The sequence below is a fragment of the Lepisma saccharinum genome, chromosome 5 (genome assembly GCF_977018435.1).
Source record: "Lepisma saccharinum chromosome 5, izLepSacc3.1, whole genome shotgun sequence".
Lineage (NCBI taxonomy): Eukaryota > Metazoa > Arthropoda > Insecta > Zygentoma > Lepismatidae > Lepisma > Lepisma saccharinum.
Genome location: NC_139233.1, coordinates 22,957,453 through 23,939,613, shown reverse-complemented (window position 1 = coordinate 23,939,613; position 982,161 = coordinate 22,957,453). Strand labels below are relative to the sequence as shown.

At 39.7% G+C, this 982,161-nt stretch overlaps 1 protein-coding gene across 4 annotated transcripts; it reads right to left on the bottom strand.

Moving 5' to 3' along the window:
• Positions 1-7,849: 7,849 nt before the first annotated feature.
• Positions 7,850-629,652, bottom strand: LOC145987715 (uncharacterized). Of its 4 annotated transcripts, none has more exons than XM_083122297.1 (10): positions 629,343-629,652; positions 391,207-391,377; positions 316,938-317,045; positions 249,898-249,976; positions 188,735-188,752; positions 82,895-83,052; positions 66,515-66,649; positions 46,960-47,105; positions 25,149-25,310; positions 7,850-10,404 (listed from the first exon to the last, which is right to left on the bottom strand). In XM_083122297.1, the coding sequence occupies exons 2-10, from the start codon at positions 391,349-391,351 to the stop codon at positions 10,318-10,320; spliced, it is 1,038 nt and encodes a 345-aa protein (XP_082978423.1). In that variant the 5' UTR covers positions 391,352-391,377; positions 629,343-629,652; the 3' UTR covers positions 7,850-10,317. The 4 variants fall into 4 exon arrangements, with proteins under 4 accessions (XP_082978423.1, XP_082978421.1, XP_082978424.1 ...); XM_083122295.1 differs by lacking the exon at positions 629,343-629,652 and adding an exon at positions 629,056-629,268; XM_083122298.1 differs by lacking the exon at positions 629,343-629,652 and adding an exon at positions 629,056-629,268 and having other exon boundaries at positions 46,960-47,102.
• Between the last annotated feature and the right edge of the window lie 352,509 nt (positions 629,653-982,161).

Here is a 982,161-nt window from a genome sequence, read left to right as displayed (position 1 = left end):
CAAACAGATTATATTATGCCATAAACAAAGGATTTTTAGGGAAAAAGGAAATAAGCCAAAAAACAAAAATGATTGTGTACAAATCAACTTATGTACCAACATTGATATATGGAAGTGAATCCTGGATAATTAATGAAAAACAAAAACAAAACTTACAAACTGTAGAAATGAAATATTTGAGGAGAACAGTGGGAAAGACCAGAAGGGACAAAATCAGAAATCAAACAATCAGAATAACATTAAACACAAAACCAATATATCAGGATGTGGAGCAAGCACAACTCAGATGGTTTGGACACCTCAGCAGAATGCCTGAACATCGAATACCTAAACAGGTATGGGAAGCAAGAATGGGAGGATTGGGTGTAAAGAGACCGAAAGGAAGACCACGTAGGACATGGAATGAGGGAATGAAGGATATCCTGAGCAGGAGGAACATCTCGTGGAGTGAAGGAAGGAAGTTGGCAGAAGATCGTGACAGATGGCGAGCTCTCTACAAAACCTCGACACCAATCGGTAGAAGAGGATCGGAATAAGTAAGTAAGTAATAATGATTTGCATTACTGACTTATTTGGGTGTGCACGTGGGAATGTGCGAATAGACAGAAGCCGCTACTGGTTTGATCTCTGGTATTTTCTTCTCAACGACAGACAGTAGTGGCAGGGTAGTTAGAGTTTGAGTCCTCTTTATGCACAGAAAGGCTAATCGACACTGGACCCGCAGTTTGAAGTGCGATCTGAACTATCATGTGTCTCCACCGGGTATCGAATCCGAGACCCATTGATTACAAGGTGACGACATTACGACCACGTCATCGAGGAGGCTCATAGTGTAGTAAGAATTATATTTGTAGAATGCTGTCAAACTGTCTAATGTAAATGTCGTCTACATGCACGCGAGGGAAGGAGGGGAGTGAGTGTGTGAGTGTGTGTGTGTGAGAGAGAGAGAGAGAGAGAGAGAGAGAGAGAGAGAGAGAGAGAGAGAACGAGGCAGATAAATAGAGCGTAAGGATGGGAAGGGAGGGAGAAGATAAATAGGCGGAAAATGGAAGGCAATAGAAAGAAACTGAATTCAGAGAGATAAATTGGGAGGGAGGGAACGGGGAGAGAGGTAGACAGACAGAGAGGGGGGAGAGAAAGAGATAAATAGAGAGAGGATGGAAAGAAAAATGTTTAAAATAGAAGTAGATCTTTGTAGTAGGTGTTTATCAGAAAGGAATTTTCTCGTTTTCTCTGCTAATTTACTGGTGGGATTTTAACAAAAGGATAAATTGAGCGTCAACCATGCTAAAAAGCGCTTTAAACCTTGTTGTTATGTGACCCACATAACTTTCAATCAAGACGGGTTGCATACTACCGCATTTTTGAAGGACCATGAGCCCCTCTGACAGGAGCCTCCCCGATAGCTTAGCGATAACTGTGTCCTTTTATAATCAAAGGGATTCCAAGTTCGATGCCCGACAGCACATTGCGAATTGTTTCGGATCCTGCTTTAAACTGTTGATCTAGTCCATTTCCGAGTATAAAGTGAATCCTCCATTAACGTATGGGGTATATTTTGTTGGAGATTGTCTAGAGCCCATTACATTTTAATTTCTACGTTTGCATGGGCACTGAGGGAATATTAAACTCATTAATTATTGTTCGGAATTTGTTACTTGTTGCTTTCCAGTCTCCGAAAATTAGTCACTAATTTTATTCATTAGATCTAGATTGGCTTAATTTTTGTGTAAATGTTAATTACGTAATAAAAGCACACACAAAATAAGTATGTTTGATAATATGGAATGGCCGTATCTACCGGGGCAGGTCCAGGAAAACAACCCCGTGCAACAGATAAAAAGGCAGTGCCCATAGACCGTTGGATTACTTGAATTTGACGTGCTTGTCTGGCAAGGATGGATTTCGTTGACAAGTACAGGCCGTCGTCCCGTGGCCGTAGTTTTTGAACTCCTGTAACATATTAGTGTGACGTCATATATATATATATATATATACAGGGTGATTCTAAAGGTAAGGTACAAACGAAAACCACAGATACCTCCCATGAAATAGAGACGAAAGTGCCCCTTCCACTTTGCCGAGAGATGCCTCCGTGAGGAGCTAGACAACGCCGAAAACGTGTGAAAATGAACTTCACACCGCTGTACAGCCAGTACCAGTGAAGATAGAAAGGCGGAACAAAAGAAGTGAAAAGGAACACCAAAGTCGCCCATCCGAAAAACACCAGGCGGCAGCTGAGCAACGCATGCGCATGGGGTTCCACAAAGGAAATAGGAGTGTCCCGCAAGACAAGTGAAGGGAAAGGGTAGCGATCGACAACGGTAGGGACAAAAGAAGCAATGAAGCATGAAGTAACAATTGCACAGCGGGAAACAAACACCATGACTGAAGCAGTGCAGTCGAGAAAAGTAGTGCGGGGTTGCAGAACCACGGGAGGACGACGTAGGACGGAGAAACACACCGAGAATGCAAGCAAAGTGGTCCGTGACACTCGACAGGCAACAGACGCGTACACGGTTCTGGGCAGAAATGGCGGTGCAGCGCATGGGGAGTCCCCAAACACAGCAAGAACAAAACACGGTGCAACAAAAGAGAAAGAGGACCGGACGGGGAATGGTACGTGCCAAGGAGACAACAAATGCGGGACGAGGGATTCCCCGTATCAGCACCGAGGGGATGTCACACAGAGGTCGTGCGCCAGCAGGACAAACTTAGCAACTACGGGCACAGGAGGTTTATTGGCATGCAATGTTGCACTTACAGATAGGAATAGTACGTAGTACGTAGTCGTGCCCCGGACTGACGTTGTTACAAAAGTTGCTCAAATTGACGACCACCACATTCAATGCAGGCATTGCAGCGTCGCAGGAAATTCTGGCGAACCCTGTCAAAAATCCCTGGCATGGTACACACTTCGGCCAATGCTGCAAGTATCCGCGCTACCAATGTTTCCTGGTCAGGCACCGGGGTCTCGTAGACGAGTGTTTTCACATGGCCCCACAAGAAGAAATCCATTGGTGTGAGGTCAGGTGAACGGGCGGGCCAGGGGACGGGGCCCGCTCTGTCGATCCACGCTGTGGGTAGGTACGGTGCAAAAGGGTTCGCACTGTGCCATCAAAATGTGCAGGCGCTCCATCCAATTGAAACCACATGCGATGTCGAACGTTGAGGGGTACATCTTCTAGCAGCTCTGGAAGGACTGATGCAAGAAAGGTGCGATAGAAGCGGCCATTTAAACGTGGTGGCAGCAGGTATGGACCGATAATCTGTTCATCGATGATACCTGCCCAGATATTCACTGCAAACTGGGTCTGATGGTGCACCTCGACTGCTGCATGTGGATTTTCATAATCCCACACATGGCTGTTTCGGCAATTGAAGATGCCCTCACGGGTGAATGATGCCTCGTCCGTGAAAAGCACATGGCGCAAAAAACGGGGATCATCTGTACAAAACTACAACAGTCGTTGACAGAATTCCACACGTCGTGGGTAATCCCCAGCCAGCAACGCGTGGACTTGCTGTGGATGATAGGGATACAGCAGATCATCATGAAGGACACGCCACACTGTCGACTGTGATACTCCCACTGCACGTGCAATGCTACGGGTGCTAGTGGACGGTGTGTCGTCCACGCGAGCAAGTACGTCCTCCTCGACCGCCGCGGTGCGCACATCTCTTGGGTGACCGACATGATGGCCTGTACGTAACACACCCGATTCACCAAGGGTACGGTGCACGTTCGAAAACAACCTGCTGTCGGGGTGTTGCCTGTCCGGATACCTTTCGCGATACAGGCGTGCAGCTGCTCGACCATTGCCATCTGCAAGGCCGTAGACAAAATGCATATCCCTCAGTTCTAGAAATGTGTAGCGTTCCATGGTACGGTGAGGACAGTGCCAATTATGGAATATTGTACTCCAGTGCATAGGTGGCACACACACATTGGTCACAACGGCTTCGAAACAACGTACTCAACTGTCGTACGTCAAGCACACAACCACCGCACCAGCTCTTTCACTGACACGCTCCCTGGCGCTGCACTTCCAATCTGGCACTGTGTACGCAGAACAGACGTCTGCAGCCCACACGTCCGCACGGCGCTGTGGTACAATCAGCTGACGTTCCCTAGCCACCCGTGCTCTTCACTACCTGACCACTGCCGTCAGGTGGGGCCATCTACTTTGGGGGCTAGTCATCGTGGAACACATGTAGCGTCCTTCATTCTTGCCCATTCACCTCTGTGTGACATCCCCTCGGTGCTGATACGGGGAATCCCTCGTCCCGCATTTGTTGTCTCCTTGGCACGTACCATTCCCCGTCCGGTCCTCTTTCTCTTTTGTTGCACCGTGTTTTGTTCTTGCTGTGTTTGGGGACTCCCCATGCGCTGCACCGCCATTTCTGCCCAGAACCATGTACGCGTCTGTTGCCTGTCGAGTGTCACGGACCACTTTGCTTGCATTCTCGGTGTGTTTCTTCGTCCTACGTCGTCCTCCCGTGGTTCTGCAACCCCGCACTACTTTTCTCGACTACACTGCTTCAGTCATGGTGTTTGTTTCCCGCTGTGCAATTGTTACTTCATGCTTCATTGCTTCTTTTGTCCCTACCGTTGTCGATCGCTACCCTTTCCCTTCACTTGTCTTGCGGGACACTCCTATTTCCTTTGTGGAACCCCATGCGCATGCGTTGCTCAGCTGCCGCCTGGTGTTTTTCGGATGGGCGACTTTGGTGTTCCTTTTCACTTCTTTTGTTCCGCCTTTCTATCTTCACTGGTACTGGCTGTACAGCGGTGTGAAGTTCATTTTCACACGTTTTCGGCGTTGTCTAGCTCCTCACGGAGGCATCTCTCGGCAAAGTGGAAGGGGCACTTTCGTCTCTATTTCATGGGAGGTACCTGTGGTTTTCGTTTGTACCTTACCTTTACCCTCTCTGTAAACAGTGGTTTCTAAACAACCCGCAGCTACCAGCAATTAATCTGACCTGACTCTTATCCTGCCTTGTAAAACAAATGTAAGAAACACATTCACAATAATCCCATTGAGACTTTTCCTGTTGACTTTGATGTGGTGATCTCATTTGTACATGAACTGCTAGTCTGTTGTATTGACCTGTAGAGTATCAGAGTTCTCTGTGAGCACCTTCGGGAGACGGGCGATCAGAAAGGTTGCCTAAAGTGGTCCTATGGTCACAAAAGTTGGTATGTAAATAGATAAATCAGTATCATACAAAGCATCATCGCTGTTCTTTTTTGTGATATCTCCAACCATATTCGAGATATTGGCGTTGTAAAGATTTTTAGTTATTTTTTCTCTGTCCAAAAACTGGTCCACTGATAAAGTTTTAACAGAACTGCATAGCCGATGTGTGTGGAGGAATAGGCATGAATGTAAAATGTAGGTCCCGGGTTCGATACCAGGTAGGGCACATATTGATTCGGATCCCACTTTAAACTGTAGGTGCAGTCCCGATTATCCTTACTGTGCATAAAGTGAACTTAAAACATCAATCAATCAATATAAAATGTGTTTGAAAACAATTCTTGAATTCATTGGAAGTGTTAGATTTTCTTAACGGTGATAAGATGAAAGAACATTCACAAATATATATGGACGACACAACATGAACCGCAAGGATGATTCTACTGGCCGTGAGTCCAGACGCCAGAGTCTCGTTAGTCTGCAAATTACAGTCCAGGGTGTACTACATGGAGGGGATGTTGACATTTGGGTGGCTTCGGAAAGAATCACCCCTTACACCCCGCCCGAAGAGGGGCAACTGTGAAAACTCAGACAGGTAAAATATATTCGCAGGAGCCTCTTTCCTTCTCCCGACAGTTAAATTCCATAAATGCCCTACTGCTTTTAGTACCAGTCATAGAACTTTTGCTGACACAGTGCATTTTTTAAATGAGAACCAGAGACGACACACAGACGTAAAATTTTGTGTAGGACGAATGACAGTGTCATAGTGGACAGTTTACCATTTCACCTATGAAGCGAGTACTCTCCCTTATCATGCAACCGAGGAGAGCACCTCGCTTTACCTTACTTGACTAATGTAAACCTACCTTAAACCTCCCTGCAGATTGTGCCGCGAGTGACAGCCGTGTCTCCACCTTTTGTTGCTTTTTCCCCTTGTCGTGTTTCCGCAGCTAAAGTTACGGTTGAGGGAAACATTTTTCTCCCTGGAAACTTCAAAGAGAGAGACGAGTTTTAAGAACCCTTGGGGCGTGTATTCTGCTCAAGTTTCAGGGCTCTGTTTAAAGTAGTCAAGATTTCAAACACAGGATACGACCCAGAAACAGGGACAACATTTGCAAGGATAATTACATACGCCAACCAGGTGGCTAATGAGATTAATTTGAAAGCTCCAGGGCGCCATCTATTTTCCTTTTTTTAACGAATTTTCTTAGAGGGATAGAAGCTTCTGGAAAGTGTTTTTAGATGAGAAGAAACTTAATCCCTGATTGATGTTGGGAAATACTTTGTAAATTTTATGAATTTGATACTGGTGCACCATAAAACATTTACAACCATTATAATCTTGTTAAACTCTACAAGGAAATAAACATGGCTTACATCCTAGTTTTTCAATGTTTCTATGGGAAGTTACGCCTGTTCGTTTTAGAAGTAAATCAAGTTGCGAAACCTCTATGTGGCAATACTCTGAATAGTAGCATATTTTGTTCAGGGTATTTGTCATTGCATGTCCTTGTTTCTTTGCATACCACCCTAATGCACTCCTTTGTTCCTTCTCTGTCACTTTGTACCGCTTTCTATCATCTGCTATTCCATCATTTACCATATGTTTTTCTAGCATTCTCTTTCTCACATTTGAGGTACCGGGTTCGAATCCTGGCCTGGGCATGGATGTTTATGAGTGTCTATTCATCAAATCATCATTCATCCCCATCTTCGCAAATTATCCAAAAATTGCACTAAAAGCGAAGTAAAATAAAGCAAATCAAACCAAATCTTTCTCACGCTATCATTCTATGCTGCTCTTCCTGCTATCTTTTCCTATGTCTTACTGTCTCTTTATGTGTCTTTTTACCTGTGACTATCTTCCCTATTCTTTCTCTCTTCTATTGCTCCTTATCCATCCAACTTTGTTTGTCCTCCACGCTGTTTTTCCCACGTTCTTCCACTTTCTCTATCTCCTCTCTGGTCTTTTTCTCGCACACTTCTTCATCATTTCATGTTCTCCCTCTGTTCAACGGTTTCCCCTGATCTCTACCTCTTTGTTTGTGTCTACGTTTGTTTTTCTCTTTCTTTCCATGTTTGTTCGTTATTCTTTTTCGATCATGGTTTCTAGTTGAATCTACCTGCTCTCAAACTAACACAGAAGAGAGAGAGAGAGAGATATCGGTCACACCCCCCTTGTATTCCTCTCTTCTCTTTTTTACTCTTTTCTCTCCTAATGAATGTGTATGTGCATGCATTTGTGAGACAAGAACTACAGAGACAAACGTGACGCACAAGAAGCCTCGGTCAGGAAACCACAAAAAACGAAGTTAAACAAGATAAGAATGAGAGGCTAGTTTCTCTGTGTGTCTGCACCCTCATCACAGTCTCTTTTTATTTCATTCACTCTCTCTCTCTCCCTCTTTTCTTCCATCCTACCGTTTCTCAACTTTTGTCACCCACTTGTATTCTTCATATCTAAATTAAATTGGATTACCTTCTCATAAAATTCCTTTATTCCATGAAAATGTGATAGGCGAAGTTTACGGATCACCAACCTTTTTTAAAACATTCTATAATGCTACATATTTCAATATTATATACAATAAAGTACAAAGAATCATCATTTTAGAAGAAAGGATAAGTAAAACGCAATAACTGGAGAGTATTTTATTAACTGCTATAATACTCCATACATACAGAGAAAATGATGCCTACACACTAAACTTCTTTGGCACAAACAAAGCTACTGTGAATTTTTTTCCTTTTTAGAAAAAGCGAGATAAGGAGGCACACGATGGACACAGTTGAAAGTAGTTCGAAAAAAATACAAATGAAGGCAGACAGTTGCTCGTGTGAATATTTTGACGTAATGCCTTTCCATATAAATGTGTGAAACGAAAACTTTAAATAATAAAATAGATAATACAACCACTAAGCTTTAAAGGTACTCGTATCAATTTGACTTTTTTTATATAAAAAAATCTTGCTTTTTATCATTTCTTCGCCGGCTTCCCAAAATACATTCTCAAGCGAGGAGACATTTCGTTTTTACAGCAGTCAATATATTGGGAAGGATAATTTAAAAATCGATATGATTTTAAAAGAACCTTTTCATCCAACGTCGATATGTAAATTGATAGATTGTCGAGTTTCTTACTGACTAATACTCCTAAAAAAACAATAACTTAAGTATGGCACTAACCACAAAGAATTAACCAAAAACAACAACAATTAACAATACAGTGTAAATAAAACAATTCAGTTCCTAATTGGAAAGTGACGCAATAAATTGGAATATCAGCTCGTTGTTCAATAACATCAGGTGAAAAGGCAACAATGCTAAAACTACCGCATTTGTCCAAAAAATAAGAATGGGGTTTGGAAAACGTTAACGTTCATCAGCTAAACAATTAATAATCATATGAATAACTTTTAAAATTTTATATAAACATCAAAATCTAACCAGGTTCAAATTAAAATCCTATTTGATTTATCTGTTCAAAATTAATTGGCACTAATTATTAAAAATATCGTTGATATAAACAATTTATCGTAATTGTAAAGTCTTATAGCATTTTGTATGATGCCAACGTAAAATTTTGTATCGTTAATATATTTCTCAATATTTGTGTATGGAGTAAATTGCAGCAAATTGAATATCTTAAAATAAGCTCTTTGCTCAATTTCATAGTTACAGTGCTTCTCTCGCAATACAGCATCATGTATTTTAAAATTTTTCTTTTCTCCTGATGTTATAATAACGGAAGATTGCAAAATGGTACATGTTTTAAAAACAAGTAAAAATACCAACCCGGATTCCAGTTTTTAACTGTAAACACTAATGCAGTTACAATCATATAATACATGAGAACAATTTTTATTTTGATATGACTATTACTTATAAACTATCACAGCATATAGGGACAAATAATTTACCTTCTATTCAATTCTAATGTTTCTGAATTCAAAATGCATCTCCCTTCCTGTAAGAAAAATTATTCAAGATTTCTTCACGGATACAGTGCATCATCACCATAAATTTCATCGCCAACCACCTACCTAAACGCTAATACAAGTTCCAAATGAAAAACAAAAATAATTCAAACATCCTAATCGAAGTACAAATCCATTTCACTAATGCCGTTCGTTTAATTCTAAGTTTCTTGTTGTACTGACCGAAAGTGTTAGGAAGGGGTGGGGAGCAATAAGGCATACAAATACGAAGATAAATAGTTAATAAGACCGTTTGCGTTATGACGTGTACATTTTTTCGTGTGTGAGTGTGTGTATGCGTGTGAATGTCTGTGTGGGTTCTTACACACACATTAGATAATACAAGGATTATAGCTCGTGGTACAATAAGAGTTTTTTCTTAACATTGTGTATCACTTATAACTTTTTTTTGTATATATATTTATACTCCATGCAAGCACTTTACGCAGACGACGCCAGAAATTATATGGATTCGAATGTCATGGTTGATTTTCTTCCAACACTATTCCACATAGTTTTCTCACATGCATGCTGATACTGAAATGTTTAGTGATTTTTTTTCAGCATATTAGTGTACATATGTGTAAACGTGATATACGTTTTGATCGTCACATAAAAAAAGAAGAAATACATTTAAATTTCGTTCATTTCATGTCGAAAAAAATCTTGTGATTTGTGAGCGTGCATATGTAATATTTTTTTTTACATAAGTAGCACATTTTCTTTTACAACACTGAATTGATTTTTCAACTATCTTCATTCACTCGAAAAAAAACACACATTTCATCTTGATTTTTCTACACTGAAAGCAGCAAATGATGTTTATTTTTGTGGTTTCTGATTTATCATATTTTACATTAGTGTTAATTTGTTATGCGGGGGGGTGATATGTAGATTCTTGGTACGCAATTGGTACACACACATATCTTCACCTTCGTTGGGATATCACTTCACGATGGATTTTTTTTAGAGGGTTTGATCTTCAAAGAAACAAGTTTGAACTCTATCCGCTTTGCTTTGCAGGATGAAATATATAATTTACTTTTTTTTTTCTCGAAATTTGTCTTCAATAATATCAATTTTTGTTTTACCTTAGAATGTTTTTCCTCACATTTGTGTTTTAAAATTTTGAACGTCATTCCTGAACACTAACTTCACCATTGGTTAATGGCAAAACTTTCGTTTCTGAAGCCTCCGTGCACTGCGAATCCAAAGTTTGGCCCTGTTACAAGAATAAATAAAAATATGTTATAAATTTCTATTTGGAATGCTGAAAAGTAAAATTAGAGTATAAAGCTAGCCAAATGCACAAACTTTCAACACAACAAAATAATCACACATTTCATATATATATCTGGCAAAGTAAGCGTTAAATCAAAAACAAAATGAACTCTTAATAACACTTCTTTCCACAGTGAATTTAGTTTTATTGTTTATATATGTATTGTGTATAAAATATAAGCACACATAATATTTTATCTTATTAAGGTATATCGGCGAAACTTGGGGCCTAGCTTTGCGGGAGTGGGCAAGAATCTGAAAGTTTTCCATCCCATAAAATAACGTCCAGGACTATTTATGCTAAATAGCTGGAAGCTATTTTATGCTGTGAAAAAAAATGGATTATGCCTCTCCCCCATAAATAGGCCCCAGCGGGGTGGCGGGGGGTTCGAAGGGGTGCTTGAGGACTTCTTAATTTTATTTCGCATCCCTATTTCAAAACCTTTGTTCAACCGAAAACACTAACTCTTAGAGTGTCATATTACGTCATATTGAGTGCTGAATGTTAAGCACTGAAGCTGTTGTTGTATACAACAGGCAAGCCATCGGTTCTAATCTGAAATATGATCCGCATTTACTTTCCTGTACTGGCGGCAGTCCCTACCGATCAGTAGCCTTTGTCTTCCTGTCGTCAGCATTGTTGTTAAGAATTGCTTCTTTAAGTAGTCTGCTTGTGGCTTTTCGATAATTGCCTATAGCTCAGTATGATTTATTTCATTGTTGACAAAAGGTTTATTTTCCGCCTACTTGTTCTTTCTCCTTCCTCCAAGTCGCACTGGAACAACAATTTGAGTTGTTTTTAAGTATCACCAGGTCATGGTGGGGAAATTATTTAACGCGAGTTGTAATGTGACTGGTAGTTTTCTGGTTAATGCGTTCCGTTCGTTACGTAGAATTTGAGAAATCTTGCATGTTCTGTTTGTTGTACTTAACATGTCTAGTAAACTTACCATTTCATACTTTTTCAGACTGTTACGAAGAGGTCCGAATGCGGTAGAACGGACTTAAACAAAGACAAATTTGCTGTGCACTTCGCGTTTTGTCCAGACACATTGCAACATCTGGTTCAGAAGATAGGTATATATGTATTTATAACTATATTCGTCGTTTGAAAAATCGCATCAGATTCCTTGCAACTTGGCAGGCATTTGTTTTCGGAAGTGTGACGTTACGTCATGTGATATGAAGAGTAGCCTCGTATGGGCGGAAAAAATGGCCCACTCTCTCATTCTGGGGGCACTTCGTCTCCTACACTCGTTCACAGGTGGACCCCGTAATCCTGAATCAAGTCGTCTGTGTACTGAGAGCATTTGCTATAATCAAGATTATAAAAAGTACACTTACACTAATTCATTTATTAATATTGCACGTGTTATTTTGTTTTTTAAGCACTATTTACTAAATAAATACTATCATAACTCAAGCGGTGATTCCGGATTAGACGATGTCTATTTGTCATTGGGGCTTAACGCTGAGTAGATGTAGATGATTCCCCCCTTATTTAACTGGTATCTTCCAATATAAAATGAACTATTTTTTTCTATTAATCTCAAAATCCAATCTGATTGGGGTTTATGCCATTAAGAAATGCCTATTTAAATTGTTGCTGAATATTTATTTGAATAATGATTGAAGTTAGGTATTGTTATGAGAATTAAAGTTATTGAATGAGAATTTTTAATGATAAAATTCTAATTTTATAGAAGACCTAGTTGTTTGGTTTTGTTAATAACTTATTAAAAATTACATTTATTTTTGTACATTTCACAGTCGGCCTCTAATACTGCCCCTTTAGTTTATGTAATTATAGGGAATAATGCTAGTCCAAATCTAGAATATATCCGTCATTTCTAAGGGTGTTGACATATAATGTAAATGAACGCATATGATAAGAGGGGTATACAAATGTAGACATCGCATCATTTCACAACTTGTGTTAACCAGTGAAGGTTTTTCTTTGTAATACTAATTATTCTGGTTCATTTTCAGTAGTACACTCGGTGGCGATGATTAGGGAGGGCGGGGGATGCAGTTGTCGCCGCACTATGGTCTCATAATGTTAAACTTTGTCTGCAAAGAGAAAGTAAACTGTCCTTGTGCCCCCCAGTTTTGACACCCAATCGCTACTGACTACACATGTTGCACATGTAACTCCATTTCTGAACTCCTCAAATATGTGCACATAAGCTAACAATATCTGTGGAGACGGTAGAGCCAACGGCAGTGATAACGGTAGGCAAATTGTCAATCACTATTTTGACACTCGGATACTAAATAAAACATCCTGTGTTGTTTTTTGAGAAATGGAATTCTGTTGATGCGAAGACTTTCCCCCAAAATAGCTCAAACCAAGAATAGGAAATCATACAGTGAAGCAACAAGGAAACTAGACGCACCACAATCAGCGATGCAGAACGGCGCCCGCAGGTATGCAGCAGGAATCGAGGACAGAAGAGTGTTCAATCCTCCCCCTCCCTCAACGAGTCACAATAACTTACCCCCGAGGCACAATAGAAGATTTCCCTCCACCTACCAGGCTAGAGGTCAGCAAACCCGGTGACAAAAGAGATCTCACCAAAAATAACGGCCAAGTAAGTACAGGCAACTCCAAATGTATTTCAGAAGAACTTGACACTTCGTTGTTTCAATTATGTTACCAAAATGTTAGGGGTCTCCGAACCAAAACAAGAGAATTTTACACGAATGTCCTTTGTAATAACTTTAGTGCAATAATGATAACTGAAAGTTGGTTAGCAGATTCCCACGAGAATAGTGAACTTTTCGATGAAAGATATGTTGTATATAGGGGGGACCGAAGCAAAAAAGTGTCTGGTAAAACAATGGGTGGTGGTGTAATCATTGCAGTGAAATCAAACGTTAAGAGTGCATTAATAGATTCGCCTTGTTTACATCCGAATATAGACTGCATTTTGATTAAACTATGGTTAAATGGATTAGGAACTGTATATATTTGCGTTGTGTACATAGCACCTGGTAGTAACAAAGACACATACACTTTATTCTTTAGGTTCATAGAAAAGCACTGTCAACCTGGTGACGCTAAACTCCTGATAGGTGGGGACTTTAATCTGACAGATATAACTGGTAGCAATTACAATCTAACTAGTTCATCAGCAACAACGTATTTCGATTTAAACAACTTTATTAATGTGTATCAACTAAAAAGCTTGAACGACATTAAAAATAGCAATGGGAAAACACTTGATTTGTTTTTGATAAATGGGCAGGGAATAACAGTAACACGAAACACACAGCCACTAGTTCCTGAAGACACACACCATCCCTCGCTGCTAGTAGATATTAATTATGTCAAAGAAACCCGCGACAAAACTTGTCAAAAGCTACAGTACAACTTTAGTAAAGCCGACTTTCCATCCATCTATCACAAGCTGCTTAACACGAACTGGGATATATTGAAAACAAAGAATGACGTTGATCAAGCTACAGACGTGTTTTATGAAATTATATATAAAATATTCGATGAATGTATCCCCTTAAAGAAAAGCCGCAAAAGACAATACCCGTGTTGGTTTACGAGCAGCATTATTAAAAATATAAATAGGAAACATTATCACCACAAGAAGTGGAAAAACAGGTGGGAGACTTTCGATACCACTACAATAAATTTAGCGAATTTCGAACAATAGTGAGGAAAGAAATTATTGATGCATACAACAGTTATGTTGCCAATTCGGAAATAAATATTGCAAAAGATAGCACCCAGTTTTGGTCGTTTGTTACAAATAAACGCAGGAAAAGTAACAAAGATCCTGTACTTTTCAAAGATAAAGTGTTGTCAGACCGACTATCAGTAGTCGAAGCTTTTGCACAGCATTTTCAGTCGGTGTATAAAAAAGATCCCCCTAGATATGACATGAAAGTATTGCCTAACCATAAACAATATGAAACTTTGGATAATCTTAATATTACAGAGATACAAATTGAAGACGTAGAAAAAGCAATTAAAAACTTAAAACCTAAGAAATCAGCCGGACCGGACAAGATACCGCCCTATGTAGTCAAAGGTTGCAGTAATATATTAAAATACCCGTTATATCTCATTTTCAATTTAATTCTTGCAAAACACAAATTTCCTGAAAAATGGAAAGCCACGGCAATTTGTCCACTTCCCAAAAGCAATAACACTAATGACGTACAAAACTACCGACCAATAAGTATATTATCAGCCCCAGCAAAAATATTCGAAAAAATCATGCACCGTTACATATTTACCCACGTAAAACCTGTAATATCATCGTTTCAGCATGGCTTTGTACCACGTAGATCGGTGTTGACCAATCTCTCCGATATTACCAATTTTATTAGTTCAACATTGGACGAAGGAGGTCAGGTTGACGTAATATATACCGACTTTTGCAAAGCGTTCGACCTGGTTAACCACGATATTCTATTAAGTAAATTAGCATGCTTCAATATTTCTGAACCACTGCGTCAACTGTTCGCTTCCTATTTGCAGAACCGTAAGCAGTACGTAACGTATAAAGGCCACACATCCGACGAGATAAGAGTCACCTCAGGAGTACCTCAGGGGTCTAACCTTGGGCCACTTCTTTTCACATTACTTATTAACGATTTGCCGGATTCATTTGAAAACTCACACAAATTGCTGTTTGCAGATGACCTGAAATTTTACAGAAAAATAAGCAAACAAGATGACAGTGTGCAACTTCAAAATGATGTTACAAAGTTAGAAACGTGGACAAAAATCAATGATTTAACACTAAATATCAGTAAATGTCATTATGTAATGTATACTCGAAAGAAAAACCCAGTTGAATTTCAGTATCAAATATACAACAATACTCTAGCAAGAAATTTTACAGTCAAGGATTTAGGGGTTATTTTTGATTCAAATCTTACTTTTAATAAACATGTAGAACAAATAATTAGTGGAGCGTTCAAGAACCTTGGGTTTATTCTTAGAATGGGGAGGGATTTCAAGAGTATACAGACACTAAAAGTTTTGTATTATTCATATGTAAGACCCAAACTCGAATATGCATCTGTTATATGGAATACAGACACAGCAAAGTACAGTGTAGCAATTGAAAGAGTCCAATCGAGATTTCTTAGATTTTTAAAATACAAATTTCAGAAAGTTTACCCCACATTTGAACACTACGACAACCTAATATATGAATGTCGGTTTACAAAGCTGTGTCACAGAAGAAGGTTGCATGAAATAGTATTTTTGTGGAAATTGTTAAATCACGAAATAGATGCTGAACATCTACTCTGCCAGATTAATTTTCGAATCCCGTCGTCGAAAACTAGACTAAAGAATGAAGTTTTTCTTATAAAGAAGGCTAGATCCGAAATTAAAAAGAAATCTCCATTGTGGAGAATGTGCACCAGTTACAATAACTTGCTAATCAAGAATAACACCATTGACATCTTTTCTATGAACCTAAGGGACTTCAGTAAAACCAGTATTAACACAATGGCCTAAGCTTAAACACATAAGTTCGTATTTAAATTGTGTGATAAAGTGTATATATATAAAAATATTTTCAATATTTATATTTATATATATATATATATATATATATATATATATATATAATTTCTATCTCTATATTACAGAAATATATGTAATTGTAATGACTATGTATCCTTCATATGGGCTCTGTAATTAGGTATGTACCTGTTGAGTTCAATAAATAAATAAATAAATAAATAAATAAATAAATATCAATTCATGATCATCACGTTGTGGAAAACAGGCTGAATGAAAATAGCGATTGTCAATTCGCCTACTATCTCTTTCCTGTTTTGGAGGTATCAATTCAAAAATTATTTGAATATTATTAGGGACATTAAGCGGGCTGGTTTTTGCAATCAAGCTAGATGGCTCATATCCCACATATGAAGGTTTATAATTAAATTGGAATATTGTCCTCACAACTCTAGCTGATTGGCTGATTTTTTTATTCTTTAGTTCGCTTTTCTGCCACTTTTGGCTAATCACGAAGATGAAGATGAGTGATAATATGGTGAAACGCATAAAGGGACACCCACAAAGAACATCCATGCCGGGATTCGAACCCGAGACCCCGGGCGTTGTAGCACGCTATGCCAACCACTCCGCCGCGGGTGTCGGCACAACACGAGCTAAACACAAATTCCTCTGCTGAGTTGCCTTTAGGGAACGAACTCGCAGTGATTATTAATTTGTTATCATTCTCTCGATCCCAAACTGAGCAAGTCTCTATAATTATTTCATTTATTGATGTATCTACGTTAAAAAAAATATAAGTTCCAACTTATCTTTCTGTTGAGCATAGTACATATACAATAATAAGAATCTTACATTATTTCTTTCAAGGTTTGATGAAATACAGCAAAATATTATTCTTAATTTCATGCTTATTGAAATATTTTTTTTACATCTAGGTAATACAATGATTTTGAAGGCCATAAAAAACTTGAAACTAGAATGCAAAATTTGAGACAACTATTTTCTTTGTCTATATTGTGGTTGAGAATGATAGTTGTTGAAGACGGCTATCAACCATCAGATCATAATCTTGTAAGTTTTGATTGTATTGAATACACAATTTTGATCATTTTCAAAACTTGAAACTTTATTACACGAAATTATTGAAGTAAATAACAATGAATTATCAGAAAGGAATATCGAATAATGAAGAAACAATGACGTCTTTTATTAGCAAAAATTATAACTACTTGCAGACGTCATTCGTCAAGTGACGCCATCTACGTATTAGCAAACAACGGAATTGTGAACAGTCTAAAGTGAACACATGCGCCATCTAGTAGCAAATTCCTGAACTAATTAAGGAAAAAATGCAAAATACCCCCTCTACCTCAAGTCAGTATGGAAGCTGCCCCAAGTCCTGAACCCATCCCCTAAACGGATCTTGACTTTTGAGAGTGATAAGCAATGCAGACTTCTGCGACTGCCCCTTAGGGCGTATTGTGGCCCGTAGGCCTAAATATGGGGCTTATATACGCCCACGGAGAGAGGAAGTGGTTAAGAAGAAGAGGGAATATGGTAAAGTGGATGGTAGAGAACAAAAGAGGAACAAGAACTGCCCTCCCTGAAGGGGATTCGAACCCACGACCTTTAGATCTCGAAACAGCTCCCTTACTGACTGAGCGATCGACGATATTGACTCACTTTATCTTTGGAACTTGTATTTATACCAACGTGTTACGTGCTTGACCTGAAAAAAATCTCTGCTTTCCTGGAGGAGATTTGAACTAATGATCTTCAGATCGTGAGACTACAGTCTTACCGAAGGGGTAGCTGCGACAAGTTGCGAACTTAAAAATTACCAACACTCACCAGAAAAGTGGCAATATATATTTGTTGCTACCTTATTTATTACGTATTACTTCAATTACATTTTCAACTCATGATTTTGAGGATCCTCATGAAAGTGAGGATTGCTGTGTTGTCAAATTTCCCCCGCTCAGTGGCATGGGTTATTTGCCACCCATTGCTCTGTATTATGCCACTTCCAAACCGATTTCATATATCATCACACTCTTTCATGAGCTGTCTTTCAGCTCGTGAATGTGAGAATTTCGATATTGCCAAATTTCCTCGATGCATTTCGATACTTAATTGTCAATTATCGTTTCCCTTTTCTTGTTTCTTTTTCGAGACTGACTCGATCGATGTGGGTGACGAAACTGTACTAAAACTGTTCAGTGACTCGTTCCTTCTTCACATCGTGGACAAATGTCTTCTCCGCGATCAGGACGACGCCGCACACGGTGTTGTCGGGCAGGACATCGTAGAACTCGCAGACAATCTTGATGTTCGTACGGTCGTTAACCACAACCTGCTTCCTCTTCGAAGTGTTGATGACGAACATGGGCCTGCGGGCCATGAACTCGTTGGGAGTGTAATAACATGTCCACGTTGCTGGAGGTCACTCTCTTGTACGCTGTGTATGCTTCGTACAGTTTCAGGTAGTCGCCGTCTGCGATGTTCAGGTTGTAATTCTCGCGCGGGAAAATCTCGTTGCAACCATTTTTGAGGTAGGCGTTCTTGATCTTGCAGTTGTCGAATTGGCTGGAATCTTTCGACCGGTTGTTGTACATCCCGATCTGAAAGTGAACGGCTACAAAGTCGGGCATGATGTACTGGATGCTGTTGAATTGTGTAGTCACGTCGAACTCGAAATGATTACCGGATGCCGGTCTCTGCACGCACTGGTAACCGTAAAACTGAATGGACACTTGCGGATTCTTCAGGATGTCGGACTTGTACTTGAGGGCGTAGGTGGATTCGTATTCTTCCACGGGCATGCTCAACTCCATGGATCGGATGAGGATACTTGGCAGCGTCGGGTAAAGTATTGGGAAGTGATGTCCCGTCCGGGGTCAATGTACTGTAACGCATCAGCACCTCGTTGTCGTTGGCGGCTCTGCAGAAAGTGACACGTAAATCACCCTTCCATATGATCTCCATGTAGTCTGAGAATAAATCGGGAAGCAGATGCATGTGAAATAGCACTGTGTGGCTTTTGGTTTTGAATTTCGTATCTGCTTCGAATCCCCCTGCCAGGTAGTAAGCGGCGTCGGCTTTGGATAGTTTCAATGTTGCCACTGCGGACGAGGTGATCCCGAGGTATTCAACTCGATCGATGACGGTGCCATGCTTCCTGACTTCTACCTGCGAGAACATGTAGGTTACGAAGTTATCTGGGAGTCTCAGATTCGCGTTGGTAGCGAAATCCTCGCCATTTTCCTTTTTCATTACATCGAATTTAATGTACAGGTCGGCCCTGTGAGGGTGAATGAATCCATCTCCAACGTCCACGTCGAACTCGATCTCTCGGTTCGGTTCGGTTCGTTTCGATTCGCGAACTTGGGACGGTTGGGAGGGAAGGACTGCAACTCGTAACTTTCGATTTGCTCCATGGTTATTTATATGTTGATTTCTATGATCGCTGTGATCGTGGCTTCAGCAAAATCCACTACGTCGCCCTTCTCGATGGTCACTACTAATTCTATCTGGTCGATGCGGTTGCTGAGACACGGGGAAGTAGATGGGTGAAGAGGGTATGAAGGTGATCGGCTCCATAAACTCTTGAGTTCGGTTTGAATGTTGCGTTGGTGCCTGTTTGTTTGTGACTGCCGATGCCATCATCCTTGGTGATCATGTCTTCGGCCACGTTGCAATGCACGTTCAAAGTCTCGATGGCCAAAAATTTTGGAATGTTTGCGCCGATGTGTTTGAATGCCTGCCTCGAGCTTGGTGTGATTCTCGAAGCCCAAGAGTACCAAAGTCCATTGTCTTTTCTGCAGACATCAACTCCACCCTGTGTGTAACGAAATTTTGCGAGAGCAGGACGCTCCTCGGCAACTGAGCTTGCAAAGTGGACAGAATGTACTGCCCGGGTGTAATGCTGATCTCGTTGCCGATTGTGATGGTGGAGTTGTGCTCGGTCACATTGGGAATCAGAACCATGCTGTAGAAAGCACGCAGGGCTATGGATTTAGGATAAATGATCTGTTCGTGCAAGATTAACTTCAAGACCAATGTCTCGCTAATGAGATGGATCACTCCCATCTTTCAAGTTCCACAGCGAGTTCTGGAAATCTTGGAATGTCGGGTTATTTATTCGGGACAGAAAGGCAAGCATGGAAACAAAAAGGTGACCGCGCTTCAGTTCCTCGAAAACCTGGATGCGCTCGTCGTTGTAGTAGAGATCCGAGGAGGCTAGATACTTGACCAAGTCTGCAGGGGGTTGACCACCGCACGAATCGAAAACGGAAGCCCTATTCGCTTGTTTGTGGGAGCAGATTCAATGTGTGCCTGGATTCTTCGAACTGTTTAGGTTGAGAACACTACACTCTTGTTGAAACAGACCGTTGCGGGGTAGAGAGTCGGACATGAAAAACCCGCCCCTGAAGCGTTTAATGCCTAACGGGTCGATCAAAGTTTCAATGTAGTAATTGGAGAGTGGCTCTTTTTTTAAGCAACTTGCTGAACGTAGCACACTTGTGCTGCTTCACGCCCTTACCCTTTTTCTCCATGGCCAGGTTATGACGTTTCTGCTCTGCCAGTGCGGCCTTGTTCTTTTTGGCGTGGATGACGGTTTTGGCGATAGCAGCGCTGCCATCGGCCAAGCTACCCACGGTGCCTAAAGCTGTCAGGATGGCGGGGATGCTGATTATGAAGCCTAAAGTGTTCGTCTTCTTTCTCGAGCGATGCAGCCTCCTCAATCGCGGCGTGCTGAGCAGCAGTTTCATTTCGTGACCTTTAGCCAAGCATAACCTCATCGACCAGATACTCGTAGAATTAGTAGTGACCATCGAGAAGGGCGACGTGGTAGATTTTGCTGGAGCCACGATCACAGCGATCATAGAAATCAACATATAAATACCATGGAGCAAATCGAAAGTTACGAGTTGCAGTCCTTCCCTCCCAACCGTCCCAAGTTCGCGAATCGAAACGAACCGAACCGAACCGAGAGATCGAGTTCGACGTGGACGTTGGAGATGGATTCATTCACCCTCACAGTGCCGACCTGTACATTAAATTCGATGTAGTGAAAAAGGAAAATGGCGAGGATTTCGCTACCAACGCGAATCTGAGACTCCCAGATAACTTCGTAACCTACATGTTCTCGCAGGTAGAAGTCAGGAAGCATGGCACCGTCATCGATCGAGTTGAATACCTCGGGATCACCTCGTCCGCCGTGGCAACATTGAAACTATCCAAAGCCGACGCCGCTTACTACCTGGCAGGGGGATTCGAAGCAGATACGAAATTCAAAACCAAAAGCCACACAGTGCCATTTCACATGCATCTGCTTCCCGATTTATTCTCAGACTACACGGAGATCATATGGAAGGGTGATTTACGTGTCACTTTCTGCAGAGCCGCCAACGACAACGAGGTGCTGATGCGTTACAGTACATTGACCCCGGACGGGACATCACTTCCCAATACTTTACCCGACGCTGCCAAGTATCCTCATCCGATCCATGGAGTTGAGCATGCCCGTGGTAGAATACGAATCCACCTACGCCCTCAAGTACAAGTCCGACATCCTGAAGAATCCGCAAGTGTCCATTCAGTTTTACGGTTACCAGTGCGTGCAGAGACCGGCATCCGGTAATCATTTCGAGTTCGACGTGACTACATAATTCAACAGCATCGGTACTTCATGCCCGAGTTCGTAGCCGTTCTCTTCCAGACCGGGAGGTATAACATCCAGGAGAAAGATTCCAGCCAATTCGACAACTGCAAGATCAAGAACGCCTCCCTCAAAAATGGTCGTAACGAGATTTTCCCGCGCGAGAATTACAACCTGAACATCGCAGACGACGACTACCTGAAACTGTATGAAGCATACACGGCGTACAAGAGGCCCAAGTTCGTCATCAACACTTCGAAGAGGAAGCAGGTTGTGGTGAACGACCGTACGAACATCAAGATCGTCTGCGAATTCCACGATGCCCTGCCCGACAACACCGTGTGCGTCGTCGACTTTATTGCGGAGAAGACATTCGTCCGCGATGTGAAGAACGAACGAGTCACTGAACAGTTTTAATACAGTTTCATCACCCACATCGATCGAGTAAGTATCGAGAAAAAAACGGGAAACGATAATTGATAAATAAATATCGAAATACACATAGCTCTCAGCAAGGACATTTGGTAACACCGAAATCCTCACTTTCACGAGCTGAAAGACAGCTCATGAAAGATTGTGAGGATATATGAAATAGGTTTGGAAGTGGTATAATACAGAGCAATGGGTGGCAAATAACCCATGCCACTGAGCGGGGGATATTTGACAACACCGCAATCCTCACTTTCATGAGGATCCACTAAATCAGGAGTTGAAAAATAGCCATAATAGAGGACAAGGAGATGACAAATAGGTTTACAAATGGCATAAAGGAGAGCAATTCTTGACAAATAAGCATGAATACGGGCAATACGAAAATCCTCAAAATCACGAATCCTCATTTTGATGAGCCAGAATTTCGCATTATGCACTACTACGACATTATGGCATACAAATATGAGCAGTTTTCTGGCCGCAAGTAAGTTGCAGTCTCCTTTCCAGGAGAGGTTCTTCGGAATCAAATTCAGATAATACGTTTCGAGACATCAATATACACAACAGCAAGCTGGTCAAGTATTTCTTGTCCAGTAGTGTTGACATCCTGAGCCTTTCGCACACATGAATTCCGAAATCAGTTCTTTCACTGAATTTTTTTCTTATAGATGTACAGACCTCTCTTTTATTTATCACCTGAAAATTTGGGGTGGGAGTAATTCTTCGTCCACCTTCCCCAAGTGCTATGTTAGAGGAGGTACATAAGTTGAGTTGGGCTATTAATTGGGGAGTGGCTCAGGAGGCGCAAGAAATCACACTTGATTAGTAATTTTCTTACTTAAAAGTACTAATACATAGAAGTAAATTTAAATAATATAGGATTGTATAAGTTAACATGTTTTTCGATTACCAATAAAAGTATTGTATTTGGGCCTTTGTGATGAATGTTCAGTGTGATATTTGAAATATTTTTTGAAGGGAAAGATGATACTAATAACGTTTGTGAAGTGTGTGGGTGTGTGTACCTGTACATTAAAAAGGCTAACGAATTCGACCCTCTTTCCAAATATCACTGCACTTTCTTGGTTTTGGATGAACGAAGAAAAATGTATTTGGGTTAATCGGTTTCATTTATCGAACAGAAATCGGAACTACTTTAATACACCTCACTCACATATTTGCAAACTAATCGCGGCGGAACAAAAGTATCCAGTATGTGTTCATGAATTTCATCTAATCAACATATCCTCTCATCCTTGCGATTAGGCAAAAGTGTCAAAGTTACAATAAAATTGAAACATCACAAAGCATGAATCCAAATTCTTGAAAGCAATCGTTTCCCTTGTAAAGTCTGACTACTTCTTGAACCAATAACACTGTACAACAAATTTGAAGACATTTTCTGTCCTTTAGGTGAAATCATGTGATTTGGACTAAACATAGGATACAGAATTGAAGTGTGAAAACCGTATGCTTCTATCACGCATCATTTTCATTGGACATCCGCCTTATTCCTTGCTACAAGTATATGTGAAAGGCATATTACAATAACCTGTACAGTAAGAAAACACAGTAACAATACCTACGAACATGATGTTGTGGAGCATTTATGCTTGTATGTACATATCTGTAGGGGTCTCCCTGATGATAGACCAACCATAGTCAGCAAGAAGCATACTGCCGTTCCAACTCTGAAGCGCTTTTCAAACGCAGCAATGTACTGGTGGAACCTTTCCCCATGATCAGGTTTTGCGGGGAAAGCCCACATATGAGTCCAGAAGGTGAAATTTGAGGTACATGTGGTACCCCATGATATGAAATCAGTGCACCATCTCACGAACAATGGCTTCATATTTGTGTGCTGTGACATTAACCAGGAAAGTATAACACACCAACTTGAATGCCTGCCATGCTGCCTTTGCTGGATCAGAAAGTGTAGAATCAAACTGCTGTAATCTGTGTGCCAATAAACACACCTTCCTTAAATTTGCCTCACTTAAGTGTGGGAATTTCGTCCAGAGGTACCTGAAAGCTTGGCCTTCTTGGCATAGTGCTTTGACACAGATTTTCATCAAACCCAGTCTGAAGTGTAATGGAGCAGAAAGACATTCTGATTGATTGATTGAATTAAAATTTTTGGTTGCGTCGGCATGAGTGGCCATTTTCTATCCTTCAATATATGCAGTGAAATATCCCCTTATCTAAGATTCTTACTTAAATGTTAAGACAAGGATTGTAAAAAGCGACAAAAGCAATTATTAAAAAGTCGAATTATCTAAAAGCTTCTTCACAGACCAGCTAAAGCTAAAATAATTAGATAAAACTCTTTATTTCCTAACAGGGATGACAAACAGCTGGCAAGATTAGAAGTGTGCCGGAGGAAAGCAAAATATGCACATTCAACAAGAATATGTAGAACACTTGAAACGATATTACAAATACAGCACATGGGAAAGTCCAACTCTTGCAGCAAGTGACCATGGGTTAGACGGCTGTGCCCAATACGCAGTCGAAAAGAACTTCTTCTTGACTAGAGAGAAAGGGAGGAACGTCATGCACCTATGGTGGGCTTAATCGCGTGAAGCTTCTTTCTCGTTGCCCCACATTTTGAGGCTTCTCAAGTTGATCTCGTGATATGGTACAGTGTTTACAGACATAATGATAATCTCTGTCCCAACTATCCCTCTCACAGAGGAAGCAACAGTATTTCATGTAACCGTCTTGCATACATCTTATCCTGCCATTCCAATGTATATTTTAGAGCATTCATTCTTTGTAACACAGGAGAAACATACTTTCGGCTATTGTACCATACGTTTCTAATGCAACCTTCAAATTTTGTGTTTTTGGCTAAATGACACGTGATACACGGAAACAAATTGCAAATTCGTTTTTGCCATGCACAAATACATTAGAAACATACATTTTCATCTAAAGGACAAATTTTGTGTTGTGCAGTGTAATCATTTTTTAAAAAAAGTGCCTCCAATGGGGACCGAACCTGGAACTCCTTACTTACAAGGTGACGACGTTAACATAAAACCTTCGGGGAGGCACCCCAATAGAGTATGTGATCGAATGAAGAACGTACCGAGCTGAAAGAATTGACAAGGGACCCTTCTGCGTCTGACTGCTCCTCGGTGTGCGACCCATCTTTGTCGTTCTCTGTGACATCACACTTCTTCACGATGACCATCGAGTCAGCTCCCAGGGAGGCTGAAGGTGGTGTGCTCTCTCCGTCTGTGGTTTTGTCCTGGAACAAAACACAATATTATAAACGCCGTTGTTTTTTCTGCCAATCTTCCATATTTGGGGGAGGGGTCACTTCAATTGGGATATTAATTTACCTTTTTGCCTGAACATCTTCCAACTCAATCAAACCTTAAAACTTTTTCCTTTGACATTTTAAAGCACATTTGATGAATAAAAGTAACAATTATTTTGGGTGGTACGAACGAAACCGAGCACCTGCTGTAACCGTACATATTACCACTATATATATCATTACTAATTCTGTTAAGTATATGTATATGCATATTCATATTATTTATTTAAGATGCATATTGCTCATATACCCGTTTAAGGAAACTCTACTTTTCGTGGGAACGAAGCAGATTCTTGTCTCCCAGGCCTGACCTAAATTCCACATCTTCCTTCCAAAAGGGTGAATCTTCTGCCCGTCATCTCCCACCTTTTAAGAACAATAGTAGTGGCTATTTCGGCCCAAACTTTCACCACCACCTAGCGTGCTTGGCGACAGCCGCTTGCTGTTTTTCAGCCAAAATAGATTTCTGTTGTCAGATAACGTTCATCAGGTTGGGTATGTCGGTAGCAGACACTTTCTTGAACCTTGGCCTGCATGATTCCGCGGTTCAAATGGAAAGGGTCAATCAGGGCTTTCTTCCTTTATGTGGATATTTTGGGAAGAAAGGGAACCCGCGAGAGGAGAGAGAACAACATTTTTCGTTAAGGAAAGAACAGGACAGATCTAGCCAAGTGTTCATAGAGAGCGGTTCGTTGGAAGTGCTTTACAAGACAGTTTTTGACAAGTGCTCTTAGAGAGCAGTTCGCAGATTTCGGGCACGAGAGTTTATTGCAAGACTTCGGACACAACGGTGCATTGAAAGAGTTTGCTCAGTGATGTTGACTTGTTTCAGTAACTCGCAAGAGACAGGCAATGGAGTGCATTGGTTGTCTTTCTGCTCTGTCCGATTTGACACCGCGAATAAGTGTCAGTGACTGTTCCTGGCGTCGAACCGAGAGAACATCTGCCTCGCATGTCCACCCAAAGCTGACGAGCCGCGGCCAGGTTCGAGTCCCGGAAGTCGACACCGCAGGTGAGTGGAAGTAACGGACTTGCAATATACAGTGCATCAGAGGTTTTCGGACAGTAGACAGAGGAGCAGCGAACAGTGTAAATAAGTGTGAATAAATGTATATAGTGTACACGACGTCTCTCCATAAGAGCCCCTCGAACTAGATTCTTTTTTCCCCTGGTAGCTGCGGAATTTTGTTGTGTTTAGGTTCCTGCAAACTGAGTCGGCCGCGTTGGTGAGAATTATTGTGTCAGCAATCTTCTCACTCGGTGTGGTCTGGCTACATTGTGGCTTCCAAAGGCGAGACGGGAACTATTTCCATGGCGTCTCGACTTGGTGACTTACACTGCTCAGTTCTGAAGTTTTAGGAGCATGTATTCAAATAAGCATTTATAAAACTAAGGCAAACTGTGAGTGGTATGAATAAAACTGGTTACGTGCCTATTCCTTGCGTTGAAATTGACAAAACCAGAAACTTTGGTATATTAAAAATATTGAAAATTTTGGACGCTATGGATAAAACTGAGCATTTGGTTAAACTTCAATTTTTTTATGATGTACTTTTAATTTTTTTGTATTCTTAACTTTAGATTTAAATATTGTTATATGTCTCTCATTTTAGTCAAATAACTCACACAATTGTCCTTGTCACTATACGTATTACTGAAGAGTCATTCTATACGAAATCAACACAGCCCACAACCTGACTATCTCAGATTTTCATGAAATTTCGGGTGTTGAAACTATGCATGCAACTTAGTAACTGTAAAGATTTTTAGTCTCGTTTGTCTTTTAATTGTTAAATTATTCAAGGTCAAAGTTCGCAGAAATTGTCCTTTCCGAGCTCGTTTAGCTATACTAAATGTGCTCTAACTCTATCCTTATTTGGCCAAGAAACCTGAAATAAAGTTTCGTGTGTAGGGAATGGAACAAGCTTTCAACTGATCGTTGACAAGCCTACCTTCGGATAAAAAGAAAATTTTGTCACGTGACCTTCAACTTTGACCTTGAATATCTCAAAACATGTCATCTCCAAAATTCGTGAAAAAATATATTTCGAACATCATGCTATACTCTAAAACATGTGAAAAATTCAAGCTGCAACTGCAATGGGATTAGAAGATATAAAATAATATTCATAGCTATGTGACAGATCAAGGCCTCATTACAATGTACTAGGGTGAGTCAAAAGTCCCCTTAACACCTCTTATAAAATGTAAAGGGGTTATGCTGGGTACAATTGGTCATGACTCATGATAGAGACATGTTAGGCCCAGGGGAAACCATAGTTGTGTGTGTCAAGCAGAGGTCCGCCATATTGTTGGCTATTATAGTGAATTCAACTCAAACATTTTCAATGGAAAGGGGGTTACTAAGTTCCATGCATAGTTTCAACTCCCCAAATTTAATGAAAATCAGAGATGGTCAGGTTGTAAATTGCACATATCTGTGTTGATTTGACATGGAATGACTCTAAAGTCGTTGTATGTATTCTCAAAACCTGGCAATATTGGCTGTAGAATACGTGTCCGATATTACCCTAGCGCTTTCCGATATTGGCCTCTAGTACTACCGAGATAATGTAGAATTTCTGTTTCTGGCATAAAGCTAATTGTTTTTACCACATAATATACTCGTATTTCTTGTAAGTGTTCTTTTTAATGTGTCTTTTAAAATTGCACAAATAGAGGTACGTATGACAGATTAAAATCGCTTACCGCTCATCAGTAAAATATCAAAATACGAATCCCTTGTCTAATATTACACAGATTCCCCCCTCCCCTGCCAACCTCACTCAAAATAGAGATCAATTCCAGATGTGTTTTAGCACAATAGACTAACCCACTCTTCTTTCCCTTGAATTGTTTCGTGACATGGCTTACAATAATTACGGTGGTATAAACAGCAATATAATTTCGTTATCATTGCTGTGTTCATTCGTGCTCGACTAACATTTATGTTCAATATTGGTTCACATTTGAGTGGCTATTGTCTTAATTTCCGAACAGGAATGTTTGGTTTGTTCACACAAATTACTGTCGTTCTTACTGTCCCTTATCCTCTGAAATTTCTTAATGTTTAATTAATTGTTCGTTAATCCCGATTATCTTTTTGCGATAGGATATTCAATTGTTCATTTATCTGGTCAATCTTTACACTATGCCGATCAATTGTTCGTTCTTAGGCCAGTTTTATTAGAAAATGGGGTTTATATGTAACTATTGATCTAATTTTCTCTATTACCCCATTTTGTTTACTAGCCCTTCACCTAATTCAGCCGCCGCTGACCCTAGGAGGTCAATTGTTCATTTACCCAGATAATTTTTACAGCAGGATGTTCATCCGCATTATTTTATGCCAGGGTTGTCAATTGTTCTTTCATCCGAATTATGTTTCTACATCAGTATATTCAACTGTTCGTTCAACGGGATTCATCAACCATTCAATGACTTAAAGACTATGCGCGCCATCTGTTGACCTTATGTTTATTTACAAGATCTTTGAGGCCAATCCAACACAATTTCCTCGTCACCATGCTTTTTCCCTTTGCAGTCTTTTCCCTTTGCGATGGCGTGCAGGGGGAAACATTCTTATGCGAAATCCATAAATGGAAATCAATGGTGGAGGTTTCCAATATACTTCCTCAATTTCATGACCTGCTTAACATGCAGCAATTCGGAACATTAGAAAGGGGGAGGGAGGCGGGGGGGGGGGAAAGATACTCAAGGTCGACGGGAATCTGAAAACCAAATTCCGTCCCAGTTGTCATTTCGCACAGGAAAAGCATTTGAGGTCAGTGGTGATATAATGATTAATATTTGCGATTGGAAAGTTTCCTAATCAAATAGTTTGCTTTAAAAAATCCTGTTGTCATGGAGACGGTGACGATAATTGAAAAATGCTTCATGCCGTAACGTGAACCGATCAATTTTTCATTCCAGCAAAAGAGGAGGGGGTGTTCCCCCCCAAAAAATTCTAATTAGCGAAAGTGGTCGGCGACCAGCAACATATCTAATGCAATCATCCAATTCATTTGTCTCCTCCCGGTTTGAGGTTTTTGCGGCCTTATTCTGGTCTCATTAAAAACAGGGAGAATAAAAGTTATTTATTGACGCTGTTTACCGTGGTGTATCTGGCCGACGCGATGGTTTAATATTAATACAAATACCGCTCATCAGATGGTTTAAAATTCGCCATCTTTAAACGCGTTGACCGATTTTGCTACAATGCCATAACATAGAAGTCTTTCGAGCTATACAGCTTAATTGAAGGTCTTAATTTTGGGACAGTTGCCGTGGGCAAATCGCGATGACCTGTCCCGGTTACTCAGTTTTGGTCCTTTCTTAACAACGCACTGTATTTTAAAGCTTGATAACAAAATTGTTGTCAAAGATGTGCATAAAATTGCCGTGATATTAATTTGTAGTCTTCAAAGTGGTCAGAATGTCTTGTTATCCCCAGAAAAAAATACAAAGTTGTTGATTTAGAGGATCATAACTGCCACTATTTTCATGACACACAATGATTTCTCTGCACAATAGCAAGATATGAAACACCTGTAGCACAAAGAGTATTAATTCCATGTCCGCCATCTTGAAACACGTTGACCTATTTCCCTGAAGGTATATTTCACAAACGGAATATAAGCTCGGAATAACTTCAGGAAGATGCATGTGCTCTGTTTCATTTACAACAAACGGAATAAAAGCTCGAAATAACTTCAGGAAGAGGCACGTATTCAGTTTGATTTACAACAAACGGAATAAAAGCTCGAAATAACTTCAGGAAGAGGCACGTGCTCAGTTTGATTTACATCAAACGGAATAAGAGCTCGGAATAACTTCAGGAAGAGGCACGTGCTCAGTTTGATTTACAACAAACGGAATAAAAGCTCGAAATAACTTCAGGAAGAGGCACGTGCTCAGTTTGATTTACAACAAACGGAATAAAAGCTCGAAATAACTTCAGAAAGAGGCATGTGCTCAGTTCGATTTACAACAGACGGAATAACAGCTCGGAATAACTTCAGGAAGTGGCACGTGCTCAGTTTGATTTACAACAAACGGAATAAAAGCTCGGAATAACTTCAGGAAGTGGCACGTGCTCAGTTTGATTTACAACAAACGGAATAAAAGCTCGGAATAACTTCAGGAAGTGGCACGTGCTCAGTTTGATTTACAACAAACGGAATAAAAGCTCGGAATAACTTCAGGAAGAGGCATGTGCTCAGTTTGATTCAAAACAAACTGAACATAGGCTCTGTATAACTGTACTTAGTTCTATTTATAACAAACATAATGCACAAAAAAAAAACCTAGGGAAATGGCCAAGAAATCAGTTTATCACTTCTTAAGGAAAAATAAGAATAACGTGCAAGAAGAACAAATAGATAATCCAAACATAACTGTTGCCAGCACCTCCTAGAGAACTGGTTTGGTAGGAGGAGAGGATGATCCCCTGACAAGCTTTAATATGGCTGGAAACCTCATCGAAAAAGTGGAAAGTTAGGTTTTGGTTATGAATTCGATCGATCGTTAGGAGTTGATATTAATGAACCACAAATTAAACGTTGTTTCCAAAGTTCGTTGAAAAAAAGATCCACGAAATACAAAAGCCAAGCCAGAAAAAGGTCCCTAGGAAGGAATCAAACAACAGCGCATCGACAAACTAATGGTACAGTCTCTTTTTATAATTAGCAGACAAGGATCAACAGTGAAGCTGAAAGCATATAAAGCCGGAAGGAGAGGGAGAGGGAAGGAGAGATGATTCGTCTGATGTTTCATGTTTTTAACTGGAAACCAAATGGAAACGAATGACAGGGTGGAAGACCATGAATTAGTTGAAGGAAGAGCGTGGTTTGTATGCAACGACGGGATACGAGGTGAAATATGATGATCACTGGTTATGATCGCAATTTAAGCTTAATTCAGCGCAATCAGAGCTTTTTGTTGTTTCCGGGAATCTCACGTTACTAGGGCACAGCTAAGGTTAAAAGGGGAAAGTTCGAGCTGCGTTTACAGCAGCGTGTGATATTCAGATGCGACCGACTAAAGTTTTGACTAGATAGTGTCTCGTATGCTTCGTGGAGAACGATTTGGGTTGTGGTTTAGCGGCCAATATGCTCTACGTATTTGTATTTTTTGAATTTGTCGCCGCTTTAACCACTTTTGCCCAATCGCGACGACGAGGATGAGTGATAATTAGATGAAATTAATAGACACTCGCGACGCCTACACCGAGACTCGAGCTCGGGAACTTTGGTGTCGAGATCGGAAGACAACATACTTTCTATAGGAAGTTTTAGAACGGGGAAAATTACTGTTGGGAAGGGTGCGTCAGAATAAAACTTGTATCTTAAATCGTCTGCGGTTGGACATTAATTGTGCACATTGCTTCTGGTATAATCTACTGTGTTCCGGTAATCTCTGGAGCAAGCGAAAGAAAACAAGTCCCTGCGCAATGTAGTGACGCGAGACGGCTCCACCAATGAACACGTGAGAGACAATGGGATTGCGTGGAGGGGGGAAGCGACACCCGCCCATTCTCTGCCGCTATGCGCGGCCTTTCTCCAGAGACAGACGGGACAGAGTATAAAGTAGTAACAGAGTCCCTTCCAGATTGCGTAGTGGAAATCGAGGAGTCCGGGTTAGACACTCGGTGGAGGCACACAGTGATCCTACATCCACTTTGAACTGCAAGTTCAGTTCCAAACAGCCTATCTGGGCATAACTTGAACTTAAACCAAGAAGCTTAAACTCAAGTATATTCCTTTTCCGGAATGTCTGGAGTAGCTACGCGCAGAGGAGAAAGCTTGTGGGCGGGGCCAGACTAGTTGGGGAAGGGTGCAGGATGCAGAATTCCCCTAGTAGGCTTGCGAGCTGTCATGTTTACTACAGAACTACTGGACCAGTCGAGTCGCCCCCTCCCGCGCGGTCCACTCCTCTCCGCGCGTTCATTGGTCGAGGCACACAGCCGCAACGTGCGCAAAGGACGCGTTCGCGTTCTCTTAGTCCAGACATTCCGGAAAAGGAATATAGTACCAGAGGTATCCAAGAAAATGTCAACACGTGTAAAATCACCAGAAATTAACACCGCGTCGCAGTTAACAAGGCGAACCAATCTCTTCGCAGCCGAGATTGTCCTAGCAGCAGAAACAATCTACGACTTAGACTATTACGAGAACCAAAATGTTAAGAAAAGGAAAGAAAGATGAAACGAAGGCAGATTTCAACTCATTAAAAATAAATTTCACCCCGTCGCTACATCTTGCGTCTAATGTCCCGAAGATGATGATGACGATGATATACGCCCAGGGCCTACTTCTGCGAAGCCCGGATTCATCATTCTGCGTCCTTAAGAGGCAAAGTGAAAGCGCTGTGAAGTCGTCTCCCAAACGAGGGGGAGAAAAAAAAAACTTTCGGAAGTTTCCCCCCGACTGAAATAACTTCCAAACTTCCAAAAAAAAAAGGGGGGCAGGAGAAAGAGCCAGGGAAGATAACACAGCGGGAGGAAACAATTTCCTAGTAATTTTTTCCTGTTCTTGTTCAGACAGAGGGGAGGGGGTTGGAACGTACGATTTTTTTTTCTTCTTGCCAAGGCGGAAGGGAGGACTAGGAGAAACCGGTTTCACAGTTCTCCAATTGCAGCAGAAACAATGGTGCTCCTTCAACAATGAAAGGCCACAGAGATTCTTCAAACAATGCACATCCTCAGGTACTGACTTCTGTTAGCGTAGAAGAAGTAATTTGCAGCCTCGAAGAGCAAGCATGCTCAGTGGTAGACTCACGATCTCGATACCGAAGATTTCGGTCTGTGTATTTACAAAACCCACGTGGGAATTGCAAACGTCGGCGTGGCTAATGGCAACAGCAGTCGACCTCCATGGCGGAGTGTTAAGGTGAGGAGGGACAATTTCGCACCAGGCATGCATTTATTTAAATATCGTCGGAATTGGCACTGCTACTAAAGAAAATCCACGCATAATTTGAGAGTATGAATTTCTCCCCATGTTGCAAGTGGAAGCGGTTTTTAAAGTTGATTATTAAGCTAGATATCATGTTTGAAAAATGTGATGAATAAGTACTTACAGAATCCCATGTATTCCTTATGGAGAGACAACTTCAAATTGAAGTTACGGCTAAACAAATGGGAGTTTCGACTATTTCTAGCGCAAATATCATCTTCAATGGATCCTTTACCCGATCATATATTTTTTTCCGCCATCGGAAGTTTGATATCTCCAAGAAAACGAGTAAAATAATTCTCCTATAAGCGTAATGTATTTCTCCTTACCTTCTACAACTATCCTGGCAGTGTTGCCAAACCCGATGTGCATAAAAGAGCTACATTTCACCAAGAGCTAAAGATGACTTTCGAGGATCTAGATTAACGAAGACTGCATAAAGTGTATCCTAGGGTAATTTAGGTGTCAGAGGGGTGGGGGCGCTGCTATTACCGTTATCTTTAAAGTGATGGAAATGTATTCTTAGTTTTCACCGCCTAGATTTGGCGGCATTACCCATCTCAATAATTTTATGATGTTCATATGAAATCGAAAATAAAGGATTCCCGGATAATAATATTGACATCTTCACCTTAAGCCACAGCTCTCTATATAAAAATACCTGGGGAGGAAAGAGGGGTGTGGGTGACGCAGCCTATATATGAATATCACGTCACGTGCAAAATGTACACTCATGGCAAATGTTGGTCCTTATGGGCCGGAGCCAGTGGTGGCATCATGGTGAGGCAGAGGGCGGGTGCCACAGTTCACAGTCAAACGAGTGCACGAAAGAGCCAGATCTGGCTCCAAAAGAGCGAAGTTGGCAACAATGATCGACAACTGTCCCAGCGGGAAAGACCTAGGGGAAATTGTCCCTCCTCACCTTAAGCACAGCGAGCTACGACGGCCGGGTTCGAATCCCGAATTGAACATAGGTGTTCGCTGTGAGTGTCCCCTCATAAAAAAAATCACCATGTAATCAACCAGCCTCAACTTCGCGATTAGCCAAAAGTGGCAGGAAAGCGTAGTAAAATAAATCAAATCAAATGGCTACAGCCAATAGCAGGGCGTTTCTTGCATGACGCAACGGTCCATCAGTCACATCGGCTGCTACATGTACCATGAAGGAAACACGATACCCATTGTGAGGGTATTTACAAAATCCACGTGGGAATCGCAACCGTAGGCGTGGCTAATGGCAACAGCCACGTCCTAGGCTAGACTCACTCTACGCCCAGCAAATTTAGTTTGTGCCTAGTGATCCCAGTGAATTTGCTGCACAAAAATACGGTACACTCGGAAATTACCAGTCGCATATAATATCATAATTTACTTACCCAGGACATTTCGGGAAGAAGAAAGAGGGGTGGTCCATTCTGGGGCGTCGCCAGATCATTGGGATCGGGCCAATGGTGGAGGGGGAGGGGTTATATTTAAGTGGGCTCTGCTTCGGTGATCTGCCCGCTGATGTCCTCTGTCTTAATCTCTTCTTTCTCTATTTTGTTCTCACTACTTATTTCTTCCCTTCCTTCTCCATTTCTCCTCCTAACCTTTCTACTTATGTTAATTTCACTCTCTCCGTTTCTCTATTTTTGCTATCACTAAAATCTTGCTTCGATTGATTGATTCATCGATTTAGTTTATTTTACTTCGCTTTTCTCATACCTTTGGCTCATCGCGTAGATGAGTATGAAGCGTGATGAGATGGAAGAAGAGACAACCACAAACATATTTGGACGACACAAACACGAACCCCACATAGGTTTTTTTTACTGGCTGTGATCCTCGCCAGTCTGCAAAGTCCAATCTTGCTTCAAGATTAGGCAGGCAAGATGGAACAGGAAACTGTTCCAGAAACTGTTCACCGAGAGGAAGACGGGACTCGAAGATCGGTTGGAAACCAGAGCACCATTCAAAGTGCTTGTGTCAGAGACGAACAGAAAAAGAGGACGGAAAGGAGAAGGGGGAGGGGGTTCTCTCGCCGGCAAAAGCAGGAAAAGGTCGAAGACAGTACATTGTAATCAAGACGTGTAGCCAGCGGCTGAACATTCCCTAGAAATAATGAGGTTGTTAAATCTTGCCCGGGTGGCTCATTATAGTCTGCTCCAACTGACTTTCAAGACCTGCCTGAAGCAATGTTAAGGGGGGACCTGAGACCTGTAGAGTAAGACGCGGGCCCATTTTCTTCCCCCCTCCCCTCCTCCCGCGATGACTTTGAAGCACGCATTTCCGCTTCCAACGCAAGACCCCGTTTACCGCGACACAAAAATCGCAACAGTGCGCCTCTTAAAATGACAAAGAGGAAGTTGGAACAGGTCTCTTTTTTGTAATAAGAAAAAATCCTGTTTATTCTACCAAGAACATTTTATATTTAACTAATTATGGTCAGATGCCTGTATTTTGCTGAAGGCACAAATTGATGACAACTTTTTCTAAACTTCGTCCTGAAAGGTTTCCTGAATTTTTTTTTTTTTTAAAAAAAAGGCTTCTTTCTCTACCTACACTTACTCTTTTCTTTTAAAATCCATTTGGGAAAAACATTACGGACAGTTTTAAAAATCCTTTGTTGGAAGTTCTTTTGACTGCAAGAGGAAGTTTGGATTTCATTACACAAGATAGATATTGCTCCTTATTGAAGAACCTCAATTGTTTCGTAACATTGTAAGAAAAGTTCTTAACTTTGTTGTCGGCCTCATCTCCGAAACCATATCAAAAGGAAAAATCTTGGGGAAAAAGAATGTCTTCCTATGAACAATAGCGTGATGAAGGGAAGTTTAGAAGTGAATTTATTTTACGTTCCATTTTTGTGATTTATATACATAATCTAAGGCAGTAAATGAATCGACGATTCACGATTTCGTTAACGAATCCTGGATTGCAGAGTCGGTTAACGAATCCAGGATTGCCGAGTCGGTTAACGAATCCAGGATTGCCGAGTCGGTTAACGAATCCAGGATTGCCGAGTCGGTTAACGAATCCAGGATTGCCGAGTCGGTTAACGAATCCAGGATTGCCGAGTCGGTTAACGAATCCAGGATTGCCGAGTCGGTTAACGAATCCAGGATTGCCGAGTCGGTTAACGAATCCAGGATTGCCGAGTCGGTTAACGAATCCAGGATTGCCGAGTCGGTTAACGAATCCAGGATTGCCGAGTCGGTTAACGAATCCAGGATTGCCGAGTCGGTTAACGAATCCAGGATTGCCGAGCCTGTTAAGGAAGGAATCCAGAGTTTCGGAGTATGTTAACGAATACAAGATTCCAGAGTCGATATCATTTATAACACTTGTATATAGTATAATCGGATTTGCGGACACCCGACATGCGTATTTCTAATGTTTTCGTTGTGCTTTATGTGTCTAATGAATTGCCTATTATTTGGCTCTCAATATAGACAGACGATGATTTTTGTCCCAGGAAATCGTACAGTAAAATTAAGTCGATTAAGGACAAGGAAAGGATTTGACAGATTGTACTTTCCTTCTTAATGAACACACTAAAAAATCTTCTAAAGTCGCAACTGTGCTACGACCGCCATTTTGGAAAATGGCAGCCAATCTTAGGCTTTTGAATACAGACCACATCATAACACGAAAAAGGTCGGAAATATGAAAAAAATACAGGAGCTAAAGATCCTCATATCATCACTTGTGATACTTTTTACCGTGGTTTCAAGGATCAACGAAATATGAACCAATAATTTAATAATAAATACACAACAGCGTGTATAGTAAGTTAATTAGGAAGGAAAGTACAACATTCCTGCCAAATCCCTCAATAGGAAATCCCTGTGCATAAAGTGGACTTAAAACGACAATTCAAATTCAATGGCTAATTTTGCCTCCGCCGTGGAGTTATACAACACATGCGAGGCCAAACGGACTAGTGAGCTTCTCAGAATCTAGGTATCCCCATATTTTTTTGCCGGTGGCTGTACATAAAAAGAAATAACGCCAATATCCGCGGAATCTCTATATATCCTTGACATTACTTCCCTGTCTAGTGGAAAATTTCCACGTTCGGTTCAGGGAATAAAATTCGATATCCTCCAGGACGCTTGTTTCCTGCACGAACAAGATAAGCTACCTTAATTAGTACAGAACCAGCTCATTAGGTTCCTTCTAGAGTTTAACGAAGCAGTGAAAAACATACATGGTGCAACTGATGCTGGGTAAAATGGTTTTACATTTCTAACCTAGTTCTTATAACACGATATCCAATAGTGCGGAGAAAAAATAAAACAAATGTTAGGATATTTTGTGTACAATTAAACCATCATCGCTGAAATTCGAAATTATACTTAATTTTTAAGCCAAAAACTATGTTAAGCATCTTATTGCATGTTATTAAGTTTGAAACTTTTTCACGTATCTGCAATGATTAATGAAATATGAGGCAGAAATCTGAAATTGGCCGCCATGTTCAATATGCCGGCCGTAGTACAGCTTGAACTGTAGGGAAGTTTCAATTTTAGTAATTTCATTTGGAAGGTAAGTTCCTAATGAACTTAGGAATTTGTTATTTGTTGTGTTAAAAGGCATTTTAACACATGTGGTAATGAACGCAGTAGTTTCAGGGACGTGATATTTTCCTTTTCATTGTCCATTTACAGCAGCGTGTGCTAATTCGCTCCTTCCACCCACTCTCCCCCCCCCTTTATTTTCCTGTTTGAGAGGAAAAAATATGAAATCAAGAAACAGGCTCATTTAAAAGTTTTCTTACACAGTCTTGCACCTAACGAGAGTTTAGGTGTGGTAACGTCGTTGCCTTTTAATCAAGGAGTCTCCGCTTCGATAACCGGTGGGAACACACAGTAGTTCAGATCCCGCTTTAAACTGTATACCCTGTCCCAGGTATCTCTGGAGGGGACGAACGAAAGTGACTCGGGAGGACTGATTGATGAACGCGTGCGACGGAACGGGATTGCGGGGAGGGATAAGAGCGACTGCAGTTACCAGCCTTTCCAGCAGCGTGTACTGCTTCGCTCCGCCCCGCCCACTCACTCTCCCCCTTCTTCCGCGGCCTTGCTCCAGAGATACCCGGGACAGAGTGTAGGTCCAATCCCGATTAGCCTATCTGTGCAAAAAAGTTGAATTAAAGCAACAACTGGCATATCAGACAGGTATGAAAATTTATCCTTGCTGTCGGGGGTGCTTGGGTCTTTCAGGGAGTAAATACCTGACATCCCTCGTAAAATCACACCCTGATCAAAGGGCTGTTGCGCCATGCATTTTAGTTGTTGTTTATTTTACATAGACTCCATACCTCTCTGTTAATCGCGACGATGAGGATGGACAATGGAAATTGGTAAAATAGATAAGGGAACCAATACAATGTCTCACCAAGGACTTGAACCTAGGATCCTTGGTTTCTTGGCGCGTTACAGTAAACACTCCGCCGCTAGAAATACAACGCAAGCGGGAAAAGGAGTGATTATTACTATTTCTCTTCCACATCTTACTCACGCCACTCCCCAGGCCATTTTATAGTTGAAACATGGTTAGGTTTTAGAACCGCAATATTTCTCCTTCACAGGGAAACAATATCTGGAATTTCAAAGCAGAGGCAGGCTCTTCCTCTCCAGGAAACGTGAGATGTCCAGAAATTCGTTCCAGCAGTCCCCTCTCCTGACAGGGGAGGCCGGGAGAGGTAGTGCAGACTCAGGAGTCCGGTCACATCCCGAAGTTAGCTAACTTGCACACAACCAAGCATGAAATATGAAGCTGCGCGGAATATTAGGAAGATTCCAGCTTTGATCTGATCTTCCGGAGACAACGGGGGGTGAAAAAAGGGCGGGGGCGAATCCCCAGCGGAAGAAGAAAGATAGGATGGAACGATTTCTGCGAAGTAACCAAATGTTTTCCACTAGGTCAGTGGAGTGAAGGGGAAAGAATTTCGCAATATTTTATCCTCTTCCAAAAAAATTCCTACCTCCTTCTGGGGACTTACGCGCCCGGAAGGGAAAATTTATCATCTTTTATTCTTTTTGCTTGGGATGGCATCTTGGGTGAAATAACGTCCCTAACGCTGAGAAATCCGTAAAGTAATGCCAGTGGTACTGTTTACTTCCGGAAACCCTTTAACTTATTACAACAGGTCATCTGTTCTTTCTCGAACTCAAGCTGCAGGTTCTGGCAAGTTTTCAAAAGGTGTCGGAAAGCCTTTTCTTCAAGGGTACGAACTGATGACTATAGTAAGGAATTGAAAGTTATATCTGATATAATTTCTTGCCAGCACAGCGATATTTAAATGTCAAGTAGTTTGCGCCGATTTGCTACTTATGAGAGTAATATACGTGTAGTTGTGACCATTGCCAGGGAGATATGAATGGAGAAAGCGGGTCCTTTAGAAAAAATCTTCAAAGACAAGCGGGCAATTTTGTTCAAGAGATGTACATGGCAGAAGCAGGATGCTGATGGACCATGTCCAGGCGATGTTGATGACAGAAGCAGGACGATTGACAAGGATATATTGATGGAAATATAACAATTTTTCCAGAGATGTTACTGGAAGGAGAACAATTATCTAGGAGATGATGAAAGGGAAACTATTGTCTACTAAATTTACATAAAGGCTAATCGGAACTGAATATACAGTCAAAAACCACCATGTGTCTCTACTGGTTATTCAACCCGGGAACCCTTGATTACAAGGCGAAGTGTCTAATAGAAGTTGATGAAAGAACAATTGTCTACAGGAGACGCTGATGGAAGGAGAACGATTGGGTAGGAGATGTTGATGAAAGGACAAGGACTATTGTCTAGTTGGTTCAGAACAGTTGTCCATTAGACGTTGAAGTAAGAGGACGATTGTCTAGTCGATATTGATGGAAGCAGAATAAGAATTGTCTAGGAGATGTTGATGAAAGGAACATTTATCTAGAAGATGTTGATGGAAGCAGAATAAGAATTGTCTAGGAGATGTTGATGGAAGGAACATTTGTCTAATTTGTCTAGGAGATGTTGATGGAAGGAGAAGGATGATTGTCTAGGAGAAGTTGATGGAAGGAGAAGGATGATTGTCTAGGAGATGTTGATGGAAGCAGAAGGATGATTGTCTAGGAGATGTTGATGGAAGTAGAATAAGAATTGTCTAGGAGATGTTGATGGAAGGAGAAGTATGATTGTCTAGGAGATGTTGATGGAAGCAGAATAAGAATTGTCTAGGAGATGTTGATGGAAGGAACATTTGTCTAGGAGATGTTGATGGAAGCAGGATAAGAATTGTGTGGAAGATGCTTATGGAAGGGGAAATTGTTTAGAAGATGTCGAGGAAATGGACAATTTTCTAGGAAATGCTGGAAGGATAACAATTATCTAGGAGACGTTGATGGAAGCGTCGTTGCCTTGTAATCTAGGTGTCCCGGGTTTGATATCCGGTGGAGGCACATACTGGTTCGGATCCCACTATGAACTGTAGGTCCAGTCCCGATTAGCCTTACTGTGCACAAAGTGGACTTAAAACACCAAATCAACGTTGATGGAAGCAGAATAAGAATTGTCTAGGAGTTGTTGATGGAAGCAGAATAAGAATTGTCTAGGAGATGTTGATGGAAGGAACATTTGTCTAGGAGACGTTGATGGAAGGAGGACGATTGTCTAGGAGACGTTGATGGAAGATGCAGGACGGTTGTCTAGATGTTGGTGACAGAAACAGGACAATTGTATGGGAGATGTTAAGGGAAGAAGCAGAATGATTATGATGGTAACAGCAGTAAGTATAGCGCTTGCCACCATGCTTGTCTTAACAGCAGAGGCTGAACTTAGAGATTGAGCACGAGTGAGATAAAAAGAACGAACGACTCAGAATATAAGGAACTGTTCCAGTCCTCAGGGCCTCGTTAGCCTGCGGTAATGCACTTTCCAGGCAGATCTGGGAGGAAGAAAGGAAAATTAGGAGGTGAGACTTATCGGGAATCCCCTTTAATATCACCTTCTAACTTCTCGGATAATTTGGAGAGCATCTTTCTCTGATGCTATTCGGCTCGAGATAATTTCCGAAACTTCCACTCCTCCTTTATCAATCCGCCGGGCGGAGGGACCCGCCCTCTTGGCTTTATCTCCTTCCCCAAGCCCACGTACGGAATTAACTGTCGATGCCCCGCGCCTTGATGGATGACGAAAGTCTTACAAAATCTGACAACAATGAAGGGTGTGGCTCTGGAGCAGTTGACTCATCCCTTTCGAAGTCACTTAGGACTCGGCGGGTTGTATAACCTGCGGGGGGCAGGATAGGCAACACGCAACGCCCCAGAGAGCGCAAGTGACGACGCTCCCACGATCCAGGCGGGTTTTTATTACTTAATTGGAGGCCATTTTTACCAGCTGCGGACCGTACGAATGTCCGTATGGAACTATAATGACCACACTCGGCTGTGCACGGGTGGCTTAGGAACAGGTAAAAGGGAGGAAAAGTCTGGTTTGGTCCGACCGAGAATTGGATTTTAATGCGCTGCACCGACTTTATTAATGATATGTTTACGGCTGTGAATATAATGAAGACTGCATTTCAACGCGCAAAGGAAAAGTTTAAAAAAAGGTTATCTTATGTCGCTTTTATACCTCTGCAGCCGCGATTCTCAACAGGATACTAATATAGAATGGTCAAATATTAAGGAATCAATATTTGAAGCAGCTAATGAAGTATTCCAACCCCAAAAGAAGAGAACATTCAATGAATGGTGGGACGAAGAATTTAGATTAGCTACAGATGAAAAGAATAAAGCAAGAATAGCAAATAAATGAATAAATAATAAAATTAAAGAAATTGAAGAATCAAGTAGGAAAAATGAAACTAGGAAATTCTATAAAGTAATGACATTTTTGAACAAAGAAGAAAATTCAATGACCCCACTATGTAATGATAAACAAGGAAAATTAATTTCAGAAAGAAACTAGTATTGGAAAGATGGAAACAATATTTTAAACGATGAAGAAACACATGACAATACCTACCCTAAGAAATGTAAATCAGATAAATTATGAAGTGATCGATGTCCCAACATTCACTGAAATAAATACCATAATAAATAAGCTAAAGAATAATAAAGCTACAGGCCCAGACAATATCTCAGCAGAACTAATAAATATTGGTGGACGAACTTTAAAGAAAAAAAATGATCTTATACTTAAAATATGGAAAAGTGAGAAGATCCCAGATGGTTGGCTGGAAGGAATAATTTGCCATGTATTTAAGAAAGGTGATCGTAAATACTGTAATAATTATAGACCAATAACTCTGTTAAATGTAATGTATAAAATCTATGCTATCTTAGATTGTACAACAGACTAAATGAGTTTGTAGAACATCAAATTGGTGAATGCCAAATGGGCTTCAGATCTAACCGATCAACCGTAGACAATATTTACATGATACGACAGATATATGAAAAATGTCACGAATTTAATATCGAGCTACATAATGTGTTCATAGATTATACCTATGCATTTGATTCTATTAAAAGATCATTAATCCCGGAATGCTTATTACACTTTAACCTTCCAGTAAAACTAGTAAACCTGATCCAGATTGCATTGCAGAATACTAGAGCTAAATTGAAAGTTAATAATGATCTTACTGATCAGTTTGAAGTAACTGATCAGCATTTCTATTCAGCATCGTAATGGATGTGATAATATCCAAACTTGAAATAAGAGGTAATATCTCTACCCGATTAAAACAGCTTTCTGCCTATGCTGATGATTTATTAATAATGGCAAGAACAAAGCAGGCCATGTTAGACACATTCATGACTTTTGTACTTGATACAGAGTCTGAAGAAGACATTGCTAGAAGGTTGAAACGTTACGTTTAGTTTATGTTTTTAATAAAATAAATTACTGCCTTGGTCAGCATATTTAGTTTTTCATAATCATGGAAACAAGGCTTAATGGTGTTATAACATTCATGATGTTGAAAAATGAGGCAACAAAATATGATATAATAGTAAATGAAAGTACAAGATATATGAATGTGGGAGGAAACTAAATAAAGAAAATAAACTAACAACAGACAATGAATCTTGATAATGTTGAATCTTTTATATACTTAGGCTCAATTGTGAATACCAATAATTCAATAGAAGAAGAAATAAGAGAAATAATTATAGCAGAAAACAAAGCTTTTATGCAAAAAAAAAAGTACAAAATAATCTCCTCTCAAAAAAAAAGTTATATTGGACAATTATTTATTAGACATGGGTCCTGAAATATAACCTAATACAAAAACAACTAATATTTGAAAGGAATATATTAAAAAATATATTTGGCCCCTCCAAAATGAGCGACGGCTCTCGGAAAATAAAAACAAATGACGAGCTAGACAAGTTGATTAAGCATAAGAATATAATTCGATTCATAAAAGCCCAAAGATTAAGTTGGTTAGGGCATATCGAACGATTGTCCAAAAATATATATAAATGGAGGCCATTAGGTAGACCTAAAGTTAGATAGGAAGATGATGATAGAAATTATATTAGAATAATGAAGATCTCAAATTGGAAGAAGGATGCCCAGGATAGAATTAAATCTAAGAAAATTGTTGAGCAGGCCAAAACTCATGAAAATATAATGTTTACGGCTGTGAATATAATAAAGACTGCATTTCAAGGCGCAAAGGAAAAGTTTTTAAAAAAAGGTTGAATTTTGGTTTTCTTATGTAGCTTTTAGGCTATACCTCTGCAGCCGTGATTCTCAACCTGGGATTCCAGCCAGTGCTCCTGAAGGTAAAGTCACGTGCATTAGAAATGGTACAGCTATATCCTGAATTACTCGCTTCACTGCAGTACGTTGTGTGTGTTGCATAACTCTCTAAGGATAAGCCAACTTCAATAATATATAGGTTATCGCCGTAGAGGTAAGCAATATCACATAACACATTGTAGTCAAGCGAATTTCAGAATTTTGTATCCCATTTTTATCGAGCGGTAACTAGGGTCATATCAAAACTTACACTACGAATAATAGTATTTGTTCTTTTTGTGTTTTTCTTACGTTAAGTCACTTTCCTGTTTCTTTAGGGTTGATCATGACGATTTGGGTGCAATTTACGAAGAAACAACAACCATGCCTAAAATCGAACCCGGAAACTTTGGTGAGAAGAACGTGATTTAACCGCTCAACATGCTCTGCCACGAACGCAATTCGTATTAAATGTAAAGAAGTAACTTCATAGTCAGCGAAAATATAAGCTGGAACAGACTCAAGAATTAACGTAAAAGTGAAGAAGGAACTATTAATGGTTGAAGATGGAACCTTGAAGTGACTGAAGAGTTAACTTGAATGTGGCTCAAGAAGTAACTCAAGAATTGATACAAGTAAGTTTCTTTAAATTGGTTGGAGAAGTAACTTTGAAGTGATTCAAGAAGTGACTTATGTGTGACTCAAGAACTAACGTAAAAGTGTCAAGAAACAATTTGAAAGTGACTCAAGTAACGTGAAAATGTTTCATGAAGTAACGTGAAAATGTTTCATGAAGTAACGTTAAAGTGACTCTTCAAGTAACGTTAAAGTGATTCATGAAGTAACGTTAAAGTGATTCATGAAGTAACATAAAAGTGGCTCAATATCTAAATCAAGGTGACTCAATATGTAACTCAAAGTGGCTCAATATGTAACTGAAGGTGACTCAATATGTAACTTAAGGTGACTCAATATTCGAACTTAAGGTGACTCAATATTCGAACTTAAGGGGACTCAGGAAGTAACTTAAGGTGACTCAGGAAGTAACTTAAGGTGACTCAGGAAGTAACTTAAGATGACTCAACTTAGAAGTGATTCATGAAGTAACTTAAGAAGAAACCTAGGAGTAACTCAAGAAGTAACTTCCAACGTTACTGAAGTACTAACGTGTGAAGCAACTGAAGAAGTTACTTCGAAAAGACCGTTTGGTAGTATCTCACATGAACAGCAAGGCGGGAACTCGAGAGAGTTCGGAGTAACTTTTGATGGACACTCTCACTAGGAGGCGACAGGTGCATGGCAGAGTCGAAGTAAACAAAAAAAATCGAAACTGCAGTGTGTACTCGTCTTGAAAGTGACGAACCCCCATCATTAAGGCGCTCAAATTGACGTTGAATCAGAAACTTGATCCTACTCACCCATTACGCCCGGTGAATAGCAGCGCCCGGCTCTCAAAAGCGTCGGGAGCGGAACGGCCGGAAATTAGAAACGAGTCAGGTAATGAATTCCTCCTTGAAACTAGTTAATTAACAATCAAAGGGTGGGAGGTGTTACACACCACTTTCGTTCCCCCCTGGACTTGCCAAGTGAAAGGGTGAGAACGGGGCCGGGGGGGAAAAAGCATTGGGGGTTCCTACAAAGAGCTATTGTCGCGCAAAGTTTGCGAGAAGGGTTACTAAAAAATAAAGTTTCTTCAGCAGGCAGGAGACCTGAAAAGTTTAAATGTGTTCCTGAAGGAAGCATGATGGAACGTGGACGTCATACGTGTACAGTGAGCCCGGCACATTTTTAATTGAGTGTTAAAAAATTAACACCATGCTACCTGTCCAAAATGAGTAACATACTATAAAATATCATTTGGCTGATCAATCACAGCAGACGTTAAGCCAGACATAATTGGAGAATTTTTGACGAAACGGCTTTCATTTTGCCTGCTTTACGTCGCTTTTCAACTCGTGGTTAGTCGCAGCGACGAGATTGAATTATTATGAGGCAAGCAGAATGACACATCCATACCTTGAAAAGGTTTCGAACCTGAGACCTCTGGCTTCGTATCGCGTTGCGCCAGCCTTTTCACCACGGAGGCCGGCTAACCTGGTAATCCGTACCAGGAATACGATACAATTACATATTTTTGCCTTTGAATGTAGCCAAGCAAAAATGACAAATGTTGGATAATTACAATGTTAGGAACGATATAAGTGAATTTCATGGTTCATATATTTACACGTTTTGAGGTATATTACACATTCTCTGATACGTATATAATTTTACTCAGAATGCTGTATTTTCGCCATTATCTACTTTCATTGCAGATATATGAGTATTCTGTATTTGGGGCAAACATTCAAAATACAATTTCTCTATAAATTCGGAATTTTATATCTGATTATAGCAGGTCTGTCACCTTACTTTCACTTAATTTGGTTTAAACTCATGAAAATCACAAGGCAGAAATAAAAACTCTGCAAGTACTATATTATTCACTCCTATCATATTTCGAAAAAAAAATATTTCTCCAAGACACATGAAAAAGCCACAGGGAAAAATCTTTAATTTCTCCAAGAGTCACGAATGAGGCACAGGGAATGTCTCTGATGTCTGCAAATGAAGTACAGGGCAATCACTGATTCCTACAAGATACATGAACGAAACACAAGGAAAATCTTTAATGTCTACAACAGTCAAGGAAGTGAAGCCGATAAACTCTTCTAACGTACATAACCACATCATGACTTTTCGAATGGTCTTCCTGGCTGATGTTCTCTACAGCAAGGCACACTTAATTTGAAATTTCCGAAGTTCAATTTTATCACACTAAATTATCAGAGTTTCTTTACAATTCGAAACGTTTCAAGTCTCAACCACCACCAAAGAACACCTAAGACAATGAACGTGGCACTTACCTGGTCGTTCTTTGATTTCGGAGTTCCCAGCTCATATATGTTGAGCATGTGTGCTGCTTGTACGTGGACCATGAGGTCCCAGGCCGTGGCGAATGAGTCCTTGCATAACACACACAGCAGGGCTGCTGCTTCCTCTCCCTGTGCTTCTGGAACAACAAACAGGAGTAAATATACACAACAGTAACAATTACCTACATATAGAGTCACTCGGGGTTAAATGCCCACCCCCTCGTATCTCGCGCAACGTTAATGTTATGACAATTCTGCGACTCTTGTTTGAAAGCGCCCTCCTCCGTGGTGAGACGAGGCAGCAGGTTTGGAGCTTGTGAGAAGAATCTGAAGCCATTCAGGATTAATTTCATGAGGTAAGAAGACAATTTTTGAGGTAATAATTTTTTGGACGTTGCTGTATTAACAGTTTGCAATAATATTCTCAAAAAGAAAGAAGCTGAATTATATTTGGTGTAAAGATCAAGAGTCAGGGAAACATATCTGCAGAGTGAAACTGCAGCATGGTGCTCAAAGTTGCCAACCCAGTGATTCAATTTCCTGTTTGTAGCTGTGGGGTGATGTGCCCACAGAAATTAAGTACAATACGCCCATGGGCATTATTATAAGAAAGGACCACAATGTGACTGGATCCAGTGTATCGTTGTAGTATGTGGATGCATGAAATATGTATCAAATTCACGTCCACAAATGTAAACAGTAAAAGAGGCTATAGTAAATTCAAAATAAATGTTGTTAGAAACGCTATGCTTGTCTATACAAATGATGTTCTGTTTACGAAACAAACGTTAATAATCTTGCAGTTAATGCCGTGTATTATTTTCCTTTAAATATGTCATGTGAAGTATTACAACAATTGTTTTTTGTATTGGGCATTTTACCCCTAATGGGTGGGAATGTTACCCTGAACATGGGGTGATTTGCCCAAATTGAAGTTCATCTGTTTATTTTTCTATGGTTCTTTTACTATAAGACTTACAGTAATAAAACTTATAGGTAACAATAACAAAACATGTAGCTTTCATTTGACATCCTTTTCATTGCGACACTCCTTCATTTACAGAAGCTATAAACCGCCAAAAAAGTTGGGCGTATTCCCCCAAGTGACTCTAGGTCTACATACAGCTATACTCCCACTGCTCAAACCGTGACGGCCCTGGAGGGAAGGGGGCAAGGTGAGTCTAAGCCTCCTATGGATGACCAGTTAACCCCCACCCTTAGACATCTAGTAAACAAGAAAAACTACATAAATAAATACTCCTTCGACAAAAAAATGCATTTTTTGTGTTTAGTGGTATATCAAATGTGACTGGCGTCCACAAAATATATATTCCGCCCCCACATTAGTTTACTGGCACCATTGCTAACGCTGCATGGGAAAACCTGATGTCAATATGATTGGGTACCCTCCCGTTACATAGTTACATTATGTGCTGTATTGTTTTTTTACACAACTGTCACAAATACACAGAAACACACACAAACAAGAAGTCGTCGTACAAAACTGACAAACTTTCACTTCGTCTAGATCAATGCGAACATCTTTACTTGTTAGCGTTATTTGTGCTTCTTATTTCCACTGCACTAAACTCATGGTTTGCATAGACTATTATAATCAAGGGGTCAAGGTTTCGAACCCCGTGGGGCATCTTGCACAGCGGTTCAAATCCCACTGTAAACTGTAGGTCCAGTCCCGAGTAGCCTATCTGAATATACAGTGGACGTATACGCAACGCGAAGTGAGAAGGCGGTTGACCATTCTGCCATTCGATTGGAGAAAGCGTGCGCTGTTGCCAAACCGAAGGTCACGCAAGTGCTGAATTCTTCCGTCTGCTACATTTCGTGCATTTCGCTAGCCATGTCCAGCCTGCGAGGCTCTAGCCCGGCCTACATATCACCACACAGACGACAAATTGACTCAAGACCTTTACGGTCTTTCATGGACATAACTTGGGAGCCAAATGTTTTTAGGGGAGAGAAGAATGAAACATAGGGCTTAACTGTGTGTTGAAGGGGGGAGGGGGCAGAATCGAAAAGTTTTTCTTACTGTAAGAATAACGTCTAGGTCTAGTTTCCTACATAACTGCTGCATTTAAAAAATCATGAACATTACTCTTTATTTCTTTGTTCCTCAGCTCCTAGGGGATTAGCAAAAATACCATTAACTTGTAAATGTTAATCAACCTGAAAACAAATTTGAGAGAGGAAGTGCCCCCTTGCTCCCGCCAAGTTACTCCTATAGGGGTCTTTCTTCATCCCTTTTCCACTCCCACGCAATATATAGGTATGAAGAACTGACAACAGGGCTCGCCCGCTATTCGTTGGATTTTCGCACGCCTCGCCACAGCCTCCCTAGTTGGCGCTATCTCTAAAAAACAAACAAATTGTTTACAATAAAATCGCATGGGTTGTTGTGTAACAAACAGCATACATACACAGTTAAACTAGACCGACCGAAGGGAAGTCTGCAGCTAGAGAGAGGAATGCGACTAACCAACACCCCGGCCACTGTATTTTCCAGGATTTTGCATCAACAGCTCCACGAGTAAAGTGTGGATTTCATGCATGTCTCCCCTTCCCCTTTGCAAGTTGCTCATTCCAGACCTTCATATATCCCAACCGTCTCTGTTAAACTCTCCGGTTTGCCTGGACTGGATTCCAGTAAATCTCTCTCCCTCGCCTGGAATGCTCACAGCAAACAAGGAACTCTGGAGCGTCAGCCAGCAAGATTGCAACCAAAGTTGTCACGGCGCGACAAACGCGAAATTCCATTCATCTTAAAGTCGTGCATAACGCTCGTTACCGCGTCTTCCATTCACTGTGTTGCAATTAATAATGATAACGGAGATTAGTTAGCGTACAGCCCTAGGATGCCAAAGGTCCTAGGTTCGAATCTTGGGAGACTGGGTCCGTCTAGTTCGCTGCACTTTTTGACAATAAACGCACGGCCATGAAAACAGGCGGCCGGGCAAAATTGCGCTGGTGCCACATATGGGAAAAGCAAAGCGAGAGCGGGACAAAAGTCGCTGGTTCCCGTGCACTGTTTGGCAACGTCAACCAGGCTGCGTTGCCTAGTTCGAGCGTCAGACCGACCTCTCTCTGGGGCATACAGTTGTTACCCTTGACCTTTCGAGCAAATACTGTCAGTTTGTGTTACATGGATTACAAAGACCAACTCTACAACGAGATATTTCATTCTCTTAAACATTCGGACACACGGGGTTGTGCTCCGACATGGCAACAGTGCGTACTTCTGCCATCCGCCTAATTTCATCGGCGTGCGTTTAGGTATAGTGCAGGTGTATCCCGATGTCAGGCTGGTGTAGGGAATGACGTTCAACCAAGTAGAGGAATAGCGGTGTTCAAGTTCAGAAGATTCAACACATGCCTTTAAACGTTCATTTGATTTGTTAGCACGCACCACGTGACCATAACCCACAATATGCACCGCTCCAGAACGTAGTGCGAATGGTGCAGACACCAAATACACTACTGGACACCAAATGAAGGAAGTAGATGAGTCGGTGTTGCACCGTGTAACCAACTACGTAGTCGCTCGAGTGCAGAGAGAGTAAAAAAGTGCATCGAACTACACGGGGCTCCTACAACGTGTCGTTGTGCTCTTCCCATCATCTGCTTCATCATTCATCCTCATCTCTACCTAGGTAGGTTAATCTAGAGCCAAATTACCTACAAAAGTTCAAATAATAACGACACCGATAAGTGAAGATTACGATGGAGGGATAGAAAGATGGCGGGGTAGTATTAAGCCAGGTCCACTCATTTATTTAAAGAGCTCACTTCCACTACATTCTTAAGCTGTGTGTTCACCAAGCTCGTTGTTCCGTACCGCTTCCCGCCAATCGGATTTGGTTTATTTTACTTCGCTTTTCTGCCACTTTGACTGTTGAGAATAAGTAAGGACATAATGAAATTGATGAAGAGACCCTCACAAAGAACTCTCAGGTCAGGATTCGAACCCGGGACCCCTTGCGTAGTAGCTGTGTTAGCCACTCCACCACGGAGGTCGGCACCAACCGGATAAGAATGCTCGAGTAGATCGAAACACACATCCAATTTGACCTGCAACTTTAGTTCGGCTTCCAAATTTTATCTAGCACCTGGCAACCCCAAACACCTTCATTTATTTGTTTCCAATGCTCAAAACAATTCTGTACCGGCATAACGTCAGTGTTGCCAGGTTCAGTTTCAGAGTTACAATGAAGAAATTGCCACTAGATCAGCAGAAATTGTGTTCAACGACAATACTGATGATGGTGAATGAAAACTGCACGAGTTACAGAGCCATTAGCATTTACGCTAATTAAAAAAATTAGTAATAGTTCTAATTCTATGACCCCCCCCCCTTCTCGCAATTAACAATAATTCCAAGAGCCCGGGTGGCCCCTCATCGCTCAACCTGAAGGCTCTCATTTGGCTTAAGGATGAATGAGGAGACGGGACGGAGGAAGGTGCATGCTCCACGGGTTTTTCCCCGGAATAGGATTGTCACAGAGGAAGAGGAGCCCAGGGGAAATCACCGGGGCTGTATTTCGTAAAGATTCTAATTGTGCTCGCCTTGGCTCCTTTCGACCCTTAACTTTGTAAGGAGGTAGATCACGTGGCGGGAACCTTTGAGAGGAATCTACCGCTGCTAATATTCGCAGGGATGTGTAGAAATGTAGTCATTCCTGACCATAATGTCAGAAGTTAGTCACGTTTTTTTTCCGGTTATACTTGATGCTCAGATAAGCTGGAATCATAACCACAGTGAAGTGGCGCCAACTTATATGGGTCTGTGGGGCTTGAGCCGATCCAATAATTTGCAATGGTATTTTATTTTAGAAATAAAGTTCCCGCGCCTAAGAAAAGAATGTGTCATATTATACACCTAAAGAATTCTCATTACTTAATTACTGACTGAGTGTTATCAAAATATTTCATAATAGGGCCTATAATACTTTTCACTTTCCTATTTTATTTACACTATCCGTCGTCTCATCGTTATTAGGAATGTAGAAAAGGATAAACGAGATGAGTATCTATAGGACTAGAAATACAAAATGGGCACTTAAGACTAAAACAGGAAACAAATAGCCAGTGTATAATTCATGTAATCTTTTCAGAAATGGCTTGAAACTGTTTTTAAACGCAGTAGGCTACAATTTGTAGCCAGGGAAGTAAAAAGGCATTTTAGGGCAAATTCTCAGGTGTTATTGCATAAAATTATGAAACAAGTTCTTGATTTCAGCTCACCTAATGCTTTTCAAAAAGTTTGCGCCACTGTCACTCTGCAATTCGCCTCCACATGTTTCCGAATCCGCGACCCCTTGTATACAAGGCAACAGCGTTACCACTACGCATACGTGGAGGCAGCTCAAGACTCAACCAAGGATGCTAACTGCTAATATATAGGAGCCTCTAATTTACTGGCAATCTCTTATGCGGCGCATACACGATGCGAGTTTTGCGTACGTGAAAGTGTCTTGTGTCTTTTGCACGTTAACTAGAATGTCTCGAACGCTACGCGTGCTGACACGAGACGAAAAAACTTGGCAAAATATTTCCTTTCTCTTTCGGTTATTGTACGTCGCTTTTCTACCCCTTGTGTTGATCGCAACGATGAGGCTGAATGGTGAATGGACAATCGGAAAACAATGATAGACCAGTGTCTTTCGAGGCATAGAACCTGGACCTATGGCTTCGCAACGTGTTACTACTGGTGCACCGCGGAAGTCGCGCCCAGCTCGAATGGAAGAATCCAAACGTGAAAAGGGGGGGGGGGGGAGTAAAACATACACGAAGCTAGACTGCAGGTTTAAGATCAGTATTTCATTTGTATTCTTTTGTTGCTTGTTGCTCCCTTTTCCATGCATAAGATGGCTGTTTTACAGCTCGTTAACGTTTGTTTTTTTAATTAATATAAAAATACCAGAATGAGAGCTGGCTGGCTGGCCTGGTATTGAATCTATACAAGTCGGTCAACATGTGTCAAGATAACGGGTGCAAATACGAATTTCCCTAGCGTGCAGGCACTTCAAATCTTACGAACAATATATTCAATTTTCTTTGACTACTTTTTCGCAATATTCAAGAGAATGTAGGATGTATGAAATTATCTAAAGTAATAAAAAATTCACCCGTTAGCATATTCAAACAATGAACAAATTAAAGAAATGTATTGTATGGTTGATTTTTCTGTGGTATTGTTACTTAATGTACTTTATGCTTTTTACTTTATAATCCCATAGCGCTATTCGCGATTAAAATTACCACCTGAGCGCTAGTGTCGCTTCCAATATGGCCGCTCTATGTAGGATAAATCTTTGTTTGCATTTCATCAGTAGTACGAAACAGCAGCGTGTTGTCATGGCTGGTATGGTACAAATGTTTAAATTGCGCCATATTTTTAAATATTGCGAATGCGATGTGAATTCCAGGAACTCTGACGAAGGTAAAGCTGTGATGAGAACGAATTATTTAATTATGATAGGCAAAAATAACACGGAAAACGCAGACGTAACTAATGTGTAAGCACTGGTTCTTCAAAGCAGTGCTGTATCATCTGCACCTCATGTTGTAACTGGGGTTCTCGGAAATTATTTGAAAATAAAGAAATTGAAATAGACTTATACTTGAAAAGCTGGCAGGAGAAAGTTTCGAACATGTCGGTGCAGTTTTTACTCGATAATATTCACGATTTCATGACCAGGCTATCCTCACTGATAAAGGACATCGTACTGAATTACAACATTAGCATGTTCATGTTCATTTTCTGGTTACATTTGACATTAATTCATTCTCAAACTATTTTCATCTTCTCTCGACTTGCACCTGTTCCAAATTTCACACATACATAATACATGCATGCATTGGGTAAGACGCTTCATGACTTTTCGAAAAAGAAAAAGCTTTATTTATAAAGTACAATTTAAAACTTTACTTTCATGGCAATATATATTTATCTCTCGAAAAATAAAGTGAGCAAACTCGTGCATTCTTCGTAATGTCCTTGCCGAATTAGTGTTATTCCCCATGCCAATCTTCTGTCAATCAATTACGTGATTTATTTACTAATATCATTTTGTTGATTCCTCGGGGTGAAAACACATGAAAATTTATTCTGACCCATAAAACGATTTAGAGGCAGAGCACAAAAAAACCTGAACAGTAGACCTTACTGTTTCGCATATTCCCCATGCTTTAAACGACTTCAACACAACGTATCCTACGTAGACCAGTTCCTGAAAGTCCCACCAGATGGCATATCGGTTAATTTTAATCGCGAATAGCTCAATATTGGGCCCTTGCTTACCTACCGACTGCTGGCCTCCCTCCCACGCGGGCCACCAGGGGGGCGTGGAGATCTGCAGCCAGATTATGGGGACGGGTGGTTGGCCCGACCAAACCCCAGCCGTTGTAGGACTTCGCGACCGGATTACGCTCACTCACTCGGAGCTCCTCAATTTCCTCACGATGGTTTTTACTTTATACTTAGCATAAATACATAGATATATAGGTATATTCTAACGGAAACGGGAAAATTCTCATTCACCCGAAGTACTACTAATAACAAAGTATTTGTTATAATCCTGCCATCTGTTCGTCACGAAACACATGTTCTCAAATGCACGAAATATGACGAAATGTACGGCTGGTTGCTTACGCAATTCATGAGTGCGCCACAAGATGGGGTCAAAATAAGAAAATTAACTTTAATGAATCGAATGTATGTTAATTTACCCATTTGAATACACCTTGCTTTGCTTAGAGCTTTACATTCAAGTTCACTTTATGCACAAATAGGTTAATCGGGACTGAACCCAAAGTTTAAAGTGGAATCCGAACCACTATGTGCATTCGCCGGGTATCGAATCCGGGATGCCTACGCCAGGCCCTTTCTACGAATAGGGTAGCCCGGGGCTATATCGATCGACGAAAGAATATTCGATCGTAGGGCATTGTTAATGCTCGGGTTTACAAACTTCATGGCATCAGTGGAGAAGGAGAACCTACGCGGTTGAGATGCGCACGACATTGCTGATGTTTGTAAATTAACGTGCCTGTAAAAAAATTGGTTTTGGAAACAAGGTATGTACTCTGAATGTGCAATTTCGCATAGTTAAACAGATAAGCTTCAGAACGTAAGCTGTACCAGCCACATTATTACTAGTAAGTGGGTAACTATATATGTAACAATGGGTCAGGTATATTAGTTGCTGGTCATACACATTCGTGGCCCCAAAAGTTGTATAGCGCAGTGTAGCCAACCAATGAAAGAAATATCGGCTTTTGGGGCTTTTATGATCATTACGATCCTCTTCCACTTCACCATTCTCTGAATTAATCCCATCTCTCACCAAACAGCCAGAAAAGACAAAACGATGTAGAAGAAAAGTGGGAGCATGCCATCTGACGAGCATACGCCTGTAGGGAAGAAAATGAAAAAAACGACAGCAAATTAAGAATGTCGGTAACGATGAAGACAATATCCCTTGCGGTTTTTGCGGTCAGTTGTACTATTCCAACGAAAGTGCTGTTAAAGGTGAGTGGATACGAGGTCAACGATGGAACATTTGGTTTCATGAAATACATATGTGACGGGGCTTTGGTAAGATACAATTCATTTGTGGAAAATGTATCTAGAGATGTGATTTTGCAAGTGATCAGAATAGCCCCGTCAATGATCAGAATTACCCCGTAGTTTAGGAAAATCTTGCAATGTGTAGTGTTTCAGTTTTTCCATTTTTACAACTCTCAGAAATATAAACATATAATTTTAAATTGTCCACTTTTGTAGCCAAAAGAATGGTGTTTCAGAATAAATTAACAGTTTTGGGAGGAAAAGTTTTTTCAATTTTTTATGTACTGTTCAATGTGAAATGATCGATATAGCCCCGGGTTACCCTATTTGTGATCGCTTCTTCAGACACGTCACCATAAAAAAACAAATCAAATAGCTTCATACATTGGCTACTAGTAATTGAGGACTAAAAGTGGTAAACATTGTAAGTGCCAAAAGCGAAAGTCTTGGGAAATCGCATCGTTCAGCACATCAGCCCATAAGAACGTGCACACTAGTGACCTCTTTACACGCCCTTTGAACTTCTTAGGGGGCTACCAGCCACATTTCACGTTTACCACATTATAAAGCATGGCACATTTCACAGTTTAACGTGAAAAACGGTGTTTGAATTATTGTGGCACTTACAGCGTTTACCAATTTTAGTCTTCAATTCACACCTTTTAGGCGCTTCTGAAGTATATTTACGTCACGCAGAAATGCAGCCTATAAAGCGACAGCATGTGTCGATAATAATTTCTAGGGACATTACTAATTGGGAACGAGATAATTGAATCTTTAAAATATGGTTGTTGAAATATTTGTTGAAGAGGGAACGCTTGGTGTGATTTGAATTGATTTTTGTTTTTAGCGTCGTTTATCTACCTCTTTTGGCTAGTCGCGACGATGAGGACGAGTGATGATATTATGAAATTGATGAAGTGACAATAACAAGGAACATTCATGTCCGGTCCGAACTCGAGACCCCTGGCGTTACAGCGCGCTGTGCTAACCACTCCGCTACGAAGGTCGGCGACACCTGGGTGTGGTTAATGCTAGTTTCTTATCCACAAGGACAGTACCAGCTGACTTTCAGTAGTCTATAGGATTTTCGAATCCTATAGACTACCTCTTAATTTTAAAATATCTCCCGATATAGACTGAAAGTGTTTCTGGGTTTCAATTTAAAGTTTTAGACAAATTATCGAGGTTTCTGTGTGGCTAAAAGCTAGGAATACAATACTTTCACAAGAGTAGTTCGCATTCCTGCAATAACACGCGGATACAATAAGTTTTAAAAAAAGCATTCCAAAGACGACCTACTTGTAGGGGCGGCTTAAGGACCGGGCAACCACCCGGTGCATCAAACTGTGGGGTCCCTCTAGAGTAGCGCCAAAGCCTTATTATTTCTGATTATACATATAAACGTGGTTATTTGTTTTGAAAAGAGTTGCATTTGTTTAGATAGGAATTCATTGAAGTTACTGCTGTAACAAATACGTATATTGCAAAACCATGCAGTAACTTAAGTTAAGATTTTACTGTTATTTTGATATCATTATGCGAGTATTAAATAAATACCTACACTTAAATAAACACTGACAGCGATTAAGAAAAAAAAGTCTTATTATTTGTCTTAATTTAAACTGTAAATATGTTACATGGTAACGGTTTTTATGGGAACAGGGAGCAGGGGCGTAGATTGAGACCTAACTTTGGGGGGAGGGGTAGAATCGAACTTTGGGCTTAACATTGGTGGGAACAGAATAAAAAAGTTTTCCATCGCATGAAAATAGCGTCCAGGTCTATTTCCCTAAATAACTGTTATAATTGCGAAATGATTTAAATTACTCGTTCCTTTGCTTCTCAGGTTCGAGGTGGTTAACAAAAGTACCATTAACTTGTAAATTTAATAAACCTGCAAATTTTGGGGGCCCACTTCCCTCTTGTTCCTGTCAAGTTGCGCCAGGGGAAAGATGCGTCAAAAATCCACTTCACCCGGGTGAAAATTTTATCTTGAGCCACCCCTGCGTCTACTTGTGCATACCATGGCTCTCTCGTATACTGCGCATATTCCTTATACACACACACAGTCTCTATCACACACACGTATTATGTTTAATATTCAACGTTTCTTCAACATCACTCTAAGTTTTCGAAGGAGAGCGGAAGCACATTCCATCCATGTGAGTGTTCCCACTTTAAGGAGCTTCCTCCTTCCTCCAGACGGGTTAATCTTTATTCTGCAAAGGGGAAAAAAAGTTCCTTCCCACTTGCGCCGTTTCCTACTCCCTACGTAACGAGGAAGCGGTGGAGAAAGAAGTCACGACACACTTCCGCTCCCCACTTTTGAATATTCAAGAAATTTGACTATCAGCAAAGTCCATCCCTGTATAATAAGAAGCCCTTGTAATCTGGGACCCTCTTTTGCGGAATTGTTTTGTTCTGCTTCTGTGGAGTGTCTCGTGTATGTAAGAATGAGACAAGGTGGGATACACACAGAGCGGAGACTTATGGTATTATTAACGGCTTTGCGAGGAAGTCATTTCTTCGTGTGCTTTTGGACGATGTTCGGCTTCTCGTAGCTTGGTAATTATCCACGTGATGGTTTTGGGATGAGAGCACAGTAAGAAACGGAAAAAAACATGAGAAAATCAATTTATAGATTTATCACAAACATTTTGGGACTATTGTTTTTGAATTTTCAAAAAAATTAATACATTAACTGTAAACTGTGCACCGAATAGATATTTGGATGGTTCATTACAATATGATTTGATTTATTTTTGATTTGTTGTTTAAAGTCCACTTTATGCACAGTAAGGCTAATCGGGACTGCACCTACAGTTTAAAGTGGGATCCGAACCACTTGTACCTCCACCTGGTATCGAACCCGGGACCCCTTGATTACAAGGCGAAGACGCTACCACTGCGCCATCGGGGAGGCCGCACATTCATTACAATATGATTCCAACTCACGTATATATCCATACCTACAGTATTGCTCTACATCTGGTAAGAATTTAGTTTCACAATCTTCAGAAATGTTCTCTACAAAAATAGGAATAAAATCAAATCTTTGATTATACACCCAACTACACCAATACTCCAAGGTATACAGCAGTTGTAATTATCTCACCTCAAATGCATGAAATTTACTATCTTCAAAATATTTGGACTTGGCTACACCACCTCATAAATTACGCAGTATTTTCCTTTTCAAAACATATAAGTCTTTGTCTCAATATATGCCCTAACATTACTGAAACTATAATTCCCTACAATAAGAAAATGTTTTGAAGTCACTTCTGCACAAGAGGAATGTACACGCGACATATGAAGAATCTGCTGTTGTCAGTAATTTTGGAACTGACACCAGGATACACCTGTAATCGACCTGTGTTAAAAACTGCAGGGAACTAGAAGGTGCTACTAAAACATTCCACTGGCTGAGGGGCATGTATGAAAAGTTTTGGTGACGTAAAATTCGATTTACTTTCCATTTGGGCAAGAATGTAAGATTTATCCTGTCTTCACCACTTTAGAATCACACGAAAACTTTCACCTCAGTATTGTTTTGGATAGAACAGGGTGGCTACAAACAAGCAGAAATGAAATTCCCTGACTTTTCCAGGTTTTCCAGGACAAAATATACATATTTCCCTGACAATTACAAACTAAACTAAATCGATAGAAATAATAAACTCATACTGATCCAGGTATGGATTTGTTAAGTACCAATATTATCTTCTATGAAATTGACTTCATTTCTCTATTCTCTATGATTTGAATTCAAACAGCAAAATAGTGAATTTGGAAAATTATTACAATTCACAAGCTAGGGAAGATTACGGAATGTTGTCATACGCAGTAAGTTTAAAATAAAATATTTGATTATTTTTAAAGTTACGACTAAATGAGATAAGAGTGAAGAGTGATTGATTAAGAAATGCAATTTGTAATTTATCAGTCTCCTTATACATTCTCGGTATTATATGTTGATATTTCCACTGAGGTTTGGAACCCTCTGCTTACAAGAACCATGAGTGCGGACTCATTTTTCAATGCATAAAGCTACTTCTCTCTTCTCTGTAAAGCAAACAACTTAACTCTTGCATATAAATGAAACAACTGAATCGAGCAAAATAAAGTGTCATATTTCCTTACATTATCAATGGGATTTCTGCTTCAGTACAGTATATCCCAGTGAAGTACTGTGAAACTGACAACATGCAGTTATACCATGAATGCTGACGAAAAGGGTATGTAGGTATTAGAAATTTAACGCAAGCAATTTATAGAATTTCATTGTATAGGTACCTGACTTAGCTAACCACACATTAAAACAGGAACACTAATAATAAAAGCTTCTGAAAGTTCATATACGAGGGGCATCCTGAAAAAAGGTCCAATGGTCCCTATACGCAGCACTAGTGGTCGGAGAGCGACGCACACACATGCAGGCAGGAAGAAGTGGCATGTAGCTGTAATCTGGTACAGTTGCAATGCAGCCGTTTTAGGAAAGTTCAAGGTTAAATATTGCAGCTCTCATACAGTCTCCCACCGACTGCGATGTAGCCTACGTGTAGTAATTAGATTTTTGCACGCTCAGAATTTGGCACAGAGCCACCAGCAATCGTGTGATGTGTGCAAACCAGATGTCGTGAATGATAGTATGGTCAGACGATGGTGCAGACAATTCACGAAGGCCAATCGAATGTGCACAACCCCATACAGCTGAGTACACGCGGGTGTTCCATCACTTCAGGTGAGAGATTTTGGACCACTTCCTGTACAGCCCTGGCCTTGAATGTACCGACTTTCATCTCTTTGTTTAACTGAAGAGGTTTCTGGCAGGGCAAGGATTTCACAGCTACACTGCGGTAGAGATAGTTCCAGTCTTTGCTGTCAGACACATATACCATTGGCATACAAAATTTAGTGCCATGCTACGACAAATGCCAGAACAACGGTGGTGATTATGCCGAAAATTAGGTTAGGAATCACTGTTACTAATGCAATAAATTACAACTGATATTCTTGTTTTATTTATACCTAATCGGTAGGGACCTTGATATTTTGTTACTTTTTTTCAAATTGGTGTATTTTCTTTCTTTCTTTCCTTTTTTTACTATAACGTGTTATTTTTCCCAAAATTCACATTTTCATTTTAGCGCATTTTCTGGCAAATATCTCAAATTATACTTTCATGGTGTTTTAAAACTACTGTTTCAAATTGTACGTCACATGGCTTACGCCTCTTCGTGAGAGTTTGATATCTTGAAAGTTATTTTCCAAACCCCTTTTTTTAATTTTAAGGTATGGATTTTAGATAATGGAAATTTCCCCGTATATACTGAAGGGTGCATAATGACCATAAGTGGTGACGCACCCAAAAAATTAAAATCAATCAATCTCATGTGACCAATACCGATATATTATGGCACCAAAAATTGGCATTGTATTTTTTTGACTTGTTAGTGTTACGTTTCCCAAAATTCGCGTTTTTGTTTTAGAACATTTATCTGCCAAATATGCTGAAACTTAATACTCCATTGTGATTTTAAACTATTATTTTAAATTGTAGGTCACATGGTCTACGTATTTTCGTGACAGTTTGATATGTTGGAACAGATTTTTGAGGAAGTAAAGGTAAAGTTCTCCCCTGCACTTTTCCATGAAGGTGTATAGGGGTGTGGAGTTAGGGCCCCACACTTTATTGATCACGGCTGAAGGTGGGGGTGATGTGATCAGCACCACGCTCCTGGCTACCTTTATCCCTCAAAGTTTCCTCAAGGTACCAGCTTCATATAATGCTGGGTGGTGCCGGAGCAGTTTGAATAGGTGGAAAACATCCCGGTTCTCCCCCGCAGGGGATCGACCCCGAGTCTCTCGCATAGTAGTCAGACGCCCTAACGACTGAGCTCCATTATTACTCGATGGACAAATGCCGATGGTGCATACTTAGCTTGGTAATTCAAAACATATCTCGTGCGACAAATACTGAAGATGCTGCTCCCGTGTGACGCACTCGATCTCCTGTTAGAACCCTGCCACTTTTACATTATTTAATGTGGCTGTCGGAATTATTCCATGTACGTTTAACTCTATAGTTTACTCTTGAATAAAATGTTGGAAAACTTGCATGTTCTATGTACACAAACATGGCCTAGAAAAGACAAGCATGTTGGATTTCATGGAATTTTTCATTGTTTTAGGGCATTTCTTAAAAAAAATCGCTATAAACGCCAACAATTCGCATTTTATGCCAAATACGCATTATTTCGATATTTCTAACGGGCGAAAAATATGTCCAGACATCACTGCACATTTCTAAACATAACTTCACAGCAACTACCATTTTTCACGGTTTTGGCGTTTGCGAAAAATCAATGTCCCTACTAACAGACAGGGCAGAGAGTGGCGTTAATTTCATTGCAATACTAGTGTTGCAGTAAATTTGGGAGCATGCACTTGCCAATTTTTATAATGTTCACCAATGCAGTTTATGTTTCACTTTTTCGTGATAGTATTCAATATATATCCCGTTTGGTTGGATTCCTCTTGATATCTAAGAATAGTGCAATGTCATTGTAAACGTATGTTAACTTGTGCGAAACCAGTAATACGTCAGGATGATGAAAGAAGACCTTCGTAAGCACTGCTACATTAAAGAAGGTGAAGTGAGCCAGAAGAGTAATAAATTCCAGCAGCATATTTGCAGTCTAAAGCTCTTATTGTTTATGCATGAAATTTTTCTTGGATGTTGCAGTCAATGCAATTTCTGTCGCATGTTGTAGTGAGATACTTTGTCGGGTGGCAATATTCGACAAAAATTGTATGTATCAATGGAACCTATTTATTTCAATGTTCCTTCAGTTTGCCCAAGAAAATGCCTTACTACGACGTGCGACAATTATCGGATGGCGCCACCCGCTCTTATCCCCTCCATCATTGACAAGTCCCCTTACTACTCCTATACGGACAAGAAAAAATGATAATTCAATGAATTTCCCACGTAATATTTAGAGGCTTAACCTTTACTCCCCCGATGATACCATATGGTATCATCAGAGTAAGGTCGTACTGGCCCGATGATACCATATGGTATCATGGTGCTGATTACGAAATAAATATGCTTTTCGGAACTTCATACTCTTATGTTTGGGTGGAAACTGACACAGGTCTGGAGCAAGCCTGGGAAATTCATACTGATGACCAACCTCCCCCTCCCCGCAACATATCCATGCCACATTTCCGAACAGAGTTTCACATTTTGGCTCATTATTCAACTTTTATGGCACCCAGGAACATGAAATGTTTCAATCTTTTTGGAAACGTCCATTCTTTGAAGGGAATACTAAGGTTTGCGCCATCTACCCCAAATAGCGGGAGAAGAAGGGGCAAACTCCACATTTTTATAGTTTTTTCATTGAAATTCGGGGTTCGCGCCCCCCAAACTCCCTTCCTCGGTTTGGCGTTCTGAATTGTACACTGTTGCATGCTCTGATGTTTTAGCTGCAAAACAAAACTTATCCGAAGTAGATTGCTCCCATAGTGCCCGAGTTATAACAATTTTCTGAGTAATATGCAAATTACCTATTTTTTTTAGTAAAAAACAGAGTTTCACATTTTGGCTTATTATTCAACTTGTATCGCACCCAAGAACATGAAACATGTTTCATTCTCTCTGGAAACGTCCATTCTTTGAAGAGAATACTAAGGTTTGCGCCTTCTCTCCAAAATAGCGGGAGAAGAGGAGGCAAACTCCAGATTTTTTATTTTTTTTCATTGAAATTGGAGGGTCGCGCCCCGCAAGCCCCCTTCCTCGGTACGGCGTTCTGAATTATACACGGTTGCATGCTCTGATGTTCTATCTGACAAACAAAATTTATCCGAAGTAGATTGCTCCCATAGTGCCGATTTTTAACAATTTACCTCCAAAAATGCAAATTACCTATTTTTCGAAAGAAAAAAAAATCACATTTTGGCTTATTATTCAACTTCTATAGCACCCAAGAACATGAAACATGTTTCACTCTCTTGAGAAACTTCCATTCTTTGAAAAGAATACTAAAGTTCGCGCCTTCTCTCCAAAATAGTGGGAGAAGAGGGGGAAACTCCAGACTTTTATGTTTTTTTCCATTGAAATTCGGGGGTCGCGCCCCCCCAAACCGCCCTTCCTCGGTTCGGCGTTTAAATTGTACACGGTTGCATGCTCTGATGTTTTAGCTGCAAAACAAAAGTTATCCGAAGTATATTGCTCTCATAGTGCCCGAGTTATAACAATTTTCCTTCAAAGAGTGTTCGAATTTAAAATTCCCGCCGAGAAGCCCGGGCGAGAGAAATCTCTCTCTTTCTCTCTTTCTCTCTCTCTCCTCCTGCCATCACTGGTTTCTGGCGCCGTGGTGTGCATAAAAGGGGCCTAAAAGTTGAGGCTGAAACTTACGAACGAAATTCCCTGACATTTCCCTGACTTTTTTTGACACCTCAAATTCCCTGACTTTTCCCGGTTTTCCAGGTTTTCCAGGTCTGTCGCCACCCTGTAGAAACAATGTCTCGAACAATACATCGCAGAGAAAAAAAAATGCAGAATATCGAAATGGGCAAGTTTGAAAGTCAAGTGGGCCACAGGTGTCTCACCCTTTACACCGCAGAATGGGGCAAAGAGACAGGATTATTCCGATTCCGCCCAGGACTCTCTATGAAGACATTAACACACGAGCCCCGCAAGAGCGGTACTTCTATTTTTTAAGTGCCCTAACTTTTCCGGGTCGAGCCCCGCAACAAAGAAGCGACAACATTAAAGGATTTACGGGAGAGACCCGGGCGTCAACAATGATGAACAGCGGACGCATCAACAATGCCACATATATTAAACGTAATGAGCACTTTCCAGGTGCGGACCACGTGTTGAGTTGCCGAGCGCGGCGGCTAATACCTGATTCAGGAGTGGCAATATTGTCTAGCGCACACGACATGTGCATTATTGCGAGAGCGGGGAGTTGAATGGGCCTACATGGAGAGGCCGCAGAGTCGCAGTAAAAAGGATTTTCTTGCTTCCGGTTCTGATGGGCCTGTAAAAACAGGCGATAATGGCGGGTTTAAACTCGAAATGCTAAGGCGAGGTGGTCGGTGTGCGCGAGCGAGAGGAAGTGCATCCATTACAATCAACGAAGCAGTTGAAAGAGAGAGTTTCAAAAAAAGGAGATAGAAACGGAAGTCTGTTTGCTACATAATGGGGCCATGAAGCGGGGCAAATTTTGATGATTTGGTTTTTACTGGCTTTGGACGTTTTCAGGCGCGCGTTCTGATAAATGTAACTGCCGTCGTTATCGTGGAAGTATTTGCCGTTAATTCAGTTGTTCTGATGAACATGCGCAGTTTCAATTAGATTTTGAATGCCACTTTTGTTTTTTAAAGAACATGATTTCTCGCCTTTATGAAGCTGAATTCGTCGATTTATGAAATGTTAAATCATCCTTTCTTCTAGCATCACTCTTTACCCACCATTACCTATTTCAATTTGCCATTTCTTTCCTTCTTAACCAATTTCAATTACAAATATTTTTTCGCAATTTTGCGGATTTTAATTAATTTTCAACATCAACACCCTTTCCGATATTAATTCACCATTTTAGCGAATTTAAACTTATCACATTAAAAAAAATCAGTTTCACCACTTTCTATCCATTTCAATTCACCGATGCCTCTGACAGATTACAAACCACATTTGCAATTTACCAGTCCCTGCTATTATACATGCTTCAAGGGACCTCCCCGATGGCACAATTGTAGCGTCGTCGCTAATCAAGCGTAATCAAGGGGTCCCGGGTTCGATACTCGCTGGATAGTGGTTTCGATCCCACTTCAAACCGTACGTCCAGTCTCGATTAGCCATTCTGTGCACAAAGTGGGCTTAAAACAACAATTCAATTCAATATATGCTTCAATTTGCCATTTAAATCAATTTTCAATTCGTAACTTTCGGTTCTCAAATTGTCTTATTTGTATTTTATATTCATTACCTATGTAGTATGTACTGGTATTTCAGTTTACCACATGAATCAGTTTCTTTTTGCCATATTTGAAAATTTGAATTTGCCACAAATACCAATTTCACTGCACAATATTAAACGTTTCATTTTAAATTTCTTACAAATTTCAAATTCGGCACATTCTCCTCTCCACCTAAATACAATGTTAGGTGTCTGTCGTTATAGAATGGTAGTTAGGCTGTCGTCCTATTCTTGAGACCCAGAGTTGGATTATCTTGAAAGGGTCACATTTCTGCGTTTCGGTTTTGAAGAATCAGATTTTACGAGCTCCAGTTTTATACAACTGAATTATTTACTCTGGAGGAAAATACTAGGAGTACACTTTCACGAGTTGGCAAGGAAACTTGGACCCTGGAGGGAAAGAGGTGGGAAGCGAGAGAGAAGAGAAACGAATGAGTAAGAGCTAAGTGAAAAACAGACAAGGGAAGGGAAGGAGAAAGAAAGAAAATGACACACACACGAGGAGAATGTATGTGTTAAGTCAGAAAAGGGAAGAGAAAGAATGGAACGGAGAAGAAAAGAGAGAAGGAAGGAGGTAGACTAAAATATAGAAAAGGGAAGAGAGAAAAATAAAAGAGGAAAGGAGATAGAAAGAACAAGAGAAGGAAAAGAAAGATAAATTGCGACGAAAGAAAGAAAAGGTCAGAGGGGAAGAGAGAAAATGATGGGGAGCTAACTGGTAATGTACAAAAAGGGAAGAGAGAAAGATGTAGAAGGAAGCAGATTGAAAGAGAGAAGAAAGGGAAAAGCGATAGAGGAGGATGAAAAAGAAAGAAAGAGTGAGGAAGAAGGGAGACTGGAGAAGGAAATACAACAAACAATTGAAAGCGAAGAAAATACTACATCGTACTAGAATTAATACAATTCATAGGTTAATATTAACGCATCCTACTGGAAAGTCTAGAACGAACAGTTTTATACTCACTCGACTTGAGTTCGTTGAGTGTGTGGCATTTACAGGTGAAACGGAGCTTGCAGTATGTCTTCTTGTGGTCGACCAACTCCTGCAACTCGTTAAACATCTCCCTACAATTTCCGCAAATGAGGATGTCGGGGTTACCTGAAAGTAGAGAGAACAACAATTATAAGAATGACATCGGTGGAGAAAAACGAATGACGCAGCTAGTCCATTTCTAAACTACCTTGAAACCACATGCCATTCATGGCCTTCAGGGTTTAATGATGTTTCTCTTCATGTTCTGCTTCTTTAGCATCCCTGTTGTCAAAATTTAACTGTCCTATATCTAGAATGTCTTCCACCTAGAGCTATGTTTACCGACCTAGTAATGCCATGACCCCTTCTAGACCTACGCTGATAAACAACAGTACTTTAACAATGGCACCGTAGAAAAATTCAAATAAAGGAGGGTCATCGTAAATTCGAGTTCCGTGTTAAAATTTGGAAGAAATGGTTGGCGAAACATTGAGTTTAGCTGAACCAGATTTGCTACATTGAAGCTGATTCGCCGACGACTGGGTCATTCCACATCAAATCAACGAAAAAAACTAACATTTTGACACCTACCAACTCTGATTTCGATGAAATTTAGTATACATCTTTCCTTTATGGTTGAAAGAAATCTCCTACATTTTTTTTTCACTCTATCTCATTGCTTACCTACTAAAAATATATCCTATACAATGATTTCCCTTCAAAATTGAATATCAGTCAGTTTTGACCCTCAATTTCAGCCATTTGAATTAGATGTGGTGAAAAAAGATACGGAACATAAAAATGTAGCCTGAAATGTACTGAAAACAATTGTTTTTTAGCCCAGATTTTTATAATTTTTCTTATCTGAGTTATCATAATTATCGCAACTGTCTGCATAGGCCAAAAATGTTGCAAGTCATGAAACAAAAATGGCCGCCATTTTCAAACAAAGTCTAGTTCTAGAAAAATAATGCCTGTTTTGAACTACCGTTGTACAGGGGTTACAGCGACAAACAAATGAAAATTTTTAAAAATGGTCGAGCGACCAGTGCTGGACCATTTGGTACGGATTGACCCTGAAATTTTAGGCAATTTCCAAAAAAATTAAAATTTTCGTAATAAGGAATAAAAAAAAAAATTGTAGAGAAAGAGCATGTCTTTGCAATGATTTTCAACATCAAAAGTTTTTGGTTCCATCATACCCTATGATGAAAATTTAAATTTTCGTTACCTAGTTTTTCCACCACAAAAATTAGGTTACAAGTCCATTATTAGTATTTTTATAGGCATTTGTAATTTTTTTTTAGTGCTGATGTATTTTTTCTGAAATCCCCATTTTTTCATTGAACTTTGTGTAAAATTTCAAAGAGATAAGAAATAAAATGTAAGCAAGGGTATCTTGTGTCGAGGGTCTCAAGAGTGACAGACAACACTGATTTGATGACATTTCAAAGTGCTGTAAAATGAAAACCGTTTGAGATAGAGTGAAAAAAATGTAGGAGATTTATTTCAACCATAAAGGAAAGTTGTATACCAAATTTAATCGAAATCGGAGTTGGTGGGTATCACGACCTCGTTGAAATGGTGTGGAATGACCCGACTGTTAGGAATGAAATTAAAGACTAAATAAACCTGTTCCTGTTCCCCCCAAAATAGGCATTAGAATAGGCTGGAGAGTTCAATTAACTAACCGATTCTCTCACTCCTCACTGGTAATGGCGACAGACACTGTTAGGAAGGAACTCCTTCAGCAAAACTTACACGAACGCGATTCGCGAAACTTTCCAGTTTTCGCGCACATCCTGCATACTCTCCTGACCTAGCACCAAGCTGAAACATCACCATGTCTGTTTCATAATGACACTGAAGAGGTAGTCTCACCGACCGCTTAGTGGTAACGTCTGCGCCTTCTAATCAAGTGGTTTCTGATCGATATCCTGTGGAGGCACATAGTGCTTCGGATCCCAATTTAAACTGTAGGTCCAGTCACGATTAGCATAATGTGGTCTTAAAAGATCAAATTCAACGTACTGAAGAGATGACCTGGCGATAAAATAGAGCATACAGAAAAATAACAGAATCCGAATTCAGTACTCCTGGTCAGGGACTGCGAACCGAATTTGAACTCGAACTGAAACATGCTCCAGTTCGACTTATAGTTCGCACTCGAACCTGAACTGAAATGTTTCGCTATATTCCGGTGCACCATAACCCTCCTTGTACTTTCAGTTTTAGTTCAGTTCCGGAATGAATCCTCATTGTGAACACTTTCGGTTCGCACCCGAACCTGAACTGAAATGTTTCGCTATATTCCGGTGCACCATAACCCTCCGTGTACTTTCAGTTTCAGTTCAGTTCCGGAATGAAACTTCATTGTGAACACTTTTGGTTCGCACCCGAACCTGAACTGAAATGTTTCGCTATATTCCGGTGCACCATAACCCTCCGTGTACTTTCAGTTTCAGTTCAGTTCCGGAATGAAACTTCATTGTGAACACTTTTGGTTCGCACCCGAACCTGAACTGAAATGTTTCGCTACATTCTGGTGCACCATAACCCTCCGTGTACTTTCAGTTTCAGTTCAGTTCCGGAATGAAACTTCATTGTGAACACTTTCGGTTCGCACCCGAACCTGAACTGAAATGTTTCGCTACATTCTGGTGCACCATAACCCTCCTTGTACTTTCAGTTTAAGTTTTGTTTCGGAATAAAAGGGGAAGGCAAGTGCAATGCGCATTTTCCCCACTTTTCATTGTGGTTACTCTTGAGAGGGCGCATTTTTCCCACTTTTATTGCGAGAGCGCACTTTTCCCGGGCGCATTTTTCCCGACACCGCTGGTTTTGGCTGCACCAGCCACCCAGGTAAGCGTGGAGCGGTTGTTCTCAAGTGTGAAGTTTGTAATGTCAGATTTGAGGTACAACCTTTCCTCTCCAACACTTGATGATCTTATGGTCTTGCGGACGAATGCTTTATTCCCAATGCGTTCTGATCAGCACTTGCCAGCCTTAAACCAAGATGAAAATTCTTTCAGTTCCTCTATTAGCTCCAGTAGTGTTTACGAGTTCGTCGAGGAGGAAGGTGAATAGTCATTGTCTTTCATGCTCACATGTTTGCTGTCGTTTTTCATAATTCTCGTTTGGAAAGACATTTAAAAGATTAACAATGTAAGATTTATGTATGACCTAATTTCCTTTTTTATTCAAAATTTAAATAATAGCTGTTAAAGTGCAAATACTATGTTACATACGAGGAGGAGGAACTCGTACTACAAAATTATGACATGTATCATTTACAATCAACCAAAGTTTGTGAAGCATATTTTTAAGTGCTTTTTCTTTAATCCATGGTTATTTGTAGGTGCGAAAATATCCATCGAGGATAGATGCTTATTGCGTTTTTCATAAATTAACAGTTCATACACTATTTTAATTTTCTATTTTCAGGAATTCAGAAAACCAAACCATAGGAAAATCTAATGTGTATTAATCTTATTGATGTAGTTTTGCGCGAAAATGGACACACTTATGAAGCTAGCCACAGCGCACATAGAATTGTATATGTTTTATTAACTACAATTTGGTTTCTGTACTGTGATGACATACGCTACTTTCATAAATGTATTTGTTTAACTACAATTTGGTTATTGTGCTGTGGTCATACGGTACTTTCAGAAATGTATGTTTGATTAATTACAATTTGGTTACTGTAATGAAGATACGTATCTTATTCCACAGTTAATTTTCATCCCATTGTTTGATGCCATTTTGAACTGAATCAACTGAGGTAAAAGTGACGCGGCGGATTCATATAAACTTTTCGTTTTCATTTCACAGACAATTACAAAAAAGTACAATTGTCAGTACAATGTGAGATACAGTTCTTAAATGAAGAAAATGTAAAAGTTACTCAGTATTTTTCTCGATCTCAAACATAGCAAAACGCGCCCAGATCCTTAACATTTGGGTCTGGAAACGGTTTAAGTTCGAGAACTGAAACTGAACTGAAAACTTTCATTCCGGGCCAAACTGGAAGTGAAAGTTCAGACCATCCAATTACAGTTCGGGTAGATATACTCCAGTTTCGTTCCAATTTTAGTTCGAGAACTAAAAATGAACAGAAGGGTTTCATTTCGGGCCGAACTAGAAGTACAACCTCAGATCATTCTAGTTACGGTTCGGACATATATACTCCGGTTTCATTCCAGTTTCAGTTCGAGAACTGAAAGTGAACCGAAAGGTTTCATTCCGGGTCGAACTGAAACTAAAACCCCAGATCATTCCAGTTGTGGTTCGGACATATATACTCCGGTTTCATTCCAGTTTCAGTTCGAGAACTGAAAGTGAACCGAAAGGTTTCATTCTGCGCCGAACTGAAACTAAAACCCCAGATCATTTCAGTTACGGTTCGGATAGATATATTCTGGTTTCATTCCAGTTTCAGTTCAAGAACTGAAAGTGAACCGAAAGGTTTCATTCCGGGCCGAACTGAAACTAAAACCCCAGATCATTCTAGTTACGGTTCGGATAGATATGCTCCGGTTTCATTCCAGTTTCAGTTCGAGAACTGAAAGTGAACCGAAAGGTTTCATTCCGGGCCGAACTGAAACTAAAACCCCAGATCATTCCAGTTGTGGTTCGGACATATATACTCCGGTTTCATTCCAGTTTCAGTTCGAGAACTGAAAGTGAACCGAAAGGTTTCATTCTGCGCCGAACTGAAACTAAAACCCCAGATCATTTCAGTTACGGTTCGGATAGATATATTCTGGTTTCATTCCAGTTTCAGTTCAAGAACTGAAAGTGAACCGAAATGTTTTATTCCGGGCCGAACTGAAACTAAAACCCCAGATCATTCTAGTTACGGTTCGGACATATATACTCCGGTTTCATTCCAGTTTCAGTTCGAGAACTGAAAGTGAACCGAAAGGTTTCATTCCGGGTCGAACTGAAACTAAAACCCCAGATCATTCCAGTTGTGGTTCGGACATATATACTCCGGTTTCATTCCAGTTTCAGTTCGAGAACTGAAAGTGAACCGAAAGGTTTCATTCTGCGCCGAACTGAAACTAAAACCCCAGATCATTTCAGTTACGGTTCGGATAGATATATTCTGGTTTCATTCCAGTTTCAGTTCAAGAACTGAAAGTGAACCGAAAGGTTTCATTCCGGGCCGAACTGAAACTAAAACCCCAGATCATTCCAGTTGTGGTTCGGACATATATACTCCGGTTTCATTCCAGTTTCAGTTCGAGAACTGAAAGTGAACCGAAAGGTTTCATTCCGGGTCGAACTGAAACTAAAACCCCAGATCATTCCAGTTGTGGTTCGGACATATATACTCCGGTTTCATTCCAGTTTCAGTTCGAGAACTGAAAGTGAACCGAAAGGTTTCATTCTGCGCCGAACTGAAACTAAAACCCCAGATCATTTCAGTTACGGTTCGGATAGATATATTCTGGTTTCATTCCAGTTTCAGTTCAAGAACTGAAAGTGAACCGAAATGTTTTATTCCGGGCCGAACTGAAACTAAAACCCCAGATCATTCTAGTTACGGTTCGGATAGATATGCTCCGGTTTCATTCCAGTTTCAGTTCAAGAATTGAAAGTGAACCGAAAGGTTTCATTCCGGGCCGAACTGAAACTAAAACCCCAGATCATTCCAGTTCTGGTTCGGACATATATACTCCGGTTTCATTCCAGTTTCAGTTCGAGAACTGAAAGTGAACTGCAATGTTTCATTCCGAGCCGAACTGAAACTGAAACTGAAAGTAGGTTTCAACTGCAGTCCCTGCTCCTGGTGACGAGTTAAACTAACCACTGAACTAAAGAGACTTCCATGGTTGCAAACTCTGGACAAAATTTGATTCCAGGAGGCAGCTGAAGAATGTCGCAGCTTCTTAGAGGCCTAATCCGCCTTGAGCGTTCACATCCCGAGGTTTGGGATAAATGCATCTTGCGTTGAAGATGCATATAATTAAACGCTCGGCTTACAACAGTCCGAGGTTGAAAGTTCCCTCAGAAATATTTGATAGCACGATGAAAACTTCATTACCGAAAGTAGTGTGTGCCGAATTTATAAATACCCCGAGTTAAGCACGGCAGAAAGTCAGAAGTTAACGCGTCCACTAATCATATTCCTCGGGGCTGGTCAACGTTCGTCTTCTGCGCCTCACATTTTAATAGCCCCCGCGGCACTAGACGCCGGGCTAATTCCTCCTCTCTCTCTCTCTCTCTCGTGCCTCCTGCCCCCCACTCTTAACCAGGCGCCCCTCGAGCAAGGACCTGGGCGTCCGCTGGAACAAATCACCAATTTAAGCCACTTCATTACGGAAAGCGAGTGGGGTTTGCTTGTCCCCTAAGCGAGGGCATTCATCACAGTTATGTTTTCCCCAACTCCGAGCCGCTAAGGTAATATTCATACGGCACCGTGGATAAAACTCGGAATATATTTCTTCAGTATTGCCAGCTGAGAATTCTATTTTCTGCCCAGGCAACGGTACGATATTGTTGCCATTACTTCAACAGGTCATTTGTCTCCTTCACCTTGAAAGTGACGGACTTAGATGTTAACAGTTGGGAGGAGCGAATTTCAGTCGGGTATATACACTATATAAACAATATATGGTTCTGTTCGCAGGAACTAACTACGTTCTAAAGATTAGTGTTCTTTCTTTTTGCAAAAATATTGTCAATGGGGTACATGGTTATTATTGTATGTCGTTATCATAATAATGACTCCCAATGACACGGTAAACTGAACGATCAGATATGAGAAGGATTCGATTCTCTTTTAAAGCATCTTGCAGAGTTGTTCGGACCCGAATTTAAACAGTAGGTTCAGTTTCGGTTAGCAAAAAGTTTGCTTAAACCGAACTTTAATCCTGTTAAAGTTAATGATAATAGACAAAACAGTTGAGTCTTGAAAAAAATATTAGGCATAATAATATATCCAAAAACTTGGCAGCTGGGAGAGACGATAGTTCCCCCCCCCCCCCCCGTGGATCCGCGCCTGTACCTTGGTCGTTTTGTCCTGATGATCTCGCTTAGATTTCTAGGGCGAGTGATCTCGGGTAAGAATTTTTGCACGTTCTGGGTACCTGGGAGGATAAAGGTGGTCGGAGCTTGGTGGTGATCACACCACCTTTACTAAGTCCCCATAACCTATAGCCGCTCGTTAAGTGGTCGCGTTTGACAGTTGTCCTAATAAAAGAGCAAAACGTGACGTCCGTGACAAGCCAGAATAGCTCTCGGCGTCACAATCAATCTAAATCTCTGAATAATTGAACCATGAAGACTTGGATGGGCAGATCATGCAACGCGCCTGGTGGAGGAGATTGACCAATTAATTTGGATATTTTTGTCGCTTTCCTGCCACTTTGGCTAATCGCGACGATGAAGATGGATGGCGACAGGATGAAATTGAAAGGACAACCACAAACACTATGGACAGTACACACCAGAAGCTCCACAGGGGATTGTACTGGCTGCTAGTTCAGACGCGAGAGTCTCGTTAGTCTGCAAGAATGCGGTTCAGGGTGTACTACGAGGAAGAAGAGATTGAAATTTGAGTGCTTTCTTACATCCCATTTGCAGAATCATTGCTGGAAACTTGAAGGTAATCAGTGGCGGTTAATGAGCACCTCTTATGGGGCACAGATGATCTTATTCATTTTAGCTGTTGTCCGTTAACTTAAGGATAACGGGGACTTTCCTTCACGAAGAGTTAAGACTAGCGGAAGCTAGAATTTTACGTGGATGAAGGACTGGAAGTTCCAACTTTCTGTCCATTACGAGCTCAAATTTCAGAGTGATTCAGATTCTTCATTCAACTAAATTTCTTTCAAAATAATAGAAAAACTATGTACCAAAGTGTAGATTGCGCCAGTGGGAACGTACCAAAATCAGACTTCATTTACTCCAGATAGTAAAAAATATATATAAAATATTTCAGATAATTTATTTCTATTGTAATGAAGCAATTAAAGAAAAATATACTCAAATTCCAAGGAAATATAACCAAGTCACAAATTCAAATCGTCTTATCCTCTCATTTACAAATGAAACTTAGAATTCAAAGCCTTAGGACTATTTAAAAGAGTGCAGGTTAAGTGAGTGCCTCGAAATAATGTACTGACGTGCTCATGATTAAAATATCAGTAAATCAGTCAAGTACATAGAAGTCCAAACACATTTGTTAATATTTTTATAGCCATTTTCTAGTTTAATATGCTGTAATTTACGTAAACTACTTGCATGTGCAGCAAGGAGAGAAATATATAATACATCGGAAGCTTTTCTTCAATATTCCAGTAGCCTACTTCGCCAGGACTTGAATGAATGTTCGCCTCGCGCGAAACTGTACCCGATGTCCCTAAATTATAGTTCTCTTTCAAATATCTAGGGTGGGGGAGGGGGGCAGTACTTTCATTTTCAGTGTCGAGGATTGGTGTTGTTTTTTCAGACGTTAATAAGAACAGAAATCATCACCTACTGTCATGTTGACTCATTATGTATTGTTTCATTTTAAAATGTCGTATGATTGTGTGTCTGCAAGCTCTGACTCCTCTGGGGTGCTCTTCCACGTTGTACACCTTGGACTGCATTCTTGCAGACTAACGACGCTCTGCCGTCTGGGCTAGCAGCCAGGATAGTTCAATCTGGTGCATGTTCTGTATCCTGTCCATGTGTGTTTCTGATTGTCTTTCGTCAATTTCATCTTATCACCTTTCACCCTCACTGTCGCGATTAGCCAAAAGTGGCAGAAAGCAACGTAAAATAACCAATTTAATCAGTCAACGTGGAAATAAAGTCTATTTTAACATACCGGGTGGCCATAAAGTTTTTCAAACATTACTACTAAGAAACTATTACAGTTACAGCTGCATAGCCTGTGGCAAAAGAAAGAGGAAGTAAAATTTGTTTTTATTTTGTTCTATGTAGAGGATGAGTTGATATAGGAGGCGCTGAAGTAGCTGGAACCGAAAATGGCGTCAGTGTAGGGAAAATGCTCAAAATGGGAGGGAGGGAATATGGACGACCACAACCTGATTATATAATTTCGCTGTCCAGCAATCTTTGACTTGGTTTCATGATCCCATAAAACACTTTGAGCTTTTTCCTGGACTGACGCCATTTTCAGTTCCAGCGACTTCAGCGCCTCCTATATCAACTCATCCTTTATCTAGAACAAAGGGGGGAAAACTTTGAGTTTCTCTTTTTTTTTTGCCTCAAGCTATACAGCTGTATCTGTAATACGTTCTTTGTAATGAAGCTTTGTAATGTTGAAAATACTTTATGGACACCCTGTACTTCCAAATATACTTGAAAGGCATGTTGAGCTTTACTCATAACTAGAACCCGAATTTATAAGCGAAATGCATATTCTATTCCAGACTTCTAATGGTAAGAAGAAAGGTTATACTTCGTATTACATACCGTAACGCAACTCCCATGCTGCGTTTGGGATCGAACCAAGAACCTCTAGATTTAATTGGGTGATGTAGCTATTCCTCATTCATCTCTCAGATGGTTATCACTCGCATTCCTTTCTCTGATACCTGCTATGCTAAGACTTTATACTTCTTACCCAATACCTTGGGTACGATACGATACCTTGATGAGCTATTTAACTAAAGTTGAAAGTGATTATAAATGCTTATTTCTACAGAAAACGGTTATGCTTGCTTATTTGATGATTTTGGTTTGAAATAGCATATTTTACTCAAATCTGTCATATTCAATCCTATTTCAATCACACTACGGCATCGAGATGACGAAATCAATGCTTCTAAATAGCCGCACGACAGAAACGGCAACCTAGAAAAGATACAGTGCATCCATAATAATTTTTTCCAAATTACCTGATATTATAACACAGTTGAAAGCTCGAAATAATACACTGCAACATTCGCTTTCTCTTATTGATGAAATTTCAGTAACGTTGTCTTCAGAAACTCACGGTGTGGGTAAAATTGTGTCCGACAAGCTCAGTCAGGAATTACTGAAAAATCCTGGTTACAAAACACTTTGCCAAATTTATAAAAAAAGATTTCTGGTGAAGAAACAGACATTGAAGAGGAATTCACCGAAGAACTGTGGTGTTTTTCACATGCGCCTGTGATGTCATGCTGTGTGGAAAGAACATTTTCACTGTATAAATCATTCTTCACTGACAGACGCAGGAGCTTAACACAAGAAAATCTCAGGATGACCTTCCTTACATACTTTAACAGCTTTGAATAAGTTAAAAGATCTAATAAACAAATATTTTTACATATTTTCCTGTATTTGTTTATGCTTATTTTTGTGCTTATTTTTTCATATTTTGTGCTTATTAATTTGCTTATTTTACTGTTTGATTGTGCTTATAAATTCGGGCTCTACTCATAACTGTGAAAACCAAGAAATACTGCAGTGTAGTAGTGATTGCAGCCCTTGTTTTAATGTCACCGTCGTCTCGTGTAAAACTCGATTTGATTGTGCCCTACAAACAATTATATTACAGCACGTAATTGCAATTAATGCACAGCTAACCTCGAGCATCGTAGCAGAGTGGATCTGAATTATTGTACAAGCGTGGCGTCTCTTGCATATTGCAATCAAACTATAATAGATAGATGATATAATACGTCGGGATTCAGAACGCTTTGCCTTGTGGGACACCATCAAAGAGCTTCTCATGGAATCGACTCTATTGGATGCTGGAATCGGATTAATCCGTAGCGTCCTATAGAGTCTGCAGGTCCATGGGAATAATGGCTTAAGACCTTGACGTGAACTTCTTGTATAATCAAATTCTATGTTACGTCGGTCTGCAAATATGATGATGTTATTTTTACGTGGGTTTAGTGCAAAAAATGCTGTTATTAACTGACTCAATTTCTCAAAGTTTATTTTCAGTCAGCTTTATGCACATAGTATAATCGGGACTGGACATACAGTTAAAAGTGGGATCAGAACCACCACGTGGCTCCTGTCGGGTATCGAACTCGGGACCCTTTGATTGATTGATTTGTTTTAATTTACTTCGTGTTTCTGCCAATTTTAGCTAATTGCGAAGGTGGTTATAAGGCGAAGTACGTAATTGAAGGGACAATCAGAAACACATGAACAGAACACAACACAAGTTGCATTATACTGGGCATGAAGAGCCCTTGATTACAAAGCGATGACATTACCACTACGCCACTGGGGAGGCTGTTATTAATTTAAAAGATGCGTTATCTTATATGCTTTTTCATGTATATACTGAAGTAACAAATTGTACGGTCAAAGATTGTATAACGTCCAAAATACATTTTCGGCTGTCTGAGAAATAAACAAACATGTTTTGAATGTTATGCTGACCCTTTCTTCCATCACAGAATAAAGTTTGCCGTTTTTCACGTTCACCCCCACTCGCCGATTGAGTAGTGATGAGGTCGCCGCCTTGTAATCAAGGTGTTCCAAGTTCGATACCCGGTGAATGCGTACAGTGGTTCGGATGTCACATTAAACTGCAGGTCGAGTCCCGACTTACGCTCGGTTATGCAAAGATAAGGTTGATGGTTTGCTATATCTCGTCGTTAAATGTTGACAATGATCACTAACACCCTTCTCACACATCACCTTGTCTCATACTATATTGCTCCGAAATGCCGTGTGGAGCATTCCATGTGCCTTGTGGACAGAATCCGTCCACGTAGTATATCACAAGTTAAAGGCAGGTCTAGGTTAGAATCTTGGTCTGGACATTTTATTTTCATCGTTCGGATTAGACAAAATTGCCAGAAAAGTGACGCAAAAACTAAAATACAAGAAAAGGAAATATCGATTGCACGTGAAAGCATTCTGTAACTCCTTAAAAAAGAGCGAAAGGAATATTACGAAAAGGAATAACAGATAAATCAATTTCAACTGAAGAATTTATCGCAAAAGGAACAACTGCGAGACAAATTAAGCATGAAAATTTCACCGTCGCCATTCATTTCAATCGCGTTTATTCCGGGATCCCTTGGAAGTCAGACCTCATAGAGGATTATTCTGGCTCTGGGTACAGGCGCCAGAGACCCGCTTGCCTGTAAGAATGCAGCGTCCAGGGAACCCCTTGTAATCAAGTAGACGAGGATAAACTTCAGTGTACAGTGATATATCGAGTTCCGAGATGTACGACGACCGAGACGTTGAAGCACCAGCGAACCAGGCAGTCCATCCCATTGCAAACATGAACACCTTGGTAATTTGAAGAAATGTTATCCAAAGTACACATTTTCCATGTAATATTTACCTCCTCACTCTCTTTTCAAAGACGACTTTGTTGAAGCTGCTTTCCGGCAAACTTTGACAAATTATGCCAAGAAACTGAAATGGTCCTGGGAGAGTTGCTTCCCTAAGGACAACGATGAACTTCAGAATATTGATAAACACAATTGGGAGCGTGGTGAGCAGCGACAGTAAAGTTTGAAGCTAACCAACATCTGGGGGTCCATTTAATCAATTAACACCTGATCTTTACCGTTTTGATTATAGAGTACCAGAAAAGCGACCTAAAGTAATAGCGTGGTGAATTGTTTCCTAGCGCTTTCATCAATTCATCATCATCAGCATCATCATTTTCACAGCAATGTAAAAAGGTTAAAGGTAAAGCTATCAGCTAGACATTGCAGCATGTGGTGAAGGTATAGGTGGATGCTACGTGATCAGCACCTTGCTGCGGTCGGCTTTACCCCCAGATTTGACCCGAGGCACCTATTTAGAGCTTGGGTGAATCCCAGAGCCACTGCATGCAGATCTACAGCTGGAAAAATTTCCACCTGAAATCACCCACTTTTGGAATCGATCCTGTATCTCCCGCGAGGCTGTGATTGGAGCATCGCGGCTTTTGTAGCAATGTAAATTTTAAGAACGACAATAAAACCTTCAGGTATGTTCATGCCATGGAGTTTGTATTGAATATCAGACAAAAATGCTCATAGTTTTCGCACTGTTCGATATCTACCCTCACATATTTAACATACATATTTTTTCGGTTTAACAAACCACATGTAAGGTAAGTAAAAAAGAATGAACAACTTTACACAGTTCTTACGACGTCGTATTTATGATACAAAATCAACCAAAACATCAATATAAGGAAACACTGGAAGTTTTATTTCCACTTCTACTTCTTCTGCTCCTTTGCCGCTGTTCCGCTAGGATCACTAGTACAGCAACATGGTGAGTGCCCAGCAGATGGCGTATTGCGTATTGGAGTTAGCGAAGACTGATTTGATCATAATGGTTCAAAGACGTTTCGGTAGTAATCCACCATCTCAGAAGAAATCGTGGATTACTGTTGATACAAACAATACGAAGAGACTGGATCTGTGTGTCGTGGGCTTCTTGCGAGCACTTCCCAATTCTGTTCTGTCTCATCGGGCCATTGCTCGTCTAATTGTTTGAACCAATTGCAGATGTTCTTCAGAGATCGTCAATTACTATCGAAACGCGTCAGGAAATGTCTTTGCACCATTGTGATCGATTCACTCTTGGCTCTCTCCAACACACAATACGTCTTCTGCTAGTCACTTGCCATTTTGTCACACTAGCGATCCTGGCGGAGCAGCAGCAGAGCTTTTCTTTATATTGATGTCTTGTTTGATTTTCTATCATAAATAGTTGCGGCAACATAATTGTGTAAAGTTGATTCATTCTTTTTGACACACCCTGTATATTTGGCGGTGGAATAAAATCGAAATATTAGTAATATTTTCGTAGTACTGGAAACCCTGCCCCCGTTTTTTTCTTTTAAAGGATTAAAACACACAAGGGATGCCAAGCGTGAAAACGATACGCGAACTAGTAATCGTTTCTGGCGCTAACATAAACAACCTCCCATTTATTTAATAATATACACTGCCTCCATTCATTTAATAACTAACGAACGCATCGCCGGTTCAGGGCTATTTGCCCAGCAACGGTATTTTTTTTTTTATTTGTTTGCAATTTTTATTCGCGCGCAATATTAATGAGATCTCTTCAAACAAATCTGCGAGAGTGAGTTTCAACGATGGCAATAATCCGACTACAAAGTTGGCATTATCTGCGACGGGAGACTCGGTACCCCCTGGGGCAACGTTAAAAGGCCCCATTCAGCAATTCCCCACGGACAATGGAGGATTTGGAAACTGGGGAAAAGGGGACTGTTTCAATGAAACAGCATGCAGCCTCGGTGGTCAAGCGGTAGAACCTGCGGGCTTCTTTTCCGGACGGCCCTGGTTTGATCACCGTTCTCGCCTGATCCGGAGAGCTCTGGGAGAAGGCATTCAAGAGGTCCCGTGTTCGATTTCTGTTGTAGTTCGCATCCCACTTCGATTAGCCTACCTGTGCAAAGGATTCAACATTTGGAAAATCTAAGGATGAGAAGGCCCAGTTAAGGCAACCTCTGGTCTGTGCCCCTCCCCCCACCAGTGAAATTTTTGAAAATTCATCATTCAGGGTACGATAGTCCTATACTGCTCGCATTTCCAACTGGCGGCTTTGAAACAACGAATCAACGATCAGTTTAATTGTCTTCAACTGACATCGTGCATTTTCGAGTTCGCAAGGCACCGAAAGTTACTGGCGGGACGAAACAAATGAGCGTCAGATTCACAGCATGTTGCCAAACGTACTGTAAAACAGCCCGGGGGGGGGGATTGATCGGTGCCGTTACGGGATAAAATTTGTACAATGGTACACAAAGCACGGAAAATTAGTACACAAAACACGCAAACAATGTACAAAGAAGCTAATAAAACAACTCGCAAAAACAGACGTACGCTTGGCAACGTTGTAACTGGAGAGCGATGTTACCCCTACAGCTTTTACTTCGAAACTGAGGTGGTTGCGAGGCACCCCCTTTCCCCCGAAGACGGTTAGTGGACAGATAGAGCTGTGTAGTACAAAGTAAGTCAGGCGCTAGATTGGCTCGCGATCAGTATAATTCTGAAAAGTTACACCTGCTTAGAATTCTTTCAAAGCATTGAAATGGATCCTTGTGTCTAGAAATGTAAGCGTAGGAGGCAGGCTCGCCCAGGAGTCGAAACCGGGTTTTTGGCATACAGTGCCATTTTTCTACAAACTGACCTACCGAGCCAGCCCTGTTTTGCCTGATTTTCTCGTTTACAGCATTCTGTCTGTCATTGGTGTCGCAACCGAATCTGTTGGCTGTGAAACGCTGATTACTTCGACGGTGCCTATACTTCGTTCCAGGAGTCTGTGGAGCAACGCCACACATAATGGCAGATAAGGGGATATAGCGAGTGGACGGAGCGCTGCTGCAAACGGATGGTAGTCGTAATCACGTTGCCCACGTCGTCAGTACTTGCCCAGAGGACTTGCTTTCGTTCGTTTATTCCACAGACGTCTTTGAGAGAGTACGCAAAATTGAGGCGGGATAGTGCAGTTGATGGAGCAATAGCACGTATGCCTGAGACTCAGGTCCAAGCCTGCATTTCCCACTTAAATTTCTATGTAGAAAATCTCATGTATGTATCAAATTACAAGGAATCTTCGTGTGATGTGCTCTCTCTTTTATCTAGGTATTTGTAAAAGTGTAGCGACACTGTAAGCTTGATTTCTGTCAGAGATATCCCTAATCAAACTAAATGAACAAAACTGCAGCCCAGGATCGCTCTTATCTATAGTTGTCAGGCGATGACTCGCATCTTATACTTGTATTTGTGTGATTATTAGTTTCTTTTGCATAAACACATATACTTAACCTGCAGAGACTTCTGGAGAACTACAGTTATGCTTGTTAAGAGTTACAGTAGTCGCCAGCACTAACAATAAGCCACATAGATCCTGAATACTTGCTTTACTTCAAGGTTATTGCGTTGCCGGACTCCACGGCGATGAGAGAACTTGAACAGACGGTAGAATGTGTACATAACGCTAGAACTCCCACTGTTCTGAAGATTGATTGATTGATTTGCTTTATTTTACTTCGCTTCTTGTGCCACTTCTGGCTAATTTGCGAAGATGGGGATGAGTGATGATATGATGAAATTGATGAAAGGACATTCACAAACAACCCAGCCTGAGCGGGATTCGAACCTGGGACCCTTGGCATGCTGAAGCTGATGAATGGACACTCACAAACATCCATGCCCAGGCCAGGATTCGAAACCGGGACCCCTGGCGTCGTAGCGCGATGTGCTAACCACTCCGCCACGGGGGCCGGCACTGTTCTGAAGACAATCACTACCAAAGACTAGGGATACTTGTTTCGATTAGATGAAAAATAGTAATATGACAGAAGACACTGCTAGCACATCACCCGCATATCCTCAACAATAAACAAGATATAGCAATGAATTCAGAATTGTTATAATTTTTCTAATAGGAAAAGAAAACTGTTTGGGCACTTACTGTAAGTCTTTAGTTGATTCATAGGCATCGCCTGAGGCTTCTGTGGTTGCGTTGCAGCCTTGACGACGGGTCGAGCAGGAGGCACCATGAGTCTGGGTCTTTTGAGGGGCGGCACAAGCCTCGGCGGCCCCGGAGGGAACGAAGTAGACGCATAGTAGCTGCAAAGAGAAGGAAAATAACTTTTAATAACCCTTCAACTCGTATAAAAAAGCTTTCATACTAAGAAGTGATCTGAGATTGCCGACATTCTATGTGGACATTTCCGAAACATTTTCTCAAATCCGTCTTGAAGCTTTCCTGGCCACAAATTATGAAGAGATTCTCTCAAGCTATCGACCGGATGAGTTCTGGAAAGGTTTCCGAGCTTTCGATGACTAACGCCACTCTCATTGAGAGTGAACGATCGGAAACCCTTCCAGAACTCACCCGGTCGATAGCTTGAGAGAATCTGTTCACGTTTTCTCAAGTTAGCATAAAAAAAGAAGGTTACAAAGGAAGCTTGTCATGTCGTCCATCTCAAGCTAAATGTAAGGTCATCACTAAAATATTCCCGGATCATAAAAACATACTACTCCAAAAAGCGTAAAACATGTCAAAAGGATTCAAGAGTTTGATGTATTTCATGTCTGATTAAGGTTCGAAGCTGGGGTCTGTGTATTCACAGTGTGTTGTGCTAACCACAACTACATGGACGCCTCCTCGGCTTTCTCCATGATTGAAGATATAAAAATGAGAGCGAATTCTTGTTTCCCATTTCATAATACTGCTGCTTGAACGGAGGACAATGAAGCTATATTCTGCACCAGGAGTCTGTGGAGCAGCGAACGAAAACAAGTCCTCTGCGCAAGTAGGACTCGAGAGGGCCCGGTCAATGAACGCAGGTGCTGCATGGAGAGGCATGAAGACTGCAGCTCCAACAGTTTGCAGAAGCGTGCACAGCTTTACTCCACCCGCTCACTTTCTCCCCTTCTCTACCGTTATGCGCGGCCTGGCTACACAGACACCTGGGACTGAGTATACATAAGCAACTGAGACTTGACGACGTTCTATGATGTATCAGAGTTACCATCCACTCCACTGTGGCGCAAATGCTGGGTATTCACGTCATCTTAACTGTTACTCAACCGTTGAGAGGGAGAATTTGTTTGATCTTCTGCCGCTTTTGGCTGATTGGGACGATGAGGATGAGTGATGACATGATGCAATTGATAAAGGAACATTCGCAAATAACATCCACGCCCAGGACTGGATTCGAACTCGAGACTCCTGGCGTCGAAGCACGTTGTGATAACTACTCTGATATGATCCTCCCGAATCCTATCAAAGATTCGGCCATATTTAATGTTATTCTTTATAATTTTTCTCTTTATATTCATAATAAACGTTATGCGAGTTACGATATTTAATGGTCGACCTAATTACATAATTTTGTCATTGAAAAGTTTCGTGTTTGCTATTTGCAAGCTTCATCAAAGCAAAATCTTTCATTGTTGACAATTAGTTAAAAATATGTCGTTCTCAGTTTAAAATTAAACTATTATGAAAGCCGTAAGAGCTAAATTTCAGTTGAAGTTATTAGTAACATAAGCCTTATGGACATTGGAAAGCAGTTCTTTAAGAATGTGACAAGGTTTGTAATAAAGAATATTATAGAAACTTCAAGGGTCATAATTATTGCTTTAGACATAGAAAAATGAACCTTATGGAGCATAGTGTTTAATCTTTAAAATATTTCCATTGTACACAAATTAGTTCTCTATATCACAGCTGTAGCTATGTTTATCTTTTGTGCCACGGGAGGCGCTCTGCTTGACATGCGGGGGTATAAATACAGCCTCGAAACCTAATTCTGGCGCATTTTCATCACCGACTCCGATGAGTTAACATCTTAAATACTTAGCTCCCTTTATGGGAGGGTTCAAGAACTTAGTCTTCGTTCTCAAATTAACTTAGAGACATAGTTATTCTTACGCATGGTTAGGTTCGCCCTGTGGACATGATAACATGTCACCATGCATGAGAATAAGTTAATTTACGGTTGCTTTCAACTTTGTGATAATTCAGTTTGATTTCTTCGAAACTTATACACAATATACTCGTATTTCAATTTTGCATAAAGCACAGGACTTAATGTTATTCTGCCATATGAGTAGGTTCGCCATGTAGGCATGCTAACATTCCATCATACGGAAGAATAAGTTCAGATTATTTCGTCCCCATGATTATATTTATCAGGTTATTCATTATTGATATCTGGCATGGTTAGGTTTCGGCCTGTGAACGTGCTAAGATGTTGCCATACCCGATATCAAGTCGATGTCTCTAATATTCTCCGATTTATCGCAGTTTTGTATTTCTTCACACATCTTGAAGCCAGACCATAATGTCCAATTAATATTAAATCGGAGTCAATACTCAAAACCTTTTCAATCATGTCAAAATTATACTTCATTATATCAGGGAGCGTTCAGAAAGTTCCAAGCAAGCGCCTGGTCGTCTTTATATAACGAATATGACAGCTTGATCCACGTTCCATAATGAACTGCAAGAGTTGCATAGATTTGATTATAAGAATGAAATCTGTTCAGTCCTTTGTTTATGGAGATCTGTAACGAAGATGTAAATTTATGAAAGTATAAAAAGAAATCATCTTCAGGAAAAGAATTGCCCGTAAAGAAGCCCACTGAAGACGCAGACCTTTCTTCAGAAACAGATGTTATTCATTTATAAAGTCTCCCTTACATAACAGTTGAAGCTTCATATCCCATGTATTTCTACTACTATACCCGTACCCGAGAGGGGTCAGAGTATATCCCATTAGCCCACTGAATTAGCCGAGGTGAAGAAACAGATGAAATAGGATATTGAAAGGTGATCGAAGGAAATAGGAAGGTAAAGATGAGGATGGACGCTTTGTCTTCGTGATTTTTTAATGTAATAGCTGCGATTGTATCGTTTTTCGAAGGCGATTTATGCTCGAGGACGCTGACGACAGAGGGTGGCCTAAAGGTTCGAGAGAGGAACTGCCACGAAGCCTAGTTCAGTGTGAGAGCAGCCTAAAGTGTCGCGATGGATGTTTCCGCTCACTTTCTTCGTCTCCTTCGAAGTTTAGAGCTGGCGATCGAGCGCAGGTCTCTCCCCAGCCATGCAGCTAAGCTATGATGATTTTAAAAGGATGTTATTTGTTTGATTTTGATTTTGAGCGTTTTCCCTCATCAGCATCCTGCAAGTTATGTTTTTCTTCCTAATTTTGCGTAACGCTATGCGTCGATCTTCCTAGTTTTTTACCTGCATATATGTTGAAAGGATATGAATTGAAAGGACAAGGACTTGGAAGAAACCCCCTTTCAACTCTACCACGGGTCGCTGAATAACAAAAATCAAATCAACACTTTGCTTCGGGACACTGGTTCAGCAACTTTAGAATCAACAATTCGGCAACCCGGAACGACAATACCGCCGCGTCAACGCCGGATTTGATTGGGTAACGTTTCGTCGTCCTCTTGGCACCCGCCTCACGTTCTGCCCCGGCGTCTTCTGCCTTGGCTGCGGAATTCGCGCGTCAGCATTCCACACGCTACGCGAACCGTACGGATATCGAAACCACGGCCCTCCGATACGACATGCTTCCGTCGCGCAAATCGATGCGGCCGCCTTCGACGTGTAGACCCGTCCCGGGACGCGGGGTCGCGAGCGGTGATCTGGGAGAAGGAAAAGCGGATTTTTGTCAGCAAAGCGACGTTCCCAATTGCACGGCAAAAAGCAAAATATTATCTAAAGTTCCCCCTCCTGCAATAACTTAAATAGTAATTAACTTAATTACAACCAGCGTGCCGATTTAACGTGTTTTTTTTTTATCCTGCGGAGGTCGAATACCCATTCTCATTGAATTCAGGTGTAACCAGGAAGATATTTGCAAGAACAACTACTCTCCCTTTGATTGAAGACATACGTGCATTATTACCAAAAGGAGATAGAGCAGGTTCGGTGTCCGAGTGAGGTAAATTGTTGTCTTTTCATCTCGCTGCCGGAGTTCCCGAATTCGAATCCCGGTCTGGGCATGAGAGTTCTTTGTGGGTGTTCCTCCATCAATTTCATCTATTCCTTATCCCCATCGTCACGAATAACTTAGAGAGAGAGAATGTATTCCTTGTCAGATGAGAAATGTGGGAGGACGAAATTATGATCGAAAACGAAATTATCACATTTCGTGATACCGGGTTCGAGTCCAGGAAGCAACACTCCGATCACACTTACACATCCATGGTTCTACTGGAAAGAAAAAAGCAAGATGCAAGAGAACCGGGAAGAAACTAGGAAAAATACTAATGAAAAAGGGAGCCGTGAGAATCCTGTAGAAGACGGTGTAATGCGTCCGGAGACTCCGCATAACTTCTTGTCAACTTGTTCAACTCGGGAAGCAAAATGCTTGCGAGGGGAGGAAAATTTCCTCCAACCTAGAAGTTGAAGACAAGGAAGAGGTTGAAAAATTTAAAGCGCGTCACTTAAACCAGGAACAAAACGCGGAGGAGGAAGAACAACTTCGCCAACTTTTATTGAAAACGTCAATCTGGCTGAAAATGATTACAGCAAGCGTATTAAGTCGAATCCGATCGAGAGAGAGCGAGGGATCTTCAAATAGAAGCACATCAAATGACGCGGATGAAATGTACCCGGAGGCCATTGCAAATGATCCTAAGGATATACCCTTTTTTTCCTCCTTCCTTCCTTCTCGTTTAAAGGGTTTGTACCCTGGTAGTTTTGAAGAAACTCTTTTCCCTCCGACCATTAAAGTTTCAAGTTCTTTTACCACTTGCAAATAGAGGAATACGTATTCTATTGGCTCTCCAACCCTTCCCAGAATCTTGCTTCTTTTGCCCCTTGCCTTGGAGTTCTTCCGAGTGGTGCATGCGAGAGCCCTTTCCACCGTTGGTAGGGTTGAAGGGAAAAAAGGAGGAACTTCAGCGAAGGGTTGTTTACTTCATGCGAAAAGGGGAGGAACGACGCAAGATATCAAGAAGACCAAAACGAATTAATCTTTAATAAATAAATTCTATCCAACCATATGATATCCACATATTATACGGACCATTTCTTGATCTGCCTCATGGGAATCGTAGACATCAGTAGATGGTATCCCCGCTAGTGGTTGTCGCTGCATGGGTGGTCTTTAATTTGCACGTACTTAGAACTAATTTGCACGGGTTTTAATTAATTTGCACGTACTTAGAATTTATTTGCAAGTACTTAGAATATTTTACATTTATGTATTTGCATGTTTATAACTTTTTATGAATATATAATTATTTATTTTATGAAAAATATGTACGAGGGGGGGCTGGAAAGTTCATGAAATCACCCAGAAGAAATAAAAATTGAAACAAATTGTTGTAGCCATTAGAAAGAGCATATATTGTAAACCTCTTATCCTGCATATGATCCTTTTGTCATTGTTATTTTTTTTTGTTTCACGTTCAGTAAGAAGAGATGGCGGAGGACCTAAGGAAATTTGAGAAGAATGAGCTTCGCAGTGTCATCAAGTTTTTCGTGTTGCAAGACAAATCCCCCATGGATATCCACAAAACTTTGCATGAGACTTTGGGGGAACATGCCCCAGGATATACAACAGTAGCCAAATGGGTGAGGCGTTTTAGGACTGGACATGGTGAGACTGAAGATGAACCCCGCTCTGGCAGGCCTGCAAGTGCAGTGACTAGGGAAAACATTGTCAAAGTGCACGACGTGTTCATGGAGGATAAGCGCATATCCACCAAAACCATTGCTGCGTATCTGGGGATATTGCGTGAGTGTGTGGGTGTCATAATATCAGAGTATCTGGACATGCGGAAGCTCAGTGCGAAATGGAACCCAAAATGTCTGAATGCTGACCAGAAGAGAACACGAGTGCAGATGTCACGGGAGATCGTGCGCAAATTTCAACACCCTTATGATTTTTTGCGCTGTCTGGTGACTGAAGATGAAACATGTATTCACCATTATGATCCACAGACTAAAAAGCAACCCATGGAGATGCGCCACAGTGGGTCTCCTCGACCGAAAAAGTTCCGAAGTCAAAGGTCAGCAGGGAAGGTTCTGGCATCGGTCTTTTGGGATAAGGACTGTGTCATCCTCATAAAATATCTTAAACAGGGTGAAAACATCAGTGCTGCTGTTTATTCCCAATATTTGATTGAATTGAAGGCGGCTCTGAAGGAAAAACGTCGGGGAAAAGTGAGCCGTGGTGTGCAATTTCTCCAGGACAATGCGCCCTCGCACAAGGCCCATCAAACCATGCAATTGCTGGCGGATCTGGGCTTTACCTGTGTACCCCACCCACCCTATTCCCCTGATATCGCCCCATCCGACTATCACCTCTTTCCAAACCTCAAAAAACATCTCAAGGGCACACATTTTCCGTCCGAAGAGGCACTGGTTGAGGAGGTGGAGGGCTGTTTTGCATGGCAGGACAAAACCTTCTATTTGAAAGGGTTACAAATGTTGAAACATTGTTGTGAAACGTGTATTGAGCTTCGGGGGGAATACCTTGAAAAATGTATTAAAATGGTTGTTCCAGCTGTATTCCTTCTGGGTGATTTCACGAACTTTCCAGCCCCCCTCGTATATAGAAGGTAATTAGAGGTACTAAACGCTATGCATATGGTTTTATATTCATTACTGCAAAGTATGTAATGTATAAAATGTTAATATTAATGTTTATAATATTGAAAATAAGTTTTCTATGGTTTATGAACCGCTATGAACGGTGGTAATGGGTGTAGGTACAGGTCCAATTACGATTGGGGACGGTCCCGGTACTCGAACCCGCGATATGTAATATTATTAATTAGTACTATGCAATAATTTCATTAAGTTATGAAATACGATGATCTCAGACGCTAGACAGAATACTGTCTCAGAATCTGAACTCCGCGCAGGTAGAGGAGAAAGGAATTTGGGGGAAGTGCGTTCAAGGTCAAATGACGTCACAACGTCAGAACAAACAAAGAACCCGATTGACCAATCAGAACCGGTTTTTTCAAGGTTAACCAGTACGCAAGAACAAGGGAAAGCTATGCAATACTGTAGGGCAGGGGAGGGATTCAACCAGACAACAAAGGATGTCTGGAAATACGCAGCAAGGGTCAAATCTCTGAAGCTATGCGTCGCTTGTAGAACCGGTTTCCGCCGCCAATTAATATTCCGCTCAGGTTTGCCTTCAAGGCACAGGACGCTTTAGCGCAGGTTTTTTTTATCTGTACTATGAAGAAGGGAGAGCTATTAGGGACGGGGCCTACAGTTTTCACCATTTGCTTTTATCACGGGGTAACGAACCTACGACCCTTTGATTATTGATTTAGGTAGTAAATGTATGTTACTGGGTGCTATTTAACTTAATTTTGAGTTTATTTTTTACCAAACTTTGACTTTATGTCAAACATTTTCACAGCTTATTCTTATTTTTACAAAAATAACACTATTTGCACTATTCAGGCAACATTTTTTATTAAATTTTGGACTCGCAAAGATATTTTTACAACTATTTAACTTATTATTTTACAATTTTATGTTAATTTTTTACCAAAATAACACTATTTGTACTATTCAGGCAACACTTTTATTAAATTTTGGACTCAAAGACATTTTTCAACTTTTAACTTATTATTTTACAACTTTATGTTAATTTTTACCAAAATAACACTATTTGTACTATTCAAGCAACATTTTTTATTAAATTTTGGACTCACAAAGACATTTCTTTTCTACGTTTAACTTATTATTTTACAACTTTATATTAATTTTTTACCAAAATAACACTATTTGTACTAATCAGGCAACATTTTTTATTAAATTTTGGACTCACAAAGACATTTTTTCAACTTTTAACTTATTATTTTACAACTTTATGTTAATTTTTACCAAAATAACACTATTTGTACTATTCAGGCAACATTTTTTATTAAATTTTGTATTTACAAAGAGATTTTTTCAACTTTTAATTTATTATTTACAAGTTTATGCCTATTTTTTTACTCAAATAACACAATTCTATCTGTTCAGGAAAGACTTTTAGTTACATTTTCGACACACAAAGTGTGTGTTCTCAACTTCTATCTGTTTATTTCACAAGTTTAGGCTTATTATTACCAAAATAACACAATTCAATCTGTTCAGGAAAGACTTTTAGTTATATTTTCGACACACAGAGTGTGTGATCTCAATTTCTATCTGTTTATTTCACAAGATTAGGCTTATTATTACCAAAATAATACAATTCAATCTGTTCAGGAAAGACTTTTAGTCGCATTTTCGACACACAAAGTGTGTGTTCTCAACTTCTATCTGTTTATTTCACAAGTTTAGGCTTATTATTACTCAAATAACACAATTCTATCTGTTCAGGAAAGATTTTTAGTTACATTTTCGACACACAAAGTGTGTGTTCTCAACTTTTATTTGTTTATTTTACAAGTTTAGCCTAATATTTACTCAAATGACACTATTTATATTATTCAGGCACCATTTTTATTACATTTTGGACTCTCAAAGACACACACACACACACACACACACAGAGAGAGAGAGAGAGAGAGAGAGAGAGAGAGAGAGAGAGAGAGAGATTTTTTCCAATTTTACAGGATTATTCTCTAGTTTACTCAAATAACACAATTTAGATGTGTTTTGAATTATATTTTGGATGCAAGTTTTGACAAATTCTACCCTTTTATTTTACAAGTTTAGGCTTATTATTACTCAAATACCACAATTTAATCCAGTCAGGAAGGATTTGTTATTATATTTTGGATGCACAAAGAGAGGTTTTCAACTTTTTTATTGATTTTTTGCAGGGTATGTATTAATTTTTATTTATTTTGTTTTGTATCATATATACATTTACAAATTTTTAACTTAGAGTTTAGTATTTGTTTAATTTTTTCAAAAACTCTAAAAAAAAGTACTTTTAGCTAAAATGTAAGCCACAGAATATATTATTATTATTATTATTATTATTATTATTATTATTAGGGTTTACTGAATTCCACTATGCTATTTTTGGTTCTGTATTTCTATATGTATTTATTTAGGGCAGGTTACGCCTGCCACGTAGGAAAGTTTGTTTATTTTAGAGTTTGCTGAGTATTTTGTTACTGCTATACTAGGTAAAAGTTTTCTAAATATACCAGATAGAGCTCTATATACTTTTGTTTTTGCTATTTTGGAGATGATGCGATCAGCACCACTCTCCATCTGCTTTTTATTTTATGTACCCAATATTATTTTGAGGCTTAGTGAATTCTAGAGCCTATTTATGCAGGAGAGAGGAGAGAGGACTTGAAAATTTGATCTCAGACAACCCACAACTATTTGTCAGAGTATTTTAAAGAATATTTTATACTTATTATGTGCCACTAGAATATCAAAGCTTGCTTAATTTTTATGTCTGTAACGCATTTATTGTATTTCTAGCTAAGGCTTACTGGATAAAGTACACGAAATGTTTAACATTTCAACTATTTGCTTTTATACGAGGGCAATTTTTTAGTGTAACGAAAATTATGATGTGTCTATGAGGTCTGAAACCCCTTTACCGAGGGTCCATATTTGGACGCTTACTAATATTGTTTTTTCCCCTTACATATAACAATTTAACAATATAATTACAATACGAAGTTAACAGACGGCTTAGGGGCCTAGGTCCACTTTCCAAACTTTTTTACTATTCTAGAAGAATTATTTAGCTTTATAGCCTTTTTCAAGGTATTTTTGAAGTATTACTGGCTTCTTTGGGTGCATCAACACTTGGGTTATTTCCATTTGGTTTATTATACGAGGTTTATTTTTTACTCTAAGATCAATATATGTCTCCGAGGACTAAAATACATTTATTGAAGCTAAAAGCTTAGGCTGTAACTAGGGACTTAGCATGTATATCGACAATTTATAGGACAACACGAACCTTACAAAGGATTATAGGTGATGTACGACCACACGCCAGAGCTTTGTTAATCTGCAAGAAGCAGTTGCAACTAATGCTATGAGGATATAATGTTAATTTTTCATTGTTTCACAAGGAGGCTATTTTTTACACAACCAATATTTGCTTTTTCAAGTAACTACATGTAGCAGAAGCACACATGCCAACACTAACTAGATTTTGATTTATACTATTTCAGGTGCTAAATGTATCAAGAACACTGATTGTATATATTTTTGAGAATCCAACTATATCAGGATTTTTCTATGTAAGTATATTTTTATTGACTGGCTTATTTAACAGATCAAACAGAAAGACGGCAAAATTCACTAAATGTAGGTGATTGCATGAAAATAACTAGATCAAGGGGTGACCAACAGTGAGCTGAATGTATATATAGAGGGTTGCGCTCTATTATTCTCACCTTCGCTGGATTGGCGAAGGAACGCACTTGTGGGCAGTAGAATCTGAACGGGCTCCACCATGACATCGGAGACTCGAAGCAGATGTTTTGGAGGATGAACCCAAGTAGGGTCATAGGCGCTACGACCAATTTGGTCATTGCTTTTTATATGAGGAACCAATTTGGCCCACTCCCAAAATTAACTTAGATTGCTTATAACTTATGAAATTTGAAGTCTGCACAAGATCCGATGACAAAATCTAAAATTGTAACAACCCTGCCTGGGACTTGAACCCTGGACAGATAGGTTAAAAGCCTAGCGCTATACAAACTAAACTACCTGCATTTTTAAAAAGTTAGTTATGTTAAGAAATATATTGAAACACCTGAGAACACTCTTGGTCTGGTTCGACAGAGAAGTAGACAACATTTCCAAATTTTTACAGACTGGGTGTATTTTTCCACTATAGAGGCCTTCACTATATGTAATTCGAAACGCTAAAGTTCAGCTAGCTTCCAAAATTGAGGTAAAAATTGTGTTTGGCGAGATTAACAAGTTACAATTATATCCAGTTACGGACAAATAAAGCTAAAAGTCTAAGATTTGCTGTACTAGCCAAGTTTTAGTAACATTTTCTTCACTTTAGTACAAATATCAAAGAAATAGGTATATTTTATTTATAATTTGACAAAATGTACTAGTATTTAATTCACAAAGTTAGGTAAAAAACAGTATTTTTTTTTAAATATTGTTACTGCCTTCAAATTTTATGTTATTTAGCCACTAACAACTGGTTTACACTGCTTGGCATTCTTTAAATAGGAAAAGAAGAAATTATTTGTTTAGTATTTTTACTACTTTATATTTATTTAAGAAAGCAATTCTACACTTTAACTTAATTTTAACAAATTGTTACTAATTTATATATCAAAGTTATGTTATTTAGAGTGCATAAAGGCGTATAAAGTTAATATTTGTACTTATCAGTTCAACTAACAATTATATTTTACACACAAAAGATACAGTTAAATTACTTGAATCAGAGAATAATATTTTACAGTAATTGATTCATTCAGCACTAGTCAGTACTTTTATGCATCAGAAAGTTTTCTTAATTTTCTATTACACATGCTATTTTGGGCTATTCTTAAAATGTATTTCTAGGGCAAACTGGTTTAATTTTCTGCTTATAATGCAAAGTTGACAGTTTTCGCACAATGCATTGTACATTTGTTATATTCTCTACGTACAATCCAAATATTATGCTTATTTAATGTATAACTAACTAACTCTCTACCCTTCTTAAACCCGAATGTTCATGGCTGCAGCAACACATGCCTTTCATCTGTCCCTGTCCTGAGCAAGATCTATATACTCCTTTCCTTCCCCACCAATTTCCTTTAGGTCCATCTCTACATTATCCCTCCATCTTTGTTTTGGTCTTCCTATTGATCTTTTACCATCAGGTTTCCCAACAAGAATCCTGTATACTCTTCTTTCCTCTCCCATTCGTACCACATGATCTATACACCTAAGTCTTCTTGATTTAATCATTCTAATAATATCTGGACATGAATACAAATTATGTACTTCTAATTTATGTAACCTTCTCCACTCATTTGTCTCCTCATCTGTTTTAGGCCCAAATATGTTCCTAAGGATTTTATTTTCAAATAGTCTCAATTTATGTTCCTCTTTCAATCTAAGGGACCAGGTGTGTATAAGTGAGTATAAGTGAGTATACCTGATGGCAAAAGATCAATAGGAAGACCAAAACAAAGATGGAGGGATAATGTAGAGATGGACCTAAAGGAAATTGGTGGGGAAGGAAAGGAGTAAATAGATCATGCTCAGGACAGGGACAGATGAAAGGCATGTGTTGCTGCAGCCATGAAACTTCGGGTTTAAGAAGGGTAGAGAGTTAGTTAGTTATACATTAAATAAGCATAATATTTGGATTGTACGTAGAGAATATAACAAATGTACAATGCATTGTGCGAAAACTGTCAACTTTGCATTATAAGCAGAAAATTAAACCAGTTTGCCCTAGAAATACATTTTAAGAATAGCCCAAAATAGCATGTGTAATAGAAAATTAAGAAAACTTTCTGATGCATAAAAGTACTGACTAGTGCTGAATGAATCAATTACTGTAAAATATTATTCTCTGATTCAAGTAATTTAACTGTATCTTTTGTGTGTAAAATATAATTGTTAGTTGAACTGATAAGTACAAATATTAACTTTATACGCCTTTATGCACTCTAAATAACATAACTTTGATATATAAATTAGTAACAATTTGTTAAAATTAAGTTAAAGTGTAGAATTGTTTTCTTAAATAAATATAAAGTAGTAAAAATACTAAACAAATAATTTCTTCTTTTCCTATTTAAAGAATGCCAAGCAGTGTAAACCAGTTGTTAGTGGCTAAATAACATAAAATTTGAAGGCAGTAACAATATTTTAAAAAATACTGTTTTTTACCTAACTTTGTGAATTAAATACTAGTACATTTTGTCAAATTATAAATAAAATATACCTATTTCTTTGATATTTGTACTAAAGTGAAGAAAATGTTACTAAAACTTGGCTAGTACAGCAAATCTTAGACTTTTAGCTTTATTTGTCCGTAACTGGATATAATTGTAACTTGTTAATCTCGCCAAACACAATTTTTACCTCAATTTTGGAAGCTAGCTGAACTTTAGCGTTTCGAATTACATATAGTGAAGGCCTCTATAGTGGAAAAATACACCCAGTCTGTAAAAATTTGGAAATGTTGTCTCCTTCTCTGTCGAACCAGACCAAGAGTGTTCTCAGGTGTTTCAATATATTTCTTAACATAACTAACTTTTTAAAAATGCAGGTAGTTTAGTTTGTATAGCGCTAGGCTTTTAACCTATCTGTCCAGGGTTCAAGTCCCTGGCAGGGTTGTTACAATTTTAGATTTTGTCATCGGATCTTGTGCAGACTTCAAATTTCATAAGTTATAAGCAATCTAAGTTAATTTTGGGAGTGGGCCAAATTGGTTCCTCATATAAAAAGCAATGACCAAATTGGTCGTAGCGCCTATGACCCTACTTGGGTTCATCCTCCAAAACATCTGCTTCGAGTCTCCGATGTCATGGTGGAGCCCGTTCAGATTCTACTGCCCACAAGTGCGTTCCTTCGCCAATCCAGCGAAGGTGAGAATAATAGAGCGCAACCCTCTATATATACATTCAGCTCACTGTTGGTCACCCCTTGATCTAGTTATTTTCATGCAATCACCTACATTTAGTGAATTTTGCCGTCTTTCTGTTTGATCTGTTAAATAAGCCAGTCAATAAAAATATACTTACATAGAAAAATCCTGATATAGTTGGATTCTCAAAAATATATACAATCAGTGTTCTTGATACATTTAGCACCTGAAATAGTATAAATCAAAATCTAGTTAGTGTTGGCATGTGTGCTTCTGCTACATGTAGTTACTTGAAAAAGCAAATATTGGTTGTGTAAAAAATAGCCTCCTTGTGAAACAATGAAAAATTAACATTATATCCTCATAGCATTAGTTGCAACTGCTTCTTGCAGATTAACAAAGCTCTGGCGTGTGGTCGTACATCACCTATAATCCTTTGTAAGGTTCGTGTTGTCCTATAAATTGTCGATATACATGCTAAGTCCCTAGTTACAGCCTAAGCTTTTAGCTTCAATAAATGTATTTTAGTCCTCGGAGACATATATTGATCTTAGAGTAAAAAATAAACCTCGTATAATAAACCAAATGGAAATAACCCAAGTGTTGATGCACCCAAAGAAGCCAGTAATACTTCAAAAATACCTTGAAAAAGGCTATAAAGCTAAATAATTCTTCTAGAATAGTAAAAAAGTTTGGAAAGTGGACCTAGGCCCCTAAGCCGTCTGTTAACTTCGTATTGTAATTATATTGTTAAATTGTTATATGTAAGGGGAAAAAACAATATTAGTAAGCGTCCAAATATGGACCCTCGGTAAAGGGGTTTCAGACCTCATAGACACATCATAATTTTCGTTACACTAAAAAATTGCCCTCGTATAAAAGCAAATAGTTGAAATGTTAAACATTTCGTGTACTTTATCCAGTAAGCCTTAGCTAGAAATACAATAAATGCGTTACAGACATAAAAATTAAGCAAGCTTTGATATTCTAGTGGCACATAATAAGTATAAAATATTCTTTAAAATACTCTGACAAATAGTTGTGGGTTGTCTGAGATCAAATTTTCAAGTCCTCTCTCCTCTCTCCTGCATAAATAGGCTCTAGAATTCACTAAGCCTCAAAATAATATTGGGTACATAAAATAAAAAGCAGATGGAGAGTGGTGCTGATCGCATCATCTCCAAAATAGCAAAAACAAAAGTATATAGAGCTCTATCTGGTATATTTAGAAAACTTTTACCTAGTATAGCAGTAACAAAATACTCAGCAAACTCTAAAATAAACAAACTTTCCTACGTGGCAGGCGTAACCTGCCCTAAATAAATACATATAGAAATACAGAACCAAAAATAGCATAGTGGAATTCAGTAAACCCTAATAATAATAATAATAATAATAATAATAATAATAATAATATATTCTGTGGCTTACATTTTAGCTAAAAGTACTTTTTTTTAGAGTTTTTGAAAAAATTAAACAAATACTAAACTCTAAGTTAAAAATTTGTAAATGTATATATGATACAAAACAAAATAAATAAAAATTAATACATACCCTGCAAAAAATCAATAAAAAAGTTGAAAACCTCTCTTTGTGCATCCAAAATATAATAACAAATCCTTCCTGACTGGATTAAATTGTGGTATTTGAGTAATAATAAGCCTAAACTTGTAAAATAAAAGGGTAGAATTTGTCAAAACTTGCATCCAAAATATAATTCAAAACACATCTAAATTGTGTTATTTGAGTAAACTAGAGAATAATCCTGTAAAATTGGAAAAAATCTATCTCTCTCTCTCTCTCTCTCTCTCTCTCTCTCTCTCTCTCTCTCTCTGTGTGTGTGTGTGTGTGTGTGTGTGTCTTTGAGAGTCCAAAATGTAATAAAAATGGTGCCTGAATAATATAAATAGTGTCATTTGAGTAAATATTAGGCTAAACTTGTAAAATAAACAAATAAAAGTTGAGAACACACACTTTGTGTGTCGAAAATGTAACTAAAAATCTTTCCTGAACAGATAGAATTGTGTTATTTGAGTAATAATAAGCCTAAACTTGTGAAATAAACAGATAGAAGTTGAGAACACACACTTTGTGTGTCGAAAATGCGACTAAAAGTCTTTCCTGAACAGATTGAATTGTATTATTTTGGTAATAATAAGCCTAATCTTGTGAAATAAACAGATAGAAATTGAGATCACACACTCTGTGTGTCGAAAATGCGACTAAAAGTCTTTCCTGAACAGATTGAATTGTATTATTTTGGTAATAATAAGCCTAAACGTGTGAAATAAACAGATAGAAATTGAGATAACACACTCTGTGTGTCGAAAATATAACTAAAAGTCTTTCCTGAACAGATTGAATTGTGTTATTTTGGTAATAATAAGCCTAAACTTGTGAAATAAACAGATAGAAGTTGAGAACACACACTTTGTGTGTCGAAAATGTAACTAAAAGTCTTTCCTGAACAGATAGAATTGTGTTATTTGAGTAAAAAAATAGGCATAAACTTGTAAATAATAAATTAAAAGTTGAAAAAATCTCTTTGTAAATACAAAATTTAATAAAAAATGTTGCCTGAATAGTACAAATAGTGTTATTTTGGTAAAAATTAACATAAAGTTGTAAAATAATAAGTTAAAAGTTGAAAAAATGTCTTTGTGAGTCCAAAATTTAATAAAAAATGTTGCCTGATTAGTACAAATAGTGTTATTTTGGTAAAAAATTAATATAAAGTTGTAAAATAATAAGTTAAACGTAGAAAAGAAATGTCTTTGTGAGTCCAAAATTTAATAAGAAATGTTGCTTGAATAGTACAAATAGTGTTATTTTGGTAAAAAATTAACATAAAGTTGTAAAATAATAAGTTAAAAGTTGAAAAATGTCTTTGAGTCCAAAATTTAATAAAAGTGTTGCCTGAATAGTACAAATAGTGTTATTTTGGTAAAAAATTAACATAAAATTGTAAAATAATAAGTTAAATAGTTGTAAAAATATCTTTGCGAGTCCAAAATTTAATAAAAAATGTTGCCTGAATAGTGCAAATAGTGTTATTTTTGTAAAAATAAGAATAAGCTGTGAAAATGTTTGACATAAAGTCAAAGTTTGGTAAAAAATAAACTCAAAATTAAGTTAAATAGCACCCAGTAACATACATTTACTACCTAAATCAATAATCAAAGGGTCGTAGGTTCGTTACCCCGTGATAAAAGCAAATGGTGAAAACTGTAGGCCCCGTCCCTAATAGCTCTCCCTTCTTCATAGTACAGATAAAAAAACCCTGCGCTAAAGCGTCCTGTGCCTTGAAGGCAAACCTGAGCGGAATATTAATTGGCGGCGGAAACCGGTTCTACAAGCGACGCATAGCTTCAGAGATTTGACCCTTGCTGCGCATTTCCAGACATCCTTTGTTGTCTGGTTGAATCCCTCCCCTGCCCTACAGTATTGCATAGCTTTCCCCTGTTCTTGCGTACTGGTTAACCTTGAAAAAACCGGTTCTGATTGGTCAATCGGGTTCTTTGTTTGTTCTGACGTTGTGACGTCATTTGACCTTGAACGCACTTCCCCCAAATTCCTTTCTCCTCTACCTGCGCGGAGTTCAGATTCTGAGACAGTATTCTGTCTAGCGTCTGAGATCATCGTGTTTCATAACTTAATGAAATTATTGCATAGTACTAATTAATAATATTACATATCGCGGGTTCGAGTACCGGGACCGTCCCCAATCGTAATTGGACCTGTACCTACACCCATTACCACCGTTCATAGCGGTTCATAAACCATAGAAAACTTATTTTCAATATTATAAACATTAATATTAACATTTTATACATTACATACTTTGCAGTAATGAATATAAAACCATATGCATAGCGTTTAGTACCTCTAATTACCTTCTATATACATATTTTTCATAAAATAAATAATTATATATTCATAAAAAGTTATAAACCTGCAAATACATAAATGTAAAATAGATTTGATAGATTTTGATAGATTTAGTTTATTTTACTTCGCGTTTTGTGCCTCTTGGCTAATTTGCGAAGAAGGGGATGAGTGATGAAAGGATGAAATTGATGAATGGACATTCACAAACAACCAAGCCCGACCGGGATTCGAACCCGGGACCCTTGGCGTCGCAGCGCGATGTGCTAACCACTCGGCCACAGGGTCGGGCATAAATGTAAAATATTCTAAGTACTTGCAAATAAATTCTAAGTTCGTGCAAATTAATTAAAACCCGTGCAAATTAGTTCTAAGTACGTGCAAATTAAAGACCACCCATGCAGCGACAGCCACTAGCGGGGATACCATCTACTGACATCAGCCGACCTACCTCCGTGGCGGTGTGGTTACTACAGCGCGCTTCGGCACAAGGGGTTCTGGTTTCGAATCCCAACCTGGGTGTTCTTTGTTGATTGATTGATTGAATTGGTGTTTTAAATCCACTTTATGCACAGTAAAGCTAATCGGGATTGGACCTATAGTTTAAAGTGGGATCCGAACCACTATGTGCCTCCTTCGGGTATCGAACCCTTGATTAGAAGGTAACATATTCTGAAGAAATTATGAAGAGATGGAGAAGATATTTCCAAGAATTATTGGAAACTACTGATGAACAGAATAATACAGATAGCTAAGATTATAGATAACAAACAGTAAATCAAGAAAATAGAAGGAACGAAGAACAGGAAATCGCTGGAGATGAACTTGAAACAGCTATAAGAAAAATGAAGCTACGGAAAGCACCAGGACACGACGATATAACACCTGAATTGATTAAATATATGGATCAACGAGAAAAACAATTATTATTGAAGATAATAAACATATTCTGGAAGGAGAAGAGAATAATGAAAGACTGGGAAGTTTAAATTGTAATCCCTATTTTTTTTTTTAAAAAAAAAAGGAGCCAACAGAGAATGTAAAAGCTATAGAGGAATTTCTCTATTGAGTGTCCCCAGTAAGAAATATTCTACAATCCTAGAAACAAGACTGAAGAAAGGAATTGAAGATAATTTGGAAGAAACGCAATGTGGATTTAGGTCACAAAGAAGTGTGTAGGACCATATACTTACTTTAAGACAGATCATGGTAAAAGTAATTGAATATGATAGAGAATTATACTTATGTTTCACTGACTTGGAGAAAGCCTTTGATAGAGTTCCTCGGCATGTGTTATGGAAAGTATTAAGAAAAAAGCGAATAAACCAAGAACTAATAAAAGCCATACAAAGTTTTTACAAGGAATGCAGAAGTTAGGCTATGTAAGGACGAGCAATAATAAACCAGAGGAGTTTGAAGTTACAGCCGGAGTAAGACAAGGCGATATACTATCATCTTACTTGCTTATAATTTTAATGGACGATGTGCCTATAGAAATTAAAACAACAATGAGGAAGTTCCAAGTAGGATATTGGAGAATGAAAGCGGTAAATATTTCAGAGCTGCTGTATGCAGATGATATAGTTCCCTTTGCTAACTCACAAGCAAACTTACAAAGAAACTTGAACATTATAAATAATAGCCTATTAAATAAATCAGTGAAAATAAATAAAGATGAGACAAAAATTATGAGAATAGCCAAAGGAGAGAAACCATGCATAATAGAGTTTGAAAACCAAGAACTGGAACAAGTTAAGAGTTTTAAATACCTCGGGATCACCATCAACAGCAATGGAAGAATAGATGGAGAATTAAATACAAGAATACAAAACACAACCAAACTATATTATGCCATCAATCAGGGGTTTCTAGGAAAGAAAGAAATCAGCCAGAAAACAAAGATGGCAATATATAATACAACATATTTATCAACTATGCTATATGGGAGCGAATCGTGGGTATTGACAAGTAGGCAGATACAGACAGCAGAAATGAAATATTTGAGAATAGTGGTTGGAAAAATAAGAAAAGGTAGAATTAGGAATGAAACAATGAGGATAACACAACTCCACACCAATGGAACAAAATATCGACGAGGGACAACTGAGATGGTTTGGCCATGTTAATAGAATGAAGGATAGAAGAACACCGAAGGTGATATGGGAGGCAAGAGGAATAGAAAGAAGAGGGCCCCAAGGAAAACCACGGGAAAAATTGGAACAAGAACATTGATCAGACCCTGACCAGAAGAGGCATTAAATGGGATGAAGCAAGGAAGCTGGCAATGGATCGTAAACAATGGAGAGCTCTGTGCAAAACCTCGACACCTTTGGGTAGAAGAGGATCGGAGTGAGTAAAGTAAGTTATCTTATCTAAAAGTAAATTACAGCTATGTTGCAGAAAGCTATAAAATATATTAAATACACATTAATGTTAGAAATACCCTTGTTTCCTTACGTAACAAGTCAAAACGACCGTTATCAGTAATTCTTGGTTTTACCAAACAAGGCAATCTTCAGAGCTTAAACCAAGTAGTTTCTTATTGCTGAAGTTATTTATTGCACGTAGGTGGGTGGTTTCCAGCAATTCGGACAAACACCACTGCAGAGAGCGTTAAATATTCGACGGCTGAATGATTCAAAATAGAGGAGAAACAAACGAATCAACAGCGAACTGCTTTCCGAACGCCGAAGTCACGTGCTCGATCGGAAGTCTCGAAAGCCCAGAGCTCTCTCGCACTGCCATCTGTTAGAGCTTTTCGCGAGAGCAAAGTCGGTCCATTTCCGGAGGGTATTGCGTGCTGCAGATCTCAAGGCGCTTAACGCCCCCTTTGGGAATCGGCCGAAAGGAGATGCTTAGCCGCGTTGCAACGTAAACAGACGACGGTTTGTGATTGGTCCGTTCGTCACGGGGCTCCGGATTATTCCCGGGCGATGGCTAGTTCCGATACGAAGCCGCTTAGTTAAGAAAATCTCGTTGCAATGTCCTTTGCTGAAACGAACCAAACTTTTACGTCTATTGGATGTGTTTTCCGCCTCTCCAGGTTAATCGTGATGGTGGTTGTTGATTGGTTGGGTTAATTAACTCCGCTTATATATATACCATTATGTTAATCATGGCGAGGAAGATGATACGATAAATAATATAGTTTGTAATTGCGGGACCAAATCTGCAGCTGCCGAGGATTGGTGTTACGTTTAAAACAAAATAACAGAATGACAAGACTGTAGGATCTTCCGTCTGGATCCACGGTCAGTACACTCATTTGTGATCTTTTTTTTTGTCCATATATAGGTGTTGAGTGCCACTTTTTACAGCCTCAGCTGTTAACATGAGTAAGGGTACTTGTTTTCAGAGACAGATGTTGATTTTAGCTACGGTAAGGTGCTGGGCCTTGTATAATGTGACGGGTGAAAATAACAGGTGCTGACGCACCTATAGGTTTGATTTCAATCACTCAATAAATATACTGTATTGCGTTGCTTTACACAAATGAAACAGAGCTACGATACACAGACCTATCTGTACCCAGGATATTTTGGGTAAGGGGTAGATCCGAAAGTGTGGATAAAAGAGAAGATCTCAGTACTAGATGTGACCACCAACGCTATGATAGCGTACATATTATTTCTCGTGCACTTTGGTTTGGCATTTTTATATCCGTTCTACTGTTTCACTATCTCTCTTTTGGATATCGCATCTCGTTTTTATTCTCTACTTACTTTCCTGTGACTCTTCTCTAGCCTCTTATTAGCTTCTCCTTGCACTTGAATGTGTCACTTATCCTATCTACCTTTTCATTTTCGTTTATCGTCTTTCCAGCCAGTTCTCTCTCTTGTCTTCGTAGTTTTCACTGTACGTCTCCTCTCTCCTCTCTTTTTGGTGGTTCATTTCATGCTTCTTATTCTATTTTCCTCTCTGTTATGTTTCCACTATGTCTGCTCTCCCCTTCTCTCTATTGTTTCTTCACTATTTCTCTTCTTTCTTTCCTTCGCTCATTTGTCTTCTCTCTCTTTGTGTTCCCCCTTCTCCCACATTCGTCTTCGTACGACGTCTCTTCCTTCTGCCACGCTTGTCTCCTCTCTATCTCTCCTTTTCTTCTCCCACTTTGGCCTTAACTCTATGCCGTGTGTCTTCTGCTTCTCTCTTTTCTGTTCTCTCTTCTTCCTTCCAAGTGTTTTCCTCTATGTATTCTCTAATCTCCTTCTTCACTTTGTAGTGTTCATTCTGTTTTCTCTTATTTTCCTTTTGCACTTTGTTCTATGAATCTCCTGTTCTCGTTCTAATGTTTCTGGTAAACCCCTGCGTCTCTTCTCTCCATTTTGTCTTTATGTTTCTTCTGTTCTCTTTCCATTTCCTTTCATTCTACGTTCAGCTCTCCCCATCTCTGTCTCTGGGGCATACTAAAGCATTTGTTGACAGCTGCTTTGGGATGAACCAAAGAAGAGAGGAGTAAGTTCTCTCAAGATTCGATTAGCGTTTGTAATTATCTTTGCCCCAGTCAGTTTCTGGGAACGTAATAAACAGATCGGACGGAGGGAGAGATCGAGGATTGTTATTGCTTCCTCGGGATTCGAGACTTAATATATCCTCGAGCTAAATCCATATCGCAGTGGGAAAAATACCCTTTTGTTGCTTTATTTCTTCGCCGGTTATTAGATTGCCGTGCTGAGGTTGAGATTAATTATGAGAGCTTTCTATCGTTGCATGGGCTTCATGTTCCAACCCCGAGAAGGCCTCTATTTAGATAGCTGATGCCATTCAATTAGGAGGCAACCACAATTTGTGTAATTTGTTATGTACAGTAACAAGCGTTCTCGTTATGCAACTTATTGGGGTCGCTTTGTTTGAAGAGTTGAGGAATATTCGTTTCCATTTCGTCTATAATTAGGTTCTATTGTACCTGTGAAATATAGTTATCGTTGAAATAAAGCCACAAAGAAATCTATTTCGTATCGAAGCTCCGCAGTTATTAATATTCGCGCATAATTGTACACATACAGGGTGATTCTAAAGTTGTCTAACTCAAAATTTGATTGATATTAACTCGAAAACTGTAAAAGATGCATTACAAAACATCTCATATTAAGATAAAGACCCAGCATTTAATACCTTTTGCCTGGGAAACGTGTCAGGGAATAGACTAGAGTGCGCGTCAAATCTCCTGCATATGACCTTGAACGACTGAACAGCACCAGCGAATCACGGACGTGCAGCGTTGCCTAGTTCAGAAGCTGTTTCACCTCGCTACTAAATCGTGTACCTGGCGCTCGGATATAAATAGATTATTTCAAGTGTCAGTAGTTCAACAGATGGAAAGATAATGAATTTGCGAGTATGTACGAAAAACAAGCGTGATTGTAGCTTATACCGTTCCCTCTGTAGAAGCAATGTTATTATAAACGTATTTGCATTGTATCCTTTTTGCTCTCCCTTCGTTCCTGTTGCATTCTGAAACTTTCCGATTAGCTAAGGGAACAGGGCACGTTCGTTCCCAGTGATGGCAGAAGAAGTTGACGAAGAGGATACCGTCATTGTTCGTTTTTTTTTCATGTGTTTAGTAGGTGTGTGCAGCATGTCGTTGAGTAAACCAAGTGGTAGTGATGGCGAGAGAAGAGGGAAAAATACAGTGTTGTACGAAGCCAGGCACGACAGGTGATTTTTCAGGTGTACATTTTTTTTTTAAAAAAAAAAGTGTTCGAGTGACGAACAAAGAAGTAAAATTGACTTTAAGAAGTGCCAGGATCTAACAGCTCAAGCGTGTGGTGTGAATCAAGCTACCGTTTCTCGGATATGTTCGGGGGCAAAACAATGTGGATCGGGGCCTGCTCCAATGTTTCAATAACCTAGACTAGAAAGCACATTAATATACCGAAAAGAACGAATAAATTTAGATGACTTTGAAAAAAGACGTAGTTCGTAGAACAGTCTTTGAAATTTACGATCGTGGCGAATTTTCTACTACCAAAAAGATAACGTACTCTTTACGGGACAAAATATCTTACAAAGGCTCTACAACTTCCACCTTGAGAATATTGAAAGAATTATGCAGTCCCTAATCAGGTATGTTCTTTTCTCCCATTATGTTTATTATATGTTATATTATCTAATGTTCCGTGCTCTCCGTGACAAGGCGTTTCGCTCGACCACGCTGTCTCTTTCCGTGTGAGATTTCGACATGGCACCGCTGCAGTGCGCTGCTATTGGCTATCGCCATATGCAGGAGATTTGACGCGCGCTATAGAAATAAAATTCGTAATTGTGTTGTACTAATCGTATTTTTTTCTTTAAATGCATAATTCAATCATCAGAAATCTAAATTAGTAGTATGTGGTACAGTCACGGACATTTCTGGGTTGTAAACATCCCATTAACGTTCAATGGAATCGTAACAACCCAGCAGTGTGCGTGGCCATACATTGGCATATTCAAGAGACTGATATGATCGTGTGTCTCCTGGATCAAATAATAACAATACGATAATTTACAGATAGCTTATCTGCAAATAGTTTCGTTCAGCTTAGATTTACTGAGTTGTTCACTGTAGCTATATTTTGAATGCCAGTATTCCTACAGAACAACTAATTTCTAGTTGTGGAGTGAATGGATTTGGTAATAGTTGAATTTGTTAGCAACATAATTTGTATGAAATGCGTCTGATAATGTAGTGTGAATATGTGTGTGTACAGATGCATTTACACATAATGCAAACACGCACACATACACACACCCCCACAAACTTGATTGAGTTTTATTTTTAGTCCACTTTAAGCACAGATAGGCTAATCAGGACTGTATCTGTAGTTTAAAGTGGGATCCGAATCACCATGTACCTCCACCGGGTACCACAAACATGTGAACAAGTGTATAGGCCATCTCCAATAACATCAGTATAAAGCAAGAACTGATACTTCATTTCGCAATGCTTTATTCAGTCTGCAGTTTCAATATTTTCATGTCAATCGTTAGAAAGCGTTTTGCCTAAATCATAGTTTTGATTCAAAGTTACATCCCCTATGAACAAAGCACTCCCATATAAGCAAACACAGTATCCCACCTCTGAGCAACCATGTTGCTAGCGATGCGAACGACAAGTAGGAAAAATACAGAGAGGTTAAGTCTGGCTACGTTGGAGGCCTGCAGCGTAGGCATTGTCAGAAGTGCTCTTTGTCATGTCATTCCCATGACATTGCGACGGGTTATGAGAAGAAAGTTGGTTTGATTTGATCATGTAGAAAACCTTATTTGTTCACGCTGCGTAGTTATATGTTTTAATCTGTGTAGTACGTCATTCATACAGTCCTTGGATGTCTGTGTCTCTTTTTGTTAGGTTATTTTACTTCTAATTTTTAGCAATCTAGGTGAATCGCAGCGACACGATGAGAACGAATGGTGAACTGATGAACAAATGAACATACGACGTTACCTGCAATCAAATCTAGGGCCGTAAGCTAGCCACTCCGCAGCAGAGTGTGTCACGTGTGAGCGCGTCTGTACAGAAACACTGCAGTCACCTCACTTGGCCCAGAATCAAGCTTATTAAAACAACGCCAAATGGCACAGTTGGACAAGTACACCAGCCGAAGCATTGGTCGTCCCAACAAACGAAAGCCTGTCCCTGTGACGGCAAAAAAGGGAGGGGGAGCAAGAGAGTGTGACTTTACTTCGGATTTTCCTATGGGGGTTGATTTAAGTTGTCCTCGCATGAAAGATGGGGTCGAGAATGAGGGGAGGGAGCCAGAGCCTTCTTAGGTTCGTCTAGCGCGCAACCAAAATATCCCTTTTTCCCCACCGGAACGCCGGAAGAGAAGGAGAGAGATCCACGCTCTGTCCACATTTGGTATCCATCCAAGTTTACTCTTTTTTTGTACTGCGGTGTGACGTTCATTATTCTCGGCCTACCCCCCCCCCCACCCCCCACCGCCTCCTCTCTCTCTCTCTCTCGAAAGCACAAAAAAGTCCAGTCACGTGTTTGTCTTCATTCTTCGTGGAATCCACAGCAGGGAAACAGACTTATTTTTCGCTGCACATCCTTCAATGTTTAGGCAAAAAAATGCAAACTACATGTTTGATACGCATGTTTTATGTTCATTGGTTTTCTTTTAGACATATTATATATTTAAGCAATATCTGAATGTACAATGTGACGTCATTTGGTGCAATGAGTGCAGGTAATCTAGTAATATAGAGACATGCATTAGCCTTTAAGCACAGTCATTTTATTCGCATGAAAACGCGCTTCCGCATTTAAGTTAACACACAAGATGGGGAGATCTTTGCGTATGCGTTTCTGCATGTAATTGATGCTCTGCCTCCATGGTACACAAGTTCCTCAGGCCAAAAATAAAAAGCCGCGGTGATCCTGTTGGTAGGGTGTCTGGCTGTACACGGGCGGCATGAGTTAGTTTCTCGGGGGTGGAATGATCTCAGGTTGATATTCTGATAATGCTCCTGCAATAAGTGACTCTGGGATTCACTCAGCACCGAGCTGAGTCATCCCTGTCAAAACTGATGATAAACTTAGGTTTTCAAGTTAGCCTGCTCAGTATAGGTTCACCCTGTTAATTATCATTCTTCTTAATACCAACTTGAAAGTGATGATCCAATCAAGGATTTCATTAACCATGGCCTCACCTGCTAATTATGTTGAACATGACTACATAAGACAAACAGAATCAGTCTTGGTGGAATTAGGACATCGAATTTCAGCAAAATTATGAAGCTTTTCATTACAAGAGCAGAATTTGTCAGAATCAATCTTGGTGGAGCTAAGAAAGCAATATGAAAGACACATTGCATGAAAACCAATGTTGGTGAAATTATGAAAGTTATCTATAACGGCTGTAAATATCAAAATTAATCTTAGTGGAATTGGAAACGTAAACTATGAGTGTAAACTATATCATAATCAAACTTGATGGAATTATGAACGCAATGTGAAGGGGAGCAAGGACGTATTTAGGGGGGATCCGGACCCCCCAAAAGATTTATCAAGTATTAAAATTAAATAATGAAAAATTTATTCGTTTAGCAGTTGTTATATAATTTCCTCTGAACTTATTGTAAGACAAGGATTATATTGAGATTATACGGTTTTGAAGGACAGGAAGGAAGTATTTAAGGGGGGGTGGACCCCCCCCGAAAGATTTATCAAGTATTAAAATTAAGTAATGAAAATATTAGCATTTGTTGCATAATCGATGGTTATTAATTTCCTCTCAACTTTTTAGAAGGCAAGGATTATATTGGGATCATACGGCTTTGAATGACATTACAAAGAAGATTTGTGTACACTACTACTCAAAATAATATGTATAAGATATTAGTCAGAAACTTACTTGTCTCGAACTACATGTAACATCATTTTTGTTATTCGATAAATATTCAATTATTCATCTATTTGACATTAATTCATTGCCAGGGTACTTGTTTTTATGTAAAATATTCCGATCTTAACTACAGGTAAGCTACGTAATTAATATGCGCGGTTATATCTATATTCTTATAAAGTTTTTTTACGTATTCCTGTAATAATAATATAATATTAATTTATGAATTGTAATTAGTATTAATTTGATTTAATATAATTATTTTAATTTAAACATTATTATTATTATTCCTGAGACACTTGGTTCGGACCCCCCCCCCACCCCGAAGCATATTTCTAGATACGTGCCTGAAGGGGAGATCACATCGAAGTCAAACTTGGTGGAAATAAGAATACAATATGAAGGGGGAGATTATATCTAATGGTGGAATTAGCAAAGTAAACTACCAGGACAGACTATATCACAATCAATATTGGAAATAGGAAAGTAATCTCAAGAAGAGATTATATCAATATCAACCTTAGTGCAAATCTGAAAGGAATCAGAAAGACCAGACGATAATATATTACCTTTGGACGGCAATCTGTAAGGGCACACCGAATCTAAATCAATCGTAACGGCCTCCGAATAGCAAGCAATCTGTAAGAGTCAGGCTATGTAAAGAACCAGTCTACAAGTGTCTCAGAGCGTGTGCTCAAGTACCCAGTGGTCTGGAAGTCATCGCTGCGTGTTCCGCCCTCGTCGAGTCTGGCGCTGGCGAAGAAAATGGCGAGAAAACCCAAGTAGAAAAAAGTAGTCTTCTGATTCTCAGAAGGTACGTCGGCGACCTTTTGTTTTTCCTTCGTTCCTTTCGCTTCTCCCAATCACACGTATTGGCAAGACTCCAGGAAGCAGCTTGAAGCTAAGAAGATCCCAACAGCATCAACCGATTCGGAATCCTGTACGAGGAAAAAGTTCCGCGGCATCCGAGCGATCCGAGATTTTGAAACTTCCTCGCCAGGAGGTGGTCCAGAGGTTTGACATTCATGACAAGAATCCCCAACAGGAGAAGCCTCCCCGTTTGAAAGAATCTGTCTGTGGTTAATCATGGCTGTTCCCAGACCTTACATCACGGTCCAAAGTCCCCGTCCCGTCGCCAATCAACAACGTATTTATTACCAGCCCGGTTGCCTCTTTTAAGATGTCACCACAGGTGACGCCATTTCATATGCTTCCCCTCCGGAAGGGCCTGAAACTTACTTCACCACGCTCTTCCAGAGTGCCAAGTCATATTTCGCAAGAATTTGGAATGCAGGTCACTTCGAAGCCAGATCACATTATCGCGGTTAAAATTATACACTATGAACTGAAAATCTAAGAAGTTTCGTTTTGAGAAACTAGTTTGGCTTTGTTTCAGGTTTATGAAGGTTAAAAGTCAGCGCGATGCCTTTGGGGTAACATCCACACCTCATTAAAAGTATTATTCACTTACATTGTGATGCTTTTCTTCCACTGTGTTTCTATTTTAGTGAAGATATGTTCCGATGACGTTCAATAATTTCTATAGTCGCCTTGGTATGCACTCTTTCAATCATTTCTACGAGCTACACTTTTCAAATAAAGCCACATTCTTCTATTTATGTTGATGAGAGGGAAATGGAACAGCATGAAGAACAAGTAGGCCCAACAACATTGACTACACATACAGGTTTAAGTGAAATTCATAATGAAAACATAACTAAAGGTGTGAAATATGTCTGATCATGCGCAGTTCTATTTTTGACCACATGCCAATATTACGTAATGGCAGAAATGTAGAGTAACGTTATCAACGCGTATTTTATCTTAACCTGCAGGAGGTTAACCTGCCGTCTTGCAACGATTGAGAATACTTTATGATCCGTGGATCTACTTCCCCCCATCTACCACCTGTGATGAATGCTTTAAAATCGCCACGGGCCTCACTTATGTGTAACCCACCGATGAAGAATATAGAAATATTTTTCACTATTACTCGCCGAAAAAGAATGTTTGAAAATTGTTTAGAACTCTAACCTACCTTTCACCGCTGAAGAATCTTTTGAAAAGTACCTGGACTTTTCATTTTACCTATGTACCGCCGGTGATGAATGCTTTAAAACACAATGAAACTTACTTTCTTATCTCTTATTGGTGAAGGGGGCTTTAAAAACACACCATGGATCTCACTTTCCAGTCTCTTATCAGTGAAGAATGATTTCAAACCAATATGGATCTCAACTTTCCTATCTCCTATCGTGAAGAATACTTGGATCTCACTTTACTATCTTCTATCGTGATGAATGTTTGGGTCTCACTTCCCTATCTCCTATCGTCGAGAATGTTTGGGTCTCACTTTCATATCTCCTATCGTCGAGAATGTTTGGGTCTCACTTTCATATCTCCTATCGTCGAGAATGTTTGGGTCTCACTTCCTTATCTCCTATCGTCAAGAATGTTTGGGTCTCACTTTCCTATCTCCTATGGGCGAAGAATGCTTTAACGTCTCGCCAGATTGTCTTTACCTATCTTGTAACAGTGAAAAAATGATTTTAAAACAAAATGGATCTCCAGCCGTTAAAGAATTCTTTAACTTCATAATCTCTCGTTCTATATTCCAGTGGTGAAGCATGTTTTAAAACCTTCCTGCATATGGGTCGTCAGCAACATATAATCGATTTGTTCTTGTCGCAGCTGACTCTCCCATTAAATTTGAAGACAACATGCGCACGGCAACAAAAAGCACTTGATGAATGCAAGAGATAAGTTGTGCATTGAAACGAAGTAACACTGATGTCCATTCGAAGGAAAGGTCTCACGCTGACTTTGCGCCCGGCACATCCCTCGTGCACAAACATGTGCTGCAAATTGCACAAATCCGCGTATTGGAAATGCGGCCTACTTGGCATCGCAACCATCCGAAGAATGGTGTTTTCGTTGTTCGCTTCCACTGGCGCTAAACCGCCGTAAATCTCTCGTGGCATAGGATCTCCCTGTAATCCTAGCAGCTGCATTGCTGGCTGTTGCGTCGCTTGTTGCTTTTGGCATTGTTGGTGACGTTTCAACTTGGAATAATTATTTGACCACTTTGTCAGTTGGAGCAATGATTGGTTGCTCAGCCACTGGTTCAAGCTCGTTTTTTCTACTGTGAACAGAAGAGGCTGTTGTGTTCAGGAATTTGTTCAGAAGTAGATGGGGGAAGTAAGTTACGAGTGACACCTGCACTAATCTAGATTGGGTTAGAGTTCAATCCTAAGAATGACCGACGTCTAGAGTGGAATATCTCCAGTAAAATTACGAAATAATTAGGGATGGTAGTGGTACCGAGACCAGATCGATACTTCCTACTCGAGATCGAGACGAGAAGGAAGGCTGAGCTTATTTATCGTGGAAACACCAGAACAACAGTTGGTTTCAACTCGAGACGAGTCTTCTTTCACTACCCGAGAAAATACGGGGGAGATATAATTAAATATTGAATGAAAATAAATAAAAACAATAAATTCACCAACTCTGAAATAATAATGCAAGCTTTCAAACAAAATTAACTCTCAAACAATAATGATAGATTTCCATGTGTGGAAAATAAAATAACAAGGAAAAAATCCTTACAGCAGACTGTCACAGGCTAGGACAGCACATGCTATTCTAATGGTGACAAAAACACCATGTATGCAGAAGCTCAAGCAATGTAGAAGCCCCTGCTGGAAGGAGATTTATTATTTAGCCTTGGTGGCGGGGTTAGGACTGCGTATGAAAATGCAAATGACACAGATATGTATACAGTGGCGAAAGAATTACACCAGCTTGCGTGAGGCTCAGAATTTCATAAACCAGAGATCTGTTGGACATTTGCAACACAATAACCTCCCAAGTCCTGCTTTTGGAAAGAGAGAGAGAGAAAGGGAAGGGGGGGAGGAGTAGAATCACATAGCATGTTCGATCCAATCTTACACAATGGACTTCCAAGCACCAGTGTTGGTCATTTACATACAGTGGGGTGAATTGTCCTCTCCTGAAATGTGTGGAAGCTAATATGTCAACAAATGAATGCATAAAACGGATTGTACGGTAGTAAAAGTAATTTGGAATCTTTCTCAATAAAATATACATTTGCAATAGCATTAAATTTGTGCAGAAAATGGCTGTATGCATATTAAACATTGGCTCGTTAAAATCTGAATCCAATTAACTACGTCAAAGTATCCTTACGAATTCATTCTATCCACAGAAGCCAGTTGGAACTGAACTTCGAATTTCATAGCTTCACCGTTGCAACGGTCACTTATTTTGTATCGACATTACTTTATTGAAAACATACAATACTAGCAGAAACGCCGTTAGAGTGAAGATGCAGGATTAACCCTTTTCCTAATATTTAGAGGCATTGCTGAGATTATTATTAGTATTATTTATTATTTCCATAGGGTTACAATTAAGCCATACAACTTTTCATTTTGAACAAAATTAATACAAATAATGACTTGATGCCCTATAAATTGAGGATCTTTCAATTAAAATTCACTAAAGTGCTATCTGAGATATATCTTAACTGGAGCCACTAGGTACAAGATAAAGAAGGAAAACCTTAATTTTGAATACGTTTTCTACTATTTGACAATTTTTATACGGCAGTTCAGCTATCCGCATTGTTCATCTGCAAAGTTGTACATCCTCACTACTCCAAATCCAACCATATGCCTATCAAACGTAGGGCCTACCTAGTTCTTGAGCTTGAATTGCAGCCCTGTGCAAAGATAAATTGCTGAAACTATTTTTTTGTCTGCTGTAAGAGCAAAGTCAGCGTAAACGTGGCTTCTGAGAAATCTTATTGGTAGCTGTGTAGGAATCTTGCACGCAAGAATATAGTGCATGGGATAAAGTCATATCACTAAACCTGGCTGCCCTTTTGAAGAAGTTTGACCTTATGTTATGAACTGACAACGACGACCAACATATTTAAGGGCAAAATAACACCAGAACTAACGCAGAAATCAAAGTATTTCTCAGATGTCACGTGGTTTTGTTTACATTAACTTCGTTCTTACAGTGGATGGAGTATCTTAATTAACCGAGAAGATTATTGGAGCATTTGGGAGGAGGAGTAAGGTAAATCAAATCTCCCTATAAAAAAATTATGTAACTATTCTCGATTTACCACCTAACCCGATTCCTTATTAGCATACCAACTGAAAACAACAAATGATTAATATAAACAGACTACCGTGGCGAAATAGTTAGCACAGTGCTTTACGACGCCGGGTTCCTGAATCGAATCACGCCCTGGGCATGGGTGTTCATTTTTATTACCCCTTCATCAATTTCATCACATCAACACCCACTTACATCGTCGTGATCTGCCAAAAGCGGCAGAAATGCGACATAAAACAGCCCAATCCAAACCATCAACCACTTGATTAATATTAGTATTAATTTTAATAACTTCATGTGCACAACACTTTTTCTTGATAAAACAAAAGTTACGATGAAGTTTGGTACGCTACATGCACTTCTCAGCGAGACACATTAATTGGAAGATTTTTGAGTGACGCACGTGGGCCGTAGACCAGAGCGTGGTTGCATTCTCGCGACGATCGACCTCCGCAGCTATTGCAGCGTAGCAATGCCTTCGCTGACTGCTCCTGTTGTCTTCCGGGCTTCCCCTCTGGTAAAAAGACGCTGCAAGCGGAAGCAATTACGAGAATGACGAACAACCTGGCGGACCGCTATCATCATCAGTCAGCGCTGGAGCTGAACGCGTCATTAAGAAAGCAGACGCAAGACGTGTGTTGGTGGAATTCTTCACATTTATTCGGCGCATCCTCGCCACCGGGAGACTAAATATTCAGCAGGCTGACGACGGGACTACTCGACGAACGCTCTTCAATTAGAAATTTACAAGGACGTGCTCGTCTGTAAACACTGGTGCAACGCCGTGGTATACCCACTACGATACACTTGTCTGAAAGTTAGTGATATTGGTTTTACATTAGCCAGCAATGTTAATTGAACATTGTCTAGTGTTTTTACTTTTACATGTTCTAACACTACATTTCGAGGCAGTACCATTCTCTCGTCTTTAGGTGAACAATTATTTTTTGTCGGACTTATAATTTACTATAAAATTCACAACGTTAAAAATTACCGTAAAATGTACTGTATTTTACCGTTAAAATTTAACATTCTCTCTCTTAATTTACAAAAACGGACGCACTTGTTTCTTATGTCAAATTTGAATATTTTATCATGCATAAAGATAGTTAATAATTATAAATTATAATTTTGTGCACCATGGACATTTGTTTTACATATGAATCCTTAAAATTACACTCATTATGCTACCTTGTAGTACCCGTTAATACTTTAAAAAAACGGTCACGGTCATTTTTTACGACCGCCATTTCGCCAACTTTTTACAGTGCGGTGTGCTTAGCAAATACTCCACAGCGCCCCTCCTCCATCCATGATGTTGAGAGAAAAGTTGCTCTGTCAAACTAAAAGCACTATACGATGGAGAATATCTAATTAACATTGAATGATAATACACAATTGTCACTAACTTTCAGACAAGTATAATGTTTACAATCGACATCGGAGTTGGAATCCCAATTAGGGCATGGATGAATTTTGTTTTTTTATGTTCTCTAGTTTAACTCCAACTCGATAACGTTATAATCTTCTGAGGTAGTTACTAGCGATGATGGCACAGGGTCGTTTATATCCAACTTTATACTGTGAACTAGTACTGATGAATCTACGCTAGCATAAATTGTATTTCGAAAAATTATAACCACTGGTTCAAGTTTACGCTTCTTCACGCAAATAGGTGCCCAGAGGAGCAACTAAAGATAGTACTTAAAGTAGCAAGTACCAAAATGTTGTCACATCATATACTCTGTCCCACTTATGTCTCTGGAGCAAGCGAACGAAAACAAGTTTCTGCGCAAGTAGTGACGGCAGACGGCTTCACCAATGAACACGTGAGAGGGATTGGGATTGTGTGGAGGGGAAAGCGACTGCGGTTACCAGCCTTTGCACCAGCCTGTACTGCTTCCCTCTGCTCATTCAATTCCTCCCCTTCTCTGTCGCTATGTGCGGCCTTGCTCCAGATAGCCCGAACAGAGTATGGAAGAGAAAAACGTTTACCATCTTTTGATAATTTCATATATCTTTTCTTATTGAAGTTGCTTCCTCGATGGTCTTCAATGTTGTGCGGTTGACTCGCGTTAACAACACCACAGGTTCTGTGCTTGAGTCCTGGCAAGGTCATAGCTGTTCCATTGTCACTGTTTTCTCATCAACGTCATCTCATATCATCCATCATCATCGCCACGATCAACTTAGTTGAGAAACGACGTTAAATAAACAAATGTCAGCAAATGAACAGTTAAAAGAATCGCGTTGATGAGGATCAATTATGAATTGATGAAAGAGTAACAACCTGGCTTCATCCTGGAATCGTACGCTACGGAAAGCATGTTATTCTGAGCCTATGAAGTAGGTGCTAAATCTTCACATGACCATGATAGCCAATAATCACGGAGTAGCATGGCGCCAGTCACAAAAGCTCCACTTATGACCAACGATAACTTCTTATTCCCAGTCCCTCTCCCTAATTGGTATTAGGGGTTCACCGATTTGGACCATTAATTAATTTCTACAATTTCAAGTGTAGAGTCAAGTGGTAAATACATGTATTTTAATATATCTCAATGAACCAGGTGCATAATAAAGAAAATCCGTTGTGAATATATCGTAGAGTTTTCATGTTATAAACAATGTAACTTCAGGTTGCTCGACTTTTGAAACAGAACCAATTAAATACAAAAAAGTCATTTGACTATTTACGTAGATTGTTTCTAGAGTCCAAGCTGGCCCCCGTGGCGGAGTGGTTAGCACATCGCGCTACGACGCCAGGGGTCCCGGGTTCGAATCTCGGTCTGGGCATGGATTCGTCAATTTCATCATGCTATGACTCATCCTCATCTTCGCAAATAACCAAAAGTGTCACAAGAAGCTAAGTAAAATAAAGCAAATCAATAAATCTAGAGTGCACGTTATGCGAAGAAAGGTAAAGAGGACTGGGATCCGAATCCGAATCACCATGTGCCTCTACCGGGGATCGAATACAGAAACCCTTCATTACAGCGTTACCACTGCGCCATCGGGAGGCACAACTGGGTTTCGAATCGAAACACCCAACCAAGTCAAGCATATTTACTTTTTCTCAAGACGGTTTTTCTGATTGGACGTCGCTTTTCTGCCTCTTTATAGAATATAATAGTCTTTTTTTTATTTTTCTACTGATCGAGGTTCAGCCTAGGGCTACTCCTCTATCACCTAACTGAGGACAAGGTATTGCAACATTACAAGTAGGATTTACACGGTCTAGAATATATGCAATACATGAAAAAAAAAATAGAAACACACACACTGGTGAAGAAAATGAAGCCCACAAGAACTTCTGTCTCCCTATATACACAAACTCACACACACACATGTACATAATTCAAAATGGTATCTAAAAAGAAAAATGTGTGCACAATACTCATTATTCGTGATGTCAGGCGGGTGTAAGGATAGTTTTTGGAGAATACTGATAATTTGTAAGTTGGTTTAGCCATGTCGTATCGAACCCTAAGGTTCCGGGATCGACCCTGGAGTGCGTGATACCATCGTTCACAACTAACTCGCTTTGCCTTGCAGGCCCCTAGGCTCTGCTGAGAGGTACCTTAGTGTAACCCGAATGACACACAAACACTAAGTTTACACCTTCAAGACTGAAGTCGGCATATCAGTGAACGGATTTGGTCTTGCCAGTCTCGCCGAAAGGAAAAGGTGATGGCCTCTCGGCTACCTCGGTTCTCTGTCCCCCACCACCGTCAACAACTCAAGTAAAAAAGCCCCGCTTACTTCTCTCCCATACAATTTCTTCTTTTCGTTCCTACGTCATGCAGGCATTCACCTTAACCATTCCTCTCTCTCAATAAGATGACCAAACTATGCTTCGAGAATTACCTCGCTCCACACATTCTTTCCTGAGTTGAGATAGAGACTCTTATGCTCCTTTACGATGCGTGGAGCGACTTAATCCTTGTTTTTTCAATAAATATGGTATTGAAGTGTTTGTTTGAGGTAGAAGACGAAATATCATCCGGTAAGGCATTCCAAACAGTTGCGGGCCAGACAGAGAAAGAGCCATCGAAGCTGGCGACAGAGAGAGAGAGAGGGGGGGGGGGGATGAAGATGATAATGAGTTACAATAGCTGGAGAGATTGAACGGACACTCACGACGGATGGATCTCGAACCGGAAAACCGGAACCTTCGGTAACAAGATCCTGAGTTCACTATTCAACATACTTGCCACCGATTCACATACTTACGATTGTTATAAAACAGAGCAAGTGAACATTGATGATCCAATGAAAAACTACGACGAAACGTTACAACTCTAAAAAAAAGAGACAAATTCATCCTCTTCGAAACAAAAAGGCGACGCCTGTCCCATCCCCAACCCTCCGCTCCGACAACAATAAGCTCAATACAGGCTTAAGTTCGGGTCTCGTCGAAGGCAACTTCATTATATGCTCATCCAATCAAACCCGCGACCGAATCTATAACACAATCAACTGGTAACAGAGATTCCGCCGCAGTCCCTGATGGATTCTTGTCGCATCGACTTCCGCCGGTGATAAATGTGACGGCAATAACGCGGACAGAATGGCCGACGAATCGAAGCGCTAAACAGCGCATCCATCTTCGCCCGTGGAGCGAAATTGATTTCAGCCTTAATGCGGTGCACGAGAGGCATGAATGACGACTTTACACCCTGTCTAGATAAATAAAAGGGGAAACAAGACACCAAGAACAATGCAAGGTATAAATAGAGTAGAGGGGAAAGTGGAACAGAACTTCCAATTTCAGTACGGCAGTTTGTGAAACTTCAAAGAAACTACCTCGATTTATGGGCACAGGCGCTACCTTTCGGGGAAGGGCAAAGCACATTTATGTACCCCAAACTCCTCAAAGGGTGCATATGTATAATAAATATATAATAAGTTTCATGCCCAACTTGCCCTCCTCCCCAATTCGTTGGAAGTTGGTGCTACTGGCAATTAGAGCTACTTTTACACATAGAGAAGTCAATCAAATCCTGCTGCTTTATAGGAATTTGCCTATTTTCATTCCAAACTCCACCCAAAATAGCAAACCACTGTTCGAAAATGGATATTCATATTATTATTATTATTATTATTATTATTATTATTATTATTATTATTATTATTATTAATGCCTTATTTGAAATGGCGGACATAAAGCGGTACAGAGGCTTTTCTTCCACTCAATCACATACAAAAAATTACACATTAACATATTAAACACAGTGAAATATTAAAATATTTGGTCGTCATTTTACTCTTAATACACGAAACCTAGTTGTCAAAGTTGAAAACTTATTCTTTAAATTATACCTCAAGTATAGAAGAAATAAAAAAACAATGTATGAAAGATATACACATTATTTTTTTTTACTTTGGGGTGTAATGGGAGACCTTTGAGGAAGACACCCAAATGTCAAGCTCTATTCCACGTAGTACGCCCTGGACTGCATTTGTAGACTAACGGAGCTCTAGCGTCTGAACACGTGGCCAATATAATCCTCCATGGGACTTACATTGTGCCCTGCCCATATCGGTTTGTGATTGTCCCATCATCTCTTCCATCATATCATCATTCATTTCATCTTCGCTATTAGCCAAAAGTGGCACAAACGTCAGTCAAATAAATCGATTCATTCATTTTTTTACTTTTTTAGTTTTTACATTAAAACTTTACTATGGTAGATTAAAATTATATATAAAAATAATTACAAGATATGCAAACCCCTCGCAGTCACTTCGTTTCGTCACTGCTTACACCCTGTCCCGGAAATCTCTGGGGCAAGCGAACGATAGCAAGTCTCTGCGCGAGCAGTGACTCGAGAAGGCTCGACGAATGAATGCGTGAGAGAGCAAGTAAATACAGCTAGCAGCCCTTTGCAGCAGCACGCATTGCTTTGCTCCGCACACTCGCTTTCTCTCATTCTCACCCGTTATGCGCGGCCTTGCTTCACATATATCAGAGACAGAGTATAGTCACCAAACGTTCTGGGTTGCATCCAAACGATACGCGAGACAGTAACTTAAAAATACTCTTATTGGTAGACATTTGGAAAATGTGTTTTACGCCAACTAATGATTTGATTGATTGATTTGGTGTTTTAAGTCCACTTTATGCACAGAAAGGCTAATTGGGACTGGACCTACAGTGTAAAGTGGGATCCGAACCACTAATGATGATAACCACAATATTGGCCTAACGCACCACAACTGAACACCATTCATCCACATCATTTGGTAATGATCAAAATGCGATGCTCGTTGTTCATGAATTACATTTACAACCTAAAACACGAGACGAAAGCAGTACTTTACGCCAAAGCGGATCAATTTATTTTCGGCTCCTGACATATCTGGACTTAACGCACGCCATTGAGGAAGTGGGGGAGGGGGGGCACGGACTCAATTAAAGCCAACAACCAATTAGGAACAACCCACGTGCGAGTCTAAATCCGTCGCGATTGCTAAGAACGTGCAAAACTCAGCACGATTAAACCTCTCGAAAGATCCCCGCTCGCAAGAAATTCGAACTTAATTGCCAGTAAGAATCGTCGCGCCAGCAAAAATATGACAAATGTCCAAGGATTTCAAAGGTGTGTGACTCATTCACTGCAAATTCATCTTGTACGAAAGTTGGTTTAAATAATCGTAAATTATAATTATGTACGTAATCACATAAAAGTATAATAATGTTATCATAATTATATACGTAATAATAATATAATATACGAGGACCGACAATTCAGTAATGAGGAAGATTTTATATTGTCCCACATGTGCATTCTATCTCTGAAGTAACGCGTTCCTGATGTAGTGTGGTCCATAATCCACAACCTGGCAACACCTCATGAACTTGCGATAGAAATGCTGGGAATTATGCCGCCATGTCGTGAAGGAGGTGCAAGGGTGTCGTCACGTAATAGCTCTGGAGCAGCGAGTGAACATCAAGTTTCATGAAAGACATTCTGAAAACTGCTTGCTGGAATAAACATTTCTTGAATTCTATTGTTGTGGAGGACAAAACAGAGCATTTTACTACGGTCCTTGTACGAACTAACAAATCGCTGAATGGAAGTCACTAAATTTACCAAGAGGCAAGAAAATGCAGCTCGAAAAGCCAAGGGTGAAGACAATGTTGTGATTTTTTAATGATACCAAAGACATTATTCATCATGAAATTGTTCCAGAGGGTGAAAATGTAATTGGTTGTTACTAACGTAGTGCTCGGATTGATTATGGAAGAGAACAGACCTCAGTATCCTGAACCAGACAGTTGGTTCCTGCTCCACGATAATGCACGGTCCCACAGAGCAGTGGTTGTCTATACATTCCTAGTCCAAAAATAAGTGAATGTGTTGAATCATCGTCTTTACTCCCCAGAGATATCGCCCTGTGATTATTTCCCGTTCCCGAAAGTGAAGCTGCTGTTGAAATTACGCACTTTTGATGAGCACAGGACCAGTCAACAGGTTGTGACGTCCAATCTTCAAGTCATACCACATGAAGACTTGCAGATGTCGTATCGATCGTTGGCCAACCGTGCCAATTGCTGTATTGATGCAGGAGGGATGTACTTTTAGTAATAAACAAGTAATGTTCAATTATTTTGTTTCCTCTTCACAATATAAAATCTTTCTCATTACTTTATTGTCTGACCTCTTATATTACAGACATTGTGCCTTTTGGCTTGGAGAAACGTCATTTGTCAGAAATCCACTCTATTTGGTGAGGGGCTAAAAACACATTGTTATTAACAGTAACTTTTACAAAATAATAAGAGAATATAAAAATTACGTACTGAATCGTTAATAGTGATTAATTAATGGTGATCCAATTGCAGGGCCTCCCCTAATGCGTAGTGAAAACGTTGTCATCAAGATGTCGTAACGCTGTCGCCTTGTAATCAAGGGGTCTTGGGTTCGATACCTGGTGGAGGGACATAGCACAATGGTTCGGATGACAATTTAAACTGTAGGTCCAGCTCCGATAAGCGTTTCTGTGCATAAAATGGACTGAGAACAACAATTCAATCATTTCAATCAATCAATCATTAAGAGGTCCCCGGTTCGATACAAGGCAAATAGCACCATGGTTCTGATCCTGCTTTAAACTGTAGGTACAGTCCTGATTAGGCCTTCAAAGATCCAAATGGGATATAGACGAGCCATAAAAATGATATACTACTGGCAAGAATATTGAAGTTTCAAACGTAGCCGAGCGGTGTTGCAGCAAAAGAAAAAAAACGCGAGCAGTAATGAACCGAATACATACAAACGAAATACTGATCTGAAAGTACTTTTTCTTGTAAAATTCGTCAGAGAATGGGCAGGGCCCACAGAGCAGTGTGAGCCAGGTACAGACATGGAATTTATGGAATTTCACCATTAGGGATGGTAACCAGACCGCAGATTAAAAATCGAGAGAACGAGACAGAAGTGTGTAAAATTGAGAAAACTTAGTTTCTGAGGTTCTTTGTGTATTTTGTGACTCATTAAGGCATTCCAAAACGAATATCTACCTGATTAGAGAGATATAATATCATATATTTTCTTTATGGATGGTACAAATATCATTTCTTCAAAACTGTGAACCTTTGCAGAGTTGTTTCATACATTGGGGATAACAGTCTGTTTTCGATAGTTCTTAGCGTCAATACGTGGCGCAACAGAGGAAAAAGTTAAGAAAAACTATTAGCCTTTCCGGTGAAAGCATGTGCGGAGACATGATGTATATATTGCCTATACTAAGATGAAACACAGACTTGGCCTGCGAGACAGAGACGAGAACCAGTTAGGAGTTTGTAAATAGAGACGAGACCGAGAAAGACATTTGCAACTCTAGACGAAATGGAGAACGTAACTGACCTCTTCACACACAAGACAAGACGCGACTCTGCCTCGTCTACATACCGTGTGAAAGGTGATAGGAAGTTCCAAGCGCCCCTGCCGACAATCGCAAAGTTTCTGATAACGGCCAAAAGGCAAAAAAAATACGGGGAAATTCCGAGGATGCGGCATTGTATAGAACTCGCCTCGCTAGCACTGGCATCCCAAGACAAATGTCCACTCTCTCGCAACCCGTTACATCTGTTCACACTGCCCCCTGTTGCCGACAACTGTTGGACTCCATGGGCGTCGCTCTGTGAAGAAGCAATTTTTCACGTACCTAATAAATACGCAGTAACTTAGTCTAGTGGTGTGTTTTTCACTACTACTGTTCCTTCTAGGTAAGAACAATCCTGCCTAATTGTAAAATGTATTCAAGTTTCCATACTATCTGGCATAACACATATAGCATACAAAGATATGTGACCTTTAAATTGAGGACTGAGCCACATTGAGACTCCACCGGGTATCAAACACAGGAACACTTGATCATAAGGCGATAACGTTATCACTAGGGAAAGGAACTTTAGGTAATTAAATGTTTTTTCTGCGATAAGATACAGACCCTCATTTTTGCCAAAATTCTGATTATAGCCTTATATGTCAACACAGCAAATTTTATTTTACATAAAAACACATATTTTCCAGTTTTCCGTATGTAAATACATATTTTGCGAATTTTCATTTTAAATACATAAAATCGCTCATTGACTTCATCCACCTCGAAATCCTCGAAGGAAAAATGTTTATAGGCTACTCTGCACCTCTTTCATATCGAGAGTGCTAGGTTTGTTTTGTCTTTGAACACCCTCGCTGGCAGACTTCTGGCACCTCGCCTACGATCCTATTGGGAGAAAATAGCTGTAAGTAGTAGCTGGGGCTGGCTACACGTAATGATAGCAAGGCTTTTTAATGAAGCAATGCAGCTATTGTGGCCAGAAGGCATAACATTTGACAATGTTCTTCTCCTCGTGACAGATGCTGCAGCTTACATGAAAAAAGCTGCAGTAGGCCTTGCCGTTAGCTACCCCAAAATGGTGCACGTTAAATGTGTGGCCCATGCGTTGCATAGAATATGTGAAAAGATAAGAGCTCTTTATCCCAATGTCGATAAATTGGTTTCAAATGGCAAGAAAGTTTTTATCAAGTTGGCTAGAAGAATAGACAATTTTAAACAAAAATGTCCTGAGGTTCCCCTTCCCCCTACACCTGTAGTTACGCGATGGGGCACTTGGTTGGATGCAGATGTTATGCCCAGAAGTTTGAAAAAATTGTATCTGTTGTAAATGATCTCGACAAAGAAGAATTCTGCAAGAACTGTTGATGGAGCCCTCCGTAAAAGTCGAATTGGCATACATCTCAACAAACCTGTCCATTCTCTCTAATTCCATATGAAAGCTTGAATCGTCCGCGAACACTTTGGCAGCTTCCATTGTTAAAGTCCGTATAGTAGAATCGAAACTGCAAGAACTCACTGGATCTAAGTGTCTAAATGTACAGAATTTTTTGGGAAAAAACAAGGTTTTCAAACTTTGTGCCAAATTGCATGTGTTTTGGAAAGTGAAGTAGAGGAAGAGGAAGCTTTGAAAAACTTAAGCGTTAGTGACATTTCGTGATTCAAATATGCAAGAATTGTTTCTTGTGCCGTGGAGCGATCTTTCTCACAATATAAGATGCTTTTTAGAGATAACCGTCACAGATTTACAATGGAGAATTTGGAAAAAACTATGGTGATCCACTGCAACTCTTCCAAAAAATTGCTCGCTAAGAGGTAATCATTTAGAAACTAATTTCAGGTGTTTAAAATGCATGTTATAGTTTGTTTTTGTTACCAAATGTTTTTATTTTTGTCACATATTTTCCTGTTTTTATCACATATTTTCAACATTTATGACACATAAAAAATAAATATTTCTGTGTTTTTTAGCACATAAAGTTCCGTTCCCTAGTTATCACAATGCTATCTGGGAGGTCCTGAATGCCGGTTTCCATGAAATGAATTGTAGTCAGTATCATAGCGATAAACAAAATGAAGTGTGCACAGCCATTTGTATTTGCTCTTTTTCATATAACGTCACTTTTCTAGATAATTTAATCGCGACTATGAGGGTGAAATGAACGGAATCATGCCTTACTCATGATTCGATCCTCGAACCTTCGACTTCGTAGCACTCTAATCCCTGATCCGCTGATACAGAACTCGGGGATGTTCAAACTATGGCCCGCGGGTCCCATTCGACTCGCCATTGCTCGTTCTATGGCCCGACTTAATACTTACAAAATTTTAGACTAGTTTGAAGCATTACATTTAAATACAATGTAAAATGGTCCACAACCAATTACTCAAGTAGTTACTGGCCATGCTTAGAGAAAATTTAGGACACCCCTTTATTTCTTTTCTCCAGCATCGTCCAGGAGTGTTTGCTTTTTCATAAAAGAGCAAAAAGGGCTTAAGATTGTGAATCGACGAAGAGAGCCAGAGCAATGTAAAATAACGGGAAGGTTGCAAGGCTGAAAACCCTGCATGCATATGTCCTTAGGAAAGAGAAAACAGTTCCTCTTCAACAGAGAATTATTTATGCCCCTTGGTCTGGACACCGGTTAGGCCCTGCGCTGAGAATTTCGTGTTTTCGGCCGAGATCCTAATTTAAGGCGTTTGCTCCAACTTTCCGCTTGCCCCACGAAACGTTAAGGGGAAATGCCGGCAGGCGTCGTGTCCCCTCTTTCTCATTCAAGCCCCTGCATAAGCAAGCGGCAAGTCCTGTGCGGATAACCGAAGTTCGCGAGCAAGTAACTGCCTACCGCGCTCATATTGCAACAGCTCTGGGAACTAAGATCGCGTGAAGCACTTCAACCAATAGTCCGGCATCGAATCTCGAATCAACTTGGACAACTCTGGGATGCGCGACGACAGATCGATATATCGAAACACCCACGCAACTATTATTTCGCCAAAATATATGTAGTCTCTGAAAGACTTTCTCCAATGGACGTTTAGGGCAGTGGCCCTGCCTATTGTACCAGACCAGAGGTACAAATATGGCGGTGGATCAGTATCTTGTTGACACAGTGTTGCCGACTTTACACCCCCTTCTTCCATTATTTCAGCACAGGTCAATAGCTTTTGTGTATGAATCACCACGAATTGTAGTTTTATGAGCCTGAACGTGATTTCCTACAAGGATACGCGTTTCCCCCAATAATAGTAATACATTATTATTATTATTACGAGATTTAGTAACACAAGAGAACTCATGTTTTTAAGCACCTCCATCTCCTGTTCTAAAGAAACTGAAATACCTTCACCATCGAGGAATGGATGTACGTATTTAGGGGAAGGTTCAAGAGGGGTCCGACCCACAGGATTCATGCAGTTATCCAGGCCAGGTTCGGCGTCACTCATTAAGTAAGTAAGTTATGCTAGTTCCCAGTTGGGATCATACTAAGTGTATTTGGAAAGAATATAACTATCCAGAGAGTAGGGAGGGGAATTCTCTGCCCCCCCCCCCCTCGCCCCTCTCTTAATTCCAAAAGACTGGCTGTACATGAATTTCAGACGACTCCAAACACAAGTCGAATAAAAAAGTATATAGATTTGAAAGGGGTGTATAAATTGTTTGGATCTTTGGATTGTTTCCCTTTGCGAGCCCCAAGCCGTATCTAACAACCCCACCCCACCCCCGTCCAACAAAAAAAGCTCTGCTTCTTATTTATTATTCATCAGTCTTCGAGAGTGTGTCCTTCACGTTTTCCGCTGTAATAGCTCGCTGGAAAAGATTTCCACGTGTCAACACCCTGTCGCGGAGTGACACACCAAGGAACCCATTTTAAGTAGGAGAAACATCACTCATGCACGAATGCCACATCCACCTGTGCAAAGCTACCGATTTTTAACTCTCCTGTCAAACGTCACAGAAACTGTTTTCGCTTCCTGTGTTTGGTTTATGAAAAGAATAATGAAAAAGTCCCGGCAGGTTTCTTACAGAAATGACTGTGTGTACACACACAAACGCACACGCACGGACACACACACACACACACCTACACAGAGGGTGTCGCGGTACAACAGTGCGTAGAAAAATCAAGACGAACAACAAAGAGCCATCGAAAAACTTCATCTCCTCCCCCGGATGCATGCAGCCACGCAGTGCAAATTCAAGGTTGCCACAATTTTCTGTCAGACACAATAACATTTTTTAGTACGATACGGAAAAAAAGTGTAACCAACAAAAAGCAAGTGAATGTGAATACTTCTGAACAAAATTTAAGAAAGGTCAAAAACAACAGAAAATAGAATATGCAACATATGTAGGGACGGTGGTACATCCAACAGCAAAGATATTAGTAGGCAAATTGTTCTTTGCTATTTTCATTTTTTCTATTCTACATCCTGTGTTGTTTTAGGGAACAGAATCCCATTTGAATCAAAGCAGATGTCCTCTCCTTATTAACGTTTTAATTTCAATTCATGATCATCACATTGTTGAAAACAAACTGAATGAAAATGGTGATGGACGGTTCGCCTACAATTTATTTTGCCGTTGGGTGTACATGCACGGTTTGATACTGTGGACTACACCTTTGCCATTTCACACTGCATGGTGATGCTTCTATACTGTATAAAAATTTAATGTGTTTTCCGAGAAAACAAATAAATGACGATGGTAACCCTGAATCTGCACCGCATGGCTGCATACATACAAGAGGCAAAGTACACTTTTTCGAGAACTCGTAAAGTCGAAACGAAGCCTTAGGGGAAATTTGCCTACTCGCAGAATCCATGCAAAGTCGAGTTTTGGAATGCCACGCCCATGTCTGGGCGATTATTCAGTTGCAGCAGGTTTAGTCGAAAGGATCCGTGAGGAAATGGCCGAGATTCTTGCGAGCATGTTACATCTAACTATGAAGAATGATACCAGACGACTACAGGAAAGTTCTCGCAGGTATGGTCGTCATCTACTGAACGTCATCTTCAAGAAATAAACCTACCCATGTCTTCAGCGGTATGTAATACAGTAATGGCTTCCTCTGTACTACAGATTCATTTCCATTATTAAATCTCTTGAAAACTATTTACTCTCTTCCCTATATCCTTCAGTTTCAAAATTTCCATTCTCTTTGCGACACCCTATATTAATCAGTGTGATAAAGTGTCGGATTTCCAAGACGAAATCTTTGGCGCATTTACGAGAAGAAGCGGAAACAGCCGAACAAATCACAACAAGACGTAATAAAAGATCAAGTTGGGGAAATGACTGCAAAGGCGGAAAGATCAATGCGAATTGTCCCAAGGAAAGAAAGGGCGAAGCGATACCACGGAGTTTTGGAAAAACTTAAGGAACAAATTATTAAAGACAGCAAACATCTACTAATGACCTGGTAGAATTACAATGGATGAAACCTCTCTGCAATCGACCTACTTTTGCAAGGGCGAAGAAACGGTCTTCAGACACTCGGTGAAAGAAAGAAAGCAGAGGGCAGCTAACTTTCACAAAAGAAACTTTGCTTTCCAGACGAACCGAGGAAGTAGTGAGGCCTTGAACTACAAAAAACATTTTTTTGTGTGTCTTAATTACAGAGGATGTCAGGAAACCAGCCAACAAAATTCCAATTTCGCAGTGTGCTGTACGTTCCACCCACCACAAGCGACGTTGCCAGATGGGGCGGGGCAGTCCTCCCCCCAGTAAACTACAAACGAATAATAAATAAATGCCCTTCTAGCCCAAATAGACATTTCTGTATGGTATTTAGTAGTATAACAAATTTGATTGCCCCAGAAAATATTTCCCCTCCCACTCTTTTTCTGGTATCCTCACTTTGACACAAACCCAATACTGTTAGGGCGTGTAAGAGGTGACCTTCTGGCAAGATACCCAAATGTCAACCACGTAGTACACACCGGTAACTGCTTTTTGCAGGCCAACGAGGCTCTGGCGTCTAGACCTACGGCAAGTATAATTCTCTTAAGGGCTGTGGCGTGTGTTTCGTCCTTACAGTATATGTTGAGTGTTCCTTTACAGCCTCAGCTTTTAACCCAGGCAAGGATATTTTCGTCTTCAGACACGAGTTTAGTTTAGTTATGGTAAGGAGCTGAGCCCGGTATAATGTGACGGGTACAAAATAAATCAAGTGCTGACGCACCCACAATTTTCGATTCGTTCTATCAAGAACCAATATTATTATATATATTTAATTAGTATATTTATCAAAGAACTGCGCATATGCCGCGTCAAATGTACTTTGCAAGATTACGTTCTGTAATTTTAAAGTCTGCCATACTGAAATACCATAACTGATTTCGTCCACATGCAATACAAGGCAAGCCGACATCGATGGCAGAGTGGCTAGCACAACGCCACGGATGACGGGACATTCCCCTTCACTGATGAAGGGATACTTACAAGGAACAACCATGCCCCATCAGGGATTTGAACCCGGAACCTCTGTTGTCTTAATGGTGTGATAATCAATCCCTCATCGACGTCGGCGTAATTGCTTCCCAGATAAAATGAGTCTTTTTTACTTCACTTGTAACAAACGCATTGCTATTGGATGTTGTCATTAGCCACGCGCAAAGTTGCAGTCTCCACATAGGTAGGTTTTGCAAATACGCGACCCGACACTTGGGTGCTTCTGTTCAATTAATCCCAAGTTTAAACAGTTCAAACTAGTAAACTAAACTTATAGGTTGTTAAATATTTTGGATTTTCCTATTTGGTTTGTTACTTTACATAGAATATCCCAGAAATAGGTTAGGAGCCATTTTCTATTAAGTTGATAATACATTTTGGAATTGCGAACTTTAATTTATTTGTGGAGTGTGTTGTATTCTTCATTCAAGCCTCATGGCGGTAGCAGTAACAGCGAAGAACAAAATAAATCAGTATTTTACCTCCCTCTCAGTGTTCACCTCTTGCAATTATTGTAAGTTTTTTTAAAAGGGCAGATTTCACGTTTTGAAAATATGAACCCTTATGGTACTCTAGCGCCAAGATATCTGTGCCTGCGGAAAATATGCGAACTACAGTTTTCGCCATGAATTAACATTCTACACCAGCGCCATTTCTTCAAAGTTAGATATGGTGGCGGATCAGTAATGAAGAAAGAAATTGTTTCATTCGGCAAGGCTCTGAAAGAATCAGGATACCTTCGGATTTAACGGGGAGCGGTCCTTAACTTAATTTGCGAAGTACACAACGCGGGAAACCAGACAAAGAAATCGAGCACGCAGCTCCAATCCGACGTTCCGAGCACTCGGTGGCTCGTGAAACTCCGCGGCGCGTGTTACATTTGTTAATTTGCAACAATTATGCAGCGAGTTCATTCGTTTCATGAAATTATGCAGTCGCCAGTATTTCAAGCAGTGCAGCGCCCGCACATACCATTTCGTTAAATTACGCTTCTGTTGCGTTTTGTCATTTTCCCCTGAATTTTGTGGAAAGCCTGTTTCCGCCAACTTCGGGAAATTATGCGCCCAGTTAATATGGCGAAGGAATTTTGTAGCTTTACACAACGTCACGGACTTTCTCATCCGTCAAGATTGTTATGGAGCCATCACTCTTGCGCCACCCTATGTGGTGTAGTGCTTATCGCGTCTCACGGTCGATGGTTGTGGGTTCGAACCCTCGATGACGCAGCTGTAAGGGGTCCCGAGTTCGATGCCCATTGAAGGCACATAATGGTTCATATCCCACTTTAAATTACTCGGGAATCACTGGAGCGAGGCCGCTCATAACGACAGAAATGGGGAGAAAGCGACGAATGGCCGCAGCAAGGCAGTGCACGCTGCTGCAAACAGCTGGTAGCTCCAGCCGCGTTTTCCCCTCCATATTCTCACTTCTCCTCTCACGCGTTCATTGTTTGAGGCCTCCTGAGTCAGTACTTGCGCAGAGACTAGTTATCTCTCGCTTGCTGCAGAGATTCCCGAGACAGAGTGTAAACAAAGGTTCCTGAATTTGATTCGTGCTAGACGCACATCTGAACGGTTAGAATCCTATTGAACATTATGTTATACCCGTATGGTTCGTGTTCGCCTGTACCAACTTACGTTATCTTGGTAAATACAAAAAGTTCGGCACCTTTAAGGACTAGTCCATATGTCGTGTGTGTCCGAAAGTACCGAGTGGACAACCGTAACACTTCATACAGACAGACATACCAAGCTTGATAAGATTTATTTCATCCGTGAATCACTTATTTGCATCTACAGGCAGTGATATCGGACATGTCAGTTTGTTTACAATATCATAAACAATGCAGTATAATAAAACAATGAAATACAATTTATGGTTACAGTGAAGCGTAGTAAAATTATAATACAATAATACGATGCCAATACATGGTAACTGATAACTGTGGAATATAATAATATATCACTGAGTACAACATAATGTAATGAAACTCTGCAATGATTGGTTGGTTGATTTAGTGTTTTAAGTCCACTTTATGCACAGTAAAGCTAATCAGGACTGGACCTACAGTTTAAAGTGAAATCCGAATCACTATGTGGCGGTTTTACGATACCTATTTCATTTTTAATAAGATCTGAATTTGCAAAAGTTGTGAATAAAAAATACATACATACATACATATAATATTGCAGGCTTAGATATTTATCAATTGAGTAAAAGCAGTGTTCCAGTAAGTATTTGTGCAGTTTTTTTTAAAAAGGTTTGCAGGTTTCAATGGTTTTTATGTGGTTTGGAAAGTTGTTATATAAGAGAGTCCCTGAGTACTTAGGTCCTCTTTCATATAGAACTGTATTGTGTACAGGTATTAGTAAGTTATTTTTATTTCTTGTGTTGTAATTGTGTATGTCATGGTGGCACCTAAACAAATCGTAGAAATTTACTTTTACATTGCAGAGCAGGTGGAAAATGTAGAAGCAATGGATTGGCAGAAAACCTAGAGCCCTGAAGAGCTTCCTACATGATTCCTTTGGTCTGGCCCCAATCATGATTCGTACAACTTTCTTTTGTAAGATAAAGATTTGCCTACTCATGTACGCATTTCATCAGAATATAATTCCGTACGTTGACAAGGATTGAAATAAGCTGAAATAAATTGTTTTAATTGTCTCCACATTTGTGGTAGCCTGTATTACCTTGATGGCGTAGATTATCGTGCTGAGTTTGCCTGCCTAGTTGATTTGTGGTTCCCAGATAAGATTTTTGCTGATCCACAGCCCTAAAAATTTAACAGATTTCTCATAGTTAACCACATTGTATTCTAATTTGATAGAAGGGGTTACCTCGTGGTTAGCTCCTTTTGTGATGAAAATTTACTGCTATAGTTTTTTTTATTATTGGCATTCAGTTTTAGTTTGTTTGTTGAGAATCACTTATCGAGATCCTCTATTGTGTGACAAATGTTGGAAAGAAGATCACTGTTTGAACAAGTCATCGCCACGCTTGTATCATCAGCGTATAAGACATATCTTGCAGACCTTAGTTTTATTGATAAGTCATTTATGTATAACATAAACAATATTGGTCCGAATATAGATCCCTGCGGAACTCCACATGTTATTTTGCATTGTTCTGAGACACATGTTGTTCTGCACCTGCTTTTTTCGTCTACCTGCTTAATCTCAACGACTTGGGTACGATGTTGTAAATAGGATTGAAACCACTCATTTGCTTTGTCGATTGTTGGCAGCTACCCTGTTTTAAGCACGGTTCCTCGTATCTTATTGACAAACGATGCGAGTCTCATACATGAAGTTGCACTACATAAGCACCTCCCACTTGCCGTTTCCTGTTCTTCTGCGCAGGCGCAATAGACTGCAGGACGCTACCGCGCATCCACCTCGCGGCATTGCACAAGCACAGCATTTTCTGCTCTGCGCAGGCTCAAGAGGACACGGGGCATCTGTAGCAAAAAAATCTTTGATTGAAGCGAGTAAATTCTACCCAGTGAAAAATTCGCGATTGCATACAGAAAACTTGGCTCCAGTTCATTTCAATATCGAACTCCTGATTAAAAGCAGAAAAGAAGGTACAATTTATAGGAAATCACGCCAAATCAACAACCAAAACAAACACTTTATTTTCAGTATGGCGTGTAACGTTCTCTAAGAAACCGTTCTCCCATACAAGGTGTGGTGGACATGTGGGAAGAAGATCTTTTCAAAGTGCCGCGCCTCCTTTGAAGTTAAGCAGATGGCAAAAGAGACGGACTGCCGTAAAGGAAAAAAATCACTCTGACAACAGCTGAACGCTGAGTATGTTTAGAAGCACTTTCAGGAGATGAAAGGTCCATATCACCTCATTAATAAAGCCACGAGCATTTAAAAATATCACTCTTTCTTGAAGTCAGAGAGGGTGCAAATAGACAGCAGGCAGCTCGGGTGGGTGCTTATGGGCAGTTAAGAGACTTGTCAACATACTTTGAATAAAGATTAACACAAGGAAAAGGGGGGATGCGCAACCATTATTTATATAGAACATCAATACTCACAGCGCATGGGGAAGTCAAGGCGCACAACTTATCCTAATAACACTTTTCTCTTGAATCCTTGGGATACTCTATTTGATGCTTTTGTATTGATATAGAGTTTTAAGTTTTATCCTGAGACATTCTCACTTTTGTGGCGACCCTTTTCTTAATTTATTATAAAAATTCACATTTAAATCTGTCTTACTTCTACTTTTTCGTTGTCTGTATCCGTCTCTCTCAGATTTCCTTATTTCTTTCTGTTTGTCTGTAGCTCTACCTCTCTTTCCTTTTTCTGTTATTGCTGCACATTTTTCTACTTTTCACTCTTCTTCCTTCTACCTCTTCCACTCCCTCTTTGTCCCTCTTTCTTATATCTCAGTTTCCCTTTTCCGCATGTTCCTCTGTATATCTCTATGACTTTTTCTATTTGTTCCAAATTTTCACACTTCTCACTCTTCTCGCCTCTACTACTAGTTTTCTGCTACTCTTCCTATCTCTTCCTTTCCTTCCTGTGTGTCTCACCACCATTTCTCTCTCTCCTCAACAACTTTATCTAGGACTCACTCAACATGTTTTCTCTCTTTTCATTCATCTCCTCTCTGTCTCTTCAAAAATATTTTATCTTCTCACTTATCTTCAGTCTGTCTATTCAAAAAGATTTTATTTTCTCAAACACCATCTTTCTGTCTCTTCAAAAAGGTTTTCTATTCTCACTCATCATCTCTTCGTCTCTTGAAAAGATTTTCTCTTCTCACTCATCTCCTCTCTGTCCATTCAAAAAGATTTTCTCCTCTCACTCATCATCTCCCTATCTCTTCAAAAAAGATTTTCTCTTCTCACTCATCATCTCTCTCTCTCTCTTCAAAAGTATTTTCTTTTCTCACTCATCTTCTCTCTGTCTCGTGAATCTTCTCACTCATATTCTCTTCGTCTCTTAAAAAAGATTTTCTCTTCTCACTCATTATCTCTCTATCTCTTCAAAAATATTTTCTCAACTCGCTCATCTCTCTTTGGCTCTTCAAAAAGATTTTATCTTATCACGCATTATCTCCCTCTTTCTTCAAAAAAAAATTTATCTTATCACTCATCATCTCTCTATCTCTTCAAAAAAGGTTTTCTCTTCTCACTCATCATCTCTCTATCTCTTCAAAAATATTTTCTATTCTCACTCATCTCCTCTCTGTCCTTTCAAAAATATTTTCTCTTCTCACTCACTATCACTCATTATCTCTCTATCTCTTCAGAAAGATTTTCTCAACTCACTCATCTCTCTGACTCTTCAAGAAGATTTTTCTCTTCTCGCTCACCATCTCTCTCTCTCTCTTCAAAAAGGTTTTCTCTTCTCACTCATCATCTCTCTATCTCTTAAAAAAAGATTTTCTATTCTTACTCATCTTCTCTGTCTCCCCGAATCTCCCACCACATTTTCTCTTCCCTCTGTTTCCCTTCCACCGATTTTCTTCATAATATTCCCCTTTGTCTATGTCTCCTGCTCTGCATTCTTCTTCTCTATCTTTCATTCTCTTTCTCTTTCTCCGTTTGCATCCATCCTCTTTCCCCATCCTACCTCTTTCTCTCTATTTTTCACATAAGAACAGTAATCTATTCCTTACAATCATAAAAAAAATCACACATCTGGGAACGTCACTGACGAAATTTAATGCAAATTCAAACTTTGACAGCTGTTTCACAATTTATTCGCATTATCTCCGCCTTGGTCTCGCAACCTGAGCACTTCGCATCTCGGTGAACTAAGCAATTGACGTTCCAGAAGAGTCGAACGCTGGCAATGCCTACATCGAATATCAGCCTGTCAGAACCCATCACACGAAAATTCCCGAAGAATAATGGCGTTTTGAGTGTTGTCACCTTCGCTTTTACAGCGCATTTCAACCATAATGCTTCAAGTATGGAGTAGGGGATCCAATCACAACGAAGACGTTGAGCGGAGCATTCAATTTCACGACAGAAGTTTTAGGGTCGAAAGTATGGCGGGCGCTTTAGGGGAAGAAAATGAAATAACGCTAAACGAACTGTACGGGGGATGCAGGTATGTTCAATGGAAGGCATCCCCAAATTGAATCTTCATCCCCTAGGCAGGCCAGGTTCCCCTAGACCTTTATGAAAAACTCCTATTATCCTTAAGAGTGCCTATGTCCTGATATTAAGCGCCATGTCCTCGGAAGTGTTGCCAACCTCAGACTTTTCTTGCCAAAGCTGGATGAATTTACTATATCATCCTCTTCTTGTATTCTTGATTATGAAATTGATTTTTTTACGTCTTTACGTTGGTTGCGACGATGAGGATTACTGGCGATTACCGACTAGGTGGCATACGTTAACTGATGATCTCACTTCCGAACAGTCTATGTACAGAGTTTTGTGTTTGTTCTTCTAATTATTCTTATCATCGTGATTAGTTTAATGGTAGAAAAGGCGCTTAATCAGTGTTGCCACAATCTGAGAATTTTTCGTTCTCTCCCATTTCTTTCCTTTATCTAAAGAAATCATGTACTACTACTAATAAGTAGTACTTGTAATACCAGTATGATCGTATATAAAAGACCAGCAAATTAATAACATGCATGCTAATAGTCAGTCTCCTCGCTACCGTGCTAGTAATTCCACGTTCGAATCATGGCCAGACATGAATTGTGCTTGTTGCATCCCCCATTTCATAACTAAATAATTCCTCCTCATCGTCGCTATTAGGTAACCAAAGTTTCAGAAAAGCGACGTAACAGAAACAAAACAGAAATATAAATAGCCACATAAACTTACACTCAAAGTGTTGGATATAAGTGACAGAAGAAAAAAAATGTGGATACTGTAAAACATTCTCTACATACGAAATATATTTCAAAATGTAAATAGTACAAAAAAAGTTTTAAGTTGAAATTGAATATCATATCCCTCACTTCACATTAATGATGTTAGTCTCACTGATAAGTCGTCTAAATATTGTGATCTGGTAACCAAAGGCCCTGGGTTCAAGTTCCGTTAAGTGTGTGCTCGTTTTTGCTTCAATTTCCTCTATTTCATCCTAATCGTCGAAATTTACATAAAAGATGAGAGAAAAACATGCATCTCGAAAATAAGCCCTGGCATTCAGAAGCCCAACACCGAAACAAATTATTTTTTCCGTGCACGCAGCTGGAAACACTGCTTTCCATTTGGTTTTTTTTTTTTAGATTACTTCTAACCTCTTCATGCTTCTTCCCCATTTTGAGTCCCCGAGAGTTGTTGGTGGGGAATCTGGCGTGTGACCAAAATCTCCGAACCAAAGTTTACCTCCTCCGGAGGGTGAAGCCAAGAGCAAAGGATTTTCCGAGGGAGTCTGAGGCCGTCCTCGCAGGGAGATGCCCCGAAGACACGCGGGGAAGTTTCGAAACGCTCGGTTTGTTAAGTGCTGAAGGAAAAGGCCAATTGAAATATCTCGGCGGGGAAACCAAGCTTATACGCAAGACTTGACACCTCTTTCTTTCCTGCTAATTTACGAACTAGAACTGTTACAGAAATCTGTCCTTTTAAAGTACCCTTACTTTTACTTTCATTTTAATTACTTTGTTCAAGTTGCAGTTTGTTTTTGCAGTACAGTTTATGCACAGAAAGGCTAAATCGGGACTGAACCTACAGTTTCAGGGTGACCAACTGAACTCCAGGTTTTCAAGGCGAACTTTCCAAAAATTCAAGGGTACAAACAGATATTTTCTCTATTTCAACCCTACGTATTAACGCCTCTCACCACTCACACAAACATATTAACAATATAAAGGGTCTGAGCGATTCCATTTACCCAAATATTCTAATTCAATTCAATTAAACGGTGAAATACTTAATTTAAAGTGAGGGGTTTACATTTGCTATTTCACATACTCACTCAAAATACATATACAAACGCAAGTCTACATGATATACTAATCTGCAAAAAAATGTTGATTGTACAAGAATTTCAAACTCAAATGACCTAATAAACTTCAAGATATATTTTCTTGCAATAATGATAAAGCTGTCAGGAAGATTGTTTTGTAAAGGAAACTAACAATGTATAGGGATAGGGATTATTCTGTTTTATTTTCCACGTAGCTTCCTTTTTCTTCCTCGATAAAAATAAAAGCTTAACTGTGAAAAAGTTGCTGAAGGGCATTTATAAATATGTACAAATTCAATGGGATTTCGATTAATAGAAGTTGCAATTTTTCACGTCTACGGAGAAAAATTCACGCCGAATTCCCGCATATTTCCCGGAATTCAAGGAATTTCCGGTGGGTAGCCACCCTGAGTTTAAAGTGATATCCGAACCGTTATGTTTCTCCACAGGGTTCCTTGATTACAAGGCTACGATGTTACCACTACGTCATTGGGGAGACCTACTTTGTTCGAAAATACCAACATTACATTTGGTCGTTTTGAAAATCAACTGGGTTACAGGTATGTACGTTGAAAAACGTAATGGGCTTCAGTTATTTATTTTAAAACTAACTCAATTGTGATTACTCGCGTTTAAAAACTTCTAGTGTTGCGCTTATTCACGTTGAAACTTACTTGGGTTGGAGTTTTTCATGTTGAAAAGTGCTCCACGGGTGTTCATGTTCATGGGAGATGGCCATGTTACAGTTTCTCATGTTTAACGCTACCTGAACTACGGTTGGTCATGCTGGAAGCAAACTTGGTTAGTTATTCATGTTGAAAAATTAAAGATTACAGTTCTTTATGTTGAAACCTTGCTGGGTTACTGTTATCCGTCTTGAAAATAAATTTAATTACAGTTATTCGCGTTGAAAACTACCAGAATTGCTGTTATTCATGTTGAAAAATGCATGGGTTACTTTATTCTTGATTATTTTTTTTAAATTTAAAGAGTACTTCTAAAAGCCATCACAGTTAATTGGGCGGTCTGAATGATGCGTTCATTCTAATCAATTATTCACTGTTATCGAAAACGTGTTGACTCATTGAATTATATTATTTTACTTTGTCTTTCTGCCACTTAAGTCGTTTTTTCACAAATAAATAGACACTTGCGTGGAGGGTAATTTTGATAACATTTGATTACAAAAAAATAATTCTCTGAAAATTTAATTGTGTTTCGAAACACCAGGAAAATAATGACAGGTAGAAACCATGTACAGTCACCAACAATAAAAATGGAATTCCTATATCCTGAAATACTCGGGTACCTTGCATGGCGTTGTGTGTGTTGCCTAACTCTACGGCGATACCGAAATTTCTATGTAACACTCATAACGCCATACCTAAAAGCTAAAGATCTGGATGTCCAATTTTTTATTGCGGCTAACTGTACGTCGGTTGATCACAGCAAGAATTCTCATTCTGTAGCCTTACGCGAACAAGCCGACCGAAAATATAGAGACCTGCATTTACTTTTATTTATCCCCCCACCCCCCTAACCCCCGCTTCCCCATGAACAAACTTGGTGGAGGTAGCACGGTGGAAGCTATCCACCATCGTGTACAACGCAAAACTCAGGTTTTTGAAGACAAGTGCCGGGGGAGTTTGCAATAAACTGTGGTGCGGTTGAAACAGTGTGTTCATGAACTGCAATTTTGCGGTGCAGCACAACGGTTACGGGGGGACGAAAAGATGGCGGGGAGAAAGAAGAAAAACCGTTGCCAGAACCTAAACAGGAGTTACAAAACGGAAGTTTTGTTCGTTATCATTCATTTTAGGCTTACATCTTGTGTGTGTGTGTGGGTGTGGGTTGCTGCGGGCCGTTGAACAATTGTTACCTGCACCGTAAACAGGAGACTGTGTTGTATTTTCAAACATACTTTTTATATACAGGATGATGCAGTTAAAATTTTTCATTTTTAAAATTATTTCCTATTCCACTGCTCCGGAGGTTAAAGAAAGAAATCAAATAGCAGGAGCACATTTTTGCACATGATCCTTGGCAACGGAAACAATAGCCACCTTTTAAAAAGTTTTCAAGTGCTTCTGAGGTGATGGACGAATGCTTGTCTGTACCACCAAAGGTTCACACGCCGAAGTGTAGTATTTTGTTCGATAGACGTGGAGATGTCCTTATTTATTTAAACTTCAGATCTATTTCTACATTGCTCTCCTACCTTAACTATGGTCTTCCTAGGTCTAATAGAAGAGAAACTGGACCAACTCCACGGATCTCGGATTCGAATCCCGGCCTAGGCATTGGTCTGAGTGTTCCTTCATCAATTTCATCATTCCATCTCTCATCAATATCGTCGCGGTTAGCCAAAACTGAAAGAAAAGCGACGTCAAATAATCTAATTCAAACAATTAATGAAGAAGAACAACCGACCTTAGTGACATCACTTTCCGTGTACCTAATGAATACGTTCAACTGAACGAAAAATCTCTTTCTTTTACAGGTTCATGAACTTAACAATCGGCCCTCGTATATATTGCACTCAAATGTTTAAGAATTTCAAATAAGTGATTCGTTTGTCACAAAAGGGAGACTTCGTATGTATCTCCGTTTAGACGGATAGACCGTGTATGATCACGGAAAACGTAACGTTACTTCGCCAGATTTTAAGTGATTCGTACCCGAAACTGAACTAAAATATAAATTCCAAACTAAAAGTTAGTGAGGTAAAAAGAGTACCAAAAGAAGTATTAATGCGACGATGATAGATAACAACAGACAGAAAGGTTTTGCTAATACACATTCCACACGAAACATTCACGGCACATTTGACACACATTCCGAGCATGTTTGTCACATATTCAGATCCGTACTAAATTCGCAGAAAAATAACGCTATCCACTCTCCTCCTATTCCTTTGTATGCATCTGTGTGCGTGTGTTTTCGCTGCGCATCCGAGCTTGCAGCCAGGGACTTGGCTGCAAATGCAGGGTTCCAACATAAAAAGGCTTTTGAAGCAAAACTAGTGTGGGACAGAATACCCCCGCCCCTCTTCCCCTCCCCTCTCGCCCGTTCTGCTTTCAAGTTTGTCAGCGCGAAAGTCTCGGATGCGAACATTACCTGGTGCCGTTCAATGCTTTTATGGGGGGGGGAGCTTCCACATTATTATAAACTTTATTTATCCTCCTCCGTCCCCATTCAGTTGATTGACAGTTGTGCCGAAAATCCATTTAGATCCCGATTATCCCTTTGATCATTTTCCCGGCTTCCACCTCGCTCTCCAGGAATTAAAAGTCTGTGATTTTGTCCAGGGGGTGAATTTTCGGGGAAAAGTTTGCAGGCACATACACGAACAAAAAAATTAAAAATCAGCAAACACGTCATAACTTTTACATGGTTGGTTATTTTTTCCACGAATTCATTTCGGCTTTTCTTCTAATTATATCGAAATATGGAACGCGTCCTTATACGGTTTTAATTGTTATTGTACAGTCACGGGCAACAAAAATTGGACACCAAGATCCTGAAATACGAGTATTCTCTTCCCTGAAAGGCGTTATTTGCGTTGCCTAACTCTGCGTCGATGGTAAAAGTTGCCTTTGAAAATCTCTATATATATATATAAATGTATGTATGTGTATGTGTGTGTGGGTGTGTATGTATGTTTGTTCCGACATAACTCTCAAACGCCTGGAGCAATTTCAACCAAACTTGGTACACGTATCACTTGCAATTTGGAAACAAATACTGTGGGGGTAAGACACCCCTGGCACCCCTAAAGGTGGGTGTGGGAAGGGGTGACATGTAAAAATAATCGTGAACCACCGATATTAAATTACGAACAAACAGACATCCGTGACTCGATTCAATCCGCACAACGATAGTGTTTCTAGGGTTGTCTAACATCCAGGATGTGATGCGAATAGAATCCATAATTTTCGTGACACTCCCAATGCGGTTCAACTCCAAGTTCATCCCCTATAGGTGTGGAGGGGGGGGATGAGATGGGGTGAAAAATAAAAAAGACCTAATTAGTGTCGAATCCATAGTTTTCGGAGGAGCTAAGTTAATTGGTGACATTTATGATCACATTTAAAATTAGTAACATTTTACACTATAGTTAGAATTCATTATTTTCCTGTCTAATACAAGATTGGGGTAAATAAATACCCGGGAAACGCAGGGTAATAAACTAGTTTGATATAAAATCCACTTATCGCCGTAGACTTAGGCAACACACATTATGTCTTGAAGGGAGTGAGTATTTCACGATCTAGGTGTCTAAATTTTATTGCCGGTGACTGTACGAAAATGCACCATGTTATATAAACTTCTCAGTGCAAGTTTAATTACGATGCACATTTAAGAGCAATTACAGTTGTGTATGCAGTACGAGTTCATTATTGCTAAAACGAAACAGTTTCGGACTAATGAAAAAATTACTGTGGAAGTTCGAATGTAGCTAGGGAATAACATTCCCAGTCGACTTTCTAATTTTGTAAAAAAAAAATGTCCATCGCTAAGTAAAAATATTACATATTCTGATTGTCACGAATAATATACTTTTTTAATTCATTGCTAAACTGTAAACGTGGTGCCTGATTAGCGTACCTGTTATGTACCTGCCTGGGGTGTTGACAAAGCGTGCTGTTTTATGGTGTGACGCGGCGTGGCGTTATTGCTACGTTTAATCTGTCCGTGTTGGCTCGTCCCGTGGAGAAATGTTTACACGAGACCCACACGAGTCCTGCGGGATGAAGGCAACCTGGGCCTGTTGTCGATGAAACCACTTCATTAAGGAGGGACGTCCATTTCGCACGTCATGTTGTTGAATATGGATGCAAACATTTTTTTTTGAAGATAGAAATAAAAAAACACGCTCAGGTAAGTTGGGTTGTTTCTTTTATGCACAGATAGTCATATCGGGACTAATCCTACAAGTGAAAGTAAGATCCGATCCATTATGTGCCTTCATCGAACCCGAGATGTATAGATTACAAGGCGACGAAGTTATCACATCGTCGATAATATGTAGTATGCTAGTAGATAGTTTCCAATTTAACATATCATACAAAATAATATTCACATGGACCAAGACCTTTCTTACAGAAAACCTTCTCTAAAATCGTAAACAAATTACCCGCTCATTATAGTTCACCTGTGATGAATCCCTGATATCACTTCACAAATATACCAAATTGAGCAAAAAGACATTGTTCCTAGTCCCTACGCACTATATTTTCAACTTTCTTTATGACCCAAAATATTCCCTAACACTACTGTGAGTTACTTCCATATGCTCCCAAGATATATTCTGGACAGAGTTTCGACTATAATGGACATACAATCGGGAATGTTTTTTTCGTAAAGTTGAAGTCCTGATTAAAACGCCACTTCGATATCTTAGACATAGCTCGAGGCGTATGTGCTTTCGAACCTGCATCAGCTTTTCTGAAATGCGCTGCTGTCACTTTTGCCTGCAATATTTAGACATCCAACACGAACTGTGATGACGTTACACTCCTAAGGTCTCCACAATGTATGAGCACAACTCAATAACACGACGTAGCAAAGATAACCGCAGCCTCACGTTATTAAATCTGAGTAGTGTAATTGATGCTATAACCAGGACGAGAAAGTATGAACCCCCCTCAGGCAGATTTGCCTACACTTAAAACTAGCTCAACATGCCTATATGAGCTTTTTGCTCAAGTGTGGAACTCTGTCTAATCCAAGATTTTTGTAAAAATGCCCTCGGGAATTTCCCGGGAAAGTATGACCCCCCTCAGATTGATTTGCCTACACTTATAAAAGGCACTTCTGTGAGATTGTTGTCCATAAGCTTGTTAAAAATATGCCCCTCTTGATATTGTTTTTGCTACACTTAAAACTAAGCCAAGATGCTCATAAAACCCACCCACACACACACCCCCCCCCCCACACACACATATTTACTTCCGGTCCACTTCCGGTTTAAGTTCAATTGGGCACCAGGCTCAACTTGTATATCTAGTATAAAGATAATGTAATTCTTCTAGAATTGCTCTGTGACTCTCTCATTTCTTACATCATAAACATATGATTTTTCACCTATAAGAATAACACTACATATGGTGTCATCAGGGAGTGTTTCGTGGAATTCACAGATAATTTTAATGTTTGTCCTGTCATTTATCACAACTTGTTTCCTTTTTGAAGTGTTGATGACAAACATGGGTCTCTGTGTTTTGAATTCATCTGGTGTGTAATACATGTCAGTATTGCCAGTAGTGACCCTTTTGTATGCTGTAAATGCTTCATATAATTTAAGGAAATCATCCTTGGACATGTCTAAATTATAATTTTCTCTGGGGAACACCTCATTTCTGCCATTTTTAAGATATATGTTCTTGATGTTGCAGTTATCAAATTTACTTGAATTTTTTTCCTGATTATTGTGTCTTCCAGTCTGAAACAGTACCACCACAAAATCCGGCATGTCATATTGTATACTGGAGAATGAATTTGTAGTATCAAACTCATAATAAGTACCAGCGGCAGGTTTCTGTACACATTGATATGTATAAAATTGTAAAGGAATCTGTGGATTTTTTATTATATCTGCTTTGTATTTAAGAGCATAACTGGCCTCATATTCAACAACCGGGATTCTTAGCTCCATAGTCTGAATAATGCATTTGCCTTCATCAGGTAGGGTATTAGGCAGAGCTGCCCCGGTAGAGTTTATTGCACTGTACCTCATCAAAGCATTATTATCATTGGCAGCTCTTCTAAATGTAATTCTTAAACCACCCTTCCACATAATATCCTTGTAATCTGAGAAGAATCCTGGCAACAGGCGCATAGGGAACAGCACTGTGTGGCTCTTAGATATAATTTTATCACCAGCCTCAAATCCACCTATTTTGTAGTAAGAAGCCTCGGTTTTGGATAATTTTAGTGTGGCCAAAGCTGTGGAGGTAATGCCGGGATAATCCACTCTGTTTATAACAACACCATGTTTTCTGATCTCAATTTCAGAGAACAGATGCGGCACAAAATTGTCTACCAATCTTATATTTGAATTTGCCGGATAATCTGTACCATCGAGCTTTACAACATCAAATTTGATGTATAGATCTGCTCTGTGGGGGTGTATAAAGCCATCCCCTACATCAAGATCAACCTCAATTTCTGTGTTGGGTTGATTTAAATTTGCAAATGTCATCCTGTTTGGGGGGAATGATTGTAGCTCATAACTCTCAATATTTTCCATTTTTTTGTATGTATTTTTATTTAAATATTAATCTCTATGATTGCAGTTGTTGTGGCTCCAGCAAAATCAACTAATTCTTCTTTTTCATTAGTGACCATCAACTCAATGTAATCTATTCTATTATGGCACACAGGAAAATATAATGTTGGGGATGGAGTGTAGATGATGGGCTCCATAAATTCAGAGTTAGGTTTGAATGTTGCAATGATGCCAGTTTGTTTGTGAGAGCCCATGCCATTTGATTTGGTGATCATACCCTCGGCCACATTACAGTGAATATTCAGAGTCTCTATGGCTAAGAATTTAGGTATATTAATAGCAGTGTGTTTAATGGCTGGTTCAAGTTTTGTGTTGTTCTCAAAGCCTAACAGCTCTCCTATAGTACCCAGATCCACTGTTTCTGTAGCAGATACAATCTCTACTCTGTGAGTGACAGAATTTTGAGTTAATACTATACCTCTGGGTAACTGAGCATTTAGAGTGGATAGATTATATTGCCCTGGAGTGATGACAATATTTTGATCCCCTACTGCAATTTTGTTGTTGTGGTGTGTAATATTAGGGATCAAGTACATGCCATAAAATGCTCTGAGAGCTATTGTTTTGGGATACACTATATCATCATGTAATCTGAGTTTCAATATTGAATTTTGGCTGGTGAGATGGAATACCCCCATGATGTTTTAAATACCACAGGGCCTTTTGAAAATTTTCAATTGATGGTTTATTTATTTCAGACATATATCTAAGAACGGATAAACACAAATGTCCACAATTAACATCTTTGAAGTTTTGAACACGGGCATTATTGTAATAAAGATTAGCTGATTTTAGATATTTTACTAAATTTTCAGGTGGAACACCTCCAAATGAATCAAACACAAATGCCTCATTTTTTAAATATTTAAGATAACAGATCCAGTGTGTGCCCTGATTTTTATACTTATCCAAATTAACTATGCCACACTCTTTGTTGAGTGGTTGCTCTGGCAAAGAATCAGACATGTACACACCTCTAAAATTTTTGATGCCCAGTGGCTTGATTAAAGCTTCAATATCTTGGTTTGTAAGCGGCTCTTGTTTTTTAAACTTATTCATGGCTCTCTTAACACCTTTGCCTTGTTTCTCCATGGCCAGGTTATGGCGCTTCAATTCATCTAATTCTGCCCTATTCTTCTTGGCATCTATTACTGTTTTTGCTATGGCAGCTGATCCCCCAGCCAAGCTCCCCACAGCCCCAAGTAGTGCTAAGATGGCCGGGATAGTAAATATGAAGCCACCCACATGTGATTTTTTCCTGGATTGCTGTAATTTTTTTAATTGGGGGGTACTAAGCAACAATTTCATACCATGGCCCTTGGCAATACAAGAGCTTTTTTTCTTGCGCTGCTTTTTGGTTAAAAGACTATCAATAGTTTTAAGAGATTTAAGACCTGCATAAGGTATTTGATACATAACACCCTTGGCCTTCATTCTAGGTTTATTATATACATATTCACAGCCCCCACCCCAGTTTTTGTTTGGTGTTCATAGGTATGGTGGTTCCCAATGCTGTTATTCTCTCACTCAAAGAAGCATCTTTGCTTACAAATCTACCAAATGCAGCCTCTTCTAATTTTTTGTCTGCAACATGTCTCTTGTCAAGATCAGAATGTGTGTTGTATGCTATGTCATGGTCTCTACAAGCAGCATCTAGGGGATTAACACCAGGATCACCTCTGTTTAATCTATGCTCCAATTTTGTGCCTGGACCACAATACTGATAGCCTGGAATGTGTAGTTCAAATGGCAGCTTGTTTATAATGTCATTAACCAGTCCCCGGCCCTCAGAAATATTCCAAAATTTAGGTGGTAGAGTATTAATAATTTTTATAAGATATCCAATCCCCTTAGTGTCATTCACTATAAAATTAGACAATTTGGTGCTTATCATGTCCATAATTCCAACCTTTTCATTGTAAAAATTGTGGTTGCCAGCATTTTCCTCCCCAGCTATCACCAATAACCTATCTACAAGTTTCCAGACATCATCAACCCAGACAAATTCTTTAGGCAGGGTGTTGTATTGTTTGATTCCACTGCCAGTCTTGATCTGTGACCATATGGGCTTGATTAAGTTGTTATATTTTGCTCCACTGCTAGACTTGACTCTTTTTTGTGGGATCATTGTTCTGGTATAGAGCATCTGATTTTATTAATATTTCTTTGTAGTGCTCATAATCTTGATCTGTATAGCTGCCAGGTCTCTTCCTAGTCATCAGTTCCCACAACCCACGTGTGCCGGGATATTTAACAAAAGCACCTCTTTCTCCAAGATGAGATTCTGAATATACAATTATATCATCTCCCATAAATGTTACTCTGAAATTGCCAATTCTATGTATGATGCTACCATCACGCTCTGTGTCAGCATATAAGCCAAAAACCTCATCTTTGTTGTCTTTAGGTGTGCTTAAATATTTTTGAGCAAGAAGACCCAATTCAATAGGATCCTGAGTAGCTTCAATTCTTCGAGGAGCAACAGGACTAGGTGTATGAATACTAGAAAGTGGGGTGATTGGATAATCTAATATGTTCCTTGCAGCTACAGGTACAAGCTCTGTGATCAAATTTTGATTTTGCTCTGTAACAGTTTTGATATTTTTACCTAATTCACTAATAGCATCAATAATAGGCTGTTCTGTTTGTTTGTGTTGTTCATAAATTCCTCGGTTCTCTGATTTCCATCCCTTAAATCTTTTTACAAGATAATCTCTTAACTTAAGATCATCAATAATTGGCCTTTTCATGGTTATTTATATATGTTTCAATGTCTAGAAAATTGTTGATTTTATTTCTATATTTGCCACTATTGGGTTTTCTTGTCATATCAATTGTGACAAACCCATAACTGTCCTGGTTCCAGCACCTACTGCAAAACTTGGAAAAATCATTGTAGCTCAAGTCCCCACCTACATATTCATCATGTATGTGTTTGAGGTTGGTATGACCTTGATGAAACACACATATAAAGTTGCTGTTGTCTCGGATCAGCTGCTTCGGAATTTTAGAAAAAGTCTGTGCCAGGTAGAAACAATCAATGTTTTTGTGTCGCCCCTGTGTAAAAAAATTTCTAACCTTGTTTTGATTATCCAGTATAATGTCATCAAACACAACAACAGAGTTATCAAGACATTCATGGAGTGGCTTAACATCTGGTTCAAAAGTGGCTATATCCAATCCATCATATAGCTTCATCAGCTGCTGATATTTTAATTGTTCCAAGCCCTTAGAGAAGACATACAAGTGCCTATTTTTCCAGTCTAACCAGTTGGGTGCCAATAAAAAATTATCAATCATTAGTGTAGTTTTACCACAAGCCGATGGCCCAACAATAAGACATCTAATATTTTCTGGCAGCAACTTGCCATTTCTCTTAATCTGCTGTTCAGGTTCTGGCAGCCTTTTTATAACATCCCAGGTGCTCATATTATCACTTTGTCTGCATCGATCCAGCTGTGTTCTGGAAGTCCTAGCCATTTGACAAATAACTTGTTGCCTTTTCTGCGGATGATTTTTTCTATGAGATATGTGTCAGGCTGTTTAGTTTTGTTGAGTTCTTCTTCATAGAACCGGCCTTTGAGAATTTCTCCTCGGTGGTCTTTTATTATATATGTGTTAAGGGTTCCAGGTTTAACTTGAACCACTGTAAATAATTCAGTGCTCCAGTTTCTTGTAAAGCCTCTTTTGAATAAGTGCTTATATTTGCTGATTCTTACTTGATCACCCACCTTGTATTTGGCTTTTCTTGTTGTTGGCTGGTATCTAGGATAATAAACAGTCCTGATCAATTTTTGCTCATCAGATGAAGTTACTTCAGAGGGTTTCATGTGCCCCCAACAAAAAACTGGTAATAAAATTGTGCAGGGGACAGCATATATATTTTGCCACCGGGTGTAAATGGTGAATCATATTCTTTGTTGGGGATGCTGTACAATTCAAGAATTACTGTATGTTTTGGATTCTCAATTATGCCGGTAATTTCCTTTTCTGCTGTAAGCAATCTGCTTGTTACAGATTCAAGGTGCTCATTGATGGTCCTAACAACATCATCATGGCCTGGCTTGATTTTTATGTCCACAACAAGTTTCTTGTATTGTTGCACAATCTCTTGAAGCTGTGTGGCAAAAACACAGAGCATTTGCTTGATTGGATTCCATGGTCCCTAGCTGTTGCTTGATATTAGCTACAATTTGTTGCAAATTTTCAATAACTGCCAATTTTGAATTTTGAGCAGTAAGATCATGGACCTGTCTTCTGATATCCTCAAACAGGGCATGCAGTTCATTAATATGTTGATTAGTTGGTAGAGTGGCCACTGTCTGAGTAAGTTGTTTGATCTCTGTCTGGATATTCTTGATATCTTCTGATTTCAATATGCGATTCACTGCTCTCTTAATATTTTTAAGTTCCTGTGATGTAGGCAGATTTGTTACTGTATTTTGCAAAGATTCAAGTGCCAATTTCACATTATTTAATTCAGAAGCATCAGCCACATTTTGCATAGCATTTTGGAGCAGGGCTATATCTGCCTGAGTGGGTGTTGATTGTTGTAAAATTTCAAGTTTTGTTTGGATATCATCGATCAAGTGATGAAAATGAGATAGCTCAGATTCAGTGTTGAGGTTTTCAAGCTTTGTGATCTGTTGCTGGACACTGACAAGTGTGGCTACAATACCAGGCAGGCGGGATTCTTGTACATTTGTCAAATCACTTTGCACTGCTGCTATTGTACCCTCAAGATGGGTTATGGTACTTTGAATTTTTCCAAAATCTTCATATGTTTCAAGTTGCAGCTTAATGTTGGCAACACTCTGAGTTATTGCACTCAAAGCATCAGAAGATGGCAAGTTGTTCATAAAATTTTCAAGTGTCTCAATTTTTTCTTTAACCTCGGCTATGGCATTGTTCAAGGGGTCCAGATTAGGTATCTGGAGTGATTGAATCTGTTCCTTTAGAGTGGAAATCACTAGATCAAAATCTTCTTGTGATTTTATGCTTTTGACAATTGTTTGGAGCTGTGTCTGGACATTATTTATCTGCTCTTCCAATTGCTGTTTCAATTGCTCAGAGTTGGTGGCCTGGGTCTTAAATTTGGCTTGAAGAGCTGCTACAGCCTCTTCTAAACTTTGAAAATTATCCAATGTGGCCAAGTCAGTATATTTTTGAAGCAGCAATTTGAGTTCAGAATCAATTTTAAGAAGAGGGTCCATGCATTGTGATTGCAAATTTGTAATTTCTAGTTGAAGACTGGCATTCAGTGTGGTTTGTAAAGCTTGCAAATCACTTCTTAATTTCTTGACTCTGACATCAAGCATCAGAATCTCATCACTGTGATCTTCATGCCTTGTATGGCCAAATATATCATTAGGCATTTTGTTTTAGTGGTTATTTATTATTGAATATCTGATCCTTAATTCTATAAAAAAAGGTATAAGCTTGTCATATGATCCCGGGACCTCAATATATAAGCAGTCACCAGCAGAAACAGTATATACAGTGCCAGAAATCATGTTTGAGTGCTTAATTCTATAAATATTTCTCCCCACTGAAATCTTGACATCACCCTCAGGGGTTGTAATAAATTGCAATTGACCACCTACAGGTAATTGGTAATGATTTAAATTATTGTTAAATATGTACAATATTTTACCTGTTTCATCATCAACATCTGTAAGTATGCTGTTCAGATGAATAATTAACAAAGCACTTAGTTTAGATATTATATCAGAAGAGGGTTGTGGTGTTGGCAGGTCCATAATAGCCTGTTTTTTGAACCCAAATAAGTTCATAGGCATGTTTATTTATTTCAAATCATGCTCTGTAATTGGGCATTGATTACCACTTTTCAAATCAGAATGACCCCATGGTAGAGTATGTATGCCACATGATAAAATGCATCTCTTATCATCATGTGGGTCCAGAGCCACTTTTCTTACAATATTTGTAGTCAACAAGTGATCCACACTCTGAATTCTGGATTCTGATGTTCTGATTGTGCTACATGATTTGAGGCAATTTTTGTAATCTTCAAATTCAAGTTCTTTGTCAATTACTCTGCCAATGCCCTTGGCTCTTTTTGCAACAGCACCACTACATGTTTCAAAGCTGTACATCTTGGCCCTTAACCCAGCAAATGCCACAATAACATCACCAAGTGTCTCATCTTTTAACTTGCCAGGCACCTTTTTGTTGTGGGGTTTAATTTTTGAATGTTCAGTGGTATCAAAAATATTTAAACAATGCAGGTTGTGTTATATCTTGAGAAACATCTTCTGTTTGAATATCAAGAACAAAACTATCTGTGTCCATGTACATCAGTTTTACACGATCCTTATAAAAAGGCTTCAACACATCATAATACAATTTTAACATGTGTAATTTGGCCAATTCCAATATCACAGCCCCTACAGAAATAGGCTTATCAAACTTAATCTTTGTTTTTTTCATGTTGAAAAGTGCCATATTCTCATCATAAATTCTTCTGTAATTGAAGTTGGGCTTTGCAATCAATTTTTTGCTCCGGCTGGGGTCAGTAATTATTTTAACATCAATATGTTTTCTGACATTTTCTATTGTTTTGCTATACACAGAATTGACCATCAATTTAAACAAGGTCTTATCAAATTGGCTCATTGCAGATGTTCGAAGCTCTGTGTTTGTATCAATATATGGCTTCAACCATCTTGAGTGCCTGAACCTCAAAACTTTTCCAACTTTGGTCACTTGAACACCATGATTCATCAGGAACTGGAGGTTTTTGTAATATAAGACATAATCCTGTTTCGGCTCCAGAGTCATCATCAATTTCTTCTGTTTAGAGCCAGGTGAACACTTAACCTCAGGAATTGGGGGCAGATCAGAAAATATGTTGTGTAAATTATCTGGAATTGTCAGATCAACTTCTAAGAACAGGCCATAGTTACTGTCATCAAAATCCTGAAGATCTTCAATATTGAAATCTTCAACCCACTCAAGCCCTGCATATGGCAATTTATCCATCATAGCATAACCATAGAGGCTGTTGGCATCTACATACAGTATATAATTTGATGGCAGTGCTGGATCATAATCAGGAATATATTTGTTATTTGCTCTGGCATATCTCTGAGAACATTGCACCATGCCTCCTCTTATACATTGTTCCATAAACAGATACATATCTTGATCCTGGATCAGATCCAATTGCATTTTAGTGTTTAAAAACATTGCAGACCATGCTAGGCCCGGAGCACTGTAAAAATACATTGGATCCAGTTTATAATTTTGCATGGAAGTTTTTCTAAATGCCTGAAGTATATCAGCTAAGAGAGTGACATCAAGTTTTAAATATGCCTTGTGATAATCACCAAATGTCTGGCATTTTAAATTGTTCCACATCAACTGGGCATGGTGATAATCATCATCAGTGATTCCAGATGCTCTGATTTTGCTGTAAAACTCTTGTTGTGGTGGCAGAGAACACTCATCAAATTTAGAAAAATCTGTAACATAATCATATGGATATACACCCTTCCGCCTAATTAATTTCAGGTCCTGATTTGGAAACAAAGCACATGTGATTTTGAATTGATCATCAGATAATTGACTGACCAGTGTAGTCAGGCTAGCAGACAGAATTCTGTATGAATCAAGAAATCTTAAGTGAATAGGAACACCATTAACTTTAATTATTTTGCTAATGGCAATATATTTTTCATTATTTTCAGCTAAAATATTTAAATTCTGCTTGTCAAACCCCTCGTACCTGATCAAATGATGAAAATCATAATTGGATGCACCATGGCAAAATATAGGAACAAATTTTGGTCTCTGGATCTTAATATTACAGCTATTACACAGGGCCATTAAGAATTTACCATCTGTATGAGAATGGTGATGAACCTTGATATTTGCATCTGAAAATTCAGAATCACATACCGGGCATTTTTCTGCATTGTTGAAATCTTCAATCTGTTTCTCTGTTAAAGGCAACATGGGTCTTGATTTTAATAAGACATTAGATGCTATGTCATGGCACTCATTTTCTATTCTATCTGCAAATTTTTTGATGGCATCTGATCGCATGTATAAATATTCTTTACTAACAACACCATCCTGTACAACAACATAATAAAAACTAGAAGGTTCATGTAACTGGTATGATGTAATTGAAGATTCATCAGGATCTGGGCTGCAGAATGCAAGGGGTTTGAGGTTTGATTCAAAATCACAGACTATATATGCTGGGTGTTCCAACAAGGCTTCAAATTTTTTGAATTTGGCATTTTCACTTGGATTAGGCATCACCATATGAACAGGTTTATGGTTGCCACAGTATTTCAGATGCTCAATTAACTTGTTTTTAGCAATTTGTGCATTTTTTTCACTAACCCCATTTACCATTTTTTGACCATCAAATACAGTTAAACATCTTCGGCACAACTTAAATGTTCTATTAAATTTGTCTAGTTGTGTTCTGACTAAAGCTTCAAGATTTTGTATCAGAGTATAATGGTGTGTATCATCCCCTTCAATTAAGAGCAGATCAATCGGAACAGCAGAATCATCATCAAATGTACTGATTCTGAGAGGTGCTATCAAGCAATTGCCACGGCCAGTAGAACAAATAAAAACAAAACATTAATAGATAATTGTTTACCATTAATATCCCTGGCCTTTTTTTCAAATTTATCAATATTCTGAACAGACATTGGATATTCTAAACCCTCCATTGCTTCATCAAAATCATTTTCATGTTGTTTATAATAACTTATTCGCTCAGGATGCCTTGAAACTGGATACAAAGCAGCTAAAATACACCACAAAAAGCATTTCTCCTCATTATTTTTTATGTTAACCACGGCTCTTTTGTTTTTAATATTGGCAGGTAATGGCAGATATGTAGATCCTTGTAATGGGCTGAATTCAGAAATATTAACATATAACTTGTGTGGAGATCCGCATAGGCTCCATCTTGACTCTTTTCCAGCAAATTCAGAGTGTTTAATATTCAATTGATCTATCAAACTGCTTATTATTTTGTCTGAATTTGCATTTGAATATACCGGTACAGTTTCTGTTATGTGGGGCTGTGTAAATTTGGTGCCATTTGGCTTCTTATATTGTGTAAACAATTTGAGGGACAGCTTATAAGAGCCATTTTGTGCATTTAGAATTGCCTGCACATCAGGATTTATACTGTTCAAAAAATTCTTAATGTCACATCTTGGCTCTGATACAAACCGGTGATCCCTTAATTGGCCAGCAAAACTGCTATGGATAGGTGGTGCATAGCGTGGCTGCTTTGCTGCTCTAGCATTAACAGGTGCTTCATGCTTCCTTTTCAGACCAGATGTAGATGGTTGTGGGGGCAATGTTGATGACTGTGCAGAACAAGTATCTATATGTTTATATGTGAAATATTCCATGCTATATTTTCTATGGCATTTAGGGCATATTTTTGTGGGAGTTCTGCATTTGTCTGGATTACAATTCTTTTGATGCTTAGCCCAATTGGGGCTGGATATATTCTTTTTGCATTGATTACAATATTTTTGATTTGGCATTTTTATTATTGGTTTATTATATATATTTCTTGGGATTCAAATCAAAATTATATACTTAATAAAAAAATATCAGTTGGGTTCAGCAGTGTGCTTTGTATATTTTGTGTGTGTATATGTGTATGTGTGTATGTGTGTTAATATTTTTGGCTTTGGTATTTATATAAAATTTCTTGGGGTTCAAATCAAAACTCTATACTTAATAAACCTATGACAGGTTGTCAAAAATTCTGTCTATTAAATCAAATAGATTTGTAATTCAATTTATATAAATTTGCAATATTTTTGTGTTTAAAAAAATATGAGCAGCACTGCAACAACACACCCTTACTCTTCAACAACTCTCACAATACTGGCTGATATGCAATGCAAAATCTCTTTATATAGCCTAAGCACAGACCGCATTGAAAGCATCTGAAACAATAAGCCAATCAGAATATAACACATCATCACATTATGTCATAACCAACCAATCAGAAAACAACACATGTCTAATAATTTATTGCATAATATTGGGTAATAATTTGTTGCAAAACATGATACAATATAAATAAACCAGAAATAGGCCACAAGTGGACCGGAAGTAGGCAAACCGGAAGTGGACCCAGGGTGGCTACAAACAAGCAGAAATAAAATTCCCTGACTTTTCCAGGTTTTCCGGGACAAAATTTACATTTTTCCCTGACAATTACAAACTAAACTAAATCGATGTTTTTGCAAATAGAAATAATAAACTCATACAGATCCACGTATGGTTTTGTTAAGTACCAATATTTTCTTCTATGAAATTGACTTAATTTCTCTATTCTCTATGATTTGAATTCAAACTGCAAAATAGTGAATTTGGAAAATTATTACAATGTACAAGCTAGGAAAGGATTACGGAATTTTGTCATACGCTGTAAGTTTAAAATAAAATACTTGATTATTTTTAAAGTTACGACTAAGTGAGATAAGAGTGAATATTGAATGATTAAGAAATGCAATTTGTAATTTATCAGTCTCCTTATGCATTCTCGGTATTATATGTTGATATTTCCACTGAGGTTTGGAATCCTTTGCTTGCAAGAACCATGAGTGCGGATTCATTTTTCAATGCATAAAGCTACTTCTCTCTTCTCTGTGAAGCACACAACTTAACTCTTGCATATAAGTGAAACAATTGAATCGAACAAAATAAAGTGTCATATTTCCTTACATTATCAATGGGATTTCTGCTTCAGTACAGTATATCCAAGTGAAGTACTGTGAAACTGACAACATGCAGTTATACCATTATTGCTGATGAAAAGGGTATGTAGGTATTAGAAATTTAATGCAAGGAATTTATAGAATTGCATTGTATAGGTACCTGATTTAGCTAACCACACATTAAAACAGGAACACTGTAATAATAAAAGGTTCTGAAAGTTCATATACGAGGTGAATCCTGAAAAAAGCTCCAATGGTGCCTATACACAGCACTAGTGGTTGGAGAGCGACACACACACACATGCAGGCAGGAAGAAGTGGCATGTAACTGTAATCTGGTACAGTTGCAATGCAGCCGTTTTAAGACAGTTCTATTTTAAAGATTGCAGCTCCCATACAGTCTCGCACCCACTGCGATGTAGCCTACATTGCAAGCTCAGAATTTGGCACAGAACCACCAGCAATCGTTTGAGGTGTGCAGACCGGACGTCGTGAGTGATAGTATGGTCAAACGATGGTGCAGACAATTCACGGAAGGCCAATCGAATGTGCACAACCCCATACAGCGGAGTACACACGGGCCTTTTGCATCACTTCAGGTGAGAGATCTTGAACCACTTCCTGTACAGCCCTGGCCTTGAATGTGCCGACTTTCATCTCTTTGTTTAACTGAAGAGGTTTCTGGTAGGGCAAGGATTTGACAGCTACACTGCGGTAGAGATAGTTCCAGTCTTTGCTGTCAGACACATATACCATGGGCATACAAAATTTAGTGCCATGCTACGACAAATGCCAGAACAACGGTGGTGATTATGCCAAAAATTAGGTTAGGACTCACTGTTACTAATGCAACAAATTACAACTGATATTCTTGTTTCATTTATGCCTAATCGGTAGGGAGCTTGATATTTTGTTATTTTTTTTAAATTGGTTTATTTTTTTTATTTTTTACTATACGGTGTTACTTTTCCCAAAATTCACATTTTCATTTTAGCGCAATTTCTGGCAAATATCTGAAATTATACCTTCATGGTGTTTTTAAACTACTGTTTCAAATTGTAAGTCACATGGCTTATGCCTCTTCGTGAGAGTTTGATATCTTGAAAGTTATTTTGGGAAAGTTATTTTCCATACCCCTTTTTTAATTTTAAGGTAAGGATTTTAGATAATGGAATTCTCCCCATATATACTGAAGGTTGCAGAATGACCATTAGTGGCGACGCACCCAAAAAATTAAAATCAATCAATCTCACGTGACAGATACCGATATATTATGGCACCAAAAATTGGTATTATCTTTTTTTGACTGGTTAGTCTTACGTTTCCCAAAATTCGCGTTTTTGTTTTAGATCATTTATCTACCAAATATACCGAAACGTAATACTCCAATGTGCTTTTAAACTATTATTTTAAATTGTAGGTCACATGGTCTACGTATTTTAATGACAGTTTGATATGTTGGAACAGATTTTTGAGGAAGTAAAAGTAAAGTGCTCCCCTGCACTTTTCCATGAAGGTGTATAGGGGTGTGTAGTTAGGGCCCCACACTTTCTTGATCACGGCTGAAGGTAGTGGTGATGTGATCAGAACCACGCTCCTGGCTACCTTTATCCCTCAAAGTTTCCTCAAGGTACCAGCCTCATATGATGCTGGGTGGGCGCCGGAGCAGTTTGAATAGGTGTTAAACATCCCGGTTCTTCCCCGCAGGAGATCGACCCCGGGTCTCTCTCATAGTAGTCAGATGCCCTAATGACAGCTCCATTATTACTCGCTCGACAAATGCCGATGGTGCGCACTTAGCTTGGTAATTCAAAACATATCTCGTGCGACAAATACGAATATGTGGCTCCCGTGTGACGGTAGATACGCACCCGATCTCGTGTTAAAACCCTGCCATTTTGCTCTGTGATGCAAATGGTTTTGATAGAAGTTGAAAAAATCGTGGGAAATACATGATTTAATGTGGCTGTCGGAATTATTCCATGTACGTATAACTCTATAGTTTACTCTTGAGTAAAATGTTGGAAAACTTGCATGTTCTATGTACACAAACATGGCCTAGAAAAGACAAGAATGTTGGATTTCATGGAATTTTTCGTTGTTTTAGGACATTTCTTTAAAAAAAATCGCTAAAAACGCCAACAATTCGCATTTTATGCCAAATTCGCATTATTTCGATATTTCGAACCGGCGAAGAATGTGTCCAGACATCACTGCACATTCCTAAACATAACTTCGCAGCAATTACCATTTTTCACGGTTTTGGCGTTTGCGAAAAATTCAATGTCCCTACTAATTGGAAATTACTTTCTGGACACCCCTCGCATAAATCAGTAGATGGAAAGTGAAAATTTAGCAGGGCTGGGCTTTGCTTTTATGATTGAATGATTTGAGTAAATATGATATTAAAATATTTACCTATTTATTATTAGTATTTTATTTCATAATATTGGACATTAACCTTACTCAGTGAGAGATTAATGACCATCTCTCACGAGTTTAAACAGACAGGACAGAGAGTTGTGTTAATTTCATTGTAATACTAGTGTTGCAGTAAATTTGAGTTTGCGAGCATGCACTTGCCAATTTTTATAACGTTCACCAATGCAGATTTATGTTTCACTTTTTCGTGATGTTATTCAATATATATCCCGTTTAGTTGGATTCTTCTTGATATCTAAGAATAGTGCAATGTCATTGTAAACGTATGCTAACTTGTGCAGAACCAGTAATACGTCAGGATGATGAAAGAAAACCTTCGTAAGCACTGCTACATTAAATAAGGTGAAGTGAGCCAGAAGAGTAACAAAATTGGAGCAGCATATTTGCAGTCTAAAGCTCTTCTTGTTTATGCATGCAATTTTTGTTGGATGTTGCAGTCCATGCAATTTCTGTCGCATGTTGTAGTGAGGTACTTTGTGAGGTGGCGATATTCGACAAAAATCGTATGTATTAATGGAACCTATTTGTTTCCATGTTCCTTCAGTTTGCCCAACAAAATGCCTTACTACTACGTCCGACAACCATCGGACGGCGCCACCCGCTCCCATCCCCTCCATCAGTTGACAAGTCCCCTTACTACTCCCATACGGACAAGAAAAAATGATAATTCAATGCATTTTCCACGTAATATTTAGAGGCTTAACCTTTACTCACCCTATGGGACCATATGGTATCATCAGAGTAAGGTCCTACTCGCCCGATGATACCATATGGTATCATGGTGCTGATTACGAAATGAATGTGCTTTTTGGACCTTCATACTCTTATGATTGGGTGGAGCAGGTCTGGAGCAGGCCTGGAAAATTCATACTGATGACCAACCTCCCTTCCCCCTCCTACCTCTCCGCAACATATCCATGCCACATTTCCGAACAGAATTTCATATTTTGGCTCATTATTCAACTTGTATGGCACCCAGGAACATGAAACATGTTTCAGTCTCTTTGGAAACGTACATTCTTTGAAGAGAATAATACGGTTTTGCGCCTTCTCCCCAAAATAGCGGGAGAAGAGGGGGTAAACTCCAGATTTTTGTTTCTTTCCTTGAAATTCGGTGGTCGCGCCCCCAAACCCCCCTTCCTCAGTTCGGCATTCTGAATTGTACACGGTTGCATGCTCTGATGTTCTAGCTGCAAAACGAAACTTATCCGAAGTAGATTGCTCCCATAGTGCCAGAGTTATAACAATTTTTCTCCAAAAATGCAAATTACTATTTTTCGTAAAAAAAATCACATTTTGGCTTATTATTCAACTTGTATGGCACCCAAAAACATGAAAAGTTCTCTTGAGAAATGTTCATTCTTTGAAAAGAATACTAAAGTTGACGCCCTCTCCCCAAAATAGCGGGGGAAGAAGGGGCAAACTCCAGATTTTTATGTTTTTTCCATTGTAATTCGGGGGTTGTGCCCCCGAATCCCCCTTCCTCGGTTAGGCGTTCTGAATTGTACACGGTTGCATGCTATGATGTTGTAGCTGCAAAAAAACTTATCCGAAGTAGATTGCTCCAATAGTTCCTGAGTTATAACAATTTTCCTCAAAAACTGCAAATTATCTATTTTTCGTAAAAAACAACATATTTTGGCTTATTATTCAACTTGTATGGCACCCAAGAACATGAAACATTTTTCATTCTCTTGAGAAATATCCATTATTTGAAGAGAATACTAAAGTTCGCGGCTGCCCTCCAAAATAGTGGGAGAAGAGAGGGCAAACTCAAGATTATTATGTTTCTTTCCGATGAAATTCGGGGGTCGCGCCCCCAAACCCCCTTCCTCGGTTCGGCAATCTGATTTGTACACGGTTGCATGCTATGATGTTTTAGCTGAAAAACAAAAGTTATCCGAAGTAGATTGCTCCCATTGTGCCCGAATTATAACAATTTTTATCCAAAGTGTGTTCGAATTTAAAATACCCGCCGAGAAGCCAGGGCGAGAGAAATTTCTCTCTCTCTCCTCCTGCCATCACTGGTTTCTGGCGCCGTGGTTGTGTTGCGCATAAAAGGGGCCTAAAAGTTGAGGCCGAAACTTACGAATGAGATTTCCTGTTCCCCTGCAGAGTTCCATAACGATATCTTTAAATAAATAAATAATAATAATAAAAAAAAAGTCAATGAAGACGAAATTCCCTGACATTTCCCTGACTTTTTTTGACACCTCAAATTCCCTGACTTTTCCCGGTTTTCCAGGTTTTCCAGGTCTGTCGCCACCCTGTGGACCGGAAGTAGGCAAACCGGAAGTGGACCGGAAGTGGACCGGAAGTGGACCGGAAGTAAATATGTGTGTGTGTGGGGGGGGTTTATGAGCATCTTGGCTTAGTTTTAAGTGTAGCAAAAACAATATCAAGAGGGGCATATTTTTAACAAGCTTATGGACAACAATCTCACAGAAGTGCCTTTTATAAGTGTAGGCAAATCAATCTGAGGGGGGTCATACTTTCCCGGGAAATTCCAGAGGGCATTTTTACAAAAATCTTGGATTAGACAGAGTTCCACACTTGAGCAAAAAGCTCATATAGGCATGTTGAGCTAGTTTTAAGTGTAGGCAAATCTGCCTGAGGGGGGTTCATACTTTCTCGTCCTGGTTATAGCATCAATTACACTACTAATCTGTAAAGAAACTGAAGTGGCAACGTCCCATTTACTCCACGTGGACTTGACAAGTATATACTGTCAGTTCCTAAAACGGACGCTATTGGTGGGAAAGGTTTAAGGGGAGGATATACTGGACTCCACGTGGACTTGTTGGTTGTCAGAGGGAAACTGATTGTTCGGAACTTCCGTTCGAATCAGGACTTCAACATACACCATTTTGAAATGCATCGTTCGATTTCTCTCAAACGCAATACCTTTCCGTACTTTCATGATGCGGTTCGAATTTCAGCTGAACAACTACAAATTTACGTCAGTTATAGTTGTCACAAAACTGATGACTTGCCCTCCACCTCCCGTCAGACAAAGCTTTATGTTTCGAATAAATATGTCTGTGTGTTTTTAATGGATACATATTTTATAATACTTACAGGGGCGTTCAAAGCTTGTGTGAACAAGATCAGGTGACATTCCTGAGTGCCTGGCGCGTAGATCCACACCGTTTCTGCTGAAGCACGGGATGAAACAAAGGCATGCGTTATCTGTGAAAAACATGTCAAGTCCCTCAGAAGTCGAGCAGAGATTAAGGCAAAAAACAAGGATAAGTAAGGCTTCAAGGTGAAACGCGCCGAGGGCTAAGACAGCCCGCAGTGATACAGCCCTTCTGCCAAGATGGCAACGGAAGATTACGCCCGAAGGTTTTTTCAGCTGCTACGAAAACGCGAGCATTACAACGTAAACACGGGAGAATCTTCGCTCCGTCTTGAAGATACTGCAAACGCACGCGTGCCGGCGAAGGAAGGAACAGGAAATTGCTGATCTCGCAGGAGATAAAACAACAAACAAAACGACGCTTTGTTCCCTCTGAGTGGAGGACTCAGACAGGAGGCAGTAGATCTTCTGTGCGATTTGAGAAATTAGGGCTTCAAAATAGGCACAGTTTTAAAGCCCTCCTTTAAAAATATCCTCGCTGATGTTCCTCTTTGTCTGAACCGCAAAGCCTCCCTTTGGTGGTAACTCTGTCTGTAAATTTCCACAATTTGTAGCAAGTTTCCTTCATATTCTTCAAGGCTGCAGGGCACACCTTCTACGTAGCGCCACGATTGGTTGCAAAGTGAAGGTTGAAGAAACACACGCAAACAACTTGCCTCACCCATGTTTCCATAGGAGCACGACCATATCACGTTTATGGTAGTGTTCGGTAAGTTACTTCATAAAAGCAATTGCGTTACAGTAAAGCAGTCGTTTTAAAAAGTAACTCAGTCCAAATTTCCCACGCACGTCGATAACGACTTAATTTCTACTTATGTCATTATATTCTGAAAAGTGTTCAACTGATTGTTCAAAGTGGAGAAGTTCAAAGGAGAAATATCTCTTTACTCTATGGACCAAATACGTCCGTCAGGAGTCACACTAATTAGATCAAGCAACTAATCTACTACTGGTTGTCGCGATTATCGAAAGAAGCGGAGTTGCGTAGTCACAATGCAAATTCAAGTCAAATTCTTAATTCGCAAAGTATTCATGCGGGGTTTTCAAGTACATTAATGAAATCATCAGCGCCGTGAAGGAAAACAATGATCACAATGTCCAAAAAAGTCGTTAGACCAGTTGTCGTGTGTGGTTCAGAGACTTCTTGTCTTTGTGCTAGCGAAGAAAGATGTGTGTAAAGTTCGGAAAGAAAAATATGAAGACTATTTACATTCTAGAATGGAGAAGAAAAGGAAGTACTTGAAATGACCGAAAACAAGAGCGTGCGGAGGGTTGCAGCCTCCAAAACGAATAGACAAAAGATGTGAGAAGCAATATATGATTTTGGAAAGTACAAAATGAATAACTAGAACAAATTTCGGCAGTAAAAACTGTACTCACTCGCTAAATCATTCAACTTATTTCTTTCTGTGAAAACTGTATTCTTAACTAATTAAGCAATTTCCACTCCTGGTTCGTATCGACCTAGTATGCTACTTTGTTTTAGTTGTACGTATCCGCCTCGATGGCCGAGTGGTCGAATCAGGTTGTATCCGTCGAAGGTTTCGGATTCGTGGCCAGGCTTGCTCATGGGTGTTCCTTTGTGCGTGTCATTTACTTAATTTCATCTAAACGTCATATATCCTCGTCGTTTAGCCTCGAATTTTGTCTCAGGACAGTGGTTGATCGACTGATATGGTTTTCTATACTGCGTTTTTCAGCCATTTTTGGTTAATAGCGAAGATGAGGATGATTGACGATATGATGAAATTGATGAAGGGGCACTCACATAGAACACCCATTCCCAGATCGGGTCAGGAAGATAAGAAACAAAAATTTTAGCCCTACTTTGTCACAATTCTCTTGTGCTTCAAAGACAGACTTTTCCAATGTTTTCTGTAGCCTAGAATACACAAATATAAGTGGAATGAGACGAATTAATTTGTACCTGGAAATTTTACCAACGTTTCCTGTAGATATATTAGGCCCCAGGTTCAGCGCAACAACAATAAATTCTTGAGAGCACTACTAATTCGAAGTCTATCCAGACGTAGGTCAAAGTCCTTCAAGGACTACAGCACCAAGCAGTAAGTCCTATTAAGCCGCAGGAAACATCTTTCACAATTTGCAACGTGAACGCTGGAGCGCCTGCTACAAACACAGGCGGAGCTAGGGGCCGAGATAAGAGAGAATTCCCGCTGAAAACCTTCTCCTACATAATGTCTTACTCCCCGGGACACGGGAGAAGCCAGGACATTTCTTCTTGTCACCGTCGATAATGGAATACGTCTCTCCTCATTGATTGGGCCATTTGAATAATCTATCACTTTCGATTGAGATCTTGAAGGCGACGCGTCAGCCCGACGGAGGGATATGAGGCCAGCCGCTTTAATTTCAACCCGCCCAGAAAGGAAGAGGCGAGAGTGGCGAGCGAATATCTGCGCGTTCGCTAAAGCCAACATTTCCATTTCGTTTCCGGTCCCGTGCAAATTGCAAAGACCCAAGAATAAGTGAACGCCCAAATTGTGGTTCCCTGTATGCGCAGAAGCTCGTGGCGATTTTCTCGGGCGGGGACGGTTACTTTTCCAAACAGGTTGCTCTGTAAAACGAAGATATGAAATGGGAATTGTAGAAGACTGGCAGCGTATCTACGTTCAGTTCTTACCGGTTAGCGTAGTGGGTAAACAAATAGTGGCCCCATATCCGCAGAAGCCCCAATTTTCTGGGGCGGGTTTGAATTTAAAGAATTTGATTATTGTTGTTTTAAGTCCACTTTATGCACCGAAAGGCTAATCGGGACTGCATCCGGACTCCACCGAGTACGGAACCCGGGACCCCTTCATTTCAAAGCGAGGAAGTCTCTTTTCTGGACGGACACGGTTCCTTTCCGCAACAGGTTGCTTTATAAAACCAGGGTGAGAAATGGGCATTGTAGCAGACGGGTAGTATACATGCCTTCAATTCCTCCATGATAGCGCACTTGTTAACGCTGCTGTTTGTTAACACAACCTGGTTTCGATTCTTGGAAGCCGCATATATTTGCACAAAATGAACTTCAAAATGTGTCTAGCTCAATACTACTATTGCACATCTTCTTAGGTAATATAAACGACAATAAACATTAAACAAATGGATGCCAAAATACTCCGTGTGTTATTCTAACATAGGTTAACTTACGCCTTCCCAAATAGTTAATTGGATAATCTAGTTTTCTTCACATTTTTGTTATCAAGTTAAGTACACAAACATGTTCGTTGCGATTAAGCAAAAGTGACATAAAAGCGACTTAAAATAAATTAAATCAACTATATTAGCATGATGTCACTTGTACAGTCACCGGCAATAAAAATGGGACAACTAGATCCTAAAATACTCGCTTCCCCGCAAGGCGTTATGTGTGTTGCCCAACACTACGGCGTTAAGTGGATTTTAATACGGTAGCAAATTTTCAAAGGCAACTTCTACTAGCTCCGTATAGTTAGGCAACACGCATAACGCCTTGCAGGGAAGCGAGTATTTCAGGAACTAGTTGTCCCATTTTCGTTTCCGGTGACTGTACATGTTCCGTATAGGCAGCGGCGGCGATTAGGGGGGCTAGGGGGGTCAGTTTGCCCCCTAACCTTTTGCCACTTTTGTCCCCACGCTATGCTGAATCTTACGTACACCCAACGGCGAAAGAAACAGTAGGCGAATTGTCCACCACCATTTTCATACGGTCTGTATTATACAATGTGATGACAATGAATTGAAATAATAACGTCAATAAGCAGAGAACAATGCCTGCTTCGAACCAACATAGTTTCATTCCTTAAAACAACACAGGATGTAGAATATAAAAGTAATGAAAATAGCGGTGGACAATTTGCCTACCATTATCTTTGCCGTTGACTGTACCAAGGGAAAGTAAACTGTCCCTGCCCCCTAGGTTTGGAACCCAATCGCCGTCACAGCTTGTAGGCTACTTCCTAGATAAAGCGAGGGTCGAGACGAGACAGGAACGTTCCCTTCGAGACCGAGGCGAAAACGAGACGGGCGTTTATGAATATACACAAGACTGAGAACGAAACACGAGACAAGATCCTTCACACACGAGACAAGATCGTCTCGCCACCATCACTATAGCAGATATAAGAAAGCCAGTCTGGAAACTCAAGCTTAAATGTTCCACTCTATACATTTTTCATCGCTCACCCCTGTGGAGAAATCAGGGCATAACCCATTTTCCCACGAGAACGAGTAAAAATAACGTATAGGCAAATGCGTATCATTTATGTAAACAGGTATTGAACCGGGTACGCCAGCGTTTTCATCTTAGTTGCTGCACATGCAGCTATCCAATCTAGCCTTAGGATACATCTGCAGGACGGTGCTATCTTCGGGGACGCACATTCAGTACCGTAACGGCGCAACGATCCCGTTATCTCTCCGAATAACGAGATAACATGGAAAGCCAGAGCGTGGTTGGCTTCGGAGGAGGGGGAGGCGGACGAATACTGTACACAGCTTCACTTTCTGCAGGAGCAAACGTTGCGTGAAGGAAGTGGCTAATGGGATGAAAAGAGGGAGGAAGAGGCGATTCACGCGAGTGTTGAGTAGACTGTGCATAACGCGAAGGCAAATGAAGAATCTTCAAGGTTTACTTGTAGCAGAAAATTGCACAAATTCCTTCCATGCAAAGTTGCATCCGCCAGAAGATGAAGAGACAATTTTCTGAGGGATAGGAGACAAATAAGACGTTCTCTGTCGGAGTTAAAACTAACATACTTTCGGTAATTTAGTTTTATATTAGCTTCCTATTTGCCTAAATTACCCAATGTCAATAGAAATAGAAATTCGCTTTACATATACCCTGTACGAGGAATCTGTGGAGCAAGCAGGGTTCGCCAAGGTTGGACCCAATTGAAAAAAAAAAAATTTTAAAACCCAGTTGGTTTTTTCATTAACTTTGGTATTTCAATGATTTCTGAAATGAAGGAACGTCATAGATGTGTATACTAATGAAGATTGCATTTTATCTTATTAGAATGCGTTCACGACTGTCATTATAACCCAAGATTAATTTTGCTATCCAAAATGCACAACACTTGTAATATTGAAATGAAGTAGAATGAAATATCAGAGCTCAGTGCACCAATACAAACGTGAAATCTTTATTAAGAAGTTATATAGACCTATATTAAGCTGTAGATTCTGCAGGTACTTTAGACAAAATATTCCAATATGTATGTTGAACAGCAACGTATTTATGTTTGCTCAATATTGAATACATTCGTTACTGCAGTTTGTATACCAAATAGAATAGAATTACATGATTGCTACATTATTACAATAACACAACTATTACGTTCTACGTAACAGCGTATTTCTTGAAAACCTACTATCGGAGAATACTATGTACACTATCTATACTATCGCTATTTTATTATGCTTGTGACTGCAGATAATAGTACACACCTGCAATTGATCTCTTGATGCTTCTGACAAAAGTCGTAATGTATCTTATATCGTAATGTATTGATACAACATCTGCTAATATCAATTCAAACATACAAACTTGCTATCCACAGAGGCACAGAGGTAAGCAGGAAATCGTAAGAGAATAAAGGATAAAAATAAACATTACTATGGTTTAGAAGTTTGTTGGTGTGCCGGGCGACGAAGTGCAGTGGGTAGGTTGAGCGGCAATTACAAATGTGAATTATATTACATGTATTCACATTTTATTCATAAAAATCTCGATAAAACCAGAAAAACCCATTTAAACCCGAAAAAAACGATTAAACCTCCCTGACCCAAGGTGGGTTAGTTTTTCTTTTAACGTGTTTTTTTCAAACCCTGGGAGCAAGCGATCGAAAACGAGTTCTATGTGCAAGTAATGAGTCGAGAGGGCTCGACCAATGAACGCGTTAGAGGAAAGAATAGAAAGAATTGTTGTTTTAAGTCCACTTTATGTACAGATAAATCGGGAGTGTACCTACAGTTTAAATTGGGATTCGAACCACTGTGCAATGTGCCTTCACCGGCTATCGAACGCGGAACCGCTTCATTACAAGGCGACGATGCCATTGGGAGGCCAAAAACGGGTTAGAGGGAAGGCATGTATACTCTGTCCACGCTATCTCTGGAGCAAGCGAACGAAAGCAAGTCTGCTCAAGCAGTGACGCGAGACGACTCCACCAATTAGCACGTGAGAGGAAACGGGATTGCATGAATGGGGGAAAGCGACTGCAGATGCGTGGCCTTGCTCCAGTGATAGACGGGACAGAGTATAGAAACTGACAATGTCGGAACACGGCTTATCTCTTCAAGGTAGAGCAGTGGCCTGACTCTTTCAGACTGGCATTGTGAACTTGAGGAATCGCTATTAAACGGTTATAATTTTCCAGTTGTGTGAATGATGCATTGTTCGAATTGATTGCTGTTATTTAGCGTTGCTTTTCTACCACTTTTGGTTAAACGCGTCGATGAGAATGAGTTGTGATATGATGAAATTGATGAATGGACACTCACAAAGAACACCTATGCCGAGGGCGAAATTCGAACCCTGGACTCCTGGCGTCGTAGCGCGATGTGCTAACCACTCCGCCATGGAGTCGTCAATAAACGCAATGTTTTTTTCAGTTAATGATGACTGAATTTCCTTTAGCGTCATAACTTCAAACTAATTAGAGGGCCTCCCCGATGGGCAGTGATGGCGTCGTCGCCTTGTAATCAAGGGGTGGATCGATACCCGGTGGAGGGACATAATTCTTCGGATCTCATTTTAAACTCTAGGTCCAGTCCCGATTAGCCTGTGCATAAAGTGGACCAAAAATACCAACCCAATCAACCAATCATTAAGTGATTACAGGAAAACTACGAAAAAACAAGTATCTACCAAACAAGAGGTAGTCACGGTTTTTGTTTCCATTTCTGTATAAACAGACACCACATTAAGAAATTCAATAGACAATTGGAAGGAAAAACGTCCTAGGTAACGACACGATTCGATTCAAGGCCTTGTTAGCACACAATACTAGTACAAAAGAATAAAGGAGACTATTTCTTTAAAAATAGCGCGCCAGTTAAAAGAAAACACTTCGGCACGCGATTCAAACAATTGATTTTTATTCCAAGCGGCTGATCATAACTTGCTGTCCCAGGACAGGGACGTTTGAATCCGTTCGACCGGGGAAAACTGAAGGAAAAAAGGCAGCGGAAAGGATTTCTGGGAAGGGAGAGGGGGGCAACTCCCCCCTCCCGTAATAACCGACCTGAAACCCCAATTACCTTCCTTCCAGCAGATCTGAAGGCCCGTTGCCAAAGGTCAATTTCAAACAGATCACTCCGTCTCCTCTTCTCAAATACCTGATGCTTCCCGATTCGAGTCAAACCTATTTCGCATCGCAGAGAAAAAAAAATGCGGGAAAAAGACTTCATCTCTGCCAGTCGGACGGCTGTCTGTGTGTGTGGGTGTGTTAGAGAGAGAGAGAGAGAGAGAGAGAGAGAGAGTTTGGACCATGCGTTGTGGAGGATAGTGCGGGGCAGAGGAGAGGCATGGAAGGGGTATCGATTTCAGCTGCTTTAATTCGCTCGCCTCACCGCACACCTCGTTTTCTTGGGAGATTGGGCGGGGCTTGGGCCTGGCATGTTGACATGTTGCTTCGCTTTCCCTCCCCCGTGCAACTGACGGCTAGGCCGAAATAATCTGCAACGGAGTAAGGAAACAACAAACGAAGTCTGTGAAGAAAGCAGGAAAAGAAGAAAGGGATGAATCCTATCTGAAGGAAGCAGGATGGTCCGGATCACCATGTCATCTGGAACATTATTTTTTTCTAACCTTCCCTCCGATATGAGTAGTTCAACCTTAAAATTGAAACTGGATGGCTTCATTTCAATGAGGGTACAGTGTATCTCAAAAGTTTTAGGACAACGACATTTTAAACTAGGCAACCCAATTTACACAAGCCGTTGGTGGGTTGCGTGCAGACTTAGGCTCAATTTCAGGGTTGCCACATGCACAATAGATATTTATAAAACACGCGAAAGAAATATAAACAAGTATTATTGTATAAAATTATTAAAAATATCACTATTATATCGCAAATGACAAAACTCTTTCTGAAAAAAAATAGGTTTTCTAGTATTTCATCGCTGATGAGAGGAAACGAAAGGTCACGAAGGAGAGGAGAAAGAGAAAGCGAAAGGAGAAGAGGAAAAGTAGAGGAGAGAAGAAAGATAGGATAGACGAGGAGAGGAGATGTAGTGAGGAGAATGGAAAAAGATTCGAGGAGAGATGAGGAAAAAAGAACAGAGAAGAGAAAAGAGGAGGAAAACGAGAGAAGAGGAGAGGAGGAGACGAGAAGAGGGAAGTGGAGAGTAGAGTAAAGGAGAGAAAAAGAGAAGAACGAAAAAAGAGAGTATAGTGCAGTGGAGTCGGAAATCTAAGACAGGAAAGGAGATAAGAGGAGTGGAGAAGAGTGGGATGGAGATAAGATGCGAGAAAAGTAGGGAAGGCGATATGAGATAAAAGCAGAACGGAAAGAGGGAGAGAAGAAGGAGAAGGAACTGGAGAGAAGAGGTAGTTGCAGAAAATATCGTCTGAGCATCAATAATGGATGCATTGGTCAAATTATCGACATGAAACATTCAATAACATTTTGAAATGTATTGGAGAATATATTAGATCGGTGCGAAATGCCTTTTGGCTGAGTTCAGAGCAAATTAAAATCTTCCATGTAAGATCTTTGATTTTACCTGCGATTACACCACTAAAAAAATGAACGTAATTTTTAATATTTATAAGAATTATTCAATTTTTCTCCACTTCTCGGTTCGTTGAAATGGAGATTTTGTAATTCAATATTTCCCCTCCCCCCATCGTTAATTCCAAACTGAATCATTCCGTTTCACACGGCGTGGACAATGAACACAATGGGATATGTCTAAAACTTACGAAAATTTTCTGCCAGCGGAAGGGTTTGAACTTACGACCATCAGATTGACAATCCTGAACGGTAACCACTACCCTACAACCTTTCGCTCCTTAAAACCGGTAGAAGAACCACTACACTATGCCTTTACCTTCGAATGAAACAATAATTTTTTTTTTAAGTATTCTGTCCCTCCAATATTGTAAATGTCGTTTGGTATACGTGTAGTTGAACTTTTACTTTAATTTTGATTTGCTTTCTTGTAGTATAACCGATATCTTCGAGAAATAATTTTCGAAGTAATTAAAAACGAGAATATTGGTAGTTGTGAAAATGCGAGTTATTTCTTCTAACTTATTATCAGAGCTAGGAATTTTAGGTGCTGCACCTTAATTTTTTTTGTGTAAAAAAGGGTAAAAAAGTGACTCATCCCAAAAATAAGCATGTATTGAACTCTACTCATGGTGTTTCGGTTGCACCTTTTTGCACCTTTTTCACAATCTCAGAACCTTTTCCACCTTTTTCACAATATCAGAACCTTTTGCACCTTTTCGCCGTTTTTTGCATCTTTATCATTTTTTTAAATACAACTCGGGCGCTGTTTAACCCCACCCACATTCGAGGCACGGCTTCTTGGCACGCGATTCTTGTTAAACGCACAACAATGAATCGGCTTTCTTCAGTTCTTGGACGTTAATGTAGTAAGCGCGCGGACTTTAAACAGTGCCAACAATGACGCGTTACAATTGCTAGAAGTTGTGCTCTTTTTGTCCTATGCTGTATTGTTTACGAATTGTTGTAGAAAAGCTGTTTTGTTTTCGTTTCCTTCTCCCTTATCAGCGAGCAAGGTAACTGCAGTCTGTGATCGACTGATCGATGCATCGGATTTGCTTGTTCACCATGCCAAAACATACAGTAAATGTTGGGAAACTGCAGGACATTGTTAAACAGTTTAGCGGTGACGGCATTCAGAGTGATGGATCTGTTCTGAGGTGTGATGTGTGTGATATTTCTATAGCTGTAGATGACAAACACCAACGCACTCGGGTTGTGCAGCATCTACAAAGTGGGAAGCACGTCAGGAATAAAGAACTACGAGATGGTAAAGGTGGGAAGCGACAGCAATTCATTGGTGAGGCGCTTGCATCTTCGAGTTCCAGAAATAAAAATGAATTTTTCAGTGAGACAGCAAGGACATTTATAGTGTGTGGAATACCTCTTTCGAAACTTAACAATCCTGTCATGAAATCATATTTGCAAAAATATACTGGGAAGTCAGTTCCAGATGAGGCCACCTTAAGGAAATCTTACCTTCAACCACTTTATGAAGCTAAAATCTCGCAGATCAGGCAAATAGTAGCTGACCATCAAGTCTATTTCATACCAGATGAAACCACAGATAAACAAAACAGGTACCTTTTGAACATTTTAGTAGCACCTCTCAATGGACATCAAGTGAAACCCATGGTTTTAAAAGAAGAACATAGAAATTTTGAATGTAATCTATTTTAACAGTTTTCTAGATGACTAATTCTAAGCAAGTAAGAAGAAGCATGTTTTCCTTTATGTCGCTTTCTAATGTATCGGAGAATTTTCTTTGCTTAGTTATATTAAACGATTTAAAACCAGAGAATACTCTGTGTTTATCCAGACAAGTTGAATCATATATGTATTCACTGCTCACAATAAATTTTACATCTGAAAATTAGCACCTATTTTAGCACCTTTTTTGTACAAAAATTGGCACCTTTTTTGCACCTTTATTGGCAAATTTTTGCACCTAAAATTCCTAGCTCTACATTATTGTGATTAGACATTACTAATGGAAAATATCTAGAGGCTTGAATATTACAGGACGATGTTCTTTTCCTGTGATACTGTAACAGACAAAATGCTTGTTTACTGATGCAAGTCTTGTGTCCAGAACAGTCTTATGAAATGTATTTGCTGTTGCGTAAGATAACACGAAATAATTACACCGTTTGCGAACTACCGAATCTGTGCAACGTTATACGTAAACAGGCGGAAAATGTTATTCATAAAATCACTTCACATTTGACAGTGTTAGTCAAGAGAGACTCGTGGGACACTGTGTTAAGGTGCTGGACTAAATCCTTCTAATTTTTCTTCCTCGAAGAACAACAATTTCTAAGGAAGAGCAACAGTGATGATCTTTCTTATTTCTTTTAAATGCTTACACTTTCCTTTAATTGGGTTAAAAATAAATAAGAATATTGCTTGCATTTCTGTCATTGACGTAGACCAGAGAGAGAGAGAGACAGACAGACAGATATTACAAAATAGTTCAAATAGTGCGAACGCCATTAAAAAGTCATGATAATTCTATGCTGCGTACTTAGAATTATTCATACAATAAAGAACATGTCTAATTGTGAGTTAACAAAAAAAAACAATAATAAAGAGACATTTTCGCATCACGATTGCAGTTCGAAAAAGTCGGCACAGGGATTGAAAGTAACGCACTGTCCTGACTAAATAGGTGAATCGGACGTCTGGTAGCCTTGCATCAATGATTATAAAACTAAAACCACCCAATATTGCAGCTTGAAGACTTTTGCGCAAGAAACAGATTCATTTATACAAGAGCAAAATTGAAATTTTTACACATTTCAAAAATCGACGATGTTATTTTCGTATTTATTTATTTATAGGTTCACAGTTAAATATTTTAGGGTTCGAGGGGGAAGCATGGCCCACATGGCCCCTCCTCTGGGTACTGACCTTACGTAGACAGTGGAAGAGAAATTTTGGAGAACCTTTCTATTAAATTTAGTATTTACATTCACCTTATGCTCAGATAGTTTAAACAGTTTATTGACAATCGTGAACTTTTCGTTTAATAGATAATATTTGGTTTTAAACTACGGGAGAACATTCGTCGAATTTCCTTTCTTGCTCTTTTGAGAGAATATATACTTCTACAATAGCAATCGCGTTCGGAAACCGTGAAAAAAAAAAGACTTGGTTTTCAAAGGCAGACAAGCTTGGTAGTCTAGCTTGCTCGCGATCAAAGTGACTCACTCACGCTATTCAAGGCCGCTTCTTATCGCAAAACACTGTGCTTCGATGCACAGTGTCTGCACCCGGCACGTTACAAGTGACCAGAGTCGAATTTTAAAGATAATCTGAAGAATGGTAGATTTCTTCAGAGGCGGCTAGGTAGGCATCAGCTCAACATGCAATAGTTTAAGTGATAATTCCTGACAAACAAAAAACCGTATTGAATAATTATTGGGATAGTAATACGTGTATCCGCTCTTTTTTAACAATGTAAGCTCGAAGACAATCTGTATTCCATTTATTTATATTGGCAACTTGGTCAACCGGAGATTATTTTATCGCCTTCGATAATCGAATTGTCTGATCGATTATTTTTTTGTTTACCCAGGAACATGCCCCACAGGAGATTTCCGAGACCGGGTTACGCTACTCACTCGTAGCTCCCCAATTTCTTCACGATGGTGGGTTGCCACCGGTCCCATACACAGGCCGAGAACCTAGAGAGTGAGCATAGGCGGACTCGAATCCATGCCGTCCTGCAGTCGGGAGGTCACGGAGGAGAACTTTTCTTATTTTACCTTTGGCTAATCGCGACGATGAGGATGAATGATGAATAGAGAAATCAAGAAGGTCAAGCAAAATTGAAATTTTTACACATCCTTGCATCCTTGCATTGAACTCAAGTGGGAAAAGGGTTAAAATTAGCATGTCCTGAATTGCCACACATATAAATAGTTATTTCATTAATATTTGTCAAAGTCTTTGAAGCAGTACACAATTATCGTTAGAGTATCATAATTCATGATCTTATATATAAAAATATCCCGTTGAACGTGTGTCAATTCATTTATTTGTTTATTTTCTTTAATAAATTCCATAAGCAGAACAATGTAGCCACTAGGCTATTACAAATAATGTTACCATGCTCTTGTTTAATGGAAGGGATTCTTTTTTAAGGAACATCTAGTATGGAGGATCGAACGTGGGATCGCAATGCTTTCAAGAACTCTAACCAATACATTACGCTCTTTGTTTTCTTGGAGCTACAGTTCCTAATTATTCTGTCGCCTCAATATTGTAAACGTTATCTGCAAAAAAGAAGTTAAATACTCAGATATAGCTCTGTACTTCTAGATTTACTTGATACACATGCATTTGAAATTTAACTCTGAATTTCTTTCTTCGTATTAGTATATCTAAGCTTATGAATATATTTAATTTGTAATTTTATAACGGTTTCATGAACATCTACGAAATAGTTTCTTATAACTTGGAATATGGTGAATAGATATGAAATGTCTTGAAATTAATTCTCGACCACTAGATTTTGGGAAGGGAATTATGTGTGATCCGTTTTCAGTTATTCATTGCTTAAACAAACGTTTTAAAACTATGTGGAATTTTTATTCTGGGATAAGTTTCTTTACTTGCTACATGTATGCGAACTACACTCTGTCACACTTATCTCTGGAGCAGATGAATTAAAACAAGTATCTGAGCAGCGATGAAAACGTGAGAGAAATGGGATTGAGTGGAGGGAGGAAAGCCACTGCAGTTACCAGCCTGCCCAGCAGCGTGCACTGATTCGCTCTGTCCACTCGATCCCCTCTCCCCTCTCTCCACTTCTCTTCCGCTATGCGCGGCTTTGCTCCAGAGATGCTGGGACAGGGTACAGTTAATTGTTTCTCAAAAGGTATCATCGATCTCTGTATGCCACACATTTAATTCTTACTCACATGGAAAAAAAATTCAATTTGTATTCAGGGGTAGTTTCACAGTTACAAACTATTTTGGCCTTGATGAGAAGTTTAGTTTAAGTAGGCATTTTGTTTATAATTTTGAAATTGAGGTCGTCTAAGGTTGAAATCCTCATATTTAAGGCTTGAACTCGTCAGCTAAGAGGTTGAAGATCGTCCTCTCCTTTGTGCGTGGCCTTCTTTATTTTTCTATTCATTATTAAACCTCATCGTTGCGATTAGCCAAAGGTAAAATAAGAAAAGTCCTCCTCCGTGATCTCCGACTGCAGGACGGCATGGATTCGAGTCCACCTGTGCTCACTCTCTAGGTTCCCGGCCTGTGTATGGGACCGGTGGCAACCCACCATCGTGAAGAAATTGGGGAGCTACGAGTGAGTAGCGTAACCCGGTCTCGGAAATCTCCTGTGGGGCATGTTCCTGGGTAAACAAAAAAATAATCGATCAGACAATTCGATTATCGAAGGCGATAAAATAACCTCCGGTTGACCAAGTTGCCAATATAAATAAATGGAATACAGATTGTCTTCGAGCTTACATTGTTAAAAAAGAGCGGATACACGTATTACTATCCCAATAATTATTCAATACGGTTTTTTGTTTGTCAGGAATTATCACTTAAACTATTGCATGTTGAGCTGATGCCTACCTAGCCGCCTCTGAAGAAATCTACCATTCTTCAGATTATCTTTAAAATTCGACTCTGGTCACTTGTAACGTGCCGGGTGCAGACACTGTGCATCGAAGCACAGTGTTTTGCGATAAGAAGCGGCCTTGAATAGCGTGAGTGAGTCACTTTGATCGCGAGCAAGCTAGACTACCAAGCTTGTCTGCCTTTGAAAACCAAGTCTTTTTTTTTTCACGGTTTCCGAACGCGATTGCTATTGTAGAAGTATATATTCTCTCAAAAGAGCAAGAAAGGAAATTCGACGAATGTTCTCCCGTAGTTTAAAACCAAATATTATCTATTAAACGAAAAGTTCACGATTGTCAATAAACTGTTTAACCTATCTGAGCATAAGGTGAATGTAAATACTAAATTTAATAGAAAGGTTCTCCAAAATTTCTCTTCCACTGTCTACGTAAGGTCAGTACCCAGGGGAGGGGCCATGTGGGCCATGCTTCCCCCTCGAACCCTAAAATATTTAACTGTGAACCTATAAATAAATAAATACGAAAATAACATCGTCGATTTTTGAAATGTGTAAAAATTTCAATTTTGCTCTTGTATAAATGAATCTGTTTCTTGCGCAAAAGTCTTCAAGCTGCAATATTGGGTGGTTTTAGTTTTATAATCATTGATGCAAGGCTACCAGACGTCCGATTCACCTATTTAGTCAGGACAGTGCGTTACTTTCAATCCCTGTGCCGACTTTTTCGAACTGCAATCGTGATGCGAAAATGTCTCTTTATTATTGTTTTTTTTTGTTAACTCACAATTAGACATGTTCTTTATTGTATGAATAATTCTAAGTACGCAGCATAGAATTATCATGACTTTTTAATGGCGTTCGCACTATTTGAACTATTTTGTAATATCTGTCTGTCTGTCTCTCTCTCTCTCTGGTCTACGTCAATGACAGAAATGCAAGCAATATTCTTATTTATTTTTAACCCAATTAAAGGAAAGTGTAAGCATTTAAAAGAAATAAGAAAGATCATCACTGTTGCTCTTCCTTAGAAATTGTTGTTCTTCGAGGAAGAAAAATTAGAAGGATTTAGTCCAGCACCTTAACACAGTGTCCCACGAGTCTCTCTTGACTAACACTGTCAAATGTGAAGTGATTTTATGAATAACATTTTCCGCCTGTTTACGTATAACGTTGCACAGATTCGGTAGTTCGCAAACGGTGTAATTATTTCGTGTTATCTTACGCAACAGCAAATACATTTCATAAGACTGTTCTGGACACAAGACTTGCATCAGTAAACAAGCATTTTGTCTGTTACAGTATCACAGGAAAAGAACATCGTCCTGTAATATTCAAGCCTCTAGATATTTTCCATTAGTAATGTCTAATCACAATAATGTAGAGCTAGGAATTTTAGGTGCAAAAATTTGCCAATAAAGGTGCAAAAAAGGTGCCAATTTTTGTACAAAAAAGGTGCTAAAATAGGTGCTAATTTTCAGATGTAAAATTTATTGTGAGCAGTGCATACATATATGATTCAACTTGTCTGGATAAACACAGAGTATTCTCTGGTTTTAAATCGTTTAATATAACTAAGCAAAGAAAATTCTCCGATACATTAGAAAGCGACATAAAGGAAAACATGCTTCTTCTTACTTGCTTAGAATTAGTCATCTAGAAAACTGTTAAAATAGATTACATTCAAAATTTCTATGTTCTTCTTTTAAAACCATGGGTTTCACTTGATGTCCATTGAGAGGTGCTACTAAAATGTTCAAAAGGTACCTGTTTTGTTTATCTGTGGTTTCATCTGGTATGAAATAGACTTGATGGTCAGCTACTATTTGCCTGATCTGCGAGATTTTAGCTTCATAAAGTGGTTGAAGGTAAGATTTCCTTAAGGTGGCCTCATCTGGAACTGACTTCCCAGTATATTTTTGCAAATATGATTTCATGACAGGATTGTTAAGTTTCGAAAGAGGTATTCCACACACTATAAATGTCCTTGCTGTCTCACTGAAAAATTCATTTTTATTTCTGGAACTCGAAGATGCAAGCGCCTCACCAATGAATTGCTGTCGCTTCCCACCTTTACCATCTCGTAGTTCTTTATTCCTGACGTGCTTCCCACTTTGTAGATGCTGCACAACCCGAGTGCGTTGGTGTTTGTCATCTACAGCTATAGAAATATCACACACATCACACCTCAGAACAGATCCATCACTCTGAATGCCGTCACCGCTAAACTGTTTAACAATGTCCTGCAGTTTCCCAACATTTACTGTATGTTTTGGCATGGTGAACAAGCAAATCCGATGCATCGATCAGTCGATCACAGACTGCAGTTACCTTGCTCGCTGATAAGGGAGAAGGAAACGAAAACAAAACAGCTTTCCTACAACAATTCGTAAACAATACAGCATAGGACAAAAAGAGCACAACTTCTAGCAATTGTAACGCTTCATTGTTGGCACTGTTCAAAGTCCGCGCGCTTACTACATTAACATCCAAGAACTGAAGAAAGCCGATTCATTGTTGTGCGTTTAACAAGAATCGCGTGCCAAGAAGCCGTGCCTCGAATGTGGGTGGGGTTAAACAGCGCCCGAGTTGTATTTAAAAAAATGATAAAGATGCAAAAAACGGCGAAAAGGTGCAAAAGGTTCTGATATTGTGAAAAAGGTGGAAAAGGTTCTGAGATTGTGAAAAAGGTGCAAAAAGGTGCAACCGAAACACCATGAGTAGAGTTCAATACATGCTTATTTTTGGGATGAGTCACTTTTTTACCCTTTTTTACACAAAAAAAATTAACGTGCAGCACCTAAAATTCCTAGCTCTGATAATAAGTTAGAAGAAATAACTCGCATTTTCACAACTACCAATATTCTCGTTTTTAATTACTTCGAAAATTATTTCTCGAAGATATCGGTTATACTACATGAAAGCAAATCAAAATTAAAGTAAAAGTTCAACTACACGTATACCAAACGACATTTACAATATTGGAGGGACAGAATACTTAAAAAAAAATTATTGTTTCATTCGAAGGTAAAGGCATAGTGTAGTGGTTCTTCTACCGGGTTTAAGGAGCGAAAGGTTGTAGGGTAGTGGTTACCGTTCAGGATTGTCAATCTGATGGTCGTAAGTTCAAACCCTTCCGCTGGCAGAAAATTTTCGTAAGTTTTAGACATATCCCATTGTGTTCATTGTCCACGCCGTGTGAAATGGAATGATTCAGTTTGGAATTAACGATGGGGGGAGGGGAAATATTGAATTACAAAATCTCCATTTCAACGAACCGAGAAGCGGAGAAAAATTGAATAATTCTTATAAATATTAAAAATTACGTTCATTTTTTTAGTGGTGTAATCGCAGGTAAAATCAAAGATCTTACATGGAAGATTTTAATTTGCTCTGAACTCAGCCAAAAGGCATTTCGCACCGATCTAATATATTCTCCAATACATTTCAAAATGTTATTGAATGTTTCATGTCGATAATTTGACCAATGCATCCATTATTGATGCTCAGACGATATTTTCTGCAACTACCTCTTCTCTCCAGTTCCTTCTCCTTCTTCTCTCCCTCTTTCCGTTCTGCTTTTATCTCATATCGCCTTCCCTACTTTTCTCGCATCTTATCTCCATCCCACTCTTCTCCACTCCTCTTATCTCCTTTCCTGTCTTAGATTTCCGACTCCACTGCACTATACTCTCTTTTTTCGTTCTTCTCTTTTTCTCTCCTTTACTCTACTCTCCACTTCCCTCTTCTCGTCTCCTCCTCTCCTCTTCTCTCGTTTTCCTCTTCTTTTCTCTTCTCTGTTCTTTTTTCCTCATCTCTCCTCGAATCTTTTTCCATTCTCCTCACTACATCTCCTCTCCTCGTCTATCCTATCTTTCTTCTCTCCTCTACTTTTCCTCTTCTCCTTTCGCTTTCTCTTTCTCCTCTCCTTCGTGACCTTTCGTTTCCTCTCATCAGCGATGAAATACTAGAAAACCTATTTTTTTTTCAGAAAGAGTTTTGTCATTTGCGATATAATAGTGATATTTTTAATAATTTTATACAATAATACTTGTTTATATTTCTTTCGCGTGTTTTATAAATATCTATTGTGCATGTGGCAACCCTGAAATTGAGCCTAAGTCTGCACGCAACCCACCAACGGCTTGTGTAAATTGGGTTGCCTAGTTTAAAATGTCGTTGTCCTAAAACTTTTGAGAGACACTGTACAACCCGGTAACACACCTGGATTAAAAGGTACAGAAATTCACTATATATAAACTGCCAATGTTTGAACCAGGCTTACTTCGTCACGGTAGAGCAGTGGCCAAAGTGAAGTCGGGAACTTGTGGAATCACTATTAACACTAGCTTACCCGAGGGGGGGGCTGTCATTCCCACCACCTCTATTTCTTCGATCATTCAACTGTGATTTTTTATTTTTACAAAAAATTGAAAATAAATTACATTGTTCCCTAGTGTGTTCCCAACATTTCTCTATTACTTTTGTTCATAAAAGCATAAACGTAATGTAAATAGGAGGCTAAATGCACTAGGTGGGCCTCTCAAGCGCCATCTTTGAATGCGTGTCATTCGAGATACTCATGCCAGTGAGAGTACAGTCATGGAAAAAAGTACTTCCCCCTCAAAGCCTTAACAGTCTTATGGGGGAAGTATTTCTTTCCACGACTGTACAATTGGTTGGTAATTATGGTAATTTTTGTAATTATCATAATTACTCCGTCTGTCCCATACTTATAGTCCGGTATGCCAAAATGGTAACTTTTTATTTATGATCTTTTGGATACTTGATCGGCCAATTTGTACTGATCCTTGATTAATAACGTTGTATGACTCATTCCCGTGTTTCAATTTCTTCTTCTGTATACACCAATGTCACAGTTTGAATATCGGACAAGTATTTTGTGACAACAAACAAAATGTACCGGACAATAATTATGGGACAGAGGGAGTAATAAACAACTGCACCTCCATAAACAATAAAGCATTAATGAAAAAATATTATTTTTTGTGAGTTTTAGAGAATGGTAAAATATGTGTGTGACACTCATGCAATAATTGATTATTATTTCTTATTAATGATGGTAATTTTCGTAATTATTATAATTATTAAATATAACTGCATATATATAATCAACAAAGGAGGAAGCAGTGATTCAATAATAGAATGGTTTCTTGATTTTTAATGATAAAAAAGGTGTGAGCCTGTGCCCCCCCTTACACGGTTAGCAAGTATCTCGTACGGCATGTCACTTGGTGTTAAGCCTTAAGAAGTAACTTACGTTTATGACGACCGAATTAGAACGTACTACGTATAAAGCTAGCTCCACGCTGGGAGACTCTCGACACCGTTGACGTCGACAGTTTCAAAGGTAACAGATCTCGCTGCAGCACCACTGAAAGCAATTCCACACAGGTAACTCTTAGGCGAAACAAGGATTGATTAATTGATTGATTTGGTTTATTTTACATCGCTCTTCTGCCCCCTTTGAGACGAAATGAGGACTAGCTCGGTAGCTCAGATGTTAGAGCAATGGCACCGCATGGAAGAAGCCCGCCGACCTCTGTGGCGGAATGGTTAGCACGCCCAGCTCGTGTCTTTACCATAGCGCTACCGTGACAATGGTAATTTTACTTCCTATTTCTGCTACTTTTGGCCAATCACGAATATAAGGGATGAGTGATGAAATTGATGAAGTGGAACACCAATGCCCAGGACGGTGTTCCAACTCAGGAGCACTGGTATCTAGCAGGCTGTGATAACCACTCCACCACGTAGGGCAGTAGTATACAGAGTAGTTTATCTAAAGTTTGATTGTGATCAGCAGCCCACTAACAGTTAACATGGATCCATTTCTTCTATTGATAGTAGCCAATAGAACAACAGCAGTTCCGTATGACGATCATATTTATTTATTTTATGCTTGTCACGATGGCTCTAAGGTAAAGAGACATGAGCTGAGTACTCTCAGTTACTTAGAGATTAGACATTCCGATCAGTGTGGATAACTATAAGAAGCTTTCCGTGTTGAATCACCAAGGAAAATAAATAAATAAATTAGGTGCTGCAGTCAAACGGGAATATTTAAAAAATTCACAAAAAATAGTGAGAGCAAATATTAGTTAATTTGTTTTAACATGAATGTACTGTACAAGAGTTGAAATTGCTAGTGTACCTGAAAAATGTTCATTTTTTTAATATTGTGTCAGTAAGATGGAGTCCTAGGTTTTGCACACATTGTCGGAGTCTCAGAGTAAATCCGCCCATGACGCTTCGTAGCATCTCCAACGGAATGTTGTGGATCTTTTGCCGAATTCACTCCTTCAAATTATCCCTGGTTCTTGGAGGGTTGTCCTTGAATATGTTGGATTTGAGGTAACCCCAAAGGAAACAGTCAGGAGCCGGCAAGTCGGGTGAACGGGCAGGCCACGGAATATCGCCGAATGTGCTGATGAGACTACCATGAAGTGTGAGTCTAAGCACATCCATAGACACACTGGCAGTATGGCTAGTTGCACCACCTTGCTGGAAGAGTATCTCTTCATCTGGGTCATAGTCGTCGAGGACAGGCAGAAAAAAGGTTACCAATATGGCAGCATAACGTCATGGGCGGATTTACTCTGAGACTTCGACAATGTGTGCAAAACATAGGGCGCCGTCTTACTGATGCCATATTAAAAAAATGTAACATTTTTCAGGTACACTAGCAATTTCAACTTTTGTACAGTACACTCATGTTCAAAAATTAACTAATATTTGCTTTCTCTATTTATTGTGATTTTCTTAAAAATCTTCACGTTTGACTGCCTCATCCTATATAATACTAACTACCATGATTTTTGTATATTTTTCAAAAAACATAATTGTTATATCCACAAATAAAATGCCTTCTACAATACATATAAAATTTCCGTAGAATACAGTGAAGGAATTTGAGCCTTGTATATAACTAAATGGAGAGGGGCTACGTAGCCAAATGGTTAGCGTTCTAGCCTTTAGTGTGAGCGGTCCCTGATTCGATTTCCGATGCGGGCTCAAAAAACGTAGGCGTTGATCCAGCGTCATGAGGACCATTGCGGAGCTACTTGAACAAAAAGCGCTGTTGCACCATCGAGTTTTTTATTTAATGTAAGTAAAATGATTAATTTTATAATTCATTCCGAAATACCGTTCAATAGTGTTTCCCACTCAGTTAGATCACACACACACATACATACATATGTGTGTGCGTGTGCGCGCGAAATAAATTACTAGAGTAGATCAGGACCTCGATAAAATACTGACCATGTTTGTTAACTGGTTGATTGCTGCTGGGTGTTGCCCTGTTTCTATGTTTCTTGTTTTTTACCATCTCCCTCGGCTCTCTTTTTTTAATTACTCTTGTGAACATTGCATTTTCACACGTCATTTGACCTGTTGTGGTTAGGTTCTGCGGGTGGGCTGTAAACTTGCCGCCTCTTCCCTCTTCCTGTCAAATGTAGCGAACGAAGCCCGCGGTTTGGCATCTCGCTCGGGTCCAGTTCAACAGGTCTTCGCTTAGTCTCCCTCGCGGTACGTGCTTGATGTGGTTATATGATGGCAGGGAAATCATTCACGACATACTAACCCTGTCGGCACCATATGATGTACGCGATAAAGAAAAATAGGAGGGAGGGCACGGATTGATTTGATGTTTAAAGAGGGCTTCGGAGGTCTGCTGATTCTCGAGGAAAAGCCACCAGAGGTCTCAAACCTCCCAAATCGTTCCCGCCATTTTTTCACCTACGAAAGAGCCCTTTTAAGCAACTTACGTTCATTACTTGGGCTCTGACAACAGCACTTAACCAGCTAGAGTCAGCATCTACAGTCTGTCCGGAGGATCTATGGAGCAGGTGAACGAAAACAAGTCCTCTGCGCACGTAGGATTCGAGAAGGCTCGACCAATGAACGCGTGAGTGCATGGAGAGATAACCGCGGTTGCAGCTACCAGCCAAGTCAGCAGAGCCAACTGCTTTGCTCCGCAAACTCGCTTTCTCCCCTTCTCTACCGTTATGCGTGACCTTGTTCCACAGATTCCCGAGAGAACGATATCAGGCCTTGTAGAAACTGAACAAAAGCCAAATACATAATTAATACAAGGGTTTAAGTAGGATATTAAAATAACATGCAAGACATGCAAATTGATATGAAGAATTAAAAATTAATTAAACACAGAACGCAAAATGTGTGACTTGACACAAATATGTATGGCTTTTGTCTCCAAGAACACATTAAAGTGTATAAACTGCTAATTATGAAATTTTCGTGATTTACAATACGCAGAGAAATGCACCAAGGGTCCTTTCATCATCTGCTGTTCTGTGTCATGCACTGAAATGCATCAACTGACACCATTAATTGAAAGAAACCAATATTACACGTTTAACTGCTGATTTGATCATCATACTAGGATCATTGATGACTGATGGGAATGACAACATAACAGAAATTATACTATTTTCCCCTATTTCCCAACACAGTTTATCTAAAGTTGCCCCCCCAGAAAAATAAACCTTGCTACGCCCCTACCGTGAGCAGACCTATTGTCATAGATCCAGGGAAAACATTCGTAAACTCGTCCCTGTGGAATACTTTGGTTTGTGATATCGAAAGTTTGAAAGGATTAAAGGTTTGGATCAGAAACTGCGGAAATGAGAACATAGGGCTGGGTGGTAAGGGAAAGGACGAATAAATATTACAGGAAGTTAAGAGAGAGACTTTATTGAATAAACGGAAGGAAGTAGAATAAAAGTAGTGGGACATGTTACAATCGAAAAAAAAGATGTAGGCCAAAAATCCAGAAGAAGTATTAAAGGAGTATTAATAGATAGCAACAGAATGAAAACCGATTTTATACTACATACCAAACCAGTTAATTCCCACCCCTCCGCACTAGGTTAATCAATGGAGTAGTGGTAAACTGTCTCCTAGTAATCATGGGCTCCCGGGTTCGATGCGCGGTGACGGCATTTTGTACGTAGCTTGTTCAATAAGTTTTGCCTCCTGGCCTATAACATTTTTATTGAGCGAGGGAAGTTTATGTTTTTACAATCAAATGAAAGTTTGGAATGTCCTTTTCGATGTAGTCCTCACCAGCGCCTATACATTTCCGCCATCTGTGCACTACTTTCTGCGTTCCGTCAGAGATAAATGAGGTTGGTTACCTTTTGTCAGCTGACGAGGAACACGTGGAACACACTTTTTTGAACCCAAGTTCGTCTCTGATGATGTTATTTACTGTTCCAAGTGACAATCTAAGATCTCCCTTTGCTTGATGCGGCGATTGCCACGAATAGTCATCAACATGCGCCACCACTCGTCGAGTGAATGCAGAGACAGGGCATCCACTGCGGTGGTTGTCTTTGAAGTGGCCGTGGCTGGCTTGTCCGTGTGTACAGTCCGCACCCATCTCCTGACCGTGCTATCGTCAACGCATGCTTCCCCATACACGGCACGCATCCGACGGTGGATTTCGATAGATGGAACATCTTCCGCAGCCAGAAAGTCAATCACAGCACGCTGCTTGAACCGTACGTCCACGCAGTCCAACGGCTTTCAAGCTGCTGCTCCGACATCAGCGAAACTACCTCAAACAGAAAACATCCTCCGAGAGCAGACATTTCAAATGTTTATTTAAATGTAAAATCATAAACTTCTCTCACTCAATAAAAAGGTTATAGGCCAGGAGGCAAAACTTATTGAACAAACCTAGTACAATGATACGGATCCCACTTCAAACAGTAGGTCCAGTCATATTAACCTAACTTAACACAAACATGGCCGACCACTCCGAGACGGAGACCGTCCTCCCTGACACACACAAGTTAACCTATGCCACACTACCAGATTCGGATGTTTTCAGTCACTGGCGTACGCAGGATTATTTTCCCTGGATGGGTTGGAATTGTAAAGGTCGATAGTTTATAGCTGCTTTCTAGGGGAGCGGCATACACAATAAGATAATTCGTATTTTTAGAAATTTCCACTCTCAAATACGTCAATCGGGGGTCGTTTTAATTCGGTTTGCATTTATCACACTGTTTTTTTCCGAGTTCTTCGCTATTTTTATTTCCCAACATTTTGGAGGGGGTTGTAGATTCCCAGCAGCCCACCCTCTGCGTACGGCAGTGTTCTCGGTACTTGAAAACAAAAGATTTGGAGCAGGGAGTCCTGCGTTCAGCCGCAGGTTCAGGATGCGGTAGGAGTCGAACCTGCGCCTCCCGTGTACAACTTAGACAACAAACCGATTGGGCTGTTGCGTCCGTGAAGACAAAATGCGCCAAGATTACTCATAAACAGGATGATGTTCCATAATTTTAAGGATACGCTGAGAGAATTTATGAGCCCGTGTGAAGCTACGAAAAGTAGGTGATACCCGCCTCCATATAATTTAGATATTCACTAAACCAAACCCAAACAAATCTAAACTGAATACAAATTTCGCGAAAGGTTTGCTTGGATCCTTACGAGTACAGAAAATTTTCATTTCACAGTAAAAACATTGAAGACAGAAGGATATCAGGAACTAAAATTTGAGCTCTCAGTCACTCAAACAACCGCTGACGGTAGCTCATCACGTATTTACTTTTTGGAGAAGGCAGGCTGCATCTTCCACGGGACGCCAAATTCTCTGCAAATAGTTTGAAAACTTCAACAATGTTTGCTCTCCTTAATTGTAGGCCCTTCCAGCTCAACAACGAGGAGGGATTATGTGCTAAGGAACGATGCCTGGTGCGTATAGGAACCGTAGGAGCGAAGAACTGGAGAATTTTCCCATCAAGAGCCGGCAGAGTGCGAGGAACGCGATGACAAAAGTTGTGCCGGAACGCCGATTCCCAGTAGCAGGCGGGCGGGTGGGTTGGCGCAATGCGGTAGGAGTCGAACCCAGGCCATTTGTCTCCGTTGACGGACAGTCGGCAGACAGGGGGCTAACCGCCGCTGCAACACGAAACATTCGCCTGTCGGCCGGGATGCCACCCTCCACGTGGAAGCGTTCGCCCAGTTCAGCACGCGTCGAAAAATGCCACTGTCATTTACGACTCGTGCCGGCGCTTTGGATGCGAAGCGACGAAAAAAAAAATTGGAAGGGGTAAAAAAAAAAGAAGAAGAAGGAAATTCTCGCCTTTTATGACACCCGCAACGAAAACACTTGCCAAAAGCAATAAAGGCGCGCTCGGCGTGACGTTTACTGCGCGTTTCGGGATGGGTAAGTTACAAAAGTGCAAAGGAGTCTCGACATTTCTCCTATCTCGACGTTAAATTTGACATTCGATGCACTTTAAATTCTTGAGGGACTTCGCCTCCTCACTAAAGCACTTACATTTATTATTATTATTAGGGATCGACCGATATTGTTGGTATCGGAAAGTATCGGTTGGATTTTAACGTATCGATACCGGCTGATATTTTCCACCTTTTCGATCGTTCGTGGGGTCTGCAAAATTGTCGCGCGAGACTTTCGCAGAGTCTATTCTTTCTGGAAGTTAGGCAAAATTCGTGTCCTTTCATTTTGCGCCAATATTACGAGAAAAAAACTGTATTTTGTGATTATATAAAAGGTATTTTAATGCTTGGATGTAAGTTTTGAACACTTTAAAGAAAAAATCTGGTAAATTGATACTTATAATTGGAGTGGAAAACCCAAATACTAACATTAATTGAACATCTTCTAATTGTTACAATTTTTAAGCATCGGTATCGGTAGGAATCGGTATGGGTATCGATCGAGCCCTAATTATTATTATTATTATAAATGCTTCTTGTTCTATTCGTGCTGACCAAATACAAGCAAGTCAATAAGGAATAGTGGATGAGCATCGGTTGGCACGTGTCATCATCATATGGAAATTTTGAAAAACGTGTAAATGAAATAGAAACTAGGCAATGTCATTTTTATGACATTCAATACAGAAGCTGCGAGCAACATAGGCAACGTTTTTAGTAGACATGAACATAACTCTTAGTAGACATGGGGCCCTAACTCTGAACCGACACAGGAATAGTTCTTGCTAGAAGTAGATATATCCCTGAGCAGACGTTGGGGTAATTCCTACACTAAATCTTGCTAGACGTAGACGAAACTCTTGCTAGACGTACATGCAACTCTTGCTAGACGTAGACGCAACTCTTGCTGTACGTATGAGTAGCTCTTGCTACTCATATGCATAACATTTAGTACGTAGAACAATATTAAATCAATTCCAAACTTAAATTAGGCTATCATTTCTTCTGTGTTAGATCGCACTGAGTGCCCAACTCACAATTTCGTCTCCCAAAGGTCCTAGATTCGAGTCCATGATTAATTCATTGCGTTTCTTCATCTCATCATCTTTATCTATCCTCGACTGTAGTGATTAACTTAAATGTTTAGAAAATCCTAGATAACGAAAAACACAAAGAAAATATAAACTTAGCTACTTAGATCATTCACATTCGACTGCACGCTGTAAGAAAAGCCGAATATAAATTATGACGATTATGTAGGTTTGGTCACAATAATTTGAATAGATCTATGATAACAGTTGGGTCTCTTTAAAGTAATTCAGAAACTTACAGCAAGCGGGGCATACTACTAAAAGACAACGTTTATTGCAATAATTAGCAATCTATTACGTAAAAACAATGCTTTGCTATAAAACTGACGAATATTGCAGCACGTCGCAACAGATCTCAAACACTGTAGTAACTCTTCTAAATTCAAATTGCACAAAACACTACATATGTGCCCAAAATTAATGCAATTTAAGGAAGCGTAATAATTATTTACTCACCTGTCGTAGTAGTAATCCCTGGAAAATAGAAAAGAAAAACAAACATTAATACAAGATCAAGGCAACAATAAATTTACAAAATCTGCATTAGGCCTAAACAGTATTTTCAAGTAAATTTTAATATTATTAATGCTAAAACGGTATTTATGAACCAAGCCTCCAATATAGATGTGGAATTTCTTAAAATGGAATTTAGATAATATGATAGCGTTTACGGCTTATGCACTAAATTAGCCGATTTACTGTTATTCTTGTAACTAGGGGTCGTATTTCTATGACCTGTAAAAGTTTTACAAATACGAGGTTTGTTCAAAAAGTATCAGATTTTTATTAATAAAAAAATTATGTATTCAGATACCACAATCTTACACTAATCTCCTTCGAAGTAGTCCTCTTGGGCTACCACACACTTCTCCCAACGGTTCTTGCACTGTTGGAAGCAACTCTGGAACCCTCTTTTGGGATTGCGCGCAGTTGGTCCGTCGCATTTTTCATGATGTCTTCTCTGGACTGAAATCTGGTTCCTTTCAGGGACATTTTCAGCTTGGGAAAAAGCCAGAAATCACATGGAGCCATGTCGGGAGAGTAGGGAGCCTGACGAAGCACAGGTGTGCTGTTTTTGGCCAGGAAAGTCTGTATCTCCAAGCGGAGTTTCTTCTGCTCGATCGTTAGCAGCTTCGTCACGAAACTTCGCTGAGATCCTTCTGAAGCCCACATCATTAGTCAAAATGAAATGAACGAATACAATGCTGATGTCCACCTCATCTGAAAGTTCTCTGATCGCGATTCGACGATCCTGCATCACCAGGGTCCTCACCTGGTCAATGGCGAACTCATTTCGGGATGTTGAGGGCCTACCAGAACGTGCTTCACTCTCCACTGACGTGCGGCCATCTGTGAAGCGGTTGTACCACTCCTTTATCTGTGTGGTGCCCATTGCTTCGTCCCCAAAGGCCTGTCGAAACTTGCGGATCGTTTCCACTTGGGATTCTCCAAGCTTGACACAAAATTTAATGCAGTAGCGTTGTTCAAGTTTTTAAGTAATTTTGTAAAAAACGAAATTCCGACGCCGCTCACTTACACCTTCTCACACATCGGCGGTCTGCCAGCGACTGACTGCTTCTGCAGGCACCAGAAAAAAAGAAAAAAAGCGCATTAGGATAATCTACATACGTGAGTCAAACCACGCCTCCCTAACTAGTACATTTGTTTACGCCAAAAAAATAAGGTCGGATATTTTTTGAACAAACCTCGTATGCATGCATTTATGTATTGGTAATTTCAAAGACATAAATGTTTAAATATTTTAAAATATTCATGCCTAAAATATTTGTAAAGCATAGGTCATAGAAATACGACCCCATGTTATCAGAAAAACAGCGGTAAAAAGCTACAAGAATAAGAGTCTTAAAATCCCCTTTATTATTCACGGTCCTTAAAAATAGTGCTGCTTCCAGTTCTATGTAGGTTTATTAAAATGTGCTCATTCATTATGAAACACCCTGTGTAATCTTCAAAATATTGCTAAGAATTACAAACTATGCCTTTTATTAATTATTTTACAAAATCACTATATTTTCTTTACAGAAAAGTATCATTCATAACATATTGTCGACTATGTAAAGTTCTCGTACTTTGTAACAGAGCACATTCCTGGTAAATCCCCATTTTCTATCTTCACATACAGTAATACTAGCATACTCTTGAAAAAAGGGGGGAAGGCTAACGACATTTCTTTTCATTAGCAATATAATAATCATTTTATGAACAAGATCGGCTCTCATTTAACATGTTTTGATCAAAATATGACGTACAGTTAAATATGCATTTACAAACCATTAAAGCCATTGTCATCATGTCCAGAGCACCACACCAGCACGTCGTTAAATCCGAATTCTACTTAAAAACATATAATAATTTGATCTATATTTTTTTATGCAGCGTCCAAAGCAGACAGGTTGGAACTAGTGATGACCAAATCCGGAGTTTTTTAAAATCCAGAATCCTGATAGTAGAAACGGAGAAACCGGATTTCGGAGACAATCGGGATTTCGTAGAGAATCCTGATTACGGTGGGAATTCGAATTCTCTTCGAAATCTGGATAGTAAATTTTCCTTATCCGGATTTCAAATTTTCCGGATTCCGGAATCTGGAACTTTTTGGCCATCCCTAGTTGAAACCAATAATGCCTTGCTCTAGATGTTGAGGACATTGGATGAATTTTGAAAAACTGCCGATTTCCAGTGCATACCAGCACCAGATAGCTTCTGGATGACTGCGTACATACTCTAGCAAGTGAATTATCATTTATCAAACTTGCAGCGTCCCCGTAGATATGTCCTTAGCATTTCCCAACGATCGCGCTCACATCCAGGAGAATGAGACGTCCATAAATACTGGAACAAATCTAGCACTTTCGCGGATGCCAGCGCGAGGGAAAGGTAAATATTTAAAGAGGCTGATTTCCCAAGGGCAGGTCATTCCCACACAATCTCTAGATCAATATTCATTTCTCGAATCTTGCAAAGACCCCCTTTCCTCACCCCCAACAACCATTCGGATTGCTGCGAAAGCTTTGCTTAGGGACCGAATTCGGGTCTTGAATCGGTTTCTGAAAGTTAAATTACCTAAATTACCGGCATGGATGCCCTGGTCGAGTCCTTCACGACCGCAGTATCTGTTTTGAAGCAACCTTTAACACTCCATATTTTATTTACGTAAATCATCTCTCGTGAGCGTCAAAAATTGAATTGAAACTAATAAAGTGTAAATATAATTAAGTGTCAACTCGATTTATTGTTACCGGCCCCACGATCTGAATAAATCATAAGTAAGGCCCGTTTTAGACGGAAGCATTTTCCTTAGCACTTTTGCTAGCATAAATGATTTCAAAAATCTTATAGCACTTTTAAGGCAGACAATAATTTACACAGACGCATTTCCCGTTAGCATTTGCATTGGCCGCGGTGGCTCAGTCGGTAACGCGTCTGACTACCATGCTCAAGGTCCCGGGTTCGATCCCCGGCCGGTTCAAATCCGGGAACTTTTCTAACGGTGGAAGCGGCCCCGGCGCCTACCCAGCGTCGAATAACATGGGTACCTGGGGGAAACCCTGGGGGGTAAAGGCGGTCAGGGGCGTGATGCTGATCACATCACCCCCACTCACGACCGGATCAAGAAAGTGTGGGGCGTTACCCCCACACCCCCTATACGCCTTCATGGCGTGGTGCTATGCACAGGGGAACACTTTACCTTTTTTTACCTTTGCGTGCAAAGAACATTAGATAATACAGAGTGTCCCAGAAAGGAGTTTACACTATTAAATGTTAATAACGGAAAGTATTACAGATAACCTGATGGAACTTTTGTATCTGGATCTGTCATGATTAGTGCTTTGTTGCCATTCATTTGTTTTTTTCTTTAATTTGATTTCAGTTGCCAATAGTGACAAGTAATTGACAAGATGGCTGGGAACCTTTCTATTGAGCAACGGAAGTGGATTTTAAAGTGTTTTTGAAAATATGAGAACATAAAAGAAGTGCAGAGACGTTGGCGGGCAGAATTTGGTGTATGGACTTCTTGGGGGATCTTGTGAAAGTTTGTACCACTGCTTCCATCCCTCTTTCGTCCGATACTGATGTCTTCCTGCCACACCGTCCCAGATCACACACAGTTCCTTCCCTCTCAAACTTGTCGCGTAATTTCGTAATTGTTACAAGTGAGGGTGGCTCAGTATCAAATTCTTCCCGCCATCGTCTCTGCACTTCTTTCATGTTCTCATATTTCCAAAAACACTTTAAAATCCACTTCCGTTGCTCAACAGAAAGGTTCCCAGCCATCTTGTCAATTACTTGTCACTATTGGCAACTGAACTCAAATTAAGGAAAAAAAACAAATGAATGGCAACAAAGCACTAATCATGACAGATCCAGATACAAAAATTTCATCAGGTTATCTGTAATACTTTCCGTTATTAACATTTAATAGTGTAAACTCCTTTCTGGGACACTCTGTATTATCTAATGTTCTTTGCACGCTTCACATTGAAATCGCAAATGCTAACGGGAAATGCGTCTGTGTAAATTATTGTCTGCCTTAAAAGTGCTATAAGATTTTTGAAATCATTTATGCTAGCAAAAGTGCTAAGGAAAATGCTTCCGTCTAAAACGGGCCTTACTTATGATTTATTCAGATCGTGGGGCCGGTAACAATAAATCGAGTTGACACTTAATTATATTTACACTTTATTAGTTTCAATTCAATTTTTGACGCTCACGAGAGATGATTTTCATTCACGAAAAAAATTTATGTGGTCTCATTTTTAAAGGAAGATCAACACAACATACTGTCACGTAAGAGAGCGCCTCTGCCAACATAAACGTACGTACATTTCTCACATTTCAAAAAACCGCTACGATAATCCAAATTCTAAAAACAGAAATACATTTATTTAGAATTTCCTCCAAAGCATTCAAGTGTGGCCTGCCTGGTTCGCCCATTTCTTTAGATATCTAAGTTTCTTGTGCCGTAAGTTAAGTTTCTATTAGGTATCTGAACAATCTTAATCAATTTCAAATACTCATTATTCATCCCCATCGTCGCTATTGGTCTACGGAGGCAGGAAAGCGACATTCAATGTAGCATATAACTACGCATAAACTGGAAACAATTCGTTTGTTATTAACCATATTTTTCTAGTCATGGAAGTATAGCTCATCTTAAAGAGGCCGGGATATCTTGCATAATACAGGCAAGAGGGTAAAAAAGTAAAGTGCTCTCCTGTACTTTGCATGAAGGCGTATAGAGGGTATCGAGTTAGGGTACCACACTTTCTTGATCACGGCCGAAGGTGGGGGTGATGTGATCAGCACCACACCTCTTGCTGTCTTTATCCACCAGAGTTTCCTCCAGGTACTCACTTTATACGACGCTGCGTGGGCGCCGGAGCCGCTTGAACAGGTGGGAAAAATTCCGGTTCTCCCCCACCTCGGGATCGAACCCGGGTCTCTCGCATAGTAATCAGGACTGGACTCACAGTTTGAAGTACTATCTATATAATGTCCCTTTACCTTGATTCAAATCCAGGACCCTTTCATTACCAAGGACTAAGTTATCTGGAATGTCCACATAATACAAGCAGATGACGTCAACTTTGAGAAAAAATTTCCAAAAATTTACAATTTTTACGTAAATAAATTTGTGAATATGTGCAAAAAATGTTAATATATATAAAAATAGAATTCCAATGTAATTAAATAAGCTGGATGATATTTAATTGTTAAATTTCCAAGGTGCAAGTTAAAGAAAAGCATTACTAGAGCGTGTATCTTATTGTTTAGTTGAAGCCCTTCACTTGGTTGTCCAAACCCTTTGCAGCATGTGAGAAAAAATCAGCCGGAACATATAACCGCACGAGACATGAAACAACACGGACCGTAGCCCAGTTTGTTTGCCCTGTGGCATGCATAATACATGAAGGCGAAATTCCGAATCAATCATCCCATAAATAATTTCTATCAGTCGATTTGCACGTGGACCTTGTTTGATTAGCTATCACCATGGCACGCTTTGATCACTCATTCATTTCAATATACAATGTAACCGGTGCAAAAAGTGCGAGGAAACCAACACGGAGAACTACGAGCGCCCGTTGAAATGGTAATGGCTCGAGCACGGTATGTGATACGCGATGATTTGTCCATTTTTTAGAAACCCTGAAATGGGCAACAGTAGGAACCAGCAAAGAGGGCTCCAGGAACCTTCCCTGATTACAGTAGTAAAATTTCACCATGTTATCACTCAAAACAATATGTATTCACGATTGGTAACATTAATGTATTGTTATTTTGTGTTTGGGTTGCAGAAATATTGTGGCTATATTTATATTGTTTGAGTTTTTAAATCCACTTTATGCTCAGAAGACTAATCGGTAGTGGACCTACAATTTAAAGTGGAATTCGAACCACTGCGCGACTCCCCGGGTATCGAACCCGAGGCCCCTTGATTACAATGTGACAACGGTACCACTACGCTGTCGGGGAGGTCTTTATATATTGTTTAATTGATTGATTGGTTTGCTTTATTTTACTACGCTTCTTGTGCCACTTTTGGCTAATTTGAGAGGATGAATGATGTTATCAAATTGATGAATGAAGACTCACAAACATCCACGCCCAGGCCGGAATTCGATCCTGGGACTCCTGGCGTCGTAGCGCCATGCGCTAACCATTCCGTCACGGGGCCTTCATATTGTTTAAGAATGCTGCAAAAAGCAAATATGAAATTATAACAATATGTATACTGGCAATAAAGTTTGTTAAATTACTTATCAGTTGTATGAGAATGAAAAAGAATAAGTTGTATCTGTGAAGAATGAATTAGATAGATAATACATACAGAGTAATTCGAAAGTTGCGCATCATAGGGAAAATTCGTTATTTGTACAGATAGCGAACACTGGAAAGAGGGGAAAGTTGTCGGAAATGGTGGTTTTAGATCTAAATTGCTACAATTTCCAATGTAGAATACACCGTTGAGGCTGAACAGCGGCACAAGCCTCAGCGAGAAAGAAAAAATATACCTTGTTGCCACGTGCTTGGTCTGGATGTTATCACCATACCGTACTGTATTAGGCAAATTATGAATTATTGACGATAATTACAGACAAGGTAAAATGAGTGAGCGAACTGCCGTTACCCCACGTTCTGCTTGTTCGGCAAACTGCTAGCAGTTGGTGTGAGCATACGTACTACATCGCCACCTACATTTCGGCCGTGTTGACCCACCTCATTTTCCACTAGGCCCTTCAGGGATATAAGGGGGCGACCCTTTCTGAAGAGACGCCAGAATGTCTTCCACGTAATGCACCCTGGACTGCGGACTTGCAAAGCTCTGGCGTCTGGTCTTTCAGCTAGTATAAGGCACGTGCTGTGTTGTCCATATATGTCTCCGATTGTCCCTTCCTTCTTCCATCTCACCTTATCACTATTCATCCCCATCGTCACGATTTGCCAAAAGTGACAGAAAAGCGAAGTAAAATGAAACCGTTCACTTACTAGGACCTTCAATTACTGATGCAGCTGTGTGTCGTTACTTTACTTACGTTCTTTCTTCTTATAATATATTGCATTGTTGTTATTGCTATGTATGAATTTCCATTGTGCTATGGACGCGGATTGTACTTGGAGCAAAGCTCTATTATAGGTGTAAGTAAATAAATAAATTAATTAAAAATGGTGAAGAATTCAAAAGTTCTTTTATGTACAGCCATAGAAGATACAAAAAATATTTATACTGGGATTTTTTTTCCAGTTAGGAATTTATATTCTTTCATCTTGAGAATAGCCGTAACTTGAGTCACACCATGAATGAAACATTGCTATGGCATTTTTTTGCATCGAAATTCTGAGGAAGGGAAATGTGACGAAACAAACCCGAAACGAACAAAGCGATAACTCTCTCTTATTCTATTTTTCCTATGCATGTTCGATTTCTTTTCGCTCCTTCTTTTTTTACACACACACACGCACACACACATCCGCAGACATCCCTTTTCTTTTCGACTCTCTTTTATTCCGACACATTGCGCGAAGGGGTTTCCCCGCTTCTATTGTTGGTTCCGAGCGAAGAGAAAAGGAGGGAAATCCCCTTAGGATGCGCGAAAACATCCAGCTGCATTTATGTCCCTGTCCAAAGGAAACACATGGGAAATTATCCGAAACTTTGGAGGAAACAGGGAAAAACTTTCGGATGAGACGAAACGTCTTTTAAGTCCATCAACCGAGTTTCCGAACGATTTTTCCTTTTCCCCCTTCCCCTCCCCCTTCTTTCAGCTTTGGCATCGCGCTTCCGTAATATCGCCTTTCAAGGAGGACAAATAAACCCTTCTCGGGAATACGATTTTTTCGTGTAAAAGAAACAAAAAAAAAAAACGCTCGTTTCTCCAACGCGTTATTCATGAAATTATTTGTTGTTTGGTGGCTATTGAGGAATTTTGGAAACAAATCAATGTCTTTGTCCACAGTGTGGAATTCTGCTCGATTTTTCTCCTCCAGGGCACAGGAGGCTGGCGAGTACGTGGCTATGGAAGAGAATTTCAAACTCAAGGGAGATGCTGGACAACATCAGCAAATTGCAAAAATGAAGTTCGCGTTATTGTTCCGCATACGAAAAACGCCTCAAGAATCTTCAATTTTGAACAGAATATGCTCTGAGCGCACTGTCAAGAACGAACGGATATGGTTAGGTCATTTAATAAGGAAAGTAAGAATTTCTAGGAAATCTAGGGATAAGCGGTTGTTCACATTACGAGATACTGACAGCCATTTGGAAATCGAAGTCATTCTTATCCTAGACAACATGAAAGGTGCGGCGTAAAAGAATACGATAATTTGGTTTCAATGTTAACCTAGGGTAAACTAACACTAAACTTGCTGTTATAGGGTATGGAAAGTTCAACCAGTCTTAGGTATGGAGGTCGGTTATAGGGCCAGATTTTTATGTACAGTCACCGTCAATAAAAATTGGACACCTAGATCCTGAAATGCTCGCTTCCTGCAAAGCGTTATAGTATGCGTTGCCTAACTCTACGGCGATTAGTGGATTATACTAATAGCAAATTTTCTATGGCAACTTCTACCACCGCCTTACAGTTAGGCAAAACACACAACGCTTTGCAGGGAAGCATGTATTTCAGAATCTAAGTGTCCTATTTTTATTGCCGGTGACTGTACATAAATATATAGATCACTTAAAATATATTCCTGTGCTATTTTTAGATTCGAGTGAATTTTTCTGATATATTGTCACGGCACTGCTTAAACAGCTGCCTTGCAGTCACTGTTCCGGGAATTGCCGGAACTGTTTGTGTATATATATATTATTTGAATGTTTGTCCCAGAAGCCCACTGAAAAGTAGAAAATTGTGAAAGTACCGCATTTTATGAAGGCTGAAGTAAAATAAAGCAATTCATTCATTCTTTAGAAGAAGCAAATGCATCAGTTGAAACGAAAAATGCATGAAGTCTGCAGTTGAGACCAAATGTTAAGTGCATCATCAAAAAGATGCTGCAAGGTGCATCAGAAATGCATCAGTTGATGCAGCTCGACATCTCGACATAGGATCACTTGCATCATGTGATGCACTTTGACAAACTATATACAAGAATGCATCAAACTGTAAACCTGATTCTTGGCAAAGGCCAAAAAACACACTTCAGTGCATCAATCGATAGATTTGATGCATTTAGTTTTCGTGTGAAGTATGCCACCTTGCTGGAGAAGGGATAAAATCTCAACCGGAGCAAACTGATTAACAGCAGAAAACAGCGATCTTGCCTTACAACGGAAACGGAAAACAACAGCGATTCAACTAGTCCGACCGTGGACTTGGCCAGAAGCGCGATTCCTCCCTCAAAATTGCTGTCGAGCTTCCTTTTCACTCGAAGAGGGTGGAAGTTCCGTTTTGCGGAAGAGAATTTCCAATGTCCCGAAGACACATTCGATTTTGCGGCAATGGCCTATCCGCTCCCGTTTCCACGATACGGGTAATGGCCTCCTTGGATGCGGCCGATGGAATCCGCGAGTGGTCTCGGGAGATGCTGCGTCGGCCGACGACTAATTTAAAATTGTGGTTTCCGAATCGCCAGCCACGAGGAGGGTCCATTGTGACCCAGTAACAAAGGCGGAAACTGAGTTTTGTGTAAATTGACAGTGTGCCGCCTGAAAAGAACAGGGGAACGGGGTGGGGGCTTGGTGACGCGCGGTGCGTTATGATCGCGGTATCTTCGTCTCCAGGCGAGAATTGCCTCGCTCGGACTTGACTGTATGGAGCGTAATGTCCTCTAGGAAGGACGTGGCGTTGTTTGCGGGCGAACATGCAAATAGCCTCCGTACTTTATAGCCAATGTAATTAACGTTCTAGTAATGAAGCATTAGGAAATAAAATTTAGGAAACAAATGCTCCTAATTTTCTTGCCAAATTTCAAACTGACAAATGTTTCCATCTCCTCTTTAAGAGTCTCAATGTACACACGGTAATTCATGCATAAATTTATTTGGAGTTTACAAATTCTAAAAGTGCAGGTGGAAATTTCCTCGAAATAAGGCTGCCAGTAGATCTGTTGTAATGACCATGGGACGTTAAAAACATAAATGACTGATTAGTTTGCCATTCCAGATTCGAAGCGAATGTAGGGCATACCTGTGCCATGTAAATCAATGTTCCCAGACAGCTGGGAATTTCAGTGACCGCAACCAACCACCATGAACGATCCCATGCGCAAAATGCACAGTATTCGCTTTCTCTTTTATTCTCATTGTAAAATCCGTAGTTCCAGTTGTGCTGTAAAATTGAATCAGTTACTGAGGCAACACGAAACAAACGAAAGTCTAAAATAAATATTGATAACATTAAAAGCTTTAGGATTCAAAGTAGAGGTTTCCAAATTCTTACAGACAGGGCTCCGCTGACTTTCATATACTGATTCCCACCGAGACCTTCCAATTATCAATCGACGCCCCTACCTCGCCTTCATTCAATAGTTTCCATCACCCTCTTGCTTCCGTTTTGCTAATCTCAACTGCCCCTTTACTTTTAGTTGGGGTCCAGTGAATATAATATTTCCGGAACCCTGAAAAAATGCCTTTTGGACGTCGATTTGTTATAGGTGGCAATCTGCAAACACGCCCTAATTGACAGGTACAAGCACTGGAATCGAATTTTGCTCTGATAGTGTCCAGTTATTGGTGTTCATGTGGATAAAATGCTTAGGTCAAATGTTGCAATTCGGATTGAAAGTAATATTTAGGCAGGATCTTATTGTGTATAAAACCCCTACCTATTTATATGCAAATGCTTTTCTCTGAATGGACATGATACCTTATTTATTGATCAAGCCTCGCATTTATTTTAATGCAAAAAAAGTTCGAGTTTGTTTATAAGTCCACTTTATGCATAGAAAGGTTAGTCGGGACTGGACCTAAAGATTGAAGTGAGATGTGAACCAACCAGGATCGAACCCGGGAACTTTTGATTTGCAAAACATGAAAGGGTTGGCGATTCGATGTTGATGTTTTCGTAGCCGCACGTGGGACTTCTCACCCTTACCCCGAAGTTATTGACTACAACCGACTTTGAGTTGTTTCTTTCACACTTCTCTAGGCCCCTATTATCAAAATCTGAAGTCTGCACCTCTCAGTGCATATTCAGCCCTACCCAGCGCCCGTACTACAATCTCCAACATTAATGAAAACTATAAATATGGAAAGAACATTGCCGCGTTTCATCCATAGAAAGACATGGAAGATTTTCTAATTATTAGATCGGTTTACTTAATAACTGACAGTTTATTTTCCTCGAAGCTTGGCGCAAGAATCAAAACCTCGTAACATTTCTTTAAGCCTTCGCAGACCCCCTAGGAGGATACGACCTCCCTGAAATCCGCGGACCACAGGTTCAGAACCGCTCATATAGAAAGTGTATCGTAACAATCAATCCTTGGTTGTAATTTAGCTATGTTTTTACCCAGAAAATGAAGAGAAACCAATGGAAAGTACGTAAATTCGCAACTCAACGTGAAGATGAATTTGGATTATGCTATAACAAAATTACTGGACATTTCCATGACTTATTCGCGTTCAATAAAGTTCCCGCGCTTGTCTCGAGCGCAAAAATGTGCACTTAAAACTTGTTTCTGCACATAATTGGTCGGTGTCCTACTTCCTAGAGCACCTATGTACTTTTCTTCTAAAGTCAACTGAGGAAACAAGGTCAAGCTATGAGAGCCCCAGCGTACCTCCGCAGGAACGCCACTGCATCTAAAACCGCAGTAAGTAATCCGACCGCCAAAACCAATTTATCAGAGACAGAGAAAAAATCCAGTAAAGACTAATCGAGCAGCTTAATCACTGGAGTAAGGTGGCGTCGGAGACAAAAGAAAAAAAAGGTACCGTCTTCTGGTATCAAATTTGATTCCATCCTCCGACTAAAATAGTCCGAAATCTCCCTTCCCTTTCCCTTAAGATTCATTGGCTCTTGCCACCCCCCACCACGTCTCTTCCATCCCACGTTTTCCTTTCTCTGCAATTTTCGATTCCCCCTTCCTCTCTCTCGTTTCTCTTGCACTTCTTCGCACGAACGAACTCGCAAAGTACTCGCCTCATTCCGATGGAATTGCGGTAACGTAGCGGAAACTCCATACCTCCAGGAACCCTTGTTCCGCGGGAGGAAGCTGATATTTGTTGCGTTCAATAACCCGAACTGAGCGATCATTCCAGGAGAAGGGATGGAGAGGATCCCCGGGAAGGAGAGAGAGCGAAGGACCTTAAAGCCAACCTCTTCGATATCAAAGATAAAAAAAATTGCAAAGGAACCAGGAAATTAGCGATTTTAACCAGCAACACTCGCGTTTGAAAAGTATCTCCACCGCTCAACGACGGTACCAAGTGCATCTGCAAAAGTATTGCATGTTTAAGGTCCGCCATCTTGAAACTAGACCGATTTAGCTCAAATGCAATACCAGAGCACGCCTCCGAAGTCTCTAGATATCAAGAACTTCAGATAAAAGCTCCATCTTTACGGTTGCAACATTAGTAACTGGTCCCCACTTCGAACCCCGCCCCTGCTCAACAGTGTACTGTATTCAGTGTTACCACAAATATAAACCATAATTTCCCTTTCAAAGGCGCAAAGTTTCCATTTCTTACAAATGTATCCCTCATATATACGTATATAAAACTTGAAACCAGTATCACCAGTCTCACTTCATATTGACGATTACTCGTGTACCAATTGTGCAGCGCACTACAATCATTCTCAGTCTGACTTGACATTGACGATCGCTGGCGTAGAAATCCTCCCATGCAGTGCACTAGAATCATTCTCAATCTCACTGACGATCACTCGCGTACCAATCTTCCAGTTCATTGGAATCATTCTCAGTCTCACTTGATAATGGCGATCGCTTGCGTACCAATCCTCCAGTGAACTAGAATCATTCTGAATCTCACTTAATACTGACCATCACTCGCGTACCAATCCTCCAGTGCACTGGAATCATTCTCAGTCTTACTTGACATTGACGATTACTTGCGTACCAATCCTCCAGTGCACTAGAATAATTCTGAGTCTCACTTAACACTGGCGATCACTCGCGTACAAATCTTCCAATGCACTGGAATCATTCTCATCTTACTTGACATTGACGATCACTTGCGTACCAATCCTCCAGTGCACTAGAACCATTCTCAATCTCACTTAACACTGACGATTACTCGCGTACCAATCCTCCAGTGCACTACAATCATTCTCAGTCTCATTTGATCTTGACGATCACCCGAGTACCAGTAATAATACAGGATATCAGGTTACTAATAAGTAAAACTGAAAGAAGGAAGTACTGCCGGTCACGCTCCTAAGTCTGGTAAACTGATAGATCGATCATGTAGCAGCTCAAAGCAAAACTAATTGAACCGATGGACCTATCTGGTTGTAAGAGAGAACAATCACTAAGTTGTTTGTCAACATCTCAAAAACTTATAAACATGAAGATCAGAAATTTTATGAAGTGAGATCTTGCAAATACAAGTTTACAGAGACGTAACTTCTATTTCATGCCAGTTTATCTCTTAAGATGCAATGAAGATAAAGTTTTCACGAAGCTAGAAATTACGAAATTCAATCAACCCTTGGTAGCTCACAATGTATTTTCAAGTATTGGGAAGTTCGGCAATGTCTGGTCTAGCGGAAAATTCGTTGTCATCCGTGGAATAGCATAACGCCAGAGATTCAAGGTTCGAATCCTGTGTCAGTCCTGTGTCTACCAAAAGGTGGAAAAATCGACGTAATGTAGCTGAATTATAAAAAAACAGAGGCCAATGAACACCCTGCAGACGTACGAAACTCTGCAGAAACAGACCATTGCACCTAGAGAACGCCTTGGCAACATTGGGCCCTGCAGAAGACAAACACTCTCTCTTCTCAAGCATCACCTCGCTTCTCTTTCACGGTGATGCGCCTCCGTGATCTCTCCATGTTTCTTCCGCTCTCTCTGTGTGAGCGAGCTCCTCTTTTTTCTCTCTTTTTTAGCATCTCCCAGCTTCTGCCACCGATGCTGGTACCATGCGAATTCACGCCGGCGTGGAGCAGCAACAGGTCTCAAAAGGCTCTCGCCATTGTCGCTCAATCCGCTGCTAAGGGGACGTGCAGGAAGGCACTAATTTCATTCTCCCATAGAATCGCTTTCTGGAAGCAAAGGCCATTACGCAATCTGTAATCGGAGCTCTTGGAAATGATAATCCTGTATTCGCATTCAGCAGCTCCTGCTCACGGCAATTTACCTTCAAGCAAGTCGCTGTAATTATAGTGCTCCCGCCTATTGAAAACATTGTACTGTTTGGGAAATCTGTTCTCGGGAAATGTCTTTCCTTCAAAGGGAAATGGCCCCTTCCCAAAGGATTCTATGTACTAAAATTATTACAACGACACAGAGATAGTAATATGACCTGGGTCTTGTGGGCGTATGACTCATCTTTCTTCACGTTATATCCCCTGAGTCATCGCACTGTAGAACTCAACGTCAACATCAAAAGATAAAACTACCCTTGTACATTGCAGTATGTCAAGGTGTGTGATCAACACAACGCTCCGGCTGCCTCCCAGGCACCTATTTATTAGAGGCTCGATGAACCCCAGAATCGCTTCATGCAGTGGCATTACTTGAAAGGGTCTGCACTTGAAGTCTCTGGGAATCGAACCCGTATATCTTTTGTGGCAGTCAGACGCAGTACCAATCAACTGAATGACCGCGGTTCTCTGGTATATGTAGATACATACAGTAATGCAAATGTTTCTGTTTGTGTATTTGCCGGCTTCTGCACAAGAGTGACTTGTCGAACATGCTTCCAAACCAAAGGTCGAAATATTGATATAGCTATGTTTGTGCAGTGTACACAGAATAAACTTCGATAAAGTATCCCAGACTGCAACAACGAGCAAGTGCATAATATATAACTACCACTTTATTATTACCATTATTACAACCATTGCAATATTTTTTTTTTTTTTGTTTGATGAATTTATGTATTAGATGTCTGGAAATATCTAATTATTACCAAGGGTTGGAACTAAGGACTCCTGTTACACGTCATGCCTCGATAACCACCCTCCGAGACTTGTAATGCATAGAATGTTTCGTTTTGACCAGCTCCGTGGCCGATCACGTTAAGTTGGTAAGTTTCGGACTTGCTTATTGTGGGTATTATTTGTGAATGTCCCTTGATTAGGTTCATATAATCATCACTCATCCTCATCGTTGCGATTAGCTGCAACTTGCAAACATGAAAAAAAATACAGTTTCAGATTACAGTGTGTTTTGACATCAATTCCCTTCACCGGGCTAATTCACACTGAATCTCTAAAGGAAGGATATAGTTTGAAAACATTAGTGATGAAAAACACAAGCCAACGACTAGAATTGTTTAAAATTGTGAATATAGTTTTCTGAGCATGTGCAAAAGTCACGTGTCAATTTATTTTCCTTAATATTGCTCTCCACGTATTTGAACGCACCATTGGAAAAGGGGTACAGCTGAGTGCAGATACTACCGTCGGAGTTCCAATGCGAGTTTTAGAAAAAATGGCCCCCTTTCGTCGAAAGCGGCATAGGCCATTAACCAAAAAGACCAACTCAATTTGGAAATTCCCCCCAGGAAACGAAATTGTTGGATCGGAAAGCCATCAAATGTTGCGCCTAACTTTCGGATGGCCAACACACTTAATTCCCTCAACAATTTCAGGTAGACTTAAAACTCGGGCGGGTTGGAAAAAGAACTTCCAGGGAGAGTTCCGCGCGCTCTCTCTCCGGTCCTGGAGGGAACTGGAAGATGCTTTCAAAGCGATGAATTATTAATGCTCCCACTTCTGGGGAAGCCGAAAGAAACGGTCTCGATGACATGACGAGCAGCAGAGCCTATAACTGCAAAAGGATATTGACAGGCCGCTGTCTGCCACGCTCGCATGAAGGTTCAACCACAAGAGCTGCTCTGACATGCAAGAAAGAGTCATGTGTTACATGACTCCGAAGGTTATGTATTAGAATAGCGTTCTCGAGGATATTAACTTTTAATGGATATCCCGCCTCAATGCTTCTTGACAGCCTCATACCGGAACTTTTTTTTAAAAAAGAAAATCGAGAATAATATGCCACCAGAAGGTAAAGCTTGGGAAAACGAAACTAATGGCAATGCTCGTTCCTAAAATAAATAAGAGAAACAGGAAGACCCAATAGAGTACAAAACAACTGAAACATTTCCAACAAAAACTCTTTGGTAGGTAATCTCCAGTTGATAATAGCAATGCGCCGATGCGTAATCATCTGCGATCTGTTTACAAATTATGATTTCGAGATTCAGGTATACTCCGTTCCAGAAGTCTGTAGCAGTGCACGCTGCTACAAACAGCTGGTAGCTGCAGTCTCGTTGCCCTCTCCATGCCATCTTATTCCCCTGTCACGCGCTCATCGGTCGAGCACTCGGGAGTCGCTACTTGCACAGAGGACTTGTTTTCGTTCGCATGCTCTACAGACTCCTGGGACGTAGTGCATAGAAACCTTTATTCTGCAATTTGGACACATAATTCTGATTTCAAAATTTATGTAAAGTTGATTCATTGATTTTCTTTATCTTACTTCGCTTTTTGTGCCACTTTTGGCTAATTGCGAAGATGGGGATGAGTGATGATACTGATGAATGGACTCTCACAAACATCCATGCCCAGGCCGGGATTCGAACCCGGGACCCCTGGGTGCTAACCACTCCGCCACGGGGGCCGGCAAAATGTATGTAAAGATTTCTGATATCGCGATTCAGATGTCGAATTCTATTTTGAAACTCAAGTACACCTAGCTAATGGTTGTTTCGTGATTCAAACAGGGAATTCCGATTTCGGAATTAAGATAGCGAATTCAGACTTGGCAACTATTGCTTGATAAATATCACTTTTTTTAAATAAAAGAATTACAACTTTCCTTTTACGGGTTCCGCAAAAATGTTGTTCTCGTCTGAAGCAGGCTGGTTGAAAAGTCCCTTCCGGCTCAATTTTCTCTCGAAGGACTTGCTCCATTTATTTCTTAAATATATAAATAACTTTCCTGATGCTGTAACAACACAGTCAGCTTGTAATCAAGGGAACATGGGTTCGATCTCCGGCAAAGCCCATTGAATAATGGCTCAGATTACACTTTAAACTGTAGGTCCCGTCCCGATTAGGCTATCTGAGCAAAGCGTGGACTGTAAACAAACAAATCTATGAAACACAAAGATAATTGGTCAAATGAATTGAATATATTTATCAGAAGAACGTGCGTATGTAGTAGGAAACACGTGAAATATCACCTAAAGAAAATTACACAAGAAATGAACCTATAAGCTAAATCAAAGTTCTATTAAGGGGCTACAAAACATACGTGTATAACTACCACCAGGAACATGATATTATTAACTGATCGGTTTTTTTTATAATTCGGACAGGAGATTTTGGTTATTATACGAACCTTCTAAAGATATACACACATACACATACGCACCGAGAGAGAGAGAGAAGGGGTTGGGAGGGAGGGAGAGAGAGACAGACGAATTAAATAGAAACGGATTGGGGTTGAAAATAAAGAGTTGATAAACGTGGTTGTTCTCGAACATCGAGTTGGACTCCGAAAAGCAAAACTTTTAGCTTTCTCCTTCTCGCAGCATTACAATTCCCTTTACTCGTGAATCAAATTAACGCAGGGGCGTTAGTGTAGCCACCAATCTGGACATTCTTAAGTAGCGTTCCATGTTTATTTACATTTTTCAGTAGGGTGTGATGGATAGGACCAGAATGGAGGGAACGAGGACGCCACGAGGACATTTTCGTGAACATCGCAAACAGAAATGCAAGAGAATAGAACTGTGCTTGGAGTGGAATGTTTGTCAATGATTGGAACACAAAAGAAAATTAATACAATCATAGCAACAGACATTTGTACTTGAGAATTATAAAATGTTTCCATCACACGTTCCTCTCGGTATACCAGATGACAATCAGAGCGACTTGTTGGTTGCAATTTTATTAAAAGTTAAAATCGTATACTGAAAATTTTTTCTCACCAAATAAAAAGTTTCCGTTTGTGACCATATAAAGTACACCAAATTTTTCTGGGGTCCTTAGATTAAAGAGTCCTCGGGTTATATTTTTTTAAATTACGTCATACTTTGTTAAAAATTGATTAATGAATATCGATATGTTAAACTGTAAACAAAATTTATAAAACGTAAATGCAATTAATTGTGGTAAGATTTGTCGCTGTTTCACATTATAAATCACAGTATTAAATTGAAAATTGGAACACAAGAAACTGTATTTATGGGAAAAGTTGGGAAATGCTGAATGCACACCAATAAGACTCCTCAAGCCTCCGTTACCTTTTGTGTGGAAGCGTGCCACATTTTCATGCTGCCATCTGTGTCCACGCGCGAAACTAATTCCGTATTTTTTTTCTGATTGAAAACTATTCTCCCAATATACGAGGCTGCAAAGACAGCCTCCATCAAATCCATCTGATTGACGATTTCACGAGCAAATACAGAGTGAACGTCGTTATCATATTTCACGTGTACTGGAGTTCGACTCCCACGTGGAATATTAACACATGCTTTCATTTAAATCAAACAAATTTGCGTAGCACCTACTTTTATCCACTCCTTCAGTTTAATTCACAGCAAAGTGCTATGTCAGAAAGAACTGCCATGCGATCGTTGAAGCTAGTGATTCGAACACGTATCTCCCTCCAGCATGCCAAGCCGTTGGAAGATACTTTTCACATTGTTTTTGGGGACACTCTCTTTCTACGTTTTATATTTCGCGAGCTCTTAGTTTCCTTTTGTTGTTTCTTTTCTACAAGATATAGTGTATAGTGTATTAGATAGTAATGTATTGTATATTCCATCTATGAGGGAAAATAATTTAAGACAGAGACATCTGTTGGCGTGCTGCTGAACTCTTAGAAACTTACGCTAATTGCTCCCTGAGACCAGTTCAAGGGTCTTACTTCCTCAATTGCATTTGATCCATACCAAAAAGCCTTGCACCGGCACTGCGACTGTTATCATGGCGACAGAGAATCCGTCATATAGAACAGTCGCACAAGAAGAAAAACATGCCAAACCACAATCTCCTCCACCAGATACAAATCTTGGCCGAGGGCAGCTTCCGATTGGCTGACGAATTAAACGTGCAAGCACGGTCGGTCATTTGCACATCTCCTCCGAGCCTCCTGCGCTCGGAGAGATTTGGAGAGGCAATAGATTAGCGGTGTGATTGCTTTCCGGTGAGCCAGCCACCCCCTCCTCCATCTGGACCGGGAGAGTAGCCATTCTGTTTGGTCTCTGTAGTACCAAGGGCCCTGGATTTCGCGTAAACCCTCAGGATATTGATTTGAAGTGGTCGCTGGTGAGTTGAACGTCCTACACTTGGATTCGTAGCCTACATGGTGTTACTGTCTCCATACGAAATTAGTGTTCTTCACAAATGGAACCAGTTTCCAGTCAGGTCCTCTCTATCGAAAATGAAAGCATTCCAATTCCAGTTCCTCCTTATGTAACAGAAAAGTACTTCTGTTCAGTTTCCTCCATATCCAAAGCTACTGATACCAGTTCAAGTTCCTCCTCATCTAAAACTGAACCCCTTCCACTTCACGTTGTTCCTCGTCTAAAAGGAACTCACCCCAGCTCAATATTATCTTTATCTAAAATGAAGGCATTCCAGCCTAAGTTCCTCATCACAAAACCGGTTTCGTGCAGAACGCGCCTCTCTCGCACACAAATCAACAAGATGACGTCTCACCTCTGTAGATTTTGTCATTTCTCTCTCATACAATACCCATTTCAGCTCAAGTTTTCCACCCTAATCCAGAAACAAGTCATTCGAGTGTGATTCTCATCTAAAAGGAACCCATTCCATTTCAAGTTACACCTTATCGTATCTAAAAGAAACTCATTTGACTTCAAGCAATTCCCTATCTAAAAGGAATGCATTACAAGTTAGGTACCTCCTTGTCTAAAAGGAACTTATTCCACTTCAAGGAATTTCCTATCTAAAAGGAATGCATTACAAGTTAGGTACCTCCTTGTCTAAAAGGAACTTATTCCATTTCAAGAGATTCCCTATCTAAAAGGAAATCATTCCATTTCAAGAGATTCCCTATCTAAAAGGAAATCATTCCATTTCAAGAAATTCCCTATCTAAAAGGAAATCATTCCATTTCAAGAAATTCTTTATCTAAAAGGAAATCATTCCATTTCAAGAAATTCCCTATCTAAAAGGAACTCATTCCATTTCAAGAAATTCCCTATCTTAAAGGAACATATTCCAAGTTACGTTCCTCCTCATCTAAAAGGAACTCATTCCAGTCAGCTTTTTGAAATTGTACAGCTCTAGTCAATATTTATCCTCACTTTTGGTGTAATAATTTTTAGGTTGGCCATAGTGCTATTTTTTGCGCGCGCATGTCAATAGAGTGTGCTTTTATCGTTGCTTTCGCGCATATTTGACTTTCATAATTCATTTTCTTTTCTTGTTGTTGCACGATAAACTCGGCTCCTCCACTCTCCGTTTGCACCAAAGGAGAGGAGCGGCCAGAGATACGTCTTTTGTGGTCGTCTGAAGGTGTACCAGGGGTCGAAACCAACCGAATACTTGAATTACAATATGGGATCAAATATGTGCTGACGCAACGACAAATGTACACTATTGGCAAGGGCGCACAGAAAGCAGTGCTTTCAACCTAAAGAAAATTACTGCAGAAGTGCGGATAAACATTGACCAACTCTATTTTCCTTTGTAGTTTGTAAAATTTTTAATGTGTCTTAACTAACTTAATGCTAATTCCCGTGGTGTGCAATTTACACGTTAGTAAGAAGAGTTCAACAAGACTTCACTCGCATCAAAAGTTGTTTCCATCTCTGCGAATAGATGATGAACTTTTTATCCATGGTTCGATTCTCGGTGGAGGCACATAGCACAGTGGTTCAGACCCAACTTTAAACTGTAGGTCCAGTCCCGATTAGCGTCTATGTGCATAAAGTGGACTTGAAACAACAATTCCAAGAACATGTGTCAAAATAGTGAATTTCGACTTTTACTTAAATTTTAATAGTATAGAACATTGCATGTAAAGGTATTAGACGAGGGAAAATGTTGAAATCCTCATTGAATATTATGGACTACAGGACACAACACCCGGAGAAAATACGAGAAAAATAGCACGAAGAAAGAAAAGACGTGATAGACGTGATCTGGCTTCGATTAAGTGAGACTTGGGGAGGCTACAGCTTGGGGGGGGGGCCTACAAGGGATAATTGATTCAAAAAGAGAGACAAAATGAAAACATGAGACACTTGAAATGTGGTAAGAATACACTAAATTGATCTAAAAAAAAGTTACAAATGAAACTGCAAGAGTCGGATAGATAAATAACCACGTCAAAATAAGAACGAAAGGATTAAAAGCGAAAATCCGAATGAGCCCGAAAACATTACATTCTCACTTGTTCTTCTGCCGACCCGAAGCGGACAGAGAGAGAGAGAGAGAGAGAGAGAGAGAGAGAGAGAGAGAGAGAGAGAGAGAAGACCCGCCCCATCCATGCGGGCGTACGTTTGTGGAAACGCTCGCTCACAATGGATATTGATTTGTATGGGAGTCAAACGGCAAAATCCACAGAGGTCAGAGCCAAAAAGCCAGCAGTGTCACGTCATCATGTGGGAGTGTGTGCGTCTGTGTGGGAGCATTCTGCACGAAACCGGTTTTCTGAAAGGTGGATTAGAGCACAAGTGATTCGGACAGTCGCTGCATCGCAAAGAAGATCGGGAAGAAAAGACTGGAAGAACAAAAGCCACCCAGAACGGGAAGATTGATGTGGATTCCTTGCCGGATGCTACTGAATTCAACTTAGCTCATTAGTACGAAGTTTGAATAACAAAGAGCTTCTCATACGTCGCACGGAGGAATGGGGAGCTTTTCGTCGTCCCGCCAGTGCCCCGATCAAAAAGGCAGGACGGAAGGGGACTAACGCAGTTGTTTTCCTGCAGAAAAGTCCACGACGGCGAATTTCAGCGGCGGCTCTACGATACAGCACACAAAACGTGGCAGCGACGAAACGATGCTAATGAAGAATTATGGGGCGATGTTTCTGGGGTAAAACTTGGCGCCTAAACAAGTAAACAGTGTGATTCAGGCAAGTCCCGGATTCTATCTCGGTGTGTGTGTGTGTGTGTGTGTGTGTGTGCCTTTGGGCCCCCATTCCTTCTCTTCTCTCTCTCCTGTAGAACTTGCTGGAAGTTGCTTCGGATCGAACAAAAGGGAAGGTACGACTGTGTAATCCGGTGCCTTTCGCAAAAATTCTACGCAACGAACGTGCAAACATAACGTCTGCATACACGTGCAGGCGACCGCAGGAAATTTTGTTATGAAGTGGGATCTGTACAAATATGTACAAAAAACATATAACGTCATGTTTCTATGGACTATAGTACAATAAAGTAGAAATCTTTTCAAAGAAGCAGAGAGAGGGGAAGAAAAATAAAAGGACGAGAGAGAGAGAGAGGGAGAGAAATAAAGGAAAGAATATAAAAGAGAACGAGACAAGAGAAATGAACAAAGAAATAAATAATGAATATAAGAGAAAGGAACGAAAGAAGATCCAGAAAGAGATAAAAAGAAAAAAGAGGTAAAACAAACGAAGGAAATAAAAGAATGTCGAGAAGGAAAAGAGAGAGAGAAAAACAGGAAAAATTACAAAATTAAAGAGCAAGGGTAGTAAACAAAGAATCAACGAGAGAGAGAGAGAGAGAGAGAGAGAGAGTAAGGGAATAAATAGATTCTACGACAAAGAAAGACTTGTGAAATAACAGTCAAAAAGGGTCAAAAACAGACATAGGGAATGGAATACAGAAAACAATTACCAAATTAGTAAGAAATTTGTACATATTTCAGAGGGAGGATGTCAAGTGACTCCTTCCTCGCACATTTTGTTTTTGTTTCGTCTTTTGTTGACGTCCACGTGCATACACATGGGGAATTTTAACCAGCCTCTCGACAGCAGTGGTTAGCGTTACTAAACCAGGAATTCTCATCGACATGATTAACACTAGTAAGTGCAAAGCAACGTAAACGAACAAAAAGATACAGCCGCAAATAAAGGTTTGAGAAGATTTTGGTGGGATAAACTAAAGATACATTGTTAATGAACGAATACGTAAAGTGAACAGGCGAAATTGCGTAGATAAGCATTAGGCTTTTTATAGTATTTTCGAGGTTTTTTTTTTTTAAGTCCACTTTATGCACAAACAGGCTAATTGACCCGGGACCTACAGTTTAAAGTTGGATATGAACTACTATGCGCCTCCACTGGATATCGAATCCGGGATCCCTTGATTACAACGTGAGGAGGAGATCTTTATTGGTTTTGATTGATTGATAGATTTGGTTCATTTCTTTGCTCTTCTGCCACTTTTGACTAATCGTGAAGATGAGGATGAGTGATGATATGATGAAATTGATGAAGGACCAGTCATGAAGAACACCCATGCTCAAGCCAGGATTCGAAACCGGGACCTGCTGTACTAACCACTCTGCCACGGAGGTTAACATGATCTTCACTAGTGTAGAGTGAGTAAATTTTGCGCGTGAGGTGTAGTAGGATCATCACTGTCGATTTCAAATGTTTCAATTTGTCTCATTTCTGATTAAAGTTGGACAGTACACTATTTCCAGAACCCTAATTGTGAAATCAATTTTTTGCATCCACCTCGAAGTGGAGACACACGAATGTGAATATTGTTCAATATGTCCCCAATGGGAAAAAAGAGAGAAAAGATATATTTATGAAAGATGGTAGCGAACTATCAAAGGCAAAGAGCAATCTGAAGAAATGGATCATATTGAACAATATTGAGACAACTACAAAGAAAATTGAAGCGAATAGAAATGCAACTTGCTTCAGACTGTGCAAACAAAAAATGAAATATAATAGATATTTCACAGCAATACAGAGAAAAACAGAAACATAGAAAGTTGGGTCAAATAAAAATTAGTGTTAAGATGAATGCAATTCCTCAACAATAAAGTCAATGTGATGGACAATGAAATGAACATTGGAGAGAAGATAGAAGCAAAATCGTACATGCAAAAATAGAACAAAACAATTGAGAGAAATTTGCATCATCGCCTAGGAAAATAAAGAAAATCGGGAAAATAATGTAACTGAGGAAGTACTGGAAACAACTTCCAAAACGCAGGGAAAATGTTGAGTCCCAAAAACAACAAAAGTGCTGCAACTGACGGAAAAAAAAAATCCGTACCCTACAAATCAACGATGAGCACTTCGAAAGACTATTATCTGTCTACCTTCCGGAATCTTGACTGTATTTCTGAAGCAACGACGGTTAAAGATTTCCTATAAAATTGTGTATTATTGCTCCATAAAGCAGGGTTCTTCTCTATAGCCAGGAAAGTCTTGCTTTGGCCGTCCGACTCTAACAGGTGCTACTCGGAGATTGAGATTCAAGGGGCCATTAAGTCTTTCAAAAGTTTATACAGAGTGTACTCATTTGATGATCGAAAAATTGCATTTGAACATCGAGGATCCATGTGTACGAACCGGGAAGCGTATTTACAAACCCTATAGTGCTGCAGAACATCCAGCGATATATGGCTTCTGATTGGCTCTCATTCCGGAAGTTAATCCAGTGTTCCCTCAAGGTAACGCTAGATGGCATTGTTGAAATTGACAATGTTGATTTAAGAGATTCATCCCAACAAGATAAGAAAGCCCTCCAAACTGAGATTAATTTTGAGCACATTTTTTTAGAATTAAGGTTTTGAAAGACAGAGAATCATAACTCTTCTAGAAGTTAATGGTTTTCTTATTTAAATTCACATCAGTGCAAACATTGTAACTACATATGCATATATTTTCTATGTCACGTCCATGGTTGATTATTCATATCTTGGAATCTTGGGAGATATCAACATTATTATTCACGATGGTTTCATATTGATTTTTATCACCTGAAAACGATTCAAAACATTTTTAACATTTTTTCTCCCATACAAATATATATTTCTTAATATAATTTCGACAATTTGATTAAAAATTTTATTTCCAAATAATCACGAGTCTGATCTTTCCATACTTATCCTGTAAACAGACAAACAAGGTACGACGGACAAGGAATATAAACTCTTCCGGTGCGCACAGCCAATAACACAGCGTTGTGTACGTCTGGTTCTGCAGCACTCGAGGGTTTGTAAATACGCAACCGGGAATCGAACCCGGGACCCCTTCATTACAAGGCGATAGCGTTACAAATTTACTATCTTGGAGGCCAGAGGGATTCTCATGTAGACACGAAATGGATCAAAAATGATTAGTCATTTAGGAAACCCTGGAGGGTATAGGCGGCCGGGCTTGATGCTGATCACATCATCAGGTTTTGTTCTGGCGAACACATGTGAATTTAACAAGATAAAGCAAGCAAATGTTCATTTTTCCTCGGTTACCTGCCACTTTAGGTAAATCGCGACGCTGATCATGAAGAGATGAAACTGATAAAACGATACTCACAAAAGAATATGGAAGGCCAGGCCACGACTCTAACCTGTAACCTTCGGCGACAACTCAGTTCTGTCACAGAGTCACCATACCGCAAGGAAACAACGTAAATAACGGCAGTTTCTTGTAAAAACACATTCACGTTGTACTTTGGTAACTTGGTACTTGGCCAATTTCGACGTTCGCGTGGAAAATCTAATGAGTTGGGCGTAATATTACGTCTGTGTATGGGATCCTTAACGTGTTACTTCACTGTTCTTACATCATGGTAAAAAAAAACTGTAAAAAATGAAAAATTTGACGTTTGGACACTGCTTCAGCCCAATTGATGATGGCTGCGTTCTAACAAAAGACCAGAGGACCTCGAATTGAAATTCGTGCCGAGAAGTTAAACCACTGCTCTACTCGGCTGAAGGGGGTGGATGGAAGCGGTGGTTGGGACAGAAAAAATGAAAGAAGGGGAGAATAAAAGAGGATGAAGGGCGAAATGGGAGGAGGCGACAAAAAGGGGAAAAAAACACGATGAAGTTGGGGGAAAATGGCCCTAGTTCTGGGGGCTAAAAAAAGGAAAGTGTCAGAAATCACTCACATGGTGAAATGTAGGGTAACTTTTCAGGGATGCCAACCTCGAGAAACTATTGTTCTTCGGAGATGTCTTGTTCCGCAGTTTGGTGCAAGGAAGGGAAATGAAAAACTGGCCTATAATTCACACATGAATGTCCAGAATGAGACATTATTTACATTTGGACATTGCATCAGCAACTGTCAAGAAGAAGGGAAACAGTTATGGAACTAGCATGATTTTAAGTAGGGAAAAAAAACAGAAAATATTCTCTTTCTCGACAATTTGTTTTAACTGAAGAATACGTAAGCAATTCCTGTATTTATTTAAATTACATCGGACTGTACATCCGTTCAATTCGTAATAACACATTAATAAAAAAATATATTTTATTATCATATTTTACATGTGATAATTATGTTTAATTAGTTTACACATAAGAGTTGCTTTTCATAGTAGCTGTGTGCATTTTATGACAAAAAAATTAATTATATATCATTCTTCCATCTATGAGTAAGATAGTAAGAATTATAAACTTGAAATTTAAAATGGAAACTGCGTATTTTATATTTTCCAACTACTCGTACATATTACAGTAAAGAGATGTCGACGTTCTAATTGACTATATCTGAACTAATTTGTAAGATATTGATGAAAATACGAGTAGTTCACTCAAGGCTCGGAATAGGTGTGTGAAGCCACAGAACACTCTCTCGCTCTGCTGTGATTGGCTTATTTCATAAAGGTTGCTGAACCAAAGTCTAAACGCATATTGTGCAACCAAGACCCTTCTACCACCAAGCTTGCGAGTAAGCATAAAGTCGTAGCGCATACTTTCCCGTTCCTCTGATTGAGCGCTTCCTTGTTTGTTGCTCAGTCGATGTCTAAATTCAAATTATGCATACGGGTGCGTTCATTTGGATTCCAACAGTACCTTTATGCTCGAATCATTCCTATATGATGACTAGCGCGATTACTCTCCTAATCTATTTCTACAAGGACTACATTCCTTACCTTGTGGTGTGTAGTCCTGAGCGGTTCGGGAAGGGGGGCGGGACTAAATTAATGATATCTTCCCCCTACCACAAGGGGACGGGAAGGAAAATTTATGAGGCAGCCCCTGTGCTCATGCTTAACTCTACCTACACAAAGGTTAAACTTGCTCTGAAATCAAATCTAAATAATAATAATAATAATAATAATAATAATAATAATAATAATAATAATAATAATAATAGATGCAGAACATCCATGTTCTGAATGTTAAATTTTAAAACAAAGCTGATTAAGTTAACAATGATGCTATTTTAATGGCATTCATAAAAATCTAATATAAGATCAGGCTGTTTAGGATACATTTATAAAATTTCAAGATAAAATACAGTCATATTTATTTTATTTCTGAGGTGGCTTTTGTGAAAATATTTTAGTCTAGTTACTTATATTAGGGGAAAATATCCTAAAGGAAGGGAACTTGTGAATCGTTCTGGTGCATACTTATTCATGCCGCCATCTTGAAAAATGGCGGCCAATTTGAAATTTTTCACAATATTTCACCAACAGTTGATAATATCGAATTAATTGTTTCGAACAAAATCGAAGAGAACTAAAAGCCACGCATTTTTGCCTATTACATTTTTTTGGGAGGATATCTATAACTATGAATCAGAAAAGTAGGAAATTTTGCAAGTTATAGATTCTTGAGGAACGAATGCCGACATTAAGCTCCGAAAAGGAATAATTCTTAAGATAAACTGTATGTTTGAAACTTTATCAACATTAAATGTTACCACACTTGGGGCAAACTGTAAATTTTGCGAGTTAATTCACGAATGTGGCAATTGCCATAATGATCAGCATAAGATTGATATGTTTGTTACGGCCAGTCTTAGCGACTGAGTATTTATCGTAAAAACTTATAAATCCAAAGATCCTAGGTTCGTTTGATGGGTATATATATTACAGCGCGTTACGATGCCAGGAGTCCCGGATTCGAATCCCAGCCTGCGCATCTATTTTCTTTGTAAGTGTCGCTTCATCAATGTCATCATATCATCACTCGTCCTCATATTCGGAATTAGCCAAAAGTGGCAGAAAAGTGAAGTAAAATAATCCAAATAAATCAACCAGAGAGCATTCCATTGGCAGCAACCCAGGCATCTAATTCACAGGAATGACGAAGAGAAAAGACTAAACATTTGTAAATTACATTGTAACCCATCACTTTGAGTAAAATAAATATTTCCAAGGTCGAAAGTATTTCCATTAAAGTTCATAGTATCCTAAAATAGAGTGAATAAAATACATGCTTCAGTAAAGTTACACTTGACAGCTCTGATAGTTTTTTTTTAAAAAAAAAAGCACACATGATAATTCACTTCTCGCTGCCAATGTTTAGTGAAAAAATCAAGAAGATAGAATGTGACATTGGTGTAAAACTGGGCGGATTGAATCCAACAAGCATGGCGATTATAAACTCTATTGGCGGGGAAAATTCAAATTTATTTCGCATCGTACTGAATTTCAACAGCTGGTTCGAAAAAATTAACGATGTGTCGATATTGATTACTTTTTAAAAAGTAAACAGTGTCAGCAGCATATTAATTTTGTGTTGGCACAGTTGGCCTCCCTGTCGTTTGAGCCAATCAATTTGTTTGTTTTCGCCCAACCATGGCCAAGGGACTTCAAAGTCTCGGACGTAAATTCAAATAAGCTCAAAATATATTTCTGATTTGTCAACCATTTTTGTCAACAAGGTGGAAACATCAACTCCATATGCGTGTTTATATTTACGATTCTCTGTCAGAGACATTTGAAAAAAAAAAGGTCAACGTCATTATTGTTACTTTGTATGAATTTCGATGACGAGAATAACGAAGGTAAAAATGTTGATGAAAGCCATTTTAATGAAGTGTCATTGATTGCGATAAATATCTGAAAATATACATGCCTTAGTTGACTCAAACTCGGTAAGGCGTCCGACTGCAACATCGGAGCCCCGGGTTCGATCTCCAGCTTGGCGAGTTCAGATGGGTAATTTTCCAGAAATGTCGATGCATCGAGCGATTCTGGGATTCATCCGGCCCCTAATAAATGGATACCTGGGGGCAACTCTGCACGGTTACGGCGACGGGAGTGTGGTGCTGACCACACAATTAATGGTCGAGATAGTGAATGTGTGGTACTCTACTTCGACACCTTTCAATATGCCTTCACAGGATTTTGTAGTGATTGGGGGTATCTTTGACTAATATACAGTGTGTTTCAAATGTCTCGCAACCCAAACTGTGAAAATTTATATCATGAAAACCGTAAGAAATATTTACACCGGGTTTCCTGCATTATAAAGTTTCATTCATTGAGATAATTTTTAGTGATGAACATTATCAGTTTACACCGTACAGAAAATTATATAAATTAAAAACTGGCGGAAGGCAGCGTTAATTAATTTTCCAGAATGAAGAAAATATCCTACAAGAAATTATCGAAGGGTCATAATTAGATATCTGTTGACTGATGCAGTGCCAATCTGTGATTTGCTACCAATATTGGTAATGTGCAGCATTTGATGGATTTATGACTGGCGATTATAGAGGTTAAGTGAGAAAGTGCCATTTTAGGGGCATATCACCTTAGCTGGCAACACTAACGGGTCGAAATTTTTGTCAGCAGACGCAAGCAACATGCGCCTAAATATTGGCCATAAATATTACACACATTATAATGCAAAAATTACGACTCCTGGACTAATGAAAGTCAAGAATATGGCTACTCTGGTGACAAATGATCAACCTTTACCGAAGAATCGAGGTTCGAAACACGATCTTGGCATGGGTTCCTGAGTGTCTTCATCAGTTATACCTATTATCCTACCGAGGCAGAAAAGTAACGCAAAATGGAAAAATACAAAGCAACGCCGCGAAATTACAAGCCTCTGGTTAGAACTCCAATCCAATCCAATCCTTACTTTCTTCAGCTGCCAAATGTTGTTCAACTTGTAAACGTACTATCTAGCCTTCTCAGAGCCGAAGGTTTATTGTTGCAGCAACACAAGAGTTCCATCTGTCCCTATCCTGGGAAAGATCAATCCAATCTTTTCCATCCTTACCGATTTCCTTTAGGTCCATCTCAACGTTATCCCTCCATCTTCGTCTTCAACTCTTCTTTCCTCTCCAATCCGTGCCACATGGCCTGCCCACCTAAGTCTTCTTGATTTAATTATTCTAACAATATCTGGACAGGAATACAAATTTTTCAGTTCTACACTATGTAACCTTCTCCACTCACCTGACTCCTCATCCCAAATATTTTCAACTTGTAAAGGAACACTATATATGACAATCAGGAAAAGTGTAGGTGGTTCGAGTCCACGCTGAGCATGCGCGTTATCTTATGTGTGTTACTTCATCATAGTAAATCTTATCGACTTTATTGGCCTATCTCAATTAGTCCAAATTACCGAAAAGCCAAGTAAATAAGATAAACGGCAAGATAAAATTTAAGAAGACAGTTCATTCGTCACAGATTCAAATCTTGGATTCTCGACACTGCAGCTCTAACAGTTTCATGATGGAAGTGAGGATAAGTTTGGTTAAACGAGAATTACCAGAAAAAAGAAAAGACACGTGATCGATAAAGTTGAAGACATTTCCATTGGACAAGACAATGCAGTTTAAGTGCTTCAACAAAATTCAACAAATCTTTTGGAATTTATATCATTCATTCTACAGAATAAAATGCGTATAAAGAGCATGGCAATACACATGTATCGTTCTGCTGAATGATGCGATGCTCTTGGGAATTTCGAAACCCCTCGCCAGCTCTGCTTGGAACGTGTTTTCGCTTCGATAGCCCCCAAAGGGAAGAACGGAAGCAATATATTTCCGCTTGATGGCCTTAATCTTGGTGCAGCTTTAATGAAAATTGGCTTTTCTCGTCAAAAATTCTGATATTCCATTTCTACTGGAAATGCGTTTTAAGGAATACACACACTTTGCAGGCGTAGCAACTGCAAGATGATGATCTATTTGGGACGCACCACAGCAATCAAGAGGATTCGCAAGTAGCGTACAAACTCTCTTTACGTGTACTGTTTTAAAATGCTGTTTGGTTGTCAATATTTATATCTTACACCTGCAAAATGCAATGCCATATGTATTACTGCATTAATATTTTTTAATGGTTGTGTGTGATTATCTCGCGCCCATTTTCTTCCTCCGCGTTAATGATGTCGATGAACATGAATGAACTAATAAAATACAAGATGGTGTAATATACAGATATTTGCCTTACCCGGGATTCGAACATGGGGATTAGTGTTGCAACATGAAGTGAAATTTCTCTTAGTGAAAAAAAAATCAGGTAGAATGATACGTCACGAGGGAAGAAAGATAAATTTTAAGAAAAATATCAAAATGCAAGGGAAATTTTAAGCTTTCAGCTTCATATATTAGATTTTTGTTCTTTCGAGTGTGAAATACATTTCCTGTTCCTTAGACATGCACATATTCGCATAAAAACATAATATAATTAAAATTTAGCTTGGGAATAATTAATCCCTTCCATTTTTCTAACTTATAAAATTATAATAACACAACTGCTATGAACCTAATGGAAATTGTTATCATCACATTTTTTCGTATTTTTAATAGTTTTTTTGAAGTATAGGATTTGATATCAATGCTTTTCATTTTCTTTTATTCATAAAATCACTCCAATCACTTATGTAAACTGATGCATCCTATGGATTGAGTAATAGTACCAGATGAGACGAAATTTGTGATAGAAGTCTTAAATATTTCTAAGATGAATGTGAAAGACAGGCAAAAAGGAAAGTTCTTCTCTTAGATTATGGTAACACTGCGTAGGACTCATGGCATTGTACTTTAGTATAGAAACCACACAATTTTATCAAAATCGAATCATGTGTGCACAATATACGACAAAAAGTTAAAATAAAAGGCCAGATAGCAAAAAAATTATACAAATCGATAGGCAAAATAGGTTCTACAAATGGAGGAAAAGAGGGCAAGCAACTCTTAGGAAACATAGACAGGTAAGGTATTCATAACGAATGTTGGTAATATGCAAGTGGATGAATAGTACAAATAGGCAGAAAATTGGTCGCTACAAACAGAGAAAATAGGCCACTGAGTAAGAATAAAATCAGTACAAAAGGAAGACGTGAAGAAATGAACAGGGAAAATAACAATCAACAACTGCAGAAAATAAACTAGAATTCATATCCGGTCAGAGAGGCGGTTACAAGTAAGGGAAAAAAATCACTATAAACAGAGGAAAAAGACACGCAAGGAAGTATTCAATGCAGATAAGTTGCTAATGGCGCTGTCAATGGAAGGAATAAGCGTAATATAGCCACAGAAAAGGAGAAAGGGCAGTTACCAAACATTGGTAAAATTACAAGTAGGACCAAACGAGCATGCCATAGACATTAAAATAGTTGAACAATTGTAATATACCGATCGCTTAAAAATATAGGAAAGCTAGGCAAGCAAATATCAGTAATAATAGTGGTAAAATACAAATATTCAATACGATCAGACTAAAATAAGAGCCAAGTACACACTTTAGATAGAAGGAATAGGTAGGAAAAAGTCTCTTCAGTTAAGAAGAATAGGCAGGAGAATAGACACTATAAATAGAAGAAAGAGATAGAAGAAATCCCACTACAAATATGAAAAATAGACTGATGAATAGACACTAGCAATAGAAAAAAGAGGTACGAGAGATTCCAGGACACATAGGAAGAAGATAGGCATGTAAATAGATACTACAAATAGAAAGAATAGGGAGGTGACTAGACAATACAAATAGAAGAAAGAAGTACAACAAATTACACGACAAATAGTAAAAATAGGCATGTCAATAAGACACTACACGTAGAAGAAAGAGTCACGAGAAATTCCTCTACAAATAGGAACAACAGTTAAGAAATATTAGACAATAATATAAGAACGAACGAGTAGACTCCCACAATATTCTTCTCCTCCATCCTTATCAACTATCTTCAACTTCTCATTCTTTAGGGATAAAATACAGCAACGCACGTGTACATGAGAGGTTTATAAAACAGGCCTCGTCCAGGAAATACCTCTGCAACTTTCCTATTTAGTATGACTTTCGTGATGGGCCTTCCGTGTCGAAACGAATCTCTAGCGACACATCAGAATTGAGCCATAAATTTTCCTTTCCTCATTTTCGACTGCGCAAGTCAATGACAGCCAAGAGGTACCTGCCGAATCCCCCCTCTTTCCCTTTCCTCCTCCTCTTAACGGCTCTTGCTAATTTTGCTCAGTTTGCAACCAGGTATCATTAGCTCTCGCCCTCTCTTATTTTAATATACGATATTCAAGGGATACTCAGCCACCTGGGTGGCAGGGCGTGTCGAGTGATCGATTCACACTCTCACCGTCAAAGATTCCGGTCCTGGATTGGGTGATCTTTTGTGAGTGGTCCTTCATTAATTTCATCTAATCTTTAGTCATCCTCTTTGTCGAGATTAGCCGTAAGAGGCGGAAAAGCTAGTTAAATTAAGAAAATACATGGATTTAGCGTGAAAATGGATGAGAATGGATGCTGAGAGACTTATTAAGAAACGCTTCAAGTTCATGCCAGGACTCGAACCTGGACGCTAGATCCTGGGAACGTTCTACTACTGAGGAGGCTCATCTTCTTTCAGCCCAAAATATTTTTACTTCTAAGTAATTAACATGAACTCTGAGTACTTGGAAAGGTTCGACTTACTCTGCTTTGGTATGAGTCCATGAGTAAGAAGGATTAATAGGGTTCTAAAGCCATGTTAAAGAACAGGCCCAAATTCCCAGACACAACCGTGTCACTAATATAGATTCTGTAAGGAAGATTTTTTTGGATGTAAAAGATTGTTTTATTTACTACAATCTGGAATACTTATAATTTTGTTACGATTAAATGTTTTTAAGTAAATAACAGAAAATATGAGGTCTCCGTCATGTTCTAACTGCTGCGTACAGATGGCGCTGAAGTGGTAGTTTTGTCAATACCGAAGCATTTTTTTCTTTTATGACTACTAAGGAAGATTTTGTTGTGAAACAACGAATCCAGAGTGTAGCCGCAAGTATCTGAAATACTATGTGAAAAGGTGAAAATATTTCGCACTTTCAGAAAGTCGTGGTTATGTCAATGATTTTTGAAGTGCGTTTCGTCGCAATACACTCCATGATGTAGATTTTCGCAAACACTGTTGCCGTGATTTCGCTCCGTTTTTTCTTGATCAGTGCGAGTGCTTGTTTGGGTAGGGACATGTAAGAACTTTGTCAATGAAGGTGGTGTGGTGCAGTGACTATGGTACTTGACTATCACTAAGGGTCCCCGGTTCGAATCTCTTCTACAACACATTTTTTAAACGATAAAATGCAAACTATTGTAAGTCTGTGAAATATTAATCCCAAGTGTAAAATGATGTTGTGAAGAAGGAAAAATGTAAGAACTTTTAAGAAATTAAAGGGTCAAATCATGGATTGAAAATGAATGTCGTATGCACTTCCCACATTCTATGTATTAGAGACTATACATAGTTACACAATATTAAAAAAGAAAAAAAATACACTCAAAATGTGGATTCGAACACACACATGTTGGAGCTTCATTGGTAACTACAAAATAATAAAAAAAACTTCTTCGACCCGGTTCGAACGCCCTTCAGACCGTGAACCGTAACACTGACCACCCACCTACAGCGCCTACTGGTAGTTATGTATTTACTTATAATGTAAGTTGTTTCGATTGTTTCATCACGGTCGACGTGTATCTCTTCACGCTCATTTTCTCTCCGATGTAGTTTTTTTTTCTCAGACCGCTATAATTTTTAACCCCCTGCCAACCATGTAAATCTTTCTGCAATAATACATTATTGGAATTCAACTCCCGGAAGGAGAATGAATATCTTCTTCACCTTAAAATGTTTAATATTTTAAGTTTTGCTTGAAAGGCCACCATCAACCAAGCATAAACTTTCTAGACAAATCAAGCGTAGATCTGGCAACATGGCACTCGGTTGCCATGACAAACGGTGCTGCCATCTGTTATCGAAAAGTTACAGCAAAATTGCCTTTAGTTCTCCCTTAAAAGTGAAGGATTTCACTTCGATATTCAATACACTAGTATCAACAAATACTTTCAGCTGAATTCTTTAACTCTTTGGATATACGTAAGAATGTTAAGGCCATACTCGGCATGTACACAAATACTTCCAGAACACCAGAGTATTTCAATAATGGCGAGTGATCATTTACTGAGAAGAAACCTCCAAGTCACGTAAAGTAGTTGTATTTTCCATTTTCTTTTTATAATATTTTATATTGGTTTCTTTACTGCCAGTTCGTAGAGTGACCGCTTTTATAATTTGTCTTTTTTATTCTAAAGGTTGTTTGTTGTTTTTTTAAATGAAGATTTAAACTAAGAAATATGACAAGTTGAATTCTGCATTCTTCCAAATGTAAAATTCAAATAATTGGAAAATCATAAAGTTATCGTTATAAATTTGATATTTGGATCTCTGAAAATATAATTGGGACTGACGCAGCCAAATATTTCCCCAAAAGGAAATTTAGCAAAATAGAATTTCAAACAATGGATTGATAGGAATATTTATTCTCAGCGTTACTGCGATGTTGAAAAAAGCAATGTTTATTGATTCCGGAGATAAACGTGAAAATATACGATAAAGTTAACACATATATGTCGTGGTAAATGTCTGCCAGAGTTGCGATAGGGTAGATCATCTCCTTAAAGATCATACAAAATGGACAAGATTTTTTATCTCCCGACTTTTACTTTTGGGAGAAGATGCCAGATCTGCATCAGCAATACTCTTGGCGAGAACTTAGCAGAGAATGCCTGAAGCAGAATTACGCATAATCATTGCAACTGGAAATTCCCCTTTATTCTTTCTTTCGGGGGATGGAGGGACGAAGGAGGGCTCTTGGCTTCACTTTATTCCCCTCTCCTCACCAACCCCGTTTCAATGACCAGTTTCCCAGGACCACAGAATCGATTCCCAGAAATCGCCGACTTGTATTCGAATCGGGAGGGGGAGGAGAAATGTTATCAGAATGTGTCTCCCTCAGTTTTCGGTACAGTAATTCCGATTTCATTTGTATTCAGGCCCGTAACCGAGGCCTTGAACAAGTTGGCCCTTGGTTGATCCTCGGAAAATGTATCCAATCGGAAATATGAATCGCCAGCGCTCTCAGTTTCTGCAATTTCACGCTCTCGTCAAAGGAAAAATCTCAATTCGGGAGCGAGCTGCAGAATTTTCGGGATAATGTTTATGGAGACGGGAATGTCCGAATAAAAACGTGTGCGTCGGGTTTCATTTTTTTTGTAAAAACATCCAAATTTCTGCTATGCAGAGGGCAAAATGCGGTAACGCACGTTGAAAGTATTTGCGTTCGGAGTATAATGGTGCTCCGGGCTGCCACTGCTGCCCAGTATTTCCTAATCATGGTCGAAGTACCATCAGCACCCACCCACCCCTCACAAAAAACTTCATTTCTGACCGTATGCAATGTCGATCTTATATTCAGCAGGGTATCATAGAAATCCAGAAAAAATGTGTATACGGTCATCATGAAAAGCTATTCCAGAATAGCAACTGAAACTGGTCGCAATTACTTTTGCACTTTAACAAATCATATCCTTGAAAATATGAAATCTGCTATATGTTCTTGTAATTCAGGTTGCATACCTTGTGTTCTTTTTGTCGAGCCACACCCAATTCTGGCTGCCAGTGTACACACCGAAGCATAAGTTGGTGTTTCAGGGTATCGTGCTTCTTAATGACCACAGCATACTGTTCGCGAAAATTAACCAAGTTGGAGCTGCGATTACTGCTTCACCAGAATCTTGCATGTCCATTTTCTGAAGAATACTGTTTGAATCTTAATTTTTGCAGTAATTTCTCAACTACAATCTGTCAATACTTGTGAGGCCTAAGATCGCGCCGGAATTATGGTCTGTGCTATCAAAATCATATTGCAAATTGATCTTCTTTCAAAAAGCGTTATAATTCCTGAAAACCTACATCTGTTTAAAATTCCTTCTAGACCATTCAAGTGAATCTTCACGTGTTTTGCTTTCACTGTTGGCTGTAACTGTGATAGTTTTGTGGCACCGCAAGCCTAGTTTTTATCACGGACAACAATGCAAGCAAACCACGTAAAACTTCAATTGAGTGCTCTTATAGAAAAGGGCTCCTTAAACTGTGTCCCGCGGGCTCTAGAAGTAACTCCAGATGAAATGAATATGAATACGATTTTTGTAAAGAAGAGCAATCTGAGAAAACAACTTTGCACAGAATGTCTGTTCGGAATGGGCCTACAATTTAAAGCGCTGCCCTAAGTAAGGGACAGCTTGATTACAAGGCGACGACGCTATCACTCCGCCATCGGGAGGCCCAACTGAAAACACTGAACAATTGTCTCTCATGAGTTCTCCCCTTTTTTAAAAGAGAGGTCTAGCATTGATTAATTTTGTTTATTTTTCATTACTTTTCTGTCACTTTTGTCTAATCGCGAAGATGAGAATTAGTGAGGATATGATGAAACTGATGAAGGGACACTCACAAAGAACACCCATGTCCAGACCGGGATTCGAAACCGGAACCCCTGGCGTCCTATCTCTCTGTTCCAACCACTCCGCCATGGAAGTCTGCTGAACTTCAAAAATCAAGTGGGAAAGTTCCGACTGCAAGCGACAAAAGGAGGCTCCGATACCTATTACAACAAAAACATTAAATTAATTTAACAGATTGAGATTAGCTTGGGACTTCACATTCAAAATCACGTAACAAAAAATAATTCCACATAAGAAGACGGAGCATTATTTTCCGAGAGAGACCACGAACAACTCTCAGATTAGGCGAAACCTAACACAAAGAGGATTAACATCGCAGTAAGAGGGAAATCCCTCCGTTCCGAATCCCTTTTTAGGGTTCGAATTTATTTCCAGAGAAGCTTCCTTTGTAGGGTACTAATCGGCAAAGCTAAAATAAAAATGAGTCCCTTTTGGGGCTGTCGTGTATGTCCATGTCAAATATTCATGTCTCAAACTATACTGAAAAGGCTAGTAAGTGCCAAACTGATTCAGTATTACTTATATGTCCGGCTTGAGCCGCTTTGGGAAACCAGGGAGTGAGTGATCCGTGCGGTGCGAGCTTCACGTCTGCACGCTGTATCTCAAGGTCAAGCAGCAGAGCAGAAGTGGGGGAGTCGCTTGCGTTAAAAGGTGAAAAACACTATGTAAGAAGGTATTCTCTTCTACATGAAACCATCTCCTGTGTCTTCTGCCACGACTACAATGCCACACTACACTGCCAGACACGAATCAGAAGATGGGACGCGACCGACGGAGCCTCTTCCCTAGGTCGCCCCCTCAATGCCAGACTACCGGTGCTCGCTTTGTCGTCAACATTTGCATACGACGGCGCTCTTCCACAAAAACGGCCCAAGCCTGTTACAGCTGAGTATTGTGTCTGCCCGCGTCATTCGTAGAACAATAAGTTTCCAACGTTGCGATATGGGATGAATGATTTAACGATGTGCCTCAAACATTGTTTGCAACTTCGAGATTCGTCTAAAAATGTGGTAGTGGACTATTTTTCCATTCATAGTAATTTTCATTGCAGAACTACGCATGATGACTTAGTGGCAGGAGGAAGTCGTAAATATTGATTCTCCCCATTCCATTTCCTGTATCAGTAATGGAATTATCATTCTGATACAGAGTTTCAGGAATATTCCTGTATTTTTATGTATATGTGTGTATATATTACATAAGACAAAACAGGCGAAGGTTATACACTGTCCCGGGAATCTATGGAGCAAACGTAGCGAAGAGGAAAGCGCCAGTGGGCGGAACGAAGCAGTACGCGCTGCTCCTAACAGCTTCTTCATGCACTCATGGGTAACCCTCTCGATTCACTCACTACTTGTGCAGACACTTGTTTCCGTTCGATTGCTCCAAAGATACAAGGGATAGAGTATAGTTTTAAGTCCACTTGTTAGAAAGGCTAATCGGGACCAAAACTAGAGTTTGAAGTTGAATCTGAACCATTGTGTACCTCTACTGGGCGATAGCGTTAGCCACTGCACGATCTGTGATTATAGTATAGGGTGTCCAAAATTATCTCGCCTTAGTTTGGGGGAATGTTTTACGACGACCAGAGGTTAAAAAATATATGTCAAGTATGGGACCACATCGGAAAAGCAGAAACACTGCGTCAATCTTGAAAGCAAACAGTAACATTGGACGAGAAAGAACAATTTAAAGAAGAAAGTCATATATCAACAGATTAATGATGATAATTCAAATAGATACATATGAAAGATGGGCACAAGATTTCCCTCACAAATAATAGTAGCTTCCGACGTATTCATCACGCTTCAGAATCAATTTATTTCTTCTGATATCTATTTTTCAATTTCGAGACACCAGAAATAGCCTGTCTACAATGACCTCGGCTTGTCTGCACGTTTTCTATTAGACATCATCAGCATATTTGTCCACTGCTAGGAATCCTGACAATGTACAACACACTCCAAGATTTTGTCCTAACCTTTTGGGGGGCACCCTGTATAAATTGCTAAAAACAGCGAAGAACCGAAATATTCTTTCCAGTTTTACGAATCTATATATGAAGAAGTAAGCACGTTTTATAAACACGAAAGAGAAATATGAAAGGAAACTTTTGCTCAGAAATTCGGGGGAAAAAATCTTTCCCAATTTTTGTTTTGATTGACAAGGGTAAAGAAAAACGCCCCCGTCCCTTCCCCCACTGGAGCATCTACCTTGGGCCTCTTCAAGGAATAGTTAACATGCTTCACCCACAAAGCAATCGCGTAATCTATTTATAGAAAGTTCGTGTAAGATGTTTTTCACCGGACTGTTCGCATTTATTGCAAAGTGGGTTCCTCGTGGCGGTGGTAACCCTATCTGTTGCCATGGCAACGGAAAGCTCAACCACGGAAATCTCTTAGGAGCCATGTCCCTACTGAAGATTACACGCCACGCACTGTCGAACCCCGGGTGTTTTCTGCGGGAGAATGTGCGTGAAAGTATGCGTGTGTGTGGGTCTTTCTCTCTCGTTCGCTCTGTGTGTGTGTTTTTGTGTATACCTAACGCAAGGAAATATAGCGTTAGGTAAACACAGGTAATGTCTCCACCTTCAATTATTTTCTAGGTCTGTACAATTGACTTAAATGAACTCTGTCCCACTACTTACGTACTAATATTACACACACAAACACACACATCACACCAAGTAAGTAGGTATGTGTGTGAGTACAGTAGAACGTCGTTTATCGCACACTCAAAAAAGCACATAAATAATATAGTATAGGTACAGTACTGTAATTTAGGCTCGTACTGTACGTATATTACGAGTGTTTTCTCATTTTCTCATGTCCTTTGTTTTCTTGTACTGTATGTATAAAATAAAATATATATATATGGGGTGTAAGTGATGACAAGGCAATCAAATGTCAACCCCGCTTTCCTGAACTGCAATTTTCAGGCTAACCAGGCCTTGTTGGTGTCTGGACCCACAGCCAATGTAATCCTCAGTGGCGATTGTGTTTTGTGCAATCCATGCGTATTGGTGATTGTACCACTGATCCTCATCTTTGCGATTAGCCAAAAGTGGATGAAAAGGGAAATAAAATAAAAGCATACATGCAGTGTTTGTATAACAACGATAAATTTCCTGTGTATATGAAAATGGAACTTTGGTAACGTTCTTCTCGTTTCGACGCTACGAACCATTAAAAAACCACGTTTTCAACCCTATATGCATGCAGTCATATGAGACAAGTTCATAGTTGCCCTTGCCACTGACTTTCCTGTCGAATATCATACTAAAACCGATAAGATTCAACCAATTGTCGGAAGCTGTATATCAAATTAATGGTCCTTTAAAAATTTATTGAACTTCTTCATGTAGTGCACATCCTGAGCTGCATTTTAAGGTTAACGTGATTCTGAAAGCAGGTAGATAATACGGAAGCAAAACGCTACACAATCTAGATTTGTTGAATAAGATAGATGGTATGATTACCACTACGCTCTGTCCGACATCTCTAGCAGGAATTTACCTATTGATAAGAGGCAATCTCCACCAGAGATCACTCGGAGAATCGAACTCGTGCCTCCTATGTGTCAGGATGGCTAGACAACTTCGTTCATCTCGTACATAGTAAAGTTGCATATCTGACGGGTACAAAATCAGACAATTTTCTTTGTACTGTTGCTGTATTCGTTATGTTTTCCACTTGATCTAATTTCATCTCCATATTTCTATACCTTAAGGCACTCAACCGGAATTGACAAAATATCAGAGAGAATCGTTTGCATCCAATTCCGATGACACCAATATTCCCGCCTTTTTCTCGTGCGGACGAGGGAAATTATTTCCCGAAAGTGCCTGCATCTGGGATAATTAACATTTTAATCTCCCCGGTCCCATGAAATCGACTTACAAAGGCCTGGAGAATAATTGGAGCCGCGGACGCAATTATCCGTCTCGTTTATCCCAGAAGTATCGAGAGCGCAATTTCGCATGTGCAGAAACTCTTTAACGATTTCGAGTTTCTTTGGACGAGGTGGAGGAAACGGAGAGCGAGAAGAGCCTGGGACGAAGAGAACTACACAAAGACCGATAAAGAGAACAGTGAGAAAAATACGATGAACACAGGAAAGAAACAGCGAGAAAGACTAATGAGGACGAGAAAGATCCAGGAGGGATGGAAGGATAGAGAAGGACGAGATGGAGTACGAAAGAGACAGAGATAACGAAGAGAGAGAGAGAGAGAGAGAGAGAGAGAGAGAGAGAGAGAGAGAGAGAGAGAGAGAGAGAGAGAGAAGTACAAGAAAGAAAGAGCGAGATAATGCGACAAAAGGAATGAGAGTCATAGACAGCAAGAGAGATATGAAGGAGAGAAAATAGTAGGAGAGAGAAAGGTAAGATACGTACATAAAAATAAGACAGACCTAAGAGGAGTAAAAAGACAAATAAAATAGCCACAATATGTGTATGTACACAATACAGCATATCCTATATGAGTGTGTGTGAGAAAAGAACGAAAGAAAAGTGAAGTAAAAAGAGAATAAAGGGAGAGAAAAGGAATAGAGAAACAAAGAGAAGAAGTAAATATAATAGAAAGGAAAAGAGAGAACATAAAGATATTTTGTAAAAAGAGGTGAGAGGGAGAGAGTATTCGCCAGAAAAAGTTAGCAGCCGCCAACTAAAGGCGAAAAAGTGGTGATTTTTTCAGTATATTACAACTTATGATACACTCCATAAATTAGATATTTGCAGGATTTCGGCGGGGGCTTCAGTCCCTTTACCCCTCCCCGTGGCTACGTGCCTGTGTGAAGAGATACACCAAGTGTCACATATACTGCCATAATACAGAAAATAAGAACTTACTACATGCTTGACATGTGAAGGTGTAGTGGTCTTTCAAAGGGAGTGTTCGCCACGTTGTCCACGATCGACTAGTTTGTTGATAGGGACAAAATTGGAAAAAAGAGAAGAAAATACAATCTAATATTTCTTTCTTCTAATATACGAGGGTCACTCAAAGTTTTGAGAATCGACAACAATAAGCCAACGCAACACGTTGCTGGTGTTTCTATATTCACATTGGCATTTCAATAGCAAACGCTGCAAGTTTCATCTTGCTCCAACAGTGGGCTGAGTTAGCATGATAGTTTACACAGCAGCACATGAGGTTTCGTTTCGAGCAAGGATGGATCTGAAACGAGAGCATTTCCGCGCTATGATTTTTTATTACTTCAAAATTGTTTAAGGCAAGAGTGAATGTCGTGAAAGATTGCACCGTGCATTTGGGGATCTTTGCCTTTCACAAGCAACCATCTATCGATGGTTTGCAGAATTTAAGAGAGGATGGGACTCCCTTGAAGATGATGATCGTTCAGAGCAGCCTGCAACAGCCACAACAGATGAAAATGTGGCGAAAGTTGAACAAATGTTGAGAGAAGATCAACGATGTACATATGCGCAGATTCAGACAAGCCTAAATATTGGATCGGCAACAGTTAGACAGATCCTGGATGAAAAACTTCACTTCAGGAAAATTTGCAGTCGCTGGATCCCCCTACTTCAGGCACTCCACCAACATTGCATGGTTACATGCTGCCATTTTCCTTGCAATAGTTCAGCACCCCTTGGCGATAGAAGTTTGAAACCTTCAATGGAGAAGCGGGGAAGTCTTATAAGTGCAATGTATGGTTACTCAAAATCCAAAATGCGTTTACAAGGTAACAGAGAAAATAAAAACATAGGAAGCTTTACTTTTCAGCACGCCCTCGTGTATATATACTTTATTGTAGATCCATTTCAGGATTAAAATGTTGTTCATTGACGTTCCAAATTAGAATTTGCAAAATTTTAACAAAAAATGTTAATAAAAAATTAAATTTGGCATACCATATTTAATACAAAATATTGAATTTTTCACGAGTTTTTTATCTCTTAAACCAATTAAATCTCAAACTCAAAATTTTTACTGAAGTTACTTATCATGGAGTACTGTATTGTGTACAAATTTCAGATTATTATTAAAGTCTCAAGCTTCAAATAATTTTGAAATACTCTATTGGTACACAGGTACTTGCACAAAAAAATTCAAGTGTCAAACAAACTACCTTCCCCCCCAAAAAAAATGTCCGAAAATGTCATTTTGAGCGATTAAAATACACAATCTTGACCTTAAAATTTATTATGAAGGAATAATATTTAGAAAATTACACAGAAATATAATTGTAGCCTATAATGTGCTTAACATCACAGATTTTGTCTCATTGTCTTAGGACTTACCAGAGCTGAGATAAAAAAGTTGCCGCTGATGCTTACGAATGGAGAAAATGACACGCGCCATGATAAAAGAATGCCCGCCATCTTCAAATCGGTGATAGTAAAAATAAAATAACAGTGGTTCTGAACTGTCAACATATGAGGCTCACACCACACAAAAAATAAACTTTTTTAAAAATGGTCAAGCAACCATGTTGTATGACTTCATATGGATTGACCTTATCAAGATTGTTTGTAATTAATCACACCCAATTAACCTATGTAAACAATTGTAACCGAAGCTAAATTTACTCCGCTAGATAGAACACATCCATACTCTTAACATATAAATTACAGTAATATTACATTAATCGTATTTGTAGCCCAATGTAACTGCTGTTTCTGCTGGCAATAACTCAGGCTTTTGTTACATAACCGTAGCCTTGTATGTGTTCACCAATCAATTACTAAACTGTAAAATCAAGGTGAGCAGATTTTTAAACAACAAAACGGGGTATTCTTCATGTTTTCTCAGTAATAACATTGGGGTTAGGGTGTACTTTACTATTCTGCAAGCCTATGATAAATATGAATCACCCTTCATTATTGCAGATGCCGCATATGGATCTATATTCTTTATGGCGACTGGATTTCATAGACTACATGTTATTATTGGATCAACATATCTAGGAGTGTGCTTAACTCGACATATATTATGCCACTTTTCACCAACACGACATTTTGGATTTGAAGCAGCAGCATGATATTGGCCCTTTGTTGATGTAGTATGATTATTCCTATGTACGTATTTCAATTTACTGATGGGGAAAGTAGATAAATCTTATTTAGTATATTAAGTACTGACTTCCAATCACAAAGATAATAAAAGAAAGAAAGTAATTATTAACACTGATATTTTGCCGATGAATGGATCTTCTTCAGTACATCCATCTTTCCACATAACATTTTGCAAAACGTTTATACAAGTTCATAGTAATAGTAAAGAAGGCGTATTATCATAGGGTAACTTGTCAGTGGCAAGGGGGACTTGCCCCTCTCACTTTTCAGGTTTATTCAAATTTACAAGTTAGGGGGCCTGAGGAGCAAATTAATAAAAAGTAATGATTGAGATTTCACAAACGTCACAGTTATTTAGCAAATAATCTTAAACGCTATTCTTGATTGATTGATTGAGCTGGTGTTTTAAGTCCACTTTATGCACAGTAAGGCTAATTGGAACTGAAACTACATTTTAAAGCGGGATCCGAACCAGTATGTGCCTCCACCGAGCATCGAACCCGGGACCCCTTGATTACAAGGCGACGACGCTACCACTGCGCCATCGGGGAGGCCACTTGAACGCTATTCTTATCAGATGAAAAACTTTTCGAGTCTCTTCTCACCTAAAATAGGCTAGAGTCTAGTTTACGTCCTTCTTGCCCACTCCTTGTTACCTGTTTACTCTTTCTTGCGCACTCCTTCTTACCCGTTGACAAAACCGTGCTAGGAGACAGCTGGCGGTCCGGCATCCGTAGAGTAAGTAAGTTTTTGTTTTTACACTTTCTGTCACTAACCATTCACGGGAACGAGGTATGCCTACGAGGTTAGGTTAGGCCTGTTAGGTTAGGTTCCATTAGCACTCATTTCATCCCTAAATATGTGCTTCATCATCGAAAAATGTCCTCAGTACGTTCAATCACGCATATCCGGACAACATCGGTTTTTCTCGATTTTCTCCTCCAGGAAACTTTTCCTCACCTTGGGATTTACTTTGTTGAATTCCTTATAAAATAACCTTTCCAACGATATATGACACGTATTCCTTAGGAAAAGGACGTAAACTAGACTCTTACCCTAAAATAAGTCCCAGATTTGATTCCTCATTATTGCATTAATTCTATGGCGACAGATCATTGTCACAAATGGGACATTTTGGTGTCCAGTTTTATGTTTAGTACATCGGGACAGAGGCTCAAGAAAGGGGCTGTCCACGCTAGTCCGGGACATCTGGTCACCTCATGTAAAATACAATATACTAATCTAATCTCGAAAGTATGAAATAAAGAGAGAACACAAAAAAAGAAGAAAAAAGAAAAAAAACACTTCAGATGAATTAACGCCCTGGTTTAATTAAAGGCACCAGGGCAAAAAGCACACACCAAACAAAGTGTGCGGGAGATGGGCATCTTTGGGGGGGGGTCCCCATTTTCTTAACAACACAGAAATAGAACAAACTGTGAAAAAACGACATTCCGCAGATATGTCAAAACCCTCAAATCCAAGGATGTAAATCTTGTGAGGAGGTCAGCCATCCATGAAGATTGCTAGCGAAATGTTTTGGCGCAACATTCTGAGCGTGCTTATTATTCAGAGCATCCTGGACTCTCTATCTCTCCTCCTTTAGCTATCCGCGTCTTACAGTTCGTTTCACGCCGTGCCAGTTCGGAATTAAACTATGAATAACTTCTGCCAGAGCGAGACATGTTTCGAATACTTGCGGGTCCCGTAAACTCACAAACTCGACACGGGCAAAGTCCACCAAGTTTCACGCGAAATTTTCCAAATTTGCCATCTTTATGGTCCTCGTCCGTGACAAACTTCACCTTCCAGCGGCTGAAATATCGTCCCGGGCTGGGGGAATTACACACCGCGTCCCCCAAAGGGTGGGAAGGGAGTTCATCGAAGCAACGATAACCTGGTCACCGTTTAAATAGAAAACGTCCTCCTGGAATCTTGAGTTTTCCATTCTGCGAGAATGGTCCGCACGGGCATCAAAGGAGACGCTTCTTTGGGAAGATATGGCAAGAGCCAATGTCCGGGTACCTTATTCATCAACTTCGCCACTCTTAAGCCACTTGCTTTCAGCACCGTCGAAGAAGACGCAATTACTTTAAAGTTTCATTGCAGGTCTTGGGAAAACTAACTCACCCTGGCTACCCAAGCGAAAAGAGTGGTGGTTGAGTGGTCGACTCGCGATATCGCTATCGAAGGTTCATATTGAAATCCTGCGGCGTATAAGGGAAGAACCTTTCAGAAGGGACCAAAATGTCAACCTTACATCTATGTAGTACACTCTCGACTCTATTTTGCAGACTAACAAGGGTATGGCGCCTGGGACCTGCAGCCAGAATAATGCTCTGTAGGACTAATATTGTATCATCCATGAGTTTGTGGATTTCTCTTCATCCATCTTATCGTATCATCTTCACGAGTAGCCAATAGTGGCAGAAATGCAAAGTAAAAATAAATTAAATCAATCAATCGAATCCTGGCGTGGGCATGGTCTCTCAAAAGCAACGTCATTTCAGTGCAACACCGGAGGAAGATCAACATAGCCGTTCAACTTTCTATAGATCTACAAGCATATGCACTTAAGTGTACTCTTTTCTCCGTATTGGTGTTTGCGTTCGGTGACTGCTGTATGTCGTTTTCTCTAACTCGGCATTGTTCCTGCCGATGACGTCATTTGATGAGGCGATTAACACATTGCGTTCCTAAACTAAAGTCCTACGTTCGAATCCTGGGATTAGTCATCGCCATCGTCGTTGTTAATGCGACTAGAAATGAAAGCGACGTAAGAAAAGGCAATACATAGACCCATTCCCTGCATGGTGCTATGTGTGTTGCCTAACTATAAGGCAAAGAGGAACCTTCAATATCAGGTCTTCCAAAGAAAGTTAGCTCATTCTCGTAGAGTTAGACGACACACACAACACAGGGAAGCGAGTATTTCAGGCTCTATATATCCCATTTGTATTGCAGGTGACTGTACATAGTGCCAAACAAGAATAATTAAATAATATGGCAATCTTTAAGATGATAACACATTTAGAAATGACTAACACATACACTACAGATAAACGCATAATACACTTATCGATGTATACACTGTGTGTATGGGACCAGACATGTTCTCATGAAAACACATCTACTTCGCTGTCACCTTGTAATAAAGGGATCCCGAGTACGACCCCCGGAGGTGCACATTGGTTCAGATCCCACTTGATTGGATTGGATTGATTTGGTGTTTTAAGTCCACTTTATGCACAGTAAGGCTAATCGGGACTAGACCTACAGTTTAAAGTGGGATCCGAACCACTTGTGCCTCCACCGGGTATCGAACCCGGGACCCCTTGGTTACAAGGCGACGACGCTACCACTGCGCCATCGGGGAGGCTCAGATCCCACTTGAAATGGACTTACAGTGTATATATATATATATTCAATGTGCCTTATGGGCCACAAGATTTACTCTGGTACAGATCATGCCAGTAAGTAGTCCGTTGTCTGTTGATCAAGGCTTTTGAAAGGGCAAGCAAATAATATCAACGAGTTACTCAAGTTCTTAGAAGACAAATTCTTCTGTGCTCGGCATTTCAAATACCTGCTCCATCTGTGTCGGTTGTCTTCTCCTATAAGCTGTGAATGTGTCAACCAAGGGTTCAATTTTCCATCACAGAGGGAAGGGCGAGTTCTGGTTGGCAGAGAACATAGCATGTGTTGTCTCCAGTGTCCTCTAAGCGTGTGCGAGCACTCGAGTGATAGGTGGCAAGATCTTCCAGCAGACGACAAATCACCCAGTACTGTACCAGCGTATATGATACGTTTCTATTCAATTCTCGTCCTTTGGTCGTACGGATATGGAACAAATGATGATTTATTGAGCACCTATTCCGCTTTCCGCTGGAGTACAGAAAATGCCTTAGCGATACGAGTTGTTCAGAAATGTGAATCCAGTTGAGAAATGAACACGGGCGATTCTTTGGTATGGATCAAAGATTTGGAGCTACAGGAAGAAATATGAGAAACAGACTTACATATGCAGAAGGGCGTTAGAAATTTATGAGAAAGACTATTGCTGGCAACAGTAGCCAAGGATGAAAATTGTAAGAATGTACTAACCATTGAACAACCTGAAATACCAATCATAGTCAGAGAATATGATAGATTTACATAAAATCGTAGGAAAATCTGTACATATCGTGCCTCACATTTATGCACAATTTAGATACCCTCCTCCACCTCAATTTCATTGCTGTACTCTCACAGAATCAGGTTACTGGGATTCAATAGCATCTAGTCTCCACATATAAATATATAACTACGGGCTTGATGTTCCAGATGGACATGTGTACTATTGGAACAGTAAGAAATAGTTTATCAATTATATAAAATGTAGTGTTTGATTACTATTAAACTTGAAGAAATGCAATATTCAGACGAATACAAGGTTCCCCCATAAAGAAACCGAACTGTAAAAAAAAATATATATATATATATAAGAACCAAACCAAATAAAAAGGTACCGTATTCTGGCAACACTGAAAAGAGCTATATCTAAACTTCCCGTCAGGCAGTCGGTATCGGAGCAAACACACCAAGATGAAACAACGTTACAGCATAAAGTTTTGTTACAAATTGGTTAAATCGATTACCGAAACGTTACAGATGATACGGACAGTGTATGGTGAGATGAAACCTGGTGTTTATTATATGACCCCGAAACAAAAAGACAGAGTGCGCAGTGGAAAGGACAGTTCTCGCCCGTAAAGGAAAAAGCACGGATGTCGAAATCGAAGACAAAGGTTCTGCTGATCGCATTTTTTGATTCCCAAGGACTGATCCACCATGAATTTGTCCCTGAAAACCAAACAAGCAATCAGTGGTATTATAAGGAAGTGCTTGGTCGACTCAGAAGCAGGATGAAGCGGGTTAGGAAGGACCTCTGTGATTCTGGCCAATGGTTTCTGTTACACGATAATGCTCGGTCTCATGGCATTGTATGTACAACAATACCTTGTAAGCATTCAGTGGCAGTGATCAATCACTCCGGACTTATTGCCTGCTGTTTTTTTTACTTTTTCCCAAGCTTAAGATGGCTATGAAAGGGCGAAGATTTGACGACGTCGCGGACATTAAATTAAATGTTTCGCGTATTTTGCGAACACTTACTGTCAATCACTATCAACAGTGTTTCCAAGACCAGGTACATACGCTGGTCAAAGTGTATTACCTCCTCTGGTGATTATTTTGAAGGTGATAAAGTCATTTGAAGGTAATTACTTGTTTTTTTCCTAAAAAAAACAAAAAAACGTTAGTTTTCTTTATGGGCGAACCTTGTATACATAATATACAATCTCTGTTCGTCACAAGAATAAGGTGGATATGCTCAGATAAACTTATATGCCATAGATTTAAGTCTACCTTTTAAGTCCACTTAGACTAATCAGGTAGACTAATCGGGACTAGACCTACAGTTTAAATTTATCAGAACTACCGGAGATCGAACCCAGGACCTCTACGCCATCGGAGAGCCCATAGGAATCTTAAACATTAGTATTTTCAATACGAAATTTAAGTTTCTGAATATCGCACGTCCTTCAATACTTTCATCTACAATAATGAGTACTTTATCTTGAAGTTTCACGAAGGATCAAGCCTCTTATAATTATCTCCCCTACAAAGCCAATTCTTTTATTAAAAAGGCAAGCCAGAATGATACAGAGGATTAGGGAGTGGGGGGGGGGGAGGGAAGGTTGAGTGGCGGGAGATGCTAAAATTGAAACAATGTGGCATCCGTTAAAATTCCATTATTTCTTTGCCTCAGTCACGAACGTCTTCAGGCTCTCGGCTGCTTTGTGGAACAATCGCAAAGGGAAGATAAGGCAGGGGCCACAATGAACCGCTCCCTCTCCTCCCGCCTCCAAAGACCATTTTGCCGTTTCAGTAATAGAGCGCAACCCTTTCTCCTCAAACTCCATCTTACTATTTCAACTGGTGGGGTTGGTGTAATTGAAATGGAGGACGTACCGAGATCGGAGTAACACCCGACGGACATTCTCAGTGTTGCCATCTCTGAAACTTAATATTTGCATAGGATTTTTTCTTCACGAAACGGCTAACTTCGATGTTCAAATCTGTTATGCTATTCCTCTGTGACAACAGTATTTTTCCAGTATTAAAGATCGAATTTATCGGCCTTATGTATTTGCCCAATTTCAATAAGTACTTCCAACCATGCTTCTGCAATTTTGCTTGCGTGACGTAAATTTTCAACGCACGCACATCATATGGGACAGGATTTAGTTTTACCAAATTGTGCTGTGGCCTGTGGCACCATTGTTTAGAATCAGAATAATCATTTTCGGACACACTGTATTACACGGAACAGGCTTGATGATTCTATCATGCATCGGACATGCTCATCACTAGCAGCACACCTAACGGCGGAATCGGTAACTCCTACAGACACTTGAAGAGTTGTTCAAGTGTCTCCGGTGGATACGGCCATGCCAGACGCTACAACCAAGTAAGTTTTTAAAGAAACTCTGAAAGCACCCAACGAAGTGTGTAATTTGTCTTGTGAAGAGTACAAAGGACTCAGCTTGTGCGAGACGGTTGACAGTGGGAAAACATAGTCCGAAAACACAAGATGAGAGAGTTCAACTTCGTTTGTTAGAGCAAACACCCGTTGTTAATGACAAATGTACCCTCGTATAGAGCAATTTCAGCCGACCTCTTGAAGAGCTGCGTATGATAAAGACGAGTCAGATTGTGTAGGAATTTTAGTTTCAGATCTTATGGACGTTTTCAACTGGCAACATTTTTTTTCCAATTTTGTGAAGAAAAATCGTGTTTCATATTCAGTTACCAAATTCCCTGATTTTCCTCGTATATTCTTGAGTCTTAAGTCAACTTTATGCACAGATAGGCTGATCGGAACTGGACCTACAGTTTAAAGTGATTTAAAGTGGGGTGCTCCACCGGGTATCAAACGTGGGACCAGTGTGCCGTAAGAGAGACCATCATATCTTCTTGCTCGTGAAAGTAAATCCATGATTTCAAAAGGTAAATACAGAATACATATTACAAGCACTGTTCCCTAAACCTTCAGGAATGCTAGCAAGAGAAGCAGAGTTTGGAAGTAACACAATTCCAAGTATGCTTTTTCCAGTAACAGTAACTGTAAACAAGTTACTTTTTGAAATAACTAACTGTAACTCACTTACTGTCCTCACATAACGAGTAAAGAAAATAACATTTCCTTTTACAGCTACTTTCCTGTACGTTTGAATGGTACTAAACATGATTATAAACTTCAAAAATAACTAAATGCTTACATGTATCTATAGTCTATATACACTGTTCAAAACAATTAGGGGAGCAAGTCAGAAACTGCATACACAACCCAGCAAACAGTGCTCGATGGTCCTTGTTGTAACAATCCATACTGTACTGCGGGCACAGCAGCATCAAGAGTGACGCCACGAGGCACCACTCACAAAAAGTGATAAAACATAAAATGACCCACCCACACGGGCACCCCAGTAGTGTAATACTGACAATGAAAGAGTATGTGTGGACTTGAGTAATGGAGAATTAAATACGAACAATGTCGCCACAGTACAATTTACAATAACCTATCGCATGGGGAGCCATTGGAGGGATAGAAGCGGGACAGACACAAAGGTCCTTGGTGTGTCTCGAAGTGTCATTTCCCGCCCGTGGACAAGTTTTCAGGAGACGGGAATTGTGCGACGAAAGCCAGGACAAGGCCCTCCGTGGGAAACGACAGCAAGGATGACCGGTATATACTGCTAACGGCTTGTCAGAATAGGCGACAAACTGCGATTGACCTGCAACACGAACTTCTCACGGCAACAACATGCAGCAACAGCAACCCAAACCATTCACAACCGACTGTGGCAGGGTAATCACTATGCACGAAGAACGGTGGTTTGTGTCCCCTTGCCTGCACAGCATTGTCAGGACCATACAAACTGTGCCACAGAACACTTTAATTAGGGGCATGCCGAGTGGAATCAAGTTCTCTTCTCCGATGAGTTGTGCTTTAGTCTGCAGTCAGACAATAGACGCATGCTGATCTGGAGGGAACGTGGTGTGTCCAGCTAATGTGTATGAAGTATCCCAGTATGATGGTGATGGAATTATGGAGTGGGCAGGAATCACCAATGACCGGTGCACAGACCTCCATGTCATCTGGAGGTTTACCTTGACAACCTAGAGGTATCGAGACGACATCCTCAGGCGTCATGTTCTGCCTCTGGCTGAAGAAATTGTCAAGTCGTCCATTTTTATGGATGAGAATGCCCGCCTCCGCCGAGCGAGGATGGTGAACGACGTGCTTCAGGGCGAGGGCATCGAGTGGATGTATTGGCCAGCGTGTTCTCCAGACCTTAATCAATAGAGTATGTCTGGGAAGTCCTTGGAAGATGCATATCAGCTAGTCCGGGACTTCCTGCAACTCTCCAACAGCTGGAAATCTCTATTCTGGAGGAGTGGCGAAGGCTCCCCCAAAAACGTATCGATAATCCATGCCAAACAGGTGTGCAGCAGTGTTAGCAGTTCATGGAGACCACACACCTTACTAGTGGTCGGTTTCTGTTGTGAACATCTCTGTTTGTATCAACTTGTTTGGCCGTGGTATATTCACCTGTAATGTGTCGTATCATGTGTCACTTCCATAAACACCCTCTTGTACTCTGCCGTAGCCGCAATTGTTCATAATGTAACTGTATCTGTTGAGGGAAAGCCCAACACATGAAAATAAATCACTGTTGCACCACTTTCTGGGTTGTTTATTACGTTTCTGGCTTGCTCCAATATTTTTTTTTGACCAGTGTATATAGACACAAAAACAAACATGTATGTGTGTGACGAGCGATGTATTTTTTAAAGTCTAAGGGTTTATCATTTCTTACCCGTATATTTATTTAAACACATAAGGTTTGTTATAATTTAATGAAAATTGAAATTAATTAATGTCATTAAAAATAATTCTATAAACCTATCTCGCTGAAAGCGACAACAATCAGTCTCAGCGACAACAATCAGTCTAAAGCGATGTCTCAGAAATAGGAATATCTAAAATTATCTCAAGTTAAAGATATTTCAAATAGCAATTTAACGAGAACTAGTCTTTTATTTCCTCGTCCGGTATCTATTAAAAAAAATTCATTCCATCTTGAAGTTTTTATTAATGAAGAGATCAGCATTAAAAATTCAATCCACCTTTGGTATGTCGCCAATTATTTGGAAAATATGGAAAGTACCTCGATGGCTTCGGGAGTTTGCTGATCTTCACTCTAGCTTCTTGTACTCCTGTAAAATCTTGTAGGTTGCAACTATGGCGTGGAAAGCTAAGTTTCCCTGTCTCCGGGTCGAACTCTTGACTGCCTTTTATGCGAGGGAAATTCGCAGCCAAGAGTCCAAGGAAATGAATTATTAAGAGCAGCTCTGGCCGCAGATGAATGTTTTCACCTAGAGGGAAATTCAACGCTCCTTTTCTTCCACAATTTCTCTCTCCTCATCCCACCGGCTTGGGGTCAATATGGGGGTGAAAAGCACAATTACAGAAGACAGGCTCAAAAATTGCTTCTACGAGATAAGAACTTGGAAGTGCAGCTTGCGCGGCGAAATCGATTTAAAGAGAAGAAGGGTTGAAAGAAATTGCGTCCTTTCTTCCACATTTCATTGAAGCGATGAATCAAAATGTCGACTAACTTGCCTCTTTGCAACCGTCTGGATTTCACTCCAAGGGTTTAAGGTGTGAGCTTTTCTGAAAGCACTCAAATGTCAATCGTTCTTCCACGTAGTGCATCTTAGAAACTGCATTTTTAGGCTACCAGACTTTGGCGCCAGAATAATCATCCATGTCAGGGGTTCCCAACTTGTTGATTGATTGAGTTTGATGGAGTTGGTGTTTTAAGTCCACTTTATGCACAGTAAGGTTAATTGGGACTGGACCTACAGTTTAAAGTGGGATCCGAACCACTGTGTGCCTCCACCAGGTATCGATCCCGGAACCCCTGGATTACAAGGCGACGACGAAACCAACTTCCTGATTCTGCGCAGTTCTTCATATGACAAATTTTTCGTGAGTCACCCTTTACACAACACTTACATCGCATTTGGTGGTATTACTAAAAAAATGAAACAATTAACATTACTAGCTTGTATTGTGTTGAATTCAGAAATACAAAATTAGAACAAAATTACACATTTCTTTAAGGAAAAAGTAGTATCAGTAGACAAAATAATAAGGGTTTTCTTGTATAATACATTCATCTCACTTCCTTTAACATACCCATATTGAAAACTTGGAATTATTATATATGCATGCTGCGTTTCACGGCATATTATTAGGTTTTTCTTGTAGTAGAGACGCCTTGTGCCAACACTGATGACGCACACTTTGAAACAGTTTATTCCGTGGGAATATACGAGTATGTTGCCTTGTCCTGCTACGTACATTAGCTCATAACTTTCTTTTTAATTTGCCTTGAAAAGGAATGTATCTTCTAAACATTTATTCTAGTCTAGACAATTTTCCATTTAATTCGTCTACCCAAATTTGTTTTTATTACTATTAAGGTGCTAATGATATCTCTGTATCAGGAGAACAGCACAAATAGCCTCAGTGCTGAGGCATCTATTAAGTTTTTAAATAATCTAATCACGTCCAGTTTCTATGCATGGTACGTACGGGAATTGAGATTGAAACTGAGAGGAGGAGACCCTGGTCTCGAAACTTGTTGGGACGAGACGGTGAACGAGATAGACCTCTGTAAGATCGATACAAGACTTAATGCCCGAGAATCTCGGTCTTGTTCGAGAATTTAATAAACTATAGTGTAATGATATTTCAGTGCGACTTGTTCAGATATACCGAGTGGATATCTACCTCTAGGTCTGTCGTAATTGCAATGTAAACCCTTTAGTGTCAACCGTGCACCATGGTTGGATACTTTCAGGATAAAATTCCGTTTCTTTCGAGTTCGTAGCGTCGAAACGAGGCAGAAAAAGTTATCAAGAAATGTCGTTTCCCTTGATGCCCTCTGTACCCTGTATGTGCAGATTTCAAGACTTGAAACGACGTTTGCACTTGTTGTTGAAAGACCGAGAGAAGAACAAATCGATACGAGTTCAAATACGGGACATGACATCTTTACTCGATGCTACCCAACAAGTTTCACTCCAAAGGCACAAACAGGGGGATAATATATAGAGTGACCAGACGTCCTCTTTTATCCGGACATGTCCTCCTTTTCAGGTGTCTGTCCGGCGTCCGAGAGGATTTTTTAATAATCTGTAAATATCCTCCTTTTTTGGAAATATTCTTCCACCCACAACGATCAACCAGCTGTTATTAGACATGTAAAGCATATCACTTGAGGCGCGATAAGTATTCTAGCAATGCTCATTGAGCACCTGGGAGCTCAACCACTATAATTTTGTCCAAATGAGTCTTCAACGCGTCCCAGACTGCAGTTCCTTTTCGAGTCATACATGCGCGACACAGAAACGCGTAATGAGAAATTTGATTATTAACTAATATTTACATTTATGAAATACCAAAGTGCCAGCCTCCGTGACGAAGTAGTTAGCACACAGCGCTACGATGCAAAAGTTCCCTGGTTCGAATCACGGAACTGGAAACAGTGGCGGATCCGGAAGTTACAGTTGGTAAGGGCGAATTTCAGTTGGGTATCTCACCCCACAGAAAATCAATTCCAACGTACGGTTGCACTAGTCTATACAAAGGAGAAGTACTATAAACAGGAACAATATTGTTTTGCAAAAATAGGGATCCAGGGCTGGAATAGATTGTTTGTTATATGTTGGAAGAAGCACATTTGCTATATTTATGAAACTAATGGTAATGGCAAATGTGCTGCAATTTTTTGCGGTGTCCTCTTTTTTATGTCTGTGTCCTCCTTTCTCGCCGTGCCCTGTCCTCCTTTTTGAATGTATGTGTCTGGTCACCTTAATAATAAGGTAGGTGTGCGCAATTTCGCCACGTTAAGCTTTGAACGACCGTTACAAATTCCTGATAAGTATGATGATAACGTCTGTACTGGAAATTGATAGTATATATGTTACGGTATGTGTGGGAAAAAAATCACGTTCATGCGCTATTAATCAGGTACTTCAAAAGACAAAAGAAAAAACCTTGCAACTGGCGAAATTGCATACACCCTGTACACAATTTTGCCACCCACTGTAAACAGAGGGGACAGGACAAACCGCGCTACAAAACAAACATATTTTCACCCCATGAATATAATGAAAAAAGTATAGATAGTAATGACATACATAATATACAGGGTGGGTCAAAAGTCCCTTACCACCTCTTGTAAAAATCGTTTTAGTGGAAATTGATGAATAACAACCATGTGCGACCACATTAGGCCTAGGGGGAAGTCATAAGGGGGGGGTGCCCTTGACGGCGGCCATCTTGAAAGCCGCCATCTTGGATACAAGTCCAGTTTTGTAAATAGGAAGTTAGGCATGCGATACATGGCGAAATTGCAAGCACTTCCAATGACTACACAAATGGGGTGAAAATATGACTCTCAATGTATACGACACAACACTACACATATCATTGTAGGCAGAAAGCGTTCGTCTTCACAATGCAATACTTGCTACATAGCTTCGAACCCTCCTTCCTGGACAAAAGGACCGCACTTTGTTGCTCTCGATCTTATAACAACGCTACGTCTCGCACACACAATGGCTGCCTGTCTTTTCCGTCTAGCTCCTCCCTTCAAAATGAGACAAAACACGATCAGCGTGCGCTACCTACCTATACACTAGCACCATCTGCCGACTTAGGCCGACGTGTTGGGAAATACAGGTATCTGGCAGAATTGAAAACATGGCGAAATTGCGCACACCCACCTTATATCGGGTACAGAGTTCGAATCTCACGCTGTGTCCGAGCACGTCGAGGAAAGGTTCCAGGTTCAAGTCACGATGAGGACATGCTTATAATTGTGTTTGTTTCCTATCTAGCCATCAATCATCCTCATCGTCGCGATTAACCAAAAGAGACAAAAACCCTGATAAAACCAACCAAATTAATGCGATGGCCACACTGCTCGTCATTATTATGAGAAAGATATGGTTGAGATTGTTTACGTTTGACCGGAACTATATTTATTGGTTGAGAAATACGATAATTTTCTATACTGTCTCTACAACCCATTCAACGAAAAAATTGTGTATGTCCATGAGTCCAATCAAAATGCATCAATTCTTTATGAGGTTTAAATTGCCGAGATAAATGATTACAAGTTGCAATATATATATTTTACTTAGTGTCATCTCTTTCCATATAGGATTTGTAAAATTACATAATTATGTGTTCTTAATCTCGGTGTTTCTTTTATAGTTTTAAAACTAAACGTGCTACAAGATACAAAATTCTAGTTGGACGTTTAATAAACACTTGGTATTAATATCAACAAAAATTCCACATCTAGGAACGCGTTCTTCTGCACCGTGGAGAGTATTTGAATAAATATAAAATGATATGTTCAGTATAAAACTAATATTTCTTGTACTAATTTCTACTTATATTGCTACAGTATAATTACCAACACTAAGCATGTAGTGAGATTAATTAAATAATGCAAGAAAAGAAATTATTAACATAATTAATTTAACTTATAGACATACACTGCTTCATGTTGGTGCATCAAAACAAAAATTATTTAAAAATATTGTCAAATATTTCTATATACTCAAGTCATTGACCTTGTTCTATTACTAAAATTTAGGCATAGTTTTATGCATAGAGTACATTTACTTTAAAATGTTATGTAAACAATATTATGAAATTGATATCTAGGTACGTGGTGAACTTTATGTTTTCACGTTACCTTGGCATTCTTAGTATACACTGCTACCTAATAACGTTAAGGATCCAAGTGAAGTGAGTGGTTGTGCCAGTAGAATCACTCAGAATTAAAAGGAAAAAAGTGTAGAGACGGAATCATCTTTGTCGTCAAAGTTTACTTGGTTTTTCAAAAATATTTCCCATGCAGACGAGTGGAGAAATCTTAAGGATTGACCTGCTCTGAGAAATGATTCAAATACGTTCTGTTGTGTAGAATCCTGATTCACCTGAGTCTACATATATTTTACGGTAGTGAATCAATTACTAATAGGAAGATGAATCTTATATCACATACGGAATTACTGCAGTACTTAATTTGCAATGTGACCCAAAATATTTCTTCAAATTTTCAATGCCATTCCTATTATTATGTATATATTTTTTTTCTAGTAGGCACTCTACAAGGTTTCAAACTAAAAGATAGATAACAAATCCGTTCTGATCGGATTGTACATATATCTAGCCACTGAAACATAGATAGCTTTAAAAATAAAATGATCAGCTTCGATTGAACTATTTTATAACTAATATTTGAGCCCTTTAAACAACGAATGAAAACAAACACACTTCAACCATATCAACGACCTCTCTATTAGTTTTTGGAGCACGGGAGAGAAAGGAGGGTGAGTGTAGTCTTCAGTACATATAATATTTGACTTCATATTCTAATTACTAGGTTTCCAAGTAAGACTTTTATCTTGGGTTAACTCCTGTCATACATTCTCACAATATGGTGGGCAAGATAGCACCCAGAAACTGCTAGGATCATGAAAATAGTCAACTTTACGAAAAACCGTAGAGAAAAATCAATCTTCAGAATCCATTTCTGCATAAACAGGAACAAGAAAGAATCCAACATTAAGCAAACTCCATAGCAAATATATGTAAAGTACTTCATACAGTAAAACCTCGTTAATACGGACTTCGCTTAATCCGGACAGGCAAAAGCCCCCCCAAAAAAAGCAGAATGAAAGGTTTAAATGTGGCTAGAAGTCAACAAGAAATCTTCCCAAAGAAAAGACAGAAACACTGATGAAATTCTGTTTCCCGCATACTTTATACTGTACTGTATAGTGTATTTAGGCCTATTCCCTTTAAATACACCAAAATAAACGTGTTTTGTTGCTATAAACGGAGTTTTAATGCACTTTCTACTGTTCTTTTAGGTTATTTCAGTTAATCCGGACTTCCGTTAAACCGGTCAACTTATCCTCCCATTAGTCCGGATTAACGAGGTTTTGCTGTATTAATTCAGTTCTTTCAAAATGTGAAATATTTCACTACTTATAGAAATTTCTAGTTGAAATCGTAGAGAATGGTGTTGAACTGTATGTAACAATATAATGAATAAACAGATGGGAAAGTTTTAAAATATTTTTGGATACTTGTAGGGTTAGAAGTTGAGAAATGTATTATGTAGATTGCTGCAACAGGATAGCGATCAAGTATTAATTTGTATATCAAAAAATAAACATAGACACACACACACGCACACAGCCATTTACAGTTCAAGCACCACACGTATTTTATTGGCTGTGCTAGTTATACTGTATTATGTCATTTTTATTGTCATCTTTGATTTCTCCTTTTTTCATTGTTGATACCGTGATATAAAATGGGTTCATTCTGTACTCGGAATTTTTCAACTAAATAATTTTATATTAATTTATGAAGTAATATTTATCAGGTAATATTAAAAATATTTCAAGTTTTGAAAAAGTAACTGTATGCGAGATATCTTTAACGTATTTATACAAAACATATTATCTCTCTGAAAGTTTTTCGTAAAGTGAACAGTTTTCGAGATATGAACGGGAACACTGGCTCTTGGCCAACTATCCACCATATTGTGAGAAATTTTCCAGTATGACGAAGTATGTCCAAGGTAATGATTATCCCTGGAAATGTAATGTACGGAATCTGAAATCAAATTCTCTATAGCTATACGAAATATATAATGTAGCTCTTAAGCTTCCAAACGTGTTAACAATTGGAAGTGATCTAGGGATTAACATATTATTTATTATAATGGTGTAAAAATTAGCTTCTTTCCGCTTTTCTAGTCTGTGGGAGGAGTATATTGGATATAATTGAATGAGGGATTGGTTTCGGATGCGTTTAAGTGCATCCTTTACTAGCAAGACCATGGTGCAAGAGACATTGAAGACAAAAGTGAGAAAGTGCTTCGCATACGTAACAACGCTCATTATAACACGAAAATCTGCAAAACCTTTTAAAATTAAAATATGGTGCTTACTACACCGTTCAAAAATATTATACATTTCCTTTCATTTTTACAAAAAATTCAAACACTACTACGTCTAAAACATTCCGTACACAAAAACAAAAAAAGATCATGGTTGTCCACAGAAAAAACTCACCAGTCGTTCCCGGTTTTGGCAATATTTTGCCTTTTCCTACCAGTTTGATGGGGTTTGGGTTCCGCCACCATGTTTACATCTGAAAAACATACTGCGAATTAGTCTCTCGTCAGGAAAAAAATCTCTTTGCAATAAAATATCAAAAAAATATCCCAAAGTGACACAAACACAGAGTCCTTTATTCAAAGTATTCGACGTCATTTGATCACAGCCTTGCATTGACAGAAAAAATATTTAACATTGTTTTTAAATAAGAGGTATATCATTATTAGTTTGGATAATAAACTCCTATCATGTTGTGTTTTGTATTTTTGTTATTTAGCGTCGCTTTCATGCCACGTTTGACCAATCGCGACGATGATGATGACTAATGAATGACGAACACCTACGACGGGATTTGAAACAGTGGACATTGGAAACGACATCTCAACCTACTGAACGCGCTAGACCACCCAGTGGGCTCCCATTATGTTGCGTAAATAAATGTTTGTTCATAGTGTTCCTATGTTAGGAACAAGGAAAGGATGGAATCTTTTGAAAAGGACCAATTTACAATGTAGTCAAATAAATTGTAACAAGGAGTTTCAAACACAGAATGTAGGCTGCTGGATTATACCAGCGATGGTAGGGAAATGTTTGAATAAACAAGAAAACCCTATTTGTTTTTTAAAATGGTATTTTAGAATGGTTATGATGATTAATTCACGCAACGTACGTACAAATAAATTACTAACACAAAAGTTGAAATATATGTATACCTATTGAAACCTTATCTTGTGCGAAGAATTTCCTTCTGGGAAGATAAACTTCAGCAGAACTAAAAATTAATGATGTGATTTTGTGGAAGTGAACTGACTACCAAAATTTTAATTTCGAATATAATATCAAATGTTAATTTTTTATATCAATGAACTAAGTATTTATGAAAGTTTTTCTTATCATTAAGAAACATTGGACACAAGCTACTAATTTTCAAGAAATCTGAATAAAACTAAGAGTTTTACCAAGTCTGACGACCAAACCACCGGGGATTCTTACTGGGTAATACTTAACGGCAAAGTGCTACCTTGCGACATCAAAGCGGTTAATCAACATTTCATCATTGTCAGACTTCAGAAAAATACAGAATAATATATCTTGGTTAGAATGTTTATGTCACTGCTTGAAATCAACTGAGTGAATAATCGTTGGAAAAGAGATCGACTCCAATGATGAATAAAAACAATGGAGAAGGGGATAAAACAAGTAGACTGGGCAAACAATGATTTCAAAAAAGATCAACTACATGGATGGTGAGACAATTTTGCGGAAATGAGATCGATAACAGTAGTCACTCAAGAATTAAATGTGATATTGGCTTCAACGATGGGTTAGAAATACTAAGGAAAGAGATTTTCGACAAGAATAGAGGACAAACAATGAAGAGAAAAGGGGCCAACGACAGTAGTAGGTCTAGTAGAATTGGCAAGGTTGATTGATTTAGTTTGTTTTCTGCAACTTTTGACTAATTGCGAAGATGGGGATGACTGATAATAAGATAAGGACGAGACATAAGGATGACACAACACGAGCCCTACAGCTTGTGATGATAATACTGCGAGTCCAGATGCAAGAACCTCGAGAGTCTGAAAAATGCAGTCCAGGGTGTACTATGTGGAAGGGAGGTTGAAATTTGGGTGTCCTCGGAAAAGGTTACCCCCTACACCCCACGATTTTCTGACGCATGAAGGGAAAAGTTCAACTACGTAAGTGACGAAACAATAGTGGAAATAACATGGACCACAACAATATGAAACAATTATGGGAAATAGTATCGACTACGGAAAATGATAAACAATGATTGTAATAGACATGCAATAAATGGGGATACGAATTCAGGAAAGGTTTAATAATGATGACAAATATCAACTGTTGCAGAAGGTAAACACTGATTGCATATCGGATCGACTACAATACAGAGTAACAAATGATGAGAAATAAGATCGATTATGTTAATGCTGAAAAAATGATGGAAAGGAGTCATTTCGCAATAGATAAACAATGAGAGAAAAAGAGAGATCCATTTTCAGTAATATATAAAGAATTACGAGATGAGAGATTGACTTCGGCAAAGCGGAAAGAGAGATCAAGTACAGGAATAATTAAACAGAATCGAGAAAGAGAAATCGATTTTGGCAAATTATAAACAATGATGGAAAGGAGATTGACTTCAGAAAAAGATAAAGAGTGATGGACAGGAGATTCACTTCACCAGAAGATAAACAATGATGGAAAGGAGATTGACTTCAGAAAAAGATAAAGAGTGATGGACAGGAGATTCACTTCACCAGAAGATAAACAATGATGGATAGGAGATTGACTTGAGCAAAGAAAAACAATGATAGAAAGGAGATTAACTTGAGCAAAGATAAACAATGTTAGAAAGGAGATTGACTTCACCAAAAGATAAACAATGATGGAAAGGAGATTGACTTCAGCAAAAGATAAATAATGATAGAAAGGAGATTGACTTGAGCAAAGAAAAACAATGATGGAAGGGAGATTTACTTCATAGAAGGTAAACAATGATGGAAGGGAGATTTACTTCATAGAAGGTAAACAATGATGGAAAGGAGATTGCCTACAGGAAAAGATAAACAATGATAGAGGAGATTCACTTCACCAGAAGATAAACAATGATGGATAGGAGATTGACTTGAGCAAAGAAAAACAATGATGGAAAGGAGATTTACTTCACAGAAGATAAACAATGATGAAAAGGAGATTAACTTGAGCAAAGATAAACAATAATAGAAAGGAGATTGACTTCACCAAAAGATAAACAATGATGGAAAGGAGATTGACTTCAGCAAAAGATAAATAATGATAGAAAGGAGATTGATTGCCAGAAGATATACAATGAAGGATAGGAGATTGACTTGAGCAAAGAAAAACAATGATGGAAAGGAGATTTACTTCACAAAAGATAAACAATGATGGAAAGGAGATTGCCTTCAGGAAAAGATAAACAATGATAGAAAGGACATTGACTTCACCAGGAGATAAACAATGATGAAAGGAGATTGACTTCAGGAAAAGATAAATAATGATAGAAAGGAGATTGACTTTACCAGAAGATATACAATGATGGAAAGGAGATTGACTTCACCAGAAGATATACAATGATGGAAAGGAGATTGACATCACCAGAAGATATACAATGATGGAAAGGATAGTGACTTGAGCGAAAGATAAATAGTGATGGAAAAGAGATTAACTGTAGCAAAAGATAAACAATGATGGAAAGATCGTCTTTACCAATAGCTTAGCAATGGTGGGAAAAGGAATCAACTACAATAATATGTAAATAATGATTGAAAAGGGGATCGACTACAGCAATAGTTAAACAGTTCTCGACTACAGTAATACGTAAAGAATTATGAGATATAAGATGGACTACGGGATGGGTAAATGATGGTGAGAAAATATCGCACATCAGTGAATAAAACTATGACAAATAATGCACAAGAATTTGTTGAACACAGTTGACTGCGAAAAATATTTGTGTATAAGGATCTATTTAATCCTTTAATGTAAGAAATAATATTCAACCAACATTCAAGTTCTGAAAATATTTTTGGACCAGTTTACTTCTTAAAATCCTATCTTGAAGCATCCTAGGGAAAGTATTCATCATTGTAATTTTAGTATCAGCAGTTCAAATTAATAGTTTGCGTATATTAAAAAAATAACAAAGATGGCAATGTGCAATGAAAAATTAAAAATGTAATTTTTCAGAAAATATGAGCTCTTTGCGATGATAATATGCGTTTCTGGCCAGTTTGTCCAAAATGTAATGCACGTTTTGAGGAAATAATCAAATTCAACACCAGCCTTTTCAAGGAAAAAATATGCAGTTTGTGATTGGAAAAATAACAAACCACGAATTCACCTTAAAGATCAAATAAACGACATGAAAGCACCACAACAGGCCCATGAATTGTGACGATCGTGAATTTCTGTAAAACACAATTAAATTAGTAAAAAAAACTGTAGCAGATAATAGTTCACTCTACAGTCGTCGATCATTTCTTGAGTTTTATTTAGAAATTTAGAATTGCAATTTAAGTGGCTATGATCATCTAGAAAAGTATATATTTGCATTGTAGAAAGGACTCTGTGATATGTCAAAAATACAAAATACGTTATCCATATCTAAATGGAATCTAAAAATTCAAATTAAAAAATATTTTACATAGTAAGATATATAAGTAATTTTAACAACCAGACCTATTAAGTTAATATTCTACTAAAAATAAAAATATTATCCTTAACATCAAAAAGTTGAGCGTATAAATATTTTAAGAGCGATAAACTACTCGTCGTAATTATTATACAATAAAAATTCTTGAAATAGCTTTCTATGTACTTCTCAAGAAAGTAATATTAAATAATTATTTAGGAGCAAAAAGGGGACTTGGAAATGTAAAAATATAATTTTTCCTCAATGGGAAATTCGATGTCTGTAAATAAATATTAATGGTATAAGAGTATTATTGGGAAGTAAAATATTTTATAACACTGTTGAAATCCATGCACAATGTCTCTACGTAACCATAAAAACATATTGGAATTTCCAACTTATTTGATCAGTCGTCTAGTGCTGCAATGTATATAGGGTAGAAAATACCTGGTCAACTCGCCGTATTTGTGGAAGAGCGCTCTCGTATGCACGTGTGGACTGCAGAGCGAGCAGCGGTACTCTAGCGTTGTAAAAGTGGCCGGAGGGAGAAAGTAAACGAGTCGGGAGTCTTCGCCGGTCGCGTCAATGCACTGTGCAGGCGGAAAACTCGCACCGCACGGGATCCCTAGCTGACCTCCACAAGTACAAGCGAGTTGATCAAGCCTGGTGTAGAACCTGCTATATAAAAATTTCCACAAGGACTGTAGTGGTGACGACGTGAATCTGTTTCACAGGATATCAAATGTTTTCCTAATAATGCTTTTACCAGTTGCTCATAATCATTTCAAAATATGAATATCGTTCGATGCTTCCAGTTACAAAAGACGCGCATAGAAACATGAACACTCATATCTATTTTTTCTATTCGTCGCAAATCATCACAAAACCAGTCGAAAGTCAAAGAACAAGTTACTACTCGTTCTGAAATGCAAAAATATCCAGTGATATAGAACTGCTTGGAAATGAAACAGGGACAACGCTGCTTCTTTGATTTTATTTCTAAATGGTTGTGGGTGATAAGTTTTGTTATGACATCATCTAGGTACACCGAACGGCAAAAGTAATAGTAGGCGAATTGACCATCACCATTTTGATTCAGTCTGTTTTCCACAATGTGATGACTATGATCTCAAATACTAAATCGTCAATAAGCAGAGGACAGCATCTGCTTCACATCAACAGAATCTCATTCCTTAAAGAACACGGGTTGTAAAATAGAAAAGAATTAAAATAGTGATGGACCATTTGCCTAGCATTATCTTATCCGTTGGTCGTATTAATAAAATTTTCATACGGCTATATTTCTACTAAAAATGTATGTTGACAAAATATGAGTCGTTGTATCATTGAAGACATCTATAATAATTACACCCTGACTGGGAATAATCAGATACTACAGTGTGATTTCTTTTGTTTATGTATGTAAATATCTGCAAAAAAGTATATTTACGGTTGAATTATTCATGGTCATTTATAATAATGAATGAGTAAATTGAGACCATAATTATAATATTTATTCATTTAATGTTTCTTTTATGTAGTTGAACGAGAATTGTGTTAATTTTCCAATAATTTTACTTTCTAACGTAACTTACCTGCAATGCACGAATGATAATTATAATATTATCTAGCTATAAAAAAACAGTGAAGAAAACCAAACACTGACATAAATTATTACAGTAACATAGCATGTATTTTAAGTATATATTTAATAAACATTTTGTACGTAAAATATAATCTTATTAAGTAAATATTGGAAGAAAAATATTTAAGGGAAAGCATTCTAATTTTTGGCACAACAGAACCACACATATACAGATATTTACACATCCGAAATTAACTGTGAGGTGTATTTTGCACCACACTGACACATTACGTGGTCCATCACTTGAATACAATGCATAAGAGCAAATGACACCTCGCATATCAAAGTGACGTGGCACGTTGCTTATGCCTCAGGAATAGTTAGAGATACCATTAGTTAAAAACTGCTTGAAGCTTTCCTGGCCACAAACGAAGAAATTTTCTCAGAATATCAGCCAGGTCAGTTCCAGATATTCTTCCGAAATTTCGAGAACTAACTTTGGTCTCGTTTTCTGGGATTCAAGTGCAGTGGAAAGAGAATTCACTGTTTGGATTGTAGATGGCGGGCTGGTCGCGTGCAGCGTCTTCTCTGCAGTCCGCACCCTTCATTAAACTATAAATATCTGAATATTGGTGTAGCATTAGCTTTAAAAAGCTTGGAAACTTATCCAGAACTGACCTAGCTAATATCCCGACTGAATCTCTTAAATACCAACAGTTAATTTATGCTGTGCGCTGTCACCAAGTTAACAATTCACATAGTAAGTGCCACAAAAATTATTGTTTCCCTTTAAACACATTTTAAACAGTGTTACAAGTTAAAACATCTACTATATGAAATGCATTTTTAGTGCACCTTCTGTGATTTTTCCTGACCTCGTTTATGCATAACAAACGAGTGTATTCTGCACTGATTGTTCGTGTAACTACATGCATTATATATGAAATGAATTTTTCAATGCAGTCAACCGCAAAAAAAACAAAAAAAAACTAGAACACATAGTTCCTTAAATACTCACTTGCCACTTGTATTGCCTAGCTCTAAGGCAAGGAGCGAACTTCAGTACCAATTTTTCCTAGAAAGTACTACTATCGACGTATAGTTAGGCAATACAAGTGGCAAGTGAGTATCTCAGGACTTACGTGTCCTATATTTATTGCGGGTGACTACGTTTAAAATTGATTTAATATATAACGCTTGTAGTTACACGGATAATTAGTAGGAATTTAAACCACCAATACTTGTAATTTTTCACACCCAACTGGACATATTCAAAGGTTCACAAACTTGTATGTTACTCAACCCAGTTTGCAGAAGATGGTTGCATATTCAACTAGGCGTGATATCAGAGTTGTAAAATGAGAGACCATACCACACGCGAGGCTCAATATTCTCCAGCTGTTGCCTTTCTCTCTTTCTACCTCTCTCTCTCTCTCTCTCTCTCTCTCTCTCTCTCTCTCTCTCTCTCTCTCTCTCTCTCTCTCTTTCTCAACAAACTTTAAATTTGAACGCTAAAATCGAATACGTGCGCCTGGATGTCTATGCAACACACCAGCATCTCCTGCACGTTGGGTTGCCTATTACTTGAAATCCCTTTTCGCCTTCTTCTGCTCGCCACTGTTATCATGGTGCACTTGGGAACATGGTAGATGAAACATAAGGATGCAAAAACTGTCTTGAACGGTGTTTAGATTTTCCTGCGGATTAAAAATATTGTGAGTAAAAAAAAACAGCGCGCAAAAAACTGAACAAGCCCCCACCCCCTTACAAAAAAAACAAATTTACGCACGCTATTCGTTTTATGAGGAGTTTTATCGAGGTGGAACTGCGAATTAGAAAAGAAATTAAAAGAGTCGTGGAGAGTAAATCAGGGAATAACTCTGTTAGCGTCCTGTGCGCCTGGAAGATGTGGCCGTTGGATATTGCACCGTAATTCACGATCTGGCCTAGGAAAATTGTTCCCCGGAACTGCTAGCGAGTTCCTAGTAATGTACGTTTTAACTGGGATTAATAAAAGAAGCCCGTATTTTAGTTGGGGGGAGACGGGGGCATCCAGGGCCGCGCGACTTCACTGGATAGCAGGGTGCCGGCAGGTCGGATAGAGAACGGTAAGGGAAGAGAAGGGGTGAGATAGGGGGGATAGCGATTTCGATACCTGGTCTGCTTCTTACTGCAACAAGCTGCACAGAACCAGCAACCATGGGCTTAAAATATACTAAATGTTACCGCAAAAACGTGGTCGATCCTATTTGCCCCGTGTCGCTGAATGCAAAGGAAGTACTGAAGGAATTTGTGTGCAATTTTCACCCCATTACGTAGTTTCAATTATAGGCAGCCGTTTGCGTGCGCACTACTTTGTGTTTTGCGCATAGCCCTCGGCCTGCATCCGGGAAACACTCAACACCGAAATTCTCGTAACCGCTTGCCATGTTGTTTCGCATTTCAATTTGCGAGAAAGGATCAACTTTGTACATTCTAATGTAAGAATTTCCCCAAATGCAACGTCTCGAATTCGGAGGGAATTTTGCGATTTTGAAAATCGTTTCGAGAACAATTCAGAATCATCGTCGCTACTACGCCTTCTGCACTGTCAAAAGTTAACGTAAAATTTACACTATTCTACCGTTAAAAATTTAACTGTCTCGCCTGTTAATTTTAATAAAACGGGATGCAACCGCTTTCTACACATACCCTGTTATACATAGCGTATATTATACGAGTATATATATATACATATACATACACATACATACATACATACATATATATGTACATATACATACATACATACACACACACACATATTATATATATATATATATATATATATATATATATATTGTATATCTTACGGTTGAACCGATACAGATAGCAGTGGTATCCGTATCGGAAAGAATCGGTTGGTTTATTTATTTATCGGTTTATTTTCCGATACAGGCCGATACTTTTCCTGCAATTTGATCACGTGACACTTTTGTGGAGTCTAATTATCCTGTAAGTTATGCAAAATTGAAATTTCCATTGATTTTGTACCCATATTATGTGAAATACGGTATTTTGTGATTACATAACAGGCGTTTTATAATCTGATGTAATTTAAAAATATTTTAAAGTAGAACTGCTAAATTTATGCTCATAATTGGAGTGGAATACTTAAACACTAATATTAATCAATGTTTTGAACAATTGTTACAATTTACAAGCATCGGTAGTGGTGAGAATCCGTAAGAGTTTCAAAGTAATATCGGCTCAGTCCTAACACATAACACACACATAACTGGAAAACTTTGGAATTTAAATTTGAATATCTTATCTTGCATGAAAATAGATAGTACAAAGTTCTTACTGTAAAGTTTTAGCTGGAGTGATTCCCTAAAATGTCTGGGATTTTCGTTTCTTGGTCCTAGAATGCAGTCTAGGCAAATGGGACCAGAACTTCAGTTCGTCGCCTGACATGAAGTTAGATTGGCTTCATGCACAAAACTGGCATATCACAAGCAGAATTGCACCAGTGAAGAGGAGTGGTTTCTTGCCCTCTGACAGCCTAAAACTTACAGAAATTTCTCCGCATTTTTACCACACCAGCAAGTTTACTATACCGCGTTTGTTACAACCTGTCCCCTTTCCCGCGCTAGGGAGCGCTCAACAATTTCGGTGCCAGGAAAAAATCGTCTGCTGGGCAGCGAGGAGCGAATGGAAGCCAGAAGAGAGGCGCTTACGTAGACGCTGTTGCGACGTTGCGTATTTTAATTGGCTGCCTGGCTTTGACTTTCCCCAGCACCGAGAAAAGCCAGGGAGCAACTAGGGTAAAGTTCGACCTTCGCAGTGACTGCACGTGGGCCCCAAAGTCTTATTCTTCTTAAGGTATACAGGCACTAACTCAATGTTGAAAATATATGTGAAGATCAGGAATAGGTCTGCGCTAGTATGCAGCGAACTTTTGCAACCCTACATGTAGAAAACTACCAAGTTTTTTCCTTAGATAAGAAACAGAAACAAATTACGGTTTTCATTAGATTCTCCCTTGTAGAAACATCAATTTGCTTCACTGGCCTAATGCCCCCCACTCCCACACACACTAGCTACCTTAACGATTCGGACCATTCTTATCCTCCTGTATTGTAGAATACTTTCAAAGGTCGACTCATTATTTTTCTACTGAAGTTTCCTCGCTCGAACCCCGGCCTGGCCCTTTGGGTTTCCTATCTGTGGTTTCTTCACCAATTTTACCCAATGTTCCTCATCGTTGCCATTGTTCAATAACATGAAAATTCGACGCCAAATACGAAAAATACAATAATAATCGTATTATTCTCATGTCCCGTTTCTAACTCTTCGGTAGGCCGCCACACATTCACAACCTCAGCCTGTGGAGATGTGGTGAGCACCACACGCCGGCTGCTAATATCTCACAGGGTTACCCCCAAGTACCTAATTATGTTCTTAGTTTCTTGCATTAAATAAAAGCAATACTGATTGTGATTTGCAGAAGCCAGCCTCAGCCGCAGAGTGGTTAGCGTAGTGCGCTACGAATGTTGGGGGTTGTGGGTTTGTATCAGGGTAATTCATTGATGTTTCATTGGGTTGGTATCATCGTTCAATTGATGCTCCTCATCGAGATTATAAAAAAGAATAATAGAAATATACTCGGGGTTAAACCGAAAGCACATACACCACTACACGTTTTCCATGTACTCATTTCTTGTGACCAAACGTTGCAACTCAACTAAATCAAACAAGTCACTTTCTGGGAGGAAACTGAAAGCAAATCGAAGCAAGAAAGATTCCAACAATCGATTATTTACTTTGAACGGACAGGAAACGGTAATAAAAAGTTCTGCGGGCTAAAAATGATCAGCGGATGGAGGAAAATGAAAAGGAAGATAGAGTTTATAGCCTTTTAAAGATTACAAATCCGTTTCCGGAAAATGACTTCCGTTGCAGCTTTTCCTTTCCCTAAACAAGCAGCCTTTCCGCCATCGAGAGAAAGAGAGAGAAGAAATCTCATCTTTCGAAACTTCGAGAGATCTTCCCGCCGAACTGAACCGGGAGATGTTCCGAATGGCACTTCAAGGATTTTTCACTTGTAGTGTTTGATTAAAGATGCAGTGTTCTGATCATTCAAGTAACGTAAGGTGTTGACCATATGGATCGATACAAATATTTTCAAGACAACTTGGGGTATTGGATGCTGTCAACTTGTAGCATGTTTAGGATGATTCTTGGACATTATCTTATGGCCTCGGTGCTCCAAAATAAACACACTTGATGGGCACACAGTCGCGCAACCTTGGCGAAAATTTGAAACTTTGTTCTCGCAATTTTTAATCGCCAACTCGCCCATTTCTTCACGCAAACATTTGGTTAAAGATATTTCCAGAATATGGATGAAAATTTTTATAGAAACTATGAACTATTTCCGTGGAGCAAAAGAATTTGAGAGCCAACGCCTATCAAGCGGCTTTTCGTCGGGTGACGTGTGGTCAGCGAATCGAGCCTCATTGCCGCTGTTTTCTGGCTAGAAAACTACAAAAGTAATTCTTAATTACGTCGCAAGTTAACTGACAATAGTAATGAATTACAGTTAATAATTTCAAAAAGTAAGTAGTCACTGTAAGCGTTTATCTAAAATATTAACCGTTGGTTGCAAATGCGTTACGGAGAGGTATTTTCTGTTCGGTGAAAGAACTAAGGCTAAACAAATGCACGTGGCTTATGAGAAATCCTGCTTGATCAAAAGGTAGCTGTGCAGGAATATTACTGTATGTATGGACAACACCACACCACTCAACGCAGCTGCTATACAAGGTCTGTTCCAAGAGACAAATTCTGCAAAAATCGTTCTATTGAAGCTAGGTTCAAATACATTTAATATTCTTCAAAATAGGATCCGTAAGCGTTCATGCAGCGGTTCCAGCATCGCTCCCACTCTTTCAGAGCACTCGTCGCGGCTTGTCGGACCTTTTCAATCGTCCCAAAACGGTGTCTTTTCAGGTAGAATTTGAGCCTTGGGAAAGAAGAGAAGTCAGCCGGGACAAAGCCTTCGCCAGAAATTCCCTCACTTGCAGTGATGAGTAAGATGGCGCTTTGTCGTGGTGGAGAAACCAGGTGTCCGCATGTTCATATCTTCCGAAATGATACGATGCATACCCGATTTCGGCAGCCCCACCTTATCTACGATTAACCTCACACTCAAACGTCGGTCAGAGTCTGAAACAGACTCTGCTTTGAGTCACATGGTCGGCAGTTCTGGAAGTTGATGCACGCCCTGAGGTTGTTCGTCCTCTGCTTCTTCTTCTTCTTTCAACGCCTTGTACCGCCTGCACACTTGTGACGCAAACTTTTATCGCGTTGCATTTTCGACCGTGGCGCGACACTAAAACAGATTCTCACTTTGCTGGCGATCCGAACGGCTCGGAGGCAATTAAGTTACGTCAGACTAGATGACTTCCCCCACCAACTGCCCCGCCCGCCCAATAGATCTATCCCTCGACACTCCTGACTTGCAATAAAAGAAATGTCTAATTACTTTTGGGACAGACCTTGTATTGAAGCTGTTGGACCTTACATTGTGAACTGGACAGTCACGACTAGAGCATAACAACACCCGAACTAACACTTTTCACGGTAGTCACGTGATTGTTTTGTTCACATTAACTTCATTCTTTCAGCGGATGGAGAATGGTTACTTGCAAAGCCTGCTGAAATTGTTGAGATCAGGTAACCGGAAGGATGGACCATGTAACGACCGCCATGTTAGGCAGATTTCAGTTGTATATTGGCATTTATCTTATACGTATACTTTCAAGTTAAGAACTTGGATTAAATTATTTATACTTAATTGTTTGCATAACTCATGTATATATTTACGTTTTATCTTATGTTATAATATTATTCGCGTATTTTTGCAACATTTATTCAGAATTTATAGGCAAATAATTATCCCAAATAAGATATGCAACGTTTTCATTGTTTTTCAAATCCAAAATGGCTAGGATTATTATTATTATTATCTTTCACGCAAATTTTGTTGTTTAAGCACAAGTTGAATACATTTCTTCTTAATATCGATTTTTGTTCAACAATGTACAAGATTGAAGTAATTTGTCTTCGTTATAAACTAAATCTTTATTTAATCATTTTTTATGTGCAAGGGCATATATGAATTATTTGATAAAATCAGTTTAGTTATTTCTATATACTTTAATATTGTAATAAGTATTTCTCCCTCGTTTTCAATAAAATATCGTTTTCCTATTGGCTGTTTATGTTAGGAGTGGGGGAACCACGCTTCGTGTTCTTGGCGATGTAAAATCTTCCACGTTGGCATTTTTAATTGTTGCCAACCTGAACTTTAGCTTACCATCGCTAATTAACATTGGTGTGTTATATAAATTATCAGTTTCTCTTGTGTTATTTTATGTTATGAGTTTGTATTATTGTAAGATAGAACAATCTGTTATGCTGCGCCTCGCGCTTGAGGTAGGAAGTTGAGGTCTTGCTATTAACTGTGAAGGCGGTGCGCGGACTCTCGTGCTAATAAGTTGTTTATCGCTGCCAACGAGCGTGCATGACCCAACAAAATATAATTTTAACTTGTACGAATCAGTATGTACGCGCGCGATTCGTGATTAAAGATTTTGGACATATTAATTATAAATTATTTGGAATTTTATTTACTGTCACGTGTCGCAATTCGGTGGTTTCCTTCCTAGAGGAAAGGTGGATCGTCTTAATCCCGATCCCTGGGTGAGAACTGGTGCTCCCAACTGATCAGCCGAAGCAAGGAGCGGTGTGTTGCCAATTCGGATCTCCATACTCTGGAGTTACGAGTGGTGGCACGTTGCAAGCAATGGACCAAAACTTGGCGATGCTGATAGGAGGAGAAGAACAAGATGAAAACTTCGGCAAATGACAACGAAGCAGATTCCGAGCACGGAGAGGACCACTAGAGCTAATTTGGAGAGTTACATGTCCGTGTACACCAACCAGGTCCGGAGATAATGCGTGGGTACTGCTTCATCCGAAGACGACCTACCTCACTGCGTTTCCAATTTTCAACGGGAGTAAAAAGAAAAAAATAATCCGCAGCCTTCTCCAGAAAATGGGAATACCTACTTACGGGGAGTGCTCGAACATCTCTCGGCATGCTATCCGCGGTTGCAGCCGGATCCCCTTCCCTGACAAGAACACTCCGAAACAGCGAGGCTGATAAAGAGCAGAAACGGGCAGAGTTCTTCCCGGCAGGATGAGTCTTGGCCGGTCCTCTCATGAATTCCCGACTAGGCAAATGACGTAGAATTTAATTGTAAAGAGAGTCTGCACACAACCATCCGCTTCCATTACCCCTAATTAGAACTAAGTTTAAAGTTTGTTACGGCGAACCCACCCCCTCCGTTCCAGGCTTTTTCTTCCACTTTAAACAGGAATGGGTCTGCAGTTGTTTTCGCTCCCGACGTTTGCAATGTAAAGACTTGTTACGGCGAGAAGAGAGTTTTGCCCGGGAACGTTGAAAAAGCATTCCAAGTGGCCGAATTTGGAGGTCATGCTTCGTATAATAAAAAGGACATCTACGCCGGTTCGGGGGTGAGGGTTGGGAGGTTCGGGGGAGAGGGTGCGGAGCGAGGCTCAAACGGCCAGACGAAGCAAACGGAAAGTACAAACAAAAAAGGAAAGCAATTTCCTTAATTACGGCTCTCAATCTTCTCTTCTCCCGTTGTATTTTTCAGTTAAAATTTGTTTCGATTAAGTACTTTACGGTAAAAAAAAATAAACTTATTCTACCCGTAGCGGAGGGTGGTTTGGAGACCCATAAAACTCGAACCTAAGATGCAATCCCACTTGAGGAAATGGTATATACAGTAACGAATACAAAGATGCCAAAATGATAAAAGCTCTTGCATACCTTATTTTGTATTGCTAGTCTGGCTGAGCCGATACCGCTTTGTACAGATACTCTCACCGATTCCCACCGATACCGGCATTTGGGAACTGTAATAATTAAAATTTGTTCGACAAATTGATTAATATTTGTGTGTAAGTAAGGTATGTACCTGTTAATTGATTGATTGATTGAGTTGGTGCTTTAAGTCCACTTTATGCACAGTAAGGCTAATCGGAACTGGACCTACAGAATAAAGTGGGATCCAAACCCCTATGTGCCTTCACCGGGTATCAAACCCGAGATCCCTTGATCACAAGGCAACGACGCTACCACTTAACGTACCTGTTAAGTTCAACAAATAAGTAGATGAGATAAAAGAGTTCCCCGTGCATATAGCACCGTGCCTTGACGGCACATTTAGGTGATGTGGGGGCCCCACACATTATTGATCTCTGTCATTTCGGAGATGATGTGATCGGGACCACGCCCCGGCCGCCCTTGCTCCCCCCTAACCATTGATTTGAGGTTGGGTGAGCCTCAGAACCACTTTATGCGGGGAAAATTCCACCCCGGGTCTCCCGCGCGACAGTCAAACGACCCACCGCGGATCTCAGTGTCTAACGTAAGTATTTCACTATAATTATAAGCATCAATTTACCAAAATTTTTGCTTTAAAATATTCAAGAATTACATCACAATATTAAATTACTTGTTATGTTATCACAAAATTTAGTTTCTTCCCACAAAACTGGTGCGAAATAAAAATAAACTTCCAATTGTGAATAATGTCTAGTATAATTATACTCCCCGAAAGTGTCGCGAGGCATTTTTGCGGAGCCCGTGGAAGACCAAAATGCCTGAAAAGTATCTGTTGGTATCGGTAAATGAATTCCAACCGATGCTTTCGGATACCAGTGGTATCGGTATCGGCTCAGCCCCAATTTTCATTTCTGCTAATTGAAGTCATTTTTTCAGTTATTAGTTAAATGGCGCAGGAACGTTTTAGATTTAATGGGTACAAAAATTATATTTGTGTGTGTGCTTGAATCTGGGTGTATATTTTGTTCAGCTACCACGAGGACTTTGCAATATTTCCTGAATGGATATGAAGGCACGACCTCACATATTCTTAATCAAGGCAATTTATGGATATGCCGTGAACAGCACCAACCTCCGGCTACCTTCACCTTCCGGGGATGTCCGCAAAGTTATTACAGGTTGAGTGAACCCCAAAGCGGCTTCATGCAGGGGCATTGTTGGAAAAATTCGCACCGAAAATCACCCATCCAGGAAATCGAACTCGGATCTTCCGCTTGGCACTGCGGCTTCCATGAGTGAATATACTTGCTAAGATCACATCACAAAGAACAACGTTAATCCCAATTTCCCAAAAATCTCTCTCGGCTTTAATTTTTAATAAAAACATTTTTGAGAAAAACTAATACTAAGGCCATAAACATCGCATCCTTTTTAGTCTCGCACACAAATTGTAATAAAAGCAGCCATTATCATCGTAATACGTAGCATCCGCTTTAGAAAATGCTACTTTTTGCTCTGCTGGAATTTCCTCTTGATTAGGTTTCCGGCGAAAAACTGCGCTATAACGCGTAGTACCGGTTTTAAATTAATAATGCCGCGTTTTCGCGGGACAAAGAAGCGCTTTGCACTCTCCAGAAAGATCAATGGTGAAAGAGTTCCATGGGGGTCCATGGGACTCTGAATGTTAAGCCCGTACTAGATCGTAAGGTGGTGAGAGGAATATGCCGTGTCACGTGATATACCTAGGTATATTAGGTTGAGGCCGCGTTGATAAGATGATCTTGGTGGTGAGTTATTGTTCTTACGTTTTGTTCCGATTTGTACACGAAAATCACGAATGTTACTGTTCCGTTGCAAATTGTTTCTGTTCCAATTAAACTCGTTATTGCTGCACGTGGAGCGACCCAAAAGAAATCGGAATCGTTCTCTGGTGGGCAGGTCTGTTGTAGCACATGCTTCCGCCGCTAGATGCCTTTTGCAGGGACCCTTCTGCATCAGTCTACTGACTGCCGTCGTCGAGTGAAGTCGTGGTGCCACGTATTATTATTATTTCGTATATAATAATAGCAGCAGCAGCAGCAGCACCTCTCGCAGTTTGAACAACGGTCAGCTGTGAAATTCTGTTTTCGGTTAGGGGAAACAGTTGTAATGCTTGAAACAGCTTACACGGAAGCTGCTCTGGGGAAAACACAAGTTTGCGAGTGGTTTTCCCGCTTCACGAATGGTGAAGAGTCGCTTGCAGACCAACATCGCTCAGGGCGACATGTCAAGTCAATGTTGATTCCTTTTTCTGATGCGAACGGCATTGTTCACACAGAATTCGTTCCTAACGGTCAAACTGTTAACCAGGCGTTTTACCTAAAAGTTCCGAAACGTTTGAATGACGCAATGAGAGGAAAACGCACCGAGTTGTGACAGACTGTGGATTGGTGGCTTCACCATGACAGCGCGCCAGTGCACAAAGCCTTGAGTGTGAAACAACTTTGAACTAAAAACAGCATGACCCAGCTTATCCACCCGCCATATTCACCCGATCTCGCTCCATGCGACTTCTTTTTATTCCCCCGAATGAAAAGAGTCCTCAAAGGAAAACGTTTTGCTGACGTGGAAGAGCCGAAGAAAAGAACGACGGAGGCATTAAAAGGCATGCCTTTGCAAGAGTCTCTCTTTCAGGACTGCTTCGAAAAGTGGACAATGCGTTTAGACCGGTGAAGAAGATTAAATTTGTAACACCTAAAAATAAATACACAATTTTTTATTACAAAATTCCGGTTTCTTTTGGGTCGTCCCACGTATTTTAATATGATCAATACGTGTTAGTGAGAGACGTAGTGATCCACGCGGTATGGCGTCTGGCTACCACGCGGGAGACCATGGTTCGATTCTCTGAGTGGGTAATCCCAGGTAGAAAATTTTCCAGCTTCCCCTTGGATGGTACGTCTCTGGGGTTTACCGAGCCTCTAATAAATGGGTACCTGCGCACAAGTCTGAGGTGTAAAGGCGTCTGGAGAGTGGTGGTGATCACATCATCTTCATAAATGGGTCCGAGATTTTTAATATGTGGGTGCCATAAATCCAGATCACATTTTTGCCATACATGTTAAGTGTACCTGCTGTAATAGAGTCTACCTATATCTATTTCTAGCTAAAAGGCGAGAGAGTTCTAAAATTGAAGTGTTGCCACAACTTAGAAGTGATATTTAACTTTAGAGGATGCATAATTCTCTACTCCATGTTTTCATTTGTTTTTAATTTGATATTATTTGATTATTATTTATCATCGCTCCTCTGCTAGTTTGGCTAATCGCGAATATGAGGATGAATGATGAAATTGATGACGGATACTCACAAATAACACCCATGCTCAGCCCGGGATTTGAACCCGGAACCCCTGGAGGAGTTTTTGATTCATTTATTGTTTGATTTGATTTATTTTAGTTCGCATTTCTGCCACTTTTAGCTAATCGCGAGGATGAGGATGAGTGATGAAGCTGATGAAGAGACATTCTCAAAGAACACCCATGTCCAGATCGGGAATCGAACCCGGGAGGCCAGGAGAAGTGTTTCAGAGCTCGAGAGTTATGTCCATGCATTCTGGTACATAACACCCCCAAGGTCGACAGCTTGTCCGTGACTGGGTCTACAGTTTAAAGTGTGATCGGAACCACTGCGTTGAGCTCCCGCCGGAAATCGAACCCAGAACCCCTTGATTACAAGGCGACGGCGCAACGTCTTCCGCTTGAAAGTGCAATCCAAGGAAGGAAGAGAATGGAAAATCCTCGGCTTAGATGTTCTTTCAACGAGGCGTTCAGCCACCCTCTCCTCCCCCCCCCCCCCGCCTCCTTATTCTCGTCTTAGCTGAAGATCTCCCTGACGCAGGACAGTCACTGCGTCATTTGAAGGCGAGCAACGGAAAACAGACTCCTTATTACGCATCTGCCACGTTGCCAGATGTTTCAAATTAATTAGGGAGACAACACTGAACACCAGACAGAGGATGACGGTGGAGTGGGTATGGGCGTTGAGGGGCGGGGGTGGGAGAGAGTCTTCCCAGACGCGGTGCGACGGTCTTTTTGGGAAATGCTGAAAGTGATAACAACTCGGATGAATAGGATCTAGGTCGAGCTATTTTCAGCTCGCTGCAATTGCGACAAACTGTCCTTTAATTTCTTCTATTCAGATCTCGGACCGCGTGATGCATCATGAAACGATACTCAATTGACTACACGGAAGAAATATCACATGCAAACATATATTTAAAATTTGTCCGAAATCTTAGCGTGAATGTTTGCGTAATCCACGAGGGATATGCAACAAAATTAGTTCCGTTTGCAAATATTGCCGCTGCGGCGCTGGGGTCACGGTGGTGCGCATGCGTGCCGATTTCGTTGATTATTTGGCAAGGCATGGACGCCATTTGCAGATATTCGAACAGCGTTTACGTATCGTGTTGTGTTTTTATAATGTTAAAGAAAATCAAGAAGCCTGCCGATTGTGGAATGTCTAATCTGTAATCACATTCTTGAATCCGACTAGCATAAAACGGGTTGAAATTTATCGTCGGCTTTGTGAGGTGTATGGTGAACATGCAACGAGTGATTCAATTATAATCCTAATCTTGGTGTATTTTCTGCAGGAAAATTTACTGTGGTGGATGGTGGAGATCCTAGTGGTGGCATACGAGTCCCAGGTCATATTTTATGTGTTGATGGGAACACTGTGCAATGAGATTCCACCCTTTTCTGTATAAGGCGATAACGTTGCCACTGCGCCATTGAGGAGGATCAGGTGGATCAAGAATTGTGGATGAAAACTTATCATAACAGTTGGGCTGAAAAGTTCGTAGGCTAACATAGTAAAAAATATTTTTTTGACAAAATTCGATTTTATTATTCAATATAGTTGCCTTTGAGGGCGATACAACGATTATAGCGGTCATACAATTTTTCGATGCCATTTTTATAGTACGATTTCTCTTTAGCCTCAAAATAGGCCTCAGTTTCGGCGATTACCTCTTCATCAGTGCTAAATTTCTTTCCAGCGAGCATTCTTTTAAGGTCTGCAAACAGGAAAAAGTCACTGGGGGCCAGATCTGGAGAATATGGTGGATGGGGAAGCAATTCGTAGTCGAATTCATATAATTTTGCCATCGTTTTCATTGATTTGTGACACGGTGAATTGTCTTGATGAAACAGCACTTTTTTCTTCTTCAAATGGGGCCGTTTTTTCGTGATTTCATCCTTTAAACGCTCCAACAACGCTATGTAATAATCGCTGTTGATGGTCTGGCCCTTTTTGAGGTAATCGATGAATATAATACCATGCGCATCCCAGAATACTGATGCCATAACCTTGCCAGCCGACTGTTGCGTCTTTCCACGCTTTGGATTCGGTTCATCACGTGCAGTCCACTCGGCTGACTGTCGATTGGACTCTGGAGTGTAGTTATGGAGCCATGTTTCATCCATTGTAATATATCGACGGAAAAATTCGTGTTTATTACGGTTGAATATCGCTAAACATTGCTCCGAATCATCAAAACGTTGTTGCTTTTGATCGATTGTGAGCACGCGCGGCACCCATTTTGCACACAGCTTTCGCATGTTCAAATATTCATGCACAATATGTCCAACACGTTCCTTTGATATTTTTAAAGTCTCAGCTATCTCGATCAACTTCACTTTACGATCATTTAAAATTATTTTGTGGACTTTTTTGATGTTTTCGTCGGTAACAGCTTCTTTGGGGCGTCCACTGCGTGCATCGTCTTCGATGCTCATTTCGCCTCGTTTAAATTTAGCAAACCACTTCTCAACGGTTGATTTTCCTGGTGCAGAGTCCGAATAATGTTTATCAAGCCAAGCCTTGGCTTCAACAGTATTTTTTTTCGCCAAAAAGCAATGCTTTATTAACACACAAAATTCTTTTTTATCCATTTTTTCACAATAACAAAAGCTGCTTCACTCACAATGCTATATCTCACGAACTAATTATCCGGCAGCTGTGAAATTTATACACGTATCTTTTGAAGATTAGTACTAAGTAAAAATCACATGGATTTAATTCTAGTAACGCCATCTATGAGTCAGCCTATGAACTTTTCAGCCCAACTGTTACACGAATCCGAATACAATTTTTTGATAAAAGTTGACACATATCTAGAAAACCCCACTTCTACACACCAGAAATAAAACAATGTGACATTATCAATCACAAGTAAAGTTAGGTCGGTCAAGTTTGTTGGAAAAAAAAAACAGTTTCATAATCCCCGAATACAGGCTTACGAGAATGTCTGGAATCATCCTTAATCATGACAATCCTCATCCCCAAACAAGTTTTATTCCATTGGACAAAATTAACTAATTTAAGTACGGTTTGTTACCGTGTCCGTTTTATCCACCTTATTTGCGGGGGCATCTCCATCGGAAGGACGATGGTAGGCTCCAGCCCACCGTGATAATAGTCTAGACTTACTCACTCTCATGCCCAATAGTAGGATAGACGTACCAGGACAAAGAAAAAGAAATAGTAAAATGAAAGAAAGGTTAAGAAGGAAGCAAAAGCACTGAAATGGAAATAATCAGGGAAAGAAAAAAGTAAGAGTGGTTGGGCAGACAGAGGGAGAGAGACAGAAACAGAGGAAGGAAGAAAGGTGTAAAGGAAGGTAGAGTACAAGATAGGAAGAGAAAGAAAAATAGATGGATGGAGAGTGAGAGAGAAAATAAGGAAAAGATAAAATCATAGTAGCCAGGACCACCGAGGTAGAGCCCGCCTGAAAATATTCCATCCACCATTGAGCTCATCTAACAGGAAATTTTCGGGTTGGCTCCACTGCTCATTTGCCTTCATCAGAGTTTCTCACGGTTTAAATAAGTCAAAGCTTCCGTAGAGAAATGAACTGTGTTCTAGAAATCTCAGACGGATTTTATTTATAACTCAAAGTTGAAGATAGCAACTTACGGTTTCTTCCATTGCAGTAGCAACTCAAAAAGCTGTATTGTCTGTGATCTCCACTTCAACAGCGTGGTTACTTAGGGGAAAGTCAAGTTCTCTCCTTGTTTAGAATGGCACTCTGTACTGGGTCTCGGATTCTTCGCTTCAGTTCTTCAATGTCAGACACTACCACACCCTCCATCCTTGACAAAACCTAGTTCTGAAGTTTGTGTTTGGATAATACATCCCGTCTTTATTTGTATTGACGTCGCCACTTTTGGCTAATAGCGACGATGAGGATGAGTGATGATGAGATGAAATCGATGAAGTGTCTCTCAGAAGTAACACCAGTGTCCAGGCCGGGACTGAAACATAACTTGTAAACACACTAGCCCACAGTGTCACATACATTCTGTTGTGATAAACCACACTATGCATTGTGCTCTGCGGTACACCTCTATTTTGTGAATAAATACACTCACAGAATTTCTACGATTGCTACAAAATCTATTGAAATACAGAAATGTTTTGAGTTGACTACAGCAATGCAAAACACTCCAAGTTTCTCTCCTGGACAGTTTTTGAGTTATTAATGGCTGATATCCGTCAGAAACGTCAGGAACACCCTATATTTTGCAGGCCTTCAAGTATCCGACTTTGACGATGGCATACAGGTTTTTGAAGCATCGTTCAACAGAGTGTATATGAAAAGTAAAATAAAAAAGATACAAGATATATCTAAATTTCTCTTTCGGTCCGAGAATTGTTCAAATGGCCATTGTACTTAACATGGTTTCATTTGAGGTTCCGGACAAATTCTAGTCCATATTTGAACACCCCTCGTATATATTCGCAAAACCCGCAGCTCGCACAAATTGAAAATAATTCCGCCAATATTTTGGGAAATGATATAGTTCCCAGTTTCCATGTCTTATTCCTCACATTCCTCCATGAAAAGTGAATACATAAACCACGACAGACCGCAAAGCTAAAATGTGACCACGTTGGGAATTCTTGGTCTCCAGTGTGGAAGGAGAGATACTATATCCCACTTTACACAGGCAAGGAGTTCATGAAATCAAAAGAGGCATCTGCAACAGACGCAGAGAGAGCAAGAGGGAGGTGGGGGGGGGAGACTTTTATATAGATGACTATATATCGATTCTGCCTTTGGTTATAAGCAATTTCTCTGAGCAGCGGGGAAGGTACTTTCAGCAGAATCTTCCATCTTCTCTCTCTCTCTCTCTCTCTCTCTCTCTCTCTGTGTGTGTGTGTGTGTGTGTGTGTGTGTGTGTGTGTGTGTGTGTGTTGGGACGGGGACGAGACATGAATTCACCAATTCTAAATTTTGCATCGAGGATTATTTGTTTCTTCATAGTTCTTCTCCTGTATTGTTGTCTCAAGAGTAACGCATATTCCTAAACCGGGACTTGAATCCAGAAACTTCAATTGGGCGGACGAAAGTCGACCACTTCAAGTTGTTGGCTACCGAGCCGGCTGCCCTTTTTCTTCCACGGTGAACATTTTCCTTAAAAATAAGTAGACCTTCCAGTCTTTTGTTACTCGTGATTGTAGCAACTGAGTGAAGCTTAACGCCCACTGAGACGCGGAGAACTTCTGTTGTCTGCTTCTATTGAAATCAACATTTCCACTACAGGGAAACACGCGGAACCAAAGCGGGAATTTCCGTGCCAGAAGTCTTGCTGGTTATCTTAAAGGTTGTCGCCCGCCGAGACACCGGAAACGCGTCTGTTGCGTTCTGTTCCCGCGTTTCTTTGTGTCTCAGTGGGCATTAAGCTTAGCAATGGTCGTCTGTCGGATCTGGTAACCGAAGGATCCTGATTCGATTCCTAGTATGGGCATGGCTCCTCTTTGCGAGTACTCCCTCATCAAGTTCGCCTCATCATTATTCATCCTCATCGCAGCAGAGAACGAGGAACGGTGTAAAATAATGGAAATAAAAAACACAGACGCTCTGTTAGTTTCTTAAAAGAGTGTGTGCAACTGTGGGGAAATTGTAAGTTGTCTAACGATATTTCAATCACCTGCAACATATTTTGAAATTTGAAAAATAGTAGAAATGGATAGGTAGCCTTTGGCTTAACCAGAAATGGGCTCACGGTGGCCGAGCCCCTCTGAAAAATTTTGCCCAATTATAGTGCCTTACAATGCAAATGTTGTAACGTTTGCCCTGTATGTAGGAGGCCATATTTGCACTAATGGAGAGCACCGAATAGTATCAACAAATGTTCATCATTGTTCAAAATTGCATACAAATAGATAAAAAGACCAATTATATTTTTCATGCATAATAAGCCGTAAAATAACGTAAAATTAGTATTGTTACCTGATATTTAGCGTTCCTTACAAACCACTATATTTTGCGCATTTCTGTGAAAAAACATCACGTAAATCAAATCCCCCTGCTCTCTGAATTTAATGTTTCAGAAACCTTTTGCTAAAAGTAGAATTTTACGACGAATGTCAGTACAATTGACATGCATAGCGACAAGTAGGCTACATTCCAGGTTGTTATTTTGGTACTGTTTTCCCCTGACAGTTTTCCAACACACTTCTTTAAATATTTATTGAAGTTTTAGCTCCGGCTGAAGAAATATCCTGGATTCACCCCAGTTAGTAGCAGCAAGTGATACATATAACAGAAATACTTGCATAGAGATAAAGTAAGAGGAAAGCGCTGTTCGAGAAGAGAGTAATTTGCAAAATTACGGAGAAGCAGATTATACGTCAAGGGAAAGTACCACTCACTCCCCATGTTCTTTTTGACTGAGAAGTTGATCGAACACTCCTGCTATTCCACGCCATCGACTTCCCCATAATTTTATTTGGTCTAGCTATCAGTCTAGAAGTTTACATGGATATTTCCAAGTGGGTTTAGCCCGATTACCATGTCTTGCTTCATCGTGGGGAATTCCACTTGGGGAAGCATATGTAGGAAGTTACTCCGTACACTAAACCCGAAACAGATAATGCAAAGGCGAAAAAAAACAACAAGACATGTCTGCACATTGCACATGCCGTGGGCGGATATGCAAGCAAGCGCCCCAAACATTCAGTCTCTCGCATATTTGTGGAGGTGGTGTGATCAGCATCACGCTCCACGACTTTGCTTCTTCATCCAGATACACATTTATTACAGGCTGGGTGAACCCCAGAACTGCTCCATGCAGGGACATCGGTGTAAATATTCCCCCCTGGAATCAGCCACACCGGAAATCGAACCCAGGTCTTCCGCGCGAAACGTCTTACCGACTGGACCGCGAAGGCTCTGAAATGGATGACACCGCGCTAAACTCATTTGGAACCACGAACATATTATGAATGCAACAGCCACGGAAATCGAAAACTTGCGTTTACTGTCCCCGGCAAATAAGCTTATCTCTACAACGCCACCCCTTGCAACATTTCCAGGGAGGAGGAGGGTAGAATTACATTCCGCCCTGCATCTTCATTGTGTTTAACACGCTTATCATCAGTCACCGCTCTGTGTCGTTGACGCTCTTTAACAGTGGAACGCACATGCAGGCTTTACAAAACCTAACGTAGCAGATACAACCCCGTTGCCATTTCGTTCCTTCATAAGCGCACGGGGGGGGGGGGGGGGGGGACGAAGTGCATCCAAAAGTTTGTTTCTGTTAGGAAAGGCGCGTATTAATCTTAATTATTGGCGCGGCACGACCCTTTATTGCTAGCCTGAGAGTGCTGTACTAGCCAACATGAGCTCGGGGGGGGGGGGGGGGACATCGCAGATCCCTAATTTTTAGCCCGTTTTGCGCCAGAGACGCAACCAGGAAATATATCAGCTACAGCCACCATTCAGGCATCGAGGGAAACCCCGGATATGGCCCTATTTACAGCAAAGTTTCCGACGCGAAAAGTTTGAGAGAGAGAGAGTATAATTTAAACCAGAAAACTTCATTCCGGAAACTCCAAATGACTGCAACTTGTACCGTTAAGTTGGCCTTGTGCTGCAGGACAGCAACCACGCTCTGTGGTTATTACAAAGTACACATAACTTACAAGCAAGCCCCACGGGTCTTCTGAACTTCTTGGGAACATTGTATACCCTTGGTGATCCTCTGTTATTGGTGAAAGTGAGAACGCACGGGGTCTGTTCCTTGCCCGGCTCTTCTGGTAGTTTGTCTTCGTGCTGCGTTAACTAAGACGTTTCGTGACTTCCATGCTAATTAACGAAGCATGAGTATTCTTGGCTTCTGCTGAGTTGTGCTTTCTTCGCCGCGATTTTGGATAATGAGTGCTGGGGTCTTCGTGGAAGACACTCCTACTGCCAACGGAAGTAGAACTTGCTCCAGCTGTCGTACGGCCTTGGCCAGTCTTAAAGTAAAATCTCCTATTGTACGTGGAGTTGGTTCCTTTGCCAGCTAAGTATGCCTCAGAAGTCGCCAGCAGAGAGGCAGGTATGGTCAAAGTATAGCTTAAACAGCAGTTCTAGTTGAGAGGTTGGTAAGGGAGTAATGAAGCTTGATAGACAGGTTTTGATCACAGAACAACGAATGGGAGATCGGTAAGCCAATTGTGTAGCTTGCGTGCAGGTTTTGATCCATCGCTCAACGCCAGCTGGGAAGTAAGTAAGTTAACTGTGTAGCTTGCCAGGAGGTTTTGATCCAGTGCACAAAGCCAGTTGGGAGGAAAGTAAGTCTATTGTGTACATTTCCAGTAGGTTTGATCCATCGCACAAAGCTAGTTTGGAGGCAGGTAATTTAACTGTGTAGCTTGCCAGTAGGTTTGGATCCATCCTACAAAGCCAGTTTGAAGGCAGGTAAGTCTATTGTGTACATTTCCAATAGGTTTTGATCCATCGCACAACGTCAGCCGGGAGGCAGGTAATTTAAATGTGTTAGTTGCCACTAGGTTTGGATCCATCGCATAAAGCCAGTTGAGTGGCAGGTAATATAACTGTGTAGCTTGCCAGTAGGTTTGGATCCATCGCATACACATGTATAGACTCCAATATTAACAGTGGGCCAACGTTTCCAGAGTGAGGATATGGTGAAGATAAGACAAGAGGTGCGGGCCAGATAAGGGAAACGTTTTAATGCGTATTACATTAAAGTCTGTGGTGCTGGGATCGAAGCTGGGTGGCGTTGGCTCATCGCTACTCGCTTGGGCTTAAGCTTCATCTGGAGAGGTGCCTGGATAAACGTTATTCTACACAGGTCTTAAATGAATGGCGACACACAAAATTTGGGTTTTATGATTTTTAAGACTGAACCGGCAAGGACATAATTAGTGAAAGGTATTACCAGTCTCGTACTTGAAGAGATGATCAATAAGTCTCCAATGTTCAATCTTACACACATGTACCCAAGTCTCCTTAACTGTCCCCTGCTCTCTTATCACCGAACTCCCATCTCCCTCTCGACGATACTTTACTTCCTTCAAACCCCCGAACAACTCTCAATGTTCCTCCTCCTTTTCAAGCCAAAAACCGACTGCCCACACTTCTCACCTCCGATCTCCTGTCTTCGCTCTCTCCCCCTCTTATCTCCCCCTACTTCCTTTTTACAACTCATGATACTTGAAATGTATGTGCTGTCACAAACGCATTCTTTATACATCCTGCCTTCTACGAAGGCCAGGGTAGCTCATGTATGTGAGGTGCGCTACGAATGTATGTTTCAATAAACGTAAGAACACACACAACCCCGCAGAGAAAAATCCTTACACAGGGATTTAGCGCCAGTGCCTTACAAGCCTGCAGGATGGAATTTCCGGTTGCATAACGTGGAAAATAGGTATACGTTTGAGAGCGTTGCAAGGAAAAGTTACAAAGTGCAGACTCGGGTTACCAGCCACGTTAAATCGGTGTTAGCGTTTCGAGCGCATCTTCATGGAATCACCGATTTAACCTGGGTGTTAACCCGAGAGCACGCCCTCGGGAAAGCTACAATTTCTAAAGTGAAGCCTGTTAAATTACGGATTTATAAATATTTTTTTTCTTTGTTGGGTGTGATGGTCTTACTTAAAGTAAGCAAAATTAGAATATATGAAACAAAACTAAAGTCTGAAACCCCTTTCATAAGCGACTACCGAGTTCCATCCATCGCCTTTGGTATCTTGATCCTTAGGCCAAGGAACGCTGCTGGTTCAAATAGACTTTTAGCTGTCACCCAGATGCTAAGCCAACGATACAATTATCATTCGTGAATCAATCGCATGACCTTACCAGGTGCGTATTTGAGATTTCTAACTACACATTCATTTGAACATGTTGTAATGTTCTGAATATTTCATTCAAGAATTTAACGTTTACATACCTGAAGTTACACTAAAGAAAAATCTCCAAATACCCATACTGGACGATCTTAGTTCCTCTAGAGTCTACTATAATGCAGTTAAAGGTCTGCGATGAAGCAAGGGTTGAAAATATTCCGTTTGTAAATTATTTCCACATTCTGAAGCTTTTATGGCCCTTCTTTCCCTGTACGTTAACCACCATTCGTCGCTCGAGAAGGCAACTGAAATAGCCACTGGAGTTAAAGCGTTCATGACCGCGAGAAAGGAGCCGTAAACGCATAAACGAACACAACAGAACATGAAGGGAGGCGGTAAATAAATAAAAGATTAAGCCGGGAAGCTTTGAAGAAATTAGAAAACCGTTCCAGAGCAGCGCTCAGGGAATTCTGCAGATGCCATAACATCGTTGGTCAGAGCACATTAGAAATTGGTTATTTTTCACTCTGCCGGCTTCGAATGGAGTGGTCCCTTTTACTGACGAAAATTAGGGGTTTCGAGAATGTTCGGGGGGAAGGCGAGGGTAGATTGAGGGCTGGTGAAAGGGTAGGGTCAACACGCATTAATTCACGCTACTCTTTTTGCCGCAGAGAAACCGAGAGAGGGAGAGGGGGCGCCCTTATATGATACCGAACTTTGCCAACTTTACGAGCTCCCCCATCTTACACTGCGGATCAGAAACTTTTACGATCCTGTGAAATAGAGGGAGGCTGTTCATTGCGCCATCTTGCGGAAGTACCGTGAAAGAAGATAGAAAGGGACGCACTCTTTAAGACACAGCTGTTCGCTGGAAATTGTTGTATGTGTGTATAGACTCCAATATTGACAGTGTGGCCAACCTTTCCAGTGTGAAAACATGTTGAAGATGGCACAAGAGTTGTAGCACCTCCATTCTCGCTGTGTGCATGTTGAATGCAATTCTAGCAAGCAATGCTGCAATGCAGACTCCTCGAAATAGTTCGTTGGCGATTCTCTGCGCAGACTCGGAAAGTTACAGCGCATGTCACTGCTCATCCTGTCGCTGACGTTACACAGAAGTTCCGCTCACTCAACACTTCCGCGCAGGCCCAACTCCCTTGCGGTAGACTGTCTTTACAATCGACATTGAAAATTGTTGTAGTCTATCCAAAGAGAAAAAGGCAAATACATTTTATTTATTGGAATCATTGCTATACAGAGCAGAGTCGCGGTGGTCCTGTCGGGATGGATGATTCCAAGTGCCAAATCTACAGCAACGTCCCTGCATAGAGTGATTCTGGGGTGCGCCCAGTCTCTAATAAATAAGTACCTTGGGGGAGGGGTAAAAGCTACCGGAGCATGGTGTTGATTACATCACCTTCACACACGGCATGTTGCAATGTGGAGGGAGAAGCTATCCTATACAGAGCAGCATAAGCACGTGGGCATTTCTATAGCTGAAGATGAACCGTGAGTTCAATCAGAATTTCTTGAAAAAAACAATTTTTAGAATTTCGAATAGGGAAACATGTTAATGTATCAACAAGAATTCGTTTGTTCCCACTTTCCAACTAGGGCACATTTACAGATGAGTCAATTCGGCTACAATTTTGTGAGGTTGTGTTCTGGAGGGTCTTGGTTTAATTTCCAATTTTGAAGAATACTGAACTAAGTTTAACACAAATGTAAAAATATGTTTCCTATAAATTTAAAATTACACTGTTATCTGAACCAAAATAAGAAGCAATGAACGGCAACAATATTAATTACTTTTTGATGTTTTACTTTAACAAGGTAAAACATTAAGTCAAAGGCGGAAGATGCCTAGCTCTCAGAACCAAGGCTTGATGGATGTCTTTTTATTGGGCCACACACCGTCAGTGTATCGATTCCCATCACCGCTGTTATACACTCCTCACAAAGAGTTTGGTATATTGTTATACAGGGTTATTAAAAAAGAATGGTGCAAAAGTAAAATTAATTAATTTTTAAGTGAAAAGAGATACAAAAGCAATTCCGGTGGGAAAGAAGAAAGGAAGGTTGTAAATTTACCTGGGCAATTACAAATGTTGGGTATGAGCACCCTGGGTAACACACCAGATGTCAAAAGGATAATCCATTTCTTGCCAGACGCGTTCCAACATATCCTCGGTTATCAGCTCCACTGCATGAGAGATGCGCTGCTTTAAATTATCCAGGTCCTGTGGTAATGGAGGAACGTACACAGTGTCTTTCACAAACCCTCATAAAAGGAAGTGTCTCTGAACTGTGACAAGTGCCCCTGTTCATGCAATATGCTTGCTCTACCTTCGTTGTTGCCATTTTAGCTATCGCCAACAAGTAGCGCCTCTAGCGCATTTTACGTCAACTACAATCACAGGCTATACATTTACAGCCTTCTTTTCTTCTTTCCCACCAGAATTGCTTTTGTATCTCTTTTCACTTAAAAAAATTAATTAACCTTACTTGTGTAGCATTCTTTTTGAATAACGCTGTATTAGGCACAAAAGTCTGGAATATTGTTATATTAGGCACCAAACGATTGGAATATTGTTATATTAGGCAATAGGTGATAGGCACGTTGACATATGTTGACGAAAGCACGAGAATGTCCAGCAGACAGATACCAACCATGTGTTGTTGAATTCCACCTATTGACTAATATAACAATATTCCAAACTCTTTGTGAGTAGTGTATTTTTTTCGCAACCGGAACCTGCTTCCTTTTACATTCAACTAGCGTCCTAACTCTTTTCAATTGTCAATATCTAAAATATGAAGTTGTCATCTGGAATCCAACCCAGCACCAAAGCCTGAAGCTCTAACAATTCAGCGGGTGGGAGTCCTATTTATTTACCTCAATGTCAATACGGAGACGAAAAACAAGAACAGCCGATAAAACAGGGAAATCTAACGGAAAGGATTGCCTGTCCGCTAGCAGCACTCTAACGACTACAAAGAATGAGTCGGTTCGTAGGAACTGGGTCGTTGATATTTTGGACGCAACTCGTTACCTACACCTACCGTCGCGCAGCTGACGATCGCATCAGAGCACCCAAAATACCTCGGACCGGCGCGCAGTAAAATTAACCTTCTTGTCATGACGTCATTAGTCACCGCTATCGAACACGATGAGATTTGCAAGCCTATCCCCCGGACGGAGATTAGTGTGTTGATCGAGTTCGATTCATTATCCCCCTGACACCTCGCCTGCTCAACATGCAAAAACAAAGGCATTACTTTCGGTATTTAACAGTTCTATGAATGTAGTTTATTCTTTCTAATGGGAAACAAATAGAGAAAGCTAGACCCGGGGTGAAGTAAAAAGAGTCTGCTCGTCGGTGTGAGAAAATTCTTTATCGTCTCCAAAACAGTCTCGACGGTTGAGCTCGACTGTCGACGGTGCAGGAATTATCCTCAAGTAGACTCTAACTTGGTGATCACGGCAACTAATAATGTTTATCTGATTCCTTACCTCCCTCTCTTTTTTCCTCAATTTTGTTTCTGTCTTTTATCTTCCTTTGTTCATTTCTATCTTCTACTCACTCACTCCCTATTTATTTTTCATTCTATCTTTCTCTCTTTTTCTCCATTTATATCCTTTTGCTTTCTTTCTTTCTTCCTTAATCTTGTTTCTCTTTCCTTTTCTTCCTCTGTCCATTACTACCTTCTATCCTCTCTCTCTTTCCTTCTTTCATACTCTTTCTTTTCCTCCGTTCATACAGTATGTAACATTGTTATTCGTACACATAGAATTTCCGAGGAAAAAATGTCATATCTACTAGTAAATATAATCATTTTCATATTGAAGAACAATGTAAAGCAGAGTGCCCAAAAAATGGACATGCCGCATATCTACAGATTCCAACAAGATAATGACAGTAAGTATAAGGCGCGAGTTAACATGAATTGATTAATATGGAATGTGCCCAAACTACTACAAAAACCAGCTCAAAGTCCAGACTTAAATCCCATTGAGCATTTATGAGCAATTTTGAAGAGGCGAGTCCATAAAGCAGGAGTCAAGTCCAAACAAGAGTTGAAAACTGTTGTGCGAGCCGAGTGGAATAAAATAAGCTCTGAAACATGTCGGAAACTGGTTAATTTTATGAAGAATAGGTGTCAAGCAGGAATTAAAGCCAAGGGATACGCATCAAAATATTAGAACTGTCAAACAATTTGCTCTGAATATACTTTTTTCTTTTATATTATTAAGTGTACGAATAGAAAAGTTGTACAAAAAATGGCATGTTTCTCTTTCAGTTTCATTTAATTTATTATTGTCATTGGTTATACAGAATTTGGGTAAGATTTTATCTTCCTAATGATATTAGTTATTGGATTGTAAAGAAACAATTTCAAAAGAGTGTATTTGCTTTCAGATCTTAAAGCATTTTCTTTGAAAATCCGTGTGTACGAATAAGAATGTTATATACTGTATCTTTTTGCCTCCTCTCCTTAATTTTGTTCTTCTATCCTTTTCATTCTGTTCATTTGCATCTTCTATTCTCTTTTTTCTTTCTTACTCTATTTTTCTCTCATTTCCTCCGTTTACATTTTTTTGCTTTCTCTTCCTTTCCCCCTCATGTTGTTTCTCTATTTCCATTTCTCTCATTTAACCATGTCCTTATTTTTGTTCCTATTTTCTTTCCATTCTCTGTTTCTCTATTTCTTTATTCCACTGTTTCTGAGAAAGCACCTAAAAGTCAACCTCGCTTCCATATAGTACCCTGGACTGCATTGTTGTAGACTAACAAGGCTCTGGTGCCTGGACCCACCAGCCTTTCGTCCTGTATATATGTCTTTCTGGTTGTACATCTTATCATCATCACGATTACCCAAAGGAAGCAGAAAAGAAACATAACAAAACCGATCAATCCTCTGTTACTCTCTCTACTTTTATTCTTTCTTCTGTTGTGTAGGTGACATACCTTGACCCTCCTGGTGGGTGCTCATTGCAGTCTCCTATTTTCTATCGAAATCGTTCGTTCAACACTAATAACCCTCAATCATGCCATTTTTATTTCGTATGCTTTCCAAGAGTACAAATGCACGATTGGCGGTGGAACGTATTTGTTTATTCTGGCAGAGGCGAGCATTACAAAAGATTTTGCTCGGCTTTCGCAAATTGGACTTATGTAGTCAACAGATGCTCATTTCTGCCCTTACGGTTCACTGTTATCTACGCCTCTAGTGTCTGAACCGAAGAGGCAACGGTCGATGCCAGAAAGGGCGCTGAAAAATTCCCTCATTCTCTCTTCATTTATCTCTGGAACACGCTTTCATTTCGCTATTCACATGCGTGTCACCAGAAAACAATGCGAGTACATTGTATTTTGAAGAGCTGCCAACCGCGTCGCATACCCAAGGTAACATGAGGAAGGTATTCGAGAGTCGCGGAATGTGGAACGTTGGCACGCCTGACGGGCGTTTCGTCAGGTCGAGAGGACAGCAAACATTATGCTACCTCCAGAAATGCCAGCGATCTTTCTTACTAGTGGTTAAGCGCATGCTGGTAGCGATTGGGAATCACTGCGATTGATGTGTAAACAAGGGGGTGTCGGCAGGGAGCAGCGGTGCAAAAGTTGTAGTGTCTGAAAACAGACAAGAAAACATTACTAAAATTCCTTCAACGGTAATGTAGATGTTTGGAGGGCAGTTTGCACACTTCATGGCATTTACAACATTTACCGTCACCCTTGGCCCAGTGCAGCAACAGTCTAGGTAAAAGGGTGAAAGGGGAAGGTTCACCCAGAAAACTACAGCAGCTCTGGTATAGTCTGAGCAGGAAAATATGTTTTGATGGTGTGGAAAATTGAAATGAAATTAGTGACTACCTTAACGCCATGAAAGCAGTCTATCTTCCAAGACTACTAGACAGTGTAGAGCCTCGGCCACTGCTAAATAATTTTAGTCATTCCTGAACATGTCCTGTGTTCGGTCACCACCAACATATAACCATATATAACACTATACACTAACATAAAATGGTGATAGAGGAAGTCTCTGAAAAGTTTGTGTATGAGAAAATAAGGACATTGGATAAAAGTGCAAACAATTCAACATGAATCAACCCCAACCGATAAGCTACAAAGAAGAACTCTGAGTCAACATTCAAGAAAAAGCACCGGGTAGGTATTGCAACACAAAGAAGAGCCTCAAAAGAGGCACTGGAAATTTCATGAAAATATATAGATAACAACTGCTCGTAGACGTTAATTTTTGGTAGTAAAAAAAACAAAGCAGCAATGGTACAAGAGTGTTGTTGTTAGCAAGCCGGCTAGATTAGTGCATACAGCTAATACAAACCTATCAAAATCCTTGAAAATGAGGCCTGTGGGACAAATTTTGATCATAAAAAGATTAGTAACGCGGTGATGATAACTCAATACGCCAATCACGTTAAACTTCTACGGTACTGAGCACAAGTGACAAAATCATGCATAACATGAAACGAGAAAGTCTCAAAATCAAATAAAATCTTCCGAGGTTAGACTCGTATTGACACTGATAGTTTCCAGTAATAAAAATTTAAGGGTATGCACTATTTTTGCAATAACAATTTGAAAGCACAGGTTAACTGTAAATGTAGTACATTTTCCACGAAAATTCCTGCCGCATCTTTCATGTAGACTACAATGAAATTTTCTTAAACATTTTCTTCCGACCATTCCACTCGAACCATCCCTTAGATAAAAATAACTTAAAGTTCCTTTCTTCCTTATTTCTGCGAACTACTACATAGAAGTCAAGATTCCAAGTAATCCTCCACCTTCCTCAGCACCTACCATTCAATAAACGGTAATTCCATTTATGCGATTCGCTGCAAAAGTACGAGAAAATTCATCCCTCATTCCCCAAGATACCAGGAGGCACTGTCATTGGTCCGAAGAATTCTCCAACTAAACATCTGCTCACAAGAGAAAAACTAATTTAAGTTTTTAAATCAGTTCTGAACAAATTAAGTCCCCATGACTCAGACACACGAGACCGGGGGGAAGATTTCCAATGGAGCCTGACGCTAAAATGATGGTCCGTTTAAATAGACAAACGGTACGGAATACAAGGTTTGTTATTTTTATCCTCCTCTCCCAAATTTCAAGACCAAACAGCACGCGAAATAATATGGAGAAGAGGAGACAGTAACGGAATTGAATCCTGAGGCATATGTAAGGAGGAGGAAAGATTAGAAAAAATTCTAGATAATTTACCAAGGTTCAGAATCTTACAAAAACTTCTTCATCGCATCTCTTAGGTCCTTCCTTCTCAACACCCACCTCCATGCCTCGATACGGAAGGACAAGGGTAGGGAAGAAGTTCTTCTTCCACGCTTGAGTTCTTCTTAATCAGCCATTCTTGTTAAATATGAAGAGACGAGAGAGGAAAGAATGAAAATTAAAAAAGTAACTGAAGGTGATAACACAGTTTCCTTAACTTTTCAGACACCAATCATTTTTCACCGTCCCCCGCCTTCCAACATTAGAAACTCGTTAACTAAATCCTTCCCGAGGAACTCCTTCCGATCCAATAGAAGCCGGAGAACCCCGGATCGACATCGAAAGCAAGTAATTCTGGTGATTAATCACAGCAGGGGGCCTGCAGGAGCCCTTCTCCATCACAATAAGCAGCCCTGTTTGTGTACGGAATGAGATAGGACGTGGTAATGAGACACGGGACCGAATTACTTAAGCAAACGCGTCAACACCCGCGCTTAAAGCGTCCCTGTTCGGGCGCCACATGCGAAACAAATATTTGGCCGGAAGTTCATAACTTTGCCGAACGTGGACGTTGCTTGGTAACCGGAATATCCCATTGAGCTGCGCCAAGTTCTCCTCAATGAGTAACTTTTCCCAAAGCTTGATTCCCTTCACGGCACCTGTCAGGTGCAACAAGACCCAGCAATCTGGAATTAGTTCAGGGTAACTGGGTTACAAAGTACATGAAAGCAGGTTCATAGATGATTGATTGGTATTAAAATTTCACACTTCCCTCTCCGCTCTTTGGCGAGACATTCGATAGAAATGTTTACTGCATTCATATTTGCACAGCTGGATGAAAATGGAACGGAACAATCAAGATTGTTTATCAGTGCCAAAGACCACTTAAAAATATCATCTGAACAACTGTAACGTTTTTCCCCACTCAATATGCTAACCCTTGATTATGAAAACTGTGAACTGTGAACTTTGTGCTCTAGAAAGGCCAATTGCGTTTGGGACTGGGACTAGAGGTTACAGTGGGGTCCACTGTGAAATATGCCACCTACGATGATCGAATCTAAGACCCTTGATAACGAGCAAACGGTCTTAGCTCTACGCCTTTCTTGAGGCCTATTGTACTGTTGAGGCACGAAGAGAAAAATTATCACTTCAAATAGGACACAGCGAGTTCCGAAAGAATACAACTACGAAGTCAGTTGATGCAAATACTTTGGAAGCAATAATATTGTGCTAGTGTAAATAACTGATGGGAAATAAGGCAAACATACGAATGGACAACTCTTCACTAGTGAACTCTCGCCACTTCACATACCTCAACACATGATACAACTTATATACAAAAGCTCAAGGCTACCCATAAAACAAAGATCGCTTCTTTACAGGCTCCAAACGCCCTAGAAATTATTAAATGATGCTCCAGGACGCCATCTCCGGAAACGAACTTTCGAAACACCGTTCAGCCAGCTGAAGAGTTAATAATATTAGTTTAACTATGTGACGGTCCTGTGAATCCGCACAATATAATTGTATGTTTATTGAAATTATTAATTTTATATTATACGAATCACTTTATATTAACGGTTCAAAAATGTTTAATAATTACTTTGTACAACATTAATTATGTTTTATGTTATTTATTGCGCTATAAGCTGTACAAACAAGATATTTGGAATTCTAACGTTGCTATAGCAACGAGAATCAATAGTCATTATGTGATAATGTGTGGGACAAAAAAATGGAAATATAGGTAATAGTGAACTGCATATTGCTCAGTTATTTCACTAATAGAATAGACCCATAGAAGTTGTATCTTAACCTTCGCGTTTTAGTTTCAAATATTTATGAACGAAATGTAATCGTGCAAATGATTGACTAGTGAACGTCACAACTATTATATATTATTGGCAAGTGTGCAACATTGTTCATTTTAACTGTTGATATCCTAATGTAAAATGTATTCGTCGTACATTCAGAAGTTTTGAAATAAATAACGTACATACAACCTGAGATTATCCTCTACTTGCAACTTGTGGGGCATCGATAATCTTTGGACAAGCCGTAACTAAATTATAGATTGAAGGAGAAAGGTATTTGATAACACCTTACTTACAAAGGCGTTCAAAATATGGTCTTCGAGATAGGTTTTACGTTACCAATCACGGGTGACGTACAATAGGGATAGTTCGTTTCTGGATAGATTCAGTGATTAGGTCAACCACGTAGAAGTGTTAACAGAGAAATAACGAAACATCCAATGTGATCCGAGCATTCGTGACTCGGACACATAAATCCAGCATAACCCTCTCAATATTCCGACACAGGATTCGTCCATCCTTCCATGTTATAGCCATCATCATCGTGTGAATATTCAAGTGATTCACATTAGAACAAGATAGCCAAGGATGCTATCGTTTCATAGGGAAAAATGTGTAATACATGTCCTACCCGTGGGTTGTCTCGCGTAACAAAGTTCCAGCATTAATAACAGTAAAAATACTACAAGGAACGATGTGACAGATAACGACAATATCAGCATGGAATAACAAATGAGAAAAAGGATGATAAATGATGCATAACATGGGGAAAAGAGGAGAGAGAGAAAGATGCAAAATGTTGGGAGACAGTTTAATCAATGAGGAACAGATGAATGGCTCACTGCATCAAGAAGGACGTTGGGAAACCCGTAACGAGATGCATGTAAAGGCTGAAATGTCAGCTTGGATCAGGAATGATAGATCCGTGATCCTTCTTGTAACGTTATGTGTGCGTTTTCCATATGTAGAGTTCACTGCCAGTTTGGGCACCGTTGATATCTACGTATAAAAGTGGAAGCTAAGTAACAATGAGCAGCATTGCATCGTACTCAATAAGGAATTTCGGGGCGAAGAAATTTGCTCCAAATTCAGAATAATCCAAAATAATCCAGATTTAATTTCTTGGGAGTTTCAAGAGTAACTTCTGGGCAAAATCTGCCAACTTTATAGTTTGGTTTATATACATTTGGACGGCTAGTGAAAATTGTTCATATTTGAGGATCATTTCTAAGCAAACATTAAGATTATGTAGTCGAGTTAAGGCCTCACCACCGAAGATTCCAGTTTTGAGTCCTTGTCTGAATCCGAAAGTTTCTTCGCGAGTTTATCAATTTCATCCAGTCCTTTTAATTGAAGAATTAAACAATTTTCATGTACATTCTAAATGATTGTCGGAAACTGTTTTCTGGCAAAAAAAAAAAAGTGAACATTTGGAGGCAGTTTATTGCATAACCGATAAGGCCTGTACAATTGAGGGGTCTAGTGAGAGAGGGAGCTATGCCACAAATCTTGAAAATTTTATTTTTTGCCATATTCAGTCTTCTCCTACCATCTGTCATCTATCATGTGGACTACAACCATGTGGCATAGCTCCCGCTTGTTCTGCAGCAGAGTTTCTGAGTTCTTGAATACGTCATCATCAGCATTTTGAGTGAGAGAAGGAGCTATGTCGAACCCGGGACCCTTAGCGTCGCAGCGCGATGTGCTAACCACTCGACCACAGGGTCCGACTAAGGCCTGTACAAAAGAGACTGCTGTGAGCAAAATTGTGAAACTGCTTTACGTTGAGGGTTGGTCGTGTAGGTACTCCTAGACTTTAAAAAATTCTGGGGACGCCCATGAACGCTAGTCTTGTAGCCAAGAACCCCAGATCGATCCCTATTGGTTACAGGTTTCGTTGATTCTGATCTGATCTTAAAATTGTAGATCAGATTCCGATTTGATTTCATAAAATGAACTCAAACTTTTAATAAATGCAGCAGTGCTAAAATAATGACGGGAGGAGGAAAATGAGTTATCCTAAATACTTATAGCTTCCCTTCAGTTGCATCTATTCTAGGACAGGTATCGGCAGCTCTTTCATGCGCTCCCTTCCCCTGCTTCCCGTGTTGCGAGAGGAAATTTAATAATTCCTCCCTCCTGCTTTCTCGGGTTCCCGGCACCTCCTAAGGAACCGAGTCGAAATGATGAATGCAACTACAAGATGCACTTGAAGTAGATTTATGAGAGGACGTTACGCACAAGAGGCGAAACTTCATTTGTAGGCCAGAGGAAGACAGAGCCTCCTGGTGGAAGACAAGGGAAACAATTTCGGAGCTCGTCCTGAAGAAGCAATTTGCATTTTCTGTTAAGATTGGGACAATTTTTCCTTGTAGCTCCCGACTCTTAGATTTTCAGGAAATGGGGTACATTTCGTCTATGGACTTCCGAAGTGCGTCTATATTTAGAATAATAACTACTTCAACGCTTAATTAGTAGTATTTTAGGAAACTATTTTTATTTTTGTATTAAATAGTCATCTTTTCATCTTGCACGTCTGAGTAACCAAAGCCCGATCTTCGACTTCAAACATTGAATCCATCGCCGATATGGTCTTCCTAAATTAATTTTCCCTTTTGGCCTGTAATTTAATAATTTTCAAGGCAAACGGAACCCTCAGAACATGTTCATTTCACTTTATCTGATATTTTAAAATTTTTTCCACCATTGTTTCGACCTTTCATTTACTTCGGATTTCATATTTAATCTCATAATATTAATCACCATAATGATCAAGATGATGATATGTATACTAGAACTGTTTTATGTAAAAATAATATCCTGTCTGCATTGAACCATCATGCCATGACGTCAAATAGGCTGTGTGTGTGTAAGAGAGACTTTTACAAATACCGATACTGGAATTGATGTGGTTGGCACCACGCTCTGGTGGCCCATCATATCTAGTTATGAATTCAACTCGAACTACAATGTAGTCCAATTTGTATTTGTCAAATTTAGCGTCGCTTTTCTGCAATTTCTGGTCAATCGCGACGATGGTGATGATTAGAATAAATTGATGAATGGGCAGTCACAAAAAGAGTACACAAACCCCTGACAGGACTCGAACCTGGGACTGTCACAGCAAGAACTGAATCCAATATTCAACGTGCTCTGCCATAGAGCAGACTAATATTCCTCCCCAAATAAATATATAAAATAATCACTTTAATTGAGTGATACGTACACACACACATACACACATGTGGACCCAGCCGCACCTTCAATATGATACATTCCTGCAGCAAAGCTTTTAGGCAGTACGGTCCGTTTGAAAATGGTTATAGGAGATTACCTTTCACTTGAAACACATTACATGGGATTAGGTCGCAGGCATATGTATTCGAAGCAGCTTAATGATGTGGATTTGCTGATAATATGGCCAGATGGGCACATTATATACGTGCTTGGTTGAATGGCGATATTCATTTCCATGTCAACGGTTGCACATCATACATCGATGGAAACCCAACAACTTCCATACTCATGGTTTTTGCTATTAGCTACTCAATTTGTCCGATAGTAAAGAGATTTTATAACAGTAGAAAGGTGAGACATGGGTGTTCTTTATGAGTGTCCCTTCATCAATTTTACCATATCATTCATCATCATCGTCACGATTAGACAAAAGTGGCAGAAAAGCGACGCCAAATAACAAAAATAAAAATCTAATTTAAACAATACAGGGGAATAAATTCTAGTCTCGACTGTTCTACGTGTATCGATATTTTAACCGTCATACTTTATGAAAATGCTCGCACGCGCTCACATCCTTCCCCACCACAACCCTCCCTTCTCTAATTACTAATGTTGATCCTCCAAGTCCAACTAAACCGCTTAGTCAGGCAATTCGCCAAAAAAAAGGATGCTAACTAGGCAGCAGGAGGGCGGTTTTGCGTTTCCCGGCATTAGTGATTGTGATGGAGCATTAAAGAAGATAGGCTGCAGTTCGCGAGATCAGTTTCCTCGCCGCGATAAGCGCCGTGGCGCAGGAATTACCAATTAGCTTCTGCACTAGTCTTGCTAGTTTTGACCTTTCGGAAACTTCATACCCACCGGGAGAAGGAGATGAGAAGGAAGGTGTTACGTTTCGTGAAGCGCTTCTCCTCGAATTGGGTTCTCCGGAAGATAATGATGTGCTTCGTAAATGCCGTGTTTAACGGACTTCATAGTTTGGTGGGTTAGTTAAGCGTTGCACACGCACACACACATACATACATAGATACACACCTTTGCATAAGCGTGTGGATGTGTATGTAGTTCACCAGGTCATAAAAAGGATTATATATATACATAGTGTCCCACAAAGGGGTTTACACTATTTGAATGTTAATAACAGAGAAAGTATTAGAGATAACCTGATGGAATTTTTGTATCTGGATCTGTCATGATTAGTGCTTGTTGCCATTCATTTGTTTTTCTTTAATTTCAGTTCAGTTGCCAGTAGTGACAAGTAATTGACAAGATGGCTGGGAACCTTTCTGTTGAGCAACGGAAGTGGATTTTAAAGTGTTTTTGGCAATGTGAGAACATGATAGAAGTGCAGAGACGATGGAGGGAAGAATTTGATACTGCGCCACCGTCACGTGTAAGAATTATGAAATTACGCGACAAGTTTGAGAGGGAAGGAACTGTGTGTGATCTGGGAAGGTGTGGCAGGAAGAAATCAGTATCGGACGAAAGAGGGATGGAAGCAGTGTTAAAAAGTTTCACAAGATCCCCAAAGAAGATCATACATCAAATTCTGCCCGCCATCGTCTCTGCACTTCTTTTATGTTCTCATATTTCCAAAAACTCTTTAAAATCCACTTCCGTTGCTCAACGGAATGGTTCCCAGCCATCTTGTCAATTACTTGTCACTACTGGCAACTTAACTGAAATTAAAGAAAAACAAATGAATGGCAACAAGCATTAATCATGGCAGATCCAGATACAACAAGTTCCATCAGGTTATCTGTAATACTTTCTCTGTCATTAACATTCAAATAGTGTAAACCCCTTTGTGGGACACTCGGTATATAAGAAGCCACTAGATTGGAAATATACGAGGGAGGACTTTATTCATATGAAATATTGAGTACATGCTCACATCTTGAGAACGTACTCCGTTACCGCTTGAGCAATTACTCAGCAGTATGAATCTACTCATTTTTATAAGTAGACCTCAATACGTGTAAATAGAAATGAACTAGTCCATGAGCAATTGACCAAACTAACTAACCAGTGGTTTTGGCGCCCCTAGTCTTGAATAAAACATCTTTTATATAGTGGTTGGCACATCGCGCTACGACGCCAGCGATCCCGGGTTCGAAACCTGGCTTGGGCACGGGTTTATCTCTGTTAGTGCCCCTTCATCAATTACATCCCATGATCACTCACCCAAACCGGCACTCTACTCACGGGCTCTTCACCGAAGGTCCAAAACCTGACGTGTGCATGGGTGTTCCATCAGTTTCATGACATTATCATTCACTTTTCATCGTCGCGAGCAGCTTAAAGAATCGGAAAAGGGGATGAAAATTATGAAAACTCAATACCCAGATAGGTGGCATGGAAATTCTCTGAAAACAAAAGCAGTAGCAAGGCCAGATTTTCAGGAACGCGCCCCTAGTTGATAGCTCGGTGGCAAATTTGATAAAAACCCGGCTATATAAAAGGGCAAGGGCCAGATTCTCACCGTATAATTCTAAAACGCTATTAGGGCGAGTCCCCAACATTCCGACATGGTCTCGAGGCTGTCTTGACTCGGGAGTTCCCAGATGAGGGTCGTTGCGTAACGTTGCTCATCGGCGTCGGGTAGAAAGTTTCCGTTCTCACCGCATAACTCGTCGGGGGAAAGTGCTTTCGCTGAAAGGAAAGTTTCCATCGTCATTTTAACCTTGCTGCAACATTATTTACGCCTTCGCTCCGCACGCTCTCAATTCCCTTTTCGGTATCCATTCGTTGCCTGAGACATCGCTTTTCACTTTTTCCCTAATTTACCCTCTCAGAAAACAACGTGTGGATTCATCACTTTTTTAGGCTTCAATAATGAAGAAGTCGTTCCTGGTGGGGGAGCATTTCAATGTCTGGGATTTCATTTTAAAGCAGAACGCCCATTGGAGCGGAAGCGTAATTGAAAAATGCCTGTAATCTAGTACAAGCTCGCCCATTGAGGCGGAACGTGGTGAAGCAAAGAGAAGGGACATTCTTTGGTTACAAAGTGTCGTCATCTTATACGAACGACGTAAAGGAAATTCTGCGCTTCCGAATATATATAGAAGTAATAGGAGGAAGAAGTTGAAGAAGAATGTAATGTTAGGTCGAGAATCGAGAGAGTAATGAAGAATCACATTATGGAATAATTAGAAGAACTCATACATATATTGTGTATACCAACCATATTTATAATATCTAAATATAAGATCAATCTCTATATCATTATTTAAACATGTTCTAAATTTATTAATATTATTAAGAATACTTGGCCTGGACTGATATGTAGATTCCAAGCTTAGAAACGACTGGCTATCTAGGTGAGAGGGTGAAGCTAGTTTGAAGAGATGGTTGGAGGATTGTCCCATAGACCCAGAAAATTATCATATTCTGAATTGTTATTGTTTTATGCATTAACACACAACTTGTCTTTTGTTATCATCACTAAGAAAGACGCCATTAAAATGACAATCGATATCTTTTTGATTACTGAATGATCAGCACAATAAACACGCACAAAGGTCGCGTAAAGGAAAAGGCTGCATTTGATCAATTTACCTTTACAGTTCGTAGAAGAATCAGGTTGTTACTCTTAAAGGCTTGGTTGTAACTCACTTTACCAATGCACATGGTCTTACCTCCAGAAGAGACGGCGAAAGTGACCAGACCTACGAGGTTCAATAATTCCGCCACTTTTTCCGCACAAATCTACGCCATTTGGAGTGGAAGCGAAGTGTAGCTATGATCACTATCGCCTATAGAAGACCCCAGACGCTTCTCCAGATTCCCCCACTTACGCCTCAGTGAGCGAGATTGCACTTAATTGAATGTGTAGTATTTTTCTCGATGCCACTTCCGTCTTATCGCTTATGCCCCAGTATCCGTACAGTTTAAAACGTTACCCTACTAGTGATCAGTCGTACCATGGATTTCAAAATTTACCGCTGGTCTCCGTAGTGGACAGTGTTAACGACCTACGAAGCCAGGTGTCCTACGTTAGAGCGATTCTTGGTCCTGTCTCGTTTTCCCTTTGGAACGAGAGTTCACGCTCGGAGTTGGCAACGCTGTATAGTAATCGTTGCCAAATCGCGGGAGCCAGCTGTCTAGCTTGCTTTTGCAGGGAGGTTAAGTTTCTAATAGGCAACGCTGTATGGTGAACGTTGCCATTTCGTCGGAGCTAGCGATTCTTCACCTTTACAAACTTTGCCTTTGCCATATGTGACAACAGCACATTTCTGCACAGCCGCCCAAATTGAGGTAATTTGGCAATTTGTGGTTAAAATCCTCCAGGTGTAACTTTAGCAGGAGAATCGATACACACAGTGCTTCTTACCAGGAGGTAAATATTTATGAGGATTATGAATGTTCTTGCTATGGAAAATTAGGAAGATCACGAGAGATCATACCTTGTATATCTTATCTTGACATGACAACGTTAATTACGGGGGGACTGACTTGAACCTGGTTGATGATTAAGTCTAAGAATTAAATGCATTTCTTTCTTTAGCGTAAAATTCAATCCATAACTTCTCTTCGGTATTACTTGACCTTGAGGCACGCGAAAATAAGATCTGTCATATTTCTCAGAAATTAATTAGTGAGAACGACTTACGTACCATTCGGAATGAAGGAGCAAGCTTCTATTGATTGCATAAAGTACTTGCAAGTGGTAATGGAGCTGATTCTAGAAAGCACATTAAACTGAAATATCTTGTAAAATCAATAAGCCTGTTCGTCAGCTTAATTTGCTAATATTATGTATTTCTACCTGTAGCAGACATGTAAGGATTTTTTGTGATACACTCAGAATTTATCTGTTCCTCTCTAACCCCAGTCAATTGTACACAAAGGTCGTTGAAGTTTTGTGAACTGCGAACTTCAAACCTTTCTTCCCCAATCACATAAATTTCTGTCACGAATATTTGGATTAAGATTTATTATTAGCGATAACCAAATGTTTTATTCTGACTACTTGAATTCTCGAAAATAGGCGTTTGACTGCCACGTGCAAGACCTGACTTAGAATCTCGAGATGGGTGATCCCACGGGAATTTTTCGAAAGGTGACCTTGCAGAAAAAGCGACTCTGGGGTTCATCCAGTCTGTAAATAATAGGTACTTAAAGTAAGCTGAAGGGTGTTGTTTGTCACGTGGCTGAGATCAATAATGTGTTGGCCCCCCATCATAACAGGCTGTAATGTACAGAGGATAGATTTACCTCAAATATTACATTGAAATTTCATGGTGCGACAGGTCTTCAAAGCGAATTTCTTCGACGAGTGGAGACAATCGGGTGACATCGAGTCGTCCCATCGCCGCCGTTTCTCGACGTTAGTTTTAGGTCCACTTCATTCACAGACTAATGAGGATTGGGCCTAAATTTTAAAGTGGGATCCGAACCACTATGTGCCTCCAGCGGGTATCGAATCCGGTATCCCAATGCGACGACGTTACCACTACGCCATCGGGAGGCCCATTCTTTGCAGTTTTCTAAACCGAAGCCCGCTATCTCTTCACATCAAGTAACTACCCAATTGGACAAATGGCGATCGATCCTGTAACCGCCAGCACCAAAAGCATGAGGCCTTGCTTTCGAGATGACTATTATAACGAAACGAGTCACTCATATTGAAAAGGCGGTGGTAACAGCTCCAACTAGAGAAAGTTTTCACGTTTATTCCACAATTTCTTCAATTCGAAAGCCGACAATTGACAGCAAGATAACGTCTACTCAGCATGGATACTTGCAGCTAAAAAGTGATTCAATTCAAACGTCCTAACTTTTCCCAAGAAAAAACAAAAACAAAAAAATGAAAAGAAAATTAGACCGTTTTACTGGAAGTCGAACGTGCCGGAGTAAACATGTTTCTTCGAATTTCATACATCCCTGAAGAGGAATTTAGCAGCATGATATAAGAGACCCAAAAGACCAATAATCTTCGAGGAAAACATTTCAGCAAAGATAACTTCCGGAAAAATACACCCGCACTTCAGAATCGGCTATAGGGCAATTTACAAGCGGACGGAAGAGATAAGAAGGTAAATATCCCTGGGAATTACGGCAGAGAAACACAATATAAGGTCTTCTCCTGTATTCTGGAAGAGGTACATTCGGCTGTCTGATAATGGGTTTCCAAGAGGCATTCTCGGAACAAGGTTGGCAAGGGGGAGAGACAATACAGGAGCGTTATTCCTTACTGAAAGAAATAGAAGATTTCATAATTGTCTAATAGAGACAGACTTAACCTTACTACATAAAGAATCGTAAATTATGGATTTCAAAGTCGTAACAATCCATAAAATCATTGACATTTACCCATCACTTTTCCAGACAGGACATTGCCGAGCTTACTTGATCGCCATCGTTGCAAACAGGTGTAAACAATTGCAATCAATGAAGATACTACATGTAACTAATTCGGCATTATTAGTATATTCGATCGGGATAAATATCTAGGAGCAGAGAGTTACGTCAGTCAGTTACGAGCATTGCAGTGATAGAGGCAGAAGTACGTGTTGGAGCGAGTCAGACTCTGTCGTACTCTTCGCAAACCTTCAGCTACTATACAGAGACAGGTATACCATTTTTCATTAGCCATGCTGATCCAGTCTTTAGGGGTTTAAAACTCAAGTGTTGTGTTATGCCATTCATTTCTGTGTTAGTCACCTCTCGCATATCAAAGCCAAGCTCTACATGAATGACGAGTGCGCCATTATAAGGGATGAGTGATGAAATGAGCTACGACCCTCAACCGATCTCAGTTCCTCTTTGTGAACGACACGAAGTCATAGCTTCTGTAACCGTAACATGCAGCATCAAGGTAGAGAGTATGACCGTCTCTGTGGAAGAGGTGCTATAACGAAGTACTGCACTAAGATGTTAATCAACTAGTAGTCTTCCTTTTTGCATAGCAAAATTTCTAAAAATGTATTCTGGCAACACTATAGAAAAAAAATCTGAAGGTAGCATACTGACACAATTGGCAACCTATCAATGTGGATTTTCTGAATCAAAAGTAGTGGAATAGTACTTGATCAGATACTTTTACAGACTAATTTTAGATCTTAGAAACACATATATCTTATACTTTTGCAATCTACAGTCTATTTACATACGTAGCGTCACATTATGAAGGAAGTTACTGTTCATTCTGTGGGAAGCAAGTAGTCTAAGATTAAGGATTCGAATATAGATGCAAATGAGTTCGAAGAAGAAATGAGTGCGATCGGCGTGTGTTCGAATACACAACAGTAACGACGACAACGAAGGATGAAGTTACCAAGGTTCGAACCTAGGACCTCTGGTTTCCCAGCGCGTTGCACTGACCACTCTTCCATGATTGATTGATTCATTTGCTTCACTCTTCGTGCCACTTTTGGCTAATTTGCGAAGATGAGGATGAATGATGAAATTGATGAATGGACACTCACAAAGATCCATGCCGAGGCTAGGATTCGAACCTGGGACCACTGGCGTCGTTGCGCGATGTACTAACCACTCCGCCACGAGGACCGGCGACCACTCCTCCAGAACTTGACTCTTAAGTCATTCGGAATTCTTTCCTTGCGGCTCATCTGTTAGCGGAGTGTAAGAGGTGACCCTTTGAGAAGACACGCAAATGACAACCTTCCTTCCACGTAGTTCACCCTGGATTGCAGGACTAGCGAGGCTCTGGCGTCTGGACTCACGGCCAGTATAAACCTCTGTGGGTCTCGTGTTGTGTGCTGTCCTTGTGTGATTGTTCTTTCGTCATCTTACCATCATTCATCCTGATATTCGCTATTAGCCAAGAGTAGCAGAAAAGCAAAGTAAAATAAATCCAATCTGGTAGCCTGGGAAGGATTCTTTATAGTTGACTAGTAAAGGGTACTTTCCCCGTGCATATAGCACAGTGCCATTAAGGCACATTTAAGGGATGTGAAGGTAGGCCCCAGACATTCTCGATCTCGGTCAGTTTAGAGATGATGTGATCTGCATGACGCGACCATGGCCGCCTTTATTCCCCAGGTTTCCCCTCAAGTACCAATTGAATTGAAGCTGGGTGAAAAAAGGCTGGAAAAATTCCTACTCAAGATCACGCACCCCGGGGATCGAACCTGGGTCTCTCGCGTGGCAGTCAGACGATGACAATAATAAGTAAGTGTTGTCTAATTTCCTAGTAAGGCACCTGCCATTAAAACAGCACCAAATGCGGCATCAGGAAGGCAAGTTGTTCGCGGGAGAGAGGGAAGAAGCTGGGAATACTCCCACCCTCTCATTAGCCTCTACCTGTCTCGGCGTTCTGCGGCCTGCAACACGTGACTAAAGCCCCACCGATCCTCCAGAATGCAACTCCGCTTCCTGTGCGGTCCAATTTACTATTAATTAGTTAATTAATTACGTAATTAATTTTTGGCGAATTAAACGTTCGGGGCGAGAGGGTAGCGAGGGAGGTTTGGATCTGAAGGATTTTCGTCACGCTGTTCGGAATTGATCGTCTCCCTCTTAGGCCCGAACCACTTGAGCTAATAACTCCGAATTAGAAAGGACCCTATTCGAGCACATTCCGAGCGCAAAATAATTGCAGCGAGCGCCCCTCCTCCGGCACGGGCATTTTTGGTACTAAAGTGCTGTTTTAGATCTAATTGGAAGGCGAGAGAGATGGTGCACTGTTTGCCAAAGGCAGTTAAATATGTCTTTTTAGCTGGGTCCCTTCACGCCTGAGATGAGCGCTGGTAATTTGCTCTTTCGCCATTCGATTCCGAAATACGGACGCTGGAGCAAATCCCTCTCGGGTGGGATAAACGAGGAAACTACAGGACGTGAGGTTAGGTTAAAGGTGGGACTCTTCTTGCTTCTGAAGTTTAATTGTGTCCCCATCTTCACAGTCTACAGTCCAAACATGATGGCTGAGCTCTCTAGCTCCTCCCAACTGGGAACGGTTTACTGAATGTACAATGGCCAGGGTTGCCATTCATGACCCTGTTGCTTGTATCTTAGGATTTCGCTTTCGGCAGAAGCGTTGAAGAAGGTAAGGCCTCTCCGTTACATTTGGCAACCTTGCTATCACCCGAAGGACCACGTGACGGTTGTCACCATAGCAACATACTGCTTAGCTCTTTCACTTATACAACGTGAAAGTGACCTTCTATGTGATATAAAGCACATGCAAAGCTTAAGCACTTGACCAAAAATATTTTGGGATGGCTATTATTGATTGATTGATTGATATGCTTCATTTTACTTCGCTTTTTGTGGCACTTTTGACTAATTTACGAAGATGGGGATGAGTGATGACATGATGAAACTCACAAACATCCATGCCCAGGCCAGGATTCTAACCCGGGACCCCGTGGTAACTACTCCGCCACGGGGGGCGGCAGGATGGATATTAGCCTAATCTGCTACAGAGATAAAAATCAAGCACAATTCAAGATTTGCCAAGGTAAGTCTTTTAAAACGTCTAACCACATATAGGCCAATGTTTGTAGACAATTTTCTGCAACAGAAAAGACCGATTATCTGGTAGGTGTAAACAGGTCAAAATAACTGTAATTTTAATTCTACGTTGTCAATATTGAACCATTTCTATTCAGGGAACAAATTAATAGCAACGTTAAACTGTTCCAGGAACACGTTCATGAAATAAGGAAAACAGAAAAAACTAAACGTATAGTGACATGCATAGGTACTAACAGGCAAACTCTTCATCACAATGTTTATTCTCATTGCTTTATGCAAGGAGAGCTTCAAAAATTTAAACAAAATCTCAGACAATTTCCTGACAACGCGTAAGAAGGAAGATATTTTTTTAAAAAAAATAGTTATGGACAATTTACCGAGCGATACTTGTGAATTCCACTATACTGCAAGGTCGTAGAATAGGCAAAAAAATTAGGAAAGTGTGTATGTGTGTGAGAAAGAGAGGTGGGAAGGGGACGAGAGAGGGAGGAATCTTCAAGCAGAGGTCCACCTGGTTACTGAACATAATGGGTTCGAATCCTAACTTGGGAATGGATGTCCGCTCAACAATTTGATCTAATCATCATTATAGTCCGGATTAGCCTAAGGAGCCAAACCGAACGCGAAATAAGAAAAATACGTACATATATTTTGAGAGAGAGAAGAAAGAAAGAATGAAAGAGAGATGCAGATCAAGAAAAATATTCTCGTTTCAAATATATATTCTACTCTATCGCAGATATGTTAAACCTCTATAACAGAAATTCATGATATAATTCGTTACTTTATGAATCGAATATAATCAATAAACTAGAATGGAACTTCACGGAGAACTAAATTCAGTTCCAGGAAGAGGAAAATCTCGAACAAATTCCATAATTCCCATTCACTAGACTCGTGTCTAAACGCAGACGCTACTGGAAGCATTCACATCCTACTGTTTCCGTGAATGTTTACTAAAAGTTTATCAGTGCATTAGATTCGACTTGAAATGCAAACGACAATCTAAATGCATGTTAACGCATCAACGTATATTTCCATTTACCACATTAAACAATATCTATTCCATTGTATAAATGGCAATGAATGTTAACGCAATATGTAATTTTATTCCAAATAGTGATTGTCGATGAGAGTGGTTTTTACTTCCACAAGCATTATTTACAAGGAACACCTGGATTTTTCTCTCCAAGCATGATTGCAATAAATTAATTGGAAAAATTCATGAATTCTAGTATTTCTATTTTTCATAATCGATTGCCATGGTATGCCATTTGTTGGAATGAGTAACTACTTTGCATGCATTTACATCGTAAATTCTTTCATTGAATTGAATATCAGATCGAATGCTTCTAGCTTGGTTATTTTATTTATAGGAAGGAATTTGCTTCCTCTACTTCCAAGTAACTGTCAACAATTTATCCTTTTAAATAGGTTAATATTATTTTCTAACCAAGACCCTCGTATTTGAAACTGAAATCGGAAAAATGTTATATGCATTGACCTTGAGCACCATAACTCGGATATATACAGGGTGTTCCCTTACAAGAGTACAGAACTTTCACAACGCATAGAGGACAACAGGACGAAGAACTTTTCTTAGTAAAGTCTAGTTTCGATGCTATAAGCCCTCGAAAAACTGTGACAGGGGAAACAGAGAGAGAGGAAGATAGAGAAAAGGATAGACAGAGAAAAGGATAGACAGAGAATATGAGGAGAGAGAGAGAGAGAGATAGAGAGAGAGAGAGAGAGAGAGAGAGAGAGAGAGAGAATGGTTAGAAAGAGATCGAAAGTCAGAATACAAAGAGAGGGCGAGAGAAAGTGATAAACACAAATGGTAAATAGAGAGAAAGCTAGAAAGAAAATAACACAGAGAGAGGGAGAGAGAGAAAGAAAGAAAATGGTGGATAGTAAGTGATGGGGAGACAGAAGGAAATATTGTAGAAAGAGAAAGAAAGAGAGAGAGAGAAAGGAACAAAGAGAGAAACTGTTGACAGAAAAACACAGAGGAAGGAAAGAGGCTGAGATAGAAACAAAAAAGTTAAAGAACAGCAGAGAGAACAAGGTGGGAGAGAGAGAGAGAGAGAGAGAAAGAGTGAGAGACAGAGAGAGAGAAAGAGAGAGAGAGAAAGAGTGAGAGACAGAGAGAGAGAGAGAGAGAGAATGGTTAGAAAGAGATCGAAAGTCAGAATACAAAGAGAGGGCGAGAGAAAGTGATAAACACAAATGGTAGATAGAGAAAAGAAAGAGAGTGAGAAAGATATGAGGAGATAGAAAGTATAACAGAAATATAGAACGAGAGAGAGAGAGAAAGATGAGTAGAAAGGGGAGAAAGGAAACAGAGAGAGAAATAAAAAGAGATAGATTGACAGAGAGAGCGAATTAGACCTTGATGAAGGAGGCTGGTAAATTAGGAAAACTGGGTGCTGATTGCAGACATTGACTTAGCCAAAGAGCAAATATGAGCAGATATTTATCCCCAAATGTCAGGGTAATCAGAACATCTGAATAACAGTCCATTGTATATTCAGATTATCCAAGTAGCTGTCATTCAGATTGTTTTGTCATCCGTACTCCACAAAAGCATAAAACGCAGAACAGGAAATTCCATCAACCGCAAGTTACTCGAGAAGAAAACAAGTGAGGAAAAAAGGGGAAGAATTCCAATTTTATAAAATAGTGGCGACATTCACAATAAAGATGTGGCAACACTGCTGTATCCCCTCACCGGTTGAAGTCGGCAAAGCGCCGTGGGAATTGCCATCTGTTCCTACGTCACTTCGATCAGGTTCTGGACTTTGAAGCCTTCCGACGTACCCGGGGATGGAAAACCAATCGGCTTTGCCTTTGACAACACGGCGATGAGACCAATGCTCCCTCGTGTCATTCTTATGTCCTGACCCTCTGTTTACTCTCTCCGGCAAATATAGAACCCTGAGTGATAGATGCGCAAACACAAACGGAGCAAAAGGGCTTCCCAATATTTGCGTTTCCGACTATATGTTGCAAACAGACTAGCGGTGTCGGTAAAACTTATTTGACTTTTGAACATTTCCATATTTCGGCTCCTTAGTGAGGAAGGAACATTCGAACCTTTACCTTAGGGAGCTTTCAGACCGAAGCGACATGCGGCAGGGGTCAAAAAGTAAAGTAAAAAAGTAAAATGCTCCCCTGTGCATTGCACCACGCCATTAAGGCTTATAGGGTGTGTGGAGTTAGGGCCCCACACTTTATTGATCTCGGCCGGAGGTGAGGGTGATGTGGCCGCCTGTACCCACCCCCCCGCCGAGTTTCCTCCGGGTACCCACTTTGCACGACGCTGGGTAGACGCCGGAGACGCTTGAACAGGTACAAAAAGTTCCGCTTCTCACACGCCGGGGATCGAACCCGGGTCTCTCGTATGGTAGTCAGCGGTGGAGGCACATAATGGTTCGGATCCCACTTTAAACTGTAGGTCCAGTCCCGATTAGCCTTACTGTGCATAAAGTGGACTTAAAACAGCAATTCAATTCAATCAATAGTATGGTAGTCAGACGCTCTAACGACCTTTTTCTTCTTCATTTTTTAAAAAGTGAATATCTCTCCCCCGACAAACACAAGCATCCATGTCTTAACCGGGATTCGAACCCGGGACCCCTGGCGTCGTAGCGCGCTGAAATAATCAGTCAGCCACGGAAGCCGACAGACGACTGAGCTACCGCGGCTCACAACGAAATGACTAGCGACAAGCGACACTGGCTCAATCCGATCTGTGGGAAAGCATAAACTACGCATGCGCTACCAACAGACCGAAGCGACAGAATGGAAGCTATTGAGAAAAGGGCTCAGTTCAAGCGACACGCGTAGCTTGTCCGATAAGAAAGGTTACATTTATTTCTGAAGGCTCAAATGATCCGTATCGCTTTGGTCTGAAAGTTCCAATGCACTTTGGCACACTCAAGAGATGCAACGAACTACCAACTCTCTAGCCTTCTTAAACCCGAAAGCTTATGACTGCAGCAACACAAGCCTTCCATCTGTTCCTATCCTGGACAAGATCAATCCACTCTTTTCCATCCTTACCGATTTCTTTTAGGTCAATCTCACCGTTATCCCTCCACCTTCGTCTTGGTCTTACAGGTCTGCACAAGAGATGCAACATGTAGGAATTTAAGCAAAAAATGCAGGCTCGAATACGAACCGACCCTTGTCTCTATCTTACCATTGTACCAACAGAAATAACTAGGCAGCCCTGGTTTTTTGTTCCGCTGTTTTATCTTTGTAAAAATGTCTCAAGTCAGTGATACATCAACAGGATCTGTTACCCTTGAAACACTGGTGACTTCGCCTAGCCTCCCTGATAGCGTAGTGCTAACGTCGTCGCCTTACAATCAAAAGTTTCCGGGTTTGATACCCATTGGTCGATGAGCATATGGTGTTTCGGAATCCACTTTAAACTGTAGACCCAGTCGCGATTAGCCTTTATGCACAATGACGACATCATTCAGTTTCTGACTCACCTGACTAAAATATTTTTGAATGATTAACGTGGCGAATTCTAAAGGATAAAACAATTCAATATATTTCAGGAAAGTTATACACACACATATATGTACGTACAGTGTACTCTTGGTGAAAGATGACCGCTTCAATGCAAGGAAAACTATTATTATTTCTTGCCAAAGAAATTGTTATTGTTCCACGATCACAGTGGGCCATTGGGGATCAATTGAGTTCGTAATCATAAACCTGCATGTTGAAACTTTGTATGCTGTGATATATATGTAATTCCTCACTTGATACACTTGTATCGCCTTAAGGGGAACGTGAAAATTCCATTCCACTCCATAGGTAACCATAGGAACCCATTACAAAACGCGAACGGAGAATCCCCCATTGTACGCTGAACAATTCATATTGTCCCTCAAGTGTTTGACGACACGTTATGTTCCGCGTTCTTTCTCTTTTAGTAATAACACTCCATTTGCCGCTATTATTGGGTCGTGCAGGTGGCAAACAGTGTGCTCGTCGATGTTTGATGGGGTGTGATTTCGGCCACTCGTTCCTCGCTGTACGTGTGACGTCAGCAAAGTGTTGGCGAATGCAAGAGCGTTGTTTTACTCCTTTTCTCTCTGTTAAACAGTAACCTACCTTGGATCTACCAGTTACATGTTCCGCTACTGCCACAGGCGAATAAGATGCAAAAACATAAAAAAACTAACAATATGGTTCATTCAAAATACACATCTTAGAATAACTACTATACAGTATCTTGTTATTATTCTGTCCCATGGATGCAGATATTTGTTTTATAATAAATAGTCCAGACGTTCAGTTAAATATATATGAACTCTATTTATTACTTGTTTAAATATGTACAGATGAATTAAAAAGGCAACACCCTCAACATGATCCAAATTAGTTGAAATGCGATATTTTTAAATATATATATATACACAGTGCATTCCCTGACATTCGCTACGAGACTCAGCGGCAAGCTGCCCGGCATCAGCGCTTGTCTTTCCCGCTAAACGGGTCAGAGACAGTCGCTAGAGTCTGCTATTAAAATTACAGTTTTCATATTGTGTACTAACCTTGACTACAGAAGGTGTTGAAAATGATGTCCCTCTGCTGCAACACATTCCTAGCATCTCCGAAGGAAATTGGCATTTACACGTGCAAGTTCGTCTACCGTAATTCTCCCGATTTTTCGAACAATACTCTCTTTTAACTCACGGATGGTGTGCGGATTGTCTTTGTATACTTTATTTCCCAATTTTTCTTTCCACTTTTATTCAGAACTGACCCTGTTACTCTTAACTTTTTTACGAGGTTTAATATAAGCGACTGTCGCGGACCCGTTCACCGGGAAAGACAAGCACTGATGCCGGGCCGCTTGCCGCCGAGTCTCGTAGCGAATGTCAGGGAATGCTCTGTGTGTATACATGTAGAATAGAGATTCGTTCGTTGGCCTAGACCATCAGAACCATCTCTATTTAAATATGGTTACCCAGTGACCGCTAGCCTTCTAGACCAGCCACAGCCACTACCGGCACCGAGAGAACTTTCCTAGGTCCCTCCTCTTGCCCAAGCAACGAAAAAATGCCAACCCCTGCTACTCAATAGAATCCCTTATATAGGCGATTCGAAAACAGCCAGTAAACGACTTCTATTTCACCCCTCCGGGTTTTGAAAGGACAAGTTTTTTAACTACCCGCCTTCTGAAAACCAAACTGCCCTTCCCAGACACGTAGGCTAGCTCTATAGCAGGTTACATTAGAAACTGAATAACAAATTTTACCTTCACCAACCCATAAAAATAATATTAGTGAACATCCAAATAAGAAAAGTATCATGTACTGGTTCTACCATTCGCAGAGCAAACTGGAACGTCGTCGGTCTACCTTCTGTGGAAACGGCTATGATTGTCGCACGTAAGTCAAACACCTTCTCGGTCAAGCGCAGAATTTCATCTTCTGACCAGGCTTCCACGACGGCGTAGTGATAGCGTCGTCGCCTAGTAATGAAAGGGTCCCGCGTTCAATACCACTTTAAACTGTAGGCCCAGTTCCGATTAGCTTTGCTGTGCGTAAAGTGGACTTAAAAAACAAACTCATCAATCATCTTCTGACCAAATCGGGGAATACTCTCGTGGGTGCTTGTTATGGTTAAATCTCTTAGCATAAACACATTTACCCTAACAACGAAAGCATTTAACCTGACGTCAGAATACGAAATACGACGCTTGCCGAGAAGGTTTTTGACTTACATGCGAAAAGTGGGACACTGTGGAAACTGTTGGCACCGAGATTGTTCTCAGAAAGGTTGTACGGTCGACTGCAAAAATTGTTGTAATGTTGTAGGCAGCCCGAAACACAAAAAGAATCGACACAACGCATTTCAAGTTTCATTTATTATTGCGGAATGAAGGTAATATCAAAGCTCTACATTTATGACACATATTATACAAAACAGTGAAACGTCCATGGTTTGTCAAGAATTCGAAGTCAGGCCCCTGACTTCGTAGCGAGGCTTCTACGCTAACCACTTCGTAAAGGGGGATGGCACTACGAGCACAAAAAATTAAAATAATAAACATTGAGCTGTTACAGATCTGCTTCGTAGTTTTTTAAAAATCGAAATAAATCGAACACTCCCCCCCTTGTCTCTCTCTTCTCCTAAAAAAAGAGTAATTATTTCCAGACACTACGCTGTGCCTCTTCCCAAGGTAATTCCTGTGAATTTCGTAATGTCGGGATTGCAAACATTTCCCGCTGAATTATTTCTCACGGTTTTACGCAATGTGGTTACGGGTTTGAGGAAAATTTACGCAACTTTGTTCTTCTTAGCTTCTCGAGTGACAAAACACATTTCTTGTCATCATTACTCAAACAAGGCATGAAGAGGGCGTTACTCTCTTTATTGCCTCACAAGTATACGATTGCAACAGCTTGCAACACTCTAAAATATTAATGCAAACACTCCGGAAACAAGCAACTATTGTTCGAAGAATTCCCAAATTAATACAAGAAAATGCCAGAAAGATAAATCAGATAAAATTATGAAAATTTCATCCTCGCATATCTAGGGTGTTCGACACAATATATCGATTTCTAGGTTTCTAGGTTTAAGTTCACCTAACATGCTTTCTTATCTATTCGTCATTCATTCTCATCGTTGCAACTGGTACAACGGAGTAGGAAACCGACTGGGAATAAACGAAATGCTGCAAAGGTATAAAAGGTTGATCAACAAGCAATAGTCAATGCATAGTCTTGCGATCCGAAACATTTTAGTGGACTGTGCATTTTTATATTGGCCTAGAAAACACGGATTAATGCAAAAGTTTAGTGTTTTCATCCCAACGAAATATTTTATCGAAATTCTTCTAAATTTTTTTGCAATTCTCTCACCTCTAGACCTATCCATGTTATGCGTGAAAAATAGATTTAATTGCTGCAAAATGTGTGTTTTCGTGTAATACTTTCTCGACAAAAAATAAGTTCTAAATACTTTTTGATAGGTGTTATAGATATTAATATATGTTATTTAGTGTATACGTTTGCACTGATATTTTTAGAAGCCACCATTTGGAAGGTATCCCACTTAGATTTTCCATTGGTGGGGAGAGAACCATTACACCGACAAAACCCACTACTGTTGCCAATTGTGCCTTGTGAAACAGTATCTTGATTAGTTATGAAACTCTTGAGATGAACAATAACTTCAATTAATGCTATAATAACTGTGATAAAGCATGCATACTGATATAGGAAGGTCAGAACTCACTCGAAAACGCAGTGTCTTTGGCTAAGTTATCAGAGAATCTAGGATTTACTTCAAAGTTTATCAGAGAGACTAGAAATTACTCCGCTGTGGATAAGTTATCAGAGAGGCTAGGATTTACTTCAAAGGTTATCTATCATTAAGGCCAGAGCCCAGTCCACAAGGCAGTGACTTAAGTTTCGTTATCCGAAAGACTAGGACTTGATTCAAAGGTTATCAGGAAGGCCAGAACACATTCCGCAAGGCCATGGCTTCAACTAGGTTATCCGTGAAGCTACCACTTACTTCCAAAGCTATCAGGGAGGCCAGGATTTAATTCAAAAGGATTTAACTAGACTATCTGAGAAGTCAGAATGTACTTATCCAAGCAATGATTTCAGCTAGGCTGCCAGAGAGGCCAAACCTTACTGTTTCATTTAACAATAAAACTAAAGTAAGCATTCTTCCTCTCTGCCCTTTTGAGGGTAGACTAAAAGTGAATTAAAATTCTTGCGCACTACAGAGGAAGAAAAATACTCAAAGACAGTTTAATAACGGAACACGCGGGCAACATCCTATCTCTGGGTTTGAATTAATTCCGGGATAAGATCCATAAACGCACAAGAAGCAGAGCACAAAAAAAATTAAAACGGAACAACTCCACTGTCTTACAGTTCCGTTTCCCGTGACCCGTGCAAAACGGAAGTGACAAAAAGCAAATAGCGCACGGGGCGCTAGAAGGGGCACTTGAATATTTAATAAGGCGTCAAATACGTTCTCAATTGGAGACTTTATGTAAGTTTTTATGTTGCTAATCTCGAAGCATCAAATTTCGATTAGACTTAACTGGCTTTTCGAGATATATGAAGCTTCCGCTCCATGGATCTGGGAGCGTTTAAAACGGGTGGAATTCTCGGAAGATGGTCCAAAAGATCATGAAAGAAGCTTTTGGAGAAGAAGGGAAAAACTCTTGGCGGAGAAGACGGAGGGAGGACCGGGGGTGCGGGGAGAGAAGGAGCCTGGTGACAAAAGACTCGTGAGAGTGGGAGGAGGGAAAGAAGCGGGGGGAAAGAGGGGGTCCTACAAGATTAAAAAATTCCTCCCGTGAAGTGTGACTCGCCGTCTTATTAGTTCCGTGTACCGCCGCCTCACGAAACGGTGGCGCTCTGACGTGGGATAACATTCGGTGTCCTGACGTGAATCCTTGACTAGTAAAACAAACCGCTCCGGCGTCGGCAGTGGAAGCGGTGGCATTTTATTGTTTTCCCTGTCATTCATCCTCTTTAGGCCGCCCTCCCTCCGTTAGCGCACACATTGTAACACCGACAGAAGACATTGATGCGCAAACATGGAGTGAGGAAGAGAGGGGGCGGGGCATATTCAATTTGCAATCACAGAACCTCTTCGTCCCCTGCCCCTTTCTTCTATATTGCCGATTTTGCTTGGCAAACAAAATAATATCATCACCTTGCCTGTCTTGCGGAAAACAGTTCAGAAATACAATTTTAATAATGCCCCTTGTCCCGAAAAGAGCAAATGTGTGTTCATGTATTTACGTACATTTTCCCAGTATTTAAAAAAAATAAAAAATTCGAAATATCAATATGAAAACCTAAAACTGCCCAATGTTGAATGTTAAATATTTCTAATATCTTTAATGTGCTAGGTACGAGTATTTTGTGTTCGTAAAGTCGCTTTCCTTCCACTTTTGGCTAATCGCGACGATGAAGATGGGTAACAAATTGATGGAAGTGAGCTTGGGAAACTCGCAAAGAAACACCCATGCCCAGACGGTATTCGAACCCAGGAACTTAGGAGGCGCAATCGAAAGTCGACCACGGAGCTCGTGATTTCCTGCTAGATTTGTTAATTGGAATACACGCAACAATTAACCATAATAGTTGTATGCATAGTTACGTGATTTATCAACTTTGATATTTTTGTGGGCAATAATAATCTAAATCTTACATTTACGAAAGCGATAAACGTGCAAGTTAAGATCTTCTCCTAATAAACTATGTCTCTCTATAAATGAATCATAAAGAAACGTATTGGGTATGAATGATTTAATTTGATTATGTAAAATGATAATGACGTGTCAGAATTCAGGTTATTTGCACCCTTTTCTGAAAACGGAGTTAAAGAGAGGTTTATGAACTGTTCAAGAACAATGACTATGCTCTTCATAAAAGCATTGCCGACCTCCGTGGCGGAGTGGTTACGACAGTGCACTATGACGCCAGAGGTCCCGCGTTCGAATCCAGACCCCATTAGCCTACATGTGCATAAAGTGAACTTAAAATAAAAACTAAGAAACTCACCACTCATTCTCATCGTCGCGATTAGCTAAAAGTGGCAGAAGAGCGACGCTAAGTAACAAAAATCAAATCACGTCAAAGATAGAAGCAGTCATGTGTAGAGGTACTCAGCACACGGAGCATAACATTACGTCACAGACAATATCCTGGCTGTGGGCCCAAGCATCAGGGTATCGCTAGCCTGAAAGAATGCAGTTTCCAGGCCGTGCACAATACCTCCTGCGCAGTCTTCATTCATTAAATATGTCGATGCTCCTGAAAATCAAGGCCAAAGATGCAAATGTTGCCAAGCAGACTGCGTAACGTGGAGAACTTTCCTTCGAACAACGCATCCTTCCACCAAATAGATGTTGTTCTTCTGCCACCAGGGAGTCAACCGCCCATATGCCATCGGGAACACTTAATTGACAGCCTGCCAGCACCGTGTCAAACAGAAAGGGACAACCGTGGAGGATACGTTACACACTGACCTCGCTTCCAGTTGTTGACGTTGAGTTGGACTCCAGCCCAGATTTTGTTTTCGGCCAGTTCGCAAGCGATCCCATAAAAATCTCCCCGCTTCAGATTTATCCCGAAAGGACGTGCTCATTGCAGCGGTGCTCCTTCGTAGCTTTCTACACGTAAACATCCACCTACCTCGGCCCAGGTCCAATATTCACCTCTCAAAGAGAAGAATAGGAAGAATTCCTCACAGGAAATGATAATAGAATTTCCATAAACAGAGCAGCTTTAATCATTCATAATTCACCAATTTTGATCCTTATTGTGTAGAGCGACCACAAGGAAAAGGACCTTCGGCCAAAAGTATCCGCACACCTTCCTCTAAGTCTATTAACCTATTGATAATATCTAGATAACAGTGAAAGCAAACTACACGAAAATTCACATGAATGCTCTAGAAGAAATTCTAGCTCGTGTAATTTTTCAGATTTTGGAATATCACAGCGGTTTTTCGAATGGAGAGGAAGTTTTAAAAAAATCGCCCTGACAGCTGCTAAAGGTCCAGTCAAGCCATGCGCAGGAGTCGAGGGTCTGCGCAAGCTCTTTTACCTGTGGTTTCACAATAGCAGATTATTTATTTTCAAATAATAGATATGATGGATGTTATTAACATTTTCCTCCGTTTCTAGACAATACCTATACTTCAGTAAAATATTGTTAAATAATGTGCATATTTTGCAAATTGGATTTGTTATGTTCGAATCAATTATATTCATATTTGATTCATGTGTATGTGTCGTTTAATTTGTACGTTACAAACGAAGTGTGCAAATACTTTAAAATTATTACAGTTAAGTGGTAAACATGTTATTTGAGTTTCGCTTTAATTCCACTTTGTGCCCTGATATGCTGATCGGGGATTGGACCTACAGTTTAAAGTGTGAGCCGAACCATTATGTGCCGCCATCGAGTATCGAATTCAAGCCTCCTTGATTATAATGCGATGACGTTGCCAGTAGGCCGTCAGGGAGGTCAGTAAACAGCAAGAGATATACGTGCGTGTGTGTTCTATGTGCGTAGGCTACGTGTGAATTTTTATGAGTGTGTGAGGGAGAGAAGGAGCGATTGTGAGAGAGGAGGTATTGGATATGTATGAATCTGCATGTTATGTATGTACAATATGTATAAATGTAAATAACCTTGTAATTAGAGATATGCCTCTATTCAGGGTCAATAAATAAATATTGCCACAGGCATATTATAACTACTAAATAATGGTAAATTTAACATGATTCATAAATACAAATGTTATGCAATATAGAATAAATTCTAATTACGTTTGCCATAATGCGTCATTTAAAGAATTACTATGTTAACTGTAAGTAATTCGCATTAATTCAATTCTCGTATAAATTGTGAGCTCTCGCGTAGAAGAATGGTTAGCGCTGTTGCGTCTGGTGGGACTCGGCATTCTTAGGACAATTGGGGAGCTACTGCAACGCAATAGTAGCAGATCGCGGTCTCGAAAGCCAGAAAAGAAAGACGTTGTCTCTGTAAATTGAAGGTTGCAATATGGTAGCCAAGCGTTGGGCTACAGTGAATTGAAGCGTGCACTTGTCGCGCCTTCCACCTCTTCCCTCCAACTCCTATCCCGCAGATTCGGAGGATGTCGGTAGGCAGATTTCGCGGGTGGAACGGTGCTCTAGGTGTCTAGGCGACACAAGATGCCGATTCGGCATCTTGTGTCCTGTTAATCCTGCTTCTCTGGTGGCTGAATCAATGTCTACAAGTCAATCCTGCTTCTCCGCTGGCTGAATCAATGTCTAAAAGTCAATCCTGCTTCTCCACTGGCTGAATCAATGTCTAAAAGTCAATCCTGCTTCTCCGGTGGCTGAATCAATGTCTGAAAGTTAATCCTGCTTCTCCGGTGGCTGAATCAATGTCTAAAAGTCAATCCTGCTTCTCCGGTGGCTGAATCAATGTCTAAAAGTTAATCCTGCTTCTCCGGTGGCTGAATCAATGTCTAAAAGTCAATCCTGCTTCTCCACTGGCTGAATCAATGTCTAAAAGTCAATCCTGTTTCTCCGCTGGCTGAATCAATGTCTAAAAGTCAATCCTGCTTCTCCACTGGCTGAATCAATGTCCAAAAGTCAATCCTGCTTCTCCGGTGGCTGAATCAATGTCTAAAAGTTAATCCTGCTTCTCCCCTAGCTGAATCAATGTCTAAAAGTCAATCCTGTTTCTCCTGGCTGAATCAATGTATAAAAGTCAATCTTGCTTCTCCGCTGGCTGAATCAATGTCTAAAAGTCAATCCTGCTTCTCCGGTGGCCGAATCAATGCCTAAAAGTTAATCCTGCTTCTTTGCAAGAACGAGTCAGAATAAAGTGAGAGCGTGGTGTTCCGATTGGTTGGCGAAGAACCGTCTTAAAATCAATCTGTACTTGCCGGCCACTAGGCACTCGGGATTGAAAAAGGAAGAAGGAGAGGTACAAGGATTGTGCCTTGTGGGACACAAACATGTGTCGAGAGAGACAATTTTCATTTCCGGTAACATCCCTCCAAAAGTTTGCCCATATTTCTACAAGTCTCCTTCGACAATCTTTTCGTTTCCCGAGAGTTTGGTGGAAAACTCTTCCGTGGAGAACTTTGTTTTCCGTAGGACTCTGGGCAGGAGGGAGGGGAAACTTGGGGGGGTGAGAGTAAAGAATGATTCAACTGCCGACTCTCCCACAATAAAACCCGCAACAGCGTGCCGACTGCGATGCACGTTCTCACACGGCGGTACCAAGCGGCGCTCTCGCTGCCCCTGATTCACTGCAACACGCACGGCAGACAAGACAGAAGAGGTAAACACTAATTTTTCCTCCCTGTCTTGACGGTCACGTGACCGTTCCAGCTTCGGACCTCCGGATTAAAGATGGACACGGTAGACAAAAATGAACGTTTTCGCAAACGCTAAGTATCGGACAAATTAGAATGAATTATTTTTGCTTTATCTTTTCCCCGCATCGGAACGGCAGATCTTCGTGGGTCCCGCACGCGATACTCCCTCCAAGAACCAACGTCCCGTTGCGCGATAGATGCGAATAGATTGTCAGCTCTTCGCAACGCTATTGTTTTTGATTACTCGCATAACGAGCAGTACGTTTTCCTGTCAAGATTGCAGATTGATTCTATGTTCTATCTTTATTGTTCTGAGTATGAGTTACAATTCCTCAACAATTCAACATAATTTTTACCAGCAAGCAACCTGGTCACTCGATTCGTTATTTCCTCTATCTAGCCAAGACAAGGTCTTTCTCCACAATGTCCCACCTGAACAAAGCAATCTTGAACTAATGGTTGTAACACTGTCTGCATTTTTGTTATTTCACGCCGCTTTCTTGCCTCTTTTGCCTTATCGTAACGATGATTAAGTACTTCATCTTCAAAATACAAACCTTCACGTCTCTGGATTTGGTAAGTACCTAATTGATTTATATTCATCATGTTATTCTCGTTATTCGTAATATATTATTTCAATGTCTAATCCGTACACTTTACAAATGAACTTTCTTAATTTCCATATTTCATACCGTCAATATAATTAAACATATTACTCTCTTTTGTTATTAATTTTTTACCTCATTCAAGGCAAAAATCTTTGAAAGCTTGTGGCGTGGAAAGGTTTAGGCAAGAAGTTTCGGCTGTGGGGTCTCTCAAATACAAATCTCCTATTTGGAAATTCGAAAGCTTATTGAACCACTAACTGGTCTCCCTGATGACGTAGTGGTAACGTCGTCGCCTTGTAATCAATTTTTGAACACCCTTGTCCAAGCACAGTGCTTGATTTTACGTTTTTCAGGGGACCAAGTTAAAAAAAACTTAAAATGTGGGAAAATGTCAAATTGAGGAAAATTTTATATTATTTTGCTATGATGGGGCCATCAAGATTTAATGTGTAATGTGAGAAATGTAAAACCCGGTAACGTAAAATCGGGGTTCCACTGTATTCGTATATATTAGAAAAGTGGTGCAGTTGGCAGGTCGCCTGATGCTACACGGTCAACTCATGTTTAATTCCTGGGTTGAATGACGTTATGTTGGACCATTCACGACAATTTCCTTACATAAAGTGGTTCTGGTGATCATCCAACCTCTAATCAATACTATCTATGTGTAACCGTGGGGAGTAAAGGTGGTCGAAGCATGGTACTGATCACATCACCTCCAGTGTAAGAGAGATCGAGAATCTGTGAAGACCCTACCTCCACTTCCTCTATCGCGGTAAGGCGCAATACACAGGGGATCACTCTACCTACATACCCGGCCTCACATCAATGACTTTCTGGTGGGAGTAAAAGCAGTCGGAGGGCGGTGACGGCTACACAATTACATTTTGACCTGCATCGAGAATATGCGGAGCTCTACTCTCCATTTGTGCCTTCGTGGTATGGTGAAACACGAAACACCTAAATTATCTTTAAAGAAGATTAATTTCATTGTGGTAATTAGAATTCAATGGGTAAATTAAATGTTGACCCCGGCCCAACATGGAAACAACACGAGGAGTAAACCCACAGTTTTCAATGAATCTTACATCATTCGATTAAGCGTTCAAACTTATGCAAATAATTGGATACTTAGAACTGTTGTAAGGCACAAACCATAAATGAAAGAAGTATCATGTTAAACACACACATCTAGGAAATACGAACAGAATTTTAATACCTATAAAGTTAGTAGAGTGTTTATATTTGCATTATGTTATTTAGCCACTATTTCTGCCACCTTCGGCTCATCGCAAATATAGGGATGAGTGATGGTTAGATAAAATTGGTCAAGGGACACTCACAAAGAACACCTAAGTTATGTCTAGGGCAGTCATGGAGCTACAGGCCATTAAGTTCGAACATACACGAGGCTGAATAACACCCATGTTCGAGTCCCAGTCGAACCTTTAAGTCTACGCGAAGAATATTTCCAATATACGCCGAGAATTAAGTGAAGAAACATTTCACCGCCATAGATAAGAACGTCAGCGCGTATTTCACCGCAGACCTGCATGGAAAAGCCTGTATTCAAGAACTATTCCGAAAGGAGGGGAACTATATTTTCCAAAGCTATTATTAATCGCCGTCAAAGACGTATTAATCAAAGTTTACAAGACATTATCTTCGCATTGAGTTATGCGCCGCTATCGTGTCCTCCTTGGGAGCGGAATGGCCTAAGTTTCCATAAGAGGGAAAGATCGCTTTGGTCGTCCTTTAGTATGACACACAGCTCTCTCTCTCTCTCTTTCTCTCTCCACACAGGGAGAACCTCAAGTGACTAATAGCCGGTTACGCCACCTCGATCTCTTAAAGCGAAACGGCCCTAGAGCAGGCCGACAAAGACCGAACCGAGAATTTGCAAGGAAGAAAAGGTGAGGCCATTAAAGGCTACGCTCTCAGGGGGCATTCCTTTCAAAAACGTCAAACGCCCCCGCCCCTCAAATTGCGTCACGTACCTCGACTCCGGGAGCTTGTTTAAACGGAAGATCATGCCCCTCCAGCCCGCCTCACTCCTCGCCCCTTAAAAAGTCGATTTCTACTTTTGGGAACGTCCCCTAGCGTGACAGAGAAAAGGTAAGGGGAAGGAGGTAGGGTAAATTAATAAGAGAGACGGTACCGGATTATGATCTTTTAAGTTGGCCCCCTCCGCACGGAAGGAAAAGGCAGTAATAAAATTACCAAAACGACGTCCCCCTCTCTCCGCCCATGTTATCTCCGGTACCCCATGCGGATCTCCCTGTGCTTAATCTCCGCATCCCGCTCGATGTTTGTTCCTATTTACAATAGCGCCTATGGAGATAAGACAGGCACGTGGAACGCCTTGAATCACCCAGTTAACATCCAGCCTGTGTATGCAAATAGAAAATAGGGACACAAAGAAATACAAAGGGAGCGCAAAGGCAAATTCAGAAATGACGAAACTTGCCTCTGATTCTGAAGCAATTGTTTGGAAGTTGAAACTTTCCCCCGTCCCTTGTTTGAGTTTTAGTTTTAGGTTCATTTTGTGCACAGCTAGGCTAATCGGGACTGGACGTACAGTTTAAAGTGGGACCTGGATCACTGTACAATGTGCCCCCACCGACCATCGAAGTCGGAACCCCTGGATTACAAGGCAACGGCGTTAACACGACGCCATCGCGACGACGGCGCAGAGGAATTTTCTTTTCTTGGTAGAGCAGTACCTTTACATTTTTAGACCATCAATTCACGCTACAGATACACGAATTCTCTATGTTCATTGTTCTGATCCTATTTAGAACCTTTTGGATAGGAAGCAAGACGTAGCAATTGTCAAACATATATCACAGATACGTGAGAAAAGTACACGGCATCGCTCAGAAAAACAGTAATCACGAAATGAATATAGGATGGAAAAAAAAACATATCTAAACACTCACCAAGGGTCTGACCAAGGACCGTTCGCCCATCTTCTCCTAGGCAAGCACTTCGGGCGTCGAACGGGTTGGTGAACTGAACAAATGCGTATCCCTTATGCATTGAGATTCCTGAAACAAGAAGAATCATTGGTCATCGAAAAATGTACACTGATTAAAGCAAAATTACATTAAAAAGTAACTGATTTATCTATGAAAAATTTAATTATTTAGCTGAAACAATATTACATAAAAAAATATGGAGGCACTGATAGGAAATATTTAATTATAGACCTATAATAACTATCTAGACGTACATCTCTGTTCAATAAACATTTCCTCGAGTTTTGAATCTTCATGTCCATTTATAACATCAACTATCTATCTGATCTTATGCTTTCCTTCTGATCATGTAGCAATAAGTTTACAAGTTGTATATTTGCCTATTCTCACTTCAGGCATTATTTTAATATGACCCAACCAATTCAATCTTAGAGCTTTGTTTATCTTCCTTTATGCAACTCTTCATTTGTTTTTATTTCCAAATACTTTGGACCATATCATTTCCTTAATGTATTTAGCCCCGTCTAGTTCGCTGCACTTTTTGACACAAGGTATATTGCGGGTGCAACCAGTGTCAGACTGCTACACAAAACCTTGTTCACTGAAGTACACGACAAGGAACAACAAATGCCCCTCTGCTGCTTTCATCGTTTGTTTGATTGGTTAGCACGTAGCACGTGACTATACATCACACAGTGCATAGCTCCAGAACGTAGTGCAAACGGTGCAGACACCAAATACACTACGTCAAACCAAATCAATGAAGTATACTCTGTCTCAGGAATCTCTGGAGCAACGCCGCGCAAAATAGTAGAGAAGGGGAGAAAGTTAGTGGGCGGAGAAAAGCAGAGCACTCTGATGCAAATGGCTGCCGCGTTGCCCCGTCCTCGTGAATTCATTCGCCGAGCCTCTTGAGTCATTACTTGCGCAGAAGACTCGTTTTCGTATGCTTCCTCCACAGATCCCTGGGATAGAGTATGGGCGACTCGGTGTTGCGCTTTCAAACCATACTAGACGCGTCAGTGCAGAGAGAGTCAAAAAGTGCAGCGAACTAGGCGGGGCTCTTCTTTCAAATAGCCACCATTAGTTTTCGAATTATATCTTCTTTGAGTACCAAAGAATTCTGATTAGGCTATCTGATATCCCAAATCTTCATTATCCGAATCTAATAAGAGCAGATATTCTTGTCGAATCGACTCATTCCTAGTACACAGAGAGGGAGTGGGGGGAGGATAAAAATTTAAATTCCTTAAAAAGAAACGCAGCTGTACAGTTATATCCAGCTCTGGTGTCGCACACGCTTCCGGTTTTGACATACGCAATGCGGCTCCGGCCGTGTTAATGAGAAGTGTCCCATCAGGAGGGTCGTTCGCGAAACAAGAGGGTTCGTCCGTCACGTTTTCATTCCAAATCACCCCTATGAACCTCCGCTTCTCCACGATGATGGATAGAACTTCGCTGTCAAATAGCGCGACACCATTAATTCTTGAGGCCGATCGTCGCGTGAATGTTTGCAAACGAGACCGAAACCTCAGTGATTGGATGCCCTTTGACCAGGGACTCGCACTACCAAAGATATGTTCAAATTTTATTTCAATGCGGAGGGCAACATGTTCCTCTGTGTCGGTCAATGGTTGTGAATGTTCTAGCAGGCTAACGAGGTTCTGGTATAATATGTAAAGGTGTCCTATCTTATTCATAACAGGCCTTATACAACCTCGACCTTTTAGTACAGGTGTGGTAAATTCCTATTCTTTCTATAACACTGTGCCTGATATCACCTATCCAACCACAGAATTGTCTCAGCACTTTTAGCAGGCAATCAGAAAGCCCAGATATGTTTAGACTCCTCTATCAAAGAGCCGGTCTCTGTGGCGGAGTGGTTAGCACAGCATGCTAAGAAGCCATGGATGTAATTATGGTTGTTCTTTATGAGTGTCCCTCCAATCACCCTTATCTTCGCGGTTAGCCAAAAGTGGCAGAAATGCGAAGTTAAATATACCAAATCAATCTTTTACGAAAGAGAATGAATGAAATGTAGGAAGCGAGTAGGTGGCCGAGGGATGTGCCAAAATATACCTCTACTAAACGTACTAGCCAGAAACTAAATAAGGTGTAACAACCTACTTTAAACGCGAGATGTGTCAGCTAGCAAGGACAATTACGTCTATGCGACTTTTGGACCATACTGGGGTTCAATTAAATGTTTCGGACGTTAATGTATTACAAACGTATTAACATCGATCTCAGGTTAAACAAAAGTTGCTCAGAAAGGGAGCAACATCTCTTGAGGATTCAGCTACTTTTTATGCAATTTGTGAAGCGTCATGATTCAACTACTTTAAACGGTCATCATTATTACCAATCTGTTTAAATTTCAACGACTTCAACGATGAGAAGTTAGAGGAGAATGCATGAAGTTTGTAACCTCTGTGTCAACAACATTCCTGTAGTACTCTTGGTTCGAAATTGAGTCGCATTTTTGCACAAGTCTGAAAATGGCAACGACAAAAATGGATGACGTCACTCATCGTTGCAGTCCGATTATTAACAAAATGCTCACGGAAATAAAGTAGTCACCGCTATGAAATTCGGAAGCATGTTGCTCCTATAGTCCATGAAATATAGCTATGCTCCTTTACGGCTGAAAAGGTTTGAGAGCCAAACAGCCAATCAGCAATACTGAGGAGGTATCCGATTGGCTCATCCACTGGCGCGCTAACTGAAGCAACAAATTTTGGCGGGAGAAAAGAGAAAAATGTTATCTCGCTCACTGTAGCGCAATTTTAGATTATGTCTTAAACGGTTTGATGTAAAAGCGCCACGTGAGCCAAGCAGCCAATCAACTATATAGCTATCCAATACTGAGGAAATATCCAATTGGTTGATCGGCTGGTGCGCTAACTGAAGGTTCAGTTTTGGCGGCAAAAAGAGCAAAAGTTATATCTCGCCCACTGTAGCGCAATTCGAGATGATGTCTTCGATTCAGAGGGTTAGAACTAGAAATGGGATGGAAACAAATCGGAAACGAGCCCTCGGAAGAATGCAGTCTTGGCGATCGCACTCCGAAACCAATAACCTTGCTTTTCCCACACGCATCCGGCTCTTTTAATATATTTTTATTGCATTTCTCCTCCGAGATCCGTGTCAAACCCGTCTGCATCGAGGGTGTCTGGTTTCACAGAACCCGACATCCTGCGAGAAGCTTTTGCAGGCGTCCGCAGTGCGGCATGTACTCCAACTGTCTGCCGTGTGTCCCATTCCCATGGTTGTTCGATGCCAGTCGGGCATAATCAATTGCCCCTCCCCTCGGCCCCCTCACGAGTAAGAGGGCATATGCCCCAGCGTCGGCAACCAATGACTGACAAAGGGGAAAGATGAAAAGGATCCAAGCTTTAATTTTCTTCCTCGAGGAAGGAGGGGATGCAAAACACCCGTAACTCCTATTACCCAGTATCAGCGATGTCAACGGGAGAATATTGGAATTCTTTTCCGATTCGTATCACGTTACGGGGAGGTTGCATGCGTGATCTGATCTTGTTGGTCATGAAGAGACTTATGTTTTATAGACATTAAACCATTAAAAAGATCAACTTGTAATTTTTCTTATTTTTACATTGCTCTTCTAGTTCTTTTAGTGTAATCGCGACGATGAGAATGAAGAGTAAATGAAACTGATGAAGAGGAACAGTGTCAATACTGGAACTCATTTTTTAAATTTTGATTCTTGCTATGTAACATCACTTTTCTGCCACTTTTGGCTAATCGCAACGATGAAGATGAGTGATGATGTGATGAAATTGACAAAGGCACACTCACAAGTGACACCAATGCCCACGCCGGGTCCTCTGGCGTCGAAATCTGGAACTCCCTTTGTTTCTATTTCGGTTATGTTGCGGTGTTTTTCTACCTCTTGCTTTAATCGCGACCATGAGGATGAAGAAGAAAATGGGCCGACCTCCGTGGCGGAGTGGTTAACAGAGCGCGCTAATATGCCAGTGGTCGCAGGTTCGAATCCAGGACAGTGCGAGTGTCCTTCACTAATTTCACCATATCATCGCTCATCCTCATCGTCGCGCTTTGCCAAAAGTGGCAGAAGAGCGACGCTAAATAACAAAAATCAGATCAGTTCAGAACAAGAAAATGGTTGAAGGGACACACACACACACACAATGATGTCTAAACCACGGTTCGAACCTGGGACCTCTGATTTCGTAGCACGGTGGGCCATCCACCGTAGCGCATGCTAAAATACCTGACAGGGTATAAAGTATTAGTGACCGCACCAGAAAAACATGACTGGGGGGTTTCATGGGATGTCCGTCCTGCCATACAGCGCATCATTTCGGTTTCATCTCGAACTGCTCCTGGGAAAATCGTCGATATCTGAGCTTGCGTCTCCCCCGGTCAAACTGCCATCAGACCAACTGACGCAAGTCCATTGTCGAGAATCTCGAACAGCCGGAGAGCAACAGGTTCATCAGAGAAAAGGTAGAGGAACGCAAACACAGAAGACTTCGAATGGAGGGGTTAGGGAAACAAATCAACCTTATTTTGACACACCGCCGGCTGCAGGACTGCGCGCCCATGAAGGAACGTTAATTGGGCTCTCTCGTCTAATTGGTACTCGGTTGTTTACAACTTCTTCATTACTTGGTCCTTGTTGGGACGTTTCGAATATTCTCCGTTCCGAGGCAATTCCGTTTCCGCGAATTCGAGCAATCATCGGTGTTCTTTAAATCGATAATGAAGAATTGGAACTTGTCAAATAAATGAGTCAAGGTGACTTTTTCTTAAAGTATAACTTACATTTCAAAGTAACAGTCACTCCTTAATTTTAGAAATTTCTTCCACTGACCAACGAGCCTGGTGATTCCACGCACGAAGAAAACAATCACTTGCCATTTCAAGAATTGGAGACGAAGCGAAGAAAAGATCGGAACTTCCTCTCGAGACAAGATGAGAATGTAACCGAAATTTATATGGCGCGTCAGTCAATATTACTCACTATTGAATAATTGGGGAGGGGGGACCACACGTTGCAAAATGTTGTTTCCCAAAGTATAGCCAAAATATCGACTTTATTCTCCACGCTCCATAAAGATCTGACCGTGCACTTTTTGTTTCTCGCCTGAAACTGGAGCTAAGAAGTAAACGCTTAGACTCCCTGGATATGTTACTTAACGCCGCTTTCTACCACTTTTGGCTAACCGCGACGGTGAGGACGAGTGAAGAAATTGATGGGTGACACTCACAAAACATACTCATGCTCAAGCCGGGATTCGAACCCAGGACGTGGGGCGCTAGGCAAACCACTCCGCCACGGAGGACGGCTGACTATTCTGGTGCTATCATGAATAAAGCGGGGACGTTCTAAAGATTATGTCAAGGATAGGTTCCAGGAACTATTCCAAGATTGGCCGATCCTTTGGGCCCAAGGACGGAGACTATTTCCATCATGTCCAGCTGGAACCTGCCTAATGTCTTTGCTAAGCAACAAAGTAGTTTCTCGTTACTTATTGGAAGAGATACGAGGCCGAGAACCAAACTGGCAACTGCAACTCGAGACGGGACCGAGACCGAGACAGGCTTTCTGACTCACGAGACGACACTGTACCAAGTCTCGCCTCGTTTATGTACCAGGCTATAGCCTAGGGACCGCAAGTCCAGGGGGGGGGGAGCACAAAAATGAGAGCATGTCAAGTCCCTTTTCTTGCTTATTTCATGTAAAAGGGTACTGGATTTTAATCGGAGCGCAAATCTGTATGGCAAACTTATTCGTGAAAAATATTTAAAAGTGCTTTTCAGAAATCTTGACATTGCCTTGAGAAGTCTTGTGATAATTTTACCACCAGAGGCCAGTGGAAAGAGGTCGTTCAGTGTTCTAAAAAGAATTGAAATGCTCTCAGAAATCCAGAAATCCATCGTCGGATAGCAGAGTTCATAGTCTTGGATCCTTCACAGCGAATGATGATGTCCTGCAAGAAATTGACTTTGAGTCTCTCATTCATCAGTTTGCTGCCATGAAAGCAGGAAGGAAACAGTTTTAGATGAGTGTTGTTTTGTTAAATCAAATGGATTGTTTTATCGAAGGTCAATATATAATTTTTAATCAGATGTGTCTATACTTTAAAGTTTACAAGTGTTATTAATACAGAGAATGCAATTAGTGGAAGTGAAGTAACATAATCACAAAATGTTAATGTCCAATAAAAATTGTAGGGCGGACTGTATACTGATCAAATTTGCATGAGGTATCAACTGTTATTTAAAAAACGACCTCAAGGCTGCAATACTAATCAAATGAGCTTCAAAACGCCATTTTTGTTACTTTAAAGATGGCGTCTTCCATGCAGACTTGCGCCAGTTAAGAGGAGTGGTTTCTTGCCCTCCGTCAGCCTAAAACTTACAGAAATTTCTCGGCAAATTAAAATTGTAACGGCCTTGTCAATAATCCTGACAGTATGTCGTATTTCTGAACATTTGTGGTTGACGACAAACCTTTATATTATATATATTTATATATAACCTCTAAGAAAAATGTCACAAGCTAGAGGATTTTTTTGTCATGAAAAAGAAAAGCAAAATGTGATAATGAAGATATTGGTTTATTGAAAAAGGTAGTAATATTGAAAGTAACAATTTATGAGTTACTAAGTATTTTTCAGTGTTTCTATGTGATTAATGTTGATAAATCTTAATATTTGTGGAAATGTGTATGTTTCTTAAGATCGAGGAAGATAAAAATTGAAACATATCTGATTTTTGTTATTTGTGAAAGTGAAACACATATTTTTCTCTGCACGAGTAGAGGTTAGTGTAATCTAAGTAGCTGTTGTTCCTTGCCGTGTTAAGCTAAATCTGAGAAGTCCGATGATGGGAAATTAGCTAACTTAGATCATTTACACACAAATCTAAAGGTGCGTGTCAAAATTCAATATCTCTGTGCATGCTTACCACACCAGCAAGTTTACTAATGGAGGAAAAAGTTCGACAATGGCCTCAGTTTGTAGGCAATTGGGTGGAAAGGCTTTCGCAGAGTGGTAATAAGTGACTGCACGTGGACCCAAAAGACTTATTCTTCTTAAGGTATACAGACACTAATTCAAAGTTGAAGATATACCAGCGATAGGTCTATGCTAAAATGCAGCAAACATGTGCAACCCTTCATGTAGAAATCTACTAGAAATTATCTACTAGATAATAAACAAAAACAAATTAAGTTTTTTTTCATTTAACTCTTTCTTGTAATAATAATAAAAATGTCGGGAGGGCCCAAAACAAAGAATAGCCTAAGGGCTCCATTATTATAAATCTCCCTGCTCCATTCCATTCCTACCACGAGATGCACGCCTAGCCCATTCACCCCTCTGTCGTGTCTATTTTTGTACTATTTCGGACTCTGTGATCGGATCGAACCGGCTAAAATTGAACGACAATTTACCCAAGCCACCTGTTTTGGATATGGTACGTACACACGATTGATCTGACCAGGGAAGGAACGCAGAGCCACCTGGTGCAGAAGATAATGCCGCGCCGCGTCGCCATGGCAACTGCGGAAACAGCAATTTAATGTTAGGCAAGTTGTAAGAGTGACAGCGGTAATCGCGTCGACAGGTGCAATTTAGCTCTTCCCTCCGTTAAAAGGCAGCAGCAGAGCTAATACAAAGCTCCTTTCTCGGAAAGGTGTTTTGGCATACCGTCATCTTGTGCCCTCTTCACCAATCGCATACTTAATATTACCTACAGTTTCACATATCGTATTAACGCGTGTATAGGGCGCCACTTCAAAACCAAAATCGACTGAAAATATTGGGTGCGGCTTATATTCGAGACAACTGAAATTCACATTCAATTTTAACACTGTATACAATGGAAAAAACTATCACAATATAACCAACGCGTTAGTTTGTGTACTAACAACACTTACTGTCAGCATTTTCTTGACCATAGCTACTTCCTACTTAAATTTAAGCTTACCAGATGGCGTTGTGGTAGCGCGCTGTCGCTTCAATAAAATAACACACAAAAACAAGAAGTATGAAATTTTGAAGTGTATTTAGTACTAATTTTTTGTAATACTAATATCAACTATCATATACAGTGATATTTTCACTTCTTGTTATTTCACATTCTAAACATATGCCCTATCAAGCGGAACATTGTGAAATTCGCTTTCATAGAACCTAACGAAGCACCTTGTGATTAATTTTTAAATTAATGTGCTACTTGTTTTCAGTAGTAGAGATAGTTTGGCTCATCGAACTCTCCAGCCTAGCTATTGTCTATTTTTTGGAGAGGAGGAAATGTTTTATTACCCCTTTTCCTTGACTCATCTCACCCAACAGGTCGGTAGGTGCCCCGAGTTGATAGCTTCCGGAAGATGAGACCTGCTCGAAAATGTTTATTATTATGTCTGGTGATTATTTTTTAATTATGAAACAGAAATCTAGATTGAAGGAAATGTGTTACGGTTCGAATTCTAGACATTGCTACAAACGGGTGTTATTTAAAATATGTTCTGTCAAAAAGAGTAAAATGTAGCATCCGTGACAAACGCAGTGGGCTCTATTGTCTTGAATGTTGAAAACTAAAAACTACTCAGGATTAATAACTGAAGACTGTGAGAGATGGGCCATGAGGGCGCCGAGTCTGTCCCTGAGCTTTTGTACAGTGTCTCTCAAAAGTTTTAGGACAACGACATTTTAAACTAGGCAACCCAATTTACACAAGGCGTTGGTGGGTTGCATGTAGAGTTAGGCTCAATTTCAGGGTTGCCACATGCACATTACATATTTATAAAATACGCGAAAGAAAGATATCCAAATATTATTGCATAAAAGTAGAAAAATCAGTATTACATTTGTTGCAATACTCTCAGAAAGAAACAAGGTCGATTTTCTAGTATTTCATTGTTGATGAGTCTGCAAAAAGGAAAAGCGGAGAGAGGAAACGAAAGGGAACAAAGGAGAGGAGAAAAGTGAAAGCAAAAGGAGAAGAGGGAAAGTAAAGAAGGGAAGAAAATAGAGGACAGAGGAAGTGGATAGGAGAAGTAATGAGGAGAAAGGAAAAAGATGCGAGGAGAGATGAGGAAAATGGAGCAAAGAGGAGAGATGAGGAAAATGGAGCAAAGAGGAGAGAAGAGAGGAAGGAAAGCGAGGTGATAGAAGAGGAGGAAAGGAGTTTGGAGAGGGGAGGAGGAGACGAGAAGAGGGGAGTGGAGAGTAGAGTAAAAGAGAGAAAGAGAGAAGAACGAAAAGATGAGGAGAACAGTGCCGTGGAGTCGGAAATATAAAACAGGAGAGTAGATAAGAGGAGTGGAGAAGAGTGGAATGGAGACAAGAGGCGAGAAAAGTAGGGAAGGCGGTATGAGATAAAAATAGAGGAGAAGGACGGGAGAGAAGAAGGAGAAGTTAAGAACAGAAGGGACTGGAGACGAGAGGAGTGAAGGGGTAGTTGCAGAAAATACGTCTCGTTGTCAAGAACTGATGCATTGATAAAATTATCGACATGAAACATTCATTAACATTTTATAATGTATTGGAGAATGTATTAGATCGGTGCGAAATTCCTTTTGACCGAGTTCAGAGCAAGATAAAATCTTCCGCGTAACATCTTTGATTTTACCTGCGATTATACCACTAAAAACATGAATGTAATTTTCATATTTATAAGAATTATCCAATTTTTTGTCCTCTTCTCGGTTCGTTGAAATTGAGATATTTTTGTTCAACATTTCCTCTCCCCCATCGTCAATTCCAAACTGAATCATTTCGTTTCATACGGCGTGGACAATGAACGCAATGGGATGTGTCTAAAACATACTAAAAGTTTCTGCCAGCGGAGGGGTTTGATCCTACGACCATCAGATTATCAATCCTTAACGGTAACCACTACCCCACAAGCTTTCGCTCCTGAACACAGGTAGAAGGAGCTGACCAATGTGAAATGTAGATCCAACCCCCCCCCCCCCCTTCTATATGTCATGTGAAAAGAATGCTCGTTTGTAACAAAGAAAAGAAGGTAATAGGACTGGGTGAAAACATAATGGAGAATTGCACATGATGGAAACTTTTCAGTCGATATTTGTGAAGGTATCATTGCATTGAATTCGAGTGGAAAAAGGGGTAATATTAGTGTGTCCTGAATTGCCACAAATATAAATGGTTATTTCATTAATATTTGTAAATGTCTTTGAAGCAGAACACAATTATCGTTAGAGTATCATAATTCAAAATCTGATACGTGAAAATATCCATTTGAACATGTGTCAATTCATTTATTTGTTTATATTTTTTTTTTTAGCAAATTCCAGATGTAGAACAATGTAACCACTTACCCTACTACTACAAATAATGTCACCTTGCTCTTCTTTAATAGAAGGAGAATTAACTAAAAGAGAACACCTCGTAAGGAGGATCGATCCTGTGACCGCTAGCAGCCCATATCATTTCATTCAATTCTCAATTTCAGGACTTTTCAGGACAGACTATCACAAACATCCATGCCCATTCGAATCCGGGACCCGCGGCGTCGTAGCGCGATGTTCTAGCCAATCCACCATGGGGGCCGACACCACTACACCATGCCCTTACCTTCCGTTGAATCAACAGTGTTTAAGTATTCTGTTCCTCCAATATTGTAAATGTCCTTGGATATACATGTAGTTGAATTTTACTTTAATTTTGAATTGTTTCTTGTAGTATACCAGCTATCTTCGAGAATATATTTTGGAGGTGATGAAGAAAAACAAGAATATTGGTAGTTGTGAAAATGCTAGTTACTTCTTCTAACTTATTATTTTGATTAGACATTATTAATGAAAAATATCTTGAGTCTTGAACATTGCAGGGCGATGTTCTCTTCTTGTGATACTTCAACATACGAAATGCTTGTTTTCTGACGCAAGTCTCGTGTCCAGAACAGTCTTATGAAATGTATTTGCTGTTACGTATGGTAACACGAAATAATTACAGCGTTTTCAAAAACGTTTGCGAACTGCCAAATGTGCGAGACGTTATGCGTAAACACGCGGAAAATTGTATTCATAAAATCACATCACATTTAACAGTGTTAGTCAATAGAGAGTCGTGGAACAGTGTGTGTTAAGGTGTTGGATTAAATCCTTCTTATTTTACTATTTCGAAGAACAACAATGTTTAAGGTAGAACAACAGTCGTTCCGTTCCGCTCTTTATTTCTTATAAATTCTTACACATTCCTTTAATTGATTTAAAGAATAAATAAAAGTATTGCTTGTTTTTCTGTCATTGGCCTAGACAGTGGTCTACAGACTATGCGTGAAAAGTTCCTGAAAGCTCAGATTGGTTAAACCGTTTATTAACAATCGTGAACTTTTCGTTTAATAGATAATATTTGGTTTTATACGACGGGAAAACATTCGTCGAATTTCCTTTCTTGCTCTTTTGATAGAATATATACTTCTACAGTAGCAATCGCGTTCGGGAAAGGTTAAAAAAATGACTTGGTGTTCAAAGGCAGATAAGCTTGGTAGCCTAGCTTGTTCGCGTTCATGAGTCACGCTTCACAAGGCCGCTTCTTATCGCAAAACATTGTGCGTCGATGCACAGCGTCTACACCCAGCAAATTACAAGTGACCAGAGTCGAATTTTAAAGAAAATCTGAAGAATAATAGATTTCATCAGAGGCGGCTAGGTGGGCACTAGCTCAACATGCAATAAGTAATGATTCCTGGCAAACAAAAATGCTTATTGAATGAGTATTCGGATAGTAATATGTGCTTTATCGTGTAACATGTAAGATACTTATTGGGATTACCGCGTAGTATATCAACCGATCCATGGAAAACAAAATAAAATTGAATGGTTGGTTTAATATAGATAAATATTTTTTTATTAATTTTTCCTCATTCCCTTGTTTTTCTTATTTTAATAATAACAATATCGCATGGTTCAACAGCTATCGAAGGTCCTTGGCCTATCTCCCGACTGCCAGTATCCCTCCCACAATCCTTCCTAGTGATCTTCAACCAAATGGGGTGACGTGGATCAGCACGTCGAACCCTCAACCATTATGGTGGTTATTCACCTGATGTTTACATTTTCGTTCCTGTTCGGCACGGTCGGGACCATACTTCTGGTTTTGAAAGAGTAACATGGATTATAAAGATGTAAGGGTAATATCTTACAGAAAAGACGACAATTGTTGCGTGGCTGTTGGTTGCAATATGAGGTCCAGAACGAATAATTTTTCTCAAGTATCTGTGAATCTTTTTTCGACAGACCAGATACGAAAACTCAGTGGATTCAGGCAGTAATGCAAAAAGACTGAGAACCACGACATGAGAAAGTAGGCCCTAGACACGTCACTTCATCGCCGTTAAATAAACCCAATGAAATATTTAAGTGTTTTTAAATTATAATTTTCTAACGCACATATGTTGGCATAACAAATTTAAAAGATGTAAATTTTTACAACCATGCATGTTATTATCTGCGGAAGAAAGAACAATTAAGAGAGCTGTGTTCTAGTAGATACACAATGTCGAAAAATTATCCATTCTGATATAATAAGAGTACATTTCAGTTTTTTTTTGTTTTGTTTTAAGTACACTTTATGCAGAGTAAGGCTATTCGGGATTCAACCTAGAGTTTAAGCCACATTGTGCCTCCACCAGATATCGAATCCTGGGACACCTTGATTACACGGCAGCAACGTTACAGCTACGCCATCGGGAGGCTACGAAGTATTTGAATGGTTATAAATAATGTAAGCTTTATTTCAACCTGCCGAATTCTCCAACGTCCTGCATATTCGTATCATGTGTGGAATTGCCTGTTTTTCTTCGTTTTCGTGGAATTAAAAATCAACTGGCGTAACTATATATGTTAATGATTAATTAGAATGATAATTATAAAGAATGAGAAGTGGCCAAACATAAATTAGAACCAACTTAAAATACACGTTTATGTAAAAATGTATCTGTGGTTTTATTAACGAGAAATAAAATGTGCACTTTATAACTATTAGGCTAAGTAGAATATCTTTGTTTTTCATCGTTGTATTTAATCTTCCTTTTACCTTTAAGAATTTATTATTATTTATTTCTTTTTTAATATAAAAATCTGTAGCTTAATATATAAGCAGATGAACTTTCTTGTTTAATGTATTTACCAACGAAACCATTGGGTTCGATACCCGGTGGAGGCACATAGTGCTTCGGATTCCACTTTAAACTGTAGATCCAGTCCCGATTAGCCTTACTGTGCACAAAGTGAACTTAAAACATCAACTCAAAACCAAAAAAACAAAACGAAACCATTGATAGAGGATCAACATTGTCTCAGTAAAGATTTCTATTGTTCCATAAATCTTCATCCAATGGCTCCGGGAACCTTTAATTCTCTGTCACTTAAAAATTTCAAGTGATCCATTTTATATCCGCTCCTTTTTAAGAAAGTATGCTCGAAGACAATCTGTCTTCCACTAGCTTATATTGGAAATTTGGTCAAACTGGAAGTTCTTTTATCGCCTTCGATAATCGAATTATCTGATCGACTATTTTTTGTTTACCCAGGAACATCCCCCATACGAGATTTACGAGACTGGGTTACGCTACTCACTCGTAGCTCTCCAATTTCCTCACGATGGTGGGTTGACACCGGTCCTATACATAAGCCGAGAACCCATAGACTGAACCCAGGCGGACTCGAACACATGCCGTCCCGCAGTAGGAGTCCAAAGCACACAGCGTTCGACCGCACAATCACAGAGGAGGACTTTTCTTATTTTACTTTTGGCTAATCTCGAGGATGAGGATGAATAATGAATAGAAAAATAAAAAGGTCACGCACAAAGAAAAGGACAGGTCTTCAACCTCTTAGGTGACGAGTTCAAGCCATATGAGGATTTCAACCATAGACCTCAATTTTTTAAAAATATAAACAAAATTACTATTTACACTTTTTATATTACCACTTTTTCCACTCGAATTCAATGCAATGATACCTTCACAAATATCGACTGAAAAGTTTCCATCATGTGCAATTCTCCATTATGTTTTCACCCAGTCCTATTACCTTCTTTTCTTTGTTACAAACAAGCATTCTTTTCACATGACATATAGAAGGGGGGGGGGGGGGGTTGGATCTACATTTCACATTGGTCAGCTCCTTCTACCTGTGTTCAGGAGCGAAAGCTTGTGGGGTAGTGGTTACCGTTAAGGATTGATAATCTGATGGTCGTAGGATCAAACCCCTCCGCTGGCAGAAACTTTTAGTATGTTTTAGACACATCCCATTGCGTTCATTGTCCACGCCGTATGAAACGAAATGATTCAGTTTGGAATTGACGATGGGGGAGAGGAAATGTTGAACAAAAATATCTCAATTTCAACGAACCGAGAAGAGGACAAAAAATTGGATAATTCTTATAAATATGAAAATTACATTCATGTTTTTAGTGGTATAATCGCAGGTAAAATCAAAGATGTTACGCGGAAGATTTTATCTTGCTCTGAACTCGGTCAAAAGGAATTTCGCACCGATCTAATACATTCTCCAATACATTATAAAATGTTAATGAATGTTTCATGTCGATAATTTTATCAATGCATCAGTTCTTGACAACGAGACGTATTTTCTTCAACTACCCCTTCTCTCCTCTCGTCTCCAGTCCCTTCTGTTCTTAACTTCTCCTTCTTCTCTCCCGTCCTTCTCCTCTATTTTTATCTCATACCGCCTTCCCTACTTTTCTCGCCTCTTTTCTCCATTCCACTCTTCTCCACTCCTCTTATCTACTCTCCTGTTTTATATTTCCGACTCCACGGCACTGTTCTCCTCATCTTTTCGTTCTTCTCTCTTTCTCTCATTTACTCTACTCTCCACTCCCCTCTTCTCGTCTCCTCCTCTCCTCTCCAAACTCCTTTCCTCCTCTTCTATCACCTCGCTTTCCTTCCTCTCTTCTCTCCTCTTTGCTCCATTTTCCTCATCTCTCCTCGCATCTTTTTCCTTTCTCCTCATTACTTCTCCTATCCACTTCCTCTGTCCTCTATTTTCTTCCCTTCTTTACTTTCCCTCTTCTCCTTTTGCTTTCACTTTTCTCCTCTCCTTTGTTCCCTTTCGTTTCCTCTCTCCGCTTTTCCTTTTTGCAGACTCATCAACAATGAAATACTAGAAAATCGACCTTGTTTCTTTCTGAGAGTATTGCAACAAATGTAATACTGATTTTTTTCTACTTTTATGCAATAATATTTGGATATCTTTCTTTCGCGTATTTTATAAATATGTAATGTGCATGTGGCAACCCTGAAATTGAGCCTAACTCTACATGCAACCCACCAACGCCTTGTGTAAATTGGGTTGCCTAGTTTAAAATGTCGTTGTCCTAAAACTTTTGAGAGACACTGTACAGTACTGCACCCAACTGACGTCGTTCTATTTTGGATTCACTATGTGCTGATTGAAGCATATCTGGAATTGTTGTAAGGGCCATGACACTTTTCTGGCCGACTTCACTCGGGATTAGGTCAGCCCCGCATCGGATCGAATACTGCTCGATAAGGCAGGACGAGTCATAATTTTCGACAGAAAGAAATTGTCATGAGCTATAGCAAGCATGGGGCAACCATGTCACTGTGTTTGCATATGAACCGGAGAGAAACAGATTTTCTCGGGCTCCTGAGCCTAACTTGACGTCCTCTTCATCCTGTGAAAGTGAGTTGGTGATATACGGGGACACCCTGTGTATACCTGCGCCACACAAGTTGTGATTAATCTGACGGACGAGGTGTTAAATCTACAATTAGGACCACCCTGTTTGCTATATGGTAGCAAAAATTTCACTCCTCTTAAATATCCATAATTGTATTTCCTCACATTTGCTTCAAAAAGCCATTGGGTGATCGGGCGTGAAATTAGTGCATGGATTATTGGAGAAATAATCAATGAGATGAAACGCAATGGAATATTCCAGAGGACATTTGGAGGCGGTAATGTATTCATACGCGTTCAGAACGCGAAGTTAACTCGATATTTAATATCACGCGGGGATAACTAGTTGTCATATTGACCAGCCGCTGCAACAAAAATATTCAGGTAAATGTTGGTCCGTAACATTCACCCGTCCCCCTAGTAGAATTATTCCACCTAGCCAAGGGGTTAGTCAATATTATCCGAAGGCGGATATTGATTTTATCCGAAATCGTTCACTTAGGGCGGAATCCCTCAAGAATGCTTCCCTGTGTCTTTCCCCGGATCGTTCTGACTTGTATCATCCTTTCTTCCTTCCTTTCCCTCTGCTCCTCTCGTGTCTTCCTGAAAAAACTCCATTCAGGAACTGAGGAGCATCTTGAGATCCGTCATCTCTTGCTCCTAAGCTTTAAGAGATGTGCAGATCTGTGGGACAACGGATGCTGTTTACGCTCGGTATTGCGGGCAAACCCAGCGACTGAGGCAGTGAGGAATGTGAGTTGTGGTCAAGCATGTACTGCGTTTAACAAGAATAAAACTCATAAGAACCTTTAGCCTGTGAATAAAACTGAGCACATGATTATTTTCCAAGATTTTAAAGCATGTCGTTGACCACTAGAGCATGTAGGAATGGATTCCGCAGGAAAGAATGTTAGGTTGTGGTCGAGGGTAGCGTGAATACAACAGAGGTCTTCTCGCGCATCAAGTGTTTTGAAGCAATAACTGCATTTGGAAAGAATGAAACCCTATAGTAACCTTTTACTAATTTCAAGAATAAAACTGAGCATGCGTGTAACATATATCTGAATGTCGTAAATGTCATGTACTGAAGGAACGCATCCAATTTGAGTAAAGTGATTATGAAAATTTCTATAAAGGCAAAACGAGGAAAAATAAAATCCGTCATTTTAAATATTTCGGCCTTAATTGCTAACAAAATTCCTTATTTCTTACCTCAAATTAAAACTTACTTAAAATTCTTGAAAAAGTTATTGAACACGTTCTTCGTTAAAATTATGCCATTTCGAGTACATGCAAATAATACATTTGATCCTCTATATTGCAAGAAGAAAACAAAATGGGGTTATATAGCCTCATTACAATTGAAGACAATATTATTATTGAAATTCTACTTCCTTTAGCTTCACTTAAAAACAAACACCATTAAAATCGGTCAATCGGTTTTTAAGATATTGAGTGTTAAAGAGATCAATGTAGCAAATTAAAGATGGCGTCATATTTCAAGATGGCGGCGGCTCGAGTCAGCCATCTCCAACTCGGACTAAAGTATGAATTGTGTAAATTCAATGTGCAAAGTTCGGTGTTTTAACGTCGCGTGTATAATAATGTTTTCCTTAACAGACCGTACTATCATCCCCAAGCTTTGAACTCTCGATGTGACGAGCTTAGAAAGCTACGAACAACATTAAAGGAGGTGAATATGGAAACATAAACACGTCATCATCACTAGATAAGCAACAGCGGGCAGAATTAGAAAGAGCAGAAATTGAAATCTAGGGAAATCCAGCACATCTCCTGCTTTTCGAATCATAACTCTTTGAAGCTAAGATTCCAATCTTCGTTTCTCGAAGCAGACATGGTTCCTATCTGATCCAGCTTCTTCACGCAGACAGATCGAGGGTGGAGAATACCAACAGATGCTTGCAAACTGTGACGCAGTATCTACTTAACCAGCAAAAATCTCCGACGGCAGACATTGCAGTTTCTATGCGGTGTTGCCACCTACGTTGATTTAACTCTAGGTTCGCTCTTTTGTTTCAATATTCCATTTTTGAAACAATCCCTTGCTCACTCATCACTTGCAGAAAAAAGATGACGCATCCCGTGTACTAATTTCAGTATTAAAACTTGGCAAATCAATAATTGTACTGATTGTATGTCAAAGTTTAGAGAAAATGAAATCCTGTCAGGAAATAAACAGAGAAGATGGTCATTCCCTGGTCAACCAGTATGTTCCCCGGCAGACAACTATCTTTCTTTTTTTTTCCTTGTCTATTTCCGCCACTTTGTGTCGCTTTCTACCTTTTAGGTTAATCACAACGTTTGGAACGGGAAAATAGATGATGGGACAAACACAATGCTGCATCAATACCTTATCCAGGATTCGAACCTGGTATTTCTGGCTTCATTGCGCGTTCGACTCACCACCTTAGGCCGCTTCTCCCCACTTTTTCATTCCTTTTCTTTAATGTTTTGTTAAAAAAATTGGACAGAAAATAAATGATTTTCACTCTTCTTGAGCAGCTACATAAAATCCTATAGTCTCATTTTGTAGAGCAGAACGAGAGATATAAAATGGTGTAATATAATCATTGTATCCCCAATAATTCCCAAGATAATGTAGCAAAACCCGCGAGAGAAAACAAAAACTTCAATAAAACCTATTCGGCAGAACCACAGTTCTCTACGCGGTCCGCGCGCATTATATACTGAAAGCGCAGGAAAAGAAAACATCTTTTTTTTTCACCTTTTTGAAAACATTTTCGGAACCTTTGTTTATCATTCCCGACCATAATTTTGCACCTTAAAATCCTTTCCCTAGTGATAATGATTGGAATGGGTGTATCATTTGTAAATTACATTAACATAAATACTGAATAAAAATATATCACAGTAGCGTAATGAAAACTGATAGCTACGTGTAGTCACTTCTTGTGTAATTAATATCAAATTCAAGATATATATATGGCAGGATTATTACAATGGGTGTAAAGAGATCGAAATCCAAATATTTGAGGGGTTTCACTGTGATGTGTGTGTGTGTGAGAGAGAGAGAGAGAGATAGAGAGAGGGGGGAGTAGAGAAATGCTAGTGAGAAAAAGGCCAAAGAGATGTAAATAAAAATGCTCCTCTTTATACAATTAGATAAATAATTTACATTTTATTCAAAAGTCATATTCTTCAATTTGTACTTTGTGTTTTTCCATACTTTACGTCGCTCTATTGTCTGTTTTACGCTAATCACGAAAATTACAATGAGTGCTGATTAGAAACACAAATATCCATGCCCAGAATCGAACACAGGTCGTTCAACAAGCTCGGGAGTGAAACATTGTTAAATAAAACCCATGTCTTCGAATAAATTACCTAATCTTTAATTATTTTCTTCACCGAAACGGACAGCACGAAATGCTTTGCACAAACTGAAATAATCCATTGACTTCTTGTATTAACAGATTTATTTCCTACACCGGAATTATCTTCACATATTTATTTTTTCAAGAACTCCTTGCTCCGCCTCAGGACTTTATACCACGCCACCGCGCTGAACGGAAATACAAGGGAGCTTCCTGAACTTTCACGAGAACGTGGCTGCGTCAGGGACAGACTCTGCCTAGGGGCAACTTCTGTGTTCGAAGCCAACATGAATTCTTCAAGATTAAAATGAACACTTTCCTGTCTCGGCAAGTTCAAACGGTAGGAAAACTTGATGCAAAAAATTATTCTCGAAACCACTTGTGATGTAGATTTTTTTTTAGATTTCTCTCTCCAACGCATCAATGAGGTGTGTACTTTCCGAAGATTGGTTGTGGTAGGTCTAAAGGTGCTCCATATTTGAAACACATCTAATTGTCTCGAATTTAGGCCTGGATAGACCCAAGATCCTAGAAGTCAACGGAGCTTGGGCTGGACCAGTATAGTTCAAAGTGTCTTCCAAAACTTCAGCATGATTTTTACATGATAGTTTACATCCCATGAAAGTAGCGAAACATAGAAAAAATCGTCGTTTTGTTTGCCACCTTGAAACCCTTGACGGATTTTGTTCAAATGCTGTACCCGGCCTGGCCTGCAAGTTGTCTGTTTTGAATAATGACGAAAAATATAAAACAGATGATGGTACACTCATAAAGAACAACCGTGCCGGGACTCTAACTTGGAACCTTCGTTACCGAGATTATTAGTCGATAACCCCACGCGCTCAGCCACTGAGGTATACCTGCACAAACCCACTTTATGGCAAAAAAAAAAAAAAAAAAATAATTGAAATAAGCGAAAAATATTTGTTTCATATCCACTATAATGCTGAGAAAGGCTAATCGAGACTGGATATTCAGTTAAAAGTGGGAACCCGTTACGCAATGATTACAAGACAACAGCGTTACCACTATGCCATCTTGGCCCTCACTGTTATTTCATGATAGAATTCAATTTGTTGCTAAACCAGAAAGTGTTAATACGAGGGGTGTCCCATAAATAGTGAACCTGATAGGGTTCCCATAGTTCAATCTGAAAATAATTTGGGGATTTGAAATATCAATTCTTTGTAAGTGTATATGCAAAGCGGTGTCCAGTTCTAACCATCCTATTCATCTGTGCAGGAGCTAGAAGTGTGCTAAGTGCGTAACGTCAGAAAAATGAAAAGAGAAGAGATACAAGCAGTGAATAAGTATCTGTTGAAAAAGAGATTGAGTCTCAAGGAAATCCATGAGGATATGGTGACAACATTAGGAGAGGATGCTCCATCCTCTGCCTCATTGAAGAGATGGGTAGGCATCAAAACAGTGGAAACACCCTAGCTCCGCCCACCCCAATGAAGGCAAAGTCCGGTCTCTCTTCTCGGAAAGTGATGACGACAGTCTTCTGGGACTCTAAGGGTGTTTTGTTGGTTGATCATCTCCGAAAGGGAAACACCATGACCGGAAAGCATTATGCGTATTACGGGTGTTTTGAAGACTAAGCAACGGGGAAAACTCTCTAAAGGGATGATTCTTCATCAGGGCAATGCGTGTGTTCACACATCGTTTGTTGCGATGGCAACCATCCGTGATTGTGGGTTTGAATTGTTGTAACATCCCCCTTATTCACCCGATCTTGCTCCATCAGACTTTCATCTCTTCCCTAACCTGAAGAATGGTTTGGGCGGTGTGCATTATCAGTGTGATGATGACGTCATCAGTGCTGTGGGTGACCATTTTGCAAGCCTTGAGGAAAGCTTTTATGAGACCGGGATAAAAGAACTGTAGAAGCGTTGGCAAAAGTGTGTGGACCTGGAGAGAGACTACGTAGAAAAATAGGTTGCTATTGTGGTCCCATCCTATTCCCTTCTAGGTTAGGCTCGCTACTTATGGGACACCCCTCGTATATGAATATATATATATATATATATATATATATATATATATATATATATATATATATATAATATATATGAATTCAAGAGCAGGGATGATGCACATCGTATAGGTAAATTTGGCGCAATTAATTTTACTGAACCCATGAATTCACATAGGGAGTGTAAATATAGGTGTTAGAGTCGAAATGGTGTGATCAACACCACACCTCCCACGCCTTTGCTCGCAGATATATATGAGAGGACAGGGGAGCCTGTCAAAACTCACAACTGAGATCATCCACTCCGGGAATAGATCCTGGGCCTTGTTTCTGACAAACAACCAGTCTTGCATTGAGACCAAATTACATTCATGCATTAGTTTTCTTTTATTTTCAGAAAATATTATATTGACTGATATTCCTTCACCTTCTCTTTCAGTGCTTATATACATGGTGATTCAGGATATATCTTCCAAATTCCTGGAGGTGAAAGTATTGATGAGTCTCAGCAAAAATAGGAAAAAAAAAGCTAATTTAAATATTCCTCTGACCGGGAATAAGATGGCAGTAGCTTAACCCTAATTCCCCCCCCCCCTCTTAGCGTCCTGTATGCAGTCTCTCTGGTAACAACTAACAGTTTCGGAGAAGATGTTCAGAACGTGAAGAATTTGTGGAAATACAATTGACCGTCTCGTTTTTGTCAGTGACCATACCAATGCCGCATATCTTCTCTTCACACGTGAAGAGTATGCAAACATCGTGGTTCCTTTATACCGATATAATGATCAAGCATGTCAATCGCAATGTATCGTAACTGGTGAATCGGTCAAAGCAATCTTATTTCTTCAGCCACCATGGTTGCCCGATCTGAAGCCCTTGGATTTCAGTTTGTGAGTTCGGACGATGGGCAAGGTTTACCACACGGATGTATTCCCCACATTCAAGGAACGTTGGGATGACCGAGGAACGTCATACACGTATTCGAAAGTGCATTGCTGCAGCTCGGATATGGGCAACTAGAGTCGTTTTCACGTTCAGAAGAGACAACGGCGCTTATGGAGAAACCGCACAGTGTCGCCAATACAGCTCTAGCTCATGTCGCCGGGAAATGATGATCTTCCTTCACAATGAAGGTGTTACATATTTTGTATATATAATGATAATTATATGTAATTATTAACATTAATATTATACTGTGAACGTTACAGTTACCCTTTTTACTATGATCCATTGCGATCACTACACACGCAAGTGTAATGCACGAATATGACACTTCAGAAATCACTTAAAAAAGTAAAAATCACTGAGCGATCACACAACTGAAAACACTTTTTCGGGAGAGGGAAAAAGTCTAAACAGACCAAAGCAGATCTCTCACTCAAGTAAGGGGACCCTGGCACATGGGTTAGATTTAAGTTGCAACCCAAACAAACAAATGAGTTATGGCCCACGTGAACTGATAAGACGTGAATGACTCAAGCAAGGCATGTCATATTTCTATCTTGAAGCCCCATATTTTGTCACGTGTTGGAAAGCCTTTCAAAGGTTAATATGGTGTCTATGAATTTATGTGTACGTTGGAAACTGAAAGGTGATCTTCATTTCAGTATTAATGTCGACAGTAATGTAAACAAAACAACGTGTATTTGAGACAGCACTAATGTTGCTCACAACAGCAGCATTGGAAATAATTGTCAATTATTAAATTTAAGTAATTTCAATTCTATTATAACAAAATGCATGAAGTTCATATTTTTACTGAATGGAAATAAAATAACAACTGGAAAACTTGGTGGTGATTAGCCGGAATGCTGCGGTGAGTCGGCTCAAGATGGCCAGACAACGTCTCCTTACTTCGCGCGCGGTTCGGGTTAAAAAGAAACTCCAAATGCATGGAAGTAATATTTCTGGGAACCTTTGAGTGGTTATAAAAAATAATTTCATTATTTTCTCCACAACTTTGTCGCTGGAAGTTTTTACTTGGAATTACAGAACAAAAAATGGCCGGCGACGACATTTTCTACTGCACGAATATAAAAATCTCCACGTACTTTATTTGAATATTTTTAATGCGAATATGCTTTAAAGTATTGATAAATTCTGAGTACCACCGTCACCTATGACAACTAAAAAACAGTGTCAATTTTTTTCATAATGAAAGCTTCAATTTTACGGCCTGTTTCAACGTTAGGAATGAAAACAATGTAAAAATTGTGTTTTCACAGAAAATTTGCGTTTTTAATTTATCTAAAATTATGTAAGCAAGTTACCAGTTTTTTGTGTTCACCATCGTATTCTCTACAAAATTTCCTGCGAAACTGCAGGTACCGATTTTACTTAACCTAAATTTGTAAACCCAGAAATTTGACAACAGCGCGCTCGTATTTCCCATAAGAAAAGCATTGCCCATAAGAGCCCATTGTGTCTTCTGAACGTGAAAACGACTCTAGAGTGCGCGTCAAATCTCCTGCATATGACCTTGAACGGCTGAGCAGCACCAGCGAATCACAGACGTGCGGCGTTGCCTAGTTCCGTGACAAGGCGTTTCGCTCAACCACGCTGTCTCTTTTCAGTGTGAGATTTCGACATGGCACCGCTTCAGTGCGCTGCTATTGCCATATGCAGGAGATTTGACGCGCACTCTAGCGTGCACTTGTGCAGACACGCGAGCGCTCCGTGCACTGTGACACTGCACCTCAAGACATCCTACCTAGCTCAGTCCCTTTTCTTACAACGCTACTCGCTTAGAGTTCCACACGTGTATACGAGAGCGCTCCTTCACTAATAAGGCGAATTGCCCACGCTTAATGCATGCGTTGGAATAGTTCGAAAATTGTTATAAGATGTACCAAACTTACCTCTGTTTTACTTCTCAAGTAAATGGGACAGCAAATTTCTTAGGTGGTCTTTATTTTCCTTCATTTGTACCCTTCCAATCGGCTATCCAAGAATAATGTAAACTCCTTCTAAATCACCCTGTATAGTGGAAAAGGGGTAGTGTGGGTTTGCAACACTGCCCCTTTTCAGGAGTGGCTGAATGTCGCCGTCCCTTCTGAGACTACGAGTTCAGCCGTGCGGAGAAACTGCAGAGGAGATTACAAGAAACATCTGTGACACCTCCCGCGACCTACAATAGTCCCAGACTCGTATTTACCCTTTCGTTCGCTCTCCCCTCTCAATCCAGCTGTGAGATTCGGTGCCAGAGTCCGTAAAACTTAATTGAACGCCTGATATCAATTCCGACGGTCTCTTTATAAAGGTCCAATGTGTTTGTTTCCGCTCCACGGGCTCCAAACCTAATAGCAAAAAAAGTTGAAGGTGCCATGAATGGGTTGGAGATCTTCTCCTTATAACTGGATGATACGATTTTCTTTACTTCGCTTACGCTTCAGTTGAAAAAGCATATTTAGAATGATGCGAAAGGGTTTAGTCACGGAAAGATTGATTCTGCCTCCATGGCGTCCACACAACGGACGGAAATGGGTAAAATTTAATTTTATGGATCTCGAATGCACCCAATTTGATTTTATTGCATCGAATTTTATTCCATGGATTTCCAATTAATCAAATTTTGTTTCGTGTATTTCAAATACATCCCATTTTTGTTTCATGTATTTCAAATGTATCATATTTACTTCGTGCATTTCAAATGCGTCCCATTTTGTTTTATGCATGTCCATGAATTTGTATGTATTTTAAATGCATCGAATTTTATTTTACAACAATAGTCAACTTCCGATGTCCTTCTTACTGTTTTATCGTTTGCATAAAGGTGAATCAAATAACATCGAATGAAGATACTTTACACGCCTATTTAAATCCAAATTTAATGTCTTTTGCATATTATTGCTAAGTTATTTATTCGAACCCTGGTCAGGAGAGAATATCTCATTGTGTTTCTTCCACCACTATTTCATCATGTCATCGTTCATACTTATATTGTCGAGATAGACCCAGGAGGTAGAAAAGCGATGTAAATGAATCAAAATAGACTAGAATAACGACGCTCAAGGGGTCATAGGTTTCGATCGTCGGTGAAAGCGCATAGTTGCTTGGTTCTCACTTTAAGCTGGAGGATCAGTCTGGATTAGCCTATCTGCGCATAAAATGGGCTTAAATCACTGTGACAAGTTATCTAGCGCCTTTCCGATGGAGCTATGGTAACGTTGTCGCCTTGTAATCATGCTGTCCCGGGTTCATTCCCAGTGGAGGAACATAGTTGTTCGGATATCACTTTAAACTCCTAAGTTTAATTTCGATTAGCCGAGCTGTGCATGAACTTTTGAACAACTACTTGAATTTCCCCCTGACTACATCCTAACAGTATTACAATAAAGCTGGATCTTTCGGTGCTCTTGTTGTCTCAACTTTTGATCCTTGAATTACATAAACAAAGTAAACATGCTGCTGAAACTCTCGCATATTCTGAGGGTCTATTATTTCAAGAGACTGTGCAATGATGACGATTCCCGCGAAAATCGTGACGCCGAACCGCACACGTGACACAAGGAGTCCAATCACACCTAATCATGTGTTTCCCGTAACGTTGTCTCGTTGGCGCCACCTCGAGCGCGCTTGTTATTGTATTTAAATTCTGGCGGGAAATGTATATTGTTACACTCTAACGGGCCGTTAAATTTTCTTCCGGTGCTACTGCGATGACATGCAACAAAGGCAGCGACAAATACGAAATTGAAACCTCACAGCTCATCCTGGAGAACAAACACTCGCCTATCCTTATTATTTCAAGAGACTGTGCAACGATAAGCATTCCCGCCAAAACTGTCATTTAAAATGTCCAATCACATCCGATCATGTGTTTGTGCAGCGTTGCCTGATTGACGACACCTCAGACGCACTTGCATTAAAGTTCTGGCGAGAAAGGGATACTGTTACGGTCTAACTGACCGTTAAATTTTCTTGCGGTGCTACTGCGAACGCGAGTTATGTACTTTCAGGGCACCTTGCTTCGGTGATGACACGGTACAACGGCAGTGACGAATACAAATTCGAAACCTCGCAGCTCGTCCAGGAGAACAAAGGGATTTACCGCGTTTTTTCAGCTTTACGCGCGGGAAGGAATAAAATGTGTTCCTGCAGGCTTGTTTCCGGGACGTAGAGCGTGCATTACTCAGGAGAGGAACGCGTGTATGCATTTATTTTCCTCCAGTTGGCGTTAGGTGCTAGGAATTTTTGGCAACGTGCCCTGCCAGCCCCTTCCCCCCGACCAACGGAGTCGATATCATCGTGAGCATTCCGAGAGTCGGTAAAGTTTCAGGGCACACCGCACGGCTTCCGAACCCTTAACCCTGTTATGTCAACACAGTCCTGCGTTACCCGTAAATCATGGCCAATCACGAACCAGCATTCTTTCTCCAATTAAATGTCATTCTTATCTCCTTTCTGTTTTATTTAGTTTTTTAAAACTTTTCATTTTCGTTTTTCAGGTGATTAACACCCATCGTTAGTAGATATTGTTTGTATTTTCTTTCATCAACGTCAATTTTTTGCCGCTCTCGGCTAATCGCTACGATGAGGATGAATGATGTTTAGAAGAAATTCATGAAGATGTCCGCAACTCTTGCCAGTCACATTCCGTCACCGAACTGCTACGCATCGTTACTGTTTCTATTTTGATTAATTTAAAGAGCTTTTCCGCCTCTTGGGAAAACCGCGACGATGAAGACGAATGATGAATCATGGTGGCTACTCTAGGACCTTGATAAAATTCAATATAATTCACAGTTTTCAAGGCTAACTTTCCAAAAAATCAAGGGTACGAGCAGATATATTCTCTATTATCGCCTCTCACCGCTCACACCCATACACACACAAATATATTAACAATATAAAGGGTGTGCGCGATTCAAATTGATCCAAAATATTCTAATTCAATTCAATTAAACGGTGCACATATTTAAAAATTTTAATTTAGTGTGGAGTTTACATTTGCCATTGCACATACTCAAACTCGAAATACATCTACAAACACAAGTCACAAATGTCATGGGATATACTAGTCTACGAATATTTGTTAATTGTATAAGAACTTCAAACTCCAATTTACCTAATCAACTTCAAGATATCTTATCTTGCAATAATCTTCCGTCTCTCAGATAGATTGGTCTGCATTCGACACTAACAAGGCAACGAACTGAGAGAAAACCATTTTATTTTCCACGCAGATTTCTCTTATTTTTCTTCGTCGATAAAAAAAAACAACTGTGAAAAACTTGCCTCAGAGCATTAACAAATATGTATAAATTCAATGGGATTTGGATTAATAGAAGTTGCAATTTTTCACGTCTACGGAGAAAAATTCAAGTAGAATTCACGCATAATTCCCGGATTTCAAGGAATTCCCGCTGAGTAGTCACCCTGCCAATTGACTTGGAACCTGTAGCTTCGTAGCATAGCCACGGCTCTATAGAGAGTAAAGGAAGAATATTTAAAGGCGACACTCTTTCATTATCTAATATAAACTTTCTCTCTCTCTAGTCTGTTTACATTCCAAAAAAACCAAATGGACAAAAATTGTTCTACATTCTGCCTTTAAATAGTGTGTGTGTAATATATCTACTGTACACGATTCAACACAGTGTATTTCATATATACGATCATGCCAGTTTACTTCAACTAACACTTATGGAATCAACTCGAACGTAATGTAAAAGTTAAAACGTTTATCTTAAAGTTTCTATTGCCATATTGTAGACAAAGATATGTCCATGAAATGTTTCTAAGCTTTGAAAGTAGAATCCAGACAGAGATTTTAAAATGTAATAAAATAGGCAACCGTGGAAATTATATGATCTTGAAATTATCTTCGGCTTGTCTATGCCTTTAGGCAGTCGTAACTATGGGAATGAAAGATGATGAGCTGAAATGGATGAAGAGTCGAACTCAAAGAATCCCCAAACGCAAGCGGGAACTGAAAGCTGGAAATTTCGGTGGCGAGACGATTGAGTCGACCACCCAACACACTCATACTCGACTACGGTGTAAGCAGTAGCGTAGTATCCTTTGGAAAATGCTAGGGATGAGTTGATGCCGCTTTGAACCGATACCGTAGTCGATGCTCTCACCGATACCGACGATTGAAAATTTTAATAATTAAAAGTTGTTCAAGTTACTGATTATGCTAACCGGTTTGTTTGTGTGTGTCTTGTGTAGTAGTTCTGCTGTCTAATGTGTTTGTGTTCGTCTTGTGTAGTAATTGTGCTGTCTAATGTGTTTGTGTTTGTCTTGTGTAGTAGTTCCTCCATTCATATTGGGGGTTAGGCGTAGAGCTGACAACTCTGCACTGTAAAAAGCCATGTCAAGAAACAGCAATATAAGGCCATGGATGTTCCCAAGGTAAAATATTCCGGAGGTAAAATAGTCCCCCGTTCGGATCTCCGGGTGGGGACTACTTTGGGAGGTCCCTGGACTAAGGATAAGATCTACGTTAGGAATAAGGATATTAAATTAGGCACCTGGAATGTTCTGAGCCTTTACCGGCCTGGGGCATTTCAGTGTACAGTTAATGAGATAGTTAAGTATAAATTAGATGTAGTAGCTGTCCAGGAAGTTAGGTAGCCAGGAGAAGGGAATTGTAAAACTAAAAATTATACTTTTTTCTATGGTGGTACTGAAAATCGTAATTTTGGAACAGGCTTTTTCATAAATAATAGAATTATCTCGGCTCTTAAAACAGTAGAATTTATTAATGATAGGATATCATATGCAGTTTTACAGGGTAGGTGGTGTAAAATTATTTTAATAAACATACATGCACCAACGGAAGATAAAGATGATAATACTAAAGATGATTTTTATACAGAGTTAGAACAGGTCTTTGATAAATTTTCTCAGTATGATATGAAAATTCTGTTAGGTGACTGTAATGCACAGATTGGCAAAGAAGAGACATTTAAACCCACGATTGGTAAAGAAAGTCTTCATGAATTAAGTAATGATAATGGTATAAGATTGATTACTTTTGCAACCTCAAAGAATTTAATTGTGAAAAGTACCACTTTTAAACGTAAAGATATCCATAAATATACCTGGTCTTCTCCAGATGATAAAACTCATAATCAGATAGATCATATTCTCATTGATAAGATAAGGCATACTAGTATAATTGACGTTCGTACACACAGAGGTGCTAACTGTGCCAGTGACCATTATTTAGTAATTGCTAAATTAAGAGAAAGACTCTCAGTGATAAATCATAAGCAACAAAATCTAAAAGTTCTAAAATTTGATACAGGAAAATTTACTGATGAAAGAATTAAGAAAGATTACCAAATTAAACTGTCAAATAGATTTGATATTTTGCATGATTTAAATGATGATGAAAATATAAATTAAACAGACGTAAATAAGAATTGGGAGCACATACGTAATGCAATAGAATCAGCAGCTAATAGAAATCTAACAGAAATAAGAAATCAGGCTAGACTTAGGTGGTTAAATAACTCTGATGATACAAATCTAAACAATTATAATAGATTAAAGCGAGAAGTTAACCGCACGTTTAGAAGTAAAAAAAGAGATTACTTGAAAAGCAAAATTAACGAAATTGAAACAAACAGCAAAAATAAAAATATCAGAGATTTATATAAAGGTTTAAATGAGTTTAGAAAGGGGTGGCAACCTAAAGTAAACTTGATAAAAGATAAAGATTGTGATTTTCTAGCTGACCCAAGCGATATTCTAAATAGATGGAAGAACTACTTTAATGACCTTTTAAATGTCCATGTAGGAGATAAATCAGAAGTAAATGAAGTACACACAGCAGAACCTTTAGTTCCAGAACCTAACTTGACTGAAGTTAAAGATGCTATTAAAAGGCTAAAGAATAACAAAGCACCTAGCATTGATTTAATACCAGCTGAGTTAATTAAATATGGTGGAAATTCATTAATATATCAAATTCATAAATTAATTTGTTTAATATGGAAACAAGAAGAAATCCCTCAACAGTGGAAAGAATCCATAATTGTTCCTGTGTTTAAAAAAGGTGATAAAATGAACTGCAATAATTACCGTGGAATTTCTCTACTCTCAACAACATACAAAATATTGTCTAACATTCTTTTAACGAGACTAACACCATATGCTAATGAAATTATAGGTGATTATCAATGTGGATTTAAACGTAACAGATCAACTACAGATCAAATTTTTCACATCAGACAGACACTTGAAAAAAAGTGGGAATATAATCAAAATGTCCATCAGCTATTCATTGATTTCAAAAAAGCATATGATTCGGTCAAAAGAGATAAATTATATAATATATTAGTAGAGTTTGGAATACCTAAGAAGCTTGTTAGTATGATAAAAATATGCACCAGTGAAACAGAAAGTAAAATTCGTGTGGGTATTAATATGTCTGACAAATTTACAATTCATGATGGGTTAAACAAAGGAGATGCATTATCTCCATTGCTCTTTAATTTTGCCTTAGAATATGCTGTTAGGAAGGTAAACGAAACTAAAGAAGGACTAAAATTAAATGGTGTGACTCAGTTGTTAGCATATGCAGATGATGTAGACTTACTGGGGGATGATGTGAATACAATTAAGAATAATGCTAAAATATTTTTCAAAACTGCTAAAGAGATAGGTTTGGAAGTTAACAAAGAGAAAACTAAATATATGCTTACAGGCCGAAACCAAGTGTTAGGTAATAATCAAAATCTAATTATTGATAACAACTCGTTTGAAACAGTTTCCAAATTCAAATACTTAGGAGTAATATTAACAAATGAAAATTATATTAAAGAGGAAATAAAAAGTAGGCTTAATTCAGGAAATGCACGTTACTTCTCTCTTCATAAACTTTTGTCTTCTCGTTTAATATCTAAGAATCTAAAAGTTAAAATATACAAAACCGTAATTTTGCCTGTAGTATTATATGGGTGTGAAACTTGGTCCCTTACATTGAAAGAGGAACATAAATTGAGAGCATTTGAAAATAGGATCCTTAGGAAAATATTTGGACCTAAAAGGGATGAGGAGACAGGTGAGTGGAGAAGGTTACATAATTTAGAACTACATAATTTGTATTCATGTCCAGACATTATTAGAATAATTAAATCTAGAAGACTTAGGTGGGCAGGCCATGTGGCACGAATAGGAGAGGAAAGAGGAGTTTTCAGGATTCTTGTTGGGAAACCTGATGGTAAGAGACCAGTAGGAAGGCCAAGACGAAGATGGAGGGACAACGTCGAGATGGACCTAAGGGAAATCGGTAGGGATGGAAAAGAGTATATAGATCTTGCTCAAGATAGGGACAGATGGAAGGCCTGTGTTGCTGCAGCCATGAACCTTCGGGTTTAAGAAGGCTAGAGAGTTAGTTAGTTAGTCAAGTTACTGATTAATATTGGTGTGTAAGTATTTCCCTCTAATTCTATGCATCAATTTGCCAAGATTTTTCCTTTAAATTATGCAAAAATTACATCAGAATATTAAATTACAAGTTATGTTATCACAATATTAAGTATCTTCACACAAAACTGGTGCAAAATAAAAATAAAGTTGGAATTTTGCCTAATTTCCAGGATAATTAGACTCCGCGAAAGTGACGAGAGGCATTTATGATTAGCCCGTGGAAGATCAAAATGGCCGGGAAAATATCAGCCGATATCGGTAAATAAATTACAATAGATACTTTCCGATACCGACACATCGGCATCGACTCAGCCTTGGAAAAATACATAAATTTGTATTCGTGAAATTGTCTCATTTCTTCCACTTCAGGCTAATCGCGACGATGACATGAAATGAAGGAACACTCGTAAAGATCACTCAGACCGTGTTTCGAACTCGAACCCTCGGAATACCAAAGGGGTACATTTTGTACCCCACGCATATATTTGTAGCTGTATTTTATCTGGTTTTTAGTTTCGAAACTGGGATTTTTTTGTAGCTGAATTTTTTGGTTTAATGTAAATGACAAGCAGTAAAAGGTGACCTTTCTCGAAAAATTTGCTATGAATTTTTTTTTTTTTTTTTTTTTTTTTTTGTGTGTCTGGGGTCCAAAATGTACCCCATTGGTATTCCAGTAATGAAAGTAAATGCAGTGTTTTGGGCATTAGAAAAGTTGTTTGTCAACTACATTTTCATTTATTCTTTGTGTTGTATACTCTCTCAGTTTGTTTCTATTGCATCATTCAAAATCATGAAAGCTACGTATAGAACATGAATATAAATGACTGTGTTTATTACATATTATTACATAGCCTATTACATATTGTTGCATATTATTTATACTTGTAACTTGGGAAATACATTATAAAAATACTTTCTGTATGTTATTTGCGAAACCCTCATTTTAAAACGCGAAACAAAGAAACTAATCATTGGGGTCCAAAATGTACCCCATTGGTGTTGTGTGGGTGTTGTTTTGCTTGATATATCGAGGGTAAACTTCAGTGGCTAGATCGAAATGCAAACACTTAACGCTCCTGACCACCGAGCCGGCAGGGAAATACACTGAAAATGCTGTACAAGTACAGGTGAGATAAGATTCATGTTTCCCCCCGAGAAACCCATAATGCATCTCCTTGACATGCATTTCAGTTCGCACATCATGTGAGTAAATCCACGAACTAAAACATTGCATCAACGCTAGTCAGAAGCAACTACGCTCCGCTGTCGGAACACAGGCATAGTGACGGATTCTGGAGCACGTTGCGGACCGGTCCAGTCCAGCGAGAGACCGAAATGCCCTTCATCGATCTGCAAAGAGGAGGGTTATTAAAAACGAATCCCCACGTTGGGTTCCCGCATGAGAAATTACATTGGGCTAGGCATCTCGCCCACCGAGACTGACGACAAGTGCATTTTGAACTTGGCAATGTACCTCCCCCCCCCCTCTTCGTCCTACGGTAACGAAAAAACTCATTATATGCAAATCAAAACGGACACATTGAAACTTTTGTGTAATTTACTGTGCGTATTCTAATTAAGGTGCTTCCGACAAAGGGAAATAAGCTCTCTCGAAAGAGGGTGGAGGCATACAAATTCCACTCTCTACGAAATTGTGTGCATTTTTTTTTTTATCAGCAGTAGGATTATGCTGAGAAGATCTTTAGCGTTCTCTTTTCTCTGCAAGTTGCTACTAATCAATTGCCCAAAGGGAAAATTCATCCTATACTGCACTACAGTCGTCGAACCCAAATGCAGAAGTCACTTTATTGTGTCCATTAAATTCACTTATTCATTGTTCTCTCCCTGAAGAGGCAGGTTTTCCGGCTTTACGTCTTACGCTTCATTGCAGCGTAGGATTCTTTGAATTGTTTGAATTGAATTGTTGTTTTAAGTCCACTGTATGCACAGAAAGGTTAATTGGGACTGGACCTACAGTTTAAAGTGGAATCCGAACCACTCTGCAATGTGTCTCCACTTGGTATCGAACCCGGGGAAGCCTTGATTGTATGGTGACGACGTTATGTAGCACTACGTCTTGCCGGCCCTTTGCAGCATAGGATCCACTTAATTTCATATTATATCTGATCTGATCATTTCTTATCCGTATCTTTTACCCATTAACAATTTCTTGCAGTGCATCTTGTTAGCTAATTTTTCTTTATTCCTGAACACATCCAGCATTCCTCTTCTTTCCAAGGCAATTTTATTTCTTACTTTGCTTGCCCACTTTACAATCTCGACCATTTGCCATAGCCCCATTTATAAAGCCCCTAGTCACTTTTCTTGACCTCTTCGTAGCGTCTAGGTTTCTGTGCTACACTCCATACTAAACACTTCATTGGTCTCTTTCTTAGTTATTTGCTCAGAGGTCCACAAAACACATTTCCTGTTCTATGAAAGGCTTCCTTCGCCATTGCTGTTCTCACTTGATCTCCATAATATACTATAATATATATAATCGCTCTTCTCCGCTCCAAGTTTCTACAATGAACTCTGCTCTTCTTTATATGGCGTGCTGCCATCTATCGTCGCTCTCGGGAAACATTTCTTCCTTGCATTTTTCATTGTGTCGTCGGAACTGGCACTTGACACTATGTAAATTTATTTACTTGTAAACACCCGTTGTAAGTGGAGCAATAGCTCTGTTATGGGGAGTATGTATAAATAAATAAATAACTAAATGTTACTCACATGAATACAAATTTTGTAACACCCCGAACATGAGTAGGGTAAGCCGAAATGTTTTGGAAGTAACGAGTTACTTGAAACGCATTTATTTCGGTAAACGGTAACTGTACCTAGTTACTTTGTAGAATTTTTTTCAGGTTAACGAGTAACAAAATTAGCAATTACTTTTATGAAAATTTAAACAATAATGAACAAAATTATCATTTCTTAAAAATTGTGTATATATAAATGTTAATTTTCATGTGTTACGTTACGATTACAACTTATTTTTTTTAAAGTATAAGAGTTTACATGAGGTTAATCATGATATAATAATAGTTTGTGTTAATTTCATATGGTAGGGAGTCAATTTGTTTGGCTAAAATTTACTGCAAAATTAACTCACAGTTGCTTGTTAAAGTCATTGGATTGTTTATCAAAGTGAGTCACTGTAACGCTGTTATTTCTTAAAACGAATAACTACAACTTTAACTAAGTTGTTTTATCAAAACGAGTAACACTGTACAACTGTAACTGAATGTGTTTTTTTTAGTAGAACTGAAACTGAATTATTTATCGAAAGAAGCAACTATAGCTGTAAGCGAGTTATTCTTAACGTAAGTTAACTTAGTTACTTTTTTTTTTAAATAAGTAACTATTATCGCAACTAAGTTTTTATGAAATAACTAACTAGCTTTTTTAACTAAGTTATTTTTCAAAATGAATAAGTATAGCTGTAAGAAGAAACTATCCTAAAACACACCCGTAAAATAAAAACAAAATCCCTGACTTTCCCGGTGTTCCATGTTACTGCGGACATTCCCTACCCTGTAAACAGACTCCGACACAAGAAGGATCGGGGGTGCAGAAGCTTGCGGTCCAGCCCCTGGAAGAGAGGCACTCCCCTCTCTGATCCCATTAAGCATTAAGGAGTGGATAATTTAGGACCGGGACGCCGGGAGAGGCGCTGATCCGGCGACTTGAGCCCCCTCCCTTCCCAAACACCCTCCACCTCCACCGCAGGTGTGACTGCGACTCGCCGAGCTGCGGGAAGCCATCAGAAGTTTCGCCAGCACCAGAGGAGGAAGCTGCCGTGTCTTGAGGTCGGAGACGCGGCTTCAGATGTTGACTCCTCTTCTCCAAGCAGGATGTTTCAGACAAACAATGCGGTTCGGAGCGTCTGAAACGGTTTTTCGGAAGGGGTTTCAAGCGTTTCAGCAACCTTCGCGAGCCGGCTTCCGTGGCGGAGTGGTTAGCACAGCGCGCTACGATGCCAAGTGGTCTCAGGTTCGAATCCCGGCCTGGATATGGGTGTTCTTTGCGAGTATCACTTCATCAATTTCATCACTCATCCTCATCTTCGCGATTGGCCAAAAGTGGCAGAAAAGGCCAAGTAAAAGAAACAAAATCAATCAACCTTCGTGAGTCCGTGGGCCGGTAAATTCTTTTCAGAAGTCGATGCCCCGACACCAGCAATTTTACTCGTAAATACCGTTCTAATTTTTTAAACTTTATATGTTAATGGATATGTGTGATCGGGAAAAAGGACATAAATCAAAAGCAGGCAGTTAGTATAATTATGTTAATAGGAAGCATTACAGACATGACATACACTTTTACGAATCTTTACACTTGCCCAATATAAAATTCTACTTATAATATATTCATGAATTGATTCAGTGTGACTTAAATGAAAGCAACAAAAAAAATCGCAGTTTGTGACTTAAGTGCTTTTTCCAGAACACCCTAGATATGTATCCTTGAAATTTAATATTAATAAATAAATTAGGCAATAATCATAGAGAGTATTACTTGGATTATGTCTAGGCTTGTTGACAAATATAAAATTTGGTTTAAATTAGTTCACAACTGGATCTAATGGAAATCTTTCAGTTCCCTCTGGTCAATATCATTAAATTAGCTTCGTAAGTGCTGACTTTCATTGGCATTTTGCATTTTGGATACCTAATTATCCAAATTAGTCAGAATATTTGCACTTCAATATGTTTCGGAATGAAAGTTGCAGTGTAAACTCATTGACTATGGTGCTCGTCCGCGAACTTTCAAATTTGGAGGAGGGAAGCAACGCGCCCCAATTCAGATCGTTGTTCGCTCACAACATGGCGACAGTGTTTCCTCTTAATGCAGTGGAACCCCGAACGAAATAGGACCATATTTAAATGTGGTTGCCAGCTCGGGCTCAAAGTCGCAAACTTCAGGAGCGGCCCGGTATAACTGACGCCAATGGCCAGGTATCGGGCCGCAGTTTGGGGGTTGACAGACACTGTTCTAGGGTGCAGATGGCCAAGGGGTTCCCAGTTTTAAAATATTCCGGTATCCACTTAAAAGCAGCAGATAGTCCAAATATCCGCTTAATCAGAATCTTTAGTTATTTCGTACCTCATTTCTGCCTCCCTATACTCCTTCACCGGAGTCTGTGGAACAAGTAAAGGAAAACTGCTCGAGAGGGCTCGACCAATGCACGCGTTAGAGGGTAAAATGCGACTGCAGCTATCAGCGTTTGAGGCAGCGCGCACATCTTAACTCGGCCCACTCGCTTTCCGCCATCCTCTACCGTTATGCGCGGCGCTACTTCACAGAGACTGAGTACAGGTAAATAGCGACCATGAGGATGCATTTATGGAACAGATGGAGGGAAAAGCACAACGATACGTCCATAATTAAACCAAGATTTTCAACCCGGAACCGCTTTGATATCAGCGTTTCTGAAATCCACAAAGAATATCCGATGTCCAGATAAAATTTTACACCGATTTGTTTGTTGTTCAATTGTTGGATCGAATTTTTGTTTAGAAATCACTTTATACACAGATTTGCACTAATCGGGTCTACTACTACTACTGTGTAATGTTCCTGCACCAGGCTTGGAACCTGGGTATTGTTGTTTAAGTTCACGTACGTTAACTGGAAGCGTATCAGGACTTTTCCGTATGCACAAAAATGTCAACTCTTCTTCCAAGTAGTATACCCTGCGACAATATTCTTGCAGATTATCGAGGATCTGGCGTCTCGGTCTTTATCACTATACATAAACGTACAATTACTTCTTGGCGGAGAACACAAGACGTTCCAGCCTACAGTGAGACCACCTCAGAAGTGGGATGCACTTTAGGGCTTTTTAATAAAATATATTAATAAACTTACACAGTTAAGACCCCATAAAACTCCCGCTGATGTTAATTCCGCAAAATCTGCACTCGCAAATAAAATCCTTGTTTGAGATAAACCTGGATTAATCTTGAAAAATATTTGCTTGAGTACACTACATTTTTAAATCAAGTTACATCGTCTTTCTAAGGCCCTTCCCGATGGCGCAATGGTAGCGTCTTCAACTTGTGATCAAGGGGTATTGGGTTCGATACTCGGTGGAGGCACATAGCGATTCGGGTCCCACTTTAAACTGTAGGTCCAGTCACGATTACCCTTTCTGCGTATAAAGCGGACTTAAAGCAACAATTCAATCAATCATCTATCTAATCAATAATTCACATCACCTGAAACGTTTAAGCTTAGTCAGTAACCATTGGAACGGATTACAAAATTGAGTCAAACAATTTATTACGTCATACTGTGACACAAGTAGGCCTATGTGTTTTTATATTTAACATTATAAACATTGGATCTTTAAATTGTATGGGGCGTAACACTGTGCTGTAAACTATTCATGAGTTTGTCCTTTCATCAATTTCATCTTTCATCCTCATTGATTAGTAAAATAATAAAATCAATCGGAGTACATAAAGGAGTGCTTAACTATGTTGTCAAGACATAGAATTGTCTCCTGCGATCAAAATATGATAAATTAACCTATATTATTATAACATGTTAAGCCGCGGTAGCTCAGTCGTTAGGGCGTCTGACTACCATGCGAGACACCCGGGTTCGATCTCCGGCTGGGGAGTACAGATATTTTTTCCACCTGTTCCAACGGCTCCGGCGCCCACCCAGTGTCTTACCTGGAGGAAACTCTGGGAGATAAAGGCGGCCAGGGTTGTGGTGGTGATCACATCACCCCCACCTTCGGCAGTGATCAAAAAAGTGTGGGGCCCTAACTCCACACCCCCTATACGCCTTCATGGCGCGGTGCTAAACACAGGGAAGAACTTTACTTTTTTTTTTTACTTTATTGTAACGTGTCGTGCTACGTTGCACAAGTCATCATAACGTGCTGCGTGAATCGAACGTACATGTTGTACCGGTTCGTTAATAATATACAATGTTGCTCATTCCGCTGTTTGGTTGCCCTGGGGACGGTGAGGGTATCGCTCATTACAGTAGCAACCAATAGGAATTAAGCAATGCGTATTTCGTAATTTCTCCACAGAAAAGGCATAAATGATGTATAAGACGTTTTCAAAACTGTATTTACGGTCACAGTCACGCGCGTGGATTGCTTACGGACTGATATTTGGGAAGTGCACGATTCGAACCTTCGTTCGTTCATAACGTAAATCGCGTCTGGCTGGTTTCTCTGTCATATTGACGGTACTGTGATATGAAAAGTCATTCGTAAAACTGTTTACTTTTAAAATTCGTGAAAAATAATATTACATTTTCATTATATAAAAGCCTAACTTTTGAGGAGAGATACACACTCATACTTTAACCAGGATTCGAACCAATGATTACTAACTCATCATGTCATTACGCTCACAACTCCGCTTGCGAAACAGGTGGATATGTACCTATAAATTATACACCCAACGGCAAAAGTAATAGTAGAAGTTTTTCTCAGGTTGGTAATCATGAATTCAATAAGCAGAGAACATTATCTGCTTCGCATCAAACATAACTACCTAGGTACAATCCATAAAACAACACAGGATGTAGAATAAAATAGGACAATAATAGCGCCGGACCATTTGTCACAGGCTATATTTTCTTGTTTGGCGACAGTCTTCTTAGATTTTTGCAGGAATCAATTACGAAGACTTGAAATAATGTGGGAGATTGGAGACCATGGTATGTAAATATGTGTAGGTGTGAAATATCAATAATATGACTTGCTTTAGAAATAGTTATCCGAAAATTTTTTCCCTCTAATTAAATTTCTTGGGAAGAACTTCTTTTCTCTGCCATATTCAATTTTAAACAAAGCTTTATAACTAAATGAGTAGAAACAAAACTAATCCGAAGCACAACAGTTCCTTGGGGTCTTGAGGTTCAAGGGCTGCCAAGAATCTGTCCATAAGTCTGCAAACGCCTAACTTTGATGGAGCAGATCCAAATATTTTCCATCCCATAACAGCAGTGTCCAGGGCTATTTTCTAACTCTTGCATTTGCAAAATCATAAAAATTAATCTTCATTCCTTGGCTCCTGAAAAATTCTGGGAGGCGAGTGTCCCACTCACCTCTCAAGTTACTTATGGCTGTCATTACATTTCACACAACTCTTCAGAAAAACACATAGATTTTGTCGAAACGTTTGGTAATTGATACAACTCCCACAATGTTACTACATTAACAACTTGCGTCGGCATAATCAAATACAAATTCCAATGCACAAGTTAGTCACAACCGAAATGCAAGAAAAATCTCTTCGACACGCCAAGGGAACGGTAGGGAGAGAGAGGGGGAGAGGATGGTGAACCCTACCGGAAACAAAGATGAAATTTTTAGCATTTCCAACCTCAACGAGCACGCACATCCCCCCTTAGGATACAAGCTCACCGGAGAGGAAGGGATTTTCTTTCCCTTACAGCACGTGTGCATTGAATCCTAGTATACGGCAACCCCCCATGTCATTCAATCTTCTCAGGGATACGCCTCCATATTTACATTGTCCCTTCTTCACTCGGTGAGGGCCATAAACCGAAGAGATGCCACCGCTTATCTTGGGAACCTCCCCTCAGAGGAGAGGCAGTCAGAAAGTCCACAAAGACGAGAGCAGCCTTCAAACAGGAAATTGTGTTCCCCCTTATCACAGCTGTAAATTCAAAACACAATTTTTCCCTCCCGCCACTTCTCCTTTTTTTTACACCGACACAGACATCTCGGGCAGGTCTTTGAAGACTTAAAAGCGGGAGCCTCCAGCTAACAAATCGATGGGAACTCTTTAAAGGAAACGCAGAAGAAATGGATGCAGACGCGCTAAGTGTCGAGGCTAGAGTGTCGGAGGGCCGTTTATGTGATAATAGGACAGTAAGAACCGTCAAGATTGTAGGGACGAGAGCTTCCTTTATGGAAATGAACGCAAGATGCTTTGACAGAACTAATAACTCGGGGGATTCCATTAAGGGATATTATGGTCGGAGATCCCTCCCTCGAATGTCTTCGGAGATGGTGTTACTTGTACTGCGGTGGAGCCAACAAACACGCTCAATGGTCGGGTCTTCCGTTGGAGATTATGCGCTCCTAAGCACCGAGAGCGAGGTTGAAACTATCTTCAGGTTTGTTCACATTTAATAGCGCTAATCACCTTCAGGAGTGGTCGTTATCAGCTGTGCACGTCTCGGAAGCTTCAAGAAGCGCAAAGACTGTGAAAGTTGGCAATTCTTGAAGTTATCTGACCTCGTATATACCAAGTTTCTTGGCCGTAGCCAACTGCACACGCCAAGACTATAAGCTCGTTATCTAACTCAAAACCAGTCAATTTAAGCTTCAGATCCTCTAGGCGAGATTTCAATTGATTTCAGATTTGTTTATGTTTTAGACCGCAAATCGCCATCAACTATTCACGACACGTAAACTTCAAGAAGTGCAAAAACTATGAAAGTTGGCAACTCTTGAAATTACTGACCTCGTATCAACCAAGTTTCTTGGCCGTAGCCAACTGAACACGACACGACTATAAGCTCCTTATCTAAGGCAAAATCAGTCAACTTGGGCTTCAAATACTCCAGGTGAGGTTTCAATAGTTTTGAGGTTTGCTTATGATCTAGATCACGAATCACCATCAACTATTCACGACACAAAAGCTTCAAGAAGCGCAAAGACTATGAAAGTTGAGCACCATTGAACTTATCGGACTATCTATACTCTGTCCCAGGAATCTGTTAAGCAAGAGCACTAAAACAAGTCCTCTGAACAGGCGTGCAAGGGAGAGGGATTGCATGGAGGGGGCAACGTGGCTGCAGCTACCAGCCATTGCAGCCTGGAATAAAATACTATTATTCGAAAGAAACACAAATCCTTGCTCTTTCTGATAAGAAACGTAATTATCGTTGAAATTCAATTCGTCATGTATTTTCTATTGGCAAGTGTTTTCCTTAAGACATAGTTGCAATAATTGTTTCAGAATGTTTTCGTACATATTGTAAACTACAGTATACGCTAACGATAATGAAAGACTGAGGCTTCTTCAAGAGAGGGGTCGCGGGGATATACTTCCACCATCAAATGAGAAGATACAGAACAAATTACTATCAAGAATAATATGCACAAGACCATTATTATGTAAAGAAGACTCTTATATATCTGTCTCATGCTCGCCTTTGCATGAAGTTTTGTGAACACTGGGTAGCGTAATTTTTCTCAGTATAGGAATCCAGAGCAAATGCTTGACAAAATCTGCATGCCACTCACTCTATCCGGATTATGTAAGTCAACGTTACAATAGGCGATCACATTCCAAGCTTCGCGAATATGGCCCGGAGAAGGACGACCGAACCACGTAAACTCTAATGGCAATCATATGAAATTCCTTACCACTAGCTTGCCTCAAGCTATATGAGCTACACAGACTTCTAGAAGGGCACATCAATGGGCTATTGTGACAGAACTACCATTTGGACATTTTATTTCCTTAAGACAAAAGGGAAATACAAATACTCGCTGCATTTTCATCTTCATAATTGCCTTTCAAATATTTTTCCTAAGAATTTGCCCGACTATAAAAGCTCTTGGTAAATTTAGGGCTACATAGTTTAAAATGTTATGTTGTTATCCTTTAACACTGCAGTGGTCGGGCGAAATTTCCAAGTGCTACTGCAGTTTGGCAACGCTCTTGAGCTTGGCTCCCAGTCTACTCGCACCTTCCTGGAACAATTCAGGGACTATGCTCGTCCAGCCAATATTTGAAATGTATCCATTGTTGACTTCTTTTTTATTAGAGCCCATATTTCAGTATAGCACAATATTAACCCACGCGACCATTGATAGGAGTGTATTCGGATGCGTATTATCTGTATACATATATAAACTTGTTTCTAAAATATGTCATAAATATAAGTAATGGGAGTGTCAAGACCACCGAAAACCTGTCTGTGATAGTTTTTTGAAAGAAAATAACAAAATTATGATTTTAGGATATGTATTTTTGTTTCGTTTTATCACACCCAAATTCAATGCACTAGATTTAGAATGTCCTCCCTCTTGTAATGTGTTGTGTGCAATTACTTATAATTTTTTGTATAAAATAATAAATGGACGTATTGATAGTAGTACTATACTAGAAAGAATATGGTTTAATGTGAGACAGGGTCATTTACAATAACAATAGACGTATACTCTCACACAAAATCCGAAGAACAAAAATGTATATAAGTTCTCCACTACAAAAAATGACCCTTGAGTATAACAAGATCTCAAATCATTTGGTAGACTTGGATTTCGGTATGACACGGACCAAATTAATGAGTATGTTAAGGGGGTATCTCTCTTAATAATGTATTTATTACGAGGATTGGATGTGTCATATTGAAGTTTGTTGTAATGATGTATTGTACCTAGAGTTGGAAGTGGTCGAAAAAACTGCTTTGGGGGGGGGGGGACGGAGTTTTTCCACGGCTTTTTTGGTTGGGATTTTCAGCTTTTTTCACAAAAGTGTGTCAAATTCATGAAAATACACGAGTTGGCAGTATTTTCCCTGTTCCATGGTCTTCGTTTATCTCCCTATTGTAAAATAGGCACCCATTTCTAAATATAAAATACAATTTACAATATGAAATTCGTAGCTAGATATAAACAGTGTTTTAAAAAAAGCTGGCTTTTTTTAATAGGTTGTTCTTTCCGAGTGTTATCTTCATATTTCGGTAGGCTTATTAAATATATCTATGTAGTATAAACATATTCACATAACTAGAATAGTTCTCTGTGTGTTTTTAATAGAACCTAATAAATAGTATGATAGGATTTTCAATGTTTGAATTTGATATACGAACACATACATGAAGCAAAAAAGAAAATACTGTTCTACCATTTGAAAATATAGTATCAAATTTCTTTACATTAAATTTTGTGTTCAGTAAAATATATTTGTATTCTGGCTTTTCAGTACACCATGAATAATTAGGTAAATGGCGGCTAAACTTGGTCACGGAGCAACTAGTGATTTATTTTTACCGCTTGTTGAAGTGGTTCTCAGCCTTCGGGAGACCACAGCCCAGTACATTTATTTCTTACAAGTCGATCTGTGAACCCAAAAATTTCACTCATAAATACATTTCTGATCTTTAAAGTTTATATGGAAATTACTATACACCCTTAATTAATATTAATACTGTATATCACCTATGGCATAATCATAGTTCAATTATGTATAGACGTGCTGTCAAATATAAAATTACGATTTAAATTAGTCGTCAACCCTTGGGTGCAACGTACCTTTTGCAGCCCGGTGGTTGAAAAACACTGGCACTAAAACTGACGCAGAAGCAACTACGACTGGCCACAAATGGCAAAAGTCTATTTTAAGAAATCACACCATTGAGAAAACAGTATAGTTCGAGCAACATGCAAGTGACATGTCTAGTTTGTTGTCGCACTTCGGGTCAAAATGTTAAATGGATTATTGAGGGTCTGCTTCCAAGTGACACATGTCACTAGTTGCTTCGGTCTAAAAGTCCCATGAGAAGATGATACAGACCAAGTGACATTTACTTCTAATGTTTGGATTCCAAGAGCCACGTATCGCTGCCATCTCAAAGCTCAGTTACATTCATTTAACATGTAAACTTCTGCATGCGTGTTATGAACAGTAAAGATTTTTAATTGTCCCGAATATTTTGATATTAATATTTGTTTCATATTTTATGACCTCAACATTCAAATTGAGACACAAACATGTAAAAGCTTGTTTCAAGTCCATTTCATGGTGAGAAGTGTTCATCAGGACTACACGCTTAGTTTTAACCCTACCTTACCCTTGTCGTACAAGAAACTTACATACCAGGGGATGTTTCTCAGGCCCTACAATTTTTCTGTATCAATAAAATTCAAAAAACCATTTTATTATTGGATCACTGCTTCCTTTGCTGATTACATATGTGCAGTTATTTAGTAATTATAATAATTACAAATATTACTATCGTTAATAAAAAATAATAATAAATTATTGCACGAGTGTCTCGCATATACTTATCATTCACTAAAACTCACAAAATCCATAACGACTTTTTTATTAATGCTTCTTTGATTGTAGAAGTGCAGTTGTTTCTTACCATCATTACCAACTAATTGTACACTGTCACTGGCATGAGTGACTCGAATGAGACGTATTCAAAGATGGTGCCTGATAAGCCCACCAAGTGCATTTTGCCTCCTAATTACATTGCATTTATGTTTTTATGAACAAAAGTAATACAGAAATATTGTGAACATGTTAGGGAACCATGTAATTTATTTTCAAACAGTTGAAAAATCTCCCCCCACTAAGCAATCAATATGTGTCCACTGGGATTGGACAATATGTATCCCCTGGCTGCTACATCATGTACATATTTCTAGGTAGTTGTAAAACATGTCATTACAAACCTGTAAACTCGTAACAGTAACTTCAAGTGAAATAGGTTAGCTGTAATTGATAAAAAGCCAAAAAAAAGTCAAATTTCCGGTTGTTTTTTCTTTTAAAAAAAAGCCGGCTTTTTTGCATCTCTAATTGTACCAATGTTTGTGGTACTTGTTTTGTGTAATTCAGATGAAATGGGTAAATATCTGTTCTGTCACCAAGATGTATGTATTTATATATTATGTATTATGTGTCTATGTTTGTGAATGTGTGTGTGTGTAAAGGAGGAATGAGGGAGAGTGTGTATGTGCGTAAGTACAATTGATACTAACTTCTGTAATTGGAAACTTGTCTCTGTTGAAGGTAAATAAATAAATAAATACTTTAAAAATTACATTCTCGCCATAAAACCAGATAAATTTTCACAAATAATGGGTAAAACCGATAAAATTCTATCAATCACAATAGTGATCCGCGCGACCACTGCAGTGTTAAAACATTTCCCAGAAATCAGCTGTATTATTTGTCGACTTGTAATTAATGAGTACTGGTTTAGACACATTGCACAGCGGTTCTTCTCCCACCATAAAGTGTAAATCCAATCCCGATTACCACACAGAACACATACACATTACCACATAGAAGAAGAGCGCTGCGTTTTTCGAGAGACAAGTAGTCATTATTATACCCACCACTAATAAATAGTTAGTAATGATAACAATCTTCATGCCTTTCGATATATAGGTATACGATGGAGAAAATTTATGGGTCTGCTACTCGTATCGTTCCGTGTTGGTCAATCTACTAGGGGAAAGTGAGGGGGGCGCTTGCCTATATCCTCTCAAGAAAAAAAGCCCGATTGAAGATTTGTGTGACCGGCAACCGAACCGACTTCGGAATAATTCGAAAGTCACGTGTACGGTACACGGACGGTTGGTTAAAGTGGAGAGAAGGAATCTGGGTCTTTTACAGTCCTACAATCCAACGAAAATATTTGGTTAAAGGTGGTGGGGGAAGTCGGGAGGCTGGGAAAGACCGAACGGTTGTTTAGGGCTTCAATAGCGACCTTTACAGGTAATAAATGGATCACTTTCAGGGAGGCGATTGATCGCTACGATATGCGCACGAGCCAATGGACATGCAATGCAACGATATATCTTTGGAAGGGAATGCTCGAGTCCAAGTTCGAACGTTTGGGAGGGAAAGATATACGAGGAGATATGGCATTCTTCGTTTAAAGATGGTGCGACTCGGAAAAAGGCCAATATTTAATTAAGGTGACTGATTTGAAAACTTGGAAGGTACTCAAGTGCAGTAATTCCTAACTAATTAGGCTCTGACGACGAAACGTTTTGTCAAAAAAAAAACATTGTCTTCGTATTGTCATTACTTAAAATAATTTGCCTGTGAAAAATATTTACTTTTTATACAACAGTTGTAACAAGAAAACGCTAATAATTTCCCCGCACATTCCTACGTGTCACATCTGATTCCTCCATTTGCACCACTTCTTCTACTTACACAGTAGTAACAACTTACTGAAATGAATAGAGTTTATTTCATGTTTCAACAGAGATATTATCTCAGATTTGGTTTTTAAAGAAATATGAAAAAAATGGTAAACTTATCAATCTGTGCAAGTCATACTATTTAAGTGTCAGATCAGGCATCACAAGTCTGTAACTTACACTCATTTTTGCGTCTCAAATATCCACATTGTAGAACTCTCATGAAGATTTCAGACCGACGCGACAAGTGACACGGACCCCTTCAGTCCGAAGCCAAACATTCACTGCGAATGCGCAAACATCATACCGAGGCGACATCATGAACAATATTGAGAAAACGACCCAATCTGAGCGACACGTGCAGCTTCTCTTGTCGCTTCGGTTCGGAAGATTACATTCATTTTTGATGGTCGGTTTTCAAATGAAACGTGCTGCTTGTCGCCTGTCGTATCGGTCTGAAATCTCCCTTATTCTCTTCAATTCAAATATTCATATTTTTAAATTAAATTCTGAAGTTTCATCAAAGTGTTATACTGAGTTTCGCTATATATGTTCATAGTTCGTACTTTCCAGAAAGTACATATTTCTTACTGAATATCTCTACCAGGGATGCTATGAAATAGCAAAAATTAGCATGCGAGACGAAAGAAAAATCGCAGACAATTGTAAACAGAAAATATTAGAAATCGAAGTTGGTCCCTTTTGAACTATTAACAAAGAAGAGTAACAACATAAAAGAATAGAATTTTTATTAAAAAAATCGTGAAACCATTTACTCCTTCTAGATCACTTTATTTTTAGTATTCTTTTGTAGCTTACTTGGTACTTTAAAATATATAACTGTAATTATTAGATTGAATCTTTCTTGTGCATTAACCGTGCAGCTATACGAGTAGTTATTACTAGAATTAAAGTGCACATGTTATAGTATTGTTATGTATGAAATTGACGTACTCGTTAGTATTATTTAATTGGATATCATTGCAACGAAATTTCTGCACCTCATTTTCTTAAAAAAAGTAGCTTTACTGTAACAGGGAAGGGGTATGCCCAGGATTCCTCGTCTCCCACAGAGAGAGACACATTTTCATTCCTGATGAAACTATTTTTATTAACCGCCCCTTAAAATAAATCGTCACAATTTATCACTCGATACGAAATCGAGAAAAAAACTGACACTAGCAACTCGATACGAGATCGAGAACGAGACAGGTGTTTCCAACTCGTATCGATACCGAGAACGAGTCAGATATTTTCGACTCGATACGATACAAAAAACGAGACAGTCAGTTGCAGCTCGATACGAGACCAAGAAGGAGGCAGCCATTACTGAGACGAGACGAGACTGCAATATCGCTTAAAATTCTCGAGAAAGAAGTTATGGCGGGGGAAAAAAATCATTTTGATCTCACCCGAATAATCGATAAGCCATTAAGAAAAACCGAGTCGCAATGAAACAATCCCAGTTTCCATTTTTCTGGCGATGGTATAAGCATCTCCACGTCTCCATTTAGGATAGGGATGAGACTAGAGAAGCGTGCTGACCTAAGAAACAGCGCACAAACATCCTCTCCGAGCTGATCCTCGCTCATTCCGCCTTCTCCGCTTTAAATCGAAATTCGTTACGGTTTGCCGCCTACAAACAAAGGGGAGCCGGTTTCTTTCCCCCTCCCGTTCGCGAAAGAACCGAATTGGTTCGTATTTTCCCTCTGCCTGTCGCTGCTTGATAAAAGGGGAGTTTGTTTCCCTGTTAGAATGGGCGCCCGCCTAAGGTATAGGCTGGATACGGCCATAGCAAGTGTTGCCAACCCTACAACAATTTTGCTAAGCCTGGTACAGCAAGGAAGTCTGATCTCGAGGCAGCAATGCCGGGAAAAACTAACGAACGGAGGCGTAATGGTTCATCCTTTGGGGACCGAGTTAAGTTGAGCCTTAACCTAAACGCAGAATTAATTACATGTCAGCAAGAGAACATTCATCAATATAATTTCACATTCAACTCAGGCTATCACAAGGTAATTGTTTTATTTTCAGCTTCTTTTTCTTATATTTTCCCTTATTTTCATAGTTCTTACTTGAACGGCATGCGCCATTGTGATAACAGTGTATCTTCCTTTTTAGGTTGTAATGATTGTTATTCTTTCCTCTAATTTATTTTCTATTTATGAAAACACTCCTTAATTGTAAGTTCTTAATAATTAAACCTAGCTTGTAAATTCTCTTCCGATATCTACTCGAAATTAATGTTATGAAACCATGATGCTAGTGGTAGAATAGTGGCTATTTTTTATTTACATCTTGAATGCGAATTTCTGGTCAATACTTGTCATATGATGGAACTTCTACGTAATCCCTTAATGACAGTTAAATATGTACAGTCACCGTTAATAAAAATTAAACATCTAGGAGCAAACGCAAACAAACAAAGCTATTGAAACTTTGCTATTGAAGTTCCTTCAACGCATTGCGGTGTAGAGAGTATTTCAGAATCCAGGTGTCACAATTTTATGGCATGTGACTGTACATGCAGTATTCTTGTGTTTCGATAGTGCTGAGTAAAAATGGGCCCAGAATATTATTTGGGGCAAATGCCCCCTTTCCCCACTACGTTCCAGTGAGACTTACTGATTTGTTGACGATCATCTGGCAACTAGCTTCGCTAACTGCATCCCAATTTCATTACAAATGAAACAGGCACAATTCAGTGTCTAAATAAGTATTTCAGCTTTACTAACGAAGTTTTCACCGGCCTAAAAAAAATATTCGCTTTTCGAGGCTCCGCGTGTATGCTGAAATGTTCAAGTTAGAAAATAATTCTTGCTTGTATGATTTGAAATTAGATCGAGTTATAGAGAGGTTGATTAGTGATGTGCAGGGCAGACCAGGGGTGTTGGATGGAGAAGGTGAAAATGGATGCTGAAGAGAAACGCCAATTTCCCAGCCAGGATTCGAACCCGAGACTGTAAAGTCTACGCACTTCATGGCCACCGAGACGTCACTGTTGTTGTTGTTATTATATTAAAAACGCACGCTAACTCAGTCGGTAAGACATTTCACTGCCACACAAGAATAGCTCTCTGGAACTTTTCCAGCACTCTCGCGGCATTAAGTATACCTCCGGAGCCCACCCAGCCTCATATTAACAGGACCCGGAGTCTTAAATTTTGCAGAAGCCTGGTGCTGATCGCACAACTTCCACTATATTGTTTTATTGATTTTGCTTATTTTACTTCGCTTTTCAGCCACTTTTGGCTAATTGCAAAGATGAGGATGGGTGATGATATGATGAAATTGATGAAGGGGCATACACAAACATATTTTTACGTCTTTCAGAATTCAACACTTGCTTGATTACAAACTGGGAGCAGTAACTTTCCCTTTTGTACATTTGGCAACACTGCCAACGGCACTGCCGGAGCTTTTCTGGTCTTCACAATGGCCGTTTCTTCTGTGCTCATTCTTTCCCGCTCGCTTTCTTCGCTCCCCTGGAAAAAAAGAGAATCTCTTCCTGTTCTTGCTTTGGTTACGACTGACAATACGGGAGAGACGCGGGTGAAAGAGCTACTTACGGTTTAGTCCCTAAGCACGAGACAGAGGAGATTAGGTCGAGACGACAATGCCCGGAATAAGCCATTATTCTTCCAAGAACCTCATCGTGCTCCTCAAGTGCATTCTTATCTATCTTATTATTTCTTATGCGTAATGTAAATAAATTGAGGAGCGCAAATAGAAATGCTTCATTGTCGACTGTGTTACGAAATGGAAGCGAATCCGGGGAAGGCTTAGGGGAAATTGCTCTGATATTTATAGATACTCTCGCATACAGACAAGTGAAGAATCAATTGTCAGGCTTAACAATCGTCTCAAAGGAGTATAAAGCGATTTGGATTTGCCGCACGTAGTGCGAAATTGCGATATGGACCTCGAATACAAATCAGAACCTGACAGATTCATAAACCATAGGTTACTGAACGAAAGAATCAATTAGGATGATATCATAACAAATAAGTTCCAATACATCCTTTAATAACCCACAGTTTACCTTTGGTTCGTTGGGAGTTCCTAAGCAATTAATATGTATTTAATAGTTCAATTTTCCAAAGTAACGGATGGAACAATCGAGAGAATTTGTATCGTATTATAATTATAATTCAGTGCTCTTTCATCCTATCAGAATATATAGATTTGTAGCTTTACCTAGCACGTGGTTACCATATTAGGCACTGACATTAGCAACAAACCTACGACAACTTGGCAACAACGCGCTCACATTCCCCGCGTAAGAGACGTAGCACGCAGGGATAGGCTGAAGATGGCGCATGCGTAGAATCCACTACTTCTGCTATTGGAAGATAGCGCGCACGTGATAGGTCAGAGGGTGAAGATTGATGTTGCTTCGCCTAGTATTTCTATGTAGACAATGGCAGTAAAGATATAGCTTGGGATTTATGACATTGACGTTCGTTTCCCGGTGGAGGCACATAGTGGTTCGGATCCCACCTTGAACTGTAGATCCAGTCCCGATTAGCCTTACTGTGCATAAAGTGGAGTTAAAGCACCAAATCAATCAATCAATTATGACATTGAAAAGCCAATGAGTAGTGTAAGTTAGGGGTTTCAAAGTAGTACTTAGTAGGTATGGTCTTTTTTTACCAATTGAATATCACTTTTTGACATACTTTGACAATTTTTTGTCGATGTTTTAGCGTTTAGCGATGTTTTAGTACAAATTTTCACTATACTCATTTTTCCCCCACTCGTACTTGGTAGGTATATCATGATGTTACGTGATACAACTTAACCTATCATTTTTTTATGATTATTTAATTTTTTTACGACCCTAAGTGATATAACTTAACCTATCATTTTTTTTTATTTAGGTACTGTTTGAACGTTATTATTTGAGGATCATATTTTGTAGGTATTTTTTTTATCAATCGAATATAAGTTTTTGACATATTTTGACAATTTTTTGTCGATGTTATAGCGTTTAGCGATGTTTTAGTACAAATTTTCACTGCACCCATTTTTTCCATTTATACTTGGTAGGTATATCACGATGTTACGTGATATAACTTAACCTATCTTTTTTTTAGGATTTTTTTAATTTTGTTTACGATCCTAAGTGATATAACTTAACCTATCATTTTTTTTATATAACCTAAAATGTGTTGGATGTTGATTTTTAGTATGTGGCAATTTTTTATGAATTTTAAAACTGTTCCGTGAGCCTTTCGTTCTTCACGTCGTGGACGAAGGACTTCTCTGCAATCAGGATGACACTGCATAGGGTATCCTCGGGCAGCGCGTCGTGGAACTCGCAGACGACCTTAATGTTGGTTCGATCGTTGACCACCACCTGCCTTCTCTTAGATGTGTTGATGACGGTCATGGGTCTCCGTGCTTTGAATTCGCTGGGCGTGTAATACATGTCCACGCTTCCCTCGGTCACGCGTTTGTAAGCCGTGTAAGCTTCGTAAAGTTTGAGGTAATCGTTTTTGGTCACGTCGAGGTTGTAATTTTCGCGCGGGAACACTTCGTTGCGTCCGTTCTTCAGATAAACGTTCTTGATCTTGCAGTCGTCGAACTTGCTGGAATCTTTTTCCTGATTCTTGTCCCTCCCGGTCTGAAAAAGCACCACGACGAAATCTGGCATGTCGAACTGTATGTTGTTGAACTGCGTCGTTACGTCGAATTCCATGTGACTTCCCGACGCCATCTTCTGCACGCACTGGTAACCGTGAAAGTGAATCGACACCTGCGGACTTTTCAAGATCTCCGCTTTGTACTTGAGGGCGTAGTTTGTTTCGTATTCCACCACCGGCATTCTCAATTCCATGCTTCGGATGACGCATTTCGCTGCTTCGGGTAAAGTGTTGGCTATCGGCGTGGTGCCGTCCGGACCCAAAGTAGCGTATCGCATCAGTGCGTCGTTGTCGTTGGCTGCTCTTCGAAACGTGATCCTCAGTCCTCCCTTCCACATGATCTCCTTGTAATCCGAGAAGAAACCTGGCAGCAGACGCATGGGAAAGAGCACCGTGTGACTTTTCGTCGATATTTTGGTTCCGGCTTCGAATCCCCCGGCCTGGTAGTACGCTGCGTCCGTTTTGGATAATTTCAACGTTCCCACTGCCGTCGACGTGATGCCTGGATAATCTATTCTGTCGATGACGGTGTTGTGTTTCCTCACCTCCACCTGCGAGAACAGGTGGGGCACGAAGTTGTCCACGAGTATCAAGTTTGCTGCTGCGGGAAACGCGTCTCCGCTTTCTTTCTTCACCACGTCGAATTGAAGGTAGAGGTCCGCTCTGTGAGGATGAATAAACCCGTCGCCTACGTCCACGTCGTATTCGATCTCCCTGTTTGCCTCGTTGAGATTGGCGAACGTGCGACGGTTGGGAGGGAAAGATTGCAATTCGTAACTTTCGATTTGCTCCATTTTACATGTATGGTTATTTATTATACGTTGATCTCCACGATGGCCGTCGTAGTGGCACCTGCGAAATCCACCACGTCTCCTTTCTCGTTCGTCACCACCAACTCTATGTCGTCTATGCGGTTGCGACATACTGGAAAATAGATCGGCGAAGAGGGCGTGTAGATGATCGGTTCCATGAACTCGGAACTTGGTTTGAAAGTGGCTATGATTCCCGTCTGCTTGTGACTTCCTAACAATTCGTCCGAAGATTTCGTGATCATACCTTCGGCCACGTTACAGTGTACGTTCAGAGTCTCTATGGCCAAGAATTTAGGAATGTTGGTTGCTACGTGCTTGATGCCAGCTTCGAGTTTGGTGTCGTTCTCGAAACCTAAAAGTTCTCCCATGGTGCCCAGGTCCACGGTGTCCGTCGCGGATAGGATTTCCACTCTGTGCGTGACCGAATTTTGAGAAAGGTATGTGCCTTTGGGTAATTGAGCTTGCAAAGTGGAAAGATTGTATTGTCCTGGCGTGACGACGATGTGTTCGCTTCCGACGCTAATTTTGTTGTTGTGCTGGGTGACGTTAGGTATGAGGTACATGCTGTAGAATGCACGCAGAGCCACGGATTTAGGATAGACGATGTCGTCGTGCAGCGTGAGTTTCAAGATCGAAGATTCGCTCGTGAGATGGAACACGCCCATCCTAGTGATGCTGTTTGAGGTTCCACAATGCTTTCTGGAAATCCTCGATCGTAGGGTTATTTATTTTAGAGAGAAACGCGAGCACGGAGAGGCAGAGATGACCGCAGTTCACGTCTCCGAAATCTTGAATGCGTTCGTCGTTGTAGTATATGGAGGTTTTGTTTGTTTTCAGATAATGAATTAAATTTGTAGGTGGAACACCTCCGAAAGAATCGAAAACGAATGCTTTGTTATTGTCATTTTTGTGGTAACATATCCAATGCGTGCCTGGATTTTCTTGACCGTCCAAGTTGACTACTCCGCATTCTTTTTTTTTGATGCTTGAAGGTAACGAGTCGGACATGAAAACTCCTCTGAAGTGTTTGATTTGTAACGGTTCGATTAGAGATTCAATATTTCGGTTGGTGAGTGCTTCTGTTTCTTTTTTTTAAACTTCTTCATCACGCCCTTCCCCTTCTTCTCCATGGCCAGGTTGTGACGTTTCTGTTCTTCCAATTCCGCCTTGTTCTTCTTCGAGTCGATGACGGTTTTCGCGATGGCGGCACTTCCGCCGGCCAAACTTCCAACGGCCCCCAATGCTGCCAGGATGGCCGGGATGCTGAATATGAAACCTCCGATCTTTTGCTGTTTCCGCGAACGCTGCAATCTTTTCAATTGAGGTGTGCTGAGCAGCAATTTCATTCCATGTCCTTTCGACAAGCAAGAACGTTTCTTCTCGCGTTGTTTCTTGGTGAGTAACCCATCGAGGGCACCTAGATTTTTAAGATTGGAGTATGGTATCTGGTACACGACACCCTTGGGCTTCATGTTGATGCTCTATGTGTTATTTTCACGGTATGTTATTTATATATATATTCTGAGATTTTTTTTGTGTAGTTTTTTACGGTATGTTATTTATATATTTTCAAGGCCTCGCAGTCGTTACACAAATTCTATTACGTGCTTCGTTTTCTTGCCAAGAAGTTCCTTTGTCCCCTTGTATACGATTTGAGTTTTGTTCTCGATTAAAATAGATAGCTTCTCGTCGGATAACATGTTAGCGTATCGATCTGGTAAAAATAGACTGTATTGTGCGTTGAGCAACAGGCGTACCTTGGGACCATACTGGGTAGAAACGATTGAACCGGAAGTTATCGTGTAAGGTTTGTCGACTTCCAATTCCTGAATTTTTACATACTCGACTGACAAATTTAGCATTTGTTTTAATGTTTGGAGATCGTTTATTTTTTCAGTTGTCATATCAAAGAAAAATTTCAAAGTGTTAGAGAGAAATTTAATTGCTTTTTTTTCACGATGTGTGTTATTTATATATACCAAAAATTATTTTTTTACGATGTGTGTTATTTATATATCAAGTTTTTTTTTACGGTATGTTATTTATATACCCCACCCCAATTTTTGTTTCGTGTTCATGGCGATGGTGGTACCCAGTGCGGCGACCCGTTCACCCAGCGATGCGTCTCTGCTCACGAACCTTTCGAAAGCTGCGTGCTCTAACTTTCTGTCTGCTTCGTGACGTGCGTCCAGATCCGTCTGCGTGGTGTTGTAGGCGATGTCGTGATCTTTGCATGCGGCGTCCAACGGATTCACACCCTTGTCTCCTCTCTCCAATCTTTTCTCGAGTTTGGTACCCGGCCCGCAGTACTGGTAGCCAGGTAGATGCATCTCGAAAGGTAACTTGTTGATGATGTCGTTCACGAGTCCCTTTCCTTCGGCCACGTTCCAAAATTTCGGAGGCAGCGTGTTGATGATTTTGATCAGGTAACCTATGCCCTTGTCGTCGTTCACGATGAAGTTGGAAAGTTTCGTGCTGATCATGTCCACGATGCCAACCTTCTCATTGTAGAAATTACGGTTGCCTGCATTCTCTTCGCCGGCTATCACCAACAATCGGTCCACGAGTTTCCTAACGTCGTCCACCCAAACGAATTCTTTGGGTAACGTGTTGTAGCGTTTGACGCCGCTGCCTGTTTTGACCTGGTTCCAAATCGGTTTGATGAGATTCCTGTACTTCTCGCCGCTGCTCGATTTCACCCTATTCTGCGAGGCGTCGTTGTTCTGGTACAAGGCATCCGTCATGATCAGAATTTCCTTGTAACTTTGGTAATCTTCGTCGGTGTAATCTTTCGGCTGCTTTTTGGCGACGAGTTCCCACAGTCCCACCGTACCCGGATACCTGTTCCAACTATCCTTGTCGCCTAAATTAACTTTAATGTCGTTGCCTTCGAAGGTCACCTTCGATTTCCCAATCTTCCACACCACACCACCGCCTTCGCTGGTTTCCATGCTGGGATACAATCCGAACACTTCATCCTTGTCGAATTTCCCCGTGCTCAGGTAGTCTCGTGCCAAAGGTCCCAACTCGATTTTATCCGAAGACGACGACGTGCTACCAATAGCTCGACGTCGTGCCGGTGCATCCTTCAGTTCGAACGGCGTCGAAGGAATGCTCGAAATAGGCGTGGGTACGGCGTAACTTTTAGCTGCGAGCGGTACGAGTTCATTAATCAAATTTTTATTTTGTTCCGTGACACTTTTAATTTCTTTACCTAGACCGCTGATGGCATCGATCACGGGTTGATCCTGACGTTTCTTCTCTTCGTAGAATCCGCGATTCTCGGATTTCCAACCTTTGAAGCGTTTCGCGAGGTATTTTCGCAACTTGAGATTTTCGTCTTCGATTTTTCGTTTCGTCATGACGTTATTTATATACGTCGTTTCTCACAACGTTGCAACGTTTAGAAAGTCGTTGATTTTGTTTCTGTATTTTCCGTCGTTGGGTTTCCTCGTCATGTCGATCGTCACGAATCCGAAATCGTCACCGTTCCAGCAAGTAGAGCAGCAGCCTTCCGAAAATTGATTGTAGTTCATGTCTCCGCCTACGTAGTCATCGTACGCATGCTTGAGGTTGGTGTGATCTTGACGAAACAAACATATGAAATTGGCGTTGTCGCGCACTAACTGTTTTGGAATTTTGGAAAACGTTTGAGCTAGGTAAAAACAATCCATTCCTTTGTGACGACCTTGCGTGAAAAAGTTGCGAATTTCATTTTGATTTTCCAGGATGGCGTCGTCGAACACAACGACTGAATTTTCACGACAATCGTCGAGTGGTTTTATTTCCGAGGCAAACGTTGCAATGTCCAGACCATCGTACAGTTTCATCAGTTGCTGGTATTTGGATTGCTCCAAACTTTTCGAGAACACGTACAGGTGCCTGTTCTTCCAATCTAACCAATTCGGTGCGAGGAGAAAATTGTCCACGAGCAGTGTCGTTTTCCCACACCCCGAAGGACCTACGATCAGACAGCGGATACTGTCGGGAAGCAACTCGCCGTTCTTTTTCTTCGTTTGACTTTCCGGATCCGGTAGACGCTTCACCACGTTCCACGTACTCACAAGATCACTTCGTCCGCGTCGATCCAACTCTTTTCCGGAAGTCCCAGCCATTTGACCAAAAGTTTGTCACCTTTCCTACGCAATACTTTCTCGATGAGGTACGTGTCGGGGTGTTTTGTTTTAGAGAGTTCCTCTTCGTAAAATCTTCCTTTCAAAATCTCGCCGCTACTATCTTTTATTATATACGTGTGTCGGTTTCCGGGTAGAACTCGAACCACCGTAAAGAGTTCCGTGCTCCAATTTTTTGTGAACCCCTTCTCGAAGGTGCGTTTAAATTTGCTGATCCTCACCTGGTCTCCAATTTTGTATTTAGCTTTTTTTGTCGTGGGTGTGTACTTTGGACAGTAAACGGTAGAAATTAAACGCTGCTCGTCGGACTTGGTAACATCGGCTGGCTTCATGCCTATTGTTCTGTGTACCGTTTCATTATAGGTGTCGACGAGTTCCGGCAGGATGTCGACCCATTTGTAATTTCCCCGAAGCGTGAATCGTTTCCACATGTGTGTTTTCAAGGTTCGATTGAATCTTTCCACGATGCTGGCTTTGACGTGACTGAAAGTCGAATAATGTCGAATCTTGTGTTTTTGAATAAACTTTTGGAATACGGCGTTGTAAAATTCTTTACCGTTGTCCGTTTGCAGAAACCGTGGTCGTCTGCCTCCGCTTTCGCGAAAAATTAATTTGAATGCTTCCGTGACGCACGTTCCCGTTTTCGCCTTCAAAGGTAGAGCCCATGCGAATTTCGAAAACGTGTCTATGACGGTGAGGAGGTACTTGTTGCCCTTGTTCAATTTATGTACGTTTTTCAAATTACCGCTACTCATCTCCACGAGGTCGCTTTGCCAGAGGTCGTCGATGCCCTTGGTTACCACAGCCAAACGTTCGTAGTTGCGGCGCGCAGGTTTATGCAATTCTTCGACGATGGCTTGCCTAGACATTTTCTTAGAGATTACGTTTCAAGAGAAGCACAAGCGTGATGGGATTCAAAGAGGGTGGCACTTCGCTCGTGTTTTGAATGATCAGCTTATCGCCGGCACTCACGTCGAAAACGGTGAGATCTTCGTCTTCGTGTATTTCATATATGTTGCGCGTTTCGTTCCAACGTGCCAGAGGAATATTTCCCGCTTTCTGCACACCACGATTCGATATCAAAGTCATGGTGGGAACGCTAGCTTTTCTGCCGTGAGACCAGTACGAAAATTCGTTTATCTGAATCGTGCCATCGAGGAGAAACTTGTAGTACGGATGATAAGGATGCAACATGTACAGTTTGTTACCTTCGACGAACGTGGAGATTCTTTGTTGATTGGGTACGCTGTTGATTTCGATGGCTTGCAGAGAATGCAGTTTAGCGAATTTAGTGTCGACGCCGAGCAGATTACTGTGAACTTGTCCGAGTTTATTTTCGATGGGCAGCAAATGCTCGACTATGGTATCCGTTACGGCAGAAAACGACGGTTTGATTTTCACTTCCACGTTCAACTGCTTGTAGTTTTCGTTGAGTTCTTGCAACTTGGCACCGAAAGAGGCCAGCGTCGATTCCTGCGTGGATTCCAGCACTCCAACTTGATCTCTGATGTTGACGACAATGTTCTGAAGGTTCTCGACTTGATTCAATTTCGAGCTCTTCTCGGTAAGATTGTTCACGATGATTCGCATCTCTGTAAACTGCGTGTGAAGGTCGGCGACGCTCTGCGAAGTGGGCAGCGTCGACACCAGCGAACTAATTTCGTCTCGAATCTGTTCCACGTTCGCCGTTTCCGTTTCTAGTCGTTTCAGCATTCGAGATATGTTTCTTTTCAAAGCGTGCAATTCTTTGGAGGTGGGGAGATTGGCCACTTTACTCTCGAGATCGCTCAATGAACTTTTGATGTCGCTCGAATCGGATAGTGCCGTCACCGCCGTTTTCAATTTTTCCAAATCTTCGCTCGAAGGCACGCTCGTCCGTAACGATTCCAAGTCACCCTGTATGTTGTCGAGTACGTGATGAAAATGAGCGAGATTCGTTTCGACGTTCAAATTTTCTAAATATTCGATCTTCTGCTGAACCGCGCTCAACGTGTCTTGAATGCTCGTCAACGCTCTCGCTTCAGCGTGAATATTTTTAATTTCTTTGTTGATCAATTCCAAGGATGCCTGAAGCGTAGCGATGGTGGTTTGAATGTGTTCGAAATCTCGATAGGCCTCCAATTGAATTTTTATGTTCGCAACACTTTTACCGATGACCTGCAGTTCGTCCGACGATGGTAGGTTCGTCATTGTATCTTCCAAAGTCTGCAACTTGGATTTAATTTCTTCCAACGTGCTGGTGAATTCTTCTTGTAATTTGGAAACGACGACATGCAAGCGTTCTACATCAATATTGTTCACGACGGTTTGAAGTTCAGAGAAATTCTTTTCTATTGCGGAAGTTCGTTCTTCGATTTCGAGTTTCAATTTTTCCAAATCTTCATTTTTCGATTGAAATTGCTGTAATTTGGCCAAATCATTTTGAAGCGAATCCACGCTCAACTGTATATTTTGAACGTTGTCGTAAGAAGGTACGTCGACATAATTTTTTATGAGCGTTTTCAGTTCGGAATCGATTTTCAGAATGGGGTCGAGACATTGCGTTTGGAGCGTAGCGATTTCCGACTCTAAACTTTTGTTTAAGGTCTCCTGCAAAGCGATCAAATCGGTCCTCAACTTCTTAACTCGAATGTCCAACATGAGAATCTCTTCTGCGTGGTCTACACGCTTGGTGTTGCCGAAAATGTCGTTAGGCATTTTTGGTTAACGGTTATTTATAATAGGATAGACGATTCGTAATTCTACGAAGAGAGGAATAAGTTTGTCGTAATCTCCGAGGAGTTCTATGTAAAAATAATCTCCTGCAGACACATCGTACGTAATGTTAGAAAGCATCTTGTCGTGCTTGATTCGAAAAATGTTCTTGCCGGTAGAAATTTTGATTTCGCCTGCGTTTTCCGGATTCACGGTGATTTGAAGTTTCCCGTCGATTGGAATTTCGTAGAAATGTAAATTGTTATTAAAAACATAAAACATCTTGCCCACATCGTCATTCAGTTTCGTCCAAATGCTGTTGAGGTGAATGATCAACAGACCGTTGAGTTTAGGTAACACGGAAGGTAAGACTTCATGATCTGGTATGGTTTCCATAATGATCTGTTTTTTGAAACCGAACAAATTCATAGGCATGCTGGTTATTTAAGGATACGGTCATAGTTTTTTGTAATGAGAGTCAGTGTTTTTTTACTGAGTAACAAAAGGTTTTTTTTTGAGTTAGTGAAAATGGTTGTGTGTGGTGGTGAGTGCTAATTATTTGCACTGTGCGCAATTCTTATTTATTTCTAAACGACGATGTCCCCAAGGCAATGTGTGAATACCACACTCGAGGACGCACCTCTTGTCGTCATGCGGATCTAATGCTACTTTCCTAACTTCGTTTGTGCTGATGATATGGTTGACGCTCTGGATTCTTTGTTCTATGCTTAGTATCGTCGATTGTGAGTAAAGGCAATCGATGTAATCGTGGAAGGTGAGTTTGTTCTCCACCGTATTTTTGCCCACACCTTTTGCTTTCTTCGTGACGCTACTCTCTGTTCTCATAGCATACATCTTCGAACGCAAACCCGCGAACTCGACAATAATATCACCGTTACATTCATCTTTCAGCTTACCTAGGACTTTTTTGTTGAGGGAAGGAATTCCAAATCTGTTAGGTTGAGGGTACGCAGAAGTATCGAAATACTCAAGCATGGAAGGATTTTTTATGTCTTCGTATAGGTTAGGTGTTTGTATGCTGTAAATGAAGCTGTCGGTGTCCGTGTACAAAAGTGATATTTTATCATTGTAGAAGGGTTTCATCACGTCGTAATGAAATTCGAACATGTAAAGTTTCGACAAGTCGAGAACCGTTGCGCCAACGTAAATTGGTTTTCTGAATTTCATCAATTTTATATGTAGATTGAAAAGTGCCAAATTCTCGTTGTAAATTTTTCTCGACTTGAATCTAGGATCGGCTATCCACTTTCGACATTTATTCTTATCGGAAATTAATTTCACGTCTACGTGCTTTCTAACATTCTCCATGGTCTTTCCGTACACCGCATTGTTCATTAATTTAAAGAAGTCCTTGTCTAAATCGGAAGTGGCAGCTGTTCTATGTTGTGTGTTAGTTTCTATGTAAGGTCTTAACCACGTGGAATGTTTAAACTTTAGTATTCTTCTAACATTTACTATCTGAACACCCTTCCCAATCAAAAACCGGAGATTCTTGTAGTGGACGACGTATCTCTGTTTAGGGTCCAATGTTAACAAAAGCTTGTCTTGAACCGAGTCGGGTGGACATTTGATTTCGGGAGTCGGAGGCAAATCCGAAAACGTGTCGTGCTGGTGGTCGGAGAATTGGAGATCTACCTCTGCGAAGACACCACACTCGCTATCGTCGAAATGAATAATGTCTATCGAAGTGGGATCTAACCATTCGAATCCCCCGTAAGGAAGTTTCTGAACCATGGCATGTCCGTAGAGATTATTAACGTCGGCGTAGAAGATGTAATTCGATGCTCGATTTGAATCGTAATCTTCTTTCATGTGTACGTTATTAGCTTTTACATGTCTCTGTACGCATTGCACCATTCCACCTCGTATCCCTCTTTCGATGAAAAGTAACATGTCAACGTCCGATATCAGTTCCAGCTTGACCTTTGTCTGGAATAACATTGCCGACCACGCTAATCCCGGTAGACTGTAAAAATACGCTGGATCTAATTTGTAAATATTCGTTGCCGTTTTCCTGAACGCTTGAAAAACATCCGCGAGTATCGTCACGTCCAGTTTTAAGTATGCGTCGTGGTAGTCTCCGAGTGTCCTACATTCTAATTTCTCCCACATGAGTTGCGCGTGTTGGTATTCTTCTTTCGCGATTCCTTTCTCTCTGAGTTTGCTGTAAAATTCTCTTGGAAGTGGAAGAGCGTCGTCGTTAAATTTAGAACCATCACTAACATATTCGTAAGGATAAACTCCTTTACGTCTAACGAGTTCTATGTCTACGTTGGGAAAACTAGCTCTAGTTATTTTAAATTGATCGTCGGTGAGTTTGTTCGCTAAAGCATCCAGACTTGCAGAGAGAAATCTATACGAATCCAGAAAGCGCATCTCGATTGTATTTTTCGTTCCCGGAATCGACACTTGCTTGCTGAGACTAATGTAGCGTTCTTCATTCTCGGCCAAGACACCTATACGTTTCGGATCGTAGCCAAGATGTCTCACCAGGTGGTGAAAATCATATCCGCTTCCGTTGTGAAAGAATATGGGGATGAATTTAGGTTTCTGGATTTTAAGATTGCACGTGTTGCAAATTCCACCTATGTAGTTTCCGCTGAAATGATCGTGGTGGAATATTTTTTTGTTCTCATCAGTGAAACTTTGATCACATACCGGACACACCTCAGTGGAATTGTAATTTTGAAGTTCATTTTCAGTTAAAGGTGCCATCGGTTTTGATGTAAGCAGTACGCTACCAATTACCTCAACCTCCTCCACTATTTTTTCCAGGAAGTGTTCGATTACATTTGGCCCGCGGTATATATATGCTTCATTTATTTTATCACGTCGCACAACAACATAGCCGAAACTATTGGGTTGATGAAGCTGGTACGGCGTTGTGGAGGAAATTTCAGGATCCGGTTCGCAGTAGGAGAGCGGTTTGAGGAACGCCTCAAAATCTGCGACGATGATTGCGGGATGTTCCAACAATGCCTTGTGCATTTTGAATTCTTCGACTTCGTTCGTTTCGGGCATCAACATTCTAGCCGGTCTGTTGTCGCCGCAATAAATTTTATGTTCGGCAAGTTTCTCCAGAGCAATTTGACGTCCGGTGTATTTTCGATAATCGAGTTGTTTTTGATCGTCGAACGTGGTTAGGCATCTCGGGCAAACTTCGATGCAATTTTTATGCTTGGTTGATTGACTTCTGACCAAACGTGATAGTGAACGAATTAGCGTGTAGTGATGAACATCCTCGTTGGAAATTAGAAGGAGATTTATTACACAGGCATCGTCATCGTCGATATCGCTTATCCTGACAGGGTGCACGAGATATTTATCTGACGTGAAGGAATACACATTAATAGCGATGCGTTTTCCTGTACGATTTTCGAACTTTGTTATATCCGACAATGTCACCGGGTATTCGATGCCAGACATTACACTTTGAAAGTCGGTCTCGTATTGTTTGTAATGAGAAACCTGTTCTGGATTATTTGACCAATGAACAGGATGCAGTGCGGCCAATATACACCAGAGAAAACACTTTTTATCGCTGTTCTGTATATTTAACACAGCCCTCTTGTGTTGAATGTTTGGTGGAAGAGGAACGTAGCTGGATGCGTGAAGAGGTGAGAATCGGTTCACGTAAACGCTTAACGTGTGAGGACTTCCACACAGAGACCATCCCGACCCTTTAGCCTCGAAATCGTCATGTTTCTTAACCAGCTCGTTGGTAACTTTATAATAGAAGTTGTCCAAATTTTCGACGTCAGCAAAATGAAGAGTCTGGTTTTTTGTTCGATGATAAAAAATACTTGTTGTGCCATCAACTTTCTTGTATTCAGAAAACAGAACAACGTATACTTTTATAGAGTTGTTTTCCAATTTATTTTTTAGAATATTTATTACGGATGTTTTCGTTTCGTCCAAGAAACTAAGGATGTCACGGCCTGGTTCTGACTTAATTGAAAAATCCTGGAGTTGGTCGTTGAATGCAGATTTAATTGGTTTGCGTTCATCGGATAATTTAATTTGCTTGGAAGTGGAAGCTTCGGTTCCTGGATCATCGATTTTTCTTTTCACTGTTCCTCGTTCGGTCGATGGTTTGCAAATTTTGAGATGTTTACTTAAATTTGTAATGCTGATCATCTTTCCGCATCGAGCACAGGGCTTAGAAGGTAACGAACGATTAATTCTCGAACCTGTTTCGCTACATCTTGCCCTGTGTACCGATAAATTGTTCCTTGAGATTAGTTTCCCACAAGTAACACATTCAGTTTTATCATTTTTACGATTGAAACTGGTGGTGGATGCCATTGCTTTCTCCAAAATCACAGAAATCAAAAAGTCTAGTATATAGCGACACAATTTTCAGGTATGTTATTTTATATAGAATTTCTTGGAGTGATTACAAAACTCAAAAATTCAATCTACTGTAAATAGAATTTCAGGTATGTTATTTATATAGAATTTCTTGTGTGCGAATACAAAAACTCAAGAATTCAATCTACTGTAAATACAATTTTCAGGTATGTTATTTTATATAGAATTTCTTGGGGTAATTACAAAACTCAAAAAATGAATCTACTGTGAATATAATTTTCAGGTATGTTATTTTATATAGAATTTTCTCGGGGGGCGAATACAAAACTCAACGTTTCAGCTACTAGGACCTCATTACCATGAGCCTAATCCTAGTAAGTCACATACACACCTGTTCTTCGTATCGCATATGCTAGTAAGTCAGATGACATATTGGGAGAATCACATTTCCCCCAATGATCCCACCACAACAAACGTCGCACATGCTAGAAGCGTCACATCAAGCTTCAGGTATGCATCGTGGTAATCACCGAAAGTTCGGCAACCCAACTCGACCCACATAGACTGAGCATGCTTGTACTCCTCGTCGGTAATACCTGAACCTTTCAACTGGTTGTAGAACTTATCCTAGGGAGCCAGCAACTTTTCTTCGAACTTGGAAGGATCTGTGACGTATTCGTAGGGGTAGACCCCTTTACGTCTGATGAGTGCGACATCTAAGTTTGGGAAACTTGATGTAGTAATGGCTAGTTGGTCGTCTCTGAGCTTCCCAGCAAAAGTATCGAGACTTGCCTGGAGGAACCTCAGAGAGTCGAGGAACCGAAGCTCGATGCTGTTGCTTGAGTTGGGGATCGGCACCCACTTACTGATGCTAATATAACACTCCTCGTTCTGCGCCAGGATATTGATTCTCGCATTGTCGTACCCTAGATGTGTAACCAAGTGATGGAAATCATATCCCGAGCCATTGTGAAAAAAAAACCGGTATTTCATCAGACGGTTTCTTATACTTGCAGCATAGCACGGCATAGAATTTAGTGGAGTATGTAGGCAATGCATCGTTGAGGATGGATATTATCTTAGCTCGCTCGCTCTCCAGAAAACTACGCACATTGCAGAAGCTGTCTGATGTTATGTTAAAGTCTTCTAATAAATGCTCAAACGCAATTCGGTCTGCTTTCTTCGTCAGCTTGACGCATTTGGTAGGTGGCGATGCATCGAGGGAGGTTACTTCTACCTTTCGCTTGGAAGGTCGCGGTAGTGATGTTCCAGTGCTCTTGCAAGTAAGCTGGTGTCGCTTGAAGTAGTCAATAGAAAAATTGTTTCCATACTTAGAGCACAGTTTGGTCGCACATATTCGCTTTCCCGGCACACAAGTACGACAGTGCCTTTTGAAAATTTTTACTTGACACAGTAATTTGGCACGTAGGGCAATTTTTTTCAGAACACATAATGCAGAGATTTTTTGAGGGTATGTTATTTAATACCAAATGCTGTGCAATGCAAAATATAATTGCTCACTTTTTTTAACTATTTTCTATGACCTTACTTTGGGTTTTTTTTTTCGCCAAATTATATGTTTCTAGTTTTCTATACAATACAATATACGTACAATATATTGTCAACGGTATTATATTTGAGCGAGTCGTTTGTCACCTAAACACTACAGCTCACAGGTCGGGAAAATCTGACATGAAAGCAGATAATACGCTTATCCTTATTTATATATAATTTTCACGGGGGCATACAATATTGTCAACGGTATTATATTTGAGCGCGTCGCTTGTCGCCTAAACACTACAGCTCACAGGTCGGGAAAATCTGACATGAAAGCAGATAATACGCTTATGGCTTATTTATATATAATTTTCACGGGGCGTACAATATTGTCAACGGTATTATATTTGAGCGCGTCGCTTGTCACCTAAACACTACAGCTCACAGGTCGGGAAAATCTGACATGAAAGCAGATAATACGCTTATGGCTTATTTATATATAATTTTCACGGGGCGTACAATATTGTCAACGGTATTATATTTGAGCGAGCCGCTTGTCACCTAAACACTACAGCTCACAGGTCGGGAAAATCTGACATGAAAGCAGATAATACGCTTATGGTTTATTTATATATAATTTTCACGGGGGCATACAATATTGTCAACGGTATTATATTTGAGCGCGTCGCTTGTCGCCTAAACACTACAGCTCACAGGTCGGGAAAATCTGACATGAAAGCAGATAATACGATTATGCCTTATTTATATATAATTTTCACGGGGCGTACAATATTGTCAACGGTATTATATTTGAGCGCGTCGCTTGTCGTCTAAACACTACAGCTCACAGGTCGGGAAAATCTGACATGAAAGCAGATAATACGCTTATGGCTTATTTATATATAATTTTCACGGGGCGTACAATATTGTTAAAAGCGTTAGTTTTTGTAGAGCTCTCTTTTTCCATCTTTCCTCTAAACAGTGAAGCTGTAGAAGACGCAATTAGCTAACCTAGCATACAACATACCTTCCTAATTAATATGGATATTGTCACACGTTCCTCTTATTTTATACTGTTGTAAATGGAAAAGATTATGTACGGTAAATGTTTTGTACATTATAGGAAAAAAATTCAAAATATCCTTCAATTTTAATTCGAATCGAGTCGAATTTTTACATATTTCCACGCCACCACATATTGTCCTATTTGCTTCTTTTACTTGCCTTGCTTAATTAACACTCGCTAATTAGCATTTTTTTGGAAGAAGTCAACTAGAACAACATATGGCGGTATGAGAAATATGTAAATTAAAGAACATTTTAGCAATATATGGGCCCTAGCAATTAGCTTTCTCGACTAAGAGTACTCTTTCAAACGTCTTCTGCTGATCGTATTACTAAACGAGGACGTTTAAAATTTTTGGGTGTTGAAAAAGTTTGACGCTACTTTTTTATTTCTATTGTTTGCTAATAGATGGCACTAATAGTACCCCCTCCCCCCTCTTCTCCTCTGCTGTATGACAAATAGCACAAATCAAGATTTTGGAGAGCAAAACATAAAATTTGCATGCATCTGATGTCGAACCAGGAACTTTTATCTTTCGGGGCGTCAACATTATTTTTTACTCAGCCGTCATATAACATTGAACACACGCAAAGATTCACATGTGCTTTTATTATTTTGTGTTCGGTAAGTACAAGTATATTCTTACATAAATTATTGTTTAATTTAATAAATTGTAAACTCAAAACCTGCTAAACTAATACTCCTTCTGTGTTTCATTAAACTATTGAAAGCGAATGTTGCGTGCGCGCGGAAATAGCACAGAAAAAAAGACCGGATGGAAGCAATTTAAAATCACTGGGGCAAGGTCAGTTTTACGAGAGCGTAAAAAACACGTGCTTCCATTCAACTTCGAAAAATAAGAATGAATGTGTAATAACACTGGTATTATTTGTAATCACAGTGCTTACTCATGTATTTTTGTTTAATATTTTATTTCAAATTCACTGTCAGAAACTAGTGTTGTTAGTTTCTGCATGTAGGTTTATTTACTCTGTTGGTTAGCACTGTCAAGTTTTTAGTATTCGTACAGCATAAAAAACTATAACCCCCCTCTCAAAATATATACATTGTATACGCCAAGATGCGCAATAGCCTGGCAACACATCATGAAAAAACATGTCAAGAAGACCCAGTGGGTTTATAAGTCAGTGCTGCCAATTCCTATTTGTAGGTTAGCTTAGCCAGTGAAAAATCATATAGTAGAATTTTTGTAGAGTGGGTGTTTGCGAGTTCCACGACGCGCTGCCCGAGGATACCCTATGCAGTGTCATCCTGATTGCAGAGAAGTCCTTCGTCCACGACGTGAAGAACGAAAGGGTCACGGAACAGTTTTAAAATTCATAAAAAATTGCCACATACTAAAAATCAACATCCAACACATTTTAGGTTATATAAAAAAAATGATAGGTTAAGTTATATCACTTAGGATCGTAAACAAAATTAAAAAAATCCTAAAAAAAAGATAGGTTAAGTTATATCACGTAACATCGTGATATACCTACCAAGTATAAATGGAAAAAATGGGTGCAGTGAAAATTTGTACTAAAACATCGCTAAACGCTATAACATCGACAAAAAATTGTCAAAATATGTCAAAAACTTATATTCGATTGATAAAAAAAATACCTACAAAATATGATCCTCAAATAATAACGTTCAAACAGTACCTAAATAAAAAAAAATGATAGGTTAAGTTATATCACTTAGGGTCGTAAAAAAATTAAATAATCATAAAAAAATGATAGGTTAAGTTGTATCACGTAACATCATGATATACCTACCAAGTACGAGTGGGGGAAAAATGAGTATAGTGAAAATTTGTACTAAAACATCGCTAAACGCTAAAACATCGACAAAAAATTGTCAAAGTATGTCAAAAAGTGATATTCAATTGGTAAAAAAAGACCATACCTACTAAGTACTACTTTGAAACCCCTAACTTACACTACTCCAATGTCAGAGAAAGTGCGTTGTACAGTCAGATGAAGTTTAGTGGTGATATGAAATGAATTACGCTTGCGCTAAATCACGTATTGTCACGGATACTTCTGGGTTGGAACGGTGCCATTGAGAGTCATTGGGATATCTTTACAAGCCAGAAGTGTCCGTGACTGTACAAGACATATACATTTTTACTGCTCTTTTGTATCGGTTTGGCATGTGGGTTGCCAGCTAGCAGGAGGTACGAATCATAACACAATTTGATTGACTGATCGATTATGTTTATTATACTTCGCTTTTCTGCCACTTTTGGCTAATCGCTTATACAGGGATGAGTAATGATATGATGAAATTGATGAATAGACTCACAAATACCAATGTCCAGACCGGGATTCGAACCCGGGACCCCTGGCGTCGTAGCGCGATGTGATAACCACTCAGCCAAGGAGGCCGGCTCAGTCATAACACAATTTTTCTCATGAATGCACGATTGGTGCCAGAAGTCCATTGTAGCCCTAAACCTACGTACACGTACATAACATGTAAAAATGCAAACAGGGCAAACAGTGATGGTAAATGAAATTACGAGCCGTTTACGTCACTGACCGGTAATCACTTCAAACACCTAATGCACAATACATGCATTACGTAACTTCACAGTCTGGGAGCATAACAGGAAACAACGAAGCAACAAAGCAGATCTCGCTTTTTTGCAAAAATCATAATAGCTTTAGGAGCGAGTGGGTATAAAAAGATCTCTCTCTGTGCGAGGAGTGTTCAAATCACGAAGAGGCGACGAGTGGAATGGATTTGAGGGGGGGGGAGGAGGAGGGAAGAGATTGAGGCCGCGTATCAAAGAGTACGATATTGAGCCCCCGTGCAAGGGAGGGGAGGCGGGAGGGAGGTGCGGAACAGCCGAGTGCTAATCGTTAGTTATTGTCACCCAAGCAGTACCTTGATATTAACACTCGTCTGAACACCCAACAGGATTTTCAACGTCCCGAGCCTGAAAAAAAATCGATGGCTGAGCTGCTCTTCGATAATCGCGCCGTATCTTTTCATTTCGAAATTAAAACCCGATTTCAATTGGTGCACCGGGCGTGAACGTCATCGACGACTTTCTAGCCGGATGCCGAATCAGTAATTGGGTGTATTTTTCATGACGAATCGTTCGACGAATGAATCCTTTTTCACGCTTCCGCCGGAGTAGTAGGGGATCGAGGGGAGGTGAAAGAATAGAGTGGGGACTTCCCCTTCTGGGTAAAGCGAATATTGCACTATTTTTTTAAGGCTACATATTATCAGAACGCCTAGTATGGTTTTTAAAGTGATTAGTTCATTGAATAATATGACCGCGTCAGCACTAAAATAACGTTCTCTACAGTGCTGTAACTATAGTAGCAGCCAGCGACCTTAGGTGTCTGGGCAGAAGTGCAGTGGTGCCGAATGTGGGGAAAGGCAAACCAAGCGAGGGTCAGGACACGTAGGTTCCCGCACACGATGTGGCAACGTTCTCCACGCAGCGTTGCCAAGTCCATGCGCCAGTCCTCTCTTCGGAGTGCTTCCGAGCACTTGGCAGATCAGCAGTGGCATTGTGTGCTGGAAATACATTACCCAGAAGATGTTGATTCCAAATGCTAACAACCTGGTTGTACTGTACAATTATTCGTAGAAAAAGTCAGGGAACTCGAGGGAGAGTAAAAAAAAAGAAAGTAAAAACCTGGCTAAAAAGGATGTAGAAGAACGATTTTGTCTGTTGTGAATGCCTCACAATGTGTACATAAACTGAACAGTTCTTGAAACTATGCCCATTTCAGACCATTTCCTCAGAATTCCTTCAACATAAACTGTCAGGGTGAACAATTATTAATTTGTTGCTAACTTAAACATATCAGTGCTCCAAAGAAATATATATCTCAGAACAACACCAAGGGTTCTAGATGCGACAGTTGGTAAACCAAGGACGTGTGTGTTCCATCATTTACTTCATCCTCACCGCCGCTATTAACCTCTAGAAGGAGAACAGCGACATCAAATAACCAAAAATGAAATAGAATAGCTTTATCAGCACTGGATGACGTCACTAAGTATCACAAAAGAGAAAGAAATTTTCGTATCTAAGGGCCAGAAGATTTATCCACAGATCAATTAATTAAAGAACCCCCTGAAGGAAGATGTAAAACGTAATATGGCCGTGGTCCACTTGATGCATCATCTTCGTTCATGTTAATGTAATACGTTTATTTGTGATTTATCTTGGTGTAGTTCTCACTACTGTTGGCCTGTTGTCTGCAAGGTTGCCAAACGTATGTTTGTTCTTGTACGAGTCCTTCGAAAGGAGAAGTAATTACTATCAATTAGCTATTCGTGCCCTTAGAGAACATTTTTTTCTTCTCACCACCTGAAATACTTATTCCCCATGTGTGAGTTGTCCCACCCCTTACTCTCTGCTGCGAATGTGGCAACCAAGCGTTCAAATCCACCCCCCCCCCCCCAAGCGAACGACGATCTGACTTGTAGAGAACAAAGCACGTGCTGTCTCCAGCGCTCCAGTGCCAGTTGGAGGAAGCTCTCACGTGATAGGACAAACCGAGGACATGCCACTCAGTGGCAGGAACTGTACCATGCCTATTGAAACAGGATTGTAGATTTTGTAGCGGAACAGGAAAATGCAATCAAAAGCACAGGAGATCTTATTTGATCTTCGTAAGTCAAGAGGGCAGTAAATTCCAACCGCTACAGATCAATTTCCCACTGCAATTACATCGTTATAGGAACATATAACCTCGGTTATGTCCTACAGAATTCAGAAACTCATCATCAGCTTAGGTTATAACATCCCACCCCATCATCCCAGCTGGCCCTCTGTCCTACAAGCTATCGAGGAAGGCGCAAAAGAGATGAGGCTCTTTGATCTCGGCTAATTGCTATTCAAATTTGAACCGACGGCGCCTTTCGGAACTAACTTCGGGCTCGCACCCTTCCCCGACACCACATTATAATTCTGCTAGATTATCAGGGAAACTGAAGTAAGGGAAACGACGGACCCGAAACCACGAACGCAATACTTTAAATCGGCTACGGACGAAGGACCTCCCATATTCATATGTGGTAACAACGGGAACTAACGGGTGTCCCAATAGTAACGCAGCATTTTAATCGTGCGCCATTTTTTTCCCCGCACGGTTGGCTGCGTTCTGAGAGGTAACACGTTGTAGGAAAACATTGCGATTAGTCAATATGGAGCGCTACATGACGAAGGAGCGAGTGGCGATCGTTAAAATTCGTTACAAGTACGGAAACGATGGACAAATTACCTGACATTTTTGATAGGATAAGTGCCCCAAATAAAACAAATGTGCGACCTCACACCGTGCGATCTTTCTCTTCTGGGGATTCATTAAGTCCAAAGTTTATGCTGCGAAGATAACAAAGATCCCTGATTTGAAAGCAGAAATTCAATGAGCTATCGACGGCATTGAGCCACAGTGATTCAGAATATTGTAAAAGGAATTCGAGTGTCAAATGCGTCGTGGAGGACATTTTGTCAGATATTCTCTTCCACATTTAATGGGAATGTTCACTCTTTCATATAATGTAATAACTTTGCCAACTGATAAATATATGAAACGTTTTATCCTTAAATTAAATCCTGCGTTACTTTTGGGACACCCTGTATAACCACAGGTGGTGCCAGGGTGGTGGGTTCTCCGTCCACCAGACCACCAGATCCTTCAACAGTAGTATTAATAATAATTACTCATGGAAGAAAGTACGTTTAGTAAAAACTTTCATGATTAATTGCTTTGACTTTTCAACACTGTCCTTGGTTCTTTATGTATGCGCACACACACTTTTTAGACCGACCGTTCCATTTCCATTTCAGGATAGTCTATTGTGTTATGCAGTCATGAGTAGGTAGTACCCGGACACAGGTAGTACCCAATATGGGTGGTAATATATGCACTACCCTGAAGATGGAGGCAGAAACTGTTGATGTTTATGTACAAAAAAAGAACACAAAAAAAAACAAGTACAGTGGTTAAATGTCCAAACAACTATACATGGATTAACAACCACAAATCAGTTACAAAGAAAAACACTCACCTTCTTTCTAATTTCGTTACCCTCGCATAAAAATTAAATGCAAAATTTGTTTCATTATCCCATTTTTCTCAATATCTTGTCTCGTTTCACATTCTATATTGTGGTCACGTTTCGGAGAACAGACGTGACCGTGATCACGTCTCGTGCATACACCGACAGACGTGATTGGGCGGGGGCCACGGGTCGTTTGTACAACTATATGCATAAATCAAACTATGATTATTTCGAAGCAATCGCTGTATTTGCAAGTGTGGGAGCTCCAGTCAGTCCCTGAATCAGTTGAGGAAAGTTATTACTAGTACAATACTGTTAATTTGAGTGTATACATATAAATTAGGCGGACAGGCGAATTTAATGAGACTCAATACTATGCTACTGGCAACACTGCAGCCAGGCCACTGTGTTCGGAGGAGAAGTAGAAAACAAGGAAGAATTGAATTGAATTGAATTGGTGTTTTAAGTCCACTTTATGCACAGTAAGGCTAATCGGGACTGGACCTACAGTTTAAAGTGGGATCCGAACCACTTGTGCCTCCACCGGGTATCGAACCCGGGACCCCTTGATTACAAGGCAATGACGCTACCACTGCGCCATGGGGGAGGCCCAAAACAAGGAAGAGAAATGGTCCGGCGTGGGGACTCGAAGCTTGATCTTGGGACACCAGTACTTGCCTAACGAAATCTCTGAAACCTTACCCCTTGCTCGCACAGATTACTCATAGTTACTGCAAGTTCAAGATTATTTACTGTGTACCTGCCTTATCATATTTCAGCACTGCTAGAACCAATATAACGATCTATTATTTTGGTTAGAATAAGAATTTTTTATGTAATTTGTTTTTAAAAATTAGATTTAAAAGAAGTAGTTGAGCAACCAACGTCGGCCCATTTACACAGAAAGACACTTAAGCTAGTGGAAGGAACAATTTATTTTCTGTCGAAATTCTCTCTAATGTCAATGAATCAACCGATATTCCAAACTCTGAAACATAGATCTTTCTAAAGTCCTAGAACATTGAAACCAATCTTCCTGTTACCTAGAGTTTTGTAATAGAAAAGGGTTTACCCATGGCACCGATATCACTGGGCTATTATAAATACACAAGGTTCAGTGCATATCTTGTACTTCGCGCACATAGATCTTGATCGCTTCTAAATTATAATATACTGTGCAGAGGAGATGATGTGTTGAAGCAATACGCACCGATGCTGAATATTTATTGCATTAGACAAATTCTGGCCAACTTATTGATGTGATTTTATTCTTCAGCAAACAATACCAGTTGTTTACATCTTTATTTTCCATTTTTGTAAATACATGTTTTAAAACTAGATGGTGTTTTTGCCTAAGTGTAATAAAGAAGAAAATAGTTGCTTATTTTGTCGCTACTAAGAGCTTCAGTGAACGATTGTGCTTATAATCATCTTTGCCGAGATCCAACATTTCCATGTGATCTATCCTCTCTTCAGCCAATGGCCGATCACCTACCATACTTGATTTGCCTGTCATCCACCTACCACGGATCGTCATCTATCACATTCCTTATGAGCAAAACACTGTTGATAGCCTTCTAGCATAACGATGCAAAAATTGACAAAAACGACACCAGTGGCGTACCGTTGACATGAAGCTGCCTCACCAAATGCTAGCCTAATATGTCCACAACAAATACGTATGCATGCATGGACTTACCTGCAATGCGGCCGTACCGCTGAAACATCCTTTCAACGTCCGTCTTGCTGCACTGGAAAGTGTTTAGATTACCCACAAATACCCGGGAATTCACCGCCTGCGGATCCTGAGAGTTAGTCTGGTTGCCCACCTTACTCATCTTCATAGCGCGCTGGCACGCAACACGTGGATCTGCAACAAAGAGAGAACCGCCATCAGAACCTTTAAACGCATCAGTGCACTGGCAGGAAAATTAAATGCTTTATCTAGAAACTGCTCTGCAGATGATATTGTGACTGCTTCATTCAGGGTGGTAGGTATCGAGACCATGTATGGCAAGACTTGGCGCAATCGCATTCCGTCTCGAGTTGCAAATGCCCGTTTCGTTTTTTGTCTTCATAGCTACAACTCTAGTTCTGGGTTGAGGGGAAAGTCTCAATCTTTTCTAGATCTCAAAGGAAAAGCTTCGGTCTTGTCTAAGTCTACAAGAGAATGCCTCAATGTTGTCTAGGTCTGTAACGGAAAGTCTATCTTGTCTAGGTCTTGGAGGGAAAGTACCGACAGGGTCCAGATCTGGAAGGAAAATTTCCGATCTTGTCTACATTTCGAATCGAAATCTCGATCTTGTCTAGGTCTGAAAGATAACGTCTTTTCTTGTCTAGGTTTGAAGGGAAAGTATCTATGTTGTCTAGTTCTCGAAGGTAAAGTCTCGATCTTGCCTAGGTCTCGAAGGGAAATCTCGATGTTGTATAGGTCTGAAAAGGATAGTCTACTTTGTCTAGGTCTTGAAAGAAAAGTTGCTGTCTTGTCTAGGTATCGAATGAAAAGTTCCATTTTGTCTAGGTCTCGAGGGAAACGTATTGTTCTCGTCTTGAATCTCGAGACACTACTTACAAAATATCTTTAAAATTCTTATTGAATAAGAACAACAAAAATATACCTTCTTACACATTAAACAACACACGTAACTTGTCAACAAATAACGATACAACCGCGCCTGCTTGGTATGTATAAAAAAGTCACACGGTAAAGCAAGCAATTCTAATTTAGGTAAAATGTTCATATAACTCGCAATCTAGCTTACTAAATAGTCTCGAATCAGATCAGTCTGGAGGGAAGCAAGTCCTGATATGTCTTGATCTTGTTCTCAATTCGCCAAGTGTCAAAGGCTCTGATATCATTCTTGTCTATTTTTAAAGCTGATCTTGCTCTTATCAAGGTTCACTGGAGCTAATCATGTCAGTTGACCCATGACGACCACGCAGAATTTAAGATAAACTAGAAATTTTGCAAAACGTTCCACAACGCATGCAGTAAAAATATCACAACGAATAGAACCCATGGCGTAAGGGGTGACCTTTTGGTAAGGCACTCAAAAGTAAACCTCACTCCACGTAGTACACCTCGGTAACTCTTTCTGGCGTCTGGACATAGGGCCAGTATAAATCTCCATACATTTGTGTTGTCCTGTGTTTGTCCATCTATATGTGGTGAGTGCCCCCCCGTATAGCCTCAGCTTTTAGCCTAGGTAACATTGATTGATTGAGTTGGTGTTTTAAGTCCACTTTATGCACAGTAAGGCAAATCGTGACTGGACCTACAGTTTATACCGAACCACTATGAGCCTCCACTGGGTATCGAACCCGGGACCCCTTGATTACAAAGCGACGACGCTACCACTGCGCCATCGGGGAGGCCACCTAGGAAGGAAGTATAGTCTTAATTCTTGTCATCACACAGTATAGTTTAAGTTCTTGTTAAGGGCTTGTCCTTAATTTTGATTTAGTTAAGAACATTATCCCGTATTGTGTGACGGGACAAAATAGCCTCCGTGCTGAAGTGCCCATGACACAAAAATCAGCAATCAATCAATCAATAGAACCCAGGACCTCTTAACTACACAGCTAAAGTCACAGATACTTCGTATCGTGGTAGATATTGCAGACTTCTCATTGTATGAAGGTCATACAAGCACATACATTCTTTTTGTGATATTTTTTTCACAATTATATCAGGCAACTGGTTGGGTTATACATACGCATTCCTTAGCATCGACCCTTCGCAGTTGGCATTACGAGGGAACAAAAGTGTGCATTATGTAATGTGCCAAATAATCCAGATTTATGACGCAATACAAGCGGTAAACGTTCGAGAACGAATTAAGGAAGAAGCCCATGGACCCTTTTGCCCTCCATAAATAATCATGAGCCATAAATGAGCTTTGGACAAGTCCTTCCAATGCCTATATTTAGGACGGATGGAAAGGGCCCAAAACGTGTCGAGGGGCCATATTACTCCGCAGTCCATAAATCGGCACACATTGGCACAGAGACTATCCTTGAGGACAATTGAACAGTCGCACGAAAGTTGTATTTCATGCCGTGTACTTGCAGCTGAAGAAGATGGATCATATATTTAATGATTGGTCAAAAGAGAGAAGAAAGAGTGGTCCATTTTCATTGCATGTCAAGGTACTTTCTGTCACGCTGTTATGGGCACGCTAAGTTTCACGTTGGAATTTCATAACCTGAATCGCTCAACACAGATATATCGAGACGAGCACATAAAAATAATAGAGATTTAAATATAGCATGTGTTAGTAAATGAAAAAAAAATCAGGCCTCCCCGATGGCGTATTTCTAACGTCATCGACATGTAATAAAGGGTTCCCGGGTCGATACCAGGTGGAGGCACATAGTGGATAGGATCCTACTTTAAACTGTAGGTCCAGCCCTATGGGCCTATCTGTGCATAAAGTGAACTTAACCCTAGCAAATCCGTGTAACAAATGTATGTGTCGTACTTGCTTAGTGTAGCAAATGCATGTGTCGCACTCCCTTAATGTAGCTAATGCATGTGTCGCACTCGCTTAATGTAGCTAATGCATGTGTCGTACTCGCTTAGTGTAGCTATTGCAGGCATCGTACTCGCTTAGTGTAGCTATTGCAGGTATCGTACTCGCTTCGTGTAGCTAATGCACGTGTTGTACTCGCTTCGTGTAGCTAATGCATGTGTCGTACTTGCTTCTTGTAGCTAATGCATATGTCGTACTAGTTTCGTGTAGCTATTGCATGTCTAGTACTTGCTTCGTGTAGCCAATGCATATGTAGTACTTGCTTCGTGTAGCTAATGCATGTGTAGTACTTGCTTCGTGTAGCTATTGCATGTATCGTATTCGCTTCGTGTAGCTATTGCATGTATCGTATTCGCTTCGTGTACCTATTGCATGTATCGTATTCGCTTCGTGTAGCTATTGCATGTATCTTACTCGCTTCGTGTAGCTAATGCATATGTCGTACTAGCTTCGTGTAGCTAATGAATATGCCGTATTAGCTTCGTGTAGCTAATGCATGTGTAGTATTTGCTTCGTATAGCTAATACATTCTCGAACTCGCGTCGTAAAATTGATCCAACAGTAAATGCAGCCACTTATCTGGATTTCCACGCGCGTGGATTGCTACTTTCATTTCCACACGTCAGTGAATCGGTCAATGCCAATATCACCGCCAGGATAGGACGTTAGCCAAAATAACCTGAAGTATTCAGGAGCTGAGTAGGTTCAGAATAATAATTTATCCCTGCCTCATTTCAGTTCAGACATTCGGAAAATTTATTCTCAAATCCACCGACATTCTACAGTTTTATTTTTATTGCCCTGGCCGCCATTCGACGTTTGCCAAATAGACTCCGAGATCACCTCGGATGTTCTCGCGCAGAACTGAATCTTTTCGGTATTTCAAATTAACATTCTTTGCAGGAACGTTCGCGGTACGCTGGTCTTTTCCTTGTGTATTTGTCTTTTCTTTCTTTTCTTCCTCCCGCTCTGTGCGAATAAACATTGAGCCGCAAAAACCAACTTTCTCGGCCAAGAGCAAACACGCGAGACTTTACCAAGCGTGTAACGACGGAGCCGGACACCATAACCAGGAAGTGGGTCACGCTCTCGCCACATACTAACATACGTGCGACTGGAAATGTTAAGGAGAAATTCCAAGAGTTTCCTTCACATGTTGCATTTGTAAATGTAAACCGACCTCCGTGTTGGAGTGGTTAGCACAGCACGCTACCACGCCAGGGGTCCTGAGATCGGATACAGGGCAAGGCATGGGTGTTCTTTGTAAGTGCCCCTTCATCAATTTCATCACATCATCGCTCATCATCCTCCTTGAGATTAGCCATGATTGGCAGAAAGGTGAAGTGGAATAAGCAACCAATCAAGTACATGTACAGTCACGAACACTTCTGGGTTGTAACGTCACCATTGGTAGCAAATGCCTATTCGTTTTATGCATTTGGTATATTCTTATTGCTTTCCTCAGACCGACTTTTAATCTTCCATGCTGTTTGTCATCCATGTTGGGTGATGACAACAGTGTTTTATCAAACTTCTTTAGATTTAGATTTACACTGTCTGTGAGGAAGGTTTTAGTATATTCTGACAACCTTGCAGTTTCACTTTTTCCCAACGGTGTTTTTACAACTTTTTGAAGTTCTGAATTTTAGGTAAGGGGATATTCCCTCGCACACAATGAAGGGTATAAAATGGCCTGAAGTGCCGACGCGCCCAAAAAATTCAATCGATCAATTAAAACTCGGAAGTGTCCATTAATGTATCGGCCCACTTACACCTCCAGCGATTCGGGACTCCCCGATGGCGTAGTGGTAACGCCGTCCCCTTGTAATCAAGTGTGTCTGGCCCAGCTTCTGGTGAAGGATTGGACAGTGATTCGGATACTACTTTAAACAGATTCGATGTTCGTAAAAAGTTTCTGAATATTTACTTTCGACACCTTGGGGGCTCATTCCGTTGAGTGGTGGATCCGTCAACGTCATAACAGATCATTCTGGGTTCGAGTCGTGCTCCTTGAATGAGTGTTTATTTGTCACTGTTCCGTCATTAATTTAATTTGTTCATCATCATAGTCACGATTAAACACAGAAGGAAGACAAAATTATGAATATACAATAATTGTATGTCTGTGTTACATGTCATTAAAATATCTTCAGTTCGTCTTTCCGTCTAGTTCGGTTTCACAATAACATTAATGTTGCTGGAACTAGCACTTAAGAAACGTAACAATTTGCCTACAACAATTCAATATCCCACTTATGTGACACACATGCCATGTAATGTAATGTATGTTTGAATGATAGTCCATGTGAACTATTGCAACTGTTTAGGCCTTAATTATTACTTACATATCATTATTGTTCAAATTTAATTATCTTCGTGACTTACAACTGATTTAAGCTTCATTACATTGAGTGCTCTTACCCTGTTTCTTGACTACCTATAAACTAATTCATAACATTTTCCCTTGCACTAACATTTGTCTCGTACTAATTACATGCCTATGTAATTGCAATACACTTCCATTTTTGAAAGATCATACTTTATTTATTACTTGAGACCTTATCAGCATGGTGCAAGGAAGAATGCCTTATTTCAATATCAATTCGTACTAAACATAGTACACCATTAACGATTTTCGTACTGCATGGCAGTTACCAGACTGATAACTATACGCATTAGTATTTTAGAAGTTTAATTTCATATTTGACTCTCCTGCTCGGAATTTTCAATACAAATAACGACTATTTTTCCCCAAGAAACTTCTCAATTTATAAACGCACAGAGCCGTGTTTAATATTATACATTTACAGAACTTTCTTAACGTGTGACTTTGATACAAAAAGCTGTAGCTGTTTCAAATAATGTAACGCCTCTTACATTTATGAACATTAATAATGGGAAGAACTTGGTTAAAATGATTACTGCAATATTTTCAAACAGAAGTCTGTCCGAAATTCAGGAATAGGCAACCTAAAAGTTGCAACTAAATCAGTATTAAAAAACGAATAGCGTAAATGCAACATGAATTAAATATCCTAATCTACAACTACATTAAATAAAGATGAATACTCACTCATCATGGTTTCACAAACGTACAAATTTGTGTTACTTGTCGAACCTTATTAACATTACCATAAGTAATTAGCAAGTAAAACACGGAAATTAATTCGTAAAACGTTTTCTGTAGGTAATAGTCTTGCAAATATCTTCGTTGAATTTTATCCATAAAATTACAAATAAAAGAATGTGCATGTATCAAATTCAGAAATCAATTTGCTTCTCTTTCCAACATACTGATTCATTGTTGACGATGCATTAAATAAACTAAAAATGATTGAAAGCATTAAAACAGAATACTAAATTTTAAATACAAAATAAATTTAGCATTGTTTTCCAGTTTCACTGAAAAAACTACTGTAATTATGGCATTTTAATGCCGATAAAACAAATCAGCCATGACAGATGCCAACCGTAACCATCACGAATACACAAAAAATCAATTTACAATACTTTTTAAAAATGAATGTAAAATATCTATAACACCCAATGCATACTCCACTTCAGCCGCTATAATGAAATATTAATAAAAATACAAACAATAAAAATAAAACCACAAAACACTTACATCACACAACGAAAACTGTAACTTTGTTAAGTTAGCACTGTTATTACAGATATTATTTCTTCCTTTTCTTCTTTCGTGGTCGGCTAAGACATTTCTGTCAGTAAGGAAAAGACAGGCCATAAAATAATGTCTGGGGTAATTTCATTAATCAAAACGTTTACTCGTCCATAGAATTACTACAATACTATGTAAAAATAATAATAATAAATTTCCACGAGTTTAAAATCTCAAGTAGCGTCAGTTTTAATGGTCTGAAAGATGCAGGAAATGATTTCGATTCAATTTTATAAATTGATGAAGTGAGAAGTTCTTGTAAGGTAAAGGTAAAGTTCACCGTTCATACAGCACCTTGCCATGAAGGCACATTTAGGGTATGTGCGGGTAAAGCCCCACATATTCTCGATCTCGGACATTTTGGAGGTGTGATCACCACCACACTCCGGCAACCTTTACCCCATACGGTTGTTCGAAGGTAACCATTGATTTGAGGCTGGGTGAGACCCAGAGCCGGTTTATGCGGCGATAAGGCCTGGAAAATTCCGGCTTTAGACATACATCGGAAATCGAACCCGGGTCTCACGCGTGGCAGCCAGACGCCGTACCGACTAGACCACCGCGGCTCTAGCGAAGAAGTTCTTGCACATACAGTATTAATGAAACGATGAGCGGTGATATGATGAAATTGAAAAATTGCCCTCACGCCAAATAAGACAACGTTGACCTGCGATGTTGGTGTACAAATAAATAAAATTAATCACATTACTTTGAAAAAAGTAATATTATTGTTTGTGAAAACTAACGACAATGCGTTATTTTCTTGAAATAACTTACCAAACTTCTAATGGTAGTGAAGCAGGGGTGTTCTCAAAAACACCTCCACAGAAATTCCAGCGTTTGAGCACATGTTTCACTTTTTACAGTTTAAGTCAAGCACAAGCCCTAGCCTTCAATGTATGACGTCACCAAGCAAATCCTAACCTACTTGATAAGTGCAGAACCGCAAATAAAACCTTTTCCGTACATTGGGAAGGTTAGGTTTTGTGGTGTTACTATACGTATACACTTTGACTAGTTTCGGTTCATTTAGATTTCGCACTTACTCCTATTATTTTTGCGACGTTTCACCTAGAAAGGCAGGGTTGGTGTTCAACATTAGTGTGAAAAGGGGGACTCGGTACCTGACAATGATTGTTGCGCTTCCTCTTCATAAAAAAAAGTTGAAATCTACTGTCACTTGAAGCACAACTTGAGATGAATGATTTCAGCTTGAACTAATAAACAACAGCGGTAAAAATTATGTGTGTTCATAAAACTATTATGCGGCACAGAACAAACTTAAGCTTATGAAAATGATAATGGAAAATGTATAACTGTCCCAAAGTCATATAAACTATGTGTAATATAGGGTTGCCTGTCAGCAACTGCTCTCACTTGTTATTCCACAGGATTTAGAACTTGGAATTTGTTATCATATGACAGGTCACGGTAAGTAATTGTGGGTAGGAGAATATTTCTTGTTTACATTATACTGGCCGTAATTCTCGTGTTATTTATACACCTAACTTATTTATACTTTTACAAACATTATATGCTTGCAAAATTATTGTGAGTACAGTAATATTTATTAGACACCTACTTGTCTAAAAGATGAAAGCTTTGAAAAGTTTCAGTGGGGAGCATTCTTTTTCATATAATTTTGCTATATTTAAATTGATAAAATACTTCAGCAATTTCTTAATAATTATTTTCTTTAATGTCACATACATACCATTTATTCTGTTCCACAATGCAACGTTTAGCGGACAAGGGATGAATCACGATTTGAGACCGTTCCAACTTCTCATTTTCATCAAATGTATCGTTATTATTGTAAAGTTTAGGTATATGCCATGACGTTGGATTTAATTATATGATTTCGAACGTTTTACGTTCTAATCCGGGGCCTCCCCGATGGCGTAGTGGTAGAGTCGTTGCCTTGAAATCATGGGGTCCCGGGTTTGATACCCAGTGAAGACACATAGTGGTTCGGATCCCACTTTAAATTAGGTCGAATCCCGATTATCCTTACTGTGCATAAAATGGACTTAAAACATAAACTCAATCAATCAACCTACGTTCTAATCCTAAGATTCATGCGAAAAAAGAAGTTGTATCGTGTTTTGAATCCAATAGAGATTCAGCAAAAGCAAATAACTAGTGTATATGATTTATATATATAAATACACACGTGTTCATAGAGTCATGCACACGGCGGCATACTAGATTTGTCTATTGATTGATTGATTTGGAATATTTTTAACTTTGCTTTTCTGCCACTTTTGGCTAAGAGCAAAGACAGAGTTGAATGATGAAATTGATGAAGGGGTACTAACAAAGGACACTCATGTCCAGACCAGGATTCGAACCTCTTTCGTCGTGGCGCACTGTGCTAACCACTCCGTTACGGAGGTGAACAATATGCAAAATTCTTTTTTTAAAGCATCACCAAGCGGCCGTGTGAACATTATAAACCTCTCGAACTGTGGACCGACGGTCAGCCTACCCACAAAAGTGACGGCACGCGGTTCATCGTGAGGTTGGAAAGAAAACAGAACGAACCCGTGCCCCTAACTCAACGCCGCGATAGCGTAAACTTAGCCAGAACTTCAAAAACCCATAAATCACATCCCTAAAATACAAATCCTGGCGCGTGGTAGTAATTATATTGGTAGCAAGGGTCTTAAATACCTCTCTCAACAGGAAGATTTATTGTTGGACCATTGTTCTGTATCGATTTACCTCCCTTGTTTTTTTCTCCCTCTCTCTCCCCCTCTCCCTTTCGTGTGGATCCCCGTACAAACTCATGAATTTCCCTCCCCCTCGTTTCTCTCTCGATCTCCACCCCCTCCCCTTACTCGGAGGAGGAGGAACACGTACTCTCCCCAGGTAGAAGGGAGGGAATATCATTCCATTTCCCAAAAGCGATTATTTTAATTATTGATTCTGCAGATTGAGACAGGCAAAAAAAGAATACGTGTAGGGGGCGTAGTAATGAAAGAAAATACCTTCTAGACTTCGCAAAGGGACAATAATGAGCAAAGTTAGAACCTTACTGTACAGCGGAGGCCTTCTTCATCATATCCTATGATTGGCTATCTCGAAAAGAGGGCGATACGGCTGATACTCGACAATTAATTATTCAAGTTCCACGAACTTCCAGAACAAGTTCCAGGGAGCGTATTTATGAATGAAGGAAGAATCAGTTTACCTTGACAGCAATTACTTGCGTTAATAATTAAGCTTATTAAGGTGCATTTTGTATCGCACGGCCGAGCTCGAGTGTGACGTCACAACAACGGGAAATTGAGGAAATTAAAGCCGAAGCTCCTTGTCTTTAATCAGAGTTCACAAGTGATTTTCAGAGGCAATAAAATCGCTTACACGTTCCTTAAGCTACGGCGTAGGTTCTCCTTTCGAATCCCCAACAAGGCATTGAAATATCTTTCCACACCCTGTCTATACTCCGTCCCAGCTAACTTTGGAGCAGGCAAACGAAAACAAGTCTCTGCGCAAGTAGTGACGCGAGACGGCTCCACCAATCAGTACGAGAGAGGAACGGAATTGCGTGGAGTGTGGGATAGAGAATGAAGTTACCAGCCTTCCCATCAGTGTCTACTGCTTCGCTCTTGCCAATAGATTTCCCCAGTTAACTGGGACAGGGTATAGGGAATATGTGGAGCAGCTCCGCGCATAACGGTAGAGAAGGGGAGAAAGCGAGTGGGTGGATCCAAGTAATGCGCTCTGCTGCAAACGGCTAGCAGCCGCATCCACGTTTTCCCCGGTAGAGGGAGATGGCACAGTGGTTCGGGTCCTACTTTAGACTGCAGATCAAGTGTCCTTTAGCCTACTTGAGCATTATAAAGTGGACTTTGTAAGGTAGAACTGAGATGAGCCTCCCCGATGATGCAGGGGTAACTTCGTCTCATTTCAATCAAAGTGTCCGGTGTTCGATGTTTCCGGTGGAGGCACATAGCAGTTCGCATCCCACTTTAAACCATACGTCTAGTTCCGGTTAGCCTGTCTGTGTATAAAGTGCACTTCAAACTCATCTCAACAGCAGCAACCGAAATGAAACCGTGTTTATTTTCAGATTAGCCCGACATACAAATATTGCCAACTGAATGATTTTTGTCGTATCTCCACTTCTCGTCGGAAATGAGTCGATGACGCTATCGTCTTCCGCACATGTTAACACGTCACGTTCCGAAGCAATGTATCAGGTTGTTAGGTGGTGCGAATTATCAACATTAATAAAATGTTTATGCAAACCTTGCAGTATATTCAAACTCCACGTAAATCAAACTTTAATCAGCTCTCATGTGAAGCTAGTGCATATGGACATACGACAAAATAGAATGCAGCCGGCGATATGCAACCGCTAAAATGAAGAGAAACTTCGACGTCCTCAGAAATTAAGTAGCCTTGAATATATCTGTTACAAAATTTTCTTAAGTTCTGAATTCTGAAAAATTATTTTTCCAAGAAACTTCAGGCGTATATTTCTACAGAGTTAAACTCTTGTTCTATTGTGATGATTTCGTGACACTGCAAGGCCTCTTTTCCATTACAAACATCCGCACAACATATGGAATCCACATGAATCGAAGAAGCCGTAATAGATATCTATCCTCTTTCCTAAGCTACCACCACAATCTTTAAGTTCAAGCAAATCTCTGCACTTATCTGCCCTGGATATTTATCGGAATAAGGGTTGCCTACCAGTCCGACAAGTCTGGAAACCCTCTCTGTTATCAGCCATCTAAGGGGTTAAGGGTTGGGGACTGGAAGAGATGGAGATACCCCTCTTAACGCGTTCAATTTCCAGTGTTAAATCGGGGCCTTAAAGCTTCTTCGTGATCACTTCCAACAGAGCCAATTCCCCGGTAAGGTAACAACGCTAGACCAAGCGAGATAAGACACCTGTTGTGGATCCTAATACCACTCGTCCACACTTAAGCCCTGCATTTGGATAATTGCAACACATAATAATAATTATCAATTTACAAGTAAAATGCACATAATTATCTAAAAACTTCTCATCCTAAATTTCAATTTCCAACAATTTTCACTTCAATTATTCTGGTTACCTCATGTTGGGCCTTACCCCCTCACATCCCCCAAATGTGCCTTCATGACACGATGCTATATACACGGCAGTGGCGCGCGGTCACCATTTAGATAGCCGAAGCTCTGAATATATAATTTTGAATATATAACAAATCAAGGGGTAAGCTTGCCTTGATAAAAATCACAGCTGGTAATAGTTCATTTCATTTTTAAGCTGGTCATCAAGCGCAGTTTCTATTCTGTTTTCCCCAAAAGCAGCTACAGCTACAGACGATCGTAGATGGTTCACAGACAGTCCGTGCTCGGCTATTGACTTCACTAAATTTCCAAAATGCGTGTACCCAGTTTTGGTCCAAGAAGTATTTCTATCCTTTCCAAACAACAGACAATATCAGCAAAATACCACATTTAGCTCAGAGCTACCGGTTAACCATTCACATTTGGTATACATATCACACTGAAAATGTCTAGTGAATTTACTGGTCTTTTGAACCAAGTTCGGTAGTTCTGATGTTGGCCGTCCCTTTTTAATTATTTCATTTTTTTCTGAGAAAGAACGGGCAGAAAACGGATTGGACAAAAGCTCTTTTATAGGACACATTGTTCTATATTACTAGATACTAACTGGTACCTTCACATATTTCATATACACTCGGCAAAACGAACCCGTAAACTGAATAAAACGGAAAACAATACGAGTTGAAACACTCCGATACACTCTCGAACTCCCTGTTCGATGCTAGCTTCGGTTTCAGAAGAAATACACGCACACGGCCCGTAATCTTGAGGTGCGCACGCAACTGTCTGCCACTGCTTAACCAATGCGAGAGGAAGATTGCTTCGGCTCAACCTCAGTGCAGCCTTGCAGGGACTGGTATTTGTTCTATTTGTAGCGAAGAAATGGGACGGTTTTATCTAGATATTATTGAATAATCGTGTGAATATAATAACATAATATATTGTTACGTTATTGCATATTATATTCCGAAGCAATGCTTCGGTAGCTTACCTTGTATGCACGCCACTGAAACACGGGGAACTTTACCTTTGCCTTACATCCAGAATCGTTCAGACTGGTAAACAGAGGTTCAACTAATAACCAGATTGCAGAGATGACATCATAATTCTGTCTCGTTCTTCCCGGAACAGAGTATAATATTCAGATGACATGATCCATATTTTTATGTGACGTCACCACTTGAAAATATGTCACTGCTATAGTCTTTTGTGAAAGAAAGCGTATTTTTTGTGTTAATATACAGAGTGATTACAAAGTGGGCTAACGCCTCTTTATTTTGGACACTATGCTTGATATGAACACATACTTGATAGTTTAAAAAGTCCGGAACATCGGTATGGAGACAGTCGTCTTTGTAGCACAGCTGAATTCTGCGCCATGTTCCGACACACTTCGCGTTGCAACGTGTGTCATTTACCTTAATAAGAAGACACTTTCCCGGTTTGGGAGCCGATATGAAGATTACCCAGCTCCCTTAGCCTGGCCTCCAACAAGTCCCGACCTCACTTCTGGGGTTTCAGAGTTTAAAATAACCGTTATCGCACAACGCAAGAGTTACGAGCAGCTGTGGAAGATGCCTTCACCCCGCATTATCTCCGTAAAACATCCGACAGAATATTGCGCAGAATTCGACTGTGCTACGAAAATGACGGTCTCCATACCGATGTTCCGAACTATTAAACCATCAGGTGTGTCTGCATATCAAGCATTCAAGCCATAACCATCGCAGTGTAGTAAATAAAGGAGGGTACGCCCACATTGTGACCACTCTGTATGTAAGTTGTACCTTATTTTCATGTTATAGTTGAGCCAAGACAACGATAAGGCGAAATCCCTATATTACTTTTAAGTAGACCTATATTTGGAGTATGTGTACTTCTTATTAAATATAATACAACTACCGAATACCTCGAAAATACGTAGTAATATATACAAAAAAAAATCGTATCACAGACAAATTGCACAGATGCGACAGTGGCATACCTGGCTATCACATTCCTTCAGCGTTTTTGAATCTCAGCAGCGTAACTGATACGCGTGAAGTATAAGCTTTTTAGAAGAACAAGAATCTTAAACGAGAAATGGTATAGGACTGCCACTGAATCCGCAGAGAGTACCTTTCAACCAAAGCGAAAGTGCTCGGAAATACCTGTTGGAGGAATCGACTTTGGAAACATCCACGCTTGATTAGCGTCCTAAAAACGTCTACGAGCAAGAAAGGATTGAGTCTCCGTGTTGGAATTCATCGGGCACTGTACGGGAGAAGAAGCGATCCCGTGTCCCTCAATAGAACCGCCGCCGGGTCCCAGGGGCATCGTCCATCCAGGGATTTCCCCTCTAGGGGGCCTGGGTGACAAGCGAAGCTCTCTCGCATCCCTTCTCCGGAAGCAAAATTGAGTTTCTAAACTTGTTTCGACCGGAGTGGACAGTTGCAACCTTCGGAGACGTGTTTGAATCGGCCTCGGCTGAAGACATTGTGGAGTTTTCTTCTCCTCCTCAGAAATGTCCGTTGCTTCCGCGGAAAGGCGATCATTTTTATGGATACGTAATCCAATGGGTTCGTGCACTCCTTCTCGCCGAGCCGAGCGAATGGTCGTGAAACGGAGCTTGTTTGACCTGCAAATGGCACCGCCGGATGACTATTGCTGCTAAATGGCTTCTTACGATGTCGTCCGCCTACTCCGGAGACATCAACCGACGTCCCCCCATACTCTAAATGTCTGTCGACGCACGATTCGGTGTATCCGTAATGCGCAAAGAAGGAGCTGGTGATGCGACGATTCCAAAATTGTTCCGCGCTTTCAAGTCCGTTTACATACTTAGTTCTCTCTTCAAATGGGACTCAATCTTAGTCTTGCTTTTTTCCTGTAAGGCGGCATGAAAACAGCTTCAGGTTGACGAAGCTCTGGCGATTAGAGCCATTGCAAGTCGTGTGCTAGTTGTCATGTTTATACGAGACGAATGATAGTTTGTAAGACTTCGCCTCAAGAGAAAAGTATCGTCCCGTATCTTAATCTCTCTCTAGTCCCGTCTAGTTCGCTGCACTGTTCGACTCTCTCTGCAATCGCGTGTCTAGTTGGTTACAGGGTGCAACACCGAGTCATCTACTTCGTTTATTTGGTGTCAAGCATGGTTGTTAAAGCTCCAGGAACCCATAATTTCTAATGGGTTCCATTGTGTCCCGCTGCAGGACTGGAATCTTTTTCCTCGCACAATTTAAATTCGGTACAAGTTGCGTATTGTTTCATTGAAAAAAGGTTCCTTGACCGTATTTTACTTGTATCTCAAAAACGTTTCCTGGACGGTATTCAAATTGATGCTGGAAAAAGGTTCCCGGACCGAATTTAAATTGGTTCGGAAAAAGGTTCCCGGACCGAATTTAAATTGGTTCGGAAAAAGGTTACTGGACCGAATTTAAATTGGTTCGGAAAAAGGTTCCTGGACCGAATTTAAATTGGTTCGGAAAAAGCTTCCTGGACCGAATTTAAATTGGTTCGGAAAAAGGTTCCTGGACCGAATTTAAATTTGTTCGGAAAAAGGTTACTGGACCGAATTTAAATTGGTTCGGAAAAAGCTTCCTGGACCGAATTTAAATTGGTTCGGAAAAAGGTTCCTGGACCGAATTTAAATTTGTTCGGAAAAAGGTTACTGGACCGAATTTAAATTGGTTCGGAAAAAAGGTTCCTGGACCGAATTTAAATTGGTTCGGAAAAAGGTTCCCGGACCGAATTTAAATTGGTTCGGAAAAAGCTTCCTGGACCGAATTTAAATTCATTCAGAAAAAAGTTCATGGACCGAATTGAAATACTTTACAGATAAAAAGGTTCTTCACGGTCCAGAAACCATTTACGCTTGATGATTATCTCGCCTGGACCGGAATTGAATTTATTTAAAATCCCTGGATCATTAACAACACTGGTGTCAAGTAGTGTATTTGGTGTTTGCACATGTTCTGGAGCGGTGTAATGTGTGTTGCGTGCTAAATAATCAATGGAACGCTTAAAGCAGCGGACAGGCATATGTTGAATATTCTGCACTTGAAAACAGCTATTCGTTTACTTGGTTGAATGCCATTTCTTTGCACCAGCTTGACTCCGGGATACACCTGCATTACACCGATAACATCTCCACATGCAGTCAGCAATTCTCCATATTTTTCATCTTCACTGTCCATTCTTTAATGTTCATCGCATAGAAAATTTCAATATTATCTATCCATACTGTGAGCCACGGTGATCCAATCGGTCGGGTGTCTGACTGGCACGCGGGAAACCCGGGTTCGATTCCCGGGGTGGGTGACTTCAACTGGAATTTTTTTCACCAATATCCTTGCATAAACCCTGGAGTTGACCCAATCAATAATACATGTGTACTTGCAGGGAGAGGAGAAGGCGGGGTGAAGAGTGATACTGACCACATAACGTCCACAAATGGCCGAGATTGTGAATGTGTGTGTGTGTGGGTGGGGCTAACTCCACCATATCCGAACTACTATGTGGCTCCACCGAATCCGGGACCCCTTGATTACAAGGCAACGATGCTACCACTGCCCCATCGGGGAGGCCTGGAGGTGAAGTAAGTTGTTAATACTACACTTGTGGGTATTCCCGATGGCTGGTGGTAACGTTGCTGCCTTGTAATCAAGGGGGTACCAGGTTCGATACCCGGTGGAGGGACATTGCAAGTGGATCGGATCCCACTTTAAACTGTAGGTCCAGTCCCGATTAGTTTATCTGTGCATAAAATCGACTTAAAACAACAATTCGATTCAACTACACTCTGTCCCGGGTATCTTTGAAGCAAGGGAACGGAAATAAGTCTCTGCGCAAGTAGTGACGCGAGACGGCTCGACCAATGAACACGTAAGAGGGAACGGGATTTCGTGGAGGGGATCCTTTGAAGCAGCGTGTACTGCTTCGCTCTGCCCATTCGATTCCCAACCCCCATTCCCTGCCTCTATGCGCGGCCTTTCTCCACATATTCCGGGGATAGAGTGTAGAAAACTTGTGTCTTGTGCAGGGTGGAAATAGCTGAAGTGCTGATTTTCTAATTATATATTACACAACCGGCAGTACGTAAGGGAATTATATACAAAATAGAAAGCAAAATGCCTAAGCTCGAATTCTTTTAATCTCTTTCAGTTTCCTTTGGCAAAATCTGTAACTTCTCCTGCGATATATACGCAGTAACCTTACATGGTGAAATTCAATTTAAGTATGTATACTAAAGATGGTTACACTTTGACCAAACCTTGTAATTTTGCCTAGAGGAATTCATTAAGTAGTCAGCGTTACTGCGTACTCTCACGATAACATCGTTGTATCCAGTCGAGCAACGTCTCCATCCAAAGACAAGCCGAAATGCTGGCAAATGTTAGGATCTGACAAGCGTTTGTTTGACCTGGATGAAAAGACACAACCATCTTGTGTTTCCTTAGCCGGCGTTCCAGCTGCCTTGTATGATAGCGTGGAACATTTCAAACAACAAAGCAAATTCTCTTTGCGTTAAAGCAATTAACTGTTCTTCCTAGAAAAAAAAAAAGCTTCTAGGGTCGTCTGCAATGAAAGCAACCGGGAGTCTTCTTTTGATCTGACCGTGCTGTGGAACATAATAGGAAACAGGTGCAAAATAAGAGGTTGAGGAACAGCAGTGTACCCGAGTGACATCATAGTGACGTGGAGTACTATTTCTATCCGTCCGCATTGTAAAAGGTTTGCCAAATCCCTGAACTTTTGACGGGCATAATCGCAAACCACGCTCTGGCTTAGAGAATGTCGAGACTTGACTGTTCTAGCGAAAGAAGCTGTGAGTGGTTTCAAGTCGTCAGGAGGCGGTAACTCTTAGAAGGAACGTGTAAGTATGCTTGACTGCCAGCACAGAAGTGTGTCCTGGCAGACTGTTCTTTCCGCCTGCGGATTCAGTTATTTTACTTCCCCTACCTCACTAGATAATTCGTGACGATGAAGATGGACAATCGGCCGATGAAGCACGTGGCAAGAGAAACCCTATACTCTATCCCAGGAGTATGTGGAGCAAGCGAACGAAAACACGCCTTCTGCGCAAGTAATGACTCGAGAGGGCTCGACCAATCAGGGTGTGAGAAGGGAAGTGAATGCATGAAGATGAGAATGCGTCTGCAGCTACCATACATTTTGCACAGCTTTGCTCCTCCCACTCGATTTCTCCCCTTCTCTACCTTTATGCGCGGCCTTGCTCCACATATTTGGAAACCTTTGGAATGCAATTGTGATATCTACAACCATCAAATCTATCACCATTTTGAGTTTATTTTTACAACCACTTTATGCCCACAAAGGGTAATCGGGACTGGACGTACAGTTTAAAATGGGATCAGAACCAATATATGCCGCCACCAAATATCGAAGCAGGGATTACTACGTTATCGAAGAGGCCCGATAATTTTAAATTAATCAATGTATTTTAACAAAATGGCGTCAGGTGTTATATTGAAATGTTAACATTAATTAATAAATCATCTGTTTTAGCATGATTTTTCTCGAGCAAAAATGGATAAAAATAATTAGAAGATACAATTGCTATCATGTTAATAATAATGATTATAATAAAAAATAAATAGGCCTAAAGACTTTATGATATAAATGAGGGACATCAAAAATTCTTCTATTTGTAGCCCACCAGAATATATTTAAATGTTCATGAAAATAAAGTAGATTTAATCTTGAAGATGCATAATTCCCGCTACACATGTTAGATAATAACTAATATGAAGTAAGTTATACATATGAACAATAGTGAACTCTAGCGGCACAAATCAACATAATTGTTAGAAATTGAGTTTAAGTTGTATAGTAATGTAAAGCCATTGCAAAGTCATTCTACGACCATTTAAAAAGAGCCAGCACATCTTCTTAGGCAAGACTCAATCAGAAGGAAACCTTGTTGCCTTATCGGGGATTCGATACAAAGAACCTGGCTACTCAGTGCGTAACGCTAACCACTTAACAATTGACGTTGGTCAGTGTTCTTGTTCATTATTATTGTTATTACGGACACAAGTAACTAGAGTTACCATTATTTTAGTTCTGGTATACTCCGATAGACTCAGATAAGCTAACCGAGACTGGACGTACAGTTTTACAGTGGGATTTGAAAACTTAAGTCTCTCTTCACCGAGAATCGAAGTCGGCGGCTCTAAATTGCAAGGCGATAATCTTTACTTTAGGACGGTTAACAAAAAAATAAAAGTATTTCTGTACAGAGGGGGTGTATGGACATTGGTCTCAATTGAACACTTCAAATGTATTCTTAGCGTGTTTTTCGGCGGCTCAGGGCTCGGATTTTGATGACATTTCATCTTTTAACTGCTGCAATGTAGACACTGCTAACTAGTACAGAAATCCTGAACACCCTCCTCAGGTTGAAGAAATATAATATTTTTGGGCGATTTTTGGTCATTTTTTATTTTTCGGTCATTTTTTAAAATTTTGCGTCATTTTTAGGTCATTTTTTTAAAACTTTTGTTTCATTGCATGCTGAAACACAAGAAGTTCAACAATTTCTGTTTTGTCTGAATGTTATCTTGCGCTACTTACTCTGTGTTTAACTACCAACGCAACAAAGCCTGTCTGACAATCGCGAAATGCAACATTGTCGAGTTTCTTATTCACAGTCCGTACAACACACCAAGGTGAAGAAGCAATTGTTAAATTGTTTGACTTGGAATATACTTATATCCTATTTTCAATAAGAAGATTAAGTTTTCTACGTATTTTTGGGTCATTTTTCAAAGAATTTAGGTCATTTTACAAGATTTTTGTGGTCATTTTAAAGGTCATTTTTCAAAGATCTTGAGGTCATCAAAATCCGGGCCCATAACAATTACTTCCGGATTTAGCATAACATTACCCAAACACTGGCGTATCTAGTGCAGTCTGATGAGAGTTGCAATCCCTGGGCCATTCTCACAGTAACCCAAAAACCAGGATTGATTACTCGAATCTCTAATTGAAATGACGTCACTGAAATCCAAATCCAGCTTTTGTTTGTGTATATGCTTTCCTCATTTAAAGATTAAAGATTTATTTCAATTTGTGAACGTGCTTTGCTGCCTCTACAATCAACTATATGGTCCTTTGTTACCACCTATGGCTGATCGCGACGATGAGGATGAGTGATAATTATCTGAAATTGACGAAGGAACACACACAAATAACACCAATGTCCAGGTCGGGATTCGAACCCGGGAACTTCTGTGGCGAGTCCCAAGCTCGACTGCTTAACGCGCTCGGTCACCGAGTCGGGAAACTAAATAATGATCAGATGAAATTATAGCTCTTTTCAGTTCTTACGTCGTGCGCTCTAGAAGCTGGCAGGGGAAGTGGGGAGCGGGGAACATACCGCCGACCAACCAGAGAACAGACCACCTAGCGGTGGAGCCGAGAGTTACGCAGTTGCGGGAGGAAGCTGCAGGCGCTAACTTCGTTCTGCACGTTGCTGTGTTGCCAATTCACCGCGTTGCTGATGGTCTTTTGCCCCAGTGTTGATTCCTGTTTGTTATGAGCGGAATGTAGGAATAACATACGTGGGAGTAATTGTTGTCGCGTCGTGTATTGCCTAACTGCATTGTTTCTTCGATAAACGTGTATGTGGCATGTGATGTGACGTTTATTTGTACTCTCGTTGTTCCCTAGGGAGCTTTGTGCTTATTAACGCAGTAAGTATCGTACGATGGCGAACAGGAAAGAGGTAGTTTGTAGCCAATGCAGGAAAATAATCAGTAGGGTTCATGGATATTTTCAAAAGGAAGCAGAAAACAGTGGTCCCTTGGTAAGTGTGCACAAAGTGCAACAGAGAGTGTTGGAAGCTTGTGGAGTGACGCGAACTGTGCAGCGTATTGTTAGGGAAGGCAAAGACAGTCTTGAGGCGTCGGGTTTGAATCACCGTGCAAACGAATCAAAAGGAACAGTATCACAATGGCTATCGACGGTTGCGATAAAGATATAATAAGAAGAATTATCCTCGGGTATTATGTAAAGGGTGAATATCCAATACTGAACAAGTTTTCGTTGATTTGCATACACAAATAAGCTTTCAGTGGGGAGTTTCGTCGTTGTGGAGGATACTGAAGTATATGGGGTTCAAGTACAAAAAGAGCAATGACGGTAGACGGTTACAGCCAGAGTAACGTTTTTGCGAAAAATGCATCTTCTAAAAAATAAGGAACCTTTGCCCTATATAGGTATTTCATTTAGATGAAACGTGCATACATCAGAATTACGCTCCAACGAAAATCTGGCAAAATAAAGAGGGTACAGGGGGTTTAAAAGTGCCCGTGGGTAAAGGTGGGCGCATTATTGTTTGTCACGTAGGTTCCAGTCACACTGGTTTTCTACAGGAATGTAAATTAGTTTTCAGTGGTTTTTGCAGTTTTTAGATACGCTTGACGAAAGGAACATCAAAGACGCAGTGATTGTAATGGACAATGCTAGCTACCATTCGGTACAGTTCGGAAGAATACCTACAACGTATACACTTGATATCATACACTTATCGGTATTCTACTGACCACAAGATGGGGATAATGCACATTCTCAGGCCATACGCGAACAATGGAAAGTCTGTATTTCATGGTTCTTTCGATTTCAACTCTCCTTTCCCGCTACTCTGGCAACGCTGCAGTCTCTCTCTCTAACCGGCCTGTCTCGTTGCGCTGGATAGGTCGTTTCCCCGGTCTCCACTTCCCCTGCCAGCTTCTAGAGCGCACGCCGTAACAACTGAAAAGAGCTATAGTGAAAGAGGCTCAAGTCAGACTCGAATCCAGAACCTTCACTGACAAGGTCGTGGATCTGCCACTCAACAAATATCTGGATTCTTGAATACAGAATTGTTACCCTAATCCCGATTTGTTAGCTTAATACCAGTTACCAAAATCCATAGATATTAGTGGCACTAACCAGAATTTGTTGTTCCCCACCGTGGCTGTGCGGTCCAAGGAGTCTCCTGGGGGGAAACGTGACAACTTCTCTCCTGAGATTTCGGCCAGTGTATGGGACTAGTGGCCATCTACCATCATGAGAACATTGGAGAGCTACCAAGAAGCAGCGGCCATGGAAACCTACAACAGCGACTGGAAGCGGGGGGTTCGTCGTCGTGCTGACCATACGTCACCCCGTAATTGTTGGGCGATCTCTCACCTCTGCTAAGGCATTGAGTTTAGTGGCTCTAACCAGGATTTGTTGATTGATTGAATTAGGTTACGATGTCTTTTACTTTGTTCTTCGGCCACTTTTGACTTACCGCGAAGATGAGGATGAAGGATGTAACACTCACAAACAATTCCTGGGGACCCTTGGCGTCGTAGCGCGCTGTGCCAACAACTCCACTATGCAGGTCGACAAATTCGTACTTGTTAGCTTAAAACCCGCTAATTTGCCCAATCTGTAGGAACGTCGATCAGTTCATAAGACAATTCTAGTAAAAACCAATAAGGATAGCGTGAGTACAGTAAGACAGAAACCTCAACAATATTAACATCCCTCCTCCCCATTCCCTCCATACTTGAAAACAACCCTCGAGACACAACCGAAGACAAATTTAACAGGGTGACTCGTAAATCCTAACAGCCTCTAAACTTGGGATTGCTGATTGATGCGAGAGGACATACAACAGCTCTTAAGTCCCCCAGAAAACAGTGACCTGATAAGAACGTTAGGACAACCCACATTCACAGAACACATTTTTTTTCTTGCATCCCCTTGGGGTCCCACCCACGTTTCCTTGCCATTTCCTTTCTAACCCCCTTCCCCAAATTCCGCCCCTTTTCCACGAGTGAAAGTAATGAAAAGCAGAAGGGGGCGACTAGGGTTGGAATTTGACTTTCAAATTACTCCGGGACGCACGCACGTCTTTCCCTACGCAGAAGAACGCGTGGTTTTTTTTATTCCGACTCCATTCGGAAGTTAAAAAGGAGAATCAAAATTAAAGAAGCGGGTGCAGGAGAGAAAAAGAGTAGCGGCGGGGGTAAAGGGGGGGCTGTGCATTAGAAAACAAAGTCACACGTCATGTAGAGGCGACTGTTACGTCACACGGTGCGTATGCACCAGAGGGAGGTCCGTTTCTTTTTTCAGTCCGCTACAAAAAAAGGAAGGAAGAATCTGGTCTTCACATGTAATTCTATTTTAACTGCGTCACGAGCAGACTTAGCAAACGCTTGAAGGAAACGTCATTTTTTTTTTGTTTTATATTTATATATTTATTATAATGCCCAGTCTACCATCATCATCAATATGAGTAGCCACCACAGTGACACAGAGAGTCGAGTGGTCTTCTAGAGATCTCGAGCCGATCCCCGTGGTGCAGTGGTTAGCACATCGCGCTACGATGCCAGGGGTTCGAATCCTGGCCTGAGCATGGATGTTTGTGAGTGTCCATTCATCAATTTCATCATATCATCACTCCTCCCCATCCTCGCAAATTAGCCGAAAGTGGCACAAAAGGCAAAGTAAAATAAAGCAAATCAATCATTCGAGATCTCCACACTGAAGGCTTCGAGTTCGAAACCTGACCTCGGCACCGTGTTGTGAGTTCACTTTCATAAATAGCATCAACTCGTCATTCATCCTGAGCGTTGCATTTATCCAAGAAGGAATACAGCATTCCCGAATGCACCAAGTACCTACATGATGGAATCACCTGTATGTATTCCACCTTGAGCATGACCTCTGGCGGGGTGGTTAGCACATCGCGACACGATGCCAGGGTCCCGGATTCGAATCCCGGCCTAGACATGGGTTCTTTGTGAGTGTTCCTTCATTAAATTCATATCACCATTCATCCTCATCTTCACGATTAGCCAGAAGTGGCAGAAAAGCGAAGTAAAATGAACCAAATCAATTAATCAATCGACCTTAGGCACGTACAGATAACACAGTTCTTTCTAGCTGAGCACAGGGGCGAGGCCAGGTGCCAAAATTGGGGGTGCGATCAAGGGCGCATCCCCTGAGATTTCTAGAACGTAATGTAATCCGAACGGTGAGATTGATTCTAGCGATAATTTATAAAAAAAAATATGGATTTCTGTGACTTACAGGAAGCAGGGTTACATTTAAACTTACAGTCTATTTTACACTGATTATCTAACTATAAAATGCATATTTTTGTTCTACATGAATTAATATGTTAAGTATACAATTATGCAAATTGTATATAGATACACAGAATATGGAAATTACAAACCATGCAATTTTTAAACAAACATAAGAAGTAGTAGTTGTAGTAGTAATGATAATATTACTACTAATAATAATAATAACCACAAAATAATAGCAGAAATAATAATAATAGTTTCTATGACTGCCTCACCCTGAGAAAAAAAAATGCTGCGGACGTCCTTTGGATGCGTGGGCAAGGACAGTTTGCTTTCCCTTTGTCCTAAGGTTTAGCATAGTGCGGGGACAAAAGTGACAAAAAGTGGGGGAGCAGCGCCCCTCCTGTATGAGCATGTTGCAATGTGGTATGATTTAAACTTCTCAACCAGTTGACTCCAATTGCCGAAATGCAACTCAAAATAATAAAATATAAGAGCTCCTATAAACCTCATTTCATGTACTTTCCCTTCCTTCCGGCAGATGGAACTGCCAATGCTAAATTCAATACATGATTATGATGTCAATAGTAGAGATTTTCTTCTTGTTAGGATAGGTGAATCTAGATACAGTCTCGAACAGTATAATATTTCAATGAAGTACGTTTTCACTTTTGAAGAATTCGGTAACTTCGCACTAGAGAAAAGCAAGTTCCTTTGAGTCTTAAGCAGCGTTTAATGGTTATAGTTTGGGATAACATTTCCATATGTAATTTGCCTCCAACTATATTTTTGACCAAGTTATCATGGGCACAAATATTTAATACTTATGAAAAAGCAAATGGTTTTCCGAAAATAAATATTGATATTTTCGTTCAATATCGAGTTGACAAACGATAATTTCAAAATGTAATATTTACAATTAATTTCTACAATTCAACACTTAAGAGAAAATGCTAAATGTTGCCTCAAGAACTACAAGTATTTTTTGTAAATATTATTATCTTTAAAGTAGTTTATTTTACTTTTAGTTAAACCCTTCACAACAACTTGTCTGCATTTTGTTTTAATCGTGAAGGGGAAGACGTAGTGAATTGAAACTTAAGTAAATATAGTCATTATCTACATGTTAAAGTGAAGTTTAATCTATCTTACCAACACACATTAATAAAGGGTGTCTCAGAAATATTTTCGTTTTTGAATCCGCTCTCTGGGGCAATTCGCACATTGCGGAGAAATGAGATAGATCGCAGACGCTTGGCAACATTGTTAATATTTAGTAGTCATGGAACGCTTTACGGGGCAGCAACGTGCTTCTTGTGTTCGTGCGTTTTATAAAAATAATGATTCTTATGTTGTTATGCGTCGTTTGTACCGGCATCATTATAACCTGGCAGGAATGAGAGACGTCACAAGCGCAAATTTAATTAAATATTGGGTGAGAAAGTTTGAAAACACTGGAAGCACTATGACGAGTATACCGCCGGTACATCCAAGGTCACCAAGATCGAACAGATACGTTGACCGTGTGCATCAGTCTGTTAGTGAGGATCCTCGCCAATCGTTAAGACTGCGTGCTGCAAGTTCAAGAATAATTGAATGTGAAAACATGAACGGTCACCATTTGTCCAATACTCTTTTCCACGAATAAAAATTTAATGTTTAAGCTGTCTTTTGGTAATATTTTTTCTTTATATAGTCCACGCGTTTACTAAGTCAACGTCGAAGAACTGAAGAAAGCCGTCGCCACGAACGTGGGTGGGGATAAACAGCGGGCGAGTTGCTTTCATCCAGTCACACTCAACCTTCAGCCAATGGGCACAGCTGTCATTCTGCTCGTCTACTCCACGTGGAGTCTCAGTCACATGACTGCGGATACGCTGTTGCAGTACTTTGCAGCTTCAATGTGGAGACCGTGGGACAAGGTGGCGTAGAGTAGATGTGTGGCAACACTGTGCGTTGAATGTGGTTGTTGCAGCTGGTGGACTTAAAAGCCATCCGGTCGTTAATGTAGCTAGCGCGTCGACTATATGAAAAATTTAAGTATTTACTTTAATAGTTTTAAAAAAAGAAAATATTTCTGAGAAATTAAAATATGATTGTGGACTGAAACTGCCAGGACTGATATTTTACATACAAGTACGATGTCTACGATTATTGTCAAATTAAGATGATATTCACGCAGCACGTTCGAGGGCGACTAGGCCGAGCGATAGTTGTCCCGCGCAGTACTCTAAGAAACTAAGCGTCAACTTTGCAGCAGGTTTTCGCATATGTAGATCCGAACGTGCGCGCAGAATATAGTTCCACTGAGACGGGTTCTATTCCGACACAACTGCATACTTGCAAGAAAACAGTTATTTAATTTGTAAAATACAGATAAAATAATACATCCATTAGCAGGTATGTACTTGATCGGTTGCAATCACTGTGCAGACGAACTAGGATCCGCAGATTTGCCAACTGGAGTTTGTATTGCGCAGAAGAATCGCTGAAGATCATGAGCGAGTCGAGCAAGACTGAATACGTTGCAGAGCACGTGGAATCCGTGATACCAGTGTTACACATCCCACTATATTAACAATATGTTTATTGTGATGTGATTGATTAATAATGGTGCTATACAGCGGAGAGAATGGCTGAATCGAGGTCTCCTGTTCAGCGCGCGGTTTTACCCGAGTGTTATTTTGGGCTTCATCCGAAGGGAAAAGCTCTTCAAATCAAGCATGTTGTTTTAAATGCATAATCCTCCTTACGACAACATGATCAAAGTAAAACCTGATTGTCACCAATAACAATCATGCTTTTTTTTGCTGGTATAACTTGAAGTGCTCGAAATATACACACATGCTCTCATGTTTAGAAGTTATTTCGCATTTATATTAAGTAATGATACATTTATTAAATAATCTATGCGCAGAAAGCAGTTCTAAAATTTTATGTTTCAGGAGACAAAAAGAAGCAAAAATACATTCCACTTGACATGCATGCGGGTTTTCATGTGTTGTGCGGTTGGCAATACTGTGGATTTTCTCAGTGTCTACGATGTAAGCAGCTCTGCGATTGAGGCAAGACTGGCACGGAAGATTCTGAGCTCAGTTCTCGCGCGGATTGATACATAAATCCTGCTGCAAAGTTAGCTTGACGCTTGGCTTAGTTACCATTACCTACAAGTTTTCCCTACATGCAAACTTTCTACAGTGGTAATCCAGTCAGTTTGATTATGGGAGGGTAATCGCGGTTGGGTATTTTTTCTGTGCGTGGTTTACCCTTGTACAGTTCCCTCCATTGAGGTCAAGGACGTATTGAGGGGGACGAGGGGATCCGGACCCCTTGAAAGACTTACTAAGTACTAAAATTAAATAATGAAAATAATCAAATAATAAAATAACTAAAATTAAATAATGGAAATATACTTGTGGTCTAATCGAAGGTTATATATTCCGTCGAACTAAATGGAAGGCAAGGATTAAATTGGAAGATTCATACAAGACCTATTATCTACTAGTTATAATAATATGCATAAAATATTACAAGGAACTTTAGATTTAGTTTGGATCACACATTCTATTTTGATATTCAATAAATATTCAATTATTTATATATTTGACAAATTTATTTGCCAGAGTAGTTGTTTTTTTTAAAGAATTTCCGACCTTAGCTATACGTAAGCTAGATAATTAATAAATGCCGTTATATCACTATCCTCATACAGTCTTTTTACGTATTCATGTAATAAAAATATAATAATTATTTTGAACATTTAAATTAATAATGTTATTAATTATAATTATTATTTAATATAATTAAAATTATATTAATTTAAACATTATTATTATTATTAATATTGATACACTTGGTTCGGACTCAACCCCGAAATATATTTCTAGATACGTGCCTGACTGGGTGATCTGTGGAATGTCCAGTTATCACGTGGGTGCTTTCACCCACTGAGAGGAGCGCTGGAGACATCACGTGCTCTGTCCTCTTAACAGCTAGAGCTCGCCGTTCGCTTTGAGAGGGGAATTTAAACATTTGGATCCCACATTCACAACGGAGGGTAGGGGAAGGCGACAGACACATTGGGACCGATCGCGGACAGGAAAGAATTTGCTTTCCAAAGGCTTCAATGCTCCTTGTTACTATTTGCTTGCCCAAGGACTCGTGCAACAACCGTGTTTGCATCAAACTGGCAAAACAACTCAACAGACTTGTTTGTTTGTTTGAGGTTTTATTTTAAGTCTTGTATGCACAGATAGGCTAATCGAGACTGGACTTACAGTTTGAAATGGGATCCAAACCACTATGTGCCTCCGCCGGGCATCGAACACGGGATCCCTTGTTTACAAGGCGACGACGTTACGGCATAGGGGAGGCCCGACAGTCCACGAACTCTTAAGTGTGTTTCAGAATAAACCTTCTTGTCTGTAACTTGCCACCCAGCCTCTCATCAGTGGGTACCTGCAGTCGATTTTGAAGGGTGAATGTGAATGGAGCGTGGTGCTATCCACAGCATATCCAGATTGAACCTATGTCCCTTCATTAATGAAACCATTAGGTTATTTTACGTCGCAGTTCTTCCACTTTTGGCTAATCGTGACGTTTGATGAAAGGACAATTGCAACATAATTCCTCCAGAGGATTAGGCTGTCTGCAGGTCCTGGCGCCGAAGCCTCGTTAGTCTGCAAAAGGCAGATCAGGGTGTACTACGTGGAAGAGAGGTTTATCAGTTGAGTGTCTTACAGCACAATGCTCCTCCACGGACAATACACAGGAGATAACTACATTTTTCACTTTACTTCATCGACTAGAGATGAAAAAGAAGTTACCAGTGGATACGAGGAGCATCCCATTGCATCTGAAACAGTGGCACTCGCTGGTGAGGACCGATTCCAATTGGAACATGCGTAAATTACAAGAACCGCCGTTCCCGTTCCAATCCTACGTCATCCAGCCGCAGCGTGACAAAGACACCGAACGGCATTTGCAACTGTCACCCTCGCCTTGTCCCGAGGGGGGATGGTGACATGTGTTTGCGGGACGAAAGTTCGTTGTTCTGGTCCCGGAAGTCAGTCGATTTATCGCCTAAAGTGTCTTCAGAACTTCACCCCCAACTCCCTCCTTCCCCACAGCCCCAGCCCTCACCCTTCCCGTTCGGGCAAAATCTGCTGAAAGGTTTAGATCGGTTGGGCGGGGAGGTGATAATGGGTCCCTAATTGAATAAGATGAGGATGGAATCTTGGGGAATTCAGTGGAGACCTCTTGGGAAACATTTATTTGTACAGTCGCGGACAATTCTGGTTGTAACAATCCCATTGAAAGCTAATAGTATTATTACAACCCAGAGATGTCCGTGACTGTACTCTCAAAAGAGGGATTGCGAAAGTAAAGTGGACAGTTTTGGTGGACAAATACGACATTGCTTGTACAGTGATGAGCAAAAATGAGTTGAAATTCACACGATAAAAGAGTGAAAGTTAAATATGTATGATTATCTTATCGTTACAATCAAGCTATAATGCTTTATACCCGAGTTCAACCTCTTCTGCTGGTGAGTATACATTGAGCAAAACAAATCATGAAAAGACAACGCTAGCAATTTGTAACCCTATATGCATAGTACAATCTGTGGTACAACCTACATTCACTTGAAACATATCGCGTTGTATAACATTTAAGGATATTTGTTCCTCACGGAAATTATGATGGAAGGTCTAAGTGCGAATGATTTTTATGCTTACGAGCTGGTTTTCTGCAAACCAATTACTATTTTAAGCTTGATTGGGTAAAAAGTAGTCAAAACACAAGGAAAACAACAGACATCTGAAAGGCAGCTTGTCAGGAAGTTAAAAAATAGGAACTTTAAAGTTCCTTTAGCATATTAACTTTTCCATAAACGTATGAAGAGGAAAGTGTTAGTAGGGCCCACACATCCTCGATCCTTGCCAGTTTATCAGGTGACGTAATCAGCAACAAGCTCTCGTTGCCTTTAGCCCTAGTGTTCCACTCAGTTAACCATTTATTTGGGGCTTGGTAAACCCCAGAGCAGCTTTTTGCAGGGACAAGGATTGAAAAATTCCAACTTTAGATTATCCACCCCTGGAATCGAATCCGGGTCTCCTGCGCTGCAGTCAGACTAGTTTGACTAGGCCGCCACGACTCTCTATTAGAGGTACAGTAATATACTTGTAGAATTCCTGTTGATGAGTTATTGTTTTAAGTCCACTTTATGCACGGAAAGGTTGATCAGGACTAGAGTTACAATTGAAAGTGGGGTCCGAACCACTACGTGCCTCCACCGGGTATCGAATCGGGGACACCTTGATTAAAAGGCGACGACGTTACCGGTACGACATCGGGTAGCCCCCCTTCGGTTGATGAGCTAGTGTGGCAAGCAATATGATCTCATTTATACACTTAAAAAATTGAATATTGCACAAGGAAGAGTACTGCCAGAGAAACCGCACATAATGAAATACTCTCTCATAGTTGTTATTATGAGTAATACACAACGATATAGCAAATAAAGAAAGATTCAATGCAGTTACCAACTCAACCAAACTATTGTAATATTAATTTATGGGAGAAGAAGTCGAGTTGTTGCTAGAGTTTGTAAAAACATGTGACGTTTAGAACAAAAGAAAATATTAATCGAAAAACGCTAAAAAATTGAATGCCTCTTTTTACAACGATCGAACTACAGACGTTCAAATTCCCCGCTACGAAGAGATTGCAAGCAGAGAGCTATGCACGTTAAACTGGATTGTTTAATGCATACAAACCTTTAGAAAGCGCGCAGTGGAAATTTCAGCCATATAGGTCTACTTATTTGCTATGGGGCAGCTATGCTAATAGAAAGTACAGATACAACACCTTTTCCAAAATATGCGAGTTTATTCATATTCACATAATGTGCAAGCACCATTAGTCTACATAAAGAAAGATCGTCGGTGTTAAACTCGCTGAACTAAACATTTTCATGTCGTATCACTTGTGCCAGTTGGATGGATATTAATTGAACTAAATAATTAATAATGATGAATTAAATAGATTCCTTTACAGTTAAGTCAACTCCACGTAGTTTAACGGATGAGAAAGATGAACAAAATATAATTTGGGTGTGTGAGTGCCAATTCGAAACTTAAAAGTACTTATCCTTCTCCTCCCATGTCGTGGTTTCTCGGACACCTTCCTAAGGTGTCTGTCTAGAGGAAAAACTACTTCCTCTCCCTGGGTCAGAATCCAAAATGCGCTGCCTGAAGGGCTGCGACTTCGCACCAAGGTTTCCTTGTTACGTCATTGCGTAACCGATGCTATTGCCCTCTGGTGGCAAAATTAAGAAGATTCCATCCATCTGGCACACAAATAAACAAAATGACGGCTCCGCGCGCACTACGGTCCATACACTTCCCCCTCCCCCCATGTGAAATCAAAAAAACATGGACTCAGTGCGGGCGAGACCCTCAAACAAAAAAATATACAAACACTAATGAAAACTTAATAATGGAAGGATAACATTGGAAGTGTAAATCGTTTCTTGCCAGCCCTTATTGTTGATCGCAGACAGATGGTATAATAGATGGTAGGTGTCGACTTTTCCATGTCTGTCGATTTTGGAGTAAGGCTTTATGGCTACGGTCTTCCTTCTTCCATTTCACAATTGGAATCTCCAGGATATATTCCTGAAGGAAACAAAATAAATTACCAGCATCATTTGACATTACAAAATTATAATACCCAATTAATTTTAATTTGTAATTTCCTCTTCCTTTAATTTCACACAAAAACTTCAATTTGTTTCTTTTCTTTATTTATTCCCTTTTATTCCCTAAGAAGAAGAAATGACAAATGGCATTTTGGATTCCAACTAATTACATTCAATATATGGTTTCAGTTGATCTACATGACAACGTCTTATATTAGTATTATTTTTAGGATCTTCCAGAAGAACACTATTTTCAGTTAGCATTTTAACAATTTTGTATGGGCCTTCGTAAACTAATGACAATGACTTTGTCTTATTTTCTAGCAATGAAGACCTTGGATGAGTTTTTACCAAAACGAAATCATGTATTTTATACTTCGGTATTTGAAACTTTCTTTGATATAGCCTGTTTCTCTTATTCCATTCTACTTTCATCTTGTGAATTGCCTTATTCCATTTTTCACTCAGATTAACCTTATCCTGCAAGAGTTCCTGTTCAGTTAAACTCCAATTATTTATGAGAAGATCTAAGGGAGCTCTACCCAGGAATAATTCAAATGGAGTAAGATTAAGGGCTTGATGCCAAATAGTATTAAGTCCAAGTTGAATATAATATAAATATTTGAACCGTGAATTGTGATCATCATAGCAAAAACATCTCAAAGAAGTTTTCAGATTCTTGATAATTCTTTCAGCTAAATTTGCACGAGGATTATACGCACTGATAGTGATATGTCTTGTACCATTGCCATATAAAAATCCTGCGAAATATTCTGATGTAAAGTAACTGGCATTATCGGTGGTTATTTCAGCACACCATCCAAATTGCAGAAAATATCTTAACAGATAATCAGCTATGATCTTTGAGGTAAGTTTTCGTATGGTTTGAAACCAAACGAAACGAGTTGCGCAATCTACAACTACTAGAATGTATTTATACCCATGGGATTGAGGCAAAACTCCCACAATATCACAGCAAATACGCTGTAAAGGCTTCTTAATAACTTCCGAAGTTAATACATTTACAGGAGATATGTTAGTGTATTTTGCCTTCTGACAAATTTGACATGACATTACCTTTTGTTTAACATAATTTAACATGTTGTCCCAGGTATAAAATCTTTGCAGTTTCTTCAGTGTTCGGGACCAATTACTATGTATTCCGCCTAATGCATTTGTATGATAGAAATCAACCAATGCTTTAATCATTAGCTTTGGAACAAGAACTTTAAATGGCATATTTTTGTTTTTTGTTTTCTTAAAGACTATACCATCTTTCACAATACAATTTGGAACTTGTAATTTTTGAACCTGTATCTTGTGCAATATCTCAGCTATTTCCGGGTCTCCTTTTTGTTCTTGACGAATATTGTCAATTAGTGTACTATTATTCCAAAGTGACAAATATGTTGCAGGAATTTCTTTTTCATATAATTCATCACTCTCAAAGTCACGTTGATCATATAGACGACTTAAAAAGTCACCAACTAAATTGCGACTAGAAGATATATGGATCAAATCAAATTTAAATTCAGATATAAATTCTGCCCACCTGGCGAATTTGGAGAATTTTTGGGCTTTTCTTAATATATGAAATAATGCCATATTATCTACCCTTAGTACAAATTTTTTATGTTTTAGGTAATATGAAAATTTCTCTAAGCAAAGTACAAGAGATTTTAATTCATGCTCATAAATTGTTCTGTTTTTGGAACTTTCTGGTAGAGCGCATGCGTGACCTCTCCTGTCCTGTGACTGGACGAGAGAGCCCACGCCACCTACAGAAACTCAAGTTATTCCTCTTCGACTATAGTGCAACTAGAAAAGAGGCACGAACATTTGAAAGCGAAGAAAATTAAAATTGCTCAACAGTACTGTGTGCGTAATAAAGAGAAACTCGTATAATAAATTCGCCATACATACAGCCCGTTCCGTAATACCCCCCACCCGCATTGCTACACCGTTCTCAAACTCGAAACGAGAAAGAAAAGCGGAGAAAAGGCAAACTGTTTTAAATTACGCAACGGCCTCATGAATTATGAATCGTAGCACATAATTGACTTCACTCCCATAATGGGCCGTAACTCCCTTTTTTTATCTGCGCCTAATCCAGAATTACCTTTGTGAGTGCTGGTTCTGGAAAGGAATGCAATGAGACAGCTGTTGGCTACGGTAAGCCCTTCTCATGTGATGATGGGAAGCAAGGGAACCACAGCAGTAGAAACTGAAGTAAAACTCGATAAAAATGTATGCTTCTTTCCAGACTACATTGTAATAAAGTAACGGGAAAATATAGTTTATGTTCGCTTTGATAGCTGGCACGTCAACCTTATAATGAATTTAGAAACATATATATACAGGGTGATTCATAAAGAACGTGCATCGTTTTCGAGTTACCGGTTTCGGGAAAGTGCAAGCTTCAATCGACCCTCCCCATCTCCGGCACCGCCTCAAATATTGGGAGTATACCAAAACTAACAAATTTACGTCGGACCTACACACAAGCGCGCGGCCACATATCCAGCAATTTTCGGCTCCAACCTGAAAGTTCTAATTTTATATTTCTGTGGTACGTAAAGCACAATAATTTGGACAACAAAATAACCAAACCTTGCTAAAACTCGTTTCTTTCTTGCGATTCCATTGTTATACTAACATTGTCTTTGACAGGGCGTCAGAGCTATTAGAAAAAAATACGTTACTGAATTTCAAAATACCTAATTTGCAGGATAACATTTCTACTTCTACCTATAATAAATTGTATTATTCAGTAAAAATCCAAATCATTTATAATTCTTATATTCTATGTTCTTTCGGTTACCATTGGTCCCTTAGTTTCTAAGTGTAATGGTAAGGATTATGACACCATATAAATGGCGACAGGTATAGTTTGCTAGTCGACACTTTGAATCTGCCATATTATTTCCAAAAATAACATGAAATTTTGTGGAGTCTTGGTATGTCATTCAGGGAGGTCTACAGCAAATCTCCACCAATTTCAAGCTCCTCCCTATTTTCTGCAAGGTAAAAACCTAAAGTTGGGTAAAAAAGATTTACTATTCAAGAGTTAATACTTTTTTGTTTCAATATAGTGGACTGAAAATATTTAGCATTCAGGAGTTAATACCTTTGTTTCAATATAGTGGAGCGAAAAGATTTAACATTCAGTAGTTAATGATTTTGTTTCAATATAGTGGAACGAAAAGAGTAAGCAAGTAAGATTGATTGATTTGCTTTATTTTACTTCGCTTTTGTGCTACTTTTGGCTAATTGCGAAGATCGAGATGAGTGATGATATGATTAAATTGATTAATGGACACTCGCAAACCTCCATGCCTAAGCCGGGATTCGAACCCGGGACCCCTGGCTTCGTAGCGCGATGTGCTAACCACTCCGCCACTAGGGCTGGCAGTAAGCAAGTAAGAGTTGATGCCCTTGTTTCAATATAGTGGAGTGTAAAGAGTTAGTATTCAAGAGTTAATGCTTTTGTTTCTATTAGTGGAGAAAACAGTTGATTCCATTGTAATTCTTAATTTCTTTTCCTTCCAATAATATTTTTGCAGTAAATAATAAACCCTTGAAGAGGCGAATTCTCGTGCAAAAAATAAGCCGACTTGGATACAGTCCTCAATCAACAAACCCTGCAAGATTGACAATGAAAGAAGAAAAGAGTTCACGGACTATTCCTCCAGCAATAACAATCTTCTCGCACATCCGGTCCCTGATAGAGCCGCTTTTGAATTGGCTGCCTGAGTCATTTTGAGTGTCTCCCCATTGAAGTGGGCTGGAAGGAATTCAAAACAAACACTTCCTACTTTAAAATACTCGCCTGCTCTCGCTCCACCTTCTTTATTCTTAACCGAGCCAGATTCTTGGTCGTTTAACTCATCGTAAGTGAGGTTGTGAAGAGACTGGCGAGCGGTGAAGAAATGCAGGTTAGGAAAAACACTCGGCAGCCGTGATTCAGTTTTCCAAGAACGACTTTTACGATACCGAGCAGCTGACTAAGGTTCCTAATGTGCTGTAATCACTGTTTCCAATATTGTTGAGTGAATGTATTCGTGAACTAAAGTCTTTCCTTGTATTGTATTAGAAGTGAGCAAATTATCGCCTACCTTCGTGCCAGAGGTCCCGGGTTCGAATTCCGGCCTGGGCATGGGTATTCTCTGCAAGTGCCCCTTCATCAATATCATCACTCATCCTCGCGATTAGCCAAAAATAGCAGAAAAGTTAGCAAAATAAACCAAATCAATACATCTGCCGTTCTCCATGCAAACAGTAAGAAATGAAAGGTTAGTTAGTATCTTTGCTTTGAATATATGAAGTAAAATGATTTATCATTCAGGAGTTAATACTGTTGTTTCAATGTAGTGCGGTAAAAAGAATTGGCAAATATAACTCTTGTTTCTAGCAGTGAAGTGAAAAGGGTGGATCTCTTTCTTTGAAATTCAAGTGAAAAGAAATGGGATTCAAGCCTTAATGTTTTTGTTTCAATGAGGTGAAGTGAAAGTTTATTTAAGAATGGATTCCTTTGTTTCCATCGTAAGTGGCATTCAAACCTAATGTTTTTATTTAATGTAGTGAATTGATAAGAGGGGATTTGTTTGTAATTCACTGAAGTAATGTTCAATAATAATTTATGCTTTTGTTTTAATGTGGTGCAATACAAGTTGATTCAGCAGTGCTTCCTTTGTGTCATTGCAGCGGAATGTCGTGCAAGACTTAATACTTTTTTTAAATATGGTGGAGTGGATTCAAGACATAATACTTTGTTTCAATGTTATGGAGTGAAAAGTGTGGATTCCTTTGTTTACAATTCATGTAAATGAAAGTAGTTGTCATTCAAGAGTTAATCCTTTAGTTTCGTGTACAGAAATGTCAAGAGATGATATTCAAGAGTTAATATGGCTCTTTTCCAACGTGTTACTATCGTTAGTGAGGTAAGCTCAATAGCTCTATAACATAGACTGTCGGAACACATGGTCTATCCGTGGGTGTTTAGTACAGTGGTACAGAAGAGTTCCTTCACGTTCCAGTCTTCCTGCAATATTCATTACAACTTTTGGAAATAAAGGCGTATTTCAGGAGCCTGTGGGGCAGGCGAACGAAAACAAAGTCTGGGCAAATAGTGACTCCAGAGGGTTTGACCAATGAACACGTGATATGAAAAGCGATCGCATGGAGGAGGCAAGGAGACTGCTGCCAGTCCGTTTGCAGCAGCCCGTATTGCTTCCCCAACTTGCTGCGTTGCCTCTCAAAGTCCTGAGACGTATACTCCTTCCCGGGACTCTGTGGAGCAACCGAACGAAAGCGAGACTCTGAGCAAGTTGTGACTCGAGAGGACTCGTTGGGGGCATTGAGGGGGAACGCCACAAAATTGCATGGCGCTCTGCTTCGCTCCGCCACTCGCTCTCCCCGACCCCTTCTCTACCCTTATGCGTGGCGTTGTACCAGAAATTCCTGGGACATAGTATAGTATAGAACTGTGCTGTCGTACAATAAAACGAAAACAGTAAACGCTTTGAACATAGCCTCATGGTAAAAGCTTACGGGTGATTGAAATGGGATGCAGAGTTATTTTACTGCCATGGTCTTTTCTATACGATAATTGGATGGCAGCGTAAATTGACGGTCTTAGATTGACATTTCTCCAGTCAACTTTTTACAGTGTAGCCATACTCCAAACACTCGATTAGAGGACTTCATACCAGTGACGTAAGCAACGAGTCTAAGCAAACCTTGGTAGCCATCTTCCTCAAGAACCAAAGCAAACATCGTCAAGACATTTGCCACATAGAATTTATGCAGAATGAAGCACCATGATGGATTCTTCCTTTAAAACTTATTCCATATAGTGGTGGAAATGTCCACTTGTGCCTGCATTATTAATACACGTTCGCTCGCAAGAGTGAAAATTGCACAGACCCTCCGCGACTTTGATGCATCGACAAATTATGCGGCGTCAGGGAAACCAGCACAGCAAAACACTCATAAAAATGTAAAAAAGTAGTTGCCACAGTGAGTGGAGTATCGCTTGGGTCCAAGGATGCAGCCCGTAAACGTTACAGCTATTGCGTATGGGAGATACAGCCTGCTACCATACGCGCTACAGGCCCGTTCAGTACCTACATGCAGGTTTATACGTGCCCATTATACTGAGCTGAGATATGAAATAGTTTGATGCTTGTTATGGGAAATTGCCGCTTATGCATGAACAGAGTTGCCAATCATTTTGACCCAAAAATACAGAAAGTTTGCAGGCGTGTTAAATAAATTTCGAACCAACACTGTTTTAACCTTTTATGTACCGACGGTACTTTACAGACAGCCATGAAATTAAAACCAGTTTTTTTTTTTTAAAAAATCATAAACTCAAAAACGTAAATGATACTAAAAACGAAACATCTCTCCTGTGCATGTATTTTGTTTCAAGTTCGGTTGTGGTAGGTTTAAACTGCGCCATGTTGAAACGTGTCCAGCAACGTGGTTCAAATAGAGAGATGTGTTCCAAACATAAGCGTCTGCCTGATAGTTTTCAGGGTGGGGGAGGAAAAGCAAGGTTCCCCCCCCCATATTTACCCTTCAGTTTGAAGTTATTGTATTAGAGTATCGATCTCCATCAGGTTGACTTGCCAAAAGATTGTCAAAATTAGTTTTAAGTTTTAAGACTACTTTATGTACTGAAGGGCGAATCGAGACTTGATCTACAGTTTAAAATGGGCTCCGAACCACAATGTGGCTCCGACTAAGATAGAACCCAGTATCAATTGATTAGAAAGCGATGACGTTACCACTACGCCATCGAGGAGGCCCGAACGTTCTTCGATATAAATGATATGTTAATAAAAAAAACAGCATATTCATAGCAAAAATTTTCTCCAGTGGTCGAATAATGTGTTTTTCTCATGATGAAGAATTTAACAGGTAATTAATACTATGAAATTTGAGGTTATTGAGAACCTTTTTACATACACATATCAGGGATAGTGATTTTTCTTGGAAGAAAGATCCCGTCCTCTTCAATTTAGTTTGTTATTGTGTTTACACAAAGGAGCCGGTAAAGCGTGCTGCCAGAAGAAAAGCACTGTGTTTTTGTGTGTGTGCGTGTGTGTGTTTATATATATATATATATATATATATATATATATATATATATATATATATATATATATATATATATTCTTCTCGCCCGCATTTTGAGAGAATTCAAATAAATGTGTGCGTTAAGCAAAAGACTACCTCAGACCTTTGACGCCGTTGATACACGTCCCCATCGCATGTAAAATACACAGAAATTGTAAACAGAGATTGTAACTCAGCCCTATCTTTCCTACCTTTAAAATAGCGGTGCCCATACGCACGTGCGTCGAAGTAACATTTGCCGTCCTATATCAAGTAATATATATGTATTAATTAGAGTTCCACTGGTACAGATCATATCTTCAACGAGAACATAACTGAAACAAGCTAAATCTCTCTTTCTCTCTCGCAAATATTTTAGAAGGCTGTTTTCGCAGCCAAAACATTTTTTTTCGCAGCTCGCAAAAGAGAGAGAGAGAGAGAGAGCGCGCGTCGGATGCGAGTGGAGTCCGTACTGATTTACACACAAGCTCTCAGCTAGCGTGCAGACGATTTACGATATTGTCTATCCGCGACCAAGAATCACGATGAATGGTATCCGTGTGCCTAAAAGCTAAACACGAGCGCCACGTGTTTTTTGTTTGGAGTGGGGAAGGAAAGAACTACAAAATTCATGAATATCCGGTGAAGGAACACGATAGACTTCGTGAATATAGAGAGTGGTGTTTGTATTACATAGGTCACACTGAAAGGGATCGGTTATCGATGGAATTTTATTATGGTTATACCACCAGCCAACTGAATCTATTCAATGTACAGCTTAAAACATTATGGCATTATGTGCATATCTTTCCCTCTTTGATTAGAAAGGGTTTAGAAAACACGGATGCGATATGTTTGACAAGATCTTTTGATAAAGTAAACCACAGTTTTCTTAATTAATAAATAACGATACAAAGTATTAACTCTTGAATGTTAACACTTTTCACTCAAAGCATTACAAACATTAACTACCATTCGTCAACTGACTTCACTAACAAAGATATTAACTCTTAAATGCCAACTATCCCCACTCAAAGCATTGCAAACAAAGATATTAACTATCGAATGCCAGCTGCCTTTACTGAAATGGCAACTACCCTCACTCGTAGCACAGCCAATTAAAAATAGCAATTCTTGAATGTTAAACACTTTTCCTTCAAATCATTGCAAACAAAGATCAACTCTAGCATGCCAACTGCTTTCACTCAAAGCATTGCAAAACAAAGGCATCAAGTTTTGAATGCCAAATGCTTTCCCTTAAACATTGCAAACAAAGGCATGAATAATCGAATGCCAAATATTTTCACTCAAAGCATTGTAAAACAAAGGCAACAACTCTTGAATGCCAACTGTTTTCACTGAATGCATTGAAAACAAATGTATTAACTCTTGAATTTCGCTGCATTGCATTGCGAGCAAATGCATTAACGGTTAATTGCCGTCTCTGTTTTCATTCCACCTTCTCACTGGCAGACTCAATCGTTTCCCAACTTGGTCGAGGGACAGAGTTTCCAGACAGCCCAGGTGGGAGTGAGAGAGATGCAGCAGTAGGTGGGGCATACCATAAATTCGTAACCACCTGCTGACAATAGCAAGGATCAGGTCTATATTTCCGTCGGATCTCGCTCAGCGCTTACAGCGGCCGCGCTCACACCTCACTGGATTTAACATGAGTAATCTCCTTATATTTTATCGTTAATGTAAGTTGAGGCTAAAAAAACTAAGTTTGGTGCGGCATAATATATCATCGTTAAAGAGGCAGTTTTTAATCCTATCATCGGCTGACCGATATACCGCTTTCATACATTCTACTGGGAAGTAGACAAATAAAAAATAAGTTGGAGCCTTGTTTAGGGCGTATGATTGGTGTACTAGATCATTAACAAACTCCTCATGGAACGGAGGCATATTTATGTGTTTATTTGTGTTTATCTTTAATTTCCTTTTCTTGTCTCCCTATCTTAATTATCCGCGACAAATAACCTGAATCGTGAATCAAAAACACAATGAAATGCGCCTTTCCAGATGGTATTGAAGAGTTAATACCCTTGTCTGCAATGCAGCGAGTGAAGATAGTTGCCATTCCAGGGTCAATATCTTTGTTTGAAATGCAGCGAGTCAAGAGAGTTGGCATTCAAGAGTTAATGTCTTTGTTTGCAGTGTAGCGAGTTAGGACAGTTGGTATTCAGCAGTTAATACCTTAGTTTGCAATGTAGTGGCATGGAAAGCGTTGCATTGAAAGCATAATACATTTGAACCAGGCGCGTCGTCACTGCTGGGTGAGGATGGGTTCTAGCCCACCGCGAAAGTATCATAGACCGCGCTCCTTCCCACCCAGACAGAAATTTCCAGGATCATTTACAGTAAAATGCGAATCAACCCACACACACACACACAGAGGGGAGGGGAGAGAGAGAGAGAGAGAGAGAGAGAGAGAGAGAGAGAGAGAGAGAGAGAGAGAATAATTAAAATTGAGAGAAAGTTATAGATAGAATGTGGCAGACCTCTTAAGTCCACTTCCTGAACAGATAGGATAATCGGGACTGGACCTACAGTTTATCAAACCCGAGACCGCTCGATTACACGCCAACGAAACCTCTGCCCCATCGGGGGTCAAGGAATGGAACAGAAAGCAAGGCGAAGTGTCAGAGAGTGCGAGGAACAGAAGAAAGACATTTGGAGAAACAGCCAGGCACGAAAATGAATAGAGAGAGAGAATCAGAGGTAAAAGGGGACCGAAAGAACGAAGGCAGGATATAGAGAAAGAAGACGAAACAAAGCAAAAGAGAGAATAACATAGGAGAAAAAGAAGGAGATAAAGTCGGAAGAAAGAGAAGGGGAGAAGATAAGACAGAGACATAGGGAAACATGGAATGAAATAAAGATAAGATTTGATTTGATTTGCTTTATTTTACTTCGCTTCTTGTGCCACTTTTGGCTAATTTGCGAAGATGGGGATGAGTGATAATATGATGAAATTGATGAATGGACACTCACAAACATCCATGCCCAGGCCAGGATTCGAACCCGGAACCCCTGGTGTCGTAGCGCTATGTGCTAACCACTCCGCCACGGCGGTCGGCAAAAATAAGAAAGAAAGAGAGAAAATCTTATCACCATCAGAGCACCTCAGCTGAAAATACTCTATTCCGTCCACCCTTGAGACCACACGAACAATATTTACTCTGGGGACGCCAATGTTGTGAATCCAAAGAGGAACATACAAAGGCGCCGCGCCGCGTAAGCCTCGATCGATGTCCTCAAAACGAACATCCACCACTTGAGCGATGAGGGTAAAGGGTAAAAAAAAAATTAAAAACAAACAAGACTCTTTATTTTATTATAGAAAATTCCTCACGAAGCGTTACGCAGTGGGGGGAGCGTTTCATGCGGCGAAACATCAGAAGCTCGCAAAGCATGTTGTCCCATTCCGTGTTCGGAGGAATTCCTGGCCTTATAGACTGACATCCTCTTGATGTTCGGGTTGAACGTGGATGCCCGCTTTGAGCATGGAATGCGACACCATTGCAGGTGAATACTCCGTATGAGAACCATGGTAACGAAGCATTACTGGAGGAGGATTTTTTCATTTTTTTTTTCAAAATAAACAACTGGGCGGCAAATACCACCAAGAGGCTCCAACGAAGAAATTGTCCCCGATATGGCCCTCAATAGGTGGTAGTAAGCTTAATGGGTTCTCAGTACTCTAAAACAGGGTATTTCAGGTATATTGATGTCTCTTGACGGAGCAACATGGAAGAAACACAAGATCAGCTTTCGAGTGGGAATTTCCAACGAGGAACAACCATGTATGTTCTTTCTGAAAGCCGGCAGGGGACTCCAGTCTCGAAAAACAATCCACGGAAGCTCCAGAAAGCTCTCCACTGAATTCCGTCCTCTTCAAAAGCGATGAGAGCTTGAAGTGCGAGAGACGGGGTCGTTTGTGCGTGGTCTCTCGTGCGTGCGTAGGTGAGCGTGTAATTACCCGGAATAAGTACTTGAGACCTTGCGGCTGATAGCCTCGTGGAAATATCCTTGCGAGAGGGATGTCGCCTTCGCGGAGAGAACGTTAGAAAAATTCATCCATGTCATGATGAAATTTAAGAGTGGAGTTGCAGCAGGTAATGACCATTGTAATCTTTTTCGTTCTGTGATCTGAAAAAATGCAAAGTTGTTGTCTGTGAATGCCACTCTATGCCTCTACCTCAGGAACTGCTACAGCCATAAAGCCCCCTCCCAAAAAATGGTTTACAATTAGTACTAATTTCGTCATTAAAAATAACTATGCTTAACAAACATATAGCGAAGTGTCACTTGGATTATTCTATTGTTAATTCTCCGTGAATGTTACCCTCAATGCAACAAAGCCAACGTAAATGGAGAATTTATGTGTCAACTGTGGTTGAGATGTAACGCCTTTTCATTTCAAGATTAGCAGAAACATCTTAAACGGTTCTAGGATTAAATGACTGCCAGAATTCGATACCCGAAAGCCGAACACCCAGTAAACCTCATCAGGATCAGGGTTTGTCATTCCAAACGTTTTCACAAAGATTCGTAACACCTAATATCCATAATAGGATTCGTCATTCCGAAGGTTTACATGAGAGATCGACATACTGAATATCCAAACCAGGGTTCGACATCCCGAGTTTACAATCAGTGCTCGACACCAGAATCTGCAAACCACGGTTTGACAACTTGAGTCTCCATATCTGGTTTTGGCAACTGAGTGTCCAAACCGAGATTCGACATGCCGAGTCTTCAAACCAAAGTTCGACATGCCGAGTCTCCAAACCAAAGTTCGACATGCCGAGTGTCCAAAGCAGAGTTCGACATGCCGAGTGTCCAAAGCAGAGTTCGACATGTCGAGTGTCCAAAGCAGAGTTCGACATGTCGAGTCTCCAAACCAGAGTTCGACATGCCGAGTCTCCAAAGCAGAGTTCGACATGCAAGTCCCCAAACCAGAGTTCGACATGCCGAGTCTCCAAACCAGAGTTCGACATGTCGAGTCTCCAAACCAAAGTTCGACATGCCGAGTCTCCAAACCAAAGTTCGACATGCCGAGTCTCCAAAGCAGAGTTCGACATGCAAGTCCCCAAACCAGAGTTCGACATGCCGAGTCCCCAAACCAGAGTTCGACATGCCGAATCCCCAAACCAGAGTTCGACATGCCGAGTCTCCAAACCAGAGTTCGACATGCCGAGTCCCCAAATCAGAGTTCGACATCACGAATCTCCAAACCTAGACTCGAAAATCAATACTAGAATTGCAAAAATTTGAAACCTAGACTCAAAATCCTAAATCTGCAAACCGATGCAAGAAAGACCAAATTTCCAAACCAGTGTAAGAGAACGTCTTACAAAGACCAATCCATTGTAGGAAAGTCTCGTGCTTCCCTTGTGACTGAAGTGGAGCAAGCTGACCAAAGATCTGGAAATAGCTACAGACGGCCACCAATTCGTGATTACTTTTCAAACGGGGCAAGATCTACAACTGCAACCGCGTTGCGTGCGTTTCCTTCTAGGAAAGGAGAGCCGGGATTCATACACCGGAAGCAGGCACGAAATACAAGGCTGGAAAATCCTTCTTCCTTTGCGTGCCGTCTCAAGCTGACTGACTTACTTGGAACACTTCCCGCAAATATGCATTTTTTTGCTGAAGGAAATAACCTTGATTCGACATCAAGAAGCTGGTGATATTTTTCACATTTCACTCCAACCATCTCCCTCGCTCATATATATATAGGAGGACATATCTATCGATACTGGCTGTCGACTCATGCCACATATATTCGTTGTGTAAATAAGTAAGGTAGTAGATGATGCATATAGACACAGAGTTATGACCTCGCCGATACTACAGTGCTTAACGTTGTCACCTTGTTGACAAGAAATCACAAGTTCGATTTCCGCTGAGGGAATTTTCCATTGTTTGGATCCATCTTAAGTCCTATCCCCAAAAACCTGTGTACGATGAGAATTTTAAACTACCTTCTGAGTAAAGGAGCAAGGTATCTGGCGGTAATTTACCCACATACACCCAATAACCTCCTGTCAAAATATTTTCAGCAATTCAAGAAAGGTCAAATTTATGGTCATTTGGTGCTAAATTTATCCAAACACCCCCTTCAGATCAAAATTTATGATGAGATTGACGATTTAGAAAGGAAGATTTCGGCTTCCTACATGAATAGAAAGATATTACAGTTGTGGCTGGCCTCTCCTATTAGGTTGGGGATGCGGTGCAAAGCACACCCAACTTCCAAGAAACGCCAAAACTAAAAGCTAAGACCTCTAAACCTGGCCCTCCTAACCTAACCACATATTCACTATTGGTCCTAAGTGAAATTGTAGGTCAGGAATTGTTAGGGCCAGGTTTTAGAGTTCTTAACATTTAGTTATGGCATTTGTTGTAAGCTGGCTGTGCGCCGCACCAGACTCACTAGGTTGGTCAAGAGATTCTAAAAAATAAAATGCCACATATATTCCTGGCATTACAATAATATAATAATTGACGTGTGTTTGCTGCGGGGCAGCTTTGTCTGGTTTCGCCGACTGTTTTTTCCATCCTATTTTAAAACTCATTGTTTCACATTAAAAGGTTTTTGACGGCGCTGAAACACAAAAGGCCACATGAAAATTGTGAAAAAAAGTATGTACATTTAAACAATAAAACCCAAAAGAACTCAGGTGCACAAAAGAACAATCATATCGATTTGGAACTCTTGTCACCACCATATCCCACTGTGTCGCTAACATGTGGACTCCTCCGGGGAGGAAGTTCGCGGTGTCATGCGCGAATCGTTTTTGTTTTGTTCCATCGTCAAACGGATGTCCTGTTGCTATGAGAGGCCATATGAGAATAATACAGATTTCAATTTTTAAGTGGTGAATTTTTCTCATTAGTTAAGAACTGAACTGTAGGAAACACGTAACTTTAACCTTAGTTCAACCTGCTTGAAAGGTTGAATTATGGTTTTAGAGTAACAGTTTGAGCATTTTTTTTATGAGCAGAAGTTCTATGTTTTTATGCTTGATATTCCAGAGTTCATTCCTTTGCAATGCAGCGAGTGAAGATAGTTGCCATTCCAGAGTTAATATTTGTTTGAGATGCATTGAGTGATGACAGTTTACATTGAAGATAATTTTACTTCACCTCTGTGGTACAGTGTGATGCACAAGCATTGATCGGGAAATTGTCCGTTCCTATTTCGATTAGTTTTTCTCTTCACCCTACGTGTTTTTAAGGCATGGATTTTTATGTCTGCTGGCGAGGATGTCAGAAGCTTGTTTGGCGTTTTGTTTCAGTTCCAGAAGCTCTCATTGCATGAAACAAAGAGAATAAACATGGTGATGGACAATTTGCTTGATAATATTTTTTCATCCCACTCTACAGAGTGGGAGTGGAGTCCTGGTTAGCCTTGCCTCTTGATATGTGCTTTAGAGTTATAGTTTTAATCCCTCTTTTAATACAGATAGGCTAATCGGGATTGGACCTACAGGGGATCCCAGCGACTATGTGACTATGTCATGAACTCGGAATCCCTTGAGTAAACTGCGACGACGTTTCCATCAAGCCATCACGATTTGTGTTCTTGTGGAAGACCTTGCTGCAAGGTTGAAGCGTCACGTTTGTAGTGTGTTATTCTGTAATAAGTCTGCCTTGGCCAGCTTTTTGAGTGTTTTATTAAGCATGGAAACAATACTTAATAATGTTAGCATTCGATTAAATAAACACTTTTAGAATATCGAGTATTTAGTCAAGTACTACCTGCGCTGAAAACGACATTTCAGTTCTGGGTTATTACGATTGCATTTTGAGCTGAGAGAAGGCGAAGCAGGCACACCTTGGGTGGATTTGTGTTTGTTGGGTTCTATACTCTGTCCCAGCTAACTCTGGAGCAGGCGGACAAAAACAAGTCTGCGCAACAGTGACGCGAGACGGCTCCACCAATGATCTCGCGAGACTGACAGAATTGCGTTGAGGGGGAAAAGCGACTGAAGTTACAAGCCTTCGAGCAGCGTATACTGCTTCGCTCTGGCCACTCGATTTCCCTCGCTTCACTGACGCTCTGCGCGGCCTTGCTCCACAGTTAGCTGAGACAGGGTATAGACGTTCAGTCAAAGATTAAGGTTTACGGCCAGTTGCGCCAACTTATATGAGCCTCTGGGGCTCGAGCCCATCCAGCCCTGTATTGTTGTTATATTTCAGAAATAAACCCCACGTTTAACTATACGAAACGAAAACTTCCCCGTGCCATGAATGCACATTTAGGGGATAGGTTCCCACACACTCTCGATCTCGGCCATCTTGAAGGTGATGTGATCAACACCACGCTCCGGTCGCCTTTAACCTCAACGTTGTCCCAAGGTACCCATTGATTTAAGGCTGGGTAAGCCCCGGGGCCGCTTTATGCGGGGACAAGGCCGGAAAATCCAACTTTAGATCACACCCACCCCAAGTATCGAACCTGGGTCTCCCGCGTGGCAAGGTTTCATAATTGTACGCCAAGTTTATTACTGTTGATAATAATTTGTTAGTTCTCTTATATGATTATTCTAAGTATTATGTATTATTTACATAATCCGTAGTCGTATCGTTGTTTCGAAAGCAATGGAGGATAATGCCCTTTGACATTCATTATGTTGTATAAATGTACGCAACAAATCTCCAATTTCAGCAATTTCTGCCAATTTCTCCACAACCCCTAAAATGGATACGAAGAAGAGAGGAGTAAATAATAAAGGTTTCCTTATTTGCAGGGAAAGACCCTCCCTGAGGGTACACATGATAATTAATATTGTACATAGAACGAGTGACATGACATAATTGTGCCTCACCTATCTATCTTTCCCCTATAATGGTCCTGAAAAGGCAGATATCCAATACTGATCAAGAATTCCCGATATTGACATTCCAAGATTCGCATTAGAGCAGATGAACGAACCCGATTGGAAATACGAAGCAAAGGGGTTTAAGACCTTTCTGAAACCCACCCTTTCCCTTTACCCGCAAAAAAATACCCGATTTTTGGCACAGACAGTCATTAGTTTCGAAAATGCTAATGCAGCAGAATCGAGAAATTACCCGCTCAATTGGTTGGCACGCTCCGATGAGGGGAGGCAGGTCGGATAATGCAGTGGAAAATAGGTCTAAACTTCTCATTATTGAGATACCATCTGCGCAGTGGCACAAATTTGAAAGTGCGCCGTTTTACTTCTTCCGTTAAGCGCCCCTTTTTTCCCCCGCGCAAATACTCCCCAATGTTTACAAGTGCTCCCTCATGGGGCGTTAGCTGCGCAAGATAACAAGAGTAGGGACTTTTCCCCTTTTTTTCGTTCAGAAGCAATCAACAGGCCTCCCTTAATTCCTTCTTTCCCTGTGGGGAAAAGGAAAGAAGATATTCCATTGTTGCAATTAACTTTAATCACTCTTTAAGTGCTATCATCTCATTGCATTAGCAGGAACAAAAGTGCTTGAAATACACTTCACACTCCCTTGGAAAAAGCGAAAAGCGTTGCGCATGAAGTTTTCCCGCCCCTTTTCGGCTTTCCCGCGCTTTTTTCTGCCTGCTCATTAGGCTGGCATAAATATCTACAAATTTAAGTTAGTTTCTTGGCACTTTACTCCAAATTTCGTGCCCATCGTCTCATTGGATCATTCTTCTTACTCAAGCCTAGGAAAGGTTCTTTATAATTTCTTTTTGCCATGTTCTTTATGCAGATAATGGAGGAACTGTATTTCTAGAACATATAATTTCATTTCGTTGCCCATTAAATGAAAATGTGCTGGCTTTTCCCCTTCTGTTTTCACGTAAAGCATTGGAAACAAAGATGTTAACTACTTAATACCAACTGTCTTCACTCGCTACATTGAAAATAACGATATTAACTCTTGAATGCCAACTGTTTTCACTCAAAACATTGAAACAAAAATATTAACTCTTCAATGTAAAACTGCCTTCATTCGCCGCAATGGAAACAAAGATATTAATTCTGGAGTAGCACTATCTTCACTCGTTGCATTGCAAACAAATGTATTAACTCTGGAATGTAAAGCATTGTTCACAAAAAACGTTTCCCAATCTCAAATATTCATTTATAAGGCAACAAATTTTGTTCTAGAAAATAAAGTGGACAGTTTTGAATTCATTAACGTAACGCAAGTAACATACAGGGTGTTTTTGTGACCGTGTTACAGACTTGCAGGGATGATGGAAGGGAACAAGAGATAGGGAACCCTAGTCCGGAAATGCCCCAGTCAAAAGTTACAAGCCAAAACCTTCGAAGGGCAGGCAACCACGTACAATGCGGAGGGGAACCATTAAAGATGTCTGGGGAAATGGAAAACAAACACAGAAGAATCACTGTAGTGGCTTTAATGAGTAGTAACTGCAGCCATCATTACAGCAGTTGTTCAAAGTGACGGCTCCCTCGACACAGGCATGTCAGCATCGCATTAAGCTCTGTCGCATCCGCTCTAATATCCCAGGAGTCGTTCGGACCAGATCACAGGATGCAAGGATTCTTGCCAAAAGTTCCTCTACATAACTCACAGGTGTCTCGTAGATAACACTTTTGACATGACCCCACAAAAAAATCAAGTGAGTCAGATCAGGTGAACGGGCAGGCCAAGCAACAGGTCCGCCTCTCCCTATCCACCGCTGTGGGAATGTCTGCGTCAGATATCACGAGCACCAGCTGCGAAGTGGGCTGGGTCCCCATCATACTGAAACCACATGCGTTGACGAACGAGAAGTGGGACATGTTCCAATAACTCGGAGAGGATATCTCTCAGAAACAGAGTGTACACTGGTCCAGTTAATCCTGGCGGTAAAAGATACGGACCTATTAAATGTTCGCCGACAATGCCCGCCCACATGTAAATCTGCACATGCAAATCTGGTTTGATGACCCTTTACGATTTTGGCACGGCGATTTTCATCAGCCCATACATGGCTATTGCGACAATTCAACATCCCGTTTCTCGTGAAACAGGCCTATCAGTGAAAAGCACACAGGCATGGAACTGGGGGTCGACCATACAGCGCTGCAGTAACAATTCACTAAACACGACGCGGGGTGTGAAATCAGCTGGACCCAAGGCACGGACACGCTGTGGATGGTAAAAGTGCAGCTGCTGCTCCCTTAGAATTTTCCAAGCAGTACTATGGGCCACGCCAATTTCACGTGCCACAGCCCGTGCACTAATGGATGGTTGTCCTTCCACCCGATCCAGCACTGCTTTTTAAAGGTCGGGTGTCCTTGCAGTTCTTTGTTCTCCTTGCTCGTGGAATTGAGGTCCCACGTGCCCCGTTTCCGGTAATCGTTGGAAGAGTCTGGGAAATATGGTGTGCGCTTGATATCTGCGCCGTCGTTAATAAAAAACACCATATCAGCCAGTTCCTCTAGCGTATATATTCCTTTGCACTGATTGCAGCCGCGACACTCGTGCTTCTAGACTACACACATTACGTCTTCTCCAGAGCATGGATTCTTTCCCCTTTCCTTTATGATTCCCCTCCGCGTTGTGCGTGGTTGCCTTCCCTTCGAAGATTTTGGCTTGTAACTTTTGACTGGGGCCAGGGCTCCCTATCTCATTTTGTTGTATTTGTCCCCTTCCATCATTCCTGCAAGTCTGTAACACGGTCACAGAAACACCCTGTATATATGTATATATATGTGTTTTCATTACAGTTATTTATATAATCTCGGTAAGGCCATACTGACGAAATTACTGAAAACAGTAAAAAAGTACAAAGTTAGCGTGAAGAAAATATGACTCTCGTTTGCCACAAGGCCTATACTCTGTCTCAGTCATCTCTGGAGCAAGCGAACGAAAACAAGTCTCTGAGCAAGTAGTGGCGCGAGACGGCTTCACTAACAAACACGTGAGAGGGAACGGAATTGAGTGGAGGGGGAAAAGCGACTCCTTCGCTCTACCAAATCGATTCCCCACCCCTTCTCTGCCGCTTTGCGCGACCTTGCTACAGAGATAACCGGGACAGAGTATAGATTTTTGCCTGGAATATTCTCGAACCTCCAAACCGGAAGAAACCGCGGCCTACTGTTTCAGCTTCCGTAATCGGAAGAATGTGTAGATGGCAGCACTGAATAATGGTATATAAATGAACATGGTTACATCAAAGTTGTCGTTTCATTGGCTGAGCTCTAGTCGTCCATAATGGATTCTTCCGAAGGAAATGAATAAATGATATACTTCTTACAAGAGCAGTAACTTGCGAAAAAAAAGTATTCGCAACTGAAAATGAAACTACAAGCATCGAGTTATTTTCGTACCTTCCTCGGAACTCGACAACGAATAGCATTAGGAGGCAACGTTTTTACTCGACACTCACAAGCGGGCTCACCACGTCAGGGAAAGAAAAGAGAATGTGTGTAAAAAAACTAGATTAGTGTATGAAATCGGAAAGAGCATATCAAATCGACAAGAACTGCTACTTACAAAGCCTTTAGAACAATTTGTTTTACAATGTTCACACGAAACCTGTTTTATCTGTCCGTTTATACCTCTATTTGGCCTCATCCAATTGACGCATGCGCACTTCAGTCAATGGTCGCGAGGGAGGCAGACGGACTATATCGCAGTTACTCTAAATGGCCCTTTCAAAACAATGAAGCTTATCAATTAATGAGGACTGCGTACCACCTGCCCCTCCACTCGGACGTCCACATTGAAAACTGTGATAATTAGATGAAACGCATTCATTTTTTAGGCAAATTCCAACCGTGCATTTCGTACTCGACGCACACATCCACTGAATACGTGCATGTTCGGCATCGAATGACCGTCAGCTCTGGTGCAAAATATGAAACCGCTGACGTGTTACCGTGAACAATAATAAACCATGTGGACAGTGGCAATGCAAAATTGAAGTGGCGTGGTGATAACAAGGAGAACGTGGAAAATACTCTCACTGGGTTTACGTTAACAGAACTCCTATTGTTACATATTGTTGACATATCTTTCCATTTGTTCCATTGTTCCCGGGATGGTTTGTTCAGCTCATGTTGACTCAGATTTTACCATTGTGCGTAATGCACAATGACCAAGGCAGTGTCGATGCCAAAGAAGGGGGGTGAAGGCGGAAGCCTCCTTTCATCCGTCGACCAGTCTACTACAGAAAAAATTTCTCGTCCCTTCCGTAAACCGTGACTGAGTAATTACTAAGATGAAACATGCGAATTGAATTGAATTTGAATTGATTTTAAAATTGTGGGAGCGTCAGCACTTAGGCTATGTTGCTCCCGTCACATTATACGGGGGCCAGCCCCTTATCATTACAAAGTACAACTCTAAAGTTGCATAATTAAAAATCTTAAAATGTTCTGACTTCTGTAAAAAGCTGAGGCTGCAAACGGGCACCCAGCACACATAAGGACAAAACACAGGACAGCACAAACAAAATTATACTGGCCATGGGGCCAGTCGCCAGAGCCTCGTTAGTCTTTAGTCCAGGGTGAACTACGTGGAAGTGAGGTTGACTTTTGGGCGCCTACGTGGAAGGTACCCCTTACACCCCATGAAACATGCGAAAACTATAGAAAATGCCATATATGTATTTAACATCTCAGGGAAAAGCAGTGTTATGCTGTTAACTACATGAACCGAAAGAGTTAGGCGAATGGTCCAGAAGACTGACTTGTGACGGGGAACACGTGGGTCCAAATTCCGGGTCAGTTATCATAATTGAGAAACTTTGGCTTCCATGTAAACTAATGTTTACTGCACCAACCCACCTTGACAGGCAATATAATCCTTCGTGAGGCTCGCGTTGTGTGTCTTCCATATTTTTTGGCGATTGTCCCTTCATCCATATCACTTTATCACTCACTATTCATCCTCATCTTCGCTATTAGTCAAAAGCAGCAGAAAAGCGAAGAAAAATAAGTAAAATCAATCATCAGTCAATTACAGGAGCACAGATCAAGTGATTTTTTTACCACAATGTAGTGTAATAGGGATATAGTCAATGGCAGTAGAGTAACTAAGATCCCCCCCCCGCAATTGGCAAATGGGGCCCCTTCTTTGAATATTCCTCTTATTCAAGTTCTTAGTCTGATATTAACACAAGTGAACATAACTGATTCCATCTGACCTCACTTTTGTGAAACTAAATAAACTTACCGTTGGCAGATCCTCGTCACTTTTTCCCGAAGCGTCGTTCTTTCGAGGACATGAACTTCTTTACCACACTCTCAATGTTTATGTTCCGGCTTTCTTTGCTTTGAACGGAGAGTAAGGCTAACGAACTGAGCCTCATCTGCGACATAGTACTACGTAGATAGGTCTTTATAACTTTCCACCAAATTCGCACAAAAATACAGGACAAGATCCGCAATTTCGTCCGGAAACGACCGTTCCTCACAGAGAGCACTTGTACGAGTACCGTCCACAAATCATAGGCACGAGACACCGTCGCACGCCACGAACCTTCTTGCTGGCTGCTATGTTTTGACACTCATAACTCATACCATTGTTCGAAGTTCGATGTGGTGTATTAGAAACACGCCCCCTTCCCCTTTATCGACTCGCAGTTGTGAACTTCAAACAATTGATTGCGTTATATCAACAATGAAGATTTCCTCCTACCACAGTTTTTCTTTTTAAAATAAGGGAAAAAACTCATAAGTGAAAGAATGAACATTAGCAAGCATCACATTATTGAATATGGACGAGACTACAGGGCCCCCTTTCCCTGGTAGGCCACCGGCACTGCGGCCCTGCGGGCCCGTTAGTTACGCCAGTGGTCAATGGACACTATTTACGTTCAGCTATTAAAAAAAATTACACGTTAGCATCTTGTGTCTGTCAAATTATTTGAGGGGGTACAAGGGACACAATTGAGGTCGAAGGATACAGGGCAGTAGTTTTAAACACGTACATGTCGTAATCTATGTAAACAACATGGCGAAAAGTGATAACTTAGCAAAGGGCGCCGTGGAAATATAACAAAATTATACTGCGTATCAGTTGCCGATGTGTCAGGAGAACTTTTCATACGCTCTCTTCCAAATTTGAACAATTTCTCACCTAGGAAAAGACCTAACAGGAAATATTCTAGTGTTTCATGGGAAAAAATACTAATTTTGCCTCACGGCTCCCATCTGTTGCTTCTTTTGCATACTATTAATCTTCTTCCATAGTTGATGATAGAAGAGAAGAGGACTTTTGTTGTAAATAGGATTCTTTTCAGTTCGTTAGGACCCAATATAGTTGAAAATGTCACTTTCCTTTCATGAAAGCCTTGATAATTAACTATAATGCACTTTAGATTGTGTATGTAGTCTCTGTAAACTACAACCCAATGTAATGTACGCGTAGGTTACGTGTAGATAACGTATGTAGACGTAAACTTATAGTATACGACACATCACTGCCTGTTAGTCTACATGTGATTTTAGAATCGGACCATCGAATCGATCCAAATATGTGTTCATTTAGTACTTTTTACACGTAATATGTTTCTGTGTTTATATTTTAACTTAAGGCAAGCAACCTAGCCTCACTAACGGAGCGTTGCAAGTGTTAGATAGGCCCACATTCTGACTAGGGCGTCGCGGAAAAATCTTGAAACACTAAGGGCACCGTGAAACGAAAACGTTTGGTAACCCCCTTCCAAAAAATTGGAACCGATCTCCGTGGCGTAGTGGTTAGCTCAGCGCGCTACGATCCCGGGTTCGAATCTTGGCATGAGCATGGGTATTATTCGTGAGCGTCCATCATGCCATTCTCATCTTCGCGATTAGCCAAAGTGAACTAAATTAATCCAAATTAATCAACCAGAAGATTGGGGAGCAGAATCTACCCCGTTCCTGCGCCACCGCCTGTAACAAAATGCCACAAGCTGTAAGTGACAGCAGAGTAAGATAAAGTCTTCAGCTACCACAAGATTTTGCATTTATAAACAGATTTTGAAATACAGTCGAATCCCTTCCACTCCCTACCGAAAACAAAGGAACAATGCTACTGTCAGAGGATGGAATAAATAAGACCTTTCAAAAACACCAAAGACTATCTGGCGCCCTTAAACCAGAACCTCGAGAAAAGATGGAAAGGGTGACTTCTGACACGGCAAATTAATCATCCTTCATCCGATCGAACCGCTCTCGAACTTTTCACTCTGGTTGATTTTTCCATCCAAAGAATAAGCGCCTTATTGTTTGGCTGGATGGACGGGCAAAATTCCTTTGACGGCGTAACAAATATGGCAGAATGAATGAGTCTTTCGGCTCACTTCTCAACACGAGGTTATTCTTTTCCTTGGAGGTTTTTTTTTGGCTGAAGAGGAAGATCAAGTTGCTTTTCTACTGCAAAAGCCATTTGGAAGCCTTTGTTCCGTTCACCTTTTCGGCAAGCACTTCTCTAAGGCATCACCAATCCTCGTGTTAATTGCTGGGAACAGTGGCGGCGATTGGGTACGAAAAGTGGGAGGGGGCAAGAGAAGCTTTCCTTATCTTGTTAGATCGGGCTTAGCATTAAGAGGGCACAGTGCGAGGGCAAAAATGGGGGTGACTGCGTCCCCGTGCCCCATCTAATCGCCGCCACTGGCTGGGAGACGCGATGGTGCAATCGGTAGGGCGCCGATAGGGAAACCTGGGTTCGATTGATTCATTGATTTATGTTATCTAGCGTCGCTTTTCTGCCACTTTTGGCAACGACGAGGACGTGTGGTAATCTGATGAAATTGATCACAATGTCATGCCGCGAACACGGTACCTCTGGCGTCGTGGAGGATTGCGCTAACCACCTTGCCACGGAAGTCGGAGGCACCTGGATTCGTTTCCCGGAATTGATTCGAATATTCCCGAACTTGTCCCGCATGAAGCGGCTCTGTAATTCACTCAGCCTCTTTAAATGGGTACCTGGAAGTAGATGCGGCCGGAACGTGGTGTTTATCACAATAGTTGCCAAGATCGTGAAAGTGTGAGCCCTGCATCCTCAGTCCCCTATGTACCTTAATGGCACGGTGCAAAACGTAAAAGTGGAAGTTTACGTTTTTTTTACCTTGCACACAAATGCCACTTTAAATATCCTATTAGTTAGTTGATGCTAAATACAATAATCTGTAACATAAACCTTTCATAGAACCAGCAGTAAGTATACTACGCCCCCGGTGTTCGTTGGAGCAACAGCGAGCATAACAATAGAGAAGGGGAGAAAGCGAGTGGGAGGAGCAAAGCAGTGTGTGCTGCTGCGAACTGCTTGTAGCCGAGACGCGTTCATTGGTCGAGCCCTCTCAAGTCATTACTTGCGCAGAAGACTTGTTTCCGTTCGTTTGCTCCATAGATTCGTGGGACAGAGCATAGTTTGATCGTTTTTAATAACAATTTTTGATCAGAAAGAATGCCAGACAATGTTATTATTTTTCGCATAGCTATACGTTACGGTAACTTATAGAAAACGCAAAAAAAATTGTAATTTACAGAAAATTTAAAGAATATTATGTTATTACTTTCCGCAAACACGTTAGAGTAATTTATAGAAATGCCGTTCAGAGCTGTTGTTTAAAACAAATTTGTGAAAAATTAAAGCATAAACGAATACGATAAAAACTTCCAAGTACAACAGATCCATTTCCCCGTGGATTTAAGTTCGAATAATATCATTTTTCCTAAACACATATTTCTCTCCCATCTACCGACGTTTTCCAAATATATACCGGGTGTCCATAAAATCCCTTTACAACTTCAAAAATTCACTACAAATGCAAATGATAAGATATTTGAGTGATTTTTTTTATTATTGAACTCTTTTACTATTAAAGTTTGTACTAATAGTCAATTTGTGCATTTCAGGTAACATTGTGAAGAAAGAGAGGTCCTCGAAAGAAAAATGGCTACTCCGCAAGAAAAGGCACAATGTGTAGCGTGGTTCATTTAAACAAAATCTGACACTCAGACTCAGCGAAACTTCAGGACGAGGTATGGGAAACAATCGCCAGCATGTCCATCAATTCGTGAATGGCACAGGAAATTCATGGCTACCGATACAATTTTGGATAAAGCAAGAAGTGGAAGAAAACGAGTATCATAAGTAGACATCTAACGTGTAAGACAAGCCTTTTTTTTCATTCTCCAAAGAAATCCATTCGCACTACTGCCAGACACTTACAGCTACCACGATCAACAGTGCACAAGGGCCTACACCACAACCTGCGATTTTATGCGTATCAAGACCAATGATAAACCGACATGTAAAACGTTTGCAGTGGACATGCTTCATCGAATATCGGAGGATGCAATGTTCCTCAACCGAGTGTGTTTTACTGATGAGGCAACATTTCATGTTTCCGGTAAACTGAAAACGTACGTACAATGCGAGAATCTGGGGCTCAGAAAACCCCCATGCGACAATGGACCTCAAACGAGACAGTCCAAAGTTGTGGACTGATATTCAATCGAATCATTGTTTCATTTTTCTTTGCCGAGCAAACAATTACTCCAAATGTTTACCTTGACCTTTTGACTGAATATGTGACACCACAACTGACTGACCTTCAACCAACCGTCCTTTACCAACAGGATGGTGTCCCACCACTTCCTGGACCAAACATTTCGCGGTAGGTGGATTGGACGGGATGGTCCTATTCCCTGGCCACCTTGTTCACCAGACATAAGGCCCCTAGATTTCTTTCTATGGGGCTACGTTAAAGACACCGTGTATCGAACAAATGTACGGAACATTACTGACCCCCAGCAAAGTCTCACTGATGCCACTGCCACCAATGATGAGGCTATGCTAGAGCGGACATGGCGCGAAATCGATTTTCGCCTTGACGTCCTTCGTCCAACCAATGGTGTCCATATTAAGGTTTATTAAGCTATGAAAAAAAATTCAATATATACTGCTACTATGTGACAAATTTCATTTAATTATCTCTTCACATGTGTTTGGAATAAAAGCTTGAAGTTGTAAAGAGACTTTATGGACACCCTGTATTATTTAAGTGTTTTCTCCTGTTGGACATACTTACTAAGAGAAAGAAACCTATTTAGAAAACGTAATATAAACATTTTCTTAGGCGCTCCTTTTGTGGTGTGCTTCTCATTCAATGAGGAGAAAATTTTACTGTGCGACAATCAACTATGAATGCAAAAATGCGAAGACAGTAATTACATTTAAGTGGCCTCTGTGGATGAATGATAAACAGACTGAATTAAGAAACCAACCATCCAAGTGAGTATACTGAGTAAGGCATAAAGCTTCGATCACCTTCATACTATAAAAAAAAAAACGACGCACGCTTTTAGAAGCGATATCGGGCGGGGCCACGCAGAGGGTGTGCGTGGCGATCTGCCAATGGCAGGAGTGCAACGTTGTACAGTTAGGAGACTGCGGCGCGGAAGTTAAAAGCCGTGTTCTGTATTTTTCTTGCGCGCAAGAAGTTTTCATAAAACTCGCCACTTTAAGGTTCATCATAAGATGGGGAAAGACATTTTGAACCTGACTGTCCAAGTCCCATGAATTTCCGTCGCCTACAGCCGGAGTTATCGTTCCTTGAAGAAACAAGGGAAACATCACATTTCATTTCCTTCCGCCTGTTTTTCGTTACCAATGTGTTGACGCAGCTGAGTTGTTGTGTCTAGGGAAGACTGTGGGTGTTAAATTCGTCTCGATATAAACAATGACCCTTCATTGTTCTGGGCGTTCTCGAACATTGAAAGCCTGGGTCAGTTTGAATTCAGCGTTTTCGTAGCAAGGCTGATGTAAAATTATTCGCTTATCGTTCACTCGTGCGCCACAAAGAACAGTTTGTGAAAACATTAAATACAGCCCTTTCGTGCAATAGTGTGTGTTCCGTGTGTTCTTTTTATTTTAAATAATGCCACTCTCGAAACCTAGCACCAGTTGTACAGGCACCAAGGGTGCAAAATCTAATCATTAACCTCCAGGAGAGTGACTCGGAAATGAGTGAAATCAGTGACACGGAGACCGAAGAAGACGAAAAGAGCGGTGATGATGACCTGGCAGTTCCTCTACAATAAATACCTTCAAGCTTCTTTCAGGTATGGGTTACTCGTATATGCTACAGTGATATGATATTATAATCCCGTGTAGAAATATCCACTATATTATTTCACTGTACTCATATATACTGTGCATGCATTATCAAAATAATGGACACATCGCGAATCGTCTGTCCTTCCCTTGCGCTAGCAGTTAGTTTGGCAACAGCGCAGTAGCACTGGCTGGGTATTGGCCAAACTCATGTTCCTTCTAAAAGCGTACGCCGTATAGCGTTGGTTAGCTGTATCTTTGCGAGTGACCTTGACTACTCCGCCCAGAGAGAGATACATTTCCATAGTTGCAACCTACCCGTCGTTTGAATGTTCGACAGCTTACGCAAAGAGGAAAATGACGCACTTGGTTAATGCTGTCTCTAGCTCCTCTCCCTTGTTTCTGCGCAGCTAGGCTTGGTCTGAATCCACCCACAAAGATACAGCTCGTCAACTCTAGCTATGAAGAAAATGCAACTCAAAGTTTTATTACAACACAACGTGAATATTTCAAGTTTTTCCTTACGAAATTAATGCGATGTGTCATCAAGAGATGCCGGCCCTCGTGGCGGAGTTGTTAGCACATCGCGCTATGACGCCAGGGGTCCTGTGTTCGAATCCCGGCTTGGGCATGGATGTTTGTGTATGTCCATTCATCAATTTCATCATATCATCACTCATCCCCATCTTCGCAATTACCCATAAGTGGCACAAAAGCGCAGTAAAATAAAACAAATCAATCAATCAATGTTATCAAGAGATGGCGGAATATGTTACATAATATTTATTAAGCTTTATTATCACTATATTTTATTTTAAGCAATGTAATTTTTTAAAGACTATAACAGAAAAATGTACTAACATGTAATTTGTGAATAGTAGTACAAATTTATTAACAGCAAGATTACAATAACGAGAAATATACAAAGTTATGTTAAAGGACATACTTCCAAGTACTATATATACATAGTAGACACAGAAGTTATTGTGAAATAATTTAGTTTGGACTTTGGACAAGTTTCGATTTCAGAATATACTGGGCACACCTGACAAATTTTGCTTTCTCTGTATATTGCCACATAGCACACATCGGGAAAATAAAGTAGCACCGAGTTTTAAGTGTGCTAGTTCCACCTGAGTTCCTGGTTACATCACTTTCCGAACACACCTCTTAAATAGGAAACAGGAATGATGTAATGTGAATCTTAAAATGAAGAAGAGTGCGCTATCTAAAACGGGATGTGAGCGCGCATAGTAAAACTGTACTCAGTCAACCGTCGAGGGTTGAAGAGGGGAGGGAGTGGGGGTGGAGATGGAGGCATTCCATCAAACACTTTCTCTTATCTTGACGTCGAGGGTTGAACGTGCAGACAGAAGGGGAAAGTTCCAGGGTAAGCGGAAAGGGGGGGGATTTTTTACCTTTTTGATCCAACTCGCTCTCCCCCCACCCCCACCCTCCTTTGTGCATGTGGGGTTTGCACTGTTGGCCATGCTCCACGCCAATATCATTCGCACTCGATTGGTTTTTATAACCAATTTGTCTCACGCGAGCCTTGTCACGTTTCGCCCGACATCCATAGAAAGAGCTCTGAGGAAGGCCTGAGCCCCGGCGATAACCTGGCGAAAAACGTTTTCACGCCTCGAGTACTTGGCACTCGTCACGTGATCATGAAAACTCTGAAACGGATAGACGCCATTCAGTGCGTATTTCACAACCCCCCCTTCTTTTCAACGAGGAATTAGGCTACGGGTAAGTGGTTTCCATTTGGAATCCAAGGTCATTGCGTTACAGCATGATCCAAAAGTCATGCAACCTTTGAATTAATCATATCACCACCTCTCTCACACTTACGATGCTTTAAGATAATACAGCTTATTATTATTATTAAGTACAGAGCCTTATGGGATACTGTATTATATTTTAAGTAGCTTTTCAACCAATTCAAATACAGTAAAATATAGGTTTGATTGATTGACAGAATTAGGTTATCTTACGTTGCTTTCTGCCACCCTTAGCTAATCGCAACGATGAGGATGGGTGATGTTATGATGAAATTGATGAAGGAATACTCACAAAGAACTCCTATGACCAAGCCGGAATTCGAACCCGGGACCCCTGGCGTCGTAGCGGGCTGTGATAACCACTCCGAAATGTAGGTCGGCTTATATATTATATTTTAACTCGCATCTCAATCAATTCTAGTTTAAGCGACGAAGATGACTCCATAAATTATAGGCTTCATTGATTTACACAATTAGGTTATTTTACGTCGCTTTTATCCCGGTTTTGGCTAATCGAGACAATGAGGATGAGTGGTGTTACGATGAAATTGATGGGCACTCACAAAGAACGCCCATGAGCAGGATGGAATTCGAACCCGGGACCCCTAGCACCGTAGCGCGCTGTGCCGACCACTCTTCCACTACAAGCACTCAACCGAGTGATAGGCTACTACACTCCGTCCCGGGGATCTCTGGAGCAAGAACTGAGTCGTGCCCCGCCATTTCGCTTTCTCCCCTTCTTTCCCGTTATGCGCGGCCTTGCTTCAGAGATTCCCGCAATAGAGTATAGTCTCATATTTGGTTGACTGATTGGTTGATTTGGTTTATTCTGCTTCTCATTTCCGCCACTTTTGGCTAATCACGAAGATGAGGGTGAGTGATGATATGATGAAATTGATGGACATTCACAACGAACACCCATGCCAAGGGATTTAAACCCGGAACCAACGGCGTCGTAGCGCGCTGAGCCTACCACTCCGCCACTGAGGTCACAGACTATTGGCTATACTTCACGATTCTCAATGTGATGAACAAGCAAAATTAGGTTAGACAGAAAAACGAGCAAAGAACAAGAAGACACACACGAAAAAGGATGAAATGAGGCGAAAGAAAAGTATAAGACTGAGGAAATAAGCACGATTTTGGAATTCGGACGGCGAAATATTACCCTAAACTTTTACAACCTTTAAAACTTTATGCCTCTTGCAGATGCAGGCTGAAGTCGGGAGTTTTAAATCTTGTTTTTCTTAATTACACCACATTCCTCTTCATTGCTGGCCATAAAATGTAAAAGAAGTGGCAATAAAAAATGTTTGGAGGCTTATAACCTGAAGAGTCTGCTTCTCTTAATGAATGCGGAGACGTAATATCCTGGCATTTATTCTTGGAAACAGGAACGCGCCGTACGATGGCTCGTATCGAAAACGTTACATATTAAATTTTTATTCCTTGAAAGAATCAGCTTCCTTGTAAGCAAATTTATCAATTCTCAGAAAATTATGTCTGAACCAAAATAAGAAATGGGACAACTTTCATGGTTTTAATGAAAAATTGTCCAAACGGAATTCATTTTTATTGGTACGATATGATCTATATTTTTATGTGACGTCACTACTTCACTTATGAGAGAAATCTTAATTTTGTATTATTGTGTATAAATTGTAGGGTTTTTTTTCATGTTATATCTCTAGTTTAATATTTATTGTCTTTGTTTGTTCTATTTTGTGTAATTCTGTGTGTATATTTCTGTATTGAATAATGAGTTGTAATTGTTTTATGTGATCTTGGATAGAAACTTATATAGATGTCACTCTTGTTTGTAGCATGTTTTGTAAGTAAAGATTGATGCATCTGTGGTTGTTTTGTGATCTTGAGGAAAGTATAAAAGCAAGGATTTCCCTCGAAAAACGAGTATTCGCCGCAGATCGTCGACCAGAACTCAAATACAAAAGAACTGCTTGGTCTTGTACAGTCTCGTACACTTCTGGGATGCACTGATCCAATTGACTTTCAATGGGATTATTACAGCCCAGAAGTGTCCGTGACTGTACATACATCCTGGTATCGTATTTCGGGGCACAAGTTAGGCCTATGCGACCATATACCGCCAAGAGCTTGACAAGAATCTTGACATTCGTTCGATGTGTGTATTCGACGGTAGTTTGAAAAGTAAGGTAAACGAAGCAGAGATGGCAGAACGATAATAGAAATCGATCCACGGCTGATTAGTTTGATCCTTCAAACAAGCCCTTGCAGAGTTTCAGCCCAGTGCATTGTGAGGTTATTGTTTATAAAATGAATTCTCCTGTTCTGCGAAATAGCCGTTCACAGCATGAACCACTTCATCGTTATCGTAAAATCGTGGTCATCCGAGCCATCTTGTAGGTTAGGGAACAAATGGAAGTTATCTGGCTAATAGGTTGGATGATCCAATGAACTTAAGTTCATGGATTTTAGCCATATGAACCATTCACGTGCATAGGTGCCGACTCCATGGGGCTTGGGGGGGGGGCTCGACCCCCCACCCAGTTAACGATGTGGGAGCAGAGCCCCCAAAATAATTTTGCTTAAGAGGATCTAATGTATTATTTTGCTTCTCTTGTAAAGTTTACTCTGATTTGTGCCACATGAACTTAACTTTAAATACACATTTGAAATGTTCCAGAATCTAGACCATCAACTTTGGGGGGGCTGAGACCGCTTTTTCATCAACTTTTGGGGGAGGGGCTATTACCAGAGGGTTCGATCCCCGGCCGGTTCAAATCCGGGAACTTTTCTAACGATTTTACTAAAAAGAGTTTCAAAAGACGATGTGCATGAACTAGGAGAGTGGATGGGACGTTCGGGCTACAAATGGCTCTCACATGACCTTCAGAACGAGATCATTCATATATTAGGGAGATCTGTTTTGCGCTCCGTGGTAGCAGATATTCAAAGTCTGGAATATTTTGCTATTATGGTTGACGAAACTTGTGACATATCCATCCGTGGACAATTAATATTCTGCATTAGAACTGTGAATAAAAATTTTAATATTTTTGAGGAATTCATGGGCTTTAATGAGATTCCGAACACTGAGGCCAAAACTTAAAAAAGAGAGAGAGTGAGTCATTCATTAATTTATTTCAGTGATCAGAGGCCCCCCACCCACAATACTTTTGACAAGTCCATGTGTGAACAGGTGCATTGCCCTAGTGGTTTCGTTCATAATTTTTTAAAACGTTTGCACGTTCACCTACTTCGTGTGATCAAACAATAACCGTACATCGATTTAGATTATGGTGCTGCCATCTTTGCTTCGTTTACTTTACTTTTCAAACTACCCTCGAATATAATTATATCTGCATTACAACTGTAATAAATAAATAATAAATAATTTTGTTTCTCTCCTAGAGTAATGTGCTTTTATTTCTCTTCTATTAAATATTCTCACTATAGGAATCTACCTCAGCAACTTTTCACACCCAAGTGCAGCACAAGCCACGCATATTGACGTGTGACGTCAGAAACAAAACGAGGAGATTGCGGAACGTACACAAAACGTATTGATAATAACTAGGGAAGGGATTTTAAGGTGCAGCACCTTTCCAAAAATATAGCTGTTTTCATGGCGATCGTTTGAGATATGTATTTTAGGACATGAAATTAAGTAAAATGAGCAAACTTTGTTGCACCCTTTTGCACCTTTTCGTGAGATTAGCACGGGTTTCTTACCTCCTTTTTATTTCAAGGTAAGGGTTTTAGATAAGGCAATCTTCCCCCTATATACTGAAGGGTGCAAAATAGCATAAAGTGACGACGCACCCAATAATTTTAAATCAATCAACCTGTTTCCTCTTTTTCTTTCATGCTTTGTTAAAAAAAAAATTGGACAGAAAAATAAATGATTCTCACTCTTCTTGAGAACCTACATAAAATCCTATAGTCTTATTTTGTAGAGCAGAACGAGAGCTATAAAATGGTAGAATATAATCATTGCATCCCCAATAGTTCCCAAGATAATGTAGCAAAACCCACAAGAGAAAAGACAAACTTCAACAAAACCTATTCGGCAGAACTGCAGTTCTCTATGCGGTCCGCGCGCATTATATACAAAATGCGCAGAAAAAGAGCAGCGAATAAAGGCATTTTATCAGCACCATTTTTGCACCTTTTTTAAAACATTTTCAGAACCATTTCTTCCCTTTCTCGACCATAATCTTGCACTTTAAAATCCATTCCCTAATAATAACTGACCTAACATTCAAAGTGTATGGAGAGTCAAGTTCTCATAGCAATTATTTTCATTTTGTCTTTGCTTTTTTGTTATTTTTCGTCGCTTTCCTTCCATTTTTGGCTAATCGCAATTAGGATGATTGATGATGAGATGTAATTGATGAAAGGACACTTACGAAGAACACCCATGCCACGGCCGGGATTGGAACATGAGAAGTTCTGTCGCCATAACAACCCTACAGCTAAATTCTTCTGCATTGTACATCTTGTTACGACGTTACTTATTTTGTAACTTTGCAATTACATGTTAAAAGAAAAATTGATATAGTGTTACCTCGAGTTGTTGTTGTTAATGTCTATGATACTACATGTTGCATGGCTCAGGTTGTGACGCAAATATGAACGCGCCAATCAAGGCGTTGTCGAACTAATGTATTAACCTTTCTGTATCAATCTAATGTAATTAGCTCGCTTAAGACAACGGGCATTTATTATGATGTACGATAAATATAGATTCACCAATCAAAGATTTTCAATGCTTGATGAACTAACCTAATTGTAATTAAATAATGGCGGATGTATATTTCCAGAATGCAGATTTTATCAACGTTAAAGAAATAAATATTAACTCAAATGAATATGTAAACTTTCTTTGTAAATTATTCATAGCCAAACTATATATTTTACAAATATCCTTCTGTTATAATTTGGGATATTGTAATAAGAAATTACCTAAAGGCAGGTGTTCCAGGCTGGAACTTTGGGTATAAATACGAAGGAGTTTGGTCTGTGAGGAGGTCTGTTCTGGTGTCAGTCTAGGAAGAAGTGAATAGGCGTAAGCCGCTCTTCTGTAAAACCTAGACTGGCCAAATAGGAACGGTTTAATCTAGGAAGAAGTGAACAGGTGTATGCCGCTCTTCTGTAAAACCTAGGTTAGCCGAATGGGATGTAAGTTCCGATTTAGGAAGAAGTGAACAGGTGTTAGCCGCTCTTCTGTAAAACCTAGGTTTTGCCACACTACTTTGACCTTTCTAGTAAGTTTTAAATTATCTACTAACAAAGGATCTTCAAGTTCCAGTTGCGAGTTACCTAACTACTGGCTGTAAGTACTCAAGCGGTAAATAAACATTTAATTAAAACTTCACGACTTTCGTTGGATTTGTTCTACACCTACCCTGAAGATAAGTTTCAATGTAGACCTTTAGAGCCTCAATGCTCCCGACTATAGGAGTTAAGGGTGAGGAAAGTTAGTAGGAACGAAACAACCTCCTGTGTGTTTCAAAATATTGTGGTGACAGTCATGTTTGATTACAGTATGTACTCGCATTGCCGCACTACCTTCTATCATACAAGAAAGTAGGAGCATGTGCTACACTTGGGTGTGAAAAGTGAAACGTCAGACCTGTTCCCCCGTACACAGCAGAAAATAACGGTGCACTGCCTTCGTCATTTCTACAGATTGCTCTCCTCCAATGCCGAAAAAACGCTCACATTTCATCGCAAGATGTCAAGATTCTTTCCGCCCTGCCCCCTTCCGTAACATGATTGATTCAAACGACTCTGACAACCGCGGAGAAATTCTGGCAAAAGGTGAACCTTTTTATATCCGAAGAGCACCTTCACAACTTAAAAATAGGCAGCAAGTCCGTGAGAATGCAGAAGGAATTTTGCACTTGGAGATATCCAACCGTTAAATCTTGATTCGGGGGAAGCATGGTTAATAGATCGAGTCGCCAGGAACAGCAAAGATTTGTTGATTAATAAATAAATGACGACATGTGTCAACATCTTTTGAAATAAGAGGAAATTTCATGCTTTACATATTTTTGGATAAGTCTTATCCTTGAGCGCGGAAATATTTGCTTCAACAGGGTGAATGGAATATGTTTTGGACGGAAGTAGCTTCCTTTTCATTTTTTCTTTGTTCAAATTCCTCAATGTATACGATATGTTCAGTCGTCGGCAAATGTAAATTGTAGGCAAATTGTTTACTACCATGTTTATTCGCACTGTTGCCATCCCTTGTGAGGTTTGAGAACTGAAAGAAAACTAAGAAACATGTCGATCACCCGCCTACCAAATATTCAGCACACTAGATCCATTCTGACTCAGTTGACCTTGACGATCAGTCCCGTACCAATCCTCCAGTGCAGTAGATTCATTCTCAGTCTCACTTGGTATTGCCAATCACTTGCGTACCAATCCTCCAGTGCAGTAGATTCATTCTCAGTCTCACTTGGCATTGCCAATCACTTGCGTACCAATCCTCCAGTGCAGTAGATTCATTCTCAGTCTCACTTGGCATTGCCAATCACTTGCGTACCAATCCTCCAGTGCAGTAGATTCATTCTCAGTCTCACTTGGCATTGCCAATCACTTGCGTACCAATCCTCCAGTGCAGTAGATTCATTCTCAGTCTCACTTGGCATTGCCAATCACTTGCGTACCAATCCTCCGGTGCAGTAGATTCATTCTCAGTCTCACTTGGCATTGCCAATCACTTGCGTACCAATCCTCCAGTGCAGTAGATTCATTCTCAGTCTCACTTGGCATTGCCAATCACTTGCGTACCAATCCTCCGGTGCAGTAGATTCATTCTCAGTCTCACTTGGCATTGCCAATCACTTGCGTACCAATCCTCCGGTGCAGTAGATTCATTCTCAGTCTCACTTGGCATTGCCAATCACTTGCGTACCAATCCTCCGGTGCAGTAGATTCATTCTCAGTCTCACTTGGAATTGACGTTCACTCGCGTACCGATCGTCCAATGCACTAGAATCATTCACAGTCTCACTTAACATTGGCAATCGCGTACAAATCTAGTTTTTCATTATAGCAACATATGTTAAATAAGTTGTACTATTTTTATGTGTGTAGGGAACAAAGTTATGTATTTCATTAATACTAGACTGGGGACTCGCAAACACACGCACATTTTTCGTTGATTATCTAGGACACAGATCGTCAAACTCTCCGAGCGATGGAAAGACTACCCACATTTGAAAATATATAGTTCCTTGGTTCATAAAAACATTAATAAAAATAACAATTTAATTACATCTTTGACAAACGGACGAGACAACAAATCTATACCTGCAAGATATTGAACTTTAGGAAATCTTCGAATTACAAGTCACTTCATATGTTTCTCACGGCCATAAAGGTTGATCTGGTTAATGTATGTTCCCCTGAGCTGCTCTTTGGAAGATCTACCAGTCCACCAAAATATATTTTTATAGCTTACGTACGTTCTGAGACTGATATTAGGCACTAAAGGATGGACATAACTGGCGCATAAAGGTCCTTTCTAGCTTGCTGATTAGTGTCACAAAATTGTTAATTTTATTGGTATACAAGTGATTGTAAGTCACGTGAGATAGAGAAACGTTCTAGTGTATTGGAGGATTGGTATGCGATGATTAATGTCAAGTGAGACTGAGAATTATTCTAGTACATTGGAGGATTGGTACGCTCGTGATCGTCAATGTCAAGTGAGACTGAGAATGATTCTAGTACATTGGACGTTTGGTACGCGAGTAATCGTCGATGTCAAGTGAGACTCAGAATGATTCTAGTGCACTGGAGGATTGGTACGCAAGCGGCGATCGCCAATCTCAAATAAGACTCCGAATGATTCTAGTACATTGGAATATTGGGACACAAGCGATCGTCAATGTCAAGTAAGACTCAGAATGATTCTAGTACATTGGATGATTGGGACGCAAGCTGCGATCGCCAATGTCAAGTAAGGCTCAGAATGATTCTAGTGCATTGGAGTAGTAGTACACGAATGACAGTCAGTGTCAAGTGAAGCTGATAATGAATCTAGTGCCATGGAGAATTGTGACCCAAAACGTCAAATGAGAGAATGATTCTAGTGCATTGTTTCTCGAAATATTGACTGGCTTTCCTGCCACCTATGGCGACGGTGCAATCAACATGAAGACGTGACGTTACAAAACTTTCCCTCAGCATCACTGCCAACACCCGCAGTGTATAGCCAACCATTCCGAGCAACGAAAAATATATATCCTCGAGTTGATGGTAGCGTGCTATGGACGTATTGGCGGTCCCTGCTCTGGGTTGAATTTGACATAAACAAATATTCTATATATAACTATTTATATTAAGTTCTTTCAAACGAGTAACATTTTCAATTAAAGCACTGGGGAACTTTAACCGCCAGGCTATCGAGGTCAGACACATTGAAATTTGGAATAAATGTTACAAAAACTAGAAACATTTTTGGTCTTGCCCATTTCCAAGCTTCTAATCAATAGCGGCAGATAGGGATTAATGTAATTTGATACGCTGACGTCGCTATGCGTAGGACGGGCTTTTTTCAATAAACTGCTCGTTTCAACAGAAACAAAGTGAGCGTTCTCGGGAAATTCGTTCAGATGTAGGAAAACTCGCCCGTGAGTAATGTACTCAGTGAGATGCCTAAAAATACACTCATCTGTCAACTGTTCGGCAACAGCTGCATAAAGCTGGAATGACGAGAGCTAAGTAGCCGAGTTTTGGATACTTGAGTGTGAAGTGCTGCCACCTGACGGAAGCGTCATATATTAAAGATAAATAGGAAAGTTGAGTTGCAGGTCTGCCGTGGCAAATTGACAGACGGAAGCAAGGAAACTCGATATTTATGATTTCTTTCTTGATGCGCGGTTATGGCGGAACATTATACGCACCAAGGTCGTTTGGTGATTCCATGAACCAGCGAGGGGTGATCGGAAAGTAAGTTGACGCAGCATTACTGAGGCACCGAGAGAGCATTATGACTACGAGACAGACCTTTTTATAATATAGACTAGCCGACACTTCGAGAGTTTTCATACCAAAATTACTAAGTGGCATGTGTCAAGCTACAATCGACAAGTGACACGCAACACTAGGGTACCACACCGAAGCGACAGGTGTCTGTAAAAAGCATTCACTGCGAATGAACGATCACCAGAGCGAGGCAACAAGCTCTACGCTATTGGGAAAGGGGCCAAGACCTTATGACACGCAAGCAACAAGCGGCTGCAGCTTGTCGTGTCTGTCCAGTACGAAAGTGTATCCCTGATGGCGCGCGCAGTGGTAGCGTTGTCTCATTGTAATGAAGAGGCCCCGGGTTCGATTCCCCGGTGGAGGCACATAGTGGTTCGGATCCTACTTTAAACAGTAGGTTCAGTCCCGATTAGCCTTACTGTGCATAAAGTTGACTTAAAACACAAATTTAATCAATCAATCTTCACGTTCTTTTCAAAAGTGGCAGGTTATTTTGGTGAAATGCAAATTTAGGCAGTGATTTTTGACATTTCTGCGTTCTCTTTTCTTTCCAAATTAGAACATAACGAAACTAAAACAGAAATTACAGTTCCGGACAGACTTAAAGGAACTTGTAGCTAATCTTATCACAATCTTGACGAGGCTTGTTGAGGCGTGTCGTCAGCGTATCTCCAGGTGTGTGTCATTAGATAAATTGACAACATCGAAGTGATATAGGGGGATCACAGGTCTCCTCAAGATTGTGATGGAGATAATGACCAGTGTCTTTAAGTTTGTCCAAGAAGTATATCTCGTAACGCAACTCCCATGCTGCGTTTGGGATCGAACCTAGAACCTCTAGATCTAATTGGGTGATGTAGTTATTTGTTATTCATCTCTCAGATGGTTTCACTCGCTTGGCCTAAATGTGACAAATGCAAGAGGTTACCTTTTAAAGGAATGGCGATAGAAATTAACTTAGATTAGATATGGGTTTTATACTCTCCGTGACTGAACCGATATGGATTGGTTAAGGAAAGGATATTACTTGCCTTACAAATATATGGAGATTGTTCCTAGCTTGTCCTCTCAACTATCACTTGTCTCTTGTCACACACCATCGTCCAATAGTCGTTCCCCACTTTGCTCCTCTCTCACAATCTGTAGTCCTTACTCTCTCTCCTATTCTCGCCAACTGCCCACACTACCTGACAATCCCAACACTCACCTCACGTTTGCCTAATTGCTTATTCTGCATTCCTTTCTCTGCTTCCTGCTATCCTAAGACTTTATACTTCTTACCCAATACCTTGGGTACGATACGCTCCTCTACCCCCTAATGAAAATCTTTTGATTTTCACCTAAAGATGAAAAATTTAAAGCTGTATTCCATATCGATCCTTTCTATGGAGAGATTTTTTTTATTACAAAATATAGTCCCAAAATTATTGAATTAACATACCATAACCGAAAATGTGAAATTTGAGTAATATTGTTCTTGAAAAAAGGAAAAGGAATGGAGGAAAATAAACAATAAATAAACAAAATAAATAAACAATACTTGTCAGCGTATGAAAGGTGAACACCGACATGTGAGTTTGTTATGCTGACTCATGTATGCAATGATTGAGAGTTTTACGTCACATACGTTGACGTTATGATTGTCTATGCATAAAATATGTAAACACACAACACGTAACACAATTATAAGGTTATTGTTCCATCCGTATTGACCTAGTTAAAAGGTGTGTGGCACAGTAACACACTAATGAGGTAATATGTCATCAATCCTGTAAACACTGACACTGCACAACACTATTAAATATTTTGAAGTTAATTATTTACAAAATCGGCAAAGTTTGTGATACTCATCCGAGTTACACTTGCACACATATGTCATATTATCGATGTAAATTTCACCGTCTCTTACTTTAGTGTATCATGTAAATATCGCTGTCGTTTTTATTTATAATATATGTCAATTATCACAGTAAATATTTAATTAAAAAAAATTGAAGTTAATCAAAATATATACACTGTATCAGTAACTGTCCTTGAGTAATAATATATGTACATGAATTTATGTATTTGAAGATAAGAATATAATAGTGTTCGATAGATAAAATCACAGCACTAACATTTGTCCATAAAATAATCCTTGAGTTATCCTGATTCTCACAAAGAGTTCAAGTAAAATACCATAATTTTACTCTTGTTATCATCACTTAATAGTCTCTGCGTATAGCAATGAAGTTTCTTCTTGAACAAAACCACGTATATATGTATATATTAGTTCCTTGTGGCCGTGAAAAATGTTTTTCTCTTTGATGCATTAACTTTGCAGCTACAAATATTGTCATTGAAGAAAAACGTACAGTAGAGAACTGCATATCGTCGAATTGTGAATGTGAAGTATTTAGTTGTATGTAAATATTCCTTCAAATCGATGTATGTATTATCAGCGTTGAAGATTAGCTTATCAACTGATTTCGATGAACTGCGTAATTAAAATTGATGAAAGGTCTAATTGTAATTCCTGTTTCCACGTGTCGAAAAAATAAAAGAAAAATCTCAGAAATAAAAATCTTGAGAAATTCTCAAAAAAAATCGTAGGACAAATAATTCCTCTGCGTCCTTCAGGTGTAATTCGTGTTGATTTCTTATTTCTCCAAGGTTTTAGCTGGTGACCATCTCTAGACGTTGACATCTGTGAAAAAGTTGAACTGAGGACTGTTAATATGGTTTCATAATATTGTTAAAATGTTCATTTCACCGTTAAAATTTGAATTATCTGTGAGGCAATTCAGGTAGGTTTTGGAAAGGAAATTTGCTTCATATATCGAACAGGCATTTCCTCCTGATCGTTAGTGTAATGTTGTGTGTGTGAGAGAACTTAATATGTCGGTATGTGTAGAGGTTTTGTTGAGACAAGGGCGCCTCTAAGTCACCCTTATTTAAAAAAATAGTGCTTGTAAATATTACAAGTATGAAAAATCTTGTACTTGAGGGTTGTTATATTTGAGGAAATGGAATTTGAAAAGGAGTACCGATTCAGTCATAACATTTACTCTTACTATAAATTACCCAAATTCTGATTAATGCCATCCTTTACACACCAAATATAATTACAATCTGGAGAAGAGAAAATAAATAAATATAACTACTAATAATTACTAAAAGCAAATTGAACTTTACATATGAATGGAATGTAATGCTGTAAATACTCTTGAAGATTTTATGAGTGTATAGTGTATACTATAGCAAAATTTTAAATTATAATTGATTTCTGAAAATATATGAATGCTTAAATTGACTGAAAATATTTATAAATAACAATTGAATTGAATGAAATACGTTAAATATTACTAAAAAATAATGTGTCGAACGATCGCCCTTCTATTAGTATAATTGTTAAAAATAACGTCATTAATAAAGATTAATTGTAAAATACACAACTTGCTAATATTGTCCACATAAATTGAAATACATCAGATAATATTCTAAGAATCCGAAATTTCGTTGTCCATTATAGACTCTTTCTCTCCTAATGATATTGCAATCAGCCTAAAAATACAAAAAAATATGGAGAGAAAAAAATGAAAGTTGACAATAGGTAGTGTGTAACTATATGCATATGCATCTAACATTAAATAACATAAAAATAAAAACTTAATTGCAATTTATATTCCAAATGTTGCCAGATGAAGAAATATCGTTCTGAACAGACATCCAATTCCATGTTCCCTTGTATCTTTCGATCTGATAACCTGAGTTGAAAGAATGCTCTGTCGCAGTTTATTCAGTTCCCCGGCTAATGTGGAATGTAAGATATCTGCTGTTTAATTTGCAACGTGTTGGTTACTTCATGTTAAGAGAGAATTTTGCTTCTGTCGATGTAAATAGATATCGTTGCCGGAAGAAACGAATAGAATGCCTCACTTGCATATTTCTTGAGTTGTTCTGTCTTCCTGAATGTCACTCCAGTTTCCCCATTGCTTAAAGAGGAAGGAATTTTCCCGGTGCATCCGAGTTGAACTTTATCCTTTTGCTGACGAAACACATTTTACCATGAAGGCAGTTGAAATTGACTTTGGATATCGCTTCGAGAAGTATGAAATACATGTGAGGGAAATTTTAAGTGGGAATTTTACAAGATGGGAAATTTCTACCATGCGGAAAAAAAAATTAGGAAGTACTCTAAGTAACTTGATTATAAAATTCAATAAACTAATTGAGTCGTATTTGGAATTAGGTATCCCAAATTAGATTGATCAATGTAATGTCTACATGTTTAATGAAATATATTTTACTTCTTCAAAACTGTCGTAATTCATCTCATGACTGTGTCGTTAAATTGTTAATAAAATGTGACAAGTGGCTGCTGATAACTCATGATCGTAACTGTATGTGTAAAATACTACTTATTTCTTCTATGCTCTTAATTGACTTATTACTCTTCATATTAGATTTCAAATCTAGCTTTTATGTAAAGTTATGTAAGAAAAATATACAAAATAATTAAATCTCAAATGTAAAATGCGTATAATTATAAAGGTAATCTTAATATTTATATTATTTCCACGTGATACATTTTATTTAAGCTTTATCGATATCAAAGAATTCAATATGTTCACTATTCTCTTCGTTATTATTATTATCTATATTATAATTCTTATTATCGCTCTTATTTAGTTATTATTGATCTGTAGCTCGTTTAATTGAATAATTTACTGGCTGTATGCCTAGTCAGCTCTTATTATAACTGTTCTCTTTATTTAACGTTATTTAAAACTTATAAAACTGACAATCTCATATTTCTGTCATTTATTTAGTTATTAAAATTATAAATGTAATTAACTTAAATTTAACAATTGAAATATTATAATGTGTACTTGTTTAAACCCTATTTTGACTAACCACGCTAAATCATAGAGAATTTTAATTCTCATTTTTCCTTACCGAATGTGTTTAACACATTTTATTCATAAAAAAATACTAAAGTCTATTATCGACTTACACTATTTATCTTTTGTAGTTCACAAAAGATTATTTCCATCAGTTCTCTGCAGGCCTACAGAAATCTGAGGAAAATTCCTTGCGCGCAATTTATATTCATCAACATTCCCTTTGTTCACTATCCGTGAATACAATAATATTAATTATTATTATTTTTGCGCGTTACTGTACTTGTTGTTCATTATTATGAAACCTCGATGTCTACGTGTTATAACTAATGATTTTAGTGTGGTAATAACTAGTTTTACACTTCCGTGCAATTATTAAGGGCTAAACAATAATATTTCACATAATTTTAGTGTTTGTTCGTTTAAAAGAAAAATATTTGCAAGATGTAAAATTTATTTAGTGCATCAGAGTACTGAAAAGGAAGTTACGTACAGGGTAAAAGGGTATGTTCTCACTCATTCACTCCTGACTGTTCCTGTTCTTCAGTCTCATCATCACCATTTACATTCTCATCGCCGCTACCGTGTTCTGAAGCATAGTATTTTTTCAATCTCTGAACCGAAATTGAGTCTACGACTGTCTGTCCTCGTCTTGTCTTATATTCCACTTTGTAAACATTGGGATTTTCTTTTGCTATAATTTTACAAGGTCCTTTATATACTCCCGAAAAGCATTTAGCGGTGTGTACACGATGACTGCCATCGTATACTAGAACCAATTCTCCTGGCGTAAACTCAATGAACTGGTGACGTTTATCGTAGTACTTCTTTGCTTGTCGGTGGCGTTTCTGTAGAGACTCATAAGCTGCTTCTCGTGCTTTTTCGAGAATCTTGAATCTCATCTCGTTGTTTACATTCACACTGGGCGTTAAATGTAGTCCGCTCTCCCAGACTAATCTAGGCGTAAATCCATGAAGAAGAAAAAATGGACTGTTCTTCAAATTCTCCTGGTAATTAACATTGTACGACCACACTGCCGATTGCAAGTATAAAAGCCAGTCTGTGTGTTTTGAGTTCACGAAGTTTTTCATAAGTCCCTGTAAAATAGCATGTGATCGTTCCAATAATCCAATTAAATTGTGATTAGCTGCTGGAGCGAATTTCAGATGGATTCCACATTTCTCCGATAGTTCTTTAAATAAACTAGCTGTGAATGAAGTACCTCTGTCCGTATCTATACGAGAAGGACATCCAAAGCGTAGAATTACATTTTCAAAAAGGAAGTTAGCTGCTGTCTCACTTGAAGTATCTGCTACTGATTGAGCAATTAAAAATCGAGTACCATGATCGATTGCACTTAGTATATATTTATGGCGGAGCAAACCACTTGGTGGATACGGTCCGCTAAAATCTAAAGAGATTCTATCGAATGGTTTCTCTGAGTTGAACGTTAATAGTTCTCCATATGGCGCTCCTTTTATGCGCTTATTCTGCTGACAAATTACACACTCCTTGACCATTTTCTGAATATGGTTCTTCATAAATGGAAAGTAAATCCTATCCAGTGCATTTTTGTATGTTTTAGTGAAGCCATAATGTGCTCCTCCAGCTGGTAAACTATGCAATGTCTCAATGACAGTGTTGCGAAGTGACTTCGGTATGCATAATAATTTCTTAGTCGTAGCCCCCAGTTTATGTTGTCTATAAAGAAGTCCATTTTCCATAACATAATAGCAAGCTTGCCTCTGCAGGGAGGGGTTGGGTGGGTTGTTGCCACCCTCGTCTTCTTTTCCTTCCAAAATATTGATGATATGTCCAAAAAAAGAATCCTCTCGTTGGTGTATAGCAACATCAATTGTCTCATCTAACAATAACAATGTACGTGGCTCTGGAAGCTCCTCATCTTCATCCTTTGGATCATGTTCTGTTTCTCTGCTGATAGCATCCGCCATATTTTGTGTAGTTTTGCAGTGAATTGGCGTAAAATCGAACTCGGCCATCAACGTGTACCATCTAAATAATTTGTTTGAAAGTTGCGTTGAGGAGCGAATGAATGTGATTGCTTGGTTGTCGGTAAATAATTCGAAATGTCTCCCAAGTAAAAAGAATCTGAATGACTTAAATGCATATATGATTGCCAACAATTCTTGCTCGATGGTTGAAAGTCGAGTTTCATGGTCTTTTAAAACTCTACTGCAATAGGAAATAGGCTGAAAATCACCGTTCGCATTCGGTTGTAAAATCACCGCGCCAATAGCCTTACTGCTTGCATCCGTATATACCCTTACTTCTTTGGATGGGTCATATGCCATTAATACAGGAGCTGTAAGTAAAGCCTCTTTCAACCTCTCAAACGCAGTTTGCTGTTCTTCCCCCCAGAGAAATTTCTTCTTTTTTCCTATCAATTTTTGCAAGGGAAGTGCCATCTCGGAATATGATTTTAAAAACTTCCTGACATAAGATGTTAATCCGAGAAATGTGCGAACTTGTTTCACAGTTGTCGGTGTCTTATATTTCTTGATAGAATCAATGATTTTGTCATTGATCCGATAGCCAAATTTTGAAATTTTATGTCCTAATGCAATGATCTCAGTGTATCCGAAGTGACATTTTTCTATTGCAAGTTTCAATCCCGCGGCCTGTAAACATTGTAACATTTTTTCCAGAGTTACGAGCATTTCTTCAAAGGTATTTCCAAAGCAAAACAAATCGTCCACATAATGGGCAAAGTGATTGGGATCCAAATTTGAGCAAGCAAGGTGAATGCAACGAGTCATCGCACTTGATGAACTGACGTGGCCCTGTGGCACGACGTTCATTTGATACTGTGACATTCCTGGTATTGTAAATGCTGTATATTTCTTACTGTCCTCGGTGAGAGGAATATTAAAGAATCCGCTCTTCAAGTCTGCCGTACAGTAGTATTTCTTGCCCCCCATATTGTATAATATTTCATTGATGTTATTCACACCCAGAGCGTCAAATACAGACGAAACATTCAATCTGCGATAATCCTGGCATAATCTATAACCCCCCTTTGCCTTCTTTACAAGGATAACTGGAGAGTTAAAGGGTGATTTTGTAGGAGAAATAACACCTTGCTTTAATAAAGTCTCAATCTGATCTTTAATTTCATCACGAAGGTGAACTGGAATCGGGTAGGATTTTAAGTGAAATTCTGTGTCATCTTTTAGTTGAATTCTATGTTTATAATTCGTGGCTCTACCTATATCATCCTTTGACCACGCAAAAACATGTGGATATTTCATTAAAACAGCCAAAAGTTGCTCCTTTTGCTGGGGTTCTAAATTCGGATTCACATCAAACCGACTAGGGTCCGCCCGTGCGTCACTGACGTTCCCTAACTCTTCCGTCGCAAAAACCTGTGCCTGTTCACCAATCTCATCCTTATTCTCATCATTAGTGTTACTCATGATTGGCCTATCCCATGTTTCAGCTTTCCCGATAATAGTGCCTTTCTTAATTGTAACATTATAATTTAAAGGATTTGTGATCCAAATGAGATTCGAATCCGGATTAATAATTGCTCTGGCAACCATCAATCCCGTTTTCTCTTGAAACTGTAGGTCCGGTTCCAAGAGTGTCCTATCTTTGTCATATGAAGTAGCCAATTTCAATGGAATGCACAAATGTGTCCTGCGTTTCACTTTTATCTTTTTAGCAGCTACAAATTCTGGTTGCAAAACATGATGTAACAAATGGGAAACTTTGATTGACACGTCAAAAGCTTTCTTATTCTCATTTTTAATTTGGTTTCTAGGAGGTGTGCCGAATCTATGCAATGTAAGCTTATTTTCCTCAAAATCTAACTTAGCCTTTTGTCCCTTCAAGAAATCATTTCCTAATATAGTAACTTGATTAAAATCCTTAACGATTCTAAATGGATGAACAAATGTTTGGTTATGTATAGAAAATGGTAGTAACACAATTTCCTTAACCGTTAGTTGACTATTAGTGACCCCTCTAATCGCAGTATTTATATTAAATCGCTTGGCATTGACTGGTATGTTCTTATCTCCCGTTACCGAAATTTGACTTCCACTATCCAGGATAAACTGTCGAATTTCCCCATCTACTTTCACATTGATGTAAATCAGATCTTCAGAAGGAAAAGTAGAGACCGTTAGAGTTTTTCCCGAAGGTCCTACACCTAGGTCCCCGTCATATGCAGGTCTTACTCTTTTAAAATTGCTTCTGTTCTGACGAAAAGTAGAATGATTTGTATGTACAACCTGATTAGTATGATTATTTGGATCTTCGCGTCCCTGTTGTTGCTCCAAAAATGTTCGCGGCGATGAAGATGAAAAATGCGAACGCTGAAATCGAGGGTTACCGCCATTGCGACATCGCCCCCTATGCGAGCTTTGCGACTGTGTGTCGAGATTATTATTGTGGTTATTATGCCAAGTATTTCTATTCTGAGCTCTATGATTACTATTATGATAATAGGTTCTTCTATTGTTTCTATATCTATGTTCATATTCTCTAACTGGATATGAGAATGATGACTCAGTGAATGAATGTTTTTTCCGATGTTCTGCAAGTGCATTTACTTTAGCCTCAAGATTCTGAAATTGCAAAACTAAATCTGACTCATGAGACTGGAGTCCCGCGTTCGACTGTAATTGATCAAGGTCTTGTTGTAGTGCATTTAATCTTTCCTCGATCTCCCGATTAGCCTGAGAATAACTTATGTCAACATGACCATTGACCGTGCGCTGCAACGTGATAGCTTGCTGAGTTGGCATGTATGCTCGACTCGATTCAGAAAATGAGAGAGCTTTCATTGTCTCACATTCAGTTTCTAGAATTTTACGTCTTTTCACAAGATATTTGAATTGTTCAGCATGTTTCAGGTCTCGTAACATTTCATGCACTGAATCATATTCCCTGTTATAAACTTCTTTCATAAAGTTAGGTTGTAAACCCCCGCTTATTTGCTTAATTTGCTCACTAATGTCCATGGCAGGATCTAATTTTAATAACAATAACTGTTTTTCTCTCACATATTTTGAAACAGGTTCATTTTCCTGATGGAAGCGTAATCTGATTTGTTCCTCTAATTGAAAAGTGTCCCCCGGTTCCGTAAATTCTTCCACAATTTTAGTTTTTAAAGTTACAAAATCTAAATCCTGTGCTTCCTGAGTTCGACTCCAAGTATTGAACCATTCCAATGCTGAATCAGCCAAAAATGCCGGTAGCATTTGCCTTTTCTTTGAGTCATTCCACTCATTAAGAATAGCTAAACTTTCAAATTTGTCAATGAATTTTAATACATCCTCGTGAATGTTACCTTGAAACTGGATAGTTTCGAGAATGTCGGGGTGGATAAATCTAGATTGCGCCATGATTCTATGATTAGCCTATGCGCAGGAAAAGTGCTTGATTAGCTTAAAATTAGCACTAAGTTGCTTGTTTACATTTCTCATCCCCCGTGGCTTTGACAGGACATTATCAGCAATCCAATTGTTTACTCTCCCGGAAATTTGATAAGTTAGGTTCAACAATCGCGTAACAGAGTGACGACAGTACCGAACACATCTTTAAAATATTTAACCAACCTTTATGCAACATCCTAATGTTAATTCTCATCTTTTCACAAGCCAATCGCCGAATAACCTAGTTAAAACTCTACTCTTATTTATTTGCGCCTTACCGCGTAGCATATTGCTAGGCCTACCTTTTGCTTTCTTTTCTTGATCTTTGGTAACAATTGATAATTAACACAACGTGAAGCGCTAACAAGTGAAAATTCCGGCGCCATATCTCACGTACGTAATTATAAAAGCTAGAAGGCTCTATTATTTTCATCATATTTCGGGATGAAATAGATGAAAATCGCAGTATTTCACGTACTGCAGTGTTTTCTCATCACATTTGCAAAAATGGATGAGAAGCCCTAAGCAGACTCCACCACGTAACGCAACTCCCATGCTGCGTTTGGGATCGAACCTAGAACCTCTAGATCTAATTGGGTGATGTAGTTATTTGTTATTCATCTCTCAGATGGTTTCACTCGCTTGGCCTAAATGTGACAAATGCAAGAGGTTACCTTTTAAAGGAATGGCGATAGAAATTAACTTAGATTAGATATGGGTTTTATACTCTCCGTGACTGAACCGATATGGATTGGTTAAGGAAAGGATATTACTTGCCTTACAAATATATGGAGATTGTTCCTAGCTTGTCCTCTCAACTATCACTTGTCTCTTGTCACACACCATCGTCCAATAGTCGTTCCCCACTTTGCTCCTCTCTCACAATCTGTAGTCCTTACTCTCTCTCCTATTCTCGCCAACTGCCCACACTACCTGACAATCCCAACACTCACCTCACGTTTGCCTAATTGCTTATTCTGCATTCCTTTCTCTGCTTCCTGCTATCCTAAGACTTTATACTTCTTACCCAATACCTTGGGTACGATACGATCTATTATACCTCCATGTATAAAAACGTAAACGGAAAAAAAATTAAAAACGCACAACTAAGCAGGTCAGGCCAGACCTTGTACAGGCTATGCAAAATTAAAAAGAGTAAAAAAAATCGGAAGTTCGCTAACTGCAAGTAATTATCTTTTATAGGAAGATTACGAGAACGTAACCCCCTCCTCTCCTTTTGTATGTGCAGGGTCGCTTGCCTCCTTAATATCTTTTTCCATTCCTTTATTATCGCTGAGGTTACTATCCCCTGAAACATGATAAATATGTCCGAACTTCTGCGTAGAGCTCCCTCCTCCATTTATCCCAAAGCCTACTAATGCCCCTCCCCCCGCCCCCGCCCCTTATCCACCCCTTCCCGCAGTTTTAGAGCTTGAGTTGGCTTCTGCTCATATTTACTCCCTTTTATCCCAGGAAGAAAGAATTTTTATCCGTTTTTTGTTTCCTTCCCTGTAATTTTTCTTTCCGTTTTCTTTAAGACTTGAAGAGATGGGAGAGATAAACTTGGATTTACTTAGAAATGGGACTCCAAGGGGGATCATAGATGGCGCAGTTCGTACGTAATCCTATGTCCAAGAGATGCATTTCGAACTATTTTCTGCAGTTTCCACGCACAGTAAAAGTACTTGTTATTTTTCATATAAATTAGAATATATGAAGAAACCTGCCTCTTTGGTGAAGTGGTCAGTGATACTTGCTACCAGGGTTGTTAGAGGTCCAGGAATTTTAAATAAATTCAATTCCGGTCCAGGAGAGAAAATCAGCAAGCGTAAATTGGTTCTGGACCGTAAAGTATTTCAATTCGGTCCAGGAACCTTTTTTCCACATCAATTTAAATACGGTCCAGCAACCTTCTTTTCCGAATCAGTTTAAATAGGGTTCAAGTTCCGTATTGAAATGAAACAATACGCAACTTTGATTTAATACGGACCTGTACGATAAACAATTATCCACTTGTGAGCATGAAAGACTAATCCAGGTGCTGGCTGTCTCGAGAATTTAAGGTACAAGGTAGAAATGGGCGAAACGCAAACGCTGCAGTCACGTTACCACTCTCCATGTAGCCCCATTCTCTCGCGCGCGTTCCTTCACTTGGTTGTAGCAGCATTGCCATTCCCTGTTGTAATATCTGCTGGGAACACAGCAGCCTCACGTTACCTCATCGACGGCTCCTATTGGCTGCGGTTCCTGGATCGGATGCCGGAGCAACACGTGATGGGTTTGTTTGGACTCAATGTGACGTCATATAGTTCATTGCGATATGTACAGTAACTCTTCGACAAGGGAGGGGAGTTTTTGAATCTGGCCCACGAGAGAACAACAGCGTTTTGATTTATTCCCTGAGCTACGTTGTCTACAACCGCAGTGTGACATTCCAATGTAAAACATACTCGCGGACATTTTTAGAAGGCAACTTTTAATCGGTCAACCCTGGTCCAGGAATTGTAAATAAGTTCAATCTCGGACTGGGAGAGAAAATCAGCAAACGTAAATGAGTTCTAGGCAGTGTATAACCTTTTCATATATAAATCATTTCCATTCTGTCCAGGAACCTCTTTTCCGGATCAATTTAAATTCAGTCCAGTAACCTTTTTTCCAGAATGAATTTCAATTCGATCCAGGAACCTTTTTTTACTGAAGAATTTAAATTTGGTCCAGGAACCTTTTCTGCCGCATCATTTTAAATACGGTCCAGGAACCTTTTTTCATTGTAACAATACGCAACTTGGACCGAATTCAAATCGTGTGAGAAAAAAGATTCCGATCCTGCAGGGGAACCCAATGGAACCCATTAGAAATTATGGTTCCTGGACCATGAACAACCCTGCTTGCTACGATGCTGGAGGTCGCATGTTCTAACCTTGGCCAAGGCATGGGGTTATATTAGTTCTATTGTTGCAGTGAGTCCAAAATATAGTAAAACGACGTACAAAAATTAAAATATAAAGGATGAAAGATGATAATTATTTAATAACATTGTGTTATTTTCTAAAGAAAAGGCGTTCTTCATTAGTTTTGAGGTTATTTCATCTGGCGGATGATCTTCATGGCTATTTCTGGCTCTCTCTGTCCCCCAGTGATCTCCGGAGGTGTGGGGCTCGATGGGTGTCACGAAAACTCAGTTGCGAAGCAAAAGCTGTAGGGGTAATATTGCTCTCCCGAAGCAACGTTGCAAAGGGTACTTCTGTTTTTGTCAGTTGCATACCGACCTGTGGGTGGTCGTTCCGTAAACTTCTTCGTGCACGACCACGTGTGCAGTTGTGCCGACGATATCGTTGTCGGAGAACGCTCTCCCTTTACAGTACGTTTGACGTTGATTTGTCTCGTCCCGTTAACAGCGTTAGGTGCCTAGTGACTCGAAAATGCCTTATTTCAGTCGAAGCGAATTCAACTGATCGCTGATTCGCTGCTTCCCAGCCGCCAGCTGAAAGTGTGGCCAGTATAAAATGAAACAGTCCTCTGCGCCAGTAGCGACTCGAGAAAGCTCGACCAATGAACTCGTGAGAGGGGAAATGAGTGCACGGAGCGGAAAACAAGGCTGCAACGCACACTACTTGGCTTCATCCAGTCGTTTTTCCCCCTTCTCTGCCGTTATGCTCGGCGTTGCTCCACAGACCCTTGGAACAAACTATACTTTAAATAGTTTGACAGTTCTAGTTCAGGACATTCTCAGACATTTTCAGGCAAGTATTTTACGAATAAACTTCCTAGTATGCATTTCTACTTCACAGAAAATCTCAACTAAATGTTTTTGAGACATTCATACAGGGTGAGTCACAATTCCCTCCGGTGTTTCGGACGTATATAGTACAAGGACTATACAACAAAAAGGTACATATCAGTACGTAAAGAAACTCTCCAAGTTTTCATTCGTAATAGGCACCATCACGTAATTGTAGATTCAACCGCTAGGTGGCAGGATAACGCAGTGACACGCAAACATAGCGTTCACTGGTAAACACAAAGCGTTCCGCGTCTTACAATTCGCTAAATGTGTGTCGGTTCTTACGGTGGGTTACATCAAAGATCGTGCGTTCGTGCTCCTTTTGCCACGTATTGCAGCACAACTTCGAGAAAGGATCACACATGCAGTCGCTTTTATTGATAGTTATATGTTGGGACGTGTGTAGCAATAATTTGGGGTCAGGATTGATGTCTGCCGCGTCAGCAGAGAGCACATACAGAGCACCTGTAAGGTAAGTACAAAACTTGGAGAGATCATTTATGTACTGATATACACCTTTTGCTGTAGTGCTATAGTTCTCGTACTATAAACGTTAGAAACCACGGAGAAAACTATGAATCACCCTGTATAAAACAGAGTTTTGGGTAGTGTAGTTGATAGCACATATCTCAAACGAGAGTCGAGGGCGTCATACCTGAATCATCCCGCACAAAGCCAGATCTTCACTGGACGTGAAATAACCAAACAAGCACGGACGAGAAGATTGCAAGCGGAATTTACAGTTCAGCTTTCTTAGAAACAGGAAAGGAGAAAAAAGAACAGAGGGACCAAAGACATAGGTATAAGACTTGGAGGGGAAAAGGGAAACCGGGAAAAGGAGATGTGAAGCACATCCTGCCAGAAGCCGGACATGGTAGAAACTGGGTAGTTATGGCTCCCCAATGCCCCCTAGCGAACCAAACGTTTCAACGAGGTCACGAGTGATGTCCTCCCGAGAGGAATCTGACCCGACCCGGTTTCGGCTGAAAGTTCAGATCTGCATCTACGGAGACCAGGGCTAGATTTGACTATTACCAGAAGCAGGAAGTTAGTTTACTAAGGTGACCCCCAGGAATTCTCCCGGAAACTTAGTCGATGTTTTCGCCTCCTTCCATCCAGTTTCTTTTTCAAATTGCAATAAAGTTGTATAAGGTCGAGATAAAAAGCCGCGGAATTTGGCGTCTGAAGACCTATAACCCTGCGCAGTCGCCGTAAAAATTAGGTACACTTCAGTATCCGAAGAAGATGCTCAGGATTGCCCTTCCTGTAATTGCTTGCAATAACCCGAGCAATATCCTCGAAGGGTATGTAATCCCGCCAACTAGTAGTGTAATTCTGGTTGTCTATCTTCAAGGGGTCTGAGTTATATCTGATTTAGAGACTCGCTGCGCAGAGCATGCGAACGAAAAAAAGTCGTCCGCGCAGGTAGTGACTCGAGATACAGCAAAAAGGTACATATCAAGAATGCGTGACAGACGAATTGAGTGCATGGAGGGGAAAACGCTACCAGCCGTTTGTAGCAGCACAGAAATGCTTTCTCACCTTCACTACCGTTACACGCGGCCTTGCTTCACAGACTCCCGTGACAGGGTTACACACACAAATTTCGTGAGCCGGTTGGGTGGACGAGCGTGTTGATTGGTCTACTCGAAGGTCCCTTGTTCGAGTCCCAGTCTGGATATTTCATTGCGAGTGTCTGTTCATAAATTTCATTTAATCGTCGTTAATTATCGTCGTCGCGATTAGCCTAAAGTGGTAGAAAAGGGGCGTAAAGTACTGAAGATAAAAATATCAAATTCGGACGACCATTCAGTATTAATATCATCCAACAGACCTACAGCTGAATTTAGTTACTTACTGGGATTCCGCATTAAAACAGTGATGCCCCCACATCAGTGGCGGAGTGGTTAGCATTGGGCGCCAAGGGTCAAGGGTCCAAATCCCAGCCTCTGCATGCGTGTCCTTTGTGAGTATCCCCACAAGAGCTTCAGCATATCATCACTCATACACATTCGCGATTATCCAAACGTGGCAGAAAAGCGACAATGTAAAATGTAAAACAGTAATGCAATTATATGACTTCATTGCCCTACCAGAGAGCGTGTTTCTTTCAGGTTTTAAGTACACTTTATGCACAGATAGGCTAATCGTGACTAGACCTAGTTTAAAGTGAGATCCGAACCACTGTGCAATGTGCCTCCACTGGTTATCGAACCCGGGACCCCTTGATTACAAGACAACGACGTTACGACTGCACAATCGGTTAGGCCCGAGAGTAGTGTTTAATGCCACTGCTTTGTAATCAAATATTCCCAGATTCTATTCTCGGCGGAGCACTGTGCAGTGGTTTGGAACCCATTTTAAACGATCCATCTAGTCCCGTTTAGTTCCTCAGAGCATCGATTATACCTACAAAGCTCTTCCTTTCTGCCAAGACTTTATACATTATGATAGATGGTAGATATAAAGGTAAAAATATAACTCAATTCGTTACACATTACAACATGTCGTGGAAGAGATGTGTTCAGCATTACGTTCTTGTCGCCCTCACCCCTCCACGAAGAACCCATTTATTAAAGCCTGGATGAACTCCAGAGATACTTTTACAAGGCATTGGTTTTTTAATGAATATTTGTCCAATCATCTATTTCGCGAGCTCACTATTCATCCTTCTCGTCGTGATTAACCCAAAAGGTAGATAGATATGCGACGCAAAATAATGAGAGAAAGAACAAAAAAGAAATTCAAGATTCCATATTTCCACTACCGAACGTACTAAAGTACCCGATACTTCCCAGGAAATCCCTCCCTACTTTTTTCCTTCCTGATGATGTCCCGGGTACCAACCGTCGTACCGATGTTCATCCCAGACCGACCAACTCTTCTTGTTCTCCCGCAAGTCTCCTTGCATCAAGCACCACTCGATCTTTCATATCCCTTCCTACTATTAATACTTAACTGTTACATCTCAAAGCCAATAATACTCTCACTATCTCAAACATAACATACTAGAACATAGACCCTGCTTAACATTCATAGAATCGTGTTAATGTCTATTCCTCATCTCATCCATCAACACTAATGCACGCGACACACAAAAAAACTTATCCTAACAAAACATTACCCACCCAATTACACACTTATGTAATTTCGTACCTGTGATCATAAATAATATTAATGTTAAACACTAACACATATTTACTTCCTACTATTACTAACCTTTGTCTTAATCTTCTTACCTTGTAGAATGATGTAAAACCAACTTTGTTCAGGAAAACCGAACAAATTCATGCCAATGTCACAGTGAATTATTGTAATAAAAATGGAAAATAAAGGATGAATCAAAGAAAAGCGGGGGAATCCGTAAAAAAATTCGCTGAACTGACGCCCTTGGTTAATTTTCAGGTATCAGGGCATAAGCGCATACTTCCGAAAGTAGTTTGGCAATTTTTTTGATCCATCCGTATACATAAAAATAATAATCTTTCTATGTAACCATGTCTTGTATAGTTCTTTAATACAAATACATTTTGCCACTATTCAAGATTGGACCTGTCGAGGGTATTCAGTTCTTCCAATACGCAACTCTTTCGAGAATCACAACATGTCGACATTCACCGTTTTTCACGTGCTATTCCCCCTTCCTGGAGACACATTTTCAATGCCGAAACTCCGTAAATATGTATTTCCAGTCATGGCTGTTCGCGTATACATCACACGATAGTGCAGCACGACATGAAAAAAAAGTTTGGCAATTACCGAGAGTCGGTTACCAATCATTTGTGACGTCACATTCATTAATCACGTGGGAGTGGCCCACCCCGCTCTACATCTACATGCTACCTCATCAATGGTATATGGGGGGCCCTTGTTACACATGCACGCCATTGGCGCAACCTCGAGTGAAATCATTGCCGTGTCATACACGCCGCAGCACCGTTAATGGCTGGGTCTCACCATGTTACATTGGAAGAGCATCTATTCGAATGCCGGGGCGTCAAAGCTGAAGTTACGGCATTTTGTTAATCGGTCGACTATGGATACCCTGACGTACTGGCGTCATCAAGAGGATCCTGTTTCGATTCCCAGTGTGGGTACATTCACTGGTTGTGATCTCTCTTTTCCATTCTCTGTTGATCTATGAAAGTACAAAGTGGATTCAAACAAACTTTGGTCTATCCGAGCATAAAATGAACATAGAAATAAACTTTGCTTCGTTTTTGATGGTCTACCAGAGAACAAAATGTGCTTCGAAACAGATGTTGCTTTGTAATGTTCTATCTGAGAATAAAGTGGGCTTGAAAACAAACTTTGCCATATTTGTGATAGTCTGTCTGAGAATAACTTGGGTTTGTACCCACACTTTGCATTGCAATGTTCTATCTGAGAATAAAGTTTGCTGGAAAATAAACTTTGCCCTATTTTTGATAGTCTGAGAATAAATTGGGTTTATGCATACACTCTGCATTGCAATGTTCTATCTGAGAATAAAGTAGGCTTGAAAACAAACTACCCCCTACATGCACCGTCATGGCACGGTGCTACGTGCACGGGGAACTTTATCTTGCCATACCTGAAAACGAACTTTATTTCTTTGCGATGATCTACCAGAGCATAAAAATAACCTTAAAATGCTCTTAGCTTACTGATGGTCTATCTAAGAATAAAGTAACTTAGAGATTTTGCGACCCTCCCTGGTGGCGCAGTGGTAATGCTGTCGCCTTGTAATGTAGGGGTCCCGGTCTTTGATACCCGGTGGCAGAACACGGTGGTTTAAACCCAACTTTAAATTTAAACTGCAGGTCCAGTCCCGATTAGGCTATCTGTGCATAAAGTGGACATAAAACCAAAACTTTAGAAATATAATTTGCTTTGTGATGGTGTACCTAAGAATAAAATGTATTTAAAACAAACTCTGCTTGTAGCAGAAGAGGATATAAACCATTTCACATGAATGTAATTGCAATATAAATATATTTTTTGTGCCAGAATGTGCCAAAATATGTAATTTTCTCTACTGAAAAAGTCCGCTACCCATCTCTTTGGGGAAACTCGCCATCTTTGAAAATGGCGGTAAAGGAAAAGCTTCTCATTACTTGGAGACGGTTGGCCTGACCTACAAATACTTTCATAGTCGCTATTCGCAGAGGCAGTGGGCGGAAAATAATGCCCAGAAAGGAAATAATCAAAATCGTTTCTTGTGCTAGATTGTATGAAAGAGTACAGCAAATTAGCACGAAAGGGTTATTTTTTGTACTGCGTCCTTTTGAATATTGCATTTGTAACGTGCAAGTTTCCGCACGTTCATGTTTTTTTCTGCAAACTCAGATTTGGGTGCGGTTCTCAACAGGAAGCATTCAAGGCGCTGTGGATCTTATCTTCGCCTGTCTTCAGTCCATATGCACTCTCTACCCTTCAGTGAAGTAAGGTCACCAAGAACAGGAAAGCTGTTTACTGCTCTGGTTTCCAGGAACAGATTGCGATCAGCTACTCACGTGCGGACAGCTCTACATGTGAGGACACCACATGAGAACGACCCGATGACACAATAGCAAGGTCACCAGATACGATCAGTCCTCTGTCCATGCATCCCTGACCTTCTAGACTTCCTGAGAACGACATGAGGCAACAGAAATAACCCTGGCTATGGTTGCTTCGGCCACACCCGTAGTATACTCCTGGTCCTGATTCCAACCTCATTTTACTTCAAAGAAAGTTCCGAAATATCAGTTTTCCCCCTAAGAACCACATGTCATATCCACGTGGAGTCCAATAAATCGCCCCTTGAAACCTTTCCCACCAACAGCGTTCGTCCAAGAAATGTCAGCTCTCGTCAATTCTACGTGGACTAAATGAGATGTTGATAATTCAGTTTCTTTAGATATTTTTGAACGCGAAGTTGCGGTTGCGTTATCTTTGCTAGGTTGTGTTATCCTATTGTGCTACTTTTTATACAATATATATAACCTGCCAGTGAATGAATGGATGTCTAAACACTGCATGCAAAAGTGACAACATCGCTTTACAGAAAAACAGGTGATGGCTCGAAACCAGGTACGGTTCCGGTCAGCTTCCTCTGGGGTTGTGTCAAAGGTGTCGAACTGCTGCTACATTCAGGACTTCAGCTATATATAAAACCTAGTCATAGAACTAGAGGTGTGGTAGTCGACCAGCAGAGCTGAAGTACGGCCGGAGGCGCTGACCAGTCTCCGAAACAGGATGACCATCCACCCGACCAAGTTCACGCTGTTTTCAGGCACTTAGAGTTGGTTTGAGTTGGTGTTTTAAGTCCACTTTATGCACAGTAAGGCTAATCGGGACTGGACCTACATTTTAAAGTGGGATCCGAACCACTTGTGCCTCCACCGGGTATCGAACCCGGGACCCCTCGATTACAAGGTAATGACGCTACCACTGCGCCATGGGGGAGGCCAGCAGGCACTTAGAAGATGGACAATGATCTTCACTTACAGCTTACTAAGTATCGCTAATCTACCCTTCCTTCCAAGCAGCTCCCTTACCTTAACACTTAGGTAGAGATATTCTTCATATATCAACAACAACTATTCCTTATAATAAATCTTGTTATTGTTAACCATTACTTATGCGCCTAATTGTGTCTATACCTTACAGGGTCTCCCACTTAGTATTAAGACTCTACCATGATAATAATGTGGTCTCTTTCAGCTCAAAGCCCAGCCGTCCGAGTTACATACCTCTAGCTGTAGTTCTGGGCTCGCTCGACACCACCGTTACAGTTTCTAATACGCAGTTGGTTTGATCCTGTGGAACGTCGTTGATGTTGAAAGCTTGAAGGGATCGGGTGTAAAACATGATAAGTGACATTTTGGATATTTCTGAGTTCATTAAGGAAAAAGGTTAGTAGAAGCTATACCGTAGATAAATTGTTTTCGTGGCGTGTTTGCCAATTTCAGATGGTTTCACTGAGGCCAATGCAAATTGTATGACCTGGCAATTTTACTCGAAAATTGAAGGATGGTACATTTTACTTCGTAACTCAAGAATAATCAAAATGTCACTTACCATGTTTCACACCCGAGCCATTCATATAATTTATGGCAAAAATTAATTTATTCCTAACTTTAAAGATTATGACACCGGTGACTTCAAGGGTGTAGTCAGCCTTGTGATATGATGAAATTGATGAAGGAACATCATAGAGAACACCCATGGTCAGATGCCGACCTCTGTTGCTAAGTGATTAGCACAGTGCGCCACGACGCAATGGGTCACGGGTTCGAATCCCGACCTGAGGCATAGGTGTTCTTGGTGAGTGGTCCTTCAATCTTATATATATATATATATATATATATATATATATATATATATATATATACACACACACACACACACACACACATACATACATACATACAGACACACATACAAACATATTTTCCGCGTCCATCCGATGTTTAGTTACTACTCGCACGTCATTTATACAGGATTTTACAAGCCAAAGGACGAAACAATCCCCATGGATTATAGCAGCTTCTTTATTGATGCTAATGAATACAGTATAGAATGCAGGCCCAAATGCATCGCTCGACTGGAGTTACAGGACCTGATGAATGTTAACGCCGGCGCATATCATTTGCATGACAAAATGCGAGTATATGGCGCTGGTGGGGGTGGGGGGGAGATTTAGCGTCACCAGAGGTTGTGGTGCATTTGATTTGCTAAAGTATAAAGGTTTATCTAAAGTTCAATTTATGCAACGAGGCCAATTTCGACAGAGGATCAAAAATGCATCAAATATAAAGGCGGGGGACTGTTTTGAAAATGGGATATGCTGGGCTTGTAGCTCTATGGATGCGCTAGGGTATGTTCGAAATATTCCCTTGTAAAACTAGCGTTTGGTCATAAACGGAACCTTCAAAATGAGTAGCAATGTTTAGACAACTTTTTGTGTGTTGTAGTCTCATTTTATATATACATAGACTAGTTGAAACTGGACCTACAAGTGTTTCAAATCGATTTTATGCACAGATAGACCAATCGCGACTGGGTCTACATGTTATATCAAATGATATGTTATATCCTTGATTAAGTGTTTAAATATGTGCTCATCACGACTGAACTTGAGAATTTTCAAGTCTACCTAATGCATAAAACAATGTAATCGCGACGAACCTACAAGTTGCTTCATATTTTGCTTCCAATCTACTTTAAACATAGATACACCCATAAAACACAAGTCCGCTTGAGGCACAGATGGATCTGCAAGTTAATTTTACTTCAAATTCACTTAAGACACATTAGACTTAAGAGTTAACGATATTTCAAATCCACTTGAAACGAACAGAGATTTAAGGGTTAACTTTATTGAATTTCACTTCAAACGTAGATAGACATGCTAGTTAACTTTATTTCAAGTCCACTTGAAACGCAAATAGACCTGAGAGTTAACTCTATTTCAAGTCTGCTTGAAACACAGATGGACCTAGGAGTTATTTCAAGTTCACTTGCAACGTGGATAGACCTACGAGTTAACTTTATTTAAAGTCCAATTGAAACGCAGATAGGCTTCCCAGTGTAAATGCAATCTTCCCATATATAACGAAGAAGAGAGCATTTTTCAAAAGCAGAGCCAGTTCCTCTTTCGCAGCCAATGACAATAGAGATCCTCAATATTTCAGGGACACAAGGAAAATCGTGCAACCCTGCAATGAAACCCCTGTGTATGTTTTTTTTATACCATTCTAATCCGTTAGGCGTTAATATAACACTCTTTCGCTTTGCTGAACAAAGTGCAGGTCGGTTCGACGAATGTGTGGTTATTCATGTGTGTATTCAATCAAACTGACCGCCTTTAATCAGATATATTTTTGTTTTCGGGTTACCTAAAGAGAACTGAAAGCCATTTGGATTCGTGCTTGCTTTTAGGTTTACTGTTAATTATCTTCGAATAAAATCCTCCACGTGCGTTTCGAGGGTTTGTTAATTTCATAAACGCAAAGAAATTACCGAAGTAAAATTTTTAAAAAAACTGCGAATGAATTATTTCCAAACATCCATGCGAATATCTTATGTGCATGTTCGAAGCGAGCCTAGAATAAAGCATTGCGCAGAAAACCCCGCCTACATAACACTTTTTGTTGTTCACGCGCATGCGCAGGAAATGGCAGCTTACAAAACTGCGCATAGAGTGATGGTCTCTTATATTCGTGCGTATAGTGACCTAAATAAATACCACGACATAGTACATGCTATTGCTAAAAGAGCGAGAAGCCGGCAACACATAACACCAATTCGTCCATCCTACACAAATCTATTACCTACAAAAACACTGGGAAGATTGGTGAAAAAAAAGAGCTCTATAATACCACCTCCTACAAGTGGCCTGCCCAAGTCTGTATGTAAACGTGAACCTACCACAGGCAGGAATTGAACTGTATTTATATTGAGAATGCGTACAGGTTAGTTCTTAGTTAATAAATACCTAGCACGTTTACAAGTTGTGTGCTCACCTTCCGACCAATGCGAAGAAGCTCTACAGCCAATTACTTGTATTTATTTGTTTTAGTGCCATTTACGGCAAAACCACCGTGACACTTTATACAAAATTTTACAACACACAAAAATCCCATTTCCGACATCTATATCAACACTTATCGCCGAACCTTAATCCTGTGGATTCTGTATAGATATGACCGGAAACACAATATTAAATGTAAAGATACTTATAACCCCAAGAACAAAGGATATCAAAACAAACCACACCAAAACCTCACTATATCCTAGGAACAGGAAGGTCAACAAAATTGAATATAAATGGATAAATGCAATATTTAAACACACGAGAGAAACAGGACATGACATAGAGTGGGATGAGGCTAAGCAAATAGGAAGAGAGAAGAGAATGCTAGTGAGAAAATGGAAGGAAGCCAAGGAAATAGAGAAGAAAGGCGAAGAAGACACAATGAACTGGAATGGGGGACTGAAGTTAAACAAAGAATGGAAGAAGATGTTGGAAAGAGTGGAAAGGACAAGAGAAAAAGAGGAGAGGAGAAGGAAGAAAAATGAAGGGAAAAGAGCGTGAGATTAAAAAGTCCAACCACATTCTATATGGAAGTAATTGTGTTTAGCCTTTTAGGTGAAAGTAAAGTTGGAAAGTGAAAGTCATCTGCTAGAAAGTTCCAAACAACTTTCTAAATAGTCTGGAGGGAGTAATGATTGTGTATATATATTACCCTTCTTGTTGTATCTGGTTACTTTTGTACTTGATACAGAGTCTGAAGAAGACCTTGCTAGAAGGTTGAAACGTTACGTTAGTTTATGTTTTTAATAAAATAAATTACTGCCTTGGTCAGCATATTTAGTTTTTCATAATCATGGAAACAAGGCTTAATGGAGTTATAATTGGACATTTTCCAAGGCTGATGAGGAAAATTAACAACTGGAAAGACTTGAAGAGGAAAGAAATACACAAAGACGAACAAGAGAAGTTTCTGAGAAAATGTTTGGAGAGAGGCACAGCGCCTAAAGGATTAAAAATAAGTAAGAAGGGAGTGGTTTGCAACACCAGGAGATGGAGGATATTGGTTCAGAAAATGGAAAAAGAACTGATATGGAATGAAATAAGGGCAAGAAGAAAGGAGATAAAGATAATAAAGGAGAACCTGACAAGAATTGAAAAAGCTATTGAAGATGGTCTCACCATTTTTACGAGAGAATATACATTTCATGAAATGAAAATCTGGCAGGAGAAATTTAGAGAGAAAATGAAAATAAAATTGAAGAAGAAAGGAGAGGGACTAGGATGGAAAGAAGAAAGAGGAGAAGAGGAAGAAGAAGAGGATACCAGAAGAAGAGTTGTGGTAATAGGGAATGTAGATCTAACAAAAGAAGAGGAAGCTTTTTTAAAACTAGGCAGAGGTTTCAAAGTTAAAGAAAGAAATGTAGATTATGAGGAAGTTATATATGACATTGAAGAAGCAGTGCTCCACATAAAAGAAGAACCAGAAAGAGACAAGATTAGAAGAAGAACAGCAGCCATACTGAAGAAAGAAATGGGAAAACAAGGAAAAGTAGATAATTTGAGTCAAAAAGAAAGGGAAGGGATGAAGAAAATCAAAACAAGAAATGATGTGGTGATAGAGCAGGCAGATAAAGGTGGAGCAATTGTGGTGATGGAAAGAGAATGGTACGAGAGGAAGTTTGAAGACCTAAAAGAAAATGGATATGAGGAGATTTGTGGAACAGGTGAAGAACAAACTATAAAAGAAAGAATCATTAAAGACTGTAGGAGGAGTGGATTCAAGAAATGCATAAAGGAGACAGGAAGACTACCAAGTTTGAAAGGGTTTCCAAAGATACACAAAGAGGAGATAAAGTTAAGACCAGTAATGAACTGCAGAAACAATATTTTGGAACCCTTAGAAAAGAAATTAAAGAAAGTTATTGACGTGTTAGTAACACAGCAAGAAAGCAGAGCAGTTAAGAACAGTGAACAAGTAGTAGACCTCATAAAAGGACTTAAGTTAAATGAGATGAAGACGACAATGTTTAGCTTAGACGTGAAAAGTATGTTCCCGAGCATCAAGAGGGGACACGTTTTGGACATTATTAAAAAGAGAATGGGACAAGAAATTATAGGAGAATGGGATAGTGAAAGGGTAGTGAAGGCGCTGGAAACCATTTGGAATAACGGTTACAGTATAATGGGAGATAAAATAATGTTAATGAGTGAAGGACTAAATATAGGTTCCAGTCTAAGCCCAGCATTGGCTGAATTGGTTATGAATGAATGGGAAAAGAAAGTGATAGAAAAGGGAGGTGACAAAATGATTCTGTTTTGCAGATATGTGGACGACTGTTTTGGCATATGGAAGGGAACGAAGAGGCAGCTTGACATTTTTGCCAAAGAAATTCAAGATGAAGAAAGAGGGATATTATTGGAACTTGAAATAGAAGAAGAAGACAAGTTAGGCTATCTAGATATATTGATGAAAAGGAAAAGAGGACAAGAAATTGAAACCGCTTGGCATCAGAAGAAGTGTGCAGCAGGGGTATTCTGCCACAAAAGAAGTGATGTAAGTGAGGTGACAAAAATAAATTTTATAAAGAATATGGAGGACAGAATCAAGAAAATATGCATGAAAGAATGTGAAAAAGAAGGCAAAATAAATAGCCTATGGAAACAGCTGGAAAAGAATGGCTATGAGAAGCAGGATAGACTGGACATAAACAGAAGAAGTAAGAAAACGGGCAGGGGAGAATTGGCAGAGAAAGAAAAAGAGGAGAGAAGGTTTGGAATAAGGAGTATGGGGAAGACCACAGAAAAGATATGCAAAGTGCTTAGGAAAGCAGGAATTAAAACTTACAGGAAGGGAGGGAGAAGCATCTTAGGAATAGCGAGGAATGCTAACAAGAAAGAGGAAAACAGAGAAGAGGAAGAGGAAGGGATTATCTACGAAGTAAAATGTAAAGAATGTCAGAGTGTGTACATAGGAGAAACGAAAAAAAGGCTGAAAGACAGGTTGAAACAACATAGGGATGATGTACGACTTAAGAGAGAGAGAAATGCAATATTTAAACACACGAGAGAAACAGGACATGACATAGAGTGGGATGAGGCTAAGCAAATAGGAAGAGAGAAGAGAATGCTAGTGAGAAAATGGAAGGAAGCCAAGGAAATAGAGAAGAAAGGCGAAGAAGACACAATGAACTGGAATGGGGGACTGAAGTTAAACAAAGAATGGAAGAAGATGTTGGAAAGAGTGGAAAGGACAAGAGAAAAAGAGGAGAGGAGAAGGAAGAAAAATGAAGGGAAAAGAGCGTGAGATTAAAAAGTCCAACCACATTCTATATGGAAGTAATTGTGTTTAGCCTTTTAGGTGAAAGTAAAGTTGGAAAGTGAAAGTCATCTGCTAGAAAGTTCCAAACAACTTTCTAAATAGTCTGGAGGGAGTAATGATTGTGTATATATATTACCCTTCTTGTTGTATCTGGTTACTTTTGTACTTGATACAGAGTCTGAAGAAGACCTTGCTAGAAGGTTGAAACGTTACGTTAGTTTATGTTTTTAATAAAATAAATTACTGCCTTGGTCAGCATATTTAGTTTTTCATAATCATGGAAACAAGGCTTAATGGAGTTATAATTGAATTTTTTAGTGCGCCTGCGCTGTCGGAACCAGATTTTACTACAGAATTTTGTATGCAGTCAAATGCTTGTGGAAAAGGGCTTGGTTGCGTTTTGTTCCAGACAGACGGACATGATATTTTCGTTATCCAATATGCTAGCTGAAAGTTACGTAACAATGCACTTCATTTTTCTGTTCATGAACTTGAGTGCCTTGCTATATTATTTGGAATAGAACGCTTTGCAGTCTATCTTAAGAGGGGAAAATTCAAAATTTATACTGATCATAAAGGACTACAGTGGCTGCAAAATAGTAAAAATTGGAATAGTCGACTGACCCGTTGGTCTTTGAAAATCCAATCATATCAGTTCGAAATAGTGTACATTAGTGGAAAGTAAAACATTATTCCTGATACGTTATCTAGATATCCTGTGAAGGCAGATACCGAGAACACGTTGCAGTCTGATTGTCTGCATTACCACATACATTTTCTCTGGGAAGGAGATTAAGATGAAAAAGTGAGTGATTGGAAAGAAGCCCAGGCTAAATATCCTTTTTGCAGTGAAATAATTGCTAAACTGCAGCAGCCTACTCAAAACGAAGATGATGCAGGCATGACAAGGTTACGGAAGTCCCTTAAACTTCATCATTGTTGCTATTTAGAAGTTACAGTGGTGAGGCTCCCCAGCACTAGTTGTGTGTTCCGAATTCCAGACATCCCGAGCTGCTGAAAAAAAATCATGATGACGGCGGTCATTTTGGTGTGGGAAAGTGTTATAGGCCATTGCAATCCCGATATTATTTGGAAAAAAATGAAACCTGATATTTCTAACTATATCCGTGATTGCCTGATTTGTGCAAAAATGAAGCCTGACAAGTTCGGTATCATGAAGGAAAAGCTGCACATTAGTGGAAAGGAACCTCATGAGATGCTTTCCATTGACCTTATTGCAAAGCTACCGCCTTCTTCAGGGTACTATTATATTCTCAGCTTTATAGATGTTTTCTCCAGGTTCGTCACAGTTTATTATGTGCGGAAGGCTAGTACCGGTGAGATAATTCACTTAATGAAGGAGAGATATTTCGCCCATCATCCAGTTGTTAAACTAATTTTGTCGGATAGAGGATCCCAGTTCACTTCCCGGTCATGGCAGAGTTTCATCGAATCCATGGGAATGAAACATGTGTGTACGACACCCTACCACCCTCAAGAAAACTTAGTAGAGAGAGCAAACCAAGAGATAACTCGTTTACTTAGGGTTTATTGCCAGAATGACCACCAGACTTGATCCAAACATCTTTATGAAGTTGCCTGGTTCATTAACAATTATCTTTCTGAAGTTACAGGATAGTCACCCATTGAATTGTTTTTTCGCCATTCAGTTCCACCCCAAGTGCTAAGAGATTTTCCATGGCCAGAGTCAGAAGACGCTGAGAAAGACTGGCAGATTAAGATTGTAGAAGTACAGTTACGGGAACGATATGCTGTGCACAGGAGGAAACTGAAGCAGAAGTGCCATGCTTTGCGGTTGAAGGAGGAGGACCTGGTGCTGCTAAGAAGTCATCATCCAAGTTCAGCTGTTAACCGAACCATTTCCAAGTTGTTTTGTTTGTAGACAGGGCCGTTCATAGCTACCCAAGTGAAATTCAACATGGCAGTGTTATTGGACACAAAAACTCGCAAGGAAGTGTGCAAGATGAATTTCGACAATCTGAAAATTTTAATTGTTCTCCAGACACGAGGAAGATACTTTTAGAAGGTTGAATCCAAAATCTCCTAGACTGTGAGTGCTTCCACGAGTCGTCGTCGAATTTGTTTCTCAATGGAGGGGACGATTGACATGTTCTTTCCGGACGTATGAACAGAATGTTCAAGTACACCATCCCGCCTGGTATATATTAATCTTGTTGCTGGAGAATTACGGTGGAATAAGAGCATGGAAGAAAATTTATGCTGTTAATGTGACTTTTAGTGCGTTTCTTTATGATGTACAACTTTGCTTTTAATTGCATAATCAAGATAAATAGATTCTGAATTCATATGTCAAAACGTAAGTTCTGAGTTTTGTTTCTCTTTACTGCAAATCTTAATGTTTCTCCCCGTGCTCTGAGAGGTGTCATTCGTATACCAATAGACAGTTTCACGTTGCTCATTCTCAATTTGTATTGAGATCAATATATTCTGATTGCTATTAATATCCTACTGTTGAACCTGGCTTATCCTGGTAATCTATCTATTACATAAAATTTGGAGTTTCTTAAGTTGGCATGTTAGGATTTTTCCGAGTATATTGTATCTATGTTAATATTTTACCATACAATTGGTATATATTTACTGGTAAATCTCATGGTTTGGTTTCTAATATATATCTTATGGTTTAGGCATGTATTATAAATTATTTTATAATAATGGAAAGAAAGAAAAAATAATAATATAGTAAAGCACCACCTCTTGGTGCGGGGATCGAACCTGCGTGGCGTTAGCTCATAGCCACTCGATTATGCTTAATCTTGATCTGGAGAGGTATCTAGATAAATGTTAAGCTATACAACTCTTAAATGAATGGCGACGCACACATTTAATGAACGTCAAGACTGAATCGGCATGGATGCAATTAGTGAAAGGAATTACCTGTCTCGTATTTGAACAGATGGTGAATAGGTCCTCCAATGTTCAATCACACACAGTCTATCTCCTCAACTTCTATCACTGTCCTGCCTCCTTCCTTTTTACTTCCTCCTAGTTTCCAAGCAAAACCCCGACTGTCTCCACTCTCACCCCCGATCTCCCGTTCGTTGTCGCTTCTCCCCCCTACTTCCTTTTTACAACTCATGGTACTTGAAATGTATTCCGCTGTTGTAAACGCATTCTTTGTATATCCTGCCTTCCACGAAATGTGAGGTACACTACGATATCTCTTAGTTGTATTTACTGCTCAGTTAATTCATATTGAATAGAGAAGTGTATTAAAATGCAAATGTTAAATGTATATTAATAGGATATGCATACACACATATACAGAGTAGGCCAAAAGTCACGAAGGTGTTATAACTGTAAATAACTTTTTATTGATCATTAGTTTCCAATGAGATTTCACAGACTTGAAGACCAAGGATGGAAGATTGCTTACACTTATGTGTGGAATATAATCTCAGGTAGGTGTCCGCCATTATGGGCTTCACAGATACGGGCTCTGTGTAGCACATGATGCATGACAGGCGTCAACACTTCTGGTCCGAGTGCCCGTATTTCTGCACGAATATTGTCCTTGGGCTGTTTTAATGTTTGTGGTTTGTTCACATACACTTTGTCCTTCAGAAAGCCCCAAAGAAAATAATCAAGCGGAGTGAGGTCAGGCGAACGGGAGGGCTAGTTGATGTCAATGTTTCTCGAGATGATGCGATGGCCAAACATCGTCCTCAGAAGCCCAATTTAAACAAAAGAAAGGAGAGAAGAATAATTAATCACCAAACAAATTATCACGAATTGTACACTTGAATCATGTGCTACACAGGGCCCGTATCTGTATCTGTGAGGGTCATAATGGCGAACACCTACCTGAGCTTCTATTCCACACATAAGTGCAAACAATCTCCCATCCTTGGTCTTCAAGTCTGTGAAATCCCATTGGAAACTAATGATCAATGAAAAAGTTATTCACAGTTATAACCCCTTCGTGACTTTTAGTCCACCCTGTACTTATATACATGAACTGCAAAAAAGTCTTATGTGATTGTTACGAGATGGTATTGAATGTATATTAGAATTTTTCTCACCGCCGATGCCCAGCACCTGGTTCTATCTAGCCATCTGTCTTAGAATGTACAGAGAACTAACAATGGGCCGTCCATTGACAAACAACATCCATAAGCTGTGCACATAAGCCAATTACTTTTGTAACATCACACATCAAAAGGTGCTCCATGCATGTGTTTAAAGGAAGGCTCGCCATCACATATGGCCACTCATTATCAACTTTACTGATCCTTACTGTAAACAATCGAACAACAGCAAGAGCAAAAGTGTGAAGAAGCTCAATCATTTTGGAACAAGATTACCATTCTCTGCTCGTAAAGTTCTGGAGCGAGGCCACGCAGCAGAGAGGTCGCTGCAAGCAATACAACCCCCTCCCCATCCCCCTTCAACCCTTCCTTCCGTTCATAAAATCAAATCGCGTGAAGGCTAAAAAACACCCCCTTTCGAAAGCAGCTCGTTCATTAAAATGTTCATCACGCAAGACTCTCTGTTTTTATTACTTCCTCAATTTTCGACCCTGGCAAAATCAATCCGTCAGTATTGAAAAAACATATTACAACACCTCACCCTTCTCCTCATTCTGACGATCCAACGCTTGCTTCATCATTCAACATTGTGCGCAGTCTTCCAACGAATCTCATGTTTCAAGAGAATATTTTAAAGGCTTGATCTTTGTTCAAGAGGAACATCTGATTCTACATGTAGACACTAAAAAAGTGTTAATAGAGGAGTTGGCTACACTGTTGGTCGTGGCATTGGTCATGTTTTTAAGGAGCTGCTGTCGTTCTGTGTGTTTCCAGAACGAAGCGCTAGATGGTATATTAGTAGCTGTGAAGATGTGACGTCATGGGACCTGCATGTGCGAAATAGCCTTTCTGATCTGGCTCTCAGTCTTGCTCAAGCTTCTGGACAGAACACATACGGATTTTTAATGCTCTCTGTTGTCTTCGCCAGTGCCAGATTCAATACCTCTACCACCTTAGCAGAAGCACCTGCAACTTTCGTTCATAGTCATATCACATAATTAAAAAATTAGACGAATATATTCTTTCATGAAATATAATTTGGGAACCAGGTCAATCTACTAAATAACTGATTGATTTGTTGTTTTTTTTACTTCGCCTTTCTGCTACTTTTGGCTAATCGCGAAGATGAGGAGGAGTGATGATATGATGAAATTCATGAAGACACACTCGCAGAGAACAACAATGCCCAGGAATGGATTCGAACCCGGGAATCCTGGCGTCGTAGCGAGCTGTGATAACCACACCGCCACGGAAGCTGGCAATCTACTAAATAAGCATAATTACTCGGTGCAGATTTGCAATTTCAAATATACCTACAATATACACAGTTACATAGATTTTGCCTTGAAGTAATTATGACTACTTCTCTAGAATGTTGATCTGATTTTTGTTATTAGAGTTGGTGACAAAAGAGAAACAAGCATTTCAGAGCAAACTGCAAAGATGTAATCGATAACATTAACATAAAAGATCACATGCCGTCTGAGGATACCAGATCCTAGTTCGCCTCGAAAATTGTTAAATTAGAGGCCAAAAGGAAGAAGAAATTTAGGAAGATCATACCGCAGATGGAATGAACAATTTTTGTACTCTCAGAACGGGCTATGGTTGCCCAAACCTGCAAGAGGAAGAAGAAGAGTCGCGTCTCTGTCACTTCTGGCTAATCGCGTGATTATGAGCAAGTGATGACATGATGAAATTAATAAAGTGAAACTCGCAAAGGATACATGACCAGGCCGAGACTCGACAAAAACCTTAGGGTAACTCAATAAGGTTGAACATTCTACCTTACAAAACGGTTAAGGTGTGCTCTGATAGTACTCATTATAAGGACCAAATGCCAGCGAGACAAATAAAGGGGGTATTTCATCAATTTAGAATTAATGCGCCAAACGCTCTAGAACATTTACACGTCCGCTACAAGAATGGACGCTTTCACTCCATCCCTTTCACACCTTCCTCTCTTCCCCCCCCCCCCACACCAAAAAACCTCAACCAAACCGTCCGAAAAACAATTAAACCCATCCGATGGCCATGCACCATGGCGGCCCCGAAGCCTGACGACCTGCAGCCCAAATGTCAGCCCTGCATTTTGGGTTGCGTGCGATCAGGGGCAGGATGGGCTATTGCTTTTATTCCCACCTTCTTCCAGCGGGAAACATTCGAATCCCAGTTTGGTAATCGGTAGTTCCTGCATTTGTTCCTGAATGCTTAGTTTGTTCCCGTGAACGGAATCGCAGGATATCGGGGTACAGAATTGCTTTCCAAAAGGTGTTAACCGACTTGTAGATTTTTGTGAGCCACAACATTTTCTATTTTGGTTCTTCGAAATATACCTGTCTATTTTCTCTACAGTACCTAAATATTAGACAATGACATTAAAAATGGCTTCAATATTGGATTATATCCTAACTACTTCATTTTTCATTTCATTTTTTAAGTGAGTATTCTTTGTTAGTCAATGTATAACTGGATATAACAATTACATTCTTAAGAATCTGAGGTAAAGTTCCATTAGCCCAAATATAGACAAACTGTAAAACAATTACCCTTAAATAAAATTAATAACAAAAAAGTATTACCCTCCAATAATATAATTCTAAACAAAACACTCATAACTGGAGGCGTTGTATTAAATGTTTGCTCAATACATATAGATAGATAGCAGATTTTGCAACTAAAGACCTATGGTTCTAGGGTGATCGAAAAGTCCCCGAACCCAAACTTCAAATTTTTTTTCGCCGGGCGTTATTATGATAATGTCAAAATTTCTGTGGAAGCTGGTTTGCGAGAGTCTTGGCTGTACACGACACAAGAGATGGCGCTGGGGAGTGGCACTAGCAGTCGTGGCGAGGAAATGAACTACGAGCAATGCTGGTAACAAAATAATCAGGTAAACCAAACCAACAGTTAACCTAAACTGTGACCCCACAAGAAAGAATCGGGTGTTGTTAAATCAGGTGATCTTGCCGGCCAAAGCCCTGATGAAATCAGGCGGTCATCAAAAAATTCAGGCAGAACTGCCATGGTGGCATTGGACGTATGGCATGTTGCCCCGTCTTGTTGCAACCACACATCTCGTTCATCGGCGTACAAAAGCGCGATAAACTGCTGTATAATGTCCTGGTACACAATAGAATTCACTCGGTTTTCGAAAAAAAATCGTCCTCCACCGACAAAGTCATCCTTGCAACTGGCGTGATTATTTTGTTACCAGCACTGCTCGTAGTTCATTTCCTCGCCACGACTGCTAGCGCCACTCCCCAGCGCCATCTCTTGTGTCGTGTACAGCCAAGACCCTCGCAAACCAGCTTCCACAGAAATTTTGACATTATCATAATAACGACCGGCGAAAAAAATAATTGAAGTTTGGGTTCGGGGACTTTTCGATCACCCTGTATTTGTACACACTCCCACGGCAGGTCATATTTTTCATCAATAGGTTAAGAACGGGACACGTGCGTACACCAGCACACAAAATTGCAAATGTGGTAATGAAAATCCTGATTCGCAACACTTATTCTTAGAATGTAACATTTTCTCACATCAACGAATCACACCCTATAAAGGTATACAACGTTTGAAAATTTCATTTCCCATATCACTCTCTTCCCTTCTATCAGAATTAACTCCTCCAATAATGTGGCTTCTGTACGGACATGCACGAAAATGTAGGCTTGAAATTTAAAATTATTTTATAATGTAACAGCGCAAGGATAAAAGTGATTTATTTATATAATCGATTTATGTTTGTGGTACTGGTGAACTTGGCTGACAATCTACCAACTTCAGAAGAAAAACAATAACAGAAACGTTGACCAAAGTCAACAGGATATTGTTGACAGGATCATATAAAAGATGAAGAAGAATCAAATAATAAAAAAATGTCGATATTAATAATCCAAAAAGAAATCGTCAAATTCAAGCCACGTTGTTACGATAGAATGTGTGATTATGAAGCATGATTTTAGTACAATATCAGTTGGTATCGAGGCCGTGCGGTCTAAGACGTCACGCTTTGGGCTCGGGCTAAAGGACGCGCACAGGTTCGACTCTCCTGTGGGGAAGCATAACAACTTTTCTCTTGAGATATCGGCTTTTGATTAGGACCGGTGGCCACACACCATCGTCAGGAAATTGAGGAGCTACGACTGAGTAGCTTGACCTGGTCACGTAAACCTAGAACAACGCTGCAGGTTCGTTGTGCTGACCACACGTCACCCCATAACTGGTTGGATGATCTTCCACCGGGCAGTCGGTAGGTAGGTCCTACCCCTCACAGGTTATTTATGTTATATCAGTTGGTATCAGAAATGGGAACTCATAAGAGTTCACATAGATCTCGGCAAAACAGAACCATAACCAGATGTATAGTACTTACAATGCCATCTATTGAGGCATTTTGTTCATACAGGGTGGCTACAAACAAGCAGAAATAAAATTCCCTGACTTTTCCAGGTTTTCCAGGACAAAATTTACATTTTTCCCTGACAATTACAAACTAAACTAAATCGATGTTTTTGCAAATAGAAATAATAAACTCATACAGATCCACGTATGGTTTTGTTAAGTACCAATATTTTCTTCTATGAAATTGACTTAATTTCTCTATTCTCTATGATTTGAATTCAAACTGCAAAATAGTGAATTTGGAAAATTATTACAATGTACAAGCTAGGAAAGGATTACGGAATTTTGTCATACGCTGTAAGTTTAAAATAAAATACTTGATTATTTTTAAAGTTACAACTAAGTGAGATAAGAGTGAAGATTGAATGATTAAGAAATGCAATTTGTAATTTATCAGTCTCCTTATGCATTCTCGGTATTATATGTTGATATTTCCACTGAGGTTTGGAATCCTTTGCTTGCAAGAACCATGAGTGCGGATTCATTTTTCAATGCATAAAGCTACTTCTCTCTTCTCTGTGAAGCACACAACTTAACTCTTGCATATAAGTGAAACAATTGAATCGAACAAAATAAAGTGTCATATTTCCTTACATTATCAATGGGATTTCTGCTTCAGTACAGTATATCCAAGTGAAGTACTGTGAAACTGACAACATGCAGTTATACCATTAATGCTGATGAAAAGGGTATGTAGGTATTAGAAATTTAATGCAAGGAATTTATAGAATTGCATTGTATAGGTACCTGATTTAGCTAACCACACATTAAAACAGGAACACTGTAATAATAAAAGGTTCTGAAAGTTCATATACGAGGTGAATCCTGAAAAAAGCTCCAATGGTGCCTATACACAGCACTAGTGGTTGGAGAGCGACACACACACATGCAGGCAGGAAGAAGTGGCATGTAACTGTAATCTGGTACAGTTGCAATGCAGCCGTTTTAGGACAGTTCTATTTTAAAGATTGCAGCTCCCATACAGTCTCGCACCCACTGCGATGTAGCCTACATTGCAAGCTCAGAATTTGGCACAGAGCCACCAGCAATCGTTTGAGGTGTGCAGACCGGACGTCGTGAGTGATAGTATGGTCAAACGATGGTGCAGACAATTCACGGAAGGCCAATCGAATGTGCACAACCCCATACAGCGGAGTACACACGGGCCTCTTGCATCACTTCAGGTGAGAGATCTTGAACCACTTCCTGTACAGCCCTGGCCTTGAATGTGCCGACTTTTATCTCTTTGTTTAACTGAAGAGGTTTCTGGCAGGGCAAGGATTTGACAGCTACACTGCGGTAGAGATAGTTCGAGTCTTTGCTGTCAGACACATATACCATGGGCATACAAAATTTAGTGCCATGCTACGACAAATGCCAGAACAACGATGGTGATTATGCCAAAAATTAGGTTAGGACTCACTGTTACTAATGCAACAAATTACAACTGATATTCTTGTTTCATTTATGCCTAATCGGTAGGGAGCTTGATATTTTGCTATTTTTTTAAAATTGGTTTATTTTTTTTATTTTTTACTATACGGTGTTATTTTTCCCAAAATTCACATTTTCATTTTAGCGCAATTTCTGGCAAATATCTGAAATTATACCTTCATGGTGTTTTTAAACTACTGTTTCAAATTGTAAGTCACATGGCTTATGCCTCTTCGTGAGAGTTTGATATCTTGAAAGTTATTTTGGGAAAGTTATTTTCCATACCCCTTTTTTAATTTTAAGGTAAGGATTTTAGATAATGGAATTCTCCCCATATATACTGAAGGGTGCAGAATGACCATTAGTGGCGACGCACCCAAAAAATTAAAATCAATGAATCTCACGTGACAGATACCGATATATTATGGCACCAAAAATTGGTATTATCTTTTTTTGACTTGTTAGTCTTACGTTTCCCAAAATTCGCGTTTTTGTTTTAGAACATTTATCTACCAAATATACCGAAACGTAATACTCCAATGTGCTTTTAAACTATTATTTTAAATTGTAGGTCACATGGTCTACGTATTTTAATGACAGTTTGATATGTTGGAACAGATTTTTGAGGAAGTAAAAGTAAAGTGCTCCCCTGCACTTTTCCATGAAGGTGTATAGGGGTGTGTAGTTAGGGCCCCACACTTTCTTGATCACGGCTGAAGGTAGTGATGATGTGATCAGCACCACGCTCCTGGCTACCTTTATCCCTCAAAGTTTCCTCAAGGTACCAGCCTCATATGATGCTGGGTGGGCGCCGGAGCAGTTTGAATAGGTGTTAAACATCCCGGTTCTCCCCCGCAGGAGATCGACCCCGGGTCTCTCGCATAGTAGTCAGATGCCCTAATGACAGCTCCATTATTACTCGCTCGACAAATGCCGATGGTGCGCACTTAGCTTGGTAATTCAAAACATATCTCGTGCGACAAATACGAATATGTGGCTCCCGTTTGACGGTAGATACGCACCCGATCTCGTGTTAAAACCCTGCCATTTTGCTCTGTGATGCAAATGGTTTTGATAGAAGTTGAAAAAATCGTGGGAAATACATGATTTAATGTGGCTGTCGGAATTATTCCATGTACGTATAACTCTATAGTTTACTCTTGAGTAAAATGTTGGAAAACTTGCATGTTCTATGTACACAAACATGGCCTAGAAAAGACAAGAATGTTGGATTTCATGGAATTTTTCGTTGTTTTAGGACATTTCTTTAAAAAAAATCGCTAAAGACGCCAACAATTCGCATTTTATGCCAAATTCGCATTATTTCGATATTTCGAACCGGCGAAGAATGTGTCCAGACATCACTGCACATTCCTAAACATAACTTCGCAGCAATTACCATTTTTCACGGTTTTGGCGTTTGCGAAAAATTCAATGTCCCTACTAATTGGAAATTATTTTCTGGACACCCCTCGCATAAATCAGTAGATGGAAAGTGAAAATTTAGCAGGGCTGGGCTTTGCTTTTATGATTGAATGATTTGAGTAAATATGATATTAAAATATTTACGTATTTATTATTAGTATTTTATTTCATAATATTGGACATTAACCTTACTCAGTGAGAGATTAATGACCATCTCTCACGAGTTTAAACAGACAGGACAGAGAGTTGTGTTAATTTCATTGCAACACTAGTGTTGCAGTAAATTTGAGTTTGCGAGCATGCACTTGCCAATTTTTATAACGTTCACCAATGCAGATTTATGTTTCACTTTTTCGTGATGTTATTCAATATATATCCCGTTTGGTTGGATTCTTCTTGATATCTAAGAATAGTGCAATGTCATTGTAAACGTATGCTAACTTGTGCAGAACCAGTAATACGTCAAGATGATGAAAGAAAACCTTCGTAAGCACTGCTACATTAAATAAGGTGAAGTGAGCCAGAAGAGTAACAAAATTCGAGCAGCATATTTGCAGTCTAAAGCTCTTCTTGTTTATGCATGCAATTTTTGTTGGATGTTGCAGTCCATGCAATTTCTGTCGCATGTTGTAGTGAGGTACTTTGTGAGGTGGCGATATTCGACAAAAATCGTATGTATTAATGGAACCTATTTGTTTCCTTGTTCCTTCAGTTTGCCCAACAAAATGCCTTACTACGACGTCCGACAACCATCGGACGGCGCCACCCGCTCCCATCCCCTCCATCAGTTGACAAGTCCCCTTACTACTCCCATACGGACAAGAAAAAATGATAATTCAATGCATTTTCCACGTAATATTTAGAGGCTTAACCTTTACTCACCCTATGGTACCATATGGTATCATCAGAGTAAGGTCCTACTCGCCCGATGATACCATATGGTATCATGGTACTGATTACGAAATGAATGTGCTTTTTGGACCTTCATACTCTTATAATTGGGTAAAGCAGGTCTGGAGCAGGCCTGGAAAATTCATACTGATGACCAACCTCCCCCCCCCCCCTCCTACCTCTCCGCAACATATCCATGCCACATTTCCGAACAGAATTTCATATTTTGGCTCATTATTCAACTTGTATGGCACCCAGGAACATGAAACATGTTTCAGTCTCTTTGGAAACGTACATTCTTTGAAGAGAATAATACGGTTTGCGCCTTCTCCCCAAAATAGTGGGAGAAGAGGGGGTAAACTCCAGATTTTTGTTTTTTTCCTTGAAATTCGGTGGTCGCACCCCCAAACCCCCCTTCCTCAGTTCGGCATTCTGAATTGTACACGGTTGCATGCTCTGATGTTCTAGCTGCAAAACGAAACTTATCCGAAGTAGATTGCTCCCATAGTGACAGAGTTATAACAATTTTTCTCCAAAAATGCAAATTACTATTTTTCGTAAAAAAAATCACATTTTGGCTTATTATTCAACTTGTAGGGCACCCAAAAACATGAAAAGTTCTCTTGAGAAATGTTCATTCTTTGAAAAGAATACTAAAGTTGACGCCCTCTCACCAAAATAGCGGGGGAAGAAGGGGCAAACTCCAGATTTTTATGATTTTTCCATTGAAATTCGGGGGTTGTGCCCCCGAATCCCCCTTCCTCGGTTAGGCGTTCTGAATTGTACACGGTTGCATGCTATGATGTTGTAGCTGCAAAAACACTTATCCGAAGTAGATTGCTCCAATAGTTCCTGAGTTATAACAATTTTCCTCAAAAACTGCAAATTATCTATTTTTCGTAAAAAACAACATATTTTGGCTTATTATTCAACTTGTATGGCACCCAAGAACATGAAACATTTTTCATTCTCTTGAGAAATATCCATTATTTGAAGAGAATACTAAAGTTCGCGGCTGCCCTCCAAAATAGTGGGAGAAGAGAGGGCAAACTCAAGATTATTATGTTTCTTTCCGATGAAATTCGGGGGTCGCGCCCCCAAACCCCCTTCCTCGGTTCGGCAATCTGATTTGTACACGGTTGCATGCTATGATGTTTTAGCTGAAAAACAAAAGTTATCCGAAGTAGATTGCTCCCATAGTGCCCGAATTATAACAATTTTTATCCAAAGTGTGTTCGAATTTAAAATACCCGCCGAGAAGCCAGGGCGAGAGAAATTTCTCTCTCTCTCCTCCTGCCATCACTGGTTTCTAGCGCCGTGGTTGTGTTGCGCATAAAAGGGGCCTAAAAGTTGAGGCCGAAACTTACGAATGAGATTTCCTGTTCCCCTGCAGAGTTCCATAACGATATCTTTAAATAAATAAATAATAATAAAAAAAAAGTCAATGAAGACGACATTCCCTGACATTTCCCTGACTTTTTTTGACACCTCAAACTCCCTGACTTTTCCCGGTTTTCCGGGTCTGTCGCCACCCTGTCATAATATAAGGGTTTGGGCTGTAAACCTATCAACATTTTAGAAAAAAGTTTAACATCCGTTCCCCCGTTAGAGGTTGACTTTCATAAAAAACCCTTAGTAGGTGATTACCTAAGGAAAAAACACCCGTAATCTTTTACGTATCTAAGTGCAGAGTTTGGCTGTGAACGGATGAGTCAGTAAGTGTGGACAAATTCCTAAACGTATATATTAAAATATTTTTTGGCGCCACTGAGTCCGGGTTCGAGTCTTGTATGAGCTGGGATTTCCCTTCATGAATTTAATCTAATCTTCATTCACTTGCATCGTCGCGATTAGCGAACAGTGACAGAAAATGTGGCGCAAAATACAAAATGAGAATATACTTAGCTTTTCTATTATTGATAATTTCCGCAATCTTCTGCCAATATTATATCACTAATGGTTACTGAGGTTAATGAAGAATCCACTTTTGATTGATACGTTGGAACTCAGAAACATATTATACAGAACAATGTCGAGGTTTTATGCATTTTGCGTATAAGTTTATTAAACATGTGGCTGTTTTAGCCACACTGGTTGATGGACGAAATCTAGAAATTTTCTTTCCTACCGCATGCAACTTACTTGCGTGTTTAACTGCCAGTGACAACTTTTGCAACATATCGACTGGCTGTAAAGTAGTTTGTGATCTCGAGTTTAATCAAAATCAGTCAGTTCTGCAAGGAATTTGGGAAGGATCCACCTTCCAATAAATTCATTCACAGGCGGTGTGCCAAATTTCAGCAGTGTGTGTAAACGAAAAATCTGGCGGTCGCTAGTGTCCAAAACAAAAGTAGAACTGGGGAGAAGACTTTCTAAGTGTATCTATTGGTATAATAACAAACGACTGCTTGATTGATTTGGTCTATTTTACTTCGCTTTTTTTGCCACTTTTGGCTAATTACAAAAATAAGGAAAATAGCAAAACGGTCAAATATTGAGCATTTGTACTGCATGTTTAAAAAAAATTCTGAGAGAAAATTCCTAACTTAAGTGTACTACCTCGAGCCATTTTAAAATCTCTATATTCTTCTTTGAACCACCCTGTACATAGTGTTCTAAGTTGATGTCCGTGGTAGAGTTTCGCGTTTCCATTACCTATTATGGAGTGTTTTTGTACAATTTTAATGCCATTTTGATTACCAATTTCTGCTGTTCTAGCTAATAGAATTCCGTCATCAACTAATTGGCTTTCTCAAGAAAGGTATCGTTAGGGGATAGAATTTTAAAGACCGACAAGTTATCGTTGAACTGTGTTAATTCCGACGACTCGGTCGTTTCGATTTAGCAAGGTAAAACTCCGCACGCACCCTTGCTCATCTCTAATTGGTTGTAAATTGCCATTTCAGCAGGTGTCGAGCTAGCTTGCTGCAGTGTCATTCCTACGTGATTGGAATGGACAACATGTTGCCTGGGAAGCAAGTTGACGTGTCGTTCCAGGGGGTCCTCTTGCAAGAAATTACGCGGAAAGATTTGAAAGTAGTTGAATTCCTTACACCATTGACGTTTCCAGCTCTAGAATTTCTCCAGAAATTGCAGGAAGGATTTTTGGAGCGGATGGGTGGAAGCTGTGGACGAATTAGACAGATTACCACCAGATGGTGTATAAATCTGTGTCATTCACGGGAAGGGGATGATTGTGGTTGTAACTTCCCAGTTCGCCTAGTTCTCCTAAAGACAATGAAAAAGAATTTCGCATACTTGAAAGGTTTCAAAATAATTACAACTACGAAATCATGTCGTGGTCATCTCTTATGACCATACTGACAACTCATAAAAGCTCCGGTTAAGTCAAGGACAAAGGCAGATTCATAGAATATGACGAATTAGGGTTTGGATTTACAATTACAGTTTCTGTATAATTTATCTGTTTGTGTCGGTCTGTCTCATTCTCTTGTGTGTTTACTTGTGTATTGTATGGTTGATATTTTACATATCCCTACTTTGTGCCTCTTTCTCTGTTTTCCTCTATTTGCTTCTCAATTCCCCCTCCCCTCTCCTCTCTCTCACCCCCTCTCTCTCTCTCTCTCTCTTTGTAGTTGTGTTTCTCCTTTCCTACTTTTCCTTTTTGGCTTTATGTTTCTCGCGCTTTAATCTGTTCTGAATTCTCCTGATGTATTTTGTTTGCTTTTGTTCTCCCCCTCTCTCTCTCTCTCGTTTTCTCTCCCTCTCTTCCTCTCGTTTCCCTCCTTTCTTTCTCTCTCTCTCTCTCGTTTTCTCAGTGTGTTTCTTTTTTCCTATTTGCCTCGTTCTTCCTATATATCCCTCTTGCTCCTTCACACTGTTCCATTTCTGCACGAGGTAGATCCTTAGATCTGTAACCCGGTGGAGGCACATAGTGATTTTGATTTGATTTGATCTTTTACGTTTCCCTACTCTGTGCCTCTTTCTCTGTTTTCCTCTATTTGCTTCTCAATTCCCCCTCCCCTCTCCTCTCCCTCACCCCCTCTCTCTCTCTCTTTGTAGTTGTGTTTCTCCTTTCCTTCTTTTACTTTTTGGCTTTATTTATTTTACTTCGCCTTTTGTGCCACTTTTGTCTAATTTGCGAAGATGGGGACGAGTGGTGATAAGATGAAATTGATGAATGGACACTCACAAACATCCATGCCCAGGTCAGGATTCGAACCCGGGACCCCTGGCGTTGTAGCGCGATATGCTAACCACTCCGCTACTAGGTACAGTCCTGATTATCCTATCTGTGCCTTTTCTCTTATTCTATCTTTATCTTTCTCGTCCTGCTTGTCTCCATTGTCTCGTTTGTTTTCCTCTCTCGCCTCATCTGGACAATTTGCTCTCTCTCTCTCTCTCATCCTTTTAATATTCTTCTATTCTCACTGCTTTCTTTTCCCGTTTCTAATGCCTTCAGAACCTCCTACCTTTAATTACGGCAGCGGCGGGATCTTCCCTGCACACCAGTGTATCGTAGGTCATAGGTAGCAGACCGCTGCACGAGACCATACCAGAATTTATCGATGCGCGAAGAAAACAGGGGCGAGATAAATAGTCACGAAAATAATGCGTGAAATATCTCTAAAGGCAAATTCGCCATTCCCCGCCCCCTTGGGAGGACTTGGAAGAAAAGTAGAAGGGGATAAGGAAGGCAAAACAGAAGCCGAGAAAGCACAGGGCAAGAAGAAGGAAATAAAAAAAAGACCCATTAAATCACGGTTTATGAATGGATATAAATTACGTTTATTCATTCGCAGCAATTTTCTCATGGGAAAACGAAGGAGAGGGAAGCACAGATGGCTAACAGAAGACTCCCTGCGTGTCTGCAGTGAATTTATTCAGAGGGAAAATATGCAGAATGGTTTTTACCGGGAGGGATAAGGAATGAACGGAATGGCTTAAAATTTGTACCGATTCAGCCTAGTCATGACTAGCAGCAAGTTGTCTTTCGAGGTGAAGGGTATATAGCTCGGTGGAGCATATAGTATATTCCTTCGTGTTATTTCTTCGTGCTGGCTTCCTGTTCCTCTGCCCCTTCCTCTCTTGCCGGCCGGCCCTGTCTGGGTATCTTCCGGTGAGTTATAGCGGCAGCAACACCTACAGTATGATTTGCGTCTTTCTTTCATCCACCTTATGTTTTGTGATGACCCTTCTGTTTTGGGGAGTTCCCCTTGTTGTCAGTCCGCAATGGAACATCAATACTGCACTAACATCTCTCAGCGTGCTGGTTTCTATCACAAAGTCAGAGTGTCAGGAGCCGACCTCCTTGACGGAGTGGTTATCGCAGCGCGCTACGACGTCAGTGTCCCTTCATCGATTTCATAATATCATCACTGATCATCATCGGCTCGATTATCCAAAACTGTCAGAAATGCGACACTAAATAACAAAAGTCACATCAAAATCAAATCAAGAGTGTTTGTACGTTATATATTCTCTTAAATGGATGATAACCACTCACAGTTTGGCTATGCCGAGCTCTAAAATGGATGATAACCACTTGACACGTTCTTGGTAATTTGACGTACGCGTCGTATTATTATACTATTAATATTAACTTAATAATACTCAGCGGTGAACGATGAGACTCGGTGAAGTACACAGACTCCTCTCAGGTACAGGGATAGTGTTAGGCAAAGACAATATTCACAGCACAGAGAAATAAAATCACATTATTGCAGTATATATAAACTGAAAGGTTTTATTCTTTATTCATTGCAATTATAATGCAAATATACTTGAGATGAAAGCGAGGATTTCGTTTTGTCGATGAATTGACTCAACTAAAACGCATAAACTCAATGCGTGGCTATCGGCAAGCCTATGATCACATAGACCTAGCTTGCGCCCCGAACTACCACACCAAGAGATATGCAATGATAACTGAGCCAATATTTGCTCTTTAGCCTTTTATTTCCAAATTAATCTTTAGGCTAGCTTTATTATTTAACGTAGAATGGTTGCAGTATTGTGCATATCATCAATGCATGGCTATCGGCGTACCTATGTTCACATAGGCCTAGCTTGCGCCCCGAACTACCATACCAGGATGTATGCACAACACCGAGGAGTTCTTTTTAAGTTAAAAAGCTTCGACGATCCGTGGCGAAAGTGTGATCCTTCTTACGCGATATCCTCGCTTTTATACTATTTTTGAGAACACAGATTAAAGTACAGATGAATCACTCACTATCTACAAAAGGATACTACAAGAAAACTGACATCTATACATGTTTAGAAATACAAATTCGTATAGTGAACTCTCGCAAACATGAAGATACATTAAATTATCCATAATGTAACATAAAATACAATAAACATTAACAAAAGATATAAATTACTAATAAGGCGCAATATTACATAGAATAACAAGGAGGTTACGCTTTCTTTCACAAAATAAATATATTAGTGACACATTTTCTACTGATGACGTCACACAAAAATATGGATCATATCATCTGCCCCTTCCTTTCGAAAACTAAGTTTCAGGAAGGAAGTTATCTACCTGGAGGAAACTTAGTTTTAAAGTACAAACTCTTTCTTTTTATCCTCCGAAAAACGCACCAGTTTTAGGTTATCCAAGTTAACCTTATCATATAATTCTTTAGTCCTTGGAATTAGCAATGTCACAACATTATTTTCCACTTTGTCCACTAGATAAGGTCCTATCCACAACATAAATAACTTTTGAATGGTCCTATCTAGTGAGGAGCTTAAGGAATGGTTTTTAACCATCACGAAGTCTCCAACTGTCACTGTCTTGGCGTTTCCCTTCTGTTTTAAATCCTTCGACAGCTTCTTCTTCTCCCTGACTTGGGCTAAGAATAATTTGGACTTCCAATCCGGTTGGGCTTCTTCCCGTTCGGGCCAATTGAAATGAGTTAGGATCTCTCTGGGTATAGGATGATTGAAGAATAGTTCAGCAGGTGAATATCCAGTTGTTTCGGAAATAGAATAATTAATTAACCAAACAACTTTTGATATGTATCGCGACCAAGTCTGATGTTCTCGATAACAAAATAAACGAAGTAATCTGACTATCTCTTGATTTGCTCGTTCTACCATGTTCCCCTTTGGATTGTAAGCTGTTGTGCAAACATGATGGATACCACGGCTTTTGGTAAATTCCTTCCACTGCTTCGAGGTAAACTGAGCTCCTCTGTCGCTTAGGGTAAACGTAACGTTTGGATAGTGAGCAAAATATCCTCTCTGAAGCGTGTTTATAATTTCTGTGGTGCTGGCAGTCCGTAAAGCATATGCGGAGACAAAACGTGTACCCACATCAATAAGGCTCAAGATGTACTGGTATCCATTAGACCGAGGAAGCTTCCCAATCAAGTCCAGAGAAAGCATCTCATGAGGTGGCTTGGGACTGATATGAAGGGTCTCCTTGAGTATCCCTAATTTGTCTGGTTTACTCTGGGCACAAATTTCACAATCTCGGATGTACTGTATCACGTCATCCTTCATGCCTTTCCAGAAGTATCGTACTGCAAGTCGCTTCAATGTCTTGGATACTCCAAAATGTCCAGCTTCATCATGAATTACTTTCAAGAGAGGTTGCTTCATTACCACCGGAACACACAGTTTCCAAAGGGACTGATTGTCTGATCCTCTCTTAAATAAAATTCCTTCTTGAATGCGATAGGAACGATGCAATCTGAGGTTAGGTTCCTGAGAATTTAGAGATTGGAGTAAATTTTTGCAGAATTCATCTTCAGATTGTGCCTCTCTCCACTTGTCGACGTCATCTATTTCTCCTCTTTCGGCCCACAGGTAGTTTATTCTGAATGTCTGCTGGCTATGTTCAGGTTGAATCTGGGGTATATCATCAGCAGGATACCGAGATAAAATATCTGCCAGATCGTTTTGGCGACCAGAGACGTATACTATTTTATACTGGTACTGTTGGAGTTTTAGAGACCAGCGAGTCAAACGACTGTTCCAGTTACGGGCGTCTTGTAACCATACCAACCCTTTATGATCACTGTAGATAGTGAAAGGCCTACCTTTCAAATAAACAGCATACTTCTCAACTCCAAAGATTATGGCCAAACATTCTAACTCATGGATGGAGTAATGGCGTTCGTTCTCCTTCAGTTTTCGGCTTGCATACTGAATGACCTTCCTCTCTTCACCATCCATTTGGAAAAGAATACTACTCAATTCTTTCCCAGAAGCATCGCATTGGATACAGAATTCCTGTTCAAAATCAGGCTGTGCTAATTCAGCATCTCTTACAAGTTCATTCTTCAGTAGCTGGAAACTTTGTTCTTCCTCGTCTCGCCAAATCCAACGTTGATTTTTACCTAACAGCTTGGTGAGCGGTTCAGATTTAGCTGCAAAATTTTCAATGAACTTCCGCCTCCAGTTGGCGAGGCCAAGAAATTTCCGAACATCCTTTCTAGTTTTAGGTTTAGGAAATAACTTAATGGCGGAATTTTTGTCTGGTTGGATTTTGATAGCATCTCCAGAAACAATGTGACCCAAGTAGGTAATTTCCTTTTTGACAAATTCACATTTTCGCAGCTTTACAGTCATTCCTACTTCTTGGAGTCGCTGCAACACTTCGTCCAGATGTTCGAGATGCTTGGAGAGTTCTTTGTCGAAAATCAGCAAGTCATCCATATATTGAGTTAGATACTCTTCGGTTTCAGGACCAAATACAGCATGCATGGCAGCTATGAAAATTGACACAGCACTAGAGATACCAAAAGGCATTCGAGCAAACATCCACTGACGTCCTTTATAGGAGAAGGCAGTACATGGTTGGCAGTCAGTTTTTACAGGGATCTGTAAATATCCAGAAGCCAGATCCAGATTTGTAAAATAACGAGCACCTTTAAATTTTTGTAAGGCATCCGAAATGGGCTCAACTGAATTCCGGGGAACACGTACAATTTTATTCAAATTTCTGAAGTCAATGCATGGGCGTACTGTACCGTCAGGCTTGTCGACTACAATTAAAGGGTTCAAGTAAGGGGAATTACAAGGCATTATAACACCCCATTGTCTCCACTTTTCTAATTCTTCCTCCAGGAGTTTCCTTTTTGCTATAGGTATGGGATATGGAGATCGATACACAGGTTCTGTGGTGGTGAGTTCAATCTCACACTGGAAGTTTTTAATAGTACCTGGTCTCTCGGAAAATACATCTCTATGCTTCAATAAGACTTCTTTCAATTGGCTTCTACCCCTTTCGCATAAAATCTCATTCGCATTGACCTTCTGCAGAATGTCGTCAGGACTAGCCGTCCACTGATCGACATGGGAATCTTCACGGACTTTTCTTACATACGTCCCTGTAGAAGATCCATTATTCACGAGGTCCTGCTCTACCGGAACTCCGTCTACGGTGCGCTGTAGGTCAATTCCTGCTTCATATTTCCTGAGGAATGGGTAGCCCAAAATAAAGTCAGCTTCGAGACCTCTCAAGACAAACATGTCCTCCAATAAATTTCTTCCAGCAATCTCCAGATATACTTGTCTACATCCCACAACTCTAGTTTTGTTTCTCCCAGTGAAATCAGTCAGCCTAACATCTGGACATGTTTGTAACTGCAATGACGGCAGCTTCTCTTTAATCTTCTTCCAAATGGCGTAGCTCATGAGATTACATTCGCTGCCAGTGTCCAGAACACAAATAAACTCGACGCCTGTTACAGTTGCCTTAATTAATGGAGCCCTGGGTAAATTTTCCTTTCTAACTGCCTGTTGTAGTGCTCTATCAAAACTTTGTTCTCCTTCATTGAGAGTCAGCACAACAAAAAGATGATTGTCTTCACTATTTATAAGGCTGTCATCTGTTCCCAGAGAAGTCCAAGATTTTAGCCCAACCGTGATCGGGAACGAAGAATTCACGTTGGGCGACTGGCTAAATCCGACTGCATACCACTCGGATTAGCACTAGTCGATGGTGCCCAACAAAAGTCTCTTGTCATGTCGACGCTTTGACGTTGCTCGTTCGTCAAACGTGAAGCAGAAGGTTCAAACGGAGGCGCCGTCGCTCTGAAGTTACTGGGTTCAGAGGCGTTATGTGAAGAGTCACGGGAATGTTCTTCTGGATCAGATCTGGAACGACGCGGCCCACGTGCGTAGTTGTTCCTGCCATCCCTTCTCGGAGGATTACGCCGTCTGTTGTAATTGGAATATCCATTCCTCTGGTTCTGCATAACTTGTCTGACTCTGGGTTGTTGGTTTCCAATTCTATTTTGTCTGGGAGCATTTCCCTGGCCTGCACCTTCCCTATTCCACACAGGCTTCCAACTGTCCTGTTCCTCAAGCACCTCGAACCTTTTCAGAAAGTCGGCTAGCTGCCGTACAGTTTGAGGAGAATTAGCTAGACTCAGACTGCGAGCTCTATATGGAAGCTGGGAGATGATTAAATTCACAATCTCAGGTTCTATGTAACGGGCAGACAGATTGCGGTAGGCTGAGTAAATAGACCAGGCATATACCTCCATGCTCATACCGGACTGCTTTAAGTATCGGCGAGATCTCACTGCTGTCAGCTGCCTCTCTTTGGCCTCTTCTGAAGCATATTGTTTGCGAAAACGACGGCAGAAATCAGAATAGGACTTGAACTCTAACTGGTTTGCTCGAAACCAATGCTCAGCCTGGCCCTTGAAAAGCCGAGGAATAATTTCCAATCGGTATTCGTATGGAATCTGCATTAAATCAAAATTAATATTAAGTTCTTTTAAGTATTGCTCAGCATTCTGGGCTTCCAGGTCTCCCTTGAACTTCGACAAGGAATTAAGGTCTGCCATCCTTGGAGTTCCAGTCATTGCTGATCGCTGAGTTCTTGGCGGCGACTCATCTGGCCCGCTCCTTGAATTTCCATGCCTTCGTGTTCGCTTCCTGATTTTTGCTTGATACTGAGAGTCAGAGCTGGTGCTGGAAGAAGAGGAACTGCGATCTTTCTTCCTTTCTAGACGTTTCCTCTTTGTCCTTTCTTCATAAAGACTGTGCCGGGACCTGCGAGATTCACGGTCTCTGTAACCTCTGTCATCGCCCGAAAGACTAAAGGTAGGTGGAATAGCAGACGGCACTTCATTAGCTCTTGAATCAGCAGTAACTCGTGGGCGACAGACTTGTTTGTCTTCTCTAGTTCTCTTTCCACCTGTTCTGTCCATCGCTTCATTTAGTTCAATGCTAATGGTTGGCAATGCTGCACTCTCAGCAACTGCAGACGGATGACCAGCTGTTCGAGATCCAGTTTCTGTTTCCGTTTGCCGGGAAACGTGCATGGTCTCTAACTGATTCGTAAGTTGTTCTACTTGAGTTTTTATTTCCTCAACGTCCTTCCTTCTTTGAGACATAACTACTGAAATCTGACTAATATTTTCTTGGACCTCAGCCCGGAACTGTATTTTGTCAGTCTCGGCCTCGGCCAACATCTGTTCTATTGTCAGCTGTTTTTCAATAATCCTATTGCAGTCTCCAGTGAATCTCGAGTTAATATCCTCCACCTCGATGCGAACACTTTCCGTGGCTGTATTAACATCGGCTGCCAAGCTACGCCGGAAGTCATCAAAGTCTATCTCTCTAGCCTGCCGGATTTCTTCAGAGAATCGCGCCCTAGTTTCCTCGTTCTCAGACTTCAGTTGTTGAATCTCACAGGCCATCTCGCCTATTTCAGCTCTTAATACTTTTATAGATTCATCGTGCTGCTTACCGATATCATCCTTTAGCAACGCACATTGTCTGAGGATATCTTCCTTTAATATGTCAGATTGTCTGCAGATATCAGCCTTCAGTGCTTCAGACTGTTTTGACATATCAGCCTGCAATGTTTCAGACTGTTTGCAGATATCAGCTTTCAAGCTGGTAATGGAATCAGCTTGCTGTTTAATATCAGCTTTTAGTGCTTCAGACTGTCTGCACATATCAGCCTGCAATGTTTCAGACTGTTTGCAGATATCAGCTTTCAGTGCTTCAGACTGTTTTGACATATCAGCCTGCAATGTTTCAGACTGTTTACTAATATCATTGCTAATATCAGCCTGTAATTTTCCCATACTTTCGACTTGTTGTTTGCTAATTCCTTCAATCATTGCTTTTAATTCTTTGAACATATTTAATGGATCAGATGAACTATCCGTAGACAATAATTCACAATCTTTGCAAACCAAATCGGTAGACTCGTGGCTTTCAGTTCGAATATCTAGGCCACAACATTCAAAATGTAGAAGCTTTGTACATTTCTTGCACACAAATGTGGTTTTATCTTTATCAATGTCCCGACAACAATCGGGAACATTAAGTCCTGAACTCGAAGTGAGATTTTTATTTGCGCTACGCAAATGCTTCTTGTCCATATCGAAACAAAATAACTCTGTGCTTTTCAATAAATATGAACGTTCAGTGCTCTTGCACAATTAATCTCAACTCTAAACAATTGTCTTGCCCTTGTACACTACAAAATCGAGCCAACACGTTGAGCTGCCACTTGACACGTTCTTGGCCCTGTCTGGGTATCTTCCGGTGAGTTATAGCGGCAGCAACACCTACAGTATGATTTGCGTCTTTCTTTCATCCACCTTATGTTTTGTGATGACCCTTCTGTTTTGGGGAGTTCCCCTTGTTGTCAGTCCGCAATGGAACATCAATACTGCACTAACATCTCTCAGCGTGCTGGTTTCTATCACAAAGTCAGAGTGTCAGGAGCCGACCTCCTTGACGGAGTGGTTATCGCAGCGCGCTACGACGTCAGTGTCCCTTCATCGATTTCATAATATCATCACTGATCATCATCGGCTCGATTATCCAAAACTGTCAGAAATGCGACACTAAATAACAAAAGTCACATCAAAATCAAATCAAGAGTGTTTGTACGTTATATATTCTCTTAAATGGATGATAACCACTCACAGTTTGGCTATGCCGAGCTCTAAAATGGATGATAACCACTCACAGTTTACCTGTGCAATGCTCTTAAATGGAGGATAACCACTCATGGTTTGGCTATGCAGCGCTCTAAAATTAATGATAACCACTCACAGTTTACCTGTGCAGTGCTCTTAAATGGAGGATAACCACTCATGGTTTGGCTATGCAGCGCTCTAAAATGGATGATAACCACTCACAGTTTACCTGTGCAGTGCTCTTAAATGGAGGATAACCACTCATGGTTTGGCTATGCAGCGCTCTAAAATGGATGATAACCACTCACAGTTTACCTGTGCAATGCTCTTAAATGGAGGATAACCACTCATGGTTTGGCTATGCAGCGCTCTAAAATGGATGATGACCACTCACAGTTTGCCTGTGCAGCGCTCTAAAATGAAGGATAACCACTCACAGTTTGGCTATGCCGCGCTCTAAAATGAAGGATAACCATTCACAGTTTAGCTATGCAATGCTCTAAAATGGAGGATAACCACATTAGGTATGGTTATACATCTCTCTAAAATTGAGGAATCCATAGAGTCTACAAAACCATTCGTTGTCAATGTTGAGAGAGCTAATATAAAAAATGGCCTCCCGGATGGCGCAGTGGTAGCGTCGTTGCCTTGCAATCAAGGGGTCCCGAGTTCGATACTCGGTGGAGGTACATAGTGGTTCGGATCTCACTTTTAACTGTATGTCCAGTCCCGATTAGCCTTACACAAACTGGACTTAAAACACCAACTCAATCAATCCAAAGCAACTATAAAAATAAGTTAATGAAATGGCATAATACTAAATGTTATGATAGTTGAATTTTAAGTAAGAAATGTTCGTTGATTTCAACCTAGCAAAACAAGTTTGCATGTAGAAATTTATAAGAACGTAATATTTGCAGTTTAAAGGTCATAATGTATTCACCTGTATTTAATAAACTAACGTGCCTGTTTTCTCGCCATTCAGAAATTTGTTTGAAACGAAATCACTATTAATTTGTCTCAACTGTTTTGTCAATCATATGTGTAGTATTTTATAAAGTGATAGAATCAAAGGCATTAAACCGCGAACAAGAAAACCCCGGTAATTCCGTGGTCAGTCAGTCAGTCTAATTCATGAAGTTTCGTTGTCTTCAGAACCGCGTAGGTCCCGAGCGGAACTTAGCAACAGGGTTTATGTTCGACTCCCAGACTTCTCAGTGGGTTTAATTTAAGGCTAAGATTTAATTGTATATCTCGAGTTATGTCGTCGTAACTAGTGCCTAAAAGGATAAACAGTTTGAAAATAACTCCAGTATTCGAGTCTTCATTTTCCCTACGCTGAAAAGTCCTTTATGGAGGTCCTAATTCGCCCAGCTACAAGAACATGGGGCAATAACTAGTTTTTAAGCCTAGAGGTGTAACAAAGAAGTAACTTAAGGAAAATAATTGCAGGCCGGAACAGGACTCTACTCTTTGACTCTCTTAACCCGGAAATTTCTTGGTAGCACAGTCATGGGTTCAAGTCCATGTTCGAGCCTGCATTTTATGTTCTTATCGTACATTTCAATCTCTCTTACGCCAAGACAATGTGCTACGAAGCCAGAGATCCCAGTTCGAACTCTGGGTTTTTCACTGTTCGAATTGTTGTTTTAAGTCAACTTCTTGCACAGACGAGCTATATAATCGGGACTGGACCTACAGTTTAAAGTCCGATCCGAACCACTGTGCAAAGTGCCTCCACCCGGTATCGAACTCGGGGCTCCTTGATTACAAGGCGACGACGTTATCACTAAGTCATTGTGATTGTTCCTTTATCTATTTCACGAAATCTTCGCGATTAGCCCAAGATAGAAAAAAGCGACGTCAAAATGACCGAAACAGTAAAAAAATGTGACTTATTACGTAAGGCGAGCACAAAAAAATCATACTTGCCAACTTCTCACAAACAATAAGCAAATAGTTTTCAGCTGTTTTCAGCGTCGCATTGAATCATGTTGTTTAGCGGGAATCCGTCACAGTATTGCCATTGTTCTACCAATGTTGTGTGGGTGTAGGACATAATATCATCCAACCGTTGTGCTTAACCTAGAAACAAGAACCAACGTTATCAGAAGAGAAATCATTTATGATCCTTTCACCTCCACAGTGATAACACGGGCTGCCGACAAGCCTGGTGTGGTGTTATACAAAAAAAAACAGTACTGCTGGATAAAAGTCGCATGCACAGTATACCCGGCGCCTTCACCAAAAAGGCCACGCATTGGGCACGGCAGTATCTCGGAAGCTGATAGGCAAGTTAATTAAACCTCCGCATGTCTCATTCTAATAACCATAACGAACATTACACATCCATTTTCTTCATTCTCTGCCAGATAACGTCGTCAAAGGGGGAAACGGAAATTCTGGAATTTCCACCTCAGAGTTTGGAACGTGTTTTGCGAAAGATCCGGGCCGCAATGGTTGCTCAGCCAAAGCACGTACTCCTGCGATAACTTGGCAAGCTGTAATCTTATTACCAATTTAATGAATCGTGCACGAAGAGGCCTCTCTCTTCCTCTTCTAAAGGGGGAAGGGGGGCAACCCGGACGTCAGAAGTGATGCGTACAGACGAAGAAAGTGTTCCGTGATGTGCTTTTAATAAAGTTACCTCTCAAAGTAGGGCGAAAGCTGGACTCCCGACAGAGGGAAGAATCAACATAAACTTCACCTGGCTTTCAGAGCATCGCACGCCTCCGCTCCACTGGGAATTCTTCTTGTTTCTTGAAGAACTTGCATTCTTGTTTTTCGTGCCTTGACACACCGAGACGCTGATAAGAGGCGGGTGATGAAGCGGTGAAAAGGTAGATACCTGTAGGTATAAGAACATGCCCTCCCAGAACAGGAAAAAAACGCATGGTTTTGAGAACAGGAGTGCATATCTCCGCTTTTCTGGGAATTGTTATTTCTTTCGCCTTGTATTCAAGGAGCACAGGTTCAATACCGGGTGGAGATTGCACAGTGGTGTGGTTCGGATCACACTTTAAACTGCAGTTCTACTCTTTAGTGCCCTATCTGAGCAAACGGCCAGCTATAAAATTTATGATTAAATCTTCTTTTTTTCTTCAGTACTATCCATCCACCCAATTTTACCTTTTTGGTTCTATTACGTGTGGTTTGTAAGAAACCTGTTTTGAAACAGAGAGACGGACAGGCACATTCTTTCTCCCTCATAGTTTGGTTTTACTGCGCACTAACATTAAGGAAAATCACTCACACTTTCGCTATGCAGAATTCTAAAATTTAGGACAAGCACACAGAGTTTGGTTATGCAGCGCTCTAAAATTAAGGAAAATCACTCACAGTTTGGTTATGCAGAGTTCTAAAATTTAGGATAACCACTCAGAATTTGGTTATGGACCGCTCTAAAATTGTGAAAAACCACTCATAGTTTGGTTATGCACAGTTCTAAAATTTAGGACAAAAACTCACAGTTTGGCTATGCAGCGCTGTAAAATTGAGGATAACCACTCAACAAGTTTTCACAGATGTACAGACAAAATCCAACCACTTCAGAAGAGTAACAATTAATCCGCATTTGTGGAATTAATTGCAGAACTGTACACAGGCAGTCAATATGTTTCCCCGTCGCTTAGTGGCGTATTAATCGCATTAAGGAGTAACGATCTAATGATATCCATCAATTTCGGTGCAAATCTTTATTTAATTTTGTCCCGGATTTCGAAATCAATGCGGAAAGATGCGGTGTTGTGTTTCGAGAGTGTAGAAAGCGTGAATGTATCTGGTCCAGCGCACTTTTATTTATCATTCGGGAGGTAATGGGGAATGTCCAAAAAGCTGATTTCATCTACTTCCTTTTTTGCCTCTTTGTACAGTTGAGAATTGATGCGTGTGACGTCATTTCACCCCGTAATGATTTACCTGTGTTGGTTCCATGTCCATTGCACTACGTACTCTAATAGAACCATGCTATATACATATTATTCTACTACTAGTGTACATTGTACGTGTTATTTAATACCCCAATATAGTAGACCACGGGCATCACTCCCCCCCTCCCCCAGTTTAACTAGAAATGTACCTTTTGTACGTTGGAATGATCTATACAAGGTAAAAGAAAGTTATCATTGAAAATTTGCACATACACTAGCTTTCTAGGCCGAAGGTTAAATGTACAACACTTATAATAAATGTCAATTATTGTTGAGAGATGTTTCGACTTGTACATCACTAACTGCAATAAGAGTTACCAGAATTGGGATCTTGGTTAACCATATCAGTGCTAGTAAAATGCCGTTTAGATTGAGTTTCTAGGTCGGTGAGGTCCTGAGATATAGGAGGCAAAGTCTCCAAATATTATTTACTTTTGAAGGACCAGTAGCAATCATGTTCTGTGAAAAATGTCAATTCATCACCAACAGACCAAAACCCACGTGATGTTATTTGCTATAGTCGTGTCTTCCCATAATGAACCCATAGCAATAGATGCAGTTTCATGACGACGCAACGAAATCGAAGATATTTTGTACTTTACATTTTCTTTATTCTTCCTTGTTATAAAGAGACTCATGAAATATGAAAATAACATGAATTAATGTTACAACCGTTTAGTCATCTGTCTTGATGGTTGTATTTAGATCGGTTGCTTCCATCATCACCTACAGAGACTAGTAAAATAGAAGACGATCTAGTTCGGAAAATAGTTTTGTGACCATCTGACAAACAGATATAGCTAACTGAAAAATTTGTCAGTTGTCAGTGATGGGAAGGGCGGGGGGTCACGATGATGTTGGCTAAGGTTAACCTGATATTTAAATCCGGCTCTGACAACAAGATTGAAAACTCAATTCTCACTCTGTAAGAAGCATTCTCAATCGTGGGTATACGCGTATGAACAAATAGCACGCACCAAGCCACAATTTGCACAGGTAATATCATATATGGGTTTTCTCTGCGCTGTAATGATGCTTTCTCTTCAACTTTTGAACCCAATGAAATAAGAACAGTGTGTTGACATTTCAGGTTTTTGCAAATCACTCCAGGAACATTAGCCTCCAATTGTACAATTTTTCAATCTGCACTATGTTTTCATATATATTCTCTTTTGATTACTTCACGTCACTTTCTCACCTTTTGGCTTAATCGCAACCAATGGGGATGAAAAGTGAAATTAGTCATAGGACTATGTCTGGCCAGGGTTGCACTTGCCACTCTGCCACGAAGGCTAATACTTTTCTATATATATCTCTCTCTATTATCTCATATAATGGATAATCTATTAGTTCCCAGATATATTATTCCACTCCTAGATGATTTAATTGAGGTGATGTTTCATAAACGCCGAATCACCTCCTGAACGGTTTTCCTAGAGATAATATTCGCATTATTTACTGATTTCTTGCGCTATTCTATTTAGGGCTGAGCCGATACCACTTTGAACCGATACCGATACTCTCACCGATACCCACCGATACCGATGCCGATACTTGTATAATTTCAATTTAAAATAAAAAAAGATAATTATGTTTGTGTTTGTGCGCGTGTGTCTAATTTTTATTATTATTACATTTCATACGTGCGATGAATAAATTAACCCACCAAACGATGCATCTCAACTTTACACTTTTTTTTTAACATAAGTGACAATCAATTAGATGTTTCAAATATGTGAGAAATATTAAATGCATCTAAGAGCAAGACAATCGTCGTCCTCTCCCCCGGTGTTGAAAAATGAGATCATGTCTCTTCAACCTCCTCTAAAAGGGGTCACTCTTCCCAAACTAATATTAAACCATCCGTGAATACAAGAATAATTGTCGATTTACCAGCCCTGAACACGACGTCTATAACTAACAGTGTAGCTGTAATGAGAAACCAATCTCGTCTCTTTTTGTCCTTTATCAAAAAGAATAAAAATCAGTAAACGAAATTTAAGGAGAGAATGAAAACTTACCGGTCTCTTGCATCTATATCAGGCGATCGACTTCAGTACAGTGATCTTCCGACGTGACTTTGTTTTCGATGTAATATAGCTAGTATCGGAGAATGATTTCTGAAAAGAGAAATGCAATGTTCTATCGCTTGGCGTGGAAGGAAATCCAAACACGTCACTACATTTTCCAGAAAGTAAGTGATCAACTGTCGTTCAAAGAAAATGATTCCCTTGTCGCGTTCCCTGTGCCGGCAAAACACGCCTGTTGAAACCCAGTTATCCAGGTCTGGGCAAGAAAAAGTCTAAAGTTGGAAAGGAAAAGGGGGTTTAGCCAAGGTATTTGAATTTCCATGAATGTGCTATGCACTATGTCTGAGACACGTCCACCACTCACGTGAGCGATGACTGCTTTGACCGCGGGAGGTCTCTAAAGAGAGAGATGTCCACAACACACGAGGTGCCTCCTTAGCTACCGGAACCTCATTGGGATTGTTGTTACACGAGATCGCATCTGTGGGAACAAAGCTTGGCAGACTTCTAAGAAACTCCTATGGGGATAATTTCAAGTTACCCTTGATTTGCAAGATCCTACTTGACCGCGAGTCTTATCTGCGTAAGGATCTTTGTGTCACGTACTTGCTGTTCACGGAAACTTGAGTACAGGTTCACTTAACAAATGCACAACTATTTTTTTTTTCAAAACCAAAGGTAAGTTGGACGAACCTTTGAAAGGGAACTTATTTTCGTTTTGGCCGCGCTTCTAGCGACTCAAAACAATGGTATCGGCCAGTATCGGTGCAAAAATATCAACCGATACTTACCGATACATCGGTATCGGTATCGACTCAGCCCTAATTATATTCTAATCATTACATATTGAAAATAGTGTAATCTCACTGAGGATTTTCTGCTAACACTTTCCACCCATGCACAAGTTTTGATACATATGGTTCTCTCTGTCGATTACTTCACTGATTAAACGTAATACAGCAGGTATATGTAGAGCATTCGCTATAAATTGAAAATTATAACTTGCAACATCACTTATTTTCAACGTCGTAGGCCTCTGATGGCAAGAGAAACAATTGATAAAACTCGAGGAATACAAAACTACCTCTGAATATTGAGAATTCCATGAAACCCCTAAAACAATAATTATAAAAATGCGTCTACGCGTTAAAAGAATTATAAAGTAAGTTTTACATGCTTCAGTAATTTTTAATTTTTACACATTGATAACTGTAGACCATAAAAAAAAGAATTAATATTACTTTCATAGAATCTATATACTTAAAACTGAATGAAATCACGAATTCTCATTGAAATTACCTACAAAAGTTTCTGCCATCTAGTGGTTAAAAAAGTCACACATTTCCTATGCCAGATAAATTTCCATAAATGTTACCAGTTGGAACTGAAAAATGTGGCTTACTCAGGCAAGACAGTAATGCCGTGTCGAAAACGTACACCAATTTGCTCATTTAGGCAAAAAATTAAGAACGTTTCATTAATACTCACATCCGATCCACAGTAACATATGATTACACGCAGCACTCACCTATAAAGAAAAAAAGAAAAATTGGTTTTGTTAGCATTTCAATGGGGGTGTTAGCGTATGTACTCTATGTGATCAAAAGTATCCGGACACACCGCGAAAAGTCTGTTTATCGTAGAGGGCGACACAGTACTGCCATCTACCGCGTGAAACACATAGTCAGCGAACTCAGTAGTCTGCAGACAGTGTGAGACAACAGTATGGGATGGTCTGAGAACGTGGTCAGTTGGTTGGGTGCCACTTGTGTAGGAAGTCTGTGTGTGAGATTTCCACCCTCCTAAACATCCCTCTGTCTACTGTTTCCAATCTTATAGTGAAGGGATGTGAACAACCCAAAAGCGTGCAGGCCAACCTCCCATGTTGACCTCCAGAGACCATCGAGTGTTGAAGAGGGTCATACAGCATTATCGTCAATCATACATCGCCACCATCCCCCAGGAATTCCGAACTGCATCAGGATCTACTCCAAGCACTATTACTGTTTGGCGCAAGGTGCGAAAACTTGGTTTCCATGGCCTAGCAGCTGCCCATAAGTCAAACATCACACAGACAAATGCCAAACGCCCCCTCGTGTGGTGCAAGAAGCGTCGAAACTTGACCATAGAACAGTGGAAAACCGTTGTGTGGAGTGATGAATCACAGTACACAATGTGTCGATCCGATTGTAGAGTGTGTGTGTGGCGAATGCCTGGTGAACGATATCTACCAGCCTGGATAGTACCGACAGGAAAATTCGGAGGTGGTGGGGTTACAGTGTGGTCATGTTTCTCCTGGAGGGGGCTTGGCCTCCTTGTTGCTTTACATGGCAATGTCACGGCACAAGCTTACGTTGACATTTTAACAGCTTTCATGCTGCCTACCGTCGAAGACCAGTTCGGGGATGACATTGTGTCTTTCAACATGACCGAGCACCCGTCCATAATGCAGGGCTTGTGGGGGAATGGTTTGACGACAACAATGTCTCACTAATGGACTGGCCTGCACAGATTCCTGATTTGAATCCCATAGAACATCTCTGGGATGTTTTGGAATGCCGACTTCGGGCTGGACCACACCGATCCATATCAATACCTCTTCTCATTTTGGCGCTCTGCGAGGAATGGGCTGCCATTCCTCAGGAAACCTTCCGGCACCTGATTTAAAGTATGCCTGTGAGAGTGAACGCTGTCATCAAGGCTAAGGGTGGGCCAACACTGTATTGACTGCCAGTGTTCCCGATGGAGGGTTGCCCAAACTTGTACTTTATTTTCGAGTGGGTGTCCGGATACTTCTGATCACATAGAGTATTTATCAAAAATCATAGCACATTAATTTAAGTACTTTTCAAGTTTGAAACTACAGTCCATGATGTAGTTTTCTTTACTTTCCGTGAAATTGTTTGACGCATCAGCACCACGTGAGTTACGTAGTCAATCAGTTTCAATTTGATCATCGCCGAGCCGTTATCTGATTGGCTCTTTCATTGGCGCGCTTTCTAGTAGAAAGCCGTCCTGGTAAAAGGGAAAAACTGTCTCATGTACTATAGTTAGGAGTAAATCATCATACATCTTCACTGTAAAGGTAACATATTAGTGTCTAGAAGAATTTTCCTAGTGCCGTATCTACATTATGTTCTACAGTAAAATAAAATCGGTTGTGTAAAAGAGAAAAGAAAACTTGAACTTATAAAGTAATGCATTGTATGCCATAATAGGGACACTCCTCACCATGGAACAGGCCTGATCAACCCCACGGAGTTTGGGGTATGACTCATCGCACCAAACTCAAACACCTTCTTGGCCAAGCGCCGTATTTTATCTTCTCACGCAAGCGCGGAATGTATTCGTGTTTAGGTTAGGCTCGCCATGTTTAAATCTATTAGCTTAAATACACAAAATTTAGCCTAACAACTAAAGCGTTTAGCCTGACGTTAGGAAAGACTAAATGCGGAGATTGAACAAGAAGGTGTTTGAGCTTGGTGCGATAAGTGAGACCCGAATTTGTGTAAGAGCGCTCTCGTATGCACACACGGACTGCAGAGTAAGTAGCGGTACTGTTGCTTTGTCAGAGGGGCTGAGAGGAGGAGGAGGAAGGGAGGTCAGGGGCTTCGTCGGTCGCGTTCATGCAGCTGGAAACAATTCGTAATTTCATACAAATATTATGCAATAAAATATTTTGCCCTTGTATTTTTGCTTTAGGTCCACTTTATGCACAGATAGGCTAATCGGGACTACTTTTTCGCTGTGTAAGACAAAAATGACAACCTGGGAACACTTTAAGGGATGTTTGAATTTACACCTTTCCCTTTTTTGAGTTCTTACCTTGTTTTTCACTTGAAAATTTTGATTTTCTCAATTTTTGGAAGGGCTGTAGCCCCATCAGCTTTCCCTTGCGTACGCCAGTGTGTATAATATAAAAGACGTTCCGCCCACGATTGTGCAAGAATCCCGCACCCTACTTACAAAGCCATCACGGACAGAATTGAGCATTGTGTGGATTGGCAGTACGTAGCTAAAAATAATCATCATCTGGTACAATAGGAGAACACACAGAACTTGATACGCTCACCTCCTTTTTTTCTCCTCTCTCGGCAGCCGAAGACAGCGTGAATGATGGCCTTTCTCTGACGCTGCCAATCACTGTACTGCGAGGCTTTCTCCCGCTTGTAAGGGGCTTGAGCGGACTTTGTTGGAGGCAATAAATGATTTATTGTCGAGTGTAAGTGTGCCTTCGTGGTAAGCTTCAAGAGCGCCGCTATTTTGACTCCGGTCGCTCGCCCACCCAGACCTCCTCTCCTCCCAACGTTTCCATCGTGTGGCGACAAAGGAATAATCGATCTGATCGTGAGAATTTCGCGGTCGTCGCTCATTTTTTCAATCACCTTCAATCCACCTCTCGGTCTCTTTCTTTCCCTGCCCTGACATTCCTAGTCTTTCTAGACTTCTTTCTGTTCTCTTCCAATCTTCTCCTTTGCATCTTCCTCTCTCTATCTCTCGCTCGCCTATCATTCTCCGTTTTTGCTTTTTTTCTGCTTTTGCATCTTACAGCATTCTTTCTCCATCTATCGCGTTTTCTTTCTTTCCAAATATCTTTCTTTCTCGTCCATTTGCCCTTATCTTCTCTCATCTCTCTCTCTCTCTCTCTCTCTCTCTCTCTCTCTCTCTCTCTCTCTCTCTCTCTCTCTCTCTCTAGTTTCCAATTCGTTCTTCATCTCTGGAGCAGACATCCGTGGCAGAGTGGTTAGAACAGCGCGCTATGACTCCATGGTTCCCGGGTTCGAATCCCGTCCTGGTCCCTTCGTCAACGTAATTGTAGCGATTACCAAAAAGTGACAGAAAAGCTAATCTAAATAACAACAATTAAATCAAATCCACTTCTTTCTTCAGTTCTGGATTTCTATCTTCTGTGACGCCTTCAATTTATCTTTCTTCCAATTATTCTTTCTCTCTGTATTTCGCATTGTCTTCCTCAATTATATCTCTCTCTTCCTCTTTATTTCTCTGAACTTCCCTTTCTTTCTTGTTTTGTTTACTATTTCTGGCTTTGCGACTCTGAGATCTGTTTGTCATCCTCTCTTTGTCCTTCCATAACTTTCTTCATCATTCTCTACTTCTCATTGTCTTCCACGCTTTTCGTCTACTTATATATATCTCTCTCTCCTTCCTTGGTCATTTATGTTTCACTTCTAACCTCGCACCTTACTCTCTTCCTATCGCTTCGTAATTGTTTTGTCTTATCTTTACGTTCTCTCTTTCGCAATCTCTTTCTTGTTCTCTTTGCTTATTTTCCTTCCACTTCCCCGCTATTCGTCTACTCACTTTATCTTGGCGTTTTTCTTTAACTTTCTCCATTCCTTACTCTGAATGTGCCTCCTTCCCCTCAACCTCTCTCTCATTTTCTCTGCCCCCTTCGCTCTCCATCTCCTGTCTCATTCTTTCCTCGATTCATTTCGTCTCCTCTGCACAAAAGAAGACCTGATTCAAGGGAAGAAAAAAATTCCAGTTCCGTACGCTATTGTTAACGATCGAGATTAAATCGCTTCCGTTCTTCAGATCAAAATGCCCCAGACGCTCGTTTCGTAATATTCCCATCCTTTAATTTGACGCAATGAAGTATTCATCAGCGTCTGATTCTCAGGTATCAGAAAAGGTGAATTTCGCGTTCAAACGGGAATTCACTGTACTTGTTCACTAAAACGTGTAAAACTACCACCCAACAGACATCTGAACATATTGTGTGTGTGTGTGTGTGTGTGTGTGTGTGTGTGTGTGTGTGTGTGTGTGTGTGTGTGTGTGTGTGTGTGTGTGTGTGTGTGTGTGTGTGTGTGTGTGTGTGTGCCTGTGTAAGAGCTAATACTCAAAAGTAGAGATGATACGCATATGATACACGGCAGCCTCTCGTCGCATCGTCAATGACGAATCCTTTTGCCTTCTTGATCCCGTCTCGAAGTTGCAAATGCCTGTATTGATGATTTCCACCTCGTGTTTCTTGTTTAATGTCGCTTTTCTATTTCCTTGGGTTAATCGCGACGATGAGCATGAATGCAGATTAGATTAAATTGATGGAGGAACACCCATGGCCACTCCAGGACTCGAACCTGAAACTTCGATGGCAATAACGTAAATGAAGCCCAGCACTTCATCTCGTTACACATGCACTTTCCATTGGACAAGCAAATAGTTCTCGTTATTTGAAAGCTTTGTTATTTTGTTCAGCAAACGAAGAAAAAAAGTCCTTTGCGCAAACAGAGCTTCTCACCAATGAAGTGAAGGGAAGTGAGTGTATAGAGGGGAAAATGCGCGCACTACCTCGCTTCGTCCACTCGCTTATCTACCGTTATACGGGGCAAAACTCCACGGACTCCTACGACGCAATGTGGTCGTGATGACGTTAGAGAATGTTGACGTACCCATCTTGCAACTCGGCTTCCTGTGGAAATCACGACGGGTTTTAGTTTAAGTAAAGTGAAAGTATGAATTAATGTCGTGAATATGTTATATGTTGTATTGTGAAAAGTGAGGTTTAGCACAAGAGTTACGTATAAGAGCGTGTTAAAAAGAAAATTACAAATACTAACATTGCTTAAATCTTCGATTGGTTTTTACTTGGGAATGGACGAAGGAGGATGTCTCATACACTGAGTAGCATCTTTCGTACACCCAACAGCAAAAGAAATAGTAGGCGCATTGTCCATCATCATTTTCATTCAGTCTGTTCTCCATAAGGTGATGATTACGTATTGAAATAAAATTGTCGATAAGCAGAGGACAACATATGCTTCGAATCAACAGAATTTTAATCCATAAACCAACACAGGATGTAGAATAGAAAAAGAATAAATACAGTGATGGACAATTTGGCCACTATTATATTTTCCGTTGACTGTACCGCCTTGGTTATAAGTGGTAGAGAACCGACACTAAATAAGAAACATGCAGAAATACAGTAAATGCAATTACATTTTTGCACCAAACACCAAGACAAACATTTAAACCAAACCTTTACCCTATCAGGTGCGCACCACAGTAGGGCCAAGAACTCAGACTGAAAGCACACGTCCGTAAGATTAACGGAAGAATCGCCCAGACGCAAGGACTAGAGAGGCTGTGGCGCCATCTCCAATGACGTCACCATGCTTCTCATACACCAAGGTATGTCCGTAGCAAATTTCATTACATTATGACTAGACCTCGGATTTTTAGGTTGTAAAAAGTGTGTTTTAGGTTCCTAAAAAGGCTCTAAAAATTCTAAAATAGGTCCTAAAAATCCTAAAATAGGTTCTAAAAATTCTAAAATATGTTCTAAAAATCCTAAAATAGGTCCTAAAAATCCTAAAATAGGTTCTAAAAATCCTAAAATAGGCTCTAAAATTCTAAAATAGGTTCTAAAAATCCTAAAATAGGTCCTAAAAATCCTAAAATAGGCTCTAAAAATTCTAAAATAGGTTCTAAAAATCCTAAAATAGGTTCTAAAAATCCTAAAATAGGTTCTAAAAATCCTAAAATAGGCTCTAAAAATTCTAATAAAATAGGTTCTAAAAATCCTAAAATAGGTCCTAAAAATCCTAAAATAGGTTCTAAAAATCCTAAAATAGGCTCTAAAAATTCTAAAATAGGTTCTAAAAATTCTAAAATAGGTCCTAAAAATCCTAAAATAGGTTCTAAAAATCCTAAAATAGGCTCTAAAAATTCTAAAATAGGTTCTAAAAATCTTAAAATAGGTCCTAAAAATCTTGTTAGGTCCTGAAGTAGGTTCAAAAAACTTAAAATAGTTCAAAATTCCTGAGAAAATGCTGATTAGGTATAGTCACCGGTAATGAAAATAGGACACCTATATCCTGAAATACGCACCATCTTACATAACGTTATGTGTATTGCCTAACCCTACGGCGATGGCAGAACTTACCATTGGAAATTTGGTATTATAATCCACTCTTCGCCGCATAGTTAGGCAACAATCTTTTTTCATGTTATCCACAGTTAAACTCCGCAATTTTGTCTGTGAGGATCATCTTAATCTTTCAACAAAAACATAGTCAGTGGTGCAAACTTCAATGCTGAAATGTTAGTTAGCAAGGTGTGAATGCCACAAAGCACCGAAGTGACACGAAAGTGAGCAAGACCACACAGATCAGACTACTTTGGATTGTACAGGTAACAGTGGCACCAGACATTTCATCTTTGACTTAGATGAAATCATCTAAGTCATCATGGACTTAGAGGAAGGGAAATCAACAGAGAGTAAGTTTCAAACACGTTCATCATTGAATTTTTTCATGACCAAACAAAGCAAATGCCTATAAAAATCCTGTAAAACCTTTAAAAATATATAAAAACCTAGAAAAAAGGCTTGATTTAGGCGCATAAACCTAAAATAGGTTCTAACAGGCAAAATAGGTTTTTTTAGGTCCTATAAAACTTCATCAGTCGTTGCGTTTTTTAACGAAACGCTGACGTAACTTATTATTTCTTACATACCTGTAAAGGAAAAGATAGGTCTAATTATGATCAATAGTTTAATTTTTATAAACGAGAGCGAGTGAAACACCCTGTACCTGTATTATTTACAGTATATCCTGCGGCTTACAGGGCTTAGAGGTTGTGGGTCTACTAGACAGATCTCTGGGCTGGGACAAATCAGCGCATCCTCCCTGTCACTCCCGAACATAAGAAACACGCCGTGCGTGCACCGTGAGGTTTAAAGCTCGCCGCGCCGCTGTCGGAAACAAATGGAAGTCGGAAGTTCGTGACAAATAACCAAACACCTAAAAATCCTACAGGAAAGCATGTGAATGACGTCACGCGAGGCACCTGTGGGAGATTTTGTCTCTCCACCCCAGTCCTTATCCTGCATCAAGAAGAGAAACGTTTACGCCCCCCGCGTGGGTTTTATCTGTCTGAAATGTACGACATCCTAAAATGATCCCGGTTGCTTCCGTCCACTGTAGTTTATGAAGAGCGTTACAGACATTTCCCTATCTCGTTACCTTGTACGTCCTGGTTGCTATCGGGCAGTAGCAGAAAACATGCGTGTCAAATCTACTGTTCATGTCAAGCACACAACCTGCAAACAGTTTAAGATATCTTTGCCTTTTTTAATTTAAAGCAAATAATACACTGTAGCAGGAAAGCAGATGTAGATAGCTATTATAGCGGCGCCAATAGTGAAACATACAGCCTCGTATTGTGACGCTGCTTCAGTTTCTGATCCCCGTAAGCATTGACACGTATATTTTTCCACTGGTGCCTTCGCCTTGTAACCAAGGGATCACGAGTTCGATTCCTGGTGGAGGCATATTGCACAGTGGTTCGGATCCCACTTTATACTCAAGGTTTCAAATCCTTTTTCATCTGTCCCATTCCAGTTCAATCGTTCTTCATCTGTCCCTTCCCAGTTCAATCGTTCTTCATCTGTCCCTTTCCAGTTCAATCCTTCTTCATCTGTCCCTTTTCAGTTCAATCGTTCTTCATCTGTCCGTTTCCAGTTCAATCGTTCTTCATCTGTCCCTTTCCAGTTCAATCGTTCTTCATCTGTCCCTTTCCAGTTCAATCGTTCTTCATCTGACCCTTTCCAGTTCAATCCGTTCTTCATGTGTCCCTTTTCAGTTCAAACCGTTCTTTATCTGTCCCTTTCCAGTTCAATCTTTCTTCATTTGTCCCTTTCCAGTTCAATCGTTCTTCATCTGTCCCTTTCCAGTTCAATCCGTTCTTCATCTGTCCCTTTCCAGTTCAATCCATCTGTCCCTTTCCAGTTCAATCCGTTCTTCATCTGCCCCTTTCCAGTTCAATCCGTTTTTCATCTGTCCCTTTCCAGTTCAATCCGTTCTTCATCTGTCCCTTTCCAGTGCAATCGTTCTTCATCTGTCCCTTACCAGTTCAATCCGTTCTTCATCTGTCCCTTTCCAGTTTAATCCGTTCTTTATCTGTCCCTCTCCAGTTCAATCCGTTCTTCATCTGTCCCTTTCGAGTTCAATACGTTCTTCATCTGTCCCTTTCCAGTTCAATCCGTTCTTCATCTGTCCCTTTCCAGTTCAATCCTTCTTCATCTGTCCCTTTCGAGTTCAATCCGTTCTTCATCTGTCCCTTTCCAGTTCAATCCGTTCTTCATCTGTCCCTTTCCAGTTCAATCGTTCTTCATCTGTCCCTTTCCAGTTCAATCGTTCTTCATCTGTCCCTTTCCAGTTCAATCGTTCTTCATCTGTCCCTTTCGAGTTCAATCGTTCTTCACCTGTCCCTTTCCAGTTCAATCGTTCTTCATCTGTCCCTTCCAGTTCAATCGTTCTTCATCTGTCCCTTTCCAGTTCAATCCTTCTTCATCTGTCCCTTTCCAGTTCAATCGTTCTTTATCTGTCCCTTTCCAGTTCAATCGTTCTTCATCTGTCCCTTTCGAGTTCAATCCGTTCTTCATCTGTCCCTTTCCAGTTCAATCGTTCTTCATCTGTCCCTTGCGAGTTCAATCCGTTCTTCATCTGTCCCTTTAAAGTTCAATCCGTTGATCTGTCCCTTTCCAGTTCAATCCATTTTTCATCTGTCCCTTTCCAGTTCAATCCATTTTTCATCTGTACCTTTCCAGTTCAAACCACTTTTCATGTCCCTTTCCAGATCAATCCATTTTTCATGTCCCTTTCCAGTCATTTTTCATCTGTCCCTTTCCAGTTAAATCCATCTTTCATATGTCTCTTTCCAGTTCAATCCATCTGTTCCTTTCCAGCTCAATCCATTTCGTAGTTGTTCCTTTCTTACTTAATTTATTTCTCGGCTGTTGCTTTCTTGCTCAATCTACTTCATGTTGTTCCTTTGTACCTCATTCCACTTTGTTCTTTCCAGTTCATACAATCTCACGGTTTCTTTCGTTGCTCACTCCGCTTCGCGATTGTTTCTTTCTAGCTCGGTGTAAACTTTCATCTCCTCTCATGGCTGTTTGATACATGTAAAAATTCAATGATCGATCTCAGAAAAATAGCAATTGGCTCAAAGGAAATTGCTGTGCACATAATTGCATCGCGGGAGAAGGTTTGTAGCGGAAAAGAGAGTTCCTACTTGCCCATCACATGCAGGCCAGGCAAATGTTCGTTGTGTTTGGAGTAAGCCCTCATTTGAACCATTTGAATGGGTTCAGTTTATGTATGGCCGCTCGACTGGGTCCCTCTAATTAAACACGCCGTGTGTGACGGGGAGGCTTCAGTGTCACCAACAGCTGCGACACGTTCAGCTAATGACCGTTAATCATTATGCTTGCTGCTGGGCCTATGCAGAGGCGCTCATGTATCGGACCCTTTGATGGATGTGGCCCGGGAAAGGCGTTTGAGAAATGCAGCCCGGGGGTTATTTATTGATGCATGCCTTTCTCCCACCCCCCATCCCCTCTCTCTGTTTTCCTCTCTCAGAGTACTTTTAATCTACAATCCTACAAGAGGATGGACAGGCGGAATGAGGAAACTGGCTGTATTCAGGATATGTGGATTTTCCTCCATACTTAACATTTGTTTTCATATTTTTCAATTTTTTCTTCATGCTGGGAAAAACGTAAAATAGTAGAATTCACAAAGATAAAAATCGCCCATGACCAGATGGATTTATATGAAGTAAAAATGTGGCAAATATGTAAATACATATTTAGTTATTTTCACCAAAATATGGACTTAAAATTGTAAAAGAAATTACATTTTTAATAATAATTATTATCATTATTAATATTAATATTATAATATAAGACACTACACGAGCCACATAAATAAAATACAGTATGCTTACATTGACACGAATTGTAAAACAACACAAAATGTGCATTATTATTCTGTTTCCAAAACAATAAACAACATAATTTTGTTGCAAGTGATCGAACGTGAATTTATTTCTGTTGTCTCTTAAAATGGATTTGTATTGACTAAAACTGCGTTCAATATCGCACGAGCTAATAGGAGTGAATTTCATTTTGTCAGTTATTTGCAAGAGATTCATCCAACTCTTTCGGTCACACGGAGACATGTAGTTATTGCACGAATATGGAGGATATGTTGAGAAATGTTCTGAAATATGGACAGAATATGTAAAAATAACTAAAATATGTAAAAATATAAGCCAAAACCTAATATATTGAAATGTGACTCGATTTATAACTAGGGAATCTTAGAGACACAAGGGATGTAACTAATTATGCAATGCGAGAGCTTTCATTTTGCAATGTTGATTGCCTTATTTGTCAAGGAGAAGAAAGAAGAGAATGACAGAGTTGATTTTTTTCCACTCTTTCCTAGATCCGACCGAGATGTTTAATCCATGTCCTTGGTTCGAGGTGCAACCTACTGAGGTGTCTCGCACCTTAAGTTATCCGAGCCTCGAACTCACACTATCCCGCGACCACTGTACTCTCTTCAATATACAGGGTGTTCCCGGGCTGATGATACAAACTTTCAGGGATGATGGAGAAGCGCACATGTATCAATTTAAGATAAGGAACCCTGGTCAGGAAACGACTTAGTCGAAAGTTATAAGCAAAAATCGGTGTACGAAGATGTAATACTTTTATTACCTGCACAAGTTTCACAACCTGCTACATTCACAACATTTGTTCAAAGTGGCGTCCCCCAGCTTCGCTGCAGGCATGACATCGTCGCACAAAGTTCTGGCGTACCCGTTGGAACAACACCGGGGTCGTTCGAACAATGTCACAGGCAGCGATGCCAGGAGATTAGTGTTGCCCACGGGACGAGACGGGACAGGCTTTTAAAAATTCGAGACGAGACGAGACTGATCATGTGTCCCTTTGACAAACGAATATTTTCGAGCCGAGACAGCATTTCAGAGCATTTCCACGAGACGAGACAGGCCAAAGTCTCGTCTCGTGGGCAACACTACAGGAGATCCTCTTCAGTCTCGACAGATGTCTCGTACACAAGACTTTTCGCATTACCCCACAAGAAGAAATCAAGTAGGGTCAGATCAGGTGACCAAGCTGGCCACGAAAGAGCTTGTGAAACTTGTGCAGGTCATAAAAGTATTACATCTTCATGCTCCGATTTTCGCTTATAACTTTCAACTAAGTCGTTTCCTGACCAGGGTTCCTTATCTCAAATTGATACATGTGCCCTTCTGCATCATCCCTGAAAGTTTGTATCATCAGCTCGGAAACACCCTGTATAAAAATATGGAAAATACAAACTGCATTTTTCGAGTATACATGCGCCATGATGCGCAAAGATTTATACTTTACATATAATTCCGTTCCCTGCTCATGTCTTGTTGTCCGTTTATGTAAACCAGATGCAGCGAAAGGAAACGTTCCGTTTGTCCATCTCTTGACATTTTTATTGTGCCGAGAATGCGACTAGATTCACAGAGATTACTTAAATTGAAAAACTACACCGTGGGCCAAAAGTCACGATCGGATACAACAACGTATTATTCGCAAGCGAAATTGACGTGAAAAGTTATCGCAGGCTGAGAGGAATGTTTATCCTCCTCACAATGTTGTTCCTTCGTCTGTTTTCCGATACAGCTCCGTCCGATTTCCGCCATTAAAAGCCACGTTATGAAATTTTACAGGTATTCTTGTCCTATTTTATTTTGACTGTATCCTGCTCAGTTTAATACAGTTTTTGCATTGATTACCGCATTTTCTTTCACAATAAAAATATTATATCAATATTCGATAGTGACTTTTGGCCCAACCTGCAGTAATTTTTTTGTTAATCAATTTTTGTTTAGCCCTAATAATGTGTGATTATTGTCTTACTGCTCTCCCGGTTCATCTCTTTTGATATTTTCTTATTTGTTTATTAAACAAATGATGCCGCAGAACATTGTTCTATCATACATTATTTCAACCTTCATCCATTTCGCTTCTGTTTCTTTCTTTCGTCATTCATTCCGCTTCTGTTTCTTTATTCTTTCATCCATTTCGCTTCTGTTCCTTTCCTTCTTCATCCATTTTGCTTCTGTTTCTTTCAACCTTCATCCATTTCGCATATGTTCCTTTCTTTCTTCATCCATTCCGCATCTGTCCCTTTCTTTCTTCATCCATTTCACTTCTGTTCCTTTCTTTCTTCATCCATTCCGCTTCTGTTTCTTTCTTCTGTCATCAATTTCGCATATGTTCCTTCTCCTTCGTCCATTTCGCTTCTGCTCCTTTCTGCCTTAACCCCTTTCGCCGTTGTTCCTTTCTACCACTGTACCATTTGCACTTGTTCTGTTGTATATTCCTTTCGTGATGAAACCTTTTTTCTCACAATCCGCTTTGCATGTAATACTTTAACATTTCAATTGTTCATGCCTGAATCTTCTCGCGTTAAATCCTTTCGCACTACATTATTTTTCCTTGTAGTGTTTTCGTGCTTCGTTCTTTTCATTTTCGCGTGCCATACCGTTCGATTTTATATCATCCCAGTTTCATTCAGTTTGCTTCTAATCCATTCCCGTTCGATTTTAATAATTTCCTGCTTCACAATCTTTTCACAGTACTTCCTTCTGCGCTCGTGATCCAAGGTTGATCTTTCAGTTAACAGTTGAAGTCACAAAACGTCTGTCTCTCCGCCCAGAAAGGCTCGCAGAACCCAAACAATGGGAAAGCACCAAGGAACCACCATCTCACTTCATGTCCACGAAGTCTACCACAATCCTACAACTCTATGGAAGCTCGGTAGCTCTCCCTGTTGACTATTGTTGGCCGATTCTTCACCCAACTCCAGAAACTGACCTCCGCACGCGACCTGCTCCTCCTCACCTACCCTTCTGCTAGTTCCTCTTGGAATTTATTGTCAGCCTTTACCATCCTCGCAGAGCACAATGCCCTTCTCCCACGCGAAGAAGGCATTAAAAAGAAGACCATAAAGAGAATAAAGAAGGGGGGAAAGAAGACAATAGATTCGGCTGAAAGGATACGAGGGTCTCATTAATTCTTGGGGCAATTAGTGTCCGAAAATATGCCACGGTAGCCCCCTGCTATAACAATGATATATGGCGGAGAACTTTATATTTCTTCATAAATTAAGCACTCTTGAGGATAATTTAGCGTTCTGCCACCGCTCGCAGCGCCAGATAGCTTATCTCTATCTTCGGGAAGGTTTATTTGCAGATGTCAAGATGTTCCACAAGGTAAGGTGCGAGAGCGGTGGCTTCGATAATTATCAATTTTGGTTTCTCCCAGGTATCTTCTCCCTCTGCGAGTTCCACTCCTGGAATTTATAGGTCTGTGGCGTGAGAACGTACAGAATTTGGGGGGAGACTTGTAAATTCTCTTGTACTGAACGGACTTGGTCAATTTCTGAATAGTCGGAACCACCACCCTCAATTTTATTTCGATTTTAAAATGGTAGGCAACGCACGAAACTCAATTCAAACTAGGATTTATATGACCTAAAAATGAGTAAAATATGCAATATTAAAATGAATGACCTAAGTTTTACATAAATGTGCCCTTAAGACATAAAAAATATGTCCTATCAGCAATATACGCGTAAATGGCTGCTCCTTTATCCATCTCGCCCCTGTTCTTTTCATCCTTCATCCATTTAGTTTCTGTTCCTTTCCTTTCTCCATTCATCTATTTCGCTCTGCTGCTTTCACCTTCATCCATCTCGCACCTGTTACTTTCTTCCTTCATAAATCCTACTTTCGGATTTCATCCATTTCGCTTCTACTACTTTCGGTCTTCATCCATTTCGTTGCTGCTACTTTCGGTCTTCATCCATTTCACTGCTGCTATTTTCGGTCTTCATCCATTTCGTTGCTGCTACTTTCGGTCTTCATCCATTTCGTTGCTGTTACTTTCGGTCTTCATCCATTTCGCTGCTACTACTTTGGGTCTTCATCCATTTCGCTGCTACTACTTCGGTCTTCATCCATTTCGCTGCTACTATATTGGGTCTTCATCCATTTCACTGCTACTACTTTCGGTCTTCATCCATTTCGCTGCTACTATTTTCGGTCTTCATCCATTTCGCAGCTACTATTTTCGGTCTTCATCCATTTCGCTGCTGCTACTTTCGGTCTTCATCCATTTCGCTGCTGCTACTTTCGGTCTTCATCCATTTCGCTACTGCTCCATTTTTCCTTCATCCATTTCGCTCCTGCTCCATTCTTCTTCATCAATTTCGGTCCTGTCCCTTTCTTTCCTTATCCATTTCGCTTAAGTTCATCTCTTCCTTTATCAATGTGTTTTCAGTAACAACACCAGCGTGCTACACTGTTCAGACTGTTGAACACGGGTGGTTTATGGTTAAGTTCATTCTATAGCAATGGGGAGGGAGGGGGTGTTTACCAGTTTCTTGTAAAGAAAGGGTTCACATCTCAGGCCACACGAGCATTATTAGAGTAACAGATAGCAGAGCTGAGAATAACAAATCAAATAAATTCACACAGGAAATAACTAAGCGTATGAATAAAGTTATTTTTACCTTGAAAGAGCCAGCATATGCTGAATATTAACCAAAATATGGTTAAAATATACTCAATCAGAAATGGTCAAATATGCACATATATGCGTTAAGAAAGCACTTTAATTACTTTTTCATAACAATGATTTCTATACATCTCAGGAATATATCAATCTTACTAAACAGAATGAGCTAAATTATGAAATTTCTTGCCCTTCTATAAGGATGTCAGTTTTTTAGTTATGTGTAGAGCCCGGAAGTTTGGCAAAATGCCTCTTTTTATCTACTGGATATATTGATATTTTTTTCCGGATATACGTTTTTTATGTTGTTTCGAATGTTTTAGAAGCCTTTTCATTTTGCCTATTTTGCCTATTTGGGACCCCAGTGCCTATTTTTAATTATAATGCCTTTTTTGCCTTTTTCAATGAAATTGGATCATTTTTTTTTTAAAAAAAAGTGTTTATATAAATTATTTTTCTCCCAAAAAACGTTGTTGGCATTTATTTTTCTTCCGTTTATTATGTGAATAATTTTCGCCTTATTTAAGTAATATTGAACTCACGCATGTTTCAACATTGCTGAAGGAGAAAAGTGTGAGAAAAAATTATTTCATGCTGAGTTAGGATATTGCCTTTCGGTTCACATTTCCTTGTGCGTGATTGACTGCTGAAAATCTGTTGCAGAACATCTGCACAATTATGTCATCACGTCCAGCGTCCGGGTCAGGACGTTATTGACAAGAAAGAGCACTAATGCCCAAGGGCCTTTGCATGCATTCCAAAATCAAGTTCTCTATCTTTAGTTTAGTTCTGCACTTTGGAGGGAAAGGATCGTGTAGTTGTCATCATGCCGAAATTTAGTGTGCCATTAAGTTGTAAGTTACATGGTTACGCGCGTGACTTTGGTCAAAATTGAAATGCTCTTCCCAATGTAGATTTTAATATTTTGCCAGAAATTATAGATAAAAGTAAGCCACTTCCAAATGTGCCTTTTTTTCGGTTTATTTTGCCTTTTCATCATTTTAGTGCCTATTTTCCACATTATAAATGCCTTTTTGCCTGCCTATTTTAACGAAAATAAATGCCTGAACTTCCGGGCTCTGGAAGAAAAGGAATTCCACACACCGCCTGCTTAACAAAGACAAAATTGGAACTTTTAGAATGGTACATGGAACGACTCCAACAATAAACGACTGGTTTGAAGAGAACGGTACCAAAACAACCCTCTCGGCACGCCTCTGGTTTACAGGTTCCTTCATTGGAAACATAGCGGAAATAGCCCTGTAAAGAGGCCAAGACGAAGGTTCAAGAAGAATGTTGAAAGTGAAGAGGCAAACAAATTCCGCGCTTAGGTTTGCCAGAGAATTATTTTTCAGTATTACTGGATCTGACTACTTGCAGGTGTTTAAGATTCCGGTTCACTAATTTTAAAGATGTCTACTCTTGAGTCAACTGAAACAATTATTTCAATTACACATCAAGATCTGGTCAAACGCAGCAGATGTGGGAGGCAAAGCGAAATACGCTTTAAGAACTTATTGTACAGCCACCGTACATCGCGTACTAACGGGATTTCGAAAGTCTTGTAGGATATGGCGCGTATTTCTCATACACTTGCCTTAACATACACTGTACCTTAACAGTACATTTCAAATTCAGTAAAACTCGGTATCAGCTGTATCTTCTTTCGTTCAAAGATTGAAACTAACCAAAAAAACCTTACTTAGCATCCACTGCGGCATCTATTAGTGAAAACTGTAGCATGGCAAAAAAAAGTTAGAGGAGCGCTCTGTATACGCAGAAAAGTAAATTCATGAGTTGAAAAAAATGCACGCCATGAAGGCATTATATAGCAGGGGCAATGTGGAGGTAGGGCTCCACACAGAGGCGCCAACTTAAGATATTTTTTTGGGGGGAAAGGTTAGAATAAACAAATATATATATATATATATATATATATATATATATATATATAAAATCTGTCCCTCTGCGTGAATTTGGGGGAAGCAGAAAGTGCCTTTCCTCCCAAACGGTGACGCCTATGGCTCCACACATTTTCGATCTCGGCACTTTGTGGATATTATGTGATCAGCACCGCTCTCCGGTCGTCTTTATCCCACTAGGGTTACTCCCAGGTGCTTATTTGTTGATTTATTGAGTTGGTATTTGAAGTCCACTTTATGCACAGTAAGGCTAATCGGTACTGGACCTACAGTTTAAAGTGGAATCCAAACCACTATCTGCCTCCACCGGGTATCGAACCCGGGATTCCTTGATTACAAGGAGAGGACGCTACCACTACGCCATCGGGGAGGCCCTAGGTACTTATTTTTTGAGGGTGGAATGAACCCCACAGCGTTTCATGCAGGGGCAAGGCCGGAAAAATTCTGACCTCAGATAACGCATCCCGGGAGTCAAACCTGGGTCTCTTTCGTGGCAGTGAGACGTCCTACCCATTAGACTACCGCGGCTCGTCTATAGTTCAAACTTATGTAATCCAAACACGCTACAAAAAATGCATCAAGTAATGCATTCAAGAGCAGCTCGACTTTGTCGTTACCTCAACATATAACATCATCAAACTGTAAACTTATTTCTTCGCGCAAGCCAAAAACACACCTTTGTGCATCAAACGACGCGCTTCTGGTGCATCAAACAGATTTGATGCAATTCATTTTCTGTGTATATTTTGAAAATGGAATTTTTAAAAACCCTACCTTAAGTAGAAGTGGCTATAGCTCTTGTATGGACTTACGGCGGGTGGTCTACATGCTGGCAAGGGAAGTGGGGGAGCGGGGAATACACCGCAGACCAACCAGACAACAGCCGTGGCGCCGAGAGTTACGACGTCGCGGAAGGAGGTGCTGCGCGCACCTCGTTCTACAAGCTGCTTGCGTTTCTTATCGCGCTGGATTGGTCGCTTCCCCTCTCCCCCTTCCCCTGCCGACATGTAGGACGCCCGCCGTAGACTGGACAAGAGGAATAGTACCAGATGCACGCATGCACTGTGTTACTAAGTGTAATTTTGAAATTGCATTAGCTGAAATATGGCTTCTATGCAGTAACACTGTTTGACTTCAGATGTATATATCTAATTTATATAACGTAAAAACTGTGGTGGGGATAGAAAAATACAGTGAGGAGGAGGGTTTAATTTTTTGTGTGGAGAAGAGTCAAGTTTAATATACCGGTTCACCTATCACACACCTATTCGGGCTTAAAATAATATGTATCTAGGGGGCGCGCTCGTTCCCTTACCCGTCCTCCATTCTGACTTCGTCACTTTCGTCTAGCATGATCTACCTCAGAAACAGCCATTGGTTGTACATATACTTTTACCCACCACGGTACGGCAATTGAGCGGAATATCAATCAATAAATCGTTGATCCCCTTAAGCATCTGCAACCTGGCAATGCATATGTTGTAAGCGGGATTGCCGCCTTTTCAGGATACATTATTACAATACATTTGATCCAATTATACAGTCACCGACAATAAAAAATGTGACACCTATGTATATCCCGAAATAATTGTTTCCCTGCAATAAGTTGCGTTGAGTTGAGTTAGTGTTTAAGTCCACTTTATGCACAGTAAGGCTAATCGAGACTGGACCTATAGTTTGAAGTGGGATCCGAACCACTATGTGCCTCCACCAGCAATACGTTGCGTGTTGTTACCTAACGTTACGGCGATAAGCTAACATCCATAGCAACTTTTCACCAGCAAATTCAACCATCGCGGTGGAGTTAGACAACACACATAACACAGTACAGGGAAGGAAGTATTACTGCATATTCGTCACATTTTTATTGTCGGTGACCGTACTTCTAAGCATAACCTTAATTTTTGGACAACACTCGTACATTAAATATATACTGCGTAATCAGGCAAGGAGAGTTGAGAACAGGCTCATAGCTAGAGGAATCCCCGAATCCTTTTCTATTGTCCATCCAGAACGGCCACACTGCTATTTGTAATTTGCCCAAATGCCCCAAGATAGCAATCTCCTCTCCTCAAATTATCCCCGTCTTTCTTAACACATTATCTTGGTGGGGATGGCAATAAGTTTCGACCAGCCCCCTTCATTCCCCTTACCCCCTTTTGAGGTCGCATTCAACCGACCGTGGTTCGAATTCTACGAGGTAGCGGCGGTATTGCCAAAGGCGCGCTACATAGCTTGACTATTTCTCTGACAGTGTTGCAAACTCCAATCTCCGGAAATCTCTTTTTTTTTCATGTTCTGAGGTTGGGAAGTGTGAAAGTAGTAATGAGTAAGGTACTGATTTTTATGTAACTAAAACATGCGAAATGTATACATAAAAATGTAGTAAACATGTAAAAAATCTAAATATTAAAATGTATTAAGTATACAATTTAATAGCTATTACTTAATAGTTTCCTATATTCCTGTGATTTTTTTTGGTTCCCAACAGTACAAACATATAATTAATTACTTAATAAAAAGTTATTTTGAAATAATGAAATTAACATGATCGTGATAAGTTGGTGGAAGATATTTTCTACTAAGGTGCAGCAGCCTCGTGGGACAAATATAATAAGAAATGTTTTAATTAAGGTGAGTGGAAACGAAAGAGATATACGGTCAACAATGTAGAATGAGAGAAAGGAGAAATAAAGTAGAGAGAGAATCTATGTGAAATAAGAAAGCAACGCAGAAAACTGTGTGATGGAGATAGGGAACGAGATATGAAAGAAACATTATAGAATGTGGGAAACAGAAATAAATCAGACACATACAAACAGAGAGAGAGAGAGAGAACAGAGAAAAGTAATAAAAAGTGAGAGGCAGGTAGATAAACAAATGACACAAGGAGATTGAGAGATATATTGACTGATTGATTTGCTTTATTTTACTTCGCTGTTTGTGCCACTTTTGGTTAATTTGCGAATATGAGAGAGAGAGGGGGGGGCTTAAGAAGCGAGAGAAAGCGACAGATAAAGAAATAAATAAAAAGAGACATAAATGAAGATGTGTGGAAGAGAAACAAGAGAATAAGAAAGAAAATTATGGAAAAGTGGGAGAAAAGAAAAGAAAGAAATGATCAAGCAGGAAGTTTAAGTTTTAAGTCTACTTTATGCACACATAGCCTAATCGAGACTGAGCTTAAAGCGGGATCCGAACCTCTATGTGCCTCCACCGGGTATCAAACCAGGAACCCATTGACGATCAAGTAGGGGGAAATTAAGCACAAACAAAGACATGCTAACACTGAGCAAAAATCGAAAGCGGCAAGATACAAGGAAAGAAAGTGAAATGTTCTGCGGGGGAGGGGTAATTACCCTTGACCATCCCTGCGGACACCATACTAGTATCAGCGAAAGAGCGAGTTCCACTGATGGTATCATTAGTAGTATGTACGTAGTATCAATATACCAGGCTCAGTGCCCGAGCGTGTTAAATGGTCAGTTTTCGATCTCACCACCAAAGTTTCCGGGTTCGAGTCACGTCCTAAGCATTGATATTCTTTGTGAGCGTCCCTTCATTATTTTCACCCATTGTTACACATCCTCAGGGTGGTCACTCTAGGACCATGATAAAATTTAAGTAAAATTCCCGGTTTTCAAGGCGAATTTTCCAAAATTTCAAGAGTACAAGCAGATGTTTTCTCTATTAAACCTTACTTATGGTGTCGTGTCGTTTGCGCCGAGGCTTCTAATCGGTTCATTTCCGCCGTGACATATGTCAAGACCTTCCTCGGCTGGTTTGTCCACAATCCAGAGTGTCATCACCGCCGCGCGCACGTGTGTTTATGGGCACATGGTGCATAGTGCATAAAGTGGACTTAAAACATAAAATCAAACGTATGTTTATGACGTTGCACAGTTGTGTTTACACTGAAATGTTAAATCTATCCACAGAGTCAAATATGACTTTTCTTTACTTATTTCAAAAGACGTTACGCAGAATTACTTGTATCAATTTTATTCCACAACAGAAAATACATAAATCAGTATCAGCTTATTAACTATTAATCATTTATCGTTAATCGTAAAAAAAACATTGTAAATACAGTATTGTTAAAATATTGAAAGCATTCTACAAGTACTACGCAAATGTACACTTTGGAAGGAACATAAATGTGCCAGTCCATTACACTTAATTATTATACACTACATAAAATCGTAACGTTATTTGAATTCTTGTAGACATGCAAATGCTCGAAGGCATTCCACGCGTTGTTTCTATCATTTCCATATTCTAAGCCATCTTGCCGTCTCTCACAAATCTCAGTTTTACATAAGTACTAATTTCCCAATGTATATCCCTCATATATACTTTCATCTTACATTCGTTTACCAATCACCTTCCTTTTCAATGGAAGATAAACACAGCCATAGCTGGGCAACGTCATAAACACACATGCGCGCGGCGGTAATGACATTCCCGATTGTGGGAAAACTCACCAAGCAAGGTCTTGACATATGTCGCGGTGGAAATGAACCGATAAGAACCCTCGGCGCAAATGACTCGGCGCAAGCGACACGAACTCCTTACTTATTACCGCCTCTCCCCCCACCCTAAACACACACTCAAATATATTAAGAACATACAGGATCTGTACGATTCTGCTCCCGTAAAAGTCTTCTCATTCACTTATATTAAACGGTACCTATATATATATATATATATATATATATATATATATATATACATGCATTTAAAATATTTAATTTACATTTAGATTTGCCATTTTACATATTCATACTCGAAATACATCTACAAGCACATGTCACACACTACGGTATTTACTAATCTACGAAAAAATGTTAATTGTATAAGAATTTGAATCAAAATTTTACGTAATCAACTTCAAGATACCTTGCGATAATCTTCCGTCTGTCAGATAGATTGTTCTGCAAAGAACACTAACGAAGTAACCGAATTGAGAGCTTTCTGTTTTATTTTCCATGCAGCATCCTATTCTTTCCTCTATAAAAATAAAAGCTAAACTGCGAATAACTTGCCTCAGGCATTTATAAATATGTATAAATTCAAAGGGGTTGGGATTAATAAAAGTTGCAATTTTTCACGTCTACGTAGAAAAGTTCACGGCGAATGCTAATACGACAATTAGTATGTACAGGGTGGTGCTAAAAAGGTAACCAAAATACTGATCACTTCATACTTTCGGTCACCTTCTTTTAGGCCACCCTGTACCATACAAGGGTGAAAGTTGCAGCTGTCTAGTACACGATAGCTAATGATAGTTACAACATTACGTAGGGCTTATGTAGTAGTAGCATGCAAAACCGTCTCCACACAATTCTTAGATTAGCACTCTTTCTCTGCGCAAACCTTTAGTCCCCACCAGTAACTTAACGACGAGTTTGAAACACTGATGCTCCTCATCAGAGGCTTATCTCCTCGGAGTTCTCTGTACTGAGGAAGAAGAAGGGGGAGGAATTCCTGTCCTCCTACATCAACCCCCCTCCCCTCTCCTCTCCCTCCCCAACCCTGTTCTTCATTTTCTTGCATCTCCCGTTACATGGACCCCAAAAGCGAGCGAGATAAAAATCTAATCAGACAATGCCATGCGCCAGGAGACGCGGAACTTACCGTGTAAATGCCGGGAGTTAAGTTAGCGGACGAAATGCCTGGATGCATGCTTATTACATGTGGTTGAGTAGTAGGCGAAATAACCGTTGCGCATTCTTGCAAGGGGACGATAATAGGCGCTACACTGGTGCGTTCGTTGCTTCCGGGAGGATTAGGGGAAAAAATTGAGGTCGAGATTAAAGGAATCTTCACCGTGTACGAGGCTACATAATCTCGACGCCAGCTACCTGCCTCGAGGAATGCCTAAGCTTAATTATTGCAGGCGGAAAGTAATGGGGATCGTCTTGCAATGCATATCGCCTCACTGGACTTGCAGTAGGGTTTAAGACAATGCTCTTTTGTTATTATGTAATGTATCACTTATTCGCTCCTGGATTATGCTATAGTCAGGAGCAGGTAAGAAGGCGGGTGACGTAGTTCTGTTTCGCGCATGCGTACGTAGCAAAGAGCAGTGGTGCCAACTTATAGAGAATTGATTGATCTGCCATTTTGGCTAATCGCGAATGTGAGAATGAGTGATGATATGATGAAATTGATGAAGGCGACACTCACAAATCCCATGCCTAGGCCGGAATTCGAACCAGACTCTCCTGGCGTCGTAATGCGCTGTACTAACCATTCCGCCACGGAGGTCGTGGGACAATTTTACATAGAACTAACTATATGGGTCGAGACCACCAATTAATTTGCCTACTGTTATAATTATTAACGACTTTGATTACATGCTAAGTTAAAGATAAACAAGTGTTGTTTTTTTTTAGGTAAAACTGCATGCATATTGCAACATACCGTCATGGTGATGGCATATGGGAAGAGAGTGGTGTGGATGTGAGACCCCACTCATTCGCAGTTTCAGTCATTTCTGTGGATGATGTGGTCAGCACCACGTTCCGGCCGCCATGACCCGTACCCCCTCCGTAGACATCTATTTATTAGGGGGTGGAGGAGAGAGAGAGAGAGAGAAACTAAATATCCATGAACACCAAAGAGTCCGGCCTTCGAAGCGGAGTGATCAGCGTAATATGCTACAAAGCCAAAGGTCCTACGTTCGAATCCTGGTTAAGGCTTCGTCTGTCTCTTCATCCTTGCATCCTCATCATCACGAGTATTCCCTAGAGGCAGAAAAGGGACGTAAAATAACAGAAACAGGACGAACAGCAAAGATCCGAACAGAAATTCTCCAACCACACCACTGGTGCAAGAAACGTCGTACTTCACTCTTCTTACAACCAGTTCCGCCCATGATCACATCCATACAGCCAAAGACAAACAACGAAAAGAATTGTTGCCATTCCTAGTTATCTGGTTGGCTAATATTATAAATTATTCAGCTCTTATAACCGTTCAATCCGCTGCAACACAAGACCTTTGTTTACAATACTCGCATTCCCGAGAATTCTTCGCATCGTGCACCTCATCAATGAACAATGCTGTTTTGTATCCGAGGTAAGGATTTGACTGCCACAATACAAGATAAACACAAAACAACGAGCGAGTGCCTGTCTCGGGTGCCCTCTGGTGCTATTGTTTGCTTCGAGATATCGATAACAGCAGAGCTTCGAAGGGGGAAGGTTGATCTTGTTTTGTTCTCCCCCTTTTGGTATGAAGAAAGGACATAATGTCAACAGCGACCATTGTTCTTCCAGAGGTAGTTCGGCTACTCGGATAAAGTTGTAAAGTTAGAAATAAGAAAGCTTGTTTTCTCACTAGAGAGAAACGAAAATCGAAAAAAATCTGAAGGAAAGGCGGTTAGGGATGAAAAGAAAATCTCACATGTTGAGCAAATATGTGTGGTGCTTAGATCAAGCTAGCACAGTTACGGCTGCCATGTTGGATCCAAACTCATTAAATTCATTGCCCGGATTTTTATGAAATATCAACCCCTAAAATATGTACATAAATATATAATAAAAATGTCTGAAATAAATGTCTGAAATATGTAAAAAATATGTAAATTCATAATGAAATATGTACTATAAATATTTATTCCAAACGTTACTTCCTATTTTTGTTACATTTTTTCCTCACAAAGGGATATGTTTATTTCAAAAAGACTTACAAAAATTGAAGTTACAATATTACAATGCTTACATTAAGTATTTTTTTTTTACTTATAGAGCAAAAATATTAACCACAATTTGAATATATTCAATATTTAATATACAATGTCACCAGGTACCATTCAAAATGTTCAGTAGTAAATTTTCGTTGCCCAAATTTTTCACTCAAAAAGCACTTACAAAAATTCAGGTTACCTTTGATCTTGGGGCAGGCACAGTATTTAATTATTTAACTTACAATATGTTACCAGGTACATTTCCAAATATTCAGAAGTAAATGTTTGTCGCCGATCAGATAATATGTTCTTGTACGCAGAGAAACTTCTCTCCACGTCACAAGAAGTAACCGGAGCGTACTTCAGGAGGTGAATGTGGTCGGGAGAAATATCATTTGGAGGGTTAACTGTTTCACCATTGAGAATGCGGCTCACTGTAAATAAGCTGACGTAACCTGAGTTTCTTTCAGTCACTGCGTCAAATTTTCTTCGAGCTTTCTCTCCCACATCTCCTCAAACAGCAGACAGTTTCTTTCTTGCATCCTCATATATATCCATGGCTTCCAGGAGAGGAAGCCCAACAGTTTCAAGTTTTTTTATGCTTGTATCAATCCAACCAAAATTGCTGTTTATGTATGCCATATCGCAAGCAAGTTTGGTGTCCTTGAAGAGATTTTGAGCAGTGCGTACCGATACAGCTGAGTCCTCCGAAAATGAGTCAAGCACACATTTCACTTCTTCAAAATGTTCGTTGTAAAACTTACTTGCCCGGATCCAAGTGCCCCATCTAGTAAGAATAGGTTCCGGAGGAAGTGGTACACCTGGCAATTGTTCCTTGTAAACTTGCACACGTTGTGGTGCCTTTAGAAACACCTTTTTCGTGGAAGAAATAAGTTGGTTGACTTCCGGGAAATTGCCTCTCACCTCCTCAGCAATGCGTTGGAGAGCATGTGCCAAGCAAGTAAAGTGGATCAAGTTAGGATAAAACACTTTAAGTGCCGTAGCAGCTTTTAACATGTATGACGCACTGTCTGTGAACATGAGAAGAACTCTCTCTTCTTGTATGCCATCCGGATACAACAATTTAAGACTGTCATTCACAAATCGTGCTATGGTGGAATGATTAGTACGCTCTAGAACTTTGCATGCAATGAGATGTGGTGTAGATGGAGAATCAGCAATTAGCGTTCCAACAATGAAATTACTTACATACCGTCCCAAAGCATCAGTTGTTTCGTCGATGGAAATCCACACATAGGAACTGCCTACTTCTGCCCTAATTGATTCTAAAGTTTCTTTGTAGGAATGTGGAAGATATCACTTTCGAAGGGTTGACTCGTCAGGAAGTTTACGGCCACAATATTTTTCCAGAAAATCCCGGAACTTCGGTACTTGAATTTTATACCAAGGGTTGTTTGCTGCAATCATTGCTTCGCACATTTCCTTGTAAAACACACTGAATGAAGAATCCTCTTGCATCTGGGTTAGTAAAACTTGCTTCTTTTCACTCCGTAGTTGTTTGTTTTTCACATGAAGTGAAGTGCGAACATGTTGATCTAATTGAGACTTCATAGTGCACCCAACTTTTTTATCGCACACTCGACAAAAAATAACTTTACCATCCGTAGTAAATGCATCATCGACTGCTATCCAAGATCGCAACTTTTGAGATAACGAGGAGGTAGGCCATTCCAGCTTTCTACAGCTAAAACACTGTTTAAATACTGAGGCAAGCTCTTCTTAAAACTCCAATGGTTAAAATGAAAAGGCGACGAAATATATATACGAAATTCTACGGTTGAGTTAACAATACTTCATTCAAGATTTGTCGCCGCCGACTGCAAAAATCAAAACGATCACAACAATGTACGGATGAAAGGTAAGTGCCTCTCAGCGTTGTACTTGCCGCCTTCCATTGTTGGTTCTCTTCGTTCGCTGTGTGTTGCTTGCCGCTCCATGTTACAAACTGGAAACTGAAACACTGTCGAATCTTGATGTAATTGTTACGATGCGGCGAATCAACGAACTGCTATGTACGTACAACGAAGGCAAATCGCACTTTTAAGTTACTATATTTTTTTAGACCTGGAAATGGGGAGGGGAAGTGAGAAGATACTTTTTTAACTAGTAAGCCAAAAGTTCATTGGATTATCCTCTTAAGGACTGTTTTATGTAAAAAATATTTCATATCTTAGGAATATGTAACATTTAGTAAAATATGTAAAAATATGTAATATAAAACTCCACTGTGACATCTCTACTGACGTAATTCGTCAATATATTTTAATTCCACGCTTGTACATATAAAGGAAAAAATACGTAATTACATAGAAATCCGGGCTTTATTCATAACCACGCAACGGTTGAGCACATACTACGATTATTCTAACAAAGTTTGTACGATATGGGAAGATTTATGCCGTTTTGCGTGACGTCATTTCCTTGTTTTGTACATGATCAGTGGCGTGCCCAAGAGGGGGTTGGTGGGGGTTATAAACCCCCACTTGACCCAGAATTCCTAAAAAAAATGGAACGCCAAGGGTAGGAAAGTATGACAAAATGAAGGTTGACTACCAAGAAAATCCTGGGTACGCCACTGTACATGATCTGTAATATTTCGAGCACCAGCAAATCAACGTATGAAAATCACGAAGGAAAATGTTAGTAATATTTGCTAGCAAAGAAGGAAAGTCAGACACCTTAGTTTCAAAACAGTTAAGTAAAAGATGAACAGGAGGAAAGAAAGCAGGCAAGTAGAAAGAAAAAGAAATAATAGAAAACTAATTTCATCACAATTACAAGGGAGGAAACTCACTATGAACGGCCAGCAGGGTGCGGCACGGTACCGGACTAGCCTACAGTTACAAAGGAAGGAACACATCAGAGGTACTGTTTAATCTAGTTCAAGACCAATAGCTGGACGTTGGGGACGAATGCCAACAACCGGTTTTAATTCTCCGGTAGACATCCCGACCGTTCCGCTCATGTGGCAAGCTGAAGCGAAGTTTACAGATCCGAACCAGCCGTTCGTAATGGGTTTTATGCTTAAGTGATGTACGTCTCAGATTTTGTGTGTGTGTGTGTGTGTGTAAGAAAAACCTGGACAATTTGTGTTGCATTAATCAAGCATTTAAAATCCACTAAAAATTAGATTTATGGTCTTATTACATTCTAACAAAGCCAGAGGTCACGAGGTGTGAATTGTTGCCTTTCAAATGAATTAAGACAGGGAGGGTAGCATATAAAATTTATGTTGTGTTTAGCCATCATCGTATAGTTACTATGCCAGTTTCAGAAATACTGACAGTTGCAAGGCGGAATCTAAAGTTTCCTGTAACTTTTTCCAAATATAATTTCCTTGCTTTGTAGCTACATTATTTTGTCAAAATTACAATGACAATCATGTTTTGTTTTCAATTGAAAACTTGTCTTATTTATTTCTACTCTTCTTGCCGTTTTCCTGTCTTAAACTGATTCATAAAACATAACATTCTCTCATCGTTCTATTTCCTCCAAAAAGGTTTACTAACACCTCTCTTTCTCTCTGGCAGCCCCCACCCCCTTCTCTCCGATAGAATAGTGGTAACGTCGCCATCTTGTAAAGGAATCTCAGATTCATACCACGTGGTTTGGATCCCACTCTAATCTGTAGGTCCAGCCCGTGTGTGCATAAAGTACACTTAAATAAACCTTTTTTAAAGATTTTTCTGATTGTTTTTAATCTTGCAATTCTCTCTTTACCAGGTTATTCTTTCTTGCAGTGTTGCAACATATTCTCTGCTCTCTCACACACTCATGCCTTACACGACCAGCTTCTAAGTTCAGTAAAAAAATATTACAACAAATTTCCAGTGTAGGAGATATGACATACTTAGAGATTTATTTAAGAGTATGCCAAGAAACGCACAATGACACTTCCCTTTGTTGTTGTCTAGAAACTGGCTTTAAAAAGACCTGGCAATTAGCGCCCCTACATTTCGAGGGCACAAGCCCCAAATTGCCCCCTTCCTGGACGAACTGACAGCTTTGCCGATGAGCGCCCAAAAAAACGAAATGAAAAGCGCGCCCTCATTAAACGAAGATAATAAACGAATACATGATATATTTATCGACAAATGTCTCCGTAATACCTTGTCATTTCTCTGACAGAATAGCCCGTTTGCGAAGGCGACTTCCGCGCAACCAGTATTCACACGTTATTGTAGAGTCCAGTCTTTATAGCTTCATACATGCAATAAATAGGGGGAACATTTCCCCAATATACGACCTCTTTCACTTCGTCAAATATATAGCGTCCATAAAACGCTTTTATGGAATGCGCTAATAGCATCCCATGCAAAAACATATCATGCTTAATACCCCCAGCCGGATGTACAAAAAGAGGGGAATGAAAAACTGAAATTAAAAAAATGGTGGATGCGGCAACAATGTCTGCGAAATTAATATTAAGCACTCGCGGTTGTTTTTTTTTTTTTCATGAGGGTGGGAGCGTTTTACAAATTCTGTTCCTTCGGTGAAGGATGATCAAAACTTATGAAACGTCAGCATGGAAAATGTACAGAGCTTCTAATAAAGATTTTCGATGTTCGTTTCTTATGATTTATGCTCCATCAATGTCAGAGGTGTTACTTCGTGACATCCATTTCTAGGCAGTGTCGATCGGTTACTTTTCAACCCCCATGCTTGCTTCAAGAGAGAAATTGTTAGATTTCGCAAAGGCTTTGTACAATATTCTACATGATCGAACTGACCTGGAAGGAGTGTGTTCACGGGACAATAAAATTGACCATTGAACAGAAACGTTGTCGGAAAACATGAAAGGTCTAAAGTTGCGCTCTTACATTTGGACAACGATTTCACATTTTACCGAAAGATGGCACTGCGTACGGCAAGGGAATGAAATACATTAGCCGTAACACAGGTAATAATTTTCTCTCCAGGTGAATGTATCAGAAACTCGAAATAAGTGTGGTGTAAGCTGTCGTATTTACCAGATATGTTGATCCCTCGCACCAGTCTCACAACCATCATACTAGAACAAATTTCAAATTTAATCTCCCACACTGTAACATATAGGCATATCAGACATCGTTTTCAATTATGGCCGCAAAAACCTGGAATGCCCTACGAAAGAGCATGACAAATATATGTAAGTTAGATTACTTTCAAAATTAAGTAAAGCATTTCCTTTAAGCAGATCAGAGGTGTTCAAACACTATGATGTAACTTGTATGCTTTTATTGGTTTTTTTTCTATATTATTTTCATTTTACTTTCATCATTATGTAATTGTATTTCACCATTTCTATGATTTAATCCATATATGTACAACAAAGATTTGATCAACAGTAGAATTCTGTTTCCAAATCGTAAATTTTATATTATACTCTATCACTACTGTAAACGCATATCAGAAAGGTAAGCTTAAGTGTACTCCATGGCACGGGTTAAGTGGCAGAACAGCCTCAGGCTGAATCTCGCCAACGGAAATAAGGGATTTGAATTTGCAAAAAAAAATTCAACACAAAAATATTATAAATTGTCTCTCGCTGTCGAGTCTATCGTCACATCACTCTGCCAGAGAAATATACTTTATTCTTTGTTGTATAATCGTGATTAATTGGTACCGACAAGCATGTTCCACTTCTCCTCCTTTCCTTTCTTACAAGCACATGGTTACACTTTTGTGTCTCTTCTCTGCTCCATTGAATATCAATAAATAGCATTATTCGTCTGGAAAGATGTCCAAAGATGAAAGAAAATAAAAGCGGTGATGGGAGCATATACAGAGAAGCTACGATTAGAAAAGAATAAGTACCTGTTGAGGATCGACTGTTATTTACAAAACGACGTCAAGGTTGCACCACTGATGAAGTGAGCACAACGCCATTTTCGTCATTTTTAAAGATGGCGTCTCCTTCACACACTTGCACCAGTGAAGAGCAGTGGTTTCTTGCCATCTGGAAGCCTAAAACTTTTATATATGCTCTGGCAAATGAAAATGTAATATCTCTATGCATAATTATCACACCAGCAAGTTTACAAAACGAGGGGGAAGTACGACAATGGCTTCAGTTCGCAGGCAGATGGGTGCAATGGAAAGACCTTCGCAATGGGTCATAAGTGACTGCGCGCGCATCCAAAATATTCTTCTTCCTGAGATATGCAGGCACCAAATCAATACTTGATAAAAAATATATGTGTATAGAATGCAGCAAACTTGTGCAATTCTACATGCAGAAATATACTAGATAAAAAACTAAAACAAATTAAGATTTTCATCTTGACTGTCCCTCGTACATATAAAAGCTACGATTACAAAATAATGCTGGAAATTCTACAGAGACAGCCTAATAATACGAAATTGTTTGCATTGAAACGTCATCTACAAAGATATTACAATCAGAGAGGTCTAGCAATGTCCATGGAAGAAACACTAGTACAATATTGAGGAAAATTATAAGAAATATAGGCAACACCATAATTTATCTAACAGCAAGGAGAGAAAGAGGTATTCATCACAGTACATTTCTTACTCGTTTATTGAAAAATGTAAACGGTTGTGAGATGAAAAATACGTGGCGCACAAGGACAAACCATGTACCAGAAAAATTAATGCCTGCGACATTTCCGTCAAGAATTATAGAACTTCCTGGCCGGAAATGGATTATACTGCTTTTGTGCGAGTGCTCTGTAGCAAAACTCTCTTTCTCTCTCTCGCTGATAACAGTCGAGGTTGTCCCTTTGTTAGTAACTAATGAGGACCTCGGAGAACATTTCCTTGGTCAGTGGTCGCGGGTACCAGCTGCGTCAAAATAGATGTCCCAAACTTCGGGACTGATTTTTCCTTTCCCCGAGGCTCAAATGGCCGGAAAAGCAGGAAACCTTCTTTCGACGACCGGAGAGAACACGGGGAAGGAAACACAACTCAGAGGGAGCATGTCACAAGGTTGGAAAGGACCTTCTTGTGAGAAGGCGGAGTGTAGCATATTCTTGTGATTGAAATAGAGATTTCTTATATAGGAATATTATTATACGTAAACTACATAATTTTCTGCTAAGCAGTTACGTTGATTGTTAATTAATTTATTTAAGTTCACTTTATGCACGTATTGAGTAATCAGGACTGGACCTACAGTTTACAGTGGGATCCGAACCATTATGTCATGTGCCTTCACCGCGTATCAAACCCGGCACGACTATTTACTCTACATTCAAAATATCAGTACCATATGCTGGGATATTTTCCCCGCACCTCTTCTTACATCGATTTATAAGCCATTCGTTGCAGTGACTACTTTGGGCACATTTTCAAGTACAAATGAGAGCCTACAAAGCCTTTTACTTTAAAAAGCTTCTTTCTGCTTCTACTGACACAAGGAGAGAACATTTAGTCCACTTTTAAAATAGCTAAGTGTAAAAGGAAAGTTCTTTACAGCTTTGAATATAAAAAATATGCTGAATGTTACCGAAAATGGTTAAAATGTGCTATATTAAGTAGATAAAATAATCAAATATCCTAATATATGTTCTAAGAAGCACGTTAATTTAATAATAATCCGTGGCTCGACAGCCCCTGAAGGGCCTTGGCCTATCTCCCGACTGCAAGTCTCCCTCCCACAATCCTACATAGAGGTGTGGAGATCATCAACCAGTAATGGGGTGACGTGGGGTCAGCACGTCGAACCCTCCTCAGCCATTGTAGGAGAGTTCCGAGACCGGGTTACGCTACCCATTCGTAGCTTCCAAATTTCCTCACGATGGTGGGTTGCCACCGGTTCCATACACAGGCCGAGAACCCAGAGACTGAACCCAGGCGGACTCGAACCCATGCCGTCCCGCAGTCGGAGCCCGAAGCACAGCTCCTTAGGCCACGGAGGAGGACACACGTTAATTCAGTTTTCATAAGAAAAATGTCTATATATTTCTCGAACGTATCTCTTAGCAAATAAATATGGAAAGTTGTGAAAATCCTGCATCCGTGAAGACAGCCTTCTACTCGATACACAATGCATATGTTAACATATTGAAATACATTGTTACTCTATTTCGTTATTAGCTTTTGCACATACAATAAAAAAATCTTTGAAAATTAGGGGTGAATTTTAGTCATGAAGTTTGTTGTGTGACCTCACATAAAAGTTTTAAGTTTTTAAATTTTTGGAAACTTATTAAGTGGTAAATTTTCAATAAAAAACCTGGTGCTTTATGATGACCGTACTAGTGAGCACTTCTAACAACCACTGGTTAACTACTAACCTGAATATTGCAATCTGAAGAATGATCTTAATACTCTTTCGTTTTTTATACATTGTTGGGAGCTACGAAGAAACACTGATGTTATTGCACTAATGAAATATAGTGTAATTAACATTATTATAATATTATGTTATGCTTAATGCAATAACAGTGTTATATTTGTCATTAAGTGCATATTGTTTTGAAAGGTTTTTAAAAAGGATGATTCAACGAATTGTAAGTTTGTTAACTATACTGTCACATTATGCACCAAAGGTTACCATGTACACGTGGAGACAGAAAAACAAATAATTGCCAGCTGTACTAGTAACCTGAGAATCAGACACAAGCAGATAAAATTAAAATCCAAGCATACGATTATGTTAAGTTTTCCTTCGCACATAAAGGTAATATAGAGCAACGTATCGCAGCATCTAACCTATAAAACTCGGAGAAGGCAGATTAAGAGGAGTGATACAATCGTATGGTGCTAAAATGAATGTTATTTTTCATATTTTTAAATGTATCAGCTTGTAGCACATGTTTTAGTTATTTTTTACATGAAATCTACAATTTTCAAATATTTTCCGGCACATCCCATATTCATGCCATTACTACATTTTCCTTCTTGTGTTAAATGCCAAAGGATCTTCGTTCATCTGCATTCTGCTAGATTTGTACTCTGCTTATTTTGAATCTTGACAATAGACAATGCATCTGCTATTCTAGCATTCCTATCAACAACAAAAATGTAGGCTCAAGCATTCGTGGTGAAATCCATTGCATATTCTAAATAAGTCTCCCTCCATTACTTCATGCAATACTGAAAGCAGTTTCAGTCCATTTAAATCTGTCTTTATGAAAAACAGGAGCAGATTTACGTTTCAGTGCTTTGAAATTTCATAATCCATTGTTTCAACAACAGCAAAATGAAATACATTTTGTATTTGAATTGTGCACTACAATTAATGTCATGTAAGCCTAATGCATTTTATTTAGCTGGATGAGCCGCTAGAATTAAAATTGCAAATTTTCACAATTTTAAGTCATATTTTTATTAAAATAACTACATATATATTTATATATCTAATACTTTTTCGTACATGTAAATCCGTTACCTGAAAATAAGGTACAAACACATATAAAACCTTTACGCAGCCAGTTACGTGCATGTCATTCAGCATTTCAAACTCAAACTCCCGACCTAACGTATTTTTCACTTTTGTTATTCTCCTTTAATACTAATACAAATCGCGTTCAATATGTTTATAAAGTTATGGAGTAGTTAAAAAAAGTAAAAAGTAAAGTGTTCCCCTGTGCTATGCACCACGCCATGAAGGTGTATAGGGGGTGTGGGGTTAGGGCCACACACTTCCTTGATCACGGCCTTAAGTGAGGGTGATGTGATCAGCACCATGCCCCTGGCCGCCTTTACCCCACACAGTTTCCTCCAGGTTCCCACTTTATACGACGCTGGGTGGGCGCCGGAGCGCTTGAACAGGTGGAAAAATTTCCGGTTCTTCCACACCGTTGATCGAACCCGGGTCTCTAGCATGGTAGTCAGAGGCCCTAACGACTGAGCTACCGCGGCTAGTTTATGGAGTAAATATATAGTTTTACCATTTTAAGAGTTATACATAAGGACCTTTATTTCTTCGTGTTATTTATTTCTTCAAACGTATTGTTTTTCTTACTCTTGTGTGTTTCCCCCCTCCAAATAAAAATATTAGCGTTTTTAGTTTAGCATATTTTCTGCCAAATATACTAAAGTGCGCGTCAAATCTCCTGCATATGGTGACAGCCAATAGCAGCGCACTGCAGCGGTGCCATGTCGAAATCTCACACGGAAAAGAGACAGCGTGGTTGAGCGAAACGCCTTGTCACGAACTAGGCAACGCCGCACGTCTGTGATTCGCTGGTGCTGTTCAGCCTTTCAAGGCCATATGCAGGAGATTTGACGCGCACTCTAAAACTGTGCATTTAAACTATTTTTTTAATTTGTAGGTTCACGCGGCCTGTGTCTGTTCATGACAGTTTCAAATGTCTGAAACTATTTTTGACGAACTCACTTTCCATTATTTCTCACACGACAAGCACCGATGTTACGGCTCCCGTACGGTGGTAGGTGCACACTCGATCCCCGCCAAAACGGCGCCACTTCGTTCGGTGATGAGCCGAACCCTGTGGCTGAGTGGTTAGCACATCGCGCTGCGACGCCAGGGGTCCCGGGTTCGAATCCCGCTCGGGCTTGGTTATTTGTGAATGTCCATTCATCAATTTCATCACTCATCCCCATCTTCGCAAATTAGCCACGAGGCACAAAACGCGAAGTAAAATAAAATAAATCATGCAATAAATCAATCAATCTTTCAGTAATGCATTTACACGTAGCTTCGTGTAGCTGTCGGAATTAGTCCATCTATAACAGGCACCAATTTTTTTTTCTTTTGGATAAAGTATTAAAAAAACGTGCACGTTATACATGTGCAAATACCATTGATTGATTAAATTAACATTTCTTGATCCGTCATCACATATGGCAATTTTGCATCAATGTATGCGGGGAAATATACCTTTATCTCAAATTCTTACTTAAAAAGTTAAAACAAGAGGTGTAAGTAGCCCCTTGAGAAATATTAAAAGTGCGAGCTTGTAAAAGAACCTTCACAAGACAAACACATTAAAAAGTAAGAATAAACTAGAAAGTTCCTCATAGACAATGGAAGAAACTAGCTCTTCGCAAAAAGCTAAAAATATTTGTTCAAACACTGTCGCCATCTGCCAACAGGGATGACAAACAGTTGGGAAGAAGAATACATTAGGAAAGCTAAATCAGCACAAGAAGAAGAATATGCCCAACATTCAAAACGACGTTACAGGGTGCGAAATCATTAAAGACTGGTGGGGGGATATCTTAATCTACAACCCCCCATAAACATATTCATAAATTACACGATATACATATTTATAATGTTATTAAAAGTAAAAATAAATTACTAAATTAAAAATTTATTATTATTATTATTATTAATTACATAGAAATAAATTAATTTGTTACTTTTATATATATCAGATATCATAAATTAGCAAATGAATTCCTTTACTCACTGGTTAAAGATGTTAATAAATTATGAAATAGTTGAAGTGGTTTTATTATGTAGACGTTTTTATTTAGTTATTGCTTTATGTTAATATAAATCAATTAGACTTTATAGGTATTTTTGTCTTGCATTTTTGTTTTACTTTTATTGTGCTTATTGATGTAGATTTGTTAATGATCTCTTGCGAGAGAGAAGGCATTCAACACTCACAACCACACTACTTGCTGTGTGTTTTCGATATTATTCTTAGTAAATTATAGCTATTTGAAATTAAAAGTAATTGCTTATCTTTGCTTGTTATAACAAAAACTCTCCCCCCGGAAATTCTTGGTGGGGGGATTTTTGATACCTAGATTGTTGGTGGGGGGAAATCCCTCCGTCCCCCCCCCCCCCAGGATTTCGCACCCTGCGACATTATAAACACGACACGTTGGAGTGTCCAGCACTTGCATCAAATGACCATGGGTGAGACAGTTGTGTCCAATACTCAGTCGAGTGAGAATATGTGGTAAGTGTGGAATATTTTGAAAGCTGGATTTTCACGGTATTTGTCGTTTTTTTAAGCACAAAATATGTTGAAATACGCAAAAAAGGGCCAGAATTCGGATTTTAATCCAAATTCGAGTTATTTCGCGATTTCAAATGGATGAAAATTGTGTTCAGAACATGTCACTGCACATACGTAAACACTTTCTTTACTTGCAGCAATTATCACTTTGCGAAAAACCAAGTTATGCGAATCAAGATATGTAACGAGCATCACTAACCTTTCGCAATGATCCCGGCGTTCGAGAAGAGAAAAGCAACCGTCACCTGAAAGTCGACAGAAGTGGGGAAGGGGGTGGGGGATATTAAGTGGGGAGGCAACACATGCATTAAAAAAAATGCCCAAAAAGTCAACTGCCATATTAAATAACTTTTCAGTTCGGCAAGGTACCATAAAAACAACAATGCTTCAATTCTGCACCGGGTCGTCCACGCTGGGCGTGCAAGGCGCGTTCGTTTATTCGGGGTTATTCTGGTTTTCAGGGCACGGAGTGGACCCATTACGCGGCGCAACAAAAATGGGGAACAACAGTAGGTGAAATGCCCCTCCCCCCTCCTCCACCATAAACAACATCTATCCGACAGGCACTTTGGAGATTTACGATCGGTGCAGACTGCAAAGGGTCAACTCGAGCCCGTGGCCAGTCTTTTGTTATGTGCGGACAATAATATTGCAATGAGGCTTGTGTGGAGTATGATGTGGGTGGCATGAGAGGCATACCAGTAGGGTGCGCAGTGTTGCCAATCTAGCGGTTTTCCCACCAAATTTGGTGCTTTTGTTTTTAAAAATTTGCTTCCCTTAGCTCTTCTGCCACTAGAAGATGAGAATGAATGGCCACAGTCACTGAAGTCAGAGAAGAAGAAGAAGAAGAAGATGGGATTTAAAAAAACAACAGCTAAATAAGTTGAAGTTCCGAAAACGACAATGCGACAACTGGCGGAAGAAATACAAACAACCCCATGGATGTACATAGGATGGCTTACGAATTAGAGGCATTCATATGTGCGTGACTTATGGATTGTTGTTTTAAGTCCACTTTATGCACAGGAAGGCTAATCGGGACTAGACCTGCAGTTTTAGTTGGATCCGAATCACTGTGCAATATCAGGTATGGAACCCGGGACCCCTTGATTGCAAGGTGACGACGTTACCACTACGCCATCCGGGAGGCCCGTGTGACTTATGAAGATAGCTTTGAAAATTTAAAAATTCGAATTTATTTTGGTTTATAACTTTGTCAAAATAATTAGCTCTTATGCGTTAAACATTTGTAATATTTTTTTCATTATATAAAAAATACTTTTCTAAACTTATCTTTATTTTGTAATTTTTAAAATTTTCTGTGTATTCTACTTCACAAAATAGAGGGGTCCATACTACCAACACGTTTTCTATGACTTACTTGCACTTTTCTCGATAATTTTTACAGAGATTAGCTTGTAAGTGGAATATTGTTAGGAATAGGTAGCTTATAGAATAAGCTTAATAACTGAGCTTATAATACAGACAAGATAGCTCAAAAACAAAGTAGGGTTTCATATTACCACCTTTTCCTCCATATGCAGAGCACATGATATAAACTAAATCGTGACTGTCAAAACATCTCCCAAATTCTGTTCCGGTTGCGCCCTGCCTGCACTGTTTATGTAGCAAAAAAGATTCCACAGACGACATACGTAGTTCTAAGGGGAACCACGTATGTCGTCTGTGGAACGGCCTCTTCCACCATTCCAGCAATGTGAAACACGTTTAACTTCCGAGGAGTAGTCGTAAAGAAGACTAGAAAATGCCACAACGATTTCCTGTTTGGCAAGCAAAGCACTCGGATACATCAGAAGGTTTCAGTTCAAAGCTGTTGACAATTCCTGCTTATTTTGTGGTGACAGAAGTGTTGGGAAGAAGTAAATGCAAAAGTAGACTGTGTTGATGTAGATTTTTTTTGTCACTAAACTGTTGATTTTGTAACATAGACTTGTAAGGCACTATGTGAAATTAATGTATGATTTTGTGACTAAACTATTTTTAAAAAGCGTTTGGAAGTAACTATTTACTTGTAACGCATTTGCAAGTAACAGTTAGTTTACTTGAGAAATTTTAACTGGAACTATACTGATCTCAACTCCAACTGGCGGTTGACCTTTATGGCTATTTCTGGCGCATTCTCTCCCCCATTTATATTCGGGGGCGTGTGGTCCGATGGGTGTCAACAACCTCAGCTGCGAAGTAAAAGCTGACGGGATCACATCGCTCTCCCGAAGCAACGTTGCCAAGCGTACTTCTGTTTTTGCCAGTTGCCTTTATATTACTGTGTGTCCGCCTACATTCCGACCTGTGGGTGGTCCTTCCGGAAACTTCAACGTGCAGAACCACGTGTGCAGTTGAACCCGCTGATTTCTGGTGTTGACCGAGAAAACTCTTTCTCCCTTTACAGTACGTTTGGCAAGATGTGGTGAACCCAACGCTCATTTGTTTCGTCTCGCGAACAACGTTCGGTACCTTGTGACTCGAAAACGCCCGATCTCAGTCGAAGAAAATTCAACTGATCGCTGATTCGCTGTGTTCCAGCCGCCAGTTGGAGTTGCGATCAGTATAGCTACTCTTTAAAGTAAGTTACTGTGACTATGACAGAGTTTCTTTTGAAATGGAAGTACAGTTATCAACAGTTCATTTACGACACTTAAATTGATGTCTTCTCTGGATGATAAGGTAAAAAGATTTTCTGGAATCTCCTAAGTGAAAGAACCGAGGTTTTCTTGCTTTCTAAATGTTGAACATCCATGCTTTTTTGCAACGTGTCAGTGTTTTGGATGAATTTCAAAATAAGAAAAGTAATCTTTCAAGCAAAGCTGGTAATTAGGAGATTTGTTGTCTTGTGAAGACTTATGTTTCATAAACTTAAATTTGTGAGTCTCCCTTTATAAATTCCATCGTGTCAGCATTCATCCTCATCGTCTCGATCAGCCAAAATGGCAAAAATCAAATCAAATTAAAGCACATGTAAGTGTACATACGCTAAGTATATTGCAGAGGCACAACCACGAATCTTTGTCTGGGGGTTGCAAGTACCAGGATAAACGTACAAACAACAATAATAATAATAATAACAACAACAACAATGGCATTATTACTATTATTATTGTTACTAGTGGTAGTAGTAGTAGTATCAAAGACGTTATTATTCTCATAAAGTACGCATAAGTCGGTACTAAAGCATTTGTTTGGAACAAACTATTTGAAATATTTTTTCAACACAGTCAATTTCACATTAGCTAATAGTGGAAAACAAGAACACAAACTGTATTTCTGAATGGCAGAAAATGAATGATAAATGCATTCCGAAGATAGTTCTTTTTGAACATATAACTTGTATAACTTTTATGTTTTACACATACGCATCATGGAGCGACATAAATAAGAAAATACATATGCAACATGCTAACATTAATTGTGTACGTATTCAAAGTTTATCCAATACATATATACGACACATATTACTTAAATACATCACAGAAAAAAAAACACATTGCGAGCGAAGTGAGCAAGAAAATGTTTAGATACAATATTTGCAATTGAAAACAATATTGATTTAATGGGGCACAAATAATTTCACTGGACGCCATGGCATTCTCTCTTTTTCAAAAATTTTCATTAAGATCGCTTGGCATCCATGGCCGACTCCCGCCGCCCCCTAGCTACGGCCCTGAACTTGACGATACCTAAACAAGCAAGAAAATTTTGCGAAATATATTTTAATATGCATAAGATTTGAAACCGAAGAGGGCAATTGCTCCTCTGTGCACCCTCTGCAGGTGCCTTTGGCCGTCAATGGTTGCCCCCACCCCCCTTGACCCCTAATAGGGCGCAAATAATATCACGGGGCGCCAAGGCATTCTCTCTTTCACAACTTGTTTTCATTTAGTTCATTCGGCACCCATGGACGATTCGCGCCGCCACCTAGCTACGACTCTGAACGTGACGAAACGGAAAAGCAGGCTTTGCGAGCGAACAGAGGAAGAAAATTTTACGAAAGATACTTTTATTTGCATGAAATTTGAAATCGAAGGGGCAATTCTCCTCTGTGCCCCCCCCCCCCCCAAGGTGTCCTTGGCCGTCAATGTTTGCCCCCCTAGAATTGACTTCCGTCGAAGGTTGGGGGTGCAATGCCCTCCCTGCTCTCCCACTGTGGTTGCGCCACAGGTATATTGCAATTAATGGTTGTTTTGTGTCTAATATGTTTGCAAGAAAATTCCTGGCAGAATGAACTGCAAGTGTAACTCGATTACTTCGTGCAGCAAGTAAGTGAAACTGCACAACTCGGTGATTTTTAAAAAGTAGAGAGATTCCAGAACAATCTCATGAGTTACTGAAACGTGAACTGACGACAGGAAGAAACACGTGTCAGACGAAACACGACAGTGTCGCAATAACAATCCTTGCTTACCAATGACTTGCAAAAAAAACCACCGCCAGAAATAATTAACTCATGACGCGCGGTCGTTCACGACAATCACGCTATTCTGTTTGTTTTGCTGAGGATTTACCGGAAGTAGTAACACTATTTCGACTGAACCAAGGTTCAATATTTGCTTGGGTTGGTTCGGTCACTTTAGGATATTCGATACTTGTTGGGTCTTTGCGCTGACATTACACCGTGTCCGATAACAGATGGCGCTGACTGCACTGATACATTTAACGTGCAAAATTTTGTTGCAAATAAAGCCAATATTCTAAAGAATCTACTTGACATCAGTCTTTTAAGTGCTTTCAAATAAAATTTCCAAAACTCTTCCTCAAACGTACAGGCGAACAGAAGATATACTTGTCTACACTGGTATCTCGCAGTAGACCAGTAAACTTTCGCTCTGAAGTTTGGTTTTCTATGCATGTATTCATTCCATTATTTTAAAGTCATGCTGGTAGAGTAACAAGAGAAGGCTGTTTATAAAATTTTTGGAATGAAAAGATTCTGAATACAGGATTCAACACTTGAGAACAACAACCGCTTTTCCTCATGAAGTATTGAATTTATGGTTCTGTGATTATTATTTGAAGACACGGGAAAAGAATGTGCTTTATCCATTTTCTTGATTTTACACACAGAGAACTAAATGCATCATATCGATTGAGATGCACCATAATGCATCGACTGATGCACTAAAGTGTTTTTGTAGTTTCTTCAAAGAATCAGATTCACATGATGCATTTTGGTGCATTTTGTATGTAGTGAAGGAAACACCAAAGTGCATCAGTTGATTCAAGTGAGGATTTCTTTCAGTCGAGATGCACTTTAATGCACCAGCTGATGCGTTTTGATGCACCAGCATGCATCTTTTTTGATGATGCACTTAAACGTTTCGTCTGAGCTACAAAAAGTCTGTAGCTCAGACCAAATGTTTAAGTGCATCATCCAAAAAGATGCAGGAAGGTGCATCAACTGATGCATTGAAGTGCATCTCGACTATAATAAATCCTCAATTGAATCAACTGATGCATTTTCGTGTTTCTTTCACGACATACAAAAATGCACCAAAATGCATCAAACGTGAATCTGATTCTTTGAAGAAAGTACAAAAAATACTTTAGTGCATCAATCGATATGATGCATTTAGTTCTGTGTGTGTACAGGAGAGCACGTTATTTCCTTGTTATGAGCACGTTCTTGCTCTGTATACGCAACCAAAACCTTTTTGCAATTGATGGAAAAATCACGTTCTATTCTTGTACAATTCCTAGTTAAAAAGACCTTGACAGAGCTATTTGATAGCTACTTTACCTCCATTAGGTTAAAAATTTCAGTTTGTGTATTTCCCTCATATTAACGGTGTCGCTATGGTCCTTATATTTTAGTTAGATTGTTCTACATATAAAATCAAGCAGTATGATACTTCACGTATTGAAAGTTACAGAGAAAAATTATGAAACTTGATTTATATGTGACCTTTTCTTGCACGGGAAGTGTTGCAGGAAAGCGGGTATACACTCCGCAAATTTTTGGAGCTGGTGCAGCACACCCTAAATCCTTAGATCCAAATTGTTCTCTTGTGCCCCCCCCCCTCAAGTAATTTGACAGACGCAGGACGCTACCGTTCAAAAAATCAAGTTTTTAGTAGTTAAACCCAAAAGGTTTCTTCTTCCTACATTATGTCCTTCCCCAAAGGGATCAATACCAATGTGAGTAAATTTGCATTGTACTAATTTACTTCAGTTGTTATGTGATCTTGGAACACATCATAAGTAAGTTTAAAATAAGTGGAAAACGGTGAGAGCCATATATTTCTTTTAAGATTCGAATTTTTTGTGAAAATTACTTTTTGTATTGGCAATACAAGGTAATGTTAATGTTATTTTTAAAATTGGAAACTATGTGACTTGATCTAAAATGGAATGGCCAACGTTTATGTGTGTAAGTTGAACTTCGTAACCCCCAAATCAAAAGCGTCTCAGCGCCACTGTGCATGGGGGCCCCAAGGCAGTTATCGCCACCACTGTTCCGTGGAAACACAGACTGTAGGTCCAGTCTCAATTTATCCTATCTGATCATCAGTGGTTACATAATGTAGAACTCCATAATTTGAAATCATGTTCAAATATTATAAATTAGGTGAGCAGGCCATGTGGCACGAATGGGAGAGGAAAGAAGATTTTACCGGATTCTTGTTTAGAAACCTGATGGTAAGAGACCTGTAGGAAGGCCAAAACGAAGATGGAGGAATAACGTTGAGATGGACCTAAAAGAAATTGGTAGGAATGGAAAAGATTGGATTGATCTTGCCCAGAATAGGGACAGCTGGAAGGCTTGTGTTGCTGCAGTCATAAACCTTTGGGTTTAAGAAGGTTAGATCATCGGTGAACTTAAGCAACTCAAAAGCATTGCTTGTTTAAAAAATATGTTTTAAAAGAACAGCATTTCTCGAGTAGAATGTGAGAATTCCTTTAATACTATCTGGTAATTTTTCCGCCGTTAATCTAGTGAGAATCGTTGCTGTGGCATTGGCAGCACTGTCCATTTTTGGCCATTTTTTTCATGACGCTCATTTCATCGAAGTGACCCCCTAACGATTTATAATTCGCACGTTTTGTAGGTTTTTAACAGTGACGGACACGACTTTTGCTTCCATCAGGACATGGATTATTTACCATCGTATCTACCCCATCACTGACACCCCGCACTCCCGTTATTGCTTCTGCTATTGTAAAAGATATGATCAATATCCGTCCAGACCAGAATGCATTTGGAGACGAACGTGACAAATGGATATGACGTCACCATAAGGTCAGTCGGTATGAATCTTCCACCTGAATTATCAATGGGGATGGATTATGCCAAAACTCGTGTGGTGCGTTTGGAGTGTTACGAAGTCGTTGCTTTAAAAAAGAGATCATGCTGTGGTTTACTGTAAAGTTGCTTACACATCAATTAAAGAACATTCCACCGATTCATTTGGATATCTTCTTGTTGTTTTTTATTTACAAGATGGCCAGTCTAACCATGATAAAATTCAAGTATAATTCTCGGTTTTCAAGGCGAACTTTCCAAAATTCAAGGATATGTTCTCTCCATTTGAACCTTAGATTACACCCTCTCACCCCCTCCCCACACACAAATATAATATAAAGGACTTGTGTTATTCCAATCCTATCCAAAAATTCTAATTTAATTTAATTAAACGGTACACATATTTAAAATATTTAATGCAAGGTGCGGAGTTCACATTTCTCATTTCACATATTCAGACTCAAAATACCTACATCTACAAACATAAGTCACAAATGTTACGGTTCGAATAGATGTTCTTGGGTTACAAGCCAGGTTAAATCGGAGTTAGCTTCCAACGTTTCGAGCGCATACATTGCTCTCATCTTACACACAAAAAACTAAATGCATCATATCGATTGATGCACTAAAGTGTGTTTTAATACTTCTTCAAAGAATCAGATTCACATTTGATGCATTTAGGTGCATTTTTGTATGTCGTGAATGAAACACCGAAGTGCTTCATTTGATTCAAGTGAGGATTTATTACAGTCGAGATGCACTTCAATGCATCAGTTGATGTTCCTTGATGCACCTTCCTGCATCTTTTCGAATGATGCACTTAAACGTTTGGTCTGAGCTACAGAATTTATAGACGAAACGTTTATGTGCATCATCGAAAAAATGCATTCTGGTGCATCAACTGATGCATTGAAGTGCATCTCGACTGAAAGAAATCGTCACTTGAATCAAATTAAGCACTTTGGTGTTTCTTTCACGACATACAAAAATGCATCAAATGTGAATCTGGTTCTTTGAAGAAGTCACAAAACACACTTTAGTGCATCAATCGACATGATGCATTTAGTTCTCTGAGTGTAAGGGAGTAACTCACTCCCTGAAGATGAGAGCAATGTATGAGCTCGAGACGTTGGAAGCTAAACGCCGTATTAACCTGGCTGGTAACCCGAGAACACCTGTTCGAATCACGTCGCCAGGAAATCTACAATTCCTAAATGATATGGTATATACTTGATTGATTGATTGATTGAGTTTATTTTACTTCGCGTTTTGTGTCTCTTGGCTAATTTGCGAAGATGGGGATGAGTGATGAAATGATGAAATTGATGAATGGACACTCAAACAACCAAGCCCGAGCGGGATTCGAACCCGGGACCCTTGAAGTTGCAGCGCGATGTGCTAACCACTCGGCCACAGGGTCCGGCTCTATGGTATATACTAAGGTATATACTAATCTACGAAAAGCTGTTAACCGTATAAGAATTTCAAACTAAAATTTACCTAATCAAGTTCAAGATATACGAGTAGTATCTTGCAATCTTCCGTCAGATAGATTGTTCTGCAAAGGAGAAAATCAAAGTAAGCGGATTGGGAGAAATCTGTTTGATTTCCCACACAGCTTTCTTTTCATCTTTGATAAAAATAAAGCAAAACTGTGAAAAACTTGCCTCACAGCATTTTTATGTACAAATTCAATGTGATTTGCATGACTGAAGTTTCTAATTTTTCACGTCTACGGAGAATGCACGCATAATTCCCGGAGCCAATAATTCACGCATAATTCACGGAATTCAAGGAATTCCCGGTGATTAGCCACCCTCATCTAGCTTCACTTTTCTGCTACTTTTGCCTAATCGCCAAAATCGATGAGGATGAATAATGCCATGATGAAATTGATGAGCACAGAACAACCATGGCTGGGCCGGAATTCGACCAGGGACCCCCTGGCATCGTAGCGCGATCTGCTAACCACTCCTCCACGGAGGTCGGCAATTGATTTGGAAATTATATTATAATTAGCACAAGCACGTCATCATATAGGTAATTTGCGTTACAGAGAAGGGTATCGCAACTTTCGTGTTTATTAAAACGAAGCATACGGACACCAATTTTTCACAAAACATGTACTATTAAACAATTGACTAATGAAAGTTTAATGCTTATAATAAAATCTTAAGCTCTTGTAGCCCAAATGGAGCTGCGTTTACTGCATACAGATCAATACAAAGTTGCGAATGACGACAGCATGTAAATTTGATTGCATCTCAGAACTCTATCGTATATAAAGTATTGACTAACTAATTATTAATTATTAACTAATGACAGGTTGTATTATTCAAGTCACAACACACCTATTCATCATTGTAAGAAAGTATTCATTAGTAGGCACGTTCTTTTACTGATGCAATAATCGTAATGAAGATTAACACTCCGTTGTTAGTATTATCGAAAAGTTGCGTTCAAAATGTAAGAATCCTTATTAATAATTACGAAGCGCCATCAGCTGGATGATTATAAAGCTTTCGTCACACAAGAAGCATTTATTGGATGTGTTCTATTAAAAATTCTAACCTGTAATACAGGTCCATTTATTTGGTTAGGTTTCGTGGGAGGGTGCCAATTATGTGTTTCATTCTAAGCATAGAATCTCTCCAATGGAGTAGTAGCATCGGCGCATTGTAATCATGATGTTCCGGGTTCGATATCCTGTGTAAGAACATAGGAGTGGTTCGGATCCCGCTCCAAACTGTAGGTCCAATGTCAATTAGTCTATCTGTGCATAAAAGTGGACGTAAAACTCAAACAAATACATTCTAAGTATTGGTAGTGGCAGTGCCGGATCTACAAATCTTGCCCCCCACCGCAAAATATTACGAAAGGCCCCCTCTACCTACCTACCTTGACATACCCATGTAATTCTTGATCGCTTGTCAGATGGTGATTCAAAAGTCCCTTTAACACCCCTATAAAAAGTAAAGGAGTTAGGCTGGATACAATTGGTCATGATTAGGGCTCTGAAGTTGAGGAAAAATCCTTTTTCTTCTTCCTAGTGTCCGAAGACGAGGTCCAACATAATATATGTTCATTTTGGGTCATTGTAGGCCAGAAAAAGGTGGGTTTCATTTGTCCTTTTTAGCATTTTTCGGCGTTTTTTGGCTTATTGGTCATTTTTTACCATTTTTTTAGGTCTTAATGTCTTTTGTTTGCAACTTCACCTTCTTTCGACTACGTTTTACTGCCCATTCTCAATTCGAATCATCATCAGTTCATCACCTCTTAAACACTGTTTCTGTAGTAGAGAAATAAAATATATTTGAACCATCCCTGAAACGAGAGAAAAACATTTTTGGACTGAAAGAAGATGCATTTCATTCATAATAGATTTTTCGCACTGTGTGTTCCATACCACCAGAATTTTGTATTTTTTTAATCATTAAATATGTAATTAAAACTGGTTATTAATTAATTTGGATCACATTTATACGTCCTTTTTTCAGTTTTTAGGTCTTTTTTTGGCAATTTTTATAGGTCTTTAACTTCCGACCCCTAGTCATGCTAGAAACAGGTTAGGCTTAGGGGGAACCGCATTGGTGTGTTCCAAGCGGACATCCATCATGTTGGTGGCCACCATATTGAATTCAACTCAAATTTTATAAATGGGAAGGGGGTGATGGAACAACACTGTTTTTCTCACACCTGGAAAATGATACTTTTCTTACAATCGTGCAGTCGTAAATTTTTCCTGATTAAATATAGGTTGAAGGAACATTCACTATTGCATTTCTCGTGAAAATGTAGTCTGATTTGATTCTAGGCTGACTGCCACGTGGGAAACCCAGAGTGTGTGATCTAAGGTCGGAATTTTTCCGGGTTTGTCCCCGCATAAAACGGCTCTCGGGCCCACTCAGTCTCAAATCAAATCGTACCGGCGGCAAGGGGGGGGGGGAGTAAAGGAGGTCCGCATGGCCTACATCGAAAATATGTGGGGTCCACATAATCTAAATGTGCCTCCATGGCACGGTGCTATATGCACAGAGAACTTCACCTTTGTTTCTATACCTAGGTATATTGTATTCGTTTCTGTGCCCCTGAGTAACTACGTTTATTTTTTACATACGCGAACCCTCTATGTAAATGGCTGAGGGCCCCCTAAAGGCTTATTTGCCTCCCCTACCCCCGCACGGCTTGTAGATCCGGCACTGGGCAACAATGAAGTCGAGAAGTATTCTGTGACAGTTGTGCGTAGAACATGTATTACAAATCCAATTGTATTAACGTAATATACAATTAGCTGTCTTTTAAAGAACGAAAAGTTCGTCAAAGTTTAAGTCCATTTTTTATACTCAGGCTAATCAGGACAGGATCTACAGTTTAAAGTGGGATCGAAACCACTTTGAAATGTGTGTATATACCGTGTGTACTGCAGATGTCAGAAATTGAATTTCTGACTTTTTATCTATAAGATTACCCGTGAGAATATAGTGCTAATAAACAGGCGTACGTATATGAAAAACCAAACAGAACCTCTACAACAGTTTTAGACTCGCTTTAGACGAAAGCATTTTCACTAGCATATTTCTTAACATTTGTACTATGGCCAAAATGCTACCGTGTAAAGTGAGAAATCTTATGGCATTTCAGATGCCATGGCATATTTCATGGCATTTCTCAATGATATAATAGGTCCTATTTCCGTAGCATTTTTCCTAGCATAACCAATCAGAAGCGACCTCTAGGTCACGAGTACAGTGGTAATGGCGGCCGAGTGAGATGTAAACAATGCATCACTTCACATTTTTAAAAGCCGATAACTATTAAACCGAGAGGAATACCGTTTCCTATAAAAAGGTATTACGTATAAATGAATGGCGCTGTTTAAAGTACATACTCAAACAAGGGCATCAATATAAAAAAAAAATAACTGGAAGTTTTATTCCCACTTATCGGGCTTATTCTGCTTAGCCGATGCTCCACCAGGATCGCCAGTGTCGCAAAATGGCTAATGACCAGTAGAAGGCGTGTTGTGTGTTGGAGCTATCGAGAAATGATTCAATCACAATGGTGCAAGGACAGTTCCGCATGCGTTTCTGTAGTAACATAGTATGTTTCTCCCTTCAGAAACATTTGCCAAAGTTACAACTGCGAATTGTTAGTGCCTTCGAAACTGTTGACAACGACTTGCTGACTCGTGCATAGCAAGTACTTGATTATTGTTTGAACCTTTTCCACGTTACACGTGGTTATCATGTTGAATTTATGATGTGAGTCATGTGAGTAAAACTTCCGGATTTCTTCTTTATACTGATGCCTTGTCTGAGTTTCTATGATAAATTATAACGTCATAATAACTGTGTAAAGTTGCACCATTCAGTTTTAATCACCCTGTATTATCTAATGTTCTCTGCACGCTTCACATCGCAATCCCGAATGCTAACCGGAATGTTGCATTAGCTTCCGTGTAAAGTATTGCCTGCTGTAAGAAATGCTTCAAAATGCTAAGGGAAATGTTTCCATCTATAGCGAGCCTTAAGTCTATGAATAAGACATTTGTTACCGAGAATGCACGGAGCCAGATCGTCGAACAGTTTGATTCGAAATTTCAAGCCACTCTTCGACGTTCAAACATGAACACAATTTAGATTTTTTTTTTTCTCCCCGATGCTGCCGCGGCGTCTGTGCCAAACAAAGCACTGAATTTTCTGCATGAAAATCCTCGTCTCGCTTCGCATCAAAGGGGCTCATATACATCCATCCGCCTCCTCCCCCGCAGACGCCGCCTCCATTTCCTATGGAGATGAGTTCTATGGATTTTGCTGATCCGGGAGGCCCCTGCTCTGAAACAGACGTCCATTTGTGTTGGTTAAACCTTCGGCAAGTAAATTAGCGCGTTTCGTAAAATTCGAACGAAGCAACTTGGTGGGGCTCAAGCGGGAAAGTGAAATTTTCGTGCTTTTTCGGCATCACTATAGTGGCGTTGAGAGAGAATTTCGTTCGTGGAGGGCTCATTCCTTGGATACGAAGATTATGTTTATTTCTTCTTCTTCTTTCTCCCATTCCTTCTCTGTTGCTACACCCTCTTGCTTCTCTCTCCTTCTTGCTCTGTTCCTTTATCTCTTCTTTCTAACTTCCCCTCTTTCTTCCTCAGCTCCTCTAGTTTCTATCTTTTTAGCTTCTCTCCTCGTGTTTTCCTATTTCTCCTTCCCCTTTTTCCGTGTTGAAGAAACTTGGTTTCTTCCTCTGTTTCGCAATCATTCTTTATTTCTGCACCTCCTCACTGTTTTCCCGTTTTCTATATCTTCCTGTCTACGCTTTTCTATTTCTTTCGCTCAGTTTTAATTTCTCTCTCCCCATTTCCTTTTTTCTCTTCTCTCTCCCCTTCCTAACTTCCCCTCCTCTCATCTTTCCTCTATTCTTATATTTTATGTTTCTCTTTTTCTCCTCTTCTTTTTTCCTGTGTTTCTTTTACCATTTTCACGTTTCTCAAACTTTATTTCTTTTCTCTGTCTGTTTCTTGCGCTGCTTCTCTTTTTGTGTCACTTCCTTTTTTCCCAACTTCTCTCTCTGCTTCTATCTCTCTGTGCGATCGTAAGGACACCTAGTGGTAGAATTAACAAACATTTGGCGTAGAACTTCTTCCAGCACATCCAGCATAATGAGTTTCCTTAAAATATGTTTTAACTTGCAGAGAACATTCCAATGAACAAAATACCACTATTCTCGTACGGGAAGCGGGGAAAAGTGCATGATAATCTTCTCTAGACCACAGACTATTTTCTTAACATTCTTGTCAGGCTTTCTAGGCTGCCTCGTTCAACACAGACCTTCCCGATGGCGTAGTTGTAACCTTGCTATCAAGGAGTCTCGATTAGACTATCTGTGCCTAAAGTAGACATAAAAAACAAACATTCAACATGTACGACTCTCTACATTAATCCTCTAATTATGATTAAAGCCCAGTCGCGTGTTTCACATTGAAATAGAGATTGGGAGGGTGGTTTGTGCATTAATGCTCCCTATCGGCTAGCAGACTGCTTCATCTATTATAGGATAGGAAACTGACATATCTTTCATTGACTTGGGCGAACACTTTTTGAAAACCACAGGCTTCTATACCCCAGCACAAGCAGAACCATCTGGTCGGGGAAGACAACGCACTCGAATAGTAATCAATACTCGGAAAGCGAATAGACTATCTTATTGGAAATAATAAAGGAAATATTTTTTTAGAATGTTGCGTTTGGTGAAAATTCGTATACAATGACTATACAATTACAATCGTCAGATTCAAGCAAGGAACATTTTGAATTCTTACTTTAAAAATCTGTCAAACCCTTGAGTAATGCCAAAACCTTAATTTTGACTGTGTATTTATTTTAAAATGAATTGTTACAAACCAGGTATAACAACACAAAATGGAAAGAAAGGAGTTTCAAAAACGAAAAGTAGATGGAAGCACAAGATGAAATAATGTAAATAAAACGTTAGAGGATACGTATCGATTCAGTGAAAGTGGTGCTATAACAGAAACATGTAGAAAACATCAAAGCAATGTACCAGAAGTAGATAATTGATGGGAAAGGAAAAGACAAGTGGTTTTCATCTTTCAACAAGTTCAAGCCTATAGTCAAATTGTAAAGCACGCTATAGAAGTACTCAACAAAGTAAAAAAAGACTAGCCAACCAGAAACTTCTCCATTACAAACCACAACCAACAATCTCTATTTCAATGTGCACATGTGAAATACGCAGCCCGGTCATTATCAACAGGTGCGTTTCAGGACACGTTCCGTACGCATTTCGTCGCACGCAATTTCTCTGCGTCTGCAAAACTTTTTCATATAACCAGATCAGATCTCAACGATTTCGTTGTTGGGTTGTTCATTCTGGCGTGCGTCTCGCAGTGACGAGTGCTACAGTCGCCATGGCAACCATTAATTTAAAGGAAAAGGGATGACGTCACACTTTAAACTCGATCTCCTCGTAGACGAAACGGATCCTGAGACCTGGAGGGTAAAAATCCTTTTCTTCTCAACTTAACCCCTTTTTTGTTGTTGTTGTTGTTGGAGCAAATGCTGATCTGAGAATGAGAGTCAGAAATGGCTTCTAAGAAATGGTCACAAGATTCGAATGTTCTGACAGGACTTTTGTTTTAAAGTTTTTAATTTTGTTAGTAAGTCAACTTTATGCACTGATAAACTAATCGGGACTTGATCTACAGTTTAAAGTGGGATCTGAACAACTATGTGCCTCCACCAGGTATCGAACTCGGGAATCCTTGATTACAAGGCAACGAGACTATCACTACACGATCGCGGAGGCCCCTGGTGGCAGTTGTTGAAACAGCCGACTAGGAGTGGCATTTCCCCTTATGTCACTTGAGGCGGCGAACAATAGCTGTATGATAGAGTTACAAACTTAATCTAGATATCTGAACAAATTTTGGACACCTGGATTTCTTTAATCTGGAGTAAATACATGTTTCAAGTCGGCAAGCTTAAGTATACAGTTCGTTCAGTTTGGCTCGGGACCGAGATAGCGCGTGACTGCAGGCGGCGAGGCATGGTTGAAATGCCGGCATTTTCGATCTGTAACGTCCCGCTTATTTTTACGCACGTATCTTTAGCATGCAGACAATTAGCTATATTTATGTTGAATAACGAGAACTAACCTGTGTTATAAGAGTTGTTCAAAGAGGTGGCCTGTACAGACTCTATCGAGTATTTCATTCGTCAGTTCGTATAACCTATGTTCTATGTACTATGTCCATCGTCATATCTAACGAAAAATGATAGTTATATTATATTAGCCATCTTTTTCAACTTGTTGCTGGAAAGCAACGAATTCGGCTGATATGTTCGGCTGACATCGTTTGCTTTCGTGTCACAATGAACCGAACGCTGCTTGCTGGCGAAACAAAAGAAGGTCGGATGAACAGCATGTTGTCAAATCTGTTGTAAACGTATAGCTTCCTCCGCAGCGAGAATAAAAGAAAGAATGAAGATAAAAAGGAAACAATTATTTCAGGAGAAATAAAACAGAATAAACGAACATTTAAAGAGGGTTTGTACTTGACAACGTTGCTACAGTCCAGCAGATGTATCCCGTGTACACTTTTCCTTCGCAACCGAGATTGACACCCGCAGCAGGAAACATGCCGACGAATGCGATAGGCAGGAATTAAAAGCTCTCAAGGTCATCCAGCAGTAGGGTCGGCGGTCAGAATAACAGTCTCTGTAGTGAAGGTTATCATAGTACGCTAAGACACCAGACGTATAGGTTCGAACTCTGATTAAGGTACGATGTATGTTGGTCGTACCAACCTAGAATCACGATCAGCCTAGAAACGAATAAAAGCGACGCAAACAAAGCGACACTTACGTAACATCCTCGACGTTGAACAAGTATGTAGTTAGGGAGAGTCCTGTGGGTCCAGACCCTCCCCCTTCGAAAGATTTACCAAGTACTAAAATTAAATAATGAAAATATAGGTTTTAGCATTTCTTGTATAATTTAGGGCTGTTTCTTTCAGCTGAACTTATTGGAAGGCAAGGATTAGCATATGACTCGGAATGACAGTACCAAGAAGATTTATGCACATTACTAGCTGTAAAAATATGAATAAAATATTAATCTTAAACTTTAGTTTTCGTCAACTGGATCTAACATCCCTTTTCTTTTATTTCGTAAATATTATTATTTATTTGACATTAATTCCATTGCCAGAGTAGTTGTTTTTATACAAATTTTAACGATCTTAACTATTCACGTAAGCTAGATAATGATTACATACATATTTTCTTATTTATTCATGTAATAATAACAATATAATATTAATTCATTTACATATTTTAATTTATTTATTTTAATTTAAATATTATTATTATTATTTCTGAGATACTAGGATCGGACCCCCCCCCCGAAATATATTTATAGATACTTGCCTGACATTGAAATACAGTTTAAAGTGCGATACGAAACATTGTGCAGTGCTCCTACGCTGGGAATCGAACCTAGGACCCCTTGATAAAAAGATTGGCTACTATGTTATCGGGAAGGCGCATCCCCAACGTCGCAATTAACCTCAAGAGACGGAAAAGGCGACATAAAAATGGAACAAGTATATCGCGTTTGGAAAGGACTGGCGGTACGGACACACTAGACACTAAAGTACGGGGCCCTGCATTTTCAAACCCTTTTTTTTCTCACCTTCACCCTACATATTTCATAAGCGACTTTTAATTTTTGATGCAAAACATTGATCCGCTCTTTCGTGGATTCAGGACCCCCCTCTTCCCGACTCGCTCACCAAGATTCCTGTGGAAATATCCCGTTGCCTCCCTCTATCCATTCACGAGCCGGGAAATTGGTCCACTCAATATTCCTTTATCACGCGTGAATGCCTTGGAAACGCGGCCCCTGGGTGTGTGAAATGGTCGTATTGTTGAGAAGGTGCCTGCGCGTAACATGATACTGGATATGGCGCATAGCAGCGCCCCCTACCTCCTCTTCCTCAAAGAACTGGCTTACGAGCATTTGTGTGAATGTACACATGTGTATACGGGTTCTGAGTGTGTGTATGTGTGAGTGCCTGTACGCAAGCGCGTACTGGATGACCTGTTGGCGTCCATCTAAACGAGGATTGATGAGTGTAATATGAGAATGCGTTGACTGAGGACCCCTAGCTGTCTGAGTGAATATTACAAGTGAGTTACTGTCCACATGGTGAAAAAAAATGGTGGTAATGAGGCCGAAAGCAGGGTTGCAAGGATGATGTTTTGTCGTCAGTTTCTTGATTTTTTCTCCTTCTTTCCCCGCTGCAACCAGATTGAAGCTCAAGCCTACAACTGTCCTTTTGACTACCGTGGCAGGAATTCGAACCAATGACCACTAAGTTTCTGGGGCTAGAAAGTGACTATTAAACTCGCAGATTAAGCTTCTAAGTTCGAATCCAGAACATGGGCTTCTTCTATTATGGGCACACCACGTGGGTCGGAGGGGTCACTCAACCCCCTCAATAATGGAAAAAATTGAGTGCAAGGGGTGACCTTATTACAAGGTACCCAAAATTCAAGCTCATATCCACGATTGATATACTTGTTGAATTGTCCACTTTATGCACAGGTAGGCTAATCGGGACTGAACCTACACTTTAAAGTGGGATCCGCACCACTGTGAAATGTATCTCCAAAGGGTATTGAACCCGGTATCCTTTGATTACAAGGCGGCGACGTTACCACTACGCCATCGGGAGGCCCTACCTCATTTCCTCGTAGTACACTCCAGTAACCGAACTGTTGCAAACTAACGAGGCTCTGGCGCCTGAAATCACAGTCAGTATAATCCGCCGTGGGACTTATGTTGTGATTTGTCCATACGTGTTTGAGATTGTCCCTCCATCCAGTTCATTTTGTCACCATTCCTCCTCATCGTCGCGATTAAGTAAAAGTGACAGAAAAGAGACGCAAAGTAAGAAATAATGTCGGAATTTTCTGGGCTTTCTCCTATACCAAATAACGAAGAGTGATGTTTACAAGTTTGACTTCTGAGAAATAGTTCCGTTCCTCTGTGCTAGCTCTGGTGCTAATTATATGAAATTCACGAAGGGACATTGACAATGGAACAAAATCGAACCTGGAACCTTGGTCATAATAATCGTAGGCCGACCACTCAACGCATTGGGCCATAGAGTTTGCTATATATAAATATTCATTTTTGTTGATAATATATTATGTAATTACAACAAATATCCCACCTTTAGTAAAGTTTTGATGATGTTTCGGTTGTTCTATGGGATACATTATAATGAAAATGATTGAAATCGTTCATCTTGAACTTGCACATTTGAATTAAATCCATGAATTTCTTGCCATTTTCCATTTTTTAAATCTACTTTATACTCGGTACTAGGATCTGTGAGATCCGCACCACTAGCTATGATTCTTTTTCTTTGAGTGAGTTTAAAATTTAAGATGGTTTTCGTCACAACACAGGGCAACCAGTTTTTTAATGCACAGCACTCTAGCTCCATCTATATGCAAGAAGTGTAAAGTTTTGGAATTTAGGTATTGCAATACAAAAAAAAGTCGACAAAGCAAAGCCAGCTCTTTTTCTTGTTTTAATTTAGTGCTAATGTTTCGAAAAATTTTCTATGGGTGGGGGGGGGGTGTTGAACCGCCCCCTCGGCATGTTCTTGCTGTCCTAAACCAATTGAGAATTAAGATATTTATCGAATACTACACTGTCTGGTTACAAGCACAAGAAAATACATATGAGTACTTTATTTTCATTGTCGGATTTACCGAGAGGGGCATGGAGGCATCTGCCCCTCCCAAAAGGCTCGAGAAAATCTTTCCCGGATAGTAGGAGAATAAAACAAAGTTTAGCACAAATGCATTATTTGGAAATACGAGATTTACTAGATACCCTAAATAAGTTGAAACCGAATATCGAATCCGTGACTTGTTGGTTACAAAGCAATAACGCCAACGGATGGGCATAACATTTCCCATGTTTGTGAGAGTTTCGCCTGAGAAAAATTAATTCAAGCTTCTCCCTTAAATATCGTAAAGGTATTTGTACAAAAAAATGTATACTAATGATATCACCGTGTAATCAAAGGGTCCTGGGAATTGAGTGAATAATTAGAGAGAGAAAGTGAGAGTAAGTTCTGTTGGCCCTCCCACAAAAAAATCTAGATCCGCCCTTGCTTATTTTTGCAATTGAACAAAGTACTTCCTTGATTTGTATTCCCAAACCATATCTCACACGTTTGGCAACATAGCAAGCAAGAATAACAATGTTTTGCACACACCTGCATTGATTGTTTCAGCTCAGGCGTGAAGCAGCCAGGTCATAAAACTCCCAATCGTCAGAGATAAGACGAACAAGAAACGCATTGCTACGAACTCGACACCACAAGAACAATGAAATATTATTCCACCGTGGCTTCTGCGATAAGAGCGCGAGCATACATGTTTATTTTTCGCAAAACCCGTGTGTGCTTAGGAATTAATAAAGGTTTACCCCACTTTTTTCCATCCTGCTTCTTTGTCTTGGAAGGAACTTGTGCCACTAGATGGCAGGCAGGTGCGATGAAGCTGCAGTCTTTTGTTTTCAACTTCGCGAAAGGGACTATTAAACTCACTGCCACCAATTTTATCAATTGTTTTCGTGCAATCGCTAAGGCACGCTAAAAGTCAAGCGTGTACTATGCAGTGATGTGCCGTAGACTATAAGTTTACGTCTACATGCGTTGTCTACACGTAATCTACGCGTAGATTATATTGGGTTGTAGTTTACATAGACTACGTAGACAATCTAAAGTGCATTAAAATTAATTTTCAAGGGTTTCATGAACAGAGAGTTACATTTTCAACTATATTGGTTCCTAACGAACTGAAAAGAATCCTATTTACAACAAAATTTCTCTTCTCTTCAACTATGGAAGAAGATAAATAGTATGTAAAAGAAACAACAGATGGCAGTCGTGAGGCAAAATTAGTCTTTTTCCCATAAAACATTAGAATATTTCCTATCTTAGGTTTTTCCTAGGTGAGAAATTGTTCGAATTTGGAAGAAAGAGTATGAAAAGTTCTCACACATCAGCAACTGATACACAGTATAATTTTCTTTTAATTCCACGGTGCCCTTTGCTAAGTTATAACCTTTCGCCATGTTTACATAGATTACTTCATCTACGTGTATAAAATTGTCTACGTGTAGAATGTAAACATTAGAATATCGTTGTTAGAATTACGCGTAGACGCACATCACTGACTATGAGTATACATCGCAAACCAATGTGAAAAAGTACAATGGACATTTTGATTTTCTTAAATTTAGATGCTTATAAGTATCAATACTTGAAAACCTAGTGTTCATGTTGATCTGTAAGCACAAGTGAATGAAATGATCGTGGTACTTTGTAGAAATCGAGCAGGCAGTCGTAAATTTGTCATTTTTCTACATTCCCTAGGGAGCGCAAAATAAAAATAATTGTGTAAAAGTTTGCAGGACGGTGATACTTTCAATTAAGCAACTGATCTGATTTTTTCTGACTTCATGGATTGTTTTAATATAACATATTCAAAATTAATGAAATCATTTTCCAAACGAAGTACAAAAATCGTGATCTAATATTTCAGTCAAAAATAGTTAACATGCCGTATTCATTAATTATAGAAAGAAATCAATCACGAACTGAAAATATGAAACAATGTAAATTCACCACAGCATCAAAATTCAATAAAAAGCACACAAATTAAAATTATGACACAGAATGTTATTGATTATAATTAAATATTGCCACTTCGAAAGGTAAAATAATAGTTTGATATTGAATACACACATTTTGTAATTAAATATAATCGGACAACAACACAGAAGGTTTTATTAGCTTCCTATAATTCTTGGTTTTTAACATTTAACACGTTTATATATATATATATATATATATATATATATATGATATATATACATATACATATAATTGTAATTTAATGTAGTGTAATTATATAGGATACCTGTAAGGGAGGGAAGCAGGATTTTTTCTTTTAGTACGCAGTCGAATAGTTGTCTTTTCACACATAGGAAAACTTGGCCAAAATATGGCTCGCCACACTTGTGGCAATGCCACTAAATACGAAAACTTTGATTAGAAAATCTTGTGCCTTCACGAAATAGAACAGTCTTCGTTCTTGATAATACATATTATATTTCAATTTTGCTGAAAAAAGACAAATATTATGAACATATTGATGGAAACGCCAAAAGTGAACACATATTTTATTACGAATAAAAATGCACAAGGTCACAACCTTAAAAGTTCAGTGATAACAGATCAATGCCAGAGCGAATACAAGAAAGGAAGAAGTAAAATTTTCACAGAATGCAAAATATCAGTATTTCGGGACTTGAAGAAATGAAGTACCTTTTTATAGAACTAGTAAGAAATGCAGCGTTCTACAACAAAACAAAACAAAGCTTAATCGGGATTGATCTTATGACAATGAAACGATGGCACCCTATTTCAACCCTGATTCGAACCAGGAATCCTCTTGATTCCCAGCACATTAAGTTAAAAATGGCACTTCGAAACACGGATCTAGCAAAACGGTCGATGAAAGCTACCTCTCCGATCCCCAATCTGTTTTTAAACTAAGGCGAATATCGAGCTGAGCTTTTTCTGCTAAGTCGCTTGGAAAATTTATGCAGAGTCAATATTATTTCACTCAATCAACGCGGCAGTAAATACTGGAACAGACGACACGGCATCAGACCTATTCCATTTCCCGTTTCAGATCGATCGCTGTTGAGAACCACAAACGGCTGTTGGTGTAATTAAAGACTGATTCAGTATTGTTTCAAGAACTTCTAATAAATTAGTGTTCACCTCGCACTGCGAAGTCGAGTGTCCTACGTAAGGCATGGATCTTCGTCATAGTACTAATCTCATCATCTGTTTCATTCATTCATCATCCCTTCTCATCGTCGCGATTAAGTTACAGGGAAGGGAAAGCGTCGCAAAATAACCGCAAGAGTAGCAGGTGCTTGATTTATATTATCCGAGCAACGAGAGCCCAAACCTGTTGGTGAGTATTTGTCACTTTTGTAAGCGTGAAAAAAGGGGTGTGTTTATCCCCTGGGCCAATCAGGAAACAGACAAAAATAGGTGGATGTAGGGAGCAAGAGACAGAGGGATAAAGAAGAGAAACAGAAAAAAGGTGGAAGGGAAAATATGCACAGAGAAATACACTGAGGAGGGAAAAGACACAAAAAGAGTAGAGAGAAAAGAACAGATGAATAGAAAAGGAGAGATGAGACAAAAAAGGTGAGGAAGAGAAAGACAGGGAAAAAGAGAGGGAGAGAAATAGAACAGAAGAGAGTGAAAGAGACACAGAAAAAGAGAACGACGGAGAGAGAAAATACAGAGGGAAACGATGCGAGAAGGGGAAAGCAGACAATAAGATAGAGAGAAAAAGAGTGAGAAAAATTAACAGAGGTCACACGGATAAAGAGATGTAAGGAGACAAAAAAGAGAGAGAGAGAGAGAAATGCACAGAGATAAGAAAAAACAGAATGGGTGAGGGGGGAAAGAGGGAGGGAGTAAGTACAGAGAGAAATAGATTGAATGGAAAAGCAGAGAAAAAGACAGAGGAAAAGAGTAAGGAGAAATAAACAGAGGGAACAAAAAAGAGAGAGACACGGAAATAAAGATGGGAAACAGGAAAAAGAGAGGGGGGGAACAGTGACTTAGGGAGTAAGAAAAAAGTACAGGGGGAGAGAAACATAATCTTTAAAGCTATGAACACCACCTTCAGACCGGCACACCTTTACGTAAAGTGCACAGTTCAACACTCACGCACGGCATTATCCTCGGCTAACAAGTCATGACATGAAGCTCACACAACTCCAGGCTTTCCTCCGTCGGTGGTCGGAGATCTTCCCCAACCCTCTAGCGAGCAGTTATTTAATTAATCCACGTAAACAACACGTGATGCAACACACGAGCTACCAAGCCCACCAAAATGTCTTTCACCATCAACGTACAGTCCACCACACCCAATCTAACAGCAGCAAGAACCCAAAAACACGGCCCTTGCATCCGTACGTATACAAACATCCATGTTTGAGCTGCACTACGAGAAGCACGTTTACTTAAGGCATCGATCCTGGTCTTGCATGAGTCCCATTTTGAGAACGCTACCCTCCCCCTCGCCAACCGCTTTCCCATTGTGACGCTTAAATCCAGCCGCACACACAGTCAACATCTTCTGCAACCACTGTTGGCATCGTTCAGTCCAACCAGGGGATTTGAAAACTAAACACACACAAACTTTACTCAACTTTTCCACCGAACGTGGGGAAACACAGTCAACTGACAAGAGATTTATGGTGAAACTCATGGAGTTTAATGCATAGGGATTTTAATTTGGGGTGAATCCACACGCTGCGAACCTAGATTGACTGGAGGAAAAGAGAATAACTCGTATGGACTCTCAGTAGTGGGTTTGATACTACGGACAGCGCCGGAAAGTACGAGCCCCCCTCAAGCAGCTTTGCTACACTTAAAACAGGCTCAACATGTCCATATGAGCTTTTTGAGCAAGTGTGGGGCTCTTATAATCCAAGATTTTTGTAAAAATGCCCTCTTCAGAAAGTACGAGCTCTTCAGATTGATTTGCACACACTTACAAAAGTTGCATCAGCCAGATTTTTGTCTATAAACTTGTCAATTTTTGACCATACCAGAAATTAAGCTTATCTGTCAAAATCCCAGGAATTTTGAATTGATATCTATTGGGTTCTGAGTGGAGTGTAGTGTATTGCCTTGTAATCAAAAAGGTTCGGGTTTGAGTCCTCATAAAATCTGATGGCAAAATGTTAATATTGTTGTTTTGTAAATACGGGGCTTTGGGTTCGAGTCCTGAGAGATGTGGTATTCCATACGTGAGATTTTGCCCTGTTGATAGCTCCCAGATCTTAAATTTGGTAAAAAATTCTCTATTCTCTATTAAGAATCGCCAGAGTTTTGTTATCTGGGAGCTCAACAATATGGGGCAAAACTGCATAATCAATACATTAGAATGGAGGTCAGGTAAACATTGCATGCTTTTTCTAATCTTTTGATCAATCCCATGTTTCGGCCAACAATAAATTATGCATGGCCGGGGGTTGTATGCCAACAGATATAATCTATACTGCGTCTTTTCAGAGAGTTATTTATTATTAAAGAGTAATTGCCTTCTTTCTGTATGCCTGAGTGATTATATCTGTTGATATTACCTCTATTGTGCCTTTTCCGAGGGAAATTACATGTCATTTGTCATGGAACTCAAAGAGAAATTCTTATCTATACTATGTACTCTTTCAGGGGCCATCCATCATATTGAGGAATTGTCTTCTGGATATTGTCATTGCAAACTGAATTGCATTTAGGCTTGGTCTTGTTGTACATAAGTCTGTAACTTATAGAATATTTCTGTATTTCTTTTGTATTTTGGATAGGTATCTGCTACGAACAGAGGTGGTATAAAATGGGTAGGTAACTGACGGTAAAGTATTGTTTTATATCCAAAGGGTTTCTGTGTTTAAATCGTGTTTCTAGTTCGAGTTGCTGTTTTAAGTCTATTTTATGCACAGTAAGGCTAATCGGACTGGCCCTACAGTTTTAAAGTGGGATCCAAACTACTTGTGCCTCTACCGGGTATCGAACCCCGGACCTCTTGATTACGAGGCATGGGGGAAGCCATGGGGGAAGCCCTGAATCGTGCTTCTAGAACTGCTCTGTGACTCTCTCATTTCTCACATCATAAATATATGATTTTTCACCTATGAGAATGACACTGCATATGGTGTCTTCAGGTAATGCCTCGTGGAATTCACAGATAATTTTAATGTTTGTTCTGTCATTAACCACAACTTGTTTTCTTTTTGAGGTGTTAATTACAAACATGGGTCTCTGTGTTTTGAATTCATCTGGTGTGTAGTACAGGTCAGTATTGCCAGTAGTGACGCGCTTGAAGGAAGAAAAAGCCTCATATAATTTGAGAAAATCATCCTTGGACATGTCTAAATTGTAATTTTCTCTAGGAAAAACCTCATTTCTACCATTTTTAAGATATATGTTCTTGATGTTGCAGTTATCAAATCTACTTGAATTTTTTTCCTGATTATTGTGTCTCCCGGTCTGAAACAGTACCACTACAAAATCGGGCATGTCAAATTGAATACTAGAGAATGAATTTGTAGCATCAAATTCATAATAAGTGCCAGATGCGGGCTTCTGTACGCATTGATATGTGTAAAATTGCAGAGGAATCTGTGGATTTTTTACTATATCTGCTTTGTGTTTAAGAGCGTAACTGGCCTCATATTCAACAACTGGGATTCTTAACTCCATAGTCTGAATAATGCATTTTCCTGCATCAGGTAAGGTATTAGGCAAAGCTTCCCCTGTAGAGTTTAATGTGCTGTACCTCATCAAAGCATTATTATCATTTGCAGCTCTTCTAAATGTAATTCTTAACCCGCCTTTCCACATAATATCTTTGTAATCTGAGAAGAATCCTGGCAACAGGCGCATCGGGAACAGCACTGTGTGATTTTTAGATAATATCTTATCACCAGCCTCAAATCCCCCTATTTTGTAGTATGGAGCCTCGGTTTTGGATAATTTTAATGTAGCCAAAGCTGTGGAGGTAATGCCGGGATAATCTATTCTGTTTATAACAACGCCATGCTTTCTGATCTCAATTTCAGAGAACAGATGCGGTACAAAATTGTCTACAAGTCTTATATTTGAATTTGCCGGGTAATCTGTTCCATCGAGCTTTACAACATCAAATTTGATGTATAGATCTGCTCTGTGAGGGTGTATAAATCCATCCCCTACATCAAGATCAACCTCAATTTCTGTGTTGGGTTGATTTAAATTTGCAAATGTCCTCCTGTTTGGGGGGAATGATTGTAGCTCATAACTCTCAATATTTTCCATTGTATGTATTTTTATTTAAATGTTAATCTCTATGATAGCAGTTGTTGTGGCTCCAGCAAAATCAACTAATTCTTCTTTTTCATTAGTGACCATCAATTCAATGTAATCTATTCTATTATGACACACAGGAAAATATAATGTTGGGGATGGATTGTAGATGATTGGCTCCATGAATTCGGAATTAGGTTTGAATGTTGCAATGATGCCGGTTTGTTTGTGAGTGCCTATGCCATTTGATTTGGTGATCATACCCTCGGCCACATTACAGTGAATATTCAGAGTTTCTATGGCTAAGAATTTGGGTATATTCATAGCAGTGTGTTTGATGGCCGCTTCAAGTTTTGTGTTGTTCTCAAAGCCTAACAGTTCTCCTATAGTACCCAGATGCACTGTTTCTGTAGCAGACACAATCTCTACTCTGTGAGTGACAGAATTTTGACTTAACACTACACCTCTGGGTAATTGAGCATTTAGAGTGGACAGATTATATTGCCCTGGAGTGATGACAATTTTTTGATCCCCTACTGCAATTGTGTTGTTGTGGTGCGTAATATTAGGGATCAAGTACATGCCGTAAAATGCTCTGAGAGCTATTGTTTTGGGATACACTATGTCATCATGCAATTTGAGTTTCAATATTGAATTTTGGCTGGTGAGATGGAATACCCCCATGATGTTTCAGATACCACAAGGCCTTTTGAAAATTTTCAATTGATGGTTTATTTATTTGAGACATATATCTCAGAACAGATAAACACAAATGTCCGCAATTAACATCTTTGAAGTTTTGAAGACGGGCATTATTGTAATAAAGATTAGCTGAATTTAGATATTTTATTAAATTTTCAGGTGGAACACCTCCAAATGAATCAAACACAAATGCCTTATTTTTTAAATATTTAAGATAACAGATCCAGTGAGTGCCCTGATTTTTGTACTCATCCAAATTAACAATGCCACACTCTTTGCTGAGTGGTTGTTCTGGTAAAGAATCAGACATGTACACACCTCTAAAATTTTTGATGCCCAGTGGCTTGATTAAAGCTTCAATATCTTGGTTTGTAAGCGGCTCTTGTTTTTTTTAAACTTATTCATGGCTCTCTTAACACCTTTGCCTTTTTTCTCCATTGCCAGGTTATGGCGCTTCTGCTCATCTAATTCTGCCCTATTTTTCTTGGCATCTATTACTGTTTTTGCTATGGCAGCTGATCCCCCGGCCAAGCTCCCCACAGCCCCGAGAGCAGCTAAGATGGCCGGGATGGTAAATATGAAACCCCCCACATGTGATTTTTTTCTTGATTGTTGTAATTTTTTTAATTGGGGGGTACTAAGCAACAATTTCATACCATGTCCCTTTGCAATACAAGAGCTTTTTTTCTTGCGCTGCTTTTTGGTTAAAAGACTGTCAATAGTTTTAAGAGATTTGAGACCTGCATAAGGTATCTGATACATAACACCCTTGGCCTTCATTGTAGGTTTATTATATACATGTTCACAGCCCCCACCCCAGTTTTTGTTTGGTGCTCATAGCTATGGTGGTTCCCAATGCTGATATTCTCTCACTTAAAGAAGCATCTTTGCTTACAAATCTACCAAATGCAGCTTCTTCTAATTTCTTGTCTGCAACATGTCTCTTGTCAAGATCAGTATGTGTGTTGTATGCTATGTCATGGTCTTTACAAGCAGCATCTAGGGGATTAACACCAGGATCCCCTCTGTTTAATCTATGATCCAATTTTGTGCCTGGACCACAATACTGATAGCCTGGAATATGTAGTTCAAATGGCAGCTTGTTTATAATGTCATTAACCAGGCCCCGACCCTCAGAAATATTCCAAAATTTAGGTGGTAGAGTATTAATAATTTTTATGAGATATCCAATCCCCTTAGGGTCATTCACTATAAAATTAGATAATTTGGTGCTTATCATGTCCATAATTCCAACCTTTTCATTGTAAAAATTGTGGTTCCCAGCATTTTCCTCCCCAGCTATCACCAGCAACCTATCTACAAGTTTCCTGACATCATCAACCCACACAAATTCTTTAGGCAGGGTGTTGTATTGTTTGATTCCACTGCCAGTCTTGATCTGTGACCATATGGGCTTGATTAAATTGTTGTATTTTGCTCCACTGCTAGACTTGACTCTTTTTTGTGTGGGATCATTGTTCTGGTATAGAGCATCTGATTTTATTAATATTTCTTTGTAATGTTCATAATCTTGATCTGTATAGCTGCCAGGCCTTTTCCTAGTCATCAGTTCCCACAATCCAGGTGTTCCGGGGTACTTAACAAAACCACCTTTTTCTCCGAGACGAGATTCTGAATAAACAATTATATCATCTCCCATAAATGTTACTCTGAAATTGCCAATTCTATGAATGATGCTGCCGTCAAGCTCTGTGTCAGCATATAAGCCAAACACCTCATCTTTGTTGTCTTTAGGTGTGGTTAAATATTTTTGAGCAAGAAGACCCAGTTCAATAGGATCTTGACTAGCCTCAATTCTTCGAGGGGCAACAGGACTAGGTGTATGAATACTGGAAAGTGGGGTGAATGGATAATCTAATATGTTTCTTGCAGCTACAGGTACAAGCTCTGTAATCAAATCTTGATTTTGCTCTGTAACAGTTTTGATATTCTTACCTAAATTATTAATAGCATCAATTACAGGCTGTTCTGTTTGTTTGTGTTTTTCATAAATTCCTCGGTTCTCTGATTTCCATCCCTTGAATCTTTTTACAAGATAATCTCTTAACTTAAGATCATCAATGATTGGCCTTTTCATGGTTATTTATATACGTCTCTACGTCTAGAAAATCGTTGATTTTATTTCTGTATTTGCCGCTACTGGGTTTTCTTGTCATATCAATTGTGACAAACCCATAACTGTCCTGGTTCCAGCACTTGCTGCAAAATTTAGAAAAATCATTGTAGCTCAAGTCCCCACCTACATATTCATCATGTATGTGTTTGAGGTTGGTATGATCTTGATGAAACACACATATAAAATTGCTGTTGTCTCGGATCAGTTGCTTCGGTATTTTAGAAAAAGTCTGTGCCAGGTAGAAACAATCAATGTTTTTGTGCCGCCCCTGTGTAAAGAAATTTCTAACCTTGTTTTGATTATCCAGTATAATGTCATCAAACACAACAACAGAATTATCGAGACATTCATGAAGTGGCTTAACATCTGGTTCAAAAATGGCTATATCCAATCCATCATATAGCTTCATCAGCTGCTGATATTTTAATTGTTCCAAGCTCTTAGAGAAGACATACAAGTGCCTGTTTTTCCAGTCTAACCAGTTGGGTGCCAATAAAAAATTATCAACCATTAGTGTAGTTTTGCCACAAGCAGATGGCCCAACAATAAGACACCTAATATTATCAGGCAGCAAGTTGCCATTTCTCTTATTATGCTGTTCAGGTTCTGGCAGCCTCTTTATAACATCCCAGGTGCTCATATTATTATTTTGTCTGCATCGATCCAGCTGTTTTCCGGATGACCCAGCCATTTGACAAGTAACTTGTTGCCTTTTCTGCAGATGATTTTTTCTATGAGATATGTGTCAGGCTGTTTAGTTTTGCTGAGTTCTTGTTCATAGAACCTGCCTTTGAGAATTTCTCCTCGGTGATCTTTTATTATATATGTGTTAAGGGTCCCAGGTTTAACTTGAACTACTGTAAATAATTCGGTGCTCCAGTTTCTTGTAAAGCCTCTTTTGAATAAGTGCTTATATTTGCTGATTCTTACTTGATCACCCACCCTGTATTTGGCTTTTCTTGTTGTTGGCTGGTATCTAGGATAATAAACAGTCCTGATCAAATTTTGCTCATCAGATAAAGTTACTTCAGAGGGTTTCATGTTGATTGTGGAATGGACCGAGTTGTTATATTTATTTAGAAGTTCTGGAAGAATATTAACCCATTTATAATTACCTTGAAGTGTAAATTGTTTATACATAAGATTTTTTAAGGTTCTGTTGAATCTCTCTACAATTGAGGCTTTGAGGTCACTGTAACTCGAATAATGTTTTATTGCCTGGCTTTTAATAAATTGTTGAAACACTGAATTTTGCCATTATCTGTTTGCAAATAGCGCGGTGATCTTCCTGAATGATTGATGATTGTCCTGAGGGCTTCTGTAACGCATTTTCCAGTCTTGGATTTGAGTGGCACAGCCCAGGCAAATTTTGAAAATGTGTCTATTACAGTGAGTAGATACTTGTAGCCCTTGTTGATTTTGTCTAGGTTTTTCAACTGCCCAGTTGCCATTTCAATCAAGTCGCTCTGCCATAAATCATCTATGCCCTTTGTGACTACTGGGAGTCTCTTAAAATTATGCCTGGCCTGTCTGTGTAATTCATCAACAATAATTTGTCTAGACATAATATGTAAACAAGAATATTGCAACTATGGGGTGTTCAGCAGCTGATACTGCAGGATTTTCTAAATATAATTTGTCCCCTATTTGTATTTTAAATTCCAAAGTGCCATCATCTTCAGTATAGGCTGTTTCTAATGTATTGGGGTCTGTAAAATCCTCTAATTCTACACTGGTGATTTTCGGTTTGTTGTCAGCATTTGTTATTGATAAGGTGGGGTAGTGGTGTGCCTGTGGTTGAAGCCAATATTTGATCTTGATTGGTCTCAGTGTGCCCCCAACAAAAAACTGGTAATAAAATTGTGCAGGGGACAGCATATATATTTTGCCACCTGGTGTAAATGGTGAATCATATTCTTTGTTGGGGATGCTGTACAATTCAAGAATTACTGAATGTTTTGGATTCTCGATTATGCCTGTTATTTCCTTTTCTGCTGTAAGCAATCTGCTTGTTACAGATTCAAGGTACTCATTGATGGTCCTAACAACATCATCGTGGCCTGGCTTGATCTTTATGTCCACAACAAGTTTCTTGTATTGTTGCACAATATCTTGTAGCTGGGTGGCAAAAACAGAGAGAGCATTTGCTTGATTGGATTCCATGGTCCCTAGCTGTTGCTTGATATTAGCTACAATTTGTTGCAAATTTTCAACAACTGCCAATTTTGAATTTTGAGCAGTAAGATCATGGACCTGTCTTCTGATATCCTCAAACAGGGCATGCAGTTCATTAATATGTTGATTGGTTGGAAGAGTGGCCACTGTCTGAGTGAGTTGTTTGATCTCTGTCTGGATATTCTTGATATCTTCTGATTTCAATATCCTATTCACTGCCCTCTTAATATTTTTAAGTTCCTGTGATGTGGGAAGATTTGATACTGTATTTTGCAAAGATTCAAGTGCCAATTTCACATTGTTTAATTCAGATGCATCAGCCACATTTTGCATAGCATTTTGGAGCAGAGCTATATCTGCCTGAGTGGGTGTTGATCGTTGTAAAATTTCAAGTTTTGTTTGGATATCATCTATCAAGTGATGAAAATGAGACAGTTCAGATTCAGTGTTGAGGTTTTCAAGCTTTGTGATTTGGTGCTGGACACTGACAAGAGTATCTACAATCCCAGGCAGGCGAGTTTCTTGTACATTTGCCAAATCACTTTGCACTGCTGCTATGGTACCTTCAAGATGGGTTATGGTACTTTGAATTTTTCCAAAATCTTCATATGTTTCGAGTTGCAGCTTAATGTTTGCTACACTCCGAGTTATTGCATTCAAAGCATCAGAAGATGGCAAGTTGTTCATAAAATTTTCAAGTGTCTCAATTTTATCTTTAACCTCGGCTATGGCATTGTGTAGAGGATCCAGATTAGGTATCTGGAGTGACTGAATCTGTTCTTTTAGAGTGGAAATCACTAGATCAAAATCTTCTTGTGATTTTATGCTTTTGACAATTGTTTGGAGCTGTGCCTGGACATTATTTATCTGCTCTTCCAATTGCTGTTTCAATTGCTCGGAGTTGGTGGCCTGGGTCTTAAATTTGGCTTGAAGAGCTGCTACAGCTTCTTCTAAACTTTGAAAATTATCTAATGTTGCCAAATCAGTATATTTCTGAAGCAATAACTTGAGTTCAGAATCAATTTTAAGAAGAGGGTCCATGCATTGTGATTGTAAATTTGTAATTTCTAGTTGAAGACTGGCATTGAGTGTGGTTTGTAAAGCTTGTAAATCACTTCTTAATTTCTTGACTCTGACATCAAGCATCAGAATCTCATCACTGTGATCTTCATGCCTTGTATGGCCAAATATATCATTAGGCATTTTGTTTTAGTGGTTATTTATTATAGAGTATCTGATTCTTAATTCTATAAAAAAGGGTATAAGCTTGTCATAAGATCCAGGGACCTCAATATATAAGCAGTCACCAGCGGAAACAGTATATACAGTGCCAGAAACCATGTTTGAGTGCTTAATTCTATAAATATTTCTCCCTACTGAAATCTTGACATCACCCTCAGGGGTTGTAATAAATTGCAATTGCCCACCTACAGGTAATTGGTAGTGATTTAAATTATTGTTAAATATGTACAATATTTTGCCTGTTTCATCATCATTATCTGTAAATATGCTGTTCAGATGAATAATTAACAAGCCACTCAGTTTAGACATTACAGATTGTAAATCAGGAGAGTGTTGTGGTGTGGGCAGGTCCATAATAGCCTGTTTTTTGAACCCAAATAAGTTCATGGGCATGTTTATTTATTTCAAATCATGCTCTGTAATTGGGCATTGATTCCCATTTTTCAAATCACAATGCCCCCAAGGTAAAGTATGCATGCCGCATGATAAAATGCATCTCTTATCATCATGTGGGTCCAGAGCCACTTTTGTTACAATATTTGAAGTCAGCAAGTGATTCTCACTCTGAATTCTATTTTCTGATGTTCTAATTGAATTCTGTGATTTGATGCAATTTTTATAATCTTCAAATACAAGCTCTTTTTCCACAGTAACTCTGCCAATGCCCTTGGCTTTTTTGACAACAGCACTACATGTTTTAAAACTGTACATCTTGGCACTTAACCCAGCAAATTCCACAATAACATCGCCAAGTGTCTCATCTTTTAACTTGCCAGGCACCTTTTTGTTGTGGGGTTGAACTAATGTATGTTCACTGGTATCAAAGTATTGAAACAATTCAGGCTGTGACATATCTTGATAAACATCTTCTGTTTGAATTTCAAGAATAAAACTATCCGTGTCCATGTACAATAATTTTACACGATCACCATAAAAAGGTTTCAGCACATCATAATATAATATTAACATGTGTAATTTGGACGATTCCAATATCGCAGCCCCTTCATAAATAGGTTTATCAAACTTGATCTTTGTTTTCATCATGTTGAAAAGTGCCATGTGCTCATCATAAATTCTTCTGTAATTGAAGTTGGGCTTTGCAACCAATTTTTTGCTCCGGCTGGGGTCAGTAATTATTTTTACATCGGTATGTTTCCTGACATTTTCAATTGTTTTGCCATACACTGAATTCACCATCAATTTAAACAAGCTCTTATCAAATTGACTCTTTGCAGATGTTCGAAGCTCTGTATTTGTGTCAATATATGGTTTCAACCATTCTGAGTGCCTGAACCTCAAAACTTTGCCAACTTTGGTTACTTGAACACCATGTTTCATCAGGAACTGGAGGTTTTTGTAATATATGACATAACCTTCTTTTGGCTCCAGGGTCATCATGAGCTTCTTCTGTTTAGAACCAGGTGGGCACCTAACCTCGGGAATTGGGGGCAGATCAGAAAATTTGTTGTGCAAATGATCAGGAATTTTCAGATTAGTTTCTAAGAATAGGCCATATTCACTGTCATCAAAATCCTTAAGATCCTCAATATTAAAATCTTCAACCCACTCAAGCCCTGCATATGGCAATTTATCCATCATAGCATGACCATAGAGGTTGTTTGCATCTACATAAAGTATATAATTTGATGGCCGTGCTGGATCATAATCAGGCATATGCTTGTTATTTGCTCTGGCATATCTCTGGGAACATTGCACCATCCCTCCTCTTATACATTCCTCCATAAACAGATACTTATCTTGATCGTGGATCAGATCCAATTGCATTTTGGTATTCAAAAACGTTGCAGCCCATGCTAGACCAGGGGCACTGTAAAAATACACTGGGTCCAGTCCATAATTTTGCATAGAAGATTTTCTGAATGTCTGTATTATATCAACTGAGAGAGTGACATCAAGTTTCAAATAAGCCATGTGATAATCACCAAATGTCTTGCATTTAAAACTCTTCCACATCAACTGAGCATGGTGATAATCTTCATCAGTGATTCCAGATCCTCTGATTTTGCTGTAAAATGCTTCTTGTGGTGGCAGGGAACACTCATCAAATTTAGATAAATCTGTAACATAGTCATATGGATATACACCCTTTCGCCTAATTAATTTCAGGTCCTGATCTGGAAACAAGGCACGTGTGTTTTTCAAGTCATCATCAGATAATTGAGAGGCCAGTGTAGCCAGGCCAGCAGATAAAAATCTGTAAGAATCAAGAAATCTTAATTGAATAGAAACACCATCAACTTTAATTATCTTGCTAATAGATATATATTTCTCATCATTTTCAGCTAAAATATTTAAATTCTGCTTCTCAAACCCCTCGTACCTGATCAGATGATGGAAATCATAATTGGATGCTCCATGGCAAAATATGGGGATAAATCTTGGTCTCTTGATCTTAATATTACAGCTATTACACAGGGCCTGTTTATATCGACCATCTGTATGAGAATGGTGATGTACCTTGATATTTGTATCTGAAAATTCACAATCACATACCGGGCATTTTTCTGCATTGTTGAAATCCTCAATCTGTTTCTCTGTTAAAGGCAACATAGGCTTTGATTTTAATAAGATGTTAGATGCTATGTCACGGCACACATTTTCTATTCTATGTGCAAATATTTTGATGGCATTTGGTCCCTTGTATGAATATTCTTTAATAACACCATCCTGTACAACCACAAAACAAAAACTGGAAGGTTCATGTAGCTGGTATGGTGTACTTGAAGATTCTTCTGGATCAGGGCTACAGAATGCAAGAGATTTGAGATTCGATTCAAAATCATAGACAATAAATGCTGGGTGTTCCAACAAGGCTTCAAACTTTTTGAATTTGCAATTTTCACTTGGATTAGGCATCACCATATGAACAGGTTTATGGTTGCCACAGTATTTCAGATGCTCAATTAACTTGTTTTTAGCAATTTCTGCATTTTTTTCACGAACCCCATTTACCATTTTTTGACCATCAAATACAGTTAAACATCTTCTGCACAACTTGAATATTGTATGAGTTTTGTCTAGTTGCGTTCTGACTAAAGCTTCAAGACTGTGTATCAGAGTGTAATGATATGTGCCATCCCCTTCAATTAAGAGCAGATCAATCGGAATTGCAGCTTCATCATCAAGTGTACTGATTCTGAGAGGTGCTATCGGGCAATTGCCAGTGGAACAAGTAAATACATTAATAGATAATTGTTTGCCATTGATGTGCCTGGCCCTTTTTTCAAATTTATCAATATTCTGAACTGACATTGGATATTCTAAACCCTCCATTGCTTCGTCAAAAAGATGTTCATGGTGTTTGTAATAAGTTATTCTCTGAGGATCCCTTGAAACTGGATACAGAGCAGCTAATATACACCACAAAAAGCATTTCTGGTCGGCGTTTTTTATATTGACCACAGCTCTTTTGTTTTTGATATTAGCAGGCAATGGCACATAAGTGGATCCTTGTAATGGAGTGAATTCAGAAATATTAACATAGAGCTTGTGTGATGAACCGCACAGGCTCCATCCTGACTCTTTTGCCGCAAATTCAGAGTGTTTAATATTTAATTGATCTATCAAATTGCCTATTATTGTGTCTGAATTTGAATTTGAATATACAGGTACAGTTTCTGTTATGTGGGGCTGTGTAAATTTTGTGCCGTTTGGTTTCTTATATTGTACAAACAATTTGAGAGATAGCTTATAAGAGCCATTTTGTGCATTTAGAATTGCCTGCAGATCAGAATTTATACTGTTCAAGAAATTCTCAATGCCACATCTTGGCTCTGATACAAACCGGTGATCCCTTAATTGGCCGTTAAAACTGCTACGGATAGGTTCATGACGTAGCTGTTTTGCTGCTCTGGCATTAACAGGTGCTTCGTGCCTTCTTTTCAGACCAGATGTAGATGGTTGTACAGAGCAAGTATCTTTATGTGTATATGTGAAGTATTGCATGCTGTATTTTCTATTGCATTTGGGGCAAGTTATTGTGGGAGTTTTGTATTTGTCTGGATTACAAATTTTTTGATGCTTAGCCCAATTAGAGCTGGATATATTCTTATTGCACTTATTACAATATTTTTGATTCGGCATTTTTTTGTTGTTGTTTATTATATACAATTTCCTGGGCTTCAATTCAAAACTTTATACTGAATAAAAAATATCAGCTGGGTTCAGCACTGTGCTTTGTATGTATGTATGTATATATGTATGTATACACTTAATATTTTTGGCTTTGGTATTTATATAAAATTTCCTGGGTTTTAAATGTAATTTCTATGGATTAATATTATTAATATTAATCTTATGACAGGTTGTAAAGCCAATAGCCCACAAGTAGAAAATCATTCACACTGACCCAAATGCCTGCACAAACATGCATATCTTGAATAGCAATAACCTTGTTATGTATAACAGGCTGGGACAAATATAAGCTTGACTCTAAATATGAGTGGATTACAACAAATAACAGATTTTATAATGTTCAATATGAATTTAAACCAGTAAGTATGAGAAGCACTGTATCAACACATCTGTTCCCCTCAGTCACTCTCACATAACTAGCTGATGCAATAATCGGGAATTTCTGTAAATACTGAGGAAAAAAATCAATACTACCGTCTCGGGAATTCCACACACAGAGGAGAAACATGCAAACACGAAGCAATTCTAGAGGTAGGCTCTGCATATTACATTGTTTTAATATTAGATAAGCAAATTGAATAGTATCCAATTGAACTTAAACCTAAAGTAAATATGTATAGGTGGGTATGGATACAAGTTTATAGACTGGCTGATGCAATTTTGTAAATCTGCTTGAGGGGGGTTTGATCTCGAACCCAAAGCCCCGTATTTACAAAACAACAATATTAACATTTTGCCATCAGATTTTATGAGGACTCAAACCCGAACCTTTTTGATTACAAGGCAATACACTACACTCCACTCAGAACCCAATAGATATCAATTCAAAATTCCTGGGATTTTGACAGATAAGCTTAATTTCTGGTATGGTCAAAAATTGACAAATTTATGAACAAAAATCTGGCTGATGCAACTTTTATAAGTATGTGCAAATCAATCTGAAGAGCTCGTACTTTCTGAAGAGGGCATTTTTACAAAAATCTTGGATTATAAGAGCCCCACACTTGCTCAAAAAGCTCATATGGACATGTTGAGCCTGTTTTAAGTGTAGCAAAGCTGCTTGAGGGGGGCTCGTACTTTCCGGCGCTGTCCGTAGTATCAAACCCACTACTACTCTCGTATAACGATCGGACGTGGATTTTATTTAATTATTCTTAGCTTTGCTTCTAATTACAGTTTGATCAAGAGAAACTAATATCTAGTATTATTATAATTTTAATATATGAAGGAAAACAATCACAGGTTATCCTTTGTTACATTTAATTGCAGTAGCAAACTAAGAAACAATTTCACTAAAAAATAAAGGTTTTTCCCTGATATGCTAGCGGTTTTTGATTAACATGAGAAAACTCAATACAAGGAAAAATCTAGTTTCATTTGTATAAAAACAATATTAAATAGATTAACATGTAGGCCTACTTACGGACAACGGGTTAGCGCTATATTCATCAAACTTTACATGTCATTTTCAATCACAACTAGGCTTGGGGGGGGGGGGGTTAACACACGAGAGCTCTCGACACTAGTGCTCACTTCTCTAAAAGCCTTCGTTGTTCACTGAATGTTCCGTCTTCTTTTCCTGGTGGTTCCTCGATGTCTGGAAGTTGAAGAAATTTCCTCTCTGCAACCTTCACTGACTGAAAATCTGCAAAACTGCTGCAGACAGAGTTCACTCCCGCACGATCTCTCTTCCGGAAAGCCTTAATGCCAATTTAACGTTTCTAGTGCTTCTGCAAACAACGACGGACTAGCGTGGTCTTCGGACTGAAGATTCTACTATCACTTCGCCAGAATATCCACGGAGGTCTGCAAAACTCAACAGACCGAGCACACTAGTGCAACCACCTCTCACAAGTCGAAATCTCCGCGCGAAAAATGCACGAGCGCTTATTCATTCCCCACTGCCTTTGGGACAGTCTATTTTTTGAAAAAGGGGTATCTTCATACCTTTTTACTTCTTTATGTAAACAATCGGTTACAGTAATAATACATATTTTAAAACAAAATAATAATTCAAATTGAAAACAACTTTTTGTACATTTAACAAGATACGTAAATAAAAGCTATCCCCTTGCACATTATAATATGCTGTGAAGGCATACGGGGGTGGGATTTGGATGTAGGGCTTAAACCATGGTTGTTAAAGGTCCAGGAAGCCATAAATTCTAATGGAATCTATTGGGTCACTCAACAGGACCGGAATCTTTTTTCTCGCACAATTTAAATGCCGTTAAAGTTGCGTATTGTTTCATGTCAATACTGAACTTGGACAGTCTATAAATTAATGCGGAAAAAAGTCCCTGGACCATATTTATTCATCCGGAATAAAAGGTTCCTGGAGCGTATTTAAATTCATCCGGGAAAAAAAGGTTCCTGGAGCGTATTTAAATTCATCCGGAAAAAAGGTTCCTGGAGCGTATTTAAATTCATCCGGAAAAAAAGGTTCCTGGAGCGTATTTAAATTCATCCGGAAAAAAGTTCCTGGAGCGTATTTAAATTCATGCGGAAAAAAAAGGTTCCTGGAGCGTATTTAAATTCATCCGGAAAAAAGTTCCTGGAGCGTATTTAAATTCATCCGGAAAAAAGGTTCCTGGAGCGTATTTAAATTCATCCGGAAAAAAAGGTTCCTGGAGCGTATTTAAATTCATCCGGAAAAAAGTTCCTGGAGCGTATTTAAATTCATGCGGAAAAAAAAGGTTCCTGGAGCGTATTTAAATTCATCCGGAAAAAAGTTCCTGGAGCGTATTTAAATTCATCCGGAAAAAAGTTCCTGGAGCGTATTTAAATTCATCCGGAAAAAAAATGTTCCTGGAGCGTATTTAAATTCATCCGGAAAAAAGGTTCCTGGAGCGTATTTAAATTCATCCGGAAAAAAGTTCCTGGAGCGTATTTAAATTCATGCGGGAAAAAAAGGGTTCCAGGATCGTATTTAAATTTATCCGGAAAAAAGGTTCTTGGACCGAATTGAAATACTTTACAGATAAAAAGGTTCTTTATGGTCCAGAATCTATTTACGCTTGCTGATTTTCTTTCCTGGAGAAGAATTGAAATTATTTAAAATTCCTGCATCTTTAATAACCGTGACAAACATTCACAATCTGGGCAGTTGCGAAGGTGATGTGATCAGCACCACGCTCCGGACGCCTATACCACACAGGGTTGGCCCCAAGTACCCATTTATTAGAGGCTGGGCGAACCTCAGAGCCGCTCCATATACTACGGACATTACTGAAAAACGACTCTCAACGGGAATCGAACTAGTCAGGCGCTCTACTAACTGGACCACCGCGTCTCTCAAACATCATTTACAACCTATCTACAAAGAATCATTAACCACTCATCGAGTGATCGACTCACAGTCACCAAAAGTTAAGGGTTTTAGTGAGTCCCGGCCTGGGCAATCATGTTTTTCTGCGAGCGTCCCTACATCAACTTTATCCAGTGGCGGCGATTAGGGGCAAATCCCCCCCTCCCCGGTTTTTGTCGGTAGAAATAATACTGCAAACATATGAAAGAAACAGTCACCGCTCACATTTTTCATTCATAACAAAAGCTATAAATAAATAGAACACTTACCAAAGTTAGCGGCAATGTAAAACATAGTCCTTTAGTAAACTCTGCTTACCTGCAAAATAAAATAAGACAAAATTAAAATTTAATACCTGTCTCAATGTTACTGACAATTATTCTTTGTTAGCATGCAATTCGAATTCGACATTATGCACCGTATGCTACTTTTACCTATATTTATCCCAGCAATACATTTTGAGAAAACACCTCTTTCCTTGATTTCATTTGTTTCTGCCGCAGAGGTTTTGGATCGAACCTACGACTGGCCACCAACTCCGGTACGCTAACCAACTACTCCTTAGCAACATCAAGAACAGTAGCGACTTATGTCTCTCCCTCTCTTTTTCTGTATCTCTTTCACTCTCTCCTGTTCTATTTCTCTCCCTCTCTTTTTCTCTGTTTCCCTCTCCTTTTTGTACCCATCCCTTCTTTTCTATTCATCTGTTTTTTCTCTCTACTCTTTTTGTATCTTTTCCCGCCTCAGTGTATTTCTCTCTGCATATTTTCCCTTCCACCTTCTTTTTTCTGTTTCTTTCTCTTCTTTATCCGTCTGTCTCTTCCTACAAGATGTGAAACGTATATCCTGTCCCAGCTAACTTTGGAGCAAGTCCGCGCATATCGTCGAAGAAGCGAGGGAAATCGAATGGCTAGAGCGAGGCAGTACACGCTGCTGGGAAGGCTGGTAACTGCATCGCATTTCCCCACTCCACGCAATTCCGTCTCTCTCGCGTGTTCATTGGTGGAGCGTCACTACTTGCGCAGACACTTGTTCTCGTTTGCCTTCTCCACAGTTAGCTGGGACAGAGTATAGTTACTGATTGATTCGTACATTGACATGGGTTAGGTGGCAGCTCGCCCACCTATAACAACATTTATTATTATTATTATTATTGTTATTATTGTGTGTTGAGTGTCGCTTGAGGGTTTCACCAAATGGAATACCGCCATACGGTGTGAAACCCTGTTGTTACAATTAGTTCGTTCCCAAGCGACATGTTTTTGAATTTTCGATTTTTATTATACAGTGTCGTTTCTCTTCCACTTTTTGGCTTTTTGGCTAATCGCCACGATGAGGATGTTTGACGATTAAGATGAAATTCATGAAGGGCCACTCAAAAATAGAGTCATGCCCGTGTCGAACCCGGTAACTTCGGTGGCGAGATCGATCCGATCAAATAACATGTTCGACCACACAGCCGGCTTCGAATCCTGGTCTGGGCATATGGATGTTTGTGAGTGGCCATTCATGAATTTCATCATATCATCACTCATCTCAATATTTGCAAATTAGCCAGTACCCTAGCGATGGCTATGAGTCATTCGTCGCTTATTACTACGGTATACAAATGGGCGTATTGCGAGTGAACGAGAATTTTGTTATTTATTTTTATTAAAAACTGACAATTTTCCTCGCTTAGAGTCCTATTTGCCTCAACGTTGAGGGACAGTTCCCCCTCCCCCATTTTATTTAGTTAAACCTCTGTTTGTTACAGTACTAACTGCAGATAAAGTATGAAATCATACTGAATCGAGAAAATGAACAGGCATTACCTCAATGTAGCCTGTCTGCAGTAGTCCTATAATAATATAATCCTATATAGTCATAAAATTAATTTTCTTTTCAAATTAGGCACTTTTGTACTGTCGTGTCCGAATATCAAAATTCGGATTTTTACCATTTTCGCTCAAACCCTAAGGTTATATGTACGAAATGAGCATAATATTTATTTTCCAGTTATTTTGAAGGGTATATAATGGTTGCATGAACCAACAGTGTTTTGAAAATCCTTTTTCTAACTTCGCTCGTTATGTCAGAAAAATATACAAATAAGAGGAGCAAGGTCCATTGTTCACCGACAATAATGTTGTCAGAAAGAATAACAATACCATTGTTCCTTAAAGTATTGTACCAAGATTCAATATGATAAAAGAAGAAAAGAAAATGTGAAAGAGCAACGTGGTACCACCTTTCTATGCATCTTTGTGATTGCTTAAAGCATGACTTATTTTCACTGGAAATATCAATGTAACAAGAAGAATATTTTATCGTGTATTACACAATGAATGCAAGCACTTCGAACTTCTGGATTTATAACAATGTGAAAAAGTTTAAAAAAAACACTGTAGCTTATGGATGTATTTGAAACCCTATATCTTGGTGTCGTGGTAGTCGTTATTTTCTTAACATCAACTGACTGTGCGAGCTGGCTTGCGAGCCTATGAACATCGTACACCGTAAGCAAGAGCCTTAGCGATAGGTGCTGGGTTGACATGACGTCATCGGTTCGCGTGTTGATTGGAAGCTTCAAGAGTTCTGACTCGCCCTCAAGCTACAGCAATATATTTTAACGAAAATAATATATCTGTACTTTTACTTCAAATTTCCTTTACTTCAGAGATCCCACGTTATTTAGCGGATCACTGGTTGGAGATCCAAAATTTCATTGTTGAGCTTGTACCTATGACCAGCTTCTTATTGCACTTCCTTTACAATTATTCACTAAGAAATATTGCCCTTCATTAGGACACAAGGCTTGCAACTGAAGTCGGTACATTAACCTAGCAGAAATATAAAGATATGGTAGTGGAAGGCTTAAGCCGTAAAATTGTAGGTTTAGAGGAATTATACATAAAAGGCTTGATAGTAAAAAGGTTTATTGAACAACATAATGCCTGAAGGGCTTGAGACTACATAAATAATGATTATAAGAATATAAACCCCCAATATAAATGCAATAAATAATAAAGAAACAATTAAATTATCAACTTAAAATCTTTACATCATTAAGACTTCCTTACACGTTATTTAACCAAAAGGAGATTATAGTAATTTCATTTTAATACCCCAAATGACCTATCTCTGAATAGAACAAAGTGTGCTGCGCTTAAACTAAAAATCCCAACTAAATACACTACATAAAAACTTAAAATACTAAACCACTATAAAACAACTCCTCCCTGTACTTTGTTCCATTCCGAGATGACCCCTTTCAACACTCAAAGAGAACTCAACTTAACGTGCTTTAACCTCTGCTAATCAGTGAAAAGTGAAGTTCCCACATGAGGCTTGCTTTCCTCCGACCTCCGGTATTTTTAGCAACGCCCCTTTTTCCAATTTAAAGCCATCTGGTGGCAAACTAAATAAACATTTCTTTCTTTTCACTCGTACCCTTGCATATGGTTATACACTGTGAGGACAATTGGGATACTAAAAGTAATAGTGGCAGACTCCGTTCTCAAAAACGAAAAAAAATTGAAATGATGAAAAGAGAGAAGCACACACAGAGAGAGAGAGAGAGAGAGAAGGGGGACTTAGAGAAATTGATAGAAAGAGAAAAGGAGAAAGAAAGCATGGCAAAGAAAACGGAAAAGAGAAAGATTACCAGAGAAAGAAGAGGGTGCTAGAGAGAGAGTTGTCAATATCAGCTGGCCCAGCGGGAGGGCGCGTTAACTGATCGACATTCGATCTCGCCACCGAAGTCCCCTGGTTCAAGCCTTGGCCTGGCCATCGGTATCCTTTGCCAGTGTACTTTCATCAAATTCATCTATTCATCACTTATCCTCATCGTCGCGATTAGCCAAACGAAAAAAAGCGACGTTTATTAACAAAAAAACAAGTACAAAATAATACAAACAAGTGAATATAAACACATATCTTTCCTCTCATACATCTAAAACATCTATAAATTCACAATCAAGGCGAGAACAACGCAGGTACCATCATCTCGGTACCATCCCTCTCTTGCGAATTATACCAACAATAGGGGCCCGACCTCAACATCACCTAAATGTGCCTTCATGGCACGGTGCTACAACAATGCACGCGAAATTTTAGCTTTACTTTTACATGTTTCGTACGAAAGCTGAAACCTGTATGTTTTCTGCATCGTTACACCCTCGACAATAGCACAGGAAGAAGCTCTCAAGAACAGGAGACGGAAGATATTAGTTTTGTTTAATGGTTTGAGTCCATGTCTCATTCTCAATCCCAATAATTCCCGCATAATTTCCGGAATTTAAACATTTCCGGTAAGTTGACATCCTGTCTGTGCAACTCTATCAACCCAATATTTTCATTTTAGAAAGATAAGTTCCATTTCACGCATAGGTGGATCCGTCGAAACTAAACCAGATATACTTAAATCGAACTCTTTCTATGGTACAGTGGGATCCATGAGTATTACCGTGCAAATTGTCCATCACCATGTTCGTGCGCTTTATTTGACCCAATAAGAGCTTCAAAAATTAAAAAAAATCTCAAAACAAGCTGTTGACAACCTCTGCACCAGGATACATAAAATCCATCATTTAAAAAGAGAAAAATTTATGAAAGTAGTCGTGGACAATTTGTCGTGCAATACTAGTGGATCCCACTGTACGCAATTTGGATCATGATATTGGACATTTTGCACCTAATTCACCAAACCTGGTCGCCAAAGTTGGAAACGTAATCGCCAATTTTATATCTCAAATAAACCAGAAAAATGCCAATGCATAAAATACCATTTTTAAAATTCTGGAAGTGATTAGAAATATATAGGTATATATAAAAAAAATTATACTACTTGCAGTTTGTACAAACATCATCTGTCTCAAATTCCTCTCTTCCGATATTCCTAAATGAACGATTGAATGTCGATACGTTGCCAAAAAATTAAATATCAAATATTCTTATCACTACTTAATCGCATTTATTCAGTGTTTAGTATGCTCAATTTGTTGCATAAAAATAAACAACATCTGTTACCTTTCTTATAAGACATATTTGAACCATTTTTTCCATATTTCGCTACAGTTTGCTACTTATTTACACGCATATTATTTAAAGTTAAAGTTATAAACAAATATGACCCGACATCTAGTTATGACTCAGGAATAAACAACAAAACACGTTGTGTAAGAAATTACTGAACAACTTTGGGAAACACGTTGTCCGTCGGCACTTTATACTAGCCAAATCCTAACAGCATATTGGGAAAAATGTTTGCTTAATTTTCGCTTCTTTCATTATTTGTATTAGTTTTACCAGCTAATTTTCTATTCTTCAACTTTCTTTCTAGACTTTCGCATTTCATTCTCAGTCAGTCTGATTTCTTCCTTCTTATTTCTTTATTATTTTTTTCATGACCTTCTCCCTTCCGTCTTCTGTCCCGCTTTTTCTTTTACACCCCTTATCTCAATTTCTCACCACCTTTCTCTTCCTCACTCTATCTCTCCCCCTCTCACTATCTATTTTCCTCTTACTTTCTCCTTCTTATCCCTTTATTCCTCTCGTTCTTCTTTTTCCATTTCTCAACCGCTCTATTTCTCACCCTCTCTCTCTCTGTGCGTGTGTGTCGCATCTATTAGTTATGTTACTTCCCTTCCCTCCTCTTTATTTTCCTATCTTTCTCTTTATTTCTTCGTTTTTCCCACTACCCTTCCCTCCTCTTTATTTTCCTATCTTTCTCTCTCCTTCTTCGTTTTTCCAACTTCTCTTCCCTCCTCTTTATTTTCCTATCTTTCTCTCTCCTTCGTTTTTCCCACTTCCCTTCCCTCCTCTTTATTTTCCCATCATTCTCTCTCATTCTTCGTTTTTCCCACTTCCCTTCCCTCCTCTTTATTTTCCATTCTTTCTGTTTCCTTCTTCGTTTTCCCCCTTCCCTCCTCTTTATTTTCCTACCTTTCTATCTCCTTCTCCGTTTATCCCACTTCCCTTTCCTCCTCTTTATTTTCCTCTCTTTCTCTCTCCTACTTCGTTTTTTCCAGTTCCCTTCCCCCTTCTCCCTCTTTTTCTCTGTCCCTCGCTTGAATTCTGTTTCTTTCCCTCACTATTACTCATCTCCCTCTTTCTCTACATGTCTGCCTCAAGCTTTCAATATTTATTTCCCTTTCACTCTCCTCACCAATCTCTCAAAACATTTTTATCTTACCGAGACCGGTTTATGACGTCGCATGGTTTTCAGCATATCATTTCTCGCTTCTGTATAGGTGCGTTTCACCTACGTCACAAACTGTTGCATTGTGGGATCGAGCAACCATGATTGCGGACGGTTCTCGTAAACATATGGAATTCAAGCTGGCGGGCGGGAGATTTCAACCTTGTTTACGATGGTACTGTGCCGTATTCAGTTGTTTAACAGAAACTCGCGTTCATCCTCGAATTTTCCGAGAAAGAACAGAAGGTGCGCTTCACGGCACGTAAATCAATAATTATTGTTGATCAGAAGATACCGCGTCGTCTGGTTGGCGAAAGTAAATCGTGCCAACATTAATGAACAAAGCAAATATTACAGAGTGTGCAGTGAACATTTCCTCTCAGGTAATTTCATATGCCACCTTTCTCTGTGACTTTTAGTACAAATGGATCGAACTGGTGTGTTTAATCATACTTGCAATAGTGTTTCTTTGTTTTTTGGTAGAAAGATGCTGATACTTCAGATACGTTTGATGATAAAAATGATAATGTTCAAAGTTTAATTCATCTTAATAATTGCACGTTTATACTTGATTATTTATTATATTTCGTTCGTTAAAGCAAACTGTTATTAATTGTTATTCGATCCATGAGAAAATGTGCCGGTAGTAGGGTTTGCGTACTGCTATCAAAGTATCCCAAATTGATTGATTGGTTTATTTTTACTTCGCTTTTATGCCATTTTTGGCTAATCGTGAAGACAAGGCTGAGTGATGATATGTTGAAACTGATAAAAGCAAAACTTATCAGAACACCCATGCTCAGGCTGGGCTTCGAACCCGGAATCCCTGGCATCGTAGCGCGCTGTGTTAACCACTCCGCCAAAGAGGCCAGGATATCCAAAACTGTTAAAGCAAGGTGTGAAATTACTGTTTTTGAGCATCTCAACATTTTAAGTTACACCGCTTGAACAAACCTTAAAGGGAAACAGAGACGATAATGGCAGAGTATTGAAAATATTAGGAAATCTGTACTGGATGTAAATATTTCGAGCCGAATCCGAACCACTAATAAGTACGAAAACTAATTGATTCCAGGTAGCTGAGCCAAGTATTTAAACACACGTGAACTAGAGTTGGCCAAAGGTTTAGGCACATTTTCATTTCGTTATCGTCCACTTCATATGGATCTACACCGCAAAACTTCGCCTTTTCTCCATATCTTTTTGTGTCGACTGCGCAAAGAGCTTGAACACGAAAAATTACCTCCATTTCCAGATGACACAGCATTGTCATTAATTGTATGCAACGTTTTACCGAAATTTTACACAGTACTAACAACAAACGTACAGTTGGCGCAGGTGTAACGAAGGCTACGTGCGAAGAGAATGGAACTCATTCTCCTACGTGGTGGGTATTTCCTTGCAGACGACAAACAACTCGGCCGCAAACATGGCGGCGGTGCGAATCCTGACGTCACATGAAAACCACCTATTCAACTACAGCGCCTTGAATAACGTAGTGTGGAAAACGCGCACGGTTCTGCGCTCTCTGGCTGGTTCCACTCGAAAATGATCCGCTAGAGGCGCTGGTGTTGAACCCGGTGCTTGGTATAAAAAAAAAAGGTAAAGTGTTCCCCTGTGCATAGCACCACGCCATGAAGGCATATAGGGGGTGTGTGGGTAACGCCCCACACTTTCTTGATCCGGTCGTGAGTGGGGTGATGTGATCAGCATCATGGTATTCGACTGCTTATAATGGAAGGAAATGGAGTTTTCGCTGCAACGTCTGATTCTCTTACATGAAGCATTTCTATGAATGTGATAATTGCCATGATATTTGGTACAGTGGTCGCGAAGATATTAACGAACATTCTAGACAGTCGACCACGTCCTGTTATCGTCATACTTTCGTTAATAATACGGGAGAAAAAATACGCGTGGAATGCTCTTGGCAACTAAACTTTTGTGTATGAAATAGGTTCATTATTATTATCATCATCATCATTTCTTTTAAAGATATACACATTGAAGCATTTGTATTTTTGATATTTACTGTCTCTTTTCTTCCGCTTAAACTAATCGCGGCGATGATGATAATGATGATTGCATGAAACGACAAGGGGAACCCCACAAAACTTTCTTAGTGTCATCGACATGAGTGTAAGGAAACTTTCAAACCAATGGGACAAGCGACACGGGATGTTCACACTGTCACACTAGTGACACACACTTCCAGACTGTAAAATAGCATTCATTGCACATGAGGGTACAAACAGCAAACGACACGTTCATATGGCGTATTCGCGTGCCACTTGTTACTTCGATCGGAAAGCTCCTTAAAGGAAGGGTGCTGAGACCGAAGCGACGCGCTACAGGGGGAGTTCCCAACTAAGTGACAAGCGACATGGTGCCTTCAGTCTATTAGCAAGCGTTGCTTGCGAACAACAGATAGGCGACACGATAAACCGCACATTACAACAACAGATCTAGGCGACACGATAAGCCACACGTGTCGCTTGTGCGTCGCTCAAACTGGGCCATTTCCTCAATAGCTTGCAACATGTTGCCATGGTTTGTTGTTCGCGCATACGCGATGCAATGAGTGTCTTGCTTTAGTGAGATTGCTCACCAAAGCGACAAGCGGCACGCGACACTTATCGCTTGAGGATTTCACCAACGGAACGCTGGCCTGTGCTTCCCGTCATGCCGCTACGATGTGAAATGTTGCTCTTGATTGGCTTCTTTCCAAGCAACATGTGTCGCTTCGGTGTGAAAGTTGCCTTGGACCGAATGACCCGTGTCGCTTTGGTGTGAAATCCTCGTATCGTTTGTCGCGTGTCGCTTTGGTGTAAAATCTTCTTGAGGAAACGGTGCAGTCAGAGCTTGTGTCCCTACGGTTCGAAAGGCTGCATTGATTTCCGACTGCTCGCTTTCAAGCGACATTTGTGGTTTGTCGCCTCGGTATGAAATATCTCTCAGGATACTATTTATATTCTAATAACATAGAAAAATAAACTCTAATACACAGTCCAAGACCTGACGTCCGGAATCACACTGCGATGTTTCTTCTTGTGTTACGCATGCTATTATTTATTAATTTTATTTTACTTTTCTTTCCAAATTAATGCCATTTCGTGACTGCAAATCACTCCACAAATATAAATTTTTCCATCAATTAATGTACCGCCTTTCAAGACAAACAAATCTACACAATATATTCCGAAAACTATCAAAGCCGCATTACTTTCATAAGAAAATTAGCACCGACATTGATCGCACTGCCATCTATGTTTCTCATCCGTCTGGGGAACCAGTTTCTTGGGCCGTTTTCCACACTACGTTATTCAAGGCGCTGTATATTCAACTATCTAGCCACCGATGATAACACGTTTGAGTCCAGGCGTCGGCTGGGTTGTTGTTTGCGAATGCCTATTTATCAATATCGTCGCGATTCAAATAAAGAGGGGAAAAAGTGACGTAAAATAGCAGAAACATGCTAAATACATCAATATACGAGGCGCATCCAGAAAGTAAGTTTCCCTATTTTTTCCCGTGAAAGTAAACATAATGGTCCGTGTAAATTGGGCATGCACAGCAGAGCTAAGACGTATCAATCATATGCCAGGCGGAACAGATCCCGCCCGGCGCCAGTAGCGAGGCAGCAGTGGTCCGAAGTGGAAGCTCGTATTCCTTCTCCGCCGCATGCCAGTAGCGAGGCAGCAGTGGTCCGAAATGGAAGCTCGTATTCCTTCTCCCGCCGCATGCGAGGCTCGGTCGATGATAAAGTTCCTGAATGCACAAAGCATTGCGCCAATTGACATTCATCGTCAGCCCTGTGAGGTCTATGGGCCGAACATTATGAGTAAGCAGATGGTGCGTCGCTGGTGTCGGCAGTTTTCGGAAGGTCATCAAAGTGTCCATGATGAAGAGCGCAGTGGGCGTCCGTCCCTGGGTGCCGAAAAACCTGACACCAGAACACAAAATGAAACGTTCAGGAGCAGCACTGACATTCCTGCAACGGTACCATGATGACGGCGATGATTTCCTCGACAGGATCGGCACGGGCGATGAGACGTGGATTTTGCACTTCACCCCGGAAACCAAGCAGCAGTCAATGCATTGGCGGCATAGTGGATCTCCGGTCAAGAAGAAATTCAAACAGATGCTGTCGGTACAAAAAGTGATGTGCACCGTGTTTTGGGACAGGAAGGGCATTTTGCTCATTGACTTCCTCCCCAGAGGTGAAACGGTGAACGCTGACCATTACTGTGAAACACTAAGGAAATTGCGACGTGTCATTCAAAACAAGAGGCGTGGCATGCTTACTGCAGGTGTTGTGCTCCTCCATGACAATGCTCGTCCACATACGGCTCGGCGCACAGCAGCTGTTTTGACGGAATTTGGCTGGGAGTTGTTTGATCATCCACCTTACAGTCCTGATCTGGCTCCCAGCGATTTTCACGTTTTCTTGCACCTCAAGAAATTCCTGTCCACCGGTGAGCGTTTTGGCAACGACGAAGAGCTGAAGACGTCTGTCACACGCTGGTTCCATTCACAGGCGGCAGAGTTCTACGACAGTGGGATCCAAAAGTTGATACCACGATACGACAAGTGTCTCAATTCTGGTGGTTGCTATGTTGAAAAATAGCTGAACCTTTGCTGTACCTGTTGCCAATAAATGGTTTCCTGAAACTGTGTTGGTTTTTTTTTTAAAAAATAGGGAAACTTACTTTCTGGATGCACCTCGTATCTTATTAAGACGTAGCTTGTTTCATACTCTTAATTTAGTCTGTATTCTATGTCAGAATACCTTGCGACGTAGACTGCCCCTTCCATGAAATTCCTCGCAACAAAAAAGGGCATAGAAAAAATTACTAAAATCTGATAAAACTAAAGCACAGAACCAGCTTATATCGTATTCAATTTCAACGAACACTATTACATTTACACCAGAGGACAAAAAAAACAACATGGCAATAAAAACCACTTCAAATGTGCTCAACATTTTGAAACTCTGGGGCATGTTTGTGACGTCCCACCCCTCCCTTCATCACTAAAATTATGGTGTGTTTTCATGAAGTGCCTTTGGGTATATATTAACCCCCTCGCCCTGTTGGAAGCTTTGATTCAATGAATTACACTGGGGAACAGTGAAATTGCGGGACAGTGTTTGAGAGCTAATTTAGGGCTATTTCATGCTTCTGAATAATGATATAATAATATATTTCCTGAATTGGCTCTAATTTATGAAATAAATGCAACTAAACCAAAATGGCGGAAACATAAGACATATATATAAATGAACTTCCAACAACAATTTAATATTTCTTTTGTGATTACAATCATTAACATGACTTTTTGGTTCACTCTATGTCATGGGCACTCCAAATTTGAGTCCCTTTTGTCCGCCTTGGCCCCAATAACGAAGTGATTCCAAACAAGTTTTGCAAACTATACGTGGGACCCATTTTTAATTCTGTTGTCCCAGATTTTTGGCAAAATAAGCCTGATACAAATCTCTCACTACATCCGTGATATTTCTTCTCTGTGATGGTAGACAATATATTCCACATATATAGCAAAAAACATTTGGGTTATTGAAACACTTACTATGTGAGGAACTCATATTTCCAATGTATTCACGGTATTCACATTAAACACATTTCGCTTAGTTATACTACAAAATTCAACATTACGATATATATTGCCTAGCAATGCTTCATAAGTTGCCTAGCAACAATTGACAAATAAATAAATAAGTTTCTTAATGGGAATTTCAGCCCATTATCAAATTTTGATATTACCGAGAAAAGCGTGGAGTAATTTTATCTCCTGCATTTTCCATGGTGTGTTTATTTTTATAACTGGAGTCAATTCAACTGAACCAATCATACAATTGGCAATCACAGCTGTTTTGCGTGTTGAAACTATTATTAAACTTTATGCCACAAAATAAAATATTTTTTTTGTTCCCCAGTGTTATGAGATTTCTTTTGTGCAGGGTAAAGACTGTGCGTTTTACAAATAATACAATCTAGTGCAATTTATCACGGGTAGTTGGAAACTGAGTGCGTTGAGAAAAAAAGCAATTGAAATAGATTTGTTACTAGTAATTATATATATTTGTATGATTACTCTATGCACACGGTTTCACAGGTTTGTCCCGATATTTTCTCAGTCCTTCAATGCAAATACTGAGTTCGAACACAGGCATCTTCTTTCTTCGTTCAGGATGTCCAAATGGATTAGCTCTGGTGAGGAATTGTGAGTTTGTGTTTTTATTGATACATATGGCAAATAAAGAAGACTTAGATGGGCAGGCCATGTGGCACGAATGGGAGAGGAAAGAAGAGTTTACAGGATTCTTGTTGGGAAGCATAATGGTAAGAGACCTGTAGGAAGGCCAAGACGAAGATTGGCAACGTGGAGATGGACCTAAAGGAATTCGGTAAGGATGGAAAAGATTGGATTGATCTTGCCCAGGATAGGGACAGATGGAAGTCTTGTGTTGCTGCAGCCATCAACCTTCGGGTTTATAAAGGCTAGAGAGCTAGCTAGTTATTTGACATTGCACTATGTTACAGGGGGCGAAACTATGATTGGATTGTTACTTAAAGTCGCTTTTCTGAGACTTTTGGATAAGCGTGACGATGAAGATGAGTGATATGAAAGGGACACTCACAAAGAACACTCATGCCCAGACCGTGATTCGAACCCGTGATCCCTGGCGAACCCGAGATAACCAATCCGCTTCGGAGGTAGGGGCGTAACTTTGACGAGTTGAAAGAAGCCGGATTCAAGGGCAGGCCAGAGCTTCGATGTTGTGATTGTGTGACTCTCTTCATCAATTTCATCATATCACTCATCCTCATCGTCGCGATTAGCCAAAAAAAGAGAGAGAGAACGGCAATGAGTGTTAAAAAATCACATACGTAAAGAAACAGCCGGAGAGAGAAAAGAACAAAAGAATGAAAAGAAAAGAGACAGGAAAATAGGAGAGAAAGAAATAAGGAAAAGCACCTAACACACCCACACACAGAGAAGAAAGAATTGAAAGCACATCGAACAAAGAGAGAGAGAGATAGAGAGAAGCACACACAGAGAAATAGAAGGAGAGAGAGAGAAGGAGAAGATATAAAAGACTAGATGTGAAGAAATGTGACGTACAATAAACAAAATATGCAAATTCAACTCGGAATTCGTGGCAGATTCCATAATGAGATCCTTCCCAATACAGATACTCTTTCTTAAAGCATCCAATCATATTCATTCACACCTCACTCAACTGTCTTCAATTCTAATATTGGTGCCCAAGACTTCCTTGTTCGATTGCCACATGTCTTTCTAAGACGCCGCACCTGGCGCTTTTCTAGCACGTGCCAAAATCAACAAATGGAGATCCCTGCTTCTCATTCCGGTCGTGCCGTTTGACACGTGAAATTCCAACCACTTTACATCACTTTCTGAGAACCCACAGTTCAGAAACTCGCATTTCAACCGATAAAAAAGTTAAGTGACGCTCAAGGTGAGTGCAGAAACATGAAGAATGACGCGGCAGAGAGATCGGATACGGACAAATAAACAAAAGCACAAATTGTTTGTAAATCTGTGCTTCATCTTGAGTGACCGCGGGATATAAAAATCATGTAGCCATGCGTCTTACTGAAGGAGGTGTTTCACATGGCAAACATGTTAGAGAAATGATTTGGGAAAAGGGGTGTCAAAAGTCAGAACGGAGCTCGTAAACGCAACAAAACGTGACAATTAAACGTTAAGAAACGAGAAAGTAAGGCAAGAAATGGAAGTGGCAGAGGTAGACAGACAGAGAGAGAGATAAACGGCGAAATAAACAAAGGTGAGAAACAAGGAAGAAACATAGACAATGAGAAAGAAACATGGAAAGATTGTGGAAGAAAGGAAGAGAAACAAAGAAATAGAGGAAAAACAAAGACAATGAGAAAGAAAGAAACGCGGAAATAAACAAAGATAATGAGAAAGAAAGAGAAACAGAGTAAAGAAAAAGATAATGAGAAAGAAGGAAACAGAAAAAATAAAGATAACACAGGAAGATATGAAGAAATAGGAAAGACAAAAACAATGAGAACGAAAGAAAAAGAAGATGAAACAAAGACAATGAGAAAGAAAGAAAGACAAGAAGAAACAAAGATAAAATAAAGAGAAACAGGAAGACGAACAAGAGAATGAGGCAGAAGGAAAACAGAGGAAGAATAAAGATAAAACAAGGCAAGGAACAAAGAAACCGAGAAAGAAATACAGGAAGAAACAAAGATCAAATCTGGGTTGTAACAATACAATTGAATAGAATCATTCCCACTGAGAATTGTCTGCGATTGTATCAGGTGGTTATAATTAAAGTGACGGTGTTCAGAGTGGTACAGCACGGGCTGTAATGAGAGTAGCAGTCTGAAACTTCGTAGATATGCTAATGAAGCAATGCGCTCGCGAATTATGAAAAAAAAAAAATAGTTCCAATTCTCGCCACCAGGGTAAAAAATGGCGCTGTAAGCAGTCAAAACTTGGTATAGTTACAGGAAAAACACTATAAATCGCAGAAAACAATACTCTTTGTAATAAAATATCGCTACAATTTCACTATTCGAATTACATGAACATTACTAAAGGAAAAAGCAACAAGCGTCACCAACAATAACCAGGGAGCTCACACAATGGTTAGGCAATTTCACCGACTTTGACGTCAGAGTTATGGAAAATTCCACGTTTTGACTGCTTACAGCGCCGTTTTTTACCCTGGTGGCGAGAATTGGAACTATTTTTTTTTTTGGCATAATTCGCGAGCGCATTGCTTCATTAGCATATCTACGAAGTTTCAGACTGCTACTCTCATTACAGCCCGTGCTGTACCACCCTGAACACCGTCACTTTAATTATAACCACCTGGTACAATCAAGAATTCTAACGATTCTACTTGAGTTTGATGTAGTTCCCAGGTTTTTATTGACACCTCTTTATACAAGATCAATGCAGAGACTCTTTGTTTACACACAACGACTTCATGTATGAACTGTAGACTGTGACTGTGATGTGGTGCTACGATCTATATAACCTACAACTGATGATGGCGTTTCACACAGACAAATTCTTCTTGTCTCTTTTTTCTCATTATCTTTGTTTCTTCCTGTTTCTAATTAACTTGTTTTCTTTCTGTTTTTCTTTCTTTCCCATTATCTTTGTTTCTTCTATTGTTTCTCTTCCCTTCTCATTATCTTGGTTTCTTCTACTCTTTTTCTTTCTTTCCCATTATCTTGGTTTCTTCTACTGTTTTTCTATCTTTCCCATTATCTCGGTTTCTTCTACTCTTTTTCTTTCTTTCCCATTATCTTGGTTTCTTCTACTGTTTTTCTATCTTTCCCATTATCTCGGTTTCTTCTACTGTTTCTCTTCCCTTCTCATTATCTTGGTTTCTTCTACTGTTTTTCTCTCGTTCCCATTATCTTGCTTTCTTCTACTGTTTCTCTTCTCTTCTCATTATCTTGGTTTCCTCTACTGTTTTTCTCTCGTTCCCATTATCTTGGTTTCTTCTACTGTTTCTCTTTCCTTCTCATTGTCTTGGTTTCTTCTACTGTTTTTCTCTCGTTCCCATTATCTTGGTTTCTTCTACTGTTTCTCTTCCCTTCTCATTATCTTGGTTTCTTCTACTGTTTTTCTATCTTTCCCATTATCTCGGTTTCTTCTACTGTTTCTCTTCCCTTCTCATTATCTTGGTTTCTTCTACTGTTTTTCTATCTTTCCCATTATCTCGGTTTCTTCTACTCTTTTCTCTTTTTCTTTCTTTCCCAATATCTTGGTTTCTTCTACTGTTTTTCTATCTTTCCCATTATCTCGGTTTCTTCTACTGTTTCTCTTCCCTTCTCATTATCTTGGTTTCTTCTACTGTTTTTCTCTCGTTCCCATTATCTTGGTTTCTTCTACTGTTTCTCTTTCCTTTTCATTGTCTTGGTTTCTTCTACTGTTTTTCTCTTTCCCATTATCTTGGTTTCTTCTACTGTTTCTCTTCCCTTCTCATTATCTTGGTTTCTTCTACTGTTTTTCTCTTTCCCATTATCTTGGTTTCTTCTACTGTTTCTCTTCCCTTCTCATTATCTTGGTTTGTTCTACTGTTTTTCTCTCGTTCCCATTATCTTGGTTTCTTCTACTGTTTCTCTTCCCTTCTCATTTTCTTGATTTCTTCTACTGTTTTTCTCTCGTTCCCATTATCTTGGTTTCTTCTACTGTTTCTCTTTCCTTTTCATTGTCTTGGTTTCTTCTACTGTTTTTCTCTCGTTCCCATTATCTTGGTTTCTTCTACTGTTTCTCTTCCCTTCTCATTATCTTGGTTTCTTCTATTGTTTTTCTCTCGTTCCCATTATCTTGGTTTCTTCTACTGTTTCTCTTTCCTTTTCATTGTCTTGGTTTCTTCTACTGTTTTTCTCTCGTTCCATTATCTCGGTTTCTTCTACTGTTTCTCTTCCCTTCTCATTATCTTGGTTTCTTCTACTGTTTTTCTCTTTCCCATTATCTTGGTTTCTTCTACTGTTTCTCTTCTCTTCTCATTATCTTGGTTTGTTCTACTGTTTTTCTCTCGTTCCCATTATCTTGGTTTCTTCTACTGTTTCTCTTCCCTTCTCATTTTCTTGATTTCTTCTACTGTTTTTCTCTCGTTCCCATTATCTTGGTTTCTTCTACTGTTTCTCTTCCCTTCTTATTATCTTGGTTTCTTCCTGTTTTTCTATATTTCTGATCATTTTTTATTCTTTTGTTTCTCTTCGATTATCTTTATCTTTGTATCTTCTTGCTTTCCTTCTTTCTCACTTTGGTTTCTTATTCTATTTTACTTTATTTTTCTTCCCCTTCTTGTCTTTCTCACTTTCTTTGTTTCTTCCCGTTCCTCTTTCTCACTTTGTTTGTTTCTTCCCCATTTCTCTTTCTCACTTTCTTTGTTTCTTCCCCCATTTCTCTTTCTCACTTTCTTTGCATCTTCCCCCATTTCTCTTTCTCACTTTCTTTGTATCTTCCCCATTTCTCTTTCTCACTTTCTTTGTTTCTTCCTCCATTTCTCTTTCTCACTTTCTTTGTTTCTTCCTCCATTTCTCTTTCTCACTTTCTTTGTTTCTTCCACCATTTCTCTTTCTCACTTTCTCTGTTTCTTTCGCTGTTTCTCATTATCTTTGATTCTTCGTGGTTTTTCGTCCTTTCTCGTTATCCCATTCGTTCTCCCCATGTTCCTCTTTATCATTAATTTGGTTTCTCTGTCTCTCCACCCCGAAAATTTCAACTCTTGAAACAAAGAAGTGCGCTAATTCTAAAAAGGCCAGATGATGGTTGAAAACTATTAATGCATTTAAAGTGAATTTAGATCTGGTAGAGAGTATAGGTAAGGAAGAGGGGAAGACACACATCTGTATGTAAAAATGTAGGACATCAACATTACAGAAAGAATTAAGGGAAGGGGCAGCATTTTAACATTTTTAATTTAACCCTGTATGTGCTACGTGATTTCTGGAGACACCACCCACTGAATTTATTTTCAAAACACGCATGAAAGCACATGCTTTGTCTCCCGAAATTCCATAGAAACTCTTCAGCAAGAATTTGCAATTATTATTGCATTCTTCCAGCTGCTTTATCGGTGCCTGATTGCATAATTTTATTACCATTACACCTTTCGTCCCAAAGAAGGTAGTTCTACGCAAACAATCACCCATAGCTTCATGTACACAGTGGATTTCCCGTTGCAGAGAGCTATAAAGACCTTATCAGCGATAAGCTCCTAGTCTTTCGTCTGACAGAAATAGCCAGGAAATATTTATCACCTCGTCAGCAATTCGCGAGTGAAACCTTTGCTGGAAAGTGCTACGTTTCATGTTCCTTCTGGCTACTAAGGTCTGGGTACTTATGAAGCAGTCTGTCTGTCCATCAGTAAAGAATCAAGTGAAAAATACTAGACTTACAGAGACCAAAGTTGGGATGTTGCAGTCACGGACACTTCTGACTTGTAAAGATACCATTTGCTTTTAATGGGATCCTTACAACACAGAAGTGACTGTACAAAGATTGAGACACGGAGGTGTCCGGAGGGTGAACCTCGTGATGGCAGACCTCATCCTTCGGTAGAGTAGTGAGGGTGGGACAGAGGTCGAGTCGTGAGGGTGAGAGAGGTTGACTCAAAATGAACACCTCTGGTGATATGGCATTGTGAAACTACAGGGTGTCTAAAACGTTTCGCACAATAGGCTAAATCACAGTATTTGTTCAGTAGGTCCTCTATTCAGTTCCACACAGGTGTGTGGGCGGAGTCACAGTTTATTCAGCATACGGGGAACACAATCTAGAGCTATGGCATCACATTCGTACTGATCACGAATCTGCACTCTGTACATCAGGAATTTCAGATACCCCTAGAATGTAAAATCCAACGGATTCAAGTCTGGCGAGCTTGGGTGCCATTCAACGGGTCTTCTGCGACCAATCCAGTATTTCAAATCTCTCACAAACAAAAGAACAAAACACATTCAAATTTAACATTTGGCGTGTATTATGTTACTTTTCGGAAACCCTGGGAGAAAAACTAGAAAACCAGGTTTATCAACCCGAGACCAAGTGTTGGTATTTTTGTTATTTAGTGCCCGTTTTCAGTCACTTTTCGTTAATCGAGACGATGATGATGAACGTTGATTGGATAAAATTGATGAAAGGACACTCAAGAAGAACAGCTATGTCCAGGTCGACCACGTAAAGGGCATGGCCACCCAGCTGGCAGCAAAGAAATCGTACGTAAATTAAAACATCAACAATCTGTGGTGTATTCGGTATTTTTAGAGGTTGTGTTCAACTGTTTGAGAGACGTTCTAAGTCCACTTTATGCCCAGGTAGGCTAACAGAGACTGAACCTGCATGTTAAAGTAGGACTCGAACCACTGTGCAAATGTGCCTCCGTCGGCAATCGAACGCTGGATTACAAGAAAACAATGTTACCACTGTAGCATCTGAAAGGTCTGCAATTATGACAAAGAAATCAATTATACTCTATTTCCTTCGGGAAAATGAGATCCAAAAGGTGGGTCTCTGACCCCATGACGCCCTCCACCCTTTCGATGAGTCCTTGTCAACAATAATAGAAAGTATTCTTTGAAAGTGAAGTTTTCGCAGCTAATCCGTTTCGCGCTTGTTCCTTTCGCGCATATTTCGGTGTTCAATTTTGGTTTCGCGATTATTCCGCTTCCCTGTAATTCATTTTGTGCTTATTCCAGTTCGCGCTCATTCCTTCGCGTTTCTCTGTTCGCTCTTAATCCTGCGTTTCGTATCGCGGTTGTGGCTTTTCGCATTTAATCCGTTTTCGCGGTTATTCCCAACACCCCTCTTGAACCAACTCACTGATATTGTATTTACGTCATTGGGTACTCCTTGTGTAGCACTGTCATGTTATGACGGCTAAAAATACATCACCTGCCTCCTCTTAGTGTGAGACAGGATGAAAACATGCACTCAATAAGCTAATAAACATTGAAATAAACATGTCGGGGAGTGGGTGTTGAACTTTGTTTCCCCTTTGCCCTGGGGCAAGGCATCGATTCTGTCAATAACATTGGACGCCCCCGTCTCATCTCCCACCCCCACCTGTCACGCTGATTGCCCCCCCTCCCTTCCAACCTCTCCCCTGTTTAGCAACCCGATTGCAAATATATCAACGACTGTTAACTGTGAGAGGACTCAACGAATGTCTTTTAAATGAAAATGTTTCTGAACGGATTGTTAGTTGTTTGTTGCCTGTTTAGTAAACAAGACACTTATCTTTCTAACGGAGCTTACACATGAGTAGCAAGTAGTAGTAGCTACGCGCTTTCAAGAAGTGCAGTGAATACAATCATTATCAAAATGCATAAAAAATAAATGAAAACACTCATACAGAAATTTTGCCGTATTCGATCTCGTAAATGCAAACTGCATCAAGAGATGGCGTTGAAAGATCGGAATTAATTAAGCGGACAAATTGATAGCACAAAAGCAAAAACACAGGCCGATGCCTTAGTCAAAAATTAGTCTGTAATAAATAGACCAATATTGCTACTTTTGATGCTGAAATTGACGAATATAATATCGCTCAAATGTAACATAAACCTTTATAAACCTGACACATGTTTAGTATGCGAAAAATATGAAAGAAAGTCTACTTTCCCTACTAATCGTGTCTAAACAGTCACTAAAATTAAATGTCAAGAGTTATAAGCCTGCGCTCCTAACCTATAACTCCGCTTGGATCTAATAATGCATTTGTGGATGATTTAGAAGGGCCAGGTTTAGAGTCTTAGCAATTAGATTTAGTGATTGTCAACAGCTGGATGTGCCCTGAACCAGATCCTGTTTAATCACTTCTGCCTTTTCGGTGGCCGTGTTCGAATTCCCGAATTGACATTCTCCTGTTAAGCCCAACATCAAGTTCAACTAATCATCACAGAGCCCCATCGTCACTATTATCCTACAGGGAAAGAAAAGTCACGCAAGATAAGTGATAACAATACATTGCCCTTCAATCAAATCTCCACATCGAATGCCGGAACCCCAATGACAGCAATCAAATAATTTTCCAATTTGAATTAACACGTGTAAGACAAAAGACTCGTAGCTGGAATTTTCCACGCCGGATGAGTCCCTTGCACCGAATTTACCTCCATCCCATCCTCAGTGAGAGGATGTTGTTATTCTCTTTGCTATCTCTCCTTTTAAGTATTCAGACGCAAAGAGAAATTCCCCGACACCGTAAGGAATCCGTTAGAAAGGTTTATCAATTTTAACTGAAATGTGCTGGTTCCTCTATAACTGCAGGAAAGTCCACTTATTAATACAAAACTATTCCGAAAATGTTTGAACTGCGTATTTAGTCCATTTTCTCTCTTGCTATTTTGTTGGGTAATCTAATAATGCCTTAAATTATTACAACACGCAGAGAACAGATAATACAATTGTATAGGGTGTTTTTTTTAGAGTGATAGAGCTTTGAATTGAAATAAAAACCATAAAAAAAATAAGTTTGAAGCCAATTGTGTTTTCATTTGAAAGATAACTTTCTGACATTTACTTTTTGAAAATAATTTACGGCATATGTCCACCACGACTAGCTGTGATGAACCGGATTCGATCAGTCCAATTTTGAACCACTTTTTCAAGTAATTGGGGACGTATGTCGTTAATAACACGAGTTATGTTGGCTTCCAAAGCGTCAATTGTTGCTGGTTTATCAGCATAAACCAGAGACTTTAGATATCCCAAAGAAAATAATCCAGTGGCGTTAGGTCCCATGATCTTGTGAGGCCAATTCACTGACAGCACCGATATTTCCGAAGTGCTCTATACGTTTGGCGAACAGAACATTGATTTTGGAAATATATTTCCACAATTTGTAAACGTTGTTGCGGCGTCAGTCTTTCCATGATCATTTGCCAATGCTCACTGATATGAAATGACAAAACAACATGTCATCAAAACAAAACAAATGACAGATATCCCTATCAAAAGTTCTATCACTCTTAAAAAAACACCTTTACTTTCACTAGAGCAACATTGTAATAATAAGCATAGTAAAGTCTTGTTAGAATTCATCTTCCTTGCACTGTACAGTCATCGGCCTTATCCCGATTCGCCTTATTGCTTTTTCACCCCTTATTGCGTTTATGTGACACTAACTTTCTAAGGCGAAACGGGACATCCCATTTCGCCTTACGCACAAAAAAATTCCCACCAGGGAATATTATCGACATGAAGGGTCATTATTATTAATGTAATAAAACACCATGCTACATTGATATAACGTGAATTCATCGCGTGTTTCATGCACTCATACTGCAAGTATAATTTATTTCAATTTTCTAGGTAGATGCAGTATGATGCAGCATCTAAAGACGCCATTAGGTGCATGTCTCCTCTTGTAAACAATTCTTTCAAACGCTGAAAGAACGCTAGAATCTAACCTAACCTAGCCAAGGTAGGCATCATCACAAGCTCTGCGCTCCCATTATGAATTACCCTTCAAGTCGATAAAATTCCCAGGTGGGAAATTTTTTGTGTAAGGCGAAATGGGATGTCCCGTTTCGCCTTAGAAAGTTCCTGTCACATAAATCATTTTAAATTGTGTTGGGGAAGGTGAAAACGCAATAAGGCGAAACGGGGTAAGGCGAAACGGGATAAGCCGAAACGGGATAAGGCGAAACGGGAGGACACGAAAATGGGACACCTAGATCCTGAAACACCCGCTGGATTCAATGTGTTGTGGGTGTTGCCTTACTGCGCGGCAATAGCCCAAATTCTATTGAAAAGTTGTTACTGAAGTTGGCTTGTCTCCGTAGAGTTAGGCAATACACACAAAGCATTGCAGGGAAGCGAGCATTTCAGGATTTAGGTATCCCATTTATATTGCCGGTGACCGTACGCTCATTAAATCCTAAACAGACATTTCATATTTTGAGCATTTAAAGAATGATTAAGAGGGAAAGGATCCGGGAAAGAAGAATATGAAAGATAATATTAAATTAAATGGGGTCCTACGAGTAATTGCGCGGGTCTCCTTGATATCCGGCCCCGGAGCTATCTATGGGTCCAACGCCCCCTTAAAAAAAACGAGTTTCCATCTATTGGTGTCCAAAGAATGTTAAGCAAATTTCCAAGAATTAATTTACTAGGTATGATATGAAATCATGTACACCAAACGACAAAAGAAATGGTAGGCTAGTTGCCTATCACCATTTTTCACCAGTCTGTTTTCCACAACGTCATAATCGTAAATTGAAATAAAAACATCAACAAGCAGAGGAGAGGATCTGTTTCGCATCAACAGAATTACATTCTTTCAAACAACACAAGCTGTAGAAGAGAAAATAATAAAAATAGCGATGGACAATTTGCCTACTATTATCTTTGCCGTCGGCTGTACAAGATCTTGAATAAACTGTATGAATATAGCCAACAGAATGACAAGAAACGATGATATTGACTATTACTTTTGCATGTACAGTCACGGACAGTTCTGGGTTGTAATGATACCATTAAGAGACAATGAGGTTATTACCAGACGTGTCCGTGACTGTACAAGAAGGCCGAAAGGAGAACTTTTATTACTTATTTTGGTGGGAAAAGTCATCTATCAACATGTTTCATTCAACTAGTTACGCCATTATTCTCGTTATATTTAAATTTGCACGTCTTGTGTTAATTTGGTGTTGATAAATTGGATACACTTGTTAATTTAAACAAGCATCATCTCCCTTCCCCTTTCACTCAAATCAATTATGAAATTGCTCTCACATTATTAACATGAGAATCACTCGTTCGCGAATATTGGTTATCAAGTTACTCCAATTCACACAACGAGTCAATAATATCACATTGACACCTCTATTGTGCATACAAGCTATGATGAGTTAATAGGTGCTACAGCACTATATCACGCAAATATACGTTTCCAAAAGTTAACGTTCAATTAATTTTTGCTTCACATTTATAATGTTCATTTGCAGTTTCTTCCAAGACAGGGATGTTGTAAAAATAGCCCGGTGCTGCCACACTGTGGAGAAAAGCTTAACGTTGATTTTGTTATGGTACAGCATCGTTTCGGCACAGAATACTCGCCTATAAATGTGCTACTGCAATCGTAAACACGTTTAGTGTTGCCAACCCATGGTTAAGGAGATGGTTCCGGATATTGTATTCGTTGAATAAATAACTATTTATTCACATGCTTTCCTGGGCAGTGGGCACTTGTTCACTGTTACGGTATGATTGTTTTCTCAGACTGAATCGACACGGAGATTCCACATCGAAGCGACATGCGGCACGGACAGTTTCAGTTTATAAGAAAGCATTCATTGAGAATGTGTGACCAACAGACCGAAGCGACACGATGTACGTATGTTATTGAGAAAACAGCTCCTATCCGAGCGACACGTGCAGCTTGTCGTGTTTCATTTCGGCACGAAAAGTTGCATTTATTTCTGAAGTTTTGTTCCAAAGTTACCCGAGGAATATCAGATAATTCAAAAAGTACAATCAGGAAACAAACAAAGTATTCCAAAAATCTATAACAGTACTCCATAATTTAGAAGTTGATTTCTGAGAACTATGACAAAGTTCCATGTGTAGGGTATTTAACTTCGAAACTAATACACACACACACATGCACACAGATATATATATATATATATATATATATATATATATAAGCAACTTATACATACGAGGTAGTATCAAAAAGTTTCGAGACTAGTTCTGTAACACGCCAACAGATGGCAGCGTAAGGCTGCACGCCCAGGCACAGGGAGCACCAACCTTCATAAGTCAGTGTACATCGTGAGCTGTGCAGTTGGTGCTCTTCTGACCATGTGTGTTACCACGTCTGCGATTTGATCATGGACAGCAAGTTAGAACAACGAGCGAATCTGAAATTCTGTGTGAAACTGGGCAAATCCGCCACAGAGACGCTTGACATGATTCGGCAAGTGTACGGCGATGCTGCAATCAGTCGTGCGAGGTGTTTTGAGTGGCAAGAGCGCTTCAAGAGTGGAAGAACATCACTGCGACGAGAGATCAGGACGACCTTCAACGAGCACAACACCCGAAAATGTCGGGACCATTCGGTAGCTTGTGCATGAGGATCATCGGAGAACAATCCACATTACTGCCATTGTCTGCGTGCCACACGGAACAGTGCAGGCAATCCTCACGTGTGATTTGTACATGCGCCGTGTTGCTGCCAAGTTCGTCACCAGGCTGCACATCCAGGAGCAGAAGGAACACCGCGTCCAAGTCTGCCAAGAACTCCGTCAGCGGGCCATCTTCCAGTGATGTTCTTTAACTCTTGAAGCGCGCGTGTCTCTGTGGCGGATTTACCCAGTTTCACAGAGAATTTCACGTTTTCTCTGTTCTAACTTGCTGTCCATGATGGAATCGCAGACGTGGTAACGCACGTGGTCAGAAGAGCACCAGCTGCACAGCTCACGATGTACACAGGACGATGTATCTTGGCACACTGACTTATGAAGGTTGATGCTCCCTGTGCCTGTGCGTGCAGCTTTGCGCTGCCATCTGTTGGCGTGTTACAAAACTAGTCTCGAAAGTTTTTGATACGTCCTCGTACGTGCCACGCCACAAAATCTCACAGTATATAAAGGTCAATAAGGCAAACTACTTTTCTTAACATCAATTTCTTTGTTTGACGCATCGCTTCGACTCTAGGAGCCCTCGAAAACCTAGATTTTATCCTGAGCATATATTTACTATTATTAATGTTTACAGTAGGGTTCGAGTTAAGCTTACAATTTACTTTATACCGATTCTCTAACTATAATAAACAGCTTTTCGCTCTACGCACCTTAATATGTATATTAAGCTGTACAGTTATGCTATTAAATAGTATATGAATATACAAAATAGGGAAAATTACAGATGCATATGATTGAACATAAGCTAGGAAAGTTAATAAACAGTTTCAAAAGGGAAAAAGTTAATGAGGTAAATTAGGCACGGTGTTATAATTCACAGATTAACGTCTTAACTTGCACACTACATTTCTTTGCTTTCTGCAGTTTACAGGAGGATGATTCTACGCTCCGTTTGCTAGAGATTACAGGGATTTTGATCCATACCTTGCCTTGTTACATTTCGGTACACGGATAATATGTGTTATTAGATGGAAGGCAGGGATAATGTATGTTATCAGAGATAATTACTTTGTCGGTTAATAAGTGGTTGTTTGTGTGAACTACCTGATGGTTGCACATGCGCGGTAAATGCTCTCTCAGAGACTGGTAGGGGATCGTGTCGCTTGTTACTTCGGTGCGCAACCCTATGGGCGGCGGCTTAAGATAAAATCCTCATCTGGGCGGGTTTTTGGCGCCCCTCCACTTTTAATGATTGATTGAGTTGGTGTTTTAAGTCCATTTCATGCACTATAAAGCTAATCGGGACTGGACCTGCAGTTTAAAGTGGGATGCGAACCACTATGTGCATCCACAAGGTATCAAACCCGATACCCCCTTGATTACAAGGCGACGGCGCTACCAATGCACCATCGGGGAGGATCTACTTTTAAGTATTACTGTTAAAGAATACGTTTATTGTAAGTATGCATTTATTTAATTCCTACATATCATCATCATGATATCAACATAACACTAATATCTTAGCTTAAATTGCTACGTGACTTTGCAATGTATGTATAATGTTGTGCAACAGTGGTTTCGGGCGTTTCCACTTTGGAAGGATGGTAGGGTTAGGTTGAACTGTGCCTCTGGAGGCCCCGCTTTCACATTTCCTTTTTTATACAAAGTATTTATTGGCTGTGGATATAATCCATGCACAAGTTAACAATATATATATTGATGAGATATAATGAGGGAAGTTATTGACAGTTAAGCTTGCCAAACAACTGATAAATTCTTTAACTTATTAAATTATGAAAACCACTTCTATTTTCCTGTGCATCTATCATCTATTGCTTATACATTGTTTTCATCTTTTGTACATCTTCTTATCTTATTTCTACTTTCACTAAATATATATTTATCTTCAAACAATTTATATATATTATTTCATCTTGTGCTACGATGTACGTTTCTTGTTCGAAACTACTTTCGTGTTACTGAAATACTGGTGTGAAACAACACTTTTTGAAACAAATAGCCACGTTTAGGTAATTAAAATTAAGATTTTTGGCGCTACTCACGGAGGGTTTAGTGCCAGGACCTAAATCCCGCCCCTGTGAAACCACCGTGTCGCTTCGGTCTGAAAGCTGTTGCCTAAGTCTCGGTCTCGTTTAGAAGCATCTGGCCTCGTCTCGAAACAACTGGTCTCGTCTCGAAGCAACTAGTCTCGTCTCGAAGCAACTAGTCTCGTACTCGTCTCGATTTTTACAATGCAGTCTCGGTACAATCCCTAATCCGAGTTCCTACAGAGTTGATACGCAGAGCTTATATTCTTGAATAGGCTCAATCGCGCAATACAAACACCCACACACCTAAAGTGAATACTGAACTGAATAGCAATTACGCACAATCCACCCTCTCCCGTCGCTTCCTTCACGGATCACGCAACATTTATTCGAGGTCAGGAGTTCGGAACCCGCGATCAAAGAGAGAGCGGAACACATGCGAAGCGATATCGGCTACCCCCTCCCGCTTTAACGGCGGTAAGGGTTCGTGCCTCGATTTCCTGAATTATATATGGACGTCTTCTCTTAGCTGGGATTTCTCGATTCTATTATGCATACACCTCTCCATCCCCACCCTTCTCGTCTGACTAGACGTGTCTACGTTTGGAGTGTAAGCAAGTAGGGGATGGCTGGCTCATGACAGCTCACGAGGCTATTAGCAACGAACTTTGAAGTTTGCACAAGTTGGCACAGGCCTAAGGACATTTGGAAGATAGATCGATTGATTGAATTACGTTATTATGCGTCGCTCTTATACCACTTATGACTAATCCCTAAGATGATTGTGAAAACGATCGAATTGTTCTTTTAAGTCTACTCCAGAAAGGCTAATCGGGACTGGACCTACAGTTCAAAATGGGATCCGAACCACTGTGCCACGTGCCTACACCAGGAATCGAACCGGAACCTCATGATCATTGGCGTATCAACATATCGCGAGGCCCCCATCCATTCTTCAATGTGAAGAGAGACAACATTTTCAAGGATACGTCAGCAATTTATCATATTTAAATAATGATTAAAGATTACTTACGAAATTAATATTTAATATTAATTTATATTAATTTCCCTTAAAAATGATTAATTGATATTAATTTCCCCTAAAAATGATTTTCCCAGTTTTCAGGAAGCTGAAATCTCAATCTTTGGGACAGACCGTACTCAGATAAGGTTCCATTGGGGTCATCCAAACTCGAACTATGAAATATTATAATGTAAAGATACAAGAAACCTACGAATATAACACTGGCGACTTTTCAGATTGTCGATTTCGTCCTTGCATGCTATTTTATTCAAGAGAAGAATAAATGGATAAAAATGTCAAAGCAAGTTATTGTGACTTTCGCCAATATTTAACATGAGCAATACGATGATAACTTTCACTTTTTTCTTGCCCACCTGATTTGACATATTCCTTTAAATTATAACGTATAACTAGAATTTAAAACCAGATAAGAACGGAACGTTTAAATTTTATTGCATACAAAAATTAGACTTTTCCATTTAGTTTTATGCGAGGCCACTTCGCCCACCCCTTGCTACGCCACTGCCCATGATTACAAGGCAATAAAAAATTGATCACAAACATTTGGCCTCCCCGATGGCGCAGTGGTAGCGTCGTCGCCTTGTAATCAAGGCGTCCCGGGTTTGATTCCCGGTGGAGGCACATAGTGGTTCGAATCCCACTTCAAACTGAAGGTCCAGTCCCGATTAGCCTTATTGTGCATAAAGTGGACTTAAAACAACAAATCAATCCAATCCAATCACAAATATTTATGGACAGCACGCAAGAGGAGTATATTGGCTACGAGTCCATACGTCAGAGCCTCGAGCCTCATTTGTTTAAGAGATGTTGAGATTTTGGTGTTCCCAACAATTGGAACAGAACACTGGTTGATTCATTCATTGGTTTATTGTACTTGGCTTTTCTGCCACTTTCAGCTAATCGCGAAGATGAGGATGTTTGATGATATGATGAAATCGATGAAGTGACACTCACAACGAACACCCATATCAAGGCCGGTATTCGAACCTAGGACCCCTGTCGCCGTAGCGCGCTGTGATAACCACTACGCCACGGAGGCCGCCGGAACAGAATAACAGGGTAGTAATGTTCTTCAAACAGGAAAATATTGTAAATTTAAAAACCAGGAAAGATGCGTAAGACGTGTCTTCTTAACAAACTGGCATGATGGCCCTGTATCTACCAGCCTTACTGTCCTCAGCTAATTATTTGATTACTTTTACGTCGCTCTTCTGCCACTTTTGGTTTATCGCGACGACGCGCATGATCGGTTATTTTACGAAATGGATGAAGAGACCATCACAAAGACACAAGTACATGTGCAAAAGCCTCGTTTGCGTACGGATGGTATCGGGACGAGGCAAACCTTGGCAATCTCATTTATTAAATTAGGCACACACAGATGTACTACGTAGATTTTTCAACGAAAAATGCAGGCTCGACCAGGACTCGAACCCGGGTCTCTGACATAGTATGTCATTGCTAGGGGTATGCATATTTCGTTTTTGACAAAACAACGAAATTTGAAAAAACACATTGCAATGTTAATTTTTCATGTCTTTGAAAGGTGTGAGATGCATTTTGTGACCATATTTTGTCACGAAATAATGCGAAATGAACTGCAAAAAGCGAAATTAACTCTCAAACACGAAATTCAGGTTTTATTCACCGACGCGACACCTTCTGAGGTCTGATTTATCCTGAGAGTTATGCAATTCCAGGAAAATAGATTAATTCTGCTGTTAATATTGGAGAAGCAAAAATGGGCTCCTTTACACAGAAATAAACTTAATACTTTGATAACTACATAAATGGGCTATTAGAAGTGAAATGTTAATTCTGTGGAATAAGTAGTTTTTAAATCAAATTTAGGATTATATTCACAATTTTAAAACCAAAATGTCTTTTTATATACCACTTTTCATTCAATTTTTCACCGCTATAACACCGATATTTTATTTTATTTACCGCTTTTGAACCCGAAATTGACTCAGTTTTGTATCGAAATTTTGCTTTTATATTTACCAAAAATATGTGCCTCTAGTCATTGCTCTACCACTGAGCTACCGAGCCGGCCTTGTCGCGCCTGAAAAATCTACGTTGGCCCTCTCAGTTTGTCTCGACTTGTAAACGCCCGTCTCTTTCTCGTACAGAGTTTCAAAAGGCAAAGTATAAACAATATGTACAGCGTGTTACCACACAAACGCTACAAAGAAATTCTTTTTGATTTTTTGTTTGACGCCTTGTTTCGACGCTACGAAACCTTGGAAAAAGAAATATCTTGACCATATCAACTCCTCAGTACAGTTCACACTTGCCTCTGATGGGGTGACCCTTTAAGACACAGAAATGTCAACCTCTCTTTTACGTAGTACTCCCTGAGCTGCTTTTTGCAGACTAGCGAGGCTCTGGCGTCTGGGGGTCTCCCCCGATGTCGTAATGATAACGTCGTCGCCTTGTAATCAACGGATCCCGGGTTCTATGTCCGGTGGTACGTAATGGATGGGATCCCACTTTAATATGTAGGTCCAGTCCCGATTAGCCTTTCTGTACGTAAAGTGGACTTAAAAACAAAACTAATCAATCTAGCTTGTCTGGATTCACGTGTGTGCTATACATAAGTGCTTGTGATTGTCCTTTCACCAATTTCATCGTATCTCCATTCATCCTCATATTCGCGATTAGCCAAAAGAGACAGAAAAGCGGAGTAAAATCAAACCAAGTGAATCATATGCCACAAATGAACAGTCGTTGAAGTTACTAAAACAAAATATGGGACATATCTACTAAAAACCATGAAAATATATGCTCGATATGTCTGAAGTAGTCGCACATTACCTAAATGAAATTTGGTTTACCTAAATTTTTCGAATAGTACACCAAAATCCCGAACAAAACACAGAATCACACATTAAACCTCGTCTCGATTTTACAGAGACCTCTCGTGTTCTCGATTTCGACAAAAACTGTACCATTGCCACTTTTCTTCCATTTTGAGGATGAACAGTGATTAGATGAGATTTATGAATGTTGGGATATCATCGTCGCTATTAACCAATGAGATAGAACTGACTAAAATACTACAGACTTGATTATTACCAGGTTTGCAATAAAAGTCATCCGGAAAACTACGCAGTTGATCTAAGGAATGACTGAGCTAGGATATATATATATATATAAGGTTTCGTTTTTAAAATTCACTTTATGCACGTGGACCACAGTTTTACTCTACCCAAAGGTCAGAAACATGTAACAGAACCTAGGGTGGAAGTCTCTATTATAAATTGAATTACTATGATTTCGGGGAAGTCACGGAGAAGGGTGTTTCGAAGAAGTGATGATCATTCTAGATTTTCGGTCGACTTGTCAATGTCAACATTACCTAGAAATCAGTGCATCATTAATCATATGATTCAAGAGAGTTACAAAATACTTGATAAAATCTAAGGCAAAATTGGGAGCTATTACAGAAACAAACCTTATGAAAGCGTGATGTTTGTTCTTTCAACTACAGTTGCTTTACGTTCTTTTCTAACTCTAGGGTTAATCGCGACGATGAATGTTGAGATAATGAAATATGTGATGGGACGAACACAATGATACAGACCTGTTCCGTACTGTGATCGAACCTGTATCCTCTGGCTTAGTGGCGTCTTGCGTTCAGCACTCTGCCACGGAAGTATACGAATACGTAAAAGGACGAACTATAATAGAACTGCTTGTGTGTTTTTCTAAGATAATATTACGATAAAATCGGTGCATTTGCTATTATTTTCTGATTGACCTCGCTTATGGCTTTTCTGCCACATTTGGCATGTCGTGTTGATGAATATAAGTGATGATTAGATGAAATTGATAAAAGGACACTCACAAAAAACAAACATGCACAGATCGAGTCTCGAACCCGTAAATTTCGGTGGCGAGATCGATAAATATTGACCACTTAATTCGCTGGGCCACTAAGCCGGCTCCTGTTGTGTTTAAAGAGAATTACAGTTGCTGCGCTGGCAATTGTTGTTGTGTCGCTTTTCTGCAACTTACGGCTAATCGCGACGATTATATGAAATTGAAGAACACACAGCACAAAGAATACCCGTCCCCAGATCAGGACTCGAACCCGGAACCTTTGGTGGCAAGAACGAGAGTAAACCGCTCAACGCGTTCGGCCAACAATGTTGTTGTTGTTGCCTTTGACTTTTCTTTAATTAAAGTGATAAAACACACGTGGTACTGTCGGTACGATTGAACGTTAAGAAGACGAAAACAGTGCGAGACAAACCCAATAACACAGTCAAATACAACCGGCATGCACAACATTGATACAAGGATCTAGAAATTTGTTTCAACTTTTCGGCTTTACCTGGATGTTATGTTAATTAAGCGCTTCGAAGTGGCGACCTCTCTTGTTTGTTTCCCCTTGTGAGAACTAAACTAAAGAAAAACGATGTCTTGTCTGGGATTTTCTACTCTTGTAAACACACTACAGTTGACGCACTGCAAAAACACCGCACTACCACAAAACCGGTTGCCGGGACAAGCACGCGAACACTACCGCCAACCACGGCTTACTCGGCTCGACTGCCAGAACCCAACACATCACTCGGCAATGATCGGTTTGCTTCGGACACCCTCGCAGCTCAGACTCACCTTAACATCCTCCCTTCGCATTGTCAAGTTCCCGCTGGCCAGTCAAAAGGGTGCAGAGTTGAGAATGCTGCAAGTTGTGCACTGCAGTTTGTTGTAGTCACTTGACAGTCCGTAGCTTCAAAGACGAGATAAAAAAATAAAAAGTTTTTTTTTTTTTTGCCCCTCGTGGACACAGAAGGCGAAGAAACTTGTAACGTTAGCAGAAGACGCAACAGTTGTTTGTATAATAGCCAACTATTGATCTGTTGACCCCGTACTCTTGTGCATGGTCGTCTTCCTTCATGCACAGGGACAGACAGACAAGCGTGCAAACACCAACGGGAGGCGAAGTGTTACTGTAAACTGATTTCCTAAAGTCGTCCCGTGGATTTCTTCCAATTCCCCCACCTCTCCCCTCTACCGGGTTTCTCAACTTAGACCAACTAAGAATGTTCTGAAATCGGAACAAAATATGGTACTTATAATGATTCTATTTGTGCGTTCCCTGCACCACTCTTCTATGCCAAGGTGTGTCATCCTCGCGGGAAAGAAGAGGAAGAAAGTAAGATACGGAGAAACTACCAATTACTGGCAAGGGTTGCAACCTACACTCGAAAAATGTCTCAAGCAGAAATACTTTTTTCCAGAAATTTCCGTAAACTTGTCCCGCGGTCTATAAAGGAACTGAATAAAGTTGTCTGATACTGAAATATACAGGGTGTATCAAAAAGAATCATCCGATTTCAAAAGGCTATATTTAGGAAACCAATGAACATAGAACCTTGCTATAAATTGTAAAATACATGTTGGAATATAAAGTTTTATTTACATAATGTTTACAATTGCTCTATATATCTACCTCTGGATGCACAGCATACAACCACACAATGGTGAAATTCATCCCATACTTGAGGGGGCATGTCTGGTGTTATTGCAGTCACTGCTGTTGTTATGTGGTTTCACAGCTCATCCACAGTTCTTAAAGGGAGGGGGAGACATATACGGGGTCTTTCATGAATCCCCCAGAAGAAAAAATCACAGACAGTGAGATCTGGCGACCTCGGTGGCCAATGGTGTGAAGCCAAATTGGTAGGCTCCCTACGGCATATCCATCGTTGAGGAAGCTAGCTCATTGTTAAGAAATGAATGAACATCCAGGTGGCAGTGGTGGTGCTCCATCCTGTTGGAATATGAAAGGGAGCCTACCAATTTGGCTTCACACCATTGGCCACCGAGGTCGCCAGATCTCACTGTCTGTGATTTTTTCTTGTGGCGGATTCATGAAAGACCCCGTATATGTCTCCCCCCTCCCTTTAAGAACTGTGGATGAGCTGTGAAACCACATAACAACAGCAGTGACTGCAATAACACCAGACATGCCCCCTCAAGTATGGGATGAATTTCACTATTGTGTGGTTGTATGCTGTGCATCCAGAGGTAGACATATAGAGCAATTGTAAACATTATGTAAATAAAACTTTATATTCCAACATGTATTTTACAATTTACAGCAAGGTTCTATGTTCATTGGTTTCCTAAATATAGCCTTTTGAAATCGGATGATTCTTTTTGATACACCCTGTATTATTCAGGTGTCGTCCTCACCAGATACTTCTTAAGAGTGTTTTTACAGGTTTTCTTGAAAATGACGTACGTTCAATATTATTTGTTTCTTTTTTTCGAATAATTTTTCCTCTAATCAGTGGCGGCAACCTTGGAGCCTAAAGATGTGATGTGATGAGCGTGGTCCCGATAACTGGCGAATTCTGTGAGTTCCATTACCTGTGTCTGCGCGCGCTCCCCTGTGTTTTGCACAACGCCATGAAGGCGTATAGGGGTGTGGAGTTAGGGCCCCACACTTTCTTGACCACGGCCGAAGGTGGAGTGATGTGATCAGCACCACGCCCCTGGCCGCCTCTACCCTCCAGAATTTCCTCCAGGTGCCCACTTTATAGACGCTTGGTGGGGCGCCGGAGCCGCTTGAACAGGTAGAAATAATCCCGGTTCTCCCCGCCGGAGATCAAACTCGGGTCTCTCGCATGGTAGCCACGCACGGAGTTCCATTACCTACGTTCCGAAAATGTGCAATTTGGAAAGAGGCAAATATTTTGCGGTTGAGGTGTAAAAGGTATACATTCAGATATGGATCAAATAACGTACTTCTGGGCAGTGGTGTGACCTGAACTTTTTAAGTGAGATTATGATATGACAGTAAAATGAAAGGGTAAAACTGATTTTACAATAGTCACTTCTAAATTTGCCATTTTTCCAGCATTTTTATTTTTATTAGGAATTCATGGCCAAGGGGGGGGGGTCATGACCCCCCATCAACGTCCCTCCTTGGGTACGCTACCGGATTGGGCTCATTTTCTACCATTAAGGTCTTATGAATAGTGCATGCTTCTTTGACAAATACGTAATATTACCATAAGTTAGTTATTTTCTAAGAAGACTGGTCAAGTCTAAGACAGGGTCGCCCAAACTACTGTCCGCGGATCACATCCGGGTCTCCATTGTCTTTCCATGGGACCCGTCTTAGTTCTCATAAAACTATATTGTTAAACCATTTTCTCTGGTGTAAGTAATGTCGTGCAAGACCAATCACGAAGTACTTTACTGGCCCTGTGTGTTTAATATAAAAGTTTGGACACCCCTGGTTTAAGGTTTCAATTGGGGATTGGTGAACACACACAAGAAAACTACACGGGTGGCTTATTGATTAATCCCCACAATCCTGACTGGGTGCAGACAATGAAACTGGCACCGCTGGGTGCTAATGTACACTAATAAACTGCTGGATTCAGTGTCGCCCAGGTCTATTGTATCCTGCAGTATATGCATTCGTATCTCACACAGATGTAAAGCAGATTGCCTTCATACGAAGGGAATATTAAGCGTTCCTAGTATTGCCCCCGACTAAGTAAGGTAGCAAATTTCCGCGGTTGTCATTGTCGCGACAACAATGGTTTATCTCGAATGTTCAACAATGAAGACTACCGTTGTTAAATACGAGGCACTGAGCGAAATATTGCCGCGGAGAGCTTGCATGCAATTTTCATGTTATAAAAAGTTTAAAAAGAATGATTTTCGTTCTAGTATATAGCGATGGGACGGACAGTGACAACTCTGGTATCGTCTCGAGTTGTTGTTTTCCTTAATGACCTCCATACCTATGGTAGCATGGTATCTATATCGAGACAAAATCGAGAATGAGCTAACTAACTAACTCTCTAGCCTTCTTAAACCCGAAGGTTCATGGCTGCAGAAACACAGGCCTTCCATCTTTCCCTATCTTGAGCAAGTTCTATATACTCTTTTCCATCCCTACCGATATCCCTTAGGTCCATCTCAACGTTGTCCCTCCATCTTCGTCTTGGCCTTCCTACAGGCCTCTTACCATCAGGTTTCCCAACAAGAATCCTGTAAACTCCTCTTTCTTCTCCCATTCGTGCCACATGGCCTGCCCACCTAAGTCTTCTTGATTTAATTATTCTAATAATATCTGGCCATGAATACAAATTATGTAGTTCTAAATTATGTAACCTTCTCCACTCACCTGTCTCCTCATCCCTTTTAGGTCCAAAGATTTTCCTAAGGATCTTATTTTCAAATACTCTCAATTTGTGTTCCTCTTTCAATGTAAAGGACCAAGTTTCACATCCATATAATACTACAGGCAAAATTACGGTTTTGTATATTTTAACTTTTAGTTTCTTAGATATTAAACGAGATGACAAAAGTTTATGAAGAGAGAAGTAACATGCATTTCCTGAATTAAGCCTACTTTTTATTTCCTCTTTAATATAATTTTCATTTGTTAATATTACTCCTAAGTATTTAAATTTGGAAACTGGTTCAAACGAGTTGTTATCAATAATTAGATTTTGATTATTACCTAACACTTGGTTTCGGCCTGTAAGCATATATTTAGTTTTCTCTTTGTTAACTTCCAAACCTATCTCTTTAGCAATTTTGAAAAATATTTTAGCATTATTCTTAATTGTATTCACATCATCCCCCAGTAAGTTTACATCATCTGCATATGCTAACAACTGAGTCACACCATTTAATTTTAGTCCTTTTTTAGTTTCTTTTACCTTCCTAACAGCATATTCTAAGGCAAAATTAAAGAGCAATGGAGATAATGCATCTCCTTGTTTTAACCCATCATGAATTGTAAATTTGTCAGACATATTAATACCCACACGAATTTTACTTTCTGTTTCACTGGTGCATATTAGACGTAAACAATTCGAGACGTGATTGAGATATTCGAAGCCTAGTCTAGACTCGATACCATTCCTATACTCATGTATGAAGTCCGGGCCTCTCCGCTGGAGCAGTAGTAACGGAGTCGCCTTGTTACGAAGGGATCCGGGTTGGTTGGTTGGTTGATTTTGCTTTTTAAGTCCACTTTGTGCACAGTAAGGCTAATCGGGACTGGACCTACAGTTTAAAGTGGGATCCACACCACGATGTATCTCCACCGGGTATCTAACCCGGGAACCCTTGATTACAAGGGAACGACGAGATCCCGGGTTCGATTCCCAACATTGCCCAGTGGTTCTGGTACCACCTTAAACTGTAGGTCCAGTTCTGATTAGACTAACTGAACATAAAGTGGACGAAGCGGTAGCACACTTTTTGACCTAAGAAGGTAGAAAAATGGGTTCAAAATAGGAAAAATTCACATACCATTGAATAACCATACTATGGTATTACAATTTCCCAATATTCCATCCAAGAGGGGTACATAAAGCAGCGTCAATGACCAAAAATTATAACACATTCAAATAAGACCCTTTCTCAGGTGTAATCAGGGAGATGGACCCCTTGTAGAAAAACTAGAACATTTGATTATAATTTAGCCCAAAATATGCACTTGATAAGGCTAGTTATGAGCAGTCTATGGTCCTTTATATGGAACACTGACAGTATAGTACAGACTTCAAAAATAGAGCGAGTACAATCGAAAATGTTACGTTACAGGAAGTACAAACTTGAAGGTATCCCAGATTTGACGAGTACAAGAATTTAATTGACGAGCTTCGAATGCACACGCTTGACGATCGAAGGACAGTCCGTGACCTGCTGCTGCTCTGGAAAATATTTAAAGGCAAACTTCGCTGTCCTCTTTGGATCTCATAATTTAAATTACGCGTTTCTAACAACAAGACGCGACCCAATCATCAAACATTTTTTTGAATAGAGCGCGAACAAACATTGTCAAAAAATCTCCTATCTGGAGAATGAGTGGGTTACAATGCCTTAGAAAAGCGTAACAAAAATATTGATTTATTCGGTATGCCATATATGCAATTTAAAAACAATGTAATGAAAACACTTTCAAATAACGCTCACTGAAGCATGTATGATATAACCTGTAACATGAACTCTCTAACTGGGTCAGCCTGTTGGGTTTATTTATGTAAATAAATAAATAAATAATATACAAATATATGACTCCCCTCTGAAAATATTCCCACCCGATTGTCATTTCATCTATTTCATCTTGTTACCATTCATCATCATACTCGAGATTAGCTAAAAGTGGAAGAAAATCGAAGTAGAATAATTCAATCAATCTTGTTGCATTGTCTCCATCTTAACTGCATCACCCCGTCACGGTTAACCCAAGAAAAATACACGTGACGATAAAGAATTGAATTGATTGGTTGTTTTAAGTCCATTTTATGCACAGAAAGGCTAATCGGGACTGGACCTACAGTTTAAAAGTGGGATCCGTACCACTATGTACCTCCACCGGGAATCGAACCCGAAATCCCTTGATTACTAGGCGACGTCGCTACTACTGCGCCATCGGCGAGGCCCACGCGACAATAAAGAAACAAGAGGTTTTAAAAAAAAAACAACCTTGTAACAAGACAGCGAGGTTGGTAACACTACCCAATGAGGTCATGAAGACGCTGATCCTCTGGCACAGGCTTCATTCCGAGTCTTAGCGAAAGAATGAAACATTGCTACCCTTTTCCCTTGCGTTTAGATTCCATTCCGTGTTGCGGACGTTATTTTAGTGCCACCATGTTTCACCTAGCAGCCACCAGGCGACGTTGATGTCTCCCGGCAGTTGTTGGACCAAGGAACCGCCAAACGTCTTGGCGCGAACAACCCTCAGCCGTGGATGACACCTAATTATGCGGCATTTCCTTTTCATCGAACTGCTTTTTTCCCCCCTAAATTTTACAACACCCGTCTAAGAGATCTGAGTGATCTCCGGTAATTTATTATTTCAGATGAGTGCTGTTAAGCGTTATTGAGCGTAACATAAAAATGGGCATTTGATTGCAAAATTCTGCTCGAAAAAGCTAAACTGCTGACTTCCAAAAACAGGAGAACGATTTAATAATCCAACACAACGTTCCAGATCTATATCCTGCAACTGTGGAGCTGACATCCACTTGGAATATAGGCAACATTAAATTGGTTCCTCTATTAGCTTCTGCTCTATAAACATAATTTGTAACACTCTTCGTTCCATCTCGTCCCATCTGTCTTCTTAAAAGTGGATATTTATCACAAATATGTGTGGTAAAGATTTTTAGAAAAGTCCAATCGGATTGAAAAATCTTCTAACACAGGCTTTGGGTAACATGTTTGAACTTGTGGAGGCCAGAGGGCGTTTAGTGCGGTGCAAGCATCTCGCCTGCTAGTGTGCGAATTAAAGGGGGAGATGGCAGGAGTCCTCCCCTCCCAAATACACAAATTTTATTTCCAGTAAAAGAAAATTATTTCTGTCCTTGCCAGGGACGGTTTTATCCTCATCAAATAAAATAAAATTGAAAGCTTGTAGTTTAACTATGTAACAAACAAAATGAAAAATCATTCGTCTCAATGAGTGCTGCCATGGCTCTACGAGCGTCCCGCAATTGCCATAGGTGGGGTAGGTGGTGGACTACTATGTCAGAGGGATCCGCTGACCACGATACTGGTGCGGTCCTCCATCCATATTGGGGGTTAGACGTAGAGTTGACAGCTCTGTACTATAAATAAATGATACGTCAAGAATCAGCAACATGAGGATATTATTAGAATAATTAAATCAAGAAGACTTAGGTCGGCAGGCAATGTGGCGCGAATGAGAGAGGAAAGAAGAGATTACTGGATTCTTGTTGGGGAACGTGATGGTAAGAGACCTATAGGAAGGACAAGACGAAGATGGAGGGATAACATTGAAATGAACCCAAAGGAAATGTGTAAGGATGGATTTGTCTTGCACAGGATAGCGACAGCTATAAACTTTCGGGTTTAAGTAAGCTAGAGAGTTACGTATGTTAGTTAGTTAGTTCATTAATGGTTCAGTCAAAGATTTCCCTACCGGAAAATATGCAGCCTTCTTGATGATAGTAGGGTACCGTTATGCAACACCGATTCCACTGAAATTTCCATGGCATAGTGCTGATATTTTACATGTATTAAAGCGTTCACAAGAAATTTGGTAGGTTTACATGGACGTTAAGTAAGAACTCAGCAAAATAAATTTGGTCGTTTTCGGCGTTATTAGTTCGATAGCTCTTTTTGTGTAAGAGTATGGGCTTTCTTAGAATTTAAATACGCTGTTTCTAAATTACGTGTAAACATTATCACAAGATTTAATTACCTAGGTTACAATGAAAGCTCTGAAGTACGTAAACCGCAACTTAATTCTTTACCTTTACTGAATGGTAACATATATACAAATTTGCATACCTCCCAAAAAAAATGTACCACCCAAAATCAAATCACAAAGACGCCACTGAGTGGACATCCCCTTAAAGCAAAAACCTTAATTCACACAGTGCAGATGACGAAAGGTTTCCGACTTCACGAAAGCGACCAACGAAGCCCCCTACCTTGCTTTCCGCCCCTTTGACAATGCTACAGTCCCGCTTCTCGCTCTGCAACCCGCACATGTTTTTACACAATAACGGGGATTGACAAATACTATCAGTAATCACAATTTTTATGTCAATCTTTGGAATTATTTTAGTCCAACCACCTGAGCTATGTTCCGCGTGCCGTTAAATATTAATGCAGTAGTTTCAACTATGTGAGATTACGCCAAACTATCCACTAAGCACATTTGGCTTCCTCGCTCTCAATATGGATGCAGTAAGTCGCAATATAACTGTAATCCATTGCTTCAAATAATAAAAGAAAATCACGAAAATATCACTAAACATTCACGAAAGATAAGCGCAAGTAATCTGGTTTTCCCCAAATAAATTGGGGTAAGTTGAACCAGTGACTTTTTACATCGACATCGTCAATTATGAAAAATATTGGATGGCATTCGTATCGTAATAGTAGTTTTATCTAGTACAATTTTACTAAATATTATACTATTCTGTTAAGAAGGGAGGTTAAATTGCTTATCAGTATTTTTTCTGATTTTGGTATCAGTAGTTATGCAGTTACAGTGATCGTCAATTTAACTGCACCCTATCGTGTTCAATACCCGGTGGAGGCACATGGCACCGTGATTCAGGTACCACTTTAAACTGTACGTCCTGTCCCGATTAGCGTTCCTGTGCATAATGTGGACTTAAAACAACAATTCAACTGCTTCCTATATGACCCAATGTTCAACGCATGTACGCATTTGAATACGAACTAAATACAAAATAGAGAATGTGTGCCATCATACTCCACGTAATAAAAATATATTTACTCCTTTATAGCTTAATTATTGGTAATAAAAATGTTTTTAATTTACTTGATAGTCTTCAGGTGATCTGAAAATGTACCCATTTTTATAGATATAAAAAAAATACAGTATTCTGTAATCGAAATCATATAATTCTAATAACCTTGATAGAAATCTTCATCCATCCTGAATAAGATACTTAAAGATTTTATCATGTTCTACTGCCATCTGTTGGTAAAATTTAAAGTATCACGGGCAATATCAAACATCAAAGAAAATATGAAAAAAGAACCTCATTTTCTTGGATAAGCCAGATATTGTGATTATTCAGGTTTCTACATAGAATGAATGTGCACCCCGTTTCCATTTAGAAAGAAACAAATAGTACGGATTTCACTTGAAAGGAAATATCTTCTCACATCTTTTTTTTTTACAAATGAAAACAAAGATGGCGGTGAGAACTGACAGACGAAGAACAGCTGCTTAAGTCGTCGTAACTCAGAGTTCCTTCCAAAGCAAATAGTCAGGTGTTTTTCTAGTAAATGCACTGTTTTGCGAATACCAGCTAGTTCTGGAGTTTTCCCACTTGCGGTGTCTCAGTTTACTGTAATCCTCAAGCCAGCAGATTCAAGCGTCTCCTCTATTATGATGTGATCACGAGGCTCACGCGTAACTGCCAAGTGGATGACGTCATAGAAGGATTATAAAATGCAGCACCAGTTGCGTTCGTTCCAAAGGGGAACATCAGGTTGCCAGGAACAAGCGTGGACAAGAATTTCAGGTGTGCCCTTTGTCTGTAATAATTCAGAGGTTCACGACACTCTAATATTGTTAGCTTTTTTTGTTCTTTCAGGATTGAGTCTACAGGTGTGGTGTATTTTTAGAGCCCAACTTGGCAGATAAGCTTCCGTTGCAGAGATTAAAGAATTATGATCCCCTACACTACGCTTTCGTTTTATGACCGCATTTCCAATCTTTTCTTACTGTTCCTGTTAAACCGAGATGCTTGTAAAAGTGTGTTCATAATGTAAGCCAACACCGTTTAATAATCTTACGGTCTTTAGTCAAGATCGAATTTCAATAAAAGGAAGATATCTTACAGGAGAAATAAGAGACGATCAGCTGTACATTCAAAATAATTTCCTACCTCAATGTGTAATACACTTTATTTATAATATCATGGAAATCTACAACAACGACTGGGGGTTCGTCGTGCTGACCACACGTCATCCCGTTAACTGGTTGAATGATCGCCCATATCTGCTAAGGCATGTGGAAGTAAGGCCGACAGTCTGCATGTAGACCGTAACCCCCCCCCCCCCCCCGGGCTGTTGCGTCAAGAAAAACAATATTTCTGGTTGGTTGCATCAAAAGTAAATTGGGTTGCATACACGCAGGCGGCAGGATAAAAAAAAAAGTAAAGTGTTCCCCTGTGCATAGCACCACGCCATGAAGGCGTATAGGGGGTGTGGGGGTAACGCCCCACACTTTCTTGATCCGGTCGTGAGTGGGAGTGATGTGATCAGCACCATGCCCCTGACCGCCTTTACCCCCCAGGGTTTCCCCCAGGTACCCATGTTATTCGACGCTGGGTGGGCGCCGGGGCCGCTTCCACCGTTAGAAAAGTTCCCGGATTTGAACCGGCCGGGGATCGAACCCGGGACCTTTAGCATGGTAGTCAGACGCGTTACCGACTGAGCCACCGCGGCCAGGATAACTTCTTAAAATCATCCGGGCAGGAATTTTTGAAACTTCATTTGGGAAAGTATAGGTATAAAATCTGGATCCAAGAAACACTTAGCAGTTCGGAAACGACGGGGGCAGGAGAGGGCCAGGACCCCTGGGAAGCGAGCGGACAAAAATTATGAATTTCATTCCCCTAAATTCATTTCAGTGCATTGAATTAATTTCTTATAGCAGTCTAACAGATACAAGTAGGACTGGTGTAGGTTCAATCAGAAATTTTAAGTTTAAGCACTGTGTATAGGGGCATTACTCCTCTCTAAATGATAATGCAGACTCCTGTGTGGGCGTTACCCCCACGCCCCCTATACGCCTTCATGGCGTGATGCTAAGCACAGGGGAGCACTTTACTTTTTACCTACCCCTTCCCAAATGCCATGTAGGCTACGTCTGGCCTCGTGTGAAGTAATTCACTATTGGGAATGTGTATAAATGTCGCTTTGAATGTGTGGCCTACCCGATGGCGCATGGGTAGCGTCCTCACCTTGTAATCAAGGGGTCCCGGGTTCGATACCCGGTGGAGGCACATAGTGGTTCGGATTCCACTTTAAACTGTAGGTCTAGTCCCGATTAGCCTTAATGTGCATAAAGTGGACTTAAAACACTAAATCAACCAACCAACCAAATCGCTTTGAAAGCTTTTCTCAGTTTATTAGCACCCACCTAAGTGGCTGAACACTTCAAGTGGTCGACTCTTCATCTCTTTATAGTGTCCAATCATCAATTTCATCTAATCATCACTCATCCTCGTCATCGTGTTTAGCCAAAAGTTGAAGAAGAGCGACGTTAAATAACACAATTAAAAACACTGGTGTAAACAGGACACACATTTGAGTACATAACAAAATCTCCGATGCCATTCGCGTTGTAATCAAGGAATCCGTGGTTCGATACCCGATGGAAGCACATTGCACAGTGGTTCAGATCCCACTTTAAACTGTAGGTCAAGTCCATTTTAGCCTATCTATGAAAGTGCTCTTAAAAAACAATTCAAACCCAATGCCTTCGATTTCTTGAACGCGTTCTTCCACGATAGTGTGTTTTCAATCGGTGATCGGGACGATTTGTTTTGTACTTGAATGGATCGGCCACCTTTATCCCCGGGCTTAAATCTGTATTGTTTTCCTTTATATGTATTTCTCAAGTATCAGAACTACAAAAATAGCCATAGCAAAAGTAGTAGCTTGAAAGAAATCGAAGATTCCTAACGAATATGGCAATTTCTCAAACTGTTTCCACATGGCACAGTGTAGATTATGCATTTATCTTCAATTAAGTCGCTTTTCCGCATTTTTAGATTAATCGTGACGGAGAATATGAACAGATGAAGGGGGAAAACAGTAACACAACCATATGCCTCATGTAGCATTCAAACTGGATTCCTTAACATTATTCCGTGCTACGCTAACCACTCTTCCACGTAGAACTCTCTGACATGAAAATTTTTCATTTCCATCCTTAAGGTAACAGTAACTCCGAAAATGGCAGTCACAAATTCATCAAATATAATACGTCACATCATATCAGTAAGTTTTAAATCTAGGCCGATAGATGTCGCTTGTTTCCTTCGACTGAATTGACTGAAATACATTCTTCCGCCAAGGTGAGATATGTACTTATATACCAGAAACTAATAAATGTTTATCTTATAAAGAAAGTATAGTGTACTATATGCAATTTAAATGTGCAGCCTGATCAGCATTGCCAACCATATAGTCCTGACTGTATGTGTACGGTAATTTCATGTTCTAAAAAACCGTACGATCCAGACATCGGACCGCACACTAAATGTAGTATTCTTGTGAGGTTTGTCAGAAAGTAATTAGCAATGGTATGTCAATATAGAACTGAAAATTGGGACCTCTCATTCTGATATTGAAGATGAAGATGACTATCAGAAATATCAATAAAAATTATTTAAACACAAAGACCAAATTTAGGAAACTGAATAGAAATATTACAAATGCTGAGAGAGATAATTGAAAAAGTACAATCAGGAAACAAACAAAGTATTCCAAAAATCTAGAACAGTACTCCATAATTTAGAAGTTGATTTCTGAGAACTATGACAAATTTCCATGTGTAGGGTGTTTAACTTTGGAACTAATACATACACACATTCACAAAGATATATATATATATATATATATATATATATATATATATATATATATATATATATATATATATATTACGACCAAGTAGAGGACATACGATACATTTGACGCAAGTGCACGGTTTTGAGGTGTTGAGAGGTTGGCAACGCTGCGTCCATGCAGTGTTGTCTCTGGATCCATGAAAAAATTGAAAGTCACATGAACTCCTGATCTGACACCGTTAGTTTTACTCTTTGGATAGATGTCACAAACAACATTTAAGTCCCAAAAGTTCTCATAGCTCTCGAGCATACGTAAACAGATCGTAGTTTGCGTCGACACAAATAGACGCTATTATGCCTTTGGCGTATCTGGGATGACATTTTTTGCAGTTGGGATATCTGCCGAGTGACGAAATGGAGCTGCATAACATTTGCGAATATTGTTGAAAAATTTATGGAAGAACATTTTCGGATGCAGAAATAAATTATGTAAATGTGATATATTTTTAGTCATTGCATGTTACTTTTCAGTAACTAATTTTCAATAACCCTGTATATTCATTAAAACACTGAGTGTTTTATTGTGAAGGCCCTGTACATAAATGCAATGCATTTTGACCAAAAGAGCGAGCGCGCTCGCATATGTGAGTATTAGGCCACAGCATTCGTTGGGGGGTTGGCACGCAAGCCCTCTCCTTCCCCCAGCCAGCACATCCCACAAGTAATTCCAGGTTATTTGCCCTATGGCGCCCATAGAACTTGTAAATGGATGGGGCATTTACCAGGCGGGGAAGTCCCGACAAGGCACAAAATTTCACATTCATTACGAATGGAGGAAATAAATGCTCTCTCCGCGTGTGAACCAGAGAGAAAATTCACCCAGTAGCTTGCCAAAACTGGGAAACTCAAATTTGACCCTGCGTTAAAGCAATTACCTTTGCAGCATCGTCAAAAGAAATACTTGCTTTTGTCTCCTTTTTATTTCAAATCTCCAAGTTAGCCGGCCAATTGTTAAATCGCATGCATGTTTTTAACTATTTAATAATAAGGTGCATGAGAACGTTCCACGCGTATTCTGGAAAAATATATAAAGCTGAACTCCATGGCTCAACAGCCCTCCAAGGGATAGTGCCTGACGGGCCTCTCCGATAGCGTAGTGGTGACGTCGTCGCCTTGTGATCCGGGAGTACCGGGTTCGACATGGAATCACTAATCCTCATCGTTGCGATTAGGACAAAGCGAAGATAAATGAGGACTAAAAAGTGGTAAACGTAAGTGCCAAAAGCAAAAATGATGGGAAATCGCATCGTTCCGCACATCAGCCCGTAAGAACGTGCACACTAGTGACCTCTTTACACGCCCTTTGAACTACTTAGAGGACTACCAGCCACTTTTCATTATAAAGCATGGCACATTTCACAGTTTAACGTGGAAAACGGTGTTTGAATTATTGTGGCACTTACGTACAGCGTTTACCAATTTTAGTCTTCAAACTAGAAGCAAATGAAATTAAACATTGCACAGTAGTTCGTATCCCACTTTAAAACTGTACATAGAGTCCATAATAACGTATACCAACCTCATGGCGGAGTGGTTAACACAGCGGGCTACGACGCCAGGAGTCCTGGGTTCGAATCCCAACCTAGGCATGGGTGTTCATGATGAATCTCTCTTCATCAATTTCATCATATCATCACTCATCCTCGACTTCTGGAGTAGCCAAAAGTGGTAGATTGTTGTTGTTTTATTGAGTTGGTGTTTTAAGTCCACTATATGCACAGCAAGGTTAATCGGGACTGGACCTACAGTTTTAAAGTGGGATCCGAACCACTGTGACAAGTGGCTCCCCCACCGGGTATCGAAACCAAAAGTGGTACAAAATCGAACTAAAATGAACCAAATCAATCAGTCAATCAAACCGATTGGCCTATGTATAAATAAAGTGTACTTTAAACAAAGATAGAAACAACTCAATTCAAGCCAGGGCCTCACAAGCGTCTTTTGCTTGAGTGACACGTGGTCAGCGCATCGAGACAGGAGCCTAAAAGGAAGGTCAGTATTGGCCTGGTTCAGACTGGGGGATGGATACATGTTAAACTAAAAGGGACGACGGGAGCGTAGTATGCCCGCTGCGCGTTGGAGACGAGACTAAATTTCACATTCTCCTCAAGTGCAAAGAAACAGGGGAGGCAAGGCAAAAATATATCAGGGAAATAAATGAAGCTAACATTGAGAATATAATGACAAGCGTTATTAGGAGGGAGAGACCGAGGGGGGGGGAGGTGCAAATAAGGAATCTGGGAACTTTCCTACGCTATGTTTGGGCAAAGAGAGCAAAGAAGCTCAGTGGGGATAGCGAAAACGTGTGAAAAGTGGGGGGGCTACTAAATAAATAAATATGATAAAATTTTGGAATCACTCAGGTAACAGTGCAAGTGTAGTTAAAGAATGGAAATGAAAGACGGTGTATAGAACCCCCAAGCAGTGTGAATGTGGAACTAGACTGAGAGGAGGAAGTGTGTAGGAAAATTGCAGTAAAATTTTTCATCCTTGTATGCTATGCACAGCTGTAAAGGTTCATAGGGGAGACCGGGGTCAATTGTAACAGTCGTGATTGTGGGTTTGGTTTAATTGACTTGAATGCCGCTAGATGGCTGAAGTAGACCGAGGGACACCCCAAGAAGTGATGGAAGCTGCTGCTTCTGCTGTTATAGACAATGACCAATCAGTGAGGAGTGCCGCTAAGGATTTCGGACTTTGCCATGTATTTCTCTACAGGTTTTGTAATAATAAACGCGAAAACAAGAATCCAATAACTGGATACAATCCTCATAACCGTGTCTTCCAATCGCATGAAGAGGAAATATTGACAGATTATGTGAAGAGAGCTGCTGATTTATATTATGGACTCTCCACCAAGGATCTGAGGCGGCTTGCCTATCTGTGCGCCGTTCGCTACAGTTTAAAATTTCTGAAGAACTAGAGTGACAATGAGATGGCTGGTGTTGACTGGCTGAGTGCATTTTTGAAGAGGAATCCGTCTTCGCCGACCGGAAGCAACAAGTCTTTCCAGAGCAATGAACTTCAATCGAACAAATAAACATTTTTTTTGATAATCTGTCAAAAGTCCTAGACGAGCATAACTTCGAGCCACACAATGTCTACAACGTAGACGAGACGAGAGTCCATACAGTGCAAACTCCGATCAAAAACATTGCTTCAAAAGGAACGAAGCAAGTGGGCTCCATAACATCTGCAGAACGAGGGACTTTGGTAACAGTTTGCGTGGCAGTTAGTGCGGTGGGGAACTGTGTGCCACCAATGTTTATATTCCCCTGTAAAAACTTTCGCGAGCATTTTGTTAATGGTGGACCTGTGGGGTGCATTGGGACTGGAAATGCATGTGGCAAGGTAGTCTGTTCATAATCTGAGAACCATTTATGTATGTATGTATGTATGTTGTATTTTATGTATGATAGCCTACTATACTCACCAATTCTTTTAATTTATTATGAGTGTTACAATTGACCCATATGAGTGTTACAATTGTCTCCATTAGTGGGGTCAATTGTAACATACACCCTTCCGCACTTATTTGCATATTTCACACATATCATGGATCATAAATATGTTTTGTGTGTGTACAGTGATTGGCGAAGGGTGCATAGATGGTTTCCAATAAAAATCCGTGATTAATTATTGCAAATGTTACAAATATGCCACAACATTCAAATTTTGTTACATTTGACCCCGGTCTCCCCTACCTGAAAATAAATTCTATTCTATTCTACTACTTCCTCTTTTCAAATAGCTCCCCATTTGTCCTCATGCTGGTCAACACCGAAATTTATTGAGTTCTCCACAGTAATCGAACCCGGAACTACTAGTTTTCTTCAATTTTGCTTCTTTTACGTGGCTCATTCACCTCTCGAGTTAATCGCGACGACGTTATGAAATGGATGATGGGACAAACGTACTGATACATCCATGCCTTATTCAGGATTCGAACCACGGATTCCCGCTTTCCAGGACGAAGATGAACGAAGCATTTACTTTTACTGTAGCAAGAACGTTGGCTCAGACAGTAGGGCGTCTGACTGGGCTCGAATCCCGGGACGGATGTTCACTGGTGGAGATTGATTTGTCAGCTAATGTCAGTACAGAAGTGAGAATAGGGCTCACTCAACGTCACTGAGGGCGGAACCGGAGATAGAGGCAGTCACAGCTTTGTGTTGACCACATCATCTCCACTATAACTAAGATAATATGTGTGTGTGGAGTCCTATCTTCACATGTGTCTTGAAAGTACAGAGGAGAGGTTTAACTTTTTCTATTATTACTGCTGTATGCAAGTTAGCTGCGACGCGAGAGATCTCTGGGGGTGGATGCTTTCACATGGAAATTTTTCCAGCAATGACACAGCATGAACTGGCTCTGGGGTTCATCTAGCTTCTAATAAATGGGTACATAAAGAAGTAAAGGCATCCGGAGTGTGGTGCTCATTACGTCACCTCCGCCAAAGGCCGATATTATGAATGTATTGGGTCCTATCTCTACAGACCTCATACACTTTAACGGCATGTTGAAATGTGCAGGTCTACCTTCACCCATCACCTTTTTTACTCTAGGCGTATTACCAACGTTATATCAGTGACAACACCCACTTTTCAAAATGTCCCAGCTACGCCACTGATATTACTTGCAATGACCTCATCGCAGCAACACACGTCACAGATCAATTTCCTTAACAAACTTATCTCACGATTCTGTCGGTAAAGAAGTACAGCATCCCCTGAGACTTAACACCTACAATGTACAGCTGGTACCAACAACATAAACCAACCCAGCTGGAGTCATTAACAGTACAATGTCCAGTACAACACTCCGCATCAGCATTACACGCTCGGCACGAGTGCTGATTACATTTTGCGGAACAGGATTTAATTCTCTCCCACCCCTCATTCCAACTCTCGACTGGCTAATGGAAACAATCCTAGCTAACTAAATCCCTAGGGGATCCCCAAACTGTGCAATCATTTTGCACAAGTTAAATCCATTGAGCGTCATCTTGGAAAATTCAATCGTCCTATTATTGCGTCTTCACAGACTGAAAAAAACGTTACATCTTTCACTGAAAAAGTTTAACAGATTGACTAATGTCATGTAATAATTGTAAAATTAAATTGTATCGCAAGTGTGTGTTTATATGCATGCATAAAATCATCTCGGTACATTGGGGAGTTCCAATAATCACGTGGCAGAAAGAAACGAAAGGACAACTGAGCGTGAAATAAGGCAAGAGAAAGTAAAAAGGAGAAAGAATGAAAACTATAGAAATAAAGATAGAAGAATGGCATGGAAGAAAACAGTGAAGAAAGCAAGAATAATGAAAAAGAGAGACAGGAAGGAAAAAGGGAGGAATACAGACAAAGAGTAAGGAAAGGGCGGGGCTTGAGCAAAATGCTGTTTTAGTCTTGTCCAATAGACACGTTTCCAGACGATGAAAGAACATTTGTTACGGAGCCTGTACGATATTCCACGCGAGAATTAGAATACATTTCAACGCTTGGAGCTGTGTATTAATAGCGGAAGTAAATTCTTTGAAACGATCAATCCGATTAAGCTGTACAACAAGGAAACATAACATTATTGTGAAAATCCGCTAGTTTTTGGACAAGCCTCGTATATTTATGTTGCTCTCCATTGTCGACAATTTATGTCCATAGCCAGACTTTAAGTATATCCAGAGAGACGTATTGCAAGTGGAAATTGCCACATGTTAATAAATTTTGAAATTATATCTCAGACGTTTGCGGATCGTTAGCACATGAAAGCACACTATTTATTTTAATAAGCACACAAATATTAATCAAGATATTAATGACTTTATTGTGGCTTGATATCAAGATAAAATCGCCACAAATCAAAAAAATATTTTTGAGCAACCAAATTGTACTATCTTTTAAGCATTCGTTAGCACACGAAAGCACACTATTTATTTTAATAAGCACACAAATATTATTGAAGATATTAGTGACTTTATTGTGGCGATTCTGGCTTAATATCAAGGTAAAATCGCCATGTGTGCTAACGAATGCCTAAAAGATAGTACAAATTAGTTGCTCAAAAATATATTTTTTTATTTGTGGCGATTTTATCTTGATATCAAACCACAATAAACTCATTAATATCTTGATTAATATTTGTGTGCTTATTAAAATAAATAGTGTGCTTTCATGTGCTAATGATGTGCAAATGTCAGATATAATTTCATAATTTATTAATATGTGGCGATTTCCACTTGACAAACGTTCCTGAGAGGGATCAGAAATTAGGTAGCTCCAGATGACGGACCAAGAAATAAAAACGCGGTCCATTCGGGAACCTCCTCCCGCCCACACCCCCTCTTCTGGCTCCGATAAATGCAAATGCGAAATTTACCCTCGGCCAAGTTTTTCATATGCGGGGAGGTTGAAGTGTGTGGGGGGGGGAGGTGAGTCAGCTGAGGAATTTAATTATCTTTCGTTTGCTGACCCAAGATGAGTTTCTTAAACCAGACTCAACGTTTTTTAGGGAAGTTCCCGAAAACTTTACAGTTTCAGAAATCTTTCTATTCCGCCCCCCTTTTTTTTCAGGTTTCTTTCTCTTCTCCTTTTACTTCCCCTCCTTTTAGCTGGATTACATTTTTTCGAGAAAGGTGTCATCGTTCTGCTCTGTCTAATCATAATGATAGCCTCCCCCTCCCCCATTTCCTCTCTTTCTCTCCCGAATCTTCCCGACAATTTCTCGTCCATAGTCCGGGATAATTTGATTTCCTGCATCGCCGACGGAGAGGACCATTTACAGTTGCGGAGAAAGGAGCTAAAGTCGAAAAGGACGGCTCGAAAAAAAAAATCGTGAAGAGCAAAACAGACGGACGATAAACGAACGGAGACACAGAGAGAGAGGGGGAATAAGTTAAAGTTCGACCCGGTCCGAGAAATTGTAAAAGCGTTTACTAACCCTGAGAGAAACGTCGATAGCTTCAGATGAATCTCCAAGCCGCTTCCTTCCCATAACTCGACCCGGAAGTTTCCAATAAAGATCAACAAACGCAAGGAGTCTTTCGATGGAGGAAGCTGGAAAGGGTTGGTCGGAAAGTAATGCGACTCCGACGGCGAGATGAAAGGAAAAATGGGACGTTTCTTGATAAATTCTACACTGGTTCGAATCAAAATTTGATGTACAGTCGCCGGCAAAACAAAAATGGTCACTTAGATCCTGAAATATTGCCTTCTCAGCAATTCGTTATGTGATGTGTGTTCCCTAAGTCCATGGCTATGAGCTAACTTCTATACCAACTTTCCAGTAGCAAGATCTGCTATAGCGATAGAGTTAGGCAAAACGCCCAACACCTTGCAGTGAAGCCATTATTTCAGGATCTAAGTGACCCATTTTATTGCCTGTGGCTGTACATGCTGTTACGTTTCATGCCTCGTAACCAGCTATATGTAGTTCTTGGTGCTACTTCAGTCAGGAGTATTATGGCCTATATCAGTTTTTCTCAACTTTCTAACACCGCGACCTCAATTCCAACAATTTTGCTCGTAAATACAGGGTGCTCCATTTACAACGCAAACCGGAGTTGGGGATAGTACAACTTTTGAACCGGAAGTGGTACACATATAATCCTTATACCAAATTGAAGCCTTGTTCATGCATATATTTTTAAACCGGGGAACAAAGATTGGATTTCATTAGTGTCCACGCAGTGTTGCCAGAAGTAACGGGTAAATGAGATTGCATTTTCCCCCGCTTGGAAAGAAATAGAGGAAAGGGCAGTCTTATTATCATCGCATGGTTGCCAGGTGCATGTAAGTAACACTATTTTCATGAAAATTTACAAGTTTCTTTTTTATTGTTTTCAGTAATTGCATGATGTACAGAGTTTCGAAACACACCTTTTGTGGCACTGAGACACAGCAGTGTTGCCAATGCACAGTCTTAATTTCTAAAAACAACTATTTTCCTAGTTCCCCCTTAAAGACGCCTCATCCGATTGGCTTTCTTTTTTCACTGCCATAGATGCCAACTCCGGGTTGCGTTGTAAATGGAACACCCAGCACCTTCCCATTTTTTCAACTATATACATTAAATAATATTAATTTATACATTCATTAATATGTACTGTTGAAATGTAATATTAATAAATAAATTATGGCATAATCAAAAAGATTAACAGTTCGATAACATCTACGCTTCTTCGTCAAGGTGTCCCGGTTTCGATACCTAGTGTAGGTCCATTGCGCAAGTTGAAACCCATAGTGGCTCGGACCCATTTCAAACTGTAGGTCCAACCCTGATTATCCTATCTGTGCATAAAGTGGGCTTAGCAACTCAACATCTGCTTGTTGACAAATATAAAATTATGTTTAGCTTTAGTTGTCAATCACTAGATAACGTTCTTCTTCAAGTTTGGATCACACATGGTTAGATAAGGTACGTAAATACCTGTCTCTCGTCGACAGCTCTGATCTTCAAAGTGAACACTTAGGCGTGAGCCTGAAGAGTTTCTCCCAAAACTGTCCAGCTGCTTCCAAGCCACGCTCTCATCAAAAGACCCCTCACCGCCCGTTGCACTCAATACTTATTATCCCTCCTTTCTCCATAATGCGGAGTCACCCTATAATACCTATTGGGTCAGCACCTTCTTTACCTGTTTGCAATACCACTATTTCAGGAAGGTTGGTTAACTTCTGACATGGCATTCCATAGATACCTATGAGTGCAACGGCTGGTGATCGGGTATATGAACTTCGTGCCTGATAAAGTTTCTCAGTTTTATGGGGGATGTTACGATATAACGAAATCTTGTAGTTTCCTTAGTCCAATTACATAAATTTGGTAAGTGCTGGCTGGTTTTCATTGGCATGTTACATTTTAAACACCGGACAATTCCAAGTACATAATACTAATTAGGAAATTCATAACTGTGTTATTAAACTCGGAAAATGTATAACTCTATTATAGATTTCATTTTAATTATGTTACTTGGAGAAAAGCTGTAGTTTGAAAATATTCATACGTTGTAGCTCACCAATTCTGTCAGATGATTTACTTGATGACGAAATATCATAAACATCGGTGTTTCCTTTTTCGGGATCTATCTGCAAACTTCAGATCATTCACGATTATGATTCTCCTCAGAATATATATTCATTACAAAATATTTGTTTATAAAAATTGCTGGGCAAGCTAAAATGAAAAATGTCAGGAGAATATCTTATATATTGTTCCTACTATATTTCTAGATGAGAACGAAACGGCTCGTAGAATTTAACTCGCTGCTCTGCCAAAAGTATGCATTTCGAAAGAGAGGAACAAATCCGGAAGGGTCTTAGAAGATCTGAAGGGCCAAGAGAACAACAAGCAAGCTTGCAAAGTCCGTTGCCAACTTGGAACAAACGCTGGAAAACTTGGAAGAAGAGATTAAGACTTAGAGTCCTGATATTCATGCAGAATCGTCTACAAGGAATCAATGTCTGAAGTCAAGAGATTATGGAGTACGCTCTCTGTTAAGAGTAAAGAAAATATCCTGTTCCCTGAAGGCATTTTGTGCTATTACAGAACTTAACAAGAATCTTGTGATACGCCAATACGGACGGAATCAATATCTTGGATCTGTAGGTACGAAGTTTATTCCATGTATATGTTCATTGAGTCTCGTGCTCATTGACTCACAGTCATTATTATTATTATAGAGCTGGGATGGTTCTGTCTGCAGTAGCTATAATGTGAACCAGTCTTGTTACAATGTATTAAGGAAGAAACAGCCAAAGACTTGTTATTACAGCAGATAAAGTTGTATGTTACTAAAGGATGGCCAGCAAAGGTAAATAAAGATCAACAAGCTTCACCATTTGCACATTTTTTCCGGAGAAGACATGAAATAGTGATTGTAAAAGAATGTTTGATATGGGGCAACAGGTTAATTATTCCACGATCGTTGCATGATACAGTCTTGAAAAAACTGCACGCAAATCATCTAGGTTTGTGGAAATTACAACAATTAGCAAGATCTATGTATTGGTGGCCGCAAATTGATATTGACTTAGAAAGAGAAGTTATTAACTGTCCACAGTGTCAAGCACTTCAGAACAATGCTCCGCAAAATAAATATGTACCTTGGGAGCAAACAGATAAGCCATTTCAAAGAGTTCATTTGGATTTATTTCATTTCGCTGGTCGCACATGTTTATTGTTAGTTGATTCATGCACACAATGGATAGAGGTTTGGAAAGTTAAGTCCACATCTAGCGAAGAAACGATAAATTATCTCAAAGAATGTTTTGAAAGATATGGATATCCTAGTGTAATCGCGTGTGATAATGGACCATCATTTTCGGGAAGGAAGTTTAAGAATTTTGCACTAAGTTAGGAATACGAATTATTCATTCACCAGCATATCCACCCAGTAATGGTTTAGCCGAAAAGTGGGTCCAAAACGTAAAAAGTACTCTGAAGAAAAGGTGGTTGGAAGATTGCCATCGGGGAAGAAGTTTCGATTTCAGAGAAGCGGAGGAAGGTGCGTTAAGAGTAGCCAGGTTTACACCTTGCCATGCTACGGGGAAGACTCCTGCAGAGTTGTTGTTGTCATATCAACCTCGTAATATCTATAATTGGTCCTGGTCGAAAATAATGGAGAGGGAAGTGATGAGAAGTGAGACCAATAAGAACGAAGAATTACCATCAATCGGAAGTACAGTGTGGACAAGAAATTATACATTCAGATTTCCGAAATACGTACGAGCCACAGTTACGGGTCATTTAGGAAGACGCTCGTTATTGGTCAATGCCGGTGGAACAACGAGAAGGGTACACCTGCATCAAGTGAAGTTTAAATCAAACACGTCGGATGTGGACAGAGCAGAAGATAATTTTTGGATCTTCGATGGTTCCGTGCCCTCACAAGACAGGGCTGGTGAGGAGAGACCGCAGACTGGGCGAGAGGAAGATGTTACAGCCTCAGCTGTGAATAGTCCACGACGATCTTCTAGAAGGAAGAAATCACCTTACAGACTACAGCTGCCATTTGGAAGAAGGGGAAAGTTGCAGTAGCTAGATTGTGAAACATCTATGATGTTATTATATCTTTGAATATAGATGTTCAATTGTTTTGGATTGTCAAGCATGGAGTTAGCCATGTTGTATATTCTTAGTTCTGGATTAAATTATTATTTTGTATAAAATCGAACGCACATGATTTATTATATCATATTACCGTGGTTGGTAATACAACACCGTCTGCCCGCAAGAGACACAGGATCGATACCCGGAATGCATTTTTTTAGGCGGGAATTTTTTCAGATATATTCTCCGCAAGAAGCGGCACTGAGGTTCACCCTGTCTGACTTAGGGACAACCCGGACTGATAAAGGTGGTCGGAGCATGGTGCTGCTCACCTCCAGAAACGGCAGAGATTGTGAATGTCTAGAGCCTTGCCTCCCCATCGCCCCTCTCGATGCCTTCACGGTATGTAGATTACCATTTTTAATAATCTTTATTATTGTTTATCTTTCAAAGTCGTTTAAGAAATACAATAAACTCACCGAGGTTTAGTATCAGAATAGAAATGCGTCCTCTTGACATTACGATGATTACAAAAGGATACGTAAATGGCAATAATAATATGTACTTCGATTTTGACGTTTACCGATGTTTGACGCAAAAACACAACGAAATTTATTTAATTTACTACTTTTAAAAAAACGCAGTTGAGGGAAACAGTATTTCGGCATTACCTGTTCAAAACTAAAGAAACAATTCTATAAACGCAATCGTTAATGTATCAGTAGGGACATTGAATTTTCGCAATGCGCGAAATCGCGAAATGTGAAAAGAAGATGCAATTTTGAAAATTCTGGACGTAACTACACCCCCAATTATGAAATATGCATGAGTTTTATTCGCGAAGTAATGCGAAATGTGTGTTTTTTACGAAATGAACGCTTTTTCGCAAAATAACCGTGAAATATCATGAAATTAAGTAGAAAACACGCAAAAACCGGCAATCGAGGTTGTGCGCGCAAACTGTCGATTTGTAACGAAACGTTTGCCTAAAGTTTCCTACCACTTACAGCTGAAGAACGTTTTATCTTCGATCAAATCAGGAAGACGCTGCAAATTGGGATTTCACATACACATTATCTCAGTTAGAAAACTTCACTCCCTGTCAAGCTGCATTCCAATTCTTCCCCCGAATGTCTACTCAACTTCCAGTTTCATTGAACTTGCTAGCTGTAGCAGCCATAAGATTAGTCTGTTCCCGCACATCAAGGGAAACAATGGTGTCATTTGTGTTCAGTCATGAATGAATTTTGTTTATCATCATGTTATTTTCAACATGTGTTTGTGTATGTGCAGTAGTGATTATTTTATTTGTTGGACAGCAAGGATATCCTTTAAATACATACAATGAATAAATCACTTGAGATATGCAATTTAGAAATGAAGTGATTTTGTGTTGATGTTTTCTTTTTGGTTGGACAGCTAAGTACTTGCGTATGTGTACAGTATATAAAAATGAAGTAGTTTATCAATTTATAGCTCTTTTGTATGTTGTTTCCTCTCATAATGAAAAAGTGTGCGCCAATTTTTTTTTTCCACTGCTGGTATATACCGCTGATCTAACATTTTATTTACCGCTCTCCTCAGTTTTTATTTACCATAAATTTGTCTCCCTATGTATCAGTGACTGAAGGAAGTGGTGGGTTCAAAGCACTTGGGTAAATAGGATTATTGGGCATTTCTAATTGTTGCTCTGGTCCAAACTAACCATTTAGCTGCGGCTCAGAAATCAATCACCATCAACTTATGGTATCATATTGTTGTAAGTGCATGTTAAATGCCTGTTCGCCTAATGTGTGCGGCATGAAAAAAAGATTTAAAATGAATTGGATGGATAATAAACCTTTTCGAGCAGGCCTCATCTCCAGGAAGGTATGAAGTCGGGGCTTGCCCCGGCACCTACCGACCTGTTGGGTGAGATGAGTCAAGGCAAATGGATAATAAACCTTTTCCTACTCCCACAAAAATAGGCAATAGTTAGTCTGGAGAGTTCAATGAACTAGCTGATCTCTAACTACGCACTAATTCTTTAGTTTAGAACAGGTTATGCCGAAATACTGTTTCCCTCAATTGCGTTTTTTTAAAAATAATAATAATAAATTCAATAAATTTCGTTGTGTTCTTGCGTCAAACATCATAATCGAAGTAAATAGTATTATTACCATTTACGGATCCTTTTAAGCAACTTAATTTACCAAGCACGAATAAACTACTTAGTGATTCTTAAAATAAACTACTCTTTTCCTTTAACTGTACTTGTAATATATAAATAGCCACAAGAAGTTTCTTCTCTTATATAGATACTGATAAAAACAATAATCTATTTGTTAATGAACAGAATATTAGAACTAAATGTGCATAATAATTTAAACAGTCAACTGTGCTGCCACCTGTCGTGGTATTTCTAATAAGGGATTTTCTGCTAAGAATTTGGAGTTTTCCACCAATAGGAATTCGTGATTAACTTTTCTGTTTGCAAAGATATGCGAAGTCTTTTGCGTGTTGTTTTATGGATCAGACATCTGGAAATATCTCACGGGGAGCAAGACCTTGGACGATTCCTTACCGATCACCCATTACGACCGCTCAGAAGACGCACTAAGGAGCCCCAGGTGACAGTTGGTGAAAGTATAAGTTGCCATTTTGTGCTTTATGTCGAAGAATGGTGCAAGGCACTGCTTTAACTTCCGGTATGGGTGAGCGTGGTGATTGAAGAAAGGAGAGGAAGTGCGTTATGACGAGAGATTTTGAAGGGGAAGGGACGAGAGGGGAAGTAATGTAAGCAATAGTCATTTCGGATACTTCTTGCGGATATAGTCGCCCTTTTCACCTCATTAACACTTACTTCTGCTTCGGCGAAGATCAAAAGGAAATTAAACTCCAAGATAGGATGGAGAGGAGGATGGGAGGGCGGTTAGTGGAGGGGGCTTTCATCAAAACAGGAATCTGCATTGCGGACTTTGGCAGTTTCGTCCGACATTGTTGGAGGACTTGAAAGTGCAGAAGTGGAAAAGGGGTTGGTGAGATGGGTCTCTCTCACACACACATACACACTCCGATGGTATCGAGTGAAGGAACGGGAAAAGTTTCTTTTCCTGTCCCAACATATTTCGTCCAACTATCCCTCTTCCAAGTTTCGTGAATTGCAGAGAACGGATACAAGCGCAGTTTTCGCGAATGCACTCGGCCCGTTCGCAAATCGCTGTTGTCCATAAAAGACACTTCCAAAACCTTCAACAGGAAGTTAAAATACTCTCAAAAGCCTCGCATCTTTATGAATGTCCTTTAAATGTAGAACGGGTATCGAATCGTGACAAGGTGAGACTCGGTTGTAAAATATAGCCAAACTACTGTAATAATCGTATTGGTTGCTACAAGGAGGACCCGGGTTCGATTCTCGTGATTACTAATCTAAGGCAGGAACAATTTCGTAAAATCTCTGCATGAGAGGGCTCTGGGAGTCATCAAAACTCGTCAATGCGAGCTACCGAAACTGTGGTGCTGATAACATTACCTCCATTATGGCCAAGATCGAGAATGTGTGGAGCCAAACCTCTACACCTCCATCTGTCTTTATGATAAGGTGCAATGGCGGAGATAAGGGTTCCGCAGAGTCAATGGGGCATGGGTGCAGGGTCACCCTGTAGGTTCAGCACCAGAGTTCATTAGAGAATCTTTGTTTTATCCACTGGTAATCTTGTACAGGGAATTAGACGATACACTTCCTTCGCCATACGTATTCCTAAATGACCTTCGACACAAATGAAATCGTTTCCCAGTGTAAGCATGCGCTCTACAAATGAGTACCAAAATGTTTGTGCCACAGGCGGTGACTCTACCCAGAGTCCCGCGCTCACGTCTCAAGGTTACGTTGTTTTGCTTCACAATGTTGACAACACCAACCATATTAGTATTTTCTTGCATATGAAGTGTGTCAGCCTGAAAATAAATTCAATTAAATTCTCGTTGCAATTTGTTTGCATTCAAAAATATGGCACCTAATTCATGTGAAACTAGAGTAAAAAGTTATGATACTCCATTTATATAAGGCGTCGTCGCCTTGTAATCAAGGGGTCCCGGGTTCGATACCCAGTGGAGGCACATGACACAGTGGTTCAGATTCCACTTTAAACTGTAGGCCCAGTCCAGATTAGTCTTTCTGTACATAAAGTGGGCTTAATGCAACAATTCAATTAATCCATTTATATGGGAAGGAGGTGAGGTAACAAAGTAGGAATCGATGACATTTTTACGTGGAATGAACAGTGGAGACATATTTCATATTTTACACTTTCTTATAAGAAAAACTGCAATTGTTAAATTAGATAATAAGAGTATATTTACAATTCCAAAAGAGATCTGCACAGAGTACCCACGATAAGAAAGCGAGTGAGCCTCAGAAAATTTATGCTTATGCAGGAACATTTTCAAATTTAGATCACCCACTCCTGCAGTCAGACGCCCCTATCGACAGCACCACAGTTGATCATTCAATAATTAGTGCACAATCCCAAAATTAATTTTCGTCATCAATGCAGCAGCACTTTCCGCTCCCAGCGATAGTAAATAAACAAAGTTAATAAGAATTTTCAATGGCAGAAGCTTATTCGTTTGATGTATATTTGTACACTGCTTGATGCGATATCATTCTAATTCACTGCTTATATAACCATGGCTATTTGCCACATTGAAAAGATACAATTTGGGAACAGACATACGCAATGTTTAAATGCGACGCGACAGTTTTTGGGCCTGCAAATGAAAAGCTTGGTGAGAAAAAAAAATGCTGAATTCATAGATGTTTTTCTAATCCCCCCCGCCCACACACACACACATGGAAAATCACCGGATGACGCCCGTATGTCACCCCTTTGATGTGCCGGGGAAAATAATATGTTATTATTATTGTGGAAAGGGTTAATTAGCCTGTGATTTTTGCCTGTGATTCTATTTTCCTCTCTATTGGATCCAGTGCCGACAACATCAAAGGCGAACCCGCTGTCACATCCAGCAACCAGGAGTTTTGCAAAGTGCCGTTTGTTTGCGTGGAGACCAAAACACATTCGTCCACACACGCTCACACATGCTCGGAGCTATGGAACGTTAAACAAAAAGTCATGTGCAACTGGGCTCGCGTGTGTGCGCTTCCTCTTGACCATAGAATTCAAAGGGAGATGGTATGGAAGGCATGGGGTCGTCATCCCTCTCTCTCCCTCAAACACGTCGCACCCAATAATCATCTCCATTTAAACAACAATCGCCGAGGGTGTATCTGCGCAACAAACGTTTTGATGAGCATCGTGTATTGTTGGCCTGGTGGCGACCAATCGCGCAAAGACAATAGGAGGAGCTCACCCCCCGTGACTATCAACGCTGGACAGCCATCGAAGCAAATGACTGAGCTATTGCCCGTGATCAAATCCAATTTTAATGGTGTTTTTTTTCCTGCTTCTGGATAATTTTTTTTTATCCGTCCCCAATAGATTGATTTGATTCGCTGTCCAGTTAAAATTAACTCCAATCAATGCTTTGTCGTCTATTCGTCCATTGTTGGGCCTCCTTCGTGCAACAATTCTTCCCAGCGCCAACAATCGTTGTTTGCCCATCGACGCGGCTATGTTGATGACTTTATTGTTGGCTTTGCTGAACGTCATCGCCAATATAGCGAACACAATTTCTGTGAACTTAAAAAAAAATCAATGAAGCTATTTACTTCCACGCCTGACAAATCAGAATTTAAATTATGTGCTCGCTTCTTCAATCGCTTGAACTGATAACGTTATAAAGTAAATCTGGCAGAAACATGAAACTGATTAAACGACCCACAGATTAGTAAAGGAGATGTGATTACCCTAATTTATTAGTTTCTTTTATTTGGGGGTAGAGTGGGAGAGGGTGTATTTTCTGGCGAATCACATTTAATACCCTTAAACATTTGTTTTGCTTAAAGAAGTTTATTTATTCATCTAGTTTTCCTTGTTTGCCTGTTGGGGCGCTTGGGCGGTGGGTGGGACTGGTCAAATGGGGTCATCTGTCCCCCGTCCCCTTCTGGCGCCATCACTGATCACGGGTGTATGTAAATGAAAGTCAGCATGCCATTGCATCCTCAGTATCACTGTTCTGTAATAATAAATATCACTTCTTTATGGACTACAAACGCTATAGAATCCATTAAATGATCACGTCCCTAAAGAAACATTCAAAGCTGTTTGCATCAAGCAGCTAGAATTAATAACATTGGTTTCACTACCGTTCATGGACGTCCGGAAGAGGAGGGGCAAGAGAGGGCACGCCTCCCCCCTCCTGGAAGATGCGTTATATAGTAATTCATATATGTAGTTTCATTTCAGTTAGAGTAATGTAAGGTTCAGTTAGAGTAATGTAAGGTACCTGAACGCAATATGGCCTAGTACCCAATATGGCCTATTTGCTGTTTCCAAGTAGTTACAAGGTTAATCCAACAGATGACGTTAGTATGACATTTAGACTGTCCGAATGACGTGATTGAACCTGTTAGCTATACCTATAGTACTATAGTACAGTAACTTGAGGACAAAGAAGCGAAATAGCTGGATCTCGTGATTGTGTTCTACGTGATCAAATATTGCATAGTCAAGTTATTACTTACTACATCTTCCAAGTGATAGGTGTTTATATCTCTAGTACATATTATGATAACTCATAATTTGTACTTCAGAACAATGTACAGGATGAGACAGTCAAACGGGAAGATGCAAGAGAAGCACTCTTCCAGCAAGATGATGCAACTAGCCGTACTGCCAGAGTGTCTATGCAGTGGCGGCGATTAGAGAGGGCGAGGGGGGCAGTTGCCCCTCCACTTTTCGCCACTTTTGCCTCAGCACTATGCTAAACCTTATCTGCAAAGGGAAATATACTGTCTTTGCACCCCCAGTTAGTTTTGGCACCCCATCCCCGGTTTTGGAACCCAATCGCCACTACTGTGTCTATGGATGTGCTTAGACTCGTAATTCCTGGTCCTCTCATTAGCAGATTCGGTGATATTCCGTGGCCTGCCCGTTCACCCAACTTGCCAGCTCCTGACTTTTTCTTTGGGGTTACCTCAAATCCAAAGTATTCAAGGACAACCCTTCAAGAACCAGGGATGATTTGAAGGAGCGAATTCGGCAAGAGATCCACAACATTCCGTTGGAGATGCTACGAAGCGTCACGGGCGGATTTTCTGAGACTCCGACAATGTGTGCAACACCTAGGACGAAATCTTACTGACACCATATTCAAAAAATGAACATTTTTCAGGTACACTCGTAATTTCAACTCATGTACAGTACATTCATGTTAAAAAATAACAAATATTTGCTCTATCTATTTTTTGTGAATTTTTTAAATCTTCCCATTTGACTGCCTCACCCTATATTTTAGTTTAGATTTTAATCTAAAGTCCTGTTTATAACGAAGAAAAAAAGAACACTATGTAAGGTGAACTCAATATGGCCTACGTAGGAATATATCGTGAAAGACATGCGCAAATGAAACATTTGTTACTCTTATGTTCACGTAGAGTGTGTGGGACTCACTAAGCGTGATAAAGGACCTTTCATTTGCCCAGACTGTGATGAGTAGTCCATGGTCTGTTGGTAACGAATTGTGACACGTCACTTCCTTGTTTATTGGTTTGTAAACAAAGTTATTTCTCTGTGCAAATCTCATATGTCATTATGTAAATAAAATGTATAAATATACTTATCTACCTACAAAAACAACACAGTTGTACTTCTTTTACAATTTCTGTTTCATATTTTGATGTTTGAAAAACAAAATATATGACTAGGCCATATTGTGTACATATTGGCCTAAACGTAACTTTTTAAAAAATCTTTCCTCACCCATGTATTTGGAATTGGCTCCAATTTTCAGTAAACATCCAGAAATGTTCCTTCTTTTAAATCTTGCAATTAGTTTTACCTTTCTGCTATGTACACCATTAGAAACAAACGCAAACCTAGGTAGGCCATATTGGGTTTAGGTTCCTTATGTTAATTATAAACTTTTTACTCTAATACTTATTAGAAGGGCATTGCAGGAACATGATAACTTCAAACTAAATAAGTGGTTTTTAGGGGGCAGCACGAGTCTCAAAATATATAGAACAGGGTGCCCAAAAACAGAGATTTTTAACGTACGCAAGTTTTGTTCAAAAAGCGCCAGAGGCATGAAACTTACGTTGAGCATTGACTTTGTCCATGTGGATATTTTTTAAACGTTAAACAAGAAAATCATGCTCTCTACACGTTCAAAGTGATATAATAAAAAGTACTAAGGTGTAAAAAAGTTTTTGTACGAACATGGAGTTGCAGAAAATTTCAATGATTTGTGTAGATATTTATGGAATTGATAAAAGAACGATAAATTATTACGCACTTTATGCATTACAGACGATTTATAGAGTTAATTATGACATCTTATTAATATATAAAAATGGATGTGTGTGTATACGAACCTGTGTTCAATAAATACGGTGAAAGATTGAATGAATGATTTCATGATTTATTTGCAAGAAAGGCGGTACATATATGCAGGAATACAGCTTATTGTCCTTGAAAATAATCGCCTCCAATGGTAATGCACTTCTGAGAACGCGTGTAGAGGTCTCGCATACTTTGGGCGAAGGCAGCCTGTGGGATGCGGTCGAGTTCAGCGTTCACATTGCGTCGGATGTCGGCAATGCCCGAAAACCGTTGTCCTTTTAAGAGTTTCTTCAATCGAAGAAAAAGGAAATAATCGGCAGGGGCCAGATCTGGTGAATAAGGGGGGTGATGGAATACAACAACCTCCTTACGTGTCAGGAACTGCTGCACGGTTATACGGTATGGAGGCGTGCGTTATTGTGCAGCAGATACCAGGATCCATTTTCGGTATACTGGTGGCGCACACGTCTGATTATCTTCAGAAGGCGATTCAAAATGTTCACGTAGGTATTCTTTATGAATGATCCCTCCAGCATGAAAAAAGATAATCAGTATTGTCTTGATGCGCGACTTTTCGCACCTAACCTTTTTGGATTTCGGTGACCCTGACGGAAGCGCTTGTACCACTCGTACACACACTTTTTCCATAAAGCACTGTTTCCATACGCCTCGCGCAGCATGTCGTGACATTCCCTTCGAGCTTTCCCAAGTTTGAAGCAGAATTTCACGTTCGTACGTTGCTCCATTTCACCCATAACAGCGTCGGTGCACTGCATCTTACTTCCACAACGCGTACACACAAACTGCACGTCTGGACAACAACACGGCTTCGCGAACGATGACTGACAGAGCTAGGGGTTCACTGACCTGACCGTCAACCAGTAGTACCAACTGCAACGCACGCCAGCAATTCAATCACCGTATTTATTGAACAAAGTTTGTATGTATGTATGTTTGTTCCGGCATAACTCTCGAACGTCTGGAGCAATTACAACCAACCTTGGTACAAATATGACCTACAATCTGGAAAGAAATACTATGTGGGTAAGAAAACCCTGGCACCCTTAGGGTTGGTGGGAAGGGGTGACATGTATAAATAATCGAAAACGACCGATATTAGTGTGGAATCCATAGTTTTCGGTGTCGCTGAGATGAATAGTGACACTCCGAATGGCGTTCAACTCCTATCGGCATGGGGGTGAAAAATAAAATGTCAAAAATGACCTACATTAGTGTTGAATCCATAGTTGTCGGAGTCGCTAAGCTAATTGGTGACATTCATGATGACATTTGAGAGAGAGGGAGGGAGAGAGAGAGAGAGAGAGAGAGAGAGAGAGAGAGAGAGAGAGACACTTGCTTTCTCGATCACAGGGGCAGTCTATTAAGTACTGTGTTTCCCTAAAATTAGGAGGGTACTGGCAACATTGGTCGTGCCAGAGGGCAGTACCAGGTTTACCCGACATATAACTGTTATTCAATCAATGCCAAAAATTAATTTATCGTACTAAAAGTCAAGTAGGTTTGGTGGGTTAGGTATAACAACGTGCAACGTGTCAACCCACCAAATTTCACAGCATAGAGTGCTCATTAAAACAAACAAGTTTCCTTAATAAAATTGTTCTGCTTGACAATTCGTTTCGACCATACAATATCTCGAGAAACTAGATTTTATTCTAAATATAATACACATATGCAATCAAGCAGCACGAGTTTATAATATATATATATATATATATATATATATATATATATATATATATATATATATATATATATAAATGGACGTACGTTTGTGTGTTTGTTCCAGCATAACTCTCGAACGCCTGGAGGCCTCCCCGATGGCGCAGTGGTAGCGTCGTCGCCTTGTAATCAAGGGGTCCCGGGTTCGATTCCCGGTGGGGCCACATAGTGGTTCGGATCCCACTTTAAACTGTAGGTCCAGTCCAGATTAGCCTTACTGTGCATCAAGTGAACTTAAAACAACAATCCAATCCAAATCGAAAGCCTGGAGCGATTTCAACGAAACTTGGTACACATATCACTTGCAATCTGCAAATAAATACTGTTGGGGTAAGACACCCATGGCACCCGTGGGGGTGGTAAGGGGTGACATTTAAAAATAATCGAGAACGACCGATATTAGTGTGAAATCCATAGTTTTCGGGGTCGCTAAGATGAATACTGACACCCCCAATGCCGTTCAACTCCAAGTTCATTTTACACTATAGTTAGAATTTATTATTTTCCTGTGTAATAGAAGATTGGGATAAATAAATACCCGGGCAACGCCGGGCAATCAGCTAGTATAATATAAAGTTTTAGTTTTCAATTGCCATGAACAAATTATTATAAATAATCAATTAGATATCAGTCTGGCATGCCTGAAGAAGGCACGGAGCATAGTAAAATTCGGTTAAGGTAAAATTTTAACATAGCTTAATAAAGTCTTCAACGAGATCGAGAATCTGACACAAGTATTGATCTCGTCTGATTTTACAGAAGTCTATCTCGTTCTCGTTGTGGAGATTATCTCGTCTCAGTACCATAGCTGCTTTCGATATTTTCGGGATTTTTCGGGACTCCATGTAAATTGTTACCCCTTTTGTCTCATTGTTGTCTCCTTGAAGAGAGGAGTAAAACATGCTCCTCAAGTAGTTTCTTCATATAGGGTAAAGTGCCCAAATACCGTCCTCCTAAGCCAAATCTGCAATTCTGAAAATTTGTTTAAAGTTTAAAATAATTCAACAACTGATTGAAGCAACTCAACTCCATACCTACTAGTGCTGCTGGTGTGATTCTACTAAATAACAGTGGCGTAGCATGGACATTTCGGGTGGGAACGTCAAGTCCGAAGGAAGGGTCGGCCCTTTCTTGCTTAATAACGTACTTATGGTATTAGTCGCCACAGGAATTGTTTATTTGCCTGAAGTCAGCTGGGTTTTCAATAAAACATCATCCATGCATGTTTTAGCTAGACAATTAGATGCCTCACTATGCCACAAATGTTTTGAACTCTGGTGTTTTATACCTTTCTGCATGACGCAAGTCATTAGAAAACCTACCTGAATCACAAGCGCCTTTGAACAACAGCAGACGTCATTGTTGCGGTTGATCCAACTACTCATTGATTTGGTTTATTTTACTTCGCTTTTCTACCACTTTTGGTTAATCGCGAATATGAATATGAGTGATGATATTGATGAAGGGACACTGACAAAGAACACCCGTGCTCACGCTGGGATTCGAACCAGGGACCTCTGTCGTCTTGGCGCACTGTGCAAAGCAGAGTGGATGATCCAAATATCGTACACTCTACTGACGTAACAGTGCCGATTAGTAATTCAGACCACTGTTTATTTCATCTTGAGAATGCTGATAAACATTTTAAAATAATTTTGTCCAGAGACCATTCGATGTTAAGAGTTTTCAAATGAATGCTAAACATTTCCATTGACACAATATTAAGCAGTTAGATAATAACGAAAAAATACAATAAAAAAATTAATAGTTTTGCGGGTTAAGTGGTAGAGCAGCAACAGGCTGAATTTTTACCACGAGGACTTCACCAACTTACTTCACAAAATATTTTAGTTTCTAATGCACATCGCTGTTCGTGCGATAAATCATACAATGCAGTGGCCATTAAGAAGCAGTATATTTGAGATTGGTAAAGTTACGTCAGTCAATATTGCGTATTGTAGCATCACATAGCACGAGTTGCATGAGAGCGAAGAACCGGGTAGGAATGCTACCGCTGTCGTCTGCTTCAGAAGGCAGGAAGGGTCACATGAACCAATCACGGTAGACCTCTCGTACGCCGGCGTAAGAGATCCCATTTGCGCGCGTGCTGTAGAAATGGAAGCTTTCCCTCCATAAAGGCAGCAAGGAATATAGGAGTCCTGTACGCCGAACCTGCTTGCCGTCCGGCCGGGAAAGGCATTGAAAAGAGTTTCTAGAACGAGTGTTGAGAGTGGAGCGTTGCAAGCGGATCGCGAAAAATAGCTATTATAATGCCATGAAGGTCAAACATATTTGAAATTAGTTACGTTTTACTTTATAATCACAGCATTTTAGCATTTTTGAAATTTTAAATCTGGGAACGCCGGGCGTACGGGCGTACTATAACGCTACGCCACTGCTAAATAAGAGTAAATAATCAAAGGAACGCAAATTTTGATTTTTCTAAAATGGTGTCCTAATTCCGTCCTCCCTTTCCAGTTATTATCTACTCATTTATTTTATGGGAAATTTGATGAAAACAGTGTTAAAATCTCTTGTAATAAATTTATTGAGATGAAAACGTGTTTATACATTTTATACACTTAAGTTACATCTTTTTACCCATCCAGACAAAAATCGCACACAAAGGTTTTCACTTTTGTTGAAGATGAACACATCTCGTGGCACCACTGGAAGCATTTCGCACACTTAACCCATATCTCTCCTCACTTGTCTTGGGAAAAACGCTTTCCACAAATAGGACATGACGCATCTTCATCGCTTGAACTATCTTCGTCATCGGTGGACACCAGTGGAACTATGTTTCATCCTCAGAGTCGCTTGAACTTGGGTCATATTTAATTGTTTTCTTTTTGGTAGGTTTTGTCGATGATGTTCCAAGCTGATCGTTATCTTCAATGATGAAACGTTTCTTGGCCTTTGATTGGGATTGTTTCTTCTGACGCTCTTCAGCCATTTGTTTCTTTTCATAGAGGCTTTTAGAGACATCTTATGTGGACTTCATGTTACCAAGAATTAAGTTCCGGCTCTAGAAGATGTGGAAGGCTGGATTACTGGAACTTCCTGGATGTCTCTTGGACTGACCACTTGAGGTGCAGCTGGTTGTCATCATTCCCTCCATTGTCAGGCACCTATGGCTCTTCAAGTTGTCTAGATATGAAGTCATGCTCTTGAAAGAAATCGGGATCAAACTAATGAATTCCAGTTTTCCTGAATCCATTGACGGCAGTTGCAAGAGTAGCAGCACGAAGGTACGCTTCACAGAACAAACTGGATACTTGTAGTTTCCTCGCAATTCTGTTTGGATTAGAGGTCAACCATTGCTCTATAGCCTTTGCATATAGAGTTTTCAGAGGAAAAATAAATGCTATATCCAAAGGCTGTAGCTTGTCTGTTGAGTGAGGAGGAAGGCACGTGCTCCCTTCTTTTCAAGAATAAGGCATAGAACTGTTAAACACATTATAAAAAGGTCGACAAGTGATCATACATCAATCGAAACTAGTCTAAGTGGTCAGGAAAAAAAATTATATCACAAGAAAGATACATAATGGTGGTCCTAAATTCGACCCCGGAACGGATTTGAGAATCTCAAGAGTGACGGATTTAGGACTCCAGTTATAACAACAATGACGACTGCTCCTGACCAAACGACTACAACTGCATGACTGCGCCAACTGGAACCCAATATTAAAGTACTAACCTACGTATAATTATCAATCACTAAATGATGAAAAACGTACCGCGAGGCGTCAATATAACTGTTTCAAGTTGACTTCACACTGTAGCAAGCTTTCAGACAAACTATTCTTGAAAAAATTAAAGCGTGAATGAACAGCACGAAGCAACAACGTCACTGCCAGTAGGCAATCGAATGGTTCTGAAGATTTTCGTGCTGCTCTCGCAAGATGGCAACACTTTCCATGGAAGTTAAAGAGGGGGACGAATTTAGGGCAGGGGACGGATTTCGGGCACTTTACCTTACATTTTGCCTCAATTTGGTTTTGGCGTATCGTAACAGCCCTTGGACCTACCTACCGACTGCCGGCCAAACTCCCACATGCCTCAGCAGAGGTTGCAGATCATCCAACCAGTTACGGGGTGACGTGTGGTGAGAACGACGAGTTGGTAGTTGTTGTAGCATTCGTAGCTCCATAATTTGCACACGATGGTGGGTTGGTGGGTGGCCACCGGTCCTATAAACTGGCCGGAATCTCAGGAGAAAAGTTGTTCTCCCAGGAGAGTGGAACTTGTGCGCGTCCCGTAGCCAAAGACTGTCGCCTTAGACTGAACGGCCACGGTGCGGGAGAGTTTATTGTCAGTTCCAATTTAAGTGTAGCCTAAAACCCTTATAGTGAATTGTAAAATAACCTCTCCAAAACTTGAAAAAAATATAATTAATAAAACATATATTTATTGTAATCCAATTTTTCAACAGATAATAAAATTAAATGTTTATAAGCTCAATTGCACTGTTTTGCTTCCACTGCTTTTTAGCAAATAGATTACGCGCTGCTTATGTTAATTACCAGAATCTTGATGAAGAATTAACTGTAACATTGCTATACCCTTTCCCCCTCCCCCAGAACCATATGTATTTTTGGTATCCCCGATATTATTTTATATATTCAGCATTTTGGGATAATTTCGGTTTTCCCGCCACTTCTGTATAGATGCAAGATATTAAAAAAAATACAAAAAAATCCTGGAACCCATAGTGGGAAAGTCATTTTTCAGAAAGTGTATGAGAGACAAGTCAGACCAAACGTTTGCTTAACTTTTTGCCTGCAAAATCAACAAATAACCATTTGAATAACTGTGTTGCCTTCCAAAGATTCTCTTCTCTTGCGCGAAAATACTGGTGTCATGTAACTGTCTCCATACGAAGACAAAAAAGAACACCAGACACTGTCGACAAAATCTAAAATTAATGATTTTCCCTATTTCCCTATGGCAGAACGAACTCCGCACTTATACGCATGCCCTTGTAGCGGTTTACCAATTCCCTTGTATACCTAAAAATTTATATGAGCCTCTTCTAGCTTCTCATTAAAAATTCAAAATCTCTCGATCAACGACGGAAAAGCTCGTTACTCATTTTTTATTCCAACCCTCGTGATTAGCAGGGAAAAAATAGTGGTTGATTGTCAATTTCTGTCTCGTTGCGCATTCTCACTCCAACTTTTTTTTTCCAACACTTCACGCGTTGTCTTCAATCAAGGTTGCAAACTAGTTTCTAGCCATTTCCAAATTTTTAATTTTCCTTCATTCTTTTATTTTTACCCTGCGAAGGATTGTTTCATTTTCTTGATCTGCAATGATCCGTGCTTCCATGATTCCACGCAGAATTAACAAGACCAGTCCAATTCATATGAAATCAAAGACGGGTGGATGAAAGGTAAGTCAATTAATGATAGGGTACTCTCATTGGTTGACAGTGTTGCCAAATTTTAACACTATAAAAGAGTTTTAATAATGTTACAAATTGCACTGAATGGAGAACAATTCCAAACTACGTACTCTCTCAATGAACTGAACACAGAATTTTTTTTGATGAAATCGAATGTTCAAAAGTGACAATTAGAATGTAGCATTATTTTACGATCATCGTCTGTATCCGTATATTATAATTACCATAGCATTGCATTGGTATTGCTCTACAAAGAGTATTTACCACCTAAAACACTACTGGTGGCATGAAAAGCAGATGGTTTTATGCCATAGAACAGCTTATGTCTTTCATATGTTTCATACGTTTGTGAAATATAAATGAGATACTGTCATTAAGAGGCAACGAAAAACTCGATACAATTAAATACGAGAATGCGAAAACAGTTAACATTCCGGAACGAGTACTCAAGTATGAGTAAATACCATGTGAATATTTCAATTTAGTAAATTTATAATACGTCATTTTTTACAAAGTAGAAAGTCCTGGGTTCAAATATTATGCACTCGTACACTTTAGGATAACTTAAGTGATTACTAGTTTCTTTGTATTTATATACTACCGCATCTCTCTTTTCCCAATTACGAATTAATATTCTCATTGAGGTATTAGAAAAAATGCTTTTCTTCTCGCTCTATCAATGAGGCATACCCAGACAAAATTTGTTTAGGTCCACTTTTACTTTTTACATACAGGGTGATTCATAATTCCCTTCTGGGCTTCGAACTTTTATAGTGCAATGACTCTAACACATACAGCAAAAAGGTGCATATCAGTACATAAAGAATCTCTCCATGTTTCGTACGCACCTTACACGTGCTCGATATGTGCATCCCTGGCGACGCGGCAGACGTCAATCCTGAAATCAAGTTCATATCACTCACGTTCCGCCATATCATGATCAATCGCACAGGCAGTGAGTCTCCTTGAACTTGTACCGCGCACAAATTGTCTGTAGGTGCTTCTGTTCGATATTTCGCACGAAATCTCCATTGTATAGATCCACCAAGCTTTCTGAAACCTCGGAAAATATGCGAACTAACCAGCCTCCCCCACCCCCTTCTTTCATCCCCGGTGTTTGCTCTGGCGCTGGTCAGGCAAGGACCTTCCCACTTCCGCTGACACAGTGTTGCTAATTTTACTCTCTTCAAGAATTCGAGGAGTGTTGTTGATGTGCGTAGACGTGTTTTTGAGTAAGTGTAAAGTGTCGAAAGTTGTGCACAGCAGTGAGCGAAATTTGCTACTACGAATCATCGAGAAGTGTGAAGAAGAGAAAAGAGAAGGGTGGAATTATCCTCGCGATCAACCCCTAAAGAGAGCAGTATATCTAACGGGCGCTGCGACGCCAAGGTTCCCGGGTTCGAATCCCGGTCGGGCTTGGTTGTTTGTGAATGTCCTTTCATCAATTTCATCACTCATCCCAATCTTCGCAAATTAGCCAAGAGGCACAAAACGTGAAGTAAAATAAACTAAATCAAATCAAATCAAAATATCTAACGGGACGGTCGGAGTCATTGCTTAAAAAACTGAAAAGAGAGAAAAAAGATTTGCAAACCCCTGACCAGAAATTGTCCATGAAATGTACGTAGTGAAAAGAGAAGTTCCTACAATATTGAAACTTTTAGCTATTGCTAAGGAAGAAATTAATTATCATGGGGGGCGAGAAACATTACGGAAAATTATGAAACAAATAGGCTTTAAATTTAAAAAAATGTAGAAACTCTCGCTTAGCTGTGGTTGAACGAAGCAACATTGTGGTTTGGAGAGCAAGATATCTTCGTGCGATCAACAGATTCCGCAACGAAGGGAGGCCTGTTGTTTACATTGATGAAACTTGGATTCATGCTTTTTTCTTTTTTTTTTTACATATATTTTTTTTATAGTTTACATAATTTAGAATATTAATCTTATGTGTTTAAATTGTTGATATCCTTCTGCGAGACAGCTGGCGTTTTTAACTTTAGTGTCCCCCTCCCTCCTCTCTCTTATGCTATGTTATTTGAATTACCACGTCTAGAAACGTATTTGTTTACTTGCAAACCTTTCACGGCACACGCCCACTTCTAGATTTGGCAACACAGGGGGGAAAACACGTGTTTCTGCCATCCCTTCCCTTGCCCAGAGTTCCCGAGCTCCCCTCCTAAACATTCGACACTAGCGCCACTTGTTTCTGCCCAGGGTTTCAAATAAGTTGGTAGATCTATACCGTCAGAACCGACTCATATGTAGCGAAATCTGAGACGCATAACGCTTTGTATTCAACAGTGAAGGCCATGTTCGCGTTAACCGTGTTACACTGCCACCTAGCGGCTAAATCTACACGTACGTGATGGAGCCTTTTACGAGTGCAAACTGGGAGAGATTCATTGTGTACTGATATGCACCTTTTTGGTTCTTGTAAACGTTCGAAACCATTGAGGGAATTTTGAATCACCCTATATGATGTGATAAAAACTGGGCTTACGATTAATTTCAAGTGCAAACTAAACCAATGAAATATGCTTCCATAGGAAGTGAGTACACGAAATCACGAAATATTGTTTGAACTAAGCTAAAGGAAATGAGAGTTCGCCCATCCGGATTAAGTGAAAGTATCTTACACCTGAAACATCCCTCAAAGACCGCACACGTGATATATCCCTTCGAACAAACATCGGTTGAGAGTGAATTTAATGTTTCTTAAGCCTTGGAAGATTTAACGAGAAATGCCGAGAGTGTTGAGAAAAATAACTTGGAGTCTCTTCGCAGGCGGCGAAAGACTCTTACTACCAAAAAGGTTCATTCCCAACAGTGTTGCAACACCCTGGATGCATGTTGGCACTGCCAGTCCTATGCGATCCGGTGGTGTATTTGCAAAACCCATGTGGAAATCGCAACTGTGGGCGTGGCTAATGGGCGACAGGTACGCGTTTCTTACATGACGCAACGGTCACTCGAGTATTTTAAACCCACACATAACACAAATGTCCACGCATCTAATGGATGTCTCTTGCATATTCGCGCCGTAGTTTTGGATGTCCAGCAGAAATCAAAGAATATCCAGTTCACATTCATTGGATATCACTTTAGATATCTATATATCGGTCGGGGTGGTGTGATCAGCATCACGTTCTAATTATCTTTACTTTCCTTAGTGTTCATTGATTAGAGTACATGTAAGAACGTTTTTGTAAAAAAAAAAGTAAAATCGCCCGTACTGGGAATCGAACATGGATCCCTCAGTCAGTCAGATTTCATACCGACTGAGACTGACTTCTGTAGCGGGGTGTTTAGCAGAAAACGGTACGACGCCAGGCTCTAGGTTTAGAATCCCTGCCTGGATGTGTGTTGTTTGTCAATATCTCGTAATCAATTTCATCATATCATCGCTCATCTTTATCGTCGCGATTAGCCAAGAGTTGCAGAACTCAACTAAAAATCTAATCATAACGACTGATACTACTCGTCATAACTCACATAAATAAACCATATCACACCTAAACGTGGCAATAAAATCTACTACTTGTATTATAAAGTTATATGCTTTCTGACAAAAAGGGAAGTAAAGTTAAAGATTGAAACACTTACAGATTTGGCAAAACAAAAGAGACAACACATTTCGAATATGACACAGTCATGAAGGACAACGCGGGTTTAATTTCACTCAAAAAGAGATTGGCAGTATTTAGGTAGCAATGAGGATTCAAATTACAAAGAAATTGCGAGTAAATTTGTTAGTGACGTACAAGGAACTGGGGTAATGAGATTCAAGGTGCACTTTGTGAACTTCCCTTTATGTACCTTCCTTCCAATCTCGGAGCTGTTCCTGAAGAAACGGGCGAAAGGTTCCGTACGGACAATAGGGTTATGGAAAGAAGTTATCAGTTACGAAGACCATCAGGATGACGTTGTTGCTCGATGCTTCGCAGGACATGCTAGAAATATTGCACAAATTAAGTTTTGCATAAACCAAGACGTGATAATGACAAGCGAAATAATGAAGCAAGATCTTTTTTCCAGTTTGCTTTCCATGTTTGTGTAACATTGGTTCGTAAGAATGAACATGAGTACTTCTCAATTACTCAACTTCCCATGACCCTAGGGAACCTGCTCAAACAAGGGCACTTACTCTATTTGTATTAACACGACCCATTAGCATGGACATATGGCGAATTCAAGGATCAGATGTTTGTATCGTCTCTACAAATTATCGCCATACGAAATATATTTGTTAGGCACAAATATTTGGTCGCCAGCTCGGTGGGAGAGCGGGTTAATCTCGACAAAGAAGTTCTCGGGTTCAATTCCCGGCGTGGGCATGGGTGTTCTGTTTTGGCCCTTCATTAATTTCGCTCATCCTTATCGTGTCGATTATCACAAAGAACGCTCATGTCCAGGGTGAGATCGAAGGTCGATCATTTAATGCCCCCGGCCACCGAGCCATCCCCTTCGGACAGGTCATGTAGCATGTGAGAAGATAGAAACCTTTACAGGATCCTTGTTGGAAAGTCTGATGGTAAGGGATCTGTGGGAAGGTCAACACTAAGATGGACCTGAAGGAAATTGGTAAGGGTGGTCTTAACCAGAATAGTATGAGGTAGATGAACCTTTGAGTTTGTTTGACTGATTGATTGATCTTTATATCGTGGCACATAGGCCACCTAGATTAAAAAGCTGAGGCTGTAAAGGGCTCTCAGCACACAGAATGGGAGACGCCAGAGCCTCGTTTTCCTGCAAGAAGCAGTTACCGGGATGTACTACATGGAAGTGAGGTAAACGTTTGGTATCTTATCAGTAGGGAGACAAATTTATGGTAAATAAAAACTTAGGAGGGCGGTAAATAAAATGTTAGATCAGCGGTATATACCAGCGGTGGAAAAAAGAAAGGCACAAGCTTTTTCATCATGAGAGGAAACAACATACAAAAGAGCTATAAATTGATAAACTACTTCATTTTTATATACTGTATACATACACAAGTACTTAGCTGTCCAACCAAAAAAAACATCAACACAAAATCACTTCATTTCTAAATTGCATATCTCAAGTGATTTATTCATTGTATGTATTTAAAGCATATCCTTATCTTATCGCTGCTACAGCTAGCAAGTTCAATGAAACTGGAAGTTGAGTAGACATTCGGGGGAAGAAAAGAATGCAGCTTGACAGGGAACGAAGTTTTCGAAACGAAGATTGTGTGCATGGGAAAATCCCAATTTGCAGAGTCTTCCTGATGTGATCAAAGATAAAACGTTTACCGATGTTTGACGCAAAAACACAACGAAATTTATTGAATTTACTACTTTAAAAAAAACGCAGTTGAGGGAAACAGTATTTCGGCATTACCTGTTCAAAACTAAAGAAACAATTCTATAAACGCAATCGTTAATGTATCAGTAGGGACATTGAATTTTCGCAATGCGCGAAATCGCGAAATGTGAAAAGAAGATGCAATTTTGAAAATTCTGGACGTAACTACACCCCCAATTATGAAATATGCATGAGTTTTATTCGCGAAGTAATGCGAAATGTGTGTTTTTTACGAAATGAACGCTTTTTCGCAAAATAACCGTGAAATATCATGAAATTAAGTAGAAAACACGCAAAAACCGGCAATCGAGGTTGTGCGCGCAAACTGTCGATTTGTAACGAAACGTTTGCCTAAAGTTTCCTACCACTTACAGCTGAAGAACGTTTTATCTTCGATCAAATCAGGAAGACGCTGCAAATTGGGATTTCACATACACATTATCTCAGTTAGAAAACTTCACTCCCTGTCAAGCTGCATTCCAATTCTTCCCCCGAATGTCTACTCAACTTCCAGTTTCATTGAACTTGCTAGCTGTAGCAGCCATAAGATTAGTCTGTTCCCATCAAGGGAAACAATGGTGTCATTTGTGTTCAGTCATGAATGAATTTTGTTTATCATCATGTTATTTTCAACATGTGTTTGTGTATGTGCAGTAGTGATTATTTTATTTGTTGGACAGCAAGGATATCCTTTAAATACATACAATGAATAAATCACTTGAGATATGCAATTTAGAAATGAAGTGATTTTGTGTTGATGTTTTCTTTTTGGTTGGACAGCTAAGTACTTGCGTATGTGTACAGTATATAAAAATGAAGTAGTTTATCAATTTATAGCTCTTTTGTATGTTGTTTCCTCTCATAATGAAAAAGTGTGCGCCAATTTTTTTTTCCACTGCTGGTATATACCGCTGATCTAACATTTTATTTACCGCTCTCCTCAGTTTTTATTTACCATAAATTTGTCTCCCTATGTATCAGTGACTGAAGGAAGTGGTGGGTTCAAAGCACTTGGGTAAATAGGATTATTGGGCATTTCTAATTGTTGCTCTGGTCCAAACTAACCATTTAGCTGCGGCTCAGAAATCAATCACCATCAACTTATGGTATCATATTGTTGTAAGTGCATGTTAAATGCCTGTTCGCCTAATGTGTGCGGCATGAAAAAAAGATTTAAAATGAATTGGATGGATAATAAACCTTTTCGAGCAGGCCTCATCTCCAGGAAGGTATGAAGTCGGGGCTTGCCCCGGCACCTACCGACCTGTTGGGTGAAATGAGTCAAGGCAAATGGATAATAAACCTTTTCCTACTCCCACAAAAATAGGCAATAGTTAGTCTGGAGAGTTCAATGAACTAGCTGATCTCTAACTACGCACTAATTCTTTAGTTTAGAACAGGTTATGCCGAAATACTGTTTCCCTCAATTGCGTTTTTTTTAAAATAATAATAATAAATTCAATAAATTTCGTTGTGTTCTTGCGTCAAACATCATAATCGAAGTAAATAGTATTATTACCATTTACGGATCCTTTTAAGCAACTTAATTTACCAAGCACGAATAAACTACTTAGTGATTCTTAAAATAAACTACTCTTTTCCTTTAACTGTACTTGTAATATATAAATAGCCACAAGAAGTTTCTTCCCTTATATAGATACTGATAAAAACAATAATCTATTTGTTAATGAACAGAATATTAGAACTAAATGTGCATAATAATTTAAACAGTCAACTGTGCTGCCACCTGTCGTGGTATTTCTAATAAGGGATTTTCTGCTAAGAATTTGGAGTTTTCCACCAATAGGAATTCGTGATTAACTTTTCTGTTTGCAAAGATATGCGAAGTCTTTTGCGTGTTGTTTTATGGATCAGACATCTGGAAATATCTCACGGGGAGCAAGACCTTGGACGATTCCTTACCGATCACCCATTACGACCGCTCAGAAGACGCACTAAGGAGCCCCAGGTGACAGTTGGTGAAAGTATAAGTTGCCATTTTGTGCTTTATGTCGAAGAATGGTGCAAGGCACTGCTTTAACTTCCGGTATGGGTGAGCGTGGTGATTGAAGAAAGGAGAGGAAGTGCGTTATGACGAGAGATTTTGAAGGGGAAGGGACGAGAGGGGAAGTAATGTAAGCAATAGTCATTTCGGATACTTCTTGCGGATATAGTCGCCCTTTTCACCTCATTAACACTTACTTCTGCTTCGGCGAAGATCAAAAGGAAATTAAACTCCAAGATAGGATGGAGAGGAGGATGGGAGGGCGGTTAGTGGAGGGGGCTTTCATCAAAACAGGAATCTGCATTGCGGACTTTGGCAGTTTCGTCCGACATTGTTGGAGGACTTGAAAGTGCAGAAGTGGAAAAGGGGTTGGTGAGATGGGTCTCTCTCACACACACATACACACTCCGATGGTATCGAGTGAAGGAACGGGAAAAGTTTCTTTTCCTGTCCCAACATATTTCGTCCAACTATCCCTCTTCCAAGTTTCGTGAATTGCAGAGAACGGATACAAGCGCAGTTTTCGCGAATGCACTCGGCCCGTTCGCAAATCGCTGTTGCCCATAAAAGACACTTCCAAAACCTTCAACAGCAAGTTAAAATACTCCCAAAAGCCTCGCATCTTTATGAATGTCCTTTAAATGTAGAACGGGTATCGAATCGTGACAAGGTGAGACTCGGTTGTAAAATATAGCCAAACTACTGTAATAATCGTATTGGTTGCTACAAGGAGGACCCGGGTTCGATTCTCGTGATTACTAATCTAAGGCAGGAACAATTTCGTAAAATCTCTGCATGAGAGGGCTCTGGGAGTCATCAAAACTCGTCAATGCGAGCTACCGAAACTGTGGTGCTGATAACATTACCTCCATTATGGCCAAGATCGAGAATGTGTGGAGCCAAACCTCTACACCTCCATCTGTCTTTATGATAAGGTGCAATGGCGGAGATAAGGGTTCCGCAGAGTCAATGGGGCATGGGTGCAGGGTCACCCTGTAGGTTCAGCACCAGAGTTCATTAGAGAATCTTTGTTTTATCCACTGGTAATCTTGTACAGGGAATTAGACGATACACTTCCTTCGCCATACGTATTCCTAAATGACCTTCGACACAAATGAAATCGTTTCCCAGTGTAAGCATGCGCTCTACAAATGAGTACCAAAATGTTTGTGCCACAGGCGGTGACTCTACCCAGAGTCCCGCGCTCACGTCTCAAGGTTACGTTGTTTTGCTTCACAATGTTGACAACACCAACCATATTAGTATTTTCTTGCATATGAAGTGTGTCAGCCTGAAAATAAATTCAATTAAATTCTCGTTGCAATTTGTTTGCATTCAAAAATATGGCACCTAATTCATGTGAAACTAGAGTAAAAAGTTATGATACTCCATTTATATAAGGCGTCGTCGCCTTGTAATCAAGGGGTCCCGGGTTCGATACCCAGTGGAGGCACATGACACAGTGGTTCAGATTCCACTTTAAACTGTAGGCCCAGTCCAGATTAGTCTTTCTGTACATAAAGTGGGCTTAATGCAACAATTCAATTAATCCATTTATATGGGAAGGAGGTGAGGTAACAAAGTAGGAATCGATGACATTTTTACGTGGAATGAACAGTGGAGACATATTTCATATTTTACACTTTCTTATAAGAAAAACTGCAATTGTTAAATTAGATAATAAGAGTATATTTACAATTCCAAAAGAGATCTGCACAGAGTACCCACGATAAGAAAGCGAGTGAGCCTCAGAAAATTTATGCTTATGCAGGAACATTTTCAAATTTAGATCACCCACTCCTGCAGTCAGACGCCCCTATCGACAGCACCACAGTTGATCATTCAATAATTAGTGCACAATCCCAAAATTAATTTTCGTCATCAATGCAGCAGCACTTTCCGCTCCCAGCGATAGTAAATAAACAAAGTTAATAAGAATTTTCAATGGCAGAAGCTTATTCGTTTGATGTATATTTGTACACTGCTTGATGCGATATCATTCTAATTCACTGCTTATATAACCATGGCTATTTGCCACATTGAAAAGATACAATTTGGGAACAGACATACGCAATGTTTAAATGCGACGCGACAGTTTTTGGGCCTGCAAATGAAAAGCTTGGTGAGAAAAAAAAATGCTGAATCCATAGATGTTTTTCTAATCCCCCCCGCCCACACACACACACATGGAAAATCACCGGATGACGCCCGTATGTCACCCCTTTGATGTGCCGGGGAAAATAATATGTTATTATTATTGTGGAAAGGGTTAATTAGCCTGTGATTTTTGCCTGTGATTCTATTTTCCTCTCTATTGGATCCAGTGCCGACAACATCAAAGGCGAACCCGCTGTCACATCCAGCAACCAGGAGTTTTGCAAAGTGCCGTTTGTTTGCGTGGAGACCAAAACACATTCGTCCACACACGCTCACACATGCTCGGAGCTATGGAACGTTAAACAAAAAGTCATGTGCAACTGGGCTCGCGTGTGTGCGCTTCCTCTTGACCATAGAATTCAAAGGGAGATGGTATGGAAGGCATGGGGTCGTCATCCCTCTCTCTCCCTCAAACACGTCGCACCCAATAATCATCTCCATTTAAACAACAATCGCCGAGGGTGTATCTGCGCAACAAACGTTTTGATGAGCATCGTGTATTGTTGGCCTGGTGGCGACCAATCGCGCAAAGACAATAGGAGGAGCTCACCCCCCGTGACTATCAACGCTGGACAGCCATCGAAGCAAATGAATGAGCTATTGCCCGTGATCAAATCCAATTTTAATGGTGTTTTTTTTCCTGCTTCTGGATAATTTTTTTTTATCCGTCCCCAATAGATTGATTTGATTCGCTGTCCAGTTAAAATTAACTCCAATCAATGCTTTGTCGTCTATTCGTCCATTGTTGGGCCTCCTTCGTGCAACAATTCTTCCCAGCGCCAACAATCGTTGTTTGCCCATCGACGCGGCTATGTTGATGACTTTATTGTTGGCTTTGCTGAACGTCATCGCCAATATAGCGAACACAATTTCTGTGAACTTAAAAAAAAATCAATGAAGCTATTTACTTCCACGCCTGACAAATCAGAATTTAAATTATGTGCTCGCTTCTTCAATCGCTTGAACTGATAACGTTATAAAGTAAATCTGGCAGAAACATGAAACTGATTAAACGACCCACAGATTAGTAAAGGAGATGTGATTACCCTAATTTATTAGTTTCTTTTATTTGGGGGTAGAGTGGGAGAGGGTGTATTTTCTGGCGAATCACATTTAATACCCTTAAACATTTGTTTTGCTTAAAGAAGTTTATTTATTCATCTAGTTTTCCTTGTTTGCCTGTTGGGGCGCTTGGGCGGTGGGTGGGACTGGTCAAATGGGGTCATCTGTCCCCCGTCCCCTTCTGGCGCCATCACTGATCACGGGTGTATGTAAATGAAAGTCAGCATGCCATTGCATCCTCAGTATCACTGTTCTGTAATAATAAATATCACTTCTTTATGGACTACAAACGCTATAGAATCCATTAAATGATCACGTCCCTAAAGAAACATTCAAAGCTGTTTGCATCAAGCAGCTAGAATTAATAACATTGGTTTCACTACCGTTCATGGACGTCCGGAAGAGGAGGGGCAAGAGAGGGCACGCCTCCCCCCTCCTGGAAGATGCGTTATATAGTAATTCATATATGTAGTTTCATTTCAGTTAGAGTAATGTAAGGTTCAGTTAGAGTAATGTAAGGTACCTGAACGCAATATGGCCTAGTACCCAATATGGCCTATTTGCTGTTTCCAAGTAGTTACAAGGTTAATCCAACAGATGACGTTAGTATGACATTTAGACTGTCCGAATGACGTGATTGAACCTGTTAGCTATACCTATAGTACTATAGTACAGTAACTTGAGGACAAAGAAGCGAAATAGCTGGATCTCGTGATTGTGTTCTACGTGATCAAATATTGCATAGTCAAGTTATTACTTACTACATCTTCCAAGTGATAGGTGTTTATATCTCTAGTACATATTATGATAACTCATAATTTGTACTTCAGAACAATGTACAGGATGAGACAGTCAAACGGGAAGATGCAAGAGAAGCACTCTTCCAGCAAGATGATGCAACTAGCCGTACTGCCAGAGTGTCTATGCAGTGGCGGCGATTAGAGAGGGCGAGGGGGGCAGTTGCCCCTCCACTTTTCGCCACTTTTGCCTCAGCACTATGCTAAACCTTATCTGCAAAGGGAAATATACTGTCTTTGCACCCCCAGTTAGTTTTGGCACCCCATCCCCGGTTTTGGAACCCAATCGCCACTACTGTGTCTATGGATGTGCTTAGACTCGTAATTCCTGGTCCTCTCATTAGCAGATTCGGTGATATTCCGTGGCCTGCCCGTTCACCCAACTTGCCAGCTCCTGACTTTTTCTTTGGGGTTACCTCAAATCCAAAGTATTCAAGGACAACCCTTCAAGAACCAGGGATGATTTGAAGGAGCGAATTCGGCAAGAGATCCACAACATTCCGTTGGAGATGCTACGAAGCGTCACGGGCGGATTTTCTGAGACTCCGACAATGTGTGCAACACCTAGGACGAAATCTTACTGACACCATATTCAAAAAATGAACATTTTTCAGGTACACTCGTAATTTCAACTCATGTACAGTACATTCATGTTAAAAAATAACAAATATTTGCTCTATCTATTTTTTGTGAATTTTTTAAATCTTCCCATTTGACTGCCTCACCCTATATTTTAGTTTAGATTTTAATCTAAAGTCCTGTTTATAACGAAGAAAAAAAGAACACTATGTAAGGTGAACTCAATATGGCCTACGTAGGAATATATCGTGAAAGACATGCGCAAATGAAAAATTTGTTACTCTTATGTTCACGTAGAGTGTGTGGGACTCACTAAGCGTGATAAAGGACCTTTCATTTGCCCAGACTGTGATGAGTAGTCCATGGTCTGTTGGTAACGAATTGTGACACGTCACTTCCTTGTTTATTGGTTTGTAAACAAAGTTATTTCTCTGTGCAAATCTCATATGTCATTATGTAAATAAAATGTATAAATATACTTATCTACCTACAAAAACAACACAGTTGTACTTCTTTTACAATTTCTGTTTCATATTTTGATGTTTGAAAAACAAAATATATGACTAGGCCATATTGTGTACATATTGGCCTAAACGTAACTTTTTAAAAAATCTTTCCTCACCCATGTATTTGGAATTGGCTCCAATTTTCAGTAAACATCCAGAAATGTTCCTTCTTTTAAATCTTGCAATTAGTTTTACCTTTCTGCTATGTACACCATTAGAAACAAACGCAAACCTAGGTAGGCCATATTGGGTTTAGGTTCCTTATGTTAATTATAAACTTTTTACTCTAATACTTATTAGAAGGGCATTGCAGGAACATGATAACTTCAAACTAAATAAGTGGTTTTTAGGGGGCAGCACGAGTCTCAAAATATATAGAACAGGGTGCCCAAAAACAGAGATTTTTAACGTACGCAAGTTTTGTTCAAAAAGCGCCAGAGGCATGAAACTTACGTTGAGCATTGACTTTGTCCATGTGGATATTTTTTAAACGTTAAACAAGAAAATCATGCTCTCTACACGTTCAAAGTGATATAATAAAAAGTACTAAGGTGTAAAAAAGTTTTTGTACGAACATGGAGTTGCAGAAAATTTCAATGATTTGTGTAGATATTTATGGAATTGATAAAAGAACGATAAATTATTACGCACTTTATGCATTACAGACGATTTATAGAGTTAATTATGACATCTTATTAATATATAAAAATGGATGTGTGTGTATACGAACCTGTGTTCAATAAATACGGTGAAAGATTGAATGAATGATTTCATGATTTATTTGCAAGAAAGGCGGTACATATATGCAGGAATACAGCTTATTGTCCTTGAAAATAATCGCCTCCAATGGTAATGCACTTCTGAGAACGCGTGTAGAGGTCTCGCATACTTTGGGCGAAGGCAGCCTGTGGGATGCGGTCGAGTTCAGCGTTCACATTGCGTCGGATGTCGGCAATGCCCGAAAACCGTTGTCCTTTTAAGAGTTTCTTCAATCGAAGAAAAAGGAAATAATCGGCAGGGGCCAGATCTGGTGAATAAGGGGGGTGATGGAATACAACAACCTCCTTACGTGTCAGGAACTGCTGCACGGTTATACGGTATGGAGGCGTGCGTTATTGTGCAGCAGATACCAGGATCCATTTTCGGTATACTGGTGGCGCACACGTCTGATTATCTTCAGAAGGCGATTCAAAATGTTCACGTAGGTATTCTTTATGAATGATCCCTCCAGCATGAAAAAAGATAATCAGTATTGTCTTGATGCGCGACTTTTCGCACCTAACCTTTTTGGATTTCGGTGACCCTGACGGAAGCGCTTGTACCACTCGTACACACACTTTTTCCATAAAGCACTGTTTCCATACGCCTCGCGCAGCATGTCGTGACATTCCCTTCGAGCTTTCCCAAGTTTGAAGCAGAATTTCACGTTCGTACGTTGCTCCATTTCACCCATAACAGCGTCGGTGCACTGCATCTTACTTCCACAACGCGTACACACAAACTGCACGTCTGGACAACAACACGGCTTCGCGAACGATGACTGACAGAGCTAGGGGTTCACTGACCTGACCGTCAACCAGTAGTACCAACTGCAACGCACGCCAGCAATTCAATCACCGTATTTATTGAACAAAGTTTGTATGTATGTATGTTTGTTCCGGCATAACTCTCGAACGTCTGGAGCAATTTCAACCAACCTTGGTACAAATATGACCTACAATCTGGAAAGAAATACTATGTGGGTAAGAAAACCCTGGCACCCTTAGGGTTGGTGGGAAGGGGTGACATGTATAAATAATCGAAAACGACCGATATTAGTGTGGAATCCATAGTTTTCGGTGTCGCTGAGATGAATAGTGACACTCCGAATGGCGTTCAACTCCTATCGGCATGGGGGTGAAAAATAAAATGTCAAAAATGACCTACATTAGTGTTGAATCCATAGTTGTCGGAGTCGCTAAGCTAATTGGTGACATTCATGATGACATTTGAGAGAGAGGGAGGGAGAGAGAGAGAGAGAGAGAGAGAGAGAGAGAGAGAGACACTTGCTTTCTCGATCACAGGGGCAGTCTATTAAGTACTGTGTTTCCCTAAAATTAGGAGGGTACTGGCAACATTGGTCGTGCCAGAGGGCAGTACCAGGTTTACCCGACATATAACTGTTATTCAATCAATGCCAAAAATTAATTTATCGTACTAAAAGTCAAGTAGGTTTGGTGGGTTAGGTATAACAAAGTGCAACGTGTCAACCCACCAAATTTCACAGCATAGAGTGCTCATTAAAACAAACAAGTTTCCTTAATAAAATTGTTCTGCTTGACAATTCGTTTCGACCATACAATATCTCGAGAAACTAGATTTTATTCTAAATATAATACACATATGCAATCAAGCAGCACGAGTTTATAATATATATATATATATATATATATATATATATATATATATATATATATATATATAAATGGACGTACGTTTGTGTGTTTGTTCCAGCATAACTCTCGAACGCCTGGAGGCCTCCCCGATGGCGCAGTGGTAGCGTCGTCGCCTTGTAATCAAGGGGTCCCGGGTTCGATTCCCGGTGGGGCCACATAGTGGTTCGGATCCCACTTTAAACTGTAGGTCCAGTCCAGATTAGCCTTACTGTGCATCAAGTGAACTTAAAACAACAATCCAATCCAAATCGAAAGCCTGGAGCGATTTCAACGAAACTTGGTACACATATCACTTGCAATCTGCAAATAAATACTGTTGGGGTAAGACACCCATGGCACCCGTGGGGGTGGTAAGGGGTGACATTTAAAAATAATCGAGAACGACCGATATTAGTGTGAAATCCATAGTTTTCGGGGTCGCTAAGATGAATACTGACACCCCCAATGCCGTTCAACTCCAAGTTCATTTTACACTATAGTTAGAATTTATTATTTTCCTGTGTAATAGAAGATTGGGATAAATAAATACCCGGGCAACGCCGGGCAATCAGCTAGTATAATATAAAGTTTTAGTTTTCAATTGCCATGAACAAATTATTATAAATAATCAATTAGATATCAGTCTGGCATGCCTGAAGAAGGCACGGAGCATAGTAAAATTCGGTTAAGGTAAAATTTTAACATAGCTTAATAAAGTCTTCAACGAGATCGAGAATCTGACACAAGTATTGATCTCGTCTGATTTTACAGAAGTCTATCTCGTTCTCGTTGTGGAGATTATCTCGTCTCAGTACCATAGCTGCTTTCGATATTTTCGGGATTTTTCGGGACTCCATGTAAATTGTTACCCCTTTTGTCTCATTGTTGTCTCCTTGAAGAGAGGAGTAAAACATGCTCCTCAAGTAGTTTCTTCATATAGGGTAAAGTGCCCAAATACCGTCCTCCTAAGCCAAATCTGCAATTCTGAAAATTTGTTTAAAGTTTAAAATAATTCAACAACTGATTGAAGCAACTCAACTCCATACCTACTAGTGCTGCTGGTGTGATTCTACTAAATAACAGTGGCGTAGCATGGACATTTCGGGTGGGAACGTCAAGTCCGAGGGAAGGGTCGGCCCTTTCTTGCTTAATAACGTACTTATGGTATTAGTCGCCACAGGAATTGTTTATTTGCCTGAAGTCAGCTGGGTTTTCAATAAAACATCATCCATGCATGTTTTAGCTAGACAATTAGATGCCTCACTATGCCACAAATGTTTTGAACTCTGGTGTTTTATACCTTTCTGCATGACGCAAGTCATTAGAAAACCTACCTGAATCACAAGCGCCTTTGAACAACAGCAGACGTCATTGTTGCGGTTGATCCAACTACTCATTGATTTGGTTTATTTTACTTCGCTTTTCTACCACTTTTGGTTAATCGCGAATATGAATATGAGTGATGATATTGATGAAGGGACACTGACAAAGAACACCCGTGCTCACGCTGGGATTCGAACCAGGGACCTCTGTCGTCTTGGCGCACTGTGCAAAGCAGAGTGGATGATCCAAATATCGTACACTCTACTGACGTAACAGTGCCGATTAGTAATTCAGACCACTGTTTATTTCATCTTGAGAATGCTGATAAACATTTTAAAATAATTTTGTCCAGAGACCATTCGATGTTAAGAGTTTTCAAATGAATGCTAAACATTTCCATTGACACAATATTAAGCAGTTAGATAATAACGAAAAAATACAATAAAAAAATTAATAGTTTTGCGGGTTAAGTGGTAGAGCAGCAACAGGCTGAATTTTTACCACGAGGACTTCACCAACTTACTTCACAAAATATTTTAGTTTCTAATGCACATCGCTGTTCGTGCGATAAATCATACAATGCAGTGGCCATTAAGAAGCAGTATATTTGAGATTGGTAAAGTTACGTCAGTCAATATTGCGTATTGTTGCATCACATAGCACGAGTTGCATGAGAGCGAAGAACCGGGTAGGAATGCTACCGCTGTCGTCTGCTTCAGAAGGCAGGAAGGGTCACATGAACCAATCACGGTAGACCTCTCGTACGCCGGCGTAAGAGATCCCATTTGCGCGCGTGCTGTAGAAATGGAAGCTTTCCCTCCATAAAGGCAGCAAGGAATATAGGAGTCCTGTACGCCGAACCTGCTTGCCGTCCGGCCGGGAAAGGCATTGAAAAGAGTTTCTAGAACGAGTGTTGAGAGTGGAGCGTTGCAAGCGGATCGCGAAAAATAGCTATTATAATGCCATGAAGGTCAAACATATTTGAAATTAGTTACGTTTTACTTTATAATCACAGCATTTTAGCATTTTTGAAATTTTAAATCTGGGAACGCCGGGCGTACGGGCGTACTATAACGCTACGCCACTGCTAAATAAGAGTAAATAATCAAAGGAACGCAAATTTTGATTTTTCTAAAATGGTGTCCTAATTCCGTCCTCCCTTTCCAGTTATTATCTACTCATTTATTTTATGGGAAATTTGATGAAAACAGTGTTAAAATCTCTTGTAATAAATTTATTGAGATGAAAACGTGTTTATACATTTTATACACTTAAGTTACATCTTTTTACCCATCCAGACAAAAATCGCAAACAAAGGTTTTCACTTTTGTTGAAGATGAACACATCTCGTGGCACCACTGGAAGCATTTCGCACACTTAACCCATATCTCTCCTCACTTGTCTTGGGAAAAACGCTTTCCACAAATAGGACATGACGCATCTTCATCGCTTGAACTATCTTCGTCATCGGTGGACACCAGTGGAACTATGTTTCATCCTCAGAGTCGCTTGAACTTGGGTCATATTTAATTGTTTTCTTTTTGGTAGGTTTTGTCGATGATGTTCCAAGCTGATCGTTATCTTCAATGATGAAACGTTTCTTGGCCTTTGATTGGGATTGTTTCTTCTGACGCTCTTCAGCCATTTGTTTCTTTTCATAGAGGCTTTTAGAGACATCTTATGTGGACTTCATGTTACCAAGAATTAAGTTCCGGCTCTAGAAGATGTGGAAGGCTGGATTACTGGAACTTCCTGGATGTCTCTTGGACTGACCACTTGAGGTGCAGCTGGTTGTCATCATTCCCTCCATTGTCAGGCACCTATGGCTCTTCAAGTTGTCTAGATATGAAGTCATGCTCTTGAAAGAAATCGGGATCAAACTAATGAATTCCAGTTTTCCTGAATCCATTGACGGCAGTTGCAAGAGTAGCATCACGAAGGTACGCTTCACAGAACAAACTGGATACTTGTAGTTTCCTCGCAATTCTGTTTGGATTAGAGGCCAACCATTGCTCTATAGCCTTTGCATATAGAGTTTTCAGAGGAAAAATAAATGCTATATCCAAAGGCTGTAGCTTGTCTGTTGAGTGAGGAGGAAGGCACGTGCTCCCTTCTTTTCAAGAATAAGGCATAGAACTGTTAAACACATTATAAAAAGGTCGACAAGTGATCATACATCAATCGAAACTAGTCTAAGTGGTCAGGAAAAAAAATTATATCACAAGAAAGATACATAATGGTGGTCCTAAATTCGACCCCGGAACGGATTTGAGAATCTCAAGAGTGACGGATTTAGGACTCCAGTTATAACAACAATGACGACTGCTCCTGACCAAACGACTACAACTGCATGACTGCGCCAACTGGAACCCAATATTAAAGTACTAACCTACGTATAATTATCAATCACTAAATGATGAAAAACGTACCGCGAGGCGTCAATATAACTGTTTCAAGTTGACTTCACACTGTAGCAAGCTTTCAGACAAACTATTCTTGAAAAAATTAAAGCGTGAATGAACAGCACGAAGCAACAACGTCACTGCCAGTAGGCAATCGAATGGTTCTGAAGATTTTCGTGCTGCTCTCGCAAGATGGCAACACTTTCCATGGAAGTTAAAGAGGGGGACGAATTTAGGGCAGGGGACGGATTTCGGGCACTTTACCTTACATTTTGCCTCAATTTGGTTTTGGCGTATCGTAACAGCCCTTGGACCTACCTACCGACTGCCGGCCAAACTCCCACATGCCTCAGCAGAGGTTGCAGATCATCCAACCAGTTACGGGGTGACGTGTGGTGAGAACGACGAGTTGGTAGTTGTTGTAGCATTCGTAGCTCCATAATTTGCACACGATGGTGGGTTGGTGGGTGGCCACCGGTCCTATAAACTGGCCGGAATCTCAGGAGAAAAGTTGTTCTCCCAGGAGAGTGGAACTTGTGCGCGTCCCGTAGCCAAAGACTGTCGCCTTAGACTGAACGGCCACGGTGCGGGAGAGTTTATTGTCAGTTCCAATTTAAGTGTAGCCTAAAACCCTTATAGTGAATTGTAAAATAACCTCTCCAAAACTTGAAAAAAATATAATTAATAAAACATATATTTATTGTAATCCAATTTTTCAACAGATAATAAAATTAAATGTTTATAAGCTCAATTGCACTGTTTTGCTTCCACTGCTTTTTAGCAAATAGATTACGCGCTGCTTATGTTAATTACCAGAATCTTGATGAAGAATTAACTGTAACATTGCTATACCCTTTCCCCCTCCCCCAGAACCATATGTATTTTTGGTATCCCCGATATTATTTTATATATTCAGCATTTTGGGATAATTTCGGTTTTCCCGCCACTTCTGTATAGATGCAAGATATTAAAAAAAATACAAAAAAATCCTGGAACCCATAGTGGGAAAGTCATTTTTCAGAAAGTGTATGAGAGACAAGTCAGACCAAACGTTTGCTTAACTTTTTGCCTGCAAAATCAACAAATAACCATTTGAATAACTGTGTTGCCTTCCAAAGATTCTCTTCTCTTGCGCGAAAATACTGGTGTCATGTAACTGTCTCCATACGAAGACAAAAAAGAACACCAGACACTGTCGACAAAATCTAAAATTAATGATTTTCCCTATTTCCCTATGGCAGAACGAACTCCGCACTTATACGCATGCCCTTGTAGCGGTTTACCAATTCCCTTGTATACCTAAAAATTTATATGAGCCTCTTCTAGCTTCTCATTAAAAATTCAAAATCTCTCGATCAACGACGGAAAAGCTCGTTACTCATTTTTTATTCCAACCCTCGTGATTAGCAGGGAAAAAATAGTGGTTGATTGTCAATTTCTGTCTCGTTGCGCATTCTCACTCCAACTTTTTTTTTCAACACTTCACGCGTTGTCTTCAATCAAGGTTGCAAACTAGTTTCTAGCCATTTCCAAATTTTTAATTTTCCTTCATTCTTTTATTTTTACCCTGCGAAGGATTGTTTCATTTTCTTGATCTGCAATGATCCGTGCTTCCATGATTCCACGCAGAATTAACAAGACCAGTCCAATTCATATGAAATCAAAGACGGGTGGATGAAAGGTAAGTCAATTAATGATAGGGTACTCTCATTGGTTGACAGTGTTGCCAAATTTTAACACTATAAAAGAGTTTTAATAATGTTACAAATTGCACTGAATGGAGAACAATTCCAAACTACGTACTCTCTCAATGAACTGAACACAGAATTTTTTTTGATGAAATCGAATGTTCAAAAGTGACAATTAGAATGTAGCATTATTTTACGATCATCGTCTGTATCCGTATATTATAATTACCATAGCATTGCATTGGTATTGCTCTACAAAGAGTATTTACCACCTAAAACACTACTGGTGGCATGAAAAGCAGATGGTTTTATGCCATAGAACAGCTTATGTCTTTCATATGTTTCATACGTTTGTGAAATATAAATGAGATACTGTCATTAAGAGGCAACGAAAAACTCGATACAATTAAATACGAGAATGCGAAAACAGTTAACATTCCGGAACGAGTACTCAAGTATGAGTAAATACCATGTGAATATTTCAATTTAGTAAATTTATAATACGTCATTTTTTACATGCGCAAATGAAACATTTGTTACTCTTATGTTCACGTAGAGTGTGTGGGACTCACTAAGCGTGATAAAGGACCTTTCATTTGCCCAGACTGTGATGAGTAGTCCATGGTCTGTTGGTAACGAATTGTGACACGTCACTTCCTTGTTTATTGGTTTGTAAACAAAGTTATTTCTCTGTGCAAATCTCATATGTCATTATGTAAATAAAATGTATAAATATACTTATCTACCTACAAAAACAACACAGTTGTACTTCTTTTACAATTTCTGTTTCATATTTTGATGTTTGAAAAACAAAATATATGACTAGGCCATATTGTGTACATATTGGCCTAAACGTAACTTTTTAAAAAATCTTTCCTCACCCATGTATTTGGAATTGGCTCCAATTTTCAGTAAACATCCAGAAATGTTCCTTCTTTTAAATCTTGCAATTAGTTTTACCTTTCTGCTATGTACACCATTAGAAACAAACGCAAACCTAGGTAGGCCATATTGGGTTTAGGTTCCTTATGTTAATTATAAACTTTTTACTCTAATACTTATTAGAAGGGCATTGCAGGAACATGATAACTTCAAACTAAATAAGTGGTTTTTAGGGGGCAGCACGAGTCTCAAAATATATAGAACAGGGTGCCCAAAAACAGAGATTTTTAACGTACGCAAGTTTTGTTCAAAAAGCGCCAGAGGCATGAAACTTACGTTGAGCATTGACTTTGTCCATGTGGATATTTTTTAAACGTTAAACAAGAAAATCATGCTCTCTACACGTTCAAAGTGATATAATAAAAAGTACTAAGGTGTAAAAAAGTTTTTGTACGAACATGGAGTTGCAGAAAATTTCAATGATTTGTGTAGATATTTATGGAATTGATAAAAGAACGATAAATTATTACGCACTTTATGCATTACAGACGATTTATAGAGTTAATTATGACATCTTATTAATATATAAAAATGGATGTGTGTGTATACGAACCTGTGTTCAATAAATACGGTGAAAGATTGAATGAATGATTTCATGATTTATTTGCAAGAAAGGCGGTACATATATGCAGGAATACAGCTTATTGTCCTTGAAAATAATCGCCTCCAATGGTAATGCACTTCTGAGAACGCGTGTAGAGGTCTCGCATACTTTGGGCGAAGGCAGCCTGTGGGATGCGGTCGAGTTCAGCGTTCACATTGCGTCGGATGTCGGCAATGCCCGAAAACCGTTGTCCTTTTAAGAGTTTCTTCAATCGAAGAAAAAGGAAATAATCGGCAGGGGCCAGATCTGGTGAATAAGGGGGGTGATGGAATACAACAACCTCCTTACGTGTCAGGAACTGCTGCACGGTTATACGGTATGGAGGCGTGCGTTATTGTGCAGCAGATACCAGGATCCATTTTCGGTATACTGGTGGCGCACACGTCTGATTATCTTCAGAAGGCGATTCAAAATGTTCACGTAGGTATTCTTTATGAATGATCCCTCCAGCATGAAAAAAGATAATCAGTATTGTCTTGATGCGCGACTTTTCGCACCTAACCTTTTTGGATTTCGGTGACCCTGACGGAAGCGCTTGTACCACTCGTACACACACTTTTTCCATAAAGCACTGTTTCCATACGCCTCGCGCAGCATGTCGTGACATTCCCTTCGAGCTTTCCCAAGTTTGAAGCAGAATTTCACGTTCGTACGTTGCTCCATTTCACCCATAACAGCGTCGGTGCACTGCATCTTACTTCCACAACGCGTACACACAAACTGCACGTCTGGACAACAACACGGCTTCGCGAACGATGACTGACAGAGCTAGGGGTTCACTGACCTGACCGTCAACCAGTAGTACCAACTGCAACGCACGCCAGCAATTCAATCACCGTATTTATTGAACAAAGTTTGTATGTATGTATGTTTGTTCCGGCATAACTCTCGAACGTCTGGAGCAATTTCAACCAACCTTGGTACAAATATGACCTACAATCTGGAAAGAAATACTATGTGGGTAAGAAAACCCTGGCACCCTTAGGGGTGGTGAGATGAATAGTAACACTCCGATGGCGTTCAACTCCTATCGGCATGGGGGTGAAAAATAAAATGTCAAAAATGACCTACATTAGTGTTGAATCCATAGTTGTCGGAGTCGCTAAGCTAATTGGTGACATTCATGATGACATTTGAGAGAGAGGGAGAGAGAGAGAGAGAGAGAGAGAGAGAGAGAGAGAGAGAAAGAGACTTGCTTTCTCGATCACAGGGGCAGTCTATTAAGTACTGCGGAGTGGATTTAAGGTCGCCATGTTTCTTCCACAGACAACTTTAATAAAAGATTGGGATAAATAAATACCCGGGAAACGCCGCGTAATCAGTTAGTTCTCATTGAAAAACTGTGTTTCCCTAAAATTAAGGGGGTACTGGCAACATTGGTCGTGCCAGAGGGCAGTACCAGGTTTACCCGACATATAACTGTTATTCAATCAATGCCAAAATGGAAAAAAATTAATTTATCGTACTAAAAGTCAAGTAGGTTTGGTGGGTTAGGTATAACAACGTGCAACGTGTCAACCCACCAAATTTCACAGCATAGAGTGCTCATTAAAACAAACAAGTTTCCTTAATAAAATTGTTCTGCTTGACAATTCGTTTCGACCATACAATATCTCGAGAAACTAGATTTTATTCTAAATATAATACACATATGCAATCAAGCAGCACGAGTTTATAATATATATATATATATATATATATATATATATATATATATATATAAATGGACGTGCGTTTGTGTGTTTGTTCCAGCATAACTCTCGAACGCCTGGAGGCCTCCCCGATGGCGCAGTGGTAGCGTCGTCGCCTTGTAATCAAGGGGTACCGGGTTCGATTCCCGGTGGGGCCACATAGTGGTTCGGATCCCACTTTAAACTGTAGGTCCAGTCCAGATTAGCCTTACTGTGCATCAAGTGAACTTAAAACAACAATTCAATCCAAATCGAAAGCCTGGAGCGATTTCAACGAAACTTGGTACACATATCACTTGCAATCTGCAAATAAATACTGTTGGGGTAAGACACCCATGGCACCCCTACGGGTGGGGGTGGTAAGGGGTGACATTTAAAAATAATCGAGAACGACCGATATTATTGTGAAATCCATAGTTTTCGGGGTCGCTAAGATGAATTCTGACACTCCCAATGCCGTTCAACTCCAAGATCATTTTACACTATTTAGAATTCATTATTTTCCTGTGTAATAGAAGATTGGGATAAATAAATACCCGGGCAACGCCGGGCAATCAGCTAGTATAATATAAAGTTTTAGTTTTCAATTGCCATGAACAAATTATTATAAATAATCAATTAGATATCAGTCTGGCATGCCTGAAGAAGGCACGGAGCATAGTAAAATTCGGTTAAGGTAAAATTTTAACATAGCTTAATAAAGTCTTCAACGAGATCGAGAATCTGACACAAGTATTGATCTCGTCTGATTTTACAGAAGTCTATCTCGTTCTCGTTGTGGAGATTATCTCGTCTCAGTACCATAGCTGCTTTCGATATTTTCGGGATTTTTCGGGACTCCATGTAAATTGTTACCCCTTTTGTCTCATTGTTGTCTCCTTGAAGAGAGGAGTAAAACATGCTCCTCAAGTAGTTTCTTCATATAGGGTAAAGTGCCCAAATACCGTCCTCCTAAGCCAAATCTGCAATTCTGAAAATTTGTTTAAAGTTTAAAATAATTCAACAACTGATTGAAGCAACTCAACTCCATACCTACTAGTGCTGCTGGTGTGATTCTACTAAATAACAGTGGCGTAGCATGGACATTTCGGGTGGGAACGTCAAGTCCGAGGGAAGGGTCGGCCCTTTCTTGCTTAATAACGTACTTATGGTATTAGTCGTCACAGGAATTGTTTATTTGCCTGACGTCAGCTGGGTTTTCAATAAAACATCATCCATGCATGTTTTAGCTAGACAATTAGATGCCTCACTATGCCACAGATGTTTTGAACTCTGGTGTTTTATACCTTTCTGCATGACGTAAGTCATTAGAAAACCTACCTGAATCACAAGCGCCTTTGAACAACAGCAGACGTCATTGTTGCGGTTGATCCAACTACTCATTGATTTGGTTTATTTTACTTCGCTTTTCTACCACTTTTGGTTAATCGCGAATATGAATATGAGTGATGATATTGATGAAGGGACACTGACTAAGAACACCCGTGCTCACGCTGGGATTCGAACCAGGGACCTCTGTCGTCTTGGCGCACTGTGCAAAGCAGAGTGGATGATCCAAATATCGTACACTCTACTGACGTAACAGTGCCGATTAGTAATTCAGACCACTGTTTATTTCATCTTGAGAATGCTGATAAACATTTTAAAATAATTTTGTCCAGAGACCATTCGATGTTAAGAGTTTTCAAATGAATGCTAAACATTTCCATTGACACAATATTAAGCAGTTAGATAATAACGAAAAAATACAATAAAAAAATTAATAGTTTTGCGGGTTAAGTGGTAGAGTAGCAACAGGCTGAATTTCTACCACGAGGACTTCACCAACTTACTTCACAAAAATATTTTAGTTTCTAATGCACATCGCTGTTCGTGCGATAAATCATACAATGCAGTGGCCATTAAGAAGCAGTATATTTGAGATTGGTAAAGTTACGTCAGTCAATATTGCGTATTGTAGCATCACATAGCACGAGTTGCATGAGAGCAAAGAACCGGGTAGGAATGCTACCGCTGTCGTCTGCTTCAGAAGGCAGGAAGGGTCACATGAACCAATCACGGTAGACCTCTCGTACGCCGGCGTAAGAGATCCCATTTGCGCGCGTGCTGTAGAAATGGAAGCTTTCCCTCCATAAAGGCAGCAAGGAATATAGGAGTCCTGTACGCCGAACCTGCTTGCCGTCCGGCCGGGAAAGGCATTGAAAAGAGTTTCTAGAACGAGTGTTGAGAGTGGAGCGTTGCAAGCGGATCGCGAAAAATAGCTATTATAATGCCATGAAGGTCAAACATATTTGAAATTAGTTACGTTTTACTTTATAATCACAGCATTTTAGCATTTTTGAAATTTTAAATCTGGGAACGCCGGGCGTACGGGCGTACTATAACGCTACGCCACTGCTAAATAAGAGTAAATAATCAAAGGAACGCAAATTTTGATTTTTCTAAAATGGTGTCCTAATTCCGTCCTCCCTTTCCAGTTATTATCTACTCATTTATTTTATGGGAAATTTGATGAAAACAGTGTTAAAATCTCTTGTAATAAATTTATTGAGATGAAAACGTGTTTATACATTTTATACACTTAAGTTACATCTTTTTACCCATCCAGACAAAAATCGCAAACAAAGGTTTTGACTTTTGTTGAAGATGAACACATCTCGTGGCACCACTGGAAGCATTTCGCACACTTAACCCATATCTCTCCTCACTTGTCTTGGGAAAAACGCTTTCCACAAATAGGACATGACGCATTTTCATCGCTTGAACTATCTTCGTCATCGGTGGACACCAGTGGAACTATGTTTCATCCTCAGAGTCGCTTGAACTTGGGTCATATTTAATTGTTTTCTTTTTGGTAGGTTTTGTCGATGATGTTCCAAGCTGATCGTTATCTTCAATGATGAAACGTTTCTTGGCCTTTGATTGGGATTGTTTCTTCTGACGCTCTTCAGCCATTTGTTTCTTTTCATAGAGGCTTTTAGAGACATCTTATGTGGACTTCATGTTACCAAGAATTAAGTTCCGGCTCTAGAAGATGTGGAAGGCTGGATTACTGGAACTTCCTGGATGTCTCTTGGACTGACCACTTGAGGTGCAGCTGGTTGTCATCATTCCCTCCATTGTCAGGCACCTATGGCTCTTCAAGTTGTCTAGATATGAAGTCATGCTCTTGAAAGAAATCGGGATCAAACTAATGAATTCCAGTTTTCCTGAATCCATTGACGGCAGTTGCAAGAGTAGCAGCACAAAGGTACGCTTCACAGAACAAACTGGATACTTGTAGTTTCCTCGCAATTCTGTTTGGATTAGAGGCCAACCATTGCTCTATAGCCTTTGCATATAGAGTTTTCAGAGGAAAAATAAATGCTATATCCAAAGGCTGTAGCTTGTCTGTTGAGTGAGGAGGAAGGCACGTGCTCCCTTCTTTTCAAGAATAAGGCATATAACTGTTAAACACATTATAAAAAGGTCGACAAGTGATCATACATCAATCGAAACTAGTCTAAGTGGTCAGGAAAAAAAATTATATCACAAGAAAGATACATAACGGTGGTCCTAAATCCGTCCCCGGAACGGATTTGAGAATCTCAAGGGTGACGGATTTAGGACTCCAGTTATAACAACAATGACGACTGCTCCTGACCAAACGACTACAACTGCATGACTGCGCCAACTGGAACCCAATATTAAAGTACTAACCTACGTATAATTATCAATCACTAAATGATGAAAAACGTACCGCGAGGCGTCAATATAACTGTTTCAAGTTGACTTCACACTGTAGCAAGCTTTCAGACAAACTATTCTTGAAAAAATTAAAGCGTGAATGAACAGCACGAAGCAACAACGTCACTGCCAGTAGGCAATCGAATGGTTCTGAAGATTTTCGTGCTGCTCTCGCAAGATGGCAACACTTTCCATGGAAGTTAAAGAGGGGGACGAATTTAGGGCAGGGGACGGATTTCGGGCACTTTACCTTACATTTTGCCTCAATTTGGTTTTGGCGTATCGTAACAGCCCTTGGACCTACCTACCGACTGCCGGCAAAACTCCCACATGCCTCAGCAGAGGTTGCAGATCATCCAACCAGTTACGGGGTGACGTGTGGTGAGAACGACGAGTTGGTAGTTGTTGTAGCATTCGTAGCTCCATAATTTGCACACGATGGTGGGTTGGTGGGTGGCCACCGGTCCTATAAACTGGCCGGAATCTCAGGAGAAAAGTTGTTCTCCCAGGAGAGTGGAACTTGTGCGCGTCCCGTAGCCAAAGACTGTCGCCTTAGACTGAACGGCCACGGTGCGGGAGAGTTTATTGTCAGTTCCAATTTAAGTGTAGCCTAAAACCCTTATAGTGAATTGTAAAATAACCTCTCCAAAACTTGAAAAAAAAATAATTAATAAAACATATATTTATTGTAATCCAATTTTTCAACAGATAATAAAATTAAATGTTTATAAGCTCAATTGCACTGTTTTGCTTCCACTGCTTTTTAGCAAATAGATTACGCGCTGCTTATGTTAATTACCAGAATCTTGATGAAGAATTAACTGTAACATTGCTATACCCTTTCCCCCTCCCCCAGAACCATATGTATTTTTGGTATCCCCGATATTATTTTATATATTCAGCATTTTGGGATAATTTCGGTTTTCCCGCCACTTCTGTATAGATGCAAGATATTAAAAAAAATACAAAAAAATCCTGGAACCCATAGTGGGAAAGTCATTTTTCAGAAAGTGTATGAGAGACAAGTCAGACCAAACGTTTGCTTAACTTTTTGCCTGCAAAATCAACAAATAACCATTTGAATAACTGTGTTGCCTTCCAAAGATTCTCTTCTCTTGCGCGAAAATACTGGTGTCATGTAACTGTCTCCATACGAAGACAAAAAAGAACACCAGACACTGTCGACAAAATCTAAAATTAATGATTTTCCCTATTTCCCTATGGCAGAACGAACTCCGCACTTATACGCATGCCCTTGTAGCGGTTTACCAATTCCCTTGTATACCTAAAAATTTATATGAGCCTCTTCTAGCTTCTCATTAAAAATTCAAAATCTCTCGATCAACGACGGAAAAGCTCGTTACTCATTTTTTATTCCAACCCTCGTGATTAACAGGGAAAAAATAGTGGTTGATTGTCAATTTCTGTCTCGTTGCGCATTCTCACTCCAACTTTTTTTTTCCAACACTTCACGCGTTGGCTTCAATCAAGGTTGCAAACTAGTTTCTAGCCATTTCCAAATTTTTAATTTTCCTTCATTTTTTAATTTTTACCCTGCGAAGGATTGTTTCATTTTCTTGATCTGCAATGATCCGTGCTTCCATGATTCCACGCAGAATTAACAAAACCAGTACAATTCATATAAAATCAAAGACGGCTGGATGAAAGGTAAGTCAATTAATGATAGGGTACTCTCATTGGTTGACAGTGTTGCCAAATTTTAACAATATAAAAGAGCTTTAATAATGTTACAAATTGCACTGAATGGAGAACAGATTCCAAACTACGTACTCTCTCAATGAACTGAACACAGAATATTTTTATGATGAAATCGAGTGTTCAAAAGTGACAATTAGAATTATTTTACGATCATCGTCTGTATCCGTATATTATAATTACCATAGCATTGCAGTGGTATTGCTCTACAAACAGTATTTACCACCTAAAACACTACTGGTGGCATGAAAAGCAGATGGTTTTATGCCATAGAACAGCTTATGTCTTTCATATGTTTCATACGTTTGTGAAATATAAATGAGATACTGTCATTAGAAGGCAACGAAAAACTCGATACAATTAAATACGAGAATGCGAAAACAGTTAACATTCCGGAACGAGTACTCAAGTATGAGTAAATACCATGTGAATATTTCAATTTAGTCAATTTATAATACGTCATTTTTTACAAAGTAGAAAGTCCTGGGTTCAAATATTATGCACTAGTACACTTTAGGATAACTTAAGTGATTACTAGTTTCTTTGTATTTATATACTACCGCATCTCTCTTTTCCCAATTACGAATTAATATTCTCATTGAGGTATTAGAAAAAATGCTTTTCTTCTCGCTCTATCAATGTGGCATACCCAGACAAAATTTGTTTAGGTCCACTTTTTACATACAGGGTGATTCATAATTCCCTTCTGGGCTTCGAACTTTTATAGTGCAATGACTCTAACACATACAGCAAAAGGGTGCATATCAGTACATAAAGAATCTCTCCATGTTTCGTACGCACCTTACACGTGCTCGATATGTGCATCCCTGATGACGCGGTAGACGTCAATCCTGAAATCAAGTTCATATCACTCACGTTCCGCCATATCATGATCAATCGCACAGGCAGTGAGTCTCCTTGAACTTGTACCGCGCACAAATTGTCTGTAGGTGCTTCTGTTCGATATTTCGCACGAAATCTCCATTGTACCGTCAGAACCGACACATATGTAGCGAAATCTGAGACGCATAACGCTTTGTATTCAACAGTGAAGACCATGTTCGCGTTAACCGTGTTACACTGCCACCTAGCGGCTAAATCTACACGTACGTGATGGAGCCTTTTACGAGTGCAAACTGGGAGAGATTCATTGTGTACTGATATGCACCTTTTTGGTTCTTGTAAACGTTCGAAACCATTGAGGGAATTTTGAATCACCCTATATGATGTGATAAAAACTGGGCTTACGATTAATTTCAAGTGCAAACTAAACCAATGAAATATGCCTCCATAGGAAGTGAGTACACGAAATCACGAAATATTGTTTGAACTAAGCTAAAGGAAATGAGAGTTCGCCCATCCGGATTAAGTGAAAGTATCTTACACCTGAAACATCCCTCAAAGACCCCACACGTGATATATCCCTTCGAACAAACATCGGTTGAGAGTGAATTTAATGTTTCTTAAGCCTTGGAAGATTTAACGAGAAATGCCGAGAGTGTTGAGAAAAATAACTTGGAGTCTCTTCGCAGGCGGCGAAAGACTCTTACTACCAAAAAGGTTCATTCCCAACAGTGTTGCAACACCCTGGATGCATGTTGGCACTGCCAGTCCTATGCGATCCGGTGGTGTATTTGCAAAACCCATGTGGAAATCGCAACTGTGGGCGTGGCTAATGGGCGACAGGTACGCGTTTCTTACATGACGCAACGGTCACTCGAGTATTTTAAACCCACACATAACACAAATGTCCACGCATCTAATGGATGTCTCTTGCATATTCGCGCCGTAGTTTTGGATGTCCAGCAGAAATCAAAGAATATCCAGTTCACATTCATTGGATATCACTTTAGATATCTATATATCGGTCGGGGTGGTGTGATCAGCATCACGTTCTAATTATCTTTACTTTCCCTAGTGTTCATTGATTAGAGTACATGTAAGAACGTTTTTGTAAAAAAAAAAAGTAAAATCGCCCGTACTGGGAATCGAACATGGATCCCTCAGTCAGTCAGATTTCATACCGACTTAGACTGACTTCTGTAGCGGGGTGTTTAGCAGAAAACGGTACGACGCCAGGCTCTAGGTTTAGAATCCCTGCCTGGATGTGTGTTGTTTGTCAATATCTCGTAATCAATTTCATCATATCATCGCTCATCTTTATCGTCGCGATTAGCCAAGAGTTGCAGAACTCAACTAAAAATCTAATCATAACGACTGATACTACTCGTCATAACTCACATAAATAAACCATATCAAACCTAAACGTGGCAATAAAATCTACTACTTGTATTATAAAGTTATATGCTTTCTGACAAAAAGGGAAGTAAAGTTAAAGATTGAAACACTTACAGATTTGGCAAAACAAAAGAGACAACACATTTCGAATATGACACAGTCATGAAGGACAACGCGGGTTTAATTTCACTCAAAAAGAGATTGGCAGTATTTTGGTAGCAATGAGGATTCAAATTACAAAGAAATTGCGAGTAAATTTGTTAGTGACGTACAAGGAACTGGGGTAATGAGATTCAAGGTGCACTTTGTGAACTTCCCTTTATGTACCTTCCTTCCAATCTCGGAGCTGTTCCTGAAGAAACGGGCGAAAGGTTCCGTACGGACAATAGGGTTATGGAAAGAAGTTATCAGTTACGAAGACCATCAGGATGACGTTGTTGCTCGATGCTTCGCAGGACATGCTAGAAATATTGCACAAATTAAGTTTTGCATAAACCAAGACGTGATAATGACAAGCGAAATAATGAAGCAAGATCTTTTTACCAGTTTGCTTTCCATGTTTGTGTAACATTGGTTCGTAAGAATGAACATGAGTACTTCTCAATTACTCAACTTCCCATGACCCTAGGGAACCTGCTCAAACAAGGCCACTTACTCTATTTGTATTAACACGACCCATTAGCATGGACATATGGCGAATTCAAGGATCAGATTTTTGTATCGTCTCTACAAATTATCGCCATACGAAATATATTTGTTAGGCACAAATATTTGGTCGCCAGCTCGGTGGGAGAGCGGGTTAATCTCGACAAAGAAGTTCTCGGGTTCAATTCCCGGCGTGGGCATGGGTGTTCTGTTTTGGCCCTTTATTAATTTCGCTCATCCTTATCGTGTCGATTATCACAAAGAACGCTCATGTCCAGGGTGAGATCGAAGGTCGATCATTTAATGCCCCCGGCCACCGAGCCATCCCCTTCGGACAGGTCATGTAGCATGTGAGAAGATAGAAACCTTTACAGGATCCTTGTTGGAAAGTCTGATGGTAAGGGATCTGTGGGAAGGTCAACACTAAGATGGACCTGAAGGAAATTGGTAAGGGTGGTCTTAACCAGAATAGTATGAGGTAGATGAACCTTTGAGTTTGTTTGACTGATTGATTGATCTTTATATCGTGGCACATAGGCCACCTAGATTAAAAAGCTGAGGCTGTAAAGGGCTCTCAGCACACAGAATGGGAGACGCCAGAGCCTCGTTTTCCTGCAAGAAGCAGTTACCGGGATGTACTACATGGAAGTGAGGTAAACGTTTGTTATCTTATCAGTAGGGAGACAAATTTATGGTAAATAAAAACTTAGGAGGGCGGTAAATAAAATGTTAGATCAGCGGTATATACCAGCGGTGGAAAAAAGAAAGGCACAAGCTTTTTCATCATGAGAGGAAACAACATACAAAAGAGCTATAAATTGATAAACTACTTCATTTTTATATACTGTATACATACACAAGTACTTAGCTGTCCAACCAAAAAAAAACATCAACACAAAATCACTTCATTTCTAAATTGCATATCTCAAGTGATTTATTCATTGTATGTATTTAAAGCATATCCTTATCTTATCGCTGCTACAGCTAGCAAGTTCAATGAAACTGGAAGTTGAGTAGACATTCGGGGGAAGAAAAGAATGCAGCTTGACAGGGAACGAAGTTTTCGAAACGGAGATTATGTGCATGGGAAATCCCAATTTGCAGAGTTTTCCTGATGTGATCGAAGATAAAACGTTCTTCAGCTGCAAGTGGTAGGAAACTATAGGCAAACGTTTCGTTACAAATCGACAGTTTGCGAGCACAACCTCGATTGCCGGTTTTTGCGTGTTTTCTACTTAATTTGATGATATTTCACGGTTATTTCGCGAAAAAGCGTTCATTTCGTGGATAAGCACACATTTCGCATTACTTCGCGAATAAAACTCATGCATATTTCATCATTGGGGGTGTAGTTACGTGCAGAATGTTCAAAATTGCATCTTTTTTCACATTTCGCGATTTCGCGAAAATTCAATGTCCCTACTTATCAGGAAGTCGCCCCACACATATCCCATTTGTATTTGGAAATGCCAGAGAGTTAGTTAGTTGAAGCGATAGTTTGAAATTTATTTGAATTTTGTTTACTGAGCTCTGAAAATCCAGTCTACAGTAAGTTCGAAAATATTCGTCTTATACACCTCCAAGCTTGGTTATGCACTGGACTGATCCTACAGTTTAAAGATGAGATCCGAACCATTTTGTGTCTGAACCGGGTACAGTCACCGGCAGTAATAATGGGGCCGCTTAAATGCAAGGCGTAATGTGTGTTGCGTAACTCTATGGCGTTAGGTGGATCTTAATGGCAAATTTTCAATGGGGACTTCTACCACCGACGGAGAGTTAGGCAACACACATAACGCCTTGCAAGAAGCGAGTATTTCTGGATCTAGGTGTCCCATTTTTATTTGACGGTGACTGTACCTTCACTTCGAGGTCGATGCATAAAACGCAGTCTGAAGCTCAGACTTCATTTGACTGTTGAAAATACGCCAAAACCATTCGCAGCGGCACATCTGTAGGGTTGTAAACACTGTCTCCAAAGTAGAAAACGGGCGCTGTTGACAAGGTGAAAAAACTCCCGGGCAAAGAGGAAAAACCAAGACAGAAGCAGCACTTACTTACCTGTCCCCACGCCATCGGATGAGCTCGAACTGAGGCAAGACCCTTTAGAAGGTGGATCCCAGCTCACCCGCTGACAGCTCCAACTGAAAGAGGCGCCGGGGATCTCCCCGAAGGGAAGAAGGCCGTCGAAGGGAAAAGGGCAACCGACAAAGCTTCCTGCCCTTTCGCGGACGGGAGGATTACGCGTGTGACATTTTCTCTCCCCTCCCTCTTTTTGCAAAATGTTACCGGAGCGAATGCTCCACGTAGCGTGAAATCACGGGCGATTTCCAAATTGTTCCCCAGGAGTCGGTCTCCAAACGTTGCCCCATCGCTCATTCCTGGAGCGTGAATGACTAACAGCCACTGCACCGAAAAAAAGCTGTAAAAAACATGGTCTTCAAGAGTGTAATCATATGGGAAGGGCGGCGGAACGATGACACATATTATCCCCAACTGACCTTTCGGATTGAATCGGGCTGCCAAAGCTGGTTTGGCACAGACATCTTCATTGAAAGTTGCTTCAGTCCATAACTGGGGCGTTTGTAAACAAGATATACTAAATATATTAGGAAAATGACAGCGTACACAGAAAATAGTTTTGGTCTTACGTCCACTTTACGCACAGATAGGCTAAACGGTACTGGACCTGCAGTTTATAGTAGGATCCTTACCACAGCTGGTATCGAACCCGATACCCCTTGATTACATGGCTACGACGTTGCAACACTGAAAAAATGCATCAAAATTAATTAATACACTTCGGATACGTCAACTGATACAACATCGAAACTTCTGATGCATTTTTAATACATCGGCTGAAACTGACGCGGTAAGATGAATCAAGGGGCATAGTGGAATGATTTTTCTTGTACTTGAGTTTACATTTCAAGTCCACTTTATGCACAGCTAGGCTGACCAGGACTGTACCTACTGTTTGAAGTGGAAGCCGACTCACTACGTACGTCCACCGGTTATCGAAACCGAACCCCTTGATTAGAAGGCGATGACATTACCACTGCCCCATCGCAGACACCTTTAATGCATGTTCTTGCACTTTTATGCCCGTCTCTAACCCCTAGCCTCCAGGAAAACAATATATTAGAGACTGCGTGAACCCGAGAGCTGCTCCATGCAGATACGTTGCTGGAAAAATTCCCACCTGAACTCAGTCACCCCGAGAATCGAACCCGAGTCTCTAGCATGGAAGTCACACTCCATAAGGACTGGACAGCCACGTGTTATTGCTGTTATTATAGATTCATTGCCAAAGCAACACCAGTTTTCCATTTCTCTCCAATCTGGGAAAGAGCAATCTTCACTCTGGCCATCCTACAGTCTCTTGCCATCACGTTTACCAACAAGGATCCTACAAGACTCTCTGGCAGTCGCCACATAAATCGTCTTGAGTTAATTATTCTAATAATATCAGGGAATAAATATCGATTATGCAAATGACTATTATGTAACATTCTCCACGAACCTGCAGTTTCATTTTTTTAAGATCCAAATATCTCATTTGATATTTTATTTTTAGAAACTTTTCAACCTTGCCAATGGCGTCGTGGCCGAGCTGTCGCCCCCTACCTAGGTACACACAGAACATAAAATGTGTCCATTAACCAAAATATGTTGACTCCACTAGGTTAAAAGTCCAGGAATTCTAAATAAATTCAATTCCGGTCCGGGAGAGGTAATCAGAAAGTCTAAATGGGTTCTGGACCGTAAAGAACCTTTTTATCCTTAAAGTATTTCAATTCGATACCCGGAACCATTTTTTCGGATCAATTTAAACACTGTCCAAGTTCGGTACAGAAATGAAACAACACTCAGCTTGGACCGAATTGAAATTGTGCTACTAAGAAAGTTTCAGTCCTGTTACGGAACCCAATAAAACCCATTGGAATTTTATGGATTCTTGGACTTTTAACAGCCCTCCATTAAAGTGCCCAAACTGTTAATGAACTACATTCCATGCATCAATATACACTCAGAAATGCATGAAAATGTACTTGACTGAGCTGCTCCTCCGAAATCCAAAGTTACATGTTTAAATATGTCTGCTGATGCATCAACTTTGAGTTGATGTATTTTAAGTTTTGTGTGTAATCAAGGATTCTCTGGTTCAATTCACGGAGTAATTGGTATGTATAATATTTCACTATACTTTTGTTAGAATTAGAGCAACTCTGGTCTATGTGGTTAATAAATAAATAATAGATGGGGCTGGATACGTTTTCTTTAGTTATCTCAATTTTCTGCTTTCAAATATTTCTTTGTCCATATGTTTTCCCTTATTCATTACGAAATGTTCGCCTTTCAAAGGATCCATCGATTGTATTCTTCTCTTGCTCCGATTGTATACTCAACAGACAATCTGCTTCAATAGACCACTACTTTTTTCTGGACAGTTCTGCTTATGAGGAAACTCCATAAGTATGCATGTATATACAAGTATGTGTATTTACTTTGAAAGACAATCCTTCTCCCCATTTTGATTATGATTTTAGATCTTAGAATGTAGTATCGTACATGAAACTTTTGCATAAGTCAAAATTGACGAACTGTGCAACTTATTCAGACATACCAAGAGGTTGACGCATTGTTCAACTTATTCAGACATGCCAAGAGGTTGACGTATTGTGCAACTTATTCAGACATGCCAAGAGGTTGACGTATTGTGCAACTTATTCAGACATGCCAAGAGGTTGACGTATTGTGCAACTTATTCAGACATGCCAAGAGGTTGACGTATTGTGCAACTTATTCAGACATGCCAAGAGGTTGACGTATTGTGCAACTTATTCAGACATGCCAAGAGGTTGACGTATTGTGCAACGTATTCAGACATGCCAAGAGGTTGACGTATTGTGCAACTTATTCAGACATGCCAAGAGGTTGACGTATTGTGCAACTTATTCAGACATGCCAAGAGGTTGACGTATTGTGCAACTCATTCAGACATGCCAAGAGGTTGACTGAATGGTCTTATTGTGCTAAATATACAGTAGATATGTTGTAAGTGTTTTCTAAAGGGTAAAAACTTATTTTCTTTTTAGAAGATTTCCTTTTGGAATCTGTTATTTCCAAACTCGAGACGATAGTCTCCCCTCGACACAAGGCAGTGAGCCTTCCCCATGGTGTTGTGGTTCCGTCGACGCCTTACAGTGAAAGGGTCCTGGGTTCGAAACACGCTGGTCGCACATAGTGGTTCTAACTGATTTAAACTGTAGGCCCAGTCCCGATTTGCCTATCCATGCATAAAGTGGACTTGAAAAACAAAACTCGAGACAAGAAGAAGACAGGTATTTGACATACAAGACGAGTCGACACTATGCTGTGTCAAATTTCGTCTCTCCTTTATCCATTAGGTTTGGATTTGGATCCATCCACCTCTAGTGTTAACCAATCCGATAGGCAAATTGGTGGGAAAACATGACTTGAGCCTCAGCATCACCAAAGACGTTGTCTAAAATAGTTTTCAGCTTTTCTAATTGTGAAACAATTTCAGTTTTTCCGAGATATTAGAATCTTTTGTAATATTTATTTTAAGTTTTATTTCAACCTCGTGAGGTTAATCGCCACGGTGAGGATGGGTGTCGTTGCCGTTGATGAACAGTGAAACACCAGTGTTTTTTTACAGTTTCTCTCTTAAGAATTCTAACTGTAGCCAGCTACTTTTAAAAGTAAGTGACTGTAACTGTAATACAGTTACGTCTTCGCAAAACAAAAGTAACTATCAACAGTTACTTTACGACACTTAAATTGAAAACTTGAACATTTTTAATGTGAGGAAAAAGTTAAATTAAGCAACTTTGTTTTCAATTATGTCTTCTCTGGATGCTAAAGAGAAAGGATTTTTATGGAATCTCCTAATTCAAGGACACTAGGCTTCATTGTATGCTAAATTTCAAACATGCAATCTTTATTTCAATTTGTTATTCAGAATTGCGTCTGAAGTTTTCAATGTTTTGGGTTCATTGCTACGCTTATTTGGAACGTAGGTAGAAAGAGGGAGTGGCTCTTGTTGAGCTACGAATGAAAGACAAAGTAGGTGCAAAGTAGAACTGATATCACGCCATGCAAAGTACAGTGGCCGGCATATTAACGATTTTTTTCTTTTCGAATTAAAAATCACTCAAGCAAAATTGATTCCTTGTCTCATCATTTAATTGAAATAATATAAATGTGTGAAGTCTGGCTGTATTTTTTTCCAAGGTAACTTCCAACAGTAATTAATTGTAAAAGTAACTTTTCAAGTAATTGTAACTGTAATTCAGTTACTTTTTTAACTAAGTAACTGTAATTCAGTTACCTTTTTGACCAAGTAACTATAATTCATTTCTTTTTCAAGTACTAGTAACTATAATTCAGTTACTTTTTAACCAAATAACTGTAAATGTTACTTTTCAAGTATTAGTAATTCAGTTACTTTTAGAACCAAGTAACTGTAACAGTAACTCTGTTACTTTTCAACTGCCAGTAACTGTAATTCAGTTACTTTTCGAAACAAGCAATTGTAACTGTAATTCAGTTACTTATTGAAGTAAGTAACTGTAATTCACTTACTTTTTGAACTAAGTAACTGTAATTCAGTTACTTTTTGAACTAAGTAACTCTAATCCAGTTACTTTTTGAACCAAGTAACTGTAGCTGTAATCCAGTTACGTCTTGAACCAAGTAACAGTAACTGTAATTCAGTTCCTTTTCAAGTACTAGTAACTATAATTCAGTTACTTTTTAATCAAGTAACTTTAACTGTTACTTTTTGGAATTAGTAATTCAGTTACTTTTAGAACCAAGTAACTGTAACGTAAGGTTACTTTTCAACTACCAGCAACTGTAATGCAGTTACTTTTTGAACTAAGTAACTGTAGCTGTAATCCAGTTACTTTTTGAACCAAGTAATTGTAACTGTAATTCAGTAACTTTTAAAAATGAACTGTCAAACGTATTATCTCCCTTGTCAATGCCGGAACTCGAACCCTGAACGAGTTGACAACACGATTCGCTCAACAACAGAGGTGGGTTAAATGTTCTGATCATATATTCTAATGCAAATATCTAGTCAATTGAGAATCCAATGCATTTAAGTATTCTCCGGGGTGTACTGGGAAGAATTCTGAACAGATTAGTGTTTGTCCTCATATTAGAGACATTTTGGGAAAAGTGACAGTCGTCATTGGGCTAAAGTTTCGGCATGTCTGTTAGGATAGGACGATTGGTAACCGACATTTATTGAGGGGTGGAGTGCATTTCTACTGTAGCATACTTGCTTACCTTAAGAATAACCCAGTGACTGTAGGAATGGGTGGTTCCGAATTTTTGGAAGAATCAGATATCGGATTCATCAATCGTATTTGAATGTACTACCACGCAAGGGATCTAGTTTCGAATCCTGGGCAAGGCATGGGTATATTTGTATCTATTTGTTCGTGCATTTCTTTAATTAATTCACCACTCACTCTCTTCGTCGTGATTAATCTATTAAGGGAAAGTTTCTAGATGCTATAGTTCCCGAGATATCTACAATTAACAGTCATGTTATATCGTCCTTTAATTGTCAGCTTCGCCGCTCCAAAGATACGTTTTCGCTCGTTAAATTGGCCCTTTAAGATGAAATTAAAACTTGACTACTCCACACCGTTAGCACTGAGGGGATACAAATTGACTCCCCCTACTCGCCCGCCGCTGTTCCCATTGTTTTAAATGTACCCCTGCCGCGAAGGATTATGGGAGATTTCCTTCGAGCGAAGAAGGATTCAGGTCCTTACGTTTCTCCTTTTAAATAATGACATTTTGAATGGGAGCAGTGCGAAGACGCTACCCCACTCTGGGATCCTATTAGCGTACATGTTATAATATATGAGAGATCAATAGAGGTTATGAGAGGGGACCGGAAATTGATTCTCTCTCTCTCTCTCTCTCTCTCTCTCTCTCTCTCTCTCTCTCTCTCTCTCATGCAATCACACTATAATGAATTATGTTTCTTTCTTTGTCTTTCCTTCGCCTCTTTATCACCCTTTTCTACATTTCTGTTTCCTCTTTTTTACTTTCTTTCTCTTTCTTTCCTTTCAATCTTTCTCCCCTTGTGTTTTCCACCTCTTTCACTCCATTCTCTCTCTCCCCTTCAGTTCATTTTCCTTCCATTTCGCTCTTCTCTTTTCTCTCTAGGTTCACCTTTATCTGTCCTTCAATTCCATTGCTATCTTCTTTTTCTTTTCCCTCTTTTTACGCTCTCTCTTCCTTTTTCTACAATATTTTCTATCTATTGTGTTTTTGTATCCCTCCTCTCTCTCTCTCCTTTTCCTTATCTTCTATATTCCCCTCTTTCTCACTCTGTCTTTATCAGTATTTTTTCTGCCTCATTCTTCCGCTCATTTATTTATCTTCTTCCCACTTTCCTTTTTCGACTTTCTTATTCTATTTTTTCTCTCTTCCTATTCTCTTTGCCACTCTTTCCTTCTCTTCTTACCCTGTTTATTTATTTCCTACTCTATCTCTCCCCGCGCTTTTTCCCTCTATTGAACCACTGCTCACTTCCCTAACGCTAAGTTCTACACTCGGGAACATAAAACTAGGCGACTTGTATAATTTCCGCTGATGCCATATCGCACCTGCTCACAGTCTCATTTGCTCTGAGATTTACGACAACTCGTGTTCTGGCTATGCAGTCCATCGTTTATACAAAATTGACACCAGTATCTGTTTGAAAGATCAGAGATAGCAACGGTCTATTCACCTTTGGAGGAAAGTTTGACGCTGGACTAGGCAACGCTGCATCGTCAACGTTGCCATCTCGCGTGCGAAACCAGCGATTCTTGGCCTTTGCTCACTTTGCGTTGGAGTCAGCCTTGATGTTTTGATTAGGCAACGCTGCTGCGTGGTGGATGTTGGCACATCGTGTACGTGAACGAGCCATTCTTGTTCATGTGATCATCTATCGCTATCCATTACCTCAAATATGGCAACAACGCATTCTTGCCCAGCCGCCTCATTTCGTGGGCGCTGTTATAGTAACGAACATTCACTTTCTTTTAAAGAAAAACAACTCTTTTCCGTTACTTCTCTCACTTTGTGTTTTAAATCCATCCATGACAAAGTGATCCTGCCAGTCAAAAAGTAAAATTAGTCCAAATAATATTTAAACAGCATTAAACCTAAGCTTTAGCTTTAACTTAGTGCGGGACACTAAATAATTACTAATTTGATATAATGGCTTTAAGAATACAGATTAACAAAGAGAAGTGGAAAATGTGATAAAGGATGTCTTTCTTATATTAAGACTTGAGTGTATAAATAATGCTCAAAAAATTTGTAATTTTCATAAATAAATTTGGTTATTATTAAAGTTTATGAGTTGAGGATGTTCTTTTCCCCTGTTCAGTTAAAGTATTAGATGAGTAATATGTTATGAAATGGAGTTAATTAATGAGGTATTCAGATATGTCACACCCGGAACTTTCTTAAAAAATTAGGAACCGTAAACATAAAAATGTTTTCGCTGGAATAAAAGACATGAAACGAAAGGTTACAATCTACATTTCCCCAAAAAATATGATGGATAAGAAAGTTGTAAAAATTCACTTTTTTTTTTCAAGTTGTGTGGTCATAGGTGAAGCTTTTACCATCGTGTGAGTTACAACCGGAAGCGTATTTACAAACCATATAGTGCTGTAGAAGCGCCAGCGATATGTGGCTTCTGATTGGCTGTCATTCCGGAAGTTAATGCAGTGTTCCTTCAAGGTAACGCTAGATGGCAGGGTTGAAACTGACAGTGTAGATTTCAGAGATTCATCCCAACAAGATAACACATTTTTTAAATTAATGCTTTGAAAGAGAGGAAATCAGAAATCTTGAATGTTAATGAAGTTATTTAAAGTCACATTAGTGCAAACATTGTAACAACTTATACAGAAATGGAATTATTTAGTATATACCAAGATATGAAATTTCTCTTTAATGTAGTAATCACTTCATATAATTATATTACAAGCGCTTTCAGAGGTATCAAAATTATTATTTTCGGTGGCATCATATTGATTGGTTTCTATTACTTCAAAAATATTAATTTAAAATATTCATTCAAATATATATTTCTTAACATAATTTCGACAATTTGATTACACATTTTATTCCTAAATAATCACGAGTCTGATCTTTCCATACTTATCCTGTAAACAGTGAAACAAGGAATGACGGTCAAGGAACGTAAACACTTCCGGTGCGCACAGCCAATAAGAGAGCGTTATATACCTCCGGTTCTGCAGCACTTTAGGATTTGTAAATACGCCAACCGGAACTCCCTTTATTCTTGAATTGCCCAAAAACAACATTGTTCACAGACCTCACTCTTCAGCGCAGTAACAATGTCATCATTGTAAATACTGTAATGATGATATGGATTAACTCAATGTCCTTGTTTACAAAATATTTAGATTTGAATCATGTGATTGTCACACCCGGAACTCATGGATTGACCCGGATACAGAATAATCAGCGAGTGAACAAAAATAAGTTTTCTAACAACTAAAGAAGTTCGTATCTCAGAAATTTAAGAAACGAGGCACAGACAACGTAATCCGTAATGCAAACGTTACGAGTATAGAGTCCAGTACTTCAATAAGGGCGAAATCCTAGGATTAATATGGGCGATAAAGGGTACAAGAGACTCGAGACTTCTTCATGGAAATTTACAACCTCCTCATAACACAGTCTCACGTCTTCGTAGCTTGAAAGTAATTGACAGCGGGGTAAAAACGATCATTAATCTAACACAAACAGGAAATTGTGTTGCTTTCTGCATGGACATAATAAACACACACTAAGGGCGTTACAGCATGGGTTCGTCTTATAACCATTATTACAAACTTTGATGGTCGATCCTTTAGTAGCGTCTGCTGGCATGTCATTTACACGTTCAGCCAGAAACACGTATACTGCATAACCACCATGCGTTGCATGTATACAGAAGGTCGGCATTTCATTGGTTAAATATATATTTATTTGACAAGGGATTCCAAACACAGCAGTGGCGATTTTACTTTGAAACGTAGCGTCGCTTTTCTTCCACTTTTGGCTAACCGCGTTGATGAGAATGAGCGATAATATGATGAAATTGATGAATGGACACTCACAAAGAACACCCCACGCCGATATTCGAACAGAACCCTTGGTGACGTAGCTAGTCGTGCTAACAAGATAAATTAACAACACACAGTGTAAAATTGCATGCGATGAAGTGACGTACACATTTTTATACTACGGGCTTCTAAAACGTGCCTGATTTTCAGAAATGTCCATTTCGTTCAGAAGCTTATTTTATGTACAATTCTAATAATATCCCATCAAATTTATCTTCCATAACCAGTTCAAAAATAATTAATTTTAAAAAAACATACACTAGAGATGTACCGTAGTAGTATGGATCATTATCCATATTTACTGAAAATAAAGTAACAGATTGCAAAGCCGTAACCCGAAGTATTTTTACAATCAGCTGACTTCGAGTCGCATGAAGAGATAAGTGTTACACTATATGAGCAATATCTCAGTTTGGTGATACGCTTCAGGCAATTTCATAAATAAATGTTTCATAAATGTTCAGTTTGTCTGTCAACATCGATTTAGGTTCTTATAAACCCTTCTTCAATCACACACAGACTTTCAGTTGGTAATGGTGTTCCCGCGTATGAATACATTGCCGAAATATTGGATACAGCCCTAGCAGTTGAGAGCATAATTATTTTTCTAGTTGCTTACACTGCAGGTTACAGTTGCATACTGCAGAATAAAGTTGTCTAGCAGAGAGCAATGGCAGCTTTAGTATCTGGCCGGAGTGGCAGGTGCGTTGATCAAATATATTTTACCACGCCATCTGTTGGCATTATTGAATGCGAGGGTAGTTTGAAAAGTACGGTAAACGAAGCAGAGATGGCAGCACCATAATCGAAATCGATATACGGTTACTGTCTGATCAGGTGAACGTGCAAGCGTTTTCGAAAATGATGGACAAAACCACCAGGACAATGCACCTGCTCACACGTCATTGGTTTCTAAGGCTAAAATCCATTAAGTTCGATTTATTGGATCATCCGCCATATTAACCAGTTCTAGCTCCCTCTGACTTCCATTTGTTCCCTAATCTCAAAGATGGCTCGGAGGACAACGATTCTCCGATAACAATGAAGTGATTCATACTGTGAACGGCTATTTTGCAGACCAGGAGAAATCATTTTATAAACAATAACCTCACAACGCACTAGGCTGAAACTCTGCAAGGACTCGTTTGAAGGATCAAACTTATCGACCGTGCATCGATTTCCATTATGGTGCTCCCATCTCTGCTTCTTTTACCTTACATTTCAAACTATCCTCGTACCAGGCCCACAATAAGGAAGCCATACTGATTAGCGATTTTAATAAGTTAAGTGTTGCCCTGTAGGTTTACGCGGCAGATATATTATTAATTTTTATTTGTAAGCATTGCTTACAATGCGTAAATGCAAGTCAAGCACTTGTCCGGTAGTCTGTGGATCATGGAGCGCTGGATGAGGCTCAATCTTGGCTTCTGAAAAGTGAAAAGTTGAGTGCTGCGAATTGCGTAAAGCCGGGTCCCCACCATGCCAGTTGGTAAGGCCTCGCGCAAAAGCCGAGCAAGTGGGTACGTGTCGTCGGCCTGTGTCGACAAGCCAGTTGCCAGGCCGATTCCAACAAGACTAAGCTGCTCGTCAAGTCAACCTTGCAGCAGGTTTTCGCATATGTAGTTCCAAACGTGCGCGCAAGAACATAGTTCCACTGAGACGGGTTCTATTCCGACACAACTGCATACTTGCAAGAAAACAGTTATTTAATTTGTAATATACAGACAAAATAGTACATCCATTAGCAGGTATGGACTTAATTGGTTGCAATCACTGTGCAGACGAACTTAGAACCGTAGATTCGCCAACTGCAATGTGTAGTGCGTTGAAGAGACACTGAAACTTTAGAGCGAGTCGAGCGAGACTGAATGCGTTGCAGAACGCGTGGAATCGGCGATACCAGTGTTGCACATCCCACTCTTTTAACCCTATGTTTATTGTAGAGCGGCGAGAATGGCTGAATCTACTGTTCAGCGCGCGGTTTTACCCGAATGTTATTTTGGACTTCGTCCGAAGGGAAATTTTCTTCAAAGACAAGCAAGTTGTTTTGAATGCATAATCCTCCTTGCGGCAACAAGATCAAAGTAAAACAGGGCGTGAGGTGATTTGCCGTCAATGTGCGCACGAATTGTATCACGGGTGTTGAATGATTTGCTGTTTGAGTTTAGCAAGAGGAAACGATTGTTTGTTTTTTGACGACAAAAGAATCTCCGCGGTATTAAAAGATATCGCAGTGAGAAGAAACATGTTTATTATTTGGACGAGACGTCCTTCAACTCGGTGGGTGGGGAAGGGGGAATAAAACATGGAAGGATACCAGCATGCAAAACCACGCCAGGGCTGAAGAAACCAACGATGAGGGGAAGGGGGAGGCTTATTGTTTCACACACTGGCGGCAATGAAAGCTTTGTTGAAGGTGCTTATTTACTGTTCCGCGCAAAGAAAGGGAAGGGTGATTATCCGCAAGAAATGGACAGACCAAGATTTGAATCCTGGTTTAGTAAAGTGATTCATAAATTGAAACCAGAGTAATAGCGACAGACAATGCACCTGATTGTATATATCACCAATAACAAATCATGCTTTTTTGGTGGTATAACTTGAATTGCGTGTGTCTTACAGGAACGGATGTATTGCGGACGAAGCAACCACGTTTTTCATAAATGTATTTCTTTCTAAACCAAAAAAAAAAAATTGTCATTAAATTCAAGAGGGCCTATCGTTGTTTACTTTTATCTTTGTTCATTTTTATTTTTGCGTGCTCGAAATATACACACACGCTCTCATGTTTCGAAGATATTTCGCATTTATATTAAGTAATGACACATTTATTAAATAATCTATGCGCAGAAAGTACTTTTAAAATTTTATGTTTCAGGAGACAAAGAGAAGCAAAAATACATTCCACTTGACATGCATGCGGGTTTTGATGTGTTGTGCGGTTGGCAATACTGTGGATTTTCTCAGTGTCTGCGATGTAAGCAGCTCGGCGGTTGAGGAAAGACTGGCACGGAAGATTCTGAGCTCAGTTCTCGCGCGGATTGATACATAAAACCTGCTGCAAGGTTGACTTGACGAGCAGCTTAGTAGCTGTTTTCTTCAAAGGGTATCGAGCCGACGCTCCAAGAGGGGGATACACAGACTGGCGCCGAGCGTGTCCGGCAGGATAGGGAAGGATTAGGTGTTGTTTCATCAACTTTTTATCATGGAGTAGAGTGGACGGACTCGCAAGTTCTGGCATTATATAAAAACAAAACAACATACAACTGATTTTAAACCTTTAAAATGCACGGCATTGATTTTTTTTGCAATTGTTTAAAACACAGTGTTGTATTTTTTTAGACTTTTTTAAAACACATTTTCATACTTGATATTTGATACTCTGGTTATTTGCCTGTTTTGCAATTTTGTATTTTCATTCAATCCGTGCCATTTTGTTTATTGTGCACAAAAGTCTGTTCAGTGGCTGAAAATGTATTTTCAGTTAACAAACAAACATATCGTACGCATGGGGCACGTTTAAAACACATGGCTATATGTTTTATTTTATTATTTCCTTTTACAAGTCCTTAAAACATTTATGAAATTGAATAAATAGTATATGGATGACACAGATTTGTTCTTCACTTGACACACTGCACATAGTTGATAATGTCAATATCTTGTTGCATTCACGATGAAATGTATTTCGGAAAACAGAGTAGCTAGCGCGTGGGTAGTATGGATTAGTTGAACCTTCTCGAACAGCTTACATGCGATTGATTGATTGATTTGGTGTTTTTAAGTCCACTTTATGCACAGTAAGGCTAATGGAGACTTGACCTACAGTTTAAAGTGGGATCCGAACCACTATGTGCCTCCACTGGGTATCGAACCCGGGACCCCTTGGTTACAAGGCGACGAAGCTACCACTGCGCCATCGGGGAGGCAGCTTACATGCGAGACTTAAGAGTAGCGTAATTAGTGTTTTTAAGAAGTTAATCATGTGTTTACTGTATAACTAGAAATACAGTCCTTCCTTGGATGATTAACAAATTACTAATTAACCATCATCCTTAGAAAATTATTATTTTTTATCATTGTTTTAAACGTTTCATTTTTTAAAACATGTTTTTGTTCTTTATTAAAACATGTCTAAAACTAATAAACTGTTTAATTTGTTCCTTTTTAAAAAACGCAAATTTTGCCAACAGTGCTTGTCATGCATTTTCACGGAGTATTTCACGTGCGCTGCCAACAAGCCGTCGATCCAGACTGATGCACGCCTCCACACCGAAGTCCTGTGGAGACATCTATCGAGTTCGGCAGAGCAGAATGGCCTTGCCGATTGGCATAGTGGAGATGCACCTTAAAACAGCACTCAAAAATGAATATCCTAGTGTAGGGTTGCCATTGGCAATTTTATGTAGAAATGTTATCTTGATCCACGGAACTGAAAAAGGACACCTGTAGCTTTGTCCAAACACGTTTTCTCTTAGCGATAATCCAACACTAAGTCAAGATCCAATTTCAAGTTACGTCAGCGGTTTGTTTGACCGTTAAAGTTCGTCCTCCTTGCGGATCCAATAGATGGCCATTTCGTCGAGAGTTACAACCACGATCAGCTGATGACGTCATACGTTATCTAGGAAAGAATTCACAGGGAGAGCATTAACATCACTTTCCTTTAGTTATGGGACAAAGGATTCAGGCTCATATATTCTTCAAACAATGCTTTCTCTCGACCATTCTACCACCGACCCTCAATCAATTCCATTGAATTTCCTCTACATTTTCTTACAGAAACCAGAATAGCATTTCGATCATTCGGGCGGGAAAGAAAACCGATTTCAATTCCGGAAAGAAAATATATAATTTCGTTTCTGAATGTGAGAATTTGTCGTAACTGCTTCCCATCAAGATATCTCTTCGAAATTTCCATCTTTTTTTTTTTCTTTCTTCTGTAGAAACTGGGTAACAGGATGGAAAGGAGATCCATGTTTATGGCCCCTGAACTGACAGACGGCGAGCTGATTCCGAAAAGAAGAAATGAAGCGAAAACTTTTGACGTTGAACCTGAATAGCTGCCACTTTATCTTCTCTAAACAGGCAAGGTATAACTTATTCCCTTTCAATAAGGGCGACTGGTAGGCGACTGCAAGCTATATGGAAAAATTGGAAATTTGGTAACGGAAGTGCCTTAGAAGGTGTAATTATAGCACCAGTGCTTAATTCAGGCACAATCTGGTAATCTGTAGGTATTTCTTCCATCCACAATACCCCCATGGTACTAATTTTAGGATGCAATCTGGAGAAAAGACAAAATTCAAGTACATTGCAATTTTTTTTCAAAATATAGTTTCAAAATCTATAGCCCAGAGGTCGATGCAGTGTATATAGCCATCTTGGAAGGCAAGAAAAGACGGATTTTAATAGAAGGAGGGGGGGGGGAGAGAGAAAAGTAGAGAGAATAAAAGAGAAATAAGAAGAGTTTGAGTTTTGATTTTAAGTTCACGTTATGCACAGGAAGGCTAATCGGGACTAACCGGAAAGCTAATCGAGACAGGATGGATGTTGATCCAGGAAAATTTTCAACCGGTGTTCTGGGGGTGTCTTGGCGATGAAAGAAATGTGTGGTCTGCAACTTCGTTCTTTAGCTCTGACGACGCACTTATTCTACAGATAAATAGGTATATTTCCTGCTATGCACTTAGCTAATTGGGATGTATTGTGCTAGAGTGTTTGGCGGTTAATTCCACTATATGGGAAGGGGAGTCAGGTACAGAACCAACGCCCAGGGAGTGTATATAGCCATCTTGGAAAGCAATAAAAGACGGACTTTAATAGGAGGAGCCCCCTTCTTGATTAGCCCCCACCTGATGGACGCCGGACACGAAACATCATGGCCGGCGATAAATAGAAGGGGAACACGGAACAAGAGAGGATGAAGATATTGTCACGTAACAGCAGTATTGTTGATGTGATGGCCAGCCTCACGAAGGTGCTCAGCCTGAAGAGGACAAGGTAAGGCAAGAGACCGTTTCAAATAGTTTTCGTCTTCTTTTATTGTCAGTAAAGTATTTACAGCTTACCAGATTAAGTTTCTGTCCATAATTGGTAAACATCGTAATTTTTTATGTGTCCGTATGATCCCACATATTCTTGATATCTGCCATATTAAAGGTGATGTGATCAGTACCACGTTCCGGCAGGCTTCAGTTACCCATTGTTTGGATGCTGTAGGTGAACCACAGATCAAGGAAATTACCGGAAATCGACTTCAGATCAGGCAAACCTGGAATCGAACCCGGGTCCTACAGTTTCCTGTATCCAGGAGCAAAGTTCGTTTTTGTTAATAGGATTTGGGTATGTTGCTTAAAGTGGTCCTTGTACGTACGCAGGATGGGTGGATTAGAATATAAGGAAATCGCCGTCATCCGTGCCGTGTCTCGGGTTCGAATCCCGGCCTGGGCGTTCTTTATCTGTCTCTTCTCATCAGTTTCATCATATCACTTATCCACCCTTATCTTCGCAATTAGCCAAAAGAGGCAGAAAAGCGAAGTAAAATAAACCAAATCAATCAATCAATATTTGGATATCGAATCATAATGGATTCGGACATCCGAATCGGAATTCGACATATTGCAGTACAGTAGCGGCTCATGCTACTTATTGTTAGGAGGGCTGCATTCATAAAAAAATACCTTACCTTAACTATTTGAAGATAAACTCCATTGAATTATTCATTTTTACTTGTACGATTTACCATTCAGAACACCAGATTAAATAACTTGCTGCCAGAAAACAAATAACTCTTTCAATCGTATCGAAAACTTGAACTATCACGCACTTACTGACAAGCGAAACGGACGAGTTTCTCTCTGTAATCTCAAGTTTATGCCCGGTGTCCGTCGTCTGGTGATATTGTGAGAGCTTTCGATTTCTACCACTTGGTAGCGCCACCGTACATTCGGCTGCGTTGAATGCAGTCCGCTTTTTAGCATTGACAAGTTCCTAGCAGGGAGGGAAGTGGAAGCAGTGCTTACGTTCGAGTTAACATGGAGATGCACTGGCAGTCCCCGAGGGGGAAGCGGCTTCATGTACCAGTTTGCCGCTTGTCGCGCGCCAAGTGAATTTGAGAGCTCCAAACAGCGCAACGGGACGCAGTAAGATAGCGGAAGTATAAATATTTAATTTTTGCAACAAAATATAATTTGTTTGGGAGGCTGCAATCGGCCGCCGCTGTTGCAGTATATCTTATCGCATCCAGGGTTCAGGATGAAGGTAAACACAAGGTGTAAAAAGGAATGGAAACCAGCGTAAAGAAGAGAATACAGTGGTAGTCAGGAGTCTAAGAAAAGGAAGGGCATACGGAGAGAAATAGGAGACACTGGATGGAGAAAAATGAAAGAGAATGAAAGTACTGGGAGTCACACGATGGAAAAAGGGAAGAGAGAGAGAAAAAAGACGGGAAAGAAATGTAATGTGAAGATGAAAAAGAAACAGCAGAGAGAAAATGGGAGACAGAGGATGGAGAAAATGCAAAGGGAGAAATAATAGGAGTCAAAGGATGGAGAATTAAGGGAAGAGAGAGATGGTAATGGGAGATGGAGAATGTAAAAAAAGTAAGGGAAGGAGAGAAATGTAGGAAGGGAAGAGCGAAATTTGGAAAGAGAGGATGAAGAAAAAGCAAGTGAGAGAAAGATCTGATGGAGAAGAAAGGATAGAGAGAAAATAGAAGACAAAGGATACAGATAAAGTGACGGGATAAAGTATTGGGAGTCAGGATGGAGAAGAAAGTTAGATGGAAGGCAGGGAAGAGAAATTAGAAAGAATGAAAAGGATTATAAGGATGGAGAAGAGAGGTACGCGCAAGGAGGAATGGATTGGCTGCCATCATTAGAGAGATTGAGGTTCTCTAGGTACCGTGACGTCAAGAAAAAGAACCTAACACAAAAAGGATTGGCGCATTACAAACTGTACTCCCCTACACCCGAATGTTTCAAAGGCTCAGCCTCATAAGCATGTTATCCTAATTAACGAAGTGTCTTGCACAAGCCATTTGCACAGTCCAATTGCTGAAGGGGAGGTACATATCTGGTCCCCACAGGCAGAATACCATTCCGTAACACCTTCCTCCCATACATACTCCAGTACGGTTACAACCTGCATCCCAAGATTGAGACAAGCGGGTCGAAAGCTACCGATCCTGAAGAGACATCCTTGTAGCTGCCTCGCACGCCGTATCAACTCCCTTACTGACCATTTGGGGCAGTTTGTGTCTTGCATGCGAGGAATGCTAACACCAACTCTTACTCTCCCCCTTCAGGACTCCCAACTCCTTTTCCTCTAGGTGTTATGGCCCGGTAAGGAAGCACGGAGCCAAACAGCCTGCAAAATAGCTTAATCCAATCCTCCAGGGGCCCTTGAACGTTTCGAAACGGAATTTGCTATTCACGGCCCACTTAAGCACCGTGCTAGGTGGAACTTGCAGTTTTACAGTGGGTCTTCGATCAATCGACCCGTTGTCTAATGCATTATTCTTTTCCGAAACTTAACACTGCGTTACGTCTTGTGGTAATTCAATGCTGGAGAGTTTATATCGAACGGTGCAACGGAATCGTGATGCATGCTGGGTAAGGAAAGCCGATATAATTGTAATGCAGAGACAGGACCGCCGTTACCGGTGTAGCTAACACCACACAGGTACTCGCGTTTCTGAAATATATTCAGGTCTACAATAGGTATTGCCTGAGCTCACAATTGATGAGTTAGTTAATTTTTAATCAGTAGATGGCAGGACAATTCAGTTTTTTACACTCCTCTGTTCAAGAAATCTCGAACCCAGAACAGTGCTTCATTTCTTTCATTGCTTTGCAGTATGGTAAAGTGTGTGTAATAATTTTGCGCTTGTGTTTGAAAAATACATTATTGTTTAAGCGTAATCCGTCATTCCACTAAACGTCCGTAGTTGAATCAAGCCTTATGGAATGGAACAATATGGTCCTCCGCTCCAGAGACGAGGTTAGTGTTACACCACAACGCGCGGTGAATGAGTGAAAACGTACAAACGTACACAAAAACACATTTTTCAGTCCTACACGAGACACACATATTTGTGCTCATACTAACAAGGACAATATATAGGTATTATTGAATAGTTGGCGCAGTGGTAGCATCTTCGCCTTGTAATCAAGGAGCCCCGGGTTCGATACCACTTTAATACTGTAGATCCCGTCCCGATTAGCCTAACTGTGCATAAATTGGACTTAAAACACCAACTGAAACAACTAAAACAGCTTATTCACTCATTTCGTGTACGTGTTATCACATTCGAATAAAAAAAATGAAATGAAAGAATTAAATTAGCGACAGAGCATAATTTATAATCAGCTTACGTACAACAGTAAAAATGAATTCGTAGATTATTAAGGTTTTTAGTATGTTGAAGGACATAAAATAATTGTCAATGACAACCATGAATATGCAGCACATGGCTGTATACACAAAGGATAAAATATTATGCTTTACGAGGACATCTAGCGCCGAAACAAGACTCAACAGCTAAAAGTAATCAAGAAAAGTAGTTTTCCTTGATTTTCTTGCCACACTGCGAAACTTTGATAGTGGAATCCCTCCTTCCCTCCCCTAATTCCTCAGAAATTTTGTCTTCTATGTAATACTATTAGAATAATTCAATCAAGAGGCACGCCATGTGGCACGAATGGGATGCTAAGAGACCTGTAGGATGGCCAAGACGAAGATGGAAGGATAACGTTAAGATGGACGTAAAGGAAATCGGTAAGGATAGAAAAGATTGCCCCGGATAGAAACAGATGGAAGGCTTGTGTTGCTGCAGCCATAAACCTTCGGGTTTAAGACTGCAAGAGTGTTAGTAAGTTATGTAATAATTGAATGGTCCAAATTGGATACTGTTTGAGATAGTAATATGGAGGAAACATTCGAAGTTAAAGCTAAAAATGTATTTCAACTTTTGTGGTACCCTGTAGGGTAGAAGTGTTGTAAGAAATGTTCCCCCCGGGACTACTCGATAGAGTAGTGCCTTACATAATTGTACCTAGTCAGCAAGGGATGCCTAGTTCGAGTATAGATGGTACCACATTGCACAGTAGTTCGAATCGCATTTTTAGCTGTAGGACTACTCCCTATTATCCTATCTGAGCATACAATAAACAAAGAAATTTTTAAAGTCCTCATCCAAACGTAAGTTGCTAGTTTCATATTGAAATACAAGTCCAATGTTGCCGTACTAAGGAAGGCCTCATGTGCATATCCAATACAATAAGGCACAAGATAAAGACATAAGTCACAGATCCAACGAAGCACATTCCGGAAATAAACACCAAGAGGAACTCTGCGACCAATTAAATCACACACACTATGCAAATGTTTCCTCGTTTATTATGATAATACCATTTACGAGATTGGTAATAAACCAGAAGCCGTCCTCCAACATTTTCCTTAACAGACCACAAATTAATATATACAGCTTTTGGGCAATTTCACCAGAGGCAGGAAGGACAAAATGTACATAAGTGGAAGAGGAAGAGACCAAGAGAGAGAGAAGAAAAAAGGGCGGGCTAAACGCAGGCCTGTTTGTTGGGTGTTCCGAGGTCGGCAACGGAGAACAAGAGATTTACAGTGATGTGCAGTGATGAGGTAATTTTCACTCCTCCGTTTATTGCAGCGGCTCTAATTCCTTTAATTACATAAAACCTTCTCTCTCTCGTGGAAATTACTGAGAGCGCGGGAAAGCGGTTTCGGCGCCATCAGCTTTTCGAATGGAGCACACACCGCATGGCGGGAAAAAGCATGGACGCCTAGAAAAAGCTAGGAAACTTCAGTCCTGCTTTTCTGTCAGCCCCTCAGTACACAAGACAACGAAGCGGTGATCCAAAACTGACAACCAATCGTTTCGTTCGGTTTCGGACGCGTCTTCCTGCTCCTGCCCTTTTAGACTTATTCAGAGCACGTCTCGTGCGTCACCGGACGTCAACCGCAAACTTTGGTTGAAAGGGAGGTTCCACGGCTGGACAATGAAGATAAGCATTCCTTGTCTTCGCCAAGAGCTCATTCTGCTTCCAAACTCCCTCGCACATATTCTGTCAGAGACCCCGCAGCGGTAAGTAGATTTTCCAGAATGTTCTAGCTCTCCCCCATCTAACTACCAAATGGAATTTGCACCAATTACAACTCTGGTAGACCTTGAGGACTCCGGACCCACACGTGGAAATATCCCTCAACGTCACTACTTTCAAGATTCACGCAGTAACTGAAATGTACATAAACGGACAGAAAATAATATGCTCAATAACTTTTTATGCCTGTTCGATTCATATAGTTACGCCGACCTTCGTGGCGGAATGGTCAGCACAGCATGCTACGACGCTAGGGGTTCGGGGTTCGAATACAGGCCTTGGTCTTCTCTGTGAATGTCTCTCCATCAATTTCATCACATCATCACTCATCCTCATCTTTATGTGGCAAAAACGTTGCGTAAAATAAACCAAATAAATCAATGTATATAACTACGTCTTATTCCTACTGATGAGAGTTACTAATTATGAAAATAGTTATATCAAATTTATTTCTAATATTGGCGATATTCAACACGTATTAATTTCATAGATAACATTAGTTGCTATGATGGGAGCCCCGCAGAACATTTCCTGAATGGGTCAAAGCCAAAAGTCGTGTCCTGTAGTACTATATAATGGCGCCATGTTTTCGCCATCGAAAGAAAGAGACATTTTGAAAAATATATGAAAGAAGCGGTAGAGAATTAGTAAAGGAAGACAATTAAAAAGTCTCTGTCACTCTTTCACAGACACACGCACACGGTCAGACACCTTTGGAGATTTGATTTGATTTATTTTACTTCGCCTTTTGTGCCACTTTTGAGTAATGATTATGTTGAAATTGATGAATAGACATCACAAACGTCCATGCCAAAGCCAGGATTCGAACCCGGAACCCCTGGCGTAGCAGCGCGATGTGCTAACCACTCCGCCACGGGGGGCGGCAGGGGCGGCAGGGGCGGACAGCAAAGAAAGGAGAAGAGAAGTAAAGAAGGGAAATATGTAAAGAAGAGGGAAAGAGAGAAAAAGGGGAGAGAGAGAGAGAGAGAGAAGACTTAATCAACCTGTCCCATCTTCCTCATTCATTGTTTTTACAGGTCAATGTAAAATGGCTAACCGCTATATTTGGAACGTTGTTAAAAAGATAAAAATATACAATGCTGTATTGTTTTACATGTGTTACCGATTTTAAAACGGAACATTTCTCAGTCACATGCCTCAACTTGTATCCTTCTGCACTCTATTTAATATTTAATTGTGTATTAATGTATTTCTGTATTTTGCTATATTATTGTATAGGCTACTGTTATTAACACTACAAATAAATGCATGCTTGCAATCAGATACAAAATGAAAAAATATAATTCAAACTTAATTACTGATGTCAATTCGTTTCAAACTCCAGGTACTTAGGAGTAAAACTAACAAAGCGTTATTAAAGAGAAAAGCAAGCTTAATTCGGGTACAGGTAGATTATTTCTATAACATCTCTGGCCGTTCTGCGTTTGCAGCTTAAGAGCGAGTCATAGCGCTCGAAATCGCCAATCAGCAAGTCGGACGCTGACGTCATCTCAACCCTGCACCTATCGCTAACCTCTTGCTTACGCTCTAGGATGCTCGTAGCTTCGCTAACTGAACTCATCCAGTCATCTTGAGATGTTCCGTATAGCTTCCTGTGTCGCCTCGACATACGCATAAGGTGGCCTTTATTTCTGAAGATTCGTTTCCAAATGACACGTGGCTCTTGTTGCTTCGGTCTGAAAGTTTCCTCAAGATGCTGAAATACTCTCTGCATTGCTGAAATAACCCGAAGGAAATTGGCAAGGACAGATGTGATCTTACCCAGGATAAGGACAGATGGCAACAAATTCATTCATTATTTCTTTACTTTGGATCTAACAGCTTTAAAGCCTTTTCTTGTCCATTATAATATATATATAATTGCTTTGCACTAAAAGTATCATTACGTCTTTCCTCCTATTTTACAGACATTAGATTCAAAAATAAAAAAAGTTCTCCTTTACAATTTTATGTTATATTTTCTTAAGAATTTTAACAAATCGAATCTGAATTTTATAGTTTTATCAGAGGATTTTCCTCCCCATTATATTTTTGGCATTCCAATATTATATGTTGCACTCTGCACTTTCCCAGCCACATTCACATCTCTTATTGTTCGTTATTCCAATTGTGAATAAATATTGCCTAGTACTTAAATGACCGATACACAGGTCCAACGAAATTTCGGGACTAACAAGGGAGGTTATCTAAGTGTCCCCCTCCGATTTCCATGAAACTTGGCAGGTGTATACAGGGGCCCAAAGAAAGAAATACGTGTTGTTGTTTTTTTTGTTTAGGCTAAAAAACTGTTTTAGGGGGCAAGCCCGCCCCCCACCCCTCAAATGTCAAGATGAGGACAAATTGAAGTGGGGATCTGACCCCGAAACCACGTAAACATGGCATAGGAAGAACACGCACATATAATTGGAACACACACAGCACAGAACTGTAGGATTGTCGGTACCAAACGCAAGTGCTTTCGTGAAGGACGATGGCGGTTGAAGTTCTGTGCAAATAGAACTGGCAGATACACAAGGGGTACACTTGAGATATGAAGTGCATATCACTGGCAAACACAGCTCTGTGCTGTGTGTGTTCCAATTATATGTGCGTGTTCTTCCTATGCCATATTTATGTGGTTTCGGGGTCAGATCCCCACTGCAATTTGCCCTGATCTTGACATTTAAGGGAGGGGTTTGCCTCTAAAACCATTTAGCTGAAACATAAAAACACGTATTTCTTCCTTTGGGCCCCTCTATACACCTGCCAAGTTTCATTGAAATCGGAGGGGGACACTTAGATAACCTCCCTTGTAAAAGTATGGCAGAGAACCACCATCAAGACCAACAATCCGTGAATGGCACAGAAAGTTCGTGGAAAATGTGTGGTGTGGTCTTATGCACAATGAAATCATTGCCCCTTATTCTTCGCTGAACAAACTGTTAAATTCGATTGTTACCTGGATATGCTGGCTCAATTTGTTTTGCCACAACTGGAGCATCTCCAGCCACATATCTTTTTCCAACAGAATTGTGCGCCACCTCGCTGGGCTCTAGAGGTACGCAGGTCTTTAGATGAACATTTTCCTGGTCGATGTATTGGGAGGAATGGCCCAATTACTTGGCCACCAAGATCACCCGACGTAACCCCTTTGGATTTCTTTTTATGGGGTTATGTTAATATATTGTGTACCGAACGCCATTTCCCAATATTCAAGTCCTACGACAAAGGATCACTGCAACCATCGCAACAGTTAGTGAGGAGGTACTAGAGCGTTGATATCCTACAGGCAACAAGGGGACACACATACAGATGCATTGAGGTGGTAAAAAAAACTTTGAGAGTTCCTCTCTTAAATGAAGGAAACAGAACTGAGATACCTCGTTCCATTATTTAGTTATTTAAATTTGAAGTTGTAAAGATAAATTGTGGACACCCGGTACAATAACATTGATTTTAGCATTGTATGAACATATGTATTTACATATAAATCCGTTCCCTGGTCATCCATATGGGAATTACCTGTAAAATTACTATGTCCTTTAACCCAATAATTTCGATAGGTTTCTCTTTCAGTTTTCTTGCATTGTTTGAACTAATTGCATACACAATTTATGATATAAGGGGATAATTTGAAAATATTCTTGTAAGAAGATTGAAGCGCGTGTGATACATTTTGCGAGTCTGTAAATATTAACAACTTTCTCCAATTTAATTTTTGAATGTACATATCTATGTAATCTGATTTCAGATTTGACACCCTGGCGAAATTCTAGCCTATGGTCATGGTTCACATGACCCAGCTATCATTTTAAATAAAAAAGTTGAATTCAAGATGGCGGAAACAAAATGGCGGCCGTCCCCGTGACATACTCCAAAAGGTGTCCCCCTAGGCCTATTTTGTATCACCCATATCAAATTCCATGAAAATACATAACTGTGGATTTTACAAGGGGTGGTAAGGGACTTCTGATACACCCTGTATATTAAATTGCATGAGACTCTGCCGTAAATATTGAACAGTCTTGTGGAAGCCAAAACTCATAGGGCCGGCCTAGTGTCATTTCTATAAACATGGAAACACTGTACCGTCAACAACCATTCCAATATTTATTGTTGCAAGTTGTATGACATCGACGTTCTTCACAATGTCTTCCGGCTGTGTTCTCACTTAGAAGCAACAGCCCTAACATATTTGACTCTTCCTTGCTAAACCGCAAGAACCACCAATAACCTTCCGTCGCTCACAACACGTGTTTCGTTTTCAAACAAACATGGCGGCTCGAAGCAGCTGGCTCTGTTTGGTGCAGGGAACCCCAAATGGGGAAGCGAGTGGCGTGTCGGTTCAAGGTGAGACATATCAGCGTCGGCATTGCTTACTGGAAGCCAGTCACCTACCGCAGATGTGGAAATAAACTGTCGTGGATACGATGGAACGGTTTCAGGGATGTCGGGGGAAGATCAGTGGCGGTCCCTTGAAAATTTCGTTTGGTGTGTTCAAGGATGTACGAAATATTTTCAGATGGGGGTCTGCTTCGGTGATCATGGGTGCTAGTAATCATTCTTCCTTTCAACTTCCCCTCTCCCTGCTGTTTCTATCTTTCGTTCTATGTTTATCTGATTCATTTTTCCTGTTTCCCGCTCTCTTTCATCCTGTGTTCGTGTCTCTCGCTACATTTCTTCCTTTCTTCTTTCCTTTTTCATTGTATCTCTATCTCTCTCTGTCTGCCATTCTTTAGCTGTAACATTCCATTCCCTCTTAATTCCTTTCTCTCTCATTCCTTCCTTCTATCCTTTCTTTCCCATTCGGCTTTCTCTATCTTTTGATTTCTGTGCGTGCAAACTCTTCCTTTCTCTGTTTGTTTTCCTTCCCTTTCAGTAGTATATGTCACTATCTTTCTCCCTTTCTCTGTATTGCATTTATCTCTATATAATTCGTTTATCTTTCTCATTCCATTCTCTCTATTAACCTTTTCACTGTTATTTCTCCATTGTTTATTTTCATTCTTTCTCGTTCCGAGTTGTTCCTCTTTCTCTGTGTGTGTGCATACTCTTTCTTTCTCTTTGTTTTCCTTTCATTCCAGTATTATCTGTCACTATATTTATTTCTTCCTTCTATCTCTCTTTCCATATATTGCTTTTCTCTCTCTCTTTCTTTATCATTATGTTACTTCTCTAATCCCATTATTCATTAATTCTTTTCTATCTCGGTCCTCTCTTCTCTCCTTTCTCTCTCTCAATCCCCGTTTTCCTTCTTTTGCTCCCCCACTCTCTCCACGCAATTTTAGCTCCCGGATAAATGATTAATCGTAGCATTCAAAATGTACATTGACGTTGTTTGAAAATTTTCTGTGTAGACTATTCAAGTGGGCAGAATGTGAGGTAAAACTATTATGTAGTGGGCTAGAGCTCACCCTTGCCCACATCATGGCGACGCATCTCACCCAATGGTAGTTTCTTTTATATGCTTAGAAGATATTAAGTCCATAGTTAGAATCTCAGCAGGACTGAACGAATAGGGTAGTTTAAGGTGACGGAAGACTGTCCCAATGTAGAGACCTGGTCCAAACGTTGATATTATCACTTGATCCAAAAGAATAAATGATTTCACAAGAAAACTTTACAAACTATTTTTATTTTAAATTTGTGTCTGCTCATATATCCTGAAGCGTGGTGCTGATCACATCAACTCCAAAATGGGCAAGATAGTGAATATGTGACGCCCTCTACATTCCACACCTCACCTCACGACTAGATTGCAATGTTTCTTTAATTTTTATATGTTCAGCTAAGGGCTCCAGCGTAGCCACATGGTTAGGGCTTTCGCCTTTGGTGAGATATTCGAAAAATGTCTGTGCTGACCCAACACAGTGAGGACAAGTGAGGAGCTACTTGGAAACAATAACAGCGTACTCCAGTCTAGACTCGACGCGTATGGACGTGTGTGGACTCGACGCGCTGACTATTACTTCTTGGAGGACCTTGTTTTGTTTTTATATGTTCAGTTAAGCTAATCGGGACTGCACCTATAGTTTAAAATGGAATCCGACCAATCAGGGAACGAAACCAGGACCCCTTATTCACAAGCCGTCAGCGTTAATACTGGGCAGACCTAGCGCGCGTATAACATTGTGCTCTCTAATATACTATGATGGGTCATATCACGTTTCAATTTTTCCAGTTTCGGTATCGTACACTTATCCAAACTTAACGTATATCATTGACAGAGCCAGAAAAAAAAGTGGGAAGATATAGATAGGGGACTCGACAGAAATATGTTCTTATGTACCACTAATGCATATTTCTGCTAATGGTGGATGCATATTTCCAGGTTTTCTTATATGTTGGGTGCAGAAGGAGATGCGGAACTGTTCGAGTGGCGGCGTTCGCCAGTGCCTCGTTCTGGTACGCGTCACTGATATATGTTTTATGAAGTAATTTCTACATTTCATTTATTTAAACATACGTTTTAGCACGTTAACTGCAGAATACATCAATATCGATGACATTTCCAGAGCCACAAGCCCTATAATTCTACTTAAATAAATTCCTAGGGTTGGTGAACACAAGAGAAACTAAATCCAGCCAGCGAACCTGTCATAAAGATAAATGCATTTTGAAAATGAGTAAGAGATGGCGCTAGCATCGCAGCCTAAAAGAACAGCGTCATAAGAACAGAACAAGTCACAAAAAAAAACATAAGCTGACAGTCAGCAGAGGCACTTGCTCACGTCCACGAGAACAAAGAAAGCTGCAGGAGTCGGTTTTGAAATGTTTTGCGCCTTGTTGCAGAATGTCAGCCCCCTTTTGTTGAAGAAAGAGTGTTTTTTCAGCACGAAACAATTCAAGTCAGCTATTTCTTGCACAAGAGAGGGCGCGCTCGTCGAAGAGGGAAATGGAAGCTTCTCTCCCAAGTTTACAAACGAGTTGTTTCCTCCCTTCAACCAATAAAGGGGATTATGATTCTGCAGAACAACCCTCCGCCCCTTAAAGCGAGCTTCCCTATCCGCAAATAATTAGGAAGGTTAATTACGTGGACACTTGGGAAAGTTTCTGAGCTGTTTGCAATTGATTTTCAGCATGGCAAAGAAAGAGAAAGTTGTATCTAAAGTGTTTCGGTGTTAAACGAAAATTCTTCCTGAAGATGGCTCTACAAGATAGGTAGGTAACAAAGTTCAAAGATCAGACGACTATAAAAGCAATTAGTAAAATGTATTATGCAGTATCGTCGCTGTAACGTGACATTTTCACCACAAATAACCAGCTAAAGATAGGGAAGTGTTAAATAATTGTATTTGAAAAGACAAGTATGGCGTTACTGTTGGCTATTACAATTTCTTTATCATAATGTAAGGTCTAGCAGTATGACGCAAATAGTTCGCGTCCTTTTTGATACCAAACCATGTTTGGGCCAAAAAAAAACCTAAAATATTAACTTAAACTAAATTCTGAAAGACGTTATCAGTATATGTACAAAGTGGGACATAAGTCAGTTGTCACTAGCAATCCTTAGACTTTGTTTTGCCTAGCGTAGTGGAAGTCAGTTGTGAACTTGACTAGTGCGTATTACCCATAAGTCAGTCGACATTAGCAGTTATTGGAGTATCGTGTGAAGTTCTGTGTGACATTGATTGTTTGTTGTGTGGTGTTTGTGTTTGTTGTTATCCGAGAAACAATGAATAGAAAGTTAACTACAGAACAACGTGTTTTTGTTTTGCAAGCATGGTGGAAACATGACCATAATTACAGTGATGTTTATGATTTGTTTGTGGAACGTTTTCCAAACATCAATCCTCCATGTCGACAAGGTATTCGCAAATTGAATTCAAGATTTTAAGAGACTGGGTCGGTAGCGGAGCTTCCTCGTTCAGGTAGGCCAAAGTCTGTCACTACAGAAGAGAATCTTAATGTTGTCGCGCAATGTTTTGTGCAATCACCGACTAAATCTCAAAGAAAAGCGTCCAATGAGTATGGAATTGCAAGAACAAGCCTACGAAGGATGCAGAAAACACTGAAATTGAGACCATATAGGCCTACTTTACTGCAAGGCCTAAATGAAGATGATCCGGATAAGCGTGTTGAATTTTGCGAGTTGTACGCAATCCGACAAGAAGCCGATCCCAATACTAAAAAATGAAGTTTATTCCGTCAAGTTTCGTGATGTTGACCATCTGAAGGAACGAATCCAATCAGCATTTGAAAACCTACAGTCCAGGAAGATTTCCGACAAAATTTGTACATCAGTGTTGAACAGATGCAATGTTTGCATAGAACAGCATGGAAACCACTTTGAGCACATTTTGTAGGTTAATTGAACACTAAATGTATAGGATGTAATACCTATCTTGTAAATTATATTTGTATTTCCATTTGTATTTTCATTTTGTTTAGTATTATTCCACCAAATGCATTTTAGACAACTGACTTATGGCCCACCCGGTAAATTTTTCGGTCTGTATCTTCTATAGTTTTGTAAATGGTAAACGGGTAAAGTTGTATAAGTAAAAAGATGTTCCAGTTTTAATTGAACTTGTAACAAACATGTAAAATATTCAATCTGCAATAACATAAACTCCTTATGCTATTTTATTTAAATATAGTTTGGTGCAGTGTGCCACCTGTAGGTCTTCTGAAAATTATAGCACTTTCCACGAACACTTTTATTGTGGTGTTCCCTCGCAGAGTTTATTCACTTCAAAAACCTGAACAATGTATATAAAGTTGGTGCGGATAATTTCAGAGGATATGTCTGTTTACCAGGGCCAGGAGTACACTACTGATATAATTCGACAGTATGACTTATGTTGACTACGTAATTTTGAACAAGAAGTTCAGATTTTTTAAAAAAAGGAATATAAGTACAGTAGAATGAAGAAATGGAATAAGAAACAGTGATATAGAACTGTGTCAGACACATGGGTGTTCTTTGCTTGTGTCCCTTCATCAATTTTATCATATCATCATCCATCCTCATCGTCCCGATTAACTACTAATGGTAGAAAAACGACGTTAAATTTACAAAAATCAATAGATAAGGAGTTCATTTCCATTTCCATTTTGGCATTCCCGATGGCGTCGTCGCCTTGTATTCAAGGGGTCCCGGATTCGATTCCCGGTGGAGGCACATAGTGGTTCAGATCCCACTTTAAACTGTAGGTCCAGTCCCGATTAGCCTTACTGTGCATAAAGTGGACTTAAAACAACAAATCAATCAATCCAATCCATTTCCATCTTCTTTTTAAATCGTATAACTTAATTGGGCTTTTGTCTGTGTAGTAGTCTTAGAGCTGACGCATCCGTTTTGAACTTTTAATATCAATCAATCAGTAACCAGTACGTTAGGCTACGCTTATGCAAAAATAGTACAATGAAAATAACGCTGTTCCGTAATATTTGGGAAAGTGTACAAGCTCAATTCGTAGTTGTGACCGAGGGATTTAAAGTGCGATGATATGTACTAAAAATTCTGCAGCGTAATTAGCCAAATCGCGCAAGAGAACGTTTCCAACTTACCCGCTGGGCCCCGACCGGGAAAATTTCCATATGTTTCGGACGAGAGGTGACCTAAATAAAAAAGGCCACACATGGAGATATTACCTCCTGATCGTAGGTTTCTTGCGTCCTTCCCGCACTGATGCCTATTTCAGTAGTGTGATCGAAAAAACGTGGACGTTTTAGTGACCCTCAACGATGATGCGTTGGGGCGAATATGTATAATTAACTGGACCATTACGTGCAGATCCGGGCCTCAATGAAGGGAAGGGGGAGGTTTTTCTGTTTCACTTACCCCCCTTCCTCCTTCCCCCTTTTCCTGTGGAATGTATCTTCGGGAGACAACATCAGTTGTTATTTATTGATCTGGTGGGTTTGTATGTTCTATACCCTCAGTTTTCACAAAAAGGAAATTGGAGCTGCGGTTAGAGCACCTTCGCACTTGGCTAATGTTCAGTGGCGTCGGCAGAGAAAAACGCCTTTCGAGATCTAGGGGGAGCTTTGGGACTCAGTTCCGAGCCTCAATCTCTAACGGGCTCCCGTTGAGGAAAAATTGCTTCGAAGATGGGCATATGTGAAAATAATAGCGTTATTTGAAATCTGGTAAAAAGTATTTCAAATAACTAACCATAATTGAATCGATTGAATTGTTGTTTTAAGTCCACCTTATGCACAGAATGGCTAATCGGGACTGGACCTACAGTTTAAAGTGGGATCCGAACCACTATGTAGGGCTCGGAATTTGAGGAAAGATCCTTTTTTTCCCTAGTGTCCGAAGACGAGGCCCAACATAATATATGTTTATTTTGGGTCATTGTCGGCCAGAAAAAGGTGGGTTTTATTTGTCCTTTTTTGCCTTTTTCGGCCTTTTTTGGCTTATTGGTCCTTTCTTAGCCTTTTTTAGGTCTTAACGGCTTTTCTTTTTTTTTGCAACTTCACCTTCTTTCGTCTACGTTTTTACTGCCCATTCGCAATTCGAATCATCATCAGTTCATCACCTCTTAAACATCCTTTCTGTTGTAAAGAAATAAAAAGAAGAAAGAGAGAAGTACATTTGAACCATCCCTGAAACGAGAGAAAAACATTTTTGGACTGAAAGAAGATGCATTTCATTCATATAGTTTTCCCGCACTGTCTGTTCCATACCACCAGAATTTTGTATTTCTTTCATTCATTAAATATGTAATGAAAACTGGTTATTAATTAATTTGTATCACATTTATACGTCCTTTTTACCGTTTTTAGGTTCTTTTTTTATATTTTTAGGCCTTTTTATAGGTCTTTTTTTGGCAATTTATAGGTCTTCAACTTCCGAGCCTCCAACCCAGGACCCCTTGATTACAAGGCGATGACGCTACCACTGCGCCGTCAGGGAGGCCAATTAACTAACCATCTGGCCTTACAGTGATACTAACAAAAGTTATGTATGGAGGAAGAGGCTCACGATAATGTCCGGGGTAGAGGGCGTTTCGATCTAGCCACCGATGTTCTAGGGTTCGAGTACCGACGTAGGCATGGGCGCTCTTGTAAGTATTCTTTCATCAATTTCATCCAATTATCACCCATCATCATCGTCGCGACTAGGCAGAGGTACGATGTAAATTGACAAAATAATAATAATAATAATAATGTTAGTTCCGGGTCTATGTTTCTTCCCAGTTGTGTTGGATTCTATGCAATGGAACATCACTGAGTTTCTGGCAAAAAAATGTATACCCTTTCAGTTATCTATCTTACACTAGGATAACTAATATCTTATCGAATCTAAACCACGGCATCTTATTTCCATCCATTTCTAAAAATTTCTTGATCTTCCAGACTAGATTAGTCGATATATCGATATTATCGACATCGACGATACCGATTTTCCGATACTCGATATATCGATATGGACCTTACATATCGAGAAAACAGGATATTGCATAGCCCTAGTGGGTCAGTAGGAAATCTCCAGCTTTTATTGACCTTAAACACTTTTAACGGTAAGAAGAAATACAATACAACTGACCTCCATGCCGGAGTGGTTAGCACAGCGCGCTATGACGCCAGGCATCCTGGATTCGAATCCCGACCTGCGCATGGGTGTTTTTGTGAGTGTCCCTTCATCAGTTTCATCATATCATCACTCAACCTAATTTTCGCGATCAACCAAAAGTGGCTGGAAAGCTAAGTAAAATAAACTAAATCAATCAATCAGGAAATACAACGAACAGGTTCAGTTGTATAAAGCACACAAAACATGATGTAAACACATTAGTCAGTTTATCATTAGTTGACAGTAGACGATAGAGTAATTTCTCTTCTGGTCACAATTACACAGCCACTGAAAATCAACTGTGAATCCAAGGTGGTCACGTTCAAGCCAAACAACAAATGCATCATAGGTCTTCGATTACATCATCAACGGTAAGGACGTTACACCATCCATCGTCCAGTAGGTGTTCTAGCGAGAAATTTAGTTTAACAAGAAACGAGGTTTAGTTTGGCGAGAGCTTTGTGATTACTCCACCCCCTCAGAGGACAATATTTGCCGTGCATCTTAGGAAAGCCATGCCGTATATCACTTAGGAACAGAGAGTCGCCGCGAAGAAAGATTCTGACTAACCAATATAACGCATTAATGGGAAACTTAGTGAAATTAATGAGGGAATCATGGGACTACTTTGTCCCCCACCCCATTCGTACCCCCTACCCTCTTTTCCTTCAGGAGATAGCCCCACTTCCCCCCCCACAAACCTAAACTTCGGTTAAACATGAGGGCTGCGAAAAGAATTTCCTAATTTATTGTGTTTGGGAACCCTCCCCCCTTAAACCCCCCACCCTGCTCAAAATTTCATCCTGCCGGGGGTTGGTGAGGAGGGAGGGAGGCAGGTATTACATCATTCTACCTAGACATTAATTAGTTTTCAGTTCAAATATTAATAGCAGAAAAGCACCACCGCATGTCCTGGTTTGTTCATTTTCGAAGACCCAACCGAAAAGTTTTCATTTTCTTTTCACGGTCGTTCCATAATTATATGAAAGCCGGTTTTAACGTTTCATTGACCAAGCGGTCTTTCATTAACGTTTTGTGTGAAGAAACGGCAATCGCTGAACTGTCTGTTTTAACTTAGGCGCTCTTTCTCATTATTATTTTTACTCGTGGGGCCGGTGTTACCCCCAGTCCCCCTCTCCCTCTCTCGGAAAGCACAAATAAGACAAAATCCCTTGCCGTTGCTAGGCAACGGGCTCCAGTATAAATCAAGATGTGCTGGAATAAGGTTCAGCCCATTCTCGATATTGATGCTGCGAAGAAATTAACCCTGCTGAAAGCAAAAGTACGATATGATTCACTTTGACTTCACCATTGTTAATCTACAAAACACTCAATCAAATTTTCCTAATTGATACTGCCACTAACTCTCTAGCCTTCTTAAACCCGAAGGTTCATGGCTGCAGCAACACAGGCCTTCCATCTGTCCCTATCTTGAGCAAGATCTACCGTATATACTCTTTTCCATCCGTACCGATTTCCCTTAGGTCCATCTCAACGTTGTCCCTCCATCTTCGTCTTGGCGTTCCCACAAGTCTCTTACCATCAGGTTTTCCAACAAGAATCCTGTAAACTCCTCTTTCTTCTCCCATTCGTGCCACATGGCCTGCCCACCTAAGTTTTCTTGATTTCATTATTCTAATAATATCTGGACATGAATACAAATTATGTAGTTCTAAATTATGTAACCTTCTCCACTCACCTGTCTCCCCATCCCTTTTAGGTCCAAAGATTTTCCTAAGGATCTTATTTTCGAATACTCTCAATTTATGTTCCTCTTTCAATGTAAGGGACCAAGTTTCACACCCATATAATACTACAGACAAAATTACTGTTTTGTATATTTTAACTTTTAGTTTCTTAGATATTAAACGACAAGACAAAAGTTTATGAAGAGAGGAGTAACATGCATTTCCTGAATTAAGTCTGCTTTTTATTTCCTCTTTAATATAATTTTCACTTGTTAATATTACTCCTAAGTATTTGAATTTGGAAACTGGTTCAAACGAGTTGTTATCAATAATTAGATTTTGATTATTACCTAACACATGGTTTCGACCTGTAAGCATATATTTAGTTTTCTCTTTGTTAACTTCCAAACCTATCTCTTTAGCAGTTTTGAAAAATATTTTAGCATTATCCTTAATTGTATTTATATCATCCCCTAATAAGCCTACATCATCTGCATATGCTAACAACTGAGTCACACCATTTAATTTTAGTCCTTGTTTAGTTTCTCTTACGTTCCTAACAGCATATTCTAAGGCAAAATTAAAGAGCAAGGGAGATAATGCATCTTCTTGTTTTAACCCATCATGAATTGTAAATTTGTCAGACACATTAATACCCACACGAATTTTACTTTCTGTTTCATTGGTGCATACGTTTATCATACTAACAAGCTTCTTAGGTATTCCAAACTCTACTAATATATTATATAATTTATCTCTTTTGACCGAATCCCAATTGATACTGTTCTAAAGTTGATATATTTGATATAAGTTATATGGCATATCTTATTGTATCGTATTAATCCATTGGAAGCTCCATAATGACCAGGGCATTCACTTGTTTACACCAGTTATCTACCCTCTGTGGTATTTCAGTATTGCACAGTTAAGCATTAAGCAAACTTCCTGATGTGTTGAGGATACAGGAGTTTCATCAGGAAAATAGGTGGTCAGCTGTTTGCAATAAACAGGTGGAAAATTCACGATTCGGCATGGAAGAAGAGCTCCATGGCCTTTGTTTATAGAGGGGAGACAGGCTGGGAGAGGACGGACTTTTGATTTGGATTTGAGAGAGAGAGGAGGCTGAGAGAGGACTTGAGAGGAGAGGTCAGAGTGTCCCTGGTCAACAAGCAACGAAGTCCAAAGAGAGTTTAGATATATTGCATTCTACGACATTTTAAATTCATCATTGTCATTCTTCAGATAGACAGGTATTTATCCAACGAACATGTATGATTCAGGTTTGAAGGTTCATAAAACCGAATGAGTAACCACTGTCTTTTCTAGTTGCTTATAGATTCTATTTTAGATTTGCCTTTCGCAGCCAAGCATTTAGATCTGTCATCTTAATGACAAGTGCTCTCATCATTTATGAGAATGAATGATGAATAAGCTATATCACCCATTGATTTATTGTGGGAGTAGTAGGTTTTGATCCCATCATTCAGTAGAATGATACGGTATTATTTATTTTGTTAATTATGGAACGTGTTATGCAATTCTTTTTTGGTATTTCTACATGTATAGCTGAGCCGATGCCGATATTCTTACCAATTCCCACCGCTACTTTAAATATGAAATTATTAACATTTGTTCAAAATATTGATGAATATTGGTGTGTAAATATTCTTTTCCAAATATATGCATCAATTTACCAAGAAATTTGCTTTAGAATATTCAAGAAGAATATGTTATGTAATTTAAAAAAATACAGTTTTCGTGCAAAATAAAATGAAAGTTTGAATTTTGCATAACTTCCAGGATAATTATTCTCCGCGAAAATGTCACGCGGCATTTTTGAAGACCAAGACCAATATGCCGGAAAAAATGGGCTGTTATCGGTAGATGAATTCCAACCGATACTTTCCGATACCGATACATCGGCATCGGTATCGGCTCAGTCCTAATATTTTGTGCTTTCCGATGGCGTAATGGACGTCGGTGCCTTGTAATGGAGGAGTCCCACGTTAGGTATGAGTTGGAGGCACATAGTGGTTCGGATCCCACTTTAAACTGTAGGTCCAGTCCCGATTAGCTATCCTGAGCATAAAACGGACTTAAAAACAAACATATAATTGTTTATGTATTCTATTGAGTTTGAGTTGCTGTTTTAAGTCAACTTTATGCACAGTAAGGCTAATCGGGACTGGACCTACAGTTTAAAGTGGGATCCGAACCACTTGTGCCTCCACCGGGTATCGAACCCGGGACTCCTTGATTACAAGGCAATGACGATACCACTTCGCCATGGGCGAGGCCCTTATGTATTCTATTCTACTGAAACTTATGTAGATGTTAGTTTTGTTTTGGACACGTATTGTATTCAAACCAATATATTCAGATTCCTCTCAAAGAAGTATCAATAGAAGGATTTCGAGAATTTCGTCTGAGATTAGCAGAACGACGCAGATCGTCGGCCAGGAAGCATCCAGCTGAAGAAACTCCAAGGAACTGCGCCTAATAGATTAGCTGATTTATTGTTTGAATGTCTCTCGTTGTTGAATTGGGGGAGAAATCTAGGTTTATACTAATATAGATTTGCCGATCACTACGCTTGGGAATTATGTGCAGTAATCACGTCTTCCATAAATGAATTGCAGTCATGGTCTGAAAGCAAACTGGCATGCGCTAACATCGTGACTTTTGAGATTTCATTGACACAAGTATATTTACCACAGTAATGTTTTTTTGGATTTCCCTGCCACAAGCAGACTTACCACCGTGATGTTTTTGGATTTCAGTGACAAAAGCAGACTTACCACCGTGATGTTTTTGGATTTCAGTGACAAAAGCAGACTTACCACCGTGATGTTTTTTGGATTTCAGTGACAAAAGCAGACTTACCACCATGATGTTTTTGGATTTCACCGACAAAAGCAGACTTACCATCATGATGTTTTTGGATTTCTCCGACAAAATCAGACTTAGCAGTCATTTTTTAAAATTTCACTGACGCAAGCAGACTTGACATTGTGACCTCTCGAGGTTTCATTGTCGTCAATAGCTCAGATATTTCTGTGGAGGAGCCCGTTTTTTTTTTCCTTACACCGAAGAAGGGAATTTTCTTATTCTTGAAAACTACGTAGACAGAGAAGAACTCAAGCTTAGGAAACAAAGTCCTTCGACTTCTTGCGTGAGTTTAGTGAGCCGAATTCCTGTTAGGAGACACTAGGGGTCTTAAATCTGTCACACAAGATCATACGTGCTAAATCAAGTATCAGGCATATGCGTCGGAAGAAGGGGTCGTACCGGTCCTTCGACATCCTCGCTTCACATTAGAAAAAAGCAACAACCTGTTATTTTTAATGTCCATAACAGTAACAAAGTTCAGTTAACTATCATTTCAGCACAATAATTAAGTGTAAATTGCGGAAGCCAGTTCATAATTTTCATATTGTAACACTTACGTAATCCAGAGGAAAAATTCCAAAAATGAGAATTATATGTAAGAGATCAAACAATTTACCCTTTATGACTAAAATTTTCTCATAACTTCCACATATTGTGTGAATGATGTGTATAAAAATAAATAGAATTGAAATGGTTATGCATTTCAGTGCAGTAACTAAATGAAATGCAACAAAAACACAGACATATGAACGGTTGTGCTGGATAATCACTCATTTTACTTATCTCAGTCAGGCCCGTAGCCAGGTAGGGGCCAGGGGGTATCAGCCCCCTTGACATCATGTGCTTAGGTAAAACTATTTTTTGTATAATTTGTTTGCAGTGAAAAGATAAAATGCGGACAGCATCTGCTTATGAGCCGCCAAAGTCTAGGTAGAACATTCTCTACACTTTAGTAAGTAATTTTTTAAGGGAACTTCTTTATCTGTACCTTCGCTGCCCTTTCCACTTCTGCGTCAAAGGTCTACAGCTCCCAATTTTTGGGAGTGAAGGGGAGTTTTATTTCTTCGGGCAGGGGTGGAATGTACTGTAGGCACTATGATTGAATATTGTGTATTTTTCTTGTATGATATAAATATCTGTATCATCAAAAGTAGTATGGAGAAAGGGATGATGTCAGTAGAAGTCAATTAACACTTCAAGAGATGTTTTAGAAGATATAGAAAAAACTGTAGTATTTGCATGATATTTCGAAATTTTATGTTTTACATTAACTTGATGACCCCCCCACCACACACACGCGCGTAATTTACCTTCATTTAATACTATTAAACTTTCGAAAATGGACTTGGTCTACAAAGCTCCCCCTGAAAACCACCCTCAACCCTTGAGATCAATTCTAGCTACGGGCCTGCTCTTAGTATAGCATCACGATGTAGATTCTTCTTCTGCCATTAGAATCCATACGGTATTGATAAAAAGTTACATGTAATATTACATACCGTATTTGCCGACGTATAATACACACTCTTTTCCCTTAAAAATAGGTCTGAAAAACAGGATGCTTCTTATGGGCCGATACTCAGGATACACCACCAGGAAGATGAGAGAGGTCTAGCATTTCCGAAGTTTGTGAACGGGTCAAAGCTTCATGGGATGCTGTGAAAACTAAGACAGTGTTTAATCATTAGTAATGCAGTGGATGGTACAGAAGACAATTTGTTGTATGCTTGAGATTCTGATCTAGAAGAGGTTTCAAGCCACTCTTCATTTAGCTCTGGAGATGAATGTCTCTGTTTCGACGAAGAATTAAAATGTTTTCTATCCTAGTTAAATTAAGTAAGTTATTTGTTGAACGTAGAATTACATGTTAATTCGTATTTGAAATACTCTAAATCTATCTATACATAAAAAAAATGGATACATAGAAATTTTCAGCGAAAAATGCAGGCTCGACCAGGACTCGAGCCATTGCTCTAAACACGGTGTGCCAGAGACCCGGGTTCGAGTTCTGGTCGAGCCTGCATTTTTCGCTGAAAATTTCTACGTAATACATCTCCTGTGTGTGCCTCATCTACAAAAAAATTGGATGTATGTGTGTATATATGTGTGTTTGTTCCGGCATAACTCTCGAACACGCTTGGAGCAATGTGAACCAAACACTGGAAAGAAATACTGTGGGGGTAAGACACCCCTGGCACCTCTAGGGATGGGGGCGGGGAGGGGTGACATGTAAAAATAATCGGAAAGACCGATATTAGTGTGGAATCCATTGCTTTCGGGGTCGCTAAGATGAATAGTGACACTCCGAATGCCGTTCAATTTATTTATTCTTGCTCCTGGAGGTGAAACTAAAAATGTTGTCTATAAAAAAGTTTTGAGTTAAATTAATATTATAGTAAATTTGTAAAAGTTATTACTTTATAATTTGTCTACTTATACTTTTAAATACCTGTAAATAAAATTAGTTACATTTTACGCTATAGTTAGAATTCATTATTTTCCTGTCTAATAGAAGATTGGGATAAATATATACCCGGGCAACGCCGGGCAATCAGTTAGTTAATTATAATATTCAGCAATAAAGCTTTTTCCTAAAAAAAAATGCGTACAAAAAAGCGGTGTTTTATACTGCTCCGTATTAAGATTGTAATGATTTGGTCAAAGGGCAAGTTAATACTCAATATATGTAGGCTACATGAGAAATTCGTCACGACTCTCCAATGAATTGTATGTACAAGACAGGAGCGTATGTTCTGGGATAGGTAGGCTATCTGCGAAGCCTGAAGTCTAGAGAATAAAATACAGGAGAAAAATCGATCAGAAATTGTAAAGAAAATTATTCATATCAGTGAGATGATAATGGTGATTCATGAATTTGGCAACCTGGTTTCTTGTGAGTTGGCAACCTGATTTCCTATGAGTTGGAAACCTGATTTCCTATGAGTTGGCAACCTGATGTCCTATGAGTTGGCAACTTCATTTCTTATGAGTTGGCAACTTGATTTCTTAGGAGTTGGTAAACTTGTTTCTATTCATAGCCTAAGACCATCTGACATAGTGAGATAGCCCAGCCCTAGACCTGAGTATACGCCACTGGTACAAGATGTCCATGTCGTCTATATTGAAAGTCAGTAGCTATGTTTCGATCTAACAGACGTTCTCTATTCGACGTAATAACGAATAGCCATTCATTATTGATGAAAGAGGTCTGCAAATCTGCCTCCCTCACCCTACCAGTTCAATATCAATTGACTGATATTAACTGAGACATCCAGACGAATCAAAGCAAGGTATTCGTCTGAATTGTTGAAGTTAGGATTGCCCCATTTGATGGTGATTAAAAAAAAATGGGTTGCAACTTCCGAAAGGCAATTATGCCGCTAAACGCAGAAGTCTAAAAAAAGGGGGGGGGAGGAAGACTAAAATGTCATTTCAATGGCGTATACCACCGGCATTTCCGGCTGGTCGCTCTGATGTTCCCGGAATTTAAGATCGGCTTTGCATAATTCGCGAACGCCCCGGGATGCAATGTTGAACAGGTCACGGCTTCGGTGCTATGGGCAGTTACGGCACCGGATCGTCCTCTTGAATGTTTCAGGAGCAATTATCGACTCCAGAAGTTTCCTCCGGCCTATCCGATGGTTTACGACCGTTTCCCCCTCTCCCCTCAACTTTCGCCCCCTCCGCCCCTCCCAAGCTCTTTCCACCTTCTGTCCCGCAGTAATAATTTAATTCTACAGAGTGTCACGTTGGAGACGTCCATTGCCCTGTCTCTCCGAACGCTGTTGCTCACGGGCAGTGCGTCTTCTGTCTGCTGGACAGTCGGAAGTCAAACCAAACTTTTGTCAGTTCTGCGTGTCTTCTCGTGACAGACGAAGCCTCTGAAAATTCTCTATTGACGGCGCCGAGACGAGATTTCGAACAGTCTGGACCGTCTCCTGAATTGCCTCGTCTGTTAGAATTTCCAACCGGCAGGTTGTGCAGGTTCTACATGGATATGTTTAACATAACCAATGTTCCGGTGTAATCCACCCCTATACTACATCGACAAATAATACACAAATCCCGTGAACGTTATGATATTGAACAAGCTATGCGCTCAAATTAAAACGATAATTCTTGATGCTACATGTAGCCGTCCCGAATCCACAATTTTAACCCAATACAAAGGCGCATCAAGAGCGCCCGCAGAGAGGAGCCAGGGGGCACTTGCCCCCTTTCCCTTCTTCCTGAAATACCTGAAAAACTTCAGATAATTCAAATTTTAAAATTGTAGCATGAAGACATGTATGAAGGTACCGGTGAAAGACATCATATTAATTGCCTATGCAATTTATCCTAGTGCTGGGATGCTTTACGAGAATTATCTTAACTGGGGGAAAGCATCACGCCACCTTTCCTCCACTTTAAGCACTGCTAACCCCCCTAAGAAAAATCCTGCGGCCATCTTGAGCAAGACTATCCTCTGTTTTGTCATCTTCTTTGCGGCACTTCACCAAACCAAACGTTTAATCTTGTTTCGACTTGCTAATGTCAGTCTCGTACTTCATCTCGTCTCGAGTTGCGAATTCAAGTCTCGTTCTCGGTCTCGTCTCAAGTTCAAAAATCTGAATTTCATTGTGTGTGTAGGAAGGGGTGAAAACGATGGTGCCTGAAAACCAATATGGGCATGGTCACCCCTAACGACAATACAATCAAGTACGACCTCGTGTATGGTTGAATGTTTTAAGCACTTCATATTTTTTTAAACTCAATTACATCTAGGCGCAATGTTCCACTACAAGTGAAATACACACACACACACGTCAGAAGATCACCTGATGACCTAAAGTGTAATCACTTATTACAACCATGTCAAATGAGGTGTTACGTAAGGTATAAAAGTGAATGACGTGTCAATTAGTCCATAATACAAACAAATTTATTTGGTAGCAATGCCAAGGGAACAAAAAAGAAACGTACTATTCATTGATCACAATAACACCTGTGTCACAGACAGGATACCGTAGCAGGAATGACGTCACGTGCCATCAGGTGATCTTCTGACATCATGTACAGCCTACTCGGTTGCATACCAACACAGGCACATTCGACACGGTACGTTTCCGGACATACGTTCCTATTCCGCATATTATCTACTCAGTCCCCTCTACTAGCCCTAGGAGTTTGTAAGGGGAATTTCCGAGCACCCTGTATATATATTGCTGTAATGCATTACATGATTATCATCCAGAGTTTCCCCACTTTTCTGCAGTTTTAGACTTCAAAATTCCCTGTGTATAGAAAATTACCCTGCTCAAACATCACTGCCTGATTCCCCCCCCCCCCTGGGATTTCCTCAGTCCGTCAATATGAATTCTGTATTTTAAATTAATGCTATGTAGGATTCCTTTATTTACATTTCATCCCTTCCTTCTAGTCTTCCTCTGTCGAGGTTAATCTCATGCTACAAATCCAATTAGTAATATACAAATATGAAATATTAAACAGACAATGTGAACAAAAACAGACTATGACTTTACCTGGCAATTTGTCCAAAGATGGCGCATAAAATATTTGAAATTCAATGTACTCTACTTTGAAACGTCTTCTTTCCTAGCCGTTTCTCTTTAGACGAACAACCAGAGGGAAAACGTGCAAAAAGTATAGAAAGTGTGATTTTTGACGGCGAATTAGCTCTTTGCTGTTTAAATTTTAAAAGTGTTAAGTCCCACTGCTAAACGAAACTCCGAATGCAATATGTTAGCAAGCCCCCCGAAGGGAGGTTGGGGGCCAAACTAACCGAGAAAGGGAGACGCGTCCGTATAAAGCACACCTTCTGCAGATCCCCATGTAATTTCAAACAAAAATTAGTTTAGTCTGGTGTGAACATGCGTCTCCATTCTCTACTTGCGGTCCTTGTCAGGGCCTCTCTCGTGCGTGCAATGGTCCTGAGAAGGGCTGCATATGCGTGTAATTATCTTACTTTTTACTCCTCTCGAGGAGAAGTGTTGTTTTAAACTAAGGGTGATTTGATTTCAGCAACTTTTAAAGCCATCCTCCTCTGGACGCTGGGCAAACTTGGTATCATTTTAAAGGGGCAATCACCTTTTCTTTTCATAAGAATTTTTCGGATATTTCTCATGCTGGCGTCAATTTGGTATTTTCTTCCCTTCTTTGTCACATTCAAACTTTCTCCATATCGTATTTTCTATATATCAGAAGGGACTCCCCGATGGCATAGAGGTATCGTCGTCGGCTTGTAATCAAGGGGTCCCGGGTTCGATACCCGGTGGATCCACATAGTGGTTCGTATCCCACTTTAAACTGTAGGTCCAGTCCCTATTAGCCTTACTGTGCATAAAGTGGACTTAAAACATCAACTCAACTCAACTATATATCGGAACTATCTCCAATAGCTCTTCAATATTTTGATTGGTGGATTGTACACGTTGAGTAATAAACTCACGACCTCAATGTTCAAGGTTCCAGGTTCGAACATCCTTTTTGTTCTTCGTGGACGTCACTTTACCAATTTCACCCCATCGTCATTGATTGCACTTTTTCTATGCAGTTCCATCGCCATCGCAAGGTGTGAGTGACTTAACTCCGGCACATGTCGCTACCCTAATTCCATCTAAGAACCCGAGTCACTCAGAGCAGAGATAGCCACGCGAATTTAAACCAGACTCTACCTTTCATTTCTCTAGGATGACTCGATCCCAGTACCCAAAACCTTTAAGACATGGATGTTTGTGTTTATTCAGAACGAAAAAATAGAGAGAATTTAGTAAAATTTATATAAAGAAAACAGGGAAAGGGAATGACAAAGGGAAACTACCGCTTAGTTGTTTTCACTTTTCTCTCAAAAAAGTAGCATAGTGATAACGTTGCTACATTGAAATCAAGGGGTCCCAGGCTGGTTCCCCTATGGAGGCACCTGAATAAGTTACGTAAAGCAAGTTTCATTAAGACGAAAGTCTAATTTATTGAGATATCTTTAAGATACTAAACATTCGAAATGCTACAGCAGTCGCGTTCTAGGACTCGTCTAGAAAATATCTAGAAATATCTAATCGCTTTCCAGTCTCGATTCAGGGGCTCTCCGATAGCGTAGTGGTAACGTCGTCGCCTTGTAATCAAGGGGTGCCGGGTTCTATAACGGGTGGAGACACTTGGCGCAGTGGTTCGGATCCCACTTCAAACGGCAGGTCCAGTCCCGATTAGCATTTCTGTGCGTAAAGTGAACTTGAAAACAAGAAATGAATCAATCAATTAATTCCAGTCCCATTTTGTTAAAGGCTGTCTCTTTTATGAATTGTCGCGCCTGACGAAGACAAGGGAAGCCAAAAATAAGCAATTAATAGTTCATCGGTGTTGGTGGGTGTAAAACAAAAAAATAGCGAACAGTTCGCAGCGGGGCTTCAGAGACAGACACGTTATTCAAATGGAACAATTTGATCAGAAGCAGCAGAGTTATAAACCGGTAAAAGCCGATTTCGTTACACAAAGCCTTTTGGGAGACTTTACGTCTGCAACAATGCTGCATTTTGTGTTGGATGAATCAGATATGTTCTCTATCTGCGGAGGCACGATTAGAACGCTTACAATAGACATAACAATTGACACATTTACAAAAGACGTAAATTTACTGTGATATGCTGTGTGGGAACTACAGCATGCGGAAAGAGGAAGTGACGATGTCTAGAAAACAAGTTCAGATACAATCCCTTGCATTTTTACGGAAACGCTGCCGGAAAAAATAGTGGCAAATAGAAAGAGGGGGTGTTCTGCGTATGTGGTCACGTTTATATATATATCGTGTGCATGTGCGTGCGTGCGTGCGTGTATGTGTGTATGTATATGTGGTCGACATACAACTTTAAGGCTTCGTTGAGGAACTACGAATTCTTGAAAAACTGTATTTTATATCCTGTACGTATGCAGCCATATTAAGGGTTGCCAGTGACATTTATTTTATCATGAAAAACTAAATATGCTGACCAAGGCAGTAATTTATTTTATTAAAAACATAAACTAAACGTAACAAGGCTTAATGGTGTTATTATTTTATCAGTAGGAAAACGACAATTTATTTTGGGGCCAATTCAAGGCAGTAGCCTGCCTATGGAATGTGAGGATTTCTAAACGAAACTGATGAAATGCGAAAAGCTAAAATGACATATGTAACATAATGCTAATGGTATTTAAGGAGGAAGGGTTAATTCATGGATTGCACGCTGCCTGCGTCTCTGTTGGCATGAAATTATCTCCGAAGCACATTATTGCTTTTAGAATGTTATCCAACAGAAAGATATTCAAGATATACAATATATTGTGGCAACCATGAATCTGTGATGCAAGGATGCATACATACATACAGGATAGATATATTAATTTTCCTTCTCTGCACACAGAACTCCAAATCTATCAAAAGCAAACAAGATGCACTTTCAATGAATCCATTCATACAGGTAAACGTGTACTTTTTGGTTTCTTTGAAATGTCCCTATCTGATCTGTAGGGTTGAGCCGATATCACTTTGAACCGATACCGATGTCGATACCATTTTGAACAGATATCGATACTACTTTGAACCGATTCCAATACCTCTTTGAACCGAAACCGATGCCGATACCACTTTGAACCGATACCGATACCACTTTGAACCGATACCACTTTGAACCAATACCACTTTGAACCGATACCACTTTGAACCGAAACCGATGCCGATACCACTTTGAACCGATACCGATATCACTTTGAACCGATACCGATATACCTTTGAACCGATACCACTTTGAACCGATACCGATGCCGATATCACTTTCAACCGATACCACTTTGAACCGATACTGATGCCGATATCACTTTGAACCGATACCGATTCCGATACCACTTTGAACCGATACCGATGCCGATACCACTTTGAACCGATACCACTTTGAACCAATACCACTTTGAACCGATACCACTTTGAACCTATACCGATGCCGATATCACTTTGAACCGATACCGATGCCGATACCACTTTGAACCGAAACCGATACCACTTTGAACCAATACCACTTTGAACCGATACCACTTTGAACCGAAACCGATGCCGATACCACTTTGAACCGATACCGATATCACTTTGAACCGATACCGATATAACTTTGAACCGATACCACTTTCAACCGATACCTCTTTCAACCGATACCGATGCCGATATCACTTTGAACCGATGCCGATATCACTTTGAACCGATGCCGATATCACTTTGAACCGATACCACTTTGAACTGATATCACTTTGAACCGATACCGATGCCGATATCACTTTCAACCGATACCACATTGAACCGATACCACTTTAAACCAATATCACTTTGAACCGATATCACTTTGAACCGATACTGATGCCGATATCACTTTGAACCGATACTGATGCCGATATCACTTTGAACCGATACCGATTCCGATACCACTTTGAACCGATACCGATTCCGATAGCACTTTGAACCGATACCGATGCCGATACCACTTTGAACCGATACCGATACCACTTTTAACCGATACCACTTTGAACCAATACCACTTTTAATCGATACCACTTTGAACCTATACCGATGCCGATATCACTTTGAACCGATACCGATACCACTTTGAACCGAAACCGATACCACTTTGAACCGATACCACTTTGAACCGATACCACTTTGAACCAATACCACTTTGAACCGATACCACTTTGAACCGAAACCGATGCCGATACCACTTTGAACCGATACCGATATCACTTTGAACCGATACCGATATAACTTTGAACCGATACCACTTTCAACCGATACCGATGCCGATATAACTTTCAACCGATACCACTTTGAACCTATGTCGATATCACTTTGAACCGATACCGGTGCCGATACCACTTTGAACCGATACCGATACCATTTTGAACCGATACCACTTTGAACCTATACCGATGCCGATATCACTTTGAACCGATACCGATGCCGATACCACTTTGAACCGAAACCGATACCACTTTGAACCGGAACCGATACCACTTTGAACCGATACCACTTTGAACCGAAACCGATGCCGATACCACTTTGAACCGATACCGATATCACTTTGAACCGATACCGATATAACTTTGAACCGATACCACTTTGAACCGATACCACTTTCAACCGATACCGATGCCGATATCACTTTCAACCGATACCACTTTGAACCGATGCCGATGCCGATATCACTTTGAACCGATATCACTTTGAACCGATGCCGATACCACTTTGAACCGACACCGATGCCGATAGCACTTTGAACCGATGCCGATACCACTTTGAACCGATACCACTTTGAACCGATACCACTTTGAACCGATACCGATGCCGATACCACTTTGAACCGAAACCGATACCGACACTTATAAAATTCGATTTTAAAATACAAGTAAAGGCTAGTTGCCAAGTCATACTAACTCATCGCATCACATTCCTTTAACGACTTTAAATAACTCCCAAACTATTCTCATGTAGCATTCTAAGACTTTAAAATGTTGCAAGACTTTTTAACGTGTTCCAGTTACCAAGAAAAAAATGGTGGATTTTGTCTCTTCCTCAGTTTCATATCAACACTCACTATTCATTCTTGTCGTTTGGGTTAATCTGGAGAGGAAGAAAAGCGACGTAAAAATTTATTCAAATACCGTTATTAAAATAAGGCCTCTTTATGTGATGCTGTCCATCTCTGTCATATCCAATAAAGACAAGTCGCTGCGGTATCGACAGATACCAACAGTCACATGAAAGACTTGCACAAAAAGGAAGAGCACAAGAAGAAATTGTTGAATCAACAACTTTTGCCCCCACACAACGGCCACTTCCATCAGAACAAATGCTGATAATACAGGGTGACAATTAATGAACTATATGAAATAAAACAGAAATTAGTGACAAACCACGTAGTACACAAACTGTATTGCACATGTAAACGGCACTACAGACATTCGGATTTAGGTTATGACATGTTCGATATGTCTGCCATTTCTGGCGATGATGTGGCGCAGACGAACAGCAAAATTCTGCATGACCCGCTGAAGTATCGAAACATCGATGCTGTCGATGACTTCCTGAATGGCAGTTTTCAGCTCGGTAATGGTTTTGGGGTTATTTCTGTACACCTTGTCCTTAACATAGCCCCACAAAAATTAGTCACATGTGTTCAGATCCGGGGAATATGGCGGCCAAGCGAGTCCCATTCCAGTGGCCTCTGGGTACCCCAGAGCCAGAGTGCGGTCCCCAAAATACTCCTCCAGGACGTCAAACACTCTCATGGTCCGATGGGGCGAGCTTGCATGAACCACATCACAAACACTACCTGTTCTCTCAAACTTGTGAATCAAATTCTTGATTGTTAGCACACTTGGACCGGTTGTCTTTAACTTGTACTCAGTGATGTGCGTCTTCACGTAAACAACGAAAGTCTACATTCTACACGTAGACTATTTTATACACGGAGATTAGGTAATCTATGTAAACAACATGGCGAAAGGTGATAACTTAACAAAGGGCGCCGTGGAATTAAATGAAAACTATACTGCATATCAGTTCCTGATGTGTGGAGATAACTTTTCATACTCTTTCTTCCAAATTCGAACAATTTCTCATCTAGGAAGAAACCTAATATAGAAAATATTCTAGTGTTTTATGGGGAAAAGACCACTCTCGCCTCACGACTGCCATCTGTTGTTGTTTTCTTGCATACTATTTATCTTCTTCCATGGTTGATGATAGAAGAGAAGAGAAATTTTGTTGTAAATAGGATTCTTTTCATTTCGTTAGGAACCAATATAGTTGAAAATGTCACTTTCCTTTCATGAAAGCCTTGAAAATTAATTTTAATGCACTTTAGATTATCTACGTAGTCTATGTAGTCTATGTAAACCCAATGTAATCTACGCGTAGATTACGTGTAGACAACGCATGTAGACGTAAACTTATAGTCTACGGCACATAACTGCTTGTACTCGGTCGCAAACTTCCTTTGCGCCGCAATCGGACTGTTATTGCTCGCATAATAGGCCTTCACAAGTGATATACGCTCCTGCACGCTGTACCGTGACATTTTCACTTGCAAATGGCCGACATCAACACGTTGCGTGCGCATGCGTATACGAATTTCCATCATGCCCTGTGGCCAGCCACGCAGTTTGGACGTCATCACGTGAACCGTTCAAAAATTATGACGGTTTTATTTCATATAGTTCATTAATTGTCACCCTGTATGTAGGATAAGTGTTGCTCTTGGGTTCAGCCCTACTCATTTGTCGAATTGGTGCCCAAATGCTGAATATATTAATTTGCTGTTTGTTAAGGAAAATGTTGGAGGTAGCGTCGTCGCCTGTCCCGGGTTCGATACGCGGTGGAGGCACAGAGTTTATCTTGGTGTTTATTATCGGAATGTGCTTCGTTGGATCTGTGGCTTATGTCTTTATCTTGTGCCTTATTGTATTGGATATGCATCTCAGTGCTTCACATGGAACAGCAGCTGATACAAGTAGCCTACTCTTTGATGAATTTCTTTATACAGGGTGTTTCTAAAGGTCGTTTACAACGCTTGGGAGGTGATTCCTCACACGAAAACAAGCAAAAAGTCTAAGTTCCATTTTTACGACTGAGGCTTCGTTTCCGAGATAGGAGCCTCGCAAAAGGTGACAAAGTGAACGTCACACCTGACTGGGACGAATACTATAACAGATAGAGAGGCGGTTCCAAGGGAATCATAAAGGAATCGTATGTGCTCAGTCCGGAAGTCACTATGAAAAGTTCACTGCACGCATGCGCAATGGAGTCCTCAAAGGAATTGGGGATTTCCAGCAAGAACAATGCATGGAAAAGGTATGTAACGCAGCAAGAAGGACCGTGACAATGAGAAATGCGTTAAAGACAACACATCCCGACCTCAAACATCAAAACATGAGCACCGAACACAAAATCCGAAAAGTTGAGCACGGTTGCATACCCCAGTTACACGCGAGGAATGAACGAATCATGTCATGTGGCATACGAGAGACACATTACTCCACCAGGAGGAGGGAAAGAAAAACACAATATCAGATGATTGCGACAACGTGTATTTTTACATGCGACAACTACGTAATATCCCCCCCCCCCACACACACACACACAACAAACAACAAATGCTACAATATCTTACACACAGACAGTCCGTGTCACTGTACACCAACTGAAGATGTCACTTTCACCACACAAAGTGGGTGGGGAGCAATACCAAGAGTGTTCTCACTGGTATTTGCCGAGGGCAATAATCACAGACGGTTTTCAAAATGCCTGCCGTTTACTTCTACGCAGATATGACAGCGACGAATCAAGGATTGTCGAGTACGAGCAAACAAGCCAGGTGTATCTGCTACCGTCGCGGCGGCGACGTTGATGCGAGCAACGAGGTCCTCAGCTGATGTGACAGGTGTATCGTATACGAGGGTTTTCATTTCTCCCCAGAAGAAAAAATCGAGAGGGTTGAGATCTGGCGACCTCGGTGGCCAAGGCACAGGCTCATCCCTACCAATGAACCTATTGCGAAACACGTCATGCAGGAAATGTCGTACATTACAATCAAAATGAGCTGGTGCACCATCGTGTTGGTACCACATTTCTTGCCGCAGTGTCAAAGGTACGGTCTCCAACAGTTCAGGCAGAACCTCACTAAGAAATGCATGATACGTGAGACCATTCAGGCGAACAGGGAGAATGTATGGTCCAATTAAATGATCATGTACTATCCCGCACCACACATTCACTGAAAACCTGTGCTGGTGATGGGCCACAAAAAGTGCATGTGGGTTGTCAAAGTCCCATACATGACTGTTTCTACTATTGAAGACATCCATCCTGGTGAAAATGGCTTCATCTGTCCACAATACGTTTGCCCCGAAGTGAGGGTTTGTGTCCAGCTGATGCAACAACCATTGGCAAAACTCCATACGAGGGCGAAAGTCACGAGGTAACAGTTCTTGTACTTTCTGCAGTTTAAAAGGGTGCATTCCTTCCTCTGACAACACTCGCCAAACATACACATGAGACGTGTTTCGCGCCCGAGCGAGCACTCGCGTACTGGTGCCAGGATGTTCTGCGACCGCTGTTAACACATCTTCTGCAAACTGATGTGTACGTACACTTCGGGGTCTTCCAACTTCTTGCCGCGGTGGTAACACTGACCCTGTTTCACGCAGTCGACTGCCCACTACCTGAAAGAAGGTGTGAGACGGTAAACGTCTATGTGGAAAGCGTTCTCCATAAAGACGCCTTGCCTCACGGCTATTACCACGTGCCTCCCCATACATGAGATGCATGTCTGCTAGCTGCTGGGTCGTATACGCAGCCATCTGTGTAATAGGGAGCTGGAACTGCAAAGTATTGTTTTTGTTTAACACTGGCACACTGCACAAATTGGCCGTATCACCGTACGAACACCACAGACCAATTGTGAACCAACCCTTCGAGCTCCTCTCGCGGGAACAGCAGTCATGAAGGTCAAACGTAGACTACGAGAGCCAGACTTGCCTGTGCAGCGCTTCCAAAACTGGTCTCTTTTACGTCACAATGATCGCGTGCGAACACTTTTGGTATTGCTCCCACCCACTTTGTGTGGTGAAAGTGACATCTTCAGTTGGTGTACAGTGACACACACTGTCTGTGCATAAGACATTGTAGCATTTGTTGTTTGTTGTGTGTGTGGGGGGGGGGGATATTACGTAGTTGTCGCATGTAAAAATACACGTTGTCGCAATCATCTGATATTGTGTTTTTCTTTCCCTCCTCCTGGTGGAGTAATGTGTTTCTCGTATGCCACATGACATGATTCGTTCATTCCACGCGTGTAACTGGGGTATGCAACCGTGCTCAACTTTTCGGATTTTGTGTTCGGTGCTCATGTTTTGATGTTTGAGGTCGGGATGTGTTGTCTTTAACGCATTTCTCATTGTCACGGTCCTTCTTGCTGCGTTACATACCTTTTCCATGCATTGTTCTTGCTGGAAATCCCCAATTCCTTTGAGGACTCCATTGCGCATGCGTGCAGTGAACTTTTCATAGTGACTTCCGGACTGAGCACATACGATTCCTTTATGATTCCCTTGGAACCGCCTCTCTATCTGTTATAGTATTCGTCCCAGTCAGGTGTGACGTTCACTTTGTCACCTTTTGCGAGGCTCCTATCTCGGAAACGAAGCCTCAGTCGTAAAAATGGAACTTAGACTTTTTGCTTGTTTTCGTGTGAGGAATCACCTCCCAAGCGTTGTAAACGACCTTTAGAAACACCCTGTATATTTTGATGCCATCTTTTATGTTTTATTTTCAATTTTGCTCTTTTCATTGTTTTCAATTGCTAGAACCAAGGCCAAGAGCAACACTTGTCCTTTTCAAAAGTTTCAAACATTCGTTCACCAATAGTCCATCATATATTTATTGATAAAATTTCGGATACAGCGAAAATGACCAGTTAACGCTGAAATTGTTAACAATGAAAAGAACACAATTGAGGGGTCTAGTGAGAGAGGGAGCTATGCCACTTTGACAAGGAATGGAAATAAATTGAGTTTTCTAAAACATTGTGTTGAGTCATAATTTGTATAACAAAGGGTAATTTTTTTTCTGAACATATTCTTAGGTAAATTATTCAAAAGGAAAAATATGAATTTCAATATAAATACCATTTATTATGAACATGTATGGTATATTGTTGTAGTATACCCATGTGGAAAAATCAATCTAGCACATCAAATACTTTGAACAAGGCTTAAATACTTTTGCCTGAGTGTAAATCATGTTCACAGAGTTACATATGAACTACATAAAGACAACTTCATATGTCTTTTGGAGTATCTTCACTGTCTATTGTTTCTGTGGATTTTAGTTTTTGGTAAACACCATGAAAAACTGGGGGAATATAAGGCATTATTGTCATGATATCTTTTAACTTCATGGCTGATATCAAAGCTAGCACCGGTTACTGCAACACAACCTCTGCCACTCCTATTGCAGACACCATCAGTAAGTGGCGTAGCTCCTTCTCTCACTCAAAATGCTGACGAGGACGTATTCAAGAACTCAGAAAATCTGCTGCATAACAAGCGGGAGCAATGCCACATGGTTGTAGTTCACATGATAGATGACAGATGGTAGGAGAAGACTGAAAATGGCAAAAAATAAAATTTTCAAGATTTGTGGCATAGCTCCCTCTCTCACTAGACCCCTCAATTGAAAATAAAACATGAAAAAGGTTAACAAAAATAAGTCAAAGATGGCACTATTTGATATTGTTTAGCAGCATTTGTTCTCATGGAAGATCGAAAGGCACACTCTGAGGCAGTAGCGGCGATTTGGTACCAAAACTGGGGTGCAACGACAGTTTACTTTCTCTTGGTAGACAAGGTTTTAGAATAATGTGGCCACATAGTTGTTCGGATCCCACTTTAAACTGTAGGTCCAGTCCCGATTAGCCTTACTGTGCATAAAGTGGAATTGAAACATTAAATCAATCAATCAAGCATAAAGTGGCCGTAGTGTCGGGGCAAAAGTGGCAAAAATATGGGGGCAAATGCCCTCCCACACGTCCCCTTGCTCTGAGTTAAATACGTCAACACTCAATGGGACGTCATTATATTAGGTAGTAACCCTGTAGAAAAGGGATCTCATTTGAATTTCCTGCCGGCCCCCGTGGCGAAGTGGCCCCAGGGGTCCCGGATTCGAATCCTGGCCTGGGCATAGATGTTTGTTAGTGTCCATTCATCAATTTCATCATATCATCACTCATCCTCATCTTCGCAAATTAGCCAAAAGTGGCAGAAAAGGCGAAGTAAAATAAAGCAAATCAATCAATCAATCTTTTGAATTTCCAGTCCATGTTTTTTTTGTGTAAAATGGTTTGTGTTAGGTGTTGATTAATTGATTGAGTTGGTGTTTTAAGTCCACTTTATGCACAGTAAGGCTAATCGGGACTTGACCTATAGTTTAAATTGGGATCCGAACCACTATGTGCCTGGAACCCGGGACACCTTGATTACAAGGCGACGACGCTAGCTACCACTGCGCAATCGGGAGGCCCTTTGTGTTAGATATTATGCGCCTAGACACTGAAAGTAGTGGTGTTCCTGGAGGAGTGCATTGCAGTGGATTTTGCTATTGACAATATTGTATAGATAATTTGCAATCATTCAGCAAACGGTGGTGATATGGGGTCTGTTAGTTTAGAAAGAAGAGTTGCGGTGTTGAAAGATTGTGCAATGAGGGAATCCTGCAACGAACTATAACTAGGATAAAATTGAAATGCAGGATCGATTCTAAATGTGTTTTACGTCAGCTGAATCTTGGGTTTTGTGTGAGTAACAGCTACCCATGCACAAGTACCTTTAGAAGCGTCAATACCCTCATGAGGGCATTTTCCACTTATTATCTCAAAGTACTGTCAATCCCTCACACACAAAAAGTGGATCTACGAACAAGTGATTACCAATATTGCCATTAGCTGAGAAATGATATTGCAACTGATTGCCACATCAACATGAGTGTTCACGCACCAATTGTATAATAGACGGTGGCTTTGGTGCTCTATGGCGGTTACGTCCCCGGGCGAAGATGCGGTGACCATCAAAGACCACAACTGGTCGACATGTCCTAGGGTAATATTGGAAATCAGGCGCAGCATTATCGCCACTAAAATGATTTGGTTTCTATAGCTACGTTACCAGAATATGTATGTTGGGATATAACACGAGTGCTAATTCTTAAGGTTCATCTACACTACACAATCTCTATTATTCAGAAATCTTATAGGCGGAGAAGACATTTTGATATGCCTGACTGGAGGAATTGACTGAAGATGGCAGTCGATGTCCTCCGTGGCGGAGTGGTTAGCACAGCGCTCTAGGAAGCAACGTGGCAGAGAAACGAAGTAAAATATACCATATCAAATCAAATCCGATCGGGATCTTTATTGAATGATTGATTTGCCATCTTTAGCTAATTGCAAAAATGAGGATGAGTGATGATATGATAAAATTGATGAAGGGGTACTCACAAAGAACACCCAAGATCAGAACGGGATTCGAACCCTGGACTCGTGATGCCCCAGCTGGCTTTCCTAACCACTCCGCCACGAAGGTCGGCTGTAGCGTCCCGTGACCGGGTTTGCACCTGAGAACTCGTACTTAGTAGCGCGTTACGCTAACCACTCGGCCACGGAGACCAGCAGCGTTGTTTTAAGATCACCTTGTCATCAGATATGGTAAATGGGGATAGAACTGCATTTCTGAAACAGACAATGAATCACTGTGTAATGTGCCTCCACTGAAATTCGAACGCGGGACCCTTTCATTACAAGGCAACAGAGTTATACACTTCACTGCTGTAATTAGTATGTATGCAACCACGCGTCACAGATTGATTGTTGTCACAGAAAGTTCCTCTTAGTCGAAGTTACTCGTTACAGAGGCCACAAACCATCTATCTGCGCATCCTTATATTTACTAAGGCCCTTGCAAACATTAGGCCTATAGGCTCGTTGACTAGCTCCCAAATTGAATTTACGGTGACTTGAACGATCTCTAGAAAGGAACCTTGACTCTTATTTTGCATTTTCAAACGCAAATCGATGCAACGCTATGAAATACGTTAGAAAGGCAATGAATGCTGAAACGAATTTCCTGTAAACCTTCAGTCAAGGCTGCTTTCAGTTTGTCACTCACTGGTTGCCTCACTCATAACCTTTCATTATGTCCCCCAGCCTCTCGCACCGCTCTTTCAGATTTGAAATCGGTCTGTCAATCCCGTATGCAGATGATATATCCATAGAGTGCTGTCGATTTTAATAGAAAATTTAACTTGGTTCGAGTTTCTACAGTGGTTTATCTAATCTACACCAAAAAGGTTTTTATGAAAATAAACTTTTAATTGTAAGAAATTAATTTTCCTGCATATTTGATGCGGGTATGACAGTTGTGATATTCACACACACACACAAACACACGGAAACCTGAATAAATGTTGAAGTGAATCCTTCTATTATTTCGGTCTCTTTCTTTCATTTCTTGTATCTTTAAATTCTTCGACTTGCTTTCTCGGTTTTACTGTAAGCTTTCTTCTCTCTTTTCGTTGTTATCTTATCTTCTCTCTTCTGTTTGCATTCTTGTTTTTCCTTACTCCATCTCTCTCTCTCTCTATCTCTATCTTCCCGCCTTTTTCTCTCTGTTTCTCCTTTCTTCCCTTCCATTTACCTCTCTCGTTCTGTTTCTTGTTCTTCTATCAGTCTCCCTGTTGAACGTGTATTAATATTCTTTCTGGAACTTTATTCTTGTTTAGCTTATTTCTTTCAATTCGTCTAGATCTTGTTTTCCCCTCTATTTTCAGTCTCTGTTTTCCTAGTTTTTATTCTGTTTTCTGTTTCCTTTCTCCTTTTATTGTCAGTTCCTCTGTTTTCCGTATTTTATCTAACCTCTCTCTCATTGTCATCTGATTTTATTTTTTACAGTTCTTGCCTCCTGTTTTCTCTCTCTCAGTTTGTAGATTAGTTTCGCGTTTTTAGTTTCATTTTTTGTCTCTCCACCGCATCCCCAATGTCTCTTCTCTCTCTCTTAAAATATTTATATTTTAACTCATAAATTCTGCAGGACCGGAACCTTTCTTCTCGCACAATTTAAATTCGGTCCAAGGTGCGTATTGTTTCATTGAAAAAAGGTTCCTGGACCGAATTTAAATTCAGTATGAAATAAGGTTCCTGGACCGTATTTAAATTGAGCCGGAAAAAAGATTCCTGGACCGAATTATTTACAGATAAAAAAGGTTATTTACGGTCCAGAACCCATTTACGCTAACTAATTTTCTCTCTTGGACCGGAATTGAATTTATTTAAAATTCCTGGACCTTTAACAACCCTGATTTTTACCCCGTAAGAAAACCTTCCTCGGGCTCCTCTTTGTGAGCGCGTATGTGTTATTTTATAGTAATCCCTTGTTCAATCATAGAGGATCTCATCTCCCAAAAGTTTCTGTTCGATTCCAGTTAGGGCACGTTCTAATCTTCGGATCCATCATCAGACTGTAGTTCGATTAGCCTACCAGTGCATAAAATGGACATTGAGGTTTGTATTGTCAATCTGTAGTGTGTTGAGTAATTTACTTCATCTCGCCACTGACGATTGAGTCCCGGTCTTGATTTCTCTTTCTTTTTTTGCGAGTGTTTCTTCATTACTGTTGCCTAATTATTCATCCTCATTGTTGCGACGACCATGAAGGAGAAAACCGACTGGAAATAAGAAACGCACAAGATACTGTACAGTCACGGACAGTTCTGGGTTATAACGTCGCCACTGAAACCAATAGGTATTGTTACAGTCCAGAACCATCCGTGACTGTACAGCGGGTGAGATTCAGATAGCGAAGGAGAGAATGACGTCACACAGTTCCTACCGCTAAATGAACAGAAAATCCTTCGCAAAATTAGTTTCAAGGTTTGAACCCCCATCCCAGACGAAATCATCACGCGATGATGTCCCGTAGCCACGGGATACGATCATGCTCATCTCAGATAAAAATTAAGACGTCCTCGTTATCGAAAATTGGAGGAGGCATTACGGCAGCCTCCGCGTTACCTGAATGCAATGCTCGGACCAGATCACAACCCATAAGGACGAAGAGATTTCTCAACTCCTGTAAGTGGACAGTGTCCAGGGAAGTATCAGCAACGTACTCTAGCGGCGAAACCACTTACTACTGGATTAGAGGGACTCGTTTCTCGTCCCTGGGCGAAAGTGATCAACTTCACACTCTCCAAGCCTGGTCAATTTGCAACTAGCACGTAAGTTATCTAGTGCCTGGTCTTAAGGGAATGCTACAACATAGAAAGAGGTCTGGAGTCTAAAAAATGTCAGCTAGTTTATTTCATGATATATCTTGTATGACCAGAAATAGATGATGAGCTAGATGACCATAAAAAGTTAGGTAGATTAGTGTTTTGTACAGAGGCGCAACCACGAATTTTTGTTTCGGGGGCAAGTACCAGGATAAACGTACCAATAATAATAATAATACTGTAATAATAACAATAATGTTAATAATAATAATGTTATTATTATAACATTATTATTATTATTAATTTGCTTTATTTTACTTCGCTTCGTGCCACTTTTGGCTAATATGCGAAGATGGGGATGAGTGATGATATGATGAAACTGATGAATGGACACTCACAAACATCCATGCCCAAGACGGGATTCGAACCCGGAACCAACATTATTATTATTATTAGTAGTAGTGTCCTCCTCCGTAGTCGAGCGGGTTAAGGCGTTCACTCGTCTTCAGATCGTTCGCTGCGGGACGGCGTAGGTTCGAATCCGGCTCTGGTCGGAATTTATTCGGCCTACGTATAGGGCCGGTGGCAACCCACCATCGTGAGGAAATTGGGAAGCTCCGAGTGAGTGAGCGTAACCCGATCGAGAAGACCTGCAACAACGGCTGGGGGTTCGTCGGGCTGATCACCCGTCACCCCAATACTGGTCTGAGACCTCCACGCTATAAACAGGTGACGGAGGAACAGTGTGGGAGGGACACCAGCAGTCGGTAGGTAAGCCAAGGCCCTTCAAGGTGCTGTAGAGCTGTGCGTTATTAGTAGTAGTAATATCGAAGACGTCATTATCCTCGTAAATTATGCAAAAGGGGGGTAGAAGTTCGTGCTAAAACATTTGTGTTCGAACAAACAATTTGAATTATTTTTTCAACACGTTCAATTTCACATTAATAATGGAAAACAAGCACACAAACTATTTTTGAAAGACAGAAAATGCTTGATAAATGCATTCCAAATGTAATTATCTTTAAAACTAATATGTATAACCTTCAAGCTCGATATATAGCGACGTAGACACTAAATTGCGTGCGTATTCAAAGTTTCTTTAATGCATATTATATACAACATATACTTATTATTTAATTACACAACAATTCATCCATCTCACAATAAACCAACAGCAAAAATTACGTAAATTTTCTCTCAAATGTGCAAGCTCCCATTACTCAAAACAATTGTTCATGCATTTAAAACAAAAATCAATTAAGACACATCTTATTTTTCTGTCTGGGAATTTACAATTCACTAAAGAGAACAATGAAAAATTGCGAGCGAAGCGAGGAAGAAAGTTTTTGGATCCTATTTTTTTCCAGGCTGAAATTAATATTGATTTAATAGGGCGTAATAATTTCACGGGACGCCAATGCATTCCCTCTCTTACAACTTTTGTGCCTCCCCTATGGTGTAGTGGTAACATCGTCGCCTTGTGATCAAGGGGTCACGGGTTCGATACCTGGTGGAGGCAAATGGCACAGTGACTCGGATCCCACTTTAAACTGCAGGTTCAGTCCCGATTAGCCTTTCTGTGCGTAAAGTGGACTTAAAACCACAAATCAATCAATCAATTTTACAACTTATTTTCATTTAGATCGTTCGGCGCCCAGGGCCGACTCCCGCCGCCCCCTAACTACAGTTCTAAACTTGATAAGACCAAGAAAAGCAGGCATTCCGAGCGAAGCGAGCAAGAAAATTTTACGAATAGTGTTTTTATTTTCATCAAATTTGAAGTTGTGGGCAGTAATTGCCCCCTGCAGGTACACTTAGCGGTCAATGTTTGCCCCCTTGCCCCCTTCGAACTCATTTCCGTCTAAAGTTGGGAGGGGCGATGCCCCCTGCTCACCCCTGTGGTTGCGCCACTGGTTTTGTACCATAAATTTCAAATATTTTCTCTCATCTGGACATTGATTAAATATCATAGCACACCTGGTAGTGCCCTCTGACACGACCAATGTTGCCAGTACACCATGTAATTTCGAAAAAAAAACTTTTCTTTATGAATATGACATAATTAACCCCACAAAATCGTCCGTAATGCATAAATGCCTAATGTTTTATCGTTGTTTTATCAATTCGATGAATAACACACAGACAATCGACACACATCGAAAAATTTTGCAAGCGACTCCACAGCTATCGACAAAATCCTTTTTACACCTTAGTAACTTTTTGCGGATACTGAACATTCATGTAGAGCGTGATTTTCTTATTAAATGTTAAAAAAATATTCACACAAAGTTAATATCCCGTGCAAGTATCATGTCTCCGTCGTTTTTTGTACAAAAGTTACGTACGTTCAAAATCTCGTTCGGTTACGTTACTTTTCGGACATTGTATAAATAATAATTAAGAATAGAATCAGATTACCTCCGCAACGTCTTCAGCTAGCTACATGGTGTTATCGAGCAAAGCAAGAAAAGAATCATTAAATAATTCACAATATGAATAACAGATGGCGCTAATTTGAAAGGAGAGAAAAGTCATAATCTTGGCAGACTTTTGGGCTGGAAATGTTAAGGAATAGCTTCAGTGAAATGAAATATAAACCATTATTATGAAAAATACACCAGAGTGAAACAGTCGGAAGGGTTTGCAAATCGACGAAAGGAAAGAAATTGAGGTTAGACACTGAAAGAGATTTAAGCAAAAATGTGAGAAAATCAAGACTTGGAGGGTTTGCAATTGTTTCGCCATCTCCTACATTGTCTTCCTCATTAACGTTAATACTGTACACTTCGGATATAACTTGGGAAAATGGTAGGCACTATACGCTGACGACACAGCGTTTTTCACCGCGGCTAAGCATACCAAAAAGTGCGACTTCCACATGTATAAAGTATAGGAAACAATGCAGTTTAAAGAAAACGTGGAGACTATAAATACAGGTCTAGTTCAAAGAAGTGGAACAATGAGGCAGAAACTAGTAAATTCAAAAGGACCTAGAGGAAATCCAAGAAATAAGTGGATGGATAGGGTCAAAAATGATATGGAAGAAAATGTGGAGACTGGATTCAAGTGGAAAGAGAAGATGATTTACAGAGCAGAGTAAGGTGAAAAAGGTTTGTTGTCAGCATGTGAAACATGTGGAAGAACAGCAGAGTTATCAGTGAATGCTGATTCAAACAGACAAGTTGATGGATACATACAGATGTCTCAACTTAGTTCACCACATTCCATATTTGTAAGTAAAAAAGCTTCTGAGAAAAACAATCGAACAAGTCGATTCTCCTACTACCATAGTTAGATCTGGTTGAGTGAATCCTGCTCAACCTATTTCAGGCTACTTCTAACGAAACTCCCAAGTTGCCTTAGCGAGACTGCGGATCACACCCGGGTCCTTTCGCACCGAAGGTGAGAGCGCAGTGGCAACACTACATAGAAAAAATCATACTTCCAGGTAACACCAGCAAATGATGCTTGCATGACGTGAAAACTCTCAACAGAGCCTCTTAGGAGAGAATGCAGACAGCTGCTCATGAAAACATTACAGTGAGGAACACAGTATTGGAGCATTCCAGGCAGGAGGTTGAAGAGAAGGGGTGTTGGGTCTAGCGCTCTCCCCATCTTCCCTCTTCGCGTCGGGATTTCAGTGACAAGTATGCGTTATCCTTTAATGAGGAAAATAGCTGGGGCTTTATTCGGGCACCGGAAGAGAATGAGGTGGAATAAAAGTGTAAAGAGAGAGAGAGAGGGAGAGAGGAAAATAGGGGAGGCTTATATATTGCCAACAACTCTCCCCCGCTCTTGAACCTAGAGTTAACACAGCGGTTAATGTATGTGCCTGCATTTCGGATTACAGGACTTATGGAATCTCTGTGGAATCCCAATAGAGAGAGAGAGAAAGAGAATTGAAGGATTCAAAGGAATTATGGATTTCAGCTCTGATCTCGTGTCTCGTTCAACAATATACGCATTCGGCCTAGATGCAAAGTTGGTTATTTAGGGTCAGGAACTCGTGCATTTTCACCCCCCAAACTCGTATGATCTGTCTGCGGGTTGGTGCTTTAATACCTCCAGAGGGATATCGTGACGTGATCTTCGGATGCATATCAGCCGCCTGAACGGACAGACCGACAGCCTATTGATGGTACTTTCCGAAAAATCAAACAGAAGTCTTCGAGATAAAGTATACCCTGTCCAAACTATCTCTGGAGCAAGGTAGCGCATAGCGGCAGAGAAGGGGTGGGGAATTGAGTGGGCAGAGCGAAGCAGTACACGCTGATGTGATGCTGTTAACGGCAGTCGCTTTTCCCTCTCCACGCAATCCCGTTCTTCCCACGTGTTCATTGGTGGAATCGTCTCGCGGCTTGTTTTCCTTCGCCTGCTCTAGAGATAGATAGGACAGAGTGTAGTGTAAGTAATTGCGTTCGATTCCCAGGATGGCAAGAGACCCCAGGTTCGAATCCTGGACAAGATATAAGCGTGTTTGTCTGGAAGTTTTGCTTTAAGTCAATTTTATTCACAGATTGGAACCTACAGATTAAGGTTGGATCCGAATCACTGCACAAAGTGCTTCCGCCGGGAATCGAGACAGACTCCGCGGCGGAGTGGTTAGCACACCGCGGTACGACGTCAGGGCTCCCTGATTCGAATCCCGGCATGGACTTGGGTGTTCTTTGTGTGCCCTTCATTAATTTCATGATATCATCACCACTCATCCTCATCTTCGCGATTAGCCAAAAGTTGTAGAAATGCGAAGTACAATAAACCAAATCAATCAATCAACCGGGAATCGAACCCTGGACCACTTGATTACAAGGTGACGGTGGTATGCTTACACCATCTTATGTTCCATCCCCATATTAATGTTCGTCGTCATGATTTACCTAGTCTGGCCATAAATACTGTTACAAAATTTCGGCTTGGACTGTACATTTCGTAGTCAGGCTCATGAACCGTGCTAAGTTCACTCCTGACCATTGTGTGTTCATCTGTGAAAGAGAAAGCGTGTATCTTCTTGTGCTTAGCATGGAGTGGGGCGAATATGAAAACAGAGTAGCAGTAATTGCTCCGCATATGGTTGAGAAGTCACTTACTGAGATTTTCCAGCTCCTAAAAATCCCAAAGATCAGCAAAAGGTTTGTGTATCAGACAATCCAGAGATTCACTGATACTGGTAGCATGAAAGATCGCCCAAGAGTTGGTCGACTTCACACCGTATGAACAGCTGCGGCTGTTAAAGCAGTGATGGCTCGCATCCACCGAAATCCCATCCGGAAGAAAGTGATAATGGCACAGGAGCTGAACATTTCACAACAATCAACGTTCAGGGTACTTACTGAAGACCTTGGAATTGGAGCTTACGGGTGGAGTATTGGAAATTTCCTGATGCCACAAGTGAAGGAGCAGAGGGAACTGAAGCGATACGTTGCCAATGGGCATTGCGGGATTCTCTTCACTGATAAGAAATTGTTCACCACTGAATAAAGTTTTCAGAGCCAAAATGAAAGGGTGTATGCTTCAAACTCTCGAGAAGTTTGTGAGAGAGTTCCCAAAAATCAGAGATGCCACCAGCCCTCCTCAGTCATGGTTTGGAGAGGGGTGAGCTATGAGAGTTCCACCAGACCTCATATTTGTGAAAAGGGCTTAAACGCCTTGCGAAAGTGTATGTGGAAAGTGTCACAATGAATCCTGGATGTTCAAGAAATATTCTGCCCCAGCTCATAAGGCAAGGATGACGCGACGGTGACTGAAGACCAGTGTACTCGATTTCATCTACACTTTTGATTGGCCATCTGATAGCCATGATCTCAGTACCTTGGACTACAAACTGTTCCCAGAGCTAGAGGGGACTGTCTGCAAGAAGTAGCACCCTATAATTGAAAGTTAAAAGCGCTCCTTGATATCAGCAGGGACGGACTTTCCTATCAAGACCATCCGTGCTGCAATAGATGCCTGACCAGGGAGACTTCGAGCCCGTGTGAGGGCGAAAAGTGTACATTTTGAAAACTGATTGGTACTACTATTTGTGTGTAATATATGTAAGTGTAACATACTAAAAGAACATTTAAAGATCCGAAACCATATTCAATTTATTCACAAAATAGTGTGTAACAGTATTTATGGCCAGACTAGGTATATACAGACGTAGATAAGCAAAGAAAAACAACTAACATGGAAAAGATCTAGTTGAATGAAGGGGTCGAAGGCATTTTGACATCTACATTTTATATTGAAGTTCCAGTCCTAATTAATTTATTCCCATACAGAGGGCACAGAAATAAATTTGCCATGTTATTTATGAACTAGCGTTTCACTTAAAAGTGGCAGAGCCGGCCCGCGTGGCGGAGTGGTTAGCACATCGCGCTACGACGCCAGGGGTCCCGGGTTCGAATCCCGGCCTGGGCATGGATGTTTGTTAGTGTCTATTCATCAATATCATCATGTCATCACTCATCCCCATCTTCGCAAATTAGCCAAAAGTGGCACAAAAAGATAAAGAAAATCACAAATCACAAAAGTGGGAGAAATTTAAGTGGGGGGGGGTATGTCTCTAGTAGCGTCGACACAGGGTGAGCGAGGGGGGCTCTGGCCTATCACGAAATAGACACTGCCCACCCAAGGAGAAATGTAACGTACAGTACAGCAGGGATCACTCACACACACACACACACACACATATATATATATATATATATATATATATATATATATATATATATATATATATCAGTGGCGTATACTGGGTTAAGAACCTGGGCTATCACACCATATCATAGTGTTCTGGACAAAAAATTTGCTGGTGGGGTTGTTTTTGTTTTTTTAACTCATTTGGGGTGGCGGGTTGAAGTGATGTGACTCTGTGATTAAAAATATATACCTCATAAATAAACCATGGAATTATACACTGTCAGTGAGGAAAGGATTTCAAGAATTCATTCTTATTTGCATAAATGAGAGACCCATATTGTTAAATATTATGTAGGCCTATATACGAGAATAAAAATAAAATTTCAACCTACTTATTTTCACGATTTTAAGTTCGGGTACTCCTTGTTGGCGCAGTAATAACGTCGTTGCCTTGAAACTAAGGGGTCCCGGGTTCGATGCAGGGTGGTTTAGATACCACTTTAACTGTAGGTCCGATCCCCATTACCTTATCTGTTCATACAGTGGACATACAAGAAAAATCTACAACGATTTGGAGCTTATCGTCATTCGTAAGCCGAAAAGACAGCTTGTTAATTATGTCCCTCATTTCAGTTCACTACACAACACACAGCTCATATCATTCACAAAAATACAATCCACTCACTACTGTATTCACACGCTGCCTCTAAATACATTCCACGCACCACGACCTGACGCGATGTAGACTAGAACTGGGTCTTGTCATTTCGGTAAACCATTCCCGCTCAGCCAACAATTTTCTACTCCCCACTGTATCTAGTTGTTTGAAGGTCAACGACCTCTTTTTCAACTCCTCTGCAAGCGTTCAATGATGTTCTTGTCCCTGCCACATGACACTTTCCCCTTTGGTCGCGATAATTTGGCTTTAAAATTTCCCATTCCTGGGAAGATTACATGCTGGTAAAAATTGGTTTGCAACATTGACCCAGACTGTTGAGGAAGTTCAGAGGGGTTTTTCCCCGCCATATGCAACCCTGTTCTCTCTCCTGTAACAGTTTGACTCCACAATTCCCCGATCCTGTGGAAATTACATGGTGGGAAAAATTGGTTTGCAACATTGATCGGAGCCCTGTCAAGCTTACCCGTCACCCCCGTGGAGTTGCCCGCCAGCTGGGCCAGCCCTCTCGCGAATTCAAAGAAAGCGGGCAATGTTTCCAACTTCTAAGAAATCAGGTTCATCTTCTTATTGAAATGAACAATTTTATGCACATTTTCTGATAGATATTTTTTCTGTATTTTATTCCCTGAGTCTGGGCTTCGCAGATAGCCTAGATAGCCCAGAATATACGCCTCTGATATATATGTGTGTGTAATCCGGAGGATTACGTCAAACATTTTGCATTTGATATAAAGAAACTTGGAAAGTTTGTTATTAATAGGAAATTAATGATTGTAAGAATTTAAAAATTTTTGATTTTACAGGACTATCGGAATCCCCCCCCCCTTAGTGATTTACTAAAACTTAAAACGTGTGATAACGCATTCTCCGTCACTGAAGGATATAATTAAAGTAGTTCTCACTGATTTTATATTAGAACTCGATCTTCTGAGTTATATTCTTATCAATGAAGTGATTTTATTTTACACTGAAGCTTTTCTGTTAACATAGTGTAGCTAACTGTTTGTGTGAGAATTCTACTCCATCTACAGGCAATAAATTAAGAATATTGGGATTTAAATATTTTGATATGAAGACTAAATTTACATGCTTCTACTTTAGTTTTAGAACTATTATTTCAAAGATATTTCGGGGTGACCTTGTACCCCCAGACCCCTTCTCGACGCACCCTTTTGCGGCGTCTTGCATTGTAGTTACCGTTGTGTGCGAAAAGTAACACCTGTGTTGAAACGATTGGTGTTTCAGAACATAAACAGATCGCAGCACTTTCCTACTGGTGAAAACAAGCTAAAAACGTGCTCGACCGTTTTACAGTATTCCGAACGAACCTTCTCAGCGTATTGCAGAACATGATGATATGTGTGCGTGTCCTCTGTAGGACGAAGATTCTGTCTACGAGATAGAACACACGCTGCGCAAACATAGGACGCCACAGATAATTTTAATTAAAGTTAATTGTATCCAGGTTTATATGCCCCCTTCCGCTTGGCGCGAAGAAAGCCGGAAATGACGCCCTCGCATTATGGAACCGGAGGAAAGCACTTTATAGCTGTTTTCCTTCGCTGTTCATATAATGGGGGAAGCAAGATTCTCGTCTGGTAACTGGACAGAAGCAAGAAGGCTCAGGTTTTATTTGTTTTGCTAAGGTAAATGGATGGAAGTGCTAGGATGGGAAAGTCATTGTTTGTAGCGAATTTACCCACCTTTTTTGTTTACTTTTAATGCGAACTTGGTACCCGCTCTGGCTTAATTTAATTTCGAAATTAAGTACGAACTGTGTACATCTGTTGTTTGTAACTTGAGACATTGCAGTTGTTCATATGTTCGCTTAAATATTTTTTTCCTCTGCTCGGTTCGGTTCGGCGGTAAAGCCTGAACTCCCGAGTTGTCTTCAGCGGGAATTTTGAAATTATACTCTACTTTAAATAATTACCTATATATCTCCGAAACTAAGAATGGTAGCGTCACAAATGTACCTCCTTTTGTTCAGTGTAGATTAGGTTATAATGTCTTGCAAACAAAAATGCATTTATGGGTCTCTAAATAGTAGTAGTAGTAGTAGTAGTAAAAGAAAAACATAGAAATGAAAAATGGGTGAAATTGAACTTTGCCCCCGCCCCTCCGAAGCGCCGCCGATACTTTATGTTTGGAAATGATATGTATTTACGTATCTGTTGGTATATGCTTCGCTCTAGTACATATTTTACACAAATACTCGGAAAGTAATAACTATAGGTACAGTCACCGGCAATAAAATGGGACACCTACATCCTGACATACCCGCTTCTCTGCAAGACGTTATGTGTCTACGCCGATAAGTGGATTTTAATAGCAAATTTTCAATGGTAACTTCCATAGAGTTAGGCAACACTTGCAGGGAAGCGTGTATTTTAGGATCTAGGTGTCACATCTTTACTGCCGGGGACTGTACCTATAGTTATTACTTTCCGAGTATTTGTGTAAAATATGTACAGATGCTACTTTTTAATTGATAAGAAGAAACAGTAAATCAATCAAATAGGTCTTCAGTCCGTTGTAGTACAAAGAATTATGTACAGTCGCGGACAATGCTACATTGTAATGATTTCATTGAAAGTTAATGTTGCAAGTTACAAGCCAGAAATTTCCGTGGCTGTACCGGTCGTTATTACAGTAAAACCTCGTTAATCCGGACTAATGAGGAGGGATAAGTTGACCGGTTTAACGAAAGTCCGGATTAACTGAAATAACCTAAACGAATAGTAGAAAGTGCATTAAAACTCCGTTTATATCAACAAAACACGTTTATTATGGTGTATTTAAAGGGCATAGACCTAAATACACTACAACAGTACATTACAAAGTCTGTGGAAAATTAAATGTCATCAGTTGTTGACTGCCTTTTCTTTGGGAAGTTCTCTTGTTGACTTCTAGCCACATTTAAAATCTTGCATCCTGCTTTTTTTCTTTGCCTTTGCCTGTCCGGATTACGCGCAATCCGGCGTATCGGAATTAACGAGGTTTTACTGTACATGCAAAATATGTGCAAGTGCTATCGTTAATTGACGAGAGAAACACTATCATCAAATAAGTTATCAGTCCGCTCAGCGAGCGAAAACCGTGTATACAACTTTTCCGGAATGTCTGGAGTAGCGACGCGCAGAGGCGAAAGCTTGTGGACGGGGCCAGACTAGGTAGACAAGGATACGATTGGCTAGTCGAATCGCCCCCTCCCGCGCGACCCCTTCTCTCGGCGCGTTAATTGGACGAGGCACACACCCGCAACGTGCGCCCAGGACGAGTTCGCGTTCTCTTACTTCAGACATTCCGGAAAAGGAATAGAAGTCGGACACTTGTACTCGATCTTGTGACGTACCTAATGAGCAGTTGCAGATTAAGTTCTCCTGTTCCTTGCACCGAAGAAGCTAGTTTGTAACGAAGAGAGCTCTATAGATGTAAAAGTAGAGAACAAATTCTACTAATCAACCTTCCATTTCGCAACCAATTCGGACACATAACAGAAGTTAACTCAATGCAAAAGACATATACGTAGCTTCATTATGTTTGACTTTTGGACAACTTCAAAGGCTACAGCATTGGGAACGGAACCAAGTTTTTCCATCTGACTCTGGTTGCGATCTTGTGCTTACGTTTTGCGGACTTTAATCTCACTCCCAAAATTCAAGGCGGTGAGGTGTCGGGCACTAATTCACCAAGCTAGGCAGAACATTCCAACGCGCTAGGCCTCGGCAAGGTTCCAAAATGGCCCCAAACGTTTGAGAAGTCCTTGGTTTACAGTACTGACAGAATAACTTCCAAGAATCCTAGAGTTATGTACAAAACAACATTTTCCTGCGACTTGAACATATTAGTTTGAAGAAATAGAATTCTCTGGCATGCATTGTTTTATGTAACCTATAGTGACTCTGGTTACAAGGCGCTTGTGCGATTCTTTTGAAACCGAAAAATAACACTTATGTAGGATGTGTATCATCAGCGTATGGATTTAGAAGTGCTTAGAGTTAGCTTGTACACTTTGTGATTGACTTTTATTTATTTTGCTTTACATTTCTTCCACTTTGGATAATTTCGAGGATATTTATCGTACTTACACAATTCCAGAAGATCTTATAGACCTTTTGCATATGTGCTGCCACCTGGGATGCAGTGGGGAACTAATTTACCCAATGTTCACACACTGAAAATTCTCCACTGTCAACTTCGCTCCCACCCAACTACCGTAAAAAAATCACCGTGACTATTGTCACGGCTACTACATAGTCAATTCAATTTAAATAATACATTATTTAAAAACATATTTATGGTGCTCGCAACTGCAATTCATGATTATTATTGCTCTGTAAGCAAGATAAAGTTTTCAAATTTAAATTTGGAAATTTTTCTTCTTATATGACTCAGTGCTGTACCAGGGCTGGCCAGGGCTGTTGGTGTTCAGTATTCCACAAAATTACAGACGTATAGTTGACCTCTCTCTCTAGCCAGAGCAGAGAGAGATGTCATGAAAGCGCATGTACTCACGAGAGAACTCTTGGGTTCCGTTCTTGCAAATTACAAATTAACAGGCTTGCTCTCGCACTATGCTAAATCTTATCTACGAAGGGAAATGTAGCCTACTGTCTTTGCCCCCCCCCCCAGTTTTGGCACCTTACTCCCCCGCTTTTGGAACCCAACCGCCGTCACTGGGCCAGACTGTTAAATTTCAACGGTAGAATATTATACATTTTACAGTAAAACAGTGAACTAAGATTATATTTATTTCCATTTTAGTTCATTTACGTCGCCGATCTCTGTGGCGTCGTGACGCATTACGAAGTCAGAACTCAGAGGTACCAGACTCGAACTCCAGATAAGGCATGGAATATTTTATTGTGTTTGTCCCGAAATACAAGGATAGAATGAAAGAACACCTCACTCTCCTACTTCCTAGGTTAATCGCAACGAAGAGGATGAAGATTGAACAGTATGTGTGATAAACGCAATACAGTTCCTTAAACAAGATTCTAGCCTACGACCTTTGGTTTCGCAGCGCACTACACTCTCATTTTTTTTTTAGAACCGAGAACCATTGACAAGAACACCTTAGAAATACTATTGGATGAGTAGAAATCCTGCACTGAGATTTGTCGGACCACGAATGAAACTCACATTGTCCATTTCAACTGTAGCTATAAAAATTATCTTGGTGAAACAAATTGAAATTGTATCAATTATTTATAGTCACCCTGTACTACCATCTTAAACATAACAAAAAATTTAAATGAGTCAATTATTTATGGACATTGCAACGCTCCTTCCCGCGCAAAAACTACACACAGGGGCTACGCAGAGTCCTACACAAGGAGCTACACAGAACCTTACAAGCAGAGGGGAGCGAGGCAAAAGTCTACCCATAAGTGCTAACTTCATTCCAGTCGGAGAACACAGATTCTGGATATCTCAGGGCTTGCTGGGTGTAACGTGAATAACAGTGAAGCTCGAAATGAAAAACATGAATATCCTTTTTGAGTGTGAGCAATGATCATTCATATATATTACCCAAACAGTGAATACAAGGTATTTACAGAAATGTTGTGTTAAATGATAATCAGTTTGACCTCCGGGTAAAGTAATGACCCGTTACTTATTACATGACAAAATAATTTACTTTACAAATACTCTAGTGGTTGCATACAATTTTATCCCCGATATTTTTCAGTTAATTACCGTACCAGATTGGATCTAAATAGCCAACGTTTATCTCACTTAGGGACCTTCTGTTTCCATGGCACGTGACAATTTTATTCAACTTAGACACCATTATTCATTCATTCATTCATTCATTGTTTTCTGCCTAATTGGCAGGTTTTTCACTGCAATCTCCAGCTTTCCCTGTTCTCTGCCTTACGCTTCGTAATAGCATACGACCCAGTTAATTTAATATCATCCATAAGCTAATATCTCTTTCTTCCACGGACTTTTCTTCCTTCAACCATTCCCTCCAAGGCATCTCTTAGCAGGCAGTTTCTTCTTAGACAGTGTCCTAACCAGTTTCTTTTCCTCTTCTTGATGGTCTCCAGTATAGATCTTTTTTCACCAACTCTTTTCAGTACGGCTTCGTTTCTTACCTTGTCTGTCCATTTTACACGCTCCATTTTTCGCCATGTCCACATTTCAAAAGCTTCGAGTCGTTTCTCTTCATTTCTTCTCAACGTCCAGGTTTCTGCACCATATAGTGCTACACTCCACACAAAACATTTCACTAATCTCTTCCTTAGACCTATGTCCATGGGTCCACAAAAAACATTTTTTCTTCTATTGAAAGCTTCTTTTGCTATTGAGATTCTCATTTTCACTTCTTGGTTGCAGCTCATGTCACTGCTTATAGTGCATCCGAGGTACTTGAAGCTATCCACTTGCTGGATTCTTTCACTGTTTGCTCTCACATTAATATTCCTTGGTTTCCATCCTATAACCATTGCCTTTGTCTTCTTTACATTAATCTTCATTCCATACTGCTCACATCTGCTGTTTAACTCTTCTAACATACTATTTATGGTTATTTCATCCTCAGCGAATAATGCCATGTCATCAGCAAATCTTATGCAGTTTATTCTTCTTCCTCCCAATTTGACACCTCCTGTGCCCTGGAAACAAGTTTTCACTATATCTTCTAAATAGATATTAAACAAAGTAGGCGATAGGCAGCATCCTTGTCGTACTCCTCTTCCAATTTCACAGCCTTCTGTCATTTCGTCTCCTGTTCTCACTTTAACTCGTTGATTCATGTATAAGTTGCTTAGAAGTCTTCTCTCTTTCCAATCTACGCCAATTTTCTTCAGAATTTCTAAAAGTTTAACCCAATTCACTCTATCAAAGGCTTTCTCCAGGTCTACAAATACTACAAACACCTCCTTTCCTTTCTCTAAATATCTTTCCCCAATGGTCCTCAGTAAACCAATTGCATCCCTTGTACCTCTTCCTTTCCTGAAACCAAACTGTTCTTCCTCTAACTCGCCACTGACCTTCGAGTATAGGCGTCTGTTCAGAATTCTTAGAAGAATTTTTGCCTAGTGAGATATCAAGCTGATTGTCCTGTACTCAGAACATTTTCTGGCATTGCTTTTCTTCTGCAGAGGTACCAAAACAGTCTCCGTGAAATCTTGTGGCCAATCCCCTTTCTCATAGATTTCATTGCATAAGTGCAGTATTTCTCTTTTTCCATCTCCCAGGCATTTGATAAGTTCAACAGGAATTTCATCAGTGCCCGTTGCTTTCCCATTCCTCATTTCTTTGAGTGCTTGCTCAAATTCTTCATTCAGGATATAGTATCCTTTCTCATCATCAGGCACGTCGTCTTCATTTTCTACATTCAGACTGTCTGGGCGATTCTCTTTCTGGTAGAGCTCTTCAACGTACTTTCCCCACACATTCGATATTCCTTTTTTGTCTGTGATTTCACATCCTTCCTCGTCTTCTATCATCCACATTGTTTTCCATTTCTTCTTTTGGAAGCCCAAGCAGTTTACTTCACGATACATCAAGTCATACCTTCCTCTTTTTTCCAGTTCTTCAATTTCTTCACATTTTTGTTTCATCCATTGTTCTTTTGCCCTGTCAGTTTCTCTTCTTAGCTGGTTATTCAGTATCTTGTAATTGTGTCTTCCCTCTTCTGTATTTACATTCTTCCATTTTCTCCGTTCCTCAATTTTTTCCAGCATACTTTCAGTAATCCATGGTTTCTTTGCATTTTTCCTTTCCCTGTAGCCTATTGTTTCATCCACTGCCTTCTGTAAGCAGCTTTTTATTCCATCCCACATCTCATCCTTATTGTTACAACTAGCTTTAAACTTATTGCAGTTTCCTTGGAAATGTTCTGCAAATTTTTGTCTTTCGTCTTCTTCCCTTAGCTTCTCTAAGTGGGGTTTCTTGCTCACCTGGTTTTGGGTTATCTTCTTCAATGTAAGATTGATTTCTCCTATTAGCAAGATGTGGTCTGAATTAATGTCAGCTCCTGGCAATGTCTTCGCATTTTTCAAACAATTTCGAAATCTTTCTTGTACCAGTATGTAATCTATCTGGTATCTTTTACAATCTCTTGGACATATCCAGGTGTACCTCCTTCTCTTATGTTGCTGGAACAGTGTGTTTCCAACAATTAGGGAGTTTCTTTTACAGAAATTTACCAGGCTTTCCCCTCTCTCATTTCTCTCGCCTAATCCATATCTTCCTACTGTACTTCCATCCTGCCTTTCTCCTACTACAGCATTCCAATCACCCATTACGATAATGCACGATCCCTTTCTCTCTTTTTCAATCAATTCCTCTATCTTCTCATAGTTTTCCTCCACTTCTTCTTCTGACAACCCACTATGTGGCATATACACTTGAATTAACACTAAGTCTTTCTTCTTTCCTTGAAGTTTCACCATTATAATTTTGTCATCCACATAACGCACTGCTATAACTTTATGTCTCACACGTGGTCCTAGCACTATTCCCACACCACGATTTCCTTGTTGATCACCTCCAGAATAAAACATCTTGAACTCATCACTCACTATTTCACCATTCTGTTCCCACCTCACTTCTGATATTCCCATAACATCTACTTTGTTTCTTCTCATTTCTGCCTTTAAGTTTTCTAGCTTTCCCGACTGTAACAGGGTTCTGACATTCCACGTTCCAATCCTTAATCTTACCTTCTGTTTGCTTCTCTTTTCCCCATCAGTGTCCTTTGTCATAACGTGTCCTTCCCAGACATCCCCCTCCCGGACATCCGAATGGGGGGCTAGTTTACGTCCGGAATATTTTGCCTTGGAATGACTCATCATGATTGCAGTTTTTCTAGGGAAAAGATATATGCGGTAGCTTCCCGTTGCTTTCCGCACACCACTCTCTCTTTCGCATCTTGAAAGATCCCAGGGGGCCCGAACGAGGAGGTGAGGAGAGTGGATTTGACTAAATGAGCCCTCCGGACTTCACCGAAATTCACTGCACCAAACGTATGGTGTTTGGATATAGGTTGCATATCAGTTCCATCAGGGTTTTTGACTCAAGGTCGAGAAATCCCATTTAGCCTTTGCCCCCAACACCATTATTATTATTATAATAAAACAAACCTTAGCCCACACGGAAACAGCGCGCTACTCTACTTTATCCCAGTTAGGGTTTCCCACTTGATAAAAATACGCGAGTCTCATAATGTACTAATAATTACCCGGGGCCACGTGACTAATTAACAAAAAAACAATTAACAGTAAAAAGGGTCCCACGTGATTACATAAAAGAAAACCCCACGTGACTAAACAAACACACGTGACCAAAAAATAAACCTCTATCAAAATTACCAAATGGGGGCGGGGATAGACGTTAGAGAAACAGGATGCACAGGGTCCGCGGGTACCTCCTTTTGGGGCGTGAGCCAAGTGACAAGAGTCAAACGGTACCTCCCAACGAATCAGGACGGACGGTGTGCGAGAACCTGGTCGGGGACTCGTACGAGGTTTGAACCTGGAACCAGGTTCTACGGGGAGAACCGGTCGGGGGCTGTCCAGGGTTTGCACCTAGGAACCGGTTCGTGAGGGACACATCCATTTCAGTTCCTTGGTCGGGGACCTTCCCGGGGTTTGCACCTGGGAATCAAGGTACTGTTGGAAAGAGGACTCGATCGGGGACTTGTCCGAGGTTTGAACCTGGAACCGGATCAGTAAGGGGGAAACGTCAGTTAGGGAAGATCTGGCCGGGGACTTATCCTAGACCGAGGTCTTGGGGACCGGATCTTCCGATCCTTCCGCACTTGGCATCTGGCAGTCAACTGAGCTCTCGGCCCTTCTGCGCTACTTTTATAACGTTTGGGAGTGGCGCATGGGCGGCGAAAATCCTAACTATGAGTACGCGTTGCCAACTCACTTTAAACAGAGATACAAACCGTACGTTCAAAATTCTCTCAATCCTACTTGGTAAAAATTCCCAAACATAATAATAACTAAAAACACATTGCATTGTACCGATTCTATACAGAAGAAGTAGACTTCTTTATCAGTAAACCAACAACAATTGGAAGAACACATTCTTAAATCAATAGCGTCCTTCTTACAAAACTAACATGTGAGCCATCGACAGTGTGCCGATAGAATGTTTTTAAATATACACATCATTTTACCAAACCATGCCACACCATACCAAACCACCATGTAACGGTGGGCACGTTACAACAACTTCCCCTTCCCGATGGCGTAGTGGTAACGTCATCGCCTGGTAATCAATGGACCCAGGGTTCGATGCCCGATGGAGGCACGTAATAGTTCGGATCCCGCTTTTAGCTGTATGACCAGTTCTGATTAGTCTGTCTGATCACAAGGTGGAGTTAAAACAAAAACGTGTAGACACTCTGTACTACAATTTTAAACAAGACAACAAACTTAAATTGAACCAATTATTTAGAGGTGCCCTATACTATCATTAAAACTGAATCAATTTTTATGAACACCCTGTACTGTCATGTTAAACATGGGATTTGCCCTACACGTGTTATCCTGGTAAAGCGTTCTTAACCAAAAATCCAATCCAACTTACGAAAGAAAAATCAATGGACCCTTTCACGGAGCAACAGGAATAAACATATTGGAAGGAAAAGTAGAGAACAAGCACGGATGGGAAAAGTGGAGAAACGAATAATAAAAAAAGAAAAAAACAGAAACCGCATGGAAGGAGGACACCAGTTATATATGCAAAAATGGTGCTTGTATTTGTCATATCCCCAATTTATAGGCCCGCTTCCCGTATCGAATATAGGCGGAAGGGAAATGTAATTCTGAAAAAAAGGGGGATGTGGTGGGGTGAGGAGAGATGGGGAGGGTACATAGGAAGAGGACAGGTGACACGGCGTTGGAGTTCAATATCTGAGATGCACCGTGGAGGGTGAGGGAGGGGGACCACATCTGTTGCTGCCTTGGGGACCGGAACGTAGAGTGCAATAAAATTTTATTCGACCGCTCAGTTATTCCCATGCCGGACCTCGGGACTCCATTCCAGGGCGATTATTCCGGGAAATACGAGACACCAGAAGCGACGCGGGCGCTCACCTTTTGCTCGGAGAGATTGGACGTCGGGAAAAAGTCAGAAGTGTCGTGTGCATTCTTCTCCGGTCGCAAATACTGGAGAACTGTTGCATTTTCCAAAGATGCATTGGGATTCTTCGAAATGGAATGCAGGTGAAGGGAAAACAACGAAAAGGCAGCAATTGCAAAAGGAATGGCTACAAAAGAGAAAAGATAAGCTACATAACGGAAGGACGGCGGAAAAGAACAAACGTCAACAAGCATGAAAAGAAAACAACTACGGAAAGAAAAAAACTGCAAAAGGAATTGAAAGAGAGGGAGATAAATCTCCAGATAGGAAGAAATAAGAAAAGGAATAAACTGGAATAAACATGGAAGAAAAACAATAACGAAAAGAAAGCAATTGCAACAGGAATGGCTACAAAAGAGAAAAGATAAGCTACAGAAAAGAAGCGCGTAAAAGAATAAATGTTAATAAGCGTGAAAAGAAAACAACTACGGGAAGAAGCAATTGCGAAGGAAAACTACAAGAGAGGAAAGAAAATTTAAAGAGAACAAGATGTGTAAAAAGGATTTGCGAAGTAACGTAACTACAAGCATGAAAGAACTGCAGAAAGGAAAATTTGCAAAAAAGAATAAACGGCAGAAAGTTTTAAAAAACACTACAAGAAAGACCATTGTAAAGGAACAGCTGCAAAAGAGAAAAGATAAGCTACAGAAAGGAATGAGTGAGGAAAAGGAACAAATGCCAACAAGGATGAAAAGAAATAACAATTTCATAGGAATGTGTACAAAAGAGAGAGATGACTATAAATAAAGACGCGTGAAACTTCAATAAGCGTGGAATAATGAGGAAAATGGTAAGAAGCAATTGCAAGGGAATTGAACGAGAGAGAGAGAGAGAGAGATAAATCTCCAGATAGAAAGAAATAGCAAAGGAATAAACGGGAAAAGCGTGGAAAGAAAACAACAACGAGAAGAAATCAAATGCAAAAGGAATGGCTACAAAAGGGAAAAGACTACTACAGAAAAGAAGAATTGTGCAAAAAAATAAATGTCAACAAACGTGAAAAGGAAATAACTACAGAAAGAAGCAATTACAAACGAAAATCTAAGAGAGATTAAAGATAATTTAACGAAAGCAGTAAAAAGAAATAACCTTCAATAAATGTAGAAGAAAAATAAGGGAAAAAGAAATTGCAAAGGAACGTTTACAAACAAGAAAGAACTGGAGAAAGAAAATTTGCAAAAAATAATAAACGCCAATAAGCTTTAAAAAACATAAGAAAAACAATTGCAAAGGAATGGATTCAAGAGAATAATATAAGCTACAGAAAGAAAGGAGTGCGAAAAGAAATAAACTTCAATGGGATGGAAGGAAACTGACTATGGTAAAGGAAATGCAAAATTAATTCACAGGTAGGAAGAAATGTGAAAAGGATTAAACAGGAATAATAGTGGAAGGAAATGAACGAGGGCCTACGGAAAAAATCAATTTTAAAGGAATATCTACAAACAAGAACACTATAAAAGGTAAAATGTGAGAAAAGGAAAAAAACACCAATAAGCTTTAAAAAAAACTACAAGAAGACAATTGCAAAGGAATGGCTACAAAACAGAAAAGATAAGCTGCAAAAAGGAAACATTGAGAAAAGAAATGAACGCCAATAAAAGTAAAAACAAGCCAACTACGAAAAGAATCGATTGCAAGGAAATGGGTACAAAATACAGAGAAAATTACACAAAAGAAAACGTAGAAAAAGGAACAAACTTCAATGAAATGGAGGGGAAACTTCCATGGTAAGAAGCAATTGCAAAAGGAATATAGATAGATAGAGAAATCAAAAAATATGAACAAATCTGAAAAGGAATAAACGGCAATTAGAGTGAGAAAAAAACAAGTACGGAAGAAATCACTTGCAAAGGAATGTCTTCAAACAGCAAAACTACAGAAGGGGAAGTAGGCGAAAAGGAATAGACACACGAATAAGATGTTTTAAGAAACAACTTCAAAGGAATGGCTACAAAAGAGAAAAGATAATCTAGAAAAGAAGGAGTGCGAAAAGAAATAAACACTAACAAACATGAAAAGAAAACAACTACGGAAACAAGGAATTGCAAAGAAATGGATAGAAAAGAGAGAGAGAAAACGACAGGAGAGAAGACACGTGAAAGAAATAACCTTCACTAATTTTGGAAAGAAAGACTATGGTAAGAAGAAATTGCAAAACGAATGGCTACAAAAGATAATCTGCAGAAAGGAAGAAGTGCGAAAAAGAATAAACGCACACACACACACATACACACACATGCTATGTATGTGTACACGTATATATTATTCAATTATAGTTGACCAACTCCTCAGATTAGCACCTGGGATGATAAGATAAACGACACTAACCCAGCTGACAGCAATGAGAAAGTACAGTTCCGATAGAATGAAGTATTTTATCCCAGGATAAATTCCAGGCAACGATTTCAGATAAATGAAAAGAAATAAACTTAAAACTGAATAACAACAAATTTTGCAGGATTACGCCTGTGGTTCTCATACGGTGTCTGAAGAACAAGAACTAGGAAAAATAATACAACGGATCCTGCAACCCTGCCTTCTATCTGTTGATACTTTCCCGGAAATAATGGCTCCGGTGTCAAGGTGCCTGCGGTTCGAATCCCGAAGGTGTCTCATATGTACCGCAACAAATCAGGCAGCGCAGCCCCAAGGCGCTTTGAGATCTGGTTCTCCATTTGTCTCTTTAGGAATATGTGACGTCACGTACAACGCAAGGAGAGAGAGAGAAAAACAACACTAGTGATATTACTTTGAACAGGAACTGACAGACGAAAGAACGTAAAGAAATACAAGGTCACGAAATGGTTCAATACGAAAGAACATAAATAAATACACATGGTTACAGAATTAAAACAATTTTATGATTAAGGTATTAGTTTCCTTTACAAATCAAAACACTGGCGTGCTCAGGGATTTAGGTGGAGTCATAACCCCTCCTTTGAAAGGTAATGCAAGAAATATAAGACTTATTTATATAAAAAAGACCCAAAACGTACCAAAGATTGTTTGAAGTCCACGTTATACTAGTTTAGAACGAGATCGGAACCACTCTGCAAAGTGCCTCCACCTTGAATCAAAAATCAAAACACTTGACAGGCAACAGTGCAAGAGGAAGACTAAAGTTTGTTAAATGGCTGATGATCTCCAAAGCACGTTTTCAATAGCTGACCCAAAGGTGGCGCCAGGATCGAAATTCTTGGAGTGTAGAGTTTACTATGAGTGAAGGGATATGCACTTCATTAATCAGGTTATTAATTATTATTATTATTTAGAGCTTTTAGCTCAGTAAAATCATCTTTAAATACATATAAATTATCATGGTTTGCAGATGAAGTAAACTTAAGCTTATATCTATTTTTTCACAATTTTTATGGTGAATATGTAGCAGCTTTTGAGGTGCATTCATAATAAAAGTGCAACGTTAAGAATAATATTACATTTTATACGCTAATCTAACCAAAATAAATAAAACTGCGAAAATATAAAATGATAAATGAGACAGTAAAATATTAAGCAAAAAGAATAATCTAAATTTTCCAGTAACTAATTTCTATCCAATATCTATAAAGCCCCAATCCCACCACTCACTCACTGACTGAAAGCCCCGGAGGCAAAATATGTTCGATTATGACCCCCCCCCCCACGAAATTGTCCCAAAAGGCCGAGAAAATTAAGAAATCGTTCACTTGGCCCTTTTCTAAAGGTGAAAATGCCCTTTTTTCACTTCCTTAGCAACCGTTTCCACGGCCATTTTTTGCAGCACACATTGTTTCCTTCCAATTCTTAATTCTCTATCTACATTATATTTCTCACAGATCACACACAGATGAATGAACTCCTTGTTTTGAAAAGGTGTCTCAAACAAGACTGACATCTACATAAGAAGTTTCAGCCCAGATACAATTAGATATTGGTATACTCAATATGAAAATATCTGCATCGTGGTTGTTTTCATTAAATGTTTAGATGTATAAGTAGTGTAAGTGTATTGTTACTAAGTAACACTTTGTAGGTATGCATTTGTAGCCTCTTTTTTTATCAATTGAATATCACTTTTTGACATATTTTGACAATTTTTTGTCGATGTTTTAGCGTTTAGCGATGTTTTAGTAAAATTTCCCTTTTTTCCCACTCACACTTGGTAGGTATGCATTTGTAGCCTTTTTTTTATCAATTGAATATCAGTTTTTGATATATTTTGACAATTTTTTGTCGATGTTTTAGCGTTTAGCGATGTTTTAGTAAAATTTCCCTTTTTTCCCACTCGCATTTGTAGGTATACCACGATCTTACGTGATATAACTTAACCTATCCTTTTTTTTTTATTACGTGCTAAACTACACGAGAGCCTCTACATGCTTTTACCTACTTTAGAGTAGACCCAAATAGAGAGTTCACCAACCGAAAGTGAGGCTCGCCTTAATGGTTTTTTCTTGTAAGGCATAAGCCTCATTTTCTCGCAGTGTTGCCAACACCTCACTCGATCACGATCTTACGTGATATAACTTAACCTATCTTACGATTTTTTTTACGATCTTCAGTAATATAACTTAACCTATCATTTATTCTTTTTATTTGCACACCGAACTGTAGTAGACCCAAATGGAGAGAGTTCACCAACCGAAAGTGGGGCTCGGTGGGGCTCGACTTAATGGTTTGCTCTTGTAAGACACAAGCCTTATTTTCTCGCAGTGTTGCTAACATCTTACTCGATCACGATCTTACGTGATATAACTTAACCTATCTTACGATTTTTTTTACGATCTTCAGTGACCTATCATTTTTTTTATTTGCACACCGAACTAACTTACATTATATTTTATATAACCTTGTTGATTTTTTTTTTAGTATGTGGCAATTTTTTTTAGGAATATTTTTTAAAACTGCTCCGTGAGCCTCTCGTTCTTCACGTCGTGGACGAAGGACTTCTCTGCGACCAGGATGACGCTGCATAGAGTATCGGCAGGCAGCGCGTCGTGGAACTCGCAGACGATCTTGATGTTGGTTCGATCGTTGACCACGACCTGCTTCCTTTTCGTGGTATTGATGACGGACATGGGTCTGTGGGTTTTGAATTCGCTGGGCGTGTAGTACACGTCCACGCTTCCCTCGGTCACGCGCTTGTAAGCCGTGTAAGCTTCGTAAAGTTTGAGGTAATCGTCTTTGGTCATGTCGAGGTTGTAATTCTCGCGCGGGAACACTTCGTTCCTACCGTTCTTGAGATAAACAGTAGTGGTAGTGGACCGGATCACCAACTGAAAATGAGGCTCGGTGAGGCTCGCCTTAATGGATTTCTCTTGTAAGGCATGAGCCTCATTTTCTCGCAGTGTTGCCAACTCCTCACTCGAAAAAATCACCAAGGTTTTTTTTTAGTCTAACCACCTAAAGCAAGGAGCTGGCAATACTGCTTGAGGCTTCTTAATGGTTTGCTCTTGTAAGGCATAAGTCTTATTTTCTCGCAGTATTGCCAACATCTTACTCGAAAAAAATCACCAAGGTTTTTTTTTCGGTCTAACCACCTAAAGCAAGGAGCTGGCAACCTTGCTTGAGGCTTGTCTTACAGTGCATAAAGCAAGGTTGCCAACCTACTGCTTTTGCCATAGCTTTTTACAAAAAAAAAGAGAGAGGAGAGAGAGAGAGGGAAGAGTTAAACAACCGACAGCCTACCTACAACTTTTTTTTTGGTCTAACCTAACCTAAAGCAAGGAGCTGGCAACTTTGCTTGAGGCTTGCCTTACAGTGCATAAAGCAATTTTTGCCAACCTACATATACTGGGCAAGGAGAGTTGGTACTGCCGTAAAAGAGAGAGAGGTGGGTGGATGGCAACACAAGCGCGCGCGCGCGCGTGCGTGTGTGCGTGTGTGTGTATAATATGTAGCATTATTAACTAGAGTGTGTTGGCAACCCACTTCCAACTAAAAAAAAATAGAGATGCCAACGTTGCTGTAAGATGAAGAGAGAGAGAGACCTACGGCTGGCAACAGTAATAAGCGAATGCGCCATATCGTAATTTTCCAACTCCGTATATCGTGATTTTTGTAAACCTCTCTCGGGGGAACGATGTGCCACACACGCACACACACACACGCGCGCGCGCTTGTATTGTGATGCATTACATACATGTGGAAAAAAAAACTTTGCCTCTTATTATTAAAAAAAAACTTTGACCGTATTCTTAAATAACTAACAAGAACAATGAATCTTTTTGGCTTCCGCAAACAGATCAACATGGAGACTGCACCGCCAAATTTCAATAACCTCTTACCTTCCGTGTTATCTAAACTCAATGGTTTACTGATCGTTCACCTCAACAGTATTTGGACGAAACTGAATGACGATGTGGGCAAGATGTTTTATGTTTTTAATAACAATTTACATTTCTACGAAATTCCGATCGACGGGAAACTTCAAATCACCGTGAATCCGGTGAACGCAGGCGAAATCAAAATTTCTACCGGCAAGAATATTTTTCGAATCAAGCACGACAAGATGCTTTCTAACATTACGTACGATGTTTCCGCAGGAGATTACCTGTACGTGGAACTCCTCGGAGATTACGACAAACTTATTCCTCTCTTCGTAGAATTACGAATTGTTTATCCTATTATAAATAACCGTTAACCAAAAATGCCTAACGACATTTTCGGTAACACCAAGCGTGTAGACCATGCAGAAGAGATTCTCATGTTGGACATTCGAGTTAAGAAGTTGAGGACCGATTTGATCGCTTTGCAGGAGACCTTAAACAAAAGTTTAGAGTCGGAAATCGCCACGCTCCAAACGCAATGTCTCGACCCCATTCTGAAAATCGATTCCGAACTGAAGACGCTGATAAAAAATTATGTCGACGTACCTTCTTACGACAGCGTTCAAAATATACAATTGAGCGTGGATTCGCTTCAAAATGATTTGGCCAAATTACAGCAATTTCAATCGAAAAATGAAGATTTGGAAAAATTGAAACTCGAAATCGAAGAACGAACTTCCGCAATCGAAAATAATTTCTCTGAACTTCAAACCGTCGTGAACGATATAGACGCAGAACGCTTGCACGTCGTCGTTTCCAAATTACAAGAAGAATTCACCAGCACGTTGGAAGAAATTAAATCCAAGTTGCAGACTTTGGAAGATACCATGACGAACCTACCATCGTCAGACGAACTGCAGGTCATCGGTAAAAGCGTCGCGAACATAAAAATTCAATTGGAGGCGTATCGAGATTTCGAACACATTCAAACCACCATCGCTACGCTTCAGGCGTCTCTGGAATTGATCAACGAAGAAATTAAAAATATTCACGCTGAAGCGAGAGCGTTGACGAGCATTCAAGACACGTTGAGCACGGTTCAGCAGAAGATCGAATATTTAGAAAATTTGAACGTCGAAACGAATCTCGCTCATTTTCATCACGTACTCGACAACATACAGGGTGACTTGGAATCGTTACGGACGAGCGTGCCTTCGAGCGAAGATTTGGAAAAATTGAAAACGGCGGTGACGGCACTATCCGATTCGAGCGACATCAAAAGTTCGTTGAGCGATCTCGAGAGTAGGGTGGCCAATCTCCCCACCTCCAAAGAATTGCACGCTTTGAAAAGAAACATATATCGAATGCTGAAACGACTAGGAACGGAAACGGCGAACGTGGAACAGATTCGAGACGAAATTAGTTCGCTGGTGTCGACGCTGCCCACTTCGCAGAGCGTCACCGACCTTCACGCGCAGTTTACAGAGATGCGAAGCATCGTGAACGATCTTACCGAGAAGAGCTCGAAATTGAATCAAGTCGAGAACCTTCAGAACATCGTCGTCAACGTCAGAGATCAAGTTGGAGTGCTGGAATCCACGCAGGAATCGACGCTGGCCTCTTTCGGTGCCAAGTTGCAAGAACTCAACGAAAACTACAAGCAGTTGAACGTGGAAGTGAAAATCAAACCGTCGTTTTCTACCGTAACGGATACCATAATGGAGCATTTGCTGCCCATCGAAAATAAACTCGGACAAGTTCACAGTAATCTCGTCACCTTCGACACTAAATTCGCCAAATTGTTCACCTTGCAAGCCATCGAAATCAACAGCGTTCCCAATCAACAGAGAATCTCCACGTTCGTCGAAGGTAACAAACTGTACATGTTGCATCCTTATCATCCGTACTACAAGTTTCTCCTCGATGGGACAATTCAGATAAACGAATTTTCGTACTGGTCTCACGGCAGAAAAGCTAGCGTTCCCACCATGACCTTAATATCGAATCGTGGTGTCCAGAAAGCGGGAAACATTCCTCTGGCACGTTGGAACGAAACGCGCAACATATATGAAATACACGAAGACGAAGATCTCACCGTTTTCGACGTGAGTGCCGGCGATAAGCTGATCATTCAAAACACGAGCGAGGTGCCACCCTCTTTGAATCCCATCACGCTGGTGCTTCTCTTGAAACGTAATCTCTAAACAAAAAAATGTCTAGGCAAGCCATCGTCGAAGAATTGCATAAACCTGCACGCCGCAACTACGAACGTTTGGCTGTGGTAACCAAGGGCATCGACGACCTCTGGCAAAGCGACCTCGTGGAGATGAGCAGCGGCAATTTGAAAAACGTACATAAATGGAACAAGGGCAACAAGTACCTCCTCACCGTCATAGACACGTTTTCGAAATTCGCATGGGCTCTACCTTTGAAGGCGAAAACGGGATCGTGCGTCACGGAAGCATTCAAATTAATTTTTCGCGAAAGCGACAGACGACCTCGGTTTCTGCACACGGACAACGGTAAAGAATTTTACAACGCCGTATTCCAAAAGTTTATTCAAAAACATGGCATTCGACATTATTCGACCTTCAGTCACATCAAAGCCAGCATCGTGGAAAGATTCAATCGAACCTTGAAAACACACATGTGGAAACGATTCACGCTTCGGGGAAATTACAAATGGGTCGACATCCTGCCGGAACTCGTCGACACCTATAATGATACGGTACACAGAACGATAGGCATGAAGCCAGTTGACGTTACCAAGTCTGACGAGCAGCGTTTAATTTCTACCGTTTACTGTCCAAAGTACACACCCGCGACAAAAAAAGCTAAATACAAAATTGGAGACCGGGTGAGGATCAGCAAATTCAAACGCACCTTCGAGAAGGGATTCACAAAAAATTGGAGCACGGAACTCTTTACCGTGGTTCGAGTTTTACCCGGAAACCGACACACGTATATAATAAAAGATAGTAGCGGCGAGATTTTGAAAGGAAGATTTTACGAAGAGGAACTCTCTAAAACGAAACACCCCGACACGTACCTCATCGAGAAAGTATTGCGTAGGAAAGGTGACAAACTGTTTGTCAAATGGCTGGGACTTCCGGAAAAGAGTTGGATCGACGCGAACGAAGTGATCTTGTGAGTACGTGGAACGTGGTGAAGCGTCTACCGGATCCGGAAAGTCAAACGAGAAAGAAAAAGAACGGTGAGTTGCTTCCCGACAGCATTCGCTGTCTGATCGTAGGTCCTTCGGGGTGTGGGAAAACGACACTGCTCGTGGACAATTTTCTCCTCGCACCGAATTGGTTAGATTGGAAGAACAGGCACCTGTACGTGTTCTCGAAAAGTTTGGAGCAATCCAAATACCAGCAACTGATGAAATTGTACGATGGTCTGGACATTGCAACGTTCGCCTCGGAAATAAAACCACTCGACGATTGTCGTGAAAATTCAGTTGTTGTGTTCGACGACGCCATCCTGGAAAATCAAAATGAAATTCGCAACTTTTTCACGCAAGGTCGTCACAAAGGAATGGATTGCTTCTACCTAGCTCAAACGTTTTCCAAAATTCCAAAACAGTTAGTACGCGACAACGCTAATTTCATATGTTTGTTTCGTCAAGATCACACCAACCTCAAGCACGCGTACGATGACTACGTAGGCGGAGACATGAACTACAATCAATTTTCGGAAAGCTGCTGCTCTACTTGCTGGAACGGTGACGATTTCGGATTCGCGACGATCGACATGACGAGGAAACCCAACGATGGAAAATACAGAAACAAAATCAACGACTTTCTAAACGTTGCAACGTTGTGAGAAACGACGTGTATAAATAACGTCATGACGAAACGAAAAATCGAGGACGAAAATCTCAAGCTTCGCGATTACCTCGCGAAACGCTTCAAATGTTGGAAATCCGAGAATCGCGGATTCTACGAAGAGAAGAAACGTCAGGATCAACCTGTGATCGATGCCATCAGCGGTCTAGGTAAAGAAATTAAAAGCGTCACGGAACAAAATAAAAATTTGATCAACGAACTCGTACCGCTCGCAGCTAAAAGTTACGCCGTACCCACGCCCATTTCGAGCATTCCTTCAACACCGTTCGAACTGAAGGATGCACCGGCACGACGTCGAGCCATAGGTAGCACGTCGTCGTCTTCGGATAAAATCGAGTTGGGACCTTTGGAGCGAGACTACCTGAGTACGGGGAAATTCGACAAGGATGAAGTGTTCGGATTGTATCCCAGCATGGAAACCAACGAAGGCGGTGGTGTGGTGTGGAAGATTGGGAAATCGAAGGTGACCTTCGAAGGCAACGACATTAAAGTCAATTTAGGCGAGAAGGATAGTTGGAACAGGTATCCGGGTACGGTGGGACTGTGGGAACTCGTTGCCAAAAAGCAGCCGAAAGATTACACCGACGAAGATTACCAGAGTTACAAGGAAATTTTGATCATGACGGATGCCTTGTACCAGAACAACGACGCCTCGCAGAATAGGGTGAAATCGAGCAGCGGCGAGAAGTACAGGAATCTCATCAAACCGATTTGGAACCAGGTCAAAACAGGCAGCGGCGTCAAACGCTACAACACGTTACCCAAAGAATTCGTTTGGGTGGACGACGTGAGGAAGCTCGTGGACCGATTGTTGGTGATAGCCGGCGAGGAGAATGCAGGCAACCGTAATTTCTACAACGAGAAGGTTGGCATCGTGGACATGATCAGCACGAAACTTTCCAACTTCATCGTGAACGACGACAAGGGCATAGGTTACCTGATCAAAATCATCAACACGCTGCCTCCGAGATTTTGGAACGTGGCCGAGGGAAAAGGACTCGTGAACGACATCATCAACAAGTTACCTTTCGAGATGCATCTACCTGGCTACCAGTACTGCGGACCGGGTACCAAACTCGAGAAAAGATTGGAGAGAGGAGACAAGGGTGTGAATCTGTTGGACGCGGCATGCAAAGATCACGACATCGCCTACAACACCACGCAGACGGATCTGGACGCACGTCACGAAGCAGACAGAAAATTGGAGCATGCAGCTTTCGAAAGGTTCGTGAGCAGAGACGCATCGTTGGGTGAACGGGTCGCCGCACTGGGTACCACCATCGCCATGAACACGAAACAAAAATTGGGGTGGGGTATATAAATAACATAGAGTAAAAACAACATGGCTTGCATAACTGATTTGCCGCCAGAGCTACTATGTAAAATATTTAAACATGCAGTAAACGGCGATTGTGAGGATGTAGGCGCAAGTCTAAGCAGGAGACGGAAGATATCATTACGTACATCATCGCGTTTCCGAAGCACGGATTTTCTTCCTCTGTTAAAAATAATAATATATATATACGTGTCAAAAAAACTTGATATATAAATAACACACATCATAAAAAAATAATTTTTGGTATATATAAATAACACACATCGTGAAAAACAATTAAATTTCTCTCTAACACTCTGAAATTTTTTTGATATGACGACTGAAAAAATGAGTGATCTCCAAGCATTAAAACAAATGCTAAATTTGTCAGTCGAGTATGTAAAAATTCAGGAATTGGAAGTCGACAAACCTTACACGATAACTTCCGGTTCAATCGTTTCTACCCGGTATGGTCCCAAGGTACGCCTGTTGCTCAACGCACAATACAGTCTATTTTTACCAGATCGATACGCTAACATGTTATCCGACGAGAAGCTATCTATTTTAATCGAAAACAAAACTCGAATCGTGTACAAGGGGACAAAGGAACTTCTTGGCAAGAAAACGAAGCACGTAATAGAATTTGTGTAACGACTGCGAGGCCGTAAAAAAAAATCTCGGAACATTTATATATAAATAACATACCGTAAAAAAACTACACGAGAAAAATCTCAGAATATATATATAAATAACATACCGTGAAAATAACACATAGAGCATCAACATGAAGCCCAAGGGTGTCGTGTACCAGATACCATACTCCAATCTTAAAAATCAAGGTGCCCTCGATGGGTTACTCACCAAGAAACAACGCGAGAAGAAACGTTCTTGCTTGAGCAAAGGACACGGAATGAAATTACTTCTCAGCACACCTCAATTGAGACGCTTGCAGCGTTCGCGGAAACAGCAAAAGGTCGGAGGTTTCATATTCAGCATCCCGGCCATCCTGGCAGCATTGGGGGCCGTTGGAAGTTTGGCTGGCGGTAGCGCCGCCATCGCGAAAACCGTCATCGACTCGAAGAAGAACAAGGCGGAATTGGAAGAACAGAAACGTCACAACCTGGCCATGGAGAAGAAAGGGGGAAAGGGCGTGATGAAGAAGTTTAAAAAAAAGAAACAACAGCACTCACCAACCGAGACATTGAATCTCTGATCGGACCGTTACAAATCAAACACTTCAGAGGAGTTTTCATGTCCGACTCGTTACCTTCAAGCGTTAAAAGAAGAGAATGCGGAGTAGTCAACTTGGACGGTCAAGAAAATCCGGGCACGCATTGGATATGTTACCACAAAAATAATGATAAAGCATTCGTTTTCGATTCTTTCGGAGGTGTTCCACCTGCAAATTTAATTCATTATCTGAAAACGAACAAAACCTCTATATACTACAACGACGAACGCATTCAAAATTTCGGAGACGTGAACTGCGGTCATCTCTGCCTCTCCGTGCTCGCGTTTCTCTCTAAAATAAATAACCCTACGATCGAGGATTTCCAGAAAGCATTGTGGAACCTCAAACAGCATCACTAGGATGGGCGTGTTCCATCTCACGAGCGAATCTTCAATCTTGAAACTCACGCTGCACGACGACATCGTCTATCCTAAATCCGTGGCTCTGCGTGCATTCTACAGCATGTACCTCATACCTAACGTCACGCAGCACAACAACAAAATTAGCGTCGGAAGCGAACACATCGTCGTCACGCCGGGGCAATACAATCTTTCCACTTTGCAAGCTCAGTTACCCAAAGGCACGTACCTTTCTCAAAATTCGGTCACGCACAGAGTGGAAATCCTATCCGCGACGGAGACCGTGGACCTGGGCACCATGGGAGAACTTTTAGGCTTCGAGAACAACCACCCAAAACTCGAAGCTGGCATCAAGCACACGGCAACCAACATTCCTAAATTCTTGGCCATAGAGACTCTGAACGTACACTGCAACGTGGCGGAAGGCATGATCACGAAATCTTCGGACGGATTATTAGGAAGTCACAAGCAGACGGGAATCATAGCCACTTTCAAACCAAGTTCCGAGTTCATGGAACCGATCATCTACACGCCCTCTTCGCCGATCTATTTTCCAGTATGTCGCAACCGCATAGACGACATAGAGTTAGTGGTGACGAACGAGAAAGGAGACGTGGTGGATTTCGCAGGTGCCACTACGACGGCCATCGTGGAGATCAACGTATAATAAATAACATACATGTAAAATGGAGCAAATCGAAAGTTACGAATTGCAATCTTTCCCTCCTAACCGTCGCACGTTCGCCAATCTCAACGAAGCGAACAGGGAGATCGAATACGACGTGGACGTAGGGGATGGGTTCGTTCATCCTCACAGAGCGGACCTCTACCTTCAATTCGACGTGGTGAAGAAGGAAAGCGGAGACGCGTTTCCCGCAGCAGCAAATTTGATACTCGTGGACAACTTCGTGCCTCACCTGTTCTCGCAGGTGGAGGTGAGGAAACACAACACCGTCATCGACAGAATAGATTATCCAGGCATCACGTCGACGGCAGTGGGAACGTTGAAATTATCCAAAACGGACGCAACGTACTATCAGGCCGGGGGATTCGAAGCCGGGACCAAAATATCAACGACAAGTCACACGGTGCTCTTTCCCATGCGTCTGCTGCCTGGTTTCTTCTCGGACTACAAGGAGATCATGTGGAAGGGAGGACTGCGCGTCACGTTTCGAAGAGCGGCCAACGACAACGACGCACTGATGCGATACGCTACTTTGGGTCCGGACGGCACCACCCCGCTGCCCAACACTTTATCCGAAGCGGCCAAGTGCGTCATCCGGAGCATGGAATTGAGAATGCCGGTGGTGGAATACGAAACGAACTACGCCCTCAAGTACAAAGCGGAGATCTTGAAAAGTCCGCAGGTGCCGATTCACTTTCACGGTTACCAGTGCGTGCAGAAGATGGCGTCGGGAAGTCACATGGAATTCGACGTGACGACGCAGTTCAACAACATACAGTTCGACATGCCAGATTTCGTCGTTGTGCTCTTTCAGACCGGACGCGATAACGACCAGGAAAAAGATTCCAGCAAATTCGACGACTGCAAGATCAAGAACGTTTATCTCAAAAATGGACGTAACGAAGTGTTCCCGCGCGAGAATTACAACCTCGACATGACCAAAAACGATTACCTCAAACTTTACGAAGCTTACACGGCTTACAAACGCGTGACCGAGGGAAGCGTGGACGTGTACTACGCGCCCATCGAATTCAAAACACGCAGGCCGATGTTCGTCATCAACACATCTAAGAGAAAGCAGGTGGTGGTCAACGATCGAACCAACATCAAGGTCGTGTGCGAGTTCCACGACGCGCTGCCTGCCGATACTCTGTGCAGCGTCATCCTGATTGCAGAGAAGTCTTTTGTGTATGATGTCAAAAATGAAAGAGTGACCGAACAGTTTTAAGTAAAAAAAAAATCACATAATTCTCAAAAAATTATACTGACCGCAGGTTCAAATATTAGATTAACCTGCAACGCAATGTTTAGGATGTACTGCGAGGAACACCTTCTTACATTTGTGAGAATAATCTGGAATAAAAAAATAATAATAATAAAAAAATTAATTTTGATGCATTTATAATAAATCACACTTGAACGCACAAAGGAACTTCCCCTTTGGCCCTGCGTGTGCCCCATATTCACCCCGTAGGGTGCGGCAGGGAGTTAGTCCTGCTAAAAATTCCAAACCTCCACCTGTTTTTTTTTTGCATTTGAAGATAAACAAAATATTGTTCTAATATTTTGGCTATATTAAATTAGAACTTCTGTTACATGAATTGTTTTTTTTCATACATACATACATACATGCCATTTACCACATTCTAAGCTAATTTTTAGACGATGGTGGCCCCATGGGAGCGTGTGAATCCCACATTTCAGAACGCACCTCTTGTCGTCGCGTGCGTCCAGGGCAACCTTTCTCACCTGGTTGGTTGTCAACACATGGTCGACGCTCTGGATGCGCTGCTCCACTCCTGCAATTGACGTCCCATTTATAAGGGCTTCGCGGTAATCCACGAACTTGAGTAACTCTCGGACGACCCGCCTGTCCACACCCTTAGCTTTTTTCGTGATGGATCCTTCTGCCCGAATAGCATAGGTTTTGGAGCGAAGACCGGCATCCTCGAGAGCCACATCACCTTTCTTCTCGTCTTTGAGTTTGCCGGCCACCATCTTGTTGCGAGCCAGGATGCCGTATCGGTTCGGCTGGGGATAGTTTGAGGTGTCGAAGAGGTCAACCAAAGATGGAACCGTGGCCATATCCTTGTACGCGTCGGCTGTGTGAACCTGGTATATTAAACTGTCCGTGTCTATGTAGAGAAGCGAGATGTTGTGGTCGTAGTGTGCACGTAATATGTCGTAGTACGTCTCGAACATGTGTAGCTTGCTCAGATCCAGAACCGCGACTCCAACGTAGATGGGCTTGTTGAGCCTCACCTCACCTCGCTTCATGTGAATCAGAGCCAGCTGCTCATTGTAAATGGTGCTTGATTTGAATAACGGGTTTGCTACGAGCCTGCGACATTGTGCTTTGTTTGATATTAACCTCACATCTACACGATTTCGCACATTCTCCATAGTTTTCCCGAACACCGCATTGTTCATTAACTTGAAGAAATCGCGATCGAAATCAGAAGTGGCGACTGTGCGATGTTCGGTGTTGAGCTCGATGTATGGCCTCATCCATGGAGAATGCTCGAACATCAAAACTCGATGTACCGTGCGGACGGTAACCCCTCGCTTCATCAACCACCGGAGGTTTTGGTAGTGCAGGACATAACGCTCTTTGGGCACAAAGTCCATGATGAGCTTTGCTTGGTTCGAGCCGGGTGGGCATTTGAATTCCGGGACTGGCGGAAGATCGCAGAACAAATCCTGCACCTTCTCGGAGAACTCGATGTCCACCTCGGCAAAAAATCCGCGTTCCGAATCGTCGAAACCTTCAACGTCGAAGTTGGAGGGATCGGCCCACTCGAAGCCTCCAAAGGGGAGTGGCTTCATCATGCAGTATCCGTAGAGGTTGTTGACGTCCGTGTGCATGATGTAGCTGGACGGTTGCGAAGAGTCGTAACCGGTGGCCATGTGGTGATGGTTGGCGCGTGCGTATCGCAGCGGCACCTGGACCATTCCACCCCGCACGGCACGTTCCACGAACAGCATCATGTCCACGTCCGAAAGAAGCTCAAGCCTGATTTTCGTAAGAAGAAGCATGGCCGACCAAGCCAGTCCGGGAAGACTGTAGAAGTATGCAGGGTCCAGTTTGTAGATGGTCTTCGCAGTTGCACGAAACGCCTGGAACACGTCGGCGAGGAGCGTCACATCAAGTTTGAGGTACGCATCGTGGTAGTCCCCGAGATTTTGGCAATCCAGCTCGCGCCACATGGACTGAGCATGGTTATAGTCATCCTCAGATATGTCCGAGCCTCGCAGCTTGCTATAGAAGTTTGCTCGAGGAGGTAGCGACGTCTCCGCGAACTTGGTAGGGTCCGTGACGTATTCGTAGGGGTAGACCCCCTTACGCCTGAAGAGACCGGCGTCCAAGTTCGGAAAATTCGCAGAGGTGATGAGTGTTTGCTCGTCGCTGAGTTTCCCCGCGAGAGCATCGAGGCTGGCCGGGAGGAACCTCAGGGAGTCGAGGAAGCGAAGCTCGACGGTAGAGCGTGATCCCGGGATCGACACTCGTTTGCTCAAGCTAATGTAACGCTCCTCGTTCTGCGCCAGGACGTTGATTCGCATGTCGTCGTACCCCAAGTGAAGCACCAGATGGTGGAAGTCGTACCCCGAGCCATTGTGAAAAAACACAGGGATGAAGCGCGGGTCCCGGGCCATTAGGTTGCAATCGTTGCACCAAGGACCAACATACCTACCGTTAAAGTGATCGTGGTGTTGGACTTTACGGTTGTTGGCAGTGTACTCCTCGACGCAGACAGGGCAAGCGATGGTCTCGTCGTGTCTACGTTGATCGTCGGGGGACAGTGGGAGCATAGACTTGGGGGCCAACAGTACCTCCCCTATCTCGATGGCCTCGACAACCATCCTCTCGAGGAAGTGTTTAACTGCGTCGGGACCGCGATACACGTAGGGCTCGGGGGCGATGTGCTGGTCTCGTCGCACCACAACGTAGGCAAAACTGGATGCCTCGTGGAGTTGGTAAGGGGTGGTGGAGGAAACTTCGGGATCGGGATCGCAAGTGGACAGGGGTTTGAGGAAGGCCTCCAAGTCCGCGATGATGATAGCGGGGTGCTCCACCATGGCACCGTGCATGTGGAAACGCTCCACGGTGCCAGGTTTGGGCAAGACTGCCACCCCAGGCTCGTTGGCATCGCAATAAAGTTTGTGGCGAGCGAGCTTCTCTGCAGCGATGTTGGGACCTCTGATGCGCTGGTAATCTTGCTGTTCTCGATTATCAAAAATTGACAAGCACCTGCGACACACCTCGACGTGGTGACTATCACTGCTCCGTTGACTCGGAACAAGTCTAGAGAGGGAGCGAATAAGGGTGTAGTGGTGATGAGTTTCGTCCTTGATTAGCAGAAGGTGAATTTCCTGCACACCATCGTCGTCTACGTCGCTCACCCGGATAGGGTACACCACATTTTTGTCAGTGAGGTCGTAAACGTTGTGTGTACGGGCCTCGAACTTGCGAATGTCCGAAAGCGCCACCGGGTAGTCGATCCCAGCCATAGCATCTTCCAGTTCCGACTCGTAGGGTAGGTAGTGGTTAACTCGATGTGGTTGGTTTTTCCAGTGGACAGGGTGCAACGCTGCAAGCACACACCATACGAAGCACTTGGCGTCACTGTTCTGAATGTTCAGGACGGCCTTCTTTGCCGCGATGGAAGGTGGTAAGGGGACGTAGCTGGAGGCGGAGAGAGGCGTAAACTTGCAAAGTTTGACGCACAGTTCGTGAGGCCCGCCACACAGCGAACCCCCCGAGCCCTCAGCTTCATGTTCTTCTTGTTTAACCACCAGCTCCTCGGCAAACTGGTTGTAGATGACCTCGAGGTTGTCGACATCCGCCAGATGCAGCGTCTTCGCCTTGGTGTTGTGGCAGAAGCTGTAAATTTCATCGGACGGCTTCTTGTACTGGCAACGTAGCGATGCGTAGAATTTGGTGGAGTGCGTTGCAAGCGCATCACCGAGGATGGAAATTATCTCTGCTCGCTTCTCCTCTAAAAAGCTACGAACGTCGCATAAGCCCTCCGAAGTGAGGACAAAATCCTCCAACAAACGCTCGAAAGCAGATTGGTTCGCTTTCGTCATACGCTTGACGCGTTTCGTGGGTGGTGCATTGATGGAGGCTGCTTCTGCCTTCCTCTTGGTGGAGGTCGAAGGCTGAGCCCCAGATGTACTTTCGCTTAGACAAGTAAGCTTATGCTTCTTGGCATACGCAATTGTGATGCGTTTATTGCATCCGGAACACAGTTCGGTGGCAGCCAAATGCTTGCCTGGCACGCAGGTGCGACAATGTCTTGCAAAATTTTTGCTTGATATGCTTGTTTTGCACACAGGGCAACTTTTCATGGAGCGCATTTTTTTTGGGGTATGTTTATTTATATGTGATCTGTTGGTGGTAGAGTGTTTACGAAAAAATATCTTATAAGAAAAATTTTGTAAGCTAATTCTAATTAGCGTTAGTTTGGGGGGTTTATTTATATATGGGTGGTGCTTATTTTTGCTACAAGTAAGTGTAAGTGGCAAGTAAGCTGGTGTCGCTTGAAGTTGGCAATAGAAATATTTTTCCCACACTTAGAGCACAGTTTGGTCGCACATATTTGTTTTCCCGGCACACAAGTACGACAGTGCCTTTGAAAATGTTTACTTGACACAGCAGTTTGGTACGTAGGGCAATTTTTTACAGAACGTATAATGCAGAGATTTTTTGGGGGTATGTTATTTAATATCCAATGCTGTGCAATGCAAAATATAATTGTTCACTTTTTTTTTAACTATTCTCTATGACCTTACTTGGGTTTTTGTTTTTTTTTCGCCAAATTATATGCTTCTAGTCTCCTATACAATACAATATACGTACAATATTGTCAACAGTATCATATTTGAGCAGGTCGCTTGTCACCTAAACACTACAGCTCACAGGTTGGCAAAATCTGACATGAAAGCAGATAATACGCTTAAGTCTTATTTATATGTAATTTTCACGGGCGTACAATATTGTCAACAGTATCATATTTGAGCAGGTCGCTTGTCACCTAAACACTACAGCTCACAGGTTGGCAAAATCTGACATGAAAGCAGATAATACACTTAAGTCTTATTTATATATAATTTTCACGGGCGTACAATATTGTCAACAGTATCATATTTGAGCAGGTCGCTTGTCACCTAAACACTACAGCTCACAGGTTGGCAAAATCTGACATGAAAGCAGATAATACGCTTAAGTCTTATTTATATATAATTTTCACGGGCGTACAATATTGTCAACAGTATCATATTTGAGCAGGTCGCTTGTCACCTAAACACTACAGCTCACAGGTTGGCAAAATCTGACATGAAAGCAGATAATACGCTTAAGTCTTATTTATATGTAATTTTCACGGGCGTACAATATTGTTAAGAGCGTCAGTTTCCGTAGAGCTCTCTTTTTCCATCTTCCCTCTATACAGTGAAGCTGTAGAAGACACAATTAGCTAACCTAGCATACAACATACTTTCCTAATTAATATGGATATTGTCACACATTCCTCTTATTTTATACTGTTGTAAATGGAAAAGATTATGTACGGTAAATGTTTTGTACATTATAGGGAAAAAATGCAAAATATCCCCAATTTTAATTCGATCCACCTCTGAATCGAATTTTTACATATTTTCACGCCGGCACATATGTTGTTCTATTTTGCTTCTTTTACTTGCCTTGCTTAATTAACTCTCGCTAATTAGCATTTTTTTTGGAAGAAGTCAACTAGAACAACATATGGCGGTATGAGAAATATGCAAATTAAAGAATATTTTAGTAATATAAGGGCCCTAGCAATTAGCTTCGTCGACTAAGAGTACTCTTTTAAACGTCTTCAGCTGATCGTATTACTACGTGAAGACGTTTAAAATGTTTGGGTGTTGAAAAAGTTTGACCTATTTTTTATTTCTATTGCTTGCTAATAGATGGCGCTGATAGTACCTCCTCTCTCTCTCTCGCCCCTCTTCTCCTCCCCCCCTCTTTCTCCTCCTCCTCTGCTGTATGACAAATAGCACAAACATAAAATCAAGATTTTGGAGAGCAAACCATAAAATTTGCATGCATCTGATGTCGAACTAGGAACTTTATCTTTCAGGGAGTCAACATTATTTTTTTACTCAGTCTTCATATAACATGAACACACGCAAACATTCACATGTGCTTTTATTATTTTGTGTTCGGTAAGTACAAGTATATTCTTACATAAATTATTGTTTAATTTAATAAATTGTAAACTCGAAGCCTGCTATACTAACACTCCTTCTGTGTTTTCATTATACTATTGAAAGCGAATGTTGCGTGCATACAGAAATAACACAGAAAAAAAGCGGATGGAAGCAATTTAAAATCAGTGGAGCAAGGTTAGTATTACGAGAACGTAAAAACATGTGCTTTCATTCAACTTCGAAAAATAAGAATAAATATGTGCATACAGAACACATATGTTTTCTTTTCACAGTTGTAAAATCATATAAATTGTACATGAAGTAAGTTACGGGAAGGCTCTTTCTTTTATGTCTGTGTATATGTATGTTGTACAATTAGGTACAAGTATTGTACAATTAGGTACAAATTGTTGTACAATTATTTCCCCCAGTTGCCCAGTTGGAGTTGGGGGCATAACACTGGTACTATTTGTTTAATATTTTATTTCAAATTCACTGTCAGAAACTAGTGTTGCCAGTTCCTGGATGTAGGTTTACCTACTCTGTTGGTTGTCACTGTCAAGCTTCCAGTATTCGTACAGCATAAAAAGCTATAAACCCCCTTCTCAAAATATATACATTGTATACGCCAAGATGCTCAATAGCCTAGCAACACATCATGAAAAAACATGCCAAGAGGACCCAGTGGGTTTATAAGTCAGTGCTGCCAACTCCTATTTGTAGGTTAGCTTAGCCTGTGAAAAATCATATAGTAGAATTTTTGTAGAGTGGGTAGGCAACACCGACGAGGCTCGAATTATTATTTGAGGCTCGAAATCATTATTTGATGCTCGTCGGTGTTGCCAATTCCTATTTGTAAACCTTTACTTTTTTGGTTGGGCACCACGCACTCCTGGCGGGGTTATGGGGGCCACGAATCCTAAAAACAACAATTATTATTATTTTGTTTGTTTGTTTGTGTTATAATATAAGTGTGTGTGCGCGCGCGCGTGTGTGTGTGTGCGTGTGTGGCACATCGTTCCCCCGAGAGAGGTTTACAAAAGTCACGATATACGGAGTTGGAAAATTACGATATGGCGCATTCGCTTATTACTGTTGCCAGCCGTAGGTCTCTCTCTCTCTTCATCTTACAGCAACGTTGGCATCTCTCTTTTTTTTTAGTTGGAAGTGGGTTGCCAACACACTCTAGTTAATAATGCTACATATTATACACACACACGCACACACGCACGCGCGCGCGCGCGCTTGTGTTGCCATCCACCCACCTCTCTCTCTTTTACGGCAGTACCAACTCTCCTTGCCCAGTATATGTAGGTTGGCAAAAATTGCTTTATGCACTGTAAGGCAAGCCTCAAGCAAAGTTGCCAGCTCCTTGCTTTAGGTTAGGTTAGACCAAAAAAAAGTTGTAGGTAGGCTGTCGGTTGTTTAACTCTTCCCTCTCTCTCTCTCTCCTCTCTCTTTTTTTTGTAAAAAGCTATGGCAAAAGCAGTAGGTTGGCAACCTTGCTTTATGCACTGTAAGACAAGCCTCAAGCAAGGTTGCCAGCTCCTTGCTTTAGGTGGTTAGACCGAAAAAAAAACCTTGGTGATTTTTTTCGAGTAAGATGTTGGCAATACTGCGAGAAAATAAGACTTATGCCTTACAAGAGCAAACCATTAAGAAGCCTCAAGCAAGATTGCCAGCTCCTTGCTTTAGGTGGTTAGACTAAAAAAAAGACCTTGGTGATTTTTTTTCGAGTGAGGAGTTGGCAACACTGCGAGAAAATGAGGCTCATGCCTTACAAGAGAAATCCATTAAGGCGAGCCTCACCGAGCCTCATTTTCAGTTGGTGATCCGGTCCACTACCACTACTATAAACGTTCTTGATCTTGCAGTCGTCGAACTTGCTGGAATCTTTTTCCTGATTGTTATCGCGCCCGGTCTGAAAGAGCACTACGACGAAATCTGGCATGTCGAACTGTATGTTGTTGAACTGCGTCGTCACGTCGAATTCCATGTGACTTCCCGACGCTATCTTCTGCACGCACTGGTAACCGTGAAAGTGAATGGGCACCTGCGGACTCTTCAAGATCTCCGCTTTGTACTTGAGGGCGTAGTTCGTCTCGTATTCCACGATCGGCATTCTCAACTCCATGCTCCGGATGACGCATTTGGCTGCTTCGGGTAAAGTGTTGGCTATCGGCGTGCCGTCTGCGTTCAAGTTGGTGTATCGCATCAGTGCGTCGTTGTCGTTGGCCGCTCTTCGAAATGTGATCCTCAGTCCTCCCTTCCACATGATCTCCTTGTAGTCCGAGAAGAATCCCAGAAGCAGACGCATGGGAAAGAGCACCGTGTGATTTCTCGTCGATATTTTGGTCCCCGCTTCGAATCCTCCCGCTTGATAGTATGCTGCGTCCGTTTTGGATAATTTCAATGTTCCCACTGCCGTCGACGTGATGCCTGGATAATCGATTCTGTCGATGACGGTACCGTGTTTCCTCACCTCCACCTGCGAGAACAGGTGAGGCACGAAGTTGTCCACGAGTTTCAAATTTGCTGCTGCGGGGAACGCTTCTCCGCTTTCCTTCTTCACCACGTCGAATTGAAGGTAGAGGTCCGCTCTGTGAGGATGAACGAACCCGTCGCCTACGTCCACGTCGTATTCGATCTCCCGGTTCGCTTCGTTCAAATTTCCGAATATAGGTTCTATTCATACTTTTACTCACGTATGAATCCGCAAACAAATTTTTCCTACCAAGTGTGAGTGGGGAAAAAAGGGAAATTTTGCTAAAACATCGCTAAGCGCTAAAACGTCGACAAAAAATTGTGAAAATATGTCAAAAAGTGATATTCAATTGATAAAAAAAGAGGCTACAAATGCATACCTACAAAGTGTTGCGTAGAAACAATACACTTACACTACTTGTATAACATCATACAATTCTTTAGTTTGCCGTGCATGTTGTTGACCAAGGAAACCGACGTTGCTAGGGAACTCAAAGGAAGTTTATTTTCACCACGAAAACTACTGTTTGTGAATTATGCTACACATTTCGAATTTCAAAATATGAAGGCCAGAATTTATTAAAGAGGAGAGGTAAGAATTTGAGGGGAATGACGGAAAACAATTATTTTTCAATTACGTTTAGAAAGTCAACAGAATTAAATGTTGCTCTTCCAATTTAGGGTCACTATGTATAAAACATCTAATTAACTATTTTGAAACGGATATTACTTACTCAAATTCTTATTAAGTAAATAGACAGTAATATTTTGAATGTTTGTACAATATTAGAGCCCGTACACACATAACGTTACGTTCCAAACTTTTCAAATAAGCAAAGGAACTTATTCGTTTTTCTTCCTCCAATGATACACTCAGATATTTTCAAAGGCATTTAGAACATTGAAGAACACAAAGAGTGACCTAAGGTCAGAGCCTATAAAACATAAAGATCATTCTTGATTGCTTTGGAACATTTTTTGGAGGGCAAGTAAATAACATTAGTTATATATCTACAATCTACGCGTAATGCCCACCAAAATTGTAGCACGTTATCACAATATGTACTAAGTAAATTGCTTTCATTATGTTATTATTAACGATGAACTTTAGGGATGCAAAATGTGGAGCTGAAGCTAAAACAAGGGGTGCTGAAGCACCCTATCGCACCCCCCTTGGTGCTATCTATGCCTCACACACAAGGCAATACAGTGAATTGTACATCACTAAATTTCACGTTTTCATCTCTCTCGCACAGTTTCTTTTTTGTTTAAGTCCACTTTATGCACAGAAAGGATAATCGGGATTGGACCTACAATTTAAAGTGAAACACAAACCACTATGTACCTCCACCGGGTATCGAACCCGTGATCTCTCTCATAGTTCCTGGCACGAAAATAGATGACACTACCATTCCCATTTTTCCTAGCTTTTCCGATTAGTTCTACCTCGATAATATCCAAAGGACTTCCATCTTCTTTAAACTGGCAACGATTCACCATATAATCAACTGTAACCTAGGATGGAATGTTACAAATGAGTAGTTGCATGCTTCTTAACCCCACCATTATCCACAGAGCTTGTGCAGCATCCTATAATGTTGAAGCTTGCGGGTCGAATCTGCAGACACACACGACACGCTATACCCTTGTTATGTGACCACGCCCAATAGTGCGTAGGCTCGTGGACGTCATGGATTTTTCATTTAGTGGCAACCAAATCAGGTTTTTTTGCGAAATGGTGTTCTGCGCCTGATACTGTGGATTTCCTACTGAAGAAAGCAAGGGCGTACCGAAAAAGGGGTTTGGTGGATCAACCAAGCTGAAATAAATGTTCAGTACTGTCTGTACTAAAACATGAACTACATAAAATTAGGTTTTTATGTACAGTTATCGACAATAAAAATAGAGCAACTTATCCTGGTTTACTCGCTTTCCTACAGGTGTTATGTGTATTGCCTAACCCTACGGCGGTGGTAGAAGATACCATTGAAAATTTGCTATTAAAATTCACTTATTCCCCAGAGTTAGGCAGCACACATACCGCCATGCAGGGAAGTGAGTATTTCAGGATATCGGTGTCCCATTTTTATTGCCGGTGACCGTACACATTTTTCTTTCAGATTATTCTGACGCAGATTTGCTATGCACATAATACGAGGTGCATTCAAGTTCTAAGGTCTCCTATTTTTTTTTTCATGAATATAATGAGTCATAAGAGGGAGAGTTGTTTGACATGAAGCATCCATTCTTGAAGGTTGATGAGGCCAGATGGCAGCATGGTCTGCCTCGTAGGAAGCTATCGGCGCTGTCTAGCGACAGGTGTGTTTTTGATACTGGAAATAGCACCGTTTACATTGGAAGAACAGCGTGTTATTATTCATTTTCTTCAGCTGCATGAAGAAACCCATTGATATTCATTTTTAATTGACTAAGACAAGGTGTGGTGGTGGTGTCATGGACGTGAAAAATGTGCGTTCATAGGTGCGATATTTCAAGGAAGACCAAACGCTATGTGAAGACAAACTAAAAGAGCCTAGGCCACAAACTAGCAACCAGTTACCGCCATTGCTGAGAAAATGATGTTTGAGGACAGAGAAGTCTTTATACTCACACATTGTTATGCTAAGGGTAGCACAGTGATGGGTACAAGCTATGAAGCTTTTTTGAGGACCAAGTTTCTAGAGAAACGGCCGGAAAAGTTTGCAGCTGTGTTCTTTCATCAGGACAACGCACCTCCTCATCGAGCGACCATTGTTCACACGTTTTTCACGGAAAACAAATTTGAAGTAAATCCACATGCTCCGTCCATACTCACCTGATCTCGCACCTCGCAATTTTGGCTCTTTCCTGCACACAAGGACAGTCTGCATGGATGGTCACACATTTCCAAGCCGTTCCGCTCTTACAATCAGCGATTTGTAAGTATACAAAATATACTCCTAAAGAAGCGTTGCAAAGGACATGCTATAGTGGTGCCAGCGTTGTGAAAAATGTGTACGTCTAGAGGGGGATTATGTTGGGAATCGACAACAGTTTCAGCTTTCTGAGGTGAGTATATTTTTCAGAATAAATTAGGAGACCGTAGAACTTGAATGCACCTCCTACAAGTACAGAATACAAAGTTAAATTAATAATTAATAGTCTAATATTGACGGCGCAGTTTTTGGAGTGTCTTTACGTTCAAGCTGGAAACCCTGTTTCGATTACCGGGATAGATGAACTCAGGTGAGACTTTCCGCGACGATGTCTCAGCATGAAGAGGCTCTGGGGCTCACCCAGACTTTGATCGATGGTACTTGGGGCAACCATGGGGGTTTCAATGTGTCCGGAGCGTGGTGATTGTCACACCAGATCCAAAATGACCGAGAATGTCTTCACGAAATGTTGCAAATCCCATGGGGTAGCTTTACCTGTGAAACATGTGAGATGAATACGGTCACCCCGTATTTTCAAATATCGATATTAGCTTTGGTAACCTTAAAAAAAACACATGGTTGTACACATACGAGGGTTAAGTCATAAGTCATGGCAACTAAACTGCTCACAAAAAGTTTTGCATCACCAACAAAAACTGTATTCCTGGGAAGAAAATAAACATACAATTGCTCAATCAGTACAAGAAAGAAGAAAACGTGGAAAACATGGGAATGGCATGAAAAAGAACGTTCACACTAATCCAAAAAAAAATAAAAAATGACACACTGCTGAAGTAGCAAAGGAAAACAAATGGCTCAACAATGCTATCTGCCTATTTGTTATGTCAGACAGGATGTTTACCACCTGGTATCTCCCCCTCGAGCTGCAATGAGGTCTTCAACACGCCGGGGCATGCTCGCAATGAGATGATCAAGGTCATCCTGTGGTAAACGATCCCATTCCTCCTGTGCTGCCAAAAGAAGCTCACATGGAGAGTCTGGGAGCACAGGACGGTGTGCCATTGCATTCCTCAACATGGCCCAAGCATGCTCGATACAATTCATGTCTGGGCTTCCTGGCGGCCAGGGCATTCTGTTAATTTGGGCCTGCTGCAGATAATCTTGCACCACCCCTGCACAATGTGGCCGGGCATTATCATCCATGAACACAAGAGTTGGACCAATGTTCCGACGGTATGGTTCCACAGTTGTTTGTAGGAGGTCTCTGATGTAACGCGGTCCTGTCAGTGTCCCTTGAATTGCAATTAGGGGCGTTCGGCGTCCGTGCATAATCCCTGCCCAAACCATAATGCCACCTCCTTGGAATGGATGAACAGGTTGCACATGACGAAGTCTCTCCCGCGGTCCTACGCCTCTCCACACTCTCACACGTCTCGAATCAGGCCTCAGACAAAGCCTACATTCATCTGTAAAGAGTACACACGACCAATCTGCAGGTCCCCAATACACATGTTCGCGTGCCCACACCAAACGATCACGCTGTTGGTTTGCACTTAGAGGTTGCCGACGCATGGGTCTTCGGCAACGTAAGCCTCTTACTCGCAGAATATTGCGAACAGTCTGGGTCGAAACACGTACGCCTGAGGCTTGTTGGAGGTCATTTCGCAACTCATTTGCGGTCCTGGTATTGTGCCGCAGGGCTGTAATTCCTAGCAAACGGTCCTGGGCTGGTGTTGTTACCCGTGGTCGACCTGAACGGTGGCGATCTGCTACTGTCCCACTGTCTGTGTACCTTCTCCATGTTCTGCTGACATCGCTCTGTGCGATTCCCATCGTCGCGGCTACCGCCCGTTGTGACATCCCACTCTGCACGAAGGCGATAACCCTTGCCCGATCGAACTGCGATATTGTACTGGGCATGTCTACAACGCACCTTCAGTACTTCAGTCTCTCTACGTAAGTGGGAGATATAGCCTTGACCATTACCACCCACAATACTGAGATGTTCGAACACACAAATATGCTCAGCTGGTCGTGGCTGTCGTCTGAAGAGCGAGTTATGCGGGGTTGAATGGGTATCTTGCACAGCACAGTGTGCTTTCTCACAGCTGGTCCAGTGGGACATGTTGCGATTGTCCTTTCTATCATTTCTTGGGTGATGCAAAACTTTTTGTGAGCAGTTTATTTTCTTTCTCGCAAACAGGGGACAACACGAAAAATCTAAGATATACATTTGAAAGTGTATGGAATGTACTTTCGAACGAAGCCAACAGATAAGTCTGGATGCAGGAGAATCTCGTAGGGAAGAGTCAGAACACAGGGCATTTGACAACAGTGTTTTATTATGGCATGTACAACAAGTACACAAGACTACACTGTTTAACAACCTTCAAAGTATTAACCCAGGTTAGTCACTTGTGTTTTATTAAGGCATGGCACCTGTCTTCATGTAAACACTGTTCAATTACCATTACCCGTACATCTTTGTCCTTGGACACAGGATGCCCACTGCGAGAGACAGATCGGCAGTTGACACTCTGGCCCGTTTGAAGGCCTACACCCACCTCGCCACTGTTTGATAGGGCATGTCATGCACACCAAGTGCTCCCCGTAGTTCTGTATAGCACTTCCATGCATTTCTGCCGTGGAAAACTGCTATTTTAACGTACGAGTAGATATAATGATTCGTTTCCGGCCATTTATTTGCTACTTATTTATTTTACCCTGATTTCAGCTAATTTTCTAAGGGGGGAAAGATCCAAAAAATCCAATTTTTACTATTTTTATAGTATAAAAAATAATTATGTTTTTTATCAAAGTTCAACTCTAGGGGACAAAATTACTTTTGAGCTTATATTAGTATATTTTAAGCATATATTTACAATTATTAAATTTTTTAAGAGAAATAGATATATTGATAGTGATTTTGAGTTATTTTACAATGCTGTACAGTGCTGCGTACATAATTATTTCTCCAATGTGTGTATATTCTAAGTTATGAGTGCTGCAGTGCTATGTAGAGTATGTAAAATTATTTTTTAAATGTATAATATATTCTGATTAATTTTTTATGTCTGAAAATGTACATGTGTGATGCTGTAATAGCACTGTACAGTGCTGCGTATATAATTATTTCTTAAATGTGTGTATATTGTAAGTTATGAGTGCGGTAGTGCTATGTAAAATTATTTTTTAAATGTATAATATATTCTGATTAATTTTTTACGTCTGAAAATGTACATGTGTGATGCTGTAATAGCACTGTACAGTGCTGCGTATATAATTATTTCTTAAATGTGTGTATATTCTAAGTTATGAGTGCGGTACAGTGCTGCGTATGGAAAGGTGGTTTGAGTGTCATATTTCGCAGAGCACCCAATGATCATAATGCCATCGTGAGATACAAAACTTTAAATGCAGATGGAACAGCTAATGAGGCTAGTTTACCCGAAGCTGCAAAATGTGTGATCCAGTCTATGGAGTTACGAATGCCTATAGTTGAATATGAGTCCAATTATGCTCTCAAATACAAAGCCAACATTTTGAAAAATCCTCAAATTCCGATTCGATTTTATACTTATGAATGCATTCAGAAGCCTGTGGAAGGTAAATTCTTTGAATTTGACATTACTAATCAGTTTCAATCTTTACAATACGACATGCCAGAGTTTGTAGCTGTGTTGTTTCAGACAGGGAGAGATGACAATCAGGAAAAAGATAGCAGCCAGTTTGATAATTGTAAAGTTAAAAATGTGTATCTGAAGAATGGCAGAAATGAGGTGTTCCCTCGTGAAAATTACAATTTAAACATTGCAGAACAAGATTATTTGAAGTTGTATGAAGCATTTAGTGCTTTTAAGAGAGTAACTGAAGGTAACATAGATATGGATTATAATCCAGATGAGTTTATTCTTCACAGGCCAATGTTTTTAATAAATGCATCAAAAAGAAAATCGGTAGTTATAAATGATCGAACAAACATTAAGTTAATATGTGAGTTTCATGAAACTTTACCGGAAAATACCATATGCAGTGCAATTTTAATTGTAGAGAAATCATACATATATGATGTAAAGAATGAAGCAGTGATAGAACAATTTTAATAGAATAGAATAGAATAGAGTATAATAGAAAAAAATAATTTTAATACTATTTACTATTTATTACTATTTAATATAATGTAATAAAATACAACATTTTTAATATTTAATAATAATATATTATTTTTTTACATTTATCACAATGTTTACTTCTTTAGTATGGACATTGCAATCTAATATTTGCAATTTATTATCATTGCTATCAAAAGCTACTTTATTTTTTAGTGTAGACTCTAGGTAATTTTCTAGTTAAATAAACATTCTATAAAATCTATATTGTAAGTTCTCTTGTTCATGCTCAACTTACATTTATCACAATGTTTACTTGTATTATAATATCCATATTCTCTAGTATGGACATTGCAATCTAATATTTGCAATTTATTATCATTGCCATCAAGAGCTACTTTATTTTTAAATGTAGTATGCATACCATCCAATTTGCTAGTAAGATGATATGAAAATGTGTTTTTTGTTTTATTTTCAAATAAACATTCTTTAAAATCTTTCATTGTAAGTTTTCTTGTAGATGGTGGACACCCTTGACTCTTTTAATTTCTTCTTCTTTGCCATGAATATTTAGACAATGCCTTTTTGGTCTTAGACCAGCAAATTCTGTTATTATAGACCCTGATACCTCATCTTTCATTTTCCCAGAGATCATCTGATTTTCAAGACTGTGTAATAGATTATTTTTGGATTTTTTTGGATAATTACTAAAATCAAAATATTCTTTCATATCTAGCAAATCACTGTACAAATCAAGTGTTTCTATCACATACACAAAACTAACAGTATCCATGTATGCTATTCCAATTTTATCTTTGTATATAGGTTTCATAATATCATAATGAAATTTATACATTTCTAATTTAGCTAATTCTAGAACTGCAACACCCACAGCTATTGGTGCATCACATTTTATTTTGTTATTGGATCTTTCAATAAGAGTCAGATTATCTGTAATTCTTGTAAAACCTTTGTATGTGGGATCAGCAATAAGTTTCCTAAGTTTTTTGGATCGCATACCAAATTACGTGTCATTCTATAGAATGAAGGGATCTGAACCAGTTAACTGATGGGGTGATGTAAACTACTCATCATTCATCCTCTTGATGAGACCACTCGTCATTGACATGACGAGTTATTGCTTGGCATGCGAAAGGTACAAATTACACAAAGGAATTAAACTACTGAAAAGACAATGGCAACTCGTTGGATTTTGTGAACCGTTGAACCTGTATCATGGCTGGGTGTAGGATAATTACCTGTCTAACTGAAGTCTCTGAGCTGAATCGAAAATAGCGAAGTCCTCTGTAAGCTTCTCTCTAAGTGTTGACCAAAGCGTGCTTCCACTATCGACCTCCTGTCTTGCTGACCTCCTCTCTCTACCAACTCAATTCCCAAAGTCCAGTCCCTTCCCAGCTTGTCTCACCTCTATATTCCCTGGCCATCGAGCTCTTCCTCGATGCCGAATCGCCGATTCGTGTTTATTATAATTGCTACCATGCAAACCGCTGACACCAAACCCAGAAGTGTTACCTGTTTCCTGAATGCTCAGGAGGTTTGCATGGCACAACACAATGCATAGTAAACATGCCTAAGAGGCTTGAGACAGCTGAGAAAAACAAGTGAATGCCCTGGTCAACATGAAGCGTTCAGAGAGACTTAATAAAATAAACATACAATCTTAGGGATTGATACGTTCGCGCCTCCTAGGAAAAATTTTCTCCTTTGAAAATTTAAAAGTCAAATCGCAAAGCTTGACATGACTCAGGTTCGCCAATTCCATATATTTCTTAAAAAACCCAAATATACAAAAAAAATACACCATAACTGTCTGTTGTTTACTGCATTCTGAAGGAAAGAAATTTTTCATTCCCTAAACTTTATAATGAATAATACCCTTAATACTAACAAATTCGTATGTTTATACGATGTAAAAAACAATAATATATACTATTATAAGACTAGAAATCACAAAAGTTCATGTCGTTAAGCGAGAAAACTCTTAATGTATCACATGTGCGTGTACGTAATGTGTATTATGTATAATTGCTCATCAACCTGCTCCTAGTCAAGAGTCTGTGATGCCTCGCCACGCGGTAACGACTCTGTGTGTTCCGCGAGGCCAACGGCTGGAGCGTCTTGCAAGATGGAACGGAATTCACAATGTTTGTTTATATTGCCCCTTGATATAGACTCTTCAAATAAATAGAAAACCCTTAAAAAGGTGCACAAGTAAGTACACGTAAGTAAGCATGTAAAACATTGTCACTTCTCACTGTTTTGTCCGTGTGAAAACCTGATCATATCAAAGTGCGTATGTTTTACAAACTACGTAGCACTGCACTCCTAACATCACCAAATATATAAACTTGCATGGCTGTGTTGCACATTCCAATGTATTATTATACAATATTCAAATGCATATAGTGAGTTACACTGAAAACTGTCGCTGGTAAAACTTAATTATAGCGTTCAATTTTCTTTTCTATGTTTAAACTGTACACTGTATACACATCTATGGCGTGGTGAATACCTTTGTATGACTGCACACAAAATTAATAATCTTCCAAGTGACAAGACTATGTGCTTGAATTTAAATATCAAATAAATGTTCTGCGAACAAATGTGTCGCTTTCAATATTCCATGTTGGTGAGAAGAGGGAAAAAAAAATAACAATAATACCTGCATGCGACAAACATATGCATAAAATATTGTCACTAAAGCATGCTTTCTAAAATGTTCGAAAGTGCTGGAATTATGTGTTTTATTGCTTGCATGTCCAATTGGATATCCATTGTAAAAGCTTCTTCTTAAAAAAAATATGCACTAATTGATGCACTGGTCAATTGACACCACTGGTGCTTGTCGCTTCCTTGTAGTATGATGTAAACTTGCATGCATATAAAACTAGTTCTTATGCATGACACAAAACTGAAAATGTATATAAGGACTATGGAAAAGTACTGTTTCCCATAATGCATGTTAAATGACCAAATAGATACACATGATAGGAGCTCGCATGTGTATGTGTAAAAACACTGTAGCACAATTCTGTAATTATTGTTTGTGACCAGAACTGCTGTTTGTAGAAAGTACGTTTTCTATGCTTCTTCTTCTTCTCTGTGGATTGGTTGTCGTCTTGACTGCATGGGGCAATGTAAAAATGTGGTAAATTACCCGTTAAACTTGGGAGATGGGGAAAAGTTGTTGTTTGAACTGCAAACAGTGTGGAGGGAAATTTTATCTAGCTCCATCACTAGGTGTTGTTGATAATGTATAGTCCGCTATACTGGGAAATGTATGGTTGACTACATCCTTCCTGTAAAAGGTAGTCTCCGTGCAGTAATTAGAAATGTCTGCTTGTCTCCCTCAAATTGGTGGTGACGATTCTCTCCTTGAAGTAGTACTTAAAAATGTCTGCATGTCTCCCTCGTAGAATAGTAATAAGTCTTTCTGCCTGGTAATAGACTGCCTGCGGATGTCCGTCATGAAAAATGCCCATGGATGGTGTAGGCATTGCTTGTCCATGGTGCTCCGTATAGACAGGTTAGGTTAAAAGGAAAAATTATGACAAAGAAAGGAAATTGCAATAGGATGGGTATATATAATTCAAGTATGCATGTACACAAAAACCAACTAATTTCCACTGCCTTTTCTTTACAATTAAATTAAATTGTCTCATCAAAATAAAATAATTGCCATAACTCTTTGAAAATAAATAAGGAAAATTTAAATAAAATATCCAACCGTAATTAAAATATTAATGTCCATGATTAATGTGTTGCCTTAACCTATTAATTATTACTGCGCTGCTCTGAATTAATCTGTTTCGCAAGCTGATGATGCTTATAAAAGTAATATCCTAAGGTTGCGGTTAATAACACATTCCAAATAACAAAAACTAATATAGACATGGGCAATGGGTTTAGGACTAATTCTTGAAATGAAATGTTCTTACTAATTGATTGATTAAGTTGTTTTAAAGCAAGTTCAAGCGAAGTCCATTGGGGAATAGTGAAATCAGATAAATTCTTGGGAATATTAGGTAGTAACTCAATTTCCTGCATTCTGACTTGTTCGAAAGCTAAAATTCTTGTGTGTAAAATTTGTTGATCCACAATAATTTGCGAAAAATCCTGATAATTAAAAAATAAAGATTGGCCTTCGGTAAGCTGAACTGATCTGTGCGTGTTCAAATTATTATTCAAATTCTGAATCACAATAAATTGACCTGAACCTGATATTAAAATACCATTACGTGTCCTAATAAACTGGAATAATTTATTGTCAGTAATAGATTTCACTTCAAAACTACAAAATGTAAAATTAATAAACAAAAGTAAGTGTTGCAAGCATGTTCTAAATGCTACTTCTGAGTTTCGTTGAAACTCCAGGTGGTAACAAATATAGCATCAGGGAATTAAAAAGGTGAAATTCAAATTTGAAACACAATAAAATTAATGAAAAACTTTCTCAATTTCAAATTTCCTTTAAACAAAAGAAATGTATCCACTCAAAACTTCTTGAGTCCGCCGTATACCTCAAATCACTTGGTCGTGGAAACAGACCCGCCGCGGAAAGGTATACTTGACTCATATAAGAATGGTGTGTCAATTCCTTAGGTATGTTTAAACAAAATAAATAGAGAATAGTTGTGCAATATATTAAAATATAAATAGAAATTAATAATTATTACCTACTGTACTAACATTAACATGAAGTTAATCAGTAAAAAGTAATGAATTTATTGCTGCTTTGTCGAATAAGGTGCAAATTGGGTAAGTGAGCTAAATTTCCTAATAATAATTATTAATAATAATAATAAATTCTCAAGTTATAACATTTGTGTTAAACCACACTGTCTAAATTTGGACAGGCTAACGATGCCGTGGCGACTTTTGCTGCACATGCCTGTGCTAATCACCGAGGCTTAGCCTTGGCATGTTGCTAACAATTTCGATTACTCTAAGTGCATAAAGTGTTAAAATTGCCCTTTTTGTAAAATTTTCCCTGATTTTATCAAAATTTCGTTATCTTTATCCTGATTTAAACCAAATGTACATCGATTTCCCAAAAAATTTACTTACTATAAATATCTCTATGAAAAACGGGAAAATTTTGCGAGAAAAACGCAAAAAAAAAAAATTCGTCTTGTTGTTCCTTTGAAAATTATTAGTCGTGATTAGTCTGAAGTGCATAAATGCGACGTTTTATGGCAAAAATTATTTATGTAGCAAAAAAATATCCCTAACATTGTTTACATGAACTTCTATCGTAAAAATCAACTTCTGATGGCTATATGCGTAACTAAACTGTTCCCCTAAAATTTTAATGGACGACCGCCACTAATGCGAAAAAATATGCAAAGCCTATGGTAAGTGTTTTCTGACTTCCAGCGTGTTCAAAGTACTCGGGAGAGAGCTTGAGTGCGGAGAAAGGAATTCGCTGATACCAGACATTCTAAATTGTGCAAGGTTGCATTCTTCGTAGTCGCTTGGAAGGACTGAACTGATTTTTCTACAGCGAGGAAAATCGTAGGCTCGCTTGTCGTGTTAGGTCGACATCTTCGGGTACATTCGGGGAGCGGTCGGAGAGGTGGAGGGGAAAAAGTCGCTGCTCCAGGCAGCGAGCAAAGGGACAGAGGAAGAAAATGCAAGCTCTGATTCGCTGACCACCAGCATGACGCGTTAAAGTTTACAAAACTTTAACTTACTACGAACAAGGTTTAGTAAGCGCTGCGGGAGTTCGAAATAAAGTCAAGGTCTTTTGAAATGACGTAATAAATGGGATAGAAAAAGAAAAAACTTCGTTGTGCTTGCGACAGCGTGTTTACTAGAACACTTCCGCGCTCTCGTAATAACAACAGTTGGGAAGCTGTTAACAAACTAAATGACTAATAAACCTTGCATAAGGTACAATCAAACGTAAAAAATGAATTATACTTAACATTTAAATCGTAATAAATATAAAAATTCTAGGCGAACGTGAAGTCGTAAAAAATATGGTCTGTGAACGATACAACAGGTTCGGGAACCTGAAAATTTGGCTTACTTTCTGCTTTTAAAGTAACACTTGAAACTTTCTCGACTTTTACTGATGACTGATTCGCAAATAACTCTTTAACTTTTACAACTGGCTGAACACAGTGTGAAATAGGCAATTCACTTTCCATTTTGCAACTGTTTTGAACAAAATTAGGACCCTTGCTTACGGCAAATTTCTGAACTCTATCTTTGATGGATAAAATATTCTTCGGCAAATCTATACTGTCGTCTTTAGTGACTAAACTATTTCTGGATACATCTTGAACTTCTTGTTGTACCCTGGGTTGAATAATAATGGACTGAGGCAGTGGAGGCGGCAGTGGCGGATTTATTGTTTTCAATGGTACCACTTCAACAATCGGTGCAACATCGTCGTAAATCCGATCAATGGGCGGTGAATCATTATTAAGTTTGCTTAACTGTAACTCGTTGGTACACTCATGGTCATAAGTAATAGATTTCTTGCGTTGACATTGAAAATAACAGATTATGAAAATTATAAAAATACTAATAATAAATGTTGTTAATAATAAAATTGTAATTATATTATAAGGATAGTCAAAGGACTTGTTCAACAGATAAATAAAATTATAAGCTTTGACGTATGGAAGAAATCCGTTTAAAATAACTAAAATCGCAATGATTTTCATGTTGCTTAGGCAATCAAAACAAACAGTTCTTCAAAACTAATACGTACTTTAAGCCTGCCTAGTTTAATTAGTAAATAGTTTAACTCAACTTTTAATTATTTCTGACTCTAGGCTCAAATTATCTGCGTAATGTATTTATTTATTTATTCTCTAAATTTATTAGCACTGTTTAACTTATCTTATTTTAAATTTTACTGCAAACTTATCTTATTTTAATTTCAGGTGTTAACTTTACGTTTAAATTCTTTGAAATCAATCGAACCGTACTGAGGTACAAGGTAAGAAAAAAAATTAAGACTGATTTACTCCTGACTACCTGAAATAAAATAATAATTATTATTTATGCGATCTTTAAATGCATTAAAATACTAACATCACTAAAACTTGAAGAATCTTTAATTCTCTCTACTCATTCTAAAATATGCTTAGCATATTATTGTGGCAAAGTTAGAAACTAAAACCGTTGTGGTTTAATCATAATCATTCTGCGATGGCAGAATGGATTTCCAGGATTATCGGTAGCTATCCAATATCCGAAGGAAAATACTTGTTAGTGGAGCGCAATAAAATCTTGACGTCGTCGTCTACATATTCATATAATATAAATATTCTCATAACTGGCGCTTAAAATAAACTTTGCTAATATAATCATATACCTTCTTCTGAAGAGTAACTATAAAATTCTAGTGACGTATTCGCTGAGCTAGTATTATAACATACTGCAAAAAAAACTTTTGTGCCTAAAGCACATTATTAAAATAATAAGTCTGCTTTTAAATGTTAATATTATTAGTGCTATTTTATTATAACTTATTATTATGTCACGCGAGTGGATTTAAAATATTAGACTTGTTTCACTTTAATAAATGCCGTAACTTGGAGCTAAAATTGCAATATTTATATTTTAAGATTTAAAACAATCTACCTTTTAAAGTTTTTAACATTCGAAGTTACAACGTGCTAAGGATAAATATTCAACTGTCAAACGAAACACTGTTTCGGACAGGAAAAAAATATATAAATATATACTAACAAAAAATCTCGTTAATATGTGAGAAACGTCCACGCCATGTAATGCTCTCCTAATTCTCTTCTAGTTATTCAAAATAAGTTGGCTGTGCCTAACTTTGCTTAAAGCATATAAGTATATGTATATCTGTGTACGGACTCATTCTCGTCACTACTGCTTACCTGTGAACGGACATCTCTCGTCACTGCAGCCTAATTATACATCTATTACTTCTCAACTAGAACTTTTAATTAATCGGGCGGTTTATACCCTAAATCACGGTACGAACATTGTACAGCCTGTCGAGGAATATAATTAGCGTTTCGTATCTTTACATATTAACATGGATTAAAATTTTCAGGCAATGTATGCGTAAGTTAAGGTAACGTAAGGCAAGTGACTATCTCGTATAAACTTGACTATCTCCTTAATCTAAGCTCCCTTCATGAGGTGCTAGGAGACTTCAGTCATTAAGAATATAAATGAGTGGTCCTCGGGGCCTTATTCGTTCCCAAAACTATATATATATAAAATGTAATATCCTCGTTGCAAAAGTCTTAGCAGTCATAGTTTAAGCATTCTAAATCCTTTACAAGTTACGGTCAGTTTTGAACCAAATTTAAATTAAACTTTTAAGAAATTTCAATTAATAATAATAATAATAACAATATATTGACTGAAACAAGCATACTCTGTGCCATAACTCGTTAAAATGCACCATAGTGCCGATTGACTCTGACTCGGTGGCACTAATTTATTTTCCTCATTCATAAATAACTTTAAAATCCACTTTTAATCCACGTTGTTAATTAATTAAAATGTTAAGGGTAAAAATCGTTTACTGTTTACTATAGCTTACTGCATCCTCATAACCAACGTTGTAATAATTTTCGTATTCAAGATTATGTAAAAAAAATTCTAAAATCACTGTCAATGCAAGAAATCATCAAATCTAAATGCCTTTCCCTTCTTCCTTATTTAAAATTCTGGATGGTAAAATTTTTCCCAGGTGGGAATTTGTCGTAGCCATGGTACCGGGTTTGTGAGTGAACCACAGAGCTACCAGGAGCAGATTGATAGGGAATCGTCCACGGACGTCCCTGGGCCGGCCGCATTTTTGGCAAAATGGGCCTCCCTAAAATCCGACATCGAACCTTCCGCCACGCGGAATGCTGGACGCTCCTGATACCATAGCGCCAGCCCGACGCGGGTAACCGCGACGGAACTAGGGCCAGGTTCCTTCGCATTCTACATTTCGCTGATTACCGACCCAAACTTGAAGTCGATAAATTTAATCAAATTCATCCTCATGTTAGACTAAACATCTATCATGGCATATATAAATTCTTCTCCCCCCCATTAATGCAAAAAACTTTAAGCCCTATGTATTTTCAAAATTAATTTTGGCAAGGACATAATGAAAAACTAAACAAATGAGCAAAATTTTGGGGTGGGTAATGAACTAGCACTCCACTACGTGTCAAAATTTGGGGTGGGGAATAATTCTAAACTGGTTACAAACTCTTTTCTCATCGCATTTCCGAAAAAATGCATGAGAAGCCCTAGCAAATCCACCACGTGTCAAGCTAGAGATAGGGGGAAATTTCTAGGCTAACAATTAAGTGCAACTCTTTTCATTTCCGAAGAAAATGAAAAGACCCAAAGCAACTCCACCACGTGTCAAGCTATTTTCTCATCGCATTTCCGCAAAAATGGATGAAAGCCCTAAGCACCTCCATCCACGTGTCAAAATTTAGCTAGGGGGTTAAATTTAAACTGGTTAACATTAACTGCAATTCTTTTCATTTCCGAAAATGAAAAGGCCTCAAGCACTCCACCACGTGTCAAGCTATTTTCTCATCGCATTTCCGCAAAAATGGATGAAAGCCCTAAGCACCTCCATCCACGTGTCATTCTATAGAATGAAGGGATCTGAACCAGTTAACTGATGGGGTGATGTAAACTACTCATCATTCATCCTCTTGATGAGACCACTCGTCATTGACATGACGAGTTATTGCTTGGCATGCGAAAGGTACAAATTACACAAAGGAATTAAACTACTGAAAAGACAATGGCAACTCGTTGGATTTTGTGAACCGTTGAACCTGTATCATGGCTGGGTGTAGGATAATTACCTGTCTAACTGAAGTCTCTGAGCTGAATCGAAAATAGCGAAGTCCTCTGTAAGCTTCTCTCTAAGTGTTGACCAAAGCGTGCTTCCACTATCGACCTCCTGTCTTGCTGACCTCCTCTCTCTACCAACTCAATTCCCAAAGTCCAGTCCCTTCCCAGCTTGTCTCACCTCTATATTCCCTGGCCATCGAGCTCTTCCTCGATGCCGAATCGCCGATTCGTGTTTATTATAATTGCTACCATGCAAACCGCTGACACCAAACCCAGAAGTGTTACCTGTTTCCTGAATGCTCAGGAGGTTTGCATGGCACAACACAATGCATAGTAAACATGCCTAAGAGGCTTGAGACAGCTGAGAAAAACAAGTGAATGCCCTGGTCAACATGAAGCGTTCAGAGAGACTTAATAAAATAAACATACAATCTTAGGGATTGATACGATTACACCTTACTCGATTTCTTTTGTTCTCTGTACATTTTCCATATATTGCATTAATTATTAATTTAAAAAGATCTTTTTCAACTTTAGAATTTGTTTGTATTCTATTCTTTGTATTTTCCACAATATAAGATTTTAACCATTTTTCTTGGTCAAATTTTAATCCCTTATGGATTTTAGTAAGTTCCATACCTTGCTCCAAGTAATATTGCAACAGTCGATAGTGAAGTACATATTTTTTTTCTTCAAAAGATAATATCAATTTTGTTTCCTCTGTACCAGGGACTTTCTGAGAAACTGGTACCATAGCTAATCCGTGGTGTCTGTCATGGAGATCGAGATCAGATGAATATTTCAAATCAACTTCCAGTAGACAACCTTTTGGATGATCTTCAGACCAATTTAAGAAATCCATGTCTTCAAGTTCCTTCTTGCTCATCCATTTGTAATTACCAATTGGCAGTGATTGGGTCACCGCATAACCATATAAATTGTTCATATCAACATAAAATATGTATTTAGATGATTTGCTAGGATCATAATTAGGTAAATATTTATTGTTTGATTTTGCATATCTTAAAGAACACTGCACTATACCACCACGTTTAGCAGATTCAACAAACATGAACTGGTTAATATTATTAATAAGACCAATTTCAACTTTAGTATTTAAAAGCATGGCCTGCCAGGATAAACCGGGTGTTGCGTACATAAAAACAGGATCTACTTCATATAATTTAAAACAACGTTCTCGAAAATTTTCGAATACATCAGCCAACTGGAGAGTATCCAAAATCAAGTAGTTGTCATGATAATCTCCCATTGTTTTGCAATCTAGTGTTTGCCAGACTCTGTGTGCATATTGATAATCTAACTCGCTACATTATTTATCATCAAGTTTGTTATAAAATTTATCTATCGATGGTAACTGTGTCTCATCAATTTTTTTCAAAATCATCCATGTGATCATATGGGTAGACCCCTTTTCTTTTCAACAATTCTATCTTATTTTCACCAAAATATTCTTTTGTGTGAACAAATTTCTCGTTGGTTAATTTACTCACTAGAGTAGCCAAACTTCTGGGAAGAAACTGATATGAATCCAAGAATCTAAGAACAACTTTTTTTCCATTTTCTAATTTGATAGTTTTCTCTATGGCAATATATTTATCTTTACTGCGTGGTATAATATTGATATTCTCTGTATCATACCCTAATTCTTTGATAAATAAATGTGCATCAAAATTTTGCAAATTATGAATGAATATTGGAATAAAATTAGGTTTTTTATTTGCAAATTACATTTATTACAAATTGTATGGATATATTCTCCATTAAAATGGTTGTAATGTTTCTTTTTTTTCACTATCAGAAGTAAAATATCTATTACAGTATCTGCAACTTAAAGTATTATCATGTTCCTGTTGTTCTGGTGTAAGAGGGTCCATTGGTATTTCATCATTATATAAGATTGGACCATATTTTTTACCCCACTCTCAAAGTTTTTGAATAAATTTTTGGTCTGCATCTTCACCTCGAAAAAAATATAGTTCTGAATTATTTTGTTCATATGTTTTTACTACTTTTAGTGCAAAGCCACATGCTTTATGTTTAGCTATATTTGTTGTTCGAATCTGGAAAACATATTGCTATTGGTTCTGGTATTGTTTCAAAATCTCCATAGATTGCAAATGGATTTTTAGCAATGATTTGAAATTACTAAATTTTACACTTTTGAATGAAACATCATAAGTCCCAGGAGGGTAGAGAGAGCTATATTTAATATGTTCCTTTAATTTCTCTTCACATGTTTTCCCAGCTCTTCCATCACATTTTGACAAGCATCGATCACATATTACTATTTTACCATGATCTGATGTTATTTGACTATGTACCAATCGTCCTAGATCCTGCATGACACAATAATGTTTCTTGTTTCTCTTCGTAACATATAATAAATGTATAACACGTGTACCATCTGCTGCTGGATAGTGACGCAGTGGATAAATTTTATTATTTTTATCAATACCATAAACTTGTACAGCTATTGGTCGATTGTAGTATTCTTCATATTGTTTTTCAAATTTACTAATATCTGAGATATCTACTGGATATTTTATGCCTGACATAGGTTTTTTAAACTCTTCTATATATTCAGGATAATTGTAATTAGAGATACGATATTTATGGTCAGATGCTGGATGAAAATAAGCTATGAAGCACCAGAAAAAATACATTTATTATCTTCATTTTGAATATTTATTACAGCATTCTTGTTTTTGATCTGATCGGGTAATTCAACATAACTAGATCCACCCCCAAGAGGGACATATTTTGCTATTTTCAATTCAAGTTTATGGTTTGTATCACAAAATGACCAACCCGAGCCTTTTCCTTGGAACGTTTCTTGTTTTGACTTAAGTTCTTTACAAATTTTTTCATAAATATCATACAAAGAACGAATATCACTTTTGTGTAAAATTAACACACGGGTACGATGAATATATTGTTCTTTTTCACTATGAGAATTTATATACATAGAGAATAGATTAAAATATATTTTGAGAGAACATCTTTCAAGTTTACTTTTAATTGCTTCTATAATTTTTTCTTTCAATTTAGCTAAAAAACTTGGAATATCTGTATCTTCGTTATTTATGTCTAATATAGTATATATTTTTGTATACAAAATTTATTGTTTTTGGTTTCTGTTATTCATTTTTTGTTATTCTTTTATATAATTTGTATATATATTTTTTAAAAATAAAAAAGATTTGGTTTTATATATTAATAAAATTTCTTTGGTTTTTTATATATTTAATTTTTTTTCAAAAATATGTTAGAACTAAACATATAAATTAATTATAAATTTATATGTTATTAGTATTCTACATACCAAATGCATATATATTTTTATATATAGCCTTTCTCTTTCTTCTAAAAAAGGCACACATGTACATTTTCAGACGTAAAAAATTAATCAGAATATATTATACATTTAAAAAATAATTTTACATACTCTACATAGCACTGCAACACTCATAACTTAGAATATACACACATGTGAGAAATAATTATATACGCAGCACTGTACAGCATTGTAAAATAACTCAAAATCACTATCAATATATCTATTTCTCTTAAAAAATTTAATAATTGTAAATATATGCTTAAAATATACTAATATAAGCTCAAAAGTAATTTTGTCCCCTATGAGTTGAACTTTGATAAAAAAAAACTAATTATTTTTTATACTATAAAAATAGTAAAAATTGGATTTTTTGGATCTTTCCCCCTTAGGAAATTAGCTCAAATCAGGGTAAAATAAATAAATAGCAAATAAATGGCCGGAAACGAATCATTATATCTACTCGTACGAACGTTGATCCTGCTTCATGACCTCCATTTTCGAACGCTCTCACTCACCGACTGAACTTGTGTGCATGTTTACTACCCCACCGTTGTTCTCATACACCATCTGGTGGCTTCTTTCGAAAGTACATTCCATACACTTTCAAACGTATATCTTAGATTTCTCGTGTTATGTCCTGTTCATAAGAAAAAAAATAGTTGCCATGACTTATGACTTAACCCACGTATATATAATAAAAATATCTTATTTCGATGGATCGATTGAATAATTTTCATAGTATAGGCACATCAGTAAGCCACGTAGCCAGAGGGAGGGCTGAGGGGGTTGAAGCCCCTAAATCTTACAAATATCGAATTTAAATAGTGTATAGTGGTAATTAATTTTACTCCCTTAGCAAGATTAAACATTAGGTAGAAAAAGTGTAGTGTATAATGGAGCAACAAGCTTATATTTTAATATTCTACAATATAATCCAAAGATTAAATGGATCCACAGCTCCCAAAATTTATAATTTCTTTGTGAGAGGTCATATAATATAAACTTTATGAGTAAAATTTGCCCCTAACTTTTAAAGTATTTTTTTGAACGGAATGTGTAAAAGTTAATAAAAAAATTCAAATACCATGAATTTCAGTACAGTAACTGTACAAAATGTAAGAAAAATAATGTCACTCATACGGTGGATCGAGTAGCAAAGTCCCCCAAATATATAATTATAACAATAATAACAATAAATTTGGATTAAAATTTGTTTATTTTTATTAACTTATAGTTATTATTGTAAAATGACAATTATAACCTTGGTAATAATTATAATGTCATTATTATTTCTGATCAAGTTTTATCAATGGCCTTTCCCCTCTACAAATATTTCTGGCAACGCTTCTGCTAATAAGGGATATACTCCCCCCCCCTCCCCCGCCCGAAATAAAATCCTGGCTACGGGTCTGACATCAGCACATAGGCTATTTGCCTGTCACCTATTTGCCCCTTAAATAAAACAAAATTGAAGTTAGGTCTATAACAAGAAAATAAAACATGTTCATTAAAATTTCCTCATCACTCATTTCTTAAGAACAACTAAAACTGTACTGTGTGTGAGGACTGAAATCTCCTTACCTATTAAAAGCTGAGGCTGTAAAGTGGCACTCCGAACACACAAGGACAATACGATCCAACAGAGGATTATTCTGGCCGTGGCAGCAGGCGCCAGAGCCTCGTTGACCTCCTACAAGAAGCAGTTATCGGGATGTACTACAGGGAGATGAGTTTGACTTTTTGATTTTTGGCGCCTTACCAAAAGGTCACAACTTACACCCTAAAATGTATTTCAAGACAAGGCCTCAAAGGGCAAAGGGGTATTAAGACAAATGGGTCACAGTTATGTCTTCTGCATTCTCTAAAGCAGGCCTTTGGTCAACATACCATACTCCTGGGGCTTCCCAGATAGTGTAGTGGTAACGTGGTAGCTTTGTAGCTAAGAGTTCCCGAGTTCGACTGTGTGGACTGCAGAGCGAGCGGCGGTACTGTAGCGTTGTAAGAAGGGAATGACCGAGACAGGAGGCTTCGTCGCTGACAGTCGTGCAGTGGGAAAGTTCTCGTCGCCTGAGTAACAGTGCAATGTGCATTGTAATCATGGAACAAGAAACAGGTGGTGGTTCATTGAAAAGTAGGGTGCCTTCTCCCACAGTATTTTTTTACTTCTCAAAGAAAACAGCTCCCTCACTCCTGCTCTGTTGCTTACTGTCCTTGAGGTGCAGTGTGCAGGCGAGTAGCTCACACTGCACGGAGAGGTTGCTGGACCCCGTCAATGTACGCAGTGGCGCAGGAACGTTTTTCATTTGGGGGGGTACAAAATCAGCCCTCCCATATATATATAATGTCCAATCAAGTGAAGCAATAATAATAATTAGGATAATTATATGTAATTAAATTAATATATTAATTAATTAAATCTGTACATTAATTAATATTGTATTGTTATTATTGCATGAATAGGTAAAGGATAGTAAAAGAATAGAAATATAACACCAAGTATTCATTATCTAGCGTACGTGTAGTTAAGATCGCCAAGATTGGCACAAAAACAACTGCCCTGGCAAGGAATTCAATGTCAGATAGAAAAAGAATTGAATATTTATTGAATAACAAAAAAAAGAGTATCTAACTAACTCCCTAGCCTTCTTAAACCCGAAGGTTCATGGCTTCAGCAACACAGGCCTTCCATCTTTCCCTATCTTGAGCAAGTTCTATATACTCTTTTCCATCCCTACCGATTTCCCTTAGGTCCATCTCAACGTTGTCCCTCCATCTTCGTCTTGGCCTTCCTACAGGTCTCTTACCATCAGGTTTCCCAACAAGAATCCTGTAAACTCGTCTTTCCTCTCCCATTCGTGCCACGTGGCCTGCCCACCTAAGTCTTCTTGATTTAATTATTCTAATAATATCTGGACATTAATACAAATTACATAATTCTAAATTATGTAACCTTCTCCACTCACCTGTCTCCTCATCCCTTTTAGGTCCAAATATTTTCCCAAGGATCTTATTTTCAAATACTCTCAATTTGTGTTCCTCTTTCAATGTAAGGGACCAAGTTTCGCATCCATATAATACTACAGGCAAAATTACTGTTTTGTATATTTTAACTTTTAGTTTCTTAGATATTAAACGAGAAGACAAAAGTTTATGAAGAGAGAAGTAACATGCATTTCCTGAATTGAGCCTACTTTTTATTTCCTCTTTAATATGTTTTTCATTTGTTAATATTACTCCTAAGTATTTGAATTTGGAAACTGGTTCAAACGAGTTGTTATCAATAATTAGATTTTGATTATTACCTAACCCTTGGTTTCGGCCTGTAAGCATATATTTAGTTTTCTCTTTGTTAACTTCCAAACCTATCTCTTTAGCAGTTTTGAAAAATATTTTAGCATTATTCTTAATTGTATTCACATCATCCCCTAGTAAGTCTACATCATCTGCATATGCTAACAACTGAGTCACACCATTTAATTTTAGTCCTTCTTTAGTTTCTTTTACCTTCCTAACAGCATATTCTAAGGCAAAATTAAAGAGCAATGGAGATAGTGCATCTCCTTGTTTTAACCCATCATGAATTGTAAATTTGTCAGACATATTAATACCCACACGAATTTTACTTTCTGTTTCACTGGTGCATATTTTTATCATACTAACAAGTTTCTTATGTATTCCAAACTCTACTAATATATTATATAATTTATCTCTTTTGACCGAATCATATGCTTTTTTGAAATCAATGAATAGCTGATGGACATTTTGATTATATTCCCATTTTTTTTCAAGTGTCTGTCTGATGTGAAAAATTTGATCTGTAGTTGATCTGTTACGTTTAAATCCACATTGATAATCACCTATAATTTCATTAGCATATGGGGTTAGTCTTGTTAAAAGAATGTTAGATTATATTTTATATGTTGTTGAGAGTAGAGAAATTCCACGGTAATTATTGCAGTTCATTTTATCACCTTTTTTAAACACAGGAACAATTATGGATTCTTTCCACTGTTGAGGGATTTCTTCTTTATTCCATATTAAACAAATTAATTTACGAATTTGACATATTAACGAATTTCCACCATATTTAATTAACTCAGCTGGTATTAAATCAATGCCAGGTGCTTTGTTATTCTTTAACCTTTCAATAGCATCCTTAACTTCAGTCAAGTTAGGTTCTGGAACTAAAGGTTCTGCTGTGTGGACTTCATTTACAAAAAAAGGAGTTAGATCCAATTAACGAAAAGTAAAGTTCCTGATTAATATTTTATGGATATTATCATTAGTAGTGTGCATAAATCTTTGGAATCCTTCAAAGCCGTATGAGCCAAATTCCTTGCCTTCCAATAAGTTCAGCGGAGAAAACCATCGAGTATACAGGGTGCAGCAGAAATAACTCCCGGATTTCATTCGTGAATAACAAAGCAACGATCGATGTTATGCAAAATTTTATTTCGCAGTTGGAAAGAACAAGGATTACCATTTTGTTTCCCATATGTACCGAGACAACTCCATGAACGCGCCTACTTTTTTGAGGAAGACGGCACGTAGTTAATGTAATGTCTGACCATTATGTATGGATGTTACGCAACTTCCTGCAGCCGCAATCGAACGAACGTGGCAAATTGGCTGTGTGGTTCCAACAAGATGGTGCCAAAGCACACACAGCACGCGTATCGATGAACGTGCTACGTGAAATGTTTCCAGGGCGTCTGATCTCACTTCAAAGTGACCTTCCATGCCCAACTCGTTCCCCCCGAGCTCGCACCCTTCGACTTCTTTCTGTGGGAGTACCTGAAGGCTAAAGTTTACCAAGGAAGGCCGAGGACAGCCAATGATCTGAAAGATGGTATCAGACAGGAAAGAGCGGCAATACCGACCAGACATGTCTAGGAGGGTAATGCAGAACTTCAGGGCGAGACTTGAGAAATGCGTGGTACACTGTGCAGATCGGCATTTAGACGATATCATTTTAAAACAAAGTCAACTATGTCACACAAAATGGTGACTTGTGGCAATTTTGACAAAAAATAATTGGAACATTTTGTTCTTTGGAAATGTGCAATAAAATGGTAAACCTTGTTCTTTCCAACTGTGCAATAAAGTTTTGCATAACATCTATCGTTGCTTTGTTATTCACAAATGAAATCCGGGAGATATTTCTGCCGCACCCTAACTTTTAATTGTTACGCTGTTCAAGCATGGTATTGGCATTGATGGAAATTGAGTATAACAAATGCTAAACAATTATATTTTGATAAATTACTTTCACTACTTGGTAAGTCTTTCGGGGGGGAAGGGGTCCGGACCCCCTGGACCCCCACAAAACGTCCTTGATACCTAGGTATAGTGTGAAGCCATGAGAAATATTCACTTTTAGAACAGCACACACGAATGTCCTGTTATTTAATGCAAAATATGCATAAATATTTTTCATTGTTTTTGTTAGAATTTAAGTTTAAAAAAAATAATTAAAATCAGATAACAATTCTGAAACATATAAGGCTAAGCTCTGGACCTCGTTCTGGGCTGATTTGGATTTCACGGAACGGAAAATCAGGAGTGAGGGTGATCTTGAGCCACCCCAACCAGCAATAATCATCTCCCACCCACTGGATATAGAAACTACATTATATAGAGTTCCACTTCAGTTCCGTTCATTCTAATTTTAAAAGTCCCATAGCTACGCATAAAAATATCTTTAAACAATTTATGGCAGATGTGTACCACATCCAATGCCTTTTAGAAGCCATGTATTTGGTATTTTCTCAGACATCTATAGGGTGTTGTATTAAAAAAGAAAAAAATGAGTTCAGATGGATCCCAATCAATTCGTAAGAAGTCTAACTTTGAAATATTTGTGAAAAATTTGACAAATGATTTATTTGTAATATAATTAGCTGTACCTAATGACGCTCTTCAAGTACTGAAAGTAATATCATTCGGTACATTTACAAAACCGAAATCCTTCAGCTCTCAGAAGTAGCAAGGAAAGCCATACGCTCAAAAGTTTATTCTTTCTTTTCAATTTTTGGTGGACAATGTGAAGAACCGGTCAAGGTTTATTTTCGTATGTAGTGGTATTAAATGCAGATACATGCGTGTGTGATTTAGGATGACATGTCAATTTATCGTTTATGTGAAAAGGTAAACTTTAATGTAAGCAGAAGCATGTGCGCGTCACAGTTAAAGATTTTCGCATCTACAAAGAAAATCCAAAACACATTCCCACCTCGCCGGACTCCGTGGCGGAGGGGAATAGCATAGCGCGCTATGACGCCTGAGGTCCCAGGTTCGAATCCTGGCCTGCCCATGGGTGTTATTTTTGAGTGTCCATCAATTTCATCATATCATCGTCACTCATCCTCATCTTCGCGAATAGCCAAAAGAGGCAGAAATGCGAAGTAAAATAAACCAAATCAATCAATGAAATATTCCCATCTTACTCCCAGAGACCTTGTAAATGCAATCCAAAATCTACCAATAGAACCTGCAGTGAGTCTCATTTATCTCGTGCATTCATCTGACTAATGTAATTTTCTTACAATTTGACTTTAGAGTTGTGTTTGTGTTGCATTCGATATCACAATTAGATTTTAAGCAATTTATGTCCAATTATAAGTATACCTAATACATAGGTAAAAAATAGTCCCCCTCTGATAAAATCGCAAATTTAAATGTCTAGGAAAGATTTCATTTCACCTAGGAATGATATCGCGATGCGATGAGTCGAGAATTGTGAGCCCCATCTCGTCTCCTGTGTGGTGACGTTCTTGTTTGTGCTTATTTTTCTTTCGGTTTCCACTCTGAAGTTATGAAAACTTATTCCAAATTCACCTCATTCTCAGATAGGCTAATCGGCACTCTATTTTTTTTAAAAAAATATATATCTTAATATATAGGTTTAAGTATAGTTTTCCCAACACCCTCTTACAAATTTATGAAAAATATGGGTGAGGTACAGGAGTGTATTGTAGCCCCCCCCCCCCCCCCAAGTTGGTATGTCGTGTCTCGTCTCGTTTGTGTAAGTGTTCCGTTTCGGAAAATTCCATTATAAATATTCAAAAGAAAATGGGGTCAGTCATATACTCTTCTGATGAAGATTTGTATCTTATCTTCGAATCGACGCGACCACTGCTTTAGATATGTGTACCCCCCTTACGCAAAGCAGCAATCGTCTGCAGCGTAATTGCCTGAGAGTCAATCTGATTCCATCGTTCCACACACATTTTAAACAATTTTCATCTCCTTAAAGAGGTTTCCAAGAACTTAGGTCAATGAACTAACTAGTAGCAAGCACAATGTAGTATAATAAGTTTACAATTAAATGTTTTGAATTTCTGTGGTAAGGACTATAATGCTTAAAATTTATAAACAATAATACATTTCTTTATTGGGCGAATTGATAATAGGTAATTTTAACAGTATCACCTTCCGTCTGCTGTCAAATTACCAAAGGGGAGTACAGGGGGTACAACTCGATTTACGGATTTAGGGGGGTACAGTACCCCCCTTCAAAAATTTGCGGGGGTACAATGTACCCCTGTACCCCCCGTTCCTGCGCCACTGAATGTACGCAAGATACTTAAACTTGCTCTACAGCTTTCTCGTTGTTCAACGGTGACACATTGCATGTTCGATTGTTTACCGTTATAGTTCACTATGTCAATTATGGTTAAATGGCGACAGTAATTTCAATTTTACAACCATTAAATAATAATCATTTATGTAATCGACCTGCCTCTAATATGTATGCATCTATGACTTATTCATATATTCACGTTTCAATTAGTGATTGGCCGTCAAACTGAACTTCTATCATCCACAGATTCCAGTCAATATTTATGAATAGTTTTGCATTTGACAGCGGTGAATTTCAAAAGGAGGTTACTTATGTAACAGCTGGTTATGCCATTACTAGGGGCCAGTGGTGGCGATTGGGTTCCAAAACTCGGGGGGACAAAGTGCCAAAAACTAGGGGGGCAAGGACAGTTTGCTTTCCTTTGGTAGATAATGTTTAGCATAGTTGTGGGACAAAAGTGGCAAAAAGTGGGGGAGCAACTGCCCCCCACGCCCGCCCTAATCATCGCCACTGCTAGGGACCCAGCAAAAGCGGCGTTCAGAACTGGCAGATAAGGACACGAGCTGTCGAAGGATGCGCTGCACTACAGGATACCATTCGAGCAATTGGAGGACACTTGTCGAATCAGTACAACCAATGACTTCCTTCAGAGCTTGAATGTCAACAAAGACCACTGGATTGAATACAGCTCTGCGCTGTAAATGGGACAGGCAAGATGTAAAGAGTAACTGGAATTTTGGATGTCCAGAACGAACACGCAACCAACTGATTCTACTGACTTGGACCCATCCTTATAAAATACAGTAAAATTTTATGTGGCGTTATGGGATCGAATTTCTAAAAACCTCCACTGATAAGCATGACAAGATCAAATTATTCTTATGAATTATCCGTGTCGCTTGGAGATTAATTTTTAATTACAAGATCTCTGGGTAAATATTACATGAACTCAGATATTTTAATTCTCAATAAGATTAACATTTCTTGAAAATTTTATCCTATATATCTGTAGGTCATGTGACGTAAGCTGGAAGCGTGAATTAACTTTTTCTGAAGAATTTATGCCTAAAGCGGTAGCATTCTCGAGAACTAGATAGAAATTATATTATGCCCTTATTTGTGTAAAGGAATTAATGCATTATACGTCATAAGAGAGGTAAAAGACAGTGCTGATTATAAAAAGAACTGTTAGTGGCATCTATGAACTTCCTAGTCATACTACGAGCCAAATCAACTAAGCCCCACGACAGATTAAGTTTGCAGCAGTTTTAATGTATTAATCCACACGAGACCGGTGCTAAGAATCTTCGGTACCAGTCTTGTCTCAACAGCAGAGATGTTCATATCGTAGACAGTGAGAAAATCGACAGTATTGCATTGGAACTATTTTCTGCGCGCACGTTTGTGTCTACACATGCGAAAAGTTGCTGCAAACTTAACCAGTCGCGGGGCTTAAAAAAAAGATAAAGGTTTCCCCTGTACTTGGCACGACGCCATGAAGGCGTATAGGGGGTGTGGGGGTAACGCCCCACACTTTCTTGATCCGGTCGTGAGTGGGGGTGATGTGATCAGCATCACGCCCCTGACCGCCTTTACCCCCAGGCTTTCCCCCAGGTACCCATGTCATTCGACGCTGGATGGGCGCCGGAGCCGCTTCCAACGTTAGAAAAGTTCCCGGATTTGAACCGGCCGGGGATCGAACCCGGGACCTTGAGCATAGTAGTCAGACGCGTTACCGACTTTTTTTAAAAAAAAAATTAAAAGGAAAGCCCCTAAGCGGAAGCTTTCCCCATCACACTTCATACACTCATAAAATTTCATTCACATTTCTATTCCAGGACTTTTTCAGGACAGACAATCACAAATACCCATGCCTTACCCGGGACTCGAACCCGGAACCCCTGGCGTTGTAGCGCGCTCTGCTAACCACTTCGCCACGGAGGTCGACGACTGAGCCACCGCGGGGCTTAGTCTTCTTTTTAAAATTCGGATAAATAAACAATTACTGAGGCAGAGTGAGGTTGTTTTCATAGCATCATGGTGTGTGGATTAGGCAGTTAGATTCAGTGGCTATCTAAAAACAATCGACAGGATTATATTGGATGAGCTCAGGAAACTGAAACGTTGCCATATTTCCCGATACATCTGTTTCTTCTTTTGTGTTTCATTTCCAGACAGATAGAGAGTCTTTAAAAAAACGTGGCTTATGCACGCTAAGTAAGACAATCCCTTCTTGATAGTATAGTACCTGGCAGCTACATTTTCATGTACTTTACGAACTGATTGGTTCAAATATGCACAGCCCCAAGTTCAACATGAGTTATGACTCTGGATTTTCTTCGGTGTGTACACGCGTCGAAGTGATTGAAGTTTGGCGTTCCCTGGTTAACCATCGTGGCTGAGCGACAATTTTCTGCAACATATTGGCAAACACATGTGCTAATTGGTCGATGTCTGTTAAACAACAACCCCCCACCTAGTCCCGCCCCTCCAATCTAGGCGCGAGAGTTTGCACGGGGGGTTGTTTATGTTGGCCGGTTTCGGTGGGTGAAAAAAAGAAGAAGAAAAAACAAGCGAACCCGAGTCTTCCGCAGAACCTTGTGTAAATGGACGCGAGGGTTTATCATGTAGCGTGTGTTTAACCCGTGCTCATCAACCCAATTTCACGCGAGGTAACGTGAGCTTATCTGTCCCAGCAGGTGTGGCAGGAAGCGAGGGGCAAGGGAGTAATGAGTGAGGTGAGGTCGATCTAGAGTTACTGATGTTCGCTGTAATTTCAACTGAATACTCATTGCCCCCTTCCTGTTGTGGATATGCTGCACTTACTTCACCTTTTGATATGTAGTATCTTAAAGCAGAACAAAAATTCGAATAGTTTTTACAGTCACGGACACTACCGGCTTGTAATGAATACAATGATTTTCAATGGAATCGTTACAACCTGGCAGTGTCCGTGACTGTACAATTAATAGGTTGATTTGGTGTTTTAAATCCACTTAATGCGCAGTAAGGCTAATCGGGACTGGACCTACAGTTTAATTGGAATCCGAACCACTATGTGCCTCCACTGAGAATCGAACTCGGGACACCTTGATTACAAGGCGACGACGCTGCAACTGCGTCATCGGGAAGGCTCCTACAATTAATAGGGTATTATCGTATAGGAAATACACTAAATACTAATTCATGCGAAGTTGTTAGGACCAGGATTTTAGAAAGGGAGGTTACGTATATTATTTTCTAGTAATCAGTCCTCATATTGCCATCTTTTACTCCCTTTGATGATTTTTTTTTAGAGCCTACTGGTCCACTGTGCCTCCGCCAACACCCCATTTGGCCCGCCACTGGATAGGACCGTGCCCGTTTCGAATAATTCCGAATATACATGAAATTACTCCACATTAAAGAATTACAATAAGTATGACACAATAAAGGATGCACTTGACAGACTGTGTACCCCCTGGAGAATTACGTCGGTTATTTTTCAACGAATAGATTTCGATGCTTTATGTAACATAAAATTTGTTTTAGGGAGCGTTAATATTAATAATATTGAGCCCTCTGTTTGCGTGCTTGTAAAATTGTACTCCGTAGATGAAAAAAAGTCAAATATACCTCATTGGAAAGCTTCAAGTATCTATTTTTTAATATGCGTCATCTAAAAATTATTCTTCGTTGCATTTTCGTATTATAATGAAAAATTCACAAAAAAGTGTAGTTTTTCCTTCCAGTATGCAAGAACGGGGAACTTAACATCATACAGTTCATAATCCACAATTGATATAATATTGAGATTTTTTTTGTACGGGAATACAGATTATTTTTGCATCTCTGTGGAAGAAGTCAAATGCATATCTTCACACAGATGCTTCAAAACTTGCTGCAGGTGACTTGCACAGTGTTGCCGCTTCGCTGCAGCTACACGGTCTACGCTGCGGGAATACTAGAAGTGCGTTCCGTTGGTCAGATACAAAACATTGTGGCAGTGTAAAATAATGAACAAACAATTTATCATATTATGAATGAAATAAATTTTCTTTGTATACTTTAGTTATTGTTATATTTTCTAACTTTTATCCAATCTTTATACGAACGTCATTTTCTCCGTATCATCTTATGTCGCTCATTTAAGTGCAACGATGAGCTTGATTTGATGAAGGCAATGAAATATCTTACCAAATATTCGAACCTGTGACTGCTGGCTTCGCACTCTCCTCTGTATAAAAAAATAACGTGCCTTCGATGTACAGCAACAGCAACTTCATAGCAAAGGAAAACAGCAAGAAAAAGTGCATGTAAGGGATCTTATGTATGTGTGCGAGTTCAGGCTATATGGTAGGAACACAAGAGTGATAAAAGAAAATCTGCATTCGTCAATTAGAGCATCTGAACAATGCTTCTCTGTGCACAACAATTCGCTTTGTAACCAAAACTATCGGCTTACTTTCCGTGTCAAAGCTGCTGGCTGAACAGCAAAGTTTAAAGGGCTCGCGGCGGCGTGTGGCAACAAAGCGAACTTAATCGTAGCAAAGAGACGAAAAACGCGCGTACCGGTTGCCAAGAGAAACAATTCTGTCTGTCGTCTTCAATTCGCAGAAGATGAAAAGATAAGCCATAAAAAATTTGATTTTTATTCCATGCTCATTATTTAGATATGCTTTGCATCGCCATTGGGCTGACCATTACCGAGATTGCAACACTGTTATTAAACATTAATATTGGCTGTTCCACAAACGATAGCAACATTACATATGGCCGAGATATTTCCACATATATAAGCTTCAACCACAAGAAATGTCATATTTTTACGACTGGTTTACAAGAAGCTACACACGATTGAATTCGACTTACATAAAAAACACACACGAAAAAAACTACTTTTATGAACATTTTTGTTTGAATAGAGAACAGACAGAGCTAAAATCAATTTGTCTTGCTTTTTTATAAAAGTAGACACTTCTAGCTTTACAATGAGGTATATTTGACTTTTTCCCTCCCACGGAGTACAATTTTACAAGCACGTAAAGAGAGGGCTCAATATTTTTGTCACGGATAGTAGTTCCCTGCACTCACGCATCTAGTTGGTTACACGGTGATACACCGTTTGCAATACGTCTTGGAGGGGTATAATGGGTGGTGTATGCTCATGTTGTGCGTGCTAACTAATGAAATGAACATTTATAGCAGCAGACAGGTATTTGTTAAGTCTTCTGAACTTGAAAACCGCTATCCGTCTACTTGGTTGAACCTCATTTCCTTGCACCAGCCTGGCATCGGGATAAACCAGCACTAAACCAAGTGTCAGAAAGTGCAGCAAACTAGACACGGGGCCATTGTGTAGATGTTTCTGTCTACTGAATTTTATGATTCCATCGTTCTCAGAAATCGATTGCTGACATTTACAGAGAAGCGGACTGGCCGATAGGGAATATGCATATTGCAGCTTGTAGAGGATCTCACCAAATTTTATATTTGTAGTTTTTTTTTATGATTTCCGAGATATCGTAACGAGGGTTGTTAGTGGTCCAGGATCCCTTAGATTCTAATGGGTTCTATTGGTTTCCGGGGCAGGACTGGAACCTTTTTCCTCGCACAATTTAAATTCCGTACAAGTTGCGTATTGTTTCATTGAAAAAAAGTTTCCTGGACCGTATATAAATTCAGCCGGAAAAATGTTCCTGGACCGAATTTAAATTCAGTTGGAAAAATGTTCCTGGACCGAATTTAAATTCAGCCGGAAATAAGGTTCCTGGATCGAATTGCAATACTTCATAGACAAAAAGGTTCTTTTCGGTCCAGAACCCATATACGCTTACTGATTTTCTCTCCTGGACCGAAATTGAATTTATTTAAAATTCCTGGACGTAACCCTGATCGTAACATTAAAAATGTATCAATTCTTGAATTTCAATTGTTTGACCACCATGTGGTATTCAAAATAACTTATGTAGGTTTAAACTAGCATTTATCAGATTTTCATTTCTAGAAAATTTTCGATCTTCACATTTGCTGATTTGCGAGATATTGACTGACAGCTCAATTTTTATAAATTGTTGATTCTGCCATACGTACCGGGTGCTCGAGATGGTTTTTATTGGGTTACTCTGTCACCCCACCAAGGTTTGTCTTTATAGGCAGTGTAGTTTAAGAAATATTAATAGTTAACACAAACTGGCGGATGAACAAATAGACACATATATTTTTTCTGATAAGTGACTTAAAGGTGTCAGAAAAGATTGCTTCGTTAAGATTTGATGCATTTAGTTTCTCGCGTGTTGATCTCTCCCCTTCCCGATCAGAACCTCACGTCCATCCACTTTATGAGCAAATAGGCTAACCGGGTCTGGACCTATAGTTTAAAGTGTTATCAGAAACTGTGTGGAATGTTCAGAGTACTGCGTTAAGAGCCTCGATTATAAGCTACTTGCTGATTACCCGGCGTTGCCCGGGTATTTATTTATCCCAATCTTGTATTAGACAGGAAAATAATGAATTCTAACTATAGTGTAAAATGTAACTAAATTTAAATGTGATCGTGAATGTCACCCATTAGCTTAGCGACTCCGAAAACTATGGATTCGACACTAATCTAGGTCTTATGTGACATTTTATTTTCCAACCCCTCTCACCCCCTATGCCGACAGGTGATGAACTTGGAGTTGAAGCGCATCGGGAGCGTCACGAAAACTATGGATTCCATTCGCAACACAGCCTGAATGTTAGACAATCCGAGAAACACTATCGTTGTGCGGATTGCATAGACTCAAGGATATCTGTTTGTGCGGAATTTAATATCGGTGGTTCTCGATTATTTTTACATGTCACCCCTTCCAACCCCCGCCTTTAGGGTTGCCAGGGGTGTCTTACCCACACAGTATTTCGTTCAAGGTTTGCAAGTAATACGCGTACCAAGTTTGGTTGAAATCGCTCCAGGCGTTCGAAAGTTATTGCTGAACAAACAAACACACATATACACACATGCATCCATTTTTATATATATAGAAGAAGATACCAGGGCCATGTTAAAATTCAAGTATAATTCCCGGTTTCCAAGGCAACCTTTCCAAAAATTCGAGGGTACAAGAAGATGTTTTCTCTAATTTCAACCTCACGTATTGCCGCCATATTTAATTTAAGGTCTGGAGTTTACATTTGTCATTTCGCATACTCAGACTAGTAATACATCTACAAACACAAGCCACAAATGTTACGAGATATAGTAATGTACAAAAATTGTTAATTGTATAACAATTTCAAATTTACCTAATCAACTTCAAGATATCTTGCAATAATCTTTCGTAATTCCCATGAGTAGCCATCCTGTATACGACTCTACCATTGGGGAGGTCCCCCGTGGAATACAAGGCGACAATGTTGATCACTACGCTACCAGGAAAACCCACAAACATTTACATCATCACAGCTCACCAATGCATAAAGTACTTTCAGTGCAAAACAACAAGCCAACGTATCCACTTCGTTCTGACGACACGCTGAATCATATTGTCACGTGCATTACCTTGCACGCGTATAAAAGTATGTGCGGTTGGAAACACTGCTGCGTGCACATCAAAACCTCTGGGAGATTTCTACCGTGAAGGTGTAACGGGAAGTTTCGATAAGACCACAAGACATTTCGATATAACAAGCGTATAATTGCTACCAGCAGCATAGGGTGCCAACACGATGCTGGATGGCTTCCAGACGCTCCTAAAGGAACAAATCGACCAAGGCGGAGCTACCATCAACTGACGACCATTATAAACAATCAACAGACAGGTGTGACGCACGAACACATATCGTATTGCTCATATGTGGACCAAGGTCTTACCGGGTCATAAGCTGCCTCTTCCCTCCTAATTTTTCTCCCTCGGCGAAGCACGTGTCGGCGAACTATCTGTCATGCCCATATTTCTCAGCGTTCTCTTCCCATACAGTCAAAGCAACCCCCAATATTTCTCTAAGGTAGAAGAAAACCAAAGTATTATTTCCAGGACAGTGCTGCTCCCTAAAATAAAATCTTAAATTTATAATTCTGGTGGTCTCCCGGATACCTAGTATCCCCTACTCAAATTGCAGTGACTGAAATGAATTTTACAAGCGCAAAATATATAATTTCAAGATGATATTAATTTTCCATGAAATGCTGTGGCCCGCTTGTCCCTCTTCTGCACACCAAAGCGTATGGTGAAAGATAAAGAAATCAGGAAACGTCTTAAGAGTTAAAACGAATCAAGAAGTCGACAATAGGACTTCCAACTCGAGTCAATAGTATCAATTCGTAATTCCGGAAATGTAAAGAGCAACAAAATTACTTCTGACCAGTGAAAAATACTACTGGGAAGCTGCTCAACCAATGGAAACAATAACGGAGTATTTCATCAGAAGTGTAAATATTAAGAGAACATCTGTTCAGCGTATACTATATCGTCCAAATAGTGCGAATCGGCAACTCTTGTACACAATAACGAAGCGCTGCCCAAGTAGTGTAAATAGTATCAGATAAAAGACCAAAATATGTAACGGTATCCCATCTGGCCAGTGCCTACTACGTAAATTGTACCTCGGCCAGTCTAAAGAATATCGGATCATCGCTCCAGAAAGGAAACAACACCGGCCTCCGTGGTGGGGTGGTCAGCGCAACATGCTGCGAACACTGGGGAAAACATGGATACTTTCCGTCGGTTCGGCACTCATCCCTGTCGCGATTAACATAAGAGGCAAAGAAGCGATGTAAAGTAACCGAAATAGAAGTAAGGAAACAGTGCATGGTCCGTGCCTGCACAGTATACTGCCCAATCAGTGCAAATAGTATAAGAGAACTGCTCAACCGGTACAGTTACCACTGAATTACTACTCCAGTACCAGAGCGTCGCTTAATTGGCACAAATATACTCTGTCTCGGCTATCTCTGGAGCAACGCCGCGCGGCAGAGAAGAGGGGTCGAGTGGGAAAAGCGCAGGCTGGTAACCGAAGTCGCATTTCCCCCTCCACGCAATCCCATTCCCTCTCACATGTTCATTTAGTGGAACCGTCACGCGTCACTACTTGCGCAGATCGCCGCTCCAGAAGTGTTAAATTGTAACAGATTCCGCCCGACCAGTGTAAACAAATATGATACTGACGCTCAAGAAGTGTAACGGAACGCCATCTGACAAGTGTTAAAAGTACTGAGGTGCCGCACCAGCCTAAATATAGGGTGTTCCGTATAGGACGCCGAAATAGAAAATTAAATAAAAATAGGGAAAATATCATGAAAATAGTCACATTTCGCATATATGTAAGCAGTAACATCTGCCATTTACGTATGAAAGACAATGTCGGGCATATGTCCACCCCTACTGAGTCTGCATGCATTTATACGCTCCACAAAATTATTGATAACCCTCTCGCAGATGTCTGTCCCGATGCCTCCAATCACCCGTATGATTTCCGCCTTCAGTTCCAATAGGGTTCGTGGTTTGTTGGCGTACACCTGTGATTTCACTAACCCCCATAAGAAGAAATCACAGGGTGTAAGATCACACTCCACCTGCCAAAACCCACACCACACAGTCGTTCTCAGCGGATGGATGGATTTCACGCTCCTGGATTATTCGAGGATTTTTGGAAGGAAACCACAACAAACGAGTCAAAACAATTGAGGACATTAATCGGCATGACAACAGATTCCAACATTGGTAAGAACAGGTCTGCCAACCTCGAAACAAAACGGCGTCCTATACGAAACACCCTTTAGAATCGGATTGCTGCTCTAAAAGTCTAAATAATAACGAATCCACACCTGAGCGGTAGGAATAGTACTTGAATGAGACCCTGACATACCAGAATTGGATGACTGAAACCACTATATATATTTCCAGTATCCAGATGCTGTCTACCAGTTGAGGACTGCGAGTAGAAGATTGAAGACAGAAGAGGAGGCTTAAGAACTCCCTATTCTTCGGGGATGTCTCTTCAATATAACTCTTATGAATAACTTCTTTTCTTCGGATCTAAGGATTCCTCATCAAGTGCCATTATTATTCTCTTATTTATGGGATTCTTATATTGTATTCTTATATATTCATTACTTTATTTATATGTTATATGTATCTTTATATTTTATATCTTGTTTATTGTTTGGAGCACTCAATTTCACAATATCAATTTTTCAAAAATGTCTTGGTTTAAATCTTGGGTACCAAGACTCAGAGCACTTGCCTCTTCTCTCTTACGTACCTTCTGACCTCTTCACTTACCAAGTTAATCCTTATATCCTATTCCGGGATACGGATACCACACTCAGATAAGATCAAGAAAGAAGATCTGAGTGAGAGGGTACCAAAAGTGAGAGTGGCGAGTGGAGGCGGAGGATCGCCGCTCCGTATCCCATCCTGTACTTGAATGCCACCCGACCAGTGTTAAAAGTAACAGAATGCCGTTTAACCAGTGTAAATAGCCCTACAGTGTCGCCCATCCCTATACTGAAAGCAACTCCAACTGGCGGCTGGGAAACAGCGAATCAGCGATCAGTTGAATATTCTTCGACTGAGATCGGGCATTTTCGAGTCGCAAGGTACCGAACGTTGTTCGCGGGACGAAACAAATGAGCGTTGGGTACACCACATGTTGCCAAACGTACTGTAAAGTGAGAGAGTCTTCTCGGACAACGGTATTGTCAGCACTAGAAATCAGCGGGGTTAATGGTACAACTGCACACGCGGTCCTGAAAGATGAAGTTTCCGGAAGGACCACCCATAGGTCTGAATGCAGACGGACACACAATAATATAAAGACAACTGGCAAAAACAGAAGTAGACAGAAAATCTGTTATTACATTACTTTTACTATAGATGTGTTTAACTTCAAATTTAAATTCAGACAATTTCTCCATATATCTAGCATATAATGGGTACCTTTTTACTCTTTTTAGCATCCACGTTACACTTAAAAGAGTCCATTTGTACTTCAAAGGGCTGTAATTTCAAATAGAATGCAAACTTTTCGATGGCTAACATGAGCCCTAACAATTCAATTTCATAAATAGACTTATTCTTATCCTTTTCTTTAATTCGTTTAGTATGAAAATGAACAGGCCTCAATATACCTGTCATCCTTTTGTAACAATGTACATCCATACCCTTTTAAACTATCATCTACTTGTACTACAAAGGGCTTATTTAAGTCTGGTAATTTTAATATTACATTCTCTTCGAAACATTTTTTTTATTTTCTCCAAGGCCAATTCTTGAGCCTGTCCCCATTTCAATTTTACTCCCTTCGTTTTTAATTCATACAGGGGTCCCGTTAATTCTTGAAAATCAGGAATAAATTTACTGAAATATGATAGGAAACCACATATTCTATTAAGTCTTAGGCTTGGGGATCTTTCTTATCGCCTCTAAACGTTCTGGATCCATATTCAATGTACCATCTCTAATAATAAATCCCAAATATTTAATTTCATTTTTCATAAACTGGCTTTTCTCTGGTGAAATTATAACACCCCATTTACGAAATCTTTCAAATACAGTACGTAAATTTTGCAAATGTGATTCCATATCTTTACTAAATATAATCACATTATCCGCGTAGAATTCTAGAATAGTTCCCTTGAGATCCACTAGAATTTTATACATTATTTTAGACAAAGAGCTACTTCCGATTGAAACTCCAAATGGTACACGAGTGTAGTGATACAAATTAGAACTAGTAGCAAAGGCTGTTAACGATTTGGATTATTCTGTTAATTTTACGTGGTGAAAGGCTTTTCTTATATCAAAAACACTATATATAGAACCCTGACAAAGTGGTGTTAGTGTTTCTTCCAGTACACTATTTGGAAAAGAATCGTAAACTATCTTTTTATTCAATTCTGAATAATTACAAACAAACCTGCTCTTGTTTTTTCCTTTAACTAGAAAACAGGGACTACAATAATTGCTCGTAGATTCTTCAATAATACCCTTGCTTAATAAGTCCCGTATGATTTCTTCCATTTCACGTCGTTTTTCACGTGTCACCGGATATGGATTAACTCTAACTGGCTCATTATCTGTTGCTTTAATTTTATATTCAAAATCCTTAATGCATCTCACTTCATTATCACATAAAACATCAGAAAATTATTTCCTTAACATACCTATTTCATTTTGATAGTATTTCTCCTCCGAAAAGGCTGCAGTGAGACATTGACCTCTGTTGTGGGACTGGTTCTCTGTTTTACTTCCAATGCTAACCTAGACCACCTGCAGCAGTGCGCCGAGCTCTTGTCTGTGGGTTACTTCCTCCTCCAGACTAGCTTGAATGAAGTCCTTGGGATCCAGAACTTGCTGTAGAAAAGGAGTTACCACTATCCTGAAAAATGTCACATCCATTAATAATACTGCCACTATTCCACACAATAGGTACACTACTTTTCGAATGTTTTAAAGTCACTAAACCATTTTCCAAATGTATCTTCATGCCTGTTTTTATTTGAAAGTTCAATCCTAATACACAGTCTGTAGGTATGTTCCTCGCAACATAGAATTCCTCAGGCCATGGCACTTCATTTATCACCAAGGGTAACACTACTTTCTTATTCATTTGCAACACACTTGAATTATCAACTGTAACTTGAAAGTTTACCTCCTGTTCTTTTAATATTGTCCCACAAGGATACTTTCAAAATATTGAGTGCTTCCTGTATCCACACAAGCTAATAATTCTTGTTTTGCAACCATACAGTTAATGAAAATAGCATGACACCTAATATTAGGAGAATTAGTTCCTATTTTTTGTTGCACTGAAAACATATTTATCTTGACAGGGAAATTATTTTCTCTATGGTTAAATCCCTGGTACTTACGGTACTGATTCACTGTTCTGTCTTTATTCTGGGGTGGTTGGGGAAAATGAAAGTTTCCCTTTTAGTATTCGCATAAATATCCTGTGCAAGCTTATGATGTTTCTGGATGTTAGTCAAGGCCACTTGAAATTCAGAAAATGAATTAGGAAAAACACCACCAAAAAGAACCGTTCTGAATATTTAGGCAACAAACGTTCGAAAAATAATTTGCATTTCTCTTCTTCTGTCCACTAAGTATATATTGTTTCTTCAATAGCCATTTTGCTATTAAATGTTCACGGCCCAAGGTACTTACGAATTTATCTATTAGGGTATCCATTATAAATTGCCAGGAATATCCATCCATATTTTCATGATTTTCTCGTGCACCTTAGGAATTAATGCTAACAATAATTGTCTTAGAGGGAAGAAATTTTGCCCAACAATACAGTCTACCTCGTACAAGAAGGCAAAAAAGTTCAACAGATCTATAACTTAAACATGGGACTTTATTACGTATCCCTGTCAAGGTTGTTTGGGCCCAAAGTATGCCCCGAAAATATAGGGTAAGAAGAATTTCTTATTGGAACTGAACTTTCGTCTTCCGAATCGGAAAACTGAATCAAATGTTCCCTATGTTTACGATCAATCCACGAACTATTAAAGGGAATTCTTGGTAACACTTTCACTCTAGTCTCATGAATAGGGGGTATTTGAGTAGGATTATTTTCTTGCTGACTGTCTAATCTATCACACTCACTAAGACCTACTTTACGTGTGGAACTCATGGCATATAGTCCTTGGTTATACCAGTTACATCAAGGATTCCTGTCTGGTCGACGGTCACAAAAGGATTGCCGCTCATATAACTAATCTTATATATTGTAACAATATAACATATAGAAATTAACAGACACCATCAGAATAATTTCTCGCACAAGCTTTTAAGGTCAATTCTACGCAATATAGCTACAGCTCTCTGGCTCCAAACCAATCATGCTATTGTATGACCTCCTCACGTATTTTACCTCTACAGATGAAGCAACTTCCGAGCGAACGTCTTGCCACGCAATGGAAAGTTATACTGGGCCCCCTTGAGCCATATAACTACGTACTTAGTAGTGAAAGCAACAGCCCTTTCAATAAAGCATAAATTATAACCAAAGCTATCTTTTCGTTCTTTAGGTTTATTACAATCAACGTATTAACATTCAATAGAATAACTAATAACAACAATTCTAAGATCAGTCACGTATATACATATCCAGTAAATAACCTTGAACAATTGGCACCTAGATTTAGTGTTCACCCTGTATATGTTAAAGTAGATCGATATTAAGTCTTGCATTAATACCCGTACTGTTATCGGCCATGCAAATTTATGTAAGTTTAGTTTAAAAAAACAAACAAAAAAAACACAAAAAAAAACAACCATAAAACCCCCAAATTATTTATGTTAGTTTTAGCCCTAATGGCCGATAAGCTGACTAAAGCGGTTTACGTTATTAATTAATTCATGGTTTGTTTGAAATACTTAATTGCAGTAGAAATTTTTCCCAGTGTGTATGTGTGTAGCTTCGCTACCCGAGACTAAGAGGGCGAGCGATTCTCCCGGTTCGGACACGAGGCCTCGAGATTTCGTAGCGTGACGTCATACCATGTGATGTTGTGTTGCCAAATCGTACAGCTATGAAATGGGGGTGGTGATACGTTTGACAACGTTGCTTCGGGAAAACTATGTGATTCCTTCATCTTTCATTTCGCAACTGAGATTGTTGACACCCATCGGACCACACGCCCCCGAAAATGATTGGGGGACAGGACGCGCCAGAAATAGCCATCAAGGTCAACCGCCAGTTGGAGTTGAGATCAGTATAGTAAATAGCATCGGAGCACCTTCCCAGCTCCTGAGAAAGAGGGTGTATCCTTCGTACCTTGATAATTCCAAGATGCAAGCAAAAGTACGCGGAATTACAGGCTCGTCATCGACCTGTGCTAAGACGCTGTTCTTAATTAAAGGAACATTTGAGGCGTAAGCGCTGAAACCTGTATTTTGCCCTGTCTTTACCCCTCCGTTCATTCTCTCATCTCCTTAGTCAGCTTCCGAAATTCCGAATTCTTGTCGTGTGAAAAGCAACACCCTGGCAGGGAGTTCCCACGAACCCTCTTGGGTTTCCTTCGGCGGGAGAGAGTTCGCAAGAGGCCTTAGCAGAAAAGATTGGAAAAGCGGCACAAAGCGACGTTAATTTGAATTTGATGCTGGTGGATTTTTTCCTTTCTCAGGTCTAATCTCAAGTAAAAAATTGAATGGGACAAAAGTAAGAATAGATTTTTAAAAAAAAAACGGTGTTTCAATTGTTTTCCCCTTTTGAACAAAAAATTTCACAAGTTATGTCGATTCTGAATGAATAATAAAAGACAAATTTGAAAACACGGCTATAGAACTTCCTGAACGTATGTTCACAATGGCGCAGGAACGTTTTTGATTTGAGTGGGTACATAGTTAAGCTCGCCCCCTCCACAGATTTATGAATTATTTGCGTGCGCTCGTTCGGGAATGGATCTATGCAGGGGCGACGACTTGTTAAAATTTTTGGAGTGCTCTGATCACTGAAATAAATTAATGAATGACTCACTCCCTCCCTTTTTTAAGTTTTGGCCTCAGTATTCGGAATCCCTTAAAAGCCATTGAATTCCTCAAAAACATCAAAATTTTCATTTACAGTTCGAATGCAAAATGTAATTGTTCACGGATGGATATGTCACAAGTTTCGTCAAATATAATAGCAAAATATTCCCGTCTTGTAATACCTGCTACCACGGAGCGCAAAACAGATCTCCCTAATATATCAATGATCTCGTTCTGAATGTCATGTGAGAGCCATTTGTGGCCCGAACGTCCCATCCACTCTTCTAGTTCATGCACATCGTCTTTTTAGTAAAAATGTTAACAATACTCATAATTATATACTTAGTATATAGTAATAAGTCATGTGTTTTGCTGTCTCTGGCCATAGCCAGAGTTGATGGTTAGAACATTTCAAATGTGTATTTAAAGTTAAGTTCATGTGGCACAATTCAGAGTAAACTTTACAAGAAGAGAAGCAATAATACATTAGATTCTCTTAAGCAAAATTATTTGGGGGGGGCTCTGCCCCACATCGATAACATTGGGGGGGGCTCGAGCCCCTCCAAGTCCCATGGAGTCGGCGCCTATGGATGTATGTATATATATACACATCAAGGACGGCGCCATGGGTGGGGCTACAGTGGGACACAAACCATCTAAAATGTGGCTGGCCTACCTGCAGTTCAATCGTTTTCAACTCATTTTAAACAATTTTCATCCCCCCTCCCCCTTATAAAGTTTCACACACAATTGTTCACACCTGGCTTTTCAACTAAGTTACAAAACCTTTGAATCTACAATTAAAAACCGTATTCAAAGTTACAAATTTAAGTTTACAAATGTGTATTTCCAGATCTTAAGCATCAGTAGGTTTTACCATCTTGGACTCATTTTCAAACATGTTTATAAGCTTTTAAAAGTTGTTCAAGATCATGAATAAAGCAATAACACAGAATGTAATAATATAAGTTATGTGTTGACTACTATGTGGCTCAGTCGGTGTCGACCTCCGTGGCGGAGTGGTTAGCATAGCGCGCTGCAACGCCAGGGGTTCCGGGTTCCGGGTAAGGCATGGGTATTTGTGTTTGTCCAAACGTGAAAAACTGAGAATGCTGTAAAAGTTGAAAAGTGTGAATGACGGGGGCTACCTATTCCTTAAAAAAAAAATCGGTAACACGTCTGACTACCATGCTAAAGGTTGCGCGTTCGATCCCCGGCCGGTTCGAATCCGGGAACTTTTCTAACGTTGGAAGCGGCCCCGACGCCCACCCAGCGTCGAATGACATGGGTACCTGGGGGGAAACCCTGGGGGTAAAGGCGGTCAGGGGCGTGATGTTGATCACACCACCCCACTCACGACAGGATCAAGAAAGTGTGGGGCGTTACCCCCACACCCCTTCTTCATGGCGTGGTGTTAAGCACAGGGGAGCACTTTACCTTTTTTATCTTTATGTGTTGACTACAACGGCAACCTATTATATGTCAAATTTTTTGAGGAGAGAACAAATGGTACAATTCGGATCGAAAGGTTTGGGGGAACTACTGTACGCCCTTAACAAAATTTGGGAGTACTACTTACCCCTGTGTCCCCTGTTTCTGCGCCACTGTACAACAATACATTTACAAAATACCGTCTCACTAAACGTAATAAAGGAAATGAAAGTGGCCACTCAGGATTAATGGCAATGTAGTAAAATATGCTAAAAAATCTGATAAAATCGTTTTTATTGGTCCTTTCATATTGTCTGGTATCAGGCGGGGCTTGTGAGGTCTCCAGTTGCGCCACTGGAATAGATCTAAGTCATGGGAAGAAAGGCGAAAATCTATATAAATAAAAGACAAAACAGAAACGGGAGAAGGAATAAAAATACAAGATAGAAATTAACAAGTAAGCAATTTTTCAATATTACATGGATCAAGTGACATCCTCCCATGACTCTCCTTGTGGAAGCTCACGGTTTCCTTAGTCAAACACGGAAAGTAGTACACTTACCGATTGTACTGCCATCTAAGTTGTCATCCGTCTCCAGAACCATCGAAAAACCTCGGTTTCCAGACTAGCCATTCAAGTCACTCTACTTCCAGATGACTACTGGGATGGAACCTTGACTGTCCCTTCCTATCCCTCGTTCATCTTCTACTCTATCCCGTTACGGTTAATCTGAAAGTATAAATAAGCATCCTATTTTAAAACTTTTGTTCAAAGTTCACATTAACGTAGGGTCATTTGTATGGAAAACAACATTAATATATTTTTATATGGCAAATGTAACCTTATCTCCTAGTAAAGATACCAAAACTTGATAACCCACAAAATAGCCATAATGTTAGGGTACCCGTCTCGTTCTTGGTCTCGTATAGATTTATAAACATCCATCTCGTTCTCGTCTCGGTCTCGTCACTGCACAAACTTTCACAGCGTTGTACAGAAGCCATTAAGGGAGAAAGATTTCTGCTTGACGTCTTGCTTCGACGGTACGAACCCTCGAAAAACAAAGTTTTATCCTGAATATACGCAACCACGCAGCACAGAATCACAATTGCCACTAATGAATTTACTTATCAATTACCATAAATAAAATATATGACTTGTATATCCACTTGGAATGTGTGAATATATTACATAGTAAAGTTAATTTGTATAAAATGTTTACAAGCTCTGTTACCATCCCTATTGTAGAAGTTAGTAACTTCCATTGATTTCTTGTAGACGTGCTTATTTAAAGTTCAGATTACCCTATCTACGCATTAAGTAGACTTGACGTAAACTTAACCAAACTTTTTGAAGGATCATTCTAAAAAAAATGTAATTGCAAAAAATTGTATTTCCTCTCCTCCCCTCTTCTATTATCTATCTTACCGCCCGAAGCGTTGTGCACTTTTGTGACGAAGGCGTAGGAAAAACAGTCTTTGATCCTGTCTCGTAAATGCTTCGTAAAATGACTCATAAACGATCTTTAAACCTCGGCACACTGCAACCCTTTATTCCCATCTGAAGCCGACGAGTATGTCACAAGAGACTTCCCCCCTCACTTCCCTTCTCCCATCTCTAAAATTCAACAATAAGCTTTCCGAGAACAGTGAAGAAAATCTTCGACAAAGCTCTCGTTCTTTTGGTTATATCATTGTTATGGCGGTTGCAATTGTAGAGTAACGAATTGAAGTGTGTTTGTGTTTCGCTGGATATGTTAAGCTAAACATTGTGATGAAACTCGCGTGTAATGCTTCTGTTATGAAAATTCCAGTGCTTTGGCTTTTTCTACTTCGCCAAATGAGTGTTCTGCTGTATTGCAGATTGCAGTTAAAAGTGGGCGTAATAAAAATTTACTCATTTGTTTTTTTTGTTCATGCTTTTGCCATTGAAATGGTCCTTGTATCAGTGGTGTGATTACAGTTTCGTTTTGATGGGATCAGGGCTGGACGGAATATTTTCGAGTGGGGTTTGCTTCTACTGTACTTGTAATTTTGAATTAACATATTTTCTCTTTCTGTCTGCATATCTTTCTAAGCTTTTTCTTCACTTTCCCTTCTTCTTCCTCTCTTCATTTCTCTCTTTCTTGTTCATTCTTTGTTTCACTTTCAATTTCCCCCTCCATTTATTCGTGTTTCCTTCTGCTCCTGTCACTTTCGTCTCTCTTTCTACATTTATTTATCTCCTTCATAGTCTCTCTCCCTATTTCTCCGTGTACTATCTTTCTGTCTCGCTTTAACTCTTCTTCTTCACTTTTTCATCCGCTGTTTTTCCTTCTCTCTTTCACATTCTCTATCTCTTTCACTTTCTTTCGCATTTATTTGTATAGTTGTTCCTGTCCGTGTCTTTGCATTCCTTTCCTTACCTTTCAATTAAATAAGGGCCAAATACCTAAAACTGGTCGCCATTTTCAATATGGCGGCTTTAACACAGCTTCGATTTATGGAGATCTTTAGTGTGTTCACGTCATCTCTGCCAAATTTTCTTTATTTACCGTAAAAAGCGGAACTATTTGCCTTTTCTTACGAGAACAAGAATGGTAGGGATGTTTACAAATCGAGACGAAACCGATATTTACAACTTGATACGGGATCAAGACACTGTCGTGTCTCCTCTCAATAACATCCCCAGACATTTCATGAGAGAGGTAAACCAAGGGAATAGAGTTACAATAACGTAATTTGAACAGTAAGAAAAGTTAAATTTGCTTAATTGAAAAAGCGACTGAGTTATTGCTATTCAGTGTAAAGGACACGTAGGTATGCTACAGATAGTTAATGAAGAAGTAACCAACTGGTTACTTGGTTAATTGGTGTAAAATATAAATATGGTTGATTTATCTGCCATAGTCATTTGGTGGAAACTGTTATTGAATTACAGTAAAGCAAAGAAAATATTAATTAAATAGTCAATTACTAAAAATGGTAATTGTTACAGTTAATTAATGGGAAAATAACAGACTAACAGTTATTGGGAAAGGTAAGATGCTTGAAGGACAAGACTCGAAGGATTTGGTCTCCTTCTTGCTTAGATATTTACAAGTCTGTGTCAGTCTTGCTAACATCCCTAAATAAGTGTAGCACAGAAAACTTTTCAATGAGTAACATTAATTTGAATCTCGCTTGAACATGAGAATGACGCTCTTTTCCCAACATGAATGTCAGCCACAATAATTTCCGTTATTGTAAGGCAGTGTCGCAACCACAGGTGGCAGGTGGGGGGGAGGGAGGGAATGCCCCCAACCTTGGACGCAAATCGATTCTAGGGGGTGGGGGCAAACATTGACGGCCAAGGGCACCTGCAGGGGACACAGAGGAGAAATTGCCCCTTCATTTCAAATTGTCTGCAAATAGAAATACATTTCGTAAAATTCTCTTGCTCGCTTCGCTCGAAATAGCTGTTTCTTTCTCAGTTTATCGGGAGTCGGACCTCGGCGCCGACCGATTTAAATTACAAAAATTGTAAAAGAGAGAATGCCATAGCGCCCGTGAAATTATTTGCTCCACATTAAATCAATATTGTATTTAGTTTGAGAAAAAAATGTAAAAATGTTCTTGCTCGCTTCACTCTCAATGTATGATTTTCCGTAATGCATTCTAAATTGCCAGAGAGAAAAGTAAGACTTATCTTAATTGATTTTGTCTGAAATGCATAAAATTTTTTGGGGGGGAGAGGAGCGTGCTCATTTGAGAGACAATTTATATAATTTTTGCTGTTGGTTTATTATGAGGTGGATTACTTGATTATGTAATGCATTTAAATAATATATTTTGTTTGTGTGTATATATATGTGTGTATTAAAGAAGCGTTGAATACATACACAATGTAGTGTTAGCATGTTATATGTATTTTCTTATTTTACGTCGCTCCATGTTGCAAATGTGTAAAACATGTTGTACGTGAAAGTTGCACATGTTATGTGAAAGAAACAATTATTATATTCGGGATGTATTTATCATGTACTTTCTGTCTTCCAGAAATACAGTTTATGTACTTGTTTTCCATTATTAATGTGAAATTGAAAGTTTTCAACAACAAAAATTTTCAAGTCGTTTTCACCGACTTCTATCCCCTTTTTTGCGTAATTTACAAGGATAATAATGTCTTTGATACTACTACTACCACTAATTATAATAATAATATTATTATTGGTACGTTTATCTTGGAACTTGCCCCCCCACCCGACAAAAATTTGTGGTTGTACCTCTGTTGTAAGGGGTCGGATAATTGCAAGAAATGCAGGTATAAGTCATCGAAGCAACAAGATAACCTCCGTGTTCTTTGACGGGAGGCACTGTTTGGTGTGTGGCCTTGCTTATTTCCCTCTGGGAAAAACATGCCTCGTTTGCACCTCCCTGGTAAAATTGCTACCGACATCCATTCTCTCTTAGAAAACTCTGTTTATCTATGTGACGTCATTCACTTTCTAACTCGTTTTTGCCTTTTAAACTACGTTCGTAATGAGTGTCAGGCAATTATGGTAGCGTTCGATCCCGGTGGAGACACATTTCATAGTGGTTTGAATCGCACTTTAAACCGTAGGACCAGTCCCGATTAACCTATTGGACCAACAGATCTTGCATCATCTGTGAATCTTCACTTTGAGCTTATGTTTTAAGTCCACCTTCTGCACAGATAGTATAATCGGAACTTGGCCTACAGTTTAAGGTAGGATTCGAACCATTGTGTGTGTCCACCTGGTATCAAACCCGGGGTTTCTTGATTACAAGGCGACGACGTTACCACTACGCCATCGGGAAACCACGTAAACCGTCGTGCTTCGCAATGAAACCAGACGCCACGAATCAGGAACTCCTGCCAGTTGAAACACTCTTTGGGAAGGATAATGGTAATTTGTGGAGGTCATCTGTTGCATGAGGTTTTCGCCTTTACCTCCCACGCAGACAAGATTAGGCCGATCGAATGTAGAGGGCGTGCCCTGGTCGTTTATATCAAAGCTCTTTTCCTAATAAGAGTGCATTATCCCCTCCGTCTGGTGGGAAAACATGGAACTAATTTTCCGAATGGTGTCTTGCATGTAGGCAATGTGAAGAGAGTGCTACTCTCAGCTTGTGGTGAGGATAAGCTGCGTCCGGTTTTGGCATTTGGGTGTGCAGGAAAACACTCTGTTTACCCCTGTAACACACACACACTTGCTCTCTGTCTCATTCTTTGTGAAGCTCTATTTCTACTTCCTTATTTCTCTCTTATCTCATCTCTCTTTTTCTTTCTTTCATGCTTTTTCTCTCTCCTTCTCTCTCTCCCTCTCTGTTTTCACCTTTTCTTGCTTCTCTGTTCACTCTCTATCTCCCTCCCTCTCTTTGTTGATTGCTATCTCACTCTTTCTTCCTTGTTTACACTTTCTTGCTTGCTCGTTTCTTCCTTTATTTCCCTCCTTCTCTTTTGCTTTCTCTGTATCGCTTTCTTCTAACTTCCTCCCTCTCTACTGTTGTTTTCTTGCTTTCTCTCTCTCTCTATCTCTCTCTCTCTGTCTTTTCCCTTGTTTTCTCTCTCTCTCACTTTCTTCTTCCACTTCTATTTTCATGCCTCTATCATTATGTTTCTATTTCTGTGGGTGCGAGTGCGCGCGTATGTGAGCGTGTGTGTGTGTCATTAAATACATCGATTCTTCATTCCTCCTGTCTTTCTATTTCTGTTCCCATCGCTTCTCTGTATCTACCTATCCAGATTTCTACACCTATTCTCATATATATCTCTTTCTTTCTCTCTCTGAGAGATCTGAGAAAGTGAAAGAACTCTTTCTACTTCAATAATTATCTTTCCGTTTCTCTATCTCTCTCTCTCTCTCTCTCTCTCTCTTCTTCTGTGTGTGTGTGTGTGTGTGTGTGTATCATTCTCCATATAACCATCATAGTTCTCTATTCCCTCTCCGCATTTGTTTTTTAATACACCCATTCTTCATTTATCATAATTCCTGCCCTTCTCCTCTTTCTATTTTGTCACTCTACTTCCCTTTTCATCTCCGTCTCTATCTATCTACCCAGCTATCTAAACCTACTTACATCTCTCTCTCTCTCTCTCTCTCTCTCTCTCTCTCTCTCTCTCTCTCTTCTTCGCTCCTTATCCACGAAGCACTTTAAGGACACCAAAACTTCCACAACGCAACAGGTCCTTAATACAATTGCGACCTCAGCCAGAAACTGCACAACTAAACGCTTGGAGAAAGTGTCCACGTCTCCCATGAAATACGACCCCCATTCCACCTTTACCTCCCGTTCGAAGCTAGCACGGGACGGTAAAAAAAAAAAGAGAGAATTCGTTCAGACCTTAATTTCATATTGGTCCTCCCTTTCCCCGCTCACCGAATCCATTTTCTTTTCCTCATTTCTATATTCCTTCCATTCATTTCATCCTGCCAGTTCTTGCTACAGACCTTTTTGTTCCTTCTGATGTGGCGATCTGTTATGACGGTGTCGTCGTTTCCAACTTCTCTGCAACAAATGTACCAGTAATGAACCACCCCTGCTCTCCGTGGTATGAAAATAAAGGGTAAATAATGTGGATTTATAAACTCCCTTCTAACTAACCCTTCCAATTTAGATCATTAATCCACCTACAAATTCTGCAAGGTAATCAAATATATGACGATTTTTTTTAAAAAACAACAACAACAGGTGTGATTTAATTCTTGCTATTTAGGGTCGCAATCGCGACGATGAGGATAAGTGACGATTTTATTTGATTTTTTTGTTATTTAGCGACACATTTTTTCCAGTTTCGGCTATTCGCGACGATGAGGATGAGTAATGATGCAGGGACACTCACAAGTAACACCCATGCTCAGACCGGTAACACCGGTAACACACTTACCGTTACCTTGAAAGTAAGGTTAAACGTAACTGCTAGCAACCTCCTGGAAAGATGGCTTTTCTCTCGGTTTTGCTTTCGCGACAGTGGCGGTGAGCAATGAAACCGGTGGGGGGCGGAGGAGTTGCTTCCTGCCTCCAAATTTAAAAGTTGACGAACGGACACCACGGTCAATTTAGTTAGTGCAGCAATTTCGATAAACGAAAATATTTTGCAAATATTTTGATTAATTGACATTTTTCGGTATTTTTCGATTTCTTTATTATGAAATTCCCAGACATTTCCAGGTTTTCCAGTCCAAAAATGAAATTTTTCCACACACGCTTATCATAATTTTTGCTTTTGAACCTTGTATTTTTCAATTAAATGAATATTCACTTTCACAACTATTTTTAGGAAATGTCATTCTACACACACAAGAACACGTGAAAATTCGAGGAGTAAAATGTTAAAATACAATCGGCATCAAATGTATTGTGTGCTACAATCACATGCATCTAGCCTTCAGGATAAGGTAACAGAGGTACAATATTTCACCATAAGAGATCTCCATAATATAAAAGCAACAGAAAAAGTTCATAAACCATACACAACTTCTCATTTTCTGGTGGATTTATAGTGTCGTAAAAAAATGCTGCTTTTTGCTTACATTTATAAGTACACAGCAACTGGAGAATTTTCTGTTGTATATAGTAATTCTATAGGAAATGCCAACAAGACTAAGACCTATAAAATAATACACGACAACCTCATCCTCACCAATCTTTCCGACAATTATGATCATATTGTCAATGCACTTTAGTTATCAATCAGATATCTGCGGTGGATGCACATAGTGTTTCGGATCCCACTTTAAACTATAGGTCCAGTCCCGATTAGCCTTTCTGTGAATAAAGTGGACTTAAAACAACAATGCAATCAATCAGATATCTGGACTGCAAGTTTTACTTTGATATTCTTTCTAATATCTAGTATTATAAAAGTTAATATTTATTACAGACATTAAAAGAAACAATAACTTTGCACAAGACAGAATCATAAGAGCGAAATAAACAAGTTTCTAAACTGAATCTTCTTTGGGAGTGAAATCACAAGAACCGAATCCAAATGTGGAAGTGAACTGCTTGTTCTTTTGCAACTTCTTCTCTTGCAGACTCCAAAATGCACGTGAATCCCAGACGATCTGCAAGATTCCCTGACATTTACCTGATTTTCCCCCGACAAGCCAGAATCCCTGACATTTCCCTTTTTTCCAGGTTTTCCAGACGCGTAGAAACCCTGTAAAAAGTGATTCTGTTCTTCGTAAGTGCACCTCCTTCAATTTCATCATTCATTCTCATCGTCGTGATTACCTAAAAGTGGCAGAAAAGCAACGTTAAATAACAAACATTAAGGCCTCGAGTACCTGTACGCCAGATATTGGCTTTTCTTTAAATTTGATTTTCAGGTAGACTTTACAATACTATCGCACTTAACATCTAGGCGTGGTTATCTGCAAGTCCATGATTGCATAGATCTAGCATTCGTCAGGAGCTCCCACACCAAGAAAAACATTGCAATAACGAAGTCAATCTTCGGGTGCAATTCTTTCCAATGCATTCTCGCATATGTGTCCTATTCAACGATCTACGGCGATTATAACTTTCTCGTTCGAAATCCTTCCTTTTATATTTTCCTCAAGATTAACACAGATGTATCAACTTTAAGGTTTAACTAAGCATGTTTAACTGAAAATGCTGTACAATGAACTTACGGTAAAACATTAGGTGATATTACGGTGAAAATACAGTAGACTGAACTTACGGTGAACCACCAAGTGATTTTACGTTGAAAATACTGTGCAATGAAGTTACAGTAAAACATCAGGTGTTATTTACTGTGAAAAATACTGTAGAATGAACTTACGGTGGAAATACTGTAGAATAAAAATACCGTGAACCATCAGGTGATTTTAGGTTGAAAATACTGTACAATGAACTTACGGAAAAATATTACGTGATATTACGGTGAAAAATTCTGTAGAATGAATTTACGGTAAAAATACTGTAGAATGAACATACCGTGAACGGTGAGGTGTTTTTACTGTGAAAATACAAGAGTGACATCTACATAAGTTTCAGTCCAAGACTACATACTCAATTATGACTTATTGCTCAATACAAAGATAGACATTTAGAAGTACACAAAATGGAACACCTTACACAATCCACACTATACCAAAGATATGTGGTGGTGGTGGGGGGGGGGTTAAAGGGGGATCACAATAATTGGCATACAAACCGAATTTTACAAGAGAGTAATGGGCGTAAGCAGAGGTACGGCCAACTGTGGGATTCTCAAGGAATTGGGCCTGAACAGAGACGAGGTACAAGCACGGATGAGGGTTGTTAAATTTTGGATGCGATTTTCACAAGAGATCCAAACTACGCTGAGAGGACAATGTTTGGAGATACAGACAAGGGAGGAAAACGTTTACAGCTGGGGTCTGGAAGTGAAAAATATCTTATATAATAGCGGAATGGGTTGGGTATGGGAAGAGGGAGGAAGGGAGTGGGGTATCCCAACAGAAAATCAAATCAGAGACAGGTTACTGGAGATAGACAGACAAGAAATAATAGCAGACTGCCAAACAAAGACCTCAATCAGGGAACACCTAAGAGTAAGAGAATGGGGGAAAGCGAAATATATCCAGGTTGTGAGAAAAAATGAAAGAGGCGCACTGGCATGGTTCAGATTAGGGGGATGGAAACAACTAAGAAAGATAAACGAAGCAGGGGAAACGATATGTCCTTTGTGTGATGGGGAGGAGACGGACAAGCATATCCTACTGAATTGCCCTTCTACACGTGACCTCGGGGACAAATGGATGAAAAACTTAACAGGGAGGGAGGTGATAGAAGTGGTAGACGACAGAATAAAGATAAAGGAAGCGGGGCAGCAACTGGGGAAATACCTGGGAGAAGTAAGAGAACGGTGGGGGAAAGCTATTAGAGAAGGCAGCGAAATGAGTGATCATGCTCCAAACGAGCCATCTTTATAGTGTAAGTGTGTGTGTAAAGTAAAATGTATGAGTTTTTTGGTGAGAGTGCAGGAAAAGAGAAGTGGGGCGAGGAAGATGGAAGAATGACTGGAAGAAGAACTGTCGAGGGAGGGAAAGAATGTGTATATAGGGGACAAAGTAAGAGACAGCTTAAAAGAAAACTAAATGTAACAAAAAATTGTAAAAAAATTAAAACTATGAAGTGCGTACAGCCTATGGCTCGCACAAAAAGAAAAGTAAATCAAAACAAACCAAAGACATAACTCGAAAATGAAATACAATGATACAGAAAAAATCAAATTTTCTTTCATAACAAAGTACACCAATAACATATTATAAATAGTGACGTCACATAAAATATGCCTCATGTAAGTATGAGCGTGTAATCGCTGTATTTTCATAAATACAAAGAATACAGACACTTGTATCTGGATGAATAATTTTGAATTGCCCTTTTGTTAAAAATTCGAAATAAGTTTATTAAAACGTAAAGTAGAAATTAAGTCTGCATTAAACCGTACTCTGAAGGTTTTGAACGTAGACTCTGCTAGGCTCTTGCCGCATTCACTACCACGTGATCCAATTAATGACAGGGGCCTGGGTTATTCAAAGAGTCGCCAATGGATGGATATGAACAGGAGGGTTACCTTCTAACGGGATTTGAACCCGGTTGTCTACTTCTTCACTCAGAATAAGAGCAAGAAGAATTTGCAAGGATCCACAAAACTGCTTGCCACCAAGTTTCCACTTTAAACATCGAAGATGGAAACACTGTCTCCCCCATTGTCTTGATCCCTTTCAATGGTCATGTATCAAGGAGGGTCGATTTCGTAACCATTCATCATGCCGCCACGGGAAACCATAAAAGTCATTTCTTCCCTAGACGCGGCGCTCCTTGGTTGTCATATTCCCAATGTTCCCTGAAGACAGCCTTTTATGTTCTGTCCGATGAGCATTGACCTGGATGAAGAAGTGGTGTGGGGAAACAACTTCATGTTATTTCAGCGCCACACCGGGGGGGTTCCCATTCTATTTCAATTAGCAGCAGCGTTGGACGAATTCGGTAGGCCGTCTGGCTGTTGTACAGGGGACCTAAGTTCGATTCTTCTGTGTGGGGGAGCTCAGGTATGAATCTTTACACAAGATACTCCGAGATCCACCCTGCCTCTATCTAATCAATGTACAGGGTGTCTCATAAGTAATAGCGCAAACTGACACAGGTGAAAGTACACGATAATGGAAGCAAAAAAGTCTCAGTAAACATGGATCTGAAAACGAGCCGTTTCGAAATAATCGCAAATGTGTGATTACAAGCCGCCACTGACTTCATTGTTTGTAAACGTTGTCCTAGTTGGTAAAATTCTAATAATGTGTGCGAATGTGTGGTTAGAAGCCGTCACTGGTTGCATTTTGTAAACACCGAGTGCTTTACTCCTTGCGCGTTCCGAGGTTTTCTCTTCGTTTACAAAACAGAACATTTCCGAGAGGTGGCGTTGTAATCAAACAGAACATTTTCGAGAGGTATCGTTGCAATCAAACAGAACATTTTCGAGAGGTGGTACGGCTTGTACCCACACATTAGCACACATTATTAGCATTTTACCAACTAGGACAACGTTTACAAACAATGAAGTCCATGGCGGCTTGTAATCACACATTCGCGATTATCTGGAAAACGGCTCGCTTGCAGACCTATGTTTACTCAGACTTTTTTGCTTCTATTATCGTGTACTTTTACCTGTGTCAGTTTGCGCTATTACTTTTGAGACGCCCTGTATATTCGAAAAGCAAAGACAGCTGGAAGTGTTGCTTTTCACTTCATTGATTTGAATGATTTTTAATTCGCTCTTCAACTTTTTGCTAATCGCGAATATGTGGATGAGTGATGATATGATGAAATTCATGAAGGGTCAAGGGAAATCAGCAAAGAACGGGATTTGAACCCGGCAACCGTGGTGTCGTAGCGCGCTGTGCTAACCATTCCGCCAAGGAAGGTCGGCACTTTTCACTTCACCTTCACTGTGGCGTACATCAAGAGAAGGAACATAATTTTAAAGTTCAACCAACAGTTTGAAGCAGAACCCGAATTACTACGTGCCTCCATCGGGTATCGAACCTGGATCACCTTGATTACAAGACGACGAAGTTACCACGCCACCATCGAGAAGGACGCGAGCCGAGATAAACAAATGTGGGCATCTCCGCTTTCACGTTCCCAGTGCGCCGTGATGTACACCCAACAGCAAAATTAACAGTAGACAAATTGAACATTGCCATTCTCATTCAGTCTGTCTTTCCAAGAAAACCACAAAAGGGGGGTTCCAGAGGATTTCGTAGAGTTCTCCATTACATTCTTAACCACAAGAAATATAATTATGGCAGGGGGTATAAATTCCCCAGCCTTATTTATGATTTCGCTAACTGTAAAGAAGATTTTTATTCTTGCCCGATCGTATATATACTTTTTGAGGAAGCGGTATAGATATATCAGTGTATACCTACTCAAAACTTTAAAATAAATTACCGTAATATTACTGTAAAATTACCTGCAGATAGGATGCCAGTGATGTTACTGTAAGTTTAAAGTTGCTTCGATGTAAAAATAAACACTAACTATAGAAACAACAAACTATACTAAGCACAGGGAAACCAATGCCTCAGAGTACTTCGCCTTTCATTTGGTTGCACGTGGTGCCATCCAGTGGCAGTTCTCTCTGTTCTTACTTGAATATCAAAATTATATTTACATTTCACTATCAATATGCGCCCCTGACGATAGCAATAAACGTCTTGCAACAATTCTACAAAACACATTTGTTCAGTACTGTGGAAGGTAGATTCAATGTCTTTAAAGTTTCTATTACTTACGGTGAAAATACTATAGAATGAACTTACGGTGAAACATCAGGTAGCTAGTTTTGCGGTGAAAATATTGGATAATTTGTGATTTTTTTTTCTTGTGGTTTGATTTGCTTTAATTTACTTCGCTTTTTGTGCCACTTTTGGCTAATTTGCGAAGACGGGGATGAGTGATGATATGATGAAATTTATGAATGGATACTCACAAATATACATGCTCAGGCCAGGATTCGAACTCGGGAGCCCTTGCGTCGTAGCGCGATGTGCTAACCACTCCGCCACAGGGGCCGGTAATATTGGATAATGAACTTACGGAGAACAATCAATAGATTTTAATGTGTCGTCACCGTGAATGTTACGAGCATTTTCTTACGTTGTAGGATTGATTGGATTGATTTGTTGTTTCAACTCCACTTTATGCACAGAAAGGCTAATCCGGACTGGACCTACAGTTTAAAGTGGGATCCGAACCACTATGTGCCTCCACCGGGAATCGAACCCGGGACCCCTTGATTACAAGGCGACGACGCTACCACTGCGCCATCGGGGTGGCCTTACATTGTAGGATATGTGTACTTTCTAGCATAATTAATTATTAATTTCATACAATCACCCTTTATCACTCATCATCATGGTTGGGCCGCCGTTTACAACAATCGGCATTTTCTTAAAGACACACACCACAGAGAGAGGGTGGTAGAGAGGAGAGGGGGGGAGAGAGGAGGGGGAGGGGGAGAGAGATGGCGACTTGCAAAATTAAAAGACAAAGAAGCGGGGACCGGAAAACCGCGAAAAATTATCCCGGTCTACTTAAAATTCTAGACTCCATGCTCACTTGAGTAGGGATAAAACCTCCACCAACGTCTCCTTCCCCTATTAACGGCGTTCCAATGACCCATTCATATGCTAAACTACGAGTAACCCTCAAGCCACCATGGCACGGGGCCTCGGTATGTGGGACCACGGAACACGGAGCATACGTAATGGAATTTATTCCCCAGATTTGTCCTCTCAGAAACAAAACACTGCCATTCTCCACGAGTCGTTCCTGAATTCCAACAGACTGAGGTAAGCAAGTACGATGTTTGCTGGAAAATGGGGAAAGACTTTCGTTACCCTTGAAAGCGTACTAATCAGCGTAGGAGAAAACAAGTTGGAGCTTCGGTTACAACTCCACAGGCCTCAATATTTGAACAAACTGACAAATGAGGCAGATTAGTTCAATATATGTTTCCCTGTGCTATAAAATATTGTATAAAGCAATGCCATTAAAAAGAAGCACATGGTTGACAAGCGCCATCCTTCGTCTACAAGGAACAACAATCGATTCGTTATCAGACGTGAAGGCGCATGCGCTCAAGGGCGAAAAGTAAATGCTTGTTTGGAAATCGCGGGCTCGCGTCATAAGGAGTTCAGAAGCATGGACGCTAAGGGCGTTCTGCTTATGGACTTTTTTGGAACGAGGAAGAACAATTAATGCAAACCGTTATTGTCAAACATTGGATAAACTGAAAAACGCAATTCGACATAAGCGACCAGGTCTCCTGTCAGCTGGTGTCATTCTTCTTGACGATAACGCTCGCCCCCAATCAGCAGTGCAAACACAACACAAAATTGAAGAATTGGGGTGGGAACTGCTGCCCCACCCTCCATACAGCCCCGATTTAGCGCCGAGTGATTTCCATCTTTTTCCGGTGTTAAAGTCTGAATTGCAAGGTTACCGTTTCGAAACAGATGAAGAAGTGAAGCGGAATGTGAGAATAGTGCTCAATAGCCAGAGCCCTGATTTTCTTGCAAAGGGTATGGACAAATTGGTGCAACGGTGGGACAAATGCCTGAATCTCTATGGGGATTATGTGGAGAAGCGAGGAAGGATCCACCTACACGTGTATGTATAGTTTTCTAATGTATCTTAAAAATATTTTTTTTACAGCATACGGAAACTTATATATTGAACGACCCACGTACTTTATATTGCAATAAAAATGTATCTCATTTTGTCTTGATACCTATAGACTGGGAGAATTTTCGAAAATTCTGACTGTAGGAAGTATTTTTGAGGAAAAGCGGGCAAACAACATTTTTTGAATGTATTTGATGTGCTGATTACGAATATTTTGTTTGCCACTCTCGATTTAGGTGTTATATGCTTCAAATCGCTAAAAAAAACAAAATGGAGGCCATACGAAATGAGGTCCTATTAACTTTTGAAGGAGCAGAAACAAAATAGTGATCTTGGTGTCAAACATTATGTTTTTTGGTATGCTGAATCCATATATTATGTTTTCTAATCAGAAATTTTAAGCTATGTGCTCCAAATCGCTAAGAAAACAAAATTGTGGTCATACGAAATGAGGTCCTAATAACTTTTTGAGGGAGCAGAAAGAAAATAGTGATCTTGGTGTCAAACATTATGTTTTTGGGTATGCTGAATCCAAATATTATGTTTTCTAATCTGACATTTCAGGCTGTTTGTTCCAAATAACTAAAAAACAAAATGGCGGCTACGTGCATCCATGCAATGTTTCGTATCCATACTTTTGAACTAGGAATAAAACAGTGATTCTTGTGTAACAATAGGTTTTTAATACAGAAAAAAGTATAGAACATTGCTAAAGTAAAGATGCAAAATAATAATATTATTCAAAGCATAAGATCATATTGAAATATTAACAGTACCAATGTATGATAAATCCGCACGTTATCCTTATTCAACCTTATTTTGCCTACAAAAATAGTATAACATTTTTCTAGTCACGGATATTCATGCACTCGTTAGTGCCATTATCTGCACATTTGCAAGCTGCAGTACATACTTGTACAAGCTGGCCTTTCCTGCAGGAACATGTAGCGGATATACAACCACCCACACATCCACAGGTGACAATGTTGTAGCAGGATTGTGGAATTGGTGGCAGCGATTGAAATTTGGAACGAGCTATCCATAAACCATTTTCCATCCCAAGGTAGTAGGTGGTGGTAACACAGGTTTTGGTATGACCGACTGCCTCCACACCATGGCTTGATAGTGGGCCCGTTGTACATGAAACCGTAGAGCATCGGTAGTGGGGGCAGTGTTTGTGGTGTTTTTCCTTTGCTGAACAGCTTTACTCTGGCTTCATCACAGCTGCTTGCCTCCGGTACACCATACAACTTTCATATGAACTTCTCTGCCTTATGTGCTGTTTCTTGTTTCAATTCGTCAACACCAAGATTTAGTAGATCATTATTATTAGTGTTAAATATTTTCCATGCTGTCTTCTTACTGATCCCAGCAATGTAGGATACTGTGTCGCATCCTGTTATGGCGTGGAATGGGATGAGAGTTTCTAAGACAGGATCCGTAAATGAAAGCTTCTGCCTGACTTCATGTACTGGAATGTATATATATATATATATATATATATATATTTTATGTTCCTGCTCGCAACCACAATTTCGTACATCCAATCTTGTGAAATAACGCTACCAATTGCACTAATACATCTGCATCACGTGCTGAGACAACAATGTTATCAGCACCAGAATGAAGACAGTGAAGGACAATGCGCTTGTCCGCCTCTTCGTGGTTTGCCTGCAATCCTTCATTAGACAAATCACGATTGTTTGTCCGTACGTCATCCTCCTTGTGAAATCCACCGAAACCACAAATATTTTGTCTTCAGGAGCATTGTTGATCATATGATTAGAGAGAAAACAGGCCAAATCTTTTTTATTCTCTGAGTTAGCAAGAAAGTCACTGAATTTGTTGGGGATTGGCACGGATCCATTTTCTATTACTCTCCTTACTAAATGAGCATGTTTCAAGCGCCTATCCCTTGTTCCAGCCTTGATTGAAGTTGCGTTATACCGATCAAAGGTGACATCAATCCTCTTAAAGCTTCTTCCCATAGAAACAAAAGGTTAAGAAATGCATCTGCCAGTTGACCAAAGTTTAAAACACCTGAAGGCTTTCCAAGTGCAACAACTAATGCTTGACCATCTTTTTTAAGGCATGACGCAGACGGAATTGATATATCAGATGGACAAATTACATCCTTGGTCGTCACATCAGCTAGAATGTCTTTGTTTCCTGTTCTCAGACTTCCGTTTGTGTTGGCAAGGGAGATTGGAATTGACATTAGTTCATGACACAAAATGCGATTTAGATCCACATTACGACCTGCCTCATAGGCAGTTGCGAGGCGCTGGAGAATATTCCTGTCAGTTTTCAAAATGGTTTCCTTGCCACTTACTACCAATTGAACTTCATAGAGGGACTTAAAGATCTTTGCATTTGACTTATGTAGAGGATCGCTTAACTTGACTTGTGTGTGACTTTTACCAGGGGCCATCATCCTTTCCTTCACAAAGGTGTCTAGCTTTACCTGGCGCAATGTTTCAGCTTTGAGGAGAGTATCTTCAATATCTGAAGTAGCTAAATCCTTTGTGGCAATGTTCTGGAGGAACTGATAAGAAAGATCTTAAGATGATGGCTCACAGGTGCAGGTCTTTTCAAATTTATAAGTGGATCCATGGTTCTATGTTTCTATCATTCTGAAATAAAGTAAAAAAATATAAAAAATATATTATAGGTTTAGTCATTTTTGTGGTTCTTTTGTTTAAAAAAGAGGAAAAAACTACAACAATTTTCAAAAATGCCAGATTAGAAAACATAATATTTGGATTCAGCATACCCAAAAACATAATGTTTGACACCAAGATCACTATTTTTGTTTCTGCTCCTTCAAAAGTTATTAGGACCTCACTTCGTATTGCCGCCATTTTGTTTTTAGCGACTTGGAGCAAATAGCTTAAAATTTCAGATTACAAGACATCAAAATCGAGAGTTGCAAACAAAATATTCGTAATCAGCACATCAAATACATTCAGAAATGGTTATTTGTCCGCTTTTCCTCAAAAATGCTTCCTACACATTTTGCAGCCACATTTCTGAGAATTTGCACCAGGCTACTATGGGTAGCAACCGGGTTCGGTAATAGTGGTTCGGATCCCACTTTAAGCTGTACGTCCAGTCTAGATTAGCCTTACTGTGCACAAAGTGGACTTACAAACTGAAACTGAACTTTCGGAAGGGGACCTAGGTGGGGTAAGGTACACATATCTGGGACATGTCTGAGCAGAACATGAGTACCGTCTTGATGTCTACAGTGTCACGCACATCACGCTACGACACCAGGGATCCGGGTTCGAATCCTGGCCTGGGCATGGATGTTTGTGAGTGTATATTCATCAATTTCATCATATCAACATCACTCATCCCCATCTTCGCAAATTAGCCAGAAGTGGCACAAAAGGCGAAGTAAAATAAAGCAAATCAATTAAACTACAGTGTCACCAATTGCGCCCCCACATCGAGCACTTGTAATGATGAGGTAAGAAACTTGGATAATTGTATTTTCATTTCATGTTAATATGGTTGCGGTGTGTCATTTCATATCGGAATAAATAAGATTTTACTTTACACCATTACTACTGAATCACCCTGTATTATATCATATCGACACCTGCCTCAAACACATCATGTGTTCTGGGACAACTCACTAATGACTAGTGAAACATAAGCACACAACCCTGAGGACGGAGACAGAATTAGTCTCTGAAACGTGAAAAAGTCCAAGAATCCAACATAAATCAATCACAAACAATCAACTATAAAGAAGAAGTAAATCCACGTAAACAAATGTTGTTTCAGGCCATATACGCATTTTCGTATGATATTTAGGCATATATTAAATATGATTACCCTCGGAAAATATCCTCTTTCTCTGCGCTCACTTTTTATGGAACCGTTACAGAAAAACAACAAAGGTTAAAGTAACCAATAACACGACAACTTGAAGCACAGCAACAAAGGAATAAAGATCCATCTGCGGAGAAAAGGGATCGTAACGCATCAAAAAAAAGGTTGCCTTGTGAAACGAGGCCTGTTTCAACACGTCAATGAAGTTAAAGTTAACTCGAAGTAAACAGATTACGCAAATATTGAAACACGTTGCTAAAAGACGTAGGCTTTGTAGATTTTTCTTGATGGTATCCGATCTGCTTCGCAATGCGAGACCCAAAATAACGAGAGAAGAAGACGAAATTGACGGTTAAAAAGAGATGCAAAATGAACCGAGAAGAGAAGAGAGCTTGCTTCAACGTCACAAACAGCTACAAACCCGAGGAAACGACGCCAAAGAAGAGTTACAAGGAGAGAAAAAAGGGTTACGTTAAAAAAAGAAAGAAGCGTATGTAAATAGACCAAATTGTGTGTGTGTGTGTGTGTATTTTATATTGCATATCTAAGCGAAAGAGCATACGTTCCCTCTTGAAGAACCTAATTAGCTTACTTGACGTGTCTCGGAATAAATTTAATTTCTTCAAGACAGGATTTTTAAGGTTTATCCTTCGCGAGGACCTTCTACGAAAGGGCTGGCCTTTTTTCAACAACATGGCGTCAGTTTGTGACAGCAAAAGGAGTGACATCTTTTGATATGAAAATGAGACTAAGGACATGTCACTAGAACGCTTCTCAGAAAAGATGTCCCACGTCTAACAATCTAATAATGCGCCTTTCAGAGACAAGGATCACTTTACAGCATCCATCTCATTTTATCTTTCTTTTCAGTCATCGCAATATTGCGTCAAATTTTTTACCGTCAACAACCTTGTAGCGAGACTTTTCGAAATCTTATGGCTCATACTTGTCACAATAAAAATTATCGTAAGAAATGCTGTGTATAAATGTTGTAGATATCCATGCACATACGCTGCAAAAAGATTTTACAAGTGCAATATAATGTACAATGTCGATCGAAATATAATACTATATTTGGTAAATTTCTCGTATCGGACAAACGGATTTCTTCAAATTTACAGGAGAAATTACTTACCGAATGCAGTTTCTTTAGACTTGTGGAAGTTCGGGGAAGTGTTTTCTTGTATCGTTCATTGAATTTAAATCATCTATTTTTCGATATAAATGTGTGACCGATGCACGAAAGCTCTTGCATCCATTTACTTCCAGGTGGATGTAGCCTGTGTTTGATGACGTAATGCCGGTCAGTGTTTCCAAACACGTGTTTTTGTAACTGAAGAAGGTACGTTTCCGCAAATGGTTTGTGGGGCTATGTGTCAATGGTTTGTGGGGCTATGTGTCAATGGTTCTTGGGGCTATGTGTCAATGGTTCGCGGGGCTGTGCGTCAATGGTTCGTTAAGCTATGCGAGAATGGTGTGTGGGGCTACGCATATTTTTTTCCAAACCAATTTTTCACTATTGTAACCTATAGTGACCCTACCTAACCTAACCTTACCGGAAATGGTTCGTGGGGCTATGCGTCAATGGTTTGTGGGGCTACGTAGGTATTTTTGGGTGCAGTGGGGTGGAAACACTGCATGCCGAGTACGGTAGTGAAACTGTGACCGCCATTTTGCGTGTTACCGAAGGCAAAAAGAAACGAAGAAAACTTACTCGATTTGTCGCAAATAGAGCTTATTTCCGTTAAATAAGCGAAATGCCACCTTCAGCAATGTTTCTCAATGCAGAATACGTAAGTACGAATATTCAAATTAAATGAACTAGCAAATTTCAGCTGTTTGTCCGATACGAGAAATTTACCCTATATTTAATACTTGATTACAATCTGTACAACTAAGAGGAAGTGCCGCCATCTATAACACAATACTTGATCATCTTATAATCATACACACAGCAGATGTGTGCCCAGGGAAATATTTCGGGAAAGGGTGTTCAAAGTTTGTTTAAAATCGAATTTATGCTCAGATAGGCTAATCGGGTCTGGCCCTACAGTTTAAAATGGGACCCTTTGTCTATGAGGCGATAGTGTTACCACTACACCATCGGGAAAGTCCGAGTGGGATCAATTCTGTGGGCAAGCTGTATACATATGACTGTGTGTGGTCAGAGAGAGAGAGAGTGTGTGAGAATGTAGGTAGGTGTGTGTGTGTGTGTGTGTGTGTGTGTGTGTGTGTGTTGTCGACTTTCGATCTCACTACAGTTCCCGGTTCAAGCCCACGCCTGGGCGTGTGTGTTCTTCATAAGTGTTCCTTCATCAGTTTAATCTATTCATCACTCATCCTCATCGTCGCGCACTGGCGGTTTCAGGATTCGTGAACAAGGGGTACGATAAGCAAAACAGCGCTCCCCTGTACTTATACAGAATGAAAATCGATTACACAGCTTCACACCGTCTTTTATATATTACAATACCTTTACTAATTGACGTGATTAATGTGCAAGTTACTGCAAAAGCGAAGCAAGTGCAAAAGGAAACCTATTGTTGCGTAAGTGCGTAACCTATTTTTGTTCACATTGAATTTTAATAAATTTAAAATGTCCTGCTTTTCCGTTGATCCATTGATAATTTTGTACAATAATATTTGCTCGTGGATTTCTCCTCTAGTAGAATGTATTACACTAGATTTTTCTAGCAATTTTATATGTAGTATCTGTATGACGATTTTTTTTTATAAGTTTAATAATACAGTATAATTAACGTAAGAACTTTTTGGAATATACATCACTAGTAAAATGGATCGCATATTATACAGGCATATTTCTATATCCTTCTAACGAAACTATTAACATTTAATTATTAATATTTAATAATATAATTAATGCCTCTTTATTTTTAAAGTATTTTGTATTTGTTATAATAAAACATAGTACATGATACGAGATATTATTACATGCAATATTTCTTTCAATGTGTGTTCCGAAAGACGAAAGTTAACTTATGATCGATAATTGATTTCTGTTCTCCTTTCAAAAATATTAACATCCACCTTACACTCTAAGCAGACGAAATCTACCTTTTTCTTATGGAACCGGGTGCCTTAAGTTTTTTTTAAAAAAAAAATTCCTCTATTTGTACTGAAATGTTTGTGGATGTTAAAAATACCAAGGTTAACATTTGAGTTTACAAAATAAGCCTACGAGGGCCGTACGATCTGAATCTATCAATGCAATACGAAATATTAACACTTCTGCACAAGTTTTGTTCAACAAACATCATCAATAATTCCTTGAGTCGATCTTGTGTCATGGCGGTTCTTATTTTCGATTTCACCAAAGTCAACTTCGAGAAACTTTTCTCTATTCTGGCTGTCGAAATTGGTATGCACAAAAATGATCTAATGATTTACTTTACTGTTGGGTAAAGAGCAGCTATCGCCGCAGATCTGAAACACACTACCAATAAGGAAATGGGCCTAGCTTCAGAAAACTGTGCAACGTATCTCAACAAGGCAATTTCATCTTCCAGAAGAGAATAGTCTACGTCGCAAAACTCAGCCACCTATCTCATCCTCCTCAGACGGCGATTCCTGCGTCAACACTTCTTGGAAGGGTTGTAGGCGAGAACGTCATCTTTGGGAGAAGCGCTCCTTCATACCAACGAGGACCCGACCCAGCACAGCAAAGTATGCCGCTTGTGATTCCTCTTCCCTTGTACTGATATTTTCCGTTCAGGGGTTGTCATCGTAGCGTACATTGACCTTGCGTCAATTCACTAGGATACTGTCCAGGAAATGTGTACAAAATGATTCGCTAGAAGTTGGCCGTTTCTCAATGATTTCAATAACTCACCTGATTTCGAACGTTTGAGAAAATTATTCATGACAGTACACTGACTCAAGGTAGCCTTTTCCCGTTCTCTCTGCCTTTTCCTATTTTCTACCCATGACAGTTTGTTCTTTGCTGTACTCATTTTTTATTGGATGCGAAAACGGAAAACCAGAAAGAAAAATTCAGAAATATGCAAGCTGTTAAGACCGTAATCTTCTAATGCATGCGATTCGACCACAACTGAGTATCCGAAGAGAAGCAATACTACGAACTATTTTTAAAAATGTTTATCGTGCGGCTTATTGTTGCGGATTATTAAGATGTTCAAAAACGTCCAGTAGCCCTTCCGAACAGCCACCTGCCGCGTTCTGAAGCAGTGAACGGAAAAACACCGACTATTTAATTCGTAAAAGCGAGAAGAGATCTTATAAGGGATTGTTGAAGTTTAGAGGACAGGTTCCTTGCGATTGTTGACAGTTGATTGAAGCAGCAAGCAAAATAAAAACGAAACAAAAGGAACGATGTTTTGGCATTTTTTCGCTCTTACATATCTCCAAAGTGTTTCAGTCGGAACTTTGCAACGTGGAAGTTGCATAGCAACAAAAATGCGCTAGAACAAGAACAAGGTTACCCCAAAGGATGCATTCAGTAAATAAAATCCGGCTACGTCCTGCCTTCATGTCGCCCCGACGTCCGTGAAAAAAACAGGGGGTACGGCCGTACCATCGTACCCCCCTGGAGCCGCCGGTGTCGTCGCGATTAGCCTAAATAGTCAGTGTGGGGTAATACAAGAAAAATACAAAATAATATTTTAATGACAAAAATAAATTAAAAGTACTTAAATACCAAAGTGTATAAGAATCCAAAAATTTTACAATATATGAAAACACTTACATAAATGTATGAAATACTTAATAACCCAACATTGCAACGTAAGTTCTTACACTTTAAATAACATGTATAAGCTGTACTATAATATAATTTGATGTTAACCTCCTTTGCTTGTGTTGTATATTTGTTTAAAATTACAACACAAATCCAGCATTTTAATCCAAGATAAACGGTAAGAAGGGGATGAGGGGGAACGATATCCCCATCTAGCAAACTTTTCACAAATCATCCCCCCAATCTGTCTAACTCCATAGAAACATCCCCTAGCTAGCACCAAGGCTCGACCAAACAAATTTCCCCAGCTAACAATTTCCACTTCAAACTATGAACAAAGCCCTGTAAATATATTAACAGCTCTTGAAGGAACATAACATTCACGAAAGGACATTATGCGAAATGAACTGACTAAGAAAGAAAGAAAGCAGTGCATGAAAAGAACTGACTGAGAAAGAAAGAAAGCAGTGCATGAAAAGAACTGAGAAAGAAAAAAAGCAGTGCATGGAAAGAACTGACTGAAAAAGAAAGGAAAAGATAGCAGTGCATGAAAAGAACTGACTGAGAAAAAAAGAAAGCAGTGCATGAAAAGAACCTACTGACAATGAAAGAAAGGAGTGAATGAAATAAACTTAGTTACGTCACCCAGTGGCGTAGCAAGGGGTGGGCGAGGTGGGGGACCTTCCGGGGCCTCGCTCCTGAAAGGGCTTCGCGCTCCCAGATTTATACGGAAAAATATATAATAATTAGAAGTGAGAAAAATATGTGAAACAGTTATATTGTTTGCCCGGCAATAAAAGTAATACTGAATACGTTACATGTTTAGCATTTGAGAAGCCACGTCTCTATAAACAAACTAAGAATAAAATAATTTTACGTTTTATAAATTCTCTGTTTATTATTCATTCGTTTTATGCGCTTGGAAGCAGTATTGGAAACCTTTTGAACATACAACGGGCCGGTTTCTGTCTCCGACGGTATGCTTGGTTTAAGCTTGACGAAAGAATTTGTAACACACACACACATAGGGTTACTAAAAATTTTAATTCACGAAAGATTTTACAGTAGTGTGTTATATAGTTATCTGAATTCTGATATCATGAAACTCAAACGAAAGAATAGTCTTACTTATTGTTACAAACTTGCAACCCACAGTGGTAGATGTCGCAATGCACTGAAATACAAACGGCGACAACAAAAGAGATGGAAAAAATCCAACATTTTTTCTTTGCTTTGGAGTTCTGTTAAACACAGATTGTTGTAACTGTAAGATGTTCACTGCTGACCTATTTTGAAGCCTTGAAGCCAGACACAGCAATGCACACAGAATGTTGTGCACGGTAACAAGCGGTTCTTAGAGTTGCTCGCTTTATTAACTCTCCACCGTGTTTAGTGTTCGGTAGTTATATTACAGTAATGTCGGTAGAGATCGCGATGTGGGAAGAAAATTCCCGTCCGGTGCGTCTAAGAGAAAAAGAAAAGTTGAAATAACAAAACAGAATAAAATTTCATGTGGTTCACTGATGAAATATCTGAAAACAAATGAAGGGGAAAGTGTTGGAAGTGATGTTAATGAAATACATGAAGATGAGTGTCAAACGGTACATGTTATTGCTATAAAAGATAACACTGCACAACATGAAATTTGTCGTTTAGATGAAAATGTGTGATTGTAATGTATTTGTGCATGACAAAAACGAATCTGCAATTTGTTTCAGTATATCACGTGCAATCTAGCCAAAAACACAAAATTTGAAAGTTACATAAAAAACGTACGGTACAATAGCCGAAAGTGTGTTTCTCCTGTGTTACAAAGAATGAATGCTTGAAATTATACATTGGTATAACAGGATAAAATGTATGCAAGAAGGTTACATGAAATACTGTTGCTTCCTCTGTGAGTGGGACAGAGATAATCATTATGTCCGTAAACAGTAGTGTAATTGACTGTATTATAAACCCGAGAAAGGATGAGCCCCCCTCATGCAGATTTGGCTACACTTAAAACAAGCTCAACATGCCCATATGAGTTTTTTGCTCAAGTGTGGAACCCAGCCTAATCCAAGATTTTTGTAAAAATGCCCTCGGGAAGTTCCTGAGAAATGATGACCCCTCTTAGATTGATTTGCCTACACTTATAAAAGGCACTTCTGTGAGATTGTTGTCCATAAATTTGTTAAAAATATGCCCCTCTTGATATTTTTTTTGACCACACTTAAAACTAAGCCAAACGTATTAACACACACCCACCCACATATACACACACACCCACCCACACCCACACATATTTACTTCCGGTTTAAGTTCAATTGGATACCAGGTTCAATTTGTTTATCTAATATTAAGATAATGTAATTCTTCTAGAATTGCTCTGTGACTCTCTCATTTCTTACATCATAAACATATGATTTTTCACCTATGAGAATAACACTACATATGGTGTCATCAGGTAATGCCTCATGGAATTCACAGATAATTTTAATGTTTGTCCTGTCATTCACCACAACTAGTTTCCTTTTTGAAGCATTGATGACAAACATGGGTCTCTGTGTTTTGAATTCATCTGGTGTGTAATACATGTCAGTATTGCCAGTAGTGACCCTTTTGTATGCTGTAAATGCTTCATATAATTTAAGGAAATCATCCTTGGAAATGTCTAAATTATAATTTTCTCTAGGAAATACCTCATTTCTGCCATTTTTAAGATATATGTTCTTGATGTTGCAGTTATCAAATCTACTTGAATTTTTTTCCTGATTATTGTGTCTTCCATTCTGAAACAATACCACCACAAAATCCGGCATGTCGTATTGTATACTGGAGAATGAATTTGTAGCATCAAACTCATAATAAGTACCAGTTGCGGGCTTCTGTACACATTGATATGTATAAAATTGTAAAGGTACTTGTGGATTTTTTATTATATCTGCTTTGTATTTAAGAGCATAACTGGCCTCATATTCAACAACTGGGATTCTTAGCTCCATAGTCTGAATAATGCATTTGCCTTCATCAGGTAGGGTATTGGGCAGAGCTTCCCCTGTAGAGTTTAATGTGCTGTACCTCATCAAAGCATTATTATCATTGGCAGCTCTTCTAAATGTGATTCTTAAACCACCCTTCCACATAATATCTTTGTAATCTGAGAAGAATCCTGGCAACAGGCGCATAGGGAACAGCACTGTGTGGCTCTTGGATAATATTTTATCACCAGCCTCAAATCCACCTATTTTGTAGTAAGAAGCCTCGGTTTTGGATAATTTTAGTGTGGCCAAAGCTGTGGAGGTAATGCCGGGATAATCCACTCTGTTTATAACAACACCATGCTTTCTGATCTCAATTTCAGAGAATAGATGTGGCACAAAATTGTCCACCAATCTTATATTTGAATTTGCCGGATAATCTGTTCCATCGAGCTTTACAACATCAAATTTGATGTATAAATCTGCTCTGTGGGGGTGTATAAAGCCATCCCCTACATCAAGATCAACCTCAATTTCTGTGTTGGGTTGATTTAAATTTGCAAATGTCCTCCTGTTTGGAGGGAATGATTGTAGCTCATAACTCTCAATATTTTCCATTTTTTTGTATGTATTTTTATTTAAATATTAATCTCTATGATAGCAGTTGTTGTGGCTCCAGCAAAATCAACTAATTCTTCTTTTTCATTAGTGACCATCAATTCAATATTATCTATTCTGTTATGGCACACAGGAAAATATAATGTTGGGGATGGAGTGTAGATGATGGGCTCCATAAATTCAGAATTAGGTTTGAATGTTGCAATGATGCCAGTTTGTTTGTGAGTGCCTATGCCATTTGATTTGGTGATCATACCCTCGGCCACATTACAGTGAATATTTAGAGTCTCTATGGCTAAGAATTTAGGTATATTAATAGCAGTGTGTTTGATGGCCGGTTCAAGTTTTGTGTTGTTCTCAAAGCCTAACAGCTCTCCTATAGTACCCAGATCCACTGTTTCTGTAGCAGATACAATCTCTACTCTGTGAGTGACAGAATTTTGACTTAACACTACACCTCTGGGTAATTGAGCATTTAGAGTGGATAGATTATATTGCCCTGGTGTGATGACAATTTTTTGATCCCCTACTGCAATTTTGTTGTTGTGGTGTGTAATATTAGGGATCAAGTACATGCCATAAAATGCTCTGAGAGCTATTGTTTTGGGATACACTATGTCATCATGTAATTTGAGTTTCAATATTGAATTTTGGCTGGTGAGATGGAATACCCCCATGATGTTTTAAATACCACAGGGCCTTTTGAAAATTTTCAATTGATGGTTTATTTATTTGAGACATATATCTAAGAACAGATAAACACAAATGTCCGCAATTAACATCTTTGAAATTTTGAACACGGGCATTATTGTAATAAAGATTAGCTGAATTTAGATATTTTATTAAATTTTCAGGTGGAACACCTCCAAATGAATCAAACACAAATGCCTCATCTTTTAAATATTTAAGATAACAGATCCAGTGAGTGCCCTGATTTTTGTACTTATCCAAATTAACAATGCCACACTCTTTGTTGAGTGGTTGCTCTGGCAAAAAATCAGACATGTACACACCTCTAAAATTTTTGATGCCCAGTGGCTTGATTAAAGCTTCAATATCTTGGTTTGTAAGCGGCTCTTGTTTTTTTAAACTTATTCATGGCTCTCTTAACACCTTTGCCTTGTTTCTCCATGGCCAGGTTATGGCGCTTCAATTCATCTAATTCTGCTTTATTTTTTTTGGCATCTATTACTGTTTTTGCTATGGCAGCTGATCCCCCAGCCAAGCTCCCAACAGCCCCAAGTGCTGCTAAGATGGCCGGGATAGTAAATATAAAACCCCCCACATGTGATTTTTTTCTAGATTGTTGTAATTTTTTTAATTGGGGGGTACTAAGCAACAATTTCATACCATGGCCCTTGGCAAGACAAGAGCTTTTTTTCTTGCGCTGCTTTTTGGTTAAAAGACTATCAATAGTTTTAAGAGATTTAAGACCTGCATAAGATATTTGATACATAACACCCTTGGCCTTCATTGTAGGTTTATTATATATATATTCACAACCCCCACCCCAGTTTTTGTTTGGTGTTCATAGCTATGGTGGTTCCCAATGCTGCTATTTTTTCACTTAAAGAAGCATCTTTGCTTACAAATCTACCAAATGCAGCCTCTTCTAATTTCTTGTCTGCAACATGTCTCTTGTCAAGATCAGTATGTGTGTTGTATGCTATGTCATGGTCTCTACAAGCAGCATCTAGGGGATTTACACCAGGATCCCCTCTGTTTAATCTATGATCCAATTTTGTGCCTGGACCACAATACTGATAGCCTGGAATGTGTAGTTCAAATGGCAGCTTGTTTATAATGTCATTAACCAAACCCCGACCCTCAGAAATATTCCAAAATTTAGGTGGTAGAGTATTAATAATTTTTATAAGATATCCAATCCCCTTAGTGTCATTCACTATAAAATTAGACAATTTTGTGCTTATCATGTCCATAATTCCAACCTTTTCATTGTAAAAATTGTTGTTGCCAGCATTTTCCTCCCCAGCTATCACCATTAACCTATCTACAAGTTTCCTGACATCATCAACCCACACAAATTCTTTAGGCAGGGTGTTGTATTGTTTGATTCCACTGCCAGTCTTGATCTGTGACCATATGGGCTTGATTAAATTATTGTATTTTGCCCCACTGCTAGACTTGACTCTTTTTTGTGTGGGATCATTGTTCTGGTATAGAGCATCTGATTTTATTAATATTTCTTTGTAATATTCATAATCTTGATCTGTATAGCTGCCAGGCCTTTTCCTAGTCATCAGTTCCCACAACCCAGGTGTGCCGGGATATTTAACAAAACCACCTCCTTGTCCAAGATGAGATTCTGAATATACAATTATATCATCTCCCATAAATGTTACTCTGAAATTGCCAATTCTATGTATGATGCTACCATCACGCTCTGTGTCAGCATATAAGCCAAAGACCTCATCTTTGTTGTCTTTAGGTGTGCTTAAATATTTTTGAGCAAGAAGACCCAATTCAATAGGATCCTGTGTAGCTTCAATTCTTCGAGGAGCAACAGGACTAGGTGTATGAATACTGGAAAGTGGGGTGATTGGATAATCTAATATGTTTCTTGCAGCTACAGGTACAAGCTCTGTGATCAAATTTTGATTTTGCTCTGTAACAGTTTTGATATTTTTACCTAATTCACTAATAGCATCAATGATAGGCTGTTCTGTTTGTTTGTGTTGTTCATAAATTCCTCGGTTCTGTGATTTCCATCCCTTAAATCTTTTTACAAGATAATCTCTTAATTTAAGATCATCAATGATTGGCCTTTTCATGGTTATATATATATGTTTCAATGTCTAGAAAATTGTTGATTTTATTTCTGTATTTGCCACTATTGGGTTTTCTTGTCATATCAATTGTGACAAACCCATAACTGTCCTGGTTCCAGCACCTACTGCAAAACTTGGAAAAATCATTGTAGCTCAAGTCCCCACCTACATATTCATCATGTATGTGTTTGAGGTTGGTATGATCTTGATGAAACACACATATAAAATTGCTGTTGTCTCGGATCAGCTGCTTCGGAATTTTAGAAAAAGTATGTGCCAGGTAGAAACAATCAATGTTTTTGTGTCGCCCCTGTGTAAAGAAATTTCTAACCTTGTTTTGATTATCCAATATAATGTCATCAAACACAACAACAGAATTATCGAGACATTCATGAAGTGGCTTAACATCTGATTCAAAAGTGGCAATATCCAATCCATCATATAGCTTCATCAGCTGCTGATATTTTAATTGTTCCAAGCTCTTAGAAAAAACATACAAGTGCCTGTTTTTCCAGTCTAACCAGTTGGGTGCCAATAAAAAATTATCGACCATTAGTGTAGTTTTACCACAAGCAGATGGCCCAACAATAAGACACCTAATATTATCAGGCAGCAAGTTGCCATTTCTCTTATTCTGTTGTTCAGGTTCTGGCAGCCTTTTTATAACATCCCAGGTGCTCATATTATTATTTTGTTTGCATCGATCCAGCTGTGTTCTGGAAGTCCTAGCCATTTGACAAATAACTTGTTGCCTTTTCTGCGGATGATTTTTTCTATGAGATATGTGTCAGGCTGTTTAGTTTTGCTGAGCTCTTCTTCATAGAATCTGCCTTTGAGAATTTCTCCTCGATGATCCTTTATTATATATGTGTTAAGGGTCCCGGGTTTAACTTGAACGACTGTAAATAATTCAGTCCTCCAGTTTCTTGTAAAGCCTCTTTTGAATAAGTGCTTATATTTGCTGATTCTTACTTGATCACCCACCCTGTATTTGGCCTTTCTTGTTGTTGGCTGGTATCTAGGATAATAAACAGTCCTGATCAATTTTTGCTCATCAGATGAAGTTACTTCAGAGGGTTTCATGTTGATTGTGGAATGGACCGAGTTGTTATATTTATGTAGAAGTTCTGGAAGAATATTAATCCATTTATAATTACCTTGGAGGGTAAATTGTTTATACATAAGATTTTTTAGGGTTTTGTTGAATCTCTCTACAATTGAGGCTTTGAGATCACTGTAACTCGAATAATGTTTTATTGCCTGGCTTTTAATAAATTGTTGGAACACTGAATTATAAAATTCTTTGCCATTATCTGTTTGCAAATAGCGCGGTGATCTTCCACTCTGATTGATGATTGTCCTGATGGCTTCTGTAACACATTTTCCAGTCTTGGATTTGAGTGGCACAGCCCAGGCAAATTTTGAAAATGTATCTATTACAGTGAGTAGATACTTGTAGCCCTTGTTGATTTTGTCTAAGTTTTTCAACTGTCCACTTGCCATTTCAATCAAGTCCCCTTGCCATAAATCATCTATGCCTTTTGTGACTACTGGCAGTCTCTTAAAATTATGTCTGGCTTGTCTGTGTAGTTCATCAACAATAATTTCTCTAGACATAATATGAAAACAAGAATATTGCAACTATGGGGTGTTCAGCAGCTGATACTGCAGGATTTTCTAAATATAATTTGTCCCCTATTTGTATTTTAAATTCCAGAGATCCATCATCTTCAACATATGCTGTTTCTAATGTATTGGGATCTGTAAAATCCTCTAACTCTACACTGGTGATTTTCACTTTGTTATCAGCATTTGTTATTGATAAGGTGGGGTAGTGGTGTGCCTGTGGTTGAAGCCAATATTTGATCTTGATTGGTCTCAATGTGCCCCCATCAAAAAATTGGTAATAAAATTGTGCAGGGGATAGCATATATATTTTGCCACCTGGTGTAAATGGTGAATCATATTCTTTGTTGGGGATGCTGTACAATTCAAGAATTACTGAATGTTTTGGATTATCGATTATGCCTGTTATTTCCTTTTCTGCTGTGAGCAATCTGCTTGTTACAGATTCAAGGTGCTCATTGATGGTCCTAACAACATCATCATGGCCTGGCTTGATTTTTATGTCCACAATAAGTTTCTTGTATTGTTGCACAATCTCTTGAAGCTGGGTGGCAAAAACAGACAGAGCATTTGCTTCATTGGATTCCATGGTTCCTAGCTGTTGCTTGATATTAGCTACAATTTGTTGCAAATTTTCAACAACTGCCAATTTTGAATTTTGAGCAGTAAGATCATGGACCTGTCTTCTGATATCCTCAAACAGGGCATGCAGTTCATTAATATGTTGATTGGTTGGTAGAGTGGCCACTGTCTGAGTGAGATGTTTGATCTCTGCTTGGATATTCTTGATATCTTCTGATTTCAATATCCTATTCACTGCCCTCTTAATATTTTTAAGTTCCTGTGATGTACGAAGATTTGATACTGTATTTTGCAAAGATTCAAGTGCCAATTTTACATTGTTTAATTTAGAAGCATCAGCCACATTTTGCATAGCGTTTTGGAGCAGGGCTATATCTGCCTGAGTGGGTGTGGATTGTTGTAAAATTTCAAGTTTTGTTTGAATATCATCAATCAAGTGATGAAAATGAGATAGTTCAGATTCAGTGTTGAGGTTTTCAAGCTTTGTGATTTGGTGCTGGACACTAACAAGAGTATCTACAATACCGGGCAGGCGAGATTCTTGTACATTTGCCAAATCACTTTGCACTGCTGCTATTGTACCTTCAAGATGGGTTATGGTACTTTGAATTTTTCCAAAATCTTCATATGTTTCAAGTTGCAGCTTAATATTTGCTACACTCCGAGTTATTGCACTCAAAGCATCAGAAGATGGCAAGTTGTTCATAAAATTTTCAAGTGTCTCAATTTTTTCTTTAACCTCGGCTATGGCATTGTGCAGAGGATCCAGATTAGGTATTTGGAGTGATTGAATCTGTTCTTTTAGAGTGGAAATCACTAGATCAAAATCTTCTTGTGATTTTATGCTTTTGACAATTGTTTGGAGCTGTGCCTGGACATTATTTATCTGCTCTTCCAATTGTTGTTTCAATTGCTCAGAATTGGTGGCCTGGGTCTTAAATTTGGCTTGAAGAGCTGCTACAGCTTCTTCTAAACTTTGAAAATTATCTAATGTTGCCAGATCAGTATATTTTTGAAGCAACAATTTGAGTTCAGAATCAATTTTAAGAAGAGGGTCCATGCATTGTGATTGTAAATTTGTAATTTCTAATTGAAGACTGGCATTGAGTGTGGTTTGTAAAGCTTGTAAATCACTTCTTAATTTCTTGACTCTGACATCAAGCATCAGAATCTCATCACTGTGATCTTCATGCCTTGTATGGCCAAATATATCATTAGGCATTTTTGTTTTAATGGTTATTTATTATAGAGTATCTGATTCTTAATTCTATAAAAAAGGGTATAAGCTTGTCATATGATCCCGGGACCTCAATATATAAGCAGTCACCAGCAGAAACAGTATATACAGTGCCAGAAATCATGTTTGAGTGCTTAATTCTATAAATATTTCTCCCTACTGAAATCTTGACATCACCCTAAGGGGTTGTAATTAATTGTAATTGCCCACCTACAGGTAATTGGTAATGATTTAAATTATTGTTAAATATGTACAATATTTTACCTGTTTCATCATCAACATCTGTAAGTATGCTGTTCAGATGAATAATTAACAAGCCACTTAGTTTAGATATTATATCAGAAGAGGGTTGTGGTGTCGGCAGGTCCATAATACCTTGTTTCTTGAACCCAAATAAGTTCATAGGCATGTTTATTTATTTCAAATCATGCTCTGTAATTGGGCATTGATTTCCATTTTTCAAATCACAATGCCCCCAAGGTAAAGTATGTATGCCACATGATAAAATGCATCTCTTATCATCATGTGGGTCCAGAGCCACTTTTCTTACAATATTTTTAGTCAATAAGTGATCCACACTCTGAATTCTATTTTCTGATGTTCTGATTGTGCTACATGATTTGAGACAATTTTTATAATCTTCAAATTGGAGCTCATTTTCAACAGTCACTCTGCCAATGCCCTTGGCTTTTTTGGCAACAACACCACTACATGTTTCAAAACTGTACATCTTGGCCCTTAACCCAGCAAATGCCACAATAACATCACCAAGTGTCTCATCTTTTAACTTGCCAGGCACCTTTTTGTTGTGGTGTTGAATCTCTGTATGTTCACTGGTATCAAAATATTGAAACAATTCAGGCTGTGCCATATCTTGATAAACATCTTCTGTTTTAATATCAAGAACAAAACTATCTGTATCCATGTACATCAATTTTACACAATCACCATAAAAAGGTTTCAACACATCATAATACAATTTTAACATGTGTAATTTGGCCAATTCCAATATTACAGCCCCTACATAAATAGGTTTATCAAACTTAATTTTTGTTTTTTTCATGTTGAAAAGTGCCATATTTTCATCATAAATTCTTCTATAATTGAAATTAGGCTTTGCAACCAATTTTTTGCTCAGGCTGGGGTCAGTAATTATTTTAACATCGGTATGTTTTCTGACATTTTCAATAGTTTTGCCATATACAGAATTGACCATCAATTTAAACAAGGCCTTATCAAATTGGCTCATTGCAGATGTTCGAAGCTCTGTATTTGTATCAATATATGATTTCAACCATTTTAAGTGCCTGAACCTCAAAACTTTGCCAATTTTGGTCACTTGAACTCCATGATTCATCAGGAACTGGAGGTTTTTGTAATATATAACATAACCCTGTTTTGGCTCCAGTGTCATCATGAGCTTCTTCTGTTTAGAGCCAGGTGAGCACTTAACCTCGGGAATTGGGGGCAGATCAGAAAATGTGTTGTGTAAATTATCTGGAATTGTCAGATCAACCTCTAAGAACAGGTCATACTTACTGTCATCAAAATCCTTAAGATTCTCAATATTGAAATCTTCGACCCATTCAAGCCCTGCATATGGCAGTTTATCCATCATGGCATAACCATACAGGCTGTTTGCATCCACATACAGTATATAATTTGATGGCCGTGCTGGATCATAATCAGGAATATATTTGTTATTTGCTCTGACATATCTCTGAGAACATTGCACCATGCCCCCTCTTATACATTGCTCCATAAACAAGTACATATCTTGATCTTGGATTAGATCCAATTGCATTTTAGTGTTTAAAAACATTGCAGCCCATGCTAGACCTGGGGCACTGTAAAAATACATTGGGTCCAGCTCATAATTTGGATTGATGATTTTCTGAATGCTTGAAGTATATCAGCTAAGAGGGTCACATCAAGTTTTAAATAAGCCATGTGATAATCACCAAATGTCTGGCAATTTAAATTGTTCCACATCAATTGGGCATGGTGATAATCATCATCAGTGATTCCAGATGCTCTGATTTTGCTGTAAAACTGTTGTTTTGGTGGCAGAGAACACTCATAAAATTTAGAAAAATCTGTAACATAATCATATGGATATACACTGTTCTGCCTAATTAATTTCAGGTCCTGATTTGGAAACAAAGCACATGTGATTTTGAATTGATCATCAGATAATTGAGTGGCCAGTGTAGCCAGGCTAGCCGATAAAATTCTGTAAGAATCAAGAAATCTTATGTGAATAGGAACACCATTAACTTTAATTATTTTGCTAATAGCAATATATTTCTCATCATTTTCAGCTAAAATATTTAAATTCTGCTTGTCAAACCCCTCGTATCTGATCAAATGATGAAAATCATAATTGGATGCTCCGTGGCAAAATATGGGGACAAATTTTGGTCTCTGGATCTGAATATTGCAGCTATTACACAGGGCCATTAAGAATTTACCATCTGTATGAGAATGGTGTTTCACCTTGATATTTGTATCTGAAAATTCAGAATCACATACCGGGCATTTTTCTGCATTGTTGAAATCTTCAATCTGTTTCTCTGCTAAAGGCAACATGGGTTTTGATTTTAATAGAACATTAGATGCTATGTCATGGCACTCATTTTCTATTCTATGTGCAAATTCTTTGATGGCATCTGCTCCCATGTATAAATTTTCTTTACTAACAACACCATCCTGTACAACCACATAATAAAAGCTGGAAGGTTCATGTAGCTGGTATGGTGTAATTGAAGATTCTTCAGGATCTGGATTGCAGAATGCAAGAGGTTTGAGGTTTGATTCAAAATCACAGACAATATATGCTGGGTGTTCCAACAAGGCTTCAAACTTTTTGAATTTTGCTTTTTCACTTGGATTAGGAATCACCATATGAACAGGTTTATAATTGCCACAGTATTTCAGATGCTCAATTAACTTGTTTTTAGCAATTTCTGCATTCTCTTCCCGAACCCCTTTCACCATTTTTTGACCATAAAATACAGTTAAACATCTTCTGCACAACTTGAATATTGTATTGGATTTGTCTAGTTGTGTTCTGAGTAAAGCTTCAAGATTATGTATCAGAGTGTAATGATATGTGCCATCCCCTTCAATTAAGAGCAGATCAATCGGAACAGCAGAATCATCATCAAATGTACTGATTCTGAGAGGTGCTATCAAGCAATTTCCACGGCCAGTGGAACAAATAAATACATTAATAGATAATTGTTTGCCATTGATGTGCCTGGCCTTTTTTTCAAATTTGTCAATATTCTGAACAGACATTGGATATTCTAAACCATCCATTGCTTCATCAAAATCATTTTCATGCTGTTTATAATAACTTATTCTCTCAGGATGCCTTGAAACTGGATACAAAGCAGCTAAAATACACCACAAAAAGCATTTATCATCATTATTTTCAATATTGACCACGGCTCTTTTGTTTTTGATATTGGCAGGTAATGGCACATAAGTGGAACCTTGTAATGGGTTGAATTCAGAAATATTAACATATAACTTGTGTGGAGATCCGCATAGGCTCCATCCAGACTCTTTTGCTGCAAATTCAGAGTGTTTAATATTCAATTGATCTATCAAATTGCCTATTATTTTGTCTGAATTTGTATTTAGGTACACAGGTACAGTTTCTGTTATGTGGGGCTGTGTAAATTTTGTGCCATTTGGCTTCTTATATTGTGCAAACAATTTGAGGGACAGCTTATAAGACCCATTTTGTGCATTTAGAATTGCCTGCACATTAGGATTTATACTGTTCAAAAAATTCTTAATGCCACATTTTTGCTTTGATACAAGCCGGTAATCCCTTAATTGGCCTTTAAAACTGCTATGGATGGGTTCATAGCGTGGCTGCTTTGCCGGTGAAGCATTAACAGATGTTTCATGCTTCCTTTTCAGACCAGATGTAAATGGTTGAGGGGGCAATGTTGATAACTGTACAGAGCAAGTACCTTTATGTTTATATGTGAAATATTCCATGTTATATTTTCTATGGCATTTAGGGCATATTTTTATGGGAGTTCTGCATTTGTCTGGATTACAATTCCTCTGATGCCTGGCCCAATTGGGGCTGGATATATTCTTTTTGCATTGATTACAATATTTTTGATTTGGCATTTTTGTTGTTGTTTATTATATACAATTTCCTGGGGTCCAAATCAAAATTCTATGCTTAATAAAAAATATCAGTTGAGTTCAGCAGTGTGATTTTTGTATATTTTGTGTGTGTGTATGTGTGTATGTGTGTTAATATTTTTGGCTTTGGTATTTATATAAAATTTCTTGGGGTCCAAATCAAAACTTTATACTTAATAAACCTATGACAGGTTGTCAAATATTCTGTATATTAAATCAAATAGATTTGTAATTCAATTTATACAAATCTGCAATATTTTTGTGTTTAAAAAATATGAGCAGCACTGCAACAACACACCCTCACTCTTCAACAACTTTTTCAATACTGGCTGATATGCAATGCAAAATCTCTTTATATACCCTAAGCACGGACCGCATTGAAAACATCTGAAACAATAAGCCAATCAGAATTTAACACATCATCACATTATGTCATAAGCAACCAATCAGAAAACAACACGTGTCTAATAATTTGTTGCAAAACATGATGCAATAGAAATAAATCAGAAGTAGGTCACAAGTGGGCCGGAAGTAGGCAAACCGGAAGTGGACCGGAAGTGGACCGGAAGTGAACCGGAAGTGGACCGGGTGTGAACCGGAAGTGGACCGGAAGTGGACCGGAAGTAAATATGTGTGTGTGTGTGTGTGTGTGGGTGGGTGTGGGTGTGGCTCTTATGAGCATTTTTGGCTTAGTTTTAAGTGTGGTCAAAAAAAATATCAAGAGGGGCATATTTTTAACAAATTTATGGACAACAATCTCACAGAAGTGCCTTTTATAAGTGTAGGCAAATCAATCTGAGAGGGGTCATCATTTCTCAGGAACTTCCCGAGGGCATTTTTACAAAAATCTTGGATTAGGCTGGGTTCCACACTTGAGCAAAAAACTCATATGGGCATGTTGAGCTTGTTTTAAGTGTAGCCAAATCTGCATGAGGGGGGCTCATCCTTTCTCGGGTTTATAATACAGTCAATTACACTACTGTAAACACTGGCCGCTACTGCAGGTGTCAAGAACATATCACGAGATCTAATTCAGAAGCCCCAAACTATGGGATGCCACAACTAGGGAGAAGCTATTTTAATATAAAATCAATCAGAATGTATTTCTGCACCATTACACATCAAGCTTGGCTTGATGAGAATCTTCGTCAAAGCACTATGCCGAGAAAGCCAAGCTTTCAGGTACCTCTGGACGAAATTCCCACACTTAAGTGACGCAAAGGTTAAGGAAGATGTGTTTGTTGGCACACAAATTAGAGCCGTTTGATTCTACACTTTCTGACCCAGCAAATGCAGCGTGGCATTGGTGTGTTCTAGTTTCCTGGGTAATGTCAAAGCACACAAATATGAAGTCACTGTTCGTGACATGGTGCACTGATTCCATATCGTGGGGTGCCACATGTACCTCAAATTACACTTTCTGGACTCACATGTGGGCTTTTTCCAGAAAAACCTGGGAGCAGTCAGTGATGAACATGGGGAAATGTTCCACCTGTACATTGCTGTGTTTGAAAAGTGGTTGGAACGGCAGTATGCTTGCTGACTATAGTTGGTTTATCATGAAAGAGACCCCTACATATATGTACGTACAAGCGTAAATGCTTCACAACGTTATGTTCGTAGGTATTGTTACTGTGTTTTCTTACTGTACAGTGTATTGTAATATGCCTTTCACACATACTTGCAGCAATGCATCAGGTGGCTGTCCAATGAAAATGATGCGTGATAGAAGCATACGGTTTTCACACTTCAATTCTGTATCTTTTGTTTAGTCCAAATCACATGATTTCGTCTAAAGGACAGAAAATGTCTTGAAATTTGTTGTGCAGTGACATTGAGTTCCTGTTCGTCAGTAAGCAAAGACTTAGCGGAACCAAGTTTCAAGGATCCAGGTAAGTGGATATTACCTGTAAGTGATCAACAGCTGCGAAATAGTGCGCATCGGTCCATTGCGCTCTTTGCTGAGTGACAAACAGTACCCAAAGGATGATCAGGGTAGACATTTTAGCAATTTTCACTATCACAGAATAATGAAAAATTGCGAGAACTTGAACAGACGTTTATTAGTATATTCCGTCTCTAAAAATTGCGTTTATTATTTTTCATGTAGATTCTTCTCGGCCCAAGTTCCTATTGTTTTATTGCGATTTCATCATGCTACAAATGCAATTTTTACATGGTTCGATTTCGATGTACGTCTGTTAACACATACAGCGGAGTTTTAGCGATTTCTTAAGGTTTTGTTCAATATACGCTTTCGTGGTTAGGTTAGACAGGTTAGGATTCGTTCCCTTAGCAGTAAAATAAAGTCCCTAAATGCATTCTACTAGGGTTCCGATTTACTTCTGCATTCATTCCCACGCTTCTACGATATTTACTGTCGCTTGTCGACGGAGAATATCTTGTCCATGAGAAGTGCGTAAGGTAAGTTTCAAGTTTCTTTTTCAACATAAATAACTTTCTTTCGAGACCAAACAGTGCTCATTACTTTAAGGAAGGCTCAAATTTCGTATGACAATGATTTCCAAAATTCTACGATAATTAGTATTTGTGCTGGAGAAATCATAAAACAAACGGAACCGTTACAGGGAGTTCTACTGACCATGTAACACAGTCATGTATTCAGGAAGCTAAAAAACTCGCCGTGCTGTCGATAGAGAACGATACCGCCTCAACTCTGGACTATTCAGAAATTGTGAGCGAATTCAGCTCCAGAAAGAGCAGAAAACAACATTTTTAGGATGATTAAAATAAAATGATAATATTTTCACTTTCATAAGTTTATTATTGTTGTTGTTGTTGTTAAAATTTTGCTAACGTATGACTGGAGATTTTGTATCGAACAACACCGTGTTTCAAATGTAGAAAACGGAAGGGGGCCTAGCATTTTAATCTCGCCCAGGGCCTCGCGATATGTTGCTGCGCCACTGACGTCACCCAACTTTCCCATCTGCTATGAAATCGAACATGTCATCCGCCTACAAGTTTGCTGTACTTCGCTCGTAATTATTTGGAGAAAGATAATTTGTAAACATTGCCTGTTCTACCACTAAGATCGATTATTAAGAGTAGTTATTAGGAGCTTATCGAGGTGCAAAGAAGGAGTTAACTGTTCTGTCCAATCACGAGGATACGTACTAAATTAACCGATTTAAGGAACGACTAAGCATGTCTGCTTAGGCATTGATTCTGCCCTCCCTTTTTTTCCTTGCACACAGAAATTACCACAGGTTCTGCTTTGGTCCTTCCCTTGATGAAGCTCCTTACCTCACAAGAGAAAATCACAACAAGGACCGGGAGGGAAGTTAAATGGAAGTTGCGGAAGGGAGCTTTGAAGTGTCCTTACAAGACGCCCGGAGCACCGTTCCGTCGCTCGTAACCTCGCTACTCTAGAGTCGTTCAGGTGTTTACCTCCGACATGATGAGACGAGGCAGCACACCGCGTCTTTACATGCCTTGCAGGAGACCTCGACGCTGATTGGAGGAAGTCTACGTTATGCTCTGGGACCATATTGTGATGCACGTAATAGCCGAGACTGCATAAAATCCGTGTTTAGGTACGGGGGTATCCATTTACTGGAAGAAGGGGTGGGGAATGCCATTAATATTCCCTCTGTGGGATCCAAAAATACTCTCTGTGTCTCTCGATCTCGAGTCATACTCCCCGAGCAGTGATTTGGCTCTTAAAACTTGGAACAACCTTGCAGGTGAAGACAGATTTAGCTTCGTCTTAAAAGTTTTCTTTTGTTTAAAACCTTGTCATATCCAGGAAAGGTGAAGTACTTTTTTTCTTTCTCGCGCAAGAAGGGTTTATTTTAAGACTCAGGAGAAAAACCCTATGCGACAGTAGTTTCCATCTATCTGTTAACCTCATACGTGGCATAGCACGTTCAGATCAGGCCACAGGGTTCGAATCAGTGATGTGCATTTACGCGTAAACAACGATAGTCTACATTCTACACGTAGACTATTTTATACACGTAGATGACGTAATCTATGTAAACAACATGGCGAAAAGTGATAACTTAGCAAAGGGCGCCATGGAATTAAAAGAAAATTATACTCCGTATCAGTTGCTGATGTGTGAGGAGAACTTTTCATACTCTTTCTTCCAAATTAGAACAATTTATCTCCTAGGGAAAAAGTTAATATAGGAAATATTCGAGTGTTTTATGGGGAAAAGACCACTCTTGCCTCACGACTGCCATCTGTTGTTGTTTTTTGCATACTATTTATCTTCTTCCATAGTTGATGATAGAAGAGGAGAGAAATTTTGTTGTAAATAGGATTCTTTTCAGTTCGTTAGGAACCAATATAGTTGAAAATGTCACTTTCCTTTCATGAAAGCCTTGAAAATTAATTTTAATGAACTTTAGATTGTCTACGTAGTCTATGTAAACTACAACCCAATGTAATCTACGCGTAGATTACGTGTAGACAACGCATGTAGACGTAAACTTATAGTCTACGGCACATCACTGGTTCAAATCCTAGACTGACCATGAATACTACTTCGTGAGCGTCCCTTCGTAAATTTTAATATTTTCATCACATGAGTCATCCTCGTCGTCGCGATTAGTCAAAGTGGCAGTAACTGTGTGGCTCTCCATATGTTCTTGTCAATGTCCTGACATGGCATAATACAGTCGATCCAAACTGGCCTGCTTTTATCTTGGAACCTAGCAAAACTGATGTAAAATTTTCTAAAAGTTAGAAACTCAGTCACTTAAACGCTATTATGAGTTATTTTAACTGCCTGCCTGTTAGCATACGTCAATAAAAATAATCGATTAATATTTCGATATATTTGAGTAATCGTAAGAACAATCAATGAACGTTGCGAATTATTCGAATAATCGTAACCAATATTCGATTAATGTTGCGATATATTCGAGCAATGGTAAGTACTCGTAACACTCGATCATGTTTTTACTTTCTCCCTCTCACTTATATGTCTATGTCTCTCTCTCTCTCACTCTCTCTCCCCCCTCTCGCTTCTATATCTGTGGCTCTTTCTCTCTCCCTCTCGCTTCTATGTCTGTGTCTCTCTCTCCCTCTCGCTTCTATGTCTGTGTCTCTTTCTCCCTCTCGCTTCTATGTCTATGTCTCTTTTCCCCTCTCGCTTCTATATCTGTGTCTCTTTCTCCCTCTAGCTTGTATGTCTGTGTCTCTTTCTCCCTCTCGCTTTTGTCTATCTCTCTCTCTCTCTCTGTTCACTTCTTTATTATCTTTCTTTCACTCCTTCTCTCTTGTTGTCTGTATCTCGTTTCTATCTATGTCTCTCTCTCTCTCTCTCTCTCGCTCATAACGTTTCTATGACCTTCACATCGCATGATGCAACAGGGTTTCCAATACACACACCCACACACTCACATACTCCAAACCACAACTTGTCTATTTCGACCAGTAAGAAACTCTCTGTGGTCGCAAATGTCTACCAACACCTTTTATGCACATTCTTCCTCTAATTTATGCACGTACACAGAAGACTTCACTAACAATAGGTCGACTTGGCAGGTCAACGTGCGATGAATCATCAGATGAACGCCATTTTGATCTCAGCAGAACAAAATGGAGCACGTTATCTAAGACGCCAAGAAAGCTTGTTCCAAATGGCAAGAGAACAAATAAAGGACCTCAGAAAATCGTGTTCGTTTCACGAAAGAGCTTTCATGTGCTCGTTACGTCTTTCACGGAACCGCTTCGTCTCCAAATTCCTTCTCTTTCCTCTGCTTTTCCTGCGATATCGCGTTACAGTGACGCCTCAGACAAGAAAGAATTACAGCGCGACGTGTAGTGATGACGTGTATACATTCACCTGCTCGCCAGTGCCATCTGTGTTCCGTCTTATTAAACTTGTGACGCGAAAGTGGGTCTGCCCCAGCCTGTCACGGTCGTTTATAATTATCCCCTTACAAGTTTTGACACGTCTGCTTTGTGCTCAAGATAAACTATTTGGAAAGGGATGAAGTTTTTTAGTCATAAGTTGCTTTCACACCGAAACGTTTGTTATATATTTGTTCTGAGAAGACTCAGAAGACAGCCTTTATATTTGCTCTGAACTTCTTTCTTTTGTGCAACAGCTTCATCATAAGCATATTTCTTCTCTATTTCGTATTATGACGTTTTAACATGTTCACAAATGCATTATTTCCTTAATGGCGGAAATGAGTTGTGAAGAGAAACAATTCTCCAGGTGTATAGTGTTAAATATGAATTTTCTATTGGAGTACTTTCGCTTTTCTCTTGAAAAAATTTCCATTATCTTTATTAAATTCAACATTTAAATACTAGTTCAAACATGGGAACAATTTCTTATGTTTTTCCTTTTGTGTATGTGTGTGTGTCCATTCTGTTAACATTTCAGTACTTCGCCAATAGATGTCTATATTCGTGTGGTATATTTTATGTACAAGTTATCTGTTACGTTCTCAATGTCTGTGCAACATATGTGCTGCATTTAATATAGTTATAAAGAATAAAGTGAAAATTATTCAAATATTGCTTGTATAGCTCTGTGTAGCTATTGAAACGAATCCATTTAACGGTTCATCGGAACTACTCATTAAAGAAACTTTATTTTTTACAAGCGGAAATGGTTTAGGGCAACTTTTGAACTGTTCTCCAGGTTTCCACAAACTAAACTATTTCACTTATAAAATAATTTCCATTGTAAACTGACCATCATCTTGAAATGAGTTTTCATACAAATGTTAAAAGATACACTATATTTCAGTAAATATATTTTCCTGTGATCTTGAAATACATTTTCCTCACGTTAGGAATAAAATTTAATTCAAGGTTTTGCGAGTGGAATTCTCACTGTCCCTCGCGCCCTTTTCAGGTGATCATTCCTAGTGGAATCTAACAATGCGCGGGAAATTTGGCGCGAGAAACCAATGGGAGAACGTGATAGGCTGAAACGGAGCATGCGCCATAAGCAATGCCTCTGTTATTGGCCGAAAGGTTCCACGTCATCCTCCAAAAGAACTGCTACCGCCATTTTAGGCGGGAAGTGTTTAAAACAGTTTTAAAACTTAAAACGATGCTCTAAAACACGTTTTAGCTGCAAGTTTCTAGCTACGCGATGAAATATTTACTGCTGCCAAATAACTCTTCCTCTTGCTCGAAACTCTCTTGTAACCGTCTGATGAGAAATTCGATCTTCTCTGTAATTAATGGTGGAGCTGTTTGTAACCATTCTGCAGAGTTCGTTAACTGGCATGGAATCGCGGCACTTATTATCTTCACAACAGACGAAGCATCAGTTCGTGATAGGAAGAAATAAATGGAATCTTTCGTGCGGAGAGGTCCAAGCGATTATTGTCTCTGATTGAGATGCTATCAGTTATTGGAAAACGACTCGGTTTTTTTCTTTGGCAGTTAGTTTTTCTGAGAGAGCCAGGTCTGTTATTTCTCAGATGACCAGATTTGAAAAAATCTGTCACGTTTGCTCCTTGAAAATCAATTAAACGCTTGTCTGTTTTTGTTGCTTGGTTAATTGCTTGTGTCTATAAATAGATTTGAGATTAATAATGTATGGTTACGTAGGGTGTCAAAAGTCTCTCGTCCATTGTAGCAGTGTTGTTCAGATTATTTCCAATTATGATTGAGGTAACGAATGTGCAGAGACTTAAGTTCAAATCACCTATATGTGCTAAAAGTACAGAGGAAGACGACAGAGTAGTGTTCATTTAAATGTTCTATTTATTCAATTCTAATAAAATCTCAACTTAATTTACAAGCAGAGGAACTTGACTCGACATTTCGCTTCACATTTGAAGCTGCCGTAACTTATTTTTAGAAGAACTTGTGTCAAGTTTCACCTCATATTTCAAGCTGCACTGACTTTATTCATTTACAAGTGAGTTTCCACTTCTTTTTCCCCATCTACGTCAGCTTCTATTACTTATAAGGGAATTTTCGCTTCAAACTTCTTACAAGGAAATTCAAGTCGAGTTGTCACTTCATACTTAAAGCTACTCCATATTCACTAATTTCAGGGGAACATGAGTCAAGCTTTCATTACCATTTCATGATACCCCTATTTGATTTACTTGCAGGAAAGTAAACGTTTTCACTTCAAATTTCAACTTCATTTACTTTCAGGGCACTTGAGTCAAGTGTTCACTTCAAATATCAACTTTATTTACTTTCAGGGAAGTTCACTCAAGTTTTCACTTCAAATTTCAACTTCGTTTACTTTCAGGGGATTTTGAGAAAACTTTTTAACTTCACATTTCACGTCATGGAGAATTGAGTCATGTTTTCATTTCGCAGTGCCCCAACTTGATTTACTTGCAGGCGAACTTGAGTCAGTCATTACACACTTCTTGCTACCCCAGCTACAATAACTTACAATGGAATTTTTTAATCACCACTTTACTTACAAAAGAACATATTAATATCCATTCGAAATCTATAATTCCTTGTTTTTGGCACTTGGCGTCGGATGCTCTCACAGCCGAAATTATCTGCCAGAGCATCTTATGTGATGCGGTGGCATTCTTTCGCATAAATCAACAGCTGACTCGCCGACGGATGGGGCGGTAACGTCGATTTATCGACCTCTCGGTCGTGAACAAAACCGAAGCACGACAAACCACTCTGAAATTGTCACCACAGTAACCGCATCGTTTGACGGAGGAAATTACAACAGTGACGTCATTTCCTGGTCGTGACGTACTTCTCTGATCCACTGGTTTACTGTTAACTCCCCCCATCCCCTCCCCTTTTACTTTTTTCGTTCTGTCATAGATGGAACGTAATCAACGTGTACAATGGTCCATTTGACGATTCTTCTTACACATGTAGTATATGGGAAGATAAGAGCTGGTTGTTGGTCGAAACATAAATAGAAGAACATGTATCGTGAAATGGTCCATTCCAATCACCCCGAATCGTGCAGCACTGTTGCAATTCCGAATCTTGTATTCTGCTCCGAATCTAAAATATGTGTATTTTGGCAGAATCATTTTTACATGTGTTACCATAATCTGAAATCCTGGAAATTTTAATTAATGCAGGATTCCGAAATCAATTATCTAATTCCGAATCAGAATTCGTTGTCAGAATCTCAAATCTGGATTCATTAGCAGCATCTAGAATCTGTATTGGTAACTAAACTCTCCTATCTGGATTCGTTACCAGTATCTCCAATCTGGATTCGTTATCAGAACTTGGAATATGGATTCGTCACCACTATCTCAAATTTGAAATTGTTTCGGAAAATCAAATCTGGATTATTTGATGGAATCTCAAATCTGGATTCCTTATCGGAATCTCCAATCTGGATTTGTTATCGGAATCACTAATATTGATTCCTTGCAAAAATCTCAGCTGTGGATGCGTTACCAGCATCTCTAATCTGAATTGGTCAACAGAGTCATGAAACTCGGTTGTTATCGAAATTGAGTTATTTATTATTCTCGAAGCTACATTTTTATCGGAATCTCGAATCTGAATTCGTTGCTGAAATTTTGAGTCTGGATGCGTTACTGGAACTTCAAATGTAAATTTGTTACACAAAACTCTATTTTTTATTTGTTACCAGGTTCCTTCTTCTGTCCCAATACTCGAATTTCAAATAAGAATTCTTAATTGAAACACCGTAATTTGGACAGGTTACCACAATTTACATTCAGGATGCATTACCTGAATTTTTGACACCGTTCACGTTACCAGAATCTGAAATATATTAGTTTTCCTATCCTCAACTTTAGATTCGATAACCAAATCTCTTATGTAAATCAATTACTTACCTTCATCTAGAATCTTTATACGGTTCAACAAAATGACATAATAGTTCGTAATAGTGATAATAGATGGTGCCAAATAAACAGCATCAAAAACTGATGACGTTCGAGGTAGAAGAGCTCCATGCGATCTTAAATAACAAACAACATGAAATGATACGAAAAGATTCAATTTCGTAAATAATAAACAGCAGTGAGAATGAAAGAAAAGAAAGACGATTCATTTAGTCTAATATTTCTTTCATGTGATTACTTTTCAAAAATATTTACTATTGTCGAGTATGTTATCGAATATGTTTTTAGCTCGGTTCTCATTACTATCACTAGAGGTGTGTAAATTGAGATACCTTCATCTGAGAGTACCTATGTTCGTATCAATTATGGAAATTTCATAAACCACGACGATATATATACATACATATAAGGTGTAGCCGCACAGCACTGACATTTCACAGAGTGTACAGAACACCGATATGAACAACATTCCTGCTAATGTCTTGCTCGTTGAGGCCTCAAAATGTACGCAACAAATTCACGGCTAGCACTGGAATCATTTTTTTCTATGTCGGATAATATACTTAAATTGATATTATGCTGTGGAAGCAGTACCATGCCAGCACACACAGTTAGGGTGCAGTCACTACGTTCAACACTTTCCCTTTTCCATGGTACTTGTTTCAACACACCCATCCAGAAGTGTCCCTTGCCGTGCATAGTCACACAGTCTGTCCATAACGTAGTACATGACCAGATAGTAAATGCTCGGTGATTGTGGCCAAATCTGGAATTAACGTTGGTATGAGAAATTATTTGCAACATGTAACAATCCCACTTCGCATTTACGATACATGAGATACGTATGTCACATTACGGGAGAGAATAAGTTACCACAGAAGTTTGGTTCTAAGTTGCAGACCTCAAGTCTATTCCAGCTTGTAAAAATAAACTAGTGAGAATCAACAGGTATGTTAATAAAGTTTACAAGATTGCTGACGACTCTTAAGACAAAATTTCAAGTTGGTTTGATCGAGTGGTAAAGTGGTAAAGAGGATCGCAGGTTCAAATCTCTTGTAGAGCCGACTTTTTTATTTAGTAGAATTATTACTTTTGGACATTCATAAGAGAGAGAATCTGAAAACTCTTCTTCTGATAAATCTAATTACTCGTTGAAGCCACTTAGGATTTTTTTTCATGTAGCTTCTCCAGTACTAAATTGCTTCCTACAGGAGGCAATGGAGTGAACAAAGTGATATTGGTGAAAATCTTAACTCGTTGTGGCCCACTTTAAACTGTAGGTCCAGTCCCGATTAGCGTTACTATGCATAAAGTGGACTTAAAACACCAACTCAATCAATGAATCAATTGGACTTAAAACCCCAACTAAATCAATGAATCAATTAATCAATCGAGGTAGCCCAGATCTTAACACTATAATTGTGTAGTAAAATCTGTAACTAAAAATAAGAATGGCGAAAATAATGTTCTGAAAACTACCTTTAGCACATTGTATTTTGACCAATCAGTATCGTCTCGATTTACATTTGTAGTATCCATACGCTGTGTAAAAGTATAAACGTATGACTCGTCCCTATTCTAGGATTTCAGAGCAATATCTCTTCAGCTACAGATTAAATTAAACATATTTGTAGAAGACAATTCAAACTTGTGTCTACAAACTCGAAATGATCTTAGTTTCAAATATATAGGCATGTTAGTTATAGTCACAGTGAAAGTACGTATGCTCTGACAGCTCTATGTTTTGTCCACAAGTGTAACAAGACTTTATTAAGAAGAAAAATTTATGATGTTTTTCGAAATAAGCACGTGATTAAAAATGCATGTGGTATGCATGATACATTCTGGAATTGATGCGTTGTATTATTATACTATTAATATTAACTTAATAATACTCAGCGGTGAACGATGAGACTCGGTGAAGTACACAGACTCCTCTCAGGTACAGGGATAGTGTTAGGCAAAGACAATATTCACAGCACAGAGAAATAAAACCACATTGCTGCAGTATGTATAAACTGAAAGGTTTTATTCTTTATTTATTGCAATCATAATGCAAATATACTTGAAACGAAGGCGAGGAATTCGCTTTTTCGATTAATTGACTCAACTAAAACGCATAAACTCAATGCGTGGTTATCGGCATGCCTATGCTCACATAGGCCTAGCTTGCGCCCCGAACTACCATATCAAGATGTATGCACAACACCGAGGAGATATTTTTAAGTTAAAAGCTTCGTCGATCCGTGGCGAAAGTGTGTGTTCTTTCTTACGCTACATCCTCGCTTTTATACTATTTTCGAGAACACAGATTCAAGTACAGATGAATCACTCACTATCTACAAAAGGATACTATCAAGAAAACTGACATCTACACATCTTTAGAAATACAAATTCACATAGTGCACTCTCGCAAACATGAAGATACATTAAACTACTCATAATAGAGCATAAAATACAATAAACATTAAACAAAAGATATACATTACAAATGAGGTGCAATCTTACATATAATAACACAACATTTACGTGTCCTTTCATAAAAGTATAATATATCAGTGACATATTTTCTACTGGTGACGTCACATAAAAATATGGATCATATCATGCACTTACCGCATCCCATGTATTCGAGATCTGTGGTTACACAAATAAACACAAGTTTCACTGTCTAAAAGCAGATTCGAACACACGCGTGTTGGGATCCTTATTGGCAACTAAAAAAAAACACTTCTCTAACCGGGCTCGAACACGCATCCTTTGGAACGTCAAGCCGTAACACTAACCACTCACCTGCAACTTATACAGATAGGTGATTATTTACTTATCATGTAAGTTTTTTAATTGTTTCATCACTGGCGACGCGTATTTCTTCTCGCTCATTTTCTTTCAGATGTATTTTTCTTCCAGACAGCTACAATTAAATACTTTCTGCCACCCGTGGAGATTCTTATGGAATACATTATTGGGACGCAACTCCCAGAAAAGAGAATATCTTAGTTTTAAAAAACTTGAGACGGGACTGGTGTGTTCAGTCACACATTTGACCTTAAAATTGTTCATATATGAAGTTTTGCTTGCAATCCAACCATCAACCGAGCATTTACTCTCTGGACATATAGTACAATTTTGTTCTGGCAACCTTGCATCTGTGACGCGTGGTTGCATACAGAATAGAAGATTCCATTTATAGAGACCTCGTAGCGTCGAAACGAGGCTTAACGAGCAAAATGTTGTTGGAATATCTGGAGCAAGGGAACGAAAACACGTATTTGCGCAAGTAGTGACTCGAGTCGGCTCGACCAATGTACACGTGAGATTGAACGGGATTGCGTGAAAGGGGAAAAGCGACTCCAGGTACCAGCTGTTTACAGCGACCTGTATTGCTTCGCTCTGCCCACTCGCTTTCTCCTCATCTGTGCCGAAATGCCCGACCTTGCTCCAGAGATTCCTAGGATAGAGTGTAGACGTCCTCTACACACTGTGAAAGTTATTCGGTGTTGTAGGGAAACACCCTGTATTTCTCGTAATAATATTATCGTAATTTACAGTTTATTCTTCATTGCTTAGTTTAATCTTTTATGTTAAAAATACGTTAATTGTAATGGGTACTCATCAGTACTAATGTTACAGCAGCAACAAAAACAACTCAGATTGTTGTTAACTTGATTTCGAGACGTTTGGTTCGCTCGAGACAACAGCGCCAGCTCGTTAGGCAACCCAACGCGCACAGCAATAAATGTGGAAGTAGCCCCGACAGGATGAGAGAGTCAATTTGTCCTGAGGAGAAGAGAGATGTTTAATTTAGAGACACGAAACAAACAAATTCCAATTCCTTGGCAATTTAGAATAGCCAGAGCCGGCGAGCAACTATTACTCGGAACTTCCACACGAACTAACAAATAGAAAACCACAAATCTAATTTTCTCTTGTCTCCAAGTTGCTCAGAAATAGTCGTTGGCCGGTCAGGCAGGCCTTCTTGGTAGGTTCATAGATGGAGTTCGCATGTTATTCTTGTTAGTAGTTAATGACTTACCTTCGCTTTTCTGCCTCTTTTGATTTGTCGCGACAATATAAATGAGTCATAGCTGAGAGTATTAAACGATTAGTTGAAGAGAGCACATTAAAATCTGTAAATACGTTTGGAAAATTTAAAGATACAGATTTCCGGTGTTCCAAAGCAGCGAAAATACATGAAATATAGCTAGCTGCTTTGTTACGAGAACAAAATTTTACATTTTAATTCAAAGAGTTTGAAACAATGTGTGTGTGCCCACCTCAAATGTATATTCTGAAAGATTTTCTTCAGAGTACACTAATGTACAGGGTGGCTCGAATGACCTGTTACCTCCTGCAGAACAACTTGCGAAGTTTTTCCCGAAGGTCGGTCGGTGTTTCTTCCACTATTTTCACGACAGAGAATAATTCGTCTCCATGTCCCGTGCGAGATTTTATGGATACTAGCCGTATCAATCTGCGTAAATTCAAAACGTGATGTTGCACTTACCTTGCTGTACCGACTTGTTGCTGTCCATATGACACCGTTCTTTCACACCATAGTTACTTGAGTCAGCAACCGATAGCAGAGAACAAACTCAATTAGTCCCACTCTGATAACAAGATATTGGGACCACACTGTAGTTAAAGTGAGGATTTGAATTTTTAAATTTGTATTGTTTTAAGTTCACTTTGTGCACAGACATGCCACTCGGGGCTGGGACGAACGTTTGAACTGGGATCCGAAACAATATGTGTCTCTACCGGGTATTGAACCCGGATCCCCTAACTAAAAGGAAAACAAAACCTTTAAGAAAATGGTGGATCCACTAGATGCAATTATTGTGTTACATGTGTTACTCAGACGAACCAACTGGGAATCAAATTTTAAAAACTGTCAAACTGACGTCTCAGTGTGTATACCCACATGAACTATTGTTCGAACCCAGAGCCAAGAAGAAAGCCTCAGTCAGGATGGTCGAACCTTGAGGTACGAACCAGCAACCTTCGGAATACGAATCCGTCACATTAACCATTCACCCATCTTCTTCCCTTACACGCCAGGCACGGTGGAATAATAATGGATAGATCCGGAAAGGCCCCGCCCACTTCCTGCAGGTAGTGACATCTACTGGTGAAAACTTAATCTAGAGGCCTCCGCGAATTGTCTGTTCTCACGCAACGCGAACGGCCCGTCATGAGAACAACGCAGCTTCGCTAAAACATCATCAACTTCGGGTCCGGCTCCGTAAATAGCCAACTCCTAATTAAATCCGGGGGCTGTTCTTTTACCCGCAGTCACTGTGCATTAATCCGTCATTGTCAAGAAAAGAAACGAATGTTCCCGATTCTCACGGCGCGCCGTCATTTAAGAATTTCCATGCGTGCATGGGGAACAGCCAGTCGTGTACAATCGTAATAGCGTGAAGGCGTAATTATAGGCTCGCGAGCCGTCGTCAACTCACCCACACGTTCTGGGAAAAGCGCTTGTTCAGAAAGTATCAATATTGGACTTTCCGAGGGTGCGGAACTGACAGAAAGAGCAATTAAACATTTATCAGAGCTTTATAGTTACCGAAATGGTCAATAGATGGTGCCACGTACAATCGCATTTATTTCTTTACTTTTGATACTCCACTGGGCCATTGCAACTTCACCCACTTAAATGCATTATTATTACAATTTAATGTTTGAAACACTATTTAGAAACAGCAAAACATTTTTTGCTCGATTCTGTCCAATATTTTCAGATATAAGACAATTTATTGCCAGCTTCTATAAATTAGTACATATATTTTGTTATGCAAAATACATTCTTTATGAATATCTTTTTAAAAATCATGTAATTATCAAAATATAAATTTCACAGCTAAACAGAAATAATTCTCCCTTACGTATGCATTAAACATGTCTTGGTAACCCCAGTAGCTCAATGTTTATAAGCTTTCAATGCAATAACCAAATGTTTTACCAAAAATTAGTACAGACATTTAACAATATACAGGGTGGCTACGAAATGATCGCCCATTTTTTTCACATCTGAGATGAATGTGAAGCACAATTCATAATGCTGCCGCTAGAGGGCTAGGGTAGACAACATGGCGGACAAAGGAAAACTTACAACGCAACAGCGATCAGCAACTGTGCTACTTTTTGCTGAAACCAAAATCATCAGAGGTGTTTTCATGAACATTTTCATACTCTGCATGAAAAGTATCGAATGGAAGGAACTGTATTGCAATCGAAGCGTGATCGTCCCAAATCTGTGCGTTCGCCTGAAAATATTGAAGCCGTTCGGTCGTTATACAGAGGTGTCCCGGTAAATCGGCTAGAAAAGAAGCAATACAACTATGGATATCAAGACGCTCTGTCCAACGGATTCCTAAAATGACCTCCGCATGTACCCGTACAAGAATACCATGGTGCAAAAACTCACAAATGAACACAAACAGCAGAGAATGGGCTTTGTTCATTGGGCTGAAGATAACAACGCAACAGTGAACAACGTTTGGTTTTGTGGCGAGGCACACTTTCATTTCGATGGTGTGGAAAAGATTTTCTGAAAACAAAAGAGCCGCAATATTTAATAGAACTGAAAACATTTAGGAAACATTAGTTAAATTTTGAAAAATGTCCGCCATTTTGAAAATTTCGAAAAATTGCATTTGGGTTATAACGGTGAGCCATAAAATGATGCTGCTTGCTTTATTTTGCTTTAAATGCTTTTTTTTGTTGATATAGTATGTTTCATTGAAAGCTTTATAATATAGTTTTTTGATCCAAGAACGAAATGAGGGACTATTTCGTGCGCCACCCTGTATTTAGATTTACGAATTAAAGTAGAAGATAATTGAAAATTAAAAGGGTCCTGTAGTTCATATATTTTCATAATTGCTTTCATATTTCTTAAAAGGGTCTTACTTTACCTAACAGGCTCAGGGAGTAGGAATGTTTATGAACTATGCCCTCCATAGATTCCACCCTTGATAGTTGCTCAGTTGGAGGGAAGAAGGGTAATGTGGGTGTGGCAAATGGCAAAAAAGAAAATGGGAATGTTTTAGTACTTGAAACGAACTTGTATGGATGGAGACTGAACGATATAGGTTAAGTAACAAGTAGCAGGGGAAACACATGTATTCTATATTCGCAATCCAAAGATCGTCTCCTTTAAAATAATGTACAGTACATTGATCTTCACTAAATAAATTTGACCATCAAGGTTGACCTTTCTCTAGAATTATTCTAAATCAAAAAGGATGGTGGTTTCCAAACATCAATTCTAGCGTGGATTACAGAGAAGAGAGGAAGAAGCACATAAGACAAGCACAAGAAAATATGAGGAAAGCATTAAACCCATACAAGGAGAGAAGCAAAGAAGAATTGTTCTAAAGGGAAGCAGACGTGATCTTCAAACCTATGGGGAATCGTGCCTCAAGACACTTGCTATTTATTGGAGGTCAAACGAGGAGTTCATCTGTTTCTCTTAAACTATCGCTCTGACCCATTATTTACTACAGGAACCGAGGCTATCCTGAAGCATTACTAACTAAATTTCCAGAGAAAGCGCGTCCCCAAGGAGGATCCTGAAACGGCAGTAGGTTCCTTGCATGATTCCTGGAAGTTGGTTGACTGGAACGAATAATTAAAGTTGTAGGGCCATGTATCTTGTCCACGTGGAAGGGGTGAAGGTCGAGCTGTGACGATGTCAAGACCTCTGAGAGAAATAGTTGGTGCTTCTTGAGTTTTAAGTACTTCTCTCGAGCTGTTGCAACTGGAGTTTTTCTGAAGAATGCTCGGAGAAGTGGGAACTACAGAATAAGATATGTATTCGTTATGGATTATTCAACGTCGTCTTACTGACTCTCGTTAGATTAATGGCAACGATGAGGACCAATGATTATTGGGATAAATGACAGGGTATGAATTAACTGGAGATATCCCCACTAGATCCAACAATGAAAACTTAAATCTTTTACAAATAAGTGGTTAAATCTTTAATCTTTTTAAAAAATGGCGAAGCGGCAAATTCATTCAAAAGTGATTGAAATGTTGTGAATTGACTTAATAGCCAATGAATCACAATGAAATTCCAAATATAATTTCTACAGTACTTGCAACATTTATATACTTACACAGAGTTTTCATCAAATTGTATAGTCCCGTTATTTTCGGAACATCCCCAGCTGACTGCTCGAATTCAGCTAGCGAGCCTACGAACAACGTAGAGTGTAAGCAAGACGGTTAACGATTGGTACTGGGTTGAGATGACGTCATCGGCTCGCTTACAGATTGGTAGTTTCGGAAGCCATGTCTCGCTCCCAAGCTACAAACGCAGAACAGCCAGAAATGTTACGGAAACAACCCCCTCTATCAACAATTGTTATCAGCGGCGCAGACGAGTTAATTACCTACATTGCACTCCAGAATGTTAAAAATAACAAACCTCAAAATGAGAAAATTTAGTAAAGGCTATCAATTTTCTTTGTTTAAGGTTTACCAAAAACTTGTTGTATTCCGGAAAGTTAATATATATATACATTACGTCGTGTGCTGCCAATCTCAAAATAATCACACTTCAATTTAAATAAACCAATTTTCTTTCTAAGCCTACTCTCTCGATTTTTGGACCAGTCCTGTTTAGGTTTTTCACATCTCAAGGTTCAGAGCTCTCTTCTCTGCTCCTCTAATCCAATCCTCTTTGTTTGCATATTGCTATTCTACTCTCGTCCAAGTTTCACAGTATAATATATTCTGCTCGCAGAGTCAATATTTCTTTCGGGCAGTTCAGGAAAAAGATAAAATGTATCTATTATTTTACTTGAAGAAATTGATGGCGGGGAAATTCATTCCTAAGGGCTCTATTCTTCTCCTTATGTTCCGCTCTTCTCTGGTGAAGGTACTGCAGGAACATCTGTAGCCCTGTCATGAAGCGTCGGCAAATTACAAAGGCAAGACGTTTGGAATAGCCGGAGGAAAGTCCTGTCACTTTAGCTGAGAGCTTCTTCCCTATTTTTTTTTTTACAGGTTTCCATCTTCTTTTAAAATAAACTCAAGGCATGTTTAAGTCCATTTTATATGCAGATAGAGTCTTCGGGACGGGACGGGACCGAACCACTATGTTCTTCCACTGGATATCGAACTGAGGACCAAATCATTACAAGGCGATATGGCCGCGCGCGCGTGTGTGTGAATATGTTTGATTGATTGAGTTGGTGTTTTAAGTCCACTTTATGCACAGTAAGGCTAACTGGACCTAGAGTTTAAATGGGATCCGAACCACTATGTGCCTCCACCGGGAATGGAACCCCGAACACTTTGATTACAAGGCGACGACGCTACCACTGTTACCATCGGGAGGCTTGTGTGTGCATATATGTGTATGTGTGCATATATGTGTGTGTGTGTGTACATGTGTCTGTGTGTGTGTACATGTGTCTGTGTGTGTGTGCATGTACATATGAATATATAGTAAAACTTAAATAGTTACAGACTGTTAATAACAATATTAATAACTATTGCTTAATATAAATGCATATATTTGTAAAAATGTTACAAATTATTATTATTACCATTAGACAATCTACAATTAAATATTCATTGATATATATATCAATGTTTCCCTATTAACAACAGCATTATTATTATTCATTATGTTTACTGTAGGAGTGCACTGATATTTCAATTTTTCTACTTTTGAAAAATCTATCAATTTAAATTTTCGCTTTTTGAGACTACATATAATTAATTATTTCCATTGCAGCATATTTTTTCCATAATAAATTCTGAGAAATGCTTAGCTTATAAAGAAAACATTATTGTAAGTGAAGAATATGTGAACATCCATTGCAAATAAGCCGTATATATTTTTTTCAAAATTCTTCCGAGTAATGTAATGAAATGATTAATTGTGGATTCAGTTGTGTAATTAATATGAAAAATGATTACTAAAGCAATAATGGGAGAGGTTTGAATCCATCGAACCCTCCCCTCATATACGGCTATGCAAGTCGACTACGTTACCACTACTCTATCGACGAATCCTAATAATGCGATATTAATTATTCTGATTGACACGCCCGTCTGCCTGTGGGGTGTCAACAATCAATATATTGTATTTTTAATGCATTGATATCTTCGAAACCATTCATCAAAAATAAATACAAAATATGGTGAGTGGAAAGAAGAAAGAGATTTTCAAATCGTACTCTCTCTTTGAACCTTCACATTTCTCCCAAGATGGCGCCCCTCTTCTTGCTTGAGGGGAAAGGGGCGTAACGTTGATCCGCTCCTCGTGTTCACCTGCTACGTTCGCAAAAGCGAAGAAATGTGTTGCGGGTTTTAATGAAATCTGAAGAAGGAAGAAACAAGGAAAAGAACAAACGTGGGAAAGGAAACATCGCAGAGTTTCCCTCTCTCCTTGCTGCGGAAAAAGACGAACTACTTCGCTGAAAGTTTTATTTCGACGGAACGACGATAGATGTCACCAGCTACGCTAATGACATGTTAAAGTGTCGGGAGTTGAATCATTCAACTGTTTTTCGACAAGAAGCAAGTTCTTGATGGTGATTTTTCAATCTGCTTTCACTCTTCCTTCAAACAAAGGTTTCCCTCGTTTCTTTACCCTTCTCCTTCTGGCATGCGTCCTGTACTCTGGAGAATAATTAACGAACCTTGGAATAACAGAAAGGAGTAAGCGAATAACGATCGAATAAACTGCTGAGTTGGCACCACTCGTACTCTCAAGGCCAGACTAGTACGTAGAAGAGTGGTTGGGAGAATAACGTAATAGAAAGTGCTCCGCAGCGATCTGAGCATATCGGGACTTAACTTGTCAGGCTATATCACATAAATTCTGTCAATATTAAAAAAACAATAGAGAACATGTGTTCATGCATAGTGTGGAGTAGGGGAAACAGTGTGCAGCGGGTACAACTTTCGTGCTGAAGATGGGAATGACACCTGAAAGAACATCTTCAGAACAGTATCTTCTACGGAACCCATCAAATTGTTAATCCGTCCTTGAAGATGAGAGAGTAACGTCAGCTCAAAATACACTCCCAAACAAAGGTATACCCAAAACAAAAGTGGTGGTAACTTTTAAGTTTACTTTTGTTTAGGGCACCCGATATCTTGGTACCTTCTCCGGTACCAAGATATTCTGTTAACCCGACAGAGCCTTTTAACCTCACGAATCAGATGAAGGGAGATTTCCCACTGCACGAACGCGACCGACGAAGCCTAACAGGAGTCTACCATGGGGGGAAAAGGTGTCATACCCTTGGAAAGGTATAACATATTACATGTATAATATTTTGCTGTTCGTGTGTGTTAATTAATCTTATTAATCCACAAAATTATCTTCAGTAGCTTCAATTTGCATATAAACAGCTTATCGCTTCGTTAAAGCTAACTTCTAGTCGCTCGGAGCTTCCTGACTATGAATGATGAAATAGTTATCTCTCGTTACTGAGCAGGGAATGGATATCCCTGGTGGTACATTAGCAACCAGGGTTGTTAAAGGTCCAGAAATTTTAAATAAATTCAATTCCGGTCCAGGAGAGAAAATAAGCGAAACGTACATGGGTTCTGGACCGTAAAGAACCTTTTTATGTATAACGTATTTCCATTCGGTCCAGGAACCTCTTTTTCGAATGAATTTAAATACGGTCCGGGAACCTAATTTGCGGATGAATTTAAATACGGTCCGGGAACCTTTTTTTCGGATCAATTTAAATATATCCCAGGAAACTTTTTTTCAATGAAACAATACGCAACTTGGACTGAATTTAAATTGTGAGGGAGAAAATGTTCTGGTCCTATTGCGGAATAGAATAGAACCCATTTGAATTCATGGGTTCGTGGACGTTTAACAACAACTGGCGGAAACCGAGTACAACGACGGTATCACGCTATGATAAGTGCTTGAATGAGTGGTGAATGTGTTGAAAAGTAGAGTAAGGTGTGTAGTTTCTGTACCATAATTATTTTGCACACGTCATTTCTCGTTCGTGTTTTACACCAAATCGTTCCTTTCTTCTGGATGACCCTCGTATAAATTTAGATTTACAGTAACGTTCACACCGAAGCGACACGCGATATATGTCGTAAAAAGTTTACAATTTTCCCATAAGATATCCATGTCACCTCCTGCCCAGCTGACACATTCATTTCCGCAATTTTTAAGACGCTACAGTACCCCTGCTCGCTCTGCACGAAAGCGTTCTTTCACAACGTTGGTAGGTTTACAAGGCCTGGGGCATAGCGGCAAAATATATGAAGGAATTTTTTGCCAGGAATCGAATGTACACCCAGGGTACCCTTCAGAAGAGACGTGAATATTCTCTTTGTGAACTGAACGTGTGTGTTTTCTTTCGGAGTGCTGTGATTGTAGGTCGAGTGGACAGGAATGGCGGGAGGAAATTGTAGTCTCGCTCCGCACCTGCAGGCGTTTGTAGCTCTCAAGTGACTTGTACGACTACCATCCGTACACAAGGGGACACTTCCGGACGCGCACACACGCGCACAATACGCCCGTCTCCACAGTTTTAGCACGCACGGAAAAGCAAGGGAACGATTTGACTTCGCGGCAGTCTTTGTGAATTCACAGGGTGTTCCAAAAGTCCTTGATGTTTGCCATACCTTTGCACATTTGTGTGAACGTTTGATAAACAAAAAGGAGAGTTCAAAGCGATACGTCATTGAGCGCCAAAGAATGATGGACTTACCAAGCAATGCTTACCTTGAAGCAAAGGACAAGTAGGTATATCTCCAGTCATGGTTTCAAAACGGTGTTCCGTATATAATGAAAGATTAATTGTACTAGCGTCATTGTTACACACCATGCGCGAAAAGTTACGGAACGCATACTGGCAAGAACGTATTATTCGCAAGCGAAATTGACGTAAAAAGTTGCCGTAGGTGGAAACCAATGTTTATCCTACTCACGTTGTGTAGTAATAATTCGTCTGTTTTCAGGTAGAGGTCAGTCAATCCCAATACTGTGGTTAGGAATTTGGTTTTCCGATACAGGTGTGTCAGACTGCTGCAGTTAATACACGGGTTGCATCACTATTACACGTATTCTTATCTTGTTTCATTCATTAATGTATTTTGTTCAGTTCTGCACTGATTATAAACCATGTTTTCATAATAATAATATTATATAAATATCCAATGTGATATAATATATATAATATAATACTATGTTATTTCTGGGACTTTTGTTCCACCCTGTAGTTAATAACACATTTAACACTAACTGCCAGGCCGAATTTTGCATTTTCTTATGGAAGGCCGGAGCTATTTTGATTGATTGTATAATTACTATTCGCACGGCATCTGTAATACACTTTTTAAAAATGTCTTCTTCCCTAGGCCTTGCGTATAATTATACACACCCTGTAGTAATAACGAAGAAGGTACGTACACACATTTATTTTCAAAGGAGATGGTGTGAATAAAAATTTTACACGCTGCCATCAAGTTGTTTATCAATCTGATACACATAACCTACGACAGGTGACGCTCTGTGTATTAATTTGATACACACGGCAGTTAAATTGTTGAGATCTTTGGAGAAAAATATTTAATGTGCACTTATTTTACGAATCATGAAACTAAATAAACAAGGTCATCAGACTAGTCTATTAAATCCTATCCTAGATCTAATAGACTGGAGTTGTTAGAGGTTCTCAGTAGGTTTTTTTTCCGGAAACATGAATAACAAGGCAGAATTCAATATAAACGTAAAAATAACGAATGGTGAAGTATAACACTATTTGATTGGATAGATTTGTTGTTTAAGTCCACTTTATGCACAACAAGGCTAATCGGGACTGGACCTACAGTTTAAATTGGGATCGGAACCACTATGTGCCTCCACCGGGAATCGAACCAGGGACCCCTTGATTTCAAGGCGACGACGCTACCACTGCGCCATCGGGGAGGCCTAAGATCTTACACTATATTATATTTAATTCAGAATATATGTACAGGGTGAGATAAACGTCCATTTAACCCAAAATATAGATTGCTAGTTTTGGGGGGAAGCGATTTTTATCCCACCCTGTATGTATGAGGCATTAGAAAGTTCCTTTCTGTACAAGGAAGAGAAAAACTCTGGCATTGTCGTCAAGTTGTCAAATCTACTATACTAGCAGAAGAGTGGATTATGCAGTCAGCGCCTGGGTTGCCGAAAGGTGCAGCGCTCTCAAACGCTAGTTGCCGTTTTGTGTGAGGAGGAAAACCGTACACAGCGGAAGTACAGAAGCAATACATTTAACGTTCTTGATTTTTTATAACGAGGCAAGGAAGGGAAGTTATAAATATCATGTAAAAACAAACTACTAACCGTGTAGCGGCTGAAGTGCTAAAATTGGAAAGTTTTAGCAAGAAAATTAGGACAGGTGGGGACGGGTGATGGCAAGCACTGGATACCTGCTAAACACACATCCGCCAGAAAAGCATAAACTGTTCACAAGCGACTTTGGTAGGTGCATAATTAGAACTATTTCTAATCTAACTGTAGATGGAAGTCAGGTGTCGACAATGAAATTCGGTATTGACATGATTGGTGAAATAACGCTTGTAAAATGCAAACTCTTCCTTTTAAATAAACGCAGACAAGGGAGACGCTGTCAAGAGCTTGCCGAAGTTTGTTCGACTATGTTCAGATTAGATAATCGGGACTGGCCCTACAGTGAGAACCGAACCACTCTACATGTGCCTTCGGCGGCGATCGAACCCTGGGACCCTTTATTAGAATAGAATAGAATAGAATAGAATTTATTTCCAGCATGAGCCTTTACAGCTATACATACCATACAAGTGAAAAATTTTCGTGCACTTTCCCTACACCCTTCCTCCTTTTCGTCTACTTCCACCTTCACACCGCTTGGGAGTTCACAAACTCTATTTCATTTCAAATCTTTCCCTATACTTGCACTGTTACCTGAATGATTCCTAAATTTTCTCACATTTATTTATTAATTTATTAATTTAGTAACCCTCCCCCCTTTCACACATGTTCGCTATCCCCACTGAGCTTCTTTGCTCTCTTTACCCAGGCGTAGTGTAGGAAAGTTCCCAGATTCCTTATTTGCGCCTCCCCCCCGCCTCTCGTTCTGTCCCTCCTAATAACGCTTGTCATTATATTCTGAATGTTATCTTCATTTATTTCCCTGATATATTTTTGTCTTGCCTCCGCATAGCGGGTATTCTACGCTCCCGTCCTCCCGTTTTAGTTTAACTTGTGCCCATCCCCCAGTCTGAACCAGGCCAATCCTGACCTTTCTTTTGTCCCACACAAATCTACGTAGTTCCTCCTTCCCCATTCTCGATCCGTATCCACAGTATTACCTCCACTTCGCCTAATCAAGTTGAAAGTGTACGCCGTTATTGTTTTACCTACGTGTAGGTTTCGTGTGCACAGGCCCGAATCATTTATTAACAATGCAACTGTGATTGGCCCTTGTTTTGTTTTGTTTTATTATCCAAAAGTGTCTGGGGGCAAGGTCACGATGCTCATGGGGGCCTCCCCCATGGCGCAGTCGTAGCGTCATTGCCTTGTAATCAAGGGGTCCCGGGTTCGATACCCGGTGGAGGCACAAGTGGTTCGGATCCCACTTTAAACTGTAGGTCCAGTCCCGATTAGCCTTACTGTGCATAAAGTGGACTTAAAAACACCAACTCAATAAAACGATGCTCATGGTTATAGTACACCAATAAGAGAAAGACACGGGGAAGTTATTGAATTTGCGTGCAAAATACACACACATACACTTATTGATGTATACATATATGTATATAATTTGACTTAAGTATTGAATAGTATGACTAAATCCAAGATAAACAGTTATGTATGATTTTGTAAATGGATTTCTTTCTGTGTAGATAAATTTCATCATTCATTTCTCTTCATATTAAATCTGTGTCCCAAATTTGTTGGTTTGAATCATTGATTTGTTTTATTTTATTTCACATTTGTGCCACTAATAGCGAAGATTACGATGAAATTAATGAAAGGAGAATCATGAACACACATGGACAGCACGCAATGCAAGTCGCACCGGCTATAAGTCCAGACGCCATAGTCCCGTTAGTCTGCAAAATGTAGTCCAGGGTGTGTTCATGGGTGTCCGGAAGGAGGGAAAGAGGGGCCACGCCCCCACCCCTTGCGAAATGGAGGTACCATAAATTTACATATTACATACATATATTTCATTCATTCACAGTAATTTATGTTAATTATCGGAAGGGGTGTTGCAGGAACATGATGGATTCAATCTTAATATGTGTTTTTTCAGGGGGGCAGCACTATTATGGGGAAAATGTGTCTCGTTCGTTCCACCTGGATAAAAACACCATGCTTGCCCCTCTCTGGAAAAGATCCTGCTGACGTCCATGGGTGTGTTACGTGGAAGACAGGTTGAAATTTGTGGATGCGTTTTGTAAGGGTCACCTTTTACAGCTCTCAAATTTGTTGGTGTTTGCGTTGATCATCGTGTACAACAGAGATCGTCTTATTTCCCGTTCAGGCGAAATTGGAGAAAGGTGAAGCAGGACTTCCCGTTTCGCCTAAAATGGCGGTATCGTGTACTGATAAACCATTAAGCAAAACGGGAAGACAAGCGTAAACAACAGGAGTTCCTTTGTCTTAAAGACGACCAACAAGTACAGTAAAATTGGCCGCCAATCATAACTAAGATTTTCTCTTTGCATCAAAATATGTCTCCTCAATTTCATCATCAGGGCAAGGCGCTGTTATTACGAAGTGAGGCACTTAAGAGATTCCGTGCCTACCAGCGCTCTCTCCCACACTAGGAGCAGGGAGACAAGGATGCTATTATGAGCCGTAAGTAGCTTAAACAATCTATTTTCCCTGATGAAAGGTTTGCGGTTACCTCCCATTTCCATTATTGCCGGTGTCTTTACGTGGCTTCCAGGTCTGCAGCTATCAATAAAAGCAGTCAAAATGTACCGTGGCACGCACAGACAACAGACAGATAAAAATCAATACTGAGAATGGACCGAGATAATAGAAGCCGCGGTGTGGCGGTTAGCTGGGAGGATTTGCCACTAGGCTATCCTAGGCTATAGACTAGGGGCCGCACAAAAATGAGACGCCGAAGGGGCATAGTGACAAACAAAGGCAAAGAAAGCAAAGATTGATTGGCTTTATTTTACTTTGCTTTTGTGCCACTTTTGGCTAATTGCGAAGATGGGGATGAGTGATGATATGATAAAATTGATGAATGAACACTCGCAAACATTGATGTGCTAATCGCAAAAAAAATAACAAAGAGTAAGACGAATTTGATAGTCATGAAGAATTTGATGGAAAAACTGACATGAAAATCAATAAATTTCTAGTAATAGTTGCTACGACCCTGGGGGTACGTATTTAAATGTTATTTACCACGGCTACAGAAATATCTTAATCTCAGATGATAGGTTCGTTATTCGAGAACTCGATATAAGAAAGCGTTTTATAGCCAAGAGGATATAGTTAAATGCGGATCTATATTCTGAAAACTGTACACAATACAGAGAAAATATATAGGGAAGCTTGTATATACATTGAAATATTTATATATATATATATATATATATATATATATATATATGTATGTATATGTGTGTGTGTGTGTGTGTGTGTGTGTGGGTGTGTGTGTGTGTGTGTGTGTGTGTATGCTGATTCCAAATTTACGTCGGTTATATTCTTCTTAATTATATATGAATAACTGAAAGGAAATCTTCTTCTTCTTTCTTCTCGTAATTTGGGAAAAGGCTTCTTCTTCTTTTCTTCTTTTTATTTTTGGGAAAAGGCTTCTTCTTCTTTTCTATCGTTGATTTGGGAAAAGGCTTCTTCTTCTTTTCTTCCTTCTAATTTTGGAAAAGTTTTTTCTTCTTTTCTATCGTTCTATTTTGTTAAAAGGCTTCTTCTTTTCTATCGTTGATTAATGGAATAGGCTTCTTCTTCTTTTCTTCCTTCTATTTTAGGAAAAGGCTTCTTCTTCTTTTCCTTCTTCTAATTTATTGTATTTCTTTTTAAAGCGTAATCTTAATTATTATATATATATATATATATATATATGCGCTCGTTTTCCCCGCTTCTTTGGCAAAAAAACAAACAAGCTATACTTATAGAGAGAGTAGGGTCGACTAAACTGACAATAGCGTTACCTCCTATGTAACGACCAAAAGGGGGATAGCCCAGGATCGGTAATAGCAAGCACTGCCTATGGCCCAGTGCGTCTAATAAAAAGCGCAACCGTAAGTGCTTCGGGACGTCTAATTGAACACAGCGCCACCGAGGGACGAACAAATACAAAAGCTGACGATGTTCTCCTCGTCAGAGGATCAAAAAGGAGAGAGATACATTTCTGAATTCATTTGCTCACTTATTAACTTTCCTGAATGTTTCATATACGAGCATATTCTTATTTATCTTAATTTGCTATTTACAACATTTTATTTACTCCTTCTATAATTTTTATAATCTTCCTTTATTTATTTTGCATTTACTATAATATATATAATCGCTCTTCTCCGCTCCTAGTTTCTACAATGAACTCTGCTCTTATTTATATGGCGTGCTGCCATCTGTCGTTGCTCTCGGGAAACATTTCTTCCTTGCATTTCTCATTGTGTCGTCGTAACTGGCACGTGACATAGTTTACAAACTAGTTGCAGAATTGGAATGAAGAACAGTCATATATACCACGAACTTGAAATAACCTAGATAATTTAAAAACGTCAGAACAAATGCTGAAAAAATATAAATATCCAGACGATGTTGCGCATGAGCTATTTGAAGAACGTGTGCACCTTCAAGAAGTTTTAAAGTATCTACACTTGACTGAAGCAAAGTATGAAGTGATTGATTGATTTGGTGTTTTAAGTCCACTTTATGCACAGTAAGGCTAATCGAGACTGTACCTACAGTTTAAAGTGGGATCCGAACCACTATGTGCCTCCACCGGGTATCGAACCCCGGACCCCTTGATCACAAGGCGACGACGCTATCACTACTCCATCGGGAAGGCCCCAGATTATGAAGTGAATTCGGCTGGTGACTATTTAAAACATTTTCGTGAAAAACATTTAACTGCTTTTCCCATATCTGGACATTGCTTTGATAATTTTTGTAAGTATTTTACCACCAAATGCCAATGTTCTAAAAAGAATTAAAACTGTTCTCAGCAGTGGCGGCGATTGGGTTCCAAAACCGGGGGGCAAGGTGCTAAAACTGGGGGGAGGCAAAAACACCTTTGTAGATAAGATAGTGCAGGGACAAAAGTGGCGAAAAGTGGCCCCTCTAATCTCCACCACTGGTGCTCAGAAATTCAGCGTTGGGTAGCAGATTTTCTAGTTTGGCATTCTTAACAGCAAAAGCAGATGTTCTGCAAGCAATTGACTTTAAGTCTCTCATCTATCAGTTTGCTGATATGAAAGACAGAAGGAAACAGATTTGGGTGAATATTCTCTTGTTAAATCTAAGTATGTTGTTTTATCGAAGTTTAATAAATACTTTTTGACCAGATGTGTCTACTTTAAAGTCTACAAGTGTTATTAATACAGAGCATGCAAAAGAAGTCATGTTGAAGTCATTGTATCGTTGCGTTAATATGGATGTTTGTTGAAAATGTCGGAAGAGGTCAGCACTGTTTTATTCAAAATTCCAGCCCTCGTATAATATACTATAGAACAATGGGAATATTATTATGAGTACGAATGCCTGCAAAACAGAAACAATCAATGCATAGGCACGTATCTAAAACTGTACATTAGGAAGGGTTTTAAACTAAATATCTCATATGTAATAATAATAACAATAATGTTTATAATTAATTAAATAAGCATGTCTGTTAATAATATCAGTATTAAATTAGATTGATTTCAAAATACGAGCATCAGAATTTATTACAGAGGCAAGGTAGGAATTTGAGGGGAATGACGGAAAACAGTTATTATCCAATTACGTTCAAAAATGTGAAAATAACAAAATACGTAAATATTGCATTTTCAATTTAGTCGCTTTTCAATTCGTTTAAGCAAAACATCCAACTAGTTATCTTGAAACGGTTATTACTTACACAGTTTATTATTAAGAAAATAGACAATAATAGTTTGAATATTTGTACTTTATTAGAGCCCATACACACACAAAGTTACTTTCTAAACTTTTCAAATTATCGAACTTGTACACATGTTCCCCATCATCCAATACAACATGCAGACATTTTCAAAGTCATTAAGATCATTGAGGAACCCCATCTAAAACATGATTGCGATCACAACGTGGCCGAAGGTCACGCATGCGAGCGTACAAGACGTGGCCAAAGGCCACGTCGAAAGTACGCGAGTATAGCTTATAAAATTCCCAGATATTCCCATAGGTATATCTCAATTCTCACATGCCTAAACAAGGCAAGAGGTTTAGTAGCTGATCTTGTTGAAACCTACAATTTGAATTTATGTTGATGTATAAGATTGTAGGATCCACTGCTTTATTTTATAATTATGTATTCAATTTTTTAATTTTGTATAACCAATTTTGACATAGTGATATACCTGGTTGTTTAATCGTTATCATCACTTCAATAAATATTATTATTATTATTATTAGAACAATACACAGTTAATTGCACAATAAACAATTATTAGTATCAGAGATATAATAGATCTCGTTGAAAACTGTAACTTGAAGTGTAAATATGCTAACTTGTTATGTTATGTTATTCTACAGCTTACGTATTTTATTCGTGTAACTTTGTACTTTTGTATTTGACTTAGTGCTGTATTAGGTTTCATACTGCGCTCAACACTTAAAATAAACGATTATTTTTATTATTATTATTATTGGTATGTTTATCCTGGTATTTGCCCACCCCAAGACAGAAATTCGTGGTTGTGCCTCTGTCTATGATTAATTAGAATTTTATTAAATTGTAAACACCTTCGATTATGATGAAATAGTGATTCACCAACAGAAAGAAAATTAACGATATACAATTTTTAGAGTGAAGAGCCCTATGGGTTAGTACTCTGAAAGGTAACCGAACAAAAGGTTAGTGACATGTTGGGCTTCAATCTCCTCCGAGATATCTTCAAACCCAAAATAATAGCCTATGTATAGCATCATTTGCAGTAACTTAAAAAATGTTATTTTTTTTTGCGCAAGAAAGAAAAATTTACTCCCCTCTGGAATAAAATCGTAAACACGCCACTGAACTACAATAGCGAGGACGTTAAACTGAATCAGGAAACACATAGCCTTTCTGTTAATTTTGCAAGACATGCATCTGCGTATATTATCAGGAATTTGGTTGGGTAAATCACTACGTGTAAGTTAATGTTACCTCATAAAGCATTTTTTTTTTTTCGGTAAGAATGCTGTTACGGAAGCGTGAGATATTGATGCATCTTTATCATTTAATCATCATGAGATGGTGCGGTATATAACTATAATTTAATATGTCTAACACTGTTTAAAAGAATATCCATTATTTAAAGTTGTGATTTACTTTACGTCATGTTATTCTGCTGTAATCAGATGTTTTGAAAGTTCTTAAATTAGTCGAGCATAGTACCCAAAAAAGACTTGGAGCATTGATATATCGCAATCTAGGAGTAAAGAAATCTAATTGCATTCGTCTTCAAAGTAGTTTCAGTAGTATCGGAAAAATGATCGATAGATACAATCTTTCAAAAAAACTTTTTTTTAAAAAAAAGGTAGTGGAGCCAAGTCTGGCAAGTAGGGTGGGTTCACAAGGGCAGATACACAGGCAATGTCAATGTTTCGTACCCGCAAAATTTAGTTGGTGCCATTTTTTATTAGTTCAAAGCTCCAAACTAATGGTTAAACCTGCCACTTTGTAATCATAGAGTCCTTTATTCAAGTATTTATGAAGAGAGCGTTTAAGTGAATCCGATCCCACTATTAGCTGTAGATCCAGTCCCGATTAATTTATCTCCGCATTAAGTTAGCTTAGATTAAACTTTTACTCACTTCTGTTGGTGATTATACAAAACCTATTAACTCTGCTTACACATATCAAAAGAAAGCCTTCTCTAATTTAATACTGGACTTAATGTTCCAAGTCTTGAATGACTTACGATTGCACATTATGATTTCTCCCGTTCATTGTTGGTAATTCCAAACAGCATGGCACGATAATAAGAGTAACCTGTACTCCAAAAGACCTGTTGTAAATGTCACATTAATTGCTTAATCCGGCAATAAATAACATTTTTAAACTCAACAGTGGTCAATTAGTAATAATTATTGACAATGTAATCGTTCGTCTCGAAAACAAAACACAATAGGGCGCCGCGGTCAGCCAATTATCTCTTTAGTAGCCCACACAGTGGTCTCCACGCATTATGTGTGATTCCAAGAAATTAGTTTGACATCAGATTGGTGATAATTAACGTATATTCGTTGTTTCGCTGAAACACAGTCTGAAATAGGGATATTTCAGAAGATACTATTAGATTGGTTGTGCATGGTGATTATAATGCTGATTTCGCCTGCTCCTTTCTAGAAACTACTGGTGTTTTTTTCTGAACGTAACATCCGACACGTCATTTCCGGTTTCAGTACATGTGCACTAAATGTTTGAGAGGCCTATATTTTTAAACTGGCCTGATTAAAAGGAAGTGTATGATAGATGGCATTGTCTGAAATGGAAGAACATGCCAGAAAAATTGTAGTCTTATGAAAATATTAAAATAAAGGATTAAAATATTAAATACGCAAAAATATTTGGAGGAAGTATAAATTCTTTGTAACTCAATGTAAAATATAGGCTTTAAAAATTATCTATGATCGTATTAATAGTTTTCGGTCAGTTTCATGTCAAAATAAAAGAAACACAATGCTGTTTCCAATCACTGCTACATCCTGTTGTACCGTATAAGAATACGTTTATTAATTTGACAATACTTCCACCCAAACTTCCCGTTTTTGGAAACCAGATCTTGCATCAAACTGCATTATGGCAGAAACGGAAGGGGCTTATGTATACAGAACCTGAACACAACAGCTCACCAAAACACAAATAATACTAAAAGTCTCAGTCATGGCTTCAACGCCTGTTTGTATCCTTGTCATTTAGCGTCGCTTTTCTTACACTATTGGGGTAATCGTGACGATGAGGATGATTTTATGAAAGGGTGCTCACAAAGAACATTGATGCCCAGGATGTGACTCGAACCCGGGAACCGAACCGGCCGGCAGGCTATAGCAACAAAACGATAGATAGATTTGCTTTTGTGTAGAGGCTTATCAAAAGAACGGTTATTCCATTGAAAGAATTTGATTGGTTAGAGCAAGTACGCTACTACACATACATACAACTTGGAACAAACGGCTGAAATCAAATGTGAATCTGATCGCAAGTTCATAAATTGGTTTATGTCGGCAATTGCTCCCTTGAGAACAACCCGCTCCCACTGTTGTTTCGATCAATAGCATTGTTCCATGCTGTATTATCGAAATCGTGAAATTTGCTCTGTCTGTTAGGTAGACAAACGTAGTCAAAGAAGAGGACCAAGTGAGTGAATGAATGGCTGAAATAGGAGAATCACACTTAATGCTTTATACTCTTTCTTCCCAGTGAAGACCATAGTGTTGCCACGATTTAGAAAGCAAAAGTAAAGTGCTCCCTTGTGCTTTGCACCACGCCATGAAGGTGCATAGAGGGTGTGAAGTTAGGACCCCGCACGTTCTTGATCACGACCGAAGGTGGGGGTGATGTGATCAGCACCACGCCCCTGGCCGCCTTTACCCCCCGCTCCCCAGAGTAACTTATGTGAATTATTAGAAGGGCGTTGCAGAAATATGATAACTTCAAACTGTATGAGTGCTAGTGTTATGGGGAAAATATGCCTCGCTTCCTGGGAAAAAAAATATCTTGCCTGACTCTCCAAGGGGGGGGGGGGGAACTACGGATGTCCATGCCATTATGTCATTTGAATACCCTATGTTTCTTCTTTGCATTTGGCTTGATTGGTGATGATGTTACCCGAAGAAAAACTGGTAAGGATCGAACTGATGGTGTTATCTTAAAAGATTTCAAAACACGTTACTTAGACATACTAGCAAGTTGATTAAGATATTTTGAAAATTGGTACAGTCGGAAATATTATCAGTCATTTTTGAAACTAGCCTTGTGCTTTATCATTGTGGAGTATCATTTGAATAAAAGGCTTATTGCCTCATAAAGGTTAGACAGATTTTTTTTAAAATCTGGTCTAGCATAGGTAGAGTTCCTTGAGGCACATCTGTACACTGAGAGCATAAGCCCCCCCCCTTCTCTGTCTCGTTGCGAACATAATAACAGATCCCTTTTCCATCAATTAATTTGAAAGTGATAAAGACAAAAAAAATGATAAAAGTGTAAAGCAGGGGGAAAGAACCTTGTTTAAGACCCGTTGTTTCACACACGTGTTTTATTTATATGGACATTCCCAGACTCATGTTCTATCCCCGGGTTCTGTTCATTACAGTGTCGGTCTGTTTGCAATTATTCCCTTTTATCCTGGAAACGGAGCTTTGCCATAGGCTGTATGAAAAGGGTTGGGGGTATCAGTTAGTCCGGAACCGCCTCAGCGAGAAAAATGTTACGAACATCAAACGGAAAAAGACCGACCCGTTGCCTTCTCCCTCACTAAAACCCCTTCCCCATCCCAAAGGATCCCTGGGGGGTGAAGACCCGACTGGGCATTACAAAAAAATAGTACAATGAAATGGAAAATGTAAGCAACATTTTCATACTCCCTCTATTGGCACGAACGTGATCATTTGCAATGTTAATTAAAATATAAGGGAAGTACGAAAAAAAATTGTCGTCAATATTAATTTTGCTCTTGCGAAGACTTGTCTTCGCTACCAAGTCTCCAGCTGTATTTTAAGGATATGTTACAGGTATTAAAAAAAACACGATTTATCGGGCTGAAAATTCTACTTCTAATTGGAGCTTAATTAGGAATTAGGGTTGGCTAGTTTTCACAACAAACACTGCCATCTACCCGCGATCGATATAAACTTACCGTGTTGGCATTTGAAGCTCCCCCCATTCGCGGAATCGTTCTTCTGCGCAGGCGCAATAGACTACGGCGCATCTAACAGCGCATCCTTCACTGGACGCTGCAGAAATTCGTCCAATCATCGGTCTCCGTATTCTCGCGCAGGCGCAGGAGATTATAGCGCATCACATTGCAGCTGTTCTTGCGAAGCTTACCCAATCATAATTCTCCGCTCTCCGCGCAGGCGCAAGAGACTACTAACCAAGTAGATCGTAGATATTAGAAAGTGATGTCTCGGTGGCCGAGAGAAATGAGTGTTTGAATCACGATTATCGAAAATGCAAATTCAAATCCTGGAAAGAGAATGAGTCTTGATTTGTCCTTTCTTCCTACTCGTCGCAATTAGCCTAAACAGGAAGATAAGCGACGTAAAATGAGAAAAGTGGCTATGAACATTAATCCGCTGTCCACATCGGATATCTCAGGAACTATAACACCTACGACGGTGGCGTACCCAGAAGATGGGGGGGGTCCTTAGTGGTCTTTTGCCTCAGTATGTTTCTAAAATCGGGGGAGGCATGGTCTTATGAAGATCCATGGCACACTGCTGACTGGTTGATGGTGCTTATTTTTGTTATCACCGATTTCATCCTCGTGCAAAAGGCTTCTTAACCTGGACGAAATCGATCGCATAATATGAAAACTACCATCGAACTAACACAAGGCGTCACGTGGTTTTGTTTATATTAACTACGTTCTTACAGTAGAAAGAGAATAGAGATATGCGTTGTTGAAGGCTATACCTCCTTTTCTCAGTGATCAATGCTTTCACCACATTATCGTGTATGTGGGAGCAGTGATGGACCCGTTGGTTGACCGCCGGGGCAGAGTGGTTAGCAGAGAGAGCTATGACGCCAGAAGTCCCTGGTTCGAATCCCGGGTAAGACATGCATGTTTGTGCTTGTCCTGAATGAGGAAAACAGGCAATTTAGTAAAACCGATAGAAAACAGGGAAAGGGAATGACGGGGGAAACTGCCGCTTCGGAGTTTAATTTGGGGGGGTCAGGTAGGGCGTCTGTCACGCAGGAGACTCGAGTTCGATTCCCGTAGTGGGTGATCTCAGGTGGGAATTTTGCCGCAATGTCCCTGCATGAGGTGGCTCTAGGATTCGCCCAGGCTCTTATAAATGGATACCTGGAGGGGTAACGACTATCAGATCGTGGTGCTGACCACATCATCTTCAATAAAATGGCCGAGATCGTGAATATATGGAAACCCTATTTCCGCATCGCCCAACGTGTCTGCATGGCACGGTACAATAAGCGCAGGGAACTTTATTTGCTTAATCTCGTAACAAATCAGAGGCATAAATGGTATATCATCACTTATTACATAGGTTCGACGAACGACGTACAGACCTTTAGTCTCTGGACTAAAGAGCGCGTGGAAAGCATCATGAAGGATGCACCGTACGAAATACAGAAAAATCCGATATATCGCGCTGTTATAAAAGCCTAGGGCATTAATTAAATTTAACGCGGATTCTAAAGTTGAGCAGGGTTTTCTAAATTGCATTATCTGTTTTCCTCTTCACTCTTTGAACTTTCCATCGGAGTCACGAACACAGAACCATTAGCTTTGATGGAGTAACCTTTGCAATTTGGCCTTTCCAAACAATTCAACGAAAGGTTGCGAGTTTTAATCCATCCAAGCTGCACTTCTAATATCTTATGGACTCATTTCTGCCTAAGTGTCACATACGCTGTAACGATCCTCTGGTGTTATTAACTTCAAGCTTTCATAGGTTCCAATTGCGGTAGAGCGTCATATTAACAGGAGCTACCCTAAGGACTCTCAAGAAGTGGAGTAAAAGGTGTATTTATTTTGGGTCATAGTTAATTGGACGGTTGTTACGCATACATACACATACAACGTTGGTTGCACGGTTGTTGGTTGCAGCTGTTCCATTATTTAGAGATCGAATTTTCCGTTTACAGCTTATATCAGAGTCGCGTGACAGTGTCTCCATCTACATTTTCCAAGATGTAACTATACGACACGTTCTTGGTCTCTGTTGATTTGTTTGCTGTTTTAAAGTCCACTTTATGCACAGTAAGGCTGATCGGGACTGGACCTACAGTTAAAAGTGGGATCCGAACCAATATCGAACTCGAGACCCCTTGATTACAAAGCAACGACGCTACTCTTAGGCTATGGACGAAAGGTCCAAAAAGCAAGCTTGAAACACGGTCTTGTCGTAGGTGACGTCACCTAAGGCAGTTCGAAAGAGCCAATTAAACGAGCAATCGAGTCCACAGTATGCAGATGGCGACAATACTACCTTGTTTGCTACACTTGTTCACTTGTTTAAAACAATGGATGTCGATAGTCAGCTAAGTGTTCGTTGTAGTTCTATTGAGTGGAAATGTAAACATAAGATGTAGTTTTATTTACTCACCGTATCAGGACCGTCCCTAGGTGGGCCCATAACTTAGGCCACATAACATGCGCGGGACCTACAACGAAAATTTTTCTGATTAATTTTAGAAATCCGAGACCTCATTGATTTACATATCCCCTTAAACTTTTCACAACGTCTTCAGATGCAGGAATTAACATACAAGCACATCACCTTTAAAATTGACCATTCTAGCTACACTTCATAAAGGTGCTTTTGTAAAACTCCCTCTAATACCTAACTATACCTTGTCTCAGTTATCTCTGGAGCAAGGCCGCGCATAGCGTCAGAGAAGGGGAGGAAATCAAGTGGGCAGAGCGAAGCAGTACACGCTGCTGCAACGGCTGGTAGCTGCAGTCGCTCCCCCCTCCACGCAATAACGTTCCTCTCAATTGTAAATGAGTCTGTGTTTGTGTGTGCGTGTGCATGGACGCCCGCCTGGGGATTAAAGAGGGTTAATTTGACCCCTTCCCCTAATGTGTTAAATTCCTTACTTATTAATGTTTTTCTTACACTTGTATTGCTTCCCATTCTGATTTTCTTTAGATAACGCCCTTCTTCCTACGTCATGCAATCTACTCCTCATTACCTATTCCTCTCTCTTCTCTGTTTAGTCTAGCGTCGGAGAAGCGAGGAAATCGAGTGGCCAGAGCGAAGCTGGGAAGGCTGGTAGCTGCAGACGCTTTCCCCCACTCCACGCAATTCCGTTCCTCTTACGTGTTCATTGGTGGAGCGTCACTACTTGCGAAGGGACTTGTTTTCGTTTGGCTGCTCCACAGATAGCTGGGACAGAGTATAAAATACAAATGTATTCTCTTGAACCTCACTTGACACATCGAATGTCGGGAAATAAGCACGGGATATACAGCAGAAAATCAACCAACCTTCCATGTCACTAGAAAGAAATTTTACCTTAAGTATGCATTTAAAGAAAACGGTCAGCACATCGCTACGAAAGTACAGAGTTCGAACATAGATGATTGGCCACAAACCGAATTTTAGTAACTTTGGCCAACACAGGAGGAGCTACTGTGTGTATTCAGTTCTCAGGCTACGGGCGATACGTTTAACCTTTCCAACCGTAAACCATGATTGATTATCGCCCAAGCTGTACGTGAGCGCTTGTCGACTTTGGTTTAAATGAACACGCGTTCAGATCAACGACTGGGAAAATGGATAGATGTGGTGGAGGTGGGTTCCGGCAGGGGAGGTCAGAAAATGTTTCCTCCTTGATTTTTAGTTTAATATATGGACGTTAGTGCCCACGGAATATTTTCCAATGGGGATCAGAAACGAAAAGTTATGTTCTATATATTGACCTGTTATCAGAAGTAAAGAAAAAAGTTTTAAGGCAGGCTAAATAACAGACATGAAACAAGTTGTATAGAATTAGAGGCATGAAGAAAAATATGTTATACACGCGCGCGGAGATAAGGGAAAATAAATTAGTACTATAGACGAAAAATAAAGAAGCGACACGTGGATAAACAGAGAGAAAGAAATAAAGATGTGACACAGAGAGAGAAACGAAGTAAAGTAGTGACAACGAGAAAGAGGAGAATGTAGACGCACGGTAGAAAGAGAAAGGGGAAAGAGAATACAAGATAGGTAAATGCGAACACAGAGTGAGAGAAAGAGGAATAAAGAAATGACTGAGAGCGAGAAAGAGACGGGCAAGAAATAAATGGAGAAATGGAAACGAGAAATAAAGAAATGACGCAGAAAGAGGGGGTAGAGAAAATGATTAAAGAACAGACAGATTACATGGAGAGAGAATGGAGAGCGTGCGGTAGAGAGAAGAGGAAGAGAAGGGAATCAATAAGAAAGAGGAAAGAAGAGAGATAAAGAAGCGGCACAGAGAGAAGGGAGATAGAAAAAGATAGTAAAGAGGGACCAAACAGCGAGAAAGAGAGAAATATAAAAACGCGAGGGAGGGGGAAGAGCAGAACAATCAAGAAGAGAGGGAGGACAAGGAACATATAGAAGATAAGGAGAGAGAGAAAGATCAATAAACAAACTACAGAGAGCAAATGAGAGATAGTGAAAATAAACTAAACTAAATTAAATCAACATAAAAATGGTTCATTCAATGATTGATTTGGTTTATTTTACTTCGCTTTTCTGCCACTATTGGCTAATCGCGAACATGAGGGTGTGTGATGACATGATAAAATTTATGATGTGACACTCACAAGGGACACCCAAGCCCAGGATTCGAATTCGGGACCCCTGGCGTCGCAGCGCGCTGAAATAACCACTAAGCCATGGGTGCTGGCATCGTAACGATGGGTAATTTACCCCCTAATATTTATGCATTCATCTCCACAGTATACAGTAATTTATATTATTGATGTTAATAACAACAATAATGTGTGGCGCTGATCAGAAGTGAACGCAATTATGGAAATTGTAACTACACTGATAAACAAATAAGAAGGCGGTTGAGCTTTCTGCCATGCGATTGGAGAACGAGCGCGCTGTTGCCAAGCTGAGCGTTACAAGAAGTGAATCCTCTTGTCTTGCATTTCGTGGGTCAAACCAGACAACTGATCATCTAGTAATAGTAACGATACCGGAAAATGGATGAAGCTCTGAGGGGTCGATCACATTTCATGAAATCCTAAACATCTAATAAAATAAAGTTCTTTATGTTAGAAAAGCATATGATTATCCTATTTTAATTTTTTTTAGGTGAACGATAATGGAGTTACTGATTGACTGGTGGGGAGTCCACCCCCCTATTCCCGTCTGGAACCGACACGGATTGCATGATTTCAATTTAACTCATAGATGGAGACAATAAAGCGAATTATACATAATTGATACAATAGATCTTTTTTTTTCTCGCTTGTGATTACAAATTGCATTAGTAAAGTTTTTCGTTGATGCCTTTGTCAAGGCTGCTAGCTCAATTAATGCATACAGCAAGAAACAGAATAATAAAAAGAACACATATACCCAGTTACCGAATAACTAGTTATTTTCATCTGGCTCAAGTTTCGAAAAGTAAGCGAGAATCATTTATCTTAGCTGCACTTGCAAATTACTGAAATCCATTTCGAGGCGAAAAACAAAGCTAGAAAAAATTCAACGCGTGTCAAGTATCCGTAATAAAGAAACTACGAGAGCAACAAGGACATAATTTTGATACATTGATAGATATATCGAACACCTATCGATATTATTTTACGTTTCGCTATCTTCGAAACTATTCAAACTAAAAATATGAAATCTGGCGAGTGGAAAAAACTGTGAATTTCCAACGTGACGAGATATTATCTTATCGATATCTATCGATTACTCGAAAACTACTAGGTATACAAATATCTAATTTAGTGGAGTGAAAGATCTGTCTCGTACGATATAAATAACCTCGGTCCGTCAATCCACACGTCTCTGGAAACCAACCAATTGAAAGTCAATCGATTCATCTTGAACCTTCTATATCTAAGAATCAACCAAAAGATACAAACACATAATTTGATGTACCGAAAGACATATCAAATTTGAACTTCACTCCGTGAAATATTCCCGATTGAATTGTTCATTAGTCTGTTCGAGTCAAGAATATTCTGTTTTTGTTCGTATTTCTATTATGTATTAAATGAAATAATAATAGATTTTTGAAGAATGTATACGTGGCGGAGTGGTTAGCACAGCGCGCTAAGACCCCAGGGGTCCCGGGTTCGAACCCCAGTTTGTTCTCTGTGAGGGTCCCTTTACCATATCAATCATTCTCATCTTCGTGATTATCAAATAGGTTAGCTGAAACCAAGAGAGAGTGTACGAACTCCCCCGCCAGTCAGTTTGTTTGTTTGATCTGTTGTTTCCTGGTATCGAACCCGGAGCCCCTTAATTATAAGGCGACGACGTTACCATACGTCTTCGGAGAGGCCCCCCCGCGCCGGTTAGATAGAAATTTGTTTTTGAGGAGCAAAGGCAAAGCTGATGTAATTAATCTAACAGTATTAATAATATCTAATAATAATAATAATAATAATAATAATAATAATAATAATAATAGATTAATAGCTGTAGTACGTACCGCCAGCAGAATTAGTGAAAATTTTCAGGCGGATTCCGAAGGTCACCCCCACGAGAAAAGTGGTGCCACGATGTCGACCCTTAATAAAAAACGGGGAAAAAACACAGACTTTCGCACAAGTCCCATCCCGCTTAAATTAATCAGAAATATCCTTCCGTTCTCACCTTTACGACCTGTGTTTCTGCACTTTGAGAAATGGTCCATTGCCCCGTCTCCGGAGATGCATTGATCTCCTCCCTCTCTCCGCATCTCTACCTCCCCCTTCTCCACCCTCTCAGGTCTCTAGTCTCTCGTATACGGACAAATAGCGTCAGGGCTCTCGTCCTACGGGTGGCATTTGCTCTCACCTACGTCCGCTGACGCAAAAAAAAAACACACACACACAAGAAAAACAATTACCATCCGACACGACTATTTGTTACGGTACGCATAAAGGTTTTATAAGCTTTGGAGATTGTAACATTGGCTTATTTATTCAGCAGCCGGCCTACCCCAGCTATGGTTCCCTGTTGTTTTCTAAAGGCGTTGCTTTCAACCTAAGTTACATTCAAATGCAATCTTGCTGGACTTAAAGACGGGCAGTAAAGTTGTAAATTCCTGTTTTTTTCCTATGTTGATTTAACTGGAAAATGCTCGCACAAGACATTCAGGTCAGAAACACAATAGAATTCTTGGAACGTGCAGGTAAGAGCTATTCAACAAGGTGCTCAATCTAATATGCCTGATTCTCGTCTCCTTAAGCTTGAAAAAATATGCCTGATTTGTCACTTATTCCTGGCTGGTGTGTCCAAATAAATATGGCCGATTTGTCACGTTCCCATGGTGTATACAAATAAATATGCCTGATTTGTCATTATGCACAGACTGACGCCCCCTACTCGGTGTTCTGTCGATTATGAATATGTATTATTTTTAAGAGACATATACGTAAATCTCTTCCATGAAATCTTTCCATATGTAATACCTTGCAACAATTTTTCATAACTGTTAATATTTTCTAATATACCAATGTACGCAGAGCCCCGGAAAAGTCGCAAAAATTTCAAACATTGCTTTTCTTTAATGGCAGAAAAGAAATTTTGGGAAATTAAAACTTAGATATCTAGTTTCATTGAACAAATGGATTTCAGGTCTCAAATTTCATTTTTTTTTTAACTCTTCGCGAGCCAATCAGGATATATTTTGTCCATCAGTCACACTTTTCTGTTAAAATACCTAACACAGGGTTCAATAGGGTATCAGTGTTATTGTGTATTTTTGTCATTTTTCCGTCGCATATCTTTCATTTTCGAGTAACCGCGACGATGAGGGTGAGTGATGATTTGAGGAAATTGATGAAAACATCCATGACCAAGTTGGGATTAGAAACCGGGAACTTCGATGACGAGTCCGTAAGTCGACCACTTAACGTGTGCATGTGTAATGGTGTGTGTGTGTGTGTCTCCACTTAAGAACACGATTTCTTTAAAGTTTTATGCGTATATCCATGGTGTATACATATATATTGTCATCAGTACTACCAATATGGTTTACTAATGGTCTTTCTTGAATTGTAACCAAAACAAATGAAACCACGTAAATGATTTTGAAACAAAAGAGCATCACGTAAAATTAGCCAAAGGTACCGATCGATGACAACAAACACCGTAGTGACACAAAGAGTCAATTTATGACCTCCACAAGGAACAAAGATTCACAATTTGGCCTTTATCTTCGAAGCGTGTGGAGTACAAAGCAAACGTGCGGTGTGTTTGCAACCAACTGATTGTGAGAGGATTGATTTCTATGCCAATTATGTCCATTTTCAAGAGCATTAAGCTTGAAACACCGTATAAACTTGGGATGCAGTCAAATGCAATTGGGTTCAAATCAATTGGACGCAAGAGGACACTAGTTGCGGGTGTAAATTTGAACAACGATTGCATCGCTCGGTGGAAAGTTGAGCTACGAGTTTCGATATAGAGAACGTTTACTGCTTCTGCTTGAAAAGCTGGAAATGCCAATATGGCTAACAGATTGGAAAGAGAAAAATATTCAAATGATTGTCGTTGTGAGTTACAGGTATAGTATAAGATTCCCCCTACTGCTTAGGACATGTAATCTAGTGATGTGAAATTAACTATAATAACTACTTCGTCAAAATAAATTAGTATCATCTTTTAAAGTTAGTTGAATATAGTCAGATTGTTAGTGTTTCTATAAAGATGTTTTTTAAAACTGCCAAGATTATTAAATTGAATGACTGTATTATGGTTTGAATAGAAGTGCGTACAAGTTTATACGTTTGTTTTCGCATCTTTGATGATGAATAGTATAGCTTTTTTACCTTGCACACATAAACTAGTGCAAGATTAAGATTATTACGTGCTAAAATATAGAATTCGAAAAGAGTCAACAAAATATTATGAATAATGATAATATAAATAATTATCTACTAATTTATATAGCAGACTAAATAAGACAGAAAGAAGGAAATCGTCTGTGACCACTTTAAAACAAATTATTTCTGAATAGCACTTACATAACAGAAGCTATATACGGGCTAATTTGGACTGGACCTACAGTTTGAACATGCCGATCTGTACCAAAAATCGAAGCTTATCAAAATCATTATCATTATTACTGATTAATTTTACTTATTTTCTGTCAGTTTTGGCTAATCCCAAAGATGAGGATGTATGGTGATAAGATGAAACTGGCGAAAGAACAATCATAAACACAACCGAAGCCCCACAGAGGATTATAGGCTGTAGATGCAGCCATCGCTTTGGGCTCCGACTGCGGGGCGGCATGGGTTCGAGTCCGCCTGGGTTCAGTCTCTGGGTTCTTGGCCTGTGTATAGGACCGGTGGCAACCTACCATCGTGAGGAAATTGGGGGAGCTACGAGTGAGTAGCGTAACCCGGTCTCGGAAACTTCCTATAACGTCTGGGGGTTCGACGTGCTGACCCCACGTCACCCCATTACCGGTTGAAGATCTCCACACCTCTAGGAAGGATTGTGGGAGGGAGACTGGCAGTAGGGAGATCGGCCTAGGCCCTTCAAAGGCTGTCGAGCCACGGGTTATTATATTTATTATTATAGATGCAGCCATCAGAATCTCGTTGGTCTGCCAAATGCAGTCCATTGTGTACTACGTGGAAGTATGATTGACATTTAGGTTCCTTCACAAAAAGACTGTTACTGAGGACGCGGAAGAAGGTACTGGATGTAAAATGTGGATGCCATGGCACCCCAGTGGCTCCGCCTTCGTGCCTACATGTCAAAAATAGGCGGGCAGCGAATTGGAACGCAAATATTTCCAACTTGCTGCTTGCTGTCACATAAGAACCGCGGTGGTCCAGCCGATAGAGCGTCTGACAGCCACTCGGGAGACCCGGATTCGATTCCTAGGGTGGGCTGGGAATGTTTCCGACCATACTCCTTCATAAACCGACTGTGGGGTTCACCCAGCCTCTAATCAATGGGTATAGCTCTTTTCAGTTCTTACGGCGGGCGCTCTAGAAGCTGACGGGGGAAGTGGGGAGCGGGGATTACGCAACAGACCAACCAGACAACAGCAGTGGCGCCGAGAGACATGACGCGGCGGAAAAAGTACTACGTGAAACTCGTTCTACTGGCCGCTACGTTTCTTATCGTGCTGGATTGGTCGCTTCCCGGCTCCCCACTTCCCCTGCCAGCTTCTGGAGCGCCCGCCGTAAGAACTGAAAAGAGCTATAGCAGGAAATTAAACCTAACGGTGAGAGCGAGCGGAGTGTCGTACTGATCACATCACTTCCATTATGATAGAGATCGAGAATGTGGGGTAGCTTTACTTTTTTTACTGACCAGAAGGTCGCTTAAGTAGATTACACTTCCAGAGTTATACTGGGACTTTCAGTGCTACATTATTGCATAGAAACCTTACTATTCAGTAAACTGATATGGGATAGCTGAATATAGTAGCGAGTAGTTTCTAAAGGTGTCATTAGGTGGCAGCACAATCCAGCTCTATGATTTTCAGTTAGCAAGTGTGACGTCTTGCTCGCTTTCGGTGTTGTTTAGAACAATCCGTCACAAGCCATTATTTATTTTTTTGGAAGTACGTGCTTTTTTTGCCTGGCTATCTCCCTGTAAAACAAAGAAAATAACACACCCTCCACAAGAGAACATACTTACAATATATATATATATATATTAAGTTTTTCAACCTCGGGTGGCTTCGGTGCTGTAGGGAGAAAACCAAAAGGACCTAACCATCAAAATGGGCACAAGTCAAAATTAGAAATCCAAGTTTTACCTTTTTTTGGTGTTAAATAGTGCGTCGCTCCAATATCTTCCATATACCGCCAGCTGGTCGGGAGTTTTATAGCGGGCTCGTCTAGTCCCACTCCCGACGAACTGACATGTATATGAGCAATCAAAAAAAAAAAAATACGACTCCCCCCCTTTTTATGACCCTTTGCCAAAAGAAAATATAATAAATCTGCTACACAAGAAGTTATGTTGAAAGAGGGGTGGACTTATCTTAAAAAGCGCCCCGCGCTTTTGCGTAATTACATGAAAGTAGAGTTAGATAATTTCTCAACAAATACCTTTTATTTTTGCTTAACAAGTGGCACAGTTATTTGATTAGTTACAACAGTATTAACAATGTATTTTCATTTAAAACTCGTTTCTCTCCAGAAAAGAACAGTTACCAATTACCCCCCTTTTTTTTTAACACATTTTCACAACGCCCTTTTTTTTTTTACAATGACGATCCACGTAATAGATTCTTTTTTTCTTTGGATTGCCACTATCACTTTCATCCTTCTTTTGACTACATTTTACTTTGGAGGAATTAGACTCGGGGCAATTATTAAAAAAAAATTGAAGTTAGAATGTTTCGCCAAAAAAAAAAACTTTAAATAAAAAAGATGAATGATTCAAAAAAAAATGTCTATTAAAGTAACCCGATAACTAAACCATTCTTGTAATAATACTTAACTCCGTGTTGCAAGGATTCCACGTGCTAGTTAGTCAAAGCTCTCAGGTGTATCGGAAGATAAGAGCTGAGTCACGCCACTTTGACCCAGCCTGCTATCACGTCGTGGAACACCGTTGCTGGAGTTGTTGTTATCGGAATCGGCCCGGAGAGAACACTGGTCCGCTCAACAAGGAAAACTTGAACTACGAGAAGCTCGCTAGGTGGCAGTCTAGTCGCCGCCATGCGAGTTTCTTTGAAAACAAACAAAGTTTCTCCGCGAACTGACAATCTCGCGCATCGGTCTAATTCCTCTATACAGGGTGGGCCGAAGAATGTGGCGAAACGGGATATACAAGTCCCGATTCACCACACAAGTCGTTTTCACGTTCAGAAGACACAATGGGCTCTTATGGGCAATGCTTTTCTTATGGGAAATACGAGCGCGCTGTTGTGAAATTTCTGGATTTACAAATTTAGCTTAAGTAAAATCGGTACCTGCAGTTTTGCAGGAAATTTTGTAGAGAATACGATGGTGAACACAAAAAAACTGGTAACTTGCTTACATAATTTTAGATAAATTAAAAACGCAAATTTTCTGTGAAAACACAATTTTTACATTGTTTTCATTCCTAACGTTGAAACATGCCGTAAAATAGAAGCAATCATTATTAAAAAATTGACACTGTTTTTCAATTGTCATAGGTGATGGTGGTACTCAGAATTTATCAATACTTTAAAGCATATTTGCATTAAAAAATATTCAAATAAAGTATGTGGAGATTTTTTATATTCGTGCAGTAGAAAATGTCGTCGCTGGCCATTTTTTGTTCTGTAATTCCAAGTAAAAACTTCCAGCGACAAAGGTGTGGAGAAAATAATGAAATTATTTTTTATAACCACTCAAAGGTTCCCAGAAATATTACTCCCATGCATTTGGAGTTTCTTTTTAACCCGAACCGCGCGCGAAGTAAGGAGACGTTGTCTGGCCATCTTGAGCTGGCTCACCGCAGCATTCCGGCTAATCACCACCAAGTTTTCGAGTTGTTATTTTATTTCCATTCAGTAAAAATATGAACTTCATGCAGTTTGTTATAATAGAATTGAAATTACTTAAATTTAATAATTGATTGATTGATTGATTGATTTAGTTTATTTTACTTCGCGTTTTGTGCCTCTTGGCTAATTTGCGAAGATGGGGATGAGTGATGAAATGATGAAATTGATAAATGGACATTCACAAACATCCAAGCCCGACCGGGATTCGAACCCGGGACCCTTGGCGTCGCAGCGCGATGTGCTAACCACTCGGCCAGAGGGTCGGGTGATATAATTGACAATTATTTCCAATGCTGCTGTTGTGAGCAACATTAGTGTTGTCGCAAATATACGTTGTTTTTGTTTACATTACTGTCGACATTAATACTGAAATCAAGATCTCCTTTCAGTTTCCAACGTACACATAAATTCATAGACACCATATTAACCTTTGAAAGGCTTTCCAACACGTGACAAAATATGGGGCCTCAAGATAGAAATATGACATGCCTTGCTTGAGTCATTCACGTCTTATCAGTTCACGTGGGCCATAACTCATTTGTTTGTTTGGGTTGCAACTTGAATCTAACCCATGTGCCAGGTTCCCCTTACTTGAGTGAGAGATCTGCTTTGGTCTGTTTAGACTTTTTCCCTCTCTCGAAAAAGTATTTTCAGTTGTGTGAGCGCTCAATGATTTTTACTTTTTTAAGTGATTTCTGAAGTGTCATATTCGTGCATTACACTCGCGTGTGTAGTGATCGCAATGGATCATAGTAAAAAGGGTAACTGTAACGTTCACAGTATAATATTAATATTAATAATTACATATAATTATCATTATATATACAAAATATGTAACACCTTCATTGTGAAGGAAGGTCATCATTTCCCGGCGACATGAGCTAGCGCTGTATTGGCAACATTGTGCGGTTTCTCCATTCTCCGTTGTGTCTCCTGAACGTGAAAACGACAGATAGGAGAAGCATGCACAGGCAGCTCAGTTTAAAAATGGCGACCATGCTCGAGGAGTGTAGTACCTTAGGGGAGCAGCGTACTATTGTGTGTTTTTCTTGTGAGCTAAAAGAGTTCCTGGAAAGGACATGCATAAAGAAATGTTTCCTGCTTACGAGAAGAAGTGTTTGTCGCGTAAAGCGGTTGCGTAACTGGGTCGGAAAATTCTCAAAGAACGTAAACGTTTTGCAGATAATGAAGTTGAACGTGAAGTGCGTTTGTGACTGGGACAACAGCCCAAATACTTTCATGCAGCAGGTTTTCGGGCATTAATAAAGAGATGGGATAAGTGTATCAATGCTGATGGAGATTACGTTGAAAAATAAGAATAGTCTTCAAGTCAGTATCTCACTTAGTATTTTATAATACACTTTTGCGACGTACTTACTGACATACCCTCGTACTTTTCTCTATCTATTTATAATAAAAATTAACTGAGAGTTGATATTTTGGGGTAAATGTTTCTGTGAGAATATGTTAGTGGACACAAGTGACTTGCTCCCTCCCCAAACCCCGCGTGTGTGTCACTATCATCATCGTAAACGTTGTATTATTTTTATAGAACCATAAAGTCTAAATAAAAGGTCTTCCTGTAAGCCTACCTTCCGCAGGGAAACAGGTTGGCTATATTGTTGGGTCACGATGTGCAAAGAACGGTAATCATAATTCACTGAAAGCACAGACTACTCACAATCTAACAGACTCATCTTTTTACTCTGAAGCGAAAGTAGGAAGCCAATTAAATACCCTGCATCGTGGCAGAAGCAACTCGCGTAGCGTGTTTGGGAAACCGGAAGTAGGTTGTCAGAATGGAAGCAATTTCCGGTTTGCACTGACTTCTTTTAAACCCTGCACTCCCACTGCACGCCACTGCACAGTTGGTGGATTTTTTTTTCTGGAAGTATTTAGGTTGGGAGAAAAGTATAAATTACAACAGGAGGAAAGGATGAAGGATAAGAAAGCAAGGTTGAAGAAGAGGGTGTCGTGGTTGCAAACTGACAAGTCCATCATGGTGGAAAAGCGGGTGAAACATGCAACTTTTGAGGTCATGCCTTATTGGCCATTACAAGTCTGTATATATGCAAGGGGAAAAGTTCAGTCTCATCCAGCAGGACTTCTAGAAATTCCTTTCCAATGACCATCGGCATCGCGACGATGAAGATGAATAATGATTGGATGAAATTGGTGAAGGGGTTTATATAATGCAGGATTTGAGTGTGCAATCTGTGTTGGCCAGCCATCATGATATGGATATTTGTTGGTCGCTGTGGCTATGATGTACAGTCACCTTAAAAAAAAAAATAGGAATATTAGCTACCCTGCCATGCGTTGTGTTAAGCTTACATTACACCAGCCCTGTCGCTCTATACCGATTACTGAGTTTCAATGACTGGCGATCATTTAAATTCGTTCATTTATTTATTTATTTGTTATTATTTTTAAAGGAGTCTGAATCAATGGATATTGTTACGAAAAATGATGTTCTACGTTAAATTAAATGTGAGAAACCCAAAGTGTCACATTTCTTAGCTGTTGTCCGAATGCTCTAAGGTCTACACGTGAAATCGCCCCATTGAAAGACAAAATGTTGCTTTATAGTCATGAATTTGCTTCACTTTCTTTTCACTGACAGGTACTTGGTCCAATATGACAAATAAGTAATATTAGACTTGTCCAACAAATATTTTGAAAGTTACAAAGTTTTGAAAATTTGAAGATTCGTCCGTCCACCCAATTTCTGAAAATCTTCAAATTTTCAAAAATTCGTAACTTTCAAAATATTTGTTGGACAAATTTGAAACAAATCCATGACTATGAAGCAACTTGCTCTGGGTTATTTCGCGTGGAATGACCACCCTCTACCAAGCAAGTTATTGAAATTTTGTGGGGAAATTTTTGTATTTCCGGGGATTATACCCCCGGACTACCTCCTGAATTCATCACTTCTCACAACCAGTATAATCCTCTGTGAGACTCATATTGTGTCGTCCATGTTTGTCCCTTCATCCACCTCATCTCATCACCATTCATCCTTATCGCCACGATTACACAAAAGTGGAAGAAAAGCGGCGTAAAATAAATTCAATCAATCCAAACCCAAGACGACAAGAATCCACAGGACAGAGTGTACATAGCACTAAACCTTCCGTATTTTTCTGTATTAATTTTAAGCCAATTCTCACAAATGTTGTAATGTATTTTGACACGCACCTTCTGCCTTTAGGGCTTTGTGTTAGTCGGTTACGACCCTTTTATCGGACTTTTCAAAGGCTTGTAAGGGTTAGTAGGACCAAGCCCTTGCGAGGTCTGTGGTGCAGGATTTATTTCTAATTATCACCTATGTAGGTTTGAAATGAAAGATCATTAAGATCTTTTACTCGAAGATTTATTTAAACTTCCGATGATATACAAAACACTTTTTCAAACAGACAATTCACCCGGTATAACTTGTAGGCCTAAACCTATTAGTTGTACCGAAGTTTATAACCCTGGTCTTTTTGATGATGTAGGAGAACGCCTTATTCAGAGTTGGGTTTGTGGAATATCTGCCAAATGGAGCACAAGTACACCAGCCAACCCGAAGATTGAAGCAAGATATTACCCAACGTGCCCTGAACCATCAGCCTTTCGGCAACCAGGAGAATGTCCCGTAGGCTTACAAAAGTCTAGCTCTTTTATATCATAATTTTGTTTACAATTTACCATGGTTACTACATAGCTGTTTTATATTTCCATAGTTTCAGCATTTTTTTTCTGATTTAAGTTAAACAATTCATTACCTATTGTGACATTAATAATAACACATTTTTAAACAAAAGATTCCAACATAGATTAATACAATACAGATTGAACAGTTTACTGCTTGAACACCATGTGTTGACAGGGGCGACACAATTTTTCAGCTTGATTCTTGTTGTGATTCAGTGAGAATTCAAACTCAATTCTTACGTGAAAACACGTAAACTACGTTGTATTGACCGAATGTCGCGAAGAACGAGGGAACAAAATAAAATAACATCGTTTTTATTACATATTCTTCATCAAATCTCCAATGCATTCTGTGTTTACCTTACCTCACCTAGCTTTTCTGTCAGTTTCGACCAATCGCGACATGCCTCAGCAATGGTGTATTGGTGACGTCGTCGCCTTGTAATCAAGGGGTCCTGGTTTCGACCTACAGTGCCAAAGACTGGCCTGAGCTTATGAAGAACTTAAACAAGCTTTAGCAAACTTATCTTGACGAAACTGATGAAGGAACACTCACAAAGGAGCGCCCCAAACATTGGCGTACGCAGGGGGGGAGCTGATGGGGCTACAGCCCTTTGCTGAAATTTGTAGAAAATTATAATTTTCAAATGAAAATATGTTAAGAACTCAAAGAAAGGAAAGATGTAAACGCAAACCTGTCTAAAAAGGTTATCATTTTTGTCTTGGAGTACGATTTTAATAGAGTGAAAACCTCCAAATATAGAAAATAATTTATTGTGTATCCCCCCTCTAGAACGAAGCAATATACAATACACCTTTACGATTTCAGCCCTTCCTGAACAAAAGTCCTGCGTACGCCAGTGGCCGCAGATAATGAGTAGTCCACAGAGGCGACCATATCACATCTTCTGGCTGCCCCAGCAACTGAAAGGTAATTCAATGAAGGCCACGGCAGGAAATTAAAGAAACCGGCTGTTAGATGAGGGGAGGGGCAAGTTGCAGAAAGGGAGATGTGTGCGTGATCCTCGCGTCTTTCAGTGTTGGCAAGTTACATACGGTGCGTGCCCTTTTCACCGTCGGCAAATCAAGCTTTAATTAAGCAGGCCGGAAGCAAAGGAGAGAGCATGCCCAGAGAAGGGGTCGGGGGGGAAGTGGCACGGAAAGGGTGGTTGGCACGAAACGATTAAAGTTAAAGGTTTGCGTCTCAATGACGTAATGAACACCTACTGTTCGTCTCCTTGTACTTAAAGTTAAATGCAGTTAAATAAGGGACGCCCAGGTAAACCGCTGAAGAAACATTTTGAATGCAATTATTAAGAGGAAAATGTAGCGAAATGCACTAATTTCTCCCGAAAAGCAAGTCTAAATGAGTTCTCTGACCTTTTAACCCCCACCCTCTCGGTGCGCCCCTGATGTTGAGCACCGCCCGCCCTCCCATCCCTCAGACGCCAAATAAGTTTCCGTTGCCTGTTCCTACGTAATAAAAAGGAAACTGTATTCCAAAGAGCAACATGTAATATACCTCAAACTATTTTGAGTTTTTATCACATTTAACCACCGTTTTAAATCTTTACATAGCTAGGTTTCGGAAACTGATTCTCTGATTCTGTCTCCGTGCTCAGGGTAGTGTGTCCCTAGTGTGTATCTAATCAATCATTCGTTCAGTCACTCAAAATGAATGAATCGCCACTGATCAGCTACAATGAGAAACTTTAAACTATGTATGTATCTAGTGAAGTTCATGTTTAAGCCTCGGCTAGATGTTTCTCTCTTCAGCTGAAAACTGCTTCTTCTAGTGACAAAATCTCCTATAATATGTTTCCAATTTCGGTGATACTCTACAAGGGTTTTCTACAGAGGCTGTTCAGCGTATATTTGACCAAACGCGATTCCTCCCCCCTGCACTCAGAATGAACTCACCCAACCTTGGTCGGGCATGTTTGTCAGTGTAGTGTGTGAGCTGTAAAAGAGTGGTTGTGTTTTCTCACTGGGCCAAAAATCCCGCCCAAACTGAGCCGCTTTTGGGAGGAGTGCGTTGCATAACTTTCCAAGTGTTTGCGTTTTCTCGCTTGGTTGAAAATGCTGCCAAAACAGTCGCTTTTGGGAAGGTTTTGTTGTAGCCCTTTATGACGCAAAGTTCAGTGTGTGAATGATCAGGAAGTAGTGTAAGAGCAAGAATTGTGACGTTAGTTTGACTTTATTCAAGAATGTGATCGGCAAGTATAAGGATTGTATGGCCCCAGCGTTCGGTTCTCCAACAAAAGAGACGAGAACACGTCCGTGCACACAAGCCACCACCAGTATGCAGGCGGAACTTCGCAGAATGGCCATGCAAGAGAATCCACCGACCCAAAGACAGATGGAAAATCATCTAAATATGTCTTTGGAAACTGTTAACCGCACCTTGCACCTGCATACTGGTGGTGGCTTGTGTAGTAGGATACACGAAGTGATGTAGATTCTTAGAAAGCAATTTGGGGTTCTACGCGTGTCCCGCTTATACGTATAATAAAAGAAAATTTCATAACTTCTAAACAAACTGTCAGAATGATGTGATTGTTGTTTCATTTTAAAGAATGACTCAGATTTTTTTTTAGCAAGACATTCAGTGGTAGTTGCGCATGCGCAGTATCCAGAATGTCTTGAAAACTGATACTATCAGTTCCTCAGTAGCCATTCGTCATGTGGCCACAAGACGTTTTAACGTTGTCTGAGGATAAGTCTGTGACACTTGTGCAGAGACGATTTCGTGCACGTTATGGTTTGGGTGCTAAAGAAGTAGTTCCATCGTACATTTCAATAAAGAAATGGAAAAAACAGTTACGCGAAACCGGCTAATTTCTCAAATCTCGTTAGAGACTTCCTGGACGAGCATTTCAATGGAAAATGAATAGGAAGCGGTTCGAATTTTATTGAATGGCCCCCACGGTCGCGAGACCTCACTGTGTGTGATTATTTGTTGTGGGGGTGTGTTAAGGACAAAGTTTACTGTACACCGGTTAGAGATTTGCGAGACTTGCGTGAAAGAATAGTGGTTGCAGTAAGCAACATTACCCCGCCCATGCTTCAAAACGTGTGGCTCGAGGCTGACAACCTGTTTGACATTTGCCTTGCCACTAACGGTTCACATGTGAAAGTGCGCTAGTTTTCTTGATTTGTAAAAAAAAAATTCTGAGTTGTTACATGTTTGTACAAAGTTTGAACAAAAAATATTGGTAAATAAAGAAGTTGTGATTTTTTCTTTTATTATACGTATAAGCGGGACACCCTATAGTTTGGCATACAAAAAATAGTGAAGCAGCATTAATGGGATCTGAAAAGCAGCTTTAAATGGGGCGTTTGAAGAGTTTTAAAATTCTATACCGTTTAGGTTCAATATTGTGGATCTTAGTATCGTGAATTTATATAGATAATTTCAAGCGTTTGCACAATATTTCCACTAAAAATTATATAATTTTATACAGGTATTTAGTTCCCACGCCTTCTGAAAGTTCGAGGACTTTCCGCTTGTAGCGCTGCTGTCGTTTTTTCAGCATGCAACCCTTCTTTATGCCAATCTGTGCATAAAGTGGACTCAAAACAGGACTCAAACTCACGCACAAATTGTATATCGCTCCTAACATCACAAATGGAACACATTTGTTATTTTTACTTCACTACATGCAAAGGAAATGTAATTACATAATCCATTTCTTAAACAAGACGAATCCCCAGAGCACAGCCATGTTAAATTTGAAAAGTGCATGTTTTATTACTGTGTAATTGGTTTATTTTAAATAAATGTAATTCACGTAATTCCTTATGTACAATATTACATATTCATCTCAATAATAATGTTAACAATTTTTTAGGGGAATTCTGATTGGTACATTAGTGCCATCTAGTTTTCGTAAGGAAAAATGATGCTAAAACTCACATTATCTGGAAGGATTAGAACTTAGGACGGGATGGGCACCCCTGGAGAAACGTGACAATGTATGGTTTCTCTGGAAAGTCAGCTATAGCAATGCTGCTTAAACCTCTTCGTCACTTCAAGCGTGTGTGTTGTTGTGTATGATTTTTTTTATATATTTTTTTTTTACTTTATTTTTTATTTATTTTTTTCAAGGACTGAAGATCTTAAAAGTTACAAGAGCTCAAGTCTGGGCTGTAGAGAGGGCAGAGAGAAAACTTAATCTGCAAGTTGTAATGCCTTGAACATTGCATTACAGCTGTGTATTACTTAAACTTAACTTTGGAACTTTGAGTTCGTTCATCTTGTTTTCTATTTTGTCGTTTAGAGTGTCACAGGTAACCAGTATTAGATGGACAAGTAGACTAACCTGCACATGTCAATCTGGGCAATGAAATTCACAAGACGATAAATTTATTGATTGATTTTACTTCGCTTTTTGTGCCACTTTTGTCTAAGAAGGGGATGAGTGATTATATGATGAAAATTGATGAATGGACACTGACAAACATCCTTGCCCAGGCCAGGATTCGAACCCGGGACCCTTGGCGTCGTAGCGCGATGTGCTAACCACTCCGTAACGGGGACCGGTGATAAATTTATCAACAGAATAACACGAGTGTGAAGAAATCTAGGAAAATACCGATGCGAGTCTGTAATGTTTGTTGTTAAGTACAGGAAGAAAAAACCTTTTTATTAGAATTAAAAGCTTGAGTTAAGTTTACCGTGGCTGGTGATTGTCAGAATCTTTTGCTCACGACATGAGGAGCGTAGGGTAAAATTCCTTGTACAGAGGTGGAGGTACGTATAAAGTACAGGGTGTACACAAAGTGTCTGACACATTTCAATTATTAATAAACTAGAAACTAATGAAGATACAAATAAAATGGTGGCAATGATAGATAGATAAACTCAAGAAGCTTTATATCCTGTATCAGTACACTTCTATATGTGCTCTCTCTCTCTCACTTTTACCTAAAAACAATGTCTCCACCAGTGGCGCGCCCAAGGGGGTGTTGGTGGGCATAGGCGCCGACTCCATGGGGCTTGGGGGGCTCGAGCTTCCCCCAATGTTAATGATGTGGGGGCAGAGCCCCTCAAATAATTTTGCTTAAGAGGATCTAATGTATTATTTTGCTTCTCTTGTAAAGTTTACTCTGAATTGTGCAACATGAATTTAACTTTAAATACACATTTGAAATGTTCTAGACCATCAAATTTGGGGGCTGAGACCGCTAAACCATCAACTTTGGGGGGGGGGGCTATGAACGGAGACAGCAAAATACATGACTTATTACTATATACTAAGTATATAATTATGAGTATTGTTAACATTTTTACTAAAAAGAGTTTCAAAATAACGAGGTAATATGACAATTATACCAGTATGTTTGTTTTTTAGTGAATTCTGAACAATTTGAGGTCTTAACACGACTTTCAGGCAATATTGATATGTACGATATTTAGTTCTCCTCGAAATCTCTTCCTCTAGTCCAAAGAATAAGGAGAAAATAATTCTAAAGTCTTTGAGTTTATTTAACACTGGCTTGCAGCAAAGTACTCAAGGAAAGCTTATGAAAAGTCTGTATTGCGAAAGCGGGAACGGCTATGATCAAAGGCATTATTGCTAAAGCACGGCGTGCTATGTGTTTATTTACTATTGCAAAATTAAATTTAAAAAGTAAAATATTGTAGCAAGAACAAAAAATTAAAACTATTTGCCTGCGATTTGTGTTAGCATTTATGTAAATAATTAAATAAAACTGTTAAATATTGTAAATATTCGCTATTTTTACGGGTACGTCAACACTAAAGTTCTTTGCACCCGTCACATGTCCTTTCTTTACAAGTCTGTTGCGGACATTAAAACACACCAATGCCCTCTCCGGGACTCGAATCCGAGACCTCCGGATCAAAGCGAGTTGAGCCGACCACCCAACACGCTCGGCTACCAAGGCCGGCATAAAACTGTTATGTTGGCCTCTTAATGTAAATACATAGCCTACTTCTAAATAAAAATGTTAATTGTTATCTAAAAAACAAATGAGCAGACACACGTTTTTCATGTTACATTTCATTTGCATGAGGAATACAGAAGATTGTTTCACGTTGATGGTAACGATTTCGATCACCAAGGAGCAGCACGTAGGCACAGCACAGAGCAGCCAGAGCCAGTAGGACGAAACTACTGTGTGTTGACTTTCAAAGACGATGGTTGGTGTGTGAGTGAGTGTTTATATGGCACCAAAAATTCCAGTCTTTTGGGAGGGGTACATCTGTACCCTTTCAGACGTTGGTTATAGTTATAGCCAGATAATTAAACAGTGCCACATGAAAGCATTCCGTGTGTCAAAGAAGGGCATCAATGCAGTGTTGAATCGCCATAGAGCTTGCACTGTATCTGTTGCTGGAACCAGTCAAAGTGGGCCTCGGACATATCGGAAGCCCAAGCGTTCCTCCGATGTTGTGCGGAAAGTGAGATCCTTGGTGCGATGTGAAAACCCTGCAACGCAAAGAGTGATTGCACAGGCAGTGAAATGTTTCCCTGCAACTGTAAATCGCATAATAGCCCAAGATTTACAACTTGTGCGGTAGCACAAGGCTCAGGTTCATAAGTTGCGTGCCTCACATGTCCAAGAGAGGAAGACCAACAGTCGGAAGCTCTGCGAACGCCATCTGGCAGGGGACCACTGGAAGTATGTGGTGTCCCTGGATGAAGCATGGGTGTATCTGTCGGGATGTGGTAAAAAAGGGCCATCTTCTATCGTCCACGTGATGCAAGAGGTCGATCTGAGAGGTTGCGTGAATGTGCTGAAAGTTTTCCACGCGGGTTCATGGTTGTTGGTGGTTACTGCCATAACGGCAAACTTCCACTGCGCAGAGTGGAAAAAAAAGGCTAAAATAAATGCAGCCTATTACCAGACGAATATTTTGGAGCCACTTTACAGACATTATATTCCTTCTCCCTATGGCAGCGACACATCTCGTGTTGTCATCCACCAGGACAAGGCTTCCAGTCATACGGCAAAGTCCACGCAGGCATACATGGATCGGATGGCACGTGAAACGGGCATTCATGCAATCCCCTTTACATACATCCCTGTGAAATCCCCCGATGCCTCTTCTATGGATTTTTGTGGGTTTCCGTTGTTGAAACGAGCCTTGGGAAGCAGACGGCCCGGCAAAATTGAGGGTCTTTGGAAAGCTTGTCAGGAGGAATATGATCGTTTGGACCAATGTGTTCTTCAACGCAGTCTCCTCCAATGGAAACTCCGCTGCAGGGCCATTGCTGCAAGACAGGGGTATCACGTGGATCACCACCGCTCGTGGCGTCATGGTTTTTCTTAAGGTGAGGTGGGATCTAACTTTGTTACCATGGACATGAAACGACCTTCTGTATATTAGCTGCTTAAAAACTGCTATAAAAAGACGTAATTTTCATTTTTTAAAAAGGGAGGGAGTGAGTCATTCAAGAATTTTGACAAGTCGGCGTCGCTGTTGGTGGGGTTATAACCCACCTTTCTGGTCCAGTATTAAAAAAAAAGAACGCCAAAGACAGGAAAATATGGCTAAATGAGGACTGACTACTTAAAAACGTATACATAAACCCTCCCTTTCGAAAATCCTGGGTACGTCACTGTCTTCCACATATCCCCGGAGAAAATATCCAATGGGATTGTGCCGGGTGAGCTTCGGGGTTAAGGAATCGGACCACTGATTCGAATCCATCTTCCCGAAAGCGTTCGTTCAAAGCACGACGAACAATCATGACGAATATTACAAAAGTGATGAACATTGATGAACTGAAAGCCAGAATAAAGAATGAGAAAGCCACAGTGGATGTCGGCATGCTGTCTTGAACGTGGGAAGAAGTCGATTATCGTCTTGACATTCTCCGTGCGACAAGAGGACCACATACAGAATGTACTGATACAGGACATACATTTCTTTGAGTTTATCTATCATTGCCACCATTTTATTTGTATCTTCATTAGTTTATAATTTATTAATAATTAAAATATGTCAAACGCTTTGTGTTCGTACGTCTTGTATATCACATTCTCATACATCACATAACCAGCTTCTGCCATAAATGACAAAGAAAACATCTTGAAACCGGTCTAATCCACCGTCGCCTTCCTATGCCCAATCGCACGCACCTTAACCTCCTTGAGCCCCACACCGCCCCATCCTCCCGGCCCCAGGAGGAGAACATCCGATCCATCATTTCCAGTGTGGCCAAGTTATCACAAACAGTTCCCCTGCCAGTTCTTCTCCCTCCCGAGAAACTATTCCGTCACTGGGTAATTGGTCGAACTTCATCAAAGTTCTCGCCATTATTGCACTTCCGTTCCACTGTTTGTTCCCTCTCCCCTCTTTCCCCTCCCTTATCGTGTTACTTTACCTTTCTATTCGCGCTGTCCAAATATGCGAAAGGAGTGGATTTGCGGGGGGAAAATGTCACTTCGGAACCGAAAACTGTGGCTCTTTCTCACAACTACGTCAATTTGGAATTTAATGTGACTGCTTCCTAGTATAAACGCACAGCAATATAGGTGCGACTTGCATTCTACATATTTAATAAAGGGTTTTTAACAGGGTACGAAAAAGCAGGGGGGGGCATATCAGGGATTCTCCATTCCCCTCCACTGGGCCCAGTGCATGGTATGCATTTAAGCATTGTAGGCAATCCTCAGAAATAAAATTATAAAAAGCATTAGATATTTACACTGACAAAATACGTCCGTAACTTTATGGATTGGATTGATTTGGTGTTTTAAGTCCACTTTATGCACAGTAAGGCTAATCGGGACTGGACCTACAGTTTAAAGTGGGATCCGAACCACTTGTGCCTCCACCGGGTATCGAACCCGGGACCCCTTGATTACAAGGCGACGACGCTACCACTGCGCCATCGGGGAGGCCCGTAACTTTATGGTACTGACACCGTAAACTCTGATGATGGTACACCGTCAGGTCAATTATCGTAGGCCCCTCTCCCCCTAATCATGTACGTGAGCAGATTGGAGGGTCAAGGGAGGTATTTTATCACCGGATAAACAAGTCATATTACCCCGAAAACAATGTTGCCTCCTAAAAAAAAAAAAAAACACTTACATTTAAAATTATCGCGTTCCTGCATCTCCATTATAATAATTGAAGTCATACCCGTGAAATATATACTTTTAGGTTGACATTCGTTTTCTAAGGGGAAGGTGTGGCCATCCTTGCCATCTCACCCATTCCAGACGTCCATGCTCAGTACATGGTATGCATCTAGAAATTTAGTGTAGAGGAATCTTGTCGCCTTTATTAAATGATATTATACTCTTTAAGAAAATGAAGTATTTTCAAGCCGATAAAAGTTCAAGGCAACTACGGGGGAAAGGGTTGTAATTGAACTATCCCGCTTCGTTCTCTGGTAATTTTTTTGTTATTAAGATTCTCACATGCTAATTATGCTGCCTCCGTGTTGTTGCATTTAATTATATATAGCAATATATAAAACCATCAATACAATAAAACTAAAACAGTGAGATGGGATGAGGTTTCTCTTTTCCGACTGAATTTTCATGAAGGCTATTGCACGCCTATGTCATTTAAGGCCGAATCAGACGGAACTGGATATCCAGTTAGTTGGCGCTGAACTGACTACCTGCTCGGATGTGATGGCTGCCTGGCTTGCTGCTTGACTGGTTTGGAGGAATTGGACATGTTCTAATTGCTACTGGCTTTCCTCGATCGGATTCTGTGGAACAGCCAATGAGAGCAAAGTTTGGTCATGTGAAGAAAATCTGTGAGTTTGCAAGGGGGAGTTTTTTGTCTGTGGTTTCTGAGTGTTGGCTGTTTTTGTTAGCTTCTCGATAAAAAAAATGGAAAGAAATAACGTGCAGTGCATTCGTGTTCAGTTCATTAATGCGAGGGTTGGGAAGTAAGTCATGACAACCCAGTAATAATTCGACAATCGAAGGATGTATTAAAAATTTGTTATATGCAACTGAAAGAGTATCCTTTATAAATATTTTGTTGGTAGGAATCATAAAAGAAAACCCAAGCAACCCTGTGACATACACATGTATTAATGTGGGTTTTCTTTCATGATTCCTACCAACAAAATATCCATAATGGATAATCTTTCAGTTGCATATAACAAATTTTTAATACATTCTTCGATTGTCGAATTATTACTGGGTTGCCTTGACTTACTCCCCAACCCTCGTATTTAGGTATTTATGCAAAGCGATGAGATGTGTACGTGAAAAATATGATTAGCCGAAAATGAAAATCCTTATTATTACAAGTGTATTAAAATAAATGTTTGATTTTTTTAAAATTTGTGAATGAATCCTGCGAATCACTACTCAGTGTGCCTGGCAAAGTCTATTCAAGAATTTTGGAAACTAGACTAAGACAAGAAATCGAGGATAAATTAGAGGAGACACAAAGTGGATTCAGACCAGGTAGAGGTGTCCAAGATCACATATTTACAATAAGGCAAATAATAGAGAAAGTTATAGAATACAATAGAGAATTATACCTATGCTTTATAGATTTGGAAAAGGCTTTCGATAGGGTGCCATGGCAAGAGCTATGGAAAACCCTAAAGAAAAACAATGTAAACAAACAATTAGTAGAAGCAATACAAAGTTTCTACAGAACAAATAGATGCTATGTCAGAACTGGCAATAACAGATCAGAGGAATTCATAACATCAACAGGAGTAAGACAAGGTGATATTTTATCCCCATACTTGTTTATCATTCTAATTGATGACGTTCTGAAAGAAATAAAACCAAAGATGAGAAAATTGAAAGTAGGAAATTGGAAACTGAAAACTGTAAATGTATCTGAACTTTTATATGTAGATGATATTGTATTGTTTGCAAATTCACAAGCAAATCTACAAAGAAATTTAGATATAATAAATGGTAATATGTCAAAGAAATATATGAAAATAAACAAAGATAAAACAACTGTGTTAAGGATAGGGAGAATAGAAAAACCCTGCATAATAAGCCTTGACAATTCAGAGCTAAAACAAGTACAAAGTTTTAAGTATCTAGGTGTTACAATCAATAGTAATGGAAAAATAGATGAAGAATTAACACTCGAATAAAGAATACAAACAGATTATATTATGCCATAAACAAAGGATTTTTAGGGAAAAAGAAAATAACAAAAAACAAAAATGATTGTGTACAAATCAACTTATGTACCAACATTGATATATGGAAGTGAATCCTGGATAATTAATTAAAAACAAAAACAAAACTTACAAACAGTAGAAATGAAATATTTGAGGAGAACAATGGGAAAGACCAGAAGGGACAAAATCAGAAATCAAACAATCAGAATAACATTAAACACAAAACCAATATATCAGGATGTGGAGCAAGCACAACTCAGATGGTTTGGACACCTCAGCAGAATGCCTGAACATCGAATACCTAAACAGGTATGGGAAGCAAGAATGGGATGATTGGGTGCAAAGAGACCGAAAGGAAGACCACGTAGGACATGGAATGAGGGAATGAAGGATATCCTGAGCAGGAGGAACATCTCTAGTGTTGCCCACGAGACGAGACTTTGGCCTGTCTCGTCTCGTGGAAGTCTCGTGGAAATGCTGTCTCGTCTCGAAAATATTCGTTTGTCTCATGACACATGGTCAATCTCGTCTCGTCTCGAATTTTTAAAAGCCTGTCCCGTCTCGTCCCGTGGACAACACTAAACATCTAGTGGAGTGAAGGAAGGAAGTTGGCAGAAGATCGTGACAGATGGCGAGCTCTCTACAAAACCTCGACACCAATCGGTAGAAGAGGATCGGAATAAGTAAGTAAGTAAGAGTATCCTTTATGAATATTTTGTTGTTAGGAATCATGAAAGAAATCCCAAGCAACCCTGTGACATACACATGTATTAATGTGGGTTTTCTTTCATGATTCCTACCAACAAAATATCCATAATGGATAATCTTTCAGTTGCATATAACAAATTTTTAATACATTCTTCGATTGTCGAATTATTACTGGGTTGCCATGACTTACTCCCCAACCCTCGTATTTAGGTATTTATGCAAAGCGATGAGATGTGTACGTGAAAAATATGATTAGCCGAAAATGAAAATCCTTATTATTACAAGTGTATTAAAGTAAATGTTTGATATTTTTAAAATTTGTGAATGAATCCTGCGAATCTCATGTATGAATATTGAATATGCATACCCGAGTTAATTAAAAGGCTTGTTCGGTACGCCTTGATTTCCATATATCTTCCCAGCCAATCTATAGTCCATACTTTTCTTTTTTAATTTTTAATAAAAGCACAAAGCATTAATTTTCCTACAACATTCCTCAAACTGCTCATCCATCTTTACAGATTGTTTGCTCTGCGCAATGTCTTATGGGAACAAAATTCTATCGACAAGTGCGGTAACAACAAGTATCGTATGAGTCGAAAACTAGCAAATGGGTAGCCAGTCCAGTGCTAACTAGGGCATTCCTACTGGAAATCCAGTTCCGTGTGATTCAGGCTTTATATAAGGTTTTGGATGGCAGAGGAAATTGACAGCAGACCGTCATGTCTCATGTCAACTTTTTACTCTGTATCCCTTCAGTTTCATACTGAAATGAGAGTATATAAATGCGGGGTTAAAAAGTTAACTGCTCTTAAATCACAATTAACTGAATACCCTAACCATTTTCCGACATAAGGCAGTGGAGAGAAACTCAACTCAACGCAACCAAGTCTTCTAGACCTGCAAATATGCCTAAAAGACTCCACCGCAAGCTTTTACCTCCCACAGAGCACACGCTGGGAGTCGCTTAAACATCGTCCAGTTGCCCTTTTCGACCCCACGTGCAAATCCCACACAGAAGGCATTCAGTATTCGCCCAACCGAACCACAGACTCATTATATACAATCACCGGGTCTAAGAGTAGGGGAGGAAATGGTCTGTGCAATCCTTCATCACGGCTCACCCCTGGTTCCCAAGGCACCTAAAACAATCCGAGCTACCTCTCAGAGAAGGGGACCAGAACAACAGTGGCGGTGCATATTTAACAGACTTGATCCCTTAGCAGAATGTTTTGCTCACCTCACGGGCAAACTGCTAAATTTCTAATGTGTCTTCTGCATTATGGAAACACGTGTACTTATGACTCTCTCGGATTATGAGGCCTAGACAGGTACAAAGCATATGCCGCTTGTCACTATGCTTAAGGTGTATGACGCGAGACTCGACGCTACAGAGAGAGAGTTAAGTGTGGGTTCATTTGAACAAATTGAAACCGATTTTAAGCTTCAGGCGGTAAAGTGAGCTCACAGTCGCTGTAAAGACTGACTGAAGAAACAACGGTTTAAACCGCCAATCAGTGTGTGAATTAACGAGGGGAAATGCCGGGGATTTCTCCCCCCAAACACACACATTTTTTTTTTATCTCCGGCGAAACAAAATTATTTTTATCCCTGCCAAAGGAAATTGATTTGAAAGAATATGGCAGACCTATATAATTTCGTAACTATGGTAAATATAATTGAAAAATCATTCTGGATTAGCTTTAAAACCAATTTCATCTTACTTCAGACCTGAAGTTCTACAGTAAAACTTCATATGCTGACCAAGGCAGAAATTTATTTTATTATAAAACATAAACTAAACGTAACGTTTCAACCTTCTAGCAAGGACAACCTTCAACCTTCTACAAAAGAGGACGATATATATATACAAGGAAGAAGGTGTTAGAAAGAGTGGAAAGGACAAGAGAGAAAGAGGAGAGAAGAAGGAAAAAGAGCGTGAGATAAAAAGAGTCCAACCGCATTCTAGATGGAAGAAAATATGTTTAGCCTTTGAGGTGAAAGTGCAGTTGACAAGGGAAAGCCATCTGCTAGAATGTTCCAGAACAACTTTCTAATAGTCTGGAGGGGAGTAATGTTTGTGTATATATATTGTCCTGTTTTGTACCTTATTACATTTGTACTTGGTGCAGAGTCTGAAGAAGACCTTGCTAGAAGGTTGGAACGTTACGTTTAGTTTATGTTTTATAATATAATAAATTTCTGCCTTGGTCAGCATATTGAGTTTTTCATATCATGGAAACAAGGCTTAATGGTGTTATAAGTAAAACTTCTCCTAACGGACACCTCTGAATAGCGGACACCTCTACAGTCGGGACGCGCTAGCAACCGGCGTGGAACCACCCACTCTGGTAGCGACGCGCTATTGCCGGATTGACCTCCTTCAGAATTTTCGCGAGCCCATAGAAACACGTGTAGGATTAAACATCTGGTTAAACAGTCAACAACGGGACACTTCCAGTGTTCTCATTCCGACTCTGTTCATATTTGAAGGAACAATGTTAATATGCAGAGAGCTTTTGGCTGAGTGAAGTGAGTTTTTCTTAATATTCAGTCCGATTTCTGTATTGAATACTTTTGTGCGTGAGCGGGCGTTCGTGTGTGTGTTTGTAAGAGTTATTTGGAGAAATTGTACTGCAATGTCGGAAAGAAGAAAGGAAGTAATTGGTACACATGATCCCACTTCCAACTGTAGGTCCATCCCAGATTAGCCGTAGTGTGCATAAAGTGGACTTTAGAACACCAACTCAATCAATCAATCAATTCACACACAATCGATTTTTTCTTGATAAATTCTTCTCCGTAATACAGTAACTCACTTCTCTGAAATTCTGTTTCAGACGTAAATTTTTGTAGGTTCCGCAAAATATAATTTAAAAACGTGTTAACGAAACCAAGTTGTGCGTAATTTGTTTATACGTAATTTCCAAGAAATACATACGTCCTGAAGCTTCAACAATGTCACAGAAGAATAAATTCCATGTCGTTACATATCAAAGGGTGAGTTTCGTATACAAAAACAATATGCTGGCATAGCTGCGGTCGGTATCGAGTTGCGAAAAAGACGAACGTCGTGGTGTGACAAAGGCAAAGAGAGGCAGCATGAAATCAGAGGAGAATGATTTGCCACAGTTGTTCATCATAACACAAGACGCATTTTCTTTTGTAGGTAATTGTGATACAATACAACACAAGTAAAAAGATGCCGGTAGCTCATGCTTGCAATGTACCATAATAAAAACACAACAAAGGTTCTTTCAGTGAAGGTTTTCGGTTGCTGTGTCGAGCAGGAAGAGAAAATGTTTCATGCTTGCCAGAATGTAAAATTCACACGGGAAGTTAATGTTAACCTACAAGAAATTTAAGATTCAAACTTCTAGATTCGTTAATTTATCACTTAACGACGGAAATAACATACATTAGCATACTGATACGTATGTGCTTAATTTCGCGTGACGTTTTATTTTTCCCGAGCTTGCCAACAGCTGATTAACCTGTCCGCCTGTTTGCGCAAACGTGGCAACGCAGAAAACCCCCAGCCACATCAGCCACATGGCAGCCAACGAGGAGACAGAATTTGGTCACGTTCTGCCGTTTTACGTTCTGATTGCACACCGCTTCTTATCGCGTCCCGACTGTAAATTACGAACATTTTTAAATTCCCCGACATGGGGTTTAATAGCAATATTACTTCTCAATAACGGAGATTCTTAATAACGAACGCGAACACTGAAAACTACCTCCCAACATAAATAAAACTTCTTAATAACGGACAGTCTGAAAGAAAACGGTCGCAATTTCTGGAATTCGACACAACAATGGCCAGTATTTCGAACTAGCGTGCATTGCTTCATGTTACACCGAACGTATTTCTTTTTAAAAGTGCAGACAGTAGACAGTATTCTTTGTAACGTTATGTTCGTAAAGTACGTATGCACTGTAATATGCTTATCCTATTGTGCAACATCCTACACTTTTTCTGAATAGCGGACACTTCTTAACGGTCATTTATTTTTCCCCAGGCCTGTCCGTTATTGAGAAGTTTTACTGTATTTTTAAATAGCCCATTGTTTACCTGTATACATTGTCGTTGGGTGCAGAGGTTTTACAAAAAGGAAATGTTTTTAATGTCGTGGTTGATGAGAGTATTATTGATCAAAGAAATTGTGGTTTAACATATGAATTGAACTACTATCCGTGACAAAAATATTGAGCCCTCTGTTTACGTGCTTTTAAAATTGTACTCCGTGGGAGGAAAAAGTCAAATATACCTCATTGGAAACCTACAAGTGTCTACTTTTAGAAAAAAGCAAGACAAATTGATTTTAGCTCTGTCTGTTCTCTATTCAAACAAAAATGTTCGTAAAAGTGTAGTTTTTTCGTATGTTTTATGTAAGTCGAATTGAATCCTGTGTAGCTTCTTGAAAACCAGTCGTAAAAGTATGAAATTTCTTGTGATTGAAGCTTGTTTATGTGTAAATATCTCGGCCATATATAATGTTGCTATCATTTGTGGAACAGCCAATATTGATGTTTAATAACAGTGTTGCAATCTCGGTAATGGTCAGCCCAATGGCGATGCAAAGCATATCTAAATAATGAGCATGGAATAAAAATCAAATTTTTATGGCTTATCTTTTCATATTCTGCGAATTGAAAACGACAGACAGAATTGTTTCTCTTGGCAACCGGTACGCGCGTTTTTCGTCTCGTTGCTACGATTAAGTTCGCTTTGTTGCCACACGCCGCCGGGAGCCCTTTAAACTTTGCGTTCAGCTAGCAGCTTTGACACGGAAAGTAAGCCGATAGTTTTGGTTACAAAGCGAATTGTTGTGCACAGAGAAGCATTGTTCAGATGCTGTAATTGACGAATGCAGATTTTCTTTTATCACTCTTGTGTTCCTACCACACACATACATACATACATACATACATAAGATCCCTTACATGCACTTTTTCTTGCTGTTTTCCTTTGCTATGAAGTTGCTGTTGCTGTACATCGCAGGCACATTATTTTTTTATACAGAGGAGACTGCGAAGCCAGCAGTTACGGGTTCGAATATTTGGTAAGATATTTCATTGCCTTCATCAAATCAAGCTCATCTTTGTACTTAAATGAGCGACGAAAAATGATACGGAGAAAATGACGTTCGTATAAAGATTGGATAAAAGCTAGAAAATATAACAATAACTAAAGTATACAAAGAAAATTTATTTCATTCATAATATGATAAATTGTTTGTTCATTATTTTACACTGCCACAATGTTTTGGATCGGACCAACGGAACACACTTCCAGTATACACGCAGCGTAGACCGTGTAGCTGCAGCGAAGCGGCAACACTGTGCAAGTCACCTGCAGGCCGCGGAGTCTGAGATTGGCCGCATCTAGACATATGTCATCCGCGCGTTTACCATATTAGGAGTGGTGAATAATAATTTATATCCGTGGTCATACTTGAGATACACATGTTAAACTTCTGGATATGGATCAAATGTGTCATATAAACGACTTCTTACAATTTCATTGAATTTGCAATTATGCATTTTGTACGTTTGCCTAAAATTTCAATTTTTGAAGCATCTAGTGAAGATCTGCAATTGACTTGTTGCACAGAGATGCAAAAACAATCCGTCTTCACGTACAAAAATATCAATATTATATCAGTTGTGGATTATGAACTGTATGATGTTAAGTTCCCCGTTCTTGCAAACTGGAAGAAAAAACTACCCTTTTTAGTGAAGTTTTCATTATAATACGAAAATGCAACGAAGGATAATTTTTAGATGACGCTTATTAAAAAATAGATACTTGAAGCTTTCCAATGAGGTATATTTGACTTTTTTCCAGACACGGAGTACAATTTTATAAGCACGCAAACAGAGGGCTCAATATTTTTGCCACGGATAGTAGTACAATATAAATAGCTATACTAAATGTTCCTAAATTACGTGTATATGTTATGACAAGATTTAATAACTTAGGTTAGAACCAATGTTCTGAGGTACGGTACATAAAACAGCAAGATAAATATATCCAAAAAACTAACCCCCCCCCAATGGAATCACAAGTACGCCACTGAATGGGCATCCCTGGCAAAGCAAAAAGCTTAATTCGTACAGTGCCAGGGGCGTATCCAGAAAGAAAATTTGAGGTGGTCCAGCCTGTGGTGCCCATCCTCCAAGGCCAATGGCGTGTCCCCCTCATTAATAAAAGGATGATAGTTATCTCGTTTATTATTAATAATATTTTTGTGTTTTGTTATTCTTCGAATCGTAATTTCAGAAATTGAATGTCTGTTAACACTTTTCAGAAACAGTATGAAATGTTTCACTGAACTCTTCATTTGAAATTTCACGAAGTCTCTGAAGCAGTTCTGTGACGTCTCTTTTCTAAGAAAGAGCAGAGGCTAAATTGTGATGAGGGCTCTAAATACTTTGAAAACTGTACAGTGAAACTGAAAAACTTTTCTCAGAGAAAGAGTACAATTAAGAAGGTCCTCTTTTTCAAATGCGGCTAGAAGATCAGTGATGGCTCACTCGCACAGCTCCGCTTAACTGACAAAGTTTAAGAAATTTAACAAAAACATTAAGTGAATCGTGTTTTTCTAGAAATCGAGTTTCACACATTGACAATAGTTTATTTTTATAATGTCTGGTACATAATGCAATATATTTGTTTTTAGTATTTCACCTCTGCATATATCATTTTTTAAAAAAACACACATGAACTTCACTTACTGTACCAAAACAGTTTCTCACTGAAGTCAGCTGATATGCTGTATCACTACTGTGTGTAAAAATTTTTAAAAAAATAATGGATGTTATTTTAAGAATCAACAAAAAATAAATGGATTGGGGGGGGTCCGGACCCCCTGGACTCACCCTCTGGATACACCCTTCTACAGTGCCACCAATTTTCCTCCGGTCGCGGAGTGCTAGCACAGCTGTGCTGGCGTCGGCCAGCGGTCCCTGGTGTTCCTTGTGACTGTTCCTTGATCAATTCCATCACTCATCCTCATCTTCGCGATTAGCCAAAAAGTGGCAGAAAAGCGAATTGAAATAAATCAAATCAAAAATATTTTCACTGCCATGCAACTACTGTGGGAACCGAGGTGGTCTGGTCCAACACGGGAGACTCAGGTTCGATTCAGGATGGGTGATCAAAAGTTGGAACTTTTCCGGCCTTGTCCCTGCAAAAAGCGGCTCCGGGGTTCGCCCAGCCTCAATTAAATGGTGGGCAACCCTGGGGAGTAAAGGCCACCGGTGGATGGCGATGATGACCACCAAAAATGGCCGAGATCGAGAATGTGTGAGGGCCTTACCTCCCCCACAATTTTGTTCTCGTATATTTCCATATTGTTATTTTGCGTGTGACCAAGCATTGGCTTTTTTGTTTGACTGGCTTGATATTTAATGTTGATTAATCGGGGCAAAGAAGAAAGGACGACCGAAAAGCACTAAAAAAGGAGAATTCAGGAAGATAGGAAATACTGCATGTGGTATGCTGGTTGCAGTTCCAGCGCCCCGTACTTGTCTCCTACTTAGGCAACATGGACTACGTCATAGTCTGCTAAGCCCCCTCGCGGCAACACATCTCCATGTATAGGGGAAGCTTATAATATGTACTGTTAAAGAGTATTAACAATTCAGTTCACACTGAAAAGGAAAATGTAGTGAAATATCTTTAAAAATGAAACGAACCGGAACGGTCCGTTTCCATTTCTTAGGAGACGGAACAGGATGGTTTGAGATATTCACGAAGAGGAACACCGTTCCGGTCCATTTCATGCCCTGCTTGTACAGTCCAGCCAGAGAAGACAAAACTAACTGGAAAGGTCTATTCCAAACGCGAGAGGGGAAGCAGGTAGAAGCACCAGCCAAATTACACTGTGATATTTAGTTCATAGAGATTACTTTGTTTTCAATTTCATTCTGAACCCTTTCATAATTTGAAACACATCTCTACTTAGCTACTTCATTGATGTTTCCACAGCAAACGATTTTCACTTAACCCTTACCTTCCTAAAATGTCATTGCTGCCACAGACTTCCAGGTAACAGACCGGAAACGTGTGTCTTTTTATATGGGTCAACATTAAGCCAAAAATTTCGTAGAGAGGGGGATGCTATCATGGCGGCGAGCATTGCTTCATATTTCTGCTTGTAACAACCATTTTGAAGATTGTGAGTCATTGCATCACACAATATCGTAATTTTTAAGTTTACTAAGAAGTATATAACTCTATATATTACACTCCACAAGTGAGTACACATAATTTCTTCACTAAAATGAAAACTTACCGAGCTTTAATGTGCATCTCGGCCATATTTCTAGCCCCAGAACTATTCACGGCTTGAAACAAAAGCTCATCGTTTCCAGTCTAATTAGACGCGTGTGATTTCTGCCGTCACCCCTATTTTGACACTGAACAAGTCCAGTTGGCGCATGCGCAGTTCTTTCCATGGTTTCGGCTAAGACGGCCGGACTGTAACTCTACGGTATAGTGGTAGGATTTTAAAATTACTGTAAGTCAAATACTAAGTGCTGCTGGTAATACAAAAAATATATATATCCGCTTTAATACATCTGATCAAGTTACTTGGAAACCGGAAGGGCCAAAGAGTTTCACCAATCAATATCATCCCAGTGTTCAAAAGACAAGTGGCTGTGACGTTGTCAATGGGCACCACTCGCTGCACATTCGGGAAGGCATTTTCGGAGGAACGGCGAAGTAGAATTGAAGACCCTCGTTGCAATTGTTAGGCGTTAATTGGTTTCCGAGTAGATCCTCGTTCACGAACTTAGATCTGGCCTCGCAGAGGGCGTCTGCAAGAATAAAGTCGAGTAAGTCTTGGGATTTGCTGAGATCATTCTAATTGTCCGTTGACAGTGCCTTCATCAGAAGCTCTCTAATTCTTCGAGAAGCTATCAACACTAGGCATTTGGAGACCCTCTAGGCAGGGCTGTAGTTGAGGGCAGTGACGAAGCAAGGGGTGGGCGACCGTCTTACGTCTCATGTGGTTGATACAAAAAAATGTATTAAATAGAAATGAGGGGTAAAAGATTGAAAAGGCTAATTTTTTAATGCAATAAAATTAAAACATTCTCTTCTTATCTAGCTTTGAATTCTAGTTAAACGTTATAGTATGTGAAATCAGGGGCGTAATATATAGGTGGGTGGGCTCTAAGTCTAAGGGGGCCCGGAAAAGTAAAAATTATTGTCATACTTCTCATGTGAAACATTTACGTAAAAGTTCACGATAACCTTGCGTGGATATTTTTACCCATTTATTCAGTTCTCGAATAAAAAGCAATTTGTCTTGTCTTTTCTTCTTTCTATCGACCTTGCGCTCCTAATTTTAATATGTTAACAATAAAGCACCTCCAAAGCAAGAGCGGGGCATTTAAATGCTTGTGATGTTAGTAACTCAAGAAGGCAATATGGATAATGTAAGCAGTTCTTACTTCCTTCCTACAGCTTCATATTTCAGCTCCCGGAAAACAAAGAAAGACATTTTTAGGGTGAGCGAAATTATTAAATATTATTTTCTTCAGTAATTTAGTATTATTTAAATGTGATACTTTGCTGACGTATTCCTGAAGATTTTGTATCGATTCACATTGCGATTTCGAATTTAAAAACGGATGGAGGCCTCGCATTCTAATCTCGCCCAGGTCCTCGCGATGTGTTGCTACGCCACTGATATATGGCGGTATACGCCGTATACGTTCCGATTAACCTTCCTCATTAGCGTATACCTTCTGCTACAATGCGTATCCCACTACTTTCGTTTCGTTTATATCTATTTACTATGTAATTTAGACATATGCCTAAATGCAGTGAACGTATTGAGAACTACCCTTTGTTATTAAAACCAATGTAGAAGTTTAAATTTACACGACTTGAGATTTCGAAGTTAGTGATGTGCGTCTACGCGTAAACAACGATTGTCTACATTCTAGGTGTAGACAATGTAGACTGTGTAAACTATGTAGTCTACGTCGATGATGTAATAAACGTAGACAACATGGCGGTCGGCGTTCTTTGTGCAAGGCACGCACATCGTTCTAGAAACAGCAACCAGCATCAGGATGTGGAAATTGAAAGCGTTGTGTTTTCCACTGTCCAGAAATAAGTGTTTTAGGTATTTTTACGTTCAACCAATTCACTACGTATTAATTGAACTGCAAAATTAACTTGTCGCGATACACCAAAAAAAATTGCGATGTCCGTAGAATGACAAGATTTGTTTTATGTCTATTTCCACCATTTCACACGTAGACAAAAATGCTTTAAAGGCACGTGCACTTTCCTATGCAGTAACAAGACAAAAAAATATATTTTTAGCCTTCCCTTTTGTCAGTGTAAAAAATAATGTCAGTTCTCACTATGGCTGTCATTCGTTTTTCTTCCAATGGTCCATTTTCCTCTCGCTATTGAAAATTTGATAACTTTGATTACGTCCGATGGTCTTAAGTTAGTTGTAGTCCCAGATTATAGACATGTTTGAAGAAAAAAATGCTTTGTCTTTCAAAAAGCACTGGGATTTCTTTCTCCCCTGTTGTTTGCATTGTCTACAGTAAACTATAAGCCAATGTAATCTTCGTATAGATTACGCGTAGACAACGCATGTAGACGTAAACTTATAGTCTACGGCACATAAACTAAGTCCCATGCTAAATTCTCAACAGTGGTCTTATTTCTCTGTTCCCCACAACAATTGGTGGCAAATCATTAAACGCGACAATTTGTGGGTCTCTTGTTTTACAGTTTTAAACACAAAGAGGACGAAAAAAATCAATTGTTGCTTTTTCTGTATATTTTCTCCGTTTCGTATTTAAGTATTTCCAATTTTTTAGTGTAATTAGCAGTATTATTACAGCTATTAAAAGTATAGAAACTACTAATAAAAAAAGGAAAAATTAACAAGAAAATAAAATGCAATAACATGCTACGGGTTTGGTCGTTTTTTTTTTTATTTTTAAAATACCTCTTTTATGAAAAATATGGGTATAGCCAGGCCCGTACCCAGGATTTCTCCCGGGGGGGGGGGGGCAAGACCCAAAGGCGGATTTTATAAATTTTCTCTGAGGCACAGCATGTGTATTAATGTTGTAAATATATTATACATATATGATATATGGGAGAGGGTGTGTAGATAAATTTGCTCATTTCGATGATAGGAATCCTTGAAGAACAACATTTTCTAACCTGTGATCTTTTAAAAATTAAATATTAAAAATAGCCTACAAGAAGCAACATAGGTCTGTTCGGTGATAGATGTGTGTTCGCCCATTTTGCAAAATCGAAATTCTTGACTTTTCCAGACATAATGATTTATCATGCTAATAAATTAGAGTGTACTTCAACTTTGCAAGTTAATCAAATGAATGAAGTTTGTTGAACATTTTTGAAAATAAATGAAAAATAAAAAGATGGAATATTAACAAGAAAGGAAGATTGTTGGGAAGATAAAACGAAATATGTTTTTGGTTCTGGCAAGCAAGCAAAAATCATGTAATTCACTTCACTTTTCCAGGTTTTGAACGCTTTTTTAAAAAAAATCCTTTGTTTCCAATTACCTTCTCACTCCTATCCTGGTTTTCCTCACTTCTCCAGGACTTTCAGGTGAATGCGAACCCTGTAAATTAATTTTCTGAAGGAAACGGCTAAGGTAAGTGACTTCACCCTGGCAGCGTCTCTGCTAGCAAAATATCGTTCTGCTTTTTTTCGTTTTTGGAATCTTATATGACAGTAAAAATAAATGCCAGTGGCAACCAAGAAGCTATTAAATGGAGTTGCATACATGTGGGATAGAAAATTCAATTTTCAGCGTCTTGGAACATCGAATTTTTTCGTCTTGATGTTCTCTACACACTGTTAAAGTTGTCAGTATTGTATGGTCACACCCCGTGTATGTATGTTCAAAACAATTACAAGTAGAAAAGAATAAAAGTTGAAATAAAATAAATTCAGATTGACTGAATTCTCCTATTTACATATAATCGGAAGCCATTCTATGATTGGCAGAATCGATATCAGTTGCTGAAAAACCTTGATGCTGGAGAAAGATAAAGGTTTTATGCTTCTGCTCAGTGGCGGCGAAAAGGGACCAGACCTTGCGGTACAGGTGGAGAGCTAAATGCGCCCCCCTTATATGGTTGGTTTTGTATTGCAGTCATTGAGGAACCTGTGTTCCATAATGTAAAGAGCATACAAAATTCCCGTTTATGCAAATGAATGTGAAACATTAGTGACACCGTAATAGAAGAAACCATTCAATAATCAAGGAGTTCCTATTTCTCGGGTGTCAAACAACTGTTTTTGACTCATAAGAAAAAATCAGGCATTTTTTTAAAAATGTACACAGTATTCTACAGAAGGTCCTACATAACCAGTGCAATGTCTGCAGTGGCGCAAGAGTCTTCCTTTATAGCACGTAGTGTCCGAGCTGAGACGAAAAAAGTCTGGACATTGATTGAAAGGAATTAGTGTTGCCCACGAGACGAGACTTTGGCCTGTCTCGTCTCGTGGAAGTCTCGTGGAAATGCTGTCTCGTCTCGAAAATATTCGTTTGTCTCATGACACATGGTCAATCTCGTCTCGTCTCGAATTTTTAAAAGCCTGTCCCGTCTCGTCCCGTGGACAACACTAAAAGGAATGCACTTTCCCGACTAAATCGGAATGTCTGATAGCCTTGCATCAATGGTTATAAAACTAAATTGCCAAATATTGCAGACTGCAGAATTCTGGAGCCCATTCATTTGTGCAACAACAAAATCGAAATTCTTGCAAAATTTGAAAAATCATCGTTATTTTCATAGGTTTTTATACATATGTTCAAATTAAAATCTTTCATGGCTCGAGGGGGGGGGCATGGCCCTCGTGCCCCCCCTTGGGTACGGGCCTGGATATAGCATCATCATCATCATTAGTATTCTACCATGCAAGACATTTTTTGTATATATTTATGCTTTCATCCATATATTTAATAGAAACACAACCCAAAGTTAATGTAAACATGTAAAGTAAAAAAAAAAGTAAAGTGCTCCTCTGTGCCTTGCACCACGCCATGAAGGCGTATAGGAGGTGTGAGGTTAGGGCCCTACAATTTCTTGATCTCGGCCAAGCGGTGGGTGAGATGTGGCCAGCACCACGCCCCTGGCCGCCTTTATCCCCCAGAGTTTCCTCCAGGTACACACTCTTTACGACATTAGATAGGCGCCGGAGTTGCTTGAACAGGTTGAAAAAGTACCGGTTAACCTCCGCCGGGGATCAAACCCGATCTCTCGCATGATAGTCAGACGCTCTAACGACTTTTTTAATCTTTTTTTTTAATAAAAGGAAAGCCCTAATTGGAAGCTTCCCTCATCACACTTCTTTCATTCATATCATTTTCACTCAAATTTCTAGTTCAGGACTTTTCAGGACAGACAATCACAAACATCCACGTCCGAGCCGGGAGTCGAACCCGGGACCTCTGGCATTGCAGCGCAGTGTGCTAACCACTCTTTTCTTTTTTAAAATGGAATACCCTTACGCTGTGGTATCCCCGTCATTCACACTTTTTCAACATTTACTTTTTAATTTTTATAGTATTCTCAGTTTTTCACGTCTTGGACAAATACAAATACCCATGCCTTACCCGGGACCTCTGATACAAATCTAAGCAATTATAATAGAATAAAGCGAGAAGTTAACCGCACGTTTAGAAGTAAAAAAAGAGATTACTTGAAAAGCAAAATTAACGAAATTGAAACAAACAGCAAAAACAAAAATATCAGAGATTTATATAAAGGTGTAAATAAATTTAAAAAGGGGTGGCAACCTAAAGTAAACTTGATAAAAGATAAAGAAGGTGATTTTCTAGCTGACCCAAGCGATATTCTAAATAGATGGAAGAACTACTTTAATGACCTTTTAAATGTTCATGTAGGAGATAAATCAGAAGTAAATGAAGTACACACAGCAGAACCTTTAGTTCCAGAACCTAACTTGACTGAAGTTAAAGATGCTATTAAAAGGCTAAAGAATAACAAAGCACCTGGCATTGATTTAATACCAGCTGAGTTAATTAAATATGGGGGAAATTCGTTAATATGTCAAATTCATAAATTAATTTGTTTAATATGGAATAAAGAAGAAATCCCTCAACAGTGGAAAGAATCCATAATTGTTCCTGTGTTTAAAAAAGGTGATAAAATGAACTGCAATAATTACCGTGGAATTTCTCTACTCTCAACAACATATAAAATATTATCTAACATTCTTTTAATAAGACTAACCCCATATGCTAATGAAATTATAGGTGATTATCAATGTGGCTTTAAACGTAACAGATCAACTACAGATCAAATTTTTCACATTAGACAGACACTTGAAAAAAAGTGGGAATATAATCAAAATGTCCATCAGCTATTCATTGATTTCAAAAAAGCATATGATTCGGTCAAAAGAGATAAATTATATAATATATTAGTAGAGTTTGGAATACCTAAGAAGCTTGTTAGTATGATAAAAGTATGCACCAGTGAAACAGAAAGTAAAATTCGTGAGGGTATTAACGTGACTGACAAATTTACAATTCATGATGGGTTAAAACAAGGAGATGTATTATCTCCATTGCTCTTTAATTTTGCCTTAGAATATGCTTTTAGGAAGGTAAAAGAAACTAAAGAAGGACTAAAGTTAAATGGTATGACTCAGTTGTTAGCATATGCAGATGATGTAGACTTATTAGGGGATGTTATAAATACAATTAAGAATAATGCTAAAATATTTTTCAAAACTGCTAAAGAGATAGGTTTGGAAGTTAACAAAGAGAAAACTAAATATATGCTTACAGGCCGAAACCAAGTAGGTAATAATCAAAATCTAATTATTGATAACAACTCGTTTGAACCAGTTTACAAATTCAAATACGTAGGAGTAATATTAACAAATGAAAATTATATTAAAGAGGAAATAAAAAGTAGGCTTAATTCAGGAAATGCATGTTACTTCTCTCTTCATAAACTTTTGTCCTCTCGTTTAATATCTAAGAAACTAAAAGTTAAAATATACAAAACACTAATTTTGCCTGCATTATTATATGGGTGTGAAACTTGGTCCCTTACATTGAAAGAGGAACATAAATTGAGAGTATTTGAAAATAAGATCCTTAGGAAAATCTTTGGACCTAAAAGGGATGAGGAGACAAGTGAGTGGAGAAGGTTACATAATTTAGAACTACATAATTTGTATTCATGTCCAGATATTATTAGAATAATTAAATCAAGAAGACTTAGGTGGGCAGGCCATGTGGCACGAATGGGAGAGGAAGGAGGAGTTTACAGCAGTGGCGGCTGGCCAAGTGCAACAAGTGCAGATGTTTTCACCTAATTTTCAAATTAATATTGACATTTTTCATTTGCTTGTTAAATGAAACTATTTCCCAGCAGAACGCACACGATAATACTCAATAATACGCCGCTCGGCGCTACGCACGTGAAGAGTTCGTCGTAGCATAAAACAACCCAAGAGAAAACGCCGCCAGGTTGCGGAAAACTTAGCGGGTTGTCATGGCAACGGTGACGTCACCTAGCGTTGGCCTTGAACGGGTGTCGCCTTCTACGTGAAGCAGTTCTCTCGTCGGAGAAAACATTGCATCCAGTGATTGTGGCAAAATCTTTGCGTTCTCGCGAGATCTTGTTCCGCGTGTGTGTTTCGCGTTTCCTATCGTGTGTTGTGTTCATGTGTTGAGCTGTGGTTTCTACAATGAACCCAGTAAATGACTTAGTGTGTAATTTGTTGCAGACACCATTTTCCAGATGGACGGATGAAGACAAAAAAGACGTTTTAAATTGTGGGCGGCCCACTGACATTCTTCAAATATCAGTTAAGCGAGAGAACAAAAAGGCAGGGAAATCGTACAATATTAAATTTAAAAGTTCCTGGTTTGTCGACTTTCCTTGGTTGTGTAGTAGTCGATATTTGCAATCGTTGTTCTGCTGGCTTTGTTTACTGTTTAGTAACAAATACAATGTGTGGAATAAAGAAGGGTATAACGATTTTGTCAATGTAACGCGTTCTCTGCATAAGCACAATGATTCGGTGGAACATTTAAAGTGTAAATTACAATTCAAAGTTTTTGAAAAAAACAGGAATACCATAGCAGATGCCCTTCAAGAAAATAGTAGGCTTTTAAATGTACGGTTCAATGAAAATGTAAGATTAAATAGGCTTTTCCTACAATTAATAGTTGACGCAACGCTGTATTTATGTAAACAAGAACTTGCGTTCAGGGGTCACGACGAAAGCGTGTCTTCGCTTAATCGTGGGAATTTCAAGGAACTTGTTGCATTATTAATATCGAGAAGTTCGTTAGAAATACAGAACCATTACAAGAAAATAAAAAACGTGTTCAGTGGTGACTCTAAGACATTACAAAACGAACTCATTGCATGCATTTCTGAGTACTTACAGGAATATGTTAGGAATGAAATTAAAGCTTCAGTATTTTTTTCTGTTCAAGTGGATGACACCACAGATATTTGCCAGATATCACAGTGCTCCATTATTGTGAGATATGTTAATGAAGAGGGGAAACTGGTTGAACGATTTTTAGGTTTTTTTGACGTAAGTGCTGATAGGTCTGCAGAAACACTCTTTCATTTGTTACACGGTGTATTGAAAGAGTTTGATTATGAACGTAAATTAGTTGCGCAATGCTACGATGGGGAAAGTGTAATGTCAGGGCACTTAAACGGACTGCAGAAAAGAATTAAGGATAAAGCACCTCAAGCAATGTTTGTCCATTGTTTAGCCCATCGGCTAAATATAGTTCTGAAACAAAGTTGCAATAGCAATTCAAAATGCCGCATATTTTTTGCGAGTATCAGTGGTTTTCCAAATTTTTTTCACAAATCTGCCAAACGAACGCATGTTCTTGATTCAGTTTTGGCCAAAAGAATTCCAACTTTAACTGAGACGAGGTGGAGTTCCCATTCCAGACTCATTCGTGTGATCATTGAAGACTGGGACAGGCTGAAACATGTATTTGAAATAATTATGGACGATCCAGAATCTGATGAAAAGGCCATTCGATCAAGCAAAGGTTTTCTTCATGAAATGAACAGTTTTCAGTTCACTTTCCTGGCCGTAGTTTTCAATGACATTTTTAGTATGACTGACGTTCTTTTCGATGTTCTTCAGAAAAGATCGTTGGACATCAGTTTCTGCGTGGCTAAAATCAAGAGTACGGCTGATATTCTAACGGCAAGAAGGAACGAACAATATTTCGGTACATTGTTTGAAAACACAGCCAAACTCACGAGTGTGACTACCGGAAGAGAACAATCAGAAGTTTTCCTTAATTATAGAATCCTTTACTTTGAAATACTTGATAATATTTTGATGCAAATAAGTGTTCGGTTTCAAGACTGTGACAAATTGAAGTTCCTCTGTCTTGTAGACACATCGAAATTTCAGACACATTCCATTAATTTCCCCTCCGATGCACTATGCCAGCTACAACAGTGTTATCCCCAAATATTCAATAAGCCTCAGCGCCTTAAAAATGAGCTCTCTCTTTTTTACAATGATCATTTAAAGTACAAAAATTGCACACCTGAAGAAGTTCTTCATTCTTTGAGGGCAAATCGAGATGTATTCGAGGAAACTTACAAACTCTTCTCCCTGGTCGAAACAATATCCTCAACCAGTGCATCAGTGGAAAGGAGTTTCTCGTGCCTCAAGAGAATAAAAACCTACTCAAAAAGTGCTACATCACAGAACCGACTTTCATCTTTGGCGAACGTTTCAATCCAAAAGGAGCTCTTGAACGAACTTATTGAACGTCACCCCTTCCATGAAGACATTATCGATAGATTTGCAGCCCTGAAAGATAGAAGGATCGATTTGATCTACAAAACGTAGGTGAGTCAAGCATGATTCAGTTCAACTTACTATTTGTTTTTCATTGCCTATAAATGTACTTCTTCACCTGTTATTTTAGGCACGAGCCGCTACTGGACAGGATTCTTGTTGGGAAACCCGATGGTAAGAGACCTGTAGGAAGGCCAAGACCAAGATGGAGGGACAACGTTGAGATGGACCTAAAGGAAATCGGTAGAGATGGAAAAGAGTATATAGATCTTGCTCAAGATAGGGAAAGATGGAAGGCCTGTGTTGCTGCAGCCATGAACCTTGGGGTTTAAGAAGGTTAGATAGTTAGTTAGTTACCCGGGACTCGAACCCGGAACCCCTGACGTTACAACGCGCTCTGCTAACTACTCCGCTACGGAGGCCGACAACGACTGAGCTACCGCGGCTTGCCTAATGTAAACATGGCTCCATTTATCTTTTCACGAAACAGCATATACCCTGTGAAAATTTTGGGACTACAGCCCTGTCTCTAGGTGAGAGTAAGGAAGAGGTGTTATGTGTTTAGAGTTGCTAAATGTTGCAAACAAGAAAAGATTTACTTCAATTTTGTAATCATTTGCCAAAATAAAGTAATGCTATAGCTTATAATAATTGTAACTGCTTGAGTGTAAGCCACTATGAATTAATCTAATTAAACACGTGAACGATGCAGTGTTTTTCCTGAAATAAACATCGCAACTCTCCACAGTTAGCTCCTCACCTTACTGGTGCATCTAATCATTGATTCCAGCGCCATCTATGATCCACAGATTGAACTAACACTGGATCAGAGATCATCAGCAAGCAATGTTCGGGAATAAAGGACGGAAACTGCTTAATGTCAGTCTCAAAAGAGAAGCAAGAAGAAATGAGGTAAAAATGCCACGACAAGAATTCCGAGAGATGGCGCAAGAAGGGGCCTGGGGGTTTCATAAGCAAAGTGAGAGTTACGTGTGATCCCGCGGAAGAGGTCTCTTCCCGTAATTCACGATAGAAACGAACCCAGTTTTTCTAAAAAGAATCCCGTGTTTACCCCTCCACCGTAGTCATTGTTGTCAGAAATTATATCTCCATATTTCACGCTTTCGGAGCCTGTTATATCCCTAGTTGGAGGAAGATGAGTCCCTAGAATGTAATGATCCTAGACGCCAGCTCCGTGGAAGAGGCAGTGTTGCCAGATGGAGTTCTGGTAATTTTCCGTTTCTCCCTCGCGAAAACTCAATATATTCTTTTCTCCTGCGTGTCTCTGTGGAGGTGGAAGGAGGTGTAATATGGCCTTTCCCCTGTACCTAAAGACTTTCATTCTATCCACAAAATATTTTCCGAGAAGATGTGTTTCTGATATGGCGCCACAGGCTTTAGTATGGGAACATTTCCCTTCTTTGTTACTCACAAATCCAAATGTGTCGCCACTGTCTGGCAAGGATGGGCTCGGCCATATTATCCTAGTCCATCCTTTTACTCAACCGAAATAGCCTATACGAGAAATTTTCAAACACTGATAAGCAGGGAACGGTAAAAATGTGCAATATATGGAGTTAAATATGGACTTAAAATTGTAAAAAAATACCTTTTTAATAATATAACACACTACACGAGCTACATAAAATACAGTACACTTAGATTGACATTAATAGTAAAACAATGCCTAATGTGTTTTCATTTTCTGTTTCCAAAATAAAAAAAATGTAAGTGTTCGAACGTCAATATCGTTCTGTTGTGTCTTAAGATGAATTTACATTTGACTAAAACTGCATTCAAAATCGCAAGAAGTTAATGGGAGTGTATTTCAATTCTATCAGTTATTCGCAAGAAATTCACCCAATTCTTTCGGTCACATGGGGACATGTAGTTATTACGCGAATATGGAGTATATGTTGAGAAATGTTCTGAAATATGTAAAAATATGTAAAAATAACTAAAATATGCGAAATATGAACAAAAACCTAATATATGTAAAAATATGGAAAATGAAAACATATTTAAGGTTCATACATATTTACATATAAATCCGTTCCCTGCTGTTAAGCATTTTAAGACGAGGGTTGTTTATACGCGTAGTAGCAACTCGGAGGCCGAATACGTTGAGTGTCACGAGCGCTGGACTCCTTCAAGACCGTGCTACCGAAGTCTGCAGGTTCAAGTCCTAGCCTAGACATGGCGTGTTCCTTTGTGAATTTCCGTTCAATTTCATGTGATTGACTTGATCCTCGCAGGTGGTCACGTGACGGAAAAGTGACGTAAAATAAGAAAAAGTTAAATACGTGCAAGTTGAAAGTCAGGCAGCTTATTAACCCTTTCGACCCTGACGGCTACATATGTGTACGTCATTGGAATCATTTTTTGCTGCCGCCCTCTTACAACTACGATGCCGGCGGTTGATTGATGACTTCTGAAGCAGTGTTTAGAATTTGTTTTGGAACCTGGCATGTGCCGCCACTTCATCTTTGAAGTTAGATAGTATATATTGTGAGAGGTTGCAGACATGGCAGGTGCTACTCCTGGCAAGTCCTCATTTATTATTATGAAAATAATTTATTTATGCAATATAATGTGTGTGTATTCTAATTTCTATGTTTGCTAATATTCATATTTTTAGAATCTTTACATAGTTTTCAGTTTCATTGTTTCTGTTATGTGTACTCACACAGTATATGTTGACGTACACAATTGTGCACATCAGGTCTTTAGAGATGTCCTGCGTGCTTGTAAATAGAGTAAGGAATAACTTGATTTGCTCTTGTTTCTTATATTGCCGGATGCTAGTAAAATCTAGTAAACACTAATTTGATTGGATTTTGTGTTTGACATTTTCACATATACACAATACCAACCCACAAAAAGGGATATATTATCAGATATTATTTTGTAAATTGGGATTGTTTACATGTTGGACATAAAAATGACTATTGCATTATCCTATACTTACTGCGTGGGAGTCTCTATTACTCCTTTGCATATTGCCTAAAAATAAAAATATAGGAACATAAAAAGAAGGACGTATTTAGGGGAGGTCCAAGGGGGCCCTCCCCTCCTCGAAAGACTTACCAAGTGCTAAAATTAAATAACGAAAATATACTTGTTTAGCATTTGTCGTATAATCGGTGGTTATGTATTTCCTATGAAATTATTGGAAGGCTTTGAAGAACAGAACCAAATGTTTATGTACAGCATAAAAAATAATCAGGAAGTTTACTTATAGTCAACAGTATCTAACATATTTTTTGTTATTCAATAAATATTCAACTGCATTATCTATTTGGCATTAGTTTCCTTGCCACGACACTTGTTTTTGTACAAATTTTCGCGATCGTGAATACAGGTAAGATAGATATAATAATGAATACGTGCTGTTACATCTCTATCATTATACTGTCCTTTCGCCTATTCATGTAAATAATATCAATACAATATTAATTTAATTTAATATAATCATCTAACTTAACCATTTGTGAGTATTATTATTTCGAAAGCACTAGATTCGGATCCCCCCCCCCTCCCTCCCGAAATATATTTCCAGATATGTGCCTACACCAGAGAACAATGTCCTTGGTTTCGCTGGGCTTTAAGCTGCCCCTGCAAATTCACACGGTAAATGCATTCTCCAGTGAGAATGTCCAACCATAATAGGCTGGCCAGTGGTAAAACACTACGAAAAAAAGAATTTACCGAAAAATGGCAAATACGTATATACTTGCACTCAGGCACGTATCTAGAAATATGCTTCGGGGGGATCCGAACCAAGTGTCTCAGGAATAATAATAATAATAATGTTTAAATTAAAATAATTATATTAAATCAAATTAATACTAATTACAATACATAAATTAGTATTATCTTATTATTACACGAATAGGTAAAAATACTATAAGAATAGAGATATAACAGCGCATATTCATTACGTCGCTTACCTGTAGTTAAGATCGGAACAATGTGCATTAAAAGAAGCGCCCTGGCAATGAAATTAATGTCAAATAGATGAATTATTGAATATTTATCGAATAACAAAATTGACGTTACATGTAGTTGGAGAAAAGTAGGTTTCTGATTAATATTTTATGCATTCATTTTTACTAGTAGAGTACATAAATCTTTCTAATGTGATTCAAAGCTGTAGGATCCCAATATAATCCTTGCCTTCTAAAAAGTTCAGAGGAAATTAATAACCATCGACTATGCAACAAATGCTAATATTTTCATTACTTAATTTTAGTACTTCGTAAGTCTTTCGGGGGGTCCGGACCCCTGGGCCAGCCCTAAATACGTCGTCCTTCCTGTCCTTCAAAGCCGTATGATCCCAATATAATACTTGTCTTCCAATACGTTCAGAGGAAATTATACAACAAATGCTAAAAGAGTATATTTTCGTTATTTAATTTTCGTACTTAATAAGTCTTTCGGGTGGGGAAGGGGGTCCGGATCCCCAATATACGTCCTTCCTGTTCTTCAAAGCCATATGATCCCAATATAATCCTTGTATTCCAATAAGTTCAGAGGAAATTATACAACAAATGCTAAACGAGTGTATTTTCATTATTTAATTTTAGAACTTGGGGGATCCGGACCCCCTGGACCCCCCTAAATACGTCCTTGCTTGCACTGTATGGATCATAAGTTACCTTGGTATGGACTGTTTTACGGCGCAAAAGTGAAGTCATTCTCTCGCTTAGTTTCGCCAGGTCACGATGCAGCCTATTCTTTCTATAACAACAAACGCATAACAACAAACGATAATAAATATTTGAAAACATCAACAAGGAGTACTGTACGCTACTTACATTAAAACACCACAAGCTTTAACCTTAAAATAACAACACTATATTGTTGAGAGCTTCTTGTTAAATGATATTCACGATTCCGCAGCTGTTCGCATCGTGTTATAACTTGCAACATTAGTGGTGACGTCTCGAGCAGACAGCTGAGCACGACTGAGTTCAACCATCGAATAAACTAGGGTGACCAGATATTTGTTGACCAAAAAGAGTATAGTCTATAGGTTGAAGGTGCGCATGAACTTTGCTCTTTCACTTGGTCCGCAAAAATCCCGCGCGACTTCTTGACAGTCTAATTATCCTGGAAATTATGCAAAATTAAAACTTCCTTTTTATTTTACACTAATTTTGCACAAAAAAAACTATATTTTCTGACTACATAATATGTATTTTAATATTCTGATGCAATTCTTGAATATTCTAAAGCAAATTTCTTGGTATGTTGATGCGTATAATTGGAGGAGAATGTTTACACACCAATATTGATCAATATTTTGAACAAATTTTAATTATTGCAATTTTCAAGTATCGGTAGGAATCGGTAAGAGTATCGGTATCGGTTCAAAGTGGTATCGGCTGAGCCCTAATCATTATCAATAAATTCCAATGAATTTGAAATATGTTTTGCTTGTTGATGGAATATGAAAATGACACTTGAAATTGTTCATAGGAAATTCTTGAGTCAAGGAGTAAATACTTCAGTTTGTTGACATCTTGACGTTTTCCGTTCTGTGGATTTTAAGGCATTTTTACGCGTAAAATAATGAATGAAATTAAATAACAAGGAAAAGAGTATATTTGGGGATTTTTGCAAATTGAAAAGAGTATAGAGTATGTGAACCTCTAAAAGAGTATAATACTCTTAAAAAGAGTATGTCTGGTCACCCTACATAAGCATTGGGAAGAAAAAAAAACAAAACCTGCAACTGAAACGTTGAATAGCTCCAGGCCAATAAAAATTGTCCAAACTCATAATAATTCTCTTAAGAACGAAGGGGGAAAATATGTAATTTTCTTGTCATTTTTAAAGTGAATAGACATGCCTCAAAGCAGAAAAGTCATTAATATGTGCACGATGAAAATTTGGTAACCATTACTTTGTATGTATGTAAACAATATAAAAAGTACTGTTAAGTGTTTCGTGTGAATGAAACTAATAATTTACGACCATCCTTCCATAGGTTAATTATTTTAATTCAGTTCGGAACTGCTGGTTAACTTCTCCCCGTGATTAATTAATTTCATATACATAGTCGTGAAAAATCCCAACCGGTTTTTCGAAGTTGAATCACGACAGTATATGCCATAGCGTTAAATTAATGTCATCAAACTTTGCATAAATATATTCAGGTGTAGTAAATACATATTTTAAAAATGAGACTTACCGATAGAACTGAACATCAGAACGATTCTCGTCGATTTGTACAGTGGTGGAAAAAAGTTCTTCCCCATAAGACTTTAATGGCAGTAAATAATGCCGGAAGGGTAGGCAACACACATTGCACCATTAGGTGATCGGGTGATTCTGTCTGTCTCAAGAGCAACTCGTCTTTCATGCAAAAGCCAACAGGCACAGGAAATGTAGGAATGTCACGTGACTTGTCAGGTGGAATGTTGTTCGTCAGAAAATCGCCTTTTCTCAAGCCAGGTCGCAGAACCGACAAGAGCTACACGTTATATCTCCGAAAATGATTCCCCTAAAAACGTTGAACGAAACGCTAAAACAATTCTTGCCTTAATTACTGTATGTGCCGCAGTAGCACAGTCGTTAGGGCGTTTTATTACCATGCGAGAGATCTGGGTTCGATCCCCGACGGGGGATAATCGGGATTTTGTCCACCTGTTCAAGCAGCTTCGGTGCCCACCCAGCGTAGTATAAAGTGGGTACCTGGAGGAAACTGGGGAAAGGGGGGGGGTAAGGCGGCCAGGGGCGTGGTGCTGATCACATCATTCCCACCTTCGGTCTGATGAAGAAAGCGTGGGGCCCTAACTCCACTAACTCCAAACCCCCTATACGCCTTCATGGCTTGGTGCAAAGCACAAGGTAGGACTTTGCTTATTAATTTACTATACATCCCAATTTTGTCGTAAACAAAACTTCCCAATCTCTACGTGGGCTTTCTTCCAAGTTCCGTAGGGATGTGAATAGGCTCCAATATTTCTTGACACAATTCATACATGTTATATTTCCTTATAAGAACAACAGCCGATATATATTTTGTGTCTTTTTTTGGCGGGGAGATATAATCCAAACATGTGAGGTGATCCTTTTCCCACTACTCACTCCATTCTCAGAAATAAATCGCAATTCCAAACACTGAAAATGAAGCACTTTCTACGTCTTAGCATGCAAATATCTACATAGTAGCAAAGTAATGTGTGGAAAGAGAAAAATTAACGATTTGTAACGCCACTCTGGAAATTTTTTAGTTTATTTTTTTTTCAATTTGAACTGACATTCATAACATTCATTAACAATCCCAATATTGACAAAAGAATAGCTTAGTCGTTCTGCTACTTTCAATTCTTCATTATCGTAGTCACCGTAACTCTCTCTCTCTCTCTCTCTCTCTCTCTCTCTCTCTCTCTCTCTCTCTCTCTCTCTCATCCTTCCCGATGGCGCTGTAGTAGAGGAGTCGCCTTGTAATCAAGGAGTCCCTGGTTCGATACCCGGTGGAGACACAGTGGTTAGGATCCCAATTTAAACTGTAGACGCAGTCTCGATTAGCCTTTGTGTGCATAAAGTGGACTTAAAATACCAAATGAAAATAAAAATAAAAATCACCGTAACTCTCTACAAAGCCAGAGGATCCATTTTTGAAACCTGTTGAGGCATAGATGTAGCATTGCATTCGTATCATTACCCATCATCTTCATCGTCGCGATTATCGCAAGAGATAAAAATGCGACACAAAATAACCCAAACAGAAGCTTGGAATCAATCTGAATGTTGGTTACGTTGGATACGTGGTAGAATTGTTTTAAATATCACTTCCTGTGATGTAATAGGGATTTTGATTAGAGACCATTTATATAATACATATCGTTGTTGCGAGCAATAAGTAGTTTCAGGTTCACCACACTCTTCGGTTGTTTAGAAATCGTAAGGAAGAAGGATCTCTAAATTTCCGCTTTCACATGTCAAAAATGAAACTTTAAAATAAGTTCAGTGTAGGTCACAAAAGAGATTTACATATTGTTATGATATCTTTTAAGCACCACGAAATCTAATTCCAATAGAATACGATACTACTCCTTACGTTCCTGTAAATGTTCACCATTAGTCTGGCGAAAGAAAGTAACGAATATTTCCGTGTTTCCTTGAGGAAAGATAAGGCGCCTGCTTGTAGCAAGCAAGCACTAACTACTTCGATCAGTGACCTTCACTGCCAGAGTGACTCACAGCAGGCCTGCGCTCGTTCCAGTGTGCGTATAAAACAGGTATTTAATTTCGTTCCGTACAATCAACAGTTATATCAAGCTAACATTCTAATATTTTCGTAAAATATGTAGTAAACAAGTTGTATACATTATGGTCTTCCAGAGCGTTGTTGCCTGCTATTTACACGCGGGAGATGGGGGTGTTGTAAACTTTTCTGAACCCAAAGGTCGAGCACGAAGGAAAAGTCGTGTAAGCATTGGAGGTATAACAAGGTAATGGAGGTTGAAAAAAATGCTGGAATAAATTATATCAGAAATTGGGTAAAAACAGTTCTCATCACACATAGGGCTATCAGATCACTCTTCAGCGGAAAGTAGGTCAAATTGTCTCAAAATGTTGAACACGATCGTATTTGCAGTAAATATAATAGGTTACTAGGACATCTTAGCATATAACGAGAATATGACACATCTTCAGCTGAAAAATTAATGTTGAAGTGAACGGTTGAGTTCAAAATTCCTCAACTGCTAATTAATAGCACGGCTGTATGTGATTTCAACTTGTGAATGTAAGACAGAACGTTGTTCGTCGATATGGGGCCAGGAAGTGAAAACAATCCATGAATTCGGGAAGGAAAAATTCACAATTTCGTAAACAAAGTCTGGAAGTTCTTGTTTATTAATATGTAAAAAACTACTATACACTGGGAAAAAACAGAATTGTGTGCCTTATTTCTCCAATAAGGAGAATAATTACTTGTTACTTCGAACAAATTACCGACACTTATATCGATAAAACATCACAAAGTAAGCACTTTTATACATATATCCGGACTTTTCCGGATCTAGAAAATCGTGAAGTAATTTCTGAGCTGGGATTGTAATTGCTTTTCCGAACATCCAGTAGCAACCATGCACACTCTTTGATTTAGGCATACTTCTCCAAGGAACCACGTTATCTCAGACTCCCCTCAGATTTTCTGTTTCTTCATCTAATTTGAAGTTACGTGATGCCAAAAATACGTGTAAGACATTTGAGATTTCTTTCAAATTCCTTCCGGAGGCCAGACATAACTATAAAATGTAGGACACGTCCGGAAATAAGAATGATTCTTATAAGTCTTTTAATTTTCTTATTTAGCGTCGTTTTTCTTTCACCTCTTGCTAATCGCGACGACGAGGATGAGTGATATGATGAAATTGATGAAGGGGCACTCACAAAGAACACCCATACGCACGACGGGATTCGAACCCAGGACATCAGACATCGTAGCGCACTGTGCTAACCACTCTGTCACGGACGGAATTCTTATAGCACTAATCGTTCCTCAAGCATTTTTCCTATCTTTAACTACACACGAAACATAAAGAACAATCTAAATAAACAGGTGCCAGTTCACACTCTAACCGTAAAAAAACATATGCATGTGAAAATGCAAAATAATATTTATTTTTAGGTAGTTGTGATTTATTATTGTATATTAAAGAAATATATTAGTGATAAAATGACGGAAGTAGAGGAACATCGCCAATGAAACACTCATGTCTTATGGATATTTGTATTTCTTGCCAAACAAGGTTCCGAGTTCGAGTTCCGACCAAAATGGGTTCATTATGTATGTTCATTCATGTCTTTAATGTAATCATAAATCGTCGTCATGAATAATTTAACTTCAGAGGAAGAAAACTGAGGTAATTACTAATAAAAACAATAACAAAACAAATTTGATCTTAAAGCCCTGGCTTTGAGCTACATATTCCATCACGGGGATCATAGGCGTGCGCCCAGGGGGCCAGGGGGAGGGCAAATGCCCCCCTAATCATGGACGTCTGCAGATTTTCTCCACGAAGAGACAAGCAAGGTATTTTTCCATGGGGCATATTACCCCGATAATAGTGTTGTATTATCGCATTCCTGCATCCTCATTATAATAATTAATGTAAATTATTATGACTGGAATCAAATTAATCATGAGAAAACGTACTTTTTGGTTGACATTCGTTTTCTAAGGGGAAGATGTGGCAATCCTTGCCCCCCTTCCAGACATCTATGCCCCTATATTATTATATTTTCACCTAGACATTTAGGATAGATGAATCCTATCGCCGTTATTAAACTATATTATACTCTTAAAGAAAATTAAGTATTTTCAAGCCGATGAAAGTTCAAAGCAACTACGGGGAAAGAGGTGCAGTGGCGAAACCACCCACCCCCCTCAACCTTGAACGGAAATAAATTTTAGGGGGGCAAACATGGAAGTAAAGGAAAGGAAGAGTAGCAGAATCTAAGAGTGGCAGGACAAAAGGATACTCAAGATGGATTTTGTTTTCACGTCTTTCTTGCATTATTTATTCCAGACTGCCAAGAGCACCTGCGGGGGGGGTGGGAGGGGGAGGGACAGAGCTGCAATTGCCCCCTTGATTTCAAATTTTATACAAATATAAATACCTTTTGTAAAATGTTCTTGCTCGCTTCGCTCGCAATGTCTGTTTTTCTTGCAGTCTAGTCAAGTTCAGAGCCGTAGCTAGGGGTCGACGGGAGTTAACCCTGGACGCCAAACGATCTAAATGAAAAAAATTGTAAAAGAGAATAATATGGCGCTCCATGAATTTTTTTCCCCATATTAAATCGACATTGTTTTCATTTTGCAAAAAATTGGATCTGAAAATTTATTGGTCGCTTCGCTCGCAATTTGTTTTCTGTAATGCATTTTAAATTACCGAGAAGAGAAGTACTGCTTCTAAAAGGTTTTCTCTTAAGTGCATGAACAATTGTTTGGAGGAAAAGGAACGCGCAGATTTGAGACAATTTATATGATTTTTACTGTTGGTATATATGTATATGTGTGTGTGTGTGTGTGTGTGTGTGTGTGTGTTGTATATATATATGTATGTATGTATTTATATGTGTGTGTGTGGGGCGGGGGGAGGGGTGTATATATAAACACACCCATCAATGCAATAAAATTTAAACAAGTGAGATGAAATTACGTTATTCTTTTCCGGCCTGAACTATCATCAAGGCTATCCCCCTCTAATCAGAGGGTCTGCGCACGCCTATGAGGGGGACTGACACATTACGTAGGTGTAGTAGACACGCTTCGTACAATTTGATGATATCGCAATTACGTAATGGATGTGCAGTCACTTAACTGAACCCCCAAAATTCACATTTTATTACTAAATTCTAAATTAGCATAATATCACATAGTTTACCTATTCATAATATGCGCCGCTTTGGTGCACTTTGTGGATTGTGCATTAATCAACATCAGGTTAATCGCGGCCGGCAAAGTGGAGGGAAAATGACAATGAAGCTGAACGAGGAGGCCCTTGGTTCCCGATTAATGAAACTTTGTCTACATGCAACTGAGTCGCTGTGTGAAATCGCTGAAAATGTCATTTATTAATTTCTTAATTTTGCTTATTTTATATTGCTTTTCTAGCACTTGGCGTCAACAAAGGCTATGAGGATGATTAATGAAGTTATGAAATGGATGATAGGACATGCTGATGCATGCCTTTCACAAAATTCTAAGTTGGGACTAATGAATATCGATTCGTCTTATCATTTGTCAAGTAGTTGTTTTTAACTCCAATCTTTTTCAAGGACTTCTGGGTTGACAGCATGTGTGTTGCGCGATGATGATTCGACGAAAACCACCATTTCAGTTAACTTTCTTGACAATGACTCTAATATCAGTAAAGAGAACATTTTCTTACGAATAGCTGTTGTTAAGAAACCAATTCCTGAAACTTTTTCTGGTGGTCTCACGGCACCCAGCTGTTGTTTGTTATGGCTGGGCCTTGGGGGTATGACTCACGCTGCTGTCAATACTCAATCATTCCCGAGAATCCAGGTCCGCCAGGCAAACCCAAGCGACAATTTTGTTATTTGGGTTGCATAGACAACAGGCTTTAAGATGTTACGATATCGTAGGTCTCGTGGCCCAAGAACTATTTTCCATGACTGTACACCCCAAACGCCGAACACGAACGTACCATGTTCAACCCAGGTAATACTGGATAAATTGTTCCAAACGACACATGACAACTATTAATGAAGCGAAGAAACATTCAATAACGCATTCATTTACTGCGCTGAATGCAGAAATATAGCTAAATCATATTTCATTTCGTTCTACAGCAAAGCAAAAAGGCGAGAAAATACAAGCTAGCTTATGAGATTGCAGGCTTTCTTGCCGTAACATGGAAGAACTAGTCGCAAAAATGGAAGCCCATTTCAAGGTCAGCCAACATCGCGGCGGGTGATTCAGTTACGTATAGATACAAGACGCTGTAGTATATAGTTTAATGGATTTTACAGCGGTCTGTAGTTCAAGGTCTTATTTCGGCACGAAGCGTCTGGTCTCGTCCAGTTTTGTTTTTACAGACGGGACTGAGACTTGTGTCACTGTAATCCTTGATAGCAGAAATGTCTTTAGTGACTGAACTAATACCCGTAATTATGGTGCCGATTTCAAAAATCTTATTTTGTAGATTTAAATGCTATCAAATAAACAGAGAAACAAAATCAGCATTTCAAAATAAAATCCTAAATACGCCGGTAGATACTAGACATGAGAAATTAATGAAGTGATAAATTTTTCCAGTCTTCTCTTCTTCTTCTTGAGGCGCTACAACTTCATGTATTGAAAGTTTTGGCCTTCTCAACAACATCTCTCCATTTTTTCCTGTCCCGGATGCTCTTCGTCCAATTCTTTACTTTCATGTCTTTCAGATCTTGAATTATTTCATCTTCCCACCGTTTCTTTGGCCTTCCTATGGCTCGTGTCCCAAGTGGTTTCCATTTATATATTTCTCTTACTAGTCTTTCATCAGACATTCTATTTACGTGCCCAAACCATCTTAGTCTTTGTGATTTTATGAAATTTATGATATTTTCATTCCTGATTAACTTGTTGATTTCTTCGTTGGTTTGTATTCTCCAATTTCCATCAGGTTCTTTTAGAGGGCCATAAATTCTTCTTAAGATTTTCCTTTCAAATATTGAGAGTTTCTGTTTACATGAGTCTTTGAGGGTCCAAGTTTCGCATGCATATGTGGTTATGGGTCTTATTATGCTATAATAAAGTCTCAGTTTTGCAGATTTAGATATTAGTTTACTCTTAAATAGGGCTAAGTTGGCGAAATATGCTTTATTACCTAGAATAATTCTCTCTCTAATTTCTTCTTCAATTGTGTTGTCGCCATTAACAACTGATCCAAGATATTTGAAAGATCTCACTTCTTCTACTCTCTCGTCGTTTATAATTAGGTCTTGTAATCTGCTTTTACCTTTTACACATCTGAGATATTTAGTTTTCTGCATATTAGTTACGAGCCCCATGTTCAAAGCTTCACTTTTTAGTTCTTCAAATGTTTCTATTAATGTCTTTTCCGTCCTTGCTGTTATAAGGATGTCATCGGCATATGCAATACATTGTTTTAATCTTGTTGATATGTTTCCTCTCAATTTCATCTTTTTCAATACAGAGTCTATCACTATACCAAACAGCGTTGCAGATAAGGGATCACCTTGCTTGACTCCACCTTCTATTTCGAATTCTTCACTCATTTCCCTGTTAATTTTGACTCTTCCTTTAATGTTGGTTAAGGTTAACATAATTAGTCTGATTAGTTTAGATGGTACTTCATATGATTTTAAAACATCTATTACTTTGTTCCTGTGCACCGAGTCAAATGCATGGGTAAAATCTATAAACAAGTTGTAGAGTCCAATATTAAATTCATCGCTTTTTTTCAAAAATCTGTCTTACTATGAATATATTATCTATAGTTGATCTGTTGGCTCGGAATCCCATTTGATATTCGTCAAGTTTGTATTCAGTGCATTCCAATAGCCTTTTATTTAGTATTATAGCAAGTATTTTATATGCAATGTTTAGGAGTGTAATTGGCCTGTAATTATCACAATTTAATCTATCTCCCTTTTTGAAAATTGGGCACACTATACCTTCATTCCATTGAGTTGGTAACTTTTCATCATTCCATACACTTAATATCAGCTTGTGCAACTTCTGTTTCAATGTTCTTCCTCCATTTTTAATTAATTCTGGAGGGATGTTGTCAGATCCTGCAGCTTTATTTGTTTTTAGATTTTGTATTATGTGTGTTATTTCGTTCCACTATGGAGGATGTAGTTCTTGTTGATTATTGTCATTCTGTTCTATTGGTGCCTGCATACTTGTTGTTACATTATTATTAAGAATCTTTTTAAAGTATTCCTTCCATCTATTTAGGACTAGTGCTTTTTCTGAGATGATGTTACCTTCTGTATCTTTACACATCATTGGCGATACTGTTTGCTGTTGTTTAAAGGATTGTATCTCTTTGAAAAATTTTCTTGTCTCATTTTTCTTATAATTAATTTCAATTTGCCTTATTTTATCATTCAACCATTTCTTCTTCTTCTCTCTACACATTTTATTAGCTTCTTTCCTTTTTACATTATATAATTCTTGGCTGGCCCTGGTCTTTATTTGCATTGCTCTCCTTCTTGCTTTGTTCTTTTCTTGAATAATCCTTCTGCAATCTTCATCCCACCATTCATTTTTGGGGGTATATCTTTCTTTTTGTATAACTTCTTTAGCTGCCTCATTTATCGCATTCTGTATGTTACCCCAATCTTCGTTAACACCTTTGCTTCCCTGGAGATTTTTCAATTTTTCATGTAATACTGCTCGATATTCCTTCATTTTTTTCGGGTTTTGTAGGTTTGATTTATTCCATTTGCTTTTTGGCGAAGATTTTATCTTATACATTGCAGGAATAGTCTGTTTTAGGATTACTCGCACCAATATGTGGTCAGAGTCAATATTTGGGCCTCTTAAAGATCTTACATCATTTATCAAATCCTTTTTCCTGCTGTTAATCAGGACATGGTCTATCTGATTAATAGTACTTTGGTCAGGTGATATCCACGTTCCTTTATGTATTCGTTTATGCTGGAATTGGGTGCTCATAACCATCAGGTTATTTGCAGCTTCAAATTCACATAATATTTCACCATTCTTACTTGTTACATCATGTAATGTGTGCCTACCTGATATTTTACTATATGTTTTTTCTTTTCCCAACTTTGCATTAAAATCTCCTAATATAATCATTATATCACTTTTTGGAACACTGTCTATCATATTTTGAATATTTTCATAAAAGTTTTCTTTTATTTCATCTTCTTTATCTTCAGTTGGTGCATATGTGTTGATTAGGGTTATATTGTTATACTTGCCCTTAATTCTCAGTTTACATAATCTTTCGTTGTAAGGCACAAATCCTATTATGTGATTTTGTATTCTTTTTTGTACAATGAAACCTGTACCAGCCAGTCCTCTTTTATCTCTTGCACCACTATAGAATACTGTGTAGTCCTTTTTGTTTATTACACCACATCCACTCCATCTGGTTTCTTGATGAGCTACTATTTCAATTTGTGTTTTCTTTATTTGTTCAGACAATTCTTGCATCTTTCCTGGTTTCAGAAGTGTCATTACATTCCAAGTTCCTATGTTTAACGTATTCCTAGTCCTTTTCACATGCTTTTTTCGGCATCCATGAATCTGTCCGGCTCTTCCTTGTTGAGAATTTTTAGCGGGTGGTATTTTTATGGTGCTAGGGTGCTGGCCTCGCGCCCAACCCCCATACCTTGGAGGACCAGGAATTTTTTTTTAGGGTTGTTTCCCTTAGGAAGATTGGCTTCTCTATGCCTATTGAGCTCCTCCCGCCCTTGGTTTTCTGTTAGGGTTTTCCTTCCCTTAGCCTTTGGGGATCCCTCCCCTTATTGCAAGGCAGCAGTAACTGAGCTTATTTAGTGGCGGCTCTCCTCGCTACATCGCAGGATTTTCATCGGAGTCATGCAGTATTTACCGAGATGCAGTTGCCACTCCACATCTCGCTGCCTCCTCCAATCCTGCTGCTGCTTGTCCGCGACTGTTTCCAGCTAGCCAACATATCTGCTGGCCGTTCCCCTATCCGCAACCTGGGGACGCGGCTGGTGGCATGCAGCTCTGCCTCTGGGAAGATAACCCAGCCCAGGAAATTTTTCCAGTACTTACGTGAAATGCTCAGCTTGTGTTTCACGAAACGGCTTTTAAAATCATGAGCTTGGGCGAGTCTTTCTTAGGTACTAATGACCAGTGGCGTCTCGTCCCTTGGGGCTTCCGGGGCTTAGCCCCTAAAGAAAATCGGACGTATTCACGTAATTATCAATCACCATAACGCATAACTATCACACAGTCTTTTAAAAGGCGATTTTTACCCATGTAAATTCATCGTCTGTTGCAATGGATACGACAGCGCTCCTAGCGGCATTGATGTCAATTATCGTTTTCCGGAGCACGTCGCAAAGGAAGGCGTGGCCTACACCCACGTACGCTACAGTGAAGGTCACGTGCTAGCAGAGAGAGAAGGGGAGAGTCCAATGGATTTGAGTGCTGATTCGGGGCTACTTCCTTCGCGTCGCGTTCGATCTCGCGTGTTGTTCTGTAGTGTTGTGGTGGCTTTCATTCGCTATGTTTGAGTGAGTTTGGCAGGGTTGATGTTCGAACACAAATTGATGAAGAACATAGGCTGTCAATTACAAGACACAATGAATTTGTCCGGAAAAATAGGCATATATTAAATAGAATTATCGATTGCTTAAAATTCTGTGGTCGACATGAACTTGCTCTACGAGGACATAATGAAAGAGAACAATCTTTAAACAGAGGCATCTTCCCAGATTTATTATCCCTTCATAGAAGAGGGAAAACTAAAGAGGGAACTTCGTGTTCTTTATTGTAGTGAAGAGTTGAAAAACATAAACTCTATCAGTAGATTGCATTCATTTTTTTATTTAAAATTATTTAGAGGGTACCTTTTCAGAAACAGTAAAAATGACAAACATAGTTTTAATAACTCCAGTGGCAACAGCTGAATCTGAACGATGTTTCAGCACATTGAAGCGTATTAAAACCTGCTTAAGAAATGCAATGGGACAAGACAGACCAAATGCCTTGGCACTTGCTTACAATAGAGAAAGAATACATTTCAAACATAGAGGGCTTCAACGAAAAAGTAATAACAAAATTTGCTGAGCAGAAGAACAGGAGTCAGCGTTCGTAGAAAGGTATGTTTCACAACAATACCTGTTTCTTTTGTAATCATGTGAATTGTCATTATATTTTAAATTCTTTAAAAAAATAAGTCCAGTTTTTTTGTTTAGAAGAAGATAAATACCCGTTTTTTGTAATTCATGTAATTTGTCATTACATTTTAAATTCTTTCAAAAAAGTAAGTCCAGTTTTGTAGTCTAGAAGAAAAAAATACCTATTTTTTGTAATTCATGTGAATTGTAATTATATTTTAAATTCTTTAAAAAATAAGCCCCGGCCAAATTTGAGGCCACGAGACGCCACTGCTAATGACACACAAACAGAACATGGAACACTTTGTTCATTAACTCGTACACAAACCTTCTGCTTCGCCACAAAAAATCAGTTTAAATTGTGCTACTAAAGAAAATTCGATTCCAATACCGGCCGAAGACGAGCGTCAACAACGTACACGGAATGACACGCCAACAGTCATAATTGCCGCTGGAGTGCGCTGCGGTGCTAAACAGTAGAGCATCAAATGGGACGTCCACAGGAGGGATGAAGACAAGGACATTTCGAAGGTATCGTATTGCGCATTAAAATAATTTACTTCGCCAGTGTTAAGTCGTATCAGAAAAGTGAGTTTTCTGGAGTTAAATTAAGTAAATAATAGACTTTGTACGTAATAATGTTGTAGTAAGTTATTTACATAAACACATTTTTACATATAGAAATAATACCAATTCAGGTTCATTTTGTTATAGCTTTTCTGCCACTTTTTGACTAAACGTGTCGGTGAGCATGAATGATAATTAGATTAAGTTAATGAAGAGAGACTCACAGAAGAACGCGATACTCGTAAATGAACCTTATATCCAGGCTGGAACTCAAGCAAGAAAACATCTGTGGCGAGATCGAAAGCCGATAAGCGATAACTTAACGTACTCGGCCATCGAGCCGGCTGGAACCGTTGGTAACGACGCAGTGAG

What these genes read in the sequence shown, in the direction of transcription:
- LOC145987715 (XM_083122297.1), bottom strand. Translation starts at nt 391,351, where the DNA reads ATGAAGATGAGTAAGGTGGGCAACCAGACTAACTCTCAGGATCCGCAG. An exon ending in GAATCAACTAAAGACTTACA is followed by an intron (nt 66,650 to 82,894) that starts GTAAGTGCCCAA and finishes CTCTACTTTCAG; the next exon opens with GTAACCCCGACATCCTCATT. An exon ending in ACTCAACGAACTCAAGTCGA is followed by an intron (nt 47,106 to 66,514) that starts GTGAGTATAAAA and finishes TTGTTGTTCCAG; the next exon opens with AAGCACAGGGAGAGGAAGCA.